This window comes from Canis lupus, chromosome 20 (genome assembly GCF_003254725.2).
Source record: "Canis lupus dingo isolate Sandy chromosome 20, ASM325472v2, whole genome shotgun sequence".
In the NCBI taxonomy this organism is placed as follows: domain Eukaryota; kingdom Metazoa; phylum Chordata; class Mammalia; order Carnivora; family Canidae; genus Canis; species Canis lupus.
The window spans coordinates 25434922-26588354 of record NC_064262.1 but is presented as its reverse complement, the minus strand read 5'-3'; the positions used below and the strand labels follow the sequence as shown (position 1 = coordinate 26588354).

The following is a 1153433-nucleotide window of genomic DNA, read 5'->3' as shown; positions in this document are numbered from 1 at the left end:
CTTTCTGCTAAACCTGACTCTTTAATCCCCCCAAAGCCCTGCCCTTAAGTACCTCCCTCTGAGTTGAGGCCAATGGCCAAACATGAGCACCTGGAACTTTTATCACACCTACTTCTAAAGAGGTCAACAAAGTCGAATATTGAATGTCCTACTATCTACTTTATGAGCTGGACATTGTTTTAGGCTCTGGGGGCAAAAGACACGCACCACACAATTCTTGCCCTTATGGAGCTCATAGTCTAGTCAGGGATATAGACACCACCCAGAGAATTTATGGATTGCAGAGTGATGCGAGCAGAAGGAACAGGGTGAAGGTTCTGGGGCAGGCAGGAAAAAGACATGCCAGAGGAACTGAGAGGGGGCCTGCTTGATTAGCAGAGCAAAGATCATGGTACAAAATGAAGCTGGGGAAGAGAGGGAGGTGAGATCATAGCAACATGTAGCCATACTAACAAATACATGAAAGAGCAAAGAGAAGCCACTGAAATATTATAAGCAATGGATTGATGGAATTTGCATTTCAAAAAGATCAGAAGTGACTAGATTGAAGAGGCCCTTAGAAGCTATTATAGGTTGTCTGGCAAGAGATGGTACTGGCATGGACTGGTGGGATAGGCAGTGAAGGTGAAGAGAAGTAAGCGATGGAGCCAAGAAATGGAATTGAGATGACAGGACAACATTTCACACCCCAAACTAGGAAATGCATAGCTCCATTCTTCTTTAAAAAAATAACATGGGAACTTGTAAGTCTTCAAAGATACAAAAGGGAAAGTTATTCAGGCTTACTGGGCAGCACTAATGCCATTTACAAACCCACAGCTCCATTACGAACTTACCTTAAAAACTATGTCCATGATTTTGATAAGGGTGCCAAGACCATTCACTGGGGGAAATGAGTCTTGTCAATGAACGGTGCTGGGAAAACTGGATATCTGCAAGAGAATGAAATTGTACCCTTACTTAACACTGTATACAAACATTAACTCAAAATGGATCAAAAACCCAAATGTAAGATCTAAAACTATAAACTCTTAGAAGGAAACGCAGGGCAAAAATCTTTACAACATTGCATTTTGCAATGATTCCTTGGATCATTGGACACCAAAAAAAAAAAAAAAAAGACAAATTGGACTTAATGAAAATTAGATAATTTTGTGCATCCAAAGACACTATCAACAGAATAAAAGAGCAATTCACAGAATGGGAGAAAATATTGGCAAATCATATATTTGATAGAAGATTAGTATGTAAAATATATAGAGAACTCCTAAAACTCATTAACAAAAATGATTCAAAAATGGACAAAGGACTTGAACAGACACTTCTCCAAAGAAGATATACAGATGACCAGCAAGCATATGAACAGATGCTCAAAATCACTAATCGTTAGAGAAATACAAATCAAAACTACAGTGAGATATCACCTCACACCCATAAGGATGGCCATCTCAAAAAAAATAAAAAATAAAAATAAAACAGAAAATAATGTGTTGGTGAGGACGAAGAGGAATTGGAACCTTTGTACTCTGTTGGTAGGAAGGTAAATTGGTGCAGCTGCTGTGGAAAACAGTACAGCACTGCCTCAAAAATTTTAAAAAGTGACCCACCGTATGATCCATCAATTCTGCTTCTGATTATATATCCAAAAGAATTGAAGGCAGGGCCTTGAAGAGATATTTGTAAACCTATGTTCATAGCAGCATTATTCATAAGAGCTAAAATATGGAAGCAACCCATTATCCATTGACAGATGAATAGATAAACGAAATGTGATTTTCTATACAACTGGATATTATTTAGCCGTAAGAATGGAGGGAATTCTGACACATGCTACAACATGGATGAAACTTGAGGACATTATTATGAATGAAGTATGCTAGTCAAAGAAAGACAAATACGGTCCACTTGTAAGAGGTACTTAGAATAGTCAAAATCAAAGAAGCAAGAAAGTAGAATGGTGGCTGTCAGGGGCTGGGGGAGAATGGGCAATCAGGTGTTATTATTCAATGCAGAAAAAGTTTCAGTTTAACAAAATGAACAGAGTTCTGGAGATGGATGGCAGTGATGGGGCATTTAATACCATGGAACTTTGTACTTAAAGATGGACAAAAATGGTAAAATTCATTTTATGTGTATTTTACCACAATAAAAAAAATCATGAGGAAGGGTCACCTGGGTGGCTCAGTGGTTAAGCATCTGCCTTCAGCTCAGGTTGTAATCGCCGGGGGTCCTGGAATCAAGTCCTACATTGGGCTCCCCACAGGTAGCCTGCTTCTCCCTCTCCTCATGTCTCTGCCTCTCTCTGTGTGTCTCTCATGAATAAATAAATAAAATTTTTTTAAAAAATTCATGGAGGAAAAACTTGTAAAAATTCAAGGATTCACTGTGAAGGCACAAAATGGAGCTCCGCTCCCTATGGTCAGGTTAATTGGAATATAGAATTCCATAATCAAAATTCCAAGTTAAAAGGAAAACTCTTTACTGTAGGATAGAGGGCTTCACACTAGCATCAGAGTCAGAAGAGAATGGGTTCAAATCCCAGCTCAGTCACTTACCAGCAATTGACTAGTAATACCTGCATCCTGATCCTCAGTTTCTTCATGGAAATGATGGAAATGGACAATGGAAAGGATATTGTACAATGGAAATGATGCTGTGTAGGGCTACTATAAGAGTAGGAGGATATGACATAAGGATTAAGTGTTCATCATGTGTATAAAGTGCCTGAGCCTGGTCTATACATAGGTCAGCTCTTATCCCCATCAATGACACACTGTCCAGCAGGAACAGACACAACAGAAAGAAGGAAGGGTGATTTCTCTGAAGATGGGAAAGTTGTACCATGTCTCTATCCCAAGCAGAATAGAAGATCATCTTTAGTAGGGCCTGGTAGATTTAGAATCTTAGAGGAATAGAGAATCCCCTCAGAAGCCAAAGGATAGGACAATATGTTTCAAACTTTTTCAGATCACACAGAAATACATTATAGGCTATGAGCCAGCAATACACTCCAGCAATACACTTGATTTGATTCTATTTCATTAAAAAAAAAAAATTCTGGTCACGACTCAACCAAAGTGATTTTTTTTTTTTTTTTTACCCTAGGCTCATGACTCACAGTTTGAAAAACACCTAGTTAGGGAATTCACAATGAGCGTCCTTCCAGGAAGCCTCCCTGGAACAGGGAAGCCTCCCTCACCCCATGAAGACTGTTCCCACATTTGAATTTCCTTGGCTTCGATGATTCCAGGCTGGGCCTCACCATTTATTCATAACTTTTCTCTTGCCTCCCTAGATACATTCACTGTTGCTGTGTCCTTCCAAATCTACCCTCCCAGCCCTCTTCATTATTATATCCAGGAAACCTAATTGAAGAAGCTGAGACAGTTTAATGTATCCTTATGGTAGTGGAGGTAGGGGCAGAGGGCCAGAAAACTAGCATCTACTCCAATGAACCTGCTCTGGCCAAGTACTGGCTCTGTGCCTTGTCCTGTGCAAAGCGCAGGAAGAGGATGGGTTTCTCCCAGATTCCCAAAGCCCTGGAGGCTGGGCATGAGTTCAGAACATGGGAACAGAATGCACAGGCTTCAGTATGAAGCTTCTGAGGGCTCTTAAGCAGAGACCTGCCATGATGAGACCTTTGCCCTGTGCAGAAGAAGCTTCCTTAGCAATAAAGAAAGCAAGACTCTACTGCCTAAAGGCAGACGAATGGCCCAGATGGCCTTGCCAGGCTCAGCTTTGTGAAATAACCATTTGCACTGAAAGTTCACCCTCAGGTGCAAAATGCGGAGAGAACAGCAACTCTGTGCAGATGCCTAATTCCAGCAGGCTGGAAAAAGGAATTGGTCTTGTTTCTGCTTGACAGTTTGGGCTTGGGAGAGACATTCAAGACTGGGGCAGCTGAGAAACCATCCTGTGTGTGAGTTCACAGCCACACCGCTAACGTGGAGAACAGCGTTCCTGTGGAGAAGGCGGACAGCACTGGATTTCCAATTTGCCTCACCCTCTCCCAAGCCATTTGACAACGAATCTATTTTTTACCTCTCTGAGCTTGTCTTTCCATACTGCAAAATGAAGTAATAATAATACCTATAGAATAGGGTTGTCAGGAGCATTTAAGCGAGATAATATACATAAAACCCCCAGTATAGTCCCAGGCACAGTAGAAGTCTTTAATAAATGTGAGCCAGAGTTATTATTTTTCAACTCTCAGTACAGCATCATTGAGGGGAAAAAGGCAGTCACCTGAAACAGCTTTTCCTCCTTTAAGCCAAAAGGACATAGTTTCCTAGTGAGAAAATGTAGATGTTAGGCTTTGAATGCTCCTGGAATAGCAAATGATTTTTATCTCAGGAGTCTCCGTGTGACGCTAATGTACAAACATGACTTAGCTGACGATCATCTGTTAGCTCTGCAGATATTGTCACTTGGCTCCTGGGCCGAGAGCTATGCAGCAGGATGTGTCTGGCATCAGCCACCTGCCCCGTGGGGGGACCTCCCAGGCTCAGGAGACGTCAGAGCTTTTCCGAAGCAAGTTTTAGGAGATAGTCTCTGGAGGCCTGGTATCTGCCCTCCTCTTTCTTCTCCTGGCTTTCCCACTCATGCCACAAGCCCTACCTCGTCCTCTGGGAAAGCACACCTCTGGGCTGCTACCTGTACCAACTCTCAAGGCCTTCATCCACCATGAAACTGTCCCTGAGGACTCCAGTCTCCATCGCCCTTTCTCTCTGAGGTCTTGCAGTGAAAATTTAGCATGTGGAGCAATGCTGTCTAACAAAAATGGAACGGGAGTCAGATACATAATTTTATGTTTTCGAGGAGTAACATTAAAGTGTTTTAAAAATAGGTGAAATTGGGCAGCCTGGGTGGCTCAGCGGTTTAACGCCACCTTCAGCCCAGGGTGTGATCCTGGAGAGCAGGGATCGAGTCCCATGTCGGGCTCCCTGCATGGAGCCTGCTTCTCCCTCTGCCTGTGTCTCTGCTTCTCTCTCTCTCTCTCTCTCTCACATAAATAAATAAATAAATAAATAAATAAATAAATAAATAAATAAATAATAAAATCTTTAAAAAAATAGGTGAAATTGACTTTAATAATCTATTTTGAAGTCTGGTGTGTCTTTTACATTTATAGCGTTTGGCCTAGCCACATTTTCTGTACTTTCTAGCCACGTGTAACTAGGAGATTTTGAGGATATATTGAGTGAGATAAAATGTATTATTTCTATTGGACACTCCCTGACCCTTAAGGGCCACCTGCTTGTCCTTTTACTAGAAGGCAAAAGCTTTCCCCCTGTCCCCTTCTACCATGCACTTCCCACACCTTGGTCTGCCTCTGAGACTGACAAGTGGATAGAAAGAAGAAATCCACAGTCGTCCTCCCCCAATTCTTCAAACCATAAGCTCCTCTGGTTGGAGAGGTTTGGGAGCCTGCCTAGACCCTGCTGCTGTTGCCACTGGCCAGGATTACACCTTGCACACCTGAAGCTTGCCTGGGGGCTGGACAAAAGGGAGAAAAAACAACAAAAGAAAAAACTCCGAGGAGGATTGCCACCACTCTCTTTGTCCCTTAGGGTCTCCTTTACTCCTTGGACTAGAGGCAGGGGCTTTTCTTGGGGTTCTTTCTCCTTGTGCCCACATGCTGTTTCAGGATTCAATGTTGCCCCTGAGTGTGGACTAGAAGATGTGGGAATAAAAACCCAGGAAACTCATGGTCTCAATTTTACTTAGAGTTCTGGCTTCCTTTCCCAATCCACCTGCTACCACTTACTTTTCAGAGTACTCAGACAGAAGTTGTGTGCATTTTGTCTAGGGTTTTGTTGCATTCAGTGGGAGGAATAAGGTGGAGTGTGCTTATTTCATTTTAACCAGAGCCAGAATCTTCAGGAAACATTTTACACAGTCAACCTCTATGATACTAGATCATCTATAAATGGCATCTATAGAAACTTAAATCGGTTTGATTAGGATACCATATTCCTAGACCATGCCAAGTATCCATGATATTCGCATACTTACAGTGAAACAGAACTGCTTTTTACATTGAGAACAGACACAGAGATTTCAACGCTTATCATTGAGTCAGGAATGAATGAAGGATATGGGTTGACTTTTTTCTTTGTGGAAAATTTAAATATCCATTACCCTACATTATTGACTCTGTCACATATATGTGTTTAATTAGGGAATGTATATTACCTCCATGTTTTCAGACCGCATTTTTGTGAACATCCTACTTGATAAGGCAGCTGTTTTATTTATTTGGAATCTCTGATCATCACTCATAGTAGCCTTAAACTTCCTTTTATGGTAGACAATAGAGTTTGAAGTTAGGTAATTGTGTATTGCCGAGAAGAAGTTCATCCATTTATATGGATCAACTAATCTCCAAAAGTATTGTCCACTTAACGAAAAAGGAAGTGATCCACACCTCTAAAAATCATTAGAGAGCCAGCCATTACTTCAGACACATTATGTGCTCACATACTCACACAGAGCTGATAATGCACTGATAAGATGAGCTAAATTCCAGAAATTGTTGTGAAATAATTTGGTGGTTAAGAACATCACAAAATGGTAGAGTTATTGGAAATGATAACGTGGATATTTGCATAGTGATATGTACTGCACAAAATGTTTTTATTCCGTCGGTTATTCACTCTTATAGCATCATTTATTGTGTCTATGATGTGTCATCAGTATGCTAGACGCTCTCATATTCATAATTTGTAAGTAACTCCAGGTGTGTTCTGCCTTAACCAAATCTTACACATAAAAAGTCTGAATTGGCAGAACAGATATAGAGAGGTGTATACAAAGAGAAGTTTTTGAGTCCTTGAAACAACAAATTCAAAATATTTCCATTTATAAGCTTTGAAGCTATACACATTTGTGGGCAGACTAGAGACTCCCTAAGCATAAGGGGCAAAAGCCATGGGCTTTGGAATCAGAAGCACCCAGATTCAAATCCTTAAAATTACTTTAAACCTCATCTTCGTCATCTGTAACTTTTATTAGACAGCAGTACCTGTGTGAAAGGATTGTGGTTAAGTATGTATGATATAGTGCAACTTAAATTCATAGCATAAACAGGCACCCAGTAAGCTCCCGATATCTATATAATTACCATATAAAGTTTATTTGCATTATATATAAAGTGAAATCAATTTAATACTCATCTTATTTTGGGGGGCTATTTTTATCTTTATCATCTACTAAGCAAACACAATCTATGTCTGAGGATCTACAGAATCCATATGAGACTAATCCTCGCTCTCACAGACTTTACCTGCTAAAAAAAAAAAAAGATAAGATGTACTTGAAAAGGTAATCTTTTGGAATGAGGATTATTTGTGTTGCTAACTTTGTGCCAGAAAGAAGGCAAGTTCATTCACTCTTCTCTTCATGTCTCCCTCATTGGGTGGTGGTTTTAATGAGATAAAAATACTTACAGGGCTTTTTTTTTTTTTTTTTTTTTTTTTTTGCACTTTCAAGTGGGACTTGAGTCTTTCATTTGAGTGAGCAGAATGCAGAGCTTAGATATCTTCATACTGAGATAGTTTGGGCAGTCCATAATCATTTTACCAGTAATTTTATTTGTTAAGTACCTACTGAGGCCTGGGCTCTTTCCTGGATGTTTTCACATTTAATCCACACAATAAGGATGTCTTCTTACCTCCATTCCACTTCTCTGATCACTGAAGCTTAGAAATGCTTAGTAACTTGCACAAAGCAAAGGAATCAAAGCCCAGATGTGAATGCACGGGTGTCTGGGTTTTTTGATATCACTCCTTAGCTCAACTCAAGAATATGCAATGCTATAAAATGCAAATACCTGCTCCTCTTGAATATCTTCCCTGTTATCCTTTCTTCAATAGGTAAAATTCTACTGATTAATGTGTAGCGCTTGGTCCACAGTCTGCTCACTTCCATCTGTGTCAAATATTGCTAATTAATCAGAGCTGTGGCGTCCAGAAATTGGAGTTAGCTTCAGAATCCTTCTGAACACATCATTGCAAAACAGTCATTCTCAACCAACTGACCGTAATTAACACCTAGAATCTGTTGGACATGTCTCCCACAACACTCTGCTAATGACTTTACCAGTAGCACATACAGTACTATGCTTAAATGATTTGCTTCCTAACTTTTAGTCCTCCCTTTTAGTTTTAGTCATAAGGCTTCAGTGATAGGACCATTAATCTTCTAAGACCAACCCCTGTATACAGTCTGCCACATAACACAATAGGCATCATGTAAAAGTTTTGTTGGATCGAGTGTAAGTAAATACTTTTAGTTTAAGTCTATGTGACTACCAAAATGCTAAACCAATATGTTATTGGTTAATAATGAGAGTGACTAACATTTATTAAGCATTTACTATTTGCCACATATGGAAGTAAGCAATTCACATGTATGAATTTTTTAAACTTAAACAGTGACCCCATGAGCTCATTATATGATCCCCACTTTATAAATAGCAGTACTGAAATTCAGAGAGCTTAAATGATTTGTACAAGGTCAGAGGAACAAACCCAGATATTCTGACCCCCAAGCCACACTCTTAAGCACTACACTGGTTATAGCAAAGAGCCCACATAAAACATAATTTTCTATCTCATGTGCATTTATACAACTGTACTACTGCCCATTACTGGCTTTCTAGAACTTTGCCAGGTGGTCCCCAAACTTTATTTCAAAACTGCCAGAAAATTAAATGTCTTTTACTGCCCCTCTCTGGGTTTCCTCTGCTAAAATAACAACAACCCCCTCCCCAAATTTGGGAATTTAACAATGAAAAATGGATCAAAGTCCCAGAGAAGTCTCTCTCACCTTTTCCAGTTTCTTATCACCCAAACCATTTTCAGAGTTTATTCTGTGTTGGCCACTGTGACAGGTGCTTTGGGATATAAAGGTGAATAGACTTGCTTCCTGACATCAATGTACTCACAGTCTAGTAGGGAAGTAGCTGCATGACAGTAGGCTGTCGCTGAGTAAGGCAGGTAATGCTTTGAGAAAATGAGGAAGAGACACTCAGCTTTGCCTAAGAGAATCTTGAATGATGGCAAAGAATTATCCAGGCGGGAAGGGAAGGGAAGGGAAGGGAAGGGAAGGGAAGGGAAGGGAAGGGAAGGGAAGGGAAGGGAAGGGAAGGGAAGGAAAGGCACAGTGCAGAAAGAATATATGTGACATTGTGCTTTAGAGTCTAAATGCAGGCATTCTAAGGACATAACTCTTGATTTCAAAGTCCTTGGTAGGTGGCTCCTATCCCTGTCCACATGATTTGGGACCTTCCAAATAGAACTCTCTTAGGTGTGCCCTGGAACTCCAGAGTTCCAGGCATGGAGGCTACCATTGTACATATGTTTCCTACACCGACACATGGAAATATTCTTCTATTTATTTATTATTTTAATGCAGTGATTGATCATGGTTGTTGAAGGGGATCATGAGTTTTTGAGGATTTTAGTGCACCTTTTACATACCCTGAGGGTCTGCCTTCTGAAATCAATGAGTGTCTCACGAGCATATTCTTTCAGAACTGAGACCATCAAAAAGCGGTGCATAACTTTCCCAATTTCCTATGAAAGACATTATTCAAGTGTCCTCAGGTGACAGATGGTCTAATAATTTGCAAATACGTGCTCCTTACACTCTGAGGTCAGCTCTGTTTTACTGAAGAGTTTTCACTCGCACAAGTACCATCTGGAGTCCACATCCTCTATCTTAGGCTTCAAATAAATCCTGATTTACCTCAGAAATATTTGCCGAGAGTCTGCATGCTAGAAAAATTCCTAGTTTCTCCTCTTTGAGGCATGCCTTTACATATGACACCTAGTAGGCACTCAGTAAAAGTCCATCAGGATACTCTTTAAGACACTCAAAAGATACCTGTTGAGACAAAGATTTGGGGGAACTGAAGCTAAATATTTTTTTGGTGTGTGTGGAAGGGGGCAGTCTGGCAAGATTAAACACTTTTCTTTTAGCTGGAGCATCCTAATCCAAATTAAAGCTGCATGTGCTACATCAACATTCTGACTCAAAACTGCTGATGTGTCTCTGCCAAATATCTTTTCAGCTATCAGAATTAGTAAGTCTGGGGCACATTTTGATCTGATGATGTATGTATATAGAAGAATGGATGAACGCTTGAGGATGAACTTCAAATCTTGAAGGAATCAGGTGCTATTGTGCTCTATGAAAAGCCTGAGGAATGCTTTTGTGGGGTCTGCTCCATAGCATGCTGGTTGCATGTTTGTAGCTAACACCCTGCAAAGGGGAATCCAGGTGTTGTTGCTCATGTTTTCTCTCTGGAGCAAAACCCAAGGTGCATATAAGATTTCATCAGTAATTCCAATGTGTTATCCAAGGCCAGTCCTGGGTTCATCGCACTCTGGAAAATGCTGTAAGCATCTGAGCTAAACCACAGAGAGGCAAGGAAGCTAATCCAACTACTCTTTTCTCATACCAGTTATTTAGCCCCTAGATGCTCTCAGCACAGACCAGCCTGCCAGGATTGGAAATGGACCACTCCTGTCCTTTCGCACTGACTTCCGCTTGAGAGCAGGAAAGCATCCCTTTCCTCTTTAAAGTGGACCCGGATGCAGATTCAACTGGTGTTAACTCTTTTTCAAACTTGATTAATAGTCTTTTAAGTCAATTCCTGGTAGGAGGTGGGTCCTGCACACGTAATTTTTTTTTTTCATAAATAGGGAAGTGAGTAATGCCTAAAGTTTTAGGCCAGGAGGAAAATCTGGATCTTTATCAAGTTCATTACATTTTGGAGGAACAGTTATAAAAGCTTTTTAAAAATAAATTTATTTAGGAAATCGCCCATAATTCCGTTATCTAACAATACTGTTTTTGCCATTTCTGTTTTTAAAAATATAGTCTTCTAAATATTAAAATAATAAACGTGGGATAGTGGCATCAATAATTTTGCACATTTCATTACTAAAAATCTTTTCATCATTTTTCTATATCCTTAATTCCTGAATATTTAAAAAAAACTTGATATGCAGAATCCTCTTTGAGAAACATTACACAAAATCCACAGAGTCTTCTTTGACACATGCTATCTAAAATCAAACTAGGAAATCTATAAAGGACGTTAATGGAGAAAGCTCTAGTAAGAAAAACCTGGGTTTGAATCCTGGTTCTTGCACTAAGCAACCAAATTAGCATGAACCATACATAAATAACTAAAGTCATAACATTTACTGATCACCTGCTATGTAATAGACACTTTGCAAAGGGTTCTAGCATGTGGTAATTTCACTTGATCCTAGACCTCCTTGTAGCTGGTGCTATTAGTATTCCTACCTTGCAGATGTGGATATAGAGGCTAAGGAATGTTTCCTGCTTAAGCTCACAAGGTGAATCAATATGAACTTGATTTGTATTTACTCTACCAGATTGAGTTCCCACCCTCCTCCTCTAGCTGTTGGAGACCTGGTTCCCCCCACCCACCCCACTCTCACTGTTAGTTTTCCTACCACTGGACTACTTCCCAGTCCCAGCCTTAACATCAACTCTAACACCCATTCCTCCTCTTTACCCTTAATGTTTCCCCCTAAACACCACTTGCTCCAGGAAGCCTTCCTGGTACTTCATTACACATTTTCTTCATTATACATTCTTTTCATTCATCTGTACATTTTCGCTAAGAAAACTTTTAGGGATTAATTCTATTTGTAGCTTTGAGCTCATTATCCATCTCTCTTGCTAGACTGAGGATCCAAGGTGCCCTCACATCTGTATTTCACCCAACAATGTGAATAAGTGACTCATTAGTGACACGTCATTCTCAATTCTTTAACCAGCAATATGGTCAGTTCCCATTAGCTCATTTCTAAACCTGTGGCTTTCAGCATGACAAAATGGAAGTACAAAAGATGAATGAAACTGCTAAGTTAAATTGTAGGACTTTGGGTGAGTAACCTTGAGAAGGAGCGGGTTTTGAAAGCCATGCCCATTCCCTGTTCCTTTTGGAACAGAAGCTTGAATCTGTACACACCATTTTTGCCAAGAGAGTAAATGGATGGCTATGAAGGAGTCATTTGCACTGCTTTTCCAGCAACATGAAACTTTAAGCACGTGGAACTGTCACCAAACAAAAATTTGGTCTCGGCCACCTACCTTCTCCCACCCTGGTGAGTCAGGTGGATGAGTGGGATAAGTGGTCCTAGAGTATGTTGTTCTAAGGCTCAGTTTCTCCTGTAAGGGGCACCACTGCCTCAGTTTCCATGGCCAAATCACAGAAATGCTGCATCAAAACTTGCCTTGAAAATTCACAATGCAAGTTAGCACATTAGTGAGGCTGGAAGGTCCTGCCAGAAGAAAAAAAAAATCTATTTAATTTTATTCAGTTCCTAAGTTTATTTGGCCATGTTTAGTTATAGAATGCTGTCTTGGACCCTGAGATAGGGATTTAAGTGCAATAAAGTTTATTTGTGAGGTGAATTTATTAAAAAACAAAACAAAACAAAAAACCACCTGAAGGGGGGACAGGAAGTGAGGTTGGAAAGGGAAAGGCAAAGTCTAGGGGCATTAATGAGCACATTTACCTTTGTAGGCCACTGGAACTCAGCCTTGCTGGGACCATGGGAGGAGCCCACCATAGAGGGGACCTGTCTCAGGAGTGAGGAAGCTGGATTTTATTCACCAACTCTCATCAGTCATGCACTGAGGGCTGCTTTTGGGTCTACTAGCTCCCTTGCACTTCCAGCCTGCCCTGCATGGTCTCTAGAGAAGGATGTCAGCCAAAGACTAGCAGGGGCTCATAATAGAGCACTGAGTGTCATGCACAGAACTGTAAGTGCCAAGAGGAGATGGGTGGGATAATGTCTGCTGCACCAGTGTCCCTCTTTACCTTTTACTTTTCACACAGGGGGTCCATTCATATCTGGTGATAGTAATACTTGAGGTCCAATATTTGGAAAATGAAATTCCAAAATTTAGAATTCAAACAGTTCCATGAGTTCCCAGAAGCTACACTTTAGTGGAACGCATGGAGCCAATGCTATGCTATAGTTTGTAAAACCCCAAAGGGAATTCCTGTGAATGTCCTCAAATACCAAACATATAAATCTCAAGGCTCGGCAGAAAAAGACTTGGAAAATCATAACTTATGGGATGCTACATCAAAAAGCCTTCTAAGAATCCAAACTTAGAATCAGGTTCTAAGTCAGGCTGTCTGTGAAAGAGAAAAGGTCTTTTTCCCACAGCCAAGGGCATAGGGGATAACATACTAACAGTGTCCTATGTATGGTGATGGCAGGCTACGGCCACAACAAGCGAGAGGTTGTCATATAGAGGTATAAAGACATAGAGCTCTGAGGATCCCACTCCTACAGGATATCTTACAGTCTAGCAAAGTCAGACAATACAAGATCAACAAGCTAATAGAGAAAATATGCATAGATGGTAGTAAAAATTATGAAGTCATTAAAAAGGATAATGGGAGACAGAGTAGCTGGGGAGGGTGGAATTACTTCAGGCTGAGTGATCTGGGATGACATATTTGAGAAGGTAAAATATGACATGACACCTCCTGGCTTCAAAGGAAGAGAAAGAAGGGGACTTCAGGAGGACAAAGCAGCAAGGTCAAAGGCCCTGAGATGGGAATATGATTGGAGTGTTTAAGGACAGGTGTCTGGAGTACCATGAGTGAAGGGTGGAGTGCTAACAGTAAGGTTGACTAGGAAGACAATAGCTGGAGGGCACTGGGTGGAAATTTCATGTTTTTCCATCCATTTCATTGTTCTTAGGGGAAAAAAATCCCAAAGCACCAGAGAACATATTATTGAGTACCAAATGATGCTCCCATGTTCTAGATTTCTGAGAAACCTAAAGAAATTCATCAGATTCTATCTATAGGCAGCCATCCAAATGGTCTCATCTCATTCTTCAGCATCTCCCACCAAGGTCTCAAATGGCCTCACAGATTAAAACCAGCCCCTAAAAGCTGAATGCAGACCTACTCTTCAAAGGTCTTATGTTCTGGTCCCAGAAAACAACAACGTAAAGAAACAGGACACAGCGTGGCTATGACCCACTTCTTGCTGGAAGGAAGTCTACTGAGTCTACTATACCATTCTGATCCCAACAATGGCTTCAACCCAGTCCCTTGAGGCCCTTTCTGGAGTGCCATTGGCTGATTCTACGGGAAGGATCCCCAGTGGTGCAGCCACAAAACTCCCTGAGGTTGTCCCCTGAGGATGATGTTGGAGAGTCTGCCTCAGGTGTGCACTTGGCCTTTTAAGGCAAGAGAAGGCTGGTTCTTCATTCTCCTGGCCAGGGTCAGGAGATGAGGAGAAAGAAGAGGCCAGCTCTTGGCCTTTGGGGACAGTGACATCGCAGCAGAGGGCTCTGGCATCCTGCAGGAGACTGGACAAACCCCAATTTTATTTCACAGCCGTTTACTGGGCACTGGATGTATGTGGATGGAGCAGGCCTCCTCCAGAAGTGAGAAAAGCATGGGTCCTGCTCTCAAGGTGCTCTCTTATAAGAAAAAGCGACACCGACTCCTCCAGATCATGCCGGGCAGAATGAAATCAGGGTCAAAGGAGACATTCAAACAGAGAACTTCAGGAGGGGAAGGGCAAGAGAAATTAAGAAGCTCACTGGCTTTCTTTAGCTTGATGGCAGTTAACTGGGCTGCTGGGGACGTGTAGGACTTTATGGCTCCCTTGTTGCTCTCATGAGTCAGACTTTTTTAGCTGAGGAAGAGGCAACGCTATGTCAGGCAGTGGAGCACTATTGTCAAGAGATGTGGGGAAGTGAGAAGGGCAGGAAACAGCTCACGAAGAGTCGGAATAATATCCCTGTTCCTTAAGATGACAGCAACTCTGAGGGCTGGGTACTGAGATACCTTCTCAGAAGAGGGTTTTCTCTTCTATCCTCACAACTTTCACCTTATGCATCTGCTCTTCCCTCTACATCTGGGTTCTTCTCTCAAGATTTTGTTTTTAGCAGACTCCTACACACACCCCTATTGGGTGTGAAGATCAGTTCTTGGGGAACCTGAGTGGCTCAGTGGTTGAGCGTCTGCCTTTGGCTCGGGTTGTGATCCCAGGGTCCTGGGATTGAGTCCTGCATCAGGCTCCCCACGGGAAGCCTCCTTCTCCCTCTCTCTATGTCTCTGCCTCTCTCTCTGTGTCTCTTATGAATAAGTAAATAAAATCTTTAAAAAAAAATATCAGTTCACACTTACACTTAACCTTGGGCAGGTTGCTTCCCCTCTGTGTGCCTCAATTTCCCCATCCATGACAGGTGGATAGCAATAGTACCTCCTTTAAATTGATTTTGTGAAGATTAAATGAGTTAATATACAGAGACAGAAGGATGTTATTGCTGTTGTTAGGTTAGGATTCCCTAACTGTGATCAGGGTAGCAGGCTCTTGGGGTCAAAATGGCTATTTATCAGTTCCATTTACTTGGCAGGCAGCTGGGGATATTAGATGTGCAAGGTCTCTTGAGTGCTTAGAATCTCATAGTTTCCTTCCTTCTATATCACAGCATGCTTCAAAACAAATTTTAAAACTTAAATCCTATCATAAAATAATACAAATTCATTAAAAGCTATTTTGAAAAATAGTCTAATAAAAAGCAGATAAAAATCACAGAGTAGAGGACATATGATTTGGGGACATTAACTCCCCTGACTATACAGTAATCCTGCTTAATCCATGTGGTTTGCCCAGAGCTGACCTTGCTGCAGGCGGGGGCCAGTGGACTGGACAGACTCTCTCCTGGGACTATTGCACGAGCTACTGAAAGACACTCTTTTCTTCTGGAACCCATAAGGCATAGGATTCCTATGTTTGAAGATTCTGATGGTGAAGAATAGAGAAGAAAGCAGATTCTAGCTTTCTGGAGGAATGGAAAGAAGGGTGGGAAATGCAAGCTCTCCAATGACAGTGTGAGGACCTGGATCCGATGGTGCCTGAAACTATAATGTCTATTGGCCAAAAAATTATACAAGCCGATATGTTTCTTCCATAAATTTTTTCACTTCAACTAGTTTCAGGTGAGATTCTGTTACTTGTAAATGAAGTAACTTTGACCCACCTTCCAGAAATAACCCCATTTGCATTTGTTGTATACTTCTTTCCAGTCTTTTTTTCCTCTCTCTCTCAAGCTCTCTGCATAGTTTTTTTAAAATGAGAGTGCATCTTCATCTACAAATTTTAATATTTTTTTTCCTTTCTGATCCCATTGTTAAATTTAGTGCCTCTGGTTAGTATCTAAGTCTTTTTGAGAGAGGACAGAAGAACTTCTGCTGCCCCCACCCCCTCCACCGTCACCCTTCTGCCCCCCTGGAAGATATTTCATAGGGCAAGGGGCTATCCCATGACATCCATGGATTGGCAATTCCTTCCACACTCAGTTCTATAGTTCTGGGCTGGAGACCATCAGCTCTGATAGAAACTTTGGCCTTAGGTCAGCTTGGACTCCTGCCTGGTCTTTCAAAGCACTTTCCTTTTAAAGTCTCTAAACCCAACATTTTCCATAAACATCTTGCTGCCTTTTTTTGTAAGTGGAGAGAAACTCAAGGGTGAACATATAGTATATTAATGGTGGTCTAGAGACAAGCAACATGGACCAGAGTTTCAGGAAACCAAAAAGAGATGAACAGAATGCATCTGACTGCCAAACAATCATTTGGAGTATAATCAGAAATCAAAAATGCTGTAATGACATGGTAGGAATGATACCTGTGATTCCTTCACCTGAGGTGAAGTAGCCCCTGCTTTATAATTAGCATGATCACATAATGCAGGCTACAGAACATTTGCTAGCAATTACGGTGCTTGCTTACTCTGCTTATAGCTCAAATGTAACAGCAAAGTTTGTTTTGTTAATCTCTCCTCTGGATTTGTGAATTATTTGTTTTCATTATCTTAAAGATAAACTGGAAAGAAAAATCCAACGCAGGGGGAATTTTTATAAGACAGAACACTTGAGTTGTCTTTGGATGTGGACGCCACACTTAATTTAATAAAAACCAAAGCAGACCATGTTGGAAGCTCTAATGGAGGAATGTGTTTATAATGAGGGAAGTGCCACAGATCAGAAAACAAACATGGGCTTCGAAACTGTGGATCATGGTCATACCCACTATTTCTTATTCTGCTGGGTGGTTCTGAGCAGGTCATCTCACCTTCCTAGGTTCTGACTGCCCTCCCCTGCCTGGAGGTAGCAATCATACCTACTCTGCCCATTGCAGAGGCTGTGAAGAACACAGGAGATAGCATGCTTTACATGATTAAGATTTCTTCTATAAATACTAAACTATAATACTATTATAATATTCAGATATTGTTCTCTAGAATTTACAGAGTGCTCACACATCTAACAGATGTGCTGTTATAATTCCTAGCCATCTTCCCCACTCTGTAAATCACAGATGTCAGCCACTTGAGTAGAAAGGGATTCAGTTTTAGAGTGAGGAGGTCAGGGATTTCAACCTCAGTGCTGGCTGTGTGACTTTAGGCAAGTTAGTGATCTCTTTGGTCTTGGATACATCCTGTGGGCAATGGGGATGAAGAAACACCTGCCACCTGCCTAGCTGCCGGAAACCTTTCTGCTGGAGAGCAGGTACACATACTTATTTATAGTAAGCAATAACACTCAAGTGTTAGGGTCAAATAGGCTGATAGACAAGTACAGCAGTTAAAAGATCATCATAATAGCTGTCATTTTTCGACCACCTTCTCTGCCCCGGGCACCATTCTAAAACCTTCACATGCATGAACTAAGTGACGCTCATAGTAGCTCTATGAGGAATAGGCTGTCATTCTCACTTTATAGATGAGCAAACTGAGGCATGTGAGGATGAAATATCTTACCCAAGGCCATCCAGCTAATAAGTGACCCTGCTGGGATATGGCACAGGAAGTCTGGCTCCAGAGCCTGCCCTGGAAACCTTTCTACTGAATTGTCTCTCTAATTGCTAACACTTACTGAGTGCTTACTATGTGAACTTTGCTGTACTATTCTTCTAAGTGGTTGACAATGATAAGCTCTTAATATTCTCAGCAAACCTTGATTAGAGTTATTGTTTAAATGATGCCCAGTGAAGTTTGTCAGATAAATAAAAAGCATTTTTTATTAGAAGTATGTCCCATACAATATTTGGCATATACTTTACTAAGAAAATATTGTTTACCTGAAATTTAGATTAAAATTTAACTGGACATTCTATATTTTTCTAATAACCCTACCCTGAAAGGAGGTGGGAACTAATCTAGTTCCTTGTACTGAGTGGACTTCAATAATAGTAATTTCTACTATTATTATTTTCAGGTTATTTATTCTGGCATCTGTTTTCAGTTGTTCCTGTAGCCAACTAAAATCAGAAGCTATATACATAAAGAAAATAATATATTAATAAAACCTTAAAATAATAGTGTCTCTGTAACTCACAAAAACTGTCTAGATGGAGCCTCATGACAATTCTGTAAATATAATGCCTATTTAATAACAAGAAAACTGAGCCTTAGAGCCATTAAATAATTTGCTCAAGGGTACGCAACTAAAAAAGCTAAATAGAAGGGGCGCCTGAGCCACCTGATGGCTCAGGTGGTTAAACGTCCAAATCTTGATTTCAGCTCAGCTCATGATCTCAGCGCCATGAGATCCAGCCCCACGTAGGGTTCTGTGCTGAGTGTGGAGCCTGCTTAAGATTCTCTTTCTCCCTCTGCCCTTCCCCCCCATTGCTTGCTTGCTCTCTCTCTCTCTCTCTCTCTTTAACGCTAATTAGAACATCACATTGTGGTCCCTAGGATATGAGAGCCCTGTTATGTTGTGTCAGGTTTTATAATGAAGAAAACTGGAAGGAGTCTCAATTCTAGCCCCTATTTCCATTAATGGTAGGATACATCTGAAAACTCAAGGCCCAGTCACCTCTATAAAACCAATCAGTAGCAACAGAAATGGCAGAGGAAAAACAATATCTTCAAAATCACCATTAAATGGTGCAACAGGATTATCTCACATACTTTTTCCTGGGCCCTGGTGATATTGTCATGGTGCCACAAACCTCAATGGTACGTCTGGATAGTTTCCATTTATTGAGAAGTTTTAATGTTGCAGATACCTTGTTGGAAACTTTACTATCCCTTCAAATAACCAAGCGGTAAAATCCTCATTACATATATGGAAACACCAAGGCTCTGAAAATTGTCCATTGCACTAGGTTTTGCTTCTGGCTGAAAAGTGACAGAGCTGAGCCTGCGCCCCAGTCTCATATTACTCCACAACCCATTCTTCTGACAGATATATGACACACATGCTACCAAGGTCTGTCTGCCCATTGCAGACATCATGGTGTTCTTTCCCTTTGAGCTTGGAAAGGAATCCTATAAACATTACTCTAGGCAGCTACCACTGGTCAATAGCAGGAGACATTCAATGTCATACCTACTGGCTACACCTCCACCTGATGAGAGCCTCCATCTTAATGGCTTCAGTGAAAAAATAGTCAACTCTATGTACTCTGTGATGAATGCTACTTTAAGGAGACTGTTTGGTAAGTCCCAGAAATGGAATTCATCTGAGATGTGATGGTTCAGAGGCTGCAGTCCAACTGCTACTTATAAAGAGAGAGAAGATACCATGTGAAGAGCCTGGGGCTCTCTGCCACCAAGCCAGTTGTGAAGCCACCATTTCCAAAGTCTTGATACTGCTGTGATGGTCTGTTGCTTTCCACAAGAGGAAAACTACACTCTACTCCTGCCAACAAGGAGGCTTAAACCCCCACCTCCTCTCTGAGGAGTTAGGTTTCACTCTCAGACAACATGCTCTCACGGGCTAAGGACTGGTTTGAAGCTTAGAGGGCACTCAGATTGTGACATGGTACAGATTTAGGAGAGCAACAGGCCATTCCTCTGGCTTCCCTGCCTGGAAACCAAGCCCAGTTTGTTCACCCCTTTGTGCCCCCAATTCCCCCCTCACCCCCCCGCCCACATATAATGATGCTTTTCTTCTTTCTCTTTCTTAGGGGAAGGATTTAAGAGCTTCATGGACACACCCAAGGCATTGTTAGTGAAAGTTCAGGAAGAGACCATGAACCCAGTTAGTAATGAGCAGAATCAAAATGAGAGTAGGAGGGAGAGAAAAGGAAACATTAATCCTTTAAATATGCCTATTGCTAAGATAATGTAACTCATGGATCTCACGTTTAGGAACCCCTGCCCAAATGTATTTGGCCCCATCTTCCTCACATCCATCATTGTCAAAACCAGTACAGAACAAGTTTATCAAGGTCAAAACATACCTTGAGACCAGGGAAAGGCTATTCAAAGTCCACAAATAAAGCAGGGCTGTAACAAGTTTGGAAGGAAAGGTAATCCAAAGGTGTGGTAAACTGCAAGGGGTACACTTGAGGTGAAAGGGAAACAAGTAAAGGTCTAGAGCAGACATCCCACACAGGGAGGCAACAAGTTTGAAGGGAATTGGTACCATGCACCATTAGGAAAAGTGGAAGCTGGATTTGTAAACCCTGACTTGGGGAAGAGCTAAAAACTTGGACTCTAAAGCCCAGCTCTGAAGACTGAATCCAGACTCACCTCCTGCTAGTTGTGTGGCCTCAGACAAGTCATCTATAATCTCTAAGACTCAGTTTCCCCATTTGGAAATGGGAACATTAATAGCACTTGTTCCATGGTGCTGTTCTGAGAATTATGTGAGTTCATTTATATAAGGTGCTTAGCATAGAGTTAGGCACCTAAAGAACTCAGCACATATAATTATCCCTAAATCTAAATATGTCTACAATGTATTATTAAGATTTTTAGAAGTTTATTTAGTTTATGTAGAATACTATTTATTAAATTATCCCATTTATCTGAAACATTTTCTTTATACATCTATACTTGCTCACAAAAGGAGAAAAAATAAAGCTTTGAAAGATATGAAATAACCACTATTAACCCTGGAGATACAATGATTTTTTTTTCTGCTTTATATATTTCTGTGTCTTTTGGCATTTATCTGTATTAGAAGCATGTATTATTTTTATAAGAAAATAGATATACCACTATTAAAAATTCAAGTCAAATGACTTCTGACACTGAGGCTTGGAATTTAATGTGGGTTCTAAAAGAGACCAGGGTAGCCCCAACATCCTTAATGAAGACACAGAGGTTCCCTGCAAGGTCCAGCTTTAATGACAAGAAAGAACAACCACTTGTAAGAGTGGAAATGGAAGGGAGAAGGTGTTTAGTGATGCAAAATGGGATAAAATATGTAGAGTCTGAGGCTGCAGCACAGGACACCTGGTAATTTTCAGGCCGAGAGCAGATATGACCCACCTTCCACCATTCTTAATGAAATAAGTTTCTTTGTGTCACCTTCCATGAGGATAAAGTTTATTCCTCTGCCATGGCCATGTCTGGACTGTACATCAGGTGGATGAGGTCTTAAAAAAAGACAATGTATCTTGAAGAAAAATTTTAGAGCCTACATGCCAAGTGAAGGAGGATTTGTATGGCCACATTTGACTGAAGCACGCTGAATTAGAAAATAATTGTGAAAATATAAAGACAGGCCTGCTGATTGGGTTGAGGCCTTTGGAACTGGCAGTGAAATCAAGAGGTTGATTTTAATTGGATGGAGAGGGAATAAAAAATTTTATTGTATTACTCTAGTTGCAGTGCATTCAAAGTATGATTTTTCAACCAATTTTATGAGTGAAAATAACTTTCTTGCCTTCCTATCTTTTGGAGAAGGTGTTGACAAGGTATGAACCATCTGAAAACACCTCCATTGTATTTCAGCTTCTGTCTGGGCCAGTGAATCCATAAACATAGTGTTCTTAAGTAGCTCTGGGGCCACTTCCCAGGTGGCTCATCCAGACAGCTGCAAGATGGTGCTGGCAGAGGCCTCAGTTCCTATCTACATATGCCTTTTCACAGGGCTGCATGTGTATCCTCTAGCAATGTGGCTGGATTTGGCCAAAGCAAGTTATCCAAGAGACTAAAGCATGAGTGGCAATGCTGTTTAGTACCTAGCCTCAAAGTTATACACCACTAGCCTTGGAAATCAGCTTAGACCACTCCTGGTTCAATATGGGAGCAAATATGAAAGGGAGTAAATAAAAGGAGGGGAGGATTTGGTGGGAGGGGGGGCATCTTTAAGAATGGCTTCCATTGGCACCAATACATACTGACAGTTTTTACAACCCACTGGAGGCAATATTGAACAGAGATAATACTCTTGGCAGAGGTTATCAAAGCCAGGTTAAGGGTTGGAAGTTTTGCATAATCACAAGATCAGACTGTAAGGCAAGGGATGAACAATTTGACCTGTAAAATGTATCTGGGCTCTAGTTCGGACCCATTTTCTAGTTATTTCTAGGGCTCAAGACCCTCTGCCCTAGAATTAAATAGACATGAGTCAATGACTGGTTCCTTCAACAAAATATGTATCTGATGCAGTGCTAGGGCCCTGTAGCTACCCCCTAGCTAATAGTTCCTGTCCCAAGGACAACTAAAAATACATGAATAATGAATTATAATTTTTCACATGAAAAAATAGGATGCCATGGAAACCAAAATTAGCCAGGCAGTATCAAGAAAGTGATAGTAAACTCAGAAATGATGAGTAAGAGAGATCTAAAGAAGTGGGAGTGAGGAGGGAGTTGTCAGCAGAGGGAACAGCATGTACAAATCCATGAGGTGGGAACATGATAGGGGTCTTTGAATCCTGAACTGCCTGGCCTACACTCAGGGAGTTACTGATAACTGTGATTCACTTGACTCTGCTTGATTACTGGAAGAAAGGTCTTCTTCATTAATATCAAATGATTTCTTCTTTCAGTTCTGGATAAAGACATGCAAGCTCTTTTCCCAATATGCAAAGTATTAAAGCAAAGTTGTGGGGCACATCTTAGGAAAAGAAAATTTCTCTTTATATCTCACAGAATAGAAAAAAAAAATGCCTGAATTAGAAAAGAAAATATAACTGGGAATTTAAATGCTAAAAGCTCTGGTTGTTTCCAATGCCTGAAATTAAACATGAACAGGTCAAGAAATATTGTGAAGTGGGTATTTAAATCTCATGACCACTAATGTCATCGTCATCATTTTACACAGGCAAATCATTCCAAAGGGGTACTCAGCTATTTGTATGGATGACCAGTGCCCTTCCTTTTCTGGGCTCCGAAATAACCTCAGATATAAAAATCATAAATGAACAAAAGTATATCCATGTAGTGGTCCCTTTAAGATAAAACTGGCAGTATTTAACTAGAAATTACTGACTGTTCCAGAAATGACATTCTGTGTTCTGCAGTAAGAAGGAGAGCTTTTTTGTGTGTTTTCTCCCCTCCCATTCGGTTACAACAATGAGTCACCATTACCTGCAAAGCTAGACATGTAGATTTGCTTCTTGTGCCAGAAAGGCAAGACACTAGTTGGCTGGGATTTAAAATGAGAAGAGTAAAAATGTTTAATTTACAGGTTTAATTAAACATGAAAGCTTCCAGGAAGGAAAACATGCCCCCTATCCCCCACTCCCCACCTTTAAAAATGTCTCTACTGATCTTCATTCCAAAGAGGCTACATACATTAGAGAACTAATTTTTAATGATTTGTGTAAAGCGTCAATTTGCCCCAAATTAGAAAGACTGTGTAATGAGGACTGGTACAGACAAAACTCCCAAGTTTTATCTGACAAAACCACACCTCTAAAGGAAACTTATTTAAACATATTTATATAAAGGCTGTGTCTTCTTCCCACCTATCTTTGTTTGGCCTCCATGAAGCACCATGAAGGTGAGGTAGTGGAAACATAAGCTCATACATTTCCTAAGAATATGATGATTATGTACAATGTACAGCAGACCTGGGTTACCTCCTAAGACAACGTATCTCCTCAGCTCTTTTTCCCTCAAACAAGGTCTTCCCAGCCAAGAAATCTGACTCTTATTTTCATAATGCTTCAGGCATGCATAGCAAAGAGCAGCTCTTTCTGCCCCTATAGTTTAGACAAGACCCCTGCATCTGAGCTGAAAAGTTAGAATTTCATTTCTTTGTCTTTGGGAAACTGAGTAGTCAGGGGGGGAAAAAAAAAAAACAAGAATAAACGCATACCACAGCTTTCCAAAAATAAAGGAAAGAGCGAACAAAGAATATGAGTGCATACTTTTAAAACTATCTCCTTATGAAGCTAATACAGATACAGAGGTATATGTATTTCAAGATATCCAGTGTGTTCTCTGAGCACGGATAGGTTGCCCTATAACTTATACCAAGAACTCTTTAGTATCTGCATATTTGACTCTCATTATGTTTCACGTCCCGAAGCCCAATTTTCTCAATTTTAATGAAATGTGTCCAAATGTGACAAAGGAAGGCTCTTGGATATTGGGAGGTGGTGGTGGTGAGATGACAGCTAGCAGCTTTATAACTTTAAGGAGAAAAGGGGGGTTCTGAACCCCAAATGAAGAAGAAGCATATTTTTGTGTGTAGAGGAACCAAATCTCTCTCTCTCTCTCTCTCTCTCTCTTTTTTTTTTCCAAATCTCTTTTTTAAGAAAAAAGGAGACATTTTGACTGCAAGTGGGAGAGTTTTCAATTTCTTTGAAGGGATTTTTCAGGAACACACCGTTTAACAGGAAAATATTACCTCGATGAGATTGTTCGACTAGCAGACCAGAACTGTTTTTAATTCTATTTTCTGCACTGTTAGTACTCAACAAATGAACAGCTGTATCCCAACAGTGATAAGTCAAGTACATTCATTGCTCCAATATCTCTGCATTCGGGGTTGCTTTCTTGAACACAGATAGTCATAATGGGCAAAGGTAGGCGCTCTTAAAGGGACATTCACGTTTGAGTCTCCTTATTTATTTCCTTTATGCAACCCACAAAAGACTTCTAATCTCTTCTTACTTTTCTGTTAAGTTTCTCTAATACCTTTGATATTCAGTGCCAGCTTCCTCTTTACTTTTACAGAATAGTTCATAATTTCTCAAATTCATTCCCATAGTAAAGACAATGGCATCTAGGAAGACACTATGAACTCATCATTTTGTTGGCTAAGCACAGCTCCCTTCATCAAAAAAGAATCTCCTTTAATTTGGGAAATATTCTTTCTACAGCTTTCAATTCTAAGAAAGGTTGCCAGTCAGTTTAACCCACCCACCTGCTTAAATGATGAGCATGTGACCAGGCTGGGGCAATCATCATGCCCCCTCTGTGTGACTGGCCAGAGAAATCCACCTAGGATCAATATAAGCCAGTTAGAGTCCTGCTTGAGATTGACGTGGAGGTACACTTTTGACTCTGGTGATGATGAAACTGGGAAGAAGTGAACCTAGAAGCTTCCATCAAACCTGACCCTGGCCATAGGAGGAAGCTAATAGAGGAAATGGAGGCAATCAATACTTAAACACACACACACACACACACATACAGAGGGAGATTTTGAGTCCCATCTCTGTCATTATTCATGGAGCTCTTCTTTCAGATATGTGAGCAACCCATGTTTCTTCCTACTAATCATCCTCTTTTGCTCCTTTGGTAATTCATATTGGGTTCCTACAACTTCCGGATGAATGCAGGGTTCTAATAGTTCTAAGCATCAAGAAGCACCTTCCTTGTACAGTGGTGTGTACAGAATAGGCACCTATAGTATGTAGGTAAATTAAGGGGCAATTTTTTTTTAACACATGAACTGTAGGAAACAGAAGAGAGATGTCTAAATTGGAAAACTGCCTGAATTTTATTGTTATTATTGGCATGAATAGTGACATTATGTCAGGGCTACTAACATTTCAGGTGTTACTATGTGAAGTGGTTAAAAAAATAGACCGGTATAGTCCAATGGAAATACAACTTGAGCCACGTATATAATTTTAAATCTTCTAGTAGCCATATTTTAAAAAGAAACAGGTGAAGTTAATCGTAATACTCTATTTCACTTAGCCTAGTATGTCAAAAACTTATAATTTCATCATATAATCAATATAAAGTTATTAACGTGATATTCTAATATTTTCTTTTTGTACTAAGTCTTCAAAATCCAGTATGTATTTTGCACTTAACAGTACCTTTCAGGGACACCTGGGTGGCTCAGCAGTTGGCAGCTGATTTCGGCTCAGGTTGTGATCCTGGGATCCGGGATCAAGTCCCACATCTGGCAACTACGAAGAGCCTGCTTCTCTCTTGCCTATGTCTCTGCCTCTCACTCTCTCTCTGTGTCTCTCATGAATAAAAAAATAAATCTTTTAAAAAACAAAAAACAGTACCTTTCAGTTTGGACTAGCCATAGTTCAATCATATATAGAGATATAGAGGTAAGTAGGCTGGGTAAGTTCCTACCACACTGAGCTGTGTTCTAGTGGGGAACATTGGACAACCCGCTGATATACATATAGGTAAACAGAATAATGTCGGAAAGTGCTAGAAGACAATGAACAGATTATGGAGGAAGAAAGAAACTCTTCAGGGGCTGGGGTCTACTTAGAGGGAGTTACCAGAGTGGGCCTTTCCAAGAAGGTGATTGGTTGCCTGAGAGGTCATCAGTGAAACACAGCTGGCCACATCAGCCATCCAAGGTAGGAGGCCAGGATCTGTGTTCCAGGAGCCCCAAAACTGTCTTCTAGAAAGAAAACACAGAAGCAGGTATCATCGTGATGACTCCGCTACTCTAACCCCTGTGTCCGCACCCAAGCACCTAGCTGGCTCCTAAGTTTTGGTGGGAGGCAATGCTAGCCACAGCTGCTTAGGGACTTGCTGACTTTTCTCAGGCAGTGCCTATATTTGTTCCACCCCCACCCCCACACCCCTAGAGAGAGAATTAAAGAGAGAAAACAAACTCTATTGACAGAAGGAGGTGCAGGCTTCCATGGCATGAAAAAAATCAGAGCAAGGTAATTTCAGGTAATTCTGGGATCCAGAATAGGCTGGTACAGGTGCCATGGGGCAACCCCAACAGAGCTTCCCCTTGAGTGTGGAGTTTCAGGACAGCCCTGAGCTTGTGAGGTCCTGCAGAGGCACACTCTCTGGGCGGTGCACCCTTGCATCGCTGCTGCCAAGTGCCAAATGGTCCTGGCTTAGGGTTGGGCCCGCTGCTGGCTGTCTTGTTTTTATTCCCTCTGCCTGTTTCTCTTTGAAAGCAAATTGTTCCTCAGGCTGTTTATGACATGTCTGAGGCAGCTGGCCTGGCAGCCTGTCTAGAGTGGTTTGGGGTTGGCCGTACAGGTAGGAAAGCTGGAGAAGGTGAGCTGCTTCTCACACCAACAAGAGCTTCAGAAAAAGGCTGTGCCAAGACCTTGCTCAGCACCTAATATGCATCACCTCCTTTCATCCTCCTCAAACAACCCCAAGAGCAAGGTCTTACTACCTACATTTTGCAGCAGAGAAAAGTAAGGCTCATAAAGGTTAAGTCATTTCATTTCCTCAAAGCCACACAGTGATTACATTGTGCCTCCAAACTCTTTGATATTCCCCCTGTTCTGTGCTAAAGGGGAATAGTTTAAGCTGGAGAGAGGGGAAGTACCAGGCATGTCATGTGGCAATCTTCGGGTCTTTCCTAAGGAAGAAACCCAAGCAAGGGAAGAACTTGAACTTGATTCTACTCCATCTCTGACTTCACACACCCAAGGTCACCGTGTGTAGATTGCTCATTTTGTTCCCAAATCGGCTCCAAAGACAACAGATAATGCGTCGAAAAGATGCACTTTAAGGGCATAGGGAGTGCATCATAGGGAACAGAATCCAGAGAAAGGGAAGAAAGAATTTGGATCAGCACTGCAGAGCCAGATGTTGAATTCATTAATAGACGAGTTTAGGAGCGTTTTTAGAAGCACAGGACCATAAGATTGAGACCAAAATTCAAATGAGAAATAGAAAGCAAAAACAGATTGCATTATTCATCCTTAAAATGTCATACTTCCCACCTGCAGCAGTAACTGGAGTTTAAGTTTGGTTGCATCATATAGGATCTATACACACACCCACAGAAGCTTTATACCTGCTCTACGTTTCGCCACCCCCACTGACTCCCACTGCTTCCTGTCAAGTTCAGTGCTCTCTTTTTCCTTATCACCCTTGGTTACTTTGTTCTCCCTGACACCCTGACACTCTTATTACTCCCTCTTCTCATTACTGTGTCCTCTCCTGCCTTCTGTGAGACCATATAAGAGTGGCATAGTTCTATGTTGCTGTATAACAAGTGAGCCCAAAACTGAGTGGGTTAAAACAATGCACATTTCTTATTTCACAGTTTCTGAGGGTCAGGAGACTGGGCACAGATTAACAGGGTCGTCTCTTTTGGGGTTTCTCACAGAGAACAATCATGGTGCCAGATGGAGCACCATGTCCTCCCCAACAGGGCACAATCTACCTCCAAACTCACTCAGTAGGTGCTGGCAGGCAGCAGTGCTTGTAGGTGGTTGGATTGAGGACTTTAGTCATCCTTGGCCAATTACTAGAGGCAGCCTTCAATTCCTCACTAGATGAGTCTCTCCATGAGGAGGTTCATCAAAGCAAGCAAGAGAACAACAGCAAGACAGAAATCACAGTCTTTTGTAAGCCAATCATGGAAGTGCCATCTCATTACTCTTGCATTCTGGTTTTAGAAGAAGTCAATAGACCCAGGCCCTGCTCAAGGGAAGGGACCTGCACAGGAAGTGAGAATCGTTGGTGGCCATCTTGGAAACCTGCCTATCACAAAAATCATGCTTAACATTTCTGTTTAGTTCTATACCTGATATATCTAAATGTCCAGTAAATGATGGTCATGTTTGACATTATGTTCTCCTGCTCTCTTACCTCTTCCACTGCCTGTTGGTTTACCCCAAGATGATGGAGCAATTATTGTGGCATCAGATGTAAGAAAACTTAAGTATCCCTCCCCCACACCTCTCCACATACACACTTTTTCCCCTAGTGCGAATCCAAAGCAATCTCTCTAAAACCCAAATCTGATTGTGTCACCTCCTGCTTAAAACCTTTCAGTGGGTCTCCAACATCCTTACCACATCCTTATCATGGTTTTGGAAGCTGTGCATGTCAGACCCAGATTTACCCCTCCCAATCTCATTTCTCTCCATATTCCCTCTTTTCTTTTATGTTTTAGCCATACTTACTTTCTTTTAGCTCTATAAACATACCATCCTCTACTCTCTCAGCCTGTGCTGAATATATTCCCTCACTTCAAGCTTTTGCAGCCAAAGTAAAGAGGGAGCTCCTTCTTTTATTCTAGACCCTCCATGAAGGCAGAGAACATACGAATTAGTTTATGACCCCATCCTTAGGACCCAGCACAGTGCCGGGTGGCAGACAAGAGCCATAGAGAGAAAGCTGTACCCATGGAAGATGGTGGCAGAGTTTCAGTTTGCCCTGACAGCACCCTATACTCAAAGGGGCTATGGACTTGCTGGGTACAGGATTTGCTTCCCAGCACCTGCCTCTTATTCCAGGATGCCTTCTTTCAGAACAAAAAAAGGTGATATCGTACCTTCAGGGCACTGTGTTTTTAAGGCAGCAAAATACACAAAGAAACACATATCAAGTGTTATATTGGGGGCTCCTGACGTGTATTTTTGGTTTTGTTTTTTGTTTTTGTTTTTTTTTTTTTAATTTGAGAGAGAGAGAGAGAGCATGTGAGCAGGGGAGGGGCAGAGGAAGATAGACTCTTAAGTAGCCTACCCATTGAGCAGGGAGCCCAACTTGGGTTCAATCCCAAGACTCTGGGATCATGACCTAAGCTGAGATCAAGAGTTGGATGCTTAACTGACTGAGCCACCCAGGCTCCCCCTGACATGTGTTTTTGAAGGAACGAATGATGTAAGAGATCCAAATACAAAGAATACCTATCGATCGTCGAATGACATCAGCTAGCATTCATTCATTACATGCTTAGGACATGTCCAACAGGCTGCAAGGGGTTTCTCAAGTAGCAGTCCCCCCTGCTGTGAGTAGAAAAAATTATTCCTGTTCCATAAATGAAGAAAATGAGGCTCAGAGAAGCACAGTTACTTGTCTACCACCATACAGATAAGAAGTAAACTGAATTGGGACATGATATGACAATGACAGCTACTGCTAACTAAGCTTTTATTATAAGCCGACCTTTCACCAGTACTTGATATGAGTCCTCTTACTTAATGCTCCTAGCAACCCGTTAATAGTGGGCACTATCTTTATCACTAAATTAGAGATGAAGAAATAGCCTCAGGAAATTTAAGAATCCTGCCTTTGATTACACACAGAGAAAGAGGCTTCACTGGAATTTATTTTTTAGTACATATCTTACTATAGTGATATTTTAAAGATTAATCTTATTTATTTATTTGAGAGAGAGAGAGCATGCACGAGAGCAGAGGTAGCGGCAGAGGGAGAGGATCTCAAACAGATTCCAAGTGGGCCTAATGCAGGGCTTGATCTCAAGATCCTGAGATCATGACCTAAGTTGAAATCAAGAGTTGGATGCAAAACCAACTGAGCCACCCTGGTGCCCTATAGTGATATTTTAACAATTTTCATATCCAAGTATGAAACATATCAGTGAGTATGTTAAGGTAAGCTGATAATAGTACCCAAGTTTAGCCTTTTCTCCCTAAGAAAAAATGCTGGTACTAATACTTAAGAGGCTCAAAATCATTACTTTAAGAAAAATATATCTTATAGTGAGTTTTAGTTCTACTGGATGGAAAAACCAAAATGAACTTAAAGCCAGACATCAATATACTCACCTGCATGTTATTCAAGAAAAGAAAAAAAAATATATCAATACACAAAAATACTGAAATGTTTTTATTTCTTGTGTTTTTGTTTCCTGTTATCATAAAAACAATCACAAAAATGTAATTCAGGATTTAATTTCTCCAGTTTGGCTTCTCACTTGTATCCTGAATGATGGCATAGACATTAACTATTCAAAATATCATGACCTATTGTTTGTGGCTTTCTAGTATTGTGTCTTGCCCCTCCTCCCCAGCCCTGGGATTTGAACCCAGATCCACCTGGTGCCCTAGCTCAGGCTGTTAACACCACACAAATCGCCTACCCAGGCCACTGTACTGACCACAAAGCCTGGAGGAAATTTGTTCCTCAAATGCCAAGATGTTTGAAAGCTATTGGGTGCTTATGCAAGAAAAGGCCGCAAACTCTCTGGATTCCAAAAATAATTACAAGAGGCTCCTCTGAGTCCTTGCTGGGTAACTCATCGGGAAGATTTCCCAAGCTTTCATGGAGTCTAGTGGTTTTCAAAGCAGACCGATAATCAGAATCAGCTGGAAGGTCCATAAGACACATATTCCCAGAGGCCACCACAGACCCATGGACTCAGAATCTCCAGGCCCAGGGATCAGGAATCTGATTCAAGAAGCTCCGTGAGGATTCTGATGCCTAGCCAGATGGGAGCTTCCAGTCTCCAAGCCCCTGCTCCTTATAAGAATGCCACCACACCAGGCCTCCGAGCCTGCCACCTTCCCCTTTATAAACTCTGAAGGAGGGTGCTTTATTGCCTCCTGGTGATTAAGAATAAGCAAGTTTAGCCTGAGAATAATAGCAGGAGGATTTTCCATTTCTTAGGAGAGCTTTATCATTTACCTTCCCTGTCACATGCCTTATCCTACTGCCTATTTCATGTCATTTAACCAAAATATATACTCTTCCAGGCACCACTTATAAACTCCCTTTTCTGACATTAAATATAAGACAATAATGACATCTGTAGTCCTTTTGGGGGCATCGACTATGCACTTTATTCATGTCATCTCATATCTCAACAACTCCACAGGCACAGTTTATTTTCTCCAATTTGCACAAAAGGAAACTGTGACTCAGGAGAGGTCAATTAACTTGTTTAAATGTGTCCTTCCAGCAAATGACAGAACCAGAATTTGGATCCAGATCATTACAACTCCAGAGCCCCAGTCCCTTCCCTCCCCTTCTAGCTGTGTCATCTTGGGCAAGTTAGCAACCTCTCAATGCCTCTATTTCTCCACCTGCACAAAGGAAGGCAGGAAAGGTACCTAACTCATCGCATTGCTATTTAGATTAAAAGAGTAACACTCCTAGCACAGTAATACCAGATACTATTAGTGGTTGGTTTTTATACCAGGGTTTCTCAAACACGTCCTAGAAAGTACACATCTCTCCTAAGTAAAAAGTTTCAAATAATTTCAGCGTGCTGCCAGCTACGTCTATCTCTCAGTGGTTCTCATTGCTGATGAGCACATTAAAGACTCTGTGAAGCTCCACAGTAAAGAATCTGGGTCCACTCTAGCCCAAGCTAGAAGATGTATCTAAATCATTTAGCTTCCACCTAACACTTGGGTCCTACCAAGGAGGAGAGGGGCCTTTTATGCAGGATTTGGAATGGATTGCTGTGAGAATCTCCCCCTCCACCAGCGCTGGGAAGAGGCCCTTCTGGAAGAACATACCATGAAGCACTACTTGCTTTGATACTGGCTGTTAATCCCATGGCCCAGCTTGACATGGTCTCTTAGCAACGTCCTGTCCTTTTCCCCTTTTCATTCTTGTGCCTCTAACGACACTTCCTTTTCTCCAGTTTCTCTTCAGCCTCCGGCTTTCACGGCCCCTTAAGCCTCGTTTACACAGGGAGAAGCAGGAGCTAAAGGCCCCGTGCACATATTTATGTTAATAGTACTGAGGGGAGGAACAGCCTGTTCTGGGGGCTGCTTTCCAACTGTCACATAAATCAGGAAAAAAAAAGTTACTATTTTCACAAAGACACTGCCAGAGTGGAGCAGCAGGTCTTGGCAATGCATCATCCCCCTCAACCCCCCCTTTCTCAAGTACGCCTTCCGTAAAGTCTCCCTCAGTTGTCAGAAAGGAGGGGATGAAGGATTTCATAGACGCAGAGGATTTCCAAGTCAAAAGGGACCTTTGAGATCATCTAGTGCTAAATCACATGGAAACTTCTGGTAAATGCCTAGGCCTGGGTCCTTTCCCCACAGATTCTGATGCTGTTGTTTGGACATGAGGTAGATTTTTAAAGCTTTCTAGGTGACTCTAATATGCAATGAGGGCTCGGAAGACTGATGTAGTCACAGCCCCATGAGGAGAGAGGACCGGACTTCCCTTAGACAATGCAGGGAATTAGTGATACAGCACAGTCCTGACACCAGTTGCATTTTCCTCCACAATGTCATGCTGTCACAAAGTTCTGGGGTCGAGCTCCAGAAATACTAGATGGTACTATTATTAGAGTTGTGTGTCCAAATCACTTGGGGACTCTTAAATTGGCTTTCACTCCCCACTGTGCTCCTCCTAGACTAAACGAATCAGAATCTCTTGGTAAGATCCCAACACACAAGTTTTGAAAAAGCCCTGGGTGGCAATTTTGACATGTATCCCATTTTAAGAACCAGCCTGATAGAAAGACTACCTGTTGGCGTTAGAAAAACTGGGGTTCCTATCTCAGGTCCATCAAATATTTACTGTGGTTCCTTGGACATGTTACATGACCTCTTTGAGTCTCAGTTTCTTCATCTGCAAAATGGGGCTACATAGCTAATGTTCACTCTTCAATTTTGTAGTTCAAAAGTCATTTCTCTTAGAAGGGCATGAATGACTGAACTTTGTAACACTGACCACAGTTCATTGATCAAATAATATGAAGCTTAATATGAGATTTTTGAATGAAGGAATAAGTACTTAATAATGATTAAATATGTGTAATGGATTACTTGCTCTCTGTCTTCACCACCAGACATGAGCTAAGGAGTTAGCTGTCTTGTTCACTGCTGTGTCCACAGTGCCTGGTGCAAGGTTAGCATTCAACAAACTTTGGCTGAACAAATAAATGGCTGAACAAAGGGCTGATATATATAATATATATATATTTATATTTATGTTTATATATGAAGCACCTGGCACATATCCACATTAAATGAAACATGCAATAAATGTTAGCTATTACAACAGTTATCTTCAGATAAGCCCAGTGTCTTGCCCAAAGACCTACAACAGAGTTGAGCCTTGAACTTAGTCCTCTGGACTGCCAGCCTCAATTTTAATCCTTGATGTCAACCTGCCTTAATATTTTCATATGGGGGAGGGAATCTTGGAAAAAGTGGCAGGTTGTGTTTGCCACTAGAATGAACTGGAAACCCAACTGTTTTTTGCACACTCCCAGCCCCCACTATGCAATCCATGAAAGCACACACAGTTGTAGATGATAGTGACATTTGGAAGGGAGCACCTTGGTCCCCTCTTGAGAATGCTTTGGATCAGAAACTCCTTGAGGTCAGTAACTGTAGATTTGGGTTCCATCACAAGATAGACCCATGAGAACTCTACTGTTTGCTTATGACAGGTTTGCAGTGGCAACATTGTGTTGATCCCAGCACCATACACATGGTGGGTCCAAATACCTGTGATGATTTCCAGATTCCCCCACTGACCATCATGCTGTGATGGGGAGAAGCTGTTGACTGGCAGGGTACAAGGAAGAGGTGAAATTCACATTATTGGCTACATAAGCACACATTGCAGAAGGGAGTTCAGAATAAGACTAGGGATGTGTGTTTCTGAGAATGACTCTGGGTGATCCCTTGTCTCTCTGGCTACACTAGCCTGGAAACTGAGAGCTTTTCAATTTTCATTTTAATAGCTTTCGTTTAGTTAGAAGTTACTGCACATCATTTCATTCTCCTGATTCTGAGGGTTGAAATCATCCCTGTCAGTATTTTACAGAAGAGAAACCTGAGGCTGAGAGTAATTTGCTAAAGGCTACAATCACCAGGATGAGCCAAGACCAGCACTGGAAGCAGGCCTAAGTGATGGTTCCAAGACCTTAATTCATTCGTCAAATATTTACTGAACAGTACTATGGCCTATGGTGTTTTCTAGTTCTAGAGTATATATTACAGATGAAGGTCAAAGTCCTTGTGAGACTTAAGTTCTGTCTGGAGGAGACAAACCATAGATAATGAATCTAAACATTAAGTAAATTATGTGATCTGTTAGAAAGTCATGGTGCTATGGGAAAAATAGGGCAAAATGATGGGAAATGGGTTGGAGGTATGTGTGGAAGATGAGGAAGAGTGTCTGTTATATAGGCTTGTAATTTTAGATAGGGTGATCAAGACAAGCCTCAGTGACAAAACCACATTTGAGGAAAGAAGGAACACTTTAAAAAATTCTAAATTACATTCAGTCTGGCCCCCACCCCATAAACAGATGGATGAATGAGCAAAGTACTACTGATTAGTGCCTGCTATGTGTCAGATGCTGTGCTAAATGCTTTATCCACAGTTTTCCATCAAATCCTCATGATGACCCTATAATAATGATATCATCTCTATTTTTCAGCTGGGGAAACTGAGACACAGAAAGGATAAAAATATTGTCCAAAATTATTTAGTTCATAAGAGATAGGGCTGGGATTTCCACTCCGCTCCTCCAAATTCAAAGCCTGTGCTCTTCTGACTACCACGATGCTGATGAACAGTGCGGAATGGTGGGGCGCTATGAGCAGGGAGGCACAGCACCGAGCCCATCCCTCACCTGAGAGTCCCCCTGCATCATGCCCCAAAGGACAGGGCTGTTCTGAGGCTGGGCAGCCTCCTCATGGTGCTAAGTGCTTACAGCTGTAGGTAGCATGGTTGGCTTATCATGTCACATCTCTCACATAGGTCCTCTTTTTTTTTTTTCCCTATGTGGTTTGAAATCTATTTCTTTAGTAGTTGGAGAAGACCGATGTAAAGAAGCAGTTGCTGAAGATCTATACCATTTGTAAATATCAGAGAACTTAGGGTTTCTTAAAGATCCCCAGGGGGGCGGCTGCTCCTTCACCAAGGACCAGTGGCATCCCAGGCACTGCAGGCCAGAAGCTAGTAAGCATCTTTCTCGGGTGCTTTCATAAACTTGATAGTGTCTTATTCTTGACTGGGCTCTTATAAATAATCTCCCCCAAGTCTGGCCTCATTTGTTCACACTGCAGTTTCTCTTTCCCATGGAGATGAGGAGCTTGACAGTCTAAGGGGACTTTACTTGCAGAATGAAAGTCTACCCAGCCTACAATGTACTCTGTCTCCCTCCAGCTCATAAGGAGAGTGACAGAGTCACAGAGTGACATCCATTTGGAAGCATGCAAGCAAAAGGGGTGGGTCACTTTAGTGACTTTGATCGCTCAATAATGGACCTACTGAGACAACAAAGCATGTGTGTGAAATAACTGATGTCTGAGTGCTTTGAAAGCTTGAAGCCCCATGGAATATACTTTGGAGATCATGAAGAAGAGGAGGAAGATGCTAGAGTTCTTTCCTTCTGGGAAGGCCAGAGTTTCACAGCCTCCTTCCACCCTCTGACCCTAAGCCAACCCCAAAGCATAGATTCTGTCCTTGGCACCCACTGTACACACGTATACTGAATGTTCATGTATAACCATGACAACTAGTGTTTGTTAACACAGTTTTACATTTTTGAAAGCATGATTCATGAGCATTTATGTGTTTAATCTCATTTTAGTGATAAAACAACCCAGTTAATGGGATATGGTGATTTAAATATCTTTTTTGCAAATGAAGAAAATGAGGCAACAAAAGTTCAATGACTTTCCAAGGTCAGAGCCGTTGACTGATGGGAGTATATCTCAAACCTGAGGTCTTGAGTCATATTTGCATGTTTCCTCTCCAACTAGGAAAGGGTGTTTGGTACCAGATTCATTCATGACAAAAACAGTATGATTGCACTCTACCTGTCTCTCTCTTCTCTCTGTGTCTCTGTTTATACAAGGTCTCTCTTCTCTCTTCTCTTTCTCTCCTTTCCCTTCCCTTCCCTGCTCTGCCTTTTCCTTCCTTTCTCCCCCCACTGCTGGCTTTCTTTCTCTCTCTCTTTCTCTCTGTATGCATCCCACCTTGGATTTAAGTTCATACCAGAGTAATATGTGCAGAAAAGCTCCATTACAAGGTGGTCTTACCTACAATGTGATCCTGTGGCAGAGACCACAAGAGGGACACTGAAATGAGACCTTAGTAAATTACTCTGGAGCCCTGAGCTGGCTGCATGCCCTTGCGCCTCACCACAGGTGAAACTCGCATTAGAAGTAGCATCTAGAGGCACCTGGGTGGCTCAGTGATTGAGCATCTGCTTTGGCTCAGGTCATGATCCTGGAGTCCCGGGATGAAGTCCAGCATCAGGTACCCTGGAGGGGAAGGAGCCCCTCCCTCTCCCTATGTCTCTGCCTCTCTCTATGTGTGTCTTATGAATAAATAAATAAATAAAATCTTTTAAAAAAAAGTAGCATCTAGGATGGCATCTCATAACAGTGTGGGCTCACACACAGAGAGAAAGACCCAGATCACTCAGAGTCAAGACCAAACCCCTAGTATCTCAGGACCCTTCCTAGTGATTCCTTTACTGTCATCACACTTTGACGTGGTTGCCTGCCTCATGTATGTCTCCCTATTTGACTGAGGTCAGTAGGGCATCAGGAATGTAAGAACTGTGTCTGTTTCGTTAGTACTGTCCCCTTGGTTCATCGCACAGTGTCAGACATGGAGTGAGCCCTCACATATATGTGGGGAGTAAATAAATGAATGAATAATGAAGGATCAATGGAATAACAATAGCTTAATATGTCATTCTCTTCAGGAGCACTTGCATTTTGTTTTTGTTTTTGTTGTTGCTTTGTTTTTTTAATAAATTTATTTTTTATTGGTGTTCAATTTGCCAACATATAGAATAACACCCACTGTTCATCCCATCAAGTACCCCCTCAGCGCCTGTCACCGAGTCACCCCCACCTCCCACCCACCTCCGTTTCTACCACCCCTAGTTAAGTTTCCAGAGTTAGGAGTTTCTCATGTTCTGTCTGCCTTTCTGATATTTCCCACTCATTTTTTCTCTTTTCCCCTTTATTCCTTTTCACTATTTTTTATATTCCCCAAATGAATGAGACCATATAATGTTTGTCCTTCGGAATATTACTCAGCCATTAGAAACGACAAATACCCACCATTTTCTTCAACATGGATGGAATTGGAGGGTATTATGCTGAGTGAAATAAGTCAATCGGAGAAGGACAAGCACTTGCATTTTGAAAGAAGATTCTAATCAAGGGTGCCTCTCAAACACATGAGAATTTTCAGCTAGAAAGAATTCCACCTGGAAGGCCCATTCTGGAGCGTGATGAGGAGTGCATCTTTCTAGCATTTCTCAAATGGTACCCAGAAGATGCTTTGATATTAATTCAGTCTCATCACCAAAACTCAGAGTGGTTAGACCTCAGTGAGCAGGGACATTGAGAAAGCCGAGAGAAAACAAAAAAGGCAGCTGGGTTTGACTTCATTCCACCCAGATGTCCTTTCTGTGAGCCTCTGATTATCCTATCCTGAATATGAAGCAAACATGTAGAGATCTTGAGTCACAGACTAGAAGGCCAAATTCTTATGGGACAATAAAAATCTGAACCAAATGCTGGCCCTGCTGGGTCCGTCTGTTATTAGAATTAAGTGCCCCTTTTCATTTTATTCAAACTGAAGAAACTTTCTGGCAGGGTGTCAGGTTTCAAACAGAAATGTCAGCCAAGGGCTCATGAGGCCAAGATCCGAGCAAACTTGAATCAGTTTATGCTTTGGGTAAAACTTCATATGGAATTTAGTGGTCTGGTGGGTCCATTTGGTAAATGTCCTTCATTTGCATGTCTTAGACTAAAACTCTGCAAAGAGCTGTGTATAAAATCAGCATTAGAGGCTGAAGTAACTCTTCTACCCAAAGTGAGGGCATATCTATAGATGAGTGTGAAGGGCATACTAGAGTGATTTTCTTCATCAATACAAGGGCAGAAAAGAATATGAACGTGTTCTAAGCTTGATTCAAATCTTGATCTGATATAATCAAAATTAACCCTATTTGTAATAACAACAATAACACTTACTGAATGTTTAATAACTGCCAGGTTCTGTATTATGCACCCAACATTTATTGATCCATTAATCCTCTTGATGCTTCTACAAAGTAGGTTTTATTATTTGCTCTATTTGACATAAAATGAAACAGAGGAACAGAAGTTCAGAAAATGTGTCCAGCTTACAAGACAGCAAAAGTTGGGATTGAAAGCTGGATAATATGCCTCCAGAACCTCTACCCTTCATGTTGATCAGGAACTGGTGGGGTAATGAATCCAACAGGCAGAAATATAAATAAGATGCTCATGGCAGATTTAATTGGGATTTCATACCCTATATGGCATTTTTTTGGACCCCATTTTGGGGGCAAACATAGGTAAGCCACATAGTAAACTTGGTTTCCAGTTGTTGGTATAATGAAAGCAGTAGGATAATTAACTGAAAAATCCAGTCTTCAAATGGTTTTTCTTTGTACCAATCTTGACCTATACCAAGCAGGTCAAGATTCCCTATGTTCCCTGGGATGTTGAAGAAATGTTTAAATCACTTTTTTTGCATTCTTATCATGGGTGGCAATACCACCAGGGACTGTCTAGGTTTCCTGTGGCTGTGAAGATCAGAATGGAAAACAACATGGCCATAAGTAGATGCCCTGATGGGGGATTGGCAGGCTTCACCCACCTGCTAAATGATTCACAACTCTACACTTGCTCTTTACAGCCAGCTTGAAACAAAACAAACCCAATCAGCAAATATAGGAAAAGATGCCCAACTCACGTAATATGGATGGAAATGCAAATAAATTATATTTTTCACATATCATTTTGGCAAAAATGTGTAAGTTTGATAATACCCATCAACAACGATGAGCATTGTTTCTGCAGATGAGGTTGTGAATTGGAAGAGCCATCTAATAAAGCATTTTGGAAGAATTAAAAATGTACACCACCTGTGAGCCAGCAATCCTATTTTATACATATTTATGAGAATGTTCATTGCATCATCATTGGTGGCATCAAAAAGTTAAAGATAGCTGAAATATAAAACATCCAAACCATGGAATGTTATAGAGCTTATAGAAAGATATTCGTGCACAAACAATAAAATGCTTAAGACATACTGTTAATTTGAAAAATCCACACAGCATGGTATTATCCAATGATATTACACACACACACACACAATGTATAGGAGAAAGGAATGGAGAAATACACACCAAGGGGAGCCTGGGTGGCTCAGTCAGTTAAGCATCTGACTCTTGGTTTCAGTTCAGGTCATGATCTCAGTATTGTGAAATGAGCCCTACGTATGTTGGGCTCTGTGCTCAGCAGAGAATCTGCTCTAGATTCCTGTCCCTCTGCCCCTCCCTCACTCACGTATTCCTGTGCTCTCTAAAATAAATAAATAAATCTTTGAAAAAAAAATGCAACAAGTTCAGAGATTGGATTAGCCCTGGAGCTTTCCCAGGGCTAATCCACTGTGTACAGTGGTCACAGGTACTGTTCATCATTCATTCATTCATTGAAGAAATATTGTCTAGCATCTTCTCTGTTAGACACTGATGCTACTTTGTGATCCACAAAACACAAAAATCCTAGCAACCATGCTACCTACATTCTAGCATTATTGTTTTGTTAGGCATGTTTATAGAGCAAGAATGTACGTACATATTACTTGTGTAATTAAAAATAGGTAAAAAAAAAAAAGCAAATGTAAAAGCACATTTTTCTATTAACAAAATTTCAAGTGACTCTTGGCTTTTGAGAGCCCTTTCAAACAGTTCCAACCATAAATGTGTATTGGTGACTGCCATGTGGCTAACGTAATTCCTCAAATGGTCCCTCTTGGATGGTTGGCACAGACAGGGTACGGTGACAATCACGCACAGCACAGGGACTTACACAGAGGTCCAGTCCTTCTATTAACATATTTGGGAGCATCATTAGGCACAAAATATGAGTAAACCCCAATCTGATTACACATGTATTTACCAAAGGATGTGGTCTTAGCACCACCATTCATAATAGTCCCAAACTGGAAACTACCCAAATGTCTATCAACAGTTGAAAAGATAAATAATGTACTATAGTCACACAAAAAATACTATACAGAAATGAAAATCTATGCATTTTAATTACATGCAACAATGTGGGAGAATCTCCCCAACACAGCGTTGATAAAGGAATCCTTTTATGAGAGTAACAAATGATCTAATTATATTTATATGATATCCAATAACAGGCTACACAGCATGTGACACCAGAAGGCAGGAAAGCAGGGTAGCAGTTATGCTTGGAAGGGAGCAGTAGCTGGGGTGCGTTATGGAGGCTCTGGGGTCTTCCAGCCTCTTCTTGGGTTACATGGGTATGCTTCACTTGTGAAAATTGGTTGAATTTTGCAGTTATGATTTGTGACTTTTTTAGTAAGTATATTCTACTTCCATCAATAGTTCACCAGAAAAAAAGTTAAAACCTAAAACCCCCAAATCCTGTCTGTTTCTTAAATCTCATCTTGGGCAAGTTAACATGCCTTCTCTGGGCTTCGGTTTTAGCATCTATGAAATGGGAGATGTGGGGATCCCTGGGTGGCTCAGAGGTTTAGCGCCGCCTTCGGCCCAGGGTGTGATCCTGGAGACCTGGGATCGAGTCCCACGTCGGGCTCCTCTCGAGCCGCTTCTCTCTCTCCCTGTGTGTCTCTGCCTCTCTCTCTCTCTCTCTATCTCTCTCTCTCTCTCTCTCGTCGGGCTCCCTGGATGGAGCCTGCTTCTCCCTCTCCCTGTGTCTCTGCCTCTCTCTCTCTCCCTCTCTCTCTGTCTCATGAATAAATAAATAAAATCTTAAAAAAATAATAAATGGGATAAGTATTTGCTAGCTGATTTATAAAGACCCTTCCAAGTACATAGTTCTGTGTATATCCTCTTCCATTCCAATAATCAATTTCTGAAGCAATACAAAAAAACAAAACAACAAAAAAAGGAAAACAGAGAATCAGCCTTGAGTCATTTACTATTATAATTTGTAGAAGGCTTACAAAGTCATATGTGTCCCATTTTCAAGGCATTTGTTGTAAATTAAAGACACAATTAATGAACAAGAGAAATCCTGTCTTTCAGGAAAATGCACGGAGCTAATTCTTTCCCAAAGTGCTCGTGGGATAAGTGTGAATATGCCAAATGCTGCTTCTGCCAAGCCTCTTCCTATCATGCCAATTCACAAACCCTGTGACGAGAGAGTCAGCAACTGCAGAGGTGGGGCTGTTCCTGGTAGGAAGGAGGCAACTACCATGCTCCCAACCTACCGCTGTTTGAATAGGCACTTCCTCCACGAGGGGAGTTGGTTCGTAATTTTCCTGCTACTGGAAGTCCTTGAATGGCAATATCACAGCCTGTACCCATTCACAACAGGAAAGTTGGACATCCGTAGACACTCTTGGCACAAGAGGAGGAAAAGTCCAGGCCTGTGTGTCAGCTTCTATATTAGCACCAGGAAAGTGACTTCTATAGTATAAGACCATGCTGTAATCTTTACACAAAATGTTGGGTTCCAAGCAATGAAGATTTTCCTAGTTGTATCCAAGCCTCACTGACATTTGCAAGGTAGGACCTCAAGGAGGCACTTTAAGGACCCAAATGGACCACATTGTGCTAACTCTAACCCCAAGAAAGGGTGCTTGGGAAGTGGGAGACAACTTTTAGTAAGTGTGCTCCTTGTAGGGGTACCATGCTGCCTAGGAGAACAGTCTCATGTGCACAGTGGATTCTCACAGGAATGCTGAAGTTAGCAGCTGAAAATAGGCAAGCACAAAATCTGAGGGGGCTTAAGACATCTAGATCAGCTCTTCTCAAATGATCACAGGTGAAGGACCAGTTTTGTTGTTTGATTTCACTTTGTTTGGTCAGTTATTTCTGGTCATCACTCACTGGCCCGTACATTTTTAAAAAATACAAACAAATGATTAAAAATGGAATAAGGAGATAGACAAAATAGAAGCGCCAATTTCTGATTACCAGTTTCAACAGACATTAGTCTGTCAAGTGGCTAGAAAGGTTCATAAATGTTTTCTTCTTGATCTGGGTGCCAGTCAAATAACTATATTTAGTTTATGAAACTTTGTTGAGCTGTATGCAATGTAATCACATATTGTTAACATGTGGCAGTCTGTGGCTCACTGGATGCTTTCTGATTCTCCCAAGAGCATTCTTTGAGAACAGGGATTAACACAATTAGGAGAAAGCACCAGGGGACAGGATATTGTGATAACAAAGGTGACTCAAGAGGAGAGAAGAACAGGTAGGAAAGTAAATTTCTCTCAGAAAACAAGATTTTAATTATGAAGCAACTTTTGGTGATGATGGTAGAAACCTGTTGTTTTCATAAGAGGGGACCAAAGAGCATCAGTAACCAACCAGATGAATTCCATAGAAGGAGGCACAGAGATCTCTGCTCATTGTATTCAACCAATCCAGATGCTAATCAACAAATATGCACCATGTGACCTATTAAAGTTCTCATCCAGGTCAACGTGGGGACACAGGGCAGGTAAAGCGTCACTCGTTTCCACTCATTTCCTACTCACAAATTGCAGATGGAAAATCAATTTTTACAACATCAATTTTCCTGTTTCACCAAATACCAAATATAGGAGCTCACGCCGATAGAATCACAAGTAATGATTCTTGAAAGCAAATTTAGAATGAGGGACAATTAGAACAAAACATTAGGAGAATAAATTGTAAAACTATTTAAAGTCATAGGAATAATTTCTCACTGAAGCAAGCCAACCCTTCTCGTATTGTTTTGGTATTCTGGAAAAGAGACAGACTTAAGTAGGTAGGACACAAGACTGAAATCCTACAAGCATTTTAGTTTCCAGTCCAAGGCAGCTGTTGGGTGATATCACCCAGTGCGAGAACACCATGTGTGGAGGGAATTAGCAGATGAAAAGCAAGTAAACTCGATATGGGGTATGTAAACGTGCTTTCTCTGTCTCTTTCAATTCTCCTTATAGATGGACACCCCTAAAAGTGAAGTTACATATGTGGATGTTTATACAAAGCATAAAAGACATAAGAAAGAGCCTGAGACATGTAAAACAGTGGAGGAAGATAAACATTTCACGATTTGGATCACATTGCTGCCTCAAATCATAGAGTCTCTGAGGAAATAGCTAGAAGGGCTATTCAACTCTCCGCTTCCTTCCAAGGAATAAAGAAAGAGTTTGGTATGAGCAAAGGAAGTGCCCCCCCCCCCAAAAAAAATGTCCATTTGTGTCACACTAACAACTTTCTTCAGGCTAAATGTGGAGTTGGTAAACTTTTGGCTACAGTGAGCGCAGACAGCCTTGGGCGTTATGATATTGGGTTCTTCAGAAGGACTGTGGGCAATCCGAAAGGAGATCAACTTAGGCACCCACTGATTAGAAGACATTCTGACATCAGAGTTTTATCTGCAGCAAGTGGTGGGTCCACTCTTCCATGGCATCTGAGGTGAAGTGATAAAAACGGAATCCCTTGAAACCACGTTTGGAAATGATTTCACTGGAGACAGAGAGAGACAGCAACTGCTGCAGGGAGGAAGAGAGGACAACAAGCAAACCAAAGTGAGACTCTGTAATCGAGACGAGCTGCGGGGACAAATGGAAAAAGAAGTCTCACTTGCCTGCCTCAGACAAAACAACCTTCAAAGGCTACCTTCCTTCTTGTTGGTGGGGTAAAAATCTCTTAGAATAACTCCCAAAGCATGATACATATTTAAAGCTCTCCTTTCTGGGTTTCTAATTTTCACAGAGGCAGCTTCCTGCAAACTCCAGTAATGAATGTAAGCTGATGCTCCTTTGGGGGGTTGTCAAGACAATCTAAGAACAAGCCATTTCAGAGAACGAACTTCACAGCCGGAGATCATTTCCATTGCATGATCTGCTTATCCTTGAAGCTTTCATTGTTGCACTCTTAACTGGTGGGGTCATTATTTTACTTACCTCATCAGGGAAATCAATGTTTAAAAACTGAGTATCAATGGTGAAATAGTTTTCTACTTATCTCTTCCAGGATAATAGCTTCCCTCCCCCACTTCCCGCCACAGAAGGGTTAGGCCCATGTGGGTGATGAATTGCTCCAAGCCTCTGACAGTCCCAGAGAGAGGGATGAGAGTAAAAATAACAAGCTGATTACCAATAGGGAGCAAATTGGCCACTTGAGAATCCAGTGGCTAGAATGACAAATGAGAAAATGAAAATCCTCATCAAGAGACTAGACTTTCTGATTAGTCCAAGTGCTGATGACCACTTTTCATGCCTCTCCCTCCCTGCTGGGTGATGATTTACATCTGATTGGGCATCATCTTGTATTTGGGGCAGTCATTTCTAAAAGGGTGTTTGGAAGACTTTGAAGTACTTAATTATAACCAGGAGGCATTTGGGGGCTGAGCAGTGAAATGGAAGATGCTCTGTCTTGGGCTGTGGAATGTTCATTTATAGAAGGAGCCCCTGTCTGGTTGGTTTGGTCTGGTTTTTCATTCCATCACCCCATAAGGCAGCCTTCCAAAGTTTTCTGGACTCTAGAAGAAAATAAAAATGAGAGTATTCTTGGCTAAGGGATCCACATGCGAGGCAGATTCAAGAATTTCAATATGTGGATAGACTGGGCTTTCTGTTAATAGTCAACTACTAAAAATAGAAATAGTTTGGGAATCCTTTGAAGGGAGGCCATTTTTACTAGCTGTGATTTTAACAAATTCATCAAGTGAGGGAAAGTACACAGTGAACCATAGACATGCTAGCTGTCCTGAAAGAGCTAAATATATTGGGGTTGCTAAGTCATATATGCATGATGAGATAAAACAGCACCATCAACCATTAGCCCCCATTTGGGCATAGCCATATGAACTGTAGGAATTAAGAGGAGAAAGAGGGGAACTTGAAGTTAGGTAATCAGGATAGGATTCACAGAGAAAGGTGATAAGACCCAAGCCTTGAAAAATAGATAGAACTATAGTAAATTTCAAGGTGAAAATTGCTTGAATGAACAATGGTACTGGGTTTTTAGTTTGTTTGTTACTCTTAATGATTTGCTGTGGAGTGAACTGAATGGTTTGTCTTGGGCAAGGGGATCTAGAAAGATGGGTCTGAACATAAGTTTCCTACGTATGCATGAAACTACAATGCCAGACAGGGAATTACTTTTGGTCTTAAGAGCCCTGGAAGAACAGTCAAGATTGTTGAGCAGAGTTAGAACTGTATTAGAGGTCTGTTATCTTCATCTGATGAATAGAAAGGGCGAAACAATGTTCTCTGGAACTTCACCAAAAGGTACGATCAATAGATTAGACTGCCATTTTGTTTCTTCTTTGGTTTTCACTCTATGGAAGAGAAGAATGAACAACACAGTGCTTGGCATATAGAAAAACTCAACAAATACTGCTGAAAGGATGAATGAAGCTGAAGTTATTTAGAACCAGAGTACTGTTATTTGGTAGAAGAGATGAGAAAGACCTGAGGTTACCTCAGCCCTCTCAAGAGGTAGCAAAGAACAATTTGAAGAGAACCAAGTTAGGACTTGGCATGCACTTGAACATTTAACCTCAGCTTCTTGATCTGTATTTCATCATAGGAAAAGACAAGGGTAAGTTTTATGAATGGACACTAACTGCAGAAAATTTTGTGTGAGAATATTTTGGGAGGGAAGATGCCATTCCTAGCTTATGTTGGAGGCTCAGAGGAGGAGTCTATAGCCAAAACAAGGCTAAGAACCTGTGAACTATGTTCCTTTTAAATTAAGAAAGGCTGTGATTCTGAGCCCAAGGATGATTTACTCCCTGGAAGGACAATTGGAACATCTGACACCAAAACTTTGCCAATTTGTAACCTTGCAGGAAGCCTGTTGCTCAGTGGTTTGACTAAAATGAAGAGGAAGGGATGTTATTCCTGTCAACTCAACTTCAGATTCCCAAGCAATTTAAGGAGCATTATTGATCTGATTAGCCATGCAGGGATATAAGTGACCATCAAAAGAGATGAATCATTGAAAGGCACCTGCTCCCATCAGAACTAACATTGGCAATGTGTAGTCTCTGACACAACCCTTTTTTATATAATTCTTTTTTCTAGATCTGCCTTTTTTTTTATAGCGGCCTCTGTCATAAGGTTATTGGAAAGAATAGCTAATGATGGGGAAAAAGCAGTTGGAAAGATGATATACTTTCACACTCAAGGCTATTGTTAAAAAATATTATGCAATTATATTTTTGTTGAATGGACACACTCAGTAGTCACTCTGATTTGGGGACTTGTCCCTAAAAATATGATGCTGACCCAGTAAAGTATGAACATTTAAAGAAAATGTTATTATTCCCCAGAAGCTATTGTCAGTGTAAAACTACAGCAGGGAAAGCTAGTTCTGGCAATTTATAATGAGGCAGGACTCTTATTAATGATTTTTGGCTTAATGTATTAATGAATAGAGATCTGAGGGATAAAGGACTTACAATGTAATAAGGAAAACTCAAGGAAAGATTAGGCTCTAATCAAAATAAATTGTGTTTTTAGATTGATTTTCATGAATTCGACTCTCTTTCCCTGTATTTATACCAAAAAGAAATGCATTGTGAAAAGCTGATTGCTATCATTGAAAAATAAGAATGGATATTATATTTTAATATAATATTAATAAATTGCAAATGCCAACCTACAAGAAGAAACCATATATAGGCAAGAAGAGTTATTCTTGGGGAGAAAAACTTCCCCTGTAAATGTTAATAAATTTATTTTCTCTTTTTGAATAGTAATTGTCAGGTTTAATTGAGAAGCTGATTAGCACCATTGGAAAAAAGCTAAAATGTGATGTTTTGAAGAATGGCAATGAAATGTATCAAGATTATCTTTTCTTTCTATTCTTTCTCCCTCTCAATTTTGTCTACTCTAAGTAATAATGATGTTCTTTACTCTCCATTAGGCAACCTAAACTTAGCAAAGACAATTTTCTCCAAGAAAGTACATTAAGAACTTTAGTTTACTTCACTTACAGGGTTCTCTGGAGAATATTTTCAAATAATGAGTCAAAACCACTATATTTAGTACCTTAACTATTCTAAATGTGTCCATATTTTAATATTTTATCTCTCCTGCATAAAAGCAGAAACTCTACTCCATCCGCAATTTTCTTTCTTCCACTGACAGCAACAATTTTTTTTTTAAGTACCTAGCCCCCAAATCTCTGTCTTCCATTGTGCATAGCTACTTGCTTTCCTGTTGCCCAGAAGTGAAACTTATGGGTTAAGTCCAGCCTGGGGCAATGTCATAGGTTGTGAGTGATAAAATGTTTAGCTCAATCTCCCATAGTATCAGCAAAAGGAGGTGCCTGATTAATCCCCAAGTAAAGCTGAAAAATGGCCCAAACTGCATGGGACTCTGTGGTGTAATCCAGTGGGGTCCTGTGGTTTCACAGAGTACCAAATTTTCTCCCATATCATTCTTTATAAGTTCTGACCAGAGTGTGTGTTTATTGTGGTATTGATTTGCTATTCTAAAAATGATTACTGTATATAATAGCTTTTTTTTTTTTTAACACGCTGACCTGATTCCACTATGGTAGAATCTAGGGTAATGCTGGGGTCAGATTCTCATCATAGCAAACACCAAGCGGGAATACATACAGCTACAAAGGATATAAACTAGGCTTAGCTCCGTTGACCTCTAATTGACTGCTTAAGGTTGAGAGGATTTGACTGTAGATGATGTACCCAAGTAAAAACCACACATGGGCATCCACTAAGGGCCTTTAGCATGTTTAAAGCACTTTAACATTCTGGGATTATAGAATCACTGGCATTTTCATTTCAAGACTGTGATTATTAGTGTGATCAGTTCTATGGTAGATGCTAACGAAACCTGTACTATGGTTGGAATCTCCACCAGAAACTTTGAGAATTTTGGGGTTTTCTTCTGTAGCATCTGAAATACAGCCCTGTGTTTTCACTGGACTTTCAAAAATTGCATCTTTCTATCTGTGGAGGTTATGTTTGCAATGCAGAGGCATTACATTTTGAATATTTCATGGTGTCCTCAAGAGGTTAGAGAGAGTGACTGTGGTTTTCAAACCAATCTGATGGGATCCTAAAATACTCACTAAGCTCTAAGGGATTTTGTAGTCCTCATTCATTCCTTATGATTATCTCTCTCTGAGTATGGTTTTCTTTATTTCAGAGCTGAGGAAACAAAGATTCAGGAAAGTCGACTAGTCATCCCCAATAACACGACCAATATACAGTCAACCCAAATTAATTTCATTGATTTAAAATCTTGAGATACTTCACTTAGGACCCTAAACAGGCTGCACCTTGAGAGTCTATCCTGAAGGTTCTCAAAACAAGGAAAGATTTATTGAATACTAGAGAAGAAGGAAAAGTGAGACACTGCACCTGTATTGTTGAAGGGTGTGTGTGTGTGTGTGTGTGTGTGTGTGTGTGTGTGGTGTTTAGTTTCATCTCTGTTACTATGCTTCTCTGACTTTGGGGAAGTCGCTGTTCGTGTCTTTCTTTTCCTTATGTGGTAAATTAAGGTGGGTCAAAGAGTGAACGATCAGTTCAACTGCATGCAGTCTTAGGGCTAATGCTGAAAGATTCTAATGTGCGTGCTTACACTGTAGCATGATTTGGAAAAGCCTGGAAAATAATGTAGCTTGGCGGTCTCCTTTTCAAGGTACTTGCCCTTTCTCCTACCTTTACATTTGAGAATTCCCACAGTTGTACCCCAAATTCTCTATTCTTTTCTAGCAGTGCTTTCTCTTTGGGTCCCTGTTCTTCTCTAAGCAGTACTTTCTCCTTGGGTGGGCTCACCCTTTCCTAGCTCTTGTTTTAAAGTCTTTTTTGTCTGATATTAGCATAGCCATTTCACATCCTTACAGTTTCTATTTGCATGATATATCTTTTTCCAAACCTGTGCTTTCAAGCTATTTGTATCTTTGAATCTAAATGATCTCCTCTAGACAGCATATAGCTGGATCTGTTTTTTAGTCCAATCTGAGACTCTGTCTTTTGATTGGGTTGTGTGATCATATTACACGGAATTATTGATATAGTTGGATTTACATCTGCCACTTGGCTTTCATTTTCTGTCTCAAATTTCTTTGTCTCTCTATTCCCCTTTTACTATCTTCTTTGTATATTTAATGGATATTTCCTGGTGTAACATTTTTATTTCACTAATAATATTTCTTTATGGTAAAAATATTTCTTAGTGGTTATTCTAGGGTTTAAAATGTACATCTTAGCTTAGCAAAGTCTATTTAATATTTATAGTAACTTAATTCCAGGGAAAAACAGAAACTTTACTCCGATGTAGCTCTGTTCCTCCTGCCTTTTGTAATTTGATTATGAGTTCCATCTTTTGGGTAGAGTGCATAATATTGCTATCAACATTCATGTACAAGTTTCTGTACAGAATTTTTTCATTTCTCTTAGCTATATACTCAGAAGTAAATTACTGGGTCATTTAAGTAATTCTGTTTCACTTTCTGAGGAACTACCAAATGATATCCATAGTGGATGCACCATTTTACATTCTTGCCAGCAGTATACAAGTGCTCCTATTTCTCCACATACTAATGGCCTTAGTATTCTTGGTCTCCCCCGCCCCCTTCTTCATAGCCATCTTAATGGGTATGAAGTCATATCTCGTTGATATTGAACATCTTTGTGTGTGTTTTGGGTCATTGGAATATCTTTTTAAAAGAAATAACTATTTAAGCCCTTTGATTTTTTTTAAATGGGTTGTCATTGTGTTTTTGAATTGTAAGAATACTTTATTTATTGAATATTCAAGTGTCCCTTATCAGATATAGGATTTGCAAATATTTTCTTCCATTGTTTAGATTGTCTTTTCACTTTCTTGATAATGGCCTTTGACGTATGAAAGTCTTTCACTTCTATGAAATCAAATTCATTTATTTTTCTTTTGTTGCTCATGCTTTTGATATAAAATATGAGAATCCACTACCAAAATGAGGTCGTGAAAATTTATCCTTGTGCTTTAATCTATGATAATATTATGGTTTTAATTCAGACATTTAGGCTGTTGATCATTTTTAGCTAATTTTTATATATGGAATGCAACAGGGGTCCAACTTCATTCTTTCCCATATGCTTTCAGCTGTTCCAGCACCATTTGTTGAACAGACTGTTCTGACCCCATTGAATGATTTTGGTACTCTTGTTGAAAGTCAATTGGCTGTAGATATTTGGGCTTATTTCTGAACCCTCAATTCTTTTCCTTTGGTCTATATATCTATCTTTCTGCCAGTACACACTATTTTGATTACTATAGCATTATAATAAGTTTTGAAACAGAAAGTGTGACTCTTCCACTTTGTTTTACTTTTTTCAATATTATTTAATCTATTTGAGGCCACTTCTATTCCATATGGATTTGAGGAATGCCTTCCCATTTCTGCAAGAAGGCCACTGGAACTCTGATCAGGATGCAATGACTTCGTAGGTTGGTTTGGGGAATATTGGCGTCTTACTAACAGTAAATCTTTCAATTCATGAACACAAAATCCTTTCTCATTTAATCAGATCTTCAATTTTTTTTTCAGCCGCGTTTTGTAATTGTCAATGTGTAGGTCTTTCACCACCCTGGGTATATTAACTCCTAGGTATTTTACTATTTTGGATGCTATAATAAATAGAATTATTTTCTTAATTTTCTTTTTAGATTGTTCATTGTTGTATAGAAACATAACTGATATTTCTGTGATTATGTATCCAGCAAATTTACTGAACTTCTTTATTAGTTCTAATATTTTTTATGTGTGTATTCTTTGGGCTTTTCACTGTATAGAATCATTTCATGTGCAAATAGCAGTAGTTTTACTTCTTCCTTTTTAATTTAGATGCCTTTTTTCCCCTCTCTTGCCTAATTGCTTTGGCTAGGACTTCCAGTATAATGTGCAACAGTAGTGGTGAAAGCCTGCATCCGTCTTTTGTTCCTGATCTTAGAAGTAAAGTTCTCAGTCTTTCACCAATGGGACTGATACCAGCTATAGATTTTTGGTAAATGCCCTTTATCATGTAATGAAAGTTCCATTCTATTCCTAATTTATAAGAATTTTTTAGCATGAAAGGACGTTGAATTTGTCAAATCCTTTTTCTGAATCTATTAAAATGATTATGTGGTTTTGCTTTCTAATTCTATCAATATGATATACCACCTTGATTAATTCTTTTATGTTTAAAAGCATGTTTGAATTCCTGGGATAAATTCTATTTGGGCACTGTATATAAATCCTTTTAACCTGTTGTTGTATTTGATTTGTTAGCATTTTGTTGCTGTTTGCATCTATATTTAAGAGCTATTGGTTTGTAGTTTTCTTGTGGTAGGCTTGGTTTTGTTACCAAAGCAATGCTGACTGCATAGATTGTATCAGGTAGTATTCCTTTTCAAATTTTTGGAAGAGTTTAAGAAGGATTGATGTTAATTCTTTAAATGTTTGGTAAAATTCACCAGTGAAGCCATCTGGTCTTGGATTTTTCTTTATTGAGATTTGCTTACTACCAATTCAAATTCTTTATTTGTTCTAGGTCTGTTGAGATTTGCTATTTTATTCTTGAGTTAATTTTGGTAATTTGTGTGATTTTAAGGATTTTTTTTGGTTTCATCTACGTTATTTAAAATGGTGGCTTACAATTGTTCATAGTATCTTCTTACAATCATTTCATTTCTATAAAGTCAATAACAATACCTCCCCTTGTATTTCTTATTTTAGTTATTTGTATCTACTATGATTTCTTGGTACAGCTAAATTTTGCCAAGTTTGTTGATCTTTTCAAGAACTACTGGTCTCATCGATTGCATTTTCTATTCTTTTATTTATCTCTGCTCTAATCTTTATTATTTCCTTCTTTCTGCTACCTTTGGGTTTAGTTTGCTCTTTTCCTAGTCCCTTATGGTGTTAAATTAGGTTGTTAATTTGAGATATTTATTTTTAACAAAGGTATTTTAAGTTCTAAATCTCCCTCTGCTTTCACTGCATCCTATAAATTTTAGTATGTTGTGTTTACTTTTCATTCTCAAAGTATTTTCTAATTTCCCTAGTGACTTAATCTTTGACCCAATGGTTGTTTAAGAGTATATGTTATTTAGTTGCCACATATTTGCAAATTTCCAGATTTTCTTTCTCTTACTGCTTTCCAACTTCATCCCAGTGTGATTGGAGAAGATATTATTTACTATTTTGATGTTTTTTTCAATTTAGAGATTTGTTTTATGCCCTAACATATGGCCTATTTTGGAGAGTGTTCTGTGTGAATTTAAGAAGAGTGCTTATTCTGCTGATGTTGAATGAAATGTTCTTTGTGTCTACTAGATTTAATTAGTTTGTAGTATTGTTCTAGTTCTCTATTTCCTTGTTTGTCTTTTGGGAATATGTTCTATTCATTTTTGGAAGTGGAGTATTGAAGTCTCCAACTATTTTTGTAGAACTGTCTATTTCTCCCTATTTTGTCAATATGTGCTTCACATATTTTTGGACTCTTGTTTAGTGTGTATATGCTTATAATTATTATATCTTCTTGACAAATTTACCCTTTTATCACTACATGATGTTTTTCTTTGTCTCTTGTAACAATTTTTTACTTATATCTACTTTTTCTGGTATTAGTATAAAGCCCCAGGTCCCCTTTGGTTATCTGTATCTTTGGATCCAAAGTAAATCTTTTGTAAACAGAACATATTTAAATTTTTTTCATCATGATAAGTGTACTCTTTAACCCCCATCCCTTATTTCCCTTATCCCTCACTCACCTCCCCTCTGATAACCATCAATTTGTTCTCTATAGTTTCTGTTTCTTGGTTTGTCTGTTTCTTGGTTTGTCTCTGTTTTTTCCTTTGCTCATTTGTTTTGTTTCTTAAATTCCACATATGAGTGAGATCATGTGATATATGCCTTTCCCTGACTGACTTATTATGCTTAGCATTATACTCTTGAACTCTATATTATTGCAAATAGCAAACTTTCATTATTTTTAATAGCTGAATAATATTCCATTATATACATATATACCACATTTTTATCCATTCATTTATTGATGGGCACTTGGGCTGCTTCCATAGTTTGGCTATTGTAAATAATACTGCAATAAACATAGGGTGTATGTATAAAACATTTTTTAAAATCCATTATATCAATCTCTGCCTTTTCATTATTGAGTTTAATTGATTTACATTTATAATTATTACTGATAATGAAGGTCTTAGTTCAGCCACTTTGCTATTTATTTTACATATGTCTTATGTTATTTTTGTTCTTCAGTTTCTCCAGTACCAACTTTGCTTATGTTTGATTTTTTTCGAACATGCTGTTTTTTAATTCCTTCTTCATTCCCTTATTGTACAATTCTTAGTTATTTTCTTAATGGCTACTATGGAAATTTTAGTTACCCTTACATATTTACCAGTCTAGTTTGAATTATACCAACTTGGCTTCAATAGTATACATTAACTCTGGTCCTATCCAGTCTTCCACCTCACCTTTGTGTTATTATTGTCACAAATTACAACTTTATATATTGTGTGCCCATTAACATAGATTTATATTACTGCCTATGCATTGGTCTTTTAAATAATACAGGAAACAAGCAACAAACCCAGAATATTACCTTTTATGCAATTACTTTTACTATGGTATAACTGTACTTCTAGGTTTATTTTTAGCATTTTTTTATAGGGCAGGTGTAATAGTGATAAATTCCCTTAACTTTAGTATCTTGGAACATCTTAATTTCTTCCCTGTTTCTAAAGGATTATTTTATCAGACATAGAATTCTTACTTGACGTTATTTTTTTTCTTTCAGCATAATAAATATATCATCCCACTGCCTCTGGCCTCATGCTTTCAGAAGAGAAACTGGCTGATACTCTTCTTATGGATCCCTTATATGTGATGAGTCACTTCTCTTGCTACTTTTAATATTTGTCTTGGCTTTTGACATGTTGATTAGAATGTTTTTTTATGTGGCTCTCTTTTAGTTCTTTCTGCTTGGAGTTTTTTGAGTTTCTTGGATGTGTATATAGATGTAATTAATAAAAATTAGGAAGTTTTCCATTATTTCTTCAAATGTTTTTTTCTGTCCCCTTTTCTCCTTTCTCCTTCTAGGACTTCCATAAGGCTTGTGTTGGTACTTTTGATGGTATTCTATCCTTTATAGGCTCTCTTCATTTTTTTCATTCCTTCTTTTCTCTGCTCCTCAGACTTAGTCATTTCAGTGGTTTTATCTTTGTGAAGATTCTTTCTTCTGCCTGTTTAAAACTGCTGTTGAGCATTTTTTGTTCATTTTTCATTTTAACTTTTGAATTTTTCTGGCATTTCTATTTAGTTCCTTTTTAAAAATTCTATATTAATTGATAGTTGATGACTTGTTCACATACTGGTCTCTCAATTGTCTTTAGGTCTTTGTGTATTGATTCCTTCAGCTCTTCACATATATTAGTAGAGCTCATGTAAAGTCTTGTCTGGTATGTCCAGGATCTAGGCTTTTTTTTTTTTTTTTTTTTTTTTTGAGGTATATCATGTTTATTTTTTCCTCTGTGAACAGACCACACATATCTGATTCTTTGTATGCTTTGTAATTTTTTGTTGAGAACTGGACTTTTTTATATAATGTTGTACTTCTAGGAATCAGATTCCCCCTGTTCCCCAGAGATTGCTGATGTTGCTCAGAAGGATATAGTCATCTGTCTGTTTAGTGACTTCTCTAAACTATTTTTGCAAGGACCATTTTTCCTGTCATGTGTGAGCACTCACTAAAGTCTCCATTCTGTTATCTCAACAGTTGGCTAGCGGCCTAACAGAGATTCCTTGAATGCAGGGATCCAATAAAGAGAGAGAAATGAAAAGCATTCTGTTCTTTTAATTCCCTGACAAATGCTGCCCTGAAGCTGCTTCAGCATAAGACAGTTGCAACAACGACCAGCTCCTGCAATGCTCCCACTGTAATCTACAAGGTAAATCGACACATATAATCCTGATCCTTGAAAAACAAGGTGCTTATTGTACATCCTGACAGCTTTAAGGCACACCAGAAACATGCGTTGTCATCCCCACAGCCACCTGATGCAGGGCCGGAAAATGGAAGACGGTAGCTTCTGTTTTGCATTCCATGCAAAAGTCACATCAAAATTTACCAGCCTCTTACCTCATTAAGGACTCACCTAGATAATGCCATACTTTGACCAGACCTCATATTTCCAAAATAGTTGATTCTGACTATAAATTCCTTCTCAAAAGTTTGTTTTTGTTTTTGTTTTGTTTTGTGGCAGGACTGGTTCCTGAAGTTTCCTATTCCATCATCTTCCATGACGTCACTCTACATCATCTTTTATAATCACCTTTATTGCCCATCCATGTTTTTGGTGTGTGGGTTCAAATTATTTGTCTGATGCTACTTCTTTTCAGCCTAACTTCCTTTAGTTTTTCTTATATGGCAAGTCTATCAACAAAATCTCTCAGAATATATTTACTTTGCTATCATCTTCAAAAGGGTTTTTGCTGATTCTTGGTTGATAGTGTTTTCTCCCATCACTTTAAAAAATGTCCACACATTGCCTTCTGGCCTTCACTGTTTGTAATCAAAAGTTAGCTGTCTATCTTGGCATTCTCTTGTATGTGATGAGTCATTTGTCGCTGCTTTCAAGATGTTCTCTTTATATTTGACTTTCAAATATTTTACTATCATGTGTCTGATTGGGGTCTATTTGTGTTTATCATCCTTATGGAGCCTCTTGGGTGTACAGATTTCTTTTCATTAAATTTGGGAAGATTTAGCTCTCAGTTCTTTAAATATTTTTTCAGCCTCTTCTTTCTTTCTGGTACTTTCATTACACACATATTGATGTTTAATTATGGCCTACATTTTTTTTATGGTCTGTTCATTTTTCATTTTATTTTTCTGCTTTTTAGATTGCATGATCTTTATCAATCTACTTCAAATTTCCAGATCCTTTTTTTCTGCCAGAGAAAATCTATTTTTGAACTCCTATAGAAACTTTTTCATTTCTATTAGTATATTTTTCAACTAAATAATTTATATTTGGTTCACTTTTTATAATTTATATCTCCTTACTGATTTTTATGGGAAAAGACATTGTTCTCATAGCTGCCTTTAATTCCTTAGACATGCTCTTCTTTAGTCCTTTAAGCACATTTATAATAGCTGCTTTAAAGTCTGTCTGCTAAGTTCAACATCTGAATTCCTTAAACATAGTTACTAATGCCTTATTTTTCCCTATTGTATAGGTCACACTTTTCTGCTTGAGTATCTTGTAATTTTTTTGTTGAAAACTGAAGACTTTAGATAATATATTATAGCAACTCTGGATACTGATTCCACATCTGCCTCTGCACATAGGGATTGATATTATTCCTGTTTTCTCATTGAGTTATTTGTTTAGAAACTTGGTTAAACTAACTCTGTGAACTTGATTTCTATCCAGTGTGCAATCTCTGGTATCACTCCTGTTTTTTTTTTTGTTTGTTTGTTTGTCTGTTTTGTTTTTTTGTTTGTTTGTTTTGCCTTTTAGCCTGGTTATTTCAGGGTCACTAACTAATTGGCATAAGCCACTTGTTGGTCAAAGGTCACGCTTAATCCCTATTGGCAATTAGTTTTTTGCCTTTACCACTAAATATGTGGGTAGCACAATGACAGTACTTTCACAGATGAAGAAGTTTACATTTTTGTACCCTGTTTATCCAAGGACTAGTAGCTTTGATTATCCCTCTCCATTCACTCCTGAGAGAATTCAGCCTTACACATACACATGGTCTTCCAGATTACCAGAGATATGTGTGCTTTTATTTTGAAGCCTCCTTTCTTAGAAGTTGCTCCTGGGTTCAAGGAGCTTATTGCTCAGCGAGTGTTTGGTTAGAGGTTGTCCTTAAGCCCCCTGTGCCTGTGCCAGCTTGTACCCTTTGTATTTATTTTATTTTTCTCTGTGGAACTTGGAAATGATTTCAGTCTGCCCCATGTCCTGTTCAGATTACTACTGGCTACATACAGTCCACTACTTCTGTGCTACATTTCCAGCCCCCAAAGTTGCCTATGTTGCCAGGAGGGCTCTTCTTGGTTGTCTATTCCTATGTTCTTTCTGTTAAACTTCTGATTGCTCTACTGTCTTACTCATTGCTGCCAAAATCTTGTAGCTATTGGCATTTTAATTGCTCTCTACCAAGATCACCATTGTTTTCAACAACATCCTAGGCACAGAATTCACCACGTTTTATTCCAAATAAGGTCACTCTCCTCAGTCAGAACTATAGTGGTCTGCCTCTCCATCCCGGACTGAAGCTCTATGCCACTAAACAAGAGTTCAGAATGCTCACTTCTCCAAGAGTGACATTTCTGCTCTATGACTATAATCAGGCATTGGGGAAGGATGGTGGCCCCTATTCTTCTTGGCTTGACCCTCCTAGCATGGGACTCCTAGTCTACTGGAAGCTGCTCAGATGACTAGAGTCCAGTACTACTGACTTGTTATATCTGGCAGTTAGCTTCTATCCCATAAGTTGGGGCTACATGAGGACTCCAGTCCACTGTGAATACAACTTCTGAAACATGGCACTTTTGAGAGAGGGTGAAAAATGCTGGAGGCTTACCCTTTTAATGGTAATTACATAAGATGTAGCTGGGAAGTGGACATCACGACTCAAATGTCACAGACTTTTACTGTGCTTACTGAGATTTAGTAAATTTATTTGAATGAAATTTCTCCATTAACTATATGCCATTAAAACAATTTCCAGAGACTTGGAGGACTTAAGGTTTACATATACACACACACATACATATATACATATATATACATATATATGTATACACACACACATACAGAGAGAGAGAGATCTAAATAAATAAATAAATTTTCTTCAGCCAAATTGTTGTTTTGTTGGGGACTTTCATCTGTGAACTAATGATAACCATGTGCCTATCTCAAATCCAGTCATTCATGTGGACACCAGACTTCCATATCTAGCAGACTACATATCATCAATAGTTTTGGTTTTTCTATCTCAAAAATGTTCTCTAGAGGTATCAGTTACTACAGTAAATGAAACTACTATTGACTTAGTTAATCAAGTAAAAAAATCTGAGCATTGGCCTGGATGCCTCCCTCTTACCAACTACATATAATCCATCAGCAAGTCTCCTTGATTCTGTCAAATATATCTAGAATCTGCTCATTTCTTTTCACTTGCGTGCCTACTGTCTGAGTTTAAATCATCCCCCTCCCCTCCTGATCTATTGAAATAGACTTCTAATAGACTCTGCTAACCAGCTCCCAGAGTGGTCATTTTACATATAATATAAATATACGTCACCTAGTGCACATTCTGCACCACTGCTTTCAGCCTTCTTTTCCTCTCCTCCAAACATTATCTAGAACCTCGGCCTTTCCTGCTGTGCTATAGTCACACTGTCCTCCTTCATGGTGTGCTTTTGTCTGTCTCGGTCCTCTCCTCCTCCTCCCTTTGCAAGAATGGCATTTCTCCTCTTTTCTTTTTTTCTTAAATGTTACCACCTCTGAGAAGTTTCTAGGTAGTTTTTCCCCTGTTATGCTCTCTGGCTTCACCCCATTCATTTCCTTCCAGTTCTTGACATAGTTGGTAATTATTAATTTTTAATGATTTATTGTCTGCTGCTCCCACTAGATGGTAAATTCCAGGACAGCATGAACCATAGTTGTTTTGTTCATTGCTCTGTAATAAATACTTACAGTGTTAGTAACAGCTCTTACTGACAAAGCACAGAATATGTGCCAAAAATGGTTCTAACATACGTTTATGTATGCACACACAATATACAATTATGCACACACACATATATACTCACATGCACACACATGTATGTACATTCATACACATATACATACATGCACACACAAACAAAAGCACTTAATCCTCATAACAACGTTATGAGATAATTTTATTATTTTCATTTTACAAGTGATTAAACAAAAGCACAGGCAAGTAAGTGACTTGCCCAAGGTTACACAGTGAATGAGCAGCCTAACAAGAGTCTCTTCCAGCTATTCTGGCATTGCAGCCCTTTCTCCTTGCAGTGCCAGGAACAAAGTAGGTGCTCAGTTAATATTTATAGAATGAATGAATAAAGGATAGACAAAATGATATCCCCTAGAGCAGTGCTGTCTGACATAGTTTTTTGGAGATGATTGAAAGGCTATACATCTGTGTTGCCTTATACAGCAGTCACTAGTTATATGTGGCAGCTGACCTTTAAAATATGATTAGTGTTAGGAATAGATTTTTATTTTTATTTAATTCTAATTAATCTAAATTTAAATAGCCACATGTAACTACTGACTACCGATTAGATGGTACGGTCCAAGACTTATGAGGTGGTATCACTTTTGATGCATTGAGGTTTATATAGTCTTGATGAATTTAACTCCAAAATAGAACACAAAATTCCCCTTTGCATATCTTTTTTCCCTAGTGACTTCCACCCCCAGTTTTTCAAACATCCTTCATCCTCCCACTTTATTTCATTCCAGCCCTGTAGAATTAAGCCTCCCCCTTCATGTACAGCTCCAGCAAAGCAATTTTCCCCACCCCCTCACCAGTGCCCTAAACAGTGTTTCAGAAGTATTTAGTCAACAAACATCTAGAGCCTACTTGGATAGAGCACTGGCCCAGGTCCTGGGGAAGGGTGGAAGGAAATGGAGCCACAAAGACAACTAAACAAGATCCCTATCTAATAGTGAAGGGGGAGCTCATTAGACTGGTAAATTCATACATAATAAGGTCTCAGTCAAGGGGCTAGAATGCATGGGAGGTGGGGGGGGTAGGATGAATATCTAGTTTTGCAGCTGCACATGCCAAATTGGGACTATACATTGTCTACTTGGTAGAAATTGCTGCAAAATGGCACTGATTCCACTTGCACCTGGACCACAAGAATAAATGGATGGACCCAGCTTTGCTTTCAAAACTGAGCTCATAATGGACATGAGAAAGTCTTACTGATGTCTAATAAGAGACAACTGACCTAGCAGTGGGGAACTGTGATTATATTTCACCCTGATGCCTTGGGCTGATAGAAGATGGGTCTGCAATAGCCAAACTGTGGAAGGAGCCTCGGTGTCCATCGAAAGATGAATGGATAAAAAAGATGTGGTATAGGTATACAATGGAATATTACTCAGCCATTAGAAACGACAGATACCCACCATTTGCTTCAACGTGGATGGAACTGGAGGGTATTATGCTGAGTGAAGTAAGTCAATCGGAGAAGGACAAACATTATAAGTTCTCATTCATTTGGGGAATATAAATAATAGTGAAAGGGAATATAAGGGAAGGGAGAAGAAATGTGTGGGAAATATCAGAAAGGGAGACAGAACATAAAGACTCCTAACTCTGGGAAACAAACTAGGGGTGGTGGAAGGAGAGGAGGGCAGGGGGTGGGGGTGACTGGGTGACGGGCACTGAGGGGGGCACTTGATGGGATGAGCACTGGGTGTTATCCTGTTTGTTGGTAAATTGAACACCAATAAAAAATAAATTTATTATAAAAAAAAGAAGATGGGTCTGGTTCTCAGACCACCATACCATCTTTTATGAAGAAAGAAATAATCAAAGAAGTAGCATATAAAAATTAGCCTGAGACTCAAACATTAAAGGTGAAGAGGAAGAAGAAAAAAGTGGTATACATCAATCATCTAACTCATGGGCAATTACTACTCATATTTCTAAAAAAGATCCAATAACGGGGGTAATGAAAGTGCATTTCTTCCCTCCCACCATTTGCATACTTGGCATCTCACTTACATTGTACATAGGTTACAGCAAAAAGATGTTGCTTTGTTTGGATTTTGCTTTTTCTGTGGAATCCATTACAAAGCAATGTGCTTTTGTGTGTCAAAGAGCAGAAAGGCTCCACTTCCTCTTTTCAAAAGGATTTGGGCAGAAGTCAACTACTGTATTTATTCCATGCGGCTCTCCTTTTGATTACTAGATGTGTACTGGTTGTAGATGCCATAGAAAAGCAGTGAATGTTCTGGCTACAAAGGACTTTCTATCTTAGGATGGGCCTTACAGCATCATGCTTCTGAAAGCAAAAATTTCAGTCATCTAAATGTCACTCTATAAATAGGAAGCATTTAAATACATAGAAACATACAGATAATGCCTTATATCCTTCATTTTTCATCCACATATCTGCTATCAGTGCATAGGTAGAATGACCAGATACTTCATTTTTTCCCAAACTTCCTCAATTTTACTCTTTTCAAATAAAAACAGCTCATTAAAATCAAATGAGATTTTGCTATGATGCCTCTCTAATACTTTACTTATAAATTATATCACGTATCAGAAAATCAAAAAACAACCATCAGAAAAGAACTAGAGCAACTATCCCAGTCTACTCTAAACTAATGGAAATATCACCTAAAAAATTAACTCCCTGCTTGTGAGTTTATTTCCCAAAGTGGGTTTCTGAGAACAATAATTCCATGAGTTGTACCACAATGAAAGCGTTTCATGGTGAATACCCTAAGTCCATCTGACCATGCAAAATGGTTGTGCTGGTGTCTTGAATATTTTCACCAATATTTCCTAAGCTTTCGGATGTGTCTTCCACTCCACCTCACATTTCTATTGCCAAATAAGAACTCTTAATGCAAGCAAGTCTTAGACCACATTCTTCCAAACACACATGTATGTAATAGCAAATAAGCATGAAAAATGGGGATGCATACTGCTCTTATAAGCTCTGGAAAGCCCCATTCTGCCTTTGAGGTCTTGCATAAGCCCCTTGCATAAAATATTCACTCTGCCTAAGACTGGCTAGACTACAGTCCGCTGGTTGCTACACAAACACACTATAGGACTGTGTCATGTGATAGAGCCCTCTATGAAGTGTGGGTACAGGACCTTGAGGACCAAAGAGATTAGGTGAATGACTTCACTGTCCTCCTTGTTCAAGGAAGGTTGGTGAGACCATGCAGTCATTCTGGCTCATAATATATCTGAAAACCACTAATTTTAACAATAAAAAAGTATTCTTATTTCCTTTTTGCAAAACCTATGGTGTAGATTACTATAGTGGCATTCAAAATTTCTGAGTAACTACCTCTGAGGTAAGATTCTTTCTGAGGGTTGCTTCAAAGGCTATTTTTTTTTCTACTGGGTAGGCTAACAGTAGTTTATACTTGCAATGTGCCCACAAACAAAACATTACCCTGTTTGTTAAATGCTTACTAAATTGAAGCACCACATTGATCCAATAATGCATGCTTGGGAATTCATAGAACTCATAAACATACTAAAGATACTGACAAGTCCCACAAAAAAGAAAGCTGTGGCCAAGTCCAAAAGATTTTAACTTATTTGACCTTGGGAACATTAGTACACAGGCTTCTGACAATACTTATTTAGTCTTAGAAGCAACCTACCAAACATTGTTTCTTTCCAAACTGGATTCTAAATAGGAAGTGATGTTAGATGTTACTCTAAGTACAGCCAATTATTAACATTCAAAGAAATGGACATTCTGATTTATAAATCTTTTGTGACTATAAAGTGCCAGGATCTGGCCTGTAGAGTCTCATAGCCTCTCTTCTTTGTTAATAGAAGAATAGTTCCACTACAGGAAAAGATCTTTTTCACTACCACTCTTGTCAACTTCCTACATTGGTTCTGTTTGGAGTGACAGCATCCATCTTGTGACAACGAGGTAAAACACGTGAATATGAAATGCCAACAAATAAGAAGGTAGAAAGATAGGAGACCAGAGATACACCATGGAGCAACTAAACCAAGTTTGATGATCTCCAATTAACTCACTTATTGTTTAAATCGCTATTATCTTTTATTTTGGGCAACTATTTGGGCAACTATTTATCTTAACACACACTTTTGGAGAACCTAATCCCTTTAACTAAAGAGCAGCCTTCCATTACCTACTGGGGAAGACCCAGTTCACTGGCTGTTGTAGGTAGCTCAATCAAGTTCCCAAGGTACCTTGGATTCCCTTCTACCTCAAAACTCACACATACTGCCCTGTAGTGCTTATTTGCACACCTATCACTGAACTATGTACATTCTTGTGGTACGGTCTCTTATGTGGCATCCCAATGCCTACCACAGAACGAGGCCTACAGTCTCTCTTGGGGAATTGGTTGAATCAATTGATAATGTAGTATCTTGTCACTTTCCTCAGTGACAATATGTCACTCCCCCCCAAATTTTGTCCTTTTGAAAGTGATTTTAAAAAGTACCACCTAACTTTTTGGTAGTAATGACTATAAAAAGGTGTATGAGGGTTTACTATTGGATGATACTTGAGGAACAACACTAAGTATAAAAATGACTGGGTTCTAATAGGACATCACTGCTCTTAATAGTGGCTGATAGGATCCGATGTGGCATGACGTGCTGTGGTACGGTACAGCATAGAAGGCAAAGGCAAAGGCTATGGAGCCAATCTCTGGACTCCACTCTCAGCTCTGTCATTCACTTACTGGATGCCCTGAAGCACATGTCTTCTCCTCTCCTAGACTTCCTTTCCTTATTCTAAAGTGGCATGGTATCTAACTCAGGAAGTTTGTATGAGGACTAAATAAATTAAAAATTAAAACATATAAAGTGCTTAACACAAGACATGACACTTAGTCAATACTCAATAGGTTTTGGTTATTGTTTTTCATCTCAGATACCATCTGGGAGTTGCTTCTTAAGAATTCACAGAATTATCTACCACTTAGAAAGCATACAGTACATTTTTAATGAAAAATCAAAAAACAGCTGGTAACACACCCATTAGAATGGGTAAAATCCAGAACACTACAACACCAAATGCTGGTGAGGACGTGGAGCAACAGGAATTTGCATTCATTGCTGATGGGAATGAAAAATGGTACAGCTACTTGGGAAGACGATTTGGTGGTTACTTATAAAACTAAATATAACCTTACCATACAATCCAGAAACTGTGCTCCTTGGTATTTACCCAAAGAAGCTGAAAACATATGGCTACCCAAAAACCTACACATGGATGTTTATAGCAGATTTATTCATAACTGCCAAAATTTGGAAGCAACCAACATGTCCTTTAGTAGGTGGATGGATAAACTGTGCCACAGCCAGATAATGGAATATAATTCAGTACTAAAAACAAATGAGCTATTAAGCCAGACAAAGCCATGGAAGAATGTTAAATGTATATTACTAAGTGGAAGAAGCCAATCTAAGGAGGCTGTTTACTGTATAGTTTCTACTCTTTGACATTCTGGAAAAGGCACAGGAAACTATATAATTTTAATGGTTGTCAGTGTAAGGGGGGCTGCAGGAACAGGATGAATAGGAAAGCACAGAGGCTTTTCAGGGCAGTGACAACACTCTGTATAATAATACCTGTCACAGTACATTTGTCTAAACCCACGGAATATAGAACACCAAGAGTGAAGCTTTAGGTAAGCTATAGACTCTGGGTGATAATGATTTATCAGTATAGGCTCATCAATGACAAAAAATGAACCACGTTGGTGGGAGATGTTGATAATGGGAGAGGCTGGGAGGGGGGTAAGGAGTATATAGGAATTGTTTGTACTTTCCTCTCAATTTTGCTTTGAACCTAAAACTGTTTTTAAAAATAATATACATTTTTTTAATCCAGCAGGTAGCTGTGGATAATTTCTGAATAGCCAAAGTGATTGGTCATCATTACCAGACCTACATAGTATGTCCAAACTTGTGTTCTGGGGTCCACTGATCCTGAAGTTCCCTCACAGTCCAGGTATGTCATCAAGAGCAAGTCGGTTAACCCTTAAGCATAAAATGGGTATAATGATAGCGCTTTCCTTATGGTGTGTTGGGAGGAGTGTATGGGTTCTGCCCTAGTATCTGACACTTAGTAGTCAATAAATGTTAATTCTTTTTAATGAACTCTATAGGAGGTTTTGATGCATGGTGCAGAAAGAAAATGACATTTTATTAAAATGTCCCCTTTTGGCTGCGAGGCCCTTTCTAAATCTTATGACATTCAGCTGTATATTGAGCACTAGTCACTCTTGGAACTTTTCCACTCTCTGCATAACAATGAACCTTACCATGCTAAGAGGTTACACACACCATGTCACTCCTCATTTAATAAAGCAAAGTGCTGCATGCAAGGGTAGTTATTCTCATTTGCAAATTTATATCTAATTAGCTCTCTAAAAGCAAATTGCAAATTGGATCCAAGCAAATCATTCCTAGAGTACTTGCTCTGGTGAACTAAAATGAATAGTGGGTCCATTCTGCAGTTTGCCAGAGATGCTATATAGTGATGAAATTGTGTCTACATGTTTCCTGGAAGAAATCCTAGAAGAAATTCTTCCTGGTTGCCTGCAGGTATACACATTGTCCTTCTTCCCACAGTTTGAAGAGGAATGAAGGACAAAATCTTATGAAGACTAAGGAGGCAAAAGGCAGCCAATGTGGGGGAGAGACAGTCAATAATCAGAACCAAGACCTCAGTGAAGTTCATGTGATAAAGGTGGAAAAACAAAGGGTGGCCAAATGAACATCATTTGTGGCAAGACACAGATCTCCTGTGGAAGAAACTGTATGTCTTGTGGAAAATGGAATGTGGAAGGACTATGTGGTTCAGGTGCTACTGATACCTTTCACTGGTGGGCATGAGAGGGACAAATGACCCAGGTGCAGCCACAGTGAATTTTTAGAGCTGAAACACTTTGGAAAGTCATTTTCTTTCTATATGGATGCCAAGCTGGTGGAGATGAACCCAGGGCTGCCAGCATCACACGAAGAAGAAGACTGCTTGAGAATAAAACCGACATAGAGAAACAAGAGTAAGGAGATGAAGAGAAGTGGCTTTGTTGGGTCATTGTTTGAGAATCTGTGTCCATCCAGCCATGAACCTCCTGGACTCTTCAGTTATAAGAGTCAGGGAATCCCCTTTGTGTCTCAGCTACTTTGGGTCAGTTTCTGTCACTTGCAATTAAAGAAGTCTGACTCATTACTGAGGTAAAGGGGAAGTCATACCTACTTATCATATGTAGTACTTTTTTTTCGAACCCCACCTATCATTGATGTGATCTCTATATTGGTTGTGGTGGCCATATTTTCCCAACCACTTACCCACACAATCCACATATCTGCTCAGACAACTAGAATTTTATTCATACAACGGCAGAATGTCAGAAAATCAGGACTATTCTAAAAGCCTGGGACATATGCAGAAAACACACATCCTGATAGTAATAATCACAGTCTCATTCCCCTACTGAACTCCTGAGGCATGTATTTCAAACTCACATTCCTCTATTTAGTAATCAGGCTAAAAATATCTTTCCTACACTCTGTGTAAAGATTGAAACACATTGCCCAAAGCTGTTGCACCACATAAATGCAGCAAACTCTAAGCTAGTCATTTGGACCCTGTAGAGAGAATCCCAGGGGAGAATTCAGCCCCCACACCCATATTGCCATTTTGTCTGTTGGGAGTGACTCACCTCAGTAATTTGGTTTCTCATTGTCTCACTAACCACTTTATTATACAAGGGTGACACACCTTATGCTGTAGAAAAGTTCTCCTGAGAGAACTGAGAAGCTGTATAAACCCAGGTTCATTCACTCCAGATCTATGGTCTGTGTACTACACATGATCATTTCAGAGACAATCCATTTCAAAGTCTTATGAATTGGCAGTTGGCAAGGGATTCCTAAAGCTGTGTCTTCTGGTATGATTTTTGCAATCATCATCTCATTTTTGTAATCCAGAGGGGCTACTGTTGGATTTAGCACTGACTACGTACCAGGAACCATGTTAAACATTTTGTATGCACTGACCGATTAAATATTCACTGAACCTCATGACATAGAATCTATTGATGTCTCCAACTTACAAATGAGGAAATAGGCTCAGAATAATTGAGCAAAATTGCCTAGATCACACATTTAGTAAATGCTGAAACCAGGGCTAAATTCTAAGGCCCTCTCTATGACTCCCCATAGTCTATGTTCTGAATGCCTACTGTACACAGACTCTTATGATAACTTTGGTATTTTACCTGGAACGGCAATTTTCATTTTTGTAACTTGAAAATATTTAATAAGGGAATTTGAACCTAATTGATCAGGCACAAGCATACCACAAAACTACAACAATAAGAGTGCCAGGCACAGTGCTAGGCTTTGGGAATCAGCAGAAGACAAGAGAGACACAATTTCTGGCCTCATAAAGCAGCACAAACAGAGAAGCAATGGCAGAGGAAGGCCTGTGGTGTTCCTCTGAAAGTTGGATAGTCTTCCCTGCTGACATCTGCTCTGCTTTGCTGCCAGCTGGTGATTGGTACTTGACATAACTGCCCTTTGAGAGCTTAGTTTTCTAACCAATAAAAGAATAAGGTTGGACTAAATGATCTCCAAACCCTCCTCCAGCCCTGGCATTTGATGAGTTACAGGTTCTTCTCCCAGGTTCCTGAAGGGTAGCTATGTAGGCAGACACATGATAGAGCATAAGTTTTCAAACTTAGTGAACATCAGAAAAGACTAGGAAAATTGCTAAAAGCAAAGACTTTCCAACTCTCATGTAGAGAGTTGCATCCAGGAATTCCAGGATGGGGCCCCAAGATTTGTATTTTTTAATAAGTCTCCTGATGTTGATGTATGAATTGTGATTTGAAGCCCAGGTATTCAAAGCATTGGCAGCTCTTAGGAGCATATCAGAAATGCAAATCTTGGGTCCCACCCAAGACCACCAAATCAGAACCTGCATTTCACCAAGCTCCCCATGTTCATATATACTGAAATGATTCTAGAAAGGGGCCAACCTCGTTAGTCCTGATACCATGCTCAATCTCAATACTAAAGTAACCACAGCACACCCTTACTTGTTATTAATTTAATTTCTCTGTAATTGCTACTCCTAAAAGTATCATCTGGAAGAGTATTTTTCAAGTTATCTTTGGCAGAGCCCTAGGCTTCAGTCCTCCAGAGCCATCTCGGGGTAAGGACTAGGTGAGCCCACCTAGACTGAGCTGGCCTCCAGGCTACAAAATCTTCAAACAGAACCACCCCATTTTGATCAATTTTAGAATTGCAGTTTTTCTTTGAAAAGAGGGTTTTGTTGCTTTAAATTTTTTTCAACCAACATCATGCTCCATAGTGCCCATCAATGCCATTAGTACCTTCCCCCTGATACCCAAGAGATGGAGTCAGGGAATGAACCTGGCTCTGTTTTCTCATATACTTCCCTTGGGGGCAGAACATGACCTTCAAAATGTCAAAACCTGTTCCTGTTCCCAAGAGGACTGTTAAGTTACTTTCCTACCCTACTTTAATATGCAATGACCAAGAAAGACACTAATGTGGAAAATTCTGAATTCAGCTCATATGCCATTGCTAGTTTATCTTCTAACAAAAGCTCTGTGTATCTTCTCTTATAAACCAAAAAGTTCCCACCAGTCAATGGGAATTTGATCCTTAAGGTAAACATGAGCAGTCCAGATCTTTCTTTAGACCAAGTACGTTAGAGACATCTGTAGTGATTAGCATTGCTTGGTGGCTCTGAAGTTAGGGAGTCTCAGAATTTACTTAATAAGAAGTCAGAAGAAGCACAGGAAAAGATAACTTCAGTTTTATTAATATCTAATGACTGGTTCTCAACTGGAATACATATAACAATCATCTGGGGAGTTTTGAAAAATCTTGATGCCTTGGCTACACTCCAAAAATTTACATTCAAATTTCTGGGAGTAGGTCTCAAGTTTCAGTGGGTCCCTGAATGATTTCAATGTGCATGTGAGGTTAAGAACCCCTAACCAGTGTACCACATATGGGAGCACTGGAGATGGAGTCCTGTAAGACATATGTTCACTGGCCCTCCTCTTCCCTCCCTTGGTCCCTCCCTCTTTCACATACAGATGACCATTCATTTATTCATTCAACATTTATTTATTGAACAATCTACTATGTGCTCAATTGGAACTGGGAATTCAAAATTCAAAAATCATTCTCTTGTGGAGCTAATAGTACTACAAACAGATTTTTTTCTTTTTAATTTAGGCATAAAGATGGTGCTATCAAGAAAGTCAACTAGGGTATTGGCGTACTATGTAAACCTAGCTTCTCTGAGAAGGTACTACTAGGTTCTGGGTTGACACCTGAATTTTGGGAAGGACAGAGCTAAAGGAGGATCTAGGGATGAAGCTCTTACACAGAAGGAATAATAAGTACAAGTGGTCCCCAAATGGGAATGAACTTGGTAAACTGGAAGGACGGGGGAAAAAATCAGGGTGGCTGGAGCTCAGTCAATGAAGAGAAAAGTTAAAGGAAATGAAATCATAGTGGTAGCCAAGAGGCAGATGGTAAAGGTCTTTATAGGCCATAAAAAAGAAAGTTGAAGAGATAATTTGATAATAACTTTAAGAGTGGTAAAATATCTATATGAAAGAGCATACCAATTTCATGAACGATGGCCTATTGTCTAACATAACGCTTTTGGATTTTATTTTGCTTTTGGGATGGAACAAGGTTTGTACTGTTCCTTGAGGACACATATTAGAATTGCCTAGGAGAGGGCTTCATTCAAGCCGTATGACATACACCATTGTTCTTCCCCATAGGTGTGATTCTTTTACACTCCCCTAGGGGTGTGACCCTTACCCACAGTGAGCAACTACTAACAGGAGTAGACCATATCCAGTGATGTCAAATAACACTCTGCACATTTAGGATTTTTAGGTCTATACTTTAGTCCAGCTCATTTACCCTAAATTTCTGTATTCTCTTAGTGTCTCTATCAGGATATCCCACCACACCTCAATCACAACATGACCAAAAATGAACTCATTTTTACTCATAAACAGCCTGGTATCTCCTCCTATAATCTCTATATCCATTGGTATCAATAGATGGTGGCTGAGGCTGGATCATCTGATGATTCTTCACTAACAAGTCTGCTGCCTGGTCTAGGGTGACCAGAATACCTGAGTGGGAGCTGATCAGGTCCCTCTACTCTCCCGTGGTTAATTTGGCCTTCCTCATAGCATGGTGGTCTCAGATTTGTTGGACTTTCTATATGGCAGCTGGCTTCTCCCTTAATGAGTATTTCAAGAGACAGGATGTGGAATCTGCCAGTCTATTAAGGGCTGAGCCTAAAAATAGTCATAGAATCACCTTTTCAATATCCTCCCGTTCAAAGTAGTTTCTGAGCTCACCCAGATTCAAGGGTAGGAATCAAAGACTCACCTCTAAATAGCAGAAATTTTGGTTAATTTGTGGGTGTGTTTTGTCTACCACAATATATAAAGTACACACATACAGCATATATATATGTGTGTGTATAGATACACATAGCATCTGATAAAATGTGTGTGTGTGTGTGTGTCTATCACTGGAAACATTTATATACACAGTGTGTATTTTATACATATTATATATTATATATAATTATATATACAACCTACATAATTATATAGAGAGAATGCATGGTACCTATTAAACTATAATCTTTCAAATAGAGTCTACTATAGTGGTAACTAAATGCTATCACAGTTACCTTATAGTGATGTCCTATAATCTTTTCATAAACTTAGTGGAAGATAGGATCAACAAATACAGGGAGGAAATGAGAAGAGTGACCAACATAAGCATTGAGATGAAACTTTAACTTCCCTGTCAGAGGCATGAGTCACCCTCCATTAGTTGGGCACCATAGGACTTAAGGAAGTTGCTGTCAAAATCCTTCCATGCAATCACTGTGAGGTCACACAGAAAAGGAGGCAGTGAGGGAGACTCACCTCATTGCCCCTGCAGGGTGTTCTGAATGCTTTTGTGTAAGAGGTAGCACCATCATCAGGGAAGAGGATATACCAATTGAAATCATGGCTGCTTAGGTTCTGATGCCTGCCATGCTGGCAGCAATAAAATTGTTCCAATGACCCACCCCCTCCATAGAGCTATCAAAGAAGTTTTATTTCATTTTAGAATCCAATATAGTTAGCGTACAGCGTTATTCTAGTTTCAAGCGTACAATATAGTGATTCAACATTTGTATACATCACCTAGTACTTATCACCACAAATGCACTCTTCCCATTGCCTATTTAACCCATACCCCCACCCACCTCCCCTGGGCTAACCATAAGTTTGTTCTGTATAGTTAAGATCTGTTTCTTGGTTGTCCCTCTCTCTTTTTTCCCCTTTGCTCATTTCTTTTGTTTCTTAAGTTCCACCAATGAGTGAGATCATGTGGTATTTGTCTTTCTCTGACTGACTTATTCTGCTTAGTATTATGCCCTCTAGATTCATCCATTCAACTATTTTCACATGAGAGTATTATTGGATTCTTTTTAAGTGCAAGGATGACCTACAATTTTTTCTTGAAATATATTATGAGGGGAAAAGTAAAAATGAGCCAACCTAAACAAGTAATATATTAGATCTGAAAATAATTCATTATGACTTGGGTTTATCTCAAGTATGTAAGACATTAGAAAATCTAATTGATGTAATTTACCACATTAATATATTGTGGTAGCTGGTCTTAGAGATGGCCTCTTGGCATCATATCCTTGTATAGTCCTTCTTGGCACCGATCTGGGCTGGCTTGTAACTTCCTTTAATCAATTGAACATGGCAGAAATGTTGCTGTGCCAATTCCAGGAACATGCCTTAGGAAAGCCTGGTAGCTCCTGGTGTGCACTTTGGGTCACCAGATAAAAAGTCTGCTACCAGGTAAGAAGTCCGCTACCCAGATGGAGAGAACTTCTGGAGGCCAGAGAGAGAGAGAGAGAGAAAGAAAGAGGCCCTAAGATTATGAGGAGAAACACTGGCCCAGCCATCACAATATCCCAGCTGCACTGGGATTTCTAGCCATTTCTACTGAGGTACCAGACATATAAACAGCCATCTAAAACATTCCGACATCCAAACTGAGCTACCACATGAGTCCAGCCCCAGATATCTTCCCTCTATAACTGCATAAGAGCACCCAAACAAGAGTGCAGAATCATTATCTTGCTGAGCCCTCTCAACCCACAATGTATAAGGTCTAATAAAATGGTAATTATTCTAATCTACTAAATACTGGCATGGCTTCTCATAGATAATAGATAACTGAAACATTAAAAGAGAATACTCAAAATGATCTCAACTGGTGCAGAAAAAGCATTTGAAAAAAAGTTCTACATTCATTCATGATAAAAAACAAAAAAACAAAAACCAAACGCAATCTTGGAGCAAACTAGGAATAGAAAGGATCTAGCTTCCTTAATATGACAAAGAGGAGCCACAAAAAGAGCCCCAGCAAGCCTCAGACTTAAAGGTATATTCCTACTCTGAGATCAAGAAAAAGACAAAATTCCACAGCATTCCTTCTAATTAGAATTATACAGGAGGTTCTAGTCAGTGCAATGAAGCATAAAGACAAAAAGGAAGAAAAACTTTGTCACTTAAAAAATACGATTTTATATGTATAAAAATCCAAAAAACTACAGCTATGTTACTTGCATTAATAAAATAAACATGTTTTCTAGATATCAATATAAAAAAATCAAATCATTTGTAGTCATTTGACTAAAAAAATATTTAAAAATAACATTCATAATAGCATCAAAAATTTATAAGAAAAAATCTAACAAAAGAATGTTAAGACTTCGACTGAATAAATTATAAATTATTAATGGACATTAAAGAAGATGTAAATAAATGATCATAGATTGAGAGCCTCAATACCATATTCTCCTCCAATATAAGCCCAAATTTTTAAATTTATGAACAATGTATATGGAATTACAAAGGATGGATAACAGTCAAGAACAACAATGCAGAAGCATGTGCCCTGCCAGAGATCAAGAATTACTGTGTTAGAATTAACTGTGGATCAGGATAGGTAAACAGACCAGTGGAAAAGAGCAGCAAATGCAGAAACAGACCCATGCATATAATATGGGAATTTACTGTATGAGAGATGTAGCTTGGCAGTTTGGAAGGGAAAGGACAGATTTCAATGAGTGTTGCTAAGACAATATGGTATCCATATTTTTTAAAAGAAGAAAAAATACATATATACATACATATATCTATATATATAGAAAGCATGCACTCCACATAACATCATTTATAAAATAATTCCAATTAGTTTCTGATTTAAATAAGACAGAATAAACCATTAAACTTATAAAATAACATAGACTAATGTTTTCATGAATGCAGTGTAGATAAGAATCTCTTAAAATACAAAGAACTATAAGGAAAGGGATATATATTTGACTGTAGTTAAAAAAAATACACATTTAAGAAAGTGAAAATCTATAGATTGGGGAAACATATAACCAATGAAGGGTTTGCTCTCAGAAGACAAAAAAGAACTCTCCCCAAACAGTAAGGAAAAAATAGGCAAGACAACAGAAAAAAGTCTGCAAAAGACTCAAGTCTTTTGTTTTTCAAAAGATTCAAATGATGCATAAATAAATATATTATCAATAAATATCTTTTACAAAAGATCCAAATGATCAATAAATATATGAAAATATGTGAAAAAATATAATACAATGTATGCAAATAAAAAACAAATTGAAATGCTATTGTGTACATCTACTAGATTAAGACAAAAATGTTAAAGTCTGAAAGTACCAAGTGCTGGGAGAACATAGAACATTGGGAATTCCCACATAGCTGGTATAACTAATATTATCACTTATTTGCCACTATCTATTCAGGTTAAAGATCTACTTATCCCATGACTCAATGATTTCAACCTTGGGTGTGTACCTTAGAGAAATGGGTGCACATGTGCTCTAGAATATTTGCAGACTACAGTAGATCCAAACTGGGATATCCACCCTAAGTACAATGGATAATTATAGTATGTGCACACAATGGTATGCCACACAGCAGTATAAATGACCAAACTACATGGAAAAATCTTGCTTACATATATTGAGCCAAAGAAGTCAGATACAAAACCATGATTGAATTTCTATGTAAGTTCAAAAACATATACTTTGGGGTTTTCATTGATATTAGGTAAAAGTAAGAAGACAAGGTTATGGTTACCTCCAGAAGAGTCCAAGGGACTTGTGATGCGGAGAGGCTCATGGACTACAGCAATAATCTTTTTCTGGCCAAGGATAATAATTATATCAGCAGGTTTTTTTTTCTTTCTTTCTTTTTTAGTTGTGGTAAAATATACATAATGTCAAATTTACCATTTTAATCATTTTTTATATATAGTTCTACAGCATTAAGTATATTCATACTGTCGTACATTCATGGATGTCCATTTTTACCATTGTTCAACTAACTGTAAAAAATGTTTTATTCACTTTTCTGTGTTTATTTTATCTAACAAGAAAAAGAACAAAAACAATAAAAGGTCAAGGGTGTGTGCAAAGACTCAGTTACAGAGGTATTAACCATAACCCTGTTTATAATAAAAAACAATCTGAAACATTGAACCACCACTTTGAATTGCATGAAGGGATGGATCAAACATCAGAACACACAGATCTATGGAAAGGATTTCATTCAGCCTCCAGAAATGATATCATAGAAGAAAATGTCATGGCACAAAAAACAATTGAGGTGTATAATGTGGTGGAAAAATATGTTAATAATACATTATGCACAGGTATTCCAGTGTTTTAAAATAAACTACAAATATTTATGTAAGGAAAAAGACTAGGACAAATACATTATAATATTAACTATGATTCTATTTGAGTAGTGGCTTTATGAGTGACTTTTGTTTTCTTTGTTTTGCTCATTTGTATAGTTTCAATTTTGAAGAATGAATATGCATTAGATTTTAAGGGAATAAGAAGGAAACAATATATTCTACTGGGAAAAATAACAAAAAAAAGAGACTAGAGATCTCCAAATGGGAATATGAAACCTGGTATTAGCTTATAGGTATATCTGGAAAACACCAGAAATCCTACCAGCTCCCATCAGTTATATTTGAATATAACTTTCCCCTGTCAGTTACCTCTTTCCTACCTGGTTACTTTCCCCCAGAGTCCTAGTTCTGACAGTAAAATGAAATTCTGGATGTCTGCTTTGAAAGAAAGTAGGGCAGTGGAGGTAGGGGGAATCCTCTGAGAACAGCCTGCTCCTAATTGAAGAAAGTGAAAATCCTCCAAACATTGCAGGCACAGTTGATGGATCATCCCTCAGTTTTCTTCCATCTGGTCTGTGGCCTCTTACAGAAACCAAGACAAGACAAATGAAGTGTACCTGACACAGGAAATGAGGGTAGTCATTTGGGTGATAGAGCACCAGCTCCCCATAAAATGCTTGGAGTGAGGTGGGCAGTGAAACATAAGGCGCCAGTCACAGTGCTCGTATCTGACTTCATGCTGGGTAAGTAGACACCAAACAATAGGTAAGTAGAGAGGACTCCACAGTCAGTACACAAATATGCCTCATAGCCAGGCTGGGTCACCCTGTGCATACCTGTTAGCTCATCAGAATGGAATTCCCAATGGTAAACTGCGCTTGAATGCTTTTCCCCATGCTAGTGACCCCATACTGGAACAGTACTTCACAAATTTATAAAATAGGAGAATTCACAGAATATTCTATAGCAGGTAAAGACAAAAACCATTAAGTGGAAAAATAGTAATGATTCATTATGTACATGTGTGGCAAGCAACTACTATAATTTATTTGCATTATATTTGTCCATAATATGACAAGTCATGACATATAAGAGATTGAAAAGTGCTGAGACTACTGTAGGTTGTCCTCACATAAAGTCTGAAGGAAGAGAAGGGCTGGGGGTGGGGGGTACGGAGGGACTTATATGTTAAGGTACTATTTTTTAGTTGAAGTCTAGTTATTGTTAATAGATGTACTGTAAAATAGGGGCCAAATGAATCAGGGAAAGTTAAATTAATTAAAAGTACACATAGTTTCAGGAATCTGTAAGGTCTTTAATTGACTAAAATGCATGTGATGCTCCAAAAATAGAAATAGTACAAAGCTACTGTGCAAACCTTTTTGACCATAGAATATCATCTAAGGAATTCACTTTGGAAACTGCTTCAGTAAAGTAATCCTTCTCTAGTTACTTTTTTCCACGTAGGAGAGAGACAATACACTCGTCTTTCTCACCGACTTCATTGGGTGTGTGATATAGAAGGGTTTTATCTTCACACAATGTTTCAGTACTTCCCTATCTGATGATACGGTTGTCCTCCCACTGGCTTTTTCTTGTATTTATGGGAAGTGATAAACTTGATAAAGCTCAAACTACTAACAAGTATCAGGGGTTTTCATCAACCAAACTAAGTACTACAGCCTTTGCAAAATGACCTCCCAGAACTCACAGGTAGTCTGTTACTGGAGCTATTAATACTGAGCCAGGAGTACACTTTGTCATTGTTTTCTGTGTATTTTCTTTCCCAAAAGGAAACAACTGGGCTCAAAGAAATGAATAGAGAAATGTATAGAAATATCTTAAAAATTGCATCTCCATAGTTTTGCAAATAAATGAAGAATGAGTATATAATTTATCTATGTATGCTTCCATGCTTATCACAGTTAACTGTCATTCTATATGGCACTCTTGGTTTTCTTTGAAAATAATGGAATATAAATACTCAGAGAAACTGGCCCATAGAGGAAGTTAGGTTGTAATGAGGACTAAATTGATTAAGAACTTGGCTAGGAGTTATGTGGTCTTCTTCACCTTTTCTAAGTTGCCAGGTAGGCTTTTATTTTGCAGTATTGAGACCTCCAGCCATATGAGCAAAAAATTCAAATGAAGTCTATCTGCCAAAAGAAATAGAACTGAGCATTTATTCTCTGTTCCTGCTTCCACTTGGAAGATGCCTTTTCCCCTAAGAACACGTTTAAAAGGATATAAAAGTGGCTTTCTATTTTTGGCCAGAAGCAGAAAATGAAAGACAATGGAGAAAAATATTAGCTCAGCTTTTCCAGGCTTGAAATAATGTGTGAGTTTTGCTGTTTTTCCAACTTTTGAGAACAAGTCTGGTAGAATGCTTAATTCATTCAGCTCGTGAATCACCTTTCCTTTGTGGGAATATTAATACCAAGCTAAAATTTCTCCATATGAGGAAAGAAAAAACGTAAATGCAACAAAGCTAGGAGTAGATTGGTAAATAAAATCATTCTGTCTCTACCACATTAATTCTCCCTTCATCCTTTGGAGGTCCTGCAAACTGTACCAGTGCATCATTTAAATGGTACCTTCAGGTGTTTCACTGAGACATAATTAAAATTGATGTTGTCATCTGGCGTTTCCTTGTGCAATTTGTCTAACTCCTTGCAAATGGTAAAACAAAGCTCTTCATTATGACTTTGTCTTTCTTCAAGAAACTACCCAAGATTTTCTTGATGTGCTCTGAAAACTGGCCAACTGAAAGAGAACTTAAGACTCCCTACAGGGATTTCCTTAGCAATATATCCAAGTGGTTCATTTGACTGGACCTGTCATGACCGGCAAGTTAGTATCCCCAAGACATTTCACTGAATTGTTAAAAAGCACTAATTAATTTTTTAAAAACTTTCCCTATATCCTTACATTTATTTACTTCCCCAAACGATATGTATGTATCAGGCTCATACTATGTTAGAAATAAGTTAGAAATACAGTTAGAAATAAGGCTATAATAGCTTGCAAGCTCCCATCCATTAGTAGAGCTCATGGTACAGTAGGAAGGCAGACATGAAACTAGTAATTAACAGTAACACGTGAGGAGCACATAAAGAGGAAGTAACTGGTGATGTGGATTTAACCTGCAGGTCAGGAAGGTCACCCTCCCTGAGGAAGTGAGTTCAAGAAACCTCCTGAAGGATGCTGAGTGGGGATGGGGCTGAGGAACAGAACAAGTCAAGGGAGAGATATGGGCTGTAGATCTTTGGAAATAAAAGAGTGAAGCCCTTTCTTTCTGTTTTTCATACATTGGTCCAAGTTTTGCCTTTAGTTTCACATACACTTAGACTACTTGTTCCCCTCTAGAAGACCACTAATTAGATTTATGTTCTACTATTTTTATTTCTTTTGTGCTTCTTTAGAATATAATGATTTAAGAATGAGAACTCATATTCATTGAACACATACTTCTCACCTAGCCCCCTGAATTCTCACAAAATCTTTTATTCACATTTGAGGGAAACTAGAGATCAGGTTACCCAGTGAGACAATTACTGAGCTAGAATTCAAAGCCGCATGTGAGATGGCAATGTTCAAATACAAGATTTTAACCAGTTTACTGGTGTTTCTTCACGTTTAGATCTTACCAGTTATTTAATCAAAATGATAAGGGTGGTGTCATGGAGGAGGTGTTAAAAAGACTCCCTGGAGCTCATTTAGCTGTTTTGAGTCTGAATTTCTGAGGATGTGGTCTTCGAATTTGCATTTTAACAAGTTCCCCAGGTGCCTCCCATGCATTTGAGAACCACTGAACTTCATCCCAGTTCCAGGCACCAAGTAAGAGAGAAGGGGGTGGAGTGGAAAGGGAGGGAAGGAGGGAGAGAAAGGAGGCAGAGAGACCACTGATGATGCACTTTACTATATTCTTGTCCGTGTTCTTAGAGTACTCTTCTGCCTATTTGGTGAAATGCTGCAATGCAGAATGGTTATGATTTTCAAACTGCAAATCACTTAGCCTCATGCATTGGCAAGATGTCTCGGCAAGGCACAGAGAGCTGCTTATTCAGGCTTCAGCCAAGCTGTGAAAAGTGAGGCTTTTTCAGAGGAAGTGAGATAAGACAAAAACTTATGAAAACAAACATCCTGAGGCTGGTGTTCAAAAGGCCACTGGCAAAATCTATAGTCTAATGTGAAGTGAGCTAAACAAACACATTACTGGGCCATCCAGGAAACGTGAAGCAGATGCCTGGAAGTGGGATGTGTGTTTTCAACCTGGGTAGAAATATCCTGGGGAGTGATGATACGGAATCAGACACAAAGTTCAGATAAAAACAACAAGGGGGATTTGCAACAGGCAGTGTCTCCGGAATGGACAGGAGGCTCTTGTCAAAGAGGTTCAGAGCAAGTTCAGGGAAGGTGGGAGATGGGTGCTCCAATCTCACTTAAAGTTGCATGACCCAGTTTTCTCCCAATCCTGGCATTACCTAAGGGCAGCTAGTTAAGGAAGGAGTGATGGCGGAGACCCGCTGGCCCCGGCCAAAGTATTAGAGCTTCTGCTACTGAAAAGATTATGGTGCTGCCTAGCCCCTCCTATTATGTACTTTAAAATAAGAACAATACCAATTCAAAATGTGAACAAAGGTAGTTCAGCAACATTCCAAGTTTCCCTCTGAGACTAATTCAATGCTTTCTGAGAAATACAAAACAGCATTTTCTGGCAAAAAAAAAAAAAATGGTTTTGTGTGCTTCGCTGGTACCCAACACACAAGCTTCATCTGGTGAGATGGCATAAATAATGTGTTAATTCCCTGGAATGGATGAGGTACTCACTCAGTGGTAGTTATTATTATTCTTAATAATAGCAATATATGTTCCCAATTACATTTACTGTGGGCTCCTTTCCTAGCTAAGGCTCTCCCTTCTGTGGATGCAGTCTGGCTAGAGTGGTACTATTTGGCATTATTTGAACCCATCTCTGCAGAAATGAGGAAGGTGCCCCATCTTCCCTCTCCTCGGAATCAGAGTCTAATTCTCTGACATGGTCTCCCCCCACCAGCCCTTCCTCCCCTATACTTTCCCTGTCCTATCATGACATTTAATTAGTTATTTTTGCTTGCTTTTAATTAAAGAAACACCGTTTGCATTCATCCTAGAACCATTTACTGAATGCCATCTAACTCTTGACATTTATTTAGGAACCATCATTTTATTTTGCAGAGTTTTTTTTTTTTAGCATGAATATTTGATGACTTGAGTAACTCACAACCCTCTCTAAGAACAGGCTCCTTCCTCTCCCTCTAGAAAGTAATACCAGTCAAGTCAACCTTTAAATTCATTGTGACTCCATCACACTGAAATTTCAACTGCATTCTGGATTTACATTATCAGTAATAATCGGGAAAGCTATAGTATGTTTTAAGGTAGCCCCACGTATTTTTGTTGTGCCTTGAAAAATTACATATATTTCCTCAAAATTTTTTTTCCTTGGGAAGTAATTTTTCTGCCAGCAGCAATGTTTAAATGTTGCAGTTGTCATGGTAAAGTCTAATTATTATTACAAGTAAACTTTTCCAGATCTAGATCTGGGTACAGGCAGGACCAGATATACTCCAGGAGAAGAAAAATGACAGCAAAAACTCTTAGCCACTATTCCCTTTGTTAAAAAATTGCATTCGGGTCATTTAATTCTACCCATGACATCAAGGATGCCTATTTTTATAAAAAGCTGGTTTTATACAGCAGGAAAATTGGCCCTTTCGTTATAATGCCTAATGATTCATGGTTGTTAGGGAACTTTTTCACAGAACAAAGCAGATTGGATTTGTTGGTGAAGTTTGCATTCCACAGCATCTCTTAGGGTCTTTCTGGGGGTCAGGGATTTAAGTCTTAGAAATTGTGTTTGGGCTCCAAGTTGTCCAGTTCCATTTTCTGGAGTTTCTGAGGGCAATTGTAAAATTGGTAAAGAGGCAACAATGCGAGCTGATGCAAGACATCACTGCCCATGAAAAGACCCAGAGGCACCGAGGGTCTCAGTTCTTAGCAACAAGACAGCAAAGCTCACTGAGTAGGGAAAACAGCATGGGCAATAGAGAAAGGTAGCCATAGTAGGGGTGATCAAAATCATGTAAAATGGCTTAAACTTTTAAAAATTACATAGGCGTGTTCTCTAAGTCTGCCTTGGGATAGCCAAGGGTTTCTGCCCCCAGGAGCAACTCACTGAGGTCTGAAGGAGGATTTTCTCCTAAACATACTTGTTCTTCTCACTTGGGTTCCTGATTCTTTCATTTAGGTCTGTATCCAAGGGCCAGGTTTTGGTAATCGCAGGGCAGATTGTGTTTTAACGAACTTCTTCTGAGCCCCTAGTATATCTAGAGTGATAAGTACCCTATTTCCTGAGTTCTAGAAAGTCCATCCATCAAGTTAATACTGGAGTATAGGGAGAATACTGTATTGATATAAGTTATATCTTGACATATTTTAAAATATGAAAAAAGAGTTTATTTTAGAATAAGGTGCTTGTGGGATATTCAAGAATACAGTTATATTTAAGAATATGGCTTTAAATCAGACTGACCTAAGTTTAAATCCTGGCTGGAACAAGTTATTTAACCTCCCTATGCTTCAGATTTCTCATCTTTAAATCGGGATAATGGGCACTGTTTCATAATTTTTTGGGGAGGCTGAAAGTTAGTAAAGCATCAATATCACCATCATCATTGTCATTCATCCAAAGCCTGGGCTAGAGATTCACAATGTGATGGTTGTCAACATATAGGCACCAGGTGAGGGAGTATGCATAAAGATTAAGAATTTGGCACTTGATATCTGGGTTTTGATCTCAGCTCTGCAACGTCCTAGCTGTGTGTCCTTGGGCTTATTCAACCTGTCAGGGCTTTAATTTTCTTGTTGGTAAATGGAAACAACCATAGCAATGATCTCTAAGAGTTAATGTGAGGCTTAAATTAATGACTATACATAACATGACTGGCCCAATGCGTGGCACCTGGTATTCAATAATTATTAGCAATTTTTATTTTATTGTTAAATGGTACTTACTTTAAAATCTTTTCTACTGTGATAAAATATACATAACAAAATTTTCTACTTTAACAATTTTTAAGTGTACAAATTCAGTGGCATTACTTGCACTGATCCTGTTGTACAGCCATCACCATCCTCCATCTCCAGAACTTTTTCATTTATTCCAAGCCAAAATTCCTTACTCATAAAGTAATCACTTCCAATTCTTTCTCCCCAAGCCCTGGTAACCAGTCTTCTGCTTTATGTCTCTATAGATTTGAGTTCTCTAGGTATCTCAGTAAATAAAATCATATAGTAATTGGCCTTTTGTGACTGGCTTTTTTCAACTAGCATAAGGTCCTCAGGATTGTTCCATGTTGTCACATTCGTCAGAAGTCTTTCTTTTTTTTTTGGCTGAATAATAGTCCTTTGTGTGTATATACCACATTTTGTTTGTTCATGTGTTGATGGACATCTGGGTTGCTTCCCTCTTTTGGCCATTGTGAATAATGCTTCTATGAACACTGGTTTATACAGTGCTTATTAAAATACAGCATCGGGTCATCTGAGAAGCAATTTGATAAGGAGAAAAACCTGAGGAGCTCCAACACTTAAAGAGCAGGCAAGGTAAGACTCCTTTAGGAAAGTTCTTTGAAGGGTTTTAAGAAAAGGGAGGGTTTGGTCTCATTCATAGGGTGTTTGCAAAACATGTCAAGGATCCGATCTAGGATTGTGGCATTGCACACAGGCCAGAGTGAACATACAGGCATGCTAAGGAAGTGTCATGAAAAGAGAACATACCAGCAAGAATTGCCAAAATCAAAACTTCACAGCCTCTTCAAGAAGGATTTGTGGTCCTCAAGTGCTTACAATGTGCCTGGCACTGCTAAGTCCATTACATCACAGGTTTAATCCTCTCTGCTCCCATAAAGAGAACCATCCCATCTAGTGGATGAGGACATCCGGTATTGTGTAATTGCTGTACTTTCAGAGTGAGCTAGTGCTCAAACCAGCACTTCACCCTGGGTCTGCCTCCTGCTAAAACCTGTGTTCAGAAGCAATATGCTCTGTGCCATCCCTGAACAAGGCAAGAACTCATTTCCCATTTCCTTGTATCTGACTTGATTATCTCTTGGCACGGTCTTTAAGACATTTTCAGAATCAAAGGAGGTCCATTAAGTGTCTAATGAATTTGACACATTTATATTCATATTTTTTGGGTTGCCAAGGAAATCCAAACCACAACTTAGCCTGTGATATCCCTGATCTATTCTTCACTAGATGTTCAAGTTATACTCTATGCATCACAGCATGGTAAAGCCATACAAAGAGTAGATCAGAGGCCAGGAAATTTTCCTGATCATAACCACATTCATGTTTTATAATTCATGCCTTTTTTATAGAACATGTTTCATGTTCTATAAAAAAGGCAACCCAAGTAAGAATGACACTTCTGATATCTTCGGCTGCCTTCCAAAAAATAAATTTCTTTTTTTATTATTTTTTTTTGGAGATTTTATTTATCTATTCATGAGAGACAGAGAGACATAGGCAGAGGGAGAAGCAGGCTCCCTGCAGGGAGCCCAGTGCAGGACTTGATCCCAGGACCCCAGGATCACAACCTGAGCCAAAGGCAGAGGCTCAATCACTGAGTCACCCAGGTGCCCCCAAAATGAATTTTTATAAATCAGATATGTGGCACAATTGTGGTATACCATTTCCAAGGCAGTTCCTAAAGTTTCATTTTCCTCTTATGCCAAGGAAAGAGACATGAGCATCCCATACCTGGAATATTTCCTTCTAGAAATACTTGACTGTGACAGATTTGTTGGTGATTCCTCAATCATTAAGGTGTTAGAACAAGCTAAAAAGCCATTTCAAAAGATTCAACAGGCAAAAACAATTTCCTTTCTATAAAATGGTTATGATGCCAGTCATAACTCTTGAACAGTATCAAAGTGATGATCAAACACAGTGATAGATGTAAATTTGTGTACTAGAAAGTACCTTAAATATATAAGGATTATTTTTATTATTATAGGTTGACCTGTTTTATATTTGATGTTATAAACTTGAAAGCACTTTGTATTAGATAGCTACTGATGTACAATAAAACCTAAATTTAATTCAATTTTTAGCCTTTTCTCTTAGCAAGCTTCCAAATTTAGAAAATTGGCATATATATTCTAGATTTAGTAGAGTGACCCAGACCCTGAAGTTTCTTCACCTTCAGCATTGTCACTGGGGACATTTTGGTCCAGATAATACTTCATTGTGAGGGCTATCTTGTGCATTGTTGGATGTTTTGCAGTATCCCTGGCTTCTATCCCCATCCCTGAGCCACAACAGTCAAAAATGCAAATGTCCCCTGCAGGGCAAAACTGCCCCAGATTGAGAACCACTTCTATAGACAATGGATATGGCATATCAGCATGGATGGTATAACAGCATGGATGGTGGCAAGTTCTATACAATTTTAAGATTTTTCAGTATTGTTTCTGCTTCATACGGCAAACATACTTTAACCCTTTTCCTTCACAAATCTGAGAAGTTGAACTGAACATCTCATAGTGTGGCACTGAATTATGTGGCTGACTGTTGCAGATTCTAGGGGATTAGCCATACTTGGCTAAATTAGCATTTGGATGTCAACATGGAGACACAGAAGAGAACAAATGTAAAAGCAAATGAAATGGGACTTTGTTTCCTCTGTTTCCTATCCCAAATGCTTTATATTTTTGATGTTAAAAAAAAGAGTCAACATTGCCCACACACAATTAAGCTTAACACACACACACACACAATCTCTAATAAAGGCCCCCCAATATCCTCTGGTCTTGTCTTCTGTGTGAAACAGGAAAATCTGAGAGCAAATCTGTCTGCTGAATAGCAATTTCTTTTTTTTTTCTTTTCTGAACAGAAAATTTCACCAAGTTGTAAACCTCTGAGGAGAACTTTATCAAAGTTACTTGCTGTTGCTACCTGTTAAATAAGATACCAAAATCCTTGGAGCTTATCAGTTTCAGAGAAATCAGAAATATAAAATATGTGTCAGATTTGACACTTCAGTTACACCTTTCCCTGTAAGGCCACCCAAGGACTCTATAGTTTAATTAAGCCTTCAAATTTAGAGAGGGCAACAAAGACATAGATAAAGTGATTCACCCAAGGTCAATGCAGATGGAAAATGACAGACTAAAAAGTGAACACCGAAGGGATTTTCAAGTTTCTTTTCTTGAGTTATTTTTCATCCCTCTCTCTTAACTTCTATCTTCTTTATATTTTTTTTTCATTCTGCCTTCCTTATCTTATTACTGATGATTCTGTCAACACAGTGCTCGGCTCATAATAGATACTCAAGGAATATCTATCACTCAATGAAAGAAAGACTCAAACCACAGAAACCAAGGGAAATAAATTACAGCAACTTCTCATTGAAAAGATTATTTGACTTAGAAGAATATAGCATTGTGACTGTTAAAAGGTAAAAGTGCTGACCAACAGCATTTTCAGTTCATGGCCACAGATTTCAAATGGATGTTCAGTAGTACCTAGCAATCCTACTAAGACATCCAATTACCAGTCTCTAAAACAATGAGTTCCATGAATAACCTTAGAACTCCATTTTTGGTAAACAGTGAAACACTAAAATAAAAACAAATGTACAGGTAAGACATTGGCTCAGCACAGCTTTAAAAAATGTCTGCTTTTGATGAAGCCCATCTACAAGCAGTGGAACATGTGGAGGCCAGTCAAAAAATCCCAACTGGAGCTTTAAAACTGACAGCTCTTGAGTCTCCATACACTGCCGTTTGAAAACAGAGGTCATGCCTTCCCTTCTTTTAAGGTATTCCATGGGCATACACACAGAAAAATAAAAACCTCATTTCACTGGTGATTCTCTTTCTTCTCCATTCAATCTCATGTCAAGGAAATGGCAAAGAGACCAAAGCCAAGTGTACCTTCTAGTATCCTTGCTCAAGGAGCTCACTACATGACAACCACATAAATCACACATCACATTCAAATGCTCACAGAACCCCAGAAGTTCAATTACTTTGCACATTACTACAGTCACCGATATAGGTGCTTTGGTTACTTGCAGTCTCTAGCAGTTGATAGTTTCAAGCTGCAAGTAATGGCCTTGCGGTTTCCCTAATTGTTATTTCCCCTAAGAATGCTTAGTGGAATTCATGCAACATCATCAGACTTACCGAAACATTTCACATGCGTGTCAGCTTTGATGGAGGTACAGCACTGACAAGAGAACAGATACATAGATACATCTCAATCTTGTTCCTCTGCCCTGTTGCACTTGAGCTATTATAAATGCTTACTATCTAAATTCCCTACTTCCACTGTACTCCTTTGCCAACCTATCTCCCCTAGATAGAGTGTGAACATCGCAGCTGGACTGATAATTCTAAAATGTAAATCAGACCATGTCACCTCCCTGTTTAAAACTCTCCAGAGCAATTTTATTGTCGAGATCAACTGGCCCCTGCTTGAGCCAGCTTCCCACTGTCCCAGTATGCTCTTGCCACTGCCTCCAATCAGTCCAACGTTTCCAAGCCTCAAAGCCTTCACATGAGCAGCTGCCCAGCCTGAGAAATTTTGCCCCGTCTCATTTTGCTCATGTCTCCATCAGACAGTGCTTCTTCAGACATATCTCCCCTGCAGACTTTATCTACATAGGTCTCCCCCTTCATTCTTTATCAGAGTACCCCAATTACTTTCTTCATAGCAACACTCTCAGTGTGCAAATACTTGTTTATGAATAGTTGTGCTTATTTCCTTATCTCTCCCCTCCAAGACTGTAAGAGATTGTGTCTTTCGTTCTCTGCTGTAGAGCAAGTTTACAACTGTATTGGACATGAAGCAAGGATAATAGACATTGCTTAAATGAACAAATATATATCATTACACAAATGGATGACAGCTTTGAAGAAACACTTTTCCTGGGAAGAAACCAAATTTAAGCCTTCTGTCCACGATTACACATACCCATTTAGCCTTCTTTTTCTTTGTGCTGTGTCTGCTTGTCTTTTTACCAAGTTTGGGATTTACAGGAACTCAGTTTTCCAACGTGGCATGGCCCGAGGAAATGCCAAATGAGTCCATTGCTTATGTTTCATTCCCAGACTTTTGACCCCTGTATATTTTAAGAGAAATCTAACCTTGATTCATTTATAGTTGGTAAAAACTATTTCATCTAATTGTCCTCAATTTTTTTAAATCAAAACCTTCTTTTGCTGACACAGGAAGTCATATTTTGTCAAGACTAGATGAACTTGAACCCAGAGAGGTTTGAATTCTACTGCAACCTCAAAAACCACAAAAATGGAAGAAATTTGGGAAGTCAAATATGTCCTTGTGCCTCATCGATAGGCCCTAACATTTTGTTCATCTTGGGAAGATTTATGTATTGCCAGTTTCAGCCCTACCATAGTTTCTCAGTACAGGCATGAGATATAATGTGGAAACTCCGGCTTCAGAAGACAGCTTTCACAGCAACCCCTTTTAGCTGTGGAGTTTCTAATGTAACCTTTGAAAACAGCTGGTCCAAATTCCATCTTGCCCCAGACCCACACAGACCTCCTCTGCATTATATTCAGTTTGAGGACAAAGGAAGTTCAGGGAGGAGCACTGAGTAAGATGTGATTTGGCCAAGTGATTACAGCTGCTTTTGCAAGCAGCCACCCAGAATGCAGATATTTCTTTTTTTTTTTTTTCAAACCTTCAAATGTCTTATGGAACTGTATACTTTTGTATTTTTTTCCCCCAAAACTGACAAGAGGTCTTAACCCTTCTGCATGTTGTCCTACCCGTTAAAGTAAACCCTTGACAGTCACAAAGCATATCTCCTCATTACCTGGTTAATCCCCACATACACAAAGACTACTACAGCTCTTAATGTCCATCAATGAGGTATGGTAAAATATAATTAAATAATGTGTGACACCTCTGACTTTGAAGGAGAGTTGTAATATAAACAGAGTGTAAGAGAAGAGAGTTTTAGTCCTGAGTCAGGAGTCAGACAATCTTAGGTTTATACTTTAGCTCTTTCACCTGTAAGTTCTATTACCTTCAGTTCAGTTTTCTCATCTGAAAAAGCAGGGCTAAATAAAAGAAATTTCCACGTTAGAGGATTACTGTGAGACTCAAATAAGTTAATGCAGTTAAAATGCTTAGCACAGGGCCTGGCATATACTATGCACTCAGGAAACAGAAGCTAGTAGCATAATGGCTCTTTTTTCTTTCTGAATGAGGAAGAGGTAACAGCAAAACCGTCCAATGTAAAATCTGGGCACTTGATTGGGCTCATTCTGGAGCTAATAAGCACACATGGGTATGCATCTGCCTTGGCATACACAATTCAAATTCCTTCTACAGCAAAATGGTGAGTGACTTCATGGCATGAATCTTAGGGACTGCTTTCAAAGAGATTAAACTGTAAGTGTCACATGGCTTTTAAAATTTTTATGTCCTGGAACTTGAGATATGAAACTAAAATCCAACTACATATAAAAATATTTAGCAGTCAAAGCTGAAGAGTTTCCCTTAAGATTCCATGTTGGAAAGCTAAGAGAGAAAGGTGTTCCAATGCACTATTAATGAAAATGGAAATTGGCACAACCATTTGAGAAAATGGTAAAAAAACATTTGTCGAATATCAAGGCTTATGCATCTCAAGACCTAGTGATTCCACTTCTGTCTTTAACACTAGAGAAACATACCCAAGAAGACAAGCACAAAATATTTAGAAGGGCGTGGTTTGCAATAGTGAGAGAAACTGGAAACAACCAAAAGATCCTTTCTCTTTTAAGTAATAGAGGCTAATTCCCCTAAGAAATTACCCAAAACATTTCAACAGATTAACAATTTGATGTGGGGTTTGCAGGCAGCCTGTATGGTAATGCCATTACCCAGCCTTATTTCATATGTGACTCTGCCATTCCCTGACCTTGGAATCTTCAGTTACATCTTTTGCATTCAGCGAACATACAAGGGATGACAAAGGGCAGCAAAGATTTTATGAGATTTTTACAGATTGGGTCTTAAGTGTCGTAGATCACTTCTCTCCACAGAATGCAGTAACTTAAGACATATGTATTTATAATGTGGTCTGGATACAGGTTCAGGAGCAGGAACCAGGCATTTAATGAACAATAACTCAGTTTCTGACATAAATAGTACAAGAATATTAAAAGAAGAAGCCAGATCTATGTTTACTAGCAAGTAAGCCTTCTAAGACATACCACTGAGTGAAAAAAGTAAGTGAGAGGCATGTCGCAGGATGGGTTTCCTGGAAGACAATAAGATGGATTTTGCTGTGCAGGATATTTATTAAGGAATATTCATGCTATCAGTATCTGAGGAAGCAGGATTGGTCAGAGGAAAAAGTTGAGCTATAAGGCAGGTTCAACAGCAGTTTTAGTCACTCTACATAAAGCTGTGACTCTAGAAAGTTCATTCTTGTTCCAGGTTGAACCAACATTCAGTTTTGCATGGAACTCACATAAGAATTTGCACAGTGCTATCAAATGGAACTGAATCAGTTATTAGATGTTGGGTAAATGAGAAAGCGGTGAGACTGAGGTGCTTCTGTGCCCTCCAGGCAGTTCTTGAAGGGCTTGACAGCTGAAAACTGTCTACTAACATTCCACATGGAGGCAATGAGTCCTTCATTGAAGAGGGATTTGGACAGTGTACCACAGTGTCTACCACATAACTAAACAATCTAGATTGTCTACCGTTACTGTAAAACAAACCAAAAGGACATGCTTGCTTTCTCTAAATTTCTGCATAAATACATAGAGCAAATCTGAGTGGACAAAAAGCTGAACAATTTTTATAATAATAAACAATCATCAAGATTGTTGTGCTCCTTTTGAGAAAAGGAGGTGGGTCTGAGAACAGGGTAAAAGTCAAAGAAAACTTCCCATATGCAATGCTAATATTTTTAAACAAAGAAAATGAGTTGATATACTAGTTATGTAATAGGGATTTAACAAAATTGCATTTGAGATATACTTATTGTACAAATATAGTGATCAAAACAATATTCTACAGGAGTAGGACTTTGCATTTCTAAAGCATCAGATTAACATAGTGCTTATTTATTCAAGGATTGATCGACTTTCCTTTTCTCTTCTTCCTCCCACAGGTTTATGGTCATTTCATTGCTCAGTAATATCTCCATCAAAGGGTGACTTGGTTTGGGAGCCCTGGGTGTGGGGAGAAGAGGAAGGAAACCAGAATCAGCAATTTCCATTACTTGCTAGTAACTCTGGTGAATAGGTTTAGTGGGGGAAATGCTGAAAATCAGTTATTTGGATTATCTGAGCCTGTCAACCATCCATGTTACACCCTCTTCCCATTAGCACAGACTCATGAGAATTGGCCATAATTGCATTTGCAGTGATGGCAACTGAAACAAGATTGTTTTCAATGATTATGTGGTTCCGATTAAACTATTTTTCTCTCTTTCAAACCACATATCCTAACAAGGCACTTTGAGGAAAGAGACATTTCCTATTGTATTCTCACCTGTTACATATCTACCAGTCTTTTGGGAGGAGACAGATAATCTAGATAGAACAAGACAATTTTCTTGAGTTTGAAAGGGCATTTCATCTTTTGCTTTAGTCTAGTAATAGAATAGTTTAATTGGGATGCTTAGTAGCAGAAAGGCTTAATATAATCAATAAAAGGATGTGCAATAAATATTTTGAATAAATACTTATGGAATTCAACATCATTAAATATTTTCATAGTGCCAGTAGTATTACAACTCTATCTTTAAAATCTCTATGTGATGACTGTTCATACACTGGGCTTTGACCAAACAACTCAAGCCAATTCAAAGATGAACAGTTTTCTCGTGGAATTACAATGCCATGTTGGAAAAAGGTTGGAATAAGATTCAAAAGACTAGGGTTCCAATTCAGATCCCCACTTATTTCATTTAGTGATTTTTTTTTTAAATGCACATTCTACAGATTGCCTCAATTTGTTCAGCTATACAATGAGTGTACAAGGACAAATCCTATACTTAATATTTTATACATATTTTTGTATTCATGATTTTAACCTGATGCTGATATTAATAAGCTACTACTGGTGGGTTTCATTGGTATCAAATAGAACTGAATCTTGACCTAATCACATAATGACTATTCAATATTAGGCAAGCTAAGTGACCTACCTCTCTAAGATCCTGTCTGCATCTTCCTTTGTAAAATGAGGTTACGTATAGTTCATCCATAGCCAGATTGCTGTGAAGGTCAAAAGTGAAAAAGCATGTAAAGTGCATTGCACAAAGCCTGGGATATAGCAAGTCTACAATAAAAGGGAGTTATCCGCAAGTCTCAGCTATCTAACAAGACCCCATTCTGCTTTTCTCTTTTTCCAAGGAAAAACACACATTGTAAAATAAGCATTTTTCAAAGACAACCTGAAGACATCTGGGAATTCCAAAGGCTGAAAATTCCATGAGTTCATAGAAGCTTTCACTAATTCTACTGATCTAAAGACAAAAAGGAAAGAGTCAACTGTGTGCCCAAACTCATTTCTGATGATTTCTTCCATCCTACCCCTTCTGCCTCTCTGGGGGTGGCTGTGCCTGTAAAAAACATTGAAATTGTCAGGAACAGAGTCAGCTTTCAAGATTGGAATGTCAGAGTAGAGTCTTCTTTTCTTCGGACCAGAGGAGGCTTGGTTCCGTAAGAGTTTCCAGGTCTGAAAGGAGACAGAGCTGGGATATGGGAACCGATATAGATAAATAGCACAAACACCTTGAGAGAGTGATACATCAAGAGAGACTAAGGGCAGGAGCAAGATCATGAAACAAGATGAGATAAGAAACCAGAAGACCCTGTCTTAAAACTCTAACGTGTGTTGCAACCAGAGGCTGACTGTATCCTACAAAGTTCCAAACTACATAAGCACAATGGGTAATGGACACTTTCTGGTAAAAAGGAAAGGTTTGTTTCCCCTTTTATGGCTAAAGCAAAAAGTATGAAAGTAGCCCCATTAGGAAGTACAGAGTATCTGAGTTAGACTGAGATGATTATATAACTGGGTTGGCTTTTCATAGAGCAAAACCTTATTCCTAAAGATGTTGAGAGATAAGATTGGGTCAGGTATTAGAAGGTCCAGGTGCTGTCTTTTGTTGTGAATAGGCCACTAAATAATATAGACTTGGACATAGAACCAAAGAAAGGGGTATTCTTCCTCACTAGAATGTAAGCTCCAAGAAGGTTTGTCCATTTTGTTCACTATTATATTCCTAGCTCAGCCCTTGATAAATATCTGTTGAATTACCTAACCAGCTGTGAGGCCCTAGGAAGAAACCAGTCCATCTGTGAAGTAAGGGGGCTGAATTAGACATTCTCTAAGATCATCCTACTTTAAAAATATTATGATTTATCAGAAACTACAAATGAAAAAATGGTCTTTACATTTTCTATCTCTATTATTTATGTCCCTTCTTCATTCAATGCCAGTGTGATGTAGGAAAATATCCCTGGTGGGATATCAGATGCCTTCAGTAGTCCAAAGATCTTCTTTCTTTATTTTTAAAAAGTTATTTGCTTATGTCAATATGTAGTAGAAAAAAATACAATTAGTTTTTCCACTTATGATATGTTGCAGAGTTTACTTTTCAAATAAAGTTATAGGTAGGCAAGTCAACTTAAAGAAAATATTTTAAGTAAGTTATAATGCAAGTGGTTCACACCAAAACTGACAAAAGGTGGATCACAGGCTACTGCTGTTTGGGAAATAGTCCTCTCCATCAGTACTTAAAGCCTATATCTCAAAACCTAATTTTGACTAGTGCTCTCAAAAGCAATGAATCAAAGCTAAAGTAACCTTTAGCATTACATCTGTATTTGTGGTAAAATAACGATCTTAATTATACTTTTATTTTTTTAATTTAATTTAAATTCAATTAATTAGCATATTATTGGTTTCAAAGGTAGAGTTCAGTGATTCAACAGTCTTTTAATACACCCAGTGCTCATTCCATCATATGCCCTCCTTAATGTCCGTCACCCAGTTACCCCTTCCCCCCATTCCCCTCCCCTCAAGCAACCCTCAGTTTGTTTCCTAATATTAAGAGTCTCTAAACCACAAACTTTAATTGTAATTTTAAAATTATATCTGTTCTTCTTCTGGCCATGATGGGCTAACTGCTACTTGAAGAAACCACCTACCATAAATAATTAGAAAACTTAAATATATATATATGTATATATATGCGTATATATATGTATATATATACACACACAGCCACAGTTTTCAGACAGTGGACAATAGGCAGCACAAAACTATGATTCCTGAAAGGAAGGAAACAAGTGAGGTAAGGACATAATAGATTTACTTCCTGGAGATATACTCCAGATTGTTATTCAGGGAAGGGAAACCCAGGTAGAACACAGGGCCTCGCTAACCAGAGAAGACAGTTCAAAGACAGAGTAAACTGAAGTGGCTAGAATTTGAAAGGCAAATTACTAGAAAAGAATGAGATATTTAGGAAAAAATTTCAAAAGATATGCACAAAAGTGCATTTGAACCTTTGGCTGATTAATAAGCCTTAAAGACCAATACTCCACAAGGTAAAAAAAAAAAAAAAAAAAAAAAGCAGCTAGGGAAAGAATAATAACCTAACTTAATGGTTATCTCCCACTGGGCTGAGCTATCTTCAAGTCCATCCAGCTGCAGAGAGGAGGTATCACTGGATTCATTAAGCATTCAGTAGGGACCCTACAATGGCCATGCCCCAGTAATGATACAAAACTATCCCTAGATTAAAGACTACTCTGTATCATCCCTAAAACGTCTTAAAAACAAGTTTCAAAAAGATTAAAGTAATCCATACAAAATTTAAATGATCAAAAAGCAACAATTTAAAGGATCATAAAATCTAGACATTCAACAATGCAACATTAAGAATGTACAGCATCCATCAAAAATTACCAGACATTCAAAGGGATTAGGAAAAAACCTTTTTCGGGATCCCTGAGTGGCGCAGCAGTTTGGCGCCTGCCTTTGGCCCAGGGCGCGATCCTGGAGACCCGGGATCGAATCCCACATCAGGCTCCCGGTGCATGGAGCCTGCTTCTCCCTCTGCCTATGTCTCTGCCTCTCTATCTCTCTCTCTCTGACTATCATAAATAAATAAAAATTTAAAAAAAAGGAAAAAACCTTTTTCCGTAAGCAGGAGAAAAATTGGGCAACAGAAATAGACCTACAGGTGACAGAGAAGATATAATTAGCATATACAGACTTTAAAATAGCTATTATGGTTTATTCATTTAAAAAAACATGAATACAAAAAAACATGAATACAATAAGAGTAATGAAAACTATGTAAAAAAACAATGAAACTTTTAAAACAGAAAAATACAATATTTGAAGTGAAAAGTTCACTAATTTTAATAGCAGTTTGATTCTCCAAAAGTAAAGGTCAGTGAATTTGAATAAATAAAAGAAAGGATAGTCTTTTCCAAGACTGGTGCTGCAATAATCAGATGTCTGTATTGAAAAATATCAACTTTCAACCCTACTATTTACCACATACAAAGATAAACTTGAGACAGATCATAGAACTGAATGTAAAATCTGAAACTATAAAACATTATTACTATGAAGGCAAAGATTTCTTGGGACACAAAAAGTATTAACCATTAAAAAAATTTTGATAGGGCAGCCCAGGTGGCTCAGGGGTTTAGTGCCACCTTCAGCCCAGGGCGTAATCCTGGAGACCTGGGATTGAGTCCCATGTCGGGCTCCCTGCATGGAGCCTGCTTCTCCCTCTGCCTCTCTCTCTCTCTGTGTCTCTCATGAATGAATGAATGAATGAATGAATGAATGAATGAATAAATAAATAAATAAATAAATCTTTTTAAAAAATTGATAAACTGGATTTCACCAAAAGTAAACATTTTGCTACTGAAAAACACCATTAAAAAAAAGATGTCAAATCGAAGCCTGAAAGAAAATATTCATAATATAAACATAAAATTGTACACAGAATATAAAAAGAACTGCCATAACTCAAAAATACAATCTAATTTTTAAAATGGGCAAAAGATTTGAACATTATACCTCACAAACTAAAAAACATCTAAGTGGCCAATAAACACTGAAAGATATTCCAAATCAGAGTCACCACAGAAATGTGATTTTAAAGCACTCAATACCCACTAAAATGGCTAAAATGAAAAAAAGAAGAACATTAGTAAGATTTAGCAAGGATACACACCTGGAAATGTTACTCATTGGTGGTGGGAGTGTAAATAGTATAAATATCTTAGAACACACTTTGGTCGTTTCTTATAAAGTTAAACATAAATTTACCATATAACCCATCAATTAATCTCCTATGTATGAATCTACAAAAAAAAAGTATGAGTACACAGTCTGCCAGCATATTTATATATGAATGTGTGTTGATATATACAACATGAATGAATCTCAAAAATATATTTCTGAGTGAAAGCAGCCAAACACAAAAGAGGATATACCACAGGATTCCATTTATATAGACATCTAAGCCTAGTCTATATAGACAGAAATGTAAAGGCAGCTGAGGTTGGGTCAGGAAGTTGTCTGGGCAGGGTCAGAAGAGAATATTTTAGTGTGCTGGAAATTTTCTGTATCTTGGAGCACTTAAGTGGCTCAGTAAGTTAAATATCTGACTCTTGATTTCAGCTCAGGTCACGATTTCAGAGTCATGAGATGGAGCACTGCTTTTCCCTCTGCGCTCAGTGTAGTTGGCTTGGGATTCTCTCTCTCCCTCTCCCCCTTCCCCTCCTCACTGGTGCTAAAGAAATAAATAGTCTTTTAAAAACATTTTTCTGGGATGCCTGAGTGGCTCAGCAGTTGAGGTTCTGCCTTCGGCTCAGGGCCTGATCCCAGAGTCCCGGGATCAAGTCCCATATTGGGCTCTCTAGCAGGAGCCTGCTTCTCCCTCTGCCTGTGTCTCTTCCTCTCTCTGTGTGTCTCTGATGAATAAATAAATCTTTAAAAAAAATTAAAATAAAATAAAAACATTTTTCTGTTTCTTGACTTGAGTGTTAATTACATGTGTTCATGCATGTATCAAAATTCATTGAACTAAGTTTTTTTTTTTTTTGAACTAAGTATTTTAAATGGGTACATTCATTTTGTAGTTTGTAATTATATTTCAATAAACTTTAAAATATATTTATTTATATAATCATGGAGCAAAGTTATTCAGGTTTCTGCCTATATATACTTTGTATCATATATCTTTTTGCTATTTCTTTTATTTCAGATTTATGATCTTTGATGTCTCTCCTTTCCTAGTCTTGGTAAGTTTTAGCCCCTGCCCTCATCACGTTTCATGACCAACATAAGTGATAGCTGTCATCTTGTTTACAAATGCTTTCAGTTGTGCAAAGAGAAAACTTTGCAGACTATTCCCAATTAGGTGAAAGACTCATGAAATTTTTGGGGTAAACCAATAGAGACCCACAAATCTATGATCTTCTAGCTCATATTAATGCCATAATGCTTAAGTTAGTTGTTCTTTATGAAGATCTTTAGCAACTCTATTTTCTTCTAAACACAACAGACTAAGGATATTATCCCAAGTGTGTGCTCCTGAATGCTATGCATTGGTGAAAGGAGGCAGAAAGAAGCTTGAAGACTCAACATGCTTTAGATGCTCTGAAAGCCTCTTTGGACCAAAAATAATACAGACTGTGGGTGTTGTTGCCAAAAACATCAGATTTTTGGTTTCAGGTCATGATTCAGAAGCTGAAAGTGTCAATAGGAAATCGTATCCAGGAATAATTCAGTCCAATAGTCTTTGTAGAGTAATGGACACAATAAATGTCAGCAACACTGAACAGCCAGGAAACAAAAGTACATTGTCAGCTAGCAATGATAAGAGAATCTTAACAGATGTAATTTATAGCATTAATGTTGATGAAGTTAGTAACCTTTAGCAAAGAGACACAGAATCAATAGCTGCCTGAGAGTTTGCAGCTGCAGAAATTTAAGTGGGACTTGACCAGGAAGTCAGATGTAAGAGGTGCTAGAAGAATATTTAAACCAGATGAAAAATATTTAAGGTTAATTATAAATAAGTGACAAAAAATGGAGTATTCGAATAATAATTTAACTTCCTAGAACAACTGGAAGAATGTTTACTAAAAATATAGCAAATTTAGAGAATTATGCATTGATACATCTATGAAAGCAACTTTAGGTATTTAAACTGCGGCTTTGAAATTGCAGAAGGGAAAATATATTTTTATAATTCAATACATGCACTTCTATTTATCAGTGCACCATCTATTTCTCTGCTTAGATTTTATGGTGTTATTATTGAGATGCTTATCATAGAGCTTACTCAATTGGACCATGGTATATCGATGTACAGAGTTAATCAACATTCCAGATAAGTGATAAGGCCTCAGGGAAGAAGCACATTAAAGCTCACTCCAACACGAGTTAACACCCTTGGGAATATATAGCTGTTAAACAAAACAGGGAAGCCATATTGCTCAGTGAATCCAGTGAGATCTAATGGGAATTTCAGAGTAAATTTATTTTTAAGATGTGTAGGCAGCTTAATAATTCAAAGTGCTTTTCCTATTCTAACGCAAATCACCCCACCACATCTTTTCATTTAACACTAATCAATTTGCTTAACAGATTAGGAAGGGAAAGGACGTACCCCAAGTAAAGTGATTCTTCTTATCTTTAAATTTTGCATGTATAACTCCTTTCATAGGCTCTTACAAATCTATATTACCTCTGCTGTCACAGCTTAAATGTATCTTTTGGCTTCAGGAATTGTGGGAGTATTCAGGAGGCTCAATTTTTATGGTAGTAAAACACCTCTACAAACAAACAAACAAAAGGTTCACCAAAAATAGAAGAGGACATCAAACCAACAAAATGATCAGGTGACTTTGAGTAACTTCAGTTCTTAGTGCTGCAGAGTGAGATATGTCTATGTCCTCAAACATTTCATATGCCTATTTCAAAATGTTTACTTTAAAAGTGCTAGTAAATAACGTTGACTTTTTATGACTTTTTGCTATTTATCCCCTTACTTACCTTTATATCAACTTAATATCAGACAGTGAATGGTATTCTGTGGATTTTAAAAACTAGTGACTATCTCAATTAGACTCAAGGTCAAAAAACAACAGGAACTGCCTCTCTGAATAATTAGTAACATTCCAAGGAAGGCTTACTTACTTCTCATTGTCTAATTCAGAATTCACAAATAAAACATTGTATTCAAACTAAATGAAATTAAGAATGACTTTTATGAAAGAAGATGCAATTTTTCATACTGACCTTTTTGACTTGAGAAGAAGATTTGATTGAGGGTTTGAACACTCCATTACGCACACCACCTCTTTCAACCAACTCTATTTTTAGCTGCCTACATTAGTCCCATAATGATAGCAAACACAACTACAATTGTTCAAGTCACTGTTCTAAGTTCTCTGTAGTTACTCACTGAATTCTCCAAATAACCTTATGCATCAGTTATCATCCTCTTCATTTTTCAATTGAAGAAATTGAAACACAAATAATACCTGACTTGCCCAAGATCACAGAGTTTGGAAAGAGATGACATGGGTTTGAGCTTTGTACAAAGTGACATCCCTAACTGCACAAGAACACAACAGGAGTGGGTCCATGAAAAACCACCTGTGGATGTCTTTCAGCTAAAAATACCAGCCAAGTCAAACAAAACAGCAAACAATCAAGTGATGGTCAGGTAGGGTCAATACCCTTCTGTGTCCAAGTGTAGAACTGAACAGATATCTCTTATAGTTAGCCTACACGAATTTGTGTTAAAGAAGGAACAAATTCCAAAAGCAGGGCAAGGTACCTTTTGAAATATAAGAAAGAAATTTTATTTTTTATTTTTATTTATTTTTTTTAAAGATTTATTTATTTATTTATGATAGGCATAGAGAGAAAGAGAGGCAGAGATTCAGGAGGAGGAAGAAGCAGGCTCCATGCCGGGAGCCTGACGCGGGACTCGATCCCGGGACTCCAGGATCGTGCCCTGGGTCAAAGGCAGGTGCCAAACCGCTGAGCCACTCAGGGATCCCCAAAAAAGAAATTTTAGAATCACTTTCTGGTAGTACCTCTTATTCCTGATAAATGATCTTCATCAAAAAACACTTTAAAAAATCACTAATAGTTCTAACTATGGATTTCTAAATGGTGGACTGGTCAGAGATGATGGATTTTTCAGTCTATTGTCATGGAGTGGAGCACAGTGAATGTTTTCTAAGCAGACACTGAGAATGGAACTTTTCACATGGCATGGCATGTGAAGTCAGAAATTATGTCCTTTTTACAGATTTGGAACCCGAGGCTCAAAACGTGTTAAAAGTCCCACATCTCTACTGGGTGGTAATGTTGTGAGGTTCATCTCCTGCTCTGTTTACAGGAACTCTCATTCTTTCCACCCTCCTGCACTTTGAATCTCATCACAGAAACCCTAAGTACAAATAAGAACAGATATCATTATCTGAGTTTCAATTGTCAGCTTCTCTATGGAGATACATAGTTTGGCTTTGGAAAAGAAAATTGCTGGTTAGTCTGTCACTCTATTTCAACTTCTCTTTCAGCTTACACACAAAATGATTTCCTTAAAATTTTAATGTTTGCAAACAAATCACATCTGATGATATCAGATTAGCTATATTTTCCAACCAAACAAGGTGTAGGAGGGGTGGGAAAATAACCTGACCTTCTTCTTGAGGTTGGAAATGCCGAAAGGCATATGTGAAAAGCCTCCAGGGGAAAATATTCACTATTTTTCACTGGTTCGGCTCAGTTTCTGTTGCCTAATCATTTTCTTATCACCAAATATTACATATTTACACAGGTGCTTCTCCAATTTAATTGTTTGGAAGCAGTCACTGGAAGCAACACTATGTGACTCAGCTTTGGTGATACAGTCCAGCTGGGGTCTGACAGGTAAATAATTACCACTCATCAGGGCCTAAATGAATTCAGGTTCTTTAAAGTCAGATGTGGGGAAGGGGGTAGGGGTTATAAATGAACTGTTAGCAATATCAGGAGAAATAGGAGCTGAGCAGTCTAGTCTTAGCCGAAAACAACAAAGAGAAGAGTTAACAAAAGTAAGACCTCCACTGCCACATGTATTATAGCACAGAGCCCTCTGGCTGGGGCTCTCTCATTTCCCATCCAGGCATAATGAGCTTAGGGATCCTAGGAGCCTCTCAGTAAAACTGAGTTGGGTGATGAGCTATTTCCTTTTCAATCCTCACAAGGTATAAGCTGATGATTTCATGATGCAGAATTCAGATTTCTTAACATAAAAAGGAAAAGTAGGTCTTTCTCTGTCCTCTGTATCAATAAATACTGTAAAATAAAGACAAGGAATGAACGCACTTGCTCCGTGATGACAAACCATGTGTTCTAAGGGCTTATTTAAATTAGCAGATTTTAGGTGGGAGGCTCTCCATCCTCAGGGGCCAGTGGAGATTTCCAGGGAGTTATTATGAAGGAGACCTACCCCCAGGCCCGAACCCCTACATGATGTATTCACAAGCTTTGAGGACATTTGTTTAAAAGTCAGCTTCTATTGGCTGTAGAAAGCCTTGCCGCCATGTTTGCAGGTCATTTTTCAGGCTCCTGGTAATGAATAAAACAGGTCTGATAATTTTCAAGAATACGCTCAGGAAATATGTGGTGCAGGACTGCAGCTTTCAAGCAGTTGACACAGAAATCTGGTTCAATCAGTGTTGAGAGCCATGCCTGAAGAAGCCTTCTGTGTTTTGGGACCAGCCAGGTAGCTGTAACAGCCACAACAAGGCCATATTTTGACTGGTTTTCATCAATTTGACTCCGTGGTTTTGTTTCTTTCTTTTTTTTTTCCTTTCTCTGCCTCTTGTAAAAGCATTTGGCTTCGAAGCACAAAAAAAGAATTTTTTAGTAGTAACTCCAAGTACTCTCTTATTGTCTCTCATAAAACGTGGGTTGGAGGATTTACCTTACGGTTTGACTCCTGGCTAGAAGTAAGCAAGAGTCCAACATCAGGGGAAAATATTAAATGACCACTTGTGATTCTCTTCTTTATTCTTTTCTTTAGTCTGAAATTGTGGTGCATGTGTGCTTGCCCTGAGCACAATTCCCACCACATCCATGAATGTGGAGGTTTGGGAGAAAAACATGCTCTCTTGTCAGAATGAGCACCCCCAAACATCACAACCCCAAAGAAAAATACCAACATCTTAAGGAAATGGTTTTGACTGAGGTCTTCCAACATGCAATACTATGTGCTGACTCAGGCAAACTTAAGGCAACATGCTGAAAACATTTACAGGCCTGGAAAATAACTGGTTTAATAATTCAAGATGCTTTTAAGTTACAAAAAGAATACTTAAAAACAAATAAACCTCCCTTTCCAAAAGTAATGTTGTAGAGTAAGCCACTCCTGAAATGAAAAATCAGAGCTCACAATCAAATGCAAATTCAGTTTCTTGGGAAACTCCCAGACAACAGACAAAGAATCTCCACACCTCAAACCCCCAATCATGGAATGGAAGTACGTGTTTCATGACTTCAAAATATTAAATGAAAAGTGAAATACTTAATCAATACCTCAGGTGTATTTTCATCTCAGTGTCATAGATCTCAGTGCTTCCAAAGGGATTTTCCAAGGGTCCCATATTTCTGGATGCTTTTAGGAGGTTTGTTTTTTTTGTTTTTATATTGCTACAGAGCAGGTACTGGGATATAGACCAAGGTTTCTTAACCTCAGCAACTATTAACACTTTGGGCTGAATAATTCTTTGCCAAGAGGACTATCTATGATGTTTCAGAACATCCTTAGCCACTACTTGGCGGATTCCAGTAGCCCTTCCCAAGTTGTGCCAAACAAAAATGTCTCCAGGCATTGCCAAGTACCTCCTGAGGAAGCAAGTTATCACCAGTTAAGAACACATTTTACTTACTTTTACTAATTCAATCCTAAATATACTCTGTAAGATAGGTGCTATTGTTGTCTTCCTGTATCTTCATTATTTATAAGTAATGAGAATGTAGCTTAGAGGGCATTAAGTGGTATGTTCAATTTCATAGTCTAGTAAGTGGCAAAAAAAAAAAAAAAAAAAAAAAAAAAGTCTCCAACCAGATCTACAAAACTCTATCCTACCACTGCAAACATCCAGAATTTTAGTTGAGCAATACTATAGGTGCTTTCTCTATAGCCTAAGATTTCTAAAAATACATACATAAGTGAACACTTTCTTGAAAGAGTCACTAAAATGTCACTATATGTAAATTTCCTCTCAATTCAAAGAGGTTTGTTGGAAGGTAGGGAACAATGATGCCGTTGGACATACCTGGATGTGGGTAACTGGGCCATATGTAATTGTTGCCATTTGCTTGACACTTGCTAGCTCTTTCAGCTACTTGAATGGATAGATAAATCCAAAGCCTACCAGATTCACCTCAAAGCAGATTGTCATAGCACTACTACTTAGCAACAACTACATTGTGATAATGCAAAGAAAATGGAATTTAGAGGTTGGGCATACCTTGCGTTTTCTGCTAACTCTGGGAATTGGAAATTGATTAACTTCCTTTAGCATCTGATTTCTTGTCTTAAAAAAAAAAAAAAAGGACAATCACAGCTTCTTGCAAGATGGTTCTAAGAAGTTAATATTTGCAAAGCCCAGGACATAGAACTTGGTAGGTAACATACACTCGGTAGAGGGATGTGAACATATTTATTGAGCTTTTAATGTATACCAAGCACTGTGCCATGTGTTTTATGTCAATCATTTAGTTTCATTCTTGAGGTTCATTATCCATTGGTTATATTAGGTTGGCACCCTTTTTTCCTGTTTACTTATCTGTTATCTGTTTCATTCACTTACAGAATAGCAAAGAGCATGCCTGTTTTATTCACTTTGAATCCCCAATGCTTCATACCTCAATCAATGTTTGTCAAGTTGGTAAATTAATGAACTAGTGAAAGAAAAAAAGATACCCTTAGGAACACTCTTGTACTGTCTTCTATGAAGCACTCTTAATTCTTTCATGGTAGCATTTCTGGGATTCATTCATTTCTCCTCATTCCTGCAGCCACCATCCTGCTTCTGACTCTCACTGCCTTAAGTCTGGACTACTGGAGCCACATCACAATCCTTGTGTGATTTCTAGTCTCTTCGGACTCCTACTTGTGTTCCTCACAGCTGCCACAGGCATCTTCTTCACACACCCCCATCAGCAAATCATTCACTTGAAACCAAAGCTTTTCATGATCAATCTCAGCTTGCCCTAACCCATCGCATCTTCTACCATTTACAAATGTTATAATTATTCCAGGCAGACCATTATTTGCTTAAACATTTTGGCATGTGAACCTGATGATCATCCTGCCATTTACTTAGTGTATAGTTTACTGAGTGCCTCTTTTGTACCAGGCACTATGTACTCTGTGTGCTACTACCACATAAAACATGATTATTGTCCTATGGAGCTTAAAATATGGTTAAGGAGAAAAGCACCAAAACAATTGTGATACATTATCAATTAATTTGCAAAGGGTACAGGATGCCAAGTAGCACCTGGAAGTGTCTGCCATCCACACTCAGGAAGTCAGAGAAATGTTCCCAGTTGGGGTTGAGAGGCGCAATTTAACCCTGACATCTGACATGTAAAAAAATGAAGAGAGCTTTGCTAGGAAAAATATTGCAGAGAGAATAGAAGAATAAAGAATATGGTTTATTTGGTGAACTGAAATAGTTAAGAGTATCTGGAGAGTAAAGAGCAAAACACTTAGAGTTATGGGGGACAACATACGGTATGGAGAAGTAAAGACAGCCATGGGTATGTACTCTTGAGACACATGAGCCCTACTGTCAAGACAATGGAGAATTACCAAGGAATTCTGAACAGATTAATTGAAATGCTACTATTTGAAACTCTAAAGGGGGATGGCACTGCCAGGAAGACTTAACTAACTTACCATTTCTTCCTTATAAAATATTGCCTTATGATGCAAATCCATTTCCTAACAGGAAAAGGGAATGTCAAGAAAAAGGATTTTTGTCCTGGACATCTAGAAAAGATCTGAGAAAACCTACAGGGAGGTCTTCTCTGAGCTCTGTCAACAACTTGGGTACTTTTCCATGCCTCGGTGTGCTCATCTGTCAAATGATGGGAATGAACTGATTATATGATCTCCCAGGCTTCTTCCAGTTCCTTACTCCTCTGAATCTTGGCCTCTTACAGATAGTCATTTTAAAGCTAAAAATTTGCTAAGAAGACTCATTTGATGAGCTTCTTAAAATTATAGAAATCCACACCTCATCCTCTGAAATATAGGTACAGTAGGTATGAGATAGGAACACTTTTTAAAAAAGTGCCCCAAGTGAATCTTATATGCTGATTCTCAGACCAAACTTTTGAAGAACTCTGTAACAGGAGGATGAGTCCCTTTATTTAAATAGAAAAGAGGCCTGGGAATGTCCACTCTTTTAGGAACTGGCCCCTGTATAGTTAATCAAAAAGAGCCTGAGTACCCAATTATACCTTTAGGATGTAGAAGCCAAATTAGAATAGATCACCTCATCAGAATAGAAATGGACAGAATTAATATCACCACTTATTGATTTTATGCTATGTGCTCTGCCCTGGGCCAGGGGCTTGGCAGCCATTCACTCCCGTAATTGTCACAACCAGATGGCAGCATCACTAGGTTCCAATAGTAAGGGGCTTAAAGAGGCTTGTGGCATTTGCAAGGGAGGAATAAGCATCACAAATGGTGACAGACTTCGGTTATCTTTTCTGGTTTCCCATTATCTGGTTGATGATTTTCTATCATGTAATGAACATATATGCCCTTTGCTTTAGTGTTTCTTTCTCAACACTTTTTCATGTTAACCAAAACAGCTGTCTCGCCAACACATAACTGAGGATATGTCAGTCTTTGAGGACGGCCTAAGATCAACTTTCCCATCCACTCCTTGCCTTCCAGATATGCCACAAAGTGGGTAAAATCAAAACTAAATGCATGAAAGAATTCATCTATGGAAATTTTGCAGAAAATAATCCATCAACCATTGAGAAAGTCAGTCAGGGTCTTAAGACCAGGGTGACTCTCTGCATGCAGAACCATAACTAATGTTGAATTAGAACGAGCCTAACATGAGTACTCCCAAGCAAAGAGATGGAACATAGGGAGAATTGGATTTCAAAGACTAAGCATGGATTCAGAATTAAGTAAGGAAATAGGTGTTTGGATATTAACAATTGCTCCTTGTTGTTACCATCAAAATGTTCTTGGCATTGAGGAAGATGACCCAATAACCTGAAAAGGCTGGGTGTACAAAGCTTTAAAACAACAGTTGCCTTGAATTTTAGTTTGAGGTCACTAAGGTTAATTTTCAGAAAGAACTTACACATCCATGTCTGGTACCAATTACATTAGCAATGTAACTCCCATGAAAAGAAGGAAGCTCCCATCTTAGATAACAAGGTGGTCCTTGCAGGGAATGAGTTTCAGAGACATACCTGAATTTATCTTTTTTTTTTTTTTTTAAGTACGCTCCACACCCAGCATGGAACCCAACATGGGGCTTGAACTCACGATCCTGAGATCAAGACCTGAACTGAGATCAAGAGTTGGATACTTAACAGACAGAGCCACTCTGGTGCCCCCAGACCTGAATTTAAATCCTTGCTCTGCCACTTTCTAGCTATGTGTCTTTGGCAATTTTCAAAACTTCTCAGAGCTAATGCCTTCTCATTTGTAATGCAAGTAATAACCAGTACTTTAAAGAAGTATCATATAAATGAGAGGTAATGTGTAATATGCTTAGGACACAGCTTGGAAAAAGAAGTAACCATAGACAGTAAGCCCCAGACAGTAACCATGATAACTAAGCTGCATTCAAGTGAATTGGTTTCTTTGAGCTAAATCACAAATGCCACCCTTCTCTCAAGATAGAGATCTGTTAAAAGTGAGTTTCTGAATCTGCAGAGCAATGCATTATTCTGTAGCCACCTTCAAGACTCAGCCAAAATTAGGCTGCCATTTTCAACAAGCTCCACTATCGTCCAAATCTTTCCTTATAGTTTAGTGGTAGGCATTGTTCTACACAGAAATTTTCAACATTCTTATTGCCAAAAACTCCATGAAACCATGTTTTGAGACTCTTGTATATCACAGATATGATATTTATTAAATAATAGCCTTATTTTCCTACTCTTTTTTATTCTAAGGCAAAAATAATAGGTTTTGAAATGACATTGTTCATTCAGCAATAGTATCTGTGGAATACAACGTGTTATGTGCTCAGGATACAATGCTGATCCCTGCTCACAGTCTGAATGGGGTGACAGACAAGGTAAAGGACTGAAAAAGAAATGAGAGTAGCCAAGAAAGAAGATACAGAAGAAGCGCTTTGGGCAAAGGGAAGAAATGCAAGACTTTGAGGTGACAGAAGGAGGTCAATTCCACACAGGAAAGATTTTTGGTAGGGCTAGAATGTGACTTTTCCAAAGTATTGAGTCCTGCATTGCCTCATGCTGGTCAAGTGTTTGATTTCAATTAGACTACTGCAAATTTCTCCCCCAGATCCCTGGTGCTTTCACAGACCCTGAAAGATTGATAGAGTTTAAATAACTTTGAACCAGACTAATCCAAGCAAAATTCCCAGTTTCACTGTTGAGTGTCTATACAAACTTGGGCTTGAGCTTCTACTTTGACATCTATAAATAGAAGAATAATACCTACCTTGTTGAGCAGTTGTGGCCATTAAATACAGTGATGATTTGGTTAAAGTATCTAAGGTAAACCCTGTCACATGGTAGGCACTCAATAAACTTCAACCACTAGCCATAACTGACAGCTGAAATCTCTACATTTCCAATGGGTAAGCCCTGATAAAGTGCCTGTGATCAAAATCAGGTATATCAAATTTAGAGTTTTCTGTTTTGGAGACCAAAACCCCTCATTAATAATAATCATAAAACCATAATACTCACCACTTACTCTGGCCCAGACATCATGGGAAGCATTCATCTTAAATTTGTAAATCTTACAACAATCCTATGAGGTTGTTTGTATTTCATGAAACACCACTCCCATTTTCTACAAAAGAAAGAAGAAAGTTCATGAACTCAAATATATTTTGACATTTTGGATGAAACAAAGTTAAACAGGTTTGTTTCCTTCCGACCTTCTCAGAGACTTTCATCTGACAATATGCATTATCAAATCCAAGACAGAGGAAAAAATGTCTAAAGAGTTTTCCAAATGTATTTGACCATTAAATCCCTTTTTGCTTGGCTGCATATTAAAATACTTTTTAAACATTACTTTGTAAAAGGTTCAAAAAAGAATTAACAGCTCCGTTTTATACCCCCAGAAAACTGGGGCTCAGAGAAATTAAGTAGCTTGTCTGAGGTCATACAACTAGCAAGCAGGATGAATCATGATTTGAAACCTGGTCTAACTCTTAAAACCACGCTCCTGGCCACAGGACAATTATTTCCAACTCTGCCCCAATTCTTAGAAACTGTTAAGGCTGCAGAAATAGGCCTTTGTGCTAAGCTGTACAATTCTGGATAAAATAGCCTCTTAAACCAAACCAAAGACAGGCGTCTGAGGAGGGCAATCACCCCCTGTGCCGGGGAAAAAGTGAAAAGGCAAAAAGGATCCCATACCCAATTCTCTCCTACAGTAAGGAATTGCTAAAGCCTGCATTCAGAGCTCAGCCAGACATCTACCTTATTACCTCCAATTGTGCCCTGAGTTACTTCCCCCAAGTTTCAGAGTTCGTGCTCTACCTCCGTGGCCCAAAATCCTTCTCCATACCTCTCACTATTTTACTGGTGCTTACTGACAGCTCACACCTGGCTGTTCCCTCAGCACCGCAAATGCAGCCCACCACTGAGCATATTGCTAAAGTAAATAACTCACTTAACCCAAACCTAATAATCCCTCTACAAAACTCAGAGAATATGAAAAAGAATTACCCCATCCAGTTCCCTCAGCATTATGGGAACAGGCGAGCCTTTCATTTACTCCCGCAGTCCATATGTTTGAAGGTCAAACAACACCTGGATATTTCTTTGAAATAAACTAATTGAGCCTGGATGATTTAGAGTCAGTCTTGCTGAAAGGCTCACTGGATCACCAATGGTAAGGCAAGACCTGCTTTTGAAAATGCTGGATCCTCCAACCTCAGCTTTGTCAAAGGCAATGAATATTTGATGCTGTTCAAAGATTAAGACCTGGACCAAATTGAGTAAAGAGAAGAGAAAGGATTGCTTTCAAACTGCTATGAAAAGGAGCGTTGGCCCCAGGTGTTCAGGGTGGTAAAGAAATCAGAGCCAGCTAAAGAAAAATCAGGCAGAGAGCCTAAAAAGGAATAGTTCTCAACCACTAAGTGTGCATATAAAGCACCTGGGAAACACGTTAACAATGCAAGCTTCCTGGCTAGCCTTTCTCTTTTGTTCCCCTTGTAGCTGGTTTTCATGGAAACCCTGTTTGTAAGAACAACACAGAATTAACACATACAGAGACCAGTTTGATTCAGAGTGGAAGCAAAACATTAGCCTCATTAACTTGTTTTGCATGATAAGCAGCCGTGTACTCCAATTGGTTGGTTTGCTTTGTGTATAGGCAGCTTCAACCTGTGATCCAAAGGTGAGTTTGGTGTGGAAACCCTTTCCCCACTTAGGCTTGGCCTCCTAAATTCAAACACATACATAGGACCTTATACTTCTTCATATCATTTATTGGCACTGTGGTGAACAGTTTTCCACTAGACAGTTAATACCCTTTCTCCCACTATACTGTCAACTCTATGAGAGCCACACCCATCTTGGGCACCACCACAGCCTCAGAACCTAGTGCATGTGGGTACATGTGGGTGCTCCCTAATTATTTCAAGTAAACAACTGAGTGGCATTAGAAAAAAATGACAGGGCTAACAAGAATTTCCTAGAGCAAATATATTGGCAGATAAATTTTGGAGAAAAAGAAATGAGATATTACACAGGCATTGATTTTTATCTTATAATTTAAAACACATTCTTCTAAGTATCTCTCTGGTTGTAGTCAGTTTTTGGAAACTGCAATAATAATAACAGTGGAACTGCAATTATAATGATGATCAGAGCTAACATTTATCAAGGACTTGTATGCCTGGCTCTGTCCTAGGTTTTATACATGCAGTACCTCACTCAGTTGTCTCAGAAAACCTATGAGGTTGGTATACCATTTTATAAGATGAAGGCACTGAAAGCTTACCATAAGAACTCTAGTCTGTCTGTGCTCTCAAACAGTTTATAGATACTGAAAGTTCATTCATCTGAGCATGGGCTCTGTCCTGATACTAGACACTGCAGACAATAACAAGAAAACCAGATACTGTCCCAATTCTTTTGAAGTTTATAGTCTAGTGGGAGAGACAGATGTTAACAAATAACCAAATGAGAAAAAATACAACTATTTTTTATGCAGAAGCAGTATATGGTATTAGGAGGAATAAGTCATCATCAGCTTTCTTAGGCTAATATCTGAAGGAAAAGTGGACACTAACCAGGGAAGGAGAAAAGGAAGGAGCTTTCAAGAAAGGGGAAAGAGCTGTTTAAAGGTCGTCTGGTAGAAGGAAACATGGTGCTATGGAGGGAATGGGGAAAAAAATCTGCAAGAGGATGGAATGGTGAGAGCAAGAGGCCAGACATAGCCAGAAAGGTAGGTAAGCTCTAGAACAGTGGTTTTCAAACTTAAGTATACACATCATAATCATCTGGAGGACTTACTAAAACATAGTCTGCAAGACCTCATCCCCAGAGTTTCTGATATATTAGATTAGAGTAGGAGCCAAGACTTTGTATTTGAAAACATACACCTGGGTGCTGTTGATGCATTCTTACACTTATTTTGAGAACCACTGCCCTAAACTATACAGCATCTGGTAGGCCAGGGGATGGATTTCTGATTATGTCCTAAGGAGAACAAAAATATTATTGAAGGATTCTAAGCATGGGAGTGACATAACCCAATTTATATGGCGGGGGCAGGGGGCAGGGGGCAGGGATCACTCTAGCAACAGGGTAGAGAAAACGCTGCAGGGAGGCCAACGTGGATGGGGGTAGACCGATCAGAAGGTATATAGCAGTTGTTTAGTAAAAAGATAGTTGTGGCTTAGATTAGGTCAATGGCAGTAGAGACAGAAGCAGATGGATTCAAGAGAGATTTAGGAGGATGAAACTAATAGGACTTGGTAGTGAATATGACGGTTAAGGGAGAGAATAGTTCCTTGGCTTCTACTTGAGCAATGAGACAGTGCTACTGTTCACTGAGAGAGAGTCTAGATAAAGACCAGGCCTAGAGAAGAAGATCATGAGCTCAGTCTTGGACTTGCTGAGTGTGAGGTCCCTTTGAAGCATTCAAAAGATGGCAAGTAGACAGTTAATATATGGGTCTGGAGTTAAGTGGTGAGATCAAGACTGGAGATAAAAATTGTGAGTCATCTGAGAATATGTACGATATGAAACTATGGGGGTGGATGAGATCACCAGGGAGAGAAATTAGAATAAAAGGAGGAGAAGGCATAGGACCTCCAACACTTAATGTCTGCATAGAAGGTGAGCCAACCCACAAGAGAGACAAGTAGTATTAGGACAAAAGTCAGGAAAAATTGTGCCCTGAAGCCAAGGGAAGGGAGACAGCTGTACTTGATCGTGAAAGCACTGTTCAGAAGTCAACTAAACTGAAGACTGAGGAATGTCTGTTGGATTTAAGAAGGTATAAGTGACCATGATGAGAGATAATTTGGTGAAGGAAGAGAAAAGAGAAGGGGAACAGGCTATCCTGTCTCCTAGTGTCACTAAAGGAGATCTCAAGAGTACAAGGTCTGAGGTCCTGGTCTTATTTTTCTCAGTGACCCTTGGAGAATGGACAATCAAGGGAAGATGTACTGACTAGGCCAGTGGAGGGTAAAGACAATATAAGGACCACAGAAGCCCTTTGACTTATATGAGGAGTCTGCCTGAATGTCTATATGGGAATTTATTTTTCTGACCCAAATCAGTCCTTGCTCAACAGGAAACATAGAATTTGGGATTCAGAGCCAGGTGCATGAACCAGTGTGGCTCTGCAACTTACCAGCTGCGTGACCTTGGACAAGATGCTCAACCTATCTGAGATTCATTTTTCATTCACGGATAAAATAAGTATAAGAATAGGTACCTTGAAATATGATTGTAAAGGATAAACTCTTCAGTTTATGTGCCTAACTCACATCAAACAATAAATGCATTGAACCAGTGACGAGTGGGGCACACAAAGACAAAGAAGAATAAAGAGGGGCAGACTGACAAGATGGCCTTGGTTTCCAAAAGTTACCCTGAAATCCCAGGAATTTGGGCTTTTTTAAATGCTAGCCCCTCTAAAGAACTTGTAAATCCATTTTAAGTCCATTTTCTACAGATTGCGTCTTCTTCTATCCATGTCGTACTCTTTCAAAAAGGAGCATGTTGGAGTTGTTTTTTAAAATTCAAGTTTTTACTGTTTAGCTTCTATTTAAATAAAAACAAGTAATGAATAATACATATTCTCCTTGTTTTATAACTCACCTCATTACTAGTTTTTCTTTAAGGTTACGCAGAAAAAACAAACATAAGAAAAAAAAAAAAAAACAAACAAAGCATGGCCTAACATGTTTCCCTAGGAAAAACAACCAGAATAGACACTGAAAATGTGTACCATTCATTCATTCATTCAACTAATCAGTCATGAACACTTACTGAGGAATAGGCCCTAGGCTAGGATCAAACAAAAAGAATCAGATGTTGTTGTTTTTAAACTCCCATCCTGCCAGATACAGCATTGACTCACTGTTTACAGTAGAAGTAGAGTCAACAGATTGGATGCCAAAGGGAAGAGACGTGATTTATGCATGTATTTTCTGCAATTTGGTACAAGGAGACCATAAAATTAATGCATGATATTTTCACATCAAGTTCATCATCCACCTAATGCCAAGTTAACGGCAATAGAAAAGTCATTCAGAAAAATTTCTCCATCCTGTAAAATTGCTAATTAACTCATGAGAATACTAGTAGTAATGAGTATGATGATTAAACCTTTACCTTTAGTATTTAAAAACAGTGTACATGCATTAATGTGTATTATCTCTTTTATCTGGTAAAAACTTCATGGAAAGGACACTATTAGCATTCCCATTTTATAGACAAGAAAACTAAAACCAGCATAGATTAAGAAATTTGCCCAAGATCACAAAGTTTAAGTGGCAGATCTGAGACCTAAAAGCATACACTCTATGGTGTAACTCGCCTTTTTAAATTAACTTACTTTGGGGTCCAAACTTTAAAAACTAGTTCTGGATGTTATAAATGCTATACCTGTGTAGCCCATTCACTGACTCTTTGAACATCACTATGGCCCGTGCAAATCAAGTGTGAAACTACCTTTTCCCTCCCTAGGAGTATTTTTTTTTTTAAGCTGCTCTGCAAAGCAGCATCGGTACCCAGCTCATTTTTCAACTTCCAAAACTAGCCTTGCCTATCGCCTCTCCAAGAAGGGGAGCCCCATATAATTGGCCCTCAAGAGTTTTCTGCAAATTAATCATTCTGAATCCTGAAGCTCAGCAGAAAGTTTCTCATTCTGCCCTGAGTGCAACAAGCATTTCTGGCTCTAAAAGAATGTTTTTACTCACTGCCACAAAGGCCTGTGAGAATAGCCAAGAGGAAATGGCAGGACTGTTCTTAACTGTGAGGTCATCTGGTGCTGGTCGCCCAGAGACCTAAGGAAAAAGATTATTCTCTCCTTGGGGTAAGATTGTCTAGCTATAAACTTGTTGTTTTACTGTACCCATTGTTATTTCAAGGACAGTCTCATCTCCCCAAGGAGTTTTTTTTTTTTTTTTGGGCCATTCACGATCATTTGCAATTTTCACTGAGCTACAACCCTAGTTAGCTAAGCATTGGATTCCTGCACTATTTGGGGGTAACTTCTTTAATAAAGTATCTAATCATTTCATGTCTAGGGCTTATATGCTTTGTGAAGTTCTGAACACCAGTAAAACACAAAGATCCTACTTTCTGTTCAACATAGATTGTAGTGCCTTTACCCCAAAGATATCCTTGGTTTAAACGCGAATAAATTTTTCAAAGCATTTATTAATATATGCCAGCCTCTATGCCAAAAGGTCATACATGCTATTCTTTATAAGATCTCCTGGACATGACAATTCTTATTCTTACTTTACTGATGAGAACATGGTTAAGTGACTTGCTCAAAAATGTTAGTAATGTCTGAAGTTGGGTAATGGGTACATGAGCGTTTATTTTGCTATTTTCTCTAATTTTATTTATGTTTAATATTTTTCAAAAGGTAATTATCATTGCTGTTGCTCTTACATTCACTTTTCCAAGCCTGTGGTTTCAAATGCAAGTCTATTAAGCCTGCAAAGCCCAAGCTCTTAAACATAACCATACTATTGACTATTGCCCAGTTGAAAATGTTAGCCAATGTTTACATAATGCCAAAACAACTTCCTAGAAAACCAAAACCAAAACCAAAACGAGTTAGTCTTTCTCATGTACTCAGCAGCAGGCAGCCATCCTAAAATGACTCTTGGATAGAAATTCTTGAGTGTATCCCATTACAAAAAGCATTTCCTAGGTGAAAATGACTGAGTGTTTTTCTCAGTCCAGTCAAAACTGCATGCTCACCATGGATCAGCTTTATTCATTTATTTTGCATTCCATTTATGGCATCAGCACCCCCTTTTTAACAGGTATTGCAGGCCCAAGAGAAGCAAATATGGCAGCTGACTACAGCCCCAGCATAAAATGAGCACTGCATTGGTTATTTATCCCTTGTGACACAACCTCCTCTCAAATAATGATTGGAGGATGTTTGAGACTGAGTCTAGATGATTCTTTTATTAAACACCTAACAGCTATCCACAACTCGTATTTCCATAACCAACCACTATTGATTTTATGGCTTCATTCCTTTGTTTCTTAAAGCGACATGAAAAAACATTTGTTTTATAAATAAAAGCAGTAAGTTTATTGTCTCTTGCTAGACTTTTATAAACCCCCGCAATACATTCTGCTGTCTTCAGATATTGGGAAACTAGTCCTAGGATTACTAACACCAATTCTATAACATTTATGAACAATTTCTAGCCCCAACTGTTACAGACTTTATTCACATGACTTGCTGTTTGATTATGTCCTTGAGGAAACAAGATTCCTCCTTTTTGCCAAAGTTTGGTTTAAGTGGACTTCAGACTTGCTTGAAGAATAGTTTCTAGAGAAGCATGGAGTTCTGGGAAGCATCAACTATCTGTCAGAGAGTGGGGTTAGCATTACTTAGTTTGCAAAAAGAAGGAAAATAACTCTACTGAGTTTAAGAGCATAAACTGGGGTGGGGGGGGCGGCTATTAGGTTGTATTCTTTACTTATCACTAAAATGGCTTATTGAGATAAATCTTCTCAGGGGAGATCCTTCTGATGCTGTGGTTTTTGAACATGAGGAAAACATTTTGATCTACTGAAAAATGCTGATAAAGACGTCATATAGGAGCCATTTTCTTGGTCAAGTCTGTTATTCTGTAAACATCCATATCTGATATAACTTATTTAAACATTGCAAAAAATATTTAAAGGCCTCTCTACCTCTTGTTAAAATAGACAACTAAAAATTGATGTATCAAAAAAAAATTGATGTATCTGAGCAAACTGTATCTTGGCATTAGGAAGATAAGATCAAAAGATGAACAAAGGTTGAACCCCATTCCATGCCCATCCCATTCCCTGACCACCACCCACATTAAATTTAAGGAAATATGTCCTTTGTAATTTTCAGGCTTGATGTCTTTTTTTAAAATCAATTTAATTAACATATAGTGTATTATTATTTTCAGAGGTAAGTTTAGTGATTCATCAGTTGCAAATAACACCCAGTGCTCATTACATCAGTGCTCTCTTTAATCCCTACCACCCATTTACTCCATCCCCCCACCCACTTCCCCTCCAGCAACCCTGTTTGTTCCCTATAGTTAAGCATCTTTTATGGTTTGTCTCCCTCTCTGATTTAGTCTTATTTTACTTTTCCTTCCCTTCCCCCTATATTCATATGTTTTGTTTCTTAAATTCCACATATGAGTGAAATCATATATTTGTCTTTCTCTGACTGACTTATTTCACTTAACATAATACCCTCTAGTTTCATCCTTAATCTAGGAGTTTTTATGTTTCTCAAACTTTACAATCTGTATTATGAATATTTGATTATATGACCAACCCCCCACACACAATTGGTAGCACACAATTTACACACAATTGGTAAAATATTAACATGATGACCTCACTACAATATAAAGGAGAAATAAAGAAACAAGGACTAATAATAAAATAAATTAGCATATTTTAAAATATAAGGGCTCAGGCACAATTATGCTAAAGACATATTGATGCTTCATCTACTTACATTAAATCATTTTGGATTTAAGAAAAGTTAGAGTATACACAGAATGTGTCTATTCTTTCCCTTCCCATTGAACATTTTGAAATGAGAACTAAATAAGAACATTCACATATACATGTATAGAATTCCCATGAATGTGACAGCTACCAATTTAAATTGAAACTCAATTCCAAATTTTCACAAGTGGTATTGTCATTGATGACATTATTTTCTGAAAAGGTGAACAATGCTTGGAAAAACTCTGAAGGTGAGCCAACTATAACCTATTCTCTGTAGTTGCAATGCTGGAAAATGTAATGATATTAAACCATTATCTATCTATCTATCTATCTATCATCTATCTATCTATCTGTCTATCTATTTTTCTATCTATCATCTATCTACCTATTTATCCATCCATCCACTATCTATTAGCTATCTAATCTGGGTTCTACCTAAGATTATCACATGCAGGTTTTTCAACCAAATGAATGTCCAGCAGGATATCTGGAAGTTATATAAGACTGAAAAACATTTCCTATTTGTGCCATCTCACACATTATAGGATGCCTAGCCCCCAGATCCCCCAAAAGCCTCCTGGTGGTTGTGTACCCTTTAAGAACCAATGTCTAAAAAAAACAAAACAAAACAAAAAAAAGAACCAATGTCTAATGACACCAACGCTTTCCTGCACAATTCATGGTGTGGTTCTGACAAGTGATGGCCTATTCTCACCTTCTTCCTAGATACATCCTTCATCTTTTAAGCTCAGTAAAGTCATTCCTTCACCTTAGACCTGGCCTGCTGTTAACTCCTCTAGCTGGACCAGATCTCTCCTGCTTCTGAATGCCTGTTACATTGATTATATCTGGGGTATACATCAATGAGTAATTATCTGCTAGCCCATATTGATATCCACAAGCTTCATATGAGGGTGTCTTATCCCTCTAAATCAACTGTAAATTCCTTAAAAGCATTATTTCTATTAACATGATTCTGTAGAGGCATTTGTGGACTGAAGTTGAGTTAATAAAACTGAAAGTCTTGACAGGTGGATTTTATGCAGTTTGGGTTTGTGAAAAAGCAAACTTGAAGCAATCCAGACTATAACTCAAACTTTCAAGTTTTTATTCTACCTGAATGTTATCCCCATAGTACAAATTCTCCCTAATTCCTATTCCCAGGGCCTGGCACTCTTTCTCATTTTGAACTTATTTCTGTGGTTCTCAGAAACCAATCCATCAACTTTCTCTAAACCAGTGTATCCTAAATCATGGTCTGTGTATACTGCCTGTGTCACAATCAACCAAAGATAATTGTTAAAAACAAAATAAAACAGAAAAAACAAAAAGCCAATACTAGATGCTGTCACCTGGAATCTATGCTTTGTGAAACACTGCTCTGTAGAATATAAGCTAATTCCTTCATTGTGAAACCATTCATCCATGTTTCTTGGATGAATATGAGCAGGACTTTTATATTAAATAGAAACCCAATCAAAATGGCAAGGCTGCCTCCAAATCCTACTTAAAAATCTTACAGACCACAAATCTCATGAAAACCAAAGTTAAAAAGTAGAATCATGTTGGCAATTGACTTTTAGCGATACTGTTTACTTTGTTTCACGGCTTCGTCATTTGGCATTTGCTCATTATTCGATCAATGTTTTGCCTATGTGATGCATCATTTTGCTAGTCAAAATCTGTATTTTGGGGTGCCTGGGCGGCTCAGTCAGTTAAGTAGCTGACTTTGGCTCAGGTCATGATCACAGGGTCCTGGGATCAAGCCCTGCCTCAGGTTCCCTGCTCAGCAGGGAGTCTGCTTCTCCCTCCCCCTCTGCCCCTCCGCTTGCTCATGCACTCTCTTTCTCTCTCTCTCAAATAAATAAATAATTTCTTTAAGATTTTACTTATTTATTCATGAGAGACACAGAGAGAAAGAGAGGCAGAGACACAGGCAGAGGGAGAAGCAGGCTGCATGCAGGGAGCCTGATGTGGGACTCGATCCCAGGTCTCCAGGATCACGCCCTGGGCCAAAGGCAGGTGCTAAACCGCTGAGCCACCCAGGGATCCCCAATAAATAAAATATTTTTAAAATTCTGTATTTCATTCCTTGATATATACAAATATATGCATTTGAAAAAAAAAATCATGTCAAAAGTCCTCGGGGGGGAAAATCAAGAATGGTTAATTCCCTACAATACATTCTTCTGCTGAATTGGAGACTCCAAGGAGGGCAACGACTATCTCTCCTGTTTACTCCTACTCCCCCTTTTGTTGTTTGAGCCTGACACATACTGGACAACTCATATGAATGAATGAAAGAAACATTCATATAAAAATATATGAGATATATATATGTATATCTCATATACATACTGGAACATTCAAATTTAACGAAAGTGATCATTCATTCGATAAATATTCCTACTGTGTGGATTTAGCTCCATGAGGATACTGCCATTGACTATAAGAAGTTAAATTTCCTAATAATCACAACAGCTACAGTTATGGAGTATGTAATCTCTGCAAGGCACTGTGTTGAGTGTTTCACAGATATTATCTCATTTAATCCTTATAGCCACCCCCAAGGAAGCAGGTACTAGTTTTTGTATTTCTGGGGATAAGAAAACTAATGCTTAGAAAAGTAAAATAACTTTCCACTTATAAGCAGCAGAAGAATTCCAGGCCAGCCCTGGCTACCTCCAAAGTCTGTATTCTGAATCATGCCACCCTTCTGTTCTGTGTTGGGGTTATAGGAGATGTGAGTACACATAATCAGACTATGATCAGAAAGCTGGAGGTCACAGGGACAAACAAGATAAAGTGTCAAGGAGCTAATAATAATGGTACACTTGATGGTTCAGAGCCAGAAGTGGTGATGGAAGGTGGCAATGGAGGTGTGGGAGTTAAAGTCACCCTCAAAAGGAGAGTGGAATACATCAATAAGAGAGGGTATTCTGGGGATGGATGCTGAGGAGGAGGCAGCACTGTGTCCCTTAAACACACAGGAGTGAAAAACTCTGGGGAGGAAACAAAGTATATGACTCAGGATCTTATAAGCGATTCAGCTGGAGGCATACAACACAAGGAGAGGCCACACAGATGACTGCACTGATGTATCGTGTGAGTTTCCTGCAAGTAACTCAAATGCATCTCACATAAGCTGGTTGACTATGTTTTCCAACTCAGCCAACCAAACCCTGTGAGTCATGCCTGGCCCCTCACATCTGTTCTTAACTTGTTGTTTGCAGCTACCCAAAAGGAGGGCAGAAGAAAGATGAAATTAACTATATGGGTTTCATTGCAGGCTGGGCCAACTGCCATCATTGATAGAGAAACCTAGAATCCAGGCTCAATTTGGAGAGTCACCAAGAAGTGGATTATAGATACAGACAGTTTATGTGACCCAGCCAGCACCATGTGCAGGTACAGCTGGATCTGAGACCATGGCTAATGTTCTACGGAAACTTCACCTTGTGGTCCTTGGCCCTTCCCTGAATCTAGAGAGCCACGGATGGCATTTCTTCTCCCTGCTTCCTCCTTGTGAAAATGGGGCCTCCAGTCTCACTTCTTGGTGCTGTTTGTTTGAGCAAAAGGAGTAGGACACTCAGTACATAGAACAGGAGTGCATTGGAGCATGCCTTTGCCAAGCTCTGCGCAACAAGGTACATACCTTATTCACCAGAGTCATTCCTGTCCTCTAGTAAAACTCTCCAGATCAAATTGAATGCAAAATGAAATTAGAGAAAATGTACCACACCTATATATCAGGCTCACTACCAGATATTTTATATGGATATATATACACATATATTTTATATGTGTAATTATGACCCAACTACCCTGTGAGGTTGGCACTCTGTCCCCTTTACAGATGAGAGAACTAACGCAGAGCAGGGATAAATACATTCAGTTCTGCTATAATATTTGTTTCAACATAATTGATATTTTAGGAAACAATTTGAACCTAATGTGAATTGGTGATTTTTTTTGAATGTTCATGCTTATTTGTCACTGCAACACGGACTGGGTGGATGCAGAAACTGCACTTGGCTGAACTGAGCCCCTGGAAACACACAAAACACAAACATGCACATCCACCATCTGCCTCAGGTCACCAATAGTATTCTGAGCCACACCGTCCCCATCTGGTGCTAAAACCTTTGTCCCATTTCAGATAGCCTGGCTTCCACCACTTCACAAATGCCCACAAGCTGCAACCCTTCCCACACCATTTCCACAAGCAAACTTAAAACCTTTTCCAGGTTAGGTGCAATATTTATTGTCATATTTATGCATTTCCTAGCTATTTAACAAGCGTAAACTACCATTTAGATTCCTAAACACTGACAAGTTGTTGTGTTTTGTGTCCCTAGTTTCATTATCCCCATAAGCTCTGTGGCTTTTATCGCCCAGTTTTGTAAAGCACAGTGATTTTCAGAAACACATATGTTGTGTTATAGCATAATTATTTGTAACTTGCCCAACGTCTCATGGCCAAGTACTGGCCCAGCGGAGATTCAACACAATTTGCTAAAGACCCAACCTAGTTTCTTAACCAATGTATTTTTCTGCTTTCTGCTTTCTGTTTTAATCTTCACAGAAAACTTAAGAGGACCTTTTGATTTACAATCTTAACTTGAAGAAACTGAGATTCAAAACATAACTTGCCCAAGGAAAATGGGGACCAAGTTAACCATAAAGGATAACTCTGAAATTCACTCAGATCTGTTTTCTTCAAAGTATTTTACCCAGGTCAGGATTCCAGCAGAGTGTACAAATGGAAAGGGTTTCTGGTGAATGGGAAATGCCACAAGTCTAAACAGTTCTTCATAGGGGTGCTTGGGTAGCACTGTTGGCTGAGCATCTGACCCTTGATCTTGGCTAGGGCCTTGATCTCAGTGTCATGAGTTCAGCCCTATACTGGGGCCCAAATTTTAGATAGATAGATGATAGATAGATAGATAGATAGATGATAGATAGATAGATAGATAGATAGATAGATAGATAGATAGATAGATGATAGATAAACGGGTCTTCACTGGTAGCTCACTAACACCACCCTCCTTAACTAGATGAAGATAGGTCCTTAAAATCTGAACCATGACCTGAACTATTTATCTATTCACTCCCTTTTGTTATTCATTCATTCTTACAAGTATTTATTGAATAGGATGATGTTCCTTCCATCTGAAATGCTCAATTCCAATACCTAACCTTTAGGTCTTACCCTAGACATCAATCCTGAGGTTGCCTTCCACAATCTATGTCCCACCAGACCAGATGGGAGGTTCCTTCACTGATAGCATTCCTTGGTCAAACGTCCCCAGTACCTCCTACTAGCAAAGATGACATGAGTATTTGGAAAGAGCTCTTTGATCACCTGCCCCCATGTGATGGTAAGCCCAATGAGAGCAAACCATGTTTGTCCTTTTTTTCATGTGTATCCCCAGCACTCCATGTCATACTACCAACCTAGTTGGAGCTCAATAAATACTTGACTGCTTTACTGATAACCTTGGACCTGGCATAGATATAAAAGGAAGCCCAGAGTACAGCGAACATCTTCTACCTAGACAGGCGCCCCTTTAACAATTAAAGTTTTACAGGTTATTGAAATTCTTGTGCTGGAGGGATACATCCCTGCAGTGTGTGCACAGAAGGATTGTAAAGAAAAAGTAGCTGACAGACAGAAAACTGATCCACAACAGCTTCTATAAACGGACCATGAAATCATCAGGTTCCTTGGTCTTTTATTTGTTTCTGGATGGAATCCCAGGCAGGGAAGATAACCTTCACCTCAGAACAATGTGGTGCATCATATGTAAATGTAATGAGATGATGAATTATTCCAGTGTCATTATACCCATGATTTATGGGGAGGCATTATCTGCTAAAAGCCCGGGCTGAAAGAATATTGATTTCGCTTTTACCGAGACAGCCATTTAAAACTTTTTAAAGACAGTAAATGATTGTTTAAAAGACCAACTTCAAAAAGGCCAGTTTCAAACCATTTGATGGGGAGGGGGATGGAAAGGAAACAGAAATGGTGATGCAGCTCTTTAAGAGCCAGTTGGACACAGTTAGATCCTCTCACTCTATAATCTCCTGGAACACCTTGCACTTCTCCTTTGTAGCACTTGGCTGCACTCACAAAATTTTATACCAAATTTTGCTTTAGGACCGTTTCTAGGTTCAAAGCTGAATTTTTTTTTCCTGGACAAATAATTTTCTTGATCTTTCTCACTCAATTTATTTTGAAATCCAGAAGCAGTGGATTGATGCTATTTGGTAGCAGTACTGGGTGGTGATAGGGAGTTTTCTTTTGTCCTTTAAGTCAAATAACACAATTTTCTAAATCACATGCTATCATGCTGATAGTAAGTTATGCGTTCCCCAGAATATAGGGTGAGCATGCATGGTGAATTTTTAAAAAGGAAGATATGACAGTATGGAACAGGGTGGTAGATTTGAGTCTAAGTTAGTGAATTTGAAGAAATATATTCTTGTACTCTATAGCATCTTATAGTCTGTAGCTGAATTTTCTGCCATGCAAAAGGAAGGAAAATTGATATTTTTCAAGTATCTTCAATGTGACAGTCACTTTATAACCATGTTTTAGTTAATCCTCCCAACAAATTTTCAGGATAGTTGTTATTGTTTGTATTTACAGATAAGGCAACTGAGACCTGGGATGGTAAGTCTAAGGTTTCAGCAACAGTTGACAAAGCCTGACTTTGAACCCAGTAGTATTTGATTCTTAAACCTCTTGCTTTTTCCAGGACTTTCTTTGCATCTCAGTTCATAAGATCAGGTATTCTCACCAAGGAGAAAATCTTAGTCTTCAGAAGTAGTGTACAAGGATTCTTATTTCTCCATGTCCTTGCCACCACTGGTTATTGTCTGGCCTTTTATTTTATCATTTGACCTTTTATTTTAGCCATTTTAATGGTATTAAATGGTGTTTCATTATAGTTTTATTCTTCATTTCTCTGATAGCTAACGATCTTTGCATATGCTTACTGGTCATTTGTATATCTTTGGAGAAAAGCATATTCAAAATCTGTACCCATTAATTTTGTCATTTTATTATTAAGTTCTTTATATAATTTAGATCCAAGTCCCTTATGGAATATATGACTTGCAAATATTTTCTCGCATTTTGTGGGTTATTATCTTTTCTCTTTCTTGATGGCGTTAAGTACAAAAGTTTTAAATATGGTGAAGTCTAAACTATCTATCTCTTTCTTGTTTCTTGTACTTTCAGTATCATATCTAAGAATCCATTGTCTAACAAAGTCACAAAGACTTACTCATACTTTCTTTTAAAAGTTTCATAGTTTCAGCTCTTGCCTTTAGGTCTATGATCCATTTAGCATTAAGTTTTATTTATAGTATGAGGAAGGGGTCCAACTTCATTCTTTTGCACATGGATCCCGTGTCCCAGCACCATTTGTTGACAAGATTGTTTTTACCTCCTTGAATTATCCTGGTCCCATTGTAGAAAATCACTGTACTATAAATGTGAGAAGTTATTTCTGGATTTTCATTTCAATCCCATGGATCTACATATTTATCCTTATGCCAGAACCATACTATCTTAATTACTAACTTTGTAGTAAGTTTTTAAGTTGGTTATGAGTCCTCCAAATCTGATTTTCCTTTTCAAGGTTGTTTTGCCTATTTTAGATCCCTTGAATTTTCATATAAATATTAGGTTCATCTTGTCAATTTCTGGGAAAAAAAAGGTAGCTTGTATTTTGAAAAGAATTGCATTGAATTAATGTTAAAATGTCCTGTATTACTCAAAGAAGTCAGTAGATTCAATGCAATCCCTGTCACAATACCAACAGCAATTTACACAAAACTAGAACAAATAATACTAAAATTTGTACAGGCCCTAAATAGCCAAGGCAATCCTCAGAAAGAACAAAACTGGAGGTATCACAATACAAGTTCTCAAGATACACTGCAAAGCTTTGGCAATCAAAACAGTATGGTACTGGCATAAAAATAGACACAGAGATTAACAGAATAGAATTTAAAACCCAGAAATAAACCCAGATTTATATGGTCAGTTAATATATGACAAAGGAGGCAAGAATATACAATGGGGAAAAGACAGTTCCTTCAACAGATGATGCTAGGAAAACTGGACAGCTACATGCAAAAGAATGAAAGTAGACCACTTTCTTATACCATATACAAAAATAAACTCAAAGTGTATTAAAGATCTAAATGTTAAATCTGAAACCATAAAAATTCTAAAAGAGAATGAATATAGGCAATAGTTTCTCTGACATCAATGATAGCAACATTTTTCTAGATACGCCTTCTAAAGCAAGGGAAACAAAAGTAAACATTAAGTAATTGGGACTGTATCAAAATAAAAAGCTTTTAACAGCAAAGCAAACCATCAACAAAATAAAAAGACAAACTATCTTCAAATGATATATCTGATAATGGATTAATATCCAATATAAAGAACTGGTACAACTCAACACCAAAAGAAACAAACAATCTCATTAAAAAAAATTGGCAGAGGAGGACCTGAATAGACATTTTTCCAAAGAAGACAGACTGCCAACAGACACATGAAAAGATGCTCAACATCACTAATCATCAGGGCAATGCAAATCAAAACCACAATGAGATATATATCTTATGCCTGGTAGAATGACTAAAATCAAATGACAAGAAATAACAAGAGTTCATGAGGATATGAAGAAAAAGGAACCTGTACATTGTTGTCGGAATATAAATTGGTATAGCCATTGTGGAAAACAGTATGGAGTTTCCTCTAAAAATTAAAAATAGAAATGCCAGTAATGATCCAGTAATTTCATTACTGGGTACTTACATAAAGCAAATGAAAACACTAATTTGAAAAGATATATGCACCCCGGTGTTTATTGCAGCATTATTTACAATAGCCAAGATATGGAAGCAACCTAAGTGTCCATCAATAGACAAAAGGATACGAAAAAATGTGGCATGTATATAAAATGTAATATAATGCAGCCATAAAAAAGGATGAGCTCATGCCATTTGAGACAACGTGGATGGATCTAGGGGGTATGCTAAGTGAAAAAGTCAGAGAAAGACAAGTACCATATAATTCCACTTTTAAGTGGAATCTAAAATAAAGTCAATAAACAAACAGAAACCAGAATCAGATCCATATATAAAAAGAAGAAACTGATGGCTGCCAGGGGTGATGGGGACAGGAGATTGGGAAAAATGGGTTATGGGGACTGGGAGATACAGGCTTCTAATTATGGAATGAATAAGTCACAAGAATAAAAGTTACAGCATAAGAAATATGGTCAATGATATTGCTATAGTGATGTAACAGGACAGATGGTAGCTACACTTGTGGCAAACATAGCGTAACTATAAACTTGTCAAATCAGGAAGCTGTACATCTGAAACCAGTGTAACATTGTGTATCAACTATACTCAAATAAAAAACAACAGAAAAACTCAAAGCAAACAAACAAAATTACATTGAGTCTGTGGATTGATTTGGAGAGTATTGCTATTTTATGATGAAGTCTTCCAACCCATGAACATGGAAAAAATTCTCATGTATTTATGTCTTCTTTAACTTTTTTAGGCAATGCTTTATAGTCCTCAGAGTATAAGTTTTGTATTTCTTTGATAAGTTTATTCCTAAATATTTTATTCTTTTTGATGCTAATGTAAATGGAATTTCATTTCTTAATCTTATTTTTGCTTAGTCCATTACTACTGTATAGAAATCCAATTGACTTTTTTTTTTCCAATTGACTCCTATATATTGATCCATGTCCTACAAATTTGCTGAACTCATCTTTTAGCTTTAATATATATATATCTATATCTATCTATCTATCTATATATATATATACATTTTTTTTTTACTTTTTCTGGTTTTCTCTATATATTAGATCATGCAATCTGGAAACAGTTTGACTTTTTCCATTTCAATTTGGATGCCTTTTTTAAAAAGGAGAGAGAAAGGAAAACCAAGAAACACATTCTAAACTATAAAGAACAAACTGATGGTAACCACAGGGGAGGTGGGTGGGGGAATGGGTTAAATAGGTGATGGGGATTAAGGAGTACAATTGTGCCAAACAACAGGTGTTTTATGGAAGTGCTGAATCACTAAATTGTACACCTAAAACTAATATAACACTGTATCTTAACTAACTGGAATTTAAATTAAAAATTAAAAAAATAAAATATACCTCATTTAGAGAGAAGAAAAGGAAAAAAATGGATGCCTCTTATTCATTTTTCTGGTCTAATTTCTCTGACTAAAACCTCAAGCCTAATGTTAAAGTGGCATAAATGGACATTCTTGTCTTGATATTAGAGGAAAAGTATAATGTTAGCTATGGGTATATTGTAGACGTCCTTAATCACATTGAGAAAAAATTCCTTATTTCCTTGTTTATTGAGGTTTTTGTTTGTTTGCTTTCAAAAAAGAATTTTGGATTTTGTCAAATGCTTTTTCTGCATTTACTGAAATAATTGTATGCAGGGTTTTTTGCCCCTGGCTCTATTTTTTAAAAATATTTATTTATTTATTCATGAGAGACACAGCAAAAGAGAGAGGCGGAGACACAGGCTGAGGGAGAAGCAGGCTCCCTGCAAGGAACCTGATGTGAAACTCGATCCCAGACCCCAGGATCATGCCCTGGGCCAAAGGCAGATGCTCAACGCTGAGCCACCCAGGTGTCCCATTGTGTTCTATTGACACAGTATATAACATCAATTAATTTTTAAATATTAAGCTAAGTTTGTGTTCCTAGGATAAATCCCATTTTGTTATGATGTATACTCCTTTTTTTTTTTTAATATTCCTGGACTTAGTTTGCTAGTATTTTGTTGAAGACTTTGTGTCTCTATTCATAAGAGATATTGGCTGTAGTTTTCTTGTGAAGTCTTTGTCAGATTTTGGTATCAGTATAATACTAGCCTTACAGACTGAGTTGAGAAAAGTTCCCTTCTTTTTTTTTTTTTTTTTTAGAGACTTTGTGAAAAAAAAAGGGGGGGTATTAAGCCTTTATTTTTTTTTTTAAGATTTTTTTTTATTCATTTGACACAGCAAGAGAAGAGTAGAGGGTCTGAAGGAAAGAGAGAAGCAGATTCCTCACTTTTGTAATTTTTAATTTAAATTCCAGTTAGTTAACATACAGTGTAATATTAGTTTTAGGTGTACAGTTTAGTGATTCAACACTTCCATAAAACCAATAACCAACATGGAGCTCTAACCAGGACCCTGGTATCATGACCTAAGCTGAAAGCAGACATTTAACCAGCTGAGCCACCTAAGAGTCCCAGTACTGAGTCTTTGCTAGAATTCATCACTGAAGCCATCTGGTCCTTGCCTTTTCTTTGTGGGAATTTGTATACTTACTAATTCAATCTCTTATTATAGGTTTCTAATCAGATTTCCTATTCTTATCAGAAAGGGAGACAAAACATGGAAGACTCCTAACTCTAGGAAACGAACTAGGGGTGGTGGAAGGGGAGGAGGGCGGGGGGCATGGAGGTGACTGGGTGGTGGGCACTGAGGGGGGCACCTGACGGGATGAGCACTGTGTGTTATTCTGTATGTTGGCAAATTGAACACCAATAAAAAAACAAATTTATTATTATTAAAAAAAAGATTTCTTATTTCTTCTTGAGTCCGTTTAGATACATTATATTCTTCTAATAATTTGTCCAATTCATCTTGGTTATCTAATTTGTTGGCATATAGTTTTTCATAATATTATTTTATTATTTTTATTTCTGTAAAGTTATTAGTAATATCCTCTTTTTCATTCTTTACTTAGCAGTTTATGGTCTCTCTCTTTTTTACTGGTCAGACTTAGTAAAGGCTTATCAATTTTGTTATGTTTTTCTAAGAAACTTGGGTATGTGCACAGTCACCCTAGAATACCAGTGTTTTCATAGGGACTCTCTTTGCCTCTTTCTCTGAGCTTTCTGTTAAACTGCCTCTGTTGGTATCACACCCAGTTGTTTGGCTATACTAATTGTTGACCTATTGTGCTACTGTTCTCAAACATAAATTGCTTCATGGTCTGATACAAAAAAATTCAGGCCCCTTTGGAGGAATGTGTCTCAAATGAGTTTTCAGCATCGTTACAGCAGCTTTGGACTTCAGCAAAACCTAATTCTAACATACCATCCTCAACTCTTGATTTGGTGACTCACAGTCACCCAACTCCTCCCTTTGTAGACAAGGAAATTGAGATATAGAAAATGGAAATACCTTGTCCAAGATCACTTCTGCTACAAAGATCAGGGTTCAGAAGCCGTTGTTTCTTAACTGCATGCCATATTTCCTCTATCTTTTCATGTGAATTCAAGAAAGACATTCATTTTACTATTTTCCTAAGCCAAATCTGAGCAAAAGTTAAATATTTATGGTAGGTTGGTTACAAAACTGGTGGTAGGTCTCCACTTCTCCATGACTTGGTGCCCTCTGCAATGTGACTTTATAGTAAAAATCCTTTTCTTTATTGTCTTAATGTGAGCTGGCATTGTAATTTTCCTTGTCCAATAAAATGTGGTGGAAGTGAGGTGGTTTCAAATCCCAGGCTAAGCCTCAATAAGCCTAATGACTTCAGCTTTCTCTTAAAACTTTGAAATATGGAAACAAGTCAACCATAGACTATTAGAAGACAAAAATTGTGGTCTACTCAATGTATTACCCCAAGGCAAAAACCAGACAACCACTAGACATGTAAAGGAGGCCATCCTAGACCAGTAAGTTCCATCCTCCTGCTTTCTGGTCACAAGCACCTGAGTAAGCCAGTCAGTATGAGTCAAACGTAGCTCAGATCAGCAGAATGGCCCAGCTGACCTAGAGACCCTGGAACAGTGATAATAAGTGATTGTTGTTCAAACCTTTCAGTTTTGAGGAGTTTGTAACAATTGCTCATTGATAAAGCTGCCAAAAAAGAACAGCATCAAAATATGTCATAAATATAAACAGTCTTGAGATTATATGAAATTTGGAAATATTTTTACTTCTGATCTCATCTAAATGTGATACACATAAACTAGTGGTACACAAGATACTTTAAAAATATCATAAAGAAACCTTTAAAATTTTAATAGAGATTGAAAGAAATCACTGGTTTTCTAAGAACAATAGTCACTTAAAGTTGTTGCCTTAAATAAACTTTTTAAAGCAGAAAAGCATTAAAGATAACATGTAAACAATGGCACAGGTGGTAGGCAGAAAAAGCAAAATATGTGAAGCAGCGAAATAAAAGGAATGTCTGAGGTTTGGGAAACATTGCAGCAAGGCAGGTGACCTGAACTTGGCTGTGGCATCTCATGTTTAACTCAAGTGCTATATCTAAGCATTTGGCAATCCTTAGAGAACCCTGGCCTGAAGGGATTTATGTTCTAAGTGTGGGATGAGCATGAGGCATATTGATGTGATGAAGAAAACCATCTTGTCTGATAATCCAGTTTCGTAGACCTAGGTCTGTATCTGTATGTGACGAGCATGTATACAGACACACATTACTTAGTGTTTACACAGGGTCTTATCTGAGGATCTCATTACCCTTCACAGGCTTTAATTAAACCCCACAGTACCCCTGATGAAACAGCTATTATTTTAGATGGGTAAATTGAGACACTTAATCAAGGCTCCTCAAACTGATGAAACAATCTGCCTACAGACAAGCAGGAAATGATCTAAGCTGTGAATAGAAGCTGCTAGTCTTTCTCTTAGGTTCCAACTCTTCCACTTTACTGCAGAGCCTGAGGGAAGAGACGATTACCTCTGTTTTGTTTAACTGTTTCTTAGAGTAGCCTAAGATCTTCTATCTCCCTGGGCCTTACATTATAGTAGGAAGAACAACTTACTTGCCTTTTTTGCCTGTTTGTTTTATTTTTTTAAAAAGATTTTATTTATTCATTCATGATAGACAGAGAGAGAGAGAGGCAGAGACACAGGCAGAGGGAGAAGCAGGCTCCATGCCAGGAGCCGGACTCAGGACTCGATCCCGAGATTCCAGGATCACGCCCTGGGCCAAAGGCAGGCCAAAGGCAGGCACCAAACCACTGAGCCACCCAGGGATCCCCTGCTTGTATTTTGGTAACACAGAAGTTCCTTATCCTTCCCCATGGAGGCTATCCCAAACAAGAGCTTTTTTTAGGAGTGTTGTAGAAGGATCTACCTATTGCATTATGATAGACACCAATATTCTCTGCTTTTAGGGAGCATTTTAATCCTTTATCATAAAATGCTTTGTCAGTGTAAATAAGCTTGAAGCTGCCCATGTTCCCTGTCAGAAGTAATGATCCATGGTCAAGCATTATTCTTGGCTTTGTTAGATTTCCTGGAACCATGAGTTCAAATCCTGCCAGGTCAGTTTAGGCCTTTATCCTTTCAAATTAGATAAATGGAGGAGAACACAATTTACCATGCTTAGCTAAGACTTGGAAAAGCAAGAGTCTAATTTAAGTTTTTAAGAAAACTTGTTGACTTTACCTTGGACCACTAGATCAAAGCTAAATGCTGCTAGGTAAGCAGCCCTTTAAAAGGACTAATAATATTTTCTCTTGGAAAGTTTTGCCACATTCTTTCAATAGAAACTATAAGTTGTCTAGGATATCAGATTATTTTTCTTGCATTGTTTATCTTGAACTGTAACACACACACAGGCATACATGCATTTTGATGGTTCTTATGATGTATTATTTACTTTTATCTTTTGCTAGATGCTCATACTGACCTAGAACCAGTGACGACTCAGAAAGCTACATAGGAAACAGTCACTAGGAGCCACTGAGAGTGTAGGAGGAAGATGGTCCTGATTATGACCTTTCACATCACTTTTGTTGACTTTGGAAAAGTCTCAACTAATCTGTATTTTAGTATCTTCACATAAACTGAGGATGATAATCACTACCCATTTCATAAGCTACTGTGAACAGAATGTATATGAAAGTGTTTTGCAAACTATGGAGAATTATGAAGCTTAACATGTTAGTTATTTATGTAATGACTCTTAGTATACTCATTACTTATATGTTAATGTATGTTGTCAAAGTCCATCTGAAAAAACCATGTGCTACTGCTAAATAATTCAAACTCTTCATGTGGTGTTTTATTCAGCACACTACTTTGGTTACAAGTGACAGAAACTTCAACTTACACTGCCTTAAACAGAAAAGGGAACTGATAGGCTTGCAGCAAGATAAAATTAGGATAATGGAATTATTATTAATTTTTCTATGTGTGTTAATAGCACTGTAGTTATGCTTTAAAAAACCCCTCTGTTCGAAATACAACATATAGTAATTATGGGGAAATTAAATGATGTCTAAGACACTTTCTCACTTTGTGTCTCTGTGTCATAATTTGATAGTTTTCATAAACATTTCAAAGATTTCGTTACTATATTTGTTATGGTGATCTGTGACCAGCAATCTTTGATGTTACTATTGTAATTGTTTGGGGTACCACAAACTGTGTCCATCTGAGATGGTGAACTTAATCTACAAATGTGTGTCTTCTGACTATACCACTGATCTGCCATTCCCCTGTCTCTCTCTTTCTCTCTCTTCAGACTTCCTTATTCTGTAAGATACACAAAAATATTGAAATTAGACCAATTCATAACCCTACAATGGCCTCTAACTGTTCAAGTGAAAGAAGAGTCACATGTCTCTCATTTTAAATCAAGAGCTAAAATTGATTAAGCTTAGTGAGGAAGTCATGTCAAAAGCTGAGGTAGGCCTCTTGCACCAATCAGCCAAGTTGTGAATGCAAAGGAAGAGTTCTTGGAAGAAATTAAAAGTGCTACTCCAGTGAATGCATCAATAATAAGAAAGTCAAAGAGCCTTATTGCAAATATGGAGAAAGTGGTAGTGGTCTGGATAGAGATTAAGCCAGCCCCAACATTCCCTTAAGCCAGAGCCTATCCATAACAAGTGCCAACTCTCTTTAATTCTCTGAAGGCTGCGAGAAATGAGGAAGCTACAGAAGAAAAGTTTAAAGCTAGCACAGGTGGCTCATAAGGTTTCAGGAAAGTAACATACAAGTACAAAGTGAAGCAGCAAGTGCTGATATAGAAGCAGCAGCAAGTTATCCAGCAGATCTAGAGAAGAGAATTCATGAAGGTGGCTAAACTAAACAACATATTTTTTTAATAATAAATTTATTTTTTATTGGTGTTCAATTTGCCAACATACAGAATAACACCCAGTGCTCATCCTGTCAAGTGCCCCCCTCAGTGCCCGTCACCCATTCACCCCCACCCCCCGCCCTCCTCCCCTTCCACCACCCCTAGTTCGTTTCCCAGAGTTAAGAGTCTTTACGTTCTGTCTCCCTTTCTGATATTTCCCTCACATTTCTTCTCCCTTCCCTTCTATTCCCTTTCACTATTATTTATATTCCCCACATGAATGAGAACATATAATGTTTGTCCTTCTCCGATTGACTTACTTCACTCAGCATAATACCCTCCAGTTCCATCCACATTGAAGCAAATGCTGGGTATTTGTCATTTATAATGGCTGAGTAATATTCCATTGTATACATAAACCACATCTTTTTTATCCATTCATCTTTCGAAGGACACCGAGGCTCCTTCCACAGTTTGGCTATTGTGGACATTGCTGCTAGAAACATCAGGGTGCAGGTGTCCCGGCGATTCATTGCATCTGAATCTTTGGGGTAAATCCCCAGCAGTGCAATTGCTGGGTGGTAGGGCAGATCTATTTTTAACTCTTTGAGGAACCTCCACACAGTTTTCCAGAGTGGCTGCACCAGTTCACATTCCCACCAACAGTGTAAGAGGGTTCCCTTTTCTCTGCATCCTCTCCAACATTTGTGGTTTCCTGCCTTGTTAATTTTCCCCATTCTCACTGGTGTGAGGTGGTATCTCATTGTGGTTTGGATTTGTATTTCCCTGATGGCAAGTGATGCAGAGCATTTTCTCATGTGCATGTTGGCCATGTCTATGTCTTCGTCTGTGAGATTTCTGTTCATGTCTTTTGCCCATTTCATGATTAGATTGTTTGTTTCTTTGCTGTTGAGTTTAATAAGTTCTTTATAGATCTTGGAAACTAGCCCTTTATCTGATACGTCATTTGCAAATACCTTCTCCCATTCTGTAGGTTGTCTTTTAGTTTTGTTGACTGTATCCTTTGCTGTGTAAAAGCTTCTTATCTTGATGAAGTCCCAGTAGTTCATTTTTGCTTTTGTTTCTTTTGCCTTCGTGGATGAATCTTGCAAGAAGTTACTGTGGCTGAGTTCAAAAAGGGTGTTGCCTCTAGCATTTTGATGGACTCTTGTCTCACATTTAGATCTTTCATCCATTTTGAGTTTATCTTTGTGTATGGTGAAAGAGAGTGGTCTAGTTTCATTCTTCTGCATGTGGATGTCCAATTTTCCCAGCACCATTTATTGAAGAGACTTTCTTCCAATGGATAGTCTTTCCTCCTTTATCGAATATTAGTTGCCCATAAAGTTCAGGGTCCACTTCTGGATTCTCTATTCTGTTCCATTGATCTATGTGTCTGTTTTTGTGCCAGTACCACACTGTCTTGATGACCACAGCTTTGTAGTATAACCTGAAATCTGGCGTTGTGATGCCCCCAGATATGGTTTTCTTTTTTAAAATTCCCCTGGCTATTCTTTTCTGATTCCACACAAATCTTAAAATAATTTGTTCTCACTCTCTGAAGAAAGTCCATGGTATTTTGATAGGGATTGCATTAAACATGTAAATTGCCCTGGATAACATTGACATTTTCACAATATTAATTCTGCCAATCCATGAGCATGGAATATTTTACCATCTCTTTGTGTCTTCCTCAATTTCTTTCAGAAGTGTTCTATAGTTTTTAGGGTATAGATCCTTTACCTCTTTGGTTAGGTTTATTCCTAGGTATCTTATGCTTTTGGGTGCAATTGTAAATGGGATTGACTCCTTAATTTCTCTTTCTTCAGTCTCATTGTTAGTGTATAGAAATGCCATTGATTTCTGGGCATTGATTTTGTATCCTGCAACGCTACCAAATTGCTGTATGAGTTCTAGCAATCTTGGGGTGGAGGCTTTTGGGTTTTCTATGTAGAGTATCATGTCATCGGCAAAGAGGGAGAGTTTGACTCCTTCTTTGCCAATTTGAATGCCTTTAATGTCTTTTTGATGTCTGATTGCTGAGGCTAGGACTTCCAGTACTATGTTGAATAGTAGTGGTGAGAGTGGACATCCCTGTCTTGTTCCTGATCTTAGGGGAAAGGCTCCCAGTGCTTCCCCAGTGAGAATGATATTTGCTGTGGGCTTTTTGTAGATGGCTTTTAACATGTTGAGGAATGTTCCCTCTATCCCTACGCTCTGAAGAGTTTTGATCAGGAATGGATGCTGTATTTTGTCAAAAGCTTTCTCTGCATCTAATGAGAGGATCATATGGTTCTTGGTTTTTCTCTTGCTGATATGATGAATCACATTGATTGTTTCACAAGTGTTGAACCAGCCTGGTGTCCCAGGGATAAATCCTACTTGGTCATGGTGAATAATTTTCTTAATGTGCTGTTGGATCCTATTGGCTAGTATCTTGTTGAGAATTTTTGCATCCATGTTCATCAGGGATATTGGTCTGTAATTCTCCTTTTTGGTGGGGTCTTTGTCTGGTTTTGGAATTAAGGTGATGCTGGCCTCATAGAATGAATTTGGAAGTACTCCATCTCTTTCTATCTTTCCAAACAGCTTTAGTAGAATAGGTATGGTTTCTTCTTTAAACGTTTGATAGAATTCCCCTGGGAAGCCATCTGGCCCTGGACTCTTGTGTCTTGGGAGGTTTTTGATGACTGCTTCAATTTCCTCCCTGGTTATTGGCCTGTTCAGGTTTTCTATTTCTTCCTGTTCCAGTTTTGGTAGTTTGTGGCTTTCCAGGAATGCATCCATTTCTTCTAGATTGCCTAATTTATTGGCATATAGCTGTTCATAATATGTTTTTAAAATCGTTTGTATTTCCTTGGTGTTGGTAGTGATCTCCGCCTTCTCATTCATTATTTTATTAATTTGAGTCTTCTCTCTCTTCTTTTTAATAAGACTGGCTAATGGTTTATGTATCTTATTAATTCTTTCAAAGAACCAACTCCTGGTTTTGTTGATCTGTTCCACAGTTCTTCTAGTCTCGATTTCGTTGAGTTCTGCTCGAATCTTTATTAACTCTCTTCTTCTGCTGGGTGTAGGATCTATCTGCCATTTTTTCTCTAGCTCCTTTATGTGTAAGGTTAGCTTTTGTATTTGAGTTCTTTCCAGTTTTTGAATGGATGCTTGTATTGCGATGTATTTCCCCCTTAGGACTGCTTTTGCTGCATCCCAAAGATTTTGAATGGTCGTATCTTCATTCTCATTAGTTTCCATGAATCTTTTTAATTCTTCCTTAATTTCCTGGTTGACCCTTTCATCTTTTAGCAGGATGGTCCTTAACCTGCACGTGTTTGAGGTCCTTCCAAACTTCTTGTTGTGATTTAGTTCTAATTTCAAGGCATTATGGTCTGAGAATATGCAGGGGACGATCCCAATCTTTTGGTATCGGTTCAGACCCGATTTGTGACCCAGTATGTGGTCTATTCTGGAGAAAGTTCCATGTGCACTTGAGAAGAATGTGTATTCAGTTGAGTTTGGATGTAAAGTTCTGTAGATATCTGTGAAATCCATCTGGTCCAGTGTATCGTTTAAAGCTCTCATTTCTTTGGAGATGTTGTGCTTAGAAGACCTATCTAGTATAGAAAGAGCTAGATTGAAGTCACCAAGTATAAGTGTATTATTATCTAAGTATTTCTTCACTTTGGTTATTAATGGATTTAAATATTTGGGAGCTCCCACATTCAGGGCATACATATTGAGTATTGTTAAGTCCTGTTGTTGGATAGATCCTTTAAGTATGATATAGTGTCTCTCTTCATCTCTCACTACAGTCTTCGGGGTAAATTTTAGGCTATCTGATATAAGGATGGCTGCCCCTGCTTTATTTGAGGACCATTAGAATGGTAAATGGTTCTCCAACCTTTTATTTTCAGGCTGTAGGTGTCCTTCTGTCTAAAATCAGTCTCTTGTAGACAGCAAATAGATGGGTCCTGCTGTTTTATCCAGTCTGAAGCCCTGTGCCTTTTGATGGGGTCATTAAGCCCGTTCATGTTCAGAGTTACTATCGACAGATATGAGTTTAGGGTCATCATGATATCTATTCAGTCCTTGTTTTTGTGGATTGTTCCACTGCACTTCTTCTTAAAGGGAATTTTAAGAGTCCCCCTTAAAATTTCTTGCAGAGCTGGTTTGGAGGTCACATATTCTTTCAGTTCCTGCCTGTCTTAGAAGCTCTTTATCTCTCCTTCCATTTTGAATGAGAGCCTTGCTGGATACAGTATTCTTGGTTGCATGTTCTTTTCATTCAGGACCCTGAGTATATCCTGCCAGCCCTTTCTGGCCTGCCAGGTCACTGTGGAGAGGTCTGCTGTTACCCTAATACTCCTCCCCATAAAAGTCAGGGATTTCTTGTCTCTTGCTGCTTTAAGGATCTTCTCTTTATCTTTGGAATTTGCATGCTTAAATATTAGACGTCGAGGTGTTGAACGGTTTTTATTGATTTTAGGGGGAGATCTCTCTATTTCCTGGATCTGAATGCCTGTTTCCCTTCCCAGATTAGGAAAGTTTTCAGCTAGGATTTATTCAAATACATATTCTGGCCCTCTGGCCCTTTCGGCACCCTCGGGAACCCCAATTAAACGTAGGTTTTTCTTCCTCAGGCTGTCGTTTATTTCCCTTAATCTATCCTCATGGTCTTTTAATTGTTTGTCTCTTTTTTCCTCAGTTTCCCTCTTTGCCATCAACTTGTCTTCTATGTCACTCACTCGTTCTTCCACCTCGTTAACCCTCATCGTTAGGACTTCTAGTTTGGATTGCATCTCATTCAATTGATTTTTAATTTCTGCCTGATTGGATCTAAATTCTGCAGTCATGAAGTCTCTTGAATCCTTTATGCTTTTTTCTAGAGCCACCAGTAGCTGTATAATAGTGCTTCTGAATTGGCTTTCTGACATTGAATTGTAATCAAGATTTTGTAACTCTGTGGGAGAGAGGACTGTTTCTGTTTCTTTCTTTTGAGGTGAGGTTTTCCTTCTAGTCATTTTGCTCAGTGCAGAGTGGCCAAAAGCAAGTTGTATTGGGGAAAGGAGAAAAAGAGAGAGAAAGAAGGAAAGAAAAGAGAAAAAGAAAAAAGGAAGAAAAAAAGAGAAGAAAAAGAAAGGGAAAAAAAAAAGAAAAAGAAAGGGGAAAAAAGGGTGGGGAAGCAAACAGAAATCAAAAAGAAAAAAAAGAAAAGAAAAGAAAAACCCACGGGGGAGTATCTTCTGATTCTGTATACTTCAAGTCCCTTGGCTTCCCCTGGAACTTGTCCGTCTAGCTGGTCTTCTGGGGGAGGGGCCTGTTGTGCTGATTTTCAGGTGTGTGCACTTGGGGGAGCTGCTCAGCCCCTGCCTGGTGCAGGGCTCAGTGGGGGGTGTTTACCCCGTGAGGCCCCAGGAGGAACAACCGCAGTGGCGGGGCCAGCTCTGGAGCCCTGGAGTCAGCTCCCGCAGTAACCCCGGAGCTCTCTGTCTGCAGGGCCTGGAGGGTCCGGGCGGGGCCGCTGATCTGCTCAGCTGGGGCAGGAGCGTCCTCGCTGTCCTGGGCCCTCCCGGCCTCTGCCTGTCCCGGGGGAAGGCCGGATCCTGGGCTGTGTCCCGGCGCCCTGTTGTCCGGGGCCTGCGCTGTTGGATTCCAGCTCCCTCCCCGCAGCCCCCTCCGCGGAGCCGCCCCCGAGCCCCTCCGAGCTGCTCCGGGTCCCGCCGTGCGCGCTGCAGCCCTTAGGGAGCTCGGTGCACTCTCCTGGAGCCCAGGGCTGTTACTGTCCCAGGGAGCCCGAGGGCATCCCCGCCCTCCTGGGTCCTGCTCCAACTCCCTGCGAGCCCCTTTCCCCCGGGAAGGTTGGTGCCGCTCCTGCGTCTCCGGGACGGGGCTCTCCTGTCCTGGGGACACTCGCCCCGGCCTCAGCGCGGGGCCCCTCCCCCTTGGAGACCTTTTGTTTCTTTATTTCTTTTCCCCCGTCTTCCTACCTTGATAGAAGCGCGAACTCTTCTCACTGTAGCATTCCAGCTGGTCTCTCTTTAAATCTCAGACTGAATTCGTAGATTTTCAGGATGATTTGAAGGTTATCTAGGTAATTTGGTGGGGACAGGTGACTTGGGGACCCTACTCTTCTGTGATCTTGCCCCTCCCTCAACATATTTTCAATGTAGATGAAACAGTCTTCTATTGGAAGTAGGTGCCATCTAGGGCTTTCATAGCTAGAGAAGAGAAGTCAATGCGTGGCTTCAAAGCTTCATAGGACAAACTGACTCTCTTGTTAGGGTCTAATGCAGCTGATTACTTGAAGTTAAAGCCAATGTTCACTTACCATTTCAAATATCCTAGGACATGAAGAATTATGCCAAATCTACTCTGTCTTTGCTCTATAAATGAAACAACAAAGTCTGGATGACAGCACATCTGTTTACAACATGGTTTACTGAACAGTTTAAGCCCATTGTTGAAAGCTATTGCTCAGAAAAAAAAGATTCCTTTCAAAATGTTACTGCTGATTGACAATGCACCTTGACATGCAAGAGCTCTGATGGAGATGGACAATGTGATTAATGTTGTTTTCATGCCTGCTAACACAACATCCATTCTGCAGCCCATGAATCAAGGAGTAATTTGAAATTTTAAGCCTTATTATTTAAGAAACACATTTTGTAAGGCTGTAGCTGCCATAGATAGTGATTCCTCTGATGGATCTGGTAAAGTACATTACAAACCTTTGGGAAAGGATTTGCCATTCTAGATGCCATTAAGAATATTTGTGATTCATGGAAAGAGGCCAAATATCAATATTAACAGGAGTTTGGAAGAAGCTGATTTCAGACACCATAGAGGACTTTGAGGGGTTCAAGTACTTCAGAGAAGGAATTGCAGATGTGGTAGAAACAGCAAGAGAACTAGAATTAGAAGTGGAACCTGCAGATGGAAGTGAATTGCTGAAATCTTATGATAAAACTTGAATGAATAAAGAGTTGCTTCTCATGGATGACCAAGAGAGTGGTTTCTTGAGATGGGATCTATTCATGGTGAAAATGCTATGAAAATTGCTGACATGACAACTAAGCATTTACAATATTACATCTACTTAGTTGACAGAGCAGCAGCAGGTTTTGAGAGGACTGACTCAAGTTTGGAAAAAAAAAAAAAAAAGTCCCGTTGTGAGCAAAATGCTATCGCATGCTACAGAGAAATTTGTGAGAGTCAATCGATGTGGCAAATTTCATTATTGTCTTATTTTAAGAAATTGCCGTAGCCACCCCAGCTTTCAGGAACCACCACTCCAATCAGCCAGCAGCCAGCAGCATTAAAAGACTACAGCACAGTGTCGTCTGACTCACCTTTTTGCAATATTCACTTTATTCTGACATGTGTTTTATTGCAGTGGTCTGGAACTGAACTCATGATATCTCTGAGGTATGGCTATATTGCTGAAATGTAGATAATTGCTAAGCCCACATGATAGGCATAAGTCAAAGTGGGAAGTTCATTATGCTGACCTCTCTACTTTTATGTATATTTGAAAATATTGATAATAGTTAGTTATAGGTATCAGTTACCACTTCTCTGTCCTCAGCTCTCTTTTCCTCACTTGGCTGTGTCCTCTGAGGTGAGCTCTCTCCTTTGGTGACAAATAGATTCTTGGGGCTGACATCATTCTTACAACTAAAGATCCTTAAGAAACTATGGTACCATTTTTTTCCCACTGGCTTCAGCAAAATTCCCAGAAAAGTCTGATTGGGTTAACTTGCGCCACCTCTCCATCTTTGAACTAACCATGGTTGCTTAGGGACAGAGTGTTCTGATGTGGTAGCTTAGAGAATATAAGGCACAATAGTGCAGGGTGACACTGTGCCAGCCAACCTGAGTTCAGATCCTACCTCTGTCACCCACCACGGCTGGACAAATTCTTTTTTTTTTTTTTAAAGATTTTATTTATTTATTCATGAGAGACACACACACACAGAGAAACAGAGACATAGGCAGAGGGAGAAGCAGGCTCCACGCGGGGAGCCTGATGTGGGACCGATCCCTAGGACTCCAGCATCACGCCCTGAGCCGGAAGGCAGACGCTTAACTGCTGAGCCACCCAGGCGTCCCTGGACAAGTTCTTTAAGTTCTCTGAACCTCAGGTTTCTTGTCTATAAAATAAGGATAATAATAAAAGTACCTGCCTCATGCTGTCCTTGTAAGAATCAGAAGATTAGTACATACCAAGTGACTGGAACAGTGCCTGAAATGTAGTGAGTCCATTAATACTAAACAAAAATATAGTATCATTTGCCAATCCTTGTAGTGGTAAAAGTCAAGTCATCCCTATGAGAACGAAATGGGATAGGTTACCATTAGTAAAAGGAAGGTTAGATTCCAGGAGATAGACATATGAGAAAACATACTGGTCAGACAGAAATTCTACAAATCATAAACATCCCACCATCACATACACCTAAGTTCATTGGAGTAGTAAAACTTTCCTTCATAGAGAACTCATAGATAAGCTTCATTCTAAGGCTGGTAAAATGACTGTAAATGCCAAATTAGAAGGTTGTAAACTAAGGTCCATTTCCTAGATATCATTTAAAACTCTTCCTAGGAGTATTCATTTACATGCAGACAGAGCATTCATCAACATTAGTCTTATCTATTATTAAAGTAGGCTTGGTGGGACTTTAATTTAACATCCTCTGGCAATTGATCCTTGACTTAGAAAATTGAAGCTTCCAGTCTCCTAAAAAGCCCTTTATTTCAGATATTTCACTAATTCCAATATTGTTATGCTATTTCTGCTGAGAAGCCCATCCTAGATTTTAAGCATATTGAAAGTAAGGACTTCATTATTCATCATTTTATTTTAGCATATCTGGCATAAAGAATTTATTCAAAGAAATATTAACTGGCTTTATGTCTGGCTCTGGTAAATGAGAAAGATACAGCCTATCTCTTCATCAGGTCACATGTTTAATAGACAAAAAAGACAATATTAAAGAGTACTAAGAATCTGAAAGGAGGGCTGTTACAGCTTGAATTCCAGAGAGATATGAGGGCATCTGTATTAGTCCAGAAGGCAAGAATACCCTCCTATGGAAAGGCAGTTAAGTTGAAACTTGAAGGAATTGATTTGGGGGAATTGTTGGAGAAGACTCACTCCAGGCAGAAGGAGCACATGTGTGAGAAGAGCTTAAGGATTAGGAGGACATTGCAGTAGTAGTGTGACTTATAGAAAGGAGGCTGAGCAAAATATTCTATAAGCTCCTTTAAACAAACTACTATTTGACCAGGTCAGTCATGGGGCATGACATAAGGGGTCTGGTCCTTTCTCACCAAGCCTGGAAACATTTAACTATGATCTAGATGTGCTGGCCATGAAAATTCACCTCTCAGATCTATTTCAGGGAACGCAATTGGTCCTGGGACCTAGCACTGGAAATTTGACCTACCATGCTTTGCGCTGAGGCCATTCTTCCCATTCGCTTCCAGCCAGTGACTGAACACAGCCAAGACACGGAGGCAGATCTTTTCCTGGGAGATAGGAGCTTTTCTGTTGGGTGTACCTGTGCCTGGAGGATCCCCCGTCAACCACACTGAAGAGCACTGCACTTCCTATGTAGGCTTCCTGCCTTCCCTCTTTTCTCATAGGGTCAGATTGCATGCAGTCTCCCCTGATTCCTCTAGCTCCTTCCTTCATAAGTATTTCCCCCATTATAGTGCTTGCCCATCTAATCCTGTCCTGCTGCCTGCTTTTCAGAGGGCCTAAGCTAATACTCCAGATAACCAAATATGTATCTTATCCTGAGAAAGGAGATGGCACAATCATTTAAAAAGATTTTTTTCAGGTGGCCAGTTAGGCATAGACATGGAATCCCAACAACTATTTAATGAGTTCCTTTGTTAAGTTGGAAGAAATAATCATGGGCCATTTTGTAGAGGGTTTGTGATCCAAGAGATAGGTGGGGAGAGGGATGAAGGGGGAAGACATGTGAGGAAGACAAGTGAGGAGTGAAAAGAAGAAAAAGATGAACAGGCAGATGGGGAGGAGTGGAGGTAGATTCAAAAACAAAAGAAATTTCATGGGGGAAAGGGAAGGAAAAACATAATACCCTTATTAATTCTGTTGGAATGACAATCTCTTGTCCTTGAAAGGCCTACTCTTCTCTTTAAGAAAAGGTTTCATTGCTATAAATAGAAGGAAATTTATGCAATCACTTAAATCTAGGACAGAGAGAGGCATTCTTTCAGGAAAAGGATATATAGGAGACCAGCCTTTATATCGTATAGATTTGTAGACTGAAAGAGCCTATTATAAGTAATGCTGCATATAGCTTCTTCAATTAGTATTCTCATTTCTTTGGGTAAGCACCCAGTAATGGAATTAGTGATTATATCATTTTTCTACTTTAATTTTTTTAATTTAAATTCAATTAATTAACATATATTATCAGTTGCAGAGGTAGAGTTCAGTGATTCATCAATCTTATATAATACTCAATGCTCATTATATCATGTGCCCTTCTTAATGTACATTATCAGTTACTTCAGACCCCAATCTCCTCCCCTATATGCACCCTATGTTTATTGCAGCATTATTTATAATAACAAAGGAATGGAAGCAGCCCAAGTATCCTTTCATAGATGAATGAATGAAGAATATGGATGAATATTAGCGATGAGAAAGAATGAAATTTTTGCCATTTGTATAAACTATGTGTGGACATAGGGAGGATAATGCTAAGTGAAATATGTCAGAGAAAGACAAATGCCATATTATTTCACTCATAAGTGGAATTTAAGAAACAAAGGAAAAGAGGACAAACAACAGACTTTTAAATACAGAGAACAAACTGGTGGTTGCCAGAGAGAAGGTGAGTAGGAGGATGGGGGAAATATATAAAGGGGATTAAGAGGTACAAATTTCCAGTTATACAATGAATAAGTCACATTGTATGAAATGCTGTATGAAAATACAACATTAGGAACATGGCCAATAAGATTGCAATAATGTTGTTTGGTGACAGATGACTATATTTACGGTGAGCTCTAAGTAATGTATAGAATTGTGGAATCATTGTGTTACACACTCTAAACTAATATAACACAGTATGTTAATTATATATATAATACAATCAATATATATAGGCATTTGAGAACCAAAAAAAAAAAAAAAAAAGAGCCTAACATTTGGAGTTTAAACTATCTGATTTCTTTTTCCAGATGTTATTTCTTTGGAGACCAAGTCACATGGGAACCTCTTTGCCTACCTTCCCTTTCAGGATCCAAATATCCCACTCCAAATATTCAGAAGCAAAATGTGAAGAAGCTGAAAATGATGACAATCTATGCCTGATGTGAGACCCAAAAAGAAATCTGACCTGGGGAGGTGAGTATAAGGATGTGAAATCTGCACTGCCTGCTGTGCTAGCCACACGTGGCTATTTGCATTTATATTTAAGTTTATTATAGTAAAATTTTAAAAATTAGTTCCATAGACACACTCGTGACATTTCAAGTACACACTAGCCACTTGTAGCTAGTAGTTTCCATATTAGAGAGCCACATAGAGAATATTTTCATAATCCCAAAAAATTGTTTTGGACAAAGCTGTGTTAAATAGACAAAAGTGCCAATGGGAAAAAGAGATGGAGGGCCAAAAAGTGAGGGTCTTGCTCTGTGGCAACTGATTCTAGGGTTGGCCCCATGCCATGACCAAAAATTATGGACATGATAAATACATTAAGAAAATTCCTCCCACAGATTTAATCTGTCATGGAGTCTCTGAGAATGGGATTTTATAACTTGAACCTTAAATTTAAAAGTATTCTCTGTATATGCTAACAAAAAGAAATTTTAACTGACTGTGTCATGTTTTCCTTCTAGAAGAGTTTCTTGACCTTTGCACTATTGGCCAGAGCATTCTTTGCTGTAGATTAATTTTTTGTTGTGGACTATTCTGTACATGGTAGGATGTTTAGCAGCATCCCTAGATGCTATTAGCATCCCCACCTCCCATGGCAACAACTGTAAATGTCTCTAGACGTGGTTCAATGTCCATTGGCAAGAAAAAATCAGCCCCCCTATTGATCTAGTATATATGGTGTCTGTAATATACTGATAATATACTGATATATATACTGTAATATACTGATATGGTCATAGGCCTGGTCAGAGAAGTAATTGCCACCTCCCCACCTAAGCTATAACCAAGCAGTGGCCTATGACTGACCTGGCAAAATAACACTTTGTTTAGAGGAAGCTCATAAAATGATTTTGGCCTAGAAGGATGAGCTAACCTCATAATAAGTACTTGAAGAGAGAAACCACCCCTCAAATGCATAATGTGTACCATGACTGAGATTGACTTAACTAGGATGAAGAAATCATATAATTTGCTATGTCTACAAATATGTAAGTAACCCAAATGTGTGTTTCTTTTTTTGGTATCAAAGATAATTCTAGAATAAAATTCATTGTCACAGTCATTTTAAAGTACATCCACACTGTCAAAAGTCTAAATAACTACATTTTTTACTCTCTAAAAATGGAAGGCACTAAATAATACAGCACTATGTTTTAACCTGAAGATTTTCATACTCAATTCTAACTCAAAAATATATTTCCTGACATCCATGCTTTATAAAATAATTCCCCTGTGATAATTATGTACCTTGAGTAGAATTACCAATGCATCTGTCTTGAATGCTTAATATATTCTATGGCAAGTGCCTTGAGAACTTTCAATTCTGTTGCTGCCAAGAGAAAGAGGTATTAACTATTCAGAATGAGATGATCATATTAGATTTTGTGCATAAAGAAAATCACAACTAAGACTTTAAGACTTAAATGGGTTTTTCTCCAGAGCCTACTATGTAGCTACTATTGAAAGAGTATAGATTCTTCTACTCCTGTTTACCAGGTCCCACAGTGCCCCAGCCTAAACTACCTGTTGTGACTTTAGTTCCCTTTCCTTTTTCAGCCTCAAATGGACCCTTAGAGCAACCAGGTATTCCTTTATTTATCACTTTATAATTTCCAAACAGGTGTCTGATCCAGGTATTTTTTTCTCTTCTGAAGCCCAAGTGCAACCCTTCATCCTCAAGTCTTGGAGGACACACTGTCTGATTTTATGAAGATGGTGGCCAGCACCCTTGTCCACAGGTCAACCTTGCCTTCTCTTATAGGAAGAGGGATGCTCCTTCTCCTTGGTGTCAATCTTAGGGACAAAATGAACCTCCATGCTGGCCCCTGGAGAGAATGCATTCCTCAGAAGTCCTTCAGATGGAGAGTCAGTTCAAGAAGGGGTAGACCTTTTTGGACCACTCAACATAAAAGCAAATCTTTTCATTGTTATTTGCAAAGATGTCAGCTTCCAGAATTGAGGAGCAAAGTGAGATTTTGATGAGCTGTTGTACTTGCCATTGAGTTGCCTCATCCTCAGTTTATAGCATATCAGATAGTGTCCTAGAAGTTTGTTCTTTCTTTGAAAAAGAAACATCTAATAATGTAAGTAAATGTGCTTATGATAGAATTTGTAATACAGAAATGTATAAAGAAGATATTTGAATCATTAACAATATAACAATAGGTAATGATTATTAAAGAATTACTGTATACCAGTTTCTGTGCTAAGCATTTTATAAACATTATCCTATCTTTATAATAAGTCAGAGATATCAGCCATTGATATGGGTACACTTTCCTCCAAGCTTTTTTTTTTTTTAAATAGACTTTATTACAACAGTTTTAGACTTATGAGATCTAATTTAGAAATTAAGAAGATAGTATAGAAAATTCCCATGTAACTAAAGCCAACTTACCCTATTATTAACATATTATACTAGTATGACACATTTGTTAGTATGACACATACTAGATACTATTATGATACACACACATACTAGTATCAGTATTGATACTTTATTATTAATTAAGACCTACAGTTTATTTAGATTTCCTTAATTTTTATGTAAGTTCTTTTTCTGTCCCACTCATTGTACCACATGTTAAAAAGTCTTCATGCTTCTTTAGGCTCTTTTTTGGCTACAACAGTTTCTTAGACTTTCTTTGTTTTTGATGACCTTGACAGTTTTGAGAACAACTGGTTAGGTGTATTACAGGATGCCTCTCAACTGGAATTTTCTGAAGATTTTTCTCTTGATGAGACTCAAGTAAGAATTTTTTTAAATTGTCATTAGTTGGAGTTGAATTATATGAATTCTTTTTCTGCTAGTGAGACAATCATATAGTCCTCTTTAATTTGCTTTTGCAGTTAAGTACATTATCAGATTTCAAATGTTATATAGAGTCCTGAGAAAAATCTACTTCATCATAATTTATTTTTGAAGCTGGGCCTATAATTTTCCTTTCTCATACCATCCTTGTCTGGTTTTATTATTGTCTTCATCCATGTTCCTTAGGAAGCAAACTGTGGGATAGAGCTTTATGTGCAAGAACTTTACTGGGGAGGCTCTCATGATCAATTCCTATGGGGGCAAGGACAAGAGTCAGAGCAGAAGTGTAATGCAGCCTCCACAGAGGCCTCAACAATGTAAATAGGATGGTCTTTCCAAGCTGTCCCAATGTAATTCAGTGGGGCAGGGCTCCTGCACCATTGCATCTACTGGTCTTGGATGTGGACCCAATGGACATTCCTGGAAAGGCACTCAGCTGTGAGTGGCCAGCAGCCACCAATCCCAGCATCTGGGGAAATGTATGCTTTGGTCCTAAAGGGGGGGCCTGGAAAATTTGCCATAGTGTCCACCACAGTAATCAAGAATATGCTTTCCTCAATACAGGATTTGAGGAGGTTTTCCTTCTGTACAGTGTTAAACAATTTGCAGAAGCTAGAAGTTATCTATTCTGTTGATGGTGTGGTAAAACTTGAAAACCATGGGACATGAGTGGAGGAAGGGAGAGGGAGGAGACTGCATACATGTTTGACTCCCAAATCAAATATTTTAATAGCTATAAGTTCTTTATTCCCACTCAAATCAACATTGGTAATTTATATTTTTTTCTAGAAGAAAACCATAATCTTATGTGTTATCAGATGTATTAGCATATAGTTATTCATAATAACTCTTGTGATATTTTAAGTCACTATTATTTAATAATGTCCTTTTTTTCTTCAGTTATGTTTTTGTGTGCCTTTTTTCTTTATTGTTTGTCCACTTTATTAGCCTTTTCAAAGAATTATACTTTGTTTCTGCAGATCATCTCTATTGCTTGTTTTCTGTTTCACTAATGTTTGCTCTTATCTTTATTAGCTTCTCTTCTCTTTCTTTGGGTTTGCTCTATTCTTTTTCTAACTCTTGAGTTTTGGTCTCATTACTTTTATATTGTTTTTCTTTTTTAATATGCACAATGTGCCCTCTGAGTACTGATTTAGCTGTATTGCATATGTTTTAACTAACTGTAATAGAGATTTTAAGTTGTCCTACACTTTCCTTCCTGCCCTCATTCCTTTAAAAATAAAACAACAACAACAACAACAACAACAACAACAATAACAAAACACCCAATCATTAGGTAAGCATATGGTATCCCAAATAAGGATAACATTTCTTAGCTTCTCTTGCAGCTGCAATGGCTATATTTTGGAAACAGGTAGAGATCAAGGCTCCTAAGACATTATTCTAGGATTTTTTGAGGAATAGGTCCAATCTGTAAGCAGACATGAGTTACAGAAACTCCAGGGTGGTCAGTCATGTAAATGCCTGGTCAGCTTTGTAACCTGTTTGTCAGGCCAAGAGAGTACAAGAAATGGTACTGGCTAGATCCTAGTATTGCTGCAGGTGAGGCTGGGGAAGGTAGACTCTTACCAGCTAAAATTTGCAGAGTCCATTATGAAAAGAGTGTGAAGAATAGATATTGGGAAACTATTGGCAATATCTGCCATAATTCCATGCAAACTACAAACACACAGGGGATGAACCCATGTGATCTTGCTTTGAACAATGGAGATGTAAGCACAAGCAATACACATATCTTTCAATTCACGTCTTTAAAAAGAATGACCATGCCCTCTTCTTCCATTTTTCTTCTTCCCTATTGGCAGGAGTCAGCAGGATGGCTGAAGCTGGAAGTTACATGGGGCCATGAGATGAAAAGAGCATGTTGAGGATGGCAACAAGCTAAAAGGCTCTGAGAAAGACAGGACCTAATTAGAGTTTCCTTGGAAAACTTCTCTAGATTTTCCCTGCCTGAGAAATTGGCATCAAACATGGTCAGGGTGAGTCATAGGAGCTGCTCATCATGGAGTTCAAGTACCTACTATAAAGGCAGGGAAGGAATAATGCCAGTAGTGATAGGCAAAGCAAATTCTAACTTTACCTGCAATGTTCTATTTTTTACAGATTGATATAGTATTTGCAAAATAAATATTGATTTTATTTATTTAAGATTTTATTTATCTATTTATGAAAGACACACAGAGAGAGGGAGAGACATAGGCAGAGGGAGAAGCAGGCTCCCTCTGGGGAGCCTGATGTGGGACTCGATCCCAAGACCATAGGGTCACGACCTGAGCAGACGCTCAACCACCCAGGTGCCCCTAAATATTGATTTTTAAAACCTACAAGAAATTTTTTTTTTAAATGGAAGAGCAGAATATATTCTGGTTGGCCTGACAGGCTCTGGTTGCATAAGAGCTAAATGTAGCATCCTGGACAGCAGCATGGTGAGTAGTACAGGGTGAGGTTTGAGGGCACCCACAGGGTAGCAGGGTAGTCGCAGCAGTGTGTTTACCAGCTCTGATAGACTTGAATAGATCTGCCCCACCTCTTCCCAGCTTTGAAACTGTAGAGAAACCTCTGTTTTCCCTAACCCATAGGGCTATTCTGAGGTTTTAATGACACTGTAACTATAAAGTACTTTACTATGCCTGGCACATAGTGAGTACTCAATTAGTGACTGCTATTCTTATTTCTAGAACTTTGTATCATTTACCCAGACCTAGAGTCTTCTCCTTGCCAATGTCTCAAGCCCATGAATTTCCTTTCCCTTTTTGCCCTGCCCAACAGGGGAAGACTTTACTTAGGCTTGCCACCAAATTCTAACACTGTCATAAGTTTCTTTAAGCTTAAAGATTCAGCTTCTAAGAAAAAAAAATCAGTTCTCTGTTTTATGGAAGCTTAAGGTTCAAGTTTTTTATAAAATGGGTTTACATTTAATGACAAGTTCCTGTGCTATGAACATGTCATTGTTAATATTTGTTTCTATGGTGAATTGCGCTGAACAACAAGGTATTCAGACAACCTGATGTCATGGAGGGAAAAAAGCTTTCTTTACTTCTTATTAATTCTCGACTCCAAGTGCCCTTTGCACCTCTTAGCTCACTATTAGATCAGAGTAGTTATTATTATTACTAAAACATAAGGTTAACATTTCCATCATCACTGGGGTCGAAATTTGCATACTTCTGCATAATTCCTGTGCACAGCTGCTTGTATGCTCTCCTTTCATCTTAGTTTGCACAATTCATCTGGAATTTCTTAAAACTGGACTATTCATAATAGTCTTGAAAGAACTTCAGGGGGAATGTTGAGTTCAACATTTTAGCAGCATCCTTCACTTAAATAAAAAGCTTCAGAACCTCTTGAAGACATGAACAGTTTTGACTGAAAAATCTAATATCAACCACATGGGCTAAATGATTGCAGAACAAACTTTTTATTGCATTATAAATCTGCCGGAAACAACAACAAAAAGGGTCGTCAATCTCTTCCTTACTTCTTCTTGGCATTTTGAAATTACCCTCTTTTCCTTCCTTGTTTCCCAAACAAAACCAGGATATTCAACGTTGTCACAAATTCTATTTGTCAGTGATGTTCCTTTGATAAGCTGTTGAAACTTATAGGCCAAATGAGAAGAAATCACGTAAGAACTCAAGCCATTTTTTTAAATCAAGATTGACTAAGGGACTAAATGACTTCCACTTTATAGTGGAATCAAAAGCAATTGGTCAACAGCCATTATGTGAAAAGAAGGAAAGGCAGCTCAATAGAGTAGCTTAAAAGGAAGGACATTTGAATTGTAGCCTTGACTTTGCCTATAACTTGACACATTTTCTTCAGCATATTGCTCAGCTTTGCATTAGTCAGGCCTCTTGGTTTCAAGTGATAGAACTCAAGCCAAGTGGTAAAAGAACAGTAGAGCAGAGGTAGGACAGAGCCACTAACTGACTCACATAAAAAAGTCAATGAGTATATTGGTTCAGGTGTGGCTGGATGCAGGTACTCAAATGAGGTCATCAAGAACATGTTTCTCCTTATCCCCCACATCCCTTTTCCTGTAGGCTGACTCCACTCATGGGCAGACTTTTCACATCCTGTGCAAAGACGGTTATCAGCAGTTCCAGCTTATGTCTATCAATTCAGCAATCCCACTAGAAAGAGACAATCCTTTTCCCTGTTGTTTCCATAAGTCCCATGGTCTTTGGAAAAACTGTGGATTTCAGACCCAACTTTGAACTAATAAAAAATGTAAGTTGGTCAGATCTAGGGCACATGTATCACACCCCAGATGGACTGAAATTTGAGAAGAGGTATTCACTCAATGGAAAATTAGGGCTGTAACCAGAAAATTAGGCCAGGAGATGCATGATAAACAGTGGTCAGGCAAAAAAAAAAAAAAAAAAAAAAAAAGAAAAGAAAAAAACACTTCTAGTTTAATCTCTCTTGGGTTTCAAGTACTCCAAACATTATATAATTCAGAAGTGATGATGTAAAGTTTTTATTTACTGTAAGGCTCAAACCACAATATTTTAAAGAAACTTCCAAAAAAGAGACGGCTGATTGGAACCCAATATCCATTCTCCCACTCTAACTTTAGTAATAAAACCCCCTAACTTGTGATAGGAGCATAGCAGTCCACAAAAGACTATTATTTCCCAGGCTGTTCAAGTGTAGCCATATGACTGGTATAGTAGTCTGGATTATGGTTTCCAAAGATATCCAGGTCCTAGTCTCTGAAACATTTGAATGTTCCCTTAGGAGGTAAAAGACTGTAGATGTAACTGAATTAAGGATCTTGAGATGAGAACACTGTCCTGGATTATCCAGGTGGTTCCTAAAGGCAATCACCAGTGTCCTAATAAAATGTCCTAATAAAACTGGTGCAGCTACTGTGGAAAACAGTATGGAGTTTCCTCAAAAAAGTTAAAAAAATAGAACTACCCTACAATCTAGCAATTGCACTACTAGGTATTTACCCAAAGGATACAAAAAATACTAATTTGAAGGGATGCATGTAACATGATGTTTATAGCAGCATTATCAACAATGGTCAAATTATGGAAAGAGCCAAAATGACCATCAATGGATGAACAGATAAAGAAGATATATGTAATGGAATATTACTTAGCCATAAAAGAGCATGAAAGCTTGCCATTTGCAATGATGTGGATGGACCTGGATAGTATTAGGCTAAGTGAAATATGTCAGTCAGAGAAAGACAAATACCAATGATTTCACTCATATGTGGGATTTAAGAAACAAAACAGATGAACATAGGGGAGAAAGGGGAGAAGCAAACCAGAAAACAGATTCTTAGCTACAGAGAACAAACTGAGAGTTACTGGAGATGAGGTGGGGGGGGTGGATGGGTTAAATCAGTGATGGTCATTAAGAGGGCACTTATTGTGGTGAACACTGGATATTGTATGTAAGTGATGAATCACTAAATTCTACACATGAAACTAATATTACACTGTATGTTAAGTAACTAAAATTTAAATTTAAAACTAAAACTTGAAAAAAAAAATAAACAAGCACAAATAAATAAAATAGAGGCAGAGAGAGATTGCATACAGGAGAAGGCAATGTGAGCATGCAGAGGTTGGAGTGATGCAGTCATAGCCTGGAAGTCACCAGAAGTGAGAGGATGAAAGGAGATCGTCCCCTAACGCCTTCAGAAGGAGTGCAGCTGTGTGGATACCTCCATTTCAGCCAGTGAATCTGAGAACCATGAAAGTATAAATTTCCATGGTTTTAAGCTATTAAATTTGTGGAGACTAACAGAGCAGATTAAATTTGTGGTGATGTAACAGCTGCCATAGGTAACTAATAAGATATGAACAGAAATGGAGGTGTCCAGCTTCTGGCTCTTGCCCTTTAAGGGAAAGGTGCTTACCTCCTTACCCTCTCTCTTTCCCCTGTCCAAGTGGCTGCAATGCCAATGTGCTGGTGAGCCATCTTGTACTACCACCCATTCTTGAATAAGGGGAACATGCCAGGAGGGTATAACCACAAGATAGAAGGAGCCTGGATCCCCAATATCTAGTTTGAAATCCTAATTTAAGAGATAAATAAAACTCTGTCTTGTATAAGCCACCATATTCTGGGGATCTCTTATTAAAGCTAATCTATATAACCTAACAAAATTACCATTTTTGTCTGCCATGAAACTGCACTCTCAAGACTTCAAACTCCAGGGAGAGTAATTAACTGAAAACCCAGAAGCTACCATCTGAAATCCACTACCACAGTTGCACCCAGCCCTCACTTCCCACAAGGTGCTCCCACAATCTGAGTGTGGCAGGGATACTAAAGAAAGTTTATTCTTGGGTGACATGGAGCCCCTTTAACAGCTAACTTTGGCTAAAGGACTCCTCAGTGGCTTTATCAAAGCTCTTGAGACAGCACAGCAATCTCAGATGTTGAGTTCCATCAAACTCCCTTTCTCCTCGCTTCACTTGGGGGAGATGGTTTTGCCATCCTATGGTGCTCCGAATCTTACCAGCTCTTTCCCCATTCTCTCTCCCAGATGTCCCTCCTAATTAAATTCTTGCTCATTTAATCCCATCTTGGCAACTGCTTCTCAGACTAATACACCATCTTTTCACAAAAGTTCCAGAACAATGAGATCCACTGGCAAAGTAAGGAAAAATAAGAATCTTAACAAGTAGTTAAAGCATCTTGTCATAAACATATTTACCCAAGGTAACTGTGAAATGAAGATTTGACAATCTTATACTTTACTTTCCTTAAATAACCTCTTGATCACTTTCAAATTCTCTCCTGCCATTTGGAAATAAATTAGATGGACGACAACATTTTCTCTCAAGATTTGGCAAACTGCATATTATTGACTATCCCAAATGACTGAATGAAAAATAAAATTCCATCAATTATCCAATTGCTTTATTTAAATATCAAACATCTGGAGTTTGACAATAAGCAGGTTAAGAATTCAGGACGACTAAATTTTTCATTAATCTTTGGCCTGATTTAACCTAGTGTAGATGCAATCTATTAGCTCTGAAGTTCTGCATATTTGCACGCATTTGTCTTGGTGTGTGCTAATCGCTTCTCCTGGATGTACAAATGTCCATATACTGTGCATTCTTGCATAACTCCCCCATTGAGAAGTCATTGCTGTATTCCACTTCCATCTATCACCTGCAGCTTTAATTGTAACATATTTCTTTCTGCTTAGTATGTTTGTCTTTTGGATTGTCATACTTTTTATTCATGTTAGTAGTCCCATAATTATTCCTGGCATATCTGTTTTATCACACATTTGCTGAACTGAATCAAATGTGAAAAAGTTGGGAAATGCATGCATTAATACTGCAGGAGACTAATGTTTCTTCAACAGATTCTGGCACAGGAGTTGGGAACGTCCCTCCTGCAGTGGTTATTGGAATGAGAAAATATATCATTGAGAGGATCTCAGTAAATGAAATATATCTGCTCTTGACAAAGGCCTTGAACACAAAACAGAGCAGATAAAATTGGGAGTGATGAGTTCTAATCCTTCCACATGTGGTATATTTACAAACATGACAACTGAGGCAAGACTTTCAGAGGCATGCGTTACTCATTGTTGGATGCAGAGGGTGTGTGTGTGTGTGTTTGTTCCTGGGGGTGAGAGCTGTGCACTGCTTTTCTATCTATTATCAGACAAAAACAAAGTTTTCCTACTACACTTCTGAAAACAGGTTAGAATATATTACTTTAAATGATTACCGTGGAGAATTGTTAATAACACAGCTTCCACCTAAACATGTGTTTAGGTCTCACAGGGTTTTTTTGTTTGTTTGTTTGGTTGGTTGGTTTATTGTTGTTGTTGTTCTTGCTTTAATTAAAAAAAAAGACACAATATTGGGTCATGGTAATAAGAAAATATTACTAGAAAAATAATGACTTGTTAGAATATTGATATATTAATAACATTAGACTGGGAGGTAGAAAACATGGATTTTAATTTCTACATCTGAATTTGTCACAAAGAGCCATGTAATTTAAAGACCTGGCAATCATCTTATCTATACAAATGAAAGAGGTGAAGTGTTTCAGAAGCTGAAAACTGGTGGATAATGGGCCAATTGCTGTCCAAAGATGTGTTTTCTTTGGCCAGTCAGCATTTTTTTAACTAAATTAGTTGCTTGACTCTAAACTCTAGACATTTTGCCAGAAGAAGAAATACAATTTCTGGCTTCTTTTGAAAAATCAAAAGATACAACCAACCTCATCTTCTATTTCCATATGATAACCACTGGGTAAAGCCCATATTCCCCAAGTATACCTTTATTCATCTATGTCTGACTATACTTGGCAGACATTTGAATGTGTGACTCCTACACTCTATGATCTGAAAGGGCCTATCTAAAAGTCTATAAGCCCAGAATATAATTAAGAGTCTAGAAATAGATCCATATTTTATAGGCAATTGATGTTCAACAGCGTGTCAAGACAATTCAATGTCTTTCAACAAATGTTCCTGGGACAACTTGATATCCACATGTAACAGAATAAAGTACTCCTTCCTCATACCATACACAAAAGTAAATTCAAAATGTATTACAAATCTTGATGTAAGAGATGAAACTATAAAACCACAGAAGAGGGATCCCTGGGTGGCGCGGCGGTTTGGCGCCTGCCTTTGGCCCAGGGCGCGATCCTGGAGACCCGGGATCGAATCCCACATCGGGCTCCCAGTGCATGGAGCCTGCTTCTCCAGTGCATGGAGCCTGCTTCTCCCTCTGCCTATGTCTCTGCCTCTCTCTCTTTCTCTCTCTGTGACTATCATAAATAAATAAAAATTAAAAAAAAAAAAAAACAGAAGAAAATATAGGAGAAAAATTTAATGATCTTAGATTAAGCAAGATTGTCAAAAGACAAAAGAAAAGTAGATAAATTAAAATTCCTCAAAAATTTAAAAACTTTTGTGCAATCAAGGATACCATTAAGAATATGAAAAGATAACCTACAGAATGACAGAAAATATTTGCAAATCATATATTTGATAGGATACTCATATATGGAGTATAGAAAAACACTGTTACAATGCAAAAATAAAATAACAAATAGCCCAATAAGAAAATGATGAGGGATCTGAGTAGACATTTCTCCAAAGAAGATACACCAATGGCCAACAAGCACTGAAAAGATTTCAACATTATTACCTATCAGGGAAATGCAAATGAAAATCATAATGAGGGGTAGCTGAGCAGCTCAGTGTGTTAAATGTCTGCCTTCAGCTCAGGTCATGATCCTGAAATCCTGGGATTGAGTCCCATGTCAGCTCTCTGCTCAATGAGAAGCCCGCTCCTCCCTTCCCCTCTCCCTCTGCAGCTCCCCCTGCTTGTGCTCTTTCTCTCCATCAAATAAATAAAAAAAACTTGGAGGAAAAAAAGGAAAGATGTGTGTGACCACAGTGAAAGATGTATCATAGTGAAAGATGACTTCACACACAATAAAATGTCTATAATCAAATAGATGCTAACAACTGTTGGAAAAGATATGGAGAAATTGGAACCCCCATATGCCATGTAAGAATGCAAAATTTTGTGTCCACTTTGGAAAATGGTCTGGTAGTTCACCAAAAGATTATATTTAGAGTCACTGCATGACTCAGCACCTGCACTACTAGAGAAATGAAAATGTATATCCATACTAAAATATGTACATGCATGTTCACAGCAGCATTATTCACTACAGCTAAAGAGTAGAAACATCCAAATGCCCATCAGTTGATTAATGGATACACAAATGTGGTATTTGGTGGAATATTATGTGACAATAAAAAGGAATGAAGTACTGAAACATGCTACACATGGATCAACCTTTAGAACAGTGTGGTAAGAAAAGAAGTCAGATGCAAAAAAAGCTATATATGACACGATCTCATTTACATGAAATGTCCAGAATAGGTAAATGCGTAGAACAGAAAATAGATTGATGGCTGCCAAGAGTTAGGGGTAGGAAGAACAGAGAGTAACAGCTAACAAATATGGGTTTTCTTTTTGGGGTGATAAAAATATTATGAAATTAGGCAGTGGTAATAGGTGTACAGCTGTGTGAATATGCTAAAAATCACTGAATTGTACACTGCAAGAGGATGGATTTTATAATGTATGAATTATATATCTCCATTTTAAAAGTACATGAGCCTGCAGTAGGATCTAAATTTTCATCTCCATTATCCCTGTCAACATTATCTACATCATCAAATTTCCTTCCCCAGTGATAGGCTAACCAGTATAAGCAATCAATTCCATTTAGCATGAAACAAAGTGAATTATGGCTAATGTTGCAATTAATTTTACTTATGAAAGAATAAGACTTGAGCCTCTTTTTTTAAAAAAAAAAAAGGAAACTTTGAGGAAATTTTTTAAAAATATATATGTCTACCCTTCTTTTGAAGTTTGACATTTTTTGTATTGTTTTTCTCCAATAAACATCTGAACTCTATAGGACATGAATATCTCTCCTTTTGTTTGCAGGCTCTTTCTAGGCAGGGAAGACATATCCTAATAAATGACGAACTGACTCATTTAAGCTCTAACATCCTGTTAAATAATTATCCTTAAGACTATGAACTCACAGTCTTTTCTGAACTTCAGATCAAGCTGGGGCATCTGGAAAATGGGCAGTACCTACAGAGACTCATTTCAAGCCCCGTTCTTCTCATTCCAGTACTTACAGATGAGAAGAAAATAGCCAATTGTCTTTTAATGGAACTATAAGAAAAGCCAATCTCCAAATTGTAGAGCAATATATCAGCAAGTAAGTTATACCATCCATTTGATATTCTTATTTTTGACCAAGCACAAAAAGTAGTGAATTATGCAACAGTATCCAACCAATCTGGGCAAAATTCAAATATTAAAGGTGAAAACATGTTTGCCCTTTGAAGGGGGTTCAAGTGGAAATGACGGATACAGTTATTTGTGGTATATAATGAGAAGTGGGAAGAAATGTGTTATTTTTTAAATTGGCTATTTCAATTGGTGGATTAGAAGGAGTGCAGATTCTCCTCTCTTTTTTTTTTTTTTTTTGGCAGAAAGTTTTCCTTTGTTTAGAAAAAACACCTTTATGAATGTCCTCAACCCCCAGCCTAGATAAGAGATCCAGAAAGAGAAGAATAAAGTTGATTTAGGGAATAAAATAAAAACGGTTCCTTAAAAAGTAACTTCCCTAATGGTGTTGGGTAAGAGGATGACTTCATATCCATTCCTTGGTCCTGCCCTACACACTGTGTTTAACTTGTCCTCTGTGGAGGGCAATAAACAGACTCCCTAACCCCCTGGCTTCCAGTTGGGTTCTGCCAATAGGAGGTAACTGCCAAAGACTGGAGAGTGGGAGGGGAGTGAGTACAGGGTGTTTATTCCCTAGGCTCTCTTTATGCTAGGCCTCTGGCTAGCAGATGCTAAGCAACCCTCTGCTCTAGGGCCCCTTCCCCTCAGGGTCCAGAGACTGTTTCTCTGTCCTGGCCCTTCTGGCCCAAAAGCAATGACAGCTCCCTGCTCTTCTCAGCCACAGGGTGCTCCAACATGCAGTCTGCTATAAGCAACATATGTATTCTAGAAAATCATCATGCTACACAAAATTTTGCAAAAACTACCAAGAGGTTTATGGGGAAATGGAAGGCACACACAGACACAAACTATCTATGACATTTTAAAAACAGGGATCTAATAAAAATAGTTGACAGTGTTACACTTGTGACATGATTAAGAAACACGCAGAGAAATCATCCTTTTCTTGAGGTTGCACTATTGTCCAATGAGCTCCTAGTGAGGGCAGTACTGCTAATGCCTTAACAAGAAACACTCAGAGACGATACATATTTTACCTTGAAAAGACCTTGGAGTTTGCTTGGAAGTACATTTCATGTGGGTTGCAGCTTGGGAACTGTTGCATAGTGGCAGCAGGAAGCGAATCTGAAATGTGAAAGGAAGTTCCTATAGCAGGTGGGAATGATGTGGCATGTGATAAGGTGGTGAACTGAGATGTAAAGTGGATGTTTAAGGGAAGGAGCATTTTGTGTGTTTCTCCACTGTTTGGTTCAACTGGGTGCAGATTTCTGCGTTCACCAAATGCTTTTCATGGATGTAAGCACACATAAGCAAATGGAAAACTAGGCCCAAAATGTTCCAGGAGATACCAATGGCATTGGGATAAATCGGTGTTTTCAAAACAAGTGTTATAACAGAACTGATTGTACGTAGTTTATTTCCCTACACTTGGCCTATGGCTTTATAAATAAGAGTGCCTTTACCACATTCTTCTCAATGACCACATTTGAGTATGTCTTGTTTCCCAGCCAAATGCAGAGAATTAGGACAGTCTGGGGACAGGAGCTCTAGCAATATGGTGGGAATCCAGAACATGAGACTACAAACACCCTTTAAGAAATTCCTATGGGAAGAAGTTGCCAAGAAACTCAAAGACAATGGAGTGCCTTAATAAAATTCTAGTTACTTCATGCTGTATCCTATTTTGGAGTCCCTGCCACAGCCTGCCCCACTTGCCCTTACATGCAACAGCTCTGTGTTAGTGGGGCTTTAGGGAATGGAAAGTGGGAAAATCATATGTAGAACATAAAGATGGGCAGGAAGGACAAGGTCACAATTGCTGAGAGGAAACTACTGAGGCACAAGACCCTTTCCCCAGAATAAATCAAAGAAAAACCTTGAAAGGCACCAGGCAGTCCATGTTCTGCTAATATGTATGTAGCTCTGTTAAGGGCCATTCACTGATACAGAATTGGACTCCACATATAAGAATAATGAATATAGCTTTTACTTCCACATTTTCCACCAAGAAAAGCCTCTCAACAATATTTTCCATTTCAAAGGCACTTGTTCTGCTAGTAACACAAATTTAGGAGTGAAAATACTCAATTTTTTTCTCTCTTCAACAAGCCCCCCCCCTTTTTTTTAACCTGAGTCAGAACATAAATATAACCTAGGCTTTTCCCAACAAAATTACATTAGCCATAGAAACATGCCACATGAAGGGATTATTAATCCTCAAAAAAGTCTTGGCAGAATTTGATGAAAGCTGAAATGTATTTTCACAGATGGTTGTGCTATGGGGTATTTGATTTGAAAAATATTAAACAAAGCAATACCCCATTTCTGTTTTATTCCCTGAAAGCAATTATTACATGAAAAGGTAGACAGACAGGACACAGTTAACAAACAAAGACTAAAGAGTTGTCATCAGCTTAGAAATGTTCTGGAAAATAAATGAGAGCCACTTGCCAATAATATGACTGTAAAATACAGAAATAAAAAATCTATATTGCGAACATACACGTACTTATAGCCCACATCACAGTTTGATGAAGCAAGAGATAAATGGCCCAACATTGATTGTTTTTACAGGAATACGACAACCCTCCAAAGAAGAGAAACAGAACATCTCTCCATTCACATAAAAAGCAAATTACAGATGGGGAAAAAAATTCACTACTCTCAGAGCAAGATTCAATTAAAAAAATATGTCTGGCTTTGACAGGGCAAATTCCAGGCGTAGTATATTTTCATAGAAGTTGGTCCTAGAGGAAAGATTTCAGTGCTACAAAAGCCTATGGAACTTTTCACAGCTTGTCATAATTTCTCTGTAATTCTAAACAAGGATTTCCGCCTCCTTAGCTCATATTTTTCCCCTAACTGATCCTGCAAGGTGGTATTAAGCTTCTGACAGCGTTCTTCCTTTCTGAAAATCACACTGCATAATAGCTGCATGGTAGATATTGAATAATAATGCTGCCTTACAGCAATGTAACATATAGTGCTTTACCAAAGATGGTGTGTGTGTGTGTGTGTGTGTGTGTGTGTGTATGAGAATACACATGATTAAATGACAAGATGAAACCATGAGAGAGGCAGCATGTTGTGTCCTGTGCAATGCTCCAAGAACAGCACAACATGATTTAAACAAAACACTACTCTCTAACTCTGGGACATCCATTTCTATCTTCAGAAACATTAGGCAGCAGCTATTGTCTTTACGTTGTTCAAAGGTTGAAGCCAACACAAAGAATCGCTGAAAGTCACAGGATTTTTGAGTCAAAATTTCTGCACGCATTCCCTCTGGCTTGTCACCTTTCATCCACTTTGTACAGAGTACCATTAAGAATTTCTAGACATCAAGTTCTGGTTCTTGTTACAATGCTCAGAATGGCTGTCAGTGGACAGGATAAGAACTCCAGTAGTCAGGCTTGAATTGTGCGAATAAATACACCCATTTGGTTGTTATCAAGCTGTTCTATTTGTCTTATCATTTCATTCTTTGGTTGACACTGTGACCCTTGGAAAGCCAAGGAAGGTGTTTCTTCAGTTCTTTACCCTCGACCTCAGGGCAGCATGGCCTTTATTCTCTGTCCCCTTTTGCCCTGTGGAGATAATTGCCTACATTTTGGTGCCTATATTACATATGTTTCAACCTGTTCTCCAAACGTTAACTGTTTGGGATTAAAATAGTTTCTACGAAGCATTTTCAGCCTTTCCTTGAACTCCTGCCAATGTATGGCTCTCCACAGAAAGGAAAATGCTGAGCATTAGAAATGAAGTGAGGATTAGTCAGAGCAGATAATAAATAGCACATTACTGCATGTGGCAGAACCAAAGAAAAAGAAAAGAAAAAACAACAACTTGTTTGTATTTTAGTAATTTAACCATGACAACCATCTGAGGTCCTGGTAAAGGTAGCAGGAATGTAGGCCTAGGTCAAGAAGGAAGGAAGGACCAGAGGGAAGCAACAACATGGATATCATATCAGATCATCAATACTATGTATACATCCAAATTATGAAAGGCCATTTAAGTATTCCTGTGGTGCATTATTTTGAATGCAAATATTAGTGAAAGTAATAAATGAGGTAATAAATCATGATGATGATAACAAAGCTCGGAGTTGGAATGATGTCTGCAGGATCCAGTCTTCCAAATATTATGTCAATGAAGGGGCATAGCAAATTCTATCTAGACCTTTTTCAGAGTCTCTGCAGGTTGGATGGAGAGTGGCCTGCCTGCCACTTGGGAAAGGAGTACCTATTGGTAATATAATAACAAACGTTACCACCACAACTAATCTAATCAAAACCAAGAACAAATAGAAATCTATATGAAGCTGATGTACTGCTTTCATCTCCATATTAGAGATGAGAAAATCGAGATGAGAGGTTAAGCAATTTGCCAAAGGACATACAGTTGACAGATGGGGGAAGCAAAGATTTAAATCAAAGCAGTACAGCTCCTAAGAAAACCAATGCAATGGGCTGGGAATGCTGTGGCCTTTATACCAAGTACAGGAGGAGGCATTTAGCCAATCACTCATGCTTTCCTTCATACGTTCAACAAATACATAATGGACACCTACTATATGCCTGGCATGAAAGCTAGAGCCTAGGATCTAATGATAAGCAGAAGAGCTCCCTACTCTTTTAGAATTTAGCCTAGCTGGGGAGATTGGTGGAAAAATTCAGGCTGCTTATAGAGCGTGGAGGAAAATATATTAAAACGGATGTGTAAGTTTAACATGCCTCAGAATTGCAAAGCGGGTTTATGAAAACACAGATTTCTAAACCTCATCCCCCACAGTTTCTGATTCAGTAGGTCTGGGTCTAAGCCTAAGAATTTGCATTTCTAACAAGTACCCCAGCTGATAACTGCTGACTTAGGAGCTATACTTTAAGATCACTGTTCTAAGGGTTATTTGGTTGGGAGAGAAATATTCCTTTATGTTGCACTGTGCATCTGCTGGAGGTGATCCTGTGCTTAGAAAGAATAGTCACTGACTATATAGATTCAATTTAAGGCTGGCCAGGAAGGTTCTCTCACACTGCCTTAAAATGTGGACATGCTCCCTAGGATGAGTAACACATCCAGACACCAACAGCCATTCACACATGGGGCTGGAGAAATGAAACATAGATTCAGTAGCTTCTGATACCATTGAGTGGAAAGAAAAAGTAAAATATGAGACCACAGAGTGATGACTTGAATACATTACTGATGAAGTGAAAAGCAACATTTAAGACAATGACCCTCTAAAGGCATGGGGTGCTAACAGTAAGAAGAGTACCACTGCAGGGGATTTTTACCCATTGGTCTGTGAAACACATTCCAACCTTACAGATAATGATATGCTATCATTCAATTGATAGGATGATTAAAATCACATCAATTGCATGAGTCTGATTTCAACACGTTTGAAAAAAAAAAAAAGCCTGAGTATTTTTTTTTTTTTTTGAAACATAGCCTTCTAGTCCATTGGATAAATCCATGGCAAAAGTTTAAAGAAATATTGGGAAAAGGCAATTTCTTTCAAAACCATATGTGTATACAAAGGGCAATATTATCTGTAAGCAGAATAATGATATATATATATAGTGATTTATATTTATATATATAGTAATATATATAATATTTATATATAATAATATTTATATTTATATATATATAATTTCTTTTCAAAAGAGAGTTAACAGATTAATGCTACAGGACAGGAGGGCTTCCAATGCAGAAAAGAGGACCACATGAGTTAACATTTGGCTGACCTTTCCACATTAAGTAGAATGAATTTATAACATCGGGGTGCCATTTTATTATGCTCTACAAAAAGTCCTATGCTAAAGGCACTGAGTAACCTAACTAGTTACATAAATAAATATCCCACCTCAAAGACAAATGCAGGTGATATGGAAAGTCATTTAAGACTTGGTTATCTGTAAAATCAGCATCTGGTGACCCATTGTTTGTCTTGGCCAGGCAATTACAAGCTAACTAGTTTTGCCGGTAACCGAGTTTCTAAGATGACAGCCCACAGGCTGAACCTGACTCAGATGTGATTTGTTGACTTGTGGGTTTTGCTCCTTGTTGCTGTGCTCTTAAAAGTTGAACATGAATGGCTGAAATGGAACACTTGCTCTCCTCTTTGCAACCTTGCCTGTCGCTCTATAATATCTTTTGCCTGGGTGACAACTTTAATTTCCTGGCAAACCCCCTGAAGAGATTTGAGGGTTTTGACCACTGCTATCTAATTTCCAAAATCACTCTTCAACTCTAGCATGACTGTCCTGTTAATCCCAACTACTTCATAATCTTTCTGCATTTCACCAGTGGAAGGACAGGTTTTTCCATAAGAACTGTAATGGTTCCTGGGTGAGTGATATAATACTATATAAATCTTTGGGAGGAAGTTAAGTTTCTCAGCAAAAGTGCAGAATTACCTTGTTGTTCATGCTATAGTCTAAATTGTTGATCTGCTTTAGATTGGCTTGGAAATTTTAAGCTGATTAAATGAAATGTCAAGACTGGGAAGTATCTCGATTTTAGCAAAATGGGCATATCACCACTAGACATGAATTAGCCTAAAGAATACATCAAGTTTTAGGAGGTTCGGAGTGGATTTAAAAAAAAAAATAAAAATTGAGAAGGCTGAGAGAAAGTGAAATGCCCCAAGGCATGTTCATTTTTATTCTGTAATGAATAGAAAATATACTGCAGTAAAAGCAGCATTAATGATTCAAAAACAGCTGGAGATATTGAAACAGAAATTAATCCTACTTACCTAACTCTTGAAACTAGTAAAAGCCAAGGTGGGGTTGAAAACTGGCACCTGAAGGGAAATGGACTATTGGTGCAAAGCACCTGTGACCAGGCATTTGTAGGCCACTCACACACAAACACAGCAGAGCCTCTACGTGGCAAATCTCTCTAATTAGAAATAACTGGGGTGCTGGTTCCTCAGAATCACCGTAAAATCTGAAGTGTGGACACTTTTTAAGGAGAGATAGTAGTATTGCTTTCAAGGGCAAAGACTCACAGCAAATGACTCTTCAAGGACAGGAAGGTCCCACTGCATCTGCTAAAGGGTAAAATCATTTGTAGCTGGCACATTCATTACACACCTGGGGCTGCCACTCAGGTTGTGTCTATCACTGTAAAATAGTTTGATTTTTAAAAACTATATATATCTCTATCTTTTCTAGCCTGTTTATGTGATGGTTTTCTTCAAGAATGGTAGGAAAGAATTTTTTAGCCCAAGCTCTCTCCTGGGTGACAAATTTCATAATACCGGTGTCCACGTATTGAAGCTGTCACAATGATCTTAAAAGTTCTTAGTTATAATTGGAGAAAAGCTAAAAACTAAAACATGTATGTATGTATGTGTAAAATGTATTCTTGCCATCTTTTATGTTTATGTAACTTTAAATTTTTTATTATGCTTGGGACACTATGTTACATTTATTTCAGGTGTAAACATAGTGATTCAACTTTCTATATGCTATGCTGTGCTCACCCCAAGTGTAGCTATCATCTGTCACCGTCCAACACTACTACAATATCATTGTCTATATTCCCCATGCTATGCCCTTTATTCCTGTGACTTCTTCACTCCATAACTTGAAACTCATATCTCACTCTCCCTTTTATCCATTTTGCCCATCCACCTCCCCCCACTCTGGCAACTAACAGTTTGTTCTGTATATTTACAGATATAAATCTGCTTTGTTTATTCATTTGGTTTTTTTTTTTTTTTTAGATTCCACATATGAATGAAATTACATGGTATTTGTCATTCTCTTACTTATTTTACCTAGCATAACACCCTGGGTCCTTCCATGTGATTGTAAATGGCACGATCCCATCATTTTTTATGGTTGCATGATATTCTATTATTTTATATTTTATATATACTACATCTTCCATATCCATTTGCTGTAACTTTCTTGATTGAAAAGACTGAATTCTAGGAGGCAAGTCTGGCCTCCAACTGTTTATTTTGTGTTTTTCTTCCTAAGTGTATTGGGAAGCTATGGGCATCAGGACCAGGGTCTTTACTCACTAATGAATTTGGTGGTGACATTTAAGCTAAGAGAGAATTCATCTGGTAGCTCTGTTTTACAGATGATAGATAGATAGATAGATAGATAGATAGATAGATAGATAGATAGATCTCTAAAGCTATTTTGGATGGGAGAACTATATTCATACCCAAACCTATTTCAACATCAACTCTTAACCATAAAGGAGTCTTAATAGAATTTCTAAGACCAAAGCACTTGCTGAATTCCATGCCCAATGATTCAAGAGTGAGGTGCTTATGAAAGAACAGATTACTTCCGTATGTTTGCAAAGGTCTTTGTGTTTGGTTTGGGTCAATGTACACACAGCTTGCTCAGAGATCCTGAAGAAGACCTTCTGGGGCTCTCTAAAGAGGAAAGAAAAGAACTGACCTCAAGTACATGCTCAGTCCCACACCCTGAATGATAAGCTTTATGTTTGTAATGTGTCACCTTTTCTATGAGCCTTTGCTGACCACCCTATTTAAAATTATACTCCTTCCTCATTAGTTTCTCTCCTTAGCCTTTATCACTTTGCACTATAAAATTTACTTATTTTATTTTTGTCTTCTTCTACTAGAATATAAGCTTAATGAGGTTAGGAAATTTTGCCTGTTCCTCACTGCTTTATCTCTGATGCCTAGATTGTCCAGGCAGGTGATAAATACACACCAATCAGTGCTGAATAAGTGAACAATTGAATATAAACATCTACGCATATAATCTAATTGTCTTGTGTGCCAATGACTCTGCATCAGGAAGACCTGGGCCAGAACGCTAACTCTGCCATTTACAAGCTACGTGGCTTTAGACAAGGGACAATCTCTGAGTCTCAGCCTCTTCATCCCTGAAAGACAGATAATGATAGTTCCTTCCCCATAAGATTGTAGTAACAACAACAACAACAACAACAACAACAACAAAGGACATGTCAGGATGCCCTTTAGCATGGTCTTAGGCACTCTGTAGAGATACTGAAAGTATTGACTGCTATTACTGCTGCTGTTTTTATTCTTGAACCATAAACTGATGCAGAATACAATCAGCACGTAGACAGAATTCCAAGTCTACATATTTCTTCCTCATCTTTTCTGAGAACTCTGACATAGAAGTAGGAAGAAACTGATTAGTGAAGAAGCTGCCTTACTCTTGCTCATGTTTTGCAAAACCATCTCCTAGGACTGGGGAGCAAGGAAGGCCTCCTACATGTGACCCACTGAAGGGCAGGGTGCAGCAGCTGGCCTGCCTGCCACTGAGTTGTGTGCTTTGTAAATCAATAGGGCATTTGGGTCTCAGGCTGTCCACTCTGTTACCCTCCTGAAGTCTTAAATACACTTTAAAAGCAATTATTTTGCTCCTAGCTTTGAGAAGGAGGACGTGAAGAGAGGCCTGGCTGAGGCAAAGCTCATATTTCAAGGCATGTCAGGGACCAAGATCGATGACGTGCAGATAACAGTGGAAATGGATGTAAAACATAACCTCAGGTAGACTCATGGCCAGGCCCACACAGAGTTCTCCCCCTGCTTCAGAATCAAGAGGAAATGGAGCCACAGCATTCAAAACAGGGACAGAGTGCTACAGAATGAAAGAAGTCTCAATGACACCCACTATTCAGAGCTCCTGGGTTAATAGTTAAATCTTAGTACCATGCTGCACTGCAGTTTTGTGCACACAGAGCCTGCCAAATAATGCCTATTTTCTTACTTGGTATTCTCTGTGTTTAAGTGCATTAATATTACCAATAAAGGCTACTTTTTAAAAGGCCTCATTCTGGGGCCTCTGGGTGGCTCAGTCAATTGAGCATTTGCCTTTCACACAGATCATCATCCCAGGATCCTGGGATTGGGCCCCACATTGGGCTCCCTGCTCAACAGGGAGCCTGCTTCTCCCTCTCCTCCACTGCTCCCCTGCTTGTACTTTCTCTCTCTCTCTCTCTCTCTCTCTCTCTCTCTCTCATTCTCTGTCAAATAAAATAAAATATTTTTAAAAATTTTAAATACATAAATTAAAAGCTCTCATTCTATGTTTAAGAGCTTGTTTGGTGCCTTGCAACAAGCAGTTGAAATAGGAAGTACTAATTCGTGTGCCCATTTCACAGAAGGGGAACTAAAGAAGTTAAGTCACTTTTCTGTGATCGTAAAGCTAGTAAGTAACACAGTCAGAATCAAAACCTAGGTCTGATTCCAGCTCCTATATAATTAAACACTCTGCTCTGTATTATAACACCACAAACTAAATTAGGTCCCCTATAATGCTCTCATAGCTCCTTGTACTTTTCTTCATAGTATGGAATTAAATTTGTAAACAAATATGTAAGTATGTAATTACTTGCCTAATAGGTGACTCAATATTAGACAGCACATCTCTGTTATTATTTTTGGAGATCACTATATTTGCAGCACAGAGCACAGACAGAAGAGAAGCTCAGAGAATATCTGTTGAATATCTGAGTAAAGATTAAGTGGACATAAGTTGAGATTTCAGGTCAAGATGGAAATTCATTTAGTTTTTTAAAATGAAAAAAAACCACAACTCATTTATTCAGTGATTTTCAGATACCCTTCTAAGGATAAAATCAATGTGTAAACGTTTCTAATAATCCTTCACATAGATATTCTGCAATAACATGGGAAATTCAAAAAATTCTACAGCTTACCCATTTATCGTTCGACTCTTCCACTAAATGGCTGCTGAGTTGTGTCTATCTTATACCCTCTCACCTCTTTTTCTTCTAGGTCTTCGTAGACACTCACCTAATATTTGTGGCATGAACCAATAAAAAATACTACTTATCAGTTATTGTGATGTTTTAATGAATAAGAATGCTAGCAATGTCCACAATAGCCAAACTGTAGAAAGGGCCCGATGTCATGATAAAGAAGATGCGGTACATATAGAGAAAGAATGGAATACTACTCAGGCATCCAAAAAATGAAATCTGACCATTTGCAACAATGTAGATGGAACTAGAAGGTATTATGCTAAGTGAAATAAGTCAATCAGAGAAAGACAATTATCATATGATCTCATTCATATGTGGAATTTAAGAAACAAAACAGAGGAGCATAGAGTAAGAAAGCAAAAAATAAAACAAGACAAAACCAGAGAGGGAGACAAACCATAAGAGACTCTTAATCACAAGAAACAAACTGAAGGTCACTGGAAGGGAAGGAGGTGGAGGGATGGGGTAGCTGCATGATGGACATTAAGGAGGGCACTTGATGTAAGAGCATTAGGCGTTATATAAGACTGATGAATCACTGAACTCTATGTCTGAAACTAGTAATACACTTATGTTAATTATTGGATTTAATTTTTTAAAGACAATAAAAATTAAAATGCTAGCACCTTTTTAAATGCACATAAATCTTTTCTAACTGATATGACATTTGAGATTTTCAGCATGAATTACTTTGTGAATTAATAACACACAACACAACAGAACAATGTCAATCCTCTTCGAGGACAAAACTTTATGGTCATGAACCCAGGCAAAAGAGAAAAAGCCTTGCTGTTTTAGTTTGGTTTTCCCAAACAAAGTCGGGAGGTAAACCACAGCTTCTGACCACGTATGTAAACATTTGGAAAACTGGCTGAAATTGCTTACATGTAAACAGCAAGAGATTAATACGATGCTTTTGAAACTGACTTTAATGAGTCCTGAGAGATCTCACCACACAAAAAGCTAAAATCATTGTTCCCAGAAATTAATAAAAGGAAAATAATGTAATAATGCATCATATTTTTCTCTTAGCAAAACAAAACAATAACAAAGACAGCAATAAAATGGACAAAACAAACAGAACACAAAAGAACAAAAGATGCTGGAGGGGAGGAGTGGTGATGAAGTATAAGTATATACATGATATGAAACAGGACGAAAAGCATTCTGGTTCAATGATAGGAAAATGCTGAATGAAAGATGGGATATGATGAGGGAATGAAGGAATAGAAAGAGAATAGATACAGAAGCAGAGGAATCCAGCTCCCGGCTGGTGAGTCAAATGCCGCAATAATCCCATTTTAATTATACGTGAGTCTCATCTCTGCTATTTGTTTAATTTTATTCTCCTCAGCAAATACAGAGACAGCTGTTTCCCTTTTGACACAATTATCTTTGTCTAGAAGCTTTCGAAATGTCCCTTTGAAAGGTTTGCAGAACTTACAAGAAGCCTGAACATATTAAGTGGCAGATCTTTTGGATTTTAGACAAGGAAAGCATTTTTTTTTTCAAGGCCGTAAATCTGAAAGCCAGAGTATCAGGGATGATAGAACAAAACACTTTGAAACTCACTTTCAAACTCAAAGTAGGATGAACTGTAGCACTTATTTGGTGTTGGAAGTCAGCAACCTGGACATTAGTTTAATTATACTGTGAGTGAAAAATTGACCCAATGTGTTCACCCATGGGCTGACCAGCAACCAATCAGGCTGTCATTAATGAGAGTTTGATCTGAGATATTCAGAATCTCTAGTCAATTGCTGATGGCACTGGAATATAAAGTCAAGTAGATTTTAGGATGAGTGGTCACACTGGCCATGTCAGTAAAGACACCAAAAGAGAAAACTAAGGAAGTTAGTCAAGAGAGGGAAAGATTAAAAGATTAAAAAAGGGTGATGGGGGGAGACCTGAAGGAGACAATAAGGCTAAATGTGCGGCCTCAGAGATATAGAAGTATCTTCCATCCCTAACCACTTGCCACCTACTATCTCACAAAGATTTGAAATCCAAATTTGTGACATATAGTGGTCAGTATTTCTAAGCACCAATCCAAGGCATTATCCATACACTGTTTCATTTCATCCTCAAACCACCCTATGAAGAACTATTATAATTCTTATTTTACCAATGACAAGATTGAGGCTTAGAGAGATTTAAGTAATTTGTCCTCCCACAGCTCATGATTGGTGACTGGTAGCAAAAGGGTTAAACTCAATTCAGTCTGACAAAGCTCACACCCTCAAACCCAACTATATTACTTGTTGTATCCATCAATGACCTTTCCCTTTACTTGCACAAGCTTGAGAGTTTCTCTTTATAGAAATCAGCCACCTCCGATTAGGACAAAAATGCAAAACTTCAAGATGTTGGAAAAGGAGGAAAGCTCACTACATACTGAGGTTATGACATGGGTCAAATCATGTGGCCCAAAAGCCCATTACCAGCTATGGAGACCATGAAAAGATCAATGGTTGTCAGAGGATTGTGGGTAAGAGGGATAGATAGAACGCAGACAATTTTCAGGTCAGTGAAACTATTCTGTACAATACTGCAGTGCTGGCTACGTGTCATTATACATTTGTCCAAACCCATAGAATGTCCATCAAGGGTGAACCCTAATGTACACTATGGACTTGGTTGATAATGATATGTCAGCACAAGTCCACTGATTACAGTAAGTACACCCTCTGATGAGGGATGTTGCTAGTGGGGTGAGTTGTGGCAGGGAAGGGGACAGGGGGCATTCAGAAGTCTCTGTACTTTCAACTCAGTTTTGCTGTGAACCCAAAACTACTGTAAAAATGAAGCTTACTAATTTTAAAACATTCTTTTAGGTATAAGGAATCCGCTTTTAAGTATTTTTTTTCTCCCCAACTTTTTCTTTTCCAGATTTTTACACTCCCCAAGTTGATTGATATAAAAGACACTTTTTGCTAAGCTTCGTGTCCTGTTGTTCTCTCCAAAAAGTGTGCTAACACTTTTTAAAAGATATGAAGTAACTTAATATAATTTCTTAAACTGGTTAAGAAAAGGATAGGGAGAGTATATTTTCAGTAATAAAGCAAATGAAGCTGAGGAGTCAGACGCCTATGTTTACTACCAAGTAAAATGTCAGAGGGCGTTTACATTTGCCAAATTCTTTGTGTGTATCTCTAAAGCTGTCCAGATGTATTAGATGAACACAGCATGACAATGGTCATACTCTCTGCTCTATATTTCACTTCTGCATATTGGATTGGCCTGAATATAAATGAAGGCCAGAATGTTCATTTAAATGCAGTACTGGGTGTGCCTTTTGAACAAGCTGTCTAAGAAGGATATCCCTTTCCACACACTGGATTTTCCACATTTTTTTTCCTTTGGCTAGGTAAGGTTTCTGTTGTAAAGAAGTGAAGAGAAATTTGAAGGAAGCTGAGGAGAGGGGAAAGAATATCCGATTTCAGCCTCCCGTAGTCAGATGGCTAGCTTGGGCTAGGCACTGGCCCGATGAAATTGAAAACCATATTATTTACATCACACGGTAAGTAAGGTAATAATAAGGTTGTAAGTGGGGTAGAGATATGGATTATCATTAGTATCTTTAAATGCTTCTGGAATTTGTTGGATGATTCTTGGAAATTGTTTCCAGGAAGAACCACTTTAAACATCACTTTAGTTGAAGGGGAAAAGTGGTTATTTACCATGTACACAGTACTTCCTTTCTCATGTAATGATCTTTTTTTTTTTTTAAGATTTTATTTACTTATTCATGAGAGACACAGAGAGAGAGGCAGAGACATAGGCAGATGGGGAAGAAGGCTCCCTGCATGGAACCGATGTAGGACTTGATCCCCAGACCTGGGATCATGCCTTGAGCTGAATGCAGAAGCTCAACCACTGAGCCACCCAGGTGTTCCTCATGATAATGATCTTTACAATCTTACTCTCCCACTTTGGATCTTCTGATGAAGAACCTAACAGAAGGTGCAGGACATGAAGCTCTGAAGGTGACTACAATAATAGAGGCTACCCACTCGCTCTCTACCACAGAATCTTCACCTCAGGCCCCAGTGTGGATGTGGAGCAGGTTCACTCAACAAAAGGGAGGACAATAAGAGAGGTGCTCCTGCACCATAGCTGGGTCCTGGCCTATAGAGTGCAGAATGGGAGCAAATGGGGATAAGTTTACCTCCTTGAACTGGTAAAAATTATAGGTTCCTTGTCCCCATCTCTCATTCTTTTATTTGTTCCGAACATCAGAGACAAGTTTTTCATAATCTTTTTAGAGACATACACACAGTTATATGAAATAACCTTTGTGAAAGAATGATTTGTAAATGAAAGAGACTTTCAATGGAGAATATGTGGGTCTATTCAATGGTCTCCTCCCTGTTAGCAGGTGAACAGCATATTTCTAAGGAAAGATGCCCAGCCGGAGAACATATGCTACAAACTGTGATAATCAGTTCCTCCTGAAAGGAAATAAAGCCACTAAGCCAAGCCAGGATGTCTTAGTACCAAAGTAGAGAATTTTATAGAATGAGGTATGGCAGCATGATGCTGAGGGGAAAATACGAGAAGAGGCGACAGAGATCATCCACAAACTAGGACCGCTAGGCAAGCAGGGCACGTCAAGGCATAGTGACAGAGTGTGCAGGAAAACCCAAAAATGAATAAAGGGTGTCATGGTGAGCAGGGCGGGTAGCTACAGCATCTCCAAGAGCCTATAAGTACTACAGACACTTTGGCATGAAACTTTTTCATGCCAAAGTGGAGGAGTGGAGAAGGCTCCCAGCAGGCATCACATAGCTCTTGTCATCTTGGGGAGTGGTAATCAATAGAGGTTTGAACCCTGAGAGATGAGGATTAAGACTAGGAAGACCATGGAATTTATCATCCCAACAAGGCCAGGACAATTTGGAAGTTAAATAAGACACTATTAATAATTATACCAAGCATAAACCAGACTGTCTTGCACAAATTGGGACATGCGGGCTCTCTACCAAAAGCAAACAATACTTTTCCAAACCATGCCAAGCACGAGTTGGCCCTGATCAAGCCACGGAGGCTACAAGTTAGGGCTCTAGAGTCAACTTCTCTGGTCTGAACACAAATGCTGCTGCTTATTAATCATTTGCTCTTGGACAGGTTGTTTAACCACACTGTGCTAAGATTTCCCACTTGTAATAGCAGTATCTGCCTCACAGAGTTGCTGCAGGGATTAAAGGAATTCGTTTTCAAAAGCTGAGCATGGTGTCTGGCACATAAAAGTCACTCAATAGGGGCATCTGGGTGGCTCAGTTGGTTAAGCGGTCATCTCTTGATTTCGGCTCAGGTCATGATCTCAGAGTCGTGAAGTCAAGCCCCACATGGGGCTCTGCCCTGAATATGAAGCGTGCTTAAGATTCTTTCTCTTCCCCTACCCCTTTCCCCTCTGCCTGCTTGTGCTCTCTCTCTCTCTCAAAAAAAAAAAAAAGTCACTTAATAATAATGTCATCATCACCATATGAAATATGTGCCAATATATGTATGGTGCCTGGAACCCCAATAGAGAAGCATTTAATTTAAATGCATGAGATAGGAGAAAGGAAAGGTTTCAAAAATTTTCCTAGAAAAAAAGTGATAGAACACTTGATTCAGTATGACAAAAATCTTATTAATTCCAATCTCACTGATTTTCTTAAAAAGTTCTGTGGCTACCTAAACAAGTGTGAAGTAAAGTGACTGATGCAAAATGTATGATTATCATGTTTGTATAAATGCTCAGTAGTCCAGATTACAGTGGAAAAATCAAACTCTAATAGAATGACATTTCTATGTCTCAGAGAACTAGCAGTTCTGCATTCATCCTTACATGTTCTACCATTTTGTTAATGCAGGAAACCCTAAATAAGGAAGCAAGGCTTTAGCCAATCTCAGAGTCCCTGACTAACCGGGAAATACATGCAACCTCCCTCTTTCATTTTGGTATTTCAGGACCTCAGTCTGACCTACCACCATTTTCATTCTTTAGCCTCTTTAATTTATAAGCATTCCTTCTGATAACACCAGTTAAATTTCATCCCTGATGATAGGTAGCATTTATTAAGCAATTACTGTATGCCAAATGGAATGCTAAATGTTTCATGTAAATTATTTCACTTAAACTTTGAATGATTCTATGATCTTGGAGGACTCAGTCATCCCCATTTTATAAGGAGAGGCCCAAGAGAGGTAAGTAGTCACCCTGGGTCACTGACCTAGGAATCAAACATAATTCAGTCTTAACCCAAACTCAAGCTCTTAAGCCCTACTGTAGTAACTATACAATTAGCTTCAGTCTTTGTGTTCTCAGGTTATTCACTATGAACAACAGTAGATAGACCTACACAAGTTTTAACTATTTTTCTCCCTGGCCAGTATTTTTGGATTCACAAACATACACCTCTCCCCAACATTGTCATCCCCTCAAGTGATACCCCTCCCCCACCCAATGCCTAGTTTAACCTCACAGTGGAAGATTTTACATAAAATCTGCTGCTCCCTTTACCAATAATTCCCCTGCCTTACAGAATGTTCTCTCTCCCTGCCTTACAGAATGTTCTCTTCCTGGCCACAGAAAGAAGGGATCTGTTTGATTTTAATCACTCTCCTTACAATCCCAGCTTAAGGGGATACAGGTAAAAACAAGAAAAGGAGTCAGCTGAAAAGACAAAGTTCTTGGCTCCAAATTAAAAACAATTCTGAACACTCCATATCTGAAAAACGTGCACATGATCCCTGGGAGGGCTTGGAAAAGAGCTGGCCTCTTACACTAATACATCAACTGTCAGTCTCTTTACACTAGAGGTTTAAAGACACACGCTGTTCTCGTTATGGAAGACGTGTTCTTCAGGGTACATCTGTAGCAACTTACCACTATTTCAAAATCAGTTGCAAATTTCATCTAGGTTTGGAATTCAACATTTATGTATTTTTTAGGCATATAAAATGATCTTAAATGAGAGGATATGTATAAAAACCAGTGAAAAGTTAAGTCTGTCTTTTTTTTTTTTAAGAAATAGAATACTAGAGGGGAGAGGCAGAGAAAGGGAGAGAGAGAGAATCCCAATCAGACTTCATGCTCAGCATGGAACCTGACACCGGGCTCAATCTCACAACCTTGAGACCATGACCTTAGCATAAATCAAATCAGAGGCTCAACTGCCTAAGCCACCCAGACACCCCTAAAACCTCTTATAAATACAAGTATTGTTGTTATTAGAAGAACATTAGCTATGTAATACAAGTCAATCTCTTATACAGTATACACCCAGAGAAATGGGTTATGCCTTTATTTTTTTAATGTTCTGTTTAAGATTTTTATCGCTTCTTGGACTTTTGGCTAAGATCAAGTGTAGTATCTGTTCTTATCAGTATATTTAAGATTTTTTTCTTTTTTTTCTATTTAAGATTTTTAAAAATATTTCAAGTTTTTATTTAAATTTTAGTTAGTTAACATATAGGGTAAAATTGGTTTCAGGAGTAGAGGGTTTTTTTTATTTAAATTCAATTTAGTTAACATATACTATATTCTTAGTTTTCAAGGTAGAATTTAGTGATTCATCAGTTTCATATAACACCCAGTACTCCTTACATCATGTGCCCTCCTTAATATCCATCACCCAGTTACACCATCCCACCTACCTCCCCTCCAGCAACCCTCAATGTGTTCTCTATAGTTGAGACTCTCCTATGGTTTGCTTCCCTCCTTAACTTTCAGTAAATCTGACTTTAAATGAAATGCATTATTTTCATATAATTTGTTTTATCCTCTCAGTGTTGACATATTTTAAATTAGTGAGTGAATCCATAAGGTACTGAAATGAAGCCGTGTGGTGTCCTCCAAATACAGTCACCAGTTATCTGTAACGCAACTGACTAGGATAAGATATGCAGAAAGTAACTCTTTATTATTACCTGTATGACCTTTTCAGCTCAGGCCACACTAATTTGAACATTTCAATTATTCAGCCAAGTCTGTGCTGAAGCTTTTCTTTCTGTTCTCTGTGGTGAAACTAGTTGTTTAAGCAAATGAAAGTATAAGTAAAATAAGAGCTCAGAGGAGAAAGTTTAAAATTTTTTATAAGTTTTGAATACATTCCCATTCAACAGAACAAGAAATGTAATAATTAAATATAGGCAATCACTTATTATCTAAACTTATATAACTCCTTAAAAAATTCTTTAGTGCTTGCCCAAAGGTTTGCAATATACACATTTGATTAGTCAATCTACCTTCAAATACCAGGAAAGTGCATCACATGGCATGTCAGATGGCATTTAAATTGCTTTTATTATATAATACATGGAAATGAAACTAAATTTGAGCTACAATTCTCTGCATTCCAGTCTATTCTCATTAATTCAGACTGACCACTCACTTTGCCTCCCTTTACTCTTTGAGTCTGAAATATAGGAAATGTTCTGTGTCTTGATTTGAGTGAGAGTTACACAGGTGAATACATGTGTAAAAATTAATTGTGTCCTTTATTATATATATGTTACACATCAATTTTTAGAACGTGATACACAGCATAAGACACCATCAATGTTCTCCCCACAGGCAGTACCACATTACAGAAAATATGGATGGAGCATATTTTGAAGGTTGTCTGGGCTCCTTGTGTCAACACTCAGAGCTCAAGAGTCTGAAGTCTCTGCTGATCAGTTATCATCACTCCAGTCCTAGAATGCCTTTGTTGTTCCAGCCAACCCACTTATAGATATCGTCTACTGTTCAAAAAAGCCAGACTCAGACCAAGAAAGAGGTATCTTGCCAATGAAACAATAACTTACAGCCCACATGGCAGCTGGGGGATGGTAGTGGGTATTTCGTATCCTAGTCAGAAAGAATTCCATCTTAATAATGATGGGAAATCTCAGCAAACTGAGAATCATCCACATTCACTTATTCATCAAGCATTTATTCCATGCTCATTATGTGCCAGACTCTATGCAGGAATACACAGTCATTATTCCAAGGATATCATTATATTTGGGAATAAACAAGCAATTACAATGTACCAACCCAGTAAGTGTGAGAGAGGGAATTGCAAGTTCTTTCAGTTGCTTAACTAAAAAATCTAGGAATCCTGTGAAGGGGTACAAAGAATTGTTTAGTACTGGCAGAAATATTCTATATTTCTGTATTTAATGGTAGTTTCACAGATGTAAAACTAGTGAAAGTTCATCTAGTTGAACACTGTAAATGAATGAAGTTTATTAATAAGTCGATTAAAGTTTAACTTAATTAGTCCTTTCTCTCATCCCGAGCTTATATGTGTGATCCACCCAACATCTAAAAACCAGCCCATTCCATCCACTCTTGCCCATCACTACCACTTTTGTCCCCACCACCACCACATGTGGCCTGATGACCATGGTAGCCTCCTGACTAGTCTTCTAATTCTGTTCTCCTGACATAAAACCCATTCTCCACATCTGTTCTTATAATGTAAATCTAGATCTTATTTCTTTGTTTGAAACTCTCAAATAGTTTCTAATCACAAATCACTCATAGAATAAAACTCAAATTCCTTACCAAGACCTCCAAGATGCTACATCAGGAACTTTAAACCTTTTTGGTCTGAGGACCAAAAGTTACACTCCTAAAGATTAATGAGAAACACCAAAAGCTGAGATAGAGCTACTGACATTTATCACATTACAAATTAAATATGAGATATTTTTATGTCTCTTTTAAAATAACTGTTAATGGTTGCTCTAGAATTTATATTATATTCAAAAAATATTATACCACTTCACATGGCATGCAAGGAAAATTCCTCTCTCCTTTTTGCTATTGTTTCATACATTTTACTCCTCTATGTTTTCCATAAATAAACACATTACAACTTGATTTAGACAATAAGTTATCTTTCAGAGCAATGTAAAGTGAAGAAAAAGAACTTGATACTTATGTTCACTAATGTCATTTCTTTTTTTTTAAAGATTTATTTATTTATGAGAGAGAGAGAGAGGAGAGAGAGAGAGAGAGAGAGAGGTAGAGACACAGGAGGAGGGAGAAGCAGACTCCATGCTGGAGCCCGACGTGGGACTCCATCCTGGGACTCCAGGATCGTGCCCTGGGCCAAAGGCAGGCGCTAAACTGCTGAGCCACCCAGGGATCCCCGCTAATGCCATTTCTAGTGCTTTTCATTTCTTCACAGAGAGCCAAGTTTTTACCTGGAATCAGATTCTTCTGCTTAAGGAACTTCCAGTAACATTTTTTATAAAACAGATTCACAGGTAATGAATTCTCTCAGGCTTTATTTGTCTGAAAAAGTCCTTAATTCTTTTTTATTTTTGAATGATAATGTCTGCTGGGTATAGAATTCTGGGATGACATTTGTTTTCAGTGCTTTAGATATAATTTCATTGTCTTCTGCCCTATGGAATTCTGATAAGGAGACTCTTTTAATTTTTATCTTTGTTCCACTTTATGTAATGTATCTTTTTACTCTTATACTACACTTAAGATTTTCTCTTCATCTTTGGTTTTCAGAAGCTTGAGTACAATGTGTCTACATTTTCTACATTTTCGTTTTTTGATTGATTTTGTTTTGTATTCCTACTTGGTGTTCCCTAAGTTTCTTAGATCTATAATTTGCCATCCTTTGTTAATTTTAGAAAATTCTCAGCCATATATTTCAAGTATCTCCAATTTCATTGATTCTTTTCTTTTCTTTTCTTTTTTTTAAGATTTTGTTTATTTATCCATAGAGACACAGAGAGAGAGGCAGAGACACAGGCAGAGGGAGAAGCAGGCCCCCTACAGGAAGCCTGACGTGGGACTCCATCCCAGGTCTCCAGGATCACACCCCAGGCTGCAGGCGGTGCTAAACCGCTGTGCCACTGGGACTGCCCCATTGATTCTTTTCTAAACTCTATTGATTCTACTGATAAACTTATCAAAGGTATTCTCTGTTTTTCATCTGCAGCATTTCCATGTGATTGTTTCTTATAGTTTCCATTTCTCTTGGGAAGTTCATCATATGATATTGTACATTGTCAATTTTTTCTACTGGAAACTTTATTTTTTTTTACAGATTTCATTTATTCATGAGAGACACAGAGAGAGAGACAGAAACACAGGCAGAGGGAGAAGCAGGCTCCATGCAGGGAGCCTGATGTGGGACTTGATCCTGGGACTCCAGGATCACACCCTGAGTGGAAGGCAGAGGCCCAACCACTGAGCCACCCAGGCATACCTCTACTGGAACCTTTAACATATTAATCATATTAATGTTAAATCCCTTTTGATAGTTTCAACTGAAGGACCTGGTTTAGGCTTCATGCCTTTCCCACAGAGGTTGTTGTTCCCTTCTTCCAGGCATGCACAACAAAGGAGCTTTGCCCTGGACTCTAATTCTGCCGTCTTTCTCATGAGTACCCACTGAGGTCTATGAAAAAGACCCTGTGAGTAGGTGTCAATTCTTCATTCAGAGGCTCCCAGGCTTTCTATACTTCCATATTAGCTATCCCTAGCCTTTATCCCATTTATTAAAAATTTTATCTGTCATTTTTCTTATCAGCTTGTATGGTTTATGTACCATCTCTCATTGGAGGCACCTGTCTTTCCTTAGATTTCAGATAATTTCATTGTCCCAATTCCTCACGCATTTGAGGGATTCAAGAAAAATTGTGTGTAGCCTCTGGAAAACTTTCATAGGTTCATGAGATAATGAAGTGAAAAATACAAATAATCCTAAGTATTATTATAAAAATCACTTTAATGTGGTGGGCTCTCTGAATGGCTTTGGGCATTCTGTGTAGTCTTTGAGGCTTGATATCCTCCATGGTGCAATCTCACCCACCTTTCTGACATTATCACCAAACACAATCACAGTGCAGTGTAGTTTCTGCACTACAGCCAGTCATGCTGGTTTTTTCATTCTGCCTGCACATCAAGCTCTCTGATGATCTAGATATTTGGCCTTCACTATTTACCCCATATAAAATGATGTCCTTTGCATCTTTGAAGGACTGACTGCTTGTTATTATCCAAATTTCACCCTGAAAGTATCTTCTCAAAGAGATTTTCCATGATCACCTCAGTCTAAAGAACCTTTATACACATATCCACTTTAAGACATTTTATATCATATAACACTATTTTCTTCTTTCAAAAATTATTTGGATTCTCCATATTTTTAATTTGCTAATTTTATATCTTTCTCTAAAATTTTGGTGTGTTTGCTATAATATCTAGAGTAACTAGAACAGCCTCTGTTGTATAGTAGCAACTCTTCAAAATGTATGTGAATAAAATGTCTTAGATTAATTTATTGACCAAGTAGTATCATCATTATCAAGCTAATTCTGTCTTTTAAAATCATTAAAAACAGGAAACAACTCCCAATGGGTTGTTTCACTAGCCAGGTATAGTTAGTATATAGTTGGAAATGTTCTTTGAACTGAGTTGTTTTTTAATCTAGGCCCAGTTGAACTCACTTCAGAGACAGGCTTAGCCACCAGAGACATGGAAGCATGGCTGAGAATCTAAAATATGATTTCAACACATGATAAAGTGAGGCTGTTTCAACAGCGTGGGAGGTGCTATTCCCTAAACAGCCAACACTGGTTTTTCTATATCACACTACCTGGCAAATCATTGTTTTCTTTTCAATAATCTTTGGCTTAACATCCTTAGGCAACGTGAAAAACTAAAAGGGAAACTTTGAGCCAGGAGGCTGGTGGAAATCCCCTGGTTTGCAACTGTGCTCTAACTGGATCCCCAAAATGATATTTTAACAAATAAAGATGTCAGGAGTGAATATAGACTCCAGAACTGGGGAAGAAAAAAAAACATGATTAGGTGTTTGATTAATCTCATGATGCTTTTTCCCCTTATGGAAGACTATGGAAAATTAAAAAAGAAAAAGAAAAAGAAAAAGAAGAAGAAGGAGCAGAGCTCTTCTTAAATGTGATTTTTGTCAATAAATTAAAGGCTGATAATTTGTTTTTCAAAAATTGAATGGAAGCTTTAGAAATAAACTCATATTCAACTCTCCTAATGTAATTGATCACTTTTTCCTCATCTGTCTGATTTCAAATGTATGTTACCAAGTGGCTGAGTCTTTCTTTTAAGGTGTTGATTAGGGCACATAAAGAAGGGTGATTAAAAAGAAAAAACAAAGGAAGTGATCCATGCCTGCCTTCACTGGTCTAAAAAGTCCTCAGCTCAAGTCCTAGAGAAAGGACATAATATGTTAGGGAATGAATATGGGGCCAAAATCTAACTAATTCTTATTTATTTATTTATTTATTTATTTATTTATTTATTTATTCATTTATTATTTCATGCATGCATGCATATTAAGTAATCCAATATACTTAACATTGAGACAAGTGCTGTGCTAAGTGATCAATGGTGAGCAAGACAGAGTTTCTTCCTAATAGGCTTCAGAATGTAGGAAGCAAATGAGGATATAATTATATATGCAGGATACTATAAAATGTAAAATGGAATATGCTAGGAGGAAAATTAATAATTGGACATATAAGATTATAACTCAGAAGAGAGGGGCACCTGGATGGTTCAGTGGTTGAGCCTCTCTGCCCTTGGCTCAGGTCATGATCCCAGGGTTCTAGGATCAAGTTCTGCATTGGGCTTCCCAGGGATCCTGCTTCTCACTCTGCCTATGATTCTGCCTCCCTCGCTGTGTCTCTCATGAATAAATAAATAAAATCTTAAAAAAAAAAACTCAGAGGAGAGATCAATAGTGGAGATGAAAATTGGTGGGAATCAACATACAGGTGTTTTCTTAAGGCTGTGACGAACAGACTGCTGACCTAAGGTGACATAATAAGTACAAGACACAAGGAACAAAAGAACACTGATTTATAGTGTGGTTCAGAGGTAAAGAAGCCAGCAAATAGGGTTAATTTAAAAACATAGGAGAATAATCAGGAAAGGGCCATACCACAGAAACTAAGACAGAGGGTTCAAGGAATGGATATTAATGTTAAACAGTATAGAAAGTTCCAATAAAATGAATACCTAAAATGGGTGTTGAATGAGACAATGTGGAGGTCACTAGTGACCTAAATAAGATCACTTTTTTTGGTGCAATAGAAGCAGAAACCAAATCAAAGCAAGTTGAAGAATAATGGGAATTATCTGGGCCAAGTTGAACTGAACACATATCTAATTCACTTCCTTTCAAAACTTTAGTAAGACAACAACAGGGTTGTTTTTTAAAATATGCAAGCCTAGAAGGATGGAGAGAACTGGAGAAAAGATAACAGCAACACAATTTGGAAGCTTGAAAGCGAGAGATGAGTGGCAACTGGCTTAGCAGACGCAGGAAAATTGAATTGCAAGCTACTCATGAGAAAATCTGAGCACAAACCAACTGACACTGCAGAGTCCTCAACAAACACAGGAATTAGCAATAGCTAGTAACTTTAGAACTAAAGGATTTGGGAAGTTTACTAAAACAAAAAAGACTGGGTCAAAGTTTGAAAAGCAAATGCCTAGATTCTCTCCATTTTACCTTGTTGAGTAACTATCCTTCTGCTCCTCTATAGAAGTCTAGAGGATTTTTCTGTATAGAAAATAAAACAGAAGTTCTCTGGATTAGTTGAGAAAACCAGTGCTTCATGAACACAAGACAGATTAAATGACCATATGCATATTCAGGGGCACCTGGCTGACTCAATCAGTTAAGCATCAGACTCATGACTCTGGGTCAGGTCATGATCTCATGGGTGTAAGACTGAGCCCAGTCACACTCTCTCTCTCTCTCTCTCTCTCTCTCTCTCTCTGTTTCTTTCTCTCTCTCAAATAAATAACCAAATAACCATATGCATATTCAATGCTGAATGAAGAGATTCCCTATCTCTCTTTTCTTTCTTGGCTCCAAGATCACAGGGAAGAACCTACTCCTTGAGACTCTTCCCAAGGGAACCTGGTCAAGTCAAGGGAAAGAAGACCTAAAGATACTTACATTGAAGATTCATGCAAAAATAACCCACCAGGATGCCCTGAAGTACAGTTCAAAGTTGACAAGTGTAACCATGCTTTCGGGGTATCCAGTTGGTCAGTGTCCCCAACTCTCAATCATAAGCATATGGTCAACATATATGGAAGACAGAGACCATTAAAATATATAGGGGAAAAAAGCAACTTGAAGGAAATGGACACTACACAGAAAGTAAACTTCAAAAAATTACCATTTTTAATACCCTCCAAATGATAAAAATAAAATGTGTGTGTATATATATATATGAACATATATATGTATTCATAACAAAACAAAATGCTCTTAAAAATTAAATACATGTTAATAAAAATTTAAATATTATGCAGAATTGGAAGACATAATTAAGGGAATCTCTCAGAAAAAAATAGCAAAAATATATATACAGAGGAAAAACAGAAGAGGAAAAAACAAGAAAACTAAGAAAAAATCCAGGAAGTCCAACTTCCAAGAAATAGGAGTGCCATAGATGAAAGAAAGGAGTAGAAATCTTCAACAAAATAACTCAAGATTTCCTGAAGGACATTAGTAATTAAATTGAAAGACTCACTGAATGCCAATATTAAAAGATTAAATAAACACATCACTGGGGATAAAGAATCTCTGCATTTTCATAAAGAACAGGAAAAAAAATAATAGGTAAGAAGCAAAGCATTAGAAATCAGAATGACTTTGAACTTCTCAAAGTAGCACCAGAAGCAAGAAAAATTGTTTTCAACCTAGAATTCTGCACTCAGTTAAGCTAGGAGTCAAGAGTGTGAATAGGAAGGTCACAATTAAATATGCACATCCTCCAAGAAAGGTACCTTCTGTATAAGCCTTCTTCGAAAGCTACCAAAGGATAAGTTCCATCAAAATTGAGAAAATAAACTAAGAGAGGACTCAATCACAGGAGAGAGACTAAGGAAAGAATCCTGGGATGTCAGGGATGGGAGATTCCAGGGTGACAGCCAAGCACCAAACAAAGAAATCTGTGAGTACAGATTTGTTCAGTGTGACTATGGAAACAGAAATCCTAAGGCTGCCATTACCAAGATACCCACTGCCAGTTTATCCTGAACGAAAGATGGAATGCCCCAGATTCTTAACTGTACTTGGCCAGTGTAAGCAATGTTCTGACGAGTTCCTGCTCCCCTCTGTCCTTGACACATGGATCAGCTGAGGACTTTTCACCATACAAAATAATTCTGCTTTGACATACTCCTTGAAGGGAGGTCATGGTTCACTTAAAAGCAGAATATACAGAGCAGCCCAAATCTGTTGACCATATTTCTACTGATACTAGAATCTGTGCCAATGCTCCAATGTGGGGAGCCCTGTTTTCCTGGCTCTCTGCTAACCTTGTTCACTTATTTTACAGAAGGGAATCTTATAAATTTTTAAGAAAATTAAAGCCAGGCTATGACCCAGAAATGCTATTGGGCCTCTCTTTCCTGAGCCCTTCCTCTAAAAATGACAACATTGCCCTTTGCTCAAACAGCAAAGCTTATGTTTGCTTCGGAGTTTTTCAAAACCAAACGACAGGTTAATACACATAAGTGTGATAAATATAAAAGACAATAAGTGGATAGTTAACACAAAAGTCATTATATGCTTACTTTGGGAGCAGGGACGGGAGAGAGGGGCCAGACTGAAGAAGGTCACACAAGAAGATTCTAAGATATGAAAGGTATAGCATTCTACTTCTCAAGTTACAAAATGGGTATATGGGTGTTTATGTTATTTTTATTCTTTAAACGGTATGCATACACTTTATATACCTTTCCACATATGCAATATACATTTGAAAGTTTCAAAAATATTTTATCATGAAAAAAGCGAGAGGAAAATTGAGAACTGGAGCTATTACAGTTTGCTTATGAAAGGAAACCAAAAAATGAGGTAAGAGCTAGCAGAGAAGGTAGAGACAAGCAAAGATTTTATTCTAATGAGAGATTTGAAAGTATGTTTTCATGATGAAGGTTTTATCTAATAGATATTTTGGTGATGTCAGGAATAACAGGAGCACCAGAGAGGCAAAGACCATTTGTAAACTTATTGTCTATTGCTCCATAGCATAAACCCCCAACCACAGCCATTTGTTCTATTATATGTAATTTACTTGAAAATATTTTAACAGGTTTTGTAATATACAGGTGTAAGAGTATAAGTTAAATCTAATCTAGAATCTAAAGTCAGGTAGATTAAATCTGAAGAATACTAATCAGGTTAGTTAACACTTGAAAAACCCCAATAGAAGTCCATAACTGAAGAGTTCTACAGCAAGCGTGTGAAGTGTTTCTATGTAAAGTTACACCAAGGTTACATCAATCAGCCTAACAGATGCTAAAAGTAAATTTTTCATTGGTGAAGTGAATGGTATTCAAGATATGTAGTAGATTTCAAATGCTACAGAGGAGCTTTCACCCTTACAAAGGCAGGGTATAAGAATCCGGTAAGCCCAGGGGCCTGACAATGCTACCATAAGGATAGCATTCATATATTTATACATACATCGTGTACGTAAGATATCATGGCTGTTTCTGCTACCTGATACAATGAGGTCAGTTAATCCTAACCATCAGGGCACACCATATTTGTCTTGGAGTGACTCTTTTGCTGAGGATATTGGCCAGAGAACCTAAAAAAGAAACAGCAACAGGCTTGTTTGTAAACGTTCACACATGGGGCAGAAATTGGTTTGAGCCATGCTCTCAATAATGCCATACCACCTGATAGAAAAATGTATAAGTAAGTGAAGAGATATCCACTTCCCACTCAGCTCTTATTGTCAAAGGTTACCAACATTTACTGAATGGTCTTGATAAATGTCAATGAATACGTTAAGTTCATTTGTGATACTTATGCAGCTTACTCGCTGGATAACCCACACTCAGATTCAACTTTCTTTTTGGATTAAGACCTTTCTTTTACTGCCTCTTGCTTAAAATGTCCTGTCTTCTCTTGTACACCAAGCCCACTCATCTTAATACATTATAATTATATAAGTAATTAGATAATCCATACTGTAACAATTCCTGACAACTCAACTGTCTGCTCCTAAGTAGCAGAAACTTTATTGCTCAGTTTTCTTAACTGCAATAACATAATAACAAGAATCATCTCTATCTTTCACTCTTGTACTAACCATGTGCCAGGCACTGCTCAATATGTTTAATGCGTTAACCCCTATAATCTTCACAGTAGCTCTAAATGGCAGGTACCATCAAAATCCACATTTTACAGAAGAGGAAACTAAGTTACAGAACAGTTAAGTAAGTTGTTTAAAGTCACTTGGCTGTCATTCAAACCAAGCCAATTGGGGACTGGAACTCAAACACTTAACCACTATTGTGAGACTTCTAACCTGCAGAACTGTAAGATAATAAATTTGTGCTGTTTTAATTCATGAATTTTTGTCATTTTTTTGTTATATCAGCAATATAAAACTAATACAACTTATATTCCCTCCACACCCATTCAAACCACAGGCACAATTCTTTGCATATACATATTTGCTAAATTTATTACAATTACCAAAAAGGATTTAAGATGTAGAAAACATAAAAATATAGTTATCATAAGGAAAAATTACATAAATGTGAACTTCAAAGAGGGAAGGACACAAATCACAGAGACCAGAGAGCTCGATTCTGGACCTCATTTCATCTAGAAGTGCCTGCATGACCTGCAGGCATGCTAATTTCTTTGGGCCACAGATCCTATGTCGAAGAATAACGGAGTTGGACCAAGTCATCTTGGACTTCTTTCAGGTATTAGAATGTCCCTCTAAATGTATTTTCTATTTATTTGGATCAAATAATAATGTGTCCAATATTTCTTTGAGGTAGTCAAAATATATCATCAAGAGCAGGGCTTATAATCAGATTCATGATGGAATGCACAAGTAAATACTCAAAGCTGACCTTAAAGGACCACTACCTAATATAAACCCAAGGTTTCCTCCCTCTACTTTAACTGATCCTGCTCAGTGGCTTGCCATTCATCACAGAAACTGATCACACAAACCACAAGGGCGTTGATCATATTTCTTGAGTCTATGCATTTGTATAACCTCATTGTCTCTATAGAGTGCACAGAATAAGAATTTCTGACAACATCTCTTTCTCTGCTGAAAAATAATAGACGTTTGTATAATACCAATGATACTGGTCTTCTGATGGCCAGCTTAGTGGTTTATAGTTTCCAATAGAATATGCTTTTATGTATTGTCTTTCAAACACTACTGTTACTGTAAAGTATAATGGGAGAGTGTGCTGGGGAGCAGGAAGGGGACAGAGAAGGGATAAGACAGAGGAAATAGAGGTTACAGTTGAGGGGGCTGGGAGATGCTTGAAGCTATTTGGCCTTGTGTCCACAATTGACAAAACCATTTAAATTTTTGTGGGTTTTGCAGCTCCAGCTAGAATTCACTTGAGATAATGAAAAAAATCTATGAAAATTAGATTCAGAGAACTGAGCAAAACAATCATTATGTGCAGAAGACTGGAGTTCTCAGGACCAAACTCTGTTGCAAATGTTTGTGCAGACAATGTAGTTTGAGAAGGCTGTACCTTCTGCACAGCCATGGAGAGTAGTCAGTGATGAGCAAAACATCCAGACAAGGAAATCCCTGCAAAGTCACATGAAATTCTTTCCTTAGCAGTGAGATTATATCTAGTTTGAATTGTAGAAAACACAGCCAAGACATTTTTCTTGCTTTGAGTATCTTAGCCTAATGAGGGGATAAGGATATGGGAGGAGAGGAAAACATTATTAGAGACACAAACATTGTCAGGTGACCAGGCAGAAAAGAGACACAAGATATGTTAACAGAGGTTTCTGGGAATGGATCCTTTGAGTATCAAATGAAGCCAAAGTATAGGGCAGGAAGAAAAAGGAAAGAGTGACCAAGAAGAAGGGAGAAAACAAAAAGTGATCGAAATTTTGGAGAAAGAGAATAGAAGATACTAACGAGAAAATACAGAGAGGAAAGGAAGTAGGAAACACAGAAGATGGAGGCTTCTTTCTGTCCTTCCAAGGGTGGAGATTAGCACATTCCAAACCTGTCTTTAGAGTCTAACCCATCATTGCCTCCACTTTCTTTTCTTTCTCAGTTTTTCCCAGGCCACAGGGGAGGGGTGGGGGTGAGGAAGAGAAGCTGACAGAAGAGACCTCTACAGTTCCCTTCACTCCCATGTTAAGAGGGATACACAACTTGATCTTCTATCCCACCAAGACAGCAAAAAAATGAGGTTTACAACAAAAGGTGCTGTTATAAGACAGCACGCAATGGGTCCCCTGAAAGGAAATCAGGGTGCTCTCAGAAAAGGCAAAAGAGAGTCAATGGAAAAAGGCAAAATATGTTGACAACAGAAATGATTTTTTGAGTCAGTTCTATCTTACACTGAACTCTAGCCACTCACAAGTTAGTGAGAGAGAACTGATAAGCAAGGATCCTAAAATAAATATTCAAAGGTCTGTTAAAAATGATTTTTTAAAAAAATTTCCCCTGGTTTCATCTCACAGATCAAGACTATTAATAAAAGCTCAACACATTTTTCTTATGCTGTATGTTCCTACAATAGATTCCCAGATTAACTGAACTCTTCTTAAAATTCCCATTAAAAACATAAAAACACTGATTTTTCATCCCTTGAAATTAGCTATACTTTTAGTCATTTTTGTAGCTTTTATATTTATGTTTTCCTGTGTTTTATACTATGCCTACTTTTAAAGAATTAGATATCCTAAATTTTTTCATGCAGAAACAGAGTGATGCTTTTTGCTTTTGGCTCATGACATTAATTTTTTAATCTGAAAAAAATTTCTTTCAACAGTTTTCTGCATGATAATGTTACTTAGATATTCCAAAATCTGTCATATTATATTGTTTTACATTTAAATTATACACAAATGCACTTACAAATGACTACATGACATATATATCTATGCTGACAGGTATATATTCAATATTTACTTATAGATAAATTTTGCCAGACTCTATGTGAAGTAGATGATTATCAAGATGATTGTTTTATAACTTCAAGATAATTGTATACTTATAAGGACTGATGTCTAGAAATGTTAAATGAAAAAAAAATAAGATGCACAATATACACAGTTTGACCTTATTTTTTTTTTTTTAAAGATTTTATTTTTATTTATTCATGATAGTCACAGAGAGAGAGAGAGAGAGAGAGAGAGAGAGAGAGGCAGAGACACAGGCAGAGGGAGAAGCAGGCTCCATGCACCGGGAGCCCGACGTGGGATCCGATCCCGGGTCTCCAGGATCGCGCCCTGGGCCAAAGGCAGGCGCCAAACCGCTGCGCCACCCAGGGATCCCCAGTTTGACCTTATTAAATAAAAAGAAAACATAATTGTAGATGTGTACATTAGTCAGGAGCTGATTGGTTTTGCTGTGGTAACTAATTAACCCTGAAATCCTAGTAATTAAATACAACAAAGGCATGTTTTTCTCATAGTACATGAATCACACAGATGTGCAGGAAGAGAGAGCTCTAATCTCCACAATCATGGGAGACCCAGGCTGACAGAGGTTCCACCATTTTGAGTCTGCACTATTTGGAACAGGGGGTCTTCTCAATCCTTGCAAGAAAGGAAGAAAGCATAGAGAACTCATACTACTATTTTATCCATCAGCCCAGCTGACACATGTCACTTCTGCTTACAACATAAGCCTAAGCTATTCGTATGGCCTATCTGAGTTACAAAGGGACTGGAAATGGGAAGAGCACATGGGTATCAGTTAGCAGTAAGTGTTTCTGACACATTATCCAAAATGCGACCAAGAAATTTCAGAAGGAAAAACAATATTTAATGGGTATCTCTGAGAAGGGAAGTCAGATTAGGGAAAGAATGGACACAAATTCCACATTTTATATGATACACTTCCAAAATGTTTGTTTGTTTTTTTTTAATTTATTTTTAATGACAGAAAGAAATCTAAAACTGCAGCTTCTGGAAGAACCACTTATTCTTGCCAGTCTTGTACCTCTCCTCGAACTTGACCTTGGCCTCTCGTCAGGCCTTGCGTTTAAGAGCAGGGTCTCTGAAGACATCCTTGTTGACGACGGTTTTGTCCAAAGGGATATCCACAGAGTACCTTGTGGGCATGAGGTGATTGTAGTTATAAACTTTCACAAAAGACTTGATCTTTGACCTCTTGGCGATTTTCTTCTTGCCCATGGTAGCTGTCACTTTTCAGGGATAGCGGTCAATTCCGGCCACCGGAGCATGGCTGTAGGGATGGTCTGAGGTGCCATCATCAATGTTCTTTACGATGACTGCTTTGCGTCCGGAGTAGCGTCCAGCCAGGACCAGCACCACCTTCCCGGGTTTCATGAACTTGCCCATCTCAACACCAGCCACTCGAGCCTACAGCCAAAATGTTTGTATTTTAAAGATAAAAAGCTAGATTCACATTGGCTATTTGTTTTTTACATTGGCTATTAAATAAAATATTTTAGACACTGTTAACGAGTTATTTTATGATAATCCAGTTCAAATGAAACTGGTAAATAAGTGGTTAAAAGACAATATACAAGGAGTTTCCATCAATGGCTCAGCTTCAAGAATGGGTCTAGTTTTCAGGGATCCGCCAGGATCATCATAGATGATCTATGATCATAGATGATTTAGTGGCTGTTGTTTGATCAATGGCTGAAATGATAGAGTGGAGAGCTTGCTGAATAAGTTCATGGATAAAGCTATGTTAACTAAAACTTTGAGAGCCGTGATTAAGATCCAAACTAACCTGTCAGAAGTGAGCTATGGCCAAGTGTGAGGTGTGAGTGTACTTGGGAGTGAAGAATGGATCTCTGAAAACAGCAAGGGTCAGACAAAAGTACTTTAGTGCCTCTGGATTCAGTGTAAATCACATGCCAGATGAATGTCTGGAATAAGTGGGGTTACCCCAAGAAGTGTGGCACTACTACAGCATTTCAAATGTTAAGAGAAGACAAGATTGAAAAGACAGGAACATTCAGGGCTTGCTGTATTCTAGATCATTCATTATGAAATAATATATATTTGCTAAATATGATGGACTATGTCAGTCCATGTACTATGGAGGCAAATAAGGCAGTCATTAATCATGGTCCTCAGGGAGTTTGGAGACTAGCTAATTTCTTTACATTCTTCTCGTTCTTGGTACCTAGCTTGATTATTCTCTTAAGGTGCTGTTTTTCGGGATCCCTGGGTGGCGCAGCGGTTTGGCGCCTGCCTTTGGCCCAGGGCGCGATCCCGGAGACCCAGGATGGAATCCCACATCGCGCTCCCGGTGCATGGAGCCTGCTTCTCCTTCTGCCTGTGTCTCTGCCTCTCTCTCTCTCTGTGACTATCATAAATAAATAAAAAAAAAAAAAAAAAAAAAAAGGTGCTGTTTTTCAAAGTGTGGCCCAGGACCCAGCAGCAACAGACTCTCCTGGGAGCTGATAAGAAATGAAGACTCTGAAGCCCAATTTAAGGCCCACTGAATCAAAATCTGCTTTTCAAACAAGGTTTTCCCACATGGTACATATGAACATTCAAACCTGGGAACAAAGGACTAAGCTCTCTCTACCTACCCTATGAAGGAGAAGAACTCCTTACTTGTTCTGTCTTCTCATCTTTGATGTTGTCTAAAATGAACAGACTAGAGAACAGAGAGGTAGAAGGGGCTGAGCAGATACACATAATGAAGAGATGAGCAAAGGGAGGAAATGCAAAGAGATGCAAAGAGAAAGAGGTGGGCAGGGTGATTCTGTGGGTGCATTTAAGGGGGTGCAAGAAGGGAGAGAGATGGAGGGCAGTTGTAAATAAATATGGAGAGAGATGGGGAAAACGAATCTGAGGAATAGCTGTGCACCATTCAATGACTGTCCATCAGCCATTTTTTGAGAGCCTTCAGAAAGATTTACATTTCTTTTTCACTGTCTTCAGGTATCTTTACTGGTGATTCTTCTATGTGAAACTAGGAGAGAAGGGGCCAGTGTGGACCTCAGCTTGAGATGAGTCACATATTTGTGGGCTTTCCTTGACCTTTTTTAGACTGTAGGGTGGGAAAAAAGTTAGAAAGTAACTCATAAAATACATTTTTAAAATAGCTTTCAGATTAGGAAAAACAATAAGAGAAACTCTTCTTGGCTCTTTTGCTCTTTTTGATGCTTGTTTGATTTCAGCTCACAGTTGGATATTTTTATGACAATAAAAACAAAGAATTTTGTTTTACTTTAAGGATAGTCTTTGACACTGCATTACCTATATGTGATCCTGTTTGACTTAGACATATTACTATGCATTTAACTTTAGCACAATTTCAGAGATCCTTGTAAGACTAGGTACGCTTTCTCTCTGGGGTAGTATTTAATTTACCCATGGAAAAAAGCCTTTATAACATACGCACACATACACACACATGCCCCACATATACCATTGATGAGAAGGGTGTTGAACTTCACCAAGATATGGTATAAGTACTCAATTTTTATAAGAGTTATTATCACTAATTGCTGGCATAGATATGACTAAAGTCCTTCAGATTAAAAATAGAGAAGGAGAGGGATAGAGTGAGGAAGGGAGGTTGCTGATCTGAGTGTTCTTTCCAATGACCTTATCAAGGTTATAATATTTCAAGTGTTTCACAGGTTATAATACAAACATAGTGAAGGCAAAAAAAAATTATGTTAGGTTGATTGCTACTCTCGAAGCTAACTATGTAAACCTCCAAGACACAGCACTGTGTCTTGTAGTAGACATTTAAATCCTCAGGCCATGCTTCACTGGCCCAGTGTTTTTTGGCTTGTGGTGTTAGCATATGAATTCTAATTACAGTTAATACATTAATCCTAGGTACTGATCTTCAATCCCTCAGCCACCAAATCCATTGCAGAAATTGGCCAAAAGTCAAGGCCAGGGAGTTTTAAGAGAAAATAAAATGCTGAGAGGTACAAATCCTGTTCCTTTTCTGCTTAAATGGTTTCTCATGGCTCTTGGGATTAAGGTCAAAATCTTTAGGATGAATTGCACAGTCCTGTACAACCTGGCAGCTCCTTAGTTCATGCTATACCCACTTCTCCCTTAGCTTATCGCTCTTCAGCAGTACTGGCTTTCTCCCACCATGGGGGTCTTTGTTTAGATCACTGTCCCTTGCCTGCTGCCTTTCTAACTCTCCTTCATCCTTCAAGTTGCAGTGTAAACATCAAGTCCTCGGGAGAAGTCCACTTTCAACACTCAGAGCAGTTCCCTATGTTATGTGATCATGGAACTCTACCTTTCCCCTAATAACATATACCACAATTGCTGTTGTACTATTATATATGCAATTGTTCTTTCTGACTGCCTCCTCCTAGGCTTTAAGCTTCTTAATCCCAGGAGTGTGTCTGTCATATACAGACTCCAGAAATATTTGTTAACTGAATGAATTAAGAGATGAGTCAGTTCCATAAGCTTTACTTTACATCTTTATCTGTACTTTATACTTTCTCTGTACATCTCTAATAGCCCCTCTTACCAATATTATAATTTCTTAAACTGTCTCCTCCATTTAATTATATGATCTTCAGGCAGAGAGTTTTGTCTGCTTCACGTATAGCTCAGGGCTTGGCCAAATAAGGTAGCTCAAAGATAAACTGCTTGCAGACACATAGGAGGAAAACACGGAGACAGAAGACTGATGACAAGAGGAAGGAAAAAAGGTAGGGATATGGCAAAAAAAGAAAAGGAAAACAACAAAGGGTAGAATTTCTAAGGTCTCAAAAGCTAGTCATTACCTAATTTTTAGGAAGTCCTTAAAATGAGTTAGATGAAATATAAATGCAAGAGAAAATTCATGATTAAAACCTTCCTTTGAAAAAATAAATAAATAAATAAATAAAACTTTCCTTTGGAAGAAGAAAAGCCTTTTGCAATCCTTTTGGAGTGCATGCCAAACAAATGTGGCATGCTGACAGCATATTATAAATAATACTGATTAAAAAATTGTTTTTATAAAGACAAACAGAAGGCTAAAATTCCTGCTGGTAATATTCAAACCATTAATAATTTTGATTTCAGGTTAATACATTTTTGGGGGAAGAATAGAGGACTTCAGAGGGCATTTTAAGTAGTTAGAAACCAATGTATTACCACTGGTATTAATGATTCTTGAGAAAATTAATGATGTCACTTGCTTTGAACAATATGAGGACCAGCTGTAAGTGGTACAAAATTAAGACAAATGACTAACTGTTCACATGCAAAACTCAGACTTATTGAGGAGGACTTGCTAGGCAGCACCAGATTGTGAGACTAAATTATTAGCCCATTTTAATTGAAAGTGTGAAAAGACTTTGCACAAGTACCATTGCAAGATGGGCCTTAGCCAGTGGTCTTGTCCTAAGCTACAAGAACTTCACCCAAAGTGTTGATATGATGCCACAGCTTTCAACTGTACATTGCAGATATTCTATTGCTGACATTTTGTATTTTTATAAAACATGTTCAAAATGTGTTTGGCTGTACTCAATAAATGGTCCCCTTCAGAAAGTCTCCAACCCTCTTATATTTAATGGGGTTTTTAAAAAATTTTTACACTGTGTGAAGAATGTTTCATTAATACACTTCTGTTGACAATCTTATGCTTTTTGGAGAGAAAATGGAAGCAATTAAACCTCCTAGTAAATGCTCCTTCACATTAAAAAAAAAAGATGTTGGAATATCTTTGACAGAATCCAAAGTCAAGTCCAATAAATCTCCAAAATAAAATCAAATCCTATTAATTTTACTTCCAAAATACATTTTTAATTCACTCATTTCCCATTACCTGAGCTACTACAACAATCTTCTATCTGGATTTCCAGCTTGTATCCTTAGTTTCTTCAATCCATCCTCCACATGTCAGCCCAAGGGAACTTTTACAAAACAGATCTGACCTTATCTTCCTTTATTGATTTTCCTTACACTTAGGATAAAGCAAAACTTTTATCCCTAACTAAAATGTCTTTCCATCCTCTCTAAATTCATCTTGTATTACTCTCCCTCTATCTTATTTATATTTATTTTTATCTTAAAATTTAAGGTTTATTAACACCACACAAACATTTACCCTGGTGTCCTCACTCATCTTGAGTCATTTACTCACAGTAATGTGGTACTTATCTAGGTAAGGCCCAGCTCCTGTGGGTTTAGAGGTCAGCTGGAGGAGTTTAGATGCTATTTTCAATGAGAGGAGGAGGCATTAGAGGGTCTTAGTTAAGGTATGATCTGATCTGATTTATATTTTTAAAGAGTTCACTCTGGCTCTGTGTGAAGAATGAAATGTAAGGAAGCCAAATGGCAGCAGGTGAGAATCACTGTAACAGACAATAAAGTTTTTAAAACCCAATGCCAAGCTCAGAACTAAAGGGAGAGTGATACTTGGTTGTTGAATGAAATTAACAATGAAGAAGCAATAAACAGTAGCACCAAAGAATGAGTCAAAACCAGGGGTGACTTATAGCCCATAGAAATTCACTCCACATCCATTTGTGACCCTTTGAGTCAGAAATCAGAACCACTGACCACTCCTGCTCTGGATGTCAGCCAGTCATGTGCTCATATTTCAGACAGAGTGCATTTTATGATTAATCTTAATCCTCCTACCTTCCATAGACATAAATCATGTAAATGTTGTACTGGAGGAGGAGAAATGGTAAATGATCTCTCCAAACATCCCCTTTAAATTTCTCCTGATGAAAGCAAATTTCCAAACCCATACATTGAAGTGGAAGCTGAATGGTGGTAAACAAATACCCTACTTTTGCCTGTGAGATCTCAGAGGTGACCCCCTTGTCTGTCATCACTGAACAAAGGATATAACACAGACAAGATCTATACTCTCATTCTTGCCTCTACTTCCATCCAACTATAATCCAAAAGCCAGAAGTTGCCCAGGTTAAAATATTAGACTGTTGGTCCCTTCAACTTGAGTCCTCATGCACTTTCTTTTTCTTTTCTGCACCTCATTTGTTTCTCTCTTGACAGGGATGCCTCTCTCTGATTTGCAAATCTCCTTCCAGGGGCTGTCTAAATGGCAAGCTTCTTTGATCTATAGCCCAGTCAGAGGTAGGATCTGTATTTCCAACATCCAGCATAGGCTGCCTGCTTGTTGATATTAATCTTCTGCCTTTGCCAGGTATAGACAATAGGGGTTGGAGAGTGTTAATCTGAAGATTCACCAGACACCAAGCTATAAATCTGTCTTAGGGTAGGTAGACTTGTGGCATTTTCGATTTGCTCCTCTAAGAAGACTCTAGGCTCTATTTGATCCTCCATTGCCTTTGCCCTGAAATATTGAATTACTCACAACTTTGAAATTTAGTTTCTCCAGAGCATCTCACATCCAGCAAAGCTGAGAACAAAGGCAGCATCCATTCACTTCAGAAATTGAGTCAGAAAACCCAAGGGTAGACATTGTACTGATATGATATTTTGTTGTCTTGAGATGTTTTGCTTTCCAATAGAGTAAAGCAAGGGAGATGTTTCTCATTTTAGAGCCAAGTTCCTAATGAGCAATGCAGTATTGCTTATTACAGCTGGTTTCAGTATATATGGATGCTTTTTTAAAAAAATCAAAGTGAAAATTCTCAATTAGAACTCAAATTAAAGAATACTACCAGAGTACTGTGTACCAGTACATTTTCACCAAAACCAGTTATTAAGTAGCAAACCTGAAAAGTTTCCTTTATACAAATTGATAGGCTGGGCAGGTACACTTACAAAATTAAAGGCAGCATATTTTGTCCATAAGCACAAATGATTAATTATCTCCTGGAAAGGTGATTTCATATTTTTGTGTTGACTTTTGTTTCCCCTGAGATGAACTGGACTGTCAATGTGTGTGACTAGAGACTTAAAGATCATTTTTCCCTCTCTCTCTCTCTTTATCAAAGAAATCTTGGAGATTCTAAATAAATCACATCCCCTATTTCTACTTGTTCTGGCTTAAGGAAACACCTATCTTTTGATTCTGGTCCTATGAATAAGCTGGCAATTTAAGATACCTTCCCGTGCTACAGCTTTGTAATTAGGCAATTCTCACTGAAGAATTAAAGGAATTCTTTCCTGAATTTTTCTAGTTCCTTTTTACCCTTGGAATGATCCATATGTTGACATCACTAAAAGGGACACCCCAAAGTATATAGAAGGAAATGTTTTATTTCACATTCCAAGAAAGACATGGTCGTGGTAGGAAAGAGTGCCAAAATCAAAAGGGCAGCCTTCCACAGGAATGTGAAGTTCTGTAAGGGCACAAGCGACCTCTTCACAATCTGTCCTCCACTATGTGCTTTATATTGGAAGAATTCATCTAGAACTGCTCACTTTGCCCCATCACTTGCTAGAGTTTTTTAACTAATGATTTGGGTCCCCCCCCCCCCTTTTTTTTTTTGGTTTACCTATACATGAAGGAGTAGACCCTGAACACTCAATTCAATCTCAGCTGTAATATGCCTCATTTTTTGTGTGTGTGTTTCAATCTCCAGGCTAATTCTGTAAGTAATTTGTATTAAGGTAAGCCTAAGTGAGAATTTCATGAGTTTTATTTACATGGTATATTTACATTTTAACTCAAATTTGGGGCTCTAAAAAGCATGAGAAATAGACTTTTCTATGCACATATGCACACACATAGTTTTATGACTCATTGCATCATGCCAAAATGGTCAGTCCCACCTTATTATATCAGCCCTGGAAATGAAGTCTGACTTTTTCTTTACTGATGAAAGCAGTACTCAAAAAAAGCCTTGTGACCTTAGGATTATAGTCTTATAAGAAATGAACTGTAAACCTATGCACAGAAGAGGCCAGCATCTTGTAAGCCAACAGCAAAGATTTGGGTTGCAATTTTTGCTACAGTGCACTTTGTTGAATAAAATTAGTTCAACATTCCACATCAAATACTCATGCAGATTTCAGCTCTTTTAAAAACTGGTAACCAAGAAACACAGCTTAAGAAATAAACCTCATATACAAAAATAACCTGGGAGGAAAGGAAAACAGTCACATGTTGTAAATATACTTTGATAGTACTGTAAATTGTGAAACAGATTAGTTGAATATCCAGAAACACACAAAACTGTCCTCTAAATTGTTCTTCTAATGTACCAGCTCCCCATTGACTCATTACCAAATTATTTGCCAGTAAATGAATTTTCTTTTCTTCAAATGCTTTTGGAGCTAGAAGGAGTTGGCACTGATGAAATGCTTTCTGAAAGGAGAAAGGTTATATCCACATGACCCTGTATTGACTGGTTATAAAGCTGAAAAATTCTGGTGAACCACAAGGAAGTTTCCTCTTTGTGTAAACCAGTGGTTATGAGCCATTTCTTTTGCAATACCCTCTTGACTATTCTGAAATACAATTCACAGATAATATAACACACCAACCTATCACTAAAATAAATAAATAAATATGCCCTAACTGAAATATAAAGGAGAAAAGTCACTTGTCATAATATATTACACATTTCAATATCTGCATGTTTGGATACTAAACTACAGCTCATGATAAAGGAGTCAGCTGATTTCATCTGTGCATAGGCACACAAAAGCCACAGGTACTCTCAATCCTTGGAACTAACAAAAATTGGACCTACATATTTCTCACACAATCCCTAAAGGGAGGTGCTTTTACATTAGCTATCACTACATCTTTATTTTTTTATACATTTATTTTTTTATTGGTGTTCAATTTGCCAACGTATAGAATAACACCCAGTGCTCATCCCGTCAAGTGCCCACCTCAGTGCCTGTCACCCAGTCACCCCCACCCCCACCCACCTCCCCTTCCACCACCCCTAGTTCGTTTCCCAGAGTTAGGGGTCTTTCATGTTCTGTCTACCTTTCTGATATTTCCCACTACATCTTTAAATTGTTGGTTTGATAGTCCCTTTTTGATGTTATTGCTTTCTGGTTTAATTAATCATTGGATGAGCCACTGGTGAGATTTTGGAACCACAAACTTTTAAGGTTTTTTTCATCTCTGTTACTAAATATAATACTCTAAAATTATAATTCTAATGAACAGAGCTCAGAAACGTGCCCAATTTCCATAGCCTGCCCCATGATCACACCTATAAAGGAAAATAGCAAAAACCTAAGGATAAGAGAATAGAATAGTCCCTATTCTCCCTTCAGTTAGGTCTCTGAAACTCCAAAAGATGGCTTCCTTGTGATATCTGAGTTTGGAGAGCAGCTTGCTAGTGTTCAGAAACAGACAGTATCATTCTTGAGTTTCCATACTGAATTCCATTTATTACTATGGCCTAAAATATTTGAAATCTTCTGTATCTCACCTATGAAGCGGGGATTCAATGGTATAAATGCTCTCCCCTACTCTAAAAGGAAATAAGTTCTATTAGGTTTTACTAGGCTTAATACTACCTGAGAAAGAATAAGAAATCATTTCCTTTGGGTGATTCTTAAGTTACCCCAGAATAAAGATCAGTTTTCATTTCTTTTCAGGTAAATCACATAGACAAAACAAAAAAAGTCAAAACACTCAAATATATCAACCATATATTTCCTTCTTAGCTGTAGACCTGTGATCAGATCCCATACTCAGTAAAGGAATCAATGTTATGTACATATATGTGTGTGTTTATCATGGTATGCCATACACATGATCCAGGTATTCAGGTTTTGAACAATTTGTTCTATTTTACTGCTCATTTACAAGAAGATACCTTCCTGTCTCTTGGATAATTTGCCTCCTAAAGAGAACAGATAATTTCCGGGTTTCTATAACTGGCCCTCAAGCAGTCAATAGCTCTCCTCATAATCACAAGAAAGCTGCCACACAGTTCCAAATATCATATGTGGATGAAACAAGATATAGCAAAAAAAAAAAAAAAAATGCCTCTTAATTAAAGAGTGAAATAGAACCTTCTGGAAAAGTTCTTTCTGAGAAGTCCTCTAGACAACCTATCCTCATTCTTTATTGACCAGTTCTAGATTTCATGCTTATTCCTAAAATTATTTCTGCGAGGAATTCCTGATTAGATCAAACAAATAAAGATTCACCCTTTGGCTGGAGAGAAGGTTCTCTTTCCTGAAGGAATTATCAGTGAAGGCGGAGTTCTAAAGAGTAAAAGGACTTTTTTTTTTCTTTTTTGGTAAGCATAGGAAAGAAGGCAAACAATATTGTTTGCTTCTAGGCTGCCCATCATTCTTCGTAGATAAAGAAACTGAGCCTCAAAGAGGTTAAGAAACTTGCTCAAGTTCACACAATTAAAAGTGGCAGAGCAACTTATCTGACTCCATAGTCCAGGATTAACTATTGTTTGATATCTCCTTTTAAATTAGAAGCTATAGGGATGCCTGGGTGGCTCAGTGGTTAAGCGTCTGTCTTCAGCTCAGGGCATGATCTTGGATGGAGTCCCACATCAGGCTCCCTGTATGGAGTCTGCTTCTCCCTCTGCCTGTGTCTCTGCCTCTCTCTCTCTCTCTCTCTCATGAATAAATAAAGTATAAATAAATAAATAAATAAATAAATAAATAAATAAATAAGAAGCTATAGTGAAACAATTAATGTAATCAATTTTCAATCCCCATGTCCATAATTACTCATAGTTCTGGCCTTCCTAATAGTTCAATGAGTATAAACATTATTATATCCTATCCTCAGACCTGGAAGTGGGCTGGAGTCATTACCAACATGACTAAATGTCCCTAGATGAATAAATTATAGAAAGAGCTTAAAACTAAAACAAGAGTCCCTTGACTCCCAGGCCAGGTTTCTCCCCATAGATAAACAAATTCCTTATCCAGGACACTAACCATTCTTCTATGAAGTTCATCCAAGTAACCTGCTCATGGCTCCCTGGTAAATAATAGGTTATGATATTAACCTGGATAGAAAGAAACTAATCTGATAAAGGAGAAGTGTGGTGTGGTTTTTCCATTACAATGGGACAAGTGAGAAGTTATGGATACAAATCACAGTCAAATCAGAGGGCTTTTAGATTCCAACCCCTAGTTACCCCAAGTCCTTCTTATAACCCATGCTATCTTGAAGAAGAAAGGAGTAAGGTATTCTATTCTACTTTGTCCATGGGACAAGATTTCTTATGACTCAATCTGTTGCTTAGTCAATCAAAAAAGCATTTTAGTCTGTTAGTCCCATGGAATGAGACAGAATGATGTTGTGGTGGGGGAGAAAGGGAAAACCTAGTCAGGAAAAACAAACCCTACATATCAACTGCTCCAAGTGTGGCCTGTAGTCCAATAACAAAAGTCTTAATTTCAGAGTGTTGATATAAGAGTATCCTAGCTGGCAGGTAAAGTACAACTTCTCTGTGAAAAGAGGGCCCCCCAAATCATTACTTTCTCTTCCCAAGTATCTATTTGACCCTTTCCAAAAGGTCACTGTGCAAGTCTAAAATCTATGATTTGCAGATGGAGATTGGCAGGGTGAACTGAACCACAAGGTCTGTCATTAAACAAAACACAAATGCACTCACCTCTGGTCACCAGTTCAGATTCAGGGCAGCCTACTCCTATGGCTGGAAGGTGAGAGGAACACTTTGGTAACTAAAATGAGTGGGGGATATAAGTTTGATGAGCTGATGACTCTCTAGACTTTCATTTGAGGTATTTGTAAGTTAGACTATTTGTACTGTTCAAAGATGGTATTTGTGTATTAGATATTTTGTGCTGTTACATTAAAGTATGCAGGGACTGATCTTAGGAAGCCACCATAAATCAGATCTTTACCTTCTATCCTTTTTCTTTGTTCAAAGAGGGGGACTTATAACCCATTTACAACACCTCTGCAAAAAATCTACCATGCTGCAGCTTAGCTGTCACTTCTTCAAAGCGACCTTCTTGAACCATTAATCTAAAGTAGCCATCCAACACTTTCTTCAAAGTCCTTGTCTCCAAATGATTTTCCCTTACATTTATGTTCTATTTCCCCACAACAGAGTATAAACTCTGTGAGAGCAGAGATCCAGTTAGGATGAGCTTCCTCTGCTGATCATAGAAAATCAAAACTAACAGTGGCTTAAACTAGATAAGAATGTATTTCTCTCTCACATACAGGAAGTCCAGAAGTAAGCATTCCAGGGCTGGTCAGGTGGCTACAAGATCTTCAAGGTGCTCAGACTCTTTCAATCTTTCAAATTTCTGCCTTTTTGCTTTCAGCTTCAGTCACTTCTGTGTTTCAACCAGTAGAAAGCATAACTAGGTGAAAAGAGGCAATGCCATCCCTTCCTTTAAATATATACCTGCATGTATCTCATTGGCCTATACTGAATCACATGGACATAATTTCTACAAGGGAGGCTGGGAAATGTAGTCTTTATTTCTGAACAGGCCCAAAACACCAGAGATTCTATTATTAAAGAAGAAGGGGGAAACTAATACCAGAGTGCAATTAGCAGTTGCAAACATACCTGTCTTATTTGTTGCTCTCTACCTAAGACCTGGCTAATGTTTGCCTATTAAAAAGGTCCAAAAAGCCATCTGATCACTGAAAATGAATGAATGAAAGCATTTCTTGGCTTATACAAAGACCTCCTATTGCTTGTAGGATGAAGACCCAAACTTTAAGATGACCTACAAAGACTTGTATGATCAGAACCCTATACACCAGGCCAGTCTTCCATCCTTTCACTGTTCCCTCTTTCTTTTAGCTCTAATGATATTGACTTTCCTCAGTTCCTGGAACACTCCAGATCTCTCCAGGTCACTGTACATGCCATTTCCTCTGCCTAAGATGTTCCTCCTCACTCTACCCTACTCTTATCTTATTCCTTTTCTACTCCAACTCCTAGAAAAGTACTCAAGGTATAGGAGATACTCAGTAACTAGTTCCTGGTTGACTTAACTAACATGTATTTCCTCAGAGAGAGCTCTCTAATTCTCTAGACTGAGCTGGTATCCTCAATATATATTCCATAGCAACCTGAACTTTTCTTTTGTGACACTGTGTACTCTTAAAATTATTTATTTAATGATTTATAAGTATTTATTAAGTATCTGCCATCTTCCCTGGAAGAAGACTCTGAAGGGCTAGGATTATATCAGTCTTAGTCTCTGCTATATCTCCACAGCATAGAAAAGTATATAGCACATAGGTACTTTGTAAATACCTGCTGACTATGGATGAATGCCTAATTTGTGTAAACTACTATGTGCAGCTTTTGCTGAATAAACTAAAATAACTATTCTTTGTTCACATATAACTAATGTTCTAACAAAGACAAATAAGCATAAATGCACATTCAGGAAAATACTGTGCAATAATACCTGATTGGACTAAACAGACATTTAATAAGCATCTGCTTTTTGTAGATGAGTAAAAGTATTACCCTTCAAGGAGCTCACAGTGTAATATGGAGTATGAATTGCTAATCATCTTGCAGTGTTTATTTTCTACTTTTTTCCTTTAATAATAGATTATCCACCCACCCATCAAAGCGTCAGTGGAGCACATGGCTGCCTTGCTAGAAACTACCTTTTGCAACCTCCCTTTAATCAGATATGCATGTGTGACCAAAATCTGGCCAAAAGCCTGTGAATATCAGTGATACATGCAACTTCATACTATGATCTTCTAAAGAAGCTGTTTGCCCTTGTCTTCCCTTTTTCCCCCTCCATGTGGCTGGGAGATAACAATAACTAGAGCCACTTCCTTGGACCTAGAGATAGAGGCTCCATGGTTAGGATGGTATAGCCAATATAGACTGTTCATTGTTTGTTCTCTGAGAGGGAAATCAAACTTCCATCTTATTTCAGCCACTATAATTTGGGGTCTCTCTCTGTTACTGCAAGTTAACTTATATCCAAATTGGGGGGGGTGCAGACTTAATAGAGTACATTAAGTACAATAATAGAAGTGTAGAGGTAGAGCCTAGTCTTACCAAGATATTAACATCTAAGGATGAAATTCCTGAATCATCTAAATCACTTCTAGATCACTCAGAATGCATCATAATAGTCAATGTTTCCCATAGACTTTTAACAATTCAATTTAATTCCTCCAGAGTATGAGGAAATCTTAATTACCTCCTAAACAAGGTGTCAGATATCACTGTACATGTTGATGAAACCCCTGAAATCATTTACCCATTCTTCCTCCGTGTTTTGCCTTTATATTTGGACAAATTTCATCCACTGCCAGTTATGTAAAGCAACTGGGGCCTCACATCTTGTGTTTGCTTAAAATCATGTAACTCAGGTGGACATATAATGGTCATCCATGGAGGTGGCCTAGAGAATTTAGTGCTTAGTTCTGTGTCTAAGAAGTGGAGCATGGGATGTTTTAGAGAAGAGCTTTATAGGATTCCACACAAAAGGTAAAAATGAATCTGCTGGGCAGCCCCGGTAGCTCAGCGGTTTAGCACCGCCTTCAGCCCAGGGCCTGATCCTGGAGACCCAGGATCGAGTCCCACATCGGGCTCCCTGCATGGAGCCTGCTTCTCCCTCTGCCTGTGTCTCTGCTTCTCTTCTCTCTGTGTCTCTCATGAATAAATAAAATAAAATAAAAATGAATCTGTTCATATCTATAAGACATGAGATTCAGGATATTTAGCTTATTGGATTTGTTGAGGATCCTGTCTGATTCTACCTTGTATAACTTTATATATCCCATCACTCATGAGTTGCTCTTCAGAAGTTTTGATACATCTCGATGATCATCATCATGAGTGCACCTGTACTGATTAGGTCCCCATTTTTATGAGACACGTAACATACTGTGACACAGGCTTTGTCAAAGCAGTCGATAGAAAATATTTCATGTTGTCTATAATATGCTACTTACAAGAAAGACCTGTAAACTCCTGATTTATTAGGCAAGTCGGCCTTATTTCAATTCCTTCATATAATAATAATCTTTTTAAACCTTCATGAAGATCAAATTATAATTTATATGGCTATGGGTGAATGAGCTATTTGGAAAAGCTTAGCATGCCCCTGCCCTTGAAGGAAACAAAATGTCACCTAAATGGTATTTGTTTTAATTTTTTACTTTTGCATATTCAGCTGGCTTATAATGAGGGTTTACTGCGAGTAAATTCATGTCCTGTTTCAAATCTGCACTGCATTTTCTCTCAAAACAAAATCTCAGAATCTATACCATGTCTGCTATCTCGTGAAGTTGTGGCACTGATAATATGACTTACCTATCTCAACAATCCAATGTGATAGATTATCTGCAAAATAGTTTCCCATAGTTCCACCTACCCCTGACACACATGCCATTGTTACCACCAGAATGGGGAGGTGTGAGTCTATTCCCCTTTCCTTGAAACTGGCCTCATGACATACTCAGACCAAAAAATGCAGCAAAAGTAACATTATGTGACTTTTGGGCCTGTACCTTAGAGACTCCGCTGATTTTCCTTTTGCCTTCTTGGGATCCAGCTGCCATGTGAAGAAGCATTATCATTGAATGATGAGAGACCATGAAGAGATAGAAAGAGAGAGTCAATCTGTCCCCTGCTGTTCCATCTACCTAACCTGAGGTTTCAAGCCATGTGTATGAGGCCTTCTTGGCTCCTCTACCCACAGTTAAGAGGACCACAGGGAACAGAGACTAGCCAAGCTTTGGCCAATGTGAAGAACTGTGAACAACTAAGTGGATGTGGTTACTTTAAGCCACTGAGTTGTGGGGTGGCTTGCTATATAGCCATGATAAATAAAACAGATGAGGGAACTGAAGCATAAAAGGCCACCACAATTAGTCAAGCAGCAAAGCTGGGATTTGAACCCAGGCAACCCGGCGTCAGAAGCCACACCTTTAATCACTATTCTGTGATGACTGCTTGGCTGTAAACAAAAAGCAAAGCAGAATGAGAAGGTAGATCAAAACCACAGTCTAAGAGGCAGGTATGAATAAACAAAGAGGAAAAGATAATAAACAAAACAAAACAAAACAAAAGATCATGGCAGGGATATGAGATAATAGAATCAAGAAAAGTATATAGGAAACAGCAAGGTTTTCGACATGTATTTTTGCCCTTTAACCCCTGTGTGGGGCAGGAAATGTTTTACTTAATCTTTAAGCATGTGTGCTATCCCTTAGGAATCCCATAAACCAGGCAGCAGTTAAGAGCGTGAACTCTGAGTTCAGTATCTCAAACCCCTTCATCTTAGCTGTGTGCTCTTGTCACACCATTTAAACTTCTGAGTCTTCCTCTATCCATCTGTAAAGAGCCATAATAATTTTGTCTAACTCAAAACTTGTTATAAGGATTAAGTCGAATAATAAATATACTTTTGGTTAAATCTCAGCAAATTCAGAGTTATTATTTGATGAGGGCCTACTTCACACTCTGGCCAGAGACATTCTACTGTACATCTTTGGCAGTGCACCTTATTCAGTTTGGTCTCAAATTTTCCACATTCTATTTCCAAATCCATGTGCAGCGGCAGCCACCAGATGTCTGTCCTCCCACATGGCTGTAGGGTAACCTCTCGTCATGCACACACTGCTAAACTGCCATACCTGTTTGGCCTACAGGTTCAGAAAGCCCTATTTTAAGTCCCCAACAGACTGCTGAATCTGAAATCCCCCTAACCAATCCAGGAATCTCATTTCGCATCTCTTGCCATGTTAAACAGTAAATAAATTACCCTCTGATCAAGGCAAAAGCTCTTTCAAAAGGGCCGTCTCTTTCCTTTCTTCTTTTATCATCAATCTTTGTTGCTAGTCAGGTCATTTTTTTATAATGACATCTAAGCTCTCTGCTCCCATGGGCTTCTGATACAGTCTGCTCTCTCTTAGCCTGTAATGCTCCTGTCCTCCCTTTCTTTTCCCATTATCTCAAATTCCCCAACCACTAGAGTGATACCAACAAGCTGACAACTCACTTGGCTGCCAGACCTCTTCTAAGGACTATTAATTTGGCTGGTTCAAAAACAACATGCCTTACCACCAGATGCAATTCTTTTCCCTTGCTTTTCATTTTCCAAGCAAGGTGCCTGCAACTTGGAGTGGGTGTGATGGATTGTTTTTTACTTTAATTTACTCTAGCATGCATGAAGAAAGCATGAGGATCCCAGTTCCCTCGACTGATGTACCAATCTACTCCAGGAGCCTTCATTTTTGTTCCTAATCACATTTAGGAAGATTTGCCCATGACGTACAATATTAGTAATCATCACATTCTGTTTGGGGTGATCTTCTTTCCCTGAGTTTCCTCAGACTCAAGTTGGAGCTTCATCCTCTGAGCTGGGCTGTCTTGAAAACCATTCCTCACTTTTTTATTTCATCAGGCATTTTTTATCTTTTCCTTCTTCTTGGGATATTATGAGAAACTTAACTTTTAGAAGAAACATTCTAAGAGAATCTAGCCCAATCAAGTAACAATGCTTCACATTTCCAAGAGGAAGAAATCATTCCTAAGCACAAAACATCAGTCACTTCCAGCAACAATACTGGTAGCACTTCCAGAGGGTTTCCATAGAGATAGAAAGGACATGTTACTCAGGAAAGGAAAGGGGAATTAAATCCAGTGACATTTGCTCACTCTATGAAAACTTGAAAAACAACAGATGAAAAGACAAATCAAAAATCTCTTACAAACCTATTTTCCTCAAACAGATGAGAGAAATGGAGGCCCAGATAGAGATAACCCAACCCTGCCAACTACTGGGATAATAAGGAAAGTCAATGAAAGTATCAGAGAAATAATAGGATATTTTTGTTTCAAAGCCATTTTCCATATTTTTATTACAAAGTGTATAGAAATTATAGGGTAGGTCTGGGGATTAAAGGAAAATATTTTCTTTCTTCACAGAATATCAGATGAACAGATCACAAAAAAATGTGAGGGTCTTCCTTTCTTTGGCATCTGGTGCATGGAAAGCTGGAGCAGAGAAGGAGAGTCAGGTAGAGATTAGGAATCTGGTGATAGAAATGTTGCAGCCTCTTTCTAGTTGAAGATGACTTTCTTAGCAGAAATTCAGCACTCCAGACGTGCCCCTCATGAGGATTCTCATGTCCACCTCACTCCCTCTCTACTGACTTGGCTGTGTACAATGCCCCTTCAGCACAGGTGACATTGTGATGCCTCAGAGGCATTGTTCCTATTAGTCCTTTCTTTGGAATACCTGACATCATCCCTTCTGACAAATTCCTCTACTCCTTGAAATCCTGTTTGATCCACAGAGCCAATTCAAATATATTTAGTATCTCTATGGACACATCTCTGGTACATCTAGCTACAATTTCTTGCTCCTTCATTAGAATCCTATCATCATCAATACAGCTATCTCTCATTAAGTTATTTTTTGTGTGTTCTCTTATTAAGCAAACACATTACTCAGGGTACTTTTGGTGCTAATTACTGTCTGCTTGAAGAGGCAGGGAGCATATGGGGAAATGAAACTTGACTCTTAAGGAAATGTTTATCAGAACATTATTGTCATTATCATCATCATCAACAATTATTTAATTGGTGCAGTTGCCCCATGGCTGATACATTCACTGCCCACTGTGCTTTCCTATATTTTCCTGTCCTCTACATAAGAGTGGGCTGCATGACTAGCTCTGACAAGTAGGGTATGAACAGATGTGGCATGTGTCTCTTCCAATCTGAAGCATTTAAGAGGTGAGTAGTGATGATCCCCTTCTTCTAGCTCTCTTTCCTTTTCCTGGAAGGTGTGCATTGAAGTGGCAATGTCACAAGATTGAGGTGACTTGGATCACTGCTGAGCCAGTGAATGGATAGCAGTTGCCCAGGGGAGCCTCTGACTCATAGCAGATTTTGTGTGAATGAGAAATAGGCTCTTGTTGGACTGAACACCTAACTTTTGGGAGAATTTGTTAGTGTGACACCACCTGTCCAAATCAATACATACCTAAGAGACAGGTGCCCTTATCATCCCCATTTATAAATGAGAAAGCTGGTGCACCAAGATTAAAGCCATGTTTACAAGGTGGGAACAGAACTACATTCCCTCATTTGAATCATCAGATCAAAACAAGACCAACATGGCACAGTGGGAAAATGTAAAGCTTATTGGCAAAATGATTACTGAGAGAAAGCCACCATTATCACTAATATGAAGATTTACTATTATACTAAATCTAAATGACAACCAAAAAAATCATGGTAGAAGGGAAAATTGGAATCTTTCATAGAGATACACTGATTCACTAGATTGCTTCACCCTCAATTTTTTTCTTTAATGATTTTAGACATTTGCATGTATTTCATGAATATACCAAGTAAACTCTGAACATCATCTCACCCTAGTGAAACTACTAAATTTTTGTATCAGAGAATTTATTGATATATTCATTCATTCAACATATATTTGTTATTTGTCCATAATATGCTGAGCACTCTGATAGCCACACTGGGTTTAGCAATGAAAGCCAGAGGCATAATCTCTACCCTCAAGGAGTATTTACCTCAAGGAGTCTAGTGGAAATGGGAGGTCATAGGTCATCAGACAGACATGAATGGGTATAAAATTGAAGACAGTGTTCATTGCTCTAAGGAAAGGGAATAAGGTTCTATGAAAATATTTGATGATAGAACCTTACATGGATGGGGCCATGGAAGTGTTATTTGAAAATCTGGAACTTGAACAAAATCTAGATGACAAGTCACAGTGTAATATGAAGTCAAGTTGGGAAAAGAGGAGAGCATTCTAGACCAAAGAAACAGCACAGATAAAGGTTCAATTTCAGTAAAGAACACTATGAAGAACTGAGAGTCAGTGTATAGGACCTTGGAAAAGTCATGAAAAACTATTGAAAGATGAAACTCAAAAGGTAAGCAGAGACTAGACAATGGAGAAATTTTAGTCCAGGCTGGGACAGTCTTCTGCTTATTTAGCACCCACATGGCTTGGGTTACATTGCTTGAGGAAAGGCTCTAATTGTTCTCTTAAAATCCTTTTCATTCTTCTCTTAATAAAAGAACACTTGCTTTTTCAGCTGTGTGCAGGCAAGTAAAATCCACATTTCCTAGCCCTCTTTACAACTAGTTAAAACCTTGGCCCTAAGTGGTTTATGGGATATAAGCAGTAGTGGCTTGGCAACTTATAGGAAGTTTCTTTAAAAGAGAGAGTGCCCTTTGTGACTTCTTTCTCTTTACTGTTGGCTAAAATACTTATGTAATGGCTAAAAGTGAGCAGCCAGTTTGGACCATGAGATGTACATGAAAAAAGAAACTACATGTGACAGGAAAATAGTATAGAGGAAACCTTGTTCTCTGATGTCACATAGTGTCCCTGGATGGACTTCCTCTAGCTTCTTAAATATGAAAAAGTAATTTACTTCAACCTTCTTTAAGCCATTGCTGTCTGGGGATTTTTTTCTGTTATTTCCATCTAAATGCAAACCTAATCCAGGGCTGCATATTAAATAAACAGTTACTAAACTTCTCTAAAATGCTATTGCATGATTTAGGAAATTGACATAATCATAACTGGAAGATAAATTTTCCCTCAAGAATTCTAAGTGAGGAGGATCAAGGTCCGTATATATTTTAAGCAAAATATTTGAAGGGAAAAATCATATTTTAAGAAGAAATGCTGTATAACAAATTAAGAGATGTCCATTAAGAGGGAATCATTAAAAAAAATTCTTCAAAGCACTGGATACTTCTCAGAAAGTCAGCTTCTTTAAAAACTAAATTGCAGAGAGTAGAAACACATAGCCATCTTCTAACAATCTGAGCAGGTCTGCTGGGACCATGACAGCTAATGACTAGAGCAGGGCATTCTGCTGCTCAGCCTTCTCTCCACAGACAGCATCATGCCACATAGTGGTGCCTCCACTCCTCCATTGCTTCCTTCTCTTCCACCAGGACCACCCCCTGAGCAACACTAAAGTATCCCTTGGGAGTCCTGAAAACCTGGGTGGCGGCCTTCTGCCACTACCTTTCTCTGTCTTCTCCTGAACTCAAGGAAAGGGCTGTGTCCTGACATTTGCATGGGAATGAGAGCTGCAAGAGAGCCATCACCACTAATAGGAAGGCTCAGCCTGTAGAAGAAGTGGCTTTGTGCTGGTCGCAGCCTCTATGCTTCCTTCACTAGACAACATCTGCCAGAAAAAAAGGAGAATGAGAAACCAGACTCCTGCTTTTGCAAACCCCATCTTACAGATGAGAAGACCAAGGAATGGTGAGACTAAAGTATTCCAAGGATTCAAACTCAGGTCTCCTCATTCCTAATATAGTGTTCTTCCCATTGCAATGCTGTGCTTCTAGAAGAATGAAGTATAAAATTATATAAGAATGTAGAAAAGCCCCTAATCCTAACAAAATAGGCTCCTATTTCATATTGAATTTGTCCCCCAAAAAAAGATATGTTAAAGTCCTAACCCCAAATTCCTCATAATGTGACCTTATTTGTTAATAGCATTATGGCAGGTGTAATTAGTTGAGATAAGGTAATACTGGAGGAAGATGGACCCCTAATTCAATATGACTGTTGTTCTCATAAGGTGGAAGCCACATGAACACGGAGACATACAGGGAGGACACCATGTCCTGACTAGGATTGAAGTGAAGCATCTACAAATCAAGGATGGCAAGGATTGTCAATAAACCACCAGAAGCTAGGAAGAGGCAAGGAGGGGCTCTTACTCATAGGTTTCAGAGGGAGCAGGGCCCTGTGGGCACTAGCCTTCAAAATTGTGAGAAAATAAATATCTGTTTTTCTAAGCCACCAATTTGTGGTGGTTTATTACGGCCACCCTCAGGAATTAATATAATTCCCATTTAGACACATCATCAACAAGAGAGAAGCATACATAGTTTAATGTCTGGTAGAAATAGAAAAGCACCCATGTGGAATTACTTGGCCTCAAGCTGTAACACCAATTCCCTGTGTGACCATGGGCAAGTTAATTCCACTCTCTTTGTCTCCACTTTAGCAACAAAAAAGTAGAGATGGTAATAGTAGCTCCCTTATAGTTTCAACTAAAGATTAAATCAGGCAGGTAATGCGGGTTAAAACACATAGCACAAACAATACAGAGAGCATAATAAGGACTCAAAAATGTTATTATCGCCACTATTATGAATTTTTCAAGGTAGACTTAAACACAAGGCAAGGAAGAACAGGAAAATAATTCATAAACTTAACAGAAGTCTCAAGAATCAACCTAATGTTCACGAATATTACGAATGGCCCAATAAGGTAGCTACTAGAGTACATATTACTATTTAAATTTAAATTAATAATAGGAAACAAAAACTTTAGTTTCTAAGGCACACTAGTCACATTTTAAATGCTTAATAGTCACCTGTGGCTAATTGCACTACTATATTGGCCAGAATAGGATAGAACATTTCTAATATTATAAGAAGTTCTATTGGACAGTAATGTCACCACCCTTGGCTGCATTAAGGCCTAAGGTACAGACTTTGCAGAAACAGAGGCCAAGATGTCAAGGGTGTGTTATTTTCTTTTCAGCTTATAATTTCCAATGCTGTATCAGTAAATGGGAATTTTAAAAAATCCCTTTATCGGTGGCAAACATAAAAGTCAGTTCTTATCACAACTTCAAATAGAATTCATAGAGAATTCATAGCTACCTAAAATTTTTCATCTACAGTTGGATATGTTAGAAGCCATGAAATGGAGTGTGTATTAATCATATGATTACCAGGATATGAATAGCTTCCTTAACAGTATCCATAAAAATGGAAAGGCCTTTGAATTTTAGAAACAAGAATTGGTACAAACACATGTAAAATGAGCCCCAAACTCACTCCAGATTAAGAGAGGCCATTCTGGTGTAACATGTTGACCACACAAATACATTTTAAAAGTTCAGCACCTGGGATGGATTAAAAACCACGTGGAGGACTACAGCCAAAACAAAGAAAATACAATAATAAGTGATAGAACAGAAATCAAAGTGACAATATAGTTTACAAGTCTCCAGTGAGATGTCGCCTAAAATGCTTTGTTCATTGTAATCGGCCTATCAAGAAGACATTATACAATGAATGCCCAAGAGACAGCCCACGATGTCTCTAATCTTGATAACATTTCTGGAAGGGGAAAGTACATAATAAGCAAATCATTCCTGTCTCAACTGAGAGGGAAATCAGACTTCAAGAAAAGGCAAATCAAAATAGAGAAATAATAAGTTTGGTTTCCTACAAATCAGAGAAGACATTGAAAAGGACAAAGTCTTGGACAAAAGCCCAAAACTTTTAAAGAAATCCCTTAATCCCAAGAATAATATGGTCATGGTGCAGCTGAGCAGAGATGTGGATAATATGGACTTTGGGTCCCACTGAGCCTTTTACAGTAAGAGAAAGGGCTGACCAATGAAAGTGATAAGGCACTTACTTAGGTTTACTTATTGGAAGTAAACCTAAAGGGGTCATTGTGGAAGCCCAGTGGCCTTTTATTGTCCAGCCATGCCTTATCTCACAGACATAACCCACCAGCAAGTGAGTTCCTAGCGCAGATTATGAATACCAGGGGTACCTGCTACAGTTGCCCTGTCAGGACGTCCTCCGCTTTGGGAAATGATCACATCCTTCAGTCTTCTACATCAACTTTTATGGACTCCCCAAGTTCTCTTCTTTCTGTCTCATAACTGTTAGTATGGGAGGAGCATACCTCAGTAAATTTCTTCCATCTATAAAGCCCTCTTTCTGAAAAGGGAAAAAAAAAAAGAAGAAGAAAAAGATTAATGAAAGAGAAGATGATCCATACAAAGGAAGGGGTCAGAGAAAGAACACCTAAAGAAAGAGCCTTACTTAAGAACCTCTCTCAATACAAAAATCACCATTGCCTCTCTTACAGCTCAAAGAGAAATTGCAGCAATTTCAACATCATGGGAACAACCCATGTTCCACATTCCTTTCCTATTACACCTGTGTGCCACCTGGATAGATGTGTTCATCTTCTTTCCTGAGAAGATTTCTTCTTTTTTTTTTTTAATCTTTTTTTTTTTAATTTTTATTTATTTATGATAGTCACAGAGAGAGAGAGAGGCGCAGAGACACAGGCAGAGGGAGAAGCAGGCTCCATGCACCGGGAGCCCGATGTGGGATTCGATCCCGGGTCTCCAGGATCGTGCCCTGGGCCAAAGGCAGGCGCCAAACCGCTGCGCCACCCAGGGATCCCCTGAGAAGATTTCTATACATATCAAGGTAGCTTCAAATTAAAGGTATGCTGCAGGTAGGGAGACACACAATCCAACTCTGAGATGTTCCTAAGGTCAGACCCTGAGCCAGTCCTACCATCATTCAATACCCAGCAGCTAGAATATCCCTTCTATGTATACTGTAGAAACACAAATAATATATTGCATAATATCTTTCTAGACACTTCTTTGTGACATAAAATGTTTTTTTTTTTCTCTCTACCTGAGCAGGAGGTTCTAGGCTGTTCAGCCAGCTAGAAAGTATTTGCTTTAAGATGGTGTATACATGCTGCAAGATAATGACTAAATTCAGTGACAAAGGATGAGGTTAGTAAAAGGCAGTAGTATCAGAAAAGGTTAAAACTTCTATGTAGAAATTCTAAGAACAATGAATAGCTCAATAACCCATCAGAGCCATAGAGTTTGCTGCTTTTGTAGCATATTGGTGATGACATCAGAAGTATGACAGTCCAGTATAAAAGAGATCTCAGTTTTAAATCAGCCTGGGCCCCTGTCTCAAAACTTCAGAAGCTATTTCTCTGGAAGATCTCAACTCCCAGTTCTATCTTTTCTCTTCTGCATGTCTGAATGGCTTCCTGATCCCCACAAGAGGACATCCAAATGAGAATACCTGGGGATTTCATTTGCTACACATAAACCTTATCTGCCAACATGTTATAAAGAGCAGTCCATACAACCAAACTTCATTCAGCAGTGATCCACATGAAAGACAAAATCATTGGGTAGATCCAAGGATAAGCATAATTCACTAGCAGTACTAACAAAATAATCCTAAAAATAGCAAAAATTACTGTGTGCTTATGACGTACTTGGCTCTTTTCTAAGAAATTTACAAATAAATCTATTAATCTGCACAATATCTCTATGAAGTATGGACTATTTTTATCTCCCTTTCATATATATAAGAAACTGAAGCATAATAAGTTAAGTAACTTGCCCAAGATCCCATAATACCCAGGCACAAAATATCCAGAGACTGTGCTCTTGACCACTAACTCTCCTGTTTGCAAAGGGAAATAAATGTAACTGCATCTTTGTTTCTCTTAATAAAACACAAGAGAATGAGAGGTAGCATTAGAATAAGAACTTTGAATTCACATGAACATGTTTTTAGAAATGAAATTATCTTCAGATATTAGCACAGAGAGGCACAGATTAATACCAAATGATTTAAATCTTCTGCACAGCAAAGCAGTCAACAAAACTAAAAAGTGACTTAAAAATGGGAGAAAATATTTGAAAATGACATATCTGATAAAGTATTAGTATCTAAAATACATAAAGAACTTATAAAACTCAATACCCCCAAAAATGAATAATCCAATTAAAAATGGACAGAACACACATATAGACATTTTTCCAAAGAAGACATCCAGATGGCCAACAGATATGTGAAAAGATGCTCAACATCACTTGCCATCAAGGAAATGCAAATCAAAGCCACAATGAAATACCACCTCACACCTGTCAGAATGGCTAAAATCAACAACACAAGAAACTACAATTTTCAATGAGGATATGGAGAAGAGGGAACCCTCCTGCACTATTGGTGGGAATGCAAACTCTGAGAAACAGTATGGAGGTTCCTCAAAAAGTTAAAAATAAAACTACTCTATGATCCAGCAACTAATTGCACTACTAGGTATTTACTCAAAGAATACAAAAATACTAATTCAAAGGGATACATATACCCAAATATTTATAGCAGCATTATGTACAGTAGCTAAATTATGCAAACATCTCAAGTGTCCATTGACTGATGAATGGATAAAGAAGAGGTGGGGGATGTGTATGTGCGTGTGTGTGTGTATGTGTGTGTATAAAATGAAATAATATATATTGAAATATATTAGGAATGAAATATTACTCAGCCATACAAAAGAATGAAATCTTGTCAATTGCAATGACATGGATGGTACTAGAGAGTATTATGCCAAGCAAAATAAATCAGAGAAAGAAAAATACTATATGATTTCATTCATATGTGGAATTTAAGAAACAAAATTTAAAAGCAAAGGGAGAGAAAACAGAGAGAGAGGCAAACCAAGAAACAGACTCTTAACTATAGAGAACAAACGGATAGTTACCAGAAGGGAGGGGGTGGGTGGTAGCAATTAAGGAGTGCACTTCTTGTGATGGTAGTGATGAATCACTCTATCATATACCTGAAACTAATACAACATTGTATGCTAATGACCTGAAATTAAATAAAAACTTTTAAAAATATCAAATGACTTGAGACACCACTTCTACATGTGTATTCTAGCTTTGCAGTCAAGTTCAGTGGAAGGTATAAAGCAGAATTTTTCCAGTGAAAGACTGTAGGCAGTTCTCAATTACATGTGCTATTTAGTCCACATAATATTTTCACATATTTAAAAAATCTGCTGCCAAAATGTAAAAGCTGAACATTTTTACATTTTCATAGGCTTAGGAGACATATCTGCTTTATACTCAGTCCCAAATTTCAGACTTTTCCAAGAGAAGCAGGTTTGTCAATGCCCCCTCGTGAAACACCTAGAGCTAAACTACAGGTCTGTCCTTTAGATAGGAGCATGGACTTGAGTTGGCCAAAAGCACTACCACTACCTATTGCCTTATACCGGAATATTCTCTCATTTCTATTTCCCATGACAACTTCATAAGGCATCTGAACTTTTCAGCCGCAATTTAGAGGAAAGGAGAAGATATTAAAGAGGAAAAGATTCTGAACCAAAAGGCAAAATAAAGTAATTCCCCCTCTAGCTGTGGCACTGCTAACACCACCTCATCCCCCCTACACCCACTCTTTAAATGCGAGGCCAGTCTAGGTACCAAAATTGCACAGGTTATAAAACTTAGATAGGAGATTGAAGTAGTAAATGTGATGTCACTGCAGTGAGAAATGTCACTGTTACAAAAGCTGCCTAGGACACTCCCTACCTGTGCATAGCGAGACAAAGAAAACTGGCCTGGTCTGGTTATATGGGGGTATTCACACACCTTTGAAGCATGCAGGCAGTTGCCAATGTTGCTTGTCATTGGTGTATTTAGTTTACTCTTCAGATAAGAGGAAATAACTTTTCCTTTCACTCTGCAAAGTTCTAAACTTCCCAATTTCACATCCGGTTCTTTGCTTTTTATTTACTCATGCCTATATTCAAAAATTCATTAATTCATTCAATAAATGAGGATGGAGCTATGGGCACTGTGCCAGGAACTGATATAAATCTACAAGGTGAAACAGTGGGTAAATGGGAACTAAAGCAAGCTTTCACAGATGGCTGTCATTGCAAGGAAGGTTATTTGCAGTATCTGAAGGTCACAGTAATTAGCTGTGGATAACTGATACAACCTTTCCCTGGTGTACATCCCAATTCTTGAAGGAAATTACTGTGTTTCACAAAATACTGAGGATGATGGGCTTTTTATGGAAAAAGCAGAGTCAGAGCTTCACGTTAAGATCAAACATAAGACAAAATCTCAAAGGGTGAGTAGATTGAGGAAGCAGAAAGCTAAAAGCCAAAGTAACTAATAACCTCATCAGAACACACAAGTGGGCTTAAGAGACATGTCTGCTCTGTGCTCAGTCCCATTTCACAAGTAGGAGGGTGCTTATTTCAGTCCTCTTTCCAGGGGTCCCCTTGAATTTATAGGGGCTCTGGGAGAAGTAAGGGAAGGTGCACTCATGAATTGTTCCTGCCAGATAGTCCCTGCTAAGGGTACTTCAAACACTCTTTCCTGAAGATTAGACTGTCAATCAGCTGGAGCTATTGGCATATGCCATGTGAAGTTAGTCATTTTGTGGGAGTGAGCGCTGTGTTAATAAATGTTCTGATCCAGTGCTTCTTGGAGGGCCAATTCACCAAGCACCTCCTCAACAGCTCCTAGGTATTGCCAAATCCCAGAGCCACAGGTTTTAGGCTCCTTTCTCTGTGATTTTCTTCCCATAGATTAACACTCAACTCCCCACCACTGTCAAAGCCTTTGTTTGGCCCACCAGAAAACTATTGCCTTATTTAAAGCAGAATCTAAATTCAGAATGCCAAAATTTAGTTGCCATTCCCTTCAGGAGAGGAAGGGCTTGGTTTTTAAAATAAAATTGTTTAATCTCACATCATGGAAGTGAGGAAATATTTATTTGTCCTCTTTCAGGAAGATATCTCATTCTCAGGTCAGCTGAACAACCTCTTCCAAAGCAAAAGCAGCAACAACAAAAGATTTTCCATGTTACAAGGTGGCAAACTTTACCTACAATTCATGTGTACTATGTATGCAAACTCACCCTAAAGATAAGCTAATGGAGTTAGGAAAATATTCTACCTTTTTTTTTAAGCTCTTTATTTTGTTAGAATACAGTGAAAACTTGAATACAAACCAACAGTCTTCTTTGGCCTGTTCCCTGGCCAGGAATAATCATAGGGGTAAAGCAATACATTGAATTCATACATCTGAATCCCAGTTCAGAACTCAATTTAGATACTTAACCACTGTGTGTCCTTGGGCAAGTAACTTAACTTCTAGAAGCCTCTATTTTCTAATCTAGAGAATGGGAGTGATAAAACCATAGTCCTAGGTAACACACCAGATATCATGCCTGGACAAGCACCCAGCACAGTGCCTGGCAGGGGCAGGGCACATAAGTAATAGTAATGTCCCATCACAGAAGAGACAGTAACTAAAGCCAGAAGAGATGGTTTTCACCTATTACATTAATGTTTAACAACATGCACAAAGAAAGACAGAAGCTTCAGCTGTTGGTACAACTATGCTTAAAAAAATAATTTTTGGAGAAAAAAATAAGACCAAAGACACATACCTCAAAAATTTCACAAAAACTAAATAAATGGAGAGATAGTCCATGTTGATGGATAGGAAGGCTCAGTACTGTCATGCCAGTTCTTCCCAACTTGATCCTTAGATTCAGTGCAATCCCAATAAAAGTCCCAGCAGTTATTTTACGGATATTAACAAACTGATTCTAAAGTTTACATACAGAGGGAAAAGATGCAAAATGACCAACAGATGGAAAGAGAACAAAGTTGGAGGACTGACAGTACCTGATTCAAGACTTACTATAAAGCTACAATAATTGAAACAGTGTGGTATTGGGAAAAGAGTAAATAAATGGATCAATGAATAGAATGCCCTGAAGTAGACCCACACAAATGCAGTCAATTGATCTTTGACAAGGAGCAAAGGAAATATAATGGAGTAAAAGACAGCCTTTCTAACAAATGGTGCTGGAACGACTGGACACCCATATGCAAAGGAATGAACCTAGACATAAACCTCACACCCTTCACAAAAATTAACTCAAAAATGGATCACGAACCTAAATGTAAAATGCAAACTATGGAAGTCCTAGAAGGTAACATAGGAGAAAATCTAGATGACTTTGGTATAGTGATAACTTTTTAGGTACAACATCAAAGGCATAATCCATGAAAGAATTAAAAGGAAAAAAAAAAAAACTTCTGCAAAAGAAAGGGCCAAGGGAAGTAGAAGATGAGCCACAGACAGGGAGAAAGTATTTACAAAAGACACATCTGATGAAGAACTGCTATCCAAAATATACAAAGAACTCTTAAAACTTAATAATAAAAAAAAAACAGCCCAATTAAAGAATGGGGCAAAGACATTAGCAAACACTTGACCAAAGAAATATGTAGATGGTAACTAAGCATGTAAAAAGATGTTCCATATCCTATGTCATCACATAAATACAAATTGAAAAAAACAATGAAATACCACTACACACCTATTAGAATGGCTAAAATCCAGAACACAAAGTACAAACACTTTGGAAGACAGTTTGGTAGGTTCTTGAAAAACTAAACACAATTCTTAGCCTACAATCCAACAATCACATTCCTTGGTATTTAGCCAAAAGGGTTAAAAACCTTATGTCTGCACAAAAACCTGCACCTGGATCTTCATAGCAGCTTTAGTCATAGTTAGCAAAACTTGGAAGCAACCAAGATGTCCTTTGGTTCATGCATGGATAAACTGGTCCATCCAGACAACAGAATATTATTCAGCACTAAAAGGAAATGAGCTATGAAGCCGTGAAAAGACATGGAGGGAACTTCAACGCGTATTGCCAAGTGAAAGGAGCCAATATGAAAGGCTACATCCTATATCTTTCCAGCTATATGACATTCTGGAAAAGGTAAAACTGCTGAGACAGTAAAAAGATCAGTGGCTCCTGGAAGGAGGCAGGAGGAATAAATAGGCAGAGCCCAGAGGATTTTTAGAGCTATGGAAATATTCTGTGTGATACCATAATGATGGACACATGTCATTATACATTTGTTCAAATACCAAGAATGAACTATAATGTACATTATGGACTTTGGGATTATGATGTGCCCATGTAGATTCATCACTTGTAATAAATGTACCAGTGTGATGGGGCATGCTGATAATCAGGTAGCCTGTGCAAATACGGAGGCAGGGATATATGAAATATTTTGCACCTTCCTTTCAACTTTACTTGGAACTTAAAATCTTTAGAAAAAACAAAGTCTTGGGCAGCCCGGGTGGCTCAGTGGTTTAGTGCTGTCTTCAGTCCAGGTTGTGATCCTGAGGACCTGGGATTGAGTCCCATGTCGGGTTTCCTGCATGAAGCCTGCTTCTCCCTCTCTCTGCCTGTGTCTCTGCCTCTCTCTCTCTCTCTCTCTCTGTGTGTGTGTGTGTGTGTGTCTCATGAATAAAGAAATAGGATCTTTAAAAAAACAAAGTCTTAATTTAAAAAAATTAAATTGTTGAGCAACATTGATTCATTCAGCTGGTCTATCTTGAGGAATAACTTCATACCAGATGAGAACTAAGCACTCTGGCTATAATGGTGAAAAAGATTCAGTTAGTTTCTATTATCATAAAGCTATGGGGAAATAAAGATAAATAAACAAGTAACAATATTAAAGTGGGGTAGTGCTCAGGAAAGTAGAAGATATTCTGGAAGTGTATGCCTAACAAAGACCCCTTTGGGGAAAGCAATTTTCCCAGAGGCAGGGCCACCTGTGCTGAGATCTTAAGGCAGGAAGGAATTAGCAAAGTGAAGAACATGGGTAACAACAAGTACAAAGGTCTGGAAGTAAAAGCAAATGAGCCTTTCAAAGAACTAAAAAGAAATCAAGGAAGTCATAGAATGCAAAGGAGCCAGCAGGTGTGCTCAGGGGCACAGGGGGAGGTGGTAGTCCAGGCTCAGTAGAGGGAATTTAATTCCAAATATAAAGGAAAGCTCTCTATCCTGTTGCACTGATCTATGTGTCTGGTTTTGTGCCAGTACCATACTGTCTTGATGACTACAACTTTGTAATATAGCTTGAAATCCAGAATCATGATGTCTCCAGTTTCATTTTTCTTTTTCAGAATTACTTTAGCTATTCCAGGTCTTCCATGGTTCCATAAAAATTTTAAGATTGTTTGTTGTAGTTCTGTGAAAAATGCTGGTGGCATTTTGATAGGGCTTGCATTAAATGTATAAATTGGTTTTATAGACATTTTAACAATCTTTGTTTTTCCAGTCCATGAGCATGGAATGCTTTTCCAATTCTTTGTATCCTCTTCAAGTTCTTTCATCAGTATTCTATAGTTTTCAGAGTACAGATCTTTTACTTCTTTAGTTAGGTTTATTCCTAGCTTTCATATTGTTTTAGGTGCGATTGCAAATGAGATCAATTCCTTGATTTCTTTTTCTGCTGCTCTGTTATTGGTGCATAGAAATGTAACAAATTTCTGCACATTGACTTTATATCCTGCAACTTTGTTGAATTCATGTATGGGTTCTAGCATTTTTTGTTCCAGTCTTTCAGGTTTTTATATAGAATAGAGCATCATGTCATCTGCAAGTAGTGAAAGTTTGACTTCTTCCTTGCCAATTAGGATGCCTGTTATTTCTTTTGTTGTCTGAATAAGGCTAAGACTTCCAGTACTATGTTACATAGTAATGGTGACAGTGGATATCCTTGTCTTGTTCCTGAAATGGACCCACAACTATATGGTCAACTAATTTTTGACAAAGCAGAAAAGAATTTCCAATAGAAAAAAGAGAGTCTCTTCAATAAACAGTGTTGGGTAAAATGGACAACATGTAGAAGAATGAAACTGGACCACTTTCTTACACCATCCACAAAAACAAATTCAAAATGGATGAAAGATCTAAACGTGAGACAGGAAACCATCAAAAACCTAAAACAGAACACAGGCAGAAATTTCTTTGACTTTTGATGTAGCAACTTCTTATTAGGCACGTCACCGGAGGCAAGGAAAACAAAAGCAAAAAATGAACTATTGGGATTTCATCAAGATAAAAAGCTTTTGCACAGCAAAGGAAACAATCAATAAAACTAAAAGTCAGCCTACAGAATGAGGGAAGATATTTGTAAACAACATATCTGATAAAGGGTTAGTATCCAAAATCTATAAAGAACTTATCAAACTCAACACCCAAAAAACAAACAACACAGTTAAGAAAGGAGCAGAAGTTGGGTGTCTCAGTCAGTTAAGGGTCTGACTCCTGATTTCAATTCGTGTCATGATCTCAGGGTCCTAGGATCAAGCCCTGTATGGGACTCTGCACTCAGCAGGGAGTCTGCTTGAGGATTCTCTCCCTCTGTTTCTCTCTCTCTCTGAAATAAATAAGTCTTGAAAGAAAAAAAAGAAATGGGCAGAAGACATAAATAAACACTTTTGCAAAGAAGACATCCAGATGGCTAACAGACAGATAAAAAGATACTCAACATCATTCATCATCAGAGAAATACAAATCAAAACCATGATGAGATACCATTCACACCTCCAGAATAACTAAAATTAACAACACAAGAAATAACAGATGTTGGTGACGATGTGGAGAAAGAGGAACCCTCTTGCACTATTGCTGGGAACATAAACTGGTGCACCCATTCTGGAGAACAGTTTAGAAGCTCTTCAAAAATTAAAAATAGAACTACCCTACAATCTAGCATTTGCACTAGTAGGTATTTACCCAAAGGATACAAAAATACAGGCTCGAAGGGGCACATACACCCCAATATTGAGAGCACCAATAGCCAAAGATGGAGAGAGCTCAAATGTCCATCAACTGATGAATTGGCAAAGAAGATGTAGTACATATATACAGTGCAATATTACTCAGTCATCAAAAAAGAATGAAATCTTGCCATTTGCAACAATGTGGATGGAGTTAGTGTTTTATGCTAATGATATAAGACAATCAGAGAAAGACAAATACTGTATGATCTCACTCATATGTAGAATTTAAGAAAGAATACAGATGAATATAAGGAAAGGGGGAAATGAGAAAAGGAGAGAGGGAAACAAGCCATAAGTGACACTTAAATGACACTTACCAACAGAGAACAAACGGAGGGTTGATGGAGGGATGTGGGTGGGGGATGGGCTAGATGGGTGATGGGGACTAAAGAAGGCACTTGTGATGAGCACTGGGTGTTGTATGTAAGTGATGAATAACTGAATTCTACTCCAGAAACCAATATTGCACTGTATGTTAACTAAAATTTAAATTCAAAAAAATGCAATGGAAAGCTATCAGGGAGATTTCAGCAGGAAAATGGCTTATTTTAGGGTAGTGTGACTATGGAAGATCACTTCCCCCTATTTTGATTTTCTAAAATCTCTAATAATGAGTAAGTACTACTTCTGTGATTTAAAAAATTAACAGTTTCCTATAACAAGAAAGAAATACACTAAGCCATATACCAAATAGGCCCTGTTTAGAGAGGAGGTCAGTGATCTGAACATCATTTACATCACCAAGAAAGCAAACCAGCAATGTAGAAATGGGAGAGAATTAAATACAGCATCTTTGGCTCTACACATCAATCAAGAGTTTTAGCTCAAGTGACATGCAGACTAGGCTCTAGGCACTTCAACATGAAGTTCTCAGGGATTAATATCTTGAAGATGTCAGAGAAAAAAGCAGGAAGGAAACTTAGAGACGTAAGTGGTTTTCAAACACTGTTTAGGAAAAGGCTTTTTTTCCTTCTTTAAATGCAGTTATGAACATAAAATACGTAAAAGATCACTTGCAGTTTGAACAGGATGGGAAATGCAGTAGGGAAACTAACTGTGATGACTTGATCTCCTTTATTTCCTAAAGTTAATTCCTCCCCAGGACCTCAAGGCCAGGGCTCCTCAATACAGCTCAAAATGTACCCATCTCTATTCAACATTTAAAAAGCTGCAGCACACAGAGGGGAAGCTGAGCTTTTAGTGCTGCAAAGGATTTGCATAAGGGTTAGTATAGACCAGGGGTGAGAACCCAGGTACATGTTCTGCATTCATTCTGGTTTTCTCCATCCAAAAAATGGATAAAAATGTAATTGCCTGTTCAAGGCAAAGAACTGGAGTGACAGCCAGAGCAGGGTATCTCTTTATGGACTTCCTTACCTCACTTCCCAGAAGCCAGTCAAGTCTGCAGGAAGTTACACTCCACCCTCCAAAGGATCTCCTAGGCAGCTCTGTAGTTTGCTTTGGGTTCCAACTCACAGAGATTCAACAACAACAACAACAAAAGGGGATCTTACTGGCTCAGTTATGAGGGACGGCTAAGGTCAGTTGTTCCTGGCATGGCTAAGTCTCAAAAGACTCTCATCATTTCTTGGCTGTTTTCCTCTGATCTGCTCCCTAGTGAAGGCAGATTCTCTCTACCACCATGGACACTGACAACTCTGAATTTAAGTTTCTTGACATCCAAGATCCTAAAAATATGTACAACTCTTACCTGATAATTCCAGCAAAAGTTCTCAGGAAGGCTTGACTTAGGACAGATGTCCATATATCCCTGAAATAATCTTTGTAATCTGGAGAAGTTGGATCTTTGGATTTGCCTCGCTTGAGTCTGCGCCCACTCCAGGAGCCTCAAAGTACCATCATCCCCACATAGGGGATTGGGATAAAGACTGGGAATTAGAGGTTAGTTATTCCTACATGGATACTTGGGCTTCTTTTATCTAAGAAAAGGAGCAGGAATGCTTGACCAGCAAATAAAAGATATATCCTTGACATTTCATGTCTGTACCAAGTCATTTCCTACTTGCTGAAAGTGGAGCTATTTACGTAAAAGGCCACTCTCAGAGATACACAGAATACCACTTGTCTGTCTACTGTTGTAAAAAGTCAAATATCACATGCAATTCTGATTGAATCAAACCCCAACAAAACTAGGTTGTATCTACTACAACTGAGATAAAATGAAATCAGCTGAATTAAGAGATTTCTATGTTTTACTTGCAGTGAGATTGGTCCCAAACCATTTCTGAAAATGCAAATTGTAAAGCTGTACTAGCATTTATTCCTTGTCTCTACAACAGGTAACTATAGAAAGAAAGAGTACTTGAATGCATATTACTAGATTTATTATATCCACCTTTAGGCTAAATAAAACCATTCAAAGCCTCCAAACAGGACAAGAATTGTACATACCAAATTTTAAGATTTTTTTTTTTACAAAGGCCACAGTGGGAAATTATGTGCATATATGTAATTATGATAAAATTTATGGTTAATTTTTTAAAGAAATATCATCTTTCAGAGCACAGAAAAATACTTAGCATCTGCATTTGCCTTCTCTGGACCATTGGCATGAGGAATAAGGTCAAACGCATATTTCAGAGCTTAGACATTTCAAGTGTTCTACTCCTTGGGTTTCCAAAATAGCTCTCAGATTTCTTCAAAGGTTTATTCACAAAACAGAGCTAAAATGTAATGAGAAAAGGCTGAAAGAAAAGCTCTAACCCAAAGACATCAGGTGGCTTTTGAGAAGCACTTTAATGACAAAGCTGAAATCGACATCTGTTAGCACCTTTCATAATGCCCCTTGGATAATGCACTGAATCCATTTAACTCTTGGCATCCAACAAGAAGGGATCCTCCAGGTCCAGTAACTATTAGATGCTCTAAACATAAGCCATGGAGTGGCTGTGATGAGAGAAAAACAAAACAAAATGAGGTAAAATGAAACTCACTTCTCTTTGCTCCTCCTGCCCTGGAGGGAAAGATGACGAAATCCACACAGGCTAACTCACTGCACAAGGAAACCGTGGGTAAAGGCCTTAGGTCAACCCAGGACAGGAGAATGACATCTGTTAATGTTTGGGGATGGTAACACTCCCTCGGGACCTTTAGAAACAATGCCAGCTTTGAAACAGTGCTGGTCACTTCTCCTCCCCTTCTCCCCATATAAACAATATCCTTCAAACTTTAATAATAAGAACCAAACCTCATGCCACACTTAACATGGCAACTTAGCCATTCAGTGACTTTGCCGAGGAGAGCCCACTTTTTTTAAAGTAAAAACTTTTCTCTACCAAGCCAGTAGAATACAACAGTTTAAAAAAGACACATAATAAGTAAATTCAAAAAAAAAAAAAGTAAATTCAAGTATTGTATGGCTTAAGGATTGAAATTTTATCTTCTTAAACCCAGTTTGACAGAATCTTTATTCTCATTTGTATTTACTCCTAGAGAGAGCAATCCAAGTACATCCAAGAGTATGTAAATACATTTCTTTTACCCATAGTAGAACACATGTCTGTAAGTACATCTGTGGGAGAAGCAGCTCTGAGGGAATATTGTAGAACACTGAGGTTTGTGCCTTTATCTCAAGGCCTCTAGTCTTGCTCTTTTAGCTTGTATTTTTTGAGGGCCTATAATACATGCCAGACACTGGGAGTATAAAGATGAGCAAAAGTTCACCAGCAGGGAAGTCAGGGAGATAAACACATAAAGAAGTGATTACCATCCATGTGACTATTTAAAGCAATGACCAACAAAGAAAGGAAGGCTAACTTAGGCAAATAAGGCATTATTAGGGAAGGTTCCTTGAGTAGCTATTCTTTGAGGGTTAAGAACTCACTAGGTGGAAAGTAGTGTTGAGTGGAATGGGCAGAACAAAGAGTGGGGAGTATATTCTAGACTAGAAGGCTAGAGAAGACCAGTGGGATCTCATCTCAAATCCCAACTCTAATTGATTGGGCATGATTGTTCGAGGTGTGGCAGGGAAGAAGAATGAAGCTCCATTGAAGACATTATTGAAATCCCACTCTATAATCCACCCCATAATCCACTCAATCTGCCCCTGCCTTGAATTCACCTATGATCTCAGTGGACAGTTCTTTAATAGGCTGACAGCCTCCCATTTCAACCACCTGGAGCTTTCTGCTTATCTGAGAATTTTCTGATTCTTTAAAAGGCCAGGGGCAAAGCAGCAGGAAAGTATGGATGATTTAATGCCTACTTGGGCAATCTTTATCCAATGAGGGAGGAATAGGATTTGGTGTAAAGATATGCAAACTTCCCATTCCCTTTGTCACACAGTTCTCAGGTACAAACAATAATCTTCAACGTTTCTCTGATGGGACTGAATCCGGTTGCCCACATTTACATACCCTTTATGGACTTACCTGTCTTCCCTCACTCATTTTCCTCACTCATTCATTGAAGCTTGCAGGGATCACCTTTCACACATTATGCATTAGTTGACTATTGGTTGGTAACAAATTCAGCAGCCCAAAACAACAATAAACATTGATTATCTTTTATAGTTCCTGTCAGGAAACCAAGAGAAGCTTATCTGTGTGGTCCTGGCTCCTGGCTTCTCATGAGGTCTTAGTCAACTGAAGACATGAACTGGAGCTGGAGCATTCACTTCTAAGATGGTTCACTCAGATAGCTACCAAGTTGATGCTGAGTATTAGGGAGAGGCCTCATCATATCAAATTCTCCATAGGGTTGCTTGAGGGTCCTAATACCATGGCAGCTGGCTGCCCCCAGAAGAAGGAATCCAAGAGAGAGCAAGTCAGTCATTTCAATGTCTTTTATAACTTTGCCTTTGAAGTCACACATTTTTTCTATACTTCACTTCTGCAGTATCCTACTAGTCAAACAGGCCAGCATTATGCAATATGGGATGGAACTACAGAAGGGCATGGATACACAAGGGAAGCTAGGATCATTGGGGGACATCTTGGAGGCTGGCTGTTGTGTTTTATGTTGGGGTTTAACAGTAAAGTTTATCCCAACCCATTAGTGATGTCTGCACTGAATGAGATATGGAAATGTTATCATCCATTCATGCATGCATAGGGACCTGTCACCCTAAAACTCCTGGATTTAATCTCCAAAACTTTTAGAGATTAATTGGATTAATTTGATTAATTCAGAGATTAGTTCAATCTGATCAAGGTCTGAAAAAGCACTCCCATTTTTAATGCATTTGTTCCAAAATGAGGCCAACTGCAATTTCCCACCAATCTAATTCTTCCTTTTGGGATTCAAATTGCTGAGCAGATCTGGAACAATACCATTCCACCTCATTTAGAAACATTTTCAAAACTTTCAGTTGTTTATGACAATGCTGGGCTACTTTGGTTACCAATACAGGTTCACAATTCTAAAGAGATTATTCCTCCTAATTTGTAATTTATACGCATTCTTTAGCAAAACTAGTCACTAGGAAAAAGCAACAGAAAAATCTAAATTACCCTTCAATATTACCATATTCATAGCTACATGGGAATTCCACAACATAAATCAGATCTAAACAAGTTTTGCCCCCAGATTCCTTAAAATGTAAAAAATGATGTAGATTATTCAGTTTGCAGATGACAGTTCAGAGCCTTCCTCTTTGTCCTCTTGTGACAAACTTAATATAAATATGTCCAAAGTAGAATAATTGTCAAGTAGCAAAAGAGGTTCACCGGGAGAAAGAGTTATACTTGATCTATGTTTCAACCTCTTCCTGAAATAACTTGTCAACCCTTGGCATAAACAATATCCTTAGTATGCTCCCATGGAATATTTAAATTGCAATTCTATTTCACAATTACATTTCCTCAGGTATACATCCTTGGTTATAGCAAGATCATATGAGCAGGTAAGACTTACTAGCAAACTCAGAGCAAAATATAAATAATTGTGCATATGAACACCTAAAAACTAAAGTCTCAAAACTCAAACCGTTAAAATTTCTTATATGGACCCTCTTTTTAAAGATGCACTTGGTTATTTCTAACTGCACTTAAAAGCATCCCAAAATAAAAAAATAAAAAAATAAAAAAATAAAAGCATCCCAGCAGGATATTATCTCTTCATAATATATTCTTGTGCATCCCAGGGGTTGGGAATAAAACGTTAACTTTGGAATGTTAGAATAAAATGTGAACATTAAATAAACAAAAATATTTACCTAGAGAGAAATGAACCAAACCAACAAAAAATACAAAGGAATGGTTCAGGTCCAAAGTCATCTTCATTGCCAAAAGCTCAACTGCTTTGTTGATTATTATGTTTTATTTTGATACTTGGTAGAGGCGTCTGAGTTTTTCTTTTTCAAGGAGACACCAATCTCTTTTTAATCATTCTCCAACTTAAGAAAAAAAAAAAACCATGCTTAAACTCTGAGAGGTATAGTCTTTATTTAGGATGCCAGGAAGACAGATTTTAATTAATTTAATCACAGTGAAATCTCAACATCTAAAATAATTACCAGTACCTAGCCAAGAAACTATTATCTGTTGAAGGTAATCAGTAAAAGGGAGCCAGACTGGTCAGTTAAGAATCTAACAAAAGCCTTTTTATGGTTGCTGATCAAGAACAAAATCATCAGGCGTGGATTATTCCGCCTTAACTTCCCTTTCTCTTCTTCTCTGCCAACCCAAGTGCAGTATAAAATGACCAAAGCAACTTGGATGTATTTATGGGTGAATCCCATCTCCATATGGTGCCAGTGAAGAAATCTGTTTTATTTACCTAGTTTATAACAGTGAAATGTGATGCTTATATTTTGTTTAATATGTGTTTGCTGTGTTGCAAAATAGTCTGGCTCTCTTAAAAATATAAGTTAGAAACAACTGGGTTCTGCTGAGTCATTCATACACATAAGCCCTGAGAGCATTAATTGAAAACAGCTGGGGAGTGACTTTTTTTTTTTAATAACAGCTTTATTGAGATATAATTCATCATAAAATTCACCCTTTTAAAATGTACATCTCAGTGTTTTTAGTATATTCACAAAGTTGTGCAACCATCACCACTATCTAATTCCAGAACCTTTTTATCACCCCCAAAAGAATCCCCATGTATTAAACACTAAAAATCACTCCCCACTTCGTACTCCACTCCACCCCTGCTATAATCTACCTTATATCTCTACAAATCTGTCTATGGACATTTCATATAAATGGAATGCTACAATATGTAGCCTTTTGGATGGACTTCTTTCACTTAGCTTGATGTTTTGAGGTTCATCCATGTTGTAACATATTCATTCACTCTTTTGTAGCTGAATGATATTCCATTGTATACATATACACCAACTTCTTATATATATAGAAAACCTAAAAGCACCACAAAAATTATTAGAATAAATGAATTCTTAAAGCCGCAAGATACAAAATCAACATACAGAAACAATTTGTGTTTCCATATACTAATAATGAGCTATCTGAAAGAGAAATTAAGAAAACGATCTTATTAAATTTAACCAGAGAGGTGAAAGACCTATAATCTGAAAACTATAAGACATCGATGAAAGAAATTAAAAACAACACAAATAAATGGAAAGATAATAAATACCATGCTCATGCTTATAGATGAGAAGAATTAATATTGTTAAAATGTCCAGACTACCCAAAGCAATTTACAGATTTAATGCTATGCCCACCAAAACACCAATGACATATTCCCCTGGGTGGTTCAGTTGGGTAAGCATCCAACTCTCGATTTTGGTTCAGGTCATGATCTCAGAGTTGAGATGGAGCCCTGCGTCAGGCTCTGCACTTAGCAGGGAGTCTGCTTCTCTCTCTCTTCCTCTCCTCTGTCCCTCCCCTTGCTTGTACATTCTCTCTCTCTTGCTCTCTCATTCTCTAAGTAAATAAACAAAACATCAATTCGAAAAGATCTATGCATCCCTATGTTCATTACAGCATTCTTTATAATAACAAAGAAATGGAAACAACCCAAGTGTACACTGATGGATGAATGGATAAAGAAGTAGTATCTATATACAAAAGAATACTACTCAGCCGTAAAAAGAATAAATCTTTCCATTGGTAACAACATGGATGGACCTAGAGGATATTATACAAAGTGAGATAAGTCAGAAAAAGACAAATACTGTAGAATTTTACTTATATGGGAATCTAAAAAACAAAACTGATGAACGAGTGCAACAAAACAGAAACACACTCATAGATACAGGAAACAAACTATTGGTTATCACAGGGAGAAGTGTTTCACAGGTGGGGGAGTGGGGCAGGCAAAATTGGTGAAGGGAATTAAGAGGTACAAACTCCTAGGGATAACAAATACAGCATAGAGAATATAGTCAACAATATTGCAATAACTTTGTATGGTGACAAATGGCAACTAAACTTATTGTGGGGATCATTTCATAATGAATAAAACAATCAAATCACTATGATATATACTGAAACTAATAGGATATTATATATTAACTATAAATCAATTTAAAAAAAAATGAGTCTGGGGCAGTCGTTGCTGTGATTAACACTGTTAGTTTCCTTCTGACTCAAAGTCTTCCCAGATTTAAAAAACAAAAAAAGTAAGAAAGAAGAAAAGGAAAATCCTTTTTTTTTTTTTTTTTGTTTAGGCTTTACTGTATCAAACTCCTAGAAATAAGTCATAATTTTTCTGAGTAAATCATGTTAATTCTTATCCCAATTGTCAAATACATATTCTCTTTTCCAACCTTCCTTGCAACTAGGAGTGGCTATGTGGCCCAGTTCTGATAAATAAGACATAAGAGAACATCATTTGAGCTTCTGAAATGCTCTCCACTAATGAAAGGTGACTGTTCTCCTGCATACATCTGCAAAGGATGCTAGGGACATAGCGCCTGAAACTGTGGCAGCCATCTTGTGACCATGAGGTTACCAACACAAGGTAAATGAATCAGTTCACTCGGGTTGATGGAAAAATCTTGGGCCTTTAATACTATCATTGAGCCACAGAATATTCTTTCAGAACTTTGTGCTAAATAGTACACGTCACTATGATTTAAAACAAACAAGCCAACTTACAGACAGACCAAATGGTGGAAATTGAATGGGGATTAAGCTTTAAGAGAGCCCCAAAGCCATTTCTCACCTCCAGGGGCTGTCATAGTGCAAGCCTGTTGGTTTTCAAGGCTACCGGGTTCAGGAAGAGAGTGAATTACGACAAGTTTTAAAATGCCATAAATCTTGCTGCTCTTGCCAAGATTCGGCCATTTTTTAAAATAAACCCTTCCTAGATTGTTGCAAGTTTTCAATTAATTCCAGAGATCCCCAAAAGTTGATTTTGACAGTTTTTGGCAGTGTTCTCATTTGTTTTATGGAACAGTGAATTTTTGGAGGTCCTTATTCAACCATTCCAGAAGCTGGCCAAGTGCCCCCTCCCCTTTTTTTTGAGATTCCTAATCCAGAATTTTGAAAAGAATAATCAAAAGTAAGATTTGAGCCAGTTTCCTTGGAGAAAAAAATGTATTTAATAGGAAGCAGGCAAGTGGAGTAGTTGTCAATTCTAAAAAAATAACAAGAAAAATCAATGTGCCCATTAACCTAAATTATTGAAATTTTTTCAAGGGGCACAGCACACTCTTTGTACTGAGTTTCTTGTCCCTTCAACTTATCACTAATTCAGAACCAAACAGGATTGGAAATGATATTTTCATTATACTAAGCATGCAAATGCTTATTTATAGTTCTTCATGGCACTTACTAGTGAGAATGAGGAGGGGAGATTCCTGATTTTTGTTACTTTTTCCATGCCCAAAGGATGTGTCAATTGCTGTGCTACCAAAATGAGGCATGTTGTGGCAGCTACCAGAGATGAGGCAACGTGCTGAGAAAATTAAACTCTTTCAGACTTGTCCTAAAAATCTTAACCCTTTATATGATAGTAACACCTCGGAGATTGTCTCCAAATCCACTAGAGGAGACAAAAAAAAATGCCAGTGTTAATAGTGATACATACATTATTGCAGTCTGGATTTTAGAGGGGTAAAGCGTCTCTCTCTCTCTTTCTTTCTTTTTGTCTGTCTGTCTTTTAGGATAGCACTTAATACCCAACTTTCAAGGTTATGTGAAATCTAAACATTTGTAGAATATTTCAATATAATTATCGTATTTAATAGCATATTACGTAGCAGCTGATGGCCTTGGGGAATTGATTGTTATCACTTTTGAAATTCGTTGGTGATGTTCATAGAGAGAGGGTAGCAGAAGTTATTCCCCTTCAGATATCTCCAAAGAGCAACACTTGCTCCTAAATTTACAGTCCGGGCACCCAAACCAACAGCTGCTTCAGTGTGATGGAAGCAAAGTGAGATTCTCAACTTAGATATCTATAAGCTTTGAGGCAGAATAAAGGTGTACTATGTTCCTTTCTTGATTCAGCTAATTGCTGAATGACATTTTAATAAGCACCTGAGATAGGACAAACCTGCTATTTATATTAAAATCAGCCCCAAGCTGCAGACAAGAATTTTGACTAGAGAATCCAACAGGAACGCCCCGATACCAAAGTGGGGCAAAATGAAAACACTCTAATCACTGTATATCTTTGAAGTCCATAAACAAGGGATAAGAACACTTTCTCCCCTTCTTCTAAGAAGAATCAATTCCAAAGGCTGCAGCAAGGATAATTTCTGTACATGCTGTTAAAATCCTAATTAGAAATTTCAACTTGCAGATTCCAATAGTTCTTTGCTCTCGTTTTATCTGAACTAACATTTTAGACAGTTGGTTTGTGATCTTCCAGAAAACCTTGTTTCAAGATAAGCCCTTTCATCTTTTAAATGGCTTTGGGGCATCCTTCTCAGTGCCAGGAACACAGCCATCCATTTCACAAATGAGGCCAAATGATGACATTACTTGGCCTTCTTTCACAAACATCCTTCCTATCCACAGCAAAGCAGTGAATGTTGCAATGGCATCCGGAGCCTACAAATTGTCTCTGTAAATCTCTACACACAAGGAAACCAATAGATGTTTTTAGAAACTCAGAGTTCCCCTATATACTAATAAGCAGAACACACTGGGGAACAGAATGTGCTGGAGGACTCCACTTCTGTGAAGAGTCTTATTATGATCCCTTGGGCTTTTTTTTAGTTCAAAGACTGAATCCTGAGAAAAGACAATTTTCCTCTGAAACAGGCAAGGTAATCCTTGGCCAATATGACCTTGAACAAATCACCGAAGCCTTATTTGCTTCCATTCTTTATATACAAATAGAATAATAATAGTACCCAGCCCAAAGGATTGCTGAGGCATAGGTTTATTTAAAGCGCCCTACCCCTGTGCTGGCTCCTAATCAACACCCAATAATTGGTAGCTCTGATGATGACAAGAATTGATGACTGGTAAGGAAGAGGACACTGACCACTAGCTGATATTGAAACTTAGCTCAGAAAGTGCCTCTTCTGTTGCTCATCTCCTTTCACTCTCCCTTGCAATGTTTCCTTCCTCAGCACTCAAAGAGTTCACATCTCCCAGAAAGAAAGAGAATCAACAATTTAATAAGTCTAAATGTCAGCAATTGAAAGAAGACTAGAAGAAATAATGAACAAATTACTCAATAGAGAGAATCCAGGTGCTGGAACATCTATGTGGAGCCACTTTTTGTGGGTAGCCAGAGAAGGAAGGAAGGAAAGAGAGCAAGTAAAAAGCAGAAGAAACAGCCCAATGGGAAGCCTACCTGGATAGCTGGTCTTTGTAAAGTCGATTCATAGGCATCACTACAATGTGCACCTTTGTCAGAAGACTGAGCCATAGAACCTTCCCTAGTGTTGTGTAATTACACTATGACACAAAGCAACATAAATGCAGTTCTCCCTTCCAAGCCCCCAGCACTCCTCCTCTTAATTTTGCAGACTGATTACTCAGTTTTCGATTAACTAAAAAATTTCTTTCCTGTGCAGAGGTTCATCTATTTATTAATGATAATACAACTCCTCTGAAAAATAAAGAGAAGCATTTAATTCTAATTCATAAGAGAAAGTACATTTATAGCTATTGTAAAGAAAAGTAAGATCTAAGTTTCTAACACTTAAATTCCAAGGTTTTCTTGACAGAGTGGGAAAGAGTTTTTGTTTCTGTTTAATTTCAAAGATGTTGATGTTGACGATTAAAACTATTTTTTCTGGTTAACGTAAGGAAGAGAAGTAACAAACAGGAGTAATCATATAGAAGTGGAAGCCCAAAGACTTGGATTCAAATTCTACCTCTGCTTGAATGAGCTGTGCTAGGGTAAGGAAGTCATTCAACTTCTCCATGCTCAGTTCCAGAAAATGAGAGCGCTTAATAACGTATTTTATTTTGTCCACATGTATTTTAAAATCTTTATACCTGCTTATCATTAAAAAACACAGGCGTATGTTGAGGTAACACCAAAAGCCCCTGCCAACTCATTACTGACAAATCTCACTACTCAGAGGTAACTGCAAAGAACAGTTCCTATGCACTCATATATATAAGATAAAGACATATATTTCACCAGAAAAAAAAATGATTCTACTATATGGACTAATATGCAATTGCTTTTTTATTCCTAACAATATTAAATAAGTTCCATTTCAATGAGTCCAGGTAAATGAACGTTATACTTTTTAAATCATATATAACATTACATTGTGCATGGTTTATTTAACTTTTCAATTATTTGGAAATTTAGGTTGTTTCTTTTTTTTTAGCAGATACAAATATGGCAGCAATGAACATTCTTGGACAAATATTTGTGTGCACTAGGCTCTTATGCCTGTTGACAATGGGTATTTTAGAATGCTTCTCCAAGAATAATTCTTTTCTTCATTCCTAAACATATTTTTTTCTTTTGGTCTAAAAACATGTTGTAGAGAGCATTATCAAGTGATTCTAAATGACCTCTCTCTCTCTCTTAAAGAAATAAAGATGCAAATATAATGACATTTTACTGAAAATCTGACAGAAACCCTAAAGACAAATTTTCGGACTGTGTTGTTTAATATAATCAATAATGGGATACAGTTTAACCTGTCAAGCCCCTCAGAATTTTAAAGAAATATTTGGGACTTGATGAATGAGAATAATAACAAAGTAATGGCATATGTGGGGTGGATATTAATTACCTAAAGAAAACCATACAGAGCTCAGCTGAGAAGACAAATCTCTTTTCTGACTGACAAAGAGTGAAGAGAATAATTTAACTTCAAAGCCAGAAAAAAAAATTCACTACTCACCATAATTTAGGAGTAAAGATTGACAGTTTGCCACAATAGTTAATCTCCTGACTCACATTCAAGGCATTGACTAAATAGAATACCATCACTTATAGCATGGCCTAAAACTAAAGAAATTTGCTATTGGAGATTTTACAACTTCCTGTGTTTAAGAAAAAAGATCCCTAAAAAAAATGAGATGTCATTTTAGTTGTTCAAGTCCCTTTCAAGTTAAATACTGCATATTACACCAAGTCAACAAAATATGGTGATTAAAACCAGTAAAATTTACTACAAAGGAAATAGAAGATATGATGGATGGCATGTTTACCCATTTCTGAAGGTGAAGCATCAAGTGGAAGAAGGGTAAGTCAAATAAGAATGGCATGCCCACCATCTTGTTTTCTTCCAACACTGCATTTATCCAACATCTTTTTATCTTTCACGTGCTTTATTTTTGTTGGGAATATCCATATTAGAATGAGAAGCATTTTTCTACATGTGAGGGAAGATTTTCAAATTAATAAGTTACCAATGCATCAAAATTTTCGGAAAGGAATAAGAAGAGTACAACGAGAAAATTATCAAACCCAAATCTTTGAATAGACACAATATATATTTTTTGGTTTTTATGGAACCTTCTTGAAAGGTGGTGAAGTGAGTCCAAGAATCATTCTTGTTGAGCCAATTAGTCACCCCAGCTAGTGTTTTTTTCTCTGTAGCTGCATCACTAAGAAATTTCCAAATGTTGTCTATTCAAAGAGCCTAAGGCTGATAGTTTCACAAAAATTACAGTCTTTATGGCTCTGAAATTATTTATATTAATGCACTCTGAAGAAAATATTGAGTCTATTATAAGGCCATATAACAAATAACTGAATTGGAAGTCTTTATGATTTCATAATATTCAACCCATGCTTTCTCAGTATTATGTATACTTGTGAAACAAAAGTATTCTACAAGTTTCTAATATTTTAAGTGTTTCAGAACTATTCCTATTAGTGTGAAATTTCCAACACAGATAAAGAGATAGGTTTCTATAAATCTCACAGAAATGCTTATCTTAGACACTAATGTTCCACTTAGAAATATGTCAAAAAAAAAAAAAGAAAGAAAGAAAGAAAGAAAGAAAGAAAGAAAGAAAGAAAGAAAGAAAGAAAGAAAGAAAGAAAGAAACATGTCTTTGAGGCATCTGGGTGGCTTAGTCAGTTAGACGTCCAGTTCTTGGTTTCAGCTCAGGTCATGATCTCAGGGTCATGAGATTGAGCCCGAGTAGTGTTCTGTGCTCAGCGCACAGTCTGTGTGAGATTCTCTCTCTCTCCCTCTGCCCCGCCTATTGCTCACTCTCTCTCTCCATCCCTACCTTTAAAAGGAATAAATAGGGGCCAATTAAGTATCAGACTCTTGTTTTCAGCTCAGTTCGTGAGCTCAGGGTCATGGGATAGACCCTGTTTTCCCAGGGTCCCAGTTAGCTATCCCTCTCCTTCTCCCTCTGCCCTCTTCCCCATTGGTACTTGCATACTCTCTCTCTAAAATAAATTAAATCTTTAAAATAAAGATATATATATATATATATATCTTTATAGAAGCTTGGATTTTATACAGTGCCCGCTTTCAAGACAACTCTCTTCTGATGTTTTCTGTTATTACCTGCCTGACTTCCATTCACTCATCTTTTGCATCCTAATTTTCCCTGTACCATGCTTTCCATCATCTCAGCAGGGTGATGTCCATCATCTCCATAGCTCCAGGAGAGGACAAATGATTCAAGTGTGACCAATCATGGCATCATATCCCTGGGAATATAGTGATTCGTTCAAGGGTGAACAAAGTTCAATCCAGGCTGCTTAGAGCCAGTGAGCTTCAATGTCAGGATTCCATTTTGGAAAAGAGACTTTTTGTTTCCATGGGGGTTGCTTTTAATTGATGCCTACCTTCTCAAGCAAGCCTTTCCTTATTGAGCTTTTGGCTACCTTCTCAATTTGCTAGGAGCTCTTGGAAAATTAAATCATCTTTAATCTATTCTGCTCTTTTTAATTGCTTTGATTATTTCCACTCCCTTCAGGTTCTTTTCTTTTCTTTTTTTTTTTTTTTCAAATTTTACTCTGGCCAGCCGTCTCCATGTCTTAGTCTTTAGAACTACAGTCCAAGAATCATCCAGAGAACAGAAAATTTTTTTTTTTTGCTTCACAAGGATCAGGATCTAGGCACCACGTGGCATTTAGTTGGAGAATATTTACATGTTCTTTTTTTTTAAGATTATTTATTTATGATAGAGAGAGAGAGAGAGAGAGAGAGAGGCAGAGACACAGGAGGAGGGAGAAGCAGGCTCCATGCCGGGAGCCTGACGTGGGACTCGATCCCGGGACTCCAGGATTGCGCCCTGGGCCAAAGGCAGGCGCTAAACCGCCGAGCCACCCAGGGGTCCCCGTATTTGCATGTTCTTTACAAAAACAACAAAACAAAAAATAAATGAAACAACTATAATCAAAAAGCAGCCAATCCAGCACTTCTTTTCTTTTTTCTTGAAGCTTAGCTTCACATTCTGCAAAACAAAGCAATTTACTGGCAAAGTGAAGCTCCTGTGTCAGTTACAACTCTTTCTCTTGCATGGGGATAAAAACTCAACTTGAACTGACTAAAATTTTTTTAAAAAGAGAAGTTACTGGCCTCTTTTTCAGAAATGCCCAGGATAGAGGTTGGCTTTGGGCATAACTAGATTCCAGGCAAAAGATATTATTAAGACAAATTGTCATTTCCATCCTGTTGGCTATATGGTCAGAATACTCATGGTGACACTAAAAAATTAGAGTTCAAGTACCCCTTGTGGAGAGAAGAAAAGAAAGCACAGGCAATCCATTCATTCATTTATCTATCCCTCTTTCTCTCCACACGGTTGTTTCCTGGTTATAAATACATGTCAGATCCTGGTGCCCCAGTCATGGAGGCTTCAGATCACAAGTCTATGTGACTTTCCAATTCATCTCTCCAAAGTTAACTAATCCAATCATTATGCCTGATTGCAAAAACCCTGAAGAGAGGCTCTCAGGGGGACCATCTGTGTCTACCTGTTATTTGGTCAGAGGAGCCATGAAAACGACTTCTTCTGGGCTGTAAGGCAGAGAGTCTCAGAAAGCTGAAGGGCAAAAGAGAAAACCATAGACCTCTCAAGCATAACACAGTCCCCACCACAATACCTAAACACACTTCAAAGTCACTGAGGGTCTTGCTATTATGCCAACCCATTCTCCCATGTAGTTAGGGATGGAAATGAAGTTGGACAACTTTCTCCTTTCAGGCTAGTCAGAATTCTGACTTCCAGCCTCTCCTACATATTCCTAACGTGCAAAGTTGCTCACAGCCCACTGAAGCAGGGACAGGAAATCTCTCAGAACACTCTAAACACAGATGAGTCCAGTACAATCCCTGGCCAATTCCAGCTGATATTCTAACAAGTACCAGATATGCCAGATACAATGAGTTCAAATGCGGACTCCGTCATTACTGGCTAGGTTGTCCTGGGCAAGTCACTCAACTTCTCCTTGTCACATTTTCTTTGCCTAAAATGTAACTTTCATGGGGATGCCTGGGTGGCTCAATGGTTGAGTGTCTGCCTTCAGCTCAGGGTGTGATCTGGGGTCTGGGGATCGAGTCCTGCATCAGGCTCCCTGCGAGTATCCTCCTTCTCCCTCTGCCTATGTCTCTGCCTCTCTATGTGTGTCTCTCACAAATAGAATTTAAAAAAAAAAAAAAATGTAACCTTCATGGTCTTTGTGGTCTCTCCTCTATAATATTCTGCAGTGATTTCCACAGTGGGCCCACTGTGCTCTAAATTTTATGCTGTTAATGCTCTAAATTTTCTACTACCAAGGATAACCCAAATTATTATGTGTACCAAAAAAAGAGCATCAGTGTGGAAATACAAATCTGAGTTCTCAACCCAGCCTCAACCCCAGTCATTGTGTCACCTTAAGAAGACACTAAACTTTAGCCCCCAGTCGTCACATTTAAAATGAGGGAATTAGAGTAATTGTCTCCATGTTTCCTTCCAGCATTATTCTAAGAATACTCCTTAAGTGAAACAACTATTTTAAGACTGGATATGAGGCAATTTAAATGTTATCGTCATGGAAAGATTAAGATGTCTTTGTTAAATAAAGGAAGTACCAGGATGCTGTCAAATATGGAATTCTCTTGTATACATGTGGCTAGAGAAAAAATTTAAGACAGCAACTTCTTAGCAACACTTCCGATCAGCTCTCTGAGGTACTATCCTGAGAGAATATAGTTCCTCATTAAGATTTCCAGGCCCAGTACAGAAGAGAATATGCAGAACATTTTCCCTTGGCATATGTTGGTGTGGTGTCTTTTGTGGGTCGGTATTTTTACCCTCTTGATTCCACTTACTGGTTAACTACTAATTGGTTCTTTGGCCTAGTAGTAAGCCCCATTTGTGATTTAGAAGGCCGATTCCAAAGCAATCTTTGTTTTGTTGGAGGCAGAGAAATTGGCTTCCTGAATCATTTGGCCTTTTGGGTTCTGGAGGAGGCTTAACCTGAGCAGAATATTATATGTCTGAGTAAGGAACCGAGCAGTCCCTGGGCTGCCACAACCATATATCTATGGTATACCAGGAAATATGCTTTTGCTCAAGAATCATTTTCAAGTCACTGCCCAGGCCTTTCCACAGAAGCAAGTGCCACTCTGTCATTATTTTCTCCCTGCCCTGTACTCCAGCACAAATACATTTCCCTACAGCATCAAACACTCTTCTGCAGAGACTCCATCCTGACACCATCCCATCAAAATAACGAACAGAGGACATCTAACTTCAAAGCAAGGACTAATTTTGAGTGTGTGCCCTATTTTGTGAGCCTAATCACATCTTCTGTGTAAAAGGCAAGAAACCAATTAGAAATGCAAAATGCATAGATGGGTATGAATGAGGATGACACATGACACTATAGAGAAATCTGGAGCGCAGGAAAACCATTTGTTAAGCACAGACTACTGGATGAGCTTTAAATGCATCATCAAATTAAATCTGAATAAGAATTTTGGCTAAGAGGTCGCCCAGAATTTCCTCTTTCCTTTTTTTTTTTTCCTTTTTTCCAGGGTTTCAAAGCAACTTGCCCAAGGCTGATTAGAAAGTAAGTAGCTGAGCTCTGATCCGAACCCAGGTCCATCTCACTTCAAAGCCTATCTATGCTTTTTGCCTTAGCCTCAAAATGCCCCAATGCCATTTGATATAATTGGGAGAGCATGGGCCTCGTTTCCTAATTCAGATTCACACTAATGCATATTGCAGAACGTTTCCTATATAAGGACCAGTGCTTCTTTCTACAGCATTTCCAGAATGCCCCCGGAAAGTGAAATGAAATTGTCCTGCAAAAAGAAACTCTGAGGGGCCATTTCCATTTTCATACCTTGCTTGCTTGCTTGCTTGAAAAGGCAGATTACACTGTGCATTCAAAACAAAATAGCTCCCCCTACAGTTTTCGCTGCACCCAAGGTCCGAGGCTTTGGCAAAGAAGGAGGGAACCCACGGGTCAGATACTAGGCTGAGCTGCGCGTTCGCTCCTTATCACCAGTCCGTCCGCTTAGAGAGGACCAGCAGGAGACGATGTCCCTTTCGCATTTTTCTGTTTCAGCAGAATAAATCCCTGCCTGCTCAGAGCCTTGCGCTGGTTCTGAGTGGCTCCGGGCTGCAGTGAGCGTGCTTCCTAGAGGCCGACCTCCCCCTGACTTGCAGTGCGTCGCTGGCAAAGGCGTCTGTCCGCCTTCCAAAGCCTGAGATTCCTCCGTGACATCACGAGGCCCAGCTTTGCCCCGCGCCCGCGGCCTCCCTCCCCGGCCCTATTTGGACCAGGGCTCAGCCGTGCGTCAGCATCACCCCGGGACGCGGCCCGCGCGTTCCCACGGGGCTGCAGCGCCCGGGAGCACCGCGGGTCATGCCACCCGACGGGAGCTCCCCTGGAGCGTCCTGGGGGGCTGGGGGGGGGGCTGGGAATGTCACGAATGTGAAGTAGCCTGATGCCATTTGCTCTCATCATCATGCCTTCTGACGACAGCTGTCTCCCCCGTCTGATTCCCTCGCCTGGAGCATTTCCTAGGGAAAATGGGTGGGAATGGTGGGGACAGGGGGACCCTTCAGATGTGCCCATGTGGAACCCACCTAAGTGGATAAATGAAGTAGGTGGGTAATAGTCGGGGCCTCCCGTCCTCCCTCCATTGATGATGTTAAGGATAATCAAATGAGAAAATGCAGCTAAAGGGGGCCCTGTAAAAATTTTAAAACATAGAAATAGTAATAGCTGCTACATCATGAGTTCTTCCCACAGGCTAACAACTTTACATGTAACATGTAACAACTTTACATGTAACATTTCATTTAATTCTCAAAACAGGGGATCCCTGGGTGGCGCAGCGGTTTAGCACCTGCCTTCCGCCCAGGTGTGATCCTGGAGACCCAGGATCGAATCCCACATCAGGCTCCCTGCATGGAGCCTGCTTCTCCCTCTTCTCTCTCTCTCTCTCTCTCTCTCTCTCTCTCTCTCTCTCTCTCTCTCTCTCGGTGTTTCTCATGAATAAATAAATAAAATCTTTTAAAAAAAAATCTCAAAACAGGCTTATGAGGTCAGTTCTACTAGACCCATTTTGCAGAGGAGGAAACTAAGATTCAAAGAAGTCAAGTAATTTCACCAAGGTTTTACAGGTATCTAAGAGCAGAGTATAAAATTGAACCTATATCTGTCTGACTCCAAAATCTATGCTCCTAGCGCTCTGCAGTACTGCTTCCCCAAAACAGAAATGCCAGTTAAGTAACAACTTACATTAGAAAGCACAATCGGATAAAAATCTTTAAAAAAAAAAAAAAAAAGGAAGAAAGAAAGAAAAGAAAGCACAATCAGACTCCAGAAATGACCATCAAATACTCAGATACTTAAGACAATTGCAATTTTGAAATGAGCTTGCTTTCCTCATAAGGGTTCCTGTGCATCAAAAATTGTTCTCTCACTTTGTTGAAGGGACGTGACAGTTAATGTATACAGAATGATCTGTGACCTTTTGAGCATTTCCATGCATGCCATTGGATTAGCTTACCTCCAGGAATCTGTGAGAAACAGAGGGCTGGCATTATTATTATTCCCACTATCTAGACGAAGCAACCGGCTTAAGGCAATTAAGTGACATGGCCAAGGTCCCAGAGTTTAAAAACAATGCCTCCCGATTCAGTTCACAGCTTTTTCTAGTCCCCAGAGATGCCTGACTTGGGAACAGAGGGTCACTCCAATCCTTCTACCTTGAGCTCAGCCAAACCAGTGCTCTCCCAGACCCACTCTCCTCCATCTCAGTTAAAGACATAACTGTCTTTTCACCCAGACACCTCCATCTGGGGCCAAGATTAAGTCACTTATTTGTGCTAGTCCTCCCTGCCTACCCACATCTGACAAGTGGCTTCTTCAGAAAATTCCCCAAGTGTTCAGACCAGCTGAAAGTGATGAGCAATGGAGAAAATCACAAGGCAGGAGGGATGGATGGGAGTGTGGCAGACTAAACATCTGGGGATGATACTGCCTAAATTGGTGAACTTATTTTAAACAAGGAGCTTAGTTCAAGCCATGATTACCTCTCCCATGTCAATGGTATCAATGCAATGACCTCCTCAGATTTCCTGTGGCACCCAGTCTGGCCACTCAGGTCCATTTTTACAGTGAAGCGGTGTAATCTTGCAAAAATGCAAGTCCCTTTCCAGCTTTCAGCTTTCTGAATGCTTCCTCCAGCTTTTAGGCTTGAGACACCAAATCTTTAGAATAGTATCTGACCCCAGATATTGGTCCAAATTCTTACATCGCTCCCCCAATGTGGTGCCTTTCCACTCTGGTATTCATCTTACTCTCTTTACCCAGTATACGAAAATTCTCTTTACAACTTCCCTGACAATAACCCCCAACCTAGGCTTGGGCATCTCCACGAACAGCCTGGGAAGACAATCATCCCCTTGATAAGTACACCAAATCATCATTCATGAGCTGAATCCCAGTCAGCTCCTGGAGTCATAGAAATCTGGGTCCAAATACCATTCTATGGCACACTTGGCTGTGTGAGCTCTGTCTCAGAGGCTCGGTTTCCTCATCTGAGAGGTGAGCAACCTCATAAAGCAACTGTAGCAAGTAAAAGAGAACATGTGTAGAGTGATTCTAAGTGCCTTCTTATACACAGTAAGTGTTCAATAAATATTAGTCATCATTGTCATCATCAGCATCATCTCTTTCCCCATGTTCCTTCCAATCACTTGGCTACACACTCCAAGTGTCTTTAACCAACATCCTCCTGCCAAGTTTGTGAGAATCTTACTGACCAGGACCACAGGTCATGCCCAACTTCCTTCCACTAACCCATGCCCACACCTCATACCCATGCACACAGACCAAAGAGTAAGTTAATTTCCCGGTTCAGTTGCTTTTAGAAATGGATTTCTAACTCAACCTAAGTTTCTACTACATCAACCCTATAGGTGTATAGGGAATTAAAGAGAAGGTAGATGACAAGCTAAGGCCAAGGACAGCTACATAAGAACTTTCTTTTTAACAGAAGTTTGGAGAAATAAATAACAAAAAACCTGATGCGGTACTCTCATTTGTGTTTCAGATTCACAGCAAAAAAAAAAAAAAAATCAATATGGTCTCTGTCTTTTCTTTCAAGATCCCAAATGCTTCCTACTTCAAAGCATATCATCTGCTTAGTTACTGCCTTTCACAAAGACACAAAGCGAGACATTAATTTGTGTGGCATGAACTGAATTTCCAAAAGGAATATATGGGGAGTGTATATGAGGAGAGTCTGTGGATACCGATGCAGTAAAGCACACCACCTTGCCTGGATGATGTGAGTAATCTTGCTCAGCGGATGTAGGTAGATTCTAGCACTATTTCATCACACTCAAGTCGACAGCACAAACACCATACCAGATGCATCATGAAGGAGCACCATATTTGCTTTGTACCCACAGCTGCTTCTAACCATAAAGAAGTGGTTAAAACAAACTGATAAAACTGTGGGCCTGTCTATATTGTTTTACCCAAAAACAGCATAGCAACCACAGTGATGAAACAGACAAGAGAGGGAAAAGAAATCAATCTTTAGGGCATACATTTAGGTAGTTCAAAATCACCGTCCAAAGAACCCAGTTCGTTTTGCCTTATCACCTCAGGAATACAGCCAACTCAGGGCAAAGAGAAGAAATTAATTTCTCAGCTCCTACTCACATTACCATTGCCTCTCTCTCCTCATCCCATCAGGCTCCCCATCAGGTTTTGCTCTACGCAAATGAAGCTCACCAGAAAGTTTACTGGAACACCCTTTATCTCCATCTTCATGGCCTCTCATCCTAACCATTTACACCTTTATGTCCTCAAGGCACTAAGCACATTGCTAGATAAATGGCTGGTACTCTGTTGATTACAAATGACAGAAAGTAAACTTAAATTGGTTACATTACACTGGAACATTTGGGTCCAGTAATGGGGAAGTCCAGGGTTAAACTGGCCTCAGAGGGAGCTCAGTAACATAGACAACGTGATTACATCTTACCATCCCCTTACATCTCCCAACTCTGAGTCTATCCTCCTTTACTATAGATTGGCTGCTTCTTAGTAGCCAGGCTCAGTGATTGGAATGATAAAGAATGTGGAAAACCTCCAGGTTTCTATCCTCTCAGCTTAGTCACTCCAGAGCATCTCTCTATATAAAGTTGCAGGAAAGGACTCTGATTGGCCCGAACTAGGTCATGCATTCATTTCTGCAGCGATGGAAACAGCTAACTAGGATTGGCCAGGCCTACTTGTGGGCTCATGCCTGCAGCCACAGGGCTAGGTCTTGTGATTGGCAACTCCTCACAACCAGAACAGTTCCCACAAAAAAGAGGTGTGTTTGGTGTTCCCAAAAGGTGGGTGGGAAGACAAAAATAGCATCTCTTCACCAGCTTATTTCATTAAGGCTTTGTTTCCAGGATAGTCACACACTCTGACCCTCTTGCACTTTAATTGATGACTTTTGTTTCCCATTAAATATTCCCTGTTATAACCCTTATAAAGACAGACTTTTTGGACCACATCTTAAAGCCTCACTTTACCTCATTTTCATATTTAAAGAAATTCATCCTAGCAACCACAAGTAAATAAAAACAAATTAAATGTTCACTACATTTTGATATAGAAAAATACCAATTCAAGAATCACTCTTGTAACTCCCAGAAAAATATTCTTTCTGAACATTCCCTCTTTCTCAAATTCCAAGATACATGAAGGTGGATCTCAAGGTCAGGCACCTGCCCTGCTCTAACACCAACAATTGCTCTCCTAATCTGCCCCACTTTTCATTTTCCCCTTAATATATCTATTATTTTCCTCCTACTATCTGTTCTTTGTCCTTTCTAGAATCTCCAGATCTCCAGGTCTCACCATTGGAAGTGAAGTATAATAAAATCAAGAAGCCAGGGATCATGACAGAAATCTACTTGGTACAATAGGAGAAGTACTGGAACCAAGCTGGCAAAGTCAGGTTTTTCTTCAGCAGGTGATAGAGGGATAGGTCTGTGAATGTTTGCATGTTGATCGATTCTACACTCTTCACTTCAAGTCCAGCCACTCATTTCAGCAACTCACTCAGAACCTGGAAGTTATACAAAGCATGTAACATAGACTATATTCTCATGAAATGTTACACAATAATAAAAGGCTTTATAGCTAAATAAATTTGGAAAATGTTTAATATTATATCCCTTTACTTGAGATGTATGCTGCATCTTAAAGACTGTGACAAGTTCTACAATAATAGAAGATGTTTAACTTATTTTGCTTGGCATTTCAAAAACTAATTTATTGATAAAATTCTTCAAGGTAACACCTATTAACAGTCTTTGGGTTGTACTTTAAGCATTGTAATGCTAAGAGATTTGTGGATAATAATGCCATCTTGGGAGAGCTTCCGTGTTTTTGGAAGGCTCACTCAAGCAGCAAAGCTCTAATGGTGAAGATGTTAGGCACATAGCTGGCCAGCATTCCATACTTGGAAACAGGATCCTCTGATAACTAGTGATCATCACCCCTATTTGTCTTAAAATGAAACAATATCTCCATATGAAATTGTGGAGATATTGGGCACCATGGGTAGGAGGGAAATAACTGTGAGCCCACTGCAAGGCCTCCTTCCCATCAAACTAGTTTAGGCTTTCACAGCTCCTATTGCACCTTGGGCTTGTTAACAGTTTCCTACAAAAATGACCAAGTTTTGTTTATTGGTATTTCAGGAAACTTCTCCCAGCTCCTCCCTTTTTTTTTAGTCCTCTTAAAAATGCATGTCCTCTATCTTGCCATGTCTGGTTGAGAACGCGTGGCTTTGGACTGGGTTTCTATGTCTCTGCCTAGCCCATAAAATGTAATGTTCTGTTTCAGAGGTCTAGCTCCAACGCCAGATCTAGCCTCACACCCTGAAACTATACGTCAACTTCACCCTCTTAAACTCAGATTCCAGAACCCCAGCTCAAGGATGAACTTCTAACCTACCACTGGTCTGCAAAGGAAATATACAAATTCTTCTTTAAAACACCTTATACATTTTACCTGGTTCTTTTGTCAGACTCAATGCTTTCTACTTGCACTACAGTTATACATAATATACATGACCTAAATCTCTATGCCACTTCCTCTGAGATCTCAAGCTTCTTGAGGACAAACATGTCTTTTATTTTTTTCACATCTTTCATAATGTCAAGATAAAGCCGATTGCATACAGTAAGTATTCAATGAATGTTTATGGAATCCACAAATAGGAGAATGAATGATCTTTTATAAAACATATGGAATGTTGCTTTTGAGGACCAAGAGAAAAGATAACAGATTTATAAAAGCTATAGATAAAAAGTAAGATAACACATCTTGTTAATTTAGGATTCCCTAATTCAAAAGCTGTGTTAATTCCCATAGGGTGGTGATTTTGCCTGCCTCTCTGCACCCCCAGATCCATCTGGTAATGTCTAGAAATATACCTCATTGCCACATCAGGGGTGAGGGGAACAGAACTTTGGCATCTAGTAAGTAGAAGCCCAGAATGCCACTAAATATCTTACAATGCACAGGACAGCCCCCCACAACAAAGAATCCTGACCCCAAATATCAAGTACCAGTACTAAGAAATCCTGCCTTACAGATCAGGCAAAAAAAAAAAAAAAAAAAAAAAAAAAGCCCTTCTTTTCATCGCCCAACAGCAAAAGCTTTTTAAAGTAATTAATAGCCTAAAAAGATCGCAAATAGAATTTAAGCTTTTTCAAGTGCAGAAAGTCACCTGATTTACTTTCCTCAAAGAGTGGTCTTCATTATTATTATGACTATTCCACTCTGTAATCACCCAGAATGCTTTGCTCATGCTATGTGTTTGACCAATTGCTAAATTGGATTGCTTAAATGCTTTTTCTTCTTAGTGTTCTTTTGTCTATGTTACAGGGTAGGAACCAAATTTAATTCCCCAGTCATAGGACAAATATTTACCACAAACAATAGCATTCCAACGGTTTGAATCTCTAACTGCCAGAATGGCTTCTAGAAAAGAAATTGTAAGCACAAATGCTCAGTTAGTATTTAAAGATCCAATTGCTCATAAGCCAGACAGTACATGCACAAATTACTGCTTTCTTCACTTGACAACTGCTGTTTTTATCTTGACACATCCACTTAAAAATTATTTCTGACAAGAATCTTAACAGCTTTAAATAAGTCTAATTAAAAGTAATACATTTTTGCTAGAAAAGTGTTTGAAATTATACAGTATTGCACAGTTGACTTTTCAAATCAAGTTACTGAGTGCACTAGTAAAATGCCAAAAACACCTCCACTGACATATGGCCTCCTATCAAAGGAAAACATTTCTAATATGTGTATGGAAGTTGCTAACTGCAAAGTTATAGGTGGTAAAAAATGCTTAGAACTTTCCTGTGGTGTATCATCACCATGTCCTCAAACATTACTTTATTTAAATGTGGTAGGCAGCTTCTGATAACGATCACTGGGGTTTCCTATGAGCCCCACCTCCTGGTGCCCACATCTGTGTGTAACCCCTTTGTGTCAGTGTATATCAGACCTTGTGACTTACTCCTAGCAAAATACATATATATATGTATTTAGCACAGGTGATGGGATGTCATTTCCATGATGGAGTTACAAGAGAGTCTAACTTCCATCTTACTGGCTTTCTCTCTGCTGCTGGTATTTTCTCTCACCTTTTGTGTCCTTACTACCATGTTGTCACTTGCCCTATGGAGAAGCCCACATGGCAAGGAACCGAGGGTGGTCCACTGCACAGAAGAAGCTAAAACTCAGTCCAAAGACCCAAAAGGAACTGAACCCTCTCAAAAGAAAGTGAATGAGCTTAGAAGTGAATCCCTCCTAGATAAGCCTTGAGATGACTGCAGCCCCATGATAGACCCAAAGTCAGAGGGCCTTGCTAAGTTCTCCTGGACTCCTGTCCCACAGAAGCTGTGAAATAAATATATTGTTATTTTCAGCTGCTAAGTTTGTGGCAATTTGTCGTAGAGCCATAGGTAACTAATACACAATATAATATGACCTCTAAATCTTTCTCATTCTTTTAAAATCTTTTCATACATGAAAGGTCCACATCTCCTGTTCCTTGATGGATATTTTTTATGGTTCCATCATAAAAAAAAAAAAAAAACTCTTTATGCTCTTAAACTAAACTGTTCTCATCCTTACCTCCACACCAGTATTTTGTCCTGATGTCTATATTTTTCAAAAGCTTGCTCCTTTACACTCTTTTCTCCTCTACTCCAAAGCCCAAATGAATGGAACAACACATGCAATCTTGGCTGTCTGGGTTGAGAGCATTGGTGTCATCATTAACTTTTCCATTTTCTTCATTGACAATCCCACACACAGCTGTGATGCTCTCAAACTGTGCCTCTTTTCTCCACAAAGGCTCTCACATCCCTCCTTCCTTTATTATTTCCTTATGTTAGAACTGTTATAATTGTCCAAAATAGACTTCTTCTCCAATTCACTTTGTACATACAAAACCAGATTACACCCCCTAAAAATACCACTTTTTTCATTTTACCTGAAGCTTTTGCTGAAAAATCATGAGAAGACATGTTCATGTTTGGAGAAGTACCTTTGACCATGACATTCAATCTCAAAGTGCCCCTGGCATGCCCATTTCTATCCCTTTTGTGATCAAGGCCTCATGAAAACTGGACTTTCAAGGTTCAGTTCTGTCTACGTCTTAGGGTCAAATAAAACAGCACAGCCATTTTGATATAACATATCCATCAAAGCTGCTGTTACAAGTCAGGGTCCCAGGAAGTGGACTGCAAGGTGGAGATAATTACTAGGAGAGAAGATTATTAGGGAGTCCCTCAAGATTGATGGTGGTAGGGAACAGGACTGTGCAGAAGGAGACACTGGGTGACCATGTAATCACTACAAAAGCCTCAGCCTTATTCAGATTAGCTTCTTTAATCACAGAAGCCTAAAGCCTGGGAACAATCCAAAATTGTCCATCAACAAAATCAATTATGGTATATTCAGATGAAGAATACTCTGCAGCTAAAAAACAAAAAGCAACAACAAAAAAACTACTGTTTATTCAACAATGTGGATCACTTTTCACAGACATGGCATTAATCAAAAGAAATCAGACACCAACGGGTAATTACCGTATGATTCCAATTCTATGAAGTTCAAATTCAACAAGTTATGAAACTAACCTACTGTGATAGAGATCAAAACAGTGGTTTCATCTTAAGGGAGAGGGAGTTACAGACTGAGAAGGTTTAGGACCAAATCTTGGAGCTGTGGGGGTGCTCAGAACGTTCTGTCTCAATCTTGGTAGTTGTTATATAAACATAGTTAGATAGATGATGGATAGATAGATAGATAGATAGATAGATAGATAGATAGATAAAGAATTCGTCAAAGTATGCACCGAGTATTTGCATACTATAATGTGTTCATGGGTTTTTTATTTTTTATTTATTTACTTGAGAGAAAGAGCACGAGCCAGGGGGAGAGGCAGAGAGACAAGCAGACTCTCCATTGAGCAGGGAGCCTGCCGCAGAGCTTGATCCCAGGACCCTGAGATTGTGACATGAGCCAAAGGCAGACACTTAACTGACTAACCCAGCTGCCCTGTAGGCACATTTTAAAGGAGAAAAATCAGTATCAGCCAAAACAAAATAACAATTATCTCAGGTGAATATGTCTATCTTCCTCAGCTGCTGCAGTCAACTTTTAAAATAAATTTTCAGAACTATAGGGCTATATGTATACCTCTACACATAAAGTATAGGATACCTGTGCCAATACTAAGGAAAGACGCTTGTATAATGACAATAGTCATCTCTGGCCACCTCAATTGCATGTAATCTTCATTTCCTCATTTTACCTCTTCTACTGAAAAAAAACGAATATCAATTGTTTTTTATGTTAAGGGAATGAGTGATGATTCTTTTAAAATGCATTATAATTTACTGACTGATGAGCTAAACGAGAAAGGCAAAGCTGAAAGTGAGGTTATAAACACCGTAATCACTTAGAGTGTGTGTTAAACAGCAAAGGTGAAAGAGATTATCTTTTTCAGGACATGAGACTAGAGATCAGTATCGAATGCCAATGGTGAAAAGGTGCCATGTTAAAAACCAGCTGAAAATACCCAAGCTGAAATGATCACATCACAGCCTAAGGGCTGACAAGCAGTTAGGGATTTCTGGCAAGCAGCAGGCAGAGACAGAGGGACTGTCCCCACACACAACAGGGCTCTGAGCTCCCAGAAGCCCAAGAGAGAACCCAGTCCTCTGACAGTGACAGGCTCTTGCCCTGCTGGCAGCCTCAGATGCTGCACAGAGGACAGGCAAGACAGATGCAAAGCAAGAAAGCCTGTTAGTCATTTTCAGATGTAAGAGTAACAGGGACGTCAGCCCTGTTTTCTGGGAATACCCCAAGTAAGCCACAGTGACAGGTAAATAAAAAGGGGTGTGAATTTGTCAGATTCCAAAGGCTTCCAGTCACTCTGACTCAGTGCCTACTGAAATCATTTCACAAAGATCAGACTATTCCCAGATCCCTTTACGTGGAAGCAACACGTTTTCTGCCAGCACAACTCAGGATCCCGAATCCCCAGGGACGGCCAAAGGAACACAAACATTTCAGCGCAGAGTTCTTATAATAAATAGGAGGGAAAGGGTTCTTTCTCTCACAAAGAACATTGAAAGCTCACAAAAAGAAAAAAACTTAAAGTTCTTCACCTTTATTTCTAGTAGAACTAAAATACTAATAAAAATAATAACTTGTGGTTTTAGATTAGGGAAGGGACGGGATCCCTGGGTGGCTCAGCGGTTTAGCGCCTGCCTTCAGCCCAGGCAGTGATCCTTGAGTCCCCCACTGGGCTCCCTGCAGGGAGCCTGCTTCTTCTCCCTCTACCTGTGTCTCTGCCTCTGTGTGTGTGCGTGTGTCATGAATAAATAAATAAAATCCTAAAAATAAAAAATTTTTAAAAAATGATTAGGGAAGGAGAGAGAGTGGTGACTACAAAAGAAGCCATTTGCCTTTGTGGAAGCAAAAAATAACCTCGTGGTTAAAAGGACTAGCACTGGCTGTAGGGCCTTGGCCAATTTAGCTCATGAATCAGCTTCTTCCTACATAAAGTAGGGAGAATGATAGCATCCATCTCATAGATTATTGTGAAGAATGAAGGAAATAATGTATGTCGTGTACACTGAGTACAATGCCTAGCACTTAGCAAGCACTTGTTAACAACATATATTAGATGGTATGTGCTACTGCCATGGGTATAGACCGTTCTCACTCTGGCTTCTTTCGACATTTCACTCTAGCTTTATTCCTAGTGTAAACTTTTCTTCCATGCCTCTTATTTTATCGTGTCTTCCTAAAATAGACTCTAGCCTTATGAAAAGAACACATGGCAAGAGCTAGCCCAAACCAACTGGCACAAGGTGATGGTAAATACAAGTTCCGTAGCCATTGCCAACCCTAAGAGATAGAAGCCTAGTGAAGACAATTATAAAAAGTTAGCTTACCTGGTTTTTCCCATTGGAGAGTCATTGGAATCCTGACTCATAAGATCTTGTACGATCCATTTGCCCAAGTATCTACATATTCACGAATACACATCTGTTTTTTAGTCACAAATCAGAGAGGCTCATAGACAATGATGGACTCCGTATTCTATAAGGAAACCTACATTCTATAAAATTGGCAATAAAAGACGGTCTCTGACCACCCCTCACTAAGGAATTGATGACTCTAAAAATAAAATTGAGGATTCAGTTCCCATTCTATGTCTGGTAACAGAAACTTTCTACTTCCATTTAGGTATTTGCATAGTCTCATAGTTAAAAGGGTGGACTTGGCATCGCACTGCCTACGATCCTAAACCCAGTGCTTGTACTTGTTAGAGGTGTGACTTGGGAGTGTTATTAACATCTTTGTGCCTCAGTTTTGTCAATAGCAAATGAAGTTAAGAATAGCACCTGTCTCAGTAGATAATTATAAAGCAGTAAATAAACTTATCTACAAAAAGAGAAAGTGATTAGTGCCTGGCACGCAGCAGGTAATCTTCAGCTATTTTTTTATTAATTAATTTGTTTAAATGATTCTTCCTACTACTTTTTAAATTTATATTCAGCTTAGAAATTTCAAGGTAAATTAAAAGGGAGAATATTAAAAATCATCTGCTATCCAACCTCCCAAGATAACCAGTTACCATTTTGAAATTTTTTTCTTCCAATTTGCTTTTTTAAACAGACAATTTTAACTAAAGCTAAAGTGTACAGGGTATCTTGTAACCTAATTTGCTTCCACTTAAGTACCGATTTTTGAAATGTCATATTTTTCACTTAATTGTACTTTGTAGAAAAAAATTCTTGTCATTAAATATTCCCCTACAACATTATTGTGCCTAATGCAAGATATTACCTTGCCTCAGATTATTTATTTAATCGCGCTGCTATTACTGGATATTTAGGTTTCCAAATTTTTACTGTTTAAAAAAAAAAATCATTGAACACCCTTGGAGCTAAGTGCTTATGCAGATCTCTGATGTTTTCCTTAAGGTAAATTCCTAGGAATGGAATTTTCAACGTCCAAGGGGAATAAATGTTATTAAAGCTTTTGGTATATTCAATAGATATCTATTATAATGCATTGTTTTTTTCCAAAATTCTCTTTAAAATTCTGGCTGGAAATCATGCTGCTACAGTTCTTTGTTTCTCTAAGCAACAGGATCCTTTTTCAGTTCTATTGTAAGATCTACATTCTCTTCTGTGTGGCAATAGAAAGAGCTTTTTTTTAAGGCCATCTTGGTTTACGTTTTTAATAGGAAAGGCTTTTAAAGCTCTAATAGAAAAAAGAATCCTTTCCTGTTGCCCTTAAGCTGGAAATGAATTATGCAAAAATATGATACCCTCAATACTTATTGTGCAACCTCTGGCAAGAACATCCCTAGACCTTCTCTTTTTACTACTTGAAGCTCAGGATTTTGTACAATTCTCTGTTCACCAGTTCGATGCTCAGCAACAGTGAAGAGCTTCAAACTCCTCTTGATGATCTCTCCACTTTCCTTTTTCATTTTCTAAATGAGAATGTTACTTTTTTGTAGGCCAAAAAATTTTTTTCACATGAAATGCCCAAAATTCAATACATTTACAAACCCATGCACATGCCTAATTTCCTCTAGTGGTTTCTCATTGGAATTAGAATAAATCTCAACCCCTCACACTGACATGCAAAACCCACAAAAGACAGCTTCTGGCTATTTCTCCAACTGCTCTGTTGCCTCTCTTTCTCTCACACCTACCAAACTTGAGTCACATCAAACCTTTTTTCAAGTCCTTTGACACTCCAAGAACCTTTGGGGCACCTGGGTGGCTCAGTCAGTTGAGCAGCTGCCATGGACTCAGGTTATGATCCCTGGGACCTGGGATTGAGCCCCATGTTGGGCTCCTTGCTCAGTGGAGAGTCTGCTTCTCCCTCTGCCCCTCCCCCTGCTCATGCGCTGGCTTGCGCACGCTCTCTCTCTCTCTCTCCCTTAAATAAATAAATGAAATCTTAAAATGACAACAATAATAACATTCCATTCACCTTCTTAAAGACACTAGGCCCTATGCAGGAGCTGTTCCTTCTGGTTGGAATGCTTTTTTGCTTCTTCTTCTCATTAGATCATAGTTCAAATGACATCTCCCCACAGACCTTCCCTGGCCATTTAACCTCAAGATGCCTCTCATTCACTCTTACATTATCTAGTTTATTTATTTATTTATTTATTTTTTTTTTTTTATAAATTTTTTTTTCATTTATTTATGATAGTCACACAGAGAGAGAGAGAGGCAGAGACACAGGCAGAGGGAGAAGCAGGCTCCATGCACCGGGAGCCTGATGTGGGATTCGATCCTGGGTCTCCAGGATCGCGCCCTGGGCCAAAGGCAGGCGCCAAACCGCTGCGCCACCCAGGGATCCCACATTATCTAGTTTAAATCTCTGCAGTATGCTTGTCATTTTCTGATCTTAAATAATATCAAGGACTTTAACTATTTTGATTTCTGTTCTATCCTTAGGAATTAGTGCCTGGCACACAGTAGCTACTCAACAAATATCTGTTGGGAAGTTTTGTTGAATTGATTTTGAAAAAAATTTGCTTGTCCTATCCTTTTTTGAAACTTCCAGCAAAAGTTGAAGGGAATGTTGTAATAAGAATAAGGTGAATCTCTATAAGAGGACCATCCATTCTTAAAAAATATATATATATATATAATTATATATATATATATATAATTTATTTATTCATGACAAACAAGGAGAGAGAGGCAGAAACATAGGCACAGGGAGAAGCAGACTCTCTGCGGTGAGTCTGATGCAGGACTCAATCCCAGGACCCCAGGATCACACCCTGAGCCAAAGGAAGATGCTCAACCACTGAGCCACTCAGGCATCTTGAGGAGTATCTATTCTACAAGTAGCCTTAGGAAACCACTTGCAAGTAGATCTGTAGCATAGAAAAGTTTAGAGGCTTTAAAAGGCACAGAAACCTCCTATTTGTCAAAAAGGGATGGAAGGGGGATCCCTGGGTGGCGCAGTGGTTTAGCGCCTGCCTTTGGCCCAGGGCGTGATCCTGGAGACCTGGGATCGAGTCCCACGTCGGGCTCCCGGTGCATGGAGCCTGCTTCTCCCTCTGCCTATGTCTCTGCCTGTGTGTGTGTGTGTGTGTGTGACTATCATAAATAAATAAAAATTTAAAAAAAAAGGATGGAAGGAGAGAGGGAATAGGGGCTGGAGTAGAAGAGAGGAAGGAAAGGAAGAGGAGAGATGGGAAAAGAGAAAGGAGGAAGGAGGGAAAGAAAGTCAATTCAAAGTGGATCTTCGAAATAAACATGTGGCACATATCTTTTTGAATTAGTGTTTTTGAATTCTTTGGATAAATACCCAGGAGTGGAATTACTGTAGCATGTGGTAATTCTATTTTTAATTTTTTGAGGAACCTCCATACTGTTTTCCACAGTGGTTATAAACAGTTTGCATTCCCACCAACAGTTCCTTTTTCTCCACATTCTCACCAATACTTGTTGACTGTCTCTTTTTTTTTTTTTTTTAATTTTAGCCATTCTGACAGATGAAAGGTATCTCATTGTGGTTTTGGTTTTCATTTCCCTGATGATTAGTGATGTTGAACATCTCTCCATGTGTCTATTGGCCATCTGTAGGTCTTCTTTAGAAAATGTCTATGGAATTTACTCAGCCATAAAAAGAATTTCACATATTGCCATTTGTGAAACATGGATGGACCTAGAGGATATAACACTAAATGAAATAAATCGGTCAGATAAAGACAAATGCCATATGACCTCACTCATATGTGGAATTTAAGAAACAAGCAAATGAGTAAACAAAAGGGGGGAAAAGAGAGAAAAAACTCAAAAACCCAGACTCTTAAATACAGAGAACAAGCTGGTGGTTGCCTTAGGGGAGGTTGGTAGGAAGATGGGTGAAATAAAGAGAATTAAGAGCATACTTATTGGGATCCCTGGGTGGCGCAGCGGTTTAGCGCCTGCCTTTGGCCCAGGGCGCGATCCTGGAGACCCGGGATCGAATCCCACGTCGGGCTCCCGGTGCATGGAGCCTGCTTCTCCCTCCGCCTACATCTCTGCCTCTCTCTCTCTCTCTCTCTCTGTGTGTGACTATCATAAATAAATAAAAATTTTTAAAAAAAGAGCATACTTATCATGATGAGCACTGAAAAATACATAGAATTGTTGAATAACTGCACTGTACACCAGAAACTAATATAACACTACATGTTAATTATACTTAAAAAAAGAAAAAAACAAAACAAAATAAGTGGGTCTTTGAAATGCTCTGTGGTTGAGTTCTTACTGAGGCACAGGCCATATGTAATAGGCCCAGAGAAAACAAGAATGGTATAGGGCCAGGCTACTAAGGAGAGTTTCAAGGAGGAATTTGAACTGAGCTTGTAGAATTAGGAATGTTTTTTTTCTAATAGAGATGAAAAAGAAGGAGAAGAAAATCACAGCAGACTGAACAAAAGCAAGTAAAATTAAAAGTGCATGACTGGGGGGATCCCTGGGTGGATCAGTGGTTTAGAGCCTGCCTTCGGCCCAGGACGTGATCCTGGAGTCCTGGGATCAAGTCCCACATCCAGCTCCCTGCAAGGACCCTGCTTCCCCCCGCCTGTGTCTCTGCCTCTGTGTGTGTGTGTGTGTGTGTGTGTGTGTGTGTCTTGTGAATAAATAAATAAAATCTTTTTTAAAAAAGTACATGACTGGTTCTAAGAAATAGAGGTCATTTTGTGGAGCTGGTATGTGAGGTGCAGAGTGAACCCCAACTGCTAGCTTGTATGTCGTAAGCACCTTCATTCCCCATGAGCAGTTGCAAGGCCTGGCCAATTCTGACACGTAGCAAGAAGAGAGGCCAGTTCATGTAGTTCACGTTCTTACTGGTTTCCTCTCTTATTTTTGTTCTTTTTCTTGACATCTTTATTGAAATGAAATACACATGCCACCTAATTTACCCATTTAAGTGCACAAGTCAGTGGCTTTTAGTATGTTCACTGACTTGTGCAACCATCATCACTGTCTAGCTCCAGAACAACTTCATCAACCCAGCAATAAACCTCATAGTCATCAGAAGCCAATTCTCACCCCACCCTCCATCCTGGGACAAACATGAATCCCTTTCCATCTCTGTGGACTTGCCTATGCTGAACATTTCATATAAAAGGAATCTTATGATATACAGTCTGTTCTGACTGGCTCATTTTACTTAACATAATGTTTTCAAGATTCATCCTTACTATATTAGTACTTCATTCTTTTAAATGGCTGAATAATATTGCATTGGGCAGATATACCACATTTTATATACCCATTCATCAGCTGATGGTCATTTGGACTATTTCTACTTTTTGGCTATCGTGGGTAATGCTGCTATTAATATTTATGTACAAATATTTCTGTGGACACATATTTTCATTTGTCTTAAGTATATTGGTTGTAACAGAATTGTTGGGTCACATGGTCAACTCTACATTTAGCATTCTGAAGATTTGCCTGTTTTCCAAAGAGGCCACACTGCTTTACGTTCCCACCAGCAATATATGAAGTACTAATGCTCTACCTCCTTGCCAACATTATATCCTTCATTTTTTTAAATATATCCTTCATTTTGATTACAGTCTTCCCAGTGAATGAGAAATGCTCTCTCATACTTTTTATTTGCATTTCCCTAATGACTAATGATATTAAGGAACTCTTATTGTGTTTATTGGCTATTTTATTCTCCTCAATCTATTCCCTACACAGTAGGGAAAATGATCATCGTTCACCTATACAAGGTCTCAATATCTCTTTGACTAGAACATTAAAAAGCTACCCCATTATCCTTAAACTAAAATTCAAATCCTTCCCACAATATACTAGGTCCTGCATGATGTTACAACTTGCAAATATTGTATTAATGCCCATGTTTCATTTTTGGGTGTGTGTCAGTCTTCCCAATTCGGAAGAGCAGAAATCATGTCTGCCTGTCCTCCATGAATCCCCATGCCTAGAACAATCACTAGCACATGGTAAAACAAACGCTCACCAAATGTATGAATAACTGGGAAACTAAAAGAATAAATGACTCCCCCCAAAATAAAGCTAGATAATGCACAGTACTCTGTGGATGAAAAGTGATATAAATGTGTGTCCTTCATTTGCTCAGATGGAATAATAATGGTATATTAATGTCTTTCATAAAAAAATATGTACTAGCCCTTCTAGAAGTAGAGAATGTAATGAAAGTAGACATACTTTTTATAGTCAATCCAATTCAATCACGGTCCCTACAGACTGTTGTCTGCTGTTGTGATATTTTCAAACAGCATAACTCATATGCACGTGCTGTACATTTGTCACTCAGCAATATAAAAAAAGAGAGAGAATAAATTAGGCAACAAGCCTATTACCATTATGCAGATTTATAATGCAGGCTTTATTGCACAGACCGGTACTGATGTATTTATTCTGAATCAGTTAACAATGAATGTGTAACAGCCAAATGAAAGTGTCAGCCGTTCCATTGTGAGTCTGTGTCTTAACACATTCCATGGGTATTGTGATTCTCCCAAAAGTCAGCCTTTGTTCAATAAAACATAAAAGTCATTTTGTACTATGCTACAAGGTTCAAGTTTCTTTGGGATTTTGAGGTTGCTATTGCCACACCCTGAGAAATTAGTTTAAGGTAATTGGAAGTTAATAGACAAAGAAATTATTCATGCCATAAAATTATTCATTTTATGTTACATAAAATGAAAAACCATCAGTTTGATGGCTTGTGATCTTTGATGTGGAAAGCAACTTTTTTCCTTTGCCTGTCTAAATACATGATTTTGAGAATTAAAAAGAAAACAAAAAAGTAGTTCTCACCTAAGCCTCACTGACCTATTCCTTCTTGGAGCTTACCTTTCTATAATTTGTTCCCAAGAACTCATCCTGTACTCTAGTTTTATCTCCTCCATAAAGATTCTGATCAGTCCACTGCATCTCCTAAACCATCCACTTCTTGCTACTTTCTCAGTCACCACCCGGGTTTAAGCTACTCTTACTTCTTTACTTGTCTCCTCTGTCTCCTTCACTCATGACCCCTCCAGCCACCCTCCACCTACCCAGGCAGGCCATGTCACTCTCCACCATTATTGAATGAATGAACCAATAGATGAAAGACTAGCCCATAGGGGGAGAAGTGACAATTCTATAATAATCTCCTCATGTTCATAAAATATTTGTTCATATCCTCAAATCAGCACGTTGATGAGGATGGGTAGGAATATGATCCTAATTTCCATTTCACAACTGAGACCGCGCACCTAGAGTTATACACCTGGTTTGGGGGCAGAGAGAGCCAAGACTTTAACTTGAAATTCTGAATTCTCTGTTCTATATTCTTTCCACAGCCCTGTGTTTTATATACTTTCCTGGACACCCTCCCCCTACCACACACACGCACACACACACACACACACACACACACACACACACACACCATTTCAGGTGAAATCTAGGGTGCCTAATCTGTTTTAAAATAAATCTAAAAGCTATTTATGTTTTTCTGCCTTCAGACCAAGAAAAGCTATTGCTGGAACATCTGTGATGGCAGAAATATACAAGTGGGAGATTATTTCATTTCCCAGATAGAGCCAATCATGCTGCCCCCAGAACTGCCCAAGAAGAAACTCCCAATAACAGAACATGCACGCAACTGAAATTATCACAAAAGCCATTGAGATAAGAAAGCCATCATCTCCTTTCTAAAGAGATACCTCAAATTAATGTTCAGCTGAGTGTATCTAGAAAATGGGAAAGATTAAAATGCTCCTTGATACTTTTCTTCCTTTCAAGCAAGTTATTAAATGAGACAGAACTCTTTATGAGGCCTATTTTTCTTGTAGTTCACAGAAGCAACTTATAAGATGAGGAAAGGGTACTGATTATGTAGGGCAAAGGACACTGAAGCCAAGAAAGGAGAATGGGAAAATTTTAACAAAAAATAGGAAGGAGAGAATGTGTGATTCTCTCCTACCAAAATACATGTTAGAACAGAAGGCAGGCAGGGTACACAATACCACAAAGACTGTCATCGCGGTATCTTATTTTTTTATGAACCTCTTAACCTTCTTTCTCATCAAGGGCAAGAATGACACCTACATCTTCTGGATAATGTGGTGAGGTAAGCACAAGGGAGAAAACACTTGCATGGGGGACTTGAAGGAGTTGGTTACCATCTGGCACGTCTTCTATAACCCTGGTCCTAAAGTAACCTCAAGAACTAATGGGAACTAAAGGAAGATAAAGTAAAATTATCCCAGACCAAGGAGCCGAGTGTGAAAAACAAAAGGGATGAATCAGAGCTTGAGTCAGGATACAGATGAAGTTCAAATCTCTTCCTCTAGACCACTCTCCTTGCTTCCACCAGTGTGTAGTTACAATTTCTGCCTCATGGGCACCACACCCCTCCCATTCAGTTCCTCATTTTACCCTTGGGTTCTAAGAATGGGAAGTTGTTTTAAAAAAAAACAAAAACAAAAAAAACATTTAAGAGCCCTAGGTAAATGGCTTCAGTGAAGCCCTGATGGCCAGGAACCATGTCTCCACCCCATTTCTGTCACACTATACCCCTCTGTTTTCACCAGATGGAAGGACATCCCTTTCTCTCGGTTCTTCAAAAAAATGTTTATTTCCTCCTCCTGGAATGTTTTTTTTTGTTTTGTTTTGTGTTGTTTTGTTTTTAGTTCTTATCCCTCCTTGGGTGCCTGCCTTGACCCTGTCCCCACTCCTCCTCCCCACCAGACCTGGTTAGTTCACTTCATCTTATGTTTATGATATTTATCACAGACACAAAAATAATTAATGAGGTAATTCTAATTATTTGTTGTTTTTCTTCCCTGTGAGACTAGGCATTCTAAAAGGGCAGGAACATGATCTAATTTTCCTTACTACAAAAACCCAGTGCTTAACTCATTGCTTGGCATATTGTTAAGTCCCTTGGTAAGAAAATGTGTTGTTTCTTTTGCTACCTGTCACCTTTCAAAGTCTCCCCACCACACCATCTTTCTCAAGTTGTAGCCAGTGTATACCGACTTGGAGATGAAACACAGAAGACCAGAAAGAGGTTGTTAAACACTAATGACCAAGAGGCAGTAGGGTGGTCCCTCTTCCAAAATAATCTATCTTGTTAATATTTACCATCACCCTCTGGGGCATAGCCGGAAATCTAGGAATCATTCCTGATGCCTGTCTCTCCCTCACCCTCACATCTAACCCATCACCTAGGACTGTCATTTTTATCTTCTCTACTGCTCTGCCAACCACTCTCAAAGTCCCCTACAGGGCCCGAGTCCAAGCCACCATTCTTTCCCAAGAGCAACTTTCTCCTAGCTGGTCTCACTGCTTCCCTGCTGCTCCTCTGCCTCCACTTAGCAGCCAAAGTGTCTCAGTGTCATATGAAATATCTACCCCACTACAGCCCTATCTTCAGTGACATCCACTGTTCTTAGGACAAAGAACAAAAGCCTTAATTGGTCTACGGTGCCCTGGTATAGCCACTGTGCACGTGACCCACTTTATTTAGAGCCACTTCCCAATGTGCTCGGCCAGCTCCAGATCATCTTCCTGTCCTGTGGCCACACCAAGCCCTTGGTGTCACACGACCTTGTACAAATGCCCCCTCAAGCCACAGTACTCTCTCACCCCCTACTGTCCCATTAACTCCTGCTCATTCCTCAGATTCCAGCTCAACTGCTCCACTGGGGACAGCCTTCACTGACCACATCCCCTTCCTGTGTCCAGAGGCAGTTTCTTTCCTTTTCAGGGTTCAGATACGTTTCTAAATGTTTCTAATTATGTACTCATATTTGAGTGCATATTGAGTAATGCCTGTCTTTTGTACAGACTCGAGTTCTTGGACAGCAGAGACTTGATATTTCATGTTCACCATTACATCCTCAACATGTACACAGGGCCTAGCAAACAGAAGGTACTAAGTAAAGTTTTGTGATGGATGGATGGATGGTTGGATGGATGGATGGATAAATGAATAAACGATGGGAGGTGCCATTTGTCTATTGTCTAGGCCGAGCATCACAAAACCCCTGCAGAAGCCAAGCAGATAACATAAATATGTGAATTAAGCTGGGGGTTAGTAAAATGGAGTGTTGGAGGATGCATCGAAATTTAAAATTTTCTTGAAACCCTAGGTTGACCAAATATTTTTCGGCAACTTTTAATGTGGGCCATTTAGGAGACTGTTCCAGGAAGTTCCTCCTTCAAGTCCCACCTATTTACCCTCACAGAGGAAAAAGGGCTTTGTTGCTGACAGGTTACACTCACAGTCTCCCCCCCATGACCCCTGCTTTCAGAAAGCAAGCTATTAAGGCTATCCATAAGCCCAACTCAGAGAAGAAGGCTCTCCCATGCGCTAAAAGCCAGACACTGGGGTTCCCACATCCACTTTTTCTGATTCATTTCATGAAGTTTACATGACTAAAAGAGGCTTCAAATTTAAACATGTGGTATAAGCCCAGCAATTCATTTTAAAAAGAAAAAAGTTAAACTTTGTAACAATAGCATGAATACAAAAACATTTCCTGGGAGCAAAAAAATGTGGCTTTGAAATTCTGCCTTTTATCTTCATGGGAAAAGCAAGTGCTTACAAACTGGAAAAAGTAAGTTTCTTCTTGGTGAACTCATAGGACCTTGGCTCTTGCTTCTTCACAACCTCAACTGTTTTACCAATCTATGTCTTGACCACATAGAAATGTTGGACTGAAAAATCAAGGCCATTTCCCCTTATCTTTCTTATTTTTTTTTTCTGTGAAGAAGATCCAATATATTCTAGGTTTACATATGATTTTGGAAAAATTTTGCCATTACAAGTCTGTTTTCCTTTAACTGCAAACCACCCGATTCTGATTTTCCCTTGCCATAAATCTGAATTTTACTACATTTTATCTGAGATTCACAACAGATGGGCTATGAACCAAGAAAAATACAATGGGGAGGGGGGAGAAAAAAATGCAGTGTTGGGTCAAAAGCCACACAGAAGACAGAACAACTAACTCTCAGGTAAGAGATTATGGGGATGGAAGAGGTAGTCCCAAGAAAACAAAAAATGATCTGACAAGTAACTCTAAATGATGAAGAATATTTTCTTAATAAATCTATAGGAACATCTGCATTACCTTTAGTGTTATTGTAACCCAGAAAGAGAGAAGAGAAAGAGATACTTTGGCATTATTTCAACCATATTTTATGTCCTGCCATCAAGGATTTCTGTTCTCTGTATACTTTTTTGGTCATAAAAGAAGGCAATGATTTTCAGTGATGTTAAATCCACCAACTCCCTGCATTGGACTCAACCCTGTATTTTCCCTGAAATGTAAATCACTTGACAAATTTTTAACCAGCCTTGCAAAAAAAAGTGTCATGGAAACCAATGTCCACTCAAACTCAAATCTAGCCCATCTAAGCCATCTAGGACAAGTGAGAGCAGAGTGAAGTGACCAAAGGAGTATTTTAAGGTTATGCTAAAATTCATGATTAAATGCAGGAGAGCAATTTATACTATGATACAAAATATCTAAAGAAGTAAAGTTGAATTCATCATATATATATATATACTATGCCTGCATGATGCCAAAAATTGTACTTGAAAGTCAGACATTAAAACAGCTGTCTTCACATTAGCAACTTGCAATCTCTGTAGGGTCCTCAGCCTATGAAACTTCTCCGATGTACACTACTACCTTATTTTTTTAATCCCTGAGTAGAAATTCAAGAATTGCTTTTATCTGATGAAAGGATCCCACCTTTCATGAGAAAAACTACTAATAAAACTTGACTTTCGGTCAAAACCAAAACTTCATTTCCAAAAATCTCTAGAACACAGTCTCCTGCAAACTTAGCAAAACATTCAGCTTAATGCTTTTGTTGTTGTTGATAGTGTTGTCCTCAATTTCTAGAAAGATGTATCCCTTCTGTGTTAAAAGCTCGTTTTGGTCACAAGTAGCAATAATTCCTTGAATGTTGCTGTGAGTTGAGTTGAACAAAAATATATTGTGGAACTCAAGTGCAGGAAATAGTTAAGGGAGGATGGGACACAAGAACTAAACAGCCATTTGCTGGATCTCTTCCTCTCGCTGCATGATGTTCTGTATTTCTGTATAGTCGACTTCATTCTGTCTCTGTAAAGCAGCCTTCTCTGTCACTCTAGGCATGTGATAGAAACTGGCCACTCCCACAACTCACAAGTTTGCAGGTTCCAATCCAAGTGATGAGAAAGACTACCTTTCCTGACTCACTTTTCAAATGGAATCTAACTACCAATCAGCTTTCAGCAGAGGGGCAAATTTTCATTGTAGAGCAATCTGAAAGTACTCAGATAAATTACATATATGCATTTCCTGTGACCTAGAAATTCTACTCCAAGGAAAATTTCACCCAGGTTCATAAGAAGACATTAATAAGGATGTTCTTTGTACACTGTTTATAGAGGCAAGGCATTGGATGTCCACTACTGGGAGAGGAGATTAAGTAAAATTTAATGGATCCAAATCACAGAGTACTATGCAGCAGTTACAAGCAAAGGACCGCACACGGGCAGACAGGAGATCTTTGTTGAGTGCAGGTGCTCTCACATACACTGTAGGCCTCATAGGGACACAGTAGAAGTCCCAGAGGGAAGAGCTGCAGAAAGGTGTTAGACACAGTTTCCCTTTATCACAGTATCTCATGTAGAAATGTTCTTGGGCCAGAGCACAGCCAGATGTATCACAGGTTATGCTCCAGGAGGGAGATCTCTCCCTTTTTACAGGGCTTTGAAAGCTGCTTTGCATGCAGGCAAAAGAAGGCAAAGCAACCCATGTATAGGCGCTGGTTTAGCATGGGAGTTGCATGCCCATGCTAATGGTATCTGGTGAACCTTTTGTGAAAATGAGGGTGGCTGCAACCTATCCCACTAAGGGACAGGAGAGGAGCACCCAGCCCCAGCCAGCTCTTTTTCAGTTAACAGGAAGAAAACACTGGATCCTGAAGTTGACATCAAATCTTAAATGCACAATGCTTTGTGATAAAGGTAGAAAATAGATTATTCCTAAAATCACAAAAAGTACCATTTGCATAAAAGGGAGTGAGCATGTATAAATGAAATGGAGTGAGTGATGAACAAATAAAACAGAAGATCTTTCACAGAACAATGATGATAATGTGGCACCAACTGCTGAGTACAATTAACTGAAGCCTTTCTGCTGGAGGCCCAAAATAACAAACAATTTTTTTTAAATAAATAAGTAAAAGACTTACACAGCTGCAGTTTTAGAAGGGCCAGGGGTCCTGGGCTGAGAAGAAAGACCTGTCACTAATCATTTGTACAGACATTAAATACTGATTCTGAACCAGAAATGAAGGTTGTTTTACAGAAAAACTGGAATGACCTTTTAATAACAGCCTATCTTTGTCACTGGGATATTTTTCACTTACCAGTAGAATGCTAGGAAATAAGATTAACTCTCCTTTTCTTTGAAGGTGGTAGTGATGGTGAAATCAAATATCCTCTTGACCTCAAAAATCATATAAATAACAGCTCAGCAATGTAATGCTTCATTGTTGTCAAGGAAAATCTTGTCCATGAGCAGTTAAGCATTTGTCAAGAAAGAGGAACAAGAAAATATCTGGCAAATGTTTTAATCAATCACTACAGCTTGGAAATGTGTCTGAAGGCACATGGCATAAATTGATTTTTAGATTTCTGATCTTAAACTCTTGAGTATGCTCAATATCTGCAAGAACATATCTATTTCAATGCTCATCATTTTTTTTTAAATCAAGTTGAAAAAAAAAATCAAGTTGAAATGAGTCAAAGGTAGCCTAATGTCAAAGAGTATACTTGACTAACATGGGACAAGTCAAATTTCCCATGTGGGAAGACAATGACACACTGGATTTTCAGGTATGAATTTTGAATTATACACCAACTTGTATTTCCGACTTTTGCCTTATAGCAACAGACCAGGATTGACAAAGAAAAGGTTTCAGAGTGGGGGGCATGCTGAGTAGAGCCAAGCTGGGGTTGGAAGAGCACTTGAAAACAGGACTGCTTTTTTCCTGGAACCTCTTAGGCTCACAGAGAACAGCTGATTGGATCTGTAGGAGAGAGTCCCCTGGCCACTAAGAGGCAGGCAGAAGGTCACTAGTTTAAAGACATACACAATGTCATGGTGACCCCTCCCTTGGGTCTCAGGCTCTACAATTTATAGTTTGGTTGTTTTGTGACCCAGAGGAGTTTATTGAAAACCATTAGTTCTCATTAAAAGACTTTTTTTTAGCTCCAAGTTTTTTATGGTTCATCTCTAGAATTTTTATAAAGGGCACTATGTTTATAAGACATCTCAACACCCAGGAACGTGGCTGAACCAAGGCAACTTTGGGAAGTAGGTAACATCTGTTTTTCTATACCAAATCTATCATTCCAGTGCTGCTCTATTATTAAACCCTTCCCTCCCCAACTAGATAGCCCATTCCCACACCCTGTATTCTTCGTCCTCAAATACTTTTTACTGCCTCCTCCCCTCTTTGGTTTTTGCTAAGAGACCACTGATAATAGAATGAATTCAGTGTAAAAGAGTCAGTAGATGCCAGTCTCCCCATATCCAGGTTCTCAAAGTTAGGGGTATCCCAATGAGTGGACCTGGTATTAAATAGCATCTGCTCTGACAGTTTAGTGTCCATGCCATATTGGTTGTTGAATACTTTACCACCTCGCTGCGTGTGGAGCTTCTGCAAGCTCCACGTGCCATTCCTTCTCTTCTCTCCAGTCTCTCTGCTTAGGTACCCCTACCCAAGATTCTATCTCAGTAACCAATGCCGAAGTGAATCACTGTGACCAATGAAAAAATGTGTGGCAACCTGCAGGTGTTTTGATTCAGAAGAAAATATCCAAGAACCAGAGCCTAAATTGGTATTGCAATGGTTCTCAAGCCTGGTTGCAGATTAAAAAATTGTGTGAAAAACTTTTTTTTTTTTTTTTTTTTTTTTTTTTTTTTACAAATACTGATGCCCAGTTCTACCCTATGGCAATTAAATTATATTTCTCATGGATATTGAATGGCATAAATATAAAGGCTCTCCAGGTAATTCTAATATGCAGCCAAGGTTGATAACTACTGGGTTGCTGTTTTCAAGTGGAATACCATATCAGTGCTTCAGGGTCTACAATGCTTGAACCCAAAAGAAAATTTTACAAAGGAATTCAGGTACTCTAGCTTAGTGGAAGAAATATTTTGGATGAGTTTGGATATCACATGATGTAATCAGTTTCTTCTATCTAGGCATGAGATGCCAGCATTTTATCTTAAATTCTCATTGTATTTAACCAACAGGGAAATCAGACTGGCTGAAGACACCGGTGAGAGGTAGTCTAGTACTTGCTGGGGTGTGTCTGATGAAAGCCTTCTCCAGACAGGCAGTTATGTTCATGCAAGGAAAAGCAAACTCTATGGTACTGTGCTGTTGAGCATTGAAATTAAAAAAAAAAAAAAAAAAGCAAAATCTATACCCTTAAGACAATCTACTTCTTCATGCTTGATTTACTCTACTTAAGTTTAGTTCATGCTGGCATTTCTATATTAAATTGTTTTTCCTGCTGTCTTATATTTTAAAGCCCTTTGAAAAGTCCGACATTAAATTGGCCACACAATAGTAAAATTGGGAGAGGCAGACTCCCTCCCACCCTCTTTTGTTAGCATGATTGTTTTTGATTAAGTCAAGTCCAAAATGAAAACCACAGGGGCCTTCCATCACAGACATCTATCATAAGCCATATTGAAGGCATTCTCAAAATCCTATTAGAAGCCCTACCCATGTGGATGCAGAGAAATCTGCTTGGAAATTCTGATATCTCAGAAAAATTTCTAGGGAGTAAGGTTGGGGATGGGGGTACAGGCCAGGATCATTAAATTAAATGGTTCAAGATAAAAGAAATGCTTCCTTAAAATAGCACTTCTTTTTCAATTAAAGTTTTTCCAAAATATCACCACAGAATCCAAGTGATTGTTTAATTTTTTATGGGTGCAGTGTTTCTTCTTTCAGTTGCTTTTGTTTATAATTGTATTTCTATCTTGATTTCAATGCCTCCATGCCAAAGATCATATACCATACATAAAGCAAAGTTTTCCCCAGAGGGCATAGCGGTCAAGGGATCTTTATGTGACACAGAAACTGCCATATATTTTCCTAATCACCAACAATAAAAATAAGAAATGCAGCAATCACTCGGTCTGCTTAGCACAGATGCTTACTGGCAGCGCCTTGTTACCAGGTTTGGCTTATGGAGTCTAGCTCAAGCTTCTTTATAAAACAACCACTCATCGAGTCTTACTAGGTACTAGGCATGGTTCTCTGTGTATTCTACCCATTTTCTCATTTAATTCTCACCGCAGATATTATTCCCTTCATTTTACAAATGAAGAAACTGAGTTCCCAGTAGTCAAGCATACTTGCTCAAGGCCAATATAGATAGTATGCAGCAGACTCAGAGAGGAGAACCCAATTTTCTCCACTAAAAAAAAAAGCCTATTCATTCTCAGGATCAACTCAGTATTCCCTGCGGGACAGAGATTATTAAACAGAATCTTAAAGAAAAAGCAAGTGCATGGATATCTTCTGTCCTGAATCCTCCCAGGGCCACCTTAGAAGATACTGCGGTGAAGGAGACTGGTTTGGGGGGTGGGGATTAAATCATCCATGTCAAGCAGGGTTTCTCTACCTCTTACTATAGAAGTTTTGGGCTGGAAAATTCTTTGTTGTGGGGACTGTCCTATGCTTCATAGGATGTTTAGCATCCCTGTCCTCTGCACACTAGATATCAGGAGCACTCCCCTCCCAGTTGTGATCATCTAAAAAGACTCTAGACATTGTAAAATGTCTTCTGGGACAAAATCAACCCTGGCCAAGAATGACTGTCATAGACTAAACTGAGAATGGTGGGCTTTGGAGTTGGACCAGGAGAGCAGCCCGGCTCCATCCTATCCATTAACAAGAGGCTTTAAATGAGAAGTGGAACCCAAATAGACAGGAGTCAAATCAAAGGTGAATGGGATGCTACTGGGAACAGAAGGGTTTGATTCTCGTCTAAAGCATTCGTGTGCCCAGCAGATTGACTGGATTGGAGTCTGCACTTTCCCCCAAGTCAGTGAGTCATCACTTTACAGATAGCCTCTGTTCACATTCTTCTAGGAGCTGTCCAGTCGATGTCACCTTGCTATGTCTGGTTTATGTTGCATCCTGATAGATTGATTATCTGCTCTGTACTGTGGTATATGTTTCCCGTATCTCAAAAGGAGAACAGAGGGGCACCTGGGTGGCTCAGGGGTTGAGCATCTGCTTTGGGCTCAGGGCCTGATCCTGGGTTCTGGGATCAAATTCCACATCAGGCTCCATGCAGGGAGCCTGCTTCTCTTTCTGCCTATGTCTCTGCCTCTCTATCTCATGAATGAATAAATAAAATTTTTAAAAACTTTTTTAAAAATGGAGAACAGAAAGATGAATGGATAAAGAAGATGTGGTATATGTATACAATAGAATATTATTCAGCCATTAGAAACGACAAATACCCACCATTTGCTTCGATGTGGTTGGAACTGGAGGGTGTTATGCTGAGTAAAGTAAGTAAATCGGAGAAGGACAAACATTATATGTCTCATTCATTTGGGGAATATAAAAAATAGTGAAAGGGAATGGAGGGGAAAGGAGAAAAAATGAGTGGGAAATATCAGAAAGGGAGACAGAACATGAGAGACTCCTAACTCTGGGAAACAAACTAGGAGTGGTAGAAAGGGAGGTGGGCGGGGGGGTGGGGGTGACTGAGTGACAGGCACTGAGGGGGGCACTTGATGGGATGAGCACTGGGTGTTATTCTATATGTTGGCAAATTGAACACCAATAAAAAATAAATTAAAAAAATAAAAAAAATGGAGAACAGAAAAGAAAGAAGTAATAGACTCAGCAGAGGTAAAGTGTATAAAATCTTGTTCCTAGTCTGGTTTCCTTCACGGCACAGATTATTCTTATTCTATAAAACATCTGCATATCTGGATTCCTAGGACTTTAACCTAGCATTATGCAAAGTACTGAGCTCCCCACCTAAGGAAAAATAGGCAAAATAAGTCACAAAAGTCAGTTCTTTACATCTTGGGATGTTAAGCCTTCAGTTAGAATGAAGACCCTGACAAGCTCCACATAAGGAATTTTAACCTGAGCACCGGGCCGTGTTTAACTGAGCACCGAGTTAACATGACATGTATTTAATTTATTTGTTGGTCTTGGTGCCCTGATTGTCTTTATCTCCCCAAATGTTGGTTCTGGTGGAACTGCAGATACTTTTCAACTCCAGTTCAACACGATACCCGGGATGAATGCAAGCCATTGCATTAACAGCTGATAACAAGCAAAGGAGGGGGCATAGGAATGTTCTTAGATTCCAACGGCATTTTTTCCAGAGCGGCTCTTTCACAAATCCATCTGCAATTTGTTTTCTGTTTCTAATAGGCTCAAGACATCAGGCTCTGCAATATTACACACAACATTGGAAAGCTTTACAGCTTGGTCTTTCCAGGGTCCTTTTGCCTCCTGCCATCCCTGGATGTCACAGGAGGTGTGTTCGCTTCATTGTCATGCAACAGGATGCTACTAAGTTGGCTACCAGCCACTGGAGCCTGGAAATGATATTCACACCACACGAATACTTCTCCCTTGGCACTCTGAGGCCCAAATTGAACCAATGAAATTGTGTGCCTGCTAGAAATAATTCCAGAGGTTTCCCTCAAGTGAACTGAAGCCTGGACCCAAGTGTGGCCTCAAAAAATCTTCCTGCCATTGAACTGAGCCAACAGAATGAGTTATTTCAGGCAGAAGAACCTCCTTTGAGCTCAAGACCTCTCTGCCATTGCCAGATGACTCAGAGGATGAATCTGATTTTTCCTCCTTTCTGCTAATCTTCTTTCTGATGTTCAGGCCATATGCGTGTCTCGCAAACATTTTTATAAGTTGGATGGCAGGGAAAGAAACAAAGCAGCCCATTCTCCCATTCCACCCCTTTAGATATCTTCTGTGAAATAAGCCTCAACTAAGAAATCATTGGCTGAAATAGCCACATTGTGACTTTTCCCTATTCAGGATCATGCCATCCTTTAGTTTTATCAATAACTGTGGGTTACCAAGTTCTTACATCCCACCCACACACCCAACCTGGTGCTCGGCATAGAGGCAGATACATTGGGAGTGCTTGAGGCACATGTAAACCAGAAAAATCCTGCAGTTTGCTATGGCCAGCCAGACTTTACAGAATGGCAGTCAAAGAAGTACGGCCCAGAAATCAAAAGGGAATTCAAGTACATGAATCCTTTACTTAGTCACCCAAAGAAATGTCAACAAGGAGCCCCCTAACTGGTCTCTCTGTTTCCTCCCTTACTGTCCTGCAGTCCAATTTCCATAAATCATCAAATGGAAATTGGGCCATGTTACCCTTCAGTGTAGAATCATAAAATCCAAAGTTTTATCATGGCCACCTCACACTTCTCATCTCCTCCCTTCACATTCTCAGTGACTCCAACCCAGACCTCTGGTTGTCTTTCTTTTCTTTAAATGTACAGAGCAAGTTCCTCTCCTTACCTGGTTCAGATATCCACTGATCAGGGAGGCCTTTGCTGACTGGACAGCCAATAAGGTCCTCTTCTAGCCTCTCATCCAGATTTTTCTGTCTCCTTTATCCTTACTTTTTTTTCTTGTTATATTAAATATTAAATGTCCATCGGTTTATTTGCCATCCTCCATAAAAGGTCAATTCTGAGAAAGCAGAGACTTTGTAGGGTGACCAAGGAAAGCTTCTCTGAGGAGGTGACATTTGAGCTGAGACTTTAATGACCCTCAAATGACACAAGGGATCAAGCTAGCAGAAAAGAGCTCCCATCAGGACATAAACAAAAGATTCTGAGATAGGACTGGGTTTGGCAATTCTGAGAAACAACAGGGAAAAAATATTTAACAATTTTATAATAATTTATTATTGCTGGCTTCTTTTCTTTCTGGAAACAAAAAATGCACTTCTCTTTCTAATGATGTTCATTGTATTTTATAAAACTAGACAAAAGCTTTGTGTTCTTATGGATTTACAAATTCTCTCTTATGAGCATAAACATTCTCTGTAGTAAGAAATGTGGAGCCAATTGGTATTTTATGAAAGACAGTATGTCTGAGGAAAAGAAAGCCTCAACTGCTAATCCATCCCTCTTCTAGCCCCCAGGAAGATTTTTACCTGGACCTTTTAAATGCTTTCTCCCAGTCTAAGTTTGTCTCTAACCCTTTGAGAAAATAGGAATTAAGCAAATGAAGTGTCATCTTGACCAATATCGAAAAGCCTGCCTTACAGGAGCAAAGAAATGAAGGCCTAATTCTCTAGAAGAATTAAAAAAGACAGCCTAGAGGCTTTTCCTCAGAGAGACTAAATGCTAATTCATGGTTACTCTAAGTCTCAGCATTACTGGATTCATTTCCTTTTATTAGAGAGAGATAGTATTAAAGAATCTTTAAAAATGTGCATGAGGGGCAGCCCGGGTGGCTCAGCGGTTTAGCGCCGTCTTCAGCCCAGGGCCTGATCCTCGAGACCCAGGATCGAGTCCCGCATCGGGCTCCCTGCATGGAGTCTGCTTCTCCCTCTGCCTGTGTCTCTGCCTCTCTTTCTCTCTCTCTTTCTCTGTCTCTCATGAATAAAAAAAAAATCTTTTAAAAAATGTGCATGAGTTACACATATCAAAGCTTAGTTTAGAGTAAGGAATTCCCTGTCAGGCAATACCTTTTGTATAGATGAGAGAATTCAGGCCACATGTTTGTCATTTGATTATGCCAAAAGATCTGGGTTGGTCATGTTTTTAAGGTGATTTGACCTCTTTATGTTCCTCTGAATAAGGAGCCATAGGGGAAACCATGCCCATCTATCACCCAACATACAGAAAGGACCATATAAAATCTTTCACCTCAAGTTGATGGCAACTTATCTGCTGTCTCTCCCACACGTTTGCATTACAATTTCATTTTGCTAAAAATATTATTAAGCATCTGCTATGAACAAGGCTTACTAGTCACCGATTAAAAGTGACTTGTTTCAGTGACTCTTAATAGGATGAAGCTATTAGAAGTAGGCTGGATGGGGGCGTGTCATAAGTAGTTTGAAAAAAGAATATGGGTAATAACCCTATTACTTTCATGGTATAAACTAAAGAAATTAAAGCTCAACCAAAATCTTCTTGCTTAGAGGCCTTGTGCCAGTTGACCCTAAACCCTGAAGCTCAGTAATTCTACCTCTTTTCCTTGTCCTTCCCCGCTAGAGGATATTCAAGCTTCCTATAGCAGCTGTCTGGTTGTCAACTCCTATGGGCTTCTCAGCCTCTCTTGCATCACCCATATAACCAATTCTCTGCCTTAGATCCCCTTGATTTTAAATATTACCTAGAGTGTCCTGTTTTTCTGGTTGGATCCTAAGTGATACATAGACCATATGTAACATGTCCATGGTCATAGTCAAAAGAGGTAAGACTGGGACTGAAATTCAAGTCTGTGTACCTCCAATAACCACATTCTTTCTACCACTTCTTGCTGCTTGGATAAACTAATTCATTCACCAATATTTAAAAAATAAATAAATAAATAAATAAATAAATAAATAAATAAATAAATTCACCAATATTTATTGAGCACTCACTCTCTGATGGGCACTGTACTAGGAAGTAGATAAATAAGATTCTGAAAGCAAGGCTTATGGCTGACAAAGATCTCAGAGGTGGCCCTAGTTTGGACTCTCTGTTTATAGACAAAAGGCATTAAGAGGATTCCCTTTCTAAGGGTCAGCCTGGTTCATCATTCTCCCTGCATTTATGGCCACATACTCCATAGGAGAACTTCAGTCCTGAGGGGATGCTTCACAGACTTCAATGTCTAAGAACAAATCACAAGAATATCCTAACTTTAGGAAATGACAATATTTATTTACTTCAACTTCAGAAGAGGTGCGTATACTCAGAGGCAGTCAGAAAGTATCTGAACCTAATTCTCACCATCCCCCGATTCACAGATACATCCTGCCTGAGCCCACAGGTGTGTTCTCCTGTTTGATTGGGTCCTCACCCTACCTCCCCAATGGAGATACACCAGTAAAAGTCTAGCCTCAGCACTACGAGGTTATGTAATTCAAATTTTGACTGCTCCCATAGAAGGTAACCCCCAGATGATATCATGAAACCTTGCTTTTCTTCCTCTTCCTATATCCTACCAGTAGAGGAATGGGATAATCATAAAGTCCATCTTACATGCCCCATCTCTTCCTATATCTTATCAGCAGAGGGAGAGTGGAAACATATGGCAGTGACACAGAGGTAGTGGGGAATTACTGAGAAGCCGAGCACATCCATTTTCATGTTTATGGGGCTTAGGCACATCTAGAAGGACTTTGGTAAGATGCATATATAGGAGGGCTTTTGTTTTGTATGTGTGAAGCTGAGTGCCTGGTTTTAAGGCTTATGGGTTTTAGATATGAGTTCCTGAATGTATTATACTCCATGCCCAATGTAGCCAAACAAAGAAGATAAAGCAAAGATGACATAACTTGTGTAAAGTCACAATCTAAACTCTTGCAAAAAGAGTTGATAAGGCCAGCCATTAAAGTTTTTCTCAGACAGTAAAGGATATCTGCTTCATTTGGTTTTGCTAATAAAACATTTTAAACCATTTATTTACACATACAGACACATACACACACAATTGTATGTTTAGAAAGTCTCTGGAGATATGCTATAAATAATGGCATGAAAGAAGATTAGGCAAACTTAGAAAGCAAAAAATTCAGTTCAACAATTCAGAATATCTTTTCTCAATAAAAATGCTGATTTACCCAAGAAAACAAGCCCCTAAAGATATTTAAGAGCTTCTGTATGCACAGGAAACACAATGGTCTATAAATGACCAAGCACACTGCCCTCCCTTCAGTGTGAGGATCACTGAAGTCAATAAATTTTTTAAAAGCACACACACATACTTGGATGTGCATGAATTTTCATTAATTTTTTTAAAGCACACACACATGGATGTGTATGAATTTTCATTACTTTTTTTAAGATTTTATTTATTTATTCATGAGAGGCACAGAGAGAGAGAGAGGCAGAGACACAGGCAGAGGGAGAAACAGGCTCCATGCAGGGAGCCTGAGTGGGACTCGATTCCGGGTCTCCAGGATCACACCCTAGGCCAAAGGCAGGCACTAAACTGCTGAGCCACCCAGGGATCCCCCTGAATTTTCATTATTAAATCATATGTTTCTTTGGGATTTGCAGTACTGATTAAGAAAATAAATGTAATTTTTTCTACTCTAGAAATTAAAAACCTCAGTCCTTGGATTGATTGAGTGACTTTATCACCTTCCTCTGTCAAACACACTTAGGTCTCAGCCAACTCTTGACCTCACCTGGGAATAACTCATAATAAGTATTGACTCAGACAAATAAAAATTATGTTTTAAAATTTGCATGTGATGGCATAAAAATGTGTCCACAAATTCTTTGATGCTCCTCTCATTAAGAATATAATCTCTTTTTTTAAAAATTAATTATTTATTTATTCATAGAGACACAGGCAGTGGGAGAAGCAGGCTCCATGCAGGGAGCCCAACGTGGGACTCGATCCCGGGTCTCCAGGATCACACCCAGGGCCATAGGCGGCACTAAACTGCTGCGCCACCAGAGCTGCCCAAGAATATAATCTCATTCCACTCCCCTTTGAACATGACTCCCTTCTAAGGAAGAGAAGACACTGGACTTCTGTGTGACCTCTGGAGCTGGATCCATAAAATGCACCTGGCTCTCTCTCTCTCCTCTTGGAGAGACATAGACTCCTCTTTCCTCTCTTCTTAGACATAGACTTCTAGAACCCCAAACCATCATGCAAGAGTCTGGTTACCTTATAACCGCCATACTGGAGACTATATATATATATATATATATATATAGAGAGAGAGAGAGAGAGAGAGAGGGAGAGAGAGAGATGAGCAAGAAATTCCAGCTGTTTGAGTCTTCCAAGCCCAGACACCAAATATATGAGTGATGATGCCTTTAAATGACCCCAGGTTAGCCGCCATCTGTTGTAACTGCTTTAATGACCCCAAGTGGGAAATATCTAGTTCATCCCTATCATCCCACAGGACTGTGAAAGACATAATATAAATGATTATTAATGTTCTATGCCATCAAATTGGGATGATTTATTTTATAGCAATAAATATCCATAACATCCTGAGAAATAAATTGTTATCTTTCTACATGGTGGCTCTCTGGTATTTTTTAGCTGCCTGGTATTTTTTTCCCTTTTAGGAACTCTTCCCATCCCCAATTCCATGTGATTTTTCTGGAATTGTCTACCAGGTGACTTGGAGTTCTCAGCCCCAGGGACAGATAGTAGCCCGATCTGGCCAATCAGAGTAGCCCACCTTGCAGATAGTGATCAGTCCAAGCCAGGAGATGTGTGACCCTGCAGAGCCAACCAGAGACCCATGGGGGAATCAATGCAGACTCTAGAAGAAAGAGATGTTGCCTTTTCTCTGGATTCTCTGTGGGATGACATTTTTGCAGACAGGAAGAAGAGAGCTGTCCTAGAAATAAAGATAGGACAAGAGAATGCAGAGTACAGAGATAGAGGTGTGGAATGTAGAGAGTTTGAGGCAAGGAGACAGAGAGAGCAACTGAGTCATGAGGCCTGAAAAACCTTGAGTCTAGTCATAATGAAGCCAGGTTCTAGTTGCTTAGACTTTTCACACATGGGAATTAATAAACCCTAATTTATGCTTAAGCTAGCTTAAGTTTGGTTTCTGACACTTGCAAAAAAAAAACCACTGTTTAATTAAGTATGCTTTTAGAAAGAAGGGGTCAGGAAAGAACTAAAGAGACAGATACAATTTTAGCAGAAATTAATTACAATTATAATTATTCATACAAATGTTACATGCCAATGTTGAAAAACAAAATATGCAATTCATTTTTAATAGACATTAACATACTAAATCCAAGTGAAAATAAAGGAATAAAACTACAAAACTGAAGAGTCAGGATAAAGATTGGAATTTGACTTAATAATTATTTTACTTTAGGATACAAATGTTACTTTAAGATCCAAAACTTAGTAGTTGAAAACATTTATTACCTCACAGTTTCTATGAGTCAGTTATCCAGGAGCAGCTCAGCTGGGTCTTTTGTCTCAGTATTTCTTAGTCTACAATCAAAGTGTCATCCAGAGCTGAGGTCTCATCTGAAGGCTCAAGTGGGGAAGGATCCACTTCCAACCTCACCTATATAAGTTCTAGTACGATTTATATCCTCATGGGCTATGGGCTGAGAGTCTCAGTTCCTTACTGGATATTGGCAATAGGACACTCTCAGTTCTTTGCCACATGAATGTATCTGAAGGGCAGCTCACAACATGGTAGCTGGCTATTATCAGGATAACCAAATTAGAAAGAAGAGAGTAAGGGCAAGACAGGAGTTATAGTCTTTTAAAAGCTAATCCCAGAAATGACTCATAAGCAGTCAGCCTTATTCTACTCTAAAAAGTATGTCACTAGGTTCAGGCCAGTCTTACATGAGGACATGAATACCAGGAGGCAGGGAGCATTGAGAGCATTTTAGGAGCTAAATATACCTACAGGGAAACTCTCACTCCAAACTGAGAGGCCAAACTTAAAGCCACACATGTCTTATGATAGAGTTGGTACAGAAATTGATGGTGGTCAAAAAATCCTTTTAGGAAATTGAAGGGAAGGATTTTCTAAAAACTAGACCAATTCAGAATTTCCATATATTATAGGATTCTGGTCAACAGTAGTGTCAGAAAGTGAAAATTAGATTGGTCTCCTTTCCTTGTAGTTTATTGGTAAATGGTTGAAGAGTAGGAATGGTGGGTGGTGTTTATGATGGTACTAGATCTTCCCCAAGCCTCAGGTATGCCAACATCAAAAAGTTCTTGGTCTGAAGGAAGATTGGCTTTGGACCATTACTTTCTCATCTGTGCCAGAAGAGTTTCTATTATCTGGTCCCACTACTTAAGAATACAGGTATGCTTTGGGTCTGCAGGAATGGTAGCTATAGTGCAGAGTAGATGAATCTGATGGAATTAAAAGCTATCTGCTTTTAATCATAAGCTATCTGCTTATCAGAAACACTTGAGTCCTGCCCATTTCAAAAAATATTTCTTCCTTCTTCTTTCTAGCCACTAATTACTCCATAAAATCCTGTTTAGCTATTGTAAATATGTTCCTCCAGCTAAATGAATCTGTAAAACCAAAATGACACCAGTAGAACAGCTTTTGCTAAGCTTTTAAAAGGGACTATCATTACACATATTTTACACAAGGAAAACAATGTAATAATTTGATAAAAATCATTAAATATATAATTTTAAAAGAAGCTTTAGACTCTAGGGTGCTTTAGTCTAAAAATAGTTATACTTTTTTTTAGAGAAGCATCTATAAATGGAATTATTCATCATTTAGTTACTTTTTCCTCCACAGAGAGAGGGATATTCTAGATTTTGCATGTTTGCTACTTATTCTTGAATAAGTGCCTCCAATTTTCTAACCTATATAAAGACAATATTAGATTGCCTCTGAAGAACAATGGGCACTAGCTGGTAGCCTGCAGATCTCTCTTGCAAGCATATTTTCTGTGTGGGAAGGCCAAAGTTGAGGTAAAGAGTAAAGCAACAACAGAGAATTTTCTCAGCTTGGTTCAAGTTGTGTACATGTCAAATTCATTCAAGAACACAAAAAATAACCTGCCATCTACCTATTAAACCAAGATATGTGATCTACAGAGAAATACCATATGTCAGCAGAAAGCTTTGCTATGAAAGTGCTTCCATCATCAAAATACCAATATAATAATTGATACTTTACAGTTGGTTCTGACCTTCAAAATTATAATCAACCCTCCTGATGTTCCTTTCCAAGGTGGGTTTGAACAATTTAAGCACAAAGACTAAGACTTGGAGTTTTCTGTGAGAAGTAGTTTGGACGTTCCTCTCTTTTCCTACGACCTTTAGCTCAAAGAATGCAAGGAAGGTCAGAAAGTGGAGACAGTCTCCACTCTGTGGTCTCACTCAGTGTGTCCATAAAAGGCACCTCACGTGGGCAGGAGGCTACACTGGTTAGAAAAGCTGTCTGGGCTTGTAGCTAGATAAGTAACACCATAGGCACCCAACTCCAGGAACTCCAAAGTGGAAATGGTCCTTGAAGCCATTTTGAAGTGGCCTGTTTGAATATACAATTCCACTGGATGCAACTGTGACCAGGAACATGATAACCAAATGCTTGGCTTATTGGTCTTCATTCTTAGATCCTCCAATTTGGATGGAAGAGTCCTATCCTTTCCACCTACCTTTGGGAACACCATGCTTGTCATTTCTATATTCTAGCTCTCCACCTTGTAGGAGGTTCTTAGTTATGAACTACTAAGAACTTCCTATCCAGTTTTAAATTATTTTTTAGCAATTTTATCTAAAGCCCCATATTACACATTATGGTTATCTCCAAATATTCATTTCATTTCTCCCCCACTGGGAAGCAGACATACAGTTTGCAAAAATGTACCACATTCCCAAAACCTCTTTCAGGTTAGTTGTGCTGACATCTTTCACTTCCCACAGGAGACAGGCTGATGGTAAAAATACAGGCTATGGTGTCAGAAAACCTGAGTTCTCAACTAGTTCTGCGTCTTACTATCTCTGGTCTTCATTTTCTTCATCTTATCACATTGAGGATAATCATGGTATCCACATTGCAAGCATGTTGCAATGATTAGATGAGATCATCTCAAAATGATCAAAATATAGCATAATACTAGAATATAGTAGGGCTTGATATAAGGCAGTAGGTACCATCATTATATTGGCTATACCAAGGTCATGGGAAGTGAGTCTCTACTTTCAGAAACAAAAAAACCTCAGAAGGGGGATCCCTGGGTGGCCCAGCGGTTTGGCCCAGGGCACGATCCTGGAGTCCTGGGATCGAATACCACTTCAGGCTCCCTGTATGGAGCCTGCTTCTCCCTCCTCCTGTGTCTCTGCCTCTCTCTCTCTCTCTCTATGTCTATCATAAATAAATAGATAGATAAATAAATAAATAAATAAATAAATAAATAAATAAATAAATAATAAATAAATCTTAAAAAAAAAAAGGCCCAGAATGCAATACTCTGGGGATACCATTAAAAAATAATAATAGTAATAATTAAAACCTCCGAAGGTAACAAAGCATTAGATTTCAAATTAGACTATACAAGTTGAGTGAGAAAGAGCTTGAATGGGCCTGTAGCTGGGCAATTGCCTTGTGGGTCCTGTGGTGAGAGTAATGGATGAACAAGGAAAACACCAGCTCCTGGGCCTTTGGAGCTATTCTTCCCCCAACCTCTAGGAGTCAATAAGAAAAAAGTCCTATTCCTAAGGCCAAAGAACCTTTGGAGTATTAAATACAATCCCCTAAGTTTACAGATGATGAAATGGAAGTCCAGCAAGGCAAAATAACTTGTCCACAGTCATGCAACTGGTTTGTGATAGATGTAGTGATGCAATAAGATCTCCTGACAGCCAGGCCAATATTTTTTACCCACCAGCCAGGAATCTAATTAGCTTTTTTTAATTTTTTAAAAAAGATCTTATTTATTTATTTGAGACAAAGAGAAAAATCAAGAGAGAATGAGGAAGAAAGAGCATGAGCACGGTGAGGGACAGAGGGAGAAGCAGGCTCTCTGCTGAGCTGGAATCCCAATGTGGGGCTCAATCCTGGGACCCTGGGATCATGACTTGAGCCAAAGGCAGTTATCAACCAACAGTCACCCAGGTGCCCTAATTACCTTTGGTTGCAATGGTCTCATGAAAGTGTTCAAGATGTCACAAACTGCAAATCAACTTGATGTATCAACAAACCACAAGAAGTAAAAAGAGAAATGTGGACCACAAGTTTATTCCCATAAGTGAGGACAGAAAATAAATATACTAAAATTTCCAAACAATTGAATCATTAAATAGAATGTGTACTTAAACTAGGGCATCAGTCTATATATAAGACAGACTAAACCACAGAACACAAACTGGATATTGTCAGAATGGGGAAAGGTGGGATGTTAACAAAAATGGTCCAAGTTGGGGCGCTTGGATGGTGCCATCAGTTAAGCATCCAACTCTTGATTTTGGCTCAGGTTATGATCTCAAGGTTATGAGATCGAGCCCCATATCAGGTTCCATGCTGGACATGGAGCCTGCTTAGGATTCTCTCTCTCCCTCTCCCTCTACCCTCACCCCCCATTCTCATGCATGCTCTCTCCCTCACTCTCTCTCTCTCTAAAAGTAAGGAAAGAAGGAAGGGAAGGAAAGGGAAGGGAAGGGAAGGGAAGGGAAGGGAAGGGAAGGGAAGGGAAGGGAAGGGAAGGGAAGAAGAAAGGAAGGAAGGAAGGAAGGAAGGAAGGAAGGAAGGAAGGAAGGAAGGAAGGAAGGAAGGAAAAAAAGAAAAAAGGAAAGAAAAGAAAAGAAAGAAAAGAAAAGAAAAGAAAAGAAAAGAAAAGAAAAGAAAAGAAAAGAAAGAAGGAAAATGATCCAAGTTAAAGCAGAATTAAAAGGTACTCTCATCTACCCCAAATTTACCACTTTGACCCTTAAAATTGCCACAAGATTTGGGACACAAAGACCTGAATTTCAACTTTCTTCTACTTACTAGCTATGTAACTGGAGCTAGTTACTTAAACTCTCAGAGCTCCAGATTCTGCTTCTATAAACAGGAGATAATAACATCTGACTCACAAGGTTGTTTTCATTAAGCATTAGAGAAAAATTGTTGATGATGTCTAGCATGGTGCCTAGCCTATGGTGTTTGGCACTGCTTCTTTCAAACCAGGTATATCCAAAGATATTCATTTTCTGGAAAAGCAGTAATTATCTGTTATGGAGCAGGTCTTTCCTAATTGGGATCTTGTTTTGTTTTGTTTTAATGATTTTTCCAAATTAAATAGAGAGCAAGGAACTTGTTTAGATTACAAGGTCACCACAAAATAGCTGTGACTGTAGATATGACCTATTTTCAAGCTGCCACAACATAATTGAGAATATTTTCTTTGTCTTGGAAAGAAACCAAAGCTAGAAGCCTCCTCTACTCTGTTTTGTGGGTCATACCAACCAAAGTAGCCACTTTTGACCACTATGAGGCTGTAGCCCATGCCTCATGCCTGGGATCCCCCTCTAGAAATCTTGCTTACTGACCAGCATTACTGAAGTTTCCTCTAGTTATAATTAAAGCTCCAATAAATGTGATCATAAATGCATTTGTGATGCTATTGATGCAAACTAATGCCATCTGTTGGTGATAGGTAGAGTTGATACACTTCTGGTCCAGTACATGGCTTTGTTGAATTGTACAATTTGTGGTAGATTGTCTCCAAAACTGGTCACTAACTCATCTTATCAGAAATACTAAAGGAGGTCCATTAGGCTGAAAGAAAGTATTCCCAGATAATAATTAGAATCCATACACAAGGGATGCCTAGGTGGCTCAGTGGTTGAATGTCTGCCTTCAGCCCCGGGCATGATCCTGGAGTCCCAGGATCGAGTCCCACATTGGGCTCCCTGAATGCAGTCTGTTTCTCTCTCTGCCTATGTCTCTGCCTCTCTCTCTCTCTGTCTCTCATGAATAAATAAATAAAATCTTTATTAAAAAAATGAATCCATACACAAAAGAGCAAAATATATCCCAGCAAAGATAATAATGTAGTTATAAAAGATTGCATGAATAATTATTTCTTTTACTTTCTTCTCTTAGCTAATTTAAAAATCAGCTACACAAAAAATGTGCATATGCTTTATAGTTAGGCCTGTAACACATAGAAGTGTAAGTGTAGAAGATTAGACATATCACAAAGGTGGTGGGTCGGAGTCAAGCTGTACTGGAATAAGCAAATCATACCAGATGATAATTTGAATTCACAGAAATGAAAAGAACTACAAAATGGTAATAGAAAGGTTAATCTAACAAACTCTATAAATATTTTTTCATCTCCTTTCCCTCTCAAGTTTGTTTACAGACGTAAAATTACATAAAGTAATGATTATGACAATGTATAGCTGGGTTTATAAAATGTATAGATGTTATATGTATAATGATAATAGCACAAGTGGGAAGAGGGAACAGAGCTACATAAGAATAATGTCTGTATCTCACTGAAATTACATTTATAACAAATATAGAATAGGCATCTAGGCGGCTCAGTGGGTTAAGCATCCACCTTCAGCTCAGGTCATCATCCTGGGGTCCTTGGATCGAGCCCTATATCAGGCTCCCTGCTCAGTGGAGATCCTGCTTCTCCCTCTCCTCTTGTTCATGCTTGCTGTCTCTTGTGTGCTCTGTCTGTCTGTCGGTCTCTCTCTTTGAGAGAGTCTCAAGTAAATAAATAAATAAAATCTTTAAAAATATAGAGAAATAAATTCTGATAAATTCAGATGTATGTAGTAAGCCCTAAAGCAACACCAAGAAAACAACCCAAAATACAACCCAAAAATACATAGTGAAAAGATTATTAAAGGAATTAAAATATTTCACTAGAAAATATTCACTTAAAGCAAAAGAAAGAATAGAGGAACCAGGAAAACATGCATTATGTAGAAAATAGAAAGTAAAGTGACACCCATAAATCCCACTATGTGGTAATAACATTAAATGTGAATGAATTAAGCAACCCAATTAAAAGGTAGAGATTGTCAGACTCATACAAGAACAAGACCCAATTGCCTATAGGAGACACACTTTAAATTCAAAGGAGATACAACAGTTATAAACATCTATGCACCTAACAACAGAGCCCTAAAATACAAGAAGCGAAACTGACAGAATTGTAGGAGAAATAGACAATTCAACAACAATAGCTGGCGGTTTCAGTGGTTTACCTTCAATAATGGACATAATATGATATCAACAAGAAAAGAGAAGACTTTAATAACAGGATAAATGAAGTAGACCAACAAAAAACAGAGAAGGCACATTCTTCTCAAGAACACAAAAAAATTCTCCAGAATAGATCATATGGTAGGCTACAAAACAAGCCTCAATAAATTCAAAAGAATTGAAATAATACATGGCTTGTTGTCTGACTACAATTGAATGAAATTATAAATCAGTCAATGAAAGAAATTTTGGAAATTCACAAATATGTAGAATTTAAATAACCCTCTCCAAAATAACCGATGGATTAAAGAAGAAATCACAAGTGAAAGGAAATACTTTGTGTTGAATGAAAGTGAAGACATAACACACCCAAACTCATGGTACACAGCTAAGCAGTGTTTAAAGAGAAACTTATAGCTGCAAATGACTATATTTAAAATAAAAAAGAGGGATCCCTGGGTGGCGGAGCGGTTTGGCGCCTGCCTTTGGCCCAGTGCGCGATCCTGGAGACCGAGGATCGAATCCCACATCAGGCTCCCGGTGCATGGAGCCTGCTTCTCCCTCTGCCTGTGTCTCTGCCTCTCTCTCTCTCTGTGACTATCATAAATAAATAAAAATTTAAAAAAATAAATAAATAAATAAAATAAAATAAAATAAAATAAAAAAGATCTGAAACTAACAGCATAGCTTTCTACCTTAAGACATGGGCAGGGGGAGTAAACTAACCCCAAAACAAGTAGAAAGTAGGTAGTAATAAGGATTAGAGTAGAAATTAATGAAATAGAGAATAGAAAATTAGTAAAGAAAATCAGTGAAACTAAAAACAAGCCAATAATTTCTCCATCCCTGCATGTACACATAACTCCTCCCATCAACAGGTGGAAGTCTACTTATCCTCCATTTAAACCTGGACTTTCAGGACACCTGGGTAGCTCAGCAGGTAAGCGTCTGCCTTTGGCTCAGGGCATGATCCTGGGTCCAGGATCAAGTCCTGCATTAGGTGCCCCGCAGGAAGTCTGCTTCTCCCTCTGCCTATGACTCTGCCTCTCTGTGTGTCTCTCATGAATAAATAAATAAAATCTTTTTAAAGAAATAAATAAATAAACTTGGACTTTCATTGCAACTTATACTGACCATATATGACATAAATGACAGTTAAAGAGGCCACCATGCTACATAAGTCTAGGCTAGCCTGCTGTGAGAAAGATCTCATGTAGAGGCCATGGAGGATAAGAAAACACAAGGTAAAGAATCAAGGCTCCCTAACCCTCTGCCAGCACCAAGACCACACACATGAGACAGGGCTTCTGGAGCCTTACATCCCAGGCTAGTCATTAGTTGAGTGAAACTTCATGAGATATCTGAGCCAATACCATGTGGAGCAAAATATCACTTGGCCAACCAACCAAAAAAAATAAATATAAATATAAATATAAATATAAATATAAATATAAATATAAATATAAATATAAATAAAAAATAAGAAATAACACATTGTTGTATTAAGCCACTAAGCAATATAGACTGAATATAGTTTTTAGGTTGAAAGCTTATACGTAGAACTTCTAGTACAGTAAATGTTGACTAAATCTCAATCCCATTCCTTTATACTATTGAAGACAAAAGATACATGGTCTTCTGTTTCAGTGGTCTTCACACTTCCACAGATCAAACTAGTTGAAAGGTAAATTTCTCTGGTTGAAGTAAAGATGGCAGTGGAAAGCCACTTAGAAACCACCCATTTGCCCTCTCTAATTACCCCTCAGAGTTTCTCACTACTAGAATCTTGGAATAAGCAAGTCTTATAACATCATATGAAGACTCATGATTTCGACTGATAGTATCATTTTATAGATGAGGCGCAGGAGGATAAAGGGAGCTACTCAAGTCATATACAAAGCTACTGGCTGGGGATCCCTAGGTGGCTCAGCAGTTTAGCACCTGCCTTTGGCCCAGAGCGAGATCCTGGAGTCCCGAGATCGAGTCCCACATCGGGCTCCCTGCATGGAGCCTGCTTCTCCCTCTGCCTGTGCCTCTGCCTCTGTGTGTGTGTGTGTGTGTCTCTCATGAATAAATAAATAAAATCTTTTTAAAAAAAAAAAAGGTTACTGGCTGACTTGCAATCAAAGTCTGGTCTCGTAAGTTTAATTCAGCACTTCATCCTCGACAGCAGGGTTTTCCTGAAAACTATATTATTTTGTGCTCACTTTGGGGCCATTTCTCATTGCCACAGGCCAGATAGAGTGTAGTAATTTAAGACAAAGACTTTGGAGCTTTATTCCCTTATTAGCTGTGTGACCTTAACCTCTCCTAACCTTTCCCAGCAGTAGAGACCAAAACTGAGAAGTCCACTTCTCTGGGTGATCTGCCAGTTACCTAGTGGCAGGTTGATTACATTGGACTGCCTCTATCATAGAAGGGGCAACATTTTGTTTTTAGTGGCATAGACATTTATTCTAGATGTGGATTTGTCTTCCTTGCATTCAATGCTTCTGCCAAAACTATCATCTGTGGACTTAAAAAATGCCTTAACCACATGTATACTATCCCACACAGCAGTTCTTCTGATCATGGAACTCACTTCACATCAAATGAAGTGTAAAAATGGGCCCACACTTACGGAATTTAGTGGGCTTCCCATGCTCCTCACTCTTCTGAATTGGCAAGCTTGTCAGACTGGTGGAATGACCTTTCAAAAATTCAACTACAGTGCCAACTTGCAGAGCTGAGACAAGGTTCACCAGAAGACTATGCTCTGAATTAGCATCTAATATATGGTGCTCTTTCTTCCATAGCCAAGATTTATTGGTCCAGAAATCAAGGGGTAATCCAATAGCAAATATCCCTAGTGATTCCTAGGAAATTTGGGGCTTCCTGTCCCTGAAATCTTATCCTCTGTGGAGCTAGAGGCCTTAGTTTCAGAGGGAGGAATGCTTTCACCAGAAAACACAATAATTCCATTAATTGGAAGTTAAGACTGCTACCCAGCCACTTTGGGCTCCTCATGCCTCCAAATTAACAAGGAAGAAGGGAGTTAGAATGGTGGCTAGGGTGACTGATTCTGATAACCAAAGGAAAACTGGACCTCAACTCTACATGGAGGTAAGGAAGGGTATGTCTGAATATAGGAGATCCTTTAGAGTGTCCCATAGTACTACCTTGCTCTGTGGCTTAAGTCAATGGAAAACTATAACAAAGTCAAGCAGGACTGCTAATGGCCTAGTCCCTACAAGAATAAAGGTTTGGGTCATCACACTAAGTGAAGAACCGCAACCAGCTGAATGCTTGATGAAGACAAAGGGAATATGGAATGGATAGTGGTGGAAGATGGTTAAAAATACCAGTTATGACCATAAGACCAGTCAAATAAATAGAAACCATAATTGTCATTAGAAACAATAAAATTGTCATTTTATTACAAATGCAAGCCTACATTGTAAACAAATATCTTTTTCTTCCGCTTCTCATTCCCTTATCATATATTCTAAGATATTTTAACTTCACAATATAGTACTTAAGTATTATTAACTCTAAATCATAGTATTTAAGTCACATATCAAGAAGAAGAGGGAACATCACCCTAAGGCTCATGCTTTTTGGATACAAGAAACATAGGTATATTACATTAGACAAGTGTATATCCTTATTATTGCCTTTATTTGGAAGTTAAATATAGTTTAAGGAAATGTGTCTAGGTGCCAAGTTGACAAGGGGTGGATTGTAATGGTTAATTTTATGTGTCAACTTGGCTATACCATGGTGCCCAGTTTTTGGTCAAACACTAGATGTTGTTGTGAAGGTATTTTTTTACATGTGATTAGCAACTAAATCAGTAGACTGAGTAAAGCAGATTACTGTCCCTAATGTGGGCCTCATCCAATCAGTTGAAGACCTTAGGAGAATAAGACTGGAGTCTCCAAAGGAAGAAGAAATTCTGCTACCAGACAGACTTGAGTTGCAAATACCAACTTTTCCCTGAGTCTCTAGCCTGCCAGCCTGCTCTGCAGACTTGGGGCTTGCCAGCCTCCAAAATCTTGCCAGCTGTTTCCTTAAATCCATCTCTCTCTTTCTTTCTCTTTCTCTCTCTCACTCTCTCTCTTACTTTCCCTCCCTCCCTCCTTCCTTCTCCCTTCTAATAGAAGATGATAAATAGATAGATAGATAGATAGATAGATAGATAGATAGATAGATAATAGATAGACAGACAAATAGACATTCTCCTATTGTTTCTGTTTCTCTGAAGAAACCTAATATAAACACTACATAAGCATGTGCTATTATATTATTACAATATACTTGATTATTTTACGTATCTTTGTATGGCATCTCAAATTTCCTTTAGACTATAATATCAATTTTTGTCCATGGAACTCTTCAAATCACAGTATAGGTATCAATTTCTCTTTACTAAAGTGTAACACCTTGGGAACAAAAACTTTGGTATTCATCTTTATATTCCTGTAGCAAACAGTAGATGATCAATAAATACTTTTGAATAAATACATGAAAGAATGGATGGAGAAATTCTTCCTTATAACAGACACAGAAGTCCACTTACTCTTAGCTCGTGTCACACAGGTTCGATCGATTCTGTCAATGTAACTGATGGCTACATGTTGGTTATGCTAAAGGACAAAAAGATTGAAAGCAGCTATTTCAGTGATGAATCACTTACCATAGAATCCATAACTGCCTTGACATTCTTTAGCTAACATCTATTAGCTAAAATTTCCCAAAAGATCTTAATCATAACACAAAAGAAATCTATTCAGGGTTCCAAAGTCAGTTACTACAGTATAAGCTGTCTTCAGGTTGAGGGTGCTTAAGAACTATGAGGGCATGCTTTGAAGAAATGTGAGCAGCTCTCAAGACTTCATGACTTCTCAAAACCAAAGAACCAGAGCCCAATAATCCTTGTGCATCATCCTTCTTTAACTTAATGTGGTGGAATCAACATGGCAAGTGCTTAACTTACTGCAGCCAGGCTACCTTTCTTTTTTTTTTTTTTTTAATTTATTTATGATAGTCACAGAGAGAGAGAGAGAGAGAGAGAGAGGCAGAGACACAGGCAGAGGGAGAAGCAGGCTCCATGCACCGGGAGCCCGATGTGGGATTCGATCCCGGGTCTCCAGGATCGTGCCCTGGGCCAAAGGCAGGTGCCAAACCGCTGCGCCACCCAGGGATCCCCAGGCTACCTTTCATAGTAGCTTGCTCTATCTTTTAATTTTAGCATTTGCTACATTGGTGCAAAACAGAAGACAAGAAGGATATCCAGAACAATGAGCATGTACTTCCATGAGTTAATGGAAGTCAATTGCTGGAATCTGAATAGAAACAGTCTTGTAATTATCATTGTAAAAATTGGTAATAATAATGATAAATGATTTTCTAACCAGCAAGGGTGAAATCACTCAACATTCAAAACTGACACATCTTCTCAGCCAGGATTAGAGGCTCAACTTTTTAGCTGTTTTGGAATCTGACAATTCTCCTGCCATTTTAAATAAATGAGCTTGAGGACTGAAGAAATTTAGCTCATGATGAGTTGTAGAATCCCAGACTCTCAGAAGGTCAAAGCTATAAAAATAATCTACATTCAATCTCTGTAGAGAGTTTGATATGGATCGACATAGAGATATGTTCAAGATAAATTGTCAAGTTGAAAACAATTAGTTGTAAGACAATACATATAGTATCCATTTTTCATAAACAACTGCAAAAATAAAAACAAATAGAAAATACGTTTTCTGGAAAATACGTATTCTCCAAAATAAAATAAATAGAAGATATGTGTTCTGAGTAAATCTATGAGAAAGTACGAGATATTAACAGTGATTATTTCTGAGAGACTACAGGTATATATAGTGATTATAAAAACAGCACCTATTATTCCCCATTCCTGTTTGTATGCTGCTTGTAATGTGATTTTACAACTCCTCCCATCAAAATGTGGTATCAGTTTCTCCTCCCCTTGAATCTTGCCTGGCCATGTGACTTGCTTTAGCCAACAGAAGCAACAGGAGTAACGTTGTGACCGTTACAAACCTTGACCTCAAAAGGCTTCCATTTGTCCTTTTAAGGTCCTGCTCAACCACTATGAGAACAAGCCCCAGACCAGCCTGTTGTGTGATAAAAGAGATAGAACCCAAACATCCCATTGCTCTACCTGAAAGCCAGCCCCCCAGATTTGCAAATAGGTCTATCCCAGACCAGTCAGCCCCAGCTGGTATAAACCATAGACACATAGACAGGTGAGCAACCTCCAGTGTGATCTCCTAAGCTTGGACCAGATCAGCAAAACTAACTAAACATTTGGAGTCATGAGCAATAAAAACACTTATTATTTCAAGTCACTGGATTTCAGTACAATTAGTTATGTAGCAACAGTTAACTAATAAATTTGGACACAACCTAATAATATTCTTATAATGTAAGAATTTTACAATGAGCATCTATTACTTTTTTTCACGTATTTTTTAAATCAAATGGTGAAATAAAGTTTTTGTTTTCTTTTAAAAGTCTAGCCCTTTATTTTTTTTTTTAAGATTTTATTTATTTATGAGACACACACACACAGAGGCAGAGACACAGGCAGAGGGAGAAGCAGGTTCCATGCAGGGAGCCCAACATGGGACTTGATCCCCGATCTCCAGGATCACACCCTGGGCTGAAGGCAGCGCTAAACCGCTGAGCCACCTGGGCTGCCCATGTTTAGCCCTTTAAGGAGAAGAAAGCTGAAGTCCTGTAGGGGAGTAGCCCAGTAAGGTAGGAACTCTGGATGCAAGGTATAAAAACATAATTCAGAGCTTAAACAAATCAACTAACATACTGACCCTGAGGCCCTGAGTGGGATATTTCTGGTTTCAGTAATGTTTGAGTCTAGGTAATCAAATCCTATTTATCTAGGATATGTTTTTCTCTTCTTGTACACCTTTTCTCTTCTGGTTTGGCTTCATTCTGGGGCAAGTGATCCACAGAGTGAGAAGACAGCCATTCATAGATTTAGTACCTTCCCATGTAAAAGAGAATTCTTCTTCCCTAAAACCTTCTTCCCTAAAGTCTCAAGGATTCACTCTAATCAGCCAAGTTTGGGTCACAGGCCATCTCTCACTCAATTCCTGTTGTTCTTATTACTCAAGGGTATTCATATCCCACCTCTCAATCAGGGATGCACACTGACAGGAGAAGGGGCGGTTACTCATAAAAATGGGAGTGCTATTATGCTAAGAAGGGGAAAGTGTGTGTTTGGTAGGGGAAAAAAAAACAAAGGCTCACAACACCCAAGGACACACAACTACTAAGCCAAGTTCCAACTACCAACCCCCAGGTCTTCCAAATCCCAGCACCGCACTGGAAAAATCCACTCTCCATCCTGGCATTATACGGTATATATGCATCTGTACGCTCACACGCTCCCTCCATCTGGCAAGCAGTCTAAAAACACTACGAAATGTTCTGCTGTTTGAGACCTTGTGACAAAATCCTGTGCTTTTACAAATTAAAGTGAAGTAACTAAAGCCCACTATTGGGAAGCAACACAACTTGTTCATACCTTCAATAACCATCCTGTCACCACCACTATCTGCCTGTGTCTCTTATCAGCATATAAATGAAAAGCAATACAGACACCCTAAAGGAGGGTTAAATTTAATTATCATCCCACAACCTATTTGGCAACCTTCCCAAGCAGAGTGGAAAAGATGCCTTATCACAGCAGACCCAAGGTGGGGGGGGGGGGGGAGGGTATTATTTGAAATGTGGGATGAACTGAGTTCCTGAAAATAAAAGCTCTAAAAGGGTTTTTACTCAGTAACTGTCATGCCTTTCTCCTATTGTTTCAAAATATTTACATACCGTCACATTTGCCACAACCTCTTGTAGCAAAGCCTCCTGACTCACTTTCAAGTAAAAGAAAATTAAGACCCAGAGAGAGAAACCAACATGCTCAGGGTCACTGTTTAAGTAGACATGTGTCAGCTCTGACCATCCAGGAGTGGAAAGAAATCTGACCTACAAAGTAGGAGGTAAAGACATTTTTCTTCCACATATTTTGACATCACATAGACAAAGTTGGTAAATATTGGAAAATATGTGATGTTCTCGCCATCCCAAAATAAAATGCCCTCCTCCTCTGATTCATTTGATAATTAATCACGGACTGCCTTCTGGCATTTCTTCTTTGGTTATTTTGAACTGAGAATTAATCTTTATACTTTACTTTTCTCGTGTTTGCCATGTCTCCCAATTAGATTCAGTGCCTTAGGGGCGAGGACTTTATATCAAGCCAGCAAAGATGAGTAGATTGCTCCCTGTGTGCCATCTCCAATCAACTGCTCGTAGCTAGTGGGATGTTGGGACGTTTGGTGCCAGGGCTCTGTGGCAAAGACAGCTGAGGTTGTTGGTAATGCCTGCAATGGGTTTCATACGGTGGGGTGGGGGTGACTCCAAGTCACCCAGATACTTGTTACCTTGCAATCCCAGGCCTCAGCTCCTTTCTCATTGTACCTCAAAGCTCCGTATCTTTCATAAAACATTGATCTGTATTCTTTATCTAAGATTTAACCTTTGTGTAGGTATGGAGAAATAAATGTTAGGTAAGTATCCAATGTATACACAGATAGTTTTAAAAAAATCTGTTTCTGATCAGAAAGTTATTATGGACTTTGCACAGTAAATTTAGAAAATAAAGGGGAAATTACAATAAATATAACAAGATTAAAACTACTATCATGCTATCCAGAGATAACCACTTATAATATTTTGGAGTGCTATTTACCAGCTAATTTATGTTTCAACTTGGATTCTTCCCTGTGATATTGTGATTTATAATAAAGAAATACAGGGATGCCTGGGTGGCTCAGCGGTTGGGTGCCTGCCTTTGGCTCAGGTCGTGATCCCAGGATCTGGGATGGAGTCCTGTGTCGGGCTCCCTGTGAGGAGCCTCCTTCTCCCTCTGCCTGTGTCTCTGCCTCTCTCTCTGTGTCTCTCATGAATAAATAAATAAATAAATCTTTAAATATATATATAGTCCCCCTTATGTGCAGGGAATATATTATAAGACCCCCAGTGGATGTCTGAAACCACAGATGGCCCAAACTCTACATATACTATGTATATACACACTTACCTATTCATAAAGTTTAATTTATGAATTAGGCACAGTAAGAGACTCACAATAAGGACTAAAGGAAACAATTATAACAATACACTGTCGCAAAAAATCATGTGGTCTTTCTTGAAACATCTAATTGCACTATACTCACCCTCCTCCTGACCAAATGAGAAGATAAAATGCCCACATGAGGAGATAAAGGGAAGTGAATGATGTAGACATGGCAACAGATGTAAGTAACAGTAGGCTTCCATTGACCTTCTGATGGTTCCTCAGAAGGAGGATCACATTAGGCTTCTATTGACCTTCTGACCAGATTCATCAGAAAGAGAACTGTCTGCTTCCAGATTGCTGTTCACCTCAGGTAACTAAAACTGTGGAAAGCAAAACCACGGATAAGGTAGGGGAGACTATTCATATATATTTGGTCTCTGTCCTATTTCTGGCACCACTTCCGAAGTCCTTGAAATTTCCTGTGATAAGAGCCATAGCTGTGTTTTTGTTATGTTAATAAAGTGACTTTTGGAAAGGTAACTCACAGGCCTGGGCTGGCTGCCTGGGAATCAACCTCATGAGTAGAGGGTTGAAACTTTCCCATCTCATCCCCTGACTTTTGGGAAGCGGAGAGTAACTGGAGATTTGATCAATAACCAATAGCCAATGATCCGATCATGCCTATGTAATGAAGCCTCCATAAAAAAGCCAAAAGGATGGGGTTTAAAGAGCTTCCAGGTGACCAAACACAGAGAGGCGGTGGAAGAGTGGTATGTCCAAAAAGGGCATGGAAGCTCCCCATTTTTCCTGGGCCTTGTCCTATCCATCTCTTCCATCTGGATGTTCCTGAATTATATCTTTGTGTAAGAAACTGGTGATCTAGTAAATAAAATTTTTCTTTGAGTTCTGTGAGCCATTCTAGAAGACTAATCAAACCTGAGGAGAAGGTCATGGGAACCTCCCATCTGTAGCAGCTCTGTCAGAAGCAGAGGTGACAACCTAGGCTTGTGATTGGCATCTGAAGGGAGAGGAGGAGGTCTGTAGGACTGAACTCTTACACTGTGGGATCTGATGTTATCTCTCTAGGTAGACACTGTCAGAATTGAATTGAACTGTAGGACACCCAGTTGATGTCAATAGCATTGCATGTTGTCGGTTTGAGGAAGGCCCCTTGCCCCTCCACACACACACACACACACACACACACACACACACACACTGGAATTGGATTTGGGAACCAAAAAGACTCCCAAATGTGGTTCAGGCCAGTATATATTTTTAAATTGATTTCATCACTTAGCATTGAATCTTGGACATTTTAAATGTAATCATTCTTCCAAAAATTTTTGTTTACTCCAAATATTCCTTTACATGGATTTCCATGTGTTGATCTCTAATTTATTTTTTTTGATCTCCAATTTATTTAAGGTTCTATTTGTATTAAAGTATATTGGTTTTGATGATTTAAATAACTATTTATAACTTTCCCCATAACAATAGGACTTCTCCCTGCATTATTACATTAAAGGAAACATTTTCAGGAGTTCATCTTCTGAACCGGAAAACATCCTGAATTCAAACCCAACAAAGATAAGAGTATGGCTTGCCTATACTGTTGGAAAAAACAAATGATTTTATAAGAAGAGGAGAATAATAGGTTAATGTGTGTCTATTTACATATAGCCTAGAAACAAATTATGCTTTTTCTTTAACTGAATTAAGAATGTGCATTAAAGCCATCTAGCTATCTTTCCTCACCACCCCCCTTATCTGTCTTCAGAATCCTCACATCCTTTTTTAGAATGTTTTTAATTGAAATAGAGTTGGCATATTAGTTTCAGATGAATAACAAACTGATATAACATTTATATACATTATGAAATGCTCACCACAATCAATGTAGTGACAATCTCTCAACACACAAAGTTATTGCAATATTATTGACTATATTCCCTATACTGTACTTTTTCATCCCTATGACCTATTTATTATTGATCATAAAAATTGGAAGCTTTTACCTCTTAACCCCCTTCACCTATTTCCTCTATTCCCTCCATCCCCTCTCTCCTGGCAGCCACTAGTTTGTTCTCTGTATTTATGAAAATGTTTCTTTTTTCTTATTATTGTTTGTTCATTGGTTTTGTTTTCTCAGATTCCATATATAAGTGAAATCATAAGCTATTTGTCTTTCTCTGTCTCATATTTCACTTAGCACAATGCCCTGTAGGTTCACCCATGTTGTCATGAATGGCAAGATTTTTATTTTTGTGGCTGAGTATATATATATTCCATTCTGTGTATATGTGTGTGTATGTATCACATCTTCTTTACCCATTCGTTTATCGATAGGCACTTAAGTCATTTCCATATCTTAGCTATTATAAATAACTTTACAATAAATATAGGAGACTGATTATATCTTTCTGAATTAATGTTTGGGTTTTTTTTTTTTTTTTCAGGTAAACACCCAGAAGTGGAATTACTGGATCGCATGGTATTTCTACTTTTAGCTTTTTGAGGAACTTCATACTGTTTTCCAGAGTAGCTACACCCTTTCACATTCCTATTGAGAGTGCACAAAGATTCCCTTTTCTCCACATCTTCTCTAACCCTTGTTGTTTCTTGTCATTTTGATACTAACCATTCTTTAGAGTCTCCACATCCTTGAAGCCAGAGGGAAAAGAGTCATACCGTTAGCAGAGAACTTCATTAATCTCATGGCAGGTAACACAGTCTTCACATTTCATTTAGAGACTGTTCCACAGAAGTTGTCTTTGAGGATAAGATTAAGGAGAAAGAAGAGCCAGCAAGGACTGGAAGATTCTAGCAATTATCCAAGGTAGGTCACTTGTAGGCTTCTTTACTTTTTCATTGACCTAAAAATAAGCTTTAGACCTAACAACTATTTTTTAAGTTACCTAATTTTGATCTACATTAGCAGTTCCTAAATTTAACTGTGCATAATAATTACCTGGGGGCTCATTAAAATTCACATTCCCAGGCCTTACCCCAGACCTTCTATATCAGAATTTGGGGGTGAAGAAAAGGTGAAGAATCTGTAATATAAAAGTTCCCCTAGGTGGTTCTGATGCAACCTATGGGAAACCACTGTTTCAAAACAAACAAGTGGAATTGAAAATCTCAGCCAATAACTTGCTATTCAGTCTACTTGATTTGATGTCAAACAAAGTGAATAACTTATCTTGATGAAATAGGCTTCCCCAACCCTCAAGCCAAATAATATATATTAAACATTAACATTGTGTTCATCTATGTCCTTGGCCAAAGGTTTGCAATTCTTTCACTATCACACTATTGGGCTCTGATCATTGGTCCTCCACACACATCCAGAAATTTCTATAACATCCTCAGAAGCCAATGGGCACTTCTAAGAAACAAGAAATAACTAAGATTATCAATCTGTTTATATAGATCCAGTCAAGGACAAAGAACACTGATATTTTAGTGACCCTAACTGCTTCTAGGAAGGGAAAAATATACCATGTCTGGTTGACATTTTGAAATACTAAAAATAGGTCAAGGATCTTCATCCACTACTTTCTACTTATGAATCCCTAGCTGGGTTTTTGTTTTGAGGAGATATTTTTTAATGGGAAAGAAACATATAAGGCATATCCTTACTTAAGAAAATTACAATGTGATGAGGAAAAGTGAATTGATTCCAAATAATATGAAAGGAAGAGTATAAGACATCACATAATCAAGGGCTAAAGCTCCAGTACCAGAGGACTTTGGTGAAGAGAAAAACTATGTGAGATTTGGTCTATATAATTACATTAGCCTTGCAGATGGCACCTTGCCTGCAATTGTAGTTTCCTACGATGTCTATTTTTAAATGTCTCATTATAATACCATCTCTGGAGCCTGGATGTGTTAACCATTTGTGTCTGCAGATATATTTGGAGAACTTTTTTGAAAGCCTAATTTCAACCATAAATCAATTAGTTAGAACTCTCAACATAAAATCCATTTAAAGAAGCAATTATAATTCCCCCTCTCCTTCTAGCTATACTAAGATAATTTTTCACCCCAGCAATCCAATTCTGAATTGTCCAAAAGACAGCATTTTCAGAAGAGCTGGGCACAAATAATAGAGAGCGGACTTTGATCAGTTGCAGTCAATTCACTGTCATTTCAGAAGAAAACTTCTGTTTTAATGTAATAGAAATGTGAGCATTTAGAAAACAAACACTACTGAGTAGTGCTATATATAGATACAAATATATTTTAATACTAAATATAACTGCAGAATATTTTTATTACAGAAAAGGGATTTTATGCCTATAGTTTCACCCACCAGAAAGAAGCACTGTTAACACCTTGATACATAACTTTCCAAATTCTTTCCTGGTATATATCACATACACACACACACACACACACAGATATGTATATTACAAATATGATAAAATTAAAATATTATAAAATTACATATATTTTTGTAAATAAGAGATCATCTTATACATATTGTAATTTGCTTTTCTTACTCTACACACGAACCTACTTTTCCTACATAAAAAATCTTCATCTATAATATTTTTAGGGATAAGTTGAATTCTATTATATGGATCTGTGATCATTTCAACCAATTCTTCATTATAATACATTTAGACATTTTTCATAAATTGTTTGCTATTACACAAAATATAATAATGAACATCACAAAGGAAATATTTTCGGGCACCTGGATGGCTCAGCAGTTGAGCATCTGCCTTTGGCTCAGGTCGTGATCCTGGGGTCCTGGGATGGAGTCCTACATGGGGCCCCCCCGCAGGGAGCCTGCTTCTCCCTCCGCCTATGTCTCTGCCTCTCTCTTTGTGTCTCTCATGAATAAATAAATAAAACCTTTAAAAATAAAAAAGAAAATATTTTCACTAGTATTGGTTATATTCTCAGGACAAATTTCTTAAGTGGAATTTGAGGGCCAAATGTGTGCTTGTGATACATATAATACCAAGTATTCCCTAGCCCCAGTCCAGACCTATTTGCCTGAGTTCTGTGCATGAGAAGGGAGTAATTATACCACAAGCCAATCTTTTCTAAATAATATAGATCTCCTCTTCTAACATACATTACAGTGTTAACAGCTGAAAGAACTCTTTCCTATCACAAGTGAGGTTGAGAAGGTCAGTGGGGTGAAAAGGGGGAGAATCCCCACCAGACACATTCCATTCATTCATTCCAAAAGCACATATTAATCATCTACTTTGTGCCAGGCACAGTGTATGGTAGTGGGAATTCAAAGTTTACTGACCAATATTTTGAACAGAGATAATCACAGATTCTCACAGATAACCCTGGAATGATGTGATATATGCTATATGAGAGTATGCAGGATGCCCAGAAAACACAAAGGTCAAGGTGACAGGCTCTACCTGAGAGGTCAGAGTCACAGGTTATAAAGAAGTTTCTTATTCTGATCCTAAGGGAATAAGAGTTTTCCAGGGGAAAGAATAGGGGAGGAACATTGCAGTCAGAGGGAACAGACTCACAAAGACTCAGAGGCCTGTGTGAGAACGGCACATTCTGGGAAATGACCAAAAATGATGGCTATGGTAAGGGAACACAGATCCTAGCTATAGATAGGACATGAGGATGGAACTGTGGCCTGGGTCAGACCCAAAAGTTTCCTAAATGTCATGCTAGGGACCAAGGACATCAAAAGTCTTTTGAGAAGTCTTTTATTCTGAGAAAAAAAGTCTTTGAGAAAAAGAATTTTTATCTTTACAGACATGATCTCCTTTGATCAGACAATGAATAGTTCAACATAAGGTTTTGGAGTCATACTTAGCTGGAGATAGTATCTACCTCACAGGATTGTTGAGATGATTAAATAAGTTGACATTTGTAAAAATCTCAGCACAATGCCTAAGCTATACCCTGCACTCAATAGATAGTAGATGCTGTAATAATGAGCATAATACATTGTTATCAATCCCCCCTGGCAACCATTTGAAGGATGCATGAGGGGGAAAGAGAGCTCAAAAGGACTAAGTGACTTGCCTAAATTCCAATAGGTGGAGAAGCTTGAGTTCCACATCAAATTATCTGACTCGAAAACCAGTGCTCCCTTTTTAATATCACAGCGGATAGCCTCCAGAACTGACCAGTACAGTTTTCCCTGACATTCGGCCCAGATGGAGGGAGGAAAGAAAAATAAAACAGCACATCTCCCTCTCCAACCTCTCCAGGAAAGCCAAACTAAAAGAAAATCCAAAGTTGGGCTATTAGTCTCGTTTAAAATCATGTCAATAATAAGATTAACACAGCAGTAATAGCAGCAGCATTACCAACCACTACCTTTCACTGAGAATTCATTAGGTGCCAGGACCCACATTTTACATACATTATGCCATGTAACAACCCCCCCCCAATTAAGTACTATTCTGCAGATGAACAAACTGTAGACCAGAGAGGTTTAATTTGCCCAAAGCTACAAAAATAGTAAGCAGAAGAGTCAAACATGAGCTACATCATTCCTAAGTTAGTATTTTTATCCCCTGTAAATCTTTTGTTCAAACAAGGCAGAAAGCTCACCCTTTTAACAAAAAGGAATATTCCACATTTTGACAGGAGCCATAACCAGCTTTGAGACAGGCTTTATTTTTTTTTTTCCCCAGAGCTGATACTTACATATTGGGCTCAGGATTCACTAAGCTCTTAGGCCACAGATTGACCATGGCATGCTGCATGACCCTTGGAGAAGGATGACCTCCCTTTGGAAGGGCCACTTCAGGGAAAGGCTCTTCGCTACTGTAACAGGCTGATAGGAACATCTGCAACTGAGTTTCACTGCCTGGCAGTGTGTCTAAGGCTGGTGATGAATGGAGGGCAAGAGTGACATTTACTAAATCAGGTTGTATCCTCCATACAGAGGAGTGAAAAACTCCGGTAAGCAGGAGTGATTCACTGAACCTGCTTTGGCAATCTGTGAAGACTTTATTCCAGACTCACAGCAGGGAAAAACATACTTAAATCTTGCCCACGGAGCTCTCCCAGAATGAAATCTATCATATCTCTGTAGGGAAAAAGAGAGGAAATCAGCCCTGCAATTGTGGGCTGTATCCAGCGATCAGTCACTGCTGTCAGTATTCAAAGATCCCCCCTAGATGTGTGATGAGGTGCTACCCACCATGTCTGTGCACGCAACACAAAACTGGCTTTTGGGCAGGAAGGCTCCACTGGGCAGTGACCTGCTTTGATGCAGTGGAAACAGTCTCAGTGCCCAGAGGATGAGAGAAGAACTTGGTTTAAAGGCTATAAACTGTCAGGACAAATAAAAGCTGGATTCTAAAAGAGAGAACACACTGCATCCATTTCACCTCGTGGTCTGCCATTGTCTCCTGAAGCTGAGCATGTGCTTGCTGGGAGATCCAGGCTCCTGTGCAGTGGAAGCAGGTCAAATACGTGGTGGTACTCATGGGTAGGGAAAGGCAGGAGAGCTTAAACAACTCCTTATCACCCCATCCCCTTCTCTAACCTTATTCTTATATGATAATATGAGTCCTAGTAGTTGCTGAGCCCTCACTATGTACCAGAGATCATGCAAGTTCTTCAATTCTAATTCTATTTCTAATTCAATTCTAATTAACTTTGTGAAACAACCCTATAAAATGGGACTATTATTATCCCCACCCTACAGAGGAGGTCATGAGTGCCTTTGCCAGGGTTTATACAAAGCTTTATAACCTGACCATGAGGCTTTATCACTTCAAGTGCCTACACTTGGTTCTGCTTTCAAAGATCATTTCTAAATTATTATTTGTCCAGAAGGAGTGATTCTGTACCACTATAGATTTCCCAACTCATTTCCTTCAGAATATTTATTGTCCTGTCAACATATCTTATTTCTTCTTTGTATACTTATTATTATCCTGTTATCTCCAATAAGCTGTAAGCTCCAAGAAAGCAGGGATTGTGTCATGTTCGACAACCACTCACCAGCATTTAAAACCATGCCTTACAGGTACAGGGCTTTCACGACATATTTGTTGAGGGAAGGGTGTGCCATCAATACTCTTGGTTTAAGTAGGTACATGTGTCATGAGCTTCTCAGAGGTAGGGTCCTGAGATGCCATTCATCTTTGTGCTTTACAGTCTATCTCAGGGCCCGTAATGAGCATATAATTAATGCTCACTGCCATATGGTATAGTCTTAAAAGCAGGGATTTGGTTTTTTTGAGCAGAGAGACCTGAGCTCAATTAATCATAAATTGTGTGACTTTGAGAAAATTAAACAGTCTTCTACCACCATCACAACATGTATAAAATGACAGGATTATGCAGAGACTTATATGATTAAAATCCTGGCATCTAGTCACATCTGAACATTAGTAGTTTAGTTCTTTGTCTTCTGTGTCTGGGGTAATGTCAAGCATATAGCAGACACTTAAAAATGGAGAATGACTGAAGCCCCATTCTAGAAATTAAAAATCAGTGATTGAGAGATGGGGCTCCTGAGAGCTCCAGTTCATGTGGCCAAGAACACCCAACGCAGGGCTGTGGTTAGTTTAGCCCACTGTAGTTGGCTGAATGATGGGTCTCCTCTCTCCCAAATTCATGTCCACCCAAAACTTTAGACTATGACCTATCTGAAAATAGGATCTTTGCAGATGTAATTAAGACTATCAAGATAAAAACCTGGGTTTATGGTGGCCCTTCTTCCTTTTAAGAAAAGGAAAGAACACAGAGTAACAGAGAGCAGAACACAAGTCCAAGAAGAGGCAGGGATTACAGTTTTACTGCCAAAGCCATGGAGTATCAAGAGCCATCAGAAACTGGAAGAGGGAAAGACTTTTTCCTCTAGAGCCATTGTAGGAAGTGTAGCTCTGCTGACACCTTGATCTAGACTGCTGGTCTCCCAGAACTATGGTAGAACACATTTTAACCTATGTAGTTTATAATGATTTGTTATGGCAGCCCTAGAAAACTCATACAGTGGTGAATGTAGATACTATTTGAGAACATAGCTTCACTTAAAATGAATAAATAGGAAGACAGATAAATAAAAATAGAAGCCATTCAGGTACTCTCTTCTGGGAGCAAGCTTAATGAATGAAAGTCTTAATACATAGACAAGATAAATTAGAGAGTAAGGACCTCCTCGAATTGATTCATCACAGGGTCTCCTTAAAAAACAAGATTCAATTTAGCAAAATGTGTTTACCCACAAATTTTCATCTCACATTTAGTGAGCAAAATAAGATATAATTATAAAATCCATTGCCCTTGAATCAATTACAATCCTTTTCCTCACCTAGTAAAAAAAAGATGACCTGTGTATTTATCAGGCATCTCTCTTTGTGACATTTTTTATGTAAGCAAATTATTTCTATAAAGCATAACATACATACAGGAAAGTACCCCACATATATGTGTATAGCTCCATGAATTTTTCAAAATTATTTACCTTCATGTAATTGGGCAAGAAAAAGGATGTAACCAACATTCTAGAAGCTTCCCTCCTGCCCTCTCCCAGTTACTACTGCTTCCCCATGAGAGGTAGCCACTATCTTGACCTCTAATGCTTTTGATCAGTTTGGGCTATTTTGACTATATATAATGCATATATATTATGCAGTATTTGCTCTATGTCTGCTTGTTCATCCCACATTATATCTCTGGGACTCATCCATGTTGTATGCCTAGTGGTTTGGGTTTTTTGGATTTCCGTGTAAATGTAATGCAATGTTTTAATCCATTCTACTGTTGAACAAATTTGGCTTCATTCTAATTTTGCAGCTATTAAACATAGTGCTTCTATGAACATTCTTATATCTGCCTTTACATGTACAATGTACATGTAAATACATTTCTTTGGGATATTCAACACATTTAGGGTAAAATTACTGAGTCATCATACATACATACATATATGCATTCAGTTTTCCGACATGCAGTCACTTTTAGCCATTTTGGTGGATTTGTAGTGGTATTTCCCTGTAATTTTAATTTGCATTTCTATGGTAATGAATGATGCTGGGCACTTTTCAAATACTTTCAAAGAGTGACCCTCCATTTGGTCATCCTCTTTTGTGAAGTGCCTTACACATCTAGCCATCTAACAAAAAAAATTAGGTTGCCATCTCTAACACATTTTTTTAAAGATTTTGTATTTACTTATTCATGAGAGACACACAGAGAGGCAGAGATATGGGTAGAGGTAGAAGCAGGCTCACTGTAGGGAGCCTGATGCAGGACTCAATCCCAGGACCCGAGGATCACAACCTGAGCCAAAGGCAGATGCTCAACCACTGAGCCACCCAGGTGCCCCTCTAACACATTTTTAGTTTCAGGTTTTCCACATAAGTATTTTGCAAAGATCACATGATAAAAGTCTTAGCTGGCCTACTGTAAACAAGAGGCCGACAACAGGAATTCTATTTTGCTATGTGATTAGACCACCTCTCTTTGTTGCTGGACAGATCAGAACCTTAAACAAACACAAATCAGCTGAGTGTTGAGGCTAGAGGTCCATTTTGGCCACAAAACTGGAGACTACTACTACAAACATGTTATGGAATTCCCCCAATAACCATTGGAGAAGATTTTAAACCCTTAATTTCCAAGTCAGCAGCAATGTCGCTCTCCTTTCTCATAAGTAATTTAAATGCAGCACAAATGATCTGAGGTCCTTATAACCAAATTGATTGAGGACCTCCACAATGCTCATCTTTTTCTCAGCTTGTGGGAAACTCATTCATCAGTGATCACGTTATCTTGATAGAGGTGAGGTTTTTCCAATGGTAAGCCTCACAATGTTCCTCCATGTCCTTTCTTTTCTGAATAAAGAGAATTGATTGTCTTTATAATTTTCACTTTGCTTTTAAAGAAAATAGTTTGTTATAAGTGTGATTAGTTGGCTTAGATCTGGCTTCTGTCCTTACCGATGCTCTATTAATCACTAGAATGACCAATTTGAACTAGTTTGTCTTTGTTGATGGTAAAATGATACAATCTTCCAAAATTTGGACTGTGCAAATGTATCTAAAATAGTAGTTTGAGTTCTCTTGAAGGGTGAAGAAACTTTTGTACTCAATAGAGAGATCACAGTTCCTATTGGCATTTCAGACCTTGAACCCAAAGGCAGCTATGCAGAAAACCCTGGGGGAAAAATCTGCAGAATTGAAAATGCAGTCCTTGGGCATTTTTATTAGGTGAGTTTCCCAAATACCATTTTGAAATGTTACCTGTGAGACACCTCAGAGCAGACTGAGTCTCAGGGAAAACTAGCTATAAATCAGGAAGGGCACATTCTCACCACTTAGCAAGTCATTTCCTGCAATGACAGCAGTAAGTTTCTACCTGGGGTTTCTACCCTGAATCTAGTGCTAGAGGTAACCAAAGAGGGTGATAAATGGCTTTGTTGGTTCTGCTTGCAAAATATATCCTAGTAAAATAACAAAAGATATGCACAAAGATTTGCAGGTGAGGATAGTCATATGAATATTATTTATCATAGTAACATATTGCCAACTACCCAAATACTGAACAATAAAATATTGGAGTTATAGGTTTTCCTTACTTTTGCTTATACATACTTCTATTTTTCCATAATAGCATATATTTCTTATTTAATTAAAATATGTTTAAAAATCAGTGATATTAAAAATTAAGTGAGATAAAGAAAAGAATATAGGAGAGCAATTGCAAAGAGGTATTTCATAATCTTTAATATAAAGCTTTAGGTTGGTGCTGGATGGACCTGAGTTTCCAATTTAAAGTGATTTGCTTTAGAAAAGGAGGATAATGGGTGGGGGGCACTTGGGTGGCTCAGTTGGTTGGGCATCCAACTCTTGATTTTGGCTCAGGTCATGATTTCAGGTGGTAAGACTGAGCCAGCGCAAGGCTCCCAGCTCAGTAGAGAGTCTGCCTGTCTCCCTCTGTTCCTCCCCCTGTCCTCACTCATGCACTGTCTCTCCCTCTCTCTCTCTCTCTTTCTCTCTCTCAAATAAATAAATAAAAACTTTTAAAAAAATGAATGAGATCATGAGATAACAGCTAAGGCAGCTGGTTTCTACAGGGGCTCTTATTTGATAGAAAATAATAATAATGGACTTGTCCTCAGGTCTAGTGATGGTGACCATTTAAGTGATGTCAGTCCATGTGCCACACCTGATAGTTATTTGTATCACTCAGGCAAAGATGTAAAGCAAGCATGTTCTGTGATCAACACCTCCATCTTTCCTGCAACTCCATCCTTCCTACCTACACTATTTCCCCCCACTCCCAGCCTTCTGAGTTGGGGGTTGAATGCCACCATGCTGCCCTCCTATTCACAAGAATTATTACTTCATCTCTGCTAGTCAGCTGGAGCATTATGGACCTTCTTTCCTGCTTCCCAGTCATGTTATATACAGCAAAGTCATCCTTCCTTCCTTCTACCCCTCCTTCCCTCCTTCCCTTCCATCCCTTCCTCCTTCCCTCCATCCATCCATCCTTCCCTTCCTCTTTCACAGCAGCTTACTTGCCTTACTGGAGTCAAGTTCCAACCCAGGCAGGCCAACTCCAAAGTCATGCTCTTCACTTAATCTGCTTTATTATCTTTGGCACACACAAAAGCTTTGATCTATACAGACACGGGTTCAAATCTTTGGGCTGCCAACTTCTAGCTGGATGAGGCCTTGGGCAAATCACTGACCTCCCTATACCATGCTGCCATTATATGTAAACATGAGTTTACTGATAGCAACTGTTTCATAGGCTTAATGTGGGGGCTCAATTAGGACAGTAAAATCTCTTGCATAAAACCTAGCATTCATACAATTCAGTTGGATTGATTATAATCAAACTAAAATATTAGCCCATCAAATCGGGTTTCTGAAAGAAAAATTTATTAAGTGTTAATTGCAGCATTTGGAAAGTGTCTGAAAACAAACCACATAAAGGGAGTCATTTGGTATGTATATAAACAGAGTTTCTGTTGAGGTCAATTTGTCCCCAGTCATCCCAAATTATTATTTTATAAAGACCTAATTGAGGGCCTTCTGTTCTGGAAAGTAAGCAATTCCTCTAGCAAATTTTTCTCTGAACTTCCTCTCTCTCTGGAGTATAATCTTCTGTCTCCTTGATTCCTCCCAGTAAGATTTAAAACGGGATATTATAACATCATACTAAAAAACTTGGCACAGTATTTGATAGAAGGACCCTCTGAGATCATCCCTCCTGGTGCTTCTCAATCTTTAATGTACACACCAATCACCTGGGGTTGTTGTTAAAAATGAATCTTTTCATTCAGCAGATTTGGTCTGGGCCTGAGATGCTGCATTTCTAAGAATGCATAGATGCTATGCTGCTGGTCTAAGGCTCATACCTTGAGTAGCACAGCAACAGAGTTCTCACATGTCCCCACAGAGCTGAGATATCATGGAGCTCTTAAAAAACTGATACCTGGTTTTTACCCCCAAAAATTCTGATTGCCCTAATAATGCCTGAAGCCTGGGCAGTGGGTGCTTTTACTGTTAGTGCCCCTACCTACAAGATTCTTAGGTGGAATGGCAGCACATTTATATTGAAGCATTCACAGAAGTGCACAGAATGTACTATGATCTCCAGAAACAATGGAGTAGATGTTTACTCATATGACACAGACTGCTTTCTGCCAGGTGAAATCCCCACTCCAGGGCAGCCCAGGTGGCTCAGCGGTTTAGCGCCGCCTTCAGCCCAGGGCATGGTCCTGGAGACCCTGGATCAAGTCCCACGTGGAGCTCCCTGCATGGAGCCTGCTTCTCCCTCTGCCTGTGTCTCTGCCTCTCTCTCTCTCTCTCTGTGTCTCTCATGAATAAATAAATAAAATCTTTAAAAAAAAAATCCCCACTCCAGGATAACTGCCCCTTCCTCAGTATTTACTACACTACCAACTACTTTGGTAGAAGGCACATCTATTTCATTTTACTGTAAGCCAGCCTTCTGGGGCAGATATATCCATTTCACATATGGCTTTCAAAAAATTAAGCAATTTCCCAGGCTAATGTTAATAGTGAGAGGCAAAGCTGAGATTAAAAACTAAGTCTGTCTGATTGAAAGTTTTGGCACTCTGCGTTTTTTTATATTTTTAACAGCTTTATTGAACAATAACGGACGTATAATAAACTGCATACTTAAAGGATATGATTCAATGAGTTTTGAAGTGTGTCTACATCTGTGAAATCATGGCCACAATCAAGAAAATGATTTTGTCCTTAAAACCTTTCCCATACTTTTTGTCATTCCTCTCTCCCTGAACCCACCCCACCCTGGGGAAACCACCGATCTTTCTGTCCCTACACTCTAGAGTTTTATGTAAATGCAATCATAAACTGTGTATCCTTTTTGGCTGCTTTCTTTTACTCAGCAAATTGATGTTGAGATTCATCCTTGTCATTGGGTTTATCAATGGTTCACTTCTTTTTATTGCTGAGTAATCATCCATGGTATGGTTATACCACTATTTGTTTATCAGTTCATCTGTGGATGAACATATGGATTATTTCCAGTTTGAGATTATTACAAGTAGCACTGCTATGAGCATTCCTGCAGTATCTTTGTGTGAAAATATGCTTTTATTTCTCTGGGATAAGTACCTGAGAGTGGAGTGGCTGGGTCATATATTAACTGTATTTAACTTTTTTTTTTTTGCATTTTTATTATTTATTTATTTATTTCATTGGAGTTCAATTTGCCAACATATAGCATAACACTCAGTGCTCATCCCGCCAAGTGCCCATCACCCAGTCACCCCAACCCCCTGCCCACTTCCCCTTTCACTACCCCTTGATCATTTCCCAGAGTTAGGTGTCTCTCATGTTCTATCACCCTCATTGATATTTTCACTCATTTTCTCTCCTTTCCCTTTATTCCCTTTCACTAATTTTTATATTTCCCAAATGAATGAGATCATATAATGTTTGTCCTTCTCTGATTGACTTATTTCACTCAGCACAATACCCTCCAGTTCCATCCATGTTGAAGCAAATGGTGGGTATTTGTTGTTTCTAATGGCTGAGTAATATTCCATTGTGTACATAGACCACATCTTCTTTATCCATTCATCTTTCGATGGACACCGAGGCTCCTTCCACAGTTTGGCTATTGTGGACATTGCTGCTAGAAACATCGGGGTGCAGGTGTCCCGGCGTTTCACTGCATCTGTACCTTTGGGGTAAATCCCCAGCAGTGCAATTGCTGGGTCGTAGGGCAGATCTATTTTTAACTCTTTGAGGAACCTCCACACAGTTTTCCAGAGTGGCTGTACCAGGTCACATTCTCACCCACAGTGCAAGAGGGTTCCCCTTTCTCCACATCCTCTCCAATATTGTTGTTTTCTGTCTTGTTAATTTTCCCCATTCTCACTGGTGTGAGGTGGTATCTCACTGTGGCTTTGATTTGTATTTCCCTGATGGCCAGTGATGGGGAGCATTTTCTCATGTGCATGTTGGCCATGTCTATGTCTTCGTCTGTGAGATTTCTGTTCATGTCTTTTGCCCATTTCATGATGTATTTAACTTTTTGAGGAACTGCCAGATTGCTTTCCAGAGTGGCTGCTCCATTCTCCCTTCTCACCAGTAGGGCATGAGAGGCCTAGTTGCTCCGCATTCTCACCAACACTTGGTATAGGTTAGGCCTTTTAATTGTAACAGCCCTGATGGACATGAGGTGATACCATGTTGTAGTTTTAATCTGTATCTCCCCAATAATTAATGATATTAAGCATCTTTCCATATGCAAGCTTTTACATTCAACAGCACTGTTTCTCAAACAAATACAAAATGGGTCATTTTAAATGTAAAGATAAAGTCAGACCCATCTCCAAACTTTAGTTAAATAACGTTTATAGTAATAATTATTTTTATTATAATATTAACAAAATACCAGGACAAAACCAGGCAAACATTTCTTTTACTTATAAATTTCCTATGATGATAAAAAATTTAAATCCAAACAAAACTGGGGATCCCTGGGTGGCTCGGCAGTTCAGCACCTGCCTTTGGCCCAGGACATGATCCTGGAGTCCTGGGATCGAGTCCTGCGTCGGGCTCCCGGCATGGAGCCTGCTTCTCCCTCTGCCTGTGTCTCTGCCTCTCTCTCTCTGTGTGTCTATCATGAATAAATAAATAAAATCTTTAAAAGTTAAAAAAAATCCAAACAAAACTAAAAATTTACACTAATATAAACAATAATATGAGAGGTGAAGACTCTGCTGACCCAAAATCCCCACTTGTAAATTCACTTAGTTGTCCATACAGTACTCCATGATATTATGTAGCCTTTTCTGGGCAGGAATTTATAATTTATGGGTAAAGTCTGCCTTTGCTTTTTAGCCTGGGACAATCAAAGTAGTTCTTCTTGGGCTCTGACACAGTCATAAACACCAATGCAAATGTGGGCACTGGCACTACATGGCAATACTTGTTTATAAGGAGAACCAGATGACTTAGAACACACTTATATTGTTTTGTTAGATTTTCATCAAAAGGAAAACCACAATATTGAAATACCCTCATAGGAAACAAGTCATCCCCTAACGATAGGGCTATGAATTGCAGGCTTTGGTACACACCCCAGCTAGAAAAGCCCCACACAGTGATATGGTCCCTTGTGCTGTCTTGACTTCACCACACACTCCCTTGTACCCTTGTGCACAAGGAATATTGGGAGTACAATACACTGGGAGAACATTGGGAGTATACTGTCCCACAGTGCTACTGACTCTTCCAACAAAGTATATTCCATTGGGTCACTTTCATTTCTGCTCTCCCACCACTGAAACCCTGCAAGGAAGGCAGAGCATCACCCCAGACTGTCCATGAGGAAAATGAGGCCAACAACTCTAGGTGAGTCTTCCCATATCCACAAAGCAGAACCTGGTGGGGTCATGACTAAAGCCCGTTCTTCCAAGTCTAAATTATATACTTTTTCCTACATCCCATGACTTCGCTGGCATTATTACTAGGAAGAAACATTCTGGAGAACATACAAACCTGGGACTTTTTAAATAGCTCTTCTTATGATCAAACAACCAAATGTTTTCCACCCATTTCATCTCCACTAATCCACAACAGACTCAGTCCTCTTTTCCCTATAATTCATGTCTATTTTTCTTCAATTGTCTCTTTGTCCTCTTCAATAGAAAACACAAAGTCTCAGGCACACAACTGGGTATGACACAATCCAGCTGCCACCCACCATGCAGCTACTGCCCATCATGTAAAAACAGGGATCCCTTCCTCCCTCATTCCTACAAGCAAGACCCTGGTGTCTTGTTTATAATCATGCCAGCTTTCATTACCATCAGGACATTCACAAATGTCATTAAGGATGCCACATTTCGTTTCCAGGTGCAACTTTTCAAATAAAACTCTCAAAACAATTGCAACAAAACCATGACAACTGCCACCCATTGTTTCATGTCAAGCGTTATGCTAAAAGCTCACACGTGCCTCATCTCCACACCCTGCTCCTAGGAGGCAGATACTATCTTACTCCCATTTTGGAGACAGTGAAATGAGTTTAAAGAGTGCCAAGGGTGCACAGCTAATAACTACTGGAGCCAAAATCAAATCCTACTTTTTAAGTGCCAGTAACACATGCATTGCATCATTATGCTAATAGTATATTCGAAAACTCATTCCCAATTTCTCCTAGCTGTAGGGAATAGTTCCTTCAGCTGGACATTCATAGGCTTTCAACTGCCTCTCTTACCCTACTTAGCACTTCTAGCCTCGCACTGTCTTGATTTGTGAGTTGGCCTCACTGTCATTGGGAGTCTCAGACATGGCTCAGCACATTACTATAGCTACAATACACTTTTAGTAAATATCTGCTCATTTGTTTGGCTAGCTGGCTGCACGGGTAGGTTGGTGGATGGAGAGGACCTAGTTGATTTCATCTGCTTACCATCCTTACTTCTGGAACTGACACCCACTGCCATCACCACATATTCCACCTGTGGTCAACCATGTTGCCCACTCCCTCCCTGTTCACAAGAACAAAATTACTCCAGAATTTCTCTGCAACAGCAATGGACCCAAAAGGGGCAGGTGATCCAAGCAGATGTCTTCCCTGTGCTCATCTATGGACACAAGTGGGGAGAAGTCCCTCTTCCTTCTGGGATGACTTAACTGAGACAGTATAACTTTGACATGGTCAAAGCTCATTTTTTCCTTACCTTGAGGGGAGAGCCTGCACATAGGATGAGGGAAACATCATTTGAACCCCTGGATTCAACTAGCCATTGCTCTAACATGACCCTCCACCATGCTTACAGTTAAGTGAGCCATGTTTGGCTTGTACTCATTTTAAGTACTGGCCAATTTCAAGTATCCTAAAAGATATAAAAAATCAAATGCCTAGATAAAGATAGTTTTATTTATACAAATTATAACTCTTTGTATTATCACAAAATTGGTGGTGGTAGATGAGAAAGATAGACATGATACACAAGTATTATTTAGTCTGTCATCATCCACAAGTCAAATATCATTTAACATACCTTAGGAATCACGGTACTCACAGGAGTTTTCTCCTCTAGTCTCTTACCTATATTTTTATACATTTTTTAAAAAGCAATTTATTTTCTCACCTACATGAAAAGTCCAGAGGTAAAGCTGATCTTGGAGTAGACTCAAAAACTACCATCAAGGACCTGGTGCCTTCCTATATCTTTGGTTTGGTTCCTCCCTTTATGCTCAGGCTTTACCCTCAGGCTTCACATGTTAGGCCTTGGTGGTTCCCAGCTGTCCCTTCATGGATGCAAAATGGCTGCAGCAGTTCCAGCATCACCTCCTCATTCTATATGATCCAGAGAAGGAAGAAGAGACTATTCCTAAAGCCCTTACAAGGGAGTTTGGAAGAAGTCAAGCTATCAATCTCCTACAATCATGTAATCCCATGATTAAAAAATGGAAAATTGATTTTTCCCAAAGCAAAACTCATGTATTTTATCATGATGAGAGGGCAAGACATACATACAGACACACACACATATGCAGAGAGCCCTAGACTAACAGAAAAAGACACAAAGAGAAAAACATAAGTATGCCAACAATTAACCATTGTTAAATCTAGAAATGAAAGGTATTTGGATATCCACTCTAGGATATAATTTGTCAATAACTATATGTGTCTGTAATTTCCACGATAAAAAGTTGATGGGGAAAAAAGAAGGTATTAAGGCCATTAGTTCTGTCCACCAAGTATTTTTAGCTTTCTGCCTTCAAGTTACATGGTGACTTTATGCTTCCTGGTTCCTTTGAATTTAGATATGGACAAGTGACTTGCTTCGGCCTATGAAAAGTGAGTGAGCATCACCTGAAGAAGCTTTGTAGAGCTATACTGGATTCTCTTTGTTTCATTCCCACAGCTGCAGTAACTAAGGAAGCATATATTGAGATGAAATCTCCCCTAACCAGGGTCTCTGAGAGAATGTCTGAGAACAACCTTTCCAGACAAACCACAGTAGACATGCATCTAAGCAAGAAATAAACCTTTCTTGTTATGCATTACTAAGATATTGGGTTCTGTGCTATAAAAGCAACATCTAGATCATCCTGAGGGATAAAAAATAGATGCTGTGCAGGAAAAAAAAAAATACTCTATCCTTTAAATAGCAGAGAGCTTTAAACATAAAGTTTTAACTCCTAGGCCATTCTTAAATAGGAACTCTCAAGCGCACAATCAGAGCCAACTAAAAATACTAATTTTGTTGTTTCAAATGATCAATTAAATTGGTGGCCCAACACCAAACACAGTGTGCTCACTCTTTTAAGATATCTGTGTTGTCAAAGAATATTGGGAAAATGATTCCAATTGCCATATTCCCTTCCTTCCTATCCACCAAGCAGTATCCCAGTGTCAAAACAGCTGGCAAGAACCTTTGTAAAAGGCTAAAATCCATCCTATTAGCAGATTGTTTGTGACTCAGCAGGCGGGATGCAAGCAGCCAGCACATTATAAGGCAGATCACTGCCCATTAATCTAAGACAAAGGAAGGGGACAAATGTACCTGGCTTTCAGGAAGTTTCCAAGGAGAAGTTCTAATAGGCAAGTAGATTCAGCAATACGAACCAGGGAAGTAAATGACTTCTCTTTCCTACTTAGGGGAAATCTTTCTTAACTACTCAAAACCCTTTGCACCAATTCCACAAGCATTACCTGTTGTGTGGCAAGTGGCACTTGGTAAGTCATATTGGATTTTTTTTTTTAAGGAGCTCAAGTGACTACTCCAAAGAGAAACCACCTAAAAGTGGAGAAGTCACCTAGAATCCAAACTATTTGGAAAAAAAGACTCTCTGAGAACAGAGGAAGAATAAGTAAATGGGTTGATGGATAGGTCTGTATTTTTTAGAAGGAAATGATCATAGAATTTTTGGTTAATGACAGTGCCATGTTAGCTGCAACACGGAAGTGGCCCTCACCCACCTTTGAGAGCCCATACCTTGTGCTACCTCTCGGCAACTCCTTTAGCAGCAGCATCTGAAGCCTTCACATTTGTCTATGTTACTTTAGCAGCCATATGATTTGGAGCAAGTTGTTCAAAATTTCTGAGCCTTAATTTCTCATCTATAAAACAGGAATAAGACTGTTGAAAGATTAAATGAAATCACAAGGTAAAGTGTTTAGCAAGGCCTGGTGCATAGTAAGAGTTCAATAAATGTTTAGTGGCTATAATTACAATGTTTATGTCTTCCTTGGAAGGAACTTGTGTGTCCTTTCTGTGTGTTGGCTAGCCTTTTACTTTCTAACTCTTCAAGGACTTACATCATTATTTTCTTCCCTCTTTAATTCAAGGACATTGAACTATGTGCCAGGCTCTGTCCTCATAAGTTAGTGACAATGATGAATGAGACAGATTTCCTTGTCCTCAATAGACAATACACAGAAAGTAATGTGACCAGAATCTAATGCAAAATGTGGCACCATGGAGGTGGGGCACTGAGTTGGCCTGAGTTCCCATAGTCCCAGCCTGAATAGGTGATGTGTGAATGGTATCCTCTCTGTAGGTCCAGCTCCATTCCCAACAGGACCTGCAAACGCCATTCTACAGATGCTAGGAAACAAGTAAAATGCCCCATCCAGCTTTCAGGGCTATGAAAATTGGCCTGAAGAAAAGAGGTTCAGGAGGCATGGACCCTAGACTCTAAGAGGCATTGGGACAGGATACTTGAGGCAGGCATGGTTTTCTTGCTTGTATTGAAGATATTCATACTAAAAACCATAAGGATAGATCTTCTATTCCAATGACATTGGGGAAAGAATTCCAATTGCTGTGTTTCCTTCTCTCTGCAATTTCTGCACTAGACATTTCTCACTGCATGTTCGTGTTATAAAGCTTCATTGGACAGTCTCCCTACATTTCAAATCTGAATTTATTGCTTCAGCAAAACCTGTACATTATATTAACATGACCATACATCTTGATTTGGCTAGGATAGTTCTACGTTATGCCTGTTATTCCAGTGTAATTATTAAAGAATTACCTTTTCCTTTCATAGGCATCCCAGCTTGAATGATAAATTAGCAATTACACAATCAACCTAATTTTAGTAAATCTCTCTAAATTTTTTAAAAATTGTGTATTTTCATGTTGAAAATACCTTAAAATTGCAAAAGAAGTTGAGCTCATTTTTTAACATCATGTATATCACAGATTGAAAGAATCATAGCAATAATAAAATTACTTACCATTTATTAAAAAGCAAATGTGCTAGTCATTATGCTAAGGACTTCCCTCATTTTATTTCATATGTAAGACTTATAGTTTCATTATGACCAGTTTCTACAGGTGTAGAAATGAAGCACACAACAAGGAAAATAGTTTTTGAGGAATCATCAAGGGGTAGGTGGAAATACCCTGCCAAGGGAAAACAAAGTCATGGTAACCAGAGGGAAGGGGGAAGATGCTAGAAGATGAGGCAAGCCAATAGAGACAAAGTCCAAACACTGAAAACAGTTTGATTCAAGGCCAATCATGCTCCTTGACTAGCACCTTGCAGAACTTGAAACACTGACATGCCTCAGCTTTAGAGCTGAATCAGACATTCAGCTGGTCAGATGCCTAAGGAAAGCCCTGAAGTCCACTGACACTGAGATACAAACCTTTGCAATAATTAAGTTTCTTCTCAATTATCTCCCAGACCCCATCTCCAGCTTTTTCTTGGCCTTGCACCATCTCTCTAGAGCCCTCTAGAACATTATCAAATTCCAAATATAAGTATGACTTTTAAAATACAAAGGCCATTAAGAACAGATTCAAGGTGTCATGGCCTGCAATATACCTGATACAGCTTGGTGCTGAGGACTAATTTCTCATCTCTTCCCAGCTTTGTCTTTTGGCTAAATGAAGTATGGTCCATGGATCTGAGCCCTGGAAGATGGGTTCTGATCTTGTCTTTTGCATTATTCACATTCTTACAGCCACTAGCTCAGGATTCTCATTTCCAGCATCATGATTAATCTAATCCCTTCAGGTTTCCACAAGGAATCACATCTTCATGAAGTTTAATTTAATGTAATTTAACGTAACACTGCCCCCTTGTGCCTCACCACATGAGGGGCCTTTTTGGGGGGAAATTATTTTTAATTAAAAATAAAACATATAATTTCAGCACTTTATTAACCATTATGCTGAGGAGGGAAGGGTGTATTTCTTGTTTACCTCCATTCATCATTTAGCCAAGGCTCTTGTTACATTGGTTTCCATCATTGTTAACTGCTGGCCAAGGAAATCAGCTCTAAGGGGCAGACTTCAACATAAATCCACATGTGATTATTTTAAAGTAGCATATGGACGGAAATAGCAAACAATAATCCAGGCTGCCCAGGAATGAGGAGTGCAGGAGAAACTGAGTAAGAAATCAGGAAATGAAAAGAAAGTTATTAAATAGACTTGCCACAGCTGGCTTAGTGATTTCAATAGACTTGGTTAATGGGAAAAACAATCAGAGAGAGCTCTTTAATTGCTTTTCTGCTGAGTTCCTTTCCACATCTCCATGTTTGCAGAGATTAATTAGGAGTTCCAATCACAGCCTAAAACTAAACTCAATAAGACAGATCAGAGAATTAAAAAAAAAATGGTGGCATGCTCTGGAGATTTCTAAGCAATGTGTCTCATAAAATTGATGGTCAGTGCTTCTGGTTTGCAAAAGATTACTTGTAAAGAATAAGTAATGTAAGGGCAGAACCTAATACCAAATAACATACAAATCACCACTTTGTGAGTCTTACTCCTAGCTCAAAAATCGAGATTTGGTATTTTTCTCTTGATTAGCCACAACTCAGCTCTCTGGGCAAGATATGGATAGGAAAGTGATCCAGAAAACTTTGGATGTTCTATAAATCACCGAAGCAGAGAGGAGGCAGCCAAGCCAACCTCTGAGATAAGGTGATACAGATAGAGACTGCATAAAGTAGCCTCTGAAAGTATAATCGTCACTCTTCCAGGGACACAGCTTCTGAGAACTGTTCCATTTCCATTTGGTTTTCAAACTCCAGCACCATCTCTGTGATTATCTCAGAAGATGGACACATTGGCCTGTGATAGATGTCTGAGGACTGAGTACATAGAAGGGATTCCTAAAAAACTAGTCCATATGCATTACCCACCCTTAACTCATCCCCTCCTAGGCCAGACTATGCTTTCTGATGAGCTCTTTTTATCAAGTTCAGAAGCTCAGAAGCTTTGGCTTTGCGGAGGGCTGTGGACATTCCCCATGTCTGGAACTCCCAGAAGCCCCATTTCCATTTATCTTTTATTCCTGAGTTTTGTTTTTGTTTTTAATATTTTGTTTTAAGTGTGCCCCCTGCTGGTCCATGGTTTCACACAGAACCCCATCAGGGTTCTATGACCAACAAACAAAAGTGTTCGGACAGGTTATGATCAGCTCATCTTACTTAGTTTAGCAGGTAGGGACCCATTTCCCTGAAGAGCTCTCACTCTCCCTGAGGAATCAGACCTTGATGGTGGTAGGGGAGGAGACTAGGGGAAGGAGAGGAGAATCATTTCCAGTGGGAGGCACAGCAAAGGTGAAAATCAGAATAGAAGAAGGAGTTCAATGTGTTGGGTAGATTTTAAAACATAGTTAAAATCAAATAAGCAGGGAGGCGACTGTCACTAGATGAGACTGGGAAGATCCATCTTGTGACTTTTTCAGGAGAGACTAAGAACTTTTCTCACCTATGTATTAGCAGGCTCCCCGTTCTTGATCCTTGGCATCTCCTTTCCCAAGGCACACAAAGTTCTGCACCCAGCAGCTCCCTCCACCCATCAAGTAACATCTCTACCATGCAGCTGATCAAAACGTGTCACACGGAGAAGTGACTACAAAAGCTGATGAGCCACGTAGTTTCTGAAGTCTTTGTAGACTACCGAGCCCATAAACTCTATAGATGGTCTTGAGTTCAAATTCAGAGTCTCACCCTGATTTGTAAAGCTTTCCTCACCAGGCTTTTATGAGAATTTAACAACACTGTGAAAGTTCCCAGAATGCCTAGAGTGTCATAGCAAGATAGCTTTCTCTATCTAGCATTTGCATTTTGATCATGACATAAAGCTTTAGGGTGAAGGAACAAATCCCGGTAGCATTTTAAGTAAAAGGGATTATGCATTTTGTTCACCTCGGAATCACATGCAGATCTCCAGCCTGGCACACCAAAAAGCCAAGTTTACTATCTCATGAAGTAAACTGAGACACACTTCATAAATCAAGTAGCCTGCCTTGGACAGAAATGACAGTATTTATCTTGGAGGGGGCACTGAATGTGTGGGGTTCCTTTGTCTTTTCTAAGTGGCTTATATTTATTTTTGTTAATGAACATGAAAGGCTTTTGCAATTAAAAAAAACATTTTTATAAATTTAAACTTAAAAATTCATTAAAGGATTCTTCAGTGAATTTTTTAGGACTTGGATATTTGCAATTTTTCTTTACTTGCAAATTTTGAATGTTAAAATTATTTCACTCCCTTTATCATATACTATGCACATTTTTCCTTTGCAGCAGCATTTATTACTATTATATGTAGAGTAATGATCACATTTGCCAAAGAAATCATTAGCTATTACGTATATATAGCACTGAAAGAGACCATATACATGTGGTGGAGTAGGAGAAACAATAGGAAAGGGGCACAGACTGATAAGATCCAGAGTTTTAAATCCAGAAGGAGAGAAGAGTCATATCCTTAGATAACAACTGCACAAGGGGAGAAAGAAGAAGTACCATCCAAGAGATAGAGACCAGTGGCTCTTAGCCATCAACGTGCCTCAGAATCACTTGGAGAGTTTCTAAAAATATGCAGATGCCTCTGTTCACCTCTAGAGATCCTGATTCCATGTGTCAGAGACAAATCCCTATATTTGTGATTTTGTAAAGGACCCACAAATGATTCTGATGTGTATCCAAGGTTGAGAACTACTACAATAGCTAGACAGGTATGGAGGTTCAGAAAAGTATGAGGTTATTCGTTCTTGTAGAGAGTGAGAGTGTGGATTCATGGAAGAGATGACATTTTACATGTACATGGTTTTAAATGAATGTGGGCATAACATATGTGATGTCATCCATATAGCCAGCTCCAGATAAGCATATAAGTATTGGTCATCCTTAACTGAAGAAACCAGGTAAACATGGTAATTACCCCACATAGGATATTAGAGATATTCAAAGACAACAACCAAACACAAATGTGCAAGAAGGCACCAGATAGTCTACCAAGCAAGAGTAAAGCACTGTTTGATGGACGACGGAAAGGGCTGAAAATACTGTTGCAAGCTTAGAACTCATACAATCCTGTAGTTCTAGAACTACAAAATGACAAAATGGAAAAGCATATCCCATTGTTATTGGAAATGCTACTTTCAGCTGAGAAGAGGGCAGATGAACGATGTGAACATGACAACAACACTGACTACACCACTGTCTTCCTTGACTATCCCAAACTGAAAGAGGGTGGGTGCTCTGTCTCCCTAGCCTTTTGCCTTTTTGGGAACATGAGGCAATGCTCCGAACTCTACCATTAAACACTCTATGTTTCTATTTCTTTCCATTTAGCTTCCATCACATTTCTGCTTTTATTTGAAGTACTGGAATAACAATGAGCATCTTTGGAATAGTACTAAATTTGGAGATATGTCTAATTTTGATTTAGTGAATTGTATTTATGTGGTTCAAAGTCATTTCCATATAGTAATGTGAAGGTACTGAGCCAGAGGTCATATGTCAATATAAACTTTTCCTATAGTAAACTACACCACAAATATGTGAAAAAGAAAAAAAATTAAAATATTTAGAACCAGAAGCTTATATGTATAAGATTCTTTCTATAGTTATAGCTTATATACAAAAGTAATACAGATAGAAGTTTGCCCGAATTTGACAATAATTTTTAAAACAATTTTTAAATGTATGCTATTGCCACATGTGAAGCTGAAACCAACTTTTATAAACCACAAATAATAAAAATTAAATTTTGGTCAAATATGCCAGAAAAAAATGAATTATCCTTGTATCCTCTCCTTAAAAATAATATGATAAAAGTATCATATGAAAAGTACCAACACTCTTTTTGAACTTGGCCACAGCAATTTCTTGCAAGATATATCCATGAAGGCAAGAGAAACAAAAGCAAAAATGAATTATTGGGACTTCATCAAGATAAAAAGCTTCTCCACAACAAAAGAAACAGTCAACAAAACTAACAGACAACCTACGGAATGGGAGAAGGTATTTGCAAATGACCTATCAGATAAAGGGCTAGTATCCAAGATCTATAAAGAACTTATTAAACTAAACAGCAAAGAAACAAACAATCCAATCATGAAATGGGCAAAAGACATGAACAGAAATCTCACAGAGGAAGACATAGACATGGCCAACATGCACATGAGAAAATGCTCCGCATCACTTGCCATCAGGGAAATACAAATCAAAACCACAATGAGATACCACCTCACACCAGTGAGAATGGGGAAAATTAACAAGGCAGGAAACCACAAATGTTGGAGAGGATGTGGAGAAAGGGGAACCCTCTTGCACTGTGGGTGGGAATGTGAACTGGTACAGCCACTCTGGAAAACTGTATGGAGGTTCCTCAAAGAGTGAAAAATAGACCTGCCCTAAGACCCAGCAATTGCACTGCTGGGGATTTACCCCAAAGATACAGATGCAGTGAAATGCCGGCACATCTGCACCCCGATGTTTATAGCAGCAATGTCCACAATAGCCAAACTGTGGAAGGAGCCTCGGTGTCCTTCGAAAGATAAATGGATAAAGAAGATGTGGTTTATGTATACAATGGAATATTACTCAGCCATCAGAAACAACAAATACCCACCATTTGCTTCAACGTGGATGGAACTGGAGGGTATTGTGCTGAGTGAAATAAGTCAATCAGAGAAGGACAAACATTATATGGTCTCATTCATTTGGGAAATATAAAAATTAGTGAAAGGGAATAAAGGGAAAGGAGAGAAAATGAGTGAAAATATCAGTGAGGGTGACAAAACATGAGAGACACCTAACTCTAGGAAATGAACAAAGGGTAGTGGAAGGGGAGGTGGGCAAGGGGTTAGGGTGAATGGGTGATGGGCACTGAGGGGGGCACTTGGGATGAGCACTGGGTGTTATGCTATATGTTGGCAAATTGAATTCCAATAAATAAAACTTTTTTAATAAAATAAAAGTACCAGGGTTTAATATGCAAAAATAGAAAAGTACCTTAACTATAGAGATGCATCAGGCAGTTAACCAATAAAAGTACACTGCTTTTTCTGGATTCCGTGTGATATTTGGGGTATTTATCAGCTTTTTGAAATGTATAATGTGTTGTGTTTTTCTCATTAAAAAAATCTGTGTTCACATCACTATGAGTTTTGCCTCTCCTGTAATTCACAACCAAAGAAGCATCAAGCCTTCTAAATGTTGCATCTAGTCCCTAATCAGAGGATGGGAAGAAATACTATGTTTTTTATTTATCAAATCAAATTGTCTAATTCCCAGTGGTCAGCTTGTCATGAGATCAGGAAATTCTCAATCACTATTGGGGCTTCTGGCTACCAGAAACACCAAAGTCCCAGGGTCTTATCCAGCCCCAAGCAAGGAGAGTGATGTGACGCTCTGTTCATCTGCTATGGCATCTATGGCACACAACTCCAAGTAGAGATTCTATTACTGCCCTGTTTTGCTGTGTGTATAGCAATCTTAGACTAGTTTTAGAGCCTTGGAGCTTATGGTCCTTTTCCTAGGTTCCCTGTGTAGACATCACTCTTTCCCAACCCAGGAACATAGCATTAGATGGATCTGCCAATCTCAGTCCCCAGTGAGCTTTATCATGTTTAGGAAGTCCAAATTCCTAGAAATACTCCCTTATTCTCTATCCTTGACCTCAGTCTTCCTCTGCCCTACAAACTCGGACCCTTAGTCTCATCTCTTCTACAAACTTTTTGAAAATGCAAGAAGAGTATTGTCTTCAGGCAGCATTGGCTCTCAATCTAGGAGCTAAAAAAACAAAGTCAAAGGAAATATCAAAGACCTGGTGACTTTTTGGAACAGAGAAAAATGGAAAATATAGGGAGAACACTGAGAAAAAAATATATATATATATTCAATTGGTATCTTAAATTGAAAAAATAAATCTGACCACACCACTCCCTAAACTGTATCTTTTCAGTGGCTTGCCGTCCCTTATTAAATAAAGCATCTATCTATTGCTGACAAGACCACTTATATTTTGCCCTGCCCAATAAACTCCATAGAAGTGCTTTACAAATTATAGCATGCATCTAATTACCTGAGGGTCTTGATAAATTGTAGATTCTAATTCAGAGGGTCTAGAGTGGGATCTGTGATTCTGCAGTTCTAACAAGTCCAAGTGATGCCCAGGCTCTGACCTCAAGGACCACACTTCAAGTAGCAAGACATCACTGCTTTTTCTTCTGAGCATCCTACGTGTAGTACTCTCCCACCACATCACACAACATCATTGTTTCCTAGTGGATATACAATTACCTGCCTTAGAATACCTGGGGCCTTTTCTCAAAGGGCTGGCTTCCTAGATCTCACCCCAGATTTACTGGTTCAGAATCTCTATGATGGGTTCTATCAAGGGCTTTTAACAAGCCCCTTGTTACCCTTCATAGTGTTTAGCAGTCATTGCTCTGACTTCACTCATGATTAACTGCTCAAAGTATTGCTAAGGTACCTTTCACGTTCCTGACCCCAGGCCTTCGCAGACACCGTAGCCTTCAGTGTCCTTATCCAGTATCACTTTTCACCTGCAGTCTGTACATTTTACCTGCATTATTTCCACTAAGCCTTCAGAAGTCTTCTTGGTCCCCAGCCAATCTAGAGTGAGTACACTCCTGTGCTGCTTTCAAGCCTTCTGTGAAGACTTTGATACCAGTATTATGGCTACTTCCTCATCTCTCTCACAGCCTGTGAGCTACTTGAGGGCAGGATGTTATATATATATATATATATATATATATATATATATATATATATATATATATATATATATATATTCTAGACCTGGCCTCTAAACTGTCCTGCTTGATCCTCCACATTCTTTCTCTTTCTCTATCTGCAGGCTAGGTCATGCTAGGGTGCTTCCAAAGCCATGTTCAAGATGGCAGAGCTACAGCATAGATGAAGCCAAGGTCCTTGGATGTGATAGAAGTATCCATTTTCATAGAATCTTTACATGAATGAACAGTAATATTGCACTGTGTTAAGCCACCAAGATCTCAAGACTACTTTGGTATAGCATGTTATAGACTGACTTCCCCAAATTTGTATGTTGAAATCTAGTACTCAAAGTGGTGGTACTTGGAGGTGGTACCTTGTGGAAGTGATTAGGTCATGATGGTGGAGCCCTCATGAATGGGATTAATGTCCTAGTAGAAGAGATCAGAGAGCTAGCCCTCTCTCTTGCCACCATGTAAGGATACAAGTTCAGTAGTCTGCAACCCAGAAGAGGGTCCTCAACAAAATTTGACCACACAAGTACCCTAATCTTGCACTTCCAATCTCTATAAGGGTAAAAAGTAAATTTCTGTGGTTTTCAAGCCCCGGATCTATGGTATTTTGTTATAGCAGTGCATGTAGATTAAGAGATAACACATGGCATCACTTAAACTGATAAAACAACTAAATTCCTTGAGTGCTGAATCAACCAACCCTGAAGTCCATCTATCTGTAGACTTCCTTTTTTAAGCAAACTTTTTAAATCTTTAAGTCCATTTGAAGTAAGAACTTTTGTTACTTTCATTGTAAAAAAGAAATTCATATCTCTACAGCTCCTACTTTTGTATTTGTATAAACAAACCCATCAAGATGTTCACAGAACCAAGGCTAGGACCCACTCTGTTAAATAAGTATAGAAGTATAGAAGGATTTTTTTTTTTTTCACTCCCCAGGGATGGTCTACTTTCAAAACCTCACTTGTGATTTTTCTGCCCCCTATTGGCAAAACCTACATCTGTGGATATTTTTGTTTGATGGGTTCAGTGAATTCTCCTAACCAGCATCCTTTCCCAATCAACCAAGGAGCTAAAGCAATGTGGGATTTAACAGTAGGCATTCTGAAATACTTCTCCAGATAAATCGATTGATCAGAGCTCCTTGAGAAGTCCCCTCAGATCTAAAAAAAACTAGATTTTCTCTTGAGTCTTATCTTCTGTGTTCTTGGTTTAGTGGTCTCCTTTAGGAGGAAAGCCTTTGTGACACTACTCTTCATTCCTTTGTGACACACTTTTATCTGGCCCTAGACAAAGGACCACAAGCTTGGCCTGTCTCCCACTGCAAGTAATTCCATTATTCTCAGCCTTATGGCTCCCGTGTCCCACCTAGGATTGATGCATTAGAGGATCCACCCACACTCCAAAGGCTACCAGACTACCTCAGTTAATTTTCCTGCAGACACAGCACATGTAGAGAGAAAATGTATAGGGTTTACAAGGCTATCGATATGTATAGCATTCATCTACATATCCTCCCTTCTCATGGTATTTTCCTTTATGAAATTAAATATTTTTTCTGAGCTTCAATGCATTTCCTAAAACATGTCCTCCTTACTGCCTTCCCACATTAAAGTTCACTACTAACTCTTTTATGAATTCTATTATGGTATCTACTGTCCTTTGACATTGTTCATCAATGCAGCAGGGTCTAGGGGGTCCAAGGGGACCTTGGAGCCAGACTGCCTTGGCTTATTTCTTGGTTCTATCACTTACTAGCTTTGTAACCTTGGACAAAGTAACCTTTCAGGGACTTGATCTCCTCTTCTGTAGAAGGGGATAATAAAATTGACTTCATCAGGTAGTAGTGAACATTAATTGAGGAAGTTCACTTAAAAGAATGCCCAGAACAGAGGCACAGGGGTGGCTCCCTTGGTTAAGCATCCAACTCTTGGTTTCAGTTCAGGTCATGATCTCAGGGTTGTGAGATCAAGCCCTGTGTCTAGCTCTGTGCTGGGTATGGAGTCTGCTTATGGTTCTCTCCCTTTGCCTCTCCCCATTCCTCACCCACACTACGCTCTCCTCTCTTTCCCTCTCTAAAATAAGAGTGCCCAGAACAGTCTAACAGTGTAAGTGCTCAATAAATACCCATGTAGCTATTTGTAAATCTCTCTCAGCTCTTTTTAGGGATAATAAGCCCTTGAGGTGTAGAACAAAATCTTAGCCATCTTGTAATCAGTGGGAGGCCCTACATAATGTTCTGTATGTGTTGATTGATTGAATGAATGAATGGGAAGTAAGTAATTGAAGGAGTTTCTGGGTATGTCTATGGCTAATAAGCAATTATTTAAAGATTCTTCCCACTGAAAATCTTAGCTTTATAGCCAGGGAATTCCAGTCTTTGTGTCATCTGCTATAACCCAAGACAGGTTGGTTTAGTTTTCTCCATACCAGTGAGTTTTCTGATGCCTTTCCTGCTCCTACCTCCATCCCTAACACCTGCACCCTGCTGCCTGGTAGGGGTGAAAACATTCCACCTGTCCAACCCAAAGAAATGGTTAAGTCAGTCGAATCATACTATGAGGTCACTAAAAAGATGGGTTAGATACCTTATCCTTCTATAGAAAGATGTTTGTAATTAACTATTAAATGATAAAATCATGTTATAAAACTGTATTATAGAGCACTCATTTTGGTAAAAATATATTTTATATATTATATGGCCAGACCTGTGATTTTCACCTACATATCAGACCTTTAAAAATGATCCTTGCCCAAGCCCACTCTAGACCACTTGACCACCTCTCCAGGTGAGGTACAGCCATTAGTATTCCTTAAAAGCTCCCCAAGTGATTCTAACGATATAAACTGATATCTTATCAGTGGCTGTCTCTGCCTGGCAGGGCTTTTGGTGTTTTTATTTTCTTCCCTTTGCTTATCTTTTTTTTTTCCTCCTATAAACATGTATTGCTTCTGTGATAAGAAAAAAAAAAACATACACAATCAAAGTGAAGGGGAGGAGGGTAGAAGAACAGAGGCAACTTTTAATATAGGCTAGCCCCTTACTGAAAGGGAGGGAGCTGTAACACTTGCATACTGTACTGTTTAAACTGCCATTCCACAGGAACTCATAGGAGGGGCTGGGGGGCAAAAACACACCACCGTACTACAGATCAATGCCAAGCAGTGGAGAGATAATTAAATGATAAGCTGGCAGCTCTAAAACACTGGACTCATTTTTGAAGTTTATTAACCTTCTTGTTGGGTAAAGCCCAGCTTTAACTGTCAATTGTCATCAGAACTTGACTGAAACTTGAAAGAAGGAATGCACAGGAGTCCCCTGACAGTCCTCAAGACTGTCTGACAATAAAGCAGATGCCAATGGCTACTATATGAACAGATAAATCCAATCCTTTCTGAGGCCCGGAATTTGAAATTAATCTCTGAGTTTCTCTGTTACTGTTAAATAAAAGGAGAATGAAGAGACACGGCAACCAAATGTAACATGTAGTCCTGTTCATGACTAGTTCATTCCACTAGAAAAAAGCATTATCTTCTTTTGACTCCTCTTTTTAAACTACTCATGTTCCTGAAGGGGATTAACACATTCTATTATCTATGATTCATTCATTCATTTATTTGACAAAAATTTTACCCATATATTTAAGAAATATTTTAGCACCTATTATACCTCAGGGACTCTGCTAAACAATAGGGATATGTTGGCAAAAAAAAAATTTTTTTGTCTTGCTCCTAGCCCTTCTAGGCTTTTGATCTAGTAAAAAAAAAAAAAAAAAAACACAAATAAATCCAAAAGCAAATAACTATAAAATTCAAATTGTAATAAGTATTGCAAAGAAGAGTTGCTTAGGGGCTTAAGTGTCTCATGTTGGCTCAGGTCATGATCTCTGGGTCCTGGAATTGAACCCCACGTTAGGTCCCTGCTCAGTGGGGAGTCTGCTTCTCCCTCCCCTTCCCCCCATTCATACTGGTTCACCCCCTCTCTCTCTTACATAGATAGGTAGGTAGGTAGGTAGGTAGGTAGGTAGATAGATAGATAGATAGATAGATAGATAGATAGATAATATCACAAAGAAATAGATAATGTCACAAAAAATATATAATAGAGGAACTGACTTTGGGGCCAGTGCAGATAAAAGGATAAATAGATAGACTTACTCAGAATGTAAGAAAGGAAAGACATACAAAATAACTTTATTATGGTGTGTTAAGTCCAATAAGAGAAATGTGAAAAAAAATACATTGGGAGATCAAAGGAGGATTTGATCTTAATATAAAAATCAGGATATAAAATAATTGCCACCTGATCAAAATTTTTAAAAATGAGTAGGCAAGGAAGTGTATCCATATCCAAGAGATTCATACAAGTAAAGGCAGTGGTGGTATTAGGATTAGCGGGACAAAGTCTTGTTAGGAAAGAGGTAAATGAGAGGAGGAGGGGCAAGATCATGGAAGAGTAGGGTCCCCAAATCACCTGTCCCCACCAAATTACCAAGATAACCTTCAAATCATCCTGAAAATCTATGAATTCGGCCTGAGATTTAAAGAGAGACTAGCTGGAACGCTACAGTGAGAAGAGTTCGCGCTTCTATCAAGGTAGGAAGACGGGGAAAAAGAAATAAAGAAACCAAAGGCCTCCAAGGGGGAGGGGCCCCGCGAGGAGCCGGGCTGAGGCCGGGGCAAGTGTCCCCAGGACAGGAGAGCCCCGTCCCGGAGACGCAGGAGCTGCACCGACCTTCCCGGGGGAAAGGGGCTCCCAGGGAGTTGGAGCAGGATCCCAGGAGGGCGGGGATGCCCTCGGGCTTCCGGGGACACTAACAGACACCTGCGCCCCAGGGAGAGCCCCACACCCCGCGGCCGAGCTCCCTAAGGGCTGCAGCGCGCACGGCGGGACCCGGAGCAGCTCGGAGGGGCTCGGGCGTCGGCTCCGCAGAGGGGGCTGCGGGCGGGAGCAGCTTGGAGGGGTTCGGGCGGCGGCTCTGCAGAGGGGCTGCGGGGCCGGGAGCAAGAATCCAACAGCGCAGACTGGGAGCACAGGGCGCCGGGACACAGCCCAGAATCCGGCCTCCCCCGGGACAGGCAGAGGCCGGGAGGGCCCAGGACAGCGAGGACGCTCCTGCCCCAGCTGAGCAGATCAGCGGCCCCGCCCCGGACCATCCAGGCCCTGCAGACGGAGAGCTCCGGAGTTACTGCGGGGGCTGACTCCAGGGCTCCAGAGCTGGCCGCAGCCACTGCGGTTGTTCCTCCTGGGGCCTCACGGGGTAAACACCCCCCACTGAGCCCTGCACCAGGCAGGGGGCAGAGCAGCTCCCCCAAGTGCTAACACCTGAAAATCAGCACAAGAGGCCCCTCCCCCAGAAGACCAGCTAGACGGACAAGTTCCAGGGAACTCAGGGGACTTGAAGTATACAGAATCAGAAGATACTCCCCCGTGGTTTTTTTGGTTTTGTTTTTGTTTTTGTTTTTGTTTTGCTTTTTGATTTGTTCGCTTCCCCCACCCCTTTTTTCCATTCTTTCTTTTTCTTCTTCTTTTTTCTTTTTTCTTCCCTTTTTCTTTTTTCTTTTTCTCTTTTCTTTCCTTCTTCCTCTCCTCTCTTTTTCTCCTTTTCCCAATACAACTTGTTTTTGGCCACTCTGCACTGAGCAAAATGACTAGAAGGAAAACCTCACCTCAAAAGAAACAATCAGAAACAGTCCTCTCTCCCATAGAGTTACAAAATCTGGATTACAATTCAATGTCAGAAAGCCAATTCAGAAGCACTATTATACAGCTACTGGTGGCTCTAGAAAAAAGCATAAAGGACTCAAGAGACGTCATGACTGCAGAATTTAGATCCAATCAGGCAGAAATTAAAAATCAATTGAATGAGATGCAATCCAAAATAGAAATCCTAACGATGAGGGTTAACGAGGTGGAAGAACGAGTGAGTGACATAGAAGACAAGTTGATGGCAAAGAGGGAAACTGAGGAAAAAAGAGACAGACAATTAAAAGACCATGAAGACAGATTAAGGGAAATAAACGACAGCCTGAGGAAGAAAAATCTATCTTTAATTGGGGTTCCCGAGGGTGCCGAAGGGCCAGAGGGCCAGAATATGTATTTGAACAAATCATAGCTGAAAACTTTCCTAATCTGGGAAGGGAAACAGGCATTCAGATCCAGGAAATAGAGAGATCTCCCCCTAAAATCAATAAAAACCGTTCAACACTTCGACATTTAATAGTGAAGCTTGCAAATTCCAAAGATAAAGAGAATATATTTAAAGCAGCAAGAGACAAGAAATCCCTGACTTTATGAGGAGGAATATTAGGGTGACAGCAGACCTCTCCACAGAGACCTGGCAAGCCAGAAAGGGCTGGCAGGAAATATTCAGGGTCCTAAATGAGAAGAACATGCAACCAAGAATACTTTATCCAGCAAGGCTCTCATTCAAAATGGAAGGAGAGATAAAGAGCTTCCAAGACAGGCAGGAACTGAAAGAATATGTGACCTCCAAACCAGCTCTGCAAGAAATTTTAAGGGGGACTCTTAAAATTCCCCTTTAAGAAGAAGTTCAGTGGAACATTCCACAGAAACAAGGACTGAATAGATATCATGATGACACTAAACTCATATCTCTCAATAGTAACTCTGAATGTGAACGGGCTTAATGACCCCATCAAAAGGCGCAGGGTTTCAGACTGGATAAAAAAGCAGGACCCATCTATTTGCTGTCTACAAGAGACTCATTTTAGACAGAAGGACACCTACAGCCTGAAAATAAAAGGTGAACCATTTACCATTCGAATGGTCCTCAAAAGAAAGCAGGGGTAGCCATCCTTATATCAGATAAACTAAAATTTACTCCGAAGACTGTAGTGAGAGATGAAGAGGGACACTATATCATACTTAAAGGATCTATCCAACAAGAGGACCTAACAATCCTCAATATATATGCCCCCAATGTGGGAGCTGCCAAATATATCCATCAATTAATAACCAAAGTTAAGACATACTTAGATAATAATACACTTATACTTGGTGACTTCAATCTAGCACTTTCTACACTCAATAGGTCTCCTAAACACAACATCTCCAAAGAAACGAGAGCTTTAAATGATACACTGGACCAGATGGATTTCACAGATATCTACAGAACTTTACATCCAAACTCAACTGAATACACATTCTTCTCAAGTGCACATGGAACTTTCTCCAGAATAGATCACATACTGGGTCACAAATCGGGTCTGAACTGATACCAAAAGATTGGGATCGTCCCCTGCATATTCTCAGACCATAATGCCTTGAAATTAGAACTAAATCACAACAAGAAGTTTGGAAGCACCTCAAACATGTGCAGGTTAAGGACCATCCTGCTAAAAGATGAAAGGGTCAACCAGGAAATTAAGGAAGAATTAAAAAGATTCATGGAAACTAATGAGAATGAAGATACGACCGTTCAAAATCTTTGGGATGCAGCAAAAGCAGTCCTAAGGGGGAAATACATCGCAATACAAGCATCCATCCAAAAACTGGAAAGAACTCAAATACAAAAGCTAACCTTACACATAAAGGAGCTAGAGAAAAAACAGCAAATAGATCCTACACCCAGCAGAAGAAGAGTTAATAAAGATTCGAGCAGAACTCAACGAAATCGAGACCAGAAGAACTGTGGAACAGATCAACAAAACCAGGAGTTGGTTTTTTGAAAGAATTAATAAGATAGATAAACCATTACACAGCCTTATTTAAAAGAAGAGAGAGAAGACTCAAATTAATAAAATCATGAATGAGAAAGGAGAGATCACTACCAACACCAAGGAAATACAAACGATTTTAAAAACATATTATGAACAGCTATACGCCAATAACTTAGGCAATCTAGAAGAAATGGATGCATTCCTGGAAAGCCACAAACTATCAAAACTGGAACAGGAAGAAATAGAAAACGTGAACAGGCCAATAACCAGGGAGGAAATTGAAGCAGTCATCAAAAACCTCCCAAGACACAAAAGTCCAGGGCCAGATGGCTTCCCAGGGGAATTCTATCAAACGTTTAAAGAAGAAACCATACCTATTCTACTAAAGCTGTTTGGAAAGATAGAAAGAGATGGAGTACTTCCAAAATCATTCTATGAGGCCAGCATCACCTTAATTCCAAAACCAGACAAAGACCCCACCAAAAAGGAGAATTACAGACCAATATCCCTGATGAACATGGATGCAAAAATTCTCAACAAGATACTGGCCAATAGGATCCAACAATACATTAAGAAAATTACTCACCATGACCAAGTAGGATTTATCCCCGGGACACCAGGCTGGTTCAACACTTGTGAAACAATCAATGGGATTCATCATATCAGCAAGAGAAAAACCAAGAACCATATAATCCTCTCATTAGATGCAGAGAAAGCATTTGACAAAATACAGCATCCATTCCTGATCAAAACTCTTCAGAGTGTAGGGATAGAGGGAACATTCCTCAACATCTTAAAAGCCATCTACGAAAAGCCCACAGCAAATATCATTCTCAAATGGGGAAGCTCTGGGAGCCTTTCCCCTAAGATCAGGAACAAGACAGGGATGTCCACTCTCACCACTGCTATTCAACATAGTACTGGAAGTCCTAGCCTCAGCAATCAGACAACAAAAAGACATTAAAGGCATTCAAATTGGCAAAGAAGAAGTCAAACTCTCCCTCTTCGCTGATGACATGATACTCTACATAGAAAACCCAAAAGCCTCCACCCCAAGATTGCTAGAACTCATACAGCAATTCGGTAGCGTGGCAGGATACAAAATCAATGCCCAGAAATCAGTGGCATTTCTATACACTAACAATGAGACTGAAGAAAGAGAAATTAAGGAGTCAATCCCATTTACAATTGCACCCAAAAGCATAAGATACCTAGGAATAAACCAAACCAAAGAGGTAAAGAATCTATACCCAAAAACTATAGAACACTTCTGAAAGAAATTGAGGAAGACACAAAGAGATGGAAAAATATTCCATGCTCATGGATTGGCAGAATTAATATTGTGAAAATGTCAATGTTACCCAGGGCAATATACACGTTTAATGCAATCCCTATCAAAATACCATGGACTTTCTTCAGAGAGTTAGAACAAATTATTTTAAGATTTGTGTGGAATCAGAAAAGACCCCGAATAGCCAGGGGAATTTTAAAAAAGAAAACCATATCTTGGGGCATCACAACGCCAGATTTCAGGTTGTACTACAAAGCTGTGGTCATCAAGACAGTGTGGTACTGGCACAAAAACAGACACATAGATCAATGGAACAGAATATAGAACCCAGAAGTGGACCCTGAACTTTATGGTCAACTAATATTCGATAAAGGAGGAAAGACTATCCATTGGAAGAAAGACAGTCTCTTCAATAAATGGTGCTGGGAAAATTGGACATCCACATGCAGAAGAATGAAACTAGACCACTCTCTTTCACCATACACAAAGATAAACTCAAAATGGATGGAAGATCTAAATGTGAGACAAGATTCCATCAAAATCCTAGAGGAGAACACAGGCAACACCCTTTTTGAACTCGGCCACAGTAACTTCTTGCAAGATACATCCATGAAGGCAAAAGAAACAAAAGCAAAAATGAACTATTGGGACTTCTTCAAGAAAAGAAGCTTTGCACAGCAAAGGATACAGTCAACAAAACTAAAAGACAACCTACAGAATGGGAGAGGATATTTGCAAATGACGTATCAGATAAAGGGCTAGTTTCCAAGATCTATAAAGAACCTCTTAAACTCAACACCAAAGAAACAAACAATCCAATCATGAATGGGCAAAAGACATGAACAGAAATCTCACAGAGGAAGACATAGACATGGCCAACATGCATATGAGAAAATGCTCTGCATCACTTGCCATCAGGGAAATACAAATCAAAACCACAATGAGATACCACCTCACACCAGTGAGAATGGGGAAAATTAACAAGGCAGGAAACCACAAATATTGGAGAGGATGCAGAGAAAAGGGAACCGTCTTACACTGGGAATGTGGGAATGTGAACTGCTGCAGCCACTCTGGAAAACTGTGTGGAGGTTCCTCAAAGAGTTAAAAATAGATCTGCCCTACGACCCAGCAATTGCACTGCTGGGGATTTACCCCAAAGATACAGATGCAGTGAAACGCCGGGACACCTGCACCCCGATGTTTCTAGCAGCAATGTCCACAATAGCCAAAATGTGGAAGGAGCCTCGGTGTCCATCGAAAGATGAATGGATAAAGAAGATGTGGTTTATGTATACAATGGAATATTACTCAGCTATTAGAAACGACAAATACCCACCATTTGCTTCAACGTGGATGGAACTGGAGGGTATTATGCTGAGTGAAGTAAGTCAATTGAAGAAGGACAAACATTATATGTTCTCATTCATTTGGGGAATATAAATAATAGTGAAAGGGAATATAAGGGAAGGGAGAAGAAATGTGCAGGAAATATCAGAAAGGGAGACAGAACATAAAGACTCCTAACTCTGGGAAATGAACTAGGGGTGGTGGAAGGGGAGGAGGGCGGGGGGTGGGGGTGAATGGGTGACGGGCACTGAGGGGGGCACTTGACGGGATGAGCACTGGGTGTTATTCTGTATGTTGGTAAATTGAACACCAATAAAAAATAAATTTATTAAAAAAATAAAAAGTAAATAAAATAAAATAAAATAAAATAAAAAAATGTTAACAAAAAAAAAAAAGAAGAAAGAGGTAAATGAGGGCACCTGGGTGGCATCTGCCTTTGGCTCAGGGTGTGATCCCAGGGTCCTGAGATCGAGTCCCACATGAGGCTCCCCATGGAAGCCTACTTCTCCCTCTGCCTGCATCTCAATCTCTGTGTGTCTCTCATGAATAAATAAATAAAAGCTTAAAAAAAAAAAGATGTAAATGATGTGATGTGATGAGCCCTGGATGTTATTATATGCAACTGATGAATTACTGAACTCTACAGCTGAAACTAATGATGTACTATATGTTTGTTAATTTAATTCAAATCTTTGTAAAAGAAAGAGGAAAATGTCACAATATGCATGCTATACAGGCTCCTGAGAAACGATAGTAGGAGTTATGGCTTCAGGGACGGATTAGAAGTGGATTGAAAAGGACCAAAAATGTGGAGCTATTAAAAGCTTGTGAACAGTAGAGTTGAATAGCTACTTCTTTGTCTGAAAGGTAATCACAGTCATCTAGAGAACTGAGATTCCAAAATGCAGAAGGAATAAATGAATAAATAATCAAGTCCTACCCCTACAAGGGTAACTGTTAAAGACTCCCAAGAAAAGTCCAAGACAGAATCGAATGTTTATTGCTGAGGTGGCCACCATAGTTTTAAATGACACAAACTCATTGACCCAATAGCCACCCCACTCTCAGAAAGGGCTGAACTGTCCAGACTCCCACCCACAAGGAGCTCCAATTTATGTCTAAAGTGAGCCTCTTGGCATCCCTCTCACAGACCTTTTACCACATGAAATGTGGATTGCTGAGGCACCTGGGTAGATCAGTTGGTTAGGCGTCTACCTTTGAATCAGGTCATGATCCCCAGTTTCTGAGATTGAATTCCATATCTGGCTCCATGCTAAGCGGGGAGCCTGCTCCTCCCTCTCCCTCTCCCTCTGTCTCTCTCCCTCTCTCTTTCTCTCTCTCTCTGTTAAATTAATTAATTAATTAATAGCTTTACAAAAAATAAGAAATGTGAATTGCTGTGAAATGCTGCAATCTCTATGGTCATTTTATAGAGATACTTTCTAACTATAAATACAGGAGGAGGCACCTCAAAATATATTAATTCACATGCTTATGAGTCAGAACACTATACTGCAAATGACAGAAATTCAACCATAACTAGTCTAAGCAAAAGGGAATTTATAGGATAATATAACCAGGGAATCCAAAGGTTCAGACTCTGGCATTGTTTGAACCAGAGGTTCAAGCAAAATCAAAGAAATCTGTATCACCTTCCATTTCTCAGATCTTCCTGAATCTGTTTGGCTTAGCTGCATTTTCAGATACATCATCTCTTTATGGCAAACCATCATTCGTGGCTTCACATTCATGTCCTGCGTGTTTAGAATTTCCAGTAGTGGAAACAAGCTTTTTTTCACAGCCTAGCAGAGGAGACTTGGAGAAGACTCTTACAGAACTGAAATGGATCGAGTATGCATCTAAAACCAATCATAGTGCCTAGAGAGGTGGGTTCATCTAATTGGCCAATTTGGATCAGTGTCTACCATTGAGTAAATTGTTCCACACAGAAAAAAATTAAAAGAAGTTGTGTTTCCATTAGAAACAGGATGATACAGTACCAAGCAAACAGAAACAACAAACATGATTGATTTTGCAAATTGGCTCATGGTTTTCTGCTCCAACCCCCTTGTAGCCTGCCCTACTGGATGCTAGAGGCGGGAAAGCTAAAACACCCATCCCAGACTCCCTTACAGCTCAGATGTGCACAGGGCAGCTTCTGCCAGCAGACATACTCATGCAAAATTTAGCAGCTTATGTTGTTTATTCTGGCAAGTGAATTCATGGAGGCATTTTGGTGAAATAATTATAGATGGTCCCCAGCTTCATAGGTAGCAAGAGAAAGAATTCAGGGCAAATAATTTGCTAGAAGAGGTCACAATCGAGACAATTCTTTCTCGGAGTCCACAGCAGTGGTACAACTGTCTAATCATTGCAGAGGTTGTAGCTCCCTTGGAAAAGCACTTCTGTAATGTAGTTTTGGAGAACTTCCATGAAAGCTGAGCCCCACAGCCTATCCCTTCAGCCCTTCTGAGGATTTTGTAAGCCCCTACATCTTTGTATATTCAATCCCTTTCTTTTTTTTAATATATTTATTTGACAGAGATTTTGACATAAGCAGAGTGAGCAACAGAAGGAGAGGGAGAAGCAGATTCCCCATGCAGAGGGAGCCTGATGTGGGGACTCAATCTCAGGACTCTGGGATCATGCCCTGAGCTGAAGGCTTAACCAACTGAGTCACCCAAGTACCCCTCAAACTCTTTCTATTTAAATCAGTTATATTTTATTATCTACAGCTGGACCCTGGCTAATGAATGCAGTAATCCACCATAATTTCTGAATAGTGTTCTATAAGAACTCTTGTTCTGTATTCTTAACATAAATGATGAAATCATGGAATCAAGTTCAGTTATTCAGTTATTATATACCTCTCATGAGCTCATTCCACTACTGATGGGCCTCAGTGGTTTGAGATATACATTTTTATTCTGACATCTTACCACTTACTAATGCTCTCTTCATCCACACCTAACTAGTTAAACTCATCTCTTAAGATGTTAATTTTAATTACTATGGTTTTCAATTCCTGTGTTTGTATTTGATTCTTTTCTTTTTAAAATCTATTGTGTCATTTTCCCAGTCTCCTGACAAGATTTTTAACATTTCAAGCATAGCTAGTTTAAAATGTGTTTGAAGGATGCCTTGTGGTACAGTTGTTGAGCATCTGCCTTTGGTTCATGGCGTGATACCATGGTCCTGGGATTGAGTCCCACGTTGGGCTCCCCGCAGGGAGCCTGCTTCTCCCTCTGCCTATGTCTCTGCCTCTCTCTGTGTCTCTAATGAGAAAATAAATAATTTTTTAAATTTAAATAAATAAATAAATAAAATGTGTTTGATCTTTCCAACATCCAGGCAGGACCTATCTTTATTGTGTCTACTGCTCTGTTTGTATTTAGTCGTGGGTAGGGTAGTCTCTTATATGTGTGATTATCTGTGGCTTTAAATACAATTGCCTATAAATATCAAAGGTGTCCTCAGAAATAGTTTGAGAACTCAAATCTTGTTACTTTCTTCTAAAGAGGATCTTTATTTTACTCTTGTCAGTCAACTAGAGGCAGTAGAAATCTAGGATCACCTCTCAGGAACCACCCAGATCATGCAAAGATGAGCCGTGGACTCATCAAGAGGCCAGGTTTCCTGGTTCACATTTTTCTTCTTCTTCTTCTTTTTTTTTTTTTATTAAGATTTTACTTATTTATTTGAGAGTGAGTGAGTGAGTAGGTAAGAGAGAGAGAGAGAGAGAAGGAGCAGGGGGAGGGGCAGAAGAAGAAGCAGACTCCTGGCTGAGCAGGGAGCCTAATGTGGGGGCTGGATCCCGGGACACTGGGATCATGACCTAAGCCAAAGGCAGATCCTTGACCGACTAAGCCACCAAGGCACCTCAAGATCATTTTTAATGGAATGTCCACATTTTATAAAACAAATGTAGTAAGGTGCCTCAGAATGTTTTGGTTCACATTTTTCTAATTGCAGAATAGCTCTTTACGTTTCCAACACAAACCATAGTGTTTTTACTCTTCCCCTACCCTTGGAGGGTCCTGAACTCTAGCTTTGGTCTTTCTGGCCCCATGAGACTGCCAGTACACAAGCCCCCAGGTACACCGTTTAGAGCCAGCAAGGGCATCCAGGTAAAAGCAGTCAAAAATGCTGGTCTCACTCTCTAGGAGTGCTTCTATCTCCTATATCTTGGCTCCAAAATTTCTCATAACCTAGTTAACTCTCCTAAGTCCTCAAACATATTATTCTATATATATAATATTTTCTCCAGATTTCTGGCTGTCGTCAGCAAAAGGATTGTTCCAAACTACTATATCTGCCATAATCCAGGGACATATTACTTTTCTGGAATCTAGAGGTAGCTTTTCAAACTCAGTCTAATTCAGGCTATATGGAAACTCAACAGAAAATGAGAAACTTATATAGAACATTCCAACTCTTTCACCCTAAGTGGTAGAAAATCAGCCAGGTCCACTTAAGGAATGAACCAACCATTTTGAGGAAGTTAATGGCTAAGAACTTTTGTCTTTCCTCAGACAAACTCTCCTATCAAGGAGTGTTCTTTTTATGGGAAGACAGGCAGTTTTCACACGTGAGGCAGCTGCTAGAAATGACTTCGTTACAACAACTGCTCTGCTTTCTCCTCACTCTTAACAACCTGAGAGGTTCTGGAATGGTTCTCCCAGGAAGCCTGTGTTTTTTTTTTTTTTCACCTGTCATATTTCATTTTTAGTCGTCAGGGCAGAAAAGATGTGTTTTGGGTGAAAACAATTTTCTCTCAATGAGTAACAAAAAAAATAAGAAGGGGGTTCAACTCAAACATGTCTTACAGAGAAATTAAATTTTAAAGGAAAAAGAAACTTAGTCATGTTTTATCTGTCTTGTTTTGGGATTTTGCAAACAAACATACAAACAAACAAGCAGAAAACACTCCTCCAGAGGAGCTTATGCCTACTTTTAATACAAAAATCTGACCTGGTCTAAGCCCAGGTCTCTTCATAGTCACTTGAGAAATTATTTGCTCTGTCATGACACTGAAGGATGATGATCACAGAGCTTAAAGCCATTTGAGCAGTGAAAAATCATGAAATAGCACTGAGGGAAGCCCCAGATTTTCTGGTTTAGTGTTATGGGGAAATTTTTTTTTCATTCTATTCTATAAGAAATAGTGTCCCCCCAGCCTGTTCCTTTGGTGGACAGATTCATCATTGCTGAGGGGTCAGAGAGAGGCTCCCATGGAAGAGTAAGGGCTGTAGTGTTGATTGTATTTATTAAGCAACCAAGGATAAAATATTGGTTGCAATGTTGCAGAGACCACACAAAATGATCCGTGAAAGGCTGTAACTTTTAACATGTTGGGGGGAGGGCGAGAGACACTGGTCATCAGAATTGCCCAGAAGAAAGAGTTATTATTTGTTGTTAATGAGAGGCCCTATAAATTACTGACATAAAAGTGATATATAGAGCAATGAAACAGTCCAAGGATTAAGAAATTAAAAGTCAAATAAAATGAAAGTTAGATAACATAAATATCTAGACCTTTGAAAGTCAGTTTTTCCATATGAGTGTATGTAATAAAAAAAAATTTTTTTTCCCCAACAAAAGTAGAGTAAAAGTGAGCTCAATGCCCAGCTTTGTCACTCACTAGTGGTATGAGTTTGGACACATTTCACAGTCTTTCTGCACCTCAGTTTGCTCATCTCTAAAATGGAGTTAATGGTGGTTGCATGGAGTAAGCCACCGATATCACTATTGTTGATACTACCACATTATTATTAAGTTAGCTTGCCATGAAATCCAAAATACAAATGACAAAAGGAAGTGGCCCCTGTCAAACTGATATTAGCCAAGGAGGAAGAAAGGAGAAAGTACAGTGTTTCAAAGCATTCTGATAAAACATTTTAAAATCAAAATCCACTACTTCAGATCCAGTAGTGTTAAGGACAGTGTCTAACATTTCCTTTTGAACTGCCGGTTTCAAAAAGAAATATTTTAAACAAATAAAATAGTAGAAAGCAGATTATATAGACTGAATATGACTAACTTCCAGAGAAACAGAAGTCTGTGTGCCTAGTCAGTTATGCAAAGGTGACTTTGTTCTCAGATTCTTAAGAGAATAAAGAACATGTTGCCTTGGCAGAGAGCTCTTTACACAAGCAACTGTGTATGTTCTCCACCCATTTCTCTTGACATTTCCATCCTCACATTCTTGGCAAAGTCAACATCCACATGCCTCTTGATCTGCATTGTTTGCAAGAATTCTGGTAGCTTAGTCTGCTGGATGAGATGCAGTATTGGTTCTCTTCACATGAACATGGCAAGACCTCTTCTTGATTGGAATGAAACTGGAAAGGGGTATTATTGTCTGTGTAATTCAAAAAGCCAAGATGTCTATGGGCATCAGCACCGTGGAATTCAGATGCTCAGATGACATCCATTAGGAATTAGTTTTTGTCATGTCTGAACTCTGTTTTCCAAGGTGGTGGCTGGCTCTACTCACATTAGCAAGTTGACCACCAGATGCTGATCTACTAGGTAAGAGAAGCAGAAAGAGAGAAAGTTCCTTTTTTTAATATGTCCATCATATATCTTAAAGCTAATTTTTACTGGATTGACTGAGGTCCAAGACCATGACTGAACCAGTCACTGTACCAAAGGGGAAAAAATATTTAGCCACACCTCAATTACATGCTCATCCCAGATAACAGGGAGTGGGTGTAAATTGTATTCAGACTACCAGTCTAACTGTGGGTACAGCAACCCAAAAGAAAGAGATGTATGCTAGCAGAAGGGATACTGTACATACAGAATAACAATTATTGCATGTACCAGGTTTCCCTGGCTTGGACCCACTCTCTTCTCACACTCCTCTGGACACTCCCTTCCAGTGAAGCCCAGGAGCTATCCTTTCTCACCTCCATCACTCATAAAGGTAATCTTCACTCATCCTGTAAGACTGCTCAATGATTACTTCCATTAAGAAGTCTTCCCTGACTATTCATATCACCATAGTTCCAGGCTGGATTAGGAGATCCCAATGATCATATAATTCCCTTTGCTTCTATCACAGTACTTACACATTTACATGCCTCTACTCCTTGACCTCTTGAGCACAGAGACTATCTAACTCACTGTCATATCACCTGAAGCATTTCAAATATAGTAGGCACTCAGTCCATGCTGAGTGAATAAATCAATGAAAGAAATTTTAACATAAGGTCAGATGCCGAATAATTTTACACATACAAACACAAATGCAAAATACACAGATGGTCTTCAAAATAGCTAACAACCCATAAATTCACAAACCAATCATAAAGGATGCTGGCTCCAGGATTGGGGCAGTGGAAGGGATGCACCTTCCATGACCCAAGTGTTACCACTTCAGCTGCTGGATCATGGTGGAATCAAAGGTTCCAGGGGTGGCAAGCGGAGCACTCAAAGGCATCAGCTATTTACCAAGTGCTATGCAAATATTTGAATATTTCATCAGCCAGTAGAATTGTGCCTATTGGTAATTACCAGCCATCTATGTATATAAGTGTATTTATACGTACAATAGCTAATACATGTGTGTAGGTATGAAATATAAATTTGCATTTTATACATTCTCAGAGCCTAAAATTTCCAGGGGTATTACGGCAGTTATCCAGACTCTGAGAGATGTACCTTCGCCTGTAAAGACACTATAACTCTCCTTTCCATTATACTTCCCACCAAAGAAGCACCTGCTCTGACTTCAGCTCCCAAAGCAACAGGCCCCCAATGATCACTTAGAGATGGCTCAGGCATGATCCCAGTCTCAGTGACACCTGCTCATCTCATAATCAATCCAGTCATTCTTACAGCCTTCCCTCAAACTTACATTCATTTCCTAAAAGAGTTTAAAACCTTCCCCTAAAAAGATGGAACAAACATTAGGAGCCTTAAGTGATCCAAAGGTGACCAGGTCTGGGAAAACCTTCAGGAAAGCTCATTTTGCATTCACAACGGAGGCAGCAGTGGTCAGGTTCTGCTGGTGGGTGAATTTACAACATATAATTCTTTCAGAATGAGATATGCAAATTAAATCAATTAAATCCTGGCTGTGCTTGGCCATTCTAATGCACACACTCATCGCCACATTAATTGAAATGGCGCTGAAGGAGCCTTAAATTCAGGGTAATAAGTTGTGTCTGAGATAATCAACAGGCGATGCATTCATATTAGGGCTTGAATAGGAAGAGCTGATTCTAAATCATTCAGGAATCCAGCACTGCATGTGAGAGAGGCTAGTCATGTGGCACTGATAACCAAAAAGGAGCTCCATTTTTCAATTCTACTGGCAAGAGACACAATTTGTTCAGGAGAGGCACTATTTTCCCCCACTCTGGACTCTGAGCAGTCATGAGGGTGAGAAAGAGCAGTGAATGAGACTTTGCTACATAAGAACTCGAGGGAATGAAATTTCAGAATAAAACCAGACCAATAGCTAGAAGTCAAGCAAGAAAATGACTCTATACATGCAATACCACTTGTAGCTCAAGACAGAAAGCTGAGTGTGACTCTGGATTTCTCCCATTCTAACTACCCCTTCCCATGAGCTAATCCATTAGTAGACCCCCTTTTTACTGTCTTCTCATTATAGCCCTAGACCATCAGCCTCTCCTGACCTCCACTGGCACCACCACCACAGACCATGCATTACAGTGCTTCCCCTAAACTTTTGTAATTGGTCTCTCATTGGTTTGCTTGACTTCAATCTCTTCTTCTATAGAATCCATATGGGCTTTTATAAGTAAAAATCTGATTCTGTTACCCCTTGCTTTAAAACCCTTCAATGGTTTCCTGTTGTACTTTGAATGAGATCCAAATTTTGCATCATGGTCCAGTTGGCCAAGCATAATAGGCCCCTTCCTGCTTTTCTGACTCTGTCTGGATGCCCAATCTTCCCACTGCCCCCTCCCACAGTCATCCCCCACTCGTGCATTTTCACCATACTAGCCACCTTTCAGTTGCTTAAACATACTAAATTCTTTCCTCTCAATGCCATTTTCTCTGCCTGAGACATTGTTTCCTACTCCTCCCAGCCTCATCCTGACTTCTTTGTATGGCTGGATCTTGCTGGTCTCACCTTAAAGATGACTTCCTCCGTGAGCCTTTCTCTGACTACCTTATCCCAAGAACATTCCTGTTCTGCTTCAAGCCCAGTGCCATGCAATATCATCTCCCCAAAAAGACACTTTGACACCTTCTTCTAGGGATTGTATGTTATCTCCTTTAGCTTGTTTCAAGAAACTGAGAAACAGAAACCCCAATTTTTTACCCTGGCTGTCTCAAGGCTGTAGATGCTGCTACAGTAGCAGTGAGAGATTAAATACTTGGAGATATGCTCCTGCTGGGATCCATTTCCTCTATCAACAGGCCCACTCCAAAAGGAATAGCATTTGGATGGCGGGGGACCCACTTGAGCTGATTTGCCTTCAATCCAGTCAACAAGGCAAGGCAATTTAGTCTCACATTTAGTACCACTTACTTTGCTAAGTACATTCTAACAGTTTTAATGACCTAACCTAGGGAGCACTCTGTCTACATACAAGTTGATTGGTTGAGAACTTTGATTTTCCCACTGGAGACTTCACTATTAATCCATGATTTATTAAGCCATTAGTCAAAGATTTCAACACCCCAAACATGCTGTCATTAATACTTAAGCTACCCTCCTATGTCTTGCCCTTCTGTACCACATCTTGGAATGACTTCTGGGAGTTGCTGCCTCTAGATATCTGCCCCTAGAACCAGTGGCATCCCCATCTCACCTCATATTCTGCACACAGCTTCAGTCTCGAACTGTGAATTATCTGTCCTCAGAGCCCTTGGCAGAATTGCCACCATAGACTTAACCAACCTCTAGACTTTTTCATCTGATGCTACCCATCTTGGCCCTGTAAGAGCTTTTAATATACCCTGTGGCAGCTTCCCATTTTTCTCAACTAATTATGAGACTTGATCAGATTCATCTTCTACAAACTCACTCATTTTTGCAAATATGCTTGAGGATATGATGCAAAAGAGGTGACTATATGATGGGTGCCACTTCTCTGCCAAATATGATCCATCAAATTTTTCATTTCTATAGTTGCTTTTAAGTGTATTTTTAAGACAGAATTTTACCTCTTTTTTTATCATCTTCCTCAGGTTAAAAAAGTGAAGTCTGGGGGAAAAATTAAAATCAATTCATTATTACCACTGCCATATCCTGTTAAAAAGATATTTCATCATACTAATACGAGTAGAGGTAATAAGCATTACTCTAGAACCCAGTTTTCCTACTTCCCTCTTTCTCTTTTTGCCATTTATACCCTATATCAATCAGAATTCCTAGTGCCAGAAACCAAAACCAACTCCCGACATCTAGAAGTAAAATGGAATTTATTGGATGGAAATTGGAAACTCACAGAATCAACCAGAGATCCAAAGAAAAAGGATTGGAAAATGTTAAGGACCATGAAACACTGGGAAGCTGGGTTTGGGGAATATTTGGGCAGTTACTACTGCCACAAAACTTAAAAGATAGCTACTTTTACTGCTGCTGCTGCCACCTAAGTGAATGCTAATGGACCTTTATTCTTTCCATCCTCAGCTCAAGATGTAAAATCTTTGGTGCAAGAATATGACAGGCTGAGCTAGCTCACGTGCACATGCCCTGGAAGTCAGGCAATATGGAGAGAGGAAAACTACCCCCAAGAATGAATGCTATGGTGCATTACGAGCTCCTCTCTTCACAACCCAGGCCTTCATCCCCCAGCAGCTGGGGATGTTGTGCAGATGGCTCTCAGATGAATCCTTCCTAAGTAATCACCCTCCACTGGGAGGAGCTACCTCACCCAAAGTATATTCTCGACAGGGGACATCCTGTATTCAATGGCTGGTGGATATAGGAACACAAAGTCCTGGTCCCTGTGCCTCAGTTTGTGACATTTCTGAAGGGCCATCCCAGACTCAGATCTCTGCACAGAGTTGGCTAACGTGTCAATGCAAACTATATCATTGTTCAACTACATCCTCTCCTGGTCTGTTTTCATCACCCCATTAAAGGTGTGGTTCCTAATAATGCTCCTACAAGCAAATAACTATTTCAGGGTCTGTCTTCAACTTATGACAGCCTCCCTCAGCTTCCCAAAAAGAACTACACTTAATAGGAAAGTCTGTCATAAATAAGACAGGGCATGGATATTAGGTAACCAAAGCAAATGACATATGTTCATGTCATGCCCAAGTATTTTTCATGTCCAGATCAGACACTGCCATTAGTAAGTAGTTTACCTTTATAGTTCTGTTTTTTAAATCCTAGAAAACTCCTATGAAATCCAGCGAGTTTCCTCACCCTCACTCATCCTTTCCCTTCCCCATGCTCCCTTGTACATGTCACTCCTTCCGGTATCTATAGCTATATATTTTTACATTTCTTTCAGGGAGAAAGGTAAAGGGAGAGAGAAGAAAGGGGATGGGGGTGGGGGAGAAGGAAGGAGAGATATAAGATATGATCTTACTTCTGTTTATCCTCATGCTCTTCTCCCTTCGTATCTCTACCAGTATAAAATCTACCTATTCTGATTTATAAAGCCAATCCCCCACATATGAAAACCACTTGAATGGTTCAAAGTGCTTTAACCGATCTGATCTACAAAACTACCACAAAGCAAGCAGTACACCTATTGTTACTCCCATATTACCAATGGTGAGACTTGTCTTGGATATGAGAGTTCATCCAGATTCATCCCTCCATCATTTCCTTTGAGAATCTTCCAACCCACATTGACCTTTCTCTAAACTATTGCAGTGACTGGTTTGTACACCAAACTCCATTCACAGTGTCAGGTATCATTCTCCTGGTATTCCTTGCATGGACATGTTTGGTTCCTGCCTGGCATTCTCATTCTCCAATCTACCCTACTCTGCCCCAGGCTAGAGATAAGTTTCCAGAGGGTCAGGGTCCCATCTTGAGGCCTACCAGCACTGGTAAAAGGCTAGAGACCCAGGACCCAGTCCTGGCTTTGGCACTTCCTTGACAGTTGACCTTGAACAAGTTGTTTAACTCTTATGAGCCTTAGATTCCTCATCTATGAAAGGATGGGCACCTACTTTTTTAAATTATTGTGAGATTAAATGTACCATTTGAGAAAACTATCATCAGTCACACAATAGCCACTTAATAAGGGATCGTTTTTCTTTCATTTTCACTTGCACAGTACTAGGCACACCATGGGCATTTCATGAATATTTATTAATATACTATTAAAAAACATGATGAGGGGCATCTGGCTGGCTCAGTCAGGAGAGCATGCAACTCTTGATCTCAGGGTTGTGAGTTCAAGCCCCATATGCGACATAGAGCTTACTTTAAAAAAAATACAACAAAAGAAATGATGGACATAAAGTATGTAAGGAAATAGACAGTGGTCTTGAAAACATTTAAAATTGCATTTAGGGCAGCCCGGGTGGCTCAGCAGTTTAGCGTCACCTTCAGTCCAGGGCGTGATCCTGGAGACCCGGGATCGACGTCCCACTCAGGCTCCCTGTATGGAGCCTGCTTCTCCCTCTGCCTGTGTCTCTGCCTCTCTTTCTCTCTCTTCTCTCTTTCTCTCTCTCTTTCTCTGTGTGTGTGTGTCTCATGAATAAATAATAAAATCTTTAAAAAATAAAATAAAATTGTGTTTAGTGTTTACTGCATGCCATACCTAATATATATTTCAGTCTCATCATCTATTACGTAGCACCAAGTAATCCCTCTGCTTTTCCATCAACCATGCATCCAAAAAAAATGGCAGTCTGTATGTCTGTTATTGTACAAACCATCACAGCCTGTTAATACATACTGCAATGTACATTTTACTCAAACACAGTATTTTATAAACCAGGAACATGTCTCATCATGAGGATGTGTTAACTTCAGCCCAGAGAATAAGTGATTGTTCAAAGTCACACAGTCAAAAAATAGCAGAATAGGAGCTAAAATCCAGATTTGGTGAGTCCAGAACCAATATTTTTTCCTCTAGTTCACAAATGGACAGTGTTATTTCATAATCAGCTCACCTTTCTCTCAAATCCATGGGGGAAACTCTGGGTTATGCACCAATACCATAGGAGATTAATGTTAATTTTACTTGAGAGAACATTTAGAGTCATTCGGTTGCCAGAAATGGAAACCCACTCAGACTATCTTAAATAAAAGGAGTTGGGTTTTTTTTTGTGTTGTGTTTTGTTTGCTTGTTTGTTCAAGACCTTACAAAATCTCAAGGCTGCTAAGAAACCAAGAACCAAAAAAACTAGCCCAAATCGAGGAAGCCATGTTATCTGTTTGCTTTTCTCCACTCTTCACCACCACATTATCTCCTGGTGTCTCAACTCCCTAGTGTGCATGTTCTTCTCAAAGCCATTATTCTCTGCTTCTTTGTAACTGAAGACTGAAACATGACTACCTGAACTTCTTTCTTGCTTCCCACTTCCAACAGCACAAACCAGCTCACTATCATCCTTGTGTCCCAATTCCAAATTCCCAGGTGAGAACATCTGATTGGCTGAGCCCAACCAAGGGGAGGACTCTCTTTACTTGGGTGACTATCCTCATCCAATCTGCTTGGAGTCATGAAGGAGTTTAATTATGTAACATAATGAACTGCAATGAGTTGTGTCTTTGTGTGTGGAGAGGAACACATTATCAGGGAAGGAATAGCCCAGAAGTAGCACTGGAATAACTTTGGATGTTTATATTAATCATCTGGCTTCTCCCAAACATCTCAATGATGGATATCTCCATGTATGCACTATGACCATCAACCACAGAGAGATGTGGACTCAAACAATGCTGCAGTCATGGGGCTGCACCACTCAAATCTCCTTTCAAGAGAGGCACTAGCATCTCAAAGAGATTTCCACTCTTGTGTTCATCACATTTTTCACAATAGTCACCAGGTGTAATCAACCTAAATATCCATCAAGAGACAAATGAATGAAAAATGTGCTATATACATACAGTGAAATATTAGCCTGAAAAAAACCATGAAATTCTTACACATGCTACAACCTGGATGAACCTTCAGGACATTATGCTAAGTAAATTAAGTCAGTCATAAAAAAGATAAATATTGCATGATTCCACTTATATGATATATCTACAGTAGTCAAACTCTTAGAAACAAAAAATTGAATGGCGATTGCCAGAGGGTATGGAGGGGTGGGATTTGTTCAATGGATATCAAGTTTCTATTTTGCAAGATAAAAAAGTTTTAGAGATCCACCGTAAAACAGTGTGCACATAGTTAACATTACTGTAGACTTAAAAATGGTGAAGATGCTGGGGCACCTGGGTGGCTCAGTCAGTTAAGCATCTGACTCTTGATTTCAGCTCAGGCCCTGATCTCAGGGTTGTGAGATCGAGCCCTGGGTGGAGCCTGCCCAGGATTCTCTCCCTCTCCCTCTGCCTCTGCCCCTCCCCCCTCACTCATGCATGCTCAATCTCTCAAAAAAAAAAAAAAAAAGATGAAGATGGTAATTTTATGTTCCATGTTTTTTTTGCCACAATAGAGAAAGAGAGAGAGGCACATGGAGTGCAGTTAACTGTGAGTCTCCTATGAGTGTCTTCAGAATTGGCTTCAGTTTTCAGCTCCTCAGACATACCCCAGTCAATGACAAGGCACAAGAATGTCACAGGACTCACCAACACTGGATGCCTCTACAGGTAAGCCTTGTACCGATGCTCTGTTTGGGCTAGCCAAGATTCTCAGAGCTGTCCTACATTCTCACGCTCCCCTACTTTCCTTCCCCCTCACCTTTCATAGATGTCAGCTCTCCTTCATGGTCTGAATGCTTTTCCTGACTATTCTTCCTTCCTTTCACTTGTCTTTCATTGATATTATACCCAATAAATCACTTACATTTCTACCTCTACCTTAGCATCTACTTCCCAAAGAAGCTGCCTGTCATAGATGACTAAAATGTCATACCAAGCTCTTTCACACTCCCATGAGAGAAAAGGGAGTGCACATACGTGCATATCCACTATTAAGGAAGCCCCTCTGAAAGCTAACCTGACACCCCAGACAGTTTTAGCTCTTCTCTGTTTCCACTGCATCTTTCATATCTCCATCACATATTACACTCATAGTTGTGTACAGGTCCAGGACCCCACTACAATCTGCTCTTTGAAGGCTACAGGCACACACATCGATTTATTTCAGTATCCCCAGCACCTGTCAGGGTACCTGGCAGATAGGACATGTTCAGGAAATATTTGAGGAAGGAAAGAAGAAAAGGCAGGATGGGACAGTACCAGAAGGGTTAAAGGACAGGAACCATTCTTGGTGTATCTCAGCACACAGCTGATGCTCAAAAATGCTCATCCATGAGCTGTACACAGTTGTCTGCCCCTTCCTGTCATCCAACAACAGTTAATAAATATGTATTGAGTGCTTACTGTGTGCCAGATGGAGAGCGAATGTCTCCACACGCCTTTGGCATGTGGTCTCTGTCCTGAGCTTTGAAACACAGGGATATTCGATTCTCCTGTTGTCAGCTGGTATCCATGCTTTCCCCAACTCTGTTTGGCCAACCAAACATCCTGGACACACTGGATTCTGGCAGAAGTGAGGATGGGTAGAGTCACTGCTCAAGAATATGGACATTGATGTCACTGAAAGTTCTCCCAGGTGATAAAGAGGAACATTCTATTTAATGACCCATTGGTTATTTTCACATACAGCCTGAGCTTTCTCGTCACTAGTTATGTTGACCTTTCTTGAAGCAAAGATTTACACTGTGAGTATATTACCTGTTTCAAATAATCTGTTTATAAATGAAACAGTGCCTTGGTGCGTAGAGAGGTTTGCAGACATGGTGACCTGAACCTTCCTTCTATTTGAAGATTTTACCACATTTATGTCATGTAAAGCTTTTAGAACAATTATCCCAAACATTACAAAATCTTGGGACTTTCTTCAAGAACAAATACTACTAAATATAGCCTGATTTCAGCTCGATCTTTAAAAATTTGTTTTGCTGACTCATCCTTGCTCTGGGTGAATTTCTGAGCCCCAGAGTGGAGTGACCAGTAAGTGATGGAGATTACTTCAGTTCAGTGTCCCTTAGCAACCATAATTTCACTTTCCTGTTGCCATAACAACCATAGCATGAATATCAAGGTCATCAAGCCCACTGAGCCTCTCTCAGGAAGCTGACTCCTTCACACTCTCCAGGCTTCTCTTCTCTGTTTGTTCTCACAGGAGATGTTTTATGGGAAATGACATTTGCTTGTCCCTTCCTCCATTCCACATTACTTTAGAAAGCAATCTATTTAAGTAAACAAGATACTTCATAATAAAGGAGATGTAAAGACTTTGCCTCAAAGATGGATAGAGCCACTGTAATCTGATATGCAAACTGTGCTATATCTTCAAATGGTTCTGTTAGTTTTTGGTTTTTATTAATGGAGAGACAATATAGCAGGGGCGGGGAAGGTTTTGAAATTCTGAAAGTCTTGGGTTCTAGCATGACATTTGTCACAATCTCTATATTCAGGTAGGTTCTCTAGCTTGTAGTTTTTTGGGGGAAAAAGGAGGTAGGCTGATTGATGATTTCCAAGGTCCCTTTCAGTTCTTGAATTTGTGAATTCACATCTCAGTGCATCCCATTTTGAAAAAGTTTGCTTTTAAGTGGTAAACTGAAGCTAGTCAAGTGGATTGCTCCCATAAAACAATCAGCTTTGTGAAACAAAGGCAAAAGGACCCTCTCAGTATGAGTTTTCGTGCTCATTCCTACATGCGCGTGGTAGAGTTGGCACTCCAGAAATGTTGAATCACCACGAATAATTATGCGGCAATGAAACTTTCCCTTTTTTGTGTTCTCTTAAGAATTATAAATAGTTGACATTAAAAATGGCTCTTCGCCTCAGCTCTCACCCCAAAATCAGAGAAATTAGCTGGATATTAGCACTTGGAGATAGTATAATTTCATAGTTCTATTACAGCGCACAAATAAATCTCCCAGCAAAACTGATTTTACTTTTGGGAAAAGAAGGGTCTACTTGGGCCCTTATAAGAACAAGTGATTCTTAGCACATTCCAGATAAACTCTACTTGCCACGCTTTCCTAGTCATTATTGTTAATTGCAACCATCTTCTGAAATTCTGTACTGCTCGTCACGCGATGTTTCAGTGTTCATCAAATAAACTTGATTTCAGGACATATGCACTATACTGAACCAAAGATCTCACCTTTTCCCCTTATTTTTTGTTGATAGTTGGAAAAAACATTCCATTAGTTGTGGATAGTTCTTATTCTAGTGTGGCTTTTTCTATCTGCCAAAGTGTTTATGGTATCATTATATGCTTTTCCTTCTCTTTTTTCCCCCCAAAAGCAGTGCTAGCTGGGGCTGATGTTTGAAATGATCATCTGACCCTTTGCTGGTTCTGCCAATCCTTACCCACATCAAAGTCTTAAAGCTTGCTAATCATGGCCTTGGCCCACCACCCCTGCAGCCGGTGTGGACAACTTGAGAAGCTGCTGGGGATAATATGGCACCAAGAAAACCACTCATGTACTTGAAATTTTCTCTCCAGGGAAAAGAAAGGGCACTGCAAGATAGAAGGGCTGCTTCCTTTTGCCCTTGTTTCATCAGTTCTTTCTCTCGGGAGGAGAAAAAAAAATGATTCTTGGCAAAGGAGGCAAGACACCTGGAAACTAGTCAATGATTTCCTCCTGGAGGCACAGAGATCTGAATAGTGTGTTCAGTAGAATTGGAAGAGGATGACAGACACAACACAAATAATAAATTCCTTATAAAAAATGCTAATTAGAAACCTGTCCCTGGCACATAGTGGGCACTTAATAAATATCTCCAGGTTGCATACGTGAATCCCAATGTCAGTAATGAGCATGTGCTAAGTGCAGGCAGAAAAAAAGTTGCAACACTGAAGAATTAAATCAAAGTCATACACTCATGGATAAGTCATATAATTATATCACACGTTTATCATTAAATGGCAGTTTTGCCATTTCACACACTCTCACTGGCACTCAGAATATCCCTACGAGCAGAGGACTTGTCTATTCCCATTTTATAGGAAAAGAAACTGAGATGGAAATTAGGCAACTTGGTGAAAATCACATAGCTCGATGCCTATGGAATTGGTGCTTAAATTTAGTTGTCCTGACTCTCGTGGCTTTACCTGAGGGTAGAAGCTTTTCTACCAAGTGGATGAATTTGGAATTAGAATTCTTTACCTATAAAATACAGTTAAAGCAAAAAAAAATTTTTTTTAAACAAAGGCATCAGTTAGGATTCCTGCCTACAGGCAAGATAAACCAACTGTGACTACCTTCAATGCAGAAGGATGTAAATGGCTCAGGATCAATGGGTGACTGGAAAGGGTCATTTGGGAATGCCAAAGGTTCTGAGAACTGATTTGCTGGAAGCAAGAAGTACAACAACTCTCTTCAGAAAGAGTCTGGTCAGATCACTGTGGGTGACAGCACTTGTAGTGATTCCACTGCCACCAATGGCCATGAAAATCCTTTCAAACACTTTCTTTATGCTTATATCACTACTTCAAAAATAAAGTCCCAGGAGACAATGTCTGATTGGCTAAGCTCAAGCCGCACATCCAACTCCTGGCTCTCCCAGAAAGCAGGTAGAAGGGGGGATATGCTTTCCTTCCCAACACCCTCCCCAATTTTTGTAGCAGGACAGTGGTACATGGGAAGCCCATATCCAACAGAGGAGGAGTAATTCTCCAGGAAAAAAAGAAAGCTGATAGTATTAGGAATATGAACGAACTCTGTGCCAAAATGAAAGTCAAGTGCTTGCAATTCCCTGTTATAAATGCCAACCAAAGAATTTTACTGGGACGCCTGGGTGGCTCAGTCAGTTAAAAGTGTCTGCCTTTGGCTCAGGTCATGATCCCAGGGTCCTGGACTCAAGCCCTGCATCAGGCTCCCTGCTGAGCAGGGAGTTTGCTTCCCCTTTTCCTCCCCACTTGTGCTATCTCCGTTGCTATCTCTGTCTCTCTCTCAAATAAAAAAATAAAATCGTTTAAAAAAGAGGGGAGGTGATGCCTGGGTGGCTTAGCAGTTTACCTCCTGCCTTCGGCTCAGGACATGATCCTAGAGTCTTGGGATCAAGCTCTACATCAGGCTCCCTGCATGGAGCCTGTTTCTCCCTCTGCCTATGTCTCTGCCTCTGTGTGTGTGTGTGTGTGTCTCATGAATAGAGAAATAAAATCTTTAATAAATAAATAATTTTTTTAAGAAGAAGAATTTTACTAGGAAGTTAAATCATAAACATATAAGACTGGGCCACTTCCCATCACTTGGACACTTCTTGGGGTCCCAGGATAACATAGCAAAAACACAGCTAGTAGGATACATAGAATCCTACTGTGTGAGATGTGCTGGCATCAGGGAAGGACTCAGATTAACTCATGCTTAAGGAAGCAAGATGCCACAAAGCCTTGCACTGGGTAAGCCCTACTCTGAGCTGTACTGCTTTTCCTAATGCCTTCCTAGCTCCAGGTGCTCTCCTTCACTATTATAAATCGCAGCTCTTAACTATCAGACTTAGAGGTCTGTTGGCACCACACTGAAAAAAATGTGACTTTTGCTTGTCCAGCACCCTTTCATCTTCTTTCCAGAAGTAGCATCTGGGTTCTGGTAGGAGACACAATATCTCCTCCACACTCAGACCACATCATGCTGGTGGGGCTGCCCGCATTCTGCTGATCCTGGGATGGGCATGACCAAAGCGTGGACAACTCAAACAATCCTCCCTCCTGGCAGCAGTGATTGGTTCAGGACATGGGCATGTTAACCAAATTGGGCCAATAATTCTCAAGTCTGGGACTTCTGATGGAAAAATTGAGAAAAAGTAGCTTTTCTATACAGATGACTCAGTGGTGAAGATACCATCCACAACTGGTGGCAGTCTGTTCCCCATAATGTTAATAGATAGCCTATACATGAAGAGAACAGAAACCAAGCTGAGAGAGGGAAAAAGCAGATTCTGATCCACACTGTTTGAAATTTGGAGGCAGTCAGTCTTGTATCCATTCCCGAAGCTACACCTGGATTTGCAATATTGTGAGTCACTAATTCCCTATTCGTGACTTAGTCCATTGGAGTTGTATTTCTCTCCATGCTTGTCCTCCACAAATACAAGAACAATAAATCCATCCATTCATTCAGCAAATATTTATTGAGTGCCAGGCACTCTGCTAGGTACTGAGGATACTGTAATGTGCAAAACAGACACGGACTCTACAGTCTGGGGGACACATTAGTCAAGTAATACACAGATATAAATATGTTTTGAAAAACTGATGAGTGCTAAGAAGGAAAATATAGAGCACTTTGAGACAGTAAAGAAGGCCAATCTGGCTACTTCCTGGACATGAAAGGGATTAGAAATGTTGACCTGTAAAAAAAGGGGGGGGGTGGATATCAACCTGTAAAAGAGGATGCTGCTGTCAGATAGCAATAGAGGGTCCTCTTCTGGAGACACTAAGGGAAGTGAGAAGATCAAATGAGCGAGGTAAAACAGTTTGTACCCAATTGTATTTGAGCATCCCTCCTTTTTTTTAATTGTTAAGAACACATAACATGAGCTCTACTGTCTTAAATTTTTAAGTGCACAATGCCATATGATTAACCACAGGCACAATGTTGTACAACAGATCTCTAGAACTTGCTCATCTTGCTTGACTGAATGCTTGTACCTACCGAAGAGCAAGTCTCCATTTCCCCTTCCCTCAGCCCCAGCAACTATCATTCTACTCTCTGCTTCTATGCATTTGACTCGTTTAGATTCCTCACACAGAGCAATGGTGCAGTGTTTGTCCTTCTGTAACTAACTTATTTCACTTAGTGAAATGTCCTCCAATTCATCTGTCATGTATGGTTGGATTTCCCTTTTTTAAGAGCTGAATAACTTTCCATTGTATGTACATAACACAGTTTCTTTATCCATTCATCCATGAGGAGCAGTCAGGCTGTTTCCACTTTGGACAATTGTGAATAATATTGCAATAAATGCAGGAGTGCAGATATCTCTTTAAGATCTTGATTTCAACTCTTTTGGGACCTTTTAAGGCTTCCCAACATAGGCCATGGACATAGAGCTAAGAATAAGAAAATGTAAGTGTTCCAGAGCAGGGAATACAATCTAAACTCCAAAAGAAGAAATTTGAGAGAGAAAATTATAAATGAACCCAAAATTGGTCAGTTTGTTTCCAACAAAAGACTGTGGGCATTTGTCCAGAATATCTTATTTTACCAGTTTTGGGCTAGACCTTGAGGGAGGCCAAAGGAGAACCATAAAACGCCCTCATTGTCCTTAAAATGCTCAGTGTGTTTGTACAGAAGAAAGAATAAGAGTACTCAGTTTATCCAAGGGCACAGTGGTGTGAAACCATGTTCAAGGACAGTGATTTTCAGCAGAGAGGAAGGAGATGCTTGATATTTGAAAAAGCATTCAACATCGCACAGACATAAAGCTTATTAAAATGTTTATGGCTGGTGCAGATCCACAGAAGATAGTGAAAAGTACTGGGGGAATATGTGTTTTTTAAAAGTTCTAGAAATTCTTCTTCTAAAGGAGAGATTCAGGGCAGGTCAGGAAAAGATGGATGGTAGCACTTGTTAGTTATGAGAGCTTGTAGGTCAGATGATTCAGGGTTCAAGTCGCAGCACTGCCTCTCATCAGCTATAACAAATGAGACTCTGGCCATAGGACTTCACTTTTTTGGGTACCAGACACCTCTTTTAAACAAAAGAGATAGCAGTACTGCCACTCTAGGGAGTAGTTGTGATGAGATGGGATAGTTACTGGAAAGGAATTTTGTGTTTTTTGGTACACAGTAAATATTCGATAACTTTTAGCTATTATCATTACTATCATTGTTCTGGGCATGGATGGATGGGGAAGGTATTGAAAGATTTGGCTCTTAAAGACTAGCATTGTCCTAATTGCTAATAATAATAACTAACTCATACAGAGTATTGATTACATGCCAGACAATTATGTTGAGCTCTTGCCATGTTAATCCTCACTCACCACACAATGGAGAGGACGACATCTAATGGACAACAGCACTGAAGTACAAGAGAAGTTACTGATCTAGGCTCACACAGCTAAGAAGTAGCAAAGCAGAGTTTAATCGTCTTAGGCTGACTCAAAATCCCCTGGCTTTACTACTATGCAGTCATGCTCAAGGTAGGTTCTTGAGGCTATCTAATCCTCAAATCCTGCATGGATTTTTCCAAAGATTTTATCTCAGAAGCCTCAACCAAGTCTCCTATTCAACAACTTGTGGTGGGCCTATGAATCAGTATACTTAAAGTTCTCCCATGGGGGTTCTGAAGCTCGAAGGAATTTAGAAACCCTAGCTTTAGAGGACCATGATCCTGATGACCCTACCTGGCAGTGGCAGCTATGCCCCAACCACCACCAAAGTCTTCAGAATAGACAGTGCTGCGTCTTCCACCAATTTCAGAGACTTTTTTTTCCTGAAGTACTAACTCATTTGGGACCACATATAACTCAGCAAGCAGGGATCATTCCAGGTGCCAGTTCCCTGCATCAAAGTCAAGACCTTCCTTTGCCCAGACTTAAGGGCCACTTAAATATTAATTTCAGTTCCTTATAAATCACAAGCTGTAGCTCATGCCCACAGTCCTTTAAAATATTTTGAGTTTCCTCAACTGATCAAGTCTGTGACCCCAGCTCTCCCTCAATTTAACCCACTCCCTCCTAAAATGTTATACTATCCATTAATGACCACCCTGATCCCCCAGATCATGGTTGAGCACCAGCCTCTCAATTATTGTCAAGGAGATAGTGAACACTCTTTATGTGATTCGGAGCCAAAAATCCCCACCATGATTCTCTGGGCAGGCTCAGAGCAGAGGAGTTAACTGCTTAAGTGGTCTTGTTATGTGCTTGGTACAGACTCACTCCAACAAGTAAAAGCTCTACTTGATTTTCTGGAAACATTGAGAGTGAACTTTGTCCCCAGTGGGCCATCTATCCCAAACTGGAAGTTGTTACCCATATTCCGTAAAAAGCACCAGAGCTCAGGGCTGTATATATGTGCCTGCCAGCTCAGTCCAAAGCTATCACTTTCAGTATGTGACCTCAACAAGTCATCAAAGCGTGTGGAACCTATACCCACAGATTAATAACTCAGGCAAATATACTCAACAGCACTCAACGTCAATGCAAACCCAGTAAATGTTTAATCCAGGCCAGGCATTTATATGCAGTGGAACCATTCAGCTGCTAAACTCTTTCCCCTGTGCTGCTATGATATCCCAGCAGTCATTGCTGCCGCCCGCAGCAGCAATAAACCTTGTTTAGACAAGTGTTTGAAGCACATTGTTCGCACAACAATGGAAAGAGAGACACTGAGCAAAAGCTCCAAGCTTTGACTGATGTGTGATACAGCCTAAGGTGACATATTATAAAATATTTAGTTGAAACAATGCACATAGCTGGAGCTCTTATGCAAATATAAACATAGCATCTTCCTAGCAATTTCCTCATTTTCTGCTGGTGGTTTTTCTGCAATATTGCCTTGACTCCATCCTTCTTGATGGTGTACTTTTGGGGACTTCCTCCACTGTCATTGATGTATTTTCAGTACAGATTTTTAATTCTATTAAAGACAGACCTTAAACTCTAAATCTAGAAGTGATGTCCTTTGAAATACAAGAACACCTTATTTTCTGCCCAAGGGAAGGCACAAGGGTAAGCAATGCTATTTTGTGGCAATTGACTTCACTCTGTGAAAGGGGTCTCTTCAGGATGTATATGGACAAGTGGAAAAGTGAGCGCCCTTCCAGCCCCCCACACTTGCACCACCTGCCCTGGAATATGTATTTATTTTTATTTTGTTAAGATTTTATTTTTAAAATAATCTCCACACCCAACATGGGGCTCAAACTCACAACCCTGAGTTCAAGAGTTGCAAGTCCTACTGACTGAGCCAGCCAGGTATCCCTGGAATATGTATTTAAAACAAATTCTCAGCCTATTAAACGCCTCATCCTTGAATTACATACGAAAGGGCAAACAAGGAAATTGAATAGAAGTGGGTAAAACATGGAGAATGTCTAAGATTTTTCTATCCTTATTTGTGATTTCTCTCCGTAAATGTGTACGGAGAGAAAAATATAACTGTGCTGTTATTTATGTGTCCTGAAACTTAGACTTTTGTGCCATCACGGAAAATTATTCTCTTCTGATAAGACTTGTTTCCACATTTTTACAATCTATTCCTTGCCCCTATTTTTATTATGTTTTTTGTTTTTGTCTTGTTGTTGTTAATGGCACCTTCAGGATTCACCATGTACAGCTGATTTAATTCTCAATATCATAGTGATTAAACACATTTACTGACAAACATGAGTTGAGCATATCCTCTGTGATGAGGACACAGTCTTTACTCACAAAAAAAATTAAGTAAAAATAAAAAGGCATTCAGCTCCACCTGCCCTCATCCATCCACAGGAGCAGCATGCCCTTCATGGCAGTCACCAAATCATCACCTGTGGATCACTACTTTCTAAGATGTCATAGCAACCTCCTAGTTTCTGTTGTTTATCTCTTTGGGCTACCTAAAGCCAACAACAATCCTTGAGTTGAAAGCACAGTGGGCCATGGGATCTAAAACCAGAATAAGCAAGATAGAAAAAGGAAAATAAAGCTTAACTAACAGTGGGTGGAAGCTTGCCCTACTTCCTCTTTCGTTTCTCAACAGCCTTCCATGTGCATTTGGAGACCCACATGGTACTGGGAAGCTAAGTGCACCCCACATTCTAGCAGGGAGCTTGTGACCTCAGCTAAGCCAACCTACACATTCCATCCTCCAAATCAGTGATTGGTTCAGGAAGAAGGAGATGTTTAAAAAAGGACGTGACTATGAATGGGACAGAGATCCACAATTAACAGTGGCTTACATAAGATCAAGGCTTATTTCTCTCTCACATAAAATTCAAGCTGGCGTAAATACTCTGCTCTGTGCATGCATCAGGGGCACAAGTTCCTTCTATCTTGTAGCTCTTCTATTTCGAGACTTCTGCTCTTGTCTGCATGGGCCCGAGACTGCTTGCAACAAGGAAAGCACCCATGTTTTCTATACGTTAGGACAAAATGCCAAAACTGCACACAATGCTTTCGCTTACATTTCATTGGCTAGAACTCAGTCACGAGGCCACACTAGCAGCAAAGGGAGGTGGAAAATATGGTTTTCTTCAGGCATAGATGTGCCTAGCTAATATTCTATTACGAGGAAAGAAGGGGAGGATGGAAAGTAGAAGTCAACCAGTAGCCTCTACCTGGCATGTGACCTGAACTATTCCAGATCCTCATGTTTTGGCTTGGAATTCAGGAAAACAGGTGCATATTCTCCCTCTGGACACATGAATGACAGAAGTAATTTTTACAATGGTAAGAAAACCAATATCAGAATGAAGCTGATGCACAGAAGAGTGCAGAATCAAACAAATCCCAGGGGAAAATATCTAGGTATCTGGTGACATCAGAAAATTCTGGATCAAACCACATCTGAAGCTCTATCTCCAGATTTTCACTTACATCAGCCAGTAAATTCTTCATATTTTCTGAAAAAGCTTGAATTGAGATGTTCTTGTTTGTAATCCAAACATCCTAAGGCTCAGAGAAGGGGACACAGAAGGAGATGAGGATAAAGACTGTGAGGTAAATGGTGAAAGAAGCCAGATGGCCACAAACACAACACCTGGACAAAGGACTTTCAGAAATATGACAAGTACAACTATTTAAAACAGAAGAACTGAATATTAGCAAAAGCAGGGAATGACACAAATGTTATGAAAACTTGTTAGAATGAAGGATAGATGACAAAGCATAGCTCATATTGAGAAGTCAAGAAGTATATTTTAAATAATTCTTTCCCAAACTGCTCTTGTGGATGTGACTGCACCATCACATCACACTCTAATCCGCTCTCTTGCACAGAAAAGCCTGTTGGGTGAGATCATGTCTTGAATATAAAAACCTCACCTGGGTGGCTCAGTGGTTGAAAATCTGCCTTTGGCTCAGGCCATGATCCTGTGGTCCTGGGATGAGTCCTGGATCAGGATCCCCGCAGGGAGCCTGCTTCTCCCTCTGCCTATGTCTCCGCCTCTCTCTGTGTGTCTCTGATGAATAAACAAATAAACTCTTTTAAAAAACAACAACAAAAACACCTCACTGGGTTAGCAGTTATTATTCCAGGTCAAAGCCTTGGGTAGATGCCCCTGGCCTTGAATCTTCCACAGATTCTATTGTGGTGGTCAATGTGAGGCCTTGAAAATGAATTCTGTAAATCTTCCAAGTACCTACTTTCAGGCTCCTTTAATTCATGGCCCTGGCGATAAGAGCAAGCAATTATGAGCCTTTTGGCCTCTATCTTCCCCTAAGATCATCATCAAGTTATTAAGCAAAACTTAACAACATAAATGACGATGAAATAGACACAATTTTTAGAAAACTATGCAAGGAGTTTGTTTTTCCTAGCAGAGAACTCCAAGTGGAATAAGACATGTTTTGAATAAAAAGGGAATTTAAATGTTGAGAAAAAATAAGAAGGAAGTTATTGTGTTCTTCACAGTCAGAAGTAAATTAGAGGCAGAGTTGGAATTGCAATTCAGATCTACTCACTGGAATAGACATTCCACCCAAAATGCCTTCCATTTTATTGATTTCTAGACTGAGAAGACATATATACTAGGGGTAAGCACTGACAGACATATGCCTTAAAATTGGTATTCTCCTCCTGCAAAAGGTCATTCAGATTCAAAAACAAAGCCAGACACTCCAGTAAATATTTTCATATATAATTTTGCATATGAGACAAGTAGGAGATGAAGCAAGGCTGTTAAGAGTGGAGATTATGGAGGACACTCATCCAGTCATTCCACAAATATTAATTTCTCCTACTGTGTGCCACAAACTACCCTGGGTGCTCAGGATATAGCAGTCAATAAAACAGATAACAGAATCCTGTCCTGAAAGCCCTTAGGTGGGGCTTATAGCTAAAAAGAAAACCATATAAGGGAGCTGAGAAGATCTATGATAGCAGGGGAGGAGGGTTCCTTTTAAGCAGAGTCATCAGGGGAAGACTTTCCAGAAGATGACTGTGTTGGTTGTCTCTTGCTCTATCAAAAATTGCCCCCCACACTTTACATCTTAAAATTACAAACTTAGTTTCTATGGATTAGGCATCTGAGAGCAGCTTAGGTGGGTGGTTTTGACTCAGGGTCTGTCATGAGGAGGCTATTAACTGGGGCCACAGGCATGTGAGCCTTGCCTGAACTGGAGAACCTGCTTCCATCCTTGTTGGAGGCCTCAATTCGCTACACTAACTTCTCTGTGTGCTTCTGAAAGCCTTTCACAACATGGCAGTTGGCTTCCCCCAGAGCAAAGGATGAGAGACAGAGAGACAGAGAGAGAGAACCCAAAAAGAAAGCCCAAGTCTTTATAACCAGATCCCAGGAGTGACATGCCAGTCCTTCTCCTGCATCTTCCTGGTCTCAGGGATTCAACCTGAAGCATTGTGGGAGGTCACTCACAAAGGAGTGAGGAACAGGAGGCCAGCTCACTGGGGACCTTTCTGGAGGCTGGCAAACCCTGACACAGAGTAAATATCTGAAAGAGGTGAGTTGAAATTCACAGAACTTACAGAATAACCCCCAGTGCCCGTCATTAGTAAATTGAACACCAATAAAAAATAAATTAAAAAAAAAAAAAGAAAACAAATGGTGGCATGGAAATTAAAAGTAATGGAAGAGGAAAAAAAAAAAAAGAAAGAAATTCACAGAACTTCAGACAAGTCACTTAACTTTTACAAATTTAGCTTTCTCATCTACATACTAGAAATTTTCAAAATATCTGTATTGTAGTCATGTTGAGAAGTCTAAGATGAAGCAAGTAAATTTCTTTAACTCGGTGCCTGGCATTCCATAAATGGGCAATACCCGTTAGCTATGATTATCATTATCATTACTATTAATGATTGTCATGATCATCTTCATCTTAGAAATAAAGAACTGAGGCTTTAAGATTTAAATACTCACTGATGCTCATGCCCCTGAAACAGATGATAATCACATTCAAGCTTTCCCAAATCCAGTAGCTTCTTTTCTTCACTGAGATGCCTCACCAATACCCAGAAGGAAGCATATGAGTTTTGAAGACTAATCTGAAGCAAGAATTAGAAAATTGGAATTACGTGAGGAAAGAAAGACAAAAGAAGCCTCAAAATGTACCCCACTGACAAGAACCAAAGGGGACCATCAGGAGTGCTTTTAGCTTAAGTGGAAAACCCAGTTCTCTGTGTCTTAAACAAAAAGTATGACAGTAGATAATTGCTAGCTTTGATTATGGCAGTTACCTCTTGGCTTTTTGTCTTTGTGCTTGTTGCCCCGTAGTTACAAGATGAGTGTTGTGGCTTCTGGCATCACGACCACAGTTCAGGAAAGGAGAAGGAGGTAGCACCAGCTCTGTTTCCCAAGATGCCTCAGCTGACTTGCACTTTCACCTAATTGTCTAGAGCTGCGTCAACAGCTATTAATGCAAGGTTAGGCGGCAAAGGCATAGCGTGAACCAATCACAATTCACTCCCAGACCTAGACACATTACTACCCAAATAAACAAATAAAATCTGGGCTCTGTTTTAAGGAAGAAGAAATGTCTTTCTTAGGCAACTGAGATTTTCTGCCAGTCAAGTGGATTCCCTCGTGAAGAAGCAACCATCACACATGGGTTGTTTGCTCTGCACTTACCAGGTTAAATCCATCCAGAGTAAAATACGTCGATGATAACTGAGAAGTGTTTCCATAATTTGCTTGCGTCTACATCAGAGATATGAAAATTGCAGATGAGCCCCTGGGCAAACACCCACCTGAATACTGGAAGCACTCAACCTTGTTTATGTGGTCTCTCTCACAGGCAGAGAAGAGAAACCTTAGTGAAAGCTCTTAAAGGGCACCAAGCAATAAAACCACCTTGCAACTCAACCAACTATACCCTGACTGCCCTGCCTACTTCTGACCTAACTCCTCCCACCCCCTATGATCATGCTGCCCACTATGTCCCTCCTTGCTAATTCAGGGTACTACTTATCACCCTCAGTAGGTGGCAACAAATGTTCTCACAATTCTAAACCACAGATATCATACACATCCTCATCTAGCATAGAATAAATCGTTCCTTAAATTATTTTTAAAGTTTGATGTTTTTTGTAACTGTTTTCCATTTTCTGGGGGCCAGAGGGACCCCAGACACATTCTACAGTGTACAAGTTCTCAAAAACTAACAAACATAACAGACTTGATGAAAAGTAGGACCTTCTCAGATGAGGAAATGAAAGCACAACACAGAAGAATTTTTAAATTAATTCGGAGAAAGCAGAGGATTTTTTTAAAAATCTCCTTACACTTGAAGTCATGAGGTGATGTGGCAATGTTAGGAAGAACAAAGAAAATCAGAATTTCTGAATTATAAGCCATGTTTGTCTAGCAAAAAGCTCTGAGGCATGAAGAAATGCATCTATGCTAAGGCTGAGATATTTTCGGCCAACACCCTAAGTTTGGGTGATGGGCATGGGATTGACCAAAAAATATGGTGTTTTGTGTGGAAGCACTTTCTAGGTAGCTACGTTGTATTGTGTGGTAAGTCTGTGGAAGATGCTACATTGTGCTCTTCACCTCATTTGAGTGCAATCTACCTAGTAGATAATGATGCCGCGATTTTACAGTTGGGGAACTTGGGGATTAGAAGAGAGAAAGTGAAAAAAAAAAAAAAGAAGAAGAGCTAAAGTGTCTTTGTGTTGTGTGTTGATTATATAAATAAAAAATAATTGAACTAAGATTCAGGTTTGGGTCTGTATGGCTCTTTCCACCATGAGATTATTGTTTCCAGTTCAGAATCACACAAACACGTGCACTTAATTGCAGTGTCTATATTTATATTCTCTAGCTTGCCTGCTTTTCAAAATATCTCATTGTCTGTCAAATCTGCCCAAAATAATATTTTAGAATCTTTATTTTTCTTAAGATTTTAAAAAAGATTTTATTTATTTATTCATGAGAGACAGAGAGAGAGAGAGAGAGAGGCAGAGACACAGGCAGAGGGAGAAGCAGGCTCCACACAGGGAGCCTGATGTGGGACTCAATCCCGGGACTCCAGGATCACACCCCAGGGCAAAGGCAGGTGCTAAACCACTTAGCCACCCAGGGATCCCCAAGAGTTTATTTTTTTAAGTCATCTCTACACCCAACGTGGAGCTTGACTAACAACCCCAAGATCAAGAGTCACATGCTCTACCCACTGATCCAGCCAGGTTCCTCAATATTTTAGACTCTTTAAACAAAACTCAACAACCTACTCCAGTATCTCTATCTTCCTCCGACAAATTCATTATTTTAGAAAGACACACCTGCTCACACACACGTATATACAGGAATGCAGACCATTTGGGATCTTATTGTTTGGAGTGAATAATGTGGCTGAAACAGAATACATTGAAAAAAATGAAAAGAGCAAAACTGCTGAAGCTACAAAACTTTTAGAAGCCAATAATCTTGGGACAGAGAAGCTTACTGACGTTTTGGATAGATATGGAAAATCAAAGAGGTTGGAATTATGATGAGAAAATGATTCTGCCTTTTCAAAATGAGAAGAAGGAGAGAAAAGAGCAGCATAAGCCAGGGAAGTAATTATACTAAGATACATTTAGTCGCAGGAAAAGTTCTTTGATAACCAGAAAATACCACATTATAAAGTGAGAGATTTAATACCCCTAAGTCTATTTCAGATAGAATCTTTCCCATGCTGGAAATAATTGAAAAACAGAGTCATGCCATTGACCACTTTATGGCTTCTTTGATTTCTCCAGGCTGTTTGAAGAGTTGAATTCTGGAAAGGATTTGAAAACTGTGCATACCAACCCTGACCAGCTAATTGCCAATGAAGAAGAATGAATGACTCTGCAATTATATTAAAGGTGAAAGAGGTCCCAGGGAACAATTCTAACCAAAAAAAAAAAAAAAAAAAAAATGGACTGACAGAGGATAAAAGCTTGATTGGTGACAGCCATGACTATTAAGATGTTGAGCCTGAGTTCAAAGTGAGGACAAGAGCAACTTTATGTTTGACAATCTGTAGACAAGGTCATCACCCTCTACCAAGTACATACTGACTTACTCAGATATGATATTCCATTTCATATATCCTTTCTTCAACCCCCAAAGTTTTATAAATGCTATCAGATCTGTTTACCATGATATGTACCTGAATTTGGCCTTAAGGTTTTGCATTCAAGCCATTAGTTTGGCCATTGTCAAGGTACAGATAGATTTATGACAGAGGAGCACAGATAGACTTACTCTTCTGAAGTTGTAGGTGGTTAGTCACCTTATGGAACTCATTAATCCCCAAAGCTGATAGAGCTCGAAAATAGAGATAGATTGCAAGCAGGTTTTGATAATTCTTGGATGACAGATCATAATGGGTTATTTAAAAAAAAAAAGTCAAACAATTATCTACTGAGCCTCTATGAAAGTTGCCACATAAAATACAGAACACTCAAATGTGAGTTTCAGATAAAGAATGAGCAATATTGTCATATAAGTATGTCCTATGAAGTATTTGAGACATAGAGTAAAAAAGGTATATATGTAAAATTTAAATGTGACTGATTATCCTAATTTGTTTGTTTGTTGCTTGTTTGTTTGCTTGTTGTCACTAAATCTGGTAACTCTAATCTCTATTGGTGTCAAGTCCCAATCTCATGTGGGATTAGTTTCTTAATTGTTAAGGGGGAAAAAAAAATGCCTGTCCTAAGAATCATTATGGAAAATCTCTTAAGTCACTCAAAGTAAAAAATACTGGATTTTATATCATGGTACTATTGCTCGGTGATACCAAAACAGACCATTTTCCCTCAGTGTTGTAAAGTTCTCTAAGTACAAGTTGTTAATATTTCCCAAATGCTTCAACATCCCTGCCACATTCCAATGAATAATATTTTCCATTTACTCAAATGCATCAGTTCCATTTTTTTCTCCCTCAAACCCCTTTCTCCTAGAGCTTTCCACCCACTCCACTCCATTCTGGACCTCCTGGTATTCAGCTGACATCCTGGGTCTTTTCCTTTGCAATTCTCCTATTTTGGTACTCCTGAATTCCATATTTGCTTTTGTTGTTGTTGTTCACCCAATTGTTTATAAGAACACACCCTCCAGAATCTTCCTGGGGAAAGCTGCCCTAAAAGTAAATATGTTGAGTCCTTGCAAATATGACAATGCCATCTGTCCATTTTTCTTTGAAGAACTGAATAGAATCCTAGCTCAAAAATCATTTTCATGGGCGCCTGGGTGGCACAGTTGGTTAAGCATCCAGCTCTTGGTTTCAAGAGAATCTTGAAATCTTGGGGTCGTGTGATCAAGCCCCACATCGGGCTCTGCTCTGTGTGGAGTCTGCTTGAGATTTTTCTCTCCCTCTCCCAGCCTTTCCACTTGTGTGCTCTCTCTCTCTCTCTCTCTAATAAATAAATAAATAAATCTGGGATGCCTGGGTGGCTCAACAATTGAGCATCTGCCTTTGGCTCAGGGCGTAATCCTTAATCCGGGGATCAAGACCCACATTGGGCTTCCCAAAGGGAGCCTGCTTCTCCCTCTGCCTATGTCTCTGCCTCTCTCTGTGTGTCTCTCATGAATAAATAAATAAATAAATAAATAATCTTTTAAAAATAAAATATATATTTAAAACAAAAGAAAATCATTTTCACTCAGAATTTGGTTGCTCCATTGCCTCAGGTTTTCAGTGTTACTAATGATGAGAAATCTTATGCCATCCTGACTCCTACTACTCTACACATGACTTATTTTTTCCCTCTTGAAGCTTTTGGTACTCACTATTCAATCTTTGGGTTCTGAAACCTAGAAATGGTATACTTTTATATGGGTCAGATCTCAGCCCGAGGGCTGGGGACTTCTATGAGTTTCCCAGGGCTGCCGTGACAAAATACTGTGAGCTGGTGGCTTAAAGCAACAGAAATTTCACCTCTGACAGTTCTGGAGGTTAAAAGTTTGAAATAAAAGTGTCAGCAAACTTGGTTTTTCTGGAGGCTCTGAAGGAGAATCTGCTCCATTCCTTTCTTCCAACTTCTAGTGGCTTCTGGAAATCTTTGCTCTTCCTTGGCTTATAACTTAATCACCTCAATTTATGTCTCTGTAGTCACATGGCCTTCTTCTCTGTGTATCTCCTCTATCTCTCCATGTGGCCTTCTTATAAGAACACCGCAGTCATTGGATTTAGGACACACTGTAAACCAGTATGCCCACATCTTAGCTTAACTAATCACATCCTTTTTTTTTTTTTTTTTTTTTTTTTAAGATTCATTTATTTATTTGCGAGAAAGCGGAGGCACAGAGGAAGAGGACGGAGAGAATCTCAAGCGGACTCCCTACTGAGCACAGAGCCTGCCATGGGGCTCAATCTCACAATGCTGAGATCCTGACATGAGCCGAAATCAAGAGTTGGACTCTCAGCTGGCTGTGCCACCCAGGTGCTCCTTAATTAATTATATCTTTAATGACTGTTTTTCCAAATGAGGGCACATCCTAGGGTTCCAGATGAACATAAACTTGGGGTGTATGCTATTTAACACAAATAGGGTTCATGGGTCCCTTTTATTCTAGAACTCTCCTTCACTTCCAGATGTTTTTCTTAATTAATTGATGTCTTCCCTCTCTTTTCTCTGGTTTTGCTCTCTGAAATTTTTGTGACTTGTATCTTGGGCCTAGCACAATCATCCTCTACTTTTCTCATCTTTGCTGGCCCTTTTCTTTATTTTTTGTTATATCCTCCTATGCACTTTTAATTTCAGCTCTGTTTCCATTTCATTTCAGCATTGAATCTCCAAACATTCTTTCTCTTCCGGAGATTTTCCCCCTTTTTAATAGCCTCTCATTCTCATCCCGTGGATGCAATATCTTCTAAAAATCCCTGAGGATATTAACTAGTGGCTGCTGTTGCTGCTGTTAATGTTATGGTTTTTAAACTTTCCTTGGTTCTTGCTTTGTTTCTTTTTTTCCCAGGAAGATGAAAACATCTCTTCAGCAAGCTGAAGGCTTTCCACAAAGATGTAGCATTTCTCTGTTGCCCCTACTAAAAAGTGAGATGCTGTAAAAGGAAATTGAGGTCCCTATGTGTAGGGATGGGTTGGTTTGGGAGGAGCTGCAGTGCAGGGTGATGACAAAATAAACCACTTCTCACATTCAATTTCTACAGAAAATACATGCTCGGCCTCTTGTCAGGGGTCGTCGCCAACAGAGCAGGGAATCTGACCTCTTGTAGCACCATATAATTTTTTTTCAACCAATTTCCCCTTTTATTCACCCCTGCCCTTGATAATAGCTTGTTGGATGAATTTAGAATTAAAAAAAAAAGTAGTTACTATTTTTTAGGGCTTAGTGTGTATCTGGCATGTTAGCCAACTTAACTTCCATTTCTATTTGAGACCACCACCAACCAAATGTTCCCCTCAAATACTGTTTTTGGAATGATGATAAGAATGACTCAAAGTGTCCTGTCTCATACGATATGAAAAGGAAGAGACAGCATTGGCTGATCGTCTGTCAAAGCTACCTTGGAGAATTCTAGAACACATATGGGGCGGAAATACAGTAATAATGGGAGTTGAGAAACCCGTAAATGTCCAGGAATGGAATGCGGGCTGGGAAATAATACTGGTGCTGGACTCCAAGTAGCAGGTTGCACAGGATGGGGAGATCTGAATTTGAGGCCTAGCTCGTGTGTCTTCCCATCAGTTCTGGCTCCATTTCTGTCTCATGTGGTTGCTCTGAATCTCTCCCTTACTTGTGATTTTCTGGAGAATGTCACATCACATTAGATACAACCCCAGTGCCTTCACATCACAAAGTGCCTCAGACCAAAGATAATATGTGAGCTCCTCTCCAGATGGTTTAGAAAAGAGTGAGGGGGGAGTGGTGGGCAAGTGGGTTCTCCCAGCATCTTTAGAAATTGACTAGATTGGACTTGGGCCATCACAGCTTTGGGGGTTGTTTGTTTCTTTCTTTCTTTTAAACCCTCTGCCCCTGCCACTGGCCGCATAAGTAATTTGCTGGCTAGCTTTCTCTCTTCCAGAGCCCCCTCTGCCTCTTTTTCCATGGTGGCTCCTGAAGGCTCTCAGATTCATACTGTGTTATGAGCAGAATTTACTTCTCTTTGTCTAATTTCTTACCTTAAGGACCTGTACAGGGACCACCATTTTACTGATAAATAACCTATTTATATATTTTGCTAAGCAAAAGGTCAGCCGATCTGGGGCACTTGGGTGGCTCAGTCAGTTGAATGGCCAACTCTTAATTTCAGCTCAGGTCATGATCTCAGTGTCCTGGGATCCAACCCGCATTGGGCTCCATGCCTAGCATGGATTCTCTCCCTCTGCCCCTCTCTATTCTCTCTCTCTTAAAAAAGAGAGAGAAGAAAGAAAGAAAGAAAGAAAGAAAGAAAGAAAGAAAGAAAGAAAGAAAGAAAGAAAGAAAGAAAGAAAGAAAGAAAGAAAGAAAGAAAGAAAGAAAGAAGAAAGAGAAGAAAGAAAGAAAGAAAGAAAGAAAGAAAGAAAGAAAGAAAGAAACTTTAACTGATCTTCAACAAAGAAATGTTACCACTCCTTAAAGAGACAGATATTACTGTCCATGTTTGACCTGTAAAAACAAGTTTCATCTTTCTCATATCTCTATAGCATGGTTTGTGGAGATGGATGTGTGTGCACATACACATGCAAACACTTTGCATGTATATGCATATGTGTGTTAGAAATATATATTATACGCACAAACTTGCATGCATATACATAGAGAGGAGGAGAAATTTGGAATGGTATTTACCAAAACTCTTAATGAAGGAGAATAGAAGCTCTCTCTGAAAGGTGTCATTAAAGAAGAGCTTTGGTTTTCCACATTTTTATAGGGATGTATTACCCAAATAATGAGAAAATAAAAGCAAAAACATCTCCATTTAGAAAACAAGTAAAATGTGTATGTGCCAGATGAGTAATAAACATAAAAAATCTAAATGGGGCCACAGAGAATTTTTTTTAAAAGAACAAACAGATATTTATAATGGAGAGAAAGTCATAGGCTTAAAAATGTATTAAACAGAGAATAATACATCTAAGGTAACATTCCAAAAATAACAAAACAGAGTTCCTAAGTGCATTTCCTGAAGCATGAAAAAATAGAGCTAAAGGTTAACGAAAAGCCAAGGTGAAGGAAGTTAGCTGTTAAAACCTGCAAAATCCATGTAATCTGGAATTGCATTCATTTTAAGGAAGTGGGCGGTTCATACTTCCCCTCCTAATTTACTTCTTCATGGTATCTCTGGTTTCTCCACTGGATTACTCCAGTGCAGATCAGTTTCTTTCTGGAAACATGTTAAATAAATTAAGTAAATTAGGCAATTTGGTCGATTTTATGGAGACACGGTGATTATGTATGCAATCCCACATCTAGTATAGACAAAAGTAAAAGTCCAAATTTCACTGCAGTAGTTGCCATATGCTCACTTCATTTCCCCTTAGCACTCTCAAGTTGGTGATACCATTAGAAAAAAAATATGACCCTCAAGAAGTCAGAAATGATCTCGAATGTTTTAAAAAGAAAGAAAAATAATAGGGCATAAGTCAAATAAATGAGAGATAAGTTCCTGAATGTCTCATGGTGGGTTTTTTTTTTTTTTTTCTGACTATAAGAGAAAAAAGTAATTAAAGATGATTCTTTAAAACAGTGATGAGGTCACAATGACAGCCAGGTTATCTGGACAAGTTCTCCCACTGAAAATGGCTGAAATGGCAGCATTAAACATTTGAAATTATTTTATTTTTTAAATTTTTTAAAGATTTCTTTATTTACTTATTCATGGGAGACAGAGAGAGAGAGGCAGAGAAACAGGCTCCACGCTGGGAGCCTGACGCGAGACCTAATCCCAAGACCGGAATCATACCCTGAGCCAAAGGCAGACGCTCAACCACTGAGCCACCCAGGCGTCCCAAACATTTGAAATTATTTTAACAGCATCTAGGAGCTAACAGAATAGAAAGGGAACACCAAATAAGCACTAATGTAAGAAAGGTGAATGGAAAAGTTCAGAGCTGCGTTCGCTCTGAAGCCATTTGCCAATGTGTGCTTTGGATGGCCTTGTGGGATGGAGGTACAAGAGCTAAATTATGGGGCCTGCTCCACACTGTGTGTCTGGTGAACCACCTCACATGCACATTAAGCTGAGATCTCAAAGAGCCAGGCTTCAGGGAAAGATAACCAGTCTATCCACCTACCTCCTTGCACCCTGGCAGTTTTCAGGGAGAGTATGGCACTTTGGCACTGAGCAGAGCCTGAGAAAAGAAAGGGAGGAGAAAACAGAAATAATTGTCCGTGAAAGTGTGTCAACCATGGATAGGCTTTCTCAAAGATTTATAGCCCTGATTTTGCAGCACCTGACATCCAAAAATATATAAACAATGATTTCAACTTAAAATAGTTTTTCAGGGGTGCCAGTGAAATGTCCAACTCTTGATTTCAGCTCAGCTCATGATCTCTGGGTTGTGAGACAGAGCCCCGAGTCAGGCTCCACGTTCAGTCCAGAGTCTGCTTGAATTTCTCTTTCTCTTCTCCCTCTGCCTCTGCCCCCACTCACAATCTCTCTCTCGCTCTCTCTCTTCCTCCCTCTCTCTCTCTCTCTCTAAAATCTGGCCAATGAGGTATTAGCTCTGCTGCCACATGAAGTTCCCCACAAGCTCCTTCAGCCTTTGCACTTCCATCTCCTTCCTGCCTGGAATGCAGATATAACTCCTGAATGTGTGGCAGCCTCCTTCTGAGCGCGAAAAGAAAGCCACACCAAAAGGCAAAAAAGGAGCATAGAGGAAGCCTGAGTCTTTGTTCACTGGACTGCCATGTTAACTTAGTACTACCTACTCTCGGAACAGAGTGGGTACTCCTGTGAGACAAATAGACCTCTCACTAATTTAAGTTTTATAGATTTTTTTCATTATAAACTATATTAGTCAGGGTTCTCTAGAGAAAAAGAACCAACAGGATGTACAGAGAGAGAGAGAGATGTGTTATAATGGATTGGCTTGCATGGTTATGGAGGCTGAGAAAATACAAGTTCAGCAGTTGGCCAGCTGGAAACTGAGGAGGGTTAATTCCAGTCCAACGCCAAATGCCTAAGAACCAGCAGAGCTGATCGTGTAAACTCCAGTCCAAAAGCTGGCAGTCTTGAGACTTAAGAAGAGCCAGTATTTTAATTCAAGTCTAAAGTAGGAAAAGATCTGTCCCAGCTCAACCAGTCAGGCAGAAGGAGTTCCCCTTTCATCACAGGAAGGTCAACCTTTTTGTTCCATTCATATCTTCAGTTGATTGGATTAGGGTCACCCACATTAGGGAGGGCAATCTGCTTTACTTAGTTTACTGATTCAAATAATCATCCTATCCAAAACACACTCAAAGACACACTCAGCATAATGTCTGATCAAATATCTGAGCACCCTGTGGCCCAATCTGGTTGACACATAAAATTAACCATCACACAACCAGTCAGAGGCAATCCTTAAACCCTGGTCTGGACCATCTCATAGATACCTATAAATAAAACCCACGGTCTCATTTAAGATTATACTTTTTTTTTTTTTTTAAGATTATACTTTTTTATGAGGTGTCCCTACATCTTATAATTTTACATTTAGAATAGTGAATAGTGAAGAAAATTGGCTACTGTGGCTTAAAATGTTGGCTAATCCTCAAAGGATAGCTATAGCAAAACTCTTGGAATAGGTAGAGAAAACACTGCCAGTCCCTTCCCAAGCAATCCTTCATAATTGCTCCCCAAAGAACTCTGAAATCTCCAGCATTCAACCTGGAAAATGAGACATGAGCCACAGATCCCAGCACTGGCCCCAAGAGAGAGAGCAGAACCATGTACCTCATCAGCACTACAAAAGCTTTTATGATGTGAAATTACGTTCTTTTTTGATCATTTTCCCTGATAACTTTTGATTTTGTGTGTAATGAGTATGTAAAGCACAAGCTTACTTGTATATTAGAAATAGTTTCATGTGCCCAAAAGAAAGATCCTAATTTACATGGGACACTTATTTATTTACTTGTTGGATAAATTACTGAGTGCATTCTAAGTGTTAGGCTTTGAGGACACAAAGCCAGGAACCTTGTAAAACATTTAAAGGGTCAGCTCTGTCCTCTAAGAGTTAATAATCCAATATTAACCCTGATATATATGTAAATACCTCATGGCACAGGATAAAATAATTAATCCAGAACACTCTCAGACAGAGAAGTATTTATGTCACATACAAATTAGCTTAGCATTGAAGTTAACATTTGCAAATAAGAGTAATTGAAAATGTAATGAAATGAATTTCTACATAACCTTCCAATTCCAGTACAGCTAAGTGACCCTCAGCAAGTTCCAGAGCCTCTGTGAGCCTTTCTCCCCAAGAAAAACAAAGATAATATCTAACATTGCAGATTCTTTAATGATTAAATAACAGCTTTTAAAATATGTAGCACAGTGCCCAGCACAGATTAAGCAGAAAATGTTCACAGCTGCTTCTACAATTATGACAATTGCCTGAACAATACAAATCTCATTAGAAAAGTCAAGGTTTTGCATACTGCATGTATATTTAAATTTCAGAGACTTACCTTTCTCCCAACAGAGTCAGGGTCCCTAAATTGTCCCTAATGACTCAGTTCTCATCAAGGCAAAATGTTTTATTTAAGCAAATAGTATGGAGGCTGAAAGTATAGAAAAAAAATTAAGTGATTCTTCAAATCCTTTTTCCAGTCACTAATTAGTTATATATCTGCTTTGTGTTTTCAACTGCCAGTCTTATAAAACCCAATATTCACTTCATCTTCTCTTTAAAATAAGTAATTCTAAAGAAAAAGTTACTGAGAAAATCATAAGGAAGAAAGAATACATTTACAGTACTGTATGGTATTTATCAAAAAAAATCCACAGATAAGTGGACCTACATATGCCCAAGAGTCCATTGTGTAATTCTTCAAATATGATTACATGCAATACCCCACTCTCTAATCTTTTCTGTTCCAAAAGCTAACAGTAAGCTTCTGAAATGAGATTGTCACTTACCTATTCAAAATTCTTCAAAAACTTAATAAAATAAAATTCTTCAGCACAACCGAAAATGCCCTTAAAATAGTCTTAATGCTCTAAAGTAAGTAAAATAAAATAAAATAAAATAAAATAAAATAAAATAAACAATCATGGTCAATATAGTTGATGGCATTGTAATAGCATTGTATGGTGACAGATGGTAGCCACACTTGCGGAGAGCATAGCAAGATGTTTAGACTTGGTCAATTACTACATAGCATTGTATGTCAACTATACCTGAACTTAAAAAAAAACAAAAACGTAAAAAATACTTCTATAGTACTCAGCATTATTTTCTAGGTTCTTCTTTAAACACTTTCATATTTCCATTTAACATAACACTGCTTTTATTAATTTATCCACTCATTCAAAAAATACATGGTGTTAGCACCTACTATGAGCCAGGCAGTGGTCTGAATTAAACATGTTTAATAATATCACCAAAAAGGGCACCTGGGTGGCTCAGTGGTTGAGCATCTGCCTTTGACTCATGTCATGATCCTGGTCCTGGGATCGAGTTCTGCATCTGGCTCCCCACAGGAAGTCTGCTTCTCCCTCTGTCTAGGTCTCTGCCTCTCTCTGTGTGTCTCTCATACATACATACATACATACATACATACATACATACATAAAATCACCAACATACACATAGTTTCTAAGCCCATGACCCTAGGTCAAGGCTGTTACTCCACCCACGGCCCACGATGTCTTCCAGACCTTCTCATGTCATGCACTTTCCTAGCCAATGCTAAAGCCCCATTCCTTAAAGACAGCCCATAACATGAGTATCCACTAAACTCCCATCTTTAGTGATAGATTATGGTTCATCAAGATTTTTTTTTTACTTCTGCTTCCATTCTTTAATCCACAATCTCTCGGGATCCCTGGGTGGCGCAGCGGTTTGGCGCCTGCCTTTGGCCCAGGATCCTGGAGACCCGGGATCGAATCCCACGTCGGGCTCCCGGAGCATGGAGCCTGCTTCTCCCTCTGCCTGTGTCTTTGCCTCTCTCTCTCTCTCTCTCTCTGTGTGACTATCATAAAAAAAAAAATAATAATAATAATAATAATAATAATCCACAGTGTCTCGAGTTAGTGGGTCTCAGGACAGACAGAAGTATTGATGCTTAATTTTGGTGGCTAGAAAACTCTCCATGTCAAAGTGTGATTGAACGATAAGTCATTCCTCTGATACAAATGAGGTCTGGGGGCAATGTGCTGATGACACATGAAAAGGGGGCTTTCCAGTAAATTCTTTAGAATTTTCATCAACTCAGCAGGTAGGAAAGCTTGAAGATCTGCTCAAAGCCTATGTTTATCAGGGACATATGCGCTAGGATGTGAGCTATCATTTTTCCAAGCAAGATTTTAAATTCCAAGTACTTTCATGTTACAGGACATGAAAGGCTCTGAGCATTCACTGCATGAATTACAGCCGGCCTCTGCATGGGGAACCGGTGGGTAATTCTCTGTACATCAAAGATGTTGCCACCAAGTTCTCCATCTCTTTCTCGACGTTAATGCTGGCCCTGGCTGATCCCCCAGGAGAGACTAGCATAATGTGTTTTTAAACGACCTTTTTTTGCCTTATGTAACATTCACGGATCAGGTATTCAGAAAAACCTTAGCAAATTTCTGGGAAGAGTTGAAAGCATGTATTGTTTCAGATGTTCATCCTCTCTTTCTCGGAGAGAGGAAATAAACACATTTCCAAAACTTTTTCAGAAGTTCCACAAAACTCTCAGAAAGCTGAGAAATATTGATTCTTCCCAGGCCAGCAGCAGCGTCCCACACGACTGTTTAATGAATAGTGGCACAAGGTCTATATTAATGTCCTTTCCAGGTCGTCTAATTCATACCCAGGAAGGAACTCGCCCAGTGGGGACTTGCCTCTCTGTTTAATCAACCTCCAGCGTCCTCACAACCCAGGTGTGATGATAAAGCACATTGCTGGTGTCCCGGGATGGTCAGCAGGTAGGGGTGCCCTGGGTACTCCCAGACTTGGGGATTCTCTGCCTCTCGCTCTACCTGTCTCATTCTCATCTGTCCTTCTCCAAAACAATCTGCCTGATTGAGTGTCTCAGTGTCTCTCTCTCACTCTTCCTTCCTTCTAACTTAATTTCTTTATCACTCTGTGTCTCTGTTTCTGCCTCTTCCTTTTTTAAAAAAAGATTTTATTTATTTTATTTATTTATTCATGAGAGACACAGAGAAGCAGAGACATAAGCAGAGGAAGAAGCAGGCTCCCCGCATAGAACCTGATGCAGGACTCGATCCCAGGACCTAGAATCATGCCCTGAGCTAAAGGCAGATGCTCAACCACTGAGCCATCCAGGCATCTCTTTCTCTGCCTCTTCCTGTTCACAGGTCTCTCTCACTCTCTTGATGTTCTTCTCTCCATGGAGCTTTCCATCCCTCTGTCTTTCTCTGTCCCTCTCTATTTCTCCGTCTGTCTCTTTCTCTCTCATCCATGGGCATGCATACACAGACAGCCAATGGCATTATCATCCTGTCTTTGTTTTTAACCCCAATAGATAGAGTGTTACATGTCCCCCAGACAATTACAATGAAAAACAAGTTTCTATACAGAGAAATGCCATACATTAGAAAACAAAATTCCAATATAAACAAAAGGGCAGTTCTTCATTATCCTCTGCATCCAAGATTTGACATAAGGACCCAAAGATGTAATGAAGTCTCCTTCTTGTCACTTAATAATTCAAAATATCCCTAGAGAAACCCTCATATCCATAGGTACATCTATCGTTGGGTGTAGATTGAATAGGTTATATAATTTATGTTTGAATTTACTATTTTTTTCAAATCTGTATAATTCAAATATATGTCATGAACCCCTGAAACTGTAAGCAATTTTCTGCCTATTAGCATTTTTCCAGAAAAAAGTCCATCGCTTTCAACAAGATTTTCAAAGGAGTTCTCATGACAAAAAGAAGGAAAAAGAAATTTAATCACCAATGTGGTTGTCATTTTCAAAAATTATAATTTTGTTAAAGATTTTATTTATTTATTCATGGGACACACACAGAGAGAGGCAGAGACATAAGCAGAGGGAGAAGCAGGCTCCCTGCAGGAGCCTGATGCGGGACTGGACCTCAGGACTCCAAATCACGAACTGAGCCGAAGGCAGACAGACACTCAACCACTGAGCCACCCAGGCATCCCCCAAAATTATAATTTTTTGTAAAGATTTTACTTCTTGTCAATATATACCTTATTAACCAAGAGATGCTAGTAGGCATACACCCACCATCTTATGGAAGTTCACAAAACATTTTAGCAATTAAAACAGTGCAAATAACTGTTTTAGAGGCTCATAAATTCCGCCTACAGGGAACTTTTTCACTTGGAACTGCTGTGATTTTTCAATCTTTTCTGTAACACTCAAGAACTATTTATGACAGAGTCCAAATGAGCTCCATCTCCATAAATTTTTACCTTCCTATTTCCACAAGACTCTTTTCTAGCATAGCTCCTTAACGAGACACTCAGAAGAGAGGTTAAAGACATGATGCATTTAGCAAGTGGTACATTCTATTCTCTACAATTAGTCCCACAGAGGAGGTGTATTAGAGAAAAGGTTGGGAGGTTATCTATTGTCTTGCCTCTCAACGCAGGATGAGTTTGTGTGTTTGGTTTCAAGTCCCAAAATAATGAAACTATAGAAAATGGGCAAGGTGAATTCAATGTAGATACTTCACTTTACATGCAATTGTCATTTCATTTCTAAAACACTCCTAAAAAGAAACAATTGCTCGGGAAATGAGTATCTGAGCAGAGAATTGAAAACAAAAATGGGATTCTAAGCAAGGAAGCCAGGAAGTAACAGGAGACCACAGAAGACAATATTCTTTACAATGTAAAAGAAGTTTTACAATGCCAAAAGGGCAAACCTCTCACCGTGGACTTCAAGGCTCCCCAGAATGTGGCACTAATATCTCCAATATTTTTCAGCAGCCAGTTTAATCTCTTCCTCTCTCTTGAACCCATGGGAGATTTAAGAACTCTCCATGTCTTTGCTACTGTGGCAAATAGGCTACAAGGTGGTCCTCATGATCTCAGTGTGACTGGTATTCACGTCTTTGCATCATTCTATCCCTTTCAGTGTGTGCTTCAAACCAACAAAATAGGACAAAGGGATGAGATGTTACTGTCATGATTTGTTATGGTATGTAGGACTCCATATTGCCAGCAGATTCATTCTGGAACACTTCTTTCTCTGTCTGTCTGTCTCTGTCTGTCTGTCTCTCTCTCTGTCTGTCTCCATTGTTGACTCAAAAGAAGCAACTTGCCATGAATCCTACAGCCTCAAGGAAGTGAAATCTGCCAACCTCTTAATAAAACCCAGAAGTGGACTGTTTCCCAGTTGATCCTCTGGTGAGAACCCAGCTCTGGTCAAACCTTGACTGCAGCCTTATGAGATCCTGAGCAGAGAACTGGGCAATCTATGCTCAAATTCCTGACCCACAGAAACTGTGAGATAGTAATCGTGTGTTGTTTTAAGCTGATAAGTTTGTTACACAGCAGAGAAAACTAGTGCAGAAAGTACTGTGCTCTCTTTCTAGAATGTTCTCCCTCCTTCTTTGAATCCTGTCCGTTTGTCAAGAATCAGATCTAAAATGTCTTATTCTTTCATTCCTCACCTAAAAGCTGACAATTTATCCCAGGGTATCCTTAGTTTGATTTGTAGCCTCTTCTTAATATCCCTTTCCTACATGGTCTCATTGTCTTGCAGGGACTTCTCTATATGCTTCCATGTAGATCACCATGACTTCACACAAGCATCTATATAACCCACTCCCTATGTCTGAGGAGTTCGTTATGGTTTTTGTAGTCCCACTTCCCTGGGCCCATCGCTCCTCCTACCACTCAATTCTCTTCCTCTTCCCACAAGAAAAGCAATTTCTAGCATCTCTCTGAACTTTAATGACACCCCAGCTTTAGACTTGTGGTTTGGTTTCTTCTCAGCTCTGAACCCAAGCTGATTTCCCCAGATAACCAAACACTCTCTCACAAGCTCCGGAGTGTCCAGGCTTGATTATGGATCTTCCCATCAGCCGGCACAACTCTGTAATCAATTCAACAAGGCTTTTCCCATTGGCAAACTGGAGCAAACAGCTCTCAGACCAGAGTCTCATCAGGCACCTGGCCATCTTTTTAAACACTCAATACTTGAATGCAGGAAAAGATGAGCCAGGTTTGAGTCTGCATCTAGGTCACAACAGATCTACCTCACTTTATTCCACCTGTACCCACTAAACGTCAGGTGAGTGTACAGTTGGCCTCTAGTGCCCACAGGATATTATCCAGTGCACATTAGGATAGATGGGAGTATAAATTGGGAAAGCCTTTTTTTCAGGGAAAATTGGATTATCTATCAAAATATAAGAGTTTATACCCTTTGACCAAGCAATTCCACTCTAAATAATGTCGTAGAAAAATACCCTCACAGGTACATATATATATATATACATATATATTTGTACCTGTGAGGGTACAAATGGCCATATATACATACATACATATATATGGCCATTCAATAGAGCATGGTGTTTAGAGTAAAAATTTGGAAAACTGTTGAAGATGGACGAAAGCATTTTTTCCCATACATTCACACTGTGGGGATAAAAGGAGTCCTGAGAATTCCCTATTCATCCTGTTAGTACAACCAAGAATCCTAGACATTATATATAAAACAAACATAAGGAAATGCTCAAAGGAAGGAAAAGGACAGACCAAGACCAACTAGAAATCTAAAATCAAAGGACATGGTGGTCATTGCCCTGGGCTTGCCTTTTACCTTGTACATCCCCAAATTGGAGCTGAAGAAGTCAACACCCAACTTGAATATGAATGTTTACAACATTCCTAGTAGCCAAAAACTGGGAACAACCAAGATGCCCTTCAATGGGTGAGAAAGTTAAACTATGGTACATCCATATGTGAAATATTACTCAGTGATGAAAAGGAACTATCACTACACACAACTGAATGAACATCCAGAGACTTCCACTGAGGGAAATGAGTCAACCCAGAAAGGTTACATGCTATACTATCCCATTTCTGTAACATTCTTAAAGTCATAAAACTACAGAAATAGAGAGCAGATAAGTAGTTGCAAGGTTTAAGGAGGGGGCAGGGGCAGGAAGGAAGCAGGAGCAGCTATAACAGGGCAACATGAGGGGTCCTCAGGGCAGTGGGAATGCCTGGACCTTGACTGCATCCATGACACCTTTTTGGTTTTTATGACACTTCAGTGTTACAAGACATTACCATCAGATGACACTGATAAAGGGTACACAAGATCTCTACGTGTGATTTTTTTCTGCATGTGAATCTATACTATCTTGAAATTAAAAGTTTAACTTTTTAAAAAAGGGAATAGTGTCTCTAAGCTCTCCAACATGTATTGCTCAAAATTGTAAGTGTAGAACATTACCTGCAATATAACCTCATTTATATTAACAATATATATTTACAAAGATTTTATTTATTTACTCATGAGAGACACAGGCAGAGACACAGGCAGAGGAGAAGCAGGCTCTCCGTGGGGAGCCCGAATCAGGACTTGATCCCAGGACCCTGGGATCATGACCTGAGCCAAAGGTAGATGCTCAACCACTGAGCCACCCGGTGCCCCTGTATTGGCAATATTAACTAACTTTTATAGAGAGAACCTGGCTGACAGGCACTGTTCCAAGCCCTTCACTAGCATTTATTTGCTCACACTTCAGTATAAGCTTATGAGGTAGGCATTGCTGTTACCTACATTCTACAGAGAAGGAAGCCAAGCCTCAGAGAAGTTAAAGAGTCCATCCAAGGTCATTTAACATAGGATAAAGCCAAGATTGGAACTCCAGCCACCTAACTGTAGGGTTCATCCCCTATACCACTTACTGCATGTTTCTAGTTATCAGCCTGAAATGGATTTCTAAATGAAAATGAATAGAAATACATATGACCTGTTGTGTCCTCCTAAGCAAGCTTTATGGGGCGGGTGGGGGATGCTGGCTCTAATGTGTAGCCTTTGCCAGCTTCCATGGTGCAAATAAATAAAGCTTCCATTTAAAGCTACTAATGTGATGTCTCTGAAGACAAAGTTTTTAGGGGCCAGCTTGAGCATATATCACTGTCGTGCCCTGTGTGTCATACAGCAAATCAAAATTATGGGGCCCTCAGGAGAAGGGGAATGAAGGGTAAAAAAAATAGAGTGATTTATACTTTGTATTAATTAACTGTTTACAATGAGATTACACACACTGCTCATGCATTTTAAAAAATACAAAATAAGAACAATTTAAGGGTGTATCCTGTTGTCTTAGAATATAAAATCCTTTACGGCCAAAACTACTTCCAACATATTCCATTGTTCAGAGTATATCAGGACACCTTTACCCCAAGGAAACTCTCTATGTCCCCTTCTCAGGACATAATGTCTTTTTAGGAGTTTGGCCTTGGCCTGGTTCCTGCTGCAACACCAGTCTCTCATCCCACAAACACTTCAGCCTCAAACTGCTTGCTGTGCATGGTCACATCACTCCATCTTTGTTCATGCTGCTTTGCATTCTGGGGGTGCCTTTTGCATATCACTTCCATACTGATGCTCCAGAGTGGACATGAAAACTCCCACTAGACTGTACTCTTTGTGATAGGAAGGGTCGTTTCTTACCCATCTTTTTCTCATTTAGTTCTCAGAGCAACACTACATGAGAGGTTCATTTATCATCTACATTTTACAAGTAAGAAAACTCTGATTTAAGAACTCATTTGATGGCTAAAACCAACAACACAAGAAACAACAGGTGTTGGCAGGAATACAGAGAAAGGGGAACCCTCTTACACTATTGGTAGGAATGCAAACTGGTGCAGCTACTCTGGAGAATGTATGGAGGCTCTTTAAAAAATTAAAAATAGAGGGGAGCCCCAGTGGCTCAGCAGTCTGGCGTCGCCTTTGGTCCAGGGCATGATCCTAGAGACCCGGGATTGGGTCCCGCATTGGGCTCCTGGCTTGGAGCCTGCTTCTCCTTCTGCCTGTGTCTCTGCCTCTCTCTCTCTCTCTCTTCTGTGTCTCTCATGAATAAATAAATAAAATCTTTTTAAAAAGTAAAAATAGAGCTACCCTATAGTCCAGCAATTGCATTAAGAGATATTTACCCAAAGGATACAAAAATACAGATTTGAAGGGGGACATGCACTCCAATGTTTATAGCAGCATTATCAACAATAGCCAAACTATGGAACAATCCCAAGTGTCCATCAACTGATGAATGGATAAAGAATGGAATATTCTTTATCCACACACAATAGAATATTACTCAGACATTAAAAAATAATGAAATCTTGCCATTTGCAGCAATGTGGATAGAGCTAGAGTGTATATACTAAGCAAAATAAGTTAATCAGAGAAAGACAATTATCATATGATCTCACTCATACATGGAATTTAGGAAAGAACACTGATGAACATATGGGAAGGGTTTAAAACAAAAAAGGAGAGAGGGAAATGAGCCATAAGTGACTCTTAGCAATAGAGAACAAACTGAGGGCTGATGGAAGGAGGTGGGTAGGGGATGAGCTAGATGCATGATGGGTGCTAAGGAGGTCACTTGTTGTGATGAGCACTGGGTATTGTATGTAAGTGATGAATCATTGAATTCTACTCCAGAAACCAACATCACAAGAACTAATAAAACTTAAGCAAATAAAGAATTCATTTGAGATGTATTAGTTCTCTATTGCTACATTAAATTAAAAAAAAAAAACTACCTCAAAAGTTAGTAGCTTAAAACAATATTTACTGTTCATGGTTTCCGTGGGTCAGAAAGCTGAGCACCACTGGATCTCTGGCTCACTTCTTTCGAGGCTATAATAAAGAGTCACTAGGGCTGCAGTCCCATCTCAAAGTTGCGCTGGGAAAGGGGCCACTTCCAAGCTCACTCGTGCTGTTGGCAGAACAAGGTTCCTGCAGGCTGTGGGACTGAGGCTCATCCCTTCCTTGCTGACTGTCTCACCTGCTCCTTTGCCACATGGGCCTCCCTATCGGGCCGCTCACAACCTGGCAGCTTGTTGCACCAGAGGGAGCAGGTGAGAGGAAGCAAGGAGAAAAAGTACAAGCAAAAGAAGAAGCCCATCTTTCAAAATCTAATGTTGAAAGTGCTATGCCATCACTTTTGCCACATTTTATTCATGAAAGCAAGTCACTAGGCCCAACCCTCACTCAAGGGAAAGAATTACATGAGAGCATTGAAACCAGGAGGTGGGGATGGTGGGGAGCCATTTAGAAACTGCCTATATCCAAGGGTGCACAGCTGCAAAGGGACAGACACAGATACGCATAACATTTCCAGTATTTCTACACGAATACACAGCATATGGTAGCCGCCTATGTACATGGCTGCTGTCCTCAGTCTTGCCATATGCATCCTTTTGATAAATACGTATTGGAAGCCTATGATGTGGTAGACAGTGTCCCGGAAGCTGCGGAACCAGCAGCTAGCAAACAGACAAAATGAAAAGTGTAAATGATATCAGATGACAAGGTAAGAGTACAGAGAGACGGTGAGAGAGGGAATGGTCGAAGAAGACCTCTCTGAGAGCGGCCATGAGGAAGTGAGGCAGGAATCCATGTGGGAAAGAGAGTTCCAAGCAGAGGGAACAGCAAGTGCAAAGGCCCTGAGGAGGACAAAGCCTGATGCTCAAGGAAGAAAAAGGAGGACAGTTCAGCATGAGGGAAGTGAACAAAACGGAGAGGAAATCAGAGAGGTTGGCAAGGTCTTGCAGATCATCATAAGAAACTTCGGTGTGTCAGGAAGCCATTGGAGGGCTAAAGGATTTCTTTTTAAGACTCAGTCATGTAGGAAGAGACCAAAGTTTTTTTGAGCCCCTTTCTGACCCTCACCATTGTCCTGACTTTGACAGATTTTTTTTCATCTGTTTCAAAGGAAGGAGAATTTATAAATCATCAGCATGTGACACACTCACACGGCAGGGTTCACCACCACGAACCTAGTCTCCTTGCGTTGAAGCCTCTGCTCATTTTCTCCTCTTGGCTTCATTTGGGAGTTCAGCAGACGTTGCCAACAAAGGGTATTTTTTCCTCATTCTTTTTCTAAGCAGATGTCCTCATTTTTCCGTGAACAAACGCCACCCAGTTTGACTAAGAACACACAAACACTAGCCAGAATGAAGTCCAAAGCCCTGTCAGATGAAAACAAAGATGAGCCATCTGAGCACCTGTGTAAGCAAACATTCCCCCCACCATCCAGTACACACACAGGGAGTCCTTACAGTTTCAGGAGGCTTTGTGCCATATATGTCTTTCTAAAGCTATGCTTCTTGCTTCATCCTCTTCTTTGGATTTGAAGTAAGTAGAGCCACAGGTCTGTTGTTCTACAGTGTAAGTAGAAAGCTGGGTTTCTCAGCTGTGGCAGTCAATACTTTGGCCTATACAACTCTTTGCTGTGGGGACTGTCCTGTGACTGGATGTTTAATAGCATCCCTGGCCTCTGCTCACCAGCTGCCAGTAGCACCTCCCCAGTGTGACAGTCAAAAGTGTCTCCAGACATTGCTAAATGTACCCTGGAAGGCAAAATTGTCCCAGTTGAGGACACTTTCTACAAAGGCTCAGGTATATGCCCTGGGGAAGCTACTGATACTCTTTGGCCTTCAGTTGTTTACCTGGAGAGTGGGATGCTATTTGCATGCCTTAGGAGAGGAAATCAGATGATATAATTCTCTGAGATCTCTGCCCAAGATTCGTGCTTATGTGCATCTGTGATGCTTAATGAAGCCATTAGATTAGATTGAGAACATCTCTATGAAACCCTGAGCACTTGAGGAACAGAATGGAATCTTACACAACTCTTTGTACCCATGTCTAGCCTAGCATGTGACATGGAATAGGTCCTCAAGAAATACTAGGTTAATGATAATTACATATTACCCACACTGTTCTTCTCATATTTGACACCACTAGACTTCTCATATTCAGCACACAGTAGGTATGTGTATGGCCATACCATAACATAATGGTGTTATGTAATATGGTGAGTTTAAAATTAGGTTCTTTGTTAATTCGAAGATGTTTAAGTTTACCAACTTTATTGGTCACTTACAGTGATCCAAGCACTAGACAGATGGATATGCATGGGACACGGGTTATAGTTGCTTATATTTTATAGAAATTAAGTCATTTCTTGCTTAGAGCTCTTCATGAGATGGGTTATACATTTTCCCACCTTCCTGACTGAATCATATGAATAAGTGAATCCAGTGATGGTTTCATCTTGATTGCCAACTTGGACACATACTGGCTTCCAGGAGAACTAAGCTAGGAATGATTCCAAGGCCACATTCAAGCTCATGCTTAATGTCTTCCATAGACCCAGTCTGAAGAAATGGCAGCTGACCATGTCTGATTCAATGTCTTCTTCTAAGTCAAGATTACACTGTAAATATGACCCACCATCTCAGTATACAATAGCTCCATCATTGCCTTTGCTTGGGCCAAATCCTTGGAAGCATACTGGACTTGTCTTTTGCTCTCACAGGTCACATCCCAATGGTCAGCAAATGCTAATGGCCCTACTAGCAACATACAGCCACTTTCATGGCTTCTATCCTCATGTAAGTCATCATCATCTGTTTCCATCTCTTGGAATGGATGCTCACCCAACTCCTGTTCCTCAAACCTGCCAGAAACCCTCCCAACTCAGAACTTTGAGCCTAGTGCCCCTTATTAGCATGCTTTTTTACCAAGTAAACTCAGCTTTACCCCTCACCTCCTTCGCCTTCTCAATGAGGCCTCCCTCTGCCTTCCTATTTACAATTGCAGCTGTCACATCTTTTCCTTCTTCTGATCCCTTTTCCTTGACTTACACATGTAATTCATCATCAGTTGACATCCTATATATTTGTATTTCTTATTTATTTAATGGCTACATCCCTCCACTGAACATCCTGCATGAAGACAAAGATTTCTCTCCATTCTGTTCACTGTTATACCCCCAGCACTGAAAACAGTGCAAGCACTTAGTAACTGCTTATAAATATTCATCAGATGAAGAGTAGATAAACAAATAGATGATCAGGGCTATAATTCAATGATATCCAGTGATTGTTGGTATTTGAAGAGCTACTTTATCTCTACACTAAATGAGCCTATACTATAACGCTTTGGTTTACTTCACTGTAGTCAATTAGTCTGTTCAGAGCTGTACTAATATCAGCCACATGTAACTTTTTACATTTAAATCTACACTAATGAAAAATAAATGAAAAATTTAGTTCCTCAGTCACATTAGTCATGTTTCAAGATTCAATAGCCCCATGTGGCTGGCAGCTGCCATATTGAATAACACAGGTGCAGAACATTCTCATCATTACAGAAAGTTCTATTGACCAGCACTAGTCTAGAACACCCACTCTGGCTCCCCAAAAGTAAATACTGTAATTAATCTACTGATCTGAGAGGCCAAGAAAATCAGCATACTAAAACTATATACAACAAGAGCAAACTATATGTCAGTCAAGGTCTGAAGAATTCTCCCAGGAGACTGAGAGTCTGGACTTCCTGACCCCCAAGGATCTTTTCTTCCTTCATCTTGGCTTTTTGTTGTTGTTTCAAAGCAATGAGTTTGCCAGGTAAATGGCCTACAGATAAGTGAGTTCCTACAGTATCACCTCTACCATATAAAAATTGCCTCCTTAACTCAGAATTCCATTTTGTCAGTCTTTGAAGATAAAGGACACAAGATGCAACTATCAGAAATGAAGCTAGCGTTGGGATAGAGTCTCTTTGTGGCTGGGATTGGAGGAGGGTAAGTGGATGGAAAGAAAGGAAATAGAAATAGACCAATGAGGAAGGTAGGGGGACAGAACGTTACAACATCAGTAGTAGATGACATCCAAAGTGTGGGATAAACAACTAAGAGAAACCTGGTGCAGACTTATTATTTACAGTTTGAGATTCCTGGCAACTCAGCGAGAAGAGGCATGTGAATGTGAATGGCTGCCATCAGCTTTTATCTCAGTGGGTCATGAAACCCATGAACTGCTTCATCACTGATACCTCTTGTGCTCTTTAAATAATCCAGCAAGCCACCTGCAGGCATCAGGGTAGGCCAACCTCCCTGGAAAGGAAGTTCCCCTGCCTACCTTCACTGTGTCTTTCCAGAGGACAAACAGATCTGTCCCTGCTGAGGGAAGTCTGCACTTCAACACTTGTAATGTCCCCTTTACGAACAACCTCAGTCTCTCTCCCTCTTTTTGCTTAATTATAAACTGCTTTCAGATCCTCTAAGGAACTGAGCCTATCCCTAATTGACAATGAGCCTTGAGATCCCTCAGGGCGAAGATCTGAGGTTGAGTTCAAACGAACTACCAGTTCAACCTGACCTAATTTTAACCTTGCTAAATAATGATAGGGGAAAAATTAAGCAAACTTTTTAAAAAAATGCTCAAGATGTCTTTTAATTTGCAATTAAAAGTTATATATTTTGAAAAAAGTTATATGTTTTGAAAAACAGACCATGTTTATTCCTCTTCTTTTTCTAGTCTGGAGAATAGCTTTGGTATTTCACAGTCAAACTGTCCCTATTGTTTTCTGAAGACCAAATGTTTAACATGGTGACTTTTTACTGCTTAACGTGTGTTTCATGAATAATACAACCATGTCCTAATCTCATTCATGATTAATTGGTTCTTCCCTTACCTGTGCCTCCGTTCCATATCTCAGGAAGCTGGCCAGTGGATCTTTGAGGATTCTGCATAAGTCTCGTTCACCTATTGTGTTCCATGCAGTGCCTCATAAAGAATCTGATTGTGAACAAGCATGCAATTCTTCAATGAATGAATGAATGAATGGGAATGAATGAATGATGACAGAGTAACTAGGTGAAGGGTCATCACAGGTGTCTGTGGAATGGCCAGGCTTCGCCTGTGTGTCTTCACTTCAAGAATGCCCTCAGGTTCTGCAGCTGGAAACACACTTACCAATGGGACTTGCTTAGTGTATAGGATAACATGACTTGCCCCCAGCTCAGGGGTAATTAGGAACGGACGAAAGAAAGGTACTATGAGAACACCGCAGGGTGGTGTGCAATATAGCTTTCAGACAATGATAAGGACCCAGACAAATGCCATGTCCTTGAAAGGGAAAAAAAAAAAATACTAACATTAAAAAGTGTGGACTTTGGGACTTTACCCACTTTTTTTCAGGCAAAAAGCATTTGGATTAATCAAACATACCAGGAAACAAAGACAAGGAGGGAATGCTCCCTTTTAAACCACACGTTAGCACTCAGATAACCTTGACTCAAATGGTTCTCATTACTCTTGTGATTTCTAGGTAGCACAGTGAAATGTAGTCTGGCCTCTAACTTAACAGGCCACCAAGCAAATGTAAATGCCAAAATGGCTAATATTGGAGACTCTGCAAAGGTAGAGCAGTGGCAGGGAACCAGTATGATTTTTAAGGTCATACTCCTCGCTCTGCCACGTACTGGACCAGACATGGCCGTGAAACCCAGCCAAGTCACCCAACACATTCTGTGCTTCAGTTTTCTCATATGCAAATGGGGATAATAATAGTATCTATCTTGTGCCGTTGCTATTCAGATGGAACAAATTGACCAATGGAAAGCACTGAGAAGAGTGCCAGTCATGTAGTGAGTCATTAAAAAGTGATTGGAGAGTGTGATGAGAATGACAATGATGGTGATGTTGGAGAAAGTGTACTCTAGTTATAGATTCCAACCTGGGACATAGCTGGTAATATGGATGGATCTGGATTGTGTTTTTATGTCTTATTACACACTACAGATCAAGGTGTTCCACTGTATTTCCACATAGGCATCCACATGTGAGATGATTCCACAGGACAGATGTTTGGTCCATCACCACAAAAGTGGGAGGCAGCAAAATATAGCGTCTTTGAGTCAGATTGGCATGAGCTCTATCAGTTATTATTCATGCAGTGTGGACAAATTAGTCACCTTCATACCGTTTCCTCTTCCACAAAACAGAAATAAAAGCAGTGCTTATTTCTTAGTACTGAGGAGAAGATAAAATAAAATAACACATGTCCACATTTTAGTCTTCGGTGCAGAAAAAGTGTTCAGTAGAAGCTAGCTAGATAATTCACCCTTCTGGTTAAGACGCTGATGGGGAACATCAACCTGCTTCTGTGACTCTATCAAAGGACTTTGATTCAAAGAATCATCAACTCTCTGAGCTGGAAGAGGCCTCCAGGATCATTTACCCATGCTCCTTTCTCTACAGAAGAGAAAATCTGAGGCCCAGAGAGAACAAGTCACTTGTCCAAGTTTACCCATTTAGTAAAGGCCAAACTGGGATTAGAAAGTAGTTCTCCAGGGGCACCTGGTGGCTCAGTCAGTTAAGCATCTACCTTCAGCTCAGGTCATGATCTCAGGGTCCTGGGAGCACCCTCCACCCATCCACTGAGAGTTCCCTGCTCAGTGAGGAGTCTGCCTCTCCCTCTCTGTATACCCCTCCGCACTCATGCTCTTTCTCATGTAAATAAAATCTTTTAAAATAAATGGAAGGAAAGAAGGAAGGAAGGAAGGAAGGAAGGAAGGAAGGAAGGAAGGAAGGAAGGAAGAGGATAGTTCTCCATATTTCCTGGTCTAGGGTTCTTCTAACAACATCTGAACTCACCCGCCATGAACACAGCCCTCCTCATCCTCAGACACCGTTGCTTGGCTGCATCTCACTGTAGCAGATGCTCTCACTGCCCCTGCATCCCTCAGCATTGTTGCTCAGCCACGGCTTCACTTCTGGTGGGACATCTCTGGGGTAGGCTGTACAGTGTGCCCCAGGGATTCCCCCGGGACTGAGGCCCAGCAGCCCCCACAGGTAGCCTCCTCACTGATGTACTTCATGTCAGCCTTCTTCTTTTCCCTGTCTCACTTCCTCATCACCTTCCCGGTGCTTCCTGGGGTTACCCTACCAATAAACTACTTGCCCTGCATGGTGGGCTTCTGGAGGAATGCAGCCTGAAACACTCACAAATAAGATGACTATTTTAGGAGAGGGGAAATGGAGGGGTGTCTCGGCGGCTTAGTTGGTTAAGTGTCTGCCTTCCGCTCAGGCCTCAGGTCATGATCTCAGGGTCCCAGGATGGAGCCCAGGATGGAGCCAGACTTCCTGCTCATCAGGGAGTCTGCTTCTCCCTCTGTCCCTCCCCCCACTCGTGTGCTCTCTTGCGCTCTCTCTCATGTGTTCAGTGGCTCTCAAACAAATAAAATCTTAAAAAAAAAACAAAAAGATAGGGCAAATGGAGAACTAAAACAACGTTTAAAAAGTACAAAATAAACACATTGTTTGGAGAGTACACACATACAATCCAGGCATCGCAAAGACTAGAATCGGAAAGTACAAACTGGTCATGGGAGCTCCACAGACTAGAGAAACTCAAGTTTAAGGGCTCTGACACGTCTCTGGGCTGCTGCTTCAGTCAATGTCAAAGCGCTGCACCACAGCACAACACAGAACCTCTCTCCATCAACAAGTACCTCTAGCTCTGCCAACTCAAAATATCCTGCCTGTTTTCCTTTTGCCCTATAGGTTTCCCCTCCTCCCTCTGTGTATTCTTCAAACATAAATTCCCAACCTCAGGAAACTCAATCCCCCATTTGCCTTCCCAACACACACATGGTGAAGAAAGTCCTTCCGAGTGTTTCTGCACTGAAGTTGCAGAGCCGGGAAAGCTGCTTCAACTTCAGGTTTCCATACCCCGATGAAACAGGACAAGCTACTTCACCACTAGGACCTTAGGTTTTCTCACCCATAAAATGGGAGATTAATACTTGCCTCAAAGAAAGTCATGATGATCAAACAATACAATGTCTGTAAAGCGCACAGAATTGCTCAACAAGCAGCAGCAGTCATGAAGCTATGCTGTTGTTGCTGTTGTTGTTATTATGGGAGGAGGTGGCAGTGCTGGGGGTGCTGGGGGTGTGTTGTAACTGGTGTTGGTGGGGTGGTGGGGGAGTTGGTGTTCTTGGTATGGGTGGGGTTGGTGTTCTTGTTCCTGCTGCTGTTGTTATGTAATGAACTCACTCATTCCCTCTAAAGACTCCTTCCTACCTGAGAGGCAGACTCTCTTCAGTGAAGGATTTCAGAAGCAAGACTTCCTCCCCTTTCATCATGAAAGACTCATTTAGGGTCTTTCTTGGAACAACTGAGGGAGGAGGGAAACAGAAGTTCCTCTAAAAATAGAAACAGCATGCTAACAAACCTGAAGGGAAGAGGCCTTCGAAACAAAACCAAGGACCATGGAAAATTTAAAAAAAAAAAAAAAAAAAGCTATTGTGACAAAATTTAAAGCTTCCTGCAAAAATGACGCATGGTTCTCTGTTTCTAATTTAAGTTTCAGTGAAGCTTGCTGGAGATCTTGAAGAAATGACGTCATTTCTCCTTAGTCGTCTTTGTAGTCAGGACAAGTCAAACTCACACAGGAAAATTCAACAGGGAGCTGAACAGCATGATACCTGTTTCAAAATATGACTACTGTGGAGTCAGAATTCCTCTGTTGTGCACTGAGAGAAGGAAGTATTATTTGTAACCCTACAAAAGCCCATCTAATAGAATGAACATGGTGGAGCAAAAGAAACTAACAAATAACTTCTGTTTGGGGGTAAGTTAAGGCTGTCACAAATAGACCTAAAATGTGGAGTAGCACAACACAATAGAGGCTTAATTTGTGCTGTGTAACAGTTCTGGGTAGGGAAACCAAGTGGCAGGAGGTCCTTCCTATTCAGTCATTTAGGGACCCAGGCTTGTAGAGACTCTACCATCTTCAGTAAGGAATTTCCATGGATGCCTGGGAATTGTCTCCAATTGATCCAGCTGACAGGGAAAAGAGCCTGGAGAAATGTGTGCAGGAGCCTTTTAGGCCAGGGCTGAAGGGACAGCATAGCTTCTACCAACAGCCCATTGGCTAGAACTTGATTTCATGATCTCGTGGTACTTGAAAAGAAAGTAAGAATTTTGGTGCTTAGTCAACAGTTTTCTCCATGGAACTGATCTTGATCCAGATTTTGATTCAAAATCCATGACTTCAAACCCTAGTGGCTAGCTGTGACAAAGTAACTCAAAGCCTCTGAGTCAAAATGAGAGACTTGGGATGTTTCTATAACACGGTTGGAGAGTTTGTGAGAGTCTCCTGAGTGACTTCTCAAGCCACACAGTGAGATTCCAGGATGGCTTCTCTGGCCTTTCCCACCAAGTAAGATTCCAACATGGCTGCACAGGAGTGAGTCATTGGTTGAGAATCACTGGATTTGGGCTCTTGGCATGGACGGCAGTGTGTGACATCTCAAGTTGCTTGAGGTGGACACAATCTGGCAATAGCAGACCCTTAGGATTGTTTCAGTTCTTCCAACAATTAATAGTCATACATACAAAAACAATGGGGCAGTTGTTTTCACTAACAAGAATCGGTTGCTGTAGAGGAGAATAGAAGCTATAGTCTCTGCTTATCCAGCTCGTCCTTCTCTCACTCTTCTGGTCACAGAACACAAATCTCTGAAACCAACACTGAATGCAAGCAGAACCTAAGGAGAGAGGGGATAGATGTCTGATGACATACTTGAAATCTGGGATTCAAATATTCCTGAAGGCAGCAAATATCTAGATTTCCCAGGACCATAAGCCACTAAGGTTGTTTTTTTGTTTAACTTGTACAATCTGGAATTGGATTTCTGTCATCAGCAACCAAGAGTACCAACGAATACAAATTCTTCAATTATAAATAAACTAGGACAAACAAAAGCTTAGCTTGAACATAAAATACATTTTTTGGAAGGATCTTAGGGTAAAACACAAAAGCAAAGGAAGAACAGAACAACTGGAGAAGCTTAAAGACAGCAATGCCAGGTACACATTCACCTTTTCTTCTGGGATATTGCCAAAATATACTTGGGTCCAGAGGCCTTCCGACTGCAAGAACCACCATTTGAGTCTTCAAATGCCTCAGAGAAAAAATTCTCATTGGCCTTACTTGGGTAAGAAATCATCCTTAAACAAGCATTTCTCAACCTTGGAAGTCCTAATATTTGGTCTGGATAATTCCTTGCTACAGGGATCTGTCTTGTGCATTGTAGGGTATTTATCAGCATCTCAGACTCTACCTACTAAATACCAGTAGCTCCTGCTCCAGACATTGCCCAATGTCCCCTGTATAGCAAAATCATCTCTGCCTGAGAATTACTGCCTTAGAACAATTAGCTAGGACCAGGGGCAGGTAACCAACAAGGCCATTAGGAAATTTGAGGTGAACTGTGCAGCCATCCTAGTTTGTATCTACTAACAAGATTTCTCCCTTGCACTTCAAATTCTTTCTCTCAGGGGCATCTGGCAGGCTTAGTTGGTAGAGCATGTGACTTGATTTGGGGGTTGTGAGTTCAAGCCCCATGCTGGGCATAGAGCTTACTTAAAAATAAAAACAAAGTCTTACTCTCAGATACCTTCTGGACATCCCCAACTAGATATCATAAAACCCAAACCAAATGTGGTATTTCCTTTTGAGCCTCCTTCCCCTCTTGTTTTTGCTATCTTGATGAACAGTAAAACCATCTGCCCACTCTCCCCAAGCCAGAGGATGCATATCACCTCAGCTTCTTCATCTCTCCCACCTGACTTCTGTATCAACAAACTCTATCCAGCATGTCTCAACATTTTCTTCTGTTTGCATGCTAGTTTCCGTAGTTGTAGATCTGGCCCATATCATTGCTGGACTTTGATAATCACCTGCTCACTGGGCTCTCTGCCCGCGCTCCTCTTTACAGTCTTCCAGACAACAGAATGATCTCCCAAAATTGAGAGCCAAAATTGGGTCTCATCCTGGCACTTCCCTGCTCAAAACATTTTGTACTTCTATGTCTTTAAGTGGTCAATCTAACTTTCTAAATTGGTCTACAATCTGTCTTCCCTCCAATTCTTTTTCTCCATTTGATTTTCCTTTCCTCTTTCTTCCCTATTCTTTGTGTTTAAACCACACCAAAAAAAAAAAAAAAAAGGTATTTAAAAAGATATGCTATGCTTTTCGCTCCCTATCTCTCTCTCTCTCAAAAAAAAAAACAAAAAAAAAACAAGGTATGCTACACTTTTGCCATGCCTTTATAGCTACTATTGTTCTTCCTTGGAACATACTTTGCTTCTCCTCCAAATAAATTTCTCTTCTTCAAATGTTTCTGGAACAGTCCCTGATACTCTCAGAGTTACTTGTTCCCTTCTCTGCATTCTTGCATGCTTTGTGATCCATCTACTGTAATACCTCATTTACAGAGTTGGGCTGAACTTGATTGTCTGTTTTCCAGATAAATTAATAGCTTCTCCAGGCAGTGGTGACAACCGCCCAACACGTAATAGAGTACTGGGCACCTAGCACACACATAGGAAAGTTTTGCTGGATAGATTTGTCCACTGAAAGTTTAGGTCTCCATTGAAAGGGTAGCATAAAATCAGTAATCATATAGGCCCTGAAATAAAAAAGAGCCAAGTTCCAATCTGGGTCTTCCACACACCTGCCATGTGCTACTGGGTAAGTCCCCTTCCTGCCTATGTCAGTTTCTTCATTTGTCACATAGGGATAGACACACCAAGTTCTGTACAGGGCTGTTAGAAAGTTCATTAGATGAGGATTCAATCGGTCACCTCTGTTAAGCACTCACCCCAGTGCCTTTGCAAACCCTGAATAAATATTAGGTGCTATTATTCTCACCATTGTCACCATTATTATCCATTCATACTCTGCCAAAAGGCATTAAGGCCCTCAGTTGAAAAACCATTACTAACTGTAAGTTGGAAGAGAGCCAGGAAAAACGACACAGATTTGAAGGGATGTGTCTTGCTGACATTATCCAATATAAGCTGTGCAGGCAGTGCTTTAATGAGGCCGAGAGTCAGCAGAATGTCAGACCACTCAGAGGTTCAGGACAACAGACCCCTCATACTGTAGTGGGGCAGCCCATGGGGGATGAGAAATCTGGCTTTAATCCTCTACCCAGCCACCCTTGAGTAAACTGATTCCAGGCCTGTTTCCTCGTGTATAAAATGGGCTCAAAATGATCATATATAGCTCTCAAGGCTATGGGGAATTATAAATGAGACATTTTATTTTCACATTACTTTGCAAATGCAAAGGTGGGGACTATTGTCTTTCAAAGTCAGTTGTAATTGCTCTTCATTGGGTTTCCAGCAGAACAGGCTGGCCTGAGGCAATGCAGTGCATGTGCAGGACCAGAGTGCTCAGAATCAGGCTAGACACTTGGTCTACCACTCAAATAATTGAGTGCACACAAGGCCACAAGACCGACAGGATCTAAATTAGTGCACACACCGAAAGGGCACCTGAGATTCCTCAAAGAGTGGCATCTCAGAACCCAGGGAGGGGACACTTAGGATTCAAGGTCACAAGGTAGGTATTAGAAGAAAGCTGATAGAACCCAATCACATGGGATGTCTAGGTGGCTCAGCATTTGGGTGTCTGCCTTTGGCTTAGGGCAGGATCCTGGGTCCAGGGATGGAGTCCCACATTCGGCTCCCCTGAAGGAGCCTGCTTCTCCCCCTATGTCTCTGTGTCTCTCATGAATAAATAAAATCTTAAAAAAATAAAAAAAAAGAACCAATCATGTTGTCTCTACATGCAAACATAGATACTGGGGCTTTCACAGAAAACAAATACCCCATAGTTGAGATTTTAAGTAAAACTAAAAAGTTCCTACTATGTGTGACTTTATTAGGCACTATACATACTTTATTCTTCATCTTTTCCCAAACTCCAAAATGGTAGGTAGTATAAATCCCATTCTCTGAGGGAAATTAAAGCCCAGAGAGGTTCAGTGATTTAGCCTGAGTCCCCAGCTCAAACACAGCAGAATAAAATTTGAACCAATGCCTTCCTCTGGAGTTCGAATTCTTTCCACTCTATGACAGCCTGCCTCATGTTCAATATATACTACCTCCTTGAAACATTAATTGCCTTAGTCACTTTCTCCTGGGCTTGGCTAATTTAAATTTTGCAGCCAACACAACAGCTGCTCGAATGTGATTCAAAGAGCTTCAGGGCTTCTCTCAAGTTGAAGACCTCAGAAAGATTATGGAGAGGGAACAAATGCAGCTTGTCTCCTAAGAAAGAGGTAATTCAGACTAAGGGAGGCAGGAATCAGATGAGTCTGCTAGCTATTTCCCCAACCAGAGCCACGAGAGGTCAAGGTTGACAGGAAATCCCAAAAGAGAAACTGAAGTGCTCAGCTACACACTAAGAGGGTTGCCAAGAAATTAATTCATTAAGGACCAGGCTTCAGTGCCATGAGAAGCACAGGGCTCTTGATAAGGGCGGAACATCTGGGATCCTCCATCCTAGAAGGAAGTGGCATCCTCCATTTCCCAACCTCAGTAGTGTCCAGCTGGGGGCTCCCATTCACATCCAGCATCCTCAGGTCTCGATCCTTTCCATGGTAACAGCGGCTATTTTACTCAGCATCAGAAATGAGTAGTCAGTGAGTGTGCGCGCGCGTGAGTGGGCACGTTTGCCTGCAGGTGGACTCAGGTGCTGAGCTGAAATCAGGGAAAATCCAGAGAAATGGGCAAAGGCCAAGAGAAAATGTCCAATATTAAAAAACAGAAATGCTAAGTTCTTTGAAAAATACAAATTTGAAGTTATTTTAAGGTACAGAAAAATCCAGAAGGGAAACAAATGACTTTTTTCCAAAAAAAAAGCTCATGCTTTTGTGAAAACAAAGGACACCATTTTGTGTTCATAAAAAAGAGCCAGGAATCCATGCTGTCTTTAAATTAGGATAATCATTTCAAGTCTTCCTCTATTATTGCCAAGTTGATGCCAAAGGAGACTGGTAATTTTGTCTGGGAGGGAAAAGCTACAGAGGACTGGGGGTTAAGCAAGCAATTAATCCAATACTGACAATGGGGTTTGCTGATAGATGGACTGGTCATGTGTGAGCTGGCTCCCAACTGCCTCACACTTCCACCTAACTTGTATTAGCCATTTTCAGATTAAGAAGAGAAATCAGGAACGTACAAGAAATAAGCATTTGTAAGGGGTCAGAGGATCTGGGTTTTAATGGATCTAGAATTTCTACATATGAGAGGATTACAGTAGAGCATGGGGAGAGTGTGGAAATTGGAAAAGGAAAGCTGAGAAAATTGTTTTAAAGCTCCATTTGCCTAAAAAGCACAAAGCTGTCCTTGGATTGTATGCATCTGTGTAGTAGCTTAAAGGGGCTAATAGACACATGGGCACATTTGCTCCTTGCTCGCCATTTATGACATTGGAGAAGTTAGCTAACCTCTCCAAACCTCAGAGATCTATCATTTATCGGAGACCTACTATATGCCAGGAATTATCCTAGATAATGAAGAACCAGTGGTAAACCAGACAAAGCTCCTGCCCTAGGGAGCTTACATATAAGTGGGGATGATATACAAGAAACAAGAAACATAAATATATGTTTTCTTTTTGATGAACTGAGGGGCATCTAAGGGCTCAGTTGGCTAAACATTTGACCCTTGATCTCAGCTCAGGTCATGATCTCAGGGTCCTGGAATCTAGCCCCATGTCCAGCTCTGCACTGAAATTGGAGTCTGCTTAAGATTCTCTCCCTCCCTCCCCCTCTGCCTCTCAACCCCTGCTCACATACTCTTTCTTTCCCTAAATTTTTTTTTAAGTTTTCTCTAAGGAGGAAACAAATGAGCAAAGATTTGAGTGGGCTGGGTTTCTCTAGCACTGCTAACATTGGGGGTCAGATAACTACATGTCATAGGGATGACCTATGTATGTAGGATGTTCAGCACCATCCCTGGCTTCTACCCATTGGATGCCAGTAGCAACCTCCTCCACTGTGACAGACAAATACGTCTCTGGACATTTGCCAAATGTCCTCTGTGGGGCAAAACTGCCCTCAGGTCAGAACTCCTGGAGCAGGGTAAGGGAGAGAACAGTGAGGTTGTCCAGGGCCAGATCTTCCAGGCCAAAGGAAGAGCAAGTGCAAAGGCACTGAAGAGGTGGGATAAGCCAGTGGTGTGGAAGAAAAGGAAGAAGTCCAGAGGGCTAGCCAGTTGAAGGCTGAAGGCCAAGTCAGAGAAATGACAAGGGGAGATGTCATGTGTGTTCTTAGAAATGACACTGAGAGGTTTGGAATTTGAGGAGCAAGAGAAGCCACTGGTTTGAGCTGGGAAAGGATTTGACCTGATTTAAATCTTGAAAAGATCTCTCTGGCTGCTGTGGGGAGCACTGATCCTAGAGGGTAGAATGGAAGCAACAGATGCTCATCACATATAGATGCTCAGGCAATGAGGGGAGATTGCTGGTGCCAGAGACTGTGTTGATGGTGATGGCGCTAGGGATATGCAGAAGTTGTCAGATATTGGTTATATTTCGATGGAAAGAATTCCAGAATTCAATGATGGATTGGATGGAGAAATAAGGGGAAGAGAAACCAAAGAAGTGCTTAGTTAGGGGTGCACTTAGTGGGGCTGCTGCCATTATACTGTGCTGGGGAGGACTGGGTACAACAGGTTTGGGTGGAGCAGTCGACAGTGTCACCTTGCACCTGTTGATCTCGACATGCTTCTCCAGCATCCAATGTGGGAGGGGGCTTGCACAATGCGTGACATATAGCAGGAGTTCAGCCCATGGGCAAGAAGGAGAGGGGGAAAGCAGACGCACCTGGGCGATCACAGTATAGAATTATCTACCTTACAGAGGCTTAGGAACTGTTCCTTTAGATTATGTATTTCCCTCATACATTCCAATTAGGAAAAACTTAAAGAGAACATTTTATCCATGTCATTTACCCATACCTTTTCATCCTCAACATTTTCATGATAAAATGGGTTAAGAGAAGGAATTACTTGAGTATCTGGGATCCATCACCTGTGAGAAGCCAGGTTAAATCCTCATAACTGTCCCTCTATTTATTCGTTAGACAGTAAATCAGTAGTAGAGTTAGTTGGAATCAATCTCTTGACAATCTTTTTCTCTATCGTTTCTTATATTCCAAAAAAACATTGCACTCCGGAGAGCAGGATCACAGACTCTGAGATGTTGACTACAGAGAAAAGTGGTTTTCAAGGAGCTTAAGGATGATGCTTATATTTAGAACAAGCTGGGCTCCCTGTTGTTGAGAAGAGAAATTGCTATTGGTCATTAATTAAATAAACCCCTGCTGCTTCCCTCCATGGCGCAGGCTGCATGCATGTGTGCATGTGCAAAGCACCTCCACCCAAGTGGGTGGCTGCTATTTGGAGCATATACCTCTGCAACTGCAGAGTTTTGCCTCTTATTTGAAAACTTTTTTTCTCTGCCCTTGCAGTCTTAGTCCATATGGCACATCTCTTCCCATTATTAGCCACATGGAACCTTAGTTTTAGATTCTTTGGAGCAGGGTTGGCAAACTTTTTCTATAAAGGGCCACATGGTATATATTTTAGACTTCGCAGGCCCTACAGTCTCTGTTGAAATGTTACAACCCCACCACTGTGGCACAAAAGCAACCATAAATAACATGCAAACAAATGAGTGTGATATGTTCCCCCCCCCAAAATTTTATTTACAAAAACTGACCAGAGCTATCAAGCTCTGCTCTGCAGAATTAATCTTTTTCAGATGACACCAAGTCATCTGTAGAGTGACTTTCATGTATACCCTATAGCCCATACTGAGGCATTCATTTAGAATATATCCTCCAAATCTGTTGATAATTTATAGTAACAGGTAGATGGAACTGTAGTATCTTCTCAAGTTTTATATTATAGACTTAAGGATTTGTAATTCCAGTAGAAGAAACATTTGGTAGCATACCAGCTATATCTATTACTACAATGAGACTACATAACAAATCTCCCCAAAACTTAGTAGCTTAACACAACAACAGCAGTGTATCATTTCTTCAGAGTCACCTGGATGGCTCTGCTAATTGAGCCTGGTTTGCTGATCTTGCCAGGGCTGCTCATGTGTCTGCAGTCAGCTGGGGGTTGGCTGGGGCTGTCCGGTCTCCCATAGCCTCGATGAGGAAAAGTTGGTTCTGCCCCACGTGGTCTCTCATCTTTCAAAGCACTAGCCAGGGCTGGTTCTCTTGGCACAGCTGGAGTCCAAAAGTAAGCAAGACCAATTATGCAAGAAAACAAGTGATATATGCAAAGCCTCTTGAAACTGAGGCTCTGAACTGTTGTGCCATCATGTCCACTACATTCATTTGGCTGAGACAAGTCACCGAGCTGACCCAGAATCATACTGAAATGGAACTATAAGGTTTCAGAGCAAAAGAGATGAATCAGAGAGACCAATGCAGCCTCTCTACCACTGTGGACCCTCCAATACCATGTTACTAGTGGCATACTTTCTCAGGACTGGAACACCTCATGGTATCACTTAAGCAGGGGAAGAAGAGTAGGAGAAATCAACTGATTGATTCAAATTCTTTGAAAACTTATGTTCCAATATATCAATTTTTTATGATTTATTTTTTAAAGATTAAAAAAAAATGTTTAAGTAATTTCTACACCCAACATGAAGCTCAACCTCACAACTCCAAGATCAAGAGTCATGTACTCTACCAACTGAGCCAGCCAGGCATCCCCCATTGTATCAAATTTCTGGAATAGCCAAAAGATGGCATTGCTTCTTTCCTCTGTTTAACCATGCTTGTGAGAAGTAATTTCTAATTTCAAGGGTGATCACCATAGGACACACTTTTTCTTAAATTTAGGATTTACCAGAGACAAGAAGTCATAAGAAGTTAAATGCTAAAAATAAAAAAAAAATAAAAATAAATTAAATGCTGTCAAAATACTCTATCTGGGTAGGCAAATAAAAGAGGAAAAAATTCGAAAAATGAAAAGGCTATCATCCGGAAACAGAAACACAAAGCATTGTGCTCCTCACCATCATCCAGATGGCCCTCCTAGGGGCATTGGATGCTTAATTTAGCCACATGAGTGATCTGGACAAAAATCTTCCACCTGGAAACTAAATCAAAGACATTTACCTTCCTTGGTAGCAAGCTCCATGGAAACTGTTTTCATTCTACCCCTTTGGTGGCAAATACCAGAAATCAACTTGAGCTGTGTAAGGCTTTAAAAACAACACAGCACTATAAGGATGCAGGGTGCTAATCAAAACCCAGGGACAGAGATGCAGCCAGGCTTCAGGAGGAGGCTATAGAAGAGCCCAGAACCAAGATAGTCTTCTGTCTCTTTCACCTCTGCCTCCTTGATAGTCTCTCTCTTCAGACTCGCATCTCCTGTCACCTAGCTCATGTGTTTAAGAGATACGGGCTGGAAAATGGCTGTCCTGTTATTGCTGTGTTTTCTCTTTCTTAATTCAGACTGAACTAGAATGATGAAGCCCTAAGTCCACATTCCTGAGAGTGGATTTTATTGGTCCAATTGGAGTCAGAGGGCCCTCAGATCCAATTGTCTGTGACTAGGGTGAGAGACTATAAACACAGAGCCCAGGGGGTACTCATGCTGCGGCTAAAAGGAGCACTTAAGCTTGCAGGGAGTTACAGACATATCCCCCAAATGCTTATGATAGAAATCCTCCCCAGTGGCACCTGGCTGGCTCAGTCGGTGAAGCATGCAACTCTTGATATCTAGGTAGTAAGTTAGAACCCCACATTCGGCATAGAGATTACTTTAAAAAAAAAAAAAAAAAAAAGGAAAGAAAAAAGAAATTCTCCCCAGCTTTCAGTGAGTTCCACTGAGGAGGAGGAAATAGGTTGACCTTGAGATATTATAAAAAGACAGTCATTCAAACTCTCTTGATTCTGTGCAGTCCTTCAATTTTTATGTTCTCTTACTCCTCATGCACTAATAGCTATTAATGACCTAAGCCACCGAGAAAAGATTACTAAGAGTTCACTACTGTCTTAATTTGGCAATCCCCAGCAATAGACCCCGAATCAAGGATTCCAGGGCAAATAGCTTACTTGGGAGGTGATCCCAGATGAAGAAAATAGAGGAGTGAGAAAATGAGACAGAGACCCGAAAGAACCAATGATCTGTTCTGTAGTAGTCACCATATGGTCATTTGCTTAAGTTCCTATTTAATCCTGCTGGGAACTCTAAGAAACAGTGTAGGTTATATACCAAAGGCTTATAACGCATTGGTTGGAGGTCTCTAGGGTTGGGACCTTTAATTCCCTGGTATTTGCCAGACTGTTGCTCACAGTAAGAACAGGCCCCTCCTGGCCAAATAAAGCTCACAGGCACCAAAGGAAGTCCAGCTGCTGTGTGCTGCAGTCACCTGCCATACCCAGTGATGGGTGCAGTGGGTGCAATGAAGTAGGGAGAGACCACTAGGCGGGTCAGTAGGTCTGACCTACTTCTAGAAAGGCCCACACTAGAAGGAGAGCAAGTGTAGGAGCAGGGAGACCAATTAGAAATCTACTACATTAGTCCGGGCTCAAGACATTGGTATGTGGAAAGAGCAGCAGTGGTAAGGATGAAGCGAAGTGGTCAACATGGGTTAGGATTATTCATGGGTTAGAAAGTGACAAGGATGGCGCTAAGATGCCTTTGTTCTGTTTGTTTTTGTTGTTAGGAAGGGGAAGGTATTGTAGATCAAGCAGCAGCCAAGGCACGCATAGGCACGTGCAAGGACATGATGTCTTTTGGACTGGGTGCTTCGGAGCTCTGGGGGATGGGGGGTGGGGTTGCAGCTGCTGGAAAGTGAGGTGGGGGTCTGGTCCTGAGGGGTGCACCCCACCCTGTCTTTGACATTGAGTGGCCATTGGAAGCTTTCACAGGGAAGAGTGACAAGAGCACAACTGTGTTGTATAAGGTCATTTTGGAAATCACGGAAAGATGATCAGAGGAAGAGTATAGAGGCAAGGGGTCAGGGTACAAAGCAAACATAATAACCCCTAAGGCAAGCGAGGACAGGAGCATTGACAGAGAAGTGAGAAGGAAAGATCTGAGAAGCATTTCAGGCTGGCAGAGCAAGAGTCAAAAGAGCCGTGACTGGATGTGGTGCCGAAAGAGAAAGAACTGGTCAACGAAGGCTCTGGGGACGCAGCCAGAGAGGCAAGTCAAAGACAGGTCATTTTCTCTTCCATTGAATTTCCAGATAAAATGCAGCAGGCCCAGTTATGGTTGAATTTCAGGTAAATAACAAATAATTGAAGGGGACAAGTATATCCCATGCAATACTTAGAACCTGTTTCTACCAAAAAGTTATTCATTGTTTATCTGAAATACGAATGTAATGGAGCCTTCCACACTTTTACTTGCAACATTTGAGGACCCTATTCTTTGAACTGGAGGTGTCCGTGGACATACATCTCAGCTGGAGGGGAGAGGTGGCGGTTAGAAGCGCGTGCCAGAGAATCACATAGAGAGAATGATTCACACCTCTGGTTCTCACAATTGGCTGCAATTTGAAATTACCCAGAGAGCTTTAAAAAAACACAAAACACTGATGATTAGAGATTCTGATCTAATGAGTCTATGGTGCCATCTGGGCACTGGGATGTTTTAAGCTCCCCCAGGTGATTTTGATATGCAGCAAAGTTTAGGAACCGTCGATTTAAGCCATGGAAATAGATGAAATCACCAAAGTAGAAAAGAACGTGCAAGATGGTGTCTGAAAGGTGTACAGGGACAGGAGACAACAAAGACAGGTGGTGCTCAAGTCGGAGAGGAGGAAGGAAACATCAAAGGCAAAGGTAGAGAGCCCAGGAGGGAGCGGTCAGCTGTGTGAATTCAGGGCCTCAAAAAGGGAAGAGATGAAAAGCAGGATAGGGCACTAGACTCATCTGCTAGGACAGGTGGCCTTTTTGGGCTCAAGGTCACAAGGGGTCAATGTGAAAACCCAGTGGTAGGAGCTGAGGACGGAGCGTATGAGAGACAGGAAAGCGGATTCACCAATAGACTTGGTGTTCCTAGGCAAACTCGTTCTCTCTTGTCGCTTTATCCGAAGAGCAGAGGCAATGCCACCTTTCCTGCTAGACTCCCAGGAGGACAAAAGCCGATGAAAAAAAAAGAGTACAAGGAAATTTCCTTAAGCTTGAGGTTCTGGGAAGAATACAACATTGACTTTGAAGCAATCAGTCCTAACATTGTTGCTTCCCAGTTCTGTGTCCACGGTGAGGAGAGCAGCCTCTGTGGGCCTCAGTTACTGCATCTGTAAATTGGGGCTAATCATACCTATCTCGATGGCCGTTGCGAGGATTAGATGGGGCGTGAAGCCCCCAGGACAGTGCCTGTCCTATCTTGGCTTCAATTTTTTTTTTTCCAGACTACAGAGGTTATGCAAATATAAGATGAAGGTGACAATGACAGCTGTTACAAGGGAAGAACGAAGCCAACTCCAAAAGGGTTAAAAGAGTCTATACAGAACGTGAGCATTTCATAACCCAGGCTGTGGTTTGCTTGGGAGATTTTTAGCAGAGCCTGAGAAGGATGCTTTCCTCCTGCCAAGGGGTGGGGGGACGTGTCATAGCAGGGAGAGGGGAACACTCAGAATGGATGAATATGAATGAGGAAACACACCATCTCCCTTATTGGTGTTTCAGAGGTAATACTTTCAAGTCTTCCAACACTACTAAGGAATTTTAATTTCCCTTGGGGATGTTTCTCTCCTCCTCTTACCACTAAAAGAGAATCTGAAAATAGCCATCACAAATGAGCTTTGCATCTTTGCACTGTGGACCACCACTGCTTATTCCAATATAAGGGCTCTGGCGAGTGAGAAGGCAGGCAGGATCAAAGCCACCAGTAATGGCTAAACTGTGCCTAATTTGCCTACTTGTGATAGTTAGAGCTCAAAGCGGATATATATATATTTTTTATCTCTAGAGCACCTTACAAAAGTTAACTAATTAGTCCTCATAATGCCTTTCGAAGCAAGTATTATCACTTAACTCAAGGTGAAGCTTCAGTGGGGGGCTGAAATTTAAATCAAGACCACTTGGGATCCCTGGGTGGCGCAGCGGTTTGGCGCCTGCCTTTGGCCCGGGGCGCGATCCTGGAGACCCGGGATCGAATCCCACGTCGGGCTCCCGGTGCATGGAGCCTGCTTCTCCCTCTGCCTATGTCCCTGCCTCTCTCTCTCTCTGTAACTGTCATAAATAAATAAAAATGTTCAAAAAAAAAATAAAATAAATCAAGACCACTTGATAATGAGAAGTAATCCCACTGAATATGTAACTGAACCCAGGTTGGCTGTGGAAGGCATGAACCATTCCCCAAGAATCCTGGACGCCTAAAAAATGGAACAGACCACTTCAGCTGTCACCTGAAAACCATGAAAGGAAACAGTTTACTGACATACTCACCATTTCAAAGAAACATTCAAATTAGCAATTTTGGAGGAGTGCACGCTTACCTAAGAACTACATCTTGGGCCAAACAAAGATGTCGATATTCTTTGAAGTTATCTCTCCAGCTGCAGGACCCCAGCAAATCTTATCCTTTGGCTTAGAGCAGCTTTTCTCAAACCTGACACTACTGATGCTTCAGGCTAGATACGTTTTTAATGTGTTTCTCTCTTTTAATGAATTAATTTCGTCGAAAAGTAAACTGCCAACCCAACACACTGCTTGAACTCCCAAACCCAAGATCAAGAGTCAAATGCTCTACCCAATGAGCCAGCCAGGAAGCCCTGGGCTAGTGTTTCTTTGTCGAGGGCTCTGTGTTGTGCATAGCAGAATGTTCAGCAGCAGCCCTGGCACCCACTAGATGCCAGTAGCACTCCACACCCCTCCCCCAGCTGTGACCCTCAAAATGTCTCCAGACATCGCTTACTGTGCCCTGGGGGGGGGGGGCAGGCCAGCTGCTGGGTGAGAACCAGTGGCTTAGAAAAGAGGTCAGAGTATTTCTTTCCAGTACGGCACACATCCAGAGGGCCCTTGTAGATTTAACCAGGAAGGATAACTTGACCTAAATGGACAAAGAAGTCCATAGCATAAGGGGACTTGGGTGTACGTGCACACACAGGGTTCCTAAATGGTGTGCTGAATGGGGAGTGTTGCTTCTTGGCAACTGGAGGCAAAGCCCCCAGGAGAGCTTTGTGGGGGGTGGGGTGGCTGGAACCTGAGCTGGGGGTGTCTCTGCCTGCGGCCTGGAGCATTTTTAGTTTCCCAGGCATCTCCCTGGCAATGCTAATTTTCAGGGAAGTCTTGCAGCCCACACAGGACATTTCTGGCCTTGCTTGCCTCCTCCAACTCTGCACCCTCAAATGCCAGCTTCTCCCACTTTCTTAGCAGGGAGAGAAGCAGCTGAAAACTCCGTGGGCTTGTGAGAATGAGTAATTGGATATCAGCCGTTTAGAAATCAATCTCTCACTTCCCTATCCTCCCCCCTCTCCATGAACCTCTCCCAGCCTTCCCACAGGCCCCAGAGGCAAAGAAAAATTTTGGTATGGTTTAAACCGAGGGGACAGGGATCCCTGGGTGGCGCAGCGGTTTGGCGCCTGCCTTTGGCCCAGGGCGCGATCCTGGAGACCCGGGATCGAATCCCACATCAGGCTCCCGGTGCATGGAGCCTGCTTCTCCCTCTGCCTGTGTCTCTGCCTCTCTCTCTCTCTGTGACTATCATAAATAAATAAAAATTAAAAAAATAAATAAATAAACCGAGGGGACAAAGTCATGCACTTGAGAGAAGATGTAAAGGAATATATCCTATGGCAGATCAAGTGAAAGATTAAATAACGGGTAGTCAGTGCATCCCCGTTATGTTACGGAGTCAACTGTGTACCCCCACTGTTCATGTGTTAAAGCCCGAACCCCGGTGTGGCTGTAATTTAGAGCTAGGGCCATTAGAAAGGTAAAGGTGAGTGAGGTCATAAAATCAGATAAGACTGCTGTCCTCATATAAGAAGAGGAAGAGCCCCCAGGAGTGTGTATGTGCAAGGGGAAGACATGTGAGGACACCCCGAGAAGGCGGCCGACTGCAAGCCGGGAACAGAGCTCTCACCAGACGCCCATCCTGGCACCTTGAGGCCAGCCTTCTAGCCTCCACAACAACAAGAACATAAGTTGCTGGTGTTTAAGCCACCAGGTCTGTGGTGTTCTGTTATGGCGACCTGAGCAGATTCAGATACTATAGAATCGTTTTCAGTGGTTTAAGAAAAAAAAGAAAGAAAAAAAAGTTATGAGAATTCTCACTGACCTGGTAATAGCTACAAGATGTATTATGTATTAAGTGGGAGAAAACAACACTGCCAAACAATATGTACATTATCAGGCACTTGTTATTCTAGATAAAAACTATGGATACAGGCTTTCAGGCATTGGCACACGTTCTGTGATGTGTCTGGGAGAAGAGCCCCTAACCGGCAGCTAGCTCTGAGAGGAGACGAGATTGGAGATCTCGAGAAGAGATCTGGATCTAGGAGAAGAGGATTGGAGATGGGTGTGGTGAACAGGGGCTTTTCTCTTATACTATCAGGATCTTTTCAACAAAGCTAGTGTAGTGTGTATCACTTGTGTCGTAAAACAAATAAAAAATTAAGGATTTTTGTCTCATCTACTTTTCTGGTCTTTTCAAAGTCTGAGTCATGTTCTCAGTGATGCCCACTGCTAACCCCTCCTAAAAGGGGCCTAAGATGGTAGAGAATATGGAATTATTTCTGGTCTGACTTCTATAAATGGACCAGACCACTTCCTAACATTTGAGTATAACCTTCCACAGTGTTGTGGAGGAGGCACACAGGGGGACACCACCTTCCTCAAAATCCAAATCAAAGTTCATTAATAGGAAGGACAGTAAAGACATTTTCATTCTCTAGGCATGCGCGTTTGGGATTTCTCATTCAATTCACTTCATTGGAATTCGGGAAGAGAGAGAAAACAAATGCTTAATAAAAATGAAGAGGGGAACACAAACAATCCAGATGAAATATACCAGAGAAATAAAAATAAACCCCCATGAAAGAGATTGTTAAAATAAAACTGAAAAGGGTTGAGGGGAAAAGACGTTAGAAGCCAGACTGGTGATTTCATGGGGTTCATGACTGCTCAATAATTTTGTTCATCTATCTGCAGGAAATGTTTTCCTGTGTTACAAGTTTCCAATAACACCTGTCCGTTAGCACAAAGTGACTGGCAGCGGAAGCCTTCCCAGCCCAAGCATGCTTTCTAAACCCCAAGTGCTGGCTTTTGAAGGAAGAATAAGAAAATGCCTGCTCCTTTGTGAAAAGGAGACCAATATGTGACTTTTTTCCCCCTTCACATATTTGTATGTTATTCTAGTGGGTTTTAGGATTGTAGAAATGTTGAATGTGGGCCATTTTCACTGTTTTTCATAGTGGGAAATAATTTAGCAATGGGGGAGACGTAACTTGGTCTTCTATAAAGTGCTCCTCTGTCTCTCTTTTCTCTCCCATTGGGAAAAGGCAGTGGGTCTCTGTCTCTAAGGCTCACAGATCCCTGCCAGGTTTTGCTTCTAGCTCTTCCTTACTTTCCTAGATCGCTAGTCCTGTGGGTCTCAACCCCACTCCTGGAATAAAGCTCCACTCCCTTTGCGAGGAGGCCTTTGCTCAGTCTGGGAGAGCCTTTCAGCCCCTTGCCTTCTTTGCACCATTCAGACCAAGTCCCCTTCTTTAAAGACCCTCATGGGCACCACATACACCTCCACAAGCTTTTATGACAATTTAACGCAATTATTTAATGTCTGTCTGGCTCCATTCTACACTTCAGGAAGTTTGAGGTTTTGTTATATTTGCTTGACTGCCGAGTGCCCAGCACCATGCCTGGAAAATAGTCCTCAGCACATTATCTGCTAACAGACTGCTTTGAACTAAACTGTATTTTCAGGAGGTAATGGAAGGAGTTAAGATCTGACCGAGATATAATCTCCAAGGATAAGTTGAGCATCTGCCTCATAAAATTCCTTCTAGAAGAAGTGGTTATAGGGAAGATTGTCAAATTGATGGGTTGGAGAGACATGACATTTTTACTGGTCTTGCCACATTCCACAGCCAATGAAGAAGGATATTACCTAGTTCTAAATTTCATGACTATTTCAAATACATTTTTAAGTTTCCCCCTGGTCCTGAGTGAGGGTTAGGCATATCAGTGGGGCTGGATCAGTGTTAGATTCTCTTATTGAAGCACTAATACCAGAGCTTCTAGGTGGATTGCAGTAAGTCCTAGCAGTATTTTCCCCAAGTTGTTGTTCCCCTTAAATTTTGAGGCATGTATGTTGTTTTGGTCATAGGAATGTCCCAGTCCACTTGTTCAGTCATCACACAATTACTCTTCAGCTCCAAAGTTGTCTGCCAAAAGTAGTTGTGTGTGTGTTGGGGGTGGGAGGAACATCATAAATACTTTGGAAGAATTTCTGAGAAAACAATCTTTTGTCCTTACGAATGCTAATCCTTAATTATTCAATATTTTCTCTCTTTCTCATTAGATTTTCACATTGAATGTCCAATTTAATAAGAGCATTAAAATAATTCTCAGATGAATTTAAGTGAAAGTACTCTGGCCACATCTTGGTTTGCAGGACGATGCTCTGATCTCATTGAGAATGTAGAAGTCTCTCAATTATCCTTACTAATGAACAAGTTTAGTGGGAACAGCAATATTGAATAGAATTCACAATCAGTACATATATGTCTATTATTCATATGTCTGGCTAATAATTTCCCAAAATAATGTCCATTATTCATATGTCTGGCTAATAATTTCCCAAAATAATGTCCATTATTCATATGTCTGGCTAATAATTTCCCAAAAGCTTCTTAGTTTACTTTGGGAAGAGATTCCCTAGCCATCCTTCCTTAAAGCTGCTGTTATATTATTGCAAACTAAAGAAGGCTACCAGTGGAAGCTATGAAGGAGAGAGAAGCAAAGCAGACCCGTTCCATCCCACACATCTGTTAATGCAGATGAAGAATGTTCTGGCTTCCTGTCAGGAATACCCAAGGATTTTTAAAAAGCCAGGCCACATCCCTGACTAGTTACCTGACAACCCTGAGGGTGGGTCCAGGTTTCAGCATCTCAAAAGCTCCCAGGTGATTCCAGCGTGTGGTCAAAGCTATCCACAGTTGGCTTGGTGGTTACGCTGTGCGTAGTAACTCTCATGGGACGAGAAAGAGGTCTGGAGCCTGCAAGCACTTTGCTAAAAACAGCTGTTTCCAATGAAAGCATGCAAAGTTTCAATAATATCAATGTCACCAGAAATAAAAAAGAACCACCACTATGTATTCCTTCCAAGAGTATTTAAACTGAACCACCCAAGGGTACCAAGTTTTACAAATAAGGTGGCTCACTGCCTCACTGCTGCATGTATTTTTTTTTTTTAATTCATAGGGACTATGAGATTAAATGGAGGTCAACTTCAGAATGTGAAACTACTAAGAGAGAGCAGAATACTTCTACTTCCTGAGCACCTACTATGTGCACCTACTACAGATATGATCCCGTTCCAGGACCTGGGAATTCATCACAGTTCAGGACAAACACCCTCATCTCATGAAGCTTACGTTCAAGACAAGGCCAGCTATGTAATTTGCAAGACCCAGTACAAATGGAAAATGTGGCTCTCCCTGTGCAGAAATTACTAAAAATTTAAGATGGTGATGGTGGAACATTACACCAAGCACAGGGCCCTCCTAAGTGCAGGGCCCTGTGGAACCAAAGCACAGGTTCCACGTCCACAAAACCAGCCCAGATTCTAGAGGCAGGAAACAGGTGATAAACCAGAAAGATAATAAGTAAGTACTTAAATTATACAAGCTGTTAGATGTAGAAGTGCTTTGGAGGAGGTAAAAAGGAGAGGGGAAATCCAGGGGCAGTTTACATAGAGAAGCCAGCCATGAATATTTGGGCAAGAGCTTTCCAGGCACATGCTACGGGGATTCGCTAGAGCAAAGGTCCTAGGAAGTGTGGAGTGTGGCTGGAGGGGAACGGTGAGGAAGGGTCACCCAGAAAGGAGATGCTGGACCTCATAGGCTTCGAATGTAGCCTGTTGTCAGGACTTGGACCTTTCGCTTGATGTTTTAAAGGAATCACTCTAGCTGCTGGGTGGAAGAGTCTTAGGTATGCAAGGATAAAGGGAGTGAGAAAAGTAAGAATGTTGCAGTATTCCACGAGAAGGGAAAGGGGACTGACTGACAGGAATAGAATAAATGAGGTCTTTGAGATTTTTTATATATTCATATTCTATATTCTGCATGTATATACACACTCATATATATTCTAACATGGAAAACTGTCCACAATATAGAAGATAAAGGTACAGTGCCTAAAATTGTATGTACTTACTGGTCCATTTTTTTTGTACAAAAATAAAAGCCCAAACTATAAAAACATATACATATTTATATATAAATAGAAAAAGATCATAAATGTCATGAATCAAGCTGTTCGTAATAGTTACTTCTTTGGACTGGGACTGACACATGGGAAGGAAGGAAGTTGCATTTTATTTTGGCTATTATAGGAATGGTTCCTTTCTCAACACTCAAATGCAGGGAATGTCTGGCAAAAACTGTATAATACTTAATTGGGCTCTGTGGCTTGAGAAAAATGTGGTGATTTTTTAAAAATTGTGTTTATTTATTCATGAGCGACAGAGAGAGAGAGAGAGAGAGAGGCAGAGGGAGAAGCAGGTTCCATGTAGGGAGCCCGATGTGGGACTCGATCCCGGGATTCCAGGATCAGGCCCTGGGCCGAAGGCAGGTGCTCAACCGCTGAGCTACCGAGGGATCCCAAATGTGGTGATTCTAAAAAAAAAAAAAAAAAAGGAAAGAAAGAAAGAAAGAAAGAAAGCAGCAAAAACAAGATGACAAGGTTTCAAGGCAGGGTCTGAAGAAAAAAGACGTAGAGAGGTGGGAATCTGTAAACTCAGAAAACCAGGTGGGACGGTGAATGATCGCCTTTACGAGAAGAATCGGTTACAGAGTGTTCTGCAGGTATTTACAAAGGTTTAGAGAAAAGGGGGTAGAAGGATTTAGGTTGGAAAGAAAATGAATTCTTGTAATAGGATGATAAACACGGGCCCGGGGGCTTTTCGGCTCTGAGAAATCCTGCCTTATCTGGAATGGTTTTGCAGGATAGGAGCTGCTGCCCGGACCGTGCTAGAGCCTCCGGGCGTCACTGCCACCCTTCCTAGACCACTGTCCCTGCTGCTAAGATCCCTCCTGCAGCTCAAGCCTAAGCTGGTCGCTCCCACCCCAGTTCCGCAGCACAGGCCGCTCACCAGGAGCTCTGTTGTTCTTCAAAGGCCCCTTGTTGCTCTTAAGTCTAAAATTCGGATCAAACCTGCCCAGCCCCTCAAGGTGCAGCTCCTTCCCTTTTGAACCACACTTCCCTCCCCTGCCTCAGACTATACTCTCTCCCTCTTCCGCCAGTTAACTCCTTCTCCTCCTTCCCTAATTACACATAACCTTCCTGGATTTGGCTACATCCCCTATCAATTACTCTCATAGGTCCTGCACTTCTGCTTGCTGTGTGGTTTATTTGCATTTCTTTGCCTTTCCCACTCAGCTATCAACTCTGGGGACCAGGATGCAGGTAGTTCTAGCTTCACCGAGCACCGGGCCCAGAGCTGGTCCTCCGGACGTGTCGGAGGAATAAATGAGTGATAAGCCTTGCTTATTATACAGGTGAGAATTAGCAGCCTGTCTGAGCTATTTTCTCTTCAGCCCTATGATCCTTGGAGATCAGACTTTATTCCCTGAGGGATGAATATATTTAAAAGGACAGTGCTTCTTGGTGTGCAGAGTGCCAGGCCGTGCAGATCAAGTTGTTTCCTCAAGGGATGTGACAGTGAAGACTTTCCAGTTAGGCAGAGCAGTGATATAGTGGAGGGTAGCAGTCACGTGGGACACCTATTTACTATTGATGCCACCTTGCTTCAAGGCATGTGCTTTCAGGGCACCTGGGTGGCTCAGTGGTTGAGCGTCTCCCTTCGGCTCAGGGCGTGATCCCAGGGCCCTGGGATTGAGACCCACATCGGGTTCCCTGCAGGGAGCCTGCTTCTTTCTCTGTCTGTGTCTCTGCCTCTCTCTCTCTGTGTCTCTCATTAATAAATAAATATATATATTTTTAAAAGGCATGTTTTCAAAAAGATCTTTGTATTTTTGATCCAGCATTCCTCTAATACTTGTACTAGAGAAGAAAAACCATACTATCAGCTCCAGATGAGGAGCACAAGGTATAAACACATCAATGGGTGGAACTAGTCAAAATTTCCCGCAGGAGGACTGCTCCTGTAAAAAACACCCCAAATAATTGTGTTGGAAAGAGTCCAGTTTTGTCATTTGCTTTCTTCGGAGCTTGTAATGATGCATATTTCAAAAGCCCTAGAATCTGATGGTGCTGAACACCCACAATGCTGATGATGTTGCCTGATTATAAGAAAAATCCCCTTGAGGAACTTGAAAGGGCTCTTCCTTTCAGGATTCATGCAGACCATCAAAAGTGCTCTTGTGTTGCCTGTTGGCAGGAAGAGTCCAGCTATATTGTCCAGCTCTAATTGAGTCACGGCACATGCTTTTTAGTGTGACTATGGCAGGCAAAGAACTTGTGGGACATACAGACTTTACAAATAGCTTCCATTATCAGGTAAGCCAGGGACCTGTTTTAGGTGCCATCTTGAACAATAGAGATCCTGGGGGAAGTGAACAGTGTCTGTAATTACCATGCTGGTGACAAAATAAAACAAAATACAGCAAAAGGGATGTACTGTAGTAGGCAGGGCTATTATTAAACACAATACCTTTGGATGCCCAGAAACTTAGGTTGTATAGGAAAACCCTAACTACTCAGTCATACTACAGCCACAATCCAAAAACTGGGTGAAGGAAGTTGGAAAGTCATCGGAAATGACATGATCAACCAGGACATGTGGTAAACCACTCCCTAACTGGTTAATCTTTTCATCGGATAGGACTAGTTAAGCACATGTCTAACTCCACGTACATCTCTGTAAATTATGCTTTGAGACTATTTTCATCTTAACTGTCACAACACAGCATCTAGGTTTTATATTTCAAAACACCTGCAATTAGGCTAGTGCAGTAGCATGAGCCACACCGTTTTTCAACTTTATAATTAAAACAGGTGGCCTTTTCCCCCCATTTTTATAGAGAATATATTTCTTCATTTCCACTGGAAAACAAACTGGAACAATGAAAGAGAACATCCATTGCCAGGCAAAAACATCTTCCTCCTCAAAAAAAAAAAAAAAAAAAAAATTTTTTTTTTTTTTTTAGTGTCATCTACTGAGGATTGTTGATTGCCAGAGGTGTGCTAAGCACTTTGCACTTTATTCTTACCAAATCTGAGATGTGTTTAAGGAGGAGGAAAGTGAGGCCTATAAAGAGGTTAAGGAACTTGCTCAAGATCACACGGGAAGTGATGAAGCATGTAGCTTAGCAGGTCTTGCTTTTTACCAGGGTTCCTTGACACACTATACTGTGCTGTTCAAACTTCAGGCGCATTTGAATTAGCTGGAGATCTTATTAAATGCACATTCTGATGTAGTAGGTCTAGGCTGCGCCTGGGATTCTGCATTTCTAATACCCTTGCTGGTGATGATGAGGCGGGTGGTCCACGGACCACACTTCGAGCAGCAAGGCACTGTACTACTGCTGCAAAGGCATAGTTCCTTATCTTTTGACAGACTGGCATGATGTTGCATTGAGTTGGAGCCAGACACCCTCACTTGATTACTTGACCCGGATACATTTGAGAAAACGCAGAGACAAGAAAGATATAAATCCGGAAGCAATAGTGGTTATGGAATGCATACATTTCCATGTATTTTTACAGTAAAAATGCATTAAAAAATCTTTCACAAAAGAAACTTAAAAAATACAAGTAGGGTGTTGAGTTCTCCCCCCAACATTCGCTCAGGCATCAACTGTGTAATGGGTGGGAGGGGATTTCTTCAATGGTTTGATTTAATCATACAAAATACTCATCCATCATCTCTCATCAAGACATTTACATGAAGTGGGGGATTAGGGAAAGTAGGCTCACAAGAATCAGTCTCCAATTTAAGGTTACAGTAGTTCAGAGAAAACTATCTTTCTGCTTAATGCATAGTCCCTGTACAGTACAATATTTCCAAAGCAAATGTGATGCGTGGAACTCCGAGTAAACCGCCACATCAAGTCTTCACAGACTGATGGTGGGTAGCACAGAGATTTTAAAATGTCAAATACCACCTCTGACAACAAGAAAGACATTAAGATGTTAACTTCACGATGTACTCCAAGAATCCACCTTGATTTCACTTATTTAAAACTCTGGACCACAAGTGAGAGCATCGATCATTTAACATCACAGATTTTGCTAGAAATAGCGAGAAAACTCCTAGCAGTGGAGCCTGGGGAATAAAATCCCCAAATTGGCTCCTAGGAAACTGATGAAAACGAACGTCATTATTCAGTTGTGTTCTCCCTCAGCCTTACTACCACAGCTTAATGTGTGTGTGGAAAACTCTGGCAATAAAAGTAGCAGTCACAGACCCTCTTCCTCCTTTTCAGCTACCGAATGAACATTGTCTCTCTGTTCCAGGAAAGGAACTGGTTTTGTGCAGGTCCACACAACTACAGGAACTCAGTCTATGTTATGTATCAACCCAGAAGTCAAATAAAGCTATGAACAATGTAATATTTATATATGCATAGTGTTTTATAAAAAGATTGGCCCACATACTGCTTTTCATCAATACAGAAAGAGCATTAAGTCCATAGCACACTGCAAGAAATGAGTGAGGAACAGAGAATGCGAACAAGTGCTTACTAATTCACAAGCAGGCTCACCATGGAGGAAGTGATGATATTCAAACCCAACTAAAGCTTTAGAGAATTACTTATATAGTCTCCCATTTTAAAACAGCTTTACATACCTGATTTAGTTTACATTAAAATATATCCCAATGAATCAATTTGTTCCATATTCAGAAATATAAACACATATCACATTCCTCACAGCTAAATTTTTTTTGTCATAAATTCTCTTTTATACAAGAAAAAAGGCAACAGTTGTTTTTTTTTTAATTTTTAAAACAGGCTCTATTAATTACAATTTTTAACTCTGTACAGACAATGATTGGCTGGTTTTCTCCATTTTTTTTCCTTTTTCCTTTTTTTTTTTTTTTTTAAACAGTACCATGAGAATAACAGTGATTGACTTGCAAAGTTTTGTGTCTGTTAATGGAAAATGCAAAACAGTACTACAGAAATACACAATGCATCGTAAGCAGCGGTTTGCTGTAGTGGTCCAACAGGTACAAGCAAACGTTTGGCTCAGCTAGGCAGTAATCCATTTCGACCACATCCCGGGGCTACAAGCCGACCCAACCACACACCTCCTGAGGGACTGCAAAAGAATGGGTCGTTTGAAAAAGAAAAATTGTTATGCTTTGTTCTGCTGTCCAAAGACTCAAAGGACACGATCATGAGGGCAAAGGTTTGCCAACTCGATCTAGAACCACTGGGACTGTGACTTTCCCTTTCAACCATCCTGGAGACCTTTATTATGGTTTCGAAGGGAAATGGCACTTCTAGGAATAAGCACCCCCAACCCTCACTTCTTTAAGTATCAACAGAGAGGTAACTTCCACCAAGGCTCACTCCCTAGTCCCCAGTTCAGCGAAGGGCAACCTTGGGCTTATGCTACAAAAGGAGGAACACACTTTCTGTACTGGGGATTCTCCTGGCTCTCTTGCACGGGGCACATCGTTCCCCATTCCGTCCACTATTCAGCCTCACATCAGACAAGACAACACAGAAGGTGGTCGCTGTCCGTTCCCTCCAGTAGTTGAGCAAAGCTGTGACGGCGCTGCCTTAATGAGATCTTATTAGACGGTGGCGATGCTAATGAACCTGACCCATCTGCGCTTGGGCTACAGTTTGGGTAAACGGCGGCCCACCTCTCCTCTCCGCGCCTTTCTATAGCCAGGGAGAGTCCAAACTGTTTTCTGAACCAACTATGACTCCAGAAGGGCACATTTCCTTGTGCTGTGTAGTTTAGCTATAAATATCCTTCATTTGCAATAGTAGTCTCTTCATACAGTTTCATCTTAGGATCATGGGCAATCCTAATCCATCCCAAAGAGTCCTCAGCTTTTACACATATAACTTTTTGCCTTTTGCTCTTTTTTTTTTTTCCTTTTTTAAAGAAAGACTCCTGACTACAGCACTACATCACTACGTAACAATCTACATCAAATCAACTGAATCAAGAATTTCCCTTAGAGAAAATGATCGACAGCCCTATTTAAACCAGGAGAGAGAAAGATTGCCCTGCCCTCCCCCCACCAAAAAAAAAAGGGGGGGGGGGAACAATTCCGGACAACTCTACAGTTTAACGTAGAAACAAAACTTGTATCCCTCCGGGGCAGCATTTGGCAAATAAATTTCCAAAAAAAAAAAAAAAAGAAAAAAAAAAGTATGCATTTAAAAATACTTTCTTTTAATATTATACATCAGGCACAACACTTTTCATATATATATATATGTATATATATACTTTTTTTTTTCTTCTTCTTATAAGATTTCAAATGCATAAAATGTTTGTTGCTATATTCGTCGGATCGTCGGGTGTGAGCCGCGTCCCCAGGTGCGTAAACGAGGATGCTCTCAGGTTCGCGACCTCGCTCCCTGGGACACACACGGTCCATCCGGGCTGGCGGGGCGGCGCGCGGCGGCTCAGATGCTGAGGTCGGTGCTGCATTCCTTGTAGGGCCGCCTCCTCGGCTCGGGGGCGGCGGCGGGGGCGGGCTTGGGCCCCGGCTCGGCCCGCCCCCGGGCGCCCCCTCGCTGCAGCTCCTCGCGGTCCCGGTCCCGGTCCCGGTCCCGGTCCCGGTCCCGCTTCTCCAGGGAGCGCTCGCGCCTGCGCTCGGGGGAGCGCGCGCGCCTGCGCTCGGTGGACTTGGCCCTGCGCTCGGGCGAGCTCCCCATCCCCCTCCTGCGCTCGGCGGGGCGCGTCTGCTCCAGGAGCCTCTCCAGGGACCTCCTCCGCGGCCCGGGCGAGCCGTCCCTCCTGCGGCCGGGCGAGCGCTCGCGCCTCCGCTCGGGCTTCTCCCTCCGCTCCAGGGTGGTGTCCGCGCTGCGGGTGCCTTCCCGGCGCTGCTTCTCCGGGGACCTCCTCTTGGGGCCGTTGGGCACCAGCCGCTCCGGGGGCGCCTCTCTCCGCCCCTCGGGTGCCCGGTCCTTGGGTCGGCAAGCCCCGCCGTCGGGTCTCCTAGAAGTGCCGTTCCAGGTGTGATGCTCGTTGGGTTGCCTGCTGGACTCTCTGCTGCTGCCTTTTGGGTCTCTCCCGTGTGCCCGCTTTTCCCCATGCTGCGATGATTGGTGAAGGTCGGGTGGGTAACTGGACTCCAATGACGGATGCGGTCGGCGGTCCGGGGGCGCGGCCCTCACTTCCGGAACACCTTGGGGCCCGGCGGCGGCGGCGGGGCCGTGCCGGTCGCTGCTGGGGTCTGCCAAGGCAAAGGAACGAGAGCCACGGTTTGGTATCGGGGGCCTCGGGCTGCTGTCCCCGCGCCCGCGCCTGGGGTCTCATTAGACTCACAAACAAACAACCGTCAAAGCGCTCAGAACCCAAGCCCACTGGGCCTCGGACTAGTGAAGGCCCAAGCAAAGGTGGCATCTGGCTGCTGCCCGCGGCTGCCCTCGAGACCTAGGTCACTGAGGAGCCACAGCCGGGGCCACGATTCTAGTCTTTAAACGCACAAGGCAGACAGCGTATCTAGAAACAGCACAAAGTCCCCACCTTAACTACCTCTTGCTGTTCCCTCCTCACCCACCCCCATCCATCCTCCCCTGCCCACCCTTCTTCCCCGCCCAGCCCCCACCAAAGAAAACATTCTTTTAAGAATACTTATTTTAATTCGCTTAAAAATTATTAAGGTTATTGACCTAGAGGGGGGGATGAGGGAACTTTCTGGGGGAATGGATAGAGTCTGTATTTTGATCTGGGTAATTAAAGTGGGTGTTTATACGGAGATTAAAAAAAAAAAAAAAAAAAGCCTGAGCTGCACACTCAGGCTTTAAGCATTTAATGCAAAGTATACTTCTATTTTAAAACACTTTTCTTTAAAAAATAAAAATAAAAAAGATTCCAGGGTGGTGGGCAAAGGGCTGTTTAGAGAGGCCACATGGCCAGATGTTGATGACTGGCAGATGGGACGTGCGTGTGAGGGTCCATTGAACATCCTCTCTACCTTTGTCAATTTTTTTTAACACTTTGCTCTAAGTTTGCATAGGTTTAAGAAACTGCTCCCAAAATGTGGAGTTGCCTGACAAAAGGGAGTGGAAGAAAGGTTATCAGGTGCACGTTTGACGTTAGATGGGGTTTAGAGAAAACCTTTCAGAGGCAGTTTTCCTTATGCTACGCCAGGTATCCCTAACTGCATCCAGGAGCTGAGGACTCACTGCGATGCTTCTTACGACATTAAGATATCTATAGATTTAAAAGCAGAGAAGCCCATGGGCGCTCCTATTTATTATTAAACTATTTGAAATGACACGGCCAATGTTTTAGGTAGCATCCCGATATTATGAGAGCTCTTTTGAAAGCAGGGATGCTCTGCTGCAACCCAACTCAAGAAGTCATACACTATTTCTGGCAAGACACCTGAAATGATGTGCTGCCGAGTGGAGGGCAAATGAGGGTGACAGTCCCAGAGACGAAGGAATCACAGGAACTCTTTAAGGATCTTTCATGAGGCATCAAGGTCAACATTGAACAATCTGTTTCATGAATGATCTCCCAAAACCTAGGGTGGGTTTTAACAAAAAATAGGCATATAGCCTAGAGCAGCGTTTGTGAATTTTCAGAGAGTAAATATTTTTGGTTGGCTTTGCCAGCTGCAAAGTTTGTGATAACTACTTAACTGCGACTATAGTGTAAAAGCAGCCCTAGACAATTTATTAAAGAAATGGGCGTGGCTATGTGCCAATAAAACTTTACTTAGAAAAACAGCTTGTCAACAAGCTTTGGCCTGTGGGCTGCAGTTTCCCAAGGGATAGCTGGCTGAGCAGGAAATGTCACTTTTCTGTCCAACAAAGCCTTACCGACCTAGGGCAGGGCTCTGTGATATGAGGTTTGGCTCTTTCTGAATGCTGGGGCCTAGAATTAACACAAAGAGGGGCCTACAGAGTCATTTTAAGCTTTGGGTAAGGATAGGTGCTTAGATCACGCACATGAATCTAACCTTGGGGCTTGTCACACCTACTTTTAAGATAAGGGAGAGTAAGACTTCAGTAGGGTCCGTGGTGTACTTACAATTCAAAGAACGCAGGGTGCTCAGAATGAATTGCCAAACATATCAAAATAGAGCTAAGCAGAAGCAATGAGGAAATTAGGCCACAGCACAGAAACACCTAGTATTGATTGAGCTACAAACCGTAGTTTGATTATGGCCCATAAGGTAGAAGCAAGCCTCCCCGAGCTTTTCATTTCTCATACATGCAGCGATATTAGGAGGTATCATCGCTGTAGAAGGGAGGGCCCAGCACCAAGAACAGTCAGAGAGAAAGAGAAAGAGAGAAAGAGAAAAAGTTGAACATTTAGATTCCCTATAACAAAGAAGAAAGAAAAAAAATCTGCATTTGTTAACATAGGGCAAAGAGAGTTTATTTGTCCAGTCAGACAGTCTAAGGCAACACTCAAATAAGGCTGCAGAGACCGCAATCAGAACAGTGACATTTTTTAGACAGCCATATAAGGTGACTCAAGAACCCAGACAATGGATGCATCCTTTTTTCTTTCTTTTTTTTTTTTTTCAAACAACTGGAACAATGACAAGCTGGCATAGGAGAGCATTAACAATAAACAACAAAAGAACAAAGTTCCCTCCCTCCCCCACCCAAAGACCGCGGCAGTTAAATTAAGTACAAAAAACTCATTACAAAAATAGCCTCACAGAGAAGCAGGTTCCAATCAAGTCAGAAAAATATTGGAACTTAACATATTATAACCCATTTGTGACTCTAATTGATAGAATTAGAGAGATTTAGTCCAAATGACACATGGAGACATTACAGCAGCACAACTCTGGCATGTTCAACCCTTCTTGGAAAAATGAGTATTTAAAGGATCTTTATTTTTAGCCCAAAGAACATTTGTTAGTGTTGGATTTTCATCCTCAGTGCAACAGACATAGGTTTTGAGAAGGTACACAGGTTACTGACGATGATTCTCAAATGAAATATCACATCCAACAGAAGCATAGGGGAGACAGAAAAGGGAGACAATGTTACACAGTTTCAGTGGCATTGATACACCTACGGTCAGAGGTTTAGTATAGTGCACAGCTGTGGCATCCTAACATCAAAATACCTCCCCTGTGGTTGGCCATGTCTAAAGGGGCCTCATCTGATTTGTCCCATCCCCCCAACTTGGGCCCTTGGTTTTACACCTGTATGTGTGTCCAACACCTGGGAAGGCTGTCCTTCAAATGAGTTATCCTTCTCTTTGAGCTGCATCTTAATTAAGGAGATCTCATCAAGTCCAAAATGCAACTGGGAATTGTGCAGAATGACTTTCAGAAAGGAGGGTGATACAGATTAATCCCTAATAAAGGGGACCAACGTATATGGGGACCATTCAATCACAGTTTCTATAGAAACTTCTGTAGACCTTTGGTTGGGAAGAAAAGCCCTACATCTAGGGCATAGCTTTTTTTTTTTTTTTTTTTTTTTTTTAATTTTAAACAAGACTCTCAAATAAATAGGACATAATCATTATAATATACAATATTTTGCCATCAGAACACTAAGCTATGTAAAGATCATTGCTGTTTACTCAAATCATGTCTACACATATGACAAAGGAACTCTACGTATAACCTGGCTTTCCCCATAGGAAAGGTATTAGTAACATGTTTCCCTCATGATGAGCACTGGGAATTGTATTTCATCCTTTTTCATCTAAAAACATATGGCTAATATATCGACAGTTTTGTTTGTTTTATAGTAGTGGGCTCAGGTGGTCTGACTGGGGGTAGGGACCAACAAGTGGGATGAGGAAGTGTCATATACAGAGCATAGGGGGTGAGCAAGGCCCCCAAGTCATCTCCAAAATTTCACGCCTCTTAAGTAAAAACATCAAGTAATCAAAAAAGAAAAGATAAAGGAGAATTGTGCCTCAACATATCACTCAGGAAACCTGCTTTCCTGCTTCTGAAAAGGAGTATAGTCATTTTGTGCTAACAATTGGATCTGAGAAACAGTTTGGCACAGTTCAAGCAAACATTCCTTCGCTCTTGGTTGGACTAGACAAAATGTTCTCTCTGATTATCAGAAAGAGGGCTATAAAGATCTTGTCTTAGGCCAAGCCCCAGTCCACATAAGCAAGCAAAAGGATGAAATGTGTAGAGATTTCAGAACAAGCGAGGCAAATAATCACATGGTGCGAAAGGCTGGTAAGACACTGGTGAATAGGGGAAAACAAAAAGACTTTCCTGCTGCAGTTCTGGAGACAAATTCATGGAGTCATGCCAGGGAAGGAAGGAATGTTTTCATAGTTTGACCCACCATATTCTGGTACCGAGCCGTCTCCCCGCTTCAGAAACAGACGCACCCTGCGGCCACCATTCTTAATTAGTTCTATAGCCCGGGAATGCTTCATGTTTTTGGTGGTCTCACCATTGATCTCTAAAATTTCATCACCAATCTGCCAAAGCAAGAGATAGACAAAGTGAGAATATCACCGAGGGTTTGACCAGCTACCAAGGTGCCTTATGATTTCAAATTCTTTCATTTATTGATTTGCTAAATATTCGTTGAGTATATTCCCAGAAAATAAGTTGCTTAGGATCCAGCAGTGAAAGAAACAAAATCCCTGCCCTCATGGAGACGACATTCTAATGGAAGGCAATTAATAAGAAAATTAAAGAAATGCACGTATGTTAGAAAGTGTTATGTGCTAAGGGATAAAAAAAAAAATAAAGCAGTAAGGGTAATATTAATTGTTGAGGAAAAGAAGATGTGGTAGGCAGTTTCTAGGATGGCACCCCACCCCCCATCTTCTCCTCCTGTATTCATATCCTGTGTAATCTCCTTCCCTTCATGTGTGCGCTGGAATCAGTGACCTGCTTCTAATAAACAGAGTATGGCAAATGTGATGCAATGTCAATCCAAAGATAAGGTTACAGCTGAGTGAAGTAAGTCAGTCGGAGAAGGACAAACATTATATGTTCTCATTCATTTGGGGAATATAAATAATAGTGAAAGGGAATATAAGGGAAGAGAGAAGAAATGTGTGGGAAATATCAGAAAGGGAGACAGAACGTAAAGACTGCTAACTCTGGGAAACGAACTAGGGGTGGTAGAAGGGGAGGAGGGCGGGGGGTGGGAGTGAATGGGTGACGGGCACTGGGGGTTATTCTGTATGTTAGTAAATTGAACACCAATAAAAAATAAATTTAAAAAACAAAACAAAACAAAACAAAAAAAACAAAGATAAGGTTACAAAGTAATTTTGGCTTCTATGTGCCCCTCTTTTGTTGTCTCACTTGTTGCACACAGTGAATTGCCCTACAGAGTCCATGATGAGGAAATGAAGGAGAGCTAGGCCCAACAGCCCAAGAGGCACTGAATCCTGCCAACTACCCTGTGAGTGAGCTTAGAAGCAAATGCTTCCCCAGGTGAGCTTTCTGATGAGACCACAACCCTGGCTGATACACTGATGTGGCATTTACTTTGTCAGCTACTATTCTAGGCACTAGAGATAAAGGAGTGAACAAGACAGGTAAGATCCTTGCTCTAATGGAGCTCATTTTCCAGAAGGCAGAAGAGGAAAAGCACTGGCTTTGGAGATTAAAGTTTTGAATTTGAGTCCTATCACTTATTAGCTAACTGAACTTGCTCAAACCCTTTAACTTCACGGAACTTACTTTCTCATCTGTAGAAGGAAATGTTAACAACCCATCCCTACCAAAGTAGGAGGACCAAATTGGATAATACATGTAAATATGTCTTGTGAACTATACAGCATAATACAAAATACCATGCTAATGACAGTTCATTCAATCAGAAACTTTTTTCAGTATGCAAAGACATGGGAAAGCATACGCCATGTGTTTGAAATTTAAACAAAAGGAATACACAGTGTCTCGATTCCTTTGTGCACAAATTGTGCTTAAATGCATAAGATTCAAGAAAGTGGTAATACAGCTTGATTTTGGAAACTGTATGCTAATATGTACCACTTTCCACTACCTTTTTATAACCATATTCATGGTCTATTTTCTCCATTAAAAAAGAAAACACTCATTAAAAATTCAGTCTGGGGATGCCTGGGTGGCTCAATCGATTAAGCATTTGACTCTTGATTTCAGCTCAGATCAGAGTTGATCCCAGGGTTAGGAGATCGAGCTCTGGGTCCAGCTCTGTGCTCAGCAGGGAGTCTGCTTGAGATGCTCTCCCTCTCCCTCTGCCCTTCCCTAGTTCTTTCTTAATCAATCAATCTTTTGAAAAATTTAATCTGAAGAAACTTAAAAAATCAACATTATGCCTTAAGTACAAATATGAAGTCCCCTACTCTAGGTCACTGTTTTTTCCTTTTAGCTCTGGACTGAATTCATGCACTTTTTTTTTTCCTTTCTTGACCTGGCTGTCTTGATTTCTTTTCATTTGTTGCAAATTGCTCCCCACGTATACACCTCAGTCTAAGTGACTGATCTATAATGACAAGATGATTTTTTTTTAAACCCCCTAATCTCTGCCGGAAAGTGACATATGCATACACAGTAATAGATATTAGATATCTATCTAATATAGAACAGAGTGATCTTTTGGAACTTGCTTTTTTTTTTTTTTTTTTTTTGAAGATTTTATTTATTTATGAGAAACAGAGAGAGAGAGAGAGAGGCAGAGACACAGGCAGAGGGAGAAGCAGGCTCCATGTAGGGAGCCCAATGTGGAACTCAATCCCAGCACTCCAGGATCATGCCCTGGGCTGAAGGCGGCACTAAACCGCTGAGCCACCCAGGCTGCCCAATGTTTTGGCATTTGTATATTTGAAATTTGCAGCTTTGACTCCTATAGACCAACCATGAATATCCATGCCAAAGAGATGCTGGTCCTTTACTGAAGCAGTGTTGACCTGCTCCTGAGGCTAGGTGACAGCTGGAGAGTGAATGGAGCTCACCACCCAGAACCTACATGACTACATGCCTTTCCTACTCCGTAAGCATTCTGGTATACCCAGGATTTCCTGTGATATGCCTGCCTTATGAGATTAAGTATAAGAACTATGGGAATGGGGGGCACCTGGGTGGCTCAGTGGTTGACTGTCTTCCTTTGGCTCAGGTCGGGATCCAGGGGTCCTAGGATCTAGTTTCACATCAGGCTCCCCACAGGGAGCCTGCTTCTCCCTCTGCCTATGTTTCTGCCTCTCTCTGTGTCTCTCTCATGAACAAGAAAGAAAAAAAAAAAAAAAAAAGAACTATGGGAATAAGATTGAGAAAGTATTTACTTCAATAAATTTATAAGTAATTTCAATCTTTCATTCAACACTGAAGAGTTAGAAAAGCTCACCTAACTTGAACAGTTACCACCAACCATGCTTGAGGGAGACATTTACATTAGGGTGGGAATCATGCATTTAGAGTGTCCTGAAAACAGGAGAAAATGCAGTTCTCGAGAATAAGAAGGTTCTAGCCACATAATGTCAAAAAGTCACTGCAGATGACTTATTTGCCCAGACTCCTCTTCCTACTTACCCTCATCTTTCCACATCTTTCTGCTGGACCATCCTCTGCTAAGCGCAGAACATAGAGGTCCATGTTATATTCTCGGCCTCCTCGAAGACTAAAGCCAAATCCCTTGGCTCCTCTTTCCAGTTCCACAGTATAAAAATCTTGCTCCTGTTTAAACAAACAAAATGCTATCATTCAGGGAGAGCATATACGCACACGTATTTCTTCCCACCTCTTCCCAAATATTCTGTCATGGTGATTTGACAAAAAGGCATAGTCTTTACCCTTCTCTTGGTGATTCTCAATTGTTTATATATTCATTCATCTTAGAAGTTTGCAGATGCAGAATTTGAAAACATTCATGAGTGTGCCTGTAGACTGCACACTAACATGCATATATTAAAATTTAATCAGTGAGGCCACAAATTGTATTTATAGCAGGAAGTCATTACACGATACCATTCTGCACAGTGCGGGATGTTCAGCCTCCCTGCCCCAAGCCTGAAAAATGGCAGCAGTGTCCATCACCAGGACACCAACAACGACCTCCTCATACCTGGGGAGTGGCTCCCACCCTGGCTGAAGAGAAGCGTGAATGGATTGCTGAGAGCTCTGAGAAGGCCCAGTCAAAATGAACCGGTTTAACCATCCCCCAGTCTTTCCCAAATTTGCTTCACCTGAATGTTTGTGCATCCCCCTACTACAACCTTGTGGGACAGGTGACCAGTCACCTGTCTGGCTCTACAGGTCTCACCTGAAATTCACAAGTCACCGTAGCAAAAAAAGACATTTTCTTAGCATAAACACAGTTATGAATACCATGAGTAGATATTAGTGACTTTGCTCTTTCTCTGATTGTCAGTTGTTGAGACAATTATGGTTTTTTGTTTTTTCCCACCTAGAAAAGGGTATCTAGGAATATTTTTCAAAGGTAGTAAAATAAAATGTCATTTCCTAGATAACTAAATGTGAGTACAAACTTAGTATATCCTCTGTTCACAAAGAGGTTATTTATTTTAATTGAGGGTATCTTATAAAAGACATCTCATAAAAATAGCTTTGGAAAATTGGGAGGAAATGTGCAAAGCAAACAGAGAATAAAGAAGAATGCCCCTCACCTGTGCTGCCTGGGGTGCTTTGAACTCAAACTGAGATTCCGGCTTTGGTTTGGTGGTATTCCTGCCAAAATGAGAGAAATAAATGTAAAAAAAACCATTGAGAAACTGAAAAAAAAAATTAAGGACAAGTAATCATCAGGCCAGGAGTTAGTTTTTTGCCCTTAAACCTAACAAAATCAACTAAAGAAAGCTATGTCTAACCTGGTCTCCTGGGTCCCTTGCTGAGAAGGGGTGTGTGTGGTGGTGATGGTGGCAATCTTCTCTGCATTGGTCAGCAGAGTGGCATTTGAAGACTCTGTAGGGAGAGACAGAGCATAACAGAATGAGGGCCCCAGAGAAGAGATCATCAAACCATGCAAGATGTAGAAGTCCCATATCTGAATGACAAGTCTGGTTTCTCTGTCACTGTTTGAAGCAGTTCTGACTTGAATTTCTAAAAAATTAGGACTTTAAAGAATCATTCTAAGCTCTTCTGTAATATGAGGCATGTATGTCCTTATTATCTTCCTCTCAACTGATATCCCCACAAATGAATAAAGAGTTTGCCCCAGAAAATGCTACTCTAAAATTGTAGCCAAGGTAGGTGTCTTTCCCTGCCTTCCTGATACTTAAAAATGGCAGTCCCATCAAGACACTGCACCACACCAATAGTGCTTCTCCCCAGAATTTTACAGGCTGATAGTAAATGTCTCTACTAATGTTTCCTACAATTTATCAGCAATATTTAGTGAGTCTGCTTGGTTTCCTCATGTGAATATTAAAATCTGAAGTATGCTAACATCTTGTTAACTATACATACATACACAATCTCTACCTTCTTCCCCTTTGCTTTTAATGAAGCACAACTGAAAATATAGAGTTCTTCACAGATCTCATCTAGTATCACTGATGAAAAATTAATTTCCAAACTTGGCATTAGTTAGAGCCAGAGTTTGTAAATATAAGTTGTATAAATCATGAAGCCACCCTAAGTAATGAATATGATTACATTCTTATGTAAATTGACTTTCTTCTCCACTAACCACATTCATAAGCAACTTCATTAATCTCTAGAAGTTTGGAGATCCAGAACTTGAAAATGCTCATGAGAATGCCCTATAGACTGCATACCAACATGCATATATTAAAATTTAATCACTTATATAGTAATGGCTATATATTCTTTTACTAATTATTTCTCCATTAAGATCAAGACAGTTAGCAAGCAACTATATATATGTGCAAGGTACACTTTTAATATTTATTTTTAGGTTGACTACTTGGAACTTGGCATAATTTTTCTCATCAAATAAGTACTAAATGTGGTCGTTAGGTTCTAAGATTAGCCCATGAATGCCAATTTAATTCATAGTATGCAATGGAGTCTACAAATTTCTAGGAGCCCTGAGGTTCATAGTAGGCATCCTAATGCTTACAGAATACATATATCCACCTATAATGTGTAAGAAAGCTTCAATTGGGAAAATGTTTCCATGGGAACTTAAACTCTCTGCAAAATGAAAAGGCTGAATTATGATTTTAACAGTTTATATTCCACCTATAAAGCCCATGAGGCTGATAGCTAAGGCACAAGTTTAATAAGAAAATCAAATACACTAGATCAAGTACACCATAAAGTGAATCCAATTCATGTTACAGGACAAGTTTTCCATGGTCTGTTTTAACCACTGTTTCTACAGATTCTGAGGGAAAGGAACCTGTGGCCAACTGAAGATGAAAAACAATAGGTGAAACAGAGGGCATATTTTGTTTTTCCTCTGAGCATCCTCAGAGCCTTTACTATGCCAATATACCCTGAACTGGGGAGGTGGTGTTTCTCAGGTTTCTTTAGCATAATGGTTAAAAGGTCAGATTCCAGACTCAGATTGTCTGGCTGTGTGTACCCCTAGCTCTGTAATTTACTGGTTGGGACTTATGGAAAGTCACTTAAACTTTCCAAAACTGAAAGCCCCGGTTTTCTCTTGTACATATAGGATAACACAAATATCTAAGAAAACTTATGTAAAGATTATCTGAAAAGCACAGTGTATGGGATAGTGCCTGGCACATAAAAACCATACAAAAGATGATTAGCACATTTTTTTAAATTGGGAGCATGTATTTACTACTGTTATCACAATATTAAAGCCATATTATTGGTACATTTTTATGATTGCAGTTACCTAGCACAACCAAGGTGGTAAATCTATGTGATTTCTCATAAAGTATACCCACTGTGTCAGAACAATGGACTAAGAGATTGGACTGCCTATCAATATAATTCACTAGAAGTTTCATCAACCCATGTATTGGTCCTTTAAAAAAATTCACATTGCTTATCATAATTAATTTTATGGAGACTCTCTGGGAAATCACAAGATTGTTCGGGCCATGGGGAAATCATAATCAGGATACGAAAAAGAACGTTTCCTTGTAATTAAAGTGATTATAATTACTGAACTGTGCAGGAGTTCCCCTTTTGAGTTCTTGTGTGTTTTTGGTAGCCAGGGCTTCTCTAGGCAGATCAGATCCCATTCTGAAACAGTTTCTTTATTTCTGCGCCTTCATGATTTGATATGACAGATAATCACTCAATACACATATAAATAGAATTCTTTTATTAATCTTCCGCCTATCCTCCATTTCTATTTTCTGCATATTTATATGCAAATCTGTTTTGGATTGAAGATTAACTTTAAGCATTTAACAAATTAACATTTATATGCAAATGATTATTTGAGCTCACTGAATTTTCCTCCTATTGCTATGTTTCTTAATCTATGAAAAACTACCATTTCTTGGGACTCCTGGGTGTTGCAGTAGTTGAGAATCTGCCTTTGGCTCAGGTAGCGATCCTGGGGTCCTGGGATAGAGTGCTACAAAGGGCTCCCTGTGGGGAGCCTGCCTCTCTCTCTGTGTCTCTCATGAATAAATAAAATCTTTAAAAAAACCAACCATTTCTTGATCATTTACAACGTGCCAAGCTTTGTGCTAAGTGCATTTCCACATGCACTATTTCATTTAATTCTTAAAACTCAATGAAACTGGTGCAATCATTACCCCACTTTACAGATGGAGACACTTAGGCTTAGAAAAGGTAGGTAACATGTCCAAAGTCATCCAGAGTCTTATTTCCATTTACAAGGGAATTCTGTGTTGGTATCAAGGAAATCGTATCTAATTGGTGTGTTCCTTTCAAATAACCAGTGTGTCTTTATTGTACTGCATAAATACCACCAACTATCACAGGAGAATTAAAAAACAAAATACCCTGCTTTGATTCTAGATTTCATGAGCCATCTTCCAAGTACTTAAAATAATTTTTAGCATACCCTGATTTCCAGGATGCTTTTAAAATATCAATAAAGTTATACCTATTTTATTAAACTTTTAGGTCTTCATTTAGAATTAAACTGAGGCTTTAGGTGTTGAAATTCTTTCTAGCTTTTTAAAACACAGAGATGAAGCCCATTCTCACAAATCTATAGCTCCATCCCAAAGTAAAACTTGCCCTTGATTAAAAAAAAAAAAAGAAAAAAAAAAAAAAGTCTACTCCAGCACCGTGTATGAATGGATGCCAATGTATTTGACTTTTAAAGCTCAAAAGACAGATGGACTATTTGGCTATTATGATAAATTCCAGTAAGTATCCTATTCCTTTATTAATCAGTGTTTACACCTACTTTAGCCCTTTAGAGGAATAAAAATGGATATTACTACACTTTCCAGTGGAAATCATGTCTCAAGCAAAGCATATCTTAGCTCTCAAGGCACTGTCACGGTATTGTGCTAAATCAGGGCACTAAACTTCTGACAGGAGCTTCTATCTTGGGTTTCAATATATCTCCATGGCAAGTGATTACAATTCCAACCTAGCCCCCATGTTAATACCTTTAGCCTCCCTTATGGAATCCATACTACAAAGCCAAATAAATCAACAAAGGATACAATCATTTCTTTCATAAATATTTTAGTGCATAAATACACTTATAATAAATATCTAAAGGAAGTATTTCAAAGTTTTAATTCTATAAATATTTGAAGTTTTGGGAGACTCAAAAAAACGTGTTATGGTTGGAACCCTGTTCCTTTCACCCTATCCCTTGGCTAGCTATCATATCCACAGAGCCTTCTATTAAGATATTTATACTATCCTATGCCTTGGCCCAGGAAATAGCAATGTCTGGGTTGCCATGCCCTTGCCTACTCTGTAACAAATACTTGGAATCAGGATGATCTGAAGTACAAATTTAAGACCTAATATAAGTAACTGATTTTTAAGCTTATAAATACTTTCATTATCTAGAACTCGATTCATACTGATGGTTCTCTGTCAGTCTGAATAAACCAAGGGTCGGCCCTGTCTGATTATAGTCTCATTCCCACCCTGATTTCACAGAGTTTTCTACAGAAGGCAAGTGGTAAGGAAACGTGTGTGGTTTGACTTGTCAATTTCAAGTTCAGATTCAGTATGGTCAGCTCTTCCCTGGGCCTTTCTGTGCTACCCTTTCATATTTATTAGGCCTGGCCCACATCTCATAGGAGAAAATGTTCTGCCCCTACTTGCACCTCCCACTCTGGTCCCAAAGACAGTAAAAGCAGAGATGGGGAGGACCCCCGATCTAGGCCTGTCCATGGTCTGTGAAGATGGGCCTTCTAGGAGATAACAAGCCAAATAAAGGAAAGTCATGTTTCTGAGTCATCATTGAAGAGGGCTGGTGGGGGGCTAGGGAGGACCCAGAGAAATGGGAGAAGCAAGTGAGAGAAAGTACAGACAGACATAAGTAAGTTGGAGAAAGTACCAGGTAAACAATGACACGATGAAAGAATCAGGCAGCAGGAGCTAGGGAAAGAAGTGGATCCCGAGTGGGTTCTAAGCACCGCCAAAAGGAGAGCACACTTTCCCACGCTCTCAAAGTGCCTCCTGGGGTGTCTGACAACAGTATTCTGGATAACGTGGGTTTCTAAGAACTTCAGTCTCTTCGCAAGGACCACAACACAAACTGTCTTTGGGCTACTTGATGAATTAAACATTAGTGCGAAAGGTATGAAGGAGAGCAGAGGTCCCTGACACACACTCCCCCTTTTATTCTACAGTCTTCCACGTCTAACACACCCTCCCGAGCGAGAGGAAGTGATCTGCCATGTGTTTCTCTTCATCAGACCTTCATTAATGGAAGCTCTGTCTTCTAGGTGTTTGCAAACTTCTCCTGGATTGTTCCAGCATCTCTCCAGAAATCGGACTCCCCTGCCTCAATTTTAATTTCCGAGATGGCCATTTTTGGCTCCATTAAAAGATGAGCATCACAAATCTACCCTCTGTCAGACCCGATTTCCTTTCCCTGCCTTCTGAAATTTACAAAGTAAATGATGGAAGAGTTTTTTGTTTTGTTTTGTTTTTGTTTTTTTAAATCATGGCAAGGACTTGCTGCAGTATCTTGGGATGAAATCACATCCCGGGCAGCACATTGGTCCTCAACTACATTGTATCAGCATTAATGTTTACTTTCTTCTAGCCAAGAAAGTATGTGATGTGCCTACCTGAATTTTATATTTTTTAAGTACTGAAGTTTAAAAAAATGTCTTTATTGACAACTGCTTCTGGATAATTCACCTTGCCCTGTATTTTTTGGTGTTCCAAAACTTTTCCACTGCACTTCATTAATACCTAGTATGTGCACAGTAGTATACTTTGCTTCTGCATATTTATAGCTTTCCTGATTTCAAGCTCTTTTTCTAAGCCCTTCCCTCAAGGAGTACATTCTTTCCTTCCTTCCTTTTTTGGACATTATCCTTCCCACATTAAGACTGACCAATATAGACACAGCAAGTCAATGCCTGTGTTGAGTTCTTCTGGATTAGTGTTTTGAAATCTCTGTAGGGCATGCAGATAGATGTGCCTAAATTTATATACTACATTTGGCTCTCTCAACCACTTCTCAATTTTTCTGGCTTCCTTCATCTTTTCCATTAGGAACCTATGTCCTATCATCCTGTGATCACATTCCTAAATTTTAATTGCCTTCCAGAGTGGTGAACTGGTGGAACGGACTTCAGACCACATGGTAAATTACTAACCATGCATCTGAGGCAGGGTGAAGTAGATCAGCAATCAAGGAGCTATTTTTTCCTCCACATTTGGTATGGGGTATTTTTGGCTCCGAGAAAATTCTGTTCTTAGAACCAACAATTTTCAAATATTTATTGTTTGGTTTACAATTTATTTTGTTCTGAAAGGCACCGTTTACAACCCCTTGAATTTTAAACTAATAGGGATCACTTTCTAACAATTATAAAAATATTCATTTGGTCAATTACTTTCAGATATATCTCTGATTTTCTTATCTTACAGATCAAGGGCACAGAATTGTTAATCACATTATCTCCTTAAACCACATTTTCTTCTTGAAAAATACTGACTTTCAGAATATATGTTTTAGAACATGTATAGTAATAAAAACAACAAAAAGACACTGAAACATTTGAGACAAGTATCACTTTCCACCCAAAGGCAAAGTCTGCTTAGAATGAAGTCAGTATTCAGGACTTAATTCTCTAAAGATTCTATACTTAGTGACATTAGAGCATCAACTTCATTTTTATTAAATATGAATGAGTGGGGTGCCTGGGTGGTTCAGTCAGTTAAGCACCAGCTCTTGATTTTGGCTCAGGTTATGATCTCAGGATCCTGAGACTGAACCCTGTGTGTCAGCTCTGTGCTCAGAGCAATTCACTTGAGATTCTCTCTCCCTCTCCCCTCTGCCCACCGTTCCCCCTCCCCCGACTGGTGGACTCTTGTACTCTCTCCCTCTAAAATAAATAAATCAATCTTTAAAAAGATATGAATAATGTGTATTGGTATTTTCTGCTGTATAATTTTATATTGTGGGGGGCTATCCTGTATACTGCAGGATGTTTAGAAGCATCCCTGGCCTTTACCCACTAAATGTCATTAGCACCACTCCAGACAATGCCAAATGTCTCCTAGGGAAAGAAATACCAGTGGTGTAAAAGAAACAAGATTTGAATTTAACCAATAAAAGAATCAAGCAAACAAACAAGAATAGGCCTAGTTTAATGCAAGTATAACGTATCAAAGGGAGGTTTTATTCTTTCTTCATCCACGTGTAAAAATTAGAGACAAACCCATTAAGCACAAACCCCCGAGAATCTCTCATTCAACAAAAACCTTTCATATATTCACTTATTCTGGAAAAAAAAAGTACTGGCTCTGAATTGTCATTATGTAGGTTTTGTGATGTCACTGTATCATACAGTTAAATTTTACTTTAAAAAAAATTAATTAATTAAATTTAATTTTAAGTAGGCTCCACACCCAAAGTGGGGCTTGAACTCATGACCCTGAGATCAAGATACACATGCTTTACTGCCTGAGCCAGCCAGGTGCCCCTCATACAGTTAAAGTTTAGGGGTTTTTTCTTTTTTCTAAATCTTTAATCATTTCCAGATAGAACATCAGAGGATCTTTACTGCCTGTTTTCAAACTATTCTATCATTTTAAGGACATGGGGACCAAAACCAAAATAAAATGGAGAAAGTTAAGATTTTCTGCAATGTCTGCATGTGCAGTAAGACAGGGTCACAGGGCAAGATGATTAAGTAAAGGGAGGGGGGAGGGGAGGTTAATGATGGCTTACACTTATATGATGGGTATGCTCAGTTAGGGACGGGTAATGCTGCCTCTAAATCAACACTACTCAATTACATGGATCCTAATGAGAGAGACAGACAGAAGAGAAAGAGAGGTACAGAAAGCTCGAGAGAGAACGAGAGACACAAGAGGTATACTTTACCATCCCCAGGAATGATGCGGAGGGTAACTGTGTTTCCCGCTTCCTTGATTAGGTTGACAATGTCTGAATGGGACTTGTTGGTGATGGAACATCCATTCACTGCCAGGATCCGATCTCCCACTTTCAGCTTGCCACATCGGTCAGCAGGACTCCCCTCAATAATCCGACCTATTTTGTGAGGCATAGCCACACATGCATTGCCTGCTTTGATATTGAGTTTTTATTTTTTTTTTAAGTTACGTGGGAATATAGCAAAGGGAGGAGAAAAAGGGTTGAAAAGGGAAAGAGAAGGTTAAGTGTTAATTAATTAAAGCATTAAGCAAATGTTATTAAAGGAGAGCTCTGTGCCGATGGTCAAAACATTGGCAATACTCAGCGCCTGTGTAGGAGGAGCTGCCACCGTGCGGTGACTGCTCCTAGCTGCGCTCCCTGCCCCAGCCCAAATGTGGGGGAAACCCCAGCTTCCCTTCTTCGATCAATGACAAAATCTGTGATATTTAGCAGCTTCAGAGATTCTCAAGAGCCCCAAAATAACTCGCTGTTGGCTTATTTTGGGTCTGCAAATGTGAAACCCAGAGCTGGGATGGATGCTTTTACACATTCTGTGTTCGTGTCACTTCATTTTTGCCAGCTGCTGTTTCAGCTTCTGCCAATGTTTTGTTCTTTCTCCATTTAGAAAAAATAATCACTAGGCGTCTGGTGAGGCATGAGAGTCTGCTACCACCAAAACTCCCTCTGCAAACACCTAATGGACAAACACTTAGTCTTTCTGCCTTCCCTCCAGAATGATGAAAGCTTTAGGAAAAAGGCATAATTACAAGACATGAGCCAATAAAGCACCCTACCCTGACACCTATTTTCCCTTCTGTGACCTCTGTTCCAGGTAGGGCCCAAATGGCTCATTAGATCTGATATCCAACTCTTTTTCTCCCAAAAATCCCCTTAAAGGACTCTGAAAACCTGGTATCTGCTCAGGCTAAGGACAGTGATCCAAAGCCAGGTTCAAATCCTTCCTCAACCCTTTCCTTTGATCATTTCCTTTCTCATGATCACTTATTGCACATCTACAATGTAAAAGCCAGGAAAAGTGCACTTGAAGAGGGAGGTTTTTTAATGCACTTTGAGGCACCCCATGTCACAACCACGAGCACTGCTAACTTCTCAAGAGGGGTGGGGAATTGGCTTTGAGTCCTGACAGAGGGTCTGCAGTGAAGTGTGTATTTACCTATTGTGGGAATTCATCTTTCTGAGGACTGTGAAGCAGTTATGCAGGTGAGTCACCTTTTGGAATGGTGATAAAATGAACATGGGAGTCACCGTAACTAACCGAGTAAGTGCTTCTGTTATCATTTGGACCTTGAGGATAAAATGTGAGGGGAAAGGCATTATAATTTCTTTGAATTTTGACATATTTGCCCAAGTGCGTATCATTGCACATGAGGTCAAGGCCACAGAATTGTAAGGAAGCAAACAGCCCTCTGGAATCCAAAAGGCAAGTCTGGTATACTCTATCTCCATACTCAAATTCAAGGTCCAGATTAAGTTTAGCCTATCTCCATGGACAACTCACATGAGAAAGGTATCAAACAGCAGGTATGAGGAAAGCTCTGCACGGTTTGAAACAGAAGTCTCATGCAAGGTATTAGGGAAAGCTGAATTTGTTTATTGTAAGTGCCAGAGGAAAACAATCAAAGACCAAATTGTGAAAATACATTCAATATTCATTAAATAACACATAGCCTCCCACCTGACAGATCTATTTCACTGTAAAAATGAAACCAAGAATTCTGAAATCCTGAGACTATCAGGGGTACATGGGGACAATCAAACTGAAGATCTGAAGAAAGCAAAGGGATTTCTTTCCCCCCTCTGCCTTTCTTTATATTGTTAAATTAAGCAGAAAAGTCCCCCAAATCAATTTACAAACAAAACCCAAAAAACCTTGCCTTGACGTCCAGTCATCCATTCATGACATGCTGTGACTTGATTAATGTAGCTCACAAAAGCATGGTTAGTAACGGGTGTTTGTTACTGCAGCCACACATGCATAGACCTGACTGACTCAGTCTCCTAATGAACAGACCTCAGGGGAAATGGCTTTAGCAGGAAGCAACTTCTAGAGACTAAATGAAGATAAAGGGAGTTCTACTGGATCAGGAAGCTGAAGGTATGGAGCACCTCGCCTGATCTTGGGTGGCAGTGACATGGGCCCCTGGTCATCAGACTCTTGTGGACAAGTCATTTGGGGATAGAACTGAGTAAATTTCAAAGCCTGCATAGCCCTGCCTGCCTCCCCATCCTATTCCGTATTAATGAACACATGTGCTTGGGGGATTAACAGATGATTTTTTTATCTAATAAAGAAGATGGATCATTTCTGGAGTACATTATTAGAATCCATTCTAACAGGAAATAGATTCACAGATTATGACATTCTTAGAATCATGAGGGTCCTGTCTTTGCTAGTACACCCCATCAGTTAGCCTTCTAAAAGGGTGACAAGTGGATTTCTCCACACTCTGCTGAAACCCCCAACATCCGGATGAGATGGGAAAATCAGCCCTGCTGGAATTCAAGGGCAGTGAAGACACACGGCTCTTCACTTGCAGGTGAGTCCCCTCAAAGACTTAACTAGATTCTTAAGCAGAAAACGGTAAAAGTTATTATCGAACATTTACAAATTTCAGATGGGGACAGAGAAAGGACGCAGATAAGGTGCACCGGGCACTTCCTGTAATTACCTTTACTCCTTACACCTGTGTTGTTCCCTAGGCATTTTTACAACCATAAGCTTATTCCCAAAACTCTCTGACCCGCTGAGCCTTCCGCTATTAATGATTTCCTAACTGGGGACCTCACAACGGCATTCTTCGCCACGGGATTTCTCACTCGGCCTGCACTGCCAAGGGGCTGCTCTTCACGGGTCATGCCAATTTCGGTTACGCCGGAGGTTGTGTGCCTGTGAACACGCATCCTGCATGGAAGCTGCAAGGTTCCAGCCCTCGGGAGGGGAGAAGCTACCGAACACACTCTCCATCCCCAATTAAGGCTTTGATTACCTGAAGCGGAAAGCATGAAGGCATTCCTGTTCATGAGACCTTGGCCATCTTTCGCTCGCACCCGGGGCGCTGGGGGCGGGGCGGGGCGGGGGTGCAGGGGCGAGGGGGTGCGGCCGGGACACTCACTCACCGAAGGTCGTGCCGGCCTCGGGCCTGCTCACCGAGGACACGATGACGAAGCCGAAGCCCTCGTTCTCGCCGCGCCGGATCTCCACGTCGTAGGGCTGCACGGCCGCGCTCACCACGCCGCTGCCGCCGCCGCCGCCGCTGCCGATGCCGCTGGTGCTGCCGCTGCCCGAGCTCACCGTGTTCAGCGAGTTCTGGCTGCCCTGCGGGGTGCGCTTCTCCTCCGTCAGCGACGCCGGCTGGTTGCTGCTGTGATGGGAGGAGGCCGGCGACGGCACCTCGTTCTCCGCTTTGGGGGCTGCGTGTGAGCGCAAGGGAGAGAGGGGGAGGGGGCGGGGGGAGGGGAGGAGAGGGGGAAGGGGGAGGAGGGGGAAGGGAGAGGGGGAGGGGGAAGGGGGGAGGAGAGAAGAGGGAGGGGGAGGAGGAGAGGGAAGAGGGAGGGAAAGGGCGGAGGAGAGGGAAGAGGGAGGAGGGGGAAGGGGGAGGGGGAGGAGAGAAGAGGGAGGGGGAGGAGGAGAGGGAAGAGGGAGGGAAAGGCCGGAGGAGAGGGAAGAGGGAGGAGGGGGAAGGGGGAGGGGAAGAGAGGAGGGAGGGGAGAGGAAGGGAGGAGGTAAGAGGGAGGGGAGGGAGAGGAGGGGAGAGGGAGGGGAGGGAGAGGAGGGTAGAGGGAGGGGAAGGGGAAGGAGGGGGAGGAGGAAAGGGAGAGGAAGAGAAGGAGGGGTGGAGGAAGGGAGGAGGGGGAGGGGAGGGAGCAAGAGGGAGGGGAGGGGAGGAGGGGAGGAGGGGAGGAGGGGAGGTGGAAAGGGAGGAGGACGAGGAAGAGAGGGGGCAGGGGGTAGAGGAGGGGGAGGGAGGCGCAGAGAGGGGGCACACAGGGAAGGGGAGGGGAGAGGGAGGAGAGAGGGAGGAGAGAGAGAGGCCCGGCTGAGCCAGCCCCTGCTCCGCCCACAGGCCCCCCAGTGTGCAGGGGGACAGCGACGAGGAGGGAGCCCCAGCTCCTTCTCCCGGGCAGCAGCTGGGGATAGGAGCCCGGGTGCAAACCCTGCAAGAGCACAGCAGCAGCCTGACTGTCAGCACCGGCTCTCGGGCTCATCGTGGCTGCCAGAGGCGCCCACTCGGAACTAGATCCCGGGGCATGGCCCACAGGACCGCGAGGAGCAGGGCAGGTGTGGCTGCACGGTGAGGACCCCCACCTCCACTAAGGAGCCTCTGGCGCAGGTTCACCTTCTCCTCACCCTCCAGGTCACCCTTCTGCTCAGCTCTCCAAACCGCTTTGCTTTCCGCTTTTCTATCAGGCAGAGAGGGCTGTGCATGTGGACTTTACCGTTCAAATCACCATATTGTGGGATTCTTGACAACACCCGGCAGAGGTATACTTAGTTTCTCTTCCTACCTTCCAGATGTCGTTGTCTACTCTGATCACACTCCTGGGTACATTAGCCTTCCTCAGAATGCCAGTTTTACTGCCTCATCAGGTGACATAAAGCACACCAAAATAGCCAAAATAATAAGCAGGAATGACCCACATTTGACGCTACAAACAAAATGTGTGTTCAAGTTTTGGGTTAAGATACTTACTCTTGAAGCTTCTCCCTTCATATACTTTTTTATTGTGGTAAAATATATGTAACATAAAATTGACCATCTTAACCATTTTTAAGTTTATAGCTCAGTGGCATTAAGCACAGTGACAGTGCTGTGCAACCATCACCACCATCCATCTTCAGAACTTTTTCATCTTCCAAAATTGAAGCTCTGTACCCATTAAACACTAATGAACCATTATGCCCTCCCCAACCGCTGGCAACCACCATTCAGCTTCCTGTTTCTATGAATTTGACTACTCTCGGTCTGTTATATAAGCGGATTCATACAGTCTTTGTCCTTTTGTGAGTGGCTTACCGCACTTAGTCTAATGTCTCCTTATAGATTTAACATGCCTTTGACCCAAAGCTAAAAATCCCAAATATTTAATATTTAAAAAATAAATCTGAAACAAAAATGCCATTGCTCTATTATTGGGGGGGGGGGGGGTGTGTGTGTCAGTAACATCGAAACTTTTCATCCCATCTCAAAAGCCACTTCTAACAGACTGCTACAGACTGTGTGGAATATTCTGAGGCCATAAGTGAGCTCTATGGGTATAATCCATGACTGATTAATACCGTTTTCCATGGTTTTAGTACGGTAGGACTCTCCTATTGGAATCTGATATCTTAATTCTATACTTAATTATATGCCACTTAAATGAGTTATACAATTTTTTTTTAAACAAGGGGCCAGTTTATTTTATTTGGTAAGTATCTATTTTACTAACATTAAAGTTCTGAAGAAATGATAATATTTCATGTCATATTTCTTCAGTAATTCAAGTGATACAACAATCTGCTTTTTCTGCACTCTTTCTTGACTATTTCGAGGTGGGGGCTGGAGACACACAGTAAACCACCAATGTGGGTGCTTTCAAGACGGTGGGTGAATGGGAAGGAGATACTTACACAATGAGCTGTCTCAAAATGGCAGATCCTGATACAAAAGTAAACCATGATTCACAAAAATGGCAAGGAAGGAATGCCAAAATTGGAAGGCAGTTGGAAGAAGGAGGGAATTTCTGAGGGTTCCACGGAGAAGGTTTTATTTGAGTTGAGCTGGAAAGGGTTTGTATGTTTTGATAACTCAAGTACTTTAAAGCTTGTAGACAGGAGGAACGAGTCAAGGATGGCCTAGAACTGGCCAGTTCTACCACCTTCTTACAGGGGAAACAAATTCTGGCTTATTACATATGAAAGGCAACAAAAGAATAAGGTATCACTGACTTTTTTATGAGCTTATTTGGTGGCACAAAACTGATTGTTTTAACTTGAAGCAACAGTTTTCCTGTCTTTTATAATGACCTCTTTTGTTGAGAATTAACATCAGATGAAGAAGGTGGCTAAGTTCTGGTTGGCAGAGAGAGAAGGAGAGGTAGGGGTATATTCAACTGGTCCTCTTCTAGAAGATTTTGCTGAGCGTGTCTGAATGGCACATTAAAGTACTTTTGAATGACAGTAGTTTTGCTGGATTTAAGAGAAGCAAACCATCTGGAAATTCTGAGCTTAATCACATTTGCAAAGATTTGCTAAAATAGATGCTTGAGGAGGCAGACACAGGAAGGGGGCCCTTTCTGTACATAAAGTGACAATGAACTGTCTAAAGGAATAAATGAAAAACATACCTGCAAACACCACTTTACGCCGCACTGTGAGGTTGACGTGGCCTTGCTTGGCAGCTTGTTGCATAAGCTGGACCACCAGCTGGTGTGATTTTCCAATTACTGGTGTCCCATCCACACAGATTAATTCATCCCCAGACCTCAGGCGGCCGTCCGTATCAGCAGCACCCAGCGGTACGATGTGACCGATATAAATCTGTTGAGTAATTGGATGGTGGATGAAACGTTGACCTTTTGGTTTACTATTATACTGATGGCCTTCACATTTCTGAGAACAATTCAATTCATTCATTCATGCCTGTATCCATGCCATAAACATTTATTGAGCACCCATTATGTACCAGGCCATTTTGACAGTTCTACAATTCTTAATTGATGGAAAAGTAATGATTTCTTTTTTTTTTTTTCTTAAGTTTGTTTTTTTTAGTAATCTTTACACCCAATGTAGGGCTCTAACTCAATACCCCAAGATCAACAGTTGCATGCTCTTTGGACTGACCCAGTGAGGCGTCCCAAAAGTAACCACCTCTTGTTTGGTTCCTTCGGCTTCATCTGGAGTCTGGTGAGGACTCACTCTTTTTCTCCTTTGCAGAAATAAATCACTTTACTCCTTTGTTTGCAAATCTTTTCTCCTTCTCTGTTTACCTCAGAACCCTCCTTCAGGAAACTCTGGAAATTATAATAGTAATACTACTTTTCTTTAAAGGTACAGCATTCTGCCTTGCATTAGGGAATGCAAATAAATACTGAATCAAGTAAAGTCTGGTTTGACATTCCATTTCTGTACTTTTAGCACGTGCATGCAGAGCAGTCTTTATATGTAATGTCTTGTTACATTTGCCATTTATTAAACCTGAGCAAAAATATTTGTGCTCTCCTTGCCTTCTCACTAGATGATAATGCTGTAACTACCTTTACGTAGTTTATAATTTATAAAGAGCTTTGACAAAGGAGTGATTAAGCATGTGGACTCTGAAATCGGACCCATTCCAGTCCTTCCACTTATGAATGCTATGATCTTGGGCAAGTGGATTAACCCTTCTAAGTCTTTATTTGATCTTTTGAAACACAGGAATAAATTCCTGGATTTGATGGAGAAGTGAGAAAATGTAGGTTAAAAGCCACTAGCATCGGGTCTGGCACTTAGGAAGTGCTCAATAGATAACAGTTATTTTTATTATGAGGAAATTAACAGTATTTATCTTTAGTTCTTTCTTCTCCTTTCAAAACATTCCTGCAGTGTTATACTAAGTTTGTTCTAAAGATGAGGGAACTGAGGACCAGGGAGGTTAAAGGTCTCCTGACTATTGTTCAGGTTTCTTCTTCTACTTTGGTCAAGACAGTGGTCCTACCTCTTCTGATCTTTCATGTCTTGTCAAGTGCTCTATATGCACTAGCTACTGATGCACAAAGACCACTCCCTGCTGGCCAATTTAACAAATTTGGCCAGAAGGATCTGGCCCTCATTTTATTAGTTGATGCCTATTATTTTGCTTTTTGTTTTTCATTTCCTTGATGGAGAGTTCCAGATGCTTTTTATGCACATGAATACAACCTTTAAAGAAAGGCACTAGTTGGGATCCCTGGGTGGCGCAGCGGTTTGGCGCCTGCCTTTGGCCCAGGGCGCGATCCTGGAGACCCGGGATCGAATCCCACATCGGGCTCCCGGTGCATGGAGCCTGCTTCTCCCTCTGTCTGTGTCTCTGCCTCTCTCTCTCTCTCTGTGACTATCATAAATAAATAAAAATTAAAAAAAAAAAAAAAAAAAAAGAAAGGCACTAGTCTCTTCTTCTTCAAGACAAAAAGAGCTCCCCAGAACTCAATGAATAACCCACACTATTTGAGATGAAACAGTCTGAGTTGCACCTAGCTGGACTCAAATCTTGGCGATTTGCTACTGCTGCCAATTTGCTTTGACATTGTAGAAAACAGCCTTGGGGGAAGAGGTAGACAAGAGACTCACAGGTTCTCCTGGTTCATTTCCACCCAGAATCCTAAATCCAAATCCGGTCTCTTTTCTCCAGAGGAAGATGTCCTGTTCTTGGCAGTCTGGAACTGCAGAGAAACAAAGAAGGAAGAGTAAGGTGATTTCTCTCAGAAAAGGAATTAAGGTGAACACATAGGAACAATCCTGATGGTGCCTGAGCAGATGACAGCTTTCCACCATGGAAAGAAGCAGAATTATCCGGATGGATGACAAAACAGAGGACGCAAGGTGGAAACAAACAGTGGGACCGGTCATTGAGCCCTAGGTTTCTTCAAAGAACTAATCACTGTTTGATAACTCCTAATCAGGCCCAAGCCATTATCCTGGACTAAACCAGAAGTCAGTGTTGACCACTGTCCTTGGTAATGTTGCCAGAGAAATTAAGGAAATTAAAACCATTGTGTGTCAGACTATAAAGTGGGTGCCCACCTCTGAGGAAAGAGCTGATGCTGAGTCACAGTGACCGTGGAAACAGAAGCTCACTCTGAGAAATTAGAAGCCCTGATCCCTGGTCAGTCATCTGATGTTATACCAAGTAGAGTATGAAAGAAAATAGCTTGACTTACAAGAGTTTTCAGTTTTTTAAAAAACGGCACTTTGTTCTCCCTTAATCAAGATCAGCAACCTAATAATTTGATTTTGTTAGATCATTTTTTGCCAAAAGTTACTCTTGATCATCCCAATATTTCCTAATATTAAAAACTTTTACAAAGTTTATTGTGATCTCAATGGCATTACCAAAAAGGAGCCAGCCTTCCATATTCTCAACATGAATGGTGATCTGATCTATAAAAATGTTCAACATCAATTTTCCATATTTTCTTATTTTATTCCTGGAATGACTGCTTTGCTCCAAAATTTGCCTATAATATCTTAAAATTGTAAGTATTAACTTATTATCCAATCACTTAATATTGTACTCTTAAAACTCAGTAATGGTCCATGCTTTAAAATAAAAATCTCATTTATTAAAAGAAAAGTAATTTCTGTAAGACAGTGCTCACTGTACCTGAAACTGTTCTAGGTACCACTCTGTTACTTAGTTAATAAAAATTTTATTTCTATTTAATTCTTCTTTGTTTTAATGTATACAAGTGTGTTTTATGGTCTTTAAAATGACACATCTTTTATTTAAAGGAAAAAATGTTTTAGTGGCAGTGAATCCTAAAGGAGATTCTCAAATACTGTTCTACATCCTTTCTAGTTTATTTAATTAGTTGGGCTCCGGATTGAAGGAGTGTGTAGGCCTGAGAGCTTAATTCACATCTTCTTCAATTTTGTATAGTGGGGTCGGGAAGAAGAAGGCGGCTGTTTAGGTTTCAAATTGGCAAGAGTGACTCACCCACTACCTTCAAATGTACAGTGTATGAATAATATACCGAGAGACAAGAAACTAAATGAACAGGTAAGTACAAGTGAGAGAAGTTTGAATCCAATATTTTTGCCTGAGCTATCTTAATGCCGCGAGCTTTAAATGCTGCTTTATGCTCAATGCTTTTTTATTATAATTGCGGAGGCTAAGCTGCAAGACTCCATGGAACAAGCAGTTAGCTACATCATAGGACTCCCATAAACACAATTTGAGAATGATATTTTCTTGAGCACGCTAAGGTAACAATATTTTCTTTCTTTTCGAGTAGCTGCTAAAGGGTATTTGCTCTAATAGCCTCACTGAAACAACAAATTAAATCAAGTTGGGTCTCTGTCTTGAGTTCACTCAAGCAGGAAGATTATTTCCAAAATAGACCACGGGTGCTTTCCGGCCGGCTCTGGGTTCCTGGCAGAGTCTGCCTTAAGTTTGCTGAGCCCTTTGCAAACAAGAAAAGGATCTCAGCAGAGACGTCCAGCCTATACCCATTTTTCTCAGCATCATTTAACACAAGAACACGTGCCCTTTCTACAGTGACACCAAATGTAGCAAGTTTCTGCCTTCGTTCGCTCATTTAGGTGTCAGCTGTCATGGTACGGGCGGTTGTGGCCAAGACTTAGGCTTATCATACAGTTTAGTCCATAGGAAAAAAGCGTTTGTGTCTCTCTGAAAATCAATGGGAAAATTTATTTTAAATAAATGGCAAATTTATTTAAAGAGCTTCCTGTTGAAAAGGAAGGTGCCCAAGGACACTGAGGGTGTGGAAGATGCCAATGATGAGCTAGGAAAACACGGACACAAATATGATACACCAACCCAAACATGTTACAAAGAAAGTCTTTTGGCACTTTGACTTTGGCATTTTAACCATTATCTTTCCACCAAACAAATTCCATGTACTCAAAAATGTAACTTGGATGATAAGTCAATAGTGAACCGTGTTACAGAATTATAGAATGTCTCTCTTGTGTTCTCTGCTGCCACTTCTTCCCAGGGGCCACTGAAGTTTCTAAACCAGTCCCCCCACCAAATGGTTTATTCTCTTCTTTATTTCAGGCAGATTTTACAAGAATTGAATTTTTTAGGAGGCAGCAGGGGAGAATTATCTTTCTGATATTAATATCACTTATTTTTGGAGACTGAATCAAAATGAACTAAGAAAACTTTGTCCAGTTTCCTTCCTTTTTAAGCCTTTGCATGGGGGCAATGTCAGCAGTTACCTCCTTTGGTAATGCCAGCGATAATTCAATAAAACTGTCAAAAGACTTCCTTTGATAATTACAGAGAATGGAATCACCAGGTTTGCAGAAAAACCTCCTGGTGTCTCCATTACTACAGACACAAATGCCCAGACTTAGATAAAATGTGCCCATCACTTTTTATTTCATCCTGTCTTTGGTCTATGCTTGGTCAACAGGAGCGCCATAACACTCCTGTTCATGGCAGTTCTCTTTCTTCCCTCCCTTTTCTGACTTTCTCCCCAGCACCCCCCCCCCCCCAGGGACCAATGACAACATCAAACAGTATGAATAATAATGGAGGAATAAAAGTTTTCAGCGGATCCTTACTCTGACATTCTCCAAAACTCGTAGAATTGATCTCTCTTTCTCTCTCTCCCTTGCTCAATCCCGATGCAGGCGAAGGTGACATAGCTGGAATATTAATTTCACAATTTTGCAAACCTTAATGTATGTGCTTTCTCTTACTTCATTTTAATTTAGTTTTGATTGATAAGGAATGTGCAGTTAAGCTTTCACAGTAAAGGTCATGGCTGCTGTGGGTTTTAAAAGACTACAGTTTGATTCTAGCTTTTTTTTTCATGGTGCTTTTCTTGTCAAAAAGCTGGTATTTACAGTTGTTCCACTGAGAGTTCCATACAACTACCATTACCATCTTAGATTCTTCATATTTATACCCTAAAGTACACATTTTCGTATGACCTTGTTTTAATCATGTCATGAACTTTGGGTTTGTCTAAATTCTGATTTCCTTTTGAAAAAAAAAAAAAAAGTATACTTTTGTTACTGCCACACTATTTATTTCAAAATGTATCAGATTCCCAATAGAATTCATTCTTGTACTAAGAGCTGTTCAGGTGAATTCTTGGCAATTCAGTCCTTTTTTTCTTTTTTTTAAAGATAGGGAGAGGGAGAGTGGGGGAATGGGCAGAGGGAGAGGAAGAGAGAGAATCTCACATGCAGGCTCTGAGACACTCTGCTCAGATCCTAATGCAGGACTCGATCTCATGACCCAGGCCAAAATCAAGAGTCAGATGCTTAACCAACTGAGCCATCCAAGCACCTCTGGAGTAGTCTTTTATTTAGAGACATAAATCATTAGATCTGGCCAAGATCTGAACAAAACACAAATAAGAACTGTCATATAACAGCTCTTAACATCTAGAAGCAACCAAGCTCCTTAAACTCACTATTATAAAGGATCCAATTGACAATTTCAAATGTGTGAGCATGTTTCTCCTGAATAGGACAGGTTTACAATGTTGGTACAACAGCTTTGACTTTTTTCTTTCCAAACTATTTTGTCAACAGGCACTGTTTCAACCGCATACTTTATTTAGACTTTTTGTAGTACACACTGGTGGATACTAGTTGGTCTCCCTGAACATTTACTAATAAGATCATATCAGGGTCATTTTTAAAGACATGTTAGCAAATTGATATGTTGCTAGAGAAAAGACAACACAGGCAACATGGCTTTTAAAGGTCTTCCATGCTTGCCTTTAATTATAAATTAAAGCCCTTCAAGGGAACTTATTAACACATCTGCAATTAAGATTGATTCATTTTGATACTGGTGTTTTGACAAATGGCCCTATCAAGAATATGGTATTTTGCCCAGCATTTGGACCATGTGAAGGAATCTGATCAGAGATTGTGTTTATCTTCACAATGCCCTTTAAAGTAAAATGAAATATAAGAAAAATGTTTTCAAAATAAAAAGAGGATAACATGGGTCCAATTAAGTATTATTCCTGACTTCAACTTCCTTGTTTCTCCTGGAGTATTTTGTTCATTTTTAATATGTCTTGGGGGAGGGGCAGGGAATCGCATCTAACAAGGCTACATGCTCTATTTCCCACCCACTCACCCTCTACCCTCCAACCACCCCACCCCAGGGCAAGATGAGATTAAAAACCACCTAAGGTAATGGGAGAAACGGACCTGGGATAAAGCAAAATACTGCTTAAGACAAGATTGCTGTAGGTTTGTTTGCGGTACTGTGAAAAGAAAATCTGTGACAGAGACCAAATAATTACCACTGGAGGGAGGAGGGAACGTCTCATCATTATGCTCATTGAGTGATGAGAGAGAAATCCATGTGAATCTTAACATCAATTAGGTTGCTACGATCACTCAATTATGGAGCCTCCAATCACCAAAAAGAAATTGATTCTCATTTGTATTGTTAGATCCTGTTCCTTAGATGTTATAGAAAGTGAAGACAAAACTGGCCCCAGTCCACATATTTCAGTCTGATAGTCACTTGAACAATTTAGGTGCTTAAATAAGCATCTGGCTGTGTCGTAAGAGTACACATTTTACTTCTTTTCTTTCTGGCAAAAAGTTTTTGGAAAATTTGATTAAATACCAAATTCTTAAGGAATTTTGCTTCCATCAAGGCGCAAATGGTATTTGAGCTGGAGTCTCCTGTTAAATGGATGTGTTAGAATTGTCTGTCAATCTGATGCCCCACCAGCACTTCAGAACATGACTTACTTTATCACAAAAAGATTCACACATGGGAAAGTCATAAATGTATACTGTATTGAGAAAAGCAGGAGCTTGGTCAATAAAGCAATATCTCAGCATCAATTGAAGTTGGGCCATTGATTGGAGAAGCCACACGGTTAGAGAGAAATGTGAAAAGAATGTGAAAATATACCTCTGTGGAAAGCATTTGTTCAATGAAACCACTACAATTAGTTAGAAGTCACAGTGAGAACAGACCCCATGTTCATACTTAGCAACTAATGCTTACGAGGGATGTTCTAAATGGAACTTCATCTCCTCTGACCTGGCCTCAGGCATACTCTAGGGGTCTTCTGAGACCGGGAACTAAATAAATTCCTTCTCAAATTATCTGGCTTTTGTGAGCATAGTCAACCCTTAGCCAAAAGAGCTTATTTAATTCCCCACACTGTTACAGTAAGGGGCAAGGATATTTCTCCCTGGAGGAGGAAAAGGATGGAGGGACTCCTGCGTGACTTCAAAAATTTTATAATCATCATGACTCCAGACTTGCCTTGTGCCCCTTAAGTGCTGAATTTCACCCAGTAATGTGACCAGTTGTTTTCCTCAGGTAGGGATGCTGGCCTCACTCCCCTGTTTTGCTTGGGTCACAGAGCAGTTGTCCCAGCCAGCAAAGCAAAGGCTTCATAGTCAAGGCTGAGTGGGTGGGCAAGAGGGTGAAGCCAAGGGGGTTTTGCCTGAGAAACAACCACAGCTGTGGCTATAAAGAAAACTTGTGCTGGGGCTGGGGCTGCCATAAGGAGGATGAGCAGAATGATTCTCTTCTTCCTTCCAATATTCATCAGACCCTTCACCAGACTAGGCCTTCTCCCTCATTAAACATTCTCTCCAATCCCATGCCCCAAAGAGAAAATGAAGTGCATGTTCTTCCTCCAAAGTGGCTTCATCCTGACCAATCATACTCATGAGAAAATGTCAGCAATAGCAACTGCCAAAAAAGGGAGTTAGCCTGCATCCCCTAAGATGAAAGCACCTTGGGAGCTTTCATTGATAATGGTATAGGATAAACGATTATTATTTATCCTGAACAGTCCTTAGAATCATTTCATAACAAAAGGTAAGAAATAAAACATGAAGGCAATATCAGGTTTATAAGGGCCAAAAAATTAGGATGTATGCTATCACTAGTTCATATTTATCGAAATATTGAAGCCAAAGGAACACACTTAACCACAGCATAAATAATTAAAGCACAAATCACTCACTGCTTTCTTTCTCTTTTTTCTTATTAAGGGGAATGTTTAAAAAGACAGATAACAGTAAAAAAAAAAAATTACCAGTAGTCTCAAAAACTAGGAGACCAACGAGAAAGCATTTAATTTCTTCTTATTGCTCCTACAATCTAAACCAATCATATTTATGTTCTATTGTACATCAGAGCTGTTTCACGAGAACATGCCACAATCTCTACACGGGGAGGAAGAATTAATGAGACAGCAGCTCTTATCTGCCACTTCTTTGAACTGAAGGGAAAAATAAATCCATTTTAATACAGACCCTTTATTTGACCACCATCCACATCTAGTCCACCCCAAACTGAACACATAATGGATCCTCCAGGAACATCCAGCAGATTCTATCACTATTCTGAGAAGCTTTCACCTCTCAACACTGTGTTTCACCTCTACCCCGTTTCATATACTGAAAGTCTATTTTCAAGAAGCCTCAAAAGACAGCTGGAGCCTTGGGCAGGGGTCTCGGGAAGATAGAAGCCAGGGTGCTACTCACGTCGGTTTTCATACATGCTCCTGGACTGGGCCCAGATTTTAAAAGGATCTGGTTTTTTCTGCCCAGAGCTGTCGGTTTGATCTGGAGCTGGGGCCTCTGCAGGTGGGTACTCGGGGAGCACCTGTGTGCTGTGGCTTGGGGAGGCCGTGTGCAGGCTCCGGTGGCTGGAAACGCTGTGCTGAGAACTATTCTGGCTGTCTTTTCTTTCCAGTGGTTGCTGAAAGCAAGCGAGTGAGAGAAGCAAGAAGAAAAGAATGTTATTGGTTCTCTGAGTGGGTGTTTCCATCAGCTTGTTTTTGTTCAGCATGTCTACGCACACATACATAAATACATCAACAACATTTTGGCTTCCATCTTTCTCCAGCTAATGCTGCATGCAGATAAATCCCCAGGTGATTGGCAGACAGAGACAGGGGCGGGCCAGATGGAAAGACATAATCACAAACCATATTGCTCTCTGGTCTGTAGCGGAAAACAAATCCAATTTTCATCATAGGTTCCCAGCTAAGACACCGGGTGCGTGTATTACAAGATGTATCAATTTAGCAACCTTATTTTTGTCACTGATATTGTTTTCAAAGGTCCTAGAGCAAGGGTGAAAGTGGGGAGACCTTAGAAGATTATTGTGATTATTTAGGTGAGAGAGGATGATGGCTTGGCCCAGGGTAATGTGGCAGAGATGGAGACAAGCGGTCAGATTCTGGACATATCCCTGAAGGTCGAGCCTTAACCAAGGGATTTGTTAACAGGTTGTGTGGAAGGTGTAAGAAAAAGGAATCAAGGATGGCTTCAAAGTGGGGGCTGCTGATCCAACTGGAAGACTGAAGTCACCTTCTATTGATACGACAGAGATAAAGGGGATGATTATTTGGGCCTTTGCAGTTGGAAGAGTTCAGTTCTGGGCTTATAAATTTGAGCTATTAGACATCCATCTGGAGATGTCCAATAAGTAACTGGGTACATTGAGTTTGAAGTTCAGGAAAGAGATACAACATGTATCAATCACTTCAACATCCTCATATTTTTTGGGCAAAATATGTTGAGGCAAAAAACCAGGGGTGATTTAAATGTAAAAGGCTATCACATCCAAAAGAAGTATGATCAAGGCTGAAAATATTTCTGGGGAGTTCTCACTTTCTATCTTTCAGTAATAAAATGCCCAACTTTCACCTAAAGGTTTGTTTAGGTTCTTCTATACCATAAAGTTCTTCTATACCATAAAGAAAACGGATCAGACCTTTCAAAAAATCATGCCTAGCATTCTATGTGCACTGGTACTTATAAGCATATAAGTAATTATCATATGAAGAGCTTCCATAATTCTTGGCTAATCAATTTTACAGGCATTGCACTTCACCTCTTGATCTCCCGACACTGCTGTTGCTTAAAAACCAAGATCAAACTTTATATATGGGTTGACCTCAAGAGGTCAGCCTTGTTAGATTTGCAACCCGTCCAAAGTCCAAGCAATATTCAAAGGGAAAGAGTTTCATTAAATTTCAATAGAATAAGCAGATTCCTGTCCTTAAAATCTGCTCAGCAAAAGACCCTTCCTATTTTATGAAACAGTCTTTGTTTGGATGTTGATCGAATGGAAAGCAAAATCTAGCGGGAGGAAAATACCTGGTGGGATATGAAATAACTTCAGTTCTTATTTTCTTGAATAGAAGATGGTGGTAAATCCAGATGTTTAGTTTCCCCCATTCAAAATAAAACCTCTGGAATCCTGACTCTTACTTAATAGATGCTCTGTCCCTATACTTACCTGCTTAAGAGCATCATAAAAGGGACAAGAATTGCTCCATTCTCTATTACAGAATCTATATGCAATGCTATTTAAGTGGTTTATAAGATCTTTGACCCACAGCATTTCAGTCCCTTAAAGTTGTGGATAGCATCAAAATCTCTCCTTGGTCTTATAATCGGTCCTATCAGAATCATTCCTTGCTGTCTCTCCAGAATGTATGTATCCTTCATCTTTCACTCCCCATCTCCACTGGAAATTTTCAAGGTCCCTTTCATTTAAATCTCAGGCTCCTTGACTCCCTCCTCTTCCAATCTTTGCTTTGAAGAAGTGTCTGAAGAGAGCCCAAGGAGGACAAAAGCTTCATTTACGCTTGACTATTACAGATTTGAATATAGATTTTGGCAAGGTTTCAAAGTTGAGGAATATCGGGGATGTACTTACTGAAGGCAAGTAGACTGCTTAAAATTGTATTTGGTGTGATGGCAGGAGAAATTTGAGGCCCATATTCTAAACTAGCAAAGAGGTCTTGGTAAAACTATGAGAGGTTTAGTTCACTCAGATGCAAGGGGACAATATACTCTGGTGTTGATGCCAGGAACACACACTGAGGTTTGGGCAGGGACAACCACCATCCCTCATGTCACCACTGTTCCCTTTGCAGGATGAAGTGCTCATTTCAGACCAGGATGGGTCAGAATTCCAAAGGCTTGGAATAGAACCTGGTCCTGCCAACTTTCAACAGTCCTCTCCAACAGCAAACTTGGCTCTGGGGGCCAGCTATCCAACTTCTGCCCCAAGAAGCTCAATAGCTGCCTTCTTGCTTCCCCTGGAGTCATGCTCAGGACTTTACGAGTCAAAAAATGTTAATGACAGATACATTTCCAGCTCTCTTTTGCATGTGGGTGGAAATTTGTGTTTCTCTTCACTGTGGTCTTTACAAGGGTCTTGATTATAAATAAGCACGCGCAGCACCAGCCCATTTTTGGTGTGCACACACACTAGCATAGAAAGAAAAAAAATGGGATTCAGGGTGCCTTTCTAACCCCCTTACACTTCCCTGTATTGCCTACTTCTTATAACATAAAGATAATGCTTGTTATAATCAAGACAGAATTTAAAGCCCTCTCTGTTTTGAAATAAACTTAGTAATAAGGAATATTCATGGAGACTTACTTTCTATTTTTTACATTTTTTTAAAGATTTTATTTTTAAGTGGTCTCTACACCCAATGTGGGGCTTGAACTCACAACCCCGAGACCAAGAGTTGCATGCTCCACTGGCTGAGCCAGCCAGGTGCCCTTCTTTTTCACATTTTGGTCCTGTTTTGTTTTTGTTCTCCTCTCAGGAAAGGAGGAAAAAGGTATTTTAAGTATGAAAGCAAATAATTCAACAGATTAAGGACCTCTGAGTTCACTCAGAGAATTGTATCCCTCCATTCGAATACCCACATTGGTTCCTCAAGATGAGTAGCAAATGCCAGATTGTGGGATTGGTCCACAGACACTATATTCATGGCACAGTTAGTATCGACCTCTGCAGCTTCAGGCTCCTTCGTGTTGAGACCACCCTTCATGAAACCTCACTGGGACCCAGAGTCTGCTGCACAGCAGGGTTATCTATGCAGGTAATGTCATACTCTTCTTTCCCGGGGTTACCCTGTCGTCCCCGGAAACCTAGCTATAACCTGTGCCACTCACCCCCTCTTCCTGAATTGGAAAATAGCTTCTCTCTGGCAACCTTGCTCCACTGACAGAATCTGATAACGGGCTAGACTTTCCTCCTGCAGAGAATGCACATGTGCTTTTACATACAAGTCCATAAATGCATATGCACAGATTCTGTTGTCACCTCATGGCTTCCCAAGACTCTTCGATGGTTGTCCCACTGTAACAAATCTCTGACATGGAGGACCTGGGAATCTTGGGTTTAACGGAAAGGAATGGCGTGGCCATTACCAGGGTGTGCAAATGAAGTCTACCAGAAATGGCTTGGGCCACTTTTCAAATTTTAACACCCTTTCTCACCTCCCAATAAATGAATCACTTTGGTCCAATTTAACACAAAATGACAGAATGTGGAATGAGTCTGTAAAACTGTCTCTGAAACTGTATTTCTGCAGCCCATTTAAATGCCATCTAAACTTTGTTCCTAAATTTGGAAAATAAAAGTAAAGCAGCATCCTGAGAATATGCTCGAAAAACGATGCCGCCACTAAAACTGTCACTAAATGACATATTCTAACCCACACTAATGGGCTAATGCACAATAATCTGGAAGCCATTTGGATTTTCCCCTGATAAGATTTAACCTCACTTTATGTTTCTTCTCAAGTTCAATTATGAAAAGTACTCATTTTGAAGATGCATTCTATTTTTAATATCTTGTACTCTAAGTTTTTTGAAGCTATGCGCTGTGTCTGTGCAAAAGTTCAAAATGCCTTTCAATTTCTGTGAGAATACTAATTAGCTATGATGTTACAGCCCAGAACTGTCCAGGAGAAAAGTCATGCTTATGTACCTCTCAAATTAAAGTCAATTTGTCCCCTTTCCTGGATTACCTCTCAGGGAAGATCTGGGGCATGGGGCATGACGACAAATTCAATTCTCAACTAGTTATAGCACAGGATCAGATTTGCATCTTTCTCCTCATTTTTCTAGGTGAGAAACTGGCCCAAAGAAAAGTATCTGTAGTTAAAGATACATTTTCAAGTCTGTTATTCTATGCATACCAGTACCGTGTGTAAGCACATAGCACACAAATGATAGAACATCCAGACAAGGCTCCCTTAAAGCAACTACCCACATTACATTTACTCACTCATCCAATAAATACATACTGATCATTTCCTATGAGCCAGATTATCAGGGATACAATGTATAAGAAAGAAAGATGATACTTAAACTTAGAGAATTTATACTTGCGTATTTAGGGGTGTGTGGGTGATGGATATTAATCAAATAATCATAACAGTTTGATAACAACATATTGCAATGTCCTTTAGATAGGTGGTAGGGAGAGGCTTCTAGAAGAACAGGCCATTAATGGAAGCAGCGTGTGCTAAGTCTTCAAGCAAAAATGAGTTTGGAGTGTCTGAAGAACACAGAGAAAGAAGGTAGTGTGACACAGCAAGGGAGTAGAGTGGTGTGAGATGAGCTCAGAGATCAGATACTACAAGGGCTTTATGAGCTACTTTAAGGAGTCTGGGACTCATTCTTCATTCAGAGGAGAAGAAATTCACTAATGAATTCAAAGCAGAGATATGCTTGGAGCCAAGTGGCTTCCAGAAAGTTTGGTCTGATTATTGAGAGGTGAAGAGATTAGTGTGGACAGTAGTTAAAGCAGAGAGCCAGTCAGGAGGCTACTGCACAGTCTATGTGGACCTGAGGTGGTTTACACTAGGGAAGAGCTGTGGTGAAGGGAAGGGACGAGTAGAAAGCAAAGACATTTGGGTTCAGATTCAACAGGCATTGCTGAATGACTGAGTGGAGGGCAGGGAAGAGGAGGAGGAGGGGGAGGACCTCTTGGAAACATGGATACCCACCTCCCAGCTCTCCAGCTCGAGCGACTAGTTGGAAAGATGTGCCACATATTGAGATGGGTATTTCCAATGCTAGCTCTTATCACTATTTTGATCTTTTTGAAGGGAGATTTTTATTTTTATGTATCAAGGGGTGCCTGGGTGGCTCAGTGGCTGAGTGTCATGATTGGCTCGTGATTCTGGGGTCCTGGGATCGAGTCCTGCATTAGGCTTTTGGGAGGTAGCCTGTTTCTCTCCCTGCCTATGTCTCTGCTTCTGTGTATCTTTCATGAATAAATAAAATCTTTAAAAAATAAACAGATAAATATCAAATCAGTTGACCAGTAAGAAAGAAATGGGCTCAATTTTCAAAACTTCATTAAAGTCCTTGGCCACACAGTAGCCATAAACTCATGTCATAAGACCTTTTGATTTAAACTGCACTAATTTCCCAGCATGAAAGATTTCTTAACTATTGACAGGCCAAGGAAATTGGGAAAATGCAATGGTTTTTATAAATGGAAATGGGGGAAAAGAAGTCAACTCATTGGTATTTCACAGAATGATTTCAAAATGAAGGTACTTATAAAGTGAGCTGAAAATATTTGCTCGGAAGAGCAAATGAATACAGACAGCACTTAGGAGCTTAAATGATGAAAAGAATTCATGTGGCTTAAAAATGACAAATCGATCCATTTTAAAGCAAAATTATTTACAGTTCACTTATCTGCCAAGACTGAAGGCCACTGCAGTGATTTACATGGACAACAGGAAAAACTCCAAGTGCTGATGAGATATTAGGCCAATGTCATTAAAGGTTGTGCAAAAATCAGAGACTCAACTCCAAACCAAAGCAGAGGACAGTCCTTGTCTCTTTTATCATTTATAGGTGTTAGGTCAAATAATCTCTTCTAAAAGAGATGAGAGGATTTAATGGAGAAGAAAAGGAAGGCATCGGCTGGATATGAAAATTAATGTGGGTTCACACGGAATGTTTTAAAAAAATCTAATACAAAAGCAAAGTCTATTTTCTAGATTCCAAGGGATTGAGGGTATGAGTCGCTGTGAGAAGTTGAGGAGCAATAAGATATACCTAAGCAATTCTAACCCTCCTTCCCTCTACTACTCCCTGCTTCTCCTCAGAGCCTGCAGGAGCTCTGATGAATTGTACTATTGCCAGGTTGTGGACAAAGGGCTCTGAGGTGCTAAGACAACCACAAGAGTCTGAGAAAACAGAATACATAAAACTGGGTGATTCAGGCTGGGGCCACTTGCTGGGCACATTACCAGAGAGATCTCTCTCACACATCTCTTTTAACAACTGGTTGTCAGCAATGTCCTTAGGATCCCTCCTAGCAGTAAGGGAACCGAGGACAATGTAACAGAAACCTGTCCCTTTCAGCTTGCTGCACTGGTAAAGAGAACAGGCTTCCTTGGTTTTTCCAATATTTGGTGTGAGTTTTTTTAGTTAACTGGGAAAATTTTGTCTCCTTTATGAATATGGTATGCTTTCTTTGATCTAACAATAAGAGCAAAGTAGATATGGTTTCCTACATTGCTCAGGCTGCTGGGGAACTTGGAACAATTCCATGGCTCCATCATGGCAACCTTATGTCTTTCCTATGGCTTTGTAGGACTACATAATTTATGTTGTTGTAATTAAGAGCTGAATGATTTTCATTATGTTTGTCCTTGGTTCTACATTATCTTTCTGCTTTTTATTTTTATTTTTTTAAGTAGGCTCCATGCCCAGCATGGAGCCCAACGTGGGGCTTGAACTCACAACCCTGAGGTCAAGACCTGACCTGAGATCAAGAGTCAGATGCTTAACTGACTGAGCCACCCAAGTGCCCCAATCTTTCTGCTTTTTGAACTTTTGAAGCTTTCAGACTTTATGCCCTACAAAGAGGATCCATATACATCTGCCTGTTTATATGGCTATTGTTTCTTTCTCTTCAGCTGCATGAAGGCAGGAATGTTTTGTTTTCTATCCTGCTGTATACTGGCACTGGATCCGGCATATAAAAGATACTCAATAAATACATGTCATTGATATAAGTGGGCAAATTTTTTTCACAATTTGAGATGATAAGTCCTTGTTTTGACAGAAGCAATCAAAACATCATTTGTTTGTAAGCTCCACGAAGAAAGGCACCAACCAACTTATTTATCACAGTATTTCCAGTGCCTCACACCAAGCCTGACACTAGATTTTTGATACTAATTGCTAAATAAATGGATGGATGGATGGATGGATGGTTGGGTAGATGAAGGAAGGGAGTAAGGGAGGTAACAGTTTGGAAATGAACTAGTGAGAAAACAAAAGTGAATACAGACTTAAAATTTGGGGTTTGATGTATGTTTAGATTTTTAAATTCTTTTTTAAAATTTATTATTATTATTAGTAATCTCTACACCCAACATGGGGCTTGAACTCACAACCCCAGCATCAGAAGTTGCACTCTCTACTAACTGAGCCTTCCAGGTGCCCCTAGAGTTTTTAAATTCTCATTTACAAAATTCTCGTGTGTGATTCAGAACTAGAGTCTCAGTTAAGTAAGTTTCCGTCAGGATGATTAAACTGGGCCTCAGAATCCGTTTCCAAGTGAGGTCTAAAACCTGACAGCAAATATGTCTTATTTTTGTCTCTGCTATTTGGCAGAAAAATTCCTAATGTTATGGCTGTCCAGGTATTAAATTAATAGCATTTTATTAAGATACTGCCATTGTTCCCAATGAGTACGGAACCCATAAAATCAACATTTAAACTAAATCTAGTAGGTGAAACTGCTTATTAAGAGTAAGCTATAGAGGCTGCCCAGGAGGGGAAATGAGATCAAAAAGTCCTTTTGTTCTAATAAAAACCCAGCTACTTAATTATTGAAAACACTAAAAAGAAAAAAAAAAAAGTATGAGGGCAAAAGAAAGCTGTCAGTCACACGAGCAAGCCAACAATGTCAGGAGCCTCTCAAAGAAGAGAAGAAACATGGTCCCAGGTTAAGACAGCAAATTCACAGAGCGAATGGTCGATCTCAACATATCACAACCCAGGCACGATCTGCATGCATTCATTACGTAGCCTGCACAACGGACCCTATCTGCCATTATGTGACTGGCTTTCTGGAACCATGACATCCAGCGTCCCCTGTGGATTCCCCCCACCCCAGCCCCACCATAGAAATCCCATCCTCAGCTGTCTTTCTGGCAGGACATCATCAAAATTCAAACTGGGGAAGGGAACCAGCTTTCAACCCACCTGTACGGAGCTCCCACGGATCACAGATGTTAGCAATGCTCTACTGGCAACAGCAGACCTTGGCTGAGAGTTCCCAAATTTTGTACAGCAGCTGCCAGAGTGTGCCAGCAATGCTGTGAAACCCATCATCCCTGTCCTGGCACAGAAATCAGGGAGAGATGAGCCCCAGGCTGGGGGCTTGTTCTTTTCTAACCCGGCAACAGACCAGTCTCTTAGCTTGTGGTAATTAAGAGCCAGCAGACTGTGGGCAAAGCAGTTAAGAACGCTTTTTTCCTAGGAATGCAGACAGAGTAATTGGCTTGCCGCTTGCTAATGACACAGCTTCTACAAAAATAAACTGTCATAGGGAATTCTCTTAACTGACTTGGTGAATACAGGCTCTATACCTGTTTGATATCCTTGGAGCTCAGCAGTGAATCCCAAAACACTTTGGTGAAGAAAAGATCCAAATGAAATCCACAAAAATCCTTCTGCAAAGTAAGTTTAAAGGGGATGCAAAACAACAAAAAAAAAGAACACCTTGCTACTTGAGGTCATGCTCCCTGTGAAAAACCGCTCTATCTCCCCCAGTCTGCTCCTTGTTAAGACTCCATTCCTGTGTGGTGTGTAAAATCAGTCCGCGCATCACACAGCAAGCATGCTTGAGGGTGCAGAAGAAAAAAATGCTGGCTAACTGAAGCTCATGTGACACATCTTCCAGATTGGCTTCTATTTTTCTGAAGGCTGAACAGGTTTCTGACTATGACCCAGGGAGGAGGACACACATGTGCCATGTGCGTATGTGCATGCACACACACACACACACACACACACACACACACACACGCACTCGCGCACGATGGCATCTCTGGTTCCGATGTGGACACCTACCAGCACTTTTCAGCTTAAACATGAACACAAACTGACAAGGGAAGCAGCCCTGAAGTCACATGCTCCAGTCGCCACAGCACTGTGCCACTGGAATCACATCAATTATTGCAGGTTTTTCTCTTTGGACAACTTAGGAGTGGCGCTTAAGAATGCAGGCAGCTCCCTCTCTCATCTCCTTAATAAACTTCTGCCTCTCGCCGCCAGGCTTGGAGACAGGTGGAAAAGAATCCAGCTGCAGCCCCTGTGAGCTGCAAAGTTTGAAAGGTTCTCCTTTCCTGGATGGCGGCAAGCTGTAGATTTTTCCCTCCCCCAAATATTCTAAGCCACGTGGAAGTACCCCTCTTTATCCCAATGATAATGAATTGGGAAGCTTCTTTCTCCCGGATCAATTTCACAGGCATTGTAGTTCCAGATCTTGAGTTTTTAAGTAGCATTTTAATTTGTTGTCAGTGCCCTGGGAGCAGAAGCTCACACCACCAAGCAAAACACCATAGCCTCTAAGCTATTAGCTAACATGTCAACTAGGTAATGCATCTTCAGGGAAACCAGATTACAAAGGACAGCAAAACATTGATTTTTTTTTTTTTTTAAAGAATCCTATACCTGCAGCATAATGCTGCTAAAGCTAGCAAAACAACAAAGGACATTTCGACAGCAAGGAAATGTCTTATTCTCAGTGCTGGGGCAGTGAACATTGTTCCATGTGAGCATGGATATATATACAGGGCAAAGCAATTCTTCTTTAAACCTGCAGGCTTTTTAATTTTGTAAATAATTCATCATCCAATGCATAAGAAAGCTCAGGGAAAGAATCTCCCCAAGTGAATGGATGGAAACACCAGTTAAGAGCAACCCTACTTAGGAAGCAGGTGGAGCTTCCCCCCCCCCCACCCCAAGGAAACAATAGCATTTGTATCAAGTTAAAACACCTAAGAAACTCCTCCATTTAATGAGAGTTGTCATGCATTTATACAGAGAAGATTCCAAACATGCATTCTTTAACCTGGCTCCTGCAGCCTGCCCACAAATCACTAGACAGTTAAAGATAAACCCAATACCTTCTCTATCAAACAGACCCCCAGAACTTAATAAAATGAGCCCAAGCTACTGTTTCCCCCACTGACTCTAAAACACATTTCATGAAGTCAAGCCAGACAGCGTCTCTTTCTACCACCAGGACGCCCCCCGCCCCCCCCCCAAACAAGAACCAAGTAACTGATAAGTCCTTACCGACTTTGGGCTCTTCTTGGGAACTGGCAACCCTGGAAAAAATGCAACAAGGAGGGAAGAGGGGAAGAAATCATTAGCATATAAATGTTACCTTTTTCCTTAAAGAACAATCCCCAGGTGTTTCATGGCAACCTAGCCATCTGCAGAGTTATGTCAGATTTCTCCCCAGCATCGGAGTTACCAGGCTGTTCATATCGAATCAAAGCAGAGGGAGGAGGAGAGCGAGAGGCAGGAGATCTATCTGCATTAGCTATGCTGGCTTGTACTGCAGCAGCCTGGAGGCTGGGAAAAGAAATTCACAGACCTCAGCGGCCTGGGAAATTGAACACTTGGACAGAATCTCAAATGCTCTTCTGGATTAAGAGAGACTTAACTTACAATTAAGTCCAGGATATTTCCTTTCCACACGATCCACTTGTCAATTGAAGCGGACCAATCAGGACAGAGGAAGGGGTGTATATTTAGTTGCAGAGGAGTACATGGTTAAAATTAAATTTTTCTTTCCTTTTTTTTTTTTTTTTGGTCGTTTCTTTCCCTTTTTTCCCCCCTCTGCTTTTCAGGAGAGGAAATGCCTTCTTTATTTGGATGAGCTGAACACCAAAAAAAAAAAAAAGACGGATGCTCTTTTGCCAGCAGGGAACACAATTTGAACTTGGTGTAGGACCCCTTCCAGATCATGGGCACACCTCTCCGTGCATGTCAATCACCCAAGCACACTCCTATTTAGCTTGCTGGAAAGGAAGCTAGCTGGGGTCAGATCCTTAAGGGGAAAGCAGATTGGTGGAGAGTGAATGAGAAATTTCATGGAGCTGAGTGAAGATGAGAAAGGCAGAGGAGAGAAAGGTATTCACTGATCCTAGCTGGCTCTTCCAGAACCCTCTCCTTCGTGGGAGGGTGAAAGCTGGAAGGGGCTGGTGATTGCCTCACACTTCTCGAAAAGTCAGCAGCGATTAGGGGCAGACGTATGGGAAATCTGCCAACAGGGGAGTGCAGCAAAAGAGGGCTAGAAAGGAAAATAAAAGCACATAATGGTGTTTCAAAGGTAATCATTTCTGCAAGCTGCCCTCTCATTCTTTATTTATTTCTTATTTTTGGTTTGAGCAAGGGTTAGAATGCAAGATGTAGATTCCATCTGCGCTGGGTACAAAAGATATACTTGGGATCGGATGATTTTGCGCCGGCAACTTCAACCTTTTTTAGAAAACGATCCCTATGTAGTGTGATGATTTCAATGCTTTGGGAAGTGACTTGTCAAACCATGAGCTGTGCTAAGTTCAGCACAAGTGAACATGAGGCAACGGAAGTGGATGAGTAGGAGGAAGCCACCAGAGGAGCACTGCTAGTGTGCCCACTGCAAGTGAGGCATGACTTGTCATGGATTCCTCGTCCCCAAAGACCCTGGAGACACATTCTGGCAAGGCACATCACATCACCACAACGGGGTCACCATGGTCTGGCCAAGTGGCTCTCGGACTTCTGAGCACATCCGGAGAACATGAAGAACTGTTATAAAGCCAGAATCCCAGGCCTGACCCTGAGAGGGGCCCAGGAATCTGCAGTATGATAAAATCTTCTGGGAGATTCTGACACAGGAGGTCTGAGGACCACATTTAAGGAGACTATGATGCAGTAGAAAGAATATGACTCTTTCAGGTCAGATGAACTCAGGTAGCCTTCAGTGGGTTGCTTCAGTGCCTCAGTTTATGAAATGGAGATAATCAGACTTACTTCACAGGATTAGGACAATTAAATAGACAACACATTCTGGAAGCCTCATACCCAGCACAGAGTGGACCCCTCAAATGTCAGTCATTTCACCTTACTTTGTGAATTTACACCATTCAGAAAGGCAGTGGTTATGGTCACCTTCCTCTAACTAGGGAAAGTCACTTGCCTAACACGGTAACATATAGAAAACACTGCAGGGGACATATTTTACCTATAGGTGAGAATAACTGTGTTGAACAATTTAGTTGTGTCATTATTCTTTAAAAATTATTAGGTGCTTTTGTGTATTCATTAATGTGATTCCCTTAGGGAATTTTATTAAGTTATATCAGCTTTGGTCACTGTATGCACTTCAAAATTGTTTAATACTACATCTTTGAATTCAAAGGTTTTCCTAATTCAGACTGACCTTCTTAACTAACTAAAGGAAATACCGTTTCACTGTAGTTACCTTTTACCAGACTTGACCTCACTTCACCCAGCGACCCTCTATAAAAATGTGTCAAGAATCCCCAATTAGGTAGGAAGAGTCCAAGAAAATGGCTTTGATCTGTATTCTGCTTATCACTTTTGAAACTGAGCATCTTAGGGGCACCTGGATGGCACAGTTGGTTTTTTGTCCGACTCTTAATTTTGGCTCAGGTCATGATCTCAGGGTTGTGAGATCAAGCCCCACATCAGAGTCGGTGCTCAGCGCGGAGTCCACATGGGATTCTCTCTTCCTCTCCCTCTGCTCCTTCCCACCTCCCTCTCTCTCTGTCTCTCTCAAATGAATACATAAATCTTTAAAAAAAAACCTCAAAAACCTTGACCATCTTAAATTCCCTCTTAAGATTTCATGTACAAAATAAAGGGTACTTTTCTTTCTCTATCATAGAGAAACACTTGCCCATTGAAAGGTGCAGGTACAAGGATGCTCACTGCAGTATTGTTGGTAGAAAGGAGACCTGGAAAGGACCAGAGGTTCTAAATAAACTGTGGAATAGCCAACCTATAAGGCAGTCTGCAGAGATTAAAAGGAACGAGCTCTATGTGTAACATGTATGGTCTCCAAAACACAAGGGTGAATGCAAGCAGCAGGTTGCAGAACAGCAGGGACAGGACGAGACAGGTGTTAAATACAAACACACGCACTGGGTCCACTCTCCATGACTGTCCACACCAAATGGATAACTGGGCTGTTTCTGGTAGACAAGGAGCGGCAGGGATTGGAGAGATGAGTTTAAGCAGACATGGTCTTAATCTAGAATTCTTTACCAAGAACATATATTCATATCTTTCTGAGGTAATGAAATATTTATCTAAAAATAAACATTAATTAACGACTCTTCCACTAATTGTACAAAACCAGCCAGTCGACAGCATACTGGGATCACAGTTATAGTCTGCTTCTTCTGAGGAGGTAGTTCATACAACATTCCAAAAGATCCCAGCTCAATCGACAGCACAAGTATTTCACAAAAAAAGAAATTTAATTTAGAGAGATATTTGTTTCTCTTTGCTATCTTCTTTTTAAAAAGCCACCTCTTTTACAAGAACCAAAACTGGCCACAAATTAGTATTCAAAATGTCCAAACTCGAGAGCCTCTACTTGAGTGCTTTTTAAAAAAGAAATCAAGGATATGCTTTAAGTCCACATAGTCATTAAATCTTAAAATCTAATGAATATGAATGCGGGAACAAAGCTCCTGATTACAATTTATAATGTATTTTAGCCAAAACTACTCAGATGGTTTGAAAACAGCTGGGAGACCTAATGGAAAATACTCAGAAAAGGTCACCATTTATCAGATTTTTCCAAGACCTAGCACTGGATGGGTGATAGAAAGCAGCATGATCCCACACTTCATAGCATGATAATGGTCTTCCCAGGACAGATCACACTTTATGTTCGCAGGGGCAGCAGGAAACTTGTGTTGCATACCTTGTGTCACATACTACATACTAGGCATATGCGAAGAAACAACACCTGTCTTAATGGGCTCACCTGTTCCCTTCACGGAAAGGAAAGGAAATTCCGAGAAGAGGCAGAAGAAAAAGTCTATGGATGGTACCATCTGCTCTTAGAGCCTAGAAAATAGCAAATGCTATTTCAAAGGGTTCCCGGAAAACTTTTAGGGGAAGGTACAAAGTGTGGATCTAAGCGTGATTTATGGAAGTCAGAAATGTTGGGACCTGAATTTCCAAAGTTCTCTATGAAAAAAATATCCTTTTGGAGAAAACAAATGGCAAATTCTCTGCTACTGACTGGAATCTAACCAAATAACATGAAGAGAACTCTTCCCTTTTAAATATCAAGACCATAAACTATGCTACTGAACATGTTCTCATAGAACTAAATGGCAAATGATATTCTTGTTGAAATTTTATAATGGTTGTATGCAACAATTTATATGAAAAAGTAAAAATATAATGGAATATATATGCATTTGGAAGCAAAGTCTGGAACCAAACACTGTTCTTTAGCTCATGGCATCATGGATGGGTTTTATTACCTATTGTAGTAATTTCTACAACAAGAAAAGCTTTATTTATGACCATACACATAGACACAGATAGATACCACAAAAAAACAAAAGCCTATACTGAGTTTTGCTTAAGATGAATGCAGCAAATTTTAGAACATTTAACTGCACTTTTAAATCTCAAGAGCCATCAGTAACCTCTGCATCCTCCAAATTTGCTAACTTTTCTCTCAAAAGAATGTATACATACAATTTACTTAAGTATCCCTGTTGAGATTAAGACTTGTGTTTATTCTGCTGACTAAATGGACATAGGGTAGACATCGATAGCTCAGCTACGCTACGGGGAGGGGGTGGGGAGCACTGCCTTTTCAGCACTGAGATGAACAAGCCTGAGTTGTGGAAAAGAGATCAGACTTCTTTGGACCTAACTTCCTGCAGGTTAAAGGAATTTTCAACTTCAACTGAAGAATGAAGAAAAATCATGCGAAAGTCTTTGAACAGGTAAATTCTAAAGTTACTACCATAAGCAGAGTGGATCTACAATAATAAAAATGTACCATGCCAACAATTCACATTTTTTCAATGTGATATTCATTTCTGCTTTGTACTTGATCCGTAGGCTTGAACATTTCAATGGAAACATTTTGGCTTCTTCCTTAGCATTCTAACACATGCTATGTCACTAATCCATATGCCATTGGAACACGTGGGATTCTTTAGCATTTTGCATTGCAAAATGTTTGATTAAAAACAGCACTGGTGTTGAAATTGGTAATGCAATGTTCAAGGAGCAGAGAACAGTTACATATATTGAGAGAGAGAGAGACAAAGAGATAGAGAGACTGATGGATCCACTGATCGATTGAGGCAATCAGGTAGATAGTTTATGGACATCACTGAAAGCCACAAAAAGAAGACTGAGAACTTGGTCTGGGGCTACTCATAGATAGATTCCAAACTATGAGTAGAATAAGACTACTCCTGAGCACATGTTCATTTCAGACCCCACTAACTTTCTTATTCTAAAATACATCAATACATAACCCTAAGTGCTGGACTCGAAAATTATAGCTGATTTTAATCCAATAAACTCATCATTAAGAGTTTGTATTCGGGGCGTCTGGGTGGCCCAGTCAGGTAAGCGTCTGCCTTCAGCTCAGGTCATGATTTCAGAGTCCCAGGACCAAGCCCCACCCCTGCCCCTTGGGCTCACAGCTCAGCGGGGAGTCTGTTTCTCCCTCTGATCCTCCCCTGTCTAGTGCACTCTCTCTCTCCCACGCCCTCTAATAAGTAAATACAATCTTTTTAAAAAAAGAATTTTTTAAAAAGTTTGTATTCAGGAAATAATCAGAGAGGTTGATAAAGATTTATGTAAAAAGATGTTCAACACAGTATTATTTAAAGAAGATAAAAACTGGAAACAATCTGAGCTTTTAAGAACAGAAAGCTGAGTAAACATATTGTTATAGCAACAGGATGAAAAATTATGAATCCATAGAAATAGTGAAGAACATTTAGTGATAGATATAAGATGTGTAAAAGAGGGATAGACCTGTACATAGAACATAAGCTCATTGTTAAAAAAAAACAGGTATATGTATGCATCACCCACATATATCACACACCTAAAGACTAGAAGAACATGTATTAAAATATTATTTCTAAATGCTAGGATTAATAAGTGATTTACATACAACTATGATTATAAACAGAGAAGCATTACTCATTGTGCTTGGACAATGATATGTATTTATTAGCTTTAGTGCAGTACTAGATTAAAACATAACTGGAGTTTGTTCTAGCTCTCTCTTAGCTCAATGACTACCATTTCTACTCGAGTGTCTGTGCTATAAATTACCAGGCCATGGCCTTGATTGAAAATAGGATAAAAAATGTTGTTAGAGCCTCTCTCAAGCAAGGCTGCGTAGAAGCACACAATTTCACATATAATTTTAAGCAGTCTCTGAAACCTTGACCAGTAACTCTGAGAAGCCAATTCTACTAAGGTCTATGAACCTCAGATTAAATCTCAACCAAGCACACGGCTGTGGTGTTAGATGCAACTCCTAGGGCAAGGTTGACTTCCACTAAGTGTGCGCCTGTAATAAGGACAGTGCATATAAAATACTTCATCTGCAAATAGAGAGGATGATGAGAAGGATCAAGCAGAAAGAGAAAAGTTTCGTTGTTTGCTTCTTCTTTCCTGGGAAGATGTAAAGGGCACATCTAAAAATTTTTTGAGGAGGGAAACTGCATTAAAGAACTTTGCAAAAAAAAAAAAAAAGGACTTTGCAGAACACTGATATCTATAAGCAAAAATGCTGCTGCATGAAAGAATTATGTACCTAGTAGGGTAAAGCTTTTATTGGTGGGGGGCCATATGAGGGTGGATCAAAATACAAGAAATGTATGAAGTACAGATGTGGAGGGGTGCAGGAAAGCCCACGCAGAATTGATGATTACTTCACGCAAACCAGTGACTTAAAACAACTAACATTAATGGCCAGAATCCCTTCTTTAAAAAGCTACCTGCATCATATCTACCAATTAGTTTTTTTATTTGTTTGGTTTGTTTAATACAAAACATATAAATCATGATTAAATTTAAACTGTATTTGACAAACTGATAAAATGCTAAGGACAGTCCAGAAACCCGAAAGAAGGTAGGTACACTTAGCCCTAACATTTTCCATTGGGGACAGGAAGGAAATTAGGGAAATTTCACTGCCTCATTTAACGAAACTGTGCTAAGGGCCTGCTATGTGCCAAGAGCTGGCATGAATTAAAGTAATGAATAAGATCTACAAGGACCTATTTTCACAGTACTCACATTCTGTGGGAAAACAGAGAATATACACCTTCGCAAATAATTTCAGAGGGATAGCTTTGGTGAAGAAGATGAAGCAGGATAATGGCACAGGCTGTGCCTGGGATGCACAGCTACTTTATCCTGGGTGGTCAAGCACATCTTTCTTGAAGAGCCAGTATCTGAGCTAAGACCTGAATCATGAGAAGGCACCATCCATGTAACTACTCACCCATATAAGATTTATTGAGCTCTGTCATATGCCTGCTGAACCATTACTGAAGAGATAAAGGTAAATCAGACATGGCCCTGACCTGGATGAGTTCATAGCCTGTCTTAAAAAAAAAAATTAAAAAAAAGCAATAGTATAATTGAGCGTGGTCAGTGCTAAGCACCATGATAAAAAGAAACACTTTGGCTCCTGGGAGCATGAGAAAAGAAAGCTAATCCAATGTGAAGAAGAGGGCGGAGAGGGATGAGCTTAATACTGAAGGAGGGCTGGCATTTAAGCACAGGGTCAGGAGTTGGGAGCAATATGGCATGACTGATGCCTGATGATGAGCTTAAGTTTTTTTTTTTTTTTTTTTTTAAAGCTAAATCAGTGTGCCAGCATAAACTCAAGGCCAAGTTTCAACTAGAATACATTGTCACTGAGGGACCTTACAAATGCTATATATAACAAAATTGAATCCATAAAACAAAATTTTTAAAAATGGCCCTCGTTTAAACATGTTTGCTTTTTTTTCTTCTTCTTCTTCCTCTGGTCAAATACCATGCTCAGCCCTATGGCATAATATTTCAATGCAAATATGATACCAACTGCCAAGAACAAGAGCATCAGACTCATGTCTCCAAAAAGATGAAGACACTCTTTCCTTTGGGGGACCTAATAATGGTCACTATGAAATATTGGCCATCATAATTTAGAGAGATGATTGGGTCTCAAATCTATGGAATGAGTAGCTCCCGATGTGTGTGTCAGTTGGCATTTGGTAAGAAGAACAGAGTCATACAGCTTTATGGCGACAGAAAAGTCAGCTTCAATTACACAGGACATACAGCCTAATAAATATGTCCCAGGGAGAAATAAATAGCTATAATCTGCTGGCTGTTAATAGTTTACAGGACCTTTCACCTCAAAGTCATAAGCCTTGAACTGGCACAGGTGAGGAGAGACCCAAAGTCATTAAGATTTTGAGCTACTCAAAAGTACTGTCATCGTACAATTGCTGTGAGAGATAAATGGCCACTTCAGAAATGTTGTCAATGAAACAACACAGATAGTGCTTTTGTTGTCGACTCCCCAAAACATGTGAAATACACCATAAAGGGTCAACAACTTGGCTTCTCTTCTCATTTGTATAGTACAAGGGGTAGGGTCTTTAAAAGCTAGAGCTGAAAGTAAAATTAACAAGAACTGAGAGCTTGCCTTTGGTGACGTACACTTACTCTTCCTAACTGCTATCTGAGTTAAGTACTAGCATCATCCCTATTTTACAGATGAGAAAACTGGGACACTGATGATTCAGTAACATGGCCATGGTCACACAGTCAGGTGAGCAGCGGAGAGGAGCAGTGGCCTAACGCCAAGATTGTGCTTTTTAACATTGAACTATACAGTCTCCTTCAGAGATGCTTCATCCATGTTGGATCACAGCCCATTCATTATGAAGGGGTGTTTATACATAAAAAAAATGCATTCATAAAAATTTTGCCTACAGCTTCATGAATATCATCCTATAGGCCAACAGTCCATGCTATCTTGAACCCATAATTGTGATGTGGGTTTAGGACAAGAGTTCTCTTTTTAGAGATAGCATGGGAGTCTAGGGATAGCCAATCAGGTTCTTAACATGGTCTCTGATATTTTACCCTAAGTCACTAAGTCACCCTAAGTACTAAGTCATTGACCATTCAGGGCTATGCATACTAAAAAAATAACAAAATGTGTCTCTGAATTGAGGGCAATGAAGCAAGTCTTCAGAGCTATACAAGTAACAGTTTGGCTGACCACCAAGTCCTATGAAGTACAGTTTCCAGAGTGGGGGGAGCTTTCTCTACCTTGCAAATGTAGTCCAACACTACTTAATAACACGATTTTTTAAAAATTGGGTGCAAGAAATATGGAATGAGTCAGAAGTAGAGTGAGTTATGGTGTCTTCTTTCCAGAAGGGGAAAGAAAAAGAACTTGTCAACTGAAAAAGACCACTAATTTGTCATGATGTACTATGAGGCCAATCTTTCTTCTCCAGAGAATATTCCTACCCAGATCTACTTTTTAAAGGTGGAAGGAAGCCAGTTTCTCAAGTGGTTCCAGGGAAGCTCTCTAACTCTCTAACTCTATGTTAGTTGGAAATATTTGTCATTTGGGTGTGTAGGCATAGGGTCTTATCTTAGTCTACAAATGCTCCAACCTCTGAGGAAGACTACCTGCCAGGCTGAGAGCCTAACTTTCCTACCACCTGTATTTCAAATTTAATTGCTTTGTGTGTAGATGCTTAATTTAAGGACTGCGCCTGTTACTCATTGCTTTTCTCTCTCTTGCTCACTGAGGTCTCCCCAGGATAGGAAATACTACTTGTAGCTTGGATGCTCTAAGGCAGTTCCTCTAACGTTGAAAGTTTGACTTCTAGCTGCTTAGGATGTGTAGGGCACATTATGAAAGAAGAGCTTAAAATAGCTCATTGAAAAACCAATAAGGATTCCTTTTCTGGGCTGGAAACTCAGAATGCTGTGCAGGCCCTTATTTTAAGGCCACTGGCCCCAAAGGGAAAGTTATCACTGTAATTGGTGTTGAGAAGTTCTAGGTTAAAAAAAAAATACATGCCAGGATCCTTTTCTTTGGCTTACTGACTTTTAGGATGATTTTTAACCCAGCTGCTTTATTTTTAGCAATGTAAGTAAGGCACAGGACCAACAAAAAGATCCAGGAGAGTATCCTGAATTGTTTTAACCTTACAGGACACTAACCCCTGAAATTTAAGGCCCTTTCTAAGGCTTATCTTTTCTACCACATAGGTTTCCAGAATGTATCCTGAACCCAAACATGTTAGTCCATCTTCACTGTCACCAGCTTTTCTTGCCTAGATGACTGTAAGAACCTAAGAACTGGTCTCTGCTTTATTCTTCATCCCCTTTAATCCATTATCCACACAGAGGCCAGAAACATCTTTCTACAGCATAAATCAGATTATATGGTCTGCAGGATACATGTTCTGTGGCTTCCTAACACAGTTTCAATGAAGTACAAGCTGCCCTGCATCCCACAAAGCCTTCCTCAATCTGAGCCAGCCTGCCCTTGTGATTTCATTTCCTACTACTCGTCCCCTTGTCTATGCTCCAGCCAGACCAGCACTCTTCACTTCTGGACTAATTCCTTTCAGTCCCCTGGCTATTTTCACTGGTTGTGCATCCTGCCTGGAACACTGTGCCTGTAGACCTATAGACCTACATTATGTGGCTTCTCATCACTCAAGGCTCTTTTCAGATGTCACTACATCTGAGGAGCACTCCAGGGATCCATGCCATCAGCAGATCCACAGTGAGCCTTCTTTTTTCTTTCAAGATTTTATTTTTAAGCAATCCCTACACCCAACGTGGGGCTCGAACTCGCAACCCCGAGATCAAGAGTCGCATGCTCTACCAACTAAGCCAGTCAGGTGCCCCTCCAAGTGAGCCTTCTTACCACATTTTATTCACAAAGCCCAGTTTCTTTGTTTTCATAGACCCTGTGATTCTCTGAGATTATTCTGTTTACTTGTTTATTGTGTATATTGTTAACTGTTATCATTGTCTTACTTATTGTCTCCATTTCAGGGAACTGGTCTAACTGACTCTAGGGCTCATCGCCAGTCCTAAAACAGTATCTGGTCCCCAGTTCGGCAAATACCTTGGGAATGAATGTGTGAATGTGCAGAGCTTATGAAATGCATTTGTATCTTGAGGGCTGCAGGGAGGGCTGATGAGGCAAAGGAGAGGGGCCGCCTGGTCCTTCTGATCCTCATCATCCCTGCTGTGACTACTTAACAGCTCCTGAAGCTTGGGCTGCTCCTTGATTTACTGGTGAGCTGCCAGCTCAGCTCAACTCGTGGCTGCCTCCCTCCGTGCGGAGAGCAAGGTTCCGCTGTGCCACCTTGTGTTCTAAATTCCCATCACAACGGATGGCTCCGGTCTCAGAATTCACTGAAGACTCACAAAGAAACCCCAAACCCCACAGCTCTCAGCTGCAGCAAATGGATATGTTCTCAGGGACTCTTCTAGAGTCTCAGTAATTCTTCAGTGAAGGATATCTCCACGTCTTTCCTTAGAAAAGCAACTTTTATGCCCACATGGAGTTTAAAGGCTCCAAATGCCTCCCCCTTCACTACAACAAACAAACAAACACGGATGAAAAAGAACATGCCAGGTCTCTTCCTTGAGCTAAATGCATGAATCTCTTGAGCAGTTTTAACAGCCTTATTGGTGTGACAATCACTTTTCGGTCACAGTGTACTTTTGCAAAATAGGAGGGAAATTTTCCCATTTGCTCCGTGAGGGTGTCTATAATTTGGTCATTTCAACTAACTTTATTACCAGACTGCTTAATTGTGACTGAAGCCACCCGGCACCATATCAAACTTTACTTCAATCTTTTAAATTTAGGAAACCATATTAGCTTTAGAAAAGACAGGTCATGGCTAACAATGCCAAGGCGATCCAACTTGGGAGTCCTGCAGCACTGCATTATTCAAACTGTCTGGAAGTCAGGCCTAAAGAGCCATTTACTGAAGGGTCAGGTTTTTCCAAAGAGCAAAGGACATGTGATGAACAGCCCCATTCATCTCCCATGGCGATATTAGATGTCTTTAAAATCCTCTTACTGAAACAATATCTGAACTGGTCTAAGTGATTATGTGAATTTCAAAGAAAAAAAGCTGTTTGCTCGACTTCGTCAATTTCTAATGAATTGCTGCCCCATATAGCTATGGGAAGTAGTGGAAATTGAGGCTTTGCTCAACTCTTAGATTTCAGGTTTCAGTGCGTCAGTCCTCATTTTGCCAACTGCATTTGCTTAAAGGCAGAATATGGGAATCTGCTTCACCCCCACACACACCTCAACACACATCCTGTCCCACTCAAGATGAATCTCAATTAGAAATAATTTTTATAGGTCAAGTACAGGGAAAATTCAAGAATTGCAAGGCTATTTAATGAAATATTCTATCTGGGAACAAGATGTATCACAGGGCACTGCCTTGGAGGAGTACTTTACATTTATGGGAGGGAAGGGTAAGTAACAGAAATTCACACTGGAGATAAAATACATCCTCACTCAGGCAGTATTTTCAGGGAGGAAGATATTCAACAAATTTCTCACAGTGGAGACTGAATACCAGCATCCTTTGCTTCCTCTCCTGTCTGATTTTGGCTGGTTCCTATTGCTCTAATAAGGCTTGGTGTCAACTCACATGGAGAACTTAATGCAAGCAAACGCATTAGCAACAGATTTTTTTAGAGCTATCATAAAGTTTCTGAGACTGCTTTCTTACCACAAGAAATCGGCCATGGATATTTGGCGGGGGGGGGGGGGGGCATGCATGGGTTCACCCTATTTTTCTCTTGCTGCTGGGGTTAACATTCTCAGGACAAAAGATAATCATCGAGGAGCATGACGGATAAAGCAGTAATATGTAAAGGCAAGCCCAAGTAGAGTTGTGAATCTATCGTTGGTCTTGAACCCAAAGCTAGCTTCCACCTAAAGTAAGAGGCCATGTAAGCAATGGTCTGAGGAGGGGGAAAGTGCCTACTGCCTCTCCTCTGGTTTGGATTCCAGACCCCGCACTCACACATCACTTGAGAGCATGCTCCCTTCTCTCCTGTCTTCCCAGCCTCCTGAGGGATTCCTTCCCAGCATCAGTGATTCCTAGATTTGAGATTTTATGAACCACCAAATTTTTGTAAAATAGATGTGAGCAAATGACCACAATTTGCCAATTTCTTACTTTGCAAACTAAGAATATTAAAAATGGGGGTCAAATAATGATCAAATACCATTCCTAAGTAAAAGTAAATTTCAGCAGGAGGAAAAAAAAAAAAAAAAAAACACCCAGGAAGGACATGATCTCTATGGGAGACTACTGCTTTGTACTCTGGAAAAACTTCGTGACTTGTACCGTTGTCCTGATTTCACAGTTTCTGTCTCATTTCACTGTTTACCGATCATGTCATCACCAATCAGAAGGAACATATCCCGAGCTACTTTTTCCCTTGAGGTTCCTCCTTTTTGCCTTTTTTTTTTTTTTTTTTTTTTACCTCTTCTCTATCCCAGAAAATTATGCCAAAAGTATTGTGAAGCATGACCATCTGAGTAACTCCTCCACCTCCTTGCTCTTAAATTCTATCTAATGTGAAGGACCAAGAATACCCTCCATCAGGACAGGGCAGCACTGTAGTTACTATACGCCCTCTTCTTGTTCCATTCACACAATAGTGCTGAGGAAGGTACAATTAAATGGCAATGCAGAGGCCCAAGGACAGTGCCCATGGCTGGCCCAGGATGAACTGCTAGCTAGTGGCAGAGAAGAGGATAGGAGTGTGATTCTGACAACTGGCCAAGCTGCTACTTCCATTACTGAGCAGAAGCAATAACTGAGAAGAAATGGGGAATTCTCATATGAAATTTCTTCCATCCAAGTGCAATGAAAAGTAACCCTAAACTGATTTCATTTGCACTGTAAAAAAAAAAAAAAAAAAAAAAAAGAGTATAGCATTTCCAATAGCAAAAACAAGATGGGTGCCAAAGGGATGAAAGGAAGTGCTTCCCAAACAAAGTCGATGTTCCTCTTCAGGGGACACTGGCCAAGACTGAAGACACTGTTGGATATTACCATGAGGGAGGAGACGGTGCTACTGGCATCAAGTGGGTACAGACCAGGGATGCTGCCAAGAACCCTACGATGCACAGGAAAGAATTATCCAGTCCTTGATCTCAATAGTACAAAGTTTAAGAAATTTTCTTATTAAAAAAAAAAAATTCTAGGGAGCTTGGGTGGCTCAATCAGTTAAGTGTCCGACTCTTGGTTTCAGCTCAGGTCATGATCTCAGGGTTGTGAGATTGAGCCCTGAGTCAGGCTCTGTGGGGAGCCTGCTTGAGATTTTCTCTCCCCCACCCTCTCCTCCTCCCCACCTGCTTGCATGTGCTCTCTCTCTCTCAATCTCTCTAAAATAAATACATAAATCTTAAAAAAAAAAAACAAGTTTCTTCCTTTCAATAGCCACATCTAAGTGAAAGTTGCTCTGCAGGGGGGCAAACTACAAAGAAACCCATTAATCAATGGGCAGTTCTGTGATTTTTTTAATGCAATCATTTCCCCCTTTGGTACATGGTATCTGTGGCAAAAGTAATCACAGAGAACATTTAAAAAATTAGAGCCAACATACATATCTATCTAAGGGAGCACTGACCTAATTCCAGCTATCTCCAAATGATTTAAAGAACTGATTAGTGTTTATGCAACTATACAAAAGCTTTTTAAAACACAGCTTTTTAGATGAATACAGCATGTCAGAGCCCTTGAACATATCAACTGCCAAAATAAAAGTTTAATAAAAACTGAGGTTTGCTGGGCAGCCCAGGTGGCTCAGTGGTTTAGCGCTGCCTTCAGCCTAGGGTGTGATCCTGGAGACCCAGGATCGAGTCCCACATCAGGCTCCCTGCATGGAGCCTCCTTCTCCATCTGCCTGTGTCTCTGCCTCTCTCTCTCTCTCTGTGTCTCTCATGAATGAATGAATGAATGAATGAATGAATGAATAAATCTATCTTAAAACAAACTGAGGTTGTTGAATTAGATGAGTTGATAGCCAACACAAGGGACAGACAGGGATTCCCTCCGTGATGGAATCTTTTAACTGGTCCATGTTGCAGTTTCCTTGCTATTACAGCTGCTACTCTATGATATAGGGCAAACAACTTTGTCACAAACATTAAAATCACAAAAAAGATATATTAGCATTTTACATGACAAAGGTAATTTATCCAATTAGATTTCTAGAAAAAGAATTAACCATGAGAAAATGGGGAGGGTGTGGCTAACCACAGTGTATTTTAAATGTTTACTTGCATGTCATTCTCTATAATGAGAGATTAGCACAGTGCTAAAGTTCACTGAATGGAAGGAAGAATGAACAGCATTTACTGCATATGGTGAGAAACAAAAAAACGTTGAGAACATTTGAAACACATAAGAACATGAGTATGAAATAAACCCAAGTAACAACCTGGCACAAAAAAAGACATGTTCCAAGTTGCCAGTAGAAACACAAGATTCCTAAAGACCCAGTGCTATTTTCAAAGACATTAAGATGTTACGAAGATTTCTGAACCCAATAGGATTATGTTCCCAGATAGGGGATGTGATTAATATATCTGAGCAGGGGAAACACCAGGTAAGGGATATATGAGGGAACATTTTTAAAACTGCAGGTGGCAATGCAAAGACAGGCTCAATCAAAACTATGTCAACTACTTAACTCCAGATGGTGGTAAAGAACGTGTGATTTAATTTGAGGAAAATGAAGGAAGGTGGAAAAAATATTACACAGAGTAAACACTGCCTCAGATCACAGTTTTGGAAATGTTCAGAGCTAAAAAATGCTTAGTGCAGAGGCTATGAAGATACCTCTTGCAATAAAGAGAAACTCGATGCAGTGAGGTCACAAAACTATTATCAGAGAAGAGAGAAGCTACCATAATAACATCTCTCACAGCAGAGACTATCCCAAGGAGGTGGTAACTAATAAATTAATTTTCACATGCAACCAAAATAAGATAGTAAGAAAATTAACTCTAAAGTTAAGAAAAGGGCAGCCCGTGTGGCTCAGTGGTTTGGTGCCACCTTCGGCCCAGGGCGTGATGTGATCCTGGAGACCAGGGATCGAGTCCTACGTCAGGCTCCCTGCATGGGGCCTGCTTCTCCCTTGCCTGTGTCTCTGCCTCTCTCTGTGTCTCTCTCATGAATAAATAAATAAAATCTTTAAAAAAAAATAAAGTTAAAATAAAGTTAAGAAAAAAACAGTCTGAAAATACCTTATTTCTTTTGTTGGAAAAAAAAAAGTATTAATTAAACCAAAAAGAAAGGAAAGCTAGCCACTTCCTAGAATTTTGAGATGATGACAGTAAAAAGCAATTTCTAACAAATGTGTCCATGGTAAGCCTGTGCACCTTCATAACTGCCTTCATGCACGCTGTATTTGGGTCTCAAACTCAGCTGCCCATGGGCAACGTGCAGGCGCGTGCGAGAGTGTGCCAGTGTGCCAGGCTGGATAGGAGACAAAAAGAAATGGGAGGACTGTGGCAAGGTGGAATTGTTGGTGCCAAGTAAATGCATTCAAATTTTCAAAAATTTTAAAAGAGACTACTGAAAAATATATGAGTGGGTCAGACTGAGTATTGATTGCCTGTGGATTACTAGTTCACAACTCCAAACACTTATTATACTTCTGAGCTCTAATCTAGTAGTTCTTGTACAGGGCAAATTTGTCTTCTACATAGACATTTGTCAATATGTAGAAACATTTTTTGTTGTCATAATTTGGGGGAGTGGTGGGGTGTTGGAGGGTATGCTGTTGGCATCTATGAGGTAGACACAAGAGATGCTGTTACACATCCTTACAATGGCAGGATGGACTCCGACAACATAGAATTATCCGGCCCAAAAGTTTAATGGTGCTGAAGCTGAGACACTGCTCTAGCCTCGTATCATGTCTCCTCCACCCTAAGTCACCTGTTACCCACATCTGTGCCACAGATTCAGACTACATGCTACTGTTGGTAAAATTCATGTGTTAATCTTGTCTCCCTAATTACAGTGCGAGTACCCTTGTTTTCTCTCTTCTTATCTTAGAGCTTGCACAAAGGATGTGCTCAATTCCTGATTAAGACTAGGAATGAATCAGCTGGGAAGCAGCTTGTCACAAGTATTATTTGAACTATGAAATTCAACAGAGAAGAAAAACAGCTACACACAGCTCACACTCTGAAGCACACTCACTGATATGACAAATGGCTCATAAATGGAGCTTTTCTGCCCTAACTTCGCAATAACTGAACCCCAGACTCCAGAAAATTGCTCGTGAAGAAAAATAATCAATTTTACCTTGATCCCAGAAGCACTATCCCTAGGGTGATGGCTCTGGACATAGACAAAGAAATGGAATCACAATAGATACTAAGATACTATTTTGTTCTGTATTACACAATCATAGTAAGTTAAATAGTTAAATGCTATTTACTTTTCAGCTCATTTGGAGGTCACATGGGTATCCCACAATTAACATGTCTGAGAAGAAGCCCTGGATTCCTGAGTTCAAGGCCTACCCACTCTTCCTTCAGTAGCCAAATCCTAGCAAATGGCTCATCTATCTATCCAAGTGCCCAGGCTAAAACCCAGGGGTCGTTTTGGCTCCCTTTCCCTTCCTTCTTCAGGAGAGGTTGGCTTGTGGACTAAACATTACTTTTCTTGGACACAAGTGGTCCATTTGCTTATGTGTCATCTGCTACAGAGACAGAGTAGAGTGGCAGTGACAGAGCGTAGAGCCCATGAAGCTACAGTATTTACCATCTGGCTTTTTATAGGAGAAGTCTGTGGACCTCTATTCTGCAGCCCCCTCTCAAGTTCTGTTGACTCTCCTAAAGCCATCCTAAATCCCCTGCTCCCTCTGTCACCACTGGTGTCACTCTGGTCCAAGCTGCCAACATCCTTCTCAAACCACTGCAGTGGCCCTGAGAGGTCTCCCTCCTCCACACCTGTTCTTCTAGAATATGTTCTATACATATATGCTGAGGGACTGTAAAAAACTGTCAATGAGAGCGTATCCCTTCCCTGCTTCACTGACACTGGCCCTTACACTGAAAATAAAATTTGAACTTCTGGTCCCGGTCTGCAAGGCCATCTCAACTCCCCTCGTTAACCTTCCAGCAGCCGCCCTAGCCTCCATTCTATTTCTTCCTTAGGACCTTTACACTAACTGGCCCCTCTTCCTGGAATGGCTGTTCCCTTTGCACTGTGGTTTCCTTGCCTCAAATTTTCTTTCTGTGGTTGCTCAAATTTTCTCACCTAATCAAAAGGACCCCTTTCATTTGGACCCCACCACTTCTGCTCACTACACCTGGTTTTATTTTATTATCTCTGTCTGATAGTTTCCTGTTCATCTGTTTATTTCTGCCCTATCTCTCCTTCCTCTAGAATAAAAGCTTCATGAAATCAGAAGCCTGTTTGTTGGGCTCTATTCCCAGTGCCTAGCAATGTCCCCCTCAGAAGAGAAAACAAAGCAATTGTTTCTCATTCAAATTCATCCTGATTCATCAGTAGAAGTACAGACTGATAATTCTACAGTCTGCTAACTATGCCAAGAATTCTAACTTGAATTTCCTATACTCTTCAAGAAAGCAGAGGGGATGTCCTGACTCCTTAATGAGAATTATAAATCAAATACACATTTGTGATAAATAATGCACAAAAGCAAATAACTCAGTGTATTGAGTTTACCTTCAAGGAGGATGAGACATTCCTTTACCAAAAAAAAAAAAAAAAAAAAAAGGGCAAAAGGTTAGGTGTATCTACCACTGTGCATTATAAGTGTAACAGGAATAAAATGGAAACCATCTAATCAAATCTAAAACTGTATAAATGTGAGAGCAAATAAGTGAAGACTGTTTAGGCTTAAAAATTATAAGACCAAAATTCTGTTAAAAATTTTTAAGTCCAAATACACAGTTCCTTAAGATGCTGAAAGTGGGGCAACCCAGGTGGCTCAGTGGTTTAGCACTGTCTTCAGCCCAGGGCATGATCCTGGAGACCCAGGATCAAGTCCCACATTGGGCTCTCTGCATGGAGCCTGCTTCTCCCTCTGCTTTTGTCTCTGCCTCTCTCTCTCTCTCTGTCGTTCATGAATAAATAAAATCTTAAAAAAAAAAAAGATGCTGAAATTGGGAGGTAATTTTTACGCATCGTATAATGAAAGACCAAACCAAAACAGAGACACTTTTTTATATTTATCTGATCTCTTGCTACATCATCTGGAATATAAATGTGACCTGAATTCTCAAAATATTTGATAACTTTAAACCATAGCAATAAACCAAAAGAACAACTTAAAACTGCATTAGTAATAAAGACCAGAAGGCTCCTTAATCACAAACGTGAATGCCCTCCTGTTCAGTACTGTGGAAGGGCTAGGAAGTTTGCTAATTTTAACATGAACAACTTTTAGCAGCTAGGAAGAAATGAGGCAGAGTGCTGGATCTGATAAGAAGACTCAACTTCTGTGGCACCTAGGTGGCTCAGTGGTTGAGCATCTGCCTTCAGCTCAAGGTGTGATCCCGGGGTCCTGGGATTGAGTCCTTCATTGGGCTCGGTGCAGGGAGCCTGCTTCTCCCTCTGCCTATGTCTTTGCCTCCCTCTCTGTGTCTTTCATGAATAAATAAATAAAATCTTAAAAAAAAAAAGAGGACTCGACTTCCAAAACTATGGGAGAAACTAAGCATCATGGTAAGCAAGGAGGTCAATTACTTTGAGATACTGAATCAAAAACAAGGAGACATCAATATCTTCCCTTTCAAACAATTTTGCCAAACTGTGAAGTTGCTGATAGCTATGTGGCAGATTATACATTTATATATATATATATATAAGAGTTTAAGGTGAATTTCCCCATGTTTTAAAGTTTCTTCCCCTTTTTGGATTAAGGATACTTTACATTATGAAACAATTTAAAATAAGTTCCTTAGACAATGTCAGTCTACTATTCAAAGATGAGACACTTCTTGGCTAAGTGGAGGCCCCGTAATTCCTCTTAAGCCTTGATGAGGCTGTCTCACTGGGACAGAGCAGGATTTAATAAATAGTACCTATTATTACTATTATCTGTATAAAAAATATCCATTCCTGGGGCACCTGGGTGGCTCAGTCAGTTAAACATCCAACTCTTCAGTTTCAGCTCAGGTCATGATCTCAGGGTCGTGAGATTAAGCCCCATATCAGGCTCCATGCTCAGCATGGAGTCTGCTTGGGACTTCTTTCTCTCTCCATCTCCCCTTGCTCACATACACACACTCTCTTCCTCTCTCTAAAATAAATAAAATCTTAAAAAAAAAAAAAAAGATATCTATTCCCTATGAACTTGCCTTCAGTTCTATATATTTTTTTCCATTTAAAGGTATAACAATAAAAGAAAGGGCAAAATAAAGCATATTGAACATCCTCTTTTAAGGGTAAAATAAAGCTTGTAGAGCAGAGCTGACCAATGGCACTTTCTGTGAGGATAAAAATGTTCCATAACTGTGCATGTAGCTACTGAGCTCATGAAATGTGGCCAGTTGGGGAAGAACTGAATTTAACATTGTATTTAATTTTAATTAAATAGCCACATGTGGCTAGTAACTAGTGAACTGGATGCTAGAGAATAGGCTTAACTGGACCAATATGACTCACTGAAATGATGTTCTAAGGATCTTGGCTATGGACATGCCAATCAATGCATTTTCTTGTCATTTAGAGCAGCCGGTGACACAGACTTTTATAGGCAAATAGACTTGGATTGGGATTCAAGCTCTGTCATCTTTTTGCTATGTGGTTACGAGGTGGTGAAACTCCCACTGCCTATCTCCTTAACTGTAATAATATAGTACTCAATACAATAACAACAACAAAAAATAAAAGGCATCCAAAATGGTAAAGAAGAAGTAAAACTTTCACTATTTGCAGAGGACATCATACTATATGCAAAAAAATCTGAAAGACTCCATCAAAAAATAGCTAGAACTGATAAAGTGATTCAGTAAAGTTGCAAGATACAAAATCAATTGACAGAATTCTATTTCATTTCTATACACTAATAATGAAGCAACAGAAACAGAAATCAAGAAAACAATCCCATTTACAATTATACCAAAAACAATTAGCTACCTAGGAATAAAGCTAACCAAAGAGGTAAAGACCTATATTCTGAAAACTATAAAACTATAAAACACTGATGAAAGATGCTGAAAATAACATAACAAAATGGAAAGCATTCCATACTCATGGATCAGAAGAACAAATAAGGTTAAAATGTCTATACGGGGATCCCTGGGTGGCGCAGCGGTTTGGCGCCTGCCTTTGGCCCAGGGCGCGATCCTGGAGACCCGGGATCGAGTCCCACATCGGGCTTCCGGTGCATGGAGCCTGCTTCTCCCTCTGCCTGTGTCTCTGCCTCTCTCTCTTTCTCTCTCTGTGACTATCATAAATAAATAAAAAAAAATTAAAAAAAAAAAAAGATTAAAAAATGTCTATACGACCCAAAGCAATCTACACATTTATTGTAGTCCTTATCACAAAATCAAAGCATTTTTCATAGAACTAGAAAAATAATTCTAAAACATATATGGAACCACAAAAGACCCTGAATAACCAAAGCAATCTTGAAAAAGAAAAGCAAAGCTGGCGGCATGATTCCAGACTTCAAGCTACATTACAAAGCTGTAGTGATCAGGACAGAATGGTATTGACACAAAAATAGACACAATGGAACAGAAGAGAAAACCTGGAAATGGACTAACAATTATGTGGTCAGCTCATCTTCGACAAAGCAGGAAAAAATATCCACTGGGAAAAATACAGCTTCTTCAACAAATGCTGTTGGGAATACTGGACAGCAATATGCAAAAGAATGAAACTGGAACACTTTCTTACAACATACACAAAAATAAATTCAAAATGGATGAAAGACCTAAATGTGAGAACCATAAAAATCCCAGAAGAGAGCATGGGCAGTAACCTCTTTGACATCAGTTGTCACAAGTTTTCTCTAGTTATGTCTCCTGAGGCAAGGGAAACAAAAGCAAAAATAAACATTAGGACTATATATCAAGATAAAAAGCTTCTGCACAGAGAAGGAAAGAATCAACAAAACTAAAAGGAAACCTACAGAATGGGTGAAGGTATTTGCAAATGACATATGTGATAAAGGGCTAGTATCCAAAATATATAAACTTATAAAACTCAAACCCAAAAAACAAATAATCCAATTAAAAAATGGGCAGAAAACATGAACAGACATTTCACCAAAGAAGACATACAGATGGCTAACAGACACATGAAAATATGCTCAACATCACTCATTGTCAGGGAAATGCAAATCAAAACTACAATGAGATATGGCTAAAATAAAAAAAAAACACAAGAAACAAGTGCTGTAGAAGATGTGGAGAAAAAGAACCCTCTTATACTGTTGGTGGGAATGCTAACTGGTACAGGCACAGTGGTAAACAGTATGGAGGCTCCTCAAAAAGTTAAAAATAGATCTACCCTATGATCCAACAATCACACTACTGGGTATTTACCCAAAGAATACAAAAAACACTAATTCAAGGAGATACATACACCCCTATGTTTATAGCAACATTATCTACAATAGTTAAGATATAGAAGCAGCCCGAGCATGCATCATCTGATGAATGGATAAAAAAAGATGTGGTATCTATATATAGTGGTGCATTATTCAGCCATAAAAAATGAAAGTTGGGCAGCCTGGGTGGCTCAGCGGTTTTGCACTGCCTTCAGCCCAAGGTGTGATCCTGAAGACCCGGGATCGAGTCCCACATCGGGCTCCCTGCATGGAGCCTGCTTCTCCCTCTACCTGTGTCTCTGCCTCTCTATCTCTGTGGGTCTCTCATGAATAAATAATATAATCTAAAAAAAAAAAAAAAGAATGAAAGCTTGCCATTTGAAATGATACAGATGGAGCTAGAAAGAATAATGCTAAGTGAAATAAGTTAGAGAAAGACAAATAGAATATGATTTCACTCATAGGTGGAATTTAAGATGAGCAAAGGGAAAAAGAGAGACAAATTAAGAAACAGCTTCTTAACTAAGAGAACAAAATGATGGTTACACAAAGGGGAGGTGCGTGGGGTTGGGTTAAACAGGTGATGGGGAATAAGGAGTACACTTGCAATGAGCACCAGGTAATGTAAGGAAGTGTTGAATCACTATATTGTACACTTGAAACTAATATAACACTGTCCATTAACTGGAATTAAAATAAAAACTTAAAAAGTCTTATAAAATTTAAAAAACACAGTGCTCACCTCAGAGAGTTCTCTTGAGGATTAGCATTTACAAAATTGAAGGGCCAGATATGAATTTATATTTTTTCATTTAACATATATGACCTTCTGTACACACACAATGCGCCAGACATGATCTCAGGTGGCATGGATGAGGTAGTGAGTGAGACCAAGTCTCTGCTCTCATGGAGGTCACAAGAAAGTGTGAGTGCCATGAGGGAGAATCACAGAGCAGAGAGAGATGCTAGGGTTCGATGTTATTTCCTACAGGGAGGGGACAGCAGGCTTCTTGGAGGATAGAACCTCTGAGCCGAAGCCTGAAGGGTTTGAGAGAGCCCTGTGGCCCCCTTGAAGAAGAGACATTCAGACTGAGGGAAGGGCAAGTGCTAGGGCGTTGGCACAGGACCTTGGAGCCGACCTGGGATGACGAGAAGTCATTTTGACACGAGGACTGCTGGGATTCAATTGACTTGCAATCACTCTAGTAGGAGAATGGACCCTAGGAAGCTCTCAGATGGGCTGCAAGGCCATAGCCAGGCCAGGCACCATATGATGGATGGCAGAGGCCAGGGACAAAGTGGGAAGTCGACGGAGCTGGGGCTTTTGAGAGGGAGAAGTGACGGAACTTGCTGATGCGAATACACTGAATTCTATCACTATTAGGATATCACTCTGCAACCAACCTGGATTCCCCTTTTCAGAGGCCCTGCAGCTCAATCTGAAAGATTCTTGCAGTCAAACATTTAAGTGGTGCAATTTGCCATTCATTCTCCAGTCCAAGACCAGAGGGCAAAGAGAAGAGCGGCACCTGATCATCTGGGTTTAACTCGGGCACACAGCTCACTGCAGTTCTAATTATGATGGTTTAGCATCGCTTCAGAAGGAAAAAAAGTACACACAAAGATCTAATGCTAATGATGTGCTCAGATGATGAGATTAGATATTGCTTTTCCTATATGGATCAATGATGATTTAATGAACTAAATATCATCAGTAAATTTTGATGAAAAATTAAGTGGCATCTATTTGCCTGCAGACTTCAGACCTTATTCATTACTTTATATGTAAGATATACTCCTTAATAGTTATGGTATTGAAGTCTCTCATCTATAAGCCAAGATGCTGCTTAGCATAGTGGTTAAGAGCCCAGTCTCTAGAATCTAAACTTCTGGGTTCACATCCTGGCTTTGCCACTAACCAGATGTGTGATTCTGGGAAATCACTGTCCTCTCTCCAGAGCTTTGTATCCTCTGCTCCTAAATGGAGCTAAGATTTTACTTCCCTCATGGGGCTCTTTTAAATTATGATATATAAAATGTTTAGAGCCAACTTTGCCTGGCACATGGTGGAAGTGTTCACTGTTTTACTATAAGTGGTTTAAACAAGGAAGAGTCTTATACGTATTTTTCCAACCAAACCAGAAATCTCCCCTTTACTTTATATGAAGCAAATTTAGCTGCGGCATTTCAACACTGAAAGCAAAAATAATTTCTTCATTTGTTTTCCTAGTGGAGGGGCTAACAATCACTGCCTTCGTTTCCCTGAGGACCCTGCTCAGAATCACAATGCAAATTAAGGCAGGGCAATGCAGTCACAACAACAGGGTGCAGTGAGGTTTTATTTAAGTGTGTGTCTACGTATTGCCTGTACCATGGTAACAAGCCTGACACATGCGAGCACTCAATCGACGAGAGCAGGAACATGGTCATTACCATCACCACCACCACTTCCATATCTAATTTTTGGCTTTCAATGTCTCTGTGTCATGCTTGTCAAGGTATGAGGCATGACTACGAAGCTGACTACGAATGAGATGGACCTTAGGGAAGATCGAGCAACCTGCTTCTTATACAGTCGACTTGAAAAGGAGAATATTATTCAGAAATGAAAATAATTGTTTAGTTTTATAACCCAGTTTTCCAAGTGAGATGTCACAGAACCTAAATGGATAAGGTCCATGAGGGTAGGAGCCTCAGAGTGGTTGCCACTCTAGTTGTACATCAGAATCACCTGTGGAGGGACACCCAGGTGGCTTAGCCGCTGAGCGTCTGCCTTCAACTCAGGTCGTGATCCCCAGGTCCTGGGACCCAGTCCCATATCAGGCTCCAGGAAGGGAGCCTGCTTCTCCCTCTGCCTATGTCTCTGCCTCTCTCTCTTTCTCTGTTTCTCTCATGAATAAATAAATAAAATCTTAAAAAAAAAATTTTGCCCATGGAGCTTCTACAAAAAAACAGAATGCCTGGCAGTCATACCCTGAGATTAGTATACCGTACATCTGGATAGAGCTTTTTTTTTTAAGATTTTATTTTATCTTTTGAGAGAGAGAGAGTGTGTGTGTGCGAGCTGGAGCGGTGGGTAGAGGGAGAGGGAGAAGGAGAGTAGGGAACCAGACTCCTCCCACTGAGGATTGAGCCTGACATGGGGCTTGATTCCCTGTGATCATGACCTGAGTCGAAATCAAGAGTCAGACACTTACCCAACTTGGCCACCCAGGCACCACCCTCTTTTTTCTTAAATAAAAAGCCAGCCCTAATTGCTTCTGATATTGGTAACAGCAGTAAAACACTACTGATTTATTGTGATTACTTCTATGCCAGCAATTAGCACAAATGCTATATGATTTTATCTCCATCAGGCACATGCAAATTAAGTACTATTATTCCCATTTTTTCAGATGACTTGCCTAAGGTCATAAAGCAAATAAAACTAGAAGCTGTGATTTAAATTTCCATCATCTGGCTCTAGAATCTTATGCCCTTTTCTTTACATATTTGTTTAAACCAGCTTGTTCAAAGGGTAAAAACAGGAATTACCACGTAGGCACTCATGATTCAAGATTAGCTTCCTTTGGGAGACCACTGATCCCCTGGCTAGTAGTAAATGCCCTCATGCTATGATTAGGACTCTCCTTAACTCTTCAAGATCTTATAGAATCTGCTACTAAAGCAATAGCTGCCCAACAAAAATTCCTAGACTCTCTGGCCAAAGTTGTTCTTGGTAATAGAATAGCTTTTGATTATCTTTTAGCTAACAAAGGAGGTGTCTGTACTATGGCCAGTATCACTTGCTGCACCTGGATTAACACTTCTGCATTAGCTGAAATTCAGCTATGTAAGATCATCAAAAAAAGCCAGTTGCCCTAATAAAATGACTTCTTCACTGGGGTCTTGACTTCTTTGATTCTGACTGGTTTGGGTCTTAGGGACCATGATTCCAAAGTACATTCCAGACATTGCTAATTATCCTATTTATAATAATCCTAATAGTCTCCCTGGTGCATTATATTCTCTCAGAAGCTTTCTTTTTTTTTTCTCTCAGAAGCTTTAAATGCATGTTTGCAACTGCTAAGCACCAAGCAAATAATCCTCCAGTACCGGATCATCAGAAAAGCAACAAAGAGCATGACCAGCTTAAAAAACGTGAACCTGAATTTGTGACCTGTGAAAACCACACAGAGATTTAACAAAAAGATGTCACGACCTGTGTGTACCATCACAGAAGATTAGCGAAAACTGTGAGAACTTCAGAACAGTCATTAGGAGTAGGGCTAATGCCTTAAACTTTGGTCACATCTCTTAGGCTGGGAATCTGATTAAAAGGAGGGAATTGTTAAAAATGAAACTCCAGGCCCAAAATGGAGCCATTTATGCTAAGCACCGTATCACCAAACTGAGACTTAAATCTTAGCTACAGTTTTGGCCTCTCCTAGGAATGTAATCTTCAATCACTCCACCTGGAGTTACCTAGTAATTCAGCACTAATAAGGTAACATGCCTGATAGATGCCTGCTTTCCCTTAAAGAAAGGTAACCTTGGGGCGCTCAGTGGTTAAGCGTCTGTCTTGGGTTCAGGTAATGATCCCAGGATCCTGGGATCAAGATTGGGCTCCACATCGGGCTCCCTGCTCAGTCAGGAGCCTGCTTCTCCCTCTGCCTTCTTCCCCCTGCTTATGTTCTGCTCTTTGTCAAAGAAATGAACAAAATCTTAAAATAAATAAACAAATAAGATAGTTATAACCAACCTGCTTTTGGTAGTATAACTCCCATGTCCCACTCTTTTCTGCATTAAAAAGGCCTTCCATTTTGTACAGCTCCTCAGAGTTCCTTTCCTTCTGCTACGTGGGATGCCCGATTCATGAATCACCGAAGAAAGCCAATAAAGCCTTTAACATTTACTCAGTTGAATTTTGTTTTTCAACATATTAATGACATCATTTTGTGCATAAAGGTAGAGCCAAAAAGGGTCACTCTGAAGATGATCTAGTTCAAAACATCCATTTTGTTGATAAAGAAATGAGTCTCAGGACAGGAGCAGTAACCTGGACAGACATGCAGAGCAGCTAAGAGTGGAGGTGGACCTACGGGGATCCACTTGACACCCCAGTTCAGCTTTCTTTTCAACACACACTATTTCTCAAAAGCAAAACATGTGTTCCCCACTTCCTTAAAGTTTTGCCAAATCTTGAAACAGAATATTCTGACTCAATACAATATTATATCCTAAAGATATCCCAACTACCAACTGGTGTGAATTAGCCAAATACACCAAATATACTCTGAGGCACAGGTAATTCCGTTACATATAATATCCACCCCCCCCCTTTTTTTTTTACGAAAAGCAAGACAAAACAAACAAAACCTTTATGGGACAAATGATCTTTTGTCAATAAAAAAAACAGTATTGAAAAAAATAGTAATCACCTTCTAGCATAATTTTCCAACACCTCAAAAAAGGCCTCTAGATTCACCCCAGTGTCACGCAACAGGCATCTGAATGCAAATACTATGTAAAAGTAAAATAAATAAAAAGCATTCTTTTGACTGCACAGCAGAGGGAGGAGGAGGAAAGGAAGCACCACGGGAAGATGGGGAGCTGACCCTAGGAAGAAGGTAGTGCCCCATGAAGAACATGACTGACGAACCAGTAGGCAGGGACGTGTTTACAGAGAAGAGACTTGTAAATAAGTCAGTAATGGTCCCAGCTGCCAGGGCATGTGGATGGACAACCCCACCAACTCCATGCCTGATCCAGGAAACTGTCTAATCCCAGAAATTTACAAATGATATTTTAACTTCTGCTTGATTTCCAGTTTGGGAAAAAAAATACCAAAAATCAAAATGTCCCCAATCTTGACAAGAACAGGTATCAAAAATGAGAAGATTAAGAATTAAAACAAAATATCGCTGTAGCTGGTTCTGTCCCACAGTAGAAAAGGCCAGTTCTTTAAAGTACAGAAAGCCTCATCCTCGAGATTTGAATCCCAAGACTCACAAGAATCATGAGTTTATCAATCTGCTTACCAGGAGTTTTGACAGAAATGAGATTCATTAGAAAGAATCTGAGAAGTGGCCATTTACTTTCTCATTCAACCTAGATGCTGTCTTTGTTGCTTCACTAAACCTTCTCATTTACACCCCCACCATACAGGAGTGATGATTAAAATGTCAGCCCTAGTTCCAATAGCTAATATATGGCGGAAACAAATATATTTATATGCTTTCTAGAAAGATTAATAGTAGCTGGTGCTAGCCTGCCAAATGCAGATGTACAAACTTTCTATCCAATACATAAATCAAACACAAGGCATATGGTGTATTTTAAAGACTGCTGATGTTAGAGTGATTTTAAATTACTCAGGTTCTGGAATAAACTATGTAGATGTTGACTAATGTGGCAATATATTCTGGGTCTTTCCATATTAATTTAAGTTTATAAAATGTAATGGCCTTAACAAAAAGGTCTTAGAAATTAAGAAGAGAGAATGCAAACATATTTGAAATCAAGGGGTATGTTTCTATAAACAGTTGTATGGTAGTTTGGGCATATTCATTACAATATGGTTCCAGTAACTGTGGTAGTTAGTATGTTGTAATGAGACTTTATTTTTTGGTCTCCTTAAAGTGAACCTAATAGAATGAAATGACAAACGAAATGAAGGAGCAAATAAATCAGGTAGGAGAGCAGGGTGGTTTGTGGCCATCAAATGAGCAGTGGCTAAATCAGAAAGGGCCCTGATGGACCAAGAACCATTTAAGTTTTCAAGTTGCTGGCTATAGAAATCAGCGATTATGCAAAAACTAGTGTTATTGAGAAGTTGGGCAGAGCACTGAACAGATTTGAGCTTTACTTCACAGTCATATTTTGGGTTGGCACCTTCCAACCTTTCAAGGACATGGTAAAAGTGAGATAAGAGCATATGCCAATATGAAAGGTGCTTTGTAAATTGCCAGCTTATCCATAAGCATCACTTATTGTCCTTGTCGTCATCATCATCACCACCAGCTACTACTATCATCACCACCACCAGCCACTACCATCATCATTACCACCACCACCACCACCTTCATCATTCTGAAGCTCAAGTCACTTTCTACTACATCTCAGTCACTGCTGAAAAAACAATGACCTATGCAGTCAAGTGATCCAGGTACAAGAAGATTTTTCAAAATGGCATCATAGAAGATAACAGGTTAAAAAATTAAATCCGCACAATGGCTTTTACAACTATTTTAGAAGGGTTGGCTGAGCATTTCAGTTCACACAGATAGTTGCTCTGAATTTTGGATTTCCTTCCAATGACCTGAATCATTTTGACTACAGAACACACAACTTCATGAGAGCATGAGAACACAGTTGCTGTAACACACATGAACTCCTCTGTTGCAATGGAACCATGAGGAAATAAAAGTCTAGTTTCTGATCTCTTTTCAGATGGTCAGAGTATGTTGTGCATGAAACAAATTGTGTTGGGAAAAACTGACTGAACAAGATCAATCAAGACCAGTCACAAACACATATCCAGGAGCAAAGCATTTCAACAGTGTGGAAAGTATTTCTCAGTGTGAGATAGTGGGAGTTCTGGTGAGGCAGAGGTAAGCAGTGCAGGCTTCGGAAAGAAGAAAATCTAACGTCTCAAGATTAAGAATCCCTAACTTCTCTGAGATCCTTCACCACTTCATTAAAATGTGGGTATGTTGACATATGTTTCTCATATAATTGGTGGAGAGCTGTTGCTCCTACCAAGTATAAATAATTGCATACTCATACATTATCTTTTCATTCATGAATGCCTAGCAGGAGTCAGGTATTATGTTAAGTGCGGGGATCCAATGTCAGCAGGTAGACGTGGGCCCTGCCTACTTTATGAATCTTTTATCTAGTAAAAAAAGAGCAACAAAGAAATAAACACACAAAACAATGACTTGCAATGATAATAATAATGATGTGATAAAGGCAATGAAAAATGGGGGTGCTGCAGTAAAGACTACAAGGAAGTAGGGGACTACTTTATTTTTACTTATTTTTTAAAAGATTTTTTTTTTTAAATTTCTTTGAGAAAGAGGCAGAGAGAGCACAAGCTGGGGGAGGGTCAGAGAAAGAAAGAGACAAGCAGACTCCCTCTTGAGCAGGAAACCTGATGTGGGGCTTGATCCCAGGACCCTGAGACCATGATCTGAGCTGAAGTCAGATGCTTAACCAACTGAGCCACCCAGGCACCCTGGGGAACTACTTTAAATAAGTAATCAGACAAACCATCACACAGGAGGAGACTTGAATGAGATTTGAGCCAGCCAAGTGAACAGCTGGGGAAAGAACATTCCAAGAAGAGGGAACAGGAAATGCAAAGGCCCTGAGACAACCAGGGCTTGGAGCACTAAAGGCATTTCCAAAAAGAAATCAGGTGGCTGGAGCATAGTGACAAGTGGAGAAGGGTGTGAGATGAAGCTAGAAGAGTGGCACAGAGCCACATTTTGCATGCACATTATGTAGGGCAGATTCAGGAGAATAAGTATAGAGATTTAAAAATATTAATGGTTTTTTACGTTTTTTAAATATTTTATTTATTTATTTGACAGAGAGAGAGAGAGCACAACCAGGGGAGCTACAGGCAGAGGGAGAGGAAGAAGCAGGCTTCCAGCTAAGCAGGGAGCCTGATGCAGGGCTCATTCCTAGGACCTTGGGATCATGTCCGAAGCTGAAGGCAGAGGCTTAACTGACTGAACCACTTAGGTGCCCTTATTAATGTTTTTTTTTTTTTTTTTTTTTTATTAATGGTTTTTTAAAAGCACAATGTGATTTACATTCAAAAGTATCACTCTGGGGGGATGCCTTGGTGGCTCAGTGGTTGAGCACCTGCCTTTGGCCCAGGGCGTCATCCTGGAGTTTCAGGATCGAGTCCCACATTGTGCTCCCTGAGTGGAGCCTGCTTCTCTCTCTGCCTGTGTCTCTGCCTCTCTTTGTGTCTCTCATGAATAAATAAAATCTTAAAAAAAAAAAAAAGTATCACTCTAGCTGCATGTGTATAACCTAACATATAAACATAACCTTTATCCTACAGAACCTACCATTTGGCAAAAATAGAAGGAATTTTGAATAGTTTCCAAATATTTAAATAAAAATGATCCTGAAGAGTAGACTAAAAAAAGCCTCCCAAAGCCACCTGAAGTCTGGTAAATTAAACAACAGATTCTGGGTTAAAAAAAAAAAAAAATCACAGAACACAAGAAAGCTACAACATACCTCCTCGTTGCACCAACAATGTCACCTCACTTCCCTTTGGACATTCGATCAGCATATCCACAACTTGGTTGTGGGTCAGAGCCTGCACGTTCTTTTTATTAACTTCCACTATAAGATCCCCTTCTTTCAGGCCACGGCACCTTGGACTGTCCACAATCTGTTTCACTCTTTGGCCGCCGCCACCGGGACTGTCTGCAATAGTAAACCCAAAGCCCATTGGCCCTTTGACTATATGAACAGTTATGAGTTCCGGCTGAGTGGCTATGGAGGAAGCCAAAGAGACAGTGTCATTGGGGTAACCATGGGAACCGTTTGAAGCCACGTCAGCAGGGCTGCTTGGCCTGGCATCCTTCATGCCATTGACTTTGCCTGTTTTACTGCTGTGACTAGCTGGCGAATCATAGGTCTCTTGCCCATTCACAATAATTGGTTCTTTATCCAAAATGGCCACCGAGGTCACTAAACTCGTATTGGGGTCATCTGGGTCAAAAGGCAATGGGTAACCCCGGCAGAGTTCAAGGTCCACGCTGGCACCAATGGGAATGGACTGAAAGATTTTCACAACTTGTGCATGCGTGTGTCCCAAAACACAGGTGTCGTTCACGCTGACAATGACATCTCCTGCAAAAGATAAGAGTTTGGGGTTAAAAAGGAAAACCAACAGTAGCCAAAAAAAAATTCTAACAACATGATACTGTAAAATCCTACCAACAGAATGTGAACTGAAACTGGATTTGGGGGTAGTATCACAGGGCCCAAAGAGACTACTTCTATTACTTATTTTAACTGCTAATAAGGCATTCTTTAGTGTCTAGTGTCTTCCCTGCCTTCCCTGCTAATGAGAATATAATGATCATTGAAAGAACATTGAGATTTCTTCAAAAAAAAATTCTCGCTGCAGAAATCCAAGTTTAGAATTCTTCTATTCAGACAGATCTAAGTTTTTAGTAAATTACTGCTTTATGGGTATTCAATAGCATCCTAACAGTAAAATGGCTCCAAAGTTCTAAATTTTTACCAGGGAATGCCTTGATAGAGTGGAGGAATCTGGTTAATGCACAGATTAAAAGCCATTTAGAAAGTCATGCACCCCTGATGCCGTCTGCTCTTGTCCAGGGGCTGAGTGGCAGGAAATGCGGGGGCCACCACGTGGCAGCATCATCTCTACCTGTCTCCATCTTGCCATCCAGTGCGGCAGGACCATCCAAGACCAAGCTCTTGATCTGCAGAAACTCGTCCGGTTCATCCCCTCCAACAACAGTGAAGCCAAAGCCACGACTGCTCTTCCGCAGCTTTGTGTGAATGAACTTGCCTTTCAACTCAGAAGGATTTCGTGTAAAAAAGGGTTTGCCTGGACGATAACAAGAAAAGCATAAGGAGAGTCCCTGTGAGAGTGAGAAGGTGAGTCAAATAAGAAATGACACAATTTATGGATAACTTCTCCAAGCTCTTGTACTTAAGGTTTTTAGGAAATTTCCTCTCTTGGTTGCACTAATAAGGTTCATCCCTTTGTTTAAGAAGGGGGAGATGGTATCTATTTAGTGTGTTTCAGCATGAAGATCCAAGAGAAGGTAGAAGAGAAAAATGGAACTGCTGTCCATCATCTGAAACACTTTTGGTTTCAGATCACATAGTTTGGCAGCAATGGAGCTGTCCTGAGACCCTTCACAGAAGATGAAGTGGGTCTTTGCTTTGTGTCTTCTGTTTTGCTATAGTTTATACTTTGCAATACAACATCCAATGTGTTGCCTTGGGCTTGGCTTCCACTTGCAAAACCAACAGAGCAAAAACTTGTTTCTAATCAAACAGAAAACATATTCTGAAAATACACTGAGGGACAATTGGATGCTCAGCAGTTGAGCGTCTGCCTTTGGCTTAGGTCATGATCCTGGGGTCCAGGATCGAGTCCCCCATCAGGCTCTCTGTGGGGAGCCTGCTTCTCCCTCTGCCTATGTCTCTGTCTTCTCTCTGTATCTCTCATGAATAAAGAAAATACATAGAAAATACTAGGAAACATATGGTCACAAAGAATAATTTGATAAAAATGTAGAATCACTACTTTCAAAATTAGAAGTCATTACTTTGAATTGAATTCTAAATTTATGTCATTTTTCCTATTAATTTTCATCTTTTAACTATTTGTAAAATAGCCCAGACATGTCCACTACTAAAATTTATTGTCTAAAAAAGTTTAGGACATGTGGTTTAGAATATTTTAAATCCAAAACATCGAGGGACCCGGGTGGCTCAGTTAATTGTCTGCCTTTGGCTCAGGTCATGATCCCGGGGTCCTGGAATTAAGCCCCACATGGAGCTCCCTACTCAGTGAGGAGCTTGCTTCTCCCTGTCCCTCTACCTACCACTGCCCCTGCCTATTCCCTCTCTTATAAATAAATAAAATCTTTAAAAAAATCCAATACATCTAAACTAAATGAAAAAGTTACTAATAAGCCATATAGCTCCAAATTCAGTTGCCTTATTTAAAATAAATTAATAGCTATAGAGCTAAATAATTTCCAAACATACTACCTCTGAATTTTCACTGAATTTTCTTAATGATATCCACAATAACATTTTGTGCACAAACCAAACATTTTATTTGTGGTTTTGTTAGGCATTTCTCTATAATTGAGACTTACTAGAATTTCTCTGGCTATCCCAAACAGTGGACCTAATTTCACGTTTAGACTTTTTAAACTCTCCTAATTATACTTCCTAACTCCTGCTCTTTTTGCCATGGCTTCCCCACCTTCCCTATTTCTTTTCTATCAAAAGTGTTAATCAAAATAAAAACACCCAGGAGAAAAAGTCTCCATGTACCCCTGCACCAGAGCCTGGCACCCAGGAAGAAAAGTTATTTTTGGTTAACTGTAGCTAAAAGGCCTTTTTAAAAAAGGTCTCTGGGCACACATACAATTTTTAATTGCATATTTCAAAAGTTTCCGGGTCTTAAAAAGGCTCTTTTAAATTGCCCAGACTCTCAGTTCTGCTCACGAGCCTCCCTCTTGCCCGGGCAGTCCCAGGGCTGGTTGGAAGCTTGACAAACTACAGCCCTGTCACTGTGGCTAAAGAAAGGCAAGACTTTGAAGCATTCACCACGCAAGGTTGTCTGCCAAGACATCAGTAAGGTGGTGTCAAGTGCACTCAGGGCTTGTTGGGAGACAGCTGCCACGGCAATTATCAGATGGAAAATTGAGGACAGGAGTGAATAGCCTACATCCTTAAGGCAGGGGCAGCTAGGAAATTCGGAGAGCGTGAGGGGAAACACAGTTGAGTTCTGCAGAGACAGCACCAGCCATCATCTTCACAATGAGGCTTACTCAGAGCATCTGATTAAAACTCGCCATACCTCCTCCATCACCCCCCACCCCCCGCCCTTTCCTGCTTTATTTCTGTCCCTAGCATTTATCACCATGCAACACAGCATAGGTTGTATGTATTGCTTCAGTAATGTGTCTCCTTCCTGCCCATCCCCGTGCACGGGGGCACCGCATGTGAACACGTGCACAAGCACAGTGATGTAAGCTCCAGAGGATTTCTGCTTGTAGACCTGGTGTGTAGAATTCTACCTGTTTCACTTGATGTGCTCCAAATATTTGTGCTGAATAAATGAGCGAAGGAACAACAGCTCAAAGAAATGAGATTTAACGTGTCTTTGAGAGGGCGGGAAGAGGTGGTTGGGTGTTTAAGCTTCTCACCCTTATTATAGGCAAAGTTAGAAAATGTGAAAATGTGCCTGGCAGTTTAACTGAATGAATTTTTTCAAAGCCATTAGCATACTGTGAACTTAGAATGTTTTCAGCTTAATAGAGACACGAGCAGAGCTTTGAAATGACACCGCTGACTTCCTTTTTTAACGCTTAACTAGGGTGGGAAGATCACAGGGTTTCACATTCATGCACGTTTTATTATGTTTTATGTATGAGTGGTCATCAGTTAATGGAGCTTTGGAAAAGAAGTGCTTTTCTACCTTCAAGCAGTGGCATTTGGAGCTCTCTGCTGCAGCCCTGTGGTACATGTTATTTTCTAAGAGATCCTAGTCTGTGGACAAGTTACCAGTTGTACAATCTTGTTATGTAGGAGAATCGCCTGATCAGCTCTTTTTTATTAAAGGTACTCATGTGTAGGGCTACTCTAGACTCGTTCAGGGTCCTTTGGGTTCTTACCTAAAATTCTGCTCTTGAATGACCCTTAGGGGCTTGCTTCTTTGCCAGGCTGGCACTGTTCTTGGCACCAGTGTTTGAATACCGTGGACCAGTGATGTCCAGTAGCACGTTCTATGACAAAGACGGTGCTCCATATGTGCACTGTCCAAAATGGCAGTCACTAGTCACATGTAGCTCCTGAGCCCTTGATATGTGGCTAGTGGAACTGAAGAACTGAATTTTTAATTTTTTAACTGTAATGAATTTAAATGGCAGCATGTAGCTAGTGGCATCTGTACCGAACAGCACAGGTTTACACTATGCAATGAGGTGTTTCCCCCCAACACAAAGAAAGACAAAAAAGCAAATGAACAAAAAGGGTTTTAGCCAGAAACTTAACTGTTCCTAATGACAATCAGGATTCAGATTGGGTACTCTACTACCTACTGGCTGTGTGGCCTTGGGCAAGTCACTAAAGCTCTCTCTGCCTGAGTGTTACATGTGTAAATAGAGGTAATGATGATACCAACCTCACTATTTAGGAGAGTTGTAAGGAATACTCGTGGCAGATAATATAGGTAAAGTGCTTTGCAGGTGTCTGGTAAATAAAAACAGCCCAATAAATGTGTGTTGTTATTTTAGAAGATGGTCATGGTAGTGGAGGGATGGCCACAGAAATCTCTTAAGCACCAGGTGGAACTGGAGAGTTTTCCTAAGAGCAACTCTCTTGAACATTATCATTTGCTGGAATTGGAAGTGCACTCTTGATCAAAGGAAAGTTTCACTGAGCATTGAACATAGTAAAGTTAATACCAAACAGTCTAACCAACTTAGCTACTCCACTTCTTCCTGAGAGTACTATAGGATGGTGGATCAGCAGCAGGCAGAGAAGCCAGACAGCATGAGGTTGCAGAAGGAATTTTATACTTAAAAAATACAGAGGAGGCTACAATTATATTGTTATTAATGTTATTATCTGCTATGTTTTATCTTTATTAAAACCATTAGCACCATAAAAATGTGCACCCAAGCCAGGAGAAATTATTTTATATAAACTGGTCATATCACCAATCTCATGATATTATCAGTGAGGAAACAACTTCTTTCTCATGAAAATTGTCATGTAAGAATGAAAATTAGATGAAAGAGTTTTTCTACTTTTTATATCTAATACAATAATACTTCTTTAAAAATGTACAGAGGACAAAGATAAATTTTAGTCTTTTTAATGGGTCTGTACCACAAACATTCCCCAATTCTATCATATATAACACCCGTTCTATTTTTTCTTATTTAAAAGGAAAACAATAAGCAAAAAACCCTCCCAAATCTTCTCCATCATTTAAGAGTAATGAGGCCTGAAAGTAGCAAGATTCCGGAGATACCAATTTTCAAAAGTGAACCTCTTTGGGGCTCCTACCATTTGTGAATGTAAATGAGCAAGGCCCTATGAAACACTGTAAAACATGCAAAAATGCCAAACTACAGCAAGAAGAGGAGATGAGTATTTAGAATATAAAAATATCAAATAATTTTGTATCTAAACAAAATCTTAGTCAAAACCAAATATGTTGACAAGGATCTTGAAATATCTCGAGGTGCCTTTTCAAATTATCTTATTTGAGCCCAATACTAAACATCTGTAGTGTCTAAATCAGTGATTTACAACTCTGGGGTACCCCCCCCCCCCCACCGGGGCATTGGGCAATGACTGGCACATTTTTAGTGGTCACAACAGGGGAAGGCTGCTACTGGCACCCAGTGTACAGAAGTAAACGATGCTGCTAAACATCTATTGCACAGGACAGGTTCCACACGACAGAGAATTATCTAGCCCAAAATGCCAACTGTGCTGAAGCTGAGAAACCATAATGGCAATTAGTTATCATTTTCAGAGCATTACAATTAGCTGAAGAAATTTACACAAAAAAAAAGCTTTCAATTTTCTTGACAAGTTTGATTAACAATATATTTAAAAGTTCTAACATTATGGTTTTCACTATCAAAGGAATGACTTGGGAGCTATGAGTTCCTTAAAACAAAACTAAACAAAACAAAACAAAACAAAAAAAACAACTAAATTTTTTAGCTAAACCCCTGGTCATTATAAAAACACTTTACCCTGAAGTGGAGCTTCTCTGGCTGGCTCCGGATTGCTTGGAGGGTGGTTTGGAATAACAGGAGGCACAAGCGATGAATGATCTTCTGTCCATTCTATAAGAAAAAGAAACAATTTACTGTTTTCCCTCCAAGCTGCAGGTCAGCTCACTCAGGATCCACCTTCTTAATTATACAATGACCCAAACCAATAAAACCAGGCACAGAGAACTTAGATCGAAAAAAAAATTGGTATCTGATCCCAGTCTTTATTAAGGACATCATGATTCCCTGTGTGTCTATCTGTCTCTCTCTCTCTCTCTTAAGGCCTTTGATTGTCTCTTTCCTAAGACCTTTGACTGTCTGTCTCTACCTCCCAAGACCTTTGAAGAAAGAGATATTGTGATATAAACAATAAAAACTTCAATTTTCTCTGGCTAGAGAGTCCTTAAGTGAGACCAAGTAAAAAATATCAGGAAAGGTAATACAATCAATTGATGCCAGCCCAGTAAGGGCATAAACTTCTCTCATGCAGTTGAGACACAGACTGAGCTGCTGAAGCCTGCTTGTCTGAGGTGGTAAAGGTGATTTCAGCAGTTTGCTTACGTGCTATTCCCTACCATCTCTCAAACCCGAATGGGACCTATCACCAATACTGCTGTGTCCTAACTGTACTCATACTCAACTTGGAAGCTCAGAAATAACTCACTGTGAGTGGCCCTTGAGATTTAGTCACTTTCCAGCTAAGCTAATATATTCAACTGTACACCTCCATTCCCCAAACAGCACTTTCTAACACAATAGTTTCACCAGCTTGGAAAAAATATTTTAAGATATCTTTTTTAAATAGAAAAGAGATGAAGGTAGAAAGGAGAATTTTTCCAGAGGTGCACACACATACACACACACACACACAGATACACACATACACACTCTATCTGAAATACAGTCTAGGGGGTGCCTGGCTGGCTTAGTTGGTAGAGCCTGCAAGTTTTGAACTTAGGATCATGAGTTCTAGCCCCACGTTGGGTGTAGAATTTACTTAAAAAACAAACGAACAAACCAAACAAAAAGCACAACAGTAAAATACAATCTATGGCAGTGATTGGCTACCTTTGGTTTATAGGCTGAATTTGGCCTTAGTGTCCATTTTTATACAGCTTTTTAAAAAAATATTTTATTTATTTATTCATGAGAGAAACAGAGAGAGAGAGAGAGAGAGAGAGAGGCAGAGACATAGGCAGAGGGAGAAATAGGCTCTATGCAGGGAGCCCGATGCAGAACTTGATCCTGGAACTCCGGGTTCATGCCCTGAGCCAAAGACAAATGCTTAACCACTGAGCCACCCAGGCCCTTTATACAACTTTTGAGACAAGGATGGCTTTTCTATTTTCTAATTACCACAAAAAATTAAAATGGGAAATAATTTGTAATACATGACAATTACATGAAATTCAAATTTCAGTGTTCATAAAAAATGTTCTATTGGAACACAGCTGCACTTATTAACTTTATATCTTAACTTAATATCTTATTAACAGATATTAATATATATCTCCTTTCAATATGTTAAGAGCAGAGATGAACAGGTGTAATAGGGACTTTATGAATAGCAAAACCTAAAATATCCACTCACTGGCCATTTACAGAAAGGGTTTCCCAACTTCTACTCAATAGTCTATATTTATTATATTCAATATTACAATAAGGAAAGTATTATATTTGATTTTCATATGTTTGCTATTTGCATATTATGTTGAAGGGGTATTAAGCCTATCATTTTAAAAGGCTGCAATGAAAAACTAGAAAAACTATTAATAAAGAGATGGTTATTAACAAACAGATCTATTAATTAAAAAGGTGGCTAAATGAAGTAGAGATTCACAAAATGGAAAATTATGCACTTCTTAAAAATAATTGAGTAAATCTATATCAATCAGCTTTGAAATATGTAAGAAATAAACTTAAATGAGAAAATGAAGTCACAAAGCTAATATATGTGTATAATATATATACACACACACATGCACACATACATAAAAGTTATGATCTGATTTTTGTTAGAATATGTATCTACGTACAATCCTAGAAAGATTCTGCACAGTGTTTATCATTGAGAATGGGACAGGGGCCAGCAGAGGAGAACTTAATGTTCTCTATTCTTGAGCTGTTCATATTTTTATAAAGAGCATGAATTAACTTATAGTTTTTAAAAAGCATTCAAAATTACCAGCTCTTTTTGATTCTTACATGTCATGTTCCTAAAATTAGAACTCCTAATTTTTCCTCCTAGTGGGGGAAAGTTAGAATTATGCAGGAACTCCTCTTAAAGTGCTCAAAGCCGTTTCGATTTAGACACCAGTTGGTATGTAAACATGCTGGGGCAACAGAAAGTCCTCCAGTCTGATGACAGCCTCTTTCTAAATTACAGTGGAGAGTGGGGGGCTTGGGATTGCCCTCCCTCCCCCTCTCCACGCCAGCCCCCCCCCCCCCCCCCCCCCAGCTGATGTCTAGGTTCTGGGCACGGATCTCCAACAGAAGCTCTGCCATCCACCTCCTGCAGGACATCAGGTCTATAGGATGGCAGGAGGATGTGAATACAGAGGCCAGTTCTGACCACACGGGGGTGTCAGCACCCCAAGCTCCTCTGCCCACACATCAAGGGAAAGCCAACCTTCTGGTGGCTGCTGCTGCTGTTGCTGCTGCTGCTGCTGCTGCTGGGGCTGCTGCTGCTGCTCAAGCTGTTTCTTCCGTTTGGCTTCTAGAACTGGGTTCTCATATTGTGTCTTCCGGTTGATGTGGCTGGAGCAGGAAGCAGACAGTATTCAGTTAGGAAACATTTCATCCCACAAGCAAAATGCCAGTCTGGCCAAGGCCCTTGGCCAGGTAGGTGGTCTAAAACTCTAACTATCACATGTCACCATATGCAGTTAGGACGAGGGAAAAGAAATGAATACTTTCCACATACTGACTGCTTAGATGCTACCAGTTTTTCATGCATTTTATTTTAAAATCTTCAGTAAGGGCCAGGAGGTAGGTCCCATTTTAATTCACATTTTGTGTAAGGGAAATAAATTTCTGAGCAGTTAATAACTCACTTAACATAAAATAGCTAGTAAATAATAAAGAGGCATGCAAGCTCAGGTCTGTCTGCTTTCAAATCCCAGGATTTTAACCACTGACTCTTCTAAATGTCCAAGAAAGCACCCTACGGGGAGAGGTACTTTAATCCCACAGAAAGTAGACTGCAGAATTCTTTAAAAATGAGATTAAAGTGGAGATACAATGTTGTGTGTAACAGGTAATGCCAGACTGCTGCATGACTTCCTACAGCAGTTCACAGAAGCATAAGCACTCACCCAAAGTTCAAAGAAGGGCTCTACCAACATCTGTCAACTATTTTGATCAACAGACATGGAGTCAGGATTAAAAGCATAAGCCTTAGGCAAAAAAACTCCAAATGCAGCTAACCTAAGCAAATGTGATGGTTCAAAGTGACAAAGACCTAGATACTTCAGAAGGCTCTAAAACTAATAAGCCCATGGCAAATCAAAAATACACATGCACACATATGAATACCTGTACATACATGGCTTTTTGCCATGGCCTTAGTGTACATGCACATATGTTACACAAACATACATACATTTTTCCCCCCACCAAAATCATACTTCATTAGAGGTTCAGGAACATACCTATTATGTGATTACAGTATTCAGAATTCAAAATATTTCTTAAAGGTGGGCTTGTCAAATAGGGTGGATAGACGAATTTCCTTTAATTCCTATGACTAGTTGCTTATTTGTTAATTCTTTTAGGCAATTTCATGCTAAGAAATGGTCTAACATAACAGGCATGTGGAGCTGATAAGACACAGTGAAGAGGACCAGATAGTAAAAGTAAGGTAACACAAAATTCTCCCCTCAAAACGGGTCTCTTTATCCTACAAAGCTGCAATCTCTTCTTCCTTTTCTCTCAACGCACAAATTAGTTGAGGGAGACCTCAAAATGAACCCTGAATAGACAGGAACCCCACTAAACATGTGAAGGAAAGATGATCTGCTGGGCACACAATGGAATTTTATTTTATGAGTGTCAGAGAAGCAATGGAGCTTGCTTTTCTAATGTCTCAAATCACCAAATCCTTCTTGTTAGGTACAGAGGTAGCAATGTGAATACTGGCCAATGACACTTGCTATATTGAACTCATAATTTTTTGTAATAAGATGCTGAGCATTTTACAATTTGCATCATATGTTCTGATTGCCAGGCATTATACTTTTCATTACTAGTAGAGCAAGGGATAGAAAGCTTGCTAGTTATCTTCACTGCACCAGGTAAGATTATGATGATAGAATATTTATATAGCATTTGTTTCTTTCTTTTCTTAAAAAAAAAAAAAAGATTTTATTTATTTGACACAGAGAGAGTGCACGAGCACGAGCCAGGGGAGTAGGAGAGGGAGAAGCAGGCTGTCTGCTGAGCAGGGAAGCCCATGCAGGGCTCAATCCCAGGACCCTGGGATCATGAGCTGAGCCAAAGGCAGAAACTTAACTGACTGAGCCACCCAGGCACCCCTGTTTTTTTCAAAGAATCTTTTATTAGTTATTTATCATCTTTCTCAGAGGAAGTGAATAGAGCATATCTGCTTCAATGTTCAATATCTTGGGTTTCTCTTCTTTCAGTATCATCCTAACAACAGATGGTTCTAATGGATGGATAAAGTGCCCCATACTAGAATAAGGTACATAACTACAGAGGTCATGAGGATGATTTAAGAGTCTTAAAAATGGAAAATAGGAGTTACATGGATGGTCCTCAGGCAAGGGAGGCAAAGAAGCATACGAGGTCTTGAGCTTGGCCCAGTTACCTTCTTAATTCTGGTGACATTTCATACATTACTAAAATGTGTCTGGCCCTTTTAGAAAGTCTGAAAAGTTCAGACCTGGCTGGGGCAAAAAGTAGGCAAACAGGCTCTTCTTCAGAAGACAATCCCTACTCATCTGTTTTGCTTTTTTCATTCATTCATTTATTCAACTAATACTTAGTGAGTAGCTGCCATATGCCAGGGCTGTGTTGGGTCCTGGTAAGCTAGTGGTAAACATAAGACTTAGATCTTGCCCTCATGAATTTTATAATATAATTTACGGTCTTCAGAATTGTTGAATATTTTCTCATTCATTGAAATATGCATATATATTTTCATTATAAAATTATGATGTTGCTATTATTAGCATTATAAGTTTGTACCTTATAATGATGACAAACTCTGTTCACCATAAAGTACATAATGGTAGAGAAGTACAAACTAAAACATGGATTAATAACCACTTACTCTACATAGTAGATACCATAGACAGGGTCTTCAATCTTTTCCCAACCAGCAGGCAGTTCTGAAAAATAAAAGAATATTTAGAGCAAGGAAAGCATATTCTTCAAGAACCTAAGGATTTTCAACAACCAAGGCAAAAAGAGAAAGGCTCATAAAAATGCCTTAAATCCAATTAAAACTATGGATCCTAAAAACAACAAACTAAAAGGCAGTCTTTTATTTATTGGTGTATTTTTCTACATGAGGAACAATGCTTTACAGATATTTTGCACAAGCTAATAAAACTTAATAAAATGTAGTCCCTGATGCCTTTGTTCCAAATCAACTATTAAATTAGATTTTAATGGCAATAATATAGTTAAAATTCGCCTTGAATGCCTAGTCTATACCTTAAATATTTACAGTTTTCTCATTTTATTTCTGCCTGCTTTACCACACACACAAAAATGGATGAAAATTAATGTTTCTTTTCATTTTCAATACAATAGTGCTGGTTTTGCTCTCCCTGGAATAAAACAAAATTTGCATCTTATTTCCTCCTGGTTTCTAATTAAAATGTGAGTAAGTAAAAGATGGAGTTGGGCTTTCAAACTGAATGCACCTATCCCTCAAGGGCAAGATTCAACCAGGCCCACCTTCAGTAACACTTTGCTTGTGAAAGCAGAAACACAGGTCCTGCCATCCGGGAACTCACTAGTTAAGGGGGAAGACTTTATTCCTTTTTTGTGGTGATGTAAACTGGCATTGTGGAATTTGTGTGCCTTTCTGAAAATCTAACCTCGCTCTACTGGACTTCACTTTGCAAGGTTTCCTACAAAGGCTGGAATTTTATTAACTAGCTAATAGTGAGTGCAGCCACAACAAGAATCTACTGTGAGAAAGCCCAGTGCGCCAGATAATTTGACTTGGTGAAAGCAGAAACCAGGTTGTGTTTTGTGTCATTAAACAATTCTTTCAAGCAGAGCAGCAATTCCTCCGCTTAATTTCAAAGCCATGTGGATACATACACGGTTTCGGCAAGCTTGAATAATGTCATACTCCAAAGTGAATCATTATTCCTAGAAGTCAGCTACTAAGACCAATATGAACGGAATAATACAAACATTTGAAATATCACTTATTTTGAAATACTAGATTCTTTTTTTTTTTTTTTTAATTTGAGGAATCCTAGGGTCACCATTGTCAAAGAATGATTCTTTCATCAAGGCATAGGGCTTACACGTGGCACAAACAGTCCAGTACTGAAACGGACTCATGCATGTGTACCCAAACACACACAGGCTAATTACTCAAAGTTTATATTTTGCTCAGATTTGGCTGCATATCAAGAGACATTAATTTCATGGTTTTTGCTCCACATGTTATCTATTTGCAAACAAAGAGACAGGTTTTCCCATTTTTCTTCTATTTTTTTTTAAACACTTAGCAGGTTTTAAAGAAGTCTTGAATTCCAGGAGACATAAGCTACTAAAATGCAAGACAGGTCCAATTTGCAGATGTTGATACAACTTGGCATTTTTATCTGCCAAGTCTTACGAACTGATGCAAATCAAATGCCCGGGAAATGGTTTCCCCTTACAAAGCTGGAAATTACCATTTAAATGAAAATGAACCAAGAAAATATTTCCAAGGAGAAATCGAAGATTAAAAAAATGCAAATTGGGGCACGGTCCACCTGTTTGTTCAGGCATGGGGTGGAAGAGTGGGTAAGTATGTGTAAGGGCACCACTCTGTTTAATTGAACCAAATCTTTTCCAAAACTTGCAACCTTGAATATTTGGTCTATCTTTAGATAAAATGGGCACTATAAAGAATTCAACTCATCTGTACACTTATCATGATGAGTACTGAGTAATGTACAGCATTTTTGAATCACTATATTATACACTTGAAACTAATAGAACACTGGATGCTAACTCATTCAATCATTGATTTGTCAAACATTTAGAGTGTCTACTGTCTGTCTGAGGGTGTGGTAGATATCAGGGACACAAAGATAATTACAAGTACACAACTAAGCAGACAGTTCAAACACTATACAGTTAGTGCTTTGAGAGAGGTCCGAAGAGGGTAGAGAAAAAGACGCCACCTAGACTCTTGTCCTGTTGTCTAGTTGACAACTTTATACTCTAGAGTTGAAAAATATGGCAGATCAATTGATATTTCTGGACGTTTGTAAATTTAAACATATCTTCTGGGACAGATTAGCAAACTCCAGAAATTTTCCAAGCTAAAAGTCATTTTCAGTTGAAAAGACAGATTTCCCGCTTCCAACGTGGTGATTAGCTTAATAATAGGAATTAGTCTCTTAATGCTTAAAATAGAAATGGGTCATCGATTTAAAAAAAGATGTTTATCCTCGAATTTGTCTTTTTGTTCTAAAAAGCTGAGAATGACAGAAAATGCCAGAGCCCAGAAAATAACGGCATTACAATTTTTTTTTTTCACTAAACACTTTGATGTTGTCTGAAAGGTCAGCTCCTATGTCTAACAACTGCTGGACATCAGACCAGAATATACTACCTGTCACAGCTATTATAGCTGAGACCCTTTTGGGGTTGCCCAGACTGGGAACTGAACCTTCACTCTACCACTTCATAGATCTGATGTCGGACTAGTTACTTAGTATCTTGCAACCACATTCTTCACCTGGGTTTACTTCAAGGGTCAACTGTGGATTAAATGAGGATGCCTATAAAACATTTTGCACAGCACCTGGCATATAGGCTCAACAAATGGCAATGTTCTAAGAAAGCAGAAAAGGAACAAGATTTATATGGCTTGCTTGCTAGCCAACTCTGCCTTTAAAAATCTCATACTTACTGTCAACACAGAAGCAAATATGAAGTAGTCAAATGTTCTAAATTCTTTCCAGAAGAGATGTGTTAGCACATAGATTGAGACATGTTCACAATCACAGATAGATTTCAAAACTGTGACTTAGCCTTGGTGGGGAGGGAACCCCCATTTTCCTCGTCTCTACCTCTTCAAGCTGGTGGGAGAACCTAAACACCCTACAGTTCCAAAAGGGAGTACTTTCCAATGCTGGGAAGATGCCTGCAGAGCATGCGAGAAATTCTGCAAACCAAAAGTGCATAATGCAGCTACTGACCCAGCTCAAAAAACAGAGTTCAGAAATGACAACTCTATAATCAAATGATCTGTGCCAACTGCCTCACCTCTGAGAGAGAGGCAGATTACAGACAAGGTTTCCTTGTCACATCTGGAGTTTCATTGTTTTCTGAAAACCTGACAGTTGCTGTTGTTTGAAATTAGGACCCTCTTGTTAAGAAAATGGGCAGTGAGCTTGTCAATAGAATCTGGAATGAATGCAAGAGAAAATTGTGTGTGTGTGTGTGTGTGTGTGTATACACTACTCTTTACACAGTGGGTATGTGTGGACAAAAACCGAGAGTCCTATCTACATATACATTCTTCTCTAGACCCATATTAAAGGCAAAAAAGTACCACAAGGAGTATTAAAAAGTTCAACAAGATGGAATTAGCTAATAAATAATAAAACTACTAGAAACATCGATATATGCTGATCACAGGGACAAATAATAAGACACATTTTCATTAAGCTTCCTCACAAATGCTATGGGAGCTCCTCTTTCAGCCTCTCTTGATAAAGAAAGGGAAGCTAAGAGAAGGTGAACGTCTTGCCCAAGACACAGAGCCAGTAAACAGGAGAGCCCAGACAAGAAGCCAGGAAGCCTGATCTGACCCTAGAGACAGTTCTACCATGTCACCAAACCATCTCCCAGAATCACCACTATGACCATGAGAAATAATATAAGGAGTCAGTAATGCTTTTTTTTTTCAATCTTCAACAGCATAGGAAAGTTCCTACAATATTATAGTTATAGGGAGAAAAATATGGAAACTTTTTTCCTAAAAATGTCAACATTCAAACTTCCATAGAAGTTCCCTGTACACGTATATTATCTCTAAGAGCCATCCACAGATAGCAGTGGTCATTCAAACATTTCAATCACCTAGCAAGAGTGATTTAAATTGGTTCAGTAGGGATACCTGGGTTTAGCAGTTTAGCTCCTGCCTTCAGCCCAGGAAGTGGTCCTGGAGTCCTGGGATCGAGTCCCACATCGGGCTCCCTGCATGGAGCCTGCTTCTCTCTCTCTGCCTGTGTCTCTGCCTCTCCGTGTGTGTTTGTGTGTGTGTGTTTGTGTGTGTCTCATGAATAAATAAATAAAATCTTTAAAAAAATAAAAATAAAAAAATAAATTGGTTCAGTAAGTGATTAAGGCACTCATTGTGTGTCTCAAAAACCTAGTTGGCTTTTTCAATTACTTTATCAAGTATTACCAATTAATTTTTTTGATAAAATAAATTTCAAATTATTCTATGCACAGGATGAATCTCAAGTCCTTCTTACCACAATGACAAGGACAACTTATAAATACCTTTAAAAAATAAGCACCATTTAATAGTTATTGACCAATGTTGGCATATCCATCAGTTACAACAGGATACATCCCAAACAGCAAGAACAGAGCTAAATTCCATTACATCATGACTCCAATCAATCATGATTGATTACTAAATAAAACAAAATCAAATGAAAACAATAATCTATTATTAAGCATTTATGTTTTTAGTTTTTAAGGCTATCTCAAAAAAGTTAGGTTGATTCAATAATCTCAGGACAGTTCTACTCATATTGATGTTAAACAATCTTCTATCTCAAAAATAAATGATGGTCAATGTTCAATAAGCCAAGACTTTTATATGAAATTTAGCTTGAAAAACTGTGTTTTCCAATCTATCCTTCAGTAAATGCATCAGATGGAATGCAAACTGATTTTAATATTGTTCAAAGCTAAAAGTAAAACTTAGCATAGAACATAATTCAATATATCCCAACAGCAAAGATAAAAGCATTTAGCATTATCTGCAAATATAAATTATTTCTAACTGCAACAATTAGACTTGATTTACATGGATACACACACGCCAAGGAAAATGTTACATATAAGCTCCACATCTGGTTTTCAAGCCATTCACTACATTTACCAAGTCATCATGTGGCTGGTGACTTAATAACACAAGTCTAAGACTTACTAACTATTCAGTTGATCAGGAGAATTACTGTATTGCTATTACTTCTACAAAGATCCTTAAGAGTTTGGAGGGTTTTTATTTTTGTTTTGCTTTGCTTTTCTGTATGACCCCTATAGATAACCACCTGCACCAAATGAAGAAATGAGGTGGAGGTTATACGAGAGACGAAGGCACACAGAAAGCATCTATCCTCTCAAGTCTTTTCCTCAATCTTCAATTCACAAGACTACCTAGCACGAATTTGCTAACCCTCATTCTAGTCTCAATTCACTCATTTTCTTTATAGACACAATTTAGTACAACTCTGCATGGTGGCTGCAAGTCAGACACAAGGGTTATAAGATTGACCTTTCATGGATAAGCCGAAATGAAAATCATCATTGAAGAAGTGCAAACTAAAGAAATTGAAGGATTAAGCAATTCGATGGAGACAAAAGCATTCAGGGTGAGTCATGCAGAGGCAGCAGGCTGGGAGGGTTTACCTAGTTCACTGTCCAGCTCCTCGGTGTGGACCCCTTCTTCTCCAAAGGAATAGCACAAATGAGACAGAAAAGAAAGAGAAAAATTCAGACACCAACACCAAGAAAGAAAACTCCCCTCAGAAAAACAGCAGCAAACACATCACTCTGTTTTGTCCTTACCTGCATTGTGGCCTGTCTCACTGGCTTGGCTAGTAAACCAGAGACCTCAGTGTAAATCACAAAACGGTAAGAGCTGATATTGGCAACATAATTATATGGCTCATTTCCTTGCACATCAGAATAGGGTTTGATTGGTTGTAGAAGATGACAAATACCTTTGTGGTTTCAATGTTCTTAAGTGGGAAGTCACTTATTACAGACCTTATTTCGGGCAAACAAAGCTGTTACACCTTTCAATAGGAGACCTTTTAATCCTGCAATAATCCTCTAGTCAGCAAGGCAATTATGCTCACAATTAAAGCATTACTTAACTTATAAGTAATACTGCTGCCTGAAAAATGGAAGGTGAGGTCAAACTGAGAATGCAGATTGTAAAATGTGCTACACTCCAGGGTCTTACAGAGGGAGTTAGAGAGGAATTATGTCAGCAAGTTAGGGAAGCAGGCTTGAAGGCTGCCCTGAAATGAGTATGGGGAGCCATCGTTTAGTTTGTATAGGACTTCTAAGTCAAACAGCTCAGAAATATTAGAATGAAAATGCTCTCGTAAGTCAGAGGGCAAAAACCAATCAAGATACTTTCCATTCTTGACCTCCTCCTGCTGTAAGTAAAACATTGTATTATAACAGAACGTGGGACAACACATAACAAATCACTGCATGTGTAAAGTCTCTCCAGCTACAGAGCAAGTGGCTGTTCCCTCTGCTGTATGCTCCATGAACACAGAGAATGAAACTGTTTTCACTACTGTAAAATGCTCAGTGCTGAGGAGTTTTTGGCACATGGTAAGTTCTAAATATTTCTAAATGGATCGATGGATGTCTTGATTATTGACTTTAGCAATCAACATGTCTTGATTTAAAAACGATTCAACTGCCAACAATAAGTTTTGGTGTTGGCATTCTCTCTTAAAAACGGAATCTTATTTACATAAAATCTTTCAAGAAAATACCCATTTAGATATTATCAAATAATGTTGGGGGGTGCATGTATTCGTTTCTCCAAAAAGTATTTAATGAGAGAGACCTACTATGGACCAGTCACTGTGCAAAGTGACAGACCAAGTATCCTTATGGGGGAGGAGACAAACCTCAAACTCCCATAAATAAAACTATAATTTAAACTGTGATTATTTCTCTAAAGTAACACATATCACAGGGTGACCTAATCGTATCTGGGGGCAAGGTCATGGAAAAAGTCCTTGAGCTGTAACCTAAAGGATATGAACAATTTAACAAAGAACTGAAGGTGAAAAATAACTGGAATTTAAGCTTTATGACAGCAGGGAATTTTTGACTGCTGTGTTCATTGATACATCTGAGGTTCTTAGGACACACTTGAATATAGAAGGCAATCAATAACTGTTTGTGAAATGTAAGAATATTCTAAGAGAGAACCAGTGGGGCTGAAGGGCAGAGTGGAGAGAAACAAGAGTGAGAAAAGTCAGGGGTCAAACCACTTAGGGCTTGGGGACCAGCTAGGGGGAGGGCTGAGTATTAATGGTGCAGACAGATGACCAGTGAATAGGGCTTGAGGGAGTGGTCAGTGATAACGCAATCACACTGACATTTTAAGACTGCTCTGGGTACACTGTAAAGAGAGTGGGAAAGCGTATGGGTAAGAGATGAGTGTGACCTCAACTATGATGTGACAAGTGGTGAAGAAGATATTGAATGGATTCCAGAGGTATCTGGGAGGCAAAACAAATTCAGAGGGTAGATGGGTGGACATGAATGTCTAGGTAAGTAGTAGGTCAAGGGGGACTGAGGTATGCATGGATTTTACCCTGGAACAAGGTAGGGAACACCTACAGAGGACCAGGTTTTGTGGGAAAAGAGATCATTAGTCGGGTTTTAAGTGGACTGAGTTTGAAGTCTCTTTCAGACAAAACGCATTATCAACCAGGCAGATTAAAATAGTGGCCTGGAGCCCAAAGGCAAGGTGAAAGATCAAAATCCCAGTTCATCACTTTTTTTGAGTTAGGAAACAGAATATATAGAATTTTTACAATAAGAACGATGCTATATTGTTACATTCCATGTGTCTATGACTTCCAGAAAACAGAAAGACAGAAGCAAGACTGTGACCAACATTATTCTTCTTCGCATCATGACGTAAACAACACAAGGCAGATTTGTGTTAACAGGCAAAAGAAAATGCAGGTGTGGGGACTGATAAATGACAGAGTGGTAACATCTGGTTATATATTTATACTGTTGGTGTATACAGACACACAGACATGCATATAATTTCTAGAAAAAAGGATATGTGAATCCTTTTTTTTTTTTTTTTAAAGATTTTATTTAGTTATTTGAGAGAAAAAGACAGAGACAGCAATAAAGATAGAGAGCATATAAGCAGGAAGCCTGATGTGGGACTCAATTCCAGGACTCTGGGATTATGACCTGAGGCAAAGGCAGATGCTTAACCTACTGAGCCACCCAGGTGCCCCAAGGATATGTGAACCCTAACACTGAAGGGATAATTAATAAACCAGCAGTATTTGGTATGAATACATACTTGTTCCAGAGATACTGTCATTAACACCAATGACAAGAATTCTAAGAATTAAAAATAAGAGTTGACCCTTAAACAATACAAGGGCTAGGTGGTGCTGACTCTCTGCAGTCAAAAATCTGTGTATAACTTTGGACACCCTCCCGCCCCCAGAACTTAACTACAAATAGTCTATTGTTGAAGACCTTAGAAATAGCATAGTTGATTAACACATATTTTGTACACTGTAAGTACTATATACTGTATTCTTACAACAATACTTAATCTTTCTTAATATTTTTGGCTCTTCACAAAGATATAAGATTCATTTGCAGGCTTCTCAAATAGTCAGAAACCTCCCAAAATTTTTCTAATATATTTATTGAAAAAAAATCCACATAAAAGTGGACCAGTATGGGCAACCCCGGTGGCACAGCAGTTTAGCACCACCTGCAGCCCAGGATGTGATCCTGGAGACCTGGGATTGAGTCCCATGTCGGGCTTCCTGCATGGAGCGTGCTTCTCCCTCTGCCTGTGTCTCTGCCTCTCTCTCTCTCTGAATGAATAAATAAATAAATCTTTAAAAAAAAAAAAAAGTGGACCAGTACAGTTCAAAGCTCTGTTGTTCAAGGGTCAACTTTACTAGATTTGGTAACAAAAGCATTCAGTAACTCTACTCAACATTTACTCAATAAAGTTTCTCTTGGTAAAAGCTACTGGGAGTCTTCTACCATCTAGAAAATACATTAATAGGCATTTTCATATGTTCCAGTGTAATTATAATGGAGACCGACACTGAAGATCCTATAGTAATAAGTCTAAAATGCCTTCACAATCATCAAGCATCAAATAAAGATTAAATTTTGTTCCCTGAAATCTTATGGTTGAATGTTTTTATGTTCTGATCTTTGAAAATTGGTCACTTTTATATTACATGTTAAATATAATATTTGAATAGCAGGACAGTTTCTTATCCCTTAAGCATGCAAAATAATGAAGCTGACCACACATTTTCAATTCCTTCTTCAGGAATGAGACTAAGCAACCAAAATAAAATGAGCATTTCAGTCATGCCTCCTTAGTCAGAAGGATTTATATTTGCATTTGGAGTCAGATAAATACGAACACATAATTCTATGCTCATTTCATGGTATCTGCAATCCATGTACAGCAGAAGGATATAGGAGGACAAGGTTTTGGCAGTATTACAGTTTACCGACTGATATTTTCAGACAAACCTCAAGTTTATATATACGACAATTCTGTCCCATAGGACAAATTAATAAAATTTCATTATCTTACAGTAAAATGCATATTCCATAATTATACCACTAATTCAAATGCCAGAGATGAATAATGAGTAGCAAAACAAACCATTTCCCTTTTAATTCGTCCATGTCAAAAAAGTAATTTTGGTAGAACTTGGGATAGACTTCGGTGTACTGAAAAGAAACATATTTCTTCTAATTTTTTTTTTCATTTTGGAAAAGTAATTAGAAATCCTAAAACCCTGAAATGAAATCTTCAAAATAGTAACTCTTATAGCCAATTGATTCTTTTTTGAGATTAACAGGGAAAGTTGGGCTAAGGGTAACACCTCAGGCTCTTTCTTAGAAAAATGTACTTTTCAGATAATTAGGATATATTCTAAATTACACAGAAATTCCCAAAGAAGTCACAATCTGCTTTCCCTGTGTCAAGTTATGAAACATGTAGAATTCAATAAAAGGTCTTGATTTTTTCCTTTGAGACTTTGTAATATAGGATTAGGATCCAATAGGTAAGTAACCAGAGCATCTTTTTTTCTCTATTCCCAGAGATTTTTCTAGAGTTTTTTTTCCATGGTCCTGAAGGTAGAGGTTACATCTTCATCGAAACAGTTTGTCTTATTATTATTTTTTTTAAAGATTTATTTATTTATGATAGACATAGAGAGAGAGAGAGGCAGAGGGAGGGAGAAGCAGGCTCCATGCCAGGAGCCTGATGCGGGACCCGATCCCCGGGCTCCAGGATCGCACCCTGGGCCAAAGGCAGGCGCCAAACCGCTGAGCTACCCAGGGATCCCCCGAAACAGTTTGTCTTAAAGTGACTTCTAATGGAGATACTAGCATGAATCTGTATTCATGTGTAAACAAATCATTCCTTTAAAAACAATTCTGATTCCCCTGCTGCTTTTGGAAACTACAGTTCATTTACTAGAAATTGGATTACCTTTTAAAAACTCAATTGTTAAAACCTGGTTGCTCTTGCTCTAAAACCTTAAAATTTACACCTATGAATGAGCCCCCAACTCACTTGAACCAAGACCTCTTCCTAGCCCCTTACCATCATCTTCACACTCTTCCAGAGGCTTCTGCTGCTTGTTCAGGCACCGAGGGTCTAACCAAGATGTTGTTTTTGTATTATGGCTGAAATCGAGAAACAAAAACAAATACATTTGAAAAGGAAAAAAAAAAAAAAAAGCAAAAAGCTCAACGGCAAAAGAATTACACATTCTTGAACATTTCCCCTCAACTAGAGCAAAGCTATTTTCCAACAGCAAAACCAACCCAGAAGAGAGCCCAAGTTTAGAGTTAGAAAAGGCTCGGGAAGGGCCTTAGGTAGACTTTTTAACTCATCTAAGGTATAACCATTCCATTACAGAAAGCTTAAAATGTGACACCAGTTTTATTTCTGAAAAATGAGTTTCAAATGATACTCTTTGTCTATACGGTCTCTCCTTGTCCAGACTTATTTTATGTCTTCACCTTTGCAGAAGAGCAAACTCCAATTTGCTTTAAATTTGTCTCTGACTTAAACCTTGGATGCTGGAATTCACAAAGAAGGCTGCTATTTCACTCATTATATTACATAAGATTTCCCCTGACACTGCGAAACTACCTCAATTCATGCAATTGGCTCACAGCTGCTAATACCTATCATTAATCACAGCATACTGAATTACGTTGCACACAGAGTGAAGGCAACTTGAAATTACCTATCATAAATAGGACTTGGGCCAAAAAACCTCACAAAGCTTGAAGCAGCTGAACTGTCTACTTTCTGGAGGGCACAGCCCAACTCCAGATGAAGTGTTTCAACGGATGCTGAGCCAGGCCTTGACGGTCTGAAATTGTACAGCAGTATTCCCAAGATTACTGCCCAGCAACCATGTTAGAAGCATCATGAGAACATCTGGAGGAACTGCCCAGAAAAAGCTCAGTACCCTGGGACAAAGTTCTCCATGACTCCCAGGCCACTCTGTGCAAGTTCAAAGAAGGCCAGTAGTAGTTCAAGTTACAACCAGAAATGAAAATAAGAAATTAAAAAAAAAAATTTTTTTTTTTGAGGTTTAGGTAGTAACCTTAATTGTTTTGGGACATCTGAAGTTTAGGTTGTAAACGCTGAAAAACATTGCCACAATTATTTGAGATTCAAATCTTATTGTCAAAAACACTAATGGTTTCAGTGAAAAACAATATGCAAATGCACATACAAATCACCTCAACTGTATAAAAAGGGGGAAAAAAACTAATGAAAGGTAAAACAGTAACAACTATCATCACTGATGTTACTTCTTTGTTCACTTACAACTAGCAGAATCTGTTCTTTTACACGTATGTCACAATTTACAAGCCATCACAATAACCCTATGAGGGAAGTATTAATATATTCTAAGATGAGAAAAATGAGGACAGAGGTGAGGAAATTTGTACCAGGCTACTTAGTTGATACCTAGCAACATTGGCAATCAAAACCAGGAGTCCAACACCAAGACCCATGGTCTGCACTATTCCTAAACCAGCAAGATAGTAAAAATAGTCATTGCTGGGAAGAAGATTATTTATGATTTAAAAAAAATACTTTTGATGAGATGAGCACTGGGTGTTACATGTTGACAAACTGAATTTAAATAGAATATTTTTAATTTTTATTTATTTTTATTTTTTCAATTTTTTTTAAAGATTTTATTTACATATTCATGAGAGACAGAGAGAGAGAGAGAGAGAGAGAGAGAGAGAGAGAGGGGCAGAGACACAGGCAGAGGGAGAAGCACGCTCCATGCAGGGAGCCCAATGTGGGGTTCGATCCTCGGACTTCAGGATCATGCCCTGGGCCGAAGGCAGGCGCTAAACTGCTGAGCCATCCAGGGATCCCCTAAATAAAATATATTTTAAAAAGAAGAGAATTAAAAAAAATACTTTTGTATTTTAAGATATTGTAGTTGTAAAAAAGAACATAAGAGGGACTCCTGGGTGGCTCAGCGGTTGAATATCTGCCTTAGGCTCAGGGCATGATCCTGGAGTCCCGGGATCAAGTCCCACATAGGGCTCCCTGCATGGAGCCTGCTTCTCCCTCTGCCTGGGTCTGTGCCTCTCTCTCTGTGTCTCTCGTGAATAAATAAAATCTGTAAAATGAAAAACAACAACAACAACAACAACAAAAGAGTGATCCCACCTGCCCTGTACCCAGATTCCCCCAATGGTAATATCCTACAAAACTAAAGTACAATGTCACAACTGGGATACTGATCTGCATATGGTCAAGATACAAAACATTTTCATCATCATAAAGATCCTCATGTTACCCTTTTATAGCCACACCTGGTTTTCTTCCAATCCCTGCCCCCCAAAACCCTTTTTAAATCCCTAGCAATCACTAACCGATGTTCACCATTTCTATGGTTTTTTCATTGCAAAAATGTTCTGTGGAATCAAACATACATAATCTTTGGGGTCTGCTCCTATCTTTCATTCAGCAGAATTCCCATCAAGGTTATTGCATATAATGATAATTAGTTCTTTTTATTCCAAGTAGTATTTCATGGCATGAATGTACCAGAGTTTATCTACTGAAGGATATGTAGGTTGTTTCCAGATTTTGGCTATTTGGAATAAATCTACTATAAACATTCATGTCCAGTTTTTTGTGTGAATGTTAAGTGTTCACTTCTCTGGCCAAATGTGCAACTGGTGGGTTATATGGTAGTTGCATGTTTAGTTTTATAAGAAACTCCCCAACTGTTTTCCAGAATGCCATACAATTTTACATACCCACCAGCAATGATCTAGTTTGCATCTTTGCCATCGTTTACTGTTATTACTATTTTTTTATTTTAACCATCTTAATAGGCATGTAATGATATCTTTGTAATTTTAACTTGCATTTCCCTAATGGCTAATGATGGTGAACATTTTTTCATGTGCTTATTTGCCATCTGTATATCGGCTTCAGTGAAATGTCTGTGGTTCACTTTCTAATTGAATTTTTTTAATATTACTGTTGAGTTTTGAGAGCTCTTTATATACTCTAGATAACAATCCATTTTCAGATATGGGGTTTGCAAATATTTTCTTCCAGTCTGTAGTTTGCATTTCATCCTCTTATTGGGGTCTTTCCTGAAGCAAATGTTTTTCATTTTGATGACATCGTATTTATCAATGATTACTTATAGGGTTTGTGTTTTTGATATCAAGTCTAAAAACAAAAGTCCTTGAGCACCCCAAACATTTATTCCCAAAAAGTATAACTGCATTATGCTTTACATTTAAGTCTGTGATGATCTATTGTGAGTTAACTTTTTGTATAAAGGTGTGACGTTGAGGTTGAGGTTAATTTATTTACTTCTGGCTAAATGCTTAATCTGGTACCACTTCCTTGAAATGGCTATCTTCCCTGAATTAAAGTGTTTTGGCATCTTTGTTGAAAATCATTTGCATATATCTGTAGATCTGTTTCTGGGTTTTGTTGACCTACGTGCCCATTTCTTCACCAATACCACACAGCCTTTGTTACTAAGGTTCTAGAAGTCTTGATATCCAGTATACTGATTACTCTAACTTTATTCTTTCCTTTCAAAAGTGTTCTAGGAACACCTGCGTGGCTCAGTTGGTTAACTGTCTGACTCTTGATCTCAGCTCAGGTTCTCATCTCAGGGTTGTGGGTTAAAACAAAACCAAACCAAACCACAAAGTTTTCTAGCTATCCTAGTTCTTTTGCCCCTCTACATAAATTTTAAAATAAACTTATCTATGTTAACAAAAAACCTCACTGAGATTTTGACAGGATTTGCATTAAACCTGTATATTCATTTTGGGAGAGGTGACATCTTTACTATACAATTGAGTCTTTCAATCCATGAATAGGGGACACTTTTCAATTTGTTTAGATTTTCTTTGATTTCTTTCACCAATATTTTGTAGTTTGTAGCATACAACATCCTGTCCATGTTTTGTTAGATTTACATATAAATGGTGTTTTTCTGCAAGTAAATGTGAATTTTATTTTGAATTTTGTTGTCCACATGTTCATATAGATACACATGTGTGCTTATCTTTTGTCTTGTGATCTTGCTGAACTCACTTCTTTTAAAACTTTTTTGAACACTTTTTGTGATTTTGTACATTTCTTATGTACACTCATGTAATCTGCATAGAGGGATAGTTTTATTCCTTCTTTTTCAATCTGTAGGTCTTTTATTTCCTTTTCGTGATTTATTATCCTGGCTAGAACTTCCAAGATCATGTTGATTAAGAATGGTGGGAGGTGGGATGCCCAGGTAGCTTAGTTGGTTAAGTGACTGACTCTTGGTTTCAGCTCAGGTTATGATCTCAGGGTTGTAAGATCAAGTCCTAAGTGGGGCTCCAATCTCAGTGTGGAGTCTGCTTGTCCCTCTCCCTCTGGCTTCTCCCCACCTCTAATAAATAAATAAAACCTTAAAAAAAAAAAAAAAGGAGTGGTGAGAGCTAATATCCTTGGCTAGTCCCCAATCTTGCAGGGGAAGGTTTTTTTTTATAATCATTAATGGTTTTTTTTTTTTTTTGTATTTTACCACTAAGTATAATGTTATTTTTGGTAGATATTATAAAGTCAAGAAAATTTCCCTCTGCTATTTTTATCATGAATGAGTGCTGAATTTTGTCAAGCACTTTTACTGCATTGATGAATGTGATCATGTGATTTTTTTCCTTACTATCTTAATACGGTAGATTATATTTATGAATGTTTCACATAGTGAACCAATTTTGTATCCCCGGGATAATTCCCACTTGGTCATAGTGTAGAGTTCTTTTTCTTTTCTTTTCTTTTTAAAATTGTATGTATTTATTTATTGTGAGAAGATGCCAGTGGGAGAAGGCAAAAGTAAAGAATTTCAAGCAGACTCTGAGATGAGCATGGAGTCCAATGCAGGGCTTGATCCTAGGACCCTGAGATCATGACCTGAGCAGAAATGGAGTCAGATGCTCACCCACTCAGCCGCCCCTGTGCTACAACTCTGTAGTTTCCTTTTTTCTTAGAGTATCTTCGTTTTTGGTAACAAGGTAACAATAGCTTCATACACATATATGCTAAGTGTTCCTTCCTCCACTTCTATTTTCAGAAGGAGACTGTAGAAGTTTTATTCTTTGAGCCCTTCTCCAGTGAAACCATCTGGGCCTGGAGATTTCTTTTTCACGAGTTTTTAAATGACAAATTCATTTTCCTTAATAGTTATAGAGCTAGTTAAATTATCTATTTCATATTGGATGGGTTGTGGTAGTTCATGCTTCTCACGAAATTGGGCCATTTTATCTAAGTTGTCAAATTTATGTGTGTAGATTTGCTGGCAGCACTTTCTGATTACCTTTTAATGTCTTCAGGGTCTGCAGTGATTCCCTGTTTAAGTCCTAATGCTAGTAATTTGTGTCTTTTTAATTTTTTTTTCTTTGTCAGTTTTGTCTTGTTATTGTTCACTGAACAGCAGACTTTCAATCTATTTGAGTATAACAGATTTACGTATATTTTAATTTATTTTATAGTTTAATTGGCCATTCTGTTTTCCTTTTTTAGTGGTACATAAAAAAAAACCATGGTAAATCTTAACAGAGAATTTTGATAATAAAGCCAAAGAGCAGCATTTTAAAAACTGACTATTACTCATTAAAAAGTTATATTATCTTAGAGTTTTTAGAATGGTTACAACTGTGTATTTTTCAATTTTTAGTAAAGGTTATTTACTAAATGTTTACCTTTAACAATGTGCATTATATATGTAAATATACACACACAAATAAGATACATATATAGGTTTTTTAATTTTGAAAGACTTTCCATATCTATATACTGTAGTCCCCCTTTATCCACAGGAGCTCAGTTCTAAGACCTCTAGTAGATGCCTGAAACTATAGACAGTACTGAATCCTAAGTATACTATGTCTTCCCCTATACATGCATACCTATGATGAATTTAATTTATAAATCAGGCACAGAGATTAACAACAATAACTAATAGTAAAATAAAACAATTATAATAATATAGTATAAAAAAGGTTATATGAATGTAGGCTTTCTCTCTCTCTCAAAATACCTTAGTGCACTCTATTCACCTTTCTTCTTATAATGATGTGAATGATAAAATGTCTATGTGGTGAGATGAAGTGAGGTGAATGATAAAAACATTGTAATGCAGCATTAGGCTAGTACTGATCTTTTGACAATATATCAGGAAGATCCTCTGTTTCCAGAACACAGCTGACCACGAGTAACTAAAACCATGGAAAGTGAGACTGCAGATAAGGGTGGGTGTGGGGGGTGGTCCTGTATTCTCAAATTTTAATCTATGTACTTGCACCATGGGGGGAAAGAAAAAAGACTCAAAATGGATCAGAGACCTAAATGTAAAATGTAAACCATAAAATTTCTAGAACAAAGATAGCAGAAAATGACAGCTTTATAACTTTGATTTAAGCAAAAATTTCTCAGCCAGCACACTAAAAGCACAGCCCCCAAAAGAAAAACACTGATAAATCAGACTTCCTCAGAATTAAGAACTTCAGGCTTTTCAAAAGACATAGTCAAGACAATGATAAGAAAACTCAGGCTTGGGGAGAATGTTGACAAACCACAGAGGATAAAGGAATTATATCCAGAATGTAAGAAGAACTCTTAGAACACAACCAAACAATAAAAAACAAAAATTCCTGCCATCCAATTAAGAAAGAATAAGCAGAGGATTTAGCTCTTCCTAATGGCTCCATATATTTTATATACTATGCCATTATAGGGATAATGGGATATTTAGGGGAATTATTAACCTTATGCTTCTTCAAGCTCCTCAGATCCAATGATTAAGATGCTATGCTAATTGCTTTTTTGGACAAAGCTGGTTAAATTGCCTAAAAGAATACCATCAAGCAGGTGGTGGGTCCTTTTAGATGTAATTTACCAGTGCGGCCACTAGGGAGCAGGAAGGAAGGGGAGATGACAGAAAAGAAGTACTTCAGGGAGGAGGAATGGTATACTTTACTCTATAAAATAGACTTCTCCATTTTCGGTGTAGGCCATCTCCCAGTTCTCAGGTAGAGGACCTAAATTATCCTCTGCACAAAGAGGTAGGTATTGAGGGAACTTCTGAGAAGCGTCCGTGATGGGAGCAGCGACGATGCTACTATTCACAGGCGGTAGTGCTGCTTCTTGGAGAGTGTGTTCTTCTTGGTCACCAGAATCGGCTGTTAAATTGCAGGGAGATAGAGAAAAGAAATTCATCAATCATATCCCAAGCCAAGGAGTTCACTACTGTTTGTGTCTGTATTCTTAAAAGCCCTCACTCTTTCTTAATTGCTCACCATCAACTCTATTCTGTTTTATTTAGATGGAAATTCTTTCAATAGAAATCAAAATGACATACCACATTTATTAGACCTAAAAAGAAAGAAGAGATAGACATGCTCAAATAATGCATTGCTCAAAATCTTGGAAAAGCCAAAGAACAAATTCATGACTCAAAACCTCAAGTCTCTTGTATTAATAAGGCCATCAAAACACAGAATGAGCCATACTCTTGCTCTTAGGTATCATTTGGCTTCATGATTCAGACGTCCCTGGAGAGCAAGAAGAAAGTCCATGCTGCAAACACAGGTATAGTGGCATCATTATCCATTTTTGTATCAATTATTTAAAACATTTTTGGTAGACAATGGCAAAGATCAAAGACTGGCATATCAAACTGGAAAGTATACAGAACTTTAGAATATAGACACAGCTATACCAATGAGTCAGAGTCGAGCCTCTTTTGGAAAAGTGAGGGGAATGTTCCTGTGAAAACCAAGACAGTTACCCCCAGAACAGGATCATGTGGGTGGACTAACTTGACTTGGGCCTTAAAAGAAGACTCTAAGTACATGAATCTCCTTGCCTCCTTATTAACTAGAAACATCAAGAGTTGATGTCATCAAAGTATCCACAAATGGCACTGTTGACATTCTGGCTGAATTTTTATAGAGGCCAAGAATATTAAACATCAGTCTCCATGGGGCTTTAAAACATAATAATCAAGGGTTGTAGTTATTTTCTATCTCCCACAGTAATTCTCCTGTAGACATTTCTGATTTCTGAAAGCAGACTGAGGAATAATAAAAGGCTGTTTTCAAATCTTTCTCCAATGAGTAGCGCTCAATGACACACATAAGAATGAGGGTAATTCAAAGTTTGGATGGAGGACATGTTAAGCCTATTAAGCACCTCCACCAAAAATCCATCACCATTGCAGGCTGCCATGCATCTCTCTCATCTTTTCCTAGAATCACCTCTCAGACCTCCCTTTAGAAATCCATCCATTCAAAGTCCTCGTGGTCCAGGTGGGGGCTCACTTAAACCCATTCCTAGCCCATGTGGTGGGCCTAAGTGGCACTATCACTTTTGTCTGTGATCAGATAAGGAACATAATCCAAACCAAACCAGGCATTGAAATTGCCTGCAATTACCCTCCTGATGCTGAAATTATGAAGCTGACAGACTCTCATGCCACAGGTGCTGGTGGCCATCTTGACAAGCTTGGCAAGACCTGCCTTAGAATTGAGGCTCCACAGAGGAAAGCAGAAATGAGAGGTAAAGTCACCTCATGCCTTTGATTGAGCCATTGATTCTATGTGCTCCCAGCCTCTTCAATTGCTTGATCCCCTAAATTCTTGCTTAAGCCAGTTTGAGTTGGTTTTACAATATGTATCCATGACTGGAGATTAAGAAAGCAACTGGAGGGACACCTGGGTGGCTCAGTGGTTGAGCCTCTACCTTTGGCTCAGGCCGTGATCCTGGAGTTCCAGGATCAAGTCCCACACCTGGATCCCTGCATAAAGCCTGCTTCTTCCTCTGCCTATGTCTCTGCCTCTCTCTCTCTCTCTCTCTCTCTGTCTCTCATGAATAAATAAAATCTTAAAAAAAAAAAAAGCAACTGGGATTTTGAAGTAGAAAAAAGGAAATGAGGCCAACATGGAAGAAATATTTCGAAATTACTATCAATAAAAAATAAATTCAAAACTTGGCAAGATTTAAGAGAGTCGCCCTTAGTCTCTAGGAGCCAACATTTAATCATTTCTGATATTTTTAGAATGTACACATCTCACATGGATACATAACAATCACCTGGAAAGACTGCTAAAATGCAGATTCTGACTCCTTACTACAAAGATTTGGGAGAAGATTCCAAAAAGTGCATTTTTAAAGCACCTAGTGATGAAGATTCAAGTACCAGAATCATATTTTCAGGAAAGAGATAAAGAATTTTCTAGTGACTCTGTCAGCTTCTAGGAGGGGTTTTGTCCTACTGCCAAGGGGCCAGAGTAGGAGACAAACTCCTCGGTCTGCCAGAGGCACAAATGATACATTTAGAAGGGGTACTAGAGAGAGAGTGCAGCCTGTCTGAAGGGAGCAAGGAACTCAGTGCCAGGTAATTAGCATCCTTTTTTTTTTTTTTTAAGATTATTTATTTATTTATTCATAGAGACAGAGAGACAGAGAGAGAGGCAGAGACATAGGCAGAGGGAGAAGCAGGCTCCATGCTGGGAGCCCGATGTGGGACTTGATCCAGGGTCTCCAGGATCACGCCCTAGGCTGCAGGCAGCGCTAAACTGCTGCACCACCGGGGCTGCCCGGTAATTAGCATCCTGAGGAAAAGTGGACTCAGTATCTCTAGATCTCTGGCTTTTTAAGAGAAGGTGGGAATCTGTGTATTTAGGTAAACACTCCAAATATTTCAATCACAATTCCTTAAAAAAAAATAATAATAAAGCAATATCGCACAACCAAAAAAGAAAAAAAGAGAGAAAAAAAAAGAGAGATTACTGATTATAAGCACTGACTCAGGATCCAGACTGCTTGACTTTGAAGCCTGGCCTCACCCCTTATTAATGTGGGCAACACAATTAACTTCTATATGCTTTGGTTTCCTCATCTATAAAATGGAGATCATCATATCAAGTCCACAGGATTATGGGGAGGACTACATGAGTAAAGAAGCCAGGACAGTGTCTAGCATATGGTTAACAGCATTTGTCAGCTGCCATCATCATCGGTTTCTTCTTCATCAAAGTTATTATGAGTAACCTTTTCTCCAGGTCACATCTGGCCTTTAGGAAACTGGCAGAAAAATGATGAATGTGATATCAGACTACAATCATAGGTTTGCCTATTTCTAGCTGTGTGACTTTGGAACCTTTCTAAGCATCTGTTTCCTCATCTGTAAAGTGGGAACAATGCACATGCCATGAGAACTGAAGGACTAAGGACAAGTAAAATGCTTACCAAAGTGCCTGGCCTTCAGTGTGGGCGTCATGGCTACTCAGGACTGGAACCTACTACTGGAAATGCCAATATACTAGAGCCAGTGATCATCTCTTAACACGACATTTAAGAGCTAGAGAAGTACCAGGACAATGGATGACATTCAATAATTTTACTAAAGAATTTTAATTAACCCATTTTAATAGAAACTGGGTGTAACAGGAAAAAGGCATGGCAATCGGTGGGACATAAATGTGAAATGATGTGGCTTCACACTGAGGATGTATAGTTAAAAAAAAAAAAAAGGGGGGGGCCTGCCAGGGTTCCAAAGCTTCAACTATGGGGAGGGAATATTAGCAGACTGGCAAGATATCTAAGTAACTGTAATTTCCTAAAGACAAATGAAAATCTTTCTAGCAACTGGATCTTATTTTGTATTATCCAAATATTTTGTATGTTATATATTTTGTCTTCTTTTAAAAAAATGCTTTATTGAGGTATGATTGACATACTAAAAGCCATGATATTTTTTATCAAAAGAATTTTTTTAGCTTCACTGACGTATAACTGACAAAATGGTAAGATACTTAAAGTATACATCATGATGATGATTTGATATGGGTATATATACATTGTCAAAGGATTCCTCCCATCTAATTGATTAACCAAAAACAAAAACAAAAACAAAAAAAGCCATAGATATTTAATGTAAACAATTCGACATGTTTGGCTTTCTGTGTCTTCTTTCCAGTTCAACAGAACCTTAAACCATCTTTCTCTCAAAGAAAATAGGAATTCCAACAATGAGATGCTGGGACAAAATACGGACTTAAAAATTCATAGCCCTAATCATGGCTTTGACTTTGACATATACTCTGATTTCAGAAAATTTTTCATTTGATTTCATAAAATCTTTCATGTGATTTACCAAACATTTAAGAGTACTGCCATAACTTTCTTAGAACGGTTGCTAATGGATCCAAACAGGATAGGTAGAATGATTACTGGAATACAGAATGGATGAGGGAACAAGGAAGCCTGGTTCTCCCACTGTCTAGTAGGGGAGTACACACCATTCCTCGGTGTTCTCACCAGCAAAATGGAGAAGTTAATGCCTAGGTTGCTTAGCTCTCAACATTTCCAGGTGGTTTCTAGGATCTGTGTGAAATTGACTTGTAAACCATAAATGAACATAAATTACTTTTTCACTTAAAGGAAATAAGAAGTTCCCAAGCATTTACATATACATACACATACTTGGGGGCTTCCGAAGGGGACTTTGAGAATATAAGGTCATGTCAAAAATACGTTTCTAGAGCCTGTATTATAGGATATCTACTTTTAGATTTAGGTGCATTTCTGACTGCATACAGAGCTAATAAACTCTGTATTTAAAACACAAAGAGCACTGGATAAGCATGCAGGCTCTGAAGTTAGCTTTTGGGGTTTGACACTCACTGGCTTTGTGATCTTGGGCAAGCTATTAGAGCTCTCTAGTATATGTGTAAAAAGCTTTACAAAGTGCCGGAGAAACATTAGCTCTTATAGTAATATCATCTCTTCACATTCCAAAGCAATGCTTTATCATTGCCTGCTAATGGAAAAGAAACATCAGCAACCTCATGTTCAAAAATAGGGGAGGCTGCTGAGAGAAAAAAAGGAAAAGCCTCAAAATACAATTAAATAACATTTGGTGTCTCTTAGAGGGAGTTAAAGGATGGTGGTTTGTTACAGATTTTCCAAGCTGTCTAAAACAAGGTACTTATACCAATGCTTTCATTTGGTATAAATAACTGTGTGCTTTGGTCAGTGGTATGCTTTGGTCAGTGGTCATGAAGCATGCATGAAGAGTGTTCATTCTCAAAGGCTCGTTTAGGCCAATAATTTGGGCACAGTTTGTAAAAGACTGGCCTATTGCTTTGTGCTCAACAGTCAGTACCACAGGGAGTATCTGGGATGACTCTTCATTGCTCAGCTCTTGCCTCAGTCACTGATGACAGAAAAGAATTGAGGCTGTCCCCTGGATGCTTCTTGCCACAGTCTCTTGCTCTTTTGCCTATAAACATTCCCAATATTATTCACACACTTTGTACCTCCTTCAAAAGACTAAAGCAGAAGTCACCTAAGATAGTAGCAACAGCATGTTAATTAAAATATTTCAGTAAATATTTTTATTTTTAAAAATTTTTTAAGATTTTATTTATTTATTCATGAGAGACATCGAGAGAGAGAGAAAAAGAGAGAGAGAGAGAGAGAGGCAGAGACACAGGCAGAGAGAGAAGCAGGCTCCATGCAGGGAGCCCAGTGCAGGACTCAATATCAGGACTCCAGGATCACGCCCTGGGCCGAAGGCAGACGCTCAACTGCTGAGCCACCCAGGCGTCCCTCTCAGTAAATATTTTTAATAGCTTCATCATGTTTCTCTATGTGGATACAACACTCATTCCTTTATCATAACTCTCCCAACCAGGAGCCAAGACCTCATTATGTTATTGTCACTCTATGCACCAAGTAGCTGGTGGATTGGTACTTAAAGTGGTTCAGAGAGCAAAATGCTTTGACATAGCTAGTTTGATACACATATCATAGGCCGGGTAGTGTCAATTATTTGAAAGAATTTATATGAGTTAGGGTATGACAGGTTGTCAACTGTCATAGTTATAGCTTGGTAAGTGAGGAGGCATTTACTCAACATACTGAGGATGCCCATCACATGTGTATCTGAAGATAATTTCTCTCTGCATCCTATCAGCTTTCTTGGTGTTAAGGACAGGAAGCGAAAGAAGATAGTCAGCTACCACTTGACTTTTGTGTGGGTGTATGGAGAGCAAATGATCAAACTGATTCTAGCAATGATAACCTGGGCCCCAAAGTTTTTCTCTGATGCCAGAATTTCAAGTGAGCTTCTAATGGAGTCAGTTTCTGAGGCAAGCCTTCTAGAGATCAAGATTTATGGTAGCTAGAAACAGGAAGAGCAGTAAAACCTAGAGTCAATAAATCCTACTTTGTTCTTGCTTTATACCAAGAAATCTACTTAATAAAGAGGATAAGTAAGGGATACACATTTCTTGGGGACCATCCAGTCCACATGGCAGAGCTATTTCAGTGCACATCATTCCGAAGGTCTTATTTCTGTGCCCACAACTATGCTTTGGGTTATATTATCATTTGCTATCCTTACTTATTGGAAGATCAAGACATTATAATGTTAGCTACTTTTTAAAAGAAGTATTAGCTCTTTTTCTTCATAATCTGCTTCTCTATCAGCAAGGACTACTATACATGAATCATGTATTTCTAAGTAAGTGAAATGAGCTGATCTCAACAAATGCATATGTAAAAGATGGTAAATTTCTTCTAGCTATTATGACTATGGGTCAGCCCGTGGCCTAACCATTCTAACTAGAAAATGGAGATTTTCATGGAATCAGATTCTAGAGCTGAAAGGGAGAACTTAGATATGATTTAACCTTACCCATGAACCAAGAAGCTAGGATAACAAACTAGATCTCCCTTTACTCAATGCTTCTTGCAGAAAGATTGGGTTACTATTATAGCAATAAAACCATCAGAAATTATTTTAATTGTCACCTTGAAGAATTTAAGGCTTCTGAGCTTAATGAATTAGAAAACTTCAGGAGGCAGCCTGGGTGGGTCAGCAATTTAGCGCCACTTTCAGCCCAGGGCCTGATCCTGGAGACCTGGGATGGAGTCCCATGTCAGGTTTCCTGCATGAAGCCTGCTTCTCCCTCTGCCTGTGTCTCTGCCTCTTTCTCTGTCTTTCATGAATAAATAAATAAAATCTTTTAAAAAAAAGAAAGAAAACTTCAGAGAGGCTTATATGGGTTCTAGGAAGCATTCAACTAATACAAGTATTTCCCTAAATATTCTATTAGATTTGCTAATGCAAGGAGGAAAATACAAGCTTAATTCCCCCTTTATTGGAATTTAGTCTAATCAAGTAATAACAGAAGTATGGTGATGTCAGGAAAGTTCACTAAGAGAGAGGAAGTTCTCATATACTGCAAATAGAGAATTCCCCCAGAGTGATACACTAAATATTGAGGAAACTACTAAAGTAGAAGAAAAATAGAAGAAACAAGCTGTTCTTCAAAGTCACAATACTATAAACTGGAGTGACTCCTGTCTTGCGCAGTTGTGAGTCCCTATATAAGGTCAAACCTTCATATAGTGAAAAATATCTTTGAACAGTTCTGGGTCACTACACTAACCCAAGAAATATACACCATAGTCTCTATGAATGGTACCCCTAGGAATTGTGCAATACTCAACCTGTATAGTCTTACTCAGAGGCATTGTCCTTGAAGATCCCCTCATAAAATATGGTATACCTAAGCTTGGGCATAGATGCCCCTGAATGCATATTTAAACGCATAATGCAAGGAGTATTATATGCTATGTAATATAGGGATCCCTGGGTGGCTCAGTGGTTTAGTGCCTGCCCTCGGCCCAGGGCGTGATTCCAGAGTCCGGGGAATCAAGTCCTGCATCAGGATCCCTGCATGGAGCTGGCTTTCCCTCTGCCTGTGTCTCTGCCTCTCTCTGTGTCTTCATGAATAAATAAAATATTTTTTAAAAAGATATAATCAAGTATCCATTATGTTTCCATCTTTCTCCAGTTAGGGGATATAGAAAAATTGAACAAGTTAACTGAACACTATACAATTCCACTGTAATCTCTATTTACAAAGGTGGAAGATAAAAGGATGCTACCAGCCTTCCATACAGCATCAAAGGATATTAAACTGTGAAGCAAGTCCTCATATTTCTCTTTATAAGCCACGAGGCATAATTACAGAACAGTGTCAAGACCAAGAAATAAATGAACAAAACACAAATATTCTTAATACATACCATTTTGAAGTGAAGGAAACAATGCTGATTCTTCTTGATTCCCTTCTATAGACATTTCCCTCTAGCATTTTTAAGATATTTGGGAGAAGTTAAAATATTCTTGCAAAGAATCATGGAGATAGATCATGGAAAAGACCACCCCTTCCTCAAGCTTTGCATGGTCAGTTTGAATTTTGTCAACCCTTCCGAACAGTTCTTGAGAAGAGATACCTTTTCTTCGCTCTCTGCAAAACCCTCTCACCACCCCTTATCCCAAGTCCATCAAGGGGGAAGGTGGTCTGGTCTTTACCTGTAAAGCTACTGTTCATTTCAGGAACGTCATCCTCCTCCTCATTCTCCGCATGGACTATGCCAGCATTTTGCATATCATTGTAGGATTTGGTTCGCTTTGGGGTCGACTGCTTGGAGCCAGACTGAAGGCTTTGCAAGGCATCCGTTGTGATCACTTTCCCACTGACTGGCTGGCTAGGAGGTTTGGGTGTCCCATAATAGTTTCCTAGGTGATGGAGAGACACATTTGCATGTTTTAGAAAGAATACTTTGTGTTTTTTTTCAAGGCTTCACATCTGAATCTCTCAGCACATTGGGGAAAAAAATTTTTTTTTAACTAGAAAACCAGAACACACTGTATTTCATTTCTGGAATAGGTTACAAGAGATGTGGTTCCTACCAAGGTAGACATGGTGATTTCAGAAGTCAGGAGGAAAGCTGCATTGTTTAGTTGCAAAGAACCTACTAGTAGTAAAAACAAAGCTGGCTGTAATGAATAGCAAAACTTCCTCCTCATTACATTTGAAATTCAATTGGTCACTTTTTTATATATATGCACCAGAATAATGCTAAACCCAATTTAGAGTTAGCTTCACAGAAAATAAAAAATTCATTACTGCCAGCACCTTTACGTGCCTACAAAGTCAAGGTCACCTTCCCTTAATAAGGGGACTCCTTAAGAGGAAACCAGGGCACTATTTAAAAAGGAAGCCTGTGAATACCACGTGGCACCTCTTTAACTGAATGGCAGGCTTGACTCTCAGGGTCATGTGGGGTGGGAGCAAACCCTTGCCAAGTTTTAACAGAAAACTGTGTCAATGGTGGCACGCTGGTCACTCTTTTAGGAAATATCCATTTCACTTTGAGCCACTTTCTCCCCACATTTGACTCAATGTTCTAAGTGATTCTAAATAGTACCTGGGGGGATCCCTGGGTGGCACAGCGGTTTGGCGCCTGCCTTTGGCCCAGGGCGCGATCCTGGAGACCCGGGATCGAATCCCACATCAGGCTCCCAGTGCATGGAGCCTGCTTCTCCCTCTGCCTGTGTCTCTGCCTCTCTCTCTCTCTCTGTGACTATCATAAATAAATAAAAATTAAAAAAAAAGAATCTTTAAAAATAAATATATAAATAAATAGTACCTGGATGGATTTTTACATTTTATTATTTTAATAAATGTGTATATTTTTAATGTGGATTTAAAAATGTAGCTACGAAGTCATGGTTTTAATATAAAGTTTACTTTTCAAATTAAGTGAAAAAGCAATACTTTTTAAAAGTGACTTTCTTGTTTTAAAAGTCAGCTATATATAATAAAAAATAAGTAACTGAATAAATAATAGTAATGGCAGTGATTAGAGTTTCCTTTTGAAAACTTAAGTTAAAAAAATAAGTTATTTTAAAGAATATTCCAAGTAAATAATAGATATTATGCTCAGATATGGACAAAACCATAAAGGTGATTCATGAACAGCCAAAGTTTGAAAAATACAGCTCAATAATATGTAGTGACTACATGATAAAAAAAATAGCACTAGAATGCCACTAATCCAATCCCCATCACACATCTTCTAAAGGAAGGCCAGGAAGATAAATTACACTGAGTCCTTCAATAAATCCTAAGCAATGTTTGTAATTCTTTGCTTGGTAAAGCAGAATTTATACATAATAACAAATCTCGTACACACTGTTTCTTCCCCAGGATTCATCCCACTGTCTAACTTCAGTACATAATTACATAAAGTAGACATTTTATTACACAAGTACAAAAGCAAAAGGAGACAGTAACATATTGCTGTGCATGAGACACACAGGTGGTCAAGGACTGGCTTCCATTGAGCCTTTATTTTATAATTAAAATCTTTTTATTAATATCATTTTTAAAAAATATTTGTCAAACCACACTTACAAATATGCACAACCACTTTCTTTGACAGTGGTGTGACAGTGCAAGTCAGCAGGGAAACTAACCACACAAGTTAAAACCTATAGTAGACTAATGGGTACCATGTTTGAGTTAGAAGGACACCAGAGTAAAACCTGAAAGACATTTTGGAGGTTTGTACTCCACTCAATCATCATAGTTCTTTCACAGAAGATGACGGTATCAGTTTCTTCAAAAAACTTGTCAAGTTTCCAACATAATGGTCTGGGATGGGATATAACCAACCTGAAGAAAGCCATCCCATATATGTTTTTAGAGGCATTTCCATAGAGCTTACATCTAAGGACATCCCACGTCTTTGTTGAAGTTGAAAGCAGGCCATAGTGCTGAGTTTTTCATGGACTGAGGACTGTTAATGCAGTTTAGGCAAGTAAAACAGCTATTTAAAAATTCATCTTCGGGATCCCTGGGTGGCGCAGCGGTTTGGCGCCTGCCTTTGGCCCAGGGCGCGATCCTGGAGACCCGGGATCGAATCCCACGTCGGGCTCCCGGTGCATGGAGCCTGCTTCTCCTTCTGCCTATGTCTCTGCCTCTCTCTCTCTCTCTCTCTGTGTGACTATCATAAATAAATAAAAATTAAAAAAAAAAAAAAAAAAAAATAAAAATTCATCTTCACAGGGAAAAAAAAGAGAGACGAACTCTAATGAATTTAATTCTAATTCCCTCTGACCACCATTACACCAAAGTATCATGTGCATTTTTGAGTTGCAAGTGAAACAAAGACCAATGTCTACATAAGACGACTTCACCAAAAATATGGAACCAAAGGATGGGTCCTTTTATTTATAATTTTATCATTTTACAAACATTATCATTCACTTTCAGGGCCATTAAACCAAAGCAACATTCAGGAAATTGTTGTGACTTAAAAAAAATCAACGAAAATGTAGATACCCTCAGTTTAGGACAAAAATAAATATCGGGAAAAGAAAAGTTCTCCATACATTTGACAACTACGTGTGGATTTTCCTCAGTTTTCAAGTTCAGAATCTTTCTTAATAAATGATGAGCAGATTTCTTAATGCAACTATAAACTCCCTAAAACAATCCACTTACTCGTAGTTGTTTACTGTTTCTGAAAATTAGTTTAAGATTGACTGGAGACCAAAAAAAAAAAAAAAAAAAACATATTATTAGGCTGAACCACATGCAATGGCTGTTGTAGAAGACAAGCTGTTGTGTAGCAGTAATCTCATCAGGTTAATCTAAGGTACAGGCATGTAGGTGGTGAAGAGACAGTCTGGGCTTCAAATCCTAGCTTCACCACTAACTGGCTCCATAATCATAGGCATCTAACCATTCAACAAACAAACAAACAAGAAAAAAAAAAAAACCTCTTTGTCCTCTTCTATAAAACTAGGATTCTATGAATACCTAGTTACTATCTAGAGCACCGGTTTTGAGGATAAAATGCAATGGTCCATTGAAAGCCTTTAATCCACACTAAAGTCGGCCACTACACTGAGCCTTGATAAATGCTACTTAATGTTGATAGTTTCTCTTTCTAATCTTTCAAATGAGCTCATTTCACCATGTTGGAAGGATTAATGAGACAATGTGTCTGAGGTGCCTCCCACAAGATAACTGAATATTATTCCTTTACTCTTGTAAGGGAACAAGCAGCAAAACTTGCCAATGACCAAATAACCTTGGGCAAGTTTTTTTTTTTTTAACCCTCAGTCTAATACTTCTCCCATCTGACAGAAATGACAGCCCCAGCCTGACTGACTTCACAGGATTATAACTTTCTAGAAGGTATCCTGTAAACTCTAAGGAGTTATAAATGGGAAATGGTGTAATTATTCAAATCCCTCCAGCATTTCTTATCTTCCATATTGCCTACAAACTTTAAGGAGAAGTTTATTTCTAGTAGTTCTCTAACTATAGAGGGTTCAACTTGCCTTCAAAGACATTGTCCACCTCTCCCCCCTCCACACACACACCGATTTAAAAAAGATAACTTGAATTAGTCACTAACATATAAAAATGGAATGCTTCTGATTAAAATCTGGATATACTGAGAAGTGCTGCTTGACAAACTGTAAGTTCTGGTTCCTTAGATTCCGTCTCTCCCAGACAGTGTTGATGACATGTGTGTGACCACAGCCAATTTACCTGGAACACACTACATTCATTGAATTAAGGGTTTTGTTTTTTTTTTTTAAAGATTTTATTTATTTATTTGACAAAGAGAGAGAGCACAAGCAGAGGGATAGGAAGAAGCAGGCTCCTTGCCGACCATAGAGCCTGACATGGATTCTGGGAACATGGCTTGAGCCGAAGGCAGACGCTTAACCAGTTGAGCCACCCAGGTGCCCCTGCATTAAGGATTTCTGCAGAGAACTTGTTCTCCCACCTTTGGTGTGTCCCTGTCCTTGCTAGATGAATATCTTGGCCCCAGTCAAGAAGAGCTTTGCTAAGGCTGCTGTAATGCAAAGGCATGGGCATACAAAGGGGCTTAGACACAGAAGGGAGGGAAGAAAACCTAAAACTTCAAAAATGGCCTCAATAACTCGAAGACTGGTCTTAGTGATTTGATTCTGGGTAAATGTGGTTTTGGTCCCTTGGACTCCGGGTGGATGGAGTTATGCTGAAATCCCATGTTGTCTTCACCAAGGAAGGATGGGCAGGATGAGTGGTGCATTTGCTATGGGCCAGGCACCATGGGTTCACTGTTTCGACCTGCCCTCTTCACTTTCCGCATCTAGCTGCCTGGCCCCTGGGCATGTCCCTTACAACTGGCCTCTGCCAGCAAACTCTCTGTCTTATCAAGCTTCCACGCTGGTCATCATCAGGCCAAGCCTGGCCATGGTAGAGTGCAAACTTACAGACAGTATGCGCAACAGACTTCCTGTGAGGAATACATGGATCACTTGACGGTATTAAATAAAAATCAGATGAAGAATTAGAAGCGATTAAAAAATTAATTGGGTTATCACCTGGCAGCCTTTACAGTTTCTAGGAGACCTGAGTCTAACTGTCCTACACTCCCCACGTTAGCTAACACACACTTCCTGAGGTGGCTGGCTCCCTCTCAAGTGGGAATGTGTGTGTCTCTGCAGCTATTTTCAAAACTGGCTCTACAATAAAACTTAACAGGGATGGTGGCTGGGGAGGGAAGAGAGGGCAAGGGAAGACAGAAGAGGAAGCCACTGCTGGCCTTAATTAACAGGCACAATCTTTGGCCATGACCAAGCCAAAGAAAATATTTTCTGACATGCATTTAAAAATTAATGGGGACTGCAAATCAATTTTTAGAGCTTGATAAAATATTTAAGGAGGACCATAACCCTGAGTTTTAAGCCAGAATGAATCAAATCTACACAGCCTTTCACTCTACAAGTTTAGTATTCATTTATCTCACTATAGAGCTTTTTTTTAATTTCTGCCAGCCACTATGCCAGACACTAGAAATAAAATGTAAAAAAGGGGATGAAAACATGATCTTCATAAATGCTCTTGTGTGGCACACATCAGTTTTCTTATTTTAAAGATTTTATTTATTTATTTATTTGAGAGCAAGCGAGAGAACATGAGCAGGAGAGAGGGGAAGAGAGAGAAGCAGACTCCTCACTGAGCAGGGAGCCCGACTGGGGTCTCGATACCGAGGACCCCGGGGATCACAACCTGAGCTGAAGGTAGACGCTTAACCCACTGAGCCACCCAGGCGCCCTTACCTCAGTTTTCTTAAATGTCGTGCAAACAATAAAGTTCTGTTGGCATGGAGATTCTGACTGAGTGGGTCAGGGTAGGGCCCAAGATTCTGAATTTCTAACAAGTACTCATGGTGCACTAGATCACCATTGCTCTTTAGGAGATGAGGAACACGGAGGCCAAGGCCAGTAGAAATGCCTGCCTTATGAGTCACTGGCTGGTCCAGGTTAAATAAGCACTCAGGCTCTTTGTCCTCCAGTTTATAATTCTATGCAGGAGGTGGGTGGGAGCCGGGGACACTTGTCTGTCCACTTCCTATAGAACAAGCTTCTGAAACTAAGAACAAGATGGTAGTGACTACCAATAGCTGGGAATCTATAGTATATGTCTTCAATGGGGCAATATGACCCCCAAGGGGGCAAAAGTCGGTTTGGGGTGTGGCAGGGTATAAAAGTCTTACTCTTTTTATGCGTAAAGCACAGATATATATATATATAGTATCTAAGGCCAAAGACATCCAGGATCTCTGTTTTTGCTAGCCTCACAGTCATGCCATTATCATCCACTTGTCCTCAGAGACTATTTCTGACCCCCACCCCCAATTAGATCAAAACCACCCTTAAATGTCCTCAGGGAACCATGTACCTCTCCTTCCCAATGCCTGTTGTTGTAATCATCATATGGTTTAACTGACCAGTATCGGTCTTTACCTCTAGACCACAAGCACCATGAGAGCAGGGACAGTCTCTGCTTTTGTACACTACTGCATCTCCAGGCCTAATGCAGTGCCAGCCCATAGAATTAGGAATTCTCTGAGAATGAGGAAATAAACAAGTAGAGACAGCACACAGGAATTCCAGCCAGGGATGCTCCTCCATACCTCTATTGTGGATCTGGTTTTTTAATAGCATGACTCATGGCAGTTTCTTCCCAGTCCATCAATCACATCTCAGTGACCTCAGATCTGCACTACTTCACTTTCCACTTGCTTGCTCAGCACATGATGGTATCAGTCCTAAAACACCCATCGCTTTCTTTTTACTCTTCCCTTTCTTACCTGCTCCACCCTACAGAAACATGATTTGCACGCAAAGGACAATAAGCCACTGTCCTATAATAAGATGTTTGTTCTTGCCACTGCCATTTGGCTTTGAACAGAAGAGGGTAATATAACTTAATAGCTTTGTGACCCTGAGCAAGGTAAGGGACCTCTCTCTTTGTGGCCTCAGTTCTCATGGTATAAAGATAAGAAAAGTACTCATCTAGCAGGTTTTTTTGTGTAGATGAAATTAGACACTGTGTACAAAGAACTCACCATTGCGTTTGGAACAATGTTAGCATGTAATGAACCCTAGCAGTCTTAAGTGGCACCTACTGTTGTAGACCAATAAAAGCTCTAAAATACAGAAGAGGGTGTTGTTATCAAATGTATATTTAAAGAACAATATTAATCAAAATTTACCTTTATTGTGTACCTCTCATGTCACTACCCATACATTCACTTACTATAATCTTCATTAATACTCCTATGGAAAAAGAGACATCAGTATTCCCAGATGACAATGAGATTCACACAATGTGTAAATGGGGACTAGCGCTGACATGTCCCCAACACTTATGTTGTCAACTCCAGGAATCTCTGTGGATCTCTAAGCAGGGAATTAAGCGAAACTACCCTGGCACCAGCCTCTTCATCTTCATATGCAGAGGAACAGCCTATTGCAGCACAGATTCCCTTTGGTTATTCTCATTATCAACAGAGAACATTCCATGGTGGAGTTTGCCAACAGAGCTTATCACAACAGACGGCTTCCAAGGCCTGCCAAAGAACAGGACTCCAGACTGTCTCGTTTTCCTCAATGACAAACAAGAACTCTCTTCACCCCTGCTTTATCTCTGTGTCCCCAAAAAGTATACCCTTGGCAGCTGCTTTTTTTGTAGACCTTCTAGGAAGCAAAAACAATAACATTATTGAATGCAGACATCCCTCTCCTTAATTAACATGCAGAAATATGCAACCCATAACTCGAATTTAAAATGTCACACTGGCACTGCACTTCCATGCTGAGGGAAAACCTTTGCAATGCTCAAAGTGTATAATCAGCCTCTTCTACCCAGAGGCATTTGTAAAACAGGCATGTTTGGAACCACCCCCACTGAATAGTTCATCCCTTGTAAACTCTCTCCTAGAGAAGTCCCAAGGGCTGGCTGAGGCAGCAACCTGTCTCACTGAGTGAAAATGTCAACAAGAAAAAAAAAAAAAAAAAAGAAAGAAAGAAAGAAAGAAAGAAAAGCAAGGCAAAGAGAGATGGTGCAGCTGATTTATTTTAAGCACCGTATCAAATAAATTTGTTCAGTGCCACAATTAGGAATTTGAGCCAAGGAGGAAAGACACATTTATTTCTGTTTTCTTTGCCTTGATGTCAAATCTATCTAATGACAGGAGGAGGCGTTGGTTCAAATTGCAAAGCAGAGATCAATGATGAGCTCCACAAATAGCTTCTATGCTTTGTGAGGGACAATAGTTAGGCTCTTAATGTAGACAGGTAGAGCCACTAACTGGTGGAGTGAATGCAACTCTCAGCATTATAGCTGCTGGGGCACAGGAAGTTTCATTATGCAGCCCCTAGCCCCACCACCAAACCTGGTCCTTTCCCAAGTTCCTTATCTCAGCAAATGGTACCAGCATCCATCTAATTATGTAAGACAGAAACTAGGAGTCATAAAGAAGGACCACGATCACTTGCATCTTCTACCTCCTTCTTATAACTGCTACATTTACCAAGTCCAGCTTTTTACATTCACATTAATATCTCAAGATGTAGTCATCTCACCACCGCCACCACCACCACAGTGCAAAGCTGACTCCATCTAGGGTTGCCAGATAAAACACAAAACCAGATGTTCTCTATTTTTATTTGTTAAATCTAGCAATCTCACTTCTAGAGTGATTCACTTCAATGATTACTTCTATAGGAAAGCTTTTCCCAACTCCAGAGAGATCAAATCTCCTCAACCTAAAGTCTCCTCTAGGGATGCCTGGGTGGCGCAGTGGTTTGGTGCCTGCCTTTGGCCCAGGGCGTGATCCTGGAGACCCGGGATCGAATCCCACGTCGGGCTCCCGGTGCCTGGAGCCTGCTTCTCCCTCTGCCTGTATCTCTGCCTCTCTCTCTCTCTCTCTCTGTGACTATCATAAATAAATATATTTAAAAAAAAATAAAAAAAAAATAAAGTCTCCTCTATAGACTCTTGCACACTCACAACTGTACACTTATTTCTGTGACTATTTGAATACTGTGCCTTGTGCACTGTAAGACCCAGGAGGACACTGACCATATCTGGTTTTGCTCAGCATTTTATGTTTAAAGAAACAACTGAGGAAACCAACTAGTCATACAGTCTACAAAGGAGGTGTCCATTTCCAGGGAGCAGAATGGGAAATATAAGGATTGCAGTCCTGCCTGTGACGTAGCTTGGGCGATGCGCTTTTGTGCAGGCTTTCTCCCAATTCTCTCTAGTGTCTTAGACTAGTCTCTCCCTGAATCTCAGTTCTGTCTTCTGAAGAAATGACTCTACTGCATTTCCAGCTTTAAAATCCTATAACCGGGATCCCTGGGTGGCGCAGCGGTTTAGCGCCTGCCTTTGGCCCAGGGCGCGATCCTGGAGACCCGGGATCGAATCCCACATTGGGCTCCCGGTGCATGGAGCCTGCTTCTCCCTCTGCCTATGTCTCTGCCTCTCTCTCTCTTTCTCTCTGTGACTATCATAAATAAACTTAAAAAAATAAAAAATAAAATAAAATAAAATAAAATCCCATAACCCTGCAACCCTACACTCCATACATATACTGACCCTTAAGGACTTTGCCTATGGTTACCCCACCTGAGGTTTTATTGCTTCACTCTACTTGTCCACCTTTTCACATGTCATTGATGTGCCCACAAAAGATCACCACTCACTACTCTGCAGTAACACACTCTTTGAGGGGATTCAAAATTATCCTGTTTTAAAGGAGCTTAACTCTTAAGCATGTGCTTAGCTCTCTACAGTCAGCTGAGAGGGGAGGGCCCATCTGGAGTAGGTGCTCACCATTCCCTGTAGCAGCTTTCATTCTCGAGCTGTGCTGTCAAATGTGGCAGCCACCAGATACCTGTGACTATGCAATGTAAAATCAGTTTCAATTAAACTAAATGTAAAATTCAGTTGCTTAGTCACAATAATTACATGCGGCTAGTGGCTGCCATGTTGGACGGCCCAGAATGCTGAACAGTTCCATCACCAAAGGAAGTTTTGTTGGCCTTCACTGGTTCTCAAGCAAGGCATAGTTCTTTGTCCCTCCTTCTCTAGGACTCATGTTCTGACCTTCTCTTGGTTTATCCCACTTGCTATCCCTGGAATCAGGCCTCAATACTAGTACTAACTTCCAAACTGAGATCCTATTCCTCAGTCGTTCATTTGAACCCCTGAGGTCCTCTGACAAGCTTCAGTTCAACTGTCACATCCACAAGGGGGTCTACTCTAATGTGAGATGAGATGCAGTACCCTTGCCGTATGCTTCTGGAGCACCCCGGTCTCCATTCTCAGAACACATGTGGCTTCTCTTGAAATTGTTTAATTTGCCTCATAATATTGAGGGGCTGCAGAGTACAAACCCTGGAGCCAGGCTGCGTGAGTTTGGATCCCAGCTCTATTCCCAGTTCACCATGTGAACTTAGAAAAATAACTGGCCTCTCTGGACCTCATGCTCTTCTTCCATAAAATGGGGAATCAACTGTACCTACCTCATAGGATCGGTGAGTAATTAAGTGAGTGGGTGCATGCAACATACTTTGAAGAACATCCAGCACATAGGATATGCTGGACAGTGTTGGCAAAAATAAAAAACGAAAACCATAAGCATCTTTAAAGGCAGAGCTGCTTGGTTTTCCGTCCTTTACATAACACCTTTGCCACAGAATAACATCTGATGCAGGAGCCCCTAGGTGGCTCAGCCAGTTAAGGTCTGCCTTTGGCTCAGGTCATGATCCCCGGGTCCTGGGATCAAGTCTTGCATTGGGTTCCCTGCTCAGGGGGAACCTGCTTCTCCTTCTCGCTCTGACACTCCCCCTTCTTGTATTCTCTCTCACTCTCTCAAATAAATAAAATCTTAAAAAAAGAAAAATCTAATGCAAAGCAAATGGTCAATAAATACTTACTGAATTGAACTGTGTATGTCCCAACGGGCTTGCTCTAATACTGCACTGCCGGAAACTTCCTGTATAGTCCTATTCAGAGCACTGTAGTGAGGTATTGGTGCAGGGATGCTCACTGCAGCCATGTTTACAAGACACCAAAAATGGGGGAGGGGTGGGAACATCCTGAATGTCCACCTGCAGAGGACTGGTCAGCATACATTGGGATACTTCGTAGCATTTTCAAAGACTGAGATAGAACTGTATGGGGTAATGCGGAAAAATTTCCAAGATAAGTGAAGTCGGAAGGCTAAGAATAGGGTGAGATAAACATGAGTATGTAGGTACATGCCCTCTGTGTCCCCAAACTTGCCCTGTGTGCAAGTTTTCTGAATCTCTACACTAGATCCTTTAACGGTGGCTCCCTATGGGGAGGAAGAGAAGCAAAATGGACTTACATAGGTTTATGTTCTTCACTATAGTATTTCGTCAAGTACATTTATTCCTTTTACTTAAAATGATCAAAGTGGCTTGCCTTAAAGAGTGTGTTGTGGGGGCACTTGCCTGGCTCAGTAGGAAGAGCATGCAACGCTTCACCTCAAGGTCATGAGTTTGAGCCCCACACTGGGTGTAGAGAATATAAAAAAGATAAATAAATAAATAAGCTTAAAAATAAAAAAAAAAAAAAAAAAAAAAAGAGTGTTTTTATGCCAGACTTTTCCTCTCTGGAACAAGGACAGGCAAAAAAAAAAAAAAAAAAAAAACCTGAGCAGAAAATAAGATGGTGAGTACCTGGCAAGTAAATAAAGACATTTTACTGGCAACCACACTGGTTTACTGACTAGCAGAAGGGGGAGGGAATCCACCAGGGTGGCAATTTCGGACCAGTCGTGTGTGTAAATATAAGAGCTAATGCTGATTGAGAGCTTACATGTGTCAGACACTATGCTCAGCCCTTTCCAATTATTGTCTCATTTAATCCTACCTATGAGGAAGCACTATTATTATCCTCATTTTACCAAAGGGAAAATGGAGACACGGAGCATTAAGCAACTTGCCGGAGGGCACACAGCTCGACAGCAGAGGGGCTGAGATTCCATCTCAGGCAGGGCAGCCGCCCAGCCTGCACGCCCAGCCTGCACGCTCGTTAGTGTCCGACAGACAGCCACCGTCGGGGCCAGTCCAAGGGAGGCAAGGACAGAGGAAGTTCTCTCAAGATCTATCCAGCTCTATTCCTGTGACAGTATCTGGCATTTAATAAAAATTCCATTTTGCTTCCAGCTTATAAGAGTCAACATAATACACTTCAGTTAGTCCCAAAAAAGTATGAGCTGTCTCATATGGTAGGGAAATTATACAGCTAAAAGGTCAAAGGCTGACAAACACTGAACAGTCAAACGGCTGAAAAATGGAATGTATTAACGCTGGGCCTAAGAAAATTTCAACTCCGAAACAACAGAGCAACAGTCACAGAACGACAGTTTTACATGAGGCGATTGGACACTCTGAAAAACATTTCCCTGTTGCTACCCACCATGGAGTTAGGTTCACGTATGGACGAGTTATTTCTAAGACTTTTTAGTTACATTCAGGATGTTCTTCTTGGGGTTTTCAGGTAAGAATGTGTGAGATCTGAAAGTCCAACTGAGCTGGGTTTGGTTCCAGGCTCCTGCATTTTAGCACCAGCTATACAACCTCGAAAATGTTCCTAAATGCTAGGTCTCAGCAAACCCATCTAAAAATTCAGTGATAAGAGTTACCTCTGTCAATGCAATATAATTAAAAAGGAAACAAAATAACTCCATCTACAAATCATTTGTAATATAAACAACTGGAGAAAATGAGTTTATCTTCCTTGTTTCCCAGACAAGTTGTTGTCTACACCACATGCTTTTCTTTTCCAATCCAACACTCTTTGGCATTGCACAACTACTCTCCCCTTCATCCTTTCCAAAAATGCAAATGGTTGTTTTTTATATTAGGGGATTTAAGCTCCCCAGATGGGCATAATAACTGATTTCAAATAAGGACAATCCACTTTCTGCTAATGAAAGAGGATTCACATTTGCCCTCTTCTGGGCCAACTGAATTTTTAGCTAGATTCACATTTGCAAGACAACCTTGAAGACGTTCCTGGTACATCCACTTAGCCCCCTCCCTTCCCTCACCTCACTCCTAGGCCTTAGTTACTAATCCTTTGGATCCCCTCCCACTTCCCCAAACACCAATCGTATCGCAACACTTCACAGAAATGGAGACAACCGATAATTAGCAATACTAGAGGGAAATATTCTTGAATTCACAATCAGAAATTTGATTAACATCTAAACACAGCCCAGGGTATATTCCCAATTTGGAAATGAGCAGAAGGCACAAAGATGATGCTCTTCCTTTTCTCTCACCAAAGAATATCAAACCATAATCCATATACCTAAGATCCATGACCATTACCTAACTGTTAGCCACTGCCTGTAACAGGGACTGTTATCATATCAAAGCTTTAATATCCCTAATAAAAGTCTTCTTGGTGTGTACATTTTGTTTTTAAGTCTACTCTTGAAAAATGCCCCTGTGGTCACCAAATAAATCCAAGTTTTATTTATTTATTTTTAAAGATTTCATTTATTCATTCATGAGACACACACACACACACACACACACACACAGGCAGAGACACAGGCAGAGGTAGAAGCAGGCTCCATGCTGGGAGCCCAACGTGGGACTCAGTCCCAGGACTCCAGGATCATGTCCCGGGGCAAAAGGCAGGTGCTAAACCACTGAGCCACCCAGGGATCCCCTAAATCCAAATTTTAAAAGATCACAAAGACATGCACATAATAATTTGGACAAATCTGACCTAGTTAATAGTATCATATTATGCTCTTCTGTCTCAAGTAATAACACTCAGAAGAGCAATCTAGCTACAATATTGATTTTAGAAAATGTATGCTGAATTTTTTTCCCTACCTTTGGCTTTGACCTTGACATCCTATTTGTGGAATCTTGTCCTATAGACATATTTTCACTTCTACAAAATGATTTATGTCCATGTTATTCAATGAAGTAGTGTTTTAAAATATTAAAAATATTTATCCAAAGGGAACTAGTTAAATCACAGCTATACTGATACCAAGAGATTACACAGCCTTGTAAAAGACAAAACAGTAATTTCTATTACTGAAATTGCAAAGAACTGTAAGACAGTGTTAAATAAAAGACCAAGGTACCAAAAAGCATGTATTGTATACTACTTTTCAAAAAAAAAAAAAAAATAGGGAAGAAATAAGAACATATGCAAAGAACACACATGCACATGTGTCCCTGTAATTACATTAAGAAATTGCAGAAGGAAAATGAAAAAGTAAATGGCACTGGATATAATTTTGAGAGACAGGAGAATTTGAAATTAGGCAGATAAGGATAGGTATACGAAAGAAATTTCTTACTACTTTTGAAATATTCTGCTCCCTGAAGCATATACATGTATTATCTACTAAAAAAATACATTAAAAATCAATTAATCATAAAAAAAATGACACTTCATTGCTTCAAGATTAAAAAAACACCATAAGGTCACATTTTGTGATTGACCATGATTCTTTTCCCTCTTTTTTCTAATACCATGAAAGCCCATACTAAAACACACACACACACACACACACACACACACAAACACACACACACACAAACACACACACTCTTCAATTAATAAAGGAGAAAACTCTTGGGGGGGAGGACATTTTAAAAGAGCTCCACAAAGCCTTACTCCATATATTTTATCAATCATATTAAGGTGAACTGCAATCTCTTATCATTGATTAGACTTCTCTAGTTCACAAAACCCTTTTGCCTCGATTGTTCCGGATCCTCTGAAGTGCCCAGGAGAGAGGCATCCTCACCTCTGTCACATAGACACACTCACCTTCATAGGTGCCGACTTCCAGAAGGGTCCCGCTCTGCTCGAGGTCCAAGAACTCCTTCACAGTCAGAAAGTTATAGTCCACGCCAGGTACTTCTCCTTCTCTGGGAGATCGGGTCGTGCCTACAGCCGACAAGACAAATGCACAGTCGATGAAAACAGAATGCTCCCCATTCAGTCGTAATTAGAATAACCTGTTCTGTAGGCTGGAGTTAGGACCTAAAGCTGCCCACCCATCTGCCCAAACAGAGACCCAGCAGAGACAACTTGTTTCTAACAGCACAGCATCCTCACTTCCACCCTCTAGTGCTGGGAACCTTCAAATGGGAGAAAGAACACAAACCAAGTCCAGCTGGATAGCCTGGGGTGAGTTTTTTATCATTTCTTAAAGTGCACTGAATGAAAACGGCAAACTGGATTTTATATGGACAACATTCACAACTGGCAGCTTTTAGGACTCCAGTAAATACTAAAAAGTTATCCACCTTAAGCTCACAGCCTAAGGGGCTTATATTTTTTAACACAGGCCTCAAAAATTCTTGTGTTCCAAAGTACATCCGGCAAGTTCCAATGTAATAAGCCCTTTGAAGAAAATGACACCCACTACATAAACACATCACTAGAGAAATGCAATTGCCCAAGATCGGTGGTTGGATATCTCCCAGGGATTAAAATGCCGCCGCTCTACCCGTGTAATTAATATGTTTGATGAAAAGAGGCCACCCATAAGTTCTGATGGGAAAGAAGGAGCACTGAATTGCCTAGAAAGTTCTCCCCTTGAGTTAATATGGTCATTCTCCTAATGACTAATAAATACAACAATTCTTCTTATGAATAACGTAGGGCCTCTGGAGTATGTATGTAAGTCACCCAGCTCAGGGGCTAAGCGGTAGACAAGTTATTTTAGCCTAATCTCTACCAAAAGTGTGGAAGCAATGTAGAAGGAATGTGAATTACACACAAACCAAGAAAACAAACCAAGAAGCAATTATGATAGTGTTTAAGAAGATAGATCTTCTGTTAAATATTATAAAAGAGCAAAAAAGAGCAAAACACATGATTTCTGCTCTTACATTCAAGTTAGGTGATACGATCAACGTAAGTCATTTTGTAAGGTGCCATTACCTGTGGTGCTTTAAGGTCGATGTTTTCCTACATGATAAACAGGGATTTTTCCATATTCCTAGGAACTTAATAAGCAAGGATTTCCCCCCTAATCCTAGAAACTTTAAAGCAATTCTATAACCAACTCTATGTACCTTGTGGCTCTAATGTTCTCTCATCATTTGCCTACGTGAATGGTCATGTCCACACACCTACTGTGGCCATCCAGAATTCTTTAAAGTCAAAAACTCAACACTTGTTGCATATTTACTTCAGGAAAATATATTTTTTAAATTGAGCCTGGTTTTTCTAATATCTGAAATCTGAGTGGGTTTTTTTTTTTTTTAATACCAGGTCTGACTGTAGAGTCAGACTACTTTAAAAAAAAAAAAAAAGATTTATTTGACAGAGACAGAGAGAGCACAAGAAGGGGGAGAGGCACCCAGAGGGAGAGGGAGAAGCAGACTCCCCACTGAGCAGAGAACCGGATGTAGGGCTCGATCCCAAGACCCTGTGCCAAGACCCTGAGCCAAATGCAGACGCTTAACCGACTGAACCACCCAGACGCCCCTAAATCTGAGTGTCATAAATAGCTGCAAACTGTATGGTTTTATGCAATACAGCATGGTTGTATTGCATACGTTTGCTTATCAGGTCCCACATGCTGGAGTTTTCCAGTAAAGAAGCGTGCTTATGTCCACAAGTCTACTCTTGTACTGTTTCTTGATCTGTTCCCATTTTGGGCTACCCTGGCAGATGATGACAAGTCCTTTCAGGTTAGCTTACAATTTTAAATTGAGATCTCCAATGTCAATCTAAAACAGTTCAAGGCTTGCCTCCCAACAAATTGTGGTCTTGGGCATGTTCCTTAGCTTCTGTTATTACTTGGTTTCCTCATCTGTGAAACAGGGATAATAATGGTACCTACCTACCTACACTATAGATTTGTTGTGTGTGAATGAATGAAATAAACCATTGAGAAGACTTAGCTCAATAATCATCATCACATATTATAGTTTATGTCATGGGTAGAATGAAATGAGTTGATAGAACACTATAATTCGGGGATTCCTGGGTGGCTCAGTGGTTTGGCGCCTGCCTTTGGCCCAGGGTGTGATCCTGGAGTCCCAGGATCGAGTCCCGCATCGGGCTCCCGGCATGGAGCCTGCTTCTCCCTCCTCCTGTGTTGTCTCTGCCTCTCTCTCTCTCTCTCTCTATCATAAATAAATAAATAAATCTTAAAAAAACCCACTATAATTCAAATGTTATGTATCTATTTATATGTGTGTATATATTATAGATCTCATTACATCTATCACTATGTTTGATTTCTTTTTTTTTGATAAATATTTATTGAGGTCTCAATTCATGCCAGGTACTAGTTCAGGCACCAGAGAAACTAGCAAACAAGACAAAGCCTCTACCCTAGTGAAATGTATATTTTACTATGAAAGACAGAAAACAAATGTGTATGTGAAGATAACATATAATTTCAGGTGGAAATAATCTTCCATAGGAAACATAGATTAAAATGCCTACGAGAAATGTAGGCTAAAGGGTTTAAAAGTATCTTGGAAGAAGGAACCACGCCCTGAGAGGAGGAAAGCTATTTTAGATGGGGATTAGGGAAAGCCTGGTTAAGGAGGTGCCACCCAAATGGAGAGGGCTGCCAAAGTGATGGGAAAGCATTCCAGGCAGGCGGAAAGGCCAAAAACTTTGATGCAGAAATAGACTTGGGATATGAGAAGTGCAAAAAGGCCGGAGAACTGTGACAGGGGAACAGGGAAGAGGTTAGTTAGGAAAGCTACAGCAAACACTTTATATTTTATTCTAAGGAAGAAGAGAAAGCTACTGCTAAGATTTCAGCAGGGTGGTGCTAGGATTCATTTTACAAAGATAGTGGAGCTTGACAGAGAAGAGGTTTTGGGCAGAGTAATAAGGGGAGACCGGCATGAACAGAAGCAATGAGACCAGGGAGGTGCTTATTATAGGGTCCATGTGAGAGAAAATCAGGTCATGGACAAGAAGAGTAGGACGGAGGCAGTGAGAAGCAATCAGATTTCTATTATACGTTGTGAATATTTCAAATAGCTGTGACACAGTCCACAGCACAGACATATTAAACTCATCAAGCCACATGAAGTCTATATTTTGAAGACAGAGCTTGCTGATGGGAGTGGATGGAGTGTGTAAGAAAAACAGAGGGATAAAGACTGACAGCCCATTCTTTGCCCTGGGCAAATGGCCTTGTGTCCTTTACAGAGATCAAGAAGGGGGGGAAGGGTTGGTGGTGGTTCTCAGGGGAAAAACATTAAGAGTTCATCCTGGGACGTGTAAAGTTTGAGTTGCCTGTTAGACACCTAGATGTGGAGGGCTCTGGACGACTCACCAGGTAAGCCTGAAGAACACAGTGGAGACTGGGAAATAAAATTGAGAGTGATCAATAAACCACTGGCATCTGAAGGCAAGAGAGAGATAATCTTGGGGGAGAGGGGAGTGTACAATAAGATGCCAAAAGGTTTGGGTTGAACACTAAAACTCTGTAATTTCTAGAACTGAGAAAACAAGGCAGATCCTCAAAGGAGACTAAGAGGTAGCCCGTCAGCAAGGCAGGAGCAAAGGAAGAGGGTATGATGTCTTGGAACCAAGTGAAAAAAAACTATTTAGCCTGCTACTGGGAAAACACAGTCTATAGCATATTGCGAAATCTCAGCGTGGGGCAAGGATAGAAACTCTTTGAAACTTGCTGCAAAGGGATCTGTCCTAAATGCATTCTATATGGCAACTCTTAGCCTCCACGCCAAAATTCCATTAACTTCATCTATCCCCATATCCTATCCCCATCCCCTCAAAAAAGATGAGGATAAATAAAACCAGTGCAAAATGTGTTGGGGTTTTCAGAGTCTTCCTTGAAACCAGACAATGGTGGGATTTTTTCCCCCCTGCTTCTTGAGCCACCTCTTCCTGAGTCTTTCAACCATGTTTTGAGAACCAATCTGTCAGTCACTCTAAAGGCAACAGTCACCCCTGAGTCTTAATTTCCTGAAAGGATCCAAAATTATGAAGAACTTCCAAAAAAAATGCTACATTTTAGAGGAAAGATGGAACCAGTGGATACGATTTTGCCATGTAAATAAATATGTTTGGTGGCCTTTGAGCTGCAGGGGAAGGAGGTGGGGGGCGGGCTAGTCTCCACCCACAAAACCTTCAGGGTTTATTACCCAGACAAAACCTTCCTACTCTGCAGGCAGGCAGGAGGTTTACTCCCAGTTACCCTCTAAGCAACCCGCCCTGGGTCTGGGCCAACATGACCAGGCTCCATTCAGTGTCGCTGGGAGAAAAGGGCAGGGGAGGGGACCCCGCCTCCTCTTTTCTTCTAGCAGAATGACAGGCTGCCGGCTGGACACACGCCTGGCAGATGGCATTTCAAAGGGTTTTCAGGAGCCATCTGGGGTGGGTACAATTATTACAAACCACGCTTCTAACAAAGCCAGAAGGGTTACTTCCTGGCAGAAGAGAAGTAAAACAAATTCTATCATGTTCCTCAGGGACAGCATATTAAAAAAAAAAAAAAATAATCACCAGGCTGACAAACTGGGGTTTTCTGCAGCCTACAACACTGCCTTTCTGCTTGCCTAGCCAGAAATCGGGCCAACAATATCTGCCAGTTATTAGCTTTAAGCAAATATGCACAGTGCTCACCTCCTTGCCTTCAAAAAACAAACACACAAACAAAAAAACAGGAGTGAGAGATGATCAAACAGTAGGAAAGGAGTAACAGCAACCATCTACTGGATACTTAATTATGTCCCAGGCAAGGTGTTAAGCACTAAAGCAGTACTACTGTATTTAATTGTTATAAGAAATGTAAAAGTAAGGACTATAATTATACTTATTTTATTGATGGAGGAAGCTGAGAGTCAGAGAAGGAAAAGTAACTACCCAAGGTCACATAACAAGTAAGCGGGGCAGAGCTTCCGTCTCTTAGAAAAAAAATATCTTTAGATATTTGCGGCAGCAGGGTTTTTAGCAAAAACAAAACAAAAAGAACAAAACAAAAGCAGTCCTCCAAAATTAAAAACGGACTGCCCATACATATGGGAATGATTGAGTGAAATATGGTAGATTCACCCTCAGGAAAATTTTTTCACTATGTTAAAAACAGTGAGATCTACACACAGTTACCAGAAGGAATGTCTATGATGTTCAGCTGAGGGATACAAACAAGTAAGTTACAGAATCATATGTAAAATATGGCTGCATTTTATTGAAAAACGGTAAAGGAAGCCCTATGGATGCTGCATATTTTTTGAGTTAATAAACCGTTCAGTGACTGGAATAATACTAAATCCTTAGCAGTGGTAACCTTCGGAGGGTGGGTTTAGAAATGGGAAGAGACAAAATGATAGTCTTTAAACACCTCTCAGACTTTGAATCATACCAATGGGTATGTAGCTGTTATGGCATTTTATAAATTGAATAAAATGATTATTTCAGGAATCTTGAACAATTTGATTCTCAAGTATCCTATTCAAATATCTTCCGTATTAACTTAGTCCTTGCAAAAACACGCAAAGGAATATAGACTCCAAGGGAATCAAACAATATGTTCCAAGGTTTCCCAGGTCATAGAAATCCAGCAGCAGTGTCAACACCACTTGCCTTTGGCTAATGAATAGAAATAAACTACGTATCAGGGCACCTGGGTGCCTCCATCAGCTAAGCATCCAACTCTTGATTTTAGTTCAAGTCATGATCTTAGGGTCCTGGGATCAAGTCCCATGTTGGGCTCTATACCCAGCGAGGAGTCTACCTGAGGACTCCTCTCTCTATCTCTCTTCTCTCGTCTTCTGCCCCTCCCCCTGCTCACACACACTCTAAAATAATCTTTTTTTTTTTTAAAAAAGAAATACACTACATATAAAGTTGAAAAGGTGATACTATTTTTCTGCCTGACTTTGTTTTTTAAACCTCAATGTGGGGCACCTGGGTGGCTCACTTGGTTAAGCAGCCGACTCTTGATGTAGGCTCAGGTCACCATTTCAAGAGTTCTGGGATTGAGTCCTGCATCATGCTCTGGGTTCAGCAGCGTGTCTCCTTGAGGATTCTCTCTCTCCCTGTCTCTCTCCCTCTGCCCCTCCACTGTTCATGCACTCTCTTTCTTGCTCTCTCAAATAAATAAATAAATACATCTTTATTAAAAACAAAACAAAAAACACCTGGAATGCCTGGGTGGCTCAGCGGTTGAAAGCCTGCCTTCGGCCGAAGGTGTGATCCTGGAGTCCCAGGATCGAGTCCCACATCGGGCTCCCTGCATGGAGCCTGCTTCTCCCTCTGCCTGTGGCTCTGCCTCTCTCTCTCTCTGTGTCTCTCATGAATAAATAAAATCTTTAAAAAAAAAAAAAACCCTCAATCTGTTCATCATTTTAACAGTCCTTTTCAAGTGTTAAGATGCCTATAAGATTTCACCAGGTATAGTCAATACTATCAACCCTTTCTACCACCAGATCATAACTTAACAAATTAATTTGAGCTACGCCCTACTGAATGTCTCAGTATGAATTAGCAATGCCCCCAAAAGTTCGCCTTTTAAAGCTTGAGTGGCTGCTTGCTTCCTATGCACATTTTATGGTTCATAAACTTTTAGTATACCTGGCTTGAGTTGACCCTTGCTGAGGGAAATCAGAAAGTGACCTTCCTTTATCAACTCAGCTCTATAAACCATGGCTATAGGAAGAGAAGTAGATTCAGAGCTCATTAGCTCTCTCTTCTTAATCTGAAAAACTCTTGTGAAATATCCAATTGAGGCAGCAAACAAAATCTTAGGGATGGAACACGATATGCCAGTTCTTCCTGCTATGTGTTCCCAGTACCATCAGGCATTCGGGCAAGCTGTCACTCAGCACCTGTCCAAAAGGTATCAAGGCCAGATTGCTAATAGAAGAATCATTACCCTACTAAGATTAAATTGTTAATAGTCGATGGTTTCACCTGCTGTTAAATTAATCTGGGTCGTGCTAATCAAAATCTAATAATGAGACTTCAAAAAATTATAGTCCCTTCAACTATCTCCAATGTTAAGGAAGAATCATTCTATATAATAAAGCAATTATGTGCATTGCTTGAAATTTGTTAGATATCCAGGACAGCCTCATGCTGTTCATTTTTTCAGCTGAGCTGATGGAGATGGAGCACAGTTGAATGTATTGTTCCTACAAATTCTCTTGGTCACCTACCCACATAAGTTTTGCCATATTTCAGGACGTGCAGTACTATTTACTCAACCTCTTCCTTCAAATCAAACTTAAAAAAAAAATGCAACTATATTCATGTAACAAAGAAATGCTTAACTGCTACACAATTACTAGAATAGTTTATAAAAATCGTACAATATCAAAAGCTGGCAAAAGTATGGAGTAACTAGAACTTTCATACATTGTTGTAGGGCTGCAAAATGGTATAGCCACCGGGAAAAGAATTTTGGCATTTTGTTACAAAAGTAAACATAAATTCGCCATATGATCCAACAAACATGGAAAGGAGACAGACTAATATACCCTTGAGAAGGGTATGAATCTTTTCATGCCCAAAACGGATTTAGAAACAACATATCCATGAATGCAGACCACAGCCTTCCATGTTTTAAGACTTCAAACACAAGTAATTTTTCTATGGTGCCTCAAATGTGGCAATAGGCACCCAAATGTATCTTTAGAATGCGTACTCCATGTTATCTTCCTGGATTTTTCAATAAAAACCACTCACTTTTACTGAAGCTTTTGTATCACCAACACTGCTAGTTAACATGAAGTATCCAAAAAAGTCCTGGAGACAGAAGTTAAACTGATCTTTTCTCATGAAAGAATGTGCATACATTTAAAAAGAGTCCACCTGGCTTCATCCTTGTGTTCTTTCAAATCTACATTTCTTGGGAAGAGACTGAGGAAGCATACTAAAGCTAGGTCATAGGTTAGGACCACTGAAAGTAGCTCCTAATTAAGGAATAAAGAACACAAATATCAATGGCTGCTATTTATTGAGCACTTACTGTGTGCCAGGGAATTGCTAAGTATGTGCTTCACTGAGGAGAGTATCCTGATGCTTGGATAAGAGCAAAGTTTGTTAGAGCTGCTCCCCCACCACTGTACCAGGCCAGCGCTTTCTAATGCATGCTTGCAGGCTTTCATTCTCCTAACAATTATTTTTAAAGCGCTGTATAATCTGTCAGGTGATAGGAATGAGCAAGACCCTGAGAAAGCTTAAAGTTTGTGGGGGAAAAAAACAATAAATGATATGAAGGAGAAACTGAAGGTGGTTCAGAGTCCTTCTACCAAAGGGACCTACCCAAAGGGGGGGGGGGCGGCCTAAAAATGAGAACATCCAGAGATGAAAGGTAGAAGAGTATGTTAAAGAATAGGAAAAAATTACAATGTGACAGGAGGAGAACATTTGTATGAGGTAGTCACAGAGCCTTGGGAAATACTGCAAGTATTCTGTGGCTCTTACTGGGTGTATGAGCCTGAAAGGGAGGGGAGGCGGGGAGGAGGGGTAGAAGGAGAGGATAAAGACCCAAAATACTGATGGTCTCAGATATGACAGCTCAGCACACTCAGAAATGGAATGGTCAAGGAATGAAACTGTCAGCTAGTAGCAGTGAGCAACACAGACACACGTACACACACAGCAGCTGTGCTGTGTCTTCAGCAGAACAAAGTTGGCTTCAAAGAGCCTAGCATCTGATTGGCCCTGTGTCCAATCCAACTCGATGCCTCCTTATAAACAACTAAAAGGGACCTGACTGGTAACATCCCTGTAGGATATTATAAATTAAGAAATAAAAAACCTAATAATCCTAGGAGGACAGGGACCAAAATTTTGAAGCTGCTGATGCATTATTTAATGCTCTACAAGTTGCCACTCACTCCTTCACTTCAAAGGAAGCCTTAGTGAGGAAAGAAGGTCATACACACTGTATGATGGCTGTTTTTACGTGTCAACCTGACTGGGTTACAAAATGCCTGCTTACCTAGCAGAACACTATTTCTGGCTGTGTCTGTGAGAGTGTTTCCTAAAGAGAGTAGCATGAAGAAGACTACTGTCACCAAGTGTAGGTGGGCACCATCCAATCTACTGGGGCTCTAAGTAGAACAAGAAGGCAGAGGAAGGGCAAATTTACTCTGCTTGAGCTGAGACATCCATCTTCTCCTGCGTTCAGACTATGGGGTGGGTAGGGTTCTGGTTTCTGAGCTTTCTGAGTCAGACCAGGACTTACAGCTTTGGCTACTCTGGTTCATCAGACCTTAGCACTCAGCACTCACACTACAAATTTTCCTGATTCTCCAGTATACAAAGGGCAGACTGTAAGGACTTCTAGTCCTCCATAATTGCATGCCTGAGCCAATTCCTATAATAAAGATCATTCTCCCTCTCTCCACATACTCTCCTCCTCCCTTATCCCCACCTCTTCTGGTTCTCTGGAGAACCTTAATACACAGGTCAATGCAAATTGATCCTTTCGAGAAGCACCATTTTGACTAATTGGGCATTCCCTCCCTCTAAATCTTTCAACCATCATAACAAAGGTCAGAAATAATACCCTCATCTTTCTATCCTGATCATAACAAAGAATACTCAGTAATTATGTCTTGAATGGAATACTGCCAAGCTGCACAACAGTAGGTGTGTAAAGACAATCATTGTCATGCCATGAACAACTCACAGGCTCGGTATCAGAAGATCCTTTCAGGTTCCATCTTGCATTTAGGAACACCATGTGATGGGGGCACAAGAATCTCATTTAAGAATCACACCTAAAACACTGCGAATAAATAAGGACTTAGCATTTGTTCCACTCTGCTGATGATTTGAAAAAGTGGCCTAGATACCAGAGATGGGAAGCATCTGATCTGGTTTTTGTGATCTTACTTCTAGCTTTACTCTCTACAACTGTGACTTAGATGAAAAGAAACAGGTTTTGAGTGTCTGATCCAGGTGAATCACCAAGATGAAGACAGCTTAACAGCAACTGCTCAAATTGCCCATGCATCCTCTTCCTAGAGGCCAGGTCCTCTGTTATCAGAAGTCTGAACAGGTCACCTCTCAAGGAGATCCACACAACATCAAGGATGAATGTGGACCCCACAGACTGCTGAGTACATCACATTACAATACAGAAAAAGGATATAGATTTGCCTATGGAAGCTTCTGGCAAGCAACAGACTCCCAATAATAAACAAAGGCAGCAATTTTTCAAAAGGAAGGAACTTGGTACAAGAATCGGGTTCTAGTTCCAGCTCTGCCACTAAAGTAAAATTTGTAACTGACCTTCAAAAAATCCCTTTTAAGGCAGCCAATGTCCTTACCTATAAAACAAGGAGGATAACTATTGCCAGACTACATGTTACAGGATTTGTGTCCTCTTAATGCCTGTGGTTCTTGGTCAGGCCACTTCGAAGAATGAAGAGAGAGACAACATGAAAAGTAGTGGGCTGCAAAGCAGGTAAGTAAGTACCATTATCATCCCCACCACACAGATAAGAAAACTTACACAGAGAGATTTGGTGACTTGCCAAAAATAACATAGCTGGTAAATGGCAGAGGCAAGGTTTGAACCCATGATCTTATGGCCACAGAGCAGTGGAAGCTCCTAAATGCAAGGAAGATACTGGGGTGAGGAAACAAACTGGTAGGGGGAGACAGGTGACTCTTAATAGCTCTCTACTTGGGGATGAATAAATCATTACCTGTCCTCATCGAAGAAAGCTACGGGGCTGATGGCGTTCAGTGTGGGGGGAGAGTGCTTCTCCCTCATGACTTCTTTGATCCCAAACCCGAGTTCTCTGAAACTATGTCTTACTACTTTTAACTAGAATAATGAGGTAAATTAGGCCACAATCCAGTGAACAGGGAAATCAGGTAATAACTTGAAAAGAGATATTAACCATTCTTCCTCTTTTACGCGGGGGAGGGAACTCTGTAACTATAAATTCATGGAAACCCTGCATTCATTAAAAACAGTAAAGTGAAAATTCTCAAGCTGTCAGTGATTCACTTTAAACATTCAGCATTCAGGAAATAAAGGACAAGAATCTCCAATACTAGATGCACGCTTATCAAAAATCAACTTTTGAGGATTATCTCGAGGCATTTTTGTTCAGAAAGGAATTCTGCAAATCAGTAATGCTATATCTTAGTACTAAAGGTTGTCTGTGATAAAAGGGGATTACATCAGACAGACTTTCTCCGTTATGACAGGTAATACTTTTTACTTTCTCTGAATTAATGACAGCAATTGTCTGTATGAGACGGAATGAACGAATTCCAACAATCTCCACCAGATAATTTCAAAAGCAAATGTGAAAGAAAATTATTATTTTGTTGAAAAGCTCTAATTAATTAAGAATATCAAGTTTCCAGAAATTAGATGACTTTGTAAGTCCACGGCTGAATGTTTCTAATATGTGGCAGCTTCCTTTCTTTTGCTTAAAACAACATCAAGAGTGACTGCTAATGGGCATGTGGTTTCTTTTTGGAAGTAAATGAGAATATTCTAAAATATTCTAAAATCAGACAGTTACATTGGTTGCACAATTTTAGGAACACAATAAAAATGCTGAATTGTGTACTTTAAAGGATGAATTAAAAAAAATAAAGGATGAATTTTATGGAAACAGCACTGTGTATCAATAAAGCTGTTAAAATTGCCCTACAGAGATACAAAATAGTCTCTGTCCTCAAGGACATTACAATTTAATACAGGAGTTGTTATATTTCCATGAACAATATGTGCATTCTGTAACAATTTAACAGCTGCTTCCAGGAGTCCTCCCAAGATATGAACCAAGAGCAAGTGTGAGATCAGAAATTTCTGACCATGTTATGTCATTTTCCTAAAAACTGCAGGCATCTAAAGTTCACCCAGAACAACAGAAAGAAACTCTTATAAGAACTAAAATCAGACTTGTCGAGTTCAAATTCCAGCTCTAATATTTACAAACTGTGCAACCATAACCAAGTGAAATATTTTTGGCCTTGGTGTCCTCATCTCTAAAATGGGAGGAATAATAATACCTGCCTAATAAGGATGTGTAAGGTTTATAGAAGACAACACATAAAAAATGGTTAGCTGGTTGTAATATGAATTCAACAAACACTGGCCATCACGAGAGAAGCGTCATCACTGTCAACACCATAACACACTCTGCTTATAAAGGGAAATAGCTGTGAAAGAAAGAAAAGAAATGAACTTTTGATCATTCATTACACTGCTAACATGGAACTCAGGTTTTCTATATATAATGTCGGATGCATTTCTCCCCAGAGAGGCGTTTTCCCCCTACTTTCACAAAACTTTCTGTCCTTAATCACCATCTTTTAAAACCTCTCATATGAATGTACATAATTTCCAACTGCAACTTGTTGGAATATCTTTTGATAAGAAATCACAAAGTGGAGGTGCCCGGGTGGCTCAGTGGGTTAAGCAGCTGCCTTCAACTAAGGTCATGATCCTGGGGTCCTGGGATACAACCCACAACAGGCATCCTGCTCAGCAGAAAATTGGCTTCTCCCCCCGCCCTCCATACCCAGCTCATCCTCTCTCTCACTCTCAAATAAATAGAATCTTAAAAAAAAAGAGAGAGAAAGAAATCACAAAGTCAACACTTTTGTAAATATCATAAATTTCATTAATCATTTATCACTAAATACCAGCATCTCCCTGTGAGAAAATGCCTATTTACTGGAAGACAGTGTTGGAATTGGAGGAGCTCAAGTCCTCTAATTCCAAGTTATCATGTAATTGCTCAGATGATTAACTGCTTCTATTTGGAAAGATGTAATATTTACTTATGGAACAAATACTACATGGCTGAATATAAAGAGAGAAATCAATTGATACTTAGTACCAAAACAGAGCAATTATAAAAGCAACTCAAGATGGATATAATAAAAGAGAGGTTTGCATTGACTTAATAAATACATTGGTTCTCAGTTGACATAGGCATGATAGTTCTCAAAGTCTTTACAAATTGTCAGCCAACTAGTCCTTACCATGTATGTTTTACTTTGGCTCCCATCAAGTATACAAACTGCTATGTCAAAGCAAACAAAGGGAATATTGTGTAGTGTGGGATATGACATGCTAAAAGAAAAAACAGGAGTTAGTTATCATATTAAGTCTGTACCAAAGATACTCTTTTTCTGATCTCATACTTGCTCTTGGTTCATATCTTGGGAGGACTCCTGGAAGCAGCTGTTAAATTGTTACAGAATGCACATATTGTTCATGGAAATATAACAACTCCTGTACTAAATTGTAATATCCTTGAGGACAGAGACCACTTTGTATCTCTGTATCTCAGTAGGGTAATTTTAACAGCTTTATTGATACACAGTGCTGTTTCCATAAAATTCATCCCTTTAAAGTGCACAATTCAGCATTTTTATTGTGTTCCTAAAACTGCAACCAATGTAACTGTCTGATTTTAGAATATTTTAGAATATTCTCATTTACTTATGTTTTCCTTACCAAAACGCACAAGAGTACAGCCTTTACAGTATAAAGGAAATCATAGTGGGAACAGTACAATTTCTAGGATATTTCAGCACAGTATTGAAGGGTTACTGAGCAGAGAACATAAAAACTGGTGATTTCTTTCTATTTTTTAACACGTGCCTCCCCCCAGCCTGTTTTTAATACCAGCATTCATCTTGTAAGGGCTTTGCTGACAGCCAAAACTCCTAACACTCAGAGATTGCCTTGAGTAAAGACTAAAAACACGAGCTTGTGAACATCACTCAAGGGTGGGTTCCCAGGCAGCTGAATTCACTCTTGGGATGCTGCTACTGTTCATAAGACACTTATGCTGCTCCCTCATTAATGATGACATCAGCAGATTCCCAGAAAACTGAATTACTGCTTTGACTTCTTCCCAGCCTGGGACTATCCATTACTTTATCTAATGCTTGCCAATTATCTCCATAACTATAAGTCACCATCCAAAAAAAAAAAAAAAATAGACTTGGAGCAACTGCAAAATGATCTAGAGCCAGCTGATTAACTGTTATTGCCCTCATTTTGATTAGTTCACTTCTCAATGAGCAATTATATCCTCATATTATGTAGTGCCTCCTTACCACAACTCTGCTTCATTTTATGTTACAGACTACACTTCCTAGATAGTTGAGTCATATAAATTATTGTTCACTCTTAAGCCAAATTAGGTACCTTGCAGAGGTGAAATTAAAAACAAGTATTAATACTGCTAAACATTTGCTTGGAAAATGTAGACAGCAATGAATGTATGCCTGTGCTGATGGGCTAAATTGAAAAATCCCGTCTTCGCCCATACTTACTTTAAAAAGAATTATTTCATTATACTACTTTGTGAGGTATCAAAGGTATTCTTAGAAAAATGGCCAGTTTGGGAATGCCTAAGTGCCTCAGTGGTTGAACAGCTGCCTTAGGCTCAGGGCGTGATCCCAGAGTTCCAGGATACAGTCGCACACTGGGCTCCCCTCGAGGAGCCTGCTTCTCCCTTCTGCCTATATCTCTGCCTCTTTCTCTGTGTCTCTCATGAATAAATAAATACAATCTTAAAAAAAAGAAAAAGAAAAGAAAAATGGCCAATTTTTAAAAAGTAAAATCAAGTAGAAATCTTCATGATTATAAGTTACTTAGAATAATTACTACATAAAACAATATTCTATGCTTTCTAATAGAAATTGGCTCTTTTCAAACATCTTTATTTCAGAGATGTCAGGTGTGTGAGTGGGCTGCCTTCTAAGATGGCTACATCATTTTAAGCCTACATGATTCTCCTTAACCCAAGAATGCAAATTATGCCCTTGTCAGCTATTCAACTGAACCCACTGTGAGTCCAGATCAAATCAAATCAAGGATCAAATCAATGACTTTTATCAGAGACAGAAATTTTAAAATCAATTCATGACAAGTTAATGACATCTTAGTTGTGACATATGAACAATCTCTTAGAAAAAATGGAGTTGTATTACTTGTTTATGTTTTATTTTACACATAGTAATTAAATGGCGTATCACACGATGCTTACTGGTCCTCACCCTTGGGTTTCATCTAATTCGTCATCCCTGTCAAGAGAGCCTGCTGATCAAGGGCAAAGCGAGGGTAGAGGCAATCTTTATTTCCTTCAGTTGGCAGCAGGGTATAACTGCCATTAGCTTCCTGTCAGCAGGTGAAGACCTGGTGATGTGATAGATGATCCTGGAGCTCTTACAAGCAGTTTTCACCACACACTTGCCTCTTAACCTATTTACCCAGAAGTTATACTCTCATCTTATGGGAAAACCACATTTTTGCCCAGAGGGAACAAAGAGTCAAAGTCTTTAATAAATCCAGAAGCTACCGCCATGGCCTTCCACAGCCCTGGCTTCTCAAAACCAAACCAAAAAAAAAAAAAAAAAAATTAAAGGGTATTTAATTGAGCCACCTGGGAAATCCAGAAAGCTGCTTCTACCCTCAACTTGTAATACATGTTATATCTGAAAAGAGTAATAAGAGATTAAAGCTCTTCATTTTAAAAGACTTTTACAACATTTTGTACAAGAAGATTTTTGTTTTATGCAGGTAAAACAGGAAATGAGGCACTTAAAAGACTGATTTTCTACATCTTTCAGTGAATACCAACTAAAGTCAGTTAATGACATTTACCCAAAATAAATGGAAATGGAAGAGAGAAGATTCACAGAATAGGTCTTGATCAAATTTTGAGTAGAAGTGGCTAACTTTAAAATTAATAACTGTCAATACCTTATTTCTCTCTTTAGACATAAAAAGTATCTACTATAAAAATTCTAGAACCCATAAAGGAGCACAGAGAAGAAAACAAGCATCCCATAATCCAGATATGAATACCATTAGTAGTGAAGGACCCCAAGCCCCTAGTCACCACTGCAGTCCCAGGGATGGAGGCCTGGAATCGTGAGGGACATTCTCTGTCCTGAACCACTGCAGGCGTCACTACAATCTACACTCAACAACCACAGGCTAGTACTGCACAAGAACACAGTGGTAGCTTTCTACAACCATATTTGGATACCTGCCACCCACGTGCTGCAGGTCACACAAATCCTGAAAACGAGAGTGACACAACAAAATTTATTGGAGAAAGTAGTACTGATTGATGCAAAATTCAGAAATCTTTACATGGGGTCAAGGGACTGGAACTACAAAACTTCCAAAATTTATCAAAAGCAAGAGAAGGAGAAGCAACAGTAATAGCAAGTAACAGATCTATTGTTATCACTGCCACAACTGAATATTTATTCAGCACTTACCATATGTCAGGCACTGCCCAAGTACTTTACATTCTTTGCCCCTCAAATCTCAACATAATCATGAGCAGAGTATTAAGATCCCCACCTCTGAAATCCGGAAACAGGAAAGGGTGTGTTTACTTGCCTAAGATCATCACACAGAGAGGGGGCTTTTGCCCTCTTAATTCAGGGATTAAAACCCCAGATTTTCTGAATCTGGAGCCTAATCTCTTAAATTTAATACCACATGCTTCATGGCATACTCTGTATCTCCTTATTCTTAGAAAACACCAGGCAGGATCCTGCCTCAGGGCCTTTGCACTTATTATAACTCATTCCCATCCCATCGCTACCACACTTTTGTCCCAGCGGCCACCTTCACCAGAGAGCCTCATCGTTGCCCTCAAACCTCCTTCAAGCATATGGTCAAATATCACTGCTATGGACTGAACTGCATCCCCCTCAAACTCATATGGTAAAGCCCTAAACCCCAGTGGGATGGTATTTGCAGGTGGGGACTCTAGGAAGCAATTAAGTTTAGATGGGATCATGAGTGTCGAGCCCTCGTGATATTATTGCCTTAATAGGACAAGACACCTGTAAGAACTCTTGTTCTCTTTCTCTCTCAGGTTCTCTCTCCCACCACCACCCCTTCTCAAGTTTTCCCCAAGTCTCACATCCCCCTGCCCCAGATTTCAGCCTAAAGGCCACTTTGTAACTTAATCTTTCCCTGGCTCTAAAGTAGATTCTCCTTAATTCTCCTTCACAGACCACTGCATATTTCCTTCATGGCACTTTCCACAATCTGTAACATTATGTTAGCTGTACACGGATTTGTTGTCTGTTTGACCACAGTATCAAACACTTAAAGGACTAGGGTCACATCTGTGTCACCCTATCCTCAGTGCTCAGCACACCTCGGCATGCAGTAGCGGCAGTTATTCGTTGAAAGAAAGGTACACTGAGGCTTAACTAACATCACACGATATAAGTCCTTTGAATGATTCTGAAAAAGGAAAAGTAGAAGGAGATGGGAATTAGTGACCTCAGTGAAATCCTGTATCCTGGGGCTCTTCAATGTGACTTGGAGTCCCAAACAGCTGTTTGTTAAACCATATTTAATCCCATAGCATTACGAAGCATTAAGTTATATTCACAAGTTAAAATACATCATAAACATCAATACCATGAAAATTGAAACAGGAGTTGAAATCAAACTCCTCTGTGTCTTCAACAAATACTTACTAGACATCTACTATGTGCCAAGTATTATTCGAGATATGAGGATACAGCAAAAAATAAACCAGTCTCTGTCCTCATGGAGTTTATACCCTAATGGGTAGAGATACACGGTAATTAAGCTGATAAATACGAAGTACCTCATTCAGCGTAAGTGAGGAAAAAGAATAAGAATGGTAAGAAATCCTGGGTGGTATAAGTGGAGTTACAACTTTCTGTGGTTTGGGAATGCCTCACTGAGAAGGTTCATGTGCAGAGGTGTACAGGAAGTGAGGGCAGGAGTGATACGGAAAACCCAGAGTGTTCCAGGCACACAGCTCGTAACAGTAAATAGAAATAACCTGAGGCAGTAATGTACCTGGTCTCTATATTACAGTATGGAGCAGAGACAGTGAAACGTTGGATCAGAGATATGAGGAAGACTTGGCAACAAGCAGATGCTGGTCACCATAAAGACTCTGGCTGTTACTCTGAATGAATGGGATACCATAGGAGGTTTTACACCAGCAGTGTCATGAGACTTCACAGACTTCACTTTTAAAGAGATCACTCTGCCTACTGAGTTGAGAACAAACTCCATGATGGACTAGAAGAGAAAGAGGAACAATAGATAAGAGGGTATTATCGTAACTTAAGTAATAGATTGTGATTGGGTGAAAGAGCCACTAATCCCTCCCATTCAAACATGGAATCCAATTCTCCCCTCGAATGTGAATCTGCTTAGTGACTTGCTGGGCCAGGGGAATACAGAAGGGATGCTGTGTTATGCCTGCAGCTTCTGATTTAGTTTCTCAGAATATGGCAGCTTGGGCCAGCCGTAAGGGAATAGCTCTGTTCCTAAGCATTTATTTGCGAGACATTATATTAATATGGTTAAGAACCTGAGCTTTGGAGTCAGAAATATTTGTATTTGAACTCAGCTATATCACTTAACAGGTGACCGCAGGCAAAGAGCTTGATTTTTCCGAATCTCAGTTCTCTCATCTGCAAATGGGATTAATAACAGGGCCTCCTTCCTTGACGTATTGTTAGGTTATGCTGAGATAATGCATGTAAAATACTTGGCCAGTGCTTGCCACATAATAAGTACTCCTTAAAAAAAAAAAAAAAAAAAAGGTACTCCTAAACAAAACTAAGCTAGCAAAAGGATTGATTTGTCACTTTTTTTTTTTTTTTTTTTAAAGGCAGGGTACCATTGAACATTCTGGAAATGGAAACTTCTGTGGCAGGACTCCCTGATTTCCATTACATTAAAAGCCCAGATGCAAAAGGAATTAGTCTCAAGGTAATAAACAACCACAGTTGACTACCCATCTTGTAAGAATGAACAGTGTCTATGAAGACGTCATATGATTATCTGCCAGGTTGCTTTTCAGGAGAGTCTCATGACCGGTAAAGCATGGCAGTAATGGAATGACCCTACTAAATAGAACTGACTCTCAGCATAAGAGCTTTCCCAAATTTTAAGACCATCACATCTATTTGGGCAGAGAGTTCAGCCAACTCAGTGGATGGCAAACTATTATAACATCAATTTATGAGAACCTGTAAATTTATGAAAAAAAGATGATTTTATTATTGTATCCAAAATCATGCTGCTGATAATGGGTGCAAATTCTATGATAAAACCCTAGACGGGAGATGTAAGGTCTACCACAGAGTGGAAGGACTCCAAACACAGAAATCACTTTACCACTTTATGAACTTGGGCTTGATAACAGATCGCTGTTTGAGATACATTCTATTTCCATTTTATTACAGAGATTACACTGAATAAAGAGCTGATTTTAAGAGTAAAACTCTTTCTGTGGCATTGAGCCAGAAGCAATAAAATCCTGACCTAACAGCTATAACAAAACAGAGAAACCTACTGCCATATATCTCTATATTAAAAAAGCAGCCAGCAAGATACATCCCTGGATGGACACTGGAAAGGAATGTTGCTTAAAAAAATATCAATATGCCACAATTTAGGAGAAAGTACAACAGATGTTTAGAACTGGTTTAATAAATATTTAAATGTGCATGCCGACATGCCATTAGTTTGTGAAATATAGGTTTTGGAAAATATTGACTTGAGGCCTGTATTACTTACAGAGTAAATACAAAGTACAATGAATATTCATGAACAATGAGAATTCACTGTTTTAATGTAAATATGCATACCTGAGTTCTGGAGTGATTAGCTTCCTATTTGGTGGTTGCTGGATTATGATAAATGTTATACCCCTTACCATATGTTAATGAGTAATTTAAAGCACAAGAGCTTTTATGAAGAGCTAAGTTCTATTTCAAACTGCAAAATGTTGAAATGCATTAGAAAGTCATTACTGCCTAAGAGTCATAAACATCATTTTTACCAAGAAGCCACCATTTATCTACAGAAGCATAAACCAAAGGTTTTTTTTTTTTTTTTTTTTAATTAAAACTGGTAATGGCTCTCAATCTAACTGCTTTTTTCAATAGGATGGAATGTCTCTGGGATGTGTTACTCTATCAATAATTTCCACTGTTCTTTACAGTGACACAAGCTTAAGGCGGCAATGGGTATAGACAGGTAGCAATAAGGAGACCTACTATGACAGAGGAAGAAAAGACCCTTTTTCACTGTCAAATGGTCTTCTTCAAGAACAGTGCTTTCTCCCCCCAGGGTAGCCTCCAAATGTTAACAAAATAGCAAAGAAGAGATCTAAGTCAAATAAATTTGGAAGGCAACTGGGTTTCAACCAATTGAGAAGAATTCTTTCTGCAAGACTCCTTTAAAGTCTTTAATATGCTCATACTCTTTGTTGAGTTTCCAGAAAGGATAAACTATGCTGTGTTTACCCAGTTCTTTCTTCATTGGGCATTTCACAGGACTCATGCTCCTTGGTGCACACTTTGAAAAACACCTACACAGGCTGGTGAGATTTGAGTACCATTTTCTTAATCTCCTAGGCAGCTTACTCATGGTTACTCATTATCAATAAAAGATCCAGGTTCTTTTTTGTTTGTTTGTTTTTCTCTTCCACATAGAGCCAAGTTTCAGATGAAATCTCACAATGACTTAAGAGACAAGACACAACTTCTGGACCCAGGAAACAACAGCAGCAAATTGAAATCTAATTATATCAGCCACCTGTTTGAAGTACTGCAATGGCTTTCCAAAGTCTACAAGATAAAATCCTTTTTTTTAAAAAAAAGATTTTATTTATTTATTCATGAGAGACACAGAGAGAGGCAGAGACATAGGCAGAGGGAGAAGAAGCAGGCTCCATGCAGGAGCCCGATGTGGGACTTGATCCCGGAACTCTGGGATCACGTCCTGAGCTGAAGGCACACGCTCAACCGCTGAGCCACCCAGGCGACCAGATAAAAATCCAATTTTTGAAAGAGTTCTTGGTAGTTTTTCCATGACCTACTTCTGCTGTCCTCTCTGGTCATTCCTGTCACCACTCAGGATCTCGGTTTTGGTACTCTCATTTCCCTGCAACTCCCCCCTAAGGAAATGATCTAAAGGCAGAGAGCTCTCGGCTAATTTAGCTGAAGGTGGTACCTACCATGACTGTCTACACTTGGAGACCTGACTCCACCCTGTTATTCCTCTATCAGAAAACACATATGCCACCAGTTCCTGCTAGACTCCCTCATGTTCTCCTGGTTTTAGGCTCAGCTTAGACATCACTTCTTCTGGGAAACCTTGCCTGATACACAAAGGCTGGCCTGGGTATCATTACTATGGTTTCTCATAGCATCCACCCCATCCCCACAACACAGGCCTTACCATTCTCCATTAAAATGACTTGTTTACTTGTTTTCTCAACCAGCCTATCTATTCCCTGGGGACTGATGACAGGGTCTGGGCGCACATATATCATATCTAGTAAAGAATTTTTTTAGACCATAATCAATCAATAAAGTATATGTAGCCACTCAGAATGTATGATAGTGCACAGCGGTAATGACCAAATTGTTGATGAACCAATGCATACCCATCACTTAAGAGGCCGGGCGTGTTTAATGAGACAACACTCTGGGTTAGACCACTGTGGACATCCAAGAGAGAATTAGAGTGTAGTCATGATAAACACATTAAATAGAAGTAAATGTAATGAGTGAAAAAAAGTTAAGGAAGGAAAAGGAAAAAACACAGAAAGAAGCAAGATTAAAAAGTGTCATTGTTTCTCCATTTAAATGAACTTTTGGGGGCACCTGGGTGGCTCAGTGGTTGAGGATATGCCTTTGGCTCAGGTAGTGATCCTGGGGCCCTAGAATCAAGTTCTGCATCTGGCTCCCTGTACGGAGCCTGCTTCTCCCTCTGCCTATGTCTCTGCCTCTCTGTGTGTGTGTATCTCTCCTGAATGAATAAATAAATAATCTTTAGAAAAAAAAGACTATTAAAAAAATAAAGAAACAATGAAGAAAGGGGAGAAAAAGAAGAAAAGGAAAGTTGACTTTGGTCTTTGGGATAGTTCTGTTATTCTATAACAACCTTTGCAACTAAAATTGTAATCCATACTCTCAAACCACAAAGCTCGGAATACAAAGGAAACCAATAATATTGCCCACTGGAAATATCTGATGTATTCTACATGGAGACAATGGGGTCTCTTACACATTTCATAAGAAGAAAAACAAGGTGCCACAATGAGGCAAATGGGCTTTATCTAATCAGCACCTCATGAAACTGTCCTGAGAATTCTTAGAGATAACAAATAGCAAATTTTTTGTGCAAGGGGCGTGGCACTTCACAGGACTTAATGAACCTTATGCACAAAGTTCTATTACTTTGTTTCTGCTTACAGAAAAGCGATAGGCACACAGCTGTATTTTGTCCTATTTCCAGAGTAAAAGCTGAGGCATTTCAGAGCATGGTTCAGTCCATGGCCTTGCTAGAATGGAATGGGGTCAGGTTAAAGAGGGTCACTGAAAAAGTGAGCAAATTCCGTGTGCTCCATAGTGTCAACGCATCCTGGTCTGCTGTGTGGATGTGAAAGCCACGGCTAGTATCATGTCAATGTGTAGTTCTTACTGTAGAACTAAGTTGAGCCAAACAACAGATCATGGCAAGTGGATATTTGGAAAGTTAGGCCATGCAGAATTCCTTGTGGTCACCCTCAGTCTAACTGTTTCAGTAACGTGGGGCTGTCTCTGGAGGTCCGAGCTTAGCTATGAGGTTTTGGCTGTGATCCAGAAAAATGTAATAGGACAAGTGGCAGTGTTCCCAGCCCTGCCCATTAATAATCTGCAAACTGTGCCCTTCAGATCAAGCACTCAGGACCACAGGTCAGGGAGGTACAGCCTCACATATGTCTTCCAGAAACAATTACTTTAAAATAGAGGTTCATTTGTGCTGCTCATGAGAAATGTTTATCCTTTCCCTCAGCCCCACCTCTCTCAGATGTAATTATAAACACCTACTTGGAGCTGCATGTCCACCAAAATTTGAAGATTCTCCTCTCCCTACAAGGAGTCCATGTTCCCTTTCCAGCTTACAGCTATCAATCACAAGTTCCCCAGATGTGGCCATCCCTTTACTCTGACATCAAAGCTGCCTCATTTGTGAACACCTTCCTGGGAAAATCCCAACATGTGCTGCTGAACAGAGTATCTTCCTCGAATTGGCAACTCCAATCACAAACTTCATCAACTCTCAATAGGATTTCCCTCCCTTTTCTCTTAAAGTATTTTAGAACAAAGGGTAGTATCTGCTATAGTGAGATAATCTACAGACAACGGGCTTACCCCTGGAATACTTTTAAAATTTGCAGAACTAAGCTAAATACAGGATACCCAAAGATTCTGTTTCTACTAAAGGATCAACAGTAATCTGATAAAGAGAAATACTGAGTACAGAATACTGAGTTTTCAAGTCCATTAAAGTAGCTAGTACAGAGACAAGTAACACAACATCTTAACTTACAACATTCTCTACTGTCTAAAATAAGTCTATGTGTTCCACTATATTATCTTTTGCGACTAGTATCATGGAATATTCCAATCACAGATACAAAGAATCTCTAATGTGTAAAAATGTATGAAAAAGCAAAAGAACAAAACAATGATCTTGTCACTAACAGCAGAATGTGCCTACTTCTTAACATCCTCAGGTTCAATGATGTGAATCCAACTCCACATTAAACAAACATTCACTGAGCACCTACTATGTTCAATCACTATGCTCAGTGTAAGTGAAGCAAACAGTCTCCTGTCCTCCACATGCTCACTCCCCTGGGGGCCCCAGTGACTTTACTGAATCACAGTGAGGAGCGGGGGTGAGAGGGGGGAGGAGATGCAGGAGGAGAGGACAGTTTTTTAAAAAATATGTACAGAAAAAAGGCTTCCTAATCTTTGCAAAAGCAACAAAGATTCTTTTGTTGCATATAATTAATTTCCCCCCAAATTATTCTTACATTCTCCATTTTCATCATAATTTATATTATCCTAATTAATTAGACTTGCAAGTTAGTAATATCTATTGTGCTTTTCCACTTCAGTGACAGAATGGGAGATTTGATTCCTTTTTTTTTTTTTTTTGCCCTGCCCTCCTTGATGTTCATTCAGTTCACTGTGAAGGTGTTGTTGACATCATTGCCATCTTTTGTCAAGATAGCTGCCCAAATTAAGGTAACTTGGGAAGTGATTGCCTGTAAAACAAATGGGGCATCACCGAAATGGCTACTTCTTGCTTCTATATCATCTGAAACTCAACAAAGCCAGGGAGATGGGTCCCTGGAGCATATCTCTAGTAAAAGCTCCAGCTCTTACTAGCAACAGACGTCATGCAGTAATTATGCTACCAAGCTGTCCAGAATTTCTTATCTGCATGCAAATTAGTTCATATGCGGTACAGCTGCTATGATGACAGTATTAAAACAAGAATCTGATAATGACACTATCCTCTTCATGGAAACACGGTTCAATCACTCTAATAACCCACTGTATATACCTAAAATCGCTCACCAACCAAAGAGCCTAATTGAGAGCTGATCCAGGACCCTGTACTGACCCAATCCACATTGCTTTAAATAAATACAAGAGTAGCCAAGAGGGGACTTTCGGGCTACCTTTTACAGACCTGACACTTGCAGTGCAGAGATGGAAGTGCTCACTCAACTGACAACATGGGTAATTGGGTGATTAAATATTCCCACAATCCTCTAAAGGTTAAAAAATTAAATGGCCATCAAACCCACAGCTCTTGGCTCCTCGCTTTGCCATCAATGATTAACATTAAGTCCTGGGACTTGCAAAGGCTACCAGCAGGCAGGAGTGCGAAAAGAGAAAAAAAAATTTGAGCCCTTAATTCCAGGCCTAAAACACATGCATAAAGCCAAGACTGTAAGCTTTAAACCACTTAGAATGGTCATTATATTTCAGGAAGGCTAATCTTCACACATATTCTCTTCTTCCTCTGGTATTTTCTAGATTTCACCAACAGTCATGCTAAATCACCACTCTGGAGCTGAAGCTGCAAAGGGAAAGTACCCACTCCCTGAACATCCCAGCAGCTCCTTTCAGGGAAACCCAAAGTCCCAGCCAGGGGTCCTAGGCACTTGCACAGCCTGCTGTGCTTGGGTTGTTACCATAAAGACACCAAACAGTGTCTTACTTGTCGATGTTTACAATATTGTTTTCATAGTTAATTCTATTTCAAAGAGCTTATAAATATCAACTGGAAATTTTATAAAAAGTGATGTTCACATAAAATAATTTTTAGGGGACCTGGATGGTTTAGTAGGTTAAGCCTCCAAATCTTAATTTTGGCTCAGGTCATGAGATCAAGCCTGGCGTGAAGTCTCCTTGAGATTCTCTTTCTCTTCCTTTCCCTCTGCCCCTCTTCCTGCTCACGTGCACTCTTTCTCCCTCTCTTTAAAAAAAATAAAATCTTTAAAAGATTTTTTATTAAATTTAAAATATCATTTTTATAGGCTGCCTTTCTTTTGTTAGCTAAAAGGATACAGAGACTTTATAGGAGGACCATATAAGTCTTAATTCAAAACTGCTTATTAATTCCTCCTTGCTCCTCTTCTACCATTTAACATCAATGAAAAACTGAAACACCTTGAGAATGTGAATTTTTGGAAACTTAGATGGTTTTATTTTTTTTTCTTAGATGCTTTTAAACTAAACAATCTAAACTTAGATTCTCTTTTAAACATAAATACCATAACTTCCCCTTACTTTTACTCCATATCAATGGATATAGGTTCACCAAATAGCACAAAATTCATGTTTCTTCACAAATGATTACTTCAAAGTGGTGTCATTGCCATTATACACAGTGCTACTTTACATAGCGAGAATTTTTCATCCACTCGTTGACCAGATGTAAGACATCATGGTGGGGCCAGGCCCTGAGGTCATCAAAGGTGAGTAAGAAGAAGGGGGCTGGGCACTCAGAGACACTACACCTCTCTGTGATGCACTAGACAGGTTACACAACCATCTCACCTCAATTTCTGAATCAACAACATGGAGAAAACCCCCCTCATGACACAGGGCTGTTGCCATTATTTAAATTTGGTAAGGAGTTAAGCACTTCACACAGGGCCTGGAGGAGGGCAAATGCTCAGCAAATGTCAACTCCCATTTCCTTTCCCACTTTCCAATGTATAAATGTAACCACTGCGCCAATATGTTACTTTTGGCTATTCAAAAACTGCCATTACTTAATGTCTAATTAGAATGCATTATTTTCCAGGAAAAAATCCTGGCATTTCTGTTCCCATTTTAAAAGTAAAAGGTTTTAAGTGTTTGTGTGTGTGTACATACATACACATATATTTTATAGCGGGCAAAATATACATAAAATTGACCAACTGAACCATTTTAAACCGTACAATTCAGAGGTGTTTACATTACAATGCTACAATCATCACCACCATGTAGTTCTAAAACATCTCCATCACCCCAAACAAACTCTGTATCCATTAAGCTTGCACGTCCTGTTCCCCCCTGGTCCCAGCTCCTGGCAACCGATGGATTTGCCTCTTCTGGGTATTTCATATAAACGGAACCATTTGATATGGGGCCCTTTGTGTTTGGCCTCTTTAACTTAATGTAGTGTTCTCAAGCCTCATTTGTGTAGAGTATATCAATATTTCATTCCTTTTCATACCAAATAATATTTCAATTTTATGGATATACCATTTGGTTTATCCATTTCATCAGTTGATGGACATCTGGGATGTCTCCACCTCTGGGCTACTGTGAATAGTGTGCTGCCATAAACATTCATGTACAAATTTTTGGACATCTGTTTTCAATCATTTTGAGTATCTATATCTAAGAGTGGAATAGGTTTTGAGGATTTTGAACATATGTACACACATATGTATTATAGATACATAAAACACACATATACACATGTATAGTACATACATAGTACACAGATATAATCAACAAGTGGCTGCACTAAACACACAGACACACAGCAAATAAGCTTTTGTTATATACCTTTCTGATCGAGGTCTTTCCTTCTCCATCGTTAGCTGATCTTGACCCTTCCTACCTTCACATTTGAAATCTATTAAACAACTTTACATCCTCTTCACATCCCACCCACTTATGTATTATCTCTATATGCATGAGAGTGCCAACACTTAGGTGTTAAGTGTTAGCTGAAAAAAAATGAGTATATGAAGCTATACCTTGCATACAGTGAGCATCTGAGGGACATCTGCTCCTTAATCACATCCAAGGTTAAAACAAAGAAGGGCATACTCCATGTTCAGAGTGCAACCTTAAATGTTCAGGGTGCTATCTATTCAAAGTGAATATCTGCTACCGATGTCATTCATACTGTCGAATTACCTTTTCATCACAAACTCTACAATGGTACAGCACAGTAGTTAAAAATATAGGCTTGGAGGCAGACCAGCAGTGGATTCTCCGCTTGCCATGTTACTGTTTGCCGTTCTCATCAGCTTCTATTTGCCCCTCTAATAAAACAAGGAGAAAAGTCCCTACGGCTTCAAGTTGCCAAGAGAACTGAATGACAAAATCCATGTAAAATACTTAAGGTGTCTGGCACTTCAAAGGGATTGCAATTTAAGATAGTGCAAAGAAGGGTACCTCTTACCATTAATTAAGTAGGTTCCAAATAGGAACTAAATCCCTCTTCTTACCCTAAACTCTCTTAGGGCATACCAAAATTTCTGGGAAAACCAATTCCAGATGATCCAATCCAGACCCATGGCTTTACACGTACATACAGATGAATCTCAAATTTATAGCTAGAGTTGCAGTGTGAGATACAGACTTGCCTTTTATCCAACTGCCTATGTGAAATCTCCACTTAGATCTCTCAGAGACAGCTTAGAACCAATGTAGCATGCTTAAGGTATTACTGGGATAGGCATATAATGGGAACATTCTATACTATACATGCAACTTTATATGAGCCTTAAACTAGTTCAGAATTTAAAGTTATTAGTATAATGTGAAAATTAACATGGCCCAAACTCAACCATTGCAGATTCGCTCTCCAGCCCCAATCTCCCTTACCATGTCCATAAATGGACTGTGGTGGACTCAACACTCAGATGAAGCACTTAGGCATCACCCTCTTGTGGTACAGAGCAGCACTGGGAGCTAAAGTGCCAATTTTAGATCATGGCTTCTCCTATTTCTATCCCAGTGAGTTTGGGCAAGTTACTTGACCTTCCCATATTTCAGTTTCCTTATCCATAAAGTGAGAATAAATAGCACCCGTGACATGGAGCTACTATGAAGGTCGAACGAGTGAGTCAGTACACTGAAGTGCATCAAATGCTGCACAAGTTTCCAGTAAGTCATTACCTATTATTGTTATTACTTTCCCTTTGCCTTACACCCACCCTCGACATGTAGACTAAACCTGACCTCCTCTTGCTCTCTCTCCACTGCCAACAACTCTAGCATAACTCACCACCATCAATTCCCATAAATCTGCATATGGCCCTATAACTTGTCTGCTCACATTCTTGCTCTCCGACAGTTCATTTTCCATAGCAGTCAGAGTAAAACTCTCTAAAACCTACATCAAATCACCTTCTCTTCTACTCCAATGATTTCCATTCAGAGCTGCAATGACTTCCCATTGAGAGCAAAATTAAAAGAAACCAAATCCTCACGATGACCTAAAACGTCCTATGTGAACCCACTCCTGCTTTCCTCTCTGACCCAGCTGCCTGTACTCTTTCTACTAGCTGCCAGCCACAGTGGCTTTGAATATATCAGAGCTTTTGCACTTACTAATTGTAGCAGGGATTGCTACTTGGCCCTCAATATCCATTCTCCCATTCTTCCTTAGTGTTAGAACTCCCAATTTCTCATGACTACATGATGTCCTAATACAGAGACGACATTTCCAGCCTGCCTTGGTGGGGCGTGGGGGGTGGGGGGGTGGCGAGAATAGCTAATGGAATACATTTTACCAACAAAATCAAAGCAAAAATATCGGGGCACTTGGATGTCTCAGTCAGTTAAGTGTCTGCCTTCAGCTCAGGTCGTGATCCCAGGGTCTTAGGATGGAGCCCTACATTGGACTTCTTGCTCAGCAGAGAGCCTGCTTCTCCTTTTTCCTCTGCCTGCCGTTCCCCCTGCTTGTGCTATCAAATAAATAAAATCTTTAACCAACAAAAACAAAGCAAAAATATGATGTGCAAAATTCAAGAAAAGTCCTGAAAAGGCATATCCCTCTTCAGCAATTCCTTGGTCAGCCAACATGGTGGCTGAGGCTTAGAAAGTCATTCTGAAGCACAAGTTTGGAAAAGCAACAAGACACAAAGAGCCAAAAGCTGTAGTGGGCAAAGCAAAATATAGAAGCAATCTGGGTCCAGGTGATCATCAAGCTCTAGGTTACTAACCTCTGTGTTACTAACATGAGAGAGAAACAGACAATATACTCCTACTTTGTTTAAGCTACTTTAATGAGTTCTCTCCTCATTTCTTTATAGACTGATTTCTCCACAGATCCCTACATGGCTGTCATTTCTTATCAGTCCAGTGTCCCCTCCAATGGCACCATCTCAGGAAGCCTTCCTTGACCACCCTGGTTCAGGAGGACCCTTTCCCTCTCCCAGTGTCTCCTGCCGCACAGCTCTATGCTTTCTTCTTTGTAGCACCCAACAGCACAAGGATTTATTTCCTTCCTTATTGTCTATCTCTCCTTCCACCAATGGTAATCCTTTGGGGCTCTTCTCTACCCTCTTTCCCCAGCATTTAGAATGGCTCCTGGCTCCAAAAGGAATGAAATACATATCTGACGTACAAATGTGTGAATGGCTTGGTTTTGTGTTTCTTCCAAATACTGTGACTTTCTTTCTCAACTCAAATTAGTGAATTCAATTACACATTTATCCAGCACCTACTTTGATGGAGACATTGGGGTAGACACTGGAGAGACAAAAATAAATGAGGCAGTGTCACTGCCCCCAGGGGCTTCAGAGGGTGACAATAATGAATTCCACATATCTTAACATACCATTAGATATTCAAGGAATAAAAAGGAAGTTGATGGCAGCTTTGCTTTGTATATATTTAGAAGCTGAGACTTTACCCATTATTTTCATTTTTGGAGCCAATTTTGAAACACAATGCAATCATTACTTTAGTGTTTAGGCTATCACAAAATATGGACACTTTCCAAAAGAGCTTCAAAATGTCACTAAACACCCAGTTATTGACAATTCTGTCATTGTACCATCCTCCCTTCAAAATCACTTTCTAGCATTCAGAAACTTTGAGGACCCCCTCGCCCCCGGAACAATAACAAGTAGGAGTCTATCAAGTCCTTGTAGCAAGACCAAGCACTCCCACAGGGGCGGGGGGAACTTCTAACAGATCTCCTCCATGAAAACATTTTCTGTGCCCTTGAATACGGACTTACCCACATGGTTACAACAGTTTCTCAGCCTAATTCTATTTAAGGTGGGAGCCTTGGAAATTAAACATGCAAAGTGCTGTGAAACCACCCAAGAATTATGTCCATCCAATCCAAAATTCTCCACTACTATCCAAGACCTCATGTGAAGTTCAGACTTGGACTGTTCTATAAAAAGCAGAATCACTAAATGATATAGAATATAATTTAAAAGCAGATCATATTTTAGAGTTCAAAGGCAGTATTGTTAAGAGCATGGGATTGAGAAAGAGAAAGTCCAGGGTATGAAGACTGGCCCAAGGCACGTGACTTGGGCAGGTGTCTTAATAACCAACCAGCCCAAGCCTGTTCCCTGAGAGCTGATGTGACAAACAAATGGCATCAGAATGGAAATCTCAGTGCCTGGCATAAATGCTCACTACGATGCCAGCAAGAACAATGACAATGATGGCAAGAGTGAGCCAGGATTTGAACCCAGGTCTGACAGTCTCCCAAACTCAATCTCATTTCACTAGTTAAGTTTTCTCATTCTTGGTCACCAATTGAGAGCATCTACAGGAGCCTCCAGCTCTGATTTTTAAGGCATAGAAGCTACAGAGCCTCTGGGGGGTGAGTTTGTTCAACCCCATCACCATGGCAGGTAATTTGTGCAGCAGAAAGAACAGAGACTGAATGGAGAGGAAGTGCCAACTCTCCATGTGGGGGACAAGGCACCATATGGCCCTGCAATTAGGGAGGAAGAAGACTGCCAAGGGCAAAAATAACCCTGGCAAAATCCACTGTGGCTTGTAGGAAATGTCAGCCCAGGTCAGTTTCTTCTTGGTGTCATTCCTTACCATGAATTTGAAAAGGATTTCAAAGATGAGAAGGAAGTCTTACAATAGTGGGTATTTCTAAGGCCAGGTCAGTTAAAACAATGTTCCCCTTTCCTAAGAGCCTGGTACGTGAGCAACTCTTCAAAGGGAAGATCTGCTTCCAGAGAAGATCATGGTTCACTTTGAGGAAGCTTAACAACCTCCTTCTCCCCTCCTGTAAAAGAAGGCAGGTGAACTAGATGAGAGGCGTTGTCTCCTGCAGCTCTGAAACAAGCCTGGGAGTGCAGTCCGGGTGCTGCAAACAACAACAGAGAGATGAGGAAGGAGGCTAATGGTCTCATCCTACCAGTACCTGTGCTGAAGTTTACATTCAAAGGTAAGAGGCAGGCAGCACTGAAATAGCATCAGGTTGTATTAACACCTTAACCGTATTTCTCTTATACACGGGTTAATTTCCAGGACAGCAAAGAACACGGTCACCCTTTCCAACCAGAAAGTAACACAAATGTTCACTCTCTCTCTTTTAACGGAGTAAAATAATCAGTGACGTTCAAATACCATCATTCATTCCGCTGAAAGCTATTTTATACACTTGCCTGCAAGGGTTGATTCAAAGAAAAACGGCTGAGGCCTGTATTTGGCAAAGTGAAAATTAATATTTCTTAAAATAGAGATCAGTTAGGTAATCTCTATCTTCATTATGACACCTCAGTATTTTTTTCCTGACAGCTTGTAGTCAAAATCACCCTTGATTGCTGCTTCTCTGGTTAAATAGCAGCTGAGGAAGCTGGCTTGGATTCAAGGACCATGTGGAATTTTTAAAAAATACATAACAAGCACTCGAATCACACCCACGTGGTGAGCTGCTCACACCAAGAGGGGCACATGGAAACTAGAAACAAATGAAAAAGGGCAATGCATGCCTCAGCTCCTCCTCACCCAGATCTCACTCCCACTGTGAGGAATGGCATGGACTACATAATTTATAGGCTTTCCTATATATATAAATATCTGTTGTTTTCCTATATTAATATTACTCACTTTGTGTTTGATATATACTCATTTCTTTGCTATACATCATTATTTTTGTTCTCATCTTATCTCCCCCACTGAGCTCTAAGTCTTGTGAAGCCAGGATACATCTTGGTATCATAACCGTGGGCACACTGTAGGTTTTTAGCTTCTGGTGCTTTCTACAGAGAAGGTTCTCAGGAACCTCGCACTGGAGAATGTAAGTGGGGAAAAAAGTGACAGGCTAGTAAAATAGTTTTTTTTTTTTTTTTAATATATATAAAAAACCTGAAAATATTGCTACAACTTTCCCTTCCTAGGAGTATCTACAAAAAGGATGATGAGCTTCCTGGCTGGCCCTTATGAAGGTAAAATGAATCAAAAAGGAATCTAGCATCTTCTCAAAGGAGTTACTCCTTTTAACAGGAGAGAGTGAAATTTATGCTGGAAATGTACTATTTTGGTTGATCTGGTCTCCATTTCTCACTTTTAAAAAATATTTGTTTTATTTATTTGACACACAGAGAGAGAAAATAAGCACAAGCAGTTGAAGTGGCAGAGGGAGAAGCAGGCTTCCCAAGGAGCAGGGAGCCCACTGCGGGGCTCAATCTCAGGACCCTCGGATCATGACCTGAGCTAAAGGTAGATGTTTCAACTGACTGCACACAGGCACCTCCATTCCTCATTTTGTGGTAACCAGCTACCAGCTCCAGGAGTCAGCATGGTCTGGTTATGCTCTAGCCAAAGTGATCAGGGATGGTCATATGACCCAGGTTCATCCAGACTGGACTCAATCTCGGGATGCTGGCTGTTGCTGCTAAGAAAAAAGAAGATCACTTTTCCTTTTTTTCTTTTTAAAGACTATTTATTTATTCATGAGAGACACAGACACAGGCAGAGCGAGAAGCAGGCTCCATGCAGGGAGCCCAAAGTGGGACTCAATCCCAGGACTCTAGGATCATGCCCTGGGCCGAAGGCAGTGCTAAACTGCTGAGCCACCCAGGCTGCCCAAAAGATAACTTTTCATGGATGTTGCTATAAACTGCAAAGATGGGAGTTTAAAGATGCTAGGGATGGTCCCATGCCCACCAGAGCTGAGTCTGTGAATAAAACCAACAAAGCAAAAGGCAGAGCTGAGGTACAGGGACAGGTTCACAACAACCTTTGGATACCTGGATCCACTCATGCCAGGCTCTCTTTGGAATTTTTCATATGTAAACCAATAAATTCTTTCTTCCGTGTGAGGCAGTTTTGAATTCAGATTCTGACTACCGTAATGAAAAGAGTTCTAAGTGAAGTATGGTGTTACTGAGGATCAACACAGGTTTGCCAGATTCTGATCCTTCAGGGTATATCCCCAACTCCCCATCATCTGCCATCATCTCCCATTCATTCCATGAAATTCTAGAGGCACTCCACTAAATACTATCATGCACATTTATAGACCATGTACATTTATTCCAACAAGCCTTTGCTCCTATTACTCCTTCCCTAGGAGATCCTTCCTTCGTCTGCCTGACAAACTATTGATACTTACAAGACCCATTCCCTGGTGGTAGCCATTCCCAACACTCACAAGCAGAAACAACCATATCCTTCACTGTGTTCCCCCTTGAATTTTTCCCATGATTGATAGCATCTTATGGCATTTGCCACATTGGATTACTGTTATTAGTTTGTTTCCCCCATGCTCGAACATCCCTACTCAATAACTTCTCTGTCTTTGTCTCCTCAGAGCTTAACATCCAATAAACGATTATGGAAAGGAGGAAGGAACAAAAGGGGACACAGAAAAGAGGGGTGTTTTCTGAATGCAAGTTTCCAGGACCTGATTATATCTTGTAATAAAAGCAAGAATTTAAACTAGAATTAGTTATTTCCAAAATAACCTCCCAACCTTTTACCTTACGTTGAAACATCACTACATTATTAAATGAATTCAAAGAAACAAACCCTGTTAAACAGTCAAATTAGGATTCCAGGTTCTCCTTAAAACCCTTGAAAGAAAGGTAAACATTTAAAGACAGAATGAAGTTGCTGATCTTTCAAATGTGATCACAACTGTTCTCTCCCTTTGCCATTTTCCCTAATCTACAGGTTGGCACATAAAGATGAAGTCAGAAATCAGAATTATGGGAATCAAGAAAGCAATGGCCTCAAGACTTCCACATTCTCAATACAGTCAATAAAAAGGCTTTAACTAGGACAGGCTCAATGGGAAACTCCTTGGGCAGACTCAAAGTACACACCACGCTTTCAGTGGAGCGATAAAGCACTATCTTTCTTTCTCTCTCTCTCATCCAAAAATATTTGTCTTGTGTATTATATTTTCTGAAAGAAATATATCTAGAAATCGCCTACATGTAGAGTCATACCAAGTTAGACTGGGTTTAACTGCAATTATGAAAGCTCTTCGATACCTGGAAAATAAAGTACTAGGGCTATTTAATTACAGCCTGAATGTCATTATCTTCCACTGCTAAGATCTGCTAGATGCTGGACTACCATCTAACTCTCATAAAGCAAGATTCATATCAGAACCAGAGGGATGTGTGAAGGGCAGCAGTCCAACCCATAGTGGCCACTTTCTCTCCATTTGGTCCTCAGTATTTTTCTTTTATGAAACAAGACACACGCACTAACTACCGTCCAACAGAAAACCTTCTTCCCAACAATATTGCCAAGGGGACAGCTGAAATGGATATCCCCACTCTCTAGAGAACAAGAAAAACAATTAAAAAAAAAAAAAAAAGGATGCCTGTGTCCTTTTAACCTGTATCCACATTTGTGATCGCGGGCCAAAGCATATGTGCTCAATAACAGGGGTGTAAGGAAACATATGTTAAATAACTCGCTACAGCACCACTCAGATCAAAAGCAGAGCAAGTCTTTCCAGGCTATTCCTAGACACAAAGGGAGCGGGCTTCCTTTGCACTTAGGCAGACTTGTACAACTAGTTAGCATATGAAGAGAGCCCCGTGCCTGTACCCACTTTCTGGAAACAAAAGCCGTCCTGTCATCAATATACAGAGTTTACATACCAATGGTTTCTAATTAACCTTTCACCAGGAGTTTTGACCACAAGTGCCTTTTCCTTCTTAACCTCAGCAACCTAAGGACCAACTCTAGACTTCTTAGTCTTGGCCACTGATGGCTGACAAGGGGCTTTACACAAAGTTTGGATGTGGGAATCAGCTCTGCTACTGAGGAGCTGTGTGAACTTAGTATAGTAACTTAACCTCTCCCGCCCCCTGTATGCTTACTTCCACAGCAAAGGCAGAAGAGCTCTCCCATGGGAGCAATGGAAATATTAGATTAAATAACATATGGAGGGACACCTGGGTGGCTCAGCAGTTAAGTGTCTGCCTTTGGTTCAGGGCATGATCCCAGGTTCCCGGGATCGAGTCCCAAATTGGGCTCCTTGCATGGAACCTGCTTCTCCCTCTGCCTGTGTCTCTGCCTACCTCTGTGTTTCTCATGAATAAATAAATAAAATCTATTAAAACATATAAAAAAATAACATATGGAAAATCTCTGTCACCGAGATGGGCTCAAAGGGAGCATCACAAACCACACACAGTGACAACCAGTAGTTAGATGTGCAGGAACATCTAAACTATGATGAATATTCTGGATCAACCATCACACCCAATAAATAGGAGATAAACTGCTCCTTAATTTATATTTGTCTTCCTGGACCATTCTATCCAAAGTAACTACAAACCCCACCCCCACCCCACCGTCTCCTCGCCCTGCTTTATTATTTTCCATCAAAGCATATATCATCACTCCCTGGCATTTTACATTTTTTCCCCTCGTATCCGCATGCCATGATGTAAGCTTGGTTGAGCTCATTGCTAGACCTCCAGTGCCCATAACAACACTGCCTGGCAAAAAAGAGCCCCCGGATAAATATTTGCAGGATGATAGGATGAAAATAAGCAAAACAAACACAAAATTTAATTTTTTTTAAAAAGCCAGAAAAAAAATAAGCGTTCTACATTTTTATATTTGTTTGGGGGAGACAGCTGTATTTTTAAAACTGCAAGTTGCTTTAAATCTGAAACAGGATTATCATGGATCTCGGCAACGCACATTCACCGGATGGCACATTTAAGGAAGCTGCCTGAGAGGTGCTGAGGGGGAGGCAAGCTTCTGCCCATACAGAGGTTTTAGGAGAATGAGGTGCACCCATGCACAATAATTTCTGCTCTGCAAACTGTTCCTGTCCCTTCCTCCACCTGGTGACAGCCAACGCAGCCATGTCGGTAAAATGTAACAGGGAAGAAGAAAACAGATGTGCTGAGTGGGGCATGGCTGGGCGGACTTCAGGGCTCCCTGCAGTGCTGCCAGCCCTGGTTCCCAACTGCTCCCTGAGTCTGGATGGTTATTAATACCAACAGTATTTTTTGAGAAATAATCAGGCTAAACATATTAAAGAACTTTTTGCAAGTATATACTTTTTTCTAGGGTAAAACGACAACAGAAATTGGAACCTGTGTTAAAACATGAAGATGTTTATCACAGCTCCTTAAAAAGGAAAAACTCATCATTTTACAGAGGATTATTAATGAGCAACTTTCTACTCTCGTGTCACAAGATATTATTTAATAATAAAAATATGTATTTGAGGAAAATCAGATTTTTTAAAACCTTTTGTTTATGTATTGAGAGGCACAGAGAGAGGCAGACACACGGGCAGAGGGAGAAGCAGGCTCCATGCAGGGAGCCTGATGCAGCACCCAATCCCGGGACCGTGGGATCATGCCCTGAGCCGAAGGCAGACGTTCAACTGCTGAGCCGACCAGGCGTTCCGTGGAAAATCAGATTTATATGTGGATATATTTATGATCACAGGGTAAGTGAAAAAAAGCAGGAGAAAAACTACATAAACAAGATAATCCTGGGGTGCCTGGATGGCTCAGTCAATTTGGTGTCTGACTCTTGATTTCGGCTTGGGTCATGATATCAGGGGTTTGTGAGACTGAGCCCAAGTCAGGCTCTGCGGTGGTCACGGAGTCCCCTTAGGATTCTCTCTCTCCCTCTTACTCACTTGTGCTCTCTCTCTCTCCAATAAATAAATAAATAAATAAATAAATAAATAAATAAATAAAAATAAGATAATCCCGATGATCTTCAGGGTATGTGTTTTCTCTATAAAACAAAATGTATTATATACACACAGAAAGATGACAACAGAAGTAGATGTAACAATAGATATATACAGGTACTATGTCAGAATGTTTACAATGACTATTTCTGGGTTATGAAATTAGAATTTTCCTTTTATTCTTTTCTTTTTTTTAAGATTTTATTTATTTATGCATGAGAGACATAGAGGCAGAGACACTGGCAGAGGGAGAAGCAGGCTCCATGCAGGGAGCCCGATGCGGGACTCGATCCCAGGTCTCCAGGACCACACCCCAGGCTGCAGGCGGTGCTAAACCGCTGAGCCACCTGGGCTGCCCAATTTTCCTTTTATTCTTAATACCTTTTTATACTTTCCAGATTGTCTATAATCACTATTTTAAAACTAAAATACTGTATGTTATTTTAAAATATTACTCAAAGACTGATGAAAATTCTCATTTGTAAGCAACTAAATATAATATGAAGCATTTTATATTTAGTTGCTTACAAATTTGTAATTGAATGAGTTGGTATATTAATCATTACACTGATAGAATGTACACCATGGGGAACATGGGAGTGGCTCAGTATGAGGGTATTGCAAGGAACTTTTAATAGGAATTGGGCATGAATCAGGGGACTACAGGTGAGGGAAGGCTCAAGAAAGCAGAGCTCCTTCTGGACTTGATGCTGTTTGGAAGCGGTGGTAGTTCTATCCTTGCCAAGAGCTAATAAATCGTACCTCAAATGCAGGAGGAACAAAGCAACACTATACTAGAATGGCAGAAATAACGCAGCACCAGTCAGTTGTATTAAGAGGAGAGGAAAGAATTGGGTCATTTTTGTGGTCTGGACAATGTTTATGTTTTTGTCTGTGCTAAGATATGATTACAAGTGGTCTTGTCCTGATCCCTGACTGAGGCCAAACTGATAGTAGCAGGCCAGCTCCAAAATGTCAAGGAATATATATGGTGTCAGGAACACGAAGGAAAAAACCCACAATTAGTGTTATCTCTGATGATAACCACAATGCAAACCTGATGAGGTTATTTTATAAGTAACACATGTAAGTGTGACGTACAAGTTACAAACTGCCATGCATGTGAATATGTGGTTAACGTCTTCACCACCACTGTCCACTATATCAGTCTCTTCCAGGTCATAAGAGTTAGTATCGTGGGGCGCCTGGGTGGCTCAATCAGAAGTGCATGAGACTCTTGATCTCAGGATTGTGAGTTCGAGCTCCATGTGGGGTATAGAAATTTCTTAAATAAATAAAACTTAAAAAATAAAAATAAAACTTAAAAAAAAAAAAGAGTTGGTATCTTTTTGGAGGCCTGCCACAGAAACTAGTGCACTAAGTTTTAATTACCCAAGATGTCAAGGATGATAGAAAGAGACCCAGATCTTAGGAATGGACACATACTAAAACTTCTACACACAAATTTTAATTACAGAGTTCTTATAAACTCTAACTTTGTCATTCTTTAAAAATCCACTTAAAAACTTGTAACATCTACCCCAAAACATAGTAACTTAAAAAAAAACTTATACATTGAAAAGTAGGCAAGGAAAAAGTAGGCAAAGGTAAAGTGGCATAAAGTGAACAACTAACTTTCAGTGATTCAGCCAAAACACAACAAAAGACAAAGCAAATTCCATGTACGATTAACATCTGGGATCTATAGGATATGAAAAAGATAACATTTTAAAAATGTATCGACAGAGAATTCCTAGTAGCTTCTTCCTCTTTCTCATGAACCATCTTGCAGTTTGGAGACTACCTGCCTTATGGACCTATACGAGAGGTCAGAATTCTGGAAAGGTGTGTAATATGCTTCTCCAAGTCTAGGAAGTACCCACCTCAAAGCAAAAATTGCTTACTTTGAGACATGGCCTTATTGCTACAAAATTATAAATTCTTAGATGACTCACACTGTACCCATCCATGCATTTAAAAATATCTAGGGAGCTCCTGAGAGGGAACTCTGTCCAGGGCATGGGAGGTCCATAAAGACTACTCCAATGGATGACAACAGGGTCTTCCTAATGAACAATGTCATAGGCAGGAGGATACACCACTTATTATACAGAAATTCCATCTAGTTGACACTCTCCTCCTTTCCAAAATGAATTTATACTCATCACCATATCGAAGGGTTGCAGGTATTTTAACAAGACAAAGAAATTCAACAGCCAGTAGTAAAGGGTTAAGGGGGAGGCTGAGTGACATATAATAAATTTTAAATCCAAACTCAGGTAAATCAGGTCCTCTAGGCTTTTTTGTTTTTAATATTTTTTAAAGATTTTATGTATTTATTTGTGAGAGAGAACATGCATGAGCAGGGAGGAGGGGCAGAGAGGAGCAGACTCCCTGCTGAGCCAGGAGGCCTACTGGGAGGAGCAGGGGGCTGGATCCCCAAACCCTGGGATCATCACCTGAGACAAAGGCAGGCGCTTAACTTCCTGAGCCACTCAGGGGCCCCTAAACGTTTTTATTCTTATTTAGTACATGCACATAGTGGGGTATGGAACAACAACAACAAAATCACCCAACCAACCAACCAACCCACCCACCCAAAACCCCCTCCTAACCCCAGACTTCCCATTTCTCCCCAGAGATAGCAATTGCTTTCTATACACGTGCACATACACATATTCATTCATTTAAAAACATGCAGAAAAAAAAAAAAAACATGCAGAGCACTGAACTATAGATTCTGTCCAATACCTTTGTCTGACTAAACAGTATTCATTCATGCAATTATTTATTGAGCAACTATTAAGTACCAGGCACAGGGATCCCTGGGTGGCGCAGCGGTTTGGCGCCTGCCTTTGGCCCAGGGCGCGATCCTGGAGACCCGGGATCGAGTCCCACATCGGGCTCCTGGTGCATGGAGCCTGCTTCTCCCTCTGCCTGTGTCTCTGCGCCTCTCTCTCTCTCTCTGTGACTATCATAAAAAAAAAAAAAAAAGTACCAGGCACAGTTCTAAGAGATTCTGAAAGATGAGGAAAAGTGACGAAGTCCTTGCCTTCATGGAGTTGATATCTCCATGCATATCAGCATATAAACACCACCTCATTATTTCAGGAACTATACATTCATCCTATCCTAAATAAATGCAGTAATTTCTTTCTTTCTTTTTCTTTTTTGCAGTAATTTCTTTCATTGCTCTTTTATTGATGGGCATTTAGGTATGTGTCCAGTTAACAAATTCTTTTTTTAATATAAACACTGGGCTTACAGCATCCTTTTCATTTATAAACAAATATTTTGGCCAAACTAAACAGCTGTTTAAAACACGCTAATCCATGTCAACATTGTATTTTGAAAATGTTTCATTCAGTGACTTCTTTCCACTTACCAACCTCTATAAAACCATACTGGAGAAGATATTCATTTTATAATTGTTTAACTAAATTAAGATTCCAGGCAATTGTTCATAACAGTTTAACAAAATATGTTACAGTTTTTTTAAAGCCTATGAAGAAAGTAAATGTCACAGTCAATCCATTTTATTCCTGTTGCAACTGTTAGGTGTAGTGCTAATTCTTCCAGCTGGTTTTCAGACAGTTTTAAAATTAAATGTGAAGTTTCCCTAACCCTTAAAAGTCAGTGACTGCTTTGCCAAGAGAAACAGGACTCTTCCCAAACAATTCACTAAGTTCTTATCATGTCAAATGTAGATTGGATGAGCTACATGTATGGGGCGAGGGACGGAGGAGGGTTGGGTTGCAGGTAGGTAAGCACATGCACTCATGAACATGAGTGTGGGTATACAAGTGTGCAATCTCTAAGCTAAGATTTGCAGAAGATTTATGATGCACTACAGCCTAAGGGAGAATGCTGAACCATACTAATTCAAGATAGTACAAAATAAAAACAAACCCAATACAGGAGCCTGTATCGATCTACAAAGAAGCCCAGCAGGAACATTTCCTGAACTCTGTGTGTGCCAGCCCATGTGCTATTTTAAGTACATTTAAGTACATTTCTCATTTGGTTGCAGAACAACCCACATTATAGATGTGAAAACTGAGACTTATAGAGGTCCAGGTATTTTGTCAACTTCATTCAGCCCCTAATGGCTAAGGTTGACCACGAATGCAGACAGCCTCTGTTATGCCACTATGCTCTTGCAACTCCAAAATACATCTACTAAAAGCTATTTGTAAATTATGTGCTAGGCATTTTATATTCATTACTATGTAGCGTACCATTTAGGATTTATACATATACACTCACAAATTCTGTAGATGCCGGTTCCAAGATTCAACCCAAATCTATCTGACTCCACAGTGAATGTTCTTCTATCCACCTCCTGGTGCCCCAGGAACGATATCATGGAGAAGTTTTACTGCCCACCTTCTGCCAAAAGGCAAGGTATGAACGGCTCTGGAGGGATATTGCCTAGATCACATCCCACCACCGCCTTGTGGTTGCTGTGGACACTGGGCAAATTAACCTTCCTGTGCTTGTTTATGTTAAATGGGGTCTCTTGGTGGCTCTATGTACTGAAGAATCCAATACACGAAAACATCTGAGAACAGGCATCTGGCCAGGTGCTTGGACACTCCTTGCACCTCACTGTTATAGGCATGCTGCCCATTACTCATTCTATCGCGGCTATCTTCACATGTTCTATTCTATATACAAACCACCACAAGCCCAACTCAGGGCACAGCCTCAGGTCGAAACACACCACATGGGGTAGAAAAGACCACCTACGAAGCTTCATTATTAGGAAAAAACTAAGGACAGCACTCAACTGAAGAGTAAGAGGAATAAATGAGCAACTCCCACTCTTACTCCTGAGCATCTCAAGCAACGTCTCCAACAAACCCTCCCACCCCCCACCCCCACCCCAGGCTACAATCCCTACAGCCCACAGATGCAGATCCGCTGTGGTCCGTTGTAAGAAACTGCTCTGGCAGACAGGCATGATTGCCAAGACTTGCATTTCCTGTGCGCGGGCAGGGAAGCCATGGAAACTGGAGGCTTGGGGCATCTGGGGGCATCCCAGGTGAAATGGAGCCCTCCCCTCTGCCGAGCAACCTTTTGCTCACAGATGAGGGATCCCAGCAGGGGAGAGGAGGGGGAGGCAGCTGACAAACGGCAGGCCGAGGAGATCTGGGGTGCCCTACTACCCCTCCTTCTGCGCGGGGGGCCTCCAACAGGCTAGGGGGTGGGGGCAGGAAGACGGCTCCACGATGGGGCGCTACACAAAAGGGCCTCCTCTTCAGTCCCTCCCCGTGTTCTCCAGCTGAGCCCAGTTTTCTGCAAACACCGCTCGGAACGAAGCTCGAAATCCAGGCTACCGGAGGGATGGGGGATTGGGGGGTGGGGGGGGCACAGTTCATTAAGTGGCAGCAGGCCAGTGAAGTGGGGACGGCGGGAATGCAGGCGGGGAGGGGGGGGAGGGGGAGGGGGAGGGCCCCGCCCTGAGGCCGGCGGGAGCGCCCCACGGCATCCCCTGCCCCCATCCCCGCCCTCCCAGCGAGCGGGCCGCGGGCCTCCGGCCACCTGCCCCCGCGCGCGCGGGCCTCGCAGCTGAGCTGTGCGCGCGGGGATGCGGGCGCAGAAAACATGGCTGGCGGGAGCACCAGGGGGTGCATCGGCGGGAGCACGGGAGGGAGCACCAGCGGGAGCTCGGGCGGGTGCACCGGAGGGAGCACGGCGTGGGGGGGGAGCATCTGCGGGTGCATCTGCGGGAGCATCGGCGGGTGCATCAGCGGGAGCACCGGAGGGAGCACGGCGGTGGAGCATCGGCGGGAGCAGCAGCGGGCGCCTCTCGGGGGATGCGGCCGCGGAACTTGGACGCCAGGCCCGGGGCACGTGCAGCGCGTTCCCGCCGCTCCCCCGCGCGCTGCCGCCGCCCGCCCCGGGCCTGCCCTCTCCCGCCGCTTCCCCGCGTCCCCGCTGCCCTCGTCCTCCTCGCCGCGCCGCCTCCTTCCAGCCTCCCGGACCCCCCGCCATCCCCCCATCCCCGCTGCTGTCACTTGCAAGCCCAAGGACAAACCCCGCCCGCCGTCCTGCCGGCGCGCGGTTACCTGCGGGCCCGGGCGGCCCCGAGCGGCCCCGAGGTCCGCCTCGGTCACTGGCGGCGCCCAAGCGCGCGCTCGGCCGCCGCCCGCCGCATCCCCGCGCGTCTGAGCGGCCCCGCGGCAGCTGCTCCTTTTATGGGGCGGGCGGCGGAGGCTGCGCGGCGTCCCCGGCCCCTGGCTCCGGCCGCCGGCGTCAATGCGCTCTATTCACTCCCGGGGGCCCTCCCGGAGTGCGCGGCCTCCCGCCCGCCCGGGTCCACCGGGCCCGGGGGATGGGGGGGGTGGGGGGGGGAGTGGAGGCTGAACTCGGCGCGCAGGGCCCCCCCCAAGCGGGGCAGGGTCACGTGGTCCGACCCCGGGTCCCCTAGGGGTTGCAACCACCCCGGCAAAGGATGCGCGGATGCAGGTCCAACAGGAGAGTCGCATTTACTTTAAAACCCAGCAGGAGTGGAGATGAACTTTCCATCATCATTCCCGTCACCATCATTATTATTTTACTTATAATGACAATTATTCAATAGCACCTGCCGTTTGACTAAGTGATTATTAGGCGCCAAATTATGCTCTGCTACCATCCCCACCTTGGGTAACACAAACCCAATCATATCTTCACGCCCCTGGAAATCTATATTGGTGCTAATCCCTAGACTAAACCGCTAACCACCTTGGCTTAGCATTCAAGGTTCCTTAAAAAATCTATCCTGGCCCTACCCTTCAGTCCAAAAGCTGGTGCATGTCACCCTCATGCAACCCTAGAAAGGCGGAACTATGTGTCTCCCCTTGGAAAGATGAGAAAGACCTGGCTCAGAGATGTTAAGCCACTGCCAAAGGTCACTCAGCTAAGAAGTGCTTGGGGCGATGTGCCAAGCCAATCCAAGTGCAAAGTCCTAGATCTTGGTCTCCTCATGCTATTGCCTTTTAAGGCCAGGAGGGCATGCTTTTTTAATTTTGGAAGATACTTCATTTCTTCTTTGGCAAGGATAGAATTTAAAAAAAAAAAAAATTGGAACACCCCCCCCCCTTGGCCAAAAAAAAAAAAATATCCTGTAGAGCCCCCTTTGAACCTGTCACCTCAGGCCACCTCTTCCTTTTGATTCATCTAAAATTTTAGTTCTAATTTCAGGCGGACCATGCAATAGTGAATGGGGCATTAATAAAAAACAATCAATTTAACTACCTTGGGACTGGCCCCCAGTGTGCTGACATCACTGCCTGGGATAGCAAATCATCCCCCAGAGAAGCAGCCAAAAAGCAATTATATGATATACTTTACATAATATCAAAGTGATTTTTCCATATGAATTATAGAGGCAGAGGACAATAAAATCCACAATGTAGGTCTGAAGCAGACCTCAAGGGTGTGGAAATGCATTAGGCAAATGAGCAAGTAATGTTACATTTGCTGGTGTCTTTTTTTTTCTTTTTAAAGCAACCAAGGGGTGGGGGGGTGGAATTTAAAATGAGGGGTTCCCCAAAGCTAAGCTGGTACAATTTCCTTATGCAGAGCTTATCAGAGAACTAGATGAGCCTGATTCTGATAAGATGCCGAAAAGAAATGTCTAGGTTAGTAGCTCCGAAAAGGTGGGAGTGGCGGGGGTGGTTGATATACTCCTGTTGAAGTCAAAGTTATTTTCAATTCTGAATAATTATATTAGGTCATTCAGTGTGTGGAATGGAGTGTCTGTAGTACACGGTGTTCCTGCTGAGAGGGTTCTCAAAGGCTCTGTGTTACGAGGCAGAAAGCCTGTAATTAGAAGCGATGAAGCACCCACCTCTCCATGAAGAGGACTGGAGTACAGCTTGCCCAGGTAATAGGGCTCTGAGGTGCACACAGCAGCATGCCTGACTGCCTGCATGTCCCTACTTCCCAACATTACCATTTAACTATGCCAAGTTTTATGAGCTTCAAAGGAGATGGGGGAAAAAAGAATTAAAAGCAAAAGGAAACAAACAAACAAAAAAGCCACTTGATAGGACTCTAAAAAATGTGATTTACAGAAAGAAATATTTGAACCCACATCCAAAAGAAGTTTGCCTCGAACATGGGGGTGGAGACATGGCTTATCCTTTGAAGCAGCCAGCAAAATTCCTAACCACGCTCAGATTCTGAGCCACACAACTTTTCATTTCCTTTGCACTCATGGTAGATTTTCTTAGAAGCCCTCTCAATGCTGCCGGTAAATGCCACTGGGAACAAGAAAATGAGGACATGGTGGTGAGGTCACCATCCTTTTGTCTATCTCCACTCGTATATATGAAAATGGGCTTCTTTAGAGGCAGTCTAGCCTTTGAGTCCTGATCCTCTGAATTGCTTACTTTGGTAAGGGCCTGTGAAAACTGAAATTTGCATTTGCCTATAGAGGTAGTATGGCACATTGAAATCAATTCTGTAGCTACTCTTAAATCTCAACCAGATGCACATGTCAGGCCTTGGTAAGGATTATGAATTGATTGTGTATTAATAGTTTTGTGTAATATGCTGACCAATTTAAGATTCTTGTTTACAGATGGTAAATGAGAAATTTCTTAGAGACAGGAAACTACATCTTCATACGATTTGGGGTTTTGCTCATCCATTCAGTACAACAATACGTCTCAGGTAAGTTTAGTCCTTGCCTTAGACATAAACAAGCGGTTCTTGATACTCAATTGGAAGAAAAAAGAAAAGGGAAGAAAAGAAATACTTTCATTATATTTCACTCAACTGCACCATCACCATTCCACCTCAAACAATAATACTAGGTATTGGTTTTTTTTTTTTTTTCCGAGACCCTCAAAATGGATGACAAAATTGAGTCTGATTTAATCTCTCTACCTGCTATGCCTGCTTTAACAATATTAAGTCATACATTTAGGGCTTGAGTAGCTAGAGGCAGTTTCTACATTAAACTCAACTGGCCACCCAGAACTCATTTTCTCCGTAGTAGGTATCAGCCTTGTCCTACATTTTGTGTGGTTGGTATTTATTTTTTTAAGTGCAAACATCATGGCTCTAACAACAAACAGAATTAATTCATTTTGGCTTTGAAATCTTTTTCTTGAAATACAACATCTTTTTCTCTTTTATTCATTCAACACACATTTTTAGAGTGCTTCCTGGTGTTGTATTCATTATTCTGGGCACTGGAAATGCAATAGTAAATAGACAAAAGGCCCTGTCTTCATGTGGTTTTTTACCTGTACCTGACTAGAATCCTAACATTCAGTATTGAAAACCTATTGAGAGCTGACCCACAATTAATAACCCTAATAATGAGATACTGTATCAGGAAACTCCAATGAATGAATAAACCCAGAAGAGTTTTCCCTGGCTTTAGGATAGGCTATGTATTTGTTCCTCTTGACTTTCTAATTGGTTTTTAATATAAGGCTACACATTGACAGAGATGTTCACTGTTTAGATCTTGGACTTTGAAGTTTACCCATCCTGTGTTGGTTATCCGCAGTCATCACTGTAACCATGGGCAAGTCACTCAATCCCACTAACTCTCGGTTAATTCATTTGGACTTTTTAATGGGGACAATAAGATAGGAATAATAAAATTAAATGAGATAATATAGGAAAATCATTTAGTCTAGAACAGTGTTTCTCAAACTTTTTTCATTATTGTTCCCACCAATGAGCCTTTTTAAGACTTTTTTCTCCCCCTAATCAACTACCCTTCCCTTGAAATTTAAATTCTACAGATATCCTGTATGTCTGTTTATGTATAAAGTACAGATAAGCCCTACAATACCTAAAAGGAGTAAGATCCACACCCTGCCCAGAACCAGTGTTTGCCCTTTAGAGGTATCGGTCCTCATTGGGAAAGCATGGCCTAAGGTCTGACATGTAGCGCTTGTTAAATATTAGCAAATAGAAAAGTCATAGTAAGAAAAATAAAATCAACATAAGACCCTGTATCTCCAAACTAGAGAAGGATGTAAAGTCTGGTAAAATGATGGTATGAGGCACATCAATTCTGGCACCTGGGAAGCTAGAGCCTGAGCATCTGGAGGCTGGGGTTGGACCTGCATCAAGAAGTCCAGCTTGCTACTGGGAGAAAGGTAAGACCAGCAGCAAGACAGCTGGACACAGAGTGACGACAGCTCTTAATAGTCAGCTAAGGGTACCCATCACTTGCAAAAGCAAAAAAGACCCAAGACAACACCCAAGTGCTTCCAGATCGACATATTTGCACACAGGTCTCCTTGCCTGAGAAGTCTTCTCTTCTGTCCCTCTGGGTCTCACTGTTCCACCAAGCCTACGAAAAGCTGATCTTCCTTCCTGAAGTCTTTAGCAGCCCTCAGTCACCAGACAAACATAAACGGAAGTACAGTCTACAAAATAACTGTCCACAGTTCTTCAAAAGTGTCAAGTTCAGGGGCACCTGGGTGGCTCAGTTAGTTAAGCGTCTGTCTTTGGCTCAGGTCAAGATCCCAGGGTCCTGCTCAGTGGGGAGTTTGCTTCTACCTCTCCCCTGCTCACGCGTGCGCTCTCTCTCTCTCTCTCTCTCTCTCTCTAGTACTCGCTCTCTAATAAATAAATAAAACCTTTTAGGGCAGCCCGGGTGGCTCAGTGGTTTGGTACCACCTTCAGCCCAGGGCATGATCCTGGAGTCCCAGGATCGAGTCCCACATCAGGCTTCCTGCATGGAGCCTGCTTCTCCCTCTGCCTGTGTCTCTGCCTCTCTCTCTCTCTCTTTCTCTCTCTCTCTCTCTCTCTCTGTGTCTCTCATGAATAATTAAATACAATCTTTAAAAGAAAAAAAACTAAAAAAAAAAAAGTATCAAGTTCATAAAGGACAAGGAGAGACTGAAGAACCATCCCAAATTGGGGTATACATGACAACTAAATACAATGTAGGATCCTAGACTGGATCATGAAAGAGAAAAAGACATTAGTAGGGGGAAAAAGAGTGAAATCCAAATAGTCCTGAGTTTAGTTAACAGTGTTGACCCAATATTAATTTCTTGCCTTGATCACTATACCATGGTTATGTAAGATGTTAACATTAGTGGAAGCTGGGTGGAGGATATATGGGAATACTCCCCATACTGTTTTTTTGCAACTATTCTCCAAGTCTAAATTATTTCAAAACAAAAAGTTAAAAAATAAAAGTGTTTTGTTCATTCATTTTTGTAATACGTGTATCCTGAGGGCCAACCCCCATGCTAGGCCCTTCTAATGGCTTAGATGTTAGCAATGAACCAAACAAGACAAAAATCCCTAACATCATAGATAACATTATCTTCTAGGTATTTCTCTCCTCCTCAGAATACCTATGGACCTTATCTTGTCTACTACTGTCATGCCACATTCATGTTCCCCAGGGTGGGAGTATAAATTGTTCATGGTCTGGGTATACGTCTTTCACCCAGGGGAAAGGATGGGAGAGGAGAGCTCCTAAGTCTGTTGCCTGGCTCATAAACATGCCTGTCATGCTGGGTACCCAGATCTTTGACAGGTGAGAGTAGGTGCCATTTTTTAAAATATGGAAGCCCTGACATAGAGCTTAGAACAAAGCAGGTGTTCAATCAACATATTTATTGTCTACAATACAAGAGTGGTCAGCTCTTGGTCCCTTTAGACTCTCAAATGCTTTAACTTTCTGATAGGTCATACTTAATTCTTCGACAAATAAAAGTACATGGTATATGTGTGTTTGTGTGCATAAGAAAGATTGCGTGAGACTTTGTTAATGAATTAGTTTTGGAGGTAGTGGAAAGGAGGAATACAGACCAAAACCAATATATCCTCACACTTCAAAAACTAATTAAGCTGGGATTTAAAAGATTTCAACAACTTGCTCTAGAAGACAAGAATGATAATCAAAAGAGAAACACCAAGAATTCCCTGTCATACTTTGCTAGACTGTAGCTATTCACACTAAATTGAAACAAAAAACAAAACCTGTCATATGGTCCTAAAAATGCTTTTGGGAATCAGAGTGGAACTACCTTTTTCTTGGCAAGGACCTCCCAGTGACATACTTCCTCACTGGATGCAATGATATCTCTAAGTTTAAGGTCATTTTTGTCATGTATTCCATGTGCCTAGTCCTCTTCCAGGGATCACTCTATTAGTGAATGTCACCTCCGTACATCCCATTCTAGAGGCTAGAACCTCAGCAATTATCCCGAATAACCCCTTTACTGCATCTCTAAGTTCTGACAAATTTTCTTCCTGAATACATTTCATGTCCATCTACTATTATCCCTACTGCCCAATGTTCTCATCCACCACGACCTTTAGCCTGGACAACTATAATAGCTTCTGAACTGGCTTCCCTGCCTATAATCCATTCTGCTCACAGCAGGAAGAGAGATCTTCAAAGAGGGGAGGGGAGGAGAAGGAAATCTGATTATGTCTTTCACCTGCTTATGTCTCTGAAGAACAAATCCTTTAATTTGACCTAAAAAGACATGTATGGTTTGGTCCCTGCCAACTTCTTCAGCATTATCATTTAGCTTAGGATCCCCAGCTCTTCCACTCTATCCACGCTGGCCATCATTCACTGTTTTAAAATATACCATGCTCGGGGATCCCTGGGTGGCTCAGAGGCTTAGCGCCTGCCTTTGACCCAGAGCGTGATCCTGGAGACCTGGGATCGAGTCCCACATCAGGGTCCCTGCGTGGAGCCTGCTTCTCCTTCTGCCTGTGTCTCTGCCTCTCTCTCTCTCTCTCTCTCTCTGTGTCTATCATGAATAAATAAATAAAATCTTTACACACACACACACACACACACACCATGGTCTGGGATGCCTGGGTGGCTCAGCGGTTGAGCCTCTCTCTTGGGCGCAGGGCATGATCCCGGGTCCTGGGGTGAGTCTCATCTGGCTCCCTGTGGGGAGCCTGTTTCTCCCTTTGCCTATGTCTCTGTCTCCCTCTGTCATGAATAATCTTTTTTTTTTAAAACACTTTTTTTTTTTTAATTTTTATTTATTTACTTATGATAGTCACAGAGAGAGAGGCAGAGACACAGGCAGAGGGAGAAGCAGGCTCCATGCACCGGGAGCCCAATGTGGGATTCGATCCCGGGTCTCCAGATTCACACCCTGGGCCAAAGGCAGGTGCTAAACCTGCTGCGCCACCGAGGGATCCCATGTCATGAATAATCTTTAAAAAACAAAAATAAAAAATAAATAAAAATAAAAAATAAATAAGTAAATAAATAAATAAAATCTTTAAAACAAAAAGGATCCAAAAGGAACAAATTATACACATACAATACACTAGATAGCTCAAATCCTTTCCATAATAGATGAAGGTTAAAAAAAAAAAAAGTCACGTAACAATAAAAATAACAATACTCTCCTTGGGGTTCACTGTCTTTAGGGAACTCACAAATAAGGAACCAACTTTAATATCTCCTCGAAAATATCTCCTCCAGAAATTGAGCATTTGAGGAAATGGCCAGAAAAGTTTTCTATGTCACTTACCATTATAAAATACAGTGTTCCAAAGTAAAGGACTGCATATTCTTTACATGTTTCTTTGCCATTGTTTCTTATCAGGGTTCATGATGAAGAAGCTATTTTTGACCTCTACTTCCAGCCTACTTTATACAAACCTACTTGAAATTTTGAGGGATACTTCTATGCGATTGGCTGATTTTGCATTACTTTCAGTTTTCAAAATGCAAATGATCTACATGAAAATCTTTATCTACATACAACCTTAAATTCATTTGTACATCAATTTCTTTTCCCTTTTGTTTCTGTTGCATTGTTTTTATCCCTAAGATTCCTATGGTGCTTGCTTAGTGTATGTCTGGTGCTGTGATTTAATCCAGGGCTTCTTTTAATCTGCCCCAAAACCCCACAAAAGAGGGATTTTTTTCTTCATTTTCATAGATCAGAAAATGGAGGCTTAGAGAGTATACAACACTTGTCCAAGTTCACATGGCTCATGGGCAATGAAGCAAGATTTAAATCAAATCTGAATGTTTCAGCAATCTCATTCCTGGGTATATATATCCAAAGGAAATGAAATCAGTATCTCAAAATGATATCTGCACACCCATGTTCATCGTAGCATTATACATAACAGCCAAGATATGGAAACAACTTAAGTACCCACCATGGATGAATCAATAAAGAAAATGTGGCATGTGTGTATACAATTATATAGCAGGATTTCCTTCTTTCTATGACTGAATAATATTCCATAATAGGATATTTCAGTACTCTGTATGTGATGACATGGATGAACCTGGAGAACATTATGCTATGTGAAATAACCCAGACGGCAAAATACAAATATCATATTATCTCCTCTGCATGTGGAATCTAAAATAGTCACTCACATAGAACCAGAGAGTAGAAGAGGGCTGGGAGGTGGGGCAGAGGGAGAGGGAGACGGAGACTCTTAAGCAAATTCCATGCCCAACGCAGAGCCCACGTTAGGGCTCACAAAACTGAGATCAGGACCTGAGCTGAAATCAAGAGTCAAGGCTTAACCACCTGAGCCATTCAGGTGGCACAACTGCTAGACCAAGTTCTAAAGATAGTTTCGGATGCTAAAGGAGCCAGCCACCTGCAATTAATTTAATAGGATTAAAGGAAATGTGAACTCTGTCCTACCCCTACATTACCAGGCACAGAAAAATGGGTCCCTGCAAGAAACAGTACCACAAAGGAAACATTAAAGCCACCAAATGAAACCTATCTCATACAAAGCCAGAATGATGAGGCTTGCCTATGTGGGGCAGTTTCCCACTATGGCACCCGCTCAAGACAGAGATATATGTAGCAAATCTCCAAGCACTCAGGAAGTCCGGGATGCTGGGTGATTAATCCAGACAGAAACTACAGAAGTCACTGATTTGAACATCAAAGTAGGTGACTCACAGAGTTACATTTTTTCATCGGTACAAATGAAGCCCACGTTGTGAAAATATTCTAGCCAGTGCATCCTTCCTGTAGTAATTCTCATTGACACAAGTATGGCAGATATGTAGAGAAAAGGTAAAAACAAGCTATTCAGGACACTTCAATGTTAGACCTGGTGCTTTCCCTATTTCATTAATGGACTCTATATCTGAGGGTCTTATTAAGACTTTATACCTCCAAGTAGAAAAAGCTTTTATAAATCTTCAAACACTACTAAGAAAACTTGGAAACTATAACAATGATTTTTTTTTTTCCTATCAACAACTCTCCCCTATTTGGCAGAGCTTTGAGTTATACAGAAGAGATCATTTTGTTAAAGCATTTTGAGAGCTTTTTCCCCCTCCGTATTTGTATTCAAATCTCTTATCTTCAGTACCAGGGCACTCAGATTATCTATGACTAGGGCAAGTGAAAAGCAGAGACTCCAGCCATACCAAAGTGGAGGGTACTAGTAATGGTTTGAGCCTTAAGAAAGAATCTATGAACTCAGAAAAATTCAAAAAGTTCTACTTTACATACGTATTTTTACAAAGAAAAAAAAACCACCAGACAGAAAAATCCAAACTCAAAAAGCAAAATACAAGGATGTGCTTAGCATAGCTTGAGGCCAAAGGACTGTCAAGTGTTTAGGAACTGGTTCTGGAGGATCCACTAACCCCATAAAATCACAGGCAAACTATGGGAATATGGCCTCCTGGGCACTCTTTGTTGGAGAAGGATGATAGATTTCATTGTACTATAAAAGACATGGGACATCCCCCAACAAAAAAGAATGAAGTTCTGGTTTCCTCTAGAACAGACTCAGAATCTTGAATGCTCCAGATACCTGGGTGGCTCAGTTGGTTAAGCAACAACTCTTGATTTCAGCTCAGGTCATGATCTCAGGGTCATGAGATCCAGCCCTGTGCTGGGCTCAGTGAAGAGTCTGCTGGAGATTCCTTCCTCTCCTACTTAGCCACTACCCCCGACTTGAGCTCCCACTCTCTCTCTCTTTAGATAGATAGATAGATAGATAGATAGATAGATAGATAGATAGATAGTCTTAAAAAACAAAGAATCAGGATGTTCAAGCTAACAGGGCCTTTAGATATAATTTTTGTCAAGTAGCTCATTTTACACACACCCAAACTGAGACACACAGATGGGATGTTTACTACCTTCACTCTTTAAGATGAGTTTTCCACTTTTTAAATCAAGCCACTGCTTTACAAAACTTGATTAATATATTTAGACAGACTCCACTGGCCAAACCATAGCTGAACAGATACACCTACCTCAGTTCTAACAAGCAATCACATGCATTTAACATACTTCTTAGAAAATAAAATCATAAAACATACCAAGTTTAATCAAATTTAAGGTACCAATTGTAATTTACAAAGCAATAAGGCAGAAAAAAATACTGCCAATTAAATCACAACATGCTACTGATGGTAGAATGCATTTCAATTTCTGAGATGTTAAAACGTGAAAAACTATGCACTTTAGAGCTGATGAAAAACAATACTGCCAAAAAGTAATGCTTTGATTTATACACCTCGTGAGGGTGCCTGGGTGGCTCAGTCAGTTAAGCGTCTAACTCTGGCTGAGGTCATAAATCCAGGGTCCTGGGATCAAGCCCCACAACAGGCTTCCTGCTCAGCGGAGAGTCTGTTTCTTTCTCTCAAATAAATAAATAAAATATTTTAAAAATATATATATGGCTCTTGAAGGAACAGAATGTAGTAAACTTTTTTTGTAATAATTAACAGGTAAGAAAGAGCCCATGGAACATCTCCTACATGAAAAGCCCTCTTTCCAACATGTCTGAAACTGGCAAATGATGAGTTAATCAAGAGTTGCACAAAAGAAGAAATCATGCAAAATTATTCATACATACTTAAAGTATCTTATTGTAACACAACAGTGTTCATTTTTCCATCTATCTTTTAAAGTAGATTGAGAAAAAATTTTTTAAGTCTATGTTCCTGGTCTAGGATCCTACAGGATCTTTCTTGGTATAAACTATACTTATCATTTAGCATCTATGATTTTCAATTTAGGTTCATTTGAAATGGAGTGATAATGTAAAGATACTTGCAAAGCAATTTGAACGCTTTAGTTTTTTTTATGACTTCTCTTTAAATTTTATAGTCCTTACCTACACCTAATTTAACAGCAGCTTTTGAGCAACCAAACTTTATTGAGTCTTTCTAAAGGATTCACAAAAGTTCTCAAGGAAATAACAACTCTCTTTTTCCACATTTATATGTCATTGGTTTAACTAATATTTATTTAAATTATTATTATCAACAGTAACAACATAGAACAGGCATAAGCAGGTTTAGGAATAAACAACAGACAGCTGGAACATCACACGTAGCAAGGGAAGTATCAAATACACCCCAGCTTCCATGGTGGCACCCACTGATGCGGTCTCCAGGTATTCAAGCTCCTGTGTAGTTCCCTCCCACGTGGCATAGGGCTGATGGGATACTGCAGTAATGGAGGGTGATTTCTGAGGATAGGTGGTAAAAGATACTCCAACTTCCCACTTTTTCTCTTCTTGGTTTCCTATTCATGGGAAGCTGGCTACCATGTCATGAGTTCACTCAAGGAACCCTATGGAGAAATGCACATGGCCCTTGTGCCAACAACAAGTATGAAATAACCAGGCATGTGAGTGAGACACCAGGGAAGTGGATCATCCAGCCCCAAGCAAGCCTTTTAGAAGACAATGGCAACCTAGGCTGACGTCTCTATTGCAATCTCATGAGGGACCACAGCCCATCACCACCCAGCTAAGCTACTTCCAGATTCCTGATACACAGAGACTATATGAAGTAACACATGCTTATTAATTTGGGATAGTTTGTCACATATTCAAATATAGCAGCCTACAAGCTGATGTGGGCAGTAAGCAGGCCGAGGTTACTTTTTCAGAATGAACAAGTTGGTTAAGTGGAGGTTCCTTCATAGAAGTTATCTGGATTTCTACACTACTGGAGGTTACCAAATATCCCTTGTATGTAAGGTTGTTGCCATTCCTAATTCCCCAGTTAGGTACTAAACCAAAGATGGGTAATGAATTAAGAGAGTGAGTTAATGGCACCAGCCAGCAACAGGGCTATCAGCAACAAACTATCAGTGCTTACCCAACAGGGTTGGGTAAAAGATGAATAAGCTCCATACACAAATGGAAGTTCAGAAGAAAAAGGGACAGGGTAAGACCAAAGACACCGTTGTACACACAGTCTTCATGAGGACAAGCCAGGACCTCCAGCCAGACATCCCATTTCAACACCTGCTGTGGATTCCAGCCCAGAACCTTAGTCCCATCTGCTTTCCTACCTTCTTCTACTGCATCAATGGTCTACATCAAGGAGTGATCAGCCTTTGGAATTGTCAGCTCCAAACGGTAGTTCTCAGAGGCCCACATGAAATCTGTTTCAGAACAAAACAAAACTGGGGGCAGAAGAAATATGGGAAGAAGGATCCAGAAACTACATACACTGCTAAATATTCAATCCAGTCCATCTTTGTATGTTAAAAAAAAATCAATTAGCAGAAACTACTGACATTCTATTTAAGTCCCATGGCCAAGACTTAGCTAAATAAATCCATTCTGTGAAATTTAACAGCAGGCTAATGTATTTTATGAGCATGTATTAGGTGAAACAGGTTTTTAAGACCTCAAAATTTATAAAAGGGCAAGGCTGGGTATTTGGTTGACAGTAACAAAAACAGAAGCCATGGTTTTCATGCGTCCTGAATATGCTGTATTTCTTACCTAAATGAGAATTTCTTACCTTACAAAGGCAAGATTATCATACCAGTTTTACAGACCAGGAAACAGCTCATGAAGATTAAGAATTTAAGCAAAATTGCATAGCCAGCCTATCTTTGGTGCACCCATTTTTTTTCTACTATATACTAAGAAGGGGTAGCTGATGCATGGATGATTTCTCTTTATCTTTTCTCTCTTGATGGTACTGGTCAGAGCAGGGGATTTCAAGTGGCTCACTCTCTAAGATGGTTATATTCCCTCTAACTGTCTGCTAACTTCAGGTGAAAGGAGGCCAGAGAGGTTGCAGGGAGAAGGGAAGAGGGAAATCAGAGCTAAACTCCAGCTCAAAATTAGAAGCCTAATTTTGGTAAAAACACGATAATTGACTCTTCAGTTCCTCACCCTCCAAGACTGAAATCATTAGGACACCAGAGAGGGTAGTATTAGGAACTCAAACCTCAACCTCACCTCCTACAAGTTGTGTGATCCTAGCTAAGTCAGACAAGAATGACATTACCCAGTTGTCACAAAGATTAAATGAGATGGTCTATAAAGTAGTTGCAAACAGCAAAGCACTCATTACACAAATGGTAATGATCACTAAAACTGTCAGTGCTTATGTGTGTAAGTTTTGCGATCATTCCAACTTGGGTTTGAACCCAGACTTTGCTACTTACTAGCTGGGTGGCCTTTGGTGAGGTATGCCACACTAAGACTCAACGATTTCATCAGTAAAATGGGGTTGACAATTGTGCCAACTCACTGAGCTGTCATCTGGAGTTGTTATGAATTCAATACAACCATTGCCAACTAAAGGTATTGAATACTTACTTCTATCAGACCACTACGCCAAGCTTTATATTCATATTATCATAGTTGTAAGCCTTCACAGTTATCTTCTTACTCTCAAAGGTAGGTACTGATGCATGGTCCTTAAGTACTTAGTAAATGCAGCTTCTAGCAACAGCACATATAAGCAAGCACTACCGCAACTATAGGCTGAGCTCCTGGGGAACATGACCCTGGCCCCACTAGCCAAAGGGACCACCCAACATCCTGCTTTTACCCTTTGCCATTCCTTCCCTCTTATCAAAGCCACTCTCCTGATGAGGTCATTAAAAATCAAATGAAATGGAATGCAGGGCTGGCAAGTGACCTCAAGAATCCTGGGCCAGCTTCCTCGCCTCTAGGCAAGGCTACAAAAATAGATAACAAATCTTTTAAGGGGACAAAAAAAAAAAAAAAAAAAGGCAGAACAAATCTATTTTAAAGACTCTTTCCTTCCTTTTACAATCACAATGTGCTTCGTAAGTGCCCTGATTTTGTATTTCCACTGCCATAGTCTGCCCCTGCATCTGGCCGCCTTCCACATCTAATTCTGATTTTTCTTGTTCGCTGAATAGATCTAGCCAAGGCAAAGAGACAATTAGATGGCATAAGAATGAATGAGATTTAAAAAAAAAAAAAGATTCCTTATAAATAACTCCCTGTAAAAATCTTGAAATAACCGTGGAGAAGAACTGTCATCCTATCTACAAAACTAACAACATGAAGACCACCCCCATTCCAAAAAAAAAAAAAGAGTGGACCATGTAATGGCTATCCTAGAATCCCCTGGGAAATTCAAAAACAGGAACAATCTCAATCTCATGTTCAATAATAATTTAAAGATTTGTTTAATATTTTGATGATTGAACAGTATTCTAACCTGTAGCCAGTCTTTAGCAGAGGGACTACTTGTCAAAAATGCTCTTAAAGTGCATCACTAATGTTTTATCATCATTAAATGCCTATGAGAGAATAAGTTTACCGGTCCCTCACTGCCATCCACCTCATCAATGGCAGAAGCACATGCATTTCCAAAGATTCCTGACCAAGTGAAACGACTAATAAAGACAGATGAGCCAGTAGGCTACATATCCAGAGTACTGGTTCCCCAGAGAACATAAGAACAACAGACCTTCATTGAAGGCCAGCTCAACTGCCAAGATATTGTGGAAATTATCCATTCCTCCCAAATCTGGATACTTACCAACAGGTACCAACACAAACCCATATGCACATGTACAAATATGCATGTACAGACACACACCTACAGGACAAGCAATTCACTAAACACTTAAGCACATCTCCAGTGACAGATGAGAAAGGAAAAAGTGCGTGATTTAAGACAGTTTTTCCTTTTTTCTTTTTTTAAAAATATTTCATTTATTTATTTATGAGAGACACACAGAGAGAGGCAGAGACACAGGCAGAGGGAGAAGCAGGCTCCATGCAGGGTGTCTGACGCGGGACTCGATCCTGGGACTCCAGGATCACACCCTGGGCCAAAGGCAGGCGCTCAACCGCTGAGCCACCCAGGTGTCCCTTTCCCTTTTTTCTAATTAACAGATGCTGTGTCCTATATCAGATGCAGGCAAACTCTATTAGAAGATAAATATTTTTATCAATAGCCTATCATATTCCTTGCTGTTAACACATAATTAAGTAGCTAAATCTTGCATGCAGTATTAATGAGAAACTATGTAGGAATGTGCATGGACAACCAATATTTCACAAGGCAGTAGGAATAGTTTAAAAAAGAAAACCATGTAGTGGCCATTTGGGTTCATGGCTGTAGGTCAACGTGTTTGAGCTGACTTAGTATCTCGGATCCTCACTTTGTTTGGCTTAACAATGTGGTTCAGTCTGGACAATGCTATTCTCATTAAGAAACATTTATGGAACAATCTACATGCCCATAGTGGGGCATGCAGAAGTTAAGTGAAAACCTATCACACAACAGATTCAGAGGGAGCCCATAGCAATTATTTGGCCATTACAGGTACTGGGAGAGAAAAATGTCATGACATTTTAAGTAGAATAAAAGGACAAAAAGCAATTTGGTTAATGTAGCTATACATGTTACATATCTACATGCATCATCTCTATGCTCACAGAAAAAAGACAGGAGGGGATCCCTGGGTGGCTCAGACGTTTAGCATCTACCTTCAGCCCAGGGTGTGATCCTAGAGTCCCAGGATCAAGGCCTGTATAGGCTCCCTGCATGGAGCCTGCTTCTCCCTCTGCCTGTGTCTCTGCCTCTCTCTCTCTCTCTCTCTCTCTCTCTCTGTGTGTGTCACTCATGAATAAATAAATAAAATCTTTAAGAAAAAAAAGACAGGAAAGATACTAACATCAGATCATTAACAGTGACTAAGTAGTGGGTTTCAAGGTGATTCCCACCCCCATTTTGCATATCTCTATTTTTTCCCCCACATTAACACAATGGATCTCTGTGATAGTTACATTAACTGCAAATGGTAGCAAAGGGAGAAAGTACACACTTCATAATAACCTGGGGGAAATTGTTTTCAAAGTCACTTGAGGCTTTAGCTAATTTGGCTGGTTAACACAGAGGTCAGTTTTCCCAAGTCAGTTACTGAGTATTGTTTGTCTGGGGATCGTATGCTTGTGCCCAAGAATTTACACATTTGGCAAAAAGCTGCCCAAGTATGATACAACAGCCTTAATTAGCAGTGCTTCTCCTAGAGCATGCAAAATTGACAGGGTTTCTGAGATGTCAAAAGAGGCCCAGGAGGCTGATGATTTTTAAGGCTTCTAGTACAAAATTTCCAGGCGTGGTTACAAAAAAAATTGTGGTTTATCTTTAGATATATTATATAAAATCTTGTGAAGATACCTATATGGCTCTATGTCACCTTTCATTTGTAGATAGTCAAAGGTCTAAATTGGAGGCCATTTTTTTGCTCCACAACCACCCTGATGCTGTGGAAATGTGTAATATGTTACCCTGCCCCTCTCAAATAAAAAGTGCCTCTATAGGACAGCTACTAAAATTTAAGACAATTTTTAAAAAACTTCTGAAATGCTCTACTCCTAAAAGCATTTGGTGGAAAGCCCTGCAACTGTGTCCTTTACCATTTCATCAAATCTAATTGACTAATTAAAGAGAAGAAGAGAAGGAGGGGAAGCAATAGACTGCTGAAATATATCCCACTGCCAGGTGATATTGACATTTATTTTATTTTATTAAATTTTTACTTATTTATTATTATTTTTAAAGACTTTATTTATTTGAGAGAGAGAGAGAGAGAGAGAAAGAGAGAGCACAAGAAGAGGAAGGGGCAAAGGGAGAGGGAGAAGCAAACTCCCCGCTGAACAGGGAGCCCGATGTGGGGCTTGATCCCAGGACCCTGAGATCTGTGACCTAAGCCAAAAGCAGATGCCTAACCGACTGAGCCACCTAGGTGCCCCAACATTTAATTTACACTGAACATGGATTCTAGCAAATCTCTTTAGGAATGGAATGTTTCCTTCAAAAGGATGCCAGGATAGAAGCCCTGATATCAGCATCCATGTCAATACCAACAGAGAGACATTTAAAAGCTATGTCCTGGGTAGCCCAGGTGGCCCAGAGAGTTAGCGCCACCTTTGGCCCAGGGTGTGATCCTGGAGACCTGGGATCTAGTCCCACGTCGGGTTCCCAGCATGGAGCCTGCTTCTCCCTCTGCCTGTGTCTCTGCCTCTCTCTCTCTTTCTCTGTGTGTGTGTGTGTGTCTGTCATGAATAAATAAATAAAATCTTTAAAATAAATAAATAAATAAATAAATAAATAAATAAAAGTATCGTCTTGTGGGAAACTATTTACCAGGGAAAGGGAACACTAGAGGGGTAATTAAGATGAAAGACTGGAAGTGCTCAACACCCACACTGAGACCAACTTCAGAAATTCTCACACAGGGCAGCCCTGGTGGCACAGAGGTTTAGCGCTGCCTGCAAGCCGGGGTGTGATCCTGGAGACTCGGGATCGGGTCCCACGTTGGGCTCCCTGCATGGAGCCTGCTTCTCCCTCTGCCTTTGTCTTTACCTCTCTCTGTCTCTCATGAATAAATAAATAAAATCCCTTAAAAAAAAAAAAAGGGAATTCTCACACATCTGAGTAGAGCAGACACTACAGTTGAGGGTACTCTAGAGGAATCATTCCCCCACCTACAGCCCATCTCTTCCCCAGTTCACATTCCAAGCTTTGTGGTAATAAAAACAATATAATCTTTGACTAGGCAAACATGCATTTTCCCCTCTTTTTGGTTGTTCACAGGAGCTTAGAGAGCCCCTGTTATATCCATTTGAACAATCTGGGTGATATGCTATTATGGTTTGTCAGGTAAACCCTTTTTTGTAATCAAAAAAGGCACAGAATGGAGTCATCTTTGTGAGACGCCAAGTCAGGCAGCCACTGCAGAGGAGCAGGGGGCTCTGACTCCATTACACCCAGGCTCCACTCATGTAGGCTGGCTTGCCATTAGATTTAATTCCAACAGCAGTGTGCTGGATAAAAAGGAATGCCCAACTCAGGACTTAAATGTATTCATTCATTCTACACCTACTGGGCTCCTTCCTTGAGCAAAGCTCTGTGCTATACATTGGATCCCAAGGGAGGAGGACTGCTGCCAACTTTGCTTTAAGAACTGAACCACACTGAGTATGAAATATAAGTGCAAGGTGTCTTGAAAAGTCTCTGATAATGCTCCATAAATTTCACTTACAGAATTAGCCAAGCCTTTAAGTAGAAAGAGGCCTGTCCCATTAGGGTGATTTCCAAGATTACTTTATCCTCTGCACTTCAAGGTTTCTATGACCTAGAGCAATGAGTTAATAATAATGTCAATGCGTAATTTTATTACCCATATAGTGCCACTGACACAAAATGGCAGCCCATGTGCTAAAACAACCAGCTGGGAATTTTTTTTGTCTAGCTCACACACTACTTTCAGTGCTTTTAAAAAAATTGGTTGCCAAGCAACCCAAGTATCTTTCCATGGATGAATGGATAAACAAAATGTTGAATACACATATAATGGAGTATTATTTAGCCTTAAAGAAGAGGGAAATTCTGACACATGCTACAGGATGCTTGAACCTTGAGGACACTTTGCTAAGTAAAATAAACTGGTTATAAAAAGATGAATTTTACATGATTCCATTTATCTGAGATACCCAGAATACTCAAATTCATACAGACAAAAAGTAGAATAGTGGTTGTCATTTGGTTAGGGTAGAGGTGGGGAGATAGGGAGAGAGTTTAATGTTTAATAGGTAGAGAGTTTGGGTTTTGCAAGATGAAAAGAGTTCTGGAGATTGTACAACCATGTAAATGTACTTCACAATACTGTACATCTAGTGTAAATATGATGTGACTGGATTGTACACTAAATGGATTAAGATGGCAAATTTTATGTCCTATGTGTTTGAGCACAATTGAAAACAAGTAATTACCATGATGTAAAAATGGGGACAATTCACAGAAAACAAATACAGATTTCCAGTTTATCTCAAAAAATGGAGAAGACCTGATAACACAGGGCCTGCCCCACTGCCTGGCATAGACGGCTAGAACAGAGAGCAGTGATATTCCCTCTGTGTGCTCCAGTTCTCCCAAGTCCCTGCCATCCGTGTCGTCAATCTACACAGTGCATTTCATTTATTTCTGTCCAGAGTTCCCAACAAGGGTATGGAGAGTGCTCATGGTATGAATTATGACTCATAGTCCCAGTCCTAGCCATAGCAACTTAGCAATAGGCATTAGAGCTGGGTGTGGCAAGAGAAAGACACCACGTCCTATCCTGGTCAGTATATTAGGGATGCCTGATTTCTGAATACATGAAGCCTAAAACTAGATGGATGGAAGTAAGAGAGGCACTATGTACCACAACTAGAATAAGACCAATATACTGAGACTCAATAGTGATGAAAAGCCATCAGCTTGCACAGCTCAATACAGTCCATCTCACTGCAGGAGTGAATGCAACCCTCCACTCTCCCAACACTGGAATGGCCAGTCTCTGAGTAGAGGTTCTGGACCTCATGCTGTCCAGAGACCTCATCTCAGAGTCAGTTCACAGAGATGGTCCTGGGAGCCACAAGCAATTCGAAGATCCTTCTCCTCCATGGTGACTAATGGAACTGTAGGCACACACCTAGAGATAATGTCCATTTCATTTCATGTTGTAGCATCTTTTGTTATACTGAATAATTCTGTAATACCAGAAGTCATATGAAAAGATTACTTCTGGGCAGTTTCCATTTATTTTATGTCTAATCGTGGAGAGTGAATATAAAATGTTCTGTAGGGATCCCTGGGTGGCTCAGCGGTTTAGCGCCTGCCTTTGGTCCAGGGCGTGATCCTGTTGTCCTGGGACTGAGTCCCACATCAGGCTCCCTGCATGGAGCTTGCTACTCCCTCTGCCTGTATCTCTGCGCCTCTGTGTGTGTGTGTGTGTGTGTCTGTGTCTCTCATGAATAAATAAATGAAATCTTAAAAAAAATAAAATGTTCTGTAGGTCTTAGACACTTAAGATTTTTTTAAAAAAAGGATTTTATTTACTTACTCATGAGAAACACACGGGGAGGAGGGGAGGCAGAGACATAGGCAAAGGGAGAAGTAGGCTCCATCGCAGGGAGCCCAACGTGGGACTCGATCTTGGGTCTCCAGGATCAGGCCCTGGGCTGAAGGTGGCGCTAAACTGCTGAGCCACAGGGGCTGCCCGACACTTAAGATTTAACGGAAGGGTAATGCTCAACCTTCACCGCAACCAGGAAGCTTGGAGAAAATGTGTGGATATGATTTTGGCTGTCACATAATGAGGACTGGGTGCGCTACCACCATTTAATGTATAAAGGCAGGAATGTTAACGGATCTCTGATACCTGGGATAATGTCCCACAATGGAACCATCTCACTCAGATGGTCAATAAAGTCCTCAATTTAAAGAAAAAACACTGGGGGGCTCCTGGGTGGTTCAGTGGGTTAAGCATCTACCTTCGGCTCAGATCAGGATCTCAGGGTCCTGAGATGGAGCCCGGGGTTGAGCTCCCTCCTCAGTGGGGAATCTGCTTCTCCCTCTGCCCCCTGCTCCAACCCCACCCCCAGTCATGCATTCATGAGTTCTCTCTCTCTCACTTGTAAATAAATTAACAAAGCAAAACATACAGCAGTATGTTAGCTACCTGCCACCTACAGGCCATTCAGCATGTGACCCAGGATACAGAACTCATGCACCAATGTCACAATACCAGAGCTGGAGTTCCAAGGCCTGGCTGCAAATATGAATACTTTATATTCACCTGCAAGCCTGTAACATTTTTGAATCACAGTTTCCACATCTGTAAGGTGAGGCCAGTGACTCTTGTCCACTTGTAAAGTTTTCTGGAGATTCAAAGATAAAACTGGATATCAAAGAAGTATTTTTTAACTATGAAGGAAAGGACACATTTGAAGGGTTATTTTTAAAAAAACCTTATGAAAATTACCCAAATGTCCATCAATGGATGAATGGATTAAAATATCAGATTTTATATATAATGAGAACATTATTCAGCCTTTAAAAGCAAGGAAATTCTGATATATGTTAACAAACAATGAAACTTGAAGGCGTTTTGCTTAGCGAAATAAGCCAAATACAAAGGACAAATAGATAATTCCACTTAAATGAGGTACCTTGCAGAGTCAAAGTCACAGAGACAGAAAGAAGACACATGGTGACCTGCGTCTGAGGGTGAGGGAAACAGGGAAGTATTGTTTAATGAATGTAACAGTTTCAGTTTGAGAAGATGAGAAAATTTTGGAGACAATGGTTGCACAACAGCAGGAATGCACTTCATGCAACTAAATTGTACATTTAAAAATGGTTAAAATGGTAAATTTTGACATATATTATTTTACCAAAATAAAAGTTAAAAAAAGAAACATTCTTCTTTATAAAAATGAATATGTGCATTGTGGAAATCAGAATTCTAAGGCAGATAAGTAAAAGAAAATATAAAGCCATTTGTAACAGAAATAACCACACTCATTATTTTGGTTTATATCCTCCCAGGATATTTTCTTTTAAAGATCCTTTACGATGAAAAATGTTCAAGAAAACATTATCTGGCGAATGTTGACTCAACACTATTTTTTACAAAATACTGAGTTGTTGGTGGGGGGCACCTAAGGGAGTGCTGTCGGTAAAGTATGCTACTCTTGATCTCAGGGGTTGTAAGTTTAAGCCCCACACTGGGTGCAGAGATTACTTAAAAATAAAACCTTTGGAAAAAATAAAAACAGAAAACACAATAAGGAATGAATAGAGACTAAACAACTATTTTTCCCATTATCCCACTCTTTTTCTGGCTGTCTAGTTGTTTGGGATTTCTTTTAGACTCCATGGTTCAAAGAACTACTTAAAAAAAGCAAGCAAACCAAGCTGTCAACTACTGAATAACAAGTTCAATTTTGCCAATGATATCTGTAGAAAAGTGGATTTCAGTGTTTTTAAAACTCAGATGCATTTACTAATTTGTTACCTCAAAGAGAACAAAGAAAGGTCATCTCTTTTTCCAGAAACCTATGAACCAGTTTGCTTTTTATTGTTTTTCATTAAAATTTTAAACATGAAATATGTTCTTGCAAATGAAAAACCCAAATGCACCTGCCCACATTAGGGATTAATTGCTTGGAAAATTCTATTTTAAAAATCACCGTGGTTGAAACTAAGGAGCATTCCATCCCACCCTTTACTCAAGTGTATGCAAATTACTTCAAATAATTTTCTACCAAGGCAATATAAAATATACAACAGGAATTTATTCTCAAATTTTGAATTCAGTGAAAGGTAGAAGAAAATATGAGTTTTTAAAATGGTTTTGAAAATCATGAATGCATATACTGAAGGCCTATCACTCAAAGAAAAGTACATAGTGTTATTTATAAAAGCATCCAAATGATCTTCAATTGAATCTATAGCTAAAACTTCAGAAGAATGGGGCTCCTGGTTGCCTCAGTTGGTTGACCATGTGACTCTTGATCTCAGGGTTGTGAGTTCAAGCCCTATGTGGGGTGTAGAGATTACTTAAAAAAATTTCAGGGGAATCCCTGGGTGGCTCAGCGGTTTGGCGCCTGCCTTTGGCCCAGGGTGTGATCCTGAAGTCCTAGGATTGAGTCCCACATCGGGCTCTGGGCATGGTGCCTGCTTCTCCCTCCTTCTGTGTCGCTGCCTCTCTCTCTGTCTGTGTCTGTCATAAATAAATAAATATCTTTTTTTTTTTAAAGATTTTATTTATTTATTCATAGATACAGAGAGAGAGAGAGGCAGAGACACAGGCAGAGGGAGAAGCAGGCATCATACAGAGAGCCTGACGTGGGACTCGATCCAGGGTCTCCAGGATCACGCCCTGGGTTGCAGGCGGCGCTAAACCGCTGCGCCACCGGGGCTGCCCTGTCATAAATAAATAAATAAATCTTAAAAAAATTTTTCAGAAGACCTTGTTAAAGCAGACCTTTCTACTTGACAAATACTAAATGTACCCTTCAAAAGCACATAATGATTACTAGGATATTCCATGTAAAAAAAAAAAAACATTACCAATGTTATTCTTGAGACTCTTCATTACATATCATAGGTCAAAAAATAGAGCAAAAGGTATCTGGATTTCAAAATACATTTGGTAGGATTTCCCCGAAAAGATCCTCGAAAAAAGAGGACCCATGGGTGACTGGACAACCATAATGACTGATGTATCAATTTTTAAAAATGTCACCAGTCTCTGTATTGGACTCTGTCTCCTTTAGTGATGTTGGCATATCTTCAATGAAAATACAAATGGCATGCTGATCAAAAACACTTCTAAGATAGTGCTAGTAATTTGATGCATACAGTGAAGATTTAAAATAATTTTGTTGGGCAGCCCGGGTGGCTCAGCGGTTTAGCGCCTGCCTTTGGCCCAGGGTGTGATCCTGGAGTCCTGGGATCAAGTCCCACGTCGGGCTCCCTGCATTGAGCCTGCTTCTCCCTCTGCCTGTGTCTCTGCCTCTCTCTCTCTCCCTGTGTCTCTCATGAATAAATTAAATGTTTAAAAAAAATAAAAATAAAAATAAAATAAAATAAAATAATTTTGTCTATTTAGACAATTATACCCAACTTCACAAGAAAAGATTAAAAAACACAAGTCCTAGGGATGCCTGGGTGGCTCAGCGTTTTAGCCTCTGCCTTTGGCTCAGGGCGTGATCTCAAATTACCCGGTTAGAGTCCCACATCGGATTCCTTGCATGGAGCCTGCTTCTCCTCCCTCTGCCTGTGTATCTGCCTATTTTTGTGTCTCTCATGAATAAATAAATAAAATATTTTAAAAAATAAAATTAAAAGAAAAAATACAAGTCCTATTTTTTTGGGTGGGTAAAAAGAAAAAATATAGCATCTATGCACAAGTGGGGGAAAAACATTTAAAAGAAAGCAATAGGGAGGAATTATCCTTTAACAGATAAGTGGTATAAAAAACATGTTAACAAATTAATTTTATTTAGCTTTGATTAACAAGAGTGAGGCAGATCCAGTTTAGAGTACTGAACACTTATTATTTGCCAGGCACCATTTTCAACACTTTACAAGTAATAAGCTTATCAATGTCAGTCTATAAGGAGGGTACCATTATTATCTCTCTCTCTTTTTTAAAGATTTTATTTATTTATTCATGAAAGACACACAGAAAGGCAGAAACACAGGCAGAGAGAGAAGCAGGCTCTCGATGTGGGACTCGATCCCAGATCACAACCTGAGCTGAAGGCAGATGCTCAACTGCTGAGCCACCCAGGCATCCCCATTATCTTACTTTTATGGGTAAGTAAATTAAGACACAAAGCAGTTAAAGAATGGTCCAAGTCAAATGACTTTAAGTGATGAGAGTGAGATTTGCATACTGGGCTAAGAGAACCCGTAATACAAATGTAACAAGCTAAGAATAAGCTAACATGTTCTAGAGGGACAGAGAGAAAGCTGACATTGCTAGTGTGTAATACGTGGTACAAAATAAAGGGACGTTAGACAAATAGCTGGAGAGTTTTTGCTAACCACTCCAGGGGAAGAGTAGAAGACTAAACAAGGTCATGAATGCCTGTCCTTCAAAGTGACTAAGCAGAAGTAAGAAATGACTTGTCAAAGATGAAGACAGGACTTAGACATTGAGTGTAAAAGTAAACTAGATATCTCAAGTTTCTTTGATCCTATAAATAGTACCAGCAGGAGCAGTGGTAGTAGAGATTACCATTTACTGAAAATGTTCTATATTCTAGTTTCCTTACATTAGCCTTTATCCTTATAACAAAATTGTCCAGTCCATTAAAACACAGAAAAGTTAAAGACCCATACTAAGACAGTAACAGGACCAGGATTCCAAGACAGATCTGTCTAGTTACAAAAACCTATGCCTACTACACTACTTTCCTTTCCAACCTTCAGCAACCTGATCATAGGAACATTTGATCTGTTCAACAGGTTTTAGGAAGGATCAAACTCTTGCCAAAAAAGACTGTTTCTCTCCAACTTACGCAGTTCCCAGAAGTGTAGCCTACCCATGAATTTAACTGTAGGCTTATACATTTTTTTTCACAGTTAAAAAAAAAAAAAAAAGCAAACGTTGCAGATACATGAAGGCAAACTTATTCTTTCCCTATCCCCCCAAGCCATGTCTAAAATAACAATGTAAATACCCCAGTTTTTATATTTACTCCTTTCATATAAAACTATATAAATGTAAGTGTATACACATATATAAGGGTATATTTCTATTCATCAAAGTAGAATCAAACTATATATTGTTGAATATCTCACATGAACATTGATATAAAAATTCTAAATAAAATATAAACAAATCAAATCCAATAACAAGAAGAATAATATGTCATGACTAAGTAGGGCTTATCCTAGTAATACAAGATTGGTCTAATAGAAAATCAAAATAATTTGCCATAGTTAAATTTAAAAAGAAAAACTATATGATCACCTCAATAGACATAGAGAAAGCATTTGACAAATTCTAACATCAATTCCTAATAAAAATCCTTGGCTAACTATAAATAAGCAGGAACTTCTTCAACCTTATAAAGGGGATCTGTAAAAAAAAATAAAATAAAATAAAGGGGATCTGTGAGAAATCTACAACATCATACTTAATGGTGAAAGAACCATCAAGATAAGAAGAGATGCTCTACCCATTTCTATTCAACATTTTAACTAAATGTGCTAGTCAGCACTATAAAGCAAGGAAAGGAAATAAAAGGCATCCAGATTGGAAAAGGACAATGTAAAACTATTTTTTCTCAGACGGCATGATTAGTCAAATCGGGGAATGGCAAGCTGCAACAGTTTTTTGTAAATTAAGTTTTATTGGAACACGGCCACACTCATTCACTTATATACTATCTATGGTTGCTTTCCCCTACATTGGGGAAAAGTTGAGAAACTGCCAAACCATACGACTCACAAGCCTAAAATATACTATCTGGCTTCTTAAGAAAAAGTCTTCTGACTCCTGATCTATGTAGAAAGTCTGATAAAATCTACAATGAACCTATGAGAACAGGCAAGTTTAGAGGCGTTGCCTCTTTGAATACAAAAATAACAGGTCAAATGAATTATATTTCGATATACTTGTAATTTATAGCCAAAGAAAAAATTCTAAATACCATTTTTAATAGCACCAAAAAAAAGAGAAATACTCAGAGATGCATCTAACTAGAAGATGTGAATGAACTTTATAAAATCTATATAAGTGTATTGTGAGAAATTTTTAAAGATTCATGGTCAATACCTGTATATGATCAAAACATTTTAAATATCAATCCTTCCCAAACTAATCTATATCTATATATTCAATGCAATCACAGTTGGAATCCCACCATACAGTTTTGCAGAAATAAACAAACTCTTCCATCAAAAAAATGTAACAATCATTAAACCCATTAAATGATACCTTTTAAGCATCCTAACACTGGTTATCTGGAAATTGAGCTCCAGGGCACTGGGATAATCAACATAGCAACACCAATTATCCTGATCACTGTAACACACCAGCATGAAACCAGTGATGATCTATGAAAATTCCATACAGACATTGCTAATCAATCATAGTATTCCTCCTCTCTGAGTCGGGATAAAGGGCTTCCAGTCCTAGTACCCTGGCTAAAAAGTCAACACTGTTTGCCATTCTGGAAGTTTATTGGATGCTGCTGACTGAAGTAGATATATTTTCATATCTTCATCTTTTTGCCTGGCTTTCTCTGTGCCATTTTACTGCTTTGCCCAAATCACAGAAAACGTGTCTTGTATTGTTGTCTACCCTTAGTCTTGCACTTGAATATGTTTACAATGTTCTCCTTTAAGAACCAATATAGGGGAGGCACCTGGGTGGCTGAGTCAGTTAAGCATCTGCCTTCAGCTCAGGGTCCTGGGATAGAGCCCCAGTAAGGCTCCATGCTCAGCAGGGAAACTTCAGCTTCTCCCTCTCCCCACCTCAGCTTGTGTTCTCTCTCTTAAATAAATAAATAAAATCTTAAAAAAAAAAAAAAAGACAATATAAGGCTAATGTATTCTAGAAAGCTTCCTATTGACTAAGCCCATGTCATGATACGTTTGACTTTCTCTGAGTCCTTTCAACATTAGATTCCGTGCTAGACAATGTTGCATTTTGTCATCTGCTGCTAGGGTTATTCTCTGAGCCCCACTTTGCTCCCTGGTAAAACGGTATAACTGCTACCTATATTGCAGAGTTGTTGTGGGGGACAAAGAAGATGTCTGGTTACCACTGGGAAGTAAGCTCTGGAAATCCTGGGATTTTCTCTAATTTGTACATCACTGTAACCCTGGCACCTAGAATCCTCCCAAGTGCATACTAAGTGTTCAATAAATAGCTATTTAATAAATATATAAAGTCTTTCATATAACATGGCACATTAAAAAGGGGTTCAATTTGTTCACACAGTTACTCTTCTATAAGAATTGAGCTTCTGGAAGACTGTCCCCTGAGTGCTCTTTTGTCTCCTGGAATCCTATTTCATTCAAGGTTTCTGAAGTTATAAATTAAAGGAAATATCAAAACTGGAGCTGAACTATGGATGAAGCAGATGAGGTACAATCCTAAGGAAGTGCCAAAAACAAAACAAACAAACAAAAGCCTCAGTAATCAAGAGAAATAGTATTTTCACACCATATTTTCAAAAGCCAAATTTAATGCAAAAAAAACCCCATGATGGACAAAATATCAGTTTCACTTTGTTTTGTTTTTGTAGTGTCAAGGTTTTATTTAAATTCCAGTTAGTTAACATTCAGTGTAATATTAGTTTCAGGTGTTGAATTAGTGATTTATCATTTAGGAACACACCCAGTGCACATCACAAGTGTCCTCCTTAATCCCCATCATCCTCCACTCACCGCCCTCCAGCAACCCTCAGTTTGTTCTCTATAGTTAAGAGTTTGTTTTCTGGTTTGCCTCTCTTCCCCCCCCCCCCCATATGTTCATCTGTTTTGTTTCTTAAATTCCACATATAAGTGAGATCATATGGTATTTGCCTTTCTCTGACTTATTTCACTTAGCACAATACTCTCCAGCTCCAACTATGTTATTGCAAATAGCAGGATTTCATTCTTTTTTATGGCTTAGTAATCTTCTAGTGTGTGTGTGTGTGTGTGTGTGTGTGTCTGTATCTCACAACTTCTTCATCCAAAAACATCAGTTTTCAATAAAGACAACTTCAATTACCAGTGCCATACTAAGCCATATTAAAGCTTGAGGCAAAAAAAAAAAAAAAAAAACACCACCACCACCACCACCACCACCAACAACACCCCCCAATCCTATCTTTATTTAAAATGATTTTAATCTTTTAAAAGATACACATTAAAATATTATTTCTCTTGATTACTACATTGTTTAGCACCTTCTTAAATTCTGTACCCCAGGAGAGTCCCTCACTTGCTTCACCTAACGCCGGCCCTGCAGGACAGCTAACATTGCCTTTGAAAAAAATCCCACGGATTGTCCACATAAAACAATATTCTCCTCTCAATAAATTCAACTCAGTCCGTTTGTCTTCAGTGTTCGAACAGCTCCCTGTTTCTTCAGATGAGCCCTGGATGAAGAAGTCATAGGAGCCGTGCTATACACAATATGTGCCTTCAAGAAGCAGAGTCTCACGCTCAGTTCAGGGGGGGCGCTGAGGCTGTGGGAGGTTCTCTCCCAGGAAGAGAGGACAACAGGTTCATGTGTCCCATGTCACCAGGACTCCAGGCACAGCTGGTGGGCCTAACTGCACTATTTCGTCTATGCTTATTCTTGTTTGTGGTCTCTCTCTCTCTCTCCCTGTCTCTCTATCTCTTGGTCTCTCTGTCTCTCTCTCTTACACACACATTTGACTTGTGCAATTTGAATGCATAAGTAATGAGATTCTTCTGGAAATGCATTACTGCCTGTCCCATGGCTCTCGCCAGCACGCCTGCCTGTTGACCAACTGTCTATCCCCAGGAGCCTCAGCTCCCACAAATCACTAGTGACTTCCTCCAGCCGCCAAGACAAAGGCGACTCTGGCAGCCAGGCTATGTATTTCTTTTGCTTTCCCTAAGTACCCATACCATGTTGCTTTCCACAAATTCACAGTTTTATCCCAAGATGAAATCGCACAACTTCTGCCAGGAATCGCACGCAGAAACATGGTTCTGTTTTGTTTCTGGACATACTGTATTTGATAAAATTAGAAGGAAGTCACCATATCAACATTTTCACACAAGAAGAAAGGAGAAAAAAAAAGAGGAAAGTAAAACTCAACCAGCTATGAGATCCAGTACAGAGAAGATACAAAAAGACATCTCTTGAAGGTTCCAAATCTTGAGGTGCAAAATAGCCTCTTCTATTCTTTATTCCTATTTGTGGCACCTAGCCAGTCACCAACTAATATGAGAGCTGGATGCCAATTCCATTAAACATATTTAAGCTTAGATGGAGAAACAGTCATGGAGGGAAAATGAAATCTCCCTGGGCCAAGTCTCTCAGTAAGAACAGACATTTCCTGCAAGCTCTCTGAAATCAGCTCTATTTTTTGGGTCACTGATACAAAATATGGACTTGGCACTAGGACTCTCATGGCAAAAGGGAGGCTGGATAATTACATTCATGTAAATATTCACGAGGTGAACATACCTGAAATTTAAATCAGACATTGTTTAACACCACCAAAGCCTGCGTAAATTCTGGAGTCACTGCATTTTAGGCTCCACCAGTTCAGCCCTGGTATTTTCCAGATGAGGTAACAGAGACTTAGCAAAACCAGGTGACGTGTCTTAGATAATACTGACAGCAGGTGTGATCCCCCACCACCCCGCCCCACACCAAAGTTTCTGCCAAGGAACCATGATGACCATGATGTTTTCTGCTGCCCTGTGGGAGGACCGTTGAAGCCCAAGGTTAGCACATGTTCAGGCCCTATGTAGTCCCTCCTCCTGGTGAGGATATACTATAAGCACATTCCCCAAGTGGCTACAGAAATAGAGCAAGGAGTCACATCATCACAAATGCCCACTCTTCTGAGCCTCTATTAGGGAGAAACATGGATGGAGAGGGATTCATAAAAACCTCACTTAGTACAAGTGCATTAAAAAAACCCAATGAAGCTGGACAAGTTGACTTGCATTCTTTCTTCATTAATTAAAGTATCGTCTTTCCTAATTATAACTTGATAACGATCTCACAAGGCTATTAGCTCAAAGCTGCAAAGTCTCTTCTGTCGTGTTCATTAGTCTACCCCCGTCCAAGTCTAAATCCAACACTGAGTAAACATTTTTTGATAAATGAAAAAGTAAAAAAAGAAAAATGGATTTGTTCATAAATCCCAAAAACATGGTAAAATGTTTTAAATACAGCAAAATTCTCCCATGATTTCATAACATAGAGATGGTGGCTTTTAGGTTCTGGGATATTCTGTTCAGAAAGTATTCCATACGTGTACATACAAGTTTTCAATCTAATTTGAGATTAAACCATATATAGAATTTTGTATCCTAGCTTTTTGCCAACTAACATCATATCTTGTTAATTTTAGCCTTCCCTTCCGTTCTCTCTTCTGCAACTCAAGTGCGCTGGCAGCTAAAGACACCAGAAGTGAGTAAAACGATACACAGTGATCCAAAGTCAAACATCAAGAGTTCTTCCTGGAGTTTAAAATTTTGGTGGAATAAAAAGAATCCTTCTGAACCAGTTCATCCTTGCACTTAACATAGGTCATTGTTTTAAATCAATAAATAAAGCAAATACCAGGATCATTATAGTAGTATTAAACTTTGTGTGTTTTCTGCACAGAAAGGATATTTATCTTTCCACCAAAGAACGGATAAGGAAACGAATTAAATGACAATAAAAATGATGTGGCTGAGAACAATCTTCAGTATCAGATTACTCAAGCACCTCTGAATTCTAAAGGTTGACAAGACGTTTCCGTAAGAATCACAGATTTTTTCCCAACTGTTCCAAAATGTGCACATTGATTTCTTTCTTTTTTTTTTTTTTAAGATTTTATTTATTTATTCATGAGGAACATAGAGAGAGGCAGAGACACAGGCAGAGGGAGAAGCAAGCTCCATGCAGGGAGCCCGACACGGGACTCGATCCCAGGACCCCAGGATCACACCCTGAGCCAAAGGCAGACGCTCAACCACTGAGCCACCCAGGTATCCCTGCACACTGGTTTCTAAACATTCATTGTGCATTTCAATTCAGCAGACTTGCCCACCGATATCTCTGCTTAGGTAGCTAGTAGGCAGTGAGACCCAAAATATCCAAAGCTGAATTACAATCTTCCTCATCAAACCTGCAACCTGCCTCATCTCAGTAAATGAGGACTCCAGCTTTCCTTGTGGCTCTGGGCAAAAACCATGATGTCATCCTTCTCTCTTCTCTTCCTCTCACACCTCCTATCAAACCTCAGCCTTCAGAATAGACCCAGAATCCGACCATTTCCTGCACATCCCAGGCAAGCTTCCATCACCGCTCACCTCGATAGCGGCATGAGCCTGCCAACTGGTCTTCTGGCATCCAAGCCTGCCTCCCTGTAGTCTAATACCCACAGAGCATCTAGAAATGTCCTGTGAAATGTTAAGTCAACAAAGGGGCAGCATGAGGGAGGTTTTTGGAATGACTGACTCTGTATCTTGACTGTGATGGTTACAAGACTGTGTGCCTTTGTTAAGGCTCAAATAACTGTCCGCCAATCAGGGAGATTTTTACTGTGTATTTAAAAAAATGTTCAACGAAAAATATAAGTCAGACCACAGAAGATCTCTGCTCTAAACCCTGTATTATAAAAATGAAGTTCCCACAGGGCATCTGGTGGCTCAGTCCCTTAAGCATCTGACTCTTGATTTCAGCTCAGGTCATGATCTCAGAGTCCCAGGATCAAGTCCTGCATTGGGCTCCACACTCAGCAGGGAGTCCTGCTTGAGGATTCTTTCCCTCTCCCTCTGCCCCTCCCCACGTTTCACGCACTCTCTCTCTCTCTACTTCTCTCTTGCTCTCCAAAATAAAATAAATCTGGGATCCCTGGGAGGCTCAGTTGTTTAGCGCCTGCCTTCGGTCCAGGGTGTGATCCTGGAGAGCTGGGATTGAGTCCCACATCGGGCTCCCCACAGGGAGCCTGCTTCTCCTTCTGCCTGTGTCTCTGCCTCTCTCTCTCTGTGTCTCTCATGAATAAATAAATAAAATCTTTAAAAAAATAAGTAAATAAAAATAAAATAAATCTGAAAAAATAAAATAAAAATGATGTTTATGTTCCCAGAACATCCAATTCCTTATTACCTCTTTGACTTAATCTTCTGATAGTCTTTCTTCCCCTTTATACACTTTGGTCCAACCACACTGGATCCCCTTGCTGCTGTTTAAACAAGTTAGGCATGCTCCTGACTTAGTGACTTTGCACTGGCTGTTCCCTTTACCTGGAATGTTTCCCACCCCCACCCCCCCACCCCTTCCCACCACAGATACTCGCAATATTTCCAATACCTCTTACCTGGCTTTACTTGTCTTTTTCCTTTCTTAGTTCTTATCCATTTCAGATATATACTGTATCACAAACTTCTATTTCACGGCCATTGTCTGACTCTGCATTACTTACCCCCAGATGGAATCTAAGCTCTTTAAGAATGGCAATCTTCCCTCTGTGGGGGAATATATACTAATATATCCCCAACACTTAGAAAAGTGCCTGGAACACAGTAGGTCTTTAATAAATATCTGTTGAATAAATGATACACAATTGATTCCTACCATATATAAGGCATTGCACTAGCCCCTATGGTACGTTCAACACATAATAGGATAGTTATTCTGTTAAATAAGTAGGTTGAGCTACAAAATCTCAGGTCTCCCTGTGGCTCACAAATTCATTCCAGATGAGTGTTTTAAATTATATTACAGGTTCTAAGAGAATGTAAACTCCTTAAAGACCGGGATTTTAAGCCGTTTTCTTGCTGCTCTATCCCTGGCTGTAGAACTGTATGTGGCACATAGTAAGCACTCACTATTTGGTGAGTGAGCAAGCTCTCTGTGGACAAGAAATCTAGGTCTTATTTATTCTGAGTTTCTGATTATACCCAGCACATAGAAGGAACACCAGGCAGATGAGAGTTTCAGCCTGTTCTCACAGTCAGATTAAAAAAAAAAAAAAAAAAATCATAGTTGGCCATATTACACACAAGCCTCCCTCAAAATTCTTGGGAATATTAGCTAAAAGGATGATTTTAAATATGTCACAGAAGCACTTAACTTCAGGTGGCAGCCTTTTGGAATTCCTATTAAGTGTATCACATCAGAGGCTCACCAACGTTGACATACATGAGGATTCTGAGCGTGAAAATGAGGTCAAATCAAACTTTTGAAGAAGGCAAGCTTCTCCAGAAAAACTGCTGGGGTTTTCCCTCGCTATCTGACCTTGTTACCTCATTTCTCTATCCTGAACTTCCCACCAAGGCCACCGTGAGCCCAATTACCCAGACAAGAAACCCCAGCCATCATGTACCCTAAGCCCCTCCTCTGATCTGCCCCTAACTCCCCCCAGGCTTTGCTGTACAAACGAGAATTTTCCAAACATGGATACACCTCTTTTGCAAGTGACCACAAGACAGGAATTCAGCTTCCACAACCTTTGGGATCATGGTTCCTTTGTCACACTCAGTCTTTGAGTGCTAATAGAGACATGATGTGAACCACACATGGAATTTTTTTTTTTTTTTTTAATTTATGATAGTTACAGAGAGAGAGAGAGGCAGAGACACAGGCAGAGGGAGAAGCAGGCTCCATGCACCGGGAGCCCGATGTGGGATTCGATCCCGGGTCTCCGGGATCGCGCCCTGGGCCAAAGGCAGGCGCCAAACCGCTGCGCCACCCAGGGATCCCCACACATGGAATTTTATTTATCTTTTTTTTTTAAAGATTTTATTTATTTATTCATGAGAGACACCAAGAGAGAGGCAGAGACAGAGGCAGAGGGAGAAGCAGGCCCCATGCTGGGAGCCCGATGTGGGACTTGATCCTGGGACTCCAGGATCACACGCTGCGCCCAAGGCAGACGTTCAACTGCTGAGCCACCAGGCGTCCCCTACACACGTAATTTTAAATCACATATGTTGACACGGAAGCAAGTAGAAAGAAACAAGACAAAGTAATTTCATAAGATATCTGTTCTACCTTATGAAATATGGTAGCATGCATTTCATATGGTATGAAATATGAAATAAACATATCAAACTACTATAATTTCAATATGCAATCAATAAAAAGTTATTAAGATATCTCACCTTCTTTTTTTTGTACTAAACCTTCAAAAATGTGGTGTATACTTTACTTCAGCAGCATGTCTCCATCCAGACTGGCCACATTAGAGATGCCCTAGGGAGCACGCGTGGTTGGTGGCCGCCGTCCCGAGAGCAGAAGGCTCAATCTTAAGCTCTGTCTCCTTCGGGATGCCATTGTTGCTCTCAGACCAACACCACTGAAAGATCTTGTAACCAATGTTAAAATGTCTTCTAACCTATGATGACATCACTTTCATTATTCTCAGCTCCAAAGCATGATTCTTGCAAGGCAGTTCAATGAGGCGATGTCACGGTGAGAATGGGCTGCCAAGTATGAGAGAGCTGGCCTGCCTCTGTTAGTTGGAAATAATAGGTGTGTGTGTCTCTGACCTCTCACTAGGGTCTGTTTTGTTGAATTCCATGGACTTTCTTAAGTGTGTTATAGGGGTGTTTCTTATGACAGGGCAAGTGTGTCCTGACTGCAATGTCTGTTTGAAATAGCTATGCCAACAACAACTTCCAAAACAATTACAAACTGCACAGCAACAGAAAGGACGCTGGGAGCGGGAGAAAGTTCAAGGGCATTTACCTTCTCATTAGAAGTGTGCCCTGCAGGTCAGCTCTTCGTGTTCGAATAGGTATAACCAAGATGAGGTTTAAGAAGAACCAGCCTCTGTAAGAACTCAAAGGAATATTCGAACCGAGTTTTGAACGATGAAGAAGAACTAAAAACACATTCAGGTTGGGTAGTAATTCACCAGGTAAGAGAGTTTCTTTGAAAATCCGTAACCAAGAGCTTTGTCATTTTCTCCCTGAGGATGAAATTATTGCTTCTACTAGCCTCTCAAAGGTGAAATGGATTACCAGAATATGAAAGGCAATTCAATTTGGAGAACTTTCCACAGTGACAGTGGTGTAAAGTTCCTACCTAGATGGAACATGAAATAATTAACACATCACAGAGCACCTAGACTCTGACATTCTCAACTCCTATTTCCATTTTGATGGCCTCAAAAAGCTGCTTTTGCAAAAGAAGGCAAAGTGGCTTAAAGTTAACTTTCTCCCTTTCAGGAGAAGGTTGGTTTCAAGTATCGCTCAGCCTACAGAAAGAGACGTTCTGACCCAGTTCTAAGAGCTGACTCAGCAGAGTCCAGCTGGAACAGTGCTTTCAGGAGACCAGTCCTGGAATTGGTGAGGTTCTGAGAGCACCCCGCCAAAGTCAGCGATTTCTTCAAATTGGGGTCAGGTCATAGGAGCCCAGATGCTGTATCTACAGGCCCTCTTTCTTGAAGAAAGGCAAGACCAGCCTGTAATACACCCACAATCCTAACACCAGCCAAGAAATAATTGGCAGCAACCTCCAGTCGAACAGGGTTTGTTTGGCAGAGCTGAGACGCCAATGATTTACTCTGCAATTACTTACAGATATCACACTCAAGTGGAAGAGAAACCTAAAAATGAGTCATGGTTCACAGCCCTTTTGGCCTTTAAAAAAAGAATATACAAAAGCAGAAAGAAAAAAAAGGAAAATATACATCATCCCAAATCCTTACACCCTCTGGCCTCCCTAAAAATAAATTTGAAGTGTGTAGATAAAAAGTTATCAATAACTACAGTACTAAAATAAATGGGAAATATAACTAAGGTACAATTCAACAAATACTTCTAGATTCAGGGCAGTGGATCACAAAACTCTTTTGGTAATATTCTTGGCAGGTCAACCATAAATACTATATGCATGCTTTCCTTCATTCATGTATTCATTCATTCATGCAACAGTTCATTCAAGCCTTTCACGCACTGGGTACTATAGACACTGAGGTTAAAAAGGTAAATGAATGTAACAAGGAACTGCCTACATAAATTTACCTGAATCAGTAATACTGACAATATTTGTGATAAGATTTATCATTTAGTGAATGCCTACCATGTGTTAGGTTCTATGCAAGGCACGCATTTAATCACAACTATCAACAGTTAGGCATTAAGACCATTTTATATATGAAGTAACCGAGTTTTACAGAAGTCAAATGACTTGCCAAAATGACCCAGACAGTCAATGACAAGAGCCAAGCTGTCCCAGATTTGTCTGACTCCTACCATAAGCTTGATGTTTAAAACAAGAGGTTTACAAATAACGTTCGAAAACACCACCTTGGTTTTTTTCTTTCGTTTGGTATTTTTTTTAAAATCAGGCAAACCAATAGTGAAGAGTGCTGCGTGATACTTTGTTTGTTTCATTAACATTTATGACTGAAAAAAATCCCCCATTTCAAAAACGGATGGAGGACAGTTCACCAAAGATGACACACGGATGTCAAAAAAGCACACAAAAACATGTTCCAAAAAAAAAAAACCATGTTCCACATTCTTAATCATTCGGAAAATGCAAGTTAAAATCACAATGAAATACCACCACAGGGATCCCTGGATGGCTCAGTGGTTTGGCACCTGCCTTCGGCCTGGGGCGTGGTCCTGGAGTCCTGAGTCCCACATCGGGCTCCCTGCATGGGAGCCTGCTTCTCCCTCTGCCTCTGTCTCTGCCTCTGTCTCTCTCTGTGTCTTTCATGAATGAATAAATAAAATCTTTTAAAAAATAAAGAAAAGAAAAAGAAATACCACCGCACTATTAGAAAGTCTAGAGTCTAAAAAATTCTTTTTTTTTTTTTTTTTTTATTTGACAATAACAAATACTGGTGAAGGTACAGAGCAACTGAAATACTTACACACTGCCAAGGGAGAACACAAAATGGTATAGCTTTCTGGGAAGGAGTTTGACAGTTTCTTACAAAGTTAAACATACTCCTCACATAACCCAGAGAAGCTCCCTCTTGGCTATGACTCAAGCAAAATGGAAATCTATGTTTACTCAAAACCTCTCCACTACACATCTGATTCTCTGGGATGCTCAGCCTATTGTCTTCCCCTCTTGGAAAGTTCCTTTAGTGACTTTATTCATAATCCCCCCCAAACTGGAAATAATCTGACTGCCCTATGACTAATGAAGGAATAAATATAGTGTGGTACATGTATACAATGGAATTCTATGCAGCAAATACAAAAGAATAAATCAACGATACAAGCAACAACCTAGATGAATCTGAAATCCATTTAGTTAAGTAAAAAAAGCTAAATCCAAAAGATTCACTACGTGATTCCGTTTTGATGACATTCGGAAAACCAAAAGTATCAGGAACAGAAGATATATGTGATTGCCTGAGGGCTGGGAAAGGGGTTGAAAACAACATGGCTATAGAAAAGAATTTGAGGGGGTGGTGACAAAACTATTCTGTATCTTGAATGGCCTGGTGGGTCACATGGTTGTACGTATTTGTTAAAACTCAGAGAAATGTATAGCAAAGAGTGAATTTTATTGTAAGGTCAAATGTGAATAAAACTCACTTCAAAAAATTGTGATTTAAATATGTGAAATTAGACACCTCTGACACATACATTAAAATACTTGAAATTTATCTAGATTAAAGCCACCTCAATCTACAAGAAGCTTTCTTAATGACAAAATGTTGGAACATACATATTTTCAAACTGGCAAGTAACAGACTTTTTTTTTTAACACCTTCTCTCTGGTTGGCAAGCAGAACATTTCGCTCCAACACCTTCATTCTGCGTGCTGGAAAATGCAAACATGGTGCAGGGAAGCTTCTGGGATGGGGGATGCAGGTTTCTCCTCAGCCTGCAATAAGTCACAAAATCTGCTGTAGCTAATGTGTGTCTTTATAGAGGAGAAACTGCCCAGAAGCTGTGATTTTCCAAAGGCTTGCTGGCTTCCCATTAAGGAAGACACACCATAAGAATAACGTGGTCAATTGCCCTGGGAGCAATTGACCACCCAATCTACCCACCCAATCTACCGCTGGGTAAGTGCTCTGCTATCAAAATCATGGCTTATGTCCTCTGACATCCTTTGTCATTCCCCAAGAAGAGATCCTGGAGCCCCAAATCCCTCTTTACCTTGCTGGGTTTTTTTTTTTTTTTTTTTTTTTTTTACTATCAATGGAATATTACCGTGCCCTCGATTCCGCTTCTTTGTGTGACATTTATAACACGAAGAAACCAAACAGAAGCACTCAATCAGTGAGTAATTTTACAAAGTGTCTGGCAAGCCAGAGAGAAACTCACCTTGGCAATGTTGGGGGAGCAATGCTCCTCGATCTTAATTCTCCCGCACACACTTGGTTCTCTCCCTGGGGCTCATTCTCTTGCCTGCCTGAGACACTCCTTCCGTGAACAGCCCCCAGACTCTCGCTCATCTGCCTACCAAAGATTTGCTAAAAACCCCTATTACAAGCAATTCAAAGCATGAAATGAAAATTGATGCTTTCAACTCCTGTAAAGTTGAAAACGGAAAGCTGCCAAAGACTCTGTGTCCCTTCATTTTCCCTGTCAGTTTTCACGAATACAGATAGCGGTTATGAGAAAAGAACGTGGACAGTGGCAAAGCATTCCTCCCTAAATTTGACCCCACTAAGGCAGAGCTTTTGCAGTAAAAGCCAGGTCTGGTAAGGTTACATTAATAGCAAAAAGAAAAACTTCAGAATTGATGCTCACCAAAGTAAAGATGGCAAGCAACTCTCTGCATTTAAAAGTGCATTAGAACAATGAATTACTATGCTCTTGAATGGGAATCAAATCACATTGTTCCAACCTGGACAACACAAATGAAAGCCTCCCCTCTCCACTGGTGAGATGGGCAGTTCAAGTTCTATCTCTATGCAGTTTAGATACCTGTAAAATAAGCCAATGGAGCAGGAATAAAATCCCAGAGTTCTCTTGCAATATTATGCTCCAGGGTTGCAGGAATTAGAAAATTAGGGCAACGTTCTGTCTGTCTTCCTCTATTAAAATATAACTTCCATGAGGGCAATCATTGCATCCTTGGTCCCTGGAAAAGTGTCTGGCATATACAAAGTGCTCAATTAAACGTTAGTTGAGGGCAGCCCCGGTAGCTCAAGCGGTTTAGTGCTGCCTTCAGCCCGGGGCGTGATCCTGGAGACCCAGGATCGAGTCCCATGTCAGGCTCCATGCATGGAGCCTGCTTCTCCCTCTGCCTGTGTCTCTGCCTCTCTCTCTATCATGAATAAATAAATGAAATCTTTAAAAAAAAAAGAAAAAAGAAAAAATTAATGTTAGTTGAATGACTGAATGACATTAGAGGCAGGGTAAGTTTCCTCTGCTCTATCATTTGACTATCAGGTTCTGTAACTAAGAAAATAAATTGTGTACACCTCATTTGTGATTTCACGGTAGACCTAGTAGGCACACAAAACTGTATGAGATACTGGACTTATCTGTGAACTTACCTTCTACAGAAGGAAAGAAATGTGTACTTGAGAAAAGAACCACAGAGGCAATAAAGCCTTTCCACTGATGCTGTACAACGGTGCAGAGTACACAGCTTGTAGTCTAGGGAAGGCTTCTTGAAGTATGGGCACATGAAGCCAAATCTTGACTGGTCAAGAAAGATTAAAAACAATAGAGATGGACACTCATTTCCAGAACAGGGTAGTAGATGGGGCAGAGGGATAAGGGGTTTCCCAACTTTTACATATTAACAAAATACTATGAAAACTGGTACAAGCTTGCCAGGTTGAACACACATCTATGCCACTCCCTGGCTCATTTATCCCACATTGTCCTGGGCATCTCCACTTAGATGTCCCTTTTGACCTTCCAGTCTCCCTGGTCACTCATTGCAAGACCCCACCTACCACCTGGGATGCCATCTCTCCCTTTCATCCACCCCCCCCACCCCCCCGGATCCATCACTCATCACTGTCCTGAGTACCCCTTGGGTCTCTCCCCTCCTCCTTTCCCTTAACTTCAACTTTTCCTTAGACCACAGCTTTCCTCTTGGCCCCTCTGCATTAATTTCATCCCCTAAATCAAGGATTGACAAACTTTTTCAGCAAAGGGACAGAGAATAATAGTTTAGGCTTTGGAGGCCACAGAATCTCTGTCTCGGGACATCCGGCTGGCTCAGCCGTTGAGTGTCTGCCTTCAGCTCAGGTCATGATCCCAGTCTGGGGATGAAGTCCTACATTGGGTTCCCCTCAGGGAGCCTGCTTCTCCCTCTGCCTGTGTCTCTACCTCTCTCTCTCTCTCTGTGTCTCTCATGAATAAATAAATAAAATATTAAAAAAATAAAAAGGACCTCTGTCTCAATTATTCAATATGCCGTCGTAGCAGAAAAGCAGCCACAAACAATACCTAAACAAAGGTCTGTGTCCCAATAAAACTTTTTAAATAAAAACAGGCAGTGGTCTGGGGACCATAGTTTAACGACCCCTGCCTTAGAAGGTTACTAGAATGGTTTTTGACAAATACAAAAAGACCATGTTATGATCCTGCCTAAGCTCTTCTACTCCCACCGCCCTCAGGACAAATTCCAGGTTCCATGGCAGGACAAGCAAGGGCCTCTATGTGTCTCCCCCTGCCTGTCCCTCCCAACTCTTCCCTGACCTAAATCCTGGATAAAGCAGGCCTATGTCTCTGTGCCCCAATCTTTACATATTTCTTTAATCCACATGATGCTGGACTATCCCTGGCCATCTGTGTGTCTCCCACCATTGCCAATGGACCCTCTATGAGAGTAAAGGCTGTGTTCTGTAACTCTTTGCATCCTCCGGACCTAACATACAGGACATAGCTGGGTCACAGCAACTATTTGTTTGATTTTTAGTAAAAAAGAAAAAAACAAACCAAAAATTCCAACTTGGTGCTCATTTGACATTGTATAACTTTGAAGAAATTGGAATACACTCAATGTTCTAACTACCTAGCTTCTGCCAATGATCTTAATTCAACACGTGCTATTAAAAGGTGTCCAAATGTCAGAAGGAATTGTTCTTTCTCAGGGTGATATAATTCAAAATTTCCCCTTTTAAAGGAGATGTACTTTAAAACTGCTACTTAGCTGTCTCCCCATTAGTCTTTAATTAGCTGCTTGAACAATGCTGAGTATGTTACATCCTCTCGCAGGGAGCTAAGTCCTCAAGCAATTAGTTTGTCTTACCAAACATGACCTGCATCACACTGTACCCACAATGGGCAAAACAACAGAAAACTCTTATGTCTTCTAGAAGCTGGATGGACTCTGAGGCCAGAAGACATATGAGCTTGAAGGAAAAGCTGTCATCGATGAAACTGGCAAAACTTAAAAAGACTATTTTCAGTTTTTATAAAGAAGAAGAGAAACGGATACTCTTGCATACGCTGATGGAAATGTAAATTATACCATTGTGGGATAGGGGGTAGAGTAATGTGGAAGTATTTCTGAGCTAAAATGCACATATTCTTAAATTCGGGTCATCTGGGTGGCTCAGTGGTTAAATGTCTGCCTTCGGCTCAGGTCGTGATCCTGGAGTCCTGGGATCGAGTCCCGCATTGGGTTTCCCTGTGTGGAGCCTGCTTCTCCCTCTGCCTGTGTCTCTGCTTCTCTCTGTGTCTCTCATGAATAAATAAATAAAATCTCTTAAAAATAAATAAATGAATGAATGAATGAATGATTCAGTGAGGCCACCTTTAGGAGTTTAACTCCTGGAAAGATGCACAATTGGATACCTACGTATATGTGCAAGGATGCTTCTGTCGGCATCATCTCTAGCATTCTCAAACTGAGGAAGAAAGATGAAATTCATGGTACAGCCATGACCTCCCACAATCTATGCCATGCCCACTGCCTTCCTGACAACCTGCTTCCATGTCTAGGAGACAACTCAAACTTAATCAAGAATGAATCACCAGGGCAGCCTGGGTGGCTCAGTGGTTTAGCGCTGCCTTTAGCCCAGGGTGTGATCCTGGAGACCCGGGATTGAGTCCCACGTTGGGATCCCTGCATGGAGCCTGCTTCTCCCTCTGCCTGTGTCTCTGCCTCTCTCTCTCTCTCTCTGTGTGTGTGTGTGTGTGTGTGAGTGTGTGTTTCTCATGAATAAATAAATAAAATCTTAAAAAAAAAAAAAAAGAATGAATCAGCAATCTTAAACCATAAGAGGTCACAGGCCCAGCTTCCTCCATGCACCAAAGGGCAGCACCTGTTGGGGTTTTATAAAAGCTTGGGTGTCATTCTCAACTCCTCTCTTTCTCACATCCCTCATCTAATCCATCAGACAATTCTTCTGCGTAAACTTCCAGAATATATCCAACCACACCTGGTCTGGCCACCATCACTAGTACTAGGATTTCCAGTAACAGCTTCCTAACTGTGCTCTCTGCTTCCACCCCTCCATTTGCCCTTAAAACATTACCTAAAGAAAGACTTTTCAGGGGATCCCTGGTGGCTCAGCGGTTTAGTGTCTGCCTTTGGCCCAGGGTGTGATCCTGGAGTTCCGGGATCAAGTCTCATGTCAGGCTCCCTGCATGGGGCCTGCTTCTCCCTCTGCCTGTGTCTCTGCCTCTCTCTCTCTCTCTCTCTCTGTCTCACATGAATAAATAAATAAAATATTTAAAAAAAAAGAAAGACTTTTCAAATGCTGAGGTGTGTCATCATCTCAAACAAGACGCTGCAATGACTCCCATTTCACTAGGAGTAAAAGGGTTAAAATGGTCTAAAATGCTTGGCATGATCTGTCTGGGTTCCTTGACACTCTTACACTCTCCCTTCCTCTCCCTTCCAGAGTTCTAGCCATTGCACTCCTGATTCCTTCCAATCACTCTGAACTCCTTGCTGTTCTTCAGACAAAGCAGGTACCACTTTTGCCACAGGGCCTTTGCACGGGTCCTTTGTAATTCAACCACAGGGCCCTTCTACTTGACTGAGTGACACACTCATTCAAGTTTCTGCTTAAATACTACTTCCCCAGTGAGATCTTCTCTGATGACCCTATTTAAAATTGCAATGTACCCCATGACTCCACAGTCCTGACCACATTTCCTGTTTGGCTCCCCTCCAGTATCACTTACCATCTTCTAATACACAAAATAATGTACTTGTTTAGTACATCTACTATCTAGTGTCTCCTTGACTAGAACATAAACCCCATGAGGGATCTTTACCTGTTTTGGTCAATAATATCCCAAGCACCTGAAACAGCCCCTAGCACATAAAGGTTGCTAAATAAATATTTGCTGAATGAATAAACAGGTCTTGGAGTTTTGTGAGAACAAAATGAGCAAGGCTTAGCAAATAGTCACCTAATCAATAGGTTCTAGTTCTTATTACAAAAAAAATGAAGTGGGTATACACATACTGATGTGGAAAGCTGCCAACTGGGAGACCAATAAGAATGAATCTAGTCTACTTACTATATGAAGAGAGCTGGGATGTGTGCATATATATTAACGTAGAGAGGTTTGGAGAAAACCAAATTAAATCTATATATAATACTTTTGAAAAGTGGGACTGAGGAGTGAATGAGGGCTGGTGTGCAATTCTCTACCGTATTGTTCCACTGGGCTGGACTTTTACGCAAGCAATCAAGCAAACTTCAATTTTGCCAACCACAGGCATTTTTAGGAACAAACTCCTCGCAGATGAAAGGACTCATTTTAACTAATTATTTCAACCTTATTCCCTAATTGCTGAACTTAGTAGGACTAAATTAACATGGATTCGAATACAAGCTCCAGGAGGGTAAGGTACGTTTACTCTGTTCACTGAGCTACCCCTGATACACAGAAAGTGCCCGGTACACGGCAGGCATTCAGATATTTATAAAGTAACTTCTACCAATATGAGATCACCTCCAGGTAAGAATGTAAGTAGTCAATCAGAAGGCCCAGAAAGCTACAAAAAGAAATAGCAAAGGCCTCCATTAACTGGAGTATTAAGCCTCATTAAAAAGAGTTCAACATTTTAGACTTTTTTTGCTTTCCTTTTTGGTCTCTATTTACAATCATTATGTATTTCTAAAACAACTGTCTTTGGCACTGCTCCACAATTAATTAGAAAATTATGGCACTTACTATCTTATAGGCAAGTTATTTCATATAGCTGTTGTCAAATTTATAGATTCCCACTGATCTAATCTTGATTGCAGCAAAAAAAAAAAAAAAAAAAATATATATATATATATATATATATATATATATATATATATATATAGACCCAGTGCAATAATTCAGACCCACAGCCCACTAAGGGGGAAAGGTAGTGGAAAAACGACATTCCTTAATCAAGAGAATGACATCAACTTTTAAGATCAATTAAACTGGGTGTCTGGGTGGCTCAGTTGGTTAAGCACTGACTTTTGGTTTCAGCTCAGTCCATGATCTCGGGATTGTGAGATGGAGCCCTATATTGGGCTTTGCACTGGGCACAGAGCCTAAGCTTAAAATTCTCTTGTCTTCTTCCCTTTCCCCCTCACCCTCTCTAAAACAAACAAACAAAAACAAAATCAAAAAAACACTGTGATAAAAATCTAGATGCTTTTTTAAGTTCATGAGAACTACAGGATACATTATCTGGTTTGTATAAAAGAATGTGTGTGTGTGGTTTTTTTTTTAGATTTTATTTATTTATTCATGAGAGACACAGAGAGAGAGAATGAGAGAGAGGCAGAGACACAGGCAGAGGGAGAAGCAGGCTCCATGCAGGGAGCCTGATGTGGGACTTGATCCGGGGACTCAGGATCACGCCCTGAGTCAAAGGCAGGTGCTAAACCACTGAGCCACTCAGGGATTCCCGGGTTTTGTTTTGTTTTTTTAATTATTTATTTATTTATTCAGGAGAGACACGGAGAGAGAGGCAGAGACATAGGCAGAGAGAGAAGCAGGCTCCCCTCAAGGAGCCCGATGTGGGACTGGATCCCTGATCCTGGGATCACACCCTGAGCTGAAGGCAGACGCCCAACCGCTGAGCCACCCAGGCGTCCTTAAGAATATGTGTTATTAAATACAAGAAGAAAATGTGTTTCCTTTTTTCACTTTTATTTTTTTTATTTTTTTTTTATTTTTTTTTAATTTTTTTTTTTTATTTATTTATGATAGTCACACAGAGAGAGAGAGAGAGGCAGAGACACAGGCAGAGGGAGAAGCAGGCTCCATGCACCGGGAGCCCGACGTGGGATTCGATCCGGGGTCTCCAGGATCGCGCCCGGGGCCAAAGGCAGGCGCCAAACCGCTGCGCCACCCAGGGATCCCTCCTTTTTTCACTTTTAAAATGATTTTTCAAAGGAGTGCCTGGGTGGCTCAGCCAGTTAAGCATCAACTCTTGATTTTGGCTCAGGTCATGATCTCAGGATCCTGAGATCCAGCACAGTGTCAGGCTCTGCACTCAGAGGAGAATCTACTTCTCTCCTTCTCCCTCTGCCTTCCCTCCTCCACGCTTTCTCTCTCTCTCTCTCTGTCTCTCAATATATAAATATTTTTTAAAAATGATTTTTCATGGAGCTGTACTTTTTGTTCTATTTTGGTAATGGCAACTTGACTATAGTGAAATAGCTCAATTTTTTTAATGGCCAAAAAGTAATGGCCAAAGTTTTTGTTGTATCCACACATTCAAGTATGTACTGAACAACATAATTATGTGCTACCAAGCACTGTACTTGGAACTGGGATATAGGAGAAATAGCAAAACACAGAGTAAATGCATTACACTGGCTGCCCTTTAAAAGGTCAGATAACCTCAAATGTTAAAACTTTAAAATTCTTTTCATTTAAGAACGTTCAGCCTAGTGATTCATTTTCAAGCTCAATCCCTCTCCTTTGCTCTAATGCTTAAGATCTTCTTAACATCTTAGTAAAAGTTAGGTAATATTTTCCCCAATTCCCCAATTCTGTTTTTTCACTTGAATCTGACATCCAATTGAAACTTTAAGGGATATCATCACCTCATTGGAAAAAGGAGTAAAAATCAGCAAAGACAGGGGTACCTGGGTGGCAGAGTCAGTTGAGTGAGTGGACTCTTGACTTCTGCTCAGGTCATGATCTCTGGGTCTGAGGATAGAGCCCTCCATGGGGCCTCTGTTTGTCCCTCTCCCTCTGCCCCCCCGCCAAAAAAAATAAATAAATCTTTTAAAAAATATATCAGCAAAGACAGTTCAAGGCTTGTATGGGGGAAAAAAAACAAACAGATACCTAGATAGTATTCATTTATCAACTCACTAGACTACAGGGGAATGAATGGATTTAATGCCTTTATTTTTGTTGTTATTGTTGTTTTTGTCTTTTAAGTGAGATCTTCACCCAATGTGGGGCTTGCACTCAGGACCCAGAGATTAGGAGTCCCAGGCTCCACCAACTGAGCCCACCAGGCACCCCAATTTAGTGCTATCGTTATCAATATGGAACTGTATGTCAGAGAGGTTTACCTATTTGAAGGCACATAATTTGCCAAGCTACGAGGATCCTAAATTAATCACGGAGATGTGCCAGAAGCCAACAATGGCAGAAACTTGTCAAGACCTGGTAAGCAAGGGAAGGCAAGCAAGATCTTTGTACTTGGGGTCTGTAATACTTTAAAAGCCTAAAAGTCAGCCAGGGCAAGCCTGCTGACAGACACAACCATCAGCAGAGTTACTGAATTAATGGTTGGCATTGCTGTCTTTTCTTCCCACTAGATTTCTCAAAAATTGCTATGACAGTTTTTCTGGTGCCAGAGGGTGTCAGTATGACTGCAAGGGATGTGCTTACATTCAAATATTTGGGGTCTGATTATCAACATAAGACTTTCTAAAAAAAAAAAAAAAAAGAAAAAGAAAAGAAAAGAAAGAAAGAAAGAAAAAAGGAAAAAAAATACAAACATGCTGAGAAAATGGCGCTTACCCAACTATATGGTTTGTGCATGAGACGGCAATGGCAAAGAAAAAAAAATAATTTGGAGAGGGGCGCCTGACTGGCTTAGTCCTAAAGCGTGTGACTCTTGATCTCAGGATCCTGAGTTCAAGCCCCAGTTAGGTGTAGAGGTTATTTAAAAACATTTTTAAGTAACATCAGGGGCACCTGGGTGGCTCAGTGGTTGAGTGTCTTCCTTTGGCTCAGGTCATGATCTCTGGGTGTGGGATCAAGTCCTGCATTAGGCTCTCCGCAGGGAGCCTGCTTCTCCCTCTGCCTTATGTCTCTGCCTCTCTCTGTGTCTCTCATGAATAAATAAATAAAATCTTAAAAAAAAAAAAGACATTTTTAAACATCTTTGGAGTATTTTGCTTGGGGGGGGGTCTTTTTATTTCAGTTTTCCTAGTACTATTGTTTCTACTTTAACTGTATTAATCCTTTCCCCTTTAGCTACAGATCCCAAATTCTTTGTCCTACAGCAATTCTGGTAAGTCAACATTAGCAAAATCCATGGGTTTACATACTTATTGGGATCATTAAATCAGCAATCTCAGTTGGTATCACACTATCTGCTTTATATGCAGGGCATAGGGTCAAACAAATTAATAAGGATAAGTTTTCAGTAACGGTGTTAGTTAATGGCAGTGGTTAGCTCTTTTGTGAGTATGCAGATCTCATTCTCTCCTCTTTCTCCTCCCTTCTACCCACATCCATATGCCAAGAGTAAATGGAAAACAAGGGGGACAAGAGTGTCTCATCAGAAGCCTCCGGTAAATGTGTCTTAATAATATAGCAAGTATAAGTCATTGCTTCAATGGTGCTGCCTTCAGTGCATGGGCATAGTTTCTCTTCTTATCATGAGAGTGTCAAACACCTACGGTTGTTTGTCTCAAAACAGTCCCAGGTATCAGAAGAAAATACAGTGGCTCAAACAGGTCCTTGCTATTAATGAAAAGCTGTTACCTGCAAGTTTTTCAAGAACCTGGGTTCGATGGGTTGATACAACTAGCAGACACACCATGGACTGCATTACATACTTGCCTCTTCTGGCCAGTTAACTTAAGAGGCAGTGAGGCTCTGGTCACCCCTGGGGTAGGTCCTGTAATAAACACAACTGCCCATGCTTTGGCTCCTCAAGGACCAGCAGGTAAGCCTCAAGTCTAAATGTAATAACAGACCCATTTGATAGCCATAATTAAGTGAAATGAACCACAGATTGAGCCCACATCTCTTTATTACAAGAACAGCAAGATCCAAATATTTTTTTTTTAATGCTGCTACAGAAGTACACATTGAAATATGCAGCTTTAAAAAGAAACTACATAGGACTATAAACAAGTAGCCTTCAGTGTTGAACTAGGCAGGGTTGGGTAGGGTGGGTGTCAGGGATTAGAGAGGAGTGTCCTCAGCAGGGAATTTTCTTCTTGGCCCAGCCCCTTCTCCTAAAACCAGATGGGGAAAGGCTTCCGGAGCCAAGAGCGGGCAGCTTCTGTTTGCTCAGTTGAGAAATGGAAGAATCAAGTCCCTGTTGATACCATTAATCGGCTAAAGCTTTCAACAGCACTAAAATTCATTGGCAAGTGATGAGCAGCGTCTTGTTGATGAGATACAGTGCAAGTTAAATCACAAAAAGAACCTAAGAGCATATCCAATCAATACTTGAGGGCTTCCAAAGTTATCATAAAACACCAATTTCAGGCTGAAATAGCCTTACAGATGACAAAAGGCAAGCTTTTCTCAACTAACAGATGCATTTATCTTCCCGAACCAGAAAGACAATATGTTCTTCTGCGGGTTACCAAGTGCATATACACCGGTTTAGGTGCACTGTGTATGTACATACACACACTTAAATACCTGTCATACAGAAAAGTCATCGTGACCTCATGCAAAAGCTTCCAGTTTTACCTGAACCCCAACAAATACATCCGAACCTCTTGAAAGCACTCAACACTTCCTCAAGAGAAGTAGTAAAACAAGCAAACGGACAACAACAAAACCCAGCAAGGGTTATAGTATAGTGTCCTGCCTGATTCTCAATAGACAGAGCCCTGGACCGAGTGTACTCCAGGAAAGAGAAAAGGACACTACATACCTAATTGTCGTAAATATGCTACAGATGCCCTGGAATAATTTGACTCAGGCACAGGTCCACTCCCTTTGTGCAGGAGACAAAGTCTATGTACCAACAGCACAGACATGCAGCTTCCTTGCATCCAGGTACCCTGTTCAGTTAGATTCAAGACTTGGGAAGAGGAAGAGAGGGAGGGACAGGCTTCCTGCCTCTTTAAAAATCCCTCAGCCTTCCTGGCTTGGCCCATTCACTGACAAGAACCAGAGAGTGAGACCAGCCTCCCTGCTCCCAAGCACTCAGCGCCAGACTCTAGATTCCGCTTTCTATTTTCTGGATGCCCACAGACATGCATATCTTACCTAGATGAGACAGTGCTCTGACACACACATGTTAATTTCCAGGAAGCAAACTTAAAAAGCCTTCTGCAGGTACATTCTTTCCTTTAAAAATGGGGTGTGGGGGGAGCTGGAGTTGGGGGGGGGGTGGAAATCACAGCTTTTTCCTCCTTTATTTTCCCGGGAGCTTGCAAAACCCTCCAAAGTGCAAAGGCATGCGCCCACCGCGCAGGGGGAGAAGCAGCTCGCTCTCTCCCCCCGCCCTCCTCCGCCAGGGCGCTGGAACAATGCAGCAACATACATTTACCAACACCTGCTGGAGCCTATTAATATGCACGGGGACGTATTGATTTCCCCCCCTCCTCCCTTCCCCTGCCCTGCACACTGAGCAGGCTTTCATCTCCTCCTTTACCATCCATCAGGAACTCATTTCGCCGGCCCCCTCCCCCTCCCACCCCCAGTCCCCATTCAGCCGAGCCCCTCGCTCTGCAAGCCCAGGCTGACGAGCACACTTTGGAATGCACTTCATTAAAATTTAGCTGCCCGATTCCAACCTGCAATGCGGAGGAGGCAATACAAAGCGCGCGCCACACTTCCTCCAGCATCCCCTTCAAAAGCCCCATTGTTCGCCAGGCATCTGCTCCGGAGCCCTGCCTCTCCCTACCCACTGACCCCTGATTTTTCTGCTCTCCCCTCCCCCGCCCACCCTGCCCGGCCAAACGGGCCTGCCCGGTGAATTAAACCGCAGCCGCAGCCATCTGGCCCTCCCGGGCTGGCCCGCTTTCTCCCCGCCCCTCCTCCCCGGTCCACACACCACACACACGGCATCTTCACCTCCATGGATGTTCCCACAACCCAAGCGCAAACCTGGGGCGCGGGGCGCCTCCCGCCGCCTGCCTGGCCCCAGGCTTCCTCCAGCGGCGGGCGTTCGAATCCAGGGGTGGGCTGGGGGCGTTGAGGAGGCGATCGGGGGCCACTTGTACTTGCCTGCAAACCCCAGCCCAATCGTCAAGATTAATCCTTCCCTTTGTGAGCCTGAAAGAGCCTCCCACCACGCTGGTCCTCAGCTCTGCAGCGGCTGTAAAGAGAGGCGGGGGTGTGTGTGTGTGGGGGGGTGGGATCCGAACCCCTTCCTAGGCGAGCTGGGGGCGCCTCGGCCACCTGACCACAGAGCGATTTTGCGAGGGAAGAAGGCGCTGGCGGCAGGAGCAGCAGCTGACGGTGCGAGAAGCGAGAGAAGATGCCCAAGCTTGCGCCTTTTATATTACTGGCGACATTTCTAACACATGACAACAATTTCCATCTGTATTTAAGCCGGGAGTGTGAAAAAAGAGCATTACATCACAGAGCCCTGGTTCCTAGAGGCTGCCGGATAACTAGGCCAGGAAGATTAGGGCCGCACCTGCGGCGCGGGCGGGAGCCCAGCCAGGCGGGCACTGCCTCTCCCACCAGGCGGGTCAGGTCCCCGTGGCCCGCGCCTGCTGGTCCTGGGGGGAGCCCCGGGCCACGGAAAGGCGGGAAGTGGGGCCGATCCGCTTGCAAACCGCAGGAGGCTGAGTAGATGGGTGAGTGAGTGAGGGGGAAGGAAGGTGGGGGACTCCCGCCGCTAGGGATGCAACCCTGACTTCCCAAGAGCAAAGGGCACAAGGCTTCCAAGCACCTTCCGGGGGGACCCATGGCTGCCCGTGGGCCTCTTCCCCAACTGGCGAGGGGACTGCAAAGACAATAACTCTCATGTTTAAAACAATAGCTTTCCTTGGAGGGAGAGGCTTAGAATATCAATTTGAAGGATCCACTTTCAAGGAACAGACACTTGAAGAATCAAGGGTAGAATCTGGTTCGGAATCAAGCGCCTTCCTTAAGGCTTATCTCTGTGTCATTCAAACTCACGCTTTAAAACCCAGTGGTATTCTCTCTACTCTGTTTCTGATAACGCATCCCTCCTCTGCGCCTTCCGCCCTCCTTCGTGAGAAAACTTTGGAGGGACCCTTGGCTTTGCAGAGGCGAGCTCTCTGGCACCCTCAGTCCTTGGCAACTGATGAACCCACTCCTGTCCTACAGCATTCTGCCCACAGACTATCAGGGAGAGAGTCAGGCCGCCGCCTGCCTTTCCCCACCCCAGGTGTGACTTAGCCACCTGCAACCTTTCTCCAAGGAGTCATTACTGCTATTTGGGCAGCAGGAGATGGCGGGGCTGGAGCATGTGCGGACATGAAGAATGACGAGAAAACAGGGAAGGGGGTGGGAGGAAGGAAGCAAGGGTCATTTCTCTTCCTGGAGTAGGTGGGGAGGAGAAGGATGATGTAGAACCTAGACCGAAAAATGGGTGGATGACCAGACTTTCAGGGGTGGCAAGGCAGCTTTTTTTTTTTTTTAATGAGTTTATTTATTTATTCATGAGAGACAGAGACAGAGAGAGAGGCAGAGACACAGGCAGAGGGAGAAGCAGGCTCCCCACAGCGAGCCCCAGACTCGATCCCTGGACTCTAGGATCCCACCCTGGGCGGAAGGCAGACGCTCAACCGCTGAGCCACCCTGAGCCACCCAGGCGGCCCTACGGCAAGGCAGCCTTAAGGAGAGAGAGGAAAAGGTGATAAAGCAGCAGAAGCATTCAAATAACAACGCAAAATAGATCTTTCCCTCAAAGCATTCTCAGCTGGATTTCACAGCAGAGGAGAAAACAAAATCTGTTCCTTCACATTTGCTCCTCAGTAAAGTTGGTTGTTGTGCGCATGTATGTCTGACGGTCTGTTCCCCGCACAATCCACGGTGTGGAAGGACTGCGTTTCAGGTGCTCCTTGTCCTCCTTTCTGGTCACTCACAAGGGCCAAAAGACACAACTCGGAAGTCAGACTCTCAGTTCTAGCGCTATCTTTCCACTTTCCTGCTGTGTGACTGGGTAAGCTACTTGTCCACGCTGTGTGGTTTCTCCACGTCTAAAACGATGGGACAAAAACTACCCACTTGTTGTGAGGCTAATATATATACCAGGTGCCAGGCCCAGTTCACCATACGTAAAAGGGGCTCACCAATTGTCACCTATCCTGACTACCATTATTATTATGATGACTTTTTTTTTTCAAAGATTTTATTTATTTATCCATGAGAGACAGAGAGAGAGATAGAGAGAGAGGCAGAGACAAAGGCAAAGGCTCCATGCAGGGAGCCCGATGTGGGACTCGATCCCGGGACCCCAGGATCACGCCCTGGGCCGAAGGCAGGCGCTAAACCACTGAGCCACCCAGGGATCCCCTATTATTATGACTTTATCTCTGTGTAAAGTGTCTCCACAAAATGAAAGCCTCCATCTTCTACTTCAGCTGGGACCTGCAAACTGGAACGGCTCCCAGGGCTTCAGTTAGCAGAACGCACAGAGCAGTGCCTGCTCCTGGACATCACACGACAGGTCAGAAAAGGTGAATGAGGGCGCCTGGGTGGCTCAGTCAGTTGAGCATCCCTTCAGCTCAGGTCATGATCCCGGGGTCCTGGGATCGAGCCCCACTTCTGGCACCCTGCTCTGCAGAGAGTCTGCTTCTCCCTCTCCCTCTTCCTGCCATTTGCCCTGCTTGTGCTTTCTGTCAGATAAGTAAATAAAATCTTTAAAACAAAGAAAAAGTGAATGAGATGCCTTGAAAGAAAAACAGATTCTCTTGCTTCTTTCTTGTTTCACATCTACTTCTAGGAACGTAAAAAAGCCTTGAGAGGGGACTGTGAAATATTAGCTTACGTTTTCAGTTTTAGAGAAACAATGAACTTTAGGGAACAGATTCTTTATCAACCTTGTACATAATATGTGTGAAACATTACATCATTTCCCCTCCTCATCATCATCAAAAAACAGAAAAGGGAAAAAAGAAAAGCAGATTCTACATAAAACTTTCAAAAGCCGTTAGCCACAACCTCATGTGAAAAAAAAATGGAATTTGTATTTTATTAGTTTTCCACAAGAAAATGATTGTGCGGTACAAATTAAACTGCTCTTTCACAAGGAAACTGCACAGAGACTGCATCGAAGGAACAAGAAATACAAAAGGCATTCTCTTTATGAAAGAAAGAAAAGAACTTTTATTCACTAAGTATTCAAGGATATAGCTTTCCAATCTTCAATGGGGGAGAAAAATAGCCCTCATTTGGTTTGGAAATACCCCTTAACAATAACAAATTATTTTCAATCAGAGCTCCAAAGAGCAGGTTTCTCTCTATATAGATGAAGCACAAGGAGAAGATTCCATGAAAACCCACTTGGTTTTTATCTGAGTACACACTTGATCTAAAAAAAATGAAGCCCTCTGAGCTTGTGTGGTCTCCAGCAGAAGCCAGAAAAGATGTTTCATTGCATTTCTTCTAAATTTTCTTTTGAGGGATGCCTGGATGGCTCACTGGTTTGAGCATCTGCCTTTGGCTCAGGTCATGATCCTGGGATCCTGGGATTGAGTCCTGCATTGGGCTCCCCGCAGGGAGCCTGCTTCTCCCACTGCCTACGTCTCTGCCTCTCCCTCTCTGTCTCTCATGAATAAATAAGTAAATAATCTAAAAAAATAAAAAAATAAAAAATTCTCTTTTGTCACACACAACAAATTAAAACCCACAGGTCCTGGCTAGCAAGCCTTCCTTCATGGGCATGTGACTTCAAACTTTCACTTCAAGCTATTCAGTGTCTTAAGGGCACAGTTTAGAATGGCAATGAGGGGCAAACACTTCATTACTTGCAATTTTTAACAACTGAGAAGAGAGCCAATAATTTTCTTCACTGATTATATTCAAAGCAATCAGAGAAATGATTAGGAGTGGGAGAAATAAATGCCATGGAAAAGTGACCATGTGGGAGGGCATGGAAGGTTACGGTAAGGAGAGTGGGGTCTGGGGCCAGACTAGCTGGGTTCAAAACCCACTTCTAGCTTTTCCTTGGTGTGAATCATTGGGTAATAGATTTTACATTGCAATATCTACTTTCTCACTCTAAAATGGGAATAGAGAGTTCCTGACTTTTAGGATTGTTAGAAAGATTAAGTGAGTACTTACCAGGCAAGGCACAGAGGAAAGTGGTCAGTAAGTGTTGGCTGTGACCACCACATCAACCACTTCTAAAACTTAGGTGTGGATTTCCTCTAAAAAGCCTGCTCTGCCTATGTCTTCCCACAAATATCTACTGAGCACATACCAAGTACAGAACACTGCTGGATGTCATAAAGAGGCATAATAATACATTTAAAGGGTTGAAAAAAAGGTTTTATGGTTATTTTTTAATAGAAATGCCCTTCGGATAAAATTATATTGAACTGACATCACACAGGCCACATTCATTGAGTAAAATGCAATAAAAATTGAAATTGATAGAAAAAAGAAGGCAAAACTTAGCAACAATAATAATAATAAAATAAAATCTGTGGGAAGGGCCCAAATTCCTACACGAAAGAAAATTATAGCCTTCAATGCATTTATTAGAGAATAAGAGACAGAAAATAAGTGAATTATGCTTTCTACTCATGAAGCTATAGAAAAAAAATGAAATAAGCTAAAACTAAAAGAAAGGTAGGAAATTCAACAAATGGTGCTGGGACAATTATCCACATAAAAATAAACTGGGTTGGAAACCTACTTGCTGGGCAGCCTGGGTAGCTCAGTGGTTTAGCGCCGTATTCAGCCCAGGTCATGATCCTGGAGACCCGGGATCGAGTCCCACGTTGGGCTCCCTGCATGGAGCTTGCTTCTCCCTCTGCCTGTGTCTCTACCTCTCTGTCTCTCTGTTTCTCATGAATAAACAAATAAAATCTTAAAAAAAAAAAAAAAAAAAAAAAGGAAACCTACTTGCTATCGTGTACAAAAATCAACTCAAATTGATTATAAACCTAAATTTAAAATCTAAAACTATGAAACTCTTAGAAGAAAACATAGAAATGATACTGAAAGCACAAGCAACAAAAGAATAGATAAGTTATACTGCATCAAAATTTTAAAAAAATTGTGATAAAAACAATACTAAAAAAAAAAAACAACAATACTAACCAGTAAAGGTTATAAATACTATAAATACTAACCATATTACCAAATGATAATCCACAAAATGGGAGAGAATATTTGTGAATCACATAACTGATAAAGGCTTATATCTATTGGACGCCTGGGTGACTCAGCGGTTAAGCGTCTACCTTCAGCTCAGGGCGTGATCCTGGAGCGCCGGGAACAAGTGCCACATTGGACTCCTTGCATGGATCCTGCTTCTCCCTCTGCCTATGTCTCTGCCTCTCTTTATCTGTGTCTCTCATGAATAAATAAATAAAATCTTAAAAAAAAAAAAAAAGGCTTGTATCTAGACTATAAAAAGAACCCCTTCACAATAAAAGCACAAATAATCCCATTCAAGATGGGCAAAAGACTTGAATAGACATTTCTCCAAACACAGATGGACAATAAGCATTTGAGAAGATGTACACAATCGCTACCCATTTGTGAAATCCAAATCCAAACCAAAATAATATTCACTAGGGCAACGATCATTATAAAGTCAAGGACTAGTGAGGACCCAGCAGCAACTCTACTCCTAGGTATATCGCCAGGAGAATTGAAAAGATACGTCTACACAAAACCCTATACCTGAATGTTCCTCAAAGTGTTATTCATAGTAGGAAAAGGTTAGAAATAACCCAAATGTCTATCAACAAACAAATGAATCAACAAATGTGCTGTATTCATATAGCAGAATACTATTTGGCAATAAAAAAGAAACGAAGTATTGATAAGCATTAGGACATGAATGTACCTCGAAAGCATTATGCTAAGTTAAAGAAGCCAGAAACAAAGTGCTATACACTGCATGATTCTACTGTTGTGAAGTGACTAAAACAGGCAAATTCATAGATAGAAAGTAAATTACCAGCTACCTAGGGCTATGGAAGTTTACACAAAGTGAGGCATCAGTGTTCAAGGGTGCAGGATTCCTTCTGGAGTGATAAAGACAGGTCTAAAATTAGGTTGTGGTGACAGTTGTACAAACTTGTGAATATACTAAAAAACAGTGAATTGTTAAAAATGGGCTAATGTATGTGAATTATATTACCATAAAGTTGCATTAAAAATGTAGAAAGAAAAAAATATAGAAAGAAGAAATAATGAAATTAAAGTAAAAATATAGATAGAAACCTGTAGGCAATAAAGAAAAAAGAAAATCAAGAGAAGAGATGTTTCAATGAAAGGACTAATAAAATAGAAAAACCTTGGGGTGCCTGGGTGGCTCAGTTGTTTAAATGTCCGACTTTTGGTTTGGGCTCAGGTTGAGATCTCAGGGTTATGAGATCAAGCCCCAAGTTTGACTCCACACTGGGCATGAAGTCTGCTTATGATTCTCTCTCTCTCTCTCCCTCTGCACTCCTGCCCCCTGCTCATGCTCTCTCTTTCTGAAAGAAAGAAAGAAAGAAAGAAAGAAAGAAAGAAAGAAAGAAAGAAAGAAAGAAAGAAAGAAAGAAAGAAAATGAAAAGCCTCTGGCAAATATGAACATGTGGCAGAGAAGTCACAGATACTCAACTTTAGAATAAAAAAAGGAGGCATTACAAATATATAAGAGATTTATTTTCATGCATCAGAGATGCATTAGAAAATACCATGTACAGTTTCATACCAGTTAATTTAAAAATCTGGAAAGAATGGATCATTTTCTAGGGTAATAAATTAAGGAAACTGCCTATGGAAACTACCTAAAGAAGTAGTAGGAATCCTGAGTAGAGCAATGATTGTAACTAAAATGAATTGAAGATAAAGGATTACCTCCTTCCTCCTTTTCCTAGTTTCTATGAAGAAAAAAAGTCTCAGCCCAGGATATTTTATGGATGGATTTTACCAAGTCTTTAAGAAGAATGTGGCACCCTTTATGTTAATCTAAACATATATTCTCTCTCTACTACATACTATTGATTTTCTATGGGTTCATACATATTTATGAATGATTAGAAGAAGATCTCAGAGGAATATTTTTAAGCGATGATTTACGGATACCTTTGGGGAAGACAAAAGAAAACAGCATGAGCATAGGATGGTCAAAGAGGACAATGGAATTCATTGTAAGGCTTTTGTTTTTAACAAATGATTGATATGTATTGCTTACATAAGAGAAAAATTAATTTGACAATTATTTGGCATGAAAAAAATCAGGTATTCACTAGAGACTTGTATTAAATTTTCTGTCTGGTTCACTGAAGCATGGAGGGTAGGTTAGAGGAAAGCAGTACTACCACCTAACAGCAGTGATCCTAATTGTAGGCTGAACCCTTAAGGTAGTCTTTCTCTCTCTCTCTCTCTCTCTTTTTTTTTTTTTTTTTTTTCTTAAGAGGGAGGAGGAAGGGAAGGGCATAAGTAGAGGGAGACAGAGAGTCTTAAGCAAGCTCTGTGCTCAATGCAGAGCCAGACTCCAGGCTTGATCTCAGGACCCTGTGATCCTGACCTGAGCCGAAATCAAGAGTCAGATACATACTTAACTCTTAATTGACTGAGGCGCCCAGGTGCCCTGGAACTACAGACTCCTAAATGATGGACTCAAAAGCCTAAATATAAAGATAAAACACAAGTAACAAATAGAAATAGCCTTATAATTATTATAATACCAAAACAACCTTAGCTCGAAGTTATCATCAATTATAAGGTAGATCTTTGAATTAACAGCCCTTCAGGGGGAAAAAAAAAAACTACCATATTAAATATGTACATTTATGTTCAACAATACCCAAATGCAGAGACATATTTACATTCATATGTATACTTATCTAAGAATCAAGAAATAATGGTGTTATATGACCACAAGAGACCATGATAAAAATGAAAAACACTCTTCAAATTCAATGCATTTTAAGGTGCATTGTTTAGATTCCGCAGCAACGTTCTGCCCGGGAAATGATGTTTGGTTACACTGACATTAGTTTTTAAAGATTATTGAAGAAATAACAAAAGGTTTTTGGTTATTAAAGAAAATACTGTGTGTTAGGAAGGAAAACAAAAGTGCCTCAATATATTTGATGCTTTTGAAATTAATCAAGGGGCCTGAATATAAGATTAACATGTAAGAGAAGGATGATATCGCAGTTCCTACTGGTGATATTTCTTTGTGGCTTATCAAATATGACAATTTGCATATATCAGAGATGAATGATAAATTGCTTCTCTTTGGGTAAATAAATCTCTTTGGGTATTTTCCTTATAATAACCCTTGACTTCTACCATTAAAAAAACAAAAACAAACCAAAAAACAGACCAGCTTGAGATGCTGTTTTCCAGCTGGATTTTAATTTTTTTTTAAAGATTTTATTTATTTATTCATGAGAGACAGAGACACAGACAGAGGGAGAAGCAGGCTCCATACTTGGAGCTGGATGTGAGACTCGATCCTGGGTCTCCAGGATCATGCCCTGGGCTGAAGGCAGGCTCCAAACCTCTGAGCCACCCGGGCTGCCCACTGGATTTTAATTTGAATTGCCATGGCAGTGTGAGGAATCTCCCCTTTATGAAGAAACAACTCTGATGACAATTCTCTGGCTTTTGTTAGTCAACTGGGGAACCAAAAAGCAAATGGGAAATAAATAGAATTCGTCTGACTGTAAATTTCAACAAGAAATGGAAATTCAGCACACATGGAACATTCTTACAGAGTCGCTTTTCTAGCATTACTTCTCTTCAAGGTGTGAAAGATGACCATCTTCTTGGATAAGACCCAAGTGAGCTTTTTTACAGGTTTTCCAAGAAAATGAAAAAAAGCAAGCTTCCAGTGGTTACGCCTAAAAATGGCTCATGCAATGAAAACATGCAATTTAAGAGAGCTAATGAGACAAAAAATGGTGTGCAACGGTACCATCAAAGATGGAAGTTCCAGGAACTTCAAACTCTTATTGCAAAAGAGGTGCTGTCAAAAATCGGCTCTTTAAATTTGTATGACTTGATCTCTCTTCAAATGATCTGTTTTATGAGACCACATCTCTCTGTCCTGAAAACTGTGGCTTACAATGAACCTATGGGATCATCCTTTGTCTTTGACTTTCACTGGCTGCGGGACACAAATGAGGACTCCCAAGTATATTCATCCATGTGCATGATAGAACTTTTCACTACACTCATATACCAGCCAAATAAGCTGCTGAGTAAATCTGTCACAATGATTAAACAAAGGAGGCATGAAATACAGATCTGATACTTGCCAGGGAGTGTGATGTGAAAGGTAATGGTGGTTCTTGGGGCCATGTACCACCATAGGGAGTGCTCATCTTCCTGCAGCTATACAAAGACTCAGTGATGGATAGCCCTAAAAGTGGCAATAAGGCAAAACTTGTAGGACAACTAAAATCCATTCTAGGGTGCCTGTCCCACCTTTAGAGCATGCTACAGGGCTTTTAGCAGATCACAGTTAATGAAGAGGAAAGAACAAATAAGTCTACACTATTACCATTTGAATGTGCCCATCAGTGTGCCTTATGTTGGTCAATTATAATTGTCCAACACAGCCTAGATGGGGGGTTAGTTATACAGCAGATATAGCTGAACTGTAATTACTCTCATAAATATCAAGCATTTTGGTGGCGGAGTTAGAGACAAATTGCAATAAAACCCATTTTTACCCACAACACAGTGATGAGGCCTAGCAAGTCCTACTGTGTGGCAGGGAGAACCCTTCCTCCTCCTCTGTACCATGCCACTCTGCTCAATATAGTTGTCATAGAAAGGGACACAGAGTGTGCATCTCTACTCATCAGACACATGGTTATACTTCCATAGCTGAACCACCTACTATGTGTGGGGCCTCCCTTGGTGCTACTTATGTATTATGTCACTTACCTCTTACCACAATTCTATGGGGATGATATTCATGTTCTAATTTTATAAACCAGGGGGATCCCTGGGTGGCTCAGCGGTTTAGAGCCTGCCTTTGGCCCAGGGCCTGATCCTGGAGACCAGGGATCGAGTCCCACATCAGGCTCCCTGCATGGAGCCTGTTTCTCCCTCTGCCTGTGTCTCTGCCTCTCTCTCTCTCTCTTTCTCTCTCTCTCTGTCTCTCAAGAATAAATAAATAAAATCTTTTAAAAAATTTTAAAAAAATAATAATTTTATAAACCAGGAAACTGCAGGGAAGTAACTTATCCAAGATCATGAAGCCACAGAACACAGAGGCTAGGAGTCAAACCCAGTTCTCTATATACCCCCAAGCCTGTGTTTACACAGCAAGCAGAACACAGTGTCTTTCAGTGCCCTGAGAGCTGAAAGAGGATGCCTCTTTCTGGCAATTCTCTGGAAACCCAGGTTCTGGACAATGCCATTATGGATGCTTAGGGCAAGTTCCAGTGATGGCCCGTGACACTCTGATTTATTTTCCACCTGATTTCCATGTATTTCAGAGATACATTCAATCATGGTAATAAAACTCATTGTAATATGGCTTGGGCTGTCCAGTTCATCCCCAACATATAGGAATCCAGTATCCAATTCATCCCCAACATACAGGAATCCAGTGTACAAATGGACATCCTACACTGGTTCTCCCAAAGCAGAGCATTCTTTGCACCTTTCTTATTTCCCTTTCATGCTATAGGTCACACTACTCCTTGACATTGACATTGCCTCTGCCCCCTGAAGCAAGCTTTTCACTAGGGCTGGCAATATTATCTGTTAACAGAAGTGGCATATTCAGCATTTTCAGGATTCTCACCATCACCACCAGCACTATCACTATGACCATGATCCATTCCAGCACCCTTCACATGTAAAGTGCTTCCACAAGACTGAGGCTGTGCTAGGCTTCACAACAACTTTATAAAGGAGGTTCAAGATACCTATTCTGCAAAATGGGGAAACTAAGTCTCCGAAAAGTTAACTGACAAGAGAGGAAGAAGAAATAAAAGATATACTCCCCACTAGTACCCAGGGCATATAGATTTCTATCATTGGGTCTATCTCTACATTTTATCTTAACTCTCACCTTTTCAGAAACTCTCTTCTGGTTCTCATTTTTTCCTAGATGCAAGGACAAAATCCTTAGGAGAACAGATATGACCTCTAGTTTTCCTTTGTAAAAGATGAGTCACTTCGGCCTACTGTGTATTACACACATGGCCAACGTTTTTCTTTTTGTACTACAAGTATAAAAAAGAGAAGAGGACACAGGAAAAGTGAAGGAAGAAAAAATATTAGAATATCTTAATGGGCTAGTCATGATAATGAGAATTGACAGGACACCCCCCACACACACACCCCATTTAGATACTAGTCACTCATGTCCTCTCTGTGCTTGGAACTATATGCTTAGTGATTAACATACATTTCCTTCTGTCAATGTATAAAGAGGTATTACTGGCTCCGTCCTATAGAGGAAGCTTAGAAAGGTCAGGCAACCTATCCAAGCACAGCTAATAAGCAGCTGAGTTGGATTTTTAAAACCCAGCTCTTTCTACGAATCAGCAAGAAAAAGACAAACAACCCAATTAAAAAGAAAAATGGTAAAATACTTGAGTAGGAACTTCACAAAAAAGGATATCCTACTAGACAGCATGCATTTGAAAAGGTGCTCAGTATTATTCTACATCAGGAAAATGCAAATTAGAATCACAATGACATACTGATGCACATCCACCAGGACCAGGAAAAATCAAGAAGACTAACAATAGTAAATGTTGGCGAGGATGAGGAGCAATTGGAACCCTCACACATGTGGAATGCAAATTGATACAAACACTTTGGAAACTATTTGGCAATATCTGTTGCAGCTCAACATATGCCTACATCCTGATCCAGCAATTTCGTTCCTAGGTGGGAATTGAGTACATATGTCCACTGGTGTAAGAATGTTCCCACAGCAGTAGCTAAAAACTGGAGACAATTCAAATTCACAGAAGAATGGATAAATAGATCAGGGTATATTCACACAATGCAAGACTACACAGCAATAAAAAAAAAAAAATCGAAGTGCAGACAATATGGATGAATCTCACAGAAGGAATGCTAGCAAAAAGAATAAGAACAAAAGAATACATGTTGTATGATCCCATTTACATGATGTTCAAGAGCAGGTAAAATTAATCTGGGGTAATAAGTCAGAATTACAGTTACCTTTGGGAGGGAGGACGAGTATTCAATGGGAGGCACCAGGAGGGAGCCTGGTGGAATGCTTAACAGGTTCTATATATTGTTTTGGGTAATGGTTACATGGATACGTGTGTGTGTGTGTGTGTGTGTGTGCAGGTGGGTGCACGTCTGTGTGTGTGTGTGTTTCTGCACAAAATCATCAAGCTTAGTTAGTTAAGCGTTTGCCTTCAGCTCAGGTCATGATCCGGGGTCCTGGAATTAAGCCCTGCATCAGGCTTTTTGCTCTGTGGGCAGTGTGCTTCTCCCTCTCCCTCTGCCTACTGTTCCCCCTCTTGTGCTCTCTGTCAAATAAATAAATAAATAAATAAAATCTTCAAAAAAAAAAAAAAACCCCATCAAGCTATACACTTAAAGTTTATATCACATTGTATGTATTTTTATTTTATTTTATTTTATTTTAATTTTTTAGAGTTGGGGGAGGAGCAGGGGGGAGAGTGAGAATCCCAAGTAGGCTCCATGACCAGCACAGAGCCTGACACAGGGCTTAATCTCACAACCTCGAGATGGTGACCTGAGCTGAAACCAAGAGTCAGACCCTTAGCTGACCGAGCCACTCAGGCACCCCTTAATATTTTTTTAAAAAAGGTCTCTGATAGAACCCAAATATGCTGCCTGTAATAACTGTCAAAACTGTCATGCCGTAATGCCAGGATCTAAACAAGTAGAAGAAATGGATCTGTTTGTGGTGGAAAAAAAGGACATGGAAGGTGGGAAGGAAACAAAGAACAGAGGGAGGGAGAGAGAAGGTTTACAGGCTATGCCAGGCCAGGCCGCTACAGCGTGTAATAGGAATTCAGAACAAAACAGCAAGTATTAAATCGACAAGTTTTTTTTAACTACTCAATATTAGCAATATGATATTTTTTAGTTATATCTGATAGTTTGTTTCTCAATGTTTAACTGATCCACATCTACAGTGACCTGAGAAGGTACAAAATCCCTCCACAGGCCTCCCAACTACAATGGGTTTGCATGGAATGCCCAACTCCAGCACAATGAAGGAGGCTGAGGCCCACCTTTCCACAGGTGGCCTATGGGGGGACTAGGCCAGGCAGCAAACATGAAACTCAGTCAAATCTCTATTGGCTACAAACCGTTCTATCCACTAGGAGGAAACACGTGAGATTCCTGGAATTAGCTATAACCCTCCAAGCAATACTGCCGTAACTTAGGCTGAATTTCCCTCCACTTGGTAGTTTATATGATGTCTCATTTTCGAGTTATATTATACATTTAAAGAGTATTTTATCTATAGCTCAGGCAACATTTTTTTCTAAAATGCCACTGAAAAGATGTGGTGTGGCCCTTCCCCCAACAAAATCACTAGTTAAGGGAAATTGAGACTACAAAACCATTTAGAGATGGAAAGAAGAAACCTGCATCCCTCAAATCAATTAATGGTGCAAACTAGCTCCTAATAATCCTGTAAGATCTGTTTGTAATGATCTCATCTCATGAGATGGGAAATGAGAAAAATGTCAAGTTCATTTAAGCATAACAACTACACTGATTTTACTTCTAGTGTAACCAAATTTTGTCTCACTTTTCAATGCAAAACACTTAAGACAATAATAAGGCCTCACTTCTAGTAGGCAGGTCATGAGGGTAGAGAAGCCCCAACCAGAGATATGGCAACCTCAGAAGAAATGGTCCAAAGAATAAAGAGGTTTCCTCTGAATGATTGAAGCTGAAGAGAAATACAATGATAAGGCTGTACCCTGATAAACCTGAGGTTCTGGTAGGACCCATCCTGTTTGCTTAGATAGTCCCTATATGAAGTCACTTACTCTGCTTAGACTTTTTCCATTAACAAACAATAGGAAGCTGTATCTGAAACAGCCAAGCCTTCATCCAAAGGCATCATCCCTTAGCCTTCCATACCTATCAAAGTTGCCAAGGAATGGAAAAGCTAAATCATTTGCCCTAAGACTCCATAAGGGACCTCGAATCTAGACTTCTGTTCTCTTCAAATAAAGTTATGTCTATAGTTGTAAAGATACACTAAAAGGAATGAGAGAGGGGCAGCCCGGGTGGCTCAGCGGTTTAGCGCCTCCTTCAGCCCAGGGTGTGATCCTAGGGACCCGGGATCGAGTCCCATGTCGGGCTCCCTGCATGGAGCCTGCTTCTCCCTCTGCCTCTCTCTGTGTGTCTCTCGTGAATAAATAAAATCTTTAAAAAAAAAAAAAAAGGAATGAGAGATATTTAAATATAGTGTTTATTACCATACTACACTGTCCTTAGTGTACCTGGAGTTAATATTTTATGCATCTTGCAATTAGTGAATAGCACAATTATACCACATTGCTATGTGGATGTTAAAAGCATTAATTAAGTACAAACATTAAAACCATGTCCTAACTTTTGCTGGAGTATTGTTTTCTGTTGGTGGTGGTATTGTTTTTAAATATTTTAGAAGTCAAAAATATACATGGTCTTTCAATCCTTAAGAGGTTCTAAGGAGGGATGCCTGGGTGGCTCAGTGGTTGAGCATCTGCCTTTGGTTCAGGGCATGATCCAGGACTCCCAGGATCGAGTCCCACAACAGGCTCCCTGCATGGAGTCTGCTTCTCCCTCTGCTTCTGCCTCTCTCTCTCTCTCTCTCTCTCATGAATAAATAAATAGAATCTTTAAAAAAAAAAAGAGGTTCTAAGGAGCAAGCATGTCCAAAAACGACCACATTACTTTAGGACTGGGCTTGGGAGATTAGGATGGTTAATTTGTCTATTTCATTCCTAATAAACAGATTCCTTTTAAAATGAGGAATTAGAGCAGCCCCAGTGGCTCAGAGGTTTAGCACCTGCCTTCAGCCCAGAGTGTGATCCTGGAGACCCGGGATCGAGTCCCACGTCAGGCTCCCTGCATGGAGCCTGCTTCTCCCTCTGCCTGTGTCTCTGCCTCTCTCTCTCAATCTCTCTCTCTCAGTCTCTAATAAATAAATAAAATCTTTAAAAAATGAGGAATTAAGCTTAGAGATGTTAAGTAGAGTCACTTGACCACAGTCAAGTAGATGCTTCCTGATTCTCCCTGGAAAAATGGATGCTCTGCTTTTTCTTCTGCTTCTCCCTTGGTATTTACCTCAGTTCCTCATCACACCCACTCATTGGTGTCCTGGTGTCCATTCTTCCATGTCATATTGTCCTAGGCTTACTAAACCAAGGGATTTACCTTATTCTATTACAGCTGCCTCTTGTTTGTCTTCCCCACTATACTATAAACTCTCTTAGAACAGGAAATGTAACCAGTTTACTCCTAACTGCTGAACACCTAACAATGTGACCTGCTCATGATGGCATTCGATACATGTTTGTTGAATGGACAGAGAAGTGGAGTAAGTGGAAGTTGGTTGGTTGAGTAGATGGATCACTGGATTGATGGAAAGGAAAATTAAAGAAATAATAGCTACTATCCAATAAGATCCAATTCTAATACTGTCTCCATCCTTCAATCAGCCGAATTAAAAATGAAGAGACTGTGTAACTGGATTGGATTAGGTTTCTGGCATTAAAGTATCCAGTGGATATTTTCCTCACTGGAGTAACCATATTAGCAAAGCATGGTTGGGACATGTACCTCCCAGATGAATGGCAATTTGATCTTTCAGGCTTTATGTCTCCCTGAGTATCTACTACTGGTACTTAGCCAGTGCATAAAGCACGTAGGCAGAATGCTTCCCACCACTGAGGGCCCTATTCACATAGATTGCAAACTGAATAGTGCCCCCTGGAATCAATATAATGGGGTGCTTTTTATTTGCTTTTTTTTTTTAAGATTTTATTTATTCATGAGAGACACAGAGAGAGAGAGGCAGAGACATAGGCAGAGGGAGAAGCAGGCTCCCTGCGGGGGGCCTGATGTGGGACTCAATCCCAGGACCGCAGGATCACGACCTGAGCCAAAGGCAGATGTTCAACCACTGAGCCACCCAGGCACCCTAATGTGGTGCTTTGATGGGATCCCACCTCACCAAGAAAAGGAATATGCTTAATTACTGATTCTCTCTCCTCTTATTTTTTTTTTAAACTTTATTTATTTATTTATGAGAGACTCAGAGAGAGAGAGAGAGAGGCAGAGACATAGGCAGAGGGAGAAGCAGGCTCCATGCAGGAAGCCCGATGTGGGCCTCAATCCTGAGACTCTGGGATCACACCCTGAGCCAATAGCAGACAGTCAACCGCTGAGCCCCCTCTAATTTTTTTAAAACATTCTGTAGTGCTATAAGTAACAGGCAATATAAGCCACTGGTTAGGAGTGAAACTTCTAGAAAAACACAGCACAGCTTTACCACTTATTAGCTGTGACATCTTGAGAAGTTATTTCACTTTGAAGAAAGAATAACACCTCACCCATGGCAAGTGTTCAATATATGTCCATAATAATAATAATTTCATTATACTTTTATATTGATCCAGAATCTCATTAGCAGGTATTTAGAATCCATTTAAAATAATTTTCTAAATATGCTCAGTGGGTGTATATGTATCTAGGCATGTAGATGTACACATACATAGTCTGAGCAAAGAAAACATGATGATTGCTAGTGGGACTTGGAGTATTCATCTTTACAGCCTGAGTTCCAGTCTCTTCACAAATGGAAGGCAAGACACTTAATCTTAGTAAGCCTCAGTTTTCTCATCTGTAAAGAAAATTGCGGTGCCTGGGTGGCTCAGTCAGGTAAGTATCAGACACTTGATTTTGACTCAGGTCATGATCTCTGGATCATGGGATCCAGCCTCACAAACGGCTCTGTGTCAGGCATTGAGCCTCCTTAAGATTCTCTCTCTCTCCTTCTGCCGCTTTCCCCACCCACCCCCACCATCCTCCTGCATGCATACACAATCTCTTTCTCTCTCCCTCAAAAAAAAAAAAAAAAATCTGTAAAGGAGAATAATAGTAGTACATCCTTCCTAGGACCTCCACAAAGATTAAATGAGAAACTATAAAGAAAGCACATAGCATATACTTGGCATTCCAGAAGTGTTAAATTTTTGTCTTAATACATATGTGCACAATGTCTTCCAGGTTAGTCTCTATATACTGCAATACACAAGGTCTAACAAAGTACTAACAGATTCTCAATTCTGGGGTAAAAACACTGACATTTATAAGGAGAAAAAACAACCCAAAACATAACATTCATATATAATCAGTTCCCTTTTCCCAACTATATTGGTTGCTTTTTTAACTTCTTGAGGGCCATGGGTCTATTTTAAAAATACTTTATTTGGGAATTATTTCAAATTTAAAGAAAGTTACAAGAATAAGAATAATACAAAGAACACTGTATACCCTTTACTCAGTCTATTATTAATATTTATAGTTTTAAATGTTGTGTACCCATTTGAGATTAAGGTACATTCACTATGGCCCCCTACCCCTAAATACGTTAGACTGTACTTCCTAAAAATAGGGACATATAATTTATTAATTTTATTTTATTTATTTCTTAAAAGATTTATTTATTTATTCATAATAGACATAGAGAGAGAGAGAGAGAGAGAGGCAGAGACACAGGCAGAAGGAGAAGCAGGCTCCATGCAAGGACGTGGGACTCGATCCGGGGTCTCCAGGATTGTGCCCCAGGCCAAAGGCAGGCGCCAAACCGCTGAGCCATCCAGGGATCCCCAATTTATTAATTTTAAATACAAGAGGAAAATATGTCCCTGAGCAGTTAATAAGTCTAGTTTATTCATATTATGGTTGAAATGATACAAGTGACATTTTCTTGTTTAAATTTAAGGTCATCATTTTGGGTAGGTCATTTAGATAAGCCCATCAGGGCATAACTGGTTAAGTATCCTCACTTGGACCTTGGCGTAAATGCACATAATCCATTACAGAAGCTGGAATATTTATTTGTACATATTTTTACTAACATGTCTGATACAAGGAGGTTTCTTTAAAAATATATGTACTTCATTCTCTTGACCCATGATTCTTGGGAAGCGTAAATTTGATAAAACCTTCTCTTAAAATAATAAATGGTAAAAATAATGTGAAAACTTCCATGTCCCTACATAAATTGCTGTGGAAATTGCTTTATAATTGCAACACATCTTGATGAAAAATCTCAGCCAGAATTATAAAGCAATTAAATAAATTAACATGTCTGCCAAATAGATATATTAGTATCCTACACCCAGCCAAGGACTAATCCATATGGTATTAAGAGAAGACTCTTTCAAATCCAATAGGTTAATTTAAAATGTGGTTTTTAAGGTGATGCACCCAGAAAATAAACCAAGAACTTGGACTCTTGGGAGCAGTTGGAACTGGAATGAATCTGGGTTCCATCATTATTAAACTGCATCCTTGAATGCTTGAGTCACTTACCTAAGCTCTCCACACCTCAACTGCCACACTCACAATACAAAGATGAAAAATCATACTTGTCAGGGTTTGGAGAGGGCTAAAAGAAACAATACTTGTAAATCACTGAGCACAGTGACTGGTACATATAGTAACACTGGATTAATGATAGAGATTATTAATAAGCAGTAAGGCTGGCCTAACATATTTTCATAAGAAGATTATCAATAATATCAACTCTAATTAAACTTAAATCTAAACTCCTGTGGTTTTCCTTTTTCCTACACCCTTGAGAACCTTACAATAAAGAACATGAGTCATGCCATGTTTATATGAGGCTATCAATGGACACGTATAAATCAAGTCCAGTGTGAGGAGCCTTTAAGTTTGTAGTTTCTCTTTCCTTTTTTTCATCCAATAGGACTCCATCCACATGGCAAATATATGATGGTGATTAGGGTTAACAACACATAATAAGAAATACAGAGAAAGAGGGATCCCTGGGTGGAGCAGAGGTTTGGCGCCTGCCTTTGGCCCAGGGCACGATCCTGGAGACCCGGGATCGAATCCCACATCGGGCTCCCGGTGCATGGAGCCTGCTTCTCCCTCTGCCTATGTCTCTGCCTCTCTCTCTTTCTCTCTCTGTGACTATCATAAATAAATAAAAATTTAAAAAATTTAAAAAAAAAAAGAAAAAAGAAATACAGAGAAAGAAAACACTGGGGAATTAGCTGATGTTGGGAATGTGCAGAGAATGCTGTTTCAAGCATGCCTATTATTGGCTAAATCATCCAATTATTAATCTTCAGTATGTTTTCGTCTAGCATTCAGTGTTGGGTTGTTACTCAACCAATGTCAGAAAATCTTTTTTTTTAATTTTTTTAATATTTTATTTATTTATTCATGAGAGACACAGAGAGAGAGGCAGAGACACAGGCAGAGGGAGAAGCAGGCTCCATACAGGGAGCCTGACGTGGGACTCTATCCCGGGTCTCCAGGATCACACTCTAGGCTGCAGGCAGCACTAAACCGCTGTGCCGCTGGGGCTGCCCAATCTTTTTTTTTTTTTTTTTTTTTTAAAGGTTTTAAGTACTCTTTATGCCCAGTGTGGAGCTCAAACTTACAATCCCAAGATCAAGAGCTACATGCTCTACTGACTGAACCAGCCAGGCACCCCTGGAAATTTATTTTTGAAAACTTAGCTTGTGTTCTCCAGTAAAGAATTCCATAAGTTATCACAATTGTTTAAAAAGATAATCATAGGGATTCCTGGGTGGCGCAGGGGTTGGGCGCCTGCCTTTGGCCCAGGGCGCGATCCTGGAGACCTGGGATCGAATCCCACGTCGGGCTCCCGGTGCATGGAGTCTGCTTCTCCCTCTACCTGTGTCTCTGCCTCTCTCTCTCTCTGTGTGACTATCATAAATAAATAAAAATTTTAAAAAAGATAATCATATAAACAAGACCCAAAGCTTAATAAGAACCTGCAAAGAGGGCAGCTCAGGTGGCTCAGTGGTTTAGCGCCGCTTTCATCCCAGGGCGTGAGATCCTGGAGTCCCAGGATCCAGGGACTCGGGCTCCCTGCAATGGAGCCTGCTTCTCCCTCTGCCTGTGTCTCTGCCTCTCTCTCTCTCTGTCTCTCATGAATAAATAAATAAAATCTTAAAAATAAAAAAGAACCTGCAAAGAAAAAAGGGAGAATGCTGGACTGGACAAGTCATGTTAAAAATGAGAAGGAAAGGGTATGAGAGAAAGAAGCTTGTCCCCAACAGAGGATTTCTGGCGGACCTCTGAAGTGTCATAGACACTGCTGGGTGTTCAGGTACTTCTCATAAATACCAAAAAAGGTAGTGAGAGGGGTGCCTGGGTGGCTCAGTCGGTTAAAGTATCTGCTTCAGCTCAGGTCATGATCCCAAGGTCCTGGGATTGAACCCCACATCAGGCTTCCTGCTCAGCAGAGAGCCTGCTCCTTCTTCTCCCTCTCCCTCTGCCATTCCCCTTGCTTGTGCTCCTTCTCTGTCATATAAATAAATAAAAATCTTAAAAAAAAAAAAAAAAAGGTAGCGAGAAAGTGGAGCTCCAGAAAGCCTGGGTAACCTGCCCAGGTTGATGAAAGTGTTAAGTTGTAGAGCCTGCCAGCCTCTCCAGGCCACCATTCCAGCAAGCCCCCTCATACCTGAATGTCCTAACCCCGAGGAGAAGAGAACTGTCCTATTCATGAATGACCAGGCCCTTCTCATGAATTTGCTGATGGAACAGCTCTCCTCTCCTGTGGTAAGGAGAAGCAGAATAGATGCCACACTAGTGGTTTCAATGCTCCTTGAGGGGCACTCCAGGAATGAGAAGTGGTGTTTTGTTTTGGGTTGTCACAAACCTGTGGTGTGCACCTGGCTTTTATCAGACAGGTGTTATCAAAGTAACAAAGAACATATCCACTTCCCTCACAGCTCTTCAACTCCCCACCAGACATTCATGTTGATGAAAATTTGTTTATAATTACCTGAACCTAGATTCTTTTTTTTTTTTGAACCTAGATTCTAACTCCAAATTACATCTAAACAAAAGTATGTTTTCTAGTCCCATTCTCTTTTTAATTTGCCATAGCGCTCTTTGCCTAGACTATAGCATTACTTTGTTAAATACAAATCCTATCCCAGCTTATACTTGGTAGAATTGAACTATATATGAGAAGTGATACAGCAGCAAGCACGGGGGATAGGTCCCTTGATACAATCTTGTGTTTAAAGTGTTTTCTGTGCATAGAACACTGTGTTAACCACTATAAAAAGTACAAAAACACATCAAAAGCATAAGAATCCATCCCTACTCATGAACCGGCTTTGTCTGGTCTGCTTTGCCAGACTTCCCATTTTATAGGCTATTTCTAGCAGCACTACATTTTAAAGTCACCTGCTAAAAGATACATAATATGGAAGATAGAGGACCCTATGCCACAATATGAATGATTCACTTCTTCATTCTTATTCTTGGCTTCTTTGAGGACAACCCAATAGTTAATCAATGTAGAACAAATAAGTTTTTTTGTTTTTTTTTTTACTTTAAGTTTTATTAAATGTGGTTGATTTTTTTCAAGCAAGCTCTATACCCAACAGGAAGCTTAAACTCACGACCCCTCATGAATTCTCATAACTTATGAGATCAAGAGTCCTACATTCCACTGACTGAGCCGGCCTGGCACAAATAAGTTGGTGTTTAAAAAGAAGATTTATTTACTGTTTTAGAGAGAGAGAGAGAGAGACCATGGGAGCAGGGGGCAGAGGGAAAGGAAGAGAGAATCTCAGCAGACTCCCTCTGCTGAGCACAGAGCCTGACACAGGGCTTGATCTCACACCACCGAAATCATGACCTGCGCTGAAACCAAGGTCATGGTTGGCTCAACTGACTGAGCCAACTAGGTATCCCTGGAACAAATTAGTTTTGACAGAGGTGGAAGGAAAGGTCAAGTGCAGGCTGTACCGGGATAGTCAATGAGTGGGAGGGGTCCCCAGACTGCAGACCAGCTGGGAATACATGGGAAAATACAATACCAATGAGTAAAAGGTAAGGAAGGGGGAAAGACTTGATAAGTGATGGAGAAGAGATGAGGGCAGATACTGATTGCATATAGCCAGCAAACCTTTCCAAACAAATAGAAAAGAGGCAAGGTTTACCAGTCCGATGGGCTTGAGTTCAGATGACTACATTCTGTGTGTCCTCAATGAGGCCAGCATGAGAGACAACACATACACGAGCACCACGGCAGAGCACCTTACACACAGCAGGAGTCCACCAACAAGGGAGCTGCTATAGGTGTTAGTTACCAGCCACATTTCCACAAGAGATCAGGCTTAGTAAAGCCTGAAACAATCCTTTTTTATTTGAGACAGCACTTACTTTGGTTATAGGACAAGGGCAATAACCACGGTGAGAAAGTTTCCCGTGACTCTTACCAGAACAGTCCCGGAGATGCTTCCAAAACTATCTGGTTCATGAATTATGACCTGAAGCATTCCACTTGTGTCAAACAAAACCTGAACACAGAGATGCACATTCCAGGAGAGAAGGAATTCTTCAACACTCAGATCTTTGTCCTGGCTTCTTGCGGATAAATTGTTCTAGTTAATATCATCAGCTTAAATTACAGAATGATGGGGCAGCCCGGGGGGTCAGCGGTTTAGCACCACCTTAGCCCAGGACGTGATCCTGGAGACCCGGGATCGAGTCCCACGTCGGGCTCCCTGCATGGAGCCTGCTTCTCCCTCTGCCTGTGTCTCTGCCTCTCTCTCTCTCTCTCTCTCTCTCTCTCTCGCTCTCTGTCTCTCATGAATAAATAAATAAAATCTTTTTTAAAAACTGCAGAATGGTTTGATTCTGGGCAAGAAGTAATGCAGATGGCTGTGCTTAAGAGACACTCATAGGTTCAAAGAATCTATGATGTCGCAGTCTCATTTGAGATAACAACGATGCCAACTGTTAACAGATGCTAAGGTGCCTGTTTAAATATGGCACCTCTACAAAGAAAGACCGGGGTCATCTATGTTTACCACATCAAATTTAAAGTGTCTTATAGATCAAACAGTTTTAATCTCTTTGTAAACTTCTTTAAGTCACTGATCAATGCCTCTTACACAAGATACAATGGTTTTGGTATCAGTGAGAGCCTTGATCAACAGTGTTAAGGTACAGGGGCACCTGGATGGCTCACAGTCAGTTTGAGCATCTGACTCTTGATTTTGGCTCAGGCCATGATCTCAAGGTCCTGGGATCAGGCTCCATGCTCAGCAGAGAGTCTGTTTGACATTCTGTCTCCCTCGCCCTCTGCCCCTCCCAGAGATTTCTCTCTCTCTCTCTTTCTCTCTCTCTCTCTCTCAAAAGTAAATAATAAATCTTTTTTTAAAAGATACACAAAGTGTTAAAGTACAGAACAAAACTATTTCAGGACATCTGGGTGTCTCAGTGGTTGAGCATCTGCCTTTGGCTCAGGGTGCGATCCCGGGGTCCTGGGATTGAGTCCCACGTCAGGCTCCTGCGTGGAGCATGCTTCTCCCTCTGCCTGTGTCTCTGCCTCTCTCTCTGTGAGTCTCTCATGAATAAATAAATAAAATCTTCAAAAAGCTCCCCCCCCAAAAAAAAAAACAAAACTATTTCATTCCTCTTTCAGATGACCTTTGCTTGAAAAGAAAGATGAATCCCTTATGATTGAACCCAGAAAAGGGAGACAGAATGGGAGGGGTAGTGTTCAGCATTCCACGGAACCAGTACTACTGGATGAGTTGTATCTCGCTTTGACAGCAGCAGTATAGTAAATGACAAGCCCTGTCAGGTAACACATTTATCTTGACTGGAAAAGCAGCTATGCCAAAGCAAGAATCTCAGATGTTGTCACATCAGCCAGGGCAAGAAGTCATAAAGCAGAAGGCTATCAATGCGGGAGGGACACTGTTATCTAGACTGTAATTAGGAGGAGCTGGGAATGGGTACTCCAGCTCCAAGCGCGTAGGAGCCTTGACTCTTTCCTCTGGGTCTGGATTACCAGCCAAGTAATCAGTGGAGTCCTTATCAGCCATCTCGGGGCTCAAGTCTCTGAGCAGCCTTTTATTCTGAAAGCTTTATGGCAAAAGCAGCTCTGCTTTTTCTGCTAAACGTTAAGTAGGTGAGAAAAAAAATAAAACCAGAAAAATAAAGAGCAACTTCATCCATTTCTTCATTTGTTCATTCATTCAAGCATTTATTCTATGGTCCAGGCCCTAAGCTAGGTGTGGGCTGGTCACTGAGGAAAATACAGTCTCTGACTTTGCAACAGTCAGATTCTAATAGGACAGGCAGGCACTGCAAGCGGGCACAGGTGCTAGAAGCGGGTCACGGCCGGTAGCCGTGGCAGTAGTGAAGAGGGCAAAAGGCCCAATCTGTGGAGGAGGTGGCATCTGGGTTAGAGTTTAAAAGAAGTCTGTGTGCTGGTCAAATAGCAAGGTAGGGCGAGAGGAGGGAACAGTATGCACCCACTTAGGAGAAGGCAACAGGTATGTCTGGGGAAATAGATGAAATTTGCATGACTGAAGCATCAAAGGGCACTGGGCATGTATAAGAATTTGAGGGGCAGGAGACAAGACCATCATGCAGATGGTTCTAAGGAATGAGAGAAGTGAGCAACACAGATGATGTGTACCTAGATTTCAAATCCATTTATTTAGAGCTGGTTTTCCACAGGTATATTAAGAAGAGATTCAGTGAAGAGTAAGATAAACCAAGATATCCCAAAAAATCCTATAATGTTTTATTGAAAGCTGAGTTACCATTAAAGAATTATGAAAATTCTATGGCACCTATCAGTGAATTACTTGAAAATCAGAGAGAAGATACTTATCTTTAAGGTATGGTGCATTACATAGCCCCCGCTGCCATTAAGACCCCCTGATTTACATAGCTACAACTATAAAACTCAGCAATGAGAAACCTTTTTTGCTTCCTTCCCTCTCAATGGTCCATGTCATACTGCTCTAATCACACCACTATTAATGATGCCCGGCACAGGAGTCAGAACTGGTTTAACTCTGACCGTGCTACCTGTTAACCTGTGTGACCCTCAGCAAACTATTAACCTCTCTGAGCCCCTGTTTCCTCTAACAGACCCATCTCTTAGGGACACTGTTGGCATTTGGTGAGACAAGCTTGAAATAGGTCTTTCTATTTCCATTTTAACAAAGAGTAAACGAGGGATGCCTGGGTGGCTCCAGTTAAGCACCTGCCTTCAGCTTGGGGTGTGATCCTGGAGTCCTAGGACCAAGCTCCACATCAGGTTCCCCTCAGGGAGCCTGCTTCTCCCTCTGCCTATGTCTCTTCCTGAATAAATAAATAAAATCTTTTTCTTAAAAAAAAAAAAAAAAAAAAAAAAGAGTAAACGGGACTCAGAGAGGTTACATGACTTGCACCAGACCACACAGCTAGAGAAAAGCCCTCAGACCTCACACCGGGGCTTCTGACTCACTCTGCAATCCAGTTCTCTTTCTGTCACAATTATGGTTTGGGTTTTTTAATTTTGTTTTTTTTTTGGTGATGATTTTCAATGGTAAATATAATTAAATTTCAACTCTGATGACCTTTTTCACACTGTGGAAATAATAGAAGTTTTTGAATAAAGACAAAATAAAAGGGGAGTGAAGCATAATAAGAACTGTAGCAAAAATAGCACTGGATGAACACTTTGAATTGGTGGATTGCATGGTGTGTGAATTGTATCTCAATAAAGCTGTTAAAAATAAGAAAAATTAAAATAGTACTGGGTGAGAAGTGAAGTGAGCAATGCGGCATTTAGGAGCGGTAGGATTTTGAGGAAGTCACATTTGCTGCTCCATTTCCTTACCTGTAAAATCGAGGTACTATTACCTGCACAGTCTGTGCCAAGGAATTAACGTAAGATGGGATCTTAAATGATAAAATACATTGTGATGCTATGATGACACTGAAAAATAACTTGAGGGGGGAAGGGAGGGGGAAAAAATAACTTGAGGGGTGCTTGGGTGGGTGGCTCAGTCTGTTAGGCATTTGCTTTGGACACAGGTCATGATCCCGGGATCCTGGGATTGAGCCCTGTCTCAGGTTCCCTGCTCAGCAGGGAGTCTGCATCACCCTCTCCCTCTCCCTCTCCCCCTCCCCCGTGCTTGTGCTTGCTCTCTTTGTCAAATAAATAAAATCTCAGAAAAAAGAACTTGAAATAAAATTTTAAAAAAAGAACTCGAGAACAAAGGGGCTTTATTTATTAATTTCCAGTGACACATGAACCTCCTAAAATGTATAAGAAAAGGCATCTACCCCAACTCTCAAACACCTGTTCATGAGGTCATCCCTTCTCAAAATACTGAAAGTCACTAAAATACCAGCAGCAGGAAGTTCTGGAAAACACAGATTACATGAGCTTGCTTCCCTGTGGCACCGTTACAACATAATCAGAAGGATGTATTTTCCAAATGAAGGGCTTCCTAATCTGTTGGCACAAGAGGTCGGGAGAAAGTTCTGCTTTACCAATCACATGGGCTGAAGAATCAAAATAAACACAAGCATAGCTTGAGTTGTCCCAAGCCTATATCAGAATCCCAAGTCACCCCTGGTCTGCTCATGTTCAAAGGTACCCACGCTGCGCCAGACTCAGAAACAGACCTCTTCTGAAATTCCCTTCCCATTTTATGAAGGAAATGTAAAATGAAATGTTACTTGTTTTCTCTTTCAGGAGAAAGACCATTTCTACTTTCTCAATTCCTGACTTAGGGTTTCATAGAAATGAAACATTAATACCAAGGGCTTTATACATGCAAAGACAAAACATGATTTTCCACTGTTTTTAAAAGGCTGAGGTCATTTTTGCCCCAATTCCTATATAGTGGTAAGCTTAAAATCAAGCCATTTAGCTCACAGTCAGGTCCTATAAATCAGTGGAAAAAATAAATGGGAAAGCATGCCAAAACGTAACCATAGTAACACCACAGATGCGTCAAGAAATGGTGTGCTCATTTGCTTCATTCCCCATTTCTTAAATTGGAATCTAAGTAGGGGAAAAATTACACAGAGAACACTCATGATTCTGCAAGTACCAAATTCTGCACAACTACATTCAAACTGCCATCCCAGAACTTCAGAACAGCTATGATACAGCTACAGGAGCAGCCCTGGATGGGGAGAGTCCAGAAGACCCAGATCTGTTATCAGTGACTTGATGTCCCCATGACTTGTTTCCCCATTTGTAAATTGGGTATGAAAAATCCCAACCTCAAAGAGTTATTCAAAGAGTATATCAGAGTCAGAACAACGGTGGACTCAGGAGACCACAAGTCCTGGTCACCTTCAGACTTGCTTTTTACTGGCTTACCTTGGTGCCTTGGGTTCTTGATCCATAAAAAGAATGGTAATCCCTTCACAATCCATGCGATTTACATGAAGAATTATTATTAATCCAAGTGTAAAGAATTATTAGTAGGATATAAGGCTACAGTGTTGGATTCCAATGCTGAAAGACTAAAAGAACTGAGGCCCAGAGATTCACATGAATGCATTTATCACAACATTTTCTCGTTCAAATGTAGCTCTGCCTCTCAGCAGAAAGAGACAACCTTGGGGCATCGTCCCAAGTTCCTTACCCTCTAGAGCCTTGGTTTTATTAATAAGTAAAATGAAGAGCAAGGGGCTGTTCTAAAAGCTTATCTTTAAAAGTCCCAGCCTAGACTTCTGGCCTAAGTCCCTGAAGATCTATGGTGCCTTACGTTAAGTTCTGTTTATCATTCTGCAGTAGTATCAGGAAATATTAGCACTCCAGCACACCATTAGCACCATTTTTTAAAAATACTTAAAAAAAAAAAGAAAAAGAAAGCCATTATAGCAAACAAATCACAGTAATAAGCAGGGTACCTTCAACTCCAAATGATTCCTCTCATTTTTGCTAGTTAAAAGATGTTATTGCTAAAAAAATAAAATTTCAAGTTTTGAAGGAAGCGGTAATAAAAGTAAAATGCCAAGTACTAAAACCAAAACCATCCTTTCTTCTTAATTTTAAATAAAATGAAATAATTGTAAGTCCCCACCCCCAGGTTTCCTTATATTTAGCTGTGTAGGGATGTAGCTTGATAAAGCACGGTAATCTTTCCCTGCAATTTTACCGGCCCCATAGACTGACTTCCTCCTTCTCTTCCTCCTTTCATCCTTCCTTCCCTCAATATAAAAACCTTGCTTTCACAGTCCCTGTTCTATGTCTCACTTTCTCAGATTTGGTCTGATCTAATGGGTTTGTGAGATTTGACTTTTTAATTGGTGGAAACCATTTCCTCAAATGAAATTGTGCATGAAATCCAGATCTATGAATTGGGTCATGTTGGGGAAGAAGAGAGGGTCCACTGAGGCATCCACTCTGCCGAGAGGCCACAAAGAACTAACTCCCTGATCTCTGCAGAAGTCAATCTGAAAGCTTCTGGCCTGGTCCACCCCATTAATAACAGTGATAGTTAACATTTACGCAGGCTTACACCATGCCCATGCTTTGCAAAATGCACTTACGTGCTTCATCCCATGGGCTCCTCCTAGCAGTCCTATTGAATTAGTAACATTCAGACATCCTTTCCACTGATGTGAAAACCGGCCCTTACAAAGGACAACTAATTTACCTGGCATTATAAGCAAGTGGCAGAGCCAGAACCCAAAAGTCAAGTAATTTACCTTGTGCTATGTTATATGTCCCATGGTCATTTATGATTCCCTGGACTTAGGGAGTCACTAATGTGATCAAGCCGAACAGTGTTCCAGAACCAGCTTGTGAGCTCTTCTGGCTCCCCCAACTTTGCACACATCCACCCACCAGTTAGATGCCCTGAACTGGCTACTTACAAGGCACAGCATGGCGGTAAAGGTTATCCCTTATGGTCTGCTGGAGCTCATGATCAGGAGACCCTTTCTGGAATCGCTGATTGAGAAAATGTCGCAGATCCTTGTTCAGCTTTCCTCCTGTAAGCAATATATAAAATAGAAAGAACACATCAACATTTGGGCTTCTGAGAGACTGAGCAGCTGGAGAGCTGTGTGTAGGAATGCCACCTGAAGCCATTCTAGCCAGTCCACCTCAGTCAATAGGAGAACTCCAGGTTTTCCTGAACACTAGAAAGCTCAAATAACAAAGAATTTAATCTTGGCTATTACATTTAAAATGCATGCTGCAGACACTTGCAAACACTTAATAAAGAGAGAGTAGGGGCACTCGGGTGTTTCAGTGGTTGAGCGTCTTCCTTTGACTCAACTCAGGTCATGATCCCGGGGTCCTGAGATTGGGATCCCAACACCAGGCTCCCAGTAGGGAGCCTGCTTCTCCCTCTGCCTATGTCTCTCATGTATAAAGAAATAAACTCTTTTTTAAAATAAAATAAAATAAAATAAAAATAAAATAAAGAGAGTAAATGGCTGAAATCTTAAAGAAAACAATGTATACAATGTTCTTTGACCAGGGATCCAATTGTAGAAGGGTACCCTATGAATATACTTGCAAAAATCTGCAACATCTCCAGTATTGCTAATTGCAGCATTTTTATAACAGCAAATAAACAAACAAACAAAAAACCTGGAAAAAACCATGAGGGATCAACTAAGTAAAGCACAGTTCAGAGTAAAGCAGAGATTCATATCGTAACTACTCCAAGAAAGCTAGACCTGCATGTGTTGGTGTCAAAGGAAAATATGCAGAGTAGTGCAGACTGTCTGATTCCTTTTGTGTAAAAAGGAATAAAGAAAAGGAGAGACACTGCATTGATGTAAGGAATCATCACAGAGTTTTAACATCAGTTTCCTCTGGGTAGAAGGACATAGCTTGGGAAGTAAGGGTGAAGATGGCCCTCTTCATTCTATAGACAGAGATACAGAGATTTTACTATGCTGTGTTGGTTTCCAAACACTAGGCTTTTTCCTTGTTGTTGTACAAGCAACAGTTACCTGAGTGAGTCTGTGTATTTCTTTGTAATTCTCTACATTAACAAAACAACAGCTAAAAATATTACTGTTACAGAAATAATGTCACAGAAAGGAGAAGGTAACCAAATGTTCTTTTTCAATTACAAACACAAATTATAGTCTACAGGATCAACAGAAGGCTTGTAGATCAACTTAGCTCACATTTATTCTTAATGGAGAAAGATGGTTCAGTGACAGCTAAAAATAACCAGGCTAAACTCGTCCTTCCATTTTTAGACCAGATAAAAATTAGGTAAGCGCATTTCTAGCCTTAGAGAAACAATGTAGCAATGCAGTATCTATGTGAGCCACAAAAATTCATGTCTTCAGATGATAACTTCCCCATGGTCAAAAAGAGTCAATCATGAGGATGACAGTGATGGTTAAGATGATGATATGTCCCATGCAGGGCAGGAAACTACCAATCTTTATTTAAATATCATGTTCAAAACAAGATTCCCTATTACAGATGATCATTTTAGAAGAGACTAACAAAACCCAAAAGGAAAACAAATATATTTGAGCCAACTTTAGGTCACTTAATAAATATTCAATTACTCATCAAATATTTGTCGAATAAAAAAGACAAACATCCATCTATTCACTGACCACCCTTCCCCCCAATGGGCACAAGATCTGAACAACTTACAAAATAATATATTTGAGTGACCGTTAACCACATGAAAAGATAGTCAATATCATTAATTATCAGAGAAAGGCAAATAAAAGCCACAGTGCAATCCTACTATATAACTACTAGAATGACAAAAATTTAAAAGACTGACAGTATCAACTGTTAGCAAGATGTAGAAAAAAAAGGAATTCGTACACACTGTCAGTGGGTGTATACAACAGTTCATTCTCAGGGTGCCTGAGTGGCTCAGTCAGTTAAGTGTCTGCCTTTGGCTCAGGTCATGATTTCAGCGTCCTGGGATTGAGTCCCATGTTGGGCTCCCTACTCAGTGGGGAGCCTGCTTCTCCCTCTGACCCTCCCCCTGCTTGTGCACGTGCACGTTCTTTCCCTCTCTCTCTCTCTCTCTCCCTCCCTCTCAAATAAATAAATAAAATCTTTTTAAAAAATGTTTTAAATGGTTCATTCTCTTGGGAATTTAGCAGACTCTTACAATGCTAAACCTTCACTAACAAAATGACCCAGCATTTCAACTCTTATTTATGCAAAAAAAAAAAAAAATTAAAATAAGTGCACACACATACACACACACAAAGCTTGTGGATGAATCTTCCAGCAACTTCATTCACTATATAATAGTCTAAACTTAGAAAAAATGCAAATGTCCATCAACAGATAAACAGGTAAGCAAACTACTATATTCAAATAGGATGTTACACAACAATTAATGGAAACAAATTACTAACACATACAGTAATATTCATGCATCTAAAACACAGAATACTGAGCAAAAGAAGCTAGACACAAAAGGCAACATTCTGTATGATTCCATTTACATAAAAAGTTTAGAACAATCTAAACTATAGTGACAAAAAAGTTAGTGATTACCTGAGGCTGAAGGCAGGCAGAGACAGACTGCAAAGGTACACAGGGGAGTAAGATTTGGGAATCCACCAATGTCAATTTTCTGCCTTTGCAACGGCACTATACTTATGTAACAGGTTATCAATGAGAGGAAACTGAGTGAAGGGTACAGGGGATCTCTATACTATTTTTTATACCTTCCTGAGAGCCTAGAGATAAAAAGATTTTTTAAAGATGGAACACAAGGGAAGTTACTTTTTTTAAAGATTTTATTTATTTATTCATGAGAGACACACAAGAGAGAAAGAGGTAGAGACACAGGCAGAGGGAGAAGCAGGCTCCACTCAGGGAGCCCAACGTGGGACTTGATCCCGGGTCCCCAGGATCACACCCCAGGCTGCAGGTGGCACTAAACCGCTGTGCCACCAGGGCTGCCCACAAGGGAAGTTTCTGAAGTAGATGCCAATACAGAAAATCTGAATTGGGACAGTGATAATATGGGTTTATACATTTATCAAAACTTAGGGAACTGTGTGTGTGTGTGTGTGTGTGTGTGTGTGTGTGATTTATAGTATGTATATGACACTATTATAAAATGGACTTCAAATGTCCAAAAATACATAATTACAGAATGACTATGTCTTAGGCATTGTTTTATTATTTTTTTAAAGACTATTTATTTATTTACTCAGGAGAGACACAGAGAGAGAGGAAGAGACATAGACAGAGGGAGAAGCAGGTTCCCCATGGCGAGCCTGATGTGGGACTCGATTCCAGGATCCCAGGACCTTGGATCAGGATCTGAGCCAAAGGCAGAGGCTCAACCACTGAGCCACCCAGGCATCCCATAGGCACTGTTTTAAATGCTTAATTATCAATTTCCCACTGGAGAGATGAACTAAAAGAAAAATAGAGTAAATCTTGGTAGCAGTTAAGACTAAAGCTTGGGTTTAAAGTCTGGCTCCACTATTTATTAGCTAGTGAATCCACGCACATTGATTCATATCTGAATCTCATCTGCAAAAGTAGAGCACTGATAAAACAGTAGCTTTTTTTTTTAAGATTTTTATTTATTTATTCATGAGAGACAGAGAGAGAGAGAGAGAGACAGACAGACAGACAGGCAGAGGGAGAAGCAGGCTCCACGCAGGGAGTCCGCCACTGTACTGGATCCTGGGTCTCCAGGATCATGCCCTGGGCTAAAGGCAGTGCTAAACCACTGAGCCACCAGGGTTACCCAAAGCAGTAGCTTTGCTACAAAATTGTCACGAGGATTAAATGAGGTTCCAGTGGTGCCTGCAAAGAAAAAGCACTCAATCACTCAATGAAAGATGGAAATTGTCATGACAATGTAGAGTGGACAACTGTTGAGGTGAGGAGGGATAGACCTGAAGTTAGTTCAAAGATGGGCTCTACTCTTTTTGAAAATGCATATAAGCGTAAAATCCATTCTATTACTTAGAAAAAGCTGTACACAAAATGCGGGCATAGGGAAATTTGGATTAAAAGATATTTCTAGAGTTTCTGGAAGGGAATAAAACTCTGCTTCTGCTAAAATTGTCTAGACATATGTAAATTGGTTAGCATTTAGTGCATACTTATTTTTGGCACTGTGCTGGAGTTGAAATGAACCTAACTGGTAAATCATTGATATTTAATAGTCACACCTATCACCTCTATCTCTAGGTATAAGGTACCCTGGAATTTGACCAAAAGAATAACAATGTTTACCAGCAAAATCTTCCTTGTTTAGGACCTAGAGTTTATACTCCCCTTAGGAGGCCCAAGTTGTATACATTAGAAAGACACTGAGCCATGAGTAAAAAGATGTTATGGGATCCAAATATACTGCTTGAGTCAAAAGCAACATCTCAAAGAAGATTCAGGATACAGTATCTCTTTACCCTATATAGAATACAGGTTTACACATTCTTATGGATTACAAGCAGGTACCTATCAAGATAAACCAGGAGCTTATAGATTAGAAGGCATTCTCAAGACACAGGCACTCTTGGTTTACACTTGAGCTTTACGTTAAAACTAGCTAAGCTAGCTAAAGTTTATGATCATCAAACTGAAACTCCTCTCTACTGCAGATGTGCAAAAGGGCAGGGTTAACTATGCTGCCGGTTAACATTTACTCTGTGTTCTGTGACATTTGTAAGCGAAAAGCCTCAACCTTCCCATTACATTAAGAATACTGTACTTTTTGGCATCTAATCTCAAATTAATTGCCAATTATTCCAGGGTTATGTCTATAAATCTTCTCCTAATTGTCAAGGCAGTGAGCCAATGAAATAATAAATTGCTAGAGAAAGAGTTTGTCATAGCATCTTCACTTTCTTTGAAATACAAGATTCGTTTTTGCAAATGGAAAAGAAAACATAGGTCACAAATATATGGAACTTTTTCTAAGGAAAGGATTCAGAGCTTATTTTAGGACAATTTTATAATTTCATTGACAATAATGAAGCTTACTCTCTGTCCTGGATTTGCCATTATTTTCTATTTTCATATCAGTGTATCTGAAATTCTGTCTCTTAAATTTACAACAATAATTGCTGCTTTTCCCATTCACATTAGTTTATAGAAACTTAACCATATCAACTGATGTAATTTTTGCTAATTATTTTAAATGTTGTATAATATTCCACTTAAAAAAAAACTTATCAGGCAGCCCCAGTGGCTCAGCGGTCTAGCGTTGCTTTCACCCGGGTGTGATCCTGGAGACCCGGGATCGAGTCCCAAGTCGGGCTCCCTGCATGGAGCCTGCTTCTCCCTCTGCCTGTGTCTCTGCCTCTCTGTGTCTCTCATGAATTAATAAAATAAAATCTTAAAATAAAAATTTATCCCTTGTAGGGAATTAGGCTATTTTCAATGTTGTTGTCAATACAGTAATGCTATAATAAATGTCACTGTAATTTTTTCTTTTCAAATGTGTGTATATACTGGAAAAAACATAGTATATATACATGGGTCAATACTACTCACAGTTGTAGGCATCACTAGGGGTCTTGGAATATATCCCCCACAGATAAGGGGAGACAATAGTGTTAGTGACAACTGAGCATTCTATCATACACACACACACACACACACACACACACATATATATTTATTTCATGTATGTCTCATATACTATATTTTTTCTTTTACATTTCCTCTTCTGTAACCTGCCTATTCATATTCATATATTCATTGTGCATTTTTCTAATGGGCCATCCTGTTACTTTTGGTAAGATGTTCGTTATACATTCTGGATATGATTCCTTTATCAGTTACTTAAATTGCAAATTTTGCTTATTACTGCTTAAACATCAAGTGATCCCTTAAACATAACTGTGTAGTTTTTCCAAACTTTCTACTCACATGCTAGATAGCTTTCTGCCAAATCAACTAGAAGCATCATTTTCAAAGTGATGGATTATGAGGGGACTCTGCTTGGTCTCATCTCTATCTCCTAGAGTACAGATCCCAAGGGAAAATACTAGTCAATAGAAATAATCTTCACAGTCAAGAAATTAGGTGTCCAGAGCTATTACTTTTGAGTTCTCTTGATTCATCCATTTCTATCCAACCAAGGAGGCAAAACATAACTCTCTCTGTGTCATATAAGCTCCAGAACATCTACCTCGAGAAGGTCAAAGAACAGCATTTCATTACAACTAGAATTTCGACTTTAATACATTTCAAATTTTCATTGCCCAGGAAAACTTGTGTAAGGATATTAAATTAATCGCACTTTCAGGTGATAATGGTTAGCACACAATTTCTTCAAGGAATGATTATAGTTGTAGGGAAGATGTATTTATTAAAGCAACACAAATGGTTTGTATTGCAGTGAGTTATTACAGGAAAAAAAATCTGTGTCAGTTTAGCAGTTTTACATTTATAAAGGATAGGGCTTTTTATAAAAAAAAAACACCAAAATTATAAATTGAAATACATATCAGCTAGTTTTATTGTCACTTAAACTTACAATCTGAAATACACTTAATGAGTTTTGTCTGAAAAAGATTTTGCTATGCGTTTCTAATACATTTTTCCTAACACTTTTCTTACTGTACAAAAAATATGAATTACGGGGGAGTTAATATTTAATGGGTCCAGAGTTTCAGCTGAAGATGAAAAAGTTCTGTAGGTGGATGGTAGTGAGGGTTGCACAACAGTGTGAATGTACTTAATGCCACTGAACTGCCTACTTCACATGCTGAAAATGACAAATTTTGTTATATATATTTTACCACAATAAAAAGGTAAAATAGATTAATTATGAAAATACACAAAAGTATGACAAAGAAAGTTAAAAATCAACTGAACTTCGTTTCTATCACCATTCATGCTAGTACTGAATGCCCTGTGTACGTACACATAAACATACACACAGATAAACTTATAATACACTCACACATTTGAGGAGATTCACTCACTCATTCAATAAATATTTAGTAAGTGCCTACAGCCAGAAAAATCTGTGGGCCTGACAACACAGAGAAGGGACTGACACACGTGTTTTAGGAAAACTGCACAGGGTGGCCTCTAGGCAGAGGACATTGTTAAGATGAGAAGTAAAAGGAAGATAGGAAGCAAGTTAGCTCTGCCAATTGTGGGGTAACCAGTGCTCTAGGCAGAAGACACCGCATGTGCAAATGTCCAGAAATAGAAAAGAGGCTGGCATGTTAGAGAAAGAGTATGGAACTTGGACAGGGATGGCACACACTGAGGTTAAAAAGAGAAGCTGGGGCAGATCATTCCGTGCCTCACAGGCCATGATAAGGAGTTTGCATTTTATTCCAAACTCAGTAGGAATGCACTGAAGTGATGTCATTCAGGGAGCTAAGGAAGGCCTGGTCTGAATTCTGAGATCCCTCTTGCAGCTGGGTAGTAGTAGGTCAGGCAGAGAGGGAGGTGACAGGGTGCAGCCAATGTTGCTGATGACACAAGACTGGAAGTGGCCTAGACAAAGGAAATGGATGAGAAGACGGAGGGCAGGAGGGCACAGAGAGGAGATGTCATTTCAGGCTGGAACTGAAGGTTTGTTCAAATGATGAGGGAAGATAACAAATGCAAGAGAGGATTCAAAAGTGACTCCAGTGTCTGAGCTTAACTGTTGATGACCATGTGGGAATAGAATACAAAGTTCCATCAGATACCTACTAAATAGATGCGGGGGCACCTGGGTGGCTCAGGCAGTTAAGCATCTGCCTTTGGCTCAGGTCATAATCCCGGGATCCTGGGATGGAGACCCAAGTCGGGCACTCTGCTCAGCAGGGGGTCTGCTTCTCCCTTTCCCCATTGTTTGTGCTTTCTCTCTCCCAAAAAGATAAATAAAATCTTTAGAAAAAATAATGAGATGCAGAGGATCATGCCCTATATGTGGATTTATATCTAAATGTTCTAACAAATAATTCACAAACATTTCCAACCTACTAGCAGTGCTCAAAAAAAGTTTTAATAATTCATAGTATTTCATCATCTCATTCCATCACAATCTATTAACTATTACCAATTAGTAAGCAAATGAATTGTTTCTACTGTGATTATCTTCCTTGGATAAATCTATCTGTATTTATTTTCTCACAATCCTTGCAATGGAAATACTAGGACAAAAAGCATACAAATGATACAAATTCTCCCCCAAAATACTATATCAGTTTCCCCTTATCCAGTTTGATTTTAAATGGCCCCAAAATAGTAATGTGGAATCATCATCATATTATCAGTTTTATGTTATCAGACATTTTGATGTCTTTCCTTTAAAAAAATTATTTTAAACAATGCTGTAATGGAAAAACCTTGAATATGTATGTTTGCTGCAATCTACTGGAAGTGGAATTACTAGAATAATGAGAATGAATATTATTTTATAGATTCTTAGTAACATATTAACAAACTGCTTCCCAGAAAAACTTCTACTAAAGTCTAGAACAAGTAACATATCACTAATCTGACAATTCCAGTGTCAAAATGAGGATCATTTTTCCCCTTCTAAGTATGCATTTTTGTTTTGTTTTTAAAATAATCTCCACACCCTACATGGGGCTCAAATTTACAACCCTGAGATCAAGAGCTGCACTTGATGGGATGAGCACTGGGTGTTATACTATATGTAGGAAAATTGAATTTAAATTTTTTAAAAATGTAGGATGCCTGGGTGACTCAGTGGTTGAATGTCTGTCTTCGGCTCAGGAAGTGATCCCGGGGTCCTGGGATCAAGTCCCACATCAGGCTCCTGCATGAAGGCTGTTTCTTCTCCCTCTGCCTATGTCTTTGCCTCTCTCTGCATCTCTCATGAATAAATAAATAAAATCTTAAAAAAAATAAATATAAATAAATTTTAAAAAATGTAAAAGAAGCATTAAAAAAGCCAAAAAAAAAAAAATAAGAATGAAAGAGCCACATGCTCTAGCAACTGAGCGAGCCACACATCCTTAAGTATGCATTTTTAAAAATTTTCCACCAATAATTCAAACATGCCAACATCATATTATACAAGCAACATGGATGGTAAAAATATGTTTCTTTTCATTTTGAGAAACTGCTGGTTGCAATGAGAAAATTTATGTGGAGAATGGCCTGTGGCAAAATAATGGATGAATTCCATTATCATATGTATTTAAGTAAAATGAAGAAACAAACAAAACCCTTTGCTTCTACACACAACACAGATTGAGAACACTCAGTGTGCCAGTTCTTTCAGAATTACTTCCAAACCTGCTTCTTCCAAATGACATGCAAGCATTGGTTACAATGAAGGATCAGCAAAATTTTTCTATAAAGTGGCAAGGCTCAGAAAGCACGTGTTTTCCACCTTTGGAAGCACCTGTGGACTCTGTCCAACTATAAAGTTTGCTTTTATAGTATGAAAGCAGCCATAGATTATATGTAAAGAAGGTTTTTTCCAATAAAACTTTATTTACCAAAAAGGGCAGCAGATTTGGCAGATTTGGCCCTTCGACCAGTCTGCTAACTCCTCACCTAGATGCTGGTCCAGGTGAGCTACTCTTCTTATATAATTCTTAGGGTAGAGGGCATTGATTGTCTCCAAGGGTAGCCGTTGCAGGATAACCCAGAAACCTGCATTTCTGGGCTCCACCCAAAACTTACTGAATTAGAAATTCTTAGGGTCCAGTTCAGCAATCCATGTTTTAATAAACCTTCTAGATGATTCTAAGACGTGCTGAAATTTGTGACCAATGGTCACTAAACCAAAGCAAAGCTCCCCTAACAAAGTGTTGGGAACCAGGCTCTGAAAATGGGCCTATTTCCCTATTTGTCACCAATGGTCTCCATCTCTCGGCAAACCACAAGTGCTGTTAGTCCTCCCAGGCTAATAATAACACTTCACAATAACAAGCACAACACAAATGACTCCAGGAAGGTGGGATGTCATCAAATGTGCAGAGATTGAGTCCATTCCCCTAGTGGCACAAAGACAGTTGTTATTTCAGTCCTGTTTCTGTAAAACTTAAGAAGAAGAAGATGAAGAAGATGATGAAGGAGGAGGAGGAGGAGGAAAAGAAGAAGAAAGAAAAGAGAAGAGAAAGGGAAGGGGAAGGGAAGGAAAAGGAAGGAAAATAAAAACGAAAGGAAAGAAGGAAAGGAAAGGAAAGGAAAGGAAAGGAAAGGAAAGGAAAGGAAAGGAAAGGAAAGGAAAGGAAAGGAAAGGAAAGGAAAGGAAAGGAAAGGAAAGGAAAAAAGATTTGTGAATGTGGATAAAGCTCTATAAACTACTATTTACATTTAACTCCCCACATGGATGAGCACAAAACATTTTGCTGGCACTTCAGGACATCCACTTTATTATTATTTCCTGCCTGTATTCTCTCTTTTTCTCCTGGTGAATCTTTTTATAACAAATTTCATCCCACAGTGAGAAAACGCTTGAATTAAGCATGAAAAGAAAAGTACAGTTTAAATTCCATCATCTCTATTTTTTTCATTATTTCCAGCCTTTTGTGCTTCTTATATTTATTTCAGTTAAACTGGTGTAGTAGAATAACATCTGTTCAGAAAAAAAAATAAAAGATTTACATATGGAAAGGCAAAAGACAATGTTGCTCTGTTGGCAAAGTAATATAGCTGACATGAGCTAATCAACAGCAAGGCTGAAGTCAGATGTTTCCACGCTCAGAACCTTGAGTGGAATCTGAAGACATTTGTGCGTTCTTCAAGAAGACACTTTATTCTTTTTTTTAAAGACTTTATTTTTTTTAAGATTTTAAAAAATTTATTCATAAGAGACAGAGAAAGAGAGAGAGGCAGGGACACAGGCAGAGGGAGAAGCAGGCTCCATGCAGGGAGCCCGATGCAGGACTCAATCCCAGGACCCCGGGATCACAACCTGGGCGAAATGCAGATGCTCAACCACTGACCCAGCCAGATGTCCCTTAAGACTTTATTTTTAAGTAATCTCTACACTCAATGTGAGGATTGAACTTCTGACTCCAGATCAGGAGTCACACGTGCTCTTTGGACTGGTGTGCCAAGAAGACACTAAATTCTTAAAAAGATACTTCATTGGGATCTAACTGTATCTGCTCAGGTGACCTGCTGGACTCAAGTGATGCCAGTGAACATTAAGTGAGCACTTTCGACAGGCCAAATACAGTGCTAAACCATAACTTTACAATCCTCATCCCAACCCGGTGAGGTTGGTTCTATTTCCAATCCCATTTTACAGAAGAATAAACTGAGGTTCACAGACAGCCCCACCACTCAGATAATTGGGCACAAATTGCCCCTATGTGCATCTCAATATAAAAACCAAGATTGGGGCACCTGGGTGGCTCAGCGGTTGAGCATCCACCTTCGGTTCAGGGCATGATCCCAGAGTCCTGGGATTGAGTCTTGCATTGGGCTCCTCTTGGGGAGCCTGCTCCTCCCTCTGCTTATGGTCTCTTCCTCTCTCTGTGTCTCTCATCAATAAATAAATAAAATCTTTAAATAAGTAAATAAGTCAGTCCAAAGACTGACTTCCCATCTAAACAATCACACAGTTGTTCCAACATCCTCTCGACATTCAACATTATGTAGAAACCAAGAAAGTGACATCTGAGCAGCACTGACTTCCAAAGAACATTCAGCCAGGGAGTCCAAGCAAAGTTTCTTTCCAGGAACTAGAACCTGTCCTCTTGGCTCTTAGGACACTGTTGATTAGTAAGGTATTTTAAATGCTTTTATGCAAATGCAAACTGAGATCCCTTCAGCATCCCAAGGCCTGGAACATCCATAGTAATTAGCATAACTCTGCCCCTACCCTGTGAGACTTTGAGCCTTCGCCCAATTTAGTCTCAGACAGGAATGGATAATCTGGGTCACAAACTATATCCTAATATGGTCTGCTATCATTCACGCACCAATAGGCTGGGGCCAGAGTTCCAGGGGCTCTGACCTATATTAAGAAATCTCATACAAAACAGGGTTACAGCTGAGCATGCCACTCCAATTTCTGCTGGATCAGGAGGACAGAGACCACCAGCAACATCCCATCATTTCATGGGTCTGAAAAAGGTGAGACCGTTTCCCATAAGCCACGCGTCCCTATGAGTGTTCTTTGCACAGCACCCCTCTTTAAATATTTTTCAAAGCTGGAGACAGGTTTTCCTTGTAATGCCTGGGTGGCTCAGCAGTTGAGCAACTGCCTTTGGCTCGGGGCATGATCCCTGGGTTCTGGGATCAAGTCCCACATCGGGCTCCCTGTGAGGAGCCTGCTGCTCCCTCTGCCTGTGTCTCTGCTTCTGTGTGTGTCTCTCATGAATAAATAAATAAATCTTTAAAAAAAAAAAAAAAAAAAAAGCTAGGGACAAAAGAGAGAATCACAAGTATATGGTCCGAGACAGGTGAGAATGGAAAGGAAAACATGTCAGGCTGCCAGGCATCAGTAGGATTCTAGAATATACGTAGGCAAAACTTTTCCATGAGGTCATACAGTAAATTCCTTAGGCTTTGCAGATTGTAAGGCCTATGCACCAATTCCTCTGCTTTTTTTAGCAGGAAAAGACACCAAGTAATGACTGCATAGCTGTGTTCTTATAAAACTTCATCACAAAAACAAGCAGCAGGCTAGATTTGGCCCTAAGCTGTAGTTTGTCACTCCCTATTCTAGAGGATTATGTCTCTCTCATAAAACATGTTACACTTTCCTAAGACTGGAAGAGGTGTGTGGATTTATGTACCTGTGCCTGTCGAGGTAACTCTGGGTATGTGAACCGTTCCCTCAGAAATGGAGTAGGAAGGGAAGCCATGGGTCTGTGCAGATGGGGCTGTCACAAAAATGCTCAACAGGTGAAAGCTACCCATCCCACATCCTCTATAAAGTAGAATAATTTCACATATTTAAAGACCTGGCTAGCCTTCAGAGAAAGTTATCAAATGACTCCTGGAATAAAATCTGTTACTTGGGGATCCCTGGGTGGCTCAGTGGTTTAGCGCCTGCCTTCAGCCCAGGGCATAATCCTGGAGTCCTGGGATCGAGTCCCACATCAGGCTCCCTGCATGGAGCCTGCTTCTCCCTCTGCCTGTGTCTCTGCCTCTCTCTTTCTCTGTGTCTCTCATGAATAAATAAATAAAATCTTTAAAAAAATACAGAATAGGAAAAATGCATAGATTATAAACATAGATTTCCTTTTGATTATTGTAAATTTCATGCTTTTTCATAAATTATCTTTCTGATCATTACCTCACTCAATCCTTATACAACCCGGGGTGGTGGTGGAGGCGGGGGGGAGGTGGCATCATCCCCACTTTAAAACACATGGGAAAGACTCCTGGTGCACGGCTAGAACCAGATGTTCTAATGCCAAAGTTCTACGCTTTCCTGTCTCCAAGTTTGTGACTCCAAATGAGGTACTCATTCACTCATCCAAAGAGTGAAACTTTGTTTTATTAGAACTGTATACTGAGAAGCACCTGAGTGACTGCGTCACTTAAGCCTCTGATTCTTGATTTTGGCTCAGGTGATGATCTTGGGGTCCTGAGATGGAGCCCTGCATTGGCTCTGTGCTCAGCAGGGAGTCTGCTTGCTCTTCTCCCTCTGTGCCTCCCACTGCATGCTTTCTCTCTCTCTTTCTCTCTCTCAAATCAATCAATAAGATCTTAAAAAAAAAAAAAAGTCTGTATACTTATATTCTTCACAACTGTAAATGTCATGGAAAAAACAAGGGAAAATTAAGACCTGGTACAGACTAGAGGAGTCTGAGACATGGAGGCTAAATGTAACATAGTATCCTACATGGGACTCAGAGCTATAAAGGACGCTAGTGGGGAAAAAGAAAAACGGGGAAATCTGAATTAAGATTGGAGGTAATGTTCCAATGGAACAAATGGATCGTGGTTATATGAGATGTTAGCATTAGGGAAAATTTCACGAGGTTCAGGAACTCTCCGTACTGTCTTTGCAAACATTTTATGGATCTCAAATATTCCAAAATGGAGTTTATTTCTAAAAAATATATAGAGCGTACCACTATATGGAATATGACTGTGTACATGGCTCTTGGCTATTTTATATGTTGCAAATCTATTCAGGTAAGAATTCTTATTACTCTTTTTTTTTTTATTTTTTATTTATTTATGATAGTCACACACAGAGAGAGAGAGAGGCAGAGACACAGGCAGAGGGAGAAGCAGGCTCCATGCACCGGGAGCCCGACGTGGGATTCGATCCCGGGTCTCCAGGATCGTGCCCTGGGCCAAAGGCAGGCGCCAAACCGCTGCGCCACCCAGGGATCCCCAGGTAAGAATTCTTAAGAGATTTCCCTTTCTAGGTTGACCACAGCTCCCATTTTCAGAATGCAGTAGTAGTAGACCTGGTTAAAAAAATATTTGGAAGCGTTCATTCTTACTTCATGGGCTGGTCACCAGAGATTTTTAATCTCCATAATTCTGTAAGCAATGAGCACTTTCACACTCAACTATTTTCATTCCATCTCACTGCAGTCTTTCGGCTGTTATTCAACAGTGATTATAAATAATAGGGCTATAAAAGCCATTCAATAATTAGGACACTCACTGCCATATGCCCACCTCAACAATGGAAGGTGATTTATGTAAGGCAAGCCCATCACATCTGCCAGCCTCTGACAGGCTCTCTAGTTGCACATTAACATTGCTCTTAATGGCCATCTTTTTCTTGACTAGAAAACAGACTGACAAGCCAAAGTTTTCAAGCTTTTGAAGTTTTATATACAAAGAAAGAAAAACAAACTCAACAAACCATTTCCTGCCTTGGGATTTCACGTACCCAGAGAATGGTGGTGCTGGTGGGGGGGGAGTATAGAACGTAAACTCCGTCAGGTCCAAGTCTTGCCCATTTTCACATAATGGGAAAGACCTAATGAAATCCAAGAACAAAAGACTTAGCCAACCAAATCTCATCCACTCAACTCATGAGACTTCACTATAGTACACAAGCATAAGCCTATTTAGAATTCATCAAATGTTTCTGAACAGTAGTACCACTAGCACTGTGGGCAAGACAATTTGTTGTTGCTGGGGTTTACCCTCTGGACATCAGCATCCCCGTTCTTGGCAGTTCGCAGATAAAATCTGAAATTTTCCCCAGTCACTATACCAACCCAGGCAGGACAGTCCCATCCCAGAGAGACAAGTAAATGAATATCAATCAGAGACAGTTCATGTTTAACTATAGAATTTTTTTTCCATTTAGATCCAAGAGCATATTAGAAAAGAAAAATGCAAAAAGGACCATGTTGGGGATGGTTCCAAACTGCTAAGATTATATGTGTGATACGGTCATGCGTACATAAGCATACATGTCTTCTAGGGTAGGGCTGCTCACCAAGTGGCAGCAGAGCTCAGAACTAAAATCAGAGGTTTGAGCTCATCTTCACATGACTCAGCAGAGGCCCTCCCTCTCTGACAAGTATCACTACAGAGGCCCTCCGTCAGCATGTCTCCCATTGCTTTGCCTTATTGCATCCATAGCCATATCATTCTTTGAAACGATTTATTTTCCTTTTTCTTTATTAACGGTTACCTCACCACCATGAGATTCTAGGAGAGCTGAACCCATCTCTGCATAGAGGAGGAGCTATCATAGACTTAGCAAACCTTTTGAGACACAGTAACTAACTCAATTAAATTAAGAAATGAAGGATAATACTAGTTAAAATTACACAAGTGGTAGCTAAACCAGAACCAGGGAGACAGGGACACCTGGGTGGCTCAGTGGTTGAGCATCTGCCTTTGGCTCAGGTTCCTGGGACAGTCACCTGCATCAGGTTCCCCACGGGGAGCCTGCGTCTCCCTCTGCCTGTGTGTCTACCTCTCTATCTCTGTGTGTGTCTCTCATGAATAAACAAAATCTTTAAAAACATTTTAAAAAGAACCAAGCAGACAGATGCTCCCATTTTGACTTTGACATTAGTTACCTCTATGTTCTTGGGCAATTTCCTAAATAACTCAATCTCAGTTTCCTCATCAAGAAAGTGAGTATAGGGGTGCCTACATGGCTCAGTTGGTTGAGTGGCTGCCTCCTAGGGTCATGGGATTGAGCCCCACATCAGGTTCCCTGCTCAGTGGAGAGCCTGCTTCTCCCTCTTCTACCCCTCAGCTTGTGCTCTCTCTCCCCCAATCAAATAAGTATTTTTAAAAATTAAAAAAAGAAAGGAAGAGAAAGCTCTGATGTGTCTTCCTCTAGAAAGAAAGAAAGAAAGAAAGAAGAAAGAAAGAAAGAAGAAAGAAAGAAAGAAAGAAAGAAAGAAAGAAAGAAAGAAAAGATAATGAGAGCACCTAATCCAAATAGGATTGTCCTGAGGAACACATGAGCACATGCAATGTAATGCTCGATAAACGGTAGCTACCCCTCCCATCATCATCTGGCTTGAAAGAAACATTATTTCAAAAATACCTTTCATGGAATTCTGTTTGTTCTTGAGAAGTGCAATTTTTTTTAAGGTTCATGATTACAACTAAATGTATAAAACAAACAAGTGAAACAAGCCAGCCTTCCCATCTTGCTAGACTGCAAACTAATTAAAACCTATGTGTTATCCCCAGATTGCTTGCACACTCCTACTTCTGTACATAGCACATTGTATGGCTGAAGGTGTGTGAGCAAAGGACAGGATTTCCAGGGTGGTATGAATGACAACAGTACAAAGTACCAAACAACTACCTTCCACCCTGAAGCTCAGCACCAGACATCAGAGAATCTGGTGTTCGTTTTTTATCTCTCCATTTCTTTTTTTGTAAGATTTTATTTATTTATTCATGAGAGACACAGAGAGAGAGGCAGAGACATAGGCAGAGGGAGAAGCAGGCTCCATGCAGGGACTCGACCCCAGACTCAGGATCACTCCCTGAGCCAAAGGCAGCTGCTCAACCGCTGAGCCACCCAGGCGTCCCAGTCTCAACCTTTCTAATCTAGAAACACCTTCTCCCTTGGTTGTCTTCCTCCAAAATTAATCTGGCTGAGCCTCTCAGAAACAGTGACCAAACATCCTCCAGGCTAATCAACTCAGCAGTAATTCTAACAGGCGCCTGCTACACACAAACCTGTTACAGCTTGTCTGCCTCACTGTGTGGAGGCAACGGTAACAGAGTTAAAACAGTTCAAAGTTGAGGGTTTACTCACAATAGGGATTTTAGCTGCGGAATTCTCTGTTTCTCCTATAAACACATCACTAACAGACATGCTCGCCCCACTTCTAAGATAAACATTTTTAACACTGCAACAAAGATGCCAAATGAGCCAATAAACCCAATTACTGACTGCCATTCTCAGGCAAGCGAACTCCTGACACTCCACAGTTACCAAAACATTGAAGAGGATCCAACATGTGTCAGACCGACAAACTGAACCATCCCAACACCTCAGCCTTTTGGAAACCTCTGACACCTTCCTTTTCATTGCTTGATTTTAGTCCTGTCCTTAGGAGAGGGAAATTTATCTTTAGAAATTAAGATGACTTTGGGCATCCCCGGTGGCCCAGCAGTTTGGCACCTGCTTTCGGCCCAGGGCATAATCCTGGAGTCCTGGGATCGAGTCCCACGTCGGGACTCCTTCCATGCAGGGAGTCTGCTTCTCCCTCTGCCTGTGTCTCTGCCTCTCTCCCCCACCCCTCTCTCTCTGTCTCTCATGAATAAATAAATAAAGTCTTAAAAAAAAAAAGAAATTAAGATGACTTTAAGTAAATATTGCCATGCCTTTTCAAACTCCCCTATACCCTAGAGGGATGCCAAATCACAACTGAGAATTCTAGCTTGGTAGTAGGCCTGTATTGAAATTAGGTAATGATGGGGACACCTGGGTGGTTCATTGATTGAGCATCTGCCTTTGGGTCAGGGTATGATCCTGCGGTCCTGGGCTCGAGTCCTCATTGGGCTCCCCACAGGGAGCCTGCTTCTCCCTCTACCTATGACTCTGCCTCTCTCTGTGTATCTCTCATGAATAAATAAATAAAATCTAAATGAATGAATGAATGAATGAATATTAGGTGATGCTGATTGGGAGTTATAGTGAGAACCCAAAGGAATTCAGTTTGCTGGCCTTCCCTCACAAGGCCCTAACAGCAAAAGCAGAGAGCTACATTCTCTTTGGGTTGTCGAATGTTCTTCAATAACAGGCAACCAGCCAGGAGTATTCAGAATTTAAGTGGTAGCTGAGCATTCTCTCAAAAGGACCCGAACCTTGCTGAATGTCAGAATCACTTGCAGACACATCTGAAATAATTCTGGTGCTTCAGCCTCCACATCAGACAAATTAAGTGTCTAGAGGGAGGGACTAGGCATTGCTATTCACTTTTCACTCCCCCCTCACCCCTTACCCCACCCCGTCTCAGGGATCCCAATGTGTAGCCAGGGTTCAAAGTCCAACCCAGTTCTCTGATCCTGAATCTTCAGGGGACTCACCAATTGTGAGACTATCTATGCAGAACCTTCTGTTTATAGAGCATCCTCTAGGATCTCCTAAGATGAAGTACTTTGAGCTTCAAAGTAGAAATGTAAGACTCTGAACCAGTAGCAGGGTGGGATGGGCTGGAGGAATGAACATCAAGGAGAAAGGGAGGTAAAAAAAAAAAAAAAAAAAAAACCCTCTCACACCCTCTTAAAGTCACAGCTCTGGGAATTTAAACTGCATTTCTGCCTGCCCTGACTGAGGAAGCAAACTCAAATTAGCTGGGTAGAAAATTCATCTCAAAGGATCAGGGGACTCCGGGTGACCCGTACTTTGATGTCTCTCACTGCAGCTCAGTACACTTTTCGCTTTCACACCTATTCTTGAGAGAAGTCATGAGTTACTTATATTTAGTTTGAAGAACATACATCAAATAGCAAGGGTGGGATAGGGGCTAGGGGCACCAAGGTTTCTGCCCAGCTGTGATGGATGACAAAGAGCAAGGTGAGAAAGGGCGTGCTCATGGCACAAATGCAGGGCTTTCCCACACTGAAATGAAAACACTGATGTCTTCAAAGTGGCACAGGAGGACTCCTGAAGTGGGATAAAGCACCAACACACTTAGAAAGATCTAGAGAAGATGAAAGAACAAAGAGAAGGCTCCCCCAAATTAAACACAACTCAAATGTGACTGCTGTGAACCAGGTAATTATTCTGTTGATGGGATTCCACACTCACATGAACACTGAACCACACCCTCCCTTCAAAGGTTTCCTCAAGCTCCAGCACCAATTGATACTTTGAGTCACTTTCATTTCCATATCAAGCCCTTTACTGCTCATGGGAACAATCGATTTCATTTAATGAGATATTATTCCACCACTGGTCAAGGATACAGGAGCTACTACGATCATGCCCTCTCTCCAAAAGACTCCCAGGAAATGAGTGAAAAGGCTTCAAAAATGTTCCATCACCAAACTAAAAATAATAAAGGCCAGCAGAAAACCCTATCTTCAGGATCATCCAGATACCAGAATATTCCATAAAGTGCTTCTAGAGTAGCTTATCTTAACATCTACCCTATCTATAACCTTGATATGTAGGCTTTATTTATATATACTGAAATCACACTGTTATCTTTAAAGTTCAAGCTAAATCAAATTACAAAAGTAAAGCAATAACACTTTCCTTCCTTTTTCTTGTTAAAAGATGACTAGCTTAACATTTGCTTTTCTCCCCATAATTAGAAAGATTCTGGAAAGAGAAAATGTAGTCAAACAGGTTTGAGCAAAAAGTAGCTTTAAAAGTCTGATATAGGAAAGAGAAGCAATGAATAAAAGCTCCATCTCTCACTTGATAGGTATTACCTGCCTGAAAATTAAAACACACTTGGTGCTATCTCTAGAGAAGACCTTCTGTTCCAAAATGAGGGTCTAATGTTTGAATTGTGCAAGCCAAATCAGCTTGAAAAAACAGAAGGCTCTGCTAAGCTTTAGCAGAACAAGCCTTAACAGAATATGCCAAGGAATACGTTTGACAAAACAGAAGTAGAAAAATATTTTCAAAATCAGTTCTTGGCTTAAATATAGCATTTGGCACCTCAAGTAAACACAGAAAAAAACTAACTGGGTGGTGCCATGTGACTCTCTGAACTACAGCAGGCCAGATGGTGGGGTAGGTTATTCATTTCTCAGCTCCTCACACTCTTTGCCTGCCCATTAGTGACTTCACAGTTCAGGGTCCCTTAGAAGAGCTGAAAAGAGAAGAATTGGATAAAGGTGTATCATCAGTTTTGTTAGTGACTATTACCCCCTTTAAAATCATGCTGATGGCAAACGTCTTATGCCAATTCAACAGCTCTCATTATTAAATGTTCTGGATCATAGAGCCAAGTCAATGTCTCACCTGCTGAGACATAAAAAGTAAAGGGGTTAACACTTACTCTGGGAAGATGGGGCAGATGTACGTTTCCCTATTCCTCCCACTAAGTACAACAACAGACCTTGGATGTCATCTAGAAAACAAATAAGAAGTCTCTGAAATGTAAAGGAAGAGGAAGGCCAGACCAGCCAGGAACCTTAGGACAGACCTTTGCATGGAAATGAGTTCCATGAGTTTTCCCTATGCCTCATATATCCCAGAATTGGAGCTGAAGAAGCCAACAACCAGTAAATGATGATAGGTACAAACAAGAAAAGTCCAACAAAAGCCTACCCTCTCTAGCTGAAGAACTGGGAAAGAAGTAGTCAAGCAAGACAGAAAACTGTTAGACAATAACTGCTCTAGCTCAAACATCAGAGGGGAAACCAAACAAAATAAAAACCTAGGGTCCCAGCAACACGCAATCCAGAAATGACCAAAGTTGAAACCCTAGACTTCTACCTTCCCTACTCTATGACGGTAGACCCCAATCTTTTCTCCCCATGCCAGGATGATGCCAGAGAACACTGAGTAGATAGAGAGAATTTTCAACCCCTCTGGGCTAAAATGAATCCTTTCTCCACCCTACTCTGTCCCTTCCCCATATGTGGAAACCCCACATAAACCAAAACTCCTGTCCCACACAGCAGTAATAAAAAGCCGCTGCCCAAATCAAGTGTCAGTGGAAGAATACAGACCCTTGATGTCTACCTGGCTGCAGCCACAACAAGGTATCATCCATAATTCCCATGCCAAAGCAGTGTCAAACCAAACTAAGTAAAAGAAAAAATTTAAATAAGATTCTGAGTCTGATAACAAAATATCCAAAATGTCCAGATTTTTTTAAAAGTTTTTTTTTTATTCGTTCATTAGAGACACACAGAGAGAGAGGCAGAGACACAGGCAGAGGGAGAAGCACCTCCATGCAGGGAGGCCAACGTGGGACTTGATCCCAGGTCTCCAGGATCATACCGGGGCTGAAGGCAGGCACTAAACCGCTGAGCTACCCAGGGATCCCCGCAAAATGTCCAGATTTTAATTGAAAATCACTTATATCAAGCACCCAACAAAATCTCAGTAAGAATAAAAAAGATAATAAATACAGCAACACTGAAATGACAGAGATGTGAGAATCCTCTGACAAGAATTTGAAAGCATGCATTATAAAAATAATTCAAAAGCCAATTACAAACACACCTGAGTCAAATGAAAAACCATAAAATCTCAACAAAATGGTGAAGTATAGAAAGGTAAAACAAATAAAAATTTTAGAAGTATAAATTACAATCAGTGAATAGACTCAACAGCATAATGGAGGAGGGATAGAAGAAATAATTAATCAACTTGAAGGTAAAGCATTAGAAATTATCCATTCTGGAAAAGAGAGAAAATGACTAGAAAAACATAAACAGAACCTTGGGAACCTACAGGACTCTAACAAGAAATCTAATGTTTGCAATACTGGAGTCCTGAAAGAAAAGAGAAAGGGCAGCAATAAAAACTTACTTAAGAAATCATGACTGAAAAAAAAAAGAAAAGAAAGAAATCATGACTGAAAACCTCAATTTAGCAAAACATATAAATGTACAGACTCAAGAAACTGAGCAAATCCAAAAACAGAATAAAGTTTGAAAAATCCACACCAGGGACACCCAGGGGCTCAGCTAAAGTGCTGAGCCACCTGGGCTTCCCTGAAACTTAAACTTAAAAGAAAGAAAGAAAGAAACAAACAAACAAACACACCAAAACACTTCATAATTAAATTTTTAAATACTAAAGGAAAAGCAAAATATTAAAATAAGTTAATGAAATAACACCTTACGTAGAGGAGAAGAATAATTGGAATGATGTGATTTTTCCATCAGAAACTATAGAAAGTAGAAAGAGGTAGATCATTTTTCAAGTGCTGAGAAAAAAAAAAACAACTCAAAATTCTTTATCAGGTAAAACATGTTTCACAAATGAAGTACAAATCAAGACATTCTCAGATAAAGGAAAAGAGACTGTTCATAGCTACAAGTTTTCTATACAGAAAAAAAGTTATAAAGGAGAAATTTTTTTTAAAGATTTTATTTATTTATTCATGAGAGACAGAGAGAGAGAGAGAGAGGCAGAGACACAGGCAGAGGGAGAAGCAGGCTCCATGCAGGGAGCCCGATGCAGGACTCGATCCCCAGTCCCCAGGATCACACCCCGGGCCGAAGGTGGCGTTAAACCACTAAGCCACTGGGGCTGCCCATAAAGGAGAAATTTTAGTGTAGGAGTAAAGAAGAAAAGACAATGGAAAGAACAAAAAGATGGATGAATAAAATATATAGTTTTAGTTCCCTTGAGTTTTCTAAAAAAAGTATAAAACTGTCTTGATGTGGGTCTAAGTGTACAAGGAGGAAATATTTAAGACAAATGATATTATTACAAAGAATGTAATCGGAGGCAAAGTTGCAACAATTTCACTCACTTGAATGGTAAAATGACAACAATAGATTGTGATTAAACATATATAATATAGGGGCACCTGGGTGGCTCAGTGGCTGAGCATCTGCCTTCAGCTCGGGTTGTGATCCTGGGGTTCTGGGATGGAGTCCCGTATTGGGCTCCCCGCAGGGAGCCTGTTTCTCCTTCTGCCTATGTCTCTGCCTCTCTCTCTGTGTCCCATGAATGAATAAATAAAATCTTTTTAAAAATAAATAAATATATAATATAAATGAAAATATATATAACTACATGTATATGTGTATGTATATATACAGCAACCAAAGTCTATAAAAAGAGATAACAAAAACATTAGAGATAAATCAAAACAAAATGCTTTTAAAATGTTCAAATAGCCCTCATGAAAGCAGGAATAAGAAAACAAATCAGACAGAGAGACCAAATATAAAATTTTTAAGAAGTCATACTTAAACTCTAAAATGTCAGTAATTACATTAAATGTAAACGGTCCAACTATATCAATTAAAAGACAGACATTAGCAGACTAGATGAACAAACATAACCTATATTCTATCTATAAGAAACTCGCTTCAAATACAATAACATGGGTATGTAAAAAGGATGTAAAAGAATGGAAAAAATATATATCATGCAAACATTAATCAAAAGAAAGTAGAGTTGTTATATAAATATCAGATAAAGTAGAACTGAGAGCAAAGAAAGTTAACACAGAGAAAAATATGTTATGACAAAAGGGTCAAACCACCATGACAATCCTAAAAGTACATGTACCAAACAAGAGTTTTAGGATACATAAAGCAAAAATTGATAGGGCTGAGAGGAGAAAGAAACAAAAGCACAATTATAGTTGGAGACTTCAACATTACTCTCTCAACAGAAGAATTAGACAGAAAATCAGCAAAATGAAGAAAAACTCGCCTTCAAACACAGGATCATTTGGCATTTACAGAACATCTTACAACAGCAGGATGCACATTCTTTTCAAATATACATGGAACACATACCATGGCAGGCCATTGTGTAGATGATAAAACAAACCGCAACACATTTTAAATAATTGAAATCATACAGGGTATTCTCTAACCACAATGGAATCAAATTTGAAATCAACAAAAGAAAGATCAAGGAAAAGCTCTAAACATTGAAAACTAAAAATACACTTCTTTTTTTAAGTAGGTTCCATGCTGGGGTCTGAACCCATGATCCTGAGCTAAAGAGTGGCATGCTTAACCAACTGAGCTACCCACAGGCCCCTAACAATACACTTCTCAAAAAACAAGAACAAAACAAAACAAAACAAAACAAAAAACATGCGTCAAAGAGAAATATCTCAAGGGAAATGAAATACATTAAACTGATCATAAATAAAAATAGAATATATCAAAATTTGGGGACATAGCTAAAGCAGTGCTGAGATGAAAATTTACAGCAGTAAAGGATTGTATTAGAAAAAAGTTTCAAATCAAAATCTGTTATTACGGGATGCCTGAGTGGCTCAGTGGTTGAGCGTCTGCCTTCAACTCAGGGCATGATCCTGGAGTCCTGGATCGAGTCCCACATTGGGCTCCCTGCGTGGAGCCTGCTTCTCCCTCTGCCTGTGTCTCTGCCTCTCTCTTTCTGTATGTCTCTCATGAATAAATAAATAAAATATTTTTTAAAAATCTACTACCTCAAGCATCTAAAAAAAGAAATCAAAAATAAATCCAAGAGAAGGAAAAACATAAATAACAGCAATCAATGGAATTAAAAACAGAAAAACAACAAAGAAAAATCAATGAAACAAAGAGCTACTTCTTTGAAAAGAACTGACACATCTCTAACAAGATTCACCCCTGCTACGCAAAAAAGGGTCATGAATTGTCAATAACAAGAAATAAACAGAAGATATCTCTAATGACCTTTCATACATCTAGAGGACACAAGAATACTATGAACAGCTCTATAGAGGTATAAATGGCAATTTAGATTACATGAACAAATATCTTGAAAAATGGAAACTACCACAACTCACCCAATATGAAATACATAATTTGGATTACCCTGTAACTATTATAGAAATTGAATTTGCAAACTAAAAACCCAAGATGGTGGGCAGCCTGGGTGGCTCAGCAGTTTAACGCCACCTTCAGGCCAGGGCATAATCCTGGAGGCCCGGGATCGAGTCCCAAGTCAGGCTCCCTGCATGGAGCCTGCTTCTCCCTCTGCCTGTGTCTCTGCCTCTCTCTCTCTGTGACTCTCATGAATAAATAAATAAAACCTTTAAAAATAAAAATAAAAACCCAAGATGGAAATCTCCTAGCCCACGCTGTTTTGCTGGAGAATCCTACCAAATGTTCAAAGAATTAATATCAATTCTACAGTCTCTTCCAGAAAACTAAAAAGAGAGAAACATTTCCCAATTTATTTTATGAAGCTAGTATTATTCTGATATCAAAACAAAACAAAGGCAACGTACCAACAAAGACCAATATCTCTCATAAACAAGACAAAATAATAGTTCAGAAGTTCTCATCTGAAGAGGAACCAAAGCAGCTCAGTTGCACTGTGGAGATAAGGTCAAGTAGCCAGTATAGTCAATCTCCTTTCACATCCTGATCTATGGGTCCTCATTTGTGCCGGGATACAGATCTGGCAGTTAGGACCCAGTGCCCACTGGAAATGCTCAGAGCTCTGCTTATGATAGTGGTTAGCGGGTTCCCTGGACGCTGTAGCCTATGTACTTGCACATTAAGCCCACTTTTTTGGCCACAAAGGATAAGCAATACCAGACAATGAAATCATTTGCTCATCAGTGAGTCGACTCTTAAATTCTTTGCTTCTTCCTTTTTCTCTCTGCAGGCAGACATCCCAGGCATGCCATCCTTGTAAATGGCACCAAGAAAACACAACCAGATTTTCAATGACTCCGAGACAATCTTTTTCACATATTTGAAAGCAACAATATGCTTCACTCAACCTCAAAGTTAATTCTCCAAATGATTTATACTAAAAGCCAACTTCCCCTCCCCCCCATTTGAAAATGACATTTTAGATGAAGTTTTCAGCCTATCTTTAGAGAATGTAGTGCTCCAGTTCAAACGTGTTCTGGGAATATTTATATGTAAACATCTAACAACCTATCTTCTTTAACTATTACAGTGGTGGTGAGAGAAAACAAACGTTTTAATTAAAGAGAGAATGCCAAGTTGGCTGAACAATATCTACTTCCAAACTTCAACAATTATTTATATACATGCCATCCAAAGTTAAAACTAAATGAGTCTTATTATTGTTTCTATACTAGTCAAATCATGCTGTGAAGTCATCATTTAAATATCTTAAAAATTCTAATTATCAAAGGGTAGATACATATTTATACTCTTCTAAGAGGAGTGGCTCAGTGGGTTAAGCATCTGCCTTTGGTTCAGGTCATGATCCTGGGGTCCTGGGATCAAGTTCAGCAGGGAGCCTGCTTCTCCCTCCTCTGCTTCCCATGCTTGTGCACTCTCTATGTCAAATAAATAAAATATTTACAAAAAAAATCTTCTAAGAAATTTTTTTACTTCTAAATATGAAGTCACCTGCCATTACTTAAAGATTTCAAAAAGAAAGTAGGATGCATAGTCATTCAAGGGAATAACAGAGGAGAGAAATAAAATCATAACACCTGGAAAAAATAAAATATTACTTTAATTCAGGGCTCTCAACCTTATCACGATTGATGTATGGAACCAGATTTTTTTGTTGTTGTTAGGAGCAGGGGGCTGTGTTGTGTACTGTAAGACGTTTAGCAGTATCCCTGGTCTCTATCAACTAGAAGCAAGGTGCCAATACTCATTTCTTGCCAGCTGTGAAAACAGAAAAACATTTCCAGACATTGTCAAATGTCACCTGGGAAATAAAGTATCCTCAGTTGAGAAGCACTGCTTTAACGTAAGCATTCAGCAGCCTCATTGAATCCTGAGAATAGCTGAACTCTCTCTTCACCTCTGTGGGTTCAGTGTCTTGCTAACCCAACAGAATGATTGCCACCATTCTGCTTCTTGACCCCATTTTAGGAATCATCTAAGTCTTAGCATATCCATACAAGGCCATACATGAAGAGCTCCAGCTTTAGAGGGACTGAAATAATAGTGGTAACTGGTCACTGGTTTTCTAGAGAATGAAGATATACTTCTGAAGTCTGAAGCCCATGACTAGAATTACTATGAAGTGTAACTAAAGAAGTCACTATGTCTACAAATGTGGCAAGTAGGCTATAGTCCTGGCCTATGTTACCATAAAAAATATGAACCGCCATTAATCTAAATTGCTGGAATACAGGAAATGTGAGTAGAAATCCACCAGGTGAGTTAACTCACCCAACAAGCATCCAAAGGTCACCAGTGTTTCAAAATAATATCAGAGGTATACAATCCCGGACATCAATATTTTTTTTAAATTTTGTTTTTTTATTTCTTTTCTTCTCTTTTCTTTTCTTCCCAATGGAAATTTGCATGAAACTCACAAGTTGGGGAGGAAGACAAAGTACCTTTTTGTACCTCAAAGTCATCTTTGTCTCCCTCTATCTTTACTACCTCACATCACACCAATCAATTCCATGCCTCATGGTTCTGGAACAGGCCCACTTCTTCCCACCACACCTCTCCTTGCTGGACTATTACAGACAAACGCCTTCTAGCCAGTCACCCACCTTTCAGTTTTGGCCTCTTCCATAGGACATAAAGCAATCTTTCTTTTTTTATTTTATTTTATTTATGATAGGCACACAGTGAGAGAGAGAGGCAGAGACACAGGCAGAGGGAGAAGCAGGCTCCATGCACCGGGAGCCAACGTGGGATTCGATCCCAGGACTCCAGGATCACGCCCTGGGCCAAAGGCAGGCACTAAACCGCTGCGCCACCCAGGGATCCCTAAAGCAATCTTTCAAAACCACAAGTCTAATTACCTTTCTCTGGCTTGTATTCCTTCATGGGCTTCCTAATGTGCTTAAATGAAATTCAAGTGCTTTCAGGTCTCAGTGTTATCTGGGCCATGATTTAAGGTTAGATGAGGGGAAGGGAGAGACACGTAAAACAATGTCATGTGTAATGAAATCATATCTTATTCCGGGCTTAGTACTAAAAGCGTCAAAGAAGCCAGACCACTGATACTCCAAACTATATATAAAACTCCTCCTAAACTGCCAGGGTCTGGATTTTTGGAAGTTGAAAGGCCAAGCCTCAACCTTTCTAGTTTCTCTCTGAATGTCTATGTGCCTTTCCTTTCCCTGAAACAGTGAGAGAGAGCTAAGCCAGGGCTAGTATAAATCTGGCAGGAGTAGAGATTGGGAAGTTACTTTATTTACACTGTGACTCCATTATATAAAACATAGCTCCAACTGTGTTCAAAATATACATACACATACTCATTATATTTCCATGGGGTGGCAGGAGAAGGAGGGGCTGTTATACACAGAGTTATACAAGGCGAATGAACTAGAAAGAAATAGTCATACGGTAACAGCAATATCTCTGGATAGTGAGATTAGAAATGATTAATTGGGTTCTTAATACTTCCATGTGGTTTCTGCCATCAATAATGCAATAAGAAAAATAAATAAAAACTCTAAAAGTTTACTTCTTTTTTAAAAAGATTTTATTTATTTATTTGAGATAGAGAGTGAGAGGGAGAAGCAGGCTCCCCACTGAGCAGGGAGCCTGACACAGGGCTTGATCCCAGGACTTGAGCTGAAGGCAGACATTTAACCAACTGAGCCATCCAGATGCCCCTAAAAGGATACTTCTTTAAAAAATTATATATACGTGCCTAGATATAGAACAGATGGCAAAGGTAGCATCAAATTGTTTTGGAATGGAAAGATTTACCATTTGTCCTTTTCTTCTAAGGCTATAGATCTTTGTGAGCACAGAATGGAAATTGTTGTTATTTGGTGCTTTCACAAATTATCTCCCCAAATCAATCATCTCTAAGGTTTTTAACATACACAAAGAAAAATACACAAAACTGAGGCCTCAGAAATGTACAGTAAAATCCCTAACTGGGGGAAGCCTGGGTGGCTCAGTGGTTGAGTGTCTGCCTTTGGCTCAGGTTGTGATCCTGGGGTACTGGAATCGAGTCCTGCATCGGGCTCTCTTAAGGGAGCCTGCTTCTCCCTCTGCCTCTGTCTCTGCCTCTCTCATGAATAAATAAATAAAACCTTTTTTAAAAAATCCTTAACTGGTTGCAGTAGACAGTCAGCATATGTTAAAGGCGTAGAGAGCTCTGTATAATGCTAACCCAGCCTGAATGTAAACAAAGGGAGAAGTATAATTTTGAAGTGTGGCCACCATATAATATTCAATGGAAAGGTTTTCCTGTCACTTTCTTTTTTTTTTTTTTAATTTTTATTTATTTACGATAGTCACACAGAGAGAGAGAGAGAGAGGCAGAGACACAGGCAGAGGGAGAAGCAGGCTCCATGCACCGGGAGCCCGACGTGGGATTCGATCCCAGATCTCCAGGATCGTGCCCTGGGCCAAAGGCAGGCGCTAAACCGCTGCGCCACCCAGGGATCCCTTCCTGCCACTTTCAAATCAAACATTCCATGAATAGTAAAAGTTTCAAATTCACAGGTTCATTCAACACATACTACTGAATTCCATTCTCTGTGCTAGTAAAACAGAAGCAGTGACTGCCTACTTCATGCACTAAAGAAGGTCTTTTTCACCTTTCATAGGTGTAGTTAAATACTAAGTTGCTAAATCGTATCTACTCTTACCTCTATTTACCCAAAAGCCACAGTATGAGTCTTGGTTAGGGTATGAAACGAACATCACTGTAGGGACCACGGATTGCTCTGTCTCCTGCCCACTGCATTTCTATTCCTAAATTTTTGAGTGTTGGATCTCAAATATTAAGAATATAAGCTACATTGACTTTATTGGACAGTTATTTTAGAAATGTGAAATCTTAAGTGTAGATTGCTCACAGAGTATATACATTTTGCAATTGTCAAATAACTTACAATTAAACATGAAAATGCCTCTTGCTATCACCCCATTTCTTTCATATCAATTTCGAGAGATGAAAATTGTCTCCTGCCTTGGAACAGCAAACCCAGTTCCAATCATCACAGGGGCCTTTAAAAGCGCCCTCTATTACCCATAATATATTTCTAACCAGCATGAAGGCCAGTGGTGGGGAGTGGAGGGTGCAGGAGGCGGGGATGTGGGGGGTCTCATTCTATTACCTGGCACTCTAGCACTGTGCCTGGGAACACAGACACAGGGAGGAGAGAAGAGGAGACAACATTTCACTGCCTGCAGTTCCAGATAGCAATGGAAGACACTTCACGGAGAATCCAGAAAGGCTTAAAAAACACAGACAGTGATGCACTAGTTAAAAGGAAACAAAATCTATATTCAGCTGCATGAAGCGTGGTACAGATTATTCCATACGCAACCAACTGTGACTTCAGAAACAGAACCGGTTCAAACACCAGCAACACAGATAAGAAAACAGAGCTTTTCTGTTCCTCCTTCTACTGAAGGCACAAAGGAATTCACACAGATTTATTAATTCAAAGAGTTTTTCCAGTTTGCTCACTCGGACACATGGAGGAGAACTCTGACTTTTTGTCATCCATCACATGGTGACCACAATTTATTATGGGACTGTGCTAGGCGCTGGCACATATTATTTAGTTCAATCCTCACCATGATAATGATAATGAGAATTATCATTATCTCTGGTCTAGAAACGAGAAAACGATGCAAGACAAGTTGAGAAATTTGTCCAAGTTCATACAAGCTTAGTAAGAGGCAGAAATCGGACTGGAACGTGGGCAGCTGAATTCCACTGTCTGGCGCTGCTGCATTCTCTGAGAAAAGTCTTCTTATTGAACAAAGAAATAATTTTCCTCGGTTTTTTGTTTTATGTTTTGAGTCTCTTTTCAAAGCTCTTGGTTCTACCTGGAGTTCAACACAGAAAGCTCTGTGTCAAAGACTTGAGAGCTGTCTGGGCATAACAGTGTGGGTCCCCTCTGGAACCATTCCATATTGTTCTATATGTTATGTTATGCTCAACAGTAAGTATAATCTTTTCTTTCCAGATTTCAGTTGTGTAATAGAAATACAATCCTCTAATGTCACCAAGTCTGCATCAGGGAAAGAGAAATGAAGTTTCATGACTAGTTTAAAAAAATATCCCTCAGTATCAGCAAGGAAATTTCACGCCATATATTGACAAAATTCTTTCTTCTTTTTTTTTAAAGATTTTATCTCTTTACTTGAGAGAGAAACGGAGTGAGAGAAAGAGATGAGTGGGGGAAAAGGGAAGGGGAGAGGGAGAGACAGACCCCCCACTGAGCAGGGCATCCAACGTGGATCTCGATCCCAGGACCCGGGGATTATAACCTGAGCTGAAGGTAGATGCTTGACCAACTGAGCCACCCAAGTGCCCCAAAATCCCTTCTTCTTAATCAAAAGTTAGAAAATGTTGCATCCATCTCAGAGCCCATGTGCCTTGATGCATTTTATGGTCCTTTAAGCCTACATGTGACACTGAACACAGCAAGGGTCTGTTCTGCTTGGGTCTTCCAGTTGGCTTCCCAGGAGGCTTCATATTGGAAATTAGGTAAAATCCTGGTGTCAATATTCAAAGTATATCTCAGATCCAAAGGGAGTCAATTCCATATGCCAAACCATCATTAAATACAAAAAAACATATCTTTAAAGCATGCAGCTATGTAGAGATTTTCATAGAAACCAAAGGTCAACCAGGCTGTTGAAATAGGGTAGGTTTCAAGTCAAGGCCATTCCCCAACTGCAAGCCCTCTTTAACAAAGATGTTTCCTTTAACAGAGGTGTTTATTTGAGGAAAAAGTACAGTTTGCTCTTTAAATAAACTAGTTGCATGCAACTTTCCACATTCCTTGCTCCTGTATATACAAGACAGAAGGCTCTTTCCCTCACTATTCTTAATCCAAAGGCATACCTTCTATTTGTTCTATCTGGGAGGCAGTAGTAGCACAGGCTCTAGAGTTTGAATCCCAGCCACACACTCACACTACACCTTGGGCAAGATACTTAGTCTGCCTCTGGCTGGGTTTCCTTCTCTTTAAGTTGGTGATAACAACAGTATTTACCTCCTAGAGATGGTGTGGGGTTTGAAGGTGGAGATCTATAAAGTTCTTATCACACCACTCAGCAGGGGGTATGTATTCCAAAACACAAGCTATTGATATCACTATCCTTAGCTTCATTATCATCGTATTTGTAACTGTGCTTCTTGTTTGGTATCCCCAGACAGATCCTGTGCTTGCAGAACATAATAGATATTGTTTCATTTATCCCCATCTTTTGTTAGATAGCCCCTCTTCATTTTTCCCCTGGAATAAAGAAGTTTGTACTAGAAGATTCCAGTGTCCTTTTACCTTTAGTGGTGACCTTAACCTATAAGCCTCTTTTCTATTTCATAACATTTGATATGCATAAGATTTGGAATTGAACACTGCTTAAAAATATTATTCTATATTTAATGATAGTTTGGTTTCAAACTGAACTTTGAAAATGTATTTGCCTTCTCTTTCCTCTAATACTGTCTGTAAGCCCCAAGATTCCAGCTTGCTAGCACCAAATCAAAGTACTAAACAAATGAATTATTTGGGAACACTCTTCTCAAATGTTAATGTGTCTCTCAATCATCTATAGAGCCTGGGTGAAAATGCTGATTCTGGTTCCCGAAGACTGAAGTAAGCCCTGAAGATCTGCATTTCTAACAAGCTCCCAGGTGATGCCAGTGCTGCTGGTCCATGGGCCACACTTTGAGTAGCAAAGCTAGAAGACACAAGTTATCCAACATTCTCTCTCTCTTTTTTAAAAATCCAACTTTGATTTTTTTTTTTTTTAAATCAGCTCATAAACCACTTTTCACCTGCCTACTCAGAGGAAATTTCTGTCCAAAGCCAAAACTAAATAAAATGCTAACAAAGCACAAAAATGTGCTGGGTCTAAATCTAAGGGCTTTCTCGCCGGGTGCTTTGATATGACTCCATCAGGCTGAAGACAAAATGATACTAGAAATCAACCAGCACTTATAACCACATCTCCTTTCTTTAAGGATTAATGATAGTTGCTCCATTTTTATGTGTTTCATGCCAGTCCTTTATATTCCCCTGATCCCAACCATCACCAGGTAGGTCCTATTCTTATTCCTATTTTGTAGAAAAGCAAAGTAAGGCTCAGCCAGATTATGTAACTTGACTAATATCACCCAGATAGGAATTACAGACTCTGCCTGACTTCTAAGCCCATGCTTGTAACTACTCTGCTATGATGTACAATTATTCCAGAACTTCTAGTTCTGCTTATGGAGAAAAACAGCACCAAACTACTCCCTGTGCCAGAGATGCCAGCCTCCGGCCCCACATATCCCAGCCCCAAATCTACACAGGAGTAGACAGTGAAGGAAGCAGGTGCCCAGGGTTTGCTGTGGTCTCTCCACATGTGAGATCCTGCTTGCAGTCTACAGCCTGCCCACAACAATACTGAAAAGACACAAATTATAAGTTGGCCACACCGAAATCACTCAGCTCTCCAATTTAACTGGTACTTATAAAATGACTCCTCTATGCTGTGTTGTGGGGTAAACACAAGAAAGAGACAGTGTAGTTTCAACCTACAATGGAACTCAGTATTTCAGTGATGCAAGACTTCATTGATTTTATTCATTTATTCCACAAATATTCACTCAGTGACCACCCCCTGTTACCCACTCTGTAGAGTACTAGGGGTGTGAAGGGGAACATGGGGAACAAGGCTTCACCCTCTCTGACTTCACAGTCAAGCAGTGGAGACATACATTAAATGTGCAATTACACAAATATTCACAACTGTGATGAATGCAATAAGGATCATGGACAAGATGCTCCAAGAGACTTGGCTTAGTCTATGGGCATGGGAATAACTTCCTAGAAAACTTAGACAAGGTTAGGATAAATACTCAAACACCCACATTTATTAATGTTTTGGGGAGGGACTGGCTACACAAAGCAACTATCCCTAGACAGCTCTGCTATCAACACATTCCTTGGGAACAAAGAACATTATTGTCTTTTGCAAAAAGCTTCCAGATCTCATTAGGGGAAAATGGGCCAGATTTCTACTCTTATCATATGATTACTTCAAGCCATGCTTAAAATCACAGAAAGCTGGAGTGTCAGAAAGTTTCCTGACATCTGTCTTCTAATGATTCTTTCCACTTTCAGATTAAACAAATTTGGCTATAATGAAACAAGATGAACAGGGAACATCATCTTGATGGGAGGCCATGATGTCTCGTCTTCCATAATAAGCTATTACAACACGTTGGAATCATCCATATGATGCCAAAGGACCAATTATTACTAGAATTTAATTCTGGGAATAAGATTGGTAGGGAGAAAAGCATCAAGTTCAAACAAAAATACACTCATCAAACTGGCACCTCGTAGGCACTTCATACAGAACACTGAACTACACCCCAGGATTCCAGCATGAATACTCATTTTCTGAAGTAAATGAGGCACCCTTCAGGACATGGAGTCATCTTTCCTGACATTATTTTAGAGCTCTAGAAAGTAAAAAACAAATTGAAAAGCCCAAACGCATACCCTTATGCACATTTGCTCACAGGATGGTTTGCAACTAGATTAATTGTGAGTATATATCCCCCCAGGGGGTAAAACCAGCCTTCTTCCATCCCTCGTCTAGAATCTCCAATGAGTGAGAAGCAAAGCAAATGTCAAACAACACCTCCATTATCATATGTAAATTACAGAAGAAATGATTTCCTGTCAACAAAATGAATGCTGTATGTTGTTTTGGAAGTGGCATCTTATTAAACACACAATTCATTTTCATATTTAAACAAGAACAAATTCAGTGGAAATCAGCCATTTAAAATGACATCATGGTTTTTCAAGAAAAAAAGCTTGGAAATTAACATTCTAAAATATATAGCGCAACACAAACCACAGTAACACATTGATGACCAGTAGGCCCTGTTGCAAAAAACTGGTATCAAAACTGGGCTCAGGTCAAGACATTTGAGTTGGAATCCCCACCCTGCTCCTTTTAAGATGGAAGATCTTGGACAGTGGAACAATGGATGTAATGTGAAGCGCATAAAGTTCATGGTATGGCACCTGGCACTAGTAGTTGTTACCTGTTATCACCATCCTTATAATAATCTTTTGTGTATATCTTTAGTGCTGCTACCAAGAAAGAAGGCCACTGACATTCTAAAAAAAAAAAAAAAAAAAGGCAGGAATTACCAAGAACTCTACTATCAAATTCAGGATAAAGGCTCAATAAGAACAAGCCAAAAGGTGAATTATAAGAGAAAAAAAATAAAAATAATCAGAAAACTGGATCCACTTCCCTCTCCACCAATCCATGAAGCCAAATTGTTTATAACGGACATGCAAATGGGTAGCTCAGACTGGTTTCACCTGAAAAAGTACTTGTCTAAATCAGGGATTAACAAACATTTTCTGTAAAAGACCAGACTGTAATTATTTTAGGCTTTGCAGACCATTCGGACTCTGTAGCAACTCTCAAATCAGCTGTTCAGCGTGAAAGCAGCCACGGACAACGAGTAGATGAATAAGCATGGATATATTCCAATTAAACTTCACTGAAACAGGTAGTGTACCCATTCCTGATCTAAACAGAAGTTTGAGAAGTCAGTATGGTAGGTTTTTGTAAACTCTACACCCAACATGGGGCTCGAACTCACGACCCCAAGATCGAGTCACCTCGAAATCATTCCACCAAATGAGCTGGCCAGGCACCCCAATGATAGGTTTGGTTTTGTTTGTTGTTTTTCTAGCAGATGGTTTTCTGTCCACTTCCTGAAATTCCCTGACAACTGAGGGCAGGGAATGAACAGCAGAGCAGAGGGGTAGGGTACAGGGCCGGGTTCTGAAGAACCTGTTCCAAAGAGCACCAACCTATGCTGAGCACATAGTGGGAGCTCAATACATATTTCTGAGATGCTTTATTTCTTTTAAAAAGAGCCAGGCACCTGGATGACTCAGTCGGTTAAGCATTTTCAGCTCAGGTCACAATCTCAGAGTCCCGAGATGGAGCCCTTGGAGGGCTCCCAGCATGGAGCTTGCTTAAGATTCTTTCTCTCTCTCTCCATCTGCTCCCCTCTCTCTCCCACTGTACTAAAAAATAAATAAATAAGAGGCAAGGTGACAGAATGAGATTGAAACAGGTGCAAATACAAATGACTTTAAGATAGCAATGTCAACATCTGTGAAATCTGGGAAGTGGCAGTCTTGAGTTGGTTATCTGTGCTTCTCAGAGTACTGGAGGTAAAGGACCAGGGCCTTTAACTTCCACATCGCTGCAGACTGATACTTTTATTTTTTATTTTTATTTTTTTTAATTTTTATTTATTTATGATAGAGAGAGACGGAGAGAGGCAGAGACATAGGCAGAGGGAGAAGCAGGCTCCATGCACCGGGAGCCCGACGTGGGATTCGATCCCGGGTCTCCAGGATCGCGCCCTGGGCCAAAGGCAGGCGCTAAACCACTGCGCCACCCAGGGATCCCTGATACTTTTATATATAAAACAAAGACCACAGCATTGGGCAATTGCTATAAAAGTGTCTCAACTCTTACTCCCATTTTCTCTGTGGGCCTCCTTCTGGACTGATAACAGTTTGCAGACTGGTACCTGTCCTCAGACCACACTTTGAGCCCTGGGGATACTATTTTCTGGGGGGGTAACTTCCCCCTTGTTTTTGAAATATGGCACAACTGAAAATTTTAAAACAATAAAATCAGGAAGGAAGAGATGAACTGAAGACTGAATCTGAACATTTGGAGGCCATGAAGCCAATCTGCTGACATGCCAACCAAACAGGGGAGGCATGTGAAGCTTCTTTCATTCAAGAGGTATCTGCTATGGGCCAGGTAAGTACCTGTTCCTGGGCCAAGGCTCAGGAGTATAAGTCACAGTGCCTGCTGCCTTCAGGGAGCTTTCAGTTTGGTTGAGGGTTTTTCACACTGACATTGCTGACATTTTCAGCTGGACAGTTCTTTGCTGTGCGCAGCCATCCTGTCCTATGCTGTGTAGTATGCTTAGCAGCCTCCTGGCTTCTATCTACTACATGCCAGTTACACCTTCTCCAGTTGAGAAAACCTAAAAAGCCCTCTAGACATTGCCAGATGCCCCCTGAGCATCAAAATGACTTCCACTGTGAACCACTGGCCCAAAGTAAAGACTAATTACAGTGAACAAGAACTATAATATGCCAAACAGTGCAGGAAGGGGTCTGTGAAAAAACAAAAATTCCAACTATGTGGTAGCAATGACTGTCAGGAAAACGGTGGACTACATTTATCCTGCTCCATGACATTCCCACAGTTCCCAATTGTGTTGGGTTTTAGAACTGACTAGATGCCATCACCTGTGGTATGTCATGGAAGGTTCACAATAGCCCTGCCAAGGAATTACTGCATTTTGCCCTACATGGAAGAGAAAACAAAGATAATATCATTATCACCACCAATAACACAAAAGGTAACATTTACTGAGTACATATATACATAATCTATTATTCTAAGACCATTTTCACATTTAATGCTCATTATGCTCCTATTAGGGAACATCTAATATTGCCACATTGTACAGACAAAAAAACTGAGGTTAAGAGATATTAAATAACATGTCCAAGGTCACAGCACCATTAAGCAAAAGAGGGATTTAAATTTTACCACACTATAGTGGCTCCCCAATCAAGCTTCATACGTAGACACACAGTCGATCCTCATTATTCATGGAGTATGCATTTACAAACTTACTTCTCCTCTGCAATGTATTTGTTTTTTTTTTTTTAAGATTTTATTTACTTATTCATGAGACACACACACACACACACACAGAGAGAGAGAGAGAGAGAGAGAGAGAGAGAGAGGCAGAGACACAGGCAGAGGGAGAAGCAGACTCCATACAGGAAGCCCGACGTGGGACTTGATCCCTAGTCTCCAGGATCATACCCCAGGCTGAAGGCAGTGCTAAACCACTGAGCCACCTGGGCTGCCCCTGCAATGTATTTGTAAACTGAAAGTTAACACTCGCCACACTTCTGCAGACATGTATTTGCAGACATGCATAGACTGGTGAGACATTCTGGTCACCCAATGTGCATGTTATCAGAAGGGACCAAATAGGGTGATGCTCGACCTCATCTTTCACTTTTTTTTTTTTAAAGGTTATTTATTTATTCATAGAGACACAGGCAGAGGGAGAAGCAGGCTCCATGCAGAGAGCTCGACGTGGGACTTGATCCAGGGTCTCCAGGATCATGCCCTGGGCCACAGGCGGCGCTAAACCACTGCGCCACTGTGCTGCCCTCATCTTTCACTATTGATGTATAAACAAGTGCCCTTTTCATGGTCTATTTACTGCCATATTTTCACATGTTTGTGTTTGGGTGATTTCTCTATTTTAGATGACCAACAAGCACAAAAGTGCTGTCTAGTATTCCTATGTGCAAGAGGGCTGTGTTTTCCTTACATAGAAAACACACAAAAGATAAGCTTTGTTCAGGCATACATTAAAGCGCTGTTGGCCAAGACATCAATGTAAATAAACCAACAGGATGGTACACCCAGAAAAAGGAAGAGAAAATTCATCAATCTATACATGTGGCCAATCCATAAAGTGCTAAAGATCACACATTGGATGAAGGATGAAGCTATGGGGAAAAAAATCAGAAAAGTGGCTGAATATGTGGATTCTTGAGATGACAACCAAATATATATATATATATATATATATATATATAATCACAGTGGTCCCTGTTCTTTTGTGACTAAAAGCCAAAGACATTTATAGTCACATTACCCGGGTCAGGAAAATGTTAAATCTTTCTCATTCACTCTTTTATTTTAAAGATATACTACATATATGATTTGCAAAGAAATAGATATTAAATAACGTATCTGAAATAGAACCACAATAAAACAAGATTATGTACTGAGTGAATGATGAAAATGTTATGCCCCTATTACCCCTTGGAACAATGGCTCAGAATGTGCTAATTCAGCATGCATGACAACTCTACAGTGTGAATAAAGACATTGTACCTGGATTACTCTTAGAAATCCCATATTTCTGTGTTTCACTTCATAGCTCCTGAATTAAACTTTTCAGCAGTGGAACGTAGAAAACAATGTTTTAAAGCTCTTCATCCATAAACCTGTGTTTAATTAATCATTGAGATACATGATATTCTCTCACAAAACTTAACTATCCATCACCTCAAATTTGATTTGTATGGCATGGAGAGGGGCTCACAGTCCTACAGGGCTCGTGCTGTACAATAATTTGGTTTATATTTTTGCTTATAGGCAACAATTTCCCTAAACCATTAGACAAAAAAAATTTCCAATCACCCTTCATATGGTTATTCAAAAAGTAACCTCACACATATTCTAGCCAGAAGTCTACCCACTGAGGCAGAAGCCTTTCTATAACTAACTATAGTGACAGTAATTGTGCTGATCAATACACAGAAGGGGTTTGTCACTGACTCTCTATCACTGTTCTTAAATTTTAATTTCCCATGTCTTTGAAACTTTCTATTTGTGTGTATGTTTACCACAGACTATCACATTGCTAACCAGAGCAATGTTTTAGCATTGAGTATCTAGAAAAATGTTTAGCAATGAAAGATAATCAGAGGGGTACTTGGGTGGCTCAGTGGTTGAGCACCTGCTCAGGTCGTGGTCAAAGTCCTGGGATCAAGTCCTGCATCAGACTCCCCACAGGAAGCCTGCTTCTCTCACTGTGTGTCTCATGAATAAATAAATAAAATATTAAAAAAAAAAAAAAGAAAAGAAGGATAATCAGAGACACTCACATGACTATGAATAGTGAGTTGGAAATAGAATTTCTTAAGAGAACAAAGACTGGCTCCAGGTGGGATCTTAGGGTCATCCCCAAACGTCCAACAATGTGTATCTCTAATATAGAATTCCCAGAGGCTACTCAGCTGAACACAGGTCACATAAAATGCTTTAAAAAAGAATTCTATGGCAGGTGAGTCTGGAAAAGACTGGATAAAACTTTGTAGACATTCAATCACATATTACTGTAATAAAAACTCTGAGAAACCCGGAAGGGAAGAGAGGAATGAAACACTGTCTAAAATACGTTTCAGTGAGCAGTTCCCTGACCGAGTTGACGATGGATTTCTTTTAAACGCCTATAAATTCCAGGGAACAATGTTGAGAAATGTTTGAATATCTTGGTGGCCGAGGCCACAGGGAAAGATAAAACAATCCAGCACTACGTTTCTTCAGTGACAGATCCTCACTCTCGCTTCTTCAGTATGAGGGGGCATTCCAGATCAATCACCACACAGCTTTTGCCCCCGCCACTGGAAATTCAAAAACTGCACCATTTGCTGCATGACCACAAGTAAGAGCCATCTTTAGGAGGAGATGCACACTGGGCCTCATGAAACACTTCTGCATGACAATATCCATCCCAAACTAGACCAGAGGACCCAGTTAAGCCTTTCAGAATCACCTACAACTATCCCATTGAAAGGGACAAGCAGGGATCCCTGGGTGGCGCAGCGGTTTGGCGCCTGCCTTTGGCCCGGGGCACGATCCTGGAGACCCGGGATCGAATCCCACGTCGGGCTCCCAGTGCATGGAGCCTGCTTCTCCCTCTGCCTGTGTCACTGCCTCTCTCTCTCTCTCTGTGACTATCATAAATAAATTAAAAAAAAAAGTTAAAAAAAAAAAAAAAAAAGAAAGGGACAAGCATGAGAAAAGAATGTTCTCATCCAATAAAAATAGCTGTGTCCTGTTTGTTCACAGTGAGTAAAAATGGCTTCCTTCTCCCTACAAGAAAAGTAGGAGAAAAAAGTAGGAGAAGAGAGGAGAAAAGTCTTCAAATTGTGACATTTTCATTTTCAAAAGTCCTTTATCTCAATTATTTGGTGACATTAGAAGGGCCTCTAGGAAGAAGGGAGCATGGAGCTAGACTTCAGGTATCAATTCAAAAATGGATTAAGTGAGACCAGGGTATGCAGGTATATGTGCTGGCTGGGCTGACACGAGGGGCATGCTTCGATGTAGTTTGAAGAAAATGAACAAATGTAACAGGGAGAAGAGTCTGATTCATCAGAATTCCACGGTGGCCGATTCCTGTGAGAAACGCAGCCAGAAGATAAAACTTAATTATACTTTCTGAGGCCACTGGAGACATTCTTGCAGGAGGAGTGTGATGCAGGGGAGGGAAAGACTGCAAGTGTGGGAGAAGAGAGAGAGCCAGGAGGAAGGAGTGAATTTTCAGAAGTAATTTCAGGGGGACACCCGGGAGGCTCAGTCGGTGAGGCATTTGCCTTCAGCTCAGGTCATGATCCTGGGACCCTGGGATGGAACCCCACATCGGGCTCCCTGCTCAGCAAGGAGTCTGCTTCTCCCTCTGCCTCTGTCCTCCACCCCGCCACCTTACCCTCCTTGCCAGCCGGCTTGTGCTGTCTCTCTCTAGCTCTGCTCTCTCTCAAATAAGTAAATAAAATCTTTAAAAAAGGGGTGGGGGGGTAATGTTGGACACTCATGGAAAATTTTAATTAGTAACAGAGATTTTAAAGTAATAATGCTATAATGTTGAAAGACAATATGAATTCTGATCCCAGGTTGCCTGGATCCCCATCCCAACTCTCCCATTCACTCAGTGTGACCTGGGCTGCTTGCTTAAATTCTCTGTGCCGCAGGTTTTTCATGTGCAAAATGGAGATGTTAATAGTACATCTACCTCCAAAGGGTTGACATTAAATTTAAATGAGCATTTAAAGCACTTACCACTTGGCACAGTACCTGGCACACGCAAGCACTATTAAGCAGTCATGTTGCCAGAGCTGGCTCATACTGTCTCATGAGATCCAAATCCTTCCCAATTCCATCTTCACTGATATCAGCCATTGTTCACCAAAGCCACAGGCAGTTGTTAAACATTCATTGAGAGTCAGTTGTTAAAAATTTATGACATATCACACACATACACACACACACATGTGCTTAAGTGTGTACATATATATGTGTATACGGGCAGGCATATATACAAATGTGTTTGCCATCATTATTATCATTACTACGATTTTTTTAAGTGTGACTCAACCAGAGACTGAATCTTTTTTTTTTTTTTAAGTAAACTCTACACCCAACATGGGGCTCAAATTCATGGCCCCTAGATCAAGAGTTGCATGTTCTAGTGACTGAGCCAGCCCGGTGCCCCCAAAGAGACTGAATCTTGAATTCCTGGCTTTGATATAGATTACATGAAAAATCTGAGGTTGCTCCAAATTGCAAATGCTTATGGGGTGCCAGCAACAAGTATGACACAGGTGTTGTCACTGGGGCTACAGAAAAAACATGGTGAAGGGCCTTGCCCGCCTAAGGAGCATACAACCTAGCTATTTTTTGCAAAAATAATACCTGAAGTAAGACCCAAACTCACCCCATTTCACCTGCACCATTACCTCTTACTCATTTCCCACAGGAAAGGAAGAACAAGTAGGAATCTGGCACCAAATAGTTAGTGGGCACTGCTTTCCTTGGAGCCACTAGAGCTTGTCTGATCTTACTCCCTGCGCCCAGAAATCTCAGCTAATGTGGACAAATACAGCCATTGCCCTGAAGCTGTATTTGCTGTTCATCTCTCCTACTACACATACACAAAAAACCCAAGCCACACCTACATTTACATTTTTTCAAATTAATTAAAATCAACAAACATGTATCAGCCCTTAGAACGTGTCAAAGTGCTTTTAGTAACTTTCTACCTTTGGAAGCTATTCATTCACTGTTTTTAGCCACATCTTATCATACATCAAAACTGAAAAAGTCAGGGGCTCCTGGGTGGCTCAGTTAGTTAAGAGTCTGCCTTTCAGCTCAGGTCATGATCTCAGAGTCCTGGGATTGAGTCCCATGTTAGGATTCCTGCTCAGTGGGGAGTCTGTTTCTCCCTCCCTCCTCTGCCCTTCCCCTCTGCTAGTGCTCAGACTCTCTCTCTCTCTCTTTCTCAAAATAAATAAATAAAATCTTTAAGAAAAAACTGAAAGTCAGACTGTAATGAGAGTTAATTATAACACCTAATGTTTATTGAGAATTAACCATCAGCCATGCACATTCCTCTAAGTACTTTCCAATACTCCATTACACTTAACTCCTCATAACCCTGTGACATATCCTGTTAATATTCCCATTTTACAGACGTGAAGACTAAGCTTTAAAAGATTATACAAAAAATAAATAAAATAAATAAAAATAAAAATAAATAAAAAAATAAAAGATTATACAACTTGCCTAGGGTCACAGAGCTGGAGTGAACTAAAATTTGATCTGGAGTATGAGAAACTCTGGGACTCTAAGTCAGGTGCTTCTCCATCTCTGCACCACTGGCATTTGGGGCTAGGTAATTCCCTGCTCTGCAATGCTATGTGTTACATATGTTTAACATATCTCTGGCCTCTACCAAGTAGGTATCAGGAGCAAGTCCCATTTTTTAAAAAAAAGATTTCTTTAATTATGTGAGAGAAAGAGAGAACATGGGGAGAAATGGGCAGAGGGAGAGGGAGAAAGAGAGGATGTCAAACAGACACTGTGTTGAGCACAGAGCCTGATGCAGGGCTCCTACAGAGCCTGAATCTTAAGGTCACAACCTGAGCTGAAATCCAGAATCAGATGCCTAAGTGACTGAGCCACTCAGGCACCCTAGCAATTCCCATTTGTAACAATTAAGTGTCTCCAGTAAGAAGCAAACTCATTCACATGAGTTTGCCAAAATCCCCTCTGGACCAAAAATCATCCCTGGTTGAGAATTACTTCTATAAAAATTAAGAGAAATAGAGTAGAGGAATTCCAAAATCTGGCTATATATTAGAAATGCCTAAAGGATACATTCAAAAATAAGATTAAAAATGCAGATGCCAGGCTCTACCACTGATTCAGAAAATCAGAATTTATAGGGGCCCAGGATAATAGTCCTGGAAAAACTATTAGGGGAAACAGCTGAACACCAATTAGTCACGTCATCTTGGGAAATTACTCGCCTTTTCTGTGCCTCAAATCCCTTATCTATAAATTGAATGGACAAGGCTAGACTATATGTAAGACCTCTCCACGGCTGGCTAACAATCCATTTTGTGAAATCACGTGACACCCATCACTTTTCTCCTTGACAGGCTTCCATTCCACACTGCACACAGCAGCCCAAATCCTCAAAGGAAGAAGTATGTACAACTCCAATCTTTATATGACTATGCAACAATCTTGCCAAGGACAGATCCTTGACAGAAATACAATCTATTCCTTGTAGACACAATCTAGTGCAGAATCACTGCTAGGAAAAGGCTGATTTCCACTTCACATTGAAGAGACTAAAAACTTAATCCCAAATGAGAAATGGGATTAGGCAAAATGTTTGCTGCATCCATGAGAAAAAAAAAACTCCCAAACCAGGATCACCATAATGTGTATTCACAAGTCAAATCTATGACTTGAAGTGACACCAGAAAATGTGTTCATGCTTTCAGATTCATGAACTGCATTTGTGTTATTTATGTAATAAAATGTAAAAGAAAAAAGTGGAAATTTTCTATACCCTAGATATGCAGGCTTTCATCTGAAAATCCCACATCCAATTCCCAACTGGACAGAATTCATTCCATGACAAGTAAGAACTTTAGAGAATCAAACCATCATTGCAATACCTGTATATACTAGTTAAGCCCAAAATGAGAAAATTGCTGATGACCCAAACCAACAGCTTAAAAGAAGACATTTTCCTTTGCTTTTACCAATTTGTGAATAATCTGCAGGTTACATCAGTTCAGGTCACTTCTACTTTACATGCCTGTTTGTAAAAATGAAATGAAAATGGTTACATTGGAAAGTGTCTGGAGTTGTTTAAGCAAAAATGAGAATAACTATTCTTCAAGAAGGAGAGGGAAAAAATTCCTTACAAGAATGTTGAACAGAAGGGCGTCGTAGGGGACAGCGGGAAATTTCCTGGATTAGGAGTTCATGATATAGCCTTCCACCCAGAAATTGTATGTTATCAATTAAATGAGAGATGACCTGATAACCACTAAATCAACTTATGAGAAACTGATCACGCAGTAAACAGATCTATAGCTGTAATTTCAAATCACCCTTTTAAATATTTACTACCAGCACACTCTAGGAAGGGCGGGGCTACTTAAGATTAAAGTGTTAACAAAATTATTCCAACTTTCTGGGTGAGTATGGAATTACAGAAGAAGGGAATCTATTGATCTTAAATGAGATACCACTAGGCTATGATCAAGAATGAAAAATTGTTTTCTTCTATCCCAGCTTCTCATTTGATGTGTTAGATAGGTTCTGAGAAGTCTGGTGCTAAAGAATACTTGTGTCCAAGCCCAATAGGGCATCACCTAGATGACTCCTACCGCCATCTGTTGGTGGCAGGCAGGACTGAACTTTTACTTAGGCTTGCAGGATTCTTTGTTCACATTGGATCAAAGTTCCTTAATTGAGTATCTATGTTTTCATGTGTCTGTTAGTCATGTAGATGTGTTATTTGGAAAAGTATCTATTCATTTCTTCTGCCCATTTCTTAACTGGGTTATTTGTTTTTATGGGTGTTGAGTTTGATAAGTTCTTTACAGAGACTAACCCTTTATCAGATACATCGTTTGCAAATATCTTCTCCCATTCCATAGGCTGCCTTTTAGTTTTTTTGGTTGTTTCCTTTGCTGTGCAGAAGCGTTTTATCTTGATGAAGTCCCAATAGTTCATTTTTGCTTTTGCTTCCCTTGTTTGTGGTGATGTGTCTAGTAAGAAGTTGCTATGGCTGAGGTCAAAGAGGCTTCTGCCTGTGTTCTCCTCTAGGATTTTGATGGTCTCATGTCTCACATTTAGGACTTTCATCCATCAGGGAAATACAAATCAAAACCATGATGACATACGAACTCACACCTGTCAGAATGTTTAAAATTAACAACACAAAAAACCATAGGTGTTGGCAAGGATGTGGAGAAAGGGGAATCCTTATGCACTGTGGGTGGGAATGTAAACTGGTACAGCCACTCTGAAGAACAGTTTGGAGGTTCCTCAAAAGTTGAAAAAATACTACTTTATGATCTAGCAATTGCACTACTAGGTAGTTAACCACACACACACACACACACACACACACACACACGACTATTACTCTGCCATCAAAAAGAATGAAATCCTGCCATTTGCAACAACATGGATGGAACTAGAGGGCATTATGCTAAGTGAAAGAAGTCTGTCAGAGAAAGAAATACCATATGTAGAATTTAAGAAAGAAAACAGATGAGCATATGGGAAAGGGGAAAAGAAAAAAAAAGGAGAGAGAAGCCACAAGTGGCTCTTAACGATAGAGAACAAACTGAGGGCTGATAGAGGGAGGTTGGGGGGGATGAGTTAGATGGGTGATGGGTACTAAAGAGGGCACTTGATGTGATGAGCACTGGGTGTTGTATGTAAGTAAATTCTTGTATGTAAGTGAATGTAAGTTTGTAAGTCACTGAATTCTACTCCAGAAATCAATATTGCACTATATGTTAACTAAAATTTAAATTAAAAAAAAAAAACCCAAAGTTCCTTAATTGGATTTTACAAATGGAAGAACATCTTTAGACCATTCTTAATGGTATATTGCAGATATTCTGAAATATTTCTCATGTTTTTATCCCTTATATGACCAGACAATAAATGAATTCTCTGAAGGGATCTGGAGGTAAAACCTAAAATAATTGCCTCAAATTTCCTGATGCCTCATATTTTATCTTAAAATTTCGTATGACTTTGCATGGTACACTAGAGTAATCCATGTCTGGTTCTATGTAAAAATGTTTAAAGAGTGTGTATACTTTGACCGCTTACGTTTTACCACCAAATATTCAGGCTAAATTGAGGATTCATTTGAGAACACCATAGTTAGCTAGCCCAGCAACTGGCTTCAGGTTATCCTGGATATTTACAATCTCCAGAAATATTCTTGCCCCATTTTAAGAAAAACAAGCATGGGGGATCCCTGGGTAGCTCAGCGGCTTAACGCCTGCCTTGGGCCCAGGGCGTGATCCTGGAGTCCGGGGATCGAGTCCTACATCGGGCTCCCTGCATGGAGCCTGCTTCTCCCTCTGCCTGTGTCTGTGTCTCTGCCTCTGTGTGTGTGTGTGTGTGTGTGTGTGTGTCTAATGAATAAAAAAATCTTTTAAAAAAAGAAAAATAAGCATGAATTCAAGTCTGCCTCTGCCACAGTCTGCTCTGTGCCTACACTGAGCCTCATTTTCCTTATGTGTAATGTAAGGATATTGAACAGGAACTCTTGGGGTGCTTCCAGCGCTGGTCACCTCTGCAACAACGGCCATCAGACCTGCAAAGGCAAGCTCTACTCTTCTCCCTGCTAGTGAGCAACAGGTGCACACTGTTAAAAAAAAAATGGGATTTAAAAAAAAAAATTAATGTGCTTTTATTTCTCTCCTAACTTTTAAAATGTGAACATTCTGTAATTTAGTCACGGCCTTTACTTCCAGGTGACTTCTTCATTGGGTCTCAGTTCCCTTCTAAACAACAAACTTTTATTCCGGAAGGCAGTTAGCTTTTCATCATTCTTTCTGTCTACGTAACATCCAAGGACAAACCCCATAGGCACAAGTATATGTACCCAATGGTCACCAACAATCTGAATTACGTTCATCTTAAGTGCCGGAGCCTGGGTAACTCCAACGACCCCGTGACCAAGGTCAGAAAAATGAAATAATTCTAATATTTTATATAATATAAAATTTAATTAATAAAACATTGTAAATAGGCATTCCCTATCTCGTATATATTCCTAAAGGCTTTTTATTCAAGCTGGCAAAATACAAGCTCCCCCCACCCATTCTTCTCATTAGCAAAATGGGGAAATGCTTTACATGTGGGGTCACCTCATATCTACACACATTGTAACTCAATAAGGATAGACTTAGAAGGGCATCTGGCTAGCTCACTGGGAAGAGTGTGCAACTTTTGAGGTCAGGGTGGTGAGTTTGAGCCCCATGTTGGGTTGTGCAGAGATTACTAAAAAAATTTATTTTTTTTAAAGATTTTATTTTTTTATTCATGAGAGACACAGAGAGAGAGAGAGAGAAAGGTAGAGACACAGGCAGAGGGAGAAGCAGGCTCCACGCAGGGAGCCCGATGCAGGACTTGATCCCGGGACTCCAGGATCACACCCTGGACTGAAGGCAGGCACCAAACTGCTGAGCCACCCAGGGATCCCCTAAACAAAATTTTTTATTTTATTTTTTTTTAATTTTTTTTAAATTTTTATTTATTTATGATAGTCACACAGAGAGAGAGAGGCAGAGACATAGGCAGAGGGAGAAGCAGGCTCCATGCACCGGGAGCCCGACGTGGGATTTGATCCCGGGGCTCCAGGATCGCGCCCTGGGCCAAAGGCAGGCGCTAAACCGCTGCGCCACCCAGGGATTCCCCCTTAAAAAAAATTTTTTTTAAAGGATAGACTTAAGAGCTCAAGAGTGGAGCAAAAGTTGATGCTGAAGACTCAAGCAATGATCACATCAAAAGAGGTCTCAAAGAAAGAATTCTAAAAACTCAATAAGAAAACAACCCAATTAACAATGGACCAAAGACCTTAACAAACACATCAGAAGCCAAATAAGCAAATGAAAAGGTGCTCCACATCATGTGTTGTCATGGAAATGCAAATCAAAACAAGAAGACACCTGTTAGAATGGTCACAGTCTAGAACACTGACAAGTTCAACTGCTGGCAAGGATGTGAAACAGCAGGAATTCGTTTTTTGTTTTGTTTTGTTTTAAGATTTTATTTACTTATTCATGAGAGGTACAAAGGCAGAGAGAGAGAGAGAGAGAGAGAGAGAGATGCAGAGGCAGAAGGCTCCATGATGCAAGGAGCCCAATATGGGACTCAATCCTGGAATCCCAGGATCACGCCCTGAGCTGAAGGCAAATGCTCAACCACTGGGCCACCCAGGCGTCCGGCAACAGGAACTCTTATTCATTGCTCATAGGAATGAAAAGCAGTATACCCAGTTTGGAAGACAGTTTGGAGGTTTCTTGCAAAACTAAACATACTGTTACCATAGTATCAGCAATCACACTCCTTGGTATTTACCCGAAGGAGGTGAAAAATTATGTCCACACAAAACTCTGCACAGATGTTTATGGCAGCTTTATTTGTAGCCACCACATCATGGAAGGAACCAAGATGTCCTTCAGTAGATAAATGGATAAATAACCTGTGGTACCTCCAGACAGTAGAATATTATTCAGTGTAAAAAGGAATGTGCCATCAAACAACTAACCGAAAAGAAGGAATGAGCTATGGAGCCATGAAAAAATATGGAGGAACCTTAAACGCGTAGGACTACGTGAAAGAAATCAATCTGAAAGGTTACATCCTCTATGATTCCAACTATAAGACATTCTGGAAAACACAAAACTAGGGAGACAAAGGATCAGTGGTTGTCAGGGGTTGGGGTTGAGGGGAAGTATAAACAGGCAGAGCACACAGGATTTCTAGGGCAGTGAAGACACTCTAAACACTCCTACAATGATGCATGCATGTCATCACACATTTGTCTGACCCACAGAATGTACAGCACCAAGAGCGAGCCCCAACATACACTACGGACTCTGGGTGGTAAGGACATGTCCATGCAGGCTCACCGACTGTAACAGGTGTCCCACCCTGGTAGGGGATGCTGAGGGTGGCGGAGGCTTTTTTACATGAGGGGGTGGGGAAGATACAGGAACTCTCTATCTTCCTCTCAATTTTGCTGTGAACCCAAAACTGTTCAAAAAAAGAAACTCTTCACAAAATGGGTGTGTATGTAAAGAAGATAGATTGTTCAGCAGCTTCGGTTTTCCCACGTGGTGGCCTGTGGATTCTTCACACTCTGACAAGCCCAACAAGATAATGCGCCGGCACAGAGAAGCCTGATGAGCATGAGCCTTCCGCTAATATTCTGGCAAACCCTGAAGAATGCAAGCCTTCAAATGTATTCTCTTTTTCTTTTTCTTTTCTTTTTTTTTTTTTTTTGTAAAGACTTTATCTATTCATTTATGAGAGACACAGAGAGAGAGAGGCAGAGACACAGGCAGAGGGAGAAGCAGGCTCCATGCAGGGAGCCCGATGCGGGACTCGATCCCGGGACTCCAGGATCACACCCTGAGCTGAAAGCTGACGCTCAACTGTTGAGCTACCCAGGCGTCCCTCAAATGTATTTTCAAGAACAAAACGAGTCACTGTATTTCTCCCCTCTGATCGCAGACATTCCCAGTCCCTCAAGGTGCCAATGAAACTCTACATATGGCAACTCTATTTTCAGGAAAAATTGCAACGTGTAAGAAGAGACTGTGTATCACCAGCCTAATCCCTTCTGTCCCGCTTTCATAGACACAATTCAGCCTCCCCTCGTTCTACAGCAGCTATTTCCAGACAAGCTCCAACACCACCTTTCCCCTCAAGTGACCACCAGAAAACCCCGAAAACACAAACCAGAATCCCAGTGTGCCTTTCACCTGTTCGGTATTCCCTCTCCAGCCCTGCTCCAGGTGTTCTGCAGTTAGAAGGCGGCCCCCCGCGCACCCTGCTGTATAATTCACACTCTGGTACGCTTCCCAGTCAGATCAGTAGTCTAAATTTGCACTACCACAAAAGCTTCAAGCGATTAATCAGTTGCAAATCAAATATTAAAAATGAGGATTAATCTCATCACTGCAGCCTGACAGATGCATTTAGTGTTAATAAATAAACTTCAAACTTCCTGCAGACCCTGTAAAGTGCATTCCCAATTTGCTCTCGCTCCTGGTTCCTAATAAGGAGGAGGGGGAGAGCTCCATTGATATTCTACGGCTGCACTACACAAGTATTAAAGCAGCCGGCTCGGCTGTATCGTGGAAGAGGAAAGAATCAGAAATTAGAGGGGGCGAACATTCTGACTTGATGCTCTCTGATCCCCCTAACGAACCTTCAACCGCACCATCAGTCTCGATCACATCATGTGGGCAGGGAGATTCATGAGGCCAAATAAAAATACGATTATGATATTCAGGGACATGTGCAATCGAAGGATAGATGAAAAACCCCATATGTTTGGAGTTTGCAGTATAATTTAAAACAGCAACATACTGGCCTTAAAAATGAAACCCCCATGGCCTCCACACTTCAAGGATCATGGAAAGACGCTTGGTAAGAATAAACCAATTCAGAAAACTTGCCGTCATCAGTTTCAAAGTAACTTCTGCCAAAGTGCAAATGGCGATTTAAAAACAGGGGCTAGGGGATCCCTGGGTGGCGCAGCGGTTTGGCGCCTGCCTTTGGCCCAGGGCGTGATCCTGGAGTCCCGGGATCAAGTCCCACGTGGGGCTCCCTGCATGGAGCCTGCTTCTCCCTATGCCTGTGTCTCTGCCTCTCTCTCTGTGTCTCTCATGAATAAATAAAATCTTTAAAAAAAAAAAAAAAAAAACAGGGGCTAAAGTGCCAGAAAAATACATGAACGTTTAGCAAGAACACATTAGAGCACACATAAGAAAGTTACATACTGTACACCTGAAACTCATCATAGGATATTATGCGTCAATTATACTTCAAATTTTTTTTAAAGTTATGTGTTGTGGAATGTGTAAAAAATAAGCAGAGGTGAACTCAAGTGAACGCATATAGCATTGCAGCACAGCAACGCATTAGTGTATTAGAAACAAAACAAAAATCAAACCCACCAGGGACCAAGTATTACTTAATCCCAAAAGTGAAGAAAAGTACAGTAAAAAGATCTGCTGGGGTCTGAACAAGACATATTCCTGCTGCACTTTCAGTATAGCATGACGACATTTACAGCATTATATTTAATAGTGAATTGTGGGAACTGCGTGACAGCAGCTGTAATTACAAAATGATGCTACATCTATAAAAAGAAATTCGACATAACCGTTAGAAATGACAAGACCTACACACAATAATGAGAGGAAAATTATAATGGACAGGATGGAAGCTATCGTCACATTTTTATAAAATGTATACATGTACATGTATGTATTTGTCTATATTTAAAGTAAGAAGCACGGGAGAAAGACATACAGCAACCAATTACAGGTGGTTAGCTCTGAGGAAAGAAACTGGAGCAGAGGTTCCAGTTTTTACTCTATAAATTTCTGAAATCTCAGATTTTTTAAATGAACATATTTTCTTTGTAATTATATATATAATATATATCCTCCATATTCCATTTTTACTCTATAAAATTTCTGAAATCTCAGATTTTTTAAATGAACATATTTTCTTTGTAATTATATATATAATATATATCCTCCATATTCCATTTTTACTCTACAAATTTCTGAAATCTCAGATTTTTTAAATGAACATATTTTCTTTGTAATTATACAGATAATTACAAAGAATGGGCGCATATATATATATATATATATATATATATATATATATAAAGAATAAAGGGGGGAAAATCTGAATTAAAAACACAGAATGGGAACCAGCACAGAGAGGTCATCCAGGGGAGGCTATGGCCATCACCTCCATCAAAGACAACGCTCCTTTTTCTGAAGACTCTGGGGAACACGGCAGAGCTCCTGGATAATCTAGTCAATTGCTAAACAACCTCATCGGTGAACAGGCCTTTTATCTACGTCCCTCTCCTCATTCTCAGCTCAGGGCCAATCCTTTTCTACTTTCCTCAGGAGCTACAGAAAACAGATGGTCACATCATCCTTTGAATTTATCAATGAATTACACAAAACCAACAGCATTTTTCCGGAGGGACAGTATTGTGTTTGACAATACAGAGTGACATATCCCAGCTCGCTCTTCACATGGAAACTCACCAGACTTCATTACTAATGAGCTAGTCAAAGGCGCTCTATCAGATATATTTAATTTAATAAAAACAAGTATTAATTCAGTGTCTCCCGTGCACTTGGTATTTTATTATGAGTTGTGGAGGGTCCTTTAGAAATGTAAAATTTCATGGTTGGGAGGAAGAAAATGATAACAAGGGGATAAATAATTCAGAGTACTTTATGATTAATTAGGAGAATGGGGCAGCCTGGGTGGGTGGCTCAGCGGTTTAGCGCCGCCTTCCGCCCAGGGCGTGATCCTGGAGTCCCAGGATCGAGTCCCATGTCGGGTTCCTTGCATGGAGCCTGCTTCTCCCTCTGCCTGTGTCTCTGCTCTCTCTCTATCTCATGAATAAATAAAATCTTAAAAAAAATAATTAGGAGAATGTACTCATTTTTACTACTAGTAGTACTACTATTAGTATTATCTTTTTTTAAATTTTATTTAAAAATAATACTTTATTCATGAGAATAAATATTTTATTTATTCATTCATGAGAATAAATAAATATTTTATTTATTTATTCATGAGAGACACAGAGGGAGAGACACAGGCAGAGGGAGAAGCAGGCTCCATGCAGGGAGCTTGACATGGGACAGGATCCTGTGTCTCCAGGATCACGCCCCGGGCTGAAGGCAGTGCTAAACTGCTGAGCCACCCGGGCTGCCCTACTATTAGTATTATCAAAGTATGAGCAAGATGTTTAGAGTTGAGCCTTGGATAAACAGGGTGCAGAGAACTTTCAGGACTTTTTCAAAATTTACCGTTTTGTTTTGCCTTTCTTTTTAAAATCTTTATTTTTTTAAGATTTTATTTGTTTATTCATGAGAGACACAGAGAGAGAGGGAGGCAGAGATACAGGCAGAGGGAGAAGGAGGCTCTACGCAGGGAGCTGGACATGGGACTCAATCCCGGGTCTCCAGGGTCACGCCCTGGGCTGAAGGCAGGCACTAAACCGTTGCACCACCCAGGGATCCCCCCTTTTTAAAATCTTTTGATATTTACCATCTGCCAGCAAAGGTCCAGCAAGCTTTGAAAAGAAGAGCCTGGGAAGTGGGCTTGGGTGAACAGTAAGTCTAAGAAATTTCTGTAGTCATTGAGGCACCCTGCAGAAAAGCTGGGACTGGGGGCAGTGGCCCAGATGTATCTATGAAGATCTGACCTGGTTTGAAGACAGACCAAAAAGGTTTGGGTTTCCACGACAAAAGGTCATGTTTTGGTCCATTACAGAAACAGAGAAGGAAAATGTTAGATTGGAGAAGGTTGCTTAAGGTAATGGAGAAGAAACCATGTCAAGAAGAGCAAACAGGAAGGCAGTTTAAAAATGCAAAATGGGTCTCAGGTACCTGGGTGGTTGAGTTGGCGAAGTGGCCAACTCTTGATTTAGGCTCGGGTCATGATCTCAGGGTCATGGGATTGAGCCCTACATGAGGCTCCGTGTTCAGTGAAGAGTCTGCTTCAGATTCTCTCTCTCTCCTTCTCCCTCTGTTCCTCCCCCTGCTAGCTCACTCCCTCTCTCTCTCCCTCATATAAATAAATCTTTAAAAAATTTCAAAATGGAGGGAGCCAGGCTCATTCAGTTGGTAAAGCATGCTACTTGATCTCAGGGTCATGAGTTCAAGCCCCACATTGGGTACTGAGCTTATTTTTTTATTTTTTTGGAAGATTTTATTTATTTATTTATTCATGAGAAACACACAGAGAGAGGCAGAGACACAGGTAGAGAGAGAAGCAGGCTCCTTGTGGGGAGCCTGAGGCAGGACTCAATCCCAGGACCCCAGGATCATGACCTGAGCCAAAGGCAGATGCTCAACCACTGAGCCGTGCAGATGCCCAGAGTATTGAGTTTAAAAAAAAAAAAAAAAAAAAAAAGTCAAATGGGATGCAGATTTATCCCTCGGGAGAGGGAATCACAACTGAGTGTTGACTCTTCCCTTTCTACACCTTACAGCTTTCTGCAGTTAGTGTCAAAGTGTGGGTGGAGGGTGACTTCTCTACTTCTCTCACTCATTCCTATCTCTCACTCTTTGTACCCACGTCAAAAGGTACAACCCTTCAAATGCCAAGTGACCCATTTCTGCCTAATCCAAATCTGCAAAGGTGTGAACTACAGAACAAAACATCAGAGAACATGTCACTTGTCAGAACAAAAGCTCAAAATTCTATGAACTGTTGGTAGGCTATGTGTGTTCCCCTCCTATTAAAAACATTAGTTACTCATACTGCAAAGTGAGAGTATTTTTGTGTTTTAAGGAACCACTGTGTGGACCAAGAAATGAAATCAAAGTCTTCCTTGCTAACAAAATAAAAGTGTTACATGAGCTCAAATAACAACATAATGGGATTAAGGGAAACATACAGAGGTCCTCTGGTCCTAAGTAGAGGGAGTGGATAATCCACATGTCCTTGTGTCCACTCTATGTTCTTGGACTTTAAAAAGACTCTGGGAAGCACAGGCATATTGGGTTACACTGTCACTGACCTACGGCTTGCTTTGCTATGTTGGCAGCTCAGGACCATCTTGTTTTTTTTTTTTTTCCTTCTTTTGCTCCCAGTGCTGTTTTGTTTTCCAGATTTTCATTAGCCTCTTGTGCTAACACTGTGAACAAGAAAACTGTCAAGTGGTGTAGTATCTCTTTCCTACCCTGAAACTCAACAGGCCTCTGAAAATATGCAAAATTCCACACATACTTATTCTGTGAATTTTGAGAATTTCTTCAACTTGTCCCTTTTACTTCTAAGATAGCTATTTTCTATCCTCATTGACACCCAAATGAATAATTAAGAGCCATCCAATCTTCCACAGTGCATAATGGCCTAAGTGGTGACAGGACTCTTTTTTTATCTCCAAGTTTCACTTGCTCTGGTTTTCCTCTGCAATCACGTTGCCTAATTTCTCATTAGCTAAGCATATCTGTGGACAAACAAAACAGTTTTTCCCTAGACCATGTCATTCCCGCAGTGAAGGCTTTCCATTTACCCTGCCAACATCCTTTAGCTCAAAGATATGAACGTGGTATACTCAACTGTCTCCAATATTCTGCACTTGCATTGTGTTTGACACACAAATTACACAGAATGAGCCAGGTCTTAAAATCTAACTTGCAGGGATGACTTCATCGTAGGACCATCCCTGTGCAGGCATCCAAGGTGATAAGAGCTGTAGAGTTCATGTTTCCCTGGAGATTCTTTGATAAATCTTACTATTTCTTTAAGACCATTCCCACAGCTTAACGAAAGTCTTCCTTGGACTAATCAGAAAACTCATAAAAATGAAAAGAGAACAAGAGTTCCTGGGTGGCTCAGTCAGTTAAGTATTCGACTCTTGATTTTGGCTCAGATCGTGATCTTGGGGTGGTGGGGTCAAGCCTCACGTCAGGCTCAGTGCAGAGTCTGCTTGAGATTATCTTTCTCCTTCACCTTCTGCCCCTTCCCTGGCTTGCACACATTCTCCCTCTTGTTCCCTCCCTCCCTCTCTCTCTGTCTGTCTCAAATAAATACATTCATACATACATAAAAAGAAAAAGAAAAGAGAACAAACCCAAAGCACAGCCCCAGACATCCTTCAGACGGTTGCACATTACCTACCTGTACAGGTGACACAAGGCTCACAACCAGGTAACATCTCTATTTTTGGCCAGCAGTTCTCAAACCCCACTGACTATCCACAAGGGATGGAGGGGGAATGTCACAGGAAACTAAATCACCGAGTGTTCAGGTTTGCAAATTATTTTCTACTTTTCCTATAAAGTAGAATGAATTGGGGGCATTCTTATTAAAAAGGCCCACGCAGATCTGTGTTCTAATAGGTCTTCTTGAGTTCAATGAGAAATGTGTGAATTTATAACTAAAATGTCAAGTGTTCCACAGAGTCCTTATTTATGTTGGAACCCACAGTAACAAACAGACACTAATGAAATTTTTTAAGACCTCAATTTAATTTTCTTCTAAAATGAATTTTACATAAATTGCTGATTTACTTACATGCTTAAAAAAATACTGCTAAAAATTTTAGAGCTTACAATGGTGATGTTACTCTAATTTTTGCCATGGAAAGGTATCATCATGTCACACATTCTTTAGAGGCAGAAGAATGACCAGGCCCCAGGATGACTGATCAAGAGCAAGAGATAGGTGTAGCTTTAAAGAAAATCCTTCATTGCTCCCTCTTCCCTCTACCCACCAGAAAGAAAAGTACTGTAATGGTTGGAGACGAGGAAGAGCATGTTAGTGGTCTCCAGACCAGGTGGTGTTTCATTCTGTTGTCTGAGTCCGGGGCTGTGGAATCTTTCCGATCTCCATAGTTTCAAAGAGATTCTTGAGCCATAGCAGAGTTAAGGCTGTTATAGGACAAGGGCAGGCCCAGATGACATGAATATTATGGCCTTCTTTCTTCTCCTGAGAAGTGGGATGAAAGGCAGACAGAGCCTAGTTCCCATCCTGATCCCAAAGTGTTCTCCCCTTTAAATATGGGTAAGAAAGGTAGAATGGCATCCTAGAGAAAAAGGCCTTACACCTCAACATTTTTCTTTATATGCTTTCTATTCTCTCATGAAATTAGGTAGGATAAGCTATGAAGTATCTCCCTTGGATACCTCAAACTCCCCTTGGCCAAGACAGACCAGTGGACAGTTTGCCTAAGGTAGCTCTCCACCAACCATTTTTTTTAAAAGATTTTATTTATTTACTCATGAGAGACACAGAATGAGAGAGAGAGGCAGAGACACAGGCAGAGGGAGAAGTAGGTTCCATGCAGGGAGCCTGATGTGGGACTCGATCCCGGGTCTCCAAGATCACACCCTGGGCTGAAGGCGGCGCTAAACCGCTAAACCACCGGGGCTGCCCTCCACCAACCATTTAGGCAAACTTATGCTGTTACTCATTCCTTCTTTTGGATTTGTCTCTGAGTGTGCTAAGACTATAGTTACCAAATAATTTACCATCCAAGCAGGACAATTCTTGAGGGCCCAAGGGAGTATTTTAATAATTATAGTGAGGGATATACACTAGAATTGTCCCAGGCACACCAGGAAATTATGGTATGAGTTTTCTCATAACAGATTGGAAAGATTAGATATTCAAGTTTGAACTTTGGGAAGGATAAAGGATTGGTTTTGGCCTACATTGGTTTTTAAGAGTTTTGGTTCATTGACAGGGCTCACGAAAGGAGTCCTCCATAAGTCCATAGGTCCAGATGTGCTTAATCAAAATCTGTGGTGAGGTCTGGGACAAAGCATCTATACTTTGATTCATCATTCTGCACACATGTCTCAGGAACTTTGAGAACAGAACTTAGGTGTTCCTTAGCTTATAGGCTAAAACACCATTAAAGACACTTAAGGACATCCACTCCATTATTTATGACATTAAGAATAATTCTAAATCACTGTCTCTGAATTTATTCCTTCTCTTTTCCAAAGGCTTTGTTCTTACTCATAACCCACAATCTAGAAGCATCTATCCCAAACAAGCCATTCCCACAGAATTCCTTGAAAGTAACAAAGGACCTATACGACTCTGAAAGATAAAATCATTATTTTACCCTGCCCATATTTTTGAATGTGAGTTAGAGAGTTTTCACTGTAAATGAACAACCCAAACATTTTTAAGAAAAAGACTCTTCATATGTTTATATACCCAACTGGGACAGACATTACAATTTACACTATCATTTTGCTGTCACAGTGTTTGGAAACATTTTCTGAAGAAGATAACTCCAAAAAACTTTCTGTTTAAATAAGCACCGCAGACCCTCTGCACTTATATTTATGCTCAAGTTCACTAAGACTCCAATGCAAAGCCATCCTGCTTTTGAACAGAACACTGGTAAATGGCCAGTGAGTAATTTCCATCCCTTGTCCCCCATCCACAATCATGTAGATTAATCTGAACAAAACAAAAAGAATTTAAAGATTAGATGATGCCCATGTGAGTACATGATGTAAAAGTAGAACAAGTCCATGGCAAGGTATTATGAGTTTGGCAGGGTTAGGTGGACATAAATACAATCATACACATCTACAATTTTAATTTTTAGGGAACTCAGAGAAAAAAGAAAGAAAGAAAGATAAACCCCCTGGGAAGAGAAAATGTTCCCTTAGTAAATGTTAAAAAGAAAACCACGAGCCCCATTAGAATGGCATTCCATAGGCTGAGTCCAAAAACCCGGGCTTGATGCCTAATCTAACTGCAGTTTCAACCTCTCCTCCAAAATGTGGTCTTAACAGCCCAATCAGGAATCTTCACATCCAATGAATCTCCCCACAGGCTTTCTCCATCCCCAAAATAAGATGAAGTAATCTATATGACAGACTTCTTGCTCTTTTCCCTAAGGGAAAGCCACCAGAGCAATCATTTCCTTTTGCTAAAAGCTTTTTTTGCCCCACCTTCTTTCCTATTAAAACCTTCCATTTTGTACAACTCCTCAGCACTCCCTTCTCCTTGCTAGATGGGATGCTGCCCAATTCATGAATCCTTTAATAAAGAAAATTAGATCTTCAAATTTACTCAATCGAATTTTGTTCTTTAACAGTAAAACAAAATATTCTCTTGGAGGGATACTTGGGTAATGAGTCCAGGATTGAAAATGAATGCAAAACCAGAAAAGAAGATCCAACCACAGCAAGGAGTCTGGCCCTAGCCTGACAAAAACAATCCTGCCAAAGAATAAAGAGTGAGGGATCACTCTACCCAGTATTAAGGCTTATTACACAGCTCCAATAATCAAGACAGTGTGGTAGTGGCAGAGGGATAGACACATAAATCAATGGAACAGAATACAGAACAGAGAAATTGACCTCACAAACATGCCTGATTTTTGACAAAGTTGCAAAAAGCAGACAATGGAGGAAGGACAGGCTTTTGAACAAATGGTGCTGGAAGAAGTGGGCATCCATATGCAAAAGAAAAAAATGAATATTGACCTAAATGTCATACCTCTTACAAAAATCTTATTCAAAACAGACCATGATGAGCACTTGGTGGCATAGCTGGTTAAGTGTCTGCCTTCTGGCTCAGGTCAGGATCTGCTTTGGGCTCCCTGCTCAGTGGGTAGTCTGCTGCTCCCTCTGCCCCTCCCTGGGCTTGTGCCTATGTGCTCTCTCTCTCCCCACTTCTCTCTTCAGGGGGGAAAAAAAGGAAATAAATAAAATCTTAAAAAAAAAAAAAAACATACCATGAACTTAAATGGAGAATGTAAAACTATAAAACTTTAAGGGATTCAAAAAAAAAAAAAAAACAAAAAAACAAAATTTTGTAGGATCGAGGGCTAATGTTATCAGAGTTATCATGCTTGACATTAAAGGCATGATACACAGAAGGAAAACTTGATCATTTGAACCTTGTCAAATTAAAAATTTCTGCTCAATGAAAGCCCATCTAGAGAGAATGAGAAAAACAACATCCAGCCTGGGAGATGAGATCTGCAAATCACATGTGACAAAGGACTGCTATCCAGAACATATAAAAAAAACTCTCAAACCTCAAGATTTTGAAAAATCCAATTAGAATATGGGCAAAAAATGGGCACCTGGCTGGCTCAGTTGGAGGAGTGTGCAACTCTCAATCTTGAGGTTGTGAGTTTAAGTCCCTCATAGGGTAGGGAGATTACCTAAAAATAAAATCTTAAAAAAAAAAAAAAAAAAGGAGGGGAGGGGCAAAAGACCTGAACAGACATCTGACTGAAAAGGATGTGCAGATGGCAAGTACACAAAAAAATGCTCAACATTATTATTACGTATGCATGTATTATTTTGTATCAACATTATTGCATTCAGAAAAAGCAAATTTAAACGACAGTGAGATCACTTCACACCTATCAGAACGAAGAAAATGAAAATAGTGACAACACCATATGCTAGTGAGGATATGAAAAAACTGGATTATGCTTCTATATTGCTGGTGAGAATATAAAATGGTATAGCCACTCTGGAAAACAATTTGTCAGTTTTTTATAAAACTAAACATTTGACCAGCAATTATACTCCTGTGAATTTATCCCCCCCCCAAAAAAGGGAAAATCTTTATTCAGAAAGGGGAAAAAAAAACACTAGAAACCCATTTGCGAATATTCATAGCAGCTTTATTTGTAATAGCCAAAAACCTAATTCAGCCAAGACACCATTCAACAGGTGAATAGTTGTGTGGTGTGTGTGTGTGTGTGTGTGTGTGTGTGATGACACACCCAACTCAGCAATGAAAAAGGGACAGACCATTGATACTGGCAACAACTTGGATAAATCTCCAGAGTCAATCCCAATTCCAAAGGGTTAACAGGTATTATTACTCCATTAACATCAAACTTTTGAATGACAAAATTTTAGAAATTCAGAACAAGGAGGCAAGAAAGAGGTAGGTGTGACTGTAAAAAGACAGTCACAGTGACACTTTGTAATGTGGAAACTGTTCAGGATCTGGAGCTTGGAGGTGGATAAACTTATGCAGGTGATAACAGTGCCCAGAAGTAAACACATACACCCATACAAATGAGTACAAGTAAAATCAGAGAAATCCAAATAAGACAAACTATATCAATTTCAATATCCTGGATGCAATATTATACTATAGTTTTGTAAAATGTTACCTTGCGAGGAAACCGGCAAAGGGTACAAGGGATCTCACTGATGCTGCAAAATTGCATGCGAATATACAGTTACCTAGTATATTGTTGAAATAGGAAACATCATAACAAGGTATACTTTCTAATTTTAAGTAAAAACACTAGCACACAAAACTAGTGAAACTATTCTAATTTTGTTAAAATGTAAGCATGTGCTTATGTATTTCTACATTTAAAAACAGACTGGAGGGGCGCCTGGCTGGCTCAGTGGGTTGCGAGGCCAACTCATGGTTTCAGCTCGGGTCATGGTCTCAGGCCCGTGTTGGACTCTGTGCTGAGCATGGAGTGCTTGTCCCTCTGCCTCTGTTCTTCCTCTGCTTCCTCTCTCTTTCTCTCTCTACCTCCCTCCCTCAAATAAATAAATAAAATCTTTTTAAAAAATTACTTGTATTTTCTTCTAATACTTGTCATTTCTAGGTGCTGGTTTTACAGATAGTTATTTACTTTTCAACTAGGGTAAGGAGTTTTCAACTTTTTTCTCAAGTTTTTAATTTATTTTTCAAGTGGTCTATAACAAACATATCATTTTTATGCTCCAGTAGTATTAAAAATACTTGATATCAAAAGGAGAAAAAAAATCACCCATATCGTATATATTTCTTACCAAACAGTATCAAAGCACACAGCTTCTCTGAGGGTTAAAATATTTTAAGTTAAGCGATTCTAGGTGGGAATGTTGAATTTAGAAATGATTATCCCTGGACTAGAAATGCCTCTTGTGATATAATTAATGAAACATATTCATATTTTCTACATACTCATATTTTTACTCAGCCAATCCCATCTTCTCTTAGAGAGGCTTTCAGTAGAACTATAAAATGCCAAGGGAGAGGATTATGCAGTCCTGAAAAACAGCTCTCTTACTTTCTGGTGTCAGAAGAAGTCTGACCAGACTGACACTCGAAATACAGGACCACTGGGAAAGGTAGAAGCAGCTGGAAAAACAATTGAGCCTGTGGTTACTAGTGTTAAAAAGGAGCAAGAGACCCAATGGAGTCACATGTGTGAAACCTCACGTCAGCAAACTAAGACTTCATCCCTAACACAGTTGCAACTTTAACCTCTCCCAGGAACTAGTCACCTTTAACCAGTCAACATGGACTTACCTGATCAGCACGGTGAGGTCATTCCCAATGGGAACCCTTCCACCTGCACAGAGAGGTTACCTAAGCCAGAAACAATCCACTCTCTGCTTATAAGCTTCTTTTTCCCATCTCCTCCCTGTCTTTAAAAACCTTCCCTTTCCTGTAGCTCTTGGGAGTTCCTTTCTATCGATGCTGCCCGATTCGTGAATCACTGAATAAAGCCAATTTGATCTTTAAATTTACTCAGTGGAATTTCTGTGGGTTTTTTTTTTTTTTTCACGGTAGGAAGTTAGACTCACTTATTTTTTTTTGTCCCCAAAACTCTCTCCATTTGCTTCAGATTCTTCCCCGGCCTGCATTTAACACCCTCTCTCAACACAGTACAAAACAAATCTGTCTGCTGCAAATATGGCCCTAGCAACTTTTTCCCCAATTACTAGGGTAACAAAGTGAACAGCAGAGAAAACACCTCCAAAAAGAATGTGCCACACTGCTGTCACGTGCTGTGCAATGACTGTGACTATTTCCTTTGAGCCCTGGTTTGTAGGACAGCTTGCCTAAAGAAACTTTAGAGTCGAAACACACCTATGAACCCCCCTGTGACCTCTTCCCATTTGTTGGTCTCTGGGTTCAGAAGTTCTCAACAGATGGTACCTCCTCCCGGCAGGATATATCTGGGGGTGTTTTCTGAATACAGAGACAAAGGGAGCTGTCACAGCAATTGAAAGGCAAAACCGGGACTCAGTGGGCAAGGGGTCTCCAAGTTTTGTGTTATGGCAAATGTAACTGAGGACTGCCCCAGTGGTCAGCAAATGGAATGCCAAGCATCTAAGCCGAGAACCTTCCTTTGGTTCACATAAATGCAAAGCATTCTTTAATGTATTTTTAATATAAGCCGCACGCAAAATTCTGCAGAATGAGAAGAAAATGCTACTTTGGTTTGTTGGGAACTTTGCTAAGGATTGTTAACCATTTCAGAAAGCTGCATCACCGGCAGCAATGCTACTTCTAATTTTCAATAGCCCATTCAATCCGTCTGTAGCAGTGAGTTTTATAGCTGAAGCATTCACAGGGGTTCCGCGTAGAAGGGCAAGCACCTGATAGTTCCTTGTGTCCTCTAGAGCCTTGCTATTCAAAGTGGGGTCTAAGACCAGTAGTACTGACTTCAATGGGGAGTTTGCTAGAAATGCAGTATCTCAAGTCTCCCAGCAGAGCTGTCAACTGGAATCTGCATTTAACAAGACTCCCAACAGAAGCAAGGCTCTAGTGAACTCACGTCCAAGAGTATATTATACGTATGGCAATAAGCATCATTTATTAGAAATTCGTTCCTTTTTTATTTTCTGTAGTTAGTTAGGTCACTACAGGACTTAGAGAATTGGATATATTAAAGGATGCATTAGGGCAGCCTGGGTGGCTTAGCGGTTTCCATAAACCAATAAGCTAAAGGCAGGCGAATGGTTAGCCTGTGGCCCGGGGCGTGATCCTGGAGACCTGGGACAGAGTCCCACATCGGGCTCCTTGCACAGAGCCTGCTTCTCCCTCTGCCTGTGTCTCTGCCTCTCTGTCTCTCTCATGAATAAATAAATAAAATCTTTTTTTTTAAAGATGCATTATCCATTAACTTCATTTGAGGATAATAAGGAGAACACTAAAAATATTTATTATCAAACAAGGAGTCACTGAGTTGAGAAGCCCGAAGTAAGAAATAAGTTACACACTGCCAGTTCTGTTTGTTCTCCGGTTTTTCTACATTAACTCCAGCTCCAGAAAAAAAAATAGTCAAATTGCAGCTGACTACAAAGGAAACAAATATGATTTTCCTGGACTGATCTTTGTGCCCCAAACTGTCCTTATAGAGGCAATGTGGTGCTAGGTCACCAAAATGTGGCATCAAGTGCAATTTGCCATTCACAAATGTAAACATGTGGAAACATATATTCCCTCTGAGGCCCAGACATCAATGCCTTTAAGGCAAAAACAAATAATCTTTGAACCCTTCTCCTGAACAGTCTTATTACTTGATAAATAAGTCCACAACTAGTGCTCTCATAGGGAAATATCTCTATGCTTTTATCACAGAAATGTCTGTTTTGAACTGAAGTAAAAACAAGATTGGATGGTCCCAGAATACTGTCAAAGGGACCTGAGCTCCATGTTCCCAAACTGCCAAATTGTCCCACAAGCAGCTCAAACGAGCATTTGACTTTCAAAATCATACTCAAGTATCTTCACCTCAACCTGTTTTTTCTTTTGCTCTGTTCCTTCAGTAATGACACTGCCCCCTCCCCCAAAAGTAAACCGACCCAAGCTCTTGGTTCTACAATAATGAAAAAGAAATCATTGAGGGGGCACCTGGGTGGCTCAGTGGTTGAGCATCTGCCTTTGGCTCAAGTCGTGATCCCAAGGTCCAGGGATAGAGTCCCACATTGGGCTCCCTACAGGGAGCCTGCTTCTCCCTCTGCCTATATCTCTGTGTCTCTCATAAATAAATAAATAAAATCTTAAAAAAAGAAAAAAGAAAAAAAATCACTGAGAATTCACTATGTGCCAGGCCCTGGTGACAACAAGACAAAAGACAGATAGTCTCCCCGGTAGAGAAGCTCATGAACAAGGAAATCCACAATGTGTAAAGCAATCCTTGAATCCTGCCTCTTACTAGCTTCCCACCTTGACTGAACTGTCAGGACCTGTTCATTTTATTTTTCAGGCATCTCTTCCATTTTTTTTACTCCATCAGCAGCTAATTATCTAACAAACGTAATCAGTTGCAGCTTCACTAAATAGAAGCTCAATTAACTGAAATCTTTTTCGTCCAAATTACAGGAAAAGAGGTTTCCATAAACCAATAAGCTAAAGGCAGGCGAATGGCATATCCATTATTTTTACATGCCAGGCATACATTCTGCTTCTTTGGGTCACAGCACTGTCATTTTCTTCTAGGAATGCATATCCCATGGCCCTTCTCTGGCTCAGTTCCTGTGGTTTCCACTGGATTGACCCTATTCCCTGGCATAAGAAAAGCACACCATCTAGCTTTGCCTGTCACAGGTCTAAGAGAAGGTGGGAAGAAGGGAATCACAGGACCCAAATCAAAACACTGAGTTTTAAATCTGGAACTTTGTTGGAAGAATGGCAAGAAGTCCAATTTCTACTGCTAATGCTAAGTGAGTAGACCTATTGGAGTCCATTTGCTCACTCAGGCAAAGATCTTCCTTGAGAGTCAAATGACTGGTGAGGAAAAGGGAATCCAGCTGACAGAGCAGGTCTGAATCCTGTTGACACATTCTTAGTAAATCCTTCTCCAGATACTTTTGCCCTGTTTTTTGCCAAAGGTGACTGGAGTTAGCTTTCTGACAATTGCAACAAAAAATACAAATGCTTCAAGTTTTATTTCATTTCATTTATTTTTCTTTAGTTTTATTTCATTTTAATTGCCAAATTTAGTTAAAAAAAAAAAAAGACTTCCAACCAAATCTATAAAACTTTAACCACTATAAGGGCCTATGTTAAAAATGGATCCTTGTTAGGACACCTGTGAAATCCCATGATACAATACTAGGGTATGGAAGAGATGAAATTTTGATAAGTATACCCTCCCCCCTTTACAAAAACAGCAACACATGTGAACTAACTTTGGACTGTCCAGAAAGACCATTCTCAAAGAGTGTTTCTCAAGACACCAGTCCCTTAAGAAAAAGAGTTTGGGGGCAAATGTGTGTGCTAGCCTGCCTACTATGTTCACTACTTAGAAATCAGGGTGTCTAATTAGCCTTTTAAGGGCACTGGAACTTACGTATTTAAGAAACCTGCTTCCCAGTGTTCTCTGACCTCCTAAATTTCTAATTTCTTTTATTATTATAACTTTAATTTATTTATTTTTAGCAACAGCCAGTAACATTTCACTAGGAAGTCACTGCACTCCAGGATCTACTAGCACTGTCACTATTCCTGCTCTTGCCAGGTTGCTGTTGTATGGGTACAATGTAAGAACCTTGATTTTCAAAACCTAACAGAATGTAAATCTCACTCTCTCAGCATATCTCACGATAATACATTTCCAGAAGTTATGCTGTCAGCACTGTGTTACAGTTATTAATCTTGTATTTGGAGCTGTTGGGGCTATTTGTGCTCGTGTGTAAGCAAAAAGAAAGGTATGTGTAACTGAAATCACCCCAGAAAATAAGTGTTTAAACCAATCCCAACTTAATTACTTTCTCAAAGAAGCTAAGACTGCTTTCTATGACAAATTGTACTTGATTTAATAATCAAAGTCAAAGTGTTACATTTCTGAACAGAATAAAATTCAGGTTATAGCTAATTACTCCAGAGTTGAAATTTAAAATTCTGTATTTGTGATTTAATCACATGACCCTAACACTATTTGAGCTGAAGCAAGTAGATAAGTCTAGGCAGAGAAGATTTATTTTTTAATGTAATCTGGGTATTCCTGGATCAGATATGCCTACTCAGAAATAGTGAAAAATAGAGCTCAAAGAATAAACTCAATGTTAGAACATGTGATACAAATGCATGTTTTAAATGTTTCAATGGTCAACAAAGTATGGTATCATTCATTCATACTTGTATGCATATTCATTTATTTAATAGATTGCTAATGGCCTATCCTGGGCTGAGTGCTATGTTAGGTGATAGGAAGAGAGTGGTGAGCAAAATCAGACTTTTCTTTCTCTCAGGTTACTGGCTGAATTGTGCTCCCACATCCAACCCTGTAAATGCATATGTTGAAGTCCTAACCCTCAGTTTCTCAGAATGTGACTGTATTCGGAGACAGGGTCTTTAAATAAGTAAGTTAAAATGAGGTCATCAGGGTAAGCCTCACTCCAATACGCCTGGTGTCCTTCCTTATAAGAAGAGAAAATTAGAACATAGACATTCACAAAGGCAAGACCATGTGGAGACTCAGAAAACAGTCATCTACAAGCCAAGAAAGGGAGTCTCAGAAGGAACCAACCTGCTGATACCTTGATCTTGGAGTTATAGCCTCCAGAATTGTGAGAAAATAAATTTCCGTTGGTTAAGCCACTTAATCTGTGATACCTTGTCATGACAGCCCTAATAAATTAATACATTTATAAAGATTAAACTCTGGGCTCAAATTGTGGCTTAGTAGGTTGGGCATCCAACTCTTGGCTTTGGCTCAAGTCATGATCTTAGGATTGTGAGATCAAGCCCCAAGTGGGACTCTGCACTCAGAGGGGAATCTGCTTGGGATGCTCTCTTTCTCTTTCTGCCCCTACCCATGTTCCCACATACTCTTTCTCTAAAATAAATAAATACATATTTTTAAAAAGTAAAGCTTAAACTCTATCTGAAGAGCCAGACTTTTTTTTTTTTAAGATTTTGTTTATTTATTCATGATAGACACAGAAAGAGGGAGAGACACAGGCAGGGGGAAAAGCAGGCTCCATGCAGGGAGCCCGACATGGAACTCGATCCTGGGTCTCCAAGATCACACCCTGGGCTGAAGGCGGCACTAAACTGCTGGGCCACCCAGGCTGCCCCTGGAGAGCCAGACTTGGATCAAGTAATCACACAAATAAACCCAGACCTGTAGCTCTGACTTGGTGCAGTGTGACCCAACAAAAGGAGCTGTAAGAGAAGAGAATGACCTAGTAGGGAAGACCAAGAAGGCCTTCCTTCCCCAAGAAAGCATACCTGAACTGAGATGGAAAGGAGAGGAGGTAACAAGGTGAGAAGGGACAGGACATACCTTCTAGGCAGAAAAACCAGGATGTGCAAAGGCCCTGTGGAATATCTGTGGGACCAATGGCAAGCAGAAAGGTGAAGGAGCAGAAAGCAAGGAAGTGCCATAGGAGATATGTTGCTGGCAGATAGTAAAAGGCCAAGCCACATTGTTCAAGATAAGGAAGGAGTTACTGGGATGCCTCGATGGCTCAGCAGTTGAGAATCTGCCTTTGGCTCAGGATGTGGTCCTGGAGTCCTGGGATTGAGTCCCACATCGGGCTCCCTGCATGGAGCCTGCTTCTCCCTCTGCCTATGTCTGTCTGTCTATCTGTCTCTGTCTCTCCTGAATAAATAAATATTTTTTTAAAAAAGGAAGGAGTTATTATTACAATCATATTCCAAGGGTCTATGAATCTAGATGGAAAAAGCTACATTCTGATTTTCACTAACTGTTAACTAAAACTCAGCATTTCCATCTACTATGAATCTTGATAACAGATTTTGAAAATATTATAGCAATATCTGCAACTTTTTCACCAATAGAAATTAGAAGTATTTTCAGATCATGTTAGGGTTTTTGCAGACACCTTGAAATGTATTTGTGTTCATTACTATTTTGAAATTATTAAGTTATTATGCTTTGTTACATAACCCATTTAAAGAAGCTCATATGTTACTCCTATGATCCATGTAGCACATATTTATTTAAAAATATTTGGCTAACTGTATGTGAATATAATTGTTTCCTTTGTTATGTTATTTCATGCAGCTAAAAATAGTATTCTGAGAAGGTCTCATAGGCTTTACCAGACTGTCAGGAGGGTCCAGGCACAGAAATTTAGGACCTCTTAAGGTTCCTGTTTTGTTTTTATTCGAAAATGAATTACTAGTGTGTCACTTAGGTAAGTTTTTTAACACCTCTAAGCCTTGGTTCTCTCATTAGTGAAATGGGGATTGATAATATTCTCTCTATCCAGTACAGCGGATCAAATGAGTTGATACATACAAAATGTTTAAATGGTGCTCGGACTTAGGAATGCTTAATAAATAGCAGATACTGTTTTATTATTGATGAAAATGCATTGCGGTGTTTTAAGTTGAGGGAGTGATGATGGTCAAGTTTACGCTTTGAAGATCATTCTGGCTCTAACACAGAATACTTGAAAGGGGTCAGGGTGGTGACCAAAATAGAGGATAGCAAGAGCAGTGCCACATTTGAAGAATATCCTAACCTAATATGAAACTTTTTAGTAGAGGAAACCATTTTTCAAATCAGATCTTAAGTAGAAGGCAGATACATAAATCATAGAAGCAGAACCACTCCTACTGAAGCTGGGTGTGGAGTTCAGAATCACATTAGCTCAGCATTTCTCTTTCCTCCCAATCAATTTGGACACACTTATAAGAAACTCCTAAATCTACAGAGACCATAATTTGAAAACTGGTCATGGTTATTTTCTTACAGGGTACTCCTGTTATTCTGTGTTGTCAAAACCACTAACTAACCCCAGGTTCTCACAAACTGTAGGATCATCCATTTCTCAATTTCCCTACAGGTTAAGTTTCACTTCATTTATTCAAAAGTATGTGTTCAGTGTTCAGTGTGTGCCAGGCACGGTTTTAGACAGTGAGGACACAGCTGTACTTATAGCATTAAACAAAAAATATTGGGAGCTGAGGAGAGTAGACAGAAAATTAACAAAATAAAAAAACAGTACTTAGAGATGATCATGATATAGATTAACATTTATAAGGCTATGACATAGTAGCTGATAACAAGCATATCTTACTTCTTGGCATCCCAGCCTAATGTTCAGAATATTCTAAGCCAGCTTCCTGAGTGTATCATAACATTCATTGCTTTTTTTTTCATAAAAGGACATCACTATTTGCTTATCCTATTTTTTTTTAAGATTTTATTTATTTATTCATGATAGACACAGAGAGAGAGAGAGGCAGAGACACAGGCAGAGGGAGAAGCAGGCTCCATGCTGGGAACCCAATGCGGGACTCAATCCCGGGACCCCAGGATTGCACACTAAACCACTGAGCCACCCAGGGATCCTGCTTATCCTATCTTTATATTATTTATTTTTTAAAAAAGATTTAGTTGAGAGAGAGAGAAAGAGAGCAGTGGGAAGGCGCAGAGGCAGAGGGAGAGAGAGAGAATCCTGAGTAGACTCCCTGCCGAGCTCAGAGGCCCTATAAGGGATCATGACCTGAGCTGAAATCAAGAGCCAGATGCTCAACCGACTGAGCCACCCAGGCTCAGAGCTGGAGACCGAGTTGGAGACTGAGGAGAAAACTAGATATTGAGGGAAAAGTAGAACACATAGAAAATGAAGTATACTATTTGAGAAAAAAATAAAAGCCTACAGTGGTCTTGACTTCAGCAACATAATTTTATATAGTCCATATAACCCTATGAGTATCATCATCATCATCATCATCATCATCGTTGTCGTCATCATCACTGTGCTCACTTTGGAGATATGGGGGTTAAGAATCTAAAAATGTTGAGACTTGCCTAAGATCATGCAATCTTTAAATACAGAAATAAGATGTGGACCCTGGAACATGAAAAAAAGCACACAGGTTGGCCATGCTTTCAAGGAAGCCAAGCAAGATTCTGAAGACACGGATAATTAGAAGAAGAGTGAGAGAATGCTCATCATCATAATTTCTGGAGGATTTGCAGAATTTTCTTAAAAATATTTTATTTATTTATTCATGAGACAGAGAGAAAGAGAGAGAGTCAGAGACACAGGCAAAGGGAGAAGCAGGCTCCATGCAGGGGGCCCGATGTAGGACTCGATCCCAGGGCCCTGGGATCACACCCTAGGCCAAACAACCACTGAGCCACCCCAACCAGGTGCCCAGATTTGTTGAATTATTCAAAATGTTGACTCCCTGACATCAAAGGGGAATCAAGGTGAGTCTTCCTGGAAGACCCAAAGAAGACCTGATCCAAGAAGACCAACAGGTATTGATTGTGCTTTGACAGGAGGTCCATATTCAGAGCATTTACAGGATGGAAAAATGGGTTAAAAGTTTTTAACAGAACTTTTTCATCATCAGAAAACCATAAAGACATAAATTAGTGTTGTGAAATGGAGCCAGATAACTAAGCAAACAGAAAACAAGAGATATTAAGAATCTTATCTCCTATACTCTAATATATTCAAACTATCTTTATTTTTTTATTATTTAAACAGTAGCAACTACAGTTATTCTGCTGATATAAACACTTAATGTGTGTCCAGCAGCACACTAAGTGGCATGTTCTTGGGCAGCCCATCTTCCCATGTCATGGTTTCCTCAACAGGAAGAAGAGGACAGAAGTGTCTATCTCACCATCTATGGTGAGAATTAAATGAAAGGGCATGTAAACAGTGCTTCCAGAAAATGCCTGGCATATAGTAAGTGCTCAAAGTATGAACTGTTCCATCACCACTACCCTGGGTTCATCCTCAAAGTGAAAGGTAGGTTTAACCAAATCATTTCACAGACACATAAATCAAAGCTTGCTGAGCTATCCTCAGGAGTTGGAGGGCGAAAAGGACTCACTGTCAAGACACTTGATTAACACAGATGCTGACAACATCAGTTGATTCTGGCTGAGTCTTCTGCTCTTGCCCACCCTAGAAACTCTTCTGCTGCAAATACAGCTGCCCTATCACGTCGCCCCATCTCAGCTCCTGGGACTAACCCTCAGCTGCACTTCTCAAAGCAAGGCCTTCTAATGGGCAATAAAACAAGTGTGGGCAAAAGCAGAAATCTATTATTTACAACCAAAGACTTGCATGACAAAATACTGCAATTACTACTCACTACTATGGCCGGATGATTCTCTGAAGAGATAAAATAATTGGTTTCCTTTATATTTTATTTTTTCCTATTGAGTGATTTTTTTCTGTGTGTACATTTTAGAAACCACTATATCAGGATTCCAAATGAGAAATTTCTGTTATATATAAGGTTGCCTGTGCTCAAAGAGAAATTCAGCAAATTAGGTAGATATTTATTACAAAAAAATAATTATGGAAGAAAAGAGGGAAGGGGGAAGGTCCCCAAACTAATAAGCTTACATAATAGATACATAATTGCCATATGAAATCCATTCTAAAATATTCCCCTAGATAATCCTCTTTAAAAAGGTAACAGGTGGCTAAGAGATAACTGCCTTAGAGAAAGGAAGACAAGATGGAATGAGTACAGGAGAAGGGGGGTATTTAGGGTCGGAGGATGTTAAGAGAGCCCAGAACTAGTTCCAGCATCACTCCCATCAAGCAACATGGAGACTTGCCAATGGTGTCATAGGGAGAGCACTGCAGAGCTCACACTCCGCAAGGACTGTAAAAAATGTGTGAACCAAGACAAGACAGGAAATGTGCCCTGGACACACTCCCTGCAGGGACTTTGTACCACTGTCCCTCTGCTTGGAATGCCTTGCCCCATTACTGAAATGGCCAACTCCTCATTTTTCAGGTCTCAATCACGTCATTTTTCTTCACAGCCCTTATGATCTGACACTATCAAGTTCATTTACTCATAGACTTTTTGTTTGCCTCACAGTACACAATATAAATTGTGGATAACTGAATGAATCTGGAGCAGATTCCCAGACCTCTTGTAAGGATAGATAAGGCTGGGATCTCATTTCACATGCAGCGTCGTACAGCTCCGTTCTGGCTGCACACTGTGTTGGGAGGTCATCCCAGTCATCGTCAGACCTGTGGGAAGGGGCTCTGTAATCGATTTATGAGGTCTGCCACGAGTATGGCAACATGTATGTGCAGGTTTCACTCACCCATGCATGGCTCATCCTACATGACCTAGGACCCTTTCCTGGTTTCCACTCTATTTAAGCAGTTAGAATGTCCCTCCTTCTGAAAGCAAGGCAAGTCCCATGACTGCACTTCTTAAAACCCTACAATGACACTCCTTCTCACTTGGAATCAAATCAAGCAGCCATTCATTATCCACCTCCCGTTTTACCCAATGGGTTCCAACTGAACTGGCCTCCTTGCCTGTTCTTCACAATGCAACCAGGACTCTCCTGCCTCCCTGTCACAAAAGCATTTTTCCTCCATCAGAAAGACGCTCTTCCCTCAATACCCCGGAGCAGAGATCTCTTACTTCCTGTGGGTTGAATTTTCACTCTATCCAAGTGCCCACCCTTGCTCACTCTGTGTAAAATAGCCCTTCCTCATTATCACTTTCCATAATTTCACCCAGCTTTATTCTTCTTTAGAACATGACATGTAGGGATCCCTAGGTGGCGCAGCGGTTTGGCGCCTGCCTTTGGCCTAGGGCATGATCCTGGAGACCCGGGATCGAATCCACATCGGGTTCCCGGTGCATGGAGCCTGCTTCTCCCTCTGCCTGTGTCTCTGCCTCTCTCTCTCTCTGTGACTATCATAAATAAATAAAAATTAAAAAAAAAAAAAAAAAAGAACATGACATGTACAAGGAACGCTTGCTTAAACAGCAGAGGGGACAGAAGCACCGACCCAAACATGCACAAAAGTCCACGTATTAACTTTGACTCCCCCAAAACTTTACTGCCTACCGTCGACTGGAAGTCCTACCAATAACATAGACAGTTGATTAACAACGTGTATTTTATATGTTATATGCATTACATACTAAATTCTTACAATAAAGTAAGCTAGAGAAAAGAAAATATTATTAAGAAAATCATAAGGAAGAGAAAATACATTTACAATACTATATATCATATTTATTGAAAAAAAAAAATCCAGGGATCAGTGGACCTGTGCAGTTCAAGCCTGTGTTGTTCAAGGGCCAACTTTACTTATTCATTGTCCATTTCCTCCCTCCACTCATTACCATGTCTCATCCTTTACCTAAACCCTGTGTGTGTGTGTTGGGGAGAGGGGTGAACATCCTGACCCCTCAGGGTCCTTCTGGCTGGACTAAGACTCCAATTGACATTAAACAGATGAACAGGAGAAAATATTTAATAGCATACCTGCAAGGAATCCACACAGACATGGAAATTCCAAAAACAGGCAAAATGAGGTATACATGTCATTCTGACCTAAGGACAGGGTGGTGGGCCTGGGACGTTAGAGGAAAGGAATGCAAGTTACAGGAAGATGAAAACAGAGTAAATATTTCCTAAACAAATGTTTGGTGGGCTACTCAGAAATAATGGGACAAAGAAAGGACTTCAATTAATCAGGCCTTGTTAGGTTCACCCCTAGACATACCACAACTAGTCCATATCATAATGTCATTATCTATGATGATAGCTCTCTTCCTGAGCTGTCCTATTTATTTATGGAGCATCCACTAAGAACAAAACTTGGTACATAAGGAGTCCCCCATAAAATATGTGTTGAATGAATGACTGAATTAATTTCCAGGGGTGATTTAAATGATTAACGCTTATTTTCATCTAAAGAACAACTTACCTACTCAATAAAACATGTCCATATGAGCCTCCTATCTTGCTACCCTCCTGCCAGGTAGGAGGGCACTCAAGTTCAATCTCCCAATTTGAAACAACTGTGGTGGGGGATCCCTGGGTGGCGCAGCGGTTTGGTGCCTGCCTTTGGCCCAGGGCGCGATCCTGGAGACCCGGGATCGAATCCCACGTCGGGCTCCCTGTGCATGGAGCCTGCTTCTCCCTCTGCCTGTGTCTCTGCCTCTCTCTCTCTCTCTCTGTATGACTATCATAAATAAATAAAAAATTTAAAAAAAAAAGAAAAGAAACAACTGTGGTGAAAAGCCAAAGAGAAATACACACTTGGATTCTCAGCAAAGAGCAATGTATCTCATCATGAAATACACGTAATAAAGAAACAAGAGGGGGGGAAAACTCTCCTGCAGGCCCTTTGCAAATCTTCCCTAAAGTAGTGATTCTCATAATGTGATTCATGAACTCAGCACCAGAATGCCACCAGCTCTTGCTAGAAATGCAAATGCTTGGGTGCCACCCTAGATCCTCTGAAGCAAACACTTTGAAGGTGAGGACCCACAAATCTGTGTTTTTACAAGCCTTCCAAAGGACTGATGCTCATTTCAGTTTGAGAACTACTGCCCTGAACAAAGACATGATATTTTAGAAATTTATAATAAATGTCTGTGTGTGTGCTTAAATATTTTATTTATTTCACAGAGAGAGAGGGTACGCATGCACAAGCAGAGGGAGCAGAAAAGGGAGAAGCAGACTCTCCACAGAGCAGGAGCCTGATGCGGGCCTCAATCCCAAGGTCCTGAGATCATGACCTGAACTGAAGGCAGAGGCTTAGCCAACTGAGCCACCCAGGTGCCCCTAAATATATTTTTTAAATCAAGCTTTGTATTCCAGGGCTGCCCTGGACTACTTATACATAAAACTGAACAACCACATCTGATTTCATCCTAATGTTGTAATTGTTTTAGGGAGCAGTTCTGATTATCACCAGGAATCTGCAAATTTAAAAAAATGACAGGAAAATGCCCTATAAGAAACCCTCGAAGGATAGAAAATGTGAATGTGTAACAGCTCTACATCCAGAAATTTCACAAAATGCCTTTACCTGAAGCTGTTTCTTTAATTGCTTCTAATGAAGTCGATGCATGTGTTAATTAACTATTAAATGCAAATGTGAGTACTTATAAGATGCATCATAGCTCTTCAGAGCACCAAAGAACTCGGTCACTCCCCAAGTCTAGAGAACATGGAGGGCTGAGTTCCCAAGTCATTAAGTCAACATCCCCTTCTTAATGCTCACAGGCACTTATTACCATATTTTGGAGTTGAAAACTATGCACATATGGCTCAAGGACAGTTTATATAAACAAATTAGCAATATTAATTGCTGGGTTTGTGCTGTTACATACATATTGTTTTATTTTTACAATAGCCCTAGGAAGTTTCGATCTATCCCCAGTTATAAGAAACTGAGGTCCCAAAAGACAAAGTAACTTATCTAAAATTGCACAATTCATAAGAATAAAGCCTGAACTGAACCCAAGTAGCTTTCAATGCAAGCCTTACTTTTTTTATTTTTTTCCTACCACACATATGGCTCCCTTGAGCTTCCAAGATAGGCTCCAAATAAAGGCACTTTTACTATAAGACTGAGAAAGATATGCCTAGGAAGGCCTTGAACACAAACTTCATTTACCAAGAAATGGTCTCTGGTGGATCCAGATTTTCCCCTTTTTCCTTCATGGATGCTCTGAATCACAGCTGTAACTTTCTAACAAAAAGATATGTGAATCACAGAAAGTCAATATGAGCAAAAGGATTCCAAAAAAGGGGGGGAAATATTAAGAAATGTCTGCACTGGTAGCCATGATAAAATTTTAATTTGAACATTTTCTAAGACCAGATTTCGGCTTATCAAGCACTATGCAAATCATATGCAGAGTTCACACAATGCCTGCATATATTCCCCCAGCCTGTCTGTTTTCCTCCCCCCTCTCCCGAGGATGTGGCCCTTGGGAAATCCAAGCAGAAACAACAGAGCTCTGATAGCCCTCTTGGCTCAGTGCTCTGGATGGAACATTTACTGTAGTGGAGATGACAAATCCGAGGCAAGTTTCTGATCAGTATTCGGTACAGATGTTCACAGGCGAGCCTACTGGTCTCTTACAAAGGCAGCATTAAATCCAAACATCAAGAAGAATTTGTATACAAATATTTTTTAAGTGTCAGATTAAAAACCCTCAGTCCAGTTAGAGTCAGAGGCAGACTCTTGCCACCCTGCCTCTTTAAAAATCAACACACACACACTCCCCAAACCATCTCTTTGGATGCACTCATTAGATAGAAATGGTTTTCACAATTGAACTCAGTGCCTTTGAAATGAGGATATAATGGAAACCAAAGAAAGCCCAATGCCACCATAGCCTTCTGGGCCACTGCTATAATTTGTCACAGAGCAATCTACAGGCTATCCCAAGAGACATTTCACCCATGAAGCTCCTCTCATTTCCAAGGATTACCAAGGTCTCTCCTGCCTGGCCTTTTCATTTATTCTTTCATCACTCTTGGTTTTCCTACATTTATCCCCTTTCCATTCTTCAAGATTCAGCTTAAATTTAAGTCACCCACTCTGAAAGGCCTTCCCTAGATCAAGACCACCCCATCATTTGCTAGAAAAATACTTCAACCACCTATAATTATTTTATTTCTCTTATCCATCTCTTCCAGAATCTCAACTCCTTAAAAGCAGGGACCTTGTTTGTCCTGGCACAGAGGGTATCTTCAAAGCCTTGGTCTTTAACTGCATGCTTGCCAAAGAAATGAATAAATAAGCACTTCCCTTTTGTACGTCCATTCCTAAAAGCTTGGGCTCTACATATACTGGAAAAACTTTATTCCTTAGATCCCCAAACCACAGGGCTTCCTCACTCTTAACAATGATGGAAGGCACTTACCTTCTAGAATGCTTCCAAGCAGAATCTGGAGCAGAGACTCTGGGGCGAGGGGCAAGAGAGGCAGCCCATGCTCCAAATTTAGGAACTCCACAGCACACTTGCCAATCTGTCTCAAGCCTCTAGATATGATGTGCTTCCCCCTACCATGCAGGCAGAGGGGGTCTAGCCTTCAGTCTTTGTTGCGGTGCATGTTGGATGACTAGGAAACCAGAAGATGAGCAAATCTGACAGCTGCTCCAGTGCTAAGTGAGCCCTCCACCAGGAGGGCCTTTGCTGAACCCAGGAGTGGGCGTGGGTAAGGACCTATGACTGGCGAGTCAATTATCTATCCAAAGGCTAGCAAGACTGACCCGGACAACTTTTCTGACTGATTAGAATAAAGACCCAATAAAAACTTGTCCAAGAAAATTTAAATACACACTTGGTGCCCTTTTTCATTTCATTAGATACAGTGTCCTTAGGCAGTTCTATCCAAACCCAGGGCTTCAATTAATATCTTGATGCCGAGGAGTCCTCCAGGCTGGACTTTTCTTCTAAGCTTCCCCACCTACAAACACACCATATAGCCAACCAACCCCTGGACACTGCTACTTGGATATCTTGCAGGCTTCTCAAACTCAAAACATGCAAAACTTGTCTACGGTCGTACTGATAGAAAGTGACAGGTTGATTTCAAGTTTCTATGACACCAAAGAATACACATAGTCTTTTCCCCTTGTTGACGGGGATACCTGTAGGAAGGTGGAAGGGAAGGTATGACTGTACTGATTTGCTTGGGTCAATGGACCTCAGATAAATGAGTTCTAGAGCAGACATGGTGAAGACTGCCAATAAAATGCCACCCAACTTCCCATCAACCTGGGAATCATTAACTTCAGTGTTAGCTATGGATTTCCTAGACAATGATGGGCTTAGAGTCATTTCAAGACATTTAACTGACTACGTTTTGGTGAGTTTGGGGAGAAGTTGGTACCACGTGCACAGCTCTTTAATGCTCACTTTGTTTTGTAAGAGTCTCAGTCAACGAAGGATCTTCCAGCACAGAGGATGAGGAGGGATAGAAGAAGCAAGGGGGCTGCCAGTCCACTGTTTTCTTTTACTCATCCTCATAGGAAAATACCACGTCTCAAGCAACGTTGTCCAAGTCCAGCTGGCTATATGTTTTACCTCATCTCATTTAGTTCACCAACACAAATAGGTTTTGTTAGCCCCATCCCTGAACAGAACTCTGTTGTCCTTAGGAGACACACTTCATTTGCAGTTTGTTTGCAAGCTTCAAATCTTTCTCATTTTCTTAGACACAGTTGCCACCAAACAAGCAAGCACCGGCCCAGGTATCAACTCGGTCCATTTGCCCAGGGACACTCATCCATCCTCAGCAGTAGGAGGCTCCAACCAGAAGGGCTGTCCCTAAAATGCCTCATTTCCGCACACTTCCTCGGGATGTTCCGGACATTAACCCTTGTCAAGTTTCTCCCGCCCTTGATCTTCTCAGGTTCTAATTCTCTTTGTCCAGGCAGGTTATTCTGAATTGGGCTTTTTTTTTTTCCTTATCTAACTTGGCACCAAGAATTTGCACATTTGACAAAAGAGTCAATGGGGTTTATGTGGTTTTTAAATTTAGGAATGCTATTCTAGGTCAGTTTTCTTTTTTCTATAGTCATCTTCATCTGTTCCTGGGAATTCCTGTGCATTGCAATGCATTACTCTGCAGAGATCCATTTTTTAATGGTACAAGGAGCATCAGTGTTAACACTTTGTAGAAATGTGCCTGTATGGTGAGCTAAATATTTCTCCTCCACGTGAGTTGTACGCTAGACCCCATCTCATTCCATTCTGCAGACGTGTACTGTGGGCTATTTCTCATATTTACCTGCCTTTTCCAATCCTCCCTCTTTTCCTTTTAGACTCAAAACAAGGCTTTTTAAAGCTGTACAAACTCCATTGTGGCTTTCTCAAATCCCCAATCAATTAAAAATGGCTCTGCCTGGCTGAATTTTCGGAGACCTCTGCTGAGGTTAAGGATCAGCCACAACTCATCTCATATTACTTGCACACAAATACTGGGTAGGACACTGATGCAGAGAATTTCAGGAGATTTTATAAAAACTCTCATTCTCATGGTATTAAGTCAAGCTACGTTCTTATCAAGGTCTATGTGAAGAGATGATTTCTAAGCTTACATTTGGATAATAAAGTGTTATTTTAAGTAATTCAATTTTTTTAGAGTGTGTTAAGTGAATATTTTTTTCTGCCCCATGAAATGTCACAAAGTGATTGGCATTCAGTGGCACACCAAGGCCAGCTAGGAAGTATTTTTCCAATTTACCAAAATTCTAACTTAAGGGAAAGGGGTCTTGGTAAACTGCGAAGATGAGTCATACTAATGACACCTAATCCCTTAAGATGCAATTGTGTGTATACACTGAATTGGATTTAAATAATTTTATGTTATGTGAATTTTTGCTCGATTTTTAAAAATCACAAATGTGCAACTTACAAAGTCTAAACAAACTGATGATGATGCTGTTTTATTCACATGTGGATCAGCCTATGACTATCACAATCAATCACAGAACCTGCATGTATAGCTTTGAATCATGCTCCCAACCTAAATCGTAACAGATCTGAAACACCTTCACACTCTCTCAATGATTAGATCTTAACTTGTCTCATCCCAAATACTATTTGTATGTGGAAAGAGGATTTCAAAATCAAATGACTACTGAACTTTAAGCTAACTAATGCAGAATGAACCTTCACATTTCTTATTCAGACAGGGCTAACATACAGATTTAGAACTATCTATCTTCTCAATACAGGATCTAATAGGGGGTTAGCATTGTTATTCTTATTGATTAACAAAGAAAAATTCTTGGGATTTTTGTGGTGGAGAGTATCTGCAGTATATTTCTGTGGATGAATTGTAGTTTTAGCATAAAACCTTATCCTGAGTCCATGAGTTAACAAATTCTTCACTAAAAATACAAACTCTGACTATGTTTGTAACAATATGCCTTTCATCGTTTTCTATTTAACAATTCAAGAGGTCCAAACTGAGTTCCTCAAACAAATGTTTTTCTGATGGATGTCATGAAAATATTAGCACTTTTGCTATGTTTTGTCAAGGAAACCATTAATAGATGGTACATAGGAAGCTTACATTCCTCCTTGCTTTGCAGATGGGATTTAAAACAATATAGTATTTATCAAATTGATGGCTCTGTCTGAAAAGACCAAAATTTATATTGGTTTGTTGTGTGTGTGTGTGTTTTTTTTAATGCTCTGAAATAGCAAACCATGGCAACTGCTGACATGAATGAGCAAAATCTAAGCAGCATTTTTTAAAGCCTCACTGGACTATTTAGCTACTGTTCCAGAAAGAATAAGGAGCCATACTAAAGCCTCTGTCTTCCATGTAATTATCCAAGCTCCATTTGCTGATTAAAAAATTGTGTACTGAGCACCTCTTAGGTGCCAAGCATAGTGCTACAAATGGAGAAGCTGTCAAATATGAGCCAAGGTCCCCTGTTTCCACAAGCTGGGAAACAGACAGCATTACAGTAGAATCTGCCAAGTGATGGGAGCCAAGAGAAGCTTGGGGTATTAGGAAGAAACCTGGTATAGCCTTGCATGGCCCAGAGAAGCTTGGGGTATTAGGAAGAAGCCTGGTATAGCCTTGCATGGCCAAGAGAAGCTTGAGGTATTAGGAAGAAACCTGGTATAGCCTTGCATGAAGTGAAAGATGATGAGGATCCAGGAATGAGAGGAAAAGGGGAGATTCTAGATGGAGGAAATGGAAATGCAAAGATCCTACAACAAAGTAGGTCAGACAGCTCTACTGCCTTTCTATTGCTTACAGTAGAATGGATGGGTGGGTTGGAAAAGCAGGATCTGATGGAACTGAAAAAGCAGGAAAGGGCCGAGTACCACAGGGCCCTAGTGACCATGATAATGAGTTTCTGCATTTTATTTTCATTTCAACATGAAGACACTGAAGGCCCTTATTCAGGATGTTCAATTTGCTTTAAATCCAGTCCTATAATTCCATCTTCACTAGATGTAAACAAAAATACCCAAAGGATTGCCCTCTCTCTCCTCCAAAAAAAACTTCCCTACCAAAACCACCTGTGGGTTTCATTCATCATTCCAAGTGAACCACTGTCTCAGCATGGCAGCAGGATAAACTGAAAGCTTGCCAAAGGATTTGAGGAGTTGACAGCTCATTGATCAAACATGAAATATTTTCCATAGTTACTGTACATGGCATAGGAAGACCTATCCCAAAAGTATGACCAAACCTAAGATGTAGGAAACTTTTTTTCACTGCTGATTGGCAGGGCTCCCAAGGCATAACTTTCAAACTGAACCTTCCATTTCACACCTTCCAAATTAAATATTTCATTACTCATATGCTTTGGGGTTGATGCTGTGCCACATGGAAGCACTTTGTAAATAACCAAAATAAGCACTCAAGATGGCAAAGGGATCCCTGGAGAAGAGAGAGTTATTAAAGTCATAAAGATAAAAGATATTTCACTAGCCATGGATTTCAAATTTCCCTCTCAAGTTCCTCTCTCAGTAAAGCCTTTAAAACTCCATCAATAGCTGAACCAGAGGAAATCAAGCCAATAAAATATTGACAATTAGAAGGCCTATAAAAACCCAAAGCTGCGGCCATGCAAATCCAACATGAAGCTTGTTTGTGATTGTGTGAAAAATAAAGAAACCAATAGGTACAAAGAATCAAGCAACATTTCACAAAGTATCAGTGGACACATAAAAAAGGATTTCATCATCAAAGAATACAAAATTGGACGCATTTTACATATAGTCTAATTATCAAAATATCAACCCTGTAAATGTAACTGACTTTCTATAAATTGAAAAATAATCTTTCGAACCAGTCTGACAAAACCAATGCTCTCTTAGAATTAAATATTCTCCAACCTGAGGTTCAAGAATGCTCCAACCATTAACAGATGAGAGTCAATCTGGCTTTTCCTCCCTCTAAAATAAAAAAGAATTTTAAAAATCCCACTTAAAATATGAAAATTGAAAAAAAAAAAGTAGGTGAAGATAGTGAGGGTCAGAAGAGGAGGAAGGTCAGCTTTTACTGAAATAAGTATCATCTGGCTACTTGCATGTCAATGTGAGGAGTCTGGGCAGAGCCCCTCTATCCCCATGGGAAGAGAGATAATGTGGTCAGAGGAGCAGCCATGGGTGTTCACTGATGGAGGAAAAGAGTCACCTCATACGTGGAGTAAAAGCAGACTGGCTAAGAGATGCCAGTCTCTCATTAATTCAGAAAAGCTTCATCTTCTTAAATTTGTGAAAAAGTGTTCAATCAATTATTTCCTCTAATTAGGGCTTAAGTAAACAGTGAGGCTGGTAAGTGGATTATTTGTAGTGCAGAGAAGAGAAAAAAGTAGAAGGAAGATAACTCCAGAGAAGAAGGGAGGGGAGAAGAGTAGAAGGATGGGAGTAGGGAAGAAGGAAGGGAAGAAATAAGAGAAAAGAGAGAAAGAGAAGAGAAAGCAAAGAGGAGAAACAGCCAGAAAATAGCATTCCATTCCTTCTGGCAGCTTCTAAAGAGACCTTGCCATTCATGTCAATTAGCCCTTCCTTTATACTCTCTTCTTCCCCACTAAACACCAAGGTATCTGAAAAATATGAGCAGTGGGGAAGGAGGGGAGATCCAGCACAAGGAAAGAGAGTAATTTCCAACCCACTGGCCTTGTCTGTCAAAGCTCTACAGAATCTGTGGCCTTACAGAGGAAAATCTGCAGTTTCGTAAGAATTAACAAATTGTTTTAATTTAACTAAACCCCAGAAGATGAAACACACACACACACACAAAACACACACATAACACACACACAAACACATCTCAACTTTTGCAAGACAGAAATTAAGTTTAAAACTAGTCAGTCATTTTCAAATAAAGAGAGAGAGAGAGAGATTATACATAATAGATCTCTGTCCTTTTTGTGGGAGAAGAATGTGCTCTGCATTCACATCACTATCTCTCCGTTTTTTTTTTTTCCAAGTATGAAAAGGGATGAGAAAAAGAATATGCAGCCTGACACATTTCTTAAACCAATCTCTGAGGCAGAGGCGGTTAGTGACATGCCAAAAATGAAAACCTTCTATCTCTTTGTTTCCAGTCTAATGCTTAGCGCACTGGATTACAGAGTTCTCAAAAGTTTCAAGAAAACTCATCCTTGAAGCTGTGTCTTTTGCCAAGTCTCTGTCTCTAAAAGTGAGATGATTGATCCACCTCTATCTCTTCCTCCTTCTGAGGTCTCTTTCCATCTGTAAGAGCTACTGGAAAAACAAACAAACAGATGGGAGGACAAAATATTTAACCCTCTTTTAGGAACACCAGAGGTGAGTTCTGTGAAAACAAGTCTTCTTACCATATTTCCTTGCCAATATGTACTTTTAGCAAGACCAGCTGCAAGTAATATCTTCCTTTGGATATTGTATCCATCAGATACGCACATGAGCATGCTGATACCCAATTTTGCCACTTCGATCAGCAAATCAGAACGGTGCTTATTTCAGGTGTTGCATGTAACAGGTTAAAAATTCACCACATGCTTTTGGCAAGCAATATGAGAAGAATATGAAAGGCTCCAATTTACTTACGGCATTAGCTTCCATATTAATTGAGACACTAATTGTAATTGGTGTATTATCAGAGCATACTTGATACACTCCCACCTAGGAATACCTGGTGTACTTTAAGCTATGAGGAATAGCTGTGTCCGAAACCAGTAACCTTATGATCAAAGCTACTCCCAAAAGCCTGCTTGATGAGGAAATAGGAAACTGCAGCACATAAAAGCCTAAGTTTCGCCTTTTGAAAGTTCTCTTTTGTAAATCACTTTGTCATTAAAGAAAGTATGCTAAGAACTCACTGCCCAAGATTTCATAAGCTTTCTGAGGCTTGGTTTAGAAAAGCAAAATGCTACAGAAAGAAGACCTGTAAGGTGTAACTGAAAAGATGAAGGCTTAAAGCAGGGAGGTTTAGAAGATCCTTTTTTTTTTTCCACTTAAGATTTTTAGAGAGACTAGGTTACCCAAGGTCATATAATGAATTAAGTGTAGCAGCAAAACTTGAACCAATGTCTTCTAATTTCCAGTCAGGCACTCCTTTCAACCACAGGCTTCCTGACCAACAGCTCCATCCTGATTATGTTCTTTCTGGACATCCACAGACACAGCCCTTCTTGGAATCCTACCTCCCTGCCATCTCTCTGACTGTTGCTTTTTTTCCTTGCTCACTCTCCTAGCTCTATCCCCTAAATATGGTGTGATGATTAATTTTATGTGTCAACTTGACTGGGCAAAGGGATGCTCAGAGAGCTGGGAAAACATTACTTCTGAGTGTGTCAACAAGGGTGTTTCCACAAAAAAAAAAAAAAAAAATAGTATTTGATTCAGTAGACTGAGTAAAAAAGATGTGTCCTTGCCAATGTAGGTGGGCATCATCCAATCTGTTGAGAGTCTGAATAGAACAAAAAAAGGCACATTCGTTTTCTCTCGTCCTGAGCCAGGATGTCCATCTGCTCTTGCCCTTGGGCATCCACACTCCTGGTTCTTGGGCCTTTGGACTCCAGGACTTACCCCAGTGGATGCCCTAGTTCTTAGATCTTCAGACTCAGGCTGCATTACACCATTTGTTTCCTAGTTCTCCAACTTGCAGACAACAGATCAAGCAAGTTCTCAGCCTCCATAGCTACATGAGACAACTGCTATAATAAATGTCCATTTTCATGACCTCTATGTAGATAATTTTCAAGTGACTGAACTTCCAGCACCACATTCACTCAACAGATATTCGCCAAATGCCAACTTTGTTCTTATCACGGTATTAGGTTTCAGGGAACGATAAGAGAAATTAGAGAAGACAAGTCCCCGCCCTCATGAAACCTGAAGTCTTACAGGGGAGAAACAATTACTATAAACTCCATAATGTCATGGTCTTGGAACGAACAGATTCTTTATGAGTATATAGCCAGAATCAATCTGAAAATGACTTCCAGGGCAGCCCCGGTGGCGCAGAGGTTTAGCGCCGCCTGCAGCCTGGGGTGTGATCCTGGAGTCCCGGGATCAAGTCCCACATCGGGCTCCCTGCATGGAGCCTGCTTCTCCCTCTGCCTGTGTCTCTGCCTCTCTGCCTGCTTCTCTCTCTCTCTCTCTCTGCCTCTGAATAAATAAAAAAAATAAATAAAAATTTGAAAATTACTTCCAGAGGAAAAGAGGTTGGAAGCTAGATATCTCTGAATATACTTTACATTGGAGGTTTTACTTGGAGACCATGTAAACATCTATTTAAATGTAAAACAAAACTGAATTAAAAGGCAGCCCCTAAAAATAAAGAGTATCCCAAACAATCTAAAACTTGGCAATTTGAGTTTATATCCATAGCAAGGTAATTCAACAGAAAAAAGCTCTATAATAAATACTTTAAATATTCATATCCCTAGTATGAGGTTGTGTCGCTCTAAGATTCTTTTGCTGAAGTCCTAACTCCCAGTACCTCAGAATACCACTGGAAGTCATATGGGTGGCTTGTAATCCAATATGACTGGTGTCCTTATGTAAAGAAAAGATTAGGATATAGAAGGTCATGCACAGAGAACAGACCATGTGAGAACACCCAGGGACAAAGCAGTCACTTGCAAGCCAAGGAGAGGTCTCAGAAGAAACCAAATCTACTGATACCTTGACCTTGAACTGCTATCCTCTAGAACTGTGAAAAAACAAATCTGTGTTATTTAAGCCACCCAGGCCATGGTATTTTGTTATGGCAGCCCAAGCAAACTAATACCATCCCTGTACTTAAGACTCTCAGAGCACACCCCCTTCGTGGCCTTGTCATATTGCAATTGACCTTTAGTGGTGTGATTTTTGATCCCCCAGTCTATACACTCCATGATGACAGAAAGAGGGTAGAACTGGCAGCTGTAGTGACTTATAAATGCAACGTGAAAATTCACTCACCCTCCTTCCCATGTTATTAGGGCCTATGTCCCTCGCCTTCACTGCGGGCTTTTGGACAACATGACCACCAGGAACCAGGACACGGCAGATGCGATGCTGTGTTGGTTTTCAGGCTGAGGGCTTACGAGACTTCTAGTTCCTGTCTCCTGGATACCCGCTCTTGGACCCTAGCCACCATGCAGAGAGAAAAGCAGGCCATGTGGAGAGGCCACGAGCATGCGTTCCGGCTGACAAGCCCAGCTGAGGGCCCAGCTCATCGCCAGCAGCCAACGCCAGCCCTGCGAGTTAGGAATCCTGCGGGATGGAACCAGGGGCGGCCACCACCTGACCTGCGACCACATGATAGACCATTAGCCACAGCAGCCCTGGAATATGAGAGATAATAATAAAACTGCCATTTTAAGACACTATGTTTGGGGATGGTTTGTTATGCAGCAATGGGTCACCTGAACAGCACCCTCTAAATACGTGCTCGATGGAATTCTTTCTGGGCTATTTCTACAAATGTCCGTAAGTGCTTTGGGATGTCTCTGGGACCCTGAGCAGGTGAGCACTGTTCACCTAATGGTAAGCTCTTCAATGAAATGTCCGTTCGTGAAAGTCAGAATTAGACAAATAACCCTACTGACACTTGACCCCAAAGAGAGCCAAGTCACTCAAAAATGCAAGAATGAGAGAAGTTGTACAGACAAAAACAGCATTTCAGGACCCATTTCTTCGGCTTCTGAGTAAGGTTCTGTCCACGGTCATTGGCTGCAGACAGTGTTCACAAAGATTTTGATAATGTTGTGATGCAGCATCACCCTGCCTTCTGCTCCCTCTCCCAGTCACCCCAACCCTATGAAAGCTGCAACTATCACCATGGAAACGAGCCTGGGAAGAAGCTCAACATTCTTGGTCAAACCCTCTATGCCGTCAGCCACAGGGAATGCTGGAAGGAGAGGCTTGTATTTAAGTAAAAACAGTTTTTTCTGATTCTGAGAGACACTCATTCCCTTCTTCCATTATTTTCTCCCTACTAGGATACAAGAAAGATGAAAGAAAGAAAGAAAGAAAGAAAGAAAGAAAGAAAGAAAGAAAGAAAGAAAGAAGAAAGGAAGGAAGGAAGGAAGGAAGGAAGGAAGGAAGGAAGGAAGGAAGGAAGGAAGGAAGGAAATGAAATGAAATTTTCATTTCTAACTGACTTCCAAAATAATATTGAGGACCTACCTTGTGGGGACTATGAAACAAGCCATAGAGAACCCTAAGCCACAAGGATTTTTGAGCACTGGGCTGATTCCACCACCAGTGAAGGATAGCAATTAATATAAGCTAAATTAATATAAGTTAAAAATAAATTAATATAATTAAATATAAGCTTTCAGACAGACCTCAGTTCAAGTCCTGATCCCATTACTCAGCAGCTGAGAAAATCCATTCATTTATTTATCTATTCATTCAACGAAAGTATTTTGTGTGCCTTAATATTAGCTCATGGATGTTTTGCTAAACACTGAGAAAACCTTAAGGTGCAAAATAGACAGGGTCCTGGAATATGTACTTCATGCCTACCACATACCATCAGGCATTGACCTAGCTGCTGGGAAAACAAAGGTGAACAAAATCAACTCCTTGGCTTTTTTTTTTTTTAATTTTATTTATTTATGATAGTCACACAGAGAGAGAGAGAGAGGCAGAGACACAGGCAGAGGGAGAAGCAGGCTCCATGCACCGGGAGCCTGACGTGGGATTCGATCCCGGGTCTCCAGGATTGCGCCCTGGGCCAAAGGCAGGCGCCAAACCGCTGCGCCACCCAGGGATCCCAACTCCTTGGCTTTAAAGAGCTTTCATTTTAAAAAAAATAAAAAAATAAAAAAAAATAAAAAAATAAAATAAAGAGCTTTCATTTTAGCAGGGGAGACACAGTAAAAAAAAAATTTTTTTAATTTTTTGACATATTGTTATAAGAGCCATGAAAGAGAAACATGGGAGGCTAAAACAGAAAAAAAAAATTTTGAGTCTTTTGTAAATTTATTTATTCATGAGAGACACACAGAGAGAGAGGCAGAGACACAGTCAGAGGAAGAAGCAGGCTCCATGCAGAAGCCCGATGTGGGACTCCAGGATCATGACCTGAGCCAAAGGCAGACGCTTAACCAGTGAGCCACCCAGGTGTCCCAAAAATTGAGTCTTGAAAAGAGACAGAGAGTGAGAGAGAGGCAAACCCAAGAAGCTGACTCTTAATGATAAAGAACTGCTGGTTACCAGAGGAGAGGTGGGTAGGAGCGATGGGGATGAAGGTGGGTGCTTATGATGAGCACCAGCTGATGTATGGAAGTGTTGAATCACTACATCGTACACAAGAAACTAATATTACACTGTATGTTAACTGGAATTAATTAAAACTTTAAAAAAAAAAAAAGGAAGCAAGAAAGAAATAAGAATCTTACTTTAAGGGCAGTAGTCAGAGCAGGAAATCGTGTTTAAATTCTTTAAGTCATCTTAGGTTCCCTGTCTGGAAACAGGGAACTGGTTTGTTGCAAATGACCCCATGCAAAGCATGTGTATCACACTTGCCATGCCGGGATGTTCAGTAAACAGCAGCCAGTGTTGTCATTATCATCTACGAAAGCACACTGGGTGATCCCAGAGAGTGCAACCCACCATGGGTCCTGAGCCCGCTTGTCCCTAGTAAGCGTGCTAAGCCCTGACTGCTCTTTCCCCCAGCCATCGCTGAGCAATCTTTGGGGGATGATAAAATCACATCTCCCCACAGGGCAAAGAGGTTTGCCACAAAGTAGGCAGGTTCCCCAAACTCAGGGTTCCTCAACTTCGATGGAATTCCAGGATCCAGAGTATCCAGATTTCCCTTGAAATCTACCCCTTGGGATTTGGGGAGCTTGGAGAATACTGACACAAACATAATGCTCATGCTGTTTGCTGTGCCAGGAGTGCTGAAGCCCTTCACCGCAGACCCAAGAGTCACATGATTTTTGCCAGCATGCACAAAGTGGTAATTAACAGGCAAATGTATTAGCTGGTAAGAAGGGTAAAATCCCAAACCCTGACAGTGTCTCCCTAAGAATCACCAGTGACCTTTAACTTTGTTTAAAACAGACAAGTCTTCAGTAACTTCACCCTTGACACGGTAGTTTCTTTTGATGACAGTTCTTAGGTACCATCATGAAACACACTCATGTAGACAGACACACAACACAACACCAATCCAAATCATTCCAAATTTCTGTAACCACTACCACTGAGCCTGGTAGTTTCTTTCGTTCTTCATCACTGGAGAACTATTACAGGTACTTATGTGTTCTCCCAGAAAGTCAGAAAGAGGAAGGGCAACAAAAAGAACCTTTAAAATCAGCATACAAGACAAAGGATGGTAACAAAGATGCAAGATGCAAAAAAAGAAAGAGAAAAAAAAAGAGATGGCTAAGAGATCATAAAGCAAAGAAGGTGGCCGATTTGCAAATATTATATAGTATATAGATTTGCTCTCAAAATGGAGACCTATCTAGGAAGAAAAATGATCTCATATTAAGTAAGCTTTAATCAGCAATGCTTTGCACAAAGGCATTCTGTCAAGGGCACACCACTTTTAGCAGATGATAAAAATGGTGTGTAATAATCTTCCGTATCCCAAGTAAAACTAAAAAATGCACGGGCGGCAGTTATCATTTCAGCAGGGTCACAAAGGTTTTCTTGGTCCCCTTAAAGCACTTTCTTCCTTCTCTCCAGGCCAATTTATTTTAAAAGCCAAGATGTAAGTTGAATTTGCTAACTCTCGTTATGTATGGCAAAAGCTCAGAATCTGAAATGCATTTTTAATTGAGTATACTGCTGAGAGTTTGGAAATTCCGACTGAACCAGCATTTGTCTATTTCCTATTAAATGAAAAAAAGCAACATGGCCTTCCTTCCTCATTATCACTTACTCCTAGGAGTCATATGCACATTCCAGGGAATGAAACAGCAGGTACAAAGACATGCATACACATACAAACCACAGTTTCAGACCCACATCTTGTTTGTTTAAAATAAGAAATCACTTGGGGGAAAGGAAGCAGATTTATCACTTCACCAAGGCACTAGCCATGCTGTGGAATTATTTCATGTCAAGGATAATCGCATCAATGAAATATTTATGTATACTCATTATAAGAAAACACTCTGTTTTATAACCAAGATTTTGTGCTGCTTAAGTAAAAAAAAAGCAGGAAGAGTTTAGGTTGCAGAATTCATTGTGGCCTGGATTTAAAAATTTAGTAAACCAAAGCCAGGACAATTCCCATATCAATGGAGATGTCCTCTGAGCAACCAGAGGTGCTGGAAGCAGTTTGTTGGAATGTTCAAAAGTTCTGTGTTACAATTAAAGGCACCGGAGACTGAGGTCTCTCTCTTCTCTAAGGCCTCTGAAAACAAAGCAAAATAAAAAATGGATTCCATGAGACCATTTTCTAAACTAAATCACTCATGCTTTCTTGCATTGTTTTAAATTAAAAGCATCCTCCGGTCCTCATCTCTGGGGCTGCCAGGTCAGATACCATCTTCCCAGGAGTGATGCACTGCATCAGATGCAGGACCAGCCTGCAGATCGGGGAGAGTCTCTTAGGACACAGAAGGCATCACAGGGACTGCCAGATACGCTACGGGCCAGTGAATTGTAATCCCAAAGAGATTTGTGTAATCTCCCAGTTAGAAAACCTGCACACTCCAGAATACACAAGGCTAAGAACATGATATATTGTATCTTGAGAAACTGCGCTGAGAGGGAAAATAAAAAGAATATATTCTTCTCTACCCAGGATTGATTTATCAGTCACTTACCTCAATGTGCAACGCCCAAAAAACAAAGGGAAGAAAGAGCACAGCAATTAGGCCAACACAAAGACAGACTATCTTATTTCACAGAGTGGTAGGAACAGTGGGGAGCTGCTGTTCCTTCCTTGCTACCTGATTCTAAAATCCCCAGCTCTTTAAAATCACTTAATTGCTTCTCTTAGCAGGGAATGTTTACTTCTTTTCTCTGCATTCTCTTTCTCAGAGTCCTGCTTAACAATTCATGTGGTAGAGTCTCTAAAAACTCTTCTTCATGGGACCCACGACAAATGGAAAGGATAAACCTATATGCCTTGAGTCCATGTGGAGGCTTGTGTTAGGGAATGGGGAGTTAAATTTAAAAAAAAGGGGGGGGGGGATTCTATTAACCATAGTATGATTGAGAAGAGGTTTTGCATACTAGGTCTCAAATCCTTTACGGATAACTCTTGATTGTAAGAGTTGAATGACTTGAAACAAGACTTCAAAGTCAAGTTGTGTTAGTTCGACCAAAACAGAAATTGATCAGTGAATGTGGTAGGAAGAAAAATGGCCTCCCCAAAGATGTCCATGTCATACTCCCCAAACTCATGCATATGTCACCTTACATGGCAAAAGGCATTCTACAGATGTGGTTAAGTGAAGGCCCTTGAAATGGAGAGGTTACTTTGGACTATTTTGAGGAGCCAATCTAGTCACATGGATTTCTTTTTTTTTTTTTTTTTGAGATTTGTTTATTTATTCCTGAGAGACACAGAGAGAGAGGCAGAGACACAGGCAGAGGGAGAAGCAGGCTCCATGCAGGGAGCCCGACATGGACTCAATCCTAGGACCCCGGGACCACGCCCTGAGCCAAAGGCAGCCACTCAACTGCTGAACCACCCAGGTGTCCTGATTTTTTTGTTTTTGTGTATACATCTATTCTCCAACACCACACAATATTAGTTTCAATGTACTACATAGCGACTCAACTTCTCTATATACTATGCTATGCTCACAAGTGTAGCTACCATCTGCCACCATAAACACTATTACAATATCCCTGACAATATTCCCTATGCTGTGCCCTTTATTCCCATGACTTCATTCCATAACTTGAAGTCTGTATTTCCCATTCCCCTTTACCCATTTTGCCAATCCCCCTGCTCCCCTCTGACAACCCTCAGTTTGTTCTATTTAGAGATCTGATTCTTCTTTCTGTTTCTTCATTTGTTTTATTTTTTAGATTCCACATATAAGTGAAATCATATGTATTTTCTTTCTCTGTCTGACTTATTTCACTTAGCATAATACCTTCTAGGTCTACCCAGGTTATTGCAAATGCCAAGAACTCATCTTTTTATGGCTGCATAATATTCCATTACACACATATTCACTACATCTTCTTGATCCATTCATATATTGATAGACGAGTTATTTTCATATTTTGGCCACTGTAAATAATTTGATAAACACAGAAGTGCATATTATTTTTCGGAACTAGTGTTTTCATTTTGAGTAAGTACACTGCAGTAGAATCACTGGATCATGTGGCATCACTATTTTTAATTTTTTTGAGAAACCTCCACAGTATATTCCACAATGGCTGTACCAATTTACTTTCCCATCAACAGTGCACAAGAGTTCCTTTTTCTCCACATCCTTAGCAAAACTTGTTGCTTCTTTTCTTATTTTAACCATACTGATAGGTGTGAGGTAATAACTTACTGTGGCTTTGATTTGTATTTTCCTGATGACTAGTGAGGTTGAGCATTTTTTTATGTGTCTCTTGGTCATTTGTATGCCTTCTTTGAGAAAATGTCTATATTGGATCCTCTACTCATTTTTCAATCTAATTGTTCAGTTTTGGGGGTGTTGAATTATATAACTTCTTCATATATTTTGGATATTAGCCCCCTATTGGATGTATCATTTGCAAATATCTTCTTCCATTCAGCAGGTTGCCTTTTTGTTTTGTTGACTGTTTCCTTTGTTGTGCAAAAGCTTTTCATTTTGAAACAGTCCCAACAGTTTAATTTTACTTTTATTTCCCCTGAGCTAGGAGACATAACTAGAAATATGTTTCTACAACTGAGGTAAGAGAAATTATAGCCTATGTTCTCTTTTAGATGGTTTCAGGTCTCATATTTAGGTCCCTAATCTATCTTGAGTTTATTTTTATGCATGGTGTTGAAAAGTGGTCCACTTTCAATCTTTTGCATGAAGTTCTCCAGTTTTCCCAAAACCATTTGTTGAAGTGACTGTCTTTTCTCCCATTACATTTCTTGCCTCCTTTGTCATAGATTAATTGACTATAGAAGCATGGGTTTATTTCTGGGCTCTCTATTTTGTCCCATTGATCTGTGTGTCTATTTTTTAAATTAATTTATTTTACAGAGAGAGAGAGAGCACAAGCAGGAGGGAGTGATCAGAGACAGAGGGAAACAGACTCCCCACTGAGCAGGGAGACCAACATGTAAAGCTCCATCCCAGGACCCTGAGATCATGACCTGAGCCAAAATCAAGAATTAGACACTTAACTGACTAGGCCGCTGAGGTGCTTTAATCTATGTATCCATTTTTGTGCCAGTACCATACTATTTAGATTACTACAGCTCTGTACTACATCTTGAAATCTGGAATTGTGATACCTGCAGCTTTGTTCTGTTTCAAGATTGCTTTGGCTACTTAGGGTCTTTTGTGGTTCTATACAAATTGTAGTACTATTTGCTCTACTTCTGTGAAAAATGCTGTTGGTAAACTGATAGAAATTGCATTGAATCTGTACTATGTACTGTACTATTGCTTTGGGTACTATGGACATTTTAACAATGTTAATTCTTCCAATCTGTGATCATGGAGTATCGCTCCATTTGTTTGAGTGATCTTCAACTTCTTTCATTGAAATACTCTAGTTTTTAGAGTATAGGTCTTTCACCTCTTTGGTTAAATTTATTCCTGGGTATTTTATTCTTTTTTGGTGCAATTGTAAATGAAATTGTTTTCTTAATTTTTCCTCTTGTTTCACTATTAGTATAAGATGCTATTGATTTCTGGGTATTAATTTTGTATCCTGCAACCTCAATGAATTCATTACTTTTAATAATTTTTTGATGGAGTCTTCATGGTTTTCTACATAGAGGATCATGTCATCTACAAATAGTGACAGCTTAATTTCTTCCTTACCAATATGCATGCCTTTTATTTCTTTTCCTTGTCTGATTGCTTTGGCTAGAAATTTCAGCACTATGTTGAACAAAAGTGAAAGTGGCTATTTGTCTTGCTCCTGATATCAGAGGAAAGGCTCTCCATTTTCATCACTGAGGATGTTATTAGCTTTGAGTTTTTCATATAGAGCCCTTCTTAGGTTGAGGTATGTTCCCTCTAAACCCACATCATTGAGAGTTTTTATCATCAATGATGTTGAATTTTGTCAAATACTTTTTCTGCATCTACTGAGACGATCATAAGTTTTTTTCCTTTGTTTTGTTGATATGATGTATCATGGTGATTAATTTACAACTAGTAAACCATCCTTATGTCTGGGGAATATATCTACTTGATCATGGGAAATGGTCCTTTTAATGTATTTTTGAATGTGGTACTCACATGAGTCCTTAAAAGAGGAAAAGTTTTCCTTTCATAAAGATATAACAATAGAAGCAGGTCAAACAGACAGCAGCAATAGAAAACTAATAAACTACAAATAATTAAACAGCTAGAGTTGACTTCAAATCCAGTGAGACCTAGTTGCTTAACCACTAGTTCTCAGCTGAAAACAAGGTTGTCCCTCAGAGGACATTGGTAATACCTAGAAATTTGTCTGGTTATTATAACTGGGGAGTTGAGGATGGTGCTACTGGCATCTACAAAGTAGAGGCTGCTTAATATCTTACGTTACACAAGACAGTGTCCCACAACAAAGAATTATCCATCCCAAAATGTCAATAGTTCTCGGTCTTCAACACCTTTTGTCTTTATATCTTGGCTTGGCTTGGCTTTATTCTCAGGTAAGATCTCCTCACATGGTAACAACATGGCTGCAAACAGCTTCAAGCATACAACTTTCAATCTCAGAAATCCCTTCTTTAATAGATCTGGCAAAAGTCCTTGGATTAATTCTGACTGACTCAGCTAGGATCACTCCCTGACTCCTAAACTAATCAGTTATCCTTAGGATGGAATACTAGCCTGATTGGCTAAGCTTGGTCACATGCCCTCTCCTGAGGGCCAAAGAGGCTGAATCAGCTTCAGCTCCACACAAATCATAAGCCAAAAGCAGAGGGTGGTTACCAGAAGGAAACAATGTAAGAGAGTTGGGGTTTTTTTAAGTGTCTGTTACTGCAGTAGACCATCTGACCAAAAGAACAATGAGTTCTTATGGAAGGTTTTGTGAATACTTACAATAACAACTATCTTCCATACACAGGTCTCTGTACCTCCAACACTCCTCTTGGGACTCTTGAATTGACTAATCTATGACTCTAACTATTCAAGGTGTTTTTCAAGAGATCACAATGACACACAACTGATAGACTCTGCTATCTGAGGTTAATATGACATGAGTTCAGGTCTATACAAAGTGTTTCTAAGAATGCTATGACCAAGCACTTATTTCTATAATGGTAGAAATAAGCTCTAATGAATTGCCAAAAGCATTATACCTGGATCCAAAAAAAAGCGTCCTAAAATGATTGAAAAAAAAGATTACTGTGAGAAGCTGATGCAATTCCCTTCATGGTACATGTTTCTAGAACCGATCTTTGATCAGTCATATCAATAGACAGAAGAAAGAGAAATGACCTCAATGCCTCAATCCAAGCCCTGGAATGTTGAGCCTTTGCTTTATCTTTTTACATCTACTTTTCCTATTACCCGTTCTCTGCAAAGCAGAGGCAGGTCACTTTAGTTAAGCACTAGTGATGTGCCATGCCTTCAAATTTTTTCACATTTTCAAAACTGTGGTATAAATAGTCAAAGTGACCTGTGATCAAGAATGATGTAAGTTTCTGAACACATACTGAAGTCAAATTCCTGCAGGTTTCACGGACAAACATGATAGATGATCACAGAAATTGATATCACACTAAGAAGGACAACATAAAAAGTAAAATGAATAAAATCCTCTTTTTTTCATATCAATCTCCCAGAAACAATGTATTTGTCATGTTTGTATTCAAGTTTCCCAAGTCAGATATCACTAGGCATCCTTTACAAATTTACATCTCTTCCTTCAAACCAGGACGCGGTATTTTTCCTTCCTTTCTTTGCTTCTCCTTCTTTCCTTCTTCCAAAAACCACCAAGAAATATTTTAATTCCTTCTCCCTGCCCTTTCTCTGCTCCTCACTCCACCCTTCATGCTGGCTTTCAGAATAGTCACCAAGTAGCATACAACTCTGCAAAGAAAAGGTCATAGAGCAAGTGCACTAAATTGCTAGATACTGAAAATGGTTTTCTAAAAATCATTTGAAAAATAACTTTTAAAACAAAATATTATATATTAAGAAAGAAAAAACAGAAGACACAGATAAATACAAAGAATTCCACAAATAGTACTCTACTTACATAAAGATACCCAGTATAAACATATTGCTATAGGTTAGTTTTAACTGTATATCATACATGTACACATATATGTGTATAAGATATAATCAGTACATACACATACATAAATGGACTTACTATATCTAATTCCACTTTTGTAAAGCAGAGAAAGCATACTACATTTAATTTACGTACGTACGTATTAAATTTAAAAATCAGTGGAATATTATGTTTTGTAACTTGCTCCATACAACTTAACACTACACATCATGAACACTGTTCTATACCAATGAATATTCATCTATGACATCATTGTTAATATTTAGTATTTTATTAAAGATGTACCATAATTTACCTATTCAGTCCTTTATTCTTATACACTTAGGTTTTTGCTAATTTTATAATTTTAGCATCAAAAATTTTTTTTAAGATTTTATTTATTTATTCATGAGAGACACACGAGAGAGGCAGAGAAACAGGCTGAGGGAGAAGCAGGCTCCATGCAGAGTGCCTGATGCAGGACCCCAGGATCATGCCCTGAGCTGAAGGCAGACATTCAACCACTGAGCTACCCAGGCGTCCCTGTAGCATCAAATTTTAAAATGCTACTATTGAGACAGACAAAACTAAATGCAGCTTCCTAACTTTCCATAGTTTATTTAGCCGACCTGACGAATTCTCCTCCTCACCTGTAGCTGAATAGTATTAATGTACTGTTAACAGTACTCCAATTTTTCCAGTGTAAATGTAGTCCTTGGGTAAAGGCATCAGAATGTGAACTCCACGAAGGCAGAGATTTTGGTCACTTTTACCTACTGCTGCATCCACAAGGATATAGAGCAGGTTCTGGGACATGATGAACATATAATAAATATATCTTCAATGCAAGGATCCATCTCCCTCATGAGAATGCCTACTCCACCCTTCCTTTTCTCCCCATCCCTGCTAACCTCCAAGCCAATAGGCAGGTATACAGGAGGCTTACACAATCCCATGGCACTGGGGAGTGGGGACCTGTGCTGGCCACTGAGTCCTCTGCCCCATGCTGTGAAGCACCTTACCTACCAGCTTACTCAATGTTCCATGGGTACTGGACACTGAGGCTGGCCCTGGGTGACTATTCTCCGTTCTCTAAGCTCAGACTGAGCCCGCATCTTCCTTTCTTAGGGCCTTCCTGCCTGAACTCCTTCATATTCTGATGAACCATCTGGGCCTTGGTCCTATCCTCCAACCAATCCCTGTCTCGGCCTATCTGGCCTGTACCCTCCCCCCGAGATGGTACAGGCCACTGTACCTCAGGCTCACTAAGGCATCCCCCATAGCAAATTGGCTGGTTCTCTACTCAGATATGTATCCATCCCTCTGAGGAATGTGTCACAACTTTCCTTTCACAGGAGGTGGGAGGTCAAGAAGCTCAGGATTGATAGGATCTCTCAGCCTCTCTCTCTCTCTGCCTGAGCCCAGTGTATTGCTTTTCTTATTATGATACTGCCAACCTGTCTTGCATGGGTGAACCCTGTATTATAGCCTTCCCAGGGTTCTAGGCATTGTGAGGCTAAAAAACCCTGCTGCTGTCAGCTAAGATGTCCAATAAAACCCCAAATACACCATCATTGGAATTCTGATTTGGAGAAAGGATGACACAGATAGATACGCTGACTGCCCTCCCCTCCCATCTTCTTCTCCTTTCGCACACTCTACTATGCCTTGAAGGGCTGGGCTCATCTTAGTCCACCTCCTCTGTAGCAGGGATTGACCTTCCCTATAATGTATCATCCAAACCAGAACGCATCGGAGAGTGAATAATTAGGCCAGGACAATGGACGTGAACTGGAACTGTCCCAGGCAAGCTAGTAAGTGTGGTCACCCTAGTTATACTAAACCCGACACTCAAACCCAATGGACCTAGTTCTTGATATGCTAATGGAGGCTTAAGGGATTTAGAAAATCTTATTTGGTAGACAAAAAGTTGAACACTGATTTTTCCTGCCTTCCTGCTTCAAAAATACTAATCTCCTGAAGCAAACAGTTGCCTCTGGGTGACAGGGAAGGTGGACACACACATACACATACACACACACACACACACAAATATAAAACAGAAAAGCATATTAATGAACCCAAAATGATTCACCCTCTTATTTATGGTATATTAAACAATGTAGCAAGGAACATCCATGTACACTTGCTCGTTGAATTTCTTACTTTTTGGTTCTGTTGGTTTTTGTTATCATGTTTAAAGGAAGTGGGATTACAAAAGACTTGAAAATTACTGAAGAGGCCTGAGGTAAAATAAAGCCTACACTGAAGCCTACTAAACAACTTGTTAATTTCCCACCAGCCATGGTGTTTCTCAACTCTGGGCTTTTGCTCATGCTGTGTCTGCTTCCTGAAACGCCCTCACTGAAACCATCTCACTCTGCCCTAAAAGTTCCTGCCCTCCGCCCTCTCCCCCGATCTCCCCACTCACAGTCGGTGTTCCCTCCATAGGACTCGTCTGCTTAGTGCCTAATGAAAGCACTTTCCACAAGTTGAGAACTATGTCAATCAGTTTGTACAATGATCTTGAGAAGGAAATAGAGTAGCCTTATTTTGCAAATTAGGAAACTGAATTTAGTAAGCTGTGGTACATGCATTCTAACCTAGGTGTCCTCATCAGAGTCCACCCTACCTTGTCCTTTCTGAGGTGCCTGTTTGATTATTTTTAAGGGTTAAATGCCATACTGAATATAACAACTCTTGCAAACATTTGTGGGGCTGGATGAATGCAACAAACTACCTTGGACCCATTTTCCTTCTATCTGGATGCTAAACTCTCTGATAATGAAGACTAGATTTTATCTAAATTCCAAAATGTTAGCATGACATGAAAAGCCTCAAGAAATTCTTACTAAATGCTAGCAGAAGTCTCACATGGACAAACACAATTCAGCCCTCCAGATGGTCACATTTCTGGAAAGGAACAGGGACCATCACCATGTAAGTTTCCAAGCCTCTTCTGTTTCTAGAATTGGATACCTATTGGGGCGGCGGGGGTGGGGTGACACTTGAATAGTATCTTTGACTTTATAGATGCAGGGAGAAGGTATCCACTGTTATAAAAGGGGTTTTAAAAGAGAGTTTGGAACTCAGAGATGTCTGAACAGGCACAATGACAGTAGGACATCCCTGATGGAATGGTGTTGTCTGGAATGCGGGCACTGGTCAGTTGAAGATGTCAGGGAGGACACCAAGGCTAAAACTACCTTCGAGTCTAACTAGTGACCAGTCCTCAGCAAAACCTAGATGGATTGAGAGGCGGGACAATTCGGGACAGAATCTACTTAGTAGTGAACTCCCTTATAGCACTACAGATATAACAAGGAGAGAAACTGTGTGAGTGTGGGTGGGTATGTGCGAGGAAAAAAAAAGCTACATTACCAAAAGCTTTAATATTGGATGGTTCGTGCAGAACATCCAACATCCAATGTTCCTCCAACCCAAGGTGGCTTCAAAGGAAAGCTCAGAATCTCCAGATGGCAGAAACAGGAGGGGTCCTATCTTGGCACATCTGAATGTTCTCAAAGTTTCTGGATCCCTTTACACTCTTCAAAATTAGTCTCCCAAGCCCTTTTCCATGCTCACAGAGTTTCTCATGAAGGGAACCGGATTCTGTAGATGCCATACTTACAAGTAGTAACATACCAGTAACTTCAGCCATCATAGGTAATAAATACTGGGATCTCTAGCTCTTCAACACATATCTCCTCTTTAAGGAAGGCTTTCTCATTAATGTTGGGAAGCTGACAACAACAACAACAAAAGGATGACAAAACTAGTGATTTTGACATGAGAAATGCACATCATAATCGCAGTTTGGGTGAAGAACTTAGGCTAAAGTGAGAACAACGAAATCTTAATCACATAGGAGGGCCTCATTAGAACCTCGAGGATTTCATCTTCCGAGATGCACTGTGAATGTCAGCGAACTTTGTGTGCAAAATTAGCATGTTTTTGGATTAGGAAAAGTGAGAATTAGCTAGATGTATCTGTGAACGTATCTATTATAAAAATCCCATCTTTTGCAGACATGCCATCATTCCAAACACAGCAATTTGATCCTCCAAGTGAAGCATCAACAATTAGAAGCCTGCACAGACAGGTTTAATTAACCTGAACGCTGTGTATCTTTGAAAAGACAATACACATATTTAGAGCTTTCTTCCACCCTGACCAGGCTTTATAAAAGCACATGTGTTTGTACATAAACTCACTCACATTGTCCTGTCAAAATTATGATGTAGTGGTGGAGAGGGATGCTAAGAGAAGTGGTTACCATAGCAACAAAAATCGCCACCACACTGGAGACGTCGGAGTGATTCTATCTCATCTCTCAGGTTCTTGCCAGAATGACTTGCTCAAGTTATCCATCAGCCATCCAGAACTAAATCCTTCAGGCAAAGGACTCCGATTGTTCTCAATCACCTGAGTACAGCCCTAACTGCCAAGTCTTTGGGTAATGAATTTTGCTGCTTCTCTAGCTCAGATCAATCAGGACTGCCCACTAGACTGGATGCTATCTGAGAGGAGGGTTTTTTCCCCTGTCTTCTTCTTTGTTGAATCTCCATTGCCTAGGATAATTCCCGGCATATAATAGGCACTCAATAAATATTTGTTAAATAAACGAATGAATGATCACTATAAAACACACAGCACTTATGAAACAGCTCAAATCTCCATACTTTATTTTTTTACAAGATTCACTTTATTTTATTTTAATTAATTCATTTTGTTTAGGTTAGCTCTATATCTAATGTGGAGCTTGAACTCAAGACCCTAAGATCAAGAGTCACAGGTTCTACCCACTGAGCCAGCCAGGCGTCCCTCCATACTTTATTTAAGGTCACAAGACTGAGGACCGGTCAGAAAAAATTTACCTCTTCTCTCTGCTTTGAAGAACTCCAAATAAGATTCCTATGCAACACGGGTTGATTCTTTCTCCCTTCTGGTTATCATTAGGTCATTCAATTGAAACAGGACAGTGCAATAGTTAAGTGTGTAGACTCTGAAAACAACAAGCCTAGGTTTGAATCCTGGTTCTATCATGGCATGACTTTAAGGGGACCACTTCATCTCTGTGTCCTCAGTGTCTCCATCTGAAAAGTTGAGTAACAGCACCTACCTTGAATGTTAGCTGTTGTAACTGGGTGCACCCTATAGATAAAAGGGCAAATAGCCACCAGTTCTTATGACTGCACAGAAGGCAAAATGACAATCATCAGATACACTTCTACTGTCTGAACTATGCAAAAGCTGGTATACATTTTCCTACAGTTAGGAAGTGGGTTTAGAAACTCTACCAAATTCTTGCAGATCACACCACAATAAATAGATTTACACCTCCATCAGCTATTCAAAAACTAAGGCTGGAAAGCAAACAGGCAGGCTAGCTTTCTGAACCTCCTCAGAAAAGAAGAAATACAAGGGATGTCACTGAGACAAAGTTAAGGGGGCTGAAAACCAGGAATTAGCAAATCTTCTCCTTCATGTTCTGCCCAGATTCCAGAATGAATGGCAGTACACTTCATTCCATCCAACTGAAAAAATGGAAGCAGGGCAGACAGGGTGGCTCAATGGTTTAGCACCGCTTTCAGCCCCAGGCCTGATCCTGGAGACCTGGGATCAAGACCCACGTCAGTCTCCCTGCATGGAGCCTGCTTCTCCCTCTACCTGTGTCTCTGCCTCTCTCTCTCTCTGTCTCTCATGAATAAATAAATAATCCTTAAAAAAGAAAAGAAAAGAAAAAAGAAAAAATGGAAGCAGTACAAGTCAATGATCACAGACAAAAGATCAGGAAGTGAGGAGTCTGAGACTCTCCAAGCTGGATGCTCTGATACTAGAAAAGTCTGTGCACTGTAAAAAAAAAAAAAAAAAAATGTAGAAACTCAACCTCTCAGAAAACTTGACACAGGAAATTTAATTAGCAATAAAAATAATGGTAAGAAAAGGAAAAAGAAACTTATTCAAAGGGTTAATACTCTAGTTGCTTTTCAGATACTTTCCAAAGTCACTTTAGCAGGGGAAAAGTGATTATATGAACATATCCTTGGCAAAAAGAGTATAGTAGAAGAATATAAAGTTATGCAAAAACTTGTTGAGATTAAATGAATTACTGCTGCATATAAATCAGTCTTTTTTAAAGAAGCTACACAGTATAAAATAGACATAGTCTCATAGTTGATTAGATTTACACTTCCATCTTATTTAAACTGTGCCACCTGGAGAATAAAATAATTCAATGCTTTTTATATAAAACACCCTGGCTTAATATTTCACAATGAAAAACCTTACTTTTGAACTAAATTATGCTGAAATGGGAGTCTAGGATAATAGAATATTCAGTGTCTGGGATGCTAGCCATTCAATCTGGAAAAAAATGCTGAGTCTCTGACATTGGTTAACTAGTGCAATGAACATTTTCCTACTGTTGGGAAGTGGATTTAGAAACTCTACCAAGCTTTGATAATCATGCCATAAAGCAGGCATATACTGCCATGTTTTCTTGTCAGAGCACCAAGTTTCTGCCACATTCAGAAAGCCCAGATATCTTTGAATAATGCCATTCTCTGTTCACAGATGATATCTCGAAAAGAGCCAGAGAGAATTACAGTCTTCTATACACACTGATCTGAAAGGAAACCATAATTCTCTAGACTATCATCCATAAATGGGCATGAATGAGAAATGAGAAGCACAGCTTCTCAATCAGTGTTCCTAGAGAGACTAATGCCCTTGGCCCCCAGGGCCCTGGGTGGGGACATGGGCAACTGTTACCCAGGATGATCTCATCCTACATGCATCTTGTCACGTCTCTAAATTGCCTCCAAAGGGCCATGCAAATATCACCATTGTCCATTTCAGCCATGACTGGAAAAGATGGGAGACAAATGGAGAGGACAGAGTTTTGCACAACATTAAGAAGAATTTGGATGAAAGCAAAACACATGGGGATGGAGAAGAGTCTGTGGCCTGAAAGTATAGTAATAGTGAGACAAATAAGAGGTTTCTCCACCTCAAAAAAAATTATTTAATATATTCATGGAATATGCTAAAGGAAGATGATATTGCTGTATTTCAATATATTTGACAGCACACTCATTTTAACGGAGTTTCGGGGGATTACAAATGTGTAGAATCCAGTTTGGGAATGACTGCTTTAAGCATTTGACTTCTGTCACCTGATGAAGGGTCTTCAGGAGACATTTGAGTTGCATCTGAATTATTTTTATTTTTTAAATTTTATTTATTTATTTAAAGAGACAGAGTGTGTGTGAGCAGGGCAGGGATGAAGAGAGAAAGAGAGAGAGAATCCCAAAAAGACTCTATGCAGAGCAGAGCCTGACTTGGGGCCTTATCTCACAACCCTGAGATCATGACCTGAAACGAAATCAAGAGTCGGATGTTTAATCAACTAAGCCACCCAGGCTCCCCACATCTGAATTATTTTTTAAAAATAACTTAAAAAGAAAGGGGGAATTATTCCAGATGGAGTTCCTAATAAGGTAGGTACTTCAGGAAAAAAAGGACTGTACGTGATCTAGGAGAAGGGAATAATGATGTATTTGGATGACATAAATTCTGCCATTTGACTTCTAAAATATTCCAGTTGTATTTGTACACTGTGTATTTCTTTTCATTTCATTTCATTCGAGGAACTTATAGTGACTACTATGTACTCTAGGCACTGAGGAATCCAGTTCCCCTTAGAGAGACAGACAAGACAGATGAACAAGGTAGGCAACATCCAACTTCCATCTTCTTAAAGAGAGACAGATTAAAAGCAATATTGATATAAAAAATAAATTCAGGGACGCCTGGGTGGCTCAGTGGTTAAGCGTCTGCCTTCAGCTCGGGGTGTGATCCTGGGGTCCTAGGATCGAGTCCCACATTGGGCTCCCTGTATGGAGCCTGCTTCTCCCTCTGCCTGTGTCTCTGCATCTCTCTCTTTCTGTGTCTCTCAGGAATAAATAAATAAAATCTTTAAAAAAAATTCAGAAGTGAAATTATGTTATACTTATAAGTGTGGTATGTCAACCTATGTAATGTGACAAAGACTGGGGGTGGCTACTCTTAGGAGGTGACAAAGGAACTGAGTCTGGGACTATGAGAAGTCAGACAAGCAAAGACCTGGGAAAACAGATTTCATCACCAGCCAAATGACAGGTACAAATGCTTTGTGACAGCCCTGAACTGTTGTGGGGTGGTGGTGGCACACAACTCCAAACCATAGCAGCTAGAGTGCCTTTTGAGAGAAATGGTGGCAAAGAATGAGTCTGCAAACACAGGAGTGAACAGATCACATGGACCACGGAGCCCATTGATTGTAAAGAATGTGGATGTTCACCTAAAGGAAGTAGCTTTTAGCAGAAAAATGCCACAATAGGATTTCTGTTGTTAAAAAGGGGAGCTGCTCTGCGGAAAACACTGAAGACTAAAGAAAAGCCCAAAGAAGTGGAGCAGAGTAGTTCACACCAAAACACAGTAGTTACCTCCTCAAACCTTAGGGCCCCACATTCCAAATGCTGAAGGAATGAGTCAAACTTGATGTTCACCAAGCTAAGGACTAAACAGATGTTCTGTCTCAGGGAGACACTTTTACCTTTCAAATGAAAGTGTTAAAAGAGTTACAGTCATCGCAAAGAAATGATGCAAAGAAAAAACATATTTGCTTCAACATTATTTCATTTACGGCAACATTATTCTTAATGACCTTCTTTGAAACTTGAAGGAAAAAAAAACTTGGAAGATAAAAGTTTTAACTACATACGCATATTCTTCTGGCAGAACTCAAGTGTATATTGAAGCCAATTATTTTTAAAAATAGGTAAGGCTTTACCTTGATTCTTAATCAATATCCCGTGACATCTGCAAACAAAATGATAACTTACCATGTTTACAAACTCTTGAAATGAAAAAGAAATGACATACAATAAAACCTGATTCTGACCTTATTAAATCATATTTTGTGAAAATGTGGACCTGGGTAACCTGAATCTGTATCCTGCTTTACCCCATTAAAAAAAAAAAAAATCTGTTTTACAAATCAGTAATTAACAAGACGGGCAGTATTCAATCTGAAAGGAACAAACAAAATAGAAATATATTTATACAAAACCACAACACCGGGGCAGCCCTGGTGGCTCAGCGGTTTAGCACCGCCTTCGGCCTGGGCATGATTCTGGAGACCCAGGAACGAGTCCCACGTCGGGCTCCCTGCATGGAGCCTGCTTCTCCCTCAGCCTGTGTCTCTGCCTCTCTCTCTCTCTCTCTCTCTCTCTCTGTCTCTCATGAATAAATAAATAAAATCTTTAAAAAAAAAAAAAAACAACACCAATTACAAATTGCTTATCTACTCATTATAGCAAGCCAGCTAGAGATCTCCACTACATTTTTAGCCTCCTTGGAGGTTAACTGCACCTATATCTTAACAAATAAATGTATTCATTGAAAAATACTTCCTAGTTCAAAGCTTCCAGTAATTCCAGCTAACGTTATAATAGAAATTAGTATAAAAGTTTGAGGTGGACTAGACTCACGTGAAATCAGAGTGCTTTCACATTCTGGATATATAACACTATGTACAGGTGATAATACTAAATGGACGTCTTTTCTCCAGTCATTATAGATTTAGTTTTATCTGAATTTAAAAGTAGATCTACCTCCAGTCATCTGGGTTTAGAAATGACGCTGAATCCAACTCAGAGAGGAGTTATTGCTAATTCTGCTTTATTTAAACAAAACAACTGTCCAGCAAGGCCAAATTCCTTGAGCAAACCTGCATTTGCTCTCCCTGGAACTCATCTTTCAGGGCCCCATCACCAACAAAAGTGAACTCTACCTCCTGACCTTTTCAGCTGCTCCGGGAATGTAGCCATAACCAGAGTCTCCTGGGAGAAGCTCTAAAGAAGTCTACTGTAAATACAGTACCGCAGTCTAAGCAGTGGACTGGACTAGATTTTAAAACAACGGTTAGCAACAAAAGACAGCAACACTAAAATCACCATGTAATGCAATCCTGCCAGCTCTGCTCTTTGGCTATACAGTAGTACAGTATGACTTAATTAAATAAGAAATGCTGCATTATTTTCTTTCTGTTACCAAACACTTTGGGGCCTCGTGTTCAATTAAAAATTAAAACTTGGCCACGTATACCAAGAGTCTAATTACATTTCTCAACATCTGTCTTTCATTCTAGGCCAAAAGCAAATAATATTTACAGAAGAACAGATTGAGACAAAATATACTGCTGCCTTTTCATCTGGTTGAATTGATGAACATCTCCATTACATAATTTGCCTTTTAGGTGGTTTATCAGTTAGGAATGCTTCTGGCTGCAAATAAGAGAATACCAAGTAACGGTGACTTAAATAATTACTGGTTTACTTTTCTCATAGAAATGGAGGGCGGTGGTCCCAGAGATCCATTCTGCCATTCAACAATGCTATCCAAGACACAGTTCTCTCCTTCTATTCCACCGTCCTCTCAGCATGTTTTCCAGACTGTCACCTCATTATTACAAGATGGCTGCTGTACTTCTAAGCAATATATCCTCACTCAAAGCAGGGAGCAAGACAGAGGCAAAAGGATTTATCTTCATGGGTGACTTGTCATTTTTATTCAGGAAGGGAATCACTCCCACTTCTAAAAATTCCTCATTGGCCAGAATTGGCTCACATGTACAACTCCAGACCAATCAGTGCTGAATGGGCTGACCAGACCAGCTGATACCAATCACAATTCATCAAGCGTGACTCTGGACAGGCCTGCTTTGCCCAAGGTCCAGTAACTGTATCGGCTAAACACAAAAATCAGGGTTCTGTTAGTAAGAACAGGGGAGACAGCTGCTGAAAGGCCACGTTTCACAAAATGGAAATATCTATGAAGAAACAAACAAATGGCCATTAAAAAAGAAAAGCAATAAATAGCATATATTGTTTTCTCCAAAGCCTAAATATTGTGGGAAGCTGAAGTGTTGCCAGAGCTGGAGCATAGAATGAGTGATTATGTAACTATACTCCTTGGATTGTTTGGTCTTTATTTTTAATATGAAAGGTGGTCATCTCCAAACCGAGTTTTCCTATATCCACTAAAAGGAAGCAAGGTGACTCAAGTCACTTCTGGAAATATCTTCCAGCCACAAAATTCAGTGATTGGATAACTCAAAAAGCAACCACAGGGTAACGGGATATTTCATCCAGTTTCCCTGGAAGGTGATTTAAATGTTCTTTTTTTTTTTTTAAAGATTTTATTTATTTATTCATGAGAGACAGAGAGAGAGAGAGAGAGAGAGAGGCGGAAACACAGGCAGAGGGAGAAGCAGGCTCCATGCAGGGAGCCCTATGTGGGACTTGATCCCGAGACTCCAGGATCATGCCCTGGGCTGAAGGCGGCGCTAAACCACTGAGCCACCCAGGGATCCCCTTAAATGTCCATTTTAAATGTTTAACATATACCCCAATGATATAATGGGTAGTATATAAAGAAAAGGTAAAACTTAAAAATATTCTCATGAAAGAAATTTGTCCTCAGAGTGTGACTGCTCCAAAGAAAATATCAAGATGTTTGTTTGCCAAGTCAGACACACATACAAGTAATTTCCATGTTATAGCTAAAAACACCATTGCACAGCCAACCTTAACATTTGCCTGCAGTCTGGCTAAAATTGAATTCTAGCAGCATATAAAGAAGTTTACATTATCATGCATAAATTAGCAATTTTTAGTGCTTTAAATAGTAAATGGCACTTCTTAAAACTCAGCCAATAAGCAAACCGTGCATATTTATGCCCAGGAACTAAGAACTGACATGGAGATGAATGTTAAATGTTGACAATAGGCAAAAATGTTACATAAGGTGTAATCTCCATTCTTGCTAAGTTTACAAGCACAGGGCAAAAGGAGTCTCCAAATTTTAGAAACTGCCAAATGCAATACTGTTGGCAATGATTATTCAGGGTTCAAATATAATGTTAAGATGATAATTAAATGTCACAATTAGGGGCACCTGGGTGGCTCACTTGGTTAAACATCCAACTCTTGGTTTTAGCTTAGGTCATGATCTCAGGATCATGAGATCGATCCCTGCCTCTGGCTTCTCACTCAGCTTGGAGTCTACTTGTCCCTCTCCCTCTTTTCCTCTTCCACCCCATGGCTCCTGTGTGCCTCTCTCTCTCAGATAAATAAATAAATAAATAAATAAATAAATAAATAAATAAATAAATAAATAAATAAAATCTTTTTTTGAAGTCACAATTAGGAATGCCTGAGGGGCTCAGCGATTGAGCGGCTGCCTTTAGCTCAGGGCGTGATCCCGCAGTCCCAGGATGGGGTTCTGCATTCAGGTTCCCCACAGGGAGCTGGCTTCTCTCTCTCTGTCTCTGCCTCTCTTTCTGTGTGTCTCTCATGAATAAATAAATAAAATCTTAAAAAAATAAAATAAAAAGTCACAATTTAACCAATTCCATAATGAGTCTCGTGAAAAATCCTACCCTTTTAAATTATATTGCTTCCTGGTAGGAAATAACCATGTAAAACAATTAAACAAATTAGTTCTTGCTAACCTACTGAGGAATTAAATGAAGCCACAAACCTAAGAGAGACAACAGAATCAAGAAAGGTAAAGCTCTGGCCTCTCTTTCAGTATCTCTAGGTTAGGATTACAGACCAGTGGGTTTGGCAGGCAAACAAAACACATGTGCAGGTGTATTTGGCTACTTCGTTACAAAAGACCCCCAAACCTGCAAATACTTCTACTCACACACTTCTTATTTGATGGATTCCAAGGAAGACTAATAAACAATGTCCAACAGAGAATAATACTTCCATCCCTAAATCCATCACAGGATTTGCCATGAAAGAAATCAGGAAGAAGCAGAGGTTTTTAAATTTTTCCAAACCAGCATCCTTGTCTCAGATTCAAACATCAGGCTGCTCTCTATTGCCCTCTAGAGGATCTCAGTCTTACAGCAGGAAAAGAAAAAAGTCAGGTGGCTAAACTTCCATGTCATCACACACTTCTTCACATATTTCTGATGATTTAGAAAACAAGGGTGTAAGATTGATTTAAAATGAGGAATTATTGTATATAATACTCAGAACTCTTTAGAGACTTATGTTTCTACATTTCGACTATCATCAAAAACCACGCAAAATCTTGCCACAGACTATACATCTCAACTAAGAATAACTAATCCATCCCCCAGAGCCCCCAGGTCTGGTCTACTTTCTGGAGTTTACATGTCCATTAACTGAAGGGCTAGACGATATGTCTCTAAGTTTAAAAAACAATGACTTGATGATTTTCAAATTTATTGATTAGAAACCCAAATGAGTGAAATAAGCTATGTTAGTATAATGCATTAGGGAATGGTGAAGACTGTAGCAAACTGGAGATCTCACATCCGCTAAGGGGGTAAAGATTTACTTAGTTCTTGGTGACTATGTGGAATCAAGGTTGCAAAATCAACTAATTTTTTTTTAAAAAAGAAAAGTCCAAAAACAGTTTTATGAAAAATCTCCATATTAGATATTTCAATTACTTCAAAACACTTTACTGGGAAAAGGAAATCATGACAATAGATAGCAGTTAGCCCACCATAGCAGATATCTCTGCTAGGAGATCATCTGTTGATGGCACCTGCAAACCAACAAGAAGAAAAAAAAAAAGAGAGAAGGAAAATTCATCCATCTCTCCTACAATGAGATTCATCCTATCAAAAAACCATCTGGTTAATAGGGACAGATGTAGCAGATGTGGTAATTTGAAGACTGCTTAAATCTTTAGCCAGTCCCTTCCTTGGGTGTTTCATCTTAATTTGGAAACAAAATGGCTTTATATGGCATATTAAAGTATAAATACATCATTCCAATAGTCTGGGCTATTTTTTCCCCTCATGACTCAGTCCAAAAACTCAGAAGACAGATGGACAGTCCCAAGGAAGAAACAGATACAACGGAATAGCCTTCATATTTGTAGGAGACATATCACTATTGCTGTTAGGAATCCTCTCCCAGCAAGGAGCAGTACAAGTCTGGTTAAACAGAAAAGTTACAGCCTTAATTCCCACAGTTACTTTACCCCATCTTGGGTCAAACTTAAATTCTTTAAAATCCACTCTTCTATCAGAATCATGGCCCTTCTTCCTTATATCCATTTATCTTTTTCAAAAATAAAAACAAACTCCCCATCCATTTTCTCCATAGCTGGCAGACCAAAGGATGTAGAACAGATCCAGTAAATGAGGATTAGCTGGCAAGATGCCAACTCATTTTCATTTGCAGGTTAAATACATTGTCTTATCTATATAACCTTTGCTATCATTAGTCAAATCTCTATTTCAGCAGCATTAAAAACTCCTTAGTGACTCTTCCCAACTCAAGTATATGACCTTTGAAAATTCCTGAAGGGAGCAGAGTTCCTAAAATCTAATTAAAAGGACCCAATCCCTTTGAATATTTTTAGGCATTTATTTGAGATTCCCAGGGGCTAAACTGAGTATCATATCTGGATTTACAGCTCTGGAAAAGAGAGAGACTAAAAGAGCAAGAGAGTGAGAGAGAACAAATCCTAAAATTATTCTACCGATCACTACAATTCACATGAGAGTTCTTCTCTATATATTAAAGAATGTATGTCCCTGTGCATATAATTTACTTGAAAACCTGGCCAAATCATTATTGATTATTTAATAATAAATTATTCCTGAAGGAGATACAAAGTTACATTTAAAGACCGTGGATGTCATTTAACCTCCCAAGATTTCCTCAGATCCCTATGGAATGGCGCTATATTCCTAGCATTTAATTTCTTCCTTGAAAATGAATGAATGACAGCCCTGTAGACTGCTTTGTTTAAAATTTTCTATCGATTGCTGTCTGCAAGCATTCTAATAATAGGCAAACGGAAGCAGAATTTATGTACTGTTTTGGTCTCTCATTTTAAAAGTAGATAAAACCCATTTAAGGAGGGAGGAGGTCTATAGAAAATATAAATATTTGAAGTGGTACCTAAGGTTATATAAAACAGTAAGAAGTAGCACAGGGGCCAATAAAAAGTATAGGATCAGTGGGGTTCCATGGACTGCCATATTGTGTGTACATTATGAGTGATAGTCATTGGTAATGCTGCCCAAAGGTCAAGGGCAATCTGAAGACTCAGCTGATGCTCAGACAGAGCACAATGTGGTTATCCACAGCTCTTGTTAAGGATCATTCCAACCCAGGGAAACTTCCTGAGCTGGAGTGAAAACACAACCCCCAATCCCCAGAACAGTAAATCAATGATGATTATTATCAACAGCCTACCAAAGACTTTAAAAAAAAAAAAAAAAAGGCAACACATGATGATCACAGAAGCTCCACAATTTAAAAAAATCTCTACTAATCCTCACTTCAACAAAAGAAATTAGACATTTTCATACAAATAGTTTAATAACGAGAACTGCCATCATCCATTCAGTGTTAAGAATGTGCCAGCACTTTACAGGCATGATGCCCACAGGATGTCTTGGTGAGACTGCTGCTCTTAAACCCACAGTCAGATTTCATAATGCCCATAAAGGTGGCCCAATCAAGGTCATACCACTAGTGGATACTCAAGTTGTAAGTGAACCCCACATCTTTACCCCCAAAGCCATTATTGTGTGTTTTTTTTTTTAATATTTTTATTTATTGATTCATGAGTGAGAGAGGGAGAGATACAGGCCGAGGGAGAAGCAGGCTCCATGCAGGGAGCCTGATGAGGGACTCAATCCCGGGTCTCCAGGATCACACCCTGGGCTGAAGGCGGCACTAAACCGCTGCGCCACCAGGGCTGCCCTTGTGTTTGTTTGTTTGTTTTTTTAAAAAAGATTATTTATTTATTTAATAGAGAGCAAGTGCAGGAGAGAGAGCTCAAGTGAGGTGAGGAGCATAGGTGAGGAGCATAGAGCGAAGCAGACTCCCCACTGAGCAGGAAGCCTGATATAAGACTCAATCCCAGGACTCCCAGATTATGACCTGAGCAGAATATAGATGCTTAACTGAGCCACCCAGATGCCCCCAAAGTTATTATTCTTACCTAAAATTCTCCATCAATTATTTTTCTTTACTTTTTTTTTATTTATTCATGAGACACAGAGAGACAGAGAGGCAGGCTCCAGGCAGGGAGCCCGACCTGGGACTCGATCCCAGGTCTCCAGGGTCACGCCCTGGGGCGAAGGCAGGCACCAAACTGCTGAGCCGCCCAGGCTGCCCTCACCATCAATTAAAATGCCCAGATAACAAATTTTCAGGAATCACATCTTTTAACATGAATTCAAAGAGGAAATGGTTGGTCATCTACCCCTCATTCTCTGTTCCTATCATTTGACTCTTCTATGGTTTTACATGGGTCTTAACCACAAGAGGACTTTCATCCTATGGTTCTATTTCAAATCTAAAAGAAAAGTTACCAGAAACATCAGAAGTCTCACCTATCTGGGATTTGCTGGGGATGGTTTTTAATCAACAGGGCTGATTACCTTGCTACCTCATGTGTTTTCACCCTTTTAATGAATCCATTGTACACAAATTCTCCTAAGATTCGTTGCCTGATATCCCTTAGATTCTGATGAGCTGATGAATTTCTCTATCTCCACAACTACAAAATCCTATAGCATTTGCCCTCCAATCAGAATGCAGAAAACAGACTGAAGAATCTGCCATTAATTGAAGAAACCTGCTGATTGACACTATGTCTGGGTGATGTTTGCAAACAAACTCTGAAACATCTGCCCACATAAAAGTTTGCAAACAGATATGAAAATTAGCTTTTAAAGAGAGGGGGTAAAATGGGAAGTATGGCGAAGTAGGCACTATTTTACCCACCATTGAAAAAACAATCCTATATCCTTTCTATATACAAAGGTATCCCCACATATTCCTGGCTGCTCCATACATACAGGCATGATTCACACCACCCTCCTATTAACACTTCAATTTTCTTCAGATCATGTATTAAAACAAAAAATATGTCTTTATTTCTGTGGTAAAAATATTCATATCCAAAACCTACTCATTTATGCATCTGCAAATCAAGATTCTACTATGTAGCTGGTATACAAGAAGGAGACAGTCTGGAAGATTCCTAGAGTTTGTCCATCCAGGGCTTCATTTTCCATCATCCCCCTTGCAAGTCAAGCAAGAAAAATGTTTCTGAAGCAATCATAGTCTCTGACAGTATTTATAAAGTCTAAAACACATTTCCACTAGTCTCATTTGTTAAAATCAGGGCTTTTTTGTATCTAGGATATACTTAGTATATACTTTTTTATGTTTTGTTCTCAAATCTTGAGTAGGATACATTTTAATACAAGAAAAGAAAGTCTGAGGAGAACTAATTTACACATCAAAAAGGCATATTCACCAAGACACCGTTATTGTACCTGGGCTTTGTCCTTCTACTTCTTAAAAAATGAGACTTCAGGCTCCTTTATCAGAATTCTGGTAAGGAGATGCACTTGAGTTGGTTGTTTTTTTTTTTTTTTTTACAACTCTTTCAAATTGTTCATTACAGAAACAATATAGGTTTGAGCTGAGCAGGTCCACTTATACATGGTTTGTTCATTTTTTCTAGAGTACATTACTGGAAATGTGGTTCTCCTTCTTATGATTTTCTAATAACATTTTCTTTTCTCAAATTAATATTAAGAATATAGTATATAATGCATATAACATACAAAACAGTATTAATCAACCACTTATGGTACCTGTATGGCTTCTGGTTAACAGCAGGCTATTACTAAGTTCTGGGGAAGTCAAAGGTTAGATTCACAATTTTGACTGGAGGAGAAAGAGGGTCATGCACCCCTAACCCCCAATGTTCAAGAGTCAACTGGATTAAAAATCAGTTTTTAGGAGAGGTAAAAAACATCTTGAGTATTGACTGACAGAAATGAAAGAGCTGACTTTGGAAAAGGTTTACAATATTTTGTTGATGGCCAGGTTACCTTCAGATTGCTTTCAGGTGTCAGGCTTGAATGTCCTATATCAGAGAATGCTGGGACTCAACGAATGGTCTAGAATCAGAGATCATCATGCAGCCCAGTGTTTCCCAAAATACACCCCTCCAGAACCAGCTTGCACAGATCAGGTGATGTGACTCTACTCCACAAGCCCCATGACTGGCTTCCGCTCCCTCAGAGGGCCCAGAAGCATCACTGGTGCATAGTGAGTGCTCAAGAATTAGGAAATGGAGATGTCAGTGTAAACAGGAGCAGGCTGAGAAAGATCACAATGGTTCTCGGTCTTTAATGGATGTTATCTGATTAGAATGAAATCTTATGCAGCTGACAGTGTTGATGGAACGGTACCAATGGGATGGGAAATGTATGCATGGAAGAAGGTTGATCAAAACCTTTAAGATGGAAAAAAAAAAAAAAAAAAAAAAAACCTTTAAGATGCAGAGTTTGCTATACTCTATCTCCTTCACTTCCTAATGAGAAAGACCATCAAGAAATTTTAAAACATTTTACTAAAGTGAGGAAAATGTGCCCACATATTAAGAGTGAAATCTCTAAAGAATGGGATTATGGCTGATTTCTTTTTAAAATTTTTTTTAAATTGTAGTTCTATATATATATAGTAACCATTTTAATCATTTTTAAGTATATAATTGGGTGGCATTTCCAATGTCATATAACCAGCACCACCATCTATTTCCAAAACTCTTTTAATTATATCTCAATAAAACCCAGAGGGAAAAAACATTTCCATCACCTCAAACAGAAATTCTATAATTATTAAGCAACAGTTTTACATTCTGTTCCTCTTCCAAACCCTGGTGACCTCTAGTCCACTTTCTGTGTCTATGAATTTGTACATTCTAGAGATTTCATGTAAGTGGAATCCTAGAAGCCTGGGTAGCTCAGCGGTTTGGCACCTGCCTTCGGCCCCGGACGTGATCCTGGAGTTCCGGGGTCGGGTCCCACGTCTGCCTCCACTGCTTCTCCCTCTGCCTGTGTCTCTGCCTCTCTCTCTCTCTCACGAATAAATAAATAAATAAAATCTTTTAAAAAGTGGAATCCTATAACATTGGTCCCTTTATGTCTGGCTTAATTAATTAGTATAATATTTTCAAGGTTCATTTACAGGATTTTTAAAATATATTTTTGTACATTTGATTCTTTTTTTATATAATGGAAATGTTATATATAGGAAATCATTAGGCTTTGTGTTTTAAGTAATGAGAGAGGTAAAGTGAACAGAAGAGAAAAGGAAGTCATCCAAAGTGGGAAGAACAGGGCAGGCAAAGGTGCAGAGGGCAGATGATACATGGTGCAGCGTCTCCACAACAGCGTCTCCACAGCGCTGTGTGCAGCGGTGCTAATGATCAGTGGTCAGTAAGTCTGAATGCTCCTGTGAAATCAGCCTAACAGAGAATATATATAAAACCCAAAGTATCTTGCAAAGCTCTCACCACAAGATCCGCTCCACCGGCAAAAGCACAAAGCATATTACTTACAATTGAAGCCCTAATACTGCAGGCAAGCATATTTTGCATGATTTGTCAGGTTACAAACGAACACAAGAAGACAGCATCTGTCAAGTTCCATAGGAAACCAGGCAGAACCAAATGTTATTCCTTACCTGAAAAACATAAACACATAACACATATTAAAATTCAATTGGCATAATTTTATATCTTTCTTAGTAGTTTAAGCCACATGTTTAATCAATTATTCATTCTTCTCATGGCAGGCTGGCAATAGCAACTGGATATTGAATTCTTAATTCAATGCACATTTTCCCCACTAATTCAAGATTGTTTTGATGTAAACACTCCCATCTCAGATGTACGTTTGGTAATGCTCCTAATGCAAGTATATGAAATCACTGTATCAAACATAACCTAGAGTTGACAGCAATTATTAACAGTGCAATTAGTCATTTTCAGGACACAATAATTACATAATCAAATGGACTCTCAACTCCCACTTGAAATCCTATCCAGCCCCTGCATCCGTCTATTTGCTGGTTGAATATCCATCCATTCACTCAGCACGACATGTAATGAGCACAAACTATGTCTGTTGATGATACACATAGAAAAAGCAGGATTCCAGTCTAATGCAGAAATAAATTATGTCCAAGCTTCTTCTCTCCTTATTAGTAAACTCCTGAGAAAAAAATTACATCAGTTTCTACTTCTTCTGCTCAGTCATTAATTCAATAAGTATATCCATAACATCTGTGCTGGGGATACACCATGCAACAGAGAACAGAGCTCTACTTCCTGCCCTCAGGGAACTTCCAGTCTAGTAGCAAATACAAGTGTGCACGGTTGGAGAGTAGAACACAGAGATGTAGTCTGAGGTGAAAGAAGGCCTTCTTGATGACACACATCTAAACTAAAACCTCAAGAATGAGCAGTTGTTAAAGGAAGTATCAGTTTGGTAAATAGAAGTAGTATTCAAAGTGTGGCCAGGGAACCCCTGAGGACTCCTGATCCTCCCAGAGGATCCGCAAATTCAAACGATTTCCATGTAACACCAGCACAAACATGTCTTTTTACCCTCATTTCATTTTCTTCTGAATATACAGTGGTATTTCCCAGAGACTATGTGACTAGTGGCACCACAACAGATTGAAGGCAGAAGCAATTATGAGAATCCAGCTGCCTTCTATTAAACTAGATCATAAAGAAATTGGCAAAATTGTGAAGAAATGCTATTAATAGTTTTTAATTTCTCAGTTTTAAATTCTAGAAAAATAAATACACATGAAACAAAAGCCCTTTAGTGTTCTCCAATATATTTACAATTGTAAAGGCATAACCTCTGAAGTTTAGATAAATAACACATTGATAGTGGTTAGTCAATTGTAACAAATGTACATACTAACACAAGATCACTGCAGAATGAGTGAAGAAAAACATATGTGGGAACTCTATGTGTCTTCTGTGCATTTTTTTTCTGTAAACTTAACATTGCTCTAGGACACCTGGCTGGCTCGCCCAATAGAACATGTGACTCTTAATTTCAGGGACATAAGTTTGAGCCCCAGGTTGGGCATGGAGTCTACTTAAAATTTAAAAACAAATAAACTGTTCTAAAAACCAAAGTCTATTAAAAAAGAGAGAGTATAAAAGAGCCAAAAAGTTTGAGAACCACTGGCCTATAGAAAAGCAAAACTGAAGCTCATGAGAGAGATGCAGAGAGAAACCAGTGAGTAGAGCACCAGGTGAGAAAGTAAGAGGTAATGGTAACTAGAACAAAGGTGTAGCTCTAAAGAAAACTGTTACCAAGATAATGCTCACAGCATGCCTGCCGAAAAAAGACTCTTTCTCCTATTATGATAGCCAAAAGGAACCAAGAAAACGTAAAAGTCTCAAAGACAAGCTGCAACCAAGACCTGCATGCATCTTAGTAGAATTTAGACATGAAGGGTTTTCAGGTTTCCTCTTAAAGATTAAAATTGAGATTCTGCTGTTATTTTAACACACACCAGGTAACTCAAAAAGTGTCCTCAAACAGTCACTGAGCAGAATTGCACGAAGTCAGCGCGTGTTTACAAAAGTTACTTCTCCTGTGGCAAAGAGAAGGAACCGAAGCTATGGGTGCAGACATTCCATTCTCAAGTTCAAGCCTTCTGCAGATGATTAATGCAAGACCCAGATAAGGTATGAGCCTTTGGAACTTCTGATTCTCTTCTGGGTTAGGGTTTTTAAAAACTGAGCAGTGCAGGATATAAGGAAATGCAATTATGTATCATTTCAGACACAGGATGATACATATTTATAGCTACTGCCAAGTACTGGTTCATAGTAAAAGACCTGCCAGGTTTCCCTATCCATTCATTCTTACAACTGACATTATAGCTACTGCCTCCCAAAACTGGTATCAAGGGCCTGGTGATCAAGGTGCAGGAACCAAGACAAAAAAGACCACAGTTATAGAGTTTGATATATGTTACAAGAGAGAGAAAGGAAGAATGCCATAAATGCCCAAAGGACGGACCTGAGGATGGGGATGCTATCCAAATTGAGGCCTGATTGACAAGCATGGTTTGGGCAAGTGAAGAGTAGAGAATAGAACGCTAAAAAAAATAAATAAAAATAAATAAAAATAAAAATAAAAATAAAATAAAAAAATAAAAAGAGAATAGAACGCATAACATTGTTGAGACCAAGGGGACCACATGTGGCCAAGGGCAGAAGCAACACAGGATCCCAAAGCATCCCTGGGAAGAGGGACTACATTAGAAGCAGGAGAATAGACAGGATGGACTATGGCAGTCCAGATGGCATCCCTAACTAGGCCAGCAGCAGGGTGAGAGGAGACAGGCTCCCAGGTATTTCGAAATTGCGCTGATGGAGCTCTGGTGACACCTGGATGCATGGGATGAAAGAGAGGAGCACAGCATGAACAACCAATGTTCTATGTAGAAGAGCTGACAGGCTTCTAAGACTCAGTCACCTAAGAGGGGAAGGGGCCAGCAAATCCTAGTGGCCACGATTAAATAAAAGAATCCTCAGTGTCTCTAAGTGCCTGAAAAATGCAATTTGTAAAAGTTGTTGTTAGTCACTATTATCATAGCTGTCCTTACTACTGAGCATCAGGCCAAATCAATCAGATGAATTGGATTCTATTCTATGTAAAACGTGACCAAAATCAGCTGTAAAACTGCACGGTTGGCCAATCCTCTATTATGCGAGTGGGGGTGAAGGTTATATCCAGGAAGAGCTATTACTGAACCAAATGGTGGCCTCCACTTACGTTCTATAATCCTGATTTCAAAATGCAAGTTCTGTTTTAATGTCCTCAGGCAAAGTTCAGGTGATACAAACAGAGCACACTCTTTCCACCTGCTCCGTAACCTTAGGGTGAGCATTTCAAGTCCAGACAGTGATGCAGTGGAGACGGGCTGAGGAAGACTGTACCACAATGAGGAAAATCCAGCCTCCCGAGGCCAAGGCTCTGTTAAGGGCAGGCAGAAAATGAAGGGGTCCAACGGTTGCCACTACAGTGGGATACATGCCCCAGATTCCAATCAGAAGGCTAGGGGGTCCCTGGGTGGCTCGGCGGTTTGGTGCCTGCCTTCAGCCCAGGGCGTGGTCCTGGGGACCCGGGATCGGGTCCCACACCAGGCTCCCTGCATGGAGCCTGCTTCTCCCTCTGCCTGTGTCTCTGCCTTTCTGTCTCTCTGTGTGTGTCTCTCAAGAATAAATAAATAAAATATTAAAAAAAAAAAAGAAAAAGAAGAAGGTTAAAGCCTGCACACAAACACCAAACAAGATGAGTGGCTATCTGCAAAATGATGATTGGGGATAGTAGATCAACAGCCTGTGATACTGCAAAGTGTGCTTATGGAGGCAGGGACAGAAATCTGAAGATCCTGAAGGGCATTCAGAGGCAAGGTGCATATGTACCAAAGAGGCTGCACCCAGGTGCCTGGGTGGCTCAGTCAGCTGGGCGTCTGCCTTTGGCTCAGGTCATAATCTCAGGGTCCTGGAATCCAGCTCCCCCACCCACTGAGAGCTCCCTGCTCAGCAAGGAGTCTGCTTCTCCCTCTCCACCTACCCCTCCCCCCTGCTCCTTCTCTCTCTCTCTCTCTCAAAAATAAATAGTATTTTTTTAAAAAATAGGCTAGGAAAATACTTTTTTTCCTTAAGATTTATTTATTTGCTTACTTGAGAGGGACAGAGAGCAACAGAGATCGTGAGAGAGAGCATAAGCAGGAAGAAAGGGGGAAAGAGTCTCCCCGCTGAGCAGGGAGCCCCAGGCAGGACTCAATCCCAGGACATCATGACCTGAGCCAAAGGCAGATGCTTAACTGACTGAGCTACACTGGTGCCTCGTCCTTTTATTTTATAATTCAGATTTTATTTTTTTTTAAGTTTTTATTTATTCACTCATAAGAGAGAGAGAGAGAGAGAGAGAGGCAGAGATACAGGCAGAGGGAGAAGCAGGCTCCACGCAGAGAGCCCGATATGGGACTCGATCCCGGGTGTCCAGGATCAGGCCCTGGGCTGAAGGCGGCACCAAACTGCTGAGCCACCCGGGCTGCCCTAGAATTCAGATTTTATTGTTAATTAGTCTCTACACTCAATGTAGGGCTCAAATTTACAAGCATGAGATCAAGAGTCACATGCTCTCCCGACTGTGCCAGCCAGGTGCCCAAAAATAGGCTTTTCAAAAAGGGATTGAGGAACTGGATTTATGACTAGGGAGGTAAGAGAGGGACCTTTACTATGCCTTCTCATGTAGAGCTGCAGCTCCCTCCAACACAAAATCTGGTATTAAAAATCAATTAACAAACTAGATGAATGACAGAATGAGTCATAAAGTTTATAAAAGACCTGACAGCATGGGTCCCCTAAACTGTGATTTATTTAACAACTGCTGGTTTATACACATCATAGAAATCTACACAACATAGTCAGTGACTTTGAGAAGCATAATCAGTTCAAAATTTGCTAGGCAGATCAGAATTTCACCAAGTGGGGGTCAATGGACAGCCTCCATCTCTCTCCCTTGAGGTATTTGAGAGAAACACACACTTTTTAAGGCTCAAATTAAGACCCCTCCCATTAGAATCTTTGGGTCATAGGTATGGGAAATTTTCACAAGCCTCCTGCACAGTATTTTACATAAAACGCAATTTGAAAACCACCAGGGGAGAAAGCAAGGAGATCTTAAAAGAAGGACTCTTCTTACGTACTCAACTGCTCTCAGTACAAGAGATAAAATGCTCGACTACTTGGAATTTTACTAAGCCAAAGAATTTTACAATAGGAAGTATCATTGGACATTAAAATGAGTTTCCAAGAAGCTTATAAAAATCTCTGAAACTTCCTTTACACAAGATGCAACGCTCATATTATTTAACCTCTCTGAGTCTCAGTTTCCACATCCTTAAAACTGGGATTAAAAGTAACGTCATACATTTACTTTGAGGACTGACCTTGCTAACACGTTTACTAGGCACAGTGCCAGGGACATAGAAAGTGCCTGATGAGTATAAGCTATAATTATTTGGTTACAACATCTGTTTTTTGTTTTTTTTTTTTTTTTTTTTTGCAACATCCGATTAAAATGGTATAAACAGTCCTGCATTCAAAAGAGGAGAACAGCATTGATTACCCTTTGGCCCTTAAATTTGCCCTAAACTCGCTCAGTCTCCAAAGTCAAAGCAAGGCTTCGGTTGGTTGGCATCTCAAGAAACAAACTGTCCTGCCCCCTGCTGGCCAAGGAAGGATTCACAGAGGGAGGGAGAAGGGAGCCAGTTGCAGCATCAGAGCCAGGCCAGAGTGGGTTCATCGTGTGGCAGGGTCAGCTCCACAGAACAAACGGTGTCTCTGTTTGTCTAGTTTGATGTCTCTTTTCAATCTAAGATTATGATGTCGCACTGACCTCCAGAGAAAAGGGCACTGTTCTACACGGCTCTGATAAGCTGCCTTCGGAAAAAAAACACTTTCTAGAGGCTAGTAGTCCTTCTTATGAAGAGGACAAGACAATGATCATGCCATTGAATAGTGGCTGTAGGAAAGAGACAGAGATGACAAAGGCAGTTTCCAAATGTCACATGTGGACAGCATGTGTGGAAGGATGTGTGTGTGTGTTTGTATATGCATGCGTATATTAGACTTCTTTTTTCCCTAATTGAAATACATACAAATTCTATTAAGTTTATGCAACCCTTTTATAGTTTAGAAGATGTATAATATTTAGAGTCAAAAGACTTGATCACCAACCAGTTGTTTTTAATATTTCTCTGTTCTGTTCAGCCTTTTACAAATACAGAATTCTTTATGGAAGGATACTTTTTTTAAGGATTTATCGTTAAAGATACTTAAAGGTAATCTTTAAGACCTGGATTCAAAACCCAAGTTTTACCATTTTCTTTCATACAGTGTTAGGCAAGTCGCTTAACCTCTGAATTCAATTTTCTCCTATTAAGATAGGAAATGCCTTCTCAGATTTCTTATGAGGAGTAAATGAATTATGTACAGAAAAGTGCTTTACAAATGGCAGCAAATCACATAAATATAATTTAAAGGCTAAATTAATCATGGAATTAGTCCAAAGTAACGGTTGCTCTCCACAAAATTTTAGAAATGATCTTACAAAGTTATAATTCCAGGGACACCTGGGTGGCTCATAGTTGAGCGTCTGCCTTCAGCTCAGGCCCTGATCCTGGGATCAGGGATTGAGTCCCACATCAGGCTCCCCATGGGGAGCCTGCTTCTCCCTCTGCCTATGTCTCTGCCTTTCTCTGTGTCTCTCATGAGTAAATAAATAAAATCTTTTTTAAAAAAAGTTACAATTACAAGCCCCAAACGTAGGATTCCTAAGCACACAGAACCATGCTACTGTGGGGATGCATCTTGCAAGCATCCATCTTTGGTTGGGAACAAGCACCTATTTTTGGATGTATCCCTGTGTGTTGACAAAGGTGCTCTCCTTCATTAAATGTCTGCTAGGCTCCTCAGAGCCTTCTTTTGGACTAGACCTCCAACTTGGTCCCCGTCTTATCTTTGGCCTGCCCAGTGCCGTTCTGGCAAAGAATCCCTAGGTCGCTCACCACCCTTGATACTTGATTGCCTTGACCTGCCTTCAGCCAGAGTCCTATTGATTCAGCAAGAATCTCCCTACTCTTGATGTTCTTTCTCTCTTAGGAATTTTCAATCCACTGTTCCCCCTACTCTGCTCATTGGTTATATAAATTCCCACTTGTCCTTCCTGTAGTTGGAGTTGAGCCCAATCTCTCACCCCTACTGAAAACACATACTGTAATCGTCTTGAACAAAGTCTTCTTCAAGTTTTTAACAAGTGTCAGCATCATTTTTTTTCTTTAACAATATGTCACAGGGAAATAAGGAGAGAAAGCATGAGCTGATGCCATAGGGCGGTGACAAGGATGGCATAAACAGACATAAGAACATCAGGAAAAGCCACCATATACTGAAGGGGAATGAGTGCCTGAGAACTACAGGGGAGCAGCTTTTCTCACAAACAAACATACACACATACACACACACACACACGCATGCACGCATACACATACACACACACTCTCTCTCTCTCTCTCTCTCTCTCTCTCTCTCTCTCAGTGGAGTCAAGAGGCCTAAACTGTCCAGGCTCATTGGAATTTGCAGCAGCCCAGACACACTGCCAATGAGAAAAAAACAAGAGAAAGCACTAATAGGAAGCATGCTTACGTGAATTATCGGAGTCATCCCAGAAAACCTAACTTGGTGTTGTGTTAAACAAAGAGGCCAGCAGACTGAGGTGCCCATAAAGCCTTCAGCTCCATAAGCTACCTAAAACCTAAGTCTGCAATGCCTCAAGGTTCAGAAACTGAAACCAAGGGACAACCAATCACACACAGCCCACCAGGCTTTCCTCAACAAGACAAGTGCTTAAGTTACAGCCAATCAAACAACTTCCTTGTTTTGCTCCTGTCCCTTCTTTGGAAAAGCATCTCCTATAGCTCTCAATGGAGTGTTCATAAGCACATCCAGATTGGCTATGACCAAATCAAATCGATTTTTGTTCAAATAAACTCTTAAAAAATTGTAATGTGCTTCAGTTTATCCTTTAACATAAGTATGATCACTACCCCCATTTTATTTCTGAAATAACTAACAATTACAAAAGTAATCTTTTTTTCTTCTTTTAAAGATTTTATTTATTTGTTCATGAGAGACACAGAGAGAGAGGGGCAGAGACACTGGCAGAGGGAGAGGGAGAAGCAGGCTCCATGCAGGGAGCCCGACGCGGGACTCGATCCTGGGTCTCCAGGATCAGGCCCTGGGCTGAAGGCAGCGCCAAACTGCTGAGCCACCCGGGCTGCCCACAAAAGTAATCTATACCAAGTTACAGAGCTCAAAAATGGCAGAGCCTGGAATGGAACCCAGGCAGTTGGATTCCCAAGCCTATTCTTACCACCACTACACAAAGGTGACTTCCTGGGAGCAATATTCAGGAGGAAGGAGGAAAAGGAAATCTGCAATTCTAGGAGAAGCAGGGAGGACCCAGCACTAGAGAACCCCCATCCCAACAGCACAGGCATAAGAACCGCCCCCATGAACCTGGGCAATCTTTGAATAGACAACGTCTAACAGAATGTATTAGTTTGCCCTTCATACTACTTACAACCACACATCTTTCTCATATTCTCTTTTGAATTGAATATTTCCCCGAGAGAATCTTCTTCCCCTCCCTAATGCCATTCACTGTTCACTTGAAATCTAGCACAAAATAGCTACTGCTATAATACAGTAACTTTTTACTAATTATTTTAAAGCCTAAAAGCAAAACCCAAATTCCCTATGTATCATTAAGAAACAGAACCTTGATCACCACCACAAAGACTGAGCCAAGCAAGTATGCCAGGATCTAATGTAAAAACAACGCACATGAAAAATTCATTCCTATTCCCATTCAAGTGACAGTTGCAAGAGGGGGAAAAAAAGAGCTAATTAGTGACAAAATGAAAAAATTAAGTATTTAAAACATCTCTCAAAGACTTATTAATATTCAGGGTAGATGAAAACACATTCACCCCATTTTATGCTCACTCACTGGTTCTGGTTCTCAGATTTTTACCCTCATCATCATTTTTCAAGAGCAAGAACGTAATTTCACAAGCTCCCCAAACAGCATTTTGTTAGATGTATTTCACAATGTACTTGTTGATAACGGTGAGTTTATCATTCTATCAGCACCACTATAAAAGGCAGGGCTTTAAGAAAAACAGTTTTGTATAAAGTGGTTGTTCCCCCTCAAAGATAGTATGAATTCCAGGCAGGTGGAAGGAAACAAAATGTTGAAGAAGCTCCATTAGGTTGTAAATTCTTTATTCCCATTATTTGAAACCAAATGTGCCTAGTTACAGATAAACACATGGCAAATTACCAGTCAACCAATTTGGAAGCTCAACTTGGAGTACGGATCAGTTGACTACTATTTTCCAAGATAATTATCCATTTAAAAGGCGGTGGTGGGGGGCCATTTAAACACCTATTACACCTCCAAGACACAGGGTATTCACATTATCTCAAATTTTTTCACCCATTTTCCCCTCCCCTCCCCTCCCCTCCCCCTCCTCTTTCTAGCAACCTATTGTATATACTGTTTCTAAGAGTACAGTTTTTAAATTTCACATATAAGCATGATCATACAGGATTTGTCTTTCTCTATTTCACATGGCATCACACCCTCAAAGCCCACCCATGTTGTCAAAAATGGCAGGATTTTCTTGTGTTTATGGCTGAGTAGTATTCCATGGTGTGTGTGTGTGTGTGTGTGTGTGTGTGTGTGTGTGTGTATCACATTTCTTTATCATTTCATCCATCCATGATGAACACTTAGGTTGCTTCCATGTCTTGGCTATTGTAAATGCTGCTGCATGAGCACGGCAGTGAATAAGTCTTTTCGAGACAATGGCTTCATTCTTGTTGGACAAATACCCAGACACAAAAGTCAGACTGCTGGATCATACAGCAGTTCTATTTTTAGTTTCTTGGAAGATTTCCACAGTATTTTCCACAGTAGCTTCATCAATTTACACATTAACTCAATTAATGTTGTAACAATTCACCCAAGGAGGTAGTTATGCCCTTTCGACAATTAAAGAAAAAGAGCTTTGAAAAGTTAATTAAAAAAAAAAAAAAAGTTATTTTGACTGGGTTCATGGTCATTTCTGCCCAGGTCCAGCCTTACTCTTTGCCCTATACCTGTGGTCTCTGATATTAGCATATTTGCACAAACAGGTGTTTATCCTAAATTTCAAAACTACGATTTTGTGTTGTCATGCAGGAGGCAGAAAATGAGTGTGGGCGGTATTAGAATTTTGTTCTTCCATAGTCTGTGATAGGATCCAGCATGAGGTGACAGAAATTTACATACAGGCATATAAAATGAATGTCTTCTAAGAAAATGTAAATGAGACCCAAAGATACAACTATATATATTTATGGCCTTCGGGAAGGTTAATGTAATGCTTTAATATTTTCTCATGTGAATAATGAAATTAACTTCCCACAATCAAGTTAGTCTAAAAAAATTAAGGCAACAGCTATTCTGCAAAGTTACCATAATTATTAAAATAAAATCTCATTAACCCTCTGCCAACTTATTTCAGACAGGACCAATTCGAGAAAACCATTACCCCAGAGGCAACTTCATGCATTATTATGCTATAATACAAGTAATGAATAATCTGAACCTGGATAATTCAAAATCTGTCATTTCTGATGTCTTACATGTTAAATTCGTATAGTGTTACCATTATCACTTTTCCACCTGTGATTAAGCTCTGCCCTTAACTCTTTAAACTACTTTCAGATTTCACAATGAGAGACTCCAAAGATATTCTAAACCTAGGAACATCTACGCAATATTCATGTGGTTAAAAAACATTAACATGGGCAGTACAGGGGATGCTCGTGGAGTTCTTCCTCTGTCCTTCCAACTGAGTTTCCTCTCTACCCCCACCTGCTGAAAAGGAAAATGACAATCTGTAGTCTTTCTCCATTGGATACTGGAGGGAAAGAAGGAGTTAGAATGGAGGCTGCATTCCACTGGGGGAACGTGATCCATGGGGAAGAAATGGTGCAGGCTTTTGTGCAGCACAGCTCAGGAACTGAAAGGGCAGGACATGATGGTATGAATGACAGCAAGGTTGTCAAGCGTTGTGGAGTAAATAGAAGCCAGAAGATTTCAGTAAGAGTAGTCACGGAGGTGGTGATTTGGGACCACCTACAGTATCTCATAAAAATACACGTAGAGGTCAAAATTCTTGGTGGGAGCGTGGAGCTGCTGGTTGGTTCAGTTGGTAGAACGGGAGGCTCTTCATCTCAGGGGTGTGGGTTTGAGCCTCACGTTTTGTGCAGAGATTACTCAAAAATAAAATCTTAAAAAAATTCTTGTTGGGACCATGCTTCTTTAAATGCAATGCTACTTAAAGACTGGACAGCAAGAGCATGGCCTTATAAATATTACATGTCTGTCCCAACCTCCGGCACCTGCTGTCAACCCTTTCATAAGTATCTATGTTCATCCTGAGATATGTCCTTTGCCCACTCTACATGTTCTGAGGTAAATTATGGTGGCATACTCTCTCTCTGTAAACTACATTTCTGAAAAATTATGGTCATATTCCCAAATGACACATTCTGAGGTCACTGGTAGATATTCTTATCTTCAACACAGAATACTCGAAGAACAGCAGTAAAATGAAAGCTATGCACAGTGCCTACACTTCAATCTTAACTAAAAATAATATACACAAACATAATCATCATACAAATCAGAGACAGAACTCTATTATCAACCCTTGATGGAAAATAGAATTTATTTGATAATAAGGAACTTACATCTGAATCTGCACACAGAAGGCCAAATTTGAAGGCATTTCAGTTTTAAAAAAAAAAACAAACCCTCTAAAACCATAATGAATAATGAAATAATTCTATTCCAGGCGCTTAAAGAGATACACTTCAGAATCTCATAATGTATCATAGCTTTGGGTGGTTACCTTTATGAATGCAAAGTTTTAAAAAATCACTTAAAACCCCTTCTCCAATTATGTAGCTTTCCATTTGCTATTTTTTAGCAGTAACTTGGAGAGAAAAACCTATTTGATTGTGTCTCTTTTAATCTCCACTAAGCTTGAGCTCACAACAAGCCCTGATTTATAACCGCTCTGAAGCTGGGGGTTGGGGGGATGGAGAAAGATTACAGAAAAGAGACCTTCTGAAACATAAAAGTAAAGAGACTCCACTACATCCACATAAACCTGTTGATTTTTTTTAATGTAGTGTAAATTATATTTCTATAAATAAAACTCTACCCTCCTAGTGACTGAACCATCTTCTCATTATACAGGACCAACTCACTACTTCAGTTTTAGGTTTCTCTGCCACCTGATCCATAATGAACTCCAGAATGAATTATTTCAGAAATTATAAGGGCGGGGTGGGGGGGACGGGACGGACTCATTTCTAGTCCCTCTAGTTTAGAAACTGTGATTTTCATCTCTGAAACAGAAAGCAAAATACACTTGACTTTTAACTAAATGAATCACCTAATTTCCTTTGAACAAAAGAGATAGGCATTCTGTTCCAGGGAGATACTTCAGAGCAGTTCTTCTCTTGCCAGAAACTTCTCTCGGGAAGAGCTGGCTTGAGAGGCCTGTTGTGTGATGTCTCAGCACCCTGCACACGCAGAGCTGGAAGGCACTTGAACCCCTAGAGCCTGGATAAGTGGGTTCTAACTAAAAAAAGGACACTTGCTGACTTCAAGAGTGCACGGACTCTCGAGAAGATCAATCTTCCCATCCTAGTTGACTCTCTTAGGCAAATAAGGACCATGTAAAATGGAATTGTTGAACCAATCACCTTCCATGTTAAGACAACATTGCAGAGGGGCACCTGGGTGGCTCAGATGGTTAAGCATCTGCCTTTGGCTCAGGTCCTGATCTCAGGGTCCTGGAATAGAACCCTAAGTCAGGTTCCCTGCTCAGTGGGGATTCGTCTTCTCTCTCTCCCTCTGCTTCCGCCCCTCCCATTAGTGCTCTTTCTCTCTCTTAAATAAAATCGAAAGAAAGAAAGAAAGAAAGAAAGAAAGAAAGAAAGAAAGAAAGAAAGAAAGAAAGAAAGAAAGAAAGAAAGAAAGAGAGAGAGAGAGGGAGGAGGGGGGAGGGGAGGGGAGGGAGCAGAATAAGGCTTATAAATAAAACAAAGGGATGGGGGAAAAAGGTTATTTATCCTTTCCAAAGATGCTTCTTCCTATTGGTTTTCTTATATTCCAAACTTTCCAAACATGAGACAGCCAGTCTATCTTACTTCATTTTTCTTCCGATCACATGAAGCTCATTCCCAAGAAAGGCACTCTTGAAATGCATGGGGGTGGGGGGTGGACAAAAGAAAACAATCTCCTCTGTCTTCAGTGAGCCAGATTTTGCAAACTATCCACATGGGTCCATGATCACATTTTATCCAGTCGGTGGTATATGTCTTTTTATTTATTTATTTTTTATTTTTTTTTTCTTGATATATGTCTTTTTAAATGATTTAGTTACCAACATATAATCCCGGAACAATGCTTCTCAACAGGGTGGTATTGCTCCCCAAAGGACATGTGGCAAGGTCTGGAGACATTTTTTTGCTGTCACAACTTGGGGGATGCTGCTGGCATCTAATGGATAGAGGTCAAGGATATTGCTAAACATTCTACAATGCACAAACCCACCATGACAACAAGTCCCTGGCCTTTATGTCCACAGGGTCCAGGTTGAGAAACACTACACTAGAGAAATCAATGACCATATTTGTGCTGCCATTACTCACTGAGAGCAACGTTTCTCAAAAGGGTAAACTTTCCTGTGTCTCTGCCTCTGTGTGTGTGTGTGTCTCTCATGAATAAATAAATTAAATCTTTTTAAAAAAAATTCTTCAATGACTCCAACATACCCTGACAAGAAGTCTGAAAAATAGGCAAATATTTACTTAATACCTCCATTTAAAAAATAATACACTCAGTGAATAGATACACATGTGAATGTAAGAATTCACACTTTATGTTTTTTTAAGAATTTTATTTATTTGACAGAGAGAGAGAGAGAGAGAGAGAGAACAAGTAGAGGGAGAGGCAGAGGGAGAAGCAGACTGCCTGCTAAGCAAGAAACCCAATGCAATGCAGGGGCTCGGGGACTTGACCCCAGGACCATGATCTGAGCCGAAGGCAGATGCTTAAATGACTGAACCACTGAGGCACCTCCATAAATCCATTTTAAGTCTATCTAATATTGGCAAGTGTTCTTATATGTTACCTCGTATCTTATATACAGAAACCTTACTGCAGCCCCCCAAAAGAACATCATGCCCACTATGGAGAAAGGAAGCTGAGCATGAAGGAAGTAAAGCCATTTGTCTGGATTCTCCCAGCACATACCCAGGAAAACAGAGCTCAGTCTCTTCTCTAACCTTGCTGTCCTTCCTCCTACTACAATGATGCTCCCTTCCAGGATGGTTTTATAAATACCAAACTGAGCTGTTAAGACTGTAACCACCAATGTCAAACATTCACAGATGTTACTTAGCCTGTGCAAGCCTCAGTTTCCTTACCTGAAAAATGGGGATGTATTGAGAGGAATACATGAGATAAGGCTCCTCTGGTCCATACTTAGTACCAGAGGAACTCTCAAGAACAAGCAGCTGCTGTGGTTATTCTTACTGTGAGCCCCCAAGCCAGTATGTGTAATAATAGCAGAATCATATTTGAACAAGCAACCAAAATGTTGAGAAAGCTCAGCCAACACAAGAAAAAAATTTTAAGAGTTTATTAATTTGAGAGGTGAGGGAGAGAGAACTAGCAGGGGAGGGACAGTGGGAGAGAGAATCCCAAGCAGACTCCCTGCTGAGCCCAGAACCTGACTCAAGGCTCAATCTCATGACCCTGAGATCATGACTTGAGCCAAAATCAAGAGTGGGGAGATGAACCCACTGAGACACCCAGGCACCCCCAACATAAGAAGTATTTATTAAAAAATACTATCCAAGCAAGCAGAAGAACACAGGGAGTAGGAAAGCTGCTCTCAGGTGATAATGGGTACACTGTCAAATAGAAGTCTTTGGCATTCATTGGTATTTCCTTTTCTGCCATTAAAGACACAAAGCCATGGGGCAAAGTTATGGCTAACATATTTGTGGAGATCTCTAGTCCAGAAAAACTAAGTCCAAATCCCCTTACTTAAAGGAAGAGCAAGTAGGTGAAACAGGCTCAAAATGGAGGTCATTTTGATGTGAGTGCCATGGCACTGAAATAAAACCTCCGTTCCTAGAAACAGACACCCTGGATTCAGATCTTGCCTCACCCATTTACTAGCTCTGACCAGTAGAACATTACGTAACACTGCTAACCTTGCACTTCTTTGGATATTACCAGATATTACCAGAGTACCTCCTTTCATAGCACTGTTTAGAAATTCAAGTGATATAGGACCCTGGGTGGCTCAGTGGTTGAGGGTCTGCCTTTGGCTCAGGGCGTGATCCTGGTGTCCTGGGATCGGGTTCTGCGTCAGGCTCCCTCTGGGGAGCTTCTCCCTCTGTCTATGTCTCTGCATCTCTCTGTGTGTCTCTCATGAATAAATAAATAAAATATTAAAAACAAAAAGAAATTCAAGTGATATAATACATGCCAAACTCTTAAAAGAGGGTCCCGTGTACTGAATACATAGACTAATGTTCATCATCATGACTCTTGTTGTTGCGGTTATCAACACCAGCAGCAACATCTGTAATGCCCAGCTCTATACTTTGCTCACAGAAGGCTCACAATAAATGTCTGATTAACAATTGCAAACTTTTGGGATCCCTGGGTGGTGCAGTGGTTTGGCGCCTGCCTTTGGCCCAGGGCGTGATCCTGGAGACCCGGGATCGAATCCCACATCGGGCTCCCGGTGCATGGAGCCTGCTTCTCCCTCTGCCTGTGTCTCTGCCTCTCTCTCTCTCTCTCTGTGTGACTATCATAAATAAATAAAGAAAAAAAATAATTAAAAAAAAAAAAACAATTGCAAACTTTTAAGAATTGTTTACTGTCTACCAGACAACGCTCTATCAGCTAGTTGCTATTATTGCCCTCTACTTTAAAGAAGGAAGAAACTGGGATCCCTGGGTGGCGCAGCGGTTTGGCGCCTGCCTTTGGCCCAGGGCGCGATCCTGGAGACCCGGGATCAAGTCCCACATCGGGCTGCCGGTGCATGGAGCCTGCTTCTCCCTCTGCCTGTGTCTCTGCCTCTCTCTCCTCTCTCTGTGACTATCATAAATAAATAAAAATTAAAAAAAAAAAAAAAAAAGAAGGAAGAAACTGGACACCAGAGAGGTTAAGAAACTTGCCCAAGGTCACACAGCTAGCAAGTAGCAGAGCTGAGATAGGAGCCCAGGATTGAGCCTCAGAGCTTGCATCCTTAGCTACCATACAACACGGCTTTTTAACCCTGGAAAAGTAAAAGTGGGATTGAGAAATTTCTTGAAATCAGGGATCCCAGTCACTGAAAAAGATATTTAAGGATGAAAGGATGTTTCCACATGATAGATGCAGCAAAATAACATAGGAGACTTGAAACCCTCAACTCATCCAGACTCTTATGGGGCAAGTCCAATTTCCAGAGTGTCCCTGAGATGTAGAAGGGAAAAGATGGTATGTTTTGGCAGGGGGAACAGCTTTCAGGTATTACAACTCCATAGCCATACAACTTCACTGTCTGATCACAAACTAAATTCAGAGACGTGATTATTTGATACAAAATCGTAGGGGTGCCTGGGTGGCTCAGCGGTTGAGCATCTGCCTTTGGCTCAGGTCATGAACCCGGGATCAGGAATCGAGTCCCGCATCAGGCTTCCCACGGGGAGCCTGCTTCTCCCTCTGCAGGTGCCTCTGCCTCCTCTCTCTCTGTGTCTCTCCTGAATAAATAAATAAAATCTTTTTTAAAAAAATCATAACAGGAGACTCTTATACAGCTAGAGAAGGTAAATGGAGTCAAGTTAAGAACACTGCTCAACATTTTTATGAAGACTAAATCATATTTCTAATAGGCCTAGGAGTAGTCTTGTCCTAAGGACTCTACAGAACTAGAGCAAAATATCCAGTCCCAACCTCGTTAAGCCATTTCCTATAGTAATTACATGAGGTTTCATTTCTAACCACTCAAAACGCTTTTATGTTTGTCTCTTTTCTAGTGGCAAAGGCAGAGAGGTTAAGAGGAGAGAGCCATTTTGTTTCAAACAAGCCACAAAGCGAATACGGAATGCCACAAAAGAAGTCTTTATTCTGTCAGCCAGCCTGCTCCTCATTAACCAGCCGAGAATGAGCCTGGAATGCACAATTTCGTGGTAATCACAGAAAACAGATGCCCATGATGGCTGCAGGTAAAAACCAATTGTTTCTGCCTCTCAGTAACACTTGGTAGGAATGTGATCTGTCTCAACTGCACTCATTCCTTCCAGGGTTGCTGGTCTTCCAAGTGTTTGTGAAAATAAGTCAGGTGGTGGTGGGAGGAGGGCCTGGGGGGAGGGGGGCTGGCGGGTGGGACCAGTGCTACGGGAAATGAAAAATGATCTTGACATGATAAAGAGCTGCATTTTCCATCTTGTTCTAAATGGGCCTAGACAGACAACAGGAAGGCTATTTAACCCTTCAGGGTCCACACCTCAATAGAGCAGACTGGCAGGTGAACCCAGAAGGTTTTAGGAGGTCACCAGGACAGTGGTGGTGGGGGGGGGGGGGGGTGGATGTCCCCTTTTCCTTTACAGAAACTATCCTTTATCCAGTGCTCCTATAATACCCAGAACGTTTGCATTTCAAAAGGTACAAACCACTTCAAATACCCAGGTCCTTTCAGGCAGGCAGTTCAGGAAGGATCACAGCTCAAATGGTTCCCCTTTTTCTCTCTGCAACAAAAGCCACACCTGTCCTGAGAGGGGGTTTCCATTGGCAGCTCCTTGACCTTCCACTTCTCTCTTCTCCAAATCAGAAATTCTGGACAGCGGTTGCAGACCTCTGATGATGGAAAAAGGACACATGCGGCGGAGTGGACTCTGGGGCACCTATTCATTCCCCAAAAACTGGCCTCTCCGAGCAATCTCATTATGGCACAGCAGATGGACAAGTAAGGTAGAGAGAGAGGGAGGGGGAAATAACACAGGAAGCAAAAATGCACAGCTCTCAGAAGGACGCCATTATTTTACTTTATAATAATCCCAAGAAAAGAGTGCACCACTCATTGCTCATTTATTCCTTCACTGGAGAATCCGGAACAGGGCTCTGGGGAAACAAGAATGTTATCAGTCCCTCTTTCCTGCATTTAGAAAAAGAGATAGAGCAGCATTCTCTGTATGGTATTAATGTATGTATCACTCTACCACCTCCATAATGTGGTCTAAATGCAGGCATAAATGTACATACAAGAGATTCATTGCGGCACAATTTGGAATGGGAAAATGGAAACAACATCTATTCCCCAAAGTAGGCGTGGTTCGATAAATGATGCAAGAGCCATACAATGGAATATACGCAGTCCTTTCAAAGAAAAATGCAGAGCTAAGCGAGGTGATGGTGACAATATTTGTACCGTACTCACTGCTCATTAGTCACTTGTCATGTATTAGTTCATTTGAGCATCATAACAACCCCAGAAAACTGATGAGCAAAGAAACAGAGTTACCTGCCCAATCACACAGTTATGAAGTGCAATAGCTGGGGTTCCAATCCAGGCCTGCCTGGCTTCCAACTCTATGCTCCTAAGCATTATTCCACAGTAATGGTAAAAACAAACAAACAAACAAACAAACCAAAAAACAGCACAGTTTCCTTGTTGGGCATGTATGCATATTCCATGTTATATTTTATTTTATTTTAAGATTTTATTTATTCAGGAGAGACAGAGACAGAGAGAGAGAGGCAAAGACAGGGGCAGAGGGAAAAGCGGGCTCTGTGCAGGGATCCCCTTGTGGGACTCGATCCTGGGATCACGGATCACACCCTGAGCCAAAGGCAGACACTCAACCACTGAGCCACCCAGGCGTCCCTCCATGTTATATTTTAAAACAGGTATTTCTTAAGAAAAAAAAATCTCCTGATTATTAACAATGGTTATAATTGGGTATTAATAAGATCTTCCTCTTCTTTTTTATAAGGAGCATGAAATAGTTATATATGCTTAGCAGAATTTCTAGCTCCCTCCCCCTAAAAAATGTCAGAGATGTCCAAATGGTACTGAATTTTCAAGAGAGTCTCAGGTAAACATTTAATGCAAGCCAGTATAATACTACTTATTAGTGTAATTCATTCTCTCTCTGCTTCTTCCCCACCACCTTTCTCCCTCCCCTCACTAATCAAAAAGGAAAGGAAAATCTGAATGTCTAGCTTTGACCTTGCAATGGTTGCCGATGTTCTATTTTACTAAATTTGCTGTATTTCCAAAACAACGAACACTTTAAAAGAAGAGAGGAAATGTCAGTTTTATTTAACTTGGTTCTTCACTTTTTACTCTAAGTTCAATTTGCCCTAAAGTTTTGAAGAAGGCCTAACAACAGACACCTTTTAGAAAGATCACTTAACTTGATAGAGTTGCTTAGAGGAAAAATGTATCAAAAGCCCTACATTTTGCAGACAGCAGACATCTACTATAATCAGCTGAAAGAAAGAAAGAAAGAAAGAAAGAAAGAAAGAAAGAAAGAAAGAAAGAAAGAAAGAAAGAAAGAGAAAGAAAAAGAGCATCATCTTTAGGATATAGTGAGGAAAAACAGTGTCATTGAATATAACTTTTGAAAGGAATTTAGAAATTAATTTGTTTCTGGGGTAAGCATACATGTGCACACACAGCTTCTGTATATGCCTTGGCCTGCTGATTTCTTCTTGACAGCTAAAAACAGTACTTCTTGATTTGTCTATTTTCACGTCCTTTTTATTTGCCTCACAAAGTGACATGGCAACAGACTCTGTACTATTTCCTTAGAGTTTCACCAGTGAGCCAAGAATATGGCAGAAAAACGGGCACTTATTCTTCAAAAGCATTATAGGTACTAAATTAAGTCAACCAAACAGTGAGGTGGATTTCATAAAAGGTACACAATGTACACATTCTATTGTAGAGGTCAACAGATAGCCCCCAATGTGGTGTCCTTAGTCCAACATACTAAGCAACTAACAACCGACTTGCCTATTCCTTTTAAAAAGTATAATATATGAGAACAATTCCTGTAAAATGAATCTCTTTGGGTGCCTATATCCCATTTATAGTTCTGGTGTTAGAGAATGGACTAATACTAAGTGTAAAGACTATCCAACCAGTAACAGGATTGCAAATTAGGTGGCCCTGATTTTTATTTAGCATAGTGCCACATATGGCTCTATCTCAACAATTGGTGGTAGTGATGGTGGTGGTGGTGGTGGTGGTGGTGGTGGTGGTGGTGGTGGTGGTGGTGGTGAAACTATAGACTTAGTAATATTTGAGTGCTTATTAAGCACAAAAAATAGATTGCAGTAGTTTGTATTCGAACTATGGCCCATTAGTGCTCTTAACCTTAGAAAGTGTATATTACTAACTCTTATTTTGTATAATAAAGAAAAACTTAATTTTAAGATATTTAGGGTGTCTACCCAAAGTCATTCAGCTGGAAAGTTGCAAGAGTCGGGATTCAAGCCCAAGACAGCTTAATACCAAATCCATTAAGCTATTGTGTTTGTCCATCCCCAAAAAGTTGTCTGGAAAAGTTTTGAGATGGTCTTTAGAAATATCCAACTAGAGGCTACATAGCCTTTTGGTATTAATTGTGTAGAGAATTTAATCACTGGCTGGGGAATGCCAGTGATTCCTTCCCTATGAAATCAATTCAGGTTTTCCATATGCAAGTCAATGGACAATCCTCAACATGGGTGGACATTCAGATTTTCTGTCCTGCTCTACTGCACTTCTAAGCAGGGCAATGATCCTTCCTGTACAATAATCACATTTCTGCAAAACCTGCCTAAATGGTTAATATGTGCATGACCCTGATCATATAACCAAAATATTTGCTCCCCTTAACTAAATAATTTAATTTGACCATTTCAACCCTCAGTCCCATCTGTGGCTTTCTTCTTGCTACTTTATTAAATTGAGATGAATAGGCAGGGCTGAACTATGCCTAACATTTTCCTGCTTGTTTAATTAACAGCTATGGATATTTGCATTTGCCTTCCTAACATATTTAGTACTAATTAAACTCACAGATTCAGCACAGCTTTTTCTACAAGGCATAGCACAAGTTAACAAATTAATCCTCAGAACACTTCCTTTGGGTACTAGGGGATACCTGCTCCAACTCAGGTTGTGCTCTTAATGACCTTTGGTTGCATTTAATGTAGTATATTCTCTAGAAGAAGGGAGTAGGAGTCCTGCTCTGCTGGCCAATAGTTAGAATACATTCAAACTACTGCAATCCATTTTGGGTGTCCAATTTTAAGAGGAACATAAAATGAATTGTGTCCAAATGTGATACGAATGACAGAGATTTGAAACCAGATTAAAAGGAAGTCTACAGTTGCTTCAAGCACCACACACACACACATATACACACATACACATACTCAAACAGTGTTCCTTAAATTAGCTCAAGATGGGAGTTTAATGGGATACACCAAAAGAAAAAGGTATGGGGGGAGGGGGTCTCATAGTCAAATAGTTGGAATTGATATGTTACATTTACCTTCCTCTTACAGTTTTTTTTTTTTTTTTAAAGATCTTACTTATTTATCTGAGAGGGAGAGAGACTGACAGTGAGCACATGAGTGGGGGAGGGAGAAGCCAACTCCCCGGTGAGGAGGGAGCCTGACATGGGGCTTGATCCAAGGACCCTGGGATCATGACCTGAGCCAAAGGTAGACGCTTAACCCACTGAGCCACCCAGGTGCCTCCCTCTTGGAGTTTAAACAGATATTCACATTCTAATAAGTATGTTTAGGGAATAGATGCTCAAGTTTCTTCACAGGGTCTAAACATCAATGATCTATCATTTTCACCATGGTTGGCAACCAATCACCAGCAAGAGCTTTAGAGACAGAAGAAAATAACAAACTGGAGATCTCTTGGTAAAATAGAGAATATGGGGAATATGGCCTGCTGATATTAAAAAAAAGAAAAGAAAAATCTTCATCATGGCCATTACACTGGTGGAGTAACACAAAACACACTAGCCTGAGGGTAAAGATGCTTGGGCTCTAGTCCAACCTGGTTGGTAACAGACCACCATCTTGGGTAAGTCAGATCCTCCACTTCTATGAGTATTTGGTCTAGATTATCCAGCCAGAATGGCAGAATGATGGTGTGTAAAATCACCAGCACACATATTCTGTTTGGCCAGCATGCACTCCAGATCCCCACAGCTTGTTACCTCCAGCTTACCAAATAATCACCTATTCACAAACTTAGCATTCCTGTCTGACCCATGTGTGATCCCTAAGTCATAGAATATTTCTTCCAGATCCAAAAATAATCATGCTTTCTCTTTCTGAGTCACCCACAGTTTGGGTTATTTTTTAATCCTTTCCTCAAACTATTTTGAAGATCCTTGTTATCCTAAATTGGAGAGTATTTTTACAGCATTAGAAAGCACAAAGCCATCCACTTCCTCCACCAAGGAAAGTACCCCCCAGAATGAAGCTCTGACAACAGAACACCAAGCATCCTCTTCCTACTGGAAATCCTTTAGACAAACTGCAGAAAAAAAGTATTTAAGGATGCTGGTTTCACAGTATCAAACCCAAGAACTGGTAAAACAAAGGTCACTTGCTCAATCAGGTTTTTTAATCTTTTTGGTTTTGGGTTGGTTTTGGTTTGTTTGTTTGTTTGTTTTTGCTTTACTATAGCATGTACACACACACACACACACACACACACACACACAGCTACTGGGGGAAAAAAACCATTGAAATCAAACAGCATAAAGTTAGAATATTTCCTGAAAAACTAATCACTCCTGCAGGGTTCACATAATAAAGCCAGCTGTGGGACAGAATGCCTTTACTCATACCTATTAAATAAATGACAAAGACGAAATGCAGCAAAAAAACGGAGGCCCATTTTTTTTTCCAGTTAAGGTAGAGCACACAGAAGTGTGGGTTTGAACCTTCTTAGAGTTTAATTTTTAACATCTCTGCTTTAGACAACTCTACAGTGGCATTACTTAAAAGAAATCATTATCTTTTGGAAAATGTGAGAAACATGTTTTAAAAAGATAAAAACTGTGCCACACAGAGAATAATACTTTCCCCTTTCAACTCCAGGGACAAGGCGAATTTTCCAGTGCCATCTTACTGTAGCCTACTGGGATCCTGAAAAAGCAGATCTATCCAAAATCAGTGCTAAGAACTCCTTGAAACTTAAAACCAGCACATAACCTCTTGGTGACTTAAATCGATGTATTTCAGTTTTAAAGCCAACGGCTCCTTAACAAGAAGCAGTGCCTTGAAATTAAATTTGCAAAACGCAAACTCAATATTTGCTTTTTTCATTGAAGAAAAGAAATAGGAAAACACTCTTTAAAAGTTGTGAATCTGGGGGCGCCTGGCTGGCTTAGCTGGTAGAGCATGGCATTCTTGATCTTGGTGTTGTGAGTTCAAGCCTCACGTTGAGTGGAGAGCTCTCTTAAAAATAAAATGTTGACACACACACAACATAAATAGATAAAATGAAATAAATTATTTAAAAAACAAAGTTGTCCATCTTTTATTCTGATGACAAAAGGTCAAATAATTACTTATGTGTACCTAATCCTAAACATGTATATATAGGATGACTTTGTTTCCTTTTGATCTTTTTACAAAAATGGGTTCACCCTGGAGATGCCCTTGGTTTAGCTGCTCAAAGTGCATCAGCATCACATGGAGCTTATTAAAAATACACAATCTCAGGCCCCACCCCAGGAACAAGTTTCATTTTAAGGATATTTGGGGCAGGAGTGCGGGGTTGTAAAAAAATGAAAGTCAGAGAAGCCCTAGGCGGTAAAATGGTTAATAAAACACCAATCCCTATTCTTCAGTCAGAAGGTCCAGATCCAGAGTGGGTAATACACATCTCTGGACAACAACAAAAATATGCAGGTGCCTTGTTTTAAACTTGTAAAATGTCTATATAACAATGTCTTAAAAAACGGTGTGCTCTGCTTTATTGAGAGCACATCCACAGACAATAACATGTCTTATTTACCTCTGAACTGCTGTGAAAAGAGAAGCACAATAAAAAAAAAAAAAAAAAAAAACCTAGTGCCAAACCACAGTAAGCAATTATTTGATTTTACTATCCATCTCATTTAATCTTGGTGCAATAAATTCCATACCCCTAAAAAAATAAAATAAACAAATTCCATACCCCTGTTTGACCTGTGAGGAAACAGAAGCATAGTGAGGTTAAAAGCCCTCTTTCAGGGCGGTGCAGGATGGTGGGGAACAGCTTGGCCATGTTGCATTACTTGTCCAATAAAGTGCCTCAAACATCTCCAATGAGATGGCCTTTCCTGTCACAAACTCTAATGAAAGTCACTGTATCCAACAGGGACCTTGGGCAACGATGTTCATGTCCAAAATTCGCCATCAAAGTCTCAACTTGCAGATTTATGTGCCACTTGGGAGACTGCCACCCTGGGCCCTTGACACTATTATAGCTTTCATGCACCCTATTATTGAGAATGTAAGGAAGGTGAGGGAAGCTGAAGAAAATACATCACTGGGCAAACTGCTCCCTCTCTCTTCCACAAGCTTGTTCTAATCTCCTGCCTGCAGAAATACAACCCCCAGGACAAGACCTCTGAAGCCATCACCATTTTCTGGAGATTGTATAGTTGCTGCCAGTTCCCAAGAAGAGTGCCTCTGAGAAAACTAGAATTGGGATTCCCAGTCCCTATAAGGAATGTGCTCAAGCACTATTAGTGTGGGTAAAATGCTAACATGCATTCATCTCTGCCCTTTTCGTTACCCTGGGACAGTACCTGGTGAATTTAATCTCCGATCCATCTTGCCAGGTGTAAAAAAGAAATGGAACTGAGAGAAAGCCCGCTGGTCAGCCCTTGTTCTGATCCTGCCCAGTAGCCCCAGACAGGGCAAGTCACAGCCTATGCCTCAGGTTACTCTTATGTAAAAGACATAGATTCCTCAATTATTTCTCAAAGTGGGGTACACTTCACACAGAGGGTCAGGGGAAGGGGTAAGAGAGATGCTTTTGATAGGTAATGAGCATCAGGAAAAACACTGGTGGTTTGTATATAGGTCTGTTTTCTTTTTTTAATAAACTGTTTACTTTTTAAGAAAGTCAACTGAAGGAATACTATTCAGCAAATATCAGCTCGTGATATATAAATAGGGGAAAAGAAACACTAAAGGTGGTCCTCAAACTTCTCATGTGGCAGAGCACCTGGAGATGAGCATTTTACTCAAAGAACATGGAGAAATATGGAGATATTCCATTACATCCTAAATAGGAAGAAAATCTGGTAACTAATATAAAATCAGAACTATCAGATTCCATATCTGCAATTAGGAAAAAATACTGGCTACCAAAAAAAGGTAGACCAGCCTTTTTCAAATGTGGTAAATGATTTACTATTAGCTCATAATGTTTCATTTTCTGCTAGCATTCGAAAGTAAGTAAGCTAGAGTAAACACCAAAATGTTAAGGCACATTGATAAAAGGGAAAGCTTAATGGATGTGATTATTTTTTACATTGTTTTATACTAGTTCAGCCCAAGTCATGAATCCCCAAGGCTGGCTGGAATGTGCCATGAGAAAACCAGGAACCAGATGGCATCTGAAGTCCATTTTATGATTCCCTATCATGTAAGATCTTAATTTATGGTTGTGAATATCTAGAAAGAATCTAACTCAAAAAAAAAAAAAAAAAAAAGAATCTAAGTCACTGGGCCTGACTCCTTCCCTGCAGGGATCAATTTTTTCTTTCCTTATCAAAATAGGCTCTATGATTCTATGCTCAAAGGTCTACCCATTACTACTGAGGAAGCTTATTCCCTCTTCATCTCTTCCGCCCAGACTTCCTGAGACTCTGGCAGAGTTGTCCATCTCAAAATCCTGCCATTCCTGCCACTAATCAACCATGAGATAAGCAGAGTACCCAACTGTGCCAACTGAGGTTTATTCAGAGAATGATAAGGATGCTGGTAGGGAGGGGTACCTCCTTCCTCATGATCTTCGGGTATGAGAATTAAACCAGGAGCTGTCACCTGGAGAACACTTTCCTGGGATTAAAACAAACAGAGAGGGGGCAACTGGGTGGCTCAGTGGTTGAGCTGCTGCCTTCTGTTGAGGGCTTGATCCCAGGTTCCTGGGATTAAGTTCCACATCAGGGTCCCCGCAGGGAGCCTGCTTCTCCCTCTCCCTATGTCTCTGCCTCTCTCTCTGTGTCTCTCATGAATGAATAAATAAAATCTTTAAAAATAAAATAATAATAAATAATACAATAATAATAAAAATTAAATAAAACAAGCAGGGAACTACACAGGAACAGAGACAAGATTACTGATGAGTCCTGAGTAAAACCTTCCAAACCAGGAAGCTAGCAAACCTCAGAGAAACCAGGGGTGGTATTTGGAAATCAGTCTGTATGGGACATGTTTTCTGGGACCTGATTTTATGACCCACTTCCTGATTAATGAACAGGATGGTAGGGATTTCTTATCTTGCAGGATGACAGAAAAGATGAACAAAAAGCAGTAAACAATGTGAGAATTTAGGAAGAGGAAACAATGTGCGATGGTAGGAATTAGAAGGTCATGAGATATGCAGAACCTGGTTAAGATCCAAACTGTTTGGATACCAACCATTGCCTCCTTTACTCATACCATACCATTGCCTCCTTCACTCAAAAAACAAACAAACAAAAAAACCCTATTGGATCTTTTAAGACTTAGTTTCCTCATGCGTTAAAAGGGAAAAGTCTACCTGCCTGGCAGGGCTATTGTAAGAAATAAATGAAATCATATGTAGGAAGTTTTCAGAAAAGTTTCTGGCACAGAGTAGTTCTCCATAAATGTTAGCTGTTATTACTTTACTCCCATAAAATGTAAAGTTGAAGAGAAAATATGAACTCTCAAGTTCTCACCGACCCTGAATCACTAGGACCACGGAACAACATATTAAAACAACAGCCAACCCCTCGAAGAGATGAGTCACCTAAAAGGGTGGAGGGTGGATCACCGGCAAACAAACTTCAAATATTCTGGCACCAGATGGACCAACGTCATTGTGATGGTTTAAAGTCAGCCACCCTATTGGAAAGTTCCACAAGCAGTGATGCTGGTAGGCTGGTAGACAAGCCTTGGAATTCTGAGTTGTGCTCACCTCTGAATTTGCTCTATGATCTAGAAGTTCACAAGACTGCCTTCTGGAGAATACGGAGAATTCGGGGGGGAAATATAACCATACCCTAATTTGCCATTCTCGGGTCTCTGCCTTGACTAGGCTGGTTATGCCTTAATTACACTGAAGTCATTAATTTTAACGACATTTTTATAATTAGATACAAAGATTAGAATTTTTTATATCCCTTTGTACTTTCCTTTTAATATGAATTCCTTGTGGTTGCTGAACGAGTTACAAATTAGAATAATTTCTTCCAAAGAACAAAGAAGAGGAAGAGTTCACAGGAAGAGAGAAAATACCAAAGGACAAATAGCTCTGTTGCAGAAATTACACACTACAGAATCCGCAAATGTAACCAACCCAATCATTAAGTGGCACATGGACATTTGTTTCCATAGCCCCAGATTTTCTAGCTAATAAACAAAAGTAAAAAATCAGTATATAATAACATTTTTTTCATATTGGATGAAACTTTCACTGCTACGAATTTCTATTTACAACATAAAATTCCAGCTGAACCAAAATTCTGTTTTTTAACAAAACAGGAGTTCTAAGCAGGGTCAAATGGTGGTAATCATTTTTGATGTGGCTTTCGAAGGCACAGAAGATATTTATCACGATAGCAATGTTTCTTCTATCACCTCCCTCTGACTGTTTTCACCCATGAATTAACGGAAGATGTGTCTAAAATGTGCACAATCTTTGGGCCATAACGCTTCTGGGATAATTAGTTTCTGACATCCAAATTTGTTCTACATTTAAAATCTTCTTGGGGTGAAGGATTCCTTCTTATTTTGAACACCCAGGTTTTGATGGAACAGGATACAGTATCAGAACTCACATACGTACCCCAGAATGCCCCTGACATGTATTCCCTACAAACTCAAGAGTCTGTGGAGCTATTCTTGACCTTGACATTCATCTGCCCCTGCTTATAAAGGAAAGAGCACTTTTAATATATTTTCCCCATTCTGTAATGAACAATTACATGGAATTTAAAGATCACCAGTGACATTCTGTAAGGGACAGAAGAAATTCAACCAAAGGGCCAACTGGTGTTGAGCATACATTCTGTATCTAAGAAAGGTGCCAGGACTCCAGTCAACTTGGGCAAGCAGGAAGACAGTACCAAGAAGTCAGCCTTTGGAACCAGATAGGCCAGAGTTTCACCGCTGTCTCTCATACTGATTAACTATAGGAATCAATTACTTAGCCTTCCTAAGTTTCAGTTTCCTGGTTTATAAAGTTGGGATAATAATATTCGCATCAGCATAAGTGAAAATATAAACAAACAATTCTACAACGAAGTTCATGGTACCTGGCATACAGTAAGAGCTCAACAATAGTAACTATAATTTCATTACCATTATCATTCTTCTTATCCAAAGGAGCCATATTAATGTAACATACAGATTTATTTTATTTTTTAAAAGCAGACTCCATGCTGAGCACAGAGTTCAACACGGAGCTCGATCTTACGACCCTGAGATCATGACCTGAGCTGATATCAAGAGTCAGATGCCTAACCAACTGAGCTACTCAGGCACCCCAGATCTATTCATCTTAAATGCATTTTTTTTTCATTTTCTGGGATCTTGTGATATAACACAAAATATTCCCTTTCCCCACTACCTGCAAAAGTACTGATGCTTACTTTCATGAACAATGATAAATATTACAACAGATAGCATCTTATAACAGAGGAAACAAGGGTTCCTGGGTGGCTCAGTCAGTTAGGTGCTGCCTTCGGCTCAGGTCATGATCCTGGAGCCCCAGGATCGAGCCCATCAGGCTCCGTGTTTGATAGGGAGCCTGCTTCTCCCTTTCTCTCTGCTTGTGCTCTTTTTCTCTCTCTTATACTCTTTCTCTCAAATAAATAAACAAAACTTTTTAGAAAATAATAATAGATATAACATATCTGTATGTGAATGGATACTCTGTAATAATCTACACCAAAGTGTTCACTGTGGTTATAAGGAGTGGTTTGACTACAGATCTTTCTAGCAGCATATTCTAGTTGTTGTTTGATGAACTCTGAAATAAATTGAACAAACTTTGCTCCCATAAAAGAAATAAAACATGAACCACCAACTTACAGCATGTCCAAAATCTCATGGACTACATTATGTGAATGCATTTTGATTTGAACGCCCTTACCATCTATCTACAGTTTCAATTTTTACCAGTTCCTTGAAATATAAATACTAATTTGCCTGTCTTCCCCACAGGTGGTACAGAAAGAATAAAAGAAATCAATGCAGCTTTCTTTACTACATGCAGCATGACACACGACTGGCAGTAGACAGCTGTGTTTTTCATGGCTTCTGAATGTCTTACCTTCCATTAATTAAATCCTACTCTCAACATTTTTTTTATGAAAAGCCACACAAACATTAACGTCAACAAAAGTAATGAAGCGAAAGAAGGTAAGATGTATTTCCAAAAATTTTTTCAAGGTCCCGGAATCCCAGAAAACACAATTTTTTAAATGGTTATGCTTATTTAAACACACACACACACACACAATCTCCTTGTCAAACATATTAAATTATAAATTGGACATCAGTTTTGTAAAGACTGACTTCTAAATTATAATAGAACACATCTGGGGTGATTTTTGACTCTCTTCGAATATTTGGTTTTCTTGGCAGCTGCAGGAAATCTCTGGGCAGACACACCACTACAATAATTAATGCCAGCTTTCAGGCATCATAATGAAAAAAAAAATTCATGACAGCAACAAAAAAATGGTACCCCTCCCCCACAAAAAATAACCACGGATTTAATGTAAAACATGAATCCATGAGGCCTCTAGCCTAGAGCAGCTGAAAGACATTTGTGTGATTCATGAACAAAGAATCATTCAAACACTTCCATTAGACCTTTTCTGCATTTCAGCTACATTTATGTCCATCGTTTGCTGTTTCATTCATACCCTGGTTATATCTGTGCCCAACTTTACTCCTGACTTGTACCTCTGGTTCCAGTAAGACCTTTACATTCTCCTGGCTTTTAATTTTCCTACAGTCCCTGAAGGACATGCCTGAGCCTAGCACAGTGCCTGGGACACAGCAGATGTTCAACAAAAAGCTATGGGTCGACAGAGTGGATGATGACTTAAGTGTGAATAGATAAAAAAAAATGTAGAAACAGAGCAAACATCAAAAATTGGAAGACTTTTCTGATTCTAAAATTACTTCATATATTAAAGCAAATATTCTACTTTTTTCTTCCATTTTTCCCAGTTTTATTGAAATATAATTGACACACAAGAGCATATAAGTTTAAGTTGGTTAGTGTAACAGTCTGCATTACACATATTATAAAGTTATGACTGCAATAAACTTAGTGAGCACCCATCATCTCATATAGATATAATAAAAAGGAAAAAATAATTTTCCTTGTGATGAGAACTCTTGGGATATACTCTCTTACCCTTTATAAATATCATACAGCAGTGTTACGTATAGTTACCATATTGTACATTCCATCCCTAATAGTTATTTATCTTATAACTGGAAGTTTGTACCTTTTGATCCCTTTCATCCAATCTGCCCTTCCCCGACCCTCCAACTCTGGTAGCCACATATCTAATCCCTTTACCTACAAGTTGTTTTTATTTTTAAAAGTAAGTAAGATGATATAGTATTTCTTTTTCTGTCTAACTTATTTCACTTAGCATAATCCATTCTAGGTCCATCCATGATGTTGTAAATGGCAATTTCAGCATTTTTATGGCTGAGTAATATTCCATTCATTTGCCAATTGCCACTTGAGTTGTTTCCATTATTATAAGTTAGTGTTTTCATTTCCTTTAAATATATGCCCAGAAGTGGAATTAATAGATCACATGGTAGTTCTATTTTCAAGCTTTTGAGGATCTCTATATTCTATCATTTAGAAGTAACCATGAATAGATAATATGCTCCATTCTTGTACGACCTGAGGGAAATTCCTTAGCCTCTAGACTTCATTTCCTCATTGGTAAACTAGACAAGAGTTATATTATAATATCTGCCTCAGGAAGGTGTTATGGGGGCTAACTTGTTACTGCTTATAAAGTACTTAGCAGAGTAAATGAAACAGAATAAATGCTGCAAGGCAAGGACAGGGAATAAGAAAGAGCCAATGAGCATTATCACTATTTTATTAAAACACAGGGGTCAAAAAAAAACCCACAGGGGTCACACTTAGCATAAATACCAAGTAGATTTGAAAACCATGTTCAATCTTGGGGCGCCATGGTGCCACAGTCAGCTGGGAGGCCAACTCTTGGTTTCCACTCAGGTCATGATCTCAGGGTTGTGGGATCAAGCCCCCTCTACACTTAGCAGGGAGTCTGTTTGTCCCTCTCCCTCTCCATTTGTCCCTCCCCCACCACATTCTGTGCATGCAAGCTCTCTCTCAAATAAATAAAATATTTTTTTTAAAAAAAGAAATGTATGATCAGTCTCCTAACAGATGAAGAACAAATGTACACACCTGGCTTCAAATCCTGCCTGTTTGATTGGTGTGTTGTATAATCTCTGGGCCTCTGTGTAAACAATATTTAAATGCAGACGATAATAATAATTCCCAGCTTATAAATTTTTTTCTAAAGATTGGTAACATCTATAAAGAACTTAGCAAGATGCCTGACAGTTAATTATACATACATTTTAACTAACACTACCATTGCTATATTAAATAGCAATTTAAAAAAAAAAAAATAAATAAATAAATAAATAAATAGCAATTTAATGGTCTGGTAACATCATAACAAGTAGGTACTGTATAATAATTTGTATGTTGCATATCATTTATTCATGTATTAATACTTATTGGAAAAAATACTTATTGAGCACTTATATGACATTAGGGAATTCTAGATGGCATATTCTGCAAAGCCCCACAACAGCCATGTAGAACACAGTCTATGGACGTACCTGGGGGGCACAGTCAGCCGAGTGTCAGACTCTTGGTTTCCACTCAGGTTATGATCTCTTGGTCCTGGGACTGAGGCCTGCATCAGGCTCTGCACTCAATCTGTTTGAGATTTTCTCTCCCTTCTTCTATCTACCCCTCTCACTCATGCTCTCGCTCTCTCTCTCTCTCTCTCTCTCTCTCTCAAATAAATAAATCTCTCTTAAAAATTAAAAGAAAAGCTCTTGAGAAGTGTAGGAGGGATAAAAGAAAGGTAACATTTGTTGAATATCCAGCATATTTCATGTCTCATAGACAGCCCTGTACATATACGTCCTGATTTCATCCGCATTACTATATACCAAGAAAATTAAGATGATCACATTACCTGCACAAGTCAGGAAAGCAGCAGTTAAACTCTTACCAAAACCACACAGGTTACAAAGCCACAATTCAAACTCTGATCTACCTGGCCTTATGCCTATCTCTCTAAAATTTGCTTAACCAGAAAAGACAAAAATGAATAAAGCCAGCCAAAATGTATCTTCATTTTTAGCAATTTTTAAAAAGACAACTCTCAGCTCCTCTCAGGCAGCTATTAACAAATACTCCAAGATTCCAGTGTATTCAAAACATTCTCGGGATCCCTGGGTGGCGCAGCGGTTTGGCGCCTGCCTTTGGCCCAGGGCGTGATCCTGGAGACCCGGGATCGAGTCCCACATCAGGCTCCTGGTGGGTGCATGGAGCCTGCTTCTCCCTCTGCCTGTGTCTCTGCCTCTCTCTCTCTCTCTCTCTCTCTGTGACTATCATAAATAAATAAAAAAATTTAAAAAAAAAAAACAAAAAAAAAACAAAAAAAAAAAAACAAAACATTCTCTATTGGTGGTATTTTTTTTTTCTATTGGTGTTATTTATGCCCCAAGGGAACACCGTCAATGTGCAGAGACATTAATAGTCATCACAAGCAGAGAGCTGCTGCTGGGGTCTAAAGGTAGAGGCCAGCAATGCAGCTAAATATGCTACAAAACAAAGAACAGCCCTCCACAACAATGGATTATCCAGTCCAAAACTCCCAACAGTGGTGAGGTTTAAAAAAAAAAAAAAAAAAATCCTGTATTAACCAATAAAATGAGAATTTTCTGAGTTTCCAAAACATGGTCCTGTGTTTGGTCATATTCTAGAATTCCACAAGAATAGTCACTGAGCATGCTCACTTTTTTCTTCTGTGTGAAGGTCAGGCTTCAACACACATCACTGCCTACATGATCCCTCCATCACTCCTCTGCTGGGCTCAGTCAACATTCATGCCGGTGGCCCTCTTCTCCATGGAGAAGTGAACAAAAGGACCAATGCTGGTCTCCAGTTGACACAGAAGGATCCTATTAGCTTCTGGAAGGGCTCAGTCAAGGAAAGAAGAGTCAAGAGCAGCTCTTACAGATGTCATAAAGCATCACACTCGAGATTTTTCCTAATGTAAGACATCTTCAACCCACGCAATGAGCTCTCCTTTACCTGTGCTTTCTGACATAAGGAACTGGAAAATCATTTAAAATTAAACTTTGAAAAGGTGAAACTGAATCTCCTTTCTAAGAACAGAAACTGTATAGTCATCTGATAGATTTATCTCTTAATTTGATACACTCTGCCCCTTCCCCAAAATATTCCATTTAAATTTATGGGTCTACTTAATGAATGTTCTCCTGTGGGAACACAAGCCTTTTTTTTTTAAAGTCACAGTCTAATGAACTTTACTCACACCACAGGGGGAAAGGTCTTGATTCCTTAAGATCTCCAAAAAAGATCTATCTTTTGAAATGACAAGTATGTTGTTAAGCCAAGGCAGTAGCAACTCTTACCTTTTTCTTACTTGTGAGATGATCTGTTACTGATTACCTGTGAAGGGGTGTTGAACTATCAAGCAAACAAAGCAGTTAAGGGTGGGGAAAATGACAACTGTGACACATTTGACTAATCTGAAAAGGTGGAGGTGCCGTTTGAGATCATGCTGTCAACTTAATGTGTCTCATGAAGATTCCAGAAGAAGGAAAGGCGGTTTACTCAAAGGTATCACCAAATACACAGGCGGGAGGGCAATAATACTTCCCCTCTAAACACACTGATATATTTAAACCCGTACTTAATTCTAAAATTACAAACTTGTCCTAAAGACATGCAAAAGTGAAGATTTTAAAAAAAAATTTTTAATTTTATTTGAGAGAGCACAAGTTGGGGGGGGGGAGCAGAGGAAGAGAGAGAGAGAAGCAGAATACACATCAAGCAGGGAGCCCGATGTGGGGCTCGATCTCAGGAACACAGGATCATGACCTGAGCAGAAGGCAAACGCTTAACCCACCCAGCCAACTCAGGTGCCTCACAAAACCAAAGATTGAAAGTAAGCATTCTATAACCACAATACCGAGGAGATTGAAAAGGGTAAGCAACCAGATCTCAACCTATTGAAAAGAAGAGTCTTGGAGGGCTCATATGTGCCTTTAGTCGCAGAAAGTTTTAATACTCAGACTCAAGAGGACACATGGTAAGAAACTTAAAAGCTGAATTACAGTTTCCTCTTTGAGGGAAGAATCTAGTTTTTTAAAAAGATTCTAACATTTAAAATAAATCTTTAAGTGGATCACTTGGATGAATAAACCCAGTGCATATTTTAAAAGCATGTGTGGATTTGTTTATAAGAATTTAGAAAAATTCAGGAAGGATGGAAACCAACTTATTACAAGTGGCTCACAGAAGGGGGCTGATGAGAGAGAAAATGAATGTAGCCCACCTGGGGCACAAGGAGGTATTAGCACTGCTAGTACTTTTTAAGAAGTATGACTATGGCTGACTTTTACTTTTTTTTTTTTTAAGTCTTTTTCAGTTTTTATGTTTCAGTACTTCCGTATTTTGTTTTTCTAAGTTTAGAAGAAAATCGGAACAGTACCTGCTAATAGCATCCTCAAAAACAAATACTGGTACACCATAAGATATTTCATAGCACTCATTAAGCACTTCTACGTGCCAGCCACCAAGGCTAAGGACTTCATTTAATCCTCTGGGCATTTGATGGTTTCATCTTCCTGATGGCCTTATCTCCCAGATCAGGGAATAGACTAGTATGTGGGTTGTTGGTTTTTTTTTTTTTTCCTAACTGAATAGTTTGTTTCACAGAAATAGGTTCATTAAAAGAATTATTATACAAATTATATAGCAACTGCAGCTTTTCAAAGACCAAGGATATAATGAAATTGACTTGACATTAAACTCATATTATAGATAATTCAGTTGCATCTCATGACTGAGAGGCTGTTACAGAATCATAACTGCTCCGGGGCCGATTTTGGCAATATTTGTAATAACAACAGTGAGCAAGAAAGCGACTTGCTAACACTGCTAGCTCAATTCTGATTCATCTCCATCCCCCTGCCCCTCCTTCTGAGGCTTCAAAAACATGGTTGAGGTGGCTTTCCTGGAGTCCCAGTGCCAGTGGGAGGCAAACCATCCTACTGAAGAGCCTCTTCAATGCAAATATAAGACTGTTCTGTAAAAACAGACACATGGGGAAAGAGCATTTTTCTGGGCAGACAGGTAGATTTCACTGTCTCATGGAGTTGGAATGGGATGCGTTTCACATCGGTGCAACACATGTCTCAAATCCAGAATCCAAGGCTATCCAAGTGAAATACTCCATAGTCACAGTTGGCAGAAATTATACTGTTATTCTGCTCCCCCTCCACAAAGATGTCTACATGCTATTCCTCAGAACCCTATGAATATGCTACATGGCAATGGAGAATTAAGGATGCTAATTACAAGTACATTAAAATAGTGAGATTATCCTGGGTGATCCATGTGAACCAAATCTGCACCCCAAGGGCCCTTAAAAATGGAAGACAAAGCAACAAGAAGAACCAGAGGGGGATGTGGCTAGGGAAGAAAGGCAGACAAAGACGCCACATTTCTGGCTTTAATGATATAAGAAAGGAGCCTCTAGAAGTTGGAAACATCATTGAAGCAAATTTTCCCGCACAGCCTCTAGGAATGAACAGAGCACAGTCAACAATTTGATTTTAGCCCAGTGAGATCCAACAGACTTCTAACCCGCAGAACTGTAATAAATAATACATTTGTATGTTTTAAGATAGTTTGTGATAATTTTTTATAGCAGTAAAAAGAAGACTAGTACAGGGAGTAACTACTGAGTTTTTTCAAAACCAGAAGATTAAAAAGAATTACATGGATTTTTTTTTAACATCACAAGTTAGGTGAAAGAGGTTCACCTTCACTGATATATGACAGATAAACTGGACTACATCAAAATTGAAAACTTGTGTTATGAGGGCTACTATCAAAAAAGTGAAAAGACAGACTACAGAATGGGGGAAATATTTGCAAAAGCAACTGTTTGAAAAGCATCTATTATCCAGAATACATATTTTTTAAAGTTCTTACAACTCAACAATAAAAAGACAGCCCAATTACAAACAGATCAAGAATTTTAGTAGGTATTTTTTTAAAGAAGATATACACAAGAGGCCAATAAGCACATGAGAAGATGTTCAACATCATCACTCATTAGGGAAATACGAATCAAAACCACAATGAGATACCACCTCACACCCACTAGGATAGCATAAATAAAATAGCACAATAACATGTTTGGGTGGGGATGTGGAGAAATTGGAACATCCATGGATCAGCCATTTTGAAGAACAGTCTGGTAATTCTTCAAAAAGTTAACCGTAAAGTCACCATATGACCCAGCAATTCCACTCCTTGATATACACACAGGGGAAATGAAAACACAGGTACATAGGGAAACTTGTATATAAATGTTCAAAGCAGCCTTATTCTTAAGAGTCAAAAGTGTCAATAACTCAAGTGTCCATCAACAGGTGAATGCATAAAAAAAGTGGTACATCCATACAATTAAATATTATTTGGCAATAGAAAGGAATAAAGTATGGATAATCTTAAAACATGGATGAATCTGAAAACAAGAAAAGTGACTGGTAGCCAGTCACAAAAGACCACATGTTCTCAGAGTCCATTCATATGAAATGTCCCAAATAGGCAAATTGATACATACAGAAAGTAGATGAGTGATTTCCTAGGACTTGGAGGTACAGGGAAGGATGGAGCAGGGAGTGACTACTGTTGGGTACAGAATTCGTCTTGGAAGGGACAAAAAATGTCTAAAATTATATTGTGGCAATTCTGGGAACTATTACAAACACTGAATTCTACATGGCATATGAATGACTTGTATGGCATATTAACTACATATCAATAAAGCTGTTTCCAGTGTGATTTAACCTCTACATTCACATGCATTCACGAATTGCTAGTTTTTATATGAGGAAGCAGGTATTTTGAGAAATAATTGTAAACCGACCATGGTCAACCACAAGAGGGCGCGCTGCTCACAGCTACAGAACCAGGAGACTACCTGAGTACTATTTATCAGTTTGATTTTATTCTCTCTTTTTAGTTGGGGCAGACGGCAGGGGGCAGGGGCAGGGAATTAGTATGTTTCGCCTCATCCATTTAAGCCAACAGTGTGACCAAAATTGACAACAGGCTGAGAAAGTCATGACAAACACAGATAAAAAGTAAATGTTTAAACTTCAATAATACAGAAACTACAGAAGACACTGCATTGCACTCATTTTCTTTCCCTTCTTGTCACACAACGGATTATACAAAGTTATTTATTTAGCATAAAATTCAGCCAGATAAGAGAAATCATTACACAACGTGAAATGTGTTATAAATACTTGGTCTCTGGTTCTTTGCTCTCCATGTCCAGCCCCAGAACAAAGCCTCATATAAATGTTACTCAATAAACATTTATTAAAAGAAACAGATAAATGAATAGACAAGTTCATTCTACACTTCTTAAATTTCAGGAAAAAAAATGTTTATCTACTATGCTTTGGAAACCAGATCAAAATATTTCCCTTGATCCATAACACAAATGAATAAAACATTACAGTCATGTCACTGAATAAATATCTCCCAAACGAGTTCTGTGGTGTCAAGGATAATTCCTCTGGCCAAGGGATCCTTTAATATTGACAGACACAGCTCTCCTAATGCATCATTTTTGGTCTTCCTATTTAAAGTTCTTTAATCAATGCACCTCTCTTAATAAACCACAAGCACAGAACATTTCATTAGAAGAAACCACATTCTACTCCATCCATCTCATATTTCAAATGATCTGACAGCAGAATAGCATCTGTAATAGTAATAATACCAGCTATCTATCCTCTCCAGAAGCCATATACAGTTGCAAAAATTCTATAGCACTCTTAGCTCAGTCACAATAAAAATTATACATGATTTTTAGACAGATTTTTCATTTGGGGTTAACAAATGGGTGAAGAATGTGCTGCTGCACACACAGGCCATAATCATCTTTAAGGCACCTTGAGTTTATCAGGCACTGGAGCATTTTCATAGCAACACACTCTACAAGAAACCGGATCACCAAATGATAAACTCAACTTGAAAAGTCCTCCTCTGCCATTTTTTAGCGCATAGTCTACTGTCAAAACAAAGATGTTATGCTTAGCCAGTTCTAGGCAGCCCAGAAACTTTAAATAGAAAACCAAAACACGTTGTACTTGAGCGACAAGGGAACCAACTCTCACACATCATTCATTTATATACCTAAAAATTATTCCATGTAACTAACTAGAGACTATATGAGGTGCCTGGAAATACGACAGCAAACAGGGCACATTCCTTGTCCTCTAAGAGATCAGGGCCTGGTAGACCAGATGGACAGATAGATACAAATGGCACTAACAAAAAAGAGTGGAATGTCAGGGGTAAGCACATGGTGTTATGGGAATGCAGGGGTTCAACACCTAATTTAAATTTGGGTGGTTAGTAATAGCTATAAATGGATGTGATAATACAGCTGAAGCTTATGAGCAGGAGGTAGCCAATGAAGTAAATAAAAAAGCAGCACCCCAAATAGAAGGAAAAGCCTGTGTAAAGGTCTGGAAGCAGGAGAGCTTAGGAAATTCAAGAAACAAGACAGAGTTCAATACAGTAGAAGCAGAGTACGGAACAAAGAGGGGTTAAGGAGGCAAAGGCAGGCCAATCATGAAAGATGCTCATTTAGGCTAGATCCTTAGGGAGCCATCTCTGCAATGGCCTGCAAGTCTGGAGGCTGCATTCCCACTCCACACACACACATTCTAGTCTCTCTTAAATTTCCTAGAGGTCAAACCAGAAACGCTAAAAAGTGATTAACCCACATTGTCACTCAACTGTGCCCAAGCAAGTTCACAGGAAACAAGTGGGAGAACTTTTCCAAAAGTGCATTTGAGCAAGATTCACAAGTCAGGTGTAGGTTAAAAGCATATTAAAGTTTTACAAAGAGTTTTCAGAGGTAGGTGTTCTCATCTTAAACTTACAAATAATATGGCTGAGATTCAAAAACGAGAATGGACTAGCCAAGACTATGAACTCGGCAACAAGACTTGGACAGGAACCCTGGTTCTCTTATTGGTTGTTTGTTTGCTACTATAACAGCTGCTTCCCTCTGTGAACAAGTTGCTAGCACGTACATAAGTTATGACCACTCTTCCCTAAGCATTTCCAGTGATAAAATTCCAAGCTATTTTAGGGAGCTGCTTTTTCAGTTTGCTGTACCTGGATTCACTCCTCATAGGCCCTAGTACCAGCTGCGTGTAGGGGTTAATGGTCTACGGACCACTAAGACAGAGTTTCAGGGTTGGCGTGCATTCAAGACCCTCTGTTGTAAGAAAATCAACTCTACATGAATTCTCTCTAAATGAGTTCTGGGGTGCCTGGCTGGCTCAGTCAGAGGAGAGTATGACTCTTGATCTCAGGGTTGCAGCTTCAAGCCTCACACTGGTTTTGGAGATTACTTTAAAGAAAATAAAATATTCTTTACAAATGAGCTCTACTTTGCATTTTTCTTTGTATCGCTACTCTCACTAAACTGAAGCATCTCAGAAAGTAAATCAATATTCAGAGAAATGGGGTAACCTCAAAGGAAAATCACATTCATCTCAGATGTCTTATACAATGACGTGTGTGGGTTGCTCAGTGAGAATAAAAGGAAAATTTTTAAAGGTTGTTTTATTTCCCAAGCACCAAACCAACTGAAAATTAAGAAAGAAGGAAAGAAGGAAGGAAGGAAGGAAGGAAGGAAGGAAGGAAGGAAGGAAGGAAGGAAGGAAGGAAGGAAGGAAGGAAGGAAGGAAGAAAGAAAGAAGAAAAAAAGAAAAAGAAAGAAAAGAAAAGAAAAGAAAAGAAAAGAAAAGAAAAGAAAAGAAAAGAAAAGAAAAGAAAAGAAAAAACAACCATAACAAAACAATTATTAAAAACCTCCTGTCAGTGGGCAAGGAAAGACACCAGTGAGGCTGTACTGGCCCTGTGGCGATCTTCCCTCACCCCTGTTCTAGAAGGGGTGCTTCTAGAAGGGGATGCTTCATCATCCTCAATTTTTGAGCTCCCACAGGCTAACCAAAGCCCTCTGAAGTCAGACTGCAGCCAAGAGATTGGCACAGATGCTAAAATACCTTCCTGTATAGTCACAAGTCACAGAATATTTTGCTTAGCTGTAAGACTCCCTGGTTCCACAAAATATTGAGTATTATTTAATCCTTTGTCCAAACCTAAGAGGTGTTATTAACTCATTCCCACTTTACCCCTGAAGCAAATTAAAATCAGTGAAGTCGGGTAACTTAAAGTCAACTAGTCAGTCTGAGGAAAATTCAGAAATCAAACCCAAATCTCTGAGTCCTAACAGTCACTTTTATCATTTTGCATACAAGGTACTTCTATACTTCAATCTCTCAGGTCACTATGGAGAGGATCACAAAGTTTACTGTTAAAAAAAGTCCTTGAATAATATATAGTCTCAATAATTTCATCAAATTTTCCTGTCTTTGTCCTATTTTCCCAAAAAGGAAGCGTCATGCACACAAAGGAAAATCTTCAAGTCCTCAAGATGATGTTCTTTCCAGAACACTCTGAACAAGAAATATTATTATTAGAAGCATAATCATATGTAGTCCTTCTTAATGTAATAAATATGTTGCATGCCTTCCATTTCAGAACTTGCTGGGTCAAGATGAACTAAAAGAAAGATTATTCTTTTTAAAAAGCAAATAAGTATCTGGGAAGCAAACTAGTTCTAATGTTCCTAAGAGCCAAAACAAACTTATGCTTCCCCTCAATTTCACCAAACCCAACATTTAAAATTCAAGATGTGTTATCATGATGAGCACTGAGTAATGTACAGAATTGCTGAATCACTATATCCTATACCTAAACTAATACAACACTGTATGTTAGCTATACTGCAATTAAAATTTTTAATTTAGGGATTGCTGGGTGGCTCAGTAGTTTAACGCCTGCCTTTTGGCCCAGGGCGCAATCCTGGAGTCCTGGGATCGAGTCCACGTCGGGCTCCCGGCATGGAGCCTGTTTCTCCCTCTGCCTGTGTCTCTGCCTCTGTGTGTGTGTGTGTGTCTATCATGAATAAATAAAAAACAAAAAATAAAATCTTTAAAAAATTTTTTAATTTAAAATACTAAAAATAAAAATGCAGCATTCAAAATTAAGAACAACAAGGCAACTGCACCATAATAAGGAAAAAGAAAAACAAAACAGGTTTTGTTTGACCTTTTGATCTTACTGCCTTCTTAATTACAACAGTTCACATAATTGGGGACAAATAAAGGAAAAAGACAAGGAAGCCCATTGAGGCCTCCTTGGAAAATATGTCCTCAGCACAGCTCTGCCTAAATTAGTCTTTTATTAACACAGGCTCAGCAAGTTTCTTTTCTTTTTTTTTTTTTTTAAAGATTTTATTTATTTATTCATGAGACACAGAGAGAGAGAGAGAGAGAGAGAGAGAGAGAGAGAGGCAGAGACACAGGCAGAAGGAGAAGCAGGCTCCATGCCCGGAGTCTGACGTGGGACTCAATCCCAGCTCTCTGGGATCACAGCCGCAGGCCGAAGGCGGCACTAAACCTCTGGGCCACTGGGGCTGCCCGGCTCAGCAAGTTTCTAATCCAACCCTATGATGTCTAATAATGGTCCTCCTTTGGACTAAAAGCCAAAATGGGTAGCCATTCTAAAGGTTAAGCAGAAGATATGAAAGTCAGACAAAAACATACCCTATTTTTTGCCAAAATACATAAAGTTAGATCTCAACTGATTAACATCTGACCTGCCCTGTTAAATGGACTACAAGATAAAAATTGTTAAGCGTAAGCTAATACAGTAGGAAACGGTAACCTGGACGCAAACCATCATGATGCTTCAACCTAAAAATCTCAGCCTCCCGGGGGAAGACGGAAGAACCATTCAATTCTATGATGATAAGAAGTATCATAAAACAGTGTTCGAATCCACATGCTAACATGCGATCCTCTTGCAACAGACAGCCTCACTGGGTTGGCCATTCGTTCCTCCATGACTGTCAACTTCTCACACCAAGCCCCTGAAGACTGAGCCAGCCTTCTGTGAAGAACATGGGATCTACCCATCACAGCTGACTGACTCAAGTGGAGCCCATCAGTCTGTCCCCCACTATTCAGAATTGAGACATAAATTCTAGGTATTTGGTATGGCCCTGTTGCTGAAACATCCCATAAAGCCAGCCTGCCATGGCCATTTTTCCATGTACATGTGATAATAAAGAAAGCCATTTGCAGGGGAAGAAAAATAAAGTGGATACAAAAAGAAAACCTTGGCTATGCCTCATGAGTTTGATTATTCATTATACACAGAAGCTGAAGTGATTATTTGCTGGTGATTTTTGAACTTCAGGGAAAAAAATTTAAACCCTCCATCTCAGAGATACAAACCAAGCCTAATTAGAACGGACAATACAAGCCATTACACAGCTTCAATGGTCTCTCAAGTTTTCAAAAGAAAGAGTGGAGATAGATAAACACTGTAGCACAGACAACACTAAAAAAAATTTAAAAATTAAAAATCCCTTAGGAAAGCTTTAATAGGGACAAGGTGCCTTGAGAGAATCTAGGATTAACAGCATTATTCTAGAAAAGCTTTTTAATTACTCTGATAAATGCCTGGCAATTGCTGCTTCTGATTAAACAGATTTAAAATAAAAACAAAACAGAAACCTGGTTTCTGTAAATATTAATATTTTAACTGGTATTTTTTTACATTTTCAACTTTGAAACATCTGGTTTCACATTTTAGTCGGAATAGAGACACAGGTAAAACAACAAGTGTCTACTGGAGTTCATTCAGTATGTTGGAAAATTGCGCAGCACCATGGCCAAGTGCATCCTTGAACTGGGAGAACCTATAATGGTTTGTGGACAGTATATATACCTCTTGAGCTACAGCTGCTGAAAGAGGTAGAACACAGCTGAATTTCTAGAACACATCTTCAACTCCTCGCCTTATAAACAGAGCCCCAGACGCTTTGAACAAGGACCTCACCACTCTTCCCTGCCCTTCTACCTCACAGGAAACCTAAGTCACGAGAACCCATGGGGCAGACATCATTCTGAAACACACATCAAAGATGCCACTCTGAACTCCCAAAGAAAGACTTCAGCAGTAGGACTCACATTAAGATGGGTGTACAGCTCTGCAGTTCTTGCCTCTCTATCTTGGCTTTGGAAGAACGCCTTGGGTTTCTTTAAACTCTACAGACTCATGCTGATTGCAGTCAAAATAAATATTCCCAAGATCTAAGGCAACCCTCATTGCGAACTGAGGTCTCCTTTAATTAAAGGAATTTCCAGGAATGCTACGGCTACATTAAAAGGGCAGTTCACAAGTCAGTGGACTATAGTTTTAAATGGATATTAACACGCATAGTTATATGTTGTTTAAAAGTAGATTCTTTTGGCCAGGGCTTCAAGAGTCTTTGGAAATGCTGTAGCATATTATACATTTTCCCCTAGATTATTAATAGTACCCAATGCTTTACATCTAAATGGTCTAGTAGTTAAAAAAAAAAAAAACTGTATTATCTGGATGCACAAGTAACACACTGTTCAAAAATAATTGCATAACCATCTTTCCCAGTTTTTTGATACTCTGAATGAAGATGCAGGCTTCTTAATGCCAGGTCTACCACTTAACTGTGTGATCTTAGGTATGTTACTTGATCTTCCGATGCTTCAGTTTCCTTATTTGTAAATATAGATACTAATGATGCCTGTCCCAATTAGGGTTCTAGGGGAGAACAGATGACTACATCATGGAAAGCAGAGAGAACAATGCCCAGCACACAGTAAGCCCTTCATAAGTGTTCATCATCATCATCATTAATTTTCACTCTTCACAATGAAAGGCACCATAGTTGTTCAATGTCAGAGTACATAAAATCAGGAGGGTAGAGTGTTAAATACAATCAATGCTTCATTACCACAGGGTCACTTAAAACTGAAGAGTATTCTTTGGTAATTCTGAATTTCTTCTTATCCCCAGGAGATAGAGGGAAATCTCGCAAGAGACCATTCCTCGGGTGTCAACTAGTCCAAAACACCACTATCACAGTCTTATCATCCAGCCTGCAGCCTAGTGAACAGGAGCTCGATGAGGCAAAGCAAAATAGCCCAAAAAGGTCTGAAATGCATCCACTATAATAGGTACTCCCATCATGGGAAATGTTTTTTAATTAAGGAGAAAAAACTGTCGTACAAGAAACTGCCATCTTGGCAATACATCCCATATTGTCTCTGGGAGGAGCAATATTAATAAAAACCTTAAATAAAAAAATAAAAAATAAAAACGTATCCATTCCTATGGTTTCCAAGTATTCTGATGTTCTTAGATTCTCCCAGGAACTAATTGGCATTTTACTCTTGTATTTACTTCCTTTGTCTCAAAACAAATTTGTTACAAAGCTCTTTGTCTTTTCTTGGAGGCAAGAGGGTATATAACCCCAGGTATATCTCTCTGGAAGTTCTTATTTAATTCTTCTTCTTGGTCACCTTTTCTTTGCACACTGCCAAATAACACTGGTTTCTATTTCAGATGTTTATGAAAAAGAGAGATAAAGAACAACTCTGGGTAAACTTCTCCTAGGCTTACACTGTGAATCTAAGGTTTCCAGTGGAATATTCATTTCTGAAATGGCAAGAAAAAAAAAAACACACAGAAAGTCAGGGGGAGAAATGAGATTTCAAAAACAGCAGGCATTTAGAATTCAGTTATACAAAAACACTGATGCAATCAGTACCAATGGCTTGAGTATTTCTAGATCTAACAAATGTACCTTCATAGTTAAAAACAACAACAAATATCTAAAGCTTTGAACTGGTAAAAGTAGCTAGGTCTTGAGATTAGATACAAAGTCATAAGGTTCTAGATAAATGCCAGATCTTAGTGCCCATCAAGATGACTACCAAATTTGTGGGAGGAAATCTCTTCACTTGGATCACTAAGCAGACATAGCATCTTAGGCTACGTGGCAGGAGAAAGCTCCACATTATCAAGGTACATGTCTGGTGTCTGTCCCCCCGGCAGCCCACCTCATTTTCTAACAACTCCCACCTACCACTCATCCTACACTCCAGTCTAATTACTCCCAACTTTTCCAAATACGTAAATAGGTTTTAAAGTATACTGGAACCTAACGTGATAGTAATTACAAGAAGAGGAAGAAGAGGAGGAAGAAGAGGAAAAAGAGGAAGAGGAAAGTAGGAGGAGGAGGAGGAAGAAGAAGAAACATATCAACCAAAATTGAGAAGAAATTCACTAAAAGACTTATGCTATTAACCTCCAAAGCATCTGTATTCATTTAAAAATAGTCAATTCATTAAAATCTATTTGAGTCTTACTCTGTGCTAGGCAGTGTTTGCAGAACTGGAGATACAAATTGTGCCCTAGAAAACTTTCTCTTCTGCTTCTCTTTTACTCCCTCTCAGACAAGGTCTGAACAAAATGGTTCCTCCTGATAGGGCAAGTCTAAATCCTCTTTGGTTGAGGGAAGGAGAGAAGATAAGGAGATGGAGGCAAGTCTTCCTTTCTCATTGGGGTTTTAATTTTTGACCTTATGAATGCATTCATGAATTACTCATGTAACTAAAAATAACAGGAAGAGGGTGGGTGAAGCATTTGTTTAAGAGATGTCTAGGAAAATCTAAAAGTCCTCTGCAGTTACCTTAAGACCTCCTAAGAATATTAGATACTACACAACCCCACATTGCACATGGGGATCAGAAACCACAGACTCTACCCAATTGTTCATAACAATGAGAATTAGTAAAATGATGCCAATCCTTAGGCAAGCACCATCTTTCTCTTGTCCATCCCTGTAACCTCAAGTACAAAATACCCGGCAGTCAACCAACACTCAAATGAGTAATTATTCAAATGCTGACTGAGAGAATGGGGGCCCCGAGAAAATGGTGTCTCCTGTCTCAAGTATAATGCCTGGTCATTTTGTCTTCTGTGGTGACTCCAGTGTATTCTCCAAGACTCCCCTAAAAGGATCACCTTGTGTGTGTGTGTGTTGTGTGCTTCACTGACATCTAACTTACCCATAGTGAAAAGCATAGGTTTCAACTCTACACCTGGATATTGTCTGCTGATGTTTACACCCACATAACCATCAAGCAGATGAAAGTAAAAAAGGTTCCAGTACCCCAACAGACTCCTTCAATACCACCTCTTTTCATTCTTTTAACCACAACTTCACTCACTTTTTGTTTTGTTTCTTTATTTTTCTATTTGCAAAGTGAAAGAGGTTCTGAATAAGACAACAGCTAAGAAGTTCATTTTTTTACTTAGAGAAACCAAAAATCTCTAATCTAATAAAGTGATATAGACAAAAAGTAGTATGAGAAATCTAGCAGTATTCTATAAGAAAATGAAAATTTAACACTGAACTAAAATGATTTTGGTGACATTTATTGTAAGGTGCATTAAGGATATGAAAATATATTAAAGGTTTCTAACTGAAATACCTTTATTCTCAATACTCGATGCTTAAATAATTTTAATTTACAGGTTTACTGACTATAAATAAAAGATTCACCCAAGAAATAGATGTGACACGATATGACACAATGTGCCCCTCAAAATTCTCATCTTATAATTGTTCCCTTCTTGAAACCTTGTTCCATCCATCTTTTGAGAATGTCATAAGGCAAAATAATTTGTTAAATAAATTTTGCCAAGGACAAAATACCTCAGACCTTTTCTTACACAGGAAACATGAGAGCTTCCAAAGGAAAAAAAAAAAAAGTCACCAAGGTCCATAGAGACTTCTTAAACCTTTAAGGCAATAATGATAAATTAACAAGAATCTAGCACAAACTATTTGGGGCATCTCTAAAATCCACTCTCCATCTCTCTCTGGGACAACTCCAAGAACATTCAAGTCCCATTTATAACATTCAAGAACTATGAAAAACAAACACTTGTCTTATCAATGTAGAAGCCCAGAGAAGTATCACACCATTAGCTCCTCAACACAGCCTGGCACAGACTCTGCTTGGCACAGAACACAAATAAGAAAAACAGAAAGTTCCAGAGAATTCATCATTTTGCAAAACAGAATTTTTCAGATAGCTTAGTAAAAGGGACACGGTAATGCCAGAACTTTAAAAGAGAGGAACGATTTCTAGATGACATCACTGACGGGTGTGGACAATTTATTTATATCAAGGTTTTGTAACCTTGACACCATTAATACTTGGGACCAGCTATTTCTCTTTTATGAGGGGCTATTCTGGGCATTGCAGGATATATAGCAGCATCCCTGATCACTGCCCAGTAGATGCCAGTAGCATATCCTCTTGTAGTCACAACCAAAAACAAACACAAAACAAAAAAACTCCAGACATTGCCAACGTCCCCTGGGAGGTGAAATAACCTCTGGCTGAGAACCACTGATTTATAATGATGACACTGATGATGATGGTGATGGTAGTGGTGATGGTAAAAATGATAGCAATAATAATAATAAAGCAACCTCTACCTGTTCACAGCATTCTATATTGGCTGTTGCACTGAGAATTTTATACATGCTTCATTCTATACAGCAACCCTGAGATAAGTACTATAGTTTTTTACATTTTACAGATAACAGAACTGAGGTTCAGAAAAGTTAACTGTCCTCTTACAGGTCACACAATAAGAGGTTGACCCGAGGTTTACATCTAAGCCTAACTTTTAAATTTATAATATCAACCAGGGTACTATATATTGCCATCTCCACATAGAATTATGAGAGTGCTCTTTGAACAGAGTACCAGGCTATTCCAAACAAGTAAATGTACAACATGGTAGCCAAAGGATACAGACCATGTCCAGTGTCATGAGAAAGCAGGCCGCCAATGGACAGCAAAATCTCACGTGGCTTCTTTCGGTAACATATGCTTTATATAGGATCTCAATACTCAGAGCAATCTCTCAAGATAGATACCAGTATTCCCATGTTATAGGTAAGAAAACTAAGTACCAAGAGATTGAGTAAATGATCCATGGTCAAATAGTTGGCTTTCCAGATGGAGTCATGGTTTAAAGTAAGATTGGTCTCATGGCTGAACCTCAATTGCTTGGAGCACAATGATTTTATGGGTTGAGCAACAATAATAAAGAGCCAGCATGCCAACATACTATTAGCAGTAACTGACACGGGCTAAATGCTCTTGGGTCCCACTGCATGTTGAGACTTTCATAAGACCAAGTGAACTCTACCCTCATGCTCCAATCACTTCGCAAACTGGAAATTCTTCCTGTGTCCTATCACTCTGGATCTACTTATATCCTATATGGGTCTTGGCTCTTGGCTTTTTATATCTTATTTTAGTAGATCCAGATTTTTTTTATTTTGGTAAGTGAATTCTCCCTTCACAAAAATATTGAATTCACAGCTGAAGCTCAGCTGGGAATGTGAGGTGCTTGGACAATGTGTCTCATGGATAATCCAAAGGGGAAAGGAAAGAAACAAAAGGAGATTTATGGTGGGAAAATGAGAGCAATACCCAAAGTGGGAATAATCTAAAGTACAGATATTTAATCTGAGAGAAATATTTGGATACTGGGAATTCCAAAAGAGAACTGAGACCATGATTATGGTCCAGAAGGACCTATGGGCTGTTATTAAGAAATGCATTTACATTGAAATACAATGCTATATACACACACGCATACACCAGAGCGGTGTAAAAATACTATTTGAGGTTTCACACAGCACTCCCATCACAGACAGTGATGATATGCTCTAATAGCTGGGATAATTGACCACGCTGGGACCCTAAGCTTGTTTCTGGACACTTCAGCAGCTCACATGGAAAAGATAAATTTAAATGTAAGGCCATTAGGACACAGGAACAATTGTCACCATCTCCAAGGGGAGGTTAAATAAGTAGGTGAGAGAATTTTGTACAAACGTTTACCAGGATCACAGAAATACAGTTCTCAGATGTCATCCATTTTATGTTCCCTTGCAATATGGAAATAATAGGGCTCAGGCAAATCAAACAACTGGAGGCAATAAAGGTGGCAGAGAGAGACATCAATGGACACTAAAGAGACATCATTAAATTAAAGAACAATTCAAATCAGAGGTCTTTCAGAAACACTTTGCACTGGGCTGTTCACTTTGTTCTACTTAGTCCCATCATCCAGTAGAAATCGTGAACAATCCAAAAACCCTTTTAGTTATGATGGCAAACCCAACTCTAGCTAAAAACGGGATGCTCTTGTTTTCTGACCTACTCACACACCTAGCCTTGGAGCCTGGAAACGAATGAAAAGGCCAGCATTTGCCTGGAGGAAAATGGAGGAAAAGTGGTAACTGGTGACCAGGGCAATGGAGAATGGATGCCATGCAGGCAAGAACAGATGTGCGGGCATTCACGTCAGTCTTGTTGTGCATATATAATGACGAACATGTCCCACTTCCTCTTTCTAGAAAAGTTCAGTCAGGTTTCAAAGCTTACCCAGGTCCCTTTCTTCTCTCCTGCCCTACTATGCACTCATTTCTTGAAGTTTCCCTCCCCTCCTCACCCACACACATTCCTCTCTATTCTCTCATTTGCAATCATTTCAGGATCTCCTCTTTTCCCAAGTACTTCTGATTTCATCTATAGCAGAAACCCGAGCCAGTACATGATTTCATTCATCAAAAGATGCCACCAGCATCATCCTTGCCTGTGACACCCCATGTTAGGGAAAAACATCACAACTTGAAGGCACGGATGCTATCAATAAAACTGCAGATACTGTGGCACTTTCGGGGATACCAAGAGGACTTTTCTTCCTCATGGCCTTGAAATCATGCCACAGAGATAGAGAAGGCCTCTGACATCTACCCTGCAGGAGACTGGCTCTCTTTTATCTAATTTTTACCCCATTCACCTAAAAGGCCAATTAGTGTGCCAGTGATGCCTCTACTTGGAAAAGTAATACTTCCAAAAGGTTATTTCAAGACAGACTGTTAAATGAAACATGAGTAATTCCATTAGAGTGTTGATTAGGAACACAAGTCAGAAACTGCTCCAGACAAGAAACTAGTAACTACAACAACAAATGGAAAATGAACTCCAACTTGGCTCCCCAGAGAGAATCAAATGAACTGTCGGGTATTTGCCTTCTCTAATTTCCGAGGATCCAGCGAAGGTTCCCTCTCTGTCAGTGATATTAAAGAGTTGGTCTCGGGGGAAGAGGAAGGCAGCCCTCTGTTGGAGTTCTTGCATTCCTCCATCAGCCAAAGGGGGGATAGGCCAATCTCAACATATGGAAAGGAACGGATTTCTCTCCACTTTGACAAACTCCAGGAAATACAAGTTCAAATCCTTCTCCTCGGCTACTTACACAACATAAACACATACACCCACAAGTTCAACAACATACAACCACGCATTGAGTCAAACTGCAGGATACCTCACAAATACTGTTACCCATGGAAGGACATATCAGCTTTCTTAGGAAATACTTGTTCAAGTTCTTTTCTTGTGTTTATTTTTTTTTTTTAATTTTTATTTATTTATGATAGTCACAGAGAGAGAGAGAGAGAGGCACAGAGACATAGGCAGAGGGAGAAGCAGGCTCCATGCAACGGGAGCCTGATGTGGGATTTGATCCCGGGTCTCCAGGATCGCGCCCTGGGCCAAAGGCAGGCGCCAAACCGCTGCGCCACCCAGGGATCCCTCAAGTTCTTTTCTTATAGCTTACAGATTTTTTTAAGGTCAACCATGACATCTGTCTTCAAGTTTCAGTGGTATCTCCCACACCCCAAAATTCTCTCAATCCACACCTCTGAATTTGGTGACAAAACACTTCACATGCTTTAGACGAAACTCAAACCTCTGGCATGGAGACTTTCTATTGACACATTTCAGTAGACTGGAATGGTCACAGATTTCCTCTGCGTGGCTTCCTCCTTCAAGAGAAATATAGATGCTGCCTCTGCTGTGACCCCACAGACCCCTATACCTCTCATTCCCAGAGACACCTGTCTATTGCCGTACCTGTCTTATATTCCAAAATGGGCTATGATGCATTTGGGAAAAAATTAAAACTCACCATTTACCAGGCCCTCATGACATCGGCTCACTTGCACCACAATCTGCCTTGCCCATTGTAAGCCGGCAATGCAACACTGCCTTTTTCTCTACCTGGAAAGGTCTTTGTCCAGTTCTTTCCATTCTTGTAGTCTCAGTTCCAAGTGTCATTTTGTCAGAGAGGTCTTTCTCATGGCCTAGAAAAACTACTATGGAAAATAGTCCTATTGCCTCCTCAGTTCCACTGACTGTAAACTACAACCCATTTATGGCCTTTGTGGCACCTACATACCTGGTAATTGTGTTTGCTTTGCTATTTGCATATGCATTCAGTCTCCCTCCCCTTTCTCTTCCAAGAAACTGTGTATTTCAGGATGGCACCAGGCAATACCCTTATCACCTTGTAAATACCTAGTATACAAGTAAGCAACTGTTTGGGGAATTAACCTACTGGTTTAAAACATGGGATTGATAAATAACTTAATGAGCAGCTACCTATTGTCTTAGACAGCTGTAGTTGTCATAATAAAATACCATAGAATGGATGACTTAAACAAGAGAAATTTCTCATGGTTCCAAAGGCTGAGAAGTCCAAGGTCAAGGTGTCAACTAACTCAGTTCCTGGTAAGAGCTGTCCTCCTAGCTTTCAGATGGGGGCCTTATCACAGTGTCCTTACATGGTGAAGACAGAGAGAAGGCTCTGGTTTCTCTTTCTCTTCTTATGAGGACACTAATCCCATTAAGGGGATTCCATGCTCATGACCTCATCTAAACCAAATCACCTCCCAAAGGCTCCTCCTCCAAAAACCATCACATTAGGAGTTAAGGTTTCAACACATAAATCTGGAGGGACAGAAACATTCAGTCCATAACACATATGGACAAAGGAAAGAAAGATTTTTCTTCTCAACGGATAACTGATGTTTAGCTACTAGAAACTAACTGCAGAAAATACATATTTATATGGGAAAACAAAACACTGCCACACATTCATTATTTATCACTTGTATTTCACAAAAGAATCACAACCTCATAATATTTGTTGAGCATTTATTGTTATGGGAACTTTTTTCATCTTATTCAGCCCCCACAGACATGACCAAATGATTAAATCTACATTTGCTAACATTTTCCGGTTAGAGTCTAGGAGATTAACGTCTAAATCCTGGGTTGCTTTTTTCTTATTATATTGGACATCTTTTGGATTGTCTGCCAAGCCCAGAAGCCAACCGTCTTCTTGGGAAGCTTCCTGCCAGATCTCCATGGGGGGCCCTAGGCAGCCACAATTGGGCTAGGAGTCCAAGCTCCACTCATTGGCCAAGGGCAGTCATGTGACCCAAGCTTGGCAAAGCAGACTCTTTCCAGGGAATGTGGAACTGTGATTGAGAGCCAGCTAGCCAGCCTCTGTGGGTGGCTGTAGGAGTGAGGGGTTATTCATGTTTTATTCCACATGAAAGCTGCTCTGCAAAGAAAGAGAGAATGTAGCAAAGAACAAAAAAGCAGAAACAAAGGGAAAAATAAAGTGCTGATGGCTTTCCAGGTCCCGATTCCAGCCCATTCCCAAGTACCAGCTCATTCCTGACCCTGAAAGTAAAAAGAGATCCCTATATCATAAAGACTCCCCCTTTTTCTTCTTTTTACTTAAGTCAGCTTCGATGCTAGTTACCTCGTGTATTGTAATCTCATATGTATGCTGTAATTCACTGAGAATATGAAAATCTTCTGTATATTTGCATATGCCCATGTGTGAGCAGGCATATACGCAGCTATAAACACCAAACTATTTCTCCCGCAGAAACTCTGGGGGAAGAGAGGTAATCTCATGATCTCTGAATTAATCCACCCTGAAACTGATCTGCGTATCCTTACAACTCAAAGCCAAGCTATCCAAAGAGCTTTCAGGAAACATATTCCTAATCAAATGATAACTTAAGTGGAGAGGGAAAAATAATAATGTGTCCCAAGCTGGCTATTCTTATCACATCTCTGACTCAGTTTAAGTACAATGAAAAAGTTGGCACAGTGGTGACTGGGTAGCTAAGTCAGTTAAGCATCTGATTCTTGATTTCGGCTTAGGTCACAATCTCAGGATTGGGAGATGAAGCCCTGCGTGGGGCTCCATGCTCAGTCTGGGGTCTGCTTGGGATTCTCTCTCTCCTTCTCTCTTTGCCCCTCTCCCTGCTCTCTAAAATAAATAAATAAAATCTTTTAAAAAAGAAAAAAGTTGGCACCAAGTGGGTGTTCCAGAAATGTTCATTGCTGTTATTGCTGCTATGATTATCACTTACTTCCTTCTGACCCAGTGTTCCCCAGTGGAACTGGCAAGGGGAGGTCCCACCATTTGCTGGGACCCTAAAAACATCTTCCCTGAGCAAGGAATGATTAAAATTGCAGGATAACTATAAGAGTTAGCAATGAAATGTGGCACTCTATGTTCCAAAGGAATTCAAGATGATGAAAAATTAATAACATAAGTGACTGGCTAGTATTGGTTTACATTTTTTATTTATTTTTTAAGAAGATATTACTTATTTATTCCTGAGAGACACAGAGAGAGAGAGAGAGGCAGAGACATAGGCAGAGGGAGAAGCAGGCTCCCTGCAGGGAACCTGATGTAGGACTCAATCTCACAATCCTAAGATCATGACCTGAGACAAAAGCAGATGCTTAACCACTGAGCAACCTGGGTATCCTTGGTTTACATTTTTTAAAAGAAAACTTTGTAAATGTGTATCTATTAAAAACAATACAAAAAACATACAGTCACATTGGCATTTGAGAAAATGAAAGCATCTTCTTTCTTTGGCAAGAATCCAGAAGGAACAAGACATCGGGATGGCATGTGCACACGCACTGAGACCTCTTTTCAAGCTGCCTTCTCTGAATCTCACCAAGTCTCACACTCACATTCCTTCCAGCACCTTCATGGATCTAGCATGGGCTGAGTGAGACCTGTAACAGCTGAGGGTCCTTTGAGTGTTCACTATCCACCTGCTCCATGAAATCCTACTGCAAAACATGACTACCCTCAAACAAAAGCAGACGTAGGGCCAAGGAGGGGAACAAAGGGAAAAAGGAAAGTGATAAGATTTCATGATCCCCTGCACTAACAGCTAAACAAATCAAATTGAAACAATGAGATTCTTTTGAGACCTATGGGATTGGCAATTGCTCAGAAAAATATATATACTACATAGTGATGGTGAGGATGTAGAAGAAGAGCCAACCCAGACTTGACTGGTGGGAAGATACCCTGTTTCAACCTATCAGAGGGAGTGTTGGCCAATTCCCATGTCTTTCAAAAACATGTGGTCTTTGACCTAGTAATCCCACTGTTAGAAACGTATCCCACAGAAATAATCAGAAAGATGCAGAGTGCATAGGGTACACAGGTGTTCTGAACAAAGAAGATGAAAAAAATGAGCTTCTACTAGAGAAAAAATGTCATCAATCTGAAGGTTCCATAATAATGGAGTGGTTGTCTGAAGACAGAACATACATTTAGGGATGCCTGGGTGGCTCAGCGGTTTAGTGCCTGCCTTCCACCCAGGGAGTGATCCTGAAGTCCTGGGATCGAGTCCCACATCCGGCTCCCTTCATGGAGCCTGCTACTCCCTCTGCCTGTGTCTCTGCCTCAGTCTCATTCTCGCTCTCTCTCTGTCATGAATGAATAAATAAAATCTTTAAAAAAAAAAAAAAAAAGAACATAGATTTAAGTCCAGGGTTCTTCAAATCTTGTTCTGAAAAGCTCCAGGAGTGCTCACATATTTAAAGGTCCCCCTAGGTAATTTAAATAAAGAATTTACCTAGTAAATTCCTAGGAATTTCAGTGGCTGGGTTTCTTCCCGGTTCATCCCAAATTTAATCTGCATTACACACAGTACACATCCTCCTAAAATGATGTGTCATGAAATGGTTCTACCACTTAAGAAACAAAAAGAAAGGCTGGACAATAAGGACTAATACACAACCATTACAAATCAAGTTATATATAAATATATCCAAGCTAAGAAGGGTAATTAGGTCCCAAGTACCTAGGACATTCCAGCGAAGGTTGAGTCTTTAACACCTACTACTTGGAGGCACAGACTGTCCTGCCACGCACCATACATATAAATTCTTAATAATGGTGTAACCTTCTTTTAATTACATCTGCATGAGGCAGTAATGATAAAATCTCAGGTTTTTAAAAATATTTTGTTTATTCATGAAAGACAGAGAGAGAGAAGCTGAGACATAGGCAGAGGGAGAAGCTGGCTCCCTGTGGGGAGCCTAATGCGGGACTTGATCCTGGGACCCCGGGATCACACCCTGAGCCGAAGGCAGATGCTCAACCACTTAGCCACCCAGACGTCCCTAAAATCTCGTTCTTAAGATGGTGATGAAATTTAATTGAGAAGATGCATTTAAAAGTGTTTCACTTCCATGCCTAGTACAAGATATTCCATGATGGAAGTTCTTTTGATATGCATCAGCCTAAAGCTTAGAAGTTCACATGGAGCCAGGATTTAGCCCTACTTCCAATTCATGCAGGACTCGAAACCATCACCAGGTCAGAACTCCTAGAAGGCATCCATAAAACCAAATCTTTTAGCTGGTAAAAGATGACTGCTTCCACAAAGGACTCCAGTCTTTGAACTGTACAGTTTCGGGGGGCAGGGGGTTGCAGCTAAGGAAGTAAGCACTTCATTTCTTAAGCAATTGCATAACCCTAATTACAACCCCAACAGGACACTCCCGTTTCCCACAACCACAGTACTACTCAAAGAACACTCAGAGCAACACTGAAACCTTTTATGGAGAAGAGTATGACTGTCGTGTTTTTATGACTTTGAGAAATGGTGCTAATTCAGGTCTCATTTCTGTAGTGATTTGATTTGATCATTTTAAAATACAGACAATAAAATGGCTCATTTATATAACCACTTGCTAAGAGCTTTGGCATTTTAATAGGTGCCTTAAGAAAACATACCTTTTGAAAGAAAAACTAATGTCTACAGAGAGGAAAAGGATGAATGAAGTTCATAAAATATAACTGCATTTAGTTTCGATTTGGGAAAACTGCAAGATCATCCACTTGGGAAACAACCCACAGATCCACTGACATACTGCTAAGTCCTCAGACAGCTGCTGCCCTTATCTCAAGGGTTCCAGGAGCCAACAGCTTAGCACAGACTTGGTATCTGCCCCTCGCTCACAACCTCCCCTTCGAAACTTGTGGTGGTCTCAGTGACTCAAGGAACTAGACAGAGTTTCCCATAAGACTACTGCACACAGTGGTCTTGGAATGAGATGATCTGGCCTCCACCAGGTCTTGGAATTAGATGATCTGGCCTCCTCCTGTTGATTGCTCTGAAGAAGGGAGCTACCACAAGACCTGCTCATTTCTCAAGACAGAACACCTGCTAAGAGCATTCAAATTCAATCCTGCTTAGCATTTTGTATATATCTCCCCAAATTTTGCCATAAAATGATATGCTTTTTTAAAAGCCTCATATTATTTGAGCTTTGCATATCAGATGTTAACATATTTTATATCTGAATTTAATTTAATTTAGAAATGCTTTGCAGTAAATTATACTTAGCTAATTGCAAGTGCGAATGCCTCCATAGTTTGAAGTGATTTATCATGTTTTGAAGGGCACGTGCAAAAAGGAAACATCATCTGTGGCTCTACATTTACCTTTTTAATACCATAATGGTAAAGCCTGGGCATGGTACCAATTGGGGGAAAAAAATAAAGCTTTGTCTGGTAAATTAAATTGTCTGTTGATAGAAACCAAAACACTAATTGATATACTTCTCAGTAACCCAGGTCTATATTTGAACTTGTATTTTCCAAAATGAAGCTAGGTTAACAACTGAGGAGCTCTGTGAAAAGAGACAAAGCAAGTGATCAATGACACTGAAAATGCGTCACATGTGCTCAGTGCTTTGAGGACACAATTCTTCCGGATTGTTCCTATTCTATTCTCTATTATCTAAGTAATAAGTACTGTTCTGGCCTTAGTAAATTCGATTTTTATGACAGTAATGAAAAGGAGGAGTCTGCCCATGTTTTCAGGCTAATGACACAGCAAATGTAATAGGACAAGACACAACGGTCTAATAAAAAAGAAAAACAAATCTTAAAAGAAATTTGGACTATGATAATGGCCTAAAATAGCCATTTGCAATGCAAACGACCACGCTATCTCTTAATTGTTCCTTTCTAGTTACATGGCGAAAGCCAAAAGATGGAACACATTAACTGCAAAGAATAACTAAGTGAAATTAGGAGTCTCTCTTCCCTTTTCCAAATAGAATTTAAAAGACTTGCAGTCTTTTCTTTTTTTTTTTTAACACAATATTCTATACTACTCAAACACTGCCCTGGTCTTGAAAATATTGGTTAATTAATCCCCCATGGGTTATACATTTTTCTATCTAACCATGCACTGTACGATTTTGTACTTGTACTTCTATCTCCACATTTCATTCAACAAGGATTTATTGAGGTTCCATTGCTGAGCACCATACCAGATGCTGAATATCTGACAATGAACATGGTTAAGTTTAGTGGTCCAACGGGACAATATATAGATTTACAGCTGAATAAAGTGATGATAAGTGCTGATCAGTACACAGAGCTATCAATACAACAGGCAGAAGGAGTATCCAGCCTAGACATGGGTGTGGGAAAAGGTTTTCCAGAAGAAAGGACCTGAAGAATGAGTCCAAACTGGCCAACAGAAGCAGCAGAGAAGCAGAGGGTAGGGAAAGTTGGGCCAGTGCATGGCTGGCCCAAGAAATAACAGGAACAACAGTTGAGTGGGAGGCACAGCACTGCAATGAAGGAGATGCCAGGGTTTAGTAAACTCAGGGGGAGGGGAATGGGTTCAAGACAGGGCAGGGGGGGGCGGGTACCTGAGTGGTACAGTTGGTTGAGCATCCGTCTCTTGGTTTCATCTCAGGTTGTGACCTCAGGGCCCTGGGATCCAGCCCCAGGTTGGGCTCTGTGCTTAGCACAAGTGTGCTTAAGATTCTCTTTCCCTGGGGATCCCTGGGTGGCGTAGCGGTTTGGCGCCTGCCTTTGGCCCAGGGCGCGATCCTGGAGACCCGGGATCGAATCCCACATCAGGCTCCCGGTGCATGGAGCCTGCTTCTCCCTCTGCCTGTGTCTCTGCCTCTCTCTCTCTCTCTCTGTGACTATCATAAATAAATTTTTAAAAAAAAATTAAAAAAAATAAAAATAAATAAATAAAAAATAAAAATAAAAAGATTCTCTTTCCCTGGGGATCCCTGGGTGGCTCAGCAGTTTAGCGCCACCTTTGGCCAGGGGCATGATCCTGGGGGCCCGGGATCGAGTCCCATGTCGGGCTCCTGGCATGGAGCCTGCTTCTCCCTCTGCCTGTGTCTCTGCCTCTCTCTCTCTCTCTCTCTATCATAAATAAATAAATATTTGAAAAAAAAAAAAAAAAGATTCTCTTTCCCTGTTCCCTGCCCCTTCCCCTCCCTCTCTTTCTGGCTCTCTCTCTCTCTCTCTCTAATAAATAAATAAACCTTTTAAAAAAAAAAAAGATGAGGCCAGAAAATGAGCCAGAGGTAACCACCAAAGGGTTTATACATCTTGTTAAGGAGTTTCACCTTTTATCCTGACAGCAAGTGGAGCCTGATCCCAGTTTCATTCGACAAACATCGTGAGCCTTGGAGAGAAGATATTGGAATTTGAAGGAAGGCAGAATGCAGGAGCCTCCCCAAGCAGATGGCCTCCCCGAATGCAGTTTAACAGGCCTCAATGCAAGATCAATAACGCTGATTCAATTTAATTCACGCTGGAAAACATATCCATTTGCCCATTCACTCAGAAAAAAAATGTTTCTATCATTCTTTACTAATAATGTATATGTTCCCCAACACAAGAATATGGGATTTGAGCTTTTATTACTGCATTAGCTTGTCTTGATTTGTATGCATTCCATCTCCCTTCCACCAGCCTCACATTGGTCGTCCTAAAGATCAATGGACTCAACTACACAGTGGAAGATCAGAGTTAGAGATACACGGATCTTCCCCTGAAGTCAACTCATTTTTAGAACATGTGATTCCATCACATGGAGTGATAGACTCCACCCCAGCATTAATACAATAAAAAACAAAGGTCAAGAATAAGGACAGCATGGGTAGACAGCTTACCCACTGAGAAACTGTTGGACAGAATTACGTATCTGCACATTAAGCAAATACACTGCTTTCCACAGGTACATATCCCAAGAAACTTCCCAATGGACAACAGTGGGCATCAGTATGGCAGTTTATCAATCACCTGACTGACCTTTAAACAGACTTACTAGACTATCCAACAATCAACACCTTAAACAGAAAGAAATCTTTACCGCTGTGCAAGCAAGTATTTCAAAGTAAGGGGGGGAAAACCCACCATACTTGAAGATTGTGTTACCATAGCAATTTTTTTTCTGCCTTTCAACTTCTATTATATACAATTACCCTTTCCTGAGAGATTCTCAGAGATGATTCTCTAGTGCTTTTGTCACAAAAGAAGAGGTGTTTTTTTTTTTTTTAAAGATTTTATTTATTTATTCATAAGAGACTGAGAGAGAGAGGCAGAGACATAGGCAGAGGAAGGAGCAGGCTCCCTGTAGAGAGCCCCATGTGGGACTCGATCCCAGGACTGCAGGACCACAATCTGAGCCAAAGGCAGATGCTCAACAACTGAGCCATCCAGGTACCCCAAAGAAGAGTTTAGGAAGCCTCCTCATTATTATTTGAGATTTCTCCAGCATCTTCTTGCTGTTTACAGCCAATCTGTGATCACTTGCCGTCCCAGTTACATCTGCGGTGTCCTCTTCCATGTCAAGGGGCCCATGTGTAGCAGGAAAGTGATGGGAGAGTGATCTCATCTGCTTCCATTAAGGAATACAACTTCCACTTTAATTCAGAAACACATTCTTCAGGGGTCCCTAACCTTTGGGGTCATGACTCCCTCAAATCACAACATCTTGAATGTAACTTGTGAAGTTCATTCACAGACCCCCAAATACATCTAGACCAGTAAGGATTCTTTGGGTTCCAAGAAACAGGAAATCTAAGTCACAGGAATTCAAGCGACCCAACCTTCCAGGATCTATTGTCTTGCAGAAATAATGCTTAAGGTGTTACTGAATAACATGGCAAAACTGGAATCAGAAAGTACAGTCTGTATCATCAAGACTGTTTCTTTCATCTCTGTGGGCTTCGTTCTTAGGATCCATGTAACAGTGACATAAGTGGCCAGCAGCTACAGGCCAACTGCATCACCAGTTCAAGTGTGAAGGACAGGCGATGGTACTCTTTTTCCTACCACATCAATACTCACAGTATCAGTTCTACTGATTTCTGATCAGGTCACATGCTCATCTGTGAATCAACCACCATAGCCAGGAAGATGGGATTTTTTGATTGCTCACTCTTGTGCTACAATGCCACCAATCCCAGGAGAAATAGGCAGAGAAAATGGTAGTGGTGGTGGTGGTGGTGGTGGTGGTGGTAGTAGTTAAAAGAAAATCTAAAAGGCTTTTGCTGGAAGACAGGGAAGTGGGTGCTAATTATAAACTCCTGATCTACACCCTGAATTTAAGTAGACTTATCTTTTGCATTAGAATCAGAGAATCACAGAATCTCAGAACTCAAGGAAACAAACATAGTGAACTAGAACAGTAGTTCTCAAAGTATGGACATGGACTCCTGGGGATAGCCCTGGGGTCCTTCTCTGGACATGCCAGGACTGGTTCATTTCCCTGTACTGTTCAGGCACTGAGGGTTCCTGTACTTCAGCCACAGGGTATATAGTTATAGGACTAGTATCTTGCCCAAGACTATAAGCTTCATGTAGGCAACTCCCACATTGGTACCATTCCCCACTGTTGCACATCTAGCACACTTCCTGAAGTTAATAAGTGTTTCTTGAATGAGAAATTAAATAAATAGCAACATAACTAAAACAACTAAATACTTTCTTGGATCTTTACCTGCTAATGCTCTTTCTTACCAATGAACCACTAAAGAAATTCTCAATCCAACCTTCTCAGCAAAGATATTACATAATAAGGGACCCAATTCTTATTCGCCCACATGGAGCACAGACAGATATCAAAATAATGAATAAAAATCGTTCACAACCTACAGCAAATGCCAAACCAAAAAGAAGCAACATAATCACAATACAATCTGTCATTATTTGCTTGGGAAAGGGTTTTCTCTGTGCCCCTGTGACTTAACATATTTAGACTGGCACAATTTAAGGACAAGCCCCTAAAACCCACCAGAGGGCAAAGTTAGAAGATACTTAACAATGAGGAAACAGCTCCTATTAAGGCATGTTCCAGGGGAACAATGGCTTACATAAATTTAATAAACCTTGAGACAAATATTCTTTTGTAGAATTTCTTTTGTAGAATTTCAAGGCAACCATTTCCATCTGACCAAATCACTACTTTTCATTCACGCAAAGAAAGAAGATATCAAGTTTCTATATGCACCTACCAACTTAAAGGAAATACAGAAAGCAGAGGAACATGTAAACACATAAAAAGACACCACAAGAATGGAATCAGCTAATCCACACCATGGGAAACTATAGGACAATCCAATTTCTTCAAAAATAAATTAGAGAGAGGGGGAAGGAATGGGGTGGGGATGCAGGATGGAGCAGTGGGGATAGAGAAGAAACTAAACAGATAGAAAGAAACAAAAAATAGGGAGCCTATTTGGCTCAGTCAGTAGAGCATGTAACTCGATCTCAGGGCTATGAGTTAAAACCTTGTTGGAGGGCAGCCCCGGTGGCGCAGCGGTTTAGCACCACCTGCAGCCTGGGGTTTGATCCTGGGGACCCTGGATCAAGTCCCATGTCGGGCTCCCTGCATGGACCCTGTTTCTCCCTCTGCCTGTGTCTCTGTCCCTCTCTCTCTCTGTGTCTCTATGAATAAATAAATAAAATTTTTAAAAAATAATAATAAAACCATGTTGCGCATGGAGCCTACTTAAAAAAAAAGATGAATCAAGCAGTCAAATTACATCAATAAATGTCTCAATACATGGACTTTGATTAATTGATTAATTAATTTATATTTAGAGTGCGCATGAGTGGGGGGAGGAGGAGAGAGAGAATCTCAAGCAGGCTCCACACTCAGCACGCAGCCCCTCTGCGGGGGCTCCATCTCATGACCCTGAGATCATGACCTGAGCTGAAATCAAGAGGCAGACACTTAACTAACTGAGGCACCCACATGCCCCACCTGGACCTTATTTAGATTCTTATACCATCGAAGAGAAAAAAGATTTTGTGGCATTTGATCATTAGTAATATGAATATTGACTAGATATTTGATGACTAAGGTATTACTATTGTTTTAACTTAAAAATTTTTAATTACTTTAAAAAATCTCTCTCCAGCATATATTGATTACATATATACCAAGTGATAGAACATCTATGAATTCCTTCAAAATAAAACAGGAAAGAGGAAAGGGATTGAAAGTATATAGTGGCATACTGGGCTTCCTTATATTTTTGTCTGTTCTTTCTATGTTCCATTTTAGTCTCTGGAAACAAGAGGGGAAAACAGGTTTCACAAAAGCATGGGTCTTAACCATCTTGTAGGTCCTGTTCCCAGGCCCAAGCACAGTTCCTGATTTAAAAAAAAGGGGTTCAATCAGTGAAGTGCAACTGAGAAGGGAAAAAAAAAGGCTCCATAAGTATCTGTTGAAGGAAGGAGAGGACACTCCCACTACATCCAGTCCATTTAGTTCCTATTATTCATTTCACTAATCTAAAGGTAGAAGGAGCAATGTAGAGTACCATCTAAGGCTCAATAAAACCTTCCCCAGGCTGCTTCTGCTAACATCACACACACTGCTGTGCTCAGCAGGAGCTTCACCTCCTCCTCCTCTCTGTCACTACTGTTAAACCTCTAGGTGGCTTCTCCTGTGGTGCTGACAGCTCAGGACCCACATAATTGCCATTTTTATGGGAATGGAATAAAAGTGAGAAAATAAACCCTATCCAAAGCAACCTGCTTATTTATTTTTAAAACGGTGGATACTTACTGGGCCTGCACTATGTGCCAGAACTGATCTAAGTACTGGGGATGCTTCCTGCACTCACACTTTTAGTGGTGGACACCTGCCTAGCACACCCTTCTCCATCTCACCACATGAGAGACAGCAGGGTACACTGAGCTCTAGAATTTACAAGACCAGGTATGAATCCTGGTACTACCACTTCCCAGACACTGGACATCACAGGCATTAGTTGAACTCTCTTCACCTCAGTGTCCTCACTGATAAACTGGAGAACAAGAAAAAATCTACTTCTTAGGGTTGCTGTTGGTACTAAATCAAGTGCTTATCACAATGCCCAGTATTGAACACTCATTAAAATTACTGAATGCTGCATCAAATTTTTTTCCTTAGGAAAAAAATTTTAATTAATTTGTTTTAATTAAAAGAGGATTAGAAGTTGTTTGGCCAAGGCACCATATGTCCCTACTACCCTTGCAAAAGTAGATGCAGACATGATTTGAGGAATACCTGTCTTGCCTTTTCCCTAAGCCTTTGTGGGATCTTGGAGGAGAGAAGTAATTCACTGCCAGAGGTGCAGATGTACAAATAGTGGCACTTATTTGCACATCACATCTGGAAACCTTTCCAACTCCTTGGCGGCCAAGAACATTTCAGGAGTTTCAAAGCAATAGGTCTTATCTGTGCCCTTGCTGCACAAGGGAAATGAATACATCCCACTGCAGGGATGGAAGAAAGCAAAAGGCCCAGTGGGGTCTAGAGGCCCTAGGTAAGTTTCCAAACTCCAAGGTGTTAAAAAACAAACAAACAAAAACAAACAAACAAAAAACATATGACTAGTGATGGAGACCTTAAGAAAGCTGCACAGAAAAGCCAAATGGGTTTTTGGAAGGGTTTCGCGTAAGGTCCATTATCTTAAAAAATAAATCAGTCCTTTGCTCTCAGCTGACCGATCCTTTTTCCACCATTAATGGATTCATGAACAAAGAAACGGACATAACCACCTTCCACTTCCTCCTGAAAGTAGCCACCTAAATACCTTTCACCTCTTATGTAGCATTTTGGGCTTCGGTTTTTATTCAGGAAGGCAGTAATACTAGAAGCCATGGTTTTTCTCTTGTCTATCAATAATTTAAACTCCTAGTAAGTTACAGGCAATATCTGCTTGCTGCAAAATGGCATGTTTTTCTCCACCCAAATATCTTTTGCTACTCAACACCAACAAATTTGTGGAAATATTTAAAAATTTAAAAATTAAATGGACACTAAACACTTACAGGTGCTTCCAGACAGGAGCAAGACCTGTACTCCCTAAGCCCACACCACCAGACATACACACACAGATGGCTTAAGAAAAAGAGGAGACAGTACCATCTTCAAACAGCACCAAGGCACATTAGCCACTTTAAAGAGAATATAGGTTTAAGATCTTTAAAAGATAATCTTTGAAAAATCAAAGCCTGAGGTTAGTTTTGGAAAAAGTGAGAGAAGAGATAAATAGGAAAGAGTTTATAGCTGGTCAATTTAATATTTTGGCCAAGGGCACATATTTTTTTTTAACCCCCAAACTGAGGGGGGCTCTTATCATGTTTAGAATCTGTGTAGCATTTAAACAAAGAAGTAGCTTTAAAGTCAATTGTTAAAACTTTCACCTTAGCAGAGGGGTGCCAAGGCTGGCTAGTACTGGCTCAGAAGAACATCTCTTCCCAAATCCTTGTTCAATGACTTCATTTTGGTAGCCTGGGTTCAGCCATGGTGGGTATATTTACATGGTAGAAATTTGAGGAAATGCTAAAAATCAGTGAACCGGCTGTTAAATACTTATTAGCACACTACTGAAGTTAAATGTCCCTCAAAAAGGGAGGGGTTAAATAAATTACTACACAATTGTACAATGCTTTCCAAAACACCTTGGAAGCTAGGATGTATAGAACGATATATTTATTAATGAGTAAAGATTTCCACAGCACTTTTAAGTTAAAATTACATTTAATTGGGTGGCTCAGCAGTTTAGGGCCTGGCTTCGGCCCAGGGCGTGATCCTGGAGTCCGCGGGATTGAGTCCCACATCGGGCTCCCTGCATGGAGCCTGCTTCTCCCTCTGCCTGTGTCTCTGCCTCTCTCTCTCTCTCTCTCTCTCTCTCTCTCTCTCTGTCTCTCATGAATAAATAACTAAAAATCTTTAAAAAAAAAAAAGGATTTTAAGTTATTTATTCATGAGAGACACACACAGAGAGGCAGAGACACAGGCAGAGGGAAAAGCAGGCTCCATGCAGGGAGCGTGACGTGGGACTCCATCCCGGGTCTCCAGGATCAGGCCCTGGGCTGAAGGCAGCACTAAACCTCTGAGCCACCTGGGCTGCCCAAATAAAATCTTTTTTAAAAAATTACATTTAGGGATCCCTGGGTGGCGCAGTGGTTTAGCGCCTGCCTTTGGCCCAGGGCGCGATCCTGGAGACCCGGGATCGAATCCCACGTCGGGCTCCCGGTGCATGGAGCCTGCTTCTCCCTCTGCCTATGTCTCTGCCTCTCTCTCTCTCTCTCTCTGTGTGACTATCATAAATAAATAAAAATTTAAAAAAAAAAATTACATTTAATTTAAAAGTTACATACATATATACAAACACATGTATTTTATATGTATGATGCCATTTCAATAAAATATATTTATGTACCTGTACACATGTATAGGAAAAAATCTAGAAACATACACATCAAAATGATAGAAACACATTATTAATGGATGGTAGGATTATGAGTAAGTTCTAACTTGTTGATCTTTCCTAAAGTGTCCAAAGTTTTTAGAATAAATAGCTATGATTTCATAATGGGAAGGGGATCACAACAAAACCTAAATAAAAAGAAATTATTATACTAACATGGGCATATGCATTTCAATGCTAGCATGATGAGCTACTTCTAGATGAAGATGCTTAGGATAAGATGTAGAGGGGAGTATTATTTTTAAAATGTGCTGAAATGAATTAGTTAGCAGAGTTCTATGTAAATTCTCAAAAGTTGTTCTTGCCTAAATGAGCCTTCTGCTTGTGGGCTAATTACATATGGCCACCCAGTCTGATGAAACTTTGAAAAATAAATTAATATATAATTAAGAAGACTATCTTTCTTAGTGACCCTTCCTATCATTACACACATTGGTCTACGTCATTCATTTTATTTTATTTTATTTTTATGATAGTCACAGAGAGAAAGAGAGAGAGAGAGGCAGAGACACAGGCAGAGGGAGAAGCAGGCTCCATGTACCGGGAGCCCGATGTGGAATTCGATCCCGGGTCTCCAGGATCGCGCCCTGGGCCAAAGGCAGGCGCTAAAACGCTGCGCCACCCAGGGATCCCTGGTCTACGTCATTCAACACTTGGTACATTTTGTGCCCAATCCAAAAGACCAGACCAACCTGACATCTATCAGTAGGAATTTTTTTTTTAATTATCTCTCTAATTATACTCAGGGCATTGTTTTGAGATGTCAACACTTTTGCCATTGGGAAGCTCTAATAATCTCAGATCCTCCAGAATTCCTTTGCAGTAGGTTTTAAAGATGGAAAACATGACCAACTTCCCATTTCAAATTTTGAGGTTTTTCCCAGCACCCTTCAAACATGTTATCAACGATAACATTAGTGAGAGGAATAAGAAAGTCTTTAAAAAGAGTAAGAGGAAATTAATCCATTCTATTAGCCCTGCCCTTAGTGTTACAGGATTTGTGTCCTATTAATGCCCATGGTTATTGGTCATGCCGTTTGGAAGAATGAAAAGGTAGACCAGACGAAGAGTAGTGGGCAGCAAAGCAGAGTTTACTGAGCAAGAGCATAAAGGTCCGGGAGACGGACAGGGCCCGAGAGGGCTACCCCTGGAGATTATAACTTTAGGAGTTTTTATTAGCTCCTTTGCAGGAGGATCTTAAACAATCCAGGTGTGCTGAGTCATGCCCATCAGGGCCTTTGGTCACCTGTCTACCTATTAGGTTAATGTCTCTGTGTTGATGGTCTTTTCTTGGTGACATCTGGGGGCTTATGTCTTAGCTATTTCTTGCCCATGATATTGACATACACTTTGTGATTAACTGTCTTATGTTAGGACCTTTTACAGGAGTCATTTCTGCAAGGGTTGCAAAGCAGAATGTTCGTGTGTTCCTGTCTAAGCTACAGAACGAGATGTTACTGCAGCTTTATTTTAGCTCTCCTAACTCCGTATTTTCTTGTTGGGGACCCTGGCCCCAGCTACCTATTAGCACCATCTCCCATATTGGGGTTCACTTGCCATATTCCTGGGGAACCATCTGACTAAAGGCTTCAAAATTAGGTTTTGCTTATTCTTATTCAAGTTTTTCAGATTTGTCCAGTTTTTCATGACTTTGAGAGTTCTGAGGAGTACAAGTCAGGTATTTTATTAAAAACAAAATAAAACAAAGAAACAAAAAAGCCACACAAATAAAAAACCCCACAATTTGGGTTTGTCTGATGTTTTCTCAAAAATACCAAAGGATAAGATGCCCTTCTGGTTGCATCATGTTAGGCATACATGATGTCAACATGGCTAATTACTGATGATGTTGACCTTGAATTACTTAGTTAAGGTTGTATCTGTCAGGTCTTCTCCACTATATAGTCGTTATTATTTTCCATTCTCCATTCCTTGGAAAGGAGTCACTAAACCAACTCCACACTTCAGAGGAAGCAAATTAAGCCCCGCCTTCTGGAGGTAAAAGTATCAGTACAGGAGTACTTGGAATTCAGTAAAGAAGATTTGAGTCTTCTTCCTACTTACCTATCTATTTCGTCATTTAACTATTATTAATCATTTTCTTCTTTGGGCCATAATCCAGTACTATTCTTTATTTTGTTGCTTTTTCTATTTTCAGCCTACACCGAAATATGAGAAATTGAGATCTAGGATTTTCTCATGCATTCAAAGTGCACGTTCAACTATGTTAGAAATATTTCATTTCTCTCAAATTTATAGGTTCTCAGCTTCAATGGTTGCCTCATAGTTCTAGGATTCTAAAATTTGCTACACAAATGTCTGCATTTCCAGGGTCACCACACTATAGAGCGCCAGGGGGTACTAATCACAAAACAATTTTTAAAAAATTAAGGATTTCCTTCCTCTAGTCCCAAGGAACCTGCTACTGATTGTAAACCTCAGTCTTTACCACTAACTATTCGGTAGCTCTCTTTGTTGACCCTTCTTCTCCCTTATACAGGCAAAACAGCAGTATTCATGACCAAGAGCCTAAGAGACTTACCAGACTTTAGAAAGTTAATGCTGAGTTGGAAAATAAGACAGCAAGTGGGGAAGACATGAAGAAGACAAGTACTTCCATTTATCAATTGATTTACCGTATGTCAGGCACAGAACAAAGAATATTAATTTTTTTACGTATCTCTCAAAGCGCAAAACTCCCTTCAGGAGACAATATTATCTATCATATGGAATTTATTCAGCAAAATGAGATAATGCCAAAGTCACAAACAACTGGTTAGTTAGCCATGGACTAAAATCACCCTGTTCCAAAGCCCTTTCTCTTGTGCATTAGACTTTTCTGCTTCCAAGGAGGCCTGGTCTTAACCTTAAAATGCCTTTGACCTAGGATGGTTGAGTCCAGGTAGTCACATGTAGACTTGTCAGATGCAGTTTTACTTCTAGTGCTACTCATCTGCACTCCCTCCACCACAGGCTACATTTCTAACTCCCAAGTTACACACTCTTGGCATGGAGAAAGTTATATAAGATCACTGACATAATTATTTCAGAGAAGGGATAAGCTTTCTCCTGTCTCATTTCAGCACTCAGAAGTACAGTTCTACTCTACTTACATTGATGCCAACATGTAAGTTATTTTATCACCAAATACTTTCGCCTGCCTGCAGTACAATTTTTTAAAAAAGAGTCATGTATAAAAATAAATAGCATCTTTTCATCTATCATGACAATGGTGATCCAAAAATTTCCCTGAGTATTCCCTTCCAGATAAACCAGTAACCACTCACTTATACAAAGTGCACGTTCAACTAGAGTTGGCTTCATAATATATTAATTAACATAGCTTCATTCTGCAGTGACAAGAGCCCATCTGCTTTCTTGGCACCAAAGAAGAGATGGATTGCAAGTCAGCTTCAGGGAGACCAGAGCCTGGAATATTTCTATGTGCACATCAATCTGGAAAGTTCTTATCTAGCCCTATTTTTTACTGTTAGCTCAAAGCATCCTAACAGATCTCTTCAGCAGGCCAGAGGAAGACTGCTTATTCATCAAGTTCTATCACAAACAGGGTGAACAGCAAGCACCCAGCATCACAGTCTAACTCTGGAGTTCAACATTTATAAGAGAGAGGAAGCCAATCCCACAACAAAATTTTCACCATCAAATCTTTTTTTAAAAAACATGTATTTATTGGGGATACTTGGATGGCTCAGCAGTTTAGTGACTGCCTTTGGCCGAGGGCATGATCCTGGAGACCCAGGATTGAGTCTCGCATCGGGCTCCCTGCATGGAGCCTGCTTCTCCCTCTGCCTGTGTCTCTGCCTGTGTGTGTGTGTGTGTGTGTGTCTCATGAATAAATAAATAAAATTAAAAAAAAACCCACATGTATTTATTCATTCATTCATTAGGAGGGGGAGAGAAGAGGGAGGGGCAAAATGCCAAGCAGACTCTGTGCTAAGCATGGAGCTTAATGCAGGGCTCAACCTCACACCCCTGAGATCATGACCCGAGAGGAAACCAAGAGTCAGACACTCAATGGAATGAGTCACCCAGGTGCCCCACCATCAAATCTTAATGTAAACACTTCTCTAGACCTAAAACAAGCTTATGTGTTGTTGTTGTTCTTTGGGGTAGTATGATCTATAATCTATGACTACATCTCTTTAGATAGAACTTCTTGAAAGAGTAAGCACTAAGATGGGGCACTAGAAGAAATTGGGTAAGTACCATGCATGTGGATGCCTAGTTAATGATTAATGGTGCACTCTCCAAACTACAAGGGCAGGAATCTAAGCCCATTAATATGATTTTGAATTTAAAATCAGAGTGGATAGTCTGTGGTAGGCAGAATCATGGTCCCCAAAAGATGTCTACATTCTGACTCCCAGTGAATACCCCACAAAAGGACTTTGCAGATACGACCAAGGATATGGACCTTGATATGTGGAGATTATCCTGAATTACTGCATAAACCTATTCTAGTCACTTGAGTCCTTAAGAACTGAGAAACTTTCCTGTCAGAGCAATGGAACTTTCCTCAGAGAGATGAGACAGAAGGAGGAGAGATTCTAATAGTGGCAAATACTCAACCCACTGCTGCTGGCTTTAAAGATGGAAATGATGGCCACTAACTAAGGAATATGAGTGGCCTCTAGAAGCCTAGAACAGCTCTCAGTAAGAAAATGGGGATCTCCCTATTATAATCACAACAAACTGAATTTTGCCAACAACCCAAATGAACAAGGAAACAGATCTTCCCCTAGAGCCTCCAGAAAGGAATGCAGCCCTGCCAATACCTTGATTCTAGCCCCGTAAGACCTGTGTCAGACTTCTGACTGCAAAAACAAAATAAATTTGTGTTAAGACACTAAGTTTGTGGCGACCTGTTACAGCAGCAATAGAAAATTAACATATAGGCTCAAGCAAAATAAACCCCATTTCTGAACATCCTGGCTCTCATTCTTAAAACCAAAAGGAACTAATTACAGAGTTCACTGTTTACAAATGTGCTTTAGAAGAGTTGCTGCAGAATCACATTTGCAACCCCACAGACAGCTGTTGGTGTTGGGCAAAGTCTCCAAGAGATTATTACCAAATATATATATATATATTTTTTTTTTTTACCAAATATATTAAATCATCCCAGTCTATTCTAAAAGGCAAAGATAATTAACTTTGATCAATAATTCCAAGCTTAAAAAAATAATCCCAAGCTTTTTTTCAATATAAGCTTATAAAATGGCAAAAAAAAAAAAAAAAAAAAATTGGCACAGACCTCCTACATGAACAGTTGTTTTTTCAGTAAGTGTGGAATGATAAACTACATAATCCCCAAATCTACTCTGAATTCAATATCTACATACAGGTGAAAAATTGTATTCCAGATACACGTGAGACAATCAAATATGGGTCCAGACATCCTTCTGGACCCTGACCACCAGCACTGCCTAGACCCATAATATGGAAACCAGTGTCATACTAAGGAAACCATTAGGATCTTGGCACACACTGTCACTGTACCTTTGCTTGGGACATCACAGTTTTTCTACTTTCTATCTTAAGGATGAGTATGAACATATTTTTAACATTGCAAGGATTTTTAAACCTTTTAATTTTAAAGATTTTTTTAATAATCACAAATCCACCAGAGGCTACTTATGCATTGCTAAAGACACACTGCTAAAAAACAATACTGTAAAAGAATGACTATCAAAAAGAGCTTCTTCCCCCCTCAAAAGCCTACAGTAGTAGCTATAGTTGCCATGGTTCAGATTATCACCAACACATGACACTGAACCATGACTCCAGTGGAAGTTTACAAGGAAAATATAAAAGAAATTTTAAAAGGGAAATGGATTCAATCATTTTTCAAAATATTAAACCACAGAGGCACTTCGGTGGCTCAGTGGGTTGAGCATCTGACTCTTGGTCTCAGCTCAGGTCCTGATCTCAGAGTTGTTAGTTTAAGCCCCACATTGGGTTCCATGCTGGGTGTGGAGCCTACTAAAAAAAAAATAAATTAAAAAATTAAATAAATACTAAACCACAAAAAAACAGTACTTGGGAGAATATGCTGCCAATCACATTTTCTCTCGGTAGAAATGACTTCCCCCAGACTACCATGCTAGGCTTTGTATCAGACTCTTTATCAATTCAGTCTCCTACGGGCTACAGCCAAATGATTCAAGGCTGTCCTAGATTGTTGATCAATTGCCAATATGGTTTATAATTAACAGTATTATATTATGCAATCCTTTAAAAATAATCAAGTGTCCATATGACTAAACATTGGAACACTTACCCAAAGCTTATCAAGGTTCAATATTAGGGGGTAATTAAAATACAGAGATGACAATACTTCCATTGTTTATCATGAATCCTACATGTGACAAGTAATGATGATAAATGAAAAGGTTTCTATTATTGAACTGAAGCAAATAAGCCTGTAAAATGGGGAGTGGGGGTGACATTTGATGGTTTTAGAAAGCTACGTGGTATCTTTAAAAGCTAAACACTAGACTAGCATTTAGATTCTATGAATAATCGGCTGTGCATCTTTAGGCAAGTAATTGGACCTCTCTGAGCTGAAGTGATTTCCCCTCTCATTTGTGAAATGAGGGAGCTGGTCTGCATTTAACTCTACATTCTAAATTCATGAATGCTATGTGGACTAGCATTGCCCAAATTTGACCTTTAGTTCCTTACTTCTGACACCGAGCTAGAAGTCAGCACACTGCTTTAATCTTGCCCCTGATTTAATTAACAACCTCTAGCAAGTATGTTCCCCAAGAAGCTTCAGTTTTTCCTTTGCTAAACGCTTCCTATTCTAAATGTAAGGTAAAACAAAGCCACTTGGGGAGATATTTCTATATAACCAAGTAGCATTACTGTTTATAAAAACTAAAACAAGCATAAAATAAAGCTCAAAGCCAGTGAGTTCAATTTCCTTTATATTTTTAAGAAGGGGGGGATGTGTGGAGGGGAAAAGAATAAAGATAAAACATCTCATTGTAACCAAGTACACTGTTGAACTTGACATTCTTCTTCCAAAGTACACAAAATGGAACACTTAATCCATAAAATAGATTTGAAGAATGGCTTCTGACCCTTGACAGTTGGCATGGAACCATAATAAAGAATGCCAAGTTTTTTGAACAAAAAAAAAAAAGAGAGAAGCAAAGAACTAAATGACTCCTGGTCTTTGGATTCAGGCAGGAAAGCCAAAACAAAACAAAACAAAATTCCACAAAGATTTTTGGCAAGCAAGAATTTAAAAAGCACCTACTGGAGAAAACCTACTCACATGAATATGTGTCAGATAATATGCCACACTGAACTACACTGACTTAAAAACAAGAAGGGAAAGGTGGCAGGTATTCAAAGTCTTTACTGCAGATAATGAAACTGAAAAAGGTAAATCCAAAACATGCCCCCACATATGTGAGACACAAGGTTACAGTGAGGAGAATACCATCAGTATTCTAATGAACATACTTTATCCACGCCTAGACTTACTGAATTGTGAGGCGTAATTGTGGAGGACTTACTTTTAATATCGTGCCAATGTTCCCTTGCAAGATTCCATTCTGTCATTTATCAAGAGGTCTTTACCATTTTGTTGTCATCACTCCCAGTGCCATTTGGTCTCTGATGTTCCCAACCATCCCCCTTCTCAAGAGCACCTCTCTTGTCTGCCCATGGACGGATGTTTAAGCATGGCTAGAAAGAGAACAATTGTAGAGCCTTCGGCACACGCCATATGGCAGATCCATTAACCACCACATTTAATTGGCAGAATTGACATCTTCCAACTCAGTGCCTGCAAAAGCAGCTGGTTCTGTATTGTCCTTGTGCCTTATAAGTTGGTTAAGCCCTTTAAAACTTATGCCGAGGGAGAAGCTGAGAAAGATTCTTCAAAACAATAGTGAAAGACTTTCACTGTGCTTTTAGCACATATAATAAAACTAAACACATTGAAAATAAAACTCTCATGGATTGGGAAATCACACACAAAAAAAAGCTTACAGGCAATTCTTTATAACCCAAATGCTATCAACTCTCTGAATGGGTGTTCCATGCTCATCTGTCTTGTAGGTTGCCTCTACCAGATTCCTCCATCCTTATCAGGTGAAGAGTCACTCATCCTTCGAGACTCTTGGATAAAGCTACAGCTCCTTTATCCATGCCACAAAAGTGCCCATAGCTTTTGTTCCAGCAATTTCCATGTCCTTTGTAGTTGTTCCTTTTTTTTTTTTTCTTTCTGGCCATCTCTCACAGAAGACCTGAGCTTCCTGTTCATTTCTTCCCCTCCACAGCCTAGTCCCATCTGAGACACACAAGAGATACTTAATATTCACTTCCATGACCATCAAGTTATTAAGCAAGTCATCTGCCTTACATGTAGCCACTAGGGTCTCTATCCACTTTGGTGAAAATGGCACACCATTACGGATACTGCTGGGTATGTAAGTCTGGTTATTTCTATGCAATGTGGGCAAGGCTTGAGCCCTCCTCACCGCTTTCACGCAGTATATGACTGTGTCAAGGGAACAGCTAACATGTGTGTTATTATTATTGTTGTGGTCCTTAAAATCCTCCCAACGAGGCTACAGCTGTGCTGTTCTCATTCCCATTCTTAGGGAGTAGATACTAGGGCCTGGGAGGGTGAATGATTTTTCCAATGTCTCCTAATAAGAAAATCTGTGTCAGAGCAAGGACTGGAACCCAGATCTGCCCAACTTCTAAAACTCTTACTTTACAAACCTCCAAGCTACCCAACAGCATATGCACATCTCCAACTGATAACAGAAAGACCAAAAAAGTTGAGGATGACCTTTCACATAATGCACCTGTATATATTCAGGTGTCTACTTATGAGCACAACCACTACTGGTAACCGTTTACCTATTTGCAAGTTTTTGCTATGCTGTATGACATAAAGAATCTTTATTCTTAAATTCCAGACTGAAGTGAGATTTTTACTTCATCATTACAATGAGCTTTAGGGAACTCACAAGCTTTTTCCACAAGTTAAGCCTGCAGGCTTCTGAAAGCTTTTGAGCACGTTCAACCTATTTCGATCCAAGATCCCACAAGAGTTCCCATACTTGGGTAAACAAATATATGAAACCAAAGGTTAGCTAAACAGAAAAAGGGTAGTTCTTTTTCTGTCATTGGCATGCAGGAAAGAGCTTGCTTACTAACTTTCACAAGTTCCCTGGTGGCTTTCTGCAGTAGTGAGAATATCCTTAGATAACTAGCACATGTGGCTAGCTAGGTGATAGAAATCTACAATCCATTCAACAAATTCTTACTCAGCATCATCTGTCCTAAGGCCTGGGGAAACTGTGATGAACTCAAAACACGTTATTCTTGCCTGTCTGGAGCTCATTATTCTTGTGTGTAACAGTGACTCGTGAATAAACAAACAAATAAAAAGCAACTTCAGATATTGAGGACTCAGAAGAAAATAATAGGGTGATACAAAATTTGAGGAGTGGAGAAGACAGAAAGATGGTAACAAGAAGAAGCCATGTGGAGGTTACTTTAGTTAGGTAATTACAGAAGTTTCTGAGCTGCTGTTGAATTCAGAGCTCAGAAGGAATAGCCAGGAAAAAAATCTGATGGAAGACCATTCTAGACAGAAACCACACAAAGTCTAAATGGGCTTAATATGTTCAAGAACAATAGAGGAAGCCCAGGAGTATGGAGCCATCTTTCTCTTCATGATCTCTGTTTTGATTCCAGGGTCGTTGAAGATCATATCCTGTATGATTTCAAATCTTTCAGATTTAGTGAGGCTGGTTTTGTGGTTCAGGATATGGGCTTCTGTGACATATAATCTATGGGTGCTTGAAAAGAAACGGTGTATTCTCCTTTTGTTGGGTAGGGTATTCTATAAATGTCAATTAGATCATAATGATTGATAGTGTTGCTGAGTTCTTTTATATCTTTGCTGGTCTGCTCTCTAGTTGTTCTCTCAACTGCTGAGAGAGGGGTGTTAAATTTGAACTATGGATTTGTCTCTTTCTCCTTTCCTCTCTACCAGTTTTTCTTTCACACAGTACACAGCTCTGCTGTTTGGTGCACAGATATTTAGAATCATCAACTTGGTGGAAATGACCCTTTCATGATTATAAAATGTGTCCCCCTCCCCAGTTACTTATCTGCTCTGAAGTCAACTTTCTCTGATATTAATATATCCACTTTTTCTTTCTTTTGGTTAATCTTCCAGGATATACCTTGCTCCATCCATCCTTTTACCTTTTATCCTTGAACCAACCTACATCATTTTATTTAAAGTCAGTTTCTTGAAGACAGTGAATAGATGAGTCGTGTTTTCATTCCACTATGCCAGCCTTCAAACTGGTGACCTTAGACCATCAGCATTTAATGAAATCATTGATGTGCTATGGCTCAAGTATACCATATTATTTTTTGGGTGTTCCCTTTGTTCCCAATTTTCTTTCCTCCCTTTTCTTTTTCTTGCCTTCATGTGGTTTCCCTGAACACTTTTTACAATTCCATTTCAATTTGTCTATAGTATTTTGGGGTGTATCGCTTTGGTACAATATTTATTTTATTTTTGTTCAGGGACTTAGGTGCAAAATACGATGTAACTACTCACTTCAAGGAAATAAGAGAATACAGTTATATCATAAAGATATTTAAAAATTCATTGGTTCTGATGTATCTGGCAGGAAGAGAAAACAGTGTCAGAAGGGACTCTTAATAGCAATGACAAATGTATCAGCAAGTAATTTCTATCATTATATCAAGCAATTGGAGAAAAGATCCCCTTTAAGCCCAAAGCCAATGCATTATCTATTTCCATGAATCTGCACTTCCTGAGTATCTGATTCTTACCACTTTAACAAACAGAACTCATAAGTATGATAAGGGCCATTCATGGTAAGCCAATATTTGAAAATGGATGACTGTGTATAAGAAATTAATAACTCTGTCTGGTGTATTTACTCTCATTGCCAAACAACATTTGCATCAATACTACATTTTTTTATAGTGAAATCTGAGAAATCCAAACTATTTAAATGTAAATAAGAACGTTCTTATTTTACACTAAGTATTTATAAGCCATTATCTGGCAGATTTAATGACTTACATTTATAATTTTAGCACCCACTGCACCATATATAGACTCTTCTGCCCTGTGCTTGCAACCAGAATGCAGCCCTTCTGTTCAGCCACCCTGTTTCTCCCTTACAGATTACATTAGGCTTCTTGTTTTCCTGCTCTAATTATAAGACTGGTGCCTCATGTAGACGAGAGTAGAACTAAAGTCCCCATCACTGCAAACAATCTGGGTGCGGCCTGCTCCATCCTAGGACCCAGCATCAGGACAGGCTCATTTGCTGGCTTTTGCCATGCTTCTCCCTCTGCCTGGTGTCTCTGCCTTCTCTCTGTGCCTCTCGTGAATAAATAAATAAAATCTTTAAAAATTAAAAAAAAAAAGGAGGTAAAAAGTACGGCATATAACACGACGAAGTTGAGGAAAGACAATCTTTTCACTAGCACTTCCCCACAAATACATGCAAGATGGCTATCAGGAGAGTGAACAGCTCTATCCACTGAAAAACTGAGTGGTAACAAAGAAAGTCATCTAATTCTGCGGGCATAGGGTAATGCCCCTGGAGTTTTTCTAGTTTCATAAAGGATCCCTTCAACAAAGCATCTCCTTGCCTCCGCTGGCTTAGTGACAGGGACAGCAACGAAAGGTCAAAGAGAAGGAAGTTCAAAATGAAGACTGGGGGATGGGGGTGCCTGAGTGGCTCAGACGGTTAAACGTCTGCCTTCAGCTCAGGTCATGATCTCAGAGTCCTGGGATCGAACCCTGCGTCAGGCTCCCCGCTTCTCCCTCTGCCTCTGCTGCTCCCCCTGCTTGTGCTCTCTTGCTCTCGCTCTCTTGCTCTCTCAAATAAATAAATAAAATCTTAAAAGGTGGGGGGCACTTGGGTGGCTCAGTGGTTGAGCATCTGCCTTCAGTTCAGGGCATGATTCCAAGGCCCTGGATGAGTTCTGCATCAGGCTCCCCACAGGGAGCCTGCTTCTCCCTCTGCCTAGGTCTCTGCCTCTCTCTGCGTATCTTTCATGAATAAATAAACAAAATCTTTAAAAAAAAAAGATGATGACTGAATCACATCGGTTTCCTTGTGAAGCACTAAGATACTTCAGGTCCAAAGAGAACAGGCAGGATAGGAGAGCCAATTGGGGCCACAAATAATCGCAGGCAAAAGGTAGTTTCAAAGCAGATGTGTGCCTCCCTAGCCTTGCCACCTCCATCCTGAGCCCTCTGTAGTCTCTGCGGCAGCTGGCTGAACAGCCCCTCAGGTCAGCGCCAGCTGGAGCTTCCACGCCTGCTAAGGGTAAGAAGATAGGGCACAACCATGAAATGGGAAGGGCTGGGGGTTCAGGGGAGTACAATGGCTTTCCAGAGGTAGGACAGGGCTCCTGGATGTCTCCCGGAGGCCACATTCTCTGATGCCCATGCACCTGCAGGGTCAGACCCCCATTCTATCTATCCCTCCAGCTCACCACAAGGGAATCCCACAACTAGTATATGCTTTCGTCCTTTGCTTATATAAAATATCCAGCCAGTGCAACCAGCTGCTCACCCAAACTCCAGCCAAACTCCTGCTGCTTGGTAACAGTGAGCATTTTACCTATGATAAAAAACCACATATGAATATAAAGCACAAAGCAACTCTGATTGGTTTTCTTGTGCTTATGCTATACTTTTTTCCCTTCTAGCTTCACAGGAATTTTTTTTAAAAGATTTTATTTATGAGGCAGCCCTGGTGGTGCAGCGGTTTAGTGCTGCGTGCAGCCCAGGGTGTAATCCTGGAGATCCGGGATCGAGTCCCACATCGGGATCCCTGCATGGAGCCTGCTTCTCCCTCTGCCTGTGTCTCTGCCATTCCCCTCTGTGTGTGTCTTCCGTGAATAAATAAATAAAATCTTTTATTTAATTTTTTAAAAAGATTTTATTTATTTATTCATGAGAGACACAGAGAGAGAGAGAGGCAGAGACACAGGCAGAGGGAGAAGCAGGTTCCATGCAGGGAGCCCGACGTGGGACTCGATCCCCGGTCTCCAGGATCACATCCTGGGATGAAGGCGGCGCTAAAGCACTGAGCCACCCAGACTGCCCAGGAATGGTTTTTGTCAGCATTCTACTCTATGTTGATCTTCTGTGCCTCCTATTATGTCTGGTTCTGTAAAGGCATAACCCCAAATCTCGCACTTTGTTTGGGTTTTTCAAACTCAGGCCACTGACATTTGGGGCTGGGTAATTCTTTATTGTGATGGGCTATGCTGTGCATGTTTAATGGCATCCCTGGCCTCTAAGGTAGCACCTTCCACCACCACCAATTGTGACCATCAAAACTTCCTCCAGACTTGATAAAATATGCTCCCTCGGGGGCAGGGGTTGTTTTCACATTTGTGGAACAAATGACCCCTATTACTACTGGCCTGAAATGAGTCAACTCAAAACGCCTGAGGGACAGGTTCATTATCTAGTTTAAGAATAAAGACACACAAAAAAGCCAATCCCAGTAATGAAATATTTAGATAGCTAAATATTTAAATATCAGTGTGAGCATTTTTATCATTCCACCTTTCCATTTCCTGTTCCAGACCTCTCCCCATAGCAGGGTTTTGCTTCAATCAAATTTTTATTGCCATTTCTCTAACATCAAAACAGATGTCACAGCCCTGAGTTATAGAGCTGTTTCCTTTAGAGCAGGAAGCAGCTGATTTTCCCTCCTGGGTGTCTTAAGAGATAGCAAATAAACAATAGCACCTTTTTGCAACACCACAATTTATACTCCAGTAAGGGAGGAGGTATAAAAGGTTATTTAATCAAGTAAACAAATTCACACCTGTTTTCTCTCGCTCTCTTTTTGGTGCTCTCTAGAATTTTATAAATGTGTAGTTTGAACCTAATATTGTTTCCTGCCAAAAAAAGTATTTGGACTACAGCAAAATGCCTCTCTGTAATTCCTTCCTTCCTTCTAACGAGGTTCAGAGCCTACAGGGATTCCCAGGGGCAAAATCATGGAGACCAACTGTTCCTGATTTACTTCCTTATGCACCTTACTTTTCCCTGTTTACTCCTGGACCACGAAATATGATGTTCACAGGGGGAGGTGGGAGCTTTTTTGTGAAACTGTCCTCTGTCTCCTTACCACAGCTGAAAAATTGAAAGATGTCTTCTCTATCAGGAAAACTCTATCCAAGGACCTTATATTACTGGGCTAAGTAGCCTTCCAATGGCTCTCAGTGATCATCACACCCTCCTGGTGCTCATGCCCTTAAATAATCCTTTTCCTATGAGTGTGAGACATTATGGCTCATTTCTAACTAAAGGAAATGGGCAGAAGTGATGAGATACCATTTCAAAGGTAAGGTTTAAAACGACTATGTCTTGTGTCTTAAGTTCTCTCTCTCTCTTACCTCTGGGATCCTTTACTCTGGGAGAGGCCAAGTGCCATATTGTGTAGCCACTGTGTGAAGAGGTCTCTGTGGTGAGGGACCACGGCTTGCCAACCATGAAAGTGATCTTGGAAGAAGAGCACCCCCACCAGCCCAGTCAAACCTCAGATGAGCCAGCAATCCCACCTGACACTATGACTACAACCTCCTCAGAAATCTTGAGCCAAAGTTCCCAAGATAAGCTGTGCTCAGATTACTGACCCACAGAAACTGAAAAGCAGATATTTACTGTTGTAAGCTGAAAAAAGTGGAGGTAACTTGTTACACTACCATGGATACCTAATATACCTTCTCAGCTGGACATATCTACAGCCAACAAAATACATAATCAATGGTCATTTAGCTCATTCATGTACAAAGAGCATGTGATTTCAGAGGATCCCCTGCTCCAGTTATCCTCATTAGGTGAATGAAATAAGTCATCACCATGACTTCGACTGTGTGGAATGTTTTTCATGTTGAAGCAATCAAACTGAAGTGAAAGAGATAGTAAGGTTGAGATTTTTGGTCAGTGGTTTTTTTCTTTTTTCTTTCTCTCTCTCTCTCTCTCTCTCTCTCTCTCTCTCTCTCTCTCTCTTTAGAGTTTATTTATCTATTGACTTAGAGCTCACAAGGAGGGGGGAGGGCACAGGGAGAAGGAGAGAGAACCTCAAGCAGTCTCCACACTCAGTGTGGAGCCCAATGAGGGGCTTGATCCCATGACCCTGAGATCATGATCTGAGAAGTCAGGTCTTTAACCAACTGAGCTACTCAGGTGCCCCTTTGGTAAGATTTGAATGTTAGCCACAGAGAAGTTCTGAGAAAAGAGATACTCAGAGTAAAAAGTGTTTAAGAACGCAAGCTCTACCCTCCTTCTTGGAAAATCTGAAGATTTCTTAGCCTATTAAAAGCTATGAGAAATCCCGCAACAAAACTCTGCTTCAATTCAATCTTCTATTAAGATCCTACTGAAGTAACATTCTGAATGACATACTATGGAGAACAAGGGTCCAGAACACCAGTTCTCAAAGTGCAGCTTGAAATGGAAGTGAAAACCCAATTCACACAAGCCTTGAGTCTTATTTTACAGTGTGTTTCCCAATGCAAATCAGATCCTTCTCTAAAAGCATGAAAATCCAATTTCTAATGAAGTAATTTTGATTATGATTTACCAATCTTCCTCCAAAGTACAGGCCAGGGCAACATGAGATCACGATCAGTTCAGATTTAAAGGTTAGGGAGACCTCCACATTCTTTTTTTTTTACCTGCCAAGTGGAATTTTGAAGGATAAACAGCATAGTAGTTAAGATGATGAGTCCTGGAGTAACTCTGAACTTGATTTCTGGCTCCATTACTTACAACACATGTCAATTAACCTTGCTGAGCTTCACTATCTTTATCTGTAAAATAGGGATAAAAATACCTAGCTCGTTGGATGACAGGAGAGAATTTATGTTTAGTTTTGGCACAGTTTCTGGCACGGAATAGGCACCCAATAAATGCCACCTACTGCTACTGTGATCACCATCCAATGCATCAGATCTTAAAATAACCAATATAAGTTTCTAACAGACTCCCATCATCTCAACACATCTCAACCACATCATTCACAACTGCACAGATTTCTTGTCCTTGTTATGCCTTTGCATTGCCAGGATAAAGAATCTGAGGTTTTCACTTCACTCTCAAGGGACGATTCTTAGCTCTTCACCCCCACCTGCTTCAACCACATCTGTCACAACCTTCTCAGGTTCCAAACTGCAGACAGTGTCACAACCACCACCTCAATTCTAGAAGTGGCACTGTCACCTACTAAAAGGTAAGCTTTGCTGTTTTGCTTCCATCAAAGATGAAAAGTAGGCAGATGACCAGGCTAAAAAAAAGCTTAAATCTTCCTTTCATAAAATTTGGGCATCAGAGCTACAAACCAGTAGGAACACTGCCACATTTAGTACTTGAGATGGTCAGTTTGGAACCCAGGGAAATGGACCTGGCATGTGGGCACGCACACCAAGCAAGGGGAGGGGAGATAAGGCAGCTATAAATGCAGCATCCGCCAGCCCCATCCTTACACTCACAAGGCAGCGGTTATGCAAAAGTGCTAATTTCAAGATGCTCACTAGAATCTCTAACTTCGACTAGAAGCTGCTTGAAAACTAGTGTCATTCTGGGATACAAGACCTAATGTGATGTAGTCTCAGGGAAATAATAGCTGGAGAGGGAAATGTCACCTCAGACTCTCACACTGCAGCTCTACAGCAACGTTTAAGTCGCTGGAAGCCCCTGGGCCTTTGAGTGACCTTAACAAGGCATTTAACCTCCCCAAGCAACATTTCCTCATTTGCAAAATGGAATCTTGGTCTGGATCTTCTAGGCTGTTAAGAGGTCAACGATGCTTTGCCACCAAGGGCACAGTAGGGCAGTGAATTTGGGATGGGTCCTCCAGCTCCAGGAGAGGCCTTTAATCAATCCTAAGTAGCCAACTGGCTCAAAGTACTGATATTCATGGTGACCAATATGTTTTGAGCATTTAGTCTGTAAAAAATATGTGTTTTTTGTTTCTAGCCTCATAACAACCCCAAAGTAGGTTCTGTTATTATCCCCACGACAGATGGGATAACTGTAGGGCTGAGAGACTAAGCAAGACAGCCAGGAAATGCTGGTGCTAGGATTCAAATCCAGGCAGTCTGACTGCAGGGCCTCAGGCCGTCGCCATTATACCACATTGCCTCCCCGAGGAAGCATTTAATACATATTTGTGAAAGGATGGATGGGTTGACAAATACAATTATCTTGCATTTTCACCCTCTGGGACTTTCTTTCTCCCCTTCCAAACCAAAGGGAAAACACTGATTTGTCCTCCCTTCAGATCCCAGGAGTAGAAGCGTCTTCCTAAAAACCAAGCTAATTTGTTTATACTGATTTTAAGACGATTATTTCCTGACCCAAATTTTTACTACCCTGAGGGTGAGTACTTATTTAAACACTACCACATAATGAAATAACAGTGCAAAAAACAACAGCTCTTCACAACAGGCAATTTTTTTTTCTTTGTAAATACAAAAATCCTATAGGCCAAAAAAGTGTAGCATGACAAATCACAAATCAGAGACAGAGGCTTCTACAAGAGGATTTAGAGCTCAAGAATTTCAATGTACTTAATAACATTACATCTGAGGCAGATGGCTGAATGGCTTAAGAAATCCCAATTGCTAAGGGTATCCCGGATGGGATGGAGATTCCCTAGCTGGGTTTGTATTTCTCTTCTCTAGATTAGAAAATGGCTGGCACCACCTGGTGGTTCTTTTTTCCCTCTCAAGTCCCCTTGAACCATAAAACTAAGATCTAGATGATATTCTTGTTGTCAAAGTTAACCACGTAAGAAAGCAGGCAAACTTTGCTGTCTTATTCGTATTATTTCAACTAAAATGCTGAACAAATTTAGTATTTCTCCATATGGAGAAATTCTCATCTCTAGGGTATTCTCTTAAATATAGAAGTTATAAGGAAATATAGGAATTCACAATCCCCAAGACTCATACCTAGTTCCATTTGAGCAACCCTGCCTGACCTTATACAACATAGAGAACAATCCATATCATTCATTCATTCATTCACTCATTCACTCATTCATTCAGGCTGAGGATAAAGAGATGATTGTGTATAAGTTAAATGTGCTTTTGATGATATAACTCCAATAGATACTGGGCTCTTCACCATTTTACACGTGAGGACACCAAGGCTCAGTCTAAATTAGGAACATGTCCCCGAACTAGGAAATTACAGACATGGGATTTCTAAATGCAGTTTTATCTGTTCTCATAGTCCTCACTGTACCACCATTTGTTTTGCCATGACTAGATGATGCTGATTAATCCTAACACATTTACATGAAAATGGAAAAGCCCCATTTTGAAACCTCATTAAACTGATATAAGTTATGCTGAAATTTTCCTTTGCTGGAAATCCTACCAAGTCAAGATGCAGTTGTACTGAACACATAACAAGTGCTCAAACGTTTGCTAATTAGTTTTCAAGTTCAGTTGACCCTGGGTAGCTCTGAAGCATTAAATGTCTTTCACAGACAGAAGCACAAAGGAGACAGCCAGAGGGTCAGAATTACCCAAAGGATAGGATGGGCATTTGTCAAACTTGCAGCCAGCATCAAGGAGAAGAAACAGGTCAGAAGGAATTCACTTATCCCACCATGTGTCTCTAGGCTCCTAGAAGTATGTACGATGGCTATGGGACCTGTGTGTTATCTTGGATGAAATTCCAGGTAGAGAAAACCAAATGGGAAGCACATGGGAGAGTTAAAAAGGTGAGCAAACAGGGGGGAATCCCTGGGTGGCTCAGCGGTTAGTGCCTGCCTTCCGCCCAGGGCGTGATCCTGGAGTCCCGTGATCGAGTCCCAGGATCAAGTCCCACATCGGGCTCCCTGCACGGAGCCTGCTTCTCCCTCTGCCTGTGTCTCTCTGCCCCTCTCTCTCTCTCTCATGAATAAATAAATAAAATCTTTAAAAAAAAAAAAAAGTTAGCAAACAGAAGCCACATGGCCTGGAATGCTTCATGTCCCATGTTAGTTCTGGACAATTTTAATAAGATGCTCACTCTGACCTCCTATGGACTGGGAATCCACAACAGCACTGCAATACATTTACTCCTAGCCCCATGGACCCATTATTGCTCAGCTTTCGATAATTCGACACTTAAAACAGCTGACAGGCAATCCTTAATTAAAATGAACTGAAAATAACTTGAGGCAAGTGTGGACATAGAAAATAACTGTTTTTTTTTGGTAGTTACCCAACTTACCCAATTTTCTGTGTATGTGTTTTCCTTCTAGGTGCAGTTTTTATTGAAGGGGAAAAAGTGACCTCAGAATTTATTGAGATGAAAATCTATCGTGAAGAGAGGAAGGATGGCAGCAGTAGTAAATGAAATAATGCTGTTAAGATGCCCATAAGTATTCAGTGAATGATTGATTTTTTTTTTTTTTTTTTTGTAAGAAACAAGTATTTCTTCTAGACAGGTAGAAAATGATTAAACAGTACTCCAGGAGTACTTTGGAGATATTTTTTTTTCTTTACACCTAATAAGGAACTTAACTGAAATATATATCAATAAAAAATCTTTTTCTTTTTTCCAAGGTTACACTAAAGATCTGATGTTGGTATTTGGGAACCTAAAGAAATTTAACTCCAAAAAACCAGCTCTCCCTTTGAGATTCAACTTCAAACTACAAAATTTCTCTGCAATGCAGGTATATAAGCTACTTTATGGTAGAGCACAAAGCATGAATATAAGTCAATTTATCAATTATGCACCACTGTGGTTCACAGTCACATCATATTTTTCATCTAAATAACTGATGTGAGAAGTGAAATAAAATATCAGCAGCCAAAACCATTTGGACACCCTGTTTCTTTATAAAAATAATGCTAACTTAAAGGTAACCATGTGGGAAATGTTCTAAGAATTTCAACCAGTGTGCTTGTGTCATGCTATACTTTTCAGTGCATTCCCAGTATATGATCTAAGATGACCAACTAGTCCCATTTTGCCTAAGACTTTCCCAATTTTAGCACCAAAACTCCTGTAAACCCAGGAAAGTACTCGGTCCCAGGCCAACCTAGACAGTCTACAACTGTCTTAGTTCTAAGAACATTCCCCATCCCCAGGAGTACTCTCAATCCAGGACAAACGAGGATGGCTGGTCACCCTAATACAGAGACATCCTGAAGTGTCAAATAAGCAAGACAAATCTTCCTGCAGTATAAAGATACAGGGGGTACTTTACATCACCTAAAAGAGTTTGGTATTAAAACAAAGATATATAATAGAATACTACATATACTGCAGATGAATTTTCAGGAAAAAAATACGAGCAATCCAGGTAATGTTGAACCTTCTGTCCTGTTTTCACAGGGGTACACAGGTGGAAATCATATCTAATATCAAACTTTTTTTTAAATATGAAACTCTTACATGATGTAAAGAGTCATCCTCAAACAGGCTTGAGTGATGGAATGGAGATATACGACACCACCCACCTGGCTGAAACACACAGGCCCATCAAGCGACCCACCGGAAATATCCAGAGCCCTAACTGACCAAGAGACTACATACAACTAGGTACCATTACCAAGAAAGGGAGGAGTCTATATATTGTCATGCCTCCTCACCTTCCCACTTTAAAAAAGGCCCCCACCCACTGACTCTGGCCAACAGACTCTCCTCCATTGTCCAGCTGCCACTCCCTGGAGGTGCATTCCATAGACTGCTATCACCTTTGTTCTGTCTCAGGGGAATCCTTTCACCTGATCCATGCCCCACATCTGGGGACCCCATCTGATCGGCAGACACCCCCTGTAGGCACCACAGAAAGGATGGACTGATGAGTAAGAATGGAGGGGAAAAAGCCACTGACCTAAAAACACCTGGGGACAAAGTTCATTTCCCTACCTCTACTTGCTACAAGCAAGTCTTCTGTGTCCCAGTCACGTTTCCTTTATTTCAAAACACTGCCCCTAGAAGGCAGGGACTTTGCTTTGCTCACTACTATGCGTCTCGTACCTAGAACTATACCTGACACACAAGATCACACGATAGGTTTTATTAAATGGGTTTTCTCTAAGCCAGGCATGAAACTAATGTCCATGTTAGCAGATCACAGAAGTGGAAGTGCTTGCAAATTTTTTTTTAACACTGTCTTTTTTCCTTAATATTTTACTTTTAAGGGACGCCTGAGTGGCTCAGTGGTTGAGCATCTGCCTTGGGCTCAGGTTGTGATCCTGGGTCCAGGGATCGAGTCCCATATCGGGCTCCCTGTAGGGAGTCTGTTTCTCCCTCTGACTGTCTCTGCTCATCTATCTGTGTCTCTCACGAATAAATAAATAAAATCTTAAAAAAAAAAAAAAAAAAGATTTTACTTTTAAGTCATCTCTACACCCAACATGGGGCTGAAACTCACAATCCTGAGATCAAGAGTTGCACACTCCACTGAGCCAGCCAGCCGCCCCTACAAAGCTCTTTATTACCTTATTTTCTTCCATTCGGTGAGCTATGGATATTATGTTGTTGCCTTATTTGGATTTTGATGGTTAGTGGTGATATATTTGTAAACTTGAGTGGGGGAAAAATCTGTTAGGCTAAATTTTATGTATCAGTGTATATGTGCATGGGTAGACAACACACATAGATGGCCACATATAATTGGGAATATTTTCTAAAATATATCGACAGAAATCAAATATTTACACTAGGGATCCCTGAGTGGCGCAGCAGTTTGGCACCTGCCTTTGGCCCAGGGCGCGATCCTGGAGACCCGGGATCGAATCCCACGTCGGGCTCCCGGTGCATGGAGCCTGCTTCTCCCTCTGCTTGTGTCTCTGCCTCTCTCTCTCTCTCTCTCTCTCTCTCTCTCTCTCTCTCTCTGTGACTATCATAAATAAATAAAAATTTAAAAAAAAAACAAATATTTACACTCACTAAGGTAAAACCAAAGTTAGGGACACTTGCGTGGCTCAGGGGTTGAGTACCTGCCTTTGGCTCAGGTCAGGGTCCTGGGATGGAGTCTCACATCAAGCTCCCTGCAGGGACCCTACTTTTCCCTCTGCCTATGTCTCTGCCTCCCTCTGGTGTCTCTCATGAATAAATGAAATCTTTAAAAAAAATAATTAAAAAATAAAAATAAAATAAAACCAAGTTTAATCAAAAAAGTTTGAAGACATAAGCATCATAAGGAGGAAGAGACTACAATTCTCATCTCCAAGAAGAAAAGGAACAGCGCAAGAATTTGAGAGAAACGTGGATGATAGCCAAATGTGAGACTTGAGACTATATGGGGAAGGTCTTTAAGTGGGGATAACAGAATTCACTGAGCCAGGAGAGGAGGGCTCCAGAGCACTAGGGCCCAAGGCAAGCCTGGCATTCTTCTACCTGGTGGGGGTGGGACTAGCCTACACACCAAGTGTCTGTGGGACAACACTGCCTATATCTGCATCTTTTCGGGCATATCCTATGGAAGAAATCCTGGCCAAGGTTATTCTGGTGACTTCCACAAGGTGATATCGCATCTAGTAACTCGAACAGCCTACTGTCTGAGGAGCTCTCTGCCCCTGGCCACCAACAGATTTGCACCTACCCACAAAAGGAAGAGGATAGCGAACAAACATTTTGAACTTTTTACCACTGCCCAACTTCATGTTTAGGATGATGGATCAAAATGTAAACCTCTACCTAATAGGTTTTTAAAAAATTAGACATGTATGTATACACAAACATCCATTACTATAAAAAAAAAATGTTAGAAGACATGTCTGACAACCACCACCAGCATCCTTTATTGATTCATAATTCGAGATTTAAAAGGGAGTCTTGTGGTGTTTATGACACTCTCTAAATAGCCCAACTCAACACAGAGGTAGTAAACAGATCAATGGAAATTGTAAACACTGCTTGCTTTGTGATATGAATAGTTTTATAAGTGCATATTTATTGTATTGATAAGTGAGTTCCTCACAGGGTGAAGTCTTCCCTCACTCTTCAGTACTACCCTGTGCTGATAAATTTTTTTTTTATTTTTATTTATTTATTTACGATAGTCACAGAGAGAGAGAGAGAGAGAGGCAGAGACACAGGCAGAGAGAGAAGCAGGCTCCATGCACCGAGAGCCCGACGTGGGATTCGATCCCGGGTCTCCAGGATCGCGCCCTGAGCCAAAGGCAGGCGCCAAACCGCTGCGCCACCCAGGGATCCCCTGATAAAATTTTTAACACAAGTTCCATCCCTCAAATGCTGCGGTATCAAAAGTCAAAAACACCACACTCCCTCTCCACTGCTGGGAAGTTCTGATAGATCAAACCCTTAACTCATTTCTCTGCTCAACCCACACAGTTTCCCCATCAACATAATCTTACAGAAACATACAGTGAACTTCTAGATCAATAATAAACCTTAAGATGTTTCCAAAGAGGGCAACCAGATGACAAGGAATCAAAAGCAGTCTCTGTCTACACAAGACCACATTTTATTAAATTATTTTAAAATGCTCTCTGCCTGATGCATTTTGTTGCTAACACTGAAAGTGGCAAGAGAAAATGGTCTCCTGGAGCAAGAACCCTCAGAAATAGACAACAAAACAGAATGGTTATGTAAAAATTCTAAAATTTTATTAAAAATAATTATTTACGGGTGCCTGGGTGGCTCAGTCAATTAAGCGACTGCCTTTGGCTCAGGTCATGATCCCTGGGTCCTGGGATCGAGCCCCATATCAGCTCCCTGCTCGGCGGCGAGGAGTCTGCTTCTCCCTCTGTCCATCCCCCTGCTCACTCTCCCTCTCAAATAAATAAATAAAATCTTTATTAAAAATTTTAAAAATAATTATTTAAGCAGACAGAAACAAACATAAGCAAATGCAACATACTTTCTCTTTTTTTCACTTTAGTGTTTTGCCATGCCGGTAACTTGGGCAGTACTTTGCGTATACAAAAAAAATTGACCTTTGAGTAAATGACTGAATGATGACCACTCTCAGAAAGCTTAGAATCCTTACAGCAGCAGCTCCACAATCACCATCTCTATACGTTTTGTATGAAGAGCACACCAAATAAACAAAAGTGGTTCCAAAGCCCAGAGTTAGAAAAACCATCCTTTCTGTAAAATTGGTCACTTGCAAATATATTCATTAAAAAAGCTCAAAGCTCGTCTTACAAATACCACTCCAGGGCCTTGTTGGGAGGCATGTGCACAAAATGTCCCACTAGCAGAGCTCAGCCATGTAGGTTATGCTTAGGAGACACACCCTGGCTCTAGCGTCTGCCAGCTACACGAGCTGCTCCGTCTCCAGGCTCATCTGGTCCCCACTGTAACCCACAGTTACCACACAACTCCCAGGTGACAAGCCATGACAAATGATCACACCACTGAAAAAGGAAATACCTAAGAGCCCGCAACTGAGGGAGAGGTAGGGCACCTTGGAGATGCGAACATCCTCCTCTGATGAGGGCCTGGAGACGCAAACGTCTACAGGGACCAGGAAGTAACATAAATAAGCACATCTGTCGGGGATTGTATAAGAGAGGATAGTGCTGACTGTCGCTAGAGAGGGTATGTCAGACCTCAAGGACAAAAATGAGTAGTTATGCTCTGTGTCAGTAAAAGAAAACCTGCCCAAATTCATGGGGGATGAGTTCACAACCTCTAAAACGGATATATAGATATGCAGTGGTGCCAGGCTGCCAGGTGCCCATCCAGTGCTCACTCTTCTCCTTGTGCTGGTGGGTGGCAGCCCAATTTCAACTGCAGGGCAGTGTGTCCAGCCCAAAAACCACAGGTCCTAGCCTCCCTTGCAGGGAGGTCCAGCCAGTCAGGTGCCAGTAGAGCACATGCATGTAACTTCCAGAACAGTTTTTTGTTTTCTTTAAAGATTTTATTTATTTATTCACTGAGAAACACAGAGAGGAGAGGGAGAGAAGCAGAGACAGGCAGAGGGACAAGCAGGCTCCATGCAGGGAGCCTGTCGTAGGTCTCGATTCTGGGTCTCCGGGATCATGCCCTGGGCTGAAGGCGGCGCTAAACCAGCTGGGCCACCGGGGCTGCCCTCCAAAACAGTTTCTTAAAAGAAGACAGACAGCTGTCATTTGATCTTATCCCCTTTCTCTCCCTCTCACTTCTTCCCACCTGGAACTCTATCTAAAAGCCCTACTGGAGGGGAGGACAAACAGCCTGATCTAGGATAGAGAAGAGAGAAAACTTGTGATGTTGCCATAGGCTTTAGGTGCACTGGACTATCTTCTCCCAAACTTTTCATTTCCTGGGAGAAAAATCAATGTGGCTTAGGCTACAATTTTAGGGTCTCTGCATTATCATTCCAGTGCAATTCCTAAATGATACATAGGCCTACATGCTTTTTTTTTTTTTTTTAAGATTTTATTTATTTATTCATGAGAGACACAGAGAGAGAGAGGCAGAGACATAGGCAGAGGTAGAAGCAGGCTCCAATGCAGGGATCCCAATGTGGGACTCAATCCCAGGACTCCAGGATCACGCCCTGGGCTGCAGGCAGGTGCTTTAGCTGCCAAGCCAACCAGGGATCCTGGCCTATATGCTTCTAAGATCAATCAGAATATTGATAGAAATGAAAGCAATGAAGGCACAGTGAAAGGCAGACCAGCCTGGTGGCTTTGGAATCTTGGGTACAGATATGACCAACCAATGGCTCTGCCATGTTCTAGGGAGCTGGCCCACCTGGAGCAAGCTTCTTAACCTGGCAGGCCTCAGCTGTGCCATGGAGGCTCTAGTAGTAACCACCTCCCAAGAGGAACCCAAGGATTACATTGAACTATTTACCTGAGGCACTCAGCACCCTAGCCAGCATACAGGACGGGCTCAGTAAAAGATGGCCTTAGGAGGAGGAACCCATATGAGTCCACAAGATGGAAAATGGTTTGTGAAACGTTTGCTCTGAGACCTGTAGGCAGGAGGAGCCCAAGGGCACTAAAGAACTGGGAGAAGCATAATCAAATACAGGAAGCCAGAAGGGGGTAGATGGCACATGTAAACTTTTAAGAACCAAGCCTAAAGAGCCATTACCCCCAGCAGGTTCATCAACTTAGGCCAGGAGATGTAGGACAGGTTAAGCCTAGCACATGTGGAGTGACATCCCTTCCCTCATTTACTCACGTATATGCACTCAATAATTCTTGCACTTTGTTCATGTAAGGGACAGTCACTGGGAGCTTCTCAGGGGCAAGCAGCCCTCGTTCAGCACTGAACATTTGATAGTGAGCAGGTACATGTGCTGGAAAAGGCTATTGTGATACAAGAATTAGGGTTTTCTTACTGATTTTTTTTTTTTTTTTTTTTTTTTGAGAGAGAGAGAGAGCAGAGGAGCGGCAGAGGCAAAGGGAGAGAATTCCAAGCAGACTCCACGCCCAGCCTGAACAACATGGGGCTCGATCCCATGACGCTGAGATCATGATCTGAGCTGAAATCAAGAGTCTGACGCTCAACCAAATGAGCCACTCAGGCACCCCTACTGTAGTTAATTTTAATTAACTTGTATGTCCCATTAAATAGCCATACGTAGCTAATGGTTACCACACTGGATGGTGCAGGTCTAGGCATGTCTGAGATGCAGCCCTCAGGTTTGGAAGAAGACAAGGACAAGCAAGGAAAATGTAAGACGATGGAGGAATGGACTGCCAGACTTAGCTCAATACTCCCCTATATACTCATAACTCTCTGGGCCAATTAAATATAGCTCATGTCTCAAGCCTCTCCATTCCTACCTCCCCCAATCCTGTAACATGCATGCCCTCCCAGGTGGCAGAAGTTAAAAATGAATGGCAGAGGGACACCTGGGTGGCTCAGCGGTTGAGTGTCTGCCCTCAGCTCAGGGTGTGATCTCCAGATCCTGGGATGGAATTCCCCATCAGGTACCCCACAGGGAGCCTGCTTCTCCCTCTGCATGTGTCTCTGCCTCTCTCTCTCTCTCTCATGAATAAATAAATATTTTTTTTTAAAAAAGATGAATGGCAGATTGTTATGAACACTGGAGGTCCTACTCATTCAAGTGTCATGCCACAGCACTGAGTCAATGAACTCAGCTACCCAAGCCAATTCGATCCAGACTGCATGCTGCCTGGTACTGTTTCCTTCCCATGCATGATGGCACAGAGAATGACATGGTCACCTTGCATCAGGTGAAAAAATGCTGCAGTACCACAGAAAACAAGGAATCTAAGAGAACACCAGGATTTACCCATCTCCATTCTAACAGATCTCAGATGAGTACGGATGTCATGTGCTAAACATTTGTGTCAACAGCACTTTTTCGAGAGGTCATAATGTCCTCATTACGTGACACCTGGGCCACAGAAGCTGGGAGCTGATAATCTCCCTCCCAATTGTAAAGCTGGACTGGCTCTCACTGCAGTCAGCAGCATGAAGGAAAAGTACCTTCTTTTTCCAGGGGAGTTTTGGAGCAGCCTCAAAATCTACAAGACATCTAATGGAGGGGAACTCAAATCGCCCCTGGGGCTGCACTTCTTTTTCTCTCAACTGAGTGACATATTAGAAGGTGTCAACCAGCTACCAGAAACTCAGCAATCACGTGTAAACCAGGATAACCTGACTGCCCTGTTCACTGGACAGGATTCAGCCAGCCCAAAGAGGTAATGGGGCTTAGCGGGGCTTGTGGCCACTGTACACACACGCACTACACCTGACAGATAGGAAGTCTGGTTTCTCAATGGGAGTTGGCCTTTCTTCAGAGGGTCGGTTGATAAAGTCATGGTCAGCGGCATTCAGAATAGAAAACAGCTAGTCGGGCATCCCCGGTGGCCCAGCGGTTTGGCGCCGCCTTCACTCCAGGGTGTGATCCTGGAGACCCGGGATCGAGGCCCGCGTTGGGCTCCCCATGGGGAGCTTGCTTCTCCCTCTGCCTGTGTGTGTGTATGTGTGTGTGTCTATGAATGAATAAATACAATCTTTAAAAAAAATAAAATTTAGAAAAACAAAAGAGCTAGTCTGAGGACTGGCAAGTGGTCTCCTGGAAGGAGGTAACACAAGAGCACTTACAAACTCAAGGCTTAAGGCTGTTTTAGATTTGGGGCTCCTGGCTGGCTCCCTCTGCCTCTGCCTATCCCCCCTGCTCGGGCTATCTCTCTGTCTCTGTCTCAAATGAATAAAATCTTTTAAAAAAATAAAATAAAAATAAGGCTGTTGGCGCACCTGGGTGGATCAGTCAATTAAGCATCCACCTCTTGGTTTTGTCCTAGGTTCCTGGGATCTAGCCCCGGGTAGAGCTCCAGGCTCAGTGGGGAGTCTCCTGGAGATTCTTTCCCTCTTTCTCCTCCTCCCTCTGCCCCTCCCACCACACAAGAGGGCTCTCTCTCTCTCTCTCTCTCTCTAATAAATAAATGTTTAAAAAAAATAAAACTTTGTTAGACTTTATGAACAAAACACAAAACAATGTCACATAATCTATGATTTTGGATATATCCTATTTTTCACATTTTAACAACTTAAAAATGAATGCAATTGTGTAATTATCACCCTACGGTTGTTTGCAAATCAGTACCCTTTCTGGGCTATCTCTAATTTACACCTGTTAATCCTCTCATTGCTCTGAGCACAGCAGATATCACCATCCCCAATTCATATGGGAGGAAACAAGAATCAAGGGTCAAGGCAAGTCCCAGGAGCTATGACTTCCCACGAGGGATATTTGCTTCATCACACTGCAGGGAGTTGGTCAGCAAGACTGTGGTTTTTGGCTTTTTTCCTGAGTATTTCTTCCAGAAAAGAATCTACAGGGGAGCAGTTTGTAACACCCCCAAACACTCCTCTGGCAAAGGATTATCCTGAGCAGATTATTTTTAAGAAATAGCAGATAAAAAGTTCTGAAAACTAAGTGGAAGTCACTCTTTTGTAAGGGATATTTACATTTATAAGGGAAATCTCTATTCAGAGATATGTCTTCCTCTCTGTACCAGGAAGCGAGGAATGGCTAAGTCTCTAGAAATTCTAATCAAGGTAGAAGGCCTGGGACTTAAATCTGCATAACAATGTTATCCTTGTTTACGGCGTTCCTCCTCCGGGTACCTCCCACAACTGGCTTCCCCTTCCCCCAACATCTTTCTTTTGTCTTTAGCTGGAGAGGGTATTTAAGGGCTGGCTTGCATTTTAGGGAGTTATTTCGTTTTCCTGGGTCTCCTCTTTGTAAACAGAATACATACGTGCTATTCTTTGTTTTTCTCCTGTTAATCTGTCCTTTATTGTAGGAGATTTTAGCCAAGAACCTAGAAGGGAAGAGGAAAAATTATTTTTCTCCCCCACAAACCTAAACTGGTATAAATCGGGGACACTCCTTTCAGGAAATCCTGACTACTGCTCTGCACTAGGAAGCTAGTTAGGTGGTGCCATAGTCAGCCACCCACATAGATGAGACAGATTGAGACAGTTCCTGCTTCACCGGTTTGCCATTCTTTTTTGGGGGGTGGGGCACAAACCTGAAAACACCCTTAGGCATTTTAAAAGGAGATAGAAAGGAAAGGCAGGAGGGAATTGGCCTCAGGACAACATTTCAGTGACTAATAAAGATCCCTGTGTGGTGCCTGGCTGGCTGGCTCAGTCCCTACTGCACGTGAGTCTGAATCTCCAGGTCCTGAGTACAGGTCCCATATTGGGTGTTGAAAAAAAAAAATCATCAAACTCTACTGTTTTCAACAATACTAATTCTAAAATGGGGATAACAAACACCATGTTTCAATAATGGCTTAAGCATAAATATGATCCTTACTATAGAACAAAAATTCATGACACAGAAGCTTCCAGATGACTTCAGAAAGAACTCACTGCTCCATGTTGACATGATATGAAGCGATGTTATAATTTACAGAGCTCAACAGTGTGATTAGGAAAAAGTTCTGTGACTCACATCTAGAACACAGGCCAGCTGTTACAGAGAGAATAATACATCAATGGGTCTCTGCTGCATTCAACTAATTTTTAATCTTATAGATTTGTGGGAATGCTTGGCTGGGTAATGCTATTAAAATTTTCGAAAAGATGAGAACCAGGATTTACAAAGTTCTAATAAGAGAAAACTAAATCACTGCTTCCTCCCAGCAGGAACTGAAAATTCCTTTACCTTGAATTCCTTTGTACTCTTTATCTCTTCCTGGGATATAACTGTAACTATCTCTGTCCTCTGGGAAGAGGAAAGGGGAAGGAGGACTGCATTGTGACCCTAAACCTCTGCTTTTTAAAACCACTAAGGGCGTGCTCTTCTTATTTCTGCAAGAAACTCCTCATCTGTGATAACATGGCATGAGACGATGTGCAATTTTCAAGAATTATTTTATGCAAATATATCATCTCCAACTGCATATGAATTAAAATAGCAATAAATCAAAGCCTATTTTCTCATTGACTTATATTATTATTTCCGAGTTAATACATGTTCACTTGTGAATCAGCTAACACCAAATTTCTCTGCATCCCCCATGAATACAGCTGGAGTCTTCTGACTTACACAGCAAGAAATTCTTACCACAGGCAGGAGGATATCAACTATATACTGGATGCTGGCTATGTGCCAGGTGGTTTGTTCTCTGGCTTAAATATGGCACTTTATTTAGTTCTTATTCCAGAAATTGTAGGCACATACTGACAGAACCACCTTTCCCTCCCTCCACACTAATTCAAATGAGGGAGAAGTCCTCGGGGGAGGCCACAGGGATCTCTGGGTACTAATCTTTTAACAGGAGCCAAGAGTATTTGCCATGGTAATGGCATCTTCAGCCAGGTGCCACAGGGAAGGTCCCTCTAGGATCCTGTCACAAGTTTGCCCTCCCTAAGGGCAGCTAGGGCCACTGAAGGGAAGTCCTCTTGGGCTAAAAGCAGGATGTGTACTATGGTAGACTTACAGGGAAAACTGTTCCCTCTTCTTCCCTTTTGGTCAACTCCTTTAAGAAATGAAACTGTCCTTTCTAGGTTGGTATGACAAATATACTCTTTGAGCCATTTCAAAGTAGCAAACAATCATTACTTTCCCTTCATTTCTCATTTCCTCTAAAGTAACACAGAATTCAAATAAATGTGACACACGTTGTCCTTTTAATGACGGTTGGCATGTCTGAGGATGTGACACGGTCACAGCATGCCCTGTGACCATCGGGCTGGTGTCACCTTTATTTTAAAAGCAACAGGAAGCAAGCTCCCCTTACTATAGTTTTTTCAGCTACAGAGAAAGACCTGACTACAATCTCTCTATGCTGCTCCTTGTTTTCAAAGATTTCTCCAATAAGCTATATTCCTTATCACAAGTCACATAGGACAAACCCGGAGAATGAACATACTCCTTGTAAATATATTACCTGCCAATACCATGTTTTTCAGGGCTTTTTTTTTTTTAAAGATTTGTTTGTTTTTAAGACTTTATTTATTTATTCATGAGAGAAACCAAGAAAGAGACACAAAGACATAGGCAGAGGAAGAAGTAGGCTCCCTGCGGGCAGCCCGATGGGGAACTCAATCCCAGGACCACGGGATCATGACCTGGGCCAAAGGCAGATGCTCAACCACTGAGCCACCCAAGTGCCCTTATTTATTTATTTTAGAGAGGGAGGGAGGAAGAGAGAGAGAGAGAATGTAGAGGGGAAGGGGAGAGGGAGAGAGAATCTCCAAGCGGACTCCATGCTGAGCACAGAGCCCCATGCATGGCTCAATCTCAAGACTCTGAGATCACAACTGATGTAGGACAAGAAAGAATTTAAAAAAAAATTTTTTTTTTTTTTTAAAAGGACAAGAAAGAATTCTTGAGACATCTTTGTTACAAAAAGGTGATTTTATTAAAGTGCAAGGACAGGACCCTTGGGCAGAAAGAGTTGCACTGGGGTCATGAGTGTCCCATTATATACTTTCAAGTTGGAAGGGGTTAGGGATAGTTTAAGTCTCTAACGAATTTTGGAAGCAAAGTATCCAGGACCTTGAGGGGGCTAACTATTCTTAGGAAAAGATCATTTATTACTGTCTAATAAAACCTGAGTCATGAGACCCTTCAAATGTTTATCAGTGGGTCATATGCTTGGGGGATGATTGCCAACATGTATCTTGGGGGATAGAAATAAAAGAAGTTTTCAAAGGAATATATGTTAAAGTAGACTTACAAGGTCCTGGGGGTTGGACCAAGATTGCTTTTGCCCTTAGCAAAGTATCAACATGGAGGAAGTTGAGTCCCTAAAGGAATGTCACTCTGCCTGCTTCAAGGATTTGTCAGTGGGCTATAAGTAGTAAGGAAACTTAATAATTTCTTTTCTGCCTTTGTTTGCCACATCAACGACCTGAGCTAAAACAAAGAGTCAGTTGCCCAACCAACTATGCCACCCAAGTGTCCCAGTTTTTTTGTTTTTATCCTGAGTATTTCATAGACCAGGTATGTACTCTCTGTGCAGCCACCACCCCACCAGTTCTCTCAGCCAGATCAGTGTCACTCTTATATCACCTCCCTGTGTTTGCCACCCCCATTTTGTATGTTCAAATATAAAAATAACAAAACAACACAAAAATTATATCACCTCTATTCTAACCCCTCTGGTATAAAACCCCCAGAAACAAGATGATAATACCTTAATAGGGGAAACAGACTCTAGAATAGTTCATCATAAATAAATAGCATTAACCATACAGCATGAACAAAGAGGGAAAATGAATTCTGCCCAAAGAATTTACAGAAAATTTCAAAGTGAGGGGCCATCTGCTCTCAGCCTGGAAGGTGAGTGGGAGCTTGTAGAGGGGAGACAAAACATTCACACAAGGACAAACCTACATGAGTCAAGGCCTAAGTCACAGGGACTGTGCCCACCTAAACTGTGTATCTAACTTTACTTTAACAACCAGTACAGAGCAACCAATAAAAACTATTATGAAGCATTTATCAAGATGTTAACAGGAATGTGCAAACCACATGCTAAATCAGGGCCAGGCACTGGGAGAGGGCCCAAACGTCACACATGAGATACTGTGTCTAGAGAAACTGGCACCACTAGGCTCCCAAGTCTGACACATGATTCATCTCTTATTCCTCTCTTTTCCTTAGTCTAATGAGGTGCTGGCCACCTCATTTCAGACACGGCTCCTTTATTCCCTCCCACATTTCCAGAAAGGGATGCCTCACGAGAGTCTGCTCACAGTGGTTAAATCCTGGACCTTCCCATCCTCAGCAAGTTACACCTCAGCTCAGGTTTTTCTGCTGGAAAATGAGGAGATATCTCCCAGGGCTGATGCTTCTGAAGCACTTAACACCTCCTGTCACAGAGGGAGCACTCAGTAAAGCCTAACCTGAATTACTCATGCCTTCACCCTGCTCCCCTTTCCCTCCCTGTCTCTGGGCTCCCCCTCCTCTAGATCATTCTTAATATCATCACCACCACAACTCACTTGTCTAAAATAGCAACGTAGCAGGGTCAGCTATGCGGATTCTCTTTATCACGGGCAACACATCTAGACTTCATTCTGCAGGTGCCCCCGAGCAGCTTGGTGGGGCCAGTAAACTGAATTCTAGCTAATAAATTTGTGCAGAGTGAAAGAAAGCCATTTCTCAGCCTGACGTATAAAAAAAATTTCATGATACTCCATGTTCTCTCCTCTTCCATCAGCTTATTGCAGATATGTAAAGTGACTTGGAAGCCACATGTTGAAAATGGCAGAGGAAAAAAATTAGACAGACCTAGGGCCCTGAATCACTATTTGGAAGAGAGTCACCTGTCAGTTAGAAACAATCCTTCTAGACATTTGTGAAGAAGAAATTAGCTTCTGTTACATGAAGATACAGAGGCTTCGGAGTTCATCAGTTCAGCAGCTAACATTACCCTGACATAATAAAATTTGTGACTACTCTCTCCCCATCATGCACAACATGAAACCTGACTTTAAAGAATGGGATCAGGGTCTCCCCAGTCCAACCCCAAAATACTCTCCAAGCCCATATCCCACAAAAAGCCAATAATGTGCCCACTACTTTCTGTAAGTACCAGGCATCACCAGACCTCCTCAATCCTTGACATCTGTACCCTTAGAATTCCTTCTATCAGACAGTCCCAAATTCTTTATTTGACAAAATTCTGATTAGCTTTCAAGGATGAGTTCATCCACCATCTCCTTTGAGAAGCCCATGTGGAGCTGGTCACCATGTACTCTGGCTCCAAGAAAAACAAGAACAGACTAGGTTCACTCCTTCAGTATAGGAATACTATTTATTATATAGCAAATTACCTCGGCATGTCCACATCTCCTATGTGCTTCTGGAGAATAGAGGCTAAGAGCTCTTCAACTTCACATTCTCAACCCTTAACACACTAGCTGGCATAAGTAGGGACTCAGTGTCATATGAGTAAATTCATAAATGCAAAAAGTAACAATGGCATATTCTATGGATCAGTTGGTAGTATGCCCCAGTGCACCTGTTTGGTCTCAATATCCCAAAAGGGTAGCCACTTCCGTAGTGTAATTCCTTGGCAGGTCACTTACCTTTGTGTATATATAGCCCAGCCTAATATTTGCAGATTTAGAACACTGAATACACCTCTCTCGAAAAAAATAAATAAATAAATAAAAACTTAACAAACAACAAACCAACAAAACCACTGAAGACCAGGGAGCCATACAAGAAGGCTGGTAAACTCAGGCAAATCCACTCCACTGCTACACCAGAAGCTCAAATCCTCAAATCCAGCCATCAAAATGAGTGAAATGAATGAAAACTCAGCAATAATCTAAATGTTCTCTTTGACCTCAATAAAACTGGGGGAAAAATTAGCGCCCCAAATAATTTGTTACATAATGTATAACATATCCACAAATGGAATATTCTAGAACTATAAAAACAGATACAGACCCCCTTTTCCCATTGCAATTCAACCTCTACATTGTAGTCCTCAGAATACCACAGTGGTAAACCCTATTCTTGGGGATCAGGACCCCTCTGCTGTACTCAATTAACTTTCCTTTGGTGTTCTGTCACGTTCACTGGTATGATTTTTTTATTACAGTCTGTATCTCCCACAAGTACTAAGTGAATGACAGTGGAAAAAATGTCTTTTTCAATTTTTAAACAAGTTACCAAAGATGAATGAATCAATGAATGAACTTTCAACAAATACTGACATGAAAAAATAATGTGCAGGCACCTAGGTGGCTCAGTTGGTAGGGCATCTGCCTTCACCTTGGGTCATGATCCTGGGGCCCTGGGCTCCAGCCCAGGCTCCCTGCTCAGCAGGGAGTCTTCTTCTCCCTGTCCACCCCACTTGTGTTCTGTCACTATCTGTCTCTCAAATAAAATCTTTAATGAGAAAAAAAGAATGTGGATTTTAAAAAAAGATTACATAATTGCATGTTCAGCATAATCCTATTTTATGAAGGAAAAATGTTATACTCAGCTGCACATGTCCACACACACATACACACATACACACACACACACAGGAATCTGGAAGGTGCTTCACCAAGATGTCAAAATATGAATTTTCTAGCAAAGGTTAAAAGATCTGTGTGGGGTGATGCTGACTTCATTCTGAAGACTCTAGGCTCTTCTTTCTCTTTGGTGCTGTTCAGGGTAGTTTGCCCCTGAGTAATGGTCAGAATGGACAGCTTCCGTGAGCAGGAGGAGGAGGTAGCCTGCTTCTCTACCTTGTTCACCAACTATGAAAGCAACAGCTGTGATAGGAAAGTGAAGATGGACCATTCCAGCCACCATCAGCCACAGCGAGATGTCAGAGCCCAGGGCACATGCAGAGTGCTAGACCAGCCACATCTGGCACTGCAGAGCGAGCTGCATATCAGAATTGAGAAAAATAGGGCTTTTCATTCTAGTTTCCCAGCTTGAGCCGATTCACCATGGAGAGGAGAAGATGAAGAATGAAGGAGGCAAAAATACTCTGCGTCCTTACCCTGTCATGTCCCTGCAGAATATCTGGGGGAGAACCAGGTGGCTTTTCATGGTGATTTACTGGAAATACTGGACTAATGTGAAAGTCCCACTTACTCAGTCACTGTTCAAACTACAGGCTCAATATGGATATTTTACTAAAGCTGCAAAAAATAGGAAAATAACGATTTTTTTTTAATTTGGAAGGCTGGCAGGGATTAAGGAATACATACAAATGTTCACCATTATCATAATGGTAGACATAAGCAGCACTTCCCTTCAATACTTTGGATAAGTACACCTGTAATTTTGTCATACACATATATAGAAAAGGATATGTATGGTAATGTTTATTAAAAAATCAAAAGCAGGACAAACTGAGCCAGTATAGGCTTATATTCTTTGCCCTTTGATGGAACCATTCTCTCCTTGAAAATATATCAAATAAATCATTTAGGATATATGCCAATATGAAAATCTGGAAATATCCTACACTGTGACTAAGGAACTAATGGTACACCAAAAAGCAGAGCACTCTAAGTTTTTAAAACCACAAATGCAGCTGTGAATGTAGAAAGATGTTCATGATACAATATTAAGAGAGAAACAAGTTTTGAAACACTATTATTTAATTAAATTTTTAGAACACAATCATATACTTTAATATAAAGGTAATGTGAATATATTAAAATATAGATTTTATATTTATTTATATAAAATATATTTTATAACTAATGAAAGTATAATACAAATGGAAAGAAGTTGTGGTTAGGAGGGATTATTGATGTGGCTGTCTTCCATCTTTTTTTAATTTTCTATTTTTTTCTTTAAAAATGTGATGAACAATTTTTTATAAAGATTCATTTATTTATGTGAGAGGTAGACAGAGAGCACCCACCCCATGTGGGTGGAGCAGAGGGCGAGGGAGAAAGAATCTAAAGCCAAAACTCCACTGAGTGTGGAACCCAATGCAGGGGTCAATCCCACAACCACGAGATCTCAATCTGAGCTGAAACCAAGAGTCAAACGCTTAACCGACTGAGCTACCCAGGAGCACGGAAATGAACAATTCTTTTAAATTTTAAAAAAGGCAGGAACCAGAGCACCGGCTGGTTCAGTCAGTAGAGCGTGCAATTCTTGATCTCAGGGAAGTAGGTTCAAGCTCCACGTTTGGTATAGAGATTACTTAGAAATAAAATCTTTATTTGTTTTAAAGATTTTATTTATTTATTCATGAGACACACAGAGAAAGAGGCAGAGACACAGACAGAGGGAGAAGCAGGCTTCCTGCAAGGAGTCCAATGTGGGACTCAATTCGGGATCCCGGGATCACGGCCTGAACCAAAGGCAGATGCTCAACCACTGAGCCACTAAGGTGTCCTGAAATAAAATCTTTAAAAAAAAAAAAAAAAAAAAAGGGTGGTAAGGAAGAAAGGAAACTATAAAGGGAAAAGGGAGTAAGAACCCTAAGCTGGGATTTAGAAGAGCCAGCTGAGAAACCAGGTCCCATCAGAATAACCTGTGTAATTTGGGCTCAGAACCCAAGGAACATAAAGAGATACTGGGTATGGTTTGCATGTTCACAGAGCCAAGACAGTGTTTGCACCCTGGGCATCCCCTCTAAACCTTTCCCCTCAGGACGCCTGGATGGCTCAGCAATTGAGTGTCTTGCACTTCCTTGGTAAAAGTGGAGATTACCAGAGTACCTCCTTTCATAGCATTGTGTAGAAATTCAAGTGCTATAGGACCCTGGGTGGCTCAGTGGTTGAGCATCTGCTTTTGGCTCAGGGCGTGATCCCGGGGTCTGGGATCAAGTCCCACATCTGGCTCCCCACAGGGAGCCTGCTTCTCCCTCTGCCTCTGTCTCTGCCTGTCCATCTCTCATGAATAAATAAAATCTTAAAAAAAAAAAAAAAAAGGAAAGGAAAACATGATGTCAAGTGAGAGAAGCTGAATAGAAAGACCACATAGGGATCCCTGGGTGGCTCAGCAGTTTGGTGCCTGCCTTTGGCCCAGGGCGTGGTTGTGGGGTCCCAGGATCGAGTCCCACGTTGGGCTCATGGCACGGAGCCTGCTTCTCCCTCTGCCTGTGTCTCTGCCTCTTTCTCTCTCTATCATGAATAAATTTTTTAATTTTTTTAAAAAGAAAAGACGACATATTCTACGTTTCCATCTATATGAAATGCTCAGAATAGGCAAATCCATAGAGAGAGGAAATGAATTAGTGCCTCTTAGGAGGCAAGGAGTTGAGGGGATCAGGAGAAGTGCCATGAATGGTTATGGGATTTCCTTTTGTGGGGAGGAAATTGTTCTAGACCTAAAGAATCGTGTTGGTTGCACAACGGAATGTACTAAATGTCACTGAATTGTATACATTAAAATGATTAAAATGGTGAATTTTATGTTGTCTAAATTTTACCTGAATTTAAAAAAATACTCTGACAGCATTAAAAAACTGTGATTATACTATAATTATATAGAATGTGCTGGAGTAGACAACATAATGTAGAAAGCAAAAGAATTAACTATTCCATGAAAACCAGTGCTCGGTACAGCACCTTGCTGCAGAGCATCGACTTTCATAACTGGCAGCTCTAGAACCAAAGCCTTGCGTGTCACATCACGGTTACATATCCTTAGGTAAGTTTTATACCCTGCCTGAGACGCACTGTCCTCATTCATAAACTGCGTATTACTGCCATTGGCATGGTGAAATGCTTTTTCTATTAGTTGTCACTTAGTGTAAAAGTGATGATGAGGAGGATGAATGCATACTTCCTCCTCTTTTTCCTTCGTATCTGTACTGAGTGTTGCTAACCTACCTGGTGATCATTACATTAAAAGCAAAATGACCAGGGCCCTTGGGTGGCTCAGTGGTTGAGCATCATGATTCTGGGGTCGTGGGAAGGAGTCTCACATTAGGATCCCCATGGGGAGCCTGCTTCTCCCTCAGCCTAAGTCTCTGCCTCTCTCTGTGTCTCTCATGAATAAATAAATAAACAAACAACAATAAAAAAACCCTTTCCCCTCTACAAGTGCCCCTCCCTGCCTCTCCATTCCCTCCAGGTGTGTGTACATTACTTCTTTCCTAAGGTTGGCTGTTTTCTAAGGGTGGAGTGCTACCATGTTCATCAAATAAACTAGAAAAATGACCTAACTTGGGGTTGCTTACCAATTGTGGAAGAGGCTAGGTAGTCAGCACAACAGGTGAGAGGGTAAGACATTATGGAACAGTCCATGATGGGGATTGTGGCCAACCAACAGGATGGGCAGCGAGCCACTCAAGGGCTCCTAGCTCTCACCAGGCAGGACCGAAGACCAGGAGTGTCTACCCATCTTCAGATCTTTTCGAGGAACAACTGAAAACTCAGATTTCTGGGATGTTTGATGTGGCCATTACTAAACGGGTGCACCCTTGGGTGAGTTATTTAGGTAACTTGTGGGTTGTTGTGATAGTTAAATGGCAATCTGTACAAAGTGCTTAGAAAGTTCCCCAGCCCAGGCACCTGGGTGGCTCAGTGGTTGAGCATCTGCTTTTGGCTCAGGTCATGATCCCGGGGTCCTGGGATCAAGTCGCACATCAGGCTCTCTCTATCATGAATAAATAAAATATTTTAAAAAACAAAGAATGAAAGTTACCCAGCCCAAGGTGAGGCCTGAGTGTTAATCCTTATCCAATCAACACCCCCCCCACCGGCTATCCTGAACGACCACTACCTGATGGTGACAAAGCTCCCTGAGGACAGGGCCTATGACGCCACTAGCTTTGTCTGCCTGGCCACAGGCATAACAGTGGATAGCAGGAGGCACACTGCTGGCACCAGTGTTTCCTGAATGCATGAATCAATCAGGGAATAATTCCTAAATAGTTAGGATCCACCAAGTCCTGTTTGCATCACCAGCCCAGACCCACCCAGCATCAAGGGCATGAATAAGCTCCACAGGAAGCAGCTCCTGGTCAGGCTGCCCTGCAGGTGGCCCCCAGAGCCTCTGCCTTTTACTTGCACTTTTGGAATTCTGTTCTGGTTGGAGACTTGGGATATGGCAAGTGTGGGCAAGAGGAAAACAGATGGCTATCCCAGGGGTGACTCCATGTAACTGCTGATCTATCAAGAGTCTAGAAGCCACTCCTCCCTGCCCTGTCATTTGTTTATGAATCTTCCTGCTGAGAAAAATCACCATAGGTTTTTTTGGTCCATATGCTGTTCTGGAAAGTTGGCCCTGTGTCAGAAGAAGTGGGAAATGCCAGTGGCTTCCTACCACAGGCATCTCACCTGGCCCAGGCCTGGGAGTCTTTGTGCAAAGAATTGTTACCTCAGCCATCAGGCCCATAAGCCCTACCTTGAGGCCAAACCTCAAATCATCCCACAGACCAGGATATACAATAGCAACCACTGGTAGGACGTGTGGCAGACTCCACACTCCACAATGTTAACCATCCTTATACCAACCCAACAACAAGCCGTTCGGCTTAATATTCCCATTTTACCGAGGAGGAAAGCACATCTCCAAGAAGTGAAGGAACACACCAAACATCGAATGGTAGCACTCAAATTCCAAAGGGAATTTGACCCCAAAGACAAGGCCCTTAATCACTTCTTCATTTAACTTCCCAGAGACAGTCTCCGTACTGTGGGAAAACCTGTCAGGCTGTCCATGTATCAGCCACAGGGCCCCCACACACAGTGCACTTAGCATCTATCACTTGGAGAGCATTCGGGGACATCCAGTCTTTCCTCCTCCGAACGCCACTGGAAATCGGTCCACACCATTCACTTGAGCAGTTAATCATTTCCTGAGGACTGAGCTCCCTCAAAAAAAATTACGAACCAAAAAAAAAAAAAACTACGAACCATCAAGGGGCCTGGGTGACAGGATGGACCATCCTGCCATCACCCAGCTTGACAAAGACTCGTTGAGTTCTTAAACCCTTTTAGCTAGATTATAGGACAGAATGGCCTTTTAAATATTTTTGCATGTTTTTACTGAATTCTTGACTTCTCCATGAGCCCACTCTGACTATCCCACTTAATACTATAATCTACTAGGGCACCCAGGTGGCTAAGTTGGTGAAGAATCTGCCTTCATGGGGGCAGGCCCGGGTGGCTCAACGGTTTAGCACCGCCTTCAGCCCAAGGCATGATCCTGGAGTCCTGGGATCAAGTACCACGTCGGGCTCCCTACCTGGAGCCTGCTTCTCCCTCTGCCTGTGTCTCTGCCTCTCTCTCTCTCTCATGATCTGGTCCTGAGATCAAGCCCTCTGCTCAGTGGAGAGCCTGCTTCTCCCTCTCCCTCTGCCTGCCACTCCCCCTTACTTGCTCTCTCTGGCAAATAAATGAAATCTTTAAAATAAAAATTGAATACTATAATCTACTACACCCCGGGCATTTTCAATGCCTTGACCCTACTCTTTTTCCAGAACCCTTATCAATTTCTAATGTACTTCATAATTACCAATTGATAGCTTACCAACTGTCTTACCCTACCTGCTTACCCTTGCTAGACTACAGTATCCAAAGGCAAGACTATTTGTCTGTTTCTTTAACCAATATACTCTTAGGGCTGCAACAGAGCCTGGCATGGAGAAGCATTCAATATATATCTCTAACCGTGCTGAGCCGAAATGAAGGTTCTCACTGTTTGATACCTCAAATTCCTCCTCTTCAATTTAGCAGTTCTAGTACTGCCGGCTCCATGCACTGTCATGAGAAAGCAAGGGCGAGAGACATATGCGGAGCTTTGGTATAAGGCCTGGCACACAGTGAGCATTCGGTACCTCTTGCCTATTCTTTAACCCATAAAATGAAATCTGTGCTGTATTCTGTACCAGCCTTCATAGACTGAGTCACTAACTGCTATTCTTGCCATGAGTCAAGCCATTTCTGAGGTTGGGAGAGGCATTCTTCATTACGTACAATGCCTCTTAGAGCTATTTATTCTATCAAGGATGCTGAGCGTTTATTTCTTTATACTGTAGACAGACGTCTATAATGTTGACAAATGTCTGTAATGATCGGTAAACAAATATGGAAAGGAGGGACTAGATGGAATTTAATAGGCTGCCTGAACCCTGAAATAAACAAATAAATATATATAATATATAATACATATTATAATTATTATATAATTATATATTTTATATATATATATATAAATTTCCAAGGCTCAAGGTCAATTCAACACTGGGGTAGACACTCTGGGCCTCCACTGATTCCTCAATTTCAATCCAAGTGAATGAGGGGGAACTCTGTAACAATCAAGTGCAAGCATATTCCTTTTACTGGCTTTGCAGCTCTGCATTTTTAGAAATGGAAGGTTTGCAGCAACGCTGCATGAGGCAAGTCTATGGGTGACATTTTTCCAACAGCCACTCCCTCCCTTCGTGTCACCTGTGTCATATTTCTGTAATTTCTTGCATATTTCAAACTTCTTCATTATTATTATATTTGTTATGGTGACGTGTGATCAATGATTATGATTCATTGAAAACTCAGGTGGTTACACTTTTTAGCAATAAAGTGTTTTTTAATTAAGGTCTTTACATGGTTTTTTTAGACATAATGCTATTGCACACTCAGTAGATTACAGTATAGTATACACCTAACTTTTATATGCACTGGGAAACCAAGAAAAAACTTACGTTCGACTTGCTCTATTATGATACTTACTTTATTGGAGTGATCCGGAACTGAACACACAATATGTCTAATGAACATGCAATGTGTCAAACGTATGCTTGTATTCACATTCTGATCTTCCCACAAGACCCTGATCTTCCAGAGGGTAAGGGCAATATCTCAATGCATCTTTATACCTCCTGGCCCCAGCAAGATGACTGGACTGAAGCAGCCCTGAGGTGGCGGTGCAGGGGGGAAGGGGAGGGAAGAAAGGGAGAGAGTAAGGATGTCTAGGGAGGACAGGTGGGAAAGAAGGTGGAAAGGTGACAGGAAGGAGGAGGAGGAGGAGGAAAGGAAGGGAAGAACAGGATTGTGTGCATAAGGGAGACTGCCATTTTAGTAAAAAAATAAAGAAATAAAAAGTCTGTGGTCTTTATGCTTTTATACCTTCCTATAGGTGTGAACTGATGATCATCCTGGTAACACTGGATGCCTGGGGTGGGACTCACAAGGTTTGAGACTGGAGGGGGAGAGAATGCCAGAACTTTTTCTTCAAGCACTTGTGTCATGCCTGACTGGCTCTGCTATGGGGACTGTGTGACACGGAGGATCCATCCCGCTGAGAGCACAGCACTGAGAGAAAAGAACATGGCAACTGCAGCAGGGAAAGGGGACAAAATAATTAGGGGATCCTGGTACTTCCCAGTAGGCAAGTACTTGATCTCGGGGGCGGGGAACAAGTGGCCACCAGCCAAACCAGCACAGCCTGAAAGAAATATGGCAGGTGGAGTAAGGTGCAGAGAGGAATAAGGAAGACCCTTTCACCTGGGACCAGACTCATGAACAGGACAGGACAAAGGACTTGAGACATTAGTGGTGGATCTGGGCTACTCAGCACCACCTCAATGCGAAATTTTCTAGTGAATGCCGGGAAAGAAACTCAAAGCCTTGCCTTGAAGACAAAGCTATATATATGGGAAGGGATTGCCACCCTTCCTTTTTCCTTCACCCCAGTGAATCAGTGATCCTTCTTGAACTATTCTAGAAAATCCTGGATGAATCACTCTTGCATATGTGATCCAGCCATATCCACTGCAGTTCCCACGTGTTTATGTCTATAAGCAAGAACATTCTCTTTCATGTCAGGTCTGCCTCCCAGTCTCTGCAATCAACACGCTGCAATCACAGTTCTCAGTCTACTCACTAACTTACCAGCTGGGGGACCTGGGGGGCCCCTGGAACCTGGTCTCTTCAGACCTCCAGCTTCCTAACTGGGAAAACTGGGAAAGTGACAGTACAGAGCTCATGGGTTGCTATCAGCATTAAATTAGTTAATTCCATTGGCACAGTGATTAGTACATAGGAAGCTCTTGATAAAAAGTTGTTTCTTTTAGGCAGTGCTTCATATACTGCTCACAATCACCCTATGATCCAAGTGTTTATATTATTAGTTCCATTTTACAAAAACGTGTCTCAGGAGTGAAGTAAATTTCCCAAAGCTAAATAGCTAGGACATAAATGGCAGAGCCAGAGTTTTGAATCCAGATTGAAAACTCATGTTCCCAATTCATAATTATATTCTCTCCAGGTCTTCCCACTTCTTTCACTATCTTCCTTTAATATATTTTACCCCATACCTCTATTCCTTTATTCCTCTATCGATTCCTCTTCTACTGTCCTCTTTCTGGCCTACACATATCTAAGGATGCAAACACACACTCTGAGCCAAAGAGCTCAAACATGAGATGTAAAAAGGAAAAGATCAAAAATCAGACTCCATTTGGCTGTGTCTTCTACCAACCATCCAACCCAATTTTTCCACACCTATGTAAATACACAAAAGAAATGAGCGTTTGTGTCTACTAAAACACTCCGACAAGAATAAATACAGAATTTTTATTGAAAATAAACCCACACTACAAACTACCCAGATGCCTTTGAATAGAAGAATGAATAAATCTACTATGGTATTTGCATACAATAGAATATTACACAAGCAATAGTAAATGACTATGAGACATACAACAAAAAGGATATATCTCACAAATATTCTGTTAAACAAGTTAAACCAGTCATAAAAGAATATACAGTATACAGTTTTTGCTTATTTGAAACTCAAGAGCAGGCAAAAAAATGTATGGTAATAGAAGCCAGCACGGCAGTGACCTCTTTAGAGAGAGCACCAAGTAGAAAGAAGCACCAAGGAACCTATGGGGGTACTTCTAGATCTCAATCTGGGGGATGGCTTCAGGTTCAAAGGTCACGGAGCTGTATTTAATATTACTGCACTTTCTATATCTTGTGTATTCTAGTGTTCAATAAAAAAGTTTTAAAAGAACAAAAGGTAATAAAAATATCTGAATTCATTTCATGGCCGAAGTCTCCAGGGTTCTGAGGCAGCAGCCAACATGGTGGGCTTTGGTGCTATTCAAAGAGAAGTGCTGACTTGCCTCTTAGCTGAGACCTGAGACAACCTTATTTGTGGAAATGAGAATGGTGTAGATCAGGGCACATCCAACGGGGTCACAGCCAAATTCATCTGCTGTTCTCTGCATCTCTTGGCCCCGATGCAAGCTCTCAGGCTTGCAGAGATCTGCAGCAAAAACTGAAACACAGCTCATCCACAGCTGGCTTGTTTATGCTTATTCTACATCACTGTTCTTTTGCTAACCCTCAAAATTAATTCCTATTTCACATTTCCTGGCACATTTGATGGATTTTTGTTGGTATATTATGATACTCTGGTTCTCTATCTCCCCCTTATTTGACCTGGAATGCATTCTTGCAAGATATTGATTCCCTTGGACAACAAAAGTTTCAGACAAAAGGGGTTGTTGGAACCATTCATTTTATTATCAGGCACAGTATTACATCAGTCACCTACATTTTGTAGGAAGTAAGGACAGCATGACAGTATGTCAAAATTCTTCTAGATTTGGTTTTCGACAATGGTACCAAGACAATTAAATGGGAAAAAAAAAGAGTCTTCTCAAGAAATGGTGCTGGGACAATTTTATATATACATGCAAAAAGGACAAAGTTGGAACCTTTCCTGACACTACACACAAAGTTAGCTCAAAATGTATCACAGATGTGAATATAAGACTTAAAACCATAAAACTCTTGGGGTACCTGGCTGACTCAGAAGAGCATGCAACTCTTGATCTCAGGGTTTTCATATACCCCATATTAGGGGTAGAGATTACTTAAATAAATAAAACTTGTGACACCTGGGTAGCTCAGGGTTTGAGTGTCTGCCTTTAGCTCAGGGCGTAATCCCAGGATCCAAGATCAAGTCCCACATCCGGCTCCCTGCAAGGAGCCTGCTTCTTCCTCTGCCTATGTCTCTCATGAATAAATAAATAAATCTTTAAGAATAAATAAATAAATAAATAAAACTCTTTTAAAAACTATAAAATTCTTAGAGTAGTAAATCTTCACAGCTGTTGTGTTGGGCAAAGCGTTCTTAAACATGAACCTAAAGCACAAACACAAACGAAAAGTTACAGAGAGTTTTGTACTATGAATGAGACCATCTCAAGAATTAAAATATGCCTCCACAGAATGGGAGAAGATATTTGCAAATTAAAAACCAATAAGGGACTTGTGTCCATAACACCAAAAGAACTGTTACGACTCAATAACAGAAATAACACAGTTTAAAATTAGGGAAAGCATCTGACTAGATATTTCTCCAAAAAAGATACACAAATGGCCAATAAGCCCGGGAAGATGCTCAAGATCATTAACTACCAGGGAAATACAAACCAAAACCACAGTGAGATACCACTTCATACACTTGAGATCAGTGTACTTCATACACTTGAAGTAATAATACATGTTGGCGGTGATGTGACAAAATTGGATCCTTCATACACTGCTGGTGAGAATGTAAAATAGTGCAGCTGCTCTGGAAAGCAGTCTGGCAATTCCTCCAAAAGTTAAACATAGAGTTTCCATATGAACCAGCAATTCCACTCTCAGGTATATCCTCCCCATCAAAAAAATTAAAACATATGTCCACTCAAAACTTTATACATAAATATTCATAGCAACAGCATTCATAATAGCCCCAAAGTAGATACAACCAAAATGTCCACCAACTGGTGGAATGGATAAACAAAATGTATATCTACATTATGAAATACTGTTCAGCCATAAAAAGGAATGGAGTGCTGATAAATGCCACAACATGGATGAATTGCATAAACATTATGCTAAGTAAAAGAAGCATTCACAGAGGACCTGACCTCATATTGTAGGTTCCATTTATATGAAATATCCAGAACAAGCAAATCTATACAGACAGTGTTGATTTGTAGTTGCCTAGGGCTGAGGTTTAGGAGAGTCATCATGAACAGGTACAGGCTTTATCTGGAGATGATGAAAATGTTAAATTAGATTTGGCTGATGGGGGGCAGCCCGGGTGGCTCAGCGGTTTAGCACCGCCTTAGGCCCAGGGCGTGATCCTGGAGACCAGGGATCGAGTCCCACGTTGGGTTCCCTGCATGGAGCCTGCTTCTACCTCTGCCTGTATCTCTGCCTCTCTGTGCCTCCCTCTCTCTCTCTCTAAGAATAAATGAATAAATCTTAAAAAAAAAAAAAAGATTTGGCTGATGGTTACATAATTCTGTGACTATATTAGAACTAGTGAACTATAAACTTTAAGTGGGTAAATAGTATGGTATATAAACTATATCTCCATAGAGCTGTTATATATTTTGTAAAAGAAAGAAATGAGGAAAAGGGAGAAGAAATGGCTATGACATTAAATAATAAAAAACAAAATAAAAAACCTCACAGGCCACTGAAGCTTTATGAGCAGAAGACTATGACTTCAGTTAGTGGTGCAAAGACCTAGGGCTGACTCTCCTCTGATCTAACCAGCCCTGTGACTTTGGGAAAGGCACATCTCCTCTGGGTCTCCTTGTGAAATGAAGGGTTATGTCTCACTTCTCCTCTATTCTTTCCTGATTCTTAAAAATGCATTACAGATCCTCAGATAACATGATAAGGAAGAGGAAAAAGATAAAGAGTAACTAAAACTGATCAAGCTTTTACTTCATGATACTGCCTTACAATTATTAGCCCATTTAATTCTTCCAATTTTAGTATATGTTTCTATATAAGGAGCACCATTCAATTCTCCCAGGAATCTTGTGGAATACATAATACTCTCCCCATTCCACAGAAGAGTCCAGAGGGGAAGGCATAGGACACTTTGCCTTTCAAAGATATTATGAAGGGAAATTCTAGGATGACAACTGTGGAAAGGACATAGACAGGACCCAGTCTGACTTAGAGCAGGAAAACAATAGTAGAGGACTTCAATAATTATTTTTTTAAAAGGAACTGATGGATTCTTTGAGTGGTCTGGCTATGTTGGCAGCATTTTTCAGTTCTTCTTGAAAGTCTGAGGACACTTTGGAGATGGCCACAAAAACAAAAACCTTAAAGCAACAGAAAAGCAAAGTCTGGTATCATTAGTGTTCAATAGAAAGCAATATGATTATAGTATACTATGTGGCTCAACTATGAATGTTAATCCAAAAATGCTGATATGCTGACACTGATATGTAGATATTAAGAAGACAGAAGAAAGAAAACAAGTTTTAATTGGAGTGAGAAAATTAAGTAACTTCCTTACTAGGGAAAAGAATCGGTAATGATAGATAATACCCACATTTGAAACTGCAAGAAGTAGGAACACAAACATGATTTCTAAATCTGGAAGGAAGTATGAGAAGAAACAGCTTATAGAGTCAAGTATGGTTCCTCTCCGGGGTCCTATCGAAAGGTGGGGAGGGTGATGCTGGGAACACCTATGGTTTTTATCAATCAAAGTACTTTTTGAGCGTCTTAAAATTATCTAATGTATGACTTTAGAGTCTTTAATAAAAATTAATTAAAACCAAATGAAAATCTTATTCAAGTTTGAGCTGGGATTCAAACGTTGGTGGAAGTCCAAAATCCAAGTAACGACCAACATATTCTGTGATCTCACCTATGGGACTTTGCTCCCATGGAATTTATATAAAATGCTCTTGACAAGGTCTTAGAAAACACCTTTATATATTAAGACATTTTTTACATAGTCACTAATATAAGTTCATTCATTCCAGAAAAGAGATGGAGCCCTCAGCTCAACTCCTACCAACATTTAACTGGGATGAGTAACACCAGTCATTAAGGCAGAGCCAGAAACACTGGCAGTGTCCCTGCAAGTATGAGCAGCTCTCAAAAGCCTGCAGATATTTTAATGTGTTTTTCTCTCCTTCCACCCATGGGGACAGGTTCCCCAGAGACTACCTCTGCTTGTATCTAGCTGCAGAGAGCACATCTCATCCTTGAAGAAAGTGCCTTAGGTTTCAGGCATGGAATTAATAAGGTGGATAAATACTTTCACCTGAAACAGCCACCAACACAGTCACCTGGATTTTTCAGTTAACCAATCTTTAAATGCTTTCTGGTCATCAGGAAAAAAAAAAATAAACAAACAAAAACAATGATAACTTTCAAGAATAGCACAGCCCACAACAAAACAGGACCATGGTATATCACACAAAACCACTCTGGCTTTTTTTTTTTTTTTTTTTTTTTTTTTTTTTTAAAGATTTTATTTAGTCATGAGAGACACACAGAGAGAGATATGCAGAGACACAGGCAGAGGGAGAAGCAGGCTCCATGCAGGGAGCCCGATGCGGGACTTGATCCGAGGACTCCAGGCTCACGCCCTGAGCCGAAGGCAGACGCTTAACCACTGAGCCACCCAGGCGCCCCCACTCTGGCTTTTGACAAAATCTTTAACCTAACAGAAACTTCAGGCTTCATGTCAACAGTTTGGATACACAAATGTAGGTCCATTCTTTAGCTGTCCAAAATAAAGAGAAAAATCATCATTCTCTCCAGTTCTAAAGTAAGTGTTTATTATACCCCAAAATTAAAAGGAAGAAATTAAAGGACAAATCAAAGAGACAAAATGGATAGGTTTCCTCCCATCGTGGCATATTACATTTGTGACAGTTTAAATATTATACTTCGCTTTAAGGCTGTCAGCTTATTTACAAATAGCTCAGAGCCCAGCTCCTCATCACAGCCCCAAGGCAGGCTGCCTGGATTGATTTAATGACCAGCTCTGACCAGAATTTGCCTCCAATTTATCTATGTAACAGGTGGGCAGGTGAGGGAGGAGCAGGGGGTGGGAATGTTTTTTCCATAGGAGAGGTTCCTCCTCTAAGCTTCATCATTCACCCTATCTGAGCAGTCTTCACCTGCCACTGTGGCTAGGGCTCTTCCAGTTAGATGCTGGAGTGATCAAGGTCTATGCAGGTCTGGCTTTGGCATGGCTTCCATGCCATCAAACCACCTTAAAAAAAAAAAAAAAAGCTCCTCAGTAAACAAGAGTATCCCCACCAGGCAGACCCACAGCCTAATTGGGGGTGAGTCAGCTCATCAATGCACTGGAGATTTTGGCTGAAACCTTACTGAACATTTCTCAACTTGTTGATGTTAAGCCAGAAATTAAGATGGAACCACAGGAAGAATAGAAGTAATTTAAGTTCACTGAGAGTTCCAGGCTCCGCAGCTAAACTCCCCAAAAGTGATCATTCTGCATTTGCTTTGAAGGACTGTGGAAGAGCGAACCCACCTCCAGCTGCAGCACACAGAATTTCAAGATAGGAGTCAAGGCTTTTTGCAGGGAGAAGTTATGGCCACCTGCATTACGGAAGAAGCAGGTCCCCTTTGTGAGTAAAACCAGCTTGTGATCATGTTATTACAGTCTGAATAAATATTACAATGTACGAAGGGACATGATGCACCAAGCTTCACATGTTCTAATAGCCCTAGGCAACCAGACTGCCTGTGTTCCCATCCAAGTTCCCCTCCATGCAGACTATGTGTCCACAGGCAAATTTCTTAACCTCTCTGTGCTCAGTCATCTGTGATTTGGAAATAATCATGATTCCTACAACTTAGAGGGGAGTTAAAATGTTGGAAGGAGATAATCTGGGTAAAACCTACTACATATAAAAGACTGAGATTGTAGTAATAGAAGAAATGGTTGTTTTTCTGCAAATGCTCTATCCTTGAGCTATAGTTGCTTGAAATAGTTGCTTTTCTTTTTACTTTCTGTTTTTTTAAAGACTTTGAGAAAGTGAGAGAGAGAGAGAGAGAGAGCACATAAATGGGAGGAAGGGCAGAGAGGGAGAAGAAGACTCCCTGCTGATCAGGGAGCCAAACATGGAGCTCAAACCCTGGACCCCAGGATCATGACCTGAGGTGAAGGCAGACACTTAACCAACTGAGCCACCCAGGCACCCAAAATGGTTGTTTTTCTTATTGTTGGCATCACCCTAGTAGTAAGCAGTCAGTGACCTATGGTGTGCCATTGTGGGCTGTGTATATTCAACACCTCACACTTCCTGTTAGGAGAGACTCCCCATGTCAAAATTAAGCAAAAACATCAGAAATTTCGAAGTGGAAGCATAGAAAGAGAGCTATGTATTGGCAGGACAGTTGTTAACAAGAAATAAGGTTGAACAGTCCCAAAACAAGGGCCCTTAATACAGACAGGGCGGAAGGACCAGCATATCAAATGGCCGTGTCATATAATAAGCATCACACACTTCACTTTTGAGGAGCTGATGAACAGTGGACAACCGTGGACCAGAGAGCCGGTCCTTGCTAACACACCAGAGCGTTAAAGGCAGGGAAGAAATGGCCTTGATTTTTCTCCATTAGAGAAAATCATAGCAAAGTCACTGCACTGAGGGTAAAATTCAAAGAAAGAGTTGTAACCTCCTGGATTTAAAAAAAAGGGGGGGTTGAGACAGTACTCTCGGCCAGGGACACATTTTAACAAAGCCACATCACTTTCAACTTTTACATTTTTATGGCAAATAAAATGACTTTGGGACTGATTTTAGCTCTTGTTTTGCACCCTAATCGCCATAACAGCAAGGATCGAGTCTTATTCATGGCTATACACTCAGTATGTAGAACAATGCCTGGCACATAATAGGTAGATAATAAATATTTGCTGAATGCATAAATCATTTATCTAAATCTCTTAACGGGCAAACACTAAGGACTCAGTAAATAAACGGATGCCTGATTATCACTACTATATTTCTCTACAGAAAGATCAATCTATTTCTTTGGATCCCCAGAATTTGCAAGTCTTAAATGCAAAGTTCATACTCAGTAAGTACTTCATGAATAAACAAAGAAAAAAATATTTGCCACAATTTCCCAAACAGATGCCTACCGTCATAGTATTTTTTTTTATTTTTTTAATTTTTATTTATTTATGATAGGCACACAGTGAGAGAGAGAGGGGCAGAGGGAGAAGCAGGCTCCATGCACCCGGAGCCCGACGTGGGATTCGATCCCGGGTCTCCAGGATCGAGCCCATGGGCCAAAGGCAGGCACTAAACTGCTGCACCACCCAGGGATCCCGATGCCTACTGTCATAAATGAGGAATTAAATGAAACTAAAATCATACATACACAGGCAGAAACACAAACTCTGCAATTTTCTGTATATATATTGAACATTTCTTTCCTAGAGAAGACAAAAGAATCCACATAATAGAAAAGGTAATTAACCAGTGACTTTTTTTTTTTTTTTTTTTTTTTAATATTACAACCTGGAAGCTCATCACTGGTATTCCTCTTTTCCACCCAAAAAGCAAACTCCTTGAGGGTAAAAACTGGAGAAGAGATTAAATCCAAGATTGCTATTTCCAGTAGGCCAGGGGAAAAAAAAAAAAAAAACAGATGAATGCTAAGGATGAGATTTTAGAGTTAATTACAGACTTCTTTTGAGGTTGGCTAATAAAATTTTAACAAAAAGGAGATGGTTCTCCCTTGCCAATTTTTTCACCCATGCTCCTGTCTTCATTTAAAAAATTGACAGAACTGGGGGGTCCCTGGGTGGCTCAGCAGTTTAGTGCCTGCCTTCAGCCCAGGGCATGATTCTGGAGACCCGGGATTGAGTCCCATGTCGGGCTCCCTGCATGGAGCCTGCTTCTTCCTCTGCTGCTGTCTCTGCCTCTCTCTCTGTGTGTGTCTCTCATGAATAAATAAATAAAACCTTTAAAAAAATTGACAGAACTTCATAACTAAACAATATCAAAGATTATCTACTGTCCCAATGTCACATTTTAGCAATGGAGTAAAAGCAGAGGTGTGGCAATTTCATGAGAAAACAAAATTACGTTGTCATATTCACTGTTCTCAGAACATAACATAATTAACACAAACTGACCTTAGATCTGGACAAGCCATTACTACCCTGTATATATGTGCAATTTTGCTTTACTGCTTTTTTATACCCTTAAATTCTATCTTCCCTGTAACTTGACATCTTTCATAGGAATTCATGTACAAGAAGGTCTTTCAGCAGGTACAAGTGAACCAGGATTCCCAAATCCACATGGAGGAAGTGGTAAAGACCTAAGCCATGAGATCTAGATCAATGGGTAAAACATGGTTTCCTGCCATCACTATTCCCCCAAATCAAGTAGGTCCAGCCCAATCTGATGAAGTCCTGGCTTCTATGCCTGGAGTGATCCAACGAGAGCTCAAGCATTTGTGGCTACACCACATGCTCTATGATATAAGCACATATCTCATCTATTTTATTTTTTTAAGTAAGCTCCATGCCCAGTGTGGGGCTTGAACTCATGACCCTGAGGATCAAGAATTGTGTGTTCTAGTGACTAAGCCAGCCAGGTGTTCCCTCATCTATTAAACTAAAGCCAGATAGACCCTAAAACATGTTCTCAGTCAACAGGCCACAGAGAGGACAATAATATCTCCCTAATTCCTCAGTGACATTTTCCCTGGTTCCTAGAAAGAAAGGAAACAACACAAAATTACATTTTTCACATGAATGAGTGATCAAGAACAAAGTGGCATCCATAGAATTTTAGATTTTTAGGGAAGAGTCATTCAAGTCATATGTACTTTTCTGTGACACATAAACTCATGTCCAGAGCAGTGAGCAATATCCCAGAGACAGGAGCCAATTCAGATCTCCCAGTTCCCAATCCTATGATGTTTCTACTACCCTGACTGAAGAGATAGTTATATGAGTGCTCCAGAGCTGCGGAAACATAGCCATGATTTGTCACGCCTGCCACCTTCCCTGCCATACTAAATCAGTTTGTCTTTCAAGGCCAAATTAAATGTAACCTCCTCTGTGGGGTCTACCTTATCTTCCTCCTGCCCAGATGAGATCAATCACTTCTTATTCTATGTCAACAATTCAGCCCTTTCCTTGACCTGTCGGTTACCTTTGGTTCACTCGATCCTGTAATAAATTTTATCACTCACCTCCCTTCTCTTTCTCTGGACTGGAAGCTCCCTGATGGCTGGGTTCATCTTTCTAGTCTCCCATTCTCTCCCCTTCATCCCCAGTCTCCTACACCCTGCACATTTCTACATAGTCATTAAAATGTTAATTTACCCAACAAATATTTACCAAGCTCCTACTTCACATGCTGAGGATGTAACAATGACAAAGACAGAAAATGAACTTCCACCAATGCAGTCTTCACTCTTAAAAGGGAAAAGTCACATCAAAGAATTATTCAAATACTGATGGGTGGTATGCAATCATAAGGTGAAATATGTATTTAAGTGAGGAGAAATGCTTGCAGTAAGCAAGAAGGGTAACGCCCCTTGAAAGAGGTTCTCCATATGGTCATGCACATTTGGGAATGTTTTAAATGTTTTGGATCAGCAGTACAATGTATTCAATCCAACCAGTTCAATGGTTGACTCCACCAACAAGAAAAGTATGTTTGGGGAAGTACAGTCAACAGCAATGATTCAAAGTCAAGCTTTGACCTTTAGTGACCAAAAGAAGGAGGGAAAACTGGAATAAGATTTTGGAGGAGACTTTTAAAGAACACAACCAAAGTCAAATGAGGAAGGATTAGAGTAGTGAATGTGCAAAGTGTTCCCCAAGGAAGAGTTTTACGCTGAGATCTCTGAGATCTAAACTATGACTATGACTCAGATAGGTGGGTTGAAGAGGATGTGAGCCAGAAAAGATGTAGATCCTCTCAGGAGTAAGGAACAGCAGATTTATGTCAAACCTGGAGTCAAGATTATGAATAACGAGCACACTGTAGGCGTCTAATAGTTGTGAAAGAAACCAATTTTTAGTTTCCTTCACCCCTTCTTCTTTCACCACTACGCTCCACATATAGCAGCCTGATCCTGCCTGGCAGATGTGTCAATTCCTCCCAAATACCATTCCAAACAGTCTCCCAGGAAGCAACACACATAAATTTAAAATCACTCTCTTATCTTAAAGGACAAGATGATCTCAGCGTAAAAATTGCACAGAAGGATTTAGGGAACTTGTGTTTTAATGCCAGTTTTGTTGTTAATTTACCAGGTGGCCTTTGACAAGTTGATAAACGACCTTATGTCTTCACTTCTCTGTCTATAAAATGATTATCCAGAATGACCCTGTTTCTTAAAGACACTGGAATTTTATGAGATCTGAAAGGATGTACCAGTGAATCTGCTTGAAAGTGATTCAGCAATATACTCAACTAAAAAAATTGTTTAGGGACACCTGAGTGGCTCAGTCAGTTAAGCATCTGCCTTTGGCTCAGGTCATGATCCCAGGGTCCTAGGATTAAGCCCCACGTCAGGCTCCCTGCTGAACAGGGAGTCTGTCTCTCCCTCTCCATCTATCTCTCCTACATCTCATGCTCTCTCTCTCGTCTCTCAAATAAAAACTGTTTAAAAAGTTGTTTTAAAGTACCTAAAATTTGCTTGATTTGTTGATGTAGAGGAATTTTATTCCAAAAGATCATGTCTTTTTTTTAATCTAAGTAGTTTAAAATCTCTGCTAGAGCATTTACCCTAATTGGAAAAATAATAATGGTCCAATTCTCAAGACATGCAACAACTGAAAACTTGAAAGTAACGCACTACTGGCCCAATGATCATGACCCCATGCTTTAGAACTCCAGAGTACAATGGTAACAAGAGTTGCACAGAGCTATGCTTTGAAAATGGAAGGTGGCATTCAGGATCTATCGTCCACCACCTTACTAGCTAAGTAGCATGACTGTGGGCCTTAACCATTCCAACACATACCATGTAGAAAATGGAGCTCAAGACTGCAGACAATTCCATGATATATAAACAAAGCTTAGCATAGTATATGGCTCATTCCAGATGTTCAAAAAGTGGTAATCACCTTAACCTTAGAAATGAAAACAAGATAGGCTGCTTTGAGGACCCATGACCATTGATTCAGCACCCATCATAGGCATAGATCTCACTGGGCCAGGAAACGGAGTCAAAAGTAAGAATAATATTCAAAATCCCCAACATATATTAACTCACTGGATTCTCCCAATATCCATATGAGTACTATTACTGTCTCCCATTTTATAAGTGAAGAAATTATTGACAGGGTCATTTACTTGAAGGAACATCTGGCCAACCCAGGCAGTCAAAAGCCCAGAGCCTACAGTCTTGATCACTATGCTACAATGGCCCCTCCATAGAAAAAAAGGAGTCCCTCTAATACTGTTGAGCATGAGAATACTAAATCAAAGTAATTTCTTGGGAAAAATTATTTTGATCCTATTAACAAAACTCCTTAAAAGGAGGAGACTAAAATCATAGAAACCAGGTAAACCCCATAGAGAAATTCACAAGAAAGGGTAAGTAACAGCATGAGTAGTACCAACCTTTCATAACACTTACCAGATTCAAACACATAATGTAAAACATCTGGGGAAATCAAGTCTAGCTATTTTCTGGGAAAACTGGGTCCTTTGACCAACTTGTAATCAAGAGTGTTATTATCAGGCTTCCACCAAGAACTTGAAAGAAGTGGAGGGGGAGGCAGAGAATAAAACTGTTCTTCTTGGCCAATGGCTGTGAAAAGCCATTTAATAGTAGGAACATGAGATTGTCTCTAATGTGTACTGAAGAATTCAGAAGCACTCAAAATCTAATCCAGGTGGTCTGATTGTGATCCTAGGAAGACAGAATCAGCATGTAATAAGCTCATCTCACATTTGCAGTAAAGTTCATTAAATGATTGTACTTAGCCTTAAGAAAGTCTAGGTATACAGGAAGTGTTCTCAAATTTATGGTGGAGGGCCTCAGCTCCTGGCATCTGAATTCACCTAGGGACTTTTTCTAATAAGTCAGGTAGGTGACAGAGGAAGCTCAGAATTCTTTCCCTCACCTAAGCAGACAGTGGTCAAGAAGTCATGAGGGCCTCTGGAAATTAAGCAAAGGAAGTGCCAGAGGTTAGTACCCATCAAGGCACTGCCAAAAGGAGATCATGTTTCAATCATGGGTCATACAACCAATTTACCCCATTCACCAAGTAACCATTCTGTTTGAGAAAATTGTGACTTCCTACATTGGCTTGCGAAGAAAAAACGAATGCATTAAAATGCTACAATAAGCATTCTACTCCAATGGTTACGATTTGTTTATTTTTTAAAAAATAAATCCATAAGATGATCATTCTAATTTGCATGTCATTCTCTGTGAGGTTTAATGAGTTTGATCCTGGCACTTGGGTAAATACCCTTGGGAAGCCATATGGCTGCTATACAAGTTTCCCTTAACCATATGAGGTATACATTTCAGATAGGCTTTTTGTTAGCAACAGAAACCAACTCAAGCTAACTTGAAAGAAAAAAGAAAGGGGCACCAAACCACTGAGCCTCCCAGGGATCCCCAATAAATAATATCTTAAAAAAAAAAAAAAAAAGAAGTGTATTATGTAGCCACAAAGTAAAGGAAAAACAGAAGCCTCAGAAAGGACAAGAACCAAAGTAACTCTCTAAAGATCAAGGCACCAGGAGCTACCAGTCTTTTCTTACCTCTAAGCAAACAGTTCAGACATCACTCTGTTCCATATTCAACTTCAGGAAGAGTGTGTCTGATTGATTGGCTTAAATTACATGTTCTCTTATTGCTAGACAGAGAACCTTGGTTGACCATCCCATTAAGATTGAAATATTTATTTTTTGGATATTAACTCCTTTTTGGATGTAAGATTTGTAAATATCTTCTCCCACTGAATAGGCTGCCTTTTTGTTCTGTTGATGGTTTCCTTCACAGGTAAAACCTTTTCTAGTTTGATGTAATCCCATTTGTTTAGCTCAGTGCAATATTATTTACAAAAGCCAAGATTTGGAAGCAATCTATGAATGGAAAAATCTATGTTAGGAAACAACAAATGAGGGGCAGCCCTGGTGGCGCAGCGGTTTAGCGCCGCCTGCAGCCCAGGGTGTGATCCTGGAGACCTGGGATCGAGTCCCACGTCGGGCTCCCGGCATGAAGCCTGCTTCTCCCTCTGCCTGTGTCTCTGCCTCTCTCTCTAGCTGTGTCCCTATGAATAAATAAATAAAATATTAAAAAAAAAAATAAAGGAAACAACAAATGAATGGATAAAGATGATGTGGTGTATATATACACACAATGGAGTATTGCTCAACCATATAAAGGAATGAAATCTTGCCATTTGTGACAACATGGATGATCCATGCTATGTGAAATAAGTCAGGCAGAGAAAGACAAATGACATCTGATTTCATTTACATGAGGAATCTAACAAGGAACAGACAAAATAAAACTCATAAATAACACGGAACAGAGGGGAGGGGTATGAGGTAGGCAAAAAATGGTAAGAAGACTAAAAGATACAAACTCACAGTTATAAAATAAGTTATGAGGATATAATGTAGAGCATAGGGAATATAGCCAATAACATTGTAATAACTTTGTATGGTGACAGATGGTAACTAGACTTTTATGGAGATCATTCTGTAATGTAGAAAAATATTAAATCACTATGATATACACCTGAAACTAATAGAATATTGTAAGACAATTATCCTCAATTAAAAAAAAAAAAGACAGATAATTTCCCCAATTGGGAGAGTAAGGGGGGGGTGGCATTGGAAGGAAAAAGAGGGGAAGGAAAGAAAGAAAACAAGAAAAGAAAATATGTGCTGAAAAATACACTGGTGCATCTCACAAGCAATTCAGTAGCCTACAACAGCAAATTACAAAACTGTTTCTCTTCCCAATTTCTTTAACATCCCAATCACTTAGTGGGTCGAAAACCCAAGAAAAAAGTTGACATGCAGGCTAGTCAACCCTCATGAAAAGAGCACAATTAAAACACATGTATTAAATAAAAATGAATTGAAAAGTCTGCAAAAACCATTTAAAAGAAAAGATTTCAAGTATTTCATTACACAATCTTTATGGTACTTGCATTATGTGTTACCTAAACAAGTCACAGTGTTTCAAAAAACATATGCATGTAAAAGATGCACTAGAAACCTTTTGCCTAAAAAAAGTAAAATCAAGTACTTGTGAAGTGTGGCCCTCAAGAATGGAGAGTATCTCTTACAAGTGGGTTGGGTCATAGCAAAGAACTTAATCCTTGTTAGACAAATAATTCTTTGCAACATTTATAACAAAGACTTCATTTTGGAATTCCACCGAAACTGGCAATTTGCTCTAAGATTCTATTTCTGAAAGACCACCCAGTTTACGTGGAATGTGTCAATTACTGAATAACCAATATTCACACTTTTCAAAAGATATTCTTTGAGAGTTGTTGCTTTAAACGTTAGCATCAGAATATTCAGTGGTGAGACAACAAGATACATTCCAGAACTGCCACTGCTCTAACCTCCTCCCTGTCTCCCACTCTCAGAACAAGAAAGGACACCTGCCACAATACCAAGGGTTTACTTTGGGTTTTGTATATACATGAATTGCCCATGGGCATTTGGTAAATTGTGACTCCCCCAAATAAACTGGTGGGGCCAATATATTTCCTGTTCATCAGAAAGAAATAAGCTTTTCAGTCTTAATTCCTCAGTCTACCAAAAAGAAAAAAGAAAAGAATTCTTTCAGAATTGTGCCCTAAATAGGCAAAGAGGGAGATAGAGAGAGAGAGAGAGAAAGAGAGAGATTCTAGGAGAAAAGTAAGATAGAGAAAAGAACGAGGATGAAAAAGAGAGGACAGAGAAAAGACACCAACCAAACATTAAAGAGCTCTAAAGGTGATGGTCAATTAATGCAATTCTGAATTCACAATGCAACAGAAAAAAATACACCCACATAGTCTACCATCCTCCTCTCCCCACCACCCTGCCATCTGCTGCCTATCCTTAGATACAAAAGGGAGCTAATGACCCAACATACAGAATATGAGGTATCTAAGTACAGACTTACTACTAAATGAATGAATAAGTTATACCACATGGGGTGGAAAAAGAGAGAACTTGTCTACACTACCACATAGGATCACACAAAATAGGTATAAACAATGAACAAAAGTACTTTCCTCAAAGGATTAAAGGACATAGCTCCAAAGTTTGGAATACAAAATTTTTTAAAATTTATTTATTTAGTTAGTTAGTTGAGAAAGAGAGTCCAGGGATAGGGGCAGAGAAGGAGAGGGAGAGAGAAACTCAACAGACTCCACAATGAGTGCAGAGCCAACACAGGGCTCAATCCCATGACCTTGAGATCACAATCTGAGCCAAAACCAAGAATTGGGTACTCAACCAACTATGACACCCAGGAGCCCCAGGATAAAATTTAAAGAGAGAAAATTTAAGACAACTTGAATCAATTCCCTGACTGATAAAATACTGATCAAACAACTAATCTTGTTACCCAATTAACAAATATTTAAGTAAAAGATAAAACTCCCGAGATATGCAGAATATAATGAAATTTGTATTAACACGATGTGTAACAAAAAACTTTAAAATAGTGTAAATCCCATCGTCAAGCAATTCTGCATGCAAAAATATTTGTCTCAGGAAATATTCAAATAGATAACATCATATATACACAAAGATATTCATCACAGCATTATTTATAAAAGCAGAAGTTCAGACACAACCTAAATATTCAACAACAGAACTTATTAACTCAGATAAAACATCTATAAAATGAGTATCGGGATAGTGGGTACAAAATGGTATTCAGAGGTATTATAAACATCATTCCCTATTAAATCTACATCATGTGAGAAAAAAATTCAGGCTATAACTTAAAATCTATGGGATAAATGCTCATGAACTGTAGGTGCCATATGTAGGTGTGTGTGTGTGTATATATATATATATATATATACACACACACATACACACACACACACACATACATACATTCATTCATATATATATAATGCTATTTAAAAATCAAGTGTATGGGACGCCTGGGTAGCTCAGTGGTTGAACATCTGCCTTGGGCTCAGGACATGATTCCAGCGTCCCAGGATGGAGTCTCCTATAGGGCTCCCAGCGGGGGGGCTGCTTCTCCCTCTGCCTATGTCTCTGCCTCTGTTTCTGTGTCCCTCATGAATAAATTAAAAAATAAAATCTTTTTTTAAAAATCAAGTGTATGGTATTATATAGCTTTATATAGATTTTCTAACTACAGCAAACAAGTTAGATAAGTTAAAGCAAAAAAACAACAAGGATAATGTGCTATACTTACAAAAAGGTTAGAACTGTAATGGGTCAACCTTTCATTAGATTGAGAAATGAACTATTATATTCTAAATCTATTTTTACAAAATTCCATTACCAAATAAAATCTTGCTTCACACCTGTTCTGCAGAATATTCATATGTAAAGGACCCATTATTAGCAAAATCATGATATAGTTTTGGTCAAACTACATAAATCAATAAAAGTAAGGAAAATATTTAAATGGAAAACTACTCTTTTTAACTTGAATTTGGTACATCAATGGGATTCTCACTTCATCTCAAATAAGCATTTATGTCCCAAGCTTCCTTTTAAGCAAAATGAGAGTCATACCCTTCACTAAAGACTGAATTGCCTCCTAAAATGCATCTTCCCCTTCCTCCAAATTCTCAGCTGAGCATATGGTGGCCCTGATTACAGCACTACATCTGGTTATGACCATATGAATGAGGTCTGGCTAATGAGATGTGAGCAGAAGTGAAGTGTGTAATTTCCAAGACTTGTCTGTAAAGACAACAGACCTCCCCTTGTCCCTTTCCCACTGACAGGAATGCCAAGGAAAACGGCATAATGGCAGAGCAATAAATAGAATGGAACACAAGTTCCCATCCCCACAGAACCACATTAGCCCTGGACTCTTCTAGGGCTGGACTGTCATGTAAGACAGAAATGAACACGAAGGATAGATAGTGAAGCCACTGTGATCTGGTGGCTTCTGTTAAGGTACTTTGGCTGATACACAGAAAACATGAATACAGTTGAACCATTCAAGTCTCCAACCTGATCTTCTACACCTCTTCTCCCAAAACCATTTCACAATGGGACTCTGCCACTTGTCACTCCTTAATCGCTTAAGAAAACAGAGTACCTAGTTAATATCAAGGGCTTCTGTGTAAATATACAGAGTACCAGGTGTAGTTACAATAAAATGTTGACAAAGGATAATCTAATTCAAGGATGCCTGGGTGGCCCAGCAATTGAGCCTCTGCCTTTGGCTCAGGGCCTGATCCTCAAGTCCCAGGATGGAGTCCCACATCAGGCTCCCTGCATGGGGCCTGCTTCTCCCTCTGCCTATATCTCTGCCTCTCTCTGTGTCTCTCATGAATAACTAAATAAAATCTTAAAAAAAAAAAAAAAAGGATAATCTAATTCAAATGCAAGATTTTCAGACAGAAGTAAAATAAGCCTAGATATCCACCATCTAGATAAAAAATAATAATAATCCAAATATCATATGCATGTTTTATATTGTGGAAAATTTGAAAAAATACATCTCAAATTGGCTACCTCTGAGGGATTGGAATTTGGGTTAGGGGCAGAGGCAGATCACAAAAATAATGTAGTTTTCTTTCCATTCTTGATTTCAGCTCAGGTCATCATCTCAGGGTGGTGGGATGGAGCCCAATGGGCTCCATGCTCAATGGGGAGTCTGCTTCTCCCCCCACCTCAGTCCCCTCTCCCTGTTCGTACAGGTGTGTGCACAAGCGCATACACTCTCTCTCAAAAAGAAATAAGTGAAATAAAATAAAAACTACAAAAATAAAGGACATATTAGAACACTGTGACACTGGAACAAAAAAAGGCAAGGGCAGGGAGAGGCACTGGAATCGCCATCTATGAATAAAACCTCAGTCTTCTGAATAAAAGTTAATAAAACTAACTTTTACTACATAGAAAAAACTATAGCACACCCCAAAACTTAAGTCTATCTCTTGACCTTCCTTGCCTTTAAAGGATAACACAATATTCTCTTAGAAACAGTAAACAGGGATCCCTGGGTGGCGCAGCGGTTTGGCGCCTGCCTTTGGCCCAGGGCGCGATCCTGGAGACCCGGGATCGAATCCCACGTCGGGCTCCCGGTGCATGGAGCCTGCTTCTCCCTCTGCCTGTGTCTCTGCCTCTCTCTCTCTCACTGTGTGCCTATCATAAATAAATAAAAATTAAAAAAAAAAAAAAAAAAAAAGAAACAGTAAACAGAAAAAGGAAAATTAATGCAAAATTAAGGAGACAGAAGAATAAACATTCTAGGTCTGGTTAAGACATTAATAATCACGGGCCACCACTGGCATCTGAGGCACAACATTTTCCAACTGGATGTTCAGTTAGTTCATCTGTGTGCCTCAGTCAATGCCTGAAGGCTACCAAGACCTCCCAAGGACGTGGTGGGGAGCCCATGACCCAACTTGGGCATTGATAAACATCATTCACTGCAAAGTACTTATTCCTACCTCAGAACAGCACAGCTACACTACACTGAATGATAATGCCCATCACACAGTAATGTCACATATACTGAATGTTAGCATATACTAGAGCCTGTATAATACAGTGGCAGTAACTGACTATACCATTCAGGCCACAAGTAGTTCAGCATCTTGTATTTTATGGAGAACCTGCCATCAAACAAGTACTTCTTTAGATCAGCAACACCCAATTTTTATAAAAGGTACCCAGATAATTAGATAAATCACATTCTCATTACTGCAAAAACAATTCTCACTACCCAGTCTCATGGTAAAAGAATAGCCACCTGTGTATGAAACAATCAACAATAAGTTTCCTCAGGAAAAAAGTACTCCTAATCTTTATGGGACTTATAATCTAAGGAGCTATATTACGCGTCTAGAAGCCATCTCAACAACTTTACAAAAATCCAAAGGCTTGTTTGAACAGTGGTGGAGAAAGAAAAAAAGTTTATCTTTTGTCTCCACAGTCAGAACCAAGGGAAGTGTTGAGCATACAGCAGAAACTAGGTAAATGTCTAGTGCTGGCAAGAAAATTGTTCGAGACCCAATGTAACCCTCGAGGTCCAAATGAGGGGCACCTGGGTGGCTCAGTGGTTGAGCGTCTGCCTTTGGCACAGGGTGTGATCCTCAGGTCTTGGGATCTAGTCCCACATCAGTCTCCCCACAAGGAGTCTGCTTCTCCCTCTGCCTCTCTCTGTGTCTCTCATGAATAAATAAATAAAATCTTTAAAAGAAAATAAAAAAGGTCCAAATGAACTCCTATGAGGCTAAGTTGAGAAGAAAGAAAAACCAAGTGTATCTTGTGAATTACTATGGGCAGAAATTAAGAAAATAAAATTATTCAAGTAGTAAATAGGAAAATGAAGCCTGTGAAATCAGTTTTAGAAACCACAAACCAGAAAACCAATTCACAACAGTCTTAAATGCATACACACACGCAGATAATAAATTTTAAAACACTAAAACAATATTCTTGATGATTAAAAAAACCTCAAAAATTATATACTGATTATAAAGAACTAAAAGCCTTTAATCACCCCATCTAAAAGAAACAAGAAAACATAAAGACTGCCCAAGATGCTCAAGATATTCCAATCTAATGCTCCCCATAAGCTGTCGTTCACAAAATCTGATAGAAAACAGTTATTCCTAGGCATATGGGATTCTATTTGAACATCCAAGAATTATTTGTATACTAAAAAAATAATGTGACTACAATGTAGATATTAGACATACATATACACACACATAACATAGAAATGGCATTACCGGATTCATAGCTGTTTTCCAAAACAAACAGATCCTGAAAGTACAAGTAATATTAACTAATCCTGAGTGTCTGAAATTTTTTAAAATACAGACTCTGCAGGAACCCTTATCCTGAGTGGTCTTTCAGCTGACCTAGATAATACAGCGCCTGAGAGATGGAAACAGTGATTAAACTAGCCCTAGGACAGAGTAAGATGTCTGTATTAACTTACCAATGGCCACAATCATCTAATATGTATTGGAAAATGTGTGAAAGGAGAAGAGAAAGATCAATTTAAAAACGCAAGAATTCTCTTTTACTGCTACTGTTTTTAGAGGTTCAGTTGGTGCTGCCAGTTTGGAACCAGCACAGAGAGACTTTCCTCTTCTGGGCTTTGCAATATACTCATTACTTTCAGGCCAGGGTGTTAATTCTTTGTCCTCTCAGCTCTTCAACTATCCAATGAGTCATGGTGATGACCACTCTTGCATACTATTAGTGACTTCCAACAAATTCTAAACTTATGCCAAACAACTTTTAAATACATGCGATGCAGAGGCGTAAGAAAATGAGCCAAGAAAAACCACTGATGGACTCTCCATTTTGTTAATGTTTGCCCTGGAATTCACAGAACAGGCAACATTCTATTTCCCATATGATGAAAGAGCATATTATTCAAAAGTCACTCCACAACAAATATTGGAATACCACTTTTCTGAATTTCATCTTGCTTAAGCTAGTATATGAAACACGGTTGTGAATAATCTAACCAGTGGGAGAGCCAGATATCAAAAACAAAAATTATCAATGAGCTAGGAAAGATAATTTTCTCTGAGAAAGGTGATGAAACAGCAACATGCTTTCAGCGCTAGCACACACGTAATTACAGTCACTAGAAATAAGAAATTAAGATTTGCACTGCAAAGTTGTTCACAGACATTCTTGAAAACCTAGATTTTCAACAATAGAGGACTGTTTGAATAACGAATGAAGTAAGCCACAGAATAAAGTCCCACATGACTATAAAAACTATGTTGTAGAAGATCATATATTGACAGGAAAGATGGTCAGGAATCATAAAATAAAAAAGGGAGATGGAACAGTACCTAAGGAATGAATTTGTTTTTGTTTAAAAATAAATGAACCTGTTATAATGGGTGCTTATTACACATAGATTTTAAAACACCAAAAAGAAACGTAGTGCCATACCAGCATTTCTCAAAGTCAACTCCAGGGAATACTAGTTCCCTGGCACTTTAATAAAGGCTAAAATGGGGGAAAGAGACGGGGCTAGGAGTCTCCTGGAGGTCAGATGCTAGCTAATGTGTATTCAGGCTTTCTAGAATACATGCAGCATTTTCGAAAACTGTTCACCAACAGAATTCTTTTTTTTTTTTTTCAACAGAATTCTTCTAAAGAACATCTTGATAGGATAATAATCAAGGGCATGCTTTCTTTTTTTTTTTTTTTTAAGATTTTATTTATTTATTCATGAGAGACACAGAGAGAGAGAAAGAGAGGCAGAGACACAGGCAGAGGGAGAAGCAGGCTCCATGCAGGGAGCCCAATAAGGGCATGCTTTCTTAAACGCTGAAACAACGTGTTCACAGTGATCTTCACTGAGCAATAAAATATAATTGTAGTTTTATCAATCAACTTCTATCACATTTGAAATAAGAAAAAAAGGCATATTATTTTTTTAAATGACTACAAAAACTTCTGAATCATCACTCAAAACAGAATTGTAAGACTGGTTAATTTCTAACTGGCAATAAAACTTTACTTGAAGACTGAACAAAAATGTGTGAAGAGTTAATAACCTCACACTGGAATTAAAGAATCTTTTATTACCCATTTTCCTAATGAGACATTGTCAATAAAATAATAGGGTTTTTTTTTAAGATTTTATTATTAATGAGAGGCACAGAGAGAGAAAGGCAGAGGCAGAGGCAGAGGGAGAAGCAGGCTCCCTGCGGGGAGCCCAATGTGGGACAATCCCGGGACCACGGGATCATGCCCTACGCTGAAGGCAGATGCTCAACCACTGAGCCACCCAGGCGTCCCAAAATGATACCGTTATTCAAACTATCTCATTCACATTTCTTCCTTTTTTTTTTTTTTTAAGATTTATTTATTTATCTCAGAAAGACAGACAGAAAGAGAGAGAGTATACACAGGGGACGGGGTGCAGATGGAGGCAGAGAAGGAGACTCCTCGCTGAGCAGGGAGGCTGATGTATGGCTTGATCCCAGGACCCTGGGATCATGACAGGAGCCCAAGTCCGGCACTTAACTGACAGCCACCCAGGTGCCCCTCCCATTTATATTTCTTAATAACTTAGTGGAAGAGTATGAGAAATGCCTCCCTGAGTTTCACATAAGTTGAGGAAAAGAACATCAGAAAAACAGCAACCTCATGATGAAATATCTATATTCTGAATAGATTTTGTAATATGTAAGAGAAGGAGTAGAAGGTGAAGTCGGACATGAAGATTAGCTCCTAGTTAACAATCCTTAAATCCATCCCTCTATGATATGTCATGTGGGGATATAAATATGCAGGAAGACACATCTACTCTCAAAGAACTCATGGTCTTTGAATAAGTGGGGGTGGGAGAAGGAGATATACTTTAATAAAGATATGTGTGGTGCACAACTGAAGCACAGAAAGGGCGTCAAACGTAGGGGGAAAAGGGATGCAGGAGGATTTGGAACAAGTTGTCAGGTAAGGCTTCCTACAGGAGGTGCCAGCTAGGCTGACATCAAAAGCCTGAGCAGAATGTGAATTTCCTGGCATCTGTCCACAAGGGATATGTATGGGGATGTTCACACATGTATATGAATGTTCACTGCAGTGCTCCTTATGAAAGACAAATGTAGAAGCAGCTTTATAGCCTTCACCAGGTTGCAATCCTAATGCCCATTCACGCTGTTCATAGAAAAAAAGAGTCATGAAATTTGGCGACATTAGGTCAGGTCCCAGCCCTCACTGACATTTAAAACTCACTGTATGCCCTCTGATGCACACAGACACACAGACACATACAGACACACAAACACATATGCACTCACACACAAACATCATGCCAGAAGTGCAGCCTGTGACTCAAGTTCACCAAATTTACATCTGAACAAGACCCAACAGAGATCCAAGGACCAATATTTGAGAACCAACTTCCTAAAAGACCAAAGGACTTGCAAACATTCAAACTTCAACACTATATGCAACCCAAACAGGAGGTAAAGCAGAATCACCTAGCCAAGAACTGTAATTTGAAATAAACACAAGACAGTGGCCACCCACTTCTAAATGTTCACATTGAAGGCCACTGAAGTTGAGGAATTTGCCCAAGGCCATTCATAAGGCTGCAACTGCAACCTCTCAGTTTCAGAACTACCCCAGCAAGCTACACCAACTGACCTCCTCCCACTATATTTGTTAACAATTAGTTGAAACACTACAAATAAACTAAGAAAGAAAACAGAATGAAATTTATCACTTCGACTGTTTAAACAACAAAATCTCTTATAATACATTTATAATTTTTAAACATTGATTTGTTCTTTAAAAACAATAAGGCAGGGATCCCTGGGTGGCGCAGCGGTTTGGCGCCTGCCTTTGGCTCAGGGCGCGATCCTGGAGACCCAGGATCGAATCCCACGTCGGGCTCCCGGTGCATGGAGCCTGCTTCTCCCTCTGCCTATGTCTCTGCGCCTCTCTCTCTCTCTCTCTCTCTGTGTGTAACTATCATAAATAAATAAAAATTAAAAAAAAAAAAACAATAAGGCAGACAATTATAATGACAAATAATTTATTGAGCTCATATCCTAAATCTGGCTATATAACAGGCCCTAGCATCCACTATTAGCCAACCATTGAACTAGGCCATAGGGGAGTATAATCAATAGCACCATTAAAGCTCAAATTTTAGGGCAGCCCTGGTGGCTTAGTGGTTTAGCACCGCCTTCCGCCTTCCGCCCAGGGCCTGATCCTGGAGACCCAGAATCAAGTCCAACGTCAGGTTCCCTGCAGGGAGTCTACTTCTCACTCTGCCTATATCTCTGCTTCTCTCTCTGTGTCTCTCATGAATAAATAAATAAAATCTTTAAAAAAAAAAAGCTCAAATTTTAAAACTATAGAAAGATGAAGTAAAATAAACCTAAGACAAGCCTAGGCAACTAGAGCATTAAGATCCAGTAAACTAAAATATTAAATTAAGAGACAGAAGTATTCATTGCTTTATAATGATATATATATACACACACAATATATATACAATATTATATATAACATATATATACAATATAATATATAAAATATATAATGATTTATATTATATATACAATATTATATATAATGATATATATACAATATTATATATAACATCAGGGTTACTTTTCCTCATTATGTAGCAGAAGACAATGTGATGCACAATGTAACCAATGATGACAAACCCAACCATAAGTCAAAGTACTCAGCAACACACAGTCCTGGGTAGTTGGCTTTTTTTTTTTTTTAAGATTATTTATTTATTATTTATTCATGAGAGACACAGAGAGAGAAAGGCAGAGACATAGGTAGAGAGAAGCAGGCTCCCTGTGGGGACCCCGATGTGGGACTCCATCCCAGGACCCGGGGATCATGACCTGAGCATAAGGCAGACACTCAACCACTGAGCTACCCAGGTGTCCCAAGTCCTGGGAAGTTCTAAGACTAATATAAACCCATGTTGTTGTAGTTGAAATTTGTGACAAATAACTAGTTATAACAAGATTATGGCAAACAATGAGATACACACACACAAACACAGTGATGTAAACAGATTCTTTATATAGAAAACTTCATTATAAGTTATTCATTATATAGAAAACACACTGTCTTTAATTAGAGTCACTAACATAGTTATTCTCAATCTAATTATCATATAACATACAACATGAAGACTCCCAGTCACAGCCGGATGGGTAGCCAGTGGGTAAACTCCCTCCAGATTCAGTGACCCTAACTACAAAGCTATTTTTCTTTAATTAGCTTACAGGAAAAAAAAATCTCAATCCGTGTTGCTGCTGAGCCTCAAAAGGCTTGGGTAGTTGAGAGGAAACTCATTAACTTGCTTACAACAGTCCATGCCCCAAAAAAGAAAGGAAAAAGCATAACTTAATGAAAAATAATGAGATTAAAATAAAAGGAGAAACAGATTTTATTTAACTGGCTTATCAACATTCATACACACTCCCTGGTTTCTTTTTCCAGGAATCGTTAGAGAACTACAGAAATAAACTTACAGAGCATAATTTAAAAGAGCATACCTAAACATTACAATAAATATAAATACTATACTAACTTTTTTTAAGTCTTTTTTTTTTTTTGAAGATTTTATTTTTATTTATTTGACAGAGCATAAGCAGGGGGAGCAGTAGACAGAGGGAGAGGGAGAAGCAGCAGGCTCCCCAGTGAGCAGGGAGCCCGATCCCAGAACCCCAGGGGCCTCTTAAGTCTTAACTAATAGGCTTTACATGCCTCTTCTTACTGTCTCCCAGAGAAGTCTAATCATAAGACATATCTGGGGTACTTAAAAATCACAGAAACCCTGGAAATACAGATTCTGTCACTCTGGGATGGGGCCCAATATTTCAACAAATGCTTTAGGGGGATTCTTATAATCAGGCAAGTTTGGGAAATAGTGGGTTATTCCATGAAATCCTCCTAAGAACCCTAGGAAGTCAGACCACCCATTTGATAACTACCTTCATTTAATCATTTGACAAGAGAAGAAAAAAAGGCATAGAGGTCACCAAGCTACTGGAAGGGAGAGGCAAGAAACAAACACAAATGTGAGCTCAGACACTAGCTTATAGCCTCAAAGTAAAACTGCCTAAGGCCAACTTCCTCTCTCCCCAAGTAATGCAACAGAGAAGGATATACACAAACCCCCCTTCAGTGACAGCAAAGACTTAGTAACACACCATTAGTTCCTTCATATCTGCCTCAGAGTATCTAAGTCAAAGACATTGGTAAAAAGCCTGTAGTGCAGCTCCTGGTATGCAATATGAATGAAGTAAGATTTCCTTCCTACCTCCCATTCTTCAAACACCCTTTCTCTACTGACGTTCTCTATTAGAATATTTATGCCTACTTCCATCAATGGAAGCCAAAAGTTCCTGGACATATACAATCTTGGTAAAATATATAAAATAGGGGCACCTGGGTGACTCAGTCAATTAAGCATATGGCTCAGGTCCTGATATCAGGGTCCTGGGATGAGCCCACGTAGAGCCACACCTGGGGCTCTTTGCTCAGTGGGTAGCCTGCTTCTTCCTCTCCCTCTGGCCCTCCTCCCTGTTCTTGCTCTCTCTCTCTCTCTCTCTCTCTCTCTCTCTCATAAATCAATCAATCAGTCAATAAAATCTTCTTAAAAATATGTGTATTTATGTAAAATAAATGTCTGGCAAATAGTAGATAACAAATTTATTTTTAATTTTTTTATTTATTTCATGAAAATCACATTCAAACATTGACATCCAAAAGCCCCACCAGTTTCTTGCCTAGAGAAAGGTACTTACACAAAATTTATTTCATTTATTCACTTAAAAATCATAATACAATGAACATAAGTCTCTCCATACATCCTCAGTTTCCAACAATATAAGTTAAAAGAAAATGATGACAACTAACATTTACAGAGTACCTCACAAGTATTAAATCACTGTTTCTCATAATAATAAGTTTAAGAGGGAGGTACTATAGGCCCCATTTAAAGTTAAGAGTGAAAAAAAAAAACACAGAGAAGTTAAATATCTTGCCCAAGTTCACATAGCCATCGAGCCTAGAAAGATATTACTGTTTCATTTGAATCTCATAATAAACTTGTTATGCTTATCTACTGCTACATAACAAATGATCCCAAAATATCATGGCTTAAGATAAACAACAACACTAGATTTTAAAAGTTCTCATAACAGGAAAAAAAAATTCAACCATCTATAGTGATGTATGTTAACTAGACTTTATGTGGTAATGGTCTCACAATATACACAAACAGGAAATCATTACACTGTCCATCTGAAACTAAAACAATGTTCTATGTCAGTGACATGTCACTAGAAAAAAGACGATAATGTGGCTGGCTCAGTCACAGAGCATGCAACTCTTAATCTCAAGGTTTTGAGTTCAAGCCCCACATTGAGCATAGTTCACTTAAAAAAAGAAAAGAAAAAAGACAACAATAATTCTATCTTTCACAATTTCTGTGAGTCAAGATTTTATATAGAACACAATGGAAATGTCTTGTCTCTGTTTCTTGACTTCTGGAGCTTCATCTGGGTAAATGAAGGTAACACCACAGTTAGGGGCTAGAATCATCTGGGACCTCAGTTGAGGCTCTCCACTGCAACACCCACAAACACTTGACGTTCATGGTAGCTGCCTGAGTTTCTCACAGCCTATCAGCTGGTTTCCAAAATCACATCCCAAGACAAGCACATGGAAGCTCTATCATTTTTGATGACCACATCTTGGCATTTCCACAGTACCACTTCCACCCTAAGCACAAAGTGATGCAAAGAGAAGGTACGCCGACACAAAACCCCCTACCTCCCAAAGGAAGAAGGGTCCAAGTCACAATCTAAGAAGAATATGGGAGGTAACACTGCAATTTCTCCCGCAATCCCTAATACACATGAATATTAAGATTTCTAACAGTGAAAAAAATAGAGTTTTAGAAAGGTTATGTGAATTGCCCAAAGTCATACAATTAATACCAAATGGTACAAAGAGGTTAAAACAGGCCTATGTGACTTCCATAAGTTGTGATTTCCATTATACCATACTAGTGAAACATGCCATTAATACTGTGCTGTTCTTTGGTGAAAGCTGGGACCCATATATATTTTATAAGTTTTTTTTTTTTTTAAATAATCTCTACGCCCAACATGAGGGCTTGAACTTGTGATCAGAATCAAGAGTCAGACCAAGAATTGCAAACTCTTCAGGCTGAGCTAGCCAGGTGCCCCTTTGTTTGCTTGCTTGCTTTAAAGAAAGAAATCATCCCATGAAAATTTTGGCAAAACAGTATCCAAACACGAATTAAATTTCAGATTTTGGAAAGGGAGCAATCTTGATTGGAAATCCTATTGTAAAGTATTCTTAGCCTCAGCAATGATGTTGAATGCCGTGGTTTGTTTTGGGGGGATTTTGTTTGTTTTTTAGTTGAGGATTAGTATAAGAAAAAAAAATGAACATATTCTGCAAAGAGATTCCTTGAGAAGAGGAACCGCCTAGGTCAGTGGTGTAAACCATCCAATAAAGCCAAAGTAAGACATAGCCAAACAACACAGAACCCAACAAGCCACAAACTCCATCTGATGTCAAGTCCAAAAGGAGAGTTTTGTCACCATCATCAATGGCCTTGAAAGTGCCAATCCCAGCTATGAGTGTCTTGTCTGGCATGAGAAATTTCACAACATATCTTTATTGCAGGCTGAGCCTGCTTGCATCATCTAGATTTATTGCCTTATGAAAACCTGCCATGTGAATGTTTACTGTTGTCATGGAACCTTCACATGAGACCAAAATAACACACACCCATCACTGTGACATGTCCAAACAGGACTGAACAATAACAAGGACTGGAAATGGTGACACTTAATAATGTTATTAATTGAAAAAAAAAATCAAGACATCTCATTTTTAGCTATTTGTATCATCATGGAAGACTTAGCAATATGTACATGATCTTGTCAAACTTGACAATAAATCCATTAGTCCTTCATTTCATGATGGGGTTGAGTAAAATGCCAGGTGTAAAAGATACCATACCTCTTCCACAGATGTGTCTTGTAAGTGGGCAGTGCCAGCAGCACTTACTCCGTAGATGGGTTCATAGCTAGTACAATAGGCAGAATGCCTTATTGAAAACTTCAGTACCTTGGGGCACCTGGACAGCTCAGTTGGTTAAGCATCGGATGCTTGGTTTCAGCTCAGGTCATGATCTCCTGGGTCAGGGATAGAGCCCCCATTGGACTCTGCACTCAGCCTGACTGGTACAGTCAGTTGAGCCTCCAACTCTTGGTGTTGGCTGAGGCTGTGATCTCAGGGTCATGAGCTCAAGCCCAGTATCGGGTTCAATGCTCAGCAAGAGTCTGCTTAGGATTCTCCCTCCCACTCCCTCTGCCCCTCCCACTGGTTCTTGCGTGCACATGCTCTTGCATACAATCCCTCTCTCACATACACAAATACATTTTTTAAATCTTTAAAATAAAAAATGAAATAAAAATATAGAAAAATTCAGTACCTCTTTGTCAATCCCTTTTCTCTGTGCTGGATGTTTTAACTGAGACATTAAAGAACAAAGTGTGAGGGCACCAGGCTGGCTCAGTCACTGGAGCACCCGACTCTTGATCTCAGAGTCATGAGTTCAAGCTTGCATTGGATACTGAGATTTAAAAAAAAATAAATAAATAAAAGCCAACATGATATATGCATAGGATTTGCTGATCTGGGTTTGCATAAGTGGTATCTTGAGGGTTCAGAATCAAACGGCCACCTCAGAGTCAGAGGCCAGAATTCTCAAAATTACTATCATTCATTCCAGAAGGCAAAGCACAGCAGCCACTACCTTTGTCTGCACACAGTAATCAAATTTTTTCTTTCCAAACCCCTACAAAGAATCTTGATATGATTAATGACCACTTATCCTGCAGCTTCTTTTTTTTAAAGGGATAAGTTGAGCTAAATTAATTACAGTTTAAAGTGCCAAGTGCATGGTTAATGGCTAAAATCAAAGTCATCTAGATGGTGAAGCCTCATCCAAAATTAAGCCAAATTACCCTCCATATTAATATTGAAAAACAATGCGAATCAATGCCATCGATACACTTCTAAACATCTTTATCCTCTAAAAAAACTTCTCAATAATCAAACTATGTTTGGCATTAAGCTCAAAAGAATATCCAACCATAGCAATTAATATCTCCCTAGAACCAATTAATTATTCAGCATTTACCTAGCTGCCTCAGAAGCTGGTTGCTTTGCAATGGAAGCACTTACTTTTGCGCTCCTCCAGTGTGGAGAGGAACACTGACTCACTACTAGTGCATGCATGCATGCAACACTCAGAAGGGATAATCCAAGAGGATCAGATCAGTAACACCCAGGAGCCCAGCTGAGGAAGCCCCAGCCAGATCACATTTGTACCAGCTGTGATATTTTTCGCCCTAAAGGCAATGGCCAATGGCCATAGGCCAATGTTGCAACAGATCTCAAAATCAGGCACAAGTAAAAGACGTGGATAAGGAAAAAAACGGAGTCCTCGTCAAAACTAAAACCACCAGAATGTCAACTAATAATCATAATAACAATAAGCAGCAACAGTAGTCACAACAATAAAAGCACAACCATGCCCAGAGCTGATGGGAAGCTCTCAACAGAGGACACTTTGGTTAAATGCGATTTCAAAAAACAAAACCTTAGAAAAACCTTGGATTCAGCATTCCACATTTGGGAAGCACTTCCAGGAAAATCATTAATCATGCGGGCAAAGATTTGGCTACAAGGATGTTCATCACAGAGTTGTTTAAAGCACAAAAAACTGGAAATAACCAAGATAACTGGAAATAAGTTAAAAGTTACATTAATAATGTCATATAATGCAATACTAAGCAAACCTTTTTTTAAGATTTATTTATTTATTTATTTATTTATGAATGATAGACAGAGAGAGAGAGAGAGAGAGAGAGAGACAGACAGACAGGAGGAGGGAGAAGCAGGCTCATGCTGGGAGCCTGATGTGGGACTCGATCCCGGGACTCCAGGATCGCGCCCTGGGCCAAAGGCAGGCCACTAAACCGCTGAGCCACCCAGGGATCCCTCTAAGCAAACCTATAAAACTGTGGGCTTGTGTTTTCTTGACAAGACAATACATTCATGACTTATTAGGAAGTAAAAATTCAAGTAGCAAAGTATATTACAATTCAATATAAATTTTAACTTTACCCACATATGCACAATGTATCTAGAATAACATATCCTTTTTTTAAAATTTTTTTTTTAATTTATTTATGAGAGTCATACACACAGAGAGAGAGAGAGGCAGAGACATAGGCAGAGGGAGAAGCAGGCTCCATGCACCGGGAGCCTGATGTGGGACTCGATCCCGGGTCTCCAGGATCGCACCCTGGGCCAAAGGCAGGCGCTAAACCACTGCGCCACCCAGGGATCCCTAGAATAACATATCCTAAAAGGATACTATTGGTTATATTTGTCTGGTGGGATTATATGCAATTGTGGGAGGTCTGTTCATTCTAATATTTCCGTAATAAACATGTATCACTCTTGCATTAGAAAATTAATGAATAGCATTTAAGCACTTCCCCAACATTCTACCACAAGCCACTTTTAAAGGCATACTGTTTTCAGAAAAGACAAATATTTGCTCCCTAAATTAACTTGTAGCCTAAATCCAAATATTTAATTCAAGATATACCCATAAATAGCTCTTACTCTCTGTAGAATACTTTAGAATAAATGCTTGAGGTAAGATAAACGTCTTGCAGAAACAGAAAATGCATTCACACTGTGAAATCCACAGCAAGAGGATCTGGCTCCATGAAAGTAGCCATCAGAGGTAGGAAATCCACAATTATGGAGTTCCATTTCCTCTCCATAATTCTTTCTGATAACACGTACCATTATGGTCATTCATCTGAAGAAAATCAGGCTTACCCTGACATGAAAACGGGTCACAGAAACACAGAAGAATGTCAACCTCAGGAAAAAACGAGATCTATTTGGGAGTGTTGATGGATAGTGGAACTGACCCATGCCAAAAACTACCATCCCTTTTGACATGACTGCATTAAAACCTCTTATAGACAACAGTAGAGGAATAAAATGAAGAGGGCTGGAAACAGAAGGAACAATTACAAGCTCCCCTCATTTTTTTTTTTTTTTTTTTTTTTTTTTTGCAGGCTCCATGCACTGGGAGCCCGATGTGGGATTCGATCCCGGGTCTCCAGGATCACGCCCTGGGCCAAAGGCAGGCGCCAAACCGCTGCACCACCCAGGGATCCCTCCCCTCATTTTTTATGCTAGAAAATTAATTTATAGCAAGGACCTTGGCATCAGTGTTAATTCTGCATACGTACACGAAAGACCCCACAGAGATTTTTAATATAATTTCTAATACACTTCGGGTAACTTGCTTACATTTTGAATTAGACTTGCAAAGGGGGATTAAAATTAAAAATGGATTAAGGAATGCAAATTAAAACAAACTCTCCCTGATGCATTAAATTTTCCAGATACCATAGAAGTCTTCGTCAAGTCCAAAATGAGAGTGCTAAAATGGCCTTATATCCGTGGAAATCCACATCTTGTTCCCAAAGAAAAACAGAAATGAATGTTTATCACATATCTTGGAGTTAATCACATGTACACTTAGATCAAAGAGAATAATTAAGGTTGAAAAAAGAATTTCAGATCTCAGCTTTCACATTATCATGTGCCCCATGATTATAATCACCTGGACCAACAATATAATGAGTTTTCCATCTTACTGGGAAATTTTGCTCTGCATGTCTTTGGGACAAGGGATGAGCAGTATGTACCCAGTCATTATACCTTGGATATTACTGTAAAAAGACATGCATTTCTTACTCTAATCTTTCATATGTCAGGCTTCATTGAATTCATTAGCATTTTAAATCACCCCAAACAGGACACAAAAGGTTTAACTCAAACATTACTAATCAACCTTCTTTTTTTTTTTTCTTTACTAACCAACCTTCAAAATATTCACACTCACTACAATGAACATAATGAGTGAGAGGTAGACAGAAAACAGGTTGTAACTGGGAAGAGGAAATGAAGGTGTAGATAAAAATAAAATGAGGCATGTATTAGTCGTCTAGTATTAGACTAGAAATAGGATTTAGCATACCGTAGGCACTCAATAAATACTCACTAATAGTATACTGGACACAATTACTTTGCTGTATCTGGCTGTCCAACACCATGCATATAAATACTCATCACAATTTGACTAGGTTCTCTTGAAGCTGGAGTTGAGATGGGGAGAGTTAATAAGGGGTCCAACAAACAAGCAAAATATCCAACTGTGGAGAACACAACTGGGTTCCCTGGCAAATACTCTGTGCCCCCCCTACACACTTATCTAGCCATTGTCTCACTCCAATCTATTGGTTAAAACAGACACGCTTCCAGCCACCATATTTGCATGAAACTCCATTGCATTGGCCCCAGTTTATTGACCCAGACCCTTATGAACCAATCATGGTCCTTCTCCCTGAAATGTACAACAAGGACCAAGAGATTCCAACCCTGGTCTGCCTGAGCCTGGGAGAGGAAGAAATATATGCAGAGAGTTGTGGGTGGAGACTTGTGGGTAGACAGTCTCTTGCTCAGGAAGGTAGATCAGTCTATTTTAAGAGAAGAATAGAAAAATGAATCAATGGCACATGGGGGGGGGTGGTAAGGGGGGAAGAAAGACATCTACAGAGAAACCTGACGAAGTTCAAAGTCCTGCGTGCCAGGGTGTTTCTGAGGCTTGACGAAATCCCTTAACTTGGGTACTCTCAGGTCCCTTATACCCTTAAAGCATACTCCTTCTTCTTATTTTTTTTCTTATTATTATTTTTGCTCACGAGCACTTACTACTTGCAACTCCGTATCCGACATCAAAGACTCGGTAACGAAAATAATCAACAGACAAGAAAGAAAAAGATAAGGCCACAGACAGCGAGGGGCACGTAAGCCAGGGTGGCGCTTGCACAGATGAAGAGTCTCACCGTGCAGGGCCAGCTCGCAGGGCCAGCTCGGAGACGGGGGAGCTGGGAGAAAGCGCATGGATTTCAGTGCTGCTCAGCCTCTGTGGAATGGAGAGCGAAGCACAGGGACTAAATTAGCTAGAGATATCAGCGTTGTTTTCACAGTGTTTTAGTATCTGTGAACACCACATTCTTTTCCTTTCTTGTACAGGCTTGTTTGAAACTCTGGCAAAATGCTGCACAGGGGAAGCAATTGAAAGTTGGCTGAGATGAAGTTCTGTGATTTCAATTAAAAACATTCTCTCACTCGCTGCTTGCCACCACTGTGGAAAATAAAGAACTGCGATGGCAAGAGGCTTTTTTTTTTTTTTTCCTATTGAAAAATATTTCTGTTAAGCTTCAGAATGGTGCAAATCGTTTATCTACATACACAAATAACTTCTGTTCGAGCTATACCAGGGCTCCGGTCCAATCCCCCATTACTGGGAAAACAGCAAATTTTGTATAGACTAATTCTCCTGTTCTCATTTCTTAAACGACCTCCACGATTTTGCATTTATGTATCCAAGAATGCCTAAAAATTCCCATAAATGCCTGCTATCCCACCGAGTTCCAATAATTATCGCTTTTGCCAGTGTTCATTCTGCTTCAGAAGCTACCCACCAGGGCTCAAAATTCATTATTTTTAAAAAGCACCATTTTCACCATACAAAAAGAACTACCAAGACTTTCTCCCCTAAAGGACAGCACACTTGTTAATTTTTCCCCATGATACTAAACACTAAAGAATGCAATCATAAAATCTCTTTGTGAAAGCCCTCTGATATGAATTAATGATAACTTTTAATATAGCAATACAGAGCATAAGGATCTGGATTTACTTCTGCTTGCTGAAAAGTCCTACAGGATGGTATAAGTTAGTCCCGTACAAACAGAAGGAAGGCAAAGGAGGAAAGTCGAAGGAGAGGGAACTCTCCTACATCTCTCTGAGCCTTGTCTTCACAGAGAACTTGGTCTCTGGAACACCACTCCTACCTCCAGAGTCTCCAACAAGGACAGAAGCCACAGACTGCCACCCATCTAAATGGAAGTCTAGCTTCAAAGAGTAGAATAGAAGCAAAAGAGCCAAGATAGCTCCTTTACAATGAAATTCCAAGCAATACAAGAAGAGAGAGCCCACAGAGGCTGACTTCAGAAAGCAGAGGACAGCTCTGGCCCCCTGAAGATGTCACAAGTCAACCCCCACATGGAGACATTCACTCCTGCAGGAAGCACCCATGGCCCTGCTGTAGTCACAAGCAGAAGGGCTGAGTTTTAGCTGTGAAGAAACACAGCTTGGGTTCTCTTACCTGTACCAGCCTGCGGCTCCCTCCCCCTTATTCCAATTTGGGAGACACAGCCAGGGCTCTCCCAGTAACTCTGCAAATGGGGCGGGACTGCCTGAGTTTCTGCTTGCACCTGAGTGCAGGAAACTGCGCATGCTCCCCACCAGGGAGAAGCACTGGGCAGGCACGCACGCTCTCAGCTCAAACAAGAGAGTAAGACCAGTCCAGCAGCACTGACCTTCCAACATTGCTATTAACCTCAGGAAACAGAAGAGAAAATTAAAATTGCCCTATGGAGCTTTAAGAGAATCAGAAATTAAAGATGAAACGAAGAGAACAAAAGGGAGGCCATGGGCATCTGGAAATGGCTGAAACAAGGCCACAGGGTCAATTGGGTTAAAAAAAAAAAAAGGCAATGATGTTTATCCACATTTAGCAAGAGATCCTTAGCTTGAAGTCTTGAGGTGTTGGAGGAGCAAATGAGTAAGAAAGAGCTAAGGGATGGGACTGGGTTCGCGTGCCCATGATGCCATTTCCTACCTGGGTGTGACCTTGGGCAAGTCATTTCTCCTCTTTAGGGTGCAGTTTCCACATCTACAAAACAGGCATAATTGTAGTTCCCACCCCATTGGGTGGAGTGAGCATGGGATTCCTAGCACACAGAAAGTACTCATGAAATGTCATGATTAAGCGTCATACAAACTGAGAGACTTTACACACACAAATATGCACCCTTTCCCCAGAGATCAGTTTCCTCAAGAGAGAGAAAAGAAGGTATTTCCTGAAAGGTTTTTGCTGTAACCTTTGTATTCCTTGTCAGTTGGTTTGCTTTAATCAAAGTTCCTAAGTGGGCCATTTCTTATAAATGGCCCAATTTTCAATTTGCCTATAATCGAGCACAGAAAATCATTTTAAATTCCTTGAAACCACGGAAATCTCAGGAGTTAGAAAGGAGCACAGAAAACTTCATCTTTGGGGAAGTCATCTGGACTGCACAACTTTTTGATTCAGCTCATACCTTTCCAACTAACACCAGACAGAGCAGCAACACCACACATTGGTGGCAGATACTGCTATAAACTATGGAGCTGGCATGAAGGACAGCTGGCAAGGGCCAGAGTGGCTGGAACTACCTCATTTTCTGTTTTGCCTGCTTCACCCAAAATCAGATTCTCAGGAGGAAAAGGCAAAATGTGGCCACCCAATCTCAAGGCCCTTCTCACCTACCACATCTCAGTCTCTGAAATGTCAAAGTGGTGATGGGAAGCCCACTGCCTGTTTAAAACCCCAGAATGAAGAAAAAATAAATAAATAAAAATAAAACCCCAGAATGGAGGCACCTGGGTGGCTCAATGGTTAAGTGTCTATTTTTGGCTTAGGTGGTGATCCCGGGGTTCTGGAATCGAGTCCCACATCAGGATCCTCTCAGGGAGCCTGCTCCTCCCTCTGCCTAGGTCTCTGCCTCTCTGTGTCTCTCATGAATAAATAAAATCTTAAAACAAAACAAAACAAAAAAAACAGGATAGCCTGCGTGGCTCAGAGGTTTAGCATTTGCCTTCAGCCCAGGGTGTGATCCTGGAGACCAGGGACCAAGTCCCACGTCTGGCTCTTTGCATGGAGCCTGCTTCTCCCTCAGCCTGTGTCTCTGCCTCTGTGTGTGTGTGTCTCTCTCATGAATAAATAAATAAAATCTTTAAAAAAAATAAATAAAAAACACAGAATCTCACAACAGCTGGCCACTGCCCTTGTAATAAAATCCAAACCTCTTAGCATGGCCTTCAGGGGTTTTAGAAGCACTGGATGCCCCTCCCAGTCCACTTCCCACCACTCTCCTTGAGCCCACCCTCATCCAATTTTCCAAATCCCACCCACTTCTAGGACTTCATTTCCACCATCCTTAAGCCCAGAATGTCCTTTCTCTGTTATTCCAACATCTAGCTCCTTGTCATTCTCTTAGACCACCTGCCCTAATACAAGTCCCCTAAGCATTCAGTCTACAGCCTGTTCTACAGCCAGTGACCTCACCCTACTAAACTGGAAGCTCAGTGAGGACAGGCCCATGTGCTGATATCTATGAATAGAAAGCACCTGGCACCCGCAAAGGGTGGAAGATAATGCTCAAACTTAACTCCCCATTACTACAAACACAGGGGCTTTAAAAAAAATACTTTAGAAAGAGAAAAATACACTAATATGCAGTATGACCCTGAGCATGGGCATTTCTTTAAAAACTCCACCATGTCAGTCTCTTGTGCAGTCAGGGTTGAAAAGCACCACTTTATTTTTTTCTTTTTTAAGATTTTATTTATTCATTTATTTGAGAGAGAGAGAGAGAGAAAGCGAGAGCAGGGAGGAGGAGTAGAGGGAGAGGGAGAAGCAGACTCCTCACTGAGCAGAGAGCCCAATGTGGGGCTCAATCCCAAGAACCTGGGATCATGACCTGAGCTGAAAGCAGACACTTAACTAACTGAGCCACACAGGTACCCAAAAACCACCGCTTTAGAGCATTGCTCTTCATACCATTTGTGGGGAAGCACCATTTGTTTCTTATTTCCAAAAGTATCAAAAATACAAGTAAAAATAAATTACTAGAAAAATAAAGGGAAAACACATAATACAAGCCTCAAATTTTGTTTTATTATTAAACTTGACAGAAGTACAACTGCTCTGTGAAATTATTCAATTTCTAAATGCTTACCCTCAATTTCTGCATTTACACCCATAATGCACTAGTAACAAAAACAGTTTGCACCTCCATTGGTCTACATTGGACATTCAGGATATCAATGCTCAGAGAGTGCAGAAAAAGGACAAAATACAGTCTAAGAACTTAGTTGGGGAACCGCACACCATTCAAATTATACTACACAGCAGTAAACAATTACATATCCAAACAAAGGAGCATGCCATAAGGATCGGGACAGACTTGTCACCTAACAGATTTTGTGCTGCTTCTGGGCACAGGGAAAGAATTTTCTCAGAGTTTAAAGAATGTTGGAAGAATGGAATTTCTGGGATGTTTTATGCACAATTAAAATATCCTTTTCTTAAAAATATAACCTGCTTTTGTTCACTTGGGGTTTTGGGGGTTTTGTTGGGGGGGTAACATTTCTGTATCTGAACATGTGTTTTGCATTACCTAAGAATGTTGAGGTGTGTCATCTTTCCCCCAAAACAACACTGTTATCATGATGGCACACACTGAAAATGACAGCATTTAAAAATAAAGAGAATTTATCACTTGCAGTAGGACTAAACTAAGAAGGGGCGACTCACTGCATATAAGCTATTCAAGGGGAGAAGAGATCCAGGTGGGTCAGAAGAGCAGGTGAATGAAACACTTCAGGTAGAAGGAAGCACTGGGGTGGGACTTAAGGGGCGTTAGGGTTAGATGAAGAGATTGAGGAAAGAGGGACTGCAGCACAAAGATGGCCAGTTGTAGCACAAGGTCCATTCTTTCCTGCCCTTTTTTTCTTTTTTAAGATTTATTTTTTATTTGAGAGAGAGAGAAAAGGAGGAGAAGCTGGGATCCCTTGGTGGCTCGGTGGTTTAGAGCCTACCTTTGGCCCAGGGCGTGATCCTGGACTCCCAGGATCGAATCCCACATCAGGCTCCCTACATGGAGCTTGCTTCTCCCTCTGCCTGTGTCTCCGCCTGCCTCTCTCTCTGTGTGTCTCTCATGAATAAGTGAATAAAATCTTAAGGAAAAAAAAAAAAAAAGGAGAAGCAGACCCCCCACTGAGGAGGAAGCCCCACGTGGGGCTCGACCCCATGATCCTAAGATCATGCCCTAAGCCTAAAGCAGACACTTAACCGACTAAGCCACCCAGGTGCCCCCCTTCCTGCCATGAGTGTCCATCAAAGCCAATGCTTCTACTAAACTCTCAAGGGAAATACCAACGACAAAGAAAAACTTTAATATGATCTAAGCCAAAGTCCACGGTCTTCCTAGTAAGTCTTTATACAGAATTTGATAATGTACTTCTGCACCTGAAGAATGATGGGGAAAAAATGAGATTTCCAATGCCTCTAGCATTGATGCACAAATTCAGTGAGACTCTTGCCTCTTAAAAAAAAAAAAAAAAAAGGAAAGAAAACCCACCCAGAAGCTCCTCTTAATAAAAGTTAAGGATTTTTAAAAAGAAATAGCTTCATTACAAAAATAAAATTAGCTCTGCTCTACTGACTAAAGACAGCCCTCAATTAGATTCTTCAAGTGGCCAAGAATATTATTTCGTAGGTCCTTTTGGTTGCAAATATGACATGATATGTAATATTAATAACAATGAACAGTTTATGTCATTCACATTGATCCCTCAGATAATACTAACAGTTGGGTGGTATCATCTTTCTACAGACTGAGACCTAATGAGTTGACATTACCTCAGGTTGTCAGTGACAAAACTAAGGTTCAAACTCACATCTCTGGTGCCAGGTCCTTTGAAGGTCATCACTTGGGAAATGCTTTACTCCTGCTTCCTCTCTAGATCCTCAACCAGTCAAGCTCTGGCTATTGCAATGTAAGTAAATTTGAAAAAAGAGGACCCATTAAAAGCAGAAGCAGCTATTATTTTTAAATCTGAAATATTCTGCTCTTTGGAAATGACTAATCAAAAATTTCAACATTTTTCAGGGTGAAGAGATCAGAGGACCTGGTGTTTCACATTGCCCAGCCCTGAATGCTCATTTAGAATCACCATTAATCCTTCGAGGTAACTTCACTTCAACGTCCTTGGAGCAGGTTTCAAGTTATTCCTTTCCACCCCAATTACCTTCCTCAAACCTCCAGGGCTTTTTCAGACTTGTTCCTGTTTCTGGGACTTGACTCTTGCCATGCCCTCTGCAGGGAACACTCTGCCCCAAATCCATATGCCTGGCTTGACCCTGTATTTTGTGTCTCAATTCAAACATCACCACCTCCAGAAGGCCCATCACATGTCCCCCACCCACCCACCCTCTCTCCCTCTCTGGGCTTCCCCAGTTTTACCCTCTTGCTGGGGCTCTTCGCTGAGATTCTTATTCATTCGACACGCAAACTCCACATGAGCACAGCTCAAAAAGAGAAAAAGAATCAACATTAACACAGAAAAAATAAACCAGATGCCACACATATCATAAACAAACACACCCTGAGGGGAAGTTCCTAGTAAATAAATTCAAAATAAGGAGACTAAATATTGACTATTTTGCTAGCTCACATACAGCACATAGTAAGAAACATTTAAACGTGGTACTCATAGGAAATGTTCACCAAACAACAGAACTCCAACCTCTTCCTCCTGCTATTCAACACTCTTCCCTCCACCAACCTTGTCCACAATGATCCTTGACATTTCTAAAATGAACAACTTTTTAAACTGTGGCTACAAATTATCTCCTGGACCACACCCTCTTGGAACCAGTTAGTTTCTAGAAATCAGTGAAGGAAAAAGTGATAACTAAGCTGTGCAACAGAAAATATATAAAGTCTCCCTAGGCAGCTTCCCCTCCGGAAAGCTTGGATCGGTCTTTCCAACAGACCCAACCGGGCCACGTTCCAGTGGCCTTATCATGGCAGGATTCTCTTGGTCATTAACCATAAACCATCATGGGTCCCTCATTTCCCTCTGCAACCCGGTAGGGCTGGGACTCAGAAGCTGGTTCACTCCCAGCATGTTATGCTGATGCAAAACACTTTTTTAATAAAAGTGGTAAGTTTATGATTTATTTTTTTTTTAAGTTTATGATTTAAAAATATAGAGGATGACTTCCAGCTGTGATAAAACAGTCCATTTTCTAGGCCTTTTGAATGCCAACCCCACGCACAAATGGGAGTCAAGTTAAAGTGTGCCTATTTCCAAGGAGAGTATATGAATTCTTATTATGGGATGCTTTCTTCTCACAGTTCCTCCCCTCTCAAGAATCCCTTCAAGTTGTATTCACACATACAAAATCTCTCTTCCTGCACTGACACCATCAACAAAGGGCCTGTGTCACAACTATTTCCTACAACCCACTTCTTCTCAAAGTAGCTGCTGTCAGCTTTATTTCAGGGATTTGGGGATCCCTAGTGAGATAAGCAAACCCAGATTAAATCTACACAATGCTGGTTCATAACCATATGTCTGTGTTTGGATCCAGTTATACTGAATAACTCAATGTAAAACAATATTGTTTGTAGTTTTGCTATTAAACTAAAGACTTAATGGAGTAGCTTTGTTAAGAGACAGGTGTAACTGGAAAACTCAAATCTGGGGATGCCTTCATCCCCATGAAAAGAATACACCAGTTATTTCAAAGCAAATACATGGAAAATGACAATAAATACCATATACTGAAAACACACAATTTCTCAAACGCATATTCCAAGGAAAAATAAACACGCTTCAAAATGAATCAGTAAAAAACAATAAAATATGTCACCACTTGTATCTTTTTTAATATATTAAAGCAGTTCCTTGGCAGGCCAATGCTAAAAATTAATATGATCAGGGACGTGGAGTGTGATATAGCTGGGAAGAATGATAAAAACTAATCTAAGAGTCACTACTACTTTTTAAGGAGTTACTTATTTAGGATATCTCATTGTAAAAAAAAAAAAAACAGAAGTAACCCTCAACCTCCACCAAAATCCTACAATGGCTTCCCATTACCCTTTGGACACAATCTCAAACTATTCCCCCAACTTTACTTCCCAGCATCCTCCTGGCACAAAGGCCTTGATCTAGTCAAATCTCTGCTTATCATCCAACCAACAGTACGGATGGATTTCTACCTCCAGGTTTCTCCTACATGGTGGACTTTTGTCATTGCATCTACTTCCCCTGCCCTCAGAAGAAGCAATTCTGTTTTGCTGAAGACAAGAGCTCCTTCTTCACTGGCTATGATTTATTGGTATCACCAGTCAAGGTACTCTGTGTGGGCATTTCTCCAAACTGAGGCATTTGTTTGTGAAATTGTTGTTGTTTTAAGTAATCTCTATGCCCAACATAGGGATCAAACTCACAACTCTGAGATCAAGAGCGGCACGCTGCACTGACTGAACCCAGGCTCCCCAAACTGGGCCATCTGGACATTTGTTCACAGAATTTGAATCTAAAAAGAAAAAGATTGAAAATGGTTGATTCAGCCTCCAGGGGGCACTCAACAAAGGTAGTTCATCAGTACCCTCCATCCAACAGTCCTGGAGCTGATGAGTATTCACCCTTCTGACTCAATTTTTCAGGTGTCCCTCAGATTCTATAAGCTACCCCATGTCTCTGCTCTTTGTTTTTAATGAATTTACTTTCTACTTCAGGTAGATTCAGGATAGACTTTCTGCTTCTTGCAACCCAAGTATCCTAACTCATATGCTTACCAAGGTCATTCCTGTACCTTGGTACCAAATCCACTCTATGATTATTTTCAAGACCCTCAAAATCACCACTCCAACACCATGACCATCTCTCCTCAAAGCTTTTATAAGTCCTATCATAGACTCTTATTTTTCACTTGCCATGCTTCTCCAAATAAAATATAAAATCATGGGACACCTGGGTGGCTCAGTGGTTGGGCATCTGCCTTCAGCTCAGAGCATGATCCTGTAATGCCTGAATCGAGTCCCACATCAGGCTCCCTGCATGGAGCCTGCTTCTCCCTCTCCCTATGTCTCTACCTCTCTATCTCTGTCTCTCATGAATAAATAAATAAATCTTTAAAAAATACAAATATAAAATCATAATTTTGTATGCCATTGACATGTGATTTTCCAGCATCAAATCTACCACCTGGAAGGTGACAAAATTCGTTACCTACTATTACTAAGTGCTTTCCTATGTATATGGCACTGTGCTAAGGGACTTCCCATTCATTACTGAATTTAATCCCCACAAATCACAGCAATCCTCCTCATCTGTGGTTTCACTTTCCAGTTTCAGTTACTCATGGTCAACAGAGGTCCAGAAGTCCAGAATAGATGATCCTCCTTCTGCTGAATCATGACAAATTCAAAAGTAGCTTAATACTACGTCACAATGCCTACGTCATTAACCTCACCTCACCTCATCATGCAGGCATTTTATCATCTTACAACATTACAAGAAGTGTCAGTACAGTAAGATATGAGAGAGAGACCATATTCATATAACTTCTATTACAGTAGTGTTATAATTGCTCTATTTAATTATTAGTTCTTATTGTTAACCTCTTACTGTGCCTAATTTATAAATTACATTTTATCATAAGTGTGTAGTTATAGCAAAAAACATAGGGTTTGCCACTAGCCACAGTTTCAGACGTCCACCAGGAGTACACAAGGGGGTTAGTTTTGGGAATGAAGACCTGCCACTAGAAAATCTAATCCACTAAATTAACTCACCAGGAGACCCTGAACAAGAGACTGACTCTCTTAGAAAGTTTCCTTAATAAAATGGGGAAATACATTTTTTTGTATTTATCTCACAAGATCATTATGCAAATCAAAGAAATCATTTCTGTGGAAAAGATTTACCACTGTAACAAGATATTAACAAATATACCCAGAGGAGGTAGAGCAGGCCAAGCATCTGAGTCTATAGTTAGACACGTTTGTCCAACAAGCTATAAATTGCAGCATCAGCTACAAGTCACCAAAATAGAAAGAAACACGGTCCCTGTATTCCCAAGCAACCCACCAGACATCATGAAGAATGACATCAACTCATATTTATTCTCGATCATTTTAAATACTACCAACCCATGAAATTGAATTCTTCATTAATCGTTGTTTCATATTTGACTGGCGCTTCACAAAATAAAGCCATTTCAGTGGAACTGGGATTAAGCGCCCCCACCTTCCCACAAATAGTCAAAAACATAAGGTTCCATGTTTTTACACAATTTCAACAGAGTGGCAAACTCAAAGTATATTCTGTAGATACCTAAAAGGTTTTGGAAGATAGAAATAAGATATACAGAAACAGGTTCTAGAGGGGGTTCTGTGGTCAACTAAGTTTGGGCAACACTGTGTTAGGCAAAACAAAATATGTTCCTTCAGTACTGATTGGAATTTTTAACAAGTTATGTAATTCAGATCCCTACAAAGGTGTTGGAATATGAAGCATTTCTGAAGCTTACTTGTACAGAGCATCCTATGGGCAAGTGTTCCATGGGATACACACTGAAAACACGGCAGGAGACATTTAATGACAGAAATACAGGGGTACCTGGATGGCTCAGTCGTTTAAGGTGCCAACTGTTGGTTTCAGCCCTGGTCATGATCTCAGGGTCGTGGGATTGAGCCCTGTGTGGGGCTCCACACTCAGCAGGGAGTCTGTTTGAGATCCTCTCCCTCTGCCCTCCTCCCTCCACTCTTTCTTTCACTCAAATAAATAAATCTTAAAAAAAAAAAAAAAAAAGACATACATGTCATAGGAATTCCTTCAGAGCATACTGCATTTTGAGAAGCAATGTACACAAATAGTTGTGTGCAGGAATTCCACCACTGATCTAGTGCCTTATGTTCTCTGGTTATTAGTCAAGGAGTCCTAAATCTCTTGAATATTTCTGATAATCTAGAAGACACTCACCTGGGGCCAGAAGGTCATTTGTCCACAGCTGAAGAGTCAATTAGTAAAGAAGGAATGAGGGAGGGAAGGAAGAGAAGAATCATTGGAGTCTCCTTTAATACTAATGTTGAATAACAACTAACTTGCTTTCATTTTTTTTTCAATAGAGTTCATGTAATTTTTTTACCGTTTTATCTTTTTTAAGTTAGTTATTTGAGAGAGAGCAGGGGGAGGAGTAGAGCGAGAGGGATAAGCAGGCTCCCCACTGAGCATGGAGAATGATTTGGGGCTTGATTTCATGACCTCTGAGATCACGACCTAAGCTGAAATCAAGATTCGCACGCTCATCCAAAACTGAGCCATCCAGGCACACCTAAGATTTTCTTCTTAAGTTAACTCTACACCAAGTGTGGGACTCAATCTCAAGACTCTGAAAACATGACCTGAGCCGAAATCAAGAGTTGCATACTCCACAGGCTCATTCATGCAGGCGCCCCAGATTTCCACATAAGATAAAAATTGCCTCGGGATACTATTAACCTCAACCAAAGATAAGTCTTCAGAAGATAAACCATATGACTCTATCCACAAGTCAGCAGACATACATTCAGCAAACACAAATGAGGTAGGGAATTCTACTAACAAAGGCGCTTCTGTGAAAAATGTTAAAAGTGAATTGGTAATAAAGCCAACCCACTGTTTTATACTGAGCAGTGTAAACACCAGCAATGTTTACCTCAGGGCAAAAATCGATATGTTGTTAATTAATCTGCACCCCCAAAAGAACACATCCTCACTGGGATACTTCCTGGTTTAATGGTTTCTGGAAGCACAAATTCAAATGCCATCATGGGCCATGTAGAAAACTTTAATGAGTGAAGCAGGCAGAGCCTAAGAAATTAGGGAGTTAAGGGAACTAAGAGGCAATCTGAGAATACAAGCCAAACTCAAGACATTTGTGCTCGGTTCAATTAAAACACAGCACTGGCGCCCCTCCCTCCCCTCAACCCAACAAAACAAAACAGGTGCAGTCCAAATTCAGTTCACAGGCTGCCAGTTTGAGACCTTTGGGAGAGCCACCAACCTTAAGAGGATCTGAACCTGGACTTCGACAAATGCCTGATGAGCACTTAAAATTTACAAATCACCAATTTGAGAATATCATCAACCCAGATGTGTCAAATAAATTTGCTTATACTGGATGAATATTCGCAGGTGTATGTACAAATGTAATACACTTTCAATACTGTACAACTGAGCTGAATGTCTTACAAGTAAAGTAACCCACTGAGTGACCTTGGGCAAGGTATGCCACCTCTCTGGGCCTCAGTCTCTCACATGTATAAAATGAAGATGATAATACCAGCCCCTTTTGGTAATGAAGGTTATACAAGAATAATACATTTATAACACTCTCAGCATATAGCAGGCGCTTGATTAAATGGTAGTTAACTTTTATTACCATGTATATTTTGGTAACTATCCTAAGTGGTGTTTAGAACAATTTATGTAAGGACAGAGTGAATTTCATAGGCAAGCTGTCATGTAAATGATGCTGATCAGGCCTTGGAAAATGCTCCAATTGGGTGACCCATCTCAGCCACCTTCCAGAAGCCACATAAAGATCCTGGAGCCATCTCATGGAAATGCTCAGAGCCCAGGAGACAACAACAACAACAACAACAACAAACGTACTGGTATTCAAATTTGAACAACAGCTTGAACACATTTAGCATTAATTCTGTTAAATATTTTTAAACACTCAAAAGAGCAAATCCAAACACACAAGATGCTGATACACAGCTCCCTGCCAAACACCTTGCAATGTACATAGTCATTTGCCCTCCACAATTCACGCCCATTAATGTGACTATTCTTGCCTCCTCTTCAAGCAGATGATCTTCATACTTGCCCTTTTTTCAGCACTGAACGCTCTCCCCTACAAAAAATTTAAATTCCAACTTGTTGGGTCGTTTTTCTTCTTTTTTTAATCCCTGAAGAAACTGGATGGGGAAGAGGAAAAATGATGAAGTAATAACACGCAGGTGCTTCCTACCTAATTAAATGAGAAGTTTACAGCTGCACTGGTAGTGAATCATCCCTGTGGGTTATCCACGTGTATCCTTCAAGTGGCACGTAGCTCCATCAAGAGCCATATTCCATATGCTTTCCTGAAAACTGCCTTCTCCTAGCTTGGTAAAATGATGACTATCAGGTAACTAATGGTATTTTCTGCTTCCTGGTTTTCCTCCCCATGGACATCCCAGTCCATTTGTATTTCCTTAATTCTAAAAATAATTAAGTAACCTTCAAGCAAGAGGCTCAAAGCTTAGTAAATCATGCTTTGAGTTATATTGAATCAAAGTATACTGTCAGTAGAGAAAAAGCTAGATGCAAACTTGTGTCCAGTGTACCATTTGGATCATATATATGCATCCATGTATTTCACATACTCACTCCCTGTCACTGCCTCTAGGAAAGTCCATGATGCAGGTGAAGGGAAGCCAGCTCAAATACTCATTATAGAATCTTTTTATCTTTTGAATACTGTGCACCTAATGAATATAGTAATGGCCCTAAAAATGTACCTTTGGGTTTTTTAATTTATCTGGACTGCCAAGTGTTTTCTTACATTTCAAATTACTCATGTCAAAAGTGTTTAATCTGTTTGTATTTTTTTTATTTTGAGAGAGAGAGTGCATGTGAACACATGTGAGCAGAAGAAGGGGAGAGGGAGAGAGAAAATCTTAAACAGGCTTCACACCCAGCGCAGAGCCCAATGCAGGGCTCAATCTCACGAGCTCATATCCTGAGCCAAAATTAAGAATTGGACACTTAACCACGGATTTTTCTTTGTTTTGTTTGTATGTTTGGGGGGTTTTGGAGGGGGGGGGGGTTGGTTGGGATTTGTTTTGTTTTTTTGTTTTTTTTTGCATATGAACTGAAAAATATCTACATCAGACCATTAACTCTAAGGATGTGTTACCTGGAGCTAGAAGTTTTGCTTTTTTCTCTACACTTCTGCAATAATATTCCTTTTCAAATGAAAAAATAAAAAACTTCAAAGAAAAACAACATTGAGACACCACTGCATATCCATTAGCATGGTCAAAATCCAGAACACTGATAGCACCAGATGCTAGTGAGGATGCAGAACAGGAGCTCTCCCTCATTCTGCTGGGAAAAGAAAATGGTACAACCTCCTTGGAAGACAGTTTGGCAGTTTCTTACAAAATTAAACATAGTCTTACCATACAAACACACTCCCTAGTATAAATCCACACAAAAACCCACACACAGTTTATTCACAATTCCAGAGACATAGAAGCAACCAAGATGTTCTTCAGTAGATAAATGGATAAACTGTGGTCCATCCAGACCATGGACTATCATTCAGCACTACAAAGGAATGAGCTATCAATCCATGAAAAAAACATGGAGGAACCTTAATTGCACAGGAAGTCAATCTGAAAAAGCTATATACTATGTAATTCCAACTATACAGCACTCTAGAAAAGGCAAAATTATGGAGAAAGTAAAAAGATCAGTGGTTGCCAGGGGCTAGGGAGAGGGAGGGATGAATAAGAAGAACACAGAATCACTGAGTCAGTGACAATACTCTGTATGATGCTCAAATGATGGTTTTATATCATCCATTTAACACAAACCAATAGAACGTCCAACATCAAGAATGAACTCCATGTAAACTATGGACTCTGATGATAATAATGTGATAGGGTCATCACATGTATGATATATATGATAATAATAATAAAGGGTCATCATTTGTAACAAATGTACCACTCTGGTAGGGGATGCTGATAACTAAGGAGGCTGTGCGTGCATGTGGGCAAGGTCTACCAGAAACCTCTATACTTTACTCACAATTTTGCTGTGTACCTAAAACTGCTATAAAAACTACAATCTACTTTTAAAAAGCTACACAGAATAAGACTGGATTATTTTTATGATGACAAAGAGAGGGGGTTATATACTGAGGTTGAGTCAGAATCATTACAAATAAATTCCTATCCTTAAGCATTTTTATTAAATGCCCAGAAGGAGACTTGTAATTTCAAAAAGAATTTTAATAATTATAACTGGTTAACTTTCTGGACTCTTTATCTTTGTTGATCTTGATTACAAATCTGGAATTGAAAATGTTCACCTGCACATTGCACTCTTTTTAGGATCTATGGAAATATCAAGCTCCATAATATTCAACTGATTTCTCTTACTAAAAAATGAGTTATTTCATCCTATTGTTTGGTGGCTAAACATGTCAAGTTAAAATTAATTTTACCTTAAAATCAGAATATTTAAAATATTCTTCTCTTTTTCAAATGTCCCACTAATGAGGTACCTGGGTGGCTCTGTCAGTTGAGCATCCAACTCTTGGTTTTGGCTCAAGTTGCAGTCTCAGGGTCCTAGGATTGAGTTTGCTTCTCCCCCTCCCTCTCCCTTTCTCTTTCTCCCCTCTGCTCCTCCCTTGCTCATGTGCATACTCTCTTTCTTTCTCTCTAAAATAAATAGATAAATCTTTAAAAAAATAAAAATAAAAAACAAATTGTCACACTAATAAACAAAATGCAAGGTAAGGAGAATGATTATAGAAAGTGCTTAAGCATTAAACTGCATCCCAGGGATGCCTGGGTGGTGCAGTCGGCTAGGTGTCCAACTCTTGGTTTAGGCTCAGGTAGTGATCTTAGGGTCATGAGATCTAGCCCCACAGTGGGCAGTGAGTGCAGAGTCTGCATGATATTCTCTCTCCCACTCATGCTCTCTCTCTTTAAAATAAATAAATCTTTAAGGCAAAAAAAAAAAAAGAGTTAAACTGCACCCCAAAGACACCCATTTTTTATTAAAGGAGGCTAATAATCTTCATTTTCCAAAAAAAAAAAATAAAACAACCAAAGCAAAATGAGAACTAGCTGCAAAGGTATAAGATTTGACTCCCTTATTATTCTGGCAGACAATAGTGTGTCTACTGGGGTGCACATGGCACATGGAATCAGGCAATATAGTAAACATTGATTAGAGACTGTCTTCATGACTTGCTCAACAGAATTTTGTCAGCTTTTCCTTTGGAGAAGAGTGAATTAATGCCACTGAATTTGAGACTTTTCTTTCCATCCAGGAGATAAAATGCTGACTTCTCATTCTGAAACTATATATGTAAGAACAACTTGATTTTCCATTCCTTAACCTTGTTTACACAAGAGGTGTCCAGGATGGAACTTGGATATATTCTCATTCATACTCTTTCTCTCTCTCCACATTTCAATCTCTCTTAGATCTCCATGCCCTCAACCCTCTCATTATGCCAAATTAGAAAAAGGTGATTTTCTTCCATCTGAGGCTTTGTTAACAATGAACACTAAGTACTACTCATTTTCCTCATATACACTCTTAGCTTCTCCCTAATAACCAGCTAGTACTTTGTATATCAAACTCTATTTTTAGCCAAATATCCCAGACCTTCAATCATCTCGTCCCTTTCAATTTTTCAATCATAACCCACTGGCTATTAACTCAGGATTCCTGGAAATTCAGAAATGAAAGAGATCTCAGGTCCAACCTCTCATCCAACATGAATCAAATCACAACTTCTGTTTGGTACAACCAACCCTAGGCTTGGAGAGAACACATATGTCAATGAATGGAACATCTTTCTAGGTGGCCACATCTTATTTTAGGGAGCTTCACATGTCACCAATTGCTCCCATAGCTCTGTTCACATCTCTTTGGGCCACAGAAAACAAAGAGAGCTTCAATTCCACTTAGCCTTCCATCCACTTATAGGGATGGTCTCCACATCCATTCTGCTGTTTTAATTTATTTCAACTAAATACCCCAGACCGTGTCCTCATTTTCACTAAGATCTTTGTAATTGTCATTAAAGACACAATGATATTCAAGAACAAGTGGCTTTAAAATTACCTTCCTTTTAGTTTTAAGCAGTGTGGAACAGAACATATTGGATCTTCAATCAAATTCTGTCACATACAAACGCTGTATGAATTTCTAATCCTGAACCATGTCTTTTTAAGGCTGCAGTACATGGTAAAGGTCAGGTAAAACCTAATCTCTCCTCTCTTGGAATCAATCAACTTAAGGCATTCCATATTTATAAACTTCTTTCTCTCCTGGGACTTAAAAAATACTTTTTAAAACAATTACAGTATAATTAAATTTAGCCCATTTTGTCCTTTCTCAGAGAGATTCTCAACATTTATTCCATTTCACATCTCAGAAGAAAATGAAAATTAACTAAATTGAATTATCCCTCATGATTATTTATACATGGGTTTTAATTTATATTACAACATTTACATTTGCTAAGTACAAAATGGAACTAGGTTGCAATTTTACACTTATAATCTACTCCACTGCCAAATAAGTTCAGCTCAAATTATAATTGCATAGAAAATGCAAACATATGATTTTGACTTTTATTACCATTTCAACTCACTACGGAAATTATTTAACATGGTTTTGCCAAGTTGGAAGAACCCTACCACACAATATTTGTTCAAGCCAATGTGCAATCAAAAAAAAAAAAAAAGAAAGAAAGAAAAACCTGATTTGAAAATAAGTTTTTTTTAAGATTTTATTTATTTATTCATGAGAGACACACAGAGAGAGACATAGGCAGAGGCAGAGGGAGAAGCAGGCTCCCTGCAGGGATCCTGATGCAGGACTAGATCCCAGGATACCGGGATCATGACCTGAGACAAAGGCAGATGCTCAACCACTGAGCCACCCAGGCGCCCCTGAAAAGAATTTTCTTAATGCACTTTGTTTTAGCATTGACTTACATGTTTCTTAAGAACTTTACCAATAAAAAAAAAAAAAAAAAAAGAACTTTACCAATATATTGGAGTAATCATCAATTAATACAAAGGCTTTTATCTCTCTTGTAACCCAGTCCTCCTCAAGGAGTGATCATTCTGTCCAAGAAAAATCAATCAAAATGACTGATCATTAGCTATAAATGCATAATAAAAATTAAGGAAGCACACCCCCCCTCCCAAAAAAAAAAAATTAAATTAAAGCACCAAAGAAAATCAGAATCGATTTGGAATTCAGACAGATTTTTAGGTTCATGGTAGGTATGAAGGAAAGAAATAATAATGAGTGCATTAAATACTTTTACCATGTGCAGGCTAGGTTTTACACAGTTTATCTGCATCGTTTCATTTAATCCTGAAAACCTCCTAAAACACAGATACTGTAACTAGCCCCCTTTTAAAGAAAATGAGACTCTAAGAGATGACATGACATGCACAAGATCACACAAAGAACAATGGAGCATAGACCTAACTCACAGACTAGTAGCCTATGAGTTGAACCTTCATGTACTGGGTTAAAGGGTGTCCCCATTCCCCCAAAACTCACATCCACCTGAGCCTCAGGTGACCTCATTTAGAGACTGAACCTTTGCAGGTATTATTATTTAAGATGAGGTCATACTGGCCTATATCCAGTAGAACTAGTGTCCTTGAAAGAAAAGAGAGGACACGCAGATACACAAGCAAAGACAACCATGTGAAGAAGGAGGCTAGGAATCAGGGAATTCCAAGGAATGCCAGCAACCAAGGAAGAGATAAGAAAGAGTTCTTCCCCACAGCCTTCAAAGGAAGCATAGCTCTGCAGACAGATCTTAGACTTCTGGCTTCTAGAACTATGGGAGACTGCATTTCTCTTGTTATAAGCCTCCCACTTTATGGTAGTTTGTTATGGTAGCCCTTGGAAACCAATACACCTGGGAAGAGAATGTAATGATTCAATGCAGTGTTGCATCCCAAAGAAAATCTGTGAACAGAGAAACAGTAATGGAAACCAGCAGGTCAGAAGATCACCAGGTTAGGATCAAATAATACCCACTGGTGTATTCCTAGCCCCTCCCAATGGTCACTGGAAGCTCCAGCTTGCAGCTATGTCTATTATGAGCTCTGATAGCATTGCACATAATGGGGAAACATAACATTTTTTCTTGATAGCAGGAACATCTGGTTATCCAAACACAAGAGACTCACAACAGAGATTTGCAAAATATAGCCTCCCTAAAGGCTGAGAAGTGCTTAGATAAAACTTGATTATTCCATATCAACTTGGAAGTTTGATTCTAAGACCCCAGGTTCATGTGCCCTAGCAAAATATTTCTGATTCTTCCATGTAAGATCTAAGCTTGCTTTTTCCTTCCATTTGTAGTCATCCACCCACCCATGCATGACAACTGTGAAGCCTGCATTCAAAGAACATCATAAGGGGCAGCACGGGTGGCTCAGCAGTTTAGCACTGCCTTTGGCCCAGGGCCTGATCCTGGAGACCCAGGATCGAGTCCCACGTCAGGCTCCCTGCATGGAGCCTGCTTCTCCCTCTAAAAAAGAAAAACAAAAACAAAGAACATCATAAACAACAAACATCATAAAGAGCCTACTAGGTACCTGACATTTTGCTCATTCTTAGAGATACTATAGTAAATATGACAAATACAGGCCCATCCCTTAGGGATTTTATCCTTTAGCGAGAATAGGAGACATTCAACAAGTCATTTTAAGTGGGAGGAGGGATCCCTGGGTGGCGCAGCGGTTTGGCGCTTGCCTTTGGCCCAGGGCGCGATCCTGGAGACCCGGGATCGAATCCCACGTCGGGCTCCCGGTGCATGGGGCCTGCTTCTCCCTCTGCCTGTGTCTCTGCCTCTCTCTCTCTCTCTCTCTGTGACTATCATAAATAAATAAAAATTTAGAAAAAAAAAAAAAAGAATTTAAGTGGGAGGAGAGTCACCAAGAAGACATGAAGGATGTTATAGGAAATATGAAATTAGGGGGGGTCAGGCATGTGCAACTGTTCAAGCTGTGCACTGCACAAGGGCACCTGGCCAAGGAACATGCAGGGGCTAAAATACATTCCTTTCCATATGTACAATCTAACTAGAAGAGTGTTATTATCTTATTAGCACAAAAAAGCCATTTGAACTAGGATTGGCCCTGAAGCTGTAAAGGACAAGGGTCAGATCTCATAGGCAGTATTAATGAATTTGTATTTTATATTAAAAGTAATGGGAAATAACTGTAGAGTTTTTAAAATATTAGAATCAGCTGTCTAGGGGAGCAGAGGCAGTAATTTATCCAACATGATTTCATCACTTGTGTAATACTGAAATAATTCAAAGAAATATATAAATAATTGAAACTAAGACCATCTGTAAAAATGCCACTTTGGCTCTTTACCAATTGATGTGCATTTAAAGCCATGATGAAAAATGTAAGTTTTTTTTTTTTTTCATTCTTTTAACTTCGGGAAGATTTCAATGGTTTATTAATGCTCTTTCACTCGACTAAAGTGGGATCACAGGCTCCATTCAAACCTGTCTTGCCTTTCCACCTACCAAGTTCTTGCCTTCCAGAGAACCTAGTAAAATGCTCAAATGACAAAGGGTCTGTCTGTAGAAAGGAGATCTGTTCTCCCCATCCATGAGACTGTGATGTCGGATAATTAAACCCGCCACTTCAAGATAGATGAGTTTCCATCTCAAGAATTTCTAGTATCACATCAAGCGAGACTATCACAGGGAGACAAATCTATATAACATGGGGATTCTCAGAGAAGCCATCATTTCCCGAACAGAAACCAGAGTGAGGCCATCCTACCTCCGCAATTATTGACCTATGAGTCAGTTTGCTCAGAGCGTAGGAACAAGTTCCCACTGGCCCAATCACGCAAGGCACATCTCAAAACCAATCTCTGTTTGGATGAGTTTATGGAACCCCACAAACTACACCTCAAGCTTCAATGTCCTCATATATCAAATGAGAATGAATAGACATGGGGACCGTTCCAAGGATTTACAAGTTGATACATGGAAAAAGTGCTCAGAACTGTATCAGGCACATAGTAAGTGCACATAAACATGAACTGCTACTATTATTTTCATTTTTAGGGCATCATAATAGATTTCCATACATAAAACCCACTGAGAAGACATGCAGATAGATAAATCTGTTCACCTTTATGGATTTGTCTTTCCCAAACTTATCTGGCCACTGGATCCTTTTATCTCCCCATAAAACCTCTTCTATCACTAGGGGAGCTGAAGCCCTACATAGCTCATCACAGGATATGGTGCTCTGAGCCACGTGTCTCTGCCTTATTTATTTCCATTGCTCATCCAGTAATCCTGAAGGAGACTTTATTTATAATTTAACCATGAGATGGCAAAAGAAGAAAAGGCAGACACATAGTGAAGCCACCTTTGCATTTCTGGTCCCTCAATCAGTGAATTGTCCTTGATACTTCCTTTGGAATTTAATTACAAAGTAATAAAAGGCCTCAGTCCAGGTGGTGTTTTTATGTGTTATTTATACATAAGAAATTGGCTGAAAGGTCAAGTGAAATGACAATAAAGGGCACCTTGCCCGGACTTAGTGCAAAAAAGTCCACCTTGACCCCACACAAGGACAATTATAAACAACCCAGGCCATTGAAAACATGATGCCCCAATGTAGTGCTGGGAGAAAAATGACCACAACACGGCTTATTTATCCCTTTTTCTAGGGACATAACCTAGAACGTTAAATAACACTTCTTTAACAACCAGAAACACATTTGTTAGACCGATAGTGACGAAGAACCTTGATGTCTTAAAAAAATAAAAATAGCTCACACTTACACAGGTGGAACTATCCTTTATGTATTAACACAATTACCCTTTGAGGTAAAATACTTTAAAAAAAAAAAAAAGATTTTATTTTTAAGTCATCTCTACACCCAACGTGGAGCTCAAACTCGCAACCTAGAGATCAAGAGTCACACACTCCACCAACTGAGCCAGTTGGGCACCTCAATACTTTTATTAAGTAAGCTCTATGCCCAACATGGGGTTCAAATTCACAACCCGAAGATCAAGAGTTGCATGCTCTATAGACCAAGCCACCAGGTACCCCAAGGTAAATACTTTTATACCCATTTTTTCAGATGAGCAAATTAAAGCATTAAGCATAAAGTATCTTACCCAAGACCACACAACTAGGAAAAGAGGGATTCAAATCAAGAGTCTGGTTCCAGAGGTCATGCTCTGATGAGGTATTTTTTTTAAGTTTTAAAAATCTGTTGCTTATTTTATGACCTGGGCTGTTAAAAGGATTTACAGCTACTTCTGACCCTGCGAATTTATTTAGATAAATATTAAACAAACTCAGACATTGAAGAGCCACCTTCATAATGTGTCACACTTGAAAAACACCTGTTATTTATTTTATATGTCTTTATTAAATAAACACATTTTTAACATCCCTAGATGACAAGTGAAAGGAAATTTTATTTCATTATTATAAGAGGAAAACAAGTATCATCTACTCCAAGCAAAAGGGAGCCCTAAAGAGATATATATCAGTAAAAGAATGTTATTAATTTCTAGCTTAAAAATGTCATGTACAGAGGGTTCAAGATTTTATTTTTTTTTAATTTTTATTTGTTTATGATAGTCACAGAGAGAGAGAGAGAGAGAGAGAGAGAGAGAGAGGCAGACACAGGCAGAGGGAGAAGCAGGCTCCATGCACCGGGAGCCCGACGTGGGATTTGATCCCGGATCTCCAAGATCGCGCCCTGGGCCAAAGGCAGGCGCCAAACCGCTGCGCCACCCAGGGATCCCTGTACAGAGGGTTCAAGATTTAAGTTCTTTCTCTTTCTCTTTTCTGAAAAGGTAGATCAGCAACTGCTAAAAGATAGCAAAGACTCAAGGGCAACAAAATGAGACCGCCTCTCAAGACAGTCAGATCCACTGAGGGGGAGTGACCATCTTACCTTAATATTCATGGCTAATCCTCTCATGGATCAAGGGTGGTCCCAAATTCTGAAAAAAAAAACTGCTTCAAAGAGCATTAAGAACTAGAGATGTCACAAATACAGATTTATTTGACAATAAATCAAGTTGCCCCTATGAGTTTTCTACATAATGAGAAACCACAGAGATAAATGTAAAGTACTGCTTCTAGATTCAATCCATCAGTGGTAAAATGATATGCTGAGGGAAACCTGGCTCGGCTGACAGGTGTTCCTGCAGAAAGGGACTTGTGGTTTAGACATGACCACAAGAGCAACCCCAGCCAGGAATGTGACATGGGTCCAAGTAGAGGGAAGGGCTTCAGGCTGCGATTCTAACTTGTTAGAGACCAAATCAAGGGAAGAAAGGAAGCCAAGTCTGTGCTGTGAGCCACACCAGGCCACAGGAAATGCGACTGAACACAGCAGGTCCTTTCCACAACAGGCAGTCAGTAGTGGTAAAAGGTCTGAAAATGAAGTCATTTGAGGAATCTTACCAACCTATTTAAAACTGTAACAAAGTTCCTTCCAGTATACATAACACCCCCTACTCTGTTTTACTTTTTCATAGCATTTTTACCTCCTAACATACAACGATCATTGCTTTTATATGAATTTATTGTCTATCTCTCTACATGAGAATGAAGATATTTGACTGTTTTGACGCTTACTGCCTAGGCCAGTGCCCGACGCATAACAGATGCTCAGTAACCTGAATGAATTACTCAATTATTTCATAAGAATTGTGGATGCTTACAACCAGAAAGGAGAAAGCTTGGATGAAACACAATGCAGTTTTTAAACATTTCAATAATTATTTAGATCTCACAGTAATTAAAAATGCAGACCCTGGAAAGAATGACACAGGTTTGAATCTCAGACCTGCTGCATATAAGCAATACACTCTGAGTATGGGGATGACCTCAATTTTCAGAGATACCTAAAGAGATTGAGAACCCAGACACTTGAGAATAGAGATTATATTCAAATGGGAGGGTAACAGCATTTATTTCCCAAGATTACTGGAGTAGTGAAGCAAGATAATGTGTATAAAAGAGCGTTTAAAACTCCAGATCTCAATGAACCATTATCTATCCTCATTTTTTTTTTTTTAAGATTTTATTTATTTATTCATAAGAGACACACACACACAGAGAGAGAGAGAGAGAGAGAGGCAGAGACACAGGCAGAGGGAGAAGCAGGCTCCATGCCGGGAGCCCGACGTGGGACTTGATCCCAGGACTCCAGGATCACGCCCTGGGCCAAAGGCAGGCACCAAACCGCTGAGCCACCCAGGGATCCCTTATGGTTTTTATTAGTAGTCATGACACCTCACTGCGTATGGAGCTCCATGATGGCAGGAGCTACTGGTATGCACACCAAAAAGCCAGCTGTGTGGAATCCCTCCCAAGTTTGTGTTCAGTGCCTTGACATTAGTCACTTATTATTGGCCTTGGTGGGAATATTTACAAAAGGGAAATTGGCAAACTACAAATTAATGTTCCCTCCCCAGAACAAGTTAACCATTAACCAGCACAACACTGATTACACTTGAGAAAAGAGTTAAGAGCAACAGCAATGTAAGGACAAACCTACAGGTGAGAGAGTTCTTCACATTGGAACCATAAGCATGTTTAAACAGAAACTGGACATCACCCGTCAGGAGTCCATGACATGTAATTAATGCCCCTTTTTTTCCACTGGACTCTAAGGACAGGAAACCTGAATTGCCTACAACTCCCCTTTCCCAAACTGCTGCTGTAGCAAGCATGATGCATACAGTGGCTGGATTCTATTATTCCCTTCTACCCTCATGACTCTTAAACTCTATAACACATGTTATACTACACGAGGCCTAATTTCCATGGTTCTGATTACTAGAGAAAATGGGTCAATGCCTTCTCTTAAGTATGAAAGGTGAGCTACTCCTTCTAAAATCTACCTTTCAAATAAAAATGCAACAATGGGAGCTATCACATAAAGACAACCACACTTTAGAGTGTGTTCTTATCATTCCAGCCTCCAAGCAAAACAATGAAATCATTTTGTTCTTCAAAAGGATCCTGAAAATGACTGAAACAGCTTTAATTAATGATGTCATTAGCATGAGTTTCCAGAGATACCAAGATAATGAGTGGATGGGACATGAGTTATCATTGATGCCTTTCAGTGTATTCAATGAAAAAAAAGCCTGACAGTCAATCTGTTTGTGGAGCATTGTCCTTCAACCTATCCATACTTCGTTCACCTTTCTCCTCAATGTAACCAACAATTCATTTCATACAGAATCCACTCCCCAACTGACAAAAACCCAGCCACCACACAGAGAACATAGATGAAATAAAAATATTTATATCAAGAATTCAATGTAATCTATATAGGATACTGGATAATTCTACCTCAAGTAACTGACGGCTTTCTATGTTACAAATATAAAGGTGAAAAATTAAAACAAATCCCCACACACAATATACCACAAACCAGGAAGCCTCAGAGCAAACCATCTCAGAGTAATAATTCAGGGGGAGAAGCTGGACGCACCAAAAGGTTGTAGAATAGGAAGAGAGTTTGGTCAGAAATCCCACATTCTAGTCCATTCTTTGAGGTACTAATGAATAGCTATTGACTTTGGCCAAGCAATTAGGCAAGCGGTGGTTTCCTTCAATCAACAGAAGAGGAAAATACTTTCCTTGTGTATCTTACACCTACCCTAGAAGAGCAAATCACTTAAAATATGACAACGTAAGTTCTTTAAAAACAAACTCTGAATAACAAAAAAGTATATGGTACTGGTATCTAACATAGTCATCAGTTTTTTCCAACTGCATTTTGGTCTTCACTATTAGCTTCTCTGAGCCACACAGACTCAGAGTATTTATCAAAAAGACTGCTTGCATTTTTATGCTCTTTGACTTCTTTTCAAGTTATATTAAAGTGTAAAAAACGGGTTATGCATTTTTACCCAGGACATATAAAAATCTGCCATTACATGTAGATTTGAACCCAATTCTGCATTGGATACAGTGAAAATCCCCCACTTAAGCTTTCTTACAATTGATATTTCATTGCACTATAACTAGAGTTAAGTACATACTCTCATAAAAAACTTTTGACATAGGACGCTTGGGTGGCTCAGGGTCTGTCTTTGGCTCAGGGCATAATCCCAGGACTCTGGGATGGAGTCCCACATCAGGCTTCCTGCATGAAGCCTGCTTCTCCCTCTGCCTATGTCTCCGTCTCTCTCTCTCTCTCTCTCTCATGAATAAATAAATAAGTCTTAAAAAAAAAAAAAACTTTGACAGTAATTAAATTGTATTTTAAAAGACATTCTCATTGGAATACCACCACATATAAGAATATTTCATTAAAACTTGAAGTATCCAAATATTCTAGAAAATAAACAAGAGAAATCAAGAGATTGAGAAGTCAAGCATTTTGGAATAGAAAGAAACCTCATTAAATTATCTTTTTTGTGGGCACAAACTGTTATAAACAGGTTAAAATAATCCCACTAACTTTTTTTTCAGCTAAGGATGCCTCCAACTTTTAATCTGATTGGTACCTCATTTTTGTTTGTGTGTTCTCATTTTCTCTTCCTTTTTTCTTAAAACAACTAAAAACCCTTGTTGGACACCTGTGGATTACACTCTTTCCAATTACTTCATTATACTGTTCAAGGAGGAAGTATTTCAGACATCCTGACCCTAAAAGTTGTATGTGGTAAATAAAGACATCAGAATTGCCACTTGTATTCAGCCCAAATTCAAAGACAATGCTTGAGTTTACACTGACCAGAAGATGGACATTTGCTCTGACTCCCTGTAGTTTTTCAAATGCATATGTACAGGTGATGATTTGGAATAGACATAAACAATGACTTTCTTTATAGATGTCATACAAATACTATAGAGGCCAAGAACAAGCTGCCTCAAGATGGGTCAGCATGGCATGAAGACTGAGTTAAAAGAAACAATCGAACCCAGCAGATTCAGGAAAAGCTCTTTACCTCCCCTCTCCACTGCCTAAAAAAGAATTTAAATAATCTGCTCTAGGAAGAGAGCTCTCAGCACCTTACTATGAACTAGGTATGGTAGACAGGGAGGAAGCACGCAAGGCCTGTTTGATCAAAGTCCTCTAAGTCCCATTGTTTCTGAGTGGCCCAACAAACATCTGCTTACCAAACATTTACTCTTTTCCATCTTCCTGTGAATTGCATTCCTTCCCTTTGAAGTTCCAGACCCCTAGCCCCTTCTTCTTAGGTCAGAATGACATTTATACCGCATTATGCCTGTCTTTGGGGTTTCCACATCGGTGTGGATTCTCCATACGTACACACACTATTAAATTTTATTTTCTCCTGTTAATCTGTCTCATGTCAATTCGATTCTCAGTCCAGCTAGTAGAACCTCGAGGCATAGGATATTCTTGCTGCCAGTACATTACCAAGATAGTGTCTGAATTTGCCTTTTAGGATGTATACTAAGGCACTACGTTACCCAAAAACACTAAAGCTCTTGATAGTAAAATTTGTAAGTCAGGATCTAAGTGGGGAATAACAGAGAAGAGGAAAAATCACATTCATAGTTTTATCATCAATTGCTGCTTTGTGGAACAACGGGTTCAGAATTTGCTGCCTCATAAAGCTAAGATAATACGTTATGTTCTCTAAAACTGGTTCTCTCTTTGGTAGCACACGCCCTTAAAGTATCTGTTCCGTGGGTTCCTCCTTTTGAACCTGATCTTCCCCTTCAGGATATTCCCCTCTGCAAACATAGACCACCGAGAGGACTGTGCTCCTGGCAACCCTGGAGTCCCTCCCAACTGGCGATAGCTGATTTGCCCAGGAATGGGTGGCGGAGTGAGGCTCTACCAATTGAATTCTCTCTTTGGAGGGAACTGCAACAAAGAACCTCTGTGTGACTCAAATTGCATGCTGATAAATTAGGGGGCTATAGGGCTCCCAAATACCACCTTGTCGGTGGAAAATCAGAAAAAGATTATCTGGAAAGAAAGACATTCAGACCAAAGAAGAGATGAAGTCCTTGCAAGTATCTATTCCAGCTCCAGACATTTCCTGAGGCCCCATTCCCATCTTACCCTGGGATTTCAGGAGACATTCCTTTTTCCAATAGAATAAATTCTCCTTCCTGCTATGCTACCTGTTACTTGCAACCAAGTAACCGGATCCAAAATTAAGTATAGGCAAAGCACTGGGCCATATTATTCTATATCAGGCATCACTTAGTTAACTTTTCTATCTTTTCAAAATTTTGATCTTATGAGGTATGGATGATACGAAAACGATACAATCACATCTGCCTCTGAGTAGCACCTAACCAAAAATTCCACTGAAAACTAGACAGCCAGCAAAGGCTATATTTACACATCTCTCAGTACAAGTTACACTGTGTAAATATGTATGACTGGAAGGGTGTCCATCAGGGGTAAACTCAGTCAGTGCACTTAAAAACTCCATGTTCATTTCTTGGGAGTCCCAAGAAAATGTAAAATGGTTAATATGGAAGTTCTCTATTTCTGTGTAACAAATAACTCCCATGTGTAAGAGCTTCAAACAGTAAGAATTTATTATCTTACACAGTTTCTGCAGGTCAGGAATTTGGAAGCAGTTTAGCAAGGTGGTTCTTGCACTCAGGATGTTGGCCAGGGCTACAAGCTTGATCAAGTCTAGAGGATCTGCTATGGCTGTTGGCAGGAGATCTAGGTTCCCCACCATGTGGCCCATTCCAGAAGGCTGCTTGCATATCCTAACAGGGCAGCTGGATTACCCCAGAGCAAGTAATCAAAAAAGGCAAAGTGAGGGCATCTGGGTGGCTCACTCAGTTAACCATCCAACCCAAACTGATTTCAGCTCAGGTCTTGATTCCAGGGTGGTGAGTTCAAGCCCCACTCCACCCCCAAAAAAGGCAAAGCAGAAACAGAAGCCCCTATGTCTTTTAAGACCTACCTTTGGGAGTGACACCTTGTCACTTCTATGAAATCATATTGGCCCAAATATCAGTCCTACTTAGTGTGAGAGGGCACTATTATAAGGGCATGAATAAAAGGAGGTGAGAATTGTGGAGGTAGGGAGGGCATCTTGGAGTAGAGCTACCATAACAGGCTATAGCAGAATATATTCCCCTTTGAAACTCTAAACACCAAATATAGTGCTTAGAAGAAAAAAAAAAAAAAAAAAAAGGAGGAAGACATCTTGGATAAGCCAATGTTTATTGGTTATTTATGATAGTGAAGAAAATCAATTGGGTATAAAACATGCTCCTACTCCTTCCAAGAGTTGAGTCTAGGCAAGAAACTGAGACCTACATGTGGAATAATTAATTAGAAAGCAACTAGGTTGACAATCTGATTCTGAATGCAGTACAGGTTCAGAAAAATAAGGAATTATAGGGTGGATGAATAAGGGAAGGTCTTTGTCCATGCTTTACAAAGGCTTAGCTTCAGTTAGTATCTTTCCTTTTAAAAAAAAAAAAAAAAGATAGCACACATGTGCATGCAAACAAGGGGCCGGGGGAAGCAGAGGGAGAGAGAATATCTTAACAGGCTTTACAACCAGCATGGCGTCCAAAGGGGGCTCAATCCCTGGACCTTGAGGTCACAAACTGAGACAAAATCAAGAGTCTGTGCTTAACCACCTGAGCCTCCCAGGCACCCTTAAGTTAACACGTTAGCCACCTACTTTATATAATACAGGTAGAAATTCTTTCAAATGTTTGCTTGATGTTAATTTAAGCAAGTGATTTACCAGGTCTAATGGATCAGTTAGTCTAAGAAAAAGGCTGGCAACCTTTTTCAGAGTTGAGCTTCTGACTTGATTGCCACTCAGGTCGTGATCTCAGTGTCAAGGGATTGAGCCCCCACCCCTGCTCTGCACTCAGCAGAGTTGGCCTATCCCCCTTCCTTTGCTCCTCATCTGCTCCTGTGCACTAGAGCTCTTCTCTCTCAAATAAATGAAATATTAAAAAAAAAAAAAAGGCTTGCAACCTAATTATAACCAAGTCCCTCTTCTTTTGAGCTTTTTATTTTAAAGATTTTATTAATTTATTTGAGAGAGTGGGCAAGGGTGATGGGCAGAGGGAGAAGCAGACTTCCTGCTGAGCAGGGAGCCCTTCAGCGGGGCAATCCCAGACCCCAAGATCATGACCTGAGCTGAAGGCAGACACTTAACCAACGGAGCCAGTCAGGCGCCCTTTGGGCTACTTTCTTGATGCTAGATTGCTGGGCTGACAGAAAAGACTTTTTTTTTTCCAAAGATTTTATTTATTTATTCATGAGAGACAGAGAGAGAGAGGCAGAGACACAGGCAGAAGGAGAAGCAGGCTCCATGCAGGGAGCCCGATGTGGGACTCGATCCTGGGACCCCAGGGTCACGCCCTGGGCAAAGGCAGACACGCTTAACTACTGAGCCACCCAGGCGTCCCACAGAAAAGATTTTTCACAAAAAGGAAGACAAGGGGTATTCCAAAGGGGAACATCAAAATTATCTTGTGAGCAAACTCCAATAAGGAATCTGCACCAATTTGATCTTCGTTCTACAAGTGTTTATGTAACACCAGCTATTATAAGCCACTCACTGTACTGGGTACTAGACACACAGTGAGAATAAGACAGCTACCAGTCCTGCCACCTACAGTTTTTCAGTTTCTATTAGGCAAGCCCCCCCACCCAAAAAAAAGAATTTTTTTTTAATTCTCATAAAGGAATGATGAGTGCTACTATGACAGGGAAAACAAAGGGAACAATTAGATCACAGAGGAGAAATGATATTTCCCTAAATCTAGGATATGGGCAAAGAAGGACAATCTGATTAAATGACAATGAAGCTAAAATCTGAAGTCTGTGTAGGAGTTGGGGGGGGGGGGATGATATAGGCAAGAAGGAATATTCTAGGTAGAGATAAATACATGTTTTCAGGCCAAAAACTAGAGAACAAGATGAATTTAAGGAATTGAAAGAAGTTTAGTGACTAGAATATACAGTGAATGGGGGTAAGTGGAAATAGGAGAGAGGAATATTTTTGGCTGATTGAATTCTGCAACAAATCCCAGAAAGAAGTGGAGTCTGTCTTCTTGCCTTTGAATGCTAGCTGGCCTGGCAACTTGCTTTGACCAATTAAATGTGCTGACAGTGGCACTGTGTGACCTCTACAGCTTGGGCATCAAGAGACCTTGCCTGCCCACCTTCCCTCTATTGAAATGCCATTCCTAAAACCACCAGGTACAGAAGCCAGTCTAGCCTGATGGAGGACAGGAGCCCATGTGGAAGAGAACCAATACGCCCCCACTGTCCAAACACATAAGGGAGACCACCTTGGCCCTTCAAACCCACTCTCCCTTCCAGTTGGACACAAGACATGAGTGAGCCCATGTGAAAGCAGCCCAAGAATTATCTAGCTAACCCAAAACATCATGAGAAATAACAGATTATTGGAGTTGTGGGTTTTGTGTGTGTGTGTGTGTGTGTGGTTTTTTTTTTTTGAAGCCACTAAACTGTGGCAGTTTTGTCAGGCAGCAAAATAGAAACAGGCCAGGTCATATGGCTTCAGGTTAAGGACACTGCTCTTTATCCTGAGATCAATGCAGAGCCACAGAAGGGTTTTATGAATGGAATAACATAAGCCTAATCCATTAGTACCACAGACACAGTACCTAGGCCAAAAAGCTCTCCAAAAGCCTAAAAAAATCTCATAAACAAGGTGGCTGGAAGGGGATGGTTTAAGAAACACAAAACAAAAATGACTGAATCAGAATGCGCTCATGTTTTACTAGATGACTGCAATCCATAGCAAGTCAACTGCAAACCAATACCTGTGTAGTAACATATATTCTTTTTCATCTGGAAATATTGAATTCAAGTGTTTGAATTAAAAATCAGACATTTTTATTTGTTTGATTAGCCATGGAGAGGGGACTCTCCCTATCTTTAAAAGGCAAAGATGGAAACAGAAGAGCTCAGGGACGCCTGGATGGCTCAGCAGTTTAGGGCTGCCTTCAGCCCAAGGCGTGATCCTGGAGACCTGGGATCGAGTCCCACGTCGGGCTCCCAGTATGGAGCCTGCTTCTGATTGTGTCTCTGCCTCTCTCTCTGCTCTGTGTGTCTCTCATAAATAAGTAAATAAAATCTTAAAAAAAAAAAAAAAAAAAGCTCAGAAGTGAGTAGCAAGAAACAGACAAAAAGACTCACTGCAGCAGTAGGTTGATCTATCAGTACAGCAAAGAAGAAAGTATATTTGCCTTGTAAGCCAAAAATATAATAAAGAAAATTCAGCAAAATTTCAGTGTAACTACTTTTTTAAAAAGTCTCAAAAAAAAAAAAGTCTCTATCTAATTTTCTCTAGACAATATCTTTCATCCTGATGATGGGCAAGTTTATACAGCTTCCCCAAAATCAAACCCTATACCAGTGTGGCTATAGCAGCGAGAAAATCTCATTAGGAAAGTCAACTGGCAAAAAGAGGAAGATTTATATTCTGAAATCTAAATTATAATAGCCAGGGGCACCTGGGTGGCTCAGATGGTTAAGCGTCTGCCTTCAATTTAGGTCAAGTTCCTGGGGTCCAGAGATAGAGCCCAGAATTATCAGGCTCTGCTCAGGGGGGGAGCCTGCTTCTCCCTCTCCCTCTGCCTCTCCCCTGCTTGTGCTCTGTTTCTCTCTCAAATGAATAAACAAAATCTTCAAAACTTAAATAAATAAATAAATTCTAATAACCAGTTTTACTACTGTTTGAGATTTCCAAGAGCTGTCAAGAGAATGGCAAGCCAGACAAACGCCTTGAAAATGTTTTCAACCAATTTGGAGACCCCAGCCTGCCCCTCCTTGTCACATCTCCCTTGCCCTTTTCCCTCAAATTACTAAGACTTGCTGGCTTTGTCTGTTTTGAATGGCAGTGCACAGTGTCCAACTAAGGAAATCCCCTCCTTCCCCAGCTGGCTCACCAGGAAATTGTTTGGAAGTCAGCTTTTTCCTGGAGGTAGCCGACTGCCCACAGGGAGAGAGGGAGGATGTCTCTGCAGCTGGGAGCACTCCCCTGGCTAGCCAATTCAAGGACAATTCATGTGGTCTGACCACATGGCCACAGGCAGTCTTTGTAGCATGGGCACCTGAGTACACTGTGTGCTTGCTATGTGGCTTGCTTTGGACAAGCATAAACCACAGCTCACTATCCCTCACCTGCAAGCAGAATTTTTTAGGCCACACCTTTTGTTTTATTTTATTATTTACTTCTAAACTTCTGACAAATGGGAGAGCTACTGCAAAAGGTGATGTTTTATTCTAAGAAAGGAGAAGAGACTTAAAGGGAGAAAATAATTAAACTACCTCAAAATTAAATAAGATTTTTACCTAAAGGACACTCTTCTGATTACTTTAGCCCAAAGAGTTATAAATAGGCTCAGTCAGGCTATCAATCAATTCAAGGAAACAAAAAAAAATAGCAATTCTTCTTTGTTTTACTTTATTTAATGTATTCAGCATTTTGGTTTTTCCATTTTGTTTTATTTTTTACAAAAAGAGCAGCTGTCAGAAGCAAAAGAATACAGACACAGTAATATTCTTCCAAGGACGAAATATTTAACCACATACCCTGACCTCAAGAAGTATATTCCATATTTTGTTTAAAAAAAGAAGTATATTCCATATTAAATGTCAGTATCATCACCCTTCCTCTCAAGTTCAAATACGTACAAGGAAAACAAACTTCTGGCCACTGAGGATTTTTTTCAACTATCCAAGTTACAAATAAAAATAGAGTTGCCATGAGAAAAAATGAACTATTCCTTTCAATTTAGCTTAGTTCACTTACGTCTGACTCAGAGGGGAAATTCTGAAGCACGCTTCTTTAACAAAGGCTCTGTTCTCAACTGATTCAGGTACTAACTACACAGAGGCTGGGAGTGGACAAGATGACCAGCCTCTGGATGTCCCTTTCAGTCTTTTGATGACATCGTTCACCTGACAACCTCCCCACTATTCACATTCACTGACACCTTTCCCTTTTCTGCATTTAGACAGGACAATTTGAAGCCCAGAAAGACAGAAATCAAAAGTCACAAGTATGCATCCCGTGAATGCAGATGACTTCTAATGAATATAGGTGGACATCCTAATTATCTAGGGCCTGGAGATGTACTTGTTCCTTGATGTCACAGTGACATAAGATTTATTTATAGTTTTCCAAAGACTCATGAAACATTTCCTGAAATGAGACCATGTCACTGAAATCATTTTACCGTGGGAGGCAGGGAGAGCAGGGGGTGGGGGAAACCAGTCCTCAAAGGCAGGAACAAAGTTCTGCCTACTGTCTTTGTAGCAGAGGGCTGGGCATGTTTTTTTACTGAGGATGCAATCATGTAGGTAAACAGCAAAAACCCTCTTCTGATGTTATATCCTGTCCTGTTTAACTCATTAATTTAAGAGACCCTAAGTCACTAGAGTAAACACTAGCATTAGTAATTCTTTTGTGACCGCCCCTCAAATCATTTCATTATGGCTATGTAGCTAGAAAGAAAAATGCAAACCAGTCTGCTAATATGTTAAACTAACACAGATCACACATCCAGTGGTGTACTCAGATCATCAATGAAATACACTCTTTTGAACTTGCGGCCTCACAGCTGGACATGAAGAGTCTTTTTATTTATTTCCCTTTTTTTTAATTGCCTTTTCCAAGTCCTGCAGATTTCCACATGTCTATTATTATGGGCAGGAAAACCAATCTCATAGCAAATTGTATAATCTTTATTATTTAAAAACATACAAATTATGTTTTACCACCAAGCTCATTATTTCATACTCTTTCATGTTCAAACTAGGGGGTTGAGGGGGGGGATATCAACAACCAAACAGATCACCAATGCTAATTCTGGACAAATTCTAAAAAGTTAAATGTAGACAGCTACAAATGATATTGAATTACTCACAGACAGACTTGATAACAAAAAAGTATCCCAAAGAAACAACTGTCAAGTGGTCGTGAAGATGGTTCATTTTCTAACTTCAGAGAAAATATTTCAATGATGAATGTTGAATTATGAGCCCACCTGAATTATGTCAGTAGGAGTGACACAGACTACATGAAATACCATCTCCTACATCCCCATCACTCAGACCATGTCTTATCTTCCCTAGACTGTGTCCTCTGCACCTAAGACCCTATGAGAAATAAAAGGGTGATTGATTTGGGGAGTGAAAGACAAGCAAGCACGGGATCAAGTAGTTTGGAGATAATGAGGATTTGGAAACAAAACTGACATTCCTTATATTCTTTGCACCTAAGTAAGCAGATCATGGCCACTTGATAAATGGTCATTCATGATATTACTAAGTTTCTGGATCATTTTATAGTCTCTGGGGATAAAGGAAGGATAAAATGAGAAAGAAGAATCTTAAGAGACAAAAATGAAAAGATCAGGGGAGAATCTTGAAGTATCCAGGTGGTAGAGGCTGCAAGTTATCTAAATGTTGTCTATTCTACATCTCTGTCCCTAAGTAAGAGACCTTCCAAATCACTGGCAACCAGATGGGAGGACTTAGGTTAGGCAAACAGCAGGGAGGGAAGGTCTGAAAGCACCAGAATACATTCAGAAAGTTCCCCAAACCTCACTTCTCTTTATCACAAGCAAAGCAGAGCTCACAAAGAAAGTAACTTAGGAATGGCCAAACAATGTATTATTTAAGCCATGCTTCAACAAGAAATTAGAGAAGTTACTATACTGCTGAGATCCTTTCCCCATCTTTAAAAAGGTGACATTTTTATTTTACTGGATATTATGAATAAGCAAAACAATACATGTGAACCATTTGTTGGTTACACTGCCCAACCCAGAGACAACCTGAGACATACTAACCATGATTTAGTTTGTTCACAGCATGTTTCTCTGGAAGAGCTTCTGACACCTCGCAAACTCCAAAGCCCCCTCTTACTCCAAAATTCAACAGTTCAGGAAAATCTAAGTACCACAGTTCTTCTGGTAACAGACACCATCTTTTGCCTCTTGTCTCTACTCCAGCTTCCCCATAAAACATCTGTAATGTTTTCATGAGAAATGTGGTCATGAGAAGAGATCTGAGAGAAATAATGTTAATGGAATCAAGTCACAAAGAACTCAAAATCTACTGCCCTTAGTTTAAACCAAGATGGCTGAGGGACGGACAGTTGTACCAAATGGCTCCAAAGCAGGCTTGCTCAACCTTGGCAGGGTTCACATTTGTGGGTAATTTTTTTGTGGGGGCAACTGTGCTGTATGTTATAGGACGTTTAAGCAGTATCCCTCACCTCTCCACTCTACATGTCAATAGCGCCCTCCCAGTTGTGACAACCAAAAATGCATCCAGACATTGCCAGATGTCCCCAAGGGATGATGCTAACCCTACTGAGAACCACACTACACTAAAACCACTGAAATGAGAACCACAGCTTTGAAGTCTGAAGCCCTTGGGTGTGGCTGCTCTCATAAGTGAATAAAATAACCTCTTCAGAAATAAAAATGGTTTCCCAGTGGCTCTGGGGGAATTAAAGGAAGATGATTAACTTTCTTAGAAAATACCACTTTATAGGGGAGAGAAAAACCTTTCCTTCTACCCTTCATGGTTCTTGGCTGGTGCTCTGTAACAAAACATAAACAACAGAAACACATTGAGACTTATTTAATATAACTTTTGCATGACCACCCATAGTCTTCATAAGGAAATAAGACCCAAGAAGTGGTTAAACCTGAGGATTTCTTACACTGGCCTTGATGAAGAGTGGAAAGTTATAGGCAAACATGACAGGATATGAGCTAAGTGTGGTAAACTGGCGGAAACTTAGGAAGGCCTGTTAATTTGAATTTCTCTTATGTCTTAGGAAATAAGGGTGATCCTTTCTTCTAGGTATAAGAAGGGCATCTGTCATATGAATGTCATATCAACTGTATCAGGGCAAAGTCACAGCATCCCTCCTGTACTTGCCATTTCTCAAACTCCTTAAACTTAATATATGCACTATGCCAAGGTGTCATATTTTGGGGAAGTGGGTCTTGAAACCAACCCATCACCTTCCACACCTGTGGTTGGGAGCCTCACCACTCAGCATGTTGCTAGATACACAGTACAGTCTGTGACAAGTGTTACTTTTACAAACGGTTTATACCATCTGTAGGAAAGATAAAAGAAAACCAGCAAAAGGAGTAATCCTGACACTAGAGAAATGCCCACTTATAAAACAAAAATATTCCTTTTAGTGGATGATTTGCCATTACATGCAGTGGCCAGATGCCATAAATGAGCAAATAATATCTGAAGACATTTTATCCATGTTCCAGAGAACTGTTATTTTTTAAAAGCCCTCAAACTGACAGATGATCCTTCTAGGATCTGAACATAATTTGATTTGTCCCCAAGCCCCATTGCCATGGGGCCAGAAAGAACATTTGGCATGATCCTAACTCTAATATAATATGGTTGGCTTCTCTTCCCCTTTTGGTCTTTAATTACCATTATTAAATGTGAGGTCAAAGTTATGTATATGAATTATTACTGTCACTTTCTGATTTTACAGTTAACTTACTATAAAGAATGCTAGCAAGTACTTTACTTTCCCATCCATAAAATGGGGATAATCAGAGCACATATACCTGCAGGGTTGTTATGAGGTTCATATTTGTAAAACGATCACATAGTGTTGGCACATATTAAGTACTAATATGTTCTTGTTACATAAAATTAATATTGCTCTGTTATTTGAACAAGAAATAATGTTAATGTTTTCATTCTTCATATTAAATTGACTGTGCTTTTGTGCCATTTTGGTTTTCTTTTAGTGGGAGGAGACACACAAAGAATCTTGTGAAATGTACCCTTCTGGGTATCTAGGTGGCTTGGTGGCTTGAGTGTCCAACTCTTGATTTCAACTCGGGTCATGGTCTTGGTGTCTTGGGATAGTACCCAGAGTTGGGATCCCTGCACAGCAGGGAATCTGCTTGAGATTCTCCCTTTGCTCCTGGCCCCACTCTCCTACACTCCACACCCGCCTCTCCCCACACACACTCTCTCATGCTCTGAAATAAATAAATAAATCATAAAAAAAGAAACGAAGTGTAGCCATCTGTCTCTGGGATCTCAGAACACACACACACTTTAAAAACAAGTTTTACAGGAAACACAAATCGTGTTTTTATGTATATGTAATATATGTAAATTCTGGTCATACACTAATTCCATGACCCAAACCATGAATTTTGTACTATTGGTTTGAAAAACACTACTTTAGGCGAGTATTCCTCAGAGACTGTTCTGGAGAAAAACTTCAAGAGATATTAAGGAAAGGATTCTGAGTTAAAATTAATTGGGGAAACAGTTTATTTTGTATATTCAAATAACAAGGCTTAAGAAATGTATTAATTATGTAGAACTCAAAAGGCCCCAAACTTACATGGGAACTGGGATCTTCCTTACTTCTGTTGTAAAAGATGAGTGTCACGTAGTGTGAGGAATCATAGCTAATTTTTGTATTTCTCAAGGGCAGCCCGGGTAGCTCAGCGGTTTAGGGCTGCCTTCAGCCCAGGGCATGATCCTCGAGATCTGGGACCAAGTCCCACAACGGGCTCCCTGCATGGAGCCTGCTTCTCCCTCTGCCTGTGTCTCTGCCTCTCTCTCTGTGTGTGTCTCTCACGAATATATAAATAAAATCTTTTTTAAAATTTTTTTTTTTATTTCTCAAATGAAAGGGGAAAAAAACTTCCTAGGGAGAAACATTCTTCTTGCCTTCTTACCTAGCTCTCCAGCCTAACTCAAAGGAAGTAATTAGGAATCCTTGGTCATCCCCAGTAAGTAGTTTTGCAATTTCTTTAGTAATATTTAATGAAATGTGACCTGGAATGGTTTTTCCTTAAAAAGGAATTTACTAGGTAAGCAAGTAAGACAGCAGAGATTGAAAGTGCTATATAAATGCTAATAGCTTCCAAAACTCTTTTTATTTTTTGTCTCATTCACCCATTTATCCAGTCATCTATTAAATATTTATTGACCATCTACTCCACACCAGACACTGTACTAAGGTGCCAGAAATATTCCGGGGCGGGGGGGGGGGGGGCTATTTTCCCCTGTTTTACTGAAGCATCACTGACACGTAAGATTGAATTCATTTAAGATGTACAACATAATGATTATATGTACATATGGCAAAACGGTCACCACAATACATAATCACAATACACCATCACCATACATAGTTCACAAATTTTTTAATAAATAAAGTTGGGGTGGCTGGGCAGCTTAGTTGGTTAGGGGGTGGACCTTGATTTTGGCTCAGATCTCAGGGTCCTGGGATTGAGCCCCACATTGAGCTATCTGCTCAGTGTGGAGTCTGCTTCTTCCTCTTCCCTACTCTCAGCCTGCACATACGTTGTCTCTCAAATAAATAAGTAAAACCTTTTTAAAAATAAATAAAGCCTTATAAATAAATAGCAATTTTAAAGCCATGAAGGGAACCCTTTAGATCTTGTTATCTCCTCTCTGCTAGAAACTTCTAGAAAGAAACCCCAACTCACAGAAAGAATAGCTATACATGACTAAATGTCTCACTGCAGCATTAAAGAATAATGAGGTGGGGGAGGAGGACTCCAACAAGAGGGAAATAGTTAGGTATACGGTGCATTTCAATTTTGTCAGATAACATTAAAGTGTATTGTATAACTGGATGGGGGTGCCTGGCTAGCTCAGTCAGTAAACCTTGCCACACTTGACACCGGGGTTGTGAGTTCAAGCCCCACATTGGGTGTGGAGCCTACTGGAAAAAGGAAAAAGGAAAAAGGAAAAAGGAAAAAGGGAAAAGGAAAGGAAAGGAAAAGGGAAGGGAAGGGGATGGGGAAGGGGAAAGGGAAAGGGAAGGGGAAAGGGAAGGGGAAAGGGAAGGGGAAAGGGAAAGGGAAAGGGAAAGGGAAAGGGAAAGGGAAAAGGAAAAAGGAAAGGAAAGAAGGAGGAGGAGGAGGAGAAGGAGGAGGAGGAGGAGGAGGAGGAGGAGGAGGAGGAGGAGGAGGAGGAGGAGAAGAAGAAGAAGAAGAAGAAGAAGAAGAAGAAGAAGAAGAAGAAGAAGAAGAAGAAGAAGAAGAAGAAGAAGAAGAAGAAGAAGAAAGAAGAAGCAGTGAATTAAGAAAAAAAATTAATGTAAAACTGGGCAAATATATGTATGTAATACTGCTATGGTGAGGTGAGGAGTATAGATGGCTAGGCTAGGAGAACTGAACCTAAAATTTTCCTGTACAATGTATATGAAAAGCAACAAGGAAAGTGGAAATCCTTAGTGTGTTAGCACAGCAGTTATCAAATTTTAGGGCACACAGAAATCTGCTGGAGAAGCCTGTTTTAAAATGCAGATTCTGGGGATCCCTGGGTGGCTCAGCGGTTTAGCGCCTGTCTTTGGCCCAGCGTGCAATCCTGGAGTCCCGGAATCGAGTTCCGCGTCGGGCTCCCTGTATGGAGCCTGCTTCTCCCTCTGCCTGTGTCTCTGCCTCTCTCTCTCTCTCTCTATCATGAATAAATAATAAATAAAATATTTTTAAAAAATAAAATAAAATGCAGGTTCTCCTGCCTCTCTCCTAGACATTCTGATTCTGAAGGCCCAAAGAGTGCCTGAGAGCTTGCATTTGTAATGACCACCCAAGAGCTTCCAAAGCCTGTGGTCTATGGACCATATATGTACCTGCATTCAATGAAAATTTACTGGCTACCTATATGCCAAATCCTGCTCTAGGTGCTAAATCCGAGCAGTAAATAAAACCACACTTGAGGAACAGCCATTTGGATAGTAGTAATTTTTTTTTAATTGTTTACATTTAAAATGACATTTCTCAAAAGAATTTGAAAAAATAATTCAACTGCCAAAATTTCCCCGCCTAATTTATTTTTTACATAAGAGGAAAAACATATGAGACAGCTCTGACCTTCAGGTCAGCCTCTGGCATGGACACTGGAAGGGAGTGGTATTAGCTGGCCACACAGGGCTAGCCACCACCTGGAGAGGGGCTCCACAAATGAGGCCCTTAGCATTTCCTGCCATTCCTGTACGCCCTTCCCAGAGAATGAAGGGAGATTGCTGGAAACCAGAAATGGTGGTGGCAGAGGGAAAAAAAAAAAAAAAAAGAATGTGTTACCTCATTTCTTAAGAAACACAAATTAAGGAACTTTTAGAAATTCCAATTCTTCTCTGCCTCCTTCAAGATTTTGATGCTGACCTCTGAACTCTGTGCCAGGTAGAATGTGCTCCCTGCCTTCTCTGCATTTTATCATTGATTTCCTCATCTGGCGTATTTAAACTTCACTACATCCTGTTTTGGTCTCCTCCGCCCCCCGCCTTTGGGTACAAATTTCAGCAAGTTTCTCCAGGTTACAGGAAGGCAGAGCCAAGGGTGGAATGAAATTTAGCATGGGTGGGGGCAGCCACCAATGGGGACAAGTCAATCCTATTTGTCTTGGCAAGGCATTCAGTAAGCTGTCGGTTATGTCATTTGCCCACAAGTGGGCAGGCCTCGCTGTTTTGCAGTCATCCATTTCCCAAAAATGGTATCCTGACCACACATAAACACAAGGACACGGACACAGACACACACAGAGACATATACAGCAGCACACTGCACCCCTAGCCAGCTTTGGCTCCAGAATAAGTAGGACCATGTACAAAGGAATGAAAAACAGAAAAGATACAATCCATGTGGAAAAAGAAAAAAACATGTAAGAATTTTAAATACTAAAATATTTGTTCACCTACAGAGTGTGAAAGTAGAATAAAAAGTGGATAGCCGGAAAATTTTATCTAGCAAAAGAGGTTATACAACACAGTTTTTTTGTTTTTTTTGTTTTTTGTTTTTTTTGTTTTTTTTAATGATAGTCACACACACAGAGAGAGAGAGGCAGAGACACAGGCAGAGGGAGAAGCAGGCTCCATGCACCGGGAGCCTGACGTGGGACTAGATCCCGGGTCTCCAGGACCGCGTCCTGGGCCAAAGGCAGGCGCCAAACCGTTGCGCCACCCAGGGATCCCCCTACAACACAGTTTTGAAGTTAAAACGACAAAACCATGAAAGCTAAGCACTACCCCAAATTCCACTGCGAAAGTGTTTCATCTCAGGTATTTTATATGAATTAATTTTAATTTACAGCTAAATGTCAAGGAAAATTGGTTTGTTTTCTATATTGTGTTATGTTTGGTGCCCTAAGGCCTTTAGGCCCCAAGTAACTTATAAATAAATAACACTTTATCCCGATTGTTATGTAAAATAATTCCCCAGTTTATGCTTCCTACATTCCCTAAAGAAAACTCCAATCCTGGTGTTGCAAGGGAATTAGATCTGTAAACCCTAGCAAACAGTTCCTGAAAGCAGACTAAAAAATTGGTAAGATAACAGGCCTGTGTCCTTTTATATTTCTTGTTTTATTTATACGAACTTTGGGATTCAAACTTGTAAACAGAACATGCAATGGCATAAATATCTCCTAAATACAATTAAGGACACGGAAAAATCATATGATTGACCTAAGATGGGGGGTTGGGTAGAATAAACAACAGCAATTCTCTTAGTTCTGGCATCAAATAACTTGTGAGGGTTAAAAGCCCCATGTTTATATCTTAAAATCATCAAATGACTACATTGAGATAGTTACCATGAAATCATTATGCTCAAATTACACTAATTATAAATTGCACATTTCTGATTAACTGTTGAAGCTTTTAAGTGAAAGCTTTAATCAGCAATAGCCTTTTAAAAATACTTCCAATGCGTGTTCTGACAATGTTGAACTTTATCTGAGCCCCATGCTCAAGGGAAAGAGCCCCGTTCACGGCACACTACCCCCCTTTTGTGACCCTTCTGTGTTCAGAGCAAAGACTCCATGCAAAGGACCACTGTGTCCTGGAATATGCTGGGATGAGACCCACCTCCCATTTTCTTTAATGATTCCCTTGTTTTATAAAACCCTAAGTTTTCTCTCTCTACTTTGAGACTTTCCTCACTAATGCAAGTTCTCTCTATTGCAACAGTCTGAATAAAATGCCAGGTACATTGGCTCTTTCATTATAATAGAGTCCAACTTGCCCAAGTGGGGTTCATGGTAACTGACATGGGAAACAAAGGCAAAGGAAAAAAATTAAATTTCCTTACTATTTACACTCCATAAACAAGTCCTCGAGACAGGCAGAGTGACATTTCCTCCAGGAACTCAGCTGCCTTGATGTTAATACTTTGCTAAGGGCAAAAGCCAATCATAGCCCGACCCCCCAGGATCCAGTAAGTCTATTCCAACATATAAAAATTATTTTGGAAATTTTCTTTATCACTAAAATCCCACCCCACCCCCGCAAGATACATGTTCGCAACCATCCCTTAAGCGTATGATCCATTGACATATATCCAAAGGGTCTCATGACAAGGTTTCATTAGACAGCAATAAATGACCCTTTCCCCAACAATAACTAGCCCTCTCAAGGTCCTGGAAACCTTGTTTACAAAATTCCTTAAAGATTTATGCTACCCCTAACACCCTCCTAACTTGAAAATATATAATCACCACCCCTCACAACCCTATTGCAGCTCTTTCTGTCATGGGTCCTGTCCCCATGCTTTAATAAAAACCACCAAAGATGTCTCAAGAATTCTTTCTTGGCCATTGGCTATGGACCCCCACATCTCTCCTACATCAGTAACTTTGAGACTAAAATGATTTGGTCAGCCTCACTCTCTCTTAGCAGTCATCGAGAAAACAAAGCCTACTCAGTATGAGGATGATGGTACAGATACACTGCCCATGTTCATGCAGCTCAAAAGCAAAATGACCGCACTGAATCATTCACACTCCTCCAACTGCCCACTCATGATCTGAGAAGATGACTAGAGCTGACTGAATGAAGCCCAGAGAGAACCATATGTAAAGAAAGCAACTGTCACTCCTTCAAGTTTGTCCTCAGCAGACCTATCATTTGGTATTCTTCAAAGCATTTATCACTTCCTGCGCATACTTCCATTGCAGCCGTGATGACATTCAGCTATAAATTTTTATTCACTCAACTCATTAAAATGCAAGTGTGCATGTGTCACATCAGACACATTCCCAACACCTGCATAATAAACCCAAGCACACTCTGGGCCCGTTGTGTTGGCTGCTCTATTCTAGGATAGCGCTTGACACATAGTAAGCACCCACTAAACCTTGGCTGAATGAATCAATAAATGCCAACTGCTATTTCTGTTGTTATCACTACTACTTGGCAGGAAATGACTACGTTTCTGTTTGGTATAGAATTTTTAAAACCAAAACAGAATCCACTGACAAATGTACCTTCCCCATCTCAATCAACCATTAGACATGTCCAAGCTTATGGCTTCATTTGACCAATCTACAACTTTTCAAGAGCAGGAAATGCACCTTGTATGCTCCTTCAGAAGGATGAGCGCAGTATAATATTGAACATTCAGGCCCAGGGTTCAGCTGAGGTATGAGACAGACAGGCTTCCAAGTTTCTAAGATCCCAAACAGTTCAACATTCTATCCAAAGTGCCAAACGCATCAGGAAGTCACTCATTTGCAGAATTCACTTACTGATGACAGTAGCTGATGGCCCTTTCGTATCTACTAAACCCCCAAATAATTCAACTTCTCTCTCGGAAACAGTAAATTAGATCAGGCCTGGTCACTATGTTGGTTCATAATTTTTTTTTTCCAGAACTTAACAATTTCCAGCAAATGAAACGAAAAAGCCACATCCGGTATCAAAAATGAGACATGCACGTGAGGCTATGAAAGTACAGCAAGACCGCCCAAGTACATAGCTTAGAGTTGGCTGCAACTACCTAGCTTAACTGCAGACATCCACTCCTGGAAGGGAAAAGATCTAACAACAGTAGCCAGCAGTGGGAACCATGTAGCCCGGCTCAACTCTGTGGTAAAGGTACTCCACATGGATCTGCACCTTCTCTCAAGGATCCAGAAAACTAAAAACCACCAGAGTTGCGCCTGTCCTAGCAAGGGAATAACAGCCTGAGAAGGTAAACTGTGAATCCAGGAAGCAGGGGCTAAGATAAAAGATTAAATTGATTCCGGCAAGACACCACAGGAGGGGGAAAAATACAAACAGCTACTAAAAATCCAAATGTAAATTAAATCCCATTGTTAGGCCAAAGAATTGCTCAAGGGGAAAAAAATTAGACTCTTTTTCTCTCCCAGAATTTGTAAATCCCCCTTTAACAGGCTGGAATGGAAATTACAAAATTCCACCCCCAGGGGATCTACAAAAGTCACCACTGAAATGGAAATGCCTCTTGTAAATCACACAAAGCCCCAGCCAGAGCTCTGCTTTCAGTGTTGTCACTAAGGACAGGTGGAGGGATGAGGAGAACCTCAAGGAAAGAGGGTCTCAAACCAGGATTTGAGTCACTAAACAAAGTAATAGAAGAGCAAATGCTATCCTAATGAAATCTTCCCTAGTGCCCTATTCATGTTTCTCCCTCTCAAGGTTCTGTGTCCAGCCAGATTGGAGCTGGGCTGCCTGGCACAGGGTGGCAGTGTGACGGAGTTTCTCCTTCATTGATTGCAACTAAAATGACAATGTCGTTAATGGAAACATTTTCATTGTATTCCGACCTGAGTCTACTTTTCCAACAAAATCCTGTTAAACGTATACAGAGATCAAGTATTTCCAATGAAATCGCAGTATCCAAAGTGACCTAAGCGCAAAATATACACCTAATTTCAAAGATGGGATGAAGAAAAAAATGTAAAATATCTCATTAGTAACTTGATATTGACTACCTACCTGTTGAAATGATAGTATTTTGAACAGAGTTCATTAAATAGATCACAATTAATTTGATTAATTACAATTGAATTTTTATTTATTACAATAAGATTACATTGTTCTATATGTTGGCTAACAATTTAAATAAAAAAGTATTTCCTTTTTAACAAATAATAAATAAAATAAGATTATACTATTAATACACACTAAGCTTGTTCCATTTTATTCCTTTTATAGTAGCTACTAGAAAAATTTAAATCACATGCGGTTCACATTATATTTAGACTGGATAGCTCTGGAGTTTCAAATCAGTTTGTATGTTCAGCTTTAAACTCCCTCTTCATCTTTTTTCGTGCCTGGCCTCCTCTGGCAGTCAGATGAAGTCTACAGGCCCTTCTGAGAATGATGGAATGATGTTTATAAATGAGTAAAATAAAATGTGCAAGAGGACGCAGGAAATCAATTATGCTGAAACATACTAACAGAATACTGTAAAAATACATTTAGGTTTTTTTTCTTAATGAAGGCACTGAATAGGAAATAAATAGTGGTGAGTCCAATAACTACTGTAATTTCTCCATAATGATACACATAAATGAAACCAGAATGCCATATCAAAATATCTGAGATTTCTACTGATGACAAAGCCATGGGTACCATTCTGCTGCTGTGTGTCATTGCCCACAGGGTAACCGGAGGAAATGCTTTACATTCAGTTAGTGGTAAGGAGGGAAAATGTAGATGTGATCTTTAGTCTACCAAAGGTGTACCGGTCCCTGACTTCTATCCAGAGATTCCAGGTTAAGAACGCTGTTTTAATACCTGATGAATTCCTGAGTCTGTTTGCCAAAGACGATCCCATTCTAGGATGTCCTTTCACCTTGGCTCATTCCTGTTAATTTGGAGTTCATGACTCACAATTCCTGTTTTGACTACGACCAAACCAATATTATAAGGAAGCGCTTGCACTTGTTTTTTTCCGATACTTTTGCTCTCCAAAGGGAACAGGAAAAGCAGAAAAGGAATATATACTTAAAAGGGGGGGGGGGGGGATCTTAACTATGTACCAAAAAAACCCCAATTCTTTTAAGTTAATGATTCATTTCTGTGTGTCAGAATATTCAGCAACCAGAAAGATCACATAAATTTCAGCGACACTTCATATAAATGTACTCCATATCTCCCAGTCTGTTTTTATTTACAACACTTACTGTGTCCTATGTACTGTTCAAAGGACTACAGATATTAACTCCTTAATCCTTAATACAATCCTATGAGTTGAGTGCCATTAGTATTATACTCTTTTTACATATGAGAAAACTGAGCCTTGGAGGTTAAGTAACTTGCCCAAGGTCACACAGCTGGGCTTCTGACAGAGACCAACTGTCTATGATGTCTATGACAAGGTAACGGAACCCCAAGACTCTAGTCACTGCAAGTGAACAAAGGTCATCACCTTACCACCTTCATTCCCGGCTTCCAAATCACTCACTGAAAAATCAAAGCTAGATGAGGTAAGGAAGACCACTATATATCTTCCGGCCTACTCACAAGCAGTTTTCAAAATTAAAACAAATGGCTTTCTTTGTGAGGGAAAACAAAGCTCCTCAGTATCTTAGGGCAATGAATGCTACTAGGCCTGGCATTTTTTCCACTCTTATCTAAACTATGTTCCAGGAGAATCTAGGCCTAGCGATAAGCCAAGTTTCGACTTCACCACATCAGCTTCACAGCGATTACACACACACTCGAGTCTTCACCAGCAAGAGAAGGACACAGAAACCTAGGGACCTCGGGGTCCAGTCACTGTTGACACTCCGTTGCCAGAGCAAGGTAAACTCAAGAGCTCAGCGGTGAAACCAGCCCTACAGGTGTATCCAGGGAGGCAGGTTTACAGAGCCACATTCTTGCCTTCTGTGAACAAATGAAGGATTGTCTCCACGCTGTGCTGGGCTCAACAGGGCCAGATAAGCCTCCCTCACACAATAATCTCAATACAGAAACATGTCAGCTGGCTGCCACTCTGTAACAGCTAAGGTAAAAGGGCTCTGAATGCCTACCAGGAAAAGAAAGAGGAAAGTAATGTTACAGAAACATTTATTTAGAAAAACAATGCTCATTTGGTAAAGCTTCCCTACAGCAAGAATCTTTAGGGTAGATACAATCAGTAAACATTTATGGCTACAAAACCGTATGCTAGGTGAGTGGGTGACGGGCACTGAGGGGGACACTTGACGGGATGAGCACTGGGTGTTATTCTGTATGTTGGTAAATTGAACACCAATGAAAAATTATTTTATTAAAAAAAAAAAAAGTATGCTACCTTTTAAAAGGTCTCCTGGACCAATTTAAAAGCCTCATCTCGGCTGTGTGAACTGCCATCCCCTTTCTGAAATGATAAGAGTCCCAGTGGTCGCTATAATATTAAATAAAATGACCTCATTTCCTCCAGAGAAATATTTTTACCTCAACCCCCACACTCTGGCACTCAAATACACAGGACTCTAATATCAAGGGGCAAAAAGTCAGACCTAATAGGCCTGGATCGTTCTCAGATTAACAACCTTGGGGGAATAATCCTATAAGAAAATATTTTCAAGATTTGGGGTAATAACATTTTTGGACCAGATGAAATTTGTTAGAGTTTGCACTTTTGTTTCTAAAAACTTCTGAAGTCATTTGTTTCCCACAGTTTTTCTCAGAAGCTACTTTGTGGGAAAGAAAGCCAGTTCCTAGGCAGCAAGCCAGCTCAAACCGGGTTGCTCTGAAAGAAAGCCAGCCCCCGCTGAGGCTGGGCTAAATGGCCAGCTCTCACCAAGGTGGTTAATTTTTGACCTAGGTAGAGCCATAGGTATGGACATGGAAAACACTTATAACACAGCATATTGTGCCACAGGCAAGACACACAGAGAGAGTGGATTGCAGGATCCCAGTCCTCTCGCTTCAAATTACATATGAAGAGTTATGCCAAACTGCAAAAACCAGTTATCTATAGAGAGAAAAATGAGGGGTGGGGTGCGTGGTTTGGAGGAACAGTGGGAAAATGGCCATCCAGGGATTAAGGACACAGAACCTGGAACTACACTGCCTCCTGTCCAAACCCCAACCCTGCCACTAATTACCTGAGTAATCTACAACAGTCGCATCACTTAAACACTCTCTGCCTCAGTGTCTTCATCTGTACATGGGAGCACACACCCCAGAGGCTGCTGTAAGGACTAACGAATGGACGTAGGCCAGGCACTTGGGCGCAATCTTCACGTTTTATTTCACAACACTTGTCATTTTTAATATAACCCTCGTAATGAATGCTAGGACTGCTGCCTCCGTGGAGAGAGGAAAGAAGTGAGTCTTGGAGAATTGAAGGAACTTGCTCCAAATTGGACAACTAAAAAGAAACTATAGGGGTGTCTGGGTGGCTCGGTCAGGAGGGCCTACAACTCTGGGTCTCAGGGTCATGAGCTCCAGCCTCACACTGGGCATAGAGAATTAGTTTAAAAAGGTTTTTAAAAGTACTTAAAAATATATAACTAAAAAGAAACTACGTACAAGGATGCACACCTTTCTGTGAACACAAGAGCCCCGCCGTGTTAATCTCCCTCTCTTGTCTGGCTCTTCTTTGCTTACTTTCTCCTTCAAAAAAAAGGGGGGTAGGAAAATTCAAGAAAATATGTATATACTTCGTTTAACAAATGGAAGTGACTTCAGTGACAAAATTCAAGTCAAACTCCGGGAAGCTGTGTGCTAAGGGGCTCCCCAGCCCCTACCCTCCTGGCCTGGCTCATTCTCCTCATTCTCCATTAGGCTGGAGAAGAGTCTGGCCGAGCAGGGCACATGACACAGATTGAAGCCATGCTCACAGCAAAGCCACCAACAAATCCACCAGGGAGGAAGCTCCTCAGGCCTTAGTGGTGTCTCGTGAGGCCCAGGAGGGGTGGCATGAGAAATCTGGGTGCCCTTGGGGATGGGGGGGGGGTGCAAACAGCCATCATTCCCCTCCATTTCTTCCTTCTTGAAATGCTCAAAACTTCCCTTAAAAGAAACACTGATTTTGTGGTTCGTCACTTTCTGCACATTGCTTTTTCATTTCTGGGACTGCGCCGGCGCTCTTTCACATATCAGAATGACGGCCACTGGTCTTTTAAAATGCCACCCTCGGTCACCCTGCGTGGCGGAAAAGGAAACATCACTGGCTGGCTGGCTGCCATCACAATATTTACCATTGCTGGAGTGTTTTGTTTGTTTTTGGTGGAGGATGCAGAGGGTTGACAAAGGAAAAACAAAACTCCTCTGTGTCAAAACCCAAGCTGAGGATGATTTCCTTCTCCGGCTGCCCTCGTGTCAACTGCTCACAAATCCAGAGCAGCCCTAGGCTGGAGGAGTGTTTATGGCCCTGCTGAGCAGTAAACATGCCATCCTTCAAAACAACACACGGAGCCACCCGCACATGAAACCAACCAGGTGGTTCCAGAAGGGATGTATTAGGTTTTGACGTCGAACGCTCAGAGTGAAATAACTTTGTTTCCCCTAAAAGAAGATAAACAAAAATAAATATAGGAGTGTTCCAAAGCAATGCAGCCAGCCACTTCTTCCTATGACTCACAGCAACCTCATAACTTCTTTTGTTATGTCAACTATGGGCCGGGAACCATGTGCTTTTTGGTGGATTGATTCATACATTCTTGAGAGCAGCTCTGGGAGGAATTTAAAATTACTCCCATTTTGCAGATGAAAAGACTGAGACTCACAGAGGTGAGCCACTGGCTCTGAGACCCTGGTTGTCAGGTTCTGGAGACTAAGTCAGGTCCAAGACGCCGGCCCCACATTCAGTTAAGGCTTCAAGAGGTCACCCTGTAGCCCTTCACTCAGGATTGAAGCTAAATGCTGTTGAAGCTTTTCAACAAAACACCCAGATGCCATAATGATCAACTTAAAACATTTAAAGCAGGCATATTCTAAATGTCTGAAATTAAAAGACTGCTAATACCAAGAGCTGCTGAGAGTGTTAAGCAAAGGAAATTCATATACTGCTGTTCAAAATGTAAACTGGAGCAAGCACCTTGCAGTGCTACCTGGAACCATCTAGTGGAACAAGATAAATGCATAGTCTATGCCTCAATCCTGCATTTCCACTCCAGCTACCCCCCAGAGAAATGCAAGTACATTCCATGTATACCAAAAGACATGAATGGCCATAATGACAGTAACATTATTCATAATAATCCCAAATTATAAGCAACACAAATGTCATAAAAAGTGGAATACATGGGATGCCTGAGTGGCTCAGAGGTTGAGCGACTGCCTTCGGCTCAGGGTGTGATCCCGGGATCTGGGATTGAGTCCCTCACTGGGCTGCTCGCCTGGAGCCTGCTTCTTCCTCTGCCTGTATCTCTGCCTCTCTCTGTGTCTCTCATGAATAAATAAATAAAAATCTTAAAAAAAAATGGAAGTGGAATACATGTTGGTATCTTCAAGCTACATATAATGCTATACAAAAATGCAAATGAATGAACTACTGATATATGCAACATGGACAAAGCCGAAGCATAGCATGGAAGAAGAGATGAGGCCAGGTACAAAGACTAAAAATGCTGAACGAACCCACAACGTCCCCAAAACAGTAAGACTCATCAGTGGGACACAGGTCAGGACAGTGAGGTTCCCTTTGGGGAGGAGACAGTGAACCCAAAAGGTGGCTTCTTGGTTGCCAAAGTCTTCTAGATCCGGACTGGGCTGGATTACTTGGGTGTGTTGAGTTTTTAATATCTCATCTATTATATACTTAGGATTTATGAAATTTTTAGATTTCCTCCTTCTCCCTCCTTTCCAAAACACAAAAAGAAAATCCGTAAAACCCTGAAATCTAAACCAGGCTTTTAAGACATGCACAGGAAAAAACAGGTACAACAGAAGACATTCTAAACCTAACTCAATATTCTTAACATTTAGGAGCAACACCATGGGAAAATCACCTCAGCAGTATTTTAAACTGTTTATATTCAATAAAGACCTGCTCATTGTGGCATCAAAGAGACACATGTACAACCCATCTCAAAAAGAGGCACAGAGGGTGGCTCTATGGTTGAGCATCTGCCTTTGGCCCAGGGTGTGATCCTGGAGTCCCAGGATCGAGTCCCACATCAGGCTCCCTCCATGGAGCCTGCTTCTCCCTCTGCCTGTGTCTCTGCCTCTCTCTGTGTCTCTCATGAATAAATAAATAAACTCTTCAAAAAAAATTAAAAACAGAAGAAAAAAAAAGAGGCATAGACATACAATGCCTAGCATTTGAAAGTAGAACTCTCTTGTTGCAATGATAAAGTCATTTACTCTTTTGGCATAAAATACTCTGAGGTAGGGTAAAAACTGAACATCCTCTGCAGTGGTTACTTAGGGAAACAGGGGCTAGCTTGTCCTTAAATGTCCTCCTCCATGGGGATAAATGGACGTCCAACAGTCCTACAGAAGACAACAGGACTCTACATAATATGACTGAGATATGTGAGGTAAAAAGCCAACACCCATGGTCCTAGGGAACAAAAATACACATTCTGTCCCTTGGCCAGCGTGCAAAGAATTCTAGTGCCTCTCACATCTGCCAAAGCACAAATAAAGTTTCAAACTCTCCAGATGCCTCTGAGGGAAGGCACAGTAGCTCCAAAGACATACAACCTGGGACTCTCCAGTCCCTTCTTTTGGATACCTCCTAAAAATATTCCAGACGTGGGGTGCCTGGGTGGCTCAGTAGGTTAAGTATCCGAGGCTTGGTTTCAGCTCAGGTTGTGATCTTGGGGTCGTGGGATTGAGCCCCGTGTTGAGCTCCACACTTGGCAAAGAGTCTGCTTGAGATTCTTTTCCTCTCCCTCCCCCCTCATCTCTCTCTCTCTCTCTAATAAATAAATAAAATCTTTTTTAAAAATATTCTAGACTCACTTCAAGCACATGGCTTCTAAGCTTCTCCTGACCTCCACTGTGTTGGAGTTGAGTTGAGTCCCTTCATTTTCTCCCTTAGAATGCTATTTCTTATTCAAACTTATCTTATCGGGATCCCTGGGTGGCGCAGCGGTTTGGCGCCTGCCTTTGGCCCAGGGCGCGATCCTGGAGACCCGGGATCGAATCCCACGTCGGGCTCCCGGTGCATGGAGCCTGCTTCTCCCTCTGCCTGTGTCTCTGCCTCTCTCTCTCTCTCTCTGTGACTATCATAAATAAATAAAAATTAAAAAAAAAAAAAAGATTTAAAAAAAAAAAACTTATCTTATCTGCACAATTATTTCATTTACCACAAAGAACATCACTTTTCTGCCCATCTGCAATTCCCCAGGGCTAACCAAGACATCTGCAGATAGCAGGTACTTAATAACATCTTAACACACAAACGTATAAATTCTTTCTCAATACCAACAATAACAACATAAGCAAATATGTTTGTGTTCTCAAACCAGCAACGCCAGCCTGGTGCGTTTCAGGAGTGATCTAAATTCACCCCAGATGGGCTTTTAGACAGTCAAGCTGGTTTTTCTTTGAGCCTGGATTCCCCATGTGGAAAAGCTCCCAGAAAGGCTTGCCTAGATACAGAGAAAGTGATGTCTACACAATTCTGCTTCAGCCTTCTGCTGGGAAAACCTCCAGCTATTTCACTGAACTTCATATAACCAAGTCATAGTTCACATTTCACAGATTCCTCATGAGGGTTCTGACATCTTTGGAGAGGAGAGCTGGGGGAAGGGTGGGCAGACATCTGTCTTTAGAGTGGTTTCTAACAAACCGATAAGTACAAACAATTCTAAGAAGACTAGGATGTCACTGGTCCCTGTGGTCACCAAACAAAAAGGAGGTCTGTCCTATGGAATGACTCCAAAGAAGTGAAAAAGTACCTAATCGTGATTTAATTACAATATTTTACCCTGGAATCACAGAGGAGAAAATCACCCAGGTTTGAAGCTGGAATTACAGGTCTCATTGTCCACACAAATACATACAAGGTTGCCCTTGAGAAGAACTATGTAGAGATGGTGTCTGGGTAGCCTTCACCCATTTCAATTCTCCCACTTCTCAATATAACTTCCCCCATCTTGGTTTCCATTTAATTTTCCATCCTTCCTCCTATGTGGCTGCAAGGGGAAATATTCTGAGAAAGAAGTTTAAATCTGCCAGTTACATGCACTCCTTCCTTGTCTATTAATAACCCACCACTCTTACTGACTTTCCCTACCTTGTCTCTAAGCTATAAGCTCTTAGCAGACAGGGACTCTTCTTTTCTTTTTTAAAGATTTTATTTATTTATTCATGAGAGACACGGGGGAAGCAGAGACACAGGCAGAGGGAGAAGCAGGCTCCCCACAGGGAGCCCAATGAGAGACTCGATCCCGGAACCCGGGATCACAACCTGAGCCAAAGGCAGATGCTCAACCGCTGAGCCACCCAGGTGTCCTGGAACTCATCTTTTCCATGCTATAGGTAGCACAGAGCATAGGCCAGCCCAACATGGCACACGTACAAATAATGGGAGACCAAATGGGTGAATAAGTGAATCAGGTTCCTCTTATACTTTGCAATAACATGAAATCCCAGAATAACCTTTTGAGATTCCAAGACACTATGCTTCCAGACGAGGAGAGGCAGGGATATTTTTGTTTCCCTCTGATATATCCCTACATCAGCCTATTTCCACTGGCTGAGATCAGTCAGAAGCAGGACAAACAAACAGGAAATGAACTGGTCTCTGTACAGTCAAAAAAAAAAAATATTCAACACAAATCTACAGAAATCCAAGTCACCTTGACCTTGGTACTACTTACCCAGCGTGCACTTACCCTTTCCTCTTTGAATTCCTTCAGGGATTCAACCCATTCCTTCCTAATAGTTTCTACGGTTATCTTTAACTCAAGTTCTCTAAGCAACACACGTGCGTAAGTGAACTATGCACTGTCAGGACAGAATAAGTGTCATGAATCTTGAAGATTCCTTACGTAAATTAACAAAAAAATTAATAAATAATAAAACCAAAAAAATCCTTTGAATATTTTGTGCATTCTACATGGCTGGCTAACACGGCAGAAATACCTTTGGATACAAGCGACCCTCGCTATCTCGGGAAATAGTATTAAGATGGAACCCTTTTGTAAACACCAACGCGATAAGGGAGGTCTGGTGCATAGACAGTGCCTCCAAAGGCACTCTACAGAGAACAGGTATCCTCATTACCAACACAGTCAGAAGCCAAACTGAGAGTACAGAACTGTATCTGTTCATGTCACTCTACGTGTTTCAAAAAACAAGCTTTCCTACAAAGACAGCCTCCATTCCTCTTGCCCCCAATCTTCCTGTCAGGCTTCCCTTAATAAAGTTTCTGCCTGATAAACATCATGAATGTTCTATTGTACTAAGAAGAAAGAAGCTTACATCAAATTGCCTGGTTGGAGCTGAACGCTTGGGAACCACCTGAGCAATCAGCTAAATTATTTGGAAAAGATTATTTCTCCAAGTGGGACAGTTTCCATGATTTGAATTGGCATAATACTCATCAAGAGGTTGTTTTTCTTTTACTAATTCTCTCATATCAGTAGTTTCAGGATAAGAAGTAAGCATATTTAAAGCATGTTTGTTCTCATGGACATTGAACTGCATCAGTCAAGTGTATTCAAGTTTTCCCAGGGGTTTTACACACACACATACACACACACACAATGTACTTTCCAACTCAGTTGTTGAAGAAGAGAGCTTTATTACATCAAAACATTGATTAAAAAGTCACTATATAATCAGGGCGCCTGGGTGGCTCAGTGGATTAAGCATCTGCCTTCAGCTCAGGTCATGGTCTCGGGGTCCAGGGATCAAGTCCTGCTCAGAGGGGAGGAGTCTGCTTCTCCCTCTCCCTCTGACCCCCTCCACTGCTGTGCACACTCTTTCTCTCTTTCAAATAAAAAAAATTTTAACTCTTTTTTTAAAATGTCATGACATAATGGGCAGAGAAATTAAATTTCATCTCATGAGTGAGCTAAAAAAAGAACACTCAAAGAATATCATGGTTTTTTTAAAAAAATACTGTGTATAAAATAATGAAGTAGTTTGTTCCCAGAGTTAAATAATGACAACCCAATGTATGTCCAATGAATAGGCATTTCATAACTTTTCCATAATAATTATCTTATAATTTTAAGAAGAGTCTATGCCAAGCTTTCTTTCATAGACTATTTTATTTAAATCTCACAATCCTAAAATGGGGGAAGGGGAGATAATTCCCTAAGGGCAGAGAGCTTAGCTTGTTTTTTTCATCTGTTTATCTCAAGATAGAGCACAGCACCAGGCATACAGTAAGTATTTAAGAGAATCTCTTGATGGAAAAAAAAAAAAAAAAAGAAATGAAAAGAAAAGAAAATCTCTTGATGGAAGGTTAACATTTTTTCATGTGCTAGACAAATGTAGCTCATAAAACTCAAGCAACTTGTCCCAGACCACAGGTTGGTAAGTGAATAAGCCACAGTTCCACTGAAGGGCTGTGGGATTTCCAAAACCTGACATGTAACCACTCTGTGAGTCCAGTCCTTCTAAGGGGGTTAACATTAATCCTTAGCACATCACATCCCTACAAGGCAGCCACGAGATCCCATCTTGCAGATTGAGAAACAGATACAATTTTCACACATTAACCCAGTACTGTCCCTGCCCATGTCTTTCCCTATCCTTTCTCTGTCTCTTTCCCAGTGTCCCTCTGCCCCCAGGCATTACCTTAGGGTCACAGATCCAAGGGGAAATGGATCTAAATGGGGAAATGGTCTAAAAACCATCAGAACTTGAAAGAAGCCAACCCTTGCTGGCTGATACCTCAGCCCCTAACTGCTAGAGGAAGTTATTTCCATTCTTTTATCAAAATCAGACACTAGCAGCAGAAACAACGGGATGAAAAAGGGAAGATAGGCTCATCTTGATATTCCAACAGGGCCTAATATCCCTGTGTCAGGGAGTGAATCAAAGGGAACTCTTCATAAAGCAGGAGCTTGAATCACTGGCTCCTCTCTTACCAAGAGATATGAAGAAAGGAGTTATCCTTTAGACTCCTACACATCTCCCAGTTTCCTCCAGCTCCCAAACACACTCAATCATTTGCTCCTATTCTCAGGGCTCCATGAATCACCAACGAGCTCTACCTGAGGACCTACCTGGTTCTCTTTCCAAGGTAAGGATCTTGTCCTTACCTTTCCTCCTTTCCAAACTTAAGGTTATTTAGCGCTAACTCAGCTCAGAGAGATCTTTTGAGCAGATGCACACCTATATCTCCTTGAACAGAATCCCTTAGGATCATGCAGATCTTCAGGCTTACCCTGAATTCACTTTTAGGCACTCCCTAAGGATGCCCCTTTGTGATGCTCCTGACTTCTGAAGCCACTCTAAGTCTAAAAGATATATGGTACCCATTTCTTGGATATCTGACCACAATTTAAAAAAAAAAAAAAAAAACAGCATTTCAATGAGAGGTTGGAAATAGTCTGCATTCAACTCACCTATTCTGGGTGCTGATGATACCAAGGATGGTTGCACGAAAACAAACAAGTTTGGCCAAAGCCCCAAGGCATAATTAGTCTTGCTCTAAACCCTTCCAAGGAAGCCAGGACCTACAGAATCTATTTTTCTTAGCCAAGAAACAGATGCGGGGTGTACATGATTTTCCAAGCATCTTCAACACAGATACAACTACCTGATACCTGTTCCCTCTGCCCAGAGCATCCACTGTTGGTGGGGGCTAGACGGACAGCCCTGAGAATCATTTGGTGTTTTAAAAAGGCTCTATTGAGGAGCGCCTGGGTGGGTCAGTCAGTTGAGCATCCAGCTCTTGATTTGGGCTCAGGTCATGGTCTCCGGGGTGGAGCCTCACATCAGGCTCAGCAGGCAGGGAGGATTCGCTTTCTTCCTCTGCCTCTGCTCTTCCCCCTACTCTCCATGCACACTCTAATAGATACATCTTTTTAGAGACAAAAAGTCTCTATCATTTCCATCCCATCATTATGACTTCTACAACATCTGAGAACCATCCACTGTACAATTCCATTTTAGCTTTTTTTTTAAAGCAGTTCTTCTGCATATAATTAAATGTATTTTAAATGGAAACTTTCTATCACTCCCGTAAGTAGACATATAGAATCAGCTGCCAGAAGAATCAGATAACTCCAAAAGCAAATACAATGAAAGCAAAATGATGACATTAAAAACTATGGCCTCTCAATCAGAAAGGAAGGTTAGCGAATATGCAGGGCGGATTGTGCTTTCATGGAAAGGGGGAAAGGACTGAATCAGAATTGAGGCAGGAGCTCCAGTGAGAAAAGCTGAGGGATTTATTTCCACCTCTTTTTTGCTGCCTGAGGTCCACACAGTAGACAGCTTCCTAAAGACTGTTTCTCAGGTACAGATGCTATCAGGGTGACAACTTTCAACGTCACATGACCAACTGAGGAAAGGCTTCCTCTCCAAACACCCAGCTCCACGGGAGAGTCGGGAGTCATACTGATTTCCACTTTCTGCCCTTCTTTTCACAAACCATTTTGAATAGCAGACCAGGGGAAAGAAACCTCTAGCGTCTGAGATGTTTAAGAGTTGATAAATGACGACAAGGGCAGAAAACCCCAAGGTAATTCCTACACAAGCAAGGTCACCCAGAACTCCAGATAGCAAGAGGACCCAGAATTGGAAATGCTAATGGCAAGGAAAGTATTTCAACAAGATACAAAAAATAGCAGGGTATTCTTTCTTCTGCATGACTGACCTTTGACAGCTCAAGGTCATACCAAAGTGATAAATGATAAAAGCTTAGGTACTGGTACCTGTTTTCTAAGTTGAGATGATGGTATTTTTTCCTGACCATGGAAATTTCTGCCAACTTCTACAATCCTGGAATTCATCTTGTGATTAAAAGAAAAAGGGCAGGGGCACCTGGGGGGCTCAGTCATGTGAGTATCAGACTCTTAATTTCAGCTTAGGTCATGATCTCAGGGTCTTCACTTGATCTTAGCCAAAAGGCCGAGAAACGATATGATCTCAGGGTCTTGGAATCGAGCCCAGAATCGGGCTACTTGCTCAGCTTGAGAATTCTCTCTCCCTCCCCATCTGCCCCTTCCCCTCATATACTCTAAAATAAATAAATAAATCTTTAAAAGAGAGAGAGAGCAAAGCCAGAAGGTTATGACCACTGAAGTACAATAGATTTGTGATTAAATTCCATTGCTGCCACATACAAAGCCTCAGTTTACTCATCTGCAAATGGGAATAATCTCCTTAGGTTGTTCTGAGAATCAAATGAGGCAATATACATAAACTGCCTGGCACATACCAGACACAGTTGCTCCTCCCTAAACTTCATGAAATCTATTACTTTTAAAGATAAAAATATTTTTAAAAATCCATGAAATTGAAAAGGATTTATGTACCAAATGCTTAATATCTTGTAGCCATACTGGTGTAAATGCTGTAGATGTACCGATTCATTTAATCCCACAAAAGCTCATGAAGGCACCACTACTATTATTTCCATCTTATAGATGAGTTCACTGAGGCAAAGAGAGGCTTAGTAGCTTGCCCAAGGTCACAGGGTTAGTCAACAGCAGTGCCAGGCTTGCAGTCCAGGCAGTCTGGCTCCACAGATCACACTCCTAACAAGCCGTGCTGCCTCTGAAGTGCCAGAGAGGGATCATGAAACAAGCCCCAAACTATGAATACAGGGACAGCTATGCAATAAATCAAATACAGTAAAATGTTTATGGCAGAATCAATTAGTGGGCATACAGGTGTTCGTGATAAAATTCTTTCAGTTGTGCTGTGTGTTTAAAATTTTTATAATAAAATGTTGGGAGGAGAGCAAGGAAGAGCCCAGAATGTCATTTCCTGCTCAAAAATAGAAGAGCACTAGAGAGGATTTGCCAACAATGCCACGGTGAAAGGATTTTTTTTTTTTTAAGTGTCCCAGTTAAACTCCACAGAACAGAGAATCAAGTTACAGGTGACCCCAACTGGGGTCAAAGGCTGGGAAAGATACAGGAGCAAGTGGGATGAAAACCTGGGTCCCCTGCCAGAGTAGCTAGAGAAACCATCTCCCGGTTGAAAGCGTTAATGGAAATGCCAGACTAAAGCAGTCATCTGGAAACCGTTGCTTGACACTGTACATGCAAACAGATACCACATCTTCTGAAATGGCAAGAATGCAAGGGTCCAGCCATGCCTATCTTTAAGTACTGGCAAGCACCCAAGACAAGTGAACAGATACCGACTTCTCAGGCGCTACAGATGAGGACCAGCTCTTAAAAGCCTCCCAGGGAATGAAGGATGGAAAGGACGAGAAAGGGGAACTCCCCAGGACGAGGCTGAGCCATCACCTAAGGGGTGGGGGAAGGGGGAACTGGTATCCAGCACTGCAAACCCCCACCAGGGAGGAAATTCTCAGTGCTCACAAAGAGGGCAGGTTTATATCTTTCAAGAATGCTCCTGCAATTTGTGTTCTACATACTTGGATGTGAGCCCTTCCACTGAAGGCGTCCCAACTGCTAGACTGGGTCTGGGGGTAGGAAGGGAAGTTGGAGAGAGAAATGAAAAGGAAAGGATGGTGAGGGAAGAAGGGGATGGAATTTTAGGCATGTCCATATGCAGCTGGGAAAAATAGAAAATGGTGCATCTTTTTGGAAGGGCAATTTGGCAATATATAACAAAACATAAAATGCGTCTACCTTTTGAACCAGAAAACTATTGGGATTTTATTTTACAAATACAATTATATGTACATAAAGATCAAGGTACAAGGAAGGATATCTTACTCACTGCAGCATGATTTGTAAAAACAAAAGGCTGGAAAGAACCTTAATGTTCATCAGCAGGGGACCAGTTAAATAAATTATGTATGGAACACTGACAAGAAGGCAAACTCCAAGTCGCTGAAAAGCATGAAACCAATCTCAGCACTAATATAAAAAGAACTCCAAAAGAGAGGTGCAAATATTAGTTGTAAGTAACAAGGAACAGAAGCTGGTATGTACAAATCACCAAAAAATACATCAGTGTGTACATGTGTATATGTACACAAAGACACCATATATTATAAATACATTATGTATATATACACACATGCACACACTCTTTTCTATATATATTTTCTTGCACATATCTTTTTCAAAAGGAAGGAGGGCAATGGAAGAGGAAAAGGAATATGCTTATATAGTATAAACAATTTCTAGAACAAGATACCATTGGGGAACCCGGGTGGCTCAGTCGGTTGAGCATCCAACTCTTGATTTCCACTGGGATCACGATCTCGGGGTCTTGAGATCAAGCCCTGCATTTAGGCTCTGACACAGCATGGAGTCAGCCTGAGATTCTCTCCTTTCCCTTCCATCCCTCCCCAACTCGCTCTGGGAGAAATGGAGGAGTCAGGAGATCAGAGACTTTTCACTCTCTACCCTTTCTACTGTTTGAATTTTTTATTCATCTCTATTCTTTTTCCACTCTAAATGAAAGGAAATAAATATGAATTTTTTAAGGAAACATTTATTATTTATTTCTTTAAACATATTGGTTTCATAGCCACCATGGATATTCTTTTTTTTTTATTTTAATTTTATTTATTTATTCATGAGAGACACACAGAGAGAGGAATAGACACAAGCAGAGGGAGAAGCAGGCTCCTCACAGGGAGCCCAGTGTGGGACTTGATCCCGGGACCAGGATCATGCCCTGAGCCAAAGGCAGACGCTCAACCGCTGAGCCACCCAGGTATCCCAACCATGGATATTCTAAACCAGACCACCAAAATGACATTTTTTTTTAATGATTTCACAGTACATTTATTGTGTTGTTTGTAAATTCGTACTGAATTATTTCCTAGGGGACATGATAATTAGTAGTCTATCCTAAAATGCTTTACATAAATTTATGTTGGATTTTAAAATTCTTATTGGTATGCATTAATTCTTCATGATTAAAATCTCCAAGACAAGGAGGTATCACTCCCATTGACATTCTTCAAGGATTTCTTGAGTGATAAAATCAAAGACTTGAGCTATCTTGATTTTTAGAAATCATGCAATTCATACAGTTTGCAAGTGATTAAAAGTTACTCTCCTTTAAAATCACAGGCCCTCTGAGGATACATGGAGGGCTTTCAGTCCCTACAGGTGATGCAGTGCAGAAAACCCTCAGATGCTGCCTCTGCATGCTGAGATAAGATTTTGAAAAGGCCAGTGCGCCTGGGTGATGCAGTCGGTTGAGTGGCCCATGCTTGGTTTAGGCTCAAGTCATGATCTCCAGGACCTGAGACTGAGGCCCCCGCCAGGCTCCCGCCAGGCTCCACAATCAGGACAGAGTCTCCCATAAGACTTTTCTCCCTCTGCTCCCCCACCAGCCCAGGGCACAAGCACGTGCTCTCTCTTTCTCAAATAAATAAATAAAATCTTTAAAAAAAAAAAAGATTTTGGAGAGGCATTTTACTGAAGCCTTTTTTACTGAAGCCCTTTTTACTGAAGCCCTTTGGTATCCACCAACAACATACAGGACTATCACCAGTCACAAGACCACCAGTAAAATATGATGAGGCTCCACTGCTTGTTTGAAATATTTGATTTCACAGGAAATGTACAGTTTATTTGAAGTTGAATCCCCATACCTCTGCTTGCTGGCAGGACATGACATTCTGAGTATGTGATGGACATTTCATCGGACTGCTTTGAACATAATACCCAGTTTACAGAGGATATAAGAAAAAGAACTAAAAGAAGAAATTGCTGAATAACTCGCTGTATTATGAACATCTCAAAATAATTCAAGTGAAAGAGTAAAGTTTTATAATACTGAGGTCCTTTCTCAAAAGGCAAGCAAAGGGAAAAGGCTGGTCTCAGGCACACAGGAACAGGAGACTGGACCCACATCAGAATCTCTCCCTCTCTGTACATTTTCCCTCATTGCACACCAGCTTCTTCTGAATGCTGGAGGTGAAAGCTCTCAGTCCCCAGCACTTATCTGTAACCAATTTACCAGGAGCAGGAACACATCTCAAATTTCCAATCATTAGTGTTTGAGACCATATAGTTCTTTGTTTGCACGGCCCTGTGCATTGCAGAATATTTAGTAGCATCCCCAGCCTTGACCCACTAGATGAGATGCCAGTAACACCTCCCTCTCTCCCAAGCTGTGACAATCAAAATACCTCCAGACATTGTCAAATGCCTCCTAGAGGTAAAAGTGCCACTGACCTAGAAAAACTCAATCAATTGTTCAACTTACCCTCCCTAAGTGTTGAGAAACAGCACTGATTAGCTGGCTTGTTGCGCAAACATGGACAAATAGACTATGGCAAACTTGCACTCACAAGGTGACCCCTTCCTAGTCTTGCGGTTTAAGAGAGGTTTCCAGAAAGAGAAAGTTGTCAATCACAATCACTGCTACTATACTCTATGTACTACACCACCTATACTCTCTAAGTCAGTGCCGTCTGATACAATAGTCAACAGCCACAGGTGGTGACCTGAAATGCAGCTACTGCAACTGAAGAACTGCAGTTTTCATTTTTATTTCACTTTAAGTTCTATTTAAACAGCCACGTGTAACTATTGGCTACCAAACAGGGCAGCATAATTCTAAGTATTGAGAGATTTCAGGTTCCTTTACAACAGCTCCTGGCACATAGTAGGTGCTTAACAAGTATTTATTGAATTAATGAATAAATGAATGGACAAGGTTGGCCCCAGGATCTGATGTGAAAAAGATTATTAGACAAAGTCAGATTGCTCCAGCCATATGAAAAATGAAAAACACAGCAATAAAGAATCAGGGAAGTAGAAATAACCCAAGTATCCATTAATGGATGAATAGATAAATGAAATGGGGAGGGGGTGTATGTGTGTGTGTATAAAATGGAATATATTATTCAACCCTAAAAAGGTAAGAAATTTTGACACATGCTCCAACAGGGATCAATCTTGAAGACATTATGCTAAGTCAAATTAGCCAGTTACAAGAGGATAACTATTGCACAGTTCTACTTAAAGAGATACCTAAGGTAGTCAAATTCATAGACACACAGAGTAGAAAGGCAGTCCAGGGGAGGGGGAAGAGGGAGTAAGTGTTTACTGAGTACAGAGTTTCAGTTTAGAAAGCTGAAAAAATTCCAGGGGTGGATAATGGGGATAGCTGGATCACAATGTGCATGTAATTAATGGCACAGAAAGAAATGGTAGAAATGGCAATTTTTACATTATATATATTTTATTATGAAAGAGAGCAGAGCAGAGAAGGAAAGGAGAGAGAGGAAGCAAGGGAAACATGGAGGGAGATAGGGAAGAACCAGGAAAGCTTAATACAGTATGGTAGACTGAATCATTGCTCATGACGCATGTTGTCTCTGTATTAAAATTATATGTCCATGCTCTTTGCCATGTAACTTTGCAGTTTCTTCCAATATGGATAGAGCATACTTGCCTGCACCATTAATGTAAAGTTTGGCCATACAATCTGCTTTGGCCAGGTGTAATATGATACAAGCAGAGGCTTCAACTATGCTTTTGCAGTGTGTCTTGGCCTCTTAAACTCTGGCGATTCGCCATTGTAAGAATATGTCAGAGTAGCTGCTAGTCAGAGAAGAAGAGGAAATAAATAAACCCAACCTCAACCCCATTCTCCAGAGACAAGACCAACCACCCCACAGCCTGACATAAAGCCACTGTATAAACCTGTGATTGAGAGAAGGGCAACCTTGTTGGAGGCTGCAAGTTTTGGGGGCAGTTTGTCACACAGCACATTAATAGCAAGCGGTACCTGACACAATGAGTTTCAATGGTCATGGCTTTTTCCACCACGAGAATCATCAAAGCATAATGAATATTGTAGTGGAAGCCAAAAAAGTGCTCCAGGATCAGCTGCCTTCTAGAATTATAGATACATCAGTTCTGTTAAATATAATGCCCTAACTATGAACTGTTAGGAATCATTATTTAAAAGGCCCACTAAGCATCAGAACCTGGAAGAAGGTGAGTCTAATGTGGAATTCTGCTACATTCCTTAAAGGCCTGTGGCTTATGGTTTTAAATGGTGTAGAATCTGAGGAAAACAAATCTTGGCACCTCTCATAACTCATCATCATCCCAGAAGACCATCTCATTTCAAAAGGATCCAACTTGAAACGCTCCCTGAAGCACTTCAGGCCTCACTCGGCCTTCTCCTTCTAAAATTTCTACTTTCCGCAGTCCCTGGCAGTCATTTTGAGAGAGCGGCCAATATACTCTACTATCTGAGACCCTTCACCCAGGGAGGAAATAAAATTTGCATCCAAGTCAAGCACATGTTTTTATGCAATTCAAAGGAACTAAACTATGAACAATCAGACAACTCACAGAAGCCCTGTCATCATTGACAAAGATTCATGAAGAAGACTCAGGCACACCATCTCTTCTGAAAGACATGGATGCCTTCCTGCACCCTGCTGAAAGGAAGCCATCCCAGCTTCTTGCCTGATGTGTTTCCTTGGGCTTTAACAGGCTGCATGCCCTTCTCTGGCATCCCTTCACCCCTACATCAAATGACCAAAGATGGGGAGTGGTTTGGAGTTCTTTTTCCTCCAGAGCAAACGTCTTACCCTGTTATGTCCCAAGCTCAATGTAGTTTCCTCTGGGCACATTCAATCGTGATGCCACATCCAGCAGGAATGAGAAGGAATCCAAGGGCAAATGGGAAAAGACTATCCAGGGGATGAGAGGGATAGCAGCCAGGAAAAGACTGATTTTAGGGGAAGAGAGGGAAGTTATTTGAGGCTTTCTGAGGCTCAAGTGCTCTATCTGTGTTGCCTAACCAATCCCTAATTCTGCATATCACACACCAAAGCAGTTCCCATTGCTCATCTGAAAAAGTGACAAGGGCATAAGGCAGCAGATTAGGATGAGCACACAGACCCGCAGCAAAGAAGTATAAGAGAAAAGATCGTTAAAAGAAAGATTTATGACATACGCCATTGTTTTAAATTCAAAGTATTAACAAATGCCAAAACCACAGGGAATATAAATACTTGAGAAAGAAATTCACCAACCGATGAAATTTTGCTGGCAATTTTAAACATGTTCTGCTGCAGTAACATTCCATTACCCTATGTGTGTGTCGTATGCATTTGATGTACACATTTGTTGCTCCTTTTAGTTAACTCCTTATAAAGAGTTAATTAAGTAGGTATTCCTTTTCACTCAGTTTCTATTATGTAACTTCCCAGGCTGTCAACACCACTTGACCTTCACTTGGCTAGAATCATTTCTGTTCCCTAATCTTTATTTAAAGTTTCTGGTCAGGGATCCCTGGGTGGCGCAGCGGTTTGGCGCCTGCCTTTGGCCCAGGGCGCGATCCTGGAGACCCGGGATTGAATCCCACATCAGGCTCCCGGTGCATGGAGCCTGCTTCTCCCTCTGCCTATGTCTCTGCCTCTCTCTCTCTCTCTCTTTCTGTGACTATCATAAATAAATAAAAATTAAAAAAAAAAAAAAAAATAAAGTTTCTGGTCAGCCTGAAATCTCATGTTTTCTTGCTAAAATAATTATGAAACCTCTGAAAGGTTCAGAGTGGATGACAAAGGCTCCCAATGATGATGGCAATGATGAAGAGGAAAGGGAAAAAAAAAAATCAAGAAAAGCGACCCAACAGTCAACATTTATTGAGTATGTGAATACAGTTTTCTGAAGAAAAAAAAAAAATGTAAGAGACTTGTCCTCTCCCCAGGAGATATTAGTCCACTCATCTCTGCTCTTTATCCTAGCAGTGATAGAAATATAATGAGAGGAAGTAAATCTTCAGGAGACCTCTAATCTAGTAGATTCTCTCTTTCCCCATGCCACCCCCAAATTTAGCACCTTTATGAAGGAAGAACCAGAAAGTTCTTTTGGGTTGCACAGGAATTGATAAGATACCCCATCTAAAGTTCTGACTGTAAGTAAGTAGGTAGGTATGTAGGTAGGTAGGTAGGTAGACAGACAGACAGACAAATAGTTCTGACTGTTGCAGTCCCCATGATATTTTAATACAAATTTGGCCAAACCTTGATTTTTTTTTTCAGATTTTATTTATTTATTCATGAGAGACACAGAGAGAGAGAGAGAGAGAGAGAGAGAGAGGCAGAGACACAGGCAGAGGGAGAAGCAGGCTTCACACAGGGAGCCCAACATGGGATTCGATCCCGAGTCTCCAGGATCAGACCCTGGGCTGAAGGCGGTGCTAAACCACTGAGCCACCAGGGCTGCCCCAAACCTTGCTTTAAAGGTCTCTGTTGATAGATACATCGCAAACATTATAACTGAGTGTATCCTGGAAAAACTATAAACTCCTGAAACATGCAGCATGGTACTGTCTATCAATACACAAGCATATGTACATTTAAGTATGGCACAATAAGATCTTAAGATCTGGGTTTGAAACTCACCTTCAACCTTTATGGACTTTTGGATTTTTGTACTAATTAACTGTTCTAAACCTTAGTTTCATTACCCCTAAAAAAAGGATAATAGTAATAATTCTATGTGAGTAATAGAAGAAATGTACATAAATTGCTTACCACAGAAGCTGCACAGAGAAGGCATTCTATCAATATTAGTATTTGCTATTATGTATTGATTTGGCTCAAATCAGATTTTCTTTCTTGAATTGCTTAGAACTTTTTTTATTTATGGAACAATTCACATAATGAGGGAAAAAATATATACAATGAATGTGAGGAATCCATGCAAAGCATTATACAACTTATAAATACTGATGCCATAAAACGCATTTTGCATTAATTTCATCTAAAATCCATTTTTATAGTGTAAACCAAATGTGATTTAAATTGATGCTTATTGTTCCCTGTTCTGAATTAGCATAAAGAACACTAAAAAAGAGATACAGAAAAATAATAAGTTTCTTTAAATGTTTACTTTTAAAACTCACATTTAAAAACTAAATAGGGATCCCTGGGTGGCGCAGTGGTTTAGCGCCTGCCTTTGGTCCAGGGCGTGATCCTGGAGACCCGGAACCGAATCCCACGCCGGGCTCCCGGTGCATGGAGCCTGCTTCTCCCTCTGCCTGTGTCTCTGCCTCTCTCTCTCTGTGTGACTATCATAAGTAAAAATAAATAAATAAATACATACATACATACATACATACATACATACTAAATAAAATAGGGCAGGCCGGGTGGCTCCGCGGTTTAGCACCGCCTTCAGCCCAGGGCATGATCCTGGGGACCCAGGACTGAGTCCCAGGTCGGGCTCCCTGCATGGAGCCTGCTTCTCCCTCTGCCTGTGTCTCTGCCTCTCTCTCTCTCTCTCTCTGTCTCTCATGAATAAATAAATAAAATCTTTAATTAATAAAGAAATAAATAAACAAACTCACTCAAATTTAATCCTAAGGAAGTGGCAAGGTAGCATTCAACTATAGTTTTGCTAGAGAAAACAAGGTATTCTGTTCCTTGAAAACATGAATTGTGGCATTCATCTTAGCATCCTCATCACCAGCACAGTGCCTAGGACAGAACAGGGCTCAAACATCTGTTGAAAGCATAAAGAGTGGGATGGATGGATGGATGGATGGATGGATGGATGGATGGATGGATAAAGTGGGTGGATAGGTGCATAACTAGGCAGGTGAATGGGTGGGTAGGTGGATGGACGGGTAGATGAATGGGTGCATTCGTTAGCCAATTTAACGTTATCAGTTTGTATTAGTTACCTACTGCTATGTAACAAATGCCTCAAACTTACTGACTTCAAACAACATACATTTATTATCTCACAGTTAGTGGGTTAGATAACTGCAGTCATCTGCAGCATGACAATGTCTGAAGGATACTCTTCCAAGTTCACTCACATGGCTATGGCAAGGGGCTCAGTTCCTTACCGCATGGGTCTCTCTGTAGGTCTGCTTACAGTGGATTTCCCCAGAATGAGGAATCCAACAGAGAGGGAAAGAGAAAGAACGCCAGGATGGAAGGTAAACTTTTATAATCTAATCTTGGAAGTGATAGACCATCACAGACCAACCCTGACAGTGCAGAAGAAAACGGGGTAAGAGTGTAGATACCGGGAATCATTACATCATGGAGATGGTAAACTCTGAAATCATCAAATTTTGTAAATCCTGCAGCCAAGCTCAGACAGTGACAAATTAACACAGCAACATAGGCAGGTATTTTTGCACATTTGTAAAAATATACAAATCATTCAGGTTGTGTTGCTAGGGTAAAAAGGGATGTATCTATAAATAAGAAAAGGTAACTAACTATGAGAAATATCAATGCTGATTTTCTTCTTGATCCAAAAATGATTGAAATACTCTTGCTGCCTAACTTTCAACTCATAGCTATCGTGATTTTCATTCTAAAAATTCAGAACTTGACTCAGCAAACACATAAGTGCCCAGAAGGCAGATTTCCAAAATCCCATCTCTCCCTTTCTGGAGCACATGCTGGTTCTAAATGAAAAAGAAGTTCAGACCACAAAATGGTCTCTCATCTCCAGCCCTCACACAAACACGTTGCATTTTTCATACAGCATCAAATAGAATCAAACACTTCTCTAGAATGCCTTATTATCCAAGTCTGATTTGGAAGGCTGATTTTTACATCACCAAAAGCTTTGTGTTGATTTCTGTTTCTGCATCTGTTATCAAATGTCACTCAAACTTGGACTTTAATTAAGTCATAACTGACAGATGTTGACTCTCCTGAGTCTGAGCTCTTCCGTGACTGAATCAAGTCCTTGGATATCCATATTTGGCACATTCTTCCTCGTTTTAAACGTTTCCAGAGGATGGTGGCAGCGGCCAGCATGTATTAATATAAAGAACTTCCAATTATGTTTTTAGGCTGGAATGAAGGAGAAACAAGTGCCAGGCTGAACTCAGGAACTGCTGGATGATGGAGAGGATCTCTATCCCCAAGAGCAGTCTTTATTTATGGCTGCTTCCTATCCCGGTGTGTTCACAATTACCCTTTGCAAAGGCTTCCACTCCAAGTGCTATGAAGCCAAGAACATTTGGTAAACTCAGTAGTGTCTCTGTATGGGTTGTCACTCCAGGCTGCTCCTCCGAGTCAGCCCATATGTGACACTAGATGATACCGTGAGAGCTGCTGAGTCACAAGATACTCGCAACGAAAGTAAATCATCATCAACACCATCAACGATAGAATTTATTGTGTGTGACTACTTTTTAAACAGTGGGGGGGGGGGCCAGGGGTGTCATGCAAAATTTATGTAAAAGACCTTTCTCGTCAGGGATTTATCGCTGGTAAAAAAATTTTGACCATGTTCTAGAGTTAATTACTCTTGCATTTGACTTTGCTATTCTATTGAACTAAACTCAATTACATACAAAAATCAATCAAAACTTACGTAGCTCGGAGGACGGGTAAACCACTGATGATGCATTACAAGCTATGCAGCGAGATCCTCACTTAGTAGAAGCTTTATTCCCTGCCCTAATTCAAATTACACATTTTTACACTTGCTTTGTTTGAAAGAAACAAAGGCGGGGAGGCTTCCTCAAACACCACCTCACCACCTTCATTCTCAGTGGTATCCCTCACAGGTATTTTGAAGCAGAAATCCGTTTGACTATTTCAAGTTAACAAGAAATGGAAACCACTCCAGGAAGCAATCTTTCAAGTTCTAATTCCAGGAAACCAAAATGTCAATTAAAGTGCTTAACCTTGGGCCTCATAGTGATGCTCAATACCTGTTTGGCAGTGATGGTGGCATTATAGGGCTTCCTTTCATTTAATTTGTGCATCTCAGCATGGGAAAGGAGATCAGAGGTTCTTCATAGAGTCTGACCCTTGGCCCCCCAAAACTCGCCCCCACAAATGGCATACTCGGACGGCTATCAACATTACTTCCAGGGACATCGTCACCCTCAACATGCAGGCATTCCACTTGACATAATCCTGAGAGCACACACAGGTAGAGAGGATCCAGAATGGCTTTTTATTTTTTTAAAAAAGATTTTATTTTTATTTATTCATGAGTATACACAGAGAGGAGAGAAAGAGAGGCAGAGAGACAGGCAGAGGGAGAAGCAGGCTCCATGCAGGGAGCCCGACGTGGGACTCGATCCTGGGTCTCCAGGATCACACTCTGGGCTGAAGGCGGCGCTAAACCTCTGAGCCACCCAGGCTGCCCTAGAGTGGCTTTTTATTTTTTTTTAAAGATTTTATTCATTTATTCATGAGATACACAGAGGAGAGAGGGAGGGAGAGAGAGAGAGAGAGAGAGAGAGAGAGAGAGAGAGGCAGGGACACAGGCAGAGGGAGAAGCAGGCTCCATGCAGGGAGCCCGATGTGGGATTCCATCCAGGGACTCCAGGATCACGCCCTGCGCTAAAGGCAGGCGCCAAACCGCTGAGCCACCCAGGGATCCCCTAGAGTGGCTTTTTAAAACCACACTGTATCACTGTTCAGTTGAAGACTCACTACCTTTACAATAAAATCCAAGTTCACCTGTAAGGTCTACAAAACTCTACATTATCTGGCCTCTGGCTGGTCTTCAAGCCACCATCCATCAGTGTGCCACTGGAGCCAGCTCTCCTCAAACTCACTAAAGGTCTTCTCCACCCCAGGGGCTTCACTGGCTCCCTCTGCCCCCAAATCATCTTGAAGCAGACTCCTCGGGATCCAGACCCCATCTCAAAGATCAAGTTCTACAGGAGGCCTTCTTGACCAGCCTATCTAATGTTGCATCCCATAATCCAATGTTGCTCTTCCAGTTATTTTTGTCTGCATTCATTAACATGTCTATCACCTGACATATGGGTGCACATAAGAATATAAGGTCCATAGTAATAGTAGTTCATAAAAATTAGGGCTTATAATGTGTATTAAACTTATTAAGGCCAGGCATATTTCTAAGTACCTTTGTTCTCACAGGTACAGTATTATCCTCATCTTATAAATGTGAACACTAAAGCACAGAAAGGTTAAATAATTCACCCAAGACACGCAGCTACTCAGTGGTAAAGCCAGGATTCAAATTCAGAAGTGTGTGGCTCTAGAATCCATGCTCTTAATCATCACACCCTGCTGCCTTCCCGTCAGAAGAGGGACCCTCTCTGCTCTACTGAGTGCTGAATCTCCCAGAGCCTGGAATGCTTAACAAAGAGAGCTAGAGAGGGGCTCCTGGGTGGCTCCCTTAGGTATCTGCCTTCTGCTCAAATCATGATCCTAGGATCCTAAGATTGAGCCCAGCATCAGGCTCCCTGCTCAGCGGAGAGTCTGCTTCTCCCTGTCCCTCCCCATGCTCATAGTCATGTGCACACTCTCTCTCTCTCTGAAATGAATGAATGAATGAATGAATCTTAGAGAGAGAGCTAGAAGAGGAGAGCTAACTCACTGCCTACTCCAGATCATCTGCCTTTTCTCCTATCACCTCCAAATCCTTCTAAGTCAGGGATCCTATCCTCCACCCCACCAATGTACTCAGTTTCTTCACTCCAAGTGTGATGTGAAAACATACAACACGAGCGGCTCTGCTGTACACTTCTTCATTCACAAGGCAATGATTTTAAGAATCCAGGAAACAGGTCAGCCCTGGTGGCTCAGTGGTTTAGCACCGCCTTCAGCCCAGGGCCTGATCCTGGGGTCCCAGAATCGAGTCCCCCGTTGGGCTCCCTGCATGGAGCCTGCTTCTCCCTCTGCCTGTATCTCTGCCCCTCTCTCTCTCTCTCTCTCTCATGAATAAATAAAATCTTAAAAAAAAAAAAAAAAAGAATCCAGGAAACAGCTTTCTTCATTCAGAGCCCAAATATCCATTTGACTCACTCAATTCTTTTTTTTAAATTCCAGAAAAAGGAGTCAAGTTAGAACAGCCAATTTTATGCCACAGAGATCTCGAGATCTCTGTGACAATAAATAAGAATTGAACATTAAACCCAATTTATTTTTTTCACAACAATTTATTAAACAAGGCAAACCTCAGCCTACAAGCCTTTGTGGCTACCCCCAGCTTCTATTAGGGCCATAGTATTTCTATCTTTAAGACATCACATTCCTAGATCTGGGAAGTAGCCTGTTGCTTCATCAAAACACTATCCAACAAAAACCTTCCTAGCGGTTAGGTTTAGTTTCCTTCAGGAGCAGTTGGCTGAGAGCTCACTGGGACACGTGGTTTCAACTCTTTTTCCTCAAAGCAAGGTAGCCCAGCAACCCAAAGGAAACTTGACTAACTTCTGTGGGGATGTGCTTGTACAACTCCTGGCTCTCTGCACCTCTCTTTGACTACAGCCTTCACATACCCAGAGAAATCAGGCCAAAAACGGATGTCTCTTCTGTAATATTCTTTCTCTTCCCCATTCCTCATTTTGTTTTCAGAGTACAAGTCAGCATTAGGAACTGGGAACTATACCTCACCTGCCTAAAGAGCTCAACTGATAAATTTGATACAGGGCCCAAAGGAGTTCTTCGTAAGTCAACAGCTTATATGTTATGAAGACATGCCAATGACTCCAATGTCTGGCACTGCATAGCTCAGACAGTTCAAGCACCAGGCCATGAGACCAAGGATATACAATTAGCCTCCTTACAAACGGTGAGCTCAGCAATATCCCAGGATCCAGCTGCACCCCTGGCCCCAGAGAGTCATCCTGAAAGTATGCGCTGGTGACTGAAGAGGAACTGGTCAGCACAAACTGATGGCCATTCCTGAAAAAGCTGCCAAGCCCATGGCCCTGGTGACCTGAGTGACTAGCTACCAGAACTGGGATTAGAGCAAGAGCAGTGAGGTGGGGCTCACTGCAGTGAGCAGTGAGGTGCAGAGTTGGCTCCTGGGTTAAAGAGTTGATATTTTGAAAAACAAAATTAAATAAAGTTGAGGGGTGTCTGGGTGGCTCAGTCAGTTAACCATCTGCTTTCAGCTCAGGTCATGGTCTTGGGGTCCTGGGATCGAGCCCCACACTGGGCCCCCTACTCAGCGGGGAGTCTGCTCCTCCCTCTCCCTCTGCCCTTCCCCTGTGCTTGTGTACTCACACTTCTCTCTCTCTCTCTCTCTCTCTCTCTCCTTCTCTCTAGGTCTCAAATAAGTGAAATCTTTTAAAAAATAAAAATTTAAAAAATAAGGTTGATATTCTCCATCATGAATTCTTTTCACGAATTTTCACTTCCTAAAATATTGCGTTAAACTGTTTTTTACCTTGATTACTGAGGCTGTTACTGCGCTTAAATTTTGTGCTCAAGGCAAGTGCCTCACCTGCCTCTCCCTTGTCTCTGCCCTGACATCCCGCCTCTATGGAGTCACTGCTTACATCTTAAGCTTCGTGTGCCAATTGATTTACTCATCTCTGCTGTGTCATTTGATTTAATCCTCATAAACTTTATAAGAGAGGCACTGCTATTGTCTCCATCTTACTCAGGGTTCTAATGCACAAGACAGCTTGCAAAACTGGCCCAAGGTGCACACCAGTAATAGCAGAGTCCAAGGACTCGGTTCCCAAAGCAGCCGCAGTGGAATATGTAGTCACACTTGGTATTCCAGGACAGGTAAACTTAAAACCCCCTCCTTGATTAAACCCCTTCACTTAAAAGCAAAGGCAGCTGATGAATACAACATAATCCTCAAAGTATCAGCCCCAAAACAGCTTGAAAAAAGAAATAGCTTGTTGGACAATTCTTGCTAAACGTAAGAAATGTGACGCTTATCCTTAGAAGAATATTCAAACAAGCTTCTAAGGTTCCAAATGATGTTTGAAATGTGATTAATGAACCACAGGAGAAGACAATCTCAGTTTCCCACCTGAGCCAGAACCAAACTTGCTGCAATTCTGGTAAGGTAGGCACACACAGACGAAAAAAGAAATCAAGTGCATTAAAGGTGAAAGGACCAGGGATGGGTGCACTTGCACCTGGGGAACATTAAAGCAAGAGCTAATTTTAGGACTGGCTGGCCGGTTCGAATCCCTTTACCTTAATTACATACTTCTGCTAACAGAACTTAGAGATTGGCCCTGATTCAGATCCGAGAGACAAATTCAGGTGCACACCCCCACCTCATCTATGGATAAAATTAGTATAGGTTGTAAATGTATTTATAGAATCTATTTCTTCAGCTGCACCTAAGGATCTCTGCAAATATTAACTCTTTTAAAGATAAGGCAATCATTTGTTTTTAAGTTAACTGAATACAGGTAAGATCTGGACCACATCAATAGAAAAAACAATGTCCTATATGATGAATAGTAAACAGGTTTCATTTCATGTGCCAATTCCAATACATTACGAACAATTTTGCAGGGACAGCTGGGTGGTTGGGCATTTGTCTTTGGCTTAGGTCATGATCCCCAGGTCCTGGGATCGAGTCCCACATCAGACTCCTCGCAGGGAGCCTGCTTCTCCCTCTGCCTATGTCTCTGCCTCTCTCTGTGTGTCTATAAACAAATATTTTTAAAAACAATAATTTTGCAAACCAATATCTTTGGTGGGAAAATGTGCCATGATTGCTTAGCTCTAACCGCTGTGGGCATGGGGAGGCAATGACCAATGATAGCTATCAAACTTGCTCCACATATCCTAAATGCTTGTCCTTGAATTGATTATCTAAAAGCCAAGAGGGGCACCTCGGTGGCTCAGTCAGTTGAGCCTCAACTCTTAATTTTGGCTCAGGCAATGATCTAAGAGTCGTGGGATGGAGCCCTGCATCAGGTTCTCCACTCAACAGAGTCGGCTTCTCTCCTCCTCCCTCTCCCTTTGCCCTTCCCCTGCTTTCTCTCTAAAATAAGTGAGTAAATCTTAAACACACATACACACACACACAGAAATTAAAAGTCAATGGAGGATAAGAATCTATGAACTAGGGTAGACATCTTTGCATTTAATACATTCTTGACTAACAGCTCTAGACTAAGTCATGGAGCATGTCCAAAATGGGCTCTATTTTAATTTTTACTTTTATTGTTTCAATTTTCCATTTCCAGTTCTCCTAAATCTTCTGCAATGCAGCTTTCCTTTTCACCTGCATTCAGAGATGCAAAAACTTTGAGCCAAAGTGGGTGGATCCTAACTCACTGGCGTAACTCCCCACCCTCTTGTGACCACAGACCCCATTGTTCTGGGACAAAATGATATTTCCTTCAAATAGGTAGTAAACAAACAATCAAATACTGGAAATGAAGTTTATTTTAGCCTCCCAAAGTACAAGGGGTAAAAAAGCAAGGGATTCCTGAGATAGTTTATTAGTCTTATAGTCCAAAAACTTTTGATTCCATTGAATCCTTTGTTTTTGTTTTTGTTTTAAGATTTATTTATTCATGAGACACAGAGAGAGAGAGGCAGAGACATAGGCAGAGGGAGAAGCAAGCTCCTCACAGGAAGACCGATGTGGGACTCAACCCAGGATCCGGGGATCATGCCTAAGCCAAAGGCAGATGCTCACTGCTGAGCCACTCAGGTGTCCCTCCATCGAATCCTCTGTAATGTGATAACTATAGAAATTTTTAGGGAGGCGTGGGACAGACACACACTTCCACCTTTTCCTGATTGCTTATTACATACATTTCCAACAAAAAGGAGCCTATATACACATCACTTAGCTCCAACCAGCTATTGAGACTATACCTGCATATGACCAAAATAGGCTACCAAATTGGCCACTGTGGTCATTTTGGCCATTCATGAACAAGATCTCAACTTAAATGCTATCTCCTACAGGAAACCCTCCTTGACCTGCCACCTCCTTATCAAATGATATAAAGAACAACCCAACATATGTTCCTGAAACACTCTAAACTCCATCCAATAGGCAGCATGCTTCTAGTTACATGCGCAGGATGAGAGCATGGCTATCTAATTCATCATGGAACTCGACAGGCTAGCAGAGCCTTTTGAAAGTCACACATGCTCAACAAATGAGGACATGATGGGATGGCCATCACCACTAAAAGTGGGGTTAAAAGGGCTACTGCAGAGAATAGGACTCGCAGTTAAAATGCCTGGGGTCTCAACTTCACTGGAAACCATGAGCAAGAATTTAAACTCTGTCCTCAGGTTGCTCTATCTGCAAACGAAGGTAAGGCCTCTCCTCTACTCTAGGATACCACATTAATCTGAGAAAAAGAATTATATTTTGAACACAAAACTATTCTAAAATATTTTTTAAGGAAAAGACGGGTATAAACAAGCAAACTGGCCATCAGTTTCATTAAGCACCCTCTACCTCCTCCCCGTAGGAAAGAGGTTTTTAACAATATGTAAATACTAGGGGTGCCTGGCTGGCTCAGTCAGGAGAACATGTGACTCTCGATCTAGGGGTCATGAGTTCGAGCCCCATGTTGGGTGTAGAGATTACTAAAACGAAACAACAACAAAAAAAAGATAAGTAAACTTCAACAACAACAAAAAAAGAAAGTAAATGCTAAGTTTAAAGGTCCATGAACACAAAACCACATCTTTGTGTTAACCACTAGGTCCTCAGTAGCTGGCACACTCCTTTTGAAGAAGGCATTCGATATTTGATGAGTCAGGGAGCAAGTGAATGAAAGGATGATAAAATTAATAACAAAGAAGTAATAATGACAACGTACAGACGACACCCTGCCTGCCAGGTACTTCTCAAAGTACTTTTATGCATTAACTTTTCAACCTTCTCACCAACCTATAAACTATACCTAGGGTACTTACCTTCTGGGGCTAGCGCCATCACTACTCCCCTTTTACCAATCCCAAGAACTAAGAGAGAGGTTATATGATCTGGCAAAGTTAAGCTACATAGGAAATGCACCTAACTAACACTCTATCCATTCTCAGAGTGTTGGGTGAGGCATGAAAGAAGAAGAGGATGGTTGGGTAAGAGGGGGGACCAAGAAATGGCCACCAAACCCTTCCATGTGATTTAACAGACACAATATTCATCTAAAAAAAAAAAAGGTATTTACAGAAAAGCCTCCAAATTTGGAATCACACCGTCTAACCGTGTTTTCTGTTCAGATTCTTTTAACCCAGATGATGTGAGCAAATTTTAAGAGATGAAAAATGCCTGAAGTGCAATGCTCACCAGTAGTTTTAAAGGCATTTTGCAGAGACCTCAGAGAAGCGCACGGCACTCAACATTATTTGGAGACACGGACTTTAATTTTCACAACTTCAAAGGGGAGCACAAGTAAACACGGTTCACAGATCATAACTACTGAAGCAGAAAACGAGACAAGGGAAGTAAGTAGTAAGTCCACATAATAAAGAAAAGCGAAGCAAATGTTTATGCCAGAGAGCAAACAAGTTTTTCTTTATGATATATCCCGGATTCTTCCTCTTTTCTAAGAAACTCCATGCATAAGAATATCTATGTTCTTTGCTACTAAAACTTTCTTTTTTTAAGTTTTTATGAGACAAAAATTGAACTCTCAGGGCCTATCAAGAGGGCTTCTGAGAGCTTTCAGCCCCGGGGCATGTGAGTCACAGAAAGCTTCAGGTTCCTGGCACTGTCTCATGCTGAGCTTAGACACACGGGGACTATGCTCTATGGATTGGATTGAAATTACTCTGCAGTCATTACAACTTTACACATAAGCCCCATTACCAGACCACACATCCTCCAAGACATGGACAGTATTTTTTACACACCCATAATTATGTAATGATGGTGTTCACTCCACACGGCATAGTATATATACATTAAAAGCACTAAATGAGGAACGCCTGCGTGGCTCAGCGGTTGAGCATCTGCCTTGGGCTCAGGTTGTGATCCCGGAGTCCCCAGGATCGAGTCCCACAACGAGTCCCACATCGAGCTCCTTTGCTCCTTTTGAGGAGCTTGCTTCTTCCTCTGCCTATGTCTCTGCTTCCCTCTGTGTCTCTCATGGATAAATAAATAAAATCTTGGGGAAAAAAAACACGAATTGATTAGGCATAAATATTTAAAATATAACAATTTTTATAACCACGTTTTGGCATTTCTTCCTATTGTGAATGGACCATGGACGTTGCCCCAGTGTCTCTCAACTTCTGCACATGACAAAGTATGAGGCATCTCATTGGCAGGGAGGAGAAAGGTCACCAAGGGATATGTTGTTTTTTTTTAAGATGCACCTTGCATATGAAGATCTAGCACAAGACAAGGAGCATGCGGCTCACCCAAATTTAGCCCTAGATGAAAGCAGAGGGTCAAAGTTAAATTCCAGGCCAGTCTGACGCTGAAGTGATCATGGAAACCTTCTCCCTAAGTCAAGATCTCCTCCCAAAGCCTTTAGGGAAAGGGCAAGATGCCCAGGAGACTGGGCCAAGAGATGCAGGCACTTGTCTTCAGATTAAATCTACCTCCAGCCAAAACCGTACTGCAGGAAAAATATCCCTTTGTTTGCTTTTTTTAATATTTTATTTATTTATCCATGAGAGACACAGAGAGAGGCAGAGACATAGGCAGAGGGAGAAGCAGGCTCCCCTGGGGAGCCTGATGCAGGACTCCATCCCAGGACCCCTGGGATCAGGACCTGAGCCAACGGTAGTTCAACCACTGAGGCACCCAGGTGCCCCTGTTTGTTTATTTTAAATTACATAATTAAGGTCTCCACTCCAGCAAGTACAGAACAGGACTGCACTGTAGGGGTGCTTGAACAGCGGGCAGGCTCTGAAGGCAGCCAGAGGCCCCCACTTATGAAACCAGGGCCAAGCGCTAAGTTATTCATAAAACACATGTATACCATCTCCGGAGTAACTTAGTACACACCATATCTCATGTAATATTTACAAATATGTAGGGGGCTTTCATGATCCCAGTCTTATGGATGATCAAACTGAAGCTCAAAGAGGCTAAGCAGTTTGTCAAAGGTCCGTCGGATTAGCCAAGATGATAACAGGAAGTCAGCATTATTCTCAGATCATCCTCTTAAAGGCCCTGTTTTACCAACCCCTCCCCCAAAGGCAAACTACGCGCTGTCAGGTTCACCCACCTGCTAGAGCGACATTGTCCAATAGCACTTTCAGGGATGACTGAAATGTTCCATAGCGATGCTATCCAATATGGCAGACACCTGCCATGGGTAGCTACCGAGCTCTTAAAATGTGGCTAATGTGACTATGGAAGTAAATTTGTATTTTTATTTTACTGTAATTCATTTGCTTGTAATTATCTACATTTAAATAGCATAAACATAAGGCAGGGTAAGCTCTAGAGACCATGATCCATAGAGGGCTGGCACTGGTAACTGAGCACTGAGTGGCACTCAGGCCAGAGCTCTTTCCACATTATCAAACATCAGGAGTCCTGTGTACCAACTAGTTCTCTGACCCACACTCATCATTTAACCAGCCTGAACCTCAACTACTAATTAGCAACTCTGTGCTAATTCATAACAATTTCCACATGTTACCCTATTCGTCTTCATATACCCTATATTATTAGAATCCATGAAAATGTGGCACAGAGAGGCTAAGCAATTTGCCCTTGGGACACAGCTAATAAACGGCAGGAGCCAGGATTCAAGACACTTGCCTTCTGACACCCATCCTACAGCTGGCCCTTCACCTGCCAGCACCATTTACTCATGTCCAATAAAGAAAATTCCTTTCCCAACTACCTCATAGTGTTATAAAGGTAAAATGAGATCATGGAACTGAAAATGTACTGAAGATATAAGACAGGTGTAAGTTATTATCTACATACTGTTTGAAGTTTGAAAAACAAAACCAAAAACTTCTCAACTTTTCAGATTAGTGGGGACTTAGAACATTCCAATCAAGTAAGAAACCTAAATCAGTAAGTAAGAGAAATATTCAGGAAACTCTCCAAATCACTCAAATCTACACTCGTCCTGAAATTCAAGGTAATCATTTAGGTCTATGAGATTCCTTTTTTGTTTTTTTCAGCCTAGAATTCCCAGAAGCCAGAGTGGCCGGCTATTTTCGAGATGAAGGCTAAATCAGGCATAATTGTGTTCTTGACAATGTCAGCAACTAACTGCTGTAAAGGAGAAATCCAGACCACACCCCTAAATTCAGTGGGAGATGGAGAGGGTGGATGTCTCTCTTCACCCATGTAACTCCATCTGAACTGTCAGCATCTGCTGTAAAGCAAGATCTCTACCAATAATGTGGAAATATTCAAGTTCCAAGGACACTACCCATAAGTAAGGGCAAATCCAGAGCAAACTCACTGTGGCAAAAACAAAACAAATACAATGAGATACAGTGAAAGGGAGTCTAACCTCTAGGCACCATAATCAGACCAGCTTGTGTTTTTTGTTTTAGTTGTAATTAGCAGTCACTGTTCAGTTCAAGCATTAAGACAAGCCCAGCTGTCCCATTCTGAGAATTATGAGCAGTCCAAGAGTGAAGAAAATATGGGGTAGATTCTATAATTATAATTACCAAGAAGTTGTTTTTTTAAATCACCACCAATAGGGGCACCTGGGTCGCTCAGTGGGCTAATAAGCATCTGCCGTCAGCTCAGGTCGTGATCCCAGGATCCTGGAATTGAGTCCTGTGTGGGGCTCAGTAATCAGTGGGGGAAGCCTGCTTCTCCCTCTGGCTCTGCAGTTCCCCCTGCTTGTGCTGTATGTCAAATAAATGAACTTAAAAAGTAAAAAAAAAAAAAAAAAAAAGACAAAGGCAGGAAAATATATATACATTTGTATTTTACCATATTCTAGGCTCAGTGTTTTTCAGTTTCAGCTATACATTAGACACATCTGAGAAACTCTTCAAAAAAAAACTCTCTATACTTATATTCCCCCAAAATTTTGGCTTAATTGGTGAATCTTGTAACATTGCTTTTTGAAAACACCTTCCCCCATGAATCTAATGTAATGCTTTAGCTAAGAACCACCGCTGTAGGTCAAAGGTACCAATAACATATGGGCAAGGAATGCTAAGTGAAATGATATTGTCATACCATGCACAATTTTTTTTTAATTTCTTCATGAGAGAGAAAAAAAGACCTAGGCAGAGGAAGAAGCAGGCTCCCTATAGGGGACCCTGGGATCTCAGGACCCTGGGATCACAACCTGAGCCAAAGGCAGACATTTGAACACCAAACCACCTAGATGCCCCACAAAAAAAAATTTTTAAGATTTTATTCATTCAGTTGAGAGAGAGAATGCAGAAGCAGGGGAAGGGGCAGAAGGAGAAGTAGCCTTCCTGCTGAGCAGGGAGCCCAAAGCGGGGCTCAATACCAGGACTCTAGGAATACATCCCAAGCTGAAGGCAGACGCTTAAAAACCAAGCCACCCAGATGCCCCATATACAATTTTTTTAAAAATGTTAACCGTTGTATGTTCATTTTAATAAGTATTTAGAAAAGGTTAGCTGTCATATAAACCTGATGATTTTACATATTTTTACACTAAAGTTTAAAAAGCTTGTGACTGAGGGACGCCTGGGTGGTTTAGCAGTTGAGTGTCTGCCTTCGGCTCAGGGCATGATCCCAGGATCCGGGATCGAGTCCCACATCAGGCTCCCTGCATAGAGCCTGCTTCTCCCTCTGCCTGTCTCTCTCTCTCTCTCTCTCTCATGAACGAATAAATAAACTCTTTAAAAATTAAAATTAAAAGCTTGTGATTGAAAGAAAAATTTAAGTAAAGATACAGGTGGTACACAGGAATAAATTACAAAAGTAGTTCCAGAATGACCAAAGTCTAGATATCTGATGATAAAAGCTGAGGAAGATCTTGGGAGGGGGTGAGGAGGAAGAGGAAGGCATAGGAGAAGGAACTGCCAGGATCTGTGGAGTGAGCTGAGGTGGGAAGAGGAAGAGTTAACAAAAGTCAACCATGACTAAGTGCAAAATAATGAAGTCAAGTTCTCTATCTTGCTCCAAGTACTATACATACCTGATAGGTGTTCAGTAAACATTCCACCATGGGCAGAAATGGAAAAGGTCAAGATTAAGGAGGTTACTAATGAAACACCAACCTTTAAATCAAGAGCTCCAGCTTCTTCCCTTAGACAGATCGACCAAAAAAAAAAAAGATCTACAAGTTCCTAGAGGATGATACTGCCTAACACGGCTACCTGCCGAACACTGGCCCCATGGTAAAGGAGACTCTCCCTAGCCAATGCTTCTTTTTAAAAATTTTAAGATTTTATTTATCTATTTGAGAGACAGACGGAGAGAAGGGGAGGTTGGGAAGAGCAGAAGGAGAGGGAGAGGCAGGCTCTCTGTGAAGCAGAGAGCCTCACGCAGGGCTCAATCCTGGGACTCCAGGATCATGACCTGAGCCAAAGGCAGAAGCTTAAGCCACTGAGCCACCCAGGTGCCCTTCACCAACTTCTAAAACCACATGAGCATAGCTGCCAGGCCATTCTCCAGCACACGCTTCAAGTTTCATTCTTTAAATTCAGTTCCTGCTATGGCCCTATGTTCTTTGAGCCAGTTTCCCTCCTAACTGATTACTATGAACTCAATACAACATGTTTCTGAAGCCCACGTGTGGTAAACTGGACCATGTATTCTCAAAACAGAACTCCCAACTATACTTATTTATCTTCACTCATATTTGCCAAAGTGCAGAAGAAGAATATAGATGGTATACAGGAAAAGAAATAATAATGAATCACATTTTGAGAGACTTATTTCCTTTCTTATTCTTTCTACCCTTCAGATTTTGGATCTCAGAAGGTCACAGTTTGGAACTACTGGAGGTTTTTCCACCTAACAGTAGTTAATTGCACTCTTAATGAAAGGACAACAGGACTCGGGTTCATAAGCTTGTATTTATGAATAGAGCACTATTTCCACTTTTTGTGATATAAAATTTGCTCTAAAAATACAACTTTTTAAAAGTGAAATAGCTATTGGAGGAAAGGCCAATGGTCCAGTAATAATATGTGAATATGGCAAAAAGCATGATTTTGCCACCTTTGAGGACTACTGCTTCAGATCCCGTGTTTGTTTTTTCTTTAAAGATTTTATTTATTTGACGGAGAGAAAGCACACGCACAGGTAGACAGCGGCAGACAGAGAGAGAAGCAGATTTCCCACGAAGCAGGAAGCCCGAAACGGTGACCTGAGCCGAAAGCAGACGCTTAACTGACTGAGCCACCCAGGTGCCCCCCAGATCCCATGTTTTAGTCATCTTCTTCAATAGCATTCTAAAAGTGTTTCTCTACTGCTTCAGTGTATTTGCAAAATGTAGGTGTTGGAAATGCAGAACTAGACATTACTTTTTCTCATTCCCAGGAAACTGCAGAAATAACTTGGATGAGCTAATCCTAGCAGAATGTCTCCTAGCCTGCTTCTGGTGCAATGAAATTCAAATATTTACCAACCATACCTGCACTTAAGACTTTGCTCTGAGTGACCAAATAGAAGTCCTGGTGTAGACTGTTTATTGCTTCAATTCTTCCTTAAGTGGTATGTTGACATCAGTTTAAAAAAACATAGCCCAGGATCCCTGGGTGGCGCAGTGGTTTAGCGCCTGCCTTTGGCCCAGGGCGCGATCCTGGAGACCCGGGATTGAATCCCACGTCGGGCTCCCGGTGCATGGAGCCTGCTTCTCCCTCTGCCTATGTCTCTGCCTGTCTCTCTCTCTCTCTCTCTGTGACTATCATAAAAAATAAATATAAATAAATAAATAAAACTTTAAAAAAAAAAAAACATAGCCCAATGCCATGGCAGGGTGTTTGGCACAGAAGGATTTAGATGCCAGAGCAATGTGAAGTTTGATCGTGGGCAAGTTAATTAACCTCATCAAACCTCTAGTAAGTTCTAAGTTCTAAGAGGAGTAAATGAAATAATGCACAGAAGACACCTCGCACTGACATAAAATAGACACTTCATAATGTCCACTCTCATTCCCTCTCTTGAGGGAGTTATGCAGCTAAGGAAATAGCACCTCACCAATATACCGACAAAGACACTCACTCCGTTAATAATTTAGGACAAGTATTTACTCTCCTTCCCCAGGTCCTTCATTCTCTATAATGAAATAACAGGGATTGAGTGCAGTTTGTCCTGAAGAAAACTGAGCAAAAACGGAGAACAGCTTTGCGATCAGGTTCACTTTACAGCAGTAGTAATTGTGTCTTGTCCGTCCAAAAGTGGTCCCTTCTCTTTCAGCCCCCAGCTTTGCCTTCCCTTCAACACCAGCACCATCTAAATCAAACTTTCCAGGGACCCTCCCAAGCACGGGTTTAACGTGCCAAGGCACCACCTGGGGATCTTGTTAAAATGCAGATTCTCATCCAATAGGTGTGGGAAGAAAACTGAGATTCCGTACTTAATAAGCTCTCAGGAGACGCTGAAGCTGCTGTTTGGTCCACGGAAAGCATTTTAAGTGGCAAAACCCTAAAAGACACCAACACCTTCCAGATCCAGCAAGGAGAACAAAGGAAGGAAGGGCATAGACATTAGGAGGACTTCGCAGATTCCCTCCTCTTTCCAAGAGTCTGGCCAACATTCCAGCTTTATTTCCAGATGTTCCAGGCAGGGAACGAAATGTCTAACAGAACATCCCAACATCCCATTTAAGGGAGAACCACTGTGACAGGCCTCATGAAGTTGGTTATCATGACACGTTACTAATTTGCTTACTTCTCATGATTTTACCAGCAACCCATCTGATGCTTTCCCCACTGACGCTTTAAACTGACAGGTCTGCCATTACCCTGCATAGTGTGGCCCTACGTCAGCAGAAGAACAAGAAACCATGGAGCTAGAGACTGGTGAGTGGCCATAGGAATCCACAGGCAGTTAGGAGAACCAGGGAGCCCTTACTGAACACCTAATGATCAAGAGGAACTCCCATCCTATTAGATTTCACGCTTACTCACGCAGCAAATGCTTGCAAGGCGCTAGAGTGCAAGAACTGTGGGCCAAGCACTGTTCTAGGTTCCATGGACTGAACTTAAAAACTTGTTCACCACGATAGCCTTTTCACTTTTGACACACTTCATTTTTTTTTCATTGAATTGAATGAAATTTGATCACAACAGGCCTGTGAGTTAGGCACTTGAAATAATATCGCACCAGACCCTGTGCTACATCATTCATCATCTTAATTTTCAGACTCCAAGGTAAACATCCATAGTTAAGAGATCATATACACATACACACACGCTCTCCGGCTGTACTTAAGTAAACTCCCAAGTAACACAGCTAGTAATCGCCAACACCTTGGAAATGTAACAAAATCCCACCTGACTGCAAGATCCATGCTCTTAATCTACAGCCTGTGTTCCCTCCTCATAGGAGAAAAGCAATTCCCTACCTGCCCTCAAGTTTATCATCTCATAAAAAACAGAGAACAACCCACAGCTGGGAGGCAGTTAAACAAACATAAAAGGACCAATGGTAAGCCTAAGTGAACGCTCACAACACAAAATGCTCTAGAACTCAGCACCCAGTAGGAAGCCAACTGTCCTTCCCAAATATTTTTAACTTGGAAACATTTCTTAAGTATCTTTTTTCCCAAAGCATGTGGGTGGCTCAATTAAGTGGCCAGCCGACTCTTGGTTTCGGCTCAGGTCATGGTCTTGGGGTCCTGGAATGGAGCTCATGTCAGGCTCCGTGCTCAGTGGAGAGTCTACTCAAGGATTCTGTCCCTCTCACTCTGCCCCTTCTCTTGCTCTCTAAAATAAATCTTTAAAAAAATATATATATATCTTTCTTCCAACCCATATACTAAGCTCCTTGAGATAGACTATCCCAGTGATGGATTCACGGTTGATGTTACATATCTCCTGAATGCATTTGTTTCAATTACCCATTTTATACCAAACTACCCAGAGCTTAGTGGCTTAGAAGAAACAACCATTTCATTATTTCTCACCATTCTGTGAATTCAGAATCTGAACAGCAAACAGCAGGATCTTGGCTTTCTGTGGTATCTGCTGAGGCTAGAGCACCCAAGACACCTTCCACACTCACCAGTCTGGGGTCCCAGCTAGAATGGCTGAGGCAGCTGAGTCTGATAGACAGGCTTAGAAAGGGGTAGTCAGGTGCTAAATGTAAGGGCCAAAGAGTCCTCAGACAAGAAGCTCCTTCACCAACGTATAAGTTTTAGGGAGCAAGAAGACGGTCTTGCTCCCCACTAACCCCCAATGCTCATGCACTACAATCCCCAAACACGTTAAGGAACTGTGACCCTCTAACGAGTCCCTTAGCTTCAATATCTCTCTGGTGCAGGCAGTAGAAAGACATTTCCATAAAGGTGCTGAGATAAGCAGCAATGTAAAAAACAAATGCAATACTGTCTCAGGATGGATGTGCTACTGGACAGAAGGTGCCAGTCCAGAGGGGTTTGGCCATAGTCAATAATTACAGTAAGTCATTAGTAGGTATGTGGCTTGAGTCCCAACACAGGGAGCCGAGAAATAATATTAAGACAGACTTGGTTCCACTGCAAGCTCAAGTTTATTAGAAATTGAAAATATTTTTTAAACACTACAGCTGAAAGAAACAAGGGACACACACTTTGCGCCCATTTTCCCTGCAGAGATTCACAACTCCCTTAAAGGTTTATTTCAGGGGTCCTGGGAGGCTTAGTTGGTTAAACACCTGCCTTCAGCTCAGGTCATGGTCCTGGAGTCTTTGGATTGAGCCCCATATCAGGCTCCCTACTCAGTGGGGAGTCTGCTTCTCCCTTTCCCTGTGCCTCTCCCCCCACTCTTTCTCTCTCGCTCTCAAATAAAATCTTAAAAAAAAAAAAAAAAAAAAAAAGGTTTATCCTAGATAGGGGTCAGATCTAAAGTGAGTCACAGGCTCCAAACAATGAATTCAAATCCTACTCCAGCTATAGTCAGGGAAGGAGAGGAAATGAAGGAGCCAGCAAGCACATTCCTAAACTGGCCAATTTAACAACCTGCCATAATCTCTTCCAGCTGAGAGTGCACGGCTCTGCTGACCCTTTATTCCCATTAGTAAGTACTTAGGTGCATGCGTTTCCATAGTACTCAACATCTATCTAAATCCACACTCTGGGAATCCTGGGAATAGATACCGACACAGGCTTGTGCAATGATTCAAAAGGCTCTTTTTCTGCTTTCTAAATAAATAAATAAATAAACCAGTTCTAAGAATTTGGGACCCAGACCATACAAGTGTGGAATGGAATCTAGCACCTACCACTCACTGGGCCACTACTGAACTTCTCTGAGCCTCTGTTTCCTCACCTGTAATATGGAAATAATAATAGCACCCATCTCATAGGATGTTGAGAATTAAAAAAAAAAGAAAAACATAAAAATGTATCATGTCAGTCAAGCACTTTGCCCAGGACATGGGACCCCCTAAGCTTTCAATAATTGATAGCTACTATTATAGCTTGTCTTTTTATACCGCACCTAACCCTAAATTAACAGACACTTCATTTTTTTTAAGTCTCATAATTCCACCCCATTCAAGTCTAACTGAATTTAAAATATACACCAAAAACTAAAAAAGAGATACAGACGCAGCTGCCAAATGGCAAGTAAAAAGCCGTAATTTTCCATCATTGGAATATATTTAGTGATAACTATAAATGAAAAACTAAGAAAAAAAAATCCCAACTTAACGTCACCCTCCCAGTCTGACAGTCTGAAAACCAAAAATGAAGTTCCGCTAGCTTCCTGTAGCCTTGCTCCTTTCCACTCCCGCCTGCCAGGGCCGGGTGAAGTCCCACATTTCCTGCGCTGAACAGGGAATGTTCTGCCAGGTAAAGCGAGAGACACTCAGGCTCCTGCTGGACAGCTGGGACAAGGAATTAGGAACTCAGGAAGCTTGATGCCATTCCTTCTCCTTTCTCCCAATGACATTGGTGCCCAGAACTGTGAGGGGACCCCAGCTAGCACGGGTAAAAGGCTCAACCACCCAACGATTCACAAGCCTGCATCTTAAGCACCTGCTATACACGGTATTAAATGACATCATCTCCAAAACACACCTTGTTGGGTGTCCTGCTCCCAATTTCTCACACCTGAAAGGGAACTCCCCTGCTGACTCAATTTGCTTAGGTGGAACTGGAAATTTAATTGGGATATATAGTTTTTTAGATTTTCTTCAGGTTACACTGCCACCAGCACTTTACACTTCCTAGAATAGTTTGGGCTCTAAGGAGTACTTACAAATGTGTATTTGTACGCACCTCTGGTTTGAAGGACACGGTCTGCCAGCACACTTCCTCACTTACACTTGCCAGCATACGTGAAACTTCATACAAGATCCAAACCACTAAAACCTCTACCAACTTATCCACAGACCAAAGTTCAGATGTGCCAAGATTTATAAAACTATAGCAATGTCATACTTAGAGTATCAGCCCGAGAGAACCCAATAAAAATGACAAAATATAGGGACGCCTGGGTGGCTCAGTGGTTGAGTGTCTGCCTTCAGGCCCAGGACATGATCCTGGAGTCCTGGGATCCAGTCCCACATGGGGCTCCCTGCAGGGAGCCTGCTTCTCGCTCTGCCTGTGTCTGTGCCTCTCTCTCTCTCTCTCTCTCTCTCTCTCTCGAATAAATAAATAAATAAATAAAATCTTAAAAAAAAAAAAGACAAAATATAGATGCTACATTTCAAGCAGTCATTCTACATTACCCTACCCACTATCTGAAATTATTTTAACTCTTTGTGTTTATGATCTTTTCCATCCACCTCCACCCCCAGAACAAGAATGTAAGACCCATGGGAGCTAGGCCTTCATCAGTCTTGTTCACCAGAGTAACTCTAGTCGCACAAGGCAGAGCAATTGGTAACTGTGGTGGATTTCATTGTTTTTTGGCAAATATTCTCTCCCTCCTCCTCCTCCTCCAACCTACATGGGAGTAATTTACACCATTAATGTGCATTGGGTATGTGCTGCAATGACAGGGTCATGTCAGTTCAAAAACCAGGCTCGTCTCTGCTTGTTCCTGCTTGCCCCTCTAGGAACTTTGATTTTTGCCATAAAAAGAACCTGCCCCCAGGGGTGCCTGGATGACTCAGTCAGTTAATATCTAACTCTTGATTTCAACTCCCATCATGATTTCAGGGTCATGAGATCAAGCTCTACATCAGGCTCTGCACTCAGCACAGAGTCTGCTGGAGATTCTCACTCTCCCTCTACTCTGCCCCTCTCTCTGCTCTGCTCTGCTGGTGCTCTCCCTTTCTATGAATGAATGAATGAATTAATTAATCCCACCCCCAGATAACCACTGCCCCCTCCAGCTTGGGCCCCAGAATGAGACATCTAGAACAGAACTCCCCAAACAACTTGCAGACCTGAGAGTATGAAAATAAATATGTCAAAAGACACGGACTTTTGGGTGACTTGTTACACAGCATTCTTGTGCCAACAGATGACTGATATAGCAAGGCTATCAATATATATTAAATTATTAAATGAAAAACTTTCACTATACTTATTACTTTCAAAGATTCATTAATTGTGACAATTCTGCAAGACCTCAAGTTTTAAGCCTGATTTTTGCTTTGAAATGTACTCCTTTGTGTAATAAGGAATATATATTCAGATATTGGGACTTAGGAGACCAAGACTAATGTTTTAGGCCCTCCTTATTTAACCAGAGCCAAAAGATAATGAACACTTCTTCCATTTGTAGATTGTACTCTGAAACCACTGATGGGATTTTTTTACCCTCTCCTGTCCTGATACCGTGGTGAAAGCTTCAAGCTCACAAGACACCAATTTTTATAGGGTAGTATTCCTTTCATCTAGTGCAAAAAGCCTTGAAGCTCATAAAATTGAGGCTGTAAACTTTTAAGGCATATAGCTTCATAGGGTTACTATTGATGTATTTCCATTACTTTAAACATTTAATGTAAGTAGTTTTACAATTCACTTAAATATTGTATTTACAATTACTTCCTTTCTTAACAGAGAAAAGAATCACATCTAAATGGGGGTGAAACCATGTCACATAAGTACTTTTTCATTCTGACCCTTTATCACTCAAGCCAATGGCTATAAAAGAAATCTCTTTTTAATGAAATTACAATTTCAAGAGAGGGTGGAGAACAGACAGGAGACAGGACCAATAAAATATGAAACCAATATGTTCCCCATCTATGGTATTGATATGCTTAATTTGAATGTGCCAAGCATATGAAATGACAAAATTTCATATGTGCAGATGGTTATAATCTATCAATGCCTTCCCCCACCCCCTCCAAGTGTGAAAAAATATGGGAGAAGCACCTAACAGAGTATCCAGGCCTTATGGTGAATATATGGTGAAATATTCAGTGGAAAAAAAAAAGTCTATTTTTAACATGTATTTTAATGACCTAAAATTCTGATAAATCCAAAATGCATTCCAGGCCCCTTTGGGAAGTCCACCTTCTATGTCAGAAAGCTCAAATCACTTTTTGATACATGGCAGTAATGCTGATTCACTCCTTTCTTTTTAACAAGTTTCTAATTTCCTTTTTAAGCACTGATAGGATAGACTAGTGGTCCACAATCCTTTTGCTGTCGAGATCTATGTGCATCATGTTTCACAAATACAGCCCAATCATGAGAAGTCTGTGCTCCCCCACTGCACATATGAACTAATAATGAGTAACTTATCTGCCCTCAGGATAGCCAGTGTAACCAACAGAGTTGAGCCAGTTCCATCAAAAAGCAACAAAACTTGACATTTTAGTTAACTCCTGTAACCATATCTTTAAAAAAACGTACTCTTCTTGTCCAGTAGGTTTTATTCTCTTTTAATACTGAAAAGCACTTGAGATTCCCTCCTCAAAGACCTTTTAAGGACTTTAAAAGAGACTTAAGAAACTGGGTTGGGATCCAGTGTCGAGTTTTAATCCTGATTTCCCCTTTCTCTTTTTTCCATCCCAATTACATTTCCTTACTGAAATAAAAGTAGGTTTAAAAAACAATAAGACTGAGACAAAAATACTCCCAGTACACTCACTGTGATGCTTCTAGCCTAGTTATTTACCAACTGTCAATAATGCACATGATGGGCCTTGTGGGGAATGAAACCTAAAGCCATCTAAAAGCACCAGACAAGGGCAGCCCAGGTGGTTCAGCAGTTTAGCACCGCCTTCAGTGCAGGGCATGATCCTGGAGACCTGGGATGGAGTCCCACGTTGGGCTCCCTGCATGGAGCCTGCTTCTCCCTCTGCCTGTGTCTCTGCCTCTCTCTCTCTCTCTCTCTCTCTCTCTGTGTGTGTCTCTCATGAATAAATAAATAAAATATTTCAAAAATAAAAAGCACCAGACAAGATGAAAGGTGTTCCAAATCAGAGTATCTGAATAATGATGCAGGCGGGCTGAGAACACGTTTTAACCCTCATGCATCCTCTGGAGAGGAAGGACTTTGCACAAGGGGCTAAACCCAAACTAGGTCCTTAATGAAGGTTTACTCCCTGTCAGCAAGATAGCAATTCCCTGTATCATAGGCTAAATCTTTTATAGCAGGCTTTTATAAAAAGACAGCAATTATTTATTCACCCAGTACACCCATGTGAAGGAGTATCCACTGCAGGCTAAGTCCTATCTAAAGTGCTTCATACCCCATTATTTCATTTGATCATCCCAAGGATCCAGTGAGCAAGAAAGAAATTAAAGGTCCAAGAGTTGCAGTCAGCATGTGGTAAGACAGTAATGAAGATACCTTGTCCTGACACCGGGGATGATAAAGTGAAAAAAAATAGGATTATTTCCTTCAAGGGTCCTGCTATCATACAGAGGTCCCAAAAAGGTTTTCAGGCAATAAATGAAAGTAGTTAAGAACTGAGAATCAAGTGAAGGGTGTCTAGAGGAGGTCCCTAGGCTGGTACTGGGGGTAGAGGTTCCCAAGCCCTGGGTATTTGAGCTCAGTCTTGAAGAACAAATAAGGGTTGGTTTGATTGGGATGGGACGGGGGTAGCAGAGACAAGGAGGGATGAAGACCTTCCAGGAAGAAAGAAATCATCTCCATGGGGCTTTCAACAAAGATTTTGAAATCAACTTTGAATATTCAAGGAACGTATAGAACAGCTCAAGACCATCGTGATTATGTGCCAGGCATTGTCATAAATGCCTGACGGGCAGGGTCTCTTTGAACCCTCATAATTGAAGGAGGTAGATTCTCTCATTATTCCTACTTTATAGAAGGGAAAATGGAGGCTCAGAAAGCTTAAATAACATGGCAAGTAAGTGATTAGACTTCATTTTTACAGATTGCAGAAACTTCCATCGTCAGGCCCTTAAAGATTGCTCCTATCTGCCCTTCAGGTTTTGCCTCCTGTCCAGTTCCTAAAAATGCACCTGCCAAATCAAAAACAAGCAGTCTGAAGACAAATGGAAAATTTTGGCCATCTGTGCCAATTTTAATGAAATAATTGCTTGCCCATAGGCCAAGCTGTGAAAGCCGTTAGAAAAAGCTGGACATTGAAAGCTTTCATGTATACAGAACAAAAAGCTCCCAGTACAATGACTGTCAAGGTCCAAATCTTCCCCCTGGCCTAGGTACTTGTTCCCAAAAGAAAGCTGAGGTTTGAGAAACCACTTCCCACCCCATATCTCACAGGTCCCTGTGTGTCAGAGCCTCTGAGGCCATTTCACATGGATTGCTGCGTCCCCTTCACAGAGTGAGGCTCGTAAACAAAAACCAATGGCCAGCCCAGAAAGCTCTTGCCAGTAAAGGGACCTCTCCGTTCTCCTCAGACAAAACATTAACTTCAATAAGTAGCTTAGAAAGAAAGCATTTTTAATTGGCATTTTTGTAAACAAAGGGCAAATCTGCAGAAGAGAGAAAATATGTCTGGCTGGGGAAGTAAGAACTGACTACATTAGACATCTCTACAATAAAGAATTCCCTAAGCTACCAATTTTCATCACTTGACATTTTGTTTCCTCTTCACGTGAGCAGACGGGAGACAACACTATAGCTCCAATGTTTTTTTTTTGTTGTTGTTTTGTTTTGTTTTGTTTTGTTTTGTTTTGGTAAAGGATGCAAGTTCAAGGCTAGAATAACAGCCCAGGTTAAAGACACTGTGGAGAGAGGAAGAAGATGTGTGTCTTCTCCCAAGACTCACCTGTCCCATGGGGACTGTTTTTCAAAAGCACTGTTGCTCATGCTCTGCACTTCAAAGTTAGCCTCCCCTGTTTTCAGGTACAGGAGACATGGGAAGGCTCACTTGCCCCGGTAGGTAAATGACATCTAATGGCAGACACTACCAGGAGACTTGGTACAGGGCTGCAATTGACAGGAAACTGCTGTGGCTCAGCAGTTTAGCGCCGCCTTCGGCCCGGGGTGTGATCCTGGAGACCCCAGATCAAGTCCCACGTCGGGCTCCCTGCAGGGAGCCTGCTTCTCCCTCTGCCTGTGTCTCTGCCTCTCTCTCTCTCTCTCTTTCTCTCTCTGTCTCTCACGAATAAATAAATAAAATCTTTAAATAAATAAACAAACAAACAAACAAATGGAAACACACACATACACACACACAGAAGATATTGGATCAGGATTCATAGATTAGGCAAAATGTTCCTCGAGCTCCTTTGACCTGTCTGCCGCGAACATACGAAAGGAGAAATGGTAACTCTGATGATGTCTGCAAAACTGTAAAGACCAACAGGACGGTCGGTGGCAAACTGTAAGGCCCTCTCCCCCTCGAACGGCAACATCACAGAGGGCCATAAAGTCTAATCCAAACTCTCCTTTTTTCCGCCTTTGTCTCTTTCCTCGCCAGCCATTCCCACTGTGTACGAAGACCAGGACAGACTGCGGCAGTGGTGGTCCAGCCACAGGGCAAGTGTTGATATGCCTGTCAATTCCTTTTTTTTTTTTTTTTTAATTTATTTATGATAGTCACACAGAGAGAGAGAGAGAGGCAGAGACACAGGCAGAGGGAGAAGCAGGCTCCATGCACCGGGAGCCCGACGTGGGATTCGATCCCGGGTCTCCAGGATCGCGCCCTGGGCCAAAGGCAGGCGCTAAACCGCTGCGCCACCCAGGGATCCCCTGCCTGTCAATTCCTAAGGCTCAAAGGGGGCAGACACAAAAGAACACAATTCCTATATTGGAGAAAAGGGGAAATCGACCGTCATATCATTTGTTACCATCGTTTATAGACAAATACAATTTTCTTTTTTTTTTTCTTTTAAGAAAATACAATTTTCTTTTTGGTTTTTTCTTTTAAGATTTTATTTATTCCAAAAGGAGAAAGATGGGGGATCCCTGGGTGGCTCAGCAGTTTGGCACCTGCCTTCGGCCTGGGGCATATCCTAAAGACCTGGGATCAAGTCCCAGGTTGGGCTCCCTGCATGAAGCCTGCTTCTCCCTCTGCCTCTCTCTCTCTCTCTCTCTCTCTCTCTCTCTCTGTCTGTCTTATGAATAAATAAAATCTTTGTAAAAAATAACAAAAAGGAGAAAGAAAGAGAGCATGAGCAGGGAGAGGGATGGAGGGAGGAGTGGGAGAGAGAGAGAATCTCAAGCAGACTCCACACTGAGCCCAGAACCTGGATGCAGGCTCAATCTATGACCCTGAGATCATGACCTGAGCGGAAACCAAGAGTCAGACACTTAATCAACTGAGAAGCCCTGACAGATACAATTTTCTAAACCTGTTCATTCATTCCTGTACTAGGAAAGAAAGGAACACATTCATCCCCATACATCTCCTATGAATGCAAAGATCCTTCATGGACACAACATCCAGCTTCAGGCCACTTCCACTTGAAGGAGAGCGTGGTGTTCCGGAAAGAGCACTGGACTGAGAGCCCTGAGACCAGAAGGCCAGTCTCTGCTCTCCCACATCCCAGCTACATGACATCAGCTAAGTCACTTCTTTCGATGCATCGGTACCTTTCTGTCACAGAAAATTAACAGATGAGGTAAGTACGAAGGTCCCTCGTAGTCCCAAGACTCTTGACCAGAAAATGTTCTACTACCAAATATTTGTCAAATCTTGTTTAGAACAATTATCTTCATAGGAAGATAGTAACTTGAAACCGGGAACACAACCGGTCCTCTGGGATGTCAGTAAACCAAATGCTTTCAAGGCCCAAGCTAGGGAGAAGCCTCACCTGTTCTGAAGACTAACCTGGTAACTTCCTGGAGCAGATGCTCACTTTTTGTTTGTTTCTAAAAAAGAACAGTATCAAGAGAAGGTGAGTACATCCCAGTAATCTACCTCCACCTTCTTTTAAATGTGACCATGCTTTATACTTGGGGGGTGGGAGGCAACCTAAAACAATTTATAAGGTGATGCTTTATGCTCCCAAAAAAGAAATGTGTGTGTGTGTGTGGGGGGGGAATCCTATTCACATATCGTTTGAAGGGAATGCCTTTTTCCAATCTCCTCTCCCTAGTTACTAATGCTCCTTCAGAACAAACCACCCCCAAACAATCATTTTATTATGCCCACAGATTCTGGGGGTCAGGCATTCAGGTGGGGGCACCATGGAACTGGTAGGATACCACAATTCCTGGGGCCTCAGCGGGAGGTGACCTGACAGCTGGGGTCTAGGATGTCTGGAGCCATCTTCGCTCACGTGTCTGGAGGCGGACATCGGCTGTCAGCTGGGAACTCCTACACAAGGTCCCTCCTGTAGTCTCCCTACAGAGGCTAGTTCGGGTTTCCTCACAGCATGGTGGCTGCATCCCAAGAGCAAGCACCCCAAGAGTGGGAGGCAAGATCACACAGCATTTTTAGTCTTGCCTCAAAAATCACAGGAGTGTGACTTCCATTGTGCTCTGTTGGTGGAGATGGTCACAAAGGTCTGGCCAGGTTCAAGAGGAGAAGATATGGATGCCCCCTCCATACTCTGTGGCAAAGTCAAGGTCTTCTAAGATGAGCATGTGGGATAGGAAATAGTTTTGCAGCCATCTGTGGACAGTGCAATCTGCTACACTGAAAAAAAAAAAAATCCCACGAACAGAAAATAAAAAATCTGGGTCTTGGGCATCTTTGACCATTGGAGTTTTAAAGCAAACACTTTGATAGGCAAAAGATCATAGCCAAGAGCTAGAGGAATGGGATTTTAGCCACAGAAGCCCCCGAAGCTCCCTGTAAAGCCATTGACTACAAACACTAATCCCGGTAACAATTAGAAGTGTCCTCAAGACATACTGTACACCTTTGCTGTTTTATATCCCGTTGACATTTGATTTAAATGTTCAAAAGTATTAAAACATCTGCTGAATTACAATTCCAAAGTTCAGATGACATTGAGATGAAATCTATGAAACTACGAATTCGCCATGTTAAATAGGTTTTTTATTTTTAATGGAATACAGACAGCCGCTGTTTCTAAAGCAGCCACATACGTAAAGCCGTGGGTTGGGTTTAATTTGGAGCTGATGTGACCTATGGATCTTTGGACATGTTGCAAGGGAGACCTCAGCCTTCAATAATGCAGCATCTCGTAGCAGTCCTGTTCTCTGGGACGGCAGGGGAGGGTAGGCAGAGATGATTGACCATGAATATTATATAGCTCGATTTTCAGTATCTTGTACTTCCCCTTCTTAAATCTAAAAACCAGACTCCAGCCTCTTCTTCTGTTTTAAGGATGTAATAGGCCCACCTCCTAGGTTTTTCATTCCATCATTAACCAGGACCACCATCACTATCAGGTATTTTACCAGTAACAGTCCCACCTCGGTTGTTCGGTAATCATTATTCAGAGCCTCTCTGCCTCTCCTCACCCACTAAGAGAAGCTTTGGCATTGCCCATTAGGTGCTAACCCCATTCCTAAATCATCCACCCTGTCCCCTTGTCTTAATATTATGAGAGACACAGAGAGAGAGAGTCAGAGACACAGGCAGAGGGAGAAGCAGGCTCCATGCAGGGAGCCCGACGTGGGACTCGATCCGGGACTCCAGGATCATGCCCTGAGCCTAAGGCAGATGCTTAACCGCTGAGCCACCCAGGCTTCCCCATCTACATGCCATTTTTAAACAAAGAAACCATTTGGTTTAGCCTCAAGAGTTAGGCTCTCATAATAAATTTAAAAAAACCTTTTTTAAAAAATGGCATGTAGCAAATGCTTAAGATACAGTGCTAAGCCCTCACCTCACCTTTATTATTTCTTAAGGTCATCACAATAATTCTATGGAGTGGTTACCACTATCAACCCCATTTTACAGTGAGCTGCAGAGAGGATGCAAGGCTTTTCGGGCACGAAGTGTGAGCCCAGGTTCTAAGCAGGCTTCCATGACCCCTCAGGGCTCCCAAATGGGAATTAACCTTGTAAGCAATAAGTTGGCAATTCACAAAGGGCTCCCTCACTCACCGGGAAGCTCCTCTGAAGCCTGGGACTCTTGGCACGGTATTCACTGATCCTCAGCAAGGCCTACTGCACTCAAATTCAGGCCCCCAAGTAAAAGCTTGAATGAAGGAAACTGTCCGCTTAAAGAATCTGGCCCTCAAAATCAAGTGAATGGTAAGAAAGGCTAAAACAGGTGTACTTCCCAGGAGTTAAAGTCTTTCTAGTGAAGAGAGGACTCCATCCCAGGACCCTGGGATCATGCCCCGAGCTGAAGGCAGATGCTCAATGACTGAGCCACCCAGGTGCCCCTAGTTGCTACCTTCTAATCTCCCTTTGCTTTCCTGCCCTCCATTCATATACACTGATTGTCTCATATTAAGACATAATAAATCAAGAGTTGATCTGCACATAAGGGTAGAACAACAGCAGTATATGAGAGGCTTCCTTGGGCTTGGCTGGATTCCAGTGCCCTTAGTACACCTACCTACCTGAAAATCCCTAAAGACTCAGTTTTGATATAAAACGTAACTCCTGGTTCTAAATTTCCTATTTGGGGGATTTGGAGGAATTGCATAATCCCTGCTTTATTTCAACCATGAACTGAACTGCTTTATTTTCCAAAATTTTTGCACACCACACTCACTACCAGCTTGGTATTTACAAAGCACCTTTGCCCTCCGGATTTCCAAACAGTGATAAAAGCACAGAGGAAATATTTTATGGCTGGTCCTATTCTATTCTAGTGCTGTAGGGGGTGTGCAGAATGCCAGCCAGCTGTAAGCAAAGGTCCAGGGCCTAAAAGCTCTCTCGGCGGAAGCCAAGTGTTACACGTGGTATTTAAATGGTAAGGGGCCTGTTGAGTCAAATGCTTCCCTGGGGACTTGGAGAGACACCAATTTGCTCAAATTCACCCCTGGCTGGGAACATAATAGAGGGCTAGAGTTCAGGCTTCTGTTCTGGCTGATGATTCATTTAGGACAAATGATTTTACCTTTCCTTTCAACCCCCTGTGACAAAAGGTATGTTGGAGAAAGCCAATTCAGCAGACTTCAAGGGTGTCCCCACACTGCAGCAGACGTAAAGCCACATGGAAAACGAAAGGGACTGCCAAAGGTATTCTTTTCTATGGCAACTAACATTGTAACAGTCATAGAGCAGCAAAACTGTGGGTTTGGGAACTAGTCACACGTGATTTCAAATCCAAACGCATCCACTTCCCAGATGTGTGTTGTTGGTCAAGATACTGAAAAAGTGGCACTTATTAAATTAGTACACACACACTCACCTGCACTCCATGCTCATATACAGTGCACACTGTGCTAGACCTCCCTCCAGAATCCCTCTGCAGTGCTTGTCTTGACTACAGAGAGCCACCTTCCCCAAAGTCACATCCCCTTTCCAGAAGAGCCGCTTCCAATGGCCACTGGACATGGGGTTGTTGACTGGGGGGAACAACTCTGTCTTCTAACTCAAGACAATGCTGCAAAACCATCTCAACTTTGGAGCTTCCTGTGGGCCAGCTGGGGCGTTCACTAAGCATTAATGACTCACAACCTAACTTTGCCTTCAGCCATCCCACCATAGGAATAGACCCCTAGAGCGGCGCCTGGGTGGCTCAGTCAATTGGGCACCTGCCTTTGTCTCAGGTCATGATCCCAGGGTCCCGGATGGAGGCTCAGCAGGAAGTCTGCTTTTCCCTCTCCCTGTCCTACTCCCCCTGCATGTGCTTGCTCTCTGTCAAATAAATAAATAAAATCTTTTTAAAAAGGGGGGGGGGGAGTGGACCCCTAGAGTATTTCCTAACATGAGTCCTGGGTGGTAATTTCTGTTCAACTAGGAGAACAGACCGTGAACTATGACCAGTTCACAGTACTATACTATTTGGTTTGTCATTTTTACAAAGTTAAGTGAAATGCAAATATGAAAAAAAAAACCACCCTTTCTAAAGCTAACTTTTCTAAAAGGCTAATATGATACTAAACAGACCCTCAACATTCCCTTTTGCCTTAGTCCTGACTCCCCCTACATCACACAAACTGGTCCACATCAGATTTGCTTTTGTCGTTTTAATTAAGATAAAGAGCAAAGTGGAAATTTGAAAGTTATATCTTTTAAAAAAAAAAAAAAGACTATTTTTTCATGAGAGACACAGAGGCAGAGACATTGGCAGAGGGAGAAGCAGGCTCCCTGCGGGGAGCCTGACATCGGACTCAATACCAGGACCCCGGGATCATGACCTGAGCCAGAGGCAGACGCTCAACCGCTGAGCCACCCAGGTGTTCCAGTTATATCCTTTCAATCAAAAAAGAATGACAGGGACTGACACAATCTATAGTCAGCTAACCTGAAACAGTGAACTCTAAAATGTAGACCAGCTTTAATCTGTCAAAACTTAGACAAAATTTCTCATGGATAAGTAATCCATTAATAGCTTAGAAATATTTTTTTTAACAGAGGGTAAGATAGAAGAAATTACACTGCGATCCGTAACAGTTTGCTAGATAAAATATAATTTATACTATTAAACATTCGTTCCAAGTTTTTCTTATGAATATAAATATGAGAAGAGATAGTATTAAAAGTTGCCTCTCACCAGCCTTGCCTGGAAACACAAAGACACTGAGGTTCAGTAAAAAACAGGTAATTACAAAGAGCAGAAGTGGAAATGGATGAGAGAGAAGACTAGATGGCAAGACCTTGTTAACTCACTTTAAGAGGATTTCCCAAAAATGAGCCATTAACTGGCTGAGCAACAGCCTGTACAGTCTTTAAGAAGAAACGCATGGCACGAAGGGGCCTGGGTGGTGCAGTCAGTTAAGCATCCGACTCTGATTTCAGCTCAGGTCATGATCTCAGAGTCATGAGATCGAGCTTTGTGTCAGGCTCCATCCAGGACATCTGACCCGCTTAGGATTCCCCCCTCCTTCTACCTCTGTACCCCCGTACCCCCCACCACCGCCAAAAGGAAAAAAAAATGCGTGGCATAAAAGCCAAATATCACTGGAATAATTTCACAGCATGCTCTAAGTAGCATTTTTTTAAAAACCTCTTACTGTGAATGGAGTCACGCAGAATTCATTAATATGAGCCTTCATGGTCAGAGCACATCCCTGATCGAGCAGGCAAAGAGAAACAGAGGATGAGTGAGATTGATAAACTAAGAAATGTTATGCTAGTTCAATATTTTCAGCATTTCCACTAGAGGCATCATTAACCAGTATGATTCTCAACTACTTGTTCCTGATTCCCCAGGTTATAAACAATAACAGCATGTGAAGAAAATGTCACCTGTCAAGTAGGAGAGCCTCTACCTTGGCTTGCGCCACTTCTTAACTTTTGAGTTGTCTGAATTCTATGATGTTCTTCGATTTTGGTGTATACTCATTCTCAACCTGGATCTATTCTGCCCTCCAAGGAACTTTTAGCAATATCTAAAGGATATTCTTTGGTAATTACAACAGGGGGTGAGGGGCTCATAATCACCTAATGAGTAGAGAGGCCAAGAATGTTACATAAACATCTTAAAACACCCACCAGAGCCTTGAACAGCAAAGAGCTAACCAGCACAAAATGTCAACAGCACCAAGGTTAAGAAACTCCAGGGGACTGGACGGCACACTGATACCGCAAACCAAAGGTCAAAGCCCCAGTTTGAGTCCCATGTACCTTGGTCAGGTACTTACTAGCCCTTCTCAGCCTCAATTTCCATGTGTATTAAATGGGCTGATAATACTCTGGAAGAGTTTGGGTGAAAAATAAATGAGAGAACAGATGAGGAATGACCTAGCACAGTGCTTGGCACATCAAAGGTGCCTGTGACGTCTGGTAAATGTGAATCACTGCTCTGTTTCAACTCTAGCGATTTCCCACCCATCCCCATTTCCTCTAGGATCTTATGGGGAAGCAAAGAAAAGAGGAGCCCAGCCAACTCTAAAGCCCACTCTAGGTCAATAGTTTACATGGAGCTCCTTTAATAATTTTGACTTCTATTGTGTCTAAATTTATGTTTGAGGAACCTGGGGGTGGGGAAGCCTGCAACTTTTACATTTTTTTAAAAGGTGTGTTGTTTTTCCAAAGGAGGATTTCAATTCAATAGCCTAGGAGCCAAATCAAAGAAGGAAATGCAAAAATCCCCAGTAGGTCTCGGAAAAGCTTGTTAGTGGCATATGTTAATTAATGCACACTTTCCTCAGGCCATGAATACTTTCACGGAGTTATCTGGAGACCTATATAAGTAAAACCAAGTAAATGCTCAGATCTGATGAAATGAAAAAAAGATAATGTCTTCCTTGGTAATGACCCTGCTTGGTGGCTCAGCTGTAAACCACTACCTAATGTATGAAGGCGGTAATCCTCAATTTACCTTATGAAAACAATACCTGCCTGCTGTAAGCAATGCCAAGTCACTTACGTAAGAGGTAGCTTCTTGTTGCTCTTACCCCACTTCCAATCCTCAGAGGAAGGTTAGGGTAACTTACAATTCATTGTCCAAGCCAGGACACTGAAGACTGAAAGAGGGTACTATTAATAATTACACCAGGACAACAGGTACAGACCAGGTATTTCTCAAGCACCCTGGGACATACGACCACCACTCTGGTAGCCTTAGGTTCTATGTGGTTCCAGACATTCTTACTTTTAACGCACAAACACACCCACTCAGGTCAGCTATAAACAAGTCATACAAACGGGGTGATCCTATACATACTGTTGTATCTCTTGCATTTTTTATTTAACGGATTCTGGTGTGTTTACATGTCAGAGCACAGAGAGCCACTTCCGTTTTTTCAACTGACTACATACAGAATATGCCACTTGGAGGTGGTGCCATAATTTTTCAATCACCCACAACACCTAGAGGTCAACCTCAGATTTTTGTCATTATGTGCAGAGGGCTAGAGAATAGAACTTCTATGGGTTTGAGTATTCCCAGAGAATGGGCTTCAAGCGGTGAGGAAGCTAGGTCCAAATGTTGCCCCTTATGATGGGCTCTTCCCCAACACTCTCCGCAAAGTCTTTATCAAGTCGTATCAAGACCAACAGTTAATGAACACTTGAATTTCTGCCAGGCTTGATAAAGGGAGCATGCTAGCTCATTCCATTCTTGCCTTGCATGTTCTCTTAACTCCAGACAGTCTGGGCCGTGGGCGTACTTGGAAATTTCCTGCTCTAGGCCTTTGCTCCTGCTGTTCCCTCCACTTACAATAACATTCCACACCATCGCTATAAATATCCTACGCATGACAAATACAACCTCCTCCTCAGGCCTGTCCCAAGCCGGACTACAAACTGTCTCCACATCATCCCTTCCTCCTGGGGATGCCCATATAACACTGTTTATTCCCCCCGCTGCACCCCACCCCATAATCTGAATCAAGTCCACAGTCACTCCTAAATCATGGGGACACATCGTGGGGACTTAGACACAAGTGGTTATAGGCATGCGCAGGCACAAAATCACACAGACATAGCCTGACCCAATTTCCAGGCCTTAATTTCCTTATCTGTAAAACGGGGTTTTTAAAATAGAACCTACCCCAAATATATAACTTATATTGTTATATGATGTTGAAAATTATGTGAGAAAATGTATAGAAAGCCATTAACATAGAGGAGACGATAAGGGAATGCTAACAGTGTATTACTGTGTTCATAGGACTGATCCTTTGAGGGCATATTTCATTCAGGCAAATCCAGCACATTAATTTGTACAAAGAAATCACAGAATACATGTGTTTGTTGAATGCAGTGTTTAATCACAGCTGCTCACTGGATCAAATCATAATAATAATGGAAGTTACTATGTATTAAGTGTTTACTATATACTAAGTATTCTTTAGAATAATGTCTCATGCATAATCTCCTTTGAGCCTCACAAACAATTCTAGGAGGTAGAAACTAAATAAGAAAACTGAGGTGTGAAGAGGTTACAAATCTTACCCAAGGCCAGAGGGGACAGGAGGTTCAGACCCACAGCTCCCTCACTCCAGAGTCCTACCCTTAACACATTCTGGAATCTGTGCCCCTAAGCTGTACCCCATGCTGATCAAGCATCATGTTCGTGAGAGAAGTAGTAACAGAGTTCTAAAAACTCCCACTCTTTTTCACAAACAAAATCTTTCATAGAATATAAATACCTTTTATAGGAGTGGGCCTGGGGGGATCCCTGGGTGGTTCAGTGGTTTGGTGCCTGCCTTTGCTCTAGGGCGTGATCCTGGAGTCCCGGGGTGGAGTCCCTCTGCCTGTGTCCCTGTCTCTTTCTCTCTCTGTGTCTCTCATGAATAAATGAATAAAATCTTTTAAAAAAAAAAAAATATATATATATAGGCATGGGCCTGGATTTTCAAAGGGGGTTAAACCCTGCTGCTTAGTGCAATTACTACCCTTATTCATCCAGCCCTCTACTATATCTCTCTTCCAAATCTTTACTTTAAAAATAAAATGAGCACAGAGGGCAGAGACAGATAAAACAATCTAACAGAGGAAGAATGCCAGGTCTCTACGGCAAGGCCCAGTGAAGGCTTCTTCTGGATCCTGCATCCTGGACCTGACCCACATGGAAGCCTTCAGATCCAAGCAAAGTGTCCTACTGCAAAGTGCTGCTCTGAACAGGAAACATGACTAGGCACTGCGGCAGTTGGGACAATTCAAAAGTGAGCCTTGCACACAAGCACCAGGTCAGAAACTTCATGCCCCACAGTGGATTACTGCATATTCTCAGCCCACAGGGCCACTATTATTGGCACTGAAGGAGCAGAGAGACCATGTCCTCATGACAGCCCGCTTGCGCTTGGTAGACACGCAATTCATAAATGTTCACTGAGTGGTGCCCAGATGGCTCAGTCAGAAGAGCATCCAAATCTCAAGTTTAGAGTCATGAGTTTGAGCCCCCTCTTGGGTGCAGAGATTACTTAAATAAATATTTTTTTAAATCTTTAAAAAATAAAAATTTAAAAAAAAAATGTTCACCGAATTCTAGGGGTTGGCCTTCACATGTGTAAATACAGCACTCCGCTCTTTCTACAGGTGAAGAAACTGAGGCATAAGCATTATAAAGCAAGAGTCCTGAATGATTAGAAAGAAGAAATAGGGCAGCCCAGGTGGCTCAGCGGTTTAGCGCCGCCTTCAGCCCAGGGCCTGATCCTGGAGACCTGGGATCGAGTCCCACATTGGGCTCCCTGCATGGAGCCTGCTTCTCCCTCTGCCTGTGTCTCTGTCTCTCTGTCTCTCTCTCTCTCTCTCATGAATAAATAAATAAAATCTTTTTAAAAAAGAAAGAAGAAATAAAGTGAGACAGCCAGGAAGTACAATGTTTTCCTGACAAAGCCACACCAATTTGTGGCACCATTTGCCGGGCTTCCCCTAACTGCCCCTGTCATATGTCCATGGTCTTTCTTGATAGGGAAAAATGTGAAAGAAAAGACATCATATACGTGTACTAACTGATAAATGGAGGTAGTTGTGGTCAATCAAAATCAGCTCAGGTAGCTGTGGTCAATCAAAATCAGCTCAGGAGGGGCTTGTGCCCTAAGTTCAGGTCACTATCCCAGGGTCCTAGGATGGAGCCCCACGTGGGGCTCCCTGCTCAGTGGGGAATCTGCTTTTCCCTCTCCCTTTGCTACTCCCCCTGCTTGTGCTTGCTTGCTCTCTCCCTGTCTCTATCAAAAAAATAAATAAGAATCTTAAAGAAAAAAAATCAGTTCAGAATGTAGCATAAAAGACCTAGATATAAACGGCTCAGACCTTAGGCCCTGCAAGCAACCACCTCCCAGTGCAGTAAGAGCATCCATCATTCCTGACCCGAGAACCTGGTCTATATCCTAGCTCTGCCTTTAACAGCAGCGCCAGAGAACATCTCGACTTCTCTGCACATCAATGTCTTCTTCTGTAAAATGGGAATGAGTACAGCACCTACACTTCATGGAGTCCTTTGAGGAGTAAATGAGTTAATAGACAGCCCTTACAGCAACGCATAGCACACAATAAGGGCTTTTAAGGACTAAAGGAGATAAAATTATACAAAAATTTCTATAAGCAAAAATGTCTAGTGCCTCCCCTTTGATAGAATTCACACCTGGAATAATCAACAGATAGGAAAACTGAACAAACCAGGCAATTGCCCTGGTATAAAGTTTACTGGAAAGTGCCTGTATGCATTTGCTATCCTTCTACTGTTATACCAATCATTCTAGAATTCTAAAGATCCAGGAATCATGTAATTGCTCTATAATAATTTGTAGCTTCCTACAGAGTGGTGACTAAATCCTACTTTAAGCAAGAAATCTAAGGGAAATAACATGAAGACATAAAGAGTATAGAATGTGTTTCCATCAAAGCTGCTCCATATAATTTGGTCCAACAAATTCAGCTCCATAAAATCTAAGAGGAGGTGGTAGTGCCAAGAAAGAAGATTAAAACCCAGAGTGTTAAACAGAAGTGTTTTGAGTCAATTACGCAGTCAATTCGGCGCCTCCGCAAACCTAAAATCAAAAGTTATCAGATTCAAAAGAGGAAAACTGACAAACTTAATGTAATAATAACTACCGTTTATCCAGCGTTGCCTTTGCTCTATGTTTCATGCTGAGAGCTTCGCTGCCACATTGCCCGTCATCCTTGCAACAACCAGACAAGGTGTAAAATCATGTACCCAAGGCCATGGAGCAAGTAAGCAGAGAAACTGGATTTGAACTGGCCCATTTGAAATGCAAAGCCTGTGAGCCTGGAGCATAAGGCCTCCAACCCAGAAAGGTGGGAAGCTGGCCAGAGCAGGCCTGCTGGTGGGACTGACGCCCCTAAGGCTGGACGACCAGCACGCATACCCTTCGCAGAATGCTCTATGTGCCACAGAGATGACGAGGACACATTCTGGCAAAACTCCATCAAGGCAACATAGTTCCCATCCTCAGAGCTGGAGAAGACTGGCCAGTGGTACTCCTGACAGCCCCGGGAAGGGTCAGGCCAGGCTGTGGCAGGGGATGAACACAGAAGGGAGGAAGCCAAAGGCCTCAAGAAGTCCTAACTGCACTTGCTTCTGAAGGCAGTAGGAAGACGGTCAGGTGGAAACAACCCCCAAGCGTTCGCTGATGGATGAAAGGATAAAACAAAACGGGGTCTGTCCACATGATGGAATATTACTCAGCCTGTAGGAGGAAGGAGGTTCTGACATGTGCTAGAACATGAACAAACCCTGAGGGCACCACGTTGTGTGAAACAGGCTCATCACAAAAGGACAAATACCATATGGTTCCACTTACATGAGGCACCTAGAGTGGTCGGATTTATCAGGATGAAAGTCGAATGGTGGTTGCCAGGGGCTGGGGGAAAGGGGAAGGGCCAATCACTGCTCAGTGGGAACAAGGTTTCAACAGAAGAAGAAAAAGTTCTAGAGATGGATGCCGGTTGCACAACAGGGTAAATGTGTGTAATGCCACTGAGCCAGACGTTTAAAAACTGGCTAAGATGGCAAATCGTATGTGACGTCTATGTTACCACAATCTTTGCTAGGTTGAATACAACTGTGCTAGGTCTGTAAGCATGCCCAGAACTTAGGGGCTGTGTCGGAGGAGAAAGTTGTGTTGATCGGTGCCGGAAGGTACAGGCACTTAAGTCTGGACCTGCACACGGTGCATCCACAGACAGACAAACGGAGAAGCTCGCAGCTGGGGGCACCTGGGTGGCTCAGAGGTTGAACGTGTGCCTTTGGCTCTGGTTGTGAACCCAGGGTCCTGGGATTGAGTCCCGCATCAGGCTCCCCGTGGGGAACCTGCTTCTCCTCCCTCTGCCTAGGTCTCTGCCTCTCTCTCTCTCTCTCTCTCTCTCTCTCATGAATAAATAAATAAAATCTTTAAAAAAGAAAAAAAGAGAAAGAAGCTCACGGCTGCAACGGGCCAGCCTTGCTGCAAGCCCCCTGCCCTCAGGGCATAGAGACTGCAGCCTGCCCAGGTGCCAGGATGAGGCCCCAGCTTCCAGCTTTCCTCAGACCACGCTCCAGCAAGTTCCATGCTCCAAATTCACACAACGGAGCAGTAGAGTCTAAAGGGACTCCCATCACAAGCTACAAAGGCGCTAATGCAGCATCCTAGGGAGAGCCTGGAGCATTGCCAAGCATGAGGAAGCTCCTCACTGTCACTTCATCCGCTCAGTAACCTGGCACTAGCAACAACTTCTAAAGCTTCAGTGCCCTCACCTGTAAAATGGGAGGCTGGAACACCACTTCACAGCTCGCCCCAAGGATTAAAGACCATGCACATGTGGCCTTTAGAGCATAGCATGACCTGACAAGCACTCATCTGCTATTGTTGGCATCATGGGTTTTAGTCTTCTTTCCCTGGTTTTCACTTCCATCCTTGGAGCCCAACAGGCAGAGCATATGACAAGTGGGGAGGTGAGGGCTCAAGCCACAGGGATCAATCAGTTTAGGGACTGTGACTCAGCATACAGCATGTGGCATTCCTCTAGGTCTCTCTCTATTTGGCTGTAAGTAAGCAGGAATGTGACCCCCTTTTGCCAGTCACCCATCAGCAGAGTCCATTGTAAGGCCAAAGCCTGCACAATTAGGAGAGCAGCCCTGAAGAGATCAAGTCTGTGCCTTACAATATCTAGGTCCTGTCTTCATATAACCCACACTCACCTCTCCAGGCCATTCTGGAATGGTGTCTGCCGAAAAGAGATTATTTTCTAGTTTGAACAAAGTCACAATATGGGCTAGTGGCAGCTCTGAAGCAAATGAGGGAAACAGGACCCATGCCCTGATCAAACCATACCTGAAGCTCCTACCTTCATCTGAAATTCTTAAATTATATGCATCAGCTAATCCCCTTTATTGCTTAAGCCATCTGAGTTGTTTTTTATTACTTATAACCAAAAGCATCAAGGTGATAAAATGGTTTCTGCCATCCCAGGGTAACTCAGAGTCTCCCTCTCTGGATAAAATACTCAAATTGAAATGATTTGTTCAACCATCCCAATATAGAAGGTACTGGAGACAGAGCAGCCCACAGAAAAAACATCATCCCCAGCCTCAAAGAATATAATCTGTTCCATATAAAGTACTTTAAGAGAATTAGCACATTGCCATAAACTGAGGCTCTTTACAAAAAAAAAAATGTCATCAGGGCACCTTGGTGGCTCAGTCGGTTAAGCATCTGCCTTTGGCTCAGGTCATGATCCCCAAGTCCCAGGATCAAGCCCCACGTTGGGCTCTCTGCTCAGAAGTAAATCTACTTCTCCCTCTCCCCCTCACCCCACTCATGCTCCTTCTCTCTCATTCACTCTCTCAAATAAATAAATAAAATCTTTTTTTAAAATGTCATCAGGGATCCCCGGGTGACTCAGCAGTTAAGCCTCTGCCTTTGGCTCAGGGTGTGATCCAAGTCCAGGGATTAAGTCCCACATCAGGCTTCCTGCGAGGAGCCTGCTTCTCCCTCTGTCTCTCTGTCTCTCATGAATAAATAAATAAAATCTTTTTCTTAAAAAATCTCATTGGTAAACACAGTGACCCAAATCATCAAAGTACACTTCAAAACTACTTATCCCAAGTTTCCACATTTAACAAGCATCAAGCCAAAGTGTCACTCTGGCCTCTTCCTCTTGGAGCAAGTCGATGTGACACCAAAGCACCATGACTATCGTCACCATTTGTAAGGGTATCGTCCCCTGCGCTGTTCAATCTGGTAGATACTAGCCACATGTGACCACTTAGAGTTGCATTTTATTTAATTGTAATTAATTTAAATCTAAGTTTTCATTTTCACCATATGGCTAGTGACAGGGAGCCACACTCACCGCATTACAAGCATACAGTCTCCACAAGTGGCAGGTGGATACTACACTGGGTATCGTTGATAAACAACATTTTTGTCACTGCACACATTTCTGCTGGAGAGTGCCATCTTTCCTCCAGAGCTCCCTTTCTATTTTAACATGGTAACTGCAGTGTTGGGGAAGAGGTCTCTCTCAATTATCTGACTGATGCTGGAATCCTGAAGCAAGAAAATGACTTTCCACAAACACATATACACACAGCCAGTGGTTGCCACCTTAGAAGAACTTTCAGTTCAAATAACTCAATTAGTCTTTCTATTCTTGATTCCCTTCCCTAGTCAACGTTCATTCGAGAGTAGAATCGGGTCTGTTACCAACATGTATTAGGCAACTGGAATTGAAAAGGTCAGTGTTTTAGAGCCACGAGCCTCCAACTTTGAACTTCCCAAAACCAGCCAGAATTTGTATAAATGCTGTGGATTCACAGGGCCCACCCCCCAGGATTCTGAATGCAGAGGTAATCCCCACATTAAATAAACACCTGGATGTTTCTTAATCAGTGGCAGTCCTGTGGACCGTTCTTCACAGTTGGGGCATCCAGACTCCACTGGGCAGGAAGACATGACTCAGAATCACTAATGAAGTCAACCCCAGATGTCCAAAGCTTGAAACTCTCCCAGGTAATTCTGATGCATTTTCCATTCACCCAAACCCAATTTATGGGCCACTGTTGCCAAAGCTGATCATTTTCCCCAAGCAGCTCTGCCTGCAATCTGTTAGCAGCCATCAGGTGAATAGAAGTGCCTGGTAACAGGTGCAAAGGGCTGTAAATTCCACTTCTGCACCCCCGGCCCCCCACAGACTTTTTCTTGATGTCTCTTTTCCCTCAGGAATTCAGGCAATAGGGGGACTCACCAGGTTTTATTAAATCCCTGGAATAGGCTCCCTCTACCAAAAAAAGACTCCAAGAGTAAAAAAACAACTTATCATTACCATTAATGCCCTCTTCCCACAAAGGTCTTCCTTAGAGATAATTATTTCACATGGAAGAGCTTAAGCTTACTTTTTTTTTTTTCTTTTAAGTAACCTCTACCCCCAACATGGAGCTCAAACTCATGACCCAGGGACCGAGGTTCACATGCTCTACTGACTAAGCCAGCCTTAGTCCACTGAGCTTATATTTTTCAGCCTTAGTCCACTGAGCCTTAGTCCACTGAGCTTATATTTTTCAGCCTTAGTCCACTGAGCTTATATTTTTAGGTAAAAAGTATCAGAAACTGACTCACATTGCTTATGAAAGCCAGGGCCTTTCTTCCTTATGGTAGTATTTCCCACAGACTTAGAAATAGGCAATGGCTATGTGAATTTTTCCTTTGCTGGGCATCCTGTCTCTCTGACTTTTCTTATAAATAATGCCATAACACAGGTAATATATCAATATTGAGATAACACTGTACTTTCAATCTACACTATGGAGGTACCCAACTAAGACTGTGCACTATGGTATCATCCAATATGGCTAGAGACTCTCCTTCACTTTACCAAAGACTCAGGAATCTTGTCAAGGATTACCCAGCCTAAAACATCACGGAATATAAGCTTTTCCAGCCACATCTTAACGTTGAACATTTTAAAGTAGAAAGGAGAGGCAGCTCGGTGGCTCAGAGGAACCTGGGTGGCTCAGTCATTTAAGCATCTGCCTTTGGCTAAGGTCATAAGTCTGGGATGGAGCCCCTAATTGGGCTCCTTGCTCAGCAAGGAGTCTGCTTCTCCCTCTCCCTCTGCTGCTTCCCTTATGCTTATGCTCCTTCTCTCTCTCTCTCTCTCTATATATATATATATATATATATATGTATATGTATATATATCTCATATTAATAAATAAAATCTTTAAAAATAAATAGAGTATAAAGGAACCCAAATTTCATGCCAATTTGGGAGAATTCTGGATGCCCCCAAAAGTACCATAACGCAGGAAGTGGATCAGTGCTTATAGTAGTCTCAAGATGAAAACTCTCCTTAATTCTCTCTCCCATCCCAAGTCCTGGATGACATAGAGAATAACATAAGATTTGAATCCTAGGCAAGCTATTAGAATGTTCTTATTATGAATCAGTTATGGAGAGAAGGAAGGGGACAAGGGAAGGAGAGAAAAAACACAGTCCAAATCCAAACCTAGCAAAATCTGAACTCCATCTTGGGCTTTTGCTGCCAACGTTATAGTTTTCGTTTTATAGAGGTCTTCCCTTGCTTTGCTCTTTGACAGAAAAACTGCATTGACCGAAGTTGTAACCTGAATTACCTAACTAATTACCCCTTCCCCATCCTTGCACAGCAAACCTGGTGCCTGACATGAATTATGCAATGCAGAACAATCCATTATGCAGGCAGAAAAGCAAGAAGGGCTGCCTTTGTTTTCAAAAAACAAAATTCTACCATATAACCCTGGCCCTGAAGAACGGATACCCACTGGTCTTAGAGGTTAATCGTATTCTAAAAGCATCTACTCTTGGAATAAAGGGCAAGGTCCTAATTTATCTGTAGAATGTCCCAGAAAGTTGTGGTATTGAGGACTTTCCTGCTATATTTAAAACCTAGAGGAATACATGATTCATTCGTTTTTTTATTTGTAAGGCCACACATTTCACAGTAAGGTCATCTCAGAGTAGAGCACATATACCATTCCCAGTACATACTCATATAAATGTCATCGTCAAGGGGCACCTGGGTGGCTCAGTGGTTGGAGCATCTGCCTTTGGCTCAGGACAAGATCCCGGGGTCCTGGGATCAGTCCTGCATCAGGCTCCCCGCATGGAGCCTACTTCTCCCTCTGCCTCTATGTCTGCCTCCCTCTCTCTATGTCTCTCATGAATAAATAATGTTTTTTTAAATGTCATCGTCAAGAGGCCATTTTGCACCCAGTTCAAAGACTCAGCAAACCGGGACCCTGAGACAAAATACTCCAAAAATTATGATCAGCTGTCAAAATATACCCTCTCCCCAGCTCCTCACAACTGGAAGGGGGGAGCTGTCACCAGCTGAGCCTCCAACAAACACAAGCAGACCACAGTGACAAACTGGACCACTTCTGGAACTTATTATTCACTTCAACACATACTTATTGACCCTTACTGTGAATTGGTCACTATCCTGGGCCCCGAAAATACAGACAGGAGTAAGAAATGAGATTATGGCTCTTAAACAAATAAAGTGTGAAAGACATCAAGTGAGAGAAACAAACACATAAACATGGGGCTGCAAGCTCAACGCCCCTACCAAATATGGCTCCCAGATGTGTTTTGTTTGGTTCATCCATGCTTTTGGAAGAGCTCTGAACCAACAGTTTTAGACTGTTGAAGTGCGTTTTTTAACAATTCAAGCTTCTGGAGTCTCTTGAAAATTTGAAAAATCTGGCATCACTAGCCAATGCTCCCAACATGTCAGCAATAGGCTGAAGCTAAGTCACAACCGCTCCCTCTGAACAAATTGTGCCCTTCTAGTTTACCCCAGTCCTCAGCCGTCCCTAATGCCCTCTGAAATACCCACTCAGCATTTGCATTTGTGAGTACTATTATTCAAAAATAATAAGAGTCCCAGTGCTAGGTAGTATGTGTTATAACTGAGGTAAGTGAAGAAATACAGGACTCCCACATACTGGCACCAGGGATACAACAAGTCGATATGCTCTCTGAGTCTTAAGAAGATAAAATTCAAGGGTGCCTAGGTGGCTTAGTCAGTTAGGCGTCCAACTCTTGTTTCAGCTTAGATCATGATCTTGAAGTCCTAAGATTGAGCCCCAAGTCAAGCTCCACACTCAGTGCAGAGTCTGCTTGAGATTCTCTCTCCCTCTCCCTCTGCCCCTCCTCCTGCTCGCTCTCTCTCTCAAATAAATATTTTTAATATTTTTATTTTATTTTAATATTTTTAATATTATTTAATATTTTTAATATTATTAATATTTTTAATATTAATATTTTTAATAAATAAATAAGAGGATAAAATTCATGTGAGCCAAGAGTTCTAGGCATCTATGCAAGGAAAAGATCCGAAGTAGTTCACCAAAATGTTAAGTATAAGGATATTCATCAATGTGTTGTGTAAAACAGGAAGGGAAAGCAACCTAAATGTTCAATGTTTATCCTCAGAGCATGGTTTAATATAGCACAACCTGAAATTATTCTACAGCCACTGAAATGACAAAACAGATATATTTGTAGTACAGAAAAAACATCTATGATATACTGTTAGGCGCACACACACACAAAAATCCACAAACAGCATATGCTGTATTAGCCAATTTTTATAAGAAAAAGACCCTCCTGGGCAGCCCAGGTGGCTCAGAGGTTTAGTGCCACCTTCAGTCCAGGGCATGATCCCGGGGACCCAGGATCGAGTCCTACATCAGGCTCCCTGTGTGTTGCCTGCTTCTCCCTCTGCCTGAGACTCTGCCTCTCTCTCTCTCTCTCTCTCTCTCTGTCTCTCATGAATAAATAAATAAAATCTTAAAAAAAAAAAAAAGACCCTCCTAAAAAACCTACCAAAAAACTGTGTGTGTGTGTGTGTGTGTGTGTGTGTGTGTGTGTGTGTGTGTGTTTGGATAAAAATAGAGTATGAACACAGATCCCTGGGTGGCTCAGCAGTGTAGCGCCTGCCTTCTGCCCAGGGCATGATCCTGGAGACCCGGTTTCGAATCCTGCATCGGGCTCCCTGCATGGAGCCTGCTTCTCCCTCTGCCTGTGTCTCTGCTTCTCTCTGTGTGTGTCTCTCATGAATAAATAAAATATTTTTTAAAAAATAAGAGTATGAACATGTGTATTTCTCTGAGTGGGATTACAGACCATGTAGATACATTTTCCTTTCATATTCACATCTTTCTGAATTGTACACATTGTTTAAATGAGGAAAAAATAAATTTCACAGGGGAAAAAAACATAAGCTGTGGAAGCACACACTAACTATAAATAGTGATTGACAGTTCTACAAGGTTACAATAATATTTGAGTTTTTAAAAGATTAGAAACCAAGATCTAGATGCCAATGCTTGGTTTAAAAAAAAAAACCCCACATGCTCGAACACCAAGGAAAGTTCTTTTTTAACAACTTGATCTGGAGTTTTGAATTCTTAACCAAGTCACACAGACTTAAACAGGCTGATAGTTGGAGGAGGAAATGAGCATGCTCTCTCCCTATCAGATGTAAATTCTAACGTTTGGCCAAGAGTCCAGGTGGTAAAATACTGACTCTATTTAAATCAAGCCAAAGTGATGCCTTCCGTGGCCACATTACATAAGCAACAGGCACAATCACTGCACACATCTGGTCAGAATACAGGCCCTCTAAGACCTTCAACACAATTAATTCAATATTTTCTCTACAGTTCAAAATGCTACAACAACTGGCAGAGAACCATCTTAAATCATCACGGAAAAATCAGACATATGGCTAAGTATATTTAATATGCCTTAAAAATAAGCCACGGATTTTCTAGCCAACAAGATCTTAGGCAAGACTTTTCTTTATTTATTTAAAAGTTATGCTTACTCGTTACCCTCAAAAGATTTCAATTGAACAGATATTTCTTGAGCACCTACAGAGGGCAGAGATTACAAACAGAGAGAAAATAGGGACGCTGCCTTCAAGAATTCAAGACACATGCAATCCAGTATGAGAGACAGACAGGCAAATCTACAATTACAAGACACTATTGTCTTGAAATTATGATGTATGTAGGGGAAAAAAAGAGGGCACGGAGGAGGAAGGATTGAATCAACGGTGTTGGGGGAGGGAGAACAGGGCAAACAGAGGAAGGAGAATGAGAAGAGCTTAACAATATGGAGCGGTAGGTTCTGTTCTGGCCCATTCACACTTTGGGAATCCATTTCTATTCCTAGGCCAATTGCCAGCAGGGTCACTAAGCATACTGTACACTCTCAGGCAGCAATGGTACAGCCTAAAAGAGGTGCATCCACAGTGATCCCCCCTCCCCCAGTGAAAGGGCAGAGGGGCTCCTGGCTACAAAGTCAACACATTTCTAGTGTGTTAAACCTAGGATAAGAATTTTGGAAGCACGCAGACCTGACCTTGAATCTCACCTGCATCAGGTGCCTGGGGGTGAGGGTAAATTACTTGACCTCTCCAGCTAATTTTCTCATGGCGAAAATGAGAATGACATCATCTACCCAGGCAAAACCCTAACCTGGGTCTCAGCTACCTATCAGAAGATCAATAAGTAACAGTTATGATTAGTTTATTCCTCCTAATTCAGATGCCCAGTCTCTACCCTGAAGTTATACATTAGAGCAGAGTTTCTCAACCTCAGCCCTATGGCCATTTGGGGCTGGATAATTCTCTCTTGATTGGGGGGTGGGGGGTACTGTAATGTACACTGTAGGATGTTCAGCAGCCTCTCTGACCTCTACTCCCTAAGGGCCAGTAGCACTTCTCCATCCTGAGTCGTAACAACCAAATATGTTCCCAGGCACTGCCAAATGTCCCCCAAGGGGGCAAAACCACCCTCAGTTTTAAATCACCTCTATAGAGGAACTCACCAACAGGTGTCCATTTCGCAACTGAAAATCATCACACAGCTGCTATTATGTAGGTATTTGGTAAGCCCTGCCTATGGGACCAAGCAGAGGATTGTGTTCTGGGTACATTTTCCCATTTAATCCTCACAACCAGCCAATGTGGTAGGTATTATTCTCATTTCCAACTGGGAAAAATGAAGCGGCAGTGCCTGGATTTGAACCCAATCAGCCTGACTCCAAACCCTTATAATTCCAAATCCCACTGCTTCCCTTGCCATTCGTGATTGGAGAATCCAGATACAGTGCTAGGAAGATCAGAGGACCTCAGGGTCAAGTTCTCAAGGATCATTCTGCCTGGGACCTCCAGGAAATAGAGAGATGACTTCCCCTTCCTCTATACCTTCATGCAACATGGGACCTAATGACAATAATTAGAATCAATACGTCACCACCAGTGTGACAAGGTGAGAGAAGTTCTACCAACAGACGGTGACGTCCAGAGTTCCCTTCTCACTTGTCAGAACTAATCCAACCACAGCCTTTTCAAAAAAGTGGCATCTGAAACATGCAGAAAAATGAGGCCTTTTTCTAGACTTTAAAAAGCTCTCCAGGAAACTATCCCACAATTTTTATCTCTCAAGAGATTCTTTCTTCTCTCTGGACTGCTTTCAAATGAGGAACATTAAAAAAATAACAGAAGCCAACATATATTGAGCACTCACTATGTGCCAGGCCCTATGCCATGTGGTTTCCTAAAACCTCCTCATTTTGTTCTGCCATCAACTCTAGAAAGGAGGTATCATTATTATCCCCATTTTCAGATGGGGAAGCCCTGACACAAAGAGGTGAAGTGCCTTGCCCTGAGTCACCTGGCTAGTAACTTTAAAAATCTGGCTTCTGGGATCCCTGGGTGGCGCAGCGGTTTGGCGCCTGCCTTTGGCCCAGGGCGCGATCCTGGAGACCCGGGATCGAATCCCACGTCGGGCTCCCGGTGCATGGAGCCTGCTTCTCCCTCTGCCTGTGTCTCTGCCTCTCTCTCTCTCTCTCTCTGTGTGTGACTATCATAAATAAATAAAAAATTAAAAAAAAATAAATAAATAAAAAATAAAAAAATAAAAAAAAAATAAAAATCTGGCTTCTAAATCCAGGCCGGCTTAAATCCAAAACCTATACATCTATTATACATCAATAAATTGATATCTTCAGGTTCTCTTACAAGCACCACTATCATCCTGTTAACACTGTATATAGCAATAATTCTGAAATATGGCTTATAACCAGGGCATAATCGCCTTTTAATTGCCCCATCATGCCACTGTCCATAAAGAGAGCTTAGAGTCTTGTCTCATGACAAGCTCAAAGATTAGCCTTATTACGAAAAACATAACTGTGTCCCATTAAAGGTGCACACAAATGCCTCCGATGGCAATAATGGTGGGGTTGACACTTGAGCCGTGAGAATGTAATTCTCTTCTGTAATTCTTTCTCATGACACTGGAGGTGGTAACAGAAAAAGTCTATTCACACAGAGGGCAGTGCCCAGAAGAACTTCTCACAGTCCATTTGGGGGTGAGAAGAGTTTGCAAAGTTCCCTGACATTCTCAGGTGCTGCCCGAAACCCCGTCACATGAAACTGGCTGCCGATGCTGCCTTCAGGAATATTCCTCCATCAATCAGCTAAGCTCTACTCAGCCACACTCGCAGACTGCAAAATGACAAACCCTCATCAAGGTTAATGTGATCCATCATGAATTACCCACAGTTTCAGAGACTTTCAAATATGGGAATTTTCAGAGGCAAATGAGCTCAGGAGAGATTTCTCATTCTCAATTTGACAGCAGACGTTCAACAAATACTTGAGCAACGACTATGTACCAGGCACTACTCTCAGTACTTGGAGATGCAGCAGCAAACAGATCAACAACATCCCTGCCCTCTCGGAGCTTCTATTCTAGGAGAGACAAAATAAAGATTTTACTTATTTTGAAATGATCTATCTGAAATGGAGTGGAAATAAAGCAGAGAAAGGTTACAGGGGATGACAAATGACAGTGGAGTTACAGCTTTCAATAATGAAGTCAAAGAAGGTGTCACTGAGAAGGTGACATTTGGGAAAGACTTGAAGTTCATGAGGGAGCAGGCCTTCTAGCTGTCGAGGTGGGGAGTGGCAGGCCATGGATGGGGAAAGTAAAGAACTTCAATGGGCCAGATGGGATGGGGGGGGGCGGGCTTGTGAGTTACTGTGAGGATGTCAGTTTTTCACTGTGAGATAAGGACCAAAGAAATGATTATAAGTAATGGATTACATCATTCTTTAATTACTTAGCCATAAAAAGAGAAGAGAATTATTTAATCGTAAAAAACACTGTTCAAATTCCCTCTTCTAATTTTGCGACGAGCCTTCAAGAAAGGTTAGCATCCAGAATACACTGGACACTCCCTAGGACACTTTACTATAGTCAAGCAGCCATCAATATGATAGGCATGGCCTTGAGATTGTGGGAGTTCAGCTGTGGAAACACCAAAACAAATTCACAAGAAATACTATATTGATGCAGACATCCATAGGGGTGCAGTACAGCAAAGCTCTAGTGTTTACGAGGGATTTTTCAAGGTTATAGATCTCACATAGAAGCTGCATAAAGACAGGCAAGAATGCAGTAACCTACTTTTTTAGGATGTGAATGTCAGCCCTTAACGAATTTGACAGCCCTTATTCTCAGTGTATACAAAATCAGTATATCCTGTTACACATATATACAAACTCAAGGAAGAGACCACTAACATCAGAGACCGGTGTTTTGCATTAAATAACCATCGTTTATAAAGCAACATCCTTCATGTAAACCCTTGTGGTAAGGAGATGTCAGAATGTTTTCTCTTATAAACCACTTAATTCCCCTTGGTGGATATCATCAATTCTGCTATCCTAAACTAGCTGGGTAATGAATGCCAACAAATGTAGTAAGCCAACAGTATGCCATTGCATCATAAGGTCAAGTTAATCTGTTTTTAAATAACACAGCCATTGGCGAAGGGTGGCCACTGGAAACAATGGACAAGTTGGGTTGCCTGTCCTTGCATTATTTTTTTCTAAAAGCTGTGGAATGTTCCACAGTGTAACCTAAAAATATCCTTCGGAAAGTGGTCTCTTAGCATGAAGAATAAAAAGATTGATTTTGAAAGTTTAAGTCAAAGAAAAAAAGACAAATAAACACAAAGCACAATTTAAGAGCAAGAGAGGACAAAAATCAGACTGTTTTCTGAAGCAAAGACCTGATTTGCTGCTGGCTGAAAAAACCATACATAGGGACAGTGCTACAAGAAAACAGAGGTAAGGCGTCATTCTTACGGATGCTGACATAGAACAGATCGCACATCAACAGAAAACAGAAAAGCACCCCCCACCATCCCGCCTGCTCAGCATCTGAAATTTCCCTTCTTCAACTCCAGTAAGAGTCAACAGGCAGAAATATTTCAATATAATTCATTAAGCCTTGTCGGTCATTTATTTATTTATAGATCAGTATAAATTATTAGACATGAGGAATCAGCTGATTGGAAGATCTGGCGAAGGGAAAATGAACATATGAGGATCCTATATCAGGAGAAATAAAAGACGAATAGGGAGGAAAGGGGGAAGGATGTAGTTGGCCTGGTCTGCACTTATCTTAGGAATGAGAAGCAACAAAGTAAAATTCATTCATCTGTCTGGCAAATAATGAGTACCAAGGTTTTGCCAGGTACTGTTTTATTTTATTTTTTTGAATATTTTATTTATCTATTTGAGAGAGAACAGAGCACGCGAGAGAAAGAGCGAGTACACACAAGCAAGGGGGAGGGGTAAAGGGAGAGGGAGAAGCAGGCTCCCCGCTGAGCAGGGAGCCCAATGCGGTACTTGATCCAGGGACCCTGGGATTGGGACTTGAACCGTGACCTGAACCGAAGGCAAAAACTTAGCAGACTGAGCCAGGCAGGCGCCCTGCTGGTACTATTTTAGGCCAGAGGAAATGTGAACAAGTGAGAAAAGCTTCTTGTTTTCACAGACCTTTTATTTTCAGGGGAGGAAAGACAGACAAAAAAGAAGAAACAAGGGGCCCCGGGCTGGCTCAGTGGGTACAATATGCGCCTCTTGATCCCAAGGTGTCAGGAGTTCGAATCTCATGCTGGGTGTAGAGATGACTTCAAAAAGATTAACTAACTTGAGGCACCTGGGTGGCTCAGTGGTTGAGCGTCTGCCGTCCTCTCAGGGTGTGATCCCAGGGTCCTGGGATCAAGTCCCACATCGGGCTGCCCACAGGGAGCCTGCTTCTCCCTCTGCTTGTGTCTCTGCCTCTCTGTGTTTCTCATAAGTAATAAAGTCTTTAAAAATAAAATTAATTTAAAAAAGAAGAAATGGGGCAGCCCGGGTACCCAAGCGGTTTAGCGCCGCCTTCAGCTCAGGGCATGATCCTGGAGACCCGGAATGGAGTCCCAAGTCAGGCTCCCTGCATGGGGCCTGCTTCTCTCTCTGCCTGTGTCTCTGCCTCTCTCTCTCTCTCTTCTCCCTCTCTCTCTCTCTCTGTGTCTCTCATGAATAAATAAAATCTTTAAAAAAAAAAAAGAAGAAGAAGAAGAAATGGTGACAAGACCATGAAGTCACAAAGCAGGATGAAGGGACAGCATACGACTCAGGAGTTGTCTTACAGGGGGTCAGTGGCGTGCAGGGACTAGCTCACACTGGCTCTTCCCCACTCCAGATACACTACAGATCCACAGGGGGCCTCCACCAGAGCCAGTTGTTAACCATTTAGCAGTACACTACCTGATGACCTTCTCTCTGAAGGGACACTAGAGAAAAGAATCAATCTTGTGGCCATCTGGGGAGAAGAATAAGCAAACCCAGAGGCCCTGAAGCAGAATTCAAGGGATGCCAAGAAAGACAAGGCCCTGTTTTTTTTGTTTGTTTTTAAGATTTTATTTATTCATGGGAGACACAGAAGGCAGAGACATACGCAGAGGGAGAAGCAGACTCCCTGCAGGGAGACCGATGTGGGACTCGATCCCAGGATGCCGGGATCACACCCTGAGAGGAAGGCAGACGCTCAACTGCTGAGCCACCCAGGGGTCCCTTCCTTCCTCCTCCCTCCCTCCCTCCCTTCCTTCCTTCTCTTTCCTTCCTTCCTTTCTTTCTCTTTCCTACCAATAGAAAGATGGTCAATGTACAGTATTTGCTAAGACTGCCTTATCTACCATTCCTGGAATTCACTCACCTGTTCCCAAGGCCCTGTGTTTTAAAGTGAGAACTGCTTTGTTACAGAGCTGTCATAGTATATTTCAATTGGTCAAAATAAACCCCCAACATCACAACAAAACACAAAAAAGCACAAAGAACTATATTCCATTGTATATGGTCATAATTCCCTCATTACGGTGAGGGAAAGGGTCTGGTGGTGGTGGTGTGATTTCTAAGTTGTGTCTTATTTATTTCCCCGGTTCTGTCAAACGGGGACAGTTTCGGCTTCCAGGTAATTTGCAAATCCACAGACTTCACCTACAAAAATCTGTAAGCATGACCTACAATATTACCACTCTGGGAAACTACAGTCACACCATTTTCAACTTTTGGAGTCGGGGTTACTCATGGAATTGCAGCATTTTATGAGTGCAAAGGACCGAAAGGGCACACCCATTTTATTTCTGGCATGAACAAATGGAGAGACATTGGCCCAAAGAGGGTGACTTGCCAGGGAGAACAGCACTAGCCGACAAAGCTTGCTCTAGAAACCCATGTGGCCTGTGTCATGGGTCATATTCTCAATGTGTCTATACCTTAGGGCAGTGATTCTCAAGACCGAGCACAGGCCTTAGAATCACCTGAGGGCTTGTTTAAAAATGCTCCACAGGCTTCACCTCTAAAGTTTCAGAGTTTTGGAATCAGGAGGGCTGGGGTGAGGTCGAGGAATGTACATGTCTAACCAGTTCCCAGGTGACTATGGCCACGGGTCTTTGGGTCCTACTCTGAGACACGCTGACCCAGGAAACAGGAGCAGGGGCTTTTGGAATGCAACACCACTGACTTCCAGCTAGACTTCCACCACTTGCATGACTCTTGGAAAGAGTACTCAAACTCTGAGGACCTCAGTTTCTGACATCTGCATCCAGCTGCGAGAAATAAAAAACAAAATGTCCATAAAGTACTAGCTTCGCCAAGGGCCTGGCACATTCTGAAGCAAGCGCTTAGCTTATATCCTATAGCAAAGTTTCCTTAATTACTTTTTTCTTTTTCCACATATACTAAGATGGCTACCATCCAAACAGCAGAAAAGATGAAAGACTGGCAAAAATGTGGAGCAAGTGGAATATTTTTGGCACCTATATTCATAGTAGCGAAAAACAGTAAATAGTCCAAATATCCACTGACGAGCAAAAATATTTAAAAACTGATATGTAGGGGGCCAGCCCGGGTGGCTCAGTGGTTTAGTACTGCCTTCAGCCCAGGGCGTGATCCTGGAGACCCGGGATCGAATCCCACATCAGGCTCCCTGCATGGAGCCTGCTTCTCCCTCTGCCTGTGTCTCTGTCTCTCTCTCTTTCTCTCTGTGTGTGTTCTCATGAATAAATAAATAAAATATTTTAAAAATATAAAAATAAAAAAGTAAAAACTGATATGTATACCTACAATGGAATATTACTCAACACTAAAAAAGAACAATGAGGGACGCCTGGGTGGCTCAGCGGTTTAGCGCCTGCCTTCTGTCCAGGGTGTGATCTTGGGGTCCCGGGATCGAGTCCCACGTCAGGCTCCCCGCATGGAGCCTGCTCCTCTCTCTGCCTGTCTCTGTGTCTCTCATGAATAAATAAATAAGATCTTTTTTTTTTTATTTTTTTATTTATGATAGTCACAGAGAGAGAGAGGCGCAGAGACACAGGCAGAGGGAGAAGCAGGCTCCATGCACGGGAAGCCCGACGTGGGATTCGATCCCGGGTCTCCAGGATCGCGCCCTGGGCCAAAGGCAGGCGCCAAATGGCTGCGCCACCCAGGGATCCCAAATAAGATCTTTAAAAACCTAAAATAAAATAAAAAAGAACAATGAGGAGTGCCCAGCTGGCTCAGTCGGTAGAGTATGTGACTCTATAAGCTGGAGCCCCACAACGGGTAGAGAGATGACTTAAAAATAAAATATATAGGGGATCCCTGGGTGGCGCAGCGGTTTGGCGCCTGTCTTTGGCCCAGGGCATGATCCTGGAGACCTGGGATCAAATCCCACTTCGGGCTCCCAGTGCATGGAGCCTGCTTCTCCCTCTGCTTGTGTCTCTGCCTCTCTCTCTCTCTATCATAAATAAATAAATAATTTTAAAAAAAAAAATATATATATATACATAAACTAAAAAAGAACAGTGACACAATATGAAATTCCAAAATATTTTGTTGAGTGAAAAAAGCCAGACACAAATGAGTACATACGGCATTATTTCAATTATACAAACTTCAGTAATAGACAAAATTAATCCTCGGTGAAAGAAATCAGACAGCCTTTGCCTCTGCAGGATGGGTGGGGAACTGACTGGAAAGGGACAGGAGGGAAATTTCTAAAGTAATGGAAACATTCTATATCTTGATTGGAGTGAAGATAAAATGAACATATACATTTGTCAAAACTTATCAAACTATATAGTGAAGATCCGAGCTTTTACTACAAGTAAATATATACTTACAAAGTATAAAGTATGTTATGTTATATATGCAAAATAACATTTTATGTAACATACATATGTATCTGTAGTTTTTTTTAGGCACTTTGTGACAAAAGACTGTCTTCTCCATCTAAAATGAACCAAGTCTGATCTGATAGATCCATTTAGCTTGGTTCCTTCACAATCTAGTCCTGCTTCATATAATACCATTTGCTACAGACTATTTTAGTCTGTGCATCTTCCCAGAGAGCTGCCATGAAATAGAAACAGCAGAATCTTCTCCCACAAGAAGACCGTGACATTTCCATACAGACGGCACCCAAAGTGCCCTGTGTCCCTGGGAGTGGCCAGCTCAGGGTGCAGATAACACAAACGTAACATTTTCCTTTACCACGTACCAAGGATGAGCCTATCTAATATGATTCAAACACAGTAATGAAGACATAGTAACAGCAATTGTCATATAATTTAAATCATATTCTTGCTATGAAGAGAAGACTAGTGAAATGCTTTCTAGTGCCATGTTTCTAAAATGAAGATGTTGGAAGAACTGTGCCCATGTAATTATTACATAAAATAGTAGCTTTCACACTGCGGTGGATTCCATCCACATCTTTATGCTATTCTGAGTAGATCAAGTAGATTTACACACACACACACACACACATACACAAATGCACCTGCTGGGAACAATCCTGTGCAGTACACAGAATGGTTCTGGATAAAGGGAAATAACACTTTGGAGACACTACAGTTTCCTTTCCATCCAGGAGTGTCTGATTCCAAACACACTTGATTATCTGACCCACCCTTCCTCGGTTCCATGATGAGGCAGCCCTGGCACAATGCCTCTTGGACCTTCGCTTATTGGTGGATAGAAGAGTTTCAGCAACAGACAGTATATCACACATTAAGAACAGGACTATACAGGACCCACTAAGCAGATAATAGATGGATAGGTACCCCTGCCTGTCCCTCCGCCAACCCTTTCTCCAAAACGCCCCTGCGCTGAAACCTGTGGGTGCTCCCATCAAATGCCTTGACAGAGTGTTTCCTCTACAGTTCTATCAAGTCCTAACAATCCAGGTACTGGCATTGAATTCATAATCCAGGTTCCTAAACACTAAAATCTAGGCTTAGAAATAAATCACCAGTCAAATTCAATTAACCATAATAACAGCTCATCTTTATTGGGCATTTACTATATGGCAGGCCCTGTTCTGCACACTTTCCAGTTACTAGCTTATGTAATACCCAAATGAAAGCCAGGTTACAGATGAGGACACACTCTCAGGTGAAGGTGTTAGACCTCAAGCAAAGCCTGAGGAGATAAACAATGAATAAGGCACAGTCTCTCTTCAATAAGCTTACCACCTTGTATGGAAATGAGAGGAGGGACATAACTCATAGCTCAGAATAAGTTAAAAAAAAAAACTACAAAGTACACACACTGAGGGGAGCCCAAAAGAAGAAAGGTTTGTTCAGCGTGGTGGGATGTTGGAGGGCTTCCTGGAAGAGGTGTCCGACTGGAAGATGACATAAATAGTGGGAGCTTTTCATAACTGTCGGTCCATTGCTCCCCAAACTGCCAGAAGGCCTGACCGCTCCTTCTGCCCCCTCCAGTTTCATCTGGAACAGGCCTGTTTCCAAGGACCTGCTCAGCCCAGCCCAGCCCTCCTTTCCTTTAACACATTCCTCCAGCTGCTGCTAGCCCTTCTAAGCCCTCAGGCACATATGGGAACTTTTCACCACGCTCAACTCTGCGACCCCCCTTGGTGCTTTCATGGGGGAGAACCAGTGTCGTGGCACTTGGTGGTACAAGTGATCCTTTACTGGAATCAAGTCCTCTGTTGGACTGATCTGGGGACAGCCCCTTGCCTGCACCAAACCGAGACTGGAGGGACTCCCCACCACACCAGCAGTCATCAGAGCGGTGGGCACTCCTCTACAGGCTTCTAAGAGAGGAATCTGCCTTCATTCCTTCCCAGAAATCAAGCCCTCCAGTTCAGGAGGGTCATCCCACCCACCTCCACCCCCCCACACACACACTCACCTCTTCCCACCGGGCTTGCATTAAGGACTCAAACCCTCGCTTTTGGATATCTGTGTGATCTTGGGCAAGTAACTTATCCAATGTCAGTCCCAGTTTCCTCACCTGTAACCCGGGGTTTTACAAATTCACCTCGCTCTCAGAACTGTCAATCAGAACAAAACAGCCAAGGAAAGCCTGCCACACAGAGCCCGGCACGCGGTGAGCCAACAGTGAAGAGTAGCTACCACTGTCATTATCAACGATAAGGATGATAGTGGTGCTGGAGGCAGCGTGAACTTGGGCTTGATTCGCGCTGACCGAAAATACTCCTTCTTTCCCTCCCCCCACGCCTGGGGCTGGGCCACACGACCGAGACACATGCGTCATCCAGCTCTGGGGTGAATGCAGGATCTTCAGGCGGCGGGGCGTGCACAGGAACCGCAGGGCGGTCATGCCCCAACCCACCTGGAGGGATGCCGGGTGAAGCCGGTTCCTCGTCCGTAACCACAGACCCCTCGTTCATACCCATTCTCGGGGTCTGGAAACGGAGAAGTGGCCCAAGAACGCAGCGGCTGCGCCGGCTGCATCGGCTGCATCGCTCCCCAGGGGAGCCCCGGAGCCCGTCCACTTTCACCCCTGCCTCAGTTTCCCAACTCCCGCAGGCGAAGCTGCGCCTCACTTGGTGGCTGGGATAACAGGTTGGCAAGCAAGCCAGGCCTGGGGAAAGTCTCCCCGCTTGCGGGCGCAAACCCAACCCCCCCCAACACCACCACCACCTCTTTCCAACGCAGGTGGGCACACGACCCACAATCTCTCAACAACTTTGCTTATTTCACCACCGCAGGGCGCACGGCCCCAACTTCCCCTCCCAGCTGCGCCCGCAGGAGGAACGCGGGAAATCGAGATGCGGCGGCTGGGGCTGGGGCGGGGGGGGGGGTGGGGACCCCGCAGGCCGCTCCCGGGTTTGCAGGCACCTCCCGGAGGCGCGTCCCGTCTTACCTTGTCTGACGGCTTTGAAGGTGACGGCCTCCTTGCAGCTGTCGATGACTCCCAGCACGTCGTAGCGGGGCAAGCCGGACACCCGGATCCCCTGCACCTCCAGGAGCAGCTCCCCCTCGCCCAGCCGAGGGCCCTCGCCGCCGCCGGGAAGCCCCTTCGGAGCTTCGGCCACCGCTCCGACGTACGGAAACTCCCCATTCTCCGCGCCCCCCAGCACCGTCACCCCCAGCTCACCCTGGGGTCCCCGCCTCACGGTGCATTCGTGAATCTTGCTAGTCCAGTGGTTCTTCTTCTGGATCACCCTCGACATGATGGGTTACACCTCTCCTTACCACCACCACCACCCCCCAACACACACACACACAAATAATAATAATGCAATGAGAGACAGGTGCCCCCCACCGCACAAGCCCCCAGGCCCCCGCTGGTTCATGGGAGAGACATCTCCCCCAAAATAACGCCACGGGAGAGAGAAACTTGGCAGCCTCGCTCCCCTGCACACACTCGCGCACTCAAGCCATCATAAAACAAACTTTCTGGGCTCCCCCGCGAGCCCTGCACAGGCGCCCGCGAGCTTTGTTTGCATTCCGGGGCTCCTCGGTCCACGCTCCGGCGCCCGAACGTTCTCCCCGGGACCAGAGTCCACTCTGCGCCGCTTGGGTGTTGTTTTTTTTTTTTTTTCTTTTTTCCTTTTTTTTTTTTTTTTTCTTTCCTCCTCCCTTCCTTCCTTTCTTGCCTCTTGGAAATGCGGTGTCTCCTCTCCGCCTCCCGCCTGGCTCGCCTGTCCTCGCTGGCGGGCTGTTCCTGAGGGCGAGGGCAGCCCTTGCAGCCAGTTGCTGGGAGCCCTGGAGACGCGGTTGCAGAGCGGGGGTGGGGGGGGCCCAGGAGGGAAGCGCCTGCGGCCCCTTTAAGCAGATACAAAGGCTCGGCTTGTTTTGTTACAGTTCATTCTATTCCGCGCCGCCGAGCGCAGCGGCCGGCGAGAGGAGACGCGCGCGCATGCGCCCCGCGGCCTCCTGCCGGCCGGCCCGGCCCCGCCTCCCCCTCCCGGAGGGAGAGATTCCAGTGTGCTTCCCGCTGGGTCCTAAAGCCGACCCGCCCGAAGGCGACTTCGCCCCCCGCCCCCTTCCACGCACCCGTCTTACTCCTCCTTTTCTTTCCTGGCCCTAGAGCCAGCGTATCCCTTGGGGATGCGGGGATGCGTACGTGCTTTTTTTTTTTTTTTTTCCTCCCACTCTTTGCAACTTTTGAAATAGGGGCGACCCCGGCTTTGGCGTTGTAAAACCCTTTCCAACAGGTGGGGGTTGGGGAGCTCACACTCACACCCTCACCCTCGCGCTCGCAGTCACGCACACACGCACGCGCTCACGCCGGCCTCGGCCTCTCACCGCCCTCGGCCAGTGGCTGGCCACGCTGTCGGTCACCCCGCCCCCAGCCCCCGCCGCACTTCCCTGCAGCACCCGGAGCTCGACCCGACCCGCCCCGACCCGCCCCGACCCGGAGGCGCGCGCCTGCCCTTCGCCAGCCTGCGCGCACCGGTGTGGGTCCCGGATCCGGGACTGCCAGCATCTCTGCAGACCCTGGGTCCCCTGGTACACCCCCCCCCCCCAACCTGGGATCCCTGGGAACTTTGAGATCCCCTTAAACTTTGGAGCCAACTTTTTAAGACACGAGGGAAAACTATAGGCACAGGAAAGAAGCCAAATGGCTGGAGGGGGGCTCAGGTCGTCAACCTAAAAGGGACCTAGCTTTTTCACTGCCTTTTAACAGCAAAGACTCCTCCTGGAGCCAGTCATCTGCCCCAGGCTCAAGTTCCTGGCTGAGCCCAGAATCCTTCCTTCCGACCCGCCCTGGGGCCAGGAGATGAGGATCACCCACCGGTCTTGGATCTGCACGCGCGCCCAGGCGCCCGCGGGGTGGGGGCGGGGGCGCGGGCTAAGCAGCCACATCCCGGAATTCACGCCCCCGGGATCAGGGCCGCCCTGGGGTGCGGGCCGAGCGAGGGCCTGTCCCCGCTAGGTTTGGGAGTGAGCTCTCAGGGGCCTCCAACAGAAAGAATACCCTGCACGGGGAAGGCTGTCCTACCCAAATAACACCCAAATCGAGAGTCTCCTAAGCCATCTCTTTTTCTCAGTGATTTATAACATATATGTTCATCTTGGGTCACAGAAGAGATTCCAAGGGCAAAGCAAGGGAGGGGGACGCAGAAAGGATGGGATGCTGCAGAAGTCGAGGTTGAAAGCCAGGCTATGGTGTTTAGGTTCCCACGGGTCCAGTCTCTCCGTGACCTTGAGCAAGCCCCAAGACCCCTCAGAGCCTTCCTCTCTCCCCTGTTAAGTCTAACAATACCTTGCAAGGTTCTTGGGAGTATTATTACATGGGAGAACACTTGTAAAGTGCCCAGCTTGTAAAGCGAATACTTGTAAAGTCGCATGTAATAAAAACTTGTATTAGTAGTAGTAGTATTGGGGAAAACAATTAGGAAATCATTTGGGGGGTCTCAAGTAAGATGAGGATGATGATTCCTCCTCTTCTTTCTATAGCTTAAAAATATATAGGCACACACTTAAATGTTTTGGAAACACTCTTTGTAGGTCACTCTTCTAAGCTATTAAAAATAAGGGAAGAATGTTGATGCTTCTCTCCTGAGTATCAGAACTGAAAATCCCAGTGTCCAGTATTTGTGGAAGAAGCAAGTGGCCAATTTTTCCTGGCTCTTCTTAATGAGGGAAACTTCATCTCCACTCTCTTTACAAAGAAGCAGTTTGTCTCAAACTTAACTGGATCAGAATGAGTGGGAGCTTCAAAACTTTATTCCCAAACCCAGACACAGATCCACCTAATCAGAATCTTAGGAATGGGCTCTTGCCTCTAGACTTTTAAAAAAGACTGCCCCCGCCCCCCAAGTGGTGCTGGTACACAACACTGAGGACTACAAGTCTAGCATCTTGGTTCCTGAGCATTTTTAAAACACAACCTTTTGGATAAAAAATACTAGGGTCCACACCATCCTCTAGAGTGTAACCTCCAGGAGGGCCTGGAACTTTGGCAGTTTGGTTTGCTAACATGTCCCCAGTTCCCAGCATGTATTGTACCTAGTTAATTCTCAAAGGATTCCTTGAATGAATCTCCCCACAAAAATGCACGTTTTTGCATACCACCTTAAAGTGGAGTCACAGATGCCCCTACAAATCACTGGTAAGCTTGACCTTGTGTTTCCCCCTCCTCCCTACTCCATATTTTAGTAGTCTGATCTCTTGCCAAGAATGCCCCACCTGCCTGGAATCAATGACTCCTACCTCCCCATTCAACTCTCACTCCCACCTGGAGCCTTCTAAAGGAAGGCTGAGACCAAGTGGTCTGCAGGTCCTCCCAGTGCAACAATATCATCTTCCCTCTCTAGGATTCCAGGTATCTCTGCCGCCAAGAGGGGAAAGGACCAGGAATTTAGCATCCCTCAGATTTCAGATGTGGAATAAACCCCAGAAAAGAAGAGATACCTGATAGTACAGAGGGCAGAATGGAGAGAGGTATAGAAAGACACATTATAGGGCAGCCCTGGTGGTTCAGTGGTTTAGCGCCGCCTTCGGCCCAGGGCGTGATCCTGGAGACCTGGGATCGAGTAGCGCGTCAGGCTCCCTGCATGGAGCCTGCTTCTCTCTCTGCTTTGTGTCTCTGCCTCTCTCTCTCTCTCTCTCTCTGTGTGTCTCTCATGAATAAATAAATAAAATATAAAAAAAAAAGAAAGACACATTATAAATCCAGGAACATAAGTAACTTGAACCTCCAAAGCAGCTAAAACCACCAATTTCCAGGTACTAAAACCACCAATTTCCAGGTACTAAAACCACCAATTTCCAGGTACTAAGTTTATGATGTTCCCAAACTTTCTGCTCCTCATATGACCTTTTATATCTCTGCCGTTACATCTGGTCCAGTTCCAATGTCCCAGTCTGGAAGCAGGGCAGAAATCAGATCTATCCTATCCAAACTTTGAGTCCTCAGCATGTAAACCCATGCCTTACTTGGAGTGTACCCCATACACACTTGCTGAATGAGTACACGAATGCATGGATAAAGTATGACATTAACCTGGGGTACCTGGCTGGCTCAGTCAGTAGAGCATATGACTCTTGATCTTAGGGTGTGGGTTGGAGCTCCACAATGGGTGTAGAGATTGCTTAAAAAAAAAAAAGTGTGACATTAAACTATAAGTATGTGTGTGACCTTTGACACAAAACCCATTTAGTTTTGGTAGCTAGAATTAAGTTATTTATAGATTGCTTTCTTGAAAAAGCTTATAGTTATCTTGAAGTAGATTTTTCTTGAATAGAGGTTCAAGAAACCTCTATTCTTTCTTGGCTTCTTTCACTTATGCTATGACTTTGGCAATATATTCCAATGGAGAAAATAATATCATAAAATATCTAAACTTTGAGACTTACCATATGTGCCAGGATCTTTCTGTTTTTTTTTTTTTTTTTTTTTTTTTTAATCATCACAACTGTGTGAGGGAGATATGACTTGGATTTTACATGAATGACCTTGACTTTACAATTGGGGAACAAAACAACTAAAGAAACCTGCTCCCAAGCATGGAAGTGACAAAGCTAGGATATGAGTCCAGGGGCATAACCCAAAGTCCATACACAGAACCACCACACTGTGAGAGTGTAGGATGTGGCCATCTGCCATTTAGCATATTTAAGTAATAGCATTTTTTTTGGCTCCTGAATTTGCCACATAGTGTGTGCACCCTAATTAAGTCACCCTCCTATCTTTTCCCTGTAATCTGATGGAATATGGTGTTCCACTCTGGAATCCAACCCCCGGTTCCCCATCCATGGACTCAAACTGAATAATACACTGGGATGTAAAGAGGATTAATTTGCAAACATTTCTAAATTGTTTGGAGATCTGTGGGCTGTGGTACAGGTGACGTGCCAAACATCCTTTTACTGCTATTGCACAAGCATTTTAACAATGAAATCTTAATAAACACAATATATTCAGATGGGAAGTAAACTGTAACACGATAAACTCTATGCAAATTAAGATCTTATTTTCATATAACTGATTCCACTAAAGGGAAAGAAGAAAAAAACCCCACAAAGATAATATGTGCATCTCTTTTCTCTCTCCCAAATACGTTTCTTCCCAAAGAAATTTATCATAGCAGTCTAAAGTGGCATTTTACTTCATTTTTCTGATAATGTGAGGATGGAAAATGAGTTGGTCAAGCTCTGGGGCAAAGGAGGACATATAAATCAGTTATCTTTTAATTTCTGAAGAATGCCATCAAGAGGCATAAATTAGAGATATCAAGATAAATACTCTGTATTCAATAAGGTAACTGACTCCACACGGGTGATTTAGAGCAGAGGATCAGCAGAGGAGGTTGAAGCCATTAGTTGAGAAAGAAGGGAAATGGCAATGAGAGCCATTTTCTTAGTCATCTGTGGGAGGCACTTTTATGATATACTTGATAACTTGTTCTTTTCCTCATGGGGAGGCAGATGGGTGGTCTTCTCTGATCCTAGTATTCTTTCCTTCAGTACTTCCAGATGGGCAAGAGTAAATAAAATTAATTCTTAGACTCTTTCAAAATATCACACATGAACTGTTCTTTTTTTTTTTTAACTATTTATTTATTTATGATAGTCACACACACACACAGAGAGAGAGAGAGAGAGAGAGAGACATAGGCAGAGGGAGAAGCAGGCTCCAGGCACCGGGAGCCTGACGTGGGATTCGATCCCGAGTCTCCAGGATCGCGCCCTGGGCCAAAGGCAGGCGCCAAACCGCTGCGCCACCCAGGGATCCCTGAACTATTCTTTTAATACCCCAAAAGAAATCCTGGAAGAAGGTCTAATCTTGGCTACTGTTGCAGTTTGTTTCCATGTGAAAAATAACTGATAACTACAAAATTTGAAATATGATGTTGGGTTTGAGGAACCCAGAGAAACCCAAAAATGTGTCATGAGACTCTCTCCTGAAATTTCACAAATGGTTCCACTATATAAAACACAAAGTATCATCCTACCTAATTCCCCTGACAACACACCTGATGGTATTGTTAATTTTCTTGGGAACAGGATATTTGCATTCTTTGATAAGAGACGTTTTATCTCCTTTCTATTTCCCACTGACTCTGAAAATATAGTCATTTGAATATGGTAGATGCTTAAATAATACAGGATTTTGTTATTGAAGTTGTTTGCGCTCTATATTTCTTGTTTTAGATCTTTAACAATTTACTGTGCTAAAACAGAACTGAGAGAAGAGGAAAACATACTTTGAAACCTAGGGTAGGATGCCCATATTTTTTTGTAAACTAATGTTTCTGTCTTTTGACATCACTTTGTTTTTAAGACTTATTTATTATTTTTGGGACGCCTGGGTGGCTCAGCAGTTGATCCTGGAGACCCGGGATTGAATCCCACGTTGGGCTCCTGGTGCATGGAGCCTGCTTCTCCCTCTGCCTGTGTCTCTGCCTCTCTCTCTCTCTCTCTGTGTGACTATCATAAATAAATAAATAAATAAATATAAAATATTAACTCTTGGGAACACGATTTCAAATGACTTAATTTAATTCTGCCTTTTTAATATTTTTAAAATTGTTCTGCAAAAACAAATATTACTGGAGTATTTTTAAAAAACATGGGCATCCCATGGGGTGGGCACCTGGGTGGCTTAGTCAGTTGAGCATCCCACTCTTGGTTTCAGTTCAGGTCATGAGATCAAGCCTTGTGTTGGGCTATATGCTTACTGCAGAGTCAGCTTAGATTCTCTCCCTCTGGGCAGCCCAGGTGACTCAGAGGTTTAGCACTGCCTTCAGCCCAGGGCATGATCCTGGAGACCTGGAATCGAGTCCCACGTCAGCTGCCTACATGGAGCCTGCTTCTCCCTCTGCCTATGTCTCTGCCTCTCTCTCTGTGTGTGACTCTCATGAATAAATAAATAAAATCTTAGGAAAAAAAAAAAAGATTCTCTCCCTCTGCCCCTCTCTCCCCCTCATGCTTATGCACTCACACATATGCTCTAAATAAATAAATAAATAAATAAATAAATAAATAAATAGGGACACCTGGGTGGTTCAGTTGGTTGAGCATTTACCTTCTGCTCAGGTCATGATCCCAGGGTCCTGAGATTGAGCCCCACCTCAGGTTTCCTGTTCAGGGGGAGTCTGATTCTCCCTCTCCCTCTGCCTTTCTCCACCTCCCCCCATGCTTTCTCTCTCAAATAAACACTCTTTAAAAATAATAAATAAGTCTCTTTTTCTTAAAGATTTTATTTATTCATTCATGAGAGACTGAGAGAGAGAGAGAGAGGCAGAGACAGAGGAAGAGGGAGAAGCAGGCTCCACGCAGGAAGCCTGATATGGGAGTTGATCCTGGGATTCCAGGATCACACCCTGAGCCGAAGGCAGACGTTCAACACTGACCCACCCAGGTGCCCCAGAGTCTACCCTCTTAGGTTCTCTCTCTTTCCACTCAGAATTTATAATTATTTTATGGAATAAAGTAATCCTTTTTATGCCTTTTCACTCAGCAATATGCTGTCAATTTCCTATTTGTAAACATAAACCCATAGTTACCACTTTAGTAGCTCAACAATATTTATTTATTTTTCAATATTTTATACGTTCAGTGTTCCAAAAGGTATTTAACCAATGCCCTGTTACTGATCCTTTAAGATTCTGAGTGGGGCTAAAGTCATCATTTGTATTAGAATGTCTCGGTTGCCAGTGGCAGAAACCCAGTTGAACTAGCTCAAGCAAAAACTGTAAGTGAATTAGCCCATGTAACTTGCAAGACCAGAGGTGAAACTAGTTTTCAGCACAGCCAGCTGAAGAGGCTGGAAGCCATGCTCTTGGCATTCTCTCCCTCGGTCTCTTGGCTCTGCTTTCCTCCATTGCCTTCAGCCTCTCCAACCACATCCAGATTGGCCTTCTCCAGACAGCCAGGAAACAGCTTTCACTATGCAAACTTAGCAATCCCAGAAGAAAGGAGATTTTCAGTAACAGATGGAAAAAGCAATCAGGGAAATTTCAGTTTGTATTAAAGCTTTCAGTTTCAATTGTTCAAAGTACAGGTAAAGTCTACCTCCCTTGCAGTGGCTTTGGCAATAAACACAAGTCCATCACAAACATCATTAGCTGCCTGTCAAGCCTGGCCAGGGTCTGTGTTTAGACCTTGGGACTAAAGAAATCCCATCAAGTTGGGTTCCTCTGTAGACTGCTATCATGATCCCCTTTTCTAGTGACCTCAGACATCCAAGAATTCGAATAGTCGTAGGAATTTTATTCCAACCCAACTGCAGTGGTTGGTCCTGAAGCTGGCAACAGTGCAGGATGGAACCCTTTGCAAAGGAAGCCTGTCAGATGTAAGACTTGTTTAATATAGATGAATTGTTAAACTACCGAACATCAGTTTCAAATGCTCTGAAATGAGTTTTTCTGGGGCAAAACTAAAAAAAGAATTATATATTCCAAGATGGCCATGACGGTTCATTCATTCATTCATTCATTCATTCAACAAATGTTGATTGATTAAATACTTATTTTGTCAACCCTTCTAGGCACTAATGATACAAAACTAAATGATACACTTTTTTTTTTTTTTTTCCCCTTAGAGGAAGCTTGCCTCCTAACTGGATACTAGAACAAGAAAACAGACAAGGGGCACCTGGCTGACTCAGTAGGTAGAGCCTACATCTCTCGATCTTAGGGGCTGTGAATTCAAGCCCCATACTGGTATAGAATTTACTTTGAAAAGAAAATTAAAAGAGAAGAGCAAAGAAAAAAGAGAAAAGAAAAGAAACAAACCAGTTCAATAGTGTTTGGTAAGTTTAGTTACAGGGAGCTCAGGGTGATCCTGAAGGACATTTTTTTTTTCTTTTTTTAAGTGAGGGGGCAGTGGGAGGGAATGAAGGAGAGAGAGGGAGAGAGAGAGAGAGAGAGAGAGAGAGAGAGAGAGAGAGAGAGAGAGAATCCTAAGCAGGCTCCACATGCAGCACAGGCTGGAGCCTAGTGCATTACTTGATCCTACAACTCTGAGATCACGACCTGAGCAGAAACCAAGATTTGGAGATTTAACCAACTGAGCAACCCAGGCGCCCCCTGAAGGAGATTTTAAAAGGGAGGATTGTGATTTGTAAATATGGCTTTGGAAATTAAAGGTGCCATTGTTAGGAGAACTTCTTGCCTCCTCCCCCTCTAATTTATTTTAATGGTATTTTAAGAACTGAAAGACAAAGTCCAGTTTTATGATCACATTATGGTATGTGAAGGTGTATTTTATGGAGCCATTCATAGAGTTCTCAGATAGCTACAGTCGCCCACAATGCGAATATATAGTTCTATAAAGCACAACTCTGTCTTGCCACAAAGCTGATCCAGCAAACACTAGGTGGGGTTTCAGAAGATGACTCAGGATAATGAAGCAATCTGGCATCTGAGCAACCTTGCTCCTTGAACTGTGCCATCTTTGGAAAATTGTTCCCCAGGAAATCTTGTAGCCAGATGAATGAAGACCCAAAAAATGTTATTATTCCCGTTCCAAATTTAGCACGTTCCTAGAATTTTAAACTCATTTTTATGGACTGTTGCCCAGGTAAGGGGAGCCTTAGCCAAATCCAGAGTGGTTATGAGCAACACCCCCCTCCCCAGGGAGTCAGTGCCCAAATTTGGAGTCTTTGCATCCAGAACATTTCTAGCATTAACTGGCTGAGAAATTCAGCATGCCTGAGTTTGGGTACCCCAAGGATTTTACATGCAGCAGTGAACTGCTGAATTAAGCTAAGTGTTGGAAGACACTGGAGTTTTAATTATTAAGTTAGCCCTCTGCTTTAGCGAATGCACAAGCTGGCATATGCTTGGGAATGTTTCCCCTTCCAAACTCACAGCATCTGCATTTTTCAGATATTTGACCTTGATCTTGTGACCTTTCCTTTAGAATCCTGAGAGTTCTGGGAACATTCACAGAGCTGAGTGATGGGAGCAGAAACTAGACAGCAAATCATTTTTTGTTTTCTTTTTTTTTCCCCACTTAAATCCTGTGTTACCCCATTTCACAGTAGACCCAATTTCCCCTTCAGTTATTAATTTTATGTTAACCTATCACCTCAAGCTGACTTTACTTTTTTAATTGACATCACTAAAGCCCAAAACTATTAAAGCTATACGATCCACTTGCTAAGGCAAGCTGGCATTTCCTGATGCTTCTCTAGGCTAGGGTTTTCGAACTTTTTTGAATGTTGTTCAAATAAGAAATGCATTTTGTTTCTCTATCTAGCACACATACACATGTATACATATGATTGAAACAAAAGTTTCACAAAACTGTATTTCTCCCTACTGTATAAGATGCCCTATGTAAGGGGAATATGGCCCACAGCCAGATCTACCCTTTAACCTTTCCCTGCATCACCAATGAGCTAAAGACAGTCTTACATGTATAAATGACTGAAAAACAAATGAAAAGAATAACATCTATATTGAGGCATATTTACAGAATGTCATGAACCCTTAATCTTTGCATTTATTATCTCATTACATCTTTATACTAATTTGTCTTTGTGCTAATCAAAATCATGACCATAATAGAAATGGTTAACATAATAGAAATTAGTTAACAGTTTTTGAGTTTTGAGTGTGCTGGGCATTTTGGTAAATCTATTTTTATTTATTTTTTAAAAGATTTTAGTTATTTGACAGAGAGAGAGAGAGCAGAATGGCAGAATGGCAGGAAGAGGGAGAGAGAGAGAGAAGCAGGCCCTCCTCTGAGCAGTGAGCCCAATGCAGGGCTTGATTCCAGGACCTCAGGATCATGACCTGAGCCAAACGCAGACACTTAACCGACTGAGCCACCCAGGTGCCCTGGTAAATGCTTTAGATGATGCATTTATTTAATCTTCTCTACTCTATGAGGCAGGGAGCATTAGTATTCCCATTCTACAGATGAAGAAACCGAGGCTTAACCAGGCTAGGTAACTTGCACAGGTTCACACAACTAGGAGGTGTCAGTTAGGATTTGATCTTAGGCTTCTCTGCTTCCAGATCTGTGGTTTTTACTGCTCTTGGTGTTTGCGGCTCCTAACCACAACTTGACACATAGGATGGGCCCGACACATATTTGAAGAATGAATGAATACACACATGAATGGATGAAGGATACAGGGATAGAATGATGATTTCTTATGATTCTAACCAACTATGGGGACACAGATAAATTAAGTGATTCCTCTGTGCTTTAAAAAGCAAGCAAACAGGGCACCTGGGAGGCTTAGTTGGTTAAGCATCTGACTTCCACTCAAGTCATGATCTCAGGGTCCTAAGATCAAGCCCTTAGTCAGGCTCCACTCTCTCTGTCTCTCTCTCTCTCTCTCTCTTCCTCTGCCCTTCCCCCTGCTTGCACGCACACGCACACGCGCGCACACACACACACACACTCCCTCTCTAAAAATAAAATAAATAAACAAGCAAAGTAAATGTCTCATTTATTGAGTGCCAAAAAGTGCATGTAAGTGCTTTCAATACCCTTTCTCATTTGACCCTCATAATGACACTAGGAAGCAGGTGCTATCCCTATTTTGCAGAAGAGACTGAGGTTCGGAGAGGTTAAGTACCTTGCTAAGATAAAACAGCCAGTATTCACGGGACGCCTGTGTGGCTCAGCGGTTGAGGGTCTGCCTTTGGCTCAGGGTGTGATCCTGGGGTCCTGGAATCAAGTCCCATATCTGGCTTCCTGGATAGAGCCTGCTTCTCTCTCTGCCTGTGTCTGTGTGTTTCATGAATAAATAAATGAAACCTTTAAAATAAAGCACCAGTATTCAGACCTGATGTGACAAACATCGTATTTTTATTTTTTCAAACATCATATTTTTAATCACAATGCCATGTGCCTCTATTTATTAATTTCTTGGGTTTTTTTAAGTGTATTTGTTTAAGTAATCTCTACAGCCAACATGGGGCTTGAATTCCAACACAGCCAGCTAGGCACTCCCATTTATTATTATTTTTTTAAAGATCTTATTTATTCATAGAGACACAGAGAGAGAGAGAGGCAGAGACACAGGCAGAGGGAGGAGAAGCAGGCATCATACAGAGAGCCTGACCTGGGACTCGATCCAGGGCCTCCAGGATCACGCCCTGGGCTGCAGGCGGCACTAAGCCACTGCGCCACCGGGGTTGCCCCCATTTATTAATTTTTAACGCCACTGTAATACCCCATGGTTTTTCAGGCAAAATAAACAATGCATCACAGGCTTCATTAATAACTGTAATGTTTTATAATCACATATTTCTCTATCAAAAAATTCAAAACCCAAAGTGGAAGAAGCAGAGGAAGTATAGAGATGTCTTTTAGTACATTTGATATAAAGATTGTGTTATTAAAATGTTGTTGCATAATCTTTGCAAATTTTCTATATATCTAAAATTATTCTAAAATTAACAGTTTGAAAAAATTTAAATTAAATTAACAGGTTTGAGGTGCCTGGGTAGCTCAGTAAGTAGGTTAAGCATCTGACTTAGGCTCAGGTCATGGTCTCAGGGTCCTGGGAGTGAGCCCCACCTCAGGTTCCCATTCAGCAAGGAGTTTGTTTGTCCCTCTGCCTCTACCCCAGCTCGTTCTCTCTCTTTCTTTCTCTCTCACTTTCTTTCAAATAAACAAACCTTTTACAAAAAAATAAAATTAAATTAACAGTTTATTTTTAAAAAACCACTGAGGCACATGAAAAATGTTTAATTCATCATTAGGAAAATGCAAACCAAAACCGCAATGAGGGATACCTGGGTGGCTCAGAGGTTTAGTGCCACCTTCGGCCCAGGGTGTGATCCTGAGTGCCGGGATTGAGTCCCACATCGGGCTCCCTGTGAGGAGCCTGCTTCTCCCTCTGCGTATCTCTGCCTCTCTCTGGGTCTGTCATGAATAAATAAAAATCTTAAAAAAACAAAACAAAACAAACCCACAATGAGACAGATACTATCATACACCCACCAGGATGGGTATAGTTGTGTTTTTTTGTTTTTTTGGTTCTTTTTTTTAATTGAAAATAACAAATGAAGATGTGTGGAAATCCGAACACTTATACGTTGCTGGTGGGACTCTCAATGATGTAGACACTGTGCAAAAACGGTTTAATGGTTCCCTCAGTAAGTTAAACAGAGTTACCATATGACTCAACAATTCCACTCGTAGGTATATATGACCCAAAAGAATTGAAAATAAATGTACAAACAAAAACTTGTACATGAATGTTCATAGCAGCATTCACAATATCCAAAGGTGGAAACCACCCAAATGTCTGTCGACAGATGAATGGATAAACATAATGTGGTCATCCATACAATATAATACTATGCAGCTATAAAGAGAAACAAAATACTGATACATGCTATAACATGGAAGAACCTTGAAAACTTGATGTCAAGGGATGGCTGGGTGGCTCAATGGTTGAGCACTTGCCCTCAGCTCAGGTCGTGATCCCAGGGTTCTAGGACCAAGTCCTGCATCAGGCAGGGAGCCTACTTCTCCCACTGTCTATGTCTCTGCCTTTCTCTGTGTGTGTCTCATGAATAAATAAATAAAATCTTTAAAACAACAAAAAAGAAAACATGATGTCAAGTGAGAGAAGCTGAATAGAAAAGACCACATATTCTATGTTTCCATCTATATGAAATGCCCAGAATAGGCAAATCCATAGAGAGAGGAAATGAATTAGTGGTTCTTAGAAGGCAAGGAGTTGAGGGGATCAGGAGAAGTGCCATGAATGGTTATGGGATTTCCTTTTGTGGGGAGGAAAATGTTCTAGACCTAAATAGTCGTGTTGGTTGCACAACGGAATTTACTAAATGTCACTGAATTATATACATTAAAATGATTAAAATGGTGAATTTTATGTTGTCTAAATTTTACCTAAATTAAAAAAAAATACTCTGACAGCATTAAAAACTGTGATTATACTATAATTATATAGAATGTGCTGGAGTAGACAACATAATGTAGAAAGCAAAAGAATTAACTATTCCATGAAAACCAGTGCTCGGTACAGCACCTTGCTGCAGAGCATGGACTTTCATAATTGGCAGCTCTAGAACTAAAGCCTTGCGTTTGCGTGTCACATCACGGTTACATATCCTTTTTTTTTTTTAAGATTTTATTTATTTATTCATGATAGACAGAGAGAGAGAGAGGCCCCACGCCGGGAGCCCGACTCAGGACTCCATCCTGGGACTCCAGGACCGCACCCTGGGCCAAAGGCAGGCGCCAAACCGCTGCGCCACCCAGGGATCCCCACGGTTACATATCCTTAGGTAAGTTTTATACCCTGCCTGAGACTCACTGTCCTCATTCATAAACTGTGTATTAGTGCCGTTGGCATGGTGAAATGCTTTTTCTATTAGTTGTCACTTAGCGTAAAAGTGATAATGATGAGGAGGTTGAATGCATATTTCCTCTTTTTCATTTGTATCTGTTCTGAGTGTTGCTAACCTACCTGGTGATCATTACATTAAAAGCAAAATGATCTGGTTTTGGGGAGATAACAATCACATTTTTATATCTACATGTGGCTTTCTACATCCTAGGATAAGTATCCTGTGAACAGGTCTTTATAAAGTAGTTTCCAAAGAAGAATAGCAAACCACTATAACTATTATTTGGGGCTATGTTGAAATTTAGGCTAAATATTGCTATTACTAAAATTTCTAGAGTGGTCCCAACCTATTATTAAGTAAGAATTATCATGTTATCTAGGAATTGATGGAAAAGACTCTATGAAGAAAAAAGATATCTACTTTTCCTTCCCTTCCCCTTGAGGATAACTAAGCTGTCACTGTGAATATCAAGACTGCTATTTCTTCTTCTATTTGCATATGGCATCCTCCCAGGTAATTTATGGAGCAAATCTTGACACAGCTCCTGCAGAAAGCCTATAGCTCCTTAAGTGTCACCAGTAACAGAAAGGCCAAAACATTTAAAGAGGCAGAGGGAATTCATCTCCCAAAAGGTTCAAACACAAGACTCTCTGCCCTCCACCATACATAATTCTTCCACCCACACAACTCAGCCTTGTAAGGAAGACAATGACACTTCTAGAACCCTGCCCTCTAGCCTCTGCTCCTTTTCCTCTCTGGCTCTCCAGGGAGTTGAGGAATGCTGGAAAGAGCTGCAGGGTTTGGCTCTCAGTTGGTCAACCTCGATGCTGATTTCTCTATGGGACATTTTCAATCTCCGTTCTTGGCGTTGAGCTGCAGCAAGACAAGAGCTGCCAGCTGAGTGAATATTCATCCAAGGTCTGGAGGAGGGGTGGGAGGTGGGGGAGTCAGATGGATATCTGACGAGGGAAGGATTGAGCAGAGTTCCCATCCCTGCTCACACATCCTGGTCTTCCTAACAACGGTAATGAAGTTTGACTGCCCTACCTGATTAAAACCATCAAAATAGCTGAACCCCTCTTTCTTATTCTGTATTCTTTATCTGACTCCTCCAACAAGGTGGAATGTCCTGTGTTCATTTTAGTGGCACCTATACTTTTTTCAGGCATTTGTTCCTTCCAAAATATTTCCTGAGTACCTACTATGGACCGACAATTTGCTAAGTGCTGGGTACTGATTCAGCTTTTATTCAAGAAATATTGATTGTGCGCCTAACACACATCAGGCATTTGACCTACGAGGGAAGAAGTGAGCAAGTAAATGGACAGAGGCTCCATCCTCATGGAGCTTACATTTTAGTGGAGTGATATAAAAATGAGAATATAGTCTGTGAGTAGCATAGGTGCTATGCAATGTGGGAAGAGGCGACCGTGAGGCCCCGGTCGGGGATTGCTCTTATGTATAAGGGAGTCCGGGAGGCCTCCTGGCTAAATTTATATTTGAGCAGAATCCTGACAGAATGAGACACAGGACCAAGAGAATGGCCTGGAGACAGTGTTCCAGACAGAGGGAACAGCAGGGGCAGAGCCCCGAGTTGGGAGGGTGCTTGGTGTGGCAGGGAAATACAATAGACCATGCTTTTACCTTCATGGAATGTAGGGCATAGGAATCAAATATTCCTTTGTCTAAATCCGAGGGGACCTATGTGCCAAGAAGAATACACAGATGGGGCTGGAAGATCCTACAAAGACACCTGATCAAAGTTGAGGGAAGGATTGCTTTAGGGAATATAGTTTCTTTTTTTGTTTGTTTTTAAGATTTTATTTATTTATTGATTGATTGATGAGAGACACAGAGAGAGAGGCAGAGACACAGGCAGGGGGAGAAGCAGGCCATCAGCGTCTAGGACTCGATTCCGGGACCACAGGATCATGACCTGAGCCGAAGGCAGACACTTAACTGCTGAGCCACCCAGGTGTCCCCAACAATGTGGTTTAAACTGAAATGCAAAGAAGGAGACGTTAACTTAATGAAGAGGACTAAGACTCTGGGGTGTTAGGGAGGGTATTTCCCGTACAGGGAGCAGTGAGTATTCAAAGGGGTGGAAGGGAACAGGGCTAGTTCAAAGAAATAAAATATCCAGGGGTCTGCCTTGCAGAGAATGAAGAGGAACGCATCCTTGATAAGCTGGAAGATGTGAGTGGGGGACAAATCAGCCAGGTTCTCTACAGTTTGTAATTACTTAGTCGTTGAAGGAACTATGCTTACTGTCTGCCTTCCCTGCTGGAGCAAGTTCCAGAGGGCTGGGACCCTGTCTTGTTCACTACTGGGTCCCCAGCTCAGGCCCAGGATGTGGCCCACAGCACGGGTTTGTATTTGCTGACTGGCTGGCCTGCTTGCTGACATCTCCAGCCATCTAACAACAAACCAGCCTCAAGAGTGAAACTGCAGCCTACATTTTGTGCACAGCTGGCTCTGCCAGATTCAGGGTTTAGAAAAGGCCAAGCCAACTCGGCAGTATTCAGAGCTGTGATTTCTGTTTCAAAATCATAGATAGAAACTGACCATGACATTGGACAACTCCTCCCACTGAGAAGGAAAATCCAAATGTGGCACTTTAAAAAAAAAAAAAAGAAAGAAGGATTTTATTTATTCATTTGAGAGTGAGAGAGAGAGAGCAAGCACGAGGAGGGGGAGGGGCAGAGGGAGAAGGAGAAGCAGACTCCTCACTGAGCAGAGACCCCGACATGGGGCTCAATCCAAGGACCCTGGGATCATGACCTGAGCTGAGGGCAGATGCTTAACCAACTGAGCCACCCAGGTGCCCCTAAATGGCACTTTTCTACCTTAGCCATACTGAGGTGGGGCAGAGATTTCATCTCGACTTGGCCATCATCCTCTTCTCGGATGGATGCTCATTTGCACAGTGTTAAAGAGTACAAGTGTCGGATATGAAAACAATACTGTTCTTTTATTTCGGGATCATGTGTGGTATTACTTAAGCTACCTGAAACCCACCCGGTAGACTGATTGCCAAGACATCTTCACTGTGAGGGAATAAAAAGTGTAACAACTCTGTGGGACAAGGTGCAGAGATTTAGCCAAGCCCTCATTGTGTAAGCCTGAAGATTAACCTTTTGAGGACCATTCCTCATACCTGTCTCTTCAGCCTCCATTTCTCCCTCACCTCCTTCCCAGAAGCCCTCAACTTCCATTTCAGCAGAGCTGTGGTTCTGAGGGAGTGAATGCCATCCTCCCTAGGGCAGGCGCAGGTAACCCAGGTACAGCCTATAGGTCCACTTGGCTCACCCGGCTACGGTTGCTGGTACAGGGCTTCACACGGGCCCCCAGGCCTTGCATATGCAACGTGGGGACAGACGTTCCCTTCCGTCTGAGCTGTGTGGTGGCGTTGCAGATACCAGGCCTGGAACAGCAGTGCACGTTTTTGCACCAACCTGCTGTGCCCCTCTGGGGCCCGCACTCATTCAGAGGAGGCCAGAGGTGACACGTTGAAAGGAAAGAGCAGTGCAGCCCCAAAACACTGTGGACCTTGCAATCAAATCACATCTGAATTCTGTCCTGTTTTTGGACTCTTCCATTAGGTAAATCCATACATTCTGTTTACTGTTTAAACTGAGACTTCGGGCAGCCCTGGTGGCTCAGCGGTTTAGCGCCGCCTTCAGCCCAGGGCCTGGTCTTGGAGACCCAGGATCGAGTCCCATATCAGGCTCCCTGCATGGAGCCTGCTTCTCCCTCTGCCTGTGTCTCTGCCTCTCTCTCTGTCTCATAAATAAATAAAATCTTTAAAAAATAAAAAAAATAAACTGAGACTTCTGTAATCGGTGGCTCATTGTAGATGATAAAGGTGATGAAAATCCAGAAACAATTTTCTGCCCTCTAAAAATATGGCTGCCTGGAAGAAAACAGAATATGGTGGAACTTCTGCAAATCCATCTCTTAATTTTTTTTGGTGAGATCTTCCAAGAGTTAATGCCTTAAATATGTTTATGAAATTTTAAATAAGTAAAAATGCATGTATTTTCTTTTAAAATGCCAGTAGTAGGGCACCTGGGTGGCTCAGTCGGTTAAGCATCTGCTTTCACTCAGGTCATGATCTCGGGGTCCTGGGATTGCTCAGCGGGGATTCTGCTTCTCCCTCTCCCTCTGCCCTTCCCGCCACACCCCCACCCCACTCATGCTCTCCTTCTCTCTCTCTCTCTCTCAAATAGACAAAATCTTTTAAGAAAATGCCAACAGTACGAAAGGTATACAGTGAAAGGAGAGTCTCCATCCTCCCATCTCAGCTCCCCTCCCCAAAGGAAACATTTTAACTACACTTTTTAACTTACTGTGTATACTTCCTAAGAGATTCTGTACATAGAGCTCCCTTTTTGTTTACAAAATGGTGTTTTGTGCTGTCAGCCTTTGGCTTAGAAACATATCTCAGAGTTTGTTCCCTATCAGAAAATATTTCAGCTGCTTCTTATATAAGGCAACATGGCAAAGAATTTTTGGTTCATTTCATTGTCACCTGCAAACAGGGAGTACTTAAGCTTGTTTAATCAGCATAGTGAAGCAATAATAGCAAACACCTTCACAGGCTTCTGAGGAAATCCATTTAAAATTATTAAACAGCGCCAAACTATCCCATGTTTCGGTTTTGTAACTTATTAAACCAATCTCCTATAGAGAGTCATTTAGGTTGTAACCTTTAGCTGTCAACAAATGTTATGTATGCTCCTTTGTTGGAAAACTGCATAAAATGTCCTAAACAACAGTCTGTATAAATAGACGCTGTTGAACCAAAAGTTTTTTTTTTAACTTTTTTTTTTTTACTTTTATTTTTGTATTTATTTATGATAGTCACAGAGAGAGAGAGAGAGAGAGAGAGAGAGAGAGGCAGAGACACAGGCAGAGGGAGGAGCAGGCTCTATGCACCGGGAGCCCGATGTGGGATTCGATCCGGGGTCTCCAGGATCGCGCCCTGGGCCAAAGGCAGGCGCCAAACCGCTGCGCCACCCAGGGATCCCTGAACCAAAAGTTTTAAACTTAAGACCCTGAACAAAAGAATTCAAAATCTGGTTTTGTTGGGCTTTTTTTTTTTTTTTTTGGCATTTAACCCTCCCCCCCTACAAATAGATGGACTGCTTTTTCTCATTCATTCACTTATTCAACAAATATTTATTAAGTACTCACTCCTTGCCAGGGAATATTTTGGGTTCTTACTTCAAAGGCTGAACAACTAACATATGTTCATTTGAGAAGAAGGGAGGAAAGTCCAATGAATATACAGTCCTCTGTGGTCATTTAGATATTCTAATATCTAAGGGATTTTGGTTTTAACAGCTTCACACTTAACTTCAGTACAAACCAACTCAGTCTTGGGGGCATCTGGGTGGCTCAGTCGGTTAAGCATCTGCCTTTGGCTCAGGTCATGATGCCAGAGTCCCCAGACAGAGGCTGGCATTGGGCTACCTGGTCAGTGGGGAGTCTGCCTCTCTCTCTCTGCCCCTCACCTTGCTCGTGCTCTCTCACTCTCTGTCTCAAATAAATAGAACATTAAAAACAAAATAAAACAAAGTAACTCAGTCTTGGACCTGAAGGGGTCATTTCTGTGCTAGATAATTTTTTAAAGATTTTATTTATTCATTCATTCATTCATTCATTCATTCATTCATTCGAGACACAGAGGGAGAAGTAGGCTCCTCACAGGGAGTCTGACGCGGGACTCGATCCCCAGACTCAGGATCACACACTGAGCCGAAGGCAGATGCTCAACCACTGAGCCATTCAGGCGTCCCAGTGCTGGATAATTTCTAAGTGAGAAAAGCAAGGAACCAATAGTGCCTTCTAAAGAGAACCTTTCACAAGATCCTTTACTTCAAGAAACGGCTCCAGGCCATTTGTTGGCTCTTGCTTTCCCCACCAAGCCTGATTGGATCAGGGGAAGACATGGACTTAAAGGCAGCCACTTTATAAGTTGACTGGTGGCCTATGAGCTGGCCTGGCTCTAGAGCTTTGCCCAAAAGGAATGATGGTAACAACATTGCACCAATCAGATTCTCTCTTTGAGTTGAGCTGCAGAGAAAACAGAATAAATGTTTAGCTAAGGAAGCACAACCCAAAAGAGAGTAGTGGCTGAGTCATGTAACTGTTGGGGTCTTGTAGTCAATGTTTTCAAACCCTATGGTTTCAAAGCCTGTGGTTACCCAGAGCTAACCAAGTCAAGTATTTACCTTAATTTTAGGGCAACCGTTCTCAAACTTGAGCAGGCAATCCTTGCCTCTGGACTATTTCATTAAGTAAGGCCATATGTCCTGTTTATTGTTTACATTGAAACTTCTGTTATTGGTTAACACATAATCATCCTACATGGTAGGGTCCATGGAAATTCATAAATAGTTTTCTGTCCTCACCTGGAGGGCCTGTGAAAACACAGAAGATTGTTCCACCACCAGAATCTCTCATTCAGTGGATCTAGGGGTTGGTGCCAAGAATTTACATTTCCAACAAATTGCTAGTTGGTGCTGATGGTGGGATTCCAAGGACCACAATTTGAGAACCACTACTCTAGAGAAATCTTCTACCCATTCAAGTCTCTATGAAGCATAAGGGACCTGTTCTTTTTTTTTTTTTTTTTTAAGGGTCCTGTTCTTACTGTTAGGCTGGAGTGTTCCATTTTCTGAATCCCTGTGATACCATTGTACCACAAAGCTGGTATTCCTGATTGCCTTATAACATCTCCACATTATTTGAGCTAATACGAATGAATCCTTACCACAATATGAGCCTAACAACTAGAATACAGTCACAGCTATCTTATATTGAGCCCTTATTCTGTACAGATAGAAATCATTCAATAAATGATAACTAGATGTTCTCTCAGGAATCGCAATGAATCTTACAAATATTCTATCCCTAAATTTGTTATTGCAATATTATTTTGTATTTTTCTTTAAAAAATGTTTAATTTCCTCTTGATTCTTACCATCAAGTATATAAGAAGCAATTTTGTCTCAGCATTTGCAATTTTCTCTACAGGTGCAATGTTCCATTCCATCATATCCTCAAACATACTAAAACTCAGAGAAAATAAGGAGCATTGCTCACAAAATCAGACTGAATTCTTCCTGTGACCTAGATATACTGTTTCTGACCAATTAGTATGTTATTAAAATGTCTTACCTATGAGGAAATCTGAGATCACATTTATTACAAATGGAAGTAGGAAGACCTGTTAGAAGTTAGTGTATATAAGGCCTTATCCTTATAATCTCCGGTCTCATTCTTTACTTTCTATTTATGTCTTTTGTCAAACTTTAAAAGGAAATATTTATTTTATGATTACTAGACTCTGAACTTCATGAGATCGGCAAGCAGATCCATTTGCCCAACAATTTTTCCTTAATGCCTAAAAGACATAACAGGTGTGCAGTAAATATTGGTGGATGTTTTGGACTTGATGTTTGTATTCCCTCAAAATCCTATCCCCAACGTGATGGAATTCAGAGGTGGAGACTTTGGGAGCTAATTAGGTCATGGGGTAGAGCCCCCATGAATGTAATTGGCATCCTGATAAGAAGAGGCTTGATTGCTCCCTTGCCCACTTACCGCCATGTGAGGATACAATGGGAAGAGGGCAGTTTATGGCCCAGAAGGGGGCGCTCATCAGAACCCGACCATTGCTGGCACCCTGGTCTTGAACACCCAGCTTCCACGACTGTGAGAAATAAATTTCTGTTATTTATAAGCCACCCAATTTATGGTACTTTGGTTCAGTAGCCCAAGCAAGACCAAGGCTGGAATTGAATTCATCAGGCCATATATCCATTATTAAAATGTACTAAGTCAAGAGTAGTTTATATAACAAAACTAAACTAAAAACATGGACATAAAGTAAAATAATATATTGAAAATACAAAAGCTCATTTCGTAATCCAGTGCAAAGGAAGGAGAAGCAACATGGCTAGGAATTTCTTTATTCATTCTACTGATAGGAATACTACCTGTGGCCAAGGGCAAGTCATTTAGTCTGTTTCATCGGTGAAGTGAGGCAACCACCTTCACAGACTTCTGAGGAAACAATCCATTTAAAATGATTGTGTTCTACATACTGTAAAAGAAATATAAGAGAACCCATAATAAAAACGACAGTCTGATACACCAAAATGGCTCCTTTCATCTCAAGACCTTGAGGCATTTTGCAAATGATAATTATCTCTTACATCATCCCCTCTGAGGTAAGAATTATTTTCCCCATTTATAACTGAGCCTACATAAAATTATTTCTCCCAGAGTCCCAAGTCATGACGGCTCTTTGAATCCCTCACCTCCTGAGATGCGTGTAAGTTAGCACATAAATCACGTTGTTAAAGAAAACTTTACATCAGGGCAGAGTTAATGTTTGAGCTATCAGGAGACTAAGCTCATTAGAGATTTTAGATTTCAAGTAGAAATTCCCCAGTGATGAGCGGAAATGGGAACTGACTGGCAGATTTTCAAGACAAAAATCGTCTCAGTTCTACTTCATATTTTAATGACATTTTCAATATTTGAATGGCCTAAGAGATGAATTGACTTCAGAACACATTCTGAAAATGTAGGTGACCTGGAGCCAAAATAAAGAATATCTGACCAAGTATACATTCTCAAAGGAATGATAATAAAATCCTAGACTGGGAGAATGTTCCATTTTATTGCCCAAATCCATAGAAATTCACCATGGCGGATCAAACTTTTAATATCTGGTCACAACAGGACATCATTCTTAATGATACCCAGCTGCAGAGAGTATGTGCTTGGAATTTTCATCCTTACCTTTGTGCTGTGACAGATCTTACATTTAGACGTACAAAATTTTAAACTTTATTCGCAAAGAGTTACAGGTAACAAGAAGAAGTCATAGGATGTACAAAATACTGCATATATCCCTTACCTAGATTCACCAATTGTTAATGTTTTGCCCATTTACTTGTCATTCTCATATGTAAAATTTTCTCCCTAGCCATCTGTAGCTAAGTTGCATTCATCATGTTGCCTTATCCTTAAATTCCTCAATGTGTATTTCCTAGGAACTAGGGCATTCTCTTACATAACCACACTAGAGTTCCCACCTTCAGGTAATTAAACATTGATCAACATTTTTATTTAATCCACTGTTCATATTCCAATTTTGTTGACCCGTCCATTTTAAGGACCTTTATTGCATTTTTCTCCGGTACAGCATTCAGACCAAAATTGCATATGACATTTTGTTACTGTCTCCTTTAATTTCGATCAGTTCTTCAGCCTTTCTTAACTTTCATGACAATGACATTTTTTTTTTTTTAAAGATTTTATTTACTCATGAGAAAGAGAGAGAGAGAGAGAGAGGCAGAGATGTAGGCAGAGGGAGAAGCAGGCTCCATGCAGGGATCCTGACGCGGGACTCGATCCAGGGTCTCTAGGATCACGCCCTGGGCCGAAGGTGGCGCTAAACCGCTGAGCCACCTGGGCTGCCCAACGTTGACATTTTTGAAGAACACAAGTCCATTTTTAAATAGATTACAAAGAAACAAATTTTTGAGAAATGTAGTTTTTGTGGTTCTTGTTACTGTCATCTTTGTTCACTCCTTCTCTTTACACTAAATTTAGGATGCTCAAAACTCATTAACTTACATTCTGCTAAGTTGAAATTTGTGAAGTTTTTGAAATGCTCTCTGTCAGCTGAACTTGCTAAGCAATTCTTAAAAGCTGAAGGGTTGTAAGGATGGCCATTTAGCTTACTTAAGGAAATCAATAGTGCCCTGCTTAGGTACTGTTTACAAACAAGGGAGGAGTTCATTGCAAATAGCAATATACGTAGTATTACGTAGTTACCAAATGTAGGGATCAAATGGGGGGTGGGGGGGACTGTGTTTCTGTTTTCTTGTACACACAGCCATGTTTCAACTGGAGACAAGATGATTGATGCTCATAGAGAAGGAATTAGCCTACAAGTCACACAGCTAGTAAGCAGCCTAGCAGGGGTTTGAATACGTCTCTAAATCCCACCCTGCTAGGCCTACTGTGTGCCAGATTGGTTTGCATGGTGTGCGTCCTAACAGTGCTGGATTTCTAGTAGGCAAATTATATGTGCTCACACACAAGCAAAGTGACCTCACTAAAAAAAGATTGTTTATGAATTAAAAACTGCTATTTTAAGGAGATCAACAATGAAGTATTGTGGGAAAAGTAGAATTTTGGTCTTCTTTTCACTTGTCTTAAGGTGGTTTTTTATTTTGAAAGTAGTAGGTGGGGTGTGGGAAGTAATCATCATAATCTTTCCAATGCTCAGAGCCTCGTAAAGTTCTAAATCCAGGTTTGGGTCCTTTAAAAGTAATAAAACATCATTTTACTTAAAAATATTCTTTTTATTATTTTACAGAAAGCTTCCCCCACACTGAGTTAATGAATTTTTCCTGCAAAATACAGTCGTGAGAGACTTTGCTTTAGAATTCCCTGACTCAGAGCACTTATGGAACAATTAGAACAGCTCCAGAGATAAAGAGAATTGCCTGATAGAAAAATATACGTTTCTGTTAAGAGAAAGTTACAGTGGAGTTTGCAGGATAGCCTCCCTTTCTGATTTGTCATTGTTTTTCTTTGGTCAGCTAAGGATTAAATTCTTTCTTCATATTCAGATAAAGTGCCCATCTGGACACTTAATAGCCCACTCTACTTATAGTTGATTTTTATTTCTTTAAGTATTTGTTGGTTTGTTTTTTACTGAGGTCCATAGAGGGATACATTTTGGGGAGAGTCTGTTAAGAGTATGAAAGGAATTATATTGTCTTAAGGAAGGATCATGAAATAGTCCAGCGACTCATACTTTAAACACTCCTTTTTTATTTTTTATTTTTTTATAAAGATTGTATTTATTTATTCATGAGAGACACAGAAAGAGAGGCAGAGACACAGGCAGAGGGAGAGGCAGGCTCCATGCAGCAAGCCCGATGTGGGATTCGATCCCGGGAATCTAGGATCAGGCCCTGAGCCAGAGGCAGACGCTCAACCGCTGAGCCACCCAGGCGTCTCTATATGTGTGATTTAAGTATCCATAAGTATGATTGATTTTATTTAAGTTATATGAATTCTCTCCTAATTGTCCTGGCCTCAAAAATTATGGGAACGAAAAGAAGACATAAACCTCCTTTTGCACTTTATCTATATAAACAGATGAATGAATGTGGTATAATAAACATGTGCATGTTTACAATAACTGGCATGATGCTGTCCTGAGCGGCTGGTGGACAGGCCAGGTGGTGGTGGTAAGTGCCCCTAGTAACTACTGAGCAGTTGCTATTTGCAGGCATAGAGGGAAGCAATTCACTTTCATTTAATCCTCACCTAAAACCTCAGAGGCAGTGATTGTTACGATCAATTTTGTAAAAACATGTATCTATTTATTTCTTTAAGAAAGCTCTTTACCCTATGTCGGGCTTAAACTTCCAGCCCTGAGATCAAGAGTTGCATGCTGTATGGACTGAGCCAACCAACGCCCCTGTTATAATCAGTTTTACAGATGAAGACAGTGAGGCTCAGAAAGGCTGAGAAAGTGAAAGCTCCACAGCAAATGTTTCCCTTTACTGTGTCTCTAGAGGCTGCACAGATCTCACTGGCAGTCATCAGGAGGGTGAATTGGAAGGGGATTGAATGGTTCTGCAAACTAGGGAAGGACCTATTGCAGTAGTCCGGGTAAGAGGTAATGACAACGGGTACTGGAATTTTTTAATTCCTTTTTTTTTAAATCCATTCTCCCACCCTCCACCCCCTACCACTGGCAACCACTATTCTCTTCTCCGTATTTATGAGCATGGTGTTTGTGTGTGGGGTGTGTGTCTTAGACTCCATATATAAAAGATATCATATAGTATTTGTCTTTCTCTGCCTGACTTATTTCACTTGCCATGATATCCTTGAGGTCCATCCACATTCTTGTAAAGGTCACGATTTCATTCTTCTTTATGGATGAATAATATTCCATTGTATAAACATATCCTGTCTTCTTTATCCATTCATCCTGTCATGGTCACGTAGGTTGTTTCTATGTCTGGGTATCATAAATAACTGCAATGAACATGGGGGTGCAAAAATTTTTTTGGTGGTGTGTTTTATTTCTTTGGATAAATATTTCTTTGGTGTGTTTTATTTCTTTGGATAAATATTTCTTTGGATAAATAAATGAAAGTGCTGGATCATATGGTAGTTATACTTTTAATTTTTTGAGAAACTTCTATAGTATTTTCCAGAGTGGATACACTGATTTACATTCCCACCAATACTGCACAAAGATCCCCTTTTCTCCAATCCTCACCAACACTTGTTATTTCTCGCCTTTCTGTTACTAGCTATTCTCAAGAGATGTGAGGTGATATCTCATTGTGGTTGTGATTTGTATTTTCCTGATGATTAGTGATGTTGAGTACTTTTTCATGTACCTATTGGCCACCTGTAAGTCTTTTTTAGAAAAATGTCTATTCAGATCATCTACTCATTTGTCAATCAGATAATTTGCTTTTTGCTATTGATATTTGTGAGTTCTTTATATATTTTGGATATTAAACCCTTAACAGATATCTGATTTGCAAATATTTTCTCCCATTCATTTTTTTATTTTATTTTTTTATTTTCTCCCATTCAGTAGGTTGCCTTTTTATTTTATTGGTCTCCTTTGTTGTTGTTGTTGTTTTTAAAAACCTCAGCTTAAAATAAATAAATTAAATAAATAAATAAATAAAAACCTCAGCTTAGTGTTTTTTTTTTTTTTTAAGATTTTATTTATTTATGAGAGACAGAGAGAGAGAGAGAGAGAAAGAGAGAGAGAGAGAGAGAGGCAGAGACACAGGCAGAGGGAGAAGCAGGCTCCATGCAGGGAGCCTCACGTGGGACTCCATCCCAGGTCTCCAGGATCATAGGTGCTGCTAAACTGCTGAGCCACCCGGGCTGCCCTGGCCTCCTTTGTTGAGCAGAAATTTTTCTGTATGATGTAGTACATTTATTCATTTTTGCTTTTGTTGCTTTTGCTTTTACTTTGTTGTTGTTGCTCTTTTTGTTGTTTTTTGTTGCTTTTGCTTTTAGTGTCAGATTGAAAAAATCATTGCTGAGACCTATGTCAAGGAGTTTACTGCCTATGTTTTCTTTCAGGAGTTTTATGGTTTCAGGTCTTACATTCAAGTCTATAATCCATTTTGAGATAATTTTTGTGTATGGTGTAAGATAGGGGCCCAGTTTTATTCTTTTGCAAATGGATTCCAGTTTTCCCAGCACTATTCATTGAAGAGACTGTCCTTTCCTCTTTGTATAGTCTTGGATCCATTGTAAATTAATTGATCATATACACATGGGTTTATTTCTCTATTTTGATCCAGTGATCTACATTTCTGTTTTTATGCCAATAAAATACTTTTTCAAAATTACTGTGGGCTTTATAATATAGTTTGAAATCAGGAAGAACAATGTCTCCATTTTGTTCTTCTTTCTCAAGATTCCTTTGGCTATTTGGGGTCTTTAGTGGTTCCATAGAAATTTTAAGATTATTTATTCTATTTTCTTGACAAATACCATTGGAATTAAAAAAATTTATTTACTTATTCATGAGACACACACAGAAAGAGAGAGAGAGAGAGAGAGAGAGAGAGGCAGAGACACAGGCAGAGGGAGAAGCAGGCTCCATGCAGGGAGCCCGACGTGGGACTCAATCCCGGGACTCCAGGATCAGGCCTTGGGCTGAAGGCGGTGCTAAACTGCTGAGCCACCCGGGCTGCCCCCACTGGAATTTGGTTAGGGATTGCATTGAATCTATAGATTGCTTTGGGTAGTATGAAGATTTTAACAATATTCCTTCAATTCATGAGTACAGAATATATTTCCATTAATTTGTGTCTTCAATTTCTTTCATGAATATCTTAAGCTTTTTAATGCATAAATCTTTCACTTCTTTGGTTAAATTTATTCCTATTCCTATTTTTGATGCAATTTTAAAGGAGATTGTTTTAATTTCTCTTTCTGGTTATTCATTATTAGAGCAGAGAAATGCAACTGATTTTGTGTATTGGTGTTGTATCCTGCAACTTCACTGAATTCATTTATTAGTTCTAGGGGTTTTTTGATGGGGTCTTTAGAGTTTTCTATACATAATGTCACATCATCTGCAAATAGTCAGTTTTACTTCTTTCTTTTCAGTTCAGATGCTTTTTATTTCTTTTTCTTGCCTAATTGCTCTGGTTAGGATTCCCAACATCCTGTTGAATAAAAGTGATGAGAGTAGGCATCATTGTCTTGTTCCTGATCTTAGAGGAAAAGCTTTCAGCTTTTCACCATTGAGTATGATGTTAGCTGTGGGCTTGTCATATACGGCCTTTATTATGTTAAAGTATGTTCCCTTCCATATGCACTTTGTGAAAATTTTTACACAAATGGATGTTATGGACTAGAATTTTGAGGGTGAGTGGATGGAGATGCTCAGGTCTTTTTTTTTTTTTTTTAAGATTTTATTTATTTATTAATGAGAGATACAGAGAGAGAGAGAGAGCGAGAGAGAGCGGCAGAGACACAGGCAGAGGGAGAAGCAGGCTCCATGCAGGAAGCCTGACGTGGGACTCAATCCCGGGTCTCCAGGATCAGGCCCTGGGCTGAAGGCGGCGCTAAACCGCTGAGCCACCGGGGCTGCCCAGATGCTCAGGTCTTTTTTTTTTTTTTTTTTTGATGCTCAGGTCTTAATGATGGATTTGATAGGTACATGTGGGAGAGGGTAGTAATGAGGATAAACCCTGAATTTTTCCCTGGCATGGTATGAAATATAATTTGGTCTTTGTCCCTGTTTCTGGCACAATATAATTTGGTCTTTGTCCCTGTTTCTGCTAAAACCTTTGGAATTTCCAAAGTGATGAGAGCAAACAAAGATGTCTTTTATTATATTGAAGTGATGATTTTTGGATCCACCTAAGGATGAGGGCTGGTTGTCCGGGGAGGCGACCATGTGATTAGAGGGTTGAAACTTTCAGTCCCATCCCCTGACCTCTGGGGAGGGAAGAGGTTGAATCGTATGCCTATGTAGTAGAACCACCATGAAACCCCAGAAGGATGGGGTTCAGAGAGCTTCTGGGTTAAGGAACACATGGAGGTGCTGAGAGACTGACTGACCTGGAACGGGCCTGAAAGCTCCCCATCCTTTCTCCAAGCCTTGCCCTATGCATCTCTTCCATCTGGCTGTTCCTGAGTTACATCCTTTTATAATAAGCCTGCAGCCTAGTAAGTAAAATGTTTCTCTGACTTCTGTGGACATCTCTAACAAATCAATCTAACCCAAGAAGGAGATCACAGGAACCTCTGGTTTGTAGCCAGTTGGGGACAACCTGGACTTTGATTGGCATCTTGAGTTGGAGGGTGACATTAGAACCTACACTGTGTAACTGGTCAGTCAGAAGCACAGGTTTGTGGCTGGCATAGGAAGTGGAAGAGAGGTTCGCGGTCTTGTGGGAATGAATCCTTAACTTGTGGAATATGATGCTGTCTCCTGGTAGAGAGTGTTGAATTTGAGATTTGAGTTGAATTGAGTTGAATTTTAAGGCACCCAGTTAATGTCCAAGAATTGCTTAGTAATGTGGGTGGACCCTCCCCTCTACATACACACTCATACATTGGAATTGAGTCCAGGAACCCAAAAACACATGGCAAGAGTAGATGGTAGTGGAGGAGCTCTGAAGGAAAAGATCTGTCAAACCCTAGTCATCTGATTCCTTGTCGGAGGAAAGCCGGTCAGAATTAGCAGAAGGTCAGAATGATGAAATATTTTAAAGGAAACAATTTCGTCATTTTGAGGAAGAGGAACCAGGCTATAGAATTTTCCCCTTGTCTGCACCAGGCACTTGTTTAATAAATTAGAAGTAAGGACACCTGGGTGGCTCAGCGGTTGAGCATCTGCCTTCGGCTCGGCGTGATCCCAGGATCCTGAGATCGAGTCTGGCGCCTGGCTTCCCGCAGGGAGCCTGCTTCTCCCTCTGCCTGTGTCTCTGCCTCTGTGTTTCTGCCTCTCTCTGTGTGTGTATGTTTCTCCTTAATAAATAAATAAATAAAATCTTTTAAAAAAAGAATTAGAAATAGTTTGTAATTCACAAACTGGCTGGACTGCAAGTGGTGCTTCTCAAGTGTTTGAAGGTGATTAAAGGCAGTTTTTTTTTTTAATTTTTATTTATTTATGATAGTCACACACAGAGAGAGAGAGAGGCAGAGACATAGGCAGAGGGAGAAGCAGGCTCCATGCACCGGGAGCCTGATGTGGGATTCGATCCCGGGTCTCCAGGATCGCGCCCGGGGCCAAAGGCAGGCGCCAAACCGCTGCGCCACCCAGGGATCCCCAGTTTGTTTTTCTAAGCAGTTTAAATATTCCCTCTGGAAATCTTGTTAAACTCTTCATTTGCTTTCCAAACTCTTTCTCTTTAAAAAGAGGAAAACATAAACTTCCATTGAGCCTTTGTCCCAATTAATGATGCTTTACACAATTTTGAGTAAATATTGACCTGCTGCATTAGCCTTCGTCTTCCTCCATGATCAATAGAGGCACTTTACACCAAGCGCTCAAAGCTATCTGGTTGCTATCAGTGATTATTTTAACGACTGTTCCAGGGAGTATTTTGCATTTTGTGGAATAGACTGGTCAGTGTGGGGTGGGGGTAGGACGCAGAGTCTCATAGCCTGCCTTGCCTGCGAACCAAGCACCAGATCATGGGACTAGGTAGTGGTGGAACTGTTTTCTCTCATCTCTGTTGAACACCTGCACATGCCAGATTTCTGCATACACTATCTTCTTTAGTCCTCACAACTACCGGACATGGAATATTTTATTCTGTCCATTTTGCAAGTGAGAGAACCAAAACTTTACATCTAACAGTCTGCTGACCATCTTTCTCCAGATATCCCTCAAGCAACGAGCCAAATATTATGTTCTTGACCTCTTCCTTTTATTTATTTATTTTTTTAAAAGATTTTATTTATCTATTCATGAGAGACGCAGATAGAGAGAGAGAGAGAGAGAGAGAGAGAGAGAGAGGCTGAGACACAGGCAGAGGGAGGAGCAGGCTCCATGCAGGGAGCCCGATGTGGGACTCCATCCTGTGTCTCCAGGATCACGCCCTGGACTGAAGGCAGCGCTAAACCGCTGAGCCACTGGGGCTGCCCAACCTCATCCTTTTAATTGACATCAATGGCATCCATCTATGATTAGAAATCTAAGCTCATTCTGATACCTTCTTCCCCCCTCTCTTTTTTTATTTTACTTTGTACATTCTGTTACTTGCCACAGCGTAATGGTTTCACTTCTACATATTTCTGTATTCATTTTTTATACAATTTTTAAAAATTTTTAAGTAATCCCTACACCCCACGTGGGGCTCAAACTTACAACCCTGACATCAAGAGTCCCATGCTCTACCAACTGAACCAGCCAGGTGCATCTGTATTCATTTTTTTTAATCCTCTATATTAGTTTCTTATGGCTGCTGTAGCAGATCATACACACACACAAAAAGTAGTGGCTTAAAACCACACAAATGTATTCTCTTACAATTTTGGAGACCAGAAATCTGAAATGAGTCTTCTAGATCTAAAATCAAGGTGCCAGGGGTGCCTGGCTGGCTCAGTCTGTGGAGCACGTACCTTGATTTCAGGGTTGTAAGTTCGAGTCCCATGTTGGGTGTAGAGATTACTTACAAATAAAATCCTTAATTTTTTTTTTTTTTTTTTTTTTTTTTTTAAATCAAGGTGCCTGTAGGGCTGGTTGCTTCTGGAAGCCCTAGAACAGAAATCATTTCCCTGTCTTTTCCAGTTTCAGGAAGACAGCAGCATTACTTGGTTTATGGCTGATTTCTCCAAACATATCATCTTTTCCCTCCCTGCATCATAGGTGGTCTTCTTTCTCTTCTGCAGTTAGAGACAGAGACACAGGCAGAGGGAGAAGCAGGCTCCCTGCAGGGAGCCCGATGAGGGACTCCATCCTGGGTCTCCAGGATCACACCCTGGACTGAAGGCGGCGCTAAACTGCTGAGCCACCCGGGCTGCCCAAGATCTGTAATCACACCGGCAGAGTCCTTTCCACCATGTCAGGTAACACTCACAGGTTCAAGGAATTAGGATGTGGAAATCTTAGGAGGCTGTCTTTCAGTTCACCTCACCTCCTAGGCTGGCTCCCTCGGCCTCATCTCTCATCCAACCGATCTCTCCACCTTTAGTATATTCCATTCTTCTTCCCTGCCATCCATGACTTAAAGCACTGGTTCCCAAAGCAGGTAAATTGAACCTCAGGAAAGCTGTTAAAAATACAGAGGCCTGGGGATCCCTGGGTGGTGCAGCGGTTTGGCGCCTGCCTTTGGCCCAGGGTGTGATCCTGGAGACCCGGGATCGAATCCAAGGTCGGGTTCCCGGTGCATAGACCCTGACTTCTCCCTCTGCCTGTGTCTCTGCCTCTCTCTCTCTCTCTCTCTCTCGCTGTGACTATCATAAAAAAAAAAAAAAAATACAGATGCCTGAAGTGCCTGGGTGGCTCAATTGATTAGGTGTCTGGCTCTTGATTTAGCTGAGGTCATGATCTTGGTTGGTGGGATCGAGCCCTGTGTTGGGCTCCACTCTCAGCAGACTGCTTGAGATCTTTTCTCCCCATTTCTATCCGTGCTCTCATTCTCTCTCTCTCAAATAAATAAATAAATAAATAAATAAATAAATAAATAAATCTTTTAAAAAAAATACAGATGCCTGAGCATTACCTCTGGAGATTCTGAATCAGAACAAGGATCTATATTTTATAAATGCACCACCATACTGATTTAAATAAGTAGATGAACAAAGACTCCTATTTTGATGACAGCTCTAAAATTTCTAAATTGGGAAAACTCAGGAGTTGGTTTGTGGGAGTGACCCCCCGGGAGATTTCCCTGAGCATGTGTTTGCACAGCAAATGTGATGCTTTTGAATTGATTGCATGTTACAGATCAATGAAAATAGCAGAATTTCTAAAGATGTTTTTTATGCAGCTATTACATTGGATTTTTTAAAACTCTTTTTTTAAAAATCGTTTTTACATTAGAAGTGCCTTTGTGAGAGGCTTTATGATGGAGGTTATAGCATAGGGGAGTAATGCTGAAATCTTTCTTGTTTATGCCTTACCTTATCACCCTATAGTTTCCAGGTCATTCTGATGCCCAGTGAGTTTAGGAACCTCTGATTCTGACCATAAACTTCATAAAAGCAAGGACTATCTTGTTCTGTATTTAATCCCCATCTCCTGGGACACTGGCACAGAGTTGCATGCAATTCACGTATACTAAATAAATGATTCAGTGAATGAATAATGGAATAAATGCTAGTACAAAAGAGTTTGTTGAGGAGCCCCTGGGTGGCTCTTGATTTTGGCTCAGGTCATAATCTCAGGGTTATGAGATCAAGTACCATATCTGGCTCCATGCTGGGCAGGGATTCTGCTTAGGATTCTCTCTCCCTCTGCCCCTGTCCCTACTCCCTGACTCTGTTCACGCCCATGCACATGTACTCCCTCTCTAAAAAAAGAAAAAGAAAGAAAACAAGAGTTTGATGAGTCATGACTACCAGATAACCTACTTCCATGAGAAACTGAAGCGAGGGATTAAACAAGGAGCACAAAGAACCAGGTTGTTCAGAAGTCAAGGTGAGCATCACTTGCTCTTGAAGAGCACTACCAGTGCTGGTTGTTGGTGTATGTTTAGAGTGCACACAAGCACTTCTGGGAAGTGAAAAGGCCAGCAGAGTATGTTATTTGTATCTGTCTGGATAGAAGGGATAATAGCTACCATCTACATGGCACTTACTATGGGCCAGGCCCTGTATATATATCAGCACATATGTGTATCATCTCATTTAACTTTCACAAGAACCCATTTGTGAGCTAATAGTTGATAAATCTTTGGATGTTTTCCAGCTTTTTGCTCTTATGAATAATGTTGCTATGAACATTCATGTACAAGGTTTTGTGTGGACATATGTTTTCACTTCTCTTGGGCACATGCCTAGAAATGTAATTGCTCCATTGTATGGTAACTTTATTTAATTTTGCTTATGTTTAATTTTTAAGAAACTATGGCCTGATGTTTAAGCCAAGATCAGACAGCTTGGAAAAGAAAGAACCTAAGGAGAGGGAAGGGACAGTGTTCTAAGCCATGGGGAAAGCACTAGTTTCTTTGTTCCATATGTGGCACCTATAAAGTAACAATTATTGTATTTTGTATCTTAAACCCAAGGCTAAATAGTGTTATCAAAGGGAAACTGTCAGTTTCTCAAAAGTGATAAATGTGCCTACATCATAGCAAAGTTGCTGCTTCTCAGTTTTTTTTTATTTTTTAAAACATTATTTATTTATTTATTCATGAGAGACAGAGAGAGAGAGAGAGAGAGAGAGGCAGAGACACTGGCAGAGGGAGAAGCAGGCTCCATGCAGGGAGCCTGATGAAGGACTTGAACCCGGGACCCCAGGATAATGCTCTGGGCTGAAGGCGGCGCTAAACCGCTGAGCCACCCAGGCTGCCCATCTCAGTTTTTTTTTTTTTTTTAAGATTTTATTTATTTATTCATGAGAGACACACAGAGAGAAAGAGGCACAGACACAGGCAGAGGGAGAAGCAGGTTACATGCAGGGAGCCCAACATGGGACTTAATCCCAGGTCTCCAGGATCACGCCCTGGGCCAAAGGCAGGCACTAAACCGCTGAGCCACCCAGGGATCCTCAGTTTTTTAAAAAAGACATTTTATTTTAATTACAATCTACCTCCAACATGAGGCCTGAACACATGACCCCAAGATCAAGAAATGCATGCTCTACCTACCGAGCCAGCCAGGCACCCCTCAGTTTGAATTGAACTATTCTTAAGAAATCACACACACACACACACACACACACACACACACACAAACAAACAAACAAGGCAAACACCATAACTAAAAACAAACCAACCAAAGAAACAAAAAGCCAAACTCTGGCTCTGATAACCTGGTATGAGAAGGGCATCGGCCAGCAGAAAGTATCTATGCCATTCCTTATATTCTGTCTTTTTCTATGTTTCAGCAAGTTAATCTCTTCCCAGGCACAGCAATAATATTTGCAGAGTCTGAAAGTCACAGCTCTGTTTGCACTGCTTCCCAGAAGACAAATGGTGTTCAGCAAAATGCAGGAAAATAATCATACTCGAGCCATATTTCTCCAATATGCTTTTCTCCTTTTTGTCAGATTTAGTCAAAGTTGTTTTGAGTGAGTGTGTGTTTTCCCTGTCTGTGTTTTTCAGTGCAAGACACAGCAAGTATTCATGACTCCAGTTCAGCCAATCAGAAGAACACACGATAGATACATCGGTTAATCCAAGGTGACCTGCTGGTTTCAACTTTGTTTGCAAAGGCAGCTGCAGCACGACCATGGAGGCAATTACGACATTACAAACCATAGACATAAAGTTGGAGAGATGATTTCTAAAAGGCCCAAAGAGGGTTTTTACTTCTTAGGCTTATGACCAGAAGTTCATGGCACATTAAGTTTTCCATTTGAAAGCAAAGAGAATCCCTTGCCACAACTTCTAATTTCTAAAAGGGATTGGAGAGAGAAAATGTCAGGATTTCTCTGGGTGAAAAGTATTCTCCAAGTGTAGTGATAGAACACCAGCTTTTCTCTGTCCTTTAGGATTGAGGAGGAGGTAGGGATTGGTAGTCTACCTGGACAGAGGTCATTAGTGACCCTTTTTCCCATCATCTACCTAACATTCTTGCTCATAACTTTTGCAAATGACACCTTGATTTTCTTTTGTGAAACAATGCCATTCTTAGGTTCATGTACTTTGGTCGATCTGACACCATTTCTCTTTCCCAGGGATAGGCACATGATCCAGACGTGGCCAAGGGAGCAGTGCACATCCCTGATCAGTGATTGGTTCAGGAATGGGCCTGTGACCCAGCTGGGGATAATGAGAAGCCTGGAGTTTTTGCTGAGACAGTCAGGAAAGATGTGCCCTCTTTCATCTGGGTTGTTAGGCTGGGAGAATTTGAGTCTAGAGCTGTTGCTGAATCTCTTCTCTGGCTGCAAGGAGGGCTCCTATCTATAATAACAGACAATGTAGTCAGTAGAGAAGAAAGTAGAACCCAGAAATGGAGGAAGACAAGTTACCATGGCATCATCCCAGCACCCAGAGCTCGCTATGCTGAAGCCTATACAGACCCCCAACTAGTCCACTGTATGAACCATTATGTTCTTTTGTGTGTCTTCAGATGGAAGGAGGGTTTTGCTTCATGTAATCAAAACAAATTTTTTGACTGATTTAGGGGTCATCCAAAGCTGTGTTTAGTACTGGAAGAAAAGAGTTTTTTTTCTCCCTTTAACACGACTCAGAATCAACATGGGAATTTGAAAATAGTCTCAGCATGTGAAGATGGTTTTAGCATAATTGCTTTATCTGTACAAGGGTGCCATACATGGAAATCTCAGCAAATTAAAATTGGAAGAAACTTGAAATGTTTGTGACCTAAAAAGGTGAAGTGACCATCCCAGGACCATATGTTGTGGTACAATTGAAGTGCCGTGGTGTCAGAGCCTTCTACTCTTTTTCATTATCTTTTAGTGAAATGAATTTAAAAATTTAAGATCCTACACGTAAGTAGATTGTAATATCAACTTACTGGGTAGAGGTCAGCTTTTTTTTTTTTTTAAGATTTTATTTATTTCTTCATGAGAGACACAGAAAGAGAGAGGCAGAGACACAGGCAGAGGGAGAAGCAGACTCCCTGCAGGGAGCCCGATGCAGAATTTGATCCCAGGACCCCAGGACCATGACCTGAGCTGAAGGCAGACGCTCAACCACCGAGCCACCCAGGTGTCCTTAGAGATCAGCTTTTTAGAATAAGTGAAATAGAGTAAATAACTTCAGAATATATCATGTATATGAAGAGCAAGTTATATTTCGTAAAGTCTTACTTCAGTTGTATATAAAAATAAATATATATCCATATATATAAAATCAATATGATGAGTCTGACATGAACTATGTACTGTCAGTGTGGTTCTTGGTCAGAGTTTGAAAGCCTCTTTACTGCATGCTTAGATTTCTTTTGAGCACGTTCACATGTGAAAGTAGGAAGGAAAGTGTTTTTTTTTATAACAGGAAAGTGTCACCAGGCATCCCACTCAAGCTAGCTAGCCCCTTCTGGATGGCATAGATTCTAACGAAGGTTCTGAGGCTGAGTTACAAGCACATTTTCCCTGTTTGTCTTCCACATCACTGAGCTACCAGTAACAAGAGCATTCTTTTGGAACGCTTTGGAATTCTTTGGGGGATGAAAGTGCTGCATAAAATCAAGCCTGGTCTGTTTATGGATGTAATTCCCTGTGCCCGGAGATCAGGACAAGCACTGCGGTCTGAATTACGCTGCATCTGATTCTCATTAACTGCCCGTGATTTCCCCCCTGGATCTGGCTTCTCTGCCCTCTCTGAATTACTGCGCACATGGCTGGCTTCCGCAGATTGCTCAGCCCCGGTCATCTGCAATCGAGTCCGCTGCTCTGTTGTAACCCACGCTGCAATTTGAGCGGGCCCATATCAGGAGTCTTCTAGACATAAAAATTCTGTCTAGTGATTAGAGAAACTCCCTGAGCCGAATGCTGCTGACTTTACAGAGTTTATTACCAAAGACTGTGGTGAAGGGGTAGATTTGATTTCTTAGTCTTCGAGAAAGAAAACTGGACAATAAATGTTTATTACCCAAACTTGGCCAGCAAGCAAGGCCTATCTTGATCCCTTTTTAATACTAGATGAGTGTGGCACACATTTTCTCAACCTAATAAATACTGATGTCGTGCCTACTATATGCCAGGCATGTCCCCAGTGCTTAACGATTATTAGCTCATGCAAACTTTGTAATAACTGTTTGTCAGGGTGAGCAAAGTTGTGCTGCAGTAATAAACAGCTCTCAGATCTCAGCATTTACAACTACAGGTGTTTATTTCTTCCTTTCACTCAGGTCTCCCTGGGGTTGGTGCGTGTATAGGTGGAGGTTCTCTGCTCCATGTTGTCCTCTCAGGTGCCCTGACTGCACCTGGCGAATCGCAGGCCACTGTGGCAGGGAAACAAGGCAGGCAGGAGTTGTTTGTTTTGTTCCTGTTTTTTTTTTTTGTTTTTTTTAAATTTTTAAAATTTCCCCAATTGTCTCCACTTGATTATAAATAATGCATCAGTTCTTTACCAGTTTCTTTTTTGTTCTTTTAAGATTTTATTTATTTATTCATGAGAGACACACAGAGAGAGAGAGGCAGAGAACCAGGCAGAGGGAGAAGCAGGCTCCCCACCAGGAGCCTGATGTGGGACTCGGTCCTGGAACTCCAGGATCATGCCCCAGGCCAAAGGCAGACGCTCAAACACTGAGCCACCCAGGGATCCCAGTGCACCAGTTCTTAAAGGATTCTACCTGGAAATGGTACATTTCTTCTGCTCACATTTTCATTGACTAAACCAAGTGGGAGGCCTCACTTAACTTGAGAAGGACAAGGAAGTGCTATCCCGTCATGTTTCTGGAAGAAAGAGAAGCAGAATTATTTATTGAAAAATAAAAATGACCATTGTGGGGTTCCTGGCTGGCTCAGTCTATAGAGCATGTGACTCATGATCTCTGATATGTGAGTTCAAGCCCCATGTTGGGCATAGAGCTTGCTTAAAAAGTAAATAAATACGTAGATTTTTTTTTTTAAATGACTGTTGCAACTATTCTCTGAAGAATGTACTTTTACAATTCCTTTTTTATGGATGAGAAAACTGAAACACAGAGAGTTTCCAAAACTTGTCCTAAGTCACAAAACTAGTAAATGGAGTAGGGTTACCAGGTTTTTGTTTTTGTTTTTTTAAGATTTTATTTATTTATTCATTAGAGACACAGAGAGAGAGAGAGGCAGAGACACAGGCAGAGGCAGAAGCAGGCTCCATGCGGGGAGCCCAATGTGGGACTCCATCCCAGGTCTCCAGGATCACACCCTGTGCTGAAGGCGGCGCTAAACCGCTGAGCCACCCAGGGATCCCCAAGGGTTACCAGGGTTAGCAGAGAAAACCACAGGATGCTCAGTCACATTTGAATTTCAGACACACACATAATTTGTAGTATAAATACATCTGATATGCAGATTTGGAACATATTTTTGCAAAAAAAAATATATTTGTTGTGCATCTGAAATTTAAATTTAGCCAGGTGTCCTATATTTTATCAGGCTACCCTAAAATGGAGCAGTCAGGATTTGAACCCAAGTATTCTGGCTCCAGAGATGAATATTCTATTCAGTGCCAATCTCCTGCTTCTATGACTCTCTGTTGTTCCTCTGCCAGGGTTAATTTTTTTCTCCTTAACCATATGAATAAGGCTGAAAGCTAACTTGAAGACTTCTCTATCAAAGAAAAAACAGCATTCTAGAAACGTTATTTCCCTGGTAGTTTCTACTAGAGTCCTAGGAGTCGTGGGGGCCTGGAGGGTGAGGGTGACAGAGACAGAAGGGGGTGTGGTGTAGGAGAATAGGAGGGAATGAGAATCTGTCCACTTTCAGACATATCTAGTGATCTGCCCCCTGATGTTCTTTTTTTTAATTTTTATTTATTTATGATAGTCACTGCCCCCTGATGTTCTTAACTAATGGAAGAAAATGTGGGACAGATAATCAAAATGACAGCTATTCCCTAAAACTTTCCTGATGACTTTGAAATGTGGCATATTGCCTTTTTAATTATGAAGCACTTAGGCTGATAATGAAATTAGTTTGCATTCTCCAACCACAATAATTGAGGATACAGGCTTGAAGAGTCGGATTCACATGAGTGGTAGGCAGCAGGCTTATGATTGTGCATGTGGGCGGGTGTAGGCTTGAAAGAGGAGTATAAGCCAGACTACAACTCCAGAGTTTTCAACATATTCCCAGGAGGTGGATAGTTGGTATGCAAATAATTAAGTGTGGATCAAAATCCTAGCTGATACATGATTGACTTTTAATAAATACTTATTCATTGCCTGACATATAATGAAAATAGATGTCTGTTGAATCAATAAATGATTGGCACCCTATAAAAAAAAGATGCCTTCATTTGCCCTATTTTAGAAATGAGGAGCTGGAAGTTTACTTTTTATGTTATGTTATTTATTTATTTATTTATTAAAGATTTTATTTATTCCTGAGAGACAGAGAGAGGCAGAGACACAGGCAGAGGCAGAAGCAGTTTCCCTGTGGGGATCCCAATGTGGCACTTGTTCCCAGGACCCAAGGATCATGACCTGAGCCAAAGGTGGATGCCCAACCACTGAGTCACCCAGGTGCCCCAGGAACTGGAAGTTTAAAGAGGCTAAATGACCATCTATTAACGTCAGGCTAACTTGGGAAGAGCGTTTGGTCTAGGCAAGAACTTGGATTTATGGAAAGGATAGTTTTGCAAAGTGCTGCATTACTATTCAATTTCTTTTGGCCTTCTAAGGCCTTGCCATAAGCAGGCAAACCTGATGACTCATCACCCCTATTAGCAGTAATAACAAACAAACAATTAGGAAGTATTGATGATAGTGCCTGAGCCCTTGGATTAAAAAAAAAAAAAAGCAAGTACAGACGATGAGCATTTCCTTTCTGGTAAGTGGTCTGAGTTTCCCCTCTCCTAATCCCTTGCAAAAGGAGACCAAATCTGTCCCAAGACAGTTTTATTTATTTATTTTTAACATTTAAAAACATTTATTCATGAGAGACAGAGAGGCAGAGACACAGGCAGAGGGAGAAGCAGGCTCCACGGAGGGAGCCTGATGTAGGACTCGATCCTGGGTCTCCAGGATCACACCCTGGGCCAAAGGCAGCACTAAACTGCTGAGCCACCCAGGCTGCCTCCCAAGACAGTTTTTTTTTTTTTTAAGATTTACTTATTTATTTATTCATTCATTCATTCATTCATTCTTGAGAGACACACAGAGAGAGAGAGAGAAAGAGAGGCAGAGACACAGGCAAAGGGAGAAGCAGGCTCCATGCAGGGAGCCCAATGTGGGACTCGATCCCAGGACTCCAGGATCATGACCTGGGCCGAAGGGAGGTGCACAACTGCTGAGCCACCCAGGCGTCCCTCAAGACAGTTTTAAAGCAAAGGATTTCTTGTGGTTTGATGATCCCCCCAACTGATCTACCTTTCTATAAATCTTGCCTTGGGAAAACACAACCTGAGTGATCCTTGTTCTAAGAATAACTGCAGCATGCAAGAGCACCATGCTTTGTTTTAGTCTTGCTACCTTGCTTACAGCTCAAAGAAACTACCTTCTCAGTGAGGCCTATATAGGCTAATTTCAGTTCTGAGCAATGTGGAGACCCCATAGTAGCTTCTCATTCTGTGCCTTGGTGCAAGAGCCAGGGGAAAGAAAAGTAACGGCAAGTCTGAAGAAGTGGTTCTTTATCAGAAAACCATTCAACATTGATGTGTGACCTGGGCTATTTAATACCATTTGGCCAGGCACTAGAGGTGTATCAGTAAGCTGGACACACGTACCTTAAAGACTTTGCCAGAGTAACAGAAAAATAACACTCAACATTAATTTCTATTGAGAACACTGACTTTTGTCATTACTATATCCCAGGTCCTGTCCTATGTTCTTTATCATGATCGTATTTTATAACCCTCAAAGCAGTCTTAAGGACTATTCTAACACCGCCAGTGGGGTATACTGCTTGGTAAGCCCCTTTAGAAAACTAGTGCTCTCCCAAGGTGAATACGTGCAAGCCCTGCGACCCAGCAATTGTACTCCTCAGTAAGTACCCAATGGAGATGTGTCCAGGTGCTTACCAAAAGACATGTCTAGAATGCTCACGGTAGCATGGTTAATGACAGTTCCAAGGAAGGAACTACCCAAAGGCCCATCAGCTTCTTGATGGGTAAATTAATTGTGGCATATTCACACTTGCAGCTGTGCAAATGGACATCTGCAACCACATACAGGAGTGTATTTCAGAAACATAATGTTGAGCAGAAGCAGCCAGACACAAGAGGCATACCGTATGATTCTATTTTTATGGAGTTCAAAAATAGGTAAAACTCCTCCGTTAGACAGCAGTTAGTGGTTACCTATAGGGGATGGTGATATGGGAAACAAAGGGAGAAGAAAAATTATTGAATTTCCTTACTACCTACAGCCTTTGACAAGGCAGAGTGACATTGCTCTAGGGACTCAACTGCCTGGATGTTGACCACTTTGCTAAGGGCAAAAGGCAATCTTAGCCCAACCCCCAGAATCCTGTACGTGTACTTTAACATACAAAAATTCCTTTGGAGACTTCCTTTATCTCTATGGCTCCCCCCTCCAAGATAAATGTTAGCAGTCATCCCCTAAGCATATGATCCATTAACACACATCTGAAGGGTCTCATGACTAAGGCTTTATTAGACAGTTATAAATAACCTTTCCTAACAATAGCTAGTAGCCCCCTCTATGTCCTGGAAACCTTGCTTCCAGAATTCCTTAGAGACTATGCACTCCCTAATCCCCTCCCAACTTGAAAATATATAATGGGCCACTCCCCATGACCTCAGGGCAGCTTTTTCTGCCCACAAGTCCTGTCCCCATGCCTTAATAAAACCACCTTTTTGTGAGGCATCTGGGTGGCTCAGTGGTTGAGCATCTGCTTCTGGCTCAGTAAGTGATCCCAGAGTCCTGGGATTGACTCCGCATCAGGCTCCCTGGGGGGAGCCTGCTTCTCCCTCTGCCTGTGTCTCTGCCTCTGTCTCTGTGTCTCTCATAAATAAATAAATAAATAAATAAATAAATAAATAAAATCTTTTTAAAAAATCACCTTTTTGTTCCAAAGATGTCTCAAGAATTCTTTCCTGGCCGTGGGCTCCAGACCTCACCAACATTCCAAAAGTCCTTCATTTGGCAACGACAGAGGGACCCCTTTCACTCTTAGAGAGCTTTCTTTCCGTTTTCACCTTGACTTAATAAACTATCACTCTATCCTTTTGTGTCCATGAGATTCCTTCTTCGACTCCACAGGACAAGAACCCTGCAACCCTGCAACAAAGGTGTGGTGGACAGAATCCTAAGGTAGCCACATTATCTCTGCCAGTGGGTGTTCCTCCCTTGTATAATCCCTGGCCCCTGAATACAAGTGGAACCTGTGATTTGATAGAGTAGCCCGGCTGTAATTCAGATCTCTAATCACTTAGATTGTCCTGGATGGGCCTGACCTAATCAGATAGGCTCTTAAAAGGGCATTTAGAGGTCCGAGACAGAAGTCAGAGAGCCATGCTATGGCCGGCCTGGAAGGAAGCAACAGTCTGAACTGCCACGGAGGCAGGAGAAACGGAGACTGTTATCTGGCCAACAAGTAACCAAAAGTGGCGACCTCAGTTGTACAGTCGTGGGGAACTGATCCTGCCAACATCCTGAATGAGCTCAAGCCTCAGATGAGACACAAGTCCTGGCTGACACCTTGATGACCACTTTGTGAGATCTGAGCAGAGGATCTAGCTAAGCCATGCTCAGACCCACGACTTCTGGACACTGAGACAATGAATCCATGTTGTTTTAATCCACTAAATCTGTTTGTGACATAGCAATAGAGAACTAATACAGACAGAATGTAGGGAGTGGAAGGCAACTACTGAGGCACTGAGGGGGCTCTGTTTCCTGATCTAGGTGATGCCATATTTCTAATTTGTGAAGATTCATTGTCCTTTACACTTAGGATATGTATGATTTTTCTCTATGTTTAGGATGCTTGATACAAAATATCAATACAATATCATGGGGTATTCATAAAATGATACAATCTTGTGAAGTAAAGATTTATTTATTTAGGCAGAGAGCTCCTGTCTGCATGGAGCCAGACACAGGACTTGATCCCAGGGCCCTGAGATCATGACCTGAGTGGAAATCAAGAGTCAGATGCTTAATTGATGAGCCATTCAGGTGCCCCTATATATTTTTTAAAGTGGGGTCCATGCCCAGCGTGGAGCCCAACACGGGGCCAAAACTCATGACATTGAGATCAAGAACTGAGCTGAGATCAAGAGTTGGAGGCTCAATCGACTAAGCCACCCAGGTGAGCCCTAAAGTAAGTTGCATATTATGATTTCTTTTTTAAAAAGTATTTTATTTATTTATTCATGAAAGACAGAGAGAGAGAGAGAGAGAGAGAGAGAGGCAGAGACACAGGCAGAGGGAGAAGCAGGCTCCATGCAGGTAACCTGACGTGGGACTCGATCTTGGGTCTCCAGGGTCAGGCCCTGGGCTGAAGGCGGTGCTAAACTGCTGAGCCCCCAGGCTGCCCTGATTTCTATTTTACAGGTGAGGAAATGGAAGCCCAGAGACACACACATACCTAAGCGTACCTGATTACTTTGTGCTATGATGTCCATACTGTAGCCTGTCCTTCTTGTTGATGGGTAGGCAATACAAATATCCCCTTGGTGGTGCTGCTGCAAAAATGGGGTTGGGGGGCACCTGGGTGGCTCAGCTGGTTAAGGATTGGACTCGTGATTTTGGCTCAGGTCATGATCAGGCTCCATGCTCAGTGGGGACTCTGCTTGAGAGTCAGTGCTCCTCTCCCTTTGCCCCTCCCCCACCGGACTCTCTCTCTTTCAAATAAATAATTTTTTTTAAAATGGGGCCGGGGGTGGGGAGAGGAGCAATAACTCTTCAGAATTTGTCACGCCTTTGAGATATGTCATTTTATTATTCAGAGAAGCTTGCTAGTAATTCCAGTCATACATTTCTGATAAGTGTGGGCTTTTATTGCCAGCTCACTGCTGCTCCTTTTTCCAGGGACAAGCAAAATTGTAGCTACTGGAGATTCTGACTTTTGACCCCTCCTGTACAACAGTGGAGAATGAAAGATAAGGATGAGAGGTGAGAGTTCACTCATGGTGTGCTTGTTCAGGAAAAGACACCCATTTTTTATAGTATTTTATTTTATTTTATTATTTTATTTTTAAAGTAGGCTTCATGCCCAATATGGGGCTTGAACTCAAGACTCTGAGATTAGGAGTTGTATGCTCTAACAACTGAGCTAGCCAGGTGCCCCAAAAAGGTATCTCTTAAAGCAGGGATTTCTTGAAACAAACCAAACCCCACAACAATAGCCTTTTAAAGTTTACTGATACAACACACAATCATTGTCACAGAATCAAACAACTTTAAAAATTAAAAACCTATGAATTAAAGACTGTCTTCCCCAGAATAACCATTGTTAACTTTTGGGCATGTCTTTCCTTTGTTTGGGTTTTTGTTGTTGTTGCTGTTGTTGTTTCATGATTTAAGGATCTGTCTGAACTGAAAAAGCAAGTGGAAAGTTATCCCAAAACAGAACTGACTTTCCTATTATTATGCAGAAAGATGGCACATGGATATCTAACACCACAATGTCCAGTATATTTAGTCACAAGCCATACTGAGATGTGCTACGGAAAATATATGGAGGATTTCAAAGACTTAGGGGAAAAAAAGATTATAAATATCTTAGTGGTATTATATTTATTATATGTTAAAATTATAATCTTTTGTATATATTTGGTTAAGGAAAATACATCATTTCTAGAATTTTTTTCCTTTTTTTTTGTTTGAATATAATTGAATACTAAAATAAAATTTTATCTGTGGCTTGTATTCTATTTCCATTGGATAGGCTAATCTAGCATATTGTAGGTTCCCACAAAAGAGAACCCCCGCGGGGAGCCTGCTTCTCCCTCTGCCTCTGTCTCTGCCTCTCTCTGTGTGTCTCTCATGAATAAATAAATAAAAATCTTTTTAAAAAATTAAGTTTATTTAATTTGAAGTAATCTCTTCACCCAACCCAAATTTATGACCCAGAGATCAAGAGTTGCATGCTTTTCCAGCCAGGAACCCCTATTCATTTCTTAATAATCTTTTTTTCTGATTATAAAGACAGCATAATATAGTTTTTTAAAAAGTCAGAAATACAGACAAGAATGAATTAGAAAGCAAAAGCTCTCTCATAATCTGAATCATCATTTTTGTTAATATTATGAACTATTGGGCAGCCTGGGTGGTTTAGCACCACCTTCAGCCCAGGGTGATCCTGGGGACCCAGGATTGAGTCCCACTTTGGGCTCCCTGCATGGAGCTTGCTTCTCCCTCTGCCTGTGTCTCTGCCTCTGTGTGTGTGTGTGTGTGTGTGTGTGTGTGTGTCTCATGAATAAATAAATAAAATCTTAAAAAAAATTATGAACTACTATACACATACAAACTGTAGTCTGTTTTATAAACATTTTTTCACTAAATCTATCATTGATTTCTTTCTATTATAATATACAGGTAGATATTTCATTATATGAAAAATTAATGTTCGATATGATATATACATATATATTTAATATATTTAAATTTTTTATTTATTTATCTGACAGAGAGAGAGATCATGCAAGTAGGCAAAGCGGCAGGCAGAGGGAGAGGGAGAAGCAGGCTCCCCACTGAGCAGGGAGCCCAATGCAGAACTTGATTCCAGGACCCTGAGATCGTGACCTGAGCTGAAGACAGATGCTTAAGTGACTGAGGCACTCAGGCACCCCTATGATACATTTTTTTTCTTTTTTTTTTTTTTTTTTCATTTTTTTTTTATGAGGAAAAAATTACACTATCATCTACTAGAATTCTTTTTTTTATCTACTAGAATTCTAATACTACTTTTATCATTAATTCATAGCAATTTTAGGATGTAAACTCTTTTTTAAAAAAGATTTTATTTATTTATTTGAGAGAGAGAGAGAAAGAGAGAGCATGAGTAAGGGGAGAGGCAAAGGGAGGGGGGAAGCAGATTCCCTGCTGAGCAGGGAGCCTGACACAGAGCTTGATCCTGAGACTCCAGGATCCCGACCTGAAGGCAGGTGCCCAACTGACTGAGCCACCCAGGCACCCCTGGATGTTAACTCTTTAATGAGAGCCTGGAAATTAGTTGGTGTTCGGCTGCTGTTATTAACTGGATTGGAAGAAACATTCAGTGCCATCTACATAACTTTATACTAGTAGGATTAGCATGGTTTTATTAGAAATATAAAGCCATTCTGTATTCAGGAATCATGCTTTGATATATAAATATATACTTCTAGGGACTTAAGACACATAAATTAACATTCTATAGTATACACTTCTTTATGAGGTTTGAAAAAAAGGGGATCCCTGGGTGGCACAGCGGTTTGGCGCCTGCCTTTGGCCCAGGGCGCGATCCTGGAGACCCGGGATCGAATCCCACATCGGGCTCCCCACATGGAGCCTGCTTCTCCCTCTGCCTGTGTCTCTGCCTCTCTCTCTCTCTCTCTCTCGTGTGTGACTATCATAAATAAATAAAAATTAAAAAAAAAAAAGGGCAAAGTGTTACCTACTGGAGCACAGTGAAAATGTTCTTAGAAGGGCTTGACTTCCAGTTTCTCCCGGAGTTTGGGGAGCCTAGAACCTGACTTACATGGAAAGCCTACAGTAAAGGTGAGAGGCTAAGAGACCATCTTTTCTGGGGAAGCATAGATGAGCCAAGAGTGTGGATGCCCCAAGTAAACTTATTTGAATCTCCTTAAAGAATCCCACCCTGAAGAAGAGAGTGGCTGAAGTGACATGATGGGCTGTGCCACCAGAACACGCCAGGCGGGGACACATAAGCTGTGAGTGACTCAGTAAATAGGACACTATCATCAGTCCCTAGTTTTGGGGTGGGGAGGGTGGAAGTGAGCTTTTAAAGACCTTAAAACAGCCCCATAAGGGAAGGAGCTGGTGTTTGGGATTTTATGTCACCAGTTCCGTAAGGGCATATTGTTCCCTTCCATAAACTCTTCTCTCTGTCCTGGTCCCAGCTCTGTAGAGTTCAGAAGTATCCGAGAGTGGTGACAATTGGAGGCAGCACAGAGAGAAACAATAAATCATTCTGATTTCCCCATCTGGGGTTAGGGCTGAGCCTCTTGGGGAGAAAAGTTTGAATTGTATGAGAAACTGAAGTTTTGATATTAAAACTATATTAGACATCTTAAAACCCAAAATAAGATTTTTTTTTCATGCTTGGATGTTCCTAAACAAGCCATAGAATCTGCCCTAGATAATGACCTGAGGTAGGGGAGGAAAAAAAAATGTAGAGAAGATGGGAAGATAGCAAAACGAATTTGCTTCCGTCTTTATCTTACCAAATCCAATTCATTGACTTAGTCGGTTTTCACCCTAAATCTTCATGCTTGTGTAAGCTGTATCTCAGTTTCTAACAACCAGAGATAACCTGATTGATTGACACAATGGTCATATGTGACTTGTTAGTTGGGGCTCCGGTGAAGATTCTCCACTAGAACCAGATGGTTGTCTTTTGACTAAACCGAGGACTGATCCACGGGTCAGCAGCACCAGTGTCACCTGGGAGCTGTTAGAAACGCAGAATCGGAGGCTCCCTCTCAGACCTACATAACATGAACCTGTCTTTTAATAAGATCCCCAGGTGATTCATATGCACATTATAGTTTGAGAAGCATTGATTAGCAAACTCAGTATGTTTTGGATTATATACTAGACAGGGAATTGCTTATTTTGATCTCAGGGTTGTGGGATAACGAGTTAGAAGGAGCTTAGAATTAGGAGAGCTGGCCCTGGCTCTGTTACCCTGGGCAAATCTTTTCTAGGACTTTCCTGCTTTCTCATAGTTGTTTGATCAGACATACTGTAAGGTCCCATCTGGCTCTGACATTCTGTAATTCTAAGAGATTTCAGTTGAAGCCAAAGAAAAAATAAAACCCAGTTGAAATTTAATAAACATTGTAATAAATTGATGAAAGAGCCACTGAGGCTTTACCATGTCGGTGTGTAACAGTGATGGAGTGTATTGTCCACACATCTGAGCTCATCACAAAGTCCTTTGTGCTAGCCCACATGAGAAGTAATTTCCTGTTTAATAACAATTATCCCTTCTTCACTGAGGAGGAAGCATATTTGATGGGAAAAGAAGATTATTGCTAAAACAAAATGATATTTAGAGTGGCAGGCTGCCAGGAGCTTCTGAATCATTTGTATTGGAGTGATTAGTAAATTCTTTATTTGAAAAACAGAGCTAACGAGGATCATTTTGGTATGGAAGGGTTTCTTTTGAAGAATAGTTCTGTTGAAAAAACCATGCTTGCACACGCACACACACAAAACAAGCTCGTACTTGACCTTCTGAGTGCAAGTCATGTTGGTGTAGATGAAGGACAATACCAGGGTTCAGGACTTAGGAATGTGGTTGAGGTCCACCATCCATTCACTGCGAGACTGTGGTAATCTCCCTCCCCTTCTGTGGTTCAGTCCTGTTATCTGAAATGTGATCGGATTGGACTATTCCATTCTGCCCGTTGCTGCTCCTTTTTTTTTTTCCCTAAAGATTTTATTTATTTATTCATGAGAGACACAGAGAGAGGCAGAGACAGGCAGAGGGAGAAGCAGGCTCCATATGGGGAGCCCGATGCGGGACTCGATCCCAGGACCCCAGGATCAGAGCCGAAGGCAGACGCTCAACCACTGAGCCACCCAGCTGCCTCTCATTGCTCCTCTTTAACAGAGTCACCTGGAACTTTCAGCTGAGAAGTACAGCAAAACCTCAGGCAACCACACAGGGTAAGAGTTGGGCAATTAGTAATGTCTGCTCTGGGCAAGGCAACGGGAAGGGACATAGTTCTGTTTGTTTGCAAATTCCTTGGCTAGTGGCTCTTGGAGGAATACTGACAGCTTTAACTATTTCCTCCTGGAAACATTTATAAAAGGGTCTTATTACAGGATAAAACAAAAGAGAAATTGACTAGGTTTGCTATGGCTATTTTGGAATCTTTTTGTTTGTTTCTTTAAATATTTTATTTATTTATGAGAGACACAGAGAGAGGCAGAGACAAGGGCAGAAGGAGAAGCAGACTCTCAGTAGGGAGCCTGATGCAGGACTCGAACCCTGGACCGCAGGACCAAGACCTGGAGACAGATGCCCAACCACCAAGCCACCCAGGTGCCCCTATTTTGGACTCTTTTAAAAGCCTGGAGTGTATGTGTGTTCTTCTGCTTCTGATAGCAATGTGGAGGACAAGCTCTGAGGAAAAGAAAAATGGGCCTGGATTTGAAAGAAATTCGGTGTGAGATATCTGATAGGTTGAAAATGATTTATGCAACAGCCTTCTGTTTTGTTAGAACATGGATTGTTGTTCCATTCAGGGTCCTTTATATGAAACAGATGCCCAATCTATAAATCAGGCACCCTGGAGTAGGGAGATGGCATTTTTGTATAAATTATTGTGGATCTGGGAAGTATAAGTGTGAATGAACAAATTTTTATTGGTTTCTTGGCCTAGAAGTAATTTTATCAGTCATCTGACTGGGGTGATTCCCCCCCACCCCATTCTTCCAGGGGGTTGGTGGTGAAGAAAGAGTTGAAAGTTCTGGGGAGAAACGTGTTCTTTGCCCTAACAGGTTTGACACAATGGGGTAGCTAAGCGCCTCCTTCCCAGCCTGCAGAGAGAACTTTGCTGTTTTATTTGGCTTTTAGTTGCAAATGTAAATCCTCCCAAGGAACCTGGATCAAAGTATGCCATCAAGTTCAGAGAAGGAATACATATATAGTCCTTTCCCCCTTCCCCCCTCTTAGGTCACTGAGCTCTTCCTTCAGTGGTCTACTTTCTACTTCCCATTTTTACAATGAAAATTTCATTATTTTCCTGTCACCCTTGTTCCTTTGATAGTTTTAGATAGAGTCAGTTAGTGATCATTCTTTCCATACTTGAAAGCAGCAAGCTCATCCATTTATTAATGGGTTCAGTAAAAACTAGGCATTTAACTCCCTGTCTGAGGGTCTGACACCTGGCCACCTAGTGACAGTGTTGCCGAAGACCTGGCCTATCCTCAAGGTCACAATCCAGCATGGGGCCATAAATACATTTAAGATGACAGAGAATTCAGATATGGGTTCTCTCACTGATTTTGGAATTGCTTATTCATTTTAGAAGATGTTAAGGATTTTCTTTCTTTTCTTTCTTTCTTTCTTTCTTCTTTCTTTCTTTCAGATTTTATTTATTTATTCATGAGAGACAGAGAGAGAAGCAGAGACACAGGAAGAGGGAGAAGCAGGCTCCCCACGAGGAATCTGATTTGGGACTCAATCCTGGGTCTGAAGGCAGATGCTCAACCATTGAGCCACCCAGGTGCCCCTTTATTTTATTATTTTTTAAATATTTTACTTATTTATTTGAGGGAGAGAGGGGGGTGGTGGGGATGGGAGAGGGAGATGCGGACTCCCCACTGAGCAGGGATCCCAACATAGGGCTCAGGACCCCAGGATCATGACCCGAGCCAAAGGCATGTTGAGAACCCAACCAACTGAGCCACCCAGGAGCCCCCATTTTCTTTATTTTGATTATATTCTTTGAGTTGGTCCTAGCTACACATGGCTCAAAAATAAAACTGAAATCAAAAGAAGTCTTGTTCTAACTCCCAACCCCACCCACCCACTACCCCACCTTCACCCTTCTATTAAAAAAAAAAAAATTATTTATTTATTCATGAGAGACACAGGCAGAGGGAGGAGAAGCAGGCTCCATGCAAGATCCTGATGCGGGACTCGATCCCAGAACTCCAGGATCACGTCCTGAGCCAAAGGCAGACACTCAACCTCTGAGCCACCCAGGCGTTCCATCCTCTACCCTTCTATGTGTAACCACTTTGACTAGTTTCTTATTGAACCTGTTGGTGTTCATTTTCGGGCAAATATAAACAACTATAAATTATCATCTTATTTCTCTCCTTTTTACAATGAAATTAGGATACTGACCATGTGGATTATTTTGCATTCTGCCTTTTTCACTGAGCAGTTTCCCTGAGGCTGGGCCGGAGAGTTGCATTCTCTTTTTCACAGCTGTGTAATATTGTGTCTCGAAGTGCATGTGGTTGATTTACCCGCTCTCTCAAGACGCACACTTGGGTATTTGCAGCCTCTTGCCTCATGCATGCACACAGCTCAGCAATCAATAATGGGGTTAGTCTGTCACTTTACTTCATGCTGGCTTAAGTGTAGCAGTAAAGCTAATTCTCAGGAGTGAAATTGCCGAGTAAGAAAGTAAATGCATTTATAATTTTGATAGAGATTGCCAATGAGCTCCCCCAAGGGTTGTACCATGTTGCGTTCTTGCCAGCGTTGTAGGAGAGTGCCTAATTCCACTATTTATTACAGAACGTGTTGTAAAATTTTTGAATTGGATCTTTGCCAACTCGATAGGTGAAAAATGATATCCTTGTACAGTTTTGACTTGCATTTTTCTTATTACAAGTGAGGTCAAACATCTTCTCATATGGGAAAGAGCCATTTGTATTTATTTTTCTGTGACCTCTTTGTGGATGTTTCTTGCTCCTATTTCTCTTGCCCTGTTGATGTTTTTCTTCCACAATTTCTAATTGGAAACTTTATTCTTATTCACAAATAACTATCCTAAGGATCTGAGCTAACTCCTCTTTATAAGTATACTCATTTAATCTTATAGCAAGCCTGGGAGTCCGGTATTACCATCCCATCTTCAGAATAAGGAAACTGGGCTTTGGAACCACCAGTAAGAGGCAAAATTCATGTTCAGATCTGAGTTCCTCTTACTCTGAAACCCTTTCCTCTTCATCACCCAGTGTTACTATTTTCCTCAGGCAGAGACCACAGTTATCTAATGCAAACTGACTTTCTTTTCCCAAGCACACAAGACGACAGAGGAGGGTTTGGCTGAGATCGTGCGGAGTGGCATGTCATAGCCCAGCTGGGATTATAGACATGCCCTGCGTTGTCCACCCAGTGAATAATCCATAGAGAGATTGATTGTACACCACCTTCCCTGCCTTCCCACAAAGCCTTGTTGTGATGCCTCTGAAGCCAAGAGGAACCAGAAATGACAAGTGGCTGAAATTACCCAGGAAAAGGATCACATCAAGTCAGGCATCAAAGATTATGTGTGGCCACTGTGACCTAAGCACAGAAATCACACTTTTAAAAAACTTTGGTTAAATTAAAAAAAAATTTTTTTAAGGATTTTATTTATCCATTTGAAAGAGAGAGAGAGAGAGAGAGAGAACAAGCAGGGGGAAAGGGCAGGGAGAGGGAGAAGCAGATTCCCCATTGCCCGACCCCAGAGACCCTGAGATACGGACCTGCACCAAGAGTAGACATCTAACCAACTGAGCCACCCAGGTGCCTCAGAAACATACTTAATGAAGAAAGGCTTCCTATTAGGAACCTAGAAAATGTGAAGTATCATAGCTTCTTCTGCCTCTGCTGTTCAAGAGGTGGCTTCAGGGAACCTTGGGTTACAGGCTGTCTGGAGCCCCTCACCTAGTTCTTTCTAAAATACCTGGGCCAGCACCTGGAGTCCTGGACTTCTCTGGAAGGACCTGTCCTTTTCTGTTGAAAGTTGCTGGTGCCGTGGATGAACACTAGAGCTGGCCCCAAAAGATAATCAGAGATAGAACTGCGGTTCACCTTTGACATTTGACAAATCTGCAAGATTCACTGAAAGCGCATTACCAAATGATTAAAATCCCGGGTTCTGCCCCCTGAGAATACATGTGTGAGGACATTACATTTACTCGTTGAATAATGTAATCACCGCATTTGCCTGCCAGTTCAAGAATATAGCCAAGATGCTCTTTTTCACTCTATTTACCAATTGCATTCTAAAAGCCATCCTCTTCATGGCAAGTTTCCCCATTTTCATTCACTTTAGTTTATTCTGACTTGATAAAACTTGAATCCGCTGGATTTAAACTTAATTAAAGCTACGGTCCTGTTTTTCAGCAAAGCAGCAGGCATGCATGAAGGCGTGCACTAACAAGGTTCAGGAGATGCCTCCTGGAACACAGACTGATCACTCACACACAGGAGGGGAGTGCAAACTGGTTTGGATGTGCCTGAGCCTTGTTTTTCTTCTTTTTAAAATTTGAGTATAGTTGCCATGCAATGTTGCATTAGTTTCTGGTGTACAACATAGTGATTCAACAAGTTTATACATTCTGTGGTTTCGCTGAGCATTTAATTCAAGTTTTTATTGCTATACAGAGGTGCTGGGGTGCCTGGGTGGCTCAGTCATGATCCCAGGATTCTGGGATGGAGTCCCCATGGTGGGCTCCCTGCTCAGTGGGGAGTCTGCTTCTCTCTCCCTCTGCCTTCCCCATGCCCCCCACACCTTCGTGCAAGTGCATGCTCTCTCTCAGATAAATAAATAAAATATATATTAAAAAAAGGATACAGAAGTCCAGCATTTCCACTGAATGTGTATGTTCAGAAGTAGAAAAAATCCTGGAAATGGATTTTTTTGTGTTCCTTCCTGATGTTTTACCTTTGATGTCGTAGGAGAGCTGGTGTCATTTAACAAAGAAGATATCTGAATGGTAGCCATGCCATAGAGCGGAGTTTAGCAAACTTTTCTGCAAAGGGCCAGATAGTAAATATTCCAGGGTTTTAATGTCTCTGTCACAACTACTCACCTTTGCCATTGAAATGCAGAAGCAGCCATAGCTAACACAGAAATGAATGGAGTGGCTTTGTGCTAATAAAACTTTATTTTTTAAAAAAGCAGACAGTGGGCAGAACTTGGCTTTAAAACCATACTTAAGGGCAGCCCTGGTGGCTCAGCGGTTTAGCGCCACCTTCAGCCCAGGGCGTGATTCTGGAGACCTGGAATCAAGTCCCACGTCAGGCTCCTTGCATGGAGCCTGCTTCTCCCTCTGCCTGTGTCTCTGCCTCTCTCTCTCTCTCTCTCTATGTCTCTCATGAATGAATGAATGAATAAATAAATAATAATAAATAAATAAATAAATAAATAAGTAAAATCTTAAAAAATTAAATAAAATAAAATTAAATAAAACCATACTTAAGCTTGCATAGAGCTAAGCATAAGTGCACTTTCTTCCCTAATTAGGAATCCTACATAGGGGAGTGCTTTCAAGTTATAAGAATTTACAAATATGATTGCCTCTAGCCACAAATTAGAACTAGACACTACTAAGAAGACCATGGAGGTGGATCATCCACCAATTCTTTATTTTCATCATTCTTCTTGTTCTTGTACCCCTTTATGTATGAATCACTTATTTATCAGAGCTTCCTGTCATATGTGCCTCTGTCTTTCCTGTTTATCTACTTCCCCCTGACCCTGGAGAAAGTTTGAGGGAGGGGTTGGGAGTTTGGGCTCAGGCTGGCTCATGCCTGGGTTTAAATCTTGGCTGTCATGTTTTTTGGAAGGTGCTTGACTACTGGGTTTGCTTGTTTGTCTTTTGAATGAGACTTCAGATAGATAATCCATAAAGCTACTGTGATGTTCATAAATGAGTATGAATGAAGCTTCACAAATTAATCCTTGAAGAGTGCTTTTAAAATAAATATATAAAGGAAGTCTAAATTTTTACGAGTTCATAGTCTCTGCCATTTTCCTTGTAGTCTCTATTCATTCTCTCTTATATGAATTAAGTCCTGAATTTCTTCCAGACTTGCATATATGATAAGATTGAAAGCAGAGATGTCCTCAGAAGAGAGTAAGTGTGTTGGTTACTATTAAGCTTGGATGTCAGTGTCACAAAAACTCAAAATACCAGTGGCTACGCAAGACCAGCTGGTGCAGCATGACACTAGGATCCAGGCCCCTTCTCGCTTGCTCACCCCACATGTTTGCTATTATCCAACGTGGCAGCTCTGGCTTGGTTGGCAGTTCATCAGTCAGAAAGGTCAGGGCAAAAAGGGCAAGGAGCGGGAGGCTTTGCAAAACCCATCCCGGGTTCCTCAGATACTCTGCATCACATACACCTGCTTTACTTTCTCCACTAACTCTAAACATCTAATGTCTTTGTGTCTTCATTGTTTATTGTCTGTTTGTCCTAATAGAATATAAGCTTCAGGAGTTTGGGGACTTTGTTTTATTTGCCTGTGCTTCCCCCATACCTGATACAATGGCTGGCATTTGTAGATGCACATTAAATGTTTTTAGGATGAATTCCAGAATAAAATTATTTCATTTTGACATGCTGAAAGGATTAATCTTTGTATGCCTCAGAGTGCTTTATGCATAACAGGTCCTCCATAGCAAATACCTGGAGTGAACACCTGAACAATAAACAGAGTATCAGTCAGCTTGGATTAATGCCAGATAATAATAGTTAACTATGATTATATACTGAAAAATATGCAAAGCGTTTTACATGCTTCACCTCATTTACTACCTCTTCTAAACCCAAGGGTAATGGGTGGTGGTGGTGGTCTCATTTTAATGATAAGGAAATGAGATTTCATGGAAGTTAAGTAACTTGTTCAAGGTCATGCCACTGACAACAATAAAGCCAGGAGTTGACCCTGGTGTAATGGGATTTGACCATCTGTAGACTTAAGCACCAGATCACATTGGCCCCAGAAGAGAGAGCTAATCTACGAGGATAGATTGAGATGACTTTTGGATTCCTGGATTAATTGGAATAAGAGATCTTTGAGGTGCCATAGACCCATCTCTAATAAGTACAGCAAAGAGATACAAAGAAAGCACTTCATGAAGGAATTACTTAGTCATTGTCCATTGACTTGACAGTGAGCCTGTCTGAACTTGCTTTATTATTTTATTATGATTAGTGAACAGCAATAAATTTAAATTCAAGAGAAAGTTAATGAAGTCCAAAAGTTATCAAAAGGAGAAAAATGCATCAAGCTGATGAAAAGCTCAGGACTTTGAAGGACTTCTTCCAAACCTTTGAAGTCACATTTCTTCATAAAGGGCTAAGTGGCCCAACTTTTCTTTAATTGGGCTTTGTGTGTGTGTGTGTGTGTGTGTGTGTATGTGTGTGCAGCTAAAAATCATGATTACCTATAGGCTTCAACAACTATACCTATAGAATGAGATGGAATTCATTTTTCAAAGATGTAAGTCCAAATTGCTCTGTTTGAGGCAGTCCAGGACTTAGAAGCAAAGACATGTGGCTTTGAAATGTTGGCTTTGCCAGTTTCTACCTGGTTTTCCAGTTTGGGCTGGTTGTGAAGAAAGCTGCTATGGTCCTTCTCCTGCATGTCCATGCACATCTCTCTCTTGGAATTCCTAGGAGTGAAATTGCAAAAGGCCATAGGATAAGTTTTGTTTTAGAAGATACTGTCAAACAGTATCTCAAGTGTTTGTACCAATTTATACTCCTACCTACCAGTAATGTGTGAATTTCCAGTTGCTCCACAGCCTTATAGCACTTGATACTGTCAGCCTTTTAAGTTTCCTTAAAAGTAAAGAAAGAAAAAAGGAAAACTTGCATGACATAAATTCTTCTTCTTGAGCCTCAGGAGAAATTTCTGAAGTGTGGAATACCCTAGAAGAAAGAAAGAAAGGATGAAAGGAAGAAAGAGAAAAGAAAGAAAGAAAGATGAAAGAAAGAAAGAAAGAAAGAAAGAAAGAAAAGAAAAGAAGAAAAGTCACATTTCCAACACACCTAACAAGTTATTCATGGCAGTGGTGAATAATTCAGTTCAATAGAAAAGTATAAGAAACAACTACTGGTCTAGATTCAGTGTAGCTGACAATTTGTTGCCTACTCAAAAGCCAAGTCTTCTCTTCCTCCACACTCACAGTGCTTCAATTGTGCTCAGCACCCATCCTTCAGGAAGGCAAACCTATCTCCAGCTCAAGAGGGAATCCTGATTGATCATTCTAAGCTAATCAAAGTTTTTCTTCTTCCTGTCTTGAGTAATTAGCTGAAGAATGAGGATGTGACACTGGTCTGGCCAATGAGAAATGGGGAAAGATATGTGGGGCAAAAGGATAGCTCCTAGGAAAGGTTTCTTACTATTAAGAAAGAGATTTCAAAAGAAATTGTCCTTCTGCATGTGGTATATCTGGATGGATATGGAACTGCAACAACCACCTGACTGCCAGGATAACGATGAAGCATACACATGAAAGAATTACAGGAAATGGAGGTGGAGCCTATGTTCTGGAAATTGCTCTAAGTTTATGTATAGTAATAAACACATTTATTGTTTAAGATCGTTTTGGCTGGTTTTTCTGGTACTGGCCACTGTCACCAAAAACTCTGATGCTGGACTGTGTTCAAATAACAAAGGGGGAAATTGAGCTCTTACTCATCCCTTGTAAATATAAACCTCCTCTTTGCTCAATCTTTAGAGTACATTAGGCTCACCTGGCAGGCTTATTAAAATGGGCTACTAGGGGACGCCTGGGTGGCTCAGCGGTTGAGCATCTATCTGCCTTTGGCTCAGGGCCTGATCCCGGGGTCTAGGATTGGGTCCCGCATCGGGCTCCCTGCAGGGAGCCTGCTTCTCCCTCTGCCTATGTCTTTGCCTCACTCTCTGTGTCTCTCAAAAATAAATAAGTAAAATCTTTCAAAAAATAAAAAATAAAATGGGCTACTGGGATCCACTACAAAAGTTTCTGATTCAGTAGGTCTGGGGTAAGGTTAGGAATTTGCATTTTCCCAAATGATGCTGATACAGCTGGTCCAGGGCCCACACTTTGAGAACCACTGTTCTAGAATATAGATACCATCTTCATGTATTTAGAGACATGCTTTTAAAAAACTCACATCTTTCATGGACTTCTTTTTCATGATAAGGAATACAAATCTTTTTTCATCACTTTGAGTGACTACCTAGTATTATATTGTGTGGATATACCAGGATTTGTAAAACCACGTTACTAATCATCTGTTATTTGGGGGTTTTATGATATCATGTTAACACAAACAATCCTGCCATAAACATCACTTTATAGTAATCCTGACTAACCATTTAGTAATGTCCTTAAGGTAAATTCCTAGAAGTAATATTGCTGAACAAAGGGAGATGTCTGACTTTTTTTCCTTCTCAGAACATGTTCACAATCCTTGTAATCTCTTCTTCCAGACACATTGTCCTTAGGTTTAGGAATTTTGCTGGAGGACTTTTGGTTGATCCTGCCTCAGCAGGCTGAGACCTTAGCCATTGGCCTTCCAGTGGTCTTTCTTTTATGTTAAAGGTGTTGAACAGAAAAGGCCATGGTATTGCCAGACACAAGCTATTATATTCCTAGGGGTTAATTTGCTAATTTTTACTAGGAGAAGTAAATGGAAGCCTGAGAGCTTCTTAAGTCTGTCTTTCTACATATCATGCTTTTTATCTTTTCACCGCTCAATGCTCCACAGATCGATGCTTGTATTTGAATGTCATCTGTCAATCTTCTTAGACATAAAAAAAAAAAAAAAAGGTCACCCTAAGAGGGGAAAACCTGGGCCCAGGCTTTGGCTCTGATGCCTGGCCATGGAAGCATGTATTTTTATTTTTTTAAAATATATTATTTATTTATTCATGAGAGACACAGAGAGAGAGAAAGAGAGAGAGGCAGAGAGAGAAGCAGGCTCCATGCAGGGAGCCCAATGTAGGACTCGATCCCAGGACTTCAGGATCATGCCCTGGGCTGAAGGCAGGCGCCAAACTGCTGAGCCACCCAGGGATCCCGAAGCATGTATTTTCAGATGTAAACGCCTTCCTAAATCAGAGTAGCACCTTTATAGTTCATCCAGGTTGTGTAGTATAATTCAAGGGAAGAGGGCTCACCAGAGGTAGCTGGCAAACAAAATGCAGATAATACCTGATTAGTACTGGTCTCGGCTTAAGTTCTTTAGAAAGTAGAGCCTAAAGCAAAGATTGAAGCATGCAACATATTTTCATTTTAAGTATAGGAGTTTATTTCTTTCTCACTTAAAAACTCAGTGTTGGGGATGCCTGGATGGCTTGGTTGGTTGAGCATCTTACTTTGGCTCAGGTTGTCATCTTAGTGTCCTGGGATCCTGCCCTGCTCGGGTCCCTGCTCAGTGGGGAGTCTGCTTCTCCCTCTTCCTCTGCCCCTCCCCATTTGTGCTTTCTGTCTCTCAAATACATAGATAAAATCTTTTTTTAAAAAGATTTTATTTATTCATAAAAGAGAGAGAGAGACAGAGACATAGCAGAGGGAAAAGCAGGCTCCCTCCAGAAAGCCCGATGTGGGACTCGATCCCAGGGCTCCGGGATCATCACCTGAGCCAAAGGCAGATGCTCAACCACTGAGCCACCCAGGTGCCCCAAATAGATAAAATCTTAAAAAAAAAACCCTCAGTGTAAGATGGTTCTATACTGGCATCATAGCTCAAGCAATCATTGATTTGTAGCCTCCAAGACTGCTCTAGTTATTGCTGCTTCCAGGGTGGTAGAGGGAAGGATGATGGAGACAGAGAGAAAGGTGGGAGGAAAGGAAGTGTGTATTCAGTTGTTTTAAGGGCAAGACTTGAAGTTTGCATAAACCACTTCAGCTCACATCCCATTGGCAAGGAGTTAGCTGGCACCCAGCTGCGAAGGTTTGGTCTCCAGCTGTGTAGCCATGGGAAAGGCACTGAAACTGATTTGGGAGGTTCAAACCTAGGAAAGGAAGGGTGAGGAAAAAATGAAGCCCCACAAAGAAAGATGTGGAACCCTGTGATGCTATATCTTATGAGCCAGTCATAAGGAGACTCGTGGACTATGCATCAGGCTCAATTGCTTTGCTCACAGTACTCTTCTGCTAGGATTTCAAGGAGGAAGTGCACCTGGAAGTAGCCCATGGAAGAGAGAAAGGAAGGGGAATTTATCTTTCCCTCTCCCTCCCAACTTCCATTTCCTATTGGTCAAGGCTTACCCTTCTGGGGAACTAATTCTCTTCTCTTTCTGTTGTACAATCCAACCGCTTGGCAACTGCTTGGGAAACAGATTCCTTGCCCCAGAAGTAGAAGGTTGATCCCATGTGAATGAGGCACTGCCCAGATAGGGAAAAAGTCAGTTAGGAGAATCTGACAGTATGTATAAGATCTGTGTTCTAGCATATTACTTATGGTCATTTGGAGTAGAAAGTAAAGGGGACTTTGTTGAAAACTTTTCTAACTGAAGTCCATTGAAGTTCTGAGCCTGTTGGTCAGTGCCTTATACGATGAACTTATTGGTCAGAGGCTGGTAGGGAGAAGGTAGTCTCTTTTCATTATTTATTTATTTATTTATTTGAGAGAGAGAGAGAGAGAGCACAAGCAGGGGGAGCAGCAGGCAGAGAGAGAGAGAGATGCAGCCTCCTCACTGGGTGCAGAGCCTGATGTAGGGCTTGATCTCATGACTGTGAAATTGTGATCTGAGCCAAAATTAAGAGTCGGACACCAAACCAACTGAGCCCCCCAGGTGCCCCTATCTTGGACATACTTAGAATACTTAGACTCTTAGTTTTATTTTCTGTACATGGGGGAATTATAACAGCATCTAGTATTCTAACAACATCTGTTACTACACTACTATCCACCTTACAGGGCTATCATGAGAGCTAAATGAGACAAGACATGCCAAGCTCCTGGCCCATAATGCGCTCTCAATAAATGGCAGAAGCTATCACAGTCATCATCATCACCATTTTATTTTGTGGGTCACTATTGCTCCATCTGCTGACAAATTGTTCTGTCTTCTTTTAACATTTGAGGGGTTTTAGTGATCCTTTACCTCAGTAAAGGGATAATGGCAGTTGTCGTAAGGCATCGAGTCATGCAAGGGTGGTGCCTCAGTGTCAATCCTTTAATTGTTGGTTTGTGACAGATTGTACAGCCATCATGTTAAACTTCCTTTTAAAGATATTTTAACTCTTACATTAAAGCATAAGTGTGTTTACCTCAAGTTTATCTCCCATTATTATTATTTTTTTAAGATTTTATTTATTCATGAGAGACACAGAGAGAGGGAGAGGCAGAGACACAGGCAGAGGGAGAAGCAGGCTCCATGCAGGGAGCCCGATGCGGGACCCGATCCCGGGACCCCAGAATCACGTCCTGGGCCAAAGGCAGGCGCTAAACCGCTGAGCCACCCAGGGATCCCCTATCTCCCATTGTTTTGACGTGAAGTCTTATAAATAGTGCTTAGGATTGTTGAAAATCTTGTGGCAATTCCCCATCTCACCTGCCCATGGAAAGATTTTCCTTGTCCTTAGAAGCTTTCTGATGCTCTGGTTCTAAAGGATCATATGTAACATTCAAATTCTACTCTTTATCTAACTTAAAAAACAAAACAAATAAAAAAGCCTCGTACCTCAAGTTAACAGAGTTTGTTAGGGGAATAATCCTGTGGACTTGCTAATTGCTAGCAGGCGTCATTAATCAATTTGTTTACACTTGGCTTACTATGATTTGGCACTTATAAAATCTATTCATTGGTTTCTCACAGAAACCAAGGGCTTATCCCAAAAATTCAGCAGCTGTGTAACTAAGAACATTAGGGCTCTCTCTTCATATTTTGGAGCATGTATCAGCATGGGGGCCCCATACGCCCTCCACCTCAAGATAGATGTATTATTGATGGAATGTATGTCCCATAAAGTAAAGTGTCAGATTTTCTTAAAAAAAAAAAAAAAAAAAAAAGATTTGGGATCCCTGGGTGGCGCAGCAGTTTGGCGCTTACCTTTGGCCCAGGGTGTGATCCTGGAGACCCGGGATCGAATCCCACGTCGGGCTCCCGGTGCATGGAGCCTGCTTCTCCCTCTGCCTATGTCTCTGCCTCTCTCTCTCTCTCTGTGTGACTATCATAAATAAATAAAAATTAAAAAAAAAAGAAATTAAAAAAATTTATTTATTTATGAGAGACACAACAGAGAGAGAGAGAGAGAGAGAGAGAGAGAGAGAGAGAGAGGCAGAGACACAAGGAGAGGGAGAAGCAGGCTCCCTACAGGGAGCCCGATGTGGGACTCACTCCCCAGACCCCGGGACCATGCTGAGCCACCCAGGCATCCCAAAGTGTCATATTTTCTTGACTCAGCAATTCTTAGCTGCAAAGACAATAATTTATCTGGTCAACGCCAGCCTCCAAATGAGAAGGAAGAAAAGAAAGAGAATTAGGAAGATTCATCCATCATAGACTCTCTCATATTAACTCTCCAACAAGCTTTGGGTTTTTTTTTGTTTGTTAGTTTTTTTAATGATTTCACTTATTTATTCACAAGAGACACACGGAACGAGGCAGAGACATAGGCAGAGGGAGAAGCAGGCTCCCTGTAGGGCACCCCTCTCCAAAAAGCTTTGGATCTGACCTTTCTAGTTCTTGACCCTCAAGTAAGACAAAAATGAAACCAGAGTGAGTCATGGGAAAAGGATCCTGGGGAAGATGAGGTTTGAGATGGAGACCGCTGTGGACAAATGAACAAGCTTCTACTTAACTCTGATCACTCCTCCAGGCTCAGTTCCTCCCCCTCCCTCCAGTCCACGCACTCTGATCTCCTTATGATTCCTCAAATATGCAAGTTCTTCCATGATTCTGAGTGTCAGAATAGGAAGAAATGTCAGACATAGTCAAGTGATTTTTTTTTTTTAGACCAGGCTTTCCGGAGTCCTGGGATTTTCTTGGAGGCCCCCTTGGAGTCTCACAGCAGTAGAGGACAATAGTGAGGAAAAGGAGGCTGAAAAGACAGGAATCGGGAACTTCCTCCTCTAATTCAGTCAGATCAGCTCCATCTTGTGCTTTCTATAGTTTCAGAACCAAGTTACCTATTGCTCAATATTCATATCCACTTCTCCCTTCCTACCCCCTGATTTTGTGTGCAGTGGCAATGGGCCTGACTCCAAGCTGTGGAGTATGATGAAAGTTATTCACAATAATCCTGTCCCTCAATTCCTCAGTCTTGTTGGCAGCTGTGGCTTGGCATAGGACCCAGTGTTGGCCCATGACACATGAGAAGTCCCTGATGCTCAAAGTTTTGGGAAACTTTGACCTCCTTATTAAAAATGGACCTACATGGCTGGTACTGACCTTCCCTTCTTCCTTCTTCCTCCTTTCAATGCCAATGTCATGTCTACCATTACATCAGAAGCCTGTGACCATGAGTATGATAGGAATGCCTGAAATTACGGAAACATTGAACCTGACTTCAGTGAGCCACTGAACCAATTCCAGCAACCATCTAGCTCCAGAATTCTTGCCACATGAAGAAAGGAACCCACTATTGCCTAAGCTACTTCAATTGGGCTTTTGTCACTTGCATCCCCCCAAAAAAGTGTTGTTGGCAGATATATACAATTTTTGCTTCTAGATAATATTTTGTTTAGATCAAGGATTTTGAGGCTAAAAATAATTTGTGATATGATCTTGTTCCATCATCTAGTTTTCAAGAAAATAGTAACAGTTTTGATTGGGTATAAATAATTACCTCAGAACAGTGGTTTTGGGATCCCTGGGTGGCGCAGCGGTTTGGCACCTGCCTTTGGCCCAGGGCACGATCCTGGAGACCCGGGATCGAATCCCATGTCAGGCTCCCGGTGCATGGAGCCTGCTTCTCTCTCTGCCTGTGTCTCTGCCTCTCTCTCTCTCTCTCTGTGACTATCATAAATAAATAAAATCTTTAAAAAAAAAAAAAAAAAGAACAGTGGTTTGGGGCACTGGGGTGGCTCAGTCTGTTGGGCATCTGCCTTTGGCTCAGGTCATGATCTTGGGGTCCCGGGATCAAGCCCCATGTTGGGCTTTGTGCTTAGTGAGAAATCTGATTTTGCCTTTGCCTCTGCCTCTGCCTCTCCCCACACCTTGTGCTCTCTCTCATTCTCCCTCTTAAATAAATAAATCTTAAAAAAAAAAAAGTAATGGCTTAAAACTATAGGCCTTTTGTTATTTCTTCCCAGTTCTGTGAGTGGCCTCAGCTTAGCTGGGCAGTTCTTCTGTGGCTTGTGATATCCCCTGGTGCTAGAGTTATCTGGGAGTTCAATAGGCTCACTTGCCTAATGCCTCACAGGAATAGCTGGAAGGCTGGGCTCAGCTGAGGCACTTGGCCTTTCTGTCTGTCTCTCTCTCTTTAATTTCAGAGCATCTGAAATTGTCCATACGTCCTTTCCATGTAGCCTGTCAATTTGGGTTCCTTAGCCAGATAGCTGACTTCACTTCTTACATGGCATCTCAGAGCTGCCCAAAGTACATAAGCAGAAGCCACCAGGCTCTCCTAAGGCACAATGTCACATTTGTGCATTCCACTGGTTCAAGTGAGTCATGGGGCTATTTAGATTCAAGAGTGGAGGACTACATGAGGGTGTGAATACCCGGAGGCGTGTTTTATTGGGGACAATCTTTGCAGATTAGCTACTACAGAAACTGAGACCCACACTGTGAAAGCTGGTTGTCTAAGCTGCTAGAGCCATAACTATTTAATTTAGAAGATCATTGAAGGGATGAGACACCCACATAGGATGGGGCCAGGGGAGGATGGGGAGAGAAAGTATTTAGCGCTAGCCTAGAATTTTTTACTCTTAGCATCCTTGTCATTGGGGGCCAGATAATTCTTTGTTGTGGGGGTGCTGTCCTGTGCATTGTAGGGTGTTTAGCAGAATTGCTGGCCTCTACCTACCAGACACTAGTAGCACCCCTCCCAGGTTGTGACAATCAAAAATGTGTGCAGACATTGCCAAATTTATCTCCAAATTTACCCCTGGAGATAAAAGAGCCATAGTTGACAACAACTATGGCCCTAACCTTATTTAAAGGTTCTGTTACTTCACAGAAATCCAGCTGGGCTGGAGACCCTGATCTTACATGTGGGCCAATGGAGCATATTTATATTCTTAAAATTTTCCAGTGGGAAATGTCTCTATGTAATAGAAAAAAATAGCATAATCAATTTCACACTTTGGGTCACTTGTTCTATGTAGAGACTTTACTTTGGATAAAGGCTTTTTAATTTTAGCTATAAATTCACCAAGGAGTATTTTAAAGATTATACCCCCAGGAGAAATCTGAACTAGTATCCTCCTCCACTGCCAGTACACAGTACTAAGCAATTCCCCTGCTATTTTTCCTTTTGCTTTTGCCAAGAGCTGTCCACAAATAGGTAGGTCTTAAAACCATGGACAATGGGGCGCCTGAGTAGCTCAGTCAGTTGAGCATCTGACATTGGCTCAGGTCATGATCTCTAAGTTCTGGGATCAAGCCCTGTGTTGGACTCTGCACTCAGTGGGGAATCCGATTCTCCCTCTTCCTCTGCCCCTCCCCCCACGTGTTCTCCCACCTGTGCGCATGCTCTCTCAAATAAATAAATAAGATCTTAAAAACAAAAACGACCACAGGACAGGATGAGATCAGCTGGAGAAGGAGGTAGATGAAAAAAGAAAAGGTGGTGGTCTAGGCCAGGATCCACCCCCACCCTGAGTCCCTTCAACATTCTGAAGTAGACAGAAAAGGAAGAAAAACAGGAAAATGTTACACATACACCCACATCTACAAATATACAACTGGGCGGGAAGGGGTTGCGCCTGGCTGGTTCAGTCCGTAGAACATGCAACTCTTCATCTCGGGGTCGTGAGTTCAAGCCCTACATTGGGTGTAGAGCTTACTTCAAACAAATACATAAATATAATTTAAAACACACACAAATATACAACTAGCGACCACCCTTATAGCTCAAACTCCAAGAAATTATTCAAACTTGGCAATCCTAAACTATTTGCCCTGCCCTGCCCTGCTGTCCCTGCAGAAACTGCTTGTAAAACCTCTGACCTAGATTTTTTCCTTCTTCCCGTCTCCTTCCCCTGACCAAAGCCTGGTGCTCCTCACATGGCCCTGTGTAGCCTGTCATGCATCCTGCTTCTAGGATCTGTGAGTATATCAAACCTTGTTTTTCTGAGGGTTTCCTGTGCCTCTTCTTGCGGCCACTCCTGACCCCCCATCACATAAAAGAACACAGATCATGGGTACATTCTGATGGTACAGCCAACAAGATTTCCTGGTGGATAGGGTATGAAAATTGACACAAAGAGAGGGGGCAAGGTTTTTGGCCAGAGCAACTGGACAGAAGAAGTTGAAACTTGCTGAGATACAGGAGAGTGCATGTAGAACAAGCCACTGTGGCATGGAGGAACATGAGTCATTTAAAAAAATATATTTTATTTATTTATTTTTAGAGAGAGAGAGAGTGTGCAAGGGATAGGGGCAGAGGGAGAGGGAGAGAGTCTTAAACAGACTGTGCCAAGGGCAGAGCCCCACACAGGACTCAATCTCATGACCCTGAGATCATGATCTGAGCCAAAACCAAGAGTTGAATGCTTAACCAACTGAGCCACCCAGGCGCCCCTGAGGTTTAGCCATGTTAATGTAACATTTCCCTAGACATCCAAGAGGAGACATGGAATAGGTGGTTGAATGAATAGGTCTGGAGTTCAGGAGAAGTCTGGGCTAGAGACAGGATTTGGGAATTATTGCTGTAGAGAGATGTATAAATCCATAGGACTGAAAGAAATTACCATGGGGGTGCCTGGCTGGCTCAGTCAGCAGAGCAGGTAACTCTTGATCTCAGAGTCATGAATTCAAGCCCCATGTTGGTTGCAGAGATTACTTAAAAAAAAAAAAAAAATTTACCAGGGCAGTGAGCAGGAAAGAGCAGAGAATCAAAATCTGAGCCCTGGGACCATCAAACTTGAAAGTAAAAAATTGGTGTCAATGTTGTTGTGTGTGGGTGTGTTTAAATACATACATACATATAGATATATATTTAAATATATATATTTGAGAATAAATATATATAATATATGTAAATATATATTTGAGAATAAATATATATGTAAATACATATATTTAAATATATATAAAAATATATATATTTGAGAGAAAAAGCTAGTGGGGAGAGAGAGCAGAGGGTGAGAGAGAATCTCAAGCAGACACCCCGCTGAGCAGTGAGCCAACCCAGGACTCGATCTCAGGACACTGAAATCATGACCTCAGCTGAAACCAAGAGTGGGATGCTTAACCAACTGAGCCACGGAGGTGACCTGGTCCCAGTGGCTCATCTGCACTGGCTAATTCTGTGATCTTCATGGGGCTGCTAAGTTTCTTAGTCTTTCCCAAATCTACAAATTCAATGTAATTATTCATCATTAATTAATTATTCATCATTCGAATCAAATCGTTACGGTTCTAATCGTCTATGCTGCATAACAAACTTCACTGAAACACAGAGCCATAAAACACCATCGTATTATAGTTCATGATTTGTGGGTACAGAGTATGGGCTGGGCTGTGTGATTCTTCCAAGGCTTTTGGAGTAGCTGGAGGTCTATCGGTGGTATAGAGCTGCTGGATAAACTAATACAGTTGCCCCTTGAACTACATGGGGGGTGAGGGATTAGTCGAAAATCCATGTATGAATTTCGACTCCTCTAAAACTTAACTACTAATGGCCTACTCTTGACCGGAATCTTTACAGATGACAAAAAAAAAAAAACAAAAACCGATTAGCACAAATTTTGTTTGTTACACATGTTATACACTGTATTCTTACAATAAAGTAGAGAAAAGAATATGTTACGGGAAACCATAAGGAAAATACATTTATATTACTGCAGTGTATTTATTGAAAATAACCCATGCGTAAGTGGACCCGAGCCATTCCAACCCGTGTCGTTTGAGGGTCAACTGTGTATTTAGTGAGGAGGGATGTGAACTGAATCTTGCAGCCAAGCGTTTAGAGCAGATGGAAGAAGTTACGCTGTGTTCAGGAAGAGAGGGTTGGGTATTCCTGGAGAGCAGCCTTCAGCCTTCTCGGCTCCCCCAGGCTGTTGCAGAAGTTGGAGGGAAATGGCCAGAAGTTTGGTAAATTGCAGCATAAATAAGAAGAGACAATGTTACTAGTGTACAGAGGAAACAGAATCCCATCGGAGTGTGGGCTTTCCTCTCCCTCATGGCTCTCATTTCATCTAAAACTTGAGCCTTGACCTCCTGAGCTACGGATCCTCGTGCTGGAAGCTGCTGTTCTACATGCTTCTCTGGGAATGTTTTCCAGACTTTCACAGGCACAAGTGCTTCTTTCGTCTGCTGTGTCCCTGCCATGTGTGTACCCACAGGAGGTACAAGGAAAACTTGCACAGAGATAAAGACCGCAGACAAGGAGCAACTTGAGTGCATAATGTGGATATGTGCTCTGGGCGAGGACAGGCTTCACAAGAAATGACCTTGGAAGAAAGTGAAAACATTTAAAAAGTGGGAAAAGAAATCCTTTCTTAATAGAATGTTGCCATTGCAACTATACTCAAGAGGCACAGAAGGAATCAAGTGTTGAAAGCTTCATAAGTAAAACTTTATGATAAACAGCACGAGAAGTCATCTTTTAGTCAGGCATCAATCACTCTTCTGACCTAAGAAAAGAAAGATCTGGTTTTCATTTATATATACACACCTGTTGTGTGCATGTGTGTGTGTATAATGTTCTGAAGGTTCCGTATTTAAAATTTTTATGATCCATTATATCCTTACAGGAAAGTGTACAACTCATATGTGTGCTGTTCAATGAATCTTCATTTTCATAAATTGTTCATATCCAGTGGTCGGCACCTACCTCTGCAAACAGAACATCATTGGCACCTGGATATTCCTCTCTTGCCCAAATCCAGTTATTATCCACCTCTTCCCCAAGTAGTAACTCTCCCGACTTCTAGCAGCATGGATGGGTTTTGATTGTTCTTGAACTTCCCTGCAAATGGAATTACATTTTGATTCTCGTTTCTTTTTTTCCATAATATGTCAGTGAGATTAGTGTTCGTTGTTGCTTGTGTTGGCTATTCATCCTCATTGGGGTGTATTCCATACTACGTTCATGCTACAATTTATCCATTTCGCTATTGATGGATATTTGGGAAGTTTCCAGTTTGAGGCTCTTAGGAACAGCATTACTATGAACATTCTAGCATGAGTTTTGGCACACATGTATATGTATTCCTGTTGGGTCATGATGTGGTTCTTGTTTGTGAATCTGTGGACTTGGTCATATTTGTTCAAAATTGATGTTGCAAAAGCATTTTGCACATTGTTGGGAGTCACACATGTTGGTTTTCTTTTTATTTTATTTAATTTTCTTTATTTACTTGAAAGAGAGAGAGAGCACGGGGGGGGGGGGGGGGGGGGGGAGTAGATTTCCCACCGAGGAAGGACTCTAACTTGGGACTGGATCCCAGGATCCCTGGGATCATGACCTGAGTTGAAGGCAGACTTAACCGACTGAGCCACCCAGGTGCCCCCACATGTTGGATTTCACTGATACTTGATACACTTTCTAAAAGAGTATACAATGATTCAGCATTAAAATGAAAAGTCATTATATCCACAAGTTCTTGGGGATACAGAAACAGAGTAGCAGGGTACAAATGGTTTTATTGAAACAGATATTCATCTAGGGAGGGATACATCAATTCTCCTAAATGTTTGTGGAAGGAACCTAAGAAGACAGACACTCTGAAGGAGATGAAGCTGCCAATTATTCTTGACTTCGTGTTCTTTTTCAGACCCGCGCAAGAGCATTTCCTATCACAACACCAAGCCACGCAGCTGAAGGTGGGAGAAACTGCCAAATTCCTTGAAACAGATGAAAGAAATTTCAGAGCAGTGAGAAGCTGATATGTCTTTTTCTTTTTAAGATTTTATTTATTTATTCATGAGAGACACACAGAGAGAGAGGCAGAGACACAGGCAGAGGGAGAAGCAGGCCCCCTGCAAGGAACCTGATGTGGGACTTGATCCTGGGTCTCCAGGATCACGCCCTGGGCCAAAGGCAGGTGCTAAACTGCTGAGCCACCCAGCGATCCCCCTGATATGTCTTTTTCACGTGTCATGCAGGACTGTCCTTAAGGCCTGGTGTCATAGTGTAATTGGCAGCATTAAAATTTTTTTTCCTTGGAGGTAGAGAAGTAACAATGCATTACAAACAGTAGTGTCTTCTATTTGATGAAATACGGTAATTAGAATGCTAATATTAAAGCTGTAATTTATTGGCCCAAGCCTTGCACTCAGCAATGCACTAACATGCTCTCATTTAATTTGGTCTTCGCAGCAGCCCTACTCAGTAGATCATATTTTTAGCCCTGGAGAAATTAGGCCCCTTTAGCAGGAAGCCGTGGGCCGGGGCCCAGCCCCAGGTGTGCAAACGCGGAATGCTGAGTGTGCCCAGGGCTGGGGAGGAGGAGGTTTTCCAGCTCTCTCCTTGGAGGATAGATTCATCCGAGGTGAAGAGGGGCAGGAAGCGCATTTTGGCACCGTGTCTAGGCTCTGCTCCGGCTTTAACCACAGCTGCGGCTGGGATGCAAGCGCTCCGGGTCATCTATTACCTGCGTCCCCTGGAAGCATTGCTGCGTCTTCCCGCTTCAACGTTATCCCCGCTGCAATCTGTTCTCCATGCAGCCGCTGGAGCAAGCACTGAAAACCTAAGTCCGAACGTGTCATGGGGCGCCTGGGTGGCTCAGGGGTTGAGCACCTGCCTTTGGCTCAGGTTGTGATCCCAGAGTCCTGGAATCGAGTCCCACATCAGGTTCCCAATAGGGAGCCTGCTTCTCCCTCTGCCTACCTCTCTGTCTCTCTCTGTGTGTCTTTCATGAATGAATACATAAAATCTTAAAAGAAAAAAAAAAAGAACCTGTCACTCCTCCACCGCAAACCCTCACCTGGGGTAAGAGATGAAATCGCCGGCATCCCCCCAGGCTTGGGGCTGAGGGACCTGTCACCATCTGACTCCATCCCTGACCGCTTCTCCCACCTCAGCTCCAGCGGGGTTGGACTCCTGACTCTCCTTTCTCAGCTCCCGTCCCCCCAGGAGTAGACTTGGGGTTGAAGATCTGTGTGTCAATCATTTATCTGGAATGTGAAGGAAATACCCCTAGTTCATTGAGGAGGGAACACAGGAAGAAAAGAGGGGCTCTTTTCTTCTTTTTAATTTTTTTTAGGGGCACCTAGGTGACTCAGCTGTTGAGCATCTGTCTTCAGCCCAGGGTGTGATCCTGGAGTCCCTGGATCCAGTCCTGCATCAGACTCCCTGCATGGAGCCTGCTTCTCCCTCTGCCTGTGTCTCTGCTTCTCTGTGTGTCTCTCGTGAATAAATAAATAAAATCTTTAAAAGAAAAATATTTTATTTATTTGAGAGAGAGAGAGGGTGTGCACGAGCAGGGGGGCGGTGCAGAGGGATGCGGAGAAGCAGGTGCCCAGCTAGCAGGGACTCCCACCCAGGGCCTCTCCCAGGACCCTGCGATCACCGCCCTAGCTGAAGGCACACGTTTAATGGACTGAGCGACCTAGGGAGGCTCCTAATAAAAGTGTGCTACTAAGCCAGCTACCACTCTGAGCCAGATACCAATTTCACTGGCAAAATCTGGGAGCCAGTGTAGAATAGGCACCTCAGCGTTGGCCCTCCAGACAGGCTCGGGCCTGGGGTGTTCATCCAGCAGCTCTCTCCTGCCCCCAGTCCTCCTTAACCTCACCACTACCAGCCAGCTGCCTGTGTGAGCAGAGCAGGCTTCAGCAGCCCAGAGAAAGCCCACAGGCAAAAAAGATGCGGATGCTGGTAATTTGACACTTGACATCGGGTTGGCACTGAGATGGTAAAGCCTAAGACACGTGTAGTGTCCACTACAGGCCCATGCATTTGCTGATTCCACTGTCTGGGCCATTTAGTCCCTCTGATACTCGCAGGTGACTCTTTCAGGTCTACGCTCAGATAATCCCGCAGGGAGGCCTTTTCAGATCACCTTCTTTTGTTTTTAAGATTTTATTTATTTATTTGGGAGAGAGTGAGCAATGAGAGAGAGAGAGAGAGAGAGAGAGAGAGAAAGAGGGAGAGAGAAAACAAACAAGGGGAGGGGCAGAGGGAGAGGGACAGTCTCCTGACATGGGGCTCGATCCCAGGACTCTGGGATCATGACCTGAGCCAAAGGCAGACAATCAACTGAACCACCTGGGTGCCCCCATCGCCTTCTTTGAATTGTTCCCCCAACTTCTTCTTTTTTTTTTGTTCCCCCAACTTGTAATATGCATTTGTTTTTCTTTTCCCTCACCATATAAAGGCATCAGGAGGGCAGGGATTTGGGTCTATTATGCCTGCTGATTTATCCCCGACACCCAGCGTGGTGTCTGGTACATGGTAGGAGTTTAAGAAATATTAAGTGGATGAATGAAGGGTCATTTAAAAAAAAATCTCTGGATGCCTGGGTTGCTCAGTCAATTGAGCATCTGACTCTTGGCTTCAGCTCAGATCATGATCCCAGGGCTGAAAGATAGATCCCCATGCAGTACTCTGTGCTCAGCAGGGAGTCTGCTCAAAATTCTCTCTCTCCCTCTGACCCTCCCCCTGCTCTTATTCACCCTCTCTCTCCTTCTCAAAATAAATAAGTAAATCTTCCAAAAAAATCTCTATTTGTCTCCTGTGTTTGTCAATTGACTTACAATCCCCAGGGTTGAGAACTATGATTAATTGGCATCTCCAAAGGCCAACATACACCTATTAGGACCTGTTACGAATGGCTTTAAATGACCTGCCTTCTCTCTTTCATAAATGTCCAACATCTACCATTTGCCAGGCACCGTTCAAAGCACTGAGAGCACTGCTATATATCGCTAGGAATGACTTTTGGCAGGAAGTGACTGAAACATCAAAAGCAATGGCTTATACCAAGTAAGGGTTTTATTTTTCCCACATAATTAGAAGTCTAGACATAGGCAGTGTAGTGCTCGTTCCTACAGTGGCTCCAAGAGGCCATCAGGGACCCTGTCTGCTTCCACCTTCTTATGGTCCCAAGCTTGCTGCTCCCATTTTAGCAGTGTCTGCATTCCAGGCAGGGAGCAGGGAATGACAGAGGGGAAAAATGTGTGTTCCCGAGGACTCCTCACCTGATGATCATACTTTGCCAAAAAGCTCCACTCAGCAATTCCTGTTTCTATCTCCCTACCCACATCTTGGCTGTCTAGCAGCAAGGGAGCTAAGAAATGTAACATTTTTTGTTTGTTTGCTTTGTTTTCTTTGGTGTGCCACTTGCTTCTGGAAAACAAAATCAGGAAGAAGGGCAAAATTAAATGCATCCTTGAGTCAGCGACTAGCAATACCTGCTGCCACGAGACCAAAAAGGACCATGCTCTTGGGGTGTCATTGTAGTGCATGCAAACAGAACACCAGGGTGCAAACATGCACCTGCTCTACATACATCCCCACTTGGAAAAAATGACAAAAAGCCGAGAGAGCTGTGAAAAGTAGTAAAATAAGGGGAAGAGTTAGTGACTCGGATTCTACATTATACCAAGAAGTCCGGGAAGCAGCTCTCCCAGAGAGGTAGCATTGCAGCTGAACTCTGTATGACCAAACAGAGGCCATCTTGCCAAGATCAATTGCAATTTTACTGATTCTTTGTCAGTTATAATTTAATCTGGGACAAGAAAGAAATGTAATCATGTCTGCCCAGTTCTATAAAATCCAGTTTTCAAAAAAAAAAAAAAATCCAGTTTTCGAGATGTGGGATAAATCTTATTCTTCCTAAATGTTCTCTCAAAGTTGTGATGGAGGTCTTTTCTCCCTCTGTGCTTCTGTTTTTTTATCTTCTGGCCTCTCCTCTCCCTCACACATGGCAAAAGTTGACATTGTTCCTTGGTTATAAGGGTAAGTGATCACGGGAGGCAGACATGGGTGAGAGTGTTTGGATTTTTTTAAAGACTGCCAAAGCCTAATGGCAATAAAATAAATAAATAAAATAAAATAAAATAAAATAAAATAATAAAATAAAATAATCAGCAAAATAAGCCAGATGTGGGCAATTTATAAAAGGGAGGATAATTCTAGAGAAATTACCTTCAACCCATAAGCCAATCTTTAATAACCGTAGGTGTTATTAAAGAAGATGCATTTTGAGAGCTCCATATTTAGACTTCCAGAGGCTATCTGTGGTGATGGGCAAAACTCTGTGCAGCTACATTCTAATTCACACATGGCCTTTGAAGATCTCCCTTGTGCTCATATGTTATGAATCAGTTGTTACATACGAATGTGATTTCTACATCTAGAAGGTTTCCTGGTCACAAGGAGGGATTCAGATGTTACCGGATTTATTTTTTCTTGCGACTCTGCTGATGTATGGTCTCTTGCTGAATTCTTTCCCCCCAGTACCTTTAGCTTTAATTAGCTATCCTTTATCTAATATGTGCTACAGACAGAAAGACCTTTGTGCAAACTGACAACTATGGCTCCCAAAAATCTGGCTAGCCCCAAGTCAGCAGGTGAATACAAGCCCACTTTCAAGAGAATCAATAGGGAGGAGGTTAGGAAAATGTCAGTGAACATTGTGGATACAAAGTGGATATAACGTACTATCTTACACTACATTTATGAATAACCTTTCATGTTCAATGTAGAAATGGTTAAAACATCTTCCATCCCATGTCATTTTTAGGCTGTGGTGTTTTGTTTTTCCTCTTTTACTTTGAAGATAAAGTTCTCTTTCACCCCAGATATTACCAAGACCACACCAACGATTCAGCACTTCCACAATACTGTCACATCCAGGTGATATTTCATTCTTTGTATGGATACTTCAGTACTAAGTAAATGCTGCCTAAATGGAAAACCCTTTCCTTGTAATTGTAAGAAATCTGTATTATAATAGATTAAACATGAACATCTTTTTTTTTTTTTTAAAGATTTTATTTATTTATTCATGAGAGACACACAAAGAAAGGTAGAGACACAGGCAGAGGGAGAAGCAGGCTCCATGCAGGGAGCCTGATGCGGGACTCGATCCCAGGACCCTGGGATCATGACCTGAGCCAAAGGCAGACACTCAACCATTGAGCCACACAGGTGCCCCGTGAACATACTTATTACATACATTTTTTTGGTGATGAACATCCCTTTATGGGATGTCCCTGTTGCTTACACTGTTGCCCTTGCAACTGTTGGTAATAAAATCCTATGTTCTTTACTTCTGAATTTTACAGCTTGTTCATGTAAGAATTCCACATATGGAATAAACATGTAGTATGAAAGATTCTGATAACCAAAATTGTTTTAAAATGTTACTTGAGGGTCGCCTGGGTGTCCTAGTCAATTAAATGTCTGACTCTTGGTTTCGGCTCAGGTTGTAATCTCAGGGTCATGAGATTGAGCCCTGCATCATGAGCATGGAGCCCGCTGAAGACTTTCTCTTCCTCTCCTTTTGCAACCCCCCCCATAAATCTTAAAAAAAAAAAAGTCATTTGAATGGTTTAAATAAACTAGTATGTCAATATAAGGGAATCATTTGCAATGATCAGCAGGCATGTTCTTAAAATAGTTATAAGAAATGATGTTAATATCATTATTCATTACCATCATGAATAAAAATAAGAATATAGAATAATGTAATTCCTGGATGATTCCAATTTTGTTAAATTGCATTAAAAAACTGGAAAACAGAAGTGCCTGGTTGGCTCAGTCGGCTAGGCATCTGGCTGTTGATTTTGGCTCAGGTCATGATCTCAGGATCGTAGGATCAAGCCCTGGGTCTAACTCCCTTCTCAGTGTGGACTCTGGTTCTCCTTCTCCCTTGCCCTCTGTACCTCCCTACTCTGTTTTGCTCTCCCTTTCCCTCTCAGATAAATAAATAAAATCTTAAAAACAAACAAACCTAGAAAACGACGTATCTAAGGATTACTCACTATGTGATAGGAAATTGAGTAGTTTTTACATTCTTATTTTGCATTTTTTTGTACAGTTTGAATTATTTTTACAACAAACCTGTAAAATCAACCTTAAAAGCAATACAAAATTATTTTTCAGTTAGGAGGCAATGCATGAGGGACATCAGCTTAGGAGTGAATAGATGTGGGTACTAATCCAACTGACCATTTATTACATTCACAACCTACACCTCTTTAAGCTTCAGTGTCTTTCTTTTCTAAGTGAAAGATGAAGAGAGGGATAAATGGTTCTCCAAAGCCATGCCACTTTCCAAATAAAGATGAAGGGTTGAAATGATGGTTGTTAGGGGTGCCTGGCTGTATTGGTCAGTAGAGCATGTGACTTTGATCCCGGGGGTTGTAAGTTCGAGCCCCACATTGGGTGTAGAGATTACTTAAAAACAAAATCTTTTTTTTTTTTAAAGAAAAAAATGGCGGTTGTTAGAATCATGATGAGAGGTGTTGAGGGCATCTATGAGAAAGCACATCAAGAGATGAGAGGCACAGAGAAGATGGTGAAAGTGAAGCCTTCCTGACGTCCATATTTCCTAAACGCCATGAACACAGGCTAGCCAGCCCTGTTTTCAACAGCCCTTAGAACCTTGATACCCTCCTTTGATAAGTCAGGAATGAAAATGCCTACTATGTACAGATCAAGAGAGGATGCCAGTAAAATATTAACACTTTGTAGGCACTCAAATGGAATAGTTACACTCTCACATTGGCCTCTGTCACTCAGAATTAGAAGGAAAGAAGCACCAGAATGTTACATTTACTGTCTGTGCCCAGATTACAGCTTGGTATTTAGAAGTCTAGTTCAGCAGACTTCCCTCCAGTTGGAAAACAAAACAGGGATAACTGGCTTGACTTTGTCTCTTTATCTCTTTCCATTTAAACACAGATATCCTGTTGTGATAGCCTTTGACACTTTATTACATGGCTATGGTAAATAACAACTGCCCCATTTTGTAATGTCATTCTGGTTAAACGGTGCCATTAATTACTGAACATAAAAGTTGAAGTTTTTGTGAATAGAAGGAAATGTCATTTGGATTCCTTTGCTTTGTTCACTAAATTTATTTGAGGGCTTGGGTGGTTTAAATAGCTAAGAGACAAGCTTTCAGTTGTTGGTCTGTCACTGAGAACTGCCCCTATTCTGACAATAAGAACCAACTAACTTGGGGGCAGTGGGGAAGTGTCAAAAGACTTTCAGAGCTTCATTGGAAATCTGAGTTCACAATGGCTTTAAAAAATTGAATGTGATTAAGAAATCAGCTTCTAAATACTCACAAACTACTTTATTTGTTTGGAAAATACACCTTGAATTTCCTTTTTTATTGTCTAAAATGACACTCTCTGTTACTGAACTGGTGTTTCAGAACTTGCGAAGAAACAAGTTAAAAATCATGTAGGTCTCTTTCAAGAAAATCTTAGGAATTATTTTATCACAAATTTCTGTATTGATCAGGACATTGAGTTAGAAATTTGTTGTCTTTCATGTTTGTCAGTGTCCTTCTCTGTTACTTTCTTAAATAGGGAATAAGCCTGTGATTATATAATCCAAATTTTACTGAAATTTGTTTTAATTTTTTCTATTATTAACTCTTTTTTTTTCTTAACTTACATTTTCATTTCAGAAATTATTTTTATTTCAGGTTGATTTCCAATTTCTTCCTAATCTTTTTGAAACTTGGCTTTAGTAAAATATGAATAAACATTGTAATCTGCTAGATAATAGAATACTAAAATTTTAGAATTGGAAGGAGCCTTCTCTGTTCCATCTTTGTCATGAATGAGATGATTAACACTGGGGATATTTTATCTTATTTTATTATTTTATTTTTATTTTATTATATTTTATTTTTTGAAGATTTTATTTATTTATTCATGAGAGACACACAGAGAGAGAGAGAGAGAGAGAGGCAGAGACACAGGCAGAGGGAGAAGCAGTCTCCATGCAGGGAGCCCGACATGGGACTCGATCCCAGGTCTCCAGGATCAGGCCCTGGACTGAAGGCGGCGCTAAACTGCTGAGCCACCTGGGCTGCCCTATTTTATCTTATTTTAAAGATTATTTAGGAGAGAGAGAGAGAGACAGAGACAGAGAGAGAGAGAGAGACAGAGAGAGAGAGATACTGAGATTGAGCACACACACCAACAAGGAGAGGGACAGAGGGAGAGGGCAAATCCCAAGCAGACTCCATGCTGAGCGCAGATCCTGACTCGGGATCAATCTCACAACCCTGAGGTCATGACCTAAGCTGAAATCAAGAGTTGGATGCTTAACTGACTGAGTCACCCAGATGCCCAACACTAGTGATATTTTAAATGAAAACATTTTTTTTCTACTTGGTTTATTTTGTATCATAAATATGCTATTTTATTTTTATTTTATTTATTTATTTTTAATTTTTTTTAAATATGCTATTTTAAACAATGGTGTTCACTTCTGCAAATCAGGTCTTGACCTAGTGTAAGGAAAAATTTAAGACTTTGAAATAAACAAAGGGATGAATGGATATTCTTTCAGTGGAATACTGAAGTTACTGGATATCATGTAATCTTACAGGAATACACATCTTTGTCTTTGACTATATATAAGTCTGTTGAGATAAAAGTTAACTTGAAAACTCTTTTGGGATAAATTTCTGCATTAACCAGAATAATTCAGAAGTTGATGAGAAAGCTGTAATAATGCAAATAATTCTTGTCCATAGACATGCAAAGAAATTTTGTCCTGTGGATCGCCAGTTGATTTTCCTCTTCTGTTTGTAAATTTACTTTGGCCTTCCCATCTATGTGTCTCTCTGTTCTTTGACTTCTCCTTTTTTTATTTCTATTTATTTATTTATTTATTTATTTATTTATTTATTTATTTATTTTAATTTTTATTTATTTATGATAGTCACAGAGAGAGAGAGAGACAGAGAGAGAGGCAGAGACATAGGCAGAGGGAGAAGCAGGCTCCATGCACCGGGAGCCCGACGTGGGATTCGATCCCGGGTCTCCAGGATCGCGCCCTGGGCCAAAGGCAGGCGCCAAACCCCTGCACCACCCAGGGATCCCTGACTTCTCCTTTTTAAGAAACATTTTATTTTTATGTAATCTCTACACCCCACATGGGGCTTGAACTTACAACCCTGAATTCAAGAGTCACATGTTCTACTGACTGACCCAGCCAGATGCTCTGAGTTTTCCTTTGAAAGAACTGTGACATTTCACTGATTCTCCCTGGTAATGAGTTACATGAAATATTCACCAGGTATTCGTTTTATATTTATATGAGTCATGATTTTACCTTTTGGGAGAAATTATCCTTTAACCTAAGGTTGTTTTTTTTTTTTTAAGATTTTTAAAGATTCTTTTAACGATTTTATTTATTTATTCATGAGAGAGAGAGAGAGAGAGAGAGAGAGGCAGAGACACAGGCAGAGGGAGAAGCAGGCTCCATGTAGGGAGCCTGACATGGGACTCGATCCCAGGTCTCCAGGATCACACCCTGGGCCAAAGGCAGGACTAAACTGCTGAGCCACCCAGGGATCCCCATAACCTAAGGTATTATGCAAATGACTATTGCATACTGGAAAACCACTCATCCCTCTCCCTAGGCTTATAGATGAAGGCATTGAAGCTCAGAAAAACTCAGGGTATATTATGTAATAAACTGCTGAGCTGGATTTGAATTCATGTCCATTTGGTTCCTAAACTGATGATTAAGGGAAACAAACTCCTTACATTGTCTCCTCATTGAGAAAAATATTTTTATTCTTTTTTTTTTTAAAGATTTATGTATTTGAGAGGAAGAGAGAGAGCAGGAGAGGGAGAGACTCTCAAGCAGACTCCCCACTGAACATGGAGCTGGACACAGGGTTTAATCCCATGACCCTGAGATCATGACCTAAGCCAACAATCAAGAGTTGGACACTCAACCCACTGAGCCATCCAGGTGCCCCTACATTTTTTTAAAATTTGTTTTTCATGTTTCAGTTGATGCTGATATTTCAAAGTAATTACTTGTTATCAAAAACAAAACAAAACAAAACAAACTAGCATCCTCCCATGATTTTGAGATTCATGGTTGCAAAATTAGATTTATATTGTCTTTGACCTCAGCCTTGTCCTTCTAACTGCTAGGTTCCCCTGTTCTGCTTCAGCTGGAGTATTTTTCTTGGTTTTGCATCAAATAATCATATTTCTCAAAGCCTTGATTGGTATTATTTGAGATATTCACTAAATTGCACACAAATTTCATCCCTCCTTTGAGTCCCCCTTCAGACCTTCTGATTATGTGAAGAAGACCTCAGTGAGGTGATAGTTTGTCTTTAACATCTTTCTTATACTTGCTACTCTGCTTTTTTTTTTTTTTTTGATTTTTAAAATGTATTTATTTGAGAGAGATAGCATGAGTGAGTGAGCACAAGTGGGGGTAGGGCAGAGGGACAAGCAGACTTCCTGCTGAGCACAGAGCCCAATGCTAGGCTTGATCCCAGGATCCCAAGATCATGACCTGAGCCAATGTCAAATGCTTAACTGACTGAGCCACCCAGGCACCCTGCTACTCTGCTTTTTTTTTTTTTTTTTGGAATTCAATTTGCCAACATATAGCATAATACCCAGTGCTCATCCAGCCATCTACTCTGCTTTTTTTTTTTTTTTCTCTGCTTTTTATAACAAAGAGCTTCAGAGCCTTCCCAGCAAAGTCAGAATATATGTATATTTTTGTTTTTGCCGTGCTAATTCAATGCTTATCTTTTATTTATGCAAAATAATTTTGTTTTGCATTTACATTAGTAGTATAAAGCTGCTTTTAAGATAAATTTCAGTTGGGTTTCCTGGCTGGCTCATTTGGGAGAGCATGCAATTTTTGACCTCGGGGTCATGAGTTTGAGCCCCATGTTGGGTGTAGAGATTACTAAAAAAGTAAGTAAATAAACTTTAAAAAAAGATAAATTTCAGTTAAAAATAGGTGGGCCTAAAGAAAAGATTGATTAAATATCTCAGATAATAGTTATGAGCTAGCAGATGGCAAAAATTATGACTCTTAGGATGACTCAAATTTGGGAAGGAGGGGAATCTTTGGAAGTGAAAATCCAGAGCTATTCCAGTCAGCCATGTAATAGTTACGTGGCTCTGGGGCACTTACCGATAGGAACTTAATGGTCAAACTGAAGATAATACTATGTATCTCAGAGTCATCCAACAATACAAGTCACTGGACGGACAATAAGGAAATAAGGTGATATAGGTGACTCTAAGCTTCCTGAGGTCATGGAGTATATGTAGCTTATCGTTTTATCCTTAGTTTCTCAGATGGTCCTTAGCACATGGGATTCATAACAGCTCACTTCCTGTAGTGCTACTTAGTGTGGCCACATGAACTCTTCCTATGGTATTATAAAGCAGAGGATATTATATGTAAATACGCAAAGTATGTATAAGCATTTACAACCTTTAAATTTCTCCTGTGATTATCAAAGCCATATACATTAGGTATATACATTGCATACAGCACACGCATTCAAAACATAGAAATATATGATAAAGTGTGAAGCAGGAGTGCCTGGCTGGCTCCATCAGTAGTGCCTGTGACTCTTGATCTCTGGGTCATACATTGGAGCTCCACGTTGCGGGTAGAGCTTACTTAAAAAAAAAAAGCCTGGAAACAAAAGCTTTATATACTCGAGATACTACTGTATATGCAATTTTCTAACCTATTATTTTCGATTACCAGTAGATCATAAACCTTTCTCCTTAGCATTCAAAACTCTTTCATTTGGCATGATGTTTTATGTTTGACCCTCATTTGGGGCCTTCCTTCCTTTCTCATCTGTTGTGGAATCTGCCAACAAGAACATCACCCTGTAAACTCTTTGGTAAAATGTTCCCCAATAATTAGGCAATTTGGGTAGAGGGAGCATGCTGTTGGAGAGCAGATAGGAAAAAAGAAGCAGGTGAAGAAGGGAGGTGAGTAGGGAAAGAAGCACTGGAGACAGTCACCTTCACAAACTGCATAGGGAAGTCTTGAATAGGGAGGTGGTTCCCTTTGGCAGAACCTGGAACCCACCCATTAATCTTGCACTCCCTCTGCTGGTTTCTCAGAACACATCCACAGTGTCATTAATGAGAGCAGTGGCGACACAGGAGCTGAGGCGTTGTGAAAGTCATCCGTGATGGACAGATAAGAGAAACAGCATCCTTTAGACAATTTTTGTATGATCAGAGTTTAGATCAACGTTGATGGTTGTGCTTCTGAAACAATGTAGAATCCAAGGCCTGCCTTCCCTTCCCCGGTCCCATTCTTTTTCTCTGCCCCAGGAGACTGAGATTCTAAGGGTCTCAGCTTTTCTTTTCTTTTTAAAAATTTTATTTATTTATTTATTCACGAGAAACACACAGAAAGTGGCAGAGACATAGGCAGAGGGAGAAGCAGGCTCCCTCCGGGGAGCCTGATGTGGAACTCGATCTCAGGACCTGGGGATGACCACCTGAGCCGAAGGCAGATGCTCAACCACTGAGCCACCCAGGTGCCCCTCAGCTTTCCTTTTTTTCTTTTTTTCCCCTCAGCTTTTCTATTCAAGATTCTTCTTAGTCTCCTGACAGGGCTCTGGTGATCTCTTTGGTTGTTTCTCTTAACTGTATTTTGCTGTGGCTTTCTCTCCTTTTTCAGTCTCTGCCACTCCCTGCTTCCTGGCTGTTGTCATTTATGAATGAAACACTAATGGTAAAACCCTGCCTTTACCTTGCAAAGCAGTGCTCTGTTAGCTCCTCTGATTATGCAGCCTCTTATTTCTCCATTTGTGCTTAATTCACAGCTGTAAAAAGCTTTTCAAAATAGGTGTGTGCTCTACTTGACAGTTGTGATAAAACAATGCCTCCAATAAAGAGAAAGCAAGACACATTGGCAATTTCCTCTTCCATAATTTATAGTCATTTAGCTTCTCCCCCTCCCCCCCAAGAGATAAGAATTTCTTTGGGAACAGTTTTCTTTTAATAGCACCATCTGAAGCAGCAAACATTTCTTGTGCAGTCATTAGCGCTCCTAGCCTACAAAACAGTGACTGAAGATTAAATTAGAATTTAGAGAAGAAGCTGCTTGCATCACATAAATAAACAATGAAGGCCTCTGCTATTTTATCACAGAACTTAAATAAGCAGTACAGATGGTCAGTGCTGTGTTGCACACGCATAACCTATTTAAAAGAGCACATTATAGGGTCAGAGGCATTCATGTACTCACAGCCATTCATTTACTCTACTTGAGTTACTTCTTTTACACCAAGTGCCAAAGCCATGCGTCAAGCAAATTACTGCAAGCAGTAATGCAGACAATGAGAAGATAAGAAAATTGTTGAATGATGAGAGGACAAATAATAAATTCGTTTAAGGATTTATGGCCCCAAGTGTAATCTAATATATGTTACTTGCCACTAATCCTTCTCACTGAGGTCCAAGTAACAAAAACAAACAATAAACAAACAAAAAAGGAAACCAAAAACCCTCAGATTCCTTTAGGCACACACAAAATGTAATTTATTATCTTACCGCTTCATGTCATTGAGAAGTTCAGAGCTTCTAGTATAGCTGGTTCAAGATGCTCGGGTAGGAATGTCAGGTCTTCTCTCTTTCATGTTGGCTTCATTTGCAGCATGCTGGCACTGCTGGTGTTCACTGATTCTCTCTGTGTGCATAATAATCCCTTCAATTCCAATGGAAAAATACTCTGTCCTAATTGTTCTGGCAAAAGATCAGGGATTACATCTCTTTGGCCAGTTTTGAGTATGTGCATTTTCTGAACTGATCATTGTGTCCATAGGGATGTGGATTAAGTCATGGGCTCATCCTGTGAGCCATGAGTGTGTGTAGGGATTGGGGGGAGGTGGTGGGCTTGTGGATAGCACCACCAAAACAACTCTCCAGGAGGGGAGATGAGCAGCTCCCCAAAGGAAAATCTACATGCCAATAATAGAAGATGGTGGAATGGATGCTAAGTAGGCAAAAATGAGATGTCTAATCCTTCAACCACACGATTTAGAAAAAGAGCATTCACTAGAATCTAGAATGAACTAGAATCTTCAAATGAACTCAATTAACACATACAATAGATCCTACAGTAAACCCTGAAAATGTCTTTAACATCTATTATTCCCCCGAAGTTCCAGTTCCCATTATGTATTAGGGGGCTGAACTGACAAATGTTCTTCGTAAGTTAGAACAATCTTATTGGCACCTTTTTCATGCTATCAGTCGATGCTTGCCAACTTTTACGTTTCCCTTTTTTCCTCAAATGGCAGAAGAAAGTCTTACTGTATCACATCCCTCAAATTGTGGAATGGAACAAAACGTATGGCGGCCCTTCTAAGAATCATGGTGCTGAAAGGGTCAAGTGCGTGTAAAAGGCATGGCTGAACTAACAGATTCCAGACTGCTAAGCCCCTGCCACCACTTTAGAAACGTTGCTTTCTTTTAACTTGTACTTGGAACCATTTACTGTGGTTATTCTGGTGGTGCCACAATCTCTCTGGAATTTCTTACTAGATAACAGACTACAATCCTAAAAGGAACTATTGTTTTACTTCAGTATGAAAATAGGACAAACGCACACACACACACACACACACAAGAGGACATATAAACCCACTGAAATCTGAATGAGCCAGAAGGACTATTATCAACATCAATTTCCTGGTTGTGATATTATCCTATAGTTTTCAAGAAGTTAGCATGAGGGGGGAGGGACACTGGGTAAAAGGAATAGGGGATCTCTCTATAGTATTTTACAATTGCACATGAACCTACCACTATCTCAAAAAAATATATATATATTTTTTAATAAAAAGCATAAGACCAGGGCACCTGGGTGGTGCAGTCGATTAAGTGTCCACTTTTTGATTTCGGCTCAGGTCATGATCTCAGGGTCTTGAGATTGAGCCCCGCATCAGGCTCCGAGCTCAGTGAACTCCCCTCCTTTGTGCCCACATGTGGCTTTTGAGCTCTCTCTCACAAATACATAAATCTTAAAAAACATAGCATAAGCCCAACAACACAAAAACAATACCCAAAAAAGTAGTAATAGGGTTAGCACTATGATGATAATAGTGTCCTATGTAGGACACTTCCCTTCAAATACTTGCTTCCCTTTTGTTGGAAGCAAGTATTTGAAATGCTTTTCTAAATAATGTTGTAAACACATTCTTACCTTCATACAGACTCAAAAGCTTTGGACTGAAATTGTTGAAGCCCTAGACTAGGTTAAGACTCAATTGTGGAAAGAGTTCTGAAACAAGTTTTGTAAGTATGTATTCATTCCACAAGTATTTAGTTTTTCAGTTTTCTTTGTTTAAGTTGAGGTAAAATTCATATAACATGAAATTAATCATTTTAAAATTTATAATTAACCATTTAATTTTTTTTAATTTTTATTTATTTATGATAGTCACACAGAGAGAGAGAGAGAGAGAGAGGCAGAGACATAGGCAGAGGGAGAAGCAGTCTCCATGCACCGGGAGCCCGATGTGGGATTCGATCCTGGGTCTCCAGGATCGCGCCCTGGGCCAAAGGCAGGCACTAAACTGCTGCGCCACCCAGGGATCCCAACCATTTAATTTTTAAAAAATTTTTATTTAAGTAATCTCTACTCAACATGGGGCTTGAACTCATGACCTGGAGATTAATAGTTAAGTGTTCCCCTGGCTGAACCAGGAAGGTGCCCCTAAAGATTTTATTTTGAAGTAATCTCCACATCCAATGTGGGGCTTAAACTCTCAACCCCAACATCAAGAGTGGCATGCTCCATCAACTGAGCCTTTTAGATGCCCCATAATTAACCATTTTGATATTTTTTTAAAAAATTTTAAAAATATTTATTTATTGGACAGAGAGGATACAAGCAGGGGGTATAGTGGCAAGCAGAAGGAGAGGGAGACACAGTTCCTGACTGAGTTGGGAGTCTGATGTGGGGCTTGGTCCAGGACCCTCAGATCATGATCTAGCCAAAGGAAGATGCTCAACCAACTAATCCACCCAGGTGCCCTCATAATTAACCATTTTAGAGTGAACAATTCAGCAGCATTTATTACATTCCTCGTGTTGTGCAACCACTATCTCTATCCAGTCCAAACAGTAGTGTATCACCCCCAAGTAAAATCCTATACACATTATACAGCCTCTTCTTCCTCCCTTGATGCTTCTGGCCTCTGGCAGCTATGAATTTGCTTCCTATCTTTAGGAATTTTGTCTTTTCTGGATATTTCATATAAATGGCTTTATATAACATGTGATCTTTTTCATCTGGCTTGTTTAACTTAATATTTTGCTAAGGAAAATGTTCATCTATGTTGTAGGACATATCAGTACTCCATTCCTTTTCACGGCTGAATAATATTCCATTGTATGGATATAGCACATTTCTTTTGTCCATTCATCAGTTCATGGGCATTCAGGTTCTTTCCACCTTTTGGCTATTATAAGTAGTGTTGCTCTAACACTTATATACAAATATTTGTTTAATCCTTTTCATTATATACCTGGGAATAAAATATAAAATAAAATATCATACAATAATCCTTTTTAAAAAGATTTTATTTATTTATTCATAGACAGAGAGAGAGAGAGAGAGAGAGAGAGAGGCAGAGACACAGACAGAGGGAGAAGCAGGCTCCATGCAGGGAGCCCAATGTGGGATTCGATCCCGAGTCTCCAGGATCACACCCCGGGCTGCAGGCGGCACCAAACCGCTGCACCACCAGGGCTGCCCTCATACAATAATCCTATAGTTAACTTTAACACATATTTATTGGGATAATATAATATAATATAATATAATATAATATAATATAATATAATATAAATATTCCCTGTAGTGCTGGTAACACAATATAGAGAGAAGATCCTTGTTCTCCTAGGGCTTATACTCTAATAGCAAAGAGACAGTAAAAAATAACCTAAGTTGAAAAGTGAAAATACAGGTCTTCTTGGTAAAAAAAAAAAAAAAAAAAAAAAAAAAAGCCAACAACTATTAAAAATTTCATGATGGCAGGAGACTGGGTAGATCATTTGGTTGGATGTTTGCCTTCAGCTTAGCATCCTGGGATCAAGCCCCACATCAGGCTCCCTGCTCAGTAGGGAGTCTGCTTCTCCCTCTCCCTCTGCTGCTCCCCTCTGTTTGTGCTCTCTCTTTCTCTCTCTCTGTCAAATAAAAATTTAAAATCTCTAAAAAATTTTAAATTAAAAAAAAGTTTCATGATGGCAACAGGAGAGCATTAAACCCCAAGTAGGGTGCTTCAAAGTGTGGAGCTCTAAGAGACTACATGTCACTCACCCTGAAACCAATGCTGATGGTAAGAATAGAATAGGGTGATTTGCCAACCACCCGCAAATACACATAACAGGGTAACATGCCAGAGATCAACTGGAAATGCAGTGAAGTAATTTGGATAGGTGGTTGGGAGGGTCATTTTCAAACTCAGACCTGGATGATGCAAAAAAACCAGCTGTATCAAGGTCTATGGGCAGAATATCCAAGCAGAGTGGACAGTTTGAGCAAAGCCCCGGAGATGTGAATGCACTTGGCGTGGTTGAGAAACCAAAACGACAAAACAAGGCCAGTGTGGCTGGAGCCTGGTTATCCTTAGCCTCTAAGTGTGCTTTCTAATATTACATTTCTTGAAGAAGGCATCCAACTCTTTACATTTCTAATCAACATGAATTTGAGGGTGTTCTTTGGAATGAAGCTAGTGAAACTGTCTTCATAACTTCAAGCCTGGACCCAGGCTCTCAATGAGCAGGACATGGCACACTGAGGTTCCCCAGGTACTTACCCGGTGAGTCCCAGATTTTGCCTGATGTGTACAATTTATTCTGCTTCAACTGAGAACATATTTGTAGGAGTAGTATGGTAGGAATGCTGAGCTGAAGGATGGCTGGATGCAGAGTGTGTGGAGGACAATATGATGCTAATAAATGATAAGAAGCATGCCATCATGTCAACACAGTGCCCCAGGCTGTCTTCTGGGATCTACAGAGAATGTGGGTTTCTGAGAGCAAAGTCCTGAAAGTGAAGGAGGCTGACATGAGGCCAGGAAAATAGAAGGATTTTTTGAGCACATTCTCGTAGACGCCACCAGTGTTCAACTGGAGTCAACACCATGTTCCCTTCACTGCTGACTGTTTCACCATCTTCTCCTCCCTTTAAGCATGCCTTCAAAAGCTCTAATCTTCCTCAAGTTCTGGGAACTGGAAAAAATGTGTCGGACACTTCTCCAGTCAGTTTGCAAAGACTGTAGAGGTTCAAGAATCAGCCATCTTGTTAACCTAGTAGTTTTCTTTGCAACTGGGGAAGGCCAACCCCAAGAAATTGGGCTTACAACACGCCAACACTTGTCTGGAGCCGTGAGGTGAGTCACAGAGATGATGCAGTCCAGGAGGATTCCCTTAGGAATCACTGTAAAATCAATGATTTAGAAAACTGAATTAATGAGGCTGGAGACTGTCTCTTAGCAAGGGGGGAAAAAATCTATATTTGCCGTGTCTTCCCTAAGCGGTATTAGAAACTGTGAGAGAAGGGCAATAAATTTCATTTTAAGGAGAAGGTAAAGATACCAGATCATGGAAGTGGTTGAGCAGGTTTGAACGCTCCATAAGGTTTATGTGAGTAAACATTTCTCACAAATATGGTCATAGTCTGTTTAAACGACATTGTCTTAGTTGGGGCTGCTGTGACAAACCACCATAGATGGGGTGGCTTAAGTGGAAAGCATTTCTCACAGTTCTGCAGGCTCAAGAGTGAGATCGGGGTGCCAGTGTGGTTGGGTTCTGGTGAACACCCTCGACAAGGCTGCAGACTGTCAGCTTCTCATTGTACCCTCACATGGCAAAAAGACAATGAGAGAGATCTTTGGGGTCCCTTTTGTAAGGGCACGGACCCCCTTCTCCAGGGCTCCGCCATCATGAACTAATTACCTCTAAAAGCCCCCCACCTAATACCAACATGTTGAAGGTTAGGATTTCAACATATGAATTTTGGGGGTCACAGACATTCATGATGTTTCAGACCATAGTCAGGTTCGGCATGGCCTTCATGTTCATTGCATTCGTGGCACTACGAACATTTGTGAGTGAGTGAGAACATTTGTGAGTGGTGTCAGCCATGCCTGGGGTCCAGCTCTAAGACAATTTTGGGCAGAATACAGAGTCCCAAATCCTTCCTGTTTAACAGGTATTGCTGAATCACCATTGTATTTAGATTGTACAATATTTAAGTTTTGTGTTTTTAAAAAATACTCATTATCACTGGGCAATTTTTTTAAATTCTTTCTAAGTGAAGTACCTAGGGAAAATGTTATATTCTCGTTTAGAGCTAAATATAACACCTCCAGATGGAAATAGAAATTAGAAAATGTTCCATCTCATTTCAATTCTTTTTTTCTCTACTGTGATACCATAAGAAATTCACAGGAAACCAGTCAAATCAAAAAATATTTCCCCCATTGATTTTTCCTGACCTGAGTAGAATCTGAAAGTTCAGTCACTTTTTATGAGAGTGAACTCTGAAAATAATCATTTTGTAATTGTTTCAGAAAAGGGGAAGTTATAGTAATCATCATAATAATATTCTACTACCATAAAGTTAATTTTTATTTGATTAAAGCTGAATGAGAAAACATTACCTTCCTAATTACCTGTCTTAACAGGAAAGGTAAACTATTTTACACTTTTTTTTTGCTTTTGAGAATTTTTCATTTAAGCATCTAAGAATGTTAGATGTTTAAACATCTAAGAATGTTTAACTTCTGTTAAAAAAAATCCGTATATATATTTACATCCAAAGAATAACATGAAGGGGTATATCCCCAAATGTGAATAATCATCACATTGAGGGGTAAGATTAGGTATAATTTTTCTTTTTTGTATTTTCATATTCTACAATGATATATATTTGTTTAATAATATGGGAGGGGAAAGAAAACAAATGTAGGCAGACTATGGGTCAGAGTCTTGGCTCTACACAGATGGTATGCTCAGGACCCCAGTGGAGTTTAAGCACTCTGTGGAGAGAAGTGGGCAGGGTGAAGGAACCAACAGGCCATGTGAAGCACCCAAGGACTAGCACAGCAGGAAGCCGTTGCCAGCCTTACAAAAGGCTGAAGGGATGGCAACCTGACTCTAATGCCTGCGGAGAGCTTGAGACTCATAGGACCTCAGAAAGGACCTCAAGGCAGAGATGGAGTGGGGGGAGACAGTTACCTAGCCTCCTTTCTTCCCCCATCTGAGCCCCTTGCAGCCCAGGTTAGGTACTCCTAAGAGATGGGTCTCAAGACACAGAGCAGGGCAGAGAGCAGAGGAGAGTGAATGTGCTGGAGCAAATGGAGAAGCAGGCATGCAGGCAACCCTGCTCTAAAGATACGCCATCTGATGTAGGCTATCGCTTTGTTTGTTTCCACCATTTTGGAAAAAAAGTTATTTTGCTTTTTTATCCATAATTTTCTTCTTCTTGGCTCTTCATGGAATTGAAATAAATTTCGTGTGTCTGTGTCAGAAACCGTGATGGAGCCTTTAATCAAGGGTACCTGTTTCCCTTGCCGTGTGGTGGGCATGTGGCCCGGAGCAGGCCGTTAGGGTGCGTCCTGTCCCTGGACATGGGGATGAGGGGACCTGCTGTTGGGGCAGCTCAAGGTCCTTCTCCAAAGACCAGTGTGAACACTGGGCGATAGAGGAGCTTTCTCCTTCTCAAATCAAGAACTCTAAAGACAAAATCTGGAGCTCTCTGTGGCTACCTTTTCCACCATCTGGAGAGCCTTTGGTGGATGCTGCCAACAGGGAAGGAGAGAACAAAGAGGTAGAAGAAGAACACAAATCCCCGAAGGCGTCCTTTAGGTCCTGAGCCCAGTACCACCTGCAGCCAGCAAACCCTGGGACATCTCCATTTTATGTTTAACTGTTCTTTTCTGCTTACGTTACTCTGAGGTATATTTCTCACACTTGAATCCGGAAGAGTCCTGAGAAATGGAATCTCCAATAAGGAAGATGAGGGTGATAACAGCTACTGTTCATTGTGTTCTTACCTATGTTTTCACTTATTCCTTTAATAATCCTTTGAGGAAAATATTATTATTGCCATTTCCCAGGGAAACAAACTGAGGTGCCGAGAAGTTAAGTAATTTGCTAATGTCAGTAAGGGACTAAATGGTCAGTCAAATGCTTGTTGACTCAAATGCAAAACCCATGTTTGTTTAAGATTTTATTTTATTTTATTTCTTAAAGGATTTTATTTATTTATTCATGAGTGACACACAGAGAGAGAAAGGCAGAGAACAGGCAGAGGGAGAAGCAGGCTCCATGCAGGGAGCCCGACGTGGGACTTGATCCCAGGTCTCCAGGATCACACCCGCAGGCCAAAGGCCACACTAAACTGCTGAGCCACCTGGGCTGCCCAGATTTTATTTTATTAAAAAAAGATTTTTATTTTATTTTTTAAGTAGGCTCCCTGGTTGACATGGAGTCTAACATGGGGCTTGAATTCACAACCCTGAGATTAAGACCTGGATTTAGATCAAGAGTATCAAGAGTCAGACACTTAACTGACTAACCACACAGTGCCCCAGATTTTAGTTTTTCTCTTAAATGCTCTCTACACCTAAGGTAGGGCTCAGACTCACAAACCTGAGATCAAGAGTTGTATGCTCTAGGGGTACCTGGGTGGCTCAGTTACTTTGGTGTTCAACTCTTGATTTCGGCTCAGGTCGTAATCTCAGAGCCCTGGGATCAAGCCCTGCATACCCTCAGCACTGAGTCTCCTTGTCCCTCTCCCTCTGTTCCTCCTCTCACTCTTGTGCACACACACGCACACACTCTTTCTCTCCCTCTCAAATAAATAAATAAATAAATAAATAAATAAATAAATCTTTAAAAGAAAAGAGTTGTATACTCTGCTATCTGAGCTAGCCAGGCATCCTGCAGAACCCCTGTTCTTTCCTTTCTTTCTTTTTTTTAAAAAAAATATTTTATTTATTTATTAGAGAGAGAGTGAGAGAGAGCATGAGCAGGGTGGAGAGGCAGAGGGAGGGAGAGAAGCAGACTCCTGGTTAAGCAGGGAGCCCGATGCCAGGCTTGATCCCAGGACCTTGGGATCATGACCTAAGCCAAATGTAGACATTTAAGCTACTGAGCCAACCAGGCACACCCACAGAACCCATGTTCTTAGTAAAGCAGCGGTGTAATCGATCAGCTGGGCTAGAGCACTTTTATAATGACACTGGACTGATTAACCTAGACCAGGGCTGTCTCAGGCAAGCTGGGCCATCTACTTCTCCATTCTGCCCCCCTTGGTTTACTGCTGAGGAAACTGAGATGTAGCCAGGCTAAGTAATTTATCCAAGGTCACATGCTAGCCCACATTACAGCTCCGTGGCTGGGGAGGAAAAGGATTAGGGAAGGTGACAATCAGCCACAGCTGTGTCTAGTCTGTGACCCAACTGTGAGGCTTTTCAAGGCCCCATTGCCTCCTCGTTCACAGATCAATACTAAGGCACAGGAGAGCAAAGTGCAGCCTTTGACAAAGGCCTGCCTCCAAGTCTTTAAAGCAGAGGAACTTGATGTACAAAGGTGAATTGGTTAAAACGTACTTATTGAGTAGCTTGAATAACAAAAATATGAACCTTAAAAAACATATGACATCTGGAAGAGATGCAGTTAATAGGGTGAATTTGAGACTGTCTTGGAAACTTTGAGATAGTAGTAAATGAGGACTTCTCCTTTGCTCCATCCACTCACAAAACCCTCTGGATTGTCTGGTAGTTATTTAATATTTAATAGATCCTTTGTTTTAGATTGCAGTAGCTCGTGGTGGGAACCAGTGGCTCACACCGCCTTCTCTCTGGGTGTGTGTATGTTTGTGTGTTTGCACACACACATGTGTGTGTGTGGACGGGGTGGAGGAAACATGGCACATGCCTTGCACTGTGCTGTGTACTTACAGGGTCACCTCTCTCACACACCCCTAGGAAGCTGGTATTATTATCTTCTTTTAACTAAGCTGGGCCATTCATCCGATGGGTCTTTATTACTTCCTTCTTTGGGCCAGAGTATCTGGTAGAGTGCTGAAAGTGGAGTCATGATGACACTGTGGTCACTGTCATTGTGGCACTCAAAGCAAAGAAGGTATAGAAACTGAATTAATGCAAGTCAGCCAGACCAACTGCTCCATTCTGCCTGTCAGCCCCAAATAATAAGCATGTGTGAACGTGCTAAACTACACTGGTCTACTCTGCTGGGTTATGAGGCAAGAGGAAAAAGACGAGCGAAAAGTGTTGGGAGAAGATTGTACATCATTCTCAATCAATAAGCTGTGCCATGCTGGAAAGCACTATATTTAAAATGCATCAGTGACTATCTACAGAGCTTGGAAACCACCAACAGATTGAAAAGGAATCCTATGGAATGGGACAAAGGATTGCAAACCATATATCCAATGAGAGGTTCATCTCTAAAATATATAAGGAGCTCCTACAACTCGATAGCAAAAAAATAATAACCTGGTTAAAGGGGCTAAGATCTTAAAAAGACATTTCTCCAAAGAAGACATACAAAGGGCCAACGCAGATATGAAAAATGCTCAACATTACTAAATATTAGGGAAGTGTTAATCAAAACCAGAAGGAGATAGCACCTCATATTTGTCAGGATGGCTATCATCAAAATAGACAAGTGGTAGTGAAGAGGTGGAGAAATTGGAACCCTTGCATGCTGTTAATAGAAATGCAAAATGGTGCAACCACTGTGGAAAACAGTATGACAGTTCCTCAAAAATATTAAAAATAGAACTACCTTATGTTCCAGCAACCCCATCTCTGGGTATTTATCCAAAAGAATTGCAGTCAGGATCTGGAAGAGATATTAGCATTCCCACGTTCACTGCAGCACTATTCACAATAGCCAAGTTGTGGAAATGAGCTAAAAGTCCACTGACAGATGAATGGGTAAAGAAAATGTGGTGTGTACCTAAAAAGAATGAAATCCTGCAACACGTAACCACATGGATGAACCTTGAGGACATTATCATAGGTGAAATAAGCCAGTCACAGAAAGACAAATACTACATGATTCTGCTTATTTCAGGTACCTAAAATAGTCTGAGTCATAGAATCACAGTGGGATAGTGGTTGCCAGGAGCTAGAGGGAGAGGGAAATGGGGAAGTAAAAATCAACGGGCATAAAGTTTCAGGTGATGAAGATGAATATGCTCTAGAGCTCTGCCGTACAATATTGTCAACATATGGTCAATGAAAATATATGCTAAAGAATTTAGCCACCAAAATAAAATAAAAATTAAGATAAAATAAAATGCATCAGTGGCTTTGTATTAGTTTGAGGATTAAGGGGTATAACTCCCCAGCATGGGTTTTAAATTGTTGTACTATCTGGCCATTGGCTACTTCTCCAAGCTCATCGCATAACTTCCTATTTCCAGCAGCTCTGCATGCTGGGCTTTCTATCCTCTGGCAGCTCATTGAGTTCACCCTGCTTTTTCTCACATGGACGGGCTTATGCAGTGTCCTTTCCTCCTGCTCTGGGTATTCACGTTACCTGTCTCCCCTTCTCAACTCACCCTTCAGATCTCCTTGGCCAGCCTTGCCTTACCACCCTGATCAGATCACATCTCCCCCATGTACCTCTCCAGGGTAGCACTTATATAACTGATACCTTCTCATTCTTAAGATTAGTTAGTATCTGTGTTCTCAAATAGACAGTGAGCTGCTTAAGGTCAGAGACTGCCTCCTCTCTCTTCTTTGCTCACTTTTTAATATTTTTGCTAAATTTGTAAACATAGTACTAAATAAGTATTTGTTGATTGAATGAAAGGACGAATGAATCGATGAAGTTGAGGTATTGGCTCCTAAAGGCAGAGCATCTAACCTAGTTGGAGAAGTCAAGTAACTGTGCTTAGTTTTTTTTGCATATCATTGTCTATCACCTAGCCCAGTGCTTGAGAGACCACTTATCTAAGCCAGTGCTTCTAAAACCTTTATTCATTCAAGTCACTTAGGGTCTTCTTATAGTGCAGCTGCTGCTGTTTCTTCTTCTTCTTCTTCTTCTTCTCCTCCTCCTCCTCCTCTTCCTCCTCCTCCTCCTCTTCCTCCTCCTCCTCCTCCTCCTCCTCCTCCTCCTCCTCCTCCTCCTCCTCCTCCTCCTCCTCCTCCTTCTTCTTCTTCTTCTTCTTCTTCTTCTTCTTCTTCTTCTTCTTCTTCTTCTTCTCTTCTTCTTTTTAAAGATTTTGTTTATTTATAAGAGAGAGAGCACATGCAAGCAGGGGGAAGAGCAGATGGAGAGGAACAAGCCGACTCTGATTGAGCACAGAGCTTAAAATGGGGCTTTAGCTCACGACCCTGAGATCATGACCTGAGCCTAAATCAAGAGTTGGACACTGAACCAAATGAGCCACCCAGGCACCCCAAGGTGCTTTGGGTTATAACAGAAAACCCAGCTCAAACTGGCCTAATTAAAAAATAAAGATGTTGTATTATCATATAACTGAAGAGGACTATGGAAGGATAGAGCTCAGGTACAATTTGATCAAGGCTCCAGTTTCTCTGATTTTTCTTGGTGCTGCCTTCTTTTCTGTCTTTCCATCCTTTGATTGACTTCCTCAATGGAAGCAAAATGACTGCAGCTTTTTCAGCTCTCATATCTCTATATTGGACCATCCAGTAGAAAAGAGGTTATCTGTCTCCCCAGCCATCCTTATAAATTCTGTTCTCTTTTTTCAAAAAAAGATTTTATTTATTTATTTATTTATTTATTTATTTATTTATTTATTTATTTATGAGAGATACACAGAGAGAGGCAGAGACATAGGCAGAGGGAGAAGCAGGCTCCTCACAGGGTGCCTGATGTGGGACTCGATCCTGGACCCTGAGATCATGCCCTGGGTCAAAGGCAGACGCTCAACCACTGAGCCACACAGTTGTCCTATAAGTTCTGTTCTTAATTCTAGTTGGATCAACTTAGGTTATACGTGGAGTAGGGTGGGAAGAATTTATAATGCATTTGGTTGAAGTTGTCCATTTGTTAGCTTCCGAAGAGGTGACTAGTGTTGTCCTATTTGGGTGCCTGGTCCTGATGGTACATAGGTTCTCAAACTATCCCATCCGTGTGGCTTGAGTTTTGTACTTTCTATGAAGTCACAAACATATACTGGATCATTGCCTCCAAGTGTCTACCTAGAGCAGTGTTCTCATCTGTGGTACATTAGAATTACTCGGGAAACTTAAAAATTATAGTTGCCTAGGTTCCACCCTAGATTAAACACATAAGAATTTTTTGGAGGTAAGGTCCAATAAATACATTTTTACAAAGATCCTTGAGGGATTCTAATGTGAAGCAGGTTGGAAACCACTTACCTAGAGCAGTGCTTCTCAGTGGGGGTAAGGAGGAGAAGTTTGCCCCCAGGGGACACTTGTCAATGCTAAGAACCAATGGCTGGAGAGTAGTTAGACTTCTGGTATCTAATGGAATGGTGCTAAACATCTCATAATGCACAAAATAAAGCCCCGCCCCAACATATGTCCATAAAATCACCTGGCCCAACTGTTAATAGTATTAACATGGAGAGCTATTGACCTAGAGGAGCAAGACGTTAGAGTGGATGATTTATTAGCAGCATATTCTGACATACTGGTAGGGAAACATATAGTATAAAATAAGCAATTTTCGGCAGCCCCGGTGGCTCAGTGGTTTAGCGCCACCTGCAGCCCAGGGTGTGATCCTGGAGACCCTGGATCGAGTCTCACGTCAGGCTCCCTGCATGGAGCCGGCTTCTTCCTCTGCTTGTGTCTCTGCCTCTCTCTCCTCTCTGTGTATTCTCATGAATAAATAAATAAAATCTTAAAAAAAATAAGGAATTTTCAAGAAATAACAAGAAGGCATGTTTAAAATGAAAGTTCTGGGGGACACTTGGGTGGCTCAGTCAGTTGAGTGTCCAACTCTTGATTTTGGCTCAGATCATGATCTCAGGGTTGTGAGATTAACCCCTCTGTCAGGCTCTGCACTCGACACGGAGTCGGCTTGGAATTCTCTCTCCCTCTGCCTCTGCTCCACTCCCTGTTGCACTCTCTCTTTCAAAGTAAATAAATAAAATCTTTAAAAAAAAAAGAAAAGAAAAATTCAGGGTTTCATGCCCTGAAACGTCTTTTTTTTTTTGGTCACAAAACTGTTCTTTTTCTCCCCCATCACCTATTCGACCCTCTTCCCCATCTCCTCCTCTCTGGTAACCATGAATTTGTTCTCTGTAGTT

General features: G+C 40.3%; 2 protein-coding genes, 1 long non-coding RNA gene, 1 other non-coding gene and 2 pseudogenes across 24 annotated transcripts; 2 read left to right on the top strand and 4 right to left on the bottom strand.

Moving 5' to 3' along the window:
* The first annotated feature begins 158120 nt into the window (after window positions 1-158120).
* On the top strand, window positions 158121-158254 carry LOC112666130 (U4atac minor spliceosomal RNA). Its single transcript, XR_003140755.1, has one exon. It is a non-coding gene; the product is annotated as a U4atac minor spliceosomal RNA (small nuclear RNA).
* Window positions 158255-175272: 17018 nt separating this feature from the next.
* Window positions 175273-175360, top strand: LOC112666114 (U2 spliceosomal RNA; annotated as a pseudogene).
* A 14369-nt stretch (window positions 175361-189729) lies between these two features.
* On the bottom strand, window positions 189730-224441 carry LOC112666024 (60S ribosomal protein L27-like; annotated as a pseudogene).
* A 190839-nt stretch (window positions 224442-415280) lies between these two features.
* MAGI1 (membrane associated guanylate kinase, WW and PDZ domain containing 1) lies at window positions 415281-1056283 on the bottom strand. 21 transcript variants are annotated; one of them, XM_049097923.1, is made up of 25 exons: window positions 879664-879721; window positions 783861-783985; window positions 667418-667534; window positions 544736-544855; window positions 530065-530271; window positions 521650-521851; window positions 514710-514792; window positions 509732-509770; window positions 504171-504228; window positions 501510-501637; window positions 498860-498952; window positions 493762-493944; window positions 492594-493214; window positions 460989-461020; window positions 450369-450585; window positions 446439-446522; window positions 443478-443569; window positions 441518-441710; window positions 438308-438601; window positions 435119-435322; window positions 427527-427620; window positions 427326-427386; window positions 426232-426375; window positions 423041-423179; window positions 415281-418980 (listed from the first exon to the last, which is right to left on the bottom strand). In XM_049097923.1, exons 5-25 carry the CDS (start codon window positions 530138-530140, stop codon window positions 418208-418210), a joined length of 3810 nt encoding a protein of 1269 aa, XP_048953880.1. In that variant the 5' UTR covers window positions 530141-530271; window positions 544736-544855; window positions 667418-667534; window positions 783861-783985; window positions 879664-879721; the 3' UTR covers window positions 415281-418207. The 21 variants fall into 21 exon arrangements, with proteins under 21 accessions (XP_048953880.1, XP_025312266.1, XP_025312268.1 ...); XM_025456493.3 differs by lacking the exons at window positions 783861-783985; window positions 879664-879721 and adding exons at window positions 420910-420998; window positions 1055268-1056282 and having other exon boundaries at window positions 418776-418980; XM_025456494.3 differs by lacking the exons at window positions 783861-783985; window positions 879664-879721 and adding exons at window positions 420910-420998; window positions 1055268-1056281 and having other exon boundaries at window positions 418776-418980; window positions 509732-509767.
* On the bottom strand, window positions 714454-715005 carry LOC118351720 (NADH dehydrogenase [ubiquinone] 1 beta subcomplex subunit 1-like). The gene has a single exon (XM_035703513.2). The coding sequence runs from the start codon at window positions 715003-715005 to the stop codon at window positions 714832-714834; it is 174 nt and encodes a 57-aa protein (XP_035559406.1). The 3' UTR covers window positions 714454-714831.
* On the bottom strand, window positions 897562-909587 carry LOC125753127 (uncharacterized). Its single transcript, XR_007404193.1, has 2 exons — window positions 900618-909587; window positions 897562-899840 (listed from the first exon to the last, which is right to left on the bottom strand). It is a non-coding gene; the product is annotated as an uncharacterized LOC125753127 (long non-coding RNA).
* Window positions 1056284-1153433: the final 97150 nt, after the last annotated feature.

What these genes read in the sequence shown, in the direction of transcription:
- MAGI1 (XM_025456481.3), bottom strand. Translation starts at nt 1,055,577, where the DNA reads ATGTCGAGGGTGATCCAGAAGAAGAACCACTGGACTAGCAAGATTCAC. An exon ending in GGATGGCAAGATGGAGACAG is followed by an intron (nt 493,215 to 493,761) that starts GTAGAGATGATG and finishes TATCTTTTGCAG; the next exon opens with GAGATGTCATTGTCAGCGTG. An exon ending in GAAATGAACCAGGAGAACCT is followed by an intron (nt 441,711 to 443,477) that starts GTGAGTCTCTTG and finishes ATTACTCAACAG; the next exon opens with ATTTATATCGGTCACATCGT.
- LOC118351720 (XM_035703513.2), bottom strand. Translation starts at nt 715,005, where the DNA reads ATGAACGTAATTCAGATTGTTGGTGACCATTGGGTACATATACTTGTG.